General features: G+C 36.1%; 5 protein-coding genes and 3 long non-coding RNA genes across 15 annotated transcripts; 4 read left to right on the top strand and 4 right to left on the bottom strand.

Moving 5' to 3' along the window:
- Window positions 1-2,532: 2,532 nt before the first annotated feature.
- LOC141394367 (uncharacterized) lies at window positions 2,533-5,862 on the top strand. Its single transcript, XR_012410384.1, has 2 exons — window positions 2,533-2,819; window positions 2,967-5,862. It is a non-coding gene; the product is annotated as an uncharacterized lncRNA (long non-coding RNA).
- Window positions 5,863-15,517: 9,655 nt separating this feature from the next.
- Window positions 15,518-18,843, top strand: LOC141392346 (uncharacterized). The gene is made up of 4 exons (XM_073965295.1): window positions 15,518-15,661; window positions 15,812-16,288; window positions 16,438-18,067; window positions 18,503-18,843. The coding sequence occupies exons 1-4, from the start codon at window positions 15,518-15,520 to the stop codon at window positions 18,841-18,843; spliced, it is 2,592 nt and encodes an 863-aa protein (XP_073821396.1).
- Window positions 18,844-127,718: 108,875 nt separating this feature from the next.
- Ror (Tyrosine-protein kinase transmembrane receptor Ror) lies at window positions 127,719-213,980 on the bottom strand. Of its 3 annotated transcripts, none has more exons than XM_073968626.1 (9): window positions 213,793-213,980; window positions 213,688-213,733; window positions 213,484-213,629; window positions 129,394-130,038; window positions 129,122-129,335; window positions 128,859-129,063; window positions 128,351-128,798; window positions 128,168-128,300; window positions 127,719-128,117 (listed from the first exon to the last, which is right to left on the bottom strand). In XM_073968626.1, the coding sequence occupies exons 1-9, from the start codon at window positions 213,852-213,854 to the stop codon at window positions 128,109-128,111; spliced, it is 1,908 nt and encodes a 635-aa protein (XP_073824727.1). In that variant the 5' UTR covers window positions 213,855-213,980; the 3' UTR covers window positions 127,719-128,108. The 3 variants fall into 3 exon arrangements, with proteins under 3 accessions (XP_073824727.1, XP_073824726.1, XP_073824728.1); XM_073968625.1 differs by having other exon boundaries at window positions 127,719-128,108; XM_073968627.1 differs by lacking the exons at window positions 213,484-213,629; window positions 213,688-213,733; window positions 213,793-213,980 and adding an exon at window positions 130,092-130,488 and having other exon boundaries at window positions 127,719-128,108.
- On the bottom strand, window positions 153,987-163,870 carry LOC141394365 (uncharacterized). Of its 3 annotated transcripts, none has more exons than XM_073968629.1 (2): window positions 163,839-163,870; window positions 153,987-163,549 (listed from the first exon to the last, which is right to left on the bottom strand). In XM_073968629.1, the coding sequence occupies exon 2, from the start codon at window positions 163,486-163,488 to the stop codon at window positions 162,496-162,498; it is 993 nt and encodes a 330-aa protein (XP_073824730.1). In that variant the 5' UTR covers window positions 163,489-163,549; window positions 163,839-163,870; the 3' UTR covers window positions 153,987-162,495. The 3 variants fall into 3 exon arrangements, with proteins under 3 accessions (XP_073824730.1, XP_073824729.1, XP_073824731.1); XM_073968628.1 differs by having other exon boundaries at window positions 153,987-163,556; window positions 163,732-163,867; XM_073968630.1 differs by having other exon boundaries at window positions 153,987-163,493; window positions 163,732-163,867.
- A 151,836-nt stretch (window positions 213,981-365,816) lies between the features above and the next one.
- On the bottom strand, window positions 365,817-866,289 carry hook (hook microtubule tethering protein). The gene is made up of 11 exons (XM_073968623.1): window positions 865,991-866,289; window positions 738,475-738,905; window positions 679,057-679,338; window positions 601,127-601,378; window positions 598,188-598,377; window positions 507,007-507,125; window positions 506,836-506,954; window positions 506,705-506,757; window positions 433,399-433,575; window positions 433,233-433,329; window positions 365,817-366,043 (listed from the first exon to the last, which is right to left on the bottom strand). The coding sequence occupies exons 1-11, from the start codon at window positions 866,127-866,129 to the stop codon at window positions 365,911-365,913; spliced, it is 1,992 nt and encodes a 663-aa protein (XP_073824724.1). The 5' UTR covers window positions 866,130-866,289; the 3' UTR covers window positions 365,817-365,910.
- LOC141394363 (uncharacterized) lies at window positions 706,391-706,734 on the bottom strand. Its single transcript, XR_012410383.1, has 3 exons — window positions 706,704-706,734; window positions 706,565-706,641; window positions 706,391-706,502 (listed from the first exon to the last, which is right to left on the bottom strand). It is a non-coding gene; the product is annotated as an uncharacterized lncRNA (long non-coding RNA).
- A 69,903-nt stretch (window positions 866,290-936,192) lies between the features above and the next one.
- LOC141394361 (uncharacterized) lies at window positions 936,193-963,009 on the top strand. Of its 4 annotated transcripts, XR_012410379.1 has the most exons (7): window positions 936,193-936,378; window positions 937,147-937,851; window positions 937,915-938,329; window positions 946,820-947,031; window positions 953,885-954,009; window positions 954,076-954,252; window positions 954,320-954,944. It is a non-coding gene; the product is annotated as an uncharacterized lncRNA (long non-coding RNA). The 4 variants fall into 4 exon arrangements; XR_012410380.1 differs by lacking the exon at window positions 946,820-947,031 and having other exon boundaries at window positions 936,212-936,378; window positions 954,320-954,610; XR_012410381.1 differs by lacking the exons at window positions 953,885-954,009; window positions 954,076-954,252; window positions 954,320-954,944 and adding an exon at window positions 961,897-963,009 and having other exon boundaries at window positions 936,212-936,378.
- A 37,673-nt stretch (window positions 963,010-1,000,682) lies between these two features.
- Window positions 1,000,683-1,003,657, top strand: Bcs1 (mitochondrial chaperone BCS1). Its single transcript, XM_073968622.1, has one exon. The coding sequence runs from the start codon at window positions 1,000,760-1,000,762 to the stop codon at window positions 1,002,026-1,002,028; it is 1,269 nt and encodes a 422-aa protein (XP_073824723.1). The 5' UTR covers window positions 1,000,683-1,000,759; the 3' UTR covers window positions 1,002,029-1,003,657.
- Window positions 1,003,658-1,153,433: the final 149,776 nt, after the last annotated feature.

Here is a 1,153,433-nt window from a genome sequence, read left to right as displayed (position 1 = left end):
AAATATTCTTAATATAAATTTTTCTTTTTGGCCCAATCTTGCTGTTCTTTTATATGTTAGAATTCTGTTAGCTATTTTCGTTCTTGTGATTTCTTTATGTCTATCGTCAGAGAGGGTTTGGACCCACTGTTCCAAATCTGCGATTAATTTCACAGACGAAAATTCCGTGTTTGTTATGGGTATTGCAAATTTTTCGCCTAGAGACAGCAGCCACATGCTTTCTTTTTCGAATTCAATATTAGTTTTATTTATAAACCACGATTCATTAAATTGTAACCCATATGTTTCCAGTCCATCTTGTTTTAATCTTGATAATTTTGACGAATGTGTTTTTCTGTCCTTTTCTGTAAAATATATGTATCTCGTGTGTTGTCTTCTTATGAAATTGTCGTATTCTTCCAACTGCATCGTCGATTTAATTGTTTTCTTTACACTGGATATTACATAGTTTAAGTTTTTTATGTTTAGATTTGTTTCTTTTATTTCTACGTTCAGTAGTTTGTTATGGAATTTTTGTTCTATATTCTTAAATTCGGTTAGTGTCTGATTGCAAGTAAATAATGATCTTGAATTTGCTGTTGAATTGTATATGTGTGAAGGTATAAGTCCACTTTTTCTACATGCCAATAGAAATTTGAGTCTCTCTGACAATTTTGCCAGTCGTTTGATGTTTCTGCAGTATGATTTTAATAATGTACATGTTTCTTCGTTGTACTTTAGTTTGATATGTGCAAAAAAATCTTTCATTTTGTCGTTTGTTGATTAATTAATTTAAGTTATCGGCGGGCCCTCCGATTTTTTATTTTATTTAAAGTGTTTCGACCTTTTTAATTCGTATTTATGATTTTTAAGACTTAGTCTTATCGGGCTATAAGGTCTTCGTAATCAATGAAAATAAAGACTATTTATTTCATTTTTCTATCCGACGTTTCGTTGGGATTTTCCAACATCTTCAGGGATAATTTTATTAATCTGGCAACGACATAGAATATACGTACAATAATTAATTTTCATATTTTTACATTCAACGTTTCCTAGCATTAAGAATATGTATACTTACAAATAATCTCTCGTCAGTTTTACATCAAATTTAAATTAATTGTAGGTTATAAAAAAAAAAAAACGACACAACAAATAAAATAAATAAATGCAAAAATAATTAAAATATAGATGTAAATATCACAGTAGTCTTAATGCTAAAATCACAGAAGTTAAAAAATACGACTAAAATATTGCTAACGTGTATATTGCATTGGTATTATCCTTATCTTCTTTTCTATTTATTGCACATTCCATTTTCTGCTGAATTCGTAGGCTCTCTATTGTATATCGTTTATTTTCTGTTCTCTCTTTGTCTAGTATTTTCACGTTGTCAAGATCTGCTTTGTGCTTATTCTCTATGCAATGCTGCGCCAAAGCAGTGGTTTGTTTACATTTTAGTATGTCATTTGTGTGTTCAGCGATTCTGGTGGCTAAGCTGCGTTTGGTCGTCCCCACGTATAATTTCCCGCACTTGTCTTCTTCGTTACCATTGCACTTTATTTCGTACACAACATTACTTTGGTCTGTCTTTTCTATTTTTGTTTTGGTTTTTGTGTACAGTGATGATATCGTTTTATATGGTTTGTGGGCTAAAGCTATTTCTTCATCTTCTATTATTTGTTGTATTTGTTTAGTTTCTGTGAGTCTCGGAATATATTGCACTGAGAAATATTTGGTGTTACCAGATGGTTCCTTTTTGGTCACTTTTTGGGATAATGCGTTTTTTATGAGTTTATTTATTAATTTAGTCGGATAATTATTTTGATTTTATTGTGCAGGATTTAAGAGCTTTTAGCGCAGCCTGGCTGTCAACAAACAGGACTACCCGCCTATTCGCACAAACTAAACCATCACGGATCAGTTCAAGGGCCTTCACTATTGCAAAGATTTCCGCTTGAAAAACGCTACAATTGTTATTCAATTTATCAGGTATGTGATGAAAATCGATTTCGATTTCAAAACGAGTCGAAAACGACTGTAGGTGTGATGCATGTACATTTTTCGATCTCGAATTGTTTTCGTTATCGGTTTCACATTCCGTTGTGTTCTATGGAAAATTGATCAAAAAAGGGTGTGATGCAATCCGATAATCGTTTATTTTTCTCGATGTAATGAATTTTGAGAGACTATTACGAGAAAAGGATTGAAATGTAAGCTCGGATAGAGAATAGATAAACTTAGATTTATTTTCCCTAGTTTTGGCATATTTTGTTGAGAAAATTTTTGATATTTTGATTAAAAATCATAGAACAAAAAATGTACGTTTAACATCTGTGTTTTCTCCAAATTGGTGAAGGCCCAGCTTAATATGTTGTTATGCACTGTTTGTAGTTCTCATCATGTAATAGCACAAGAATTCCCTCACTAAGCTTCCATATAAGCCCATTTAAATAAGAACACACATTTATCTTATTTTTCATTAAATTTATTTTGGTTTTTGCCTTCGCCGCAACAAAAAAATATTTTATGCCGCTTTCATCTGAGGATTTGGGGTCACTAGTCTGTTTTTTGTTTGGAGGAATTTAATGAAATTGAAACAACGTGAATTGAAATTCGATGCGGTTTCCATCACATCTAAATACGATTCACTCGTTTTGGGCAAATCGTTTTCATACCAACTCGATTCGGAATTCATCACATACCTGTATATGAAAGTCGAATACCAAGCTCCTCACAATATATACCTGATCCGGTGCCCTCCTCCATTTTTGAGCCATCAGTGTATATGGCCAATCTATCCGAAAAGGGTACACCATGCGTCCATTCACCTCTCTCTGGTAGGTAGATTTCCGCCGTACTAAAGTTTAAAGCTTGCGTAATGTAGTCGCTAACTTTAGAGTCGATCTGTAGACCCGTCGCTTGTAAGATGCTTGCGTGTCCTACTTGTGAAGATCGCCATCCCAGAATTTCGTTTTGTCTTATAGCACTCCGGGAGGCCTGCAATTTAACCACCACATCCAGTGGTTGAAGGTTTAGGATCGCGTTAAGGGCCGCTTGCGGCGTACTTCTTACAACTCCGGTTTTTAGCAGAGAAGCCGTCCGCTGCACACTTCCCACCTTAGGTATGTCGTACTTTCGAGTGCTTTCCACCAGACCAGACATCCATATGTTAAAATGGGACAAACCACGATAGCGTACAGCCAGTATATAATATGTGGTTTGAGTCCCCAGCTTTTGCCGATTGAGTTCTTGCATGAGTACAACGCAATTAGTCCTTTTTTAGCTCGTTCCTCTGTATTTCTTTTCCATCGCAATTGTTGGTCCAGAACAATTCCTAGGTACTTGGCTTCCAGAGAGAGACTCAATTGCACCTCATCCAAAGCAGGTAGAGAGAAATTGTCTATTTTCCTTTTCCTGGTAAAGAGGACAAGTTCCGTTTTTGCCGGATTTGCGCCTAAACCGTTGCGATGCGCCCACTTTGAGAGCTTGAATAAGGCCCCTTGCATTAATTCAGACAGAGTTGATGGAAACTTTCCACTGATGAGAATAACAACGACATCAGCGTAGGCGACAATTTTCGTCCTGGCCATTTCAAATTCTCTGATAATCTCGTTTATCACCAGAAGCCATAACCGTGGTGACAATTGGGGTGTACCTCTGTTAAGAGACTTTCTGATGACACTCCCTCCTAACTGTGAATTTATGATCCTGCTCTCCAGCATCCTGTCAATCCATTGAATTAGGATGGAGGAGACACCCAGATTTGATAGCGCGTGATGGATTGACTCTAGCTTAACGTTATTAAATGCTCCCTCTATATCTAAGAAAGCTGCCAGCGTGAAGTTTGAGCCGTACATATTCTTCTCGATGTGGCCCACCACCTCATGTAGTGCCGTCTCGATAGATTTTCCTCTAGTGTATGCGTGTTGCGCTTTACTTATTTGATTTGGACTAAAATTGGATCTCAGTTCCAGGTCCAATAGCCTTTCCAAAATTTTCAACAGAAATGAAGAAAGACTAATTGGTCTGTAGCCTTTGGGGAGAGAGTGGCTTGGTTTCCCAGCCTTGGAGATATAGATCACCCTTACCTCCTTCCACCTGCTCGGTATGTGCGAAAGCAACAACCTGAATGTCTCCCGAAGGTGTGGAATCAATGTTGTAGACGCATACTGCAGCATAGCCGGGTTGATCCCGTCAGGACCGGGAGACTTGTAGGGCTGGAATGTGTTAATCGCCCATAAAATTTTGGAATCACTTATTAACCTTTTGATAAGTCCCACCTCTCCATCTGTACGGGACTGACGTCCACGCCACGTCTCCGTGGTATTGTCAACATCCTTACAACCGGGGAAGTGAGTGCTTACCAGTAGTTCCAGGGTCTCAAAGCCAGAGTTCGCCCAAGATCCACCCTCTCGCTTAAATCTCCCTATGGGTTTTGGATCCTTCGAGAGCATCTTGCGGAATCTGGATGCGGAGTTCACTCCTTGAACCGACTCGCTGAATTTTATACAGAGTTCCTTTTGGCTTTCTTGACTTCGCTTTTGTACTTGTTGAAACACACCTTGTACGAGTCCCCATCCGCACTAAGCTTAGTCCTATTTGCTCTATTGTAAGCCCTCCTACTGATTTTCCTGAGATTGGCGAGTTCTTTATTCCACCATAGTGGTTGTTTTTTCCTGCCTGGGTACAAGCGGGCAGGACTTCTCATAGCAACTCAGAAGAACATTGGTGATTTCCTCCACTGCATTGTCAACTGCCTCGGTTGAGTGGACGTTGACAGATTCAGGAAGTTGAGCTGTCGTCAGCTTTTTGAAAAGCGACCAATCAGTTCTTCTCCGGTTCCTATGAGGTTCTTGCCGTTCACCGCTAAAAGAGACTTGAAAGAGTTTCGTTTTATGGTCAGAGAAAGAGCAATCATTCGATACCCGCCAGTCCCTAATAGACGATTCATCCATATTAGTTACTGCTATGTCTATGACCTCTTCTCTAATCCTATTATGGAATGTGGCCGTATTGTCCCTATTGCATATTTTGAGATTATTATATATATCGTCTGCTCCGTCGGAAAAGGTCGTAAGTCCACTTTTTTTGGAAATCACGTTTTTGTTACGGGATGATAGTACACGTCAAAACACGTCGTATGATACAAAGAAAATGGTAGTATGTCGCGTTTTTCTATATGTTTTTCCCTTGTCGGAAAAGGTCGTAAGTCCACAAAACGTACAAATTTGAGTACGAAAAGGTCGTAAGTCCACAGGAAAATGTATATTTAAAAAGAATAGTACAGCTAATGTTGTTCAGATATAATGTTTAACGTCATCTATGGTTGGGGTACAATATAAAGAACTAGCTTACACCTTTGGATGATAATCGGATGATATTTGGCGGAGCCTTTGGACCAAACTTTTGAACAAAATGTGATATTTCTATATTGCAACGAAAATTTACATTTGAAATCTATTTCCCCTAAAAGCGAACTGATTATGAAAGATGGACTTCTGGCCTTTTCATTGATACAAATTGGGATGCTGTATGTGTTCAAATACCTCATATATTGAAAAAATTGTAAAAAAAAACAAGATTTTTACTGTTTTATTGTCGTGTATCTTACTTAACTTTATTAACTGGTAATTTGTGGTTTCTCTAGGGACATTTATTCACATAACGAGATTAGTTTGTATTCTGAATTGAATAAAGTAATACCTTCTTACGGACGGGTAAGTGCAATGTTTATATTATTAAATGATTCTAAAATAATAATTGATTGAAATGTTATTAAACTAAGAAGACACAATGGTTTTTGCTAACAAAGAGCAGTATGAATGGAATTAGACGACGATTACACGGAATTAGACGGTGATTCTGAAAGCTCTGATGATAAACTTCCTAAGCCCAGGAAGACATTACATGCTGAAGATTCTACATGGTTTTCAGAAAAAAACAAAAAACCCCAAACGAAGAATAAATACCAAATTTCAGCCATTTCTGATTAATATTGAGGTCACACCTTCAAAATACCGGAAATCGGGAGGTACCGTTCTATGGGGGCTATATTAAAGCGTCAATACCAAACATCCTAGAAGTAATAGAAATTTCTATACCAAATCACGAAGATCTATCTTTAAAATTGCGAGCTGTATCTTAATTTCAAAGACGAGCAGACGGTCGTGGTTATACCGTCTTAGAATTTTACTCTTATCAATAATTTATAGGGTCTCCGCTGAATATGTCGATGTGTTACAAACTGAATGACAAATTTAATTATACCCTCCATATTATGGTGGAGGGTATAAAAATCTTCAGAAATGTTGGTGTCGATATGCAATTTTAACATACCGCCAAATAACGGATGACTTGAGGAATGCCGACTGTGTCCACCTTCTTAAAATGTATCTTATATACCTGATGAAACTATAGCTATCGATATGTTGCCTTCTAATCTAAACACTTGCCTTCCAATAAGACCAAATGTTCGTTATTCATAACTAGACAGCGGAATCCTATGCAAATGCATATATGGTTAGGATGGTCGTAGAGAAAATCTGATTAGACAGAAACTCGTTTTATTACAAAATAAAACGAATTAGGCCCAGAAATTTTTGCATATTTTGCATATTCTGCATATCGTGCATATTTTGACATATCTGCATAAAATGAGCATATGCAAACCCATATGCAAAAATATATTCAAGGATTTGTGGTCTAAATATCCCACCGAAATGGCTGAAATTTGGTATTAAGTCTTCGTTGGGGGTATAAAACATTCTACCTGAAATTTATCGGTATAGGTCCACGTCTTCATATAGCCCCCATAGAACGGTACCTCCGGATTTCTGGTATTTTGAAGGTTGTGCCCTCAATATCCCTCCGAAATGGCTGAAATTTGGTATTAAGTCTTCGTTGGGGGTATAAAACTTTCTACCTGAAATTTATCGGTATAGGTCCACGTCTTCATATAGCCCCCATATAATTGTACCTCCAGATTTTCGATATTTTGAAGGTTATGGTTGTGGTTATACATTTCTCTATTTTATTGGCGTGTCTGAAGAGAATTTTAAACAGAAAAATTGTACACACAAACATTTTTGTACCTATTATTGAAATATTTGTTGCATAAGAAAATATGTAAAATGCATAAATTTTGCATATGCAAAAATTTATGCAGTTTGCATAATTTTGCATATGTCATATGTTTCGGTTGCAATGTAATCAGAATCCAAAAATATGCCTAGTCTCAAAATTTGACATGAATCGGACCAAAAATAGGGGTTGCATAAAATTCCGCTGTCTATTCATAACATCTGGTATTTCCATTGATTTGTAGCATATTTAAGAAAGTGGGGGTGGTCGGGTCTTATTGCTAAAATATGTAGCCAGGATTGGGGAAACGGAATCGTTCGTAAGTTTTATATATGTATATAGCGCATTTAAAAAATAGGGCACAGGTGTAACCCGCTCCTCCGAAATGCAACAAAATATATAGCCTACTTCCACCAAGAGACATTCCTGTGCATAATCTAAAAATTACATGGAATAAGTACTTAGGGTCGGAGATTCAACAACAGTTGCCTCGCAAATTAATTTTCTGACCGATATTTTCATAATTTTAGCAAAAAATCGTTTTTTAAAAAATAGGGCCTGCCCCCTTCCAAATTCAAAACAATATGGAGCCTATTTTCACTCCGGTTGTTCCTTGTATATTCTCAGAAATTTTCAAAAAAAAATCGGTTCATCCGTTTTTGAGTCTATGCGGAACATACACACATTGTCTTTTACATATAAGATTTCATCCAAAAGTTTTGGTCCATTAAACTCGCTAATAATTATCTCATCACCATGTTAAATTGCAAGCTTATTCTTTGTCTTAAACTCAAATCATTTTTAAAATTTCGCTCCGATCGAAATATTACTGCGATCTACAGGACAGCTAAAAAGTCGGGTAAAAATTGAGTGTTTGGTCCATTTCACACCTTTCGATCATAACCAACATCTAATGGGGTCACTTCTGGTCGGAAACCGACCACTCCACAAAATTTCGTGACGATCGGTCAAAAATTGAGGACTGGAGTTTTATTACAATTGTTAATGGATGGACGGACACACATAGCAAAATCGCTTAATCTCGTCAAGATATGAAAAAAAACATGACATGGGGAGGAGGTCTAAGACGAATACTTTGCGATGTTACATGAATATTGGACAAAACAAACTTATAATACCCTTTCCACATTGTTTTGTAAAGTATAAATATTTTGTTTTAAAAACGTCCGTAAATTGTAGGAAAAGGTCGTAAATCCCTACAAAAATACAAAACTGTACAAGGAAAAGGTCGTAAGTCCAAAGACATCCAATTATCTCCCAAACGCGACGGAATTTTATCAAACAAAGTACAGGTATTTTTAGCATTCTTATTGTTAGTGATGCTGAGTTTAAATCAAAAAGATTACCACAGAACAAAGTAGGTTATAAGAACACTATACACGTTTTGGCCTCAATACGGCATTAAAGCCAACGAAAGTCTGCTAGAAAGATTGTGTTAAGCGCATTGGTATAGGTCTTATATAAAAGTACCACACTTGAGTTCTTTTAAAACTTTAGCTAACGTTTTTCCTCTTTAACCCCCAGTTTTTGTAACTAATTTTTGTTCGTTCGTCTATATTCGTAATAATTTAAGCATCCATAGCTCTGCCCCCAGATGACATACATACATAATTTTTCGTAGACGCGTTCCATATATAGTAAAGAATTCCTCATTTAAAAATCAGCGCTGTACATTTGCGCTAAGGCGAGTAAATCGATCTACAATATTTGACAATTCGTGTGAGGAGAATAATTTTTTTTACAAAAACAGGGGGTAAAAATAAAGACAAATATTAGCGTAGCCTTGATATGTATTGTAAAATGGGCTTCGGCAGTACCGATCTGATTGATGCTACATAAAGAACGTCCAAGACCGTCGAAGATCTAAAAATTTCCCTTTGACGATCTTTATGTAGCTTCAATATGCGGAACATACACACATTGTCTTTTACATATAAGATTTCATCCAAAAGTTTTGGTCCATTAAACTCGCTAATAATTATCTCATCACCATGTTAAATTGCAAGCTTATTCTTTGTCTTAAACTCAAATCATTTTTAAAATTTCGCTCCGATCGAAATATTACTGCGATCTACAGGACAGCTAAAAAGTCGGGTAAAAATTGGGTCACATCTGGTCGGAACCCGACCACTCCACAAAATTTCGTGACGATCGGTCAAAAATTGAGGACTGGAGTTTTATTACAATTGTTAATGGATGGACGGACACACATAGCAAAATCGCTTAATCTCGTCAAGATATGAAAACATGACATGGGGAGGAGGTCTAAGACGAATACTTTGCGATGTTACATGAATATTGGACAAAACAAACTTATAATACCCTTTCCACATTGTTTTGTAAAGTATAAATATTTTGTTTTAAAAACGTCCGTAAATTGTAGGAAAAGGTCGTAAGTCCCTACAAAAATACAAAACTGTACAAGGAAAAGGTCGTAAGTCCAAAGACATCCAATTATCTCCCAAACGCGACGGAATTTTATCAAACAAAGTACAGGTATTGAAGCGGAATAAATAAGCGAAGAATACTGCCTTTATAACCATAATAAAATCTTTAATACAGAAAGCGCTGGAATGTTTTTTCTTCCTCCTGAAAAATTTATTGAGAGGGACTTACGACCTTTTCCGACGGAGCAGACGATATATATATATAATTGTTCCACAAACATCCCATAAGGGACAAGGGAGACTTCTCTCATATCAATGAGTGCACCCCGATTCATATTAGCTCAATGATATGGGACCTACAGTTTATCGCCGAGTCCGAACGGCGTGCCTAAGACACCACTTTTGTTGAGAAGTTTTACATGGTTGAAATACTCAGGAAATGTCGCCAACATTACTGAGGGGTATTTTGCCATCGTTGAAAAGTGTTTTGATGTTGCCTGGCCGGGGAATCGAACCCACGACCTTATGTGTGCAAGGCGGGTGTGCATACCATTGCACCACGGTGGCACCCAGATTATTACTTAAAATAAAATCGAAAAGTAACTCACCCCTTGCATTGGTATTACTGCTCCCCCAGTGAAAATGATGAGCATGATTGGCATCGCAGCCCAGAATTAGGTCACAAGCACTCACGAGTTCCGTTACCAGGTTCCGTACTCCTTTGCTGGGTGGTTCGGGGTCTTCAAAAGGTAGGTAAACTGCAGCCAAGAGAAGTGCTCTACCCGAGCTTGACTCCAGTCTGACAGTCGTCATGTCTCCATCGCTATAATTTAAAAGATGGATTAACTTTAAGCTTTTTTTTGGCCACAATGCAGGTTCTAACCTTCTCTCCATTTGTGGAGGCAAAAATTTCGTAATTTACATTGTTTAGTCCAGCAACTCTATTTTGGTACAAATAGGGTTCCTGGACCAGTAGTGCGATTCTGTAATTTTTTTTAGTAACGAACCGACATCGTTAGTTAACGAAAATATTCGGTTGTGTTAACGAATGTGCTATTCTGTAACTTTATTTTACCGATTGTATAAATAAAGACAAATTGTCAAAATTATATTTTAATATTTATTATTGTATTTTTAAGTTGAAAATGTTATTTCTTCGCAACTACAGAAGACAAAACGCGTAAGGAAGAAAACATATCTCTTTTTGGAAGTAATGTGCCTACAATGGGTGTTTGCAAATATCCCAACAATGCGTTTCCCAACGGTAACTTCAACGTCAAGTTTGTATGTAAGTACTTCTAGGAGACAAATGAACATTACATACATATCATAGATTTTGGTGTTTTTTCCAGAATATTTTGCATTAATCTCCACGTAAAGGGACCACAACGCAAAATATAGAATATCTCCGATTTATGTGTTTTAAGTGGACAGGAACTTGTCTTGCGGACCAACAGATTTGCCTGCAATCTCAGGAAGTATACACCGTCTGTGTTGCAGTGAAAGAAGATTCATTATATGTTTAATAGATATGTATATGTAATCAGAATAGTTGCTCAAAATGTCATGTGTGTGATATAAAAATATAAATGTAGAATCCTATATGTATGTATTTAAAGCGCTGTTTTATTTATTTATTTATTTTTTCTAATTACAAAGGTAGGGTCATATTTTGGATTGTGGCGCTTTGAAAGCAAATTCTGAATAGCGCAATAAAAAGAAGAACTAGATGAAGATTAAGGTTTAAAATATAACATGACTTAAGCCTGTCCCTTCACTGATTTTCGTGGATCCACGTTATCGTCATTTGAGTTTATATATTCAGATCTTTATCTCACGCCCACATTAAACAGAATTTCTCATAGTGGAGAGTATGAAAAGTTAGGAAATCCGAACTTATACGCCATTTTTAGCATTCTTATTGTTAGTGATGCTGAGTTTAAATCAAAAAGATTACCACAGAACAAAGTAGGTTATAAGAACACTATACACGTTTTGGCCTCAATACGGCATTAAAGCCAACGAAAGTCTGCTAGAAAGATTGTGTTAAGCGCATTGGTATAGGTCTTATATAAAAGTACCACACTTGAGTTCTTTTAAAACTTTAGCTAACGTTTTTCCTCTTTAACCCCCAGTTTTTGTAACTAATTTTTGTTCGTTCGTCTATATTCGTAATAATTTAAGCATCCATAGCTCTGCCCCCAGATGACATACATACATAATTTTTCGTAGACGCGTTCCATATATAGTAAAGAATTCCTCATTTAAAAATCAGCGCTGTACATTTGCGCTAAAGCGAGTAAATCGATCTACAATATTTGACAATTCGTGTGAGGAGAATAAATTTTTTTACAAAAACAGGGGGTAAAAATAAAGACAAATATTAGCGTAGCCTTGATATGTATTGTAAAATGGGCTTCGGCAGTACCGATCTGATTGATGCTACATAAAGAACGTCCAAGACCGTCGAAGATCTAAAAATTTCCCTTTGACGATCTTTATGTAGCTTCAATAAAATCGGCGCTGGCGAAAGAGCAACAGTGGCGGTGCTGCCCATGTATCCTACATAGTTAACCCTTATGTTAATGACTTAAGAAGGCGGAATTTATCTTGTATACCCTTCTTAATAACAAAACATATTTTAAAATAAAAACGCCTTTGTTAAGAGAAATCGGCCAAATATTGCAATCATGTACTGTCGTTAAGACTTAACAACTACTTTTTTTGGTTGTTAACTTAACAATAATTTTCGGTAATTAACGACAAGATTTACCGAAAAAATCGTTAAAATTGGTTACAGAATAGCACTTACCGACATTCGTCGTTAATTCTGTCGTTAATGAGTTACAGAATCGCACTACAGAGCAATGTCGACGTCGGATCTAGAAAGGGAGAGTGAGAGTTCAATCGCAGCAGCGCTACATTGGTGCAGATTTGTCTGGACTATTCGTCTTAACTCCATGCGCCATCACTTTGGGATACGGAAACGCGCCCATCCCATCCCGAGGTTCAGTACTCCCTTACAGTTTCGAATATAATCGACGCTCCTTTTATCCACAGAGAACTTGACCACAAACCAGACACGTCCTGGAAAGAACTGACTACTCGCCAATCATCCGTTAGGAGTCCGTGGTTCTGTTTTCCCAGCAGATTCTTTACCCCATCAGCCTCCATTACTGGAGGCGGTACCCAGGCTGAAACTACCGATCTGCGTGGGATATCAGCAAGAGAGACAGCGGCTAGAGAAGCACCTTCCCGTGGGGCGTCAAAGCCGTTGACTGTCTGAATGAGAAATTCTCTAGACTCTACATCCCGACAGCCAATGACCTTAATTCCCTTGTGGAAACCTACTCCGCCAAAGCACGTCTTGCTTTTATCTATACTGTCAGACAAGATGACTCTCTTTCCTTCTGGATCAGTTCTGTCAATCACCGCTGCTCGAAGGTCATCTGGGTTAGCCGTCTTAGAAGGTTCAGTTCTCGAATGGCCGGCACCGCCGGATGCATCCCGTGAGAGAGTTGTCCGAGATGCATCAGCTGGTACCGTCGCACGTGAAGTCGATGCCCACTCAGTTCGCTGATCCATGGTCCTCTTTGGGGTCGGATGGGCTTCCTCCGAAGATCTATTCATCTTTACACTCGCCTGGTGTGAAGTAGGTTCTGGAGTAGGGCCCTTATCCTTAGAGGAGGTTGTCACAACCTGACTGTCCACCTGATTCACTGCGGTGCTGCCGTGCTTTGTTGTTTGAGAGGATGTTACTGCCATCGATCAGGCCGGCTTGGGCCCTAGCCTCGATAACAGAGATGCCTTTATTGCAGGCTTCTGTGGTACCTTGGCCGGGGTACAAGTCGACACCAAGTTTCTGCCGACAGCTTTAGAGTTTGAGGTCCCCGACCCCGTCGGAGCTTCTACGGGAAGTTTAGACTTGGTCGGCGACATCTTCTTCTTTGACTTTGCAGGTCCCACCATTCCATCAGCAAATTGTTGATGAGGGTTTGGTGAGTCCTTCGGGGCCAGGGTCCCAGGGGTATCGGACTGAACCTCCGTCAATAACCTCAAAGAAAAAAAGCCTGACTCACCTTAGATCCTGTATTTGATGTAGATGTGTTCGACTTCCTCTTCCGATTTGTTGTCCGCCGGTTTGGAGAGAAGGATACGGTCGATTGGCAGAGTTTTCTTGGGTATATTGGGATACATGCCCTCAAATTTCCACATGAACCCAAGTTTCAGTCTAATCTACCTAAAATCTTTATTGCTCATCGTATTAGGGTCACTATCAACGAATCGATATAAATAGTTATATGAACGCCGTTAGGACCGTTTGTGGTTTTTCTCCTTAATGCTGGCCTCCCTTGAGGGCGGGGTAGGAGAGTTTTGCTCTTCATCCACAATCACATCAGCAATTGCATTTTGTCTAGAGAGTGTAGGGTTATTTTCGGCTGGTGCCGAAGTCAGTTCTGGGGGTAGGGATGAATGGGACTCTTGTGACACAGCGGTCCCTGCTTCGGCCGGTGACGGCACTTGCCTGTCGGAGGGGGTGTGGATTACTGTGTTGTTTACCACCTCCGTCCGACCTGAGCTGGAGGGCAAACGGCCAAATACATACTGTTCAGACTTTCACATTGATTCAAAACTATATTTATGTTTAAACTCATAATAAATGTGTGCATTCATGAAATTGTTAATTACATGCATATATCCACATCGTAATAGAGTTCAATAACTCAGACAGTATGTCATTGCGACAAAATAAACACACAAACAAAATATTCTAGTTGAAATGCAAACGCAGATTTACTGTTGTTATTGGCTAAAAAAAAAAGTAAAAATCAATGTTGTAATATGGTTGTGGGGCAATGAACTACAATGTTTCTTTCCGTAATTATTATTTTGTAAATTAAGCAATTTCTACAACACACTAGACACCAAACAAAATGTGCAATTTAGCAATAAGTTAGTATATAAGAACCAATTTATCAATAAAGAATGTGAGAACTTAAAAACGCCTTCTAGTGTGTGCTTTTCCTCTCCGATTTAACCAAGTTCATGTGCTTGTGTTAAAACTATAATTTATCTTGGTGATACCGCCTTGATAAACGACATCTAAAACCTCATTGAAGGACAAAACAGTCCATTCAATAAACATTTGGTGACCCCTAGTCCTTCCGATAGGACGAAACACGCAACCACATTTGGTGACCCCTAGTCCTTCCGATAGGACGAAATACGCAACCACATTTGGTGACCCCTAGTCCTTCCGATAGGACGAAACACGCAACCACATTTGGTGAGCCCGAGTCCTTGCGATAGGACGAAACACGCAACCACATTTGTGACATCGAGTCCCTCCAATAGGACAAAATACATCCCAAAATATTTCAGATCCTGTAACACGGCACAGGATCAACATTAGCAAGTCCACCAGGACATCAGTCGGCATTCTAGAACAGTAGCGTGTCAAGCACAGAATACCGAAATTTTGATTGGACAATACGAATAAATTGCTTCCAAAGGATTACATATAGCTACTGTTGCAGAAGGCAATCTTCGGGCAAATTCCGGACATTAACTAATTAAAAATGGCAACCGGTGAAGATTCGGCAGGCATGACCTTGTTCAGTCAATTGGTAGATGCTCAACGAGCCACGGGTGATCGGATAGAAACTATCATCCGCAATGCAAAAAAGGAGCCGATCTCGAAAAGAACAACTAGCTTCTACAAGGATCGACTCACTAAATTAGACGCCGCATGGGCCGAATTCGAAATCACAGACTCGAAAATACAGTGTCTCGAAAATTATCCAAAGGACCACAAGTACTTCACCGAGAAGTACTACCAGCAGGTGTCTGAACTTACAATGAAGTACCGGGAGCTATTTGAGTCAGCCATGTTGGAGCCTTCAAAATAATCAGAAACAACTGCTGATAAACCTCCTGCAAAGAAATCAACCATAAACAACGGCGGCTCAATAGCTTCAGTATCCTCAACCAATTCGGCAATCAGAAGACAAAACGTTATGATAGCGTCTCTGAAGAGGGTACTTACCATGGATCCGACAGCATCCAACATGAAACTAAAGGAAAAACTGTGGGAACAAATTCAAGAACTGCATTTCTCAATATGGGAAAACAGTTGCAATCCACAGGAAGAAGGCTACGATATGGACTCCTACACCACTCTGGAGAATATGGTAGTAGAAAACTTCAAAACAACAACACCAACTGCAGAAAAAGGAATAGAACTTGGGCAAGCGAATGTGTTGCCACTGCCCAAAATCACAATCCCAAAATTTAATGGAGATTATCTAAAATGACCGGTCTTCTTTGACCTTTTCACGCAGTTAGTAAACAATCAACGCATACCCACAGTACAAAAGATGTGGTATCTGAAGGCCAATCTCACTGGTGAAGCGGAAAATTTGATAAGTCATATCTCAGCAACAGCCGAAAATTATGAAGCAGCATGGAAAATTTTGCAAGACCGATACAACAACAAGCGAGTGCTGGTAGCATCGCTTATACATCAACTGATTGATCAGCCATCAGCCGCGTCCATAAAGCAGCTACATGACGTCACACAAGAGTGCTTACATGCGCTTAAAAACGTGGGAGTCGACACGTCCTCTTGGAGTCCAATACTACTTCATCTACTGTCGAAGAAACTAGACCGAAGTATTTACAATCAATACGAAAGATCAATTGTCAACCCAAGGGAATTGCAGCAAGTTAGTCAATTCCTAGAATTTCTGGAGACTCGATTCCAGTCAATGGAGGCAATGGGTCAAAAGGAAAAACCTTCATCTAAATCTTGTGCTACAGTAGCATCAGCAAACCAAGGAAACAACATATGTACTCTATGTAAAAATGGCACCCATAAAATATATCACTGCCAGAATTTCTCAAAATGACACCACCAGAACGACTAAATTTCACACAAAAGCAAAAACGATGTGTAAACTGTTTAAAGGCGGGCCATTCATCGAAGCAATGTACTACGCGATGCTGCATGAAATGCAACAAGAAACACAACACACTGTTGCATCTAGAGCGCAAGCAAGGATCTACAAACAAACAAGATAGTCGTATGACTTTATCAGCTGAAACTGGTACAAAGCCTGCCGGAGGGGTAGCCTCCGTAAATACTGAGTCGCCCAATAATCAGGAAGCCACCTCGCTGGCCGCTGCAAATAAAGAACAAATCAGCTCGTACGTTCTACTCAGCACAGCAGTAGTCAAAATAAAGGTGGATGAAGCAGAAGTGGAGTGCCGCGCTTTGCTTGATTCTGGTTCACAAGTCAATTTCATCACAGAACGTTTAGTAAAGCGACTTGGCATTTCAATGCAAAAGTCAACAATTAATATCAACGGAATCGGTGCAACCAACACTAGAACAAACCATCGAGTAAATGTGGCTCTGAAGTCTCGAATCAACAATTATTCGAATCGACTTGAAGCATTTGTCTTGCCTCGTATCCTGTCACCACAGCCATCACAATTCATTAACATTGAAGATTGGTCGCTTCCAAAGAATCTGACGCTAGCTGATCCAGCCTTCAACCGTCCTGATAAAATTGATATATTACTAGGTGCAGAACACTATCACGAACTGTTGTCGATTGGACAAATAAAATTAGCCAAGGATCTCCCCACAATGCAGAACACTGTGTTTGGGTGGATAATCTCAGGAAAAATTCAAGAGGAAGAGCCAAGGAACTTTACATGTGGAATCTGTACCATGAATGAATCGCTTGACGCCTCTATCGCCCGGCTATGGGAATTGGAGGAAATCAAGACAACCAACAAACCAATGTCCATCGAAGAAAGACAATGCGAAAATCACTTTGAGCAGCACACCATCAAGGACAACAAAAATAGATTTGTAGTCCGAATACCCTTTCATCAAAACCCTGACGCTTTAGGAGACTCACATGGGATCGCAATCAATCGATTTTTCTCCCTCGAACGCCGGTTGCAGAAAGATCCTGAGTTGAAGGAACAATATGTCAAATTCATGGAAGAATATGAGAACCTAGGACACATGACAAAAATATCGGCGGATGCTATTCGCTCACCACACTACTTCATCCCACATCATTGCGTGCAACGACCTGAGAGCACAACAACAAAGCTTCGTGTAGTATTCGACGCATCGGCCAAAACTTCGTCATCACATTCGTTAAACGATCTGATGTACACAGGACCTACTGTTCAAAGCGATCTGTTCTCCATACTACTGAGATTTAGGCTACCCAAGTACGTTTTTACAACTGACGTCGAGAAAATGTACAGACAGGTCCTAATTTCTCCTGAGGATCGCCAGTTTCAACTAATAATTTGGAGAAAGGATGTCTCTCAGCCTATAACCTACTACCAACTCAACACAGTCACATATGGCACAAGAGCCGCCCCATATTTGGCAACAAAATGCCTGCAACGATTAGCCAAGGACAACGCAATCCGTTACCCGCTCGCCTCGCAATTTCTCCAAGAGAATTTTTACGTCGACGATGGCCTGGGCGGAGCCGACAGTTTAATAACGGCAATTAATATGCAGCAGCAACTCATTCAAGTTATGAAAGACAGCGGTTTCAACTTACGCAAGTGGTGTGCTAATAACCCTCAACTGCTTAAAAACATTTCAGAAGGAGATCAAGAAGTAAACTTAGATTTCGAGAGCTCAAAGGCTGACACCGTTAAAACATTAGGACTAACATGGCTTCCAAAAGATGACACATTTTGTGTAAAAGTTAACATTGATTCCGTCAGAAGAATCACTAAACGTACAGTCACATCAGATCTTGCCAGACTTTTTGATCCATTAGGAATACTGTCTCCAGTCACAGTAACGGCCAAAATATTCATACAAGAATTGTGGGAGTTAAAATTAGACTGGGACCAATCGTTACCAGAATCCTTACACTCTAAATGGACCACGTTTCGATCGGACTTAAACGCTCTAAAAACTCTTCAGATATATAGACACATCTTTAAAGGGAAAGTGCCAGAATCAAGGTAACTACACATCTTCACAGATGCATCAGAAAAGGCGTATGGCGCAGCGGCTTACATGCGATCAACCTTTAAAGACGGAACTACCATGACACGTCTCCTCTGTGCGAAATCTCGCGTTGCCCCACTCAAAAGGCAAACCATACCACGTTTGGAGCTTTGCGCAGCAGCACTTGGAGCCCAGTTAGCTTCAAAAATCAAAATCGATCTTCAATTGACGTGTCCAACCTGGTTTTGGACTGACTTAGAGATCGTGCTGGCCTGGATAAACTCATCATCTGCAGCATTCAACACATTTGTGGCCAATAGAATTGCAATCATACAAGAAGTCATTCAGGCAGAACAATGGCGTCATGTTAGCTGAAAGTGCAATCCAGCCGATGTAATATCTCGCGGCATTTCACCAACAGCACTTAAAGATTGTGCTCTTTGGTTCTGTGGTCCTTTATTTTTACACGGAAAAGACACAATGTGGCCAGCAAAATTCAATCCACATCTTGCAATTTCGACTAACCTTGAGAAAAAAAGAAGGTACCAGAGGCACTCGTTACCACAGTAACACCAAACGACTTTATGTACAAAATAAATCACAACAACTCGTTCACCCGTCTACAACGAATCATAGCATACGTTTTGCGCTTCATTACTCAGAGCAGGGGCAAAAATATCCTTCGACAGGCCCAAGGATCACTTACAACGATCAAGCTAGACACGGCTTTAAAGCATATAATCAGACACATACAAGAGTCGGACTTTAAGGAAGAAATTCAACAGCTGAAGAAGTACCAAGAATTGCGTGGAACAAGTAAAATGTGTAACCTGTCACCATTTTTGGACAATGACGGCTTAATTCGGGTTGGGGGTCGTCTTGAAGCATCGTCCTTGACATTCGACTCCAAGCATCAACTCCTTATTCCCTATAATGACCCAATTTCAAAATTAATATTTGAAATGGTACACAAGGAAAATAAACATTGTGGCGCGCAAACATTGCTGGGAATCGTACGACAACGGTTTTGGCCACTAAAAGGAAAGATTATGGCTCGAGCTACGGTTCATCGCTGTACAACATGTAGCGGATCTAAGCCAGCATTATTTAATCAAGTTATGGGAAACTTGCCTTCCACACGTGTCACACCAGCCAGGCCCTTCATTACTACTGGGGTAGATCTTTGCGGCCCAATAACAGTACATTACAAACTTCGCGGAAAACGGCCACACAAGGCCTACATTGCAGTATTTTGTTGCTTTTCAACAAAGGCAGTACAACTGGAACTAGTGAGTGACCTCACCACCGAGGCGTTCATAGGTGCTCTTAAAAGATTCATCGGACGACGTGGACACTGCCAAAACCTATATTGCGACAACGCAACGAACTTCATAGGAGCCAAAAACAAGCTACCTGAACTATCAACCATAATACATTCAACAAATGCCAAAGAAGCCATTACAAATGCTTGCAATAACAGAGGCATTCAGTTTAATTTCATTCCGCCAAGAGCGCCACACTTTGGCGGCCTCTGGGAAGCCGCTGTCAAGTCAGCAAAACATCTTCTAATCAGAAGCATGGCGAATGCATCCTTGACTTATGAAGAACTCGAGACTTTGGTCATTGAAATTGAAGCCATATTAAACTCAAGGCCTATTTCTCCAATGTCAAATGATCCCAATGATATAGGTGCACTCACTCCAGGACACTTTTTGATTGGAGAACCACTCACTGCACAAGTGGACTCACAAGCAAAGCAACCAACCTTAAGCCTGGCAACTAGATGGAATCTGGTTTCTCGACTTAAGCACGAATTTTGGAGCAGGTGGTCACGAGACTATCTGAATTAATTGCAATATCGTAATAAATGGCAAGAGCAGTCGAAGAATCTACAACCAGGAGCCACTGTCATTATAAAAGAAGACAATGTTCCGGTCATGAAGTGGCCTTTAGGTCGTGTTATCAAAACATACAAAGGAAACGACAATGTAGTGAGAGTTGCTGACGTAAAAACCGCATCCGGGGTTTTTAAAAGAGCCATCCAATATTTAGCACCACTTCCGCGACTCGAAGAAGACAATACATACAAAGATCAGCCAAGCATGCAGTTGTCACCAAACCCGATCAATGAGGAAGAGCAGGAAACGCAATCATCTTCAGCATCACCAGACGAACGTGCAAGCAAAAGGAAACGAACGGCTTCAAGCTCCAGCATCATGCTAACGATGATCGCCGCTCTATTTGCACTTCTTTTAATTTGTGCAAACAAAATAGAGGTAACCAAGTTTGAACCCAACATTGGAATACACTTTGAAGGAATTGGCACCACACGTATCTCAAGATCTGAATGGAAACTCATAACGTACTACGAACTACAACCATACTGGCGAGAGATGAACACATTTACAAATGGCACATTGGCACTCCAGAAGCTATGCACCCTCATATCCCAAAGGGCACCATGTCTGAACATTCTGCATACCCTTGAACTCAGTTTCTCAGACCTCAAGGACGGAAACCTTTTACAAAAAAACAAGAGAAGCAAACGTGGTGCTGTAAATATTGTTGGAAACATTGCTAACTCACTTTTTGGAGTTTTGGACTCAAATTACGCGGAACAAATGTCGGACACTATTACCTTGATCAAGGAAGATGAAAACCACATGAAACAGCTCTTAAAAAACCAAACTTCAATTATTAACTCAACCCTCAACATTTTCAAACAAGATGAGCTACAACTAAAAGCAAACTTCGACAGCCTCGATTATCAAATGAACAACATTGAGAAATGGCTACACGAAAACGAACAAGAGAATCACAATTGACATTGATATCAGTAAGGCTACACCGAATACAAACAGCAATAATAACAACATTGTCCGATTCACATCATGGGAAAATCAGCCCAATGTTATTATCACCGCTACAACTTCAATCAGAGCTCATACAAGTCCGAAATCTTCCACCAGCATTGCAGCTACCTGTCCGTCAAGAGAATCTCCTGCAGCTCTACAAAATTATGAATGTAAAGGGAGGAATCACAGATAATCATATAATTTTCTACATAACAATTCCTCTATGTGACCCAGAATCGTTGGAACTGCTTAAGCTACATCCAATTCCTGCACCTGTCAATAGCACCATGATGATCATTAGGCCATGCAGCGACCTCATCGCTATAAGTGCCCACAGAGATGAGTATTATACATTAACAGAACAAGAATGGGCAGCATGCACACCACTAACAGAAGATGAAGTCTTATGTCCAAATATTCAGTCCAAATTCAATGCAGACGAAGCCAAGTGCCTATGCGAAATTTCACTTCTTAATAATATCACTCGTCCCAGTTGTACCGTGGACCCATTCATAGACAACACGTCGATGGCACAACTAAAACACGACAACCAGTGGATGTATACAATGTCACATCAAACTCAAATAACCACTGTATGCAATCAGGAACACTCTCGAGTAATATTGCGAGGCACCGGACTCATTAAAACAAGTCCAGATTGTACCGTAAAGTACAGGTCAATGTTCATTCAGGGACATCAAACATATTCATCATCCCTTCACTCATCATATACAGCTACCGCCAACGCTACAGAAATCAGTTATCCAGACGAACCAAAATATAGCAAAATATATCATAGAAACTTCATTGACCACATCAAGAATATATCTGAAATTCAAAATCAACTGCATCAACAAGTTCTAACTGACCTGCCACTGCAACTTGACAACATCAAGAGACATCATGCAACAGTAGCTTACGCCGCCCTCATTCTTGCAGTTGGAATTATTATAACAGCAGTCTACAAAAGAAGACAATTCAATAAAATGGAGCCAAGTCAACAACCTCCCATAGCAGCAGTCCGTCAACATGTCGCGTCATCAGAATTTGCAGTTACTGTATCATAATATCCATAAGAAAATAAAATTCAAATAAACATTTTGTTTAGTGTCTAGGTCAAGAACAATCACACTACTGCATTCCTTTCAACAACTTTTAACAACAGTTAAAATCTGTTGTATCAGCATATCAAATTTCAGTTGAGCATGGCTCAACGGCGGGGAGCATGTTCAGACTTTCACATTGATTCAAAACTATATTTATGTTTAAACTCATAATAAATGTGTGCATTCATGAAATTGTTAATTACATACATATATCCACATCGTAATAGAGTTCAATAACTCAGACAGTATGTCATTGCGACAAAATAAACACACAAACAAAATATTCTAGTTGAAATGCAAACGCAGATTTACTGTTGTTATTGGCTAAAAAAAAGTAAAAATCAATGTTGTAATATGGTTGTGGGGCAATGAACTACAATGTTTCTTTCCGTAATTATTATTTTGTAAATTAAGCAATTTCTACAACACACTAGACACCAAACAAAATGTGCAATTTAGCAATAAGTTAGTATTTAAGAACCAATTTATCAATAAAGAATGTGAGAACTTAAAAACGCCTTCTAGTGTGTGCTTTTCCTCTCCGATTTAACCAAGTTCATGTGCTTGTGTTAAAACTATAATTTATCTTGGTGATACCGCCTTGATAAACGACATTCAATAAACACATACATACAAACATACATATCGTCACCATAAATGACCGATTTCATATTCTACGTTCAAAAACAACGATCCTATTCAAGAAATGAAATTTCGGAAAATGGGATGATATTGCAGATTTTGTTGTAATGGGGGATCTCAAAACTAAGCAATTCCGCGGTTTTGGTTTCACTACTTATTCCCCTTCGTATATGATCGATAATATCCCATATACTCGCCTTCATAAGATTAATATTCCGTAAAACAGTTTTTAATTTTATAACGTTTTTTGCTTCTCCTGTAAAGTTTTGGTTTTGTCGGTTACGTCTTCGGGCATTTATGTTGACGATATGTACGTTGGTACACTGTATGTATGTCATTCGAAAAAAGGATGATATTCAAAATTGGAAAAAAACAAGAAATCGGAGGTACTGGAGATTTTTTTGGTCGAATTATCTGACAAATTTTCTTTATCGGCGACATAAGTAGGTAAATACTTATTAATCGTTAATTAGTTTGTGATATTAATTTGACTATGTTATTTACGTCGAAATTAAATATAGGGTGACCAAGTAATCGACAACAGTCACGTGTTAGTGTGACAAGATTTCAAGCATCCGAAACACACAAAGAACGGCAACTAATAGAATAGCTCTGTCCATGTTACCAGAGCCATTGCATCTAATACCGAATTTGCAGTGCAAGTAGAATTCGGGAGATCACATTAAATAGAGAAGTCAGAAAAAATAAGTAGAAAAGCGTTAAGTTCGGCCGGGCCGAACTTTTATACCCTCCACCATAAAATATTCTGAACTAAAACGGAATAATTATATTCTTTCCTGTCCACAATTTTAGACGAAGATATTTTGAGACCTCTGATACCTAAATAAGGTAAAAAACATAAAAAATGTATTCAATCGGTAAGGAACCTTATATGGGGCTATATCAAAGTGAAAATCGGGGGAATTGAATAAATAAATAAATATAGGGGGCTATACCTAAACATGGACCAATGTTGACAGTTTTTGGTGGAGATATTTTGTGATTACTAGAAACCTCAACGGTCAAATTACAGGTAGTTCGATCAAAAATTTTAGCTAAAATACTCAAAATACCAAAAATCGGGAGGTACCGCTATATGGGGGCTATACCAAAACATGGACCTTGACTGGATATACTTTGGGAACCACTGCTGCAGATGTTTTGTGATTACTAGGAACCTCAACTGTCAAATTACAGGTAGTTCGGTTAAACATTTTAGCTAATATCCTCAAAATACCGATAATCGGGAGGTACCATTATATGGAGGCTATACCAAAACATGGACCTATGTTGACGGTTTTTGGTGGAGATGTTTTGTGACCACTGGGAACCCCAAACGTGAAATTACAGGTAGTTAGGTCAAAAAATGTTGTGAAAATCCCCAAAATACCGCAAATCGGGAGGTAGCGTTATATGGGGGCTATACCAAAAAGTGTTCCGATATAACCCATCTTGGAACTTGGCCTGCCTATGGAAAAAAGACGCTCGGGTGCAAAAATATAGCGCTCTAGCTCAATTATTGCGAACGCTAGAGTGATTACAACAGTTAGACAGACAGACGTTCATGGCAAGATCGTCTTAGAATTTTATCCTGATCAAGAGTATATGTATGTGCAAATGATTAGTTCGATGTGTTACAAACAGAAAAACAAACTAAGTATACCCTCCATACTATGGTGGAGGGTATAAAAACAGACGAATGTGGTTACCTGATAACGATCGGATCAAAATGGGTAAATAGGTTAAAATGGGTTAATTGATTAAAACGCAAATTTAAATAAGCACTATATTCAGCATTAAATTTAAATTCATATTCAATTGCTTGAGTGAAATATCGTGTTTAGTGGTGGAAACAAGAATTGCAGAAAACCATCGATTATTAAACGAGTAGGGCGTTAAAAAATATATCTTAGTCCCGATTTAGAGTTACCTAATTTTTTCGCTGCTATTGTCAGTTTATAGAAGAGAGAGTCGAGGAAAATAGAAACACTTTGCCTCTCAGTACCTTCTCTCTTCGTCAAACTGACAATTGTCGAAAGTAGAATTGTCTACTGTGCATCTGCTTCAAAGATCGTCCTAAACAGTTGAACAAGGTGATAGCAATAATAGTATTATAGGTTTGAACCAAAGCCATAAAGTTCTGTACCTAACAAACTGCGAGACGAAGTTCGCCGGGTCCCCTAGTCTATATATAAACAAGTAAGAAAAGTCTATAGTCGGACGGAGCCGACCATGGGATACCCTATACCACTATCCCTGGACAATCGCTCTCCACGGAACTTGATTGTGAAAATTTAATTATCAAATATCAGAGATGTAATGTATAATACTTATGACCAAAAGCAACAAGTTATCTAGCATGACAAAGACATTTTTGTAGCAGGAAAGGAAAATTTAGTTCACACAAACTAAAATTTAATGAAACCCACTTATGTAGTACTACTACTTCCGTTGTTTAACCGCTACGTTATTGAAATTTTTACCAATTTCACACAAAAGTTTCAGTCCATTTAACCCGCTAAGTATTATCCGATCTTCGCGTTGGTTTGTACGCTTCTTCTTCATCATAAACTCAAACTTTGTTTAAAATTTTGCGGGTTATTATTTTGACCTACAGAGCCGCTACAAAATTGGTTAAAATTTTGTTTTTGGTCCATTTCATCCCCTGAACATTTCACGATCATCACCAAAAACTAATCATTTCTATTCTGGCCCGAACCCAACCTCCTTAAAAAATTCGTTACAATCGGTTCATAATTGCGGCCTTAAGCTTGTTTACAATTTTTAATGGACGGACACACATCGCTAAATCGCTTTATCTCGTCGAGATATGAATTTTGGCATACCAAATAAGGGGTCTAGGACGAATATTTCGTGGTGTTACATAAACTTTTGGAGAGAAAATATAATTTGCGTTGCCATATCGTTATTTTATTTACAAATAATTTTGCAGTAACTAAATTCGTAATTTTTTTATAAAACATTACTTTATTTTAAATTAAATTAATATTTCTAAAACGAAAAATAATTTTTATCAACAATGCACTTTAAAAATACTTGGTAATTGATGAAAAATATTAAATGTTTGATATGTGGCAACATCTGTAACAGCTGTTTTTTTTTTTTTTTGTTTTGACAGATACATACATACATATGTAAAAATTGTTTATTTACGCCCTAAGAATTTCTGCAATTTGCAAAAAAGTGAACAAAAACCGTTTAAAGGTCATTAAATGGCAAAAAGAAATGAAAATGTTTAATATTGCATTTTGAATGATGTGCGAAACGACAAACGCTGAGGAATACAAAGAAAACCCAGCAAAATTTTGTGGAAGTCGTTCCATGCGATGCCAATATCTCACTGGATCTTTTGTATTAGTTCAAATGAAGTTGTGAAACATCCCATTTTCATCATTTGGAAGGAATTTCAAGAATTGTAAATAAATACAATACGTGAAACATCCGATCTTTTCTCCAGCAATAGGACCAATTATATGAATGCTAAGTACAATTCGTGAAATTCGGATCCTATTCAACATTTGAACCAATTTCATGGATTTGAAATACAATTTCTCAATTTTCAAGAAGGTTAACCCTGCAAAAGGCTATAATATAAACATGCCCTTTTTTATGAATTTAATCCTTCCTATTGTGGCTTGTTCGTGGAATATGCCATGCCAAGGTGGTGGTAATACCATTCTATTCGGTTATTGAAGATGCCATCCCAAATGATTTGGATCTTTTAGGGGTCACAGTACTGTAAAAAGAATGGGCGTAGGTGGTAAAAAGGTGACATATATGTAACTTGCACTCATGCTTGAATAGAATCTTTGGCATCGAATATTTTGCTGGGAACCTTAGCGAACAAAGAACAATACAAAGGCACTTAAGATATGTCACTTATCATCTTGAGTGGCCGCAAAGTTTGGAAGTACCTACAAAAATATTTTTAGAAAGGAGTTGCTCCTGATAGGATCCTCTTCCATTCCTGTTTTCATCATATGATTCTGAACCGCTTCCCATATCTGAAAAATGTTGGCCAACTTCAACTCCACCTCCAAATTACGCCAAACTCGATTGAGGTCTTCCTTGCTTCATTGATACAGGGATGAACATGTATAGTTGCCAAAAGAATTTCTAATTGTTTTTTATTTGTTACCTTTAACGTAAAACACAAATAAATACAATTGATTACCATTGCAAAAGATTCGTTTCTTGTCGATTTTTTCTATAAAAAATGTCCATAGTTACTTTTTTTGTTCAACTCACCTTGATTTCTGTAGTGAGAGAAAATTGCCTCACATTCTCACTTTTTTGACATTTATGATAGCTACTGTTTTCACGAACGTGAGTTTTGTTCTCCCTTATGATGTTTATAATAAGGGAGGAGGCGAGAGTGAGAAAACTCACGGTGAGATGATGTTCATGATTGGGCTGAATATGTAGCATGGGATAAAAATGTGGTTCTCTACATAGAACACAATACGTGTCCGTGCTTCATCTTGCAAACGTTTATGAGCCTCTTTCATTTGTTTGCGTAGAAGCACCAATTCTGCATGCACCTCACAGAGTTCATCACCGGCTTCCTGGGTATAAGCATTCACAGCATCGTATTTGGCGTTAAGGTCAGCAGCTCGTGACTCGTACATACGAGCCTTCTTCTCAGCAATTTGACAGTCCGTGGTTCTTTGCTCCAATCTGGCCTTCAACTGCTCATTTTTCTCACGCAGTTGGTTGACTTCAATCTTTAATTTCCGCGAAACATCAACGCGAACGTTTTCATTCTGAGTTTCCGTAGTTTCCGAGTCCCTAACAACTTCCTGTGTAGACCCTACTCTACCTGAAAACTGTACATCATTATTTATGTTCACCTTTTTTTGTGCTATTCTTGAAATGCTCCCACTTCGCACTAAGTGGTCACAAATCTTTAAAAAATGGTAATGACTTGTGTAGTCATCCTCTTTCCATACTACCTCTAAATATCGCACGTAATGTGACGATAATGACTGATAACTTTTTTTCGAAATTTTCTGTTCTTGAGAAAAGCGCACTCCTAATCTCCCACAAGAACTCAAAAGAGGCATCTACTAAGTTAATTGTTTCCCTAATATTTGGCGGGTCTGTATGGAGCAGTACGGATTTCTTTCCAAACTGTTCCGATGAACTTAAGCTGTTCACCTCAGCTATAAAATCTACATTATCTAGACGTGGCACTTCTATGGGCACAAACAAACCCATAGCTTCCATGCCTTCCTCTATTCTTTTTACCGCATATTGCACTCCCACAGCGAATATGCAATGATCGTATGGTACTTTTTTCATACGTCGGAGCTCCCTTTCGTTACCTAAAAAATCCTTTCTTGCTTCCGTGAAAGAACTAACCATTTTTGAACACTTTTCCCTAGTTTCTCTTACTACACTTATTTGAGCAATTTTGCTCATTCCTAAATATAGCGACACAATATATTCGCCCAACATCTTTTGATGTTGAATGAATTCTCCAAAATTCATCTTGACGAAATAATATATTGTGCGCTTGAAGAAAACAAATTTAACTTTTTTGTGTTTCTTAAATACACATGTTAGAAACCTAACGTAGTCACTTTTCTTCGTTTCACTACGTGTCACTAACACTATTGATTGGCCTAACACAATCTTTTCTTCGACTGTGCGCCTTTTAACTTAGCAGACGGATAAACTAACGAGGTATCTTTTTAACCTACGCGCCTATCACGTCACTAAAATAGCGGATAAATCCAACGCAGTAACTTTTTACTACGCGCTTATTCCGCTACTAACTTACGGATAGACTACAGCACTTTTCTTTTTTTTTAATGTGTGCCTACCACGTCACTACACTAAACACGGATAGGCCTAACGAGTTATTTTCCACTACGCGCCTATCACGTCTCTATACTACACGTGAAACTATCTCGTGTCTTTACTATACACGAAACAATCACGTCGGGGTCACCAAAATGATGAGGTCGACTCCTCAACCTCATCACTAAAAATGCAGCCCAAGAAAAACTAAGGAAAAAACCCAAGAAAAGAAAACACGCGGGCTGATGTTGTCTATTCTACGGATCGAAAGAAACTCAATTTTATTTTACTACTTTGATACAACTAGACCTTAAATCTCTAATCACTAAACAATACACATGCACTTATTTACTAATGCACGATGTGCCTAAAGGTATATGAACTCCACGCAGTGTGTGCGTTGCGGGTGATAAGGAACAAAGATATTTTATTACCGACCCTTTCTATTTATGGCCGACAGCTGTTATGTGTAACGATAAACAATTCTACAGAATTGTCCAATAGTAAAACATATCCAGCTGCAATTATTGGATGGATAAAGATGCACCGGTATATTAATACGAGCCATTTGACGTTACGCCACCCGAGGGAAGAACAAAACTCCAATGGAAAGACCAAGTTCAATAAAGTTTTCTTGCATTTCTGCAACAGACCATATTACAGGATAAGATTTTTTTTTGAAATTACATAAAAGAATTTATATTTATACTAGATTTCCCAAATGATGAGCTTGGGTCAGAGAATAACACATAATTTATCGAATATTGGTGAAACGGAACCCCAAGTTGAAAGAAATATCTTGCAGCCATCGGAAGAGATAAATATGATATTGCAGATTAATATAAAAAAATTACATACAAAATAAAAAAAATAACATCTGGCGATACAAATCATCTGTGCATTGTATTCTTATTAGTTCAACAAATTACATAAGTCCTTGTGTAGACACACAAATATCTCGGGAAAGTAAATTCAGTTTTTAGGCAATAGGGGGTAGGAGAGAGTATTGAGGAGCTCTATCCTCTCCGCTCTCTCCCACGAAACTCAATTTACTTTCCCGAGCAATGTGTGTGTCTAAACACAGACTAATTGTATTCAGCCCAATCATAAACATCATCTCACCGTGAGTTTTCTCACTCTCGCCTCCTCCCTTATAAACATCATAAGGGAGAACAAAACTCACGTTCGTGAGAAAAGTAGCTATCATAAATGTCAAAAAAGAGAGAATGTGAGGCAATTTTCTCTCACTACAGAAATCAAGGTGAGTTGAACAAAAAAATGTAAATATATACATTTGTAAGGGGAGAAATATCCAAATATTGGAAAATACTTCCCTTAAGTTTTGGGTTTATTGGTTTTTATTAATTTTATTATTTATACTGGGACATGAATAAGTCGCAATGCAGTATTCGTCCTCAGTTTCGCTTGCTATTGTAGCCTTTAGGCTTCCAAAGTCTTAGCGAATAATTTTATTTATTTGTTTATTCGTTTTCCAAATAAAACAAAGGCAGTTAAGCTTTACCAACTTTATTGTTCTGCAGCTCGATCACAATAGAAAGAATAAAAATCATTTCTATGACCAGCTGGACATCATTAAAATCTTTAACATCGGTTAGAACTTATCTACTACTTAATGTACTTTAATATATTAACATGATAAGTAACAACAAACATTGAGTTCTTATTGATCTGCAATCATAGCTAATTTACATAAATCGAGTATTTGAGAGCTATTGTGCAAAAGAGTATACACAGATACAATTATCGTCAAGTTTAATGGTACGCGAGAGCAATGACGAAAACATTTGCGAGAACAATACACTAACAAAGACATTAACTTGTTCGTTAAGCGAAAAAGAAGAAGCATATTTATTGAGTAAATGAGAAAGTTATTTAGTTGCTCCTTCGAGTGAAACATAAATTAATCTTTGTAACAGAAGCTACTGTTATTTGGTTAACATAACCATCGGATGTAAAATAACATGTAAATGACGTTAACATATACATTTATAAATTAAATTGAAAAAAGATGTTAACAAAATTAAATGAAATTATGTTGTCATATAATAAAAATAATAATGTTGATTAAACGGGCCGCTACAACCTCCCCCTCTGTTGCATTAATCGTCCCGATGATGCAAACAGGATACCATCACTTCTTATTCTTTAGACGCAAAGATCTTCTCAAGGCTGGCGGTTGGGATTGTTGATTTATATATTGACCAGCTTGATGATTGTTTAGCTGTGGTTGATTTTGACCCTCTTTTTGTTTTTGGCGTTGGCTGCCTGACTGTTTCTGACGTCTTCCGTCTTGAGGTTGACCATTTATTTGGTTATGTGGACCCTCTCGTTGTTCTTGGCGTTTTCTGCCTTGTTGTAAAAATTGTTTCTGACCTTGTTGAAGGTATTGTTGTTGCTGCTGACGTTGGCCATCTTCTTGTTGTGGGCAATTTGGGCGTTGCATTCGTTGTTGTTGTTGAGGATTTTGCTTGTTGAAAACGTTGTCGGCTTTGTTGTTGTTGGATATTTGGTTGTTGCAAGCGTTGTCGGCTTTGTTGTTGCCAATTTCGTTGCTAAAAGCGTTTTCGGCTTTGTTGTTGTTAGTATTTTGGTTCTTGAAAGCGTTGTCGGCTTTGTTGTTGTTGGCATTGTCTGCCTTTTTGTTGAAGAAATTGTTGCTGAAGTTGCTGATGACGTTGTCCGTCTTTTTGTTAACAACTTTGCTGTTGTTGACGTTTTCCGTCTTAATTAATGTACTGTTTATGAAAATATTGGCTCTGTGTCTGTTAAGAAATTCGACGTTACCCGCGCTGTTTTTGACCTTGCCGATCCTGATAGTATTATTGTTGACGCTGGTCGTCTTCTTTTTCAATGGTTTGATGTTGCTGACGTAGTCCGACTTCTTGTTGCAAGTTTTTTGTGGCAATTGTTGTCTGACTTGACGTTGCAATTGTTGTTGCTTTCGTGAATGTTGCAAATGTTGCCAACCAAGTGTTTGTTGATAATTTGGGGTTCTCCAAGATTGACATTTTTTCCTTTTTGGATAAAATACCACCTCTTTATCGACTTGATGTGCATTCAATGGATTCTGGTTGTTGTTCTCCCCCTGGAATACTACAGTTCCGGGTCTATGTGACTTCAAGGGATTATGTTTGTTTTTCTCCCCCTCGAGTAATACAGTTCCTCTTTTAGACAAAGTTAAGGGTTTCTGGTTGTTGTTCTCCCCCGGAGTGTTACAGTACCGCTTCTGTATGGTTTCCATGGATTACGATTGCTTTTCTCCCCCTTGAGTGGTTCAGTCCCGATCGATATGGTTCTTTTAAAAACTGGCTGACTCTCACGTACTTTTGTTGGGGATTTTTGCATTTTCTCCAATTGCCCGAACGATTTATTGTGTTTTCTTGACACTTTCCAAACATCGTTCCTTTTTATTATGTTGGATAATGGCCTTCCCTGGATAACGTTTTTGGAGATTGATCGTTGGTTGGAAACAGAAACATTATTTTGATTGGTGACATTTCCAAAATTGTCTGCGTTGGAATCAATCAGGGTACATTTGTTGAAATGGACAGAGTTCAATTCGAATCCAATTGGGCTACATATAGTGGAATTCTTGCGAGATTTCTTCAATGGTGGAAAAAGATCTGGTTGATTTGGCATCTGAAAATCATTATGTAATGTGTCAGAAAACATTCTCAGTAAACCACCAGGCGAATAATACTCGGGTTTTGAATACACTTCTCCCAAAGTTGGGGGTTCCTTTTCATAGTTAGACTCAAACCAGGATATAAAATCGTTTATATTATTTGCTGCTCTAGGATTTTCTTTCTGAACTATTGTCTGATTGATGTTCAGGTCTTTCAAATCAGAGGATTTCCATTTAAACGAAAATATTTCTTTGGGTGTATCTTTAAAGTACCACGTCCTTTGGGCTAAATCCATTACAATTCCGGCTTGTTCAAGAAAATCTATACCCAAAAGGGTCCTGTTGTTCTTGGCATTTGGGAGACATATGAACCTGATCCTTTTTAGTCGTTTTCCTATCATAATTTTGACAACAGTTGAACAAACTAACTCCTTCCGTACTATGCCACCAGCCAATATTATTTCAGCATGTACTTTTTGGAATTCCTCCTTCATATCAACGAGTTTTCGGAAAAGATGGTAACCAGCAATGCTTGTCCTTGCGGCTGTATCCAAATAAGCTTCTCCTTTTAGACCATTGACGTTGATATCCACTATGGGAACATTATGACCAATAATAGTCGTATGTACACTATTGAAATCCAAGAGTTTGGGGCTTTCCATGACGATTTTGTCATTACACGTCGGGCAATTTGATTTATAATATCCTACAGCACCACATCCATAACAGCTGAGATTGGTTTCTTCAGGTTTTCCCCGCTTTTCCGTCTCTATACGCTTATAACATACGTCTGCTGTATGGTTTTTCTTCCGGCAATAGGAACAACGTAACTGGGACCTTTCCTCAAAATGAAGTTGATTAGAAGACGTTTCCATTTTGTTTTCTTTTATGGACAATTCAATATCCCGAGCTCTATAGAGAAGTTCTTGGAAAGATTTTACACTTTCTCGTGGGATTTTCTCTCGAATTTGAATAGAAATCTGGGAAAATATCATATTTATAATTGTGCTCGCAGGTAGCCTTTCTTTTAATTGAGCGAATAGACTCCTTTTACGACACACAAATTCATCAGTCGACTCATATGGCCGCTGTTTATCTTGGAAGATTTCCGCATAGATCCTCCAATCTGGTTTTGGGGGAGAAAACGCGTTTCGAAGTAGATCAATGGCTTCGCTGAAAGTTTTGGCCTCATACTGGACACCTTGCCACCAAGAGGATGCATAACCTTCTAAAAGAAGTGGAAAGCTACGAAGGGCCCTTTCATCCGAAACATTTTCGGCTTCCTTGAAAACTAGGATAGTCGCTATAAAGTCTTCTACTTTTGACGTATTTTTACCACCATTAAAACGCGAGCTACATGAGCTGAAACTTGTTTTTATCTCCTGACGAGCGTTAATGCTTCCTATTAAAGAAGACAGCTGACTCAAATCGGAGATATTGAGACTCACAGGGGCATTACTTGAAGCTGAGCTGGACAGAGAAGAATTTGCGTTTGATTGATTTGATGCCGCATTTTGTTTGCTACCAGACGGTGCAGTAGAATGAGTAGATTGGGGGTTAGGGGAATTTATTGGGGAACTAAACTCGTCAGAACGATTTTCCTGCTCTGCGAGGGGAATCATGGCACTAATGGAATTCATCGTTGTTCTCGGCATTTTAATTTTTTTTAGTTTCTCTACCAAGAACCAAATAACCACCACAATAAATTTCCACAAAACTCTAATTTTCTCCAAATAACTTCCTTTCAACACTCGTTAATTTTCTTAAAGCAACAAACAACACTTTATGCGCAGGAGTCAGCAGTTTAGTTGAAGTTTCTTGTGTTGAACAACAACGCTTTGATGACACAACCAAACAACGAACACTTTTGTTACACAACAACGATGTTGATGGCGAAAATGACCAAATTCTTAACAAAAATTCACTCCAGTTGTAAGGCAAAAATTATATTTCAGCTCCAAATATTTTATTCACGATGGGCGCCAGTTGTAAGGGGAGAAATATCCAAATATTGGGTTTATTGGTTTTTATTAATTTTATTATTTATACTGGGACATGAATAAGTCGCAATGCAGTATTCGTCCTCAGTTTCGCTTGCTATTGTAGCCTTTAGGCTTCCAAAGTCTTAGCGAATAATTTTATTTATTTGTTTATTCGTTTTCCAAATAAAACAAAGGCAGTTAAGCTTTACCAACTTTATTGTTCTGCAGCTCGATCACAATAGAAAGAATAAAAATCATTTCTATGACCAGCTGGACATCATTAAAATCTTTAACATCGGTTAGAACTTATCTACTACTTAATGTACTTTAATATATTAACATGATAAGTAACAACAAACATTGAGTTCTTATTGATCTGCAATCATAGCTAATTTACATAAATCGAGTATTTGAGAGCTATTGTGCAAAAGAGTATACACAGATACAATTATCGTCAAGTTTAATGGTACGCGAGAGCAATGACGAAAACATTTGCGAGAACAATACACTAACAAAGACATTAACTTGTTCGTTAAGCGAAAAAGAAGAAGCATATTTATTGAGTAAATGAGAAAGTTATTTAGTTGCTCCTTCGAGTGAAACATAAATTAATCTTTGTAACAGAAGCTACTGTTATTTGGTTAACATAACCATCGGATGTAAAATAACATGTAAATGACGTTAACATATACATTTATAAATTAAATTGAAAAAAGATGTTAACAAAATTAAATGAAATTATGTTGTCATATAATAAAAATAATAATGTTGATTAAACGGGCCGCTACAACCTCCCCCTCTGTTGCATTAATCGTCCCGATGATGCAAACAGGATACCATCACTTCTTATTCTTTAGACGCAAAGATCTTCTCAAGGCTGGCGGTTGGGATTGTTGATTTATATATTGACCAGCTTGATGATTGTTTAGCTGTGGTTGATTTTGACCCTCTTCTTGTTTTTGGCGTTGGCTGCCTGACTGTTTCTGACGTCTTCCGTCTTGAGGTTGACCATTTATTTGGTTATGTGGACCCTCTCGTTGTTCTTGGCGTTTTCTGCCTTGTTGTAAAAATTGTTTCTGACCTTGTTGAAGGTATTGTTGTTGCTGCTGACGTTGGCCATCTTCTTGTTGTGGGCAATTTGGGCGTTGCATTCGTTGTTGTTGTTGAGGATTTTGCTTGTTGAAAACGTTGTCGGCTTTGTTGTTGTTGGATATTTGGTTGTTGCAAGCGTTGTCGGCTTTGTTGTTGCCAATTTCGTTGCTAAAAGCGTTTTCGGCTTTGTTGTTGTTAGTATTTTGGTTCTTGAAAGCGTTGTCGGCTTTGTTGTTGTTGGCATTGTCTGCCTTTTTGTTGAAGAAATTGTTGCTGAAGTTGCTGATGACGTTGTCCGTCTTTTTGTTAACAACTTTGCTGTTGTTGACGTTTTCCGTCTTAATTAATGTACTGTTTTTGAAAATATTGGCTCTGTGTCTGTTAAGAAATTCGACGTTACCCGCGCTGTTTTTGACCTTGCCGATCCTGATAGTATTATTGTTGACGCTGGTCGTCTTCTTTTTCAATGGTTTGATGTTGCTGACGTAGTCCGACTTCTTGTTGCAAGTTTTTTGTGGCAATTGTTGTCTGACTTGACGTTGCAATTGTTGTTGCTTTCGTGAATGTTGCAAATGTTGCCAACCAAGTGTTTGTTGATAATTTGGGGTTCTCCAAGATTGACATTTTTTCCTTTTTGGATAAAATACCACCTCTTTATCGACTTGATGTGCATTCAATGGATTCTGGTTGTTGTTCTCCCCCTGGAATACTACAGTTCCGGGTCTATGTGACTTCAAGGGATTATGTTTGTTTTTCTCCCCCTCGAGTAATACAGTTCCTCTTTTAGACAAAGTTAAGGGTTTCTGGTTGTTGTTCTCCCCCGGAGTGTTACAGTACCGCTTCTGTATGGTTTCCATGGATTACGATTGCTTTTCTCCCCCTTGAGTGGTTCAGTCCCGATCGATATGGTTCTTTTAAAAACTGGCTGACTCTCACGTACTTTTGTTGGGGATTTTTGCATTTTCTCCAATTGCCCGAACGATTTATTGTGTTTTCTTGACACTTTCCAAACATCGTTCCTTTTTATTATGTTGGATAATGGCCTTCCCTGGATAACGTTTTTGGAGATTGATCGTTGGTTGGAAACAGAAACATTATTTTGATTGGTGACATTTCCAAAATTGTCTGCGTTGGAATCAATCAGGGTACATTTGTTGAAATGGACAGAGTTCAATTCGAATCCAATTGGGCTACATATAGTGGAATTCTTGCGAGATTTCTTCAATGGTGGAAAAAGATCTGGTTGATTTGGCATCTGAAAATCATTATGTAATGTGTCAGAAAACATTCTCAGTAAACCACCAGGCGAATAATACTCGGGTTTTGAATACACTTCTCCCAAAGTTGGGGGTTCCTTTTCATAGTTAGACTCAAACCAGGATATAAAATCGTTTATATTATTTGCTGCTCTAGGATTTTCTTTCTGAACTATTGTCTGATTGATGTTCAGGTCTTTCAAATCAGAGGATTTCCATTTAAACGAAAATATTTCTTTGGGTGTATCTTTAAAGTACCACGTCCTTTGGGCTAAATCCATTACAATTCCGGCTTGTTCAAGAAAATCTATACCCAAAAGGGTCCTGTTGTTCTTGGCATTTGGGAGACATATGAACCTGATCCTTTTTAGTCGTTTTCCTATCATAATTTTGACAACAGTTGAACAAACTAACTCCTTCCGTACTATGCCACCAGCCAATATTATTTCAGCATGTACTTTTTGGAATTCCTCCTTCATATCAACGAGTTTTCGGAAAAGATGGTAACCAGCAATGCTTGTCCTTGCGGCTGTATCCAAATAAGCTTCTCCTTTTAGACCATTGACGTTGATATCCACTATGGGAACATTATGACCAATAATAGTCGTATGTACACTATTGAAATCCAAGAGTTTGGGGCTTTCCATGACGATTTTGTCATTACACGTCGGGCAATTTGATTTATAATATCCTACAGCACCACATCCATAACAGCTGAGATTGGTTTCTTCAGGTTTTCCCCGCTTTTCCGTCTCTATACGCTTATAACATACGTCTGCTGTATGGTTTTTCTTCCGGCAATAGGAACAACGTAACTGGGACCTTTCCTCAAAATGAAGTTGATTAGAAGACGTTTCCATTTTGTTTTCTTTTATGGACAATTCAATATCCCGAGCTCTATAGAGAAGTTCTTGGAAAGATTTTACACTTTCTCGTGGGATTTTCTCTCGAATTTGAATAGAAATCTGGGAAAATATCATATTTATAATTGTGCTCGCAGGTAGCCTTTCTTTTAATTGAGCGAATAGACTCCTTTTACGACACACAAATTCATCAGTCGACTCATATGGCCGCTGTTTATCTTGGAAGATTTCCGCATAGATCCTCCAATCTGGTTTTGGGGGAGAAAACGCGTTTCGAAGTAGATCAATGGCTTCGCTGAAAGTTTTGGCCTCATACTGGACACCTTGCCACCAAGAGGATGCATAACCTTCTAAAAGAAGTGGAAAGCTACGAAGGGCCCTTTCATCCGAAACATTTTCGGCTTCCTTGAAAACTAGGATAGTCGCTATAAAGTCTTCTACTTTTGACGTATTTTTACCACCATTAAAACGCGAGCTACATGAGCTGAAACTTGTTTTTATCTCCTGACGAGCGTTAATGCTTCCTATTAAAGAAGACAGCTGACTCAAATCGGAGATATTGAGACTCACAGGGGCATTACTTGAAGCTGAGCTGGACAGAGAAGAATTTGCGTTTGATTGATTTGATGCCGCATTTTGTTTGCTACCAGACGGTGCAGTAGAATGAGTAGATTGGGGGTTAGGGGAATTTATTGGGGAACTAAACTCGTCAGAACGATTTTCCTGCTCTGCGAGGGGAATCATGGCACTAATGGAATTCATCGTTGTTCTCGGCATTTTAATTTTTTTTAGTTTCTCTACCAAGAACCAAATAACCACCACAATAAATTTCCACAAAACTCTAATTTTCTCCAAATAACTTCCTTTCAACACTCGTTAATTTTCTTAAAGCAACAAACAACACTTTATGCGCAGGAGTCAGCAGTTTAGTTGAAGTTTCTTGTGTTGAACAACAACGCTTTGATGACACAACCAAACAACGAACACTTTTGTTACACAACAACGATGTTGATGGCGAAAATGACCAAATTCTTAACAAAAATTCACTCCAGTTGTAAGGCAAAAATTATATTTCAGCTCCAAATATTTTATTCACGATGGGCGCCAGTTGTAAGGGGAGAAATATCCAAATATTGGGTTTATTGGTTTTTATTAATTTTATTATTTATACTGGGACATGAATAAGTCGCAATGCAGTATTCGTCCTCAGTTTCGCTTGCTATTGTAGCCTTTAGGCTTCCAAAGTCTTAGCGAATAATTTTATTTATTTGTTTATTCGTTTTCCAAATAAAACAAAGGCAGTTAAGCTTTACCAACTTTATTGTTCTGCAGCTCGATCACAATAGAAAGAATAAAAATCATTTCTATGACCAGCTGGACATCATTAAAATCTTTAACATCGGTTAGAACTTATCTACTACTTAATGTACTTTAATATATTAACATGATAAGTAACAACAAACGTTGAGTTCTTATTGATCTGCAATCATAGCTAATTTACATAAATCGAGTATTTGAGAGCTATTGTGCAAAAGAGTATACACAGATACAATTATCGTCAAGTTTAATGGTACGCGAGAGCAATGACGAAAACATTTGCGAGAACAATACACTAACAAAGACATTAACTTGTTCGTTAAGCGAAAAAGAAGAAGCATATTTATTGAGTAAATGAGAAAGTTATTTAGTTGCTCCTTCGAGTGAAACATAAATTAATCTTTGTAACAGAAGCTACTGTTATTTGGTTAACATAACCATCGGATGTAAAATAACATGTAAATGACGTTAACATATACATTTATAAATGAAATTGAAAAAAGATGTTAACAAAATTAAATGAAATTATGTTGTCATATAATAAAAATAATAATGTTGATTAAACGGGTCGCTACACATTTTTATAGAAAAAAAATCGACGAAAACTAATATTTTGCATTTGTAATGATAATTAATTGCATTTATTTGTGTTTTACGTTGAAAGTGACAAATAAAAAAAAACAATTAGAAATTCTTTTGGCAACTGTACATGTTCATCCGTGTTTTAATGAAGCAAGGCGGAGTTGAAGTTGGCCAATATTTTTCAGATATAGGAAGCGGTTCAGAATCATAGGATGGCAACAGGAATGAGAGAGGACCCAATCAGGAGCAACCCCTTTTTGCAATTGTTGTTCCTCGATAGAACAATGTGCATATTAATGCACATATGTATGTAGGTACTCGCCCATTCTGTTTACAAGACCGTTACCACCCAAAAGATCCAAATCATTTTGGATGGCATCTTGAATAACCCAGTGGAATGGCATCTTAACCCAACTTGGCATGACATCACTAACGCTTTCTCATGTCATATGCCACGAACAAGAAGGAGTCAAAATATGAAGGATTAAATTCATAAAGTAAAATATAAAAATATTATAAACAAAAACATAACAAAAAGAAAGAAAACATTATGAAATTGGTTTAAATATTGAAGAAAGGGATTTAATTGAATTGTACTTAGCATTCATAAAATTTGTCCTAATGCTGGTGAAAAGATCGGATGTTTCACGTATTGTATTTATTTACAATTCTTGAAATTCCTTCAAATGCTGAAGATGGGATCTTTCACAACTTCATTTGAACTAATACAAAAGATCCAGTGAGGTATTGGCATCGCATGGAACAACTCCCACAAAATTTTGCTTGATTTTTTTGTATTCCTCAGAGTTTGTCGTTTCAGCCATCATCAAAAATACAATATTAAACATTTTCATTTTTTGCTAAATTGCAAGCGACCTCACAGAATAATCAGTTGTGACAATAATATTGTCACAATATTGATTAAAAATGGGAAAAAACTTAAAAAAATCAAAAACCTAACGGTATTATTGCAACATACAAAGTGAACGCAGACTTTTTGGGGCTCTAATTTAGCAGTTGTTGAGTATTTTCCCAAGTTTAATAACGTAAAGTAAAAAAGAAAACAAAGTAAATTTTCTTTCCTATTAAACTGGTTCGCACAGAATTTTGTTTATTTAGCAAAGTATTTTTGTAAAGGTTACAACATTTGATAGCTGCAAAAGTTACGTGTTGATCGCCTTGTGTCCAAAAATGAAGAGGTCGAATCAACATAAAGCAACTTCTTAGGTAGCTAAAAAATACTCCTAATAAAAATGCACATAATATGCCATCAGCTGACTGCATTATATACAGTATGCAAAGTTCATATTCGTACACCCATAAAAAATTAATAAAATCGTGATTAATTCCATATTTTTTGTTCAAATATGAAATAATTGATAGGAATTACCATAACGAAGCAAAATTTTATAACAACAAAACAAATTTTTAATTTATTCCGTCATTTAGGTATAGATGGCGCCTGTGTGGGTGGCAAAGTTCGTATTCGTACACCTGTAAGCACAATATATTTGGAGTTTTTAAGGATTTTCAAAGCAAAATTCCGAATTTTTTTGTTCTTTTCTTCTTTTGGAATGCCTCTACTATAGAAATATGTAAAAATAACCGTAATTTTATTAAAAATGTTGCATGAATAAAAAGTCGGACGAATATTTGGAATACTTAAGACAATATGCTAGATATGATTAACTATTGCAATTTATTCCCAAATTTTGGACGAAAATAGCTAAAAGCAGTCCTTCTGTAACAGTATTCGAGGTCTAATATGAAAATAAATGCTGTCAGCGTTTGGAAATGCAAAGAAATGTAATCCGGGCTTAGGTAAAGTAAACACATTTTTGGTTTTTACTTGGTGAAAATCGCAAGTTTCGTTTTATATTTGACATAAAATGTATTGAAGTTTTAGAATACGGATTCGAAAATCATTTTATGTCGAAAACTGTGAGAAATTATGAAGAACAATTAAACTGTAGAAGTTGTCATAAAGTCTGCGTACGACTGAAATTATACGCTTACTATGAACGAGGGTTATGGCTGTCAAAATTGCGAAATATGGTTTTTACTTCTTGAAAATTATATTCCTTTACCGGAGGATCCAAAATGAGTACAAAAATGTCAAAAGAATGAAGTAAATTGTCCAGGAAAGAACGTGGGGTAACCTTTTGAAAAAATGCATTATTTTCGGGGAAATGTTCTTCCTTAAAAAATTATTATTCATCGTAATTTCCGATATCTCTTGACATAAAATGATTTTCGAAACCCTATTCTAACAATTCAATACATTTAATGTCAAATATAAAACGAAACTTGCTATTTTCACCAAGTAAAAACTAAAAGTGTGTTTACTTTACCTAAGCCCGGATTACGTTTCTTTGCATTTCCAAACGCTGACAACATTTATTTTCATTTTAGACCTCGAATATTGTTACAGAAGGACTGCTATTAGCTATTTTCGTCCAAAATTTGGAAATAAATTGCAATAGTTACTCATATCTAGCACATTTTTCTTAAGAATTTCAAATATACGTCCGACTTTTTACTAATGCAAAATTTTTAATAAAATTACCGTTATTTTTACATATTTCTATAGCAGAGGCATTCCAAAAGAAGAAAAGAACAAAAAATTGCGGAATTTTGCTTTGAAAATCCTTAAAAACTCCAAATATATAGTGCTTTTAGGTGTACGAATACGAACTTTGCCACCCACACAGGCGTCATCTATACCTAAATGACGGAATAAATTAAAAATTTGTTTTGTTATTCTTAAATCTTTCTTCATTATGGTAATTCCTATCAATTTTTTCATATTGGCACATAAAATATGAAATTAATAACGATTTTATTCATTTTTTAGGTGTGTACGAATATGAACTTTGCATACTGTACATTAATTTTTCTCCTATTTCATATTGTTAGGTGTCAATGACTACCTAAGCCAATCATGCAAAATTCTTTTCGTTATTAGTTATGTTTTCTTAGTCGATTGTCAGACTAGCTAGGTTTCATGAAACCAATTTCGTTAAAGTTTCTTTTCAAATTTCGTTAATGTCCACACACGTTAACGTGAAATTTAATATCTTTGCGTGTCCTCTTTATTTTACCATTCGCGTTTGTTGTGTTTCTCATACCAATAAAAACAAAAAAAGACATAAATAAACCAAAAAACAACACAAAATAATTAACATTAATAATTAAATTAATATTAATAGTTAAATTTTCACTATTTCATTAATTAAATGTTTTTATTAAATATATTTGTGTTTGTTTTGTTGTTAACGTTTGCTTGAGAAAATAAAAATGAAAGAACATTGAAGAAAAAATCTTGCAACGAAGAACAAGAAGAGGCAACACAACAAACACAGAAAACCATGTACATGGGTTTCACTACTTCATACCCCTCGCCTATAAACTTGACGTCGCCATGTTGAAATCGACTAACATACACGAAAGGCTTATAGCTATATTACATTACGTGTATTTTATGTGTATGTTTTGCATTTTTTACATCTACATGTTGTACACATAGTGTGATCCATATAAAAAATTTCATCTATCAAAATGATGTGTGAACCCATGTGTAACTTTTCGTTTTAGAGCCCTTCCTATTTTTGTATGTACAATAAATAGAAAAGAGCTGATTTGTTTGTTTTGATGAAAGCAGAAATTTGCAAAATTTGCTTAAAGAAATAATTTCTTAAAAAAACTTAAATAAATCGATTTGATAAAGGATTTGTTTACATTTATAGGTTATGTCACACAAAAAAACATATACTGTTGTAATAGCAAAAATTATAAATCATATGTAAAATGTCATTTTTCGCACACACAAAGAATTACACGAGGACAAACAAATTCAAAACATACACATGAAATACACGTAATGTAATATAGCTATTAGGCATACGTTGATCACACATAAATATGTAGGTGCGATTAGTTGTGCACTCACTCATTTGCCTACTGGTTTTCTTTATTCCCATTTATTTATTTCAGCAATAAGAAATGCATTAGTTTATGCGTTTATGTGACGCACAAGCAAGCATCAATACGGGCAAACACACAACATAACATATCGATGAGTAGTGCTGTGTTGTTGTTGTAAAAGGTAGAAGAGGGGCAAGCTAAGTGGTCACCATACGAAGGTATTTTTGGCTACACTGGTGGTAATTAGTATACGTACAATTTAGTTTTTATAATTTAATATATAAATAATGTAAAATACTAATTATTAAAAGTAATGCAAAATTAATTGAAAATGAATGTAAATTGTTAATTAATATAAAAAATATAATTTACTAATTACTTTAAAAAGAGAAAATAATTTATATGAAAATAATAGAAAAATGAAATATGCAAATTTAATGAAAATTTAAAAGATAAGGAAAACTAAGAATAATTTGTAAAATAGTAAATACTATTATTTGAAATAATTGTTGCTGAGCGCAGGTGATTTTGTTGTTGATGATGTTTTAGCTGAAGATGATGGTTGGTTTTTGATGAGGTTTGCTATTGTTGTCGCCAAGATGTTGATTTTAGTGGTGATTATGATATTTTCGAGGTGGCGATGGATGACAATTGATTTTGGTTGTGGAAATCTGGTATTTTCATCAATATTCTCCCCCCTGAAGGACGAATGTTCTTGAATGCGGGTTACTCAGGTATGACCGACCACCGTTAGGAGAATTTTAGTCGAGGTAATAACTCCGCTATGCTCCGACTCACAGCGTTGTTGTGTAGACGTCATACTAAGCAACCACACATCCAAAGAATCCATGTAGTGTTAAGCTTGTTGGGGTAGCGTCCAAATCAGGGTGAGAATGAGGCGAATTAGTCTGGTATATCCATCTGGTCCTGGATGAGTATTTTTAATACAGCCATGTATCCATTCTATCTTAGTTTGCAGCAAAGAAATTTTAGCTTTGAGTCATTTAAAATGAGCTTCAATCGGGTGAGGTAGTCGTCTTGCCACATTGTCTAGAAATATGATGATTATTATAGTAATAATTTTAATATTAATGATTTTAGTAAAAAATTTAATAAGTATTATGAGAACAGTTTGAATATTGACGCAAGAAGATTCCATTTTTGGCATAATTTTTAGTAAAGGGTTATTTTGAGCGATTTCTCGCTAGTTGAGAAATGTCCTCAGAAAGATTTATGATTAAAATTTGCATTGCAGGATATTGAAGAAAGAAATTTGCAAATATAAAAATTCAATGTGAGGGTTTAACGGCTGCGGGGTTTGAACCGGCATCCTTGGGAGCCCAAGCCTGACACCTATCCTCTACACCACAGCCTTTATGTTGAGTCAGCGGCTCAATTTTTACATGAGTATGTTTTTTTGGTTTTTTTTTAACATGACTTACGTCAGTTAATTAATTCTCTTTGATTTTTACTTAAAAAAACAAGGAAATATATATGTATGAAGAAACACAATAAAAAGGAAAATCAAATTGGAAAATAAAAAAAATCGATCCGGGACAGGGTTTGAACCTCGGTCCTTATGATTGGAAATTTAGAACGCTTGTTTAGAGCCACCGCTTAGGCGTTAGAAAATTACCACTAATGAACTTGTAATTTTAAAAGACATTTTTGATGGTTTTGGATAAAGTTTAAACTTGCGTTCGATTAAGCCATTTTTGTTTTGAAAATGAAAAGAAAAAAATATGTTTGAAAAAAAAAAAAAAAAAAAACTTTGATGGAGACGGGATTCGGACCGCGGTCCTTCTGACCGGGAGTCTTCGACGTTTGCATTGTGCCAACGATTTTTTATGTATTTGGGTATTTTTGGCACAGAATTTTTTAGTAATTTGTGTTATGTTCACTTTTTTTTAAGATTTGCATAGAAAAAATTAATAAAGAAATTTGTTTAAAGAAAATTGTTTTGCATCATTTGAAAAGTTTGGATTTTGTAGACGAAGTATTCAACTTTCATTAATTTTAGTAGAAGGTTTGATCTTAGTTTTTTAAGCTTTTTTTAAAGTATAGAAATTTCCTCAGGGAAGTAAATATTCTGAGAAATTCCCTGCGGGACTTTTGTCAACCGGTTGAAAAAATAGTTAGTTATAAATGCATTATTCTACAACTGACTACAAATTGCCTGAAAAGTCATCTATAGATCAACCAGATTGAACAATAAAAAAATGTTCAACTGACTATCTCTGCACTACTTTTCAGCTAGTTATCAACCACTTTGAAAATAGTCAGTTACAAAGCAATTATTCTACAACAACAAAAAAACATTGTTCCACAACATCCCATACGGGACAAGGGAGACTTCTCTCATATCAATGAGTGCACCCCGATTCATATTTAGTTCAATGATATTGGACCTACAGTTTATCGCCGAGTCCGAACGGCGTGTCTTAAGACACCACTTGTGGAGAAGTTTTTCAAGTCTGAAATACCCAGGAAATTTCTTAAAAAAACTTAAATAAATCGATTTGATAAAGGATTTGTTTACATTTATAGGTTATGTCACACAAAAAAACATATACTGGTGTAATAGCAAAAATTATAAATCATATCCCTGCCAGCAATTGGAAGTGAGTTTCGCACTCCCTCGCCTAAGAGGTCACTCCGGAGACACCCCAAGGAAGATCGTCGGTGAATTACACACACAATTTCTATAGCCTTATTGTGATTACGTTTTATCGCGTATCCCGACACTTCGGGGTAACTTCTGAGTGACTTCCAAGGCGATTGTTTACATTTATTTAATGATTCAACACATTCCCTGTCAGCAATTGGAAGTGAGTTTCGCACTCCCTCGCCTAAGAAGTCACTCCGGAGACACGCCAAGGAAGATCGTTGGTGAATTACACAAACAATTTCAATAGCCTTATTGTGATTACGTTTTATCGCGTATGCCGACACTTTGGAGTGACTTCTGAGTGACTTCCAAGGCGATTGTTTACATTTATTTAATGATTCAACACATTTGAACAAATATAGAACATTTTCTATGTGATGATTATATGAGGAGGTGGTGCAGTGGTAAGCATACTCGCTTTGGAATCTGAAGGTCCGGGTTCGCTTCCCAAGTCAGGCAACAAAACTTCACATTTTTAAAATGACAAAATTAATGTAGGCGGAAATTACAAAGAATAATTTCTCTAAAAGAGAAAAAAAATAAAAAAATTTAAATAAAATAAATAGAAAAAATATTTTTTTTTTAATTTATAGAACTATCGCGGAAATGATCTTCTAGAAGTGTCGCTGGAGTGACTTACAAGACGACACGCCGGCGTGGTTCATTTTTTCACAACGGAGGTCACTTCAGGGTGACTTCTGCGACTATCGCCGCGACTGTTTTCATCGCCCTGGGCGACACGCCTAAGTCACTTCCACGATAGTTTTTGCTTGCAGGGATGTAACATGTCATTTTTCGCACACACAAAGAATTACACGAGGACAAACAAATTCAAAACATACACATGAAATACACGTAATGTAATATAGCTATTAGGCATACGTTGATCACACATAATGTGTGTTCGTTTACTCAAAATTTGTACAAATTGTTACTAGATGTTGTTCGTTTACTCTACAGTACAATACAAAAGAGCTTAGTCGATTGCAAGAAGTTACTGGACTTGTACAAATTTGTACAAATTATTGAGTAAACGAACACACCTATAAATATGTAGGTGCGATTAGTTGTACACTCACTCATTTGCCTACTGGTTTTCTTTATTCCCATTTATTTATTTCAGCAATAAGCAATGCATTAGTTTATGCGTTTATGTGACGCACAAGCAAGCATCAATACGGGCAAACACACAACATAACATATCGATGAGTAGTGCTGTGTTGTTGTTGTAAAAGGTAGAAGAGGGGCAAGCTAAGTGGTCACCATACGAAGGTATTTTTGGCTACACTGGTGGTAATTAGTATACGTACAATTTAGTTTTTATAATTTAATATAAAAATAATGTAAAATACTAATTATTAAAAGTAATGCAAAATTAATTGAAAATGAATGTAAATTGTTAATTAATATAAAAAAATATAATTTACTAATTACTTTAAAAAGAGAAAATAATTTATATGAAAATAATAAAAAAATGAAATATGCAAATTTAATGAAAATTAAAAATATAAGGAAAACTAAGAATAATTTGTAAAATAGTAAATACTATTATTAGAAATAATTGTTGCTGAGCGCAGGTGACTTTGTTGTTGATGATGTTTTAGCTGAAGATGATGGTTGGTTTTTGATGAGGTTTGCTATTGTTGTCGCCAAGATGTTGATTTTAGTGGTGATTATGATATTTTCGAGGTGGCGATGGATGACAATTGATTTTGGTTGTGGAAATCTGGTATTTTCATCAACATTCTCCCCCCTGAAGGACGAATGTTCTTGAATGCGGGTTACTCAGGTATGATCGACCACCGTTAGGAGAATTTTAGTCGAGGTAATAACTCCGCTATGCTCCGACTCACAGCGTTGTTGTGTAGACGTCATACTAAGCAACCACACATCCAAAGAATCCATGTAGTGTTAAGCTTGTTGGGGTAGCGTCCAAATCCTGGATGAGTATTTTTAATACAGCCAGGTATCCATTCTATCTTAGTTTGCAGCAAAGAAATTTTAGGATCCGAGTAGCTTTGAGTCATTTAAAATGAGCTTCAATCGGGTGAGGTAGTCGTCTTGCCACATTGTCTAGAAATATGATGATTATTATAGTAATAATTTTAATATTAATGATTTTAGTAAAAAATTTAATAAGTATTATGAGAACAGTTTGAATATTGACGCAAGAAGATTCCATTTTTGGCATAATTTTTAGTAAAGGGTTATTTTGAGCGATTTCTCGCTAGTTGAGAAATGTCCTCAGAAAGATTTATGATTAAAATTTGCATTGCAGGATATTGAAGAAAGAAATTTGCAAATATAAAAATTCAATGTGAGGGTTTAACGGCTGCGGGGTTTGAACCGGCTTCCTTGGGAGCCCAAGCCTGACACCTATCCTCTACACCACAGCCTTTATGTTGAGTCAGCGGCTCAATTTTTACATGAGTATGTTTTTTTGGTTTTTTTTTTTAACATGACTTACGTCAGTTAATTATTTCTCTTTGATTTTTATTTAAAAAAACAAGGAAATATATATGTATGAAGAAACACAATAAAAAGGAAAATCAAATTGGAAAATAAAAAAATCGATCCGGGACAGGGTTTGAACCTCGGTCCTTATGATTGGAAATTTAGAACGCTTGTTTAGAGCCACCGCTTAGGCGTTAGAAAATTACCACTAATGAACTTGTAATTTTAAAAGACATTTTTGATGGTTTTGGATAAAGTTTAAACTTGCGTTCGATTAAGCCATTTTTGTTTTGAAAATGAAAAGAAAAAAATATGTTTGAAAAAAAAAGAAAAAAAAAACTTTGATGGAGACGGGATTCGAACCGCGGTCCTTCTGACCGGGAATCTTCGACGTTTGCATTGTGCCAACGATTTTTTATGTATTTGGGTATTTTTGGCACAGAATTTTTTAGTAATTTGTGTTATGTTCACTTTTTTTAAGATTTGCATAGAAAAAATTAATAAAGAATTTTAATAAAGAAATTTGTTTAAAGAAAATTGTTTTGCATCATTTGAAAAGTTTGGATTTTGTAGACGAAGTATTCAACTTTCATTAATTTTAGTAGAAGGTTTGATCTTAGTTTTTTTAAGCTTTTTTAAAGTATAGAAATTTCCTCAGGGAAGTAAATATTCTGAGAAATTCCCTGCGGGACTTTTGTCAACCGGTTGAAAAAATAGTTAGTTATAAATGCATTATTCTACAACTGACTACAAATTGCCTGAAAAGTCATCTATAGATCAACCAGATTGAACAATAAAAAAATGTTCAACTGACTATCTCTGCACTACTTTTCAGCTAGTTATCAACCACTTTGAAAATAGTCAGTTACAAAGCAATTATTATTCTACAACAACAAAAAAAACATTGTTCCACAACATCCCATACGGGACAAGGGAGACTTCTCTCATATCAATGAGTGCACCCCGATTCATATTTAGTTCAATGATATTGGACCTACAGTTTATCGCCGAGTCCGAACGGCGTGTCTTAAGACACCACTTGTGGAGAAGTTTTTCAAGGCTGAAATACCCAGGAAATGTCGCCAACATTACTGAGGGGTATTTTGCCACCGTTGAAAAATGTATGATGTTGCCTGGCCGAGGAATCGAACCCCCGACCTTCTGCGTGCAAGGCGGGCGTGCATACCATTGCACCACGGTGGCACCAATTATTCTACAACCAACTATAAATTAGTTGAAAAGTCATCTAGAGATCAAAACGTTGAATGCTCAATAGCGTGTTTTCGACGCACATAATTCTCATATACACTTTGGTAATTATTTCGATACAAATGAAACATACAATTATACAACCTACCCTGCGGGGAAATAAATTAGCTTAAAAGTAATTTGTAACTAGTTTAAAAATAACCACAACTGGTTATTTTCTGACTATTTTCCTTTATGCCAACTAACTATTTTAACATGGGGATGAGCTAGGCAGTGGACAATTGTCCATCTCTGCATTACTTTTAACTAGTTACTAACCAACTATTTTTGACTAATTTATATCTATTTTTTGACTTATTATAAGGGAGTGAAAAAAATATTTTTTATTTATATTTTTATTTCTCTTTATTTTCTCTTTTGATTTTATCTTTGCCTTTTTATTTTGACACCAGTTATTTCTCAGTTATGTTTCCTTGTTAACAATTGTTCCTCTTTAGATATGTCGAGTCTATCAAAACTACCCTGCGGGACTTTTTAAGTCACAAAATTTGCAGCTTTAAGTAAACGGAATATTGAGTTGTTTAAGACGCTAAGAGGCGTTAGTGACGTTATTATTAGGAATTGGTTCAGAGTTTGATTTTAGTGAAGATGCATTTGGTAAATTAACCATGTATCGACCATTTTTGGTTCGACTTGGTTTAGACTATTTAAATTGTTTTTTGCATTCCAGTTCTTGACTGGCAAATTTACGTCTGTAGATTATTTGCTCTTGTTTAGAAAAAGATTTTGGAATATTTTCCAAGTTCACATTGTGAATATGGATTTTAGTTGTTGAGATAGATTTTGTGGGTCCAGAAAATACCCATCCAAAAGTTGTATTTTGGAAGAACATGTTGTTGTGAATGAATGATTCCGTCGGAATCTTGATTTTAGAACAGATATCTGAACCCAAAATTAAGTCTATTGGGTCAGTTTTGTAATAATAAGGATCAGCTAAGTTATTAGGTTCAATATTAGGCAATGAAATATGCTTAGAAGAAGTATTTGGTGTGTATGAGGAGAGAGAAGAAATTACAAGAGCAGTACATGAAAGTACTAACTCTTCTTTTCGTGTGAATAAGTCAAGATTCACTGAAAATGTAGATATGTTTCACCACCATTTCCAATGCCTACCACTTTGCAGTGTGATCTGGTCTTTTCAGTGCCTAAAAGTTAAATTGTAGACTCAGAAATTAAACTTCCCTGAGATCCAGTGTCAACTAAAGCACGTAAAGTGAATTTACCACGATTTGTGATAACGCAGAGTCTAATTGTGTAGAGAAGAACAAAATTAAATGCTTGTGCACTATGGGAAGTGACTTCATTGGACATGTTTAGATTGTGGGTTTTAGTTCGAGGAGTTTTAGTTGGAGTTTGATTCACAGGCTCATCTGCATGAAGCACTGTATGAGGGTTTTTGCAAGTAATGCAGCGGAAAAAGGATTTGCAATTGTTTGCATCATGCCCGATAACAAAGCAATTGCGACAGATGTTTTTATCTGCAAGAAATTTGTTCTTGGCGATCAACGATAAGGCTAGAAATTTGAAACATTTTGAGAGAGAATGATTTATCTCACAAAATGAACAAGAAATAGATTTTGGGTTTGAAAACTTTCCCGAATGAGTAAAAATTTTCTTGGTTTTACGTAAAGAATGATAACTTTTGCTAGTTTTAGTCAAAGTATTTTTAGAGTAAGAAGATGGGAATTCATCAGTTAAGGACTCAATGTCCTAAAAGTTCTTTCTAAGAACTTGAAAAATTCAGAAAGTAAAGGCAAATCTGTTGAAGATTTTAGAGATTGTTCCCAATCTCTGCGAGATTGAAGATCCAATTTTTGCACAAGCAGACGTATCAAAAGTCGGTCCCATGAGTCGGTATTAACATCTAAATTATTTAAAGATGCAATACACTCTTGAGAAGAATCTAGTAAAAGTTTGATTGACTGAAACCATCAGATTTTTGAATATTGAAAAGTTTGGAAATCAGATTACCAACAAGCATTCGCTTGTTATGGTATCTAGATTCCAAAATATTCCAAGCAGAGTCGTAATTAGCCTCTGTGGCTGAAATATTTTTTATTAAGTAGGCAGCTTCGCCAGTTAATGTACCACGAAGGTAGTAGAATTTTTGAATTTTAGTTAACGAATTGTTTTGATGAACTAGAGTGAGATAAATATCTCGGAATGAAATCCATTCCATATAATCTCCTGAGAATTTAGGCAGTGAAATCTTTGGAAGTTTAGAATCCGAAGAATGTGTGTCAGTACGATTATGATTTGCAACAAATGTGCTTGCCATATGTGATTGTGATATAGGAAAGTCCGATAATGAGTCTAGGATTTTTCCTTTGAAGGTTAGGTATTTTTCGGAAAAAACAAAATAGACATCATCATTTAAGTATGGCACATCACTGGCATTAAGAGAAGAGTGCCGCACTTGTTGCATAATTATGTCGTGTTGCGATTCGAATTGAGAACAAATATCATCAACTCTTTGAGCTAATGCCGTTCCATAACCATGAGTCTTTTCAGCTTTTATATTTTGTTAGTAAATCTAACAAATTGTTTTGTTCATTGATTAAATTGGAAAGGTCACTCATGGTTATGGAAGTCGCATACACGTTGACGCAGAAGACACTTTTAGTATAGGTTATGGATTTTTTACTGCACAAAATTCACTTTCGAAATATTCCAATAATTGAAAACTGATTTAATATAAATCACGATTAAAATAAATCACGAAATTATTTGTAAAATGAATTAAAATTTGATTTCATTTATAAAAAGCACAGAATAATTGTTTATGTTCTATTAGTAATTTGTTGTTGTGTTTTAATATGGCATCACAAAGTAAAGAAAACGAAAATAAATATGTAAATTTCACTTTAATTTAAAATTTAATTAATTTAATGAAATTTTGCCTGTAAGGGCGAAGATCCTTGATATTGCTGATTGGATTTTCTCGAGGTTTGTTTTACAGCGAATATATTATTATCGTCATTACCATTCGCTTTTATATTGCTTATTGTTCTTTGTGTGGATTCGAATGTTTCTGCAATCTGTACAACCTCTTTCAGAGTTGGTTCATCCTTATGCAAAGCTGCCGTTCTTACAGGCTCCTCTGGCGTATACAAAATAACAATATCTCGAATGAGCTTTGCGTTTTTGCACACAAAATTACATTCTCTAGCCATACCTCTCAGTTCAGCAATCCATTGCTTATAAGTCTCGTTTTCAAGTTTTGATCTTTTATAAAAATCATACCTTGACTTGATTACATGTATCTTACTCTTGTAATGGCCATCCAAACTTTTAATTATTTCGGAATATGCTATTGTTTGCAGACTCTCTTTGCCAATCAATTTTTCCAATAGTCGAAAAGTTTTATCACCAATCCATGACAGCAAAAATGACCTCTTTCGATCCTCATCTTCCACGCCGTAAGTCTTAAAGTGCTCCTCCAATTGTCTCCTGTATGAACCAAAATCGCTGCACTTTTCGTCAAAATGATGAAATTTTGGAACTACATTGTTGGTCGCTGTTACGCTGGCAACCGGACTTGACATCCGCTGATTCAATATCCCAGTAAAGAATTCTTGCTGCTGCATAAGCATTTGCTGTGCCCAGGCTTGTTGCCTTCCCATTCATACTTCAAAAACTTTTTCCATTTGAAATATTTTATTTTTTTCTCGTCGCCAAATAATGTGTATTTATTTATTGAAAAAATGGAATATGAATAAAATAAATTGATGAAATATTACAGAACTCAAATTCAAAGCATACTATGTAGTTAATAATTATATATTCTACAGTAACAAACATATCACTTGATGATCGGACATTATTTGCAAGTGAAAAAGGAAAGCCAAGGACTCGAACCTACATAGTCACCAAATTACGTTACCTGGTTTCATTGGTGGTAAAGCAAATCTTCGGACGTATCGACTATGTAATGGCTTCTCTGTCCTAGAACTTATCGTTTTTCAAATGCAAATGTGTTTTGTACATTTACGCGGATACTTGGCAACAGAAATGTATTTTCTTCACGACAAACGCTTTTTTGCGCTGCCTTTGAGTTTTGGCTTTGAACGCTAACACGCCGTGACAACATTTTTTGAAAATGTTTTCAAGGACGTGGGTTCAAATCCCAGCCGGGCTCAGCCTGTTTTTTATTTTTTGAAATTTTGCCTGTAAGAAGATTTGACTTACCACCAATGAAACCAGGTAACGTAATTTGGTGACTATGTGGGTTCGAGTCCTTGGCTTTCCTTTTTTCACTTGCAAATAATTTCCGATCATCAAGCTTAACTCTAAACGAGAAAATTAATAAATAATTAATTTAAATTCTCTTTGAAACAAGTGTAATATTGTTTGTTGGGATAACGGTAAAAATTGGCTTGGAAGCTTCTAAAGAAATAATTGTTTGGTTATTTCTGTTGTTTTATTAATTTTAGAACAAGAGTTAATTTTTATTTCCCACAAAGGCAAGAGAAAAATCAAAAGACTTCTTTTAAGGTTTGCACAAAATTAATTTGGAATAAAAGAAAACAAAAAAATAAAAACTTTGTTCACAACAGCAAGTTATTGCATGAATGAATATTAATATTTTCACATTAAAACACAACAATTTTTTTTTATTTGCACTTCACTTTCAATTATTGGAATTATTTCGTAATAAAATGCACAAATATTTTTTAGAAAAAATTGAAAACTAATCCGATGAAATTCCCGGGTTTAGGCACCAATGAAATGTTGAGTATTTTTCCCAAGTTTAATAATGTAAAGTAAAAAAGAAAACAAAGTAAATTTTCTTTCCTATTAAACTGGGTTGCACAGAATTTTGTTTATTTAGCAAAGTATTTTTGTAAAGGTTACAACATTTGATAGCTGCAAAAGTTACGTGTTAATCGCCTTGTGTCCAAAAATGAAGAGGTCGAATCAACATAAAGCAACTTCTTTGGTAGCTAAAAAATACTCCTAATAAAAATGCACATAATATGCAATCAGCTGACTGCATTATATACATTCATTTTTCTCCTATTTCATATTGTTAGGTGTCAATGACTACCTAAGCCAATCATGCAAAATTCTTTTTGTTATTAGTTATATTTTCTTACATACACGAAAGGCTTAGGCATACGTTGATCACACATAAATATGTAGGTGCGATTAGTTGTGCACTCACTCATTTGCCTGGTTTTCTTTATTCCCATTTATTTATTTCAGCAATAAGCAATGCATTAGTTTATGCGTTTATGTGACGCACACGCAAGCATCAATGCGGGCAAACACACAACATAACATATCGATGAGTAGTGCTGTGTTGTTGTTGTAAAAGGAGGGGCAAGCTAAGTGGTCACCAAACGAAGGTATTTTTGGCTACACTGGTGGTAATTAGTATACGTACAATTTAGTTTTTATAATTTAATATAAAAATAATGTAAAATACTAATTATTAAAAGTAATGCAAAATTAATTGAAAATGAATGTAAATTGTTAATAAATATAAAAAAATATAATTTACTAATTACTTTAAAAAGAGAAAATACTTTATATGAAAATAATAGAAAAATGAAATATGCTAATTTAATGAAAATTAAAAAGATAAGGAAAACTAAGAATAATTTGTAAAATAGTAAATACTATTATTAGAAATAATTGTTGCTGAGCGCAGGTGATTTTGTAGTTGATGATGTTTTAGCTCAAGATGGTGGTTGGTTTTTTATGAGGTTTGTTATTGTTGTCGCCAAGATGTTGATTTTAGTGGTGATTATGATATTTTAGAGGTGGCGATGGATGACAATTTAGTTTGGTTATGGAAATCTGGTATTTTCATCAACAGCAGTTATAACACTTTTTTACCGTTATCTTCGCAATAATAATATATTTTCTGGAATTTTTCTTTTTATTCTGGTACTAAAGAGTGCCAATAACATATTTATGAAAGAAAAACTGATCTAATTTACAGTCAACCAAAAAGTCTACATACACCCTATAAATCTCGAGCTTTAAGGGTAAGGAAGCATTTTTATGAAAATCCAAGTACATAGTTCTATCTCATATCCCAAATAAACAATATTACATGCAACAAAAATATATTCCATAATACGAATAACGGTAAATTCTATAAAAATTAAAAAATTAATAGGGAAAAAGTGTACATACACCCAATGAAATATTAAGATTACCGTAAAATTTATGGAATAAGCAATGCTAATTTTACATTTTATTGATTTATCGAATGTCTCTGGTTGTCTATGACATATTTTAGACAAAATAGGAACATATTTGTGGATTAATTGCCGTTATTTAATGTCAGACTTCGCGTATAGCTTGTTAAGGCGGACCCTTGCATATTTCTTGAGTTTTTCAGTCTAGTAGTTTATAAAAACCCAGAAAATACAGTGGGACTAATAATTTTGGGATCCAACAGCGCAATGAAGTTTTTCTTGTGGATAATATATGCTCCTGAGCTTCGCTAAATATACGAATTCCGGAGTTTTCTCAAAAATTTTATAGCTTTCACAACATTTTAAGGGACAAATTACATGCAGAAGCCTTCGAATTACCTTGTAATAAGGTCTGGTACAATCCTCGAGCATCCATTGAAGCAGCAATGTAAAAGTATCCGACATTTGTAGCGCTTCAAGTGACCCTAACGATCATAATACGAGAGCATACTAGTTAACAGTGTAAATTTCATACAAATTTAATGCATTCTTTGGTGGTGCTTTTATGTTGATGCTTGTTACGTACCCTTTTTCCAATATGTGTCTGCCTCAGCTATCTCGTCACCGGTCGTGAATCCTCAACCCTTTGACACTTTGAAGGTACCCACAATAAACTACATACAAATGGACTACATACACACCGACAATATGACCAACCAAGCAATGCTTTTAGGGATCCACATAACTGGTCCCCTTCTAAACCCACCCAACCTATCGTTCCTTTAAACCAGGAACCCCAATATGGTAGACACCAACGATGCTTTACATCACACCCTTGACATATCCCTTCCTTTCCCTTTCTCCCCTTCCACTAAACAAACTAACACATCATTTTCATTCCAACACTTAACGTTTATTACATACTTTTAGCTTAATTAGAATTTTTACTAATACATAATTTTCTTTTCTTTCCAGGCCTGATTAAATAATTTGATGTATAATAAGAATAAATAAAAACCGTTAATAATAAATGGTACAATAAATAAAAAATATATATTAAATTTTAAACAGTTTCTTTGTCTTCCTTTGTGAGGTTATAATAAACAAAAAGAATAGACCTAGAGAAAACTAGGAACTCAGTCTTAAGTCCTGAAATCCTGGCTACTAGAGCTCTACTAGTGGATGTCCCTTCAGACTTTGAACTTTGTTTTTAGCAATAGATAGTACCCTCACGCTACAAATCCTAAACAAGAAAATATTGCTTAATAAACCAGCTTAAAAAGAAAGGAATGACCTGAAGATAGTTTAAGATAAATTCAAAACTTAAAACTAACAAAAAGAACTAACTACTAACACAATCAGACAAACATGAAATCGCCTTTTCCATTTGGCTCCTTAAGTTATGCTAGACTTAGCTTTATCTCTCTGGATTTCTTCCACAATAGGTCTTTCGTGGTGGGTTCCACACCAAATTGGATGTCGTTTGGAACCCGCTCTCACCATGTTCCACTTTCCAACTCCGCATCCACTACTGTACACTGCTTTTATGTGGCAATGGGCACTAACTACGGAGTGCCTTCGTAACGTACGTTACCAAAGTACTGCAGACCAAAATGTTGAGCCACACCAGAAGATCTCCAGAAGATGTTATTAGCCACCACTATAGAAAATAAACCCGATTATTACAACATCACATACACACACTGACAACCACTTACAATTCGAACCATTCGCATGCACGAAATAAATTAATAATTGTATTTCTGTTTATGCAGTCGTTTATGGAGTTTGTCACTAAATGTGTTGTTGTAGCCCGCAAAGAAAATTCACAATAAAAACATACCAGCTGCCCTACAATATATTCACAAAGAAGAATAATGGGCACCACATATGGGAACATTTACTTGAAACCTCCTGACACCATCTTCGTGTACCCCAAACCCAGCCGGCATACCATTTACTATTAGGGCTACACATGCTGTCAATGTCCAAAGAAATTGCAATGTATACCCATCTTAAGCCGCCGAGGCACCCCGCATTGCCCCGTTTTACATTTTTGGCCTGAACACCTCCGTACATATCTCATTTGACAATCCGACATCAATAATCTGACCATGCAGTGTTCCCAATTTCTACGGGAACTACATGGTGTTTATGAATGGTGCATCAGGCATCTTTGCCCGTGATGACACCTCCAACAAAACAACTAGATGGCACTCCAGGCAATGTATCTTGCAGGTAACAACCAACGACCTTTTATCATTATATGTGTGCCAACATAGCTGTTGTATAGTGTATACCATCTACGGACTTAGCCTCTTTCCTTACTAACAGAATGATACAATATAAATAGAGGGTGTAAATGTATTTAAATATATTTTCCTTAGCTGAGTTTCTGTTCTTACTAAGGGAACCCATTATAAGCTTGAAAGAAAGTTCCCTATTAGTTGTGGTTACTACATACCGCCTACCAAAACACCATACTGTGGGGTAAGGTGTCGGGGATCCCTTTCACTGATCCAATTGGCCTACCAATACATTTATTCGTCTATCGATCCGGTTGCCCGCACTATTTTCCGGTATTATTTCTGTCCCTCGGTTTTGGCGTATTTGCTTCCCCATCCCTCAGCATGCTTTGGAAACTTTAGGAGCGGGTTTGTAGAATAATGTTGTACATTTTTGATTGTTAGTTAAGTTATTACAAGCTAATTCCAAGGTTCTTGCTTGTAATTTGACTCTTGGAATGCTGTGAAAACTATAAAATTTATGAAAAACTCAGGAATTCGCATATTTAGCGAAGCTCAGGAGCATATATTATCCTCAAGAAAGACTTCATTGCGCTGTTGGATCCCAAAATTATTAGTCCCACTGTATTTTCTGGGGTTTTATAAACTACTAGACTGAAAAACTCAAAGAAATCTGCAAGGGTCCGCCTTAACAAGCTATACGCGAAGTCTGACATTAAATAACGACAATAAATCCTCAAATATGTTCCTATTTTGTCTAAAATATGTCATAGACAACCAGAGACATTCGATAAAGCAATAAAATGTAAAATTTGCATTGCTTATTTCATAAATTTTACGGTAATCTTAATATTTCATTGGGTGTATGTACACTTTTTCCCTATTAATTTTTTAATTTTTATAGAATTTACCGTTATTCGTATTATGGAATATATTTTTGTTGCATGTAATATTGTTTATTAGGGATATGAGATAGAACTATGTACTTGCATTTTCATAAAAATGCTTTCTTACCCTTAAAGCTCGAGATTTATATGGTGTATGTAGACTTTTTTGGTTGACTGTACCTATTTATTAAAGTTTTAGCATCATTTTTGAAAAGTAGTAAGGTGAACGCAGACTTTCTGGGCTATGTGTATGTGTCAAAACAAAACAAAAAACAGCTATTACAGATGCTGCCACATATCAAACATTTAATATTTGTTATCAATTACAAGGTATTTATAAAGTGGATTGTTGATAAAAAGTATTTTTTGTTTTAGAAATATTAATTTAATTTAAAATATATTAGTGTTTTATAAAAAAATTACGAATTTAGATATTGCAAAATGATTTATAAATAAAATAACGATAACCAATTCATTGTCATAGCATTTTGCACCAGTTCATTGTCATAGCATCTTGCACCAGTTCATTGTCATGGCTTCATGCACCAGTTCATTGTCATGGCTTCTTGCACCGGTTCATTGTCATAGCTTCTTGCACCAATGCTTTGGATCCGCATTTTCGCAAATCAGAAATAAAATTTGCAATACAATTATGTAATTTGTTAAATTAATAACAATACAATGCACAGATGATTTGTATCGCCAGATGCTATTTTTCTTTATTGTGTATGTAATTTTCAAAATTATGTATTATATTAATCTGCAATATCATATTTATCTCTTCCGATGGCTGCAAGATATTTCTTTCAACTTGGGGTTCCATTTTTCCAATATTTGATAAATTATGTGTCAATCTCTGAACCAAGCTCATCATTTGGGAAATCTAGTATAAATTTGAATTCCGTTATGTTATTTCAAAAGAAAAACATATCCTGTAATAGTTACCATGTTATGGTCTCTTTTATACTTATTTTACCGATCTTTTACTTTGCTTCTCTAACTTTGGATGCCATGTTTTGTGATATCATATTGAACTTGATCTTTCCATTGGAGTTTTGTTCTTCCCTTGGGTGGCGTAAAGTCAAATGACTCGTATTAATATACAGGTGGCATCTTTATCCATCCTGTTGACATGGCCCAGCCAACCCAATAATTGCAGCTCGATATGTTTTACTATATCGGTGTTGGTCGGCTGGTGGAGCTCGTGGTTTATAGACAGGGTCTCTTTCACACTTCTTTTTAATATCCACAAAACGAAACAGATTTCCGAACACAAAATATATTTTTCTTTTGTTTTATATCAATTAACATTGTATTTTTAATTAAAGTATATACATTTTGCCACTATCGATCAATTTTATCTGATTTTTATTTTCATTTTAACAATTACTTCTGCAAGTACACAATTATTCAATTTATTTAAACTCATGACAATATTCTGACAAAGATCGGATCTTTCACCACCTCAATTTCACTCATGAAAATTCGATGGAAAAGATCGGATCTTTCACGACTTCAATTGCACTCATGAAAATTCGATGAAAAAGATCGGATCTTTCACGACTCCTTTCGCACTCATGCAAAAGAACCAGTGAAATCATGATTTCACATGGAATCACTTCCATTTAATTTTGCTGGGACAGTGATGGTGGCGCTTGACTTATCAAAAGCCTTTGATACAGTCAGGCACTCCACGCTGTTTGAGGACATTGAGCAGACAACCCTCCGGCCAAGCTTGAAACGTTGGATGGTCAAGTATATGTGTGGACGCCAGTCGTACGTGGAATTCAGGAACAAGAAGTCCAAACCCCGTAGAGTTAAACAGGGAGTTCCCCAAGGTGGGGTGATATCTCCGGAACTGTTTAACCTCTACCTCTCCTGTATTCCGCCCCCTCCAGACGGCATCGGGATCGTAACGGATGCGGATGATTGCACGATCCTGGCATCGGGTACCTATCCTGATGACATCTGTGATGGACTGAACAACTATTTAACCGATCTTACCACATTTTTCCATTCGAGGAATATGCAGATTTCCCCCACAAAATCTACAGCCACTCTGTTCACCACATGGACAGCCCAGTTTGGAAGAGAATTGAATGTCGTGGTCGACGGTAGCAGAATTCCGACCACAAACTGCCCATAAATCTTAGGGGTCACATTCGACACTACTTTTACGTCGTGCGCGCACGCCACAGCTATCTGCGACAAACTGAAAAGTAGGAACAAGGTCCTCAAGTCTCTAGCCGGCAGCACTTGGGGTGCAGATAAAGGAACCTTGTTGACCACATATAACGCGATAGGTCGGTCTGTGGTAACCCAGCAAAATGTTCGATGACAAATCATGAGTTGAATCATGGGTGCAAGTGACATGTCATAGGTAAAAATTTAGGTGAATCACCAAAGACATTTACAAGGGAGTGACACACACTTTCACCAATTTATTGTCACAGCATTTTGCACCAGTTCATTGTCATAGCATCCTGCGCCAGTTCATCATCATAGCATCTTCCACCAGTTCATCATCATAGCATCTTGCACCAGTTCATTGTCATGGCATTTTGCCCCAGTTCATTGTCATGGCATTTTGTCCCAGTTCATTGTCATAGCATCTTGCACCAATGCTTTGGATCCGGATTTTCGCCAATCAAAAATAAAATTTGCAATACTATTATGTAATTTGTTGAATTAATAAGAATGAAATGCACAGATGATTTGTATCGCCAGATGTTATTTTTCTTTATTTTGTATGTATTTTTCAAAATTATATATTATATTAATCTGCAATATCATATTTATCTCTTCCGATAGATGCAAGATATTTCTTTCAACTTGGGGTTCCGTTTTACCAATATTCGATAAATTATGTGTAAATCTCTGAACCAAGCTCATCATTTGGGATATCTAGTATAAATATGAATTCTGTTATGTTATTTCAAAAAAAAAAAAAACTAATCCTGTAATATTTTCTGTTCCAGAACTGCAAGAATCTACCAATTTTTACTATTTTTTCCGATAACATAAAGGAAAAAATGTTATCGTTGTAAAAATTAGTAGTTTCTTGCAGGTTCTGGAACAGAGCAATAGTTACCATGGTCTCTCTAATAACCCGTATAAAATGATTCAAGGCAGGTTTGGTTTCGTTTTATAAACTATGAAACATCTCTGATCTGGAGACACGCTCGTTCCACTGGAGTTATATGCAGACAATAATGGCTGATTGCTTGTGGCTGGCAAAATAGAGTCTGGAGCTGGCAGGTGTGGTTGTGGGGCAGCAGAAGATGGTTCCGATTCTGGATCTTGTTGAACAGATGAATCTTCATGTATTGTGGCTTCCGGAATCTTTTTCACCATACTAATGTTTCTTGTGGAGGTTCGTCCTCCTCCGACGATTTTAACCTCACTTCCATTCCTCTCAACAACTTTGTAAGTTATTTTATCAAAATTTGGAGTGAGTTTATTTGAAAAAATTACATTTTTCAATAATACCTTGTCGCCTACTTGGATAGCAGACTCCTTTGCATTTCTAATCGTGTCAGCCTTTTCTTTCCCTTTTTGTTTTAAAATCAGATCATTATCTCTAGCAGCTGAATTAATTACATCTTCATTTATGTCCTCAATCCCTGGAATTTTATCACGAACACGTCTGTTAAACATTAGTTCACTAGGGGCAGCGCCCGTTGTTCCATGTGGCGTTACATTATACATCAGAAGGAATTTCTGAATTTCGTCTTTGTAATTGCCTTTGTTCGCCGCAGCTATTTTTGATCGCTTTAGCAAGGACCTGTTCATATTTTCCACTTCGCCATTCGCCTGAGGCCAATAAGGAGGGGATCTGATTAGCGATATATTATTTTCTGCACAAAAACCCTTAAATTCGTCGCTTACATATTGTCTCACATTGTCAGTTCTGATGGATTTAGGCAAACCAAATTTTGAGAACATTTCCTTCATAGCTTAAATTATAATATCCGAAGTTATCCGTTTCAAAAATACAACTTCTTGATATCGCGAGTAGTAATCAATTACAACCAAAACATGTTCCCCATTAGGCAGCGGTCCAAGAAGATCAGTGGCCAGACATTGCCATGGCCCATTTGGGAATGGATGTCTCTGCATTGGTGCATGGTAGAACAAATATAAGGTAAAGTAAATACTACAAAAAATACAACTCGAACAACAACCACAAAGGATTTTGTTTTTGTTTGTAACGTTACTGGAATTTAGTTATTGGAATTTAGAAAACTAATAATTTTTCACATTTGGTTGAATATTTTGGAAAACATGAATGAAAATTCGTTACATTTTCAATTTTTATGTTTCCACATCATTCCACTAAATGCATAAATTCTCGCAGAAAGTAGAATTCTTGCAGAAAAGTTTGGGGTCGCTGGAAATTCATAGAAAAAAGGAGAAGCTGTTTCAATGTTTTGTTTTAGAAATCAAAGAAGCACATGTTTATTAGGGCTTTATTTTGTTAAATTTTAACAAAATACATCACATATTAACAAACGTTGTATCGCCTCTACAAGCGGGGATTTACTGAGCGGCTTATCGTTCAAACTTGGAGGAGTTTACATATCATTGATATGAAGAAGTCTTTCTGGGAAATGGTTTTTTCCGGTATTTTTTTTTCTCAAAAAATGTATGTCCCTAATGTACATCGAAACAGAAATAAATGTATAAAATGTCACATGAAATTTGACACTAACGTTACAACCAAGTTCAGTCAGCTGTGTATTGCTGCTACCTTTTCTTCTTCTACCATGGCATTGGTGTAGGATTATTAGGTTGTGACACCAGAAGACAATCATGACAGGTTTTTACAAAGTTTTCTGCCTCTCTGTCTATAAGAGGCCACCATACCTTGGAACGAAGGCGACATTTCATTGCGGACTGACCAGAGTGGCCCTCATGAGCCAACTCTAACACTTTCGGTCTTAAAGTTTTCGGTATTACGATGCGACTTCCTCTCAACAAAATTGGTCCAATGGTCGACAACTCAAAACGAAAAACATAATATGGATTTGATGTTTTTGAATCCCACGATTCATTCTCCATATAGAAATTGCATCCATAATGTCCATGTTTGCGCATATCTCTTCTCAGTTGGAGATAGGCTTTTACTAGCAAAATATATAATTCGCGGTTCATCATTATTAAATTGTAACAGGACAGCCCCTAAAGCCACCGGGCTTACATCTGCTATTACCCGTGTGTTTAACTTCGGATCAAAATACGAGAGATTTGGTATTTCGGATAACATAATTTTCAATTTTCAGAAGGCCTCTTCTTGCCTATGGCCCCAGACAAATTTAGTATCCTTTGTAAGCAGCACTCTTAATGGATCTGTCATATCTGCCAAATCTGGTAAAAATTTTCCAATGTACGTTACCAAACCTAAGAAACTGCACACTTCTTCTTTCCACTCAGGAGCTCGAAACTCTTGAATTACTTTCACCTTATCTGGGTCCGCAGTAAATCCGTCTGCTAAAAGTACATGTCCCAGAAACATGAGCTTTTTAGTCTTCCATACACGTTATTGCTGGTTCAAAGTGACATTATCAGCCCAATCATGAATATTCTTGCGGAATACAACTCTCGCGGAATAGATTTTTATCGAGAGAACATTCCTCCTATCATGAATAATGTGAGAAAAATAATCTTTGAATTTGGCAGCACTGAAGGGTCTTTTTCATACCTTGTGTGCCCTAATTGTTGTTAAAACAAAGAGAAAATTTTAAGTGTTGGTGTTTTTAAGGTAAGGTCACATTAGGCAAATATTTGCTCCAGCGACCGGCATTGTGCGCTTACTGAGATCAAGTGAGTGTTAATAATACATTGAATTTATGCTCACTTGCTCTCAGTAAGCGCACACTGCCGGTCGCTGGAGCAAATATTTGCCTAATGTAACTCTACCTTGAGACAAAATAAACAAATTAAATCAAATCAATTGTACTTTTACACATCAAAGATATTCAGAAGATGTTACTAATTATAAAAAACATCTGATGTGGTTGGAAATTTCTAAGAAGACAGTGCAATTGACTCCATTGTGCAATGGAACTGCCACTATCATGAATGTGTTAGAAACGAGTGTTTTTAATTAAATAATGACAAAAATTGAAAAAATATGAATTCTGAAATAAAAATAATTGAAATATGCTTTTATCCAGTGTTTTTTCAATAATTGTTGTGCAACAATTTTGTATGTCCAAAATTCTCTCATCCCATCGTTGATCGGTACAAAAAGTGGAGAGTAAATGAGTATGCAAAATGATGTTATTTTGTAAAATTTCTTAAATTTTTAATAAATTTCCAACCACAAGTAAAAGATTTTAGTATAAAATCTCAACAAAAGTGTTTATTTTGCATGTTTTGTACAAAGTTTGTGGAAAATACTAAGATTTTTTGTAAACTCACTTCAATTTTGCAAGGGAGATTTTTTTTTTGGAGGAAAACACGTGTTTGAGAGCGTTCATGATACCTACTTTTTCTCTATCGGAATTTTTTCTGTGCGGAATTTTTGTTTGTGATAGCAAAGAAGGGAAAAGAGAGAAATTCCGCACGGAATTTTCATTCATGATTGGGCTGTATGTTTCTTCAAAATTTCCAGGACAGACTTTAAAGCGTTGTCATGATTTTCATCGCACTTACCGAATACTATAATGTCATCAATATAATTTAAAGCATTGGGGCACGTGGAGAGCTTCCCTTCCATAATTTTCTGGAAAATTTCGGGAGCGGAGTTTACCCCAAACATCATTCGTTTGTATCTTTACAAACCTTTATGTGTTCCAAAGGTTGTGATTTCACGACTTTGTTCATCCAATTCCAGTTGATGATATGCAGATTTTAGATCCAATCTAGAAAACACTTTCGCAGACTTTAGTCTACTCATAAATGATTCAAATGTAGGTAGTGGATAGTTTTCCCGAAGAATAGCTCAATTAGCGCATCGCATGTCAGTTTATTTCTCTTTTTGTTATCACCGGTGATCTCTTCAGCAGCGACGTAGAGGGTAAAATATCTTAGCCATTTTTCCCACTCATGGCGTAATAGTGACTTGTCTATTGTATCACACAGGAATGGTTTCAAAACCTCTGTCATTTCATTTGCAATTTAACTGAAACAACAAACGCTTTCATATAAAATCTATTTGCCAAATCGCAATATGTGTCTACATCACTTGATGTCAGTACACATCTTTTCTTTATGCCGAATTTAATCAGTATCAATAATTTTCTAATTACCTTCTTGGTATCTTCACAAGAATAAGCAATTTAATGCCCATTCACTCCTAGTGAATGTCTGTCTCAATTTAGTGCAATTTCCTTTATTTCGCAATTTAATGCCCATTCACTAATCCAACAACTTTTAGTGAAAGACTCTCGCAATTCAATTTTGTTTTCATACACCTTTATCTTATTACAATTAGTGGTGCTTCCACCGATCTCTTGCAATTTAATGCAATTTGTGACGTATTGTCAAAATATATCTTTATCTTTTGGTGTATTTTAATTAATAACAAAAAATCACAATTTATCCCTCGTCGCCAACGTAATAACCCGTATAAAATGATTCAAGGCAGGTTTGGTTACGTTTTATAAACTATGAAAAAAACTTAAACTTTATTTCACTTCAACATTTTCACAAGTAATAAAAAAAAAATAACTAAAAACAAATCCAATCATGATAACTTACTTTATCGATTATTAAATCAGTATTGCCACAGTCTCTTTTATACTTATTTTACCGATCTTCTACTTTGCTTCTCTAATTTTGGATGCCATGTTTTGTGATATCATATTGAACTTGGTGTTTCTATTGGAGTTTTGTTCTTCCCTCTGGTGGCATAGCTTCAAATGGCTCGTATTAATATACCGGTGGCATCTTATCCATCCTGTTAACATGGCCCAGCCAACCCAATAATTGCAGCTCGATATGTTTTACTATATCGGTGTTGGTCGGCTGGTGGAGCTCGTGGTTTATATACAGGGTCTCTTTCATACTTCTTTTTATATCCACAAAACGAAACATATCATATTGTTCCATGAGCCGAACTAAGAATATATTTCCAAACGCACCGATCTTCTACTTTGCTTCTCTAATTTTAGATGCCATGTTTTGAGATACCATATTCAATTTGGCCTTTCCATTGGAGCTTTGTTCTTCCCTCGGGTCGCATAACGTCAAATGGCTCGTATTCATATGCCGCTGGCATTTTTATCCATCCTGTTAACATGGCCCAGCCAACCCAATAATTGCAGCTCGATATGCCTTAGTATATCGGTGTTGGTCGGCTGGTGGAGCTTGTGGTTTATAGACCGGTTCTTTTTCATACTTCTTTTAAATATCCACAAAACGAAATAGGTTTCCAAACACAAAATATATTTTTCTTTTTTTATATCAATTTACATTGTATTTTTAATTAAAATATATAAATTTTGCCACTATCGATCACTTTCATCTGACTTTTATTTTCATTTTAACAATTACTTCTGGATGTACACAATTATTCGGGTACATGAGTATTTGTTAATTTATTGTGCGTGTACTTATCAATTTATTTAAACTCATGACAATATTATGACAAAGATCGGATCTGAAAATTCGATGAAAAAGATCAGATCTTTCACGACTCCTTTCGCACTGATGCAAAAGAACCAGTGAAATCATGATTTCACATGGAATCACTTCCATTTAATTTTTCTGGGATGCTTTCGTTGCAGTACCTGCTTGGATGTTACCGTGTGAGCCATCCCAATCACCATCTTGTGGGTAGGCCCAACACATTCAGGCAGATCAGGAAGGATATCCATGCTCTAGAAGGAGAGGTGCAACGGTACAGGAGAGAATCCCCAGATCAACAAGCATATCAAGCAGGTTTGAATAGCATTCAGACGGACGCAGTTGCCAAGGCCTTAAGCAATTATAGTGTGAATAAAGGAGTCGATTATCGATAGCAATTATCGTTGAGTGGAGTTGCCAGTTGTCAAAATTAATTTTTGTATGCCAACCTTCAACTGAAGTTGCGAAACTCAGTTGACGAAGCGGCTATTTTTCAGCAACCAGTTATTTTCAGTTGCAGTAAATATTTTATAAGAAACAAGAAGTAAAATTGAAAGGAAAAAACATTTTTTCAACAACTGTTGATTCTTTGCATGATTACTTAATTTTGTGTATCAAAAATATGGTGAAAGTAACTACAAAGAACAGTTTGAAATATTAATTGATACATTGAGTGCAAATCCAAACTTAGCCCGAGGAGTTCGGGTTTTTGGTGAAACCAAAGCCACAGCATATGAGGCGTGGAGGTCCATTTCGGACAGTTTAAACTGCCATGGACCTCCAATTTGCACATAGGTTCCAACTATACAGCCGACTACAACAGGGAATTTCGTTTTTGAATAAAATGATTTTTGTTTTGTCTTTTTTCCTCCTCCGTCAACTTCGAAACGATCCAATTTTGGCACAATTTGTCCACTATCAAGTGGGCAACTTCCTTCAATACGTTCGACAATGTAGAATGAGCAATGCAATTGTTGTAATCATTGCCATGGAACTTTTGGAAACTTCCCTCCGCAAAAAAATCTCAACGCACACTTTTAAAAGTATTGGGGTATTGCTGTTGATCTGTAACTTATTTTGTAGTCATCCTCTAACGTTTCCACAATGTAAACTACGGCATCCCTTTCAAACGAAAATACGCCTTAAACCTAAAATAATTTTCTGATTATACAGATCATTCCAACATGACCTTCAACTTACAGTGCAGATGGCAATTCCAAGGGATTCGACTTGTCCCTAAAATTTCTTCTAATAGATGCCATGTCCTGTACATTTTTTCATTATCAAAAAGTAATTCTACTGAACTTATCATTTTAAAATAGTTTTGTTTTTGCGAATTGTGCGTTTTGGATTTTAGAGTTCACAAGTTTGAAAAAAAAACAATGATCGATAACACGTTTATCGACAACCCAGTTGGGTTGATACCAATAATACAACATTTCATCTGAGTTGTGCTGACAATTGACAACGCAACTCAAGTTTAGTGGTAATGCACCCAAAGTACTCGGAGTACATCCCCCATCTATCGCAGCTAAGGAGCGTCAGCTGCCACGAAAAAGCAGAGTAGTTTCGGCTCAACTACGCTCGGGATATTGCAGTGGTTACAACCCATCGAAGCAACCACTTTCCTGGAACTGGAGATAGACCCAGAGCCAGATTGAACAGAAGAACGAACATACAAACATAATAACAAACACTGTTACAACAACAACGAAACGTTGGAACACTATCTCTGCCACTGCCAGGCTTTCACAAGCTTGAGAATTCAACTAATGGGAAACGACATAATTACAGGACTTAACCATATCAAGGACATCGGACATTGAGTTACCGACAAAAATCGGTAAAATTAAATACGAGAAAAGAGTCGTGACCAATTTTTTTTTTTTAAAGACAGCAAATCAATTTCAAAGGAATTTTTTGGCAATGAATAGTGAAATATTTTGGAAAATAACTAAAATAAATAAAAAAGTGCACTACTTTTATTAATTTTCGTATGACAAATTTCTTGTTTTTATCAGATGACAAACTTTCTATTGAAAATCTGTTAGAGTCCTCCTATAACGATTCAAGCAATGTCAATTTCTTGGTTCTTGTCCAAAAGATGATGTTAAACGAATTATTTTACAATTAAAAAAGATATATATATTTTTTTATTTTATGAGACAACAAACTTTTCGTTGTCGTAAATTTTTCGTGATAATAAGCTTTTTCGAAAATATAAAAAAACTGGCTCTTCTGTAGACTATGCCAATTATTCCCTCTCTCGATCCAAGTATACTTTAGAGTCCAATAGGTTGTATAATCTTTACCTCAACAAGTTTAAGGATAATTTTAAATCAAATCCAAAATGCTTCTATGAATTTGTTAACTTGAAAAGATCCAGTATGCAAAGTTCATATTCGTACACCCCTAAAAAATGAACAAAATCGTTATTAATACCATATTTTATGTGCAAATATGAAATAATTGATAGGAATTACCATAACGAAGAAAGATTTAAGAATAAAAAAACAAATTCTTAATTTATTCCGTCATTTATGTATAGATGGCGCCTGTGTGGGTGGCAAAGTTCGCATTCGTACACCTATAAGCACTATATATTTGGAGTTTTTAAGCATTTTCAAAGCAAAATACCGCAAATGTTTGTTCTTTTCTTCTTTTGGAATGGCTCTGGTATAGAAATATGTAAAAATAACGGTAATTTTATTAAAAATTTTGTATGAATAAAAAGTCGGACGAATTTTTGAAATAATTAAGAAAAATGTGCTAGATATGATTAACTATTGCAATTTATTCCCGAATTTTTGACGAAAATAGCTAATAGCAGTCCTTCTGTAACAATATTCGAGGTCTAATATAAAAATAAATGTTGTCAGCGTTTTGAAATGCGAAGAAACGTAATCCGGGCCTAGGTAAAGTAAACACATTTTTGGATTTTACTTGGTAAAAATCGAAAGTTTGGTTTTATATTTGACATAAAATGTATTGAAGTTTCAGAATACGCTTTCGAAAATCATTTTATGTCGAAAACTGTGAGAAATTATGAAGAAAAATGAAACTGTACAAGTTTTCATACTGTCTGCGTACGACTGAAATTCTACGCTTACTTTGAACGAGGGTTATAGCTTCCAAAATTGCAAAAATAATGGTTTTTACTTCTTGAAAATTATATTTCTTTACCGAAGGATCCAAAATGAGTACAGAAATGTCAAAAGAATGAAGTAAATTTTCCAGGAAAGAACGTGGGGTAACCTTTTGAAGAAATTCATTATTTCTGGGGAAATGTTCTTCCTGAAAAATTTATTATTCCTCGTAATTTCCGATATGTCTTGACATAAAATGATTTTAGAACCCGTATTCTAAAACTTCAATACATTTAATGTCAAATATAAAACGAAACTTGCGATTTTCACTAAGTAAATACCAAAAATGTGTTTACTTTACCTAAGCCCGGATTACGTTCCTTTGCATTCCCAAACGCCGACCAAATTTATTTTCATATTAGACCTAGAATATTGTTACAGAACGACCGCAATTAGCTATTTTCGTCCAAAATTCGGGAATAAATTGCAATAGTTAATCATATCTAGCACATTTTTCTTAAGTATTTCAAATATTCGTCCGACATTTTATTCATGCAAAAATTTTAATAAAATTACCGTTATTTTTACATATTTCTATAGCAGAGGCATTCCAAAAGAAGAAAAGAACAAAAATTTGCGGTATTTCGCTTTGAAAATCCTTAAAAACTCCAAATATATAGTGCTTATAGGTGTACGAATACGAACTTTGCCGCCCACATAGGCCATCTACACCTAAATGAAGAAATAAATTAAAAATTTGTTTTGTTATTCTTAAATCTTTCTTCGTTATGGTAATTCCTATCAATTATTTCATATTTGCACATAAAATATAGAATTAATAACGATTTTATTAATTTTTTAGGGGTGTACGAATATGAACTTTGCATACTGTATATAGATTTTCACAGAAACAATTATTCGATGGGTGAACCACATAGCAAAATGTGTACTGATTTTAATTCCATGTACTACGAGGGCGGTTCGGAAACTTCTTAGCCTATCAATGAAAAAGAATAGTAAGTTTTTCAAAAATATTTTTATTTTTCAATATAATCTCCTGAAACTTCAATACACTTAGTCCAACGCTTTTCTAGCAATTCTATCCCTTGATTAAAATAGTTTTCCTCAAGGTCTTCAAAATAGTGGTTTACAACTGTAATTGCATCTTCATTTGAGGTAAAACGCTTGCCAGCAAGGATTTTTTAGATTTGGGAACAAGTAAAAGTCACTGGGAGCTAAATCAGGAGAATAAGGTGGGTGGTCAAGCAACTCGTACTTTAATTCGTTGATTTTAGCCATTGTTATAACACTCTTGTGCTCTGGTGCATTGTGTTGAAAGCCAGGACGTTTTTCTCGAATCCAAAAGGTTGCAATAGTACTCTGAATTTATTGTTTTACCCTTTTGCAGATAGTCAATCAATAAAATACCTTTGAAGTCCCAAAAAACCGTTGCCATAACCTTACCAGCTGATTGAATTGTTTTTGCCTTCTTTGGGGCACTTCCTCCAGCTTCAGTCCATTGTTTGGATTGTTCTTTTGTCTCAGGAGTATATTGGTGGATCCATGTCTAATCAACAATTATTAAACGACGCTTAAAATCCATTTTATTTCGCTTAAAACTATCCAAACAAGCTTGAGAAATGTTCATTCTTATGCGTTATTGATCGACTGTTAACAAATGCGGCACCCATCTTGCAGAAAGCTTTTTCATCTGTAGTTTTTCATGCAAAATTAAATGGACTCGATCATTTGAGATGCCCATGATATTAGCAATTTCACGAACTTTTATTCGTCGATCATTTAATACCATATCATGCACTTTGACTACAATTTCTGTTGTTGTTGCTGTTTTTGGACGTCCACTACGTGGTTCATCTTCAATGCAACCCAATTTTTACTGTTGCATATGAAGGAGCACTTTCACCTAACACATTCACCATATCATTATGAATTACTTGTCCCGATAAACCTTTTTTAAGTAAATATTTAATGACAGCAAGCATTTCTAATTTTTTCATTGTAAAAAAAATTGCGGATGCGTCTTTTTTGAACACCTGTTTCTATATGAAGGAGTTGCCAGATCGAAACAAAATTTAACATGTGCTCATAACAGAGATGGAAGTTTCCAAAACACTTAACTTTTTTCTGTTTATACCGCGCTTTTTTGCTAGGCTAAGAAGTTTCCGAACTGCCCTCGTATAATATGGACTTCTGCATGAGTTTGGAAGTTATTAAATCTAATATAATTTTATCTTTAAATAATAAATAGTAATTTGTATGGTTTATAATATAACTGGCTGATGAAGTAGATTCTGTAGCTGGTTTTCGAATTTCCTTCGTATACGCCACCATGATGTGTACGCGATCCCCACGAAAGGGGAGGAAGCTCCCTCGGTCGGCACGGGTGGGAAAGTGAGGCGTAGGAACGTTCGAAAAAAATTAAACATGATCTACTAACACTTCTATTAATATTTGTTACCAAAAGAATTCTTTCAAATTTAATATTTTTGCTTTAAAGTACGAATACACACATAATACCAATCAGTCGTTTCGGCACGTCAACTAGTAGTAGTAGCAGTAGTGTGCTTTTATTTATTCCGTTGACGTCTCGTTTTTTAAGACATCTAGGAGAAAGACCAACTTGTTGGACACAATATTGTTATCACCGATTTTGAGATTATCGAATATGTTGCGAAATTTTGAATATACAAATCCAATGCTAGTTTTTGCAGAGACGTTTACGGTGAAAAATGTGTATAACGAGGAATTGTAAATTTTTAGTCTTATTAGCTCTTTGGCTCAATTTAAGAGCATTGAGAGTGTTTTTGTTCAATGGACTTAACGACTTTTACAGGAATTCCATCAATAAGAATGTGGGGGTTTTTCTACCTCCCTTTGCCACGTACATGACCGAAGTTTTTTTGCATTTACTTCATGATTCATGGGTCGATTCTGTATTGCGACACGAGTCGTGTCGCGTTGCTAGATGCAATTTTTACACTACGTATGGCAAAAGTCGCACGACGACGTCAAATTCTGTCATTTTCGGGCGACAACAAATTAACTGTCGCCGTGCATATTTTCAAGTGAATAAAAACGAAAAAATTATACATAAGTAAAATTTTTATTTATTTTAAGTTAATTTATTTAATATTATATACGTTTTTTTGGTGTTTGAGTACTTATAATGGCAAAAATTACTACAAAACAGCAATTTGATGAAATGCTGGTTGAAAAAGGGGAAACCCAAACGTAGCTCGTGGAGTAATTTTTTCTGGCGAAACTAAAGTCACTTTTAAAGTGATATGGAAGGATGTTGCGGAGCAATTAAATAGTTGTGGTCCACCAATCCGTACACCAGATGAATGGATTGTGGACTCATTTTAAAGCTACAATAAAGAGAAGATTAGCTAATAATAAGAATACCGCAACTATACCAACGTTTACACAATTTTTCCTCTATTGACTGCAACACTTCACCGGTACCACTGACAATGTGGGTTGAGCCATACTGAGGTAAAAGTCATTGCCATGGGATTAGCACACACTTTAAGGAATGGCTGCATGACTGTTGACCTACGGGTTTTTAAAGTAAATTTTAATGCCTCTATATAAAAAACAGCGTCTTTTGGAAGCCGAAAATAGCATTTAAAACTAAATTATAAACAATAATATTGATGATGGTTGGAAACAAAACACTTACTCACAATATTGATGCAATTCTAAAGGATTCGATTTTCCTCTTAAATGTCTTCTTATAGATGCTACGTCTATCATCAAAAAATGGTTCCACTGAGCTTATAATTTTAGAAAAATATTTCTTTTATTTACAATTTGCTCTGATATTTTTTTCTCATTTATTCAAATCAAAACAAAAAACGCTCCGCTACATCGCCGAAAACTAGTTATCGGCGATTATTTTCTATCGCTATTCGTATTACAAATTTTAAATTTTGTCGCAGAGACGACTGGCAACGCGACACAACTCGCGTCGCAATACGGAATCGACCCATCAATTTTTTTAAATAAAGAAACCATTTTGTTGCTTTTTACTTGCATAATATGATTGGCTCCATCAAAATCTGAACATTGTTTTATCCTGGTTTTGTTTTTGGAATGAAAGACTTGGTCACTGATGTTTAGTACAAACATTCCACAGAATCTTTTCATAGAAATTCTAAGCATATGTATCAAGACCCCCGAGATATTTTCTGTACAACGAACATTTATCTGCAATCATTGCGGACATTGTCATGGAAAAACTATTTGATGGAACTATAGAGAATCTACCCACAAAACAAAATATGTTGATGACATATTTTGTATAGTAAGGAGAGATCAGGTTGACAATACTATAAAGGCGCTAAACTCATACAACAAACATTTACGGTTCACATTGGAGTGTAAATCCAACTACCATACCTAGATTCAATCATATGTAGAAAAGCCAAAACACTAAATCATTCTAAACATCCTAGGAGAGTTAAAATAAACACAGCAACAAATTTTATACGGCGCACAATGGTTCAGGAATCGATTTTCCTGGCCAAAAATCAAAATTTTGTTTTGTCAAAGATATTTAATTTCTATATGGAATTCGATAGTAAACATATTGAAACTAAGGAAACCAAAAAATTAGGTCTAAATATTGGAAGGTGTGGGCGCGGTGTGCCCCTAAAGACGAAAATTATCCCCATTTTTGGGAAATACGTAATTTTTGCAAATTTCTGGAGAAAGACGTAGCTATTTCCCGGAACAGATATTGTGTTCATTTGCTTTTTTTGTAAGGTAGGTAGGATTGTGGTCTTTAAAACCCGTTTTAGTAAATTGCCGTAACATTTACACAACGTGAGCTATTTTATTTTTCCTCAGGTACTAAATTTTATGAAATTCCAAATTTAGTGTACTAGAACTTTTGTGGAACAATTGGAACAAAGTTCTGTTTTCACAGAAAGATGCCCATATATAATTTTGTACCCGTCCCGTTCCGTCCGTTTAACACTTTTTGCAATTTATTGAAATTAAATGGGTAAAATTGTGTGTTTTTCTATACTGTTTCCATATGAATTACAGCTTTTTGATACCAATTAAAATTTTTTGTGTATGAGTTTTTATACGAGTTATATAAGTTGTATAAAACCCCTTGGAGGATTTTCTTAATTTTTGAAAAAAATAAAATTTTTTTGTAAAAATTTTTTTTACAAATTGTTGAAAATTTTTTTTTTATGAAGTTTTTTTAGTTCTTTGATAATTTTATTGTTTATTTGTTGGTGTTTGACCATCTTTAATACATAGGAAGATATAAAAACTACAAAAACACTCATATTTTAATGAAAAATACTTTAAAAAAATCAAAAGTTTAACTTTGACCTTGAATTTCTCTGCAACTACCGAATTTTACCGCCTACAATTCGTCTGAAACGAGGAATTGTAAATTTTTAGTCTTGTTAGCTCTTTGGCAGCTGAGTGTTGCGCTCCTATGTCTGTGGGGAGAGTGCCAGCTAGAGCACATACCACATGATTTGGCGAGAAGGGACAAGGGGCATAATTCTTCTTAGGATCTCCTTCCAAAGCTTGTTATTTTTTAATTTATGTAAGATGGCCTGTGTGCCAACGATGATATTGCTTTCGCAGAATGAACTCCACATTTGGGTCCAGTGACCAATTTAAGAGCATTGAGAGTGTTTTTGTTCAATGGACTCAACGACTTTTACAGGAATTCCATCAATAAGAATGTGGGGGTTTTTCTACCTTTTTATACGGGTTATATAAGTTGTATAAAACTTCAAGGAGTATTTTTTTAATTTTTGACAAAATTTTAATTTTTTTGTAAAAATTTTTTTACAAATTTTTGAAAAAAAAATTTGTTTCCATATTTCTATATGAAGTTTTTTTTAGTTCTTTGATAATTTTATTGTTTATTTGTTGGTGTTTGGCCATCTTTAATACATAGGAAGATATAAAAACTACAAAACACTCATATTTTGATGAAAAATAGTTTAAAAAAAAACAAAAGTTTAACTTTGACCTTGAATTTCTCTGCAACTACCGAATTTGTCCATGCCACCATAAATCGTTCACGAAAGGATAAAAATTAGCCGTTGGAAAACAGGACATTGCAACACATTGTGCAGAAACCAAATTTCAAGGATGTCGAGGTATTAACCCAAGAAATGAATGGCAGACGAAGATGCATGCTTGAAATGCACCAGTAGAAAACCGAATGAACTACAAAATGGACACAGAACACTGTGCCCAGATATACAGGAACATTATTGAGAAACACAAAAACGTTCTTTTTTTTGTTATTTTTCTCTTTCGAGACGAGCTGATTCATCAGAAGGTTTTTGTAAATGAAAAAGAATGTCAGAGAAATTGTCATCAAAAACCAATACACTACATGTTTCGCACTTTGGTGAGAAGCGCTCATCAGGTGTATTTTGTGCGGCAGTCTGACTATGTCTCTACCCTAAATTTTTCCTTCTATATATACTGAATTTATTGCAAATTTGCAATTAGGAATTCAATACACCGGATTTTTTTAAGGCAGATGGCATTGCCAACTCTAACAATCTTATTCATTTACGAGTTTTTTGCAGGGCGGACTTTATTTCCACTCAGCTGCAATTGTCTCCCACATGTAGTCACATTTAACTGTACTAGTTTTTGGGATGTGTTTATTTTTAGAACGCAACAACAACAACCATTTGCTTGCAATTTTTGTGTTGGAACGTTTTGTTAAGCCAGGCTCGGCTTGCTTTATTCTCCCACATGATTTTCGTTCAAAATCAGTTATGATCAAATGAGAATGTGTAGTGGCAAATTTGCTTTTTATGTAAAATTTTAAAGAAAATCCCTGATGATGATCATCGACGATGATAAATAAAATAAAAAATTGACTTTTTTAATTTCTGACCTGAAAGCCAATCGAAAACACCAAGAAATTTAAACTTTCCAAAACAAAAAAGGCTTCAAAAATACTTCACAACTGCAAATTTTGCAATAAGTTAGTATGACTGACTTCCGTTGTTTAAACTTCGTTAATATATTTCAGTTGCACACTCATACATTGTTCCTCAAATTGCAACTAAATGTATTAGAAATAAAAATGAAACATGCTTGCTTTTTACCTGCGTTGAAAATGCTTATGTTAGATGTTTTGAAACACATAGCTTCGTAGTTGTTAATTGCAACGGCGTTAAGAAACATAATACTTCTCAGATTTTCAGTCATTTGTAAAGCAACTGACGATACGGAAGTCAGCCTATATATACAAGTTTTCAAACTCCGCCTTTGTCTACCACCACATCTAAATATGCAAAACGATCGTAGCATTATTGGTTGGATGCGTGTTGGCCTCGCTAGATATCACTTTTTCAATACAAAACTCCTTAGGTCATGATAGCTCTATTAATTCAATTAAATAAAACTCTCACAAATAAATGATCTTTGTCCTAATAAGACAACAATTAAATAAAAAGTCAAAAAAAAAAATCTTCGATTGTATATGTAGAAGGATTCTATGAAGACCAGAGACATTAGGCTGACTTGATAGTAAAAAGCCTTCAAAAATACTTCACAACTGCAAATTTGCAATAAGTTTAGTATATATCAGGAATATTGTCAATTATTTCATATTCCATTTCAGAAAAAATGATAATTTTTTTCGCGCTACATCAACGATTTTTGATATGTAGGTTAAGAAAAAATTCCCAGTACGAATCTGGTCGCGAGCCAATTTTTGGTTGTTGCGGACAAAAGTTATGGCGCTTTTATTTCGCTTTTTAAGAAAAAAAATATTATAAAAACGCTAATTATTTTAATGAGCACCATTGTTACAAAAAGGTTCTCTCGAAGTGACTTCAGCGAGTAGATTGCATAATACCTGCAAAATGTTACACAGAATTCGCGGAATGTACATAAAATTGATAAATTATTGAATATAAGTCAACTTTTTTCAAACTTAAGGCCAATTTAGTGGTCATAAAATTACATAAAAATTTGTTGTGGATCTAAACTTCACGGCGAATCAAATGAGACTACAATCATACAGATTGGTGTTATAGTTTTGATGTTACAGCCAAAATAAGCACATATTTTGGTCAAAAAAGAATTTTTTATTTGACAAAATATTTTTTCACGTGCATTATGTAGTAGAAAATATTGGAAAAATCTATAGGAATATTTCTTTTGTTTTGCTTAAATCTCCCAATAAAATAGACGGATTTTGCATTATTGACATTCATATTAAACTTTCCTATTAGGGAAGGTAATTGGCTTGATGAGGATATATCTCAAAGCTTCTGAAATGGAAACATAGGTCAAATAACCCATTTTAATTTATATGCATTTTAAAATACGTGTAAATCGCGTAATTATTAAAATCATTTTGTCCGCATGTGATTTTCATGTACAGCAAGACTATATCTTTTAATTTATATATATTTTTCGAAATTTACATTGGAGGCTAAGATGTAGCATCGGCTGCATCTTAGCATTAAAAAACCTATAAAATATCGCTTACTTGCGCAAAGTGCATACAATTTTTGTCCGCATCCGATTTCAGTGTCCACCATGAAAATCTACATCGATATATATCTATTTCAAGGCGATCAATCAAGAACCGTGGATGTAGCATCACACACTATTTTTTGAGATAAAATGAATGTAGCTCCCTTATATGTGAAGTTTTCAAATCTATGTTTCCGCTAAAACGAAGATGCTGTACTAGTTGTTTCATTGCAGTGGAAACGAACCGCAGAAAACGCGATAAAATAGGCGATATTTCCAAAAACAATTTTAGATGATTTTTCTACTTTGGAATTTCTTGTAACTCGCGTTTTAGTAGATGGATTTTCACGGGGAATGATTTATTGGATCAGAAACGTAAAAAACTAAAATGTGCAATCAAGTACGTAGAAATCGAATAACAATTGTTAAAATTAGGCCCGAAAAATATGATTTTTAGAAAAATGTTCGCACAAAATTTTCGCATTTGGATGCAGATTTCTATGAAGCTGTGCAGACTACATTCACAATATTCCTAGCAAATAACTCAGAATCGCAAGTACTACAATCCTATATATGGTTTTTATGAAAACCTGTTTGCGGAATGAAATTAGAAGAACATTTCAAAAAACACTGTAAATCTGGCTTCAAAATATCAGCATCATTTAATGGTAGAAGCAGACGAAATTTTACAAAAGTAATACATTATTGGGATGATCCTTATTTAGTTTGCTTCTGCTTTTACTTTTACAGGAAACTCGAGAGAAGTACGGTTTACTCACAAATAGAGAGATAACAAAAAAAGACATGGTGGCTTCAACCCATTTTCACCAATTTTTTAACATAAATATAGCCACAGCTTCCTCGCAAATTATTTTTTAAGGCCAATATTTTTTGCCACGTCCAAAAACATTTCATTTTATCCAAAAGTATTTAATTTGTATAATATACAATCACGAGTCGCGTGTTCTAAAAGGGTAAACCTTGGCTTCAGCTATGTTAAATTTTCAAAAATATTGGTGATATACAAGTTTTCAAACTCAGCCTTTGTCTGGGACCACATCTAAATATGCCTGATGAGCTGAACTAAACCAACAGCGAAACTATCGTAGCATATTGGTTGGATGTGTGTTGACTTCGCTAAATATCACTTTTTCATTACAAAACTCCTTAGGTCATAATAGCTCAAATTAATTTAATTAAATAAAACTCTCAAAAAATAAATTAGTTGAATCATATAACAAATCAAGGCACATTTATAGAAGGTGGAAGTAACAATCAGCTGTATTTTTACTTTTTTGGTAAATTTGGGTTTCAAAATGAAATAGGGTCTACTCATGAAACTTCTAAATTTGCTACCATAAAATACTTCTTTTCGTCCTAAACGTGTAATAACAAGTGAGCAAAGGCTATAGTCGGGACGGGGCCGTCTATGTGATACACTCGTGTACATTTCTTTTTGGGAGATACTAAAGATTTCACCTATCTGGCTTTTATACCAAATATAATTTTATATTTGGTCTTCTTGATTAGAATTTTACACGTCGTTAATACACCAACTAGAAGCAGATGTATTTGTCATTAAAGTAAAAACTTCAAAATGTTGGGAGACTCGTCAGCACACTTCAAATAAAAAAATGGGAAAGTTGGATGTCCGCCAACCTATTTTGCATCATAATTGACGGGCTTTCCTTTTGGAATACGACACTAAAAGCGGAGATATTCGCATAAGAATGAAACTTTGAATTTTTGTCCACATACATAAGTTTTTGCCCATTCAGAGTCTTGAATATTATCCGACCATAGCCAAACTCAATATGCTTCTTCCTCCTCCAAAATTTAGGACGATCCTATCAAAATTGCGACGTGTGGCGTGATTAAAAAGTGGAAAAATGGGATGTATTGCCGACTTTTGCGATACCTCTGTTGTTTGGCCACCTACCCCTGCCATTGTCAGGTTTTGCATTTGTTATTCTTCTTATAGACTCTGAGATATTTGCTTTTGAATAAAACGTTGACTTTTTCTTCAAATAAGTTTTTTGCCCAGTCCGACCTATGAATATTATCCGGCCATCACCAAAATCAGTAGTCTTCTTCCCCTGCGGGACCCCCAAGAACCACCAAAACTTGACGATCCGATCAAAATTGCGACCGGTAGCGTGATTTCAAAAAAAAAAAAAAAATGGAAAAATGGGATGTATTACCGACTATTGCGATATCTCCGTTATTTGGCAACCTACGCCAACCTACTTTGCATCATTTTAAAGATGAGATTTTCTACTTTCATATTCAGTAGTGGGATTCTCTAATACCTTAGACAGATTCCAACATTAGGGGTCGATTATGCATTGCCACTAAACTTGAGTTGTGTTGTCAGCACAACTGAGATGAAATGTTGTATTATTGGTGTCAACCCAACTGGGTTGTCGATAAACGTGTTATCGATCAGTGTTTTTCAAACTTGTGAACTCTATTAAATCCAAAAGGCACAAACAAACTAGTGTTAAGTTCTGTGGAATTATTTTTTGATGATTAAGAAATGTACAGGACATGACATCTATTAGAAGAAATTTGAGGGACAAGTCGAATCCATTGGAATTGCCATCTGTGCTGTAAGGTGAAGCTAGCTCATGTTGGAAAGATCTGTATAATCAGTAAATTATTTTAGGTTTAAGGCTATTTTCGATTGCCAAAGGATGCCGTAGTTTACATTGTGGAAACGTTAAAGGATGACTTCAAAGTAAGTTACAGATCAACAACAATACCCCCCCCCCCCCCCACTTTTAAAAGTGTGAGCTGCGTTGAGATTTTTTGCGGAGGGAAGTTTCCAAAAGTCCCATGGCAATGATTACAACAATTGCATGGCTCGATCTACATTGTCGAACGTATTGAAGGAAGTTGTCCGCTTGATAGAGGACAAATTGGATCGTTTCGAAGTTAACGGACAACTCCACTCAACGATAATTGCTATCGATATTCGACCCCTAAGTAATATGCACATTGTTCTATGTAGGTATTAGGGTAACCCTAGTATTACCACATAAAATGCAACAATCTGGCAACATCATAGCAGTGTTGCATGCCTCAGTAGTTTTAAATTATTACATCTCTTTAACGCACAGTAGTTTACCCTCAGCAGTCTTTTTACAACCACCAATTAATAGACATCTCATCTGTACATATTTCGTCATATTTCATTGTTCTTCATAATTAATACTTTATTTCAACTCATAAAACAAATTAAAGTTTTAGTCAATAAAAGAATTGATTGTTATGTTTAAACATCGTCTTTCATTCAATCGACCACCTCCGTAAGAACATAACAATTTGGCGACGAGGATTGTGAATTGAAAACAGCACTCAGTAAAAAATTAATTTCACAATTTCATCAGTACTTTCAACAAGGCTGCGTAATAACATCAATAAAAGTTGTGGCAGGAAGATTTTCAAGGAAAACATCAAAACGCACAGGCGCAAGTTCGTCAGGAATATTCATACAAAAAATTTCAAGAAATCTTCAGCGATCATCACACACACAAGCAACAGTTTCCGGTCTCACATATACAACAAGTTTCGGAACAAGACGGGAATACAAGTGCACACTCGATTTTTTTTTACCACAGGTAGGTCTCTTTGTCCTGAACACAAAAATATATATACCATATCTGGGAAGTCCATACTTCCCGAGATATAGGCCTTCAAAATCGGGTGTGCGCTTGTATTCCCGTCTTATGCCCAATTTTCTTTCAGCTCAACACACACCATAGCAACGTTGGGAATTTCATCATTTTTGCTATACACACATACAGACATACAACGGCAGCGGCTGAAAACATGCAGAGACTAGAAAAATCTAGTCATGTCAGCAAGAACAAATTGCGACCCAACAGGAAATGATAAATAAACTCACACAATTCATCGCTGGACAACAACAAGGTGCAAACACAGTTTCTTCATCAAATCCAGGAGAATCATCAGTGGCAAAAGCCCACCTCATGGAATCTCTAGCAAATTCCATGACGGATTTTCATTATGAACCTGACAGTGGTTTATTATTTGAATCGTGGTACAATCGTTTCAGACATATTTCCGAAAGGAAAGCAAGTGCATTGAACGATGCAGACAAAGTAGGACTTTTGTGGAGAAAAATGTCTAACCACATTCATGAACGTTTCAAGAATTTTGTCCTACCAAAACAACCTCAAGATCTTACATTGGCAGACACAATCAAATACCTTACAAGACTATTTGGCAGAACAGAAACACAAGTAAGTCTACGATACAAAAGTCTCCAAACAAACAGTGCAACAAAGCCAAAAACAGTGCAACAAAACTGGGAAGACTCAACAAAAACAAAAGATACCAAAAACAGCATATTGATATTGTGGAGATATGCATTATGCACAACATTGCCAAATGTCACCAGATTGGTCACAAAGATGGTTTTTGCAATAGCATGCACAGGCAGAGTAGACCAAACCACAACAACAACAAACATCAACAGAGAAAAACCAATCATGACCAAAATTCGAAGAAGAACAGTGTGACTGATCGGAATTTCAACAAGAATAAATCAAAATTCTATAGTTTTGTATATATTGTCAACAAAGCAAGTACACTTCAAGGAATTAAGAAAATATGTCACAGTGAGTATTAATTCAAAACAAGTGAAATTACAAGTGGATACAGCCTCCGACATAAGCATGATTTCTGAGTCAACTTGGAAACGCATCGGAAGACCTGAGGCAACCCCAACAAAAGACACCGCCAATGTTGCAAATGCTAAAGAGATGAAAATTTTAGCCAAATGTTCAACAGAAGTATCAATAGGAGATAAATCTGAAATAGTGGAATGCTATATTTCAGACGTGGAATCACTAAATGTAATGGGCATAGATGGGATTGAGAAATTTTATCTACGGAACATTCCAATTACAGCATGGTGTTATCAAATAAACTTCAACGATGAAATATCAAAAATAAAATCATCTTTCAAAGAAGTTTTTGACAACTGTTCAATGGGTTTATGTACCAAAACAAAAGTAAACATCCAGGTACTTCCAAATGCAAAAGAAGTTTTTATACAAAAAGACCAGTTCCGTACGCAGCACTCAGTGAAATAGAAACCGAACTGCAACGTCTTGAAAAAATAAAAAAAATTCAACAGATTACCTCCAGGAGTGAAATGTGCACCAGGTGCATTTCAACGAATAATGGATCAACAATGCACAGGTATAGATGGCGTTAAGGCATATATCGATGATATGATTGCCAGTCCAGACATTGAACAGCATAAGCAATCCTTACAAACATTACTGCAACGTATTCAAGAATTCGGATTTCGTCTAAAATTTGAAAAATGTGCGTTCTTTCAAAGCTCAATTATTTATTTGGGACAAATAATTGATAAAACAGGAATACGTCCAGATCCAGAAAAAATCAAAGCAGTTCAACAGCTCTAAGTACCTGAAAATATATCCGAGGTAAGATCTTTATTAGGTTTCATTAACCATTATGGAAAATATGTTGTTAATATGAGAAATCTGAGAAAGCCTCTTGATGACCTTTTAAAGAAGGAAGCTCATTTCAAATGGACAACCGAGTGCCAGGCAGCACTAGATAAATTTAAAAGTATTCTTTCATCAGATCTCTTGCTCACACACTATAATCCAAATTTACCAGTCCATATAGCAGCTGACGCATGGTATTGGTGATGTTATATATCGTCAATCAAACAAAAAATTTCAAGAAATCTTCAGCGATCATCACACACACAAGCAACAGTTTCCGGTCTCACATATACAACAAGTTTCGGAACAAGACGGGAATACAAGTGCACACTCGATTTTTTTTTACCACAGGTAGGTCTCTTTGTCCTGAACACAAAAATATATATACCATATCTGGGAAGTCCATACTTCCCGAGATATAGGCCTTCAAAATCGGGTGTGCGCTTGTATTCCCGTCTTATGCCCAATTTTCTTTCAGCTCAACACACACCATAACAACGTTGGGAATTTCATCATTTTTGCTATACACACATACAGACATACAACGGCAGCGGCTGAAAACATGCAGAGACTAGAAAAATCTAGTCATGTCAGCAAGAACAAATTGCGACCCAACAGGAAATGATAAATAAACTCACACAATTCATCGCTGGACAACAACAAGGTGCAAACACAGTTTCTTCATCAAATCCAGGAGAATCATCAGTGGCAAAAGCCCACCTCATGGAATCTCTAGCAAATTCCATGACGGATTTTCATTATGAACCTGACAGTGGTTTATTATTTGAATCGTGGTACAATCGTTTCAGACATATTTCCGAAAGGAAAGCAAGTGCATTGAACGATGCAGACAAAGTAGGACTTTTGTGGAGAAAAATGTCCAACCACATTCATGAACGTTTCAAGAATTTTGTCCTACCAAAACAACCTCAAGATCTTACATTGGCAGACACAATCAAATACCTTACAAGACTATTTTTTTTATTTATTTATTTTTTTTTTTTATTTAATGACTGCAACTAGTTCAATTAGACTAACAAGCAATTTTGTTCATTTCTGTATAGTTATAGTATACATACAAACATACATATAAATATGCTATTTAATAAAAATATTTATATAAATTAGGATCGTAAAAGATCATACGGCTTCTTCCGGTTCAATCTCCGTCGTACACCTTCAGGGTTATTCAGGTTAACGGCTTCTGGATTTACATGGGCTCTAATCCTGGCGTCATGTTTTTTGGCAATGAGATTTATTTCTTCATACACTGTTTTCACATGAAGATCTCTGTGAATATCTTTGTCTCTGACGTACCACGGCGCGTTTACTATGTTCCTAAGAACTTTATTTTGGAATGACTGGATCATTTTGATATTTTTATTTTGGGTACATCCCCAGAGTTGTATTCCATACTGCCATATAGGTTTCAACTGTTGATTGTAGATTAATAGTTTATTTTCTGTTGATAGCTCAGATTTTCTTCCAATTAGACATTTTAATTTAGACCACTTGATGTTCAGTTCCTCCGTTTTTTTCTTGACATGCTCCTTCCACCTCAGCTTTGCATCTAGAGTCATTCCTAGATACTTTGCGTTGTTTGAAAATGGTATTTGATATTCATCAATGTACACTGGAATATTTTGAATATGCTTATTTGTAAAATTTGTATGAACTGATTTGTTGTGATTTAATTTTATTCGCCAGTCATTAGTCCATGTTTTAATATTATTAAGCGCTTGCTGTAGATTGTTGTTAGCTTCATGTTCTGAATCTGCCACTGTTAGGATGGCAGTATCATCAGCAAAAGTTGCAATTATAGAATTCTGAGAGTTTGGTACATCATTGGTGTATAACAAATACAGAATGGGACCAAGAATACTTCCTTGTGGTACTCCCGTTGTAATTTTGCCTAGGCTCGAATATGAGTCTTCTATTTTAATTCTGAAAAATCTGTCTTCGAGATATGATTTCAAGAATTCGACGTAAATCTGCGGTAAGAATCCACTAACTTTTCTTATTAATCCGGCGTGCCACACCTTATCAAATGCTTGTGATACATCGAGGAACACAGCAGAGCATATTTTCTTGGTTTCGAAAGATTGTTCAATGATATTTGTAATGCGGTGGACTTGATCAATAGTTGAGTGAGAATTTCTAAATCCGAACTGGTGATTTGGAATCAGATTATTGCGCGATATAATGGGCTTGAGCCGATTTAAAAATATTTTGTTTAGTAATTTGGACATTATTGGTAATAGCGAGATTGGTCTATAAGAGGTGACTTCTGTTGGAGACTTTCCAGGTTTTGGGATCATTAACACTTCCGCTGTTTTCCAGAGTCTTGGCACATATCGTAGGTTGAAGCAGGCATTAAATAGTTGTGTAATTTTTGAGTACCAGTTACAAGTAAGCTTTCTTAATATTTCGGTTGTTATCAGGTCAAAGCCTGGGCATTTTTTAACTTCATACTCTTATTTATTTCGGTGATCACTTCCCCAATGGTTACTACTTCAAAGTTTCCATCTAAATAAGCATGTCTCTGTTCAATGTATTCAGTTGCATCATCATACTCTTCAGTAAAATTTTTTTGCAGGTGTTTAGAAAATATATTAACCTTTTGATCGTTTGTTTTGGCCCATTGTGCTTCATCTATTCTTAATGGAGAATTTCTTATGATTGGACGCGTGACGTTCTTAGTCGCTTTCCATAGAGAATATTCTGTATTTTTTTCGTTCGTGAGTGATTGAAGGTGTTTTTTATATAACGTATCCTTAAACTGTTTTATTTCTGAGCTAAGTTCTTTAGTTAACTTGTTAAGAATGGTTTTTAATGATGGATGTCGAGTTTGTTGCCATTTTTTGCGATATTTCCTTTTCAATAAGATCTTTTCTCTGATGTAAGCCGGGTATCTGTTTTCACAAACATTAGTAGGGTAGTGAGGCGTACTTTGCCATGCAGCGGACTGGATAATATCCGTAAGATTCTCAACTTCAAGATCCAACTCTTCAATCGTAGCTGGTTCTTCGTTATGAATATCAGCATTCATGAGAATAAACTGAAAGTTTTGCCAATCGGTCAAATTATTTGTTAGGTATGGGGATTGGTTCTTTTGTGGAATGTTTTCAAACAATGTGAGGAAAATAGGTGAGTGATCAGAATTTAAATCAAATCCACTTTCCACTTTTATACGAGATATTGGTATTTTTTTAATAATAAAAAAGTCTATTAAATCTGGAATTTTGTTTGTATCGGTTGGCCAATAGGTTGGACTACCAGATGTGACGATCTTACAATCTGTATCATTTGCTGCTCTTAATAGCTCTCTTCCTTTGGTGGTTGTAATACGGGATCCCCAGTTTAAGTGTTTTGCGTTACAAGACTATTTGGCAGAACAGAAACACAAGTAAGTCTACGATACAAAAGTCTCCAAACAAACAGTGCAACAAAGCCAAAAACAGTGCAACAAAATTGGTAAGACTCAACAAAAACAAAAGATACCAAAAACAGCATATTGATATTGTGGAGATATGCATTATGCACAACATTGCCAAATGTCACCAGATTGGTCACAAAGATGGTTTTTGCAATAGCATGCACAGGCAGAGTAGACCAAACCACAACAACAACAAACATCAACAGAGAAAAACCAATCATGACCAAAATTCGAAGAAGAACAGTGTGACTGATCGGAATTTCAACAAGAATAAATCAAAATTCTATAGTTTTGTATATATTGTCAACAAAGCAAGTACACTTCAAGGAATTAAGAAAATATGTCACAGTGAGTATTAATTCAAAACAAGTGAAATTACAAGTGGATACAGCCTCCGACATAAGCATGATTTCTGAGTCAACTTGGAAACGCATCGGAAGACCTGAGGCAACCCCAACAAAAGACACCGCCAATGTTGCAAATGCTAAAGAGATGAAATTTTTAGCCAAATGTTCAACAGAAGTATCAATAGGAGATAAATCTGAAATAGTGGAATGCTATATTTCAGACGTGGAATCACTAAATGTAATGGGCATAGATGGGATTGAGAAATTTTATCTACGGAACATTCCAATTACAGCATGGTGTCATCAAATAAACTTCAACGATGACATATCAAAAATAAAATCATCTTTCAAAGAAGTTTTTGACAACTGTTCAATGGGTTTATGTACCAAAACAAAAGTAAACATCCAGGTACTTCCAAATGCAAAAGAAGTTTTTATACAAAAATACCAGTTCCGTACGCAGCACTCAGTGAAATAGAAACCGAACTGCAACGTCTTGAAAAAATAAAAAAAATTCAACAGATTACCTCCAGGAGTGAAATGTGCACCAGGTGCATTTCAACGAATAATGGATCAACTATGCACAGGTATAGATGGCGTTAAGGCATATATCGATGATATGATTGCCAGTCCAGACATTGAACAGCATAAGCAATCCTTACAAACATTACTGCAACGTATTCAAGAATTCGGATTTCGTCTAAAATTTGAAAAATGTGCGTTCTTTCAAAGCTCAATTATTTATTTGGGACAAATAATTGATAAAACAGGAATACGTCCAGATCCAGAAAAAATCAAAGCAGTTCAACAGCTCTAAGTACCTGAAAATATATCCGAGGTAAGATCTTTATTAGGTTTCATTAACCATTATGGAAAATATGTTGTTAATATGAGAAATCTGAGAAAGCCTCTTGATGACCTTTTAAAGAAGGAAGCTCATTTCAAATGGGCAACCGAGTGCCAGGCAGCACTAGATAAATTTAAAAGTATTCTTTCATCAGATCTCTTGCTCACACACTATAATCCAAATTTACCAGTCCATATAGCAGCTGACGCATGGTATTGGTGATGATATATATAGTACATTGGGGGCCACCGTGGTGCAATGGTTAGCACGTCCGCCTTGCACTCAGAAGGTCTGCGGTTCGAATCCCAGGCCAAGCAACATCAAATTTTCAACGGTGGCAAAACTCCCCCTCAGTAATGCTGGCGACATTTCCTGAGAATTTAAGCCTTGAAAAACTTCTCTACAAGTGGTGTCGTAAGACACGCCGTTCGGACTCGGCAATAAAAAGTAGGTCCCATATCATTGAGCTAATATGAATCGGCGTGCACTCATTGATATGAGAGAAGTCTCCCTTGTCCCATCTGGGATGTTTGTGGAACAATTATTATATATAGTACATTTTCAAATGGAAGTATGAAAGCAATACATCATATTTCAAGGTCATTGACTCCTGCAGAAAGAAATTATAGCCAAATTGAAAAGGAAGGTCTCGCTTTAATTTTTGCAGTACAAAAATTTCACCACATGATACTTGGTCGAAAATTCACAATTCATACAGACCATAAATCATTATTAGCCATATTTTGGTCTAAAAAAGGCATACATTTTTATACAGTGAATAGACTTTAAAGATGGGCGCTAATTCTACTTGGTTATGATTTTGACATCAAGTATACGAACACTCAGCATTGCAAAGCTCACAACACACAAGAAGCAGCTGTCTGGTGCTCAACGACGCAAGTTCAGGAAGCAACGGGCAAGCAAAAAGGCTATATCGCAGGATGCTCCCACAGGGATCATGAACACTCCCTCCACTTCTTCGGAAGCGGCGAAGAGGATCAGATCCCCCGAAGAGCAGAACACTGTAAAGCCGACGAAGAAGAAAAAGAGCTCCACATCCCCAAACGTCTAGAGTACACCGCGTCAAGTACCACGCAAAGGAGACTGTTCCGAGAATCCTTTGGCGGAGGGCGACAAAGTCAGCTCGAATGTGAAGAGGGTGTGCCCAGCCGCGGAATCGACTGCAGTGCCTGGGGATTCTGCGAAGAAATCCCGGACCCGGCAGAAGAGGAAGAGGGCTGCGGAGACTGGTAGAGAGCCGCCATCTTACGCCAAGGTAGCCAAGAAACGCTACAGGGACGAATTCTGCTATGCAGTGATCGATACCAATAGAGGTTCCGGAAAGCTACCCAAAGACCATCTTCCAGCAATTGAGGAAATGGTCAACAATAAAATATTGGATCACATAATGAATGGAGGTGATCCAATTCAAATTATCAGCAGCGGGGTCAAAGGGGACGTGATGGTGTTCCAATTTGCCCAACATTCAGACGTTGCCGCCCTCAAAGACCAAATTCCTCAGAGGATGGGGCAGCAAGTTCGAGACGGAACGCATGCTCGAAGTCTTTGGACGCCAAAACAAGGACTTGGACGTGAAGAGATGGGAGGGCTTCCACAGGGAGGAGCAGGAGAACGGAACTCTCCTTCTGGTCGGAATTGACCAACTCTCCATGGCTAGTCTGACAAAGACTGAGGGCAGGGCTTTCTATATCTCCAACGCTGTCCGCTTCAAAGCAGGAAAGGCGGTATCGGCGAAAGCGAGGAAGCCAAACAAAATAGCGAAGAGGTTTTACCTCCTAGCAGGGAGTCGATGTCGTAATCACCGACTCTCAAGAAGCCCGTTTACTGGATGACCAATGATTGTGGTCATCCAGATAAACCTCCATCGGAGCGAGACGGCAACCATGGCCCTGATGGAGCAAATTAATACAGGTAAAATCCATATTGGCTTGATCCAGGAACCTTGGACTATTCAGAACAAGGTCTCTGGACTAAACCATATAAACTACCAACTTTTTTATGCAAATACGGGGTCTCGACCGAGAACCTGTATAATATGTCACAAAAACTTATGTTTTCTTTTCTCTCCAGAGTTGTCAACATCGGACGCAACTGTGCTGAAGCTGGGGAATGGCAATATATACCTTGCGTCAGTATATTTACCGTTCGACTCGCCTACGTCGGAGCTGCAGCGGTTGGTGAGGAAAGCAAAACAAACAGGTAACGAAGTACTAGTAGGTAGCGATGCTAACTCACACCACATTGCGTGGGGTAGTACTAATACTAACAAAAGGGGCCAAGCCCTTTTAGATTTCTTGAATACTAACGACCTAATAACCCTTAACATAGGTAATAAAGCCACCTTTGTTAACAAGATTAGGGAAGAGGTATTAGATATAACAATATGTTCCGAAAATCTTATAAACGAGGTTCAGAATTGGAGGGTCTCGGAAGAGCATTCCTTCTCGGATCATCGGTATATAAGATTTGAACTAACACGGCCACCGCCGAAACCTATAAGTTGCCGAAATAAATATAAAACCAATTGGATAAAATTTGGAAAACTAATAAAATTTAGGCTAGGGCACGATAGTTATGAATGCCTAAGCACGGACGATATAGACAGAAATGTCAACATTATAACGGAGGTCTTAGTAAAGTCATTCGAAGAAAGTTGCCCCCTACGAAAAACCCTGGATGACGGGAGAAATTCGTAACAAAGGAAAGAGGTCCGAAGGCTTTACAACAGAGCTCGACGAAAGAATTTATCTGTATTCTGGGACAACTATCACACAAAACTTAAAGAATACAACAAAATGACTAGAACAGCGAAGCGCAATTCATGGAAACTTTTCTGTGAACAGGTAGACAGCGTAAATGATGTATCCAAAATAAAAAAGTTTCTATCGAACACCCATACACAAACCGAGATCATGGTGAATGATATGGGAAATAAGATGGAAACAATCGAGGACACGCCGAACACTGCGACGCACGCAGGGGTGCCGGTAGTTAGGGACTGTGTTACAGAGGAAGCACCAACAATTGATGAAGCGATGGTAAAGGATGCCATCCAGAGCTTCAAACCCTTCAAAGCAGCGGGGCCGGATGAGATATTTCCGGCCTTACTCCAGAAAGAGATGGACTACATTGCGCCCAAACTATCTGGAATTTTTAACGCATGCTTAAAACTTGCGTATACTCCTAAAGCCTGGCAGGAGGCGAGGGTAGTATTTATCCCCAAACCTGGGAAGGCTAGTTACGCAATTCCTAAGTCTTATCGTCCGATAAGCCTAACATCCTTCCTGCTTAAAACCATGGAACGAATAGTCGACACCATGATTAAGAGCAAGATTCCAAACGATATGCTTAAAAACAAACAACATGCATACGTTAAAGGTAGATCAGTGGAAACCGCATTGCATGAGGTTGTACACCACATCGAGAGCACCTTCGACAGGAAGATGTATACACCGGCGCCACAGGGGGGATTTTATCCCCACTCCTATGGGTCACTACCATAAATAGCCTATTAAGGACTTTAACCGATGAGGGATTTGACCCAGTCTGTTATGCAGACGACGTTATAATACTTCTAAGGGGTAAGAATCCAAACTTGCTATGCAGAAGAGCTGAATCAGCCCTAAAACTAGCGTACAACTGGGCTAGACCAAGAGGTCTTAATGTAAACCCCGAAAAAACGGAAATATGTCTGTTTACTAGGAATACAAAACTGGGACACTTTAAAGAACCAGTTTTCCTAAACAAGACTATCAATATTTCCAACAAAGTCAAATATCTGGTAGTAATTCTGGATAGGAAACTTAAATGGAAAGACCATATTCAGGAAAGAGCCAATAAAGCTCATAGATGTTCGTCAACCTGTAGAAGGGCTATAGGCGCCAAGTGGGGTCTTAATCCTAAGATGACACACTGGCTATACAAAAGCGTAGTTAGACCTATTCTAACATACGCTTCAGTAGTCTGGTGGACAGCTATGGATAAAAAGTGTAATATTAAAATACTACAGAAAGTCCAACGAATGTGCTGTCTAAGTGTAAGCGGCGCAATGAGGACAACATCAACGAGGGCATGGGAAACTATTCTATATATACACCCAATAGAAATCCAGATAAGGTATGAAGCGGCTGTCGCAGCTATTCGACTTAAAGCGATGGACGAGTGGATCAGTAAAGACCACGTAACATACCATCAAAACATTCTACAGGTAACAACGGGAGAGTCAATGGATAACATTGTATCGGACCGTATACCTGAAACTTTTGTAGCTGCCTCATGCGAGGCATTAATTCCAGACAGAGACTCGTGGATCGGCGGAAATCTAGCACAAATGCCGACTGGAAACTGTTGTTATACAGACGGCTCCATGCTAGGTGGGAGAACGGGACTGGGTCTCTTTATTGAAGAACCAGAGACCGAAATATCTCTTCGTTTGCCGGATCACAATACGGTCCATCAAGCGGAGATCCGAGCGATCACAGAGTGTCTGAACTGGCTTAATGCCAACACGAGACCAACTACTGCCAGTCTTGGATTTTATAAATTCGATCAACAGCTATATTCAGCATGGCACGGTGCGTATAATATGGGTACCGGGACATGCGGGGAATAGAGGTAATGAGATAGCAAATTCTCTGGCAAAAAAGGGGAAGGGAATTAGCAACCGTAAACTTAGCGAACGCAAAGCCACTAAACGCGTCTCGGCTAGAGTTAAAAATTTGGGCAAAAAATTCCCACTTATCCCTATGGAATAGAGATGAATTAGGGAAAACCACAAAAATCCTATGGGGAGACCCAAATGAGGAAAAAACTAAAAACCTATTACTGCTAGGTAAAGCAGAGTTGAGTAGACTTACAGGTGTTCTTACAGGTCACCTGGGATTACAAGCTCATCTGCATAAAATTAATTGTGCAGACAACAGCGTATGCAGGGCATGCGGAGAGGATGATGAGACATTGGAGCATTATCTCTGCCAATGCCCCGCTTTCGCAAACATCAGATCCCAGTTTTTAGGGAACGACACAATACCAGATCTTAATCAGGTAATTGTAGACGACCTAAAACAATTACGGGACTTTGTTAAGGGAACAGAGTTCCTTAAATAAATTCTAGTAGAGTCCCCTTCTTCAAAAAACTTAGACTAGAGCGCACAACAGGCCTACTTCATGGCTTATGTGTATGTCCCCTCCAGGACATGTGGCGATTACTCGCCCCTCTTTTCAACCTAACCTAACTATACGAACACTCAAGACTTCGGACATGCAGATGTTCTCTCAAGGCTTATAAAATCTCACGAGAAACCTTCAGATGATTTCATAATAGCATCAATCAACTTTGAGCAGGACATACAAAAAGATTTAAATGAATCAATATCAAAACTTCCAGTAACAAATGTTACGATTGCAGAAGAAACAAAATCTGATAAAAATTTTCAGAAAATTTTATCATACATGGTAAAAGGATGGCCTGAAAAACAAAATCAAGTGGACCAACAAGTAGCACCTTATTTCAAACATAAGGATGAATTATCACAGGTCGACGGATGTCTACTTTTAAATTCAAGAATAATCATTCCACAAAAATTCAGAAAGAAAATTTTAGCACAACTCCATCGTGGACATTTCGCAATTGAAAAATGCAAAACGCTCGCAAGGAGTTATGTCTACTGGCCCAACATATACAAAGATATTAAAGACTACGTCAAAAGATGTCAAAATTGTCAATTAGTATGTAAAAATCCAGTCAAGACAGACTTATCATCATGGTCATTAACAACAAGACCGCTAGAACGAGTTCACATCGACTACGCTGGTCCAATTAAAGGATTTTACTACCTCTTAATAGTGGATGCATACTCAAAGTATCCAGTCATTTATCAAACATCGTCAACCACAGCTACGTCTACAATCAAATTAATGAACGAATACGTTTCATAATTCGGAAACCCGGAGCAGCTCGTGTCAGACAACGGAACAAAGTTCTAACAATTTCGAGCAATGGTGCAAGGAAGGGCCATGGTGCAAGGAAGGGCAATGGTGCAAGGAAGGGTGCAAGGAAGGGCCAAAATTGAAGCGGAAGGAACGATACCGGAAATACTTTGCAAGTTTCAAGAAGTATACAGATCTACGCCAAATGTAAATTCACCAAATGGTTCATCACCTGCAGAAGCATTTCTAGGACGCAAAATGAGAACCATATTCGACGCTCTTAGAAAGCCTTCAAGATCAGCTCTGGAAAGAAACGAGAAAATGACTTCTTCATATTAATGATATGTAACCTCTTTCATATTCGAAGAACGTGCCGCACACTATAACACCGCTTTTAGAAGCGGTACAATATATTTTCATATATGGGGAATTTTGTTAAATTTGAACAAAAAAATAAAGCCCTAATAAACATTTGCTTCTTTGATTTCAAAAGCAAAACAAACAAAAGTTTGAAACACCGCTTTAGAAGAGGTACAAAATTTGTTAATATACAGTGTACCACAAATGTCTTCGTATTCCTTGTAACAAAATATTTGTTAGTGATAATCAGTAGTTTGCGGAATAGTTTTACAAAATATTTAACTGTATTTTTCATTCTTATACATTTCTTCTATCTTTTTAAAAATAACTGGCGAATTTTGCGAATTCGTTCAAAAGTCCTTCGTACTTTTCAGAATTGATTTGATTTTGTTCAAATTTCCGCATATTAAAGATTCTTTTATAACCGTTCCTGTTAAAATACAATAAGAGGGAAATGTGCGAATACATTCCCGGCCTGTTGCGCGAAATCTGTCATAAGATTTGTCAACAAATGTTCAAAATACATGGGAAATATTTGTCGTACTTTGATTATCAAGTTAATCTTCAAGAATAAAGATTCCGCTCAGTATGTTGGCTCTGCTAATCTCAAAGAAGTCTATTCTGTCAAATCCCTGATATGCCGCGTTCAAAAATGAAGTTGCATTTTAAAGAAGTGCAAAATTATATGTACTATGTCTTTAGGCTATTAAAGATGTGATCATATTTTTCATATGACCACTAAAGATCTGTTTATTTTTGTGTCGAATACAAGGAAAGACCCATAGAAATAGCACTGGAACAACATTATTGATGTAACTTGTTACGAGACCTCGGGGTACCTCCATTTTGCCAACCCCAATCATCTTGGGTGTAACCCCGGCTAACTCCTTGACACCTCAAGGCGGGATTCCAACCCAACACCCTACTTAGTACCCGTAACCAAATAAAAATGTAGATTGCGAAACAAAAGAAAAAAACTAGACAAACAAACACGAAAAAAAACACTGTTGATAAGAGCACTTACACACACGCACACAGGAATGGAGCTCAGCTGGATTAGCTCCCCATAATGCCCTCCCTACCATGACCTTCCCTAACCAAAAACATAATTTTTGTTCTGGATCGTGTTAACAATGAAAGGAAACATCAGCCCGCCCAAACTCGAATTAACACCCGGAATCGGCCGGAGGAATGGATATGTTGATACAGACATCCCCCAATGTGACATTGTCCATCGAAGGTGTGTTACCTCAATCTTAATTGGCCGTAAGTACGCATAGTTCTATTTGATGGCTATATTTAATTTGGTGGCTACATGAGGGGATTTATAGGCACCCTGTCGGGGCCTTTTAATCAATATGATTTTCTATTGCTGATTGTTGGTGGTGTAGCCCTTGCTGGTTCAATTAGATATCTTCTTACGCATGCTCCTATGTATTCGACGCGGTACTTATCCTCATTCCTTTTCCCTATCTAGCTGTTGTTGTTGCACCCCCCTGCCGCAACAAAACTCCGATTCTTGACAGTGAACGCCTCAAGAATCGGTGTGCGCAGGTATTTGAACATATGATGCTTGTGTGTCATTCCCAACGTGGGGACTTCTCACACCCTGTTACTTTGTGCCGGGCTTCTAACATTCCTTCCTCTCTCTATATCCCTCTTTACTACAGTGACTGCCCCAAAAACAAGTTGCTTTCCTAAGTCTTTTGTTCTTAGCGACAATCTCACCCCATTGATACATTTCTCTTGGTTGAATCTCTTTTCTGACACTGTTACAACATTCCAATTTTGGCAGTACTAAAGGTGACTTATTTCTTTGAACTCTTGATATAGTTCATTGTACCATTACAGTATACAATGACATATCAAGAGTATAGCTTCTATGACACGATCTACCCTTAAGCTCTTACGCCAAATGCTATAAATATGTATTTATATTTTACGACGGCTGGAACAGCCAAATACATTTTTTTATTGTTATATTGGTTTTCGCGAGTCAATATCCCTTTCAAGGGAAAACAATCAATTTGAGAAAAGGTCTAAGCGCTTGATAAGAAAGCCTTAACCATACTACGAGCTCACCATAATGATGCTTTTAATATACCGAACGGAAATATATTTCCAAATTTCCAATAATATATTAATATTATTATGTTCTTGCTTTTCATATAATAACACATTATCTACTTTAAAATTCTTCCTCAGATAGGGAAGTCGTCTGAATACTAGACTTTACGACTAGATTAAAATAATCTATTTTATTTTTTTATTTTCGAAATATTTATTACAATTAAAAATCATGATAAAAAATTATAAAAAAAGCACTTGCAACTAGGGCTATAAGATAATCTTTTTTTTATTGTTTGAGGTATACTTTGTGTCAGCTATGTTTGAAAAAAAAATGTCCCCATAGGTACTAGATATTAAAACTTTATGAAATAGAGACGAGTACAAATATATTGCACCATAAAGGATTGTTGTACATCATAGTTGAATCACGGTTTAATATCTTTGGAATGGTAGATCCCAATTGGGATGCCCTGTAGATTTTCGAGAGCATACATATTGTTCCCTATAGGCTTGACAATTCTGCATTTCAAATATTTGCGACAGAATTTAGCGTTTATGTTATTTTTAAAATCGCTCAGGACTTGGTTTTTCCTATAAACTTCTTGCCCAGGGAAAAATTTGGCTACTCGTGCCCTGATATTGTATCTCCGGGCGCTTTTCTCAAAAGCTTCATGAAGTTTATTCTTCATTTTATCCCTTATAAGTTTTAACCTATCTTCAGTCGGCAGGGGGTCAATGTTATGATCGACCATCGACCCTAACTTCCTCGCCAGCTTATAATCATTTCCAACTGGTGAACATTTCATAACCGAATAGGGCGAAGAAAGGAGTGACTCCGGTAGCAGAGTGTATTGATGACCGAAGAGCACACTCAATTTCTGAAAGATATTGGTCCCAATCTCCCTGGTCTTGGTCCAGGTACGATCGAATAGCTGCCAGGACGGATTGATTCACCCTTTCGGAAGCATTCGATTGGGGTGAATACAATGCCGTCCTTAAATGGGTGATTTTGTAGTTTTTTACCATTTCATCGAAATGTTTTGAGACGAACTGCTGCCCATTGTCGCTATGAATGGTCTCAGGGACCCCAAACTTGTGAAAAATCTCCTGGACCAAAAACCTCACTACATTTTTAGCTGTGGCTTCCTTCATGGCTTTCAAGAACATGAACTTTGAGAAATGGTCAACGACAATAAAGATATATGCGTTGCCATTTCTAGACCTCGGATATTTTCCCATAAAGTCCACATATATCTTTTGAAATGGTCTGTCGGTTTCCACTTCATTGCCTATTGGTGGCCTCATTTGCTGGTTAGAAGACTTAGACTCCTTGCAGGTTTGGCAGTTTGCAACAAACTGTCGAACCTGTTTAACCATATTTGGCCAATAGAATTTCTGCCGTAGTCTGGCCAATGTTTTTGCCACCCCTCCATGAGAAGTTGTGGGTGGGTCATGAGCGCCTTGTATTAAGATGTGTGTGATATCATTCGGAACCCACAATCGCCACGGTGACTCTCCGAGGTTGTCTTCCTGGTTGAATCTCATTCTTTTGTATACCTTACCCCTCTCTATTTTTAAATCCGGAAGTTTTCCTGGTTTTCTTGAACTGTTTTTATTAGGTCAATATATTCTTCGTTTTCGAAGGCAGTTGTCTCGAAATCAAAGAATTCCTCATCGTCCCTAATTTCTTCTGTCATGGCTGCCTCGCACATCCTGGAAAGTGTATCTGCCACCACGTTCTCAGACCCCTTTCTATGCTCGATGTTGAAGTCATATGGCTGTAGTTGAAGCGACCAGCGTGCTAAACGACCGCTAAGGTCCTTGAGGGACATTAGCCACTGGAGACTGGCATGGTCGGTCAACACAGTGAACTTCATTATCTCGACATAGGGTCTGAAACGTTTTATGGCTAACACTGCGGCGAGACATTCTTTCTCAGTGACTGAGTAGTTTTTCTGGGCCGGATTGAATTTTTGCGAGAAAAACGCTATCGGATTTTCGCATTCTTCCTCATCTTTCTGAAATAAAACCGCCCCGATTCCAAAGTCGGAGGCGTCACATTGAATGAAAAATTGTTTTTTGAAGTCGGGGTGTCTTAACACAGGGGCAGTGGTCAGGGCATGTTTTAGGGTCTCAAAGGCGTCCATTGCTTCTTTCGTCATGCAGAATTTCTTACCCTTTTTCAACAGATCAGTCAGGGGTGCCGCCAAGGATGCAAAATCCTTAATGAAGCGGCGGTACCACCCGGCCGTCCCTAAAAAACTCCTTACTTCTCTGGGAGATTTTGGAATCCTTATTTTCTGGATTGCTGTGACCTTCTCTGGGTCCGTCTTCAACATACCCCCTCCTATGACGAACCCTAGATATCGCAATTCTTTAAAACAGAACATTGACTTTTTTAGACTTATAGTCAAGTTAGCGTCTCTCAAACATTGGGAAACCTGCTCTAATATTTTCAGGTGCGTCTCAAACTCATCAGAAATTATTAGCAGGTCATCCAGGTAGACAAATACATTGGGCTTGAGTCGACCTGGGATGACCTTGTCCATGAGCCTGCATAATCTCTGAGCCGCATTGCAGAGGCCAAATGGCATTACTCGAAACTGGTAGAGGGGCCGCCCTGGAACAGTGAAGGCTGTATAGGGCTTGGCTTCCTCTTCCAGTTCGATTTGCCAAAAGGCATACTTTAAGTCCACACTGCTGATAAAATGTGTTTGGTCTATGCGGCTCAGGATTCCTTCAATATGTTGCAAGGGGTAGGCATCCTTAATGGTCAGTGCATTTAGCTTGCGCGCATCGAGACAAAACCGGTTCTTATTTGGCTTACGAACCACAGTTGTGCGGTTACTCCAAGGACTGTTGCTCTCCTCGATGACATTGAGAGCTAACATCGTGTCAATTTCTTTATAGACAATGTCCTGGACCGCAGGAGATAAAGGATAATGTTTATCCTTAACTGGGTTCGCGTTTACAATTAACTTGATTTCGTGTTTTTCAAGATGGGTGCACCCTAGGCCGTCCTTTTCAAAAGAGGGAAAGTTGGACACAATTTTATCTAAACGTTTTTGTTGTTCAGGCTGTAAGACGTGCATCCTGTGAGGATTTACGTCAGCAGGTTTATCGAAATGTATTTGGTCTATTTGAAAAATATGAGGGGCTATTTCAAAAGCTTTCCAAAAGTTTGTCCCCAAGTAGACCTCCTGCTCTAAATCAGGGCACATATAAAATTCCAATTCTTTAATTTTGTTTTGGTATTGTACACTTATTTTCACTACGCCTAATAGCCTATGGCTTGAACCAGAGGCTGTTTGTACGGTCTTGTAAAGCGGGTTTACATTTAAGGATAACAATTCCGCTACTTCTCTACAGTTTTTCCCCAGTAGACTTACCGAAGCCCCTGAATCGAGTAACCCCTTATATGGCCTACTGTTCAATAGTATATCAGCGTAAGGTCGCGGATCCTTTGAGGAGCAAATGTTCTTAATAGAATCTATAGCTACTTTAAAGGATGCCTTTTTTGTTTAAATTTTTCCCTTACTCTATTTATGCGATTTTCTTTTCCTTGCCTAGTGGAATCATTGCTGATGCTTTCTGTTTTGGTGTGATGATCATTGAATATCTTGTTCCTAACCTTCTCGTAGTGCTTCTGCCTTTCTGTTAGGGGAACATAATGGCGCATGTTTCGGAAAACATTGCGTTGTTCATTCTTGGTGTCTATTGTGCGGGATTCTGGGACGAACGTGACTCTCCCGTTGAAGTCACGCTCCTTTTGTTGTTTCCCGGTTTACACTTGGGACAATTTGGCGTTACAACATCTGGTCTTCCGCATTTATAACAGAACCTGTTTCTTTGGTTCGAAGGGCATTCTATAAAGGTATGACCCTGCTCCCTACAGTTCCAACAAACCAGGTTCCCCACAGCTTCTATTTCATATACATCATCATTCGACTCATTGGTTGCCTCAACCAAAGCTTCACTAACCTGCTTTTGGTAACGGACAGTAGGTAGGGCAACTTGTCTGCTATCCTTGCGCAAAATGTTCCTCTCTACTTCAATACACTCTATCCTTAACTGGTCTAGTGACCAAACCTGCATCGGATAGACTATATTGGCTATTGGTCCCCTCAGATTCCTTTTTGCTATCTTTATCATATCGTGTTCGCTGACGTGATATGTTAACCTTCCTCTTAGTGTATTTAAACTATGGAAAAAGGAATCTATTCCTTCCCCTGGCTGTTGCTTACGTTCTGCTATTTCGTGCAATATGTCAAATACAGACTGTGGAGACTTATATTGCTGGTACAAGGCATGAGATAATGATGGCCAATCTGTCATGGGATTATTCTTCACATAATACCAGTACCATTCTCTGGCGGGGCCCGAAAGTAGTAACTGAAAGTCACGAATAACTTCCGACCACGGAATTTGGTATACCATTTGAAGATATTTCAAACGAAAGACAAAATCTTCAACTGCCAAGTTCCTTTGATTGCCATCAAACTTAAGGCCAAACTTGTCTATTCTAACTTTATCTGACATAGGACCCAGATTTGTTGGTTGGTTTTGCCAAGCATTATTTGTTTCCGAATTGTATGTCGGCGGGTAATTTGCATTTTGAGGTTGTTGATTTTCTGAAGGGATACCACTATTATCGACAATCTGTGCGTTTATATTATGTCCTGGTATTACATTGCTTGGATTGATATCATTGGGTTTTGAGTTTGTGGACCCTTGTCCCTGAAATCCCTTGTTGTGGCCATGTGAAATACTTTGACTTGGATTGTTCGGGCATGGGGGTACTTGCCCAGAGGCTTGAATTGAAGGTGGCAAAGAACTCTCAGGATTGGTCTGAGGATTATTGTTAATTTCTGCAGTAGCAAAATTGGTAGTGTTAGTAGAAAAAGACGATATCATCAAGCTTTTAACTACGTCCGATAATTGAGCTATAGACTTCCTAACGTCGCTCATTTCCCCCCTTATACCTTCCTGAATTATTCCTTTGACTGATCTTTCAATCCTTGTCTTCATTTCCTCCGCGTTTTGATTGACCAGCTCCCTAACAGTTGGTTCTAATTCCTCATTTAGACTACGCCGCGTTTTTGGAATAGCACCTGTATTTGCTTGTGGTGCATTCGCTACCGGTAGGCCTGTTTGAGTATGGTTTGTTTGATTATCTTGACGGTTCGCCATTTTTTTACAACTCCTATCTGGCAAACGTTTTCTGGGGACAGGATGTTCTCGAGATAAATCAAAAATGCTTTCTCGGTGCCGTTTTCGAGTTTTATTCCTTTTGGCGCTATTCAGAAGTTCTCTATTTGACCTTTTTTCACTTCCTACCATTTGGACAATAAGCTTGATTCAATTTCTGCTCCAAAAGTGTTAACGAAAATGCTAGTACTTATGCCTGCTACGCTTTCCCCAATCGGGAGGTTTAAGAATAAAATTAATAAAATCGAGGGATCGAATTTAAAATGAGGGATTTAAACAGATGTGAATGAAATAAAGTTAATTAGAAATCCGGAAAACAATATTTGAAACATTAAAGAAAAAACCTAAAATCTTATATAAGCAAGTACATACATATACGAAACATACAAGTATTAAGAATAAGAAAATATCAATAACCATAAAATAATGAACATAGATACGAATAAAAGATACACTTGAAATCTTTTTACTTTTTTATATGCTAATATTTGTTTGAAGAAAACGATGGATTATGTGGGCATACTATATATGTGACAGGTTCGTGTGTGTAGAAAAAAAAACACATAGTGCTTTTTACTATAAACTTTCCTTTTGTGTGTATGTGTAGGTGTGTTCAGTACTCTAGTGGAAGTCGTAAAAAACATAAATTGGCATAAAATAGATCTGAGTCCCATTGTACTACATACTCCATCATACCCAAAGAACATGGATACAATATTGGGATAGAATCGGTTTCTAGAATACAATACACCTAAACGGATGTTGCTACGGGTGGATATCTATGTAAACCTATTCTTTCAGACCCGATATTTTATACTAAAGAAGCTAATGCACTCTAGATTACACGGTATAAATAGCAACACTAAAGACTTGTTCCTATTGCGAACAATCTTGCTACTGCTTTATACTAAATTTACTACATGAATGTGTTGGTGTTATCGTATTCTCTCAACAAAGGCTCCTACAACAAACCGGCAATACTTGCTAGTTTGGATATGATCTTTGAAATTGTAAAATGCACTACCTAACACATTGTATGGGCTATTGTACCATTTTTGGTCTATTGTCAACGTACATGGATTTTCTTATGTACTGAATGCAACTAATAACTTATTCTTTACCGATCTATTGATCGATGTGCATTGTCTTGGGCGCCATATTTGTTACGAGACCTCGGGGTACCTCCATTTTGCCAACCCCAATCATCTTGGGTGTAACCCCGGCTAACTCCTTGACACCTCAAGGCGGGATTCCAACCCAACACCCTACTTAGTACCCGTAACCAAATAAAAATGTAGATTGCGAAACAAAAGAAAAAAACTAGACAAACAAACACGAAAAAAAAACACTGTTGATAAGAGCACTTACACACACGCACACAGGAATGGAGCTCAGCTGGATTAGCTCCCCATAATGCCCTCCCTACCATGACCTTCCCTAACCAAAAACATAATTTTTGTTCTGGATCGTGTTAACAATGAAAGGAAACATCAGCCCGCCCAAACTCGAATTAACACCCGGAATCGGCCGGAGGAATGGATATGTTGATACAGACATCCCCCAATGTGACATTGTCCATCGAAGGTGTGTTACCTCAATCTTAATTGGCCGTAAGTACGCATAGTTCTATTTGATGGCTATATTTAATTTGGTGGCTACATGAGGGGATTTATAGGCACCCTGTCGGGGCCTTTTAATCAATATGATTTTCTATTGCTGATTGTTGGTGGTGTAGCCCTTGCTGGTTCAATTAGATATCTTCTTACGCATGCTCCTATGTATTCGACGCGGTACTTATCCTCATTCCTTTTCCCTATCTAGCTGTTGTTGTTGCACCCCCCTGCCGCAACAAACTGTACAAAATTCGGTCACAAATGATATTCGAAAATATAGAAAAGACACCAACCATCCTTTTGTAACTGGTGTAAAAAAGTAAATAAAGCCAAGACATTACACGTTAATGCAAAAATGCGACTTTCACATTTGGGAGGGACTTCATATACTTCCTTGAAGTTAAGTACTCAATTTTGCGCTCATTGGTGGATTGAAAGGGTGAATAAATAACAATATAACCTGTAGTGGAATTCTCTATCTCATTTTTTCAGTTACCGATAAAAATCGGTAATATTAAAACGCAAAATTATGAATGAAAAGTATCATTAAAAGTTAACAACTCGTTTGCTATCGGTAGGACTAAGCAACAGCTTTAGTTTGGTTACCAAAAAAAAATTTAATTACCGAAATTAAAAGCATTTTAATTTTACCGATTTTTGTCCGTAACTCGAAAAACTAGTTACAGAATTCCACTACTGATTTTATAGTGATATTGAGGCATACCGCAGTTGGCGGTGTTTACCAATTGGAATGAATAGGTGGATTCACCTAAAATCTATGAAAAATTTATATTATTGAGATAAATTTATATCCCTATTCAGAAAATGTTGGATGACTTAAGACACAACTACAAAAATAAAGTAAGTAATTGAAGTAAATGGCCTCTAATAGGAGAATGATGTTAACTCTGCCAAATGATTGAGAAATTTGCTTGAGAAAAGTGTCTAGAATCAAGATAAGATTTAAGATTCTCTTTCAACTTAAAAATGGGCCAATATAAGATCTCTCTACGTTAAAGACACAATTAAAACCTCCAAAATATTGAGTTAGTAGGAAACATGTCGCGACAAATCAGTGACATCAATTTTAAAACATTTTAGTGTCCGTTTTGATAAATTCTGTTAGGAGTACGAAGGCTTTTGTGGTGACGAAATATCAAACTTTTTCGGTTTTGGCGTAATAACTTTTTATGGTTCATTAAAATACACTTTTCTTTCGAAATTTCATTCAAGAACTGTGGTATCGGACAGCCGCACACTATTACAATTTGCATTTTTGCTTTAACATTGTATTTTTACATCAATTAAGAAAAATGCTATACGTTAAGTTAGGTTTAGGATGCGTAACTGCCGTGCTGGCAGCTACTCCACTCGGAGACCTTGCCGTCCATTGAGATCATCCTGACTGTTGAAGTGTGTGTGTTGTGCTGATGATGATGATGTTACTGTGATTCGATGAGGTGTATGGTTGGGTATTGATTTGTAGATGGAGAGTGCGGCTATGTGTAATTGTTGAAGAGTTGTATCGGCTATGGATTTGATGGATGGATGCTGTTGAAAAGAGTGAGATTTGTAGACTAAGGACGAGATTTTAGATGCAGCTATATGCCGATGTGTTAGTGCAGATGGTGCTGATATGTAGTGGATGGTGTGATATGTTTCTTGTTGTGGGCGAGGCTGTATGGTGTTGCGTGACTGCAGATTATGGTGATGTGTGTCTGATGAGTATTTGGTGATTTGTGCATACAGTGATGATGTTTTGAATGGTGGTGTGTACTTAGGAAGATTTGGATGCGACGGTATGGTTGTGGGCACATACAAATGATGATGATGTATGGTAGAAGTGTGATGTGTTGATGGTAATATTCTAGATGAGATTGCTGTAAGCCTGCAGATGATGGTGCAAGGTTGTTGGCGATGATATAGTGAGCTATGTGGGAGAAGATGGTGGATTAAGCTGGAGAGATTGGAAGGAGGAAAGGAGAAAGTAATAAGACAAAAGAGAAAAAATAAGAAGAATGAGTAAATGTAAGGTAAAGTAAACAGATTGTTTTAAGAAGAGAGGGAGAGAGGTTATTATTCTGACCCGCCCCAGAGCCACTTTAGACTCTTGCAGTAAGTCACCAGGATAGTAGGGTCAATAGAGGAAAAGTAAGATAGAGAGTCAATCACATGTACACCAAATAGTCTATGTCTTTTGACCATAAGTCTAGGGCATATACACAAAAGGTGCTCGATTGTCTCCGTTTCCTCCTCATCCTCGCATAACCTACAGTACTCAATGTTGTTATCATCCCTCTTACATGCAAAAGATCTTATTCAACAGTGGCCAGTTATGACCCCTGTAGCTATTCTGTTTTTCGACTTGCAAAGTAAGAGATGGGACGTAGTTCTACGCCCTGAGATTGCCGGCCAGATTGACTTCGACACCTTGCAACCAGGTTCGTCTTGCCAAATTCTTACGGTTTTCTCTGCATAGAACTGGCTGAGTTTGCCGAGGAAGTAGCAGAGCGGTGGCCTGACATAGTCCTCTACCGTAAGGTCAGAGGACTGGGAACCACGCCTTGCTAATTCGTCAACAATCTCGTTTCCTTCAACATTGCAGTGTCCTGGCACCCAACAAAGGTTAACGCTTAAATTACATGTTTTTAAGGTGGACCCACAATTTTGAACGATCCTAGATTTGATAGTATATGACCCAAGCGCTTTAAGGGCAGCCTGACTATCTACGTAGACTGTGACTGTCCTACCTACTTGATCCGTCAGTCCTACTACCAATTCTAAGGCCTTCAATACTGCGAAGACTTCCGATTGAAAAACACTGCAATTTGTATTAAGCTTATATGAACGCCTAATTTTCAGCTCCTCTTAGTACACCCCCGCTCCAGTACCTTCAGCCATCTTTGAACCATCAGTAAAGATAGAGAGGCTATCGGGTAGTGGCCTGCCATGCTTCCATTCACTTCTGTCAGGGATAGAGACCTTCGCTGCGTCGAAATCCAGCGAAGGCGAAATGTAGTCAGTTACACTCCCTACGTCACTGAGTCTGATCAGACCGCTCAGCTGGTGTAAAATACTAGCATGTCCAGACCCAGAGGATCACCTGAGATTAAGCTCCTTGAGCCTCAAGGCACTACGGGATGCTAGATACTGAACAGAAATGTCCAGAGGCTGGATGTTCAGTATTGCACTCAGTGCTGCTTGAGGGGTGTTCCTCACTGCTCCTCTAATAAGAACTGAAGCAGATCTTTGCACAGTAGCTAACCTGGACAAATTGGACTTGCTGTTCAGGGCCTGCCAACAAACAAGACACCGATAGGTCAAAATGGGGCATACCACTATCAAGAACAACCAGTGTATGACATGTGGTCTCAGACCCCAGCTCCTACCCATTGAGTTCTTGCAAGAATAGAGTGCAATTAGACCCCTCTTAGTGCGCTCCGCCGTGTTCCTTTTCCATCTAAGTTGATGGTCAAGAATCACTCCCAGGTACTTCGCCTCCGTAGAAAGATTTAGCTGCACTCCATCTAGTGTTGGTGGAACGAACTCGGCGGTCTTTCTTTTCCTAGTAAAGCGCACCAGCTCTGTCTTTGCCGGATTCACGCCAAGTCCGTTAGTGTAAGCCCAGCGTGAGAGTTTGGCAAGTGCTCTTTGCATTACATCAGACAATGTGGACAGAAATTTCCCGCTAATCAGGATGACCACATCATCCGCATAAGCAACTACCTTAGTTCCTAGATTGTCGAATTCTCTGAGTATCCCATTTATCACCAGTAGCCAGAGCAAGGGGGATAGGACTCCCACCTGCGGTGTGCCTCTGGTGACAGATCTCCTAATGGAGCTCTCCCCAATATTTGCATTGATAAGCCTGCTTCTAAGCATGCTATCAATCCAATCTATTAGGATAGGGGGGACACCCAGCGATTCAAGAGAGGAGTGGATGGATTCGAGTTTCACGTTGTTAAAGGCACCCTCTATATCCAGAAAGGCAGCCAAGGTGAAATTCGATTCAAGCATATTCTTCTCTATATAACCCACGACACAATGTAGCGCTGTCTCTGTTGATTTCCCTTTAATATAAGCGTGTTGTGATTCGCTAATGAGGTCTCGTCTGAAGAAAGTTCTAATTTCTAAGTCTAACAACCTTTCCAAAGTCTTTAAGAGAAAGGAGGAAAGACTAATCGGCCTATAGTCCTTCGGCAGTGAGTGACTTGGTTTCCCAGCTTTGGGAATGTAGGTCACTTTTACCTCTTTCCACAGTGCCGGTAAATGTGCGAATACATTCCTGGCCTGTTGCGCGAAATCTGTCATAAGATTTGTCAACAAATGTTCAAAATACATGGGAAATATTTGTCGTACTTTGATTATCAAGTTAATCTTCAAGAATAAAGATTCCGCTCAGTGTGTTGGCTCTGCTAATCTCAAAGAAGTCTATTCTGTCAAATCCCTGATATGCCGCGTTCAAAAATGAAGTTGCATTTTAAAGAAGTCCAAAATTATATGTACTATGTCTTTAGGCTATTAAAGATGTGATCATATTTTTGATATGACCACTAAAAATCTGTTTATTTTTGTGTCGAATACAAGGAAAGACCCATAGAAATAGCACTGGAACAACATTATTGATGTAACTGTACAAAATTCGGTCACAAATGATATTCGAAAATATAGAAAAGACACCAACCATCCTTTTGTAACTGGTGTAAAAAGTAAATAAAGCCAAGACATTACACGTTAATGCAAAAATGCGACTTTCACATTTGGGAGGGACTTCATATACTTCCTTGTAGTTAAGTACTCAATTTTGCGCTCATTGGTGGATTGAAAGGGTAAATAAATAACAATATAACCTGTAGTGGAATTATATATATAACCTGTAGTGGCTTATAAAATCTCACGAGAAACCTTCAGATGATTTCATAATAGCATCAATCAACTTTGAGCAGGACGTACAAAAAGATTTAAATGAATCAATATCAAAACTTCCAGTAACAAATGTTATGATTGCAGAAGAAACAAAATCTGATAAAAATTTTCAGAAAATTTTATCATACATGGTAAAAGGATGGCCTGAAAACAAAATCAAGTGGACCAACAAGTAGCACCTTATTTCAAACATAAGGATGAATTATCACAGGTCGACGGATGTCTACTTTTAAATTCAAGAATAATCATTCCACAAAAATTCAGGAAGAAAATTTTAGCACAACTCCATCGTGGACATTTCGCAATTGAAAAATGCAAAACGCTCGCAAGGAGTTATGTCTACTGGCCCAACATATACAAAGATATTAAAGACTACGTCAAAAGATGTCAAAATTGTCAATTAGTATGTAAAAATCCAGTCAAGACAGACTTATCATCATGGTCATTAACAACAAGACCGCTAGAACGAGTTCACATCGACTACGCTGGTCCAATTAAAGGATTTTACTACCTCTTAATAGTGGATGCATACTCAAAGTATCCAGTCATTTATCAAACATCGTCAACCACAGCTACGTCTACAATCAAATTAATGAACGAATACGTTTCATAATTCGGAAACCCGGAGCAGCTCGTGTCAGACAACGGAACAAAGTTCTAACAATTTCGAGCAATGGTGCAAGGAAGGGCCATTCAACATACACGCACAGTTCGTTTTCATCCCAGCTCAAACGGACGAGACGAAAGGTTTGTTGACACTTTCAAAAGAGCACTCAAAAAATTGAAGGGGAAGGAACGATACCGGAAATACTTTGCAAGTTTCAAGAAGTATACAGATCTACGCCAAATGTAAATTCACCAAATGGTTCATCACCTGCAGAAGCATTTCTAGGACGCAAAATGAGAACCATATTCGACGCTCTTAGAAAGCCTTCAACATCAGCTCTGGAAAGAAACGAGAAAATGACTTCTTCATATTAATGATATGTAACCTCTTCCATATTCGAAGAACGTGCCGCACACTATAACACCGCTTTTAGAAGCGGTACAATATATTTTAATATATGTGGAATTTTGTTAAATTTGAAAAAAATAAAGCCCTAATAAACATTTGCTTCTTTGATTTCAAAAACAAAACAAACAAAAGTTTGAAACCCCGCTTTAGAAGAGGTACAAAATTTGTTAATATATAGTGTACCACAAATGTCTTCGTACTCCTTGTAACAAAATATTTGTTAGTGATAATCAGTAGTTTGCGGAATAGTTTTACAAAATATTTAACTGTATTTTTCATTCTTATACATTTCTTCTATCTTTTTAAAAATAACTGGCGAATTTTGCGAATTCGTGCAAAAGTCCTTCGTACTTTTCAGAATTGATTTGATTTTGTTCAAATTTCCGCATATTAAAGATTCTTTTATAACCGTTCCTGTTAAAATACAATAAGAGGGAAATGTGCGAATACATTCCTGCCCTGTTGCGCGAAATCTGTCATAAGATTTGTCAACAAATGTTCAAAATACATGGGAAATATTTGTCGTACTATGATTATCAAGTTAATCTTCAAGAATAAAGATTCCGCTTAGTGTGTTGGCTCTGCTAATCTCAAAGAAGTCTATTCTGTCAAATCCCTGATATGCCGCGTTCAAAAATGAAGTTGCATTTTAAAGAAGTCCAAAATTATATGTACTATGTCTTTAGGCTATTAAAGATGTGATCATATTTTTCATATGACCACTAAAGATCTGTTTATTTTTGTGTCGAATACAAGGAAAGACCCATAGAAATAGCACTGGAACAACATTATTGATGTAACTGTACAAAATTCGGTCACAAATGATATTCGAAAATATAGAAAAGACACCAACCATCCTTTTGTAACTGGTGTAAAAAGTAAATAAAGCCAAGACATTACACGTTAATGCAAAAATGCGACTTTCACATTTGGGAGGGACTTCATATACTTCCTTGTAGTTAAGTACTCAATTTTGCGCTCATTGGTGGATTGAAAGGGTAAATAAATAACAATATAACCTGTAGTGGAATTCTCTATCTCATTTTTTCAGTTACCGACAAAAATCGGTAAAATTAAAACGCAAAATTATGAATGAAAAGTATCATTAAAAGTTAACAACTCGTTTGCTATTGGTAGGACTTAGCAACAGCTTTAGTTTGGTTACCAAAAAAAAAAATTAATTACCGAAATTAAAAGCATTTTAATTTTACCGACTTCTTCATATTAATGATATTTAAACTCTTCCATATCCGAAGAACGTGCCGCACACTATAACACCGCTTTTAGAAGCGGTACAATATATTTTAATATATGTGGAATTTTGTTAAATTTGAAAAAAATAAAGCCCTAATAAACATTTGCTTCTTTGATTTCAAAAACAAAACAAACAAAAGTTTGAAACCCCGCTTTAGATGAGGTACAATATTTGTTAATATACAGTGTACCACAAATGTCTTCGTACTCAAAATATTTGTTAGTGATAATCAGTAGTTTGCGGAATAGTTTTACAAAATATTTAACTGTATTTTTCATTCTTATACATTTCTTCTATCTTTTTAAAAATAACTGGCGAATTTTGCGAATTCGTGCAAAAGTCCTTCGTACTATTCAGAATTGATTTGATTTTGTTCAAATTTCCGCATATTAAAGATTCTTTTATAACCGGTCCTGTTAAAATACAATAAGAGGGAAATGTGCGAATACATTCCTGGCCTGTTGCGCGAAATCTGTCATAAGATTTGTCAACAAATGTTCAAAATACATGGGAAATATTTGTCGTACTTTGATTATCAAGTTAATCTTCAAGAATAAAGATTCCGCTCAGTGAGTTGGCTCTGCTAATCTCAAAGAAGTCTATTCTGTCAAATCCCTGATATGCCGCGTTCAAAAATGAAGTTGCATTTTAAAGAAGTCCAAAATTATATGTACTATGGCTTTAGGCTATTAAAGATGTGATCATATTTTTCATATCGACACCTCCAAATTATAGTATGCTAAGTCTAAAAAGTGAGTTTTGCAGGAGAAGCTCTCAAAGTTTGGAAATTTTTTTTGAACTTCAGTACTATGCTAAGTCAATATTTGTTTATAACTTCTGTTCGGATTGACCGATCATTACCAAAATTAGCCAGAATTTAAGTAAAAGGACGTTCGACACCTCAAATAATAGTTTGCTAATTCTGAAAAGCGAGTTTTGCAGGACAAGCTCAAAAAGTTTGGAAATTTTTTTGACCTTCAGTACTATGCTAAGTAAATATTTGTTTATAACTTCTGTTCGGATTGTCCGATCATTACCAAAATTTGACAGGATGTTAATTAAAGGACGTTAAATATAAAAATGTAAAGAACTTGAAAACATGCTAAGTCGACTTAGCATACTATTGTTTGGAGGCGTCGATATGACCACTAAAGATCTGTTTATTTTTGTGCCGAATACAAGGAAAGGCCCATAGAAATAGCACTGGAACAACATTATTGATGTAACTGTACAAAATTCGGTCACAAATGATATTCGAAGATATAGAAAAGACACCAACCATCCTTTTGTAACTGGTGTAAAAAGTAAATAAAGCCAAGACATTACACGTTAATGCAAAAATGCGACTTTCACATTTGGGAGGGACTTCATATACTTCCTTGAAGTTAGGTACTCAATTTTGCGCTCATTGGTGGATTGAAAGGGTGAATAAATAACAATATAACCTGTAGTGGAATTCTCTATCTCATTTTCTCAGTTACCGACAAAAATCGGTAAAATTAAAACGCAAAATTATGAATGAAAAGTATCATTAAAAGTTAACAACTCGTTTGCTATCGGTAGGACTTCGCAACAGCTTTAGTTTGGTTACCAAAAAAAATTAATTACCGAAATTGAAAGCATTTTAATTTTACCGATCTTTGTCCGTAACTCGAAAAACGAGTTACAGAATTCCACTACTGATTTTATAGTGATATTGAGGCATACCGCAGTTGGCGGTGTTTACCAATTGGAATGAATAGATGGATTCACCTAAAATCTATGAAAAATTTATATTATTGAGATAAATTTATATCCCTATTCAGAAAATGTTGGATGACTTAAGAAACAACTACAAAAATAAAGTAAGTAATTGACGTAAATGACCTCTAATAGGAGAATGATGTTAACTCTGCCAAATGATTGAGAAATTTGCTTGAGAAAAGTGTCTAGAATCAAGATAAGATTTAAGATTCTCTTTCAACTTAAAAATGGGCCAATATAAGATCTCTCTACGTTAAAGATACAATTAAAACCTCCAAAATATTGAGTTTGTAGGAAACATGTCGCGACAAATCAGTGACATCAATTTTAAAACATTTTAGTGTCCGTTTTGATAAGTTCTGTTAGGAGTACGAAGGCTTTGGTGGTGACGAAATATCAAACTTTTTCGGTTTTGGCGTAATAACTTTTTATGGTTCATTAAAATACACTTTTCTTTCGAAATTTCATTCAAGAACTGTGGTATCGGACAGCCGCACACTATTACAATTTGCATTTTTGCTTTAACATTGTATTTTTACATCAATAAAGAAAAATGCTATAGGTTAAGTTAGGTTTAGGATGCGTAACTGCCGTGCTGGCAGCTACTCCACTCGGAGACCTTGTGGTCCATTGAGATCATCCTGACTGTTGAAGTGTGTGTGTTGTGCTGATGATGATGATGTTACTGTGATTCGATGAGGTGTATGGTTGGGTATTGATTTGTAGATGGAGAGTGCGGCTATGTGTAATTGTTGAAGAGTTGTATCGGCTATGGATTTGATGGATGGATGGTGTTGAAAAGAGTGAGATTTGTAGACTAAGGACGAGATTTTAGATGCAGCTATATGCCGATGAGTTAGTGCAGATGGTGCTGATATGTAGTGGATGGTGTGATATGTTTCTTGTTGTGGGCGAGGCTGTATGGTGTTGCGTGACTGCAGATTATGGTGATGTGTGTCTGATGAGTATATGTTGATTTGTGCATACGGTGATGATGTTTTGAATGGTGCTGTGTACTTGAGAAGATTTGGATGCGACGGCATGGTTGTGTGCACATACAAATGATGATGATGTATGGTAGAAGTGTGATGTGTTGATGGTAATATTCTAGATGAGATTGCTGTAAGCCTGCAGATGATGGTGCAATGATGTTGGCGATGATATAGTGAGCTATGTGGGAGAAGATGGTGGATTAAGCTGGAGAGATTGGAAGGATGAAAGGAGAAAGTAGTAAGACAAAAGAGAAAAAATAAGAAGAATGAGTAAATGTAAGGTAAAGTAAACAGATTGTTTTAAGAAGAGAGAGAGAGAGGTTATTATTCTGACCCGCCCCAGAGCCACTTTAGACTCTTGCAGTAAGTCACCAGGATAGTAGGGTCAATAGAGGAAAAGTAAGATAGAGAGTCAATCACATGTACACCAAATAGTCTATGTCTTTTGACCATAAGTCTAGGGCATATACACAAAAGGTGCTCGATTGTCTCGGTTTCCTCCTCATCCTCGCATAACCTACAGTACTCAATGTTGTTATCATCCCTCTTACATGCCAAAGATCTTATTCAACAGTGGCCAGTTATGACCCCTGTAGCTATTCTGTTTTTCGACTTGCAAAGTGAGAGATGGGACGTAGTTCTACGCCCTGAGATTGCCGGCCAGATTGACTTCGACACCTTGCAACCTGGTTCGTCTTGCCAAATTCTTACGTTTTTCTCTGCATAGAACTGGCTGAGTTTGCCGAGGAAGTAGCAGAGCGGTGGCCTGACATAGTCCTCTACCGTAAGGTCAGAGGACTGGGAACCACGCCTTGCTAATTCGTCAACAATCTCGTTTCCTTCAACATTGCAGTGTCCTGGCACCCAACAAAGGTTAACGCTTAAATTACATGTTTTTAAGGTGGACCCACAATTTTGAACGATCCTAGATTTGATAGTATATGACCCAAGCGCCTTAAGGGCAGCCTGACTATCTACGTAGACTGTGACTGTCCTACCTACTTAATCCGTCAGTCCTACTACCAATTCTAAGGCCTTCAATACTGCGAAGACTTCCGATTGAAAAACACTGCAATTTGTATTAAGCTTATATGAACGCCTAATTTTCAGCTCCTCTTAGTACACCCCCGCTCCAGTACCTTCAGCCATCTTCGAACCATCAGTAAAGATAGAGAGGCTATCGGGTAGTGGCCTGCCATGCTCCCATTCACTTCTGTCAGGGATAGAGACCTTCGCTGCGTCGAAATCCAGTGAAGGCGAAATGTAGTCAGTTACACTCCCTACGTCACTGAGTCCGAGCAGACCGCTAAGCTGGTGTAAAATACTAGCATGTCCAGACCCAGAGGATCACCTGAGATTAAGCTCCTTGAGCCTCAAGGCACTACGGGATGCTAGATACTGAACAGAAATGTCCAGAGGCTGGATGTTCAGTATTGCACTCAGTGCTGCTTGAGGGGTGCTCCTCACTGCTCCTCTAATAAGAACTGAAGCAGATCTTTGCACAGTAGCTAACCTGGACAAATTGGACTTGCTGTTCAGGGCCTGCCAACAAACAAGACACCCATAGGTCAAAATGGGGCATACCACTATCAAGAACAACCAGTGTATGACATGGGGTCTCAGACCCCAGCTCCTACCTATTGAGTTCTTGCAAGAATAGAGTGCAATTAGACCCCTCTTAGTGCGCTCCTCCGTGTTCCTTTTCCATCTAAGTTGATGGTCAAGAATCACTCCCAGGTACTTCGCCTCCGTAGAAAGATGTAGCTGCACTCCATCTAGTGTTGGTGGAACGAACTAGGCGGTCTTTCTTTTCCTAGTAAAGCGCACCAGCTCTGTCTTTGCCGGATTCACGCCAAGTCCGTTAGTGTAAGACCAGCGTGAGAGTTTGGCAAGTGCTCTTTGCATTACATCAGACAATGTGGACAGAAATTTCCCGCTAATCAGTATGACCACATCATCCGCATAAGCAACTACCTTAGTTCCTAGATTGTCGAATTCTCTGAGTATCCCATTTATCACCAGTAGCCAGAGCAAGGGGATAGGACTCCCCCCTGCGGTGTACCTCTGGTGACAGATCTCCTAATGGAGCTCTCCCCAATATTTGCATTGATAAGCCTGCTTCTAAGCATGCTATCAATCCAATCTATTAGGATAGGGGGGACACCCAGCGATTCAAGAGAGGAGTGGATGGATTCGAGTTTCACGTTGTTAAAGGCACCCTCTATATCCAGAAAGGCAGCCAAGGTGAAATTCGATTCAAGCATATTCTTCTCTATATAACCCACGACACAATGTAGCGCTGGTTCTGTTGATTTCCCTTTAATATAAGCGTGTTGTGATTCGCTAATGAGGTCTCGTCTGAAGAAAGTTATAATTTCTAAGTCTAACAACCTTTCCAAAGTCTTTAAGAGAAAGGAGGAAAGACTAATCGGCCTATAGTCCTTCGGCAGTGAGTGACTTGGTTTCCCAGCTTTGGGAATATAGGTCACTTTTACCTCTTTCCACAGTGCCGGTAAATGTGCGAATACATCCCTGGCCTGTTGCGCGAAATCTGTCATAAGATTTGTCAACAAATGTTCAAAATACATGGGAAATATTTGTCGTAATTTGATTCACAACAGATAGCCACAGCATATTCCACTCAACTAGCCCAATTGCTTAATCAAAGCCCTCCTCATCCCGATAACATATCAGCGCAATGGCAAAGCATTGCCCACTCCATGCAAACAGCCGCAAAATCCATACTTGGATACCAGAGACCTCCACCAAGGAATCCATGGTATGATGAGGAGTGTCGTGCTGCCACCGAAGAGAAAAATGCGGCATATAAGGCTACTTTACAATCCGTAGCAACGCGTAGCGCACGAGAGAGATACAGGGAGAAAAGGAGAGAGGAGAAACGTCTTTTCCGCAGGAAAAAGAGAGAGATGGAAAAGCGGGAGTGTGAAAAAATCGAGATGTACAGGAGCCAGAATGAAGTCCGAAAATTCTACCAAAGAGTCAAGCATCAAACTGATGGCTTTGGTACAGGCACATCCTCCTGTAGAGACCAGCAAGGTAATTTGGTAACTGATACAGATAGTGTACTCAGGATATGGAAAGAACATTTTTCAAATCTGTTGGTATCCAATAGCAGCGAAGACGACGAAGATACCACAGTCCCAATCCCAGAAGATGGTATTGAATGTATACCGCCCAGCCAAGATGAGATAGAGACAGCAATAAATCGGCTGAAGAATAATAAGGCAGCAGGGGCCGATGGCTTACCAGCCGAGCTGTTCAAAACCGGAGGCGACACGCTGATAAGGTGTATTCATCAGCTAGTTAGCACCATCTGGCAGGAAGAACGAGTACCCGACGATTGGAACCTGAGTATCCTGTGCCCCGTCCACAAGAAGGGAGATAAGACTGTATGCTCTAACTATAGGGGCATAAGTCTACTCCCTATTGCCTACAAGATCGTGTCAGGGATATTGTGCGAACGACTAAAGCCAATGGTCAACGAGATTATTGGACCATACCAATGCGGCTTTAGACCTGGCAAGTCCACCATTGACCAGATATTTACCCTGCGGCAAATCCTGGAGAAGACCCAAGAGATGCAGATCGACACCTACCACCTTTTTGTCGATTATAAAGCAGCCTTCGACAGTCCGCTGCGCTCAAAGGTATTCCAAGCCATGTCTGAATTTGGTATTCCCGCAAAGCTCATCCGGCTTTGTAAAATGACTTTAACTGACACGAGGTCCTCAGTTAAAATAGGAAAGAACCTCTCCGAAGAGTTTGGTACCAAAAGAGGTTTCAGACAAGGAGACAGCCTTTCGTGTGACCTCTTCAACATCCTGCTAGAAAAGGTTATACGAGAGGCAAACGTCAAAAGAAGTGGCACAATATACACCAATAGTCACATGTTACTTGCTTATGCTGATGATATAGACATCATGGGTCGATCAGTAAAAGAAGTAACTGATACCTTTATAAAGGTCGAAGGAGAATCTGCTAAAGTGGGTCTGGCGGTAAACGGTGAGAAGACCAAGTTGATGGTGTCGACGCGCAATGCGTCCATTGAGCTCGGACCGACTGTGGAAGTTGGTTCCTATAATATTGAGGTAGTAAAAGACTTCGTCTACCTCGGCACCTCCGTCAACACAACAAACGACATCAGTTGTGAAATAAAAAGAAGAATTGTATTGGCCAACAGATGCTACTTTGGATTAAGTAAGCAGTTTAAAAACAAAGCCACATCTCGTCAAACAAAAATAACGCTCTACAAAACACTGATACTACCCGTGCTGATGTATGGCTCCGAAGCCTGGGTACTTGCGCAAGCAGACATGGCAGTGCTTGGTGTGTTTGAGAGAAAAATTCTTCGAAAGATCTACGGACCAATCTGCGTTGACGGTGAATATCGACGTCGCATGAACCACGAGCTGTATCTGCTATACAACGACATCAATATTGTTAAACGTATCGAGAAGCAGCGATTGCGTTGGCTAGGCCATATCAAAAGAATGAGCGATGATGAACCCGCTAAAAAGGCGTATGAATACATGCCACATGGCGGTGCACGCAGAATTGGCAGGCCAAGGAATAGATGGCGCAAACAAGTGGATGATGAGATGAAAAGGCGCGGTATTCCAGAGTGCAAAGCAACAAATAGAGAGGAATGGAGATCTCTTCTTAGTTCGGCCTATAGAACAAATGTTCTGTAATGGGCCAGCTAAGTAAGTAAGTAAGTACTTTGATTATCAAGTTAATCTTCAAGAATAAAGATTCCGCTCAGTGTGTTGGCTCTGCTAATCTCAAAGAAGTCTATTCTGTCAAATCCCTGATATGCCGCGTTCAAAAATGAAGTTGCATTTTAAAGAAGTCCAAAATTATATGTACTATGTCTTTAGGCTATTAAAGATGTGATCATATTTTTCATATGACCACTAAAGATCTGTTTATTTTTGTGTCGAATACAAGGAAAGACCCATAGAAATAGCACTGGAACAACATTATTGATGTAACTGTGCAAAATTCGGTCACAAATGATATTCGAAAATATAGAAAAGACACCAACCATCCTTTTGTAACTGGTGTAAAAAGTAAATAAAGCCAAGACATTACACGTTAATGCAAAAATGCGACTTTCACATTTGGGAGGGACTTCATATACTTCCTTGAAGTTAAGTACTCCATTTTGCGCTCATTGGTGGATTGAAAGGGTGAATAAATAACAATATAACCTGTAGTGGAATTCTCTATCTCATTTTTTCAGTTACCAACAAAAATCGGTAAAATTAAAACGCAAAATTATGAATGAAAAGTATCATTAAAAGTTAACAACTCGTTTGCTATCGGTAGGACTTAGCAACAGCTTTAGTTTGGTTACCAAAAAAAATTTAATTACCGAAATTAAAAGCATTTTAGTTTTACCGATTTTTGTCCGTAACTCGAAAAACGAGTTACAGAATTCCACTACTGATTTTATAGTGATATTGAGGCATACCGCAGTTGGCGGTGTTTACCAATTGGAATGAATAGGTGGATTCACCTAAAATCTATGAAAAATTTATATTATTGAGATAAATTTATATCCCCTGACTTAAGACACAACTACAAAAATAAAGTAAGTAATTGAAGTAAATGACCTCTAATAGGAGAATGATGTTAACTCTGCCAAATGATTGAAAAATTTGCTTGAGAAAAGTGTCTAGAATCAAGATAAGATTTAAGATTCTCTTTCAACTTAAAAATGGGCCAATATAAGATCTCTCTACGTTAAAGACACAATTAAAACCTCCAAAATATTGAGTTTGTAGGAAACATGTCACGACAAATCAGTGACATCAATTTTAAAACATTTTAGTGTCCGTTTTGATAAATTCTGTTAGGAGTACGAAGGCTTTTGTGGTGACGAAATATCAAACTTTTTCGGTTTTGGCGTAATAACTTTTTATGGTTCATTAAAATACACTTTTCTTTCGAAATTTCATTCAAGAACTGTGGTATCGGACAGCCGCACACTATTACAATTTGCATTTTTGCTTTAACATTGTATTTTTACATCAATTAAGAAAAATGCTATAGGTTAAGTTAGGTTTAGGATGCGTAACTGCCGTGCTGGCAGCTACTCCACTCGGAGACCTTGTGGTCCATTGAGATCATCCTGACTGTTGAAGTGTGTGTGTTGTGCTGATGATGATGATGTTACTGTGATTCGATGAGGTGTATGGTTGGGTATTGATTTGTAGATGGAGAGTGCGGCTATGTGTAATTGTTGAAGAGTTGTATCGGCTATGGATTTGATGGATGGATGGTGTTGAAAAGAGTGAGATTTGTAGACTAAGGACGAGATTTTAGATGCAGCTATATGCCGATGTGTTAGTGCAGATGGTGCTGATATGTAGTGGATGGTGTGATATGTTTCTTGTTGTGGGCGAGGCTGTATGGTGTTGCGTGACTGCAGATTATGGTGATGTGTGTCTGATGAGTATATGGTGATTTGTGCATACGGTGATGATGTTTTGAATGGTGCTGTGTACTTGAGAAGATTTGGATGCGACGGTATGGTTGTGTGCACATACAAATGATGATGATGTATGGTACAAGTGTGATGTGTTGATGGTAATATTCTAGATGAGATTGCTGTAAGCCTGCAGATGATGGTGCAAGGTTGTTGGCGATGATATAGTGAGCTATGTGGGAGAAGATGGTGGATTAAGCTGGAGAGATTGGAAGGAGGAAAGGAGAAAGTAATAAGACAAAAGAGAAAAAATAAGAAGAATGAGTAAATGTAAGGTAAAGTAAACAGATTGTTTTAAGAAGAGAGAGAGAGGTTATTATTCTGACCCGCCCCAGAGCCACTTTAGACTCTTGCAGCAAGTCACCAGGATAGTAGGGTCAATAGAGGAAAAGTAAGATAGAGAGTCAATCACATGTACACCAAATAGTCTATGTCTTTTGACCATAAGTCTAGGGCATATACACAAAAGGTGCTCGATTGTCTCCGTTTCCTCCTCATCCTCGCATAACCTACAGTACTCAATGTTGTTATCATCCCTCTTACATGCCAAAGATCTTATTCAACAGTGGCCAGTTATGACCCCTGTAGCTATTCTGTTTTTCGACTTGCAAAGTGAGAGATGGGACGTAGTTCTACGCCCTGAGATTGCCGTCCAGATTGACTTCGACACCTTGCAACCAAGTTCGTCTTGCCAAATTCTTACGTTTTTCTCTGCATAGAACTGGCTGAGTTTGCCGAGGAAGTAGCAGAGCGGTGGCCTGACATAGTCCTCTACCGTAAGGTCAGAGGACTGGGAACCACGCCTTGCTAATTCGTCAACAATCTCGTTTCCTTCAACATTGCAGTGTCCTGGCACCCAACAAAGGTTAACGCTTAAATTACATGTTTTTAAGGTGGACCCACAATTTTTAACGATCCTAGATGTGATAGTATATGACCCAAGCGCCTTAAGGGCAGCCTGACTATCTACGTAGACTGTGACTGTCCTACCTACTTGATCCGTCAGTCCTACTACCAATTCTAAGGCCTTCAATACTGCGAAGACTTCCGATTGAAAAACACTGCAATTTGTATTAAGCTTATATGAACGCCTAATTTTCAGCTCCTCTTAGTACACCCCCGCTCCAGTACCTTCAGCCATCTTTGAACCATCAGTAAAGATAGAGAGGCTATCGGGTAGTGGCCTGCCATGCTCCCATTCACTTCTGTCAGGGATAGAGACCTTCGCTGCGTCGAAATCCAGTGAAGGCGAAATGTAGTCAGTTACACTCCCTACGTCACTGAGTCCGAGCAGACCGCTATGCTGGTGTAAAATACTAGCATGTCCAGACCCAGAGGATCACCTGAGATTAAGCTCCTTGAGCCTCAATGCACTACGGGATGCTAGATACTGAACAGAAATGTCCAGAGGCTGGATGTTCAGTATTGCACTCAGTGCTGCTTGAGGGGTGCTCCTCACTGCTCCTCTAATAAGAACTGAAGCAGATCTTTGCACAGTAGCTAACCTGGACAAATTGGACTTGCTGTTCAGGGCCTGCCAACAAACAAGACACCCATAGGTCAAAATGGGGCATACCACTATCAAGAACAACCAGTGTGTGACACGTGGTCTCAGACCCCAGCTCCTACCTATTGAGTTCTTGCAAGAATAGAGTGCAATTAGACCCCTCTTAGTGCGCTCCTCCGTGTTCCTTTTCCATCTAAGTTGATGGTCAAGAATCACTCCCACGTACTTCGCCTCCGTAGAAAGATTTAGCTGCACTCCATCTAGTGTTGGTGGAACGAACTAGGCGGTCTTTCTTTTCCTAGTAAAGCGCACCAGCTCTGTCTTTGCCGGATTCACGCCAAGTCCGTTAGTGTAAGCCCAGCGTGAGAGTTTGGCAAGTGCTCTTTGCATTACATCAGACAATGTGGACAGAAATTTCACGCTAATCAGGATGACCACATCATCCGCATAAGCAACTACCTTAGTTCCTAGATTGTCGAATTCTCTGAGTATCCCATTTATCACCAGTAGCCAGAGCAAGGGGGATAGGACTCCCCCCTGCGGTGTGCCTCTGGTGACAGATCTCCTAATGGAGCTCTCCCCAATATTTGCATTGATAAGCCTGCTTCTAAGCATGCTATCAATCCAATCTATTAGGATAGGGGGGACACCCAGCGATTCAAGAGAGGAGTGAATGGATTCGAGTTTCACGTTGTTAAAGGCACCCTCTATATCCAGAAAGGCAGCCAAGGTGAAATTCGATTCAAGCATATTCTTCTCTATATAACCCACGACACAATGTAGCGCTGTTTCTGTTGATTTCCCTTTAATATAAGCGTGTTGTGATTCGCTAATGAGGTCTCGTCTGAAGAAAGTTCTAACTTCTAAGTCTAACAACCTTTCCAAAGTCTTTAAGAGAAAGGAGGAAAGACTAATCGGCCTATAGTCCTTCGGCAGTGAGTGACTTGGTTTCCCAGCTTTGGGAATATAGGTCACTTTTACCTCTTTCCACAGTGCCGGTATGTGCGATAGTAGTAAACAAGCCCTAAAAATCTTCTGAAGAGTGGTTGTCAAAACAGTCGGTGCGTTCTGAAGCATCGCTGGATTGATTCCATCACGTCCAGGAGACTTATATGGCTGAAAAGTACTAATCGCCCATGAGATTTTGTGGTAGCTTAGTAATCTATTAACAAGAGCCACCTCCCCCGGAATGCGGGTCCTGCTTTTGTCCACGCAAGGTGTACTCGAGCTGGCATCCTCACTTCCAGGGAAATGTGTTCCTGTCAACAGATCTAAAGTCTCTAGAGCGGAGTTAGTCCAGGTACCGTCATCCCGTTTGATGCTCCCAAAGGGATTAGGGTCCTTCGAGATCACCTTACGGAATCTCGCTCCCCCTCTATGGATTTACTAAAGCTTTTCCACGAATATCTTTTAGCTTTCCTGATTTCACTTTTATACCGATTGAAACTCTCTCTCTGTAGAGGTTCCAATCGGTATCAGATTTGGTGCTGTTAGCTTTATTAAAAGCTTTCCTGCTATTTTTCCTAAGCTTTTCTAGCTCGTTGTTCCACCAGGCTGGTTGAGTTCTCCTACGAGGATAAGATAATTGGCAAGACTTCTCATAACACGTGTGAGATCTGCAACTTGGCCATCTATTTCCTCCGTTGTGCGTGGTTCAGGGAACTTACACAACCTCGAGGAAACGAGGGAGTTGTAGTTTTCCCAGTTTGCCCTCCTTGGATTCCTATGAGGCGGTTGCCTTTTACTTCCATGGTGGACTCGAAAGTGTATCGCTCTGTGATCTGAAAAAGAGCACTCCTCCGATACTCTCCAGTCCACTATGGCTGTATCTTCCATATTTGTAAGGGTGAGATCAATAACCTCCTCCCTTACCCTATTATGGAAGGTGGCAGTGTTACCACTATTACATACTCGTAGATTATTAGCTAAAATAAAATCGAATATGGACTCACCTCTCGCATTGGTGTCTCTGCTTCCCCAGTGATGAGCATTTGCATCACAGCCCATCACTAACCTGCACCTGTCCGTCGTCTCCTCCACTAGTTTGCGCACCAATCCGCTTGGTGGTTCGGGTGCCTCATACGGCATGTAGACCGAGGCCAGAACTAAAGCCCTACCGGTAACTTCGTCTAGCCTCACTACAGTCGTATCACCATCACTGTTATTGTAGAATTGAATAAGGTTTAGACTTTTTCTAGCTACAATACAGGTTCTTACCTTGTCTCCATTATTCGTATAGAATAATGAGAAATGCTTATTGTTTAGTCCAGAAACCCTATTTTTATATAAATATGGTTCCTGGACCAAAGCAATATCTACTGCAGAGTCTGTGAGGGAGAGAAGGAGTTCAGCAGCCGCAGCCTTACAGTGATGCAGGTTGATCTGCAGCACCCGAAGGCCATGCTGCTGAACTACCTTACTGCCACCTCGAGAGCCGGAACCGAAGTCCTCCAGACCCGAAGAACAGCACTCCCCCACAGTCTCTGATGTAGTCCGCACTCTCACCATCTATGGTGAATCGCATCACCATGCCGTCTCTCTCCTTAAAATGCTTGAGGAGCCTCCAGCCGTCAACAGAAAGACCCCGGTTCCGCTTCCTCAGCATCTTGACTACTTCCCCTGCATCAGAGTCATGAGGAGGCACCCACGTTGTGGCCACAATCCTCCTGGGTATCTCATCAACAGGGACAGTAGCCAGCCTTCAGCCGTCCCAGAGGTCACCAGCACCCTCCATTAACTGGATGAGGAAGTCTCTCGACTCCTCATCCTGGCAATAGAGGATCCTGATTCCCCTTTGGATAACCGCCCTGCCGAAGCCGGTCTTACTGGCGTCTACCTCATCGGAGGTCATGGCCTTCCTGAGAAGGCGTTCCACTGCGATCCAGTGCGTGTCGCTGATCCTCCCATCTAGATCGGCCTTATTGACGATCGCCACTCGGAGATTCTCCGGGGCGATCACCCCTTCTAGGCTCGCTGGCTTCGATGTCCTGTCATTTGAAGACCGTGGGGGCATCAGACCTGGGTCAGCTTTACTGGCCTTCCCCGGTTAAGCCCCTACTGTCTTCATATGACCGGTCCCCTGTGAGTGCGGGTCCATTTGGTTGGTCGGTCGACGATCCACCACCCTCTTGGCAACAGGATGCGGATCCTCAGAGGACCTGACCCTCTTAACGCATTCCTGCGCAGATGTCCTTGAGTATCCGCTCTGCTTAGAGGTCGATGGTCCATCTCCCGCCACCACCCCTTGGCCTTTCACAGTGCCAGCACCGTCCTTCACATCAGAAGAGTGAGGTCTAGTAGGAGACGATGGCTTTACAGTGGTCTTTTGCCCAGTCCTCTGCACAGTCGCCCCTACTAGATCTGCACCTTTCTTTACCCCTGCAGGTTCGATAGCAGCCACCGACGAGACAGTCGACATAGGCGGTACCCTTGGCGGCTGTCTAGCTTGTGGCTGCAACCTTCCCTGCGTCAACTTCGAAACGGAAGGGATCACACCAGTGTTTCCCTTGCGTTCCGTCGTCTTCGGGGCCAGTTTAACCAACCTGCTCGATCCTACCGCGGTCGTCAAAGACGTCCGCAAAGGCCTCGAGCAGTTTGACAGCACCGGATTTACATTTTTCCCTGTAGAGGTTGCCCTTGTCTCAGCCGCTGGGCTGACAGGGGTCGGAATTTTGTCAATTGGCAAGAAGATCTTTTCAATATGAGGGTATTTCCGTTCGAAACGCCTCACAAATCGGATCTTCAGGCCAATTTCCCTAAATTCCGACTGGGTCACCTCGGAGGGGTCATTGCCAATAAACCTCTGACAGTAGAAAATAGCTCTACGATAGTTATATCTATCTTTCTTCTGCCGAGATCTATTGGCTTTGGTTGAGGGAGACATGGGGGAGGCCGTCGTCGTATCCTCCTCCACAGCATCCTGCCTGTTTAGGGGGGTTTGTCGGAACCGAGGGAGCCGGATCCCCGACCGTAAGGTTGGAGCTCTCCAGTGCACGAGAGAGAGAGTAGCGGTGGATGATTGAGATGGGATAATTCTAATATCCATCTCATCATCCTCCCTCCCCAGTCCCATGGAGGGGGGCTCTCCTGACTTAGTCGGAGACTATCGGTATCCCTCAGGAGCTCGAGCAATTCCCTGCTCTGCTTGTTTATGGCGTCGCTAACACTGTCCAGTGTCGTTCTATTAACGTCCCCGCCCAGGGATTGGGTATTCGCACGAGGTGCAACATTGTCCGGGTGCATAGCAATGGTCGATGATGAGGGTGAATCGGAATTGGGGTTTTTTGTTTGAGTATTTAATTGTTTATCCATAAGTAGATGAGTTTATGGGGGAACTGAGGACAGACATGGCATAGCCCTCCACTACCATGACTAGGGCGCTAACTACTCGCTGAGGTGCCCAGGTATCAGCGAGGCTCCGTTCGAATACAGTTGGTACCCTAACTGCAAACCTTGGGAACACCGATGAGCACGAGGTCGCGTAACACCCCGGTGTTAGGAGATCTCACAATTACTTTGGTAGGAGATCGCTACCAAATATATGTCACTCAATCCGGAGATACACTTTGAATTCCAGTGCACTAAGTTGGTGCGTGACAGAGAGTGGATAACCTTTGGTCGATCACAGCCTCCCAGTTCAGCACTACAAGAAGTTAAATGAGAAAATTGTGACGTCTAGCCCCCGCATCGCTTCAAGATTGGGGCAAGCTTCGGGACAGGTTAAGAAAAATGCTATAGGAGTACGAAGACATTTGTGGGACACTGTATGTGGTATTTTGTTAAATTTGAAAAAAAAATAAAGCCATAATAAACATTTGCTTCTTTGATTTCAGAAATTGTTCAATGAATTTTTAGTGGTTGTTGTTGAGTTGCATTTGTTGCAGTATTTACTTTACCTTCTTTGTTCTACCATGACAATGGGGGTTATTCTGAACGAAAATTCCCCGTAAGTTTTGCCTTTCCGCCATTTCAACATAAGGGAGAAAGTGAAAAAAACTGATAGGGAATTTTCGTTCAGAATAACCACAAATGTTAATGCATTTGTGTTTATATTTAGACGACTTTTGTAGTATGTCATGTTTGAAAAAATAGTGTTTAATTTCTTTTATAGATACTTGTAAAAATTATAAAAACATCTTAACTTCGAAAATATATACATTGAGAACGTGTCGATACATAGTACTATAATAAATTATTTTGAGATATGTGAAACTTTTGAAGTCAATGTCGTTAGTTGTTGTTGTCCTTCGTACCAGGTCTTTAATCGCCGGGTTATTTCCATAAATGAAGGTCTTCTTATTGACTGTTCGTGCCAACATTCTATCATTAAGGAGTAAACAGCCGATGGGCAAGCTTCGGGACAGGTTAATAGTTGCCTAGACCTTACTAAATTTATTACCTCCTGGTTATTGTGTCCATAATACGGCTATAATTTCTTAGTTTTAATTAGTGAAACTATTTACTATATATGCATATATTTGTTACCTGCATTCCGTAGCTATATATTTCCCATAAAACAACCCCGAATGACCATACATCACTTTCTGTCGTAAATTTTCCGTACAGAATTGATTCCGATGGCATCCAACGTACTGGTAGTAAGGATTTTGATTGTACCCTGAAAAAGGCAAAGAATTATAAATGTAAAAAAGAAATTTGTTTACAAACCTGTAATAATCGGAACTATAAATGTCGCGGGATAGTCCGAAGTCTGATATCTTGACCATCAAGTTTTCTCCAACTAAGCAGTTACGTGCTGCAAGATCTCTGTGGACGTAATGATGCCCTGAAAGGTATTCCATTCCTTCGCTTATTTGAACAGATATCTTTAAAAATTCGAGCTGGGTTAATGACTTGTTCTCCTGTGGAGAGTTTGAAATTAAGAATTCATGCAAGTCTCCATTAGACATATATTCAAAAAGCATACAGAAAGGTTCCTTGTTTAAAACGACGCCAAGAATACAAACAATATTATCATGCTTAAGATCAGAGATCAATTCAATTTCACGTTTGAAGTCTTGCTGTGTTTTGTATGAAGCATCCTCTTTAAGTGCTTTTATAGCCACGAATGTCTTTTCCCCTCCTAATGTAGTGAGTTGTCCTTTGTAAACCTTGCCTGCTTAAAAAAATGAGTATTAAAAATAAAATATGTATAAATAATAATTAGCAAAATTACCAAATGCTCCCTCTCCCAATTCTTCTACGAATTCAACGTCGTGTAGTGAATAGTGGGGTATTTTTAAAAGCGGGCCTCTTTCTGCATTACTAAGAAATATTGATGAGGGACCACTTCCACTGCCATTATTCATTCTTGACATTTCAACAGACGAGTTGATTTGAGAATTCCCGTATATGTTTTTATCGGCATTTGGAGTGTTTATCTGTGAAGGTGAAAAAATATATTATACTATTTTTAAACTGATAGTAAATAAAATATACGTGTTGTATGCTTGTCATTTCTGTCCTCCTTCTCCGCCGTATAGTAACCAATGCAGCATATGTTAAAATCAAACTCGTAAGGATTGTAAAAGCCATAAATAAATATAACCAAACGTTATCGGTACACCTAGGAATGTTGCATGGTTCAATAACTTTATTAAATGAGTTGTCATCGACAAAACACCATGGTTTTTCTTCAATGCCTCCAGGATTCCTATATCCATATATTATATATTAGTCACGTTTCAAAAAAGGAGGAAAGCATGATATACCTGCAATAGTTCTGTCCAACTAATTCGGGGTAATCAGAAAGATCTTTCATGAGCCATGACCATCGCAAACACTTCTTTCCGGAGACTGATGTTGCCAATGTTCCCCTGTAGCTTGATCCGTCTTTCCAGTAGCAGCTTTGAGATGCGTCAACATCTACTTCAATCCCAAGGTGAGAACAATCAGAATCACGTGGAAGACGTGCACATTCCTCAAGCGGTAATTTCTGTCCTATTACTGGGTGTCGCTTAGCAATCGCATATTCCTTCTGACAAAGTTCATTCTCAACAAGTTCACATTCTTCACGGCAAATTCGCCTTAAATTTTCTGTATCCTTTGTTGGGGGATAGTGACTTGATATTTCTCCATTAAAAGCGTCATCGAATGATTGCGAAGACTTCCTTTTGAGTACCAATTTACGCTCTTTTTGGTTTTTTTCCAAAAAACGTTTCTGTACACTATGTACTAATTTATTTTCGGTTCCAACAGGAAATTCCACTGATATATTTTTCTTATATTTTCTTTCCTTATATGCCGCTCTATTTGCAAAATATAGTAAATTGGTCCTTTCCGGCGTACGACATATTGGTAAAGTGCTGTAGCACAAACTTGGGAGTGCGTAAATACGGCAATTTGGATTCATGTCTCTAAAATAAAGTAAACATTCTTGAGAACCATTTGAATTTGAAAATTATATTACCAATTTATTTTCAAACTTTAAGAATATTCCCTTCACCGCAAGGTAGCACAATCTTGACGCAGGAGCTTAAAGCCACAGTTTCTCTAACTCAATATATTAATCTTCAACGAATTAGAGTGTTCCAATTTTTGCAACAAGGGCACTGGCTCTATTAAGAGGAGCCTCGTTGATACATGGATGCCTTAACGTACTAAAGACTAGGTGTGTCTTTTTACGTGATAATTTGTAATAATTAGGTGTGTTCGTTTACTCAACAATTTGTACAAATTTGTACAAGTCCAGTAACTTCTTGTAAACGACCAAGGTCTTTTGCATTGTACTGCAGAGTAAACGAACAACATCCAGTAACAATTTGTACAAATTTTAAGTAAACGAACACACATATTATTACGAAATGTTACTAAATGCTGTCTTTTTACACAAAAGTTCAGTAAAAGAGAGCGAAGAGAGAGAACAATTTTGACAGTTGTTAGCTGAGAAATTGCTAAAAGTTGCTGAAAGAATTTTTCCCAGCAACATTTAGCAAGTTCGATCAGCTGTTTTTTAATCATCTGGTAATGGTCAGCTGCTCAATGTTTATTTTATTTTTGTGGAAAAATACTATAAATATTGCGATTCTGGTTTTTTTATTGATTATTTTATAAATATATTTATCATTTTTTATTTATTTTGCTTAAAATTGAAGAACTTTTTCATTGCTTTGGAGTTATTTTTTCGTTCATACATTGGTGCCAATGTTTTTGTTTTGGTTATCAATTGTTATCTTGCTAAAGTTTACTAAATGCTGTCTTTTTACTTTTTTCTCTATTTTCGTATCAAAGAGCAAAATCTCTCTTACTCTCTGAAAAGAAGTTACTGAATAATTATTACTGAAAAAGTAAAAAGACACAACTACTTTGTTGTCATTACGACTACAATACGCCCAATAGGTATTTATGAATTCGAAAAATGTATGGCCTGTTTCACTAAGACGATTCGAATTTGAATTCATTCGAACTACTGTCAAACTTCTATTCTGTTACATATAATAGTTACAAGAATGTAACATCTCTGTCAAGTGTCATCACTACCCAGCAAAATTTTATGGAAGTGGTTCCATGAGATGCCATGATTTCACTGGATCTTTTGCATTGGTTCAAATGAAGTCGTGAAAGATCCGATCTTTTCATCAGCATTTGAACCCATTCGAAGGAAGTCGTAAAAGATCCGATCGTTTCATCAGCATTTGAACCAATTCAAAGGAAGTCGTGATAGATCCGATCTTTTCCTTAGCATTTGAACCCATTCCATCGATCCAATAGAGATGAATTTTGTGTTTTTATTTTTACACATGTATATATTCTTTTATTTATCTAAATATGTACGTTTAAAGCAATGTAAGATTTATTATGCTAGGAAGTCCCAATCATTGAGCTAAAAATAGAGTCGGACTGCACTCTTTGGTATTAGTCGTGTTCCTTTACGTGCCTGAGGTTACCAGTTTTTACCCGCAAAGTGTTTCCTTACTTTTAAAAGCATACAATTTATATGAGAGCAGTTCACCACTTTTACCATTTTTGCAACAATTACCATTTTTTAAAGTAAAGGAACAGACCAATTATAAAAGTTTCCTTGCCTGCTCTAGAGAACCCTGCTCAACAAGTCGATTTGTAGATCCCTACAAAACAACAAACCTTTCCAAAACGTTGTAAAATAAAATTCACGAAATAGTAATCTGCAGTTGGAGTCAATGTCGAAATCTGCACTGCACTGATGGGAAGTAAAATCCTTTTGTAAGATGAATCAAAACCTGTTGCGGAGGAAGTAAACTCTGTTGCGTGCAGCGGCGGTGTTTAGAGTTTCAGTTCAGTCAAGTTTCTCGCTTAAATTTACAAACTGTTGCTTGCCAAACACATCGTTCCCGAAGTCTGGAAAATAGGCCAGCTACTGAAGCCCGAAAAGGATGCCAGCAAAGGTGAATCTTACAAACCGATTTCGCTTTTGTCGCCCGTAGCAAGGACCCTTGTGGCTATAGCTCTTCCAGCATCAGAAATAACTTTCCAGTTGCCGATCAATAGTATAGGATCCGTAAGCAGCACAAACAACTGCGCTGAAGGCCATCTCCATCTCCATATTAGCAGAGGACTCACTCAGAGCAAGCCGTGCTCATAATCTAGAAAGAGAAGTCTAACGTTACAAGAGAGAACCTCTAGATCAACAAACCTTTCAACCTGGTTTAAGTAGCATTCACACGAATGCAGTCGTAGATGCAGTAAACAGTTTTCGTGTGAATGCGGTCCTTGGAGAACATCCACAATCCATCGCAGCTGAGATGCGCCAGCTGTCAGGACAAACCAGAGTAGTTTTGGGTCAATACGCTCGGGATGGTGCAGCCGTCAAAATTCCTATAGGGCAAGTACTGATGACACCGTGGAAAACATCTGCCCAGCATACAGCACAGGCCCCCACGACACACTGCTCCTTTTCAATTGCCCTACCAATCCTGCTAAGAAACTTAAGTTTGCAGCTTTGTGGTTACAACCCATAAAAATAGAGAAATAGCCACATTCTTACGACTGATAGACCCAGAGTCAGATTAAGCAGAAAAATGAGAATACAAACATACTAACTACTGTTACAACGAGAAAAAACTGCAATTATAGATGTAAACTTTATGCTTGGTTTACATTTACGAAATCCACTCGATTTCAACTGTCAATTCCATTGCTTAAACGTCAAATGAAATCCAATCGATTTCGGATGAGTTTTTATTTGACGTATACACAAAGGAATTGACAGATGAAATCGAGTGGATTTCGTAAATGTAAACATAGTCTTATGATGATAAATAAATTCCTTTGAATTAATAAAATAAAAAAAATGAAAATCATTTTTCAATACAGCATTTTCCATTTTCCGAACAAGACGTGAAAATTACATGCCAAAGAGTTGGTGAAAATGACATGCCAAAGATTAGTGAAAATGCTATTCTTGAGAATTGGTTAAGATGGCATGCCAAAGGATTGGTATAGATGCCATGCCAAAGAATTGTTGAAGATGCCATTCCATCGAGTTAGTAGAGATGACATGCTTAGGATCTGAAAATGAATTGCATCTTTTTGGGGTCACGCTCTTGTAAAAAGAATGAGTGAAGATGCTGAAAAAATGACATTCCATTTCACTTGCACCCATTCTTGAATAGCATCTTTGGCATCGAACATTTTGCTGGGTATTAGTATAAATAATCGGTATCCTAATTATCATTTGAGTATCTAGAATTATAGATCACTAGTTATAAGTCTCTACTCGTCATTGTCTATTCTCAACTCATACTGCAAAGCAGCGTCGCCCAAGAATTTCCATCGATGTTTTAGTATGTGTGCATGTACCCAGCAAAATGTTCGATGCCAAAGATACTATTCATGAATGGGTGCAAGTGAAATGGAATGTCATTTTTTCAGCATCTTCACTCATTCTTTTTACAAGAGCGTGACCCCCAAAAGATGCAATTCATTTTCAGATCCTAAGCATGTCATCTTTACTAACTCGATGGAATGGCATCTTCAACAATTCTTTGGAATGGCATCTATACCAATCCTTTGGCATGCCATCTTAACCAATTCCCAAGAATAGCATTTTCCCTAATCTTTGGCATGTAATTTTCACCAACCCTTTGGCATGTAATTTTCACGTCTTGTTCGGAAAATGGAAAATGCTGTATTGAAAAATGATTTTAATTTTTTTTTATTTTATTAAATCAAAGGAATTAATAAAATAACTATAATTTATTTATCATCATAAAGTTTACATCTATATTTGCAGTTTGTTCTCGATGTTGTAACAGTAGTTAATATGTTTGTATTCTCATTTTTCTGCTTAATCTGACTCTTGGTCTATCAGTCGTAAGAATGTGGCTATTTCCCTATTTATATGGTTTGGTAGGGCAATTGAAAAAGAGCAGTGTGTCGTGGGGGCCTGTGCTGTATGCTGGGCAGATGTTTTCCACGGTGTCATCAGTACTTGCCCTATAGGAATTTTGACGGCTGCACCATCCCGAGCGTATTGTCCCAAAACTACTCTGGTTTGTCCTGAGAGCTGGCGCTTCTCAGCTGCGATAGATGGTGGATGTTCTCCAAGGACCGCATTCACACGATAACTGTTTACTGCATCTGCTACTGCATTCGTGTGAATGCTACTTAAACCTGGTTGAAAGGCTTGTTGACCTAGAGGTTCTCTCTTGTAACGTTAGACTTCTCTTTAGATTATGAAGACCCCCTGGCTGCCTGGGCCTGTGGTCTGAATTCTGCTATAATCGACCATGACATTCAACTCTATTGTTCCCAACTCGGCCGCCCAGGTAGTGAACAGAGAGGCCGTAGATTTATTGGCTGGTATTTGCATATTCCTCGCGTGGAAAAAATGGTAAGATCAGACAAAAAGGAGCTCAGTCTTTCACAAATGTCGTCAGGGAATGCACCTGACGCCAAGATAGTACAATCATTCACATACGTTACGACCTCAATGCCGTCTGCAGCGTTTGGAATTCAGAAGAGGTTTTCTTCACTCTACGGGTCTTGGACTTCTTGATCCTAATTTTTACGTACTACTGTCATCCACACTTAAAATTAATTATCAAACGTTTCAAACTTGGACGGTGCGTAGTCTGCTCGATGACATCAAACAACGAGGGTGCTTGACAATATCAAAGGGCTTTGCTAAATCAAGTGTCACTATCACTTTTCTATCGCACAGCTTGTTCTGAGTGAGTCTTCGGCTAATATGGAGATGGCCTTCAGCGCAGTTGTTGTGCTGCTTATGGATCCTATGCTATTGATCGGCAACTGGAAAGTTATTTCTGATGGTGGAAGAACTAAAGCCACAAGGGTCCTTGCTACGGGCGACAAAATCGGCCTGTAAGATTCACCTTTGCTGGCATCCTTTTCGGGCTTCAGTAGCTGGCCTATTTTCCAGACTTCGGGAACGATGTGTTTGGCAAGCGACAGGTTGTAAATTTCGATGCCAAAGATACTATTCATGAATGGGTGCAAGTGAAATGGAATGTCATTTTTTCAGCATCTTCACTCATTCTTTTTACAAGAGCGTGACCCCCAAAAGATGCAATTCATTTTCAGATCCTAAGCATGTCATCTTTACTAACTCGATGGAATGGCATCTTCAACAATTCTTTGGAATGGCATCTATACCAATCCTTTGGCATGCCATCTTAACCAATTCCCAAGAATAGCATTTTCCCTAATCTTTGGCATGTAATTTTCACCAACCCTTTGGCATGTAATTTTCACGTCTTGTTCGGAAAATGGAAAATGCTGTATTGAAAAATGATTTTAATTTTTTTTTTTATTTTATTAAATCAAAGGAATTAATAAAATAACTATAATTTATTTATCATCATAAAGTTTACATCTATATTTGCAGTTTGTTCTCGATGTTGTAACAGTAGTTAATATGTTTGTATTCTCATTTTTCTGCTTAATCTGACTCTTGGTCTATCAGTCGTAAGAATGTGGCTATTTCCCTATTTATATGGTTTGGTAGAGCAATTGAAAAAGAGCAGTGTGTCGTGGGGGCCTGTGCTGTATGCTGGGCAGATGTTTTCCACGGTGTCATCAGTACTTGCCCTATAGGAATTTTGACGGCTGCACCATCCCGAGCGTATTGTCCCAAAACTACTCTGGTTTGTCCTGAGAGCTGGCGCTTCTCAGCTGCGATAGATGGTGGATGTTCTCCAAGGACCGCATTCACACGATAACTGTTTACTGCATCTGCTACTGCATTCGTGTGAATGCTACTTAAACCTGGTTGAAAGGCTTGTTGACCTAGAGGTTCTCTCTTGTAACGTTAGACTTCTCTTTAGATTATGAAGACCCCCTGGCTGCCTGGGCCTGTGGTCTGAATTCTGCTATAATCGACCATGACATTCAACTCTATTGTTCCCAACTCGGCCGCCCAGGTAGTGAACAGAGAGGCCGTAGATTTATTGGCTGGTATTTGCATATTCCTCGCGTGGAAAAAATGGTAAGATCAGACAAAAAGGAGCTCAGTCTTTCACAAATGTCGTCAGGGAATGCACCTGACGCCAAGATAGTACAATCATTCACATACGTTACGACCTCAATGCCGTCTGCAGCGTTTGGAATTCAGAAGAGGTTTTCTTCACTCTACGGGTCTTGGACTTCTTGATCCTAATTTTTACGTACTACTGTCATCCACACTTAAAATTTATTATCAAACGTTTCAAACTTGGACGGTGCGTAGTCTGCTCGATGACATCAAACAACGAGGGTGCTTGACAATATCAAAGGGCTTTGCTAAATCAAGTGTCACTATCACTTTTCTATCGCACAGCTTGTTCTGAGTGAGTCTTCGGCTAATATGGAGATGGCCTTCAGCGCAGTTGTTGTGCTGCTTATGGATCCTATGCTATTGATCGGCAACTGGAAAGTTATTTCTGATGGTGGAAGAACTAAAGCCACAAGGGTCCTTGCTACGGGCGACAAAATCGGCCTGTAAGATTCACCTTTGCTGGCATCCTTTTCGGGCTTCAGTAGCTGGCCTATTTTCCAGACTTCGGGAACGATGTGTTTGGCAAGCGACAGGTTGTAAATTTAAGGGAGAAACTTGACTTTTGGCTGTCCCAGCTGTGGCAGTCTAAATTTAATTTGTAATTTTATAACAAAATTTTTGAAAATGTATACACTTTTGTTTTGATTTCGCTACATGTAGTGATGTACAAATCGACTTGTTTTTTTTTGTAGTGACCCAGCAAAATGTTCGATGCCAAAGATGCTATTCAAGAATGGGTGCAAGTGAAATGGAATGTCATTTTTTCAGCATCTTCACTCATTCTTTTTACAAGAGCGTGACCCCCAAAAGATGCAATTCATTTTCAGATCCTAAGCATGTCATCTTTACTAACTCGATGGAATGGCATCTTCAACAATTCTTTGGCATGGCATCTATACCAATCCTTTGGCATGCCATCTTAACCAATTCCCAAGAATAGCATTTTCACTAATCTTTGGCATGTCATTTTCACCAACCCTTTGGCATGTAATTTTCACGTCTTGTTCGGAAAATGGAAAATGCTGTATTGAAAAATGATTTTCATTTTTTTTTTTATTTTATTAATTCAAAGGAATTAATGAAATAACTATAATTTATTTATCATCATAAAGTTTACATCTATAATTGCAGTTTGTTCTCGTTGTTGTAAAAGTAGTTAATATGTTTGTATTCTCATTTTTCTGCTTAATCTGACTCTGGGTCTATCAGTCGTAAGAATGTGGCTATTTCGGTATTTATATGGTTTGTAACCACAAAGCTGCAAACTTAAGTTTCTTAGCAGGATTGGTAGGGCAATTGAAAAGGAGCAGTGTGCTGTATGCTGGGCAGATGTTTTCCACGGTGTCATCAGTACTTGCCCTATAGGAATTTTGACGTCTGCACCATCCCGAGCGTATTGACCCAAAACTACTCTGGTTTGTCCTGACAGCTGGCGCTTCTCAGCTGCGATAGATGGTGGATGTTCTCCAAGGACCGCATTCACACGATAACTGTTTACTGCATCTGCGACTGCATTCTTGTGAATGTACTTAAACCTGGTTGAAAGGCTTGTTGATCTAGAGGTTCTCTCTTGTAACGTTACACTTCTCTTTCTAGATTATGAGCACGGCTTGCTCTGAGTGAGTCCTCTGCTAATATGGAGATGGAGATGGCCTTCAGCGCAGTTGTTTGTGCTGCTTACGGATCCTATACTATTGATCGGCAACTGGAAAGTTATTTCTGATGCTGGAAGAGCTATAGCCACAAGGGTCCTTGCTACGGGCGACAAAAGCGAAATCGGTTTGTAAGATTCACCTTTGCTGGCATCCTTTTCGGGCTTCAGTAGCTGGCCTATTTTCCAGACTTCGGGAACGATGTGTTTGGCAAGCGACAGGTTGTAAATTTAAGTGAGAAACTTGATTTCCGGCCGTCCCAGCTGTTGCAGTCTAAACACCGCTGCTGCACGCAACAGAGTTTACTTCCTCCGCAACAGGTTTTGATTCATCTTACAAAAGGATTTTACTTCCCATCAGAGCAGTGCAGATTTCGACATTGACTCCAACTGCAGATTACTATTTCGTGAATTTTATTTTACAACGTTTTGGAAATTTTTGTTGTTTTGTAGGGATCTACAAATCGACTTGTTGAGCAGGGGCCTAATTATGTGATTCGATATCGAGTTGTTTCGACCTGAGTACTCAAAGTTGGGATGACAACATTCGTTATCGAGTAAAATTATCGAGTAATTGAGCATAAATTTGCGAGTAATTTATCGAGGCCAAATTGCCTATCGTAAACAAATAAAATTAAAGATTTCTTATTGTCTTTTTGTTTAAAATGTAAAAATTGCTGTTTGTTGTCGTTTTATAGAAGAAAAACGATGTTAGTAAATAATTGGCAAGCAATCATTAAACAAAAACTAGTTTTGCAGTCGTTAAAAAATAAGTTGAAAAATAAGCATTTCTCCAAAACAGAAAAAAATATTTAATATTAATAGCCTTTATTTTATAAGTGAAGTACATTTTAAACATTTCATCCCCCGTTGTTTACCAAAGGAAATATTCTCTCAGAGAGGCTAATGCAAAACACCCACCAAACTCTCTCTCATTTATTTTGAGAGAGGATTATTAAGGTAGATGTATTAGCAATCCGTTACAACAATGTCAAAAAGATTTTGCAAGAATTAATAATTTTCTTATTTTCTTAGCACAACTTCATACCGAAATTATTATTCAATGTATTGTTCAAAAAATTCCACAAATATTTACATTTTTCATTCATAATTTTGTTTTTTTGGTTCTTGCTTTCAAAAAAACACCTTTTTTACATCTACCTTCATAATATTCCCTATAGTATACATAGGTTTTCATAGTTCGACTACCGGTTACTCTCGAAACATTCGATCAATGATTTCGAACGAATCTCGTCATGCCGCTTTTTTATCGTGTCGAAATCGTTTTCACGAGCAAATACTCGATCGAATCGAATCACGTAATTAGGCCCCAGGGTTCTCTAGAGCAGGCAAGGAAACTTTTATAATTGGTATTTTCCTTTACTTTTAAAAATGGTAATTGTTGCAAAAATGGTAAAAGTGGTGAACTGCTCTCATATAAATTGTATGCTTTTAAAAGAAAGGAAACACTTTGCGGGTAAAAACTGGTAACAGGCATGTAAAGGAACACGACTAATACCAAAGACTGCAGTCCGACTTTACTTTTAGCTCAATGATTGGGACTTCCTAGCATAATAAATCTTACATTGCTTTAAACGTACATATTTAGATAAATAAAAGAATATATACATGTGTAAAAATAAAAACACAAAATTCATCTCTATTGGATCGATGGAATGAGTTCAAATGCTAAGGAAAAGATCGGATCTACCACGACTTCCTTTGAATTGGTTCAAATGCTGATGAAACGATCGGATCTTTCACGACTTCCTTCGAATGGTTTCAAATGCTGATGAAAAAATCGGATCTTTCACGACTTCATTAGAACCAATGCAAAAGATCCAGTGAAATCATGGCATCTCATGGAACCACTTCCATAAAATTTTGCTGGGGATCTGTACAAATGATTCAAATGCTAATGAAAAGATCGGATCTTTCACGACTTCATTTGAACCAATGTAAAAGATCCAGTGAAATCATGGCATCTCATGGAACCACTTCCATAAAATTTTGCTGGGTATGGGTGAAGAAAACAACAACCACATGATTTTTATCGTTTTTTTTATTCACGTACACTGTAAGTGAGAGAGAGAAGCAAATGCAAAAACAACTCAGTGGGCGCCCTCACTATACTTCTTTGGAAAGAAGCTTGTCTCTGCTGTAAAGACTGAAATAATAGCTCTGTTCCAGAACTAAAAAGTTTTTACAATTTTCACCACTTTTACACATTTTGCGTTCCCGTACACAAAATTGATACGACTTTTACAACTTTTACGAGTTTTACCACTTTATAAAGTACTGGAACAGGCCAAATAAAACACTCTTTAAGTTGATTATAACTTCGGCCTTCAATATAATAATACAACATGGTGTCAGGAGTGAGTGTTGTCTAAAGTAAGCAGTCAAATAAAAAGACAACCAGTCAAAATAAAAAGTCACAACAGTCGTTTACAAACAAAAATCAAATTGCAAAAACTCAAGCGCATTATCCAAAATGACTGAAAGAGTAGTTATACCGAGTGAAAATTTTTCTCCGAAATTATTCACATCCACAATTTTAGAGAATGAAAGTGATGTAGAATTAAAAAAGTGGTGGCAACAATTTAAAATATATTTATTGGCCACAGGTCTTGGCAAAGAGTCAGAAAAAAGAAAAATTGTTATTTTATTGCATTTAATGGATAGTCGCAGTATGGACATATTTAATGCATTCAATCTTCAATATCTGAAGTAAAATTCAAATTTTATACATATTTTGAGCCAACAAAAAATCTAACCATGATAAGACACAAATATTTCGTGCGAAAGCAGAAGTCATGTGAAAACATAAAGCTGAAAACACATCCAACGTTTGAGTAAAGTTTTGTGTTGGGCGTTGAGAAAAAAATAACAACAACAAAATCACTTAAGCTGAAAACACATCCAACGTTTGGGTGATGTTTTGTGTCGTTTTGTCCGTTTTTACACTGTTCGGCATGATGCCGAAAAATTCAAATTCATTTGAAATATATGCCGGCAAACATATCAACGCTGGACTGCGGTGTCGGCGTCGCCCTGTTGTTGTAGTTTTTTTCTCAACGCCCAACACAAAACTTTAATCATACGTTGGATGTGTTTTCAGCTTTACGGATTTGAACAATTTAAGTACAAACTGATTTTGGTGAATTAATAGAATAGAATTATTGCCAACATGAATTCCAACATGTCACATATTGGTCAGCGTCTATTACAAGAAACCAATCCAACGTTACAAAAAAACCGTTGAAATTGCAAAAACAGTCATCATTGCTCAACAGAATGCAGAAGCAATCATGAAAGAAGAGAGTGCTACAACAACAAAGGAAAATGTCATGCATACCAGTCGTCAACGCATAGGTCGTAACAGAAGCAGCAGCAGAGTCAACAGAAAGAATAACGGCACCGGTTCTCAGCAACAACAACAATAGGTCTGTCTGGTTACCCTAAAATTTGTAACAATTTGTACCAATTGTTGCTGGAAGTCGCCTGTTAACACAAAAAACCAGCAAAAGAGAGCGATTCGAGGGAGACATTTTGACAGTTCTTTCACTGAAAGATTGCAAATTCTTATTGGACAAATTTCTTCTAGCAGCAACTAGCAATTCTTCTTCTTCCTGAAAACAATCAATCATCTGTTTTTAATTTGTTGTTGATTTAGTATGTTTGTGAAAATTAAAAACAATTTTATTGTGGAAATAACATAGTCTAATTGTACCCAGCAAAAAAGTTTGGAAGTAGTGCAATGCAGAGTTATGATTTCAATACATCTTTCGATGCAGTCCACACGGAGTTATGAAAAATGCACTCTGCTCGATACATTTTAGAAGCACTCGCTTATAGATCCCTAGCCAAGCAAGCCAATTTTTTGATGCCTACAGTCGCAGTCTTTTTTCTGAACACAAGAAAGAGTGTCTAAAATTATAAGAATTTGTTTAAAAAAAATAAAGATATACAAACTAAAGATACTAAAATTGCTGTAATTCACGAGACGCAAATTATTTTTGAAGTGGAGTTAGAGTTTTTTTTTTGGAAATCTGAACTGGAGGAAAAATGAAAAACCATTTGGATTCAGTTGCGGTGTCACAAAAAGCAGAGCAGAGGAAGTAAACTCAGTTATGATTAAATTTAATGGAGAGATTTTATTATTTGTATTAGTGTAATAAAGTTACTATTCTTGTTTACACGAATAAGCAATGAATTTTATTTATTTTGGGATATTTGCAATGGCTTGCATTTTATAGCATCTTTAGACTGCATTTAAATTCAATCCAAAACACTACATCAAAGGCTGTGATTTGGATCGAAAATGGAGTGCATCCTACCTGTGTGGCGTGGAAGCAAAATGGAGTGCATCCTAGCTACGCGCTAGGCAATTGTTCTAGTGATTTAACTGCATCCGCGGATGCAATCTTTTTGCTGGGTATTGTTTTATGGACAACAAATTTGTAAAGTGGAAAAATACTTTTTTGTGTCATTTTCTTTTTAATAAAATACAACGTGTTTGCTTTCTTTATTGGCGGACAAATTGTTCTCTTTTGGCAAGCCAGCTGATTGCTTGCTGGTTTTCGCTGGGAAGGTGTCTGCTTACTTTTTAAAATTTTTTGGCAAAAGAGAATAAAAACCCAGCAAAAATTTTGCATCCGTGGATGCAGTTTAATCAGTACAAGTGTACAGTACAATTGTCTTTGGTGAACATCTTTCCTATGAATTCACTTATGAATTTTACATGAGAGCGCGCAGCTAGGATGTACTCCATTTTGCTTCCACAGCACACAGCTAGGATGCACTTCATTTTCGATCCAAATCAAGGCATAAGATGTAGTGCTTTGGATTGAATTTATATTCATTCTTCGGATTGCATTTTTAATCAGTCTAAAGATGCAAGCTATTGCGAAACATCCCAAAATAAATAAATGCATTTTTTATTTGTGTAAAACAAGAACTCAAAGAACTTTATTATATTTATTATATAAACACAAATTTAAAAAAAAAATCCATTGAATTCAATCACATTTGAGCTTACTTCCTTCGTTCTCAATTTAATCCAAGCGCATATGATTTTGCTTCATCATCCAAAAGGTTTTTTATGTTTCCTTTCCATCATTAGTTCAGCTTTCGACATGGACTCCAACTCCGCTCCATTAAAAATTTCCGTCTCGTGAATTACCACAAAAATGTTCGCAACTTAAGTTTTTATTTCTTTATTTTATAACAAATTCTCCGAAATCTATACACTCTTGTTTGGCTTTTGAAGAAATGTGTAGGGATCAACCAACTGTTTTTCTATAGGGATCTCTACAGCAACTGCTTATAAAATGAATCGAACGGAGTGCATTTTTCATAACTCTGTTGGACTACATCGAAAGATGTTGTGAAATCATAACTCCAATTGCACAACTTCCAAAATTTGTTGCTGGGAACCACTTACTCTCTGAGAAATTTCTTGCTGCAAAATTCTTGCTGGGAAAGTAACCAGACAGACTTAATATCAGCAGCAACACCATCAAAACGAACAACAGTATAAAGACAACAACAATTGTGGAAGATGTGGTCAAAGGCACAGGTATAAATGTCCAGCAATGTCAGCTAAGTGCAGGTTATGTAATATTTATGGACACTATGCTTAATATTGTTCTAAAAATAAAAATGTCAGGCAATTAAAATCTAATTCAAATTATAGTGGCGTGATGCCGCAAACAATGCGATACCTGTTCTAAAGAGTCGTGGCAGCTATTGATTCTGTCAACAATAAAGATGTAAATTGTATTCTTGACACAGGTGCAGACATTAATGTCATGTCTTTAAAAGCGTTCAGATCATTGAATATAAAAAGTATTTTGAAAAAATCAAATTAACAATTATTAGGCTTTAGTGGAAAGAGAATTGGCCAGAGTAAAATTAATAATGAAACAACGTCAATTCCTTTTGTAATAACAAATATTGAGTGCCCAACAGTCTTAGTGTTGCCAACATGCACAAAAATTGGTATTATAAAAAGAGTATTTGTGTTAAATAAAAGTAAGTGCAAACAAATTGTCAATCAATATAATGTGTGTATACTAAAATTGTCGGATAATGCGGTTCCATGTGTTGATCCTCCAAGAAAAGTTCCTCTTGCTTTGCTAAATGATTTAAAAATAGAATTAGATAGAATGGAGAGCACATGCAAGTAGTACAAAGAGTCACAAAATCAACATCTTGGGTGAATTCTATTGTCTTAACAGTTAAAAAGTCAGGAGATTTAAGAGTATGTCTTGATCCCAGAAATTTAAATAAATACATAATGAGAGAACATTATCAATTACAAAATATAAATGATATAAGATCAAAGCTAAGAGGCGCATCTGTTTTTTTTTTTCTCATTTAGATGTAAATTCAGGTTTTTGGTGTATCAAGCTAGATAAAAAAGTTCTGATTTATGTACATTTCAAACACCTTTTGGTAGATATTAATATCTAAGACTTCCCTTTGGTATAAATGCTTCAACAGAAATATTTTATAGAGTCATTAGAGATCTTTTAGGAGATTTAGAAGGAGTTTTCATTTTTGTCGATGGTATTTTGGTATATGAGACAGAGGAAATTCATAATAAAAGATTAGCAAAGTACTAGAAAGAGTGAGAGAAATAAATTTAAGACTTAATAAGAATAAATGTAAGTTTTTCCTGAAAGAAGTAAAATTTCTCGGATATGTTTTTAGCCAAGAAGGCGTCAAAGTTTATGATGAGAAAATCAAAGTCATAAAAGAAATGTCTGTCCCAAAAATTAAAAGTGATTTACAAAAGCGGAATTCACTCATTGTAGTGATTTACAACTCTTGTATATTTTCTAAAGTTTTTTACAACGAAGTGTGAACGTCTTTTTTGTGCTGAAATAATAACAAACCCTTTAAGTTGATTATAACTTCGCATTTCAATATAATAATACAACATATTCTTCGAAAAATATTTGATTCATTTTTGTTTTCTGTCAAAAATGTTCAACAATAACAGGAGTTTAGTAGTAATTCGAACGAATTTGAACTCGAATCGGCTTAGTGAAACAGGCTATTAATAAAAATAACTCCCAGCATCAGTAGGTTGATGACAACATTTTAGCAACGTTCACGGTAGACGATATGACCAGGACCAGAGAGATCCAGTCGCTTCCCAAGAGAAATCTGCATCTCAGTTCAATTTTAACATCAAACGCGATATTGATATGGCTCAACCTACCTTGGGCAGGTTGGGTTGGCGACCTTGACACCCTCTTCAACGGGAGGCTCTGCCACCACAGTGGCGGGACCCCTCTAGAAGTTAAAAGAAGGGGCGTAAGAGAGAAAGAATCAGCCTGAATATACACCAATTACGCGGGAAGCTGGGAAGACTTTTTCAGAACCGGCCTCGACAGCAGGACGTGTGGATTCTACAAAGATAAAACCTTCTCCACAAAAAATACGGTGAAGAGCCACACTCGAATGCCAAGATACCCAAGCCGAGTTAGGACTCTAAACCCTCTACAGCTTTTGCTTGACATCAAAATACTGAGATCGGGAAAGACGCCACTGACAAGGTAGCCTCACAAACTTACCAAAGCCATAAGGTATCATCCAGATCCCATTCCATGGGTAGCAAAGCCGTAAAGAAAAACATTAAACCACCAATACACAGTTGTGGCAATTATGTGGAAAGGTGCAACAAAAATACTTATCAAAGGTACCAAAATAAAATTAGCAACCATTATTTTCTTAACAGACAAACAAAAAATCTATACTTATCAAAGAGTTGAGTAATGAAGCTAAAAGGCTGAAGCTAGAATCTTGAAATTTAGGTGGGGGTCACCCTAGGTTCGAATGTGTCAGACTTTTTGGACATTCGTACGATACAAAAAGTACTAAAAGATACTAAATATGGCGAACATATAGAGTTAGAATTCTGAAATTAGGAATGAGAGTCATCCCATATGATGGATGTATCAAACGGTTTTTAGAAACTTGAACTATTAGTGCAGGAAAAGCACTAAACTTGGTACCATTTGTAATTATATGAATGGATAGAACTAAAAGCTTGAAATTTTAATTTACAATGAAGGTTGAGTAACCCTTTCGATACTTTAGAGGCCCATATCAACGAGAGTATAGACTTACTCCAAAAATTTAATATATGGGGATTACTGAGTGAAATCGGACAGTTTTTCAAACGAGGTTTTTGATTTCCTTTATCTTTGCTGTGGTGATGCTGCTCATCAGCAAAACATTTTATATTTTCAGATTTTTCTACTAAAGGTTCCAGAAATATCGTGCCTTGAAAAAGTAGATTTCTTTAAAAATAGAAAAAATTTTTTTTGTATTTTTTATCAGCCCAGGACAGTGGGCTTGGATGCAATTTTCGCGATTTAATATTTAAAGCCAATTTTTATCAATGATTGAACTCTTCGATTTTCTTGAAATTTTTTGTACATATTAAACTACGATTAATTACAAAAATTTTAAGTCTTGTGTGGTAGTGGAATTCGAATAATTAATTTTTTTTTACAAAAAATTTCTATTTTCTTTAGTGACAATATTTTTGAAAAAAATTGCGCGATTTTTTGCAAAGAAGTTTTCGCCTTCGGCGCTTTGTGCATTAAAAAAAAAATATTTGGATATTCTTACGAAAAATTTCTATTTTCATAAATAGTAATAAAAAATATTTTCGCCTATTTCGGCGCATTCTATTTGCTAAAATAGTGACATTATTTTTGACAAAAATCGGCGCTTTTCATTAAAAAAATAGTTGCATATTTCAAAAAAGAAAAACTTTGTATTTTCTTAATTTGTTAAGATATTATTGTAAAAAATCGCACGATTAAAATAATTTCGCCCAAGTTACATATGCAAATACCTGCCAACCTGATAAATTCGAGGAATTTATTAGCGAAATTAATAAAGCCAGACAGTAACCTAAATACCATTTCCGGTATTAAACATTTTCACATTGTAAATTTCCAAATTACTTTAATAAGCATAAACAATTCCAGATAAATAAAATCAGACCATAAATAATTCCAAGTAATCAGCTCATAATATTTTCTCACTTTAGTAAAACTACAACTTAGCACTTTATTAAACAATGTAACGTTATATTATTATTGATAATCAATAAAGAAAAACGTCAGTCTTAATTTAGAACTGATTTTGTTCAAATCAAATTGTCTTATTTTTTTAAAAACGTCTCGGCGATCGGTTACTTCGTTTTTGGCGCAGTCGGTAGGATCCTTTAAAAAAGTAAAGGATTCACACAATAAAATTTTGTGAATTGAATTTTTAAAATATGTCATTTGATTACACCACAAATAAACAGTGAAGTGTACATATAAAAAAGACACCACAGAATAAAATCCTAACAGAAAATAATTTTTGTGTAGTGAATTTTTACAAAAGAAAAAATACACCACAAAATAAACTCCTAAAAGAAAATAATTTTTGTGCAGTGAATTTTATACAAGAAAAAGACACCACAAAATAAATTCTTCAAAGAAACTTTGCGCAGTGAATTTTTATACAAGAAAAAAAACACCGCAAAATAAAATTATTAAACCAATTTTGTGCAGTGAATTTTTAAAAAAGCAAAAAGACACCACAAAATAAAGCAGACTTATTAACCTTGAGTTTAAACTGAAACGATAAAAATTACAAAAATACAGAGACAAAGACCACAACAGAGTTTTGATCGAAGCAGAATGGCTGAGTTACAGGCTCAACAACAACAAAATGCAGCTATGGTAGAAGAGCTTGCTATGCGAGAACAGCAGCTAGAGGCTATTAGACAAGCATACTTAGAATTAAAAAATAGAGCAGACAACACAGAAAGAGAAACTTTGAGGAAAACAATATACAATTTACCAACATTCACCGGAAATGGAGAAGTATCCGTAAACTCTTTCTTTAGCAGCATAGAGTATCTTTTATCAACGATTACCAATGAGGAAACCAAAAAGGAAGCCGTAAGAACAATATTCTACCGAACTATCCAGGGTCAGGCGAAAAACACCATCATCAATATACCAGAACCAGACAATTGGAAACTGATAAAAGAAACCTTGAAGTTTAGATACAGACCAGACGTGGAGCCGCACCAACTTTATAGAAGAGTGGCCAACCTGAAAGTCAATACGGTGAGTGAGCTTATGATTGAAGTACAGGACATTAAATACAAGACGGACGAATTAACTGTATACTATAACGAGGATCACTACATCGACCTAAGTAATATGGACAGTATACTAGTAAACACCATAAAGGAAATGACGCAAGGAGTTCTCTTAGACAAAATTTATAACGAGGCAATTTTAAATAACATTTTAAAAATAATTAGCCCAATCATGAACATCATCTCACCGTGAGTTTTCTCACTCTCGCCTCCTCCCTTATTACAAACATCATAAGGGAGAACAAAACTCACGTTCGTGAGAAATGTAGCTATCATAAATGTCAAAAAAGTGAGAATGTGAGGCAATTTTCTCTCACCACAGAAATCAAGGTGAGTTGAACAAAAAAATTTATCTATAGACATTTTTTATAGAAAAAATCGACAAGAAACGAATCTTTTGTCTTTTTGTTTTATGTTAAGCGCCCCATACATTATCAAATTTTGATGTCAACATTTTTAGTAGTATGTGTAAATTTTTCAAAATATGAGAATGTGTGTGTGAATTTTATGGATTGAGGAAAATCAAAATAGTTTTGATTTTCAAAATGAAACCCAGTCAATCCGATGAATATGGTTTATTTTCAAATTGTCAAAAAGCAATTCTGGTAAAAAAGAACATTGTGTTTGTGAAGAAATAAAAAAAAATTAAGTTCATTTATTTATAGAGGAAAATATGAAGATTTCCATTGCGGATTGAAGGCTGATTGAATGCTTTGCTACACACTTATCAAGCACACACGTACGTAAGGGGTTCATCGCCTTGGCAAATAGTCTATGCCATGCTTTAAAGGTAACAAATAAAAAACAATTAGAAATTCTTTTGGCAACTATACATGTTCATCCGTGTATCAATGAAGCAAGGAAGACCTCAATCGAGTTTGGCGTAATTTGGAGGTGGAGTTGAAGTTGGCCAAAATTTTTCAGATATGGGAAGCGGTTCAGGATCATATGATGAAAACAGGAATGGAAGAGGATCCAATCAGGAGCAACACCTTTCTAATTTTTTTTTTTTGTAGGTACTTCCAAACTTTGAGGCCACTCAAGATGATAAGTGACATATCTTAAGTGCCTTTGTATTGTTCTTTGTTCGCTAAGGTTCCCAGCAAAATATTCGATGCCAAAGATTCTATTCAAGCATGAGTGCAAGTTATATGTCACCTTTTTACCACCTTCGCCCATTCTTTTTACAATACTGTGACCCCTAAAAGATCTAAATCATTTTGGATGGCATCTTCAATAACCCAGAGGAATGGTATCTTAACCACCACCTTGGCATGGCATATTCCACGAACAAGCCACAATAGGAAGGATTAAATTCATAAAAAAGGGCATGTTTATATTATAGCCTTTTGCACGGTTGACCTTCTTGAAAATTGAGAAATTGTATTTAAAATCCATGAAATTGGTTCAAATGTTGATCCGAATTTCACGAATTGTACTTAGCGTTCATATAATTGGTGCTATTGCTGGAGAAAAGACCGGATGTTTCACGTATTGTATTTATTTACAATTCTTGAAATTCCTTCTAAATGCTGAAAGTGGGATCTTTCATAACTTCATTTGAACTAATACAAAAGATCCAGTGAGATATTGGCATCGCATGGAACGACTTCCACAAAATTTTGCTTGGTTTTCTATGTATTCCTCAGCGTTTGTCGTTTCGCACATCATTCAAAATGCAATAATATTTTCATTTTCATTTCTTTTTGCCATTTAATGACCTTTAAACGTTTTTTGTTCACTTTTTTGCAAATTGCAGAAATTCTTCGGGCGTAAATAAACAATTTTTACATATGTATGTATGTATCTGTCAAAACAAAAAAAAAAAAACAGCTGTTACAGATGTTGCCCCATATCAAACATTTCATATTTTTTATCAATTACCAAGTATTTTTAAAGTGCATTGTTGATAAAAATTATTTTTCGTTTTAGAAATATTACTTTAATTTAAAATAATGTAATGTTTTATAAAAAAATTACGAATTTAATTATTGCAAAATTATTTGTAAATAAAATAACGATATGGCAACGCAAATTATATTTTCAAGGGTTCACAAAATGCGGCACTATTTTCAATTTTCAAACTTGTGAACCCCTCTTCACTTTTTTCGCTCCTCCCTTGTCATTTGTGATAGGTCGAGACGTGAGAAGTGAGCTGCAACTCACTCGTGAGAAGCTCCCTACGTGAGTATTCATGATCGCTATGAATGTGTAGTAGAAGATTTGAGAATAGCTGTATTAGACCAGAGTACAGGAAATCTAAGAAAGAAAGCAAATGGAACAATAGCAACCAGGACAAATCGAATGAAAATTACAAAAATAAGAATCATTATCCTAAACATCAAAATGAAGATAAAAATAATAACTCTGGACAGTATAGACAAAATAATAATTACAGGGAAAATAATTATAACAATTATAATGGAAATAATAGAAATAACTATAACCATAATAATTCGGTTCAAAGATCACAGACAGGAAACCCTAGACAGAATTCAGGACAATATCGTTAGAATCAATTTAGGCAAGGCCAGATCGAACCAATGGAAATTGATAATCTTGAAACAAATATGAGCAACCTCCAATTGGCAGGACACCCTACCCCTCAAATTAGCCAAAATCGCTTAATTTCGGATAGGCAAAGCCAGGAAGAAACTCACGTGAATTATGAAAGACGGGAAGAAGTAAATAATTGTATTTTTTTATGAATCCGCCTCGGATTGGTTACCCCAAATACAAATAGTAATTCAATGTAAGAATTACAAAGCGTTAATAGATACATGAGCAAGTTTTAGTTTAATTAACAACGAGATAAAGGATTTTCCCAAAGTAAAATTAAAACATCCAATATTATTTAGCACAATAACTAATTAAGATTCAATAAATTATGAAGTGTGTACAGAAGCACCAGAAGAATTCAATTTACCAAATAATGCAAGAGTTAGATGGAAAGTAGCACCTCTCACAGGAAGAACATATGACTTTATAATTGGCATGGACATTTTAATATTTTTAAATGGAAAAATAAATATTGAAGAAGGAAAAATAATTTTAAATCAGAAAGAAAGTAAATTACTAGAAAATACATATGACTTTAACAAAATGTATACTTTAGAAGCAACTGATTTGAATTTAGATAGATTGAAGCTAGGTCACTTAAATGAAGAAGAATATAGAGAAGTTACAAAACTATTGAAAAGATTTAAAAATAACAAATACTACGGAAATTCAACATGAAATAAAAACCACACAAATTAATTCGAAATTGTATAGATATCCGCCTCAACACGAAATGGAGGTAAGGAGACAAATTAAAAAAATGTTTGTAAATAAAATAACGATATGGCAACGCAAATTATATTTTCAAGGGTTCACAAAATGCGGCACTATTTTCAATTTTCAAACTTGTGAACCCCTCTTCACTTTTTTCGCTCCTCCCTTGTCATTTGTGATAGGTCGAGACGTGAGAAGTGAGCTGCAACTCACTCGTGAGAAGCTCCCTACGTGAGTATTCATGATCGCTATGAATGTGTAGTAGAAGATTTGAGAATAGCTGTATTAGACCAGAGAACAGGAAATCTAAGAAAGAAATCAAATGGAACAATAGCAACCAGGACAAATCGAATGAAAATTACAAAAATAAGAATCATTATCCTAAACATCAAAATGAAGATCAAAATAATAACTCTGGACAGTATAGACAAAATAATAATTACAGGGAAAATAATTATAACAATTATAATGGAAATAATAGAAATAACTATAACCATAATAATTCGGTTCAAAGATCACAGACAGGAAACCCTAGACAGAATTCAGGACAATATCGTTAGAATCAACTTAGGCAAGGCCAGATCGAACCAATGGAAATTGATAATCTTGAAACAAATATGAGCAACCTCCAATTGGCAGGACACCCTACTCCTCAAATTAGCCAAAATCGCTTAATTTCGGATAGGTAAAGCCAGGAAGAAACTCACGTGAATTATGAAAGACGGGAAGAAGTAAATAATTGTATTTTTTTATGAATCCGCCTCGGATTGGTTACCCCAAATAAAAATAGTAATTCAATGTAAGAATTACAAAGCGTTAATAGATACATGAGCAAGTTTTAGTTTAATTAACAACGAGATAAAGGATTTTCCCAAAGTAAAATTAAAACATCCAATATTATTTAGCACGATAACTAATTAAGATTCAATAAATTATGAAGTGTGTACAGAAGCACCAGAAGAATTCAATTTACCAAATAATGCAAGAGTTAGATGGAAAGTAGCACCTCTCACAGGAAGAACATATGACTTTATAATTGGCATGGACATTTTAATATTTTTAAATGGAAAAATAAATATTGAAGAAGGAAAAATAATTTTAAATCAGAAAGAAAGTAAATTACTAGAAAATACATATGACTTTAACAAAATGTATACTTTAGAAGCAACTGATTTGAATTTAGATAGATTGAAGCTAGGTCACTTAAATGAAGAAGAATATAGAGAAGTTACAAAACTATTGAAAAGATTTAAAAATAACAAATACTACGGAAATTCAACATGAAATAAAAACCACACAAATTAATTCGAAATTGTATAGATATCCGCCTCAACACGAAATGGAGGTAAGGAGACAAATTAAAAAAATGGAAGAACAAGGAATTATACAAAAAAGTTATTCAAGATATTTGTTTAAGTTAGAAATTCTCTGTTGGTATTTTCACTACAAATCTCCAGGGAGCCTTTGTTCGCCTAGTTCGGATCGCAGAGAGGCCTCCCTTCCTTAAGTGTTCTCTACAAACCCTCTGAGAAACTATGTTCGCTTACGGCGGACCGTAGGGTGATATTTCCAATCATTGCCCTACAAATCTTCTCAGAGACTATGTTCGCTCAGCACGGATCGTAGAGAGTACTCTCTTGGTAGTGGAATTTCTCTGCAATTTCTCCCTGGAACTGTATTCGCTCAGTTCGGATCGTAGTGAGAACTTTCCAATAAGCAGTGATTGCCTCAGCCTTGATTCACTTTCGGTTTTTATACAAAAATCACTTATTAGTCATGTCTTCACCAGTACGGAAGTACTTCTCGGTTTACTCGCGAATTGTAACGCGTCTCACCCACACCAGGTAAAGTCATCAGTACTTTTCGCCTAAATAAATCACCTCCACACCAATATTATTATTATACCAACTAAAAACCTTTGTGTTTTATTTTCTCCTCTTTTACTTATCGGTTACACTCGGGTTTGTATCACCATTGCTCATCTCCATAAAAAACAACTATTCTCTGCGGCCTTTCTGAGCTATCACCTAAATATTTGGTCCAGTCGAGCCGGAAAAGTTCCTTTGGATTTTGTTGTTGTCCACTTAAACATTTCATCCAATCGAAACGGATCAGTGGACAACATACACGGTGTTGTTAGTGCTAATCGCAGTTTTTGTTCTCTTCTTCACCACACAAAAGTTTCCCCAATCACCCTTCACCACCATCCTCATCATCAAACCATCATACATTATCACCAACACCAAATATTTCATCAAAAAACATACCAGGTATGTATATTCAGTGTTTTCCATAAGTGAGCGAATCGCGAGTGTTCAATTTTTATATGTATCTCTTTTCGCATAAAAATATTTCGATATACTGATCGACTTTTATTCACCCTATCGGTCGGTAATTACAATCAAATACGGTCAAAATCCTCATACAGTCCTCACACTAAATCATTTTATAAAAATTCTCACCAAAATACGGTTGCATTCACCTTGAAATATTAGAAAAATATAGTTTATTTTGTGAATTTAATAAATCTAATATAAAGCATACTGTGTTTCTTTATTATTCACAAACAAGTCAACAAGTGTAGCGATCGCCAATACGTGTTGTTGTTATATTATCTCGGTTTATTTTCTCACTATCCCTACATCCATAATTATTCCAAAGGGAGAGCCCTTTAGTGAGAATTGCAACAACAAACGTCTTAAAAATCACCCGCCTTTTTTAGCTTCGCCTAATAAAACGAAAAAACCTACCAACAACAATTCAATACGTTGTGGTCTCTCTACCTGCTTACCTACTAGTACATACCAGCATACGTCTACTGCGGCATCGACGTTGTGTGTACTTTCGTTTTGTTGTACATATTCGTTATTTCTACTGCTACAGTGGGTCACAGGTGAAAAAATTATTTCTTATATAAATTATTTTTTAATATTTTTTTCGGAAAAATAAATATTTGCATATTTTCGAAAAATAATCGGTATTCGGTATAAACGGTTTTTGGACATCGTACACCCTACAATCGGCATTATATATTTATATTTTTAGTAAATATAACATATATATTTATTCAAATATTCAATATAAATTTATATTTTTATACTAAAATCACCTTTTTTATTAACATATTTGAATTTTCGGTTGCGGTTTTTTGCTTTTTTGGTTGTTCTGAAGTAGTGCACCCTACATTCGGTCCCTTTGGAATTTAAAATTTTAATTTTTCACAAGGAAAATTCCCAAATTATTCGGTTTTTGATATTTTGGACATTTGTGTTTTCCCATTTCACAAAAATTAATCGATTTTAGACATTCAGTCACTGATTCACCCTACACCTCGCTGCTAAAACAATAAATTAAATTGATTTTTTGCAGCTTTTTCAAAATTTGTTGTTTTTTTTTGCAATTTTTGAACAGATTCGCGGGAATTTGTTTTTATTTTTCGGACATTTGGTTTATTTGTGTTTCCTTTTCCGCAAAATAAATCAGTTTTGACATTTTAGCTATTGGTTCACCCTACACCTCGAGCAAAAATAATAAATTCTATTGAATTTTTACAACTCTTTGTTCATTTTTGTCAATTATTCCAACAAATTCGTGGAAATTTGTCTAATTTTTCGGAACAAAGAAATCCTCAACAATGCCGGTCACACCTTTAGATCTCTTTATCAGAGCATCGGATGCTTTGATCCAATTCGATTCCCATTTCAACCAAATGCGAGATGATCAGTTAGATCAGTACGACTTAGAGTTTCGTAGCACAGAATTGGACAAGCTGTGGTCAAAGGTCCAATTAACACTCGATCGTTGCCTCGATTATTTAATGTCGGCGGTATATTCAAAAAAGGATGACATAGATTCGTTAGATAGTAAATACGAAGTGTGTCATCAGACTTATATTACTTGTAGGTCAACTATGAATCGCAAATTGGGCAAAATTCTTAAATCCTTCAAATCTTCACATCACACCTCAGTAAATGGTTCGGACCTCTCGGCAGAAGAATTTCACGGTGACCAAGCAAATAATATGAGTACGTCGACACCTGCATCTCACGAAATCGGTACTCAGGTGGATCATCCAGTCCCTTCATTAGTTCAAAACATTTTTCAAACTCGAGAATCCTTTTCACCAAATCCGGATAGTGTACATAACCTTGTACTTCCTCCATACGACATAGAAACCTTTCATGGTGATTTCTTGTCGTGGCCATCTTTCCGAGAGCTTTTCACCGCGATATATGTAAATAATTCTGGTCTTAGTGACATTGAGAGACTCTGTCACTTAGTTAGAAAGACAGACGGCGAAGCTAAAGAAATTGTATCTAAGTTCCCATTAACTCACCGTAGCTTCGTCTTAGCATGGACAGCTCTCAAAAATCGGTTTGACAATAAACGGGTTATTGTCAATAGTCACTTGTACATTGGGATCCTATCATAGTCTTCATTTGTATTCAGCGTTTACCGCGAATAACTGTCACTCTATGGGAACAGAGTGTTAAAGACAAATCTGCTTTGTCTTCTTGGGAAGACTTGGATTCATTTATTTCTGAAAGAATTCAGACTCTTGACTGTTTGCGTGATATCAAAGGCCCTGAAACCAATAAAAAGTCTTCTTCGAAAGAATTTAAATCACTTATCACCAAAAAATCGGCCTCGAAAAAATTAAATTCACCTTCCAAGTTAACTTGTCTTCTATGTCCTACGGAAATTCATTCTTTGCGATCTTGTCCAAAGTTTAAGCAATTGTCTTTTGACCAAAAATCTTCCACGGTGAAGAAACAAGGCAGTTGTTGGAATTGTCTTTCACGGGGTCATACAATTAAAACTTGTACTAGCGCCCATAATTGCAATATGTGTCGTGAAAGACATCACACCCTCCTCCACTGTTCTACTAATTCACCTCCTTCATCAAATTCTACACCTTCTTCTTCTCGCCATTCTGTACTTCACCACAATGACAATATAGCTTCCACCTCCACCGGTGCCAATCCAACTATAGTAAATCAACAAGTTTTCCATACATTACAGAATCGTAATGTTCTTCTGGGAACTGCTATAGTGAATCTAATCCATAACGGTAAAGAGTATCCAGTTAGAGCTCTGATTGATCCAGCATCCGAGGGTTCTTTCATTTCTGAAACCATTAAAAATCGGTTACATTTGCCCACTCGCTCTTCTCTAGCTCGTATTTCAGGAGTAACGGAAACGGTATCAGCTAATACTCAGAAGAGTTGTTCTCTGAAAATCGGTTCAAGAATCAATTCTTCGTTGGTACTTCAAACAGATGCATTTATTCTCCCTCGGATATCGGATGATCTTCCATCTTTCTCAATAGATCCCGATATAACACATCGTTTACCAAACATTCGGGTAGCTGATCCACACTTTTTTGATAGTAGACCCGTAGAACTATTGATCGGAGCTGATTTATACCCAAAAATCCTTTTAGACGGAATTCACCCAAAAATATATGTACATGGTTCACTTCTTGCACAAAATACGGTATTCGGATGGATCCTAACTGGTCCAATGTCCTCTTCTCCCCCCATCATTCGAATTAATTACGTTCAAATGACTGCACCATCAGACAACCAAAAACCGTGAATACTTTATTGTTCTCACCAGGATGTATTTCCTATCGGTTTCACTCCGTCTTTCCTATCAGTTTCTCCTCGCTAACATAAGATTTATTTTCACCTTCGCCATTTTTATTAGCTACGTAACGGCTATCGCTTTATTACAGTCCAGAATTAAAAAAAAATAATAATCGAAAATTTTAAATCGGAAAAGCTCACCTAACTGAATTTACATACTTGGATTCCTAGTTGTAAGTTACTTTAAGTTCGCCCATTTTATGTTGAAACACCCCTATGTGTTTCAAGGCTGGCGGCTAATGTTTAAGTTAGAAACTCTCTATTGGTATTTTCACTACAAATCTCCAGGGAGCCTTTGTTCGCCTAGTTCGGATCGCAGAGAGGCCTCCCTTCCTTAAGTGTTCTCTACAAACCCTCTGAGAAACTATGTTCGCTTACGGCGGACCGTAGGGTGATATTTCCAATCATTTCCCTACAAATCTTCTCAGAGACTATGTTCGCTCAGCGCGGATCGTAAAGAGTACTCTCTTGGTAGTGGAATTTCTCTGCAATTTCTCCCTGGAACTGTATTCGCTCAGTTCGGATCGTAGTGAGAACTTTCCAATAAGCAGTGATTGCCTCAGCCTTGATTCACTTTCGGTTTTTATACAAAAATCACTTATTAGTCATCTCTTCACCAGTACGGAAGTACTTCTCGGTTTACTCACGAATTGTAACGCGTCTCACCCACACCAGGTAAAGTCATCAGTACTTTTCGCCTAAATAAATCACCTCCACACCAATATTATTATTATACCAACTAAAAACCTTTGTGTTTTATTTTCTCCTCTTTTACTTATCGGTTACACTCGGGTTTGTATCACCATTGCTCATCTCCACAAACAACAACTATTCTCTGCGGCCTTTCTGAGCTATCACCTAAACAATATTCAAGCCCATTAATAGTAGTTCCAAAAAATATGGTTAATTCAGGAAAAAAAAATTCAGAATAGTAATAGACTATAGAAAATTAAATGATATAACTATTGATGATAAATATCCCCTACCGAATATAGATTCAATACTAGACAAGCTAGGAAGAGCTCATTATTTCACAACATTAGATTTGGCGAAAGGTTACCATCAAATTTTAGTAAAGAAAGAAGATCGGGAAAAAACTGCATTTGTTACACCTCACGGACTATATGAGTTCATAAGAATGCCGTTTGGATTAAAGAATGCGCCGGCAACCTTCCAGCGCCTAATAAACGAAATTTTGAGAGATTTTATTAACAAAACATTTGTAGTGTATCTTGATGATATACTCATTTTTAGTACGACATTACAGGAATATATTAAAGCAATCAAGGATATATTCAAGGCAACTTCATGAGGAAAGAAACAGAATTTTTAGGTCACATCCTAACAAAAGACGGTATGAAAACGAACCCTAACAAAGGGTTATTGAAAACTTGGAATTGCCGAAAACAGAAAAGCAAATCAAAAGTTTCTTAGGATTAACGGGTTATTATCGAAAATTCGTGAAAGCCTATGCGAAAATAGCACAGCCAATTACTAAATATTTAAAGAAAGGAGTAAAGATTAATCTAAAGGTTCCAACTTATATAGGAGCTTTCGAAAAATTGAAAATACTAATTAGTACTCATCCAATATTACCCCAGCAAATCAATCGTACCGACATCGTAACGAAATCGGAACTAAATTCGGACGATTCATCCGAAATCTGATCCGAAATCGTAACGATATCTTAACGAAAGTTGTATGAAGTGGTTGACATAATTTCGGAACGAAATGTCGGAGCGACATCGGATCGATTTCGGTCCGATTTCGTAACGAAATCTGAAGAAAATCCTTGGGAAATTCGAAAAAGGAAATTTCTTTCCGACATTCGTTCCGAAATCGGAACGAAATCTATACAAAATCTGAACTATTTCCTGTCCGAAAAATCGTTTAGAAATCGTAACGAAATCTGAACGACTTTGCTTCCGAAATTGTTCAGACTTGTCGGACATCAGACATTTGGTTTGCTGGGACGTTACCCAGATTTTGATAAACCATTTACTGTCACAACAGACGCATCCAATTATGCGATAGGAGCTGTATTATCTCAAGAAGGACACCCAGTGTGTTACGCTTAAAGAACCTTAAATAATCACGAAAAAAATTATTCAGCAACAGACAAAGAATTTTTAGCTATTGTGTGGAGTGTTAATTACTTTAGACCATATGTTTATGGCAGGAGATTTAAAATCTTAACTGATCATCAACCAATTAAATTTCTCCATTCAAAATATAAAGGGAAGGACATGTCACCGCGACACCAGAAATGGTTATTAAAACTAGGGGAATATCAATTTGAAATAGAATACTTGAAAGGCAAAGAGAATAAAGTAGCCGATTTCCTAAGTAGAATTCAAAATAGTGAGGACACTATTTCAGAAGATACTGAAAATTTTAATTTTTTTGGTTAATAATGTAGAAGACGAAACAATGGCAACAGTTCATTCAGCAGAAGAAAACTTAGGTGATCATTTGCTAATCAAAGAAGAGATAGTTAATAAATATAAAACCCAGATAATTTTTTTTTTTTTTTTTTTTTCGAACGTTCCCACGCCTCACTTTCCCACCCCTGCCGACCGAGGGGGCGACCTCCCTTTTACGTAGGGATCGCGTACACACCATGATCCGCATCATGATGGGGTATAAGAGGGAAATTGAAAACCAGCTACAGAATTTACTTCATCAGCTAGTTAGTTACTTACTAATACATTTTTATATACTATTCATTTAAAAATAAAATTATGTTAGATTTTATAAGGTCAAGGCTCATGCCAAAGTCTACATTACAATACATGGAATTAAAATCTACACACATTTTGTTAATAGGATCTCCCATAGAGTAATTCGTGCGGTGGAAATCTCTAAATAAGGGTTGATAGTTTCTAATTGTTCTACAAGGAATATTTATTCTAATAGATGATATTAAGAAATCCGAGGGAATATTACCCATTAAAATTTTATGCACCATCATAGTGTTTAACATTGTGCGTCTACTTTTTAATGTAGGTAATCGAATTAATTTTAACCTGCTTGTATATGAAGGCAAGACAAAATCGCTATTCCAATGTAAACCTCTCAGTGCAAAAAGCAAAAATTGTTTCTGCACTGATTCAATTTTATCAGAATACACTGCGTATTGAGGGTCCCATACAACAGAACCATATTCTAATATAGGTCTTACAAGTGACGTAAATAGTTGTTTTGTTATATAGGGATCTGAAAATTCTTTGGCCCATCTTTTTATAAATCCTAAAACTCCATGCGCTTTATTAACAATAGAAATTACATGATTATTAAATTTTAATTTTCGATCCATCAAAAGGCCAAGATCAACAAATGATGCTACAGTTAATAATTGAGAACCGTTAATATTGTATTGCCTTATTAAAGAAGAAGATCTGGAAAAACACATATGTTTACATTTTTTTAAGTTTAAGTCCATACAGTTGATTTTACACCATTGAAAAAGGCTATTTAAATCACTCTGGAGAAGATCAGCTTGCTTTTCCGATTTATGAGTAATGAATAGCTTGACATCATCAGCGTACATTAGCAATCTAGAATGCATTATTGAGTTCGGCAAGTCATTTATAAATAAGAGAAAGAGAACCGGTCCGAGGTGACTTCCTTGCGGAACACCCGATGGCACGTCAATCGATTTTGAGACACATCCATCAAACAAAACTGTTTGTGATCTATTTTGTAAATAAGAAGATATCCATCTTACTAAATTAGTATTAAAGCCCATATAATCTAATTTATACAACAAAAGCCTATGGTTAACCCTATCAAATGCTTTGCTGAAATCTGTATATATTGTGTCAGTTTGATTATGCCGAACAAATCCTTTTATTACATTCGATGTGAATTCTATAAGGTTTGTTATGGTCGAAAGACCACTACGAAAACCATGCTGATATGGACTTAGCATGGGTTGAATTTTATGGGAAATTACAGAAGTAATTAATTTTTCGAACAATTTAGGAATTGCACTTAATTTTGCAATTCCTCTATAATTGGATACATTAGTCAGACTGCCTGACTTATGTAAAGGTACAATATAAGACTTTTTCCATATTGCGGGGAAATGACCGAATTTAAGGGAATAGTTAAACAATAGAGTTAAAGGGGTTGACAATGCAACTGAACAATGCTTCAGAATTAAACTAGGTATTCCATCGGGACCTGGACTTTTAATGGGTTTTAAACATCGCAGACTTTTGGAAACGTCTTGGTATTGTAAGAAAGGCATGTAAATTTCATCAATCTGAGATAATTTATAAGGATATGTATCTCTAATTTGGCAAGATGCACTTGAATAAGTTGTAGCAAAAAATTCTGCAAAACATTCAGCAATATCTGTGTTTTTAGTAAATTCTTGATTATTGAATTTCAATAAAGAGGGCTTAGAAGGTGTTTTTCTTTTTAAATTAACAAAGTCATAGAAGGACTTAGGATTGGACTTAAAATTATCTTTAATCTTGTTAAGGTACTCATTATATGATCTACGAGATTCTAGCGTATACTTAGACCTAGCTACAGAATAATTGGCGTAGTCAATTGAAGAACCTGACTTTTTATATTTACGAAAAAGTTTATTTTTGGAATTTTTTATAGTTGATAACTCAGGAGTAATCCATGGAAATTTATAAGAATTTGTGATTTTAATAGTTGGAATACATTCAAGCATAAATTTATTTATGATCTCATAGAATTTGTTAATTTTAATATCAAGATCAATATCACTGCTGCAAATACATACCGATGTCCAGTTAACAGAAGAAATAAGAGAATTGAGTTTCCGAAAATCTGTTTTTTTATAATTAAGGACAGTTTTTAACACTTTGGACTGATGTTCCCCAAAGGAAAGAGTATGGGTCATGGTTATACATAATGAGGGATGATGAATATCTTCAGGAATAGAAATTGGTGGAATTCTAATTATTTCAAAATATTGAGTAACATTTACAAATGCTAAATCAAGGATTCTATCGTAACTATTCAGTATATCGTTTATTTGATGAAGATTGAGGTCACAAAATCGACTAACAATTTCGTATGTATCTTGATTAGCATTCGCCCGGGATGTTAGTGGTGTTAGAGCTTCAGAATCTGGTAATAAGAGCCATTTAACAGAGGGCATATTAAAATCGCCCAGAACCAAAATTCGATCGGTTTCATTCATATTTCCAACGATTGAACTGATTGCGGATATATGTTTTTTATATATGTCAAGTTGAGAAGAAGGAGGAATATAGGAACAAGTTATAAATAATTTAAAATTGCCTAGTTCAATGGATATACTTAAAAATTCAATATCAGGAATATTATTTATTTCAATTAAATTAGTGGAATAAGAGGAGTCAACTGCAATAAGGACTCCACCACCTTTTTTAGCAACACGATCATTTCTGAATATTTGATATTTCGGACATAAAACTTCACTATTTAATACAGCTTTTTTTAACCAAGTTTCAGATAAAACAATTACATCATAATTAAAACCGAAGCTATCAGTATATAAGCGAGTTAATTTTGTATTTAAACCCCTTACATTCTGATAGCATATAGAAATAGAATTTTTTAGTTTTTTGAAACTGTAGCTGTTCGCGGAGGCAAATGTGCTAACTTGTCGTTTCTTTCCACAAATTCTTTTATAAAAGCATTTACAGGCCAAAATTCTCTCGATATAATTTGGTTAAATATTGACTGATTAGTAACAATCCTGAAAGAAGATCTACTTTCCGAAAATGCTGAACGAAGCTTGTAACATTTAAGAAAGTAATCTCCTTGAATACTTGATCTTATATAATCATAAATTTCGTCAGCCGTCGTTTCGGGAGGGAACCTTGACGCAAATACCATTTTCATAGCTGGAGGCATAGATAATGATCTTTGCACAGGTTGTTGGGTATGGCCTACATTGGCAGATGAGCCCCTTGAAGAGACAACAGGCAAGGATGTTGCCAACTCCTGAATACCTTGAGCAGATTGTGAGGTCTTTTCAAGACTAGCACCATCAGTACTCATTAACTCAGGAGTTGCTACAACCTCCTTTAACTGCTTGCTTACTTCCAAAGGCTTATCCAACACAACATTGGCGTATAACTGAGCACGACCAGATTCAGTTGTATCAGAAATATTAACTGGATCCGATTGTACTACAGTATCCCGAGAAACACTAGGTTTACGACTAGAAACAGTTTTACCTGTACTCTTTTTCGTCGACCTTTTGCGTTTCTGCCCGATAACCGATGGTGACGATGCAAATTCGTCCAAATCCGGATATTTGCTAAACAAATTTGAAACTTTATCAAAACGGGAACAAATTATGGAAAGTTCCCCTTTAATTGAAACTAGTTCGGAATGTAGATTCTTTGCAAAATTGTAAAAATCAGCAGAGATTTTTCTACAATTGGGACAGCACCAACGAATTCCATCATTTTCTTTAATTATGTCAGTAACTATTACTCTCATACGAGCACACTTACAATGCCATTGATCTAAACAAAACCAACATGTAACACAAACTTCACTATCATCACGAATATTACATATTTCGTATGAACAGACCATGTTAACTATATTTCAGTTTACTAATAAGTTAAAATTTTTTGGAGATTTTGTAGCTGAATTTCTTAATCCTTTAATTAAAAAAAAGCAATCTTTGGCAACTCTGTTTTGATATGATAACCAAGCTGATACAACAACACAATAAGCTAATGTAACAGAATATATGCACAAAACGAAATAGCCAATTAGACAAATTCAACACAAAAAAGGAGCTTATTAGCACAAATGTAATTAATAACACTTCACCAATTAGCACAATATTTAGACAATAAGTTATTTAATAATTTTAATAAACTTTTGATAACGTATACACGCTAATTTAATTAAAAATTTAATTTTTTTAGAAAATGCACAGAGCACACAAAAATTTGACACTACAGCGAACAGGGTTTAACAAATAATAAAATAGAGGAACTAAAAATATTACACGGAAAAAGAATAATATTCATTGCTGAAAGTGATTTTGAAGATATGGGAAATATATTTAAAAAATACATAACAAAAGGAAAAATTGGAATTTATTCGGAAATATCTGATCACAATTATAATAAAGTACAGAACAAACTTATCGAAATGTATTCTAATGATAAGCAGATAGAATTTGTTAAATGCACAATGAGAGCTCAAGACATAGAAACGGAAGTTGAAGCCGTTAAGCAAATATCATTGTATCATGTGAAAGAAAGTATGCATTCAGGAATATTAGAAACCTATAATCAAACCGTTACAAATGAAAATCAAACACCAACCCCCTCGATGACGACCATTGGAATGAAACAAAGGATACGAATAGGCTCTTGGAATGTACGTACTATGTTGGAAACATCGAAGCTTGCTCAGATAGAAAAAGAATTCATCAACTACAAAATGCTGATACTTGGTTTAAGCGAAGTGAGATGGCCGGATAGTGGGGAAATCAACACTATCGGTGGATCAAAATTTGTGTACTCGGGAAAACCTCCCGACCAACCCCGAGCTAGCGGCGTTGGAGTCCTCCTTTCTGCAGAAGCCAAAAAAGCTCTAATTGAGTGGAAACCACACACAGATAGAATAATTGTGGTCCGACTTAAAACAAAAGCAAGACCCATATCATGCATTCAATGTTATGCACCCACCGAACTCGCCGACATGGAATGCAAATCACGTTTTTATAGCGAACTATCAAATGTACTTAACAACATTAATCATGGCGACATCAAAATTCTAATGGGTGATTTCAATGCACAGGTTGGGAGTGACAACCGCAACCGTGAAAATGTTATGGGCAAACATGGACTTGGTCACCTGTCTGAAAATGGAGAGCTGCTACTAGAAGTATGCGACAACTTCAACCTTGTATTAGGCGGAACACTTTTCCCGCACAAACAAATTCACAAAGTATCTTGGGTTTCCCCGGATAGGCTAACTGAGAATCAGATAGATCATATTGCCATCAGCAAGATGTGGAGAGGATCCCTGCTTGATGTGAGAAACAAGAGAGCAGCAGACGTTGCGAGCGACCATCACCTGATTGTAGCTGATATACGATTAAAACTTCGATCTGTAATTCGCAACAACAGAAGTATGAGAAGATCATTGGACATCACAAAACTCAAAAACCATGACACCTGCAACAACTTCACGAACAAACTGAAGGAAAAAGTCAACAACCTCTCAGAGAATGAAGAAATTGAAGAATACTGCAAAAAGATAACATCTGCGTTCACTGAAACAGCAATAAATGAAATTGGCTACACCAAAAAAGATAGTAAACCATGGATTTCAGACACAACATGGGAACACATTGTAGAGAGGAAACAGTTGAAAGCCGAAATCAACAAGGCCAATTCTCCCAATCAAAAAGGAGAAAAGTTAAGACAATACAACTCTGAAGATAAGAAAGTAAAAAGAAGTGCCAGGAAAGATAGGAGGAACTGGATACAAAGTCTTGCAGAAGAAGCAGAAAAAGCCTGCCAGACAGGAAGATTGAAAGACCTATACAAAATAACAAAACAAATTGCAGGAAACAACAAATGCAGTGCAAAACCCCTCAAAAATGAAAATGGAATCCTTACATGCGATAAGGACAAGCAGTTGAAAATCTGGGAAAAGTACTATAAAGGACTATTGACAACGAGCAACAATGAAAATATAAATATATGTGACTGTGATCCAATGCAGCACACAAACAACATCAGAGAAGATATTAATGTTTTAACTCCAACACCGGCCGAAATATCGGAAGCAGTCCAGCAACTTAAAAGTGGCAAAGCGGCAGGGCCAGACGGCATACCTCCTGAAATCTTAAAAATTGATATTCAGCTAACGACAAGGTTAATATATCCAATTATTAATCACTTTTGGACAAACGAGCACCTGCCGAAACAACTAAAAGAGGGATTAGTCATAAAGTTACCCAAAAAAGGCGATCTTCAAAACGTTAGCAACTGGAGAGGAATAACGTTGCTAAATATGTTAAATAAAATCATTGCACTTATTCTTCATAAGCGCATATCAACAATTATTGAACCCCAACTAAGACCAGAGCAAGCAGGTTTCAGACCAAACAAGTCATGTGTAGACCACATTAACAGCATCCGAGTGATCGTGGAGCAGTCTGCTGAATGGCGTTCTCCACTGTATCTAATATTTGTGGACTTTAAACGAGCGTTCGACACAATCCACCACAATGCTATTTGGAATGCATTGGAATGTAAAGGTGTACCCCGTAAAATAATTAACCTGATCAAAGAGCTATATAAAGATGCACATTGCCGTATATCTCACGAAGGCCTTGTAAGTGAAGAAATAAAGGTTAATGTTGGAGTGAGACAAGGTTGCGTCCTATCGCCGCTTCTATTTAACATTGTTCTTGATGTTATTATGAGAAGAGCTATGGCAGAACAATGTGGAGTGACAATAGGCCTACATGGAAATTTAGATGATCTTGACTACGCAGATGACATTTGCCTCCTGTCACACCGTTTCTCCGACATGTCTTCAAAACTTACAAATCTTACGGACAGAGCTGTTAGAGCGGGACTTCACATCAATATAGCAAAAACCAAATCAATGAGAATACATAGCGGAAACACCAACCACTTCCAAGTGATGAACCAGCCAATTGAAGATGTATCCTCATTCAATTATCTCGGCAGCATTATAACTACAAATGGCGGTAGCGACAAAGACATACAATGTAGACTCAACAAAGCTAAAACTGCATTTGGAATGCTTAATAAACTATGGAGAGATAGGACTATATCCTCGGGAACCAAACTAAAAGTATTTAACAGCAATGTAAAATCTGTTATGTTATATGGATGTGAAACCTGGATGATTCCAAAGAACCTAATGCACTCCATGCAAGCATTCACGAATAGGTGCCTGCGTCGCATATATGGTATTTACTGGCCCAACACCATAACCAACAATGCTCTGTGGAATATGTCGAATCAACAACCACTGGAAGATGAAATTAAAGGAAAGAAATACAGATGGCTTGGTCATACCATGAGGAAAGCGTCGACTGACGTAACCAAACAACTAATCGAGTACAATCCCCAAGGTTCGAGACGTATTGGTCGACCGAAAAACACCTGGAGGCGCCAAGTAGAATCTGAATTAAAAGAGAGCCGAATAACATGGAGTGAAATGAAAAACCTTGCCATGGATAGAGATAGATGGAAAACATTTGTGACGGCCCTATGTTCCAGTCGGAATTAAAAGGACTATATATATAATCAAATTAGGAAAAAAATATATTATCCAAAACTAATGGAATTAATTCAGATGATAATCAATCAGTGCGAAATTTGTCAGGAAATTAAATATGATGGGAGACCAACAAAACCAAAATTTAATATCACGGAAACACCGTCAAGAAAAAATGAAATCATACACATAGATACCTATGTCATGAAAGGACATCATTTTTTAACAGTTATTGACAACTTTTCAAAATTCGGAGCAGCGCACATTGGGGCAAGATTCCAAAAACGGAGATTAATTCAGGGAAGCATTTGAGTGAACTAATGTTAATATTTTTCGAATGTTTACACTTCAATCAATATAACGGAACACAGTTTTGGTGCAAATTGAGGGATTGGAGAGGTATATTCGAAGCCCTCATAAATGGGTACCATAAAAACTATGAAGTGTTTTTACGGTTTTGCCTTCATTTCTTATTTGATGAATCCAACATCTTCTAATATGATAAATTATTGGTTAAGCTAATATTTCGCAAAAAATTATTAAGTTAGGTCAATATTTTAGTGTAGCTCCCATACAACGGTATTTCCCGATTTTATGTATTTCGAGGGTCTTGACCACATTTTTTAGTACATTTATCTGTAAATTAGGATTTATAGTTCTGAATGCCTATGAATTCATAGTGTGAAAATTTGTCAATACAGGTAAATGTTTTGGTATAGGCCCCATATAGAGGTGCAGACAAACTTGGGAGTTTTCGAATATTATATGCATATATTGCAACTAAACTGGTTCAAATTGTGAATTGTACATTTTGAAGGGATTGAAAATATTTCTATCAAACGTCATCTCTATATATTCTCGTTTTGGAATAAGCTTCATTTAAAATATTCCGCTACTTTTTTAACTCTAAATACTTTTCAAAAATAGGGAAAATAGCTAAATTTTAAATTAATTTTTAATATGCTTCTAAACTTCTTTTGCCATAAATATGTTTTTGTAAGACTTAGATTCCTAACTGAAGTTGACGATTCCATTCTAAAAGGCGCACTTTTGATACGTAAAAATATTACTCTTTATATACCAAAATTTAATTTAATTTTTTATGGTGCTCTTTAAATTTTTAAAAATTCTTTAGCTTTATGACAGTGTAATTGTAGAAGTAAACAATATATGATCTTGACATTTTGGTTAAAGACTTGCAATTTTGTACCATATTACCATGTAACGACAGTTATACCAAAAACCGAATTTAATTTATTTTAATTTTATCATTTTATATAAATCATTATATATAGTAACTATAACATAATGGTAGACCTGCACAAGTTGTGTTATGTAGGGTGACCACAGACATTAAACCAAAACACGACATACTTTACAACAGTAACAGGGAAAATGAAGATAAAAACCCCAAAATACAAACATTTGACCCACAGCTATTTCCAACATTTTTGACATAACTCAAAATGAGCAAGCAGGGAGCAAGTATCAAAGAAAACAATCAAGAGAAAAATACAAAAAAATCTCACGACCTTCTCGACACTCTTTTTTGTTATACTCCAATACATTTCAAAATTATGCAAAATCTGGACACATTTTGAGGAATTTTTTAAACACATTTCTACAAGACTTTTTCAGTACAATTTTTTCCTAAAATATTAAGAATTACCTGCTCAACTTTAACACTGTGCTACACGAAAAGTAAACAACATACGACTTTGCAATTTTGGCTAGTGAGGTAGAATTTTGTACTCGTTAACCCTGTCAAGACAGATTATCAAAAATTTGCGTTTCAATTTTTCAATCTTGCCCCAACGTGCAGCGTATTCTTTAAATGACAGAAATCATGTTACAATTATGGAACAACTAGAAGAGCATTTTACAAAAATAGGAATACCTAAAAAAATAATTGCGGATAATGAATTCAAAACTACTAGAATAAAGGAATTTCTAAACAATGAAAACGTCGAACTTCATCTAACCAAACCTAATAGTCATACGGGCAATTCGGATATCGAAAGATTCCATAATACTATAGCAGAGAAATTCAGAATTTTATATAAGTTAGAAAAAGGTTTGTCAGTCAAACAATTAATACAGAAAGCTATTCGGAACTATAATGACAGATTCCACTCAACAATAAAATTTACACCAAACGAAGTACATAATAACAAAGTAGACCTTGAAGTAGTAAAAAATAACATAGAAGCGACAAAACACAAAATCATCGAGAAGTTAAACAAAAATAGAGAACATTATGAAGAAACAAGATCAGAAGGATTTATTAAAAATTATAAAGCGGTTAGGCATAAAGAGCAGCCAAAGTTTAGGAAAAGCAAATTACAAAATATTCATCCAAGTAACATTAAAAAACCTCTAAAATTTACAGATACTAATGATGACATTAATAATGACAACGTGGTATCCATATGCACAGGGTGAAACCGCAATGACTTTAACGGAATTGGAAGACCATAAAGGATTTATCGACTTACAAATAAGAGACCAGGATATAGTTATGGACAGTGACATAATTTTACACATAGTGGACACTAAGGAAATAGAAAACATTATTAATGAAATGACAAACGATATTTTATTAATGAATACGAGTAACAAACATATACTACAAAATGAATTACTAGAGACGAGAAATAAGTTAATGACATTAATTCCAATAAAAATCAGACAAAAACGAGGACTTATAAACGCAGTAGGAACTCTATCAAAGTGGACATTTGGGACCATGGACGATTATGATCGACAAAACATACAAAGACATTTATTACAAACTGACGAAACATTAAACGAACAAATACATATTAACAATGATTATAATTTATCTATAGAACAAATAAAAAATATTGTTAAAAGCGATAGAAAGGAAATTGAAATAAATTTAAATGTTATAAACAAAATTGAAAACCAAGAATACCAACAACATATGCACTGACAACAAATGACAAAAATTCAATTGTTAAAGAGAAAAATAGAGCAAATACAAGATAATGTAGTTTCAGCTAAATTCGGAATAGTCCACCCAAATATTTTAACAAATAATGAAATAACAAAGTATAATATTGATTTTAACAAACTCAAGTATTTGCAACAAGGTATAACAACCTTTAATAATACTTATTTAATATTAGGAATAAAAATTCCAAAAATGTTCATACAAGTTAAAATAAGAACGATTGTACCAAACAATGAACAAAAAGAAATAGAAGCACAAATAGAAGAATTGTTCACATATAAAAATAAAACTATGAAATTTGAAGAAAATAAACATTTTAGAGAATTAAAACCCAGCAATCATTGTATAATAACAAAAAAATTGTAAATTAGTAACAAGCAAAGAATTGGAAATTATATGATTAAATGAAAAAACGATATTGGTTAAAAATGCCTTTAATTTACTTGTAAACAATACATGTAATAAAAATCACACAATTTTAAATGGAAATAACTTACTTCAGTTTTACAATTGTTCGGTAAAAATGAATGATTATTATTTTTCTAATTTAATTGAAAAAGTAGAAGACAACATTATGAGCATACAATATGATGACATACATATATAATTTTACAAACAAGCTAACGTTTGAGCAAATATATGATGAAAATAGAGAGAACTTCCAAAATATTTCGAACTTGAAACTTCATAATAAAATTATATGGATGTAATATTTTCGTCATATTTACAATTATATTAATAATCTGCATTTGGCGAGCAAAAATCAGTCATATCATACTAAATTTGAATAATCGAATTCAGGAGAATTCTGATCTAAAGGGGAGGGTAGTTACATATGCAAATACCTGCCAACTTGATAAATTCGAGGAATTTATTAGCGAAATTAATAAAGCCAGACAGTAACCTAAATACCATTTCCGGTATTAAACATTTTCACATTGTAAATTTTCAAATTACTTTAATAAGCATAAACAATTACAGATAAATAAAATCAGACCATAAATAATTCCAAGTAATCAGCTCATAATATTTTCTCGCTTTAGTAAAACTACAACTTAGCACGTTATTAAACAATGTAAAGTTATATTATGATTATCAATAAAGAAAAACGTCAGTCTTAATTCAGCACTGATTTCGTTCAAATCAAATTGTCTTATTTTTCCGTTCCTACGGTTCCTACGTCTTTCCCACGGCTCTTTCGTTAGCAATGGTAATTGCATACTCTTAAAATAACTTTGCATTTTCTTATTTGCAAAATTATGAAGTGATAATTGCATATTTTTTAAATAAATTTGCATTTTCTAAAAATGGAAAAATATTTTTGTACAAAATTCCGCGATTTTTTCAAAAACATTTCTGCGGCGCTTTTTCACTTACCGACACCAATTGGCTTCATAAGCTGATAGTATTTTGTTTTTACAGGTGTTTCCATTCATCTATTATTTATTGTTCTCAAAAAATGTAAATTAATTATAAATTGTATATGCATTTAATGCTATTTTTTTAATTTTCTTATGCATTTGAAATTAAAATTTTAATACAATTTTTATCTCAAATGTATACGAATCAATCACTTAAATATTAAAAACCATTACGGATAATCGAGGTCTGACTGAGCCATAAATTTTTATTCGGGATGTCGAGTTCTTCACTTTTCCATGGTAAAAACGAAACACCGGCTAATGGACTTTTTGGTAAGCTTAAAGGCCTCCATTCACTATCAGTCATGCTGTAGGGTCAAAGAACCCGTTCGTGTATACGTGTGCATGACAAGTGCGTAGCCTTCAGTCTAATATCTAAATCTTGATTTTTTCCTCTAAAAATTAATTAATTCAATTTTTTCTTGTTCATTCACAAACGATATTATTTGTATTTAAAAAATCTGTATTGACAATTTGAAAGTAAACACAATTCACTTGACTGATGGGGTGAGGGGTTCATTTTGATTTTTATTAGTCTTGAAAAACTCACTCATACAGTGGTACAGAAAATTTTACATACCCCTCACAAAATGCAGTTTAGGCTAAATCGTTGGGGTTTTTATAGCAACAATTGTACTATGTGCTCCTTGGTGCATAATAACAATAGGTCTGTAAGATAACCCAAAAGTTTGTACAAACTTTTACAAAATGCTCTTTGATAACAAACTTGTAAAGTAAAAGAGAGCGAATTTTTGATTTTTGTGACTTAGAACTTACAAGTTTTTGCAGCAAAATTTTCCTTGTAAGAATTTGCAAGTTTGATCAGCTGATTTCAATTTGTATGCTTTGTGGCGGACTTTGCAATTCTTGGCAAAAACATAAAAAAACATTTGTTTTTAAAATAGTTACAAGAAAAAAAGAGAAGAGATTACTAAATAAATTATGGAAAACGACTTATTTTGTAAAATAACTTATTTTGAAGTTTGTGGTGATTGTTTTATTTCTAAGGTATCAAATCCCAGCAAAAAGCGGCGCATCCATGGAGTAGGAGGCACACTAAGTGGACGGCCAGCCATTAATTTATCATATGGAAAGAGAATTATTTTTGTAGCAATGGATAATCAAATAATTTTCATAAACAACCTTCGATCTTCTTGTTTGTCCAATCAGCGGACTTCTTGAAAGTTTTTGCAAAGTCCATGCGCGCTGACGTGATGATGACGAGTTTTTTCTTAAACTGGACCCAAAAAATTTATAAGGGTTGATATCAGGATTTTGGCCCGAGGTAGTTATCAGTCTAGTTTTTGTATATTACATAAGCAATTTACACAAATAACATTAATATGTTATGATCTGGCCTTTGGAGTGGTGGTATTTGAACTGTTTCAGCTTTCTGGATCGCTTTTACTGACTTTCAGAATAATGACTATTAAATATTTCCGATGATGTCAGCCAAAAATCGCCATGTCGCCAAGTTAAAAATAAAGTCTCAAACGCATTCAAAATTCACCACGGTTGGCGTGAAATCGCCCTGATGATTTGCCAACAGCTAAATAATTCGTCTGAACAGCTTGTTTTTGTAAAAAAATTTTGCCCATTCGTTCGTCAATTTCATGAACGAAGACACAATTTGGTTTTCATAGCGGTTGACGTTTGTATTCGTGTGACAAACAAATGAAAGCTTTTTATTTTCGTAATTTTTTTGGTTTTCGTAACAAAATCAGACGAACGAATACGTCAAAAATAAACGAATGGAAAAGACCCATCGTTTTGAATGAAAATTAAATAATTTGAGTAATAAATGGCACAAAACACACGAAAACTGGAAGGGAATGCAATTTTATTTATTTCCATATAAGCACACGCGTATATGTACATCCATTTCTTCACATTATCACAATTATTTTTGGACAAATTTGTTTACATTTTTTTCTTATTTTTTGTTTGTCATCGGTTTATCGGGGCTGCCATCAATTAACTCATATGCCTGTGCAAAATTCACAAAATAAGTATTATGGAAACCCTGAAATATAAAAGCTTTTCTGAAATAGACGAAAGCTTTTAGATAAAAACGAATGGTTCGTAAAATTTTACAAGAACCAAGTCGTGACGTAAAAAAATATTTACCTACCTACCACAACAACGCTCTCTGAGCGTCCGTTTTACCCAAATACGTTGAATCCGAAATCCCATTTAAAACACAAACACCGCGACTGAAACTTTATTAAATGTTTTCATTCGTAAAACAAACATTTTTCCTTTGCAATAAATTGTATTTCATGTTTTGTTGGGCTTTTGTTTTCAAAATACAAAACACATACATACAATAACTAGACATCGGATTTTGCATATTTGCATATTTTTTATTAATAAAGATACGAAAATTCTGACTGGACCAAAATTCGTTTTGAAGAAAACTGATTGCAATGACAAGCTCATATTTTTTATTTTTTTGCATATTTGCATATGTGCATATGTACAAAATATGCAAGTATTTTTTTTTTTTTTTTGACGAAAATCGTCAAATTAAATTTGGAAAGTCATCAAAAAGTGTTCTAAATTAAATTTATTGCCGTTAAACGTCGATTTCTTAGCAGATTATTATGTTATTATTATTCCGCCACAGCAATAAATCTGGACTAAAAGACTCAGAAAATTGCCTATAACCCAGCCTTCTTAATACAACATAAGTTGCTTTCTAATACAAATTTGTTCAAAAACTCAATCAGAAATGTTAAAATGAACTTTTCCAAATATGTTAATAGCATCTGCTCGGCCAAAATTGTCTGACAGAATAACAAATGAGCTAGAAATTAAGACTAAGAAAATATTGAATATTACATAAAATCTTTCATATTTTACTAAAAACATATAACATATAAAAAACATATACAGGGCAATCATGAATATTTCCCTCTGAATTTTCCGCACGGAAAATAATTTTAAAAAGTGAAATTCTTTGAAATCAATATTTGTTAAAAGATGAAACCTACTAGATTCTCTTCATTATGGCGTATTCTAGTCGAATCGACCAAAATATTCCCTTTTTTGGAATAAATATGGAAATAAAAATTGTGAAATTGGGGAAAGGAAACAAATTCATGATTGTACTGATAACTATATTTTAATTCCCTCATTCACTAAGACATAATACCCGTCTTAGTGAATGAGTTTGCAACATGCAAAAGGAAACGAAATAAACCCACAGTTCCTTTTGATGATCTAATTTGATTTGATGATAGATTTGCACTTATCCGTCTAGCCATGTCTTTTTGAAAACAAAGTACAGGTCACATTTATTGACCAATTCGCATAAAAATTTTAGATTTTTTTTTGCCCTAGGGCGATCCCTTTTTATTTTGTTAAGAATCGATTCAGATTTCGATATTGTATTGTACAGTAAAATCTCGATAATCCGTACACCACAGGTTTCGGCGGTGTCCGAATTATCAAATTGTCCGGATTAACGAAAAGTAAAGAAAATAAATTAGTTTCTATGATTAAATCACTCGTGGTAGTTATATAATAATACCTTTTTTAAATTGTAATTGCTAAAACCGAACACTTAAATGAAATATAGAAGTAAAAAGTGCTCTATGTGTAAAAAATAGTGAGATTTTTCTACACGGCAATTCGGACATTTTTAATGGCATTGCCCGTATTTGTTCCTTTCCTTACCTTTTACCAATTTACTATGCAACAAGACTCAATTTTCCCAAAATACAGAAAAAGCCAATTAGATTGTGAAAGTAGAGCTAGAAATATGACGTATTTAAAGTTTACATCAGGGTGTAAGCAAAACACAGGACAGATGTGAAATTTTATTTTTTTTGGAAATTAAGATTCCATGAAATCTTTGCCTTTTAGGTGTATAGTGCCTTTGGCAACTTTAATGACAATATTGTGGCGAATATTTTTCTTTATATATCCTATATAACAAGACTAATAACACAAAAGGTGTTATATCCTTGCTGAAACAATATTTACAGCAACTTCTCCATTAAACAACTGTCAAAATTCGAAGCATTTGTAATAATTAGTACCAATTATCGAGTACACGGGCAGGTATAAGTTAATTAATTGTGTATACAAAAGGGTTATGACTTTTCGACTGTGTTATCAAACTTGTTGTCCTGTAGCAGGAATGAATGAACTATATTTTTTTAGCATTCCAAATGATTTTCTAGCAAATATATGTATGTGAGTGGTTTTGACATGTTAAAGATAATTCCAAGGTTCTTGACTTATTTTACCGCTACCACGCTATTGTGTGGGTTTTCTGAGTGATGTCAGTTTGCACTAATAATTGGTAGAGTTGTGTCGTTCATGAACGAACCGGCTCAAAGGAACGATTCCGTGAAAAGAACGAACGGATTCGTATCCAGCTCATTCTTTTATATCGTTCATTAGATCCCCGATGGACGAGTCATTGCTGCTTACAAAATTAACAGCATTGGTTTTGCAGTCAAACTCAAAACAAACGCTGCGTTAGCGCAATCAGCATAAATTTCCACACAAAACAAACAATGATTCAGAGAGCTACTCTCGCTCAGTAACTCACCTCATTCAGTAGCACATATCGATCATATCTTTCTTTTGCATCATTCGTTCATCTGGTTCTTTCATATCAAAACCACCACCACTACGTTCAGAAACAAAACCACCCCCATTAGCACACAAACAAGCAAGTAACACAACAGTTGTGTCATTCGTGAACGAACATTTTCAAAAGAATGATTCGGTAAAAAGAACGACGGAGTCATATGCAACAGAGAACGAACGACTTCAAAAGAAAATAATACAGTCAAATGTATTGTTGAACGAAAAAGAGCCAACGAACGAAGTAAACGACCCGGATCTTTTTGGTGAACGGAATGAAAAAGATCGATCCGCTCAATGAACGAGATTGCCCAACACTAATAATTGGGTGTTCTTCATTTTGCTTATTATTCATCGTGGATGGGTATAACAATATTGCATTACTTTTCGACGAGGAGTGAACAATTCTGCGTTAAGCAGTTGTATGCGTACAATATAGATCGATATTATAAAATTATGTATTTTTAGTGCATTAAACTAAAACCATGTCATCAATATTAAAGCGGCAGTTGGAGCATTTTTCCAAAGATATCCAAGATGGATATTCAAAACGTATACTTCTAATTATAGTTATATTCCAGAACCTGGAATCGTAAGTAGTACTCTATCCCTTTTTGTGCTAAAAACAAACCCTTTTCCAAAAACTAGAAAAAACTGCGCTTTTATTTAAACAAAAAATGCGATGACTAACTATAGCTTCGTTCCAGTACTTTTTTAATGGTAAAATGTTCAAAAGAGAAAACTGTCAAAAATGAGTTCAACGCACACATTTTTCCAAAATGTACGGGAACGGAAAAACGGCAGAAACGTCAAAAAATCTGGAACAGATGTCAAAGTCGGCGTGTCAGCGAATCGGAAGCCGGCAAACATGTTGCACATTTTTGCTCGCTCAAATTTGTCGTGTAAAAAGTTTCTAAAGAGAAAGCCATTCAGCGCCATTTTTGTTCAAAGAGAAGTGAACATTTTGCAACTTTTTTGGTGTACGGGAACGCATTTCGGGCAAAAATGTGCAAAATGTGTTAAATGTGTAAAAACTTTTTAGTTCTGGAACGAAGCTTATAGCTCCAATCTTGGCCGAGTAGAAACTATCACTATATTTGGTTACGTTGATATTGACATTTCTGATTGAGTTTTTGAAAATTTTCCATTACCTACATTTGTATAGGAAGCAACTTATGTTGTAATAGGAATGCTGGGTTATTTGACATTTTCTCACCTGGTGAAAACTGATTTAATTCTTATTAGTACATCTTTATTGCTGCGGTGGAATATCTGGAGAGTCTCAATAACATAATAATCTGCAAAAAACTATGTTAACGGCAAAAAACTTAATTTAGAACGCTTTTTTGATGATTTTCCAAATTTAGTTGACGATTTTCGTCAAAAAAAACATTTGCATATTTAGCATATTTTTTGCATATTTTACATATTTTTTGCATATATTTTGCACATTTTTTGCATATATTTTGCATATTTTTTGTATGTTTTTGATATGACCCCAAATATCGAAAAATTGACCCTCAAAACGCCTAAATCCAAAATATGAGTCCAATCGGAACAGAAATAAAAAACATGCTAAAATCCGATGTCTAAAGTACAGCACACATTGTCAGTTTTCAATGACGATTTTTGCAATTATCGATAACTGTCCAACCGTCGAGCAACCACAAAATATTTTGTGGTTGCATGATGAATAACAAAAATGTACGGCCACACTAGCAAGCAACAACAAAGCTGTCATTCAAAACTGACAATGTGTACCCAGCTTAACAATAACATATCGTTCGTTCTGTCAAAGTTGAAAATGTTCCAGCTATACCTAATTTAACAGCGGGTTTTTGTAAAAACTTTTTGCCCATTCGTTCGACGATTTCATGAACGAAGACACAATTTGGTTTTCATAGCGGTTGACGTTTGTATTCGTGTGACAAACAAATGAAAGCTTTTTATTTTCGTAATTTTTTGGTTTTCGTAACAAAATCAGACGCACGAATACGTCAAAAATAAACGAATGGAAAAGACCCATCGTTTTGAATGAAAATTAAATAATTTGAGTAATAAATGGCACAGAACACACGAAAACTGGAAGGGAATGCAATTTTATTTATTTCCATAGAAGCACACGCGTATATGTACATCCGTTTCTTCATATTATCACAATTATTTTTGGACACATTTGATTACATTTTTTTCTTATTTTTTTTTTTGTTTTTCATCTGTTTATCGGGGTTGCCATCAAGTAACACATTTTACGTGCAGATGCCTATGCAAAATTCACAAAATAAGTATAATGGAAACCCTGAAATATAAAAGCTTTTATGAAATAGACGAAAGCTCTCAGATAAAAACGAACGGTTCGTAAAATTTTACAAGAACCAAATTTTGAACATATACGTTTTAGTACGAACGGTTCGTGTGACAGGCAAGCATTTTTACAAAAACACCCTGTAAGTCGTGACGTACAAAAAATATTCACCTACCTACCACAACAACGCTCTCTGAGCGTCCGTATTACCTACATACGTTGAATCCGAAATCCCATTTAACAGGGTGTTTTTGTAAAAATGCTTCCTTGTCACACGATCCGTTCGTACTAAAACGTATACGTTCAAAATTTGGTTCTTGTAAAATTTTACGAACCATTCGTTTTTATCTGAAAGCTTTCGTCTATTTCATAAAAGCTTTTATATTTCAGGGTTTCCATGATACTTATTTTGTGAATTTTTCATAGGTATCTGCACGTAAAATGTGTTACTTGATGGCAACACCGATAAACAGATGCAAAAACAAAAAATAAGAAAAAATGTAATCAAATTTGTTCAAAAATAATTGTGATAATATGAAGAAACGGATGTACATATACGCGTGTGCTTCTATGGAAACAAATAAAATTGCATTCCCTTCCAGTTTTCGTGTGTTTTGTGCCATTTATTACTCAAATTATTTAATTTTCATTCAAAACGATGGGTCTTTTCCATTCGTTTATTTTTGACGTATTCGTTCGTCTGATTTTGTTACGAAAACAAAAAAAAATACGAAAATAAAAAGCTTTCATTTGTTTGTCACACGAATACAAACGTCAACCGCTATGAAAACCAAATTGTGTCTTCGTTCATGAAATCGACGAACGAATGGGCAAAAAGTTTTTACAAAAACACGCTGTAAAACACAAAAACCGCGTCAGAAACTTTATTAAATGTTTTCATTCGTAAAACAAACATTTTTCCTTTGCAATAAATTGTATTTCATGTTTTGTTGGGCTCATGGCCCAATTATACAGGTCCTCTCTCAAGCGAATTCAAACAATAACAAAGATTTGAAATGTCAAAATTCATAAACAAAGGCGAAAAATTTGTTTTCGCCCACACGGAATATGTTTGAGGCGAATTTCTTTATTGTCAATTAAGGTAGATGCATATATAACATTTTCCGAGAAAAAGTTGTTGACGCAGTTATTTTTGTTTGGCGTAACAGAAAATACCAGCTGATCGATCTTTAACTGCCAAAATAAGTTATTGTAAATTAAATTCTAATACAGTTTGACATTTCTCTACCTCACAGCGAATTCAAATGACAAATATGAATTTTGACAGCTCAAATCAAAATCATTTGTTTTTGAGAGAGGACCTTTATAATTGGGCCATGTATCGTACGTTCTGTCCACGGTTGCCACTGGTTAAAAAATTTTTCTACCAAAATTTTCCGAAAATGTTACCAAAAAGTTGCCAACAAATTAAATTTACCATTTCGTTTGCTACACATCGAACGTAAATGCATGAATTACAACAACTGACAAATTTACAAAAACAACATTGTTGTTATTGAAAATTTTATGTCAAATAAAATATTAAATAATGTGGTCGTTCAGGAAAAACATAAATACATTTTGAAAATCCTCTAAAATAGAACAAATTTGAATCAAAATTTATATAAATGTGTTTGTTCTACATTAGCATGAAATATTAATATCAAAATAGATATTTATTTTTCTCGCGTATAGGGTTGCAATGATCCATTATATACATTTTTTAAATGCCACGGCAACAAAAAATTGCAAAAATTGTAAATCGAATATTTTTGACTGTAACCCCCATAGAACGTACCTCCCGTTTTTCGACATTTTAAGGTTATAGCCACAGTATCTATACGAAATGGCTGAAATATAGTATTTGGTCTCTGTTAGGTATACAAACAAAACATTTTTAGATCCAGAATTTCAGAAAATGCATGTATCTCCGCGAAATATTCGTCGTAGACCCCCTGTAGTATACCAAAATTCATATCTCGATAAGATAACGCGATTTTGAGATGTGTGTCCGTCCACTCAAATTTTTAATCAAAATGCAGGCGCATGACACAATTACCCAGGTCAGGTAGTGGTATCGTAAAATTTTGAATATGTTATGTCAACATTTTCTTTATGTTGTTGGGGAAATTTGGTGTGATACCATTACCTTGGTAATTGTGCCATGTGTAGGCCGCAATAGTGGAGTAATCGTTACGAATTGTACGGACGTCGGACTCCTACCAGAATAAAAACGATTAGTTTTTGGGGTGATCATGAAATATTTAGGGACCAAAAGCAAGCTTTTAATCCGATTTTGTAGCGGCTATGTGGGTCGCAATGATGGTCTGATAGTATGCCTGCATTAACATTATTATCAGATAATATTTAGTGGGTGAAATGAACCAACAGTTTTGCGGGAAAATTGGTAAAATTTGTACAGCCTGTTTCTGTATGTCGTTTCATTCGCACACATTCTTCTTTCGACATACAGAAACAGGCTTAAAAAACAAAAATTTTGAATTTTTGTTGGATTTTTGTAATAATGCGTTTATTAGTATCTGCCTAACAAAATTTTGTTGAAAAAATTGTGTGAATCGCTTTATTTTTGGAAAACATTTTTGACATTTCACAGTACTGAACTGGTTTTTGTTGTAGTTGTTCGCTGATGCATATACCTGGTAATTGTGCCATGGTTCTGTCAAAGTTGGAAATGTTCAACTTAAAAAAGTATACGCTCGACGTATTTCGGTAGTTCTCATAAGAATACATGTGTTCTACTTTTTTCACCTCATACGTTTTTGGAATACGGTCGTATTTAGGCATAGCATTTCAACTTACAAAAAGTATACGCTCGACGTATTTCGGTAGTTCTCATAAGAATACATGTGAGCTCTGTTCCTTTAAGTGCAAGAATCTTCAAGTTTTACCACTTTTTACTCGAAAAGCGTTCCTTTACTTCTGACACCATACAATTCATATGGGAGCAGTTTACAGCTTTTACTACTTTTGCCGGTTTTACCATTTTCAAAAGTAAAGGAACAGACCAGTGTTCTACTTTTTTCACCACACACGCCCTGGGAATACGGTCGTATTTAGGCATAGCAGTTAAACGCCTTTGCAAGTATTCGTAATAGCCCGTTTCCACAGTACGTCGTTCGTTCTCTATTCGTTGTTCGACCCATAACTACGAATAAATTACTTATTTCCCCACACAAAATTCTATGAACGAACGACGATTTTTCTACGTTGTTCGATTAGAAATAATCTCTGAACGACGAATAAGTATGTCCCATCCCTAACAAATGAGAGAATTTATCGAAAAAATTAATTATGACATGTCTAAATTCAAAATTGGAAAATTTGTTGAAAACACAAAAATTTGTAGAAAAAAGGAAAAAGATGAATGAAAATTAATGAACTAAACATTTTATATAGATGCAGTAAGCGTCATAGAGTACAGATCGATCTCCTGTGTGGAAAAAACCAAGCAAATCTCTCAAGCCAAAGTTTAAGTGCCAAAATTAAATAAACAATATTATAAATTCTTGTGCCTTCTAGATCATTTCAAAGGTGTTGAGTGTTTTAATTTGTGAAATCCTCGGTTGCTGGTGCTTTTTGTTTTTGCACGCAACTACCAGAACTTTATAGTTCTGTGCTAGTGTGTGTGTGTATACGTTAAAGAACAGTTATTTCCTAGAACTAGAATTTTCTCCGTCTAACAATCTAGAACTGTTTGCAACATTCCTCTAAGACTTTTTATTAACTATATGTACAATGGCGGAGGGAGTTAACATCCCCCCATTCTAACCAATCCTGAAATCAGGCATTCTCAAAGAAACTATGACAAAAACAGTGCAAATAGAAGATCTCGTATAAAAATCATTGAAAAAAACATTAGTCCTATTCGCGATCGAAGTCGTAGCAGTACACGTGAAATTATTAATAAAAAACCCCGATGCGATAAACTAGATAATCCTTTAAACAATACAGACAGTGATTTAAATGAATTACAACCAATGCAAGTGTCACCCCAAAATAATGATGTTGAATTCTCTGAAAACTCTAATACTGATAGAAATGTGCAAAACAAAAGTAATGAACTAAACAAGAAAGAATTCTTTTATGATGTTGATCACCAGGGTCCGTTCATTGTCTATGTAGACAGAGTAGACTCCAGTAATAATATCATTCCTATTAACACAATTTCTTTATCAAGGCTTTTCAAAACACTCGCCATACCAGGAGTATTGGACACTTTCAAAATTGGATTTGGCAGAGCAAAAGTTTACTGCAGAAGTGCACAAGCTGTCAATTTGTTGGTAAGAAACGAGCAGCTGAAAGAAAAAGGATATCAAGGTAAGATTTTCGCACACTTTGTTTCTAAGGCTGGCATAATCTTCGGCGTTCCAACTGATGTGCCCATAGAAGAAATCGAAAGACCAATAAAATCGGATGTGCCTATACTAGGTGTGACTAGGCTGACAAGAATGGACAAAGATGCACGGGTTTCTACACCCAGAATTAAAATACTGTTCAAAGGAGTGAACTTGCCTAAGACGGTAAGGATTTTTGATTACACAAAACGAGACGTAAAACACTTTGTTTCATTTTCGCAATGTTACAAGTGTTTCCGTTTCAATCATTTCGCAGACCACTGCAAGGAAAAACAACCCCTTTGCCGCACTTGCTACAATCTACACGAAAAAGACGAAGATTGCAAACTACCATTAACATGCTCAAATTGCGAAGGCAATCATGCACCCACTTTCAAGAAATGCCCGGTACGTGAGGAAGCTTACCAAATCAAGAGAATAATGACTATCGAAAACGTAACGTACAAGGAAGCGCGAAGGAAGTACTCCCCTGCATTCTCCAATAAATTCGACATTTTGGGTGATGATGTTGAAGCAGAATTTCCCTCAATTACAAGTACAAATAAAAAGGCTAAATCCAAACCGGACATTATTAACAACACTGCAGAATCAGTAAAGTTCATCCATGCAAGAAACTCTTATGCAAAAATTACAAAGGTCAACAAAAACAGACAAAGAGAAGCTGAAAATGCAGCTAAAACAATGATGGAACACCAAAAAGCACTAGAAGAAGGAGAAACTTACAAGTCTGGAAACGGTGTAGCTCTCAACAACTTGCACAAAGTAAAAGAAATTCAAGACTTTTTATGCAAAATTGCAAACGAAATTCAAACTGTTAGTCAAAAAGAAAATAAAAACATTCCTAGCGAATATTCTCGCTATTTGGCAAGTCTTAAACAACAAATCGACGGTCAAATTGTCGACATAGACGCATATGAAATAAGAACACGTACCCAGGAACTGAGAAACAGCGACATAGATATGTGATTGTACCCACCACCTTCAATATTACATTTCTTTTTATTAAAATTATTAATATAATCATCTTTAATCTCTCATCATTATGATCATCTTACAATACAACATCCAAAGTATAAATAAAATAGAAAACAAAAACCTCCTGGAGCTCTTTCTACACGAGGAAAATATCGATTTTGCGATTCTATCGGAAACTTGGGTTAAGGATAACTCAAGCATAAGCCTACTTGATTATAATTTTATTAATAAAGCAAGAGCAGACGGATATGGTGGCGTAGGTATCGCTGTCCGAAGGAATATCACGTATAGCATTATCGATTTTCATTCGAATTATGAAATCATTGGTATCACAACACACAATCTCCGCAAAAATCTCAACATCATTGCTGTCTATATTCCACCAAATCGTAGAAGGAATGAGTATAAAAATATCATTAAAGCAATTTTCGAAACTGCAGCAAGACTCAAAGGCACCACTTTAATAGCAGGAGATTTTAACGCTAAAGCCGTTTCATGGGGAAATCAAATAACAGATGCGCAAGGTGATTTATTGCTTAATGAATTAAATGACAATGATTTCATATGTCTCAACAACGGAGAACCAACTTTCTCAGTCAACAACATTTGGTCGGCCATAGATCTCTCGTTCATAAACAAATGCGAACACCGCGTAACCTGGAACGTATATCCAACAAAGCTTACCAACAGCAATCATTACCCAATAATTATTAACATCTTCTCTAACGATAAGGTAAAAAGTCGGAGCAAGATTCAATACAACAAAGCGTATGCTGATATTAAAAACATGAACGTGAGTAACAGTCTTACTGAATTTACATCGAATATGAATGCTATCATAAAAAGTAACACCATTTCTATCGATCCCAACAACAAACACACGCTAAAACCTTGGTGGGACGATGAAATAAAAGAACTGTACCATGCAAGAATGAGAGCTAGGAAGAAATACCAAAGAACGAAATCGTGGGAAGATTGCTTAGCGCTGGGCGAAGTCGAAAGAAGATTATATAAAAAAATATTAAGAAGGAAAAGAAGAAGCTTCAAACAGTTCCAAAGCCAATTAAACAATCCGAACTCAAGCAAGGAAATGTGGGACATGCTCAAAAATGTCAAAAAATACAAAAAAGAAAAACCAATCAACAATATTTGGAATGAGGAACAAAAGAAGGAATACCTTGACTTCATTGCGCAACAATGTAACGGCAGCTTTAACTCAACATCAATATGCTTTGGAAATATTCTCAGCGATCGCCCTCAGCTTAACCCGCAAACCTTTGAACAATTTCTAAATAGCAGAAGTACAACCTCGGCAGCCGGACCGGATTGTATTACATACCAAATGATTGTCAGCCTTAATGAAGAAGAAAAGCACAAATTTTATCAAATGTTGCTGAATATATGGAATACAGGAGAATTCCCAGAGGAATGGAGGCGAATAAGAATTTCCCCCATACCAAAAAGGGGAAAGGATCCAGCTGTCATACAAAATTACAGGCCTATCGCTTCAATGTGCACCTCGCAAAAAATCCTTGAAAGCGCTATCAAGGAGAATATAATTCGTTTTGCTGAGGAACAAAAAATAGTACCTGCAAGATCTTACGCTTTCAGACCGGGCAGATGCACTGCTAGCTGTATTAATGATGTTATAAACACAATTGAATTGCTAAAAAAATCCGGAAACCATGTTGTGGGTGCTTGTGTTGATGTCGAAAAGGCATTCGACAACACGGACATCACCAAACTGGCAAGAATTCTTTTCGAGAATGGTTTCAACACCCATATTATCAAATGGATTGTTGATGGTATGAAGCGTAGATACCTTGAATGCGGCAAAAATTCTATAACTGTGACAAATGGACTTCATCAAGGCAGCGGGCTTAGCCCCATCCTCTTTAATATTTACACCTCGAAACTACACAGAACCACATCAAATAATGTTGCAATATTCCAATTCGCTGATGACTTTTTTATTTTGTGTCATGATCGATTTTTTTAAAGGGCAAGAGATCTATTAGTTGAAGAGTTACTGAGATTCAACTCTGGCTGCGCTAGTCTAAATCTGAGGATCAATATGGAAAAAGTGAGCACTATGCATTTCTGCCGAAGGCCGAAACAATTGGAAATTAGTATAAATGGTACACCCCTAATTCAGCCGAACAGCATAAAATACCTTGGCGTACATATCTCAGCCAGCGGCTCCGCTAAAATACATGTTGACGAATAGGGATAGGTAATGGAATGCAATAATCGATTTTTCGACTTTTCGGTTTTGGTCTAAAATTAAAAATGCGATTATTCGGTCTGGCGATTATTACACTTGTCATAAAACTCGACTTTCGACTTTTTCATAACCACAGATAATCGATTATGATCGATTATTCGTCGATTTTCGAGTTTTTTGTTGAAAATGTAAAACCGCCAAAACTGTAAAACAGGCAAGTCAGCAATCAATGGACAAACTCGAAAATCGATCACAAGATAATCGATTATGCGATTTTCCCTCCGGCCAAAACTCGACCACGATTTTTAGACTTTTAACTGCAAAAAGTCGACTAATCGATTAATCGAAAGTCGACTTACCTATCCCTATTGACGAATCTGTGGCTAAAGTTGATCAGGCGTGCAATTTCCTTAGAATATTAAGTGGTTGCAGATTTGATGTATCACCGTCAAAGGCACTTAACTTTTACAAGTAATTTGCTCGAGCAAAGCTGGAATATGGAGCCACAGCGATCTCAAATTTAACGAAGTGCTCCGAGAAAAGAATCAAAACATGTATTCAAGGTTTCCTTAGTAAGGCTTTGGGACTCATAAGGTCAACACCCACTCCTATCATTTATCATTTGGCAGCCGAACTACCCCCCAGGTACAGGTTTCAATTTGCTACAGCAAAAGAATTAGTTAAAGCTAAAGCCTATGGACTTCCCATCTTCAACAATGCCAGACAACTGATTCTTCATAACACCAGCTATGCCCAAGTCTTAAACAAATTTGAAGACATGATCAATAATGTTGCAGAAACTAGTGCCCCTATTGCCAAAAAATGTAATGGTCAACACGAACTTCTTCAAAGGACTGGTAACCACTAAAAGAGACGCGAATGATGAGATAATTAAACAACTGGTAAACGAGAAGATTAGCAACTTGTTACACCAAGGTTTCGAGATTTTTTTCACCGACGGGTCCGTCTCCAGTAATTCGTCCGAAGCAGCTCTACTACATGTCAACAGTAACACTATCAAATCCTTCTACACAAACAAGAAGCTTTCCTCAATGTCGGCGGAGATTCTGGCATTTCTGCAAGCCGTTTTATTTGCGCAAGAAAAAAATCATTCGAAAATTGCAATTTTATCTGACAGTCTCAGTGGGATCTTGGCAGTTAATACAAAACCGCACAAAAATTTTCTTATCAAAAATTCTGAACACGTCAGCGATGGTAGTGGAAATGCACTACATACCCGGACATGTCAACATCACTTCTAATGAACTAGTAGATCATGCAGCTAAAAATGCCAGCAGTAACGGCTCTCTCTTGGACATAGACTGGCCAATCAATGACGCCATTGCCAGTATACAAGATAAAATCTGGGAGGAATGGACCAGAGAATATTCAAACATCGCGATAGAAGGTAACTCTCACTACTACAAAATATTCCCTGAACCAAGTAGAACCACTTGGTTCAAAAAATCCAAGTTGTACTCCGGTGATCAAAAAATAGTTAATCGCATACTCAGTAATCACTCATTCAGTAAAAGCACATTGTACAAAATGAATGTAGTTCCATCGGGTGATTGTGACACTTGTAACGCAGAAGACACGGTTTCTCATATCCTATTTGAATGCACCAAATACAGCAACATAAGAGGTAATTACTCCAGCTTCAGTGAAATCCTCACCGTCGAGGACTTCATGGCAAAACACCAAAGAGAAACACTATATCATCTAGTCAAGTTTTTAAAAGAAATCAATGTTAAAATATAAATTTAAGGCACATAGACAAATTCTATATAATTTGTTTTGGCCTCCATACATGGGATTGCTTGGCAAGCCCTTGGGCCAATATACCTCTCTCTATAAACAATAAATTATAGACGAAGGCATTTGGAGAAGAAAAAAAATTAAAAAACAAAAATTTTGAATTTTTGTTGGATTTTTGTAATAATGCGTTTATTAGTATCTGCCTAACAAAATTTTGTTGAAAAAATTGTGTGAATCGCTTTATTTTTGGAAAACATTTTTGACATTTCACAGTACTGAACTGGTTTTTGTTGTAGTTGTTCGCTGATGCATATACCTGGTAATTGTGCCATGGTTCTGTCAAAGTTGGAAATTTTCAACTTAAAAAAGTATACGCTCGACGTATTTCGGTAGTTCTCATAAGAATACATGTGTTCTACTTTTTTCACCTCATACGTTTTTGGAATACGGTCGTATTTAGGCATAGCATTTCAACTTACAAAAAGTATACGCTCGACGTATTTCGGTAGTTCTCATAAGAATACATGTGAGCTCTGTTCCTTTAAGTGCAAGAATCTTCAAGTTTTACCACTTTTTACTCGAAAAGCGTTCCTTTACTTCTGACACCATACAATTCATATGGGAGCAGTTTACAGCTTTTACTACTTTTGCCGGTTTTACCATTTTCAAAAGTAAAGGAACAGACCAGTGTTCTACTTTTTTCACCACACACGCCCTGGGAATACGTTCGTATTTAGGCATAGCAGTTAAACGCCTTTGCAAGTATTCGTAATAGCCCGTTTCCACAGTACGTCGTTCGTTCTCTATTCGTTGTTCGACCCATAACTACGAATAAGTTACTTATTTCCCCACACAAAATTCTATGAACGAACGACGATTTTTCTACGTTGTTCGATTAGAAATACTCTCTGAACGACGAATAAGTATGTCCCATCCCTAACAAATGAGAGAATTTATCGAAAAAATTAATTATGACATGTCTAAATCACAGCCGACCAAGAAGAGGGCACACAAAATTCTCAATATTTGCAACTTTTGACAGTGTGTTAGTGTTAGTAACGTTGTATGCACGCATGCTGCAAAACAAAAACAAATCAAAACATTTGTGTGCTCTTTCGTTGCGTTCGGGTCGTGTGTGTGTGAATTGCCGAAAAACTTCGTAACTTTAACAATATCAAAGCACGACATTGGTCTAAATTCAAAATTGAAAAATTTGTTGGAAACACAAAAATTTTTAGAAAAAAGAAAAAAGATGAATGAAAATTAATGAACTGAACATTTTATATAGATGCAGAAGGAAGATGATTGTGTTTCCTTCTTAATTCCACACACATTTCTTGTCCATTAGTTCAAAATCGCGTAAAAATCAGAAACAAAAAGGAAACAAATAACTGAAAGGCTGTATACCAGGGTCGAGCTTCTTTGCTTAGACCGTATAGTGAGGGCGCACACTGAATTGTTTTTGCATTTGCTTCTCTCTCTCACGTACAGTGTAAATTAATGAAAACAAACAAAAACATAATGTGGTTGTTGCTTTTTTCACTCATACTTTCATACATGTCTTCGCTTTGGCTGTATTTCTGTGGTCGTCGCTGCTGTATACACAAACATTGTTTTGACATGTCTCTCTCTCTCTCTTTAATTTTGAAAATAGAAGCATATAAAAATATATTGAATATACAAAATTATTCAGAATTTATGGAAAAAATGAATGAAATTTATATAGTTAAATATAGAAGATACATTTGAAGGAAAGTCTATTGCTTTTCCTATTCATTTAATGTATATTTTATGTGTTTTCGGTTCAAATTTTCGAGAAAACAAGGAAACAAAAATGAAGGAAATATTGTTTATGTTTCTGTTAATGGGTACTTTACACGATATGTATTTTACATATGGGTTGTCACTTTTTATATACAAAATGTATACGCAAAGTGACAACCCATATGTAAAATACATATCGTGTAAAGTACCCATAATTACGAATGGTGCCGTGGAAAAGGGTTAATTCGTGTACGTCGTTCGACAGGTGAACAACTTATTTGAAACGCTCGTGTGAACATGACATCAACAATAATTATAGCATTTATTTATTTTGGTAAAAAAATAAAATTAAAAAATAAGTTGTTTTGAATCTGGAGAAGCAAGTTAAGGCATAAATTTTAAACTGGTTACACAACGAACATATTTTCTACAACATACAAATTGTTTGTGTGTTCCATTTATTGTAACCTTATTGTACCTTCCTTATTGTAACCATGGTTTGTAAACATTAAAAAGAAAAAAGAAATATACAAATATTATATAATTCCTCCCCAAATATTGTTATTATATACATTTTATTATAAAATGAAAAAAGTAAAAAAGTATGTATCAGTCGGCTGTGCCGACAGAGATATACCCACAGTCTATGTGAATTGAAATCTTCATCTACGGACAAATCGAATGTAATTAGGGTCTTTTCAGAAATTTGGAACTTGAACTTGCCGATAGAAATGTGGATTAGGACTGAAAAAGTGTTGCGGAGGAGGTATTTGAAAGAATGGAACGACAGAGTTGCCCCCTGCGAAAGCTTTTACCGTCGTAATGGAGGCAGCGTATACAAGTTGCTTCAACAAAAATCGAAGTGATTCGAGATCAGGTCTTAAAGTAAACTTTTCCAAATTTTGTGTGGGAGGTACTCGAAGGAGTAGACAAATATAGTCCATATTCGAAACTAATCTATATCTTGTAGATATATAAGGATGTGTACAGTATGGACTAAATCGGTCACTCCCTTCAAGATTTATCGTGCACACAATTTTTCCGAACATTCTTATATTTTTGTGGGGAGGTACCTGAAGGAGTGGACCTATATAACCCTTCTTCGAACTTAAACTAAGTTTAAACAAAATTTCACGAAGGACAAATTTTGGACCGAATCGGCAGATCCGTTCGAGAGTTATCTTGCGCTCCAACCACTACACAGGGTGTCATAGAGTTTTTTTTTTCAACTTTCAGGCTACTTTCTCAGGAAGTATGGACTTGCCCCTACTGAAATTTGTACCGTCGTATGTGGGGCAGTGAATACAAGTTGTTACAACAAAAATCAAAGCGATTCGAGAACAGGTCCTAAATTGAACTTTTCCGAAATTTTGTGTGAGAGATAGCCGAAGGATTCGACCGATTGAGTCCATATTGAAACTTCATCTAAGTCTGATGGAAACTTCACGATGTGCAAAGTATGGACCAAATCGGTTACTCCCTTCAAGGGTAATTGTGCGCACAAATTTACCGAACATTTTCGAACTTTTGTGGGGGAGGTACCGGAAGGAGTGGACCTATAATACCCTTCTTCGAACTTAAACTAAGTTTGGACAAAATATTACGAAAGCCAAATTTTGGACCGAATCGCCAGACAGACGGACGGATATGGCTAAATCAACTCCAGATTGTCTGAAACGGATTTCGTCCAAACGGATTACTTGGGGTCTAAAAGCATTATTTCGATGAGGCACATTTTGCCCGTATGAAAGTGTATATACCCTCGTTAGCATAAATGCTGAGGGTATAACAAGAATAACTTAAAAAATGAGTCAATGTGCCAGCTAAAAATAATAACAATAATCTAACATTCTGCAAATTTTTAGCTTCGAGAGAGTAAAATTCGTGGAAAGAAGTTACTGGGTACTTGCAAGCACTTTTTACTTGCGAAGTTATCGTACAGACCTAATAACTACACAAATTTATTTTAAAATAATATGCCTATATTTATATTAGCAATTTTCCTTGCTGCAATTGTCAGTTTGATGAAGAGAGAGGTGAGGCATATGGTAACCCTTTGCCTCTCAACACCCTCTCTCACCGACAAAGTGACAATTGCCGCAAGGAAAATTGCCTAATGTAAATATAGACTATATTTATTGCAATTAAAGAAATTCAATTTTGTATATTAGTAAAGAAACTACATTCGGATATGTTCATTTGTTTCGCATTAAGTTGATTTAATGCATTTTTCATCGAAATTAAGAAAAAAAAGTAGGAAAATAATCTTAAAAATGGTTTAACAAAAAAAATTTCATTGAGCTAGGACCAATTTTTATATCGAAATTTATGTTTCCGTCAGTGAAGGTTTTTCACCACAATCCAAAATGCATGTTTCTTAAGAAAAAAATGGTGAAGATGTTAAACTTAAAAGCTCTGCAATTATATTAAAATGAAGAAATTTCCCACAAGATTTTTGTTATATATATATAGGTAGAGAACAGTTAAAAGAACACTTTAGAAAAAGAAATTTTAAAAAAATATTTATACTTGTGCAATTTTTGCTGATGCCGACTTTAGGGACAAAAAATATAAAATTTGCCTGAAGTCGGCATGGGGTTATAAACATTGGTTTTTATCGATTACTTTTAACTAAAAATAATAAAAAATACTAAACAAATACTTTAAAGGCTAATTAATAAAAAATTGCTTTAATTTGAAAGGAACTTTAGCGATTTTAAGCAATATTAGCCATGATTTGAAGTAAGTACGTTGTGGGGTGCCGACAACTGGGTAATAGATGCCGACTATTGGTACGAACTAATTTATTTAAACAATATGTTTAAATTTCCTTCTTTTTTGAAGTAAAATAAATAGAAATGTATATAACAAACTAGAAATGTATAAATAACGAATGCTTAAGCTATTGTTCTTTCAAATATTTAAGAAAAAATATAAAGTATGCATTTTTTATTTATTTAAATATAACATGCCGACTACTGGATCATATCATGCCGACTATTGGGTAATGGTGCCGACTACTGGTGAAAAAACAGTATTTCACTAAAATTGTAATTTTTGCATGTTGAACAGAAATAATCAAAAAAATTGTTTACATAATCTAAAACTACACAAAATAACGAATCATTACAACTTAAATTCTATTTGATTGGACATTTAGACTCGGAATTACATGCCGACTACTGGTGCACTTACCCTATATTTTCATGGAAATTTAAAGGTCTCATATCGGTTATTTTCATCACATATCTGGCGGCTGGGGGGAAAGCCGTGGTTATTTATAGTCTGTAGAACAGTTTTTCTTCACTACACCTTACTGCTAAGTCCATTCATTTCCGATTACCAGGCAAACAGTAAATCTTCGGAGTGACATTGTCGGACCATCCTACTTTTGAAGCAAAACAAATATCCCACCCTATATTACCTCCACAATGTAATCAAGTCAATACGGAATGGAATATTAGAAATATTGGCTTGATTCCGGTCGTTCCGATCGCTTTGTAAACTACTTATAAACTTCTACATTCGATGAAAAATGCGTTAAATGCACATAAATTCATTATGGCTTAAAACTTCTGTCAACACCTAAGGAGTGGGCCAAGGAGTGTATTAGCTCTCAATATCAAACAAACAAAAAATAAATAAATAAAAAATGAACATATCCGTATGTAGTTGCTTTATGCAAATAGTTTTATATACTGAATACATTTTTGTGTTACAAAGTAACAAGTTGAGTTGACGCACTATGCTCAAAAAAATTTTTTTTAAACTTTTACTTTTTTTAAATTGCCGGCCTTCGGCCGGGGATTTAAGACTTTCTCCTATGGACAGGTGCAAATCAGTGTTCGAAAATAAACACTATGGTATCTACCGTACCGTTCTGTACCGTACCAAGGTGGATTGGTACACTACAATAGTGTACCGCTCCGGAACACAAACACTAAAAATTATTTTTACAACGATAATTTTTGTGTTCCGACTGCCGGAACACTAAAAATCGTAGTGCTCCGACTGCGGTGCACTAAAAATTTTAGTGTTCCGACTGCCGGATCACTAAAAATCATAGTGCACCACGTGTTGGAACACTACAAAATAATAAAGGTATTATGTTTTCTTAGGAAAATTAAATATTTGGTTAAATTTGATCAAATAGAAATTAAGAGAAACTGTTACATCCATGTATGTTTAAATTAGTTAAACACATTGCGAAATTTGGTCAAAATTATGAAAGACAATATTTAGTTTTTTTGTGGAATGAAGCACAAAGATCGTCGTGCCGGAGCACTAAAAATCGTTTTGTACCACGTATTGAAACTATAAGGTAATGAACCATACATGAATTTATTATGATTTCTGAGGAAATTAAATATTTATATATATTTTTTTAATATATAAAAATTAAAAGGAAATGTGAAAAACATCTGATTTGGTTTTTGGACAATGGAGCACTAAAAATCGTTATGTTAGTCTGCGGAGCACTAAATAACAAAGGAATTATGTTTTCTTAAGAAAATGAGATATTTGGTTATATTTGATTAATAAAAATTAACATAAAATGTTAGATCCATGCATGTTTGGTTTGCTTTTTGGACAATGGAGCACTGTTCGACTGCAGAACATTCAACATCGTAGTGTTCCGACTGTCGGAACACTAAAAATCGTAGCGTGCCACGAGCCGAAACGCAAAAAATAACGTTAAGATAACCGTCTGTTTATTATGATTTATGAGGAAAATTAAATATTTTATGTTTTTAGGATAAACAAATACATATTAATAAATAAAAATTAGAAGTAAATGTGTAAAATATCTGGTTTGATTTTTGGACAATGGAGCACTAAATCGTAGTATTCGACTGTGGAGCACTAAAAATCGTAGTGTTCGGTTGTGGAGCAGTAAAAAACGTAGTGTTCCTACTGCCGGATCACTAAAAATCATAGTGTGCCGACTGCCGGATAACTAAAAATCGTAGTGCACCACGTGCAATACAATAAGGTAATGTACCACACATGAGTTTATTATGATTCGTGAGGAAAATTTAATATTTTATGTTTTTTTTTTAATAAATACAAATTAAGAAATAAAAATTAGTAGGAAATGTGAAAATTAAAGTAAAAATTTTACTGTTCGACGTATAGGTAATCATCTGTGTTATGTTTTGGGTGTAGAAAGGAGATGAGCACGCGTTGAGAGTTATTTTGAGACTGTTTTATTTGTGCATTGCTTATGACTGTCATAGGTGTGCTTACAAGTATGAGAGATCACTTATACTAATAACACAGTTGTAATTTATTGTATGTAATATGTAAAATGGATTAAGTCAAATATATAACATTACTCCCCCCAGAAAATTCAAAGTTGAAGGTAGTAAATAGAAATACATATACATATATGTAAATAATGATTTGAAAATTAAGGCAAGAATATTTTGAAATGAATATATTATTTACGAAAAGGTTCAGGTGAATAACGAGATACTTCTTTTATTCTTCTTGTACTTCGTCTAGGACCATCAGTATTGTCATCAGTACTACGGCTTGTTGTTGGATTTTCGATTACTGGCTCTTCTGCTGTTTGTTGATGTCGATTAGGCTGCTCGGCGATTTCAGGCTGAGATTCCATAACAACAGGCTGTTGACATGGTGATGAAATGCATAAGTAATCAGGGCTGAAGTTATTATGTAGTTGCTGGCGAAATTCGTTTGAATGTCTCGGCTTCATCTGATTAATATGACGCTTGTACTGACCATTAGGAGTATTGATGATAAATAACATTTTACCAAGTTGTTGTTTGATAATTCCTGGTATCCAATTTCTTCCTCTTCCATAGTAGCGAATATATACAGGTTGATTGATGTTATACTTAGAATTTGTTGCTTTTGTTGATTTAGGCGATTTCGCATAAAGCTGAGACCAAATTGTTTTCACAGGTCTTCCACGAATAAGTTCTACTGGAGATTTACCAGTTTCATTCGGCATAAAACGATATGTAGAAAGATATTTATGTACGGCATGTTTCAATGATAAGTTGTCATCTAAGTTCTTTCTAACAGCTGATTTAAAACTTCTTACGAAACGTTCGGCTAATCCATTTGATGCTGGATGAAATGGAGCTGTTGTAATATGATTTATATCCAGGTTGGAGCAAAATTGTTTGAATTCATCAGAAGTGAGTTGAGGACCATTGTCGCTGACTAGTGTGTCTGGAATTCCTTCAATTGAAAAAATTGCTGATAAGGCTGCTATTGTATCTTTTGTAGTAGTAGACATCTGCGTCACGTAAGGAAATTGAGAAAATGCGTCTACGCATATGAGCCACATGGAGTTGAATATAGGCCCAGCAAAATCGATGTGAATACGTTGCCAAGGTTTGGTTACTGTTGGCCAACTGCTAAATTGTTTTGAAGGCGATTGATTTTCGTTTTGGCATTTTGTTTTCAGGCGCATGTTTGCTTTAAAGTCTGTTGCGGTACTCAGGGTTGGATCGAAAACTGTTTTGTATTTATTGTCTTTAATTTTACCATTATGTGATTCTGTGACACTATTTATTTGTGTAATTTGGAAACCGAATTTATTTAATAAATCAATTCCGAAAATATTTTCTCCATTTTTAATGTTCACAACAATAAATGTCACTTCTTCTTCTTTTTGTCCGTATTTCACTTTAGTATGTAATTCTCCCAGGACGGGTATTAATTTTTTTCCGAAACCGTGTAAAATTCTTTTACTTTTCACAAGCGGTGGTTTGTTTAGTTGTTTATATGTGGCTAAATTTATTATTGACACTGAAGCACCAGAATCCAATTGAAATTTAATTGATTTGTTGCAAATTTTTAATTCAATGTACATTTTTGAATTATTGTTCAAAATTCCACCATTAATTCCATAAATTGTTTCAACACTGTCTATTTCATCATACGAACGATTATGTTTTCTTTTTGCACTGTTCTTATTTTGTTTTGTCCTAGTTGACAAACACACGGGAGAAATATGTCCCTCTTTATTACACTTATGACAAGTGGCATTTCTAAATTTACACTCTTCTCTTGTATGCGAACGATAACAACCAGAGCACGATTTTAGTTTGTTTTGATTATTATTGTTTCTTTTTGATTTGTCACTGTTTCTATTTTTCACTAAATTGACGTTTATGTGATGATCACTGTTATTCTCCTTTATCGCTGCTACTGTTTTAATTGTTGCTTCGTAAGATTCTGCTAACAAAAGAACATCTGCTAAAGTTGACTGCTGCTTCTGTAGAGCTGCTGCGCGAACTGCATCATGAGGAGTATGAACAATTATGTGGTCACGTATCATCTCATCGACGTAATTATGAGAGCAATTTTCGGAGTTGCAAACGAACTTACATTCTCTCGCAAGACCACGAAGATCTGCAATCCACTCTTTGTATGTTTGGTTGACCTTCATTTCACTTTTAAAAAATGCATACCTTGCTGCTGTAACATGATGTGAAATTCTAAAATGTTCCGTTAACTTTGCCGTTAGCTCGCTAAAATTCTTGTCGTCCAGGTTGGATGTACCAAATAAATTCTTTAGCAATTCAAATAATTCCGTACCAATCCATGACAAGAAAAATGATTTTTGTTGATCAGGCTGATCAACGTTGTAAGCAGAAAAATGTTGATTTAGCTGCTGCAAATATGAGTCCCAATTTTGGCTGTCTTTATTAAATGCGTGAAAAGCTGGTACTGCTTTGCTGTTGGATGATGGAAATTTGTCCATCATATTTTGCATCCACTTTTGTTGTTGCTCCAAAAGGCTTCTTGCAAAATTTTGCTGTTGCTGTATTAGCAATTGTATATTTTCACTTGAACTCGCGTCGTTTGGCATTTTGTTAAAAATTAATTTTTGTTGTTAGGGCACTAGCACTAAAAAACAAACCGACCGGTCAAACATTTTTTTATCCTCGTCGCCACTGTTATGTTTTGGTGTGTATGAAGGAGATGAGCACGCGTTGAGAGTTATTTTGAGACTGTTTTATTTGTGCATTGCTTATGACTGTCATAGGTGTGCTTACAAGTATGAGAGATCACTTATACTAATAACACAGTTGTAATTTATTGTATGTAATATGTAAAATGGATTAAGTCAAATATATAACAATCTGTTTATTATGAGATATGAGGAAAATTAAATATTTGATGGCTTTTGGGTCAAGTAAAAATTAATTAATACAAATTAAGATGAGCATGTTATATCCATGTACTTAAAATTAGTTACAAAATTTGAGAACGTTAGTAGAAAATATGACAAGATGTATGCGGTACAAATTTTTATAAAACACTATTTATTATTTATGGATTAATCGAGCTAACATGGCCTAAGGAGTTTTGTATTGAAAAATGAATTCTAGCGTTATACCACAACACACATTCAACCAATTACCCTACGGACCGTTTCGCTTGGTGGTTGCCAAAGCTCGTCGGGGGTATTTTGAATCAGACAAAGGCTGATTTTGATAACTTCTATTTATACACAAATTTTTACAAATTTGTAAATATGAAGTATTTTATTGAAGTATTTTTCTTTATCAAGTCACCCTAGTGTCTTGTCTAGAAATCAATTTCTCAATACATACACATGTACAATCAAAGGGGGTTTTCCTTCATGAATTGCAATGCCTACTTTTTCAGTAGTTATGATAGATAGATTGGCTGTGGCCTAGAGCGCTAGGACTTCGACAACATTGTCTATTTGTTGGAGAGGACCCAGGTTCAAACCTCAGCCGGGGCAGCCGGGCTCTGCTGTGAATTTTTATTTTATTATTGTCTTTTTACGACGAAGGCCAATTATTTGTGAAAGTTTATTATTTATGGATTAATCGAGCTAACTATTAATTAAATTTTTTGTTACATATAATCTAAAATATTACACGTTACACATTTAGATGCTCAGTATGTACGTATCAGAATAACAATACTTAGTGTCGTATAAAAATTAACAGCGTTTCGATTTTTAGAGATCCGGCAGTCGGAACACGAAAATTTTTAGTGATCCGGCAGTCGCAACACTACGATTTTTATTGATCAATTGTTTCGATTTTAAGAGATCCGACAGTCGGAACACTACAATTTTTAGTGATCCGGCAGTGGGAACACTACGATTTTTAGTGATCCGGCAGTCGGAACACTACGATTTTTAGTGCTCCGCAGCCGAACACTACGATTTTGTTTTGATTTGTTTCGATTTTTAGATATCCGGCAGTCGGAACACTAAAATTTTTAGTGATCCGGCAGTCAGAACACTACGATTTTTATTGTTTCATTGTTTCGATTTTTAGATATCCGGCAGTCGGAACACTAAAATTTTTAGTGATCCGGCAGTCGGAACACTGCGATTTGTAGTGCTCCGCAGCCGAACACTACGATTTTTATTGATCCATTGTCCAAAAATCAAATCAGGCGTTTTTAACTAGTTCTATTAAATTTTATTTTTTAATTTGTATTTATTAAAAAAATTATAAAATATTTAATTTTCCTTACAAATCATAATAAACTCATGTATGCACGCACATAGGTTTCAATCAGGAAATTTTTGGCCAAAACCCTATTTTTGAAGTTTCGAAATTTTAATTTTTTTTTGCACAGAATAATAAAAAACACATCAAGTCATCTGAAAATAATTAGTTTGTGTAAATAACGTTAGTATTCGTTGATTGGCGCAGTACCAAAGTTGACACTTTTTTATGTAAAAATAAAACAGACTTTGTGCTGTAAAATATACAATTTTTTTGTATTGCGTCGCTGCATAAATATACAGAAGTGAGACCAAAGTTATTATGAATCGGGAAGCTGTTAATGAGTACTTTCATAACATTTACAAAAAGAACGATGAAATTTGTAAAATTAGCGTAATAAAATCAATGTTTTTATATATATTAAAAATTATTTTTTACAAATACTTTTTAAATATTCTTAAACTTTTAAAAAAATGTCCAAGTTTGTCCACCTCCAAATTGATTTCGGAAGATAGATGGGGGACTGAACTAATAAATTGAGAAATAAATTCTTACTCAAATTTGCCACAGTTAAAATAAAGTGGATTTTTCTATTTCAAGGTGGGAGAATTTTTTGTAAATACCTGTTGTGATTGTACGTAGTATCCAATTGAAATAGAACGGTAATACCCGCATTTATCAACCGATTTTCCTTAAAATTCATATTTAAGGGTTTCAGAGTGTAGAAAACAAGTATGTATAATTTTTTTGAAAATAGGTCTATTTTTTGTCATAGAACCCACATAAAGGTACCGTCCGATTTTAGATATTTTTTGGATTTTAGCGACACTTTATGACCGATTCGGCTGAAATTTAGTATTTTGACCTCTTGGAAGATATGAATCCTTCGTACCAAAAATTATTAACAGAGGTCAATGTTTTGGTTTAGACCCCACACAACGGGACCACCCTGTTCAACAAATGTTGGCAGTTTTTGGTCTATAAAACGTAAGAATTGCTGTTTGTACACATTTATTATAAATAATAATTAATTTCTATACTAAATGGACGTTGAAATAGTTTTAGCCAGAAAATTTTGATTTGGGACCATTGTGCCACGGTCAGAACACTACAATTTGTAGTGCGGCATTGTACAACAACCGAATCAATGTTTTTCATATTTTCTACTTAAGTTCCCAACGTTATTAATTAATATGTATACATACATGGATTTAAGAGGTGTATCTGTCTTAATTTGTACTTATCTCAAAAATTATAAATATTTAATTTTCCTCGCAAATCATAATAAACTCGTGTGTGGTACATTATCATTACGTTATTTTTTAGTGTTCCTACATGTGGTACACAACGATTTTTTAGTGCTCCGATTGCGGAGCACTGCGATTTTTAATGCTCCGACTGCGGAGCACTACGATTTTTAGTGTTCCGACTGCGGTACCCAACGTTTTTAGTGTACCAAAATGTGGTACACTACGTTTATCGTTGTGCTCCGCAACAGTATCACTAAAATATTTTTTAGTGTTTGTGTTCCGGAACACTAACGCTACAAATATTTTAGTGATACTGTACTCGGAGCGGTACACTATGTTAGTGTACTGTTTATTTTCGAACTCTGCTGCAAATCTAGTGCACGGGAACATTTTTTTTTATTTAAAAATTTTCTCTTATCTGCTGGCCTTTAACAAAGGAATTTTTGGAACTTCAAATCATTCATATCTCGGGAAGTATGGACTTCCGCAAGAAATGTTATATATATTTGTGATCAGGGTGACGAGATCTACCTGTGATAAAAATTTCATTTCGATGCGAGCATAGTTGGTCAGCTCGTCTTATGCCATAAGTACTGTTGTTGCCATAAAAATCCCAACGATTTAGCCTAACTGCATCTTTTGTGAGGGGTATGTATACTTTTCTGTGCCACTGTATGTACATTCTCAAATTTTCAACAAATTAAACATACTACCACAAATGCACAAATGTCTATAACTGGTTAGACAGATATGTCCAAAAACCCGTTTTTAAAATGAAAAAATTTGGATCATCAAAAATAACCAAGTTTTTCCTATACATATTTTAAAGTTTTTCTAGACTGCCGGCCTTCGGGCGGGTCTTAAGATTTTCACCTCTGGGGTATGTCCAAAAACCGGCTACGCGATCCAAAGTTCTTCTACGTCCAAGTTTTTCCTATATTTTAAAAAATTTTAAGACAGCCGGCCTTCGGCTCGTGCTTAAGATTTTTTTCACCTCCGTGGTATGTCCAAAAACCGGCTACGCGGTCCAAAGTTTTTCCTATATTTTAGAGTATTTCTAGACTGCCGGCCTTCGGCTCGTGCTTAAGATTTTTTTCACCTCCGTGGTATGTCCAAAAACCGGCTACGCAATCCAAAGTTTTACTGAATTCATTTTTTTTCATTGCTTTAATATGGCATTATATTTTTATATATTATATTTTTTATAGAAAGAATAATGCAGATAGTTGAAGACTAATATATTATTATAATATATAAGTTACCGCTGCGAATAGGATCGCATTAGAAAAGCTAAAGTGTAGTCTACAAACTACGTGGTATATGGGCAAATCCCAGAAACAGTCTACCAGCCAACATTTTTTTTTATTTTATCCAAATTAATTTATTTTCTCACAGAAGATTAGACTGGATATCTAATTTTAGAAATATGTTAAAAACTTTTTTTCTATCATTATTAACACAAAAATTATTACAAAACTCTAATTTTATACAAAAATTGTACATTTTGTACATGTTCATATTATTACTTTAGTGTTAACATAAGTGGTAAACTCGAAAGCCATATTGTTACTCACTCAATTCTCTTAGATTTTGACAGAAAATATAATCTTTTACTATTTTGGAAAAAGTGAAATTAGATATGAAAAAACAGGTCCAAGTGGTGTAGCATTCGTCACGAAAAATTATGTTTTTTATACTGTGGGCAGAAATTTCTTTTTTTTTTATATTCATCTATAAATTTAAATTAAATTAATATCCTGCTTTTAAGGAAATAGAAAGAAAAAAATCTACAATAATAAAAAAAATACAGTGCATTAATTTCTGTAGCGTTCGTAACGATTTGTGTTCTCCCAAAAAAATAAAAAAATAAAATTTGCCTTTTAATTCTGTTTTCATTTTCTCTTGGTTTGTTTGTGGAATCCGATCAGTGTTCCAGCGACAGGCATTTCACGGCTGAAGATGGAGCCATCGGTAATGATGTTAGCGTTATTAAAAGCAACAAAATAACATACCAGACGAACCACAAACATTTGGCCATATGGACTGTCCAATTGCACCTATAAGTAAGTGTTGCTATTCCATTTGAATTCATTTATTCAAAGAGTGTCACATCTCAAAAAATCATGTTTCGATAAAAGCGCATTATAAGTTGTTGCTTGAAATTTGGCTTCCTAACTTAAAAACATAACACAAAAAATAAAATAACCACTTGGACCATATATTGTAATTAGCTAGCCAGATATCAGTGCTAAAATTTCTGTTCAAGATCAAGTATGATTAGAAGTATTTTAGTGCTTAATAAACTTAAAGAAGTTTTTTGTTGATTTATGCCAAACTCCTAGAAAATAAGCTGTAACTCGTTGAGTTTTTTGAGTTATGCCGCTCTTTGAGTAAATCAGCGATTTGTATATTGCTAATCAGCATGTTATTCTACATGCCCGTCCGTCCGTATGTGAAAATTAATCTACCGTCCGACCAAATTCAAGTTGGTGGATAACATTTAGGTCAAATGTATTGTAGGTCCGATTGAAAAGTTTTGGCATACCCCTCATACAAAGCGACACGTCGAAGATTTAAGGAATTTTGACGGTATTAGTCCCATTTAGCCACCGAAATGCTTGTAATTTGGTATTTTGTGCTTTCAGAGACAAAAATACATTTATATCGAAAATTATTTACATAATTCTCTGAAGCGGTGATTGGTGAACTCTCTGAAACTCGGCCAATCAGCTTTTTTATGATTGACGAACGTGCGGCGTTCAGAGGTGATGAAGTCGGGTGGTCTGCTAATGGAGACAATTATGGGGAGATGGTCTGATCCAAGGGAAATGACGGGTTGCCAGGTAACGTCATTTGTCAGACCAGGTGACACGATGGTTATGTCAGGCGAGCTGCGACACTCTCCTCTAATTCTGGTAGGGGCGTCCTCATTGACCGTGCAAAACGTAGGGCTATCAATCTGCTGAGCCAGCGCCGTACCCCTCTGGTCGTTTCCGAGGGCCGAATACCACATCTCATGATGCGCATGAAAGTCCCCCAGGACCAGACGATTGTGACCATCCAAAAGCGGGCTAATGTCAGGCCTATAATCAGGGATACAGCTATTTCTCCATTCCATGTACGGGTCATTAGAGACAGGCTCAAGCGAGATAGGTCTGTACTGGACAGACTGGTGCAATAGGAAAGCCAATCCCCCACCTCCACTTCTAGTGCGATCTTTCCTCAGAACAAATAGCAAATATCGGTAATACATCCCATTTTTAAATTTGTTTCGAAATCGCGCTACAGGTCGCAATTTTGATCGGATCGTCGCGAAAAACTCGGGGTTAATGGGGGTCCCACAGAGGAAGAAGCATACTGATTTTGATGATGGTCGCATAATATTCAAGGGTTGGAATAGGCAAACATTAATTTGGAGAAAAGGTATACGTTTTATTTCAAAGCCAACATCCCTGTTTCTTTAAGAGGTATATCAAAAGCAAAACCTGGCAAGGAAAGTAGAAAATATCACTCTTAAAACGATGTAAAGTAGGTTGTCGTAGGTGGTCATACAACAGACATATCGAAATAGTCGCTAATGCATCCCATTTTCCGATTTTTTTTGTAATCACGCTACAGATCGCAATTTTGATGGGATCTTCACGAATTTTTTGGAAGTTGATGCGGGTCCCACAGAGGAAGAAGCCTATTAAGTTTGGTGATGATCGGATAATATTCAGGTGTCGGAATAAGGAAAAAGCTTATGTGGGGAAAAGTCAACGTTTTTTTCTTATGCGAATCCTTCTCCTTTATATTGATGTAAAGTATGTTGGCGTCAGTGAGCAAACAATCGAGAGATCGCAAAAGTCAGTAATATATCCAATTTTTCCATTTTTTGTAATCACGCTACAGGTTGGAATTTTGATCGGATAGTCACAAAATTTTGGGGGTTGATGGGGCCCCACAGAGGATGAAGCCTATTGATTTTGGTGATAGCCGGATAATATTTAGGGGTCGGAATGGGGAAAAACTCATTTGGAGACAAATTCAAAGTTTTATTCTTTGTGAATATATTGGCTTCTAGTAGGGGTATTCCAACGACAACGGAAGAAGAAAATATTACCTTTACATTGATGTAAAGTAGGTTGCCGAAGGTGATCAAACAAGGGAGATGCCACAATAGTCGATAATGCATCGAATTCTTCCATTTTTTGCAATCAAGCTACAGGTCGTAATTTTGATCGGATGGTCACGAAATTTTGGTTGCTTATGGGGGTCCCAGAGAGAAAGAGGCATATTATTTTTGGTGGTAGTCGGATTATATTCCCTAAACGAAATGTTTACCAGTGAAAAGCTTATGCACAGGGGTAGTGTTGTAGGGTATCACATGGTCGGCTCCGTCCCGACTATAGCTCACTTGTTTTTGTTTGAAAATCGAACTGAAGTGGTAGGAACAGTACTTAAATAAAATGTTATACTGATTAAAATTGGTATTAGTGCAAAAAAACTTTCAGTGTTAGCCATTTCCATATTAAATATTGTTTATTTGTTTTTTATATTCTTTCCGCATACGAAGTAACGGGCACTTTGCTCGTAGATAAAATTATAAGAAGAAGATTTCACAAAAATAGGGACAAGCAAAATAAGTGCATTTAAAACAGCAAAAATTAAACCAGTTCAGCCCCACTTAATCAAAGTACGCCCCAGCGAAGAACAAATACAACAAAAATCAAATGTCACAAAATGAAAGCATCCTGTATCTTTGATTTTTTAGACTGGAGATTGCAAGTGTTTCTATTGACCATAATGTTAACGAACTTAGAACTGATAGATCAAACAAAATGACTACATATAAACAACGAGAATGATTGGTGTGCCTATTGTTGAGTGAGAATAACTATTACATGAATATAGATTCTCTGATACTGCATGTAGACTTGTTCTGTCATATCTGACTAATAGAACCCAATATGTAACTTTTAATGGCAACCAATCAGATTGCTTACCGCTTTACTCTGGAGTTCCTCAGGGTTCCGTTTTGGGACCCCTCCTCTTTATACTCTATGTGAATGACTTGCCCGTCTACACAGATTTTCCTAATTGCAGAACATTTATGTTTGCTGACGACATTTTCTTGTTATTTAGTGGTCGACCATCTTCGCCTGCAATATGTCAAAGTGATATAAATAGCTGTCTCCGGAACGTAGTGAACTGGACCAATAATAACTCATTGTCTATAAACCCTGCTAAGAGCAAAGCTGTATTATTTCGACCTTCTTATCATTCTTGTCCTGAGTTTCATATATTTATTCAGAATAATAGAGTGCAATTTGTGGACAGACATAAATGCCTAGGAGTCATTTTAGATAGTGGACTATCTTTCAGATACCATATTGATTCACTATATGGTAAAGTGTTAGGTACTTTGCGTAAAATTTATGCCTGTGGCATGTATTTGCCAGTCCATATTAAGCATAGAATTGGACATGCGCTATTAATGTCTCGCATTAATTATTGCTTGGAGGTTGTTTCGGGTACATTTGGTATATACCTTAATAGACTTAGGAGACTTGCCAATATTATTGTTCGGTTTGTTTATAACATTCCTAGAAGGAATCATGTATCTGAGTTTGTTGAAAATTTTCTAAGATGTTCTTTTGATTCGTATGTTAATGTTCGCAATTTATCTCTATTTTATAAGATGATTAGAAATAGGAAGCCTTCTACATTATATAGAGCATTTGACTTCACCCACTCTTCAAGGAATCCTCAAATATTTATTCCTAGAATTTGGAAGAATATTTTTGGCCGATCATTTCGTGTTCGTATTGCGCGTAGCTGGAACGTATTACCTCTGGAGCTACGATTATTTTCCCACTCAAATAACGTTTTTAGGTTGAAACTTCTTGAATTTTATAATACCTTGAATTGATTAGTACATTGGTGTTACTGGTATCTAGGACAATTATTGTCAGTAATTATTGATTTATTATTGTATGGTGGGGGCCATACTTAAGGTATACTCATTTAATTTTCTGAATTTCATGAAATTGTTTATTTTTTAACGTAATGTTACTTTGCACTCAGATGTTTTTATATAATAATGTAATATTTTTGGCCTTGTAGGCTTTTTGTTACATAAATGAAATAAATAAATAAATAAATAAATAAATAAAAAGATCCGTTCTGAATACCAATGAAATTGCGCTTGGACCAATTACGTACATAGGAATTCTTACCTAAAATAATGTTTCATTTGAACGACGCCCTACTTTTCTATTAAAACCACCAACGAAGTGCCAAATAATGTCAATTCGGCTAATCTCTTTTTGACCTCTTGGAAGATATGAATCCTTCGTACCATAAATTATTAACAGAGGTCAATGTTTTGGTTTAGACCCCACACAACGGGACCACCCTGTTCAACAAATGTTGGCAGTTTTTGGTCTATAAAACGTAAGAATTGCTGTTTGTACACATTTATTATAAATAATAATTAATTTCTATACTAAATGGACGTTGAAATAGTTTTGGCCAGAAAATTTTGATTTGGGACCATTGTGCCACGGTCAGAACACTACAATTTGTAGTGCGGCATTGTACAACAACCGAATCAATGTTTTTCATATTTTCTACTTAAGTTCCCAACGTTATTAATTAATATGTATACATACATGGATTTAAGAGGTGTATCTGTCTTAATTTGTACTTATCTCAAAAATTATAAATATTTAATTTTCCTCGCAAATCATAATAAACTCGTGTGTGGTACATTATCATTACGTTATTTTTTAGTGTTCCTACATGTGGTACACAACGATTTTTTAGTGCTCCGATTGCGGAGCACTGCGATTTTTAATGCTCCGACTGCGGAGCACTACGATTTTTAGTGTTCCGACTGCGGTACCCAACGTTTTTAGTGTACCAAAATGTGGTACACTACGTTTATCGTTGTGCTCCGCAACAGTATCACTAAAATATTTTTTAGTGTTTTTGTTCCGGAACACTAACGCTACAAATATTTTAGTGATACTGTACTCGGAGCGGTACACTATGTTAGTGTACTGTTTATTTTCGAACTCTGCTGCAAATCTAGTGCACGGGAACATTTTTTTTTATTTAAAAATTTCTCTTATCAGCTGGCCTTTAACAAAGGAATTTTTGGAACTTCAAATCATTCATATCTCGGGAAGTATTGACTTCCGCAAGAAATGTTATATATATTTGTGATCAGGGTGACGAGATCTACCTGTGATAAAAATTTCATTTCGATGCGAGCATAGTTGGTCAGCTCGTCTTATGCCATAAGTACTGTTGTTGCCATAAAAATCCCAACGATTTAGCCTAACTGCATCTTTTGTGAGGGGTATGTATACTTTTCTGTGCCACTGTATGTACATTCTCAAATTTTCAACAAATTAAACATACTACCACAAATGCACAAATGTCTATAACTGGTTAGACAGATATGTCCAAAAACCCGTTTTTAAAATGAAAAAATTTGGATCATCAAAAATAACCAAGTTTTTCCTATACATATTTTAAAGTTTTTCTAGACTGCCGGCCTTCGGGCGGGTCTTAAGATTTTCACCTCTGGGGTATGTCCAAAAACCGGCTACGCGATCCAAAGTTCTTCTACGTCCAAGTTTTTCCTATATTTTAAAAAATTTTAAGACAGCCGGCCTTCGGCTCGTGCTTAAGATTTTTTTCACCTCCGTGGTATGTCCAAAAACCGGCTACGCGGTCCAAAGTTTTTCCTATATTTTAGAGTATTTCTAGACTGCCGGCCTTCGGCTCGTGCTTAAGATTTTTTTCACCTCCGTGGTATGTCCAAAAACCGGCTACGCAATCCAAAGTTTTACTGAATTCATTTTTTTTCATTGCTTTAATATGGCATTATATTTTTATATATTATATTTTTTATAGAAAGAATAATGCAGATAGTTGAAGACTAATATATTATTATAATATATAAGTTACCGCTGCGAATAGGATCGCATTAGAAAAGCTAAAGTGTAGTCTACAAACTACGTGGTATATGGGCAAATCCCAGAAACAGTCTACCAGCCAACATTTTTTTTTATTTTATCCAAATTAATTTATTTTCTCACAGAAGATTAGACTGGATATCTAATTTTAGAAATATGTTAAAAACTTTTTTTCTATCATTATTAACACAAAAATTATTACAAAACTCTAATTTTATACAAAAATTGTACATTTTGTACATGTTCATATTATTACTTTAGTGTTAACATAAGTGGTAAACTCGAAAGCCATATTGTTACTCACTCAATTCTCTTAGATTTTGACAGAAAATATAATCTTTTACTATTTTGGAAAAAGTGAAATTAGATATGAAAAAACAGGTCCAAGTGGTGTAGCATTCGTCACGAAAAATTATGTTTTTTATACTGTGGGCAGAAATTTCTTTTTTTTTTATATTCATCTATAAATTTAAATTAAATTAATATCCTGCTTTTAAGGAAATAGAAAGAAAAAAATCTACAATAATAAAAAAAATACAGTGCATTAATTTCTGTAGCGTTCGTAACGATTTGTGTTCTCCCAAAAAAATAAAAAAATAAAATTTGCCTTTTAATTCTGTTTTCATTTTCTCTTGGTTTGTTTGTGGAATCCGATCAGTGTTCCAGCGACAGGCATTTCACGGCTGAAGATGGAGCCATCGGTAATGATGTTAGCGTTATTAAAAGCAACAAAATAACATACCAGACGAACCACAAACATTTGGCCATATGGACTGTCCAATTGCACCTATAAGTAAGTGTTGCTATTCCATTTGAATTCATTTATTCAAAGAGTGTCACATCTCAAAAAATCATGTTTCGATAAAAGCGCATTATAAGTTGTTGCTTGAAATTTGGCTTCCTAACTTAAAAACATAACACAAAAAATAAAATAACCACTTGGACCATATATTGTAATTAGCTAGCCAGATATCAGTGCTAAAATTTCTGTTCAAGATCAAGTATGATTAGAAGTATTTTAGTGCTTAATAAACTTAAAGAAGTTTTTTGTTGATTTATGCCAAACTCCTAGAAAATAAGCTGTAACTCGTTGAGTTTTTTGAGTTATGCCGCTCTTTGAGTAAATCAGCGATTTGTATATTGCTAATCAGCATGTTATTCTACATGCCCGTCCGTCCGTATGTGAAAATTAATCTACCGTCCGACCAAATTCAAGTTGGTGGATAACATTTAGGTCAAATGTATTGTAGGTCCGATTGAAAAGTTTTGGCATACCCCTCATACAAAGCGACACGTCGAAGATTTAAGGAATTTTGACGGTATTAGTCCCATTTAGCCACCGAAATGCTTGTAATTTGGTATTTTGTGCTTTCAGAGACAAAAATACATTTATATCGAAAATTATTTACATAATTCTCTGAAGCGGTGATTGGTGAACTCTCTGAAACTCGGCCAATCAGCTTTTTTATGATTGACGAACGTGCGGCGTTCAGAGGTGATGAAGTCGGGTGGTCTGCTAATGGAGACAATTATGGGGAGATGGTCTGATCCAAGGGAAATGACGGGTTGCCAGGTAACGTCATTTGTCAGACCTGGTGACACGATGGTTATGTCAGGCGAGCTGCGACACTCTCCTCTAATTCTGGTAGGGGCGTCCTCATTGACCGTGCAAAACGTAGGGCTATCAATCTGCTGAGCCAGCGCCGTACCCCTCTGGTCGTTTCCGAGGGCCGAATACCACATCTCATGATGCGCATGAAAGTCCCCCAGGACCAGACGATTGTGACCATCCAAAAGCGGGCTAATGTCAGGCCTATAATCAGGGATACAGCTTTTTCTCCATTCCATGTACGGGTCATTAGAGACAGGCTCAAGCGAGATAGGTCTGTACTGGACAGACTGGTGCAATAGGAAAGCCAATCCCCCACCTCCACTTCTAGTGCGATCTTTCCTCAGAACAAATAGCAAATATCGGTAATACATCCCATTTTTAAATTTGTTTCGAAATCGCGCTACAGGTCGCAATTTTGATCGGATCGTCGCGAAAAACTCGGGGTTAATGGGGGTCCCACAGAGGAAGAAGCATACTGATTTTGATGATGGTCGCATAATATTCAAGGGTTGGAATAGGCAAACATTAATTTGGAGAAAAGGTATACGTTTTATTTCAAAGCCAACATCCCTGTTTCTTTAAGAGGTATATCAAAAGCAAAACCTGGCAAGGAAAGTAGAAAATATCACTCTTAAAACGATGTAAAGTAGGTTGTCGTAGGTGGTCATACAACAGACATATCGAAATAGTCGCTAATGCAACCCATTTTCCGATTTTTTTGTAATCACGCTACAGATCGCAATTTTGATGGGATCTTCACGAATTTTTTGGAAGTTGATGCGGGTCCCACAGAGGAAGAAGCCTATTAAGTTTGGTGATGATCGGATAATATTCAGGTGTCGGAATAAGGAAAAAGCTTATGTGGGGAAAAGTCAACGTTTTTTTCTTATGCGAATCCTTCTCCTTTATATTGATGTAAAGTATGTTGGCGTCAGTGAGCAAACAATCGAGAGATCGCAAAAGTCAGTAATATATCCAATTTTTCCATTTTTTGTAATCACGCTACAGGTTGGAATTTTGATCGGATAGTCACAAAATTTTGGGGGTTGATGGGGCCCCACAGAGGATGAAGCCTATTGATTTTGGTGATAGCCGGATAATATTTAGGGGTCGGAATGGGGAAAAACTCATTTGGAGACAAATTCAAAGTTTTATTCTTTGTGAATATATTGGCTTCTAGTAGGGGTATTCCAACGACAACGGAAGAAGAAAATATTACCTTTACATTGATGTAAAGTAGGTTGGCGAAGGTGATCAAACAAGGGAGATGCCACAATAGTCGATAATGCATCGAATTCTTCCATTTTTTGCAATCAAGCTACAGGTCGTAATTTTGATCGGATGGTCACGAAATTTTGGTTGCTTATGGGGGTCCCAGAGAGAAAGAGGCATATTATTTTTGGTGGTAGTCGGATTATATTCCCTAAACGAAATGTTTACCAGTGAAAAGCTTATGCACAGGGGTAGTGTTGTAGGGTATCACATGGTCGGCTCCGTCCCGACTATAGCTCACTTGTTTTTGTTTGAAAATCGAACTGAAGTGGTAGGAACAGTACTTAAATAAAATGTTATACTGATTAAAATTGGTATTAGTGCAAAAAAACTTTCAGTGTTAGCCATTTCCATATTAAATATTGTTTATTTGTTTTTTATATTCTTTCCGCATACGAAGTAACGGGCACTTTGCTCGTAGATAAAATTATAAGAAGAAGATTTCACAAAAATAGGGACAAGCAAAATAAGTGCATTTAAACCAGCCACTTAATCAAAGCAGCCCCACTTAATCAAAGTACGCCCCAGCGAAGAACAAATACAACAAAAATCAAATGCCACAAAATGAAAGCATCCTGTATCTTTGATTTTTTAGACTGGAGATTGCAAGTGTTTCTATTGACCATAATGTTAACGAACTTAGAACTGATAGATCAAACAAAATGACTACATATAAACAACGAGAATGATTGGTGTGCCTATTGTTGAGTGAGAATAAAAAGATCCGTTCTGAATACCAATGAAATTGCGCTTGGACCAATTACGTACATAGGAATTCTTACCTAAAATAATGTTTCATTTGAACGACGCCCTACTTTTCTATTAAAACCACCAACGAAGTGCCAAATAATGTCAATTCGGCTAATCTCTCATAAAATCGAAAATAAACAAAAGGTCAATTTTTAACAGATGCCGTTGACTTTGAAAAAAATATATAATTACTTGGAAAGAAATTTAAAAACGAATATTTATTCTTCTTAATTGCTTCTAATTTTAATTGATAATACAAAATAAAGTTCTACGCACGTCATACTCTTCGATACTGTTATCAGCTTTGAATATTTCTTTTTAATATTCCATCTTTGGAAATGCCGTTTAAAAAATATTTTGTAAGATATGTACATATGTATATGTAAACTCGATAATGTAATAAAATATTTAAAAATAATTTATTTAATTTACTCGAATTTCTTGGCCAAATTCACACAGAATGTGTTATAAAGTTCTGATATAATTAATGGTTATTCATGCCAAATATTAGGGGAACTGCAGGCAAGGTACTTGAAATAGGTGTTAATGGACTTTGGTGATAGAAAATTATAATTTTTCTTAAAATTGTCTAGACCAAATTTGACTTTTTGGAAGCAAAATTTTCAAAAAATTTATGAACATTTTTCATTTCCGGCAGACCTGGGCCATCGTAAAATTAGAGTTAGAAGACAAAAAATTAAGGCACTGCGGTCAATGACTTAGTATCATTGGAATACGGAGGTTAAGCACGATGCTCCTTAACTATGACTTAGTATCATTGGAATACGGAGGTTAAGTACGGTGCTCCTTAACTAACTTAAAAAGACAATGTTTACATCTGGAAAGTTAATGCAGATTCTGAAACTACAATGTTCATAGATGAGAAAAATAAAAAACAAAAACCCAGGTCAAATGCCACATTTTCAGAGTTTTTTAGGTTTCAAGTACTTTTTGGAATTGCCATTGTCATCCGACCTGAAGTAAGATCTAGTAATAAATGTACCAAAAAGGCAAACTTTCTCAATTTTTTCTTGTGAGCATCGTTCATTCTCTGCATCAATAGTCGTTTTATGAAAACAAATGTTTCGTTTATCCTTTCTCCATTCAATTTAGAAAAATAGCGATATAATTACTGATAGCGAGTGGAGGCCTTGGAACACCTGACGGAAAAAATTTGAAATTTTTTTTTTAAATTGTAAGTTTTTCCTAAGTAGCCGGCCTTCGGCCGGGGATTTAAGACTTTCTCCTATGGACAGGAGCCAATTTAGGGCACGAAAACAACATTTTTTTTTAATTTAAAATTTTTTCTTACTTTAACAAGGGAATTTTCGGAACTTAAGAGGCCCATATCTCGGGAAGTATGGACTTCCCCCCGGAAAAGTTTATATATTTGTGATCAGGACAACAAGATCTACCTGTGGTAATTTTTCCAGATTTTTCCGCCAGGTGGGAGAGTATTCTATTTATGCCGAGGCCTTCAAATTGAAATAAGAAAAATAGCAATCCGGATTGTGCTCATAAACTAATACATACAACTTGGAAATTCGACGAGGTCCGTATATGACTTGCACTGAATACTTACTTCGATTCCTTTATTACTCCATATGCAGAACGCAATCTTTCCTCAAGCTCATCCAGAGATAAATTTGGAGGTATGAAAACACTTTTATTAGATAAATACATCTTACACGTTGTTCCATAATATATTTGGCATATACCAGTTGGAATCTGAGATTAAGAATCAATTAATTAATGTTTGTATATCTTCTCAATTAAGAGTTTTTACCTCATCAGTGATGAAATATCCATAACTAGTTACACCCATATATGACCTAAAAAGACGACGTACTCATTATTGCCGACAATAAATAAATATTTAAAAAATATTAACCGAATATCTGTTGAAAATATCACTCCAATCACTATAAATGCACAAGCACAAAAATTACACATACTGATCGAAAATTATATTTTTGTTTACGAAACGAACTAAATTATTCTATTCTAAGTAGACCTAACATGCATACATTTCATCCCTTAAAATATCAACCCCCTTACAAAATTACAATAGGTGTGTTCGTTTACTCAATAATTAGTCCAATAACTTCTTGTAAACGACTAAAGGCTATGCTACCATGTGTTTTCCTTGTGTATGTTTTAATTTTTTTTCATCTACGTGTTATATATATATATATATATATATATATATATATATATATATATATATATATATATATATATATATATATATATGTATATATATATATATATATATATATATATATATATATATTAATAAAAGAGTAAAGTGATTGACTGACTGACTTAATGATTCATCAACGCCCAGACCAAACGGCTAAAGCTAGAATCTTGAAATTTTGGGTGAGGGTCAGTCTTAGTCCGAAGGTGTCGGATAAGGCTGGGTTTTTGGAAATTCGAACTAGAAGGGTACGAAAAGTACTAAAAGGTACTAAATATGGTACCGTTTGTATCTGGCGAACCGGTAGAGCTAGAACTTTGAAATGAAGGTCACTGATGAAGTGTAGGAAAGATGTGCTAAAGGGTGTTTGGAAATTCAAACTATAAGTGTACGATACTTTTCGTGTAAAGTGTACTAAATTTGGTACCAATTCGTATTTTGTGAACGGATAAAGGTTAAAGGTTGAAATTTGGTGTGAGAATCAAGGTGAAAAGGTACGCTTGACATAAGGAGGTGGTTTAGGAAAAGTGTACACATGTGTACGAAAAGTACTAAATGGTACTAAATTTTGTAGAATTATGATTTGGGCGAACGGATAGGGCTGGAATCCTGAAATTTTGAATTAAGGCTACTGTTGGAGAGTAGAATGAACGTAGTTTTAAAAATTCGTACTTATGGGTACGAAAAGTACTGAAAGGTACTAAATTTGGTACAGTTTGGAGTCAGGTTCAACGGATAGATCTGGAATCCTGAAATTTTGAATTAAGTCTACAATTGGAGGGTAGAATGGAAGTAGTTTTGAAAATTCGTACTTATGGGTACGAAAAGTACTAAATTGTACTAAATTTGGTACAATTATGATTTAGGCGAACGTATAGAGCTGGAATCCTGAAATTTTGAACTAAGGCTACTGTTGGAGAGTAAAATGGATGCAGTTTCAAAAATTCGTACTTATGGATACGAAAAGTACTAAATGATACTAAATGTGGTACAATTTGGATTTAGGTTGAACGGATAGAGCTGGAATCCTGAAATTTTGAACTAGAGTAGAATGGAAGTAGTTTTGAAAATTCGTACTTATGGGTACGAAAAGTACTAAATGGTACTACATTTGGTACAATTACGATTTGGGCGAACGGATAGAGCTGGAATCCTGAAATTTGAGTTAAGGCTGCTGTTAGAGAGTAGAATGGAAGTAGTTTTGAAAATACATACTTATGGGTACGACAAGTACTAAATGGTACTAAATTTGGTACAATTACGATTTGGGCGAACGGATGGAGCTGGAATCCTGAAATTTTTAACTAAGGCTACTGTTGGAGAGTAGAATGAACGTAGTTTTAAAAATTCGTACTTATGGGTACCAAAAGTACTAAATGATACTAAATTTGGTACAATTTGGATTTAGGTTGAACGGATAGAGCTGGAATCCTGAAATTTTGAACTAGAGTAGAATGGAAGTAGTTTTGAAAATTCGTACTTATGGGTACGTAAATGGTACTACATTTGGTACAATTACGATTTGGGCGAACGGATAGAGCTGGAATCCTGAAATTTGAGTTAAGGCTGCTGTTAGAGAGTAGAATGGAAGTAGTTTTGAAAATACATACTTATGGGTACGACAAGTACTAAATGATACTGAATTTGGTACAATTATGATTTAAATTTGAAATTTGTATTAAGGCTGATGATGGAGAGTGGAGTTTTGAAAATTGGTACTCATGGGTACGAAAAGTACTAAATTAGGTACAATTACGATTTGGGCGAACGGATGGAACTGGAATCCTGAAATTTTGAACTAAGGCTACTGTTGGATAGTATAACGGAAGTAGTTTTAAAAATTCGTACTTATGGGTACGAAAAGTACTAAATGGTACTAAATTTAGTACAATTACGATTTGAGCGAACGGATGGAGCTGGAATCCTGAAAATTTGAACTAAGGCTACTGTTGGAGAGTTTTGAAAATTCGTACTTATGGGTACGAAAAGTACTAAATGATACTAAATTTGGTACAATTATGATTTAGGCGAACGCATAGAGCTGGAATCCTGAAATTTGTATTAAGGCTGATGTTGGAGAGTGGAATGGAAGGAGTTTTAAAATTGGTACTCATGGGTACGAAAAGTACTAAATGGTACTAAATTTGGTACAATTACGATTTGGCCGAACGGATAGAGCTGGAATCCTGAAATTTGAGTTAAGGCTGCTGTTAGAGAGTAGAATGGAAGCAGTTTTGAAAATTCCTACTTATGGACACGACAATAAGTAAATGGTACTAATTTTTGTACAGTTTGGATTTAGGTTGAGTGGATAGAGCTGGAATCCTGAAATTTTTGAATTAAGGCTGCAGTTGGAAGGTAGAATGGAAGTAGTTTTGAAAATTCGTACTTATGGGCACGAAAAGTACTAAATGGTATTACATTTATCGGATAGAGCTGAATTTATGAAATTTGGAATAAAAATTGCTGCTGAAGTATAAGATTGGCTACTGTTGGATTGTAGAATGGAAGTTTTTTTAAAAATTCGTACTTAAGGTTACGAAAAGTACTAAGTGGTACTAAATTTGGATTTAGGGTGAACGGATAGAGCTGTAGCCCTGAAATTTCGAATTAACATTGATGTTAGAGTATGGGATTGAGATAATTTTGAAATTCGTACTTCGTATACTACATTTGGAGAGTAAAATGGTAGTAGTTTTGAAAATTCGTACTTATGGGTGCAAAAAGTACCAAATTTGAATTTGGGTGAACGAACAGAGCTGGAATAATGAAATTTAAAATTAAGCTTGCTGTTGGGGTGTAAGATGAAGTTAGTTTTGCAAATTCTTACTAACGGGTAAGAAAAATACTAAATTTGGTACAGTTTGCATTTGGGTGAACGAATAGAGCTGGAAACCTTACATTCGTAATTGAGATTAATGTTGAAGTGTATGATTGAGATAGTTTTGGAAATTCGTTCTCAGGGATACGAAAAGCACTTTATTTGGTATAATTTGGATTTGGGTCAACGGATAGACCTGGAATTCTGAAATGTGGAATTGAGATTCCTGTTGGAGTGTAGGATTGTGGTAGTTTTGGAAATTCGTACTTATGGGAACGAAAAGTTCTAAATTTGGTACAATTGGGGTTTGGAATCTGGAATCCTGAAATTTGGAATTGAGATTACTGTTGGAGTATAGGATTAAGGTAGTTTTGGAAATTTGTACTTATGGGTACGAAAAGTACTAAATTTGGTACAGTGGGTATTTGGGGGAACGGATAGAGCTGGAATCCTGGAATTTGGTAAGACTACGGTTGGAGTGTAGGATTTAGACTTATGGGCACGAAATATACCAAATGGTACAATTTGAATTTGAGTGCACCGATAGCGCTGGAATCCTGTTTTTGGAATTAATATTACTGGTGAAGTGAAGGATTGAGGTAGTTTTGGAAAATCGTACTACAGAATTTCCCGGATATAAGCACTTCGGAAAATGCAAGCAAACCAGTGCATATAAGCGGGGGATTCATATATCGAATTCCCGTTTATAAGCACAATCAATGCTTATATACCAACCCCGCTTATAAGCATTATCGGTGCATATATAAAAATCCCCCGTTTAGAGGCACATGCAATGCATATACAAATTCTCATTAAAACTGCAATTCATTCGTTTTTAATCAACCAAAAAAGAAAACCATATCATTCGTAACAAAAAATACGTATGTATATTTAAAGTGAAAAAAATCTTTTTTTATTTTAAACAAGTAAAAAGGCGTTAAGCGAACCATGAATTATTCTGAACTAATGTAGAATAATTAGTTTTCTTGCTGTAACGAAAGTACCAATATCTACAATTTTAGGCGGAGAAGCCCCAAATTCCTTATTTTAGCTAATTCGGTCAGCCAGAATTTTGAAAATACCTGAAATCGGGCGATAACATTATTTGGGGCTATACCAAAACTACCAAAACATGGGTCTACGTCCGCATATTTGGATAGATAAGATTGACCACTAGGAAACTTAAATGACAAATTATAGCAAATTCGGTCTGAAATTGCAGCTGAAAACGTTAAGAAATCTTTAAATTCTTTATCGGACATGATATCCATTGTATAGTTTTTATCAAAATCCTCATTCGCGGTTATTTCATAAAATTTGCTTTGAACGTAAAAAATCATATAAATCATAAAATCAGTTAACAATATTTATTGATTTTCTAAATTCGTCAATAATTTTTTGCCACCGCCATAGCCAGCCAGTAGATGGAGTAAATGGCTTGTTTATTTTTATTGCAATTAGTTCAGCTTTCTCTATAAACATACATATATATATATATATATATTGACTACGCCACTCGGAGACCTTTCGGTCCATTGTGATCATCCATAAAGAAAAAAGAGGTTCAGAATTACCTGAAAAGAGAAGAGAAAAGAGAGAAGAATAAAGAAAAAAGGGGTGTGGTTTGGAAAGTAGTAATAAATGAATTATTAATAAGAAAGAATGAGGATATAATAAAGAAAGAGAGGGTGGTTTATTTGGCGATGGTGGAAAAAACTGTCAGAGAAGTAGTTACGCTTATGGGTCGCGCCGTCCCAGCCAATTCAGATTTTTGATGATGTTGTTTATGATTGTTGGTTCCATGTTTGAGTAGAAGGTTAAGCTTGGAGGAAAGCGTATTCCTGTTAATCTATACCGCTTTCGAGTTATTTCCGCAACGACATAAAATATGCTCGATCGTCTCCGATTCCTCCTCATCTTCACAGAGCCTGCAATAGTCCACGCCATCATCCTGCCATTTGCCGATAAAAGCTCGGATGTTGCAATGGCCGGTAATGACTCCCGTCAATACCCTGATTTCTGATTTACTCAAACTTAAAAGTGAAGTTGTTCTCTTTGTTGAAGGATTCGGTCAAATGGCCCTTGACACGTTGCACCTTGGTTCATTATGCCATAGTTCCTTGGCTTGTTCTTCAAAGAACGTCTCCACATTCCGAAAAACGTGACATATGGGTGGTTTGATATAATCAGTGATAGCTTGACTTGTTGATTGAGATCCATGTCTTGCCAGTTCATCTGCCTTCTCGTTTCCCACAATGTCACAGTGTCCCGGTACCAAGCAGAGTCGGACAGCGTTAGTGAGGTTCTCCAAAGCAGTTCTACTCTCAAGAACGGCCTCAGACGTGATATTGGCGGATTTGATGGCTTTAAGAGCCGGCTGACTATCAACGAAGATAGTCACCGGTTCAAAGATTTCAGCATCCAGACTTTTTGTCAACTCTGCGGCCATTTTGATCGCGAAGATTTCTGCTTGGAAAACACTACAGTCGCTGTTCAACCTATATGAGTATTCGAGGCAAAGTTTCTCGCAGTAGACGCCAGCTCCGGTACCTTCTTCCATCTTAGAACCGTCTGTATAGAAAGCCAGACCGTCCAGAGGAGGGTTACTACGGATCCAGTCATCTCTACTAGGGATAACGACCTCAAAATCATCAAATCTATGGATTGGTGATAAGTAGTCGCTGAATTTCCCCTGCTGATTTAAGCTAAGGTTTGGCCCTAGCTCCCGAAGAATGCATGCATGACCATAGGTGCTGTCACGCCAACGATTCAATTCATGTAGCCTTAAGGCCTGCGTACATAAGCTGCCTTGCCTGATTGCCTTGCTTACCTGCTTCATTTCTGACGTAATAAAAATAATAGAATAAAGACGAAATTTCGAACTGGGTTGCCATCAGTTGGAAATTGGGTCGGCCTTCTTTGTTCTTTTATTTTTTATTGAAGCAGCAAAGCAAGGTAATCAGGCAGAGCAGCTTATGTACGCAGGCCTTTAGGGCACTACGTGCTGCTTGACCTTTTATGCTAATTCTCGTGGGCAAGAGGTTTAGCATCGCGTTCAGAGCTGTTTGTGGTGTACTTCTAAAAGCTCCAGTTATCAGGATCGAGGCTGCCCTTTGCACCTTGTCTATGCTGCCCGAGTTCGATTTATGTCGAAGCGCATGCCACCAGACAAGACATCCGTAGGATAGGATGGGTCTCACCACAGTATTATACAACCAGTGTATAATAGCTGGATTTAGACCCCAACTTTTCCCAATCGAATTCTTACATGAATAGAGTGCGATCATACCTCTCTTCGTCCGTTCCTCGACGTTCCTTTTCCATCTCAATTGAGAATCCAGGATTGTACCTAGGTATTTGGCCTCAGGAGATAGATGTAACTGCACTCCATCCAATGTTGGTGGTATGAAGTCGCCGAGCTTACGCTTTCTGGTGAACAATACCAGTTCTGTTTTCGTTGGATTTACACCAAGGCCATTTGTGGTGGCCCAACGGGACAGCTTTGATAAGGCTCTTTGCATAATCTCCGAAATTGTGGACAAGAATTTGCCAGTTATTAGTAAAACTACACCATCCGCGTATGCGACAACCTTGATGCCCTGGTTGTCGAATTCCGCCAAAATATTGTTTATCACAAGTAGCCACAGCAGCGGTGAGAGTAAACCTCCCTGGGGAGTACCTCTAGTTACTGTCTTCCTTGTTGTCAACTCCCCAATGCTGGAATAGCTGACGCATTTGATTAAACTGCACACCATGTCACAATCATAGAGATACCCGCATCAGCCCAGCTGATGTACTGCGAGCTGTCAAAAGAGTTGTTGTAATTGAAACACACAAAATTAAAAAACAACAATTTAAACGAAAAACTGTGAATTTTTGTTGGATTTTTGTTGAAGGAATATACAGTTTGTATTGGGTGTGGGGACAGTGCTGGAATATGTATTTTTTGGATTTAGTGTGGGCATTGGTGTGTAATGTTGGTCTCGCTGGTAATTTTCAGTGTTCGCCATTTCCGTATTATATATTGTTTATTTGTTTTTTATCATTTCCGCATACGAAGTAGCGGGCACTTTGCTAGTATATATGTATATATAATTGGTGGAATAAGAAGGTGTTAATCAAATCATACCAAACGTCAAAATTGTTCACAACAACACATTACTGTGAATTGTATGTGATTTTATTCACATTAATACATTTTGAAAAATAGTGTGATAATCAGATGTTTTTCCCGTTGTACCTATATTAGCTCCGTTCCCGTACTTTTTAATAGTATAACTCGTAAAAGAGAGAACTGTAAAAAATTGTTCTCACACAAAAGTTTTTTGAAATTGTTCGGGAACGGAAAATACGTAAAAAAAAAACTGGAACAAATGTCAAAGTCGGCGTAACAGCCAATCAGACGCCGGTGACCATGTTACTATTTTTTACACGCTCAAATTTGTCGAGTAAAAAGTTTTAAAAGAGAGCGCCATTCAGCGCCATTTTTGTTCAAAGAGTAGTGAACATTTTACAACTTTTTTGTGTACGGGAACGGTTTTTCGGGTAAAATGTGTAAAAGTCGTAAAAATTTTAACAACTTTTTAGTTCTGGAACATAGCTATTATTGTGCCATTCTTTTACTGAACAAGTTAGTTATCAATAGACAGCGGAATCCTACGCAAATGCATATATGGTTAGGATGGTCGTAGAGAAAATCTGATTAGACAGAAACTCGTTTTATCACAAAATAAAACGAATTAAGCCCAGAATTTTTTGCATATCGTGCATGTTTTGACATATTTTTACATATTTGCATAAAATGAGCATATGCAACAATATATACAAGGATTTGTGGTCTAAAAATCCCACCGAAATGGCTGAAAGGTGGTATTAAGTCTTCGTTAGGGGTATGAAACTTTACACCTGAAATTTGTCCGCATGGGTCCACGTCTTCATATGGCCCCCATAGAACGGTACCTCCCGATTTCCGATGTTTTGAAGGTTGTGACCTCAACATCACACTTAAATGGCTGACATTTTGTATAAAGTTTTCGTTGGGAGTATAAAATGTAATGTATTTACATTAATAAAACCGCTTTGTTCTTTATTTCAAATTAAACAACATACAAAGCTTAGAACTAACAACCTGTATGTATGTTTATGTGTGTATGCATATACAAGCAACCATGTATCTTAATCACTCAAAGATAAATACATGAGAGTGAGAGTAAATTACTTGTAACTGCATACAGTAACTAATATAACAAAAAGGAAGAAGAAGATCACATACTGTACATTAGGATGGATCGTACTACAATATGTATTAGGGTGGAACGTAAATACAAATACTCTATAAAAACTTTCCACCTGAAATTTGTGAGTATAGGTCCACGTCTTCATATAGCCCCGATAGAACGGTACCTCCCGGTTTTCGGTATTTTAAAAGTTGTAGCCTCAATATCCCACAGAAATGGCTGAAATTTGGCATTAAGTCTTCTTTGGAGGTATAAAATTTTCCACCTGAAATTTGTCAGTATAGGTCTACGTCTTTACATAGCCCCCATAGTAAGGTACCTCCCGATTTCCCGTATTTTGAAGGTTGTGGCCTCAATATCACGCCAAAATGGCAGAAATTTGGTATTAAGTCTTCCTTGGGGGTAAACAACTTTCCACCTAAAATTTGTCGGTTTAGGTTCAGGCCTTCATATAGCCACCATAGAACGATACCTCCCGATTTCGGTATTTTGAAGGTTGAGGCTGTGGTTATACATGTCTCTATTTTATTGACTTGTCTGAAAAGAATTATTTAAATGTAAATTATGTATGTAAAATGCATAAATTTTGCATATGCAAAAATTTATGCATTTTGCATATGTTATATGTTTCGATTGCAATTTAATCAGAAGCCAAAAATATGCCCATTCCCAAAATTTGACATGAATCGGACCAAAAATAGGGGTTGCATAAAATTCCGCTGTCGAGTTATGAAACATCATTTTGTAAAAGTTTGTACAAACATTGGTTTATATTTCTTTAGCTACCCTTCTCAGAAAAAATATTACCACAGGTAGTGTATTTTGTTCTGATTTCAACGATATATTATTTTTTCTAGGAATTGTATATTTCCGAAGATATGGCCATCTGAAGTTCCGAAAATTCCATTGTTTAAGCCCGGCTATTTAGAGAAAATTTTTCAATTTTAAAGATATTTTGTTCCCGTGCCCGAGATTTGGAACAAAATATCCCGTCCTAAATCCCCGGCCGGAGTCTTAAATCTTCGGCTACTTAGAAAAAAATAAAATTAAAAAAATAATTTGATAGGGGCAGCTAAAGGAAAGAAGTTCCCCAACTTTTGGGTTATCGAACAGACCTATAGTCGAAAATTCCTTTTTTTGAACTGCCACTTGCATGTGTAAACGGGGGGTTAGAAAGGAAACACAACCTTCTTCCACCTTCAACTACAAAAAACGTTTAGTTCATTACTTTTCATTCACGTTCTCTTTTTTCTCACAATTTTTGTGTTTTCAATAAATTTTGAATTTAGACATGTCATAATATATTTGCGATTAGTAGTGCGATTCTCTAACACTTTTTTTGAGTCGGTAAAATTATAATGCTAATAATTTAGGCAATTAGATATTATTCGGTAAGTTAGCGACCACTAAAATGTAGTCGTAAAATTCTACCGATAGCAGCAGTAAGTCTGTCTGGTTACTTTCTCTGCAAGAATTGTCCAGCAAGAACTTTCTCAGAGAGAAAGGTGTTTTTAATCTCTTTTGCTAGAAATTTGTAAAAAGTAAACAGACACCTTGATAGCAAAAACCAGCAAGCAATCAGCTGGCTTGCCAAAACAAGAATTTGTCCGCCAATAAAGAAAGCAAACACGTTATATTATAATAAAAATAAAATGAAACAAAAAAGTATTTTTCCACTTTACAATTTTTTCTCCATAAAACAATACAATTGGGGCCTGTTTATGTGTGTCGATAAGAAAATGAATGCGTAAGAAAAACTACCAAATTTGAATGTCTTTTTCAAGTTTGTTTTTTGTTTTGAAGCAAAAGCAGAGGAAATAATATTTTCAAAACTAAAGTTTGGGTGTGTTTCATGCGCACACATTTTCGTTTCGAAATACATAAACCTGGGGTTAGACTATGTTATTTCCACAATAAAATTGTTTTTAATTTTCACAAAGATACTAAATCAACAACAAATTAAAAACAGATGTTTGATTGTTTTCGGGAAGAATTGCTAGTGCTTGCTAGAAGAAATTTGTCCAGCAAGAATTTGCAAACTCTCAGAGGAAGAACTGTCAAAATGTCTCTCTCGAATCGCTCTCTTTTGCTTGTTTTTTTGTGTTAACGGACGACTTCCAGCAACAATTGGTACAAATTGTTACAAATTTTAGGGTAACCAGACAGACCTAGTGTTGTCAACTTTTATTTGAACTTTCCATTCATAATTTTGCGTTTTACTCTTTCCGATTGTTGTCGGTAACTCAAAAAATGAGTTAGAGAATAGCACTACAGCATCAATCTCGAATGTTCTGACACATATGTTTATCCATACCGCATTTTTTATATTTCGCATTTTCCGTACTACTTTTATTTTTTTTTTTTCGTTCACACCGAATGTACATTTTCGTCTGACATAACCTGAAAATGTGAACAACATATGGTCTGTTCCAGAACTGCAAGAATCTACTATTTTTTACCATTTTCTTCGATAACATAAGGGAAAAATTGTTACCGTAGTAGAAAAAAGTAGCTTCTTGCAGGTTCTGGAACAGACATATAATGTGAAAACCTACTTACTTACTTAGCTGGCCCATTACAGAACGTTAGTTCTATAGGACGAACTAAGAGATCTCCATTCCTCTCTATTTGTTGCTTCGCACTCTGGAATACCGCGCCTTTTCATCTCATCATCCACTTGTTTCCGCCATCTATTTCTTGGTCTGCCAATTCTGCGTGCACCGCCAAGCGGTCCGTATTTATACGCCTTTTTAGTGGGTTCATCATCGCTCATTCTTATGATATGGCCTAGCCAACGCAATCGCTGCATCTTGATACGTTTAACAATATTGATGTCGTTGTATAGCAGATACAGCTCGTGGTTCGTGGGACGTCGATATTCACCGTCAACGCAGATTGGTCCGTAGATCTTTCGAAGAATTTTTCTCTCAAACACACCAACCACTGCCATGTCTGCTTGCGCAAGTACCCAGGCTTCGGAGCCATACATCAGCACGGGAAGTATCAGTGTTTTGTAGAGCGTTATTTTTGTTTGACGAGATGTGGCTTTGTTTTTAAACTGCTTACTTAAACCAAAGGAGCATCTGTTGGCCAATACAATTCTTCTTTTTATTTCACAACTGATGTCGTTTGTTGTGTTTACGGAGGTGCCTAGGTAGACGAAGTCTTTTACTACCTCAATATTATAGGAACCAACTTCCACAGTCGGTCCGAGCTCAATGGACTCATTGCGCGTCGACACCATCAACTTGGTCTTCTCACGGTTTACCGCCAGGCCCACTTTAGCAGATTCTCCTTCGACCTTTATAAAGGTATCAGTTACTTGTTTTACTGATCGGCCCATGATGTCTATATCATCAGCATAAGCAAGTAACATGTGACTATTGGTGTTTTGTAGAGCGTTATTTTTGTTTGACGAGATGTGGCTTTGTTTTTAAACTGCTTACTTAAACCAAATTCTTCTTTTTATTTCACAACTGATGTCGTTTGTTGTGTTTACGGAGGTTCCGAGGTAGACGAAGTCTTTTACTACCTCAATATTATAGGAACCAACTTCCACAGTCGGTCCGAGCTCAATGGACTCATTGCGCGTCGACACCATCAACTTGGTCTTCTCACCGTTTACCGCCAGACCCACTTTAGCAGATTCTCCTTCGACCTTTATAAAGGTATCAGTTACTTCTTTTACTGATCGGCCCATGATGTCTATATCATCAGCATAAACAAGTAACATGTTACTATTGGTGCAGATTGTGCCACTTCTTTTGACGTTTGCCTCTCGTATAACCTTTTCTAGCAGGATGTTGAAGCGGTCACACGAAAGGCTGTCTCCTTGTCTGAAACCTCTTTTGGTACCAAACTCTTCGGAGAGGTTCTTTCCTATTTTAACTGAGGACCTCGTGTCAGTTAAAGTAATTTTACAAAGCCGAATGAGCTTTGCGGTGATACCAAATTCAGACATGGCTTGGAATACCTTTGAACGCAGCGGGCTGTCGAAGGCTGCTTTATAATCGACAATAAGGTGGTAGGTGTCGATCTGCATCTCTTGAGTCTTCTCCAGGATTTGCCGCAGGGTAAATATCTGGTCAATGGTGGACTTGCCAGGTCTAAAGCCGCATTGGTATGGTCCAATTATCTCGTACCATAGGCTTTAGTCGTTCGCACAATATCCCTGACACGATCTTGTAGGCAATAGCGAGTAGACTTATGCCCCTATAGTTAGAGCATACAGTCTTATCTCCCTTCTTGTGGACGGGGCACAGGATACTCAGGTTCCAATCGTCGGGCATTCGTTCTTCCTGCCAGATGGTGCTAACTAGCTGATGAATACCCCTTATCAGCGTGTCGCCTCCGGTTTTGAACAGCTCGGCTGGTAAGCCATCGGCCCCTGCTGCCTTATTATTCTTCAGCCGATTTATTGCTGTCTTTACCTCATCTTGGCTGGGCGGTATACATTCAATACCATCTTCTGGGATTGGGACTGTGGTATCTTCGTCGTCTTCGCTGCTATTGGATACCAACAGATTTGAAAAATGTTCTTTCCATATCCTGAATATACTATCTGTATCAGTTACCAAATTACGTTGCTGGTCTCTATAGGAGGATGTGCCTGTACATCTCGATTTTTTCACACTCCCGCTTTTCCATCTCTCTCTTTTTCCTGCGGAAAAGACGTTTCTCCTCTCTCCTTTTCTCCCTGTATCTCTCTCGTGCGCTACGCGTTGCTACGGATTGTCAAGTAGCCCTATATGCCGCATTTTTCTCTTCGGTGGCAGCACGACACTCCTGATCATACCATGGATTCCTTGGTGGAGGTCTCTGGTATCCAAGTATGGATTTTGCGGCTGTTTGCATGGAGTGGGCAATGCTTTGCCATTGCGCTGATATGTTATCGGGATGAGGAGTGCTTTGATTAAGCAATTGGGCTAGTTGAGTGGAATATGCTGTGGCTATCTGTTGTGATTGCAGCTTATCGATGTCTAACTTTCGTGTTGTGTCTGTTCGTACTTTGTTTGCTACGTTTAAGCGGGTGCGTACCTTTGCTGCAAGAAGGTAGTGGTCCGAATCAATGTTTGCGCCCCGGAACTATCGTACATCAAACACGCTCGATGAATGTCTTCCATCTATCACAACATGATCAATTTGGTTTCTTGTTTTCTGATCTGGAGACAGCCAGGTGCCCTTATGAATATCGAGATGATTAAATCTGGTACTGCTAACCACCATGTTTTTCGCAGCTGAAAAGTCTATCAGCCTCATGCCATTGTCAGATGTTTCACTGTGGAGACTGAATTTCCCGACTGTTGGGCCAAAGATATTCTCCTTTCCAATTTTGGCATTAAAATCGCCCAGAATGATTTTAATGTCATGGGCAGGGCAACGGTCGTATGTTACTTCTAAGCGCTCGTAAAATATATCTTTGATCTGTTCGTCCTTTTCTTCAGGGGGAGCATGAGCGCAAATAAAGTTGATGTTGAAGAATTTAGCTTTTATTCGAATTGCAGCAAGTCTTTCATTCACTGGGGTGAAGCTGGATACCAGATGTTTTAGTGTCCGACTAACTACGAATCCACAACCAAACTCATGCTTTATGTCATGGCAGCTATAATACAGTGAGTCACCTTTAGGTGTTGTTGTGACGCCTTTCCCAATCCATCGTATATCCTGTATGGCAGTAATATCGGTCTTGTACTTTTCAAGTACGTCTGCCAATGCGAAGACTGCATCTTCTCTATAAAGAGTGCGAACATTCCAGGTGCAGATTCGGAGATCATGGCCCTTAAAACGTTTGCGGGGTTCGTCAACTTTAGATGGGTTTGTTTTTCTTTTCTTTCGTTTTTTCATAGTAGGCTGTTTTTTCTAGGGGAGGGTTACTAAGCCGACGCCCAAACCCAAGTTTTTAACGTTCTTATGGGTGAACGCGCGGCACATGTTAGCTCACTGCCTTTAACGGGTGTTAAAGGCAGTTCCCCAGGTGACACCACGGGGAGGTCAGTGTCCACTTGGGATGAAAGAGGGACCAATATATATCCTGGGCTTTGCCATGTTAAAACCGGTCAGGGCCGTTGCTTGGTATCTTCCTTCCCCTACGTCACCCAATGTGAAAACCTAACAAACACTATTTATTTTGCAAAAAGTCTCACTTTTGCATTTTCTGTACTCATTTTTTCGTTTTTGGTTAAATTGTCTACCACCAATTTATTTACCAACTGCACAAGAAAATACATAACCGAGCGCTCTAATTGGACTTCTATTTGGTATGTTTTATACATGTTATGCATAGGTGTTGCGGCACGGGTTAATATGAGCCGGCTTTTAAATAAAAGAACAAAATTTCTAAGAGCACTCCGTGTGCAAATATTTCACTTTATTTTACAAATAAATAAAATTAGCAAAGAGAGCGAACGAGCGCTTTAATACAATTTTGTCTTTGACCGTGCCTTGTAACCGACTAACTTTACAAAGTTAATAATCTATGCTTATTTCTGTCGTTGGGCATTTCGTCTACGTGACACATAAACAAGGGCCGTTACTTCTCCTTGAAAGATCAAAACAATAACGATAACATACGGTCAAAGAGGAATAGAAAAGTATAAATACATACAAATATAAATATGTGTGTTTTTACATAAGATGAAATTTACTCTAAATTGAAAGTATGTACATATTCGCAAATTAGAATTCTTGGGGAAGATATACCCAATCAAATAAATGACTCAAATGAAAATTAATAAAATAAAAAATAATCAAAATAAAATTTGATGCAATTGAAATTTATGACACCAAGTAGGTAAACGGCGGCAACATTCCACTCCTCGTAAATGAGCTCCTGGGACGATTTTACTGATCAATAATGCCGACGTCTAATTTTGCTAACTTGGCAGTTGGTCGTTGGAAGACTCCGTGCTGGGTACGAACAGTTGCCTGACGTACTTGCCCATCTTTGGCTATTATGGTGCTGATTATTTTGCCTTTTGGCCAGCAATGTCTTGGCAGGTTCTCGTCGATGACGATTACGATGTCACCAACTTTTAGTGGTTCTGTTTTCTGGAACCATTTTCCTCTTCTGGTTAAAGTTGGCATATATTCTTTTTTCTTTTCTTAAAGTTTCATCATTAAAGTTTGCGTTTGGACAAATGTTATATATTGTTGTTTTCACGGATCGAACGAGTCTTTCCCAGGCTCCACCCATGTGGGGAGCTGCAGGTGGATTAAGTTTCCAATTGATGTGGTCGAGCAAAGAGGCTGTATCTTTCATATCGAAAGCTTTGGATTCAGATGAGAATATTTTCGCTGTAGCCTTAAAATTTGTCCCATTATCAGTGTAGATCTCGTTGGGAATCCCTCTTCGAGCAATGAAATTGTTAATGCACATAACACATGAACTGGTATCAAGGCTGTAGGCAATTTCGATGTGCACTGCACTAACTGTAAGACAGGTAAAAAGCACACCCCATCTTTTCTCCTTTCTTCTGCCCACAGTAACGTATAGGGGTCCAAAGTAGTCAATGCCGACATACGTAAATGGTCGCTCGAAGCTGGCTAGGCTTGCTTTAGGCAGTGTAGACATTTGTGGCATAACCGGATTGGCTGATAAATTCTTGCAATGTTGACAGGATCGACGTATGCTTTTGTACAGAACGCGAAGTTTGGGTATGTAATATTGACTTTTGATGTTGTTGATGACGGTTTCATGCGATATGTGGTGAAAGTTCTCATGTACATAGCGAACTAACAGGACGGTAACATGGTGCATGGTAGGCAATATTATTGTATCTTGACGATTTAGATATGATGCACGGCCCCTGGCCCCTAATATGCCCTCGTCATCTAGAAAGATATTACAGGAAATTAGTTTACTGTTTTTTTCAATACTCTTACCCTTTTTTAAACTACAAATTTCTCCAAGATATTCGCTCTCCTGAGCTTGTCGGAAGAGAAAAACCTTCGCTTGTTGTATCATCTCAAAGGAAATATCTTTTGGTGGTTTCCTTCCTTTACATCTCGATTTTAGTCTGCTCACGTAGAGTATAAATGTAGCTACTGCTCGGTAGAGTTTTCTCCAGTTGGAAAAATATTCCAAATTAAATTGTTTGCTTTTGCTTATAATAAATACTTGATGTCTCATTTCATCTTGTCCGCATTCACCCACATTGGTGCAAGTGGGCCATGTTGATTTATTTTCATGAAGGAATTTAGGCCCCGAGAACCACATAGCAGCATCCCAGCGCGTTTGGTATTTCGTTGCCAGATCTGCAGGATTCATTTTGGAGGGAACCCATCGCCATTGTGTCACCTCAGTCGTCTCCAAGATTTCGCCAACACGATGCATGACGAATTGTTGAAACTTTTTGGGGTCCATTCGAAGCCACTGCAACACAGTCTTGGAATCCGTCCAGAAGTATTTTGATGTAAAATTAATACGTTTAATATTTATGACTTTGTTGGCTAGTCTAACACCCACAATAGCAGCTTGAAGCTCCAGTCTTGTTATTGACATTGGTTTTATCGGAGAAACTTTGGATTTGCCAACAACGATTGTAACTTCACATCCACCCTGGTAGGCGAACGTTCCCACGCCTCACTTTCCCACCCCTGCCGACCGAGGGGGCGACCTCCCTTTTACGTAGGGATCGCGTACACACCATGATCCGCATCTTCGCCTGCATCGACGAATGTGTGCAGTTCAACTTCGGTCGCTTCATTCATATGTGGAGAGTAACATCGGGGAATTTTAATTGACGATATGTAGTCGATAGCCGTTTTCCATTTCTGCCATTTGACGTGTAAAGGGCTGCATCGTCATCCCAGTCAATTCCAGATCGCCAGACTTCCTGAAGAAGGATTTTCAATGTGGTCGTGTAGCATGATATTAACCCCAGCGGATCAAAAATTGACATCAGCACCTGTAGTAGCTCTCTTTTTGTGGGAATTAATGCGCGGGCTAACACATCACGACGAAGTCTGGCAAATCTAAAAATATATACAAACGAGTCTTTATTAGGATCCCAATACATACCAAGAACCTTTGCAGTTTCTGCAAGATCTCGTGGCTTCTGATCTTTTGATGAATCATCTTGTAGATGGCTGATGACTGCATTGCTGTTTGACGCCCAATTTCGGATATGAAATCCTCCGGCGGAATGAATATATTTCACTTGTGATGCTAATTCGATCGCCTGTTCATCGTCGTTGACGCTTTCGATGAAATCATCCACATAGTGATATTGTTGTATGGCTTCGACGGCTCGTGGAAACTCGTTCTTAAATTGCTCAGCATTGAAGTCTCGTACATAATGTGCAATGCATGGGGCGCAGCATATGCCAAAAGTTAGCGCTCTCATTACATAAATACTCGGCTTCTCAGGATTATCGTTTTCATCGCACCATAAAAATCTCTGTGAAGGCATATCTTCTTTTCTAACATTGATTCGATGGAACACTTTGGCGATATCTCCACAAATCGCAATTTTTCCTACGCGGAAACTCAGCAAAATATCAACCAATGATTTTAACAGGTCTAGTCCACAGTGTATAAAGTCATTGAGACAAACTCCATTAGATTTTGCTGCGTCGTCCCACACAATTCGAATTTTACCAGGCTTGTTGGGATTGAGCGTTATAAATGTTGGCAGGTACCATACGGGATAATCATTGTTCCTTATCTCTTCATCAGATAATTTTCTTGCATATCCCTTTTTCAGCAAGTTGTTGATTTGTTCCTGCAGAACATCACGAAGATTGTTGTCGTTCTGGAATTTCTTTTGTAGACACGCAAGACGTTTACAGGCATTGTTGTAACTCTCTGGCAGTTGTTGCAGATTATACTTCCACAATAAACCCACTTCATAACGGCCGTCCACTTTCTGACATGAATCCTTCAAGATATTCATTGACATGGGATCTTCCGCGGAAACTATGGTTTTCACTGATGAATCTTCAAGATTAAAATTTTCTTTTACCATTTGGTGTAACTCGTTGTATTTCTCTTCACAATCACAGTGATGTATATTTAGCCATGAACCTTGCCGGTAGCATTCGTTGGGCCCCTGAATTGTTCAACCTAACCGCGTTTTTGTGGCAATAGGTTGATTGAAGCTTTTCTTGATGTATTTTCTTGGCGAGTTGTATCTCCCGTCCATTTTAGGCAAAATGGTTCTTCAACACCTTCGAGATCAAGTAGATCAAAAACGTCTCTTTCAATCAACGTTACAGAAGAACCCTCGTCGAGAAAGGCAAATGTGTCTATGAACCCTTTTGGCTTCAAAAGGCGCACCGGTAGAATTCTAAAAAATTAACTTCGATTTTGCTCTTTAGTGGAATGAGAATTAATTGTTTCACTGGTAGTGTTGGCTGCCAAAATAGCTCTGCTTTGTCCTGAAGACGATTATTGTTGGTCCACGTATTTGTGCTTGGCAGCACAACCATTAATTCCGCATTCTTTATCAATGAAACACTTACGGCGGTGCCTATTTAAACATTGCCGGCATATTGTGTGTCTTCACCAACTTCCACTTTTGATCCAATGAGAGTTTCTTAAATTCGCTGCATCCAGAAACTTTGTGATCATTGCTTCTGCAAGAAAAACACGCTATTTTGCTTTGTTGTACGTCTTCTGTATGTGTATTCACTGGAGAGCTTCTTGATGATGGAATTGTTGATACGACTGTACTGGCGGCATCTGCAATTTGGAAAATCCAATCACTAAATAATTCCAAGATTGGAATCCGATCGTCCTTAGGATTTGTAGCCCAATTTAATTTATACTGACTGTTCAGTTTATCCAATAGATCCTTCACCAACATGGGGTTGTTCAGACGAGAGTCCAACTTGCATGCCTCCATGGTAGAACAAATATTTTTTACGCATAGTGCAAATTCGATTATACCCTCTAATTTATCCTTCGGGGGAGGAAATTTCCTCGCTTTTTCTATAACTCGTTCAAGAATATGCTCCGGCCGTCCAAAATACATTCTTAAAGTTTGAATAATTTCCGGCACCATTGCAGGCAGCATAAGTTTACTTTTCACTAGCTCCTGGCCTTACCTTTAAGACACGATTGTAGCCGTATTAAATTCTCTGCGTGAGAGTAACCGGCTACCGCAGTACTATTTTCAGAACTTCTTATGAAAAGCGGTCATTCTTTCGTGTCACCAAGGGAATGTGGTAGATCACGAGGAATTGAATGCCTTGCTGCAAGTTGAGATGGAGTTCTTCCAACATTATTAGCTGCAAATCCACTTGTAGTGTAACGTTGTTATTTTGTTGGCTTGAAACCGGTTTTTGTTGATTTATGTTTGATGTGGACGAATGTGTGCCCGTAATTGCAGATGTATTCACGGGTACTAGCGAAGAGGGAACCGTATTTTTTCTATTTTCTTTTGCTTTATCTTGAAATGATGTTGTAAAAGCTGTTGGAATTCTTCCGCCGGTTCCACTTGTGGTCTTACTTGCCATTTGCAGTAACTCCCCTGCATTTGTTGGGGACGATGTCGCTTGCGGCACATTCAGCAAACCTATGGTATTCGCTGCGGACTGATTTTCCTCCATGGATGTTGTCTCCTTATTGAGGTTACATCCGTCACAACTCCAACTCACCTCGGATACACCACTGTTGATGCCAACACAATTAAAATGATACTACTTATCATTGTCCACTTCACTACACTTGTTGCAATTAAAATTGCTTTTTAATCCTTCTTGGTGGGACATTGTGTAATTTTATTCCAATTATTTTCAATATTAAAAAATGTTGGTCTTCTCGACTCTTTTAACTTTTTAATTTGTTTGTTCGCGAAGAACTTTTGTTTCTTATAAATATGAAGCACACAATTATTTGTTGTTTATTCGCGCGAAGCTTAGTAGCGAATTATAATTTTCTTTATTTTTATTTTTGTTCAACCACGAAGATATTAAATTTGTATTATTTAAAACTTCATAAAAATTGTTTTAAAGAATGTTGCGGCACGGGTTAATATGAGCCGGCTTTTAAATAAAAGAACAAAATTTCTAAGAGCACTCCGTGTGCAAATATTTCACTTTATTTTACAAATTATAAAATTAGCAAAGAGGGCGAACGAGCGCTTTAAAACAATTTTGTCTTTGACCGTGCCTTGTAACCGACTAAATTTACAATGTTAATAATCTATGCTTATTTCTGTCGTTGGGGATTTTGTCTACGGGACACATAAACAAGGACCGTTACTTCTCCTTTAAAGATCAAAACAATAACAATTACATACGGTCAAAGAGGAATAGAAAAGTAGAAATACATACAAATATAAATATGTGTGTTTTTACATAAGATGAAATTTACTCAAAATTGAAAGTATGTACATATTCGCAAATTAGAATTCTTGGGGAAGATATCCCCAATCAAGTAAATGACTCAAATGAAAATTAATAAAATAAAAAATAATCAATATAAAATTTAATGCAATTGAAATTTATGACACCAAGTAGGTAAACGGCGACAACACATAGCAATTGTCAGTGTTTTTCGACCATATGTAATTCCTTCTCCACAGCATTCGTTTTCTGTTGTTTTTGTTCTTTATATTGCGAAAAAATGTACAGCTGTTTTCCTTTTTTTGTACAGACGAGAATAGAGCGCGATCTATTCGTAAAAAAATGCATATGTATACCCATATCACTTTGATGCATTAAAATGTTTGTATGGTTCACACCAAAATTCAAATTTGTAAAAAGTTAAAGTACTTATGCATGAAACATACCGCGTAGAAGCCCCATAAACGATAAAAAAGTACATATTAGTTCCCACATATTTTATTAACTGTAGTATTGGGTGCCACCGTGGTGCAATAGTATGCACACCCGCCTTGCACACATAAGGTCGTGGGTTCGATTCCCCGGCCAGGCAACATCAAAACACTTTTCAACGGTGGCAAAACTAAAACTTCTCTACAGAAGTGGTGTCTTAGACACGCCGTTCGGACTCGGCGATAAACTGTAGGTCCCATATCATTGAGCTAATATGAATGGGGTGCACTCATTGATATGAGAGAAGTCTCCCTTGTCCCTTATGGGATGTTTGTGGAATAATTATATTATATATATGGGGAATTCCAAGTGAAATCGGACAGTTCGGAGAAAAGTAATTTTTGATTTCAATTGTTTTTGGTTCAATTTATGCTCCTAGCCAACAGAACATTTTAGTATATTTTAAAATTACTTTTTGACCCAGAGATATCGCCTATTGAAATTATCGCATTTTTAAAGAACTATGTTCAAATAAATACTCATAACTTCTTTAATATTGGTCCAAATGGGACCATATTTTTTTTTGATTTGTTTGTGTTTTTATCAGCTATCGAAAGAAATATTTAAAAGAAAAATGCACAGTGGGCTTCAATGCAGTTTTCGGGATTTAATATTTAAAATAAATTTTTAAACATGATTGCACCCTTCGATTTTTTCAAAAAAATTCCATGTTAAACTACGTTCAATTACAAAAATTTTAAGCCCTATGTGGTAATGGGATTCGGACGATTACTATTTTTTCTGAATTTTTTTAAAATTTGTCAATACAATTTTTCCTTAATACCTTTGTCCAAAATTTGTATTTCCTGCATTTTTGAAGCTAAGAGTACATATTTTTCATTATATATTCAGTTCATACTCAGCATTCGTACTGAACGGTCGCAAACGCATATTACGCATCTGTGAATATTTATTTCTCTCCTTATCTATTGTGCTTTACACGTTCTTCATTGAACTGTTGATCGGGACCTTGTGTAAAGTAAATAAATAGAGACAAAAACATTTAAAATCAACACTATGGGTCCGTGGCCCAACTCCTTCTCCCAACGAAGGAGCAAACCCGGCCCCTTTAAAAAAGTGAAACCTTCATTATCTTTTGGAGGAACTACAACGTCAAATCATCCGTCGTCAAGTCGGAACAACAGATTTCAAATTCTTTCTGAATTTGACGACATGGAAGTTAGTGAGGAAACTCATAATCCCCCTGAAGATCATGATCCGAAGCCACCACCACTAATTACCGACAAAGCTGTCCCTCTTGCAGAAATTCAACATATATTGGGTAAAGATTGCACATATAAGCGTACGTCAATAGGTACAAAGGTCTTCCCTAGTACCTTTGAAAAATATGACTATTGTAAAAAAGCTCTTATAGAAGCAAAAATAGATTTCCATTCCTTCAATCCAAAGGGAAATAAAGTATTTACAATCTATCTCCATGGGCTGCCAAAATTAAACCCCAATGATATCATTGAAGATTTAAAAACATACAATCTTACCCCAAAAAATGTGACAGAAGTTATTCCAAATTTTAGTTCCCCACATGACGCAGTGTAGAAAGTACAGTTTTTGCGAAAACAATTTTCTCCAAGTCATCTGAATAAAGTTACTACAATCAATGATGTGTTTGTTACATGGAAAAAACAAAAACCAAGGAAAGGTGATCGTCCAACTCAATGTTGGAACTGTTTAATGTTCGGCCACGGTGGAGAACATTGCTACAGACAGCCAGCGTGCATGATCTGCGCCAACAATCATCATACTGAGAAATGTCCATTTAAACTAAATGATAAACAACCGGCAATATTCTCTTGCTTTTACTGCAAAAAGTCCGGCAAAGAACGATCAGACCATTCAGCCAATGACATAAGCTGCCCTCTACGTGCACAATATCTGGAGATCAGATCTAGAGCAACAAACAGAAATCAGAAGAGACATGTTGTAACACGTGGATCTTCAAACATTGTCTGTGATTCATCTAACAACACACGTGTCAGACATCAAACCTCTCCTGCTATAAGTAACGGAGGTGTAAACGAAAGATTCTCTTGCGCATCTCATTTGAGGACCAGCAACAACGACAACAATAACAATAATAACAACAACATGGATAGTCTATTCAATATCGATGAGTTATTCGAAATCTTCACTAATGCTCTTGATGAGTTAAGGCATTGTTCAACTAAGGCAGAACAAATGCAAGTAGTTATGTCTCTTATTAAATATGCATATGATCTTAAATAATATAACAGATATAAAAATTATTCATTTGAATTCCAACGGAATATCAAACCATTCTCTTTTAAAACAGTTTGAATATTTATTAGAAACGCAACAAGTACACATAGCCTCATTGAACGAAACATTTTTGAATGATAGGCATAAGACGTATTTTAAAAACTATTACATCTATCGTAACGACCGAACAACATCTAGGGGCGGAGGAGTTGCTCTAATCGTTCGGCGAATTATTCAACATAAATTACTTCCAATAACGAACACAAGATTAGTTGAAAAAATATCTATTGAAATTAAACTGAATAGTCGCAAACTAATATTTACATCGGCATATTCTCCCAGATATACTGCTAATTTCGCAGATGATATCAAAGCACTTACTCCAGATAACAGTGAGTTTATTATTCTAGGAGATTTGAAAGCTAAGCACTCTTCTTGGAACTGTCGCACGAATAATTCTGCAGGCATTTCCCTAAATAGTCTTTGTATGCAACGAAACTTTATTCTATACCACCCTAGTCAGCCAACATTATATCCTCACCAAGTGGGACGTAACCCTTCTACCGTTGATCTTCTTTTGACCAATTGCAACCTTAATATAGAACTAGAAACATTAGGTTACGTTTTTCCTTCCGACCATAGACCCATTTTATGCAATATAACATGCCAATCTATAAACACAGAAAGAACGCACTGTTTGAACTTTAAAAACTGCAACTGGAATGTATACCAACGTCAAATCAACAACAATATTAATGTAGATATCATCCCAAACACCAAGGAAGATATTGATTCAGAATTAAACTCTTTCATCAATACAGTCATGTCAGCTGGCAGCTCTGCCACATCTCCAACCACACGAAATGAAGATAATAGCATTCCCAGAGATATTGCAAAATATATAGCCTACAGAAACAAATATAAAAGGAAGCAGAAAAGATCATCAAATCTCAATGAACAATTGTTTTATAGGCAATGTTGTAATTTTTTAAGCAGACAAATCCCGATTCTAGGATAAGAGACGAAAGAAACAGGGAATGGTCAAACTTTCTTACAAAAATGAAACCGGGTGATAAAAAATTCTGGAAGCTCAGCAGGAATTTACGAGGAAGAGGGTCAAACAGTATTCCTATTCTGGAGGTAGAGAATAAAAAAGTCATATCAGATTCTGAAAAGGCAGAAGTTCTAGCGAATTCATTTGCCACATCCCATGCTCTAACGGTTGGCTATGTCCACCCATCCGAACATAAGATCAACGATGTGGTTTCCAGATTTCAAAGCGAACCTGCGTGTGCAGACCATATAAAATTTAGATCATTCAATGAGCTAAGTTTTATTATATCCAAGCTGAAGGTAGCAAAATCTCCTGGATATGATAATTTGTCCAATATTCTCAGCAATCTCGGCAAGGTTTATGAGAAAATAGTACATGCTAGACTGAACGAATTTGTTACAATAAATAACGTAGTGGCAAAAGAACAGTTTGGCTTCACCAAATATGCAGAATTAAAAATACAATTATAAGAAACAGAGCTAATAAAAGGTCAACTGGCATTGTTCTGCTAGACATCGAAAAGGCATTTAATACCATTCGGCATACTGGTTTAATATATAAACTCCTTAAAATGAAATTTCCTAAGTATCTCTGCAAGATTGTTGCAGAGTTTCTGCGTTATAGAACCTTTAAAGTTTCAGTCAATAAAGCTTCGTCTTCCACAAAGACGATCCCTTCGCGTCTACCTCAGGGTTCAGTGCTTTCTCCCCTGCTATACACCATTTACACCTCAGACTTCAAGCCTCCGAGGTTAATTAATGTAGCATACTACGCTGACGATACTGCGTTAATTACTTCTAGCAAACTTACAAGTGCATTTTTTGAAAAAGATGGAACGAAGTTTAGAGGCATGTCATAAATACTTTTCAAAATGGAAAATTAAAATAAATCATGGTAAAACACAAGCTGCAATTTTTCCTTATAACAATTCCCCGAAGAGAATTGCCCATCATAGCCTACGCTTCAATAATACAAATATACAGATATTTGACCAAGTCAAATATCTAGGTGTTATCTTGGATAAAAAACTAAAATTTAAGAATCATGTTGATTTGGTCTGTACTAAAGCAATGAAAGCGATTAAAACACTCTGGCTTCTCATAAATTGGCGTTCACATTTAGATATCAAAAATAAAAACTTGTTATATAAATCAGTTATTAGGCCAATCATGGCATACGCATCGCAAGTATGGTATACTACAGCAAATTGTCACCTAAATAAACTTCAGATTATCCAAAATAAATGTTTGAAAATTATTCATAATAAACCATGGCGTTATCGTACGCATATTCTTCACAATGAAACAGGATATGAAACATTCAATGAGTTTTTAAGAAGACAAAACGAAAGATTCTTCGCTAACGCCTCGGTCTCGAATTATGCTATAATAAGAGAATGCCTACCTATAAGTTAGTATATAATATAATTATATTAATAAGCAATTTACCAAACTGAAAACATATTGTTTGTGGAACTACTATTTTTAAAATAGTGATCCAATAGTCAATATTGTTTTCTAACAATGTTTGATTTTTTTTTGCATTGATTATCAAAGTAAGGTTTTCCCCATTTTTCCTTATCATACCAATTATTTAAACACTAAATGAATTTAAATTGTGATTTTTAATAATAATTATATGTTGTAATATCTGTAGATAAATCTCATACAAATAGTTTTTAAGTAAAATATGTAAATATGTTTTGGGACGAATAAATGAATTGAAATTGAAATATCATTATATATTATATATTTATCATAAAAAATAGAAAAAAAAAATCCACAGTGGACTTTAATGGAATTTTCGCTGATGCATTTTCAAAATCGAAAAATGACGCAGTTTTTAAGATGTTTGAGATAAATTCATAAATATGAAATCAAAACAAATATTTATAAATGAAACTTTTAATTTTTTTAATAAAATAATAAATTTTGGACAAAGGTATAAAGGAAAAATTGTATTGACAAATTTTAAAAAATTCAGAAAAAATAGTAATCTTCCGAATCCCATTACAACATAGGGCTTAAAATTTTTGTAATTGAACGTAGTTTAACATGACATTTTTTTGAAAAAATCGAACGGTGCAATCATGTTTAAAAATTGATTTTAAATATTAAATCCCGAAAACTGCATTGAAGCCCACTGTGCATTTTTCTTTTAAATATTTCTTTCGATAGCTGATAAAAAAACAAACAAATCAAAAAAAAGATGGTACCATTTGGACCAATATTAAAGAAGTTATGAGTAGTTCTTTGCATGTAGTTTTTACAGAATTTGACTTTTTCAAGGCGCGATATCTCTGGAAACTTAAACTTCTCTACAGAAGTGGTGTCTTAGACACGCCGTTCGGACTCGGCGATAAACTGTAGGTCCCATATCATTGAGCTAATATGAATGGGGGTATGTAAGACTTGTTAACTCGCTGGAAAGGCATAGTGGGGTGACACTATAATATTTTAATATTTTTTGACATTTTGGAATTGCGTGCACCCTACAGTCTATCAATTGGATCTTTCTTGTAAGTTGTTTAAACTTTTTTTTGCGATTTGTATATTTTTGGAATTTCAATATAGCTTGAAATTTTTGTTGCATTATTGGACACATATACGCTACATTCGGTAGTTATTTGTATGCCTTTGATATTGCACGCACCTTACAGTCGCTCAATTGGATTTGTAAAAAAACTTTTACTCGAATTTCGTGATCTTTTCGGAATTTTGATATTGTTCGAATTTCCTGTTGAATTTTTGGATATTGCATGGACCCTACAATTGGTGTTTTTCTTGTGTAGGGCATTTTGTACACATATTTTGCGAATGTTATAATTTTTTGGAATGCTGATATTGTTCGAATTTCCAGTTATATTTTTGGGCACAAATACTCTACAGTCGGTAGTTAGTTCGTGTCATTTTGGTCGATAGTAGATATTTATTATTCACTGCATATTTACATCGCCTAATGCTGTTTTTGGTAATAATTTTGTAAATTATATGGTAGTTTACAAATTTTTCATAGATTTTGGAAAATTAGAGAAATTTTATTGGAATTTTGATATAGTTAGAGTTTCCAGTTTCTTTTTTAGAAACAAATACGCTACATTCGGTAGTTAATTGTATAATTTTGGATATCTGTACTATATAATTTTGTGCAATTTATATCGCATATCGCCTTTTTGGTAATGATCCCATTCATATTTTTGTAAATTTAATTTACAAATTTTGATATTTAACTAGTGGTTTAAAATTATTATTGTGAATAGGTTGTTCCTAGACTCTTAGAGTTGCATTTTTTGTTGATTTTCGTTAGAATAATTTGATGCAATTTGTGAGATTTTGAATATTGTTTCAAATTTCAGATTGCGATTTTAAATCAGCACGCTACAATTGGTGGCTTGAGAATTTCTGCCTTTGTGGAAAATTAGTTTTGCAGTTTTTCTTTGGGGTTGTTCAATTTTGAAATTACCAGTCCATTTACAAATTCTGTGATTACTATATTGTTAGTTTGATTTCTTTTTGATTTTTGGTAATATGGCTTTCACTCCTCAGAAAACGTTCCTCAGAGCTTCTAACTCTATGGGGAGGTTCACTGCACAAGTCGGTGCACTGAAGGAAAAGGAAATAGACTTGTACGATCTTGAAGTTAGGAGTGAAGAAATTGAAAAATTATGGAAAACGGTTCGGGAAACTTTCAAAGCATGCTTAGCCCACCTAGAAAATTCTGAAGACTTAAAAGTCGAAGATCTTGATGTCGTATATAGTAATTACGAGGCTTCGCATCAAAGTTATATATATTTCTCTTCATTAATAAATAGATTGTTGTCAAAGTTTGTTGTCTAATAAAATGTCCCCGAAATCATTGGGTAGTTCGGAAGATTCCTTAATGTCATGATCACACGAGCGTTTCAATTACGTTGTTCGCCTGTCGAACGACGTACACGAATTAACCCGTTTCCACGACACCATTCGTAATTAACAGAAACATAAACAAAATTTCATTCATTTTTGTTTCCTTGTTTTCACGAAAATTTGAAACGAAAACACATAAAATATACATTAAATGAATAGGAAAATAAGTAGACTTTCCTTCAAATGTATCTTCTATATTTAACTGCACACATTTAATTCATTTTTTCCATAAATTCTGAATACTTTTGTATTTTCAATATATTTTTATATGTTTCTATTTTCAAAATTAAAGAGAGAGACATGTCAAAACAATGTTTGTGTATACAGACTTTCAATAATTTGTTTCCTTTTTGTTTCTGATTGTTTACGCTATTTTGAACTAATGGACAAGAAATGTGTGTGGAATTAAGAAGGAAACACAACCAACTTCCTTCTGCATCTATAAAAAATGTTTAGTTCATTAATTTTCATTCATCTTTTTCCTTTTTTCTACAAATTTTTGTGTTTTCAACAAATTTTCCAATTTTGAATTTAGACATGTCATAATTAATTTTTTCGATAAATTCTCTCATTTGTTAGGGATGGGACATACTTATTCGTCGTTCAGAGATTATTTCTAATCGAACAACGTAGAAAAATCGTCGTTCGTTCATAGAATTTTGTGTGGGGAAATAAGTAATTTATTCGTAGTTATGGGTCGAACAACGAATAGAGAACGAACGACGAACCGTGGAAACGGGCTATAACTAAACATCCAGGCGATATTTTTTTTGGAAAAACTGTCCTGTGACGTATATGTTAAAAACGTGAGTTTGTCGTCCCATCATTCTCGTGATGTGGGAACACAGGCATCTAGCTATACAATATGTAGTATTGGGAATCCTAGAGTAGGCACAAACTTCGTTGCTGATCCCACAAATTTTGATAACATTCATAATCTTGCGTTACCTCCTTTGGATGTTGAGGTTTTCGATGGAAATATTTTAAATTGGCCCACTTTCAGAGACTTGTTCAGTGCGGTTTATATAAATAACTCCCAGTCGACAGATATTGAACGCTTGTGTCATCTGGTGAGTAAAACTAGTGGTGAGGCTCGAGAAATTGTCTCGAAGTTTCCTTCCTTTAACTCATCGGAGTTTCGATCTTGCGTGGATTGAATTGAATTCCACGTACGATAATCCACGATTGCTGTTACACAGCCAATTAAAATCATTATTTTCGCTTCCTGTTTTGCCTTTCTGCAATGGCAATTTATGATGTGCCAACGGATAATTGGGACCCGATCGTGGTCTTCATTTGTTTACAAAAATTGCCTAAGATCACACACGCTTTATGGGAGCAAAGTGTGACAAATAAGTCTCGTCTTTCAACTTGGAAAGAATTAGATGCATTCTTGACAGAGAGAATTCGAACTCTTCTGTGTTTGCATGAAATGAGAAGTGTTGGCACTTTGTATAATTCGACTTGTAAAGTGTCTCCTAAAGCTTGTACTTCTCCTCACTCTTCTCGCAGTCCCAAACACATTTCTACACCTCTTCGTTCGTCTTCGAATTCTTGTTGCGTTCTTTGTGCACAGAAACAGCATACATTAAATGTTTGCCAGCGGTTCGTAATTTGTACACCGTTGGAAAGATTTAAATTGGTCAAGAAACATCGTTTGCGTGTAAATTGCCTTCGGAAGGGAAACGAAATCAAAAATTGTGCTAGTCGTTGTTGTCGAAAGTGCAATCAGAGACATCATACTCTATTGCACAGAGATCGATCTATTATGAGCAGTGTTGCCGTTCGAAAATTTTTTTCGGCCCAAAATTTTCCTAAAAACGGCCCAACCATAGCATAACTACCAGGTAGTGGTATCACACCAGCTGATCGAATATGAAAAGTCAAATCCCTTTATAAAACAAATTATTTTTGTTGTAATTTCCCCAACAACATAAAGAAAGTTTTGACATAACATATTCAAAATTTTACTATGCCACTACCTGGGTAATTGTGCCATGGGCCCAACATTAAAAATTAAAACAAAAATATATATTTATCATAGATACCTTTTATTAATTTTAAAATAATCGAAAAAAATATTTTCTATTTTTACGTAAAGGTAGTATGTCGCAAAAAATTGTCTGAAATATAATGATTGGAAGGCAAAAATTTATTGTGATTTGAATGTAGCATATAAACTTTAAGTGCGTGTTTCTCGAAACAGCATTTTCGAAGTCGGTTCCAACCATAGCTCTGAAACGAATTGACCTTCATATGACCTTATTATATTATTCATGTGAGCTTTTTAAATACATAACAAGATTGCCTTTAAGCGAGACAGATTAAAAAATTATTTTGCCCAATTTTTTGACAAAAGCACTCAATTTTTTTTTTTTCAGTAAAGTCGAAATTTTGACTTTGACAGCTCAAATTTTTTTTAAGAATATTTTTTTTTTTAAATTCTGTTTTATTAGGTTCCTAAAACGCTTACAAAAATATATACTATGATCGTCCCATCCGTTTTCGAGCTATCGTTGGCACCGCAAAACGCTTTTACAAAAAGATGGTTTCGCAGATAGCCATTTACCTCAAGAATATGCACTATTTTTCAACAACAATATTCCAAAGGTATTATAAGATGTGTTCTTTGAGATGAAAGAAAGTATAGTTTCACCGAGTCTAATCAAATTCAATCTGTTACTATTAAATCTGGGTCACATTCTACAAGTCTGGGAGAATGTAATATGGAGTTATTGTATTTAGTAGTTTAAGGGCCATTATTACATCCTTTCTTTTACTATTAGTTGTATTTGAAAACGCAAAAAAAAAAACAATTTGCATGCATTAAAAGTGTAACTTTCACACTAAACGTTAGTACAAAGAAGGTCCTTCTTCAATTTTAATCATTACTTTCAATAATAAGTTAGCCGAAACACAATAAATCTGTACGCAAAATCAAAACTATAACAAAAGAAGAGTTGGAATAAAGGGGGGTATTTGGGTCACTTTTATAGTCTATTCTCTTATTATTTTGATTTGGTAATTTAATATAAAACTCCAAAACAGCAAATTTTATTTCAAACTTTTCATTTTCTGTTAAGTAAGAGTGCATAAATGCAATTGTCTGCTTTTGTGCCTACAAATATTTATGAAGTTTCGAGCTGGTACGATTTATTTTTGTAGTCAATTTCAATATATTGATGCTCTTTTTTATTTATTTTTTTTTTTAAATAAAAATACAATTTGAGTTGACACTCGGATATAAATAGGATAAACCTGAACTATCTGCTTGAAATTCATTCTTAAGGTTTTTAATTATAGGTAAAATATATGCCAGAAATAGAAAAAAAACCTCTAGCTTGGCATGATTCCGTTGCCACCAATTTATTATGAACTTTCTTTATTTATGAACACAATGCAAATACTTAAGTATCACGAAAAATATATTTCAAAACCCGGGTAACTAAAAGTTAAAAGTGACAATTAAACTACTAGGAGGACCTTCTTGGCATTAAGTTTTAATGTGAAAATTATATTTTTAATGCCAACAAATTGCTTTATTTTACGTTTTCAAATAGTAAAAGTAAGCATGTAATAATAGCCCAAAGACTAATATTTGATATTTTATAAAATTATTAGCATAAAAACGGCCCAAAAGGGATTTGGGCCGCCAAACGGCCCAAAATTAAAAATTATTTTTTATTCGGCCCAAATTTGGGCCGAAATGCCCAAAACGGCAACACTGATTATGAGCAGCACGAGTCAAATTGTGACTCCCAGAAGTTCGAAGTTGTCTGCTTCAGCTTCCACCTTTCGACCTAGGATATTAAATAGTAATAATTCTTCGTCTACATCTAGCGCTCCATCGACATCGGTCGATAATTTAGTTCGAAAGGCCTTTCACGTCACTCAGTCAGGAAAAGCTATATTGGGAACAGCGCTGGCGAATATCGTTCATCAGGGTGCTTCTTCTCCTGCTAGGGCGTTGATCGACCCTGCTTCTGAGTCGTCTTTCATTTCGGAACGACTTCAGAAGGATCTGGGACTCCAGGTTCAATCCAATAAATCGACAATATCTGGAGTTAATAGTACTGTCGCAGCTACATGTCGTAAAAGTTGTTCGTTGAAACTTCGTAGTTGTGCTGACAGGTCGTCTACTTTTGAGACTTCGGCGTTGGTAGTATGTTCCATATCGAGAACTCCTTCAACCTTTTCGGTCACTTCGGACCTTAAGTCGGATTTGTCAAATATACGTAGATATTTTGATAGGGGCAGATTTGTACCCGAAGATAATTAAAGGTCACATTTTTCGACATTCGGCTGGTTCATTGCTCGCTCAAAATACATCATTTGGATGAATTATTACAGGCCCTGTCACGTAAATTGTTGTTCTAGTAGATCGTACGGAAAATAGTTGTAAAGCGGCCCCAAACAAACATAACGCACGTTAGCTCACGTGGCACTATCGTTCGCGGGGTCCTTAATGGCCCAGCGTCTCCATTGTCCCTAATGACCATAATTACCGCGGGGTCCCTAATGCCCCCATCGTTTAGTTTGTAAGCATATCATATGGTCCCTAATGGCCATATTTACCGCGGGGTCCCTAATGGCCCCATCGTTTGCAAGTAAGAATGTTTTTGAAAAAATGATATGCTAAAAAAAAAAATCAAAATTGTTTGAAAAAATGTAAAAGGTTATTGCTCACGCCTGCACTATACTAATGCTGAATACTTATATACGATTGCTTATTAGTCGAATCTGTTAAAACATTTGGATGTTTGAAGGGAGGCGGCAAATGTTTAAGTTGGAATTGATTATTTCGTTTAAATTGGCACTATGAATTACATAGGTGTATTCGTTGAAATCTCCTAATACCCATTTATTACATCCCTGTAATAGTATGAGAGATTTCAACAAATATTCACTTGACAACCGCCCTCATGAAGCATCCATGCAGATGTCAACACAAAACTTAAAAACATAAACGAGATCGATCGACGGCTTGACTTGCAAGCAACACCCGCGCTTTATTGTAAGCATGTACATATCGTTGTACATTAATTGAAAAGTAATATTGTTTACTATAAATAAACACCGGCAGTTGAGCCAAACCATTTATTAAAACTATCGTGTTTTATTTTTTATTCTATTTTCATTGTTATATTGACGGCCAAACGTACGCATTGGGCGTACCGGCTCTATTGGGAGAGCCTTCATACACTTGTTCCCCCAAGTCCCTATAGTGCGGACTAAACAATCATCATAAAATATTTTTTCTATTTCAGTAATTCCCTCATCGGATAACATAAATGTGTTTACAATGTTTGCTTCTGATAATTGTATCTCAATGTTTATATTCTTAATTTTCTCTCTAATTACATAAATTTTGTATTTTTCGTTAAAGATTAGGGTATTTTGCACATTTTCATTATTTTTGAGAGATTTCAAGATTTTATTATTTGTAATAGTGACGTTATTAATCTGTTCAATAAGTCTTTCATTAATGACTATTTGATTATTATTATTTCCTATGACGTTGTTCATTTTATCTGCCAATATCTGGAAGTCGTCATGATCAGGGCTTCCTGCGAGCCACGTTTAAATAGTTTCTATTTCGTTAATCGCCCTGGTATGTCTTTTAGATAAGGTTAGTCTATTCATTAGGTATGTAGTAGATCGGATGTCTTCCCTGAGAAAGGGAAGAAGAGGATGGGATGGTGGGATGTTATTTCTAAGACTTTCCTTAATCTGCTCCAAGTTTGTTGCATATTCTTTGACGTCTGTAAAGTGCAGTATTCTAAAAGTACCCGTTTGGATTTTCCCTATTCCACTCTCTATGAGGATTATCTCAGATTTGGAATAATCTAAGATTTCCATAAGGCCTAGGCAACCTGTAAGTAAAAGCTAAGGATAAGGAGAGTTTTTTTGTTAGCTTCTAATATGGCGTTTATGAGCAATTTTCCCTGATTGCGTCAACACAATTGAGTGCATCTTTTCATTCACTATTTCCTCTTTAAATCGCTTGGATAACTTTGTTTCTAACCTCTTATTTTGTTTGACGAAGATTTTCTGACCTTCTTTGCATTCTTTCGGTTCTTTTTCTTGCCTTTTTTTGCTTTTTTTAAGAGTTTTTCGTAATTATTGAGGCGGATTTTTTCATAGTCTTCCGGACCGAAGGTTGTTGGTCTGCCAAAAACGAGATCTACAGGTTTTTTATTAGTCGACGAGAGTATTGTGTGATTGTATTTGTTGACACTAACTTCTAGTAATTCTTCAAAAGAATAATCTGGTTGCTCACACTTACTGCATCTCATAATTTCTGACAACGTGGAATGGAACCTTTCTACTTGGCTATTGACTTCACTCTGATACGGTGGTGCTGTGAAGATTTCAACGCCAAGTTCATTTTGCAACATGAACTTAATACTTTGGCAATTAAAAGACCGTTCATTGTCAAATACAATTAATTTAGGTACACCAAAATAGAAAATTATTTCTCTTAAAGGCTTCCTAATATCTCGATGCTTTTGCCATTCAACATTTTGGCTATTGCAAACTTGTCTATGGCGGTTAAAAATCGAAACTTGTCTGTAGAGAAAATTTCAACGTGGATTGTATGTCCAGGATGTGTTGGTATAGGAGTTGCATGAAGTTTGGAACGTTCGTTTTAGGTCAATGTCCCGCTACCATACAGCTACTAGAAATAATTTTTGTTTTTCCGTGCATATAATCATGTAAAGAGAAAGGAAAGAAATCTACCGTAGTATCGGTAGGAAACGGAAAAGATAACACACACAATTAAAAGTTTGGAGAAAACTCTTAAGGAAACGGAAATGGACGTCGACCGAGAAGTTGTAGAGCAACATGGTGTTAGGTTGCTCTGTATGCCCTCCCAACCAAGTTGCAACGGTATATGTTTCCAAAAGAAAGTTGTTGCATTACAACCCCAAACTTCTCGACAATAAACCTTTGCCTACATCAAAGAGATACCAAACAGATGATCTGATTTTCTCTACTCACAACGCATATTCTTAGATTTATTCAAATTAAATTCAAACATTAATGAAAATTTCTCTTAGCCTAAATTTATGAAGAAAACAAATCGAGAATGTAAGAAAGCATGATGTTATGCATTTACATTTAAACCTAAATACTATAATTAATTTGAAATAAATGATAGAACAAAACCTCAATCGTTATACAAATGGGGTGGGAAAAAATATTATATATATGTATAAATTAAGTTATTAATAATTTCGAGCGTTCATATAAGGTGACTATCAAATCATTTAATGTTCGATTCATAGACAAAATAAAAGAAATGTCAAAATAAATCAGAAGAAATGATTGTCGATAAAGTAAAAGTCTCTCACTTGCAATATCGCATGAATTCGCGCAAAGAAAATAGCAAAACAAATTGTTTAGATGACCAGAACCAAATCTAGTTTTTTTTTAATTTATTTATTTACTACTGCAACTAGTTATAATAAACTAACAAGCAATTTATGTCAAATTATTTGATTACAATTATTCATATATATATAATATATATTATTCATATATATATTATATATGCAGAATTTTCAATTTCTTACAAGGTCGAAACGCTTCCTTCTTTTAAGTCTGCGTTCTAAACCCATTTGATCAGCAAGAGATGATGCTTCATAGTTGATATGCGCTTTTAATCGGTTGTTGTGATTCGTTGCAATTTTTTTCAATTTGTTGAGTAACAGTATTCACTCCAAGATTGCGGTGTAAATCTGTGTTTCGGATATACTGTTACGGAATTAGGATTAACTAATCTCCGTGTAGACGTTGTTTTATTCCCCGATACGATTTGTACCAAATAAAACAGGGTTCGTTTTAGATTACGTTTCTACAATGCTTTATTTACTTTATTACACTTATTCGGAACCGACTTTAATTACTAAGCACACAGCAAGTCTCTAGTTAGCACGCAGCTATTCTTTAAACGATCTGTTCAGTTCAACGCTTAAAACACAACTCAACTCGTCATTGCCAGTTCCCCTGTATTTATACCCCAAAGTCTCCCTGTTCGAGAAATATCTAGAACATATGGCAACACCTCGAATCTGTACAACGAACACACAGACGCACATTCGCACTAAGCGAACAACCATACTCTCATACATACATGGGGGAAATACAATTGGACGACAAGCACAGTAATGACGTAACTACAACAACAAACAAATGCATGAAATAAAGAGGTGACAAACTAAACAATAATTACATGACTATGGCAAAACAAAATAAAAGCACATTTATGAAAGGTAAAGAACTAGAATGATGAAGAGAGTTCTACACGGTAGTTGGTGCTGCTTAAATAAAGAAACTGCGTAATAAAAAACTTTACGTTACAATTCAAATTTTTAAATTAACGGAAATTAAACTAAACTATCTTAAACCTACCAGTTACATTCGTAACAATACCATTGTGCGTTTACTATTGATGTAAGTACTTTGTTCTGAAACCGTTGAATAATATCTATATTTTGTTTGCTGGTACACTCCCACAATTGTGCGCCATAACTCCATACAGGTTTAAGTGTCTGATTGTATATTAGTAACTTATTTTCAATCGAGAGTTTGGATTTTCTTCAAATTAGCCAATGTAACTTTTTCCATTTCAATTGCAATTCGGCGATTTTCATTTTAACAGGTTCATTCCATCGCAATTTCGCATCTAGCGCCATTCCAAGATACTTGGCTGTATTTGAATATGGGACCTGTATGTCATCTATAAATACTGGACTGCATGCCAATGTTTTGTTCGAAAAATCCACATGTGTGGATTTAGAGCTGTTTAAATTAATACGCCATTTTTTGTCCATTCTACTACTGAATTAACTGCTCTCTGCAATCTATGTTTTGCTTCATTTTCTGTACTCGCAACGGACAGAATAGCTGTATCGTCAGCAAACGTAGCCATTGTTGTTTTCTTCAAATTCTGGGACATCGCTTGTATATAATAAATATAATAGTGGGCCTAAGATGCTCCCTTGGGGTACTCCGGCTTTTATCTTTCTCAAAATCTAGTTGATGATAGAAATTATGCTTTTGAAACAAAATTCATCAGTGGTTACATTATCAGTGGTCTGAAATCATATGGTCACTTTCTCCTTGTGTTTTGTTATCCTCCTTTAAAATCTCGATAGAAAAAACAGAGAGGTTATTGAATTAAGTGCTTTGTTGATACATACGTTCCCTCGTCGAAAGCTCTTTCTTGGAGATCAGTAGTGGGATTCTGTAACTTTTTTTTACCGAACCGATATTGATAATTAACGAAAATTTTCGGTTGAATTACCGAAAGTGATATTCTGTAACTCAGTGTTATCGATACAAAGATTTTAGCGACGAATATCGGTAGAATGACGGAATTTTAAAGAAGATGCATGTCATTTCAAAAGGAAGAGCGTATACGAAGTATATAAATTATTCTAATTTTTAAACGTTTCTTGTTATTTTTAGGAGAAATGGGAAAATCACACTTTATGCTCAATATCGCTAACTATCGACATTTGTCGTTAATTCCATCGGTAGAGGGTTACAGAATCGCACTACAGGTTACAGCAACAACAACATTGTAATCACAGAGAGTTAAAAATGAGATATAAATAAATCCAATGAATTGATGTAAGAGACCGTGGTTAATGAATTCGCGACAAAATACAAGTTGAGTTGCAGTAGGTTTGAGACTGATGTTTGGGAACAAGCCCGTTGTTAACAGTGGAGAATTAACATAATGGCGGCATTATTACACACACCCAGTCACTATACGTTTTACTGTTGTCGCCAATGATCATCAACAGATTAATTTGGGAGCAACGCGATAAATATGTAACATGGGTGTAAAGTAGATATTGTTCTCCACTGAAACAACAGAATTTGTAAGTTATTCTGCTAAAAAAATAACACTCAATAGCACACTAGAATAATCTTTACAAGCAACGAAATTATCTATATTTTATGTTTGAGTTTAGGATCTCCTTTTTTAAAATTTTCTTTTTTTTTGTGTGCATATCATTTTTAGATCCTTTTCTGCTCCATGTAAATACGAGCTTAACCTGATTTTATAATACGTCTTGTATTCAATCCAAAAAAATGGTGGATATTTTTTCCGCAATTCCTCCTTTTTCCCCTCTTACCCACTTAAGAACTCGGTTGCACTGAAATCGACGTATGTAAGGAACTTTTGATTTCCACTTTTTTTGTCCACTTTGGATTTGGATTGGATTACTGAGATTAAGAAAATTTCCCGTCAGACCAATTATCGTCGGATCTTGTTGATGTTTTACTGAATCGTACACTACGGTATGAGGTAAAGTCGGTTATAAGCACTATACACGAGGTGTCGATTTCCGTTGAAGAAGCAAACTGATCAATGTGTCAAATGATGAAAAAGGAGAACAGCAATAAACAAATATGTGAGCGAGCAGAGCAGTTTGTCCCAGTTTTTATATTATTCTTCCTACCGCAATTATGATTATTACCTGGCAATCAAATAACACCATACATTAATATATGACAATAAAAAAATTCCGTACAAAGCAAACAGATTAGGAAGTTTTAGCAATCTCTTGCTTTGTACGGAATTTTTTTATTGTCATATATTAATGTATGGTGTTATTAGAAAGAAAACAAAAGACAACATTCAATTATCTCTTTCAAATGCAAAAGGGAGGCCAGAATTCAATTCAAAACTGAGTAGAAATATTTTTGCGCTACATTAAAATAGGTAGCATGCGCCGCATGACATAATCTGTGGATTAAAAACCCGGAAAAAGCAAATACCTTAATATAAACCCCACAAGATCGCTTATGAATTACTTAAAGTAAAGTAAAGATTTTTATTTCACAAATCGATTAGATGTTGTACAAGTATGTTTTTTTTTTCAAAAAAAAAAAAAAGACTAAAAAGCGAACTGAACATGTCCACCAACTAGGAATCTTATTGTTGAAGTAGGGTGTTCAACTACCAAACGATAGAAGATGTTAATCACTAGTCTCTGCGGCGGGCAAATGGACGACAAAATTACGTTTCAGCTAAAGGAAACCTCCTAAAAACTTCCAATCATAGTGGTCTTTCCAACACCTTTAAGAAAATGGCCAACACGAACATCAGGAAAACGTCAAAAAAGTGAGATACTTTGCAACAAGTTACCACCATATTACCAGCAGAGGTCGTATATTTTAAGGCGGTTACAAATTTTAAATTCAAAAAAAAGGAAACGCCTCTACATTTATACGACAAATGTCATTTTAATATTTCTAAAGTAGTGAGGATACAATTCTTGAATCTTGAGCATGATTGGTTCGGTGGTTTTGATGCCATTTGTGACGGTTGGATTCAAGTACTTTTTCAGTATAGTCTTAAGATCTGATTCCATAAAATTTGGTTGTTTGATGATATGCCGAAAAGGAAACGCCTCTACAATTATACGGCAAAACTCATTTTAATATTTCTAAAGTAGTGAGGATACAATTCTTGAATCTTGAGCATGATTGGTTCGGTGGTTTTGATGCCATTTGTGACGGTTGGATTCAAGTACTTTTTTAGTATAGTCTTAAGATCTGATTCCATAAAATTTGGTTGTTTGATGATATGCCGATGATAGGAAGGGAATACTATATTGAATTCATATGAGGATTCTGTTGATTCCTCGAAAAGAATTTGATTTCTAAAGGTATTTATTGATACATCTACCGAATGAATTAGGTCTTCGGAAGAGGTTTCAGCACTGTGCACCGTTGGTGTGAGTGTGTTAACATCTGCCATCGGCGGTCTTGATAGCGCATCTGCGACTACATTCGTACTGCCTGGCTTATAGATCAACTCATAATTCTACTCTTCTAATTGCGCCTTCCATTTTTTCATCTTCACATTAGTGTTTTTATTGCTTAACGCAAATGTCAAAGTCTGATGATCAGTGAATATTTTTATACTCTGCGCGCCATATAAGTAACAATTCAATTCCTTTAAAGCCGATATTATTGTCAGCATTTCTTTTTATTTGTGGCGTATTGCTCTTCAGCTCTGTTGAGAGTTCGAGAGAGGTAGGTAATGGGCCTATTGTCTTGTGACAAGACTGCTCCTAAAGCGTACTTCGAGGCATCAGTCGTAAGCTCAAAAGGTTTATTAAAGTCTGGATATTGTAAGACTATTTCGTCTGACACTAAACAATTTTTAAGCTGTTTAAAACGTTCAATTTGTTCGGAATTTAGTTCTATGTTCATTTTCTTTGACTTGTTTCTCGGAGTTTTCCCTAAGTCTCCTCTCTATCCCCGTATAAATCTCCGATAATGCCCAGTCAATCCTAGGAAAGAACGTAGGTCATGGACCGTTTTGGGCTGCGGAAAATTTACTATGGCCGTAAGTCTGTCCGGGTTCGCGGAGAAGGAAGACTTCTTCCTTCAGGAACTCACTTTTATCCAAATTAACCTTCAAATTACAATTTTCAAGTGTACGGAATATTATTATTATTATTATTATTCTAAGTTCATAATATGTTCTTCCTTGCTTTTGCCATATACTAAGATGTCGTCGATATAAACGTAACATCGGTTCCTAATGTGATCCCTGAGAATATCGTCGAGTGCTCTTTGGAAAATTGCTGAAGCATTGCGTAGTCCGAATGGTAATCGTGTGAATTCAAATTTTCCATTCTTGACGGAAAAGGCCGTTTTTTCAATATCGGATTCCCTAAGAGGGATTTAGTGAAATCCGCTCTTCAAATCTAGGGTGGAAAAATACCTTTGCTCTCCCAAGTTAGCTAATATGTCTGTGATCTCTGGTATAGGGTATCTATAAGGTTTTGTCACGTCGTTAATCTTCCTGTAATCGATTACCATGCGGTATTTCTTTACACCTGAGATATCTTGTTTTTACGGCACTATCCATACTGGGCCATTGTATGCAGAACGGGAAGGGCGAATTATTCCGCCTTTCAACAGTTCTTCAATTTGTTTGTCAATTTCGGATTTCAACGCCATTGGATAAGGATATGACTTTGAATAAATTGGACTATCATTATTTATGTTAATTTCAGCTTGTACTACTGTTGAATAAGTGAGCTTTTTGTTTGGATCTGCAATTAAGTTTGGGTATTTATTCAGAATTTTTTTAATCTCTTTCCCATCCCCATGATTCAGGTTTTTCAGACGTAGGTTGATGTTATGAACTTCGTTTATTTTCAGTTCCTTCAAATGAAATGTTCTATCGTTCAGAATTGTGATATAGGATCTCCACGTATAGATTATAGCATTTAAAGATTTCAGACTATCTTTTCCAATTATCCCATCAAAAGTCTCTAAACCAGGAAGGATATAAAATTTTAGTTTTCCTGTCCCGCAATCGAATATGTCTATGAAGCTATGGATTTTAATCTTAACTACACTGTGGTCTGTTCTAGTAGTCCACTTGTCTGGTCTGGATGGATTCATCTACATCCATTGGGACTGCGGGTTTGTGTGGAAGAGCAGGTTTGTGTCCCATAAACTGATTTTGCCCAGAGTGATTCAACGCTGGAGGTCGGTATGGAAAATTTCCAGTTCCTCGGTACTGATGTTGGCCATTTTGAAAAGTCTGATAACGATTATCAATTGGACCTCTGTACCTTTGTCCATTCTGAATATTCCCATCCCCGAATGTCAATTGAGGGTAGAATTGCCTGTGGAAATTTGGTTGCGAGCTTCTATTTCCAAATTTCCTAATTTCAGACAGGTGTTAAGTGCCTGAGGCAAACTTGTTGGGTTTGTTATACTCAGCAGACACGGAAGATTACCATTTAACCCACGTATGAAAGTGTCCAGAGCCTTGTCCCTATAAGTCTGGGTCAAAACTTCCAAAGCTTCACTTCCAAGCTCTAAACAGTCGATCTTGTCTAGGATCAAAGACAAGTGGTGATAAACCTTTTCATAAAACTCATTAACTGTTTGACCACCTTGACATAAAACAGTCATATGATATTCTAAAGTCGAAATATCCCTTTTGTCTGAGAAGTGTAGGACTAAACATCTCCTAATAGGCCTCCAATTTAATGGAGTTCGGTAGGATTCCAAAGCTGTGTCAGCTTCTCCCACAACTTTATGCCTTATCGTATGTAGGATTGCGAAGTATTTCGCAGTTCCTTTCTGAGGCTCGTAAATGTTCATAATCCTATGTACCGCCTTCCTCCATGAAGTAAATTTACCGGGTTTTCCTGTGAATTCCCGTAATGTCTTTACTATGTCCGGAATTCTTTCACCCTCGGAGATGTCCCCAGCTAGCATCCTCCCCTCCTTTAAGAAGGTTTGCCACCGTTTCAGATATGATCCGAGTTAGTTCGTTTTTTTTTGAGGAAAAGGGTTTAATCTTAGTACTTCCCCCAGAAGATGTGGAGCACAATTCGATAAGCTCATAGCGTCGACTTTCGATATTAATTTTTCCAGATCACTGAGCATTAAAAAAATATTAAACGCGTTATAACGTCACTTTTGTAAGCTTTAGCCTAACAAATTATCACTCTTGTTTTTAGGGGTTTCTTTGGTTTAGCCTCACAATCTAATCTTTGTTTACACAAATAATTGTAATAATATTCCTTTTATTCTTAATCTCTTACACTAACATAGTTTGTTTTTACTTCTTCTGACTTTTTTTAATTTTTCACAATAAAGATTTTAGACAAAATTTTACTTTTGTTTTTAGGGGTTTCTCTGGTTTAGTCTCACAATCTAATCTTTGATCACACAAATAATTGTAATAATATTCCTTTTATTTTTAATTTCTTACACTAACATAGTTTGTTTTTACTTCTTCTGACTTTTTTTAATTTTTCACAACAAAGTGTTATATTTTCATTTTCCATTTGTATTTTTTGCCACACAATTAAATTTTTGTTTTTCCTGTCAATAATTATTTTCTTAACATTATCACTTATTATTTTTAACTTACTAGAACTATTGATGTAGTTTTCATCTTCTTTATATCCCGGGTGGCAGCTTGTCTGTACAAACGTCCTGTTCTCTTTCGATACTGGGGGGCTTATTCCACCCGGCTTTTAGGTCCTTTAGGAATCCGTAGTTGGGCGCCAGTAAAATTAAATGATGAGGAATTAATTTGATCCTAAATAATGAAGACTTGATTTGTCTTTTGCGGTGCTATGCACCTCTTTATTGAATAATTGAATGATACCTTAAAACTAACTTTATTTTATGATTATAATGTAGAGCGCTGCGGCGATCACGTCACTTGCATAAATTGCTGCGTTAGCTTGAAGACATTCCCAGCGTCGAATGCAATACGATCCTTTTGTTGAAGGTTGAGTTCGCTGATATATATATATATATATATATATATATATATATATATATATATATATATATATATATATATATATATATAATCATCTAAATCCCACTATACCACTGTCATAATATAGTATAATTATTCCACAAACATCCCATAAGGGACAAGGGAGACTTCTCTCATATCAATCAAATTCATATTAGCTCAATGATATGGGACCTACAGTTTATCGCCGAGTCCGAACGGCGTGTCTAAGACACCACTTCTGTAGAGAAATTTTAGATGGCTGAAATACTCAGGAAGTGTCGCCAACATTACTGAGGGGTATTTTGCCACCGTTGAAAAGTGTTTTGATGTTGCCTGGCCGGGGAATCGAACCCACGACCTTTTGTGCATACCATTGCACCACGGTGGCACCCAATACTACTGGTACTAAAATATGTGGGAACTAATATGTAATTTTTTATCGTTTATGGGGCTTCTACGCCGTATATTTCATGCATAACTACTTTAACTTTTTAAATATTTTGAATTTTGGTGTGAACCATACAAACATTTTAATGTATCAAAGTGGAATGGGTATACATAAACATTTATTACGAATAGATCGAGCTCTATTCTTCTGTACAACAAAAGGAAAACACCTGTATCATTTGTTAGCAATATAAAAAGCAAAAAACAACAGAAAACGAATGAAAAATAAAATAAAATTTGTAACAATTTGTACCAATTGTCGGAAGTCGTCTGTTAACACAAAAAACCAGCAAAAGAGAGCGATTCGAGAGAGACATTTTTACAGTTCTTTCTCTGAGAGTTAGCAAATTCTTGCTGTACAAATTTCTTCTAGCAAGAACTAGCAATAAGTCTGTCTGGTTACTTTCCCAGCAAGAATTGTCAGGCAAGAACTTTCTCAGAGAGTAATGGGTTTTTATTCTCTTTTGCTAGAAAATTATAAAAAGTTAACAGACACCTTCCCAGCAAAAACCAGAAAGCAATCAGCTGGCTTACCAAAACAGAACAATTTGTCCGCCAATAAAGGAAGCAAACACGTTGTATTTTATTAAAAATAAAAAGAAAATGAAACAAAAAACTATTTTTCCACTTTACACATTTGTTCTTCATAAAACAATGTTATTTCCACAGTAAAATTGTTTAAAAAAAATTTTAATTTTCACAAACATAAATCAACAAAAAACTAAAAACAGATGATTGACTGTTTTCAGGAAGAAGAAGAATTGCTAGTGCTTGCTAGAAGAAATTTGTCCAGCACGAATTTGCAAACTCTCAGTGAAAAAACTGTCAAAATGTCTCTCTCAAATCGCTCTCTTTTGCTGGTTTTTTATGTTAACAGACAACTTCCAGCAACAATTGGTACAAGTTGTTACAAATTTTAGAGTAACCAGACAGACCTAATTCTTCTTCCTGAAAACAATCAATCATCTGTTTTTAATTTGTTGTAGATTTAGTATGTTTGTGAAAATTAAAAACAATTTTATTGTGGAAATAACATAGCCTAATTGTATTGTTTTATGGAGAAAAAATTTGTAAAGTAGAAAAATACTTTTTTGTTTCATTTTCTTTTTTATTTTTAATAAAATACAACGTGTTTGCTTTCTTGGTATTTCCTTTCTAACCCCCCGTTTACACATGCAAGTGGCAGTTCAAAAAAAGGAAGTTTCGCATATAGGTCTGTTCGATAACCCAAATGTTGGGGAACTTCTTTCCTTTAGCTACCCCTATCGAATTATTTTTTTAATTTTATTTTTTTCTAAGTAGTCGAAGATTTAAGACTTCGGCCGGGGATTTAGGACGGGACATTTGCAAATCTCGGGCACGGGAACAAAATATCTTTTAAATTGACAAATTTTCTCTAAATAGCCGGCCTTAAACATTGGAATTTTCGGAACTTCAGATGGCCATATCTTCGGAAATATACACTTCCTAGAAAAAATAATATATCGTTGAAATCAGAACTAAAATACACTACCTGTGGTAATATTTTTTCTGAGAAGGGTAGCAAAAGAAATATAAATTAAAGTTTGTACAAACTTTTACAAAATTATGTTTCATAACTCGACAGCGGAACTTTATGCAACCCCTATTTTTGGTCCGATTTCATGTCAAATTTTGGGACTGGGCATATTTTTGGCTTCTGATTAAATTGCAATCGAAAAATATGACATATGCAAAATGCATAAATTTTTGCATATGCAAAATTTATGCATTTTACATACATAATTTACATTTACATAATTTTTTTCAGACAAGTCAATAAAATAGAGAAATGTATAACCACAGCCTTAACCTTCAAAATACCGAAAATCGGGAGGTATCGTTCTATGGTGGCTGTATGAAGGCCTGAACCTAAACCGACAAATTTTAGGTGGAAAGTTGTTTACCCCCAAGGAAGACTTAACACCAAATTACAGCCATTTTGGCGTGATATTGAGGCCACAACCTTTAAAATACGGGAAATCGGGAGGTACCGTAATATGGGGGCTATGTAAAGACGTGGACCTATACAGACAAATTTCAGGTGGAAAGCTTTATACCTCCAAGGAAGATTTAATACCAAATTTAAGCCATTTCGGGGGGATATTGAGGCTACAACTTTCAAAATACCGAAAATCTGGAGGTACCGTTCTATGGTGGCTATATGAAGACGTGGACCTATATCGAGAAATTTCAGGTGGAAAGTTTTATAGGTCCAAAGAAGCCTTAATACCAAATTTCAGCCATTTCTGTGGGATATTGAGGCTACAACTTTCAAAATACCGAAAATCGGGAGGTACCATTCTATGGGGGCTCTATGAAGACGTAGACCCATGCGGACAAACTTCAGGTGTAAAGTTTCATACCCCTAACGAAGACTTAATACCACATTTCAGCCATGTCGGTGGGATTTTTAGACCAAAAATCCTTGTATATATTGTTGAATATGCTCATTTTATGCAAATATGTAAAAATATGTCAAAACATGCACGGTATGCAAAAATTTCTGGACTTAATTCGTTTTATTTTGTGATAAAACGAGTTTCTGTCTAATCAGATTTTCTGTACGCCCATCCTAACCATATATGCATTTGCATAGGATTCCGCTGTCTATTGATAAGTAACTTGTTTAGTAAAAGTATGGCCCAATAATACAGGTACAACGGAAAAAACAGCTGAATTATTGTGAATAAAATCACATACAATTCACAGTAATGTGTTGTTGTGAACAATTTTGACGTTTGGTATGATTTGATTAACACCTTCTTGTTTCACCATGAGTAAAAGAGAAATGAGAAGTAGATGCAAGTATTTGCAAATGCTTGCAAGTACTTTTTACTTGTGTAGTTATCGATCAGACATTATAATATTTATACACAATAGGGTTATGACTTTTTGAAGTTTTTTCTCGAAAATGATTTCCTGTAGCGAGAATGAATGAACTTTTGCATATTAATGCAAAAAATAACGTTCATTCCATTTAATTATTAAATAACGTCACGCGCAAACCACTTTGAAATAATACTATAAAATGAACTTTTTTTTAAAAAAATTATTTCCTGCTGCACGAATGAATGAGATTTTTCCTATTAATAACTAAAATAACTTTTATTCCATTCAAATATTGAAAAAGGTCACACACAAACCACTTTCAATTGATATGATATATGGAACTAGTCGACCCGGTCCGCGTTGCTGTCCCTGGCAGCAGTTTTATGTTTCCGATTGTCGTGTCTCATCCGGCATCAAATTAAAATAAAGTCATCAAATAAAATAATGTCGGCTTTGACACTAAAAGGCCCCCTTTTTGCTATAGGCTGACAACCCGACCAAACCATAGGTTATAGGATGCGCAGCTGCTGTAAGTGGCAGCCACTCCACTCGGAGACCTAGTGGTCCATTGTGATCATCCTGGGTGTTGAGTAGTGTTGAAAATTGATATGTAGTTGATGGTTGTAGGTGAAGTAAGTAGTTGCAGATCCGGTTGTGATGATAGATACTGGTGATGGAATGAAAACAAGCTAAGGATATGGAGATTAGTTTTGGATAGGAGAAAGTAGATAGAAGGAGAGGAAACAGATGATATTTAGAAGGTAGATTAACTAATATACTTAAGTTAACCCGCACCATAACCATTTAAGGCCTCTGCAGTATGTTAGCAAGGCTGTGGGGTCGGAAGAGGAGAAGTGAGACGCCAAAAAACCTGTGCCTTTTGGCCCTCAATCTGGGACACAGACAGAGAAGATGATCAATTGTCTCCGTCTCCTCCATGTCCTCGCACAGCCTACAGTAGTCACTACTGCTGTTATCCCATTTGCAAGTCATAGATCTTATGTTGCAGTGACCAGTAATGATCCCAACAACAACTCTGATCTCCGACTTGCACAACGAGAGAAGGGAAACAGTTCTACGCGCCGAGATTACCGGCCAGATTGACTTCGCAACCAGCATCCAGCCAAATTCTTTTGGTTTTCTCAACGTAGAACCTGGTGAGTTTGTCTATGAAATGACAAAGCGGAGGTTTCACACCAACCTCCACTTGAATCTTGGTTGATTGTGATCCCCGCCTCGCCAGTTCATCCACAATCTAATTCCCCTCAACACCACAGTGACCAGGTACCCAACAAAATCTTACTGACATACCACAGGTTTTGAAGATAGACCTGCAATCTCGAACGATCCTAGATTTATAGTGAAAGACACTACTGCTTTTATCGCTGCCTGGCTGTCTACATATATAGTGACTGCCCTTTTTGCTAGGTCCGTCCTTCCCAGTGCCTTCAAATTTGCAAAGACCTCTGCCTGGAAAACACTACAGTTGTCATTAAGTTTAAACGTGTGTTCAATTCATCGGAGTACACACCAGCACCAACGCCATCTTCCATCTTCGACCAATCAGTGAAGATAGAAGAAGAAGACCAAACCATATAACATCAAACGGCAGTAATACAAACAAAGGCGACGACCAAGTAAAAACAAATCCAATGTTGCTTAAGTTTGATATTAAAATGTGTGGCGTTTATTCGCTATAGAAATAGATAAGTTTTACAACATATTTAAGTTGTCCAGCAAAAAGGACAGAATCAACGCCTGAAGGTCCTTTTATAGATTTTAAAAATGTTGCTAACAATTCCCAGCAAAATAAAATTGAACTACTTCATGATGAAGTAGAACTTTCATACTTCTTTCCGAAGCAGTCCACAGAGAGTCATGATAGATACAGTCTATTCTTTATCTTTTGACAACATCCGATTTGTATCCATATCATCGAATTTATTGTATATGAACAATTTATGAGTTTTTTGCAGAACGACTTTCAAACAGCAAAAAACATTATCCGTTATGGTTATTTTTTACTTTTTATAGTAGAGAATTCGCTTTTATTGCTCAAAAATTCTTGTAAACTTCTTAAGAAATGCTTCTTTATTGACTTCCACAGAGTCATGCAAAATATGTGATAAAGATACAAATTAGACAGTATCCTCACTGCACCATGCCCTTGTAAAAATCATGACTTTTTTCACGTGAAAAGATGTAGTCCAGAAGCACTTGCACTCATGATTCAACTACTTTTTTGGCTACAAACATTTTGCTGGGTTACATTTACATTGTTCACTGATCATTGTCGCAAATCAGGATGCGTTGCCAATTGTAATGTGAGCATCACCGACATCCCCGCCCCCGTGAACTGACCCGGGTGGGGAGGCTTCACCAGAATCTTAATCAACATCCAAAAAGGCAAGATTGGAAATAGGCCTTCTATAACAACCAGAGATAGTATTGACTTTGGCGGAGCGTGCAACACCATCTTTGCCATGAAGTAGTTCCACAATTCTACCACGTTTCCATTGAGAGCGAGGAAGGTCAGCATCACAGATAAAAACCAGGCTTCCGATATTGAGAGGATGAGTCGGCATACACTATTTCATCCGACGAGTTAACCCAATCCCTGCCAAGACATTTTTTTTAGATTTTTTTCTTGAAAATTCTCTCATTTACTAATTTTGACCTCCTGAATCCGAAAATCACAATGAAAATGCTGTATTTTTACCCGTTATTGCCCGGTACCATATGGAACCACAGCAGGAACTCATTATAAAACTATTCAAATAAAATGTATCTTTATTTTGTTTGGGTAATTCATGTAGTTGTATTGATAAATAAAAAAATATATTTTATTTACGTATTTTTGAGATCAACGATATTTCAAATTAAAAAAATTAAATTTTTTTGACTGAAAATGTGATATTTTTTGAAGCATGGATAAATACATAAGGCCACATCTCATTTTTCGCACTTTGTACGTGAACGACGTATGCAATTTAAATTTTGGCATCGCCTTTTGGTGCTTTCGCAGGGAATGTAATCTACTCCATCGAAGCGATCACATATTGGAATATGTTGACGGGGGACAGATTTATTTGCCACATGAATCGACACAGAATTGCAATAATGCATAGCAATTTTTAGGCGATACATTACTCCCAGCTTTTCTCTGAAGTATCCAAGCATTTTGCACGGACACATCCAGCAACCACGTGAATATGGACCACCACCATTTATTTTTTCGTACGCCTAAGAAATTAAAAACAATTAAGATATTGCACTTTTCGTAGAACTCTGTATAGCCGTGAAAAAATAACTTACCGCATCTGTAATTAGCAATGTTTTGGTCCATTCGATCTGAACCACCCATGAATTTATTATACATTTCTATTGAATATGGTCGATCTAGCTGCACACGTTGTTTTGTTTCTCGATTGAACCGATTAGCCTTTTTTACAGGATTCTTACTATGCAATGTATTTATTATCACGCCGCTTGGTGATGGAGATGATGTGATCCTTCAGAACAATGCTGTCAATTTTGCCTTTTTCAGCTTTATTCATTTGTTGATTGCTCGATTAAGGACAATTGTGAGGAACACGCATTTCTCGAATTGTTCCTGTTGCATAATGACAAATGCTCTTCAAATAATAAAGCACAGGAATACCAGTGACAAGATTATCAAAGTAAAATGAATAGCTCAATTTATTCATGTGGTCAGGAAACTCCACACCTTGTAACCGCAACGCAATGGCTTTCCTTTTATAAATTGTTTGCAACTATGTCTACCAAAATATTTGATCATATTTTCATCGTACGACAAATTTTCTTCCGGGTGAAAATTTTTCATAAAATTTTCCTTTAGTCTGTCGGTCCACATTTTGTCGTTTGGATTCATGCTAGTTTTGGAAGCGAAATGAATGTAGCGTTCAATTTGATGAAACAGATTTCGAGTCATAGCATTTAAGACCATGTCATTATGCATATCACTATCAAGGCTCCAGTAGAATTGTTTATTTGGAAGAGTGTTGTAGCCTGTAACAATCAATATGCCAATGAAAACTCTTAGTTCGTCTTCCGTAATATTTGGGTTCTTTTGGGAAATAAGAACACCATATTCATTACTTTCAATACGAATCATTTGCAGCATATCAGTGTCAAAGAATTTTTCAAATGAGATATGAGCCTCTTTATTGCAATCCGTAAAGCTCGCATCTCGAAAAATGGGTTTCGAGGCATGAAATGCAGACTTTGACCATTTACATTTATCCTTCAAATTTGGCACCTTTGACGGAATATTTATTACTGGGCCAACATATTTATTCGATGGGGCCTGCGAAACATTAGAATTTTCGACTTCGCGCATTTCTTCGTCGATTCCCTCTTCCAACAAAACATTATCGTCATTCGATATATAAAATTCTATTTCGACTGTCTGACACAACTGATTGTGGTGTAAATCCGTAATTGCTCCACCTTCGTTTTCATCTGCTTCATCTTCAGCTGAATCATATGCTGGATCAGGTGGCTGCACATAAACGGCAGCAATTCCTTCCTTTCCACCATCTTCGTCATCCAAAGACTCTAAATAGTCTTGAATTTCAGACTTTGACCATTTACATTTATCCTTCAAATTTGGCACCTTTGACGGAATATTTATTACTGGGCCAACATATTTATTCGATGGGGCCTGCGGAACATTAGAATTTTCGACTTCGCGCATTTCTTCGTCGATTCCCTCTTCCAACAAAACATTATCGTCATTCGATCCATAAAATTCTATTTCGACTGTCTGACACAACTGATTGTGGTGTAAATCCGTAATTGCTCCACCTTCGTTTTCATCTGCTTCATCTTCAGCTGAATCATATGCTGGATCAGGTGGCTGCACATAAATGGCAGCAATTCCTTCCTTTCCACCATCTTCGTCATCCAAAGACTCTAAATAGTCTTGAATTTCATACAGTTGCATACTTAGAATAAACAAAATTAAATAAAAACTATGTAAATGTACATAAAATATATAAACAACGCATTTTATACACTTAAAATACAATAAAATTAGAAATGCTGCACATTTTTTTAAAAACAAAAACAACTTTTTTTTTGTTACTCACTTTGTAGATTTTTTTTGTCTATTTTCATTATGTATTCATGGTTTGTTTAAAAGAAATATAGAAATTTGTTTATTTTTCACTTACAATTTGCGATAACTGATTTTTTCACTTTTTTCTTCAATTTTTTTGTACACTTTTTAACTTGCTTCTACAACTGCACGTGTAACTCAAATGACCGAAACGTAAAAGAGAAAAAGGTAGCTACATGTGTTTACTGTTACAAAAAATTTGTTACAAAAACAAAATATTATGTTTGTTGTTTTTTCTCTGCTGAAGAGCAAAAGACTAATAGTGGTTCCATATGGAACCACAGCAGTGATTGGGTTAAATCAGGCAGATATTCTCGGACCCACCGGTGCCACATACCATTCTACAAATTCTTCACGATTCGCCATTGCTTACAAAGGGACATCAAACGAGGTTCAAATGGCGCTGGTGTTTGCGTTGAGTTGGCACATCCAAGTAAAAAGTGGTTTGGCGTCAAAGGATCAGGATCTTCAGGGTTCACAGCCAAATGAGTCAACGGTCTGGAATTAATCATGTTCTCGGCCTCAATTAGAAACGATTGGAGTGTCTCGAATCTCGGTGCATTTTATCTTAACATCGCATTCAGGGACTTCTTGACAAATTGGATAAGCCCTTCCCATGGATTTGCAGGAGTATTAAACTTCCATTGGATACCCAATTCTGAAGGGGACGAAGGCATAACATTATTGTCAAGGAAATCTCCATCTCAATCCCAACGAAATTAGTGCCGTTGTTGCTTCGGATTACTAAAGGCACACCTCTACGGTTGATAAAATTCCTTATACTTAATAAACAGGCATCACTGGAAAGATCTCGGAATGTTAAGCAGGTGAAAAAGGCAACCCATCTCTTCTCTCTCTGGCGACGAATAGTGACAGTCACTTATCCGAAGTAATCCAGGCCAGTCTATTGCAAAAGACCCATTTGAGGCTGGCATGGCTTCGCCTTTTGAATTCGGCAAACTTGACATCTGGATTGTATGCTATTGAGTAAACAAAGGAGAGATGGCACCCAAAATTTCAAATGTACTTCAGCGATGACTGTTGACATATTTATGTGACAATGTATGACATGATACTATTCAACAAGTAGACATGTGAAAGGGTGTTGATTCTGAAGGATGATAGGATGTTTGGAATGGTTCGGCAGACATGATGCATTCGCAATACGACCAGATACCCTCAATAATTTATCTGGACCAATGACAGGATTCAACATCTTCAATCTGCTATCCTTACTCACATGACCATGTAGACCAATATCGGCAATTTCATCAGTATATACTTCCCTTTGTACATTTCGGCATAAACATTCTTCTTCTACCGTAAGTTCACCCTTTAGTAGTCCAACTTTTTTAAATTTGCGACCAAAATGTTCAATGTACCGATGCATCCAAACCATGGTGCGTTTATATCGACGATATTTGGAATATCGAGTTATATCTAGAACCACCGAATCACACTGACGGGCCACATACACGACATGTTTGGATCTCAGTTCAGAGTCGCTGGCATCCAAAGAATTTTCAATACTATTTTCTGAAGGCCATTGTGATTCTTCTTCTTTATTTTCCTATTCGATTTTCGAATGTTGGCGACCAAAATGCAAAAATAAGAATATTATTACAATAGTTTTATATTATCATACTTAAATTATTAAATATTGTTTATTTCTCATAATGTGGCCCAAGTATGCCGTTTTCCGTCTCTTTATGTTGTTCAGCAGTTCTTTTTCTTTATTAAATCTTCTTAGAACCTCATTATTTGATATGAATTGTGTCAATGATATCTTTAAGATGCGACGATATATCCACAACTCAAATGCTTCAAGTTTTTTCATATCTACCGATTTTAAGGTCCATGTTTCCATGCCAGGACAGACCATACATATGTTTTCATATATCTTATTTTGGTTTTTAAGTTTACATTATGGCTTGTAAAAACTTTTTTATATTTTTATATATCTTATATACCTCCATGTAGCAATGAATGTATATACTTAAAACATCTTGGTAATGTTGTCTCGTTTTAAGCAAGCTTGGAGTCAAATTTTTGTCTTTGTGTTCTAGGAGATTTTAATCTTTCAAGTATCATTTGGTCCAAATTTGATAGCAATGATTTTTTAACTCCCACAAATGTTAATAAGTGGTATGAAATTGAGTTTATTGATACTTTGTTGAGTTTGAATCTGGTACAAATAAACCATGTTTCAAACCAGTTGCATCGTTTCCTCGATCTTATTTTTGTTCCTAATGACTTTATATATCTATTATTGAATCGTTGACGCCAATATCTTCTACCTGCACCATACTCCAGTTGTTATTGAAAACGATTGTTTTCATTTCTTAAAATCCACATCGTTTGCTCTGACAGACTTTAATCATAACGCTTGTAATTTTCAAGCGCTAAATTCGATTCTTGGCTCTATTGATTGGTTGACAATTTTTGCAGATCTTGAAGTTGAGGTTTGTTATGCATTATTTATTGGAAAAATGTCAGATATTCTTAAAAATAATGTGCCTATTAGAAAAAATAAACCATATAAGTTACCTTGGTACATTAAAGGTCTTAAAAAGCTAAAAAATCAGAGAAATAAATTCCATAAACGTTTTCTATTAAATAGAAGTTCAGATGAACAGTTAAAATTTAAACACTATCAACGAGAATTTAGCTTTTTAAACAAGTTCATTTACAAGCCATTTTTTTAGATAAAGAAAACGATATTAAAACAAATCCCAAAAGTTTTTGGTCGTTTGTGAAATCAAAAAGAAAATCGTCTGATATTCCTACTGTTATGAGGTATAATAGTACAACGTCGCAATCAGGTGTTGACATTGTTAATATGTTTGCAAACTTTTTCAAGTCTAATTTTGATTCGTCAACTGTGAATAATGCTATTCCAAATTCTGTATCTGCCATAAATTTGGGTAACATTTTAATTTCAGAAGAAGATGTCTTGGAAGCTATTAGTAAAATCAAGAATAGTTTCAAAAGTGACGTTGATGGTTTGTGTGCTCACCTTTTGAAGAATTGTTCAGTTTTCATATCACCAATCTTAAAATTAATTTTTAATCGTTCTATTGAAGAAGGTTATTCATTAGCAGATGGAAAGTTGCATACATCACACCGATTTTTAAGAGTGGCAGTAAGGATGATATAACCTGTTATAGGCCTATTGCTAAATTATCGTGCGTTTCTAAAGTATTTGAACACGTGATTCACAAAAAACTGTTTTTCACATGCAAATCAATTATTACTCCTCATCAACACGGTTTTTTTCTGGTAGGTCTACTACCAAGTGGATGCTATTTATACTGATATCGCCAAAGCATTTGATAAAGTCTCACATGTGATTTTATTATCTAAATTGGAACAAATAGGTTTGCATTCTAATTTTTTACAATGGATTGCTTCATATCTGCATAATAGACTATGCAAAGTAAGAGTAGAGGAATTTGTGTCTGAGTCTTACTTTCAAACTTCATTATTCCACAAGCCTACAAAGTCCTCTTATTCATCAAGAGAAATTGTTCAGAGTTTTCTGATCCCAATACTATTAAATTGATTTATACTGCCTTTGTAAGATCAAAGCTAGAATATGCATCCATTATTTGGGACCCTTATAGTTTATCCCAAATTGGTCGTGTTGAGCGAATTCAAAGACGATTTACGAAATTTGCTCTAAAACCAATTTCGTTTGTTGAACTTCCACCATATCAATCAAGATGTTTGCTACTAGGATTACAGAGCTCGGAATGTCGTAGAAAATTCCAATCTTCTGTATTCATTTATGATTTGATTAATTGCAATGTTGATTCACCTGATTTGCTGTCCTTAATTCCGTTTTCTGCTCCCTCAAGGTGATTACGATTTAATGATTTGTTTAATATTTCTTTACATCGGACTAATTATGCATGTAATGGGCCTTTGACGCGTACACTCAGAAATCTTAACTTAATAAATCTCAACTTTCAGAAAGATCAGAAACCATGCATTGACTTTAGTGCTTCTAAAGAATCGTTTAAATGTTTAATATATTATGCTTTTACTTAAACTTTAATATTTAAAATTTATTTATTTTTGAATTGTTATCTTAGTCTGTAAGGAATTGTAATTCCATTGACTGAAATAAATGAAATGAAATGAAATATTTAAAGAATGTGTCTCTGGTCATTTCAATCCTGCAGGCTATTTCTTTAGAAATGTCCCATTCGTCGTTGCTTTTCGCTCCAAGATATTTAAAGCTTTGGACTCTGATGAGGTCGACTCAACCTCATCACTAAAAATGCAGCCCAAGAAAAACTAAGGAAAAAACCCAAAAGAAGAAAATCGCGTGCTGATGTTGTCTGTTCTTCGGATCGAAAGAAAGGAAGAAACGGAAGAAAGAAACTCACTTATTTACTAATGCACGATGTGCCTAAAGGTATATGCACTCCACGCAGTGTCATCGTTGCGGGTGATAAGGAACATAGATATTTTATTACCGACACTTTCTATTTATGGCCGACAGCTGTTATGTGTAGATAGATTAATAGCACATTGGTGCGTAGACTGAAATCTACCTGACACCATTAAAAACAATTCTACAAAATTGTCCCGACTCTTTCCACATTTATTTCATTAATTTTTAATTTTTGTGATTCGGAAGATGTAAAAATTCTGTTTTCCTTTCCATTATTCCTTGTGGATGAATTCTGAGGAAAATATTCCCATTACTGAAATATTTTCGAGGCTCACAGCAGAAACCAACCGCCCTTCATTTCTAGTGAAAATCCCCACATTTGGCGTTTTCAATATCAGATGAAATTGACGGACAATTACTTGATAGTTCTGTATGAACTAAAGCATTTATCTGAATTGACAAATTTCTAATAAAGCTGATTTGTTAAGTTCAGTAATGGAGAATATATATACCGAGTTTGGAAACCACTTGTTCTGAAATGAACGATGATTCAGATGCTGTTTCAATTATGGTACGAACTGGATACAAAGTACCCTTGAGAATGACAGTAATCATAGCTGTCACTATTAAAACATTATTGGATGAAGTGTTATGAAATGCCTGCCTATTCACGGAAGTGAAATAATGGGTAGGTGTTGTGTTGCGAATCGGACGAACTAGGACTAGAATTTGGTTGTGAACCGCTCTCAGAACTAAATCGACGAGTGGAAATAGAAGCGAATTGTAAGTAAAAACTACACTGTATCATAAGACACTTGAAACTTAATAAAATGTTTATGCCATAAGAATTTCAACAAAAATGCTCCTGATGAAGTTGGAGTAAAGCCAACGAAACGTAGAGTAAAAAATTAAGTAAATTAGTTTTATTTTCGTAAACTCGTTATCGAAAAAGAGAAAATAGAAAAAAAAAATTACAGCAACTCGGCCATAATAAGGAAGAAGTAGATGTGATTGCCGAATTTTGAAGACTGTGGTGTATTTTATTGCAATAAGAGGAATTAAACCGGGTACGACAATCTTTGATATGGTGCCCAAGAGTGATTTGGCACAACAGTAATACCGTTATAAAACAACCAAATTATCAGGAACAGATTCGAAGATTATGCTTCTGTTGGGTGTTAGAGATTCAGTCGACTTAGTTTGTAATTTTCATTATAATATTATTTTATATCAATCAAGTATGCTTTGACTTTTGAATTTTGTTGTATTGTCAATGTGAAAATATTTTTTCATTTCCAAATAAAATTTCGTGTGTTCAAATCGTTTGTTCTCAAAAGGAATATTTGTCCACATATTGCGCCGCTAACAGGTTATGGATTTTTTGAGAACATCTTTTGCGAAATTAAACGCATATAATTACAATTTACGGAAGTTTAAGCTGGAATTAATCTTGCGCAAGGAAGATTTGTGGGAATGTGTTACTTCCGCTGTTCCTAGTAACCCTAATGCGGAACGGAAAAAAAGAATGAAGCAGCGACGGTTATAATTGGCCTTTCCGTTGAAGACAATCAACTTATATTTATAACGAAAGCAACGAGTTCCCACGACTCTTGGGATATATTGCATAATCATCATGAAAAAAATACGCTTGGGACTAGTGTACGTATCATGAGACAAATATGCAATATGAAGTATTCAATGGATGCGGATATTAATGAGCACATAGTGGACACGAAGATACTATTCGAAAAATTGAAAGCTATATGTGAGAAATTTTCCTAGCGCTGGTTGGTGGCCATGCTTCTTAGTAGTCTTCCGTCGTCATTTGACACGCTTTTCACAGCCTTGGAAGTTCGAAAAATTGACGAGCTGACTATTAAAATCGTGGAAACGTGCTTAATTGAAGAATGCCAACGCATGAAAGGTAACGTACCATCAAATTCAATTCTCAAGACATCTGAACGCTCTGAAGAGCGCCACGTAAAGCGATGTAATTTTTGTAAAGCAAAAGGTCATCTGAAAAAGGATTGCTAGAAATACAAGAAAGCCAAGAACAATAATGCCAACAAAGCGAACGAGGCAAAAGACGAGTAAGCTGTTGAAGGTAACTATTGCTTTTCAGCAAATTGTGATGCAACATCGTGGGTTGATTCCGGCGCAACATGCCATATCAGTTAAAATCGTGCTCATTTTGCAACGTTGGATACGACCGTACATGAGTTAGTTACCGTTGCAAATGGAGAATCGGTTCATTCAAGTGGCAAAGGCAGTTGCAATGTCCAAACAGTGAATTCAAAAGGCGAAACATTTAATATCAAAATCAAAGATGTGCTGTATATACCATTCTTCCATGGGAATTTATTGTCGGCAAATAATATACAAAAAAATGGATTTAAAGTTATATTCAAGGAATCGAAGGCGAAAATTGTGGGTGCAGATGGAAAAGAGGTAGGCTATGCCGAGATGTCGGCTGGTTTATTCCAACTTCGTCAAAGTCAACATGCACTGTCTGCAACATGCAACTTGACCAACTGTCAGCACTATTGGCACAAAACATTCGGTCATAGAGATGTTGAAGCTCTTCGTGAAATGGAGATAAGAGATTTGGTAAAGGGATTAAAGATACGTGATTGCGGTATAAGAAAGGTATGTGACATATGTATTCAATGTAAAATGACGAAGAAGCCTTTCAATAAAACCTCTGAGGGAAAAATCAGCCAAGGATTTAGATATTATCCACACTGATGTATGTGGACCCATGCAGACTGTGACGCCAGGAGGAAAGCGTTATATCGTTACATTTATTGATGACTTTAGTAGATATACATACGTCTATCTAGTCAAAACCAAAGATGAAGTCTTCGAGGAAAGCGTTATATCCTTACATTTATTGATGACTTTAGTAGATATACATACGTCTACCTAATCAACACCAAAGATGAAGTCTTCGATAAAATAAAATGTTTTTTAGAATTGATGAATGATCCATCCATTATACGATCCGACAATGGTGGTGAATATACCGGTAAGAAGGTGCGGAACTATTTGGAGGAGAAAGGAATAGAATGTCAATATACTGTACCCTACTGTCCGCAACAAAATGGTATTGCTGAGCGGAAAAAAATAAATCCCTTGTCGAAATGGCAAAATGTCTACTCACAGAAGCCAAACTTCCAAATGTGAATATACCGGTAAGAAGGTGCGGAACTATTTGGAGGAGAAAGGAATAGAATGTCAATATACTGTACCCTACTGTCCGCAACAAAATGGTATTGCTGAGCGGAAAAAATAGATCCCTTGTCGAAATGGCAAAATGTCTACTCACAGAAGCCAAACTTCCAAATGTGTTCTGGGGAGAAGCAATAACATAACAACGATCGGCATTACACCTTATGGGAAAAGAAAGTACCCAATATTAACCATTTGCATGTTTTTGGATCGAAAGCTCATGTCCTTATACCGAAAGAAAAACGTCGAAAGTTAGATGATAAACCTGAACTTTTAACTTTCATGGGTTATGACCAGAACACAAAAGGATACAGATTTGTTAATCCAATTACCAAGAAGGTAACTATTACCAGGTACGCAAAATTTACAACGACTGATGTATATAACGAGAGCAGTGAGAATTCAAATCCCAACAAGTCGGAAGTACAACTCGATGTTTTTACAAGAAAAGCATATTCCAATAATACTCGTGATGAGGATCGTGTAGAGAATTTAACCGATGATATTCAGTCCGAAGAAGATGTATTTTTTGAAAGCATGGAAGATAAAATAGAATTCTCTTCAGATGATACAAATGAACCACTACAATTGCGCAGATCAACTCGTTAAACAAAAGGAAAACCTGCTGAAAAGTACGGGTATAGTGCTCAAAATACACGGTGTGCCTTAACCAAATTTAAATGGAAGGTGCTTACACCTGGGAAGTTTTTGCAGATTCTGAAACTACAATGCACATAGATGAGAAATATCACGAAACAAAAAAAATCGCCGGAGAAATTTTCAAATAAATCGCGATTTAAGTTCACATTTTTAGGGATTCTTTAGGTTTTCACAATTTTGCTTTGAAACCGTCAGTCAGTGCATTGTCTCAATTTGAACTTCTATATCTCAATAACGGTAAAACCTACGAAAATGTCGTAAAGGCCAATCTTGTGGAGTGGAATTTTCAGAGCTACAACATTTTCTTCAGGCCCATTTACATAGGACTCGCGGTTTCCAAGCAAAATAGTAAAAACCTAAAAACCGCTAAAAATGTGAACTTAAATCGCGATTTATTTGAAAGTCCCTCCGGCGGTTTTTTTGTTTCTTCATATTTCTCATCTAGGAGCATTGTAGTTCCAGAATTTGCAAAAACTTCCCAGGTGTAAGCACCTTCCATTTAAAATTAGTTAAGGCGCACCGTGAATAATGAAGAATTTCAGGAACCAAAAACTTTTAACGATGCTTTACAATCAGAACAGCGCACAGAGTCGATAAAAGCAATGAAAGAAGAAATAACATGTCTAAAGAAACTGAATACATGGGAGCTCGTGATACCTCCGAAGAATGCAAATATCGTTAGCTCAAAGTGGACATTCAAAATAAAACGGAATGCTGAAGGAACTGTTCAAAGGTATAAAGCCCGACTGGTAGCTCGTGGATACTCTCAAAAATATGGTCAGGATTACGATGAAGTTTTTGCTCCTGTAGTGAGACAAACGACTTTACGGATCTGTTGTCCGTAGCAGGAGCAAAGAAAATGTCAGTCGTTCACTTCGATGTAAAATCAGCGTTATTGAATGGTGAATTGCAAGAAACCATATATATGAAACAGCCTCCAGGATTTGAAGAAAGCGGAAAGAATGTAAACTGAATAAAAGCATATGTGCACACAAACAAGCTGCTCATATATGGAACAATACGCTCCATAAAGTTTTGAGTAATGCAGGTTTCGAACAGTCAACAGCAGACCCATGTCTCTACATAAAATGCACCAACGAGGAAGGGATAACGTATGTGTTAGTTTACGTTGATGACATATTGGTTGCTAGCGAAGAGAAATCAACCGTCGATGAAGTAGAAACATTACTCAGAGTAACTTCTATATAAGTAACCTTGGAATGGCGAATCACTATTTGGGTTTTGAAATTTTTCAAGACAAATTGTCGAACTTTTGTATTCGTTAGAGAAAGTACAATAACGACTTGGTCAAAGAATTTGGAATGGAGAATTGGAAATACCTTATAGATCCAGGATATGGAAAGTCTGAATCAGAGCAACTGCTTGATAACACAAAATATCAAAAATTAATTTGATCACTACTATACATATGTGTCAACTCTAGGCTTGATATAGCCGCTAGTATTTCAATTTTGGTTCAAAAAGTGAGTGCACCAACTCAAGAAGATTGGACGGAATTGAAACGGGTTCTTAAGTACCTAAAGGGAACCAGTGAGTATTTCTTGCGACTAAACTGTGTTAATACCGAGCAATATATATTAAAAGGCTAAGCCGACGTAAATTGGGCCGAAGACAGGGTTGAAAGGAAATCAAACTCTGGTTACATATTTCAAATTAACGGCGGTACTATCAGTTGGTCATGTAGAAAACAAACATGTGTATCTCTTTCCTCTACAGAAGCTGAATTTGTTGCCCTTTCCGAAGCATGCAAAGAAGCCGTACGGATTAGACGATTATTAAGCGATATGCGAATCAGTCAAGAATTACCAACAACAATATTTGAAGACAATCAAAGTTGCTTACGGCTCATTAAGGAAGAAAAACTTGGCAATAGGACAAAACACATTGACACCAAAGTTCATTTTGTGAAGGATCACATTGAAAAACAAAATATAATATGCAAGTATTGCCCTAGTGAGTTAATGGTAGCAGACATACTAACGTACCCTGTATCAACATTTGTAAAATTCAGAAAATCTGTTGGCGTGGAAATCGATTGAGGAAGGGCGTTAGAGATTCAATCGCCTTAGTTTGTAATTTTCATTATAATATTTTATATAAATCAAGTATGTTTTGACTTTTGAATTTTGTTGTATTGTCAATGTGAAAATATTTTTTCATTCCCAAATAAAATTTCGTGTGTTCAAATCGTTTGTTCTCGAAAGGAATATTTTTCCACATAATGCGCCGCTAACATTGGGGACACACTGGACAATATTTCTTAGATTTGGAAAGAGACGATTTAGTAGACGGAGCACTCGGATAGTGTCTTTAACCATCGGAGATGGGTTTTCAATCTAATCCCCTTATATTATGAAGTTCTGATTCTATAAGAATGATGTCCTTCGAAAAAGACAAAGCTGAGTTATTTGTGAAACTTTGCTCCCATAAAGTTACAGTATATCCTGGTAATCGCTGAATACACAGAAAAAACTAGCATTGGATCCCAACTGTTAGTGGACATGTATACAGGACATGTATACAGTCAGACAAAAGTTTACATACACCCGATAAATCTCGGGTTATAGTGTAAGTAATGATTTTTCTGAAATTCCAAGTATACAGTTTTATTTCTTCTTCTTCTAGCTAATACACAATATTTAATACAACAAAAGTATATTCCGTAATACAAATAACTGTAAATTTTACAAAAACCACAAAATAATGGGGACAAAAGTTTACACACACCCCAAGGAAATATGTGTATTATCGTATAATTTATGGAATTAGCAGCAAAATTTATATATTTTATAGTTTTGGAGAATGTTTCTCGGTGTCTGAGATATATTTTAGAAAAAAAAATAATTTTGGGGGGTTTAGTGCCGTTATTCAAGGTAGGACTTCTTGTATAGCTCATTAAAGTTGACCATTTGCTTAATTCTTTGCGTTTTTAGTTATTGTACTTTATAAAAACACAAAATTGGTGTCAGATTGCAAATCTTGAGACACTAGAAACCTTTGAAGTTGTTCTTGTGCAAAATATACCTTCCTGGACTTCGATATATGCACGTTTTTCCTCACATTTCTCAGGAAGGTAATAGATTCTGCGGAATTCTTGGTGCAAATTACATATAGAAGTCCTTGAATTGCCTTGTAATATGGTCTGATACAATCCTTGGGCATCAATTTACTGTATATGATTTATATGCCATATCATGTTTGCTCTTAGCGGAAGTAATGTCACAATTTTTTGGCTTTTCTGAGGTCTGAAAATAGTCTAAGCGATTATCAAATGTGTCTTTGGCTTTATTCCATAGTTCTTTGGGCTGTAACGCATAGCTTTTCTAGAAAATAAATGTCGAGGTCTTCAACCCGTAAAGAAGTGAATCTCGCATCGCAAGTAACTGGAGCATTACTTGATCGAATGAACAAATCGCATGGAGTGAGGACCATATGTATCGAAGGTTAAGAATGCATAAATCAGAAGTGAAATAAATTACCAAAATGTTTTAATTTTACCGAAAATTTACAGCAAGTTTACTTTAGTGTATGAAAAATATACCAATCATTTTTAACAGTGTATGGAAATATAAACGTAATTTTGCTCATTGTGTCGAAAGACGCGCTTAATTTTATTTAGTGTATCGGGAAATACAAAATTTTTATAGAATTTTTAAGAAATTTAAATAAAAATCAAAACAAAAATGTTTGTATCGAAAAATACACGTAATTTTGTTTAGGGTCAAAAAATGCACTACAACTTTTCAGATGTAATTCGAAACATTTTAACTCGAATTACACTTGTAATTCGAATTATTCTATTTGTGATTCGAATAATTCCATTTGTAATTCGAATTATTCCATTTGAATTTCGGACTATTCCATTTGTATAAGTTCGATTAATTGGTTAGGTCAATGTACATGTTCAGAGCATAGTACGTAGTCCGGTCAAAATAGACACTGAAATAGCAAAAATTCCCACAGAGCTGAATTTTGGTGGAGAGCTAGGGTTTGCCATTAGAAGCAACGTCCTAAAAGTCCCCATCGATCCCATGTGTGCAAAAAAAAAAAAATTATTCGGGGTCAAAGGTCAAATTTTAAGGGTTTTTTAGGTTTTCGGATTTATTTTTTGAGTAAATATTGTAGACAGGGAAATTATCTACAACTTTGACTTTTATACTTTTTTCCTAGGAGGAACCATTCTTGAGATATAGCTGTTCTAAAAAACACATGATTTTTATGCACTTATAAGGGAAATATGCACATATTCAGACGAACCGGCTAAAATAAGCGAAGTTATCGGGTCTGTCCCCCAAAAAATATATATTTTCTTGAAGAGCGAAATTATAGCTATCTTCTAAAAAATAATCCAACAAAATCCGAGCGTGTTTAGTAGAGTTATTCAATGTTAGAGTCATTTTATGCGAAAATAGCCCATTTAACCCACATGTATAAGCGAAAGCCCAACGGAAACGACCCTTACGAAAACTCTCCGATTTTTTTTTTCAAGTCTTATCCGAAGGTAGGGTTTGTTGCGCTGATTACGGAAATGTATAATTTTCAACAAGGCCAAATTTAAAAACCGGGTTAGACTCTGTTCTACCGAACCGATTACCGATTACAAAGTGGATATCGTTTGAAAGCTTACGGAAGTATCTAACACATAGTGTCGTTACTTTAACCGGTTCGCCTCATAATGTACTTACGCGGCTAATTCTTTTTTTGACCTTTAGATCGCGATATCTCGAAAATGGTAAGTCTTTTTTAAGAATCTTACCGTTTTTGAGAAAAATTAAAAAAACTGAATATTGCCTCCAAAAATGACCTTTGACCCCGAATAACTTGTTTTGCACACATGGGATCGATGGGGACTTTTAGGACGTTGCTTCTAATGGCTAGCCCTAGATGTTCTCCAAAATTTGTGGGAATATTTACCCCTTATACGCATGTCTATTTTGACCGGACTAACGGACATACAAAAGAAAAAACCAACAACAGCTTTAGCACAACACTGCTTTGGCACAGATCACTCAGCTGATTTCAGAAACGCCAGAATTCTAGATAAAGGATATAACAAAAAAGGATACAACAAAAAATGGAATCTGCAATAAATAAATAAGAAGACAAAGACAACACAAATGCAATTTATACAATAGCTACATTTTAGTTATAATTCAAATGCCTGTGATCCGTAATATTAAGAAAAGCTGTGATATTTAAATTGATTTTTTGATTATTTTTTGCAATTATTTATTCTTTTATTTGTTGTGTTGTGTAAAGAAACCTTCAAATTTAGATAATTAAATGTAAAACTCGACGAAAGATTAAATGTAAGTGCAACTTTTCTTAGAAATTTATAAAATCAAAATGTAAATATAATTCTGTTTACTTCATATTGTCGTTGCCAGATTTAATAAAATATTATCCCTGAAGAAGCTGGAGAATACCAGCGAAACGTCGGATAAGAAAATGAAATAAATAATCTTTATTTTCACTGAAACTGACCTTTTAGCCTAAGAAAACAAAGTTTTCAAAAAATTTAAGTAAAGAATCTCGGAGGGCCAGCCGATTGAAATAAATTGAGTTAAATCAACAAACGACAACATAAAGGATTTTTTACACATATTAAACTAAAATATGATATGGAAACCTGTGCAAAACTAAAGTCATATCGTAGAGACATAAAATGATTTGCAAAACATTCAGAAAAATTAAAGTTCTTGCTTACATCCAAAAAAATGTGGTCTCGTACCATCGCATTTTTCAAACACCACAATAAATGTAAAGTCTTTATTCAACACCCACAAAATACTAACAGATCTTCACAACATAGAACAGAAATTCCACACTAAAATATTGAACTTAGAAATAAAAGAGACAAACATAAATATAAATAACATAAAAGCAAATATATACAACATATCAAAAACGTTAAAATTGACAATGCAGGCAGGTGAATACAACAATTTTATAAAGCTACAACGCACTAGATACCGAATTCTTACGTCAAGTGATAGAGAAAAACAAACATCAAAATTAACAAGACTAAAACAAAACGAAATGGAAAATTATGGCTTCAAGTTGAACGATTCATGGTTTGTAAATGACACAAACATAAAATTCAGCTATGAGAGTATGTGGTTACTATCACTGGGTTCAAAATTTGCAATACCAATCAGCAACAACGACTTTTCGTCAATCAAACTTATCGCAGTCTTAGAACAGTGGGTGCAAACGTTAGCAGATGATAGAGAGAAAGAAATAACCAGAGTCGAAATCGCAAATAGAATATTAACATATAAAAGAACAAAAAAAAAAAATAAGCCAAAAGGATAAGTTTATAATACGCATTTTTAAGGAAACTACACAATTTTTGAAGAGACATAAGAATCAAATTATCATTACCAAAGCTGACAAAGGAAAAAAACTGTCGTAATGTACAGGGAATCGTACAAAAATGGAATGAAAAATCTATTAGAGGACAAAACTACGTATAAAATAATGAGACTGGACCCAACACAAAAACTACAACGAGCAAACTAAAATAGTACTGGATCTATATAAACAAAAATAAATAATACTACAAGAAAAATTAAAACTAACCACACACTCAGCAAACGCCCCAAGATTATATGGACTTCCAAAGGTACACAAACCTAACATGCCACTTAGACCGATATCATCGTCAGTTGAAGTCCCATGTTATAATCTATCAAAACACGTTGGCAATATATTGAAATGTATTATAAATGAAAAGTACAACATCAAAAACTCAATTGAGCTGAAAAAACAGTTAGATGAGATAAATATAGACGATGTTGACATTTTGGTATCTTTCGACGTGGTATCGTTGTTTACTAACATACCGATTCATCTAGCGATAAGAAATATAATGGCACAGGGAAACACGATCGTAAAAAATACAAAAATACCAAAATCAACATTTTTGAAAATTCTACAATTTTGTCTTAACGATAACAACTATTTTAAATATGACGGGAATTTCTACACTCAAATATATGGTATGCCAATGGGAAATCCATTATCCCCAACCATAGCTAACATAGTTTTAGACACACTATTGTCGCAGATTGTAGAAGAACTTGAAAAATGTTCATTTTAAATTCTTGACGAAGTATGTTGATGACATGTTTGCCATAATAAAAAGAGGGCAGGAAATGAGAACCTTGGAGGCATTAAACAATTACCACAAAAAAATTGCAATTCACAATAGAAGTAGAAGAAAACAACAGCAATCCGTTCTTGGACATCAAGCTTCATAAAATTGGAAAAAAATAATATACCGACTGGTATATGAAACCCACTTCATCGGGAAGAATAATAGATTTCCACTCAACACAACCTTTACTACAAAAAATTAATACTGCCACTAGTCTCATCAAAAAGGTATTAACATTAAGCCATGAACGATTCAAAACCAAAAATATAACAAAATTAAACAAACAAAATAGTTACCCGACGAAAATAATAAACAATCTCTTAACAAAATCCAAATCCCATCAAGAAGCAAAAAGCAGCACATCTGGCAACACTAAATTCTATAGTATCCAATATATTCCAAAGCTGACTGAATCTAAACAAGTGAAACAACTAATAAATGAAGAAGGAGTATCATTAGCACACAAAGCATATCGGACAATTTCTTCACTGTACACAAACACCAAAGATAAAATAGAAAAGGCAGATCAAAACAACGTCGTTTATGAAATAAAATGCAATGGAAAATAAGAAGAGAAATGTGGGAAAATTTACATAGGCACAACAAAACGAAGTTTAGGCACACGAATAGCAGAGCATAGCACGGACATACAAAAGAAAAAACAAACAACAGCTTTAGCACAACACTGTTTGACACAGATCACTCAGCTGATTTCAAAAACGCCAGAATTCTAAATAAAGACGGAATAGAGAATAAAATATATACATTAGAGAGCCTAAGGAGACAACAAAAAATGGAATCTGCAATAAATAGAAAAGAAGACAAAGACAACACAAATGCAATTTATACAATAGCAATATTTTAGTTGTAATTCAAATGCATGTGATCCGTAGTATTAAGAAAAGCTGTGATATTTACATTAATTTTTTGATTATTTTTGCAATTATTTATTATTTTACTTGTTGTGTTGTGTAAAGAAACCTTCAAATTTAGAAAATTAAATGTAAAACTTGACGAAAGATTAAATGTAAGTGCGACTTTTCTTAGAAATTTATAAATGTAAAATGTAATTATAATTCTGTTTACTTCATATTATCGTTGCCAGATTTAATAAAATATTATCCCTGAAGAAGCTGCAAAATTTCAGCGAAACATAGGATAAGAAAATGAAATAAATAATCTTTATTTTCACTGAAACTGACCTTTTAGCCTGAGAAAACAAAGTTTTCAAAAAATTAAAAAATAAACCAAAAATTCCAGCATCCTATACAAACTAGCAACAATTTATTTCTTTTTTCCAACTCTCTTGTCGTTGGTTGGTTTGTGTGTGGTTTTTAACTGCGACTCGATGCTACTTGTGTTTTATTTTCTTTTATTCGTTTTCGTTGCTGGCTGTCGCACAGTTGGTACAAGTTTAAAAAATATTTTTTTGATTAATTTTTAATAAAAAATTGTTTATTTTTATCGAATATAATTTCGTGTCGCGACTTAACATTGATTGTTCGTGATATTTTTCGGTTAAAACACCCAACAATCGGCAATATTGATAATATTTATATATTAAGTTCTCATTCTATTCATTTTTTGGCAATTATTTATAAATATTTATATATAAATTTATTTATTAATTCAATTTTTATTTTTTTCGAAATATTTTTTGGGATTAATTCGTTTTTACCACATAGTGTGACGTGCACCCTATTTTCGGTAATATACGATTTTATCATTATTTTGTCAAAACTTGTGTTTTTCGAAATTTTACTTGAATTTCTCGCGCTTTTCGATGCTATTGACCATCGTGCCTATTTCTCTCGATATTTTTCTGCAAAATAGACCGTGTGCACACTACATTCGGTTATAGTTGTCTTTCTGAAATAGTTAGAAGTGATTTTTTGAGATTTTTTTCGAATTATTGTCGATATTTTTGGGGTTTTCGTCTTTCTAATCATGTCGGTCACTCCATTAACCCAATTTATTCACGGTTCTGACAATGTTGACAAATTTATAGCTGGTTTCAACCTTTTTAAGCCTGAAAATTACATAGTGTTCAATCTGGAGATTCGTAACGCGGAACTTCAAGATTTGTGGAATAAAGCGAAGGATACTTATTATAAGTATCTTGATCATCTTATTTCCATAGAGGGCACTAGTTCCAACGATATTTCATCGGCTGATGCAAAATATCAAGCCACTTGCGAAAGCTACGTCGCTTGTTTGTCGGCAATTAATGAAAAATTGCAGGAGCTTAAGTCCGTAAAGTCTCCCCCTGCTTCCCCATCTGCCTTGCTCGTTAGTACTCCTCAAAATAGTCAATCTCAACATAGTCAACATTTCGATTCTGCGATTCGTGGGTCTAATAGGCCTAACATTGGTCAACCACCAGATGTCCAAAATTCTACGGACATTTCTATTGCTAAATGGAGTTTACCTACATATGTTTCAAATACAATGCATCATCTCCATTTACCACCGTGTGACATTGAAGATTTCCATGGTGACTTCTTATCGTGGCCCACTTTCCGGGACCTTTTCTCAGCCATGTTTATTAATAACTCTGGGCTAAGTGACATTGAAAGGCTTTGTCACTTGCTGCAAAAAACAAAAGGTGAGGCTAGGGAAATCGTTGCAAAGTTTCGGCTCACCCACAAAAGTTTCGCTTTAGCTTGGAAAGGTTACGTACGACAACAAACGCATTCTTGCCCATAATCATCTTAAGCTCCTATTTGATCTTCTTGCCTTTGAAACCGAAACTAGTTCTAATTTGGAAACTTTACGGCGTGGAATAAATAGTTGTATTTCTGCTATGTCAGTCTATGATGTCGTCACGGATCACTGGGATCCAATTTTAGTTTTTGTCTGTCAACAACGTTTGCCTAGGCTAACCGTTTCTTTGTAGGAGCAGAGTATTAAAGACAAATCTACATTATCCTTGTGGGAAGAGTTAGATAAATTCCTCACAGAAAGAATTCAGACTTTAGCTTGCCTAAGAGACAAGAGAGGTTCATCTTCTAGTTCAATTCCGAAAAGTAGAGTTAAAACCAATCAAGCTTGTTCTTCGGTTAAAGATAAATCAACATTGATTGTTCGTGATATTTTTCTGTTAAAACATCCTACAATCGGCAATATTGATAATATTTATATATTAAATTCTCATTTTATTCATTTTTTGGCAATTATTTTTAAATATTTATTAATAAATTCAATTTTAACTTTTTCGAAATATTTATTGGGATTAATTCGTTTTTACCACATAGTGTGACGTGCACCCTACTGTCGGTAATATACGATTTTATCATTATTTTGTCAAAACTTGTGTTTTTCGAAATTTTACTTGAATTTCTCCCGCTTTTCGTTGCTATTGACCATCGTGCTTATTTCTCTCGATATTTTTCTGCAAATTAGACTGTGTGCACACTACATTCGGTTATAGTTGACTTTCTGAAATAGTTAGAAGTGATTTTTTGAGGTTTTTTTTCGAATTTTTGTCGATATTTTTTTGGGGTTTTCTTCTTTCTAATCATGTCGGACACTCCATTAACCCAATTTATTCACGCTTCTGCCAATGTTGTCCAATTTATAGCATTCTTGTCCATAATCATCTTAAGCTCCTATTTGATCTTCTTGCCTTTGAAACCGAAACTAGTTCTAATTTGAAAACTTTACGGTGTGGAATAAATAGTTGTATTTCTGCTATGTCAGTCTATGATGTAGTCACGGATCACTGGGATCCAATTTTAGTTTTTGTCTGTCAACAACGTTTGCCTAGGCTAACCGTTTCTTCGTAGGAGCAGAGTATTAAGGACAAATCTACATTATCCTCGTGGGAAGAGTTAGATAAATTCCTCACAGAAGGAATTCAGATTTTAGCTTGCCTTAGAGACAAGAGAGGTTCATCTTCTAATTCAATTCCGAAAAGTAGAGTTAAACCCAATCTAGCTTCTTCTTCGGTTAAAGATAAATCTAAATCATCCTGCACAATTTGTAGAAAAGAATCCCATTCCTTAATTTAGAGCACTTTCTTTTGAAAAGAGATTTGAAGCTGCTAAAAAGCAGGGTTGTTGTCTAAATTGTCTATCGGTGGGACATTCAGTAAAAGACTGCTCTAGTACCCACAAGTGTAATATTTGCAATAGTCGCCATCATACTATGCTGCATAGGCCTTCTTCATCTTCCTCGCTGACCAATAGCCATCCTCCACAAGTAGATGGAAACATAGCTTTTACCTCCACCGGCGCTAATCCTAGAGCCATGAATAGTCAAGTGTTCCATACATCCCAAAATCGGAATGTCTTGTTAGATACTGCGATGGTCAACATTGTTCATTTAGGAGTTTCGTATCCTGCTCGGGCTCTTATAGACCCAGGTTCAGAAGCTTCTTTTATTACTGAACGTTTGCAAAAGCGCCTTAAATTGCCCACCCAGTCAATCACTGCTACTGTTTCTGGTGTTAATAGTTCAACATATGCCACTTCGAAGAAAAATTGTTCGCTTCGAATTGGTTCTCGTTTCGATTCCTCCTTAATTGTAGAAACTTGTGCGTTTATTCTTTCAAAAGTTTCCGGAAGCCTTCCCTCATGTCCCCTCAATGCAACTCGGGGATTCTCGTAGAAATGTTTCGAAACAGTTTTGGCGGTAGGATAAATCTCTTCTTCGAAGACCTCGCTAAAAAATCGAATTTGTTCAACCCCCCAAATCTAATTCCAATTCATCGCTTGCTACCTTCCACATCATCCTGTCATTAATCTTGCAAATCGACCACAAAATTTCTCGTAGTATTCTATTTTTTCAACAAGTCGTCCAATGGTATTAGTTTCAATGATCTTCTTCCAATTCTTTAGTTAGATGTAGTTCTATAGATAGCGTCGATCTCAAGCATTTTCCTTTCAAAATCATTTTGTGTAGAACTTCTCCTTCTGACCCTATCTAAAATTTAAGTTGCAAACGGGCACATGTAGATGACACTTAGTCTCATTATTCACTCGAAGTTCACATTCTTCGTCGATGGACAAACTTTGAACTGAGGAAGTGGACATCAAATCATATTTCCCTTTTGTCTCGCTTTTCTCCTGGTGAACTAGTTATATCCACGCTCTTCCTTTGTAGAATTCAGCAGTTTCAAGCCACTAGGACTTCGTTCAAATGCTAATTACGATTCTTTCATTCTCACTTGCAACATACTCCACTACTAACTCTAGTTTAAGTTTGCTCGCGAATTAGTCTAACCCTGATAGCGAGTCAAGGTGGGCGGCAAATGTATAAGTTCGATACCCTTAAACTTTATAACAAAGATTTGAAAATAAACATACAACAAAATTACATACACAAATTGTTTTTTATTTTCTTTCTTTTTGGGGTTCGCAAACACTGGTATCACGCCAAACCCATATGTAATTCGAATTATTCCGCTTTAAATTCAAATTATTTCTTTGGTAGTTCGAATTATTCTATTTGAAACAAAACAAATTCAAAATATTTTTATACCCTCCACCATAGTATGGAGGGTACATTAAGTTTGTTTTTCTGTTTGTAACACATCGAAATAACCATTTGCGACCATATAAAATATATATTTTCTTGATCAGTATACAATTCTAAGACGATGTAGCCATGTCTGTTGTAATCACTCTAGCGTTCGCAATTATTGAGCTAGAGCGCTATATTTTTGCACCCGAGTGTCTTTTTTCCATAGGCAGGTCAAGTTCGGGCCACTTTTTGGCATATAATGGTACCTATAATAGTAATTATACGAATTATTAAGCAGATCTCTCAGAGGTTTTCAACAGATGTTAAAAAAAGACTTGACACCGATAAATCTATACAAACACCTCCGATAAATATCAAGGTCACTGTTATACCAAATAGGCAAATTTTGGGAAAACAGTAACTTCCAGGAAAAAATGGCATATTTCATAGAAATTATGCAAAAAATGTGTGGTTTTGTTTTTAGAGTAGTAAACCGAGTACTTCTCCTCGATATAAATCAATATTTAAGTTATATGACTTGAAAAATATTGACTGATCACCAGAACAATTGATAATAGAATTTGTCCCCTTATACGAAAAAGTTGACCCAAAATGTAGAAGGTGTTTTATATTGCCCTGGTGGTATTTTTATTTAAAAGAAATGGTACAGGATACATGAGGTCGAGATATATATTAGATCGAATAACTAACCGGACAGGTAGCATGTCAAAATCTCACCATGTGCACTACAGAATTGTCGTATAACAGAATGTTTTGGCATAATACCGCTTCTAAATGTATATATAACCACGTAAAAGAAGTAATTTTTTGAAAATATTCTTAAGTTCTTATCGGAAGCAATCAGCTATGGTAATCTAAATTCATTCATATAGGTTCCGGGATTCTAATCTGGACTGTAGACTATTAAATATCGAATAAAACCTTGGTATTTAACAATTATCCTTAGAGCACAGGATTCCAAAGGATATATTAATATATTTAGTTAACTGGATTCTTTTACGATGTCTCCAGATAATAAATAAAATGTTTAATTCACAATATATTATCAAAACAAAAATAATTTCGTTTGTTTTGTTTTTGGTTGAAGTTTCAACTCACAGAATTCGATGAATTCTTAGTTGATACGTGCTGACATGTTGCAAAATATGTTGATTTTGGTGTTTCTTTGGAAAAGCCGTAAAGTGAGTGTGATTCTCATTCATATGAGAATACTAGACACTTAAAGAGTTCGGTTTTTGGCTAAAAAGGCATCATTTCAAAAACTGAGAAGCTAATTGATAATTCCCTTCGCCGGGATGAAATCATGATATTGGTAGCGATCAGTAAAATTTTGCAACACTTTCAGTTCGTTTTGAAAAACATTACTCTCTGCAATAGAGAGTAATGATGAAGGTTAAGCCATTGGGGGTAACACTCCAGTCTTAAAAACTACAAAAATAATTTCTTCAGATTTTGAATCAAATTTTCTCAGTTGCAAATGTTTTGAGCAGAACCAAAAGTGAGTTTGAGCTTTGTTTTGTAAAATAAGTGAAATTTTAGCAAATTAATTTTTAAATCTTTAATAAGGATTCAGTAAACAATCAATCTACAAAAATATTGGCATTTCAAATCCACAAACTACCTCAGTAGTGCATCGGTAGGTAACAAAAATATTCGGTTGAGTTAACGATTGTGCTATTCTGTAACTTTATGTTACCGATTGTAGAAATCGTTAACTCATACCGACGAACATCGATGGAATGAAAAATGACAATTATTATATTTTAATATTTACAAATGTATTTATAAATTGAAAAATTTATTTCTTCGCGACTTTAAAACAAAAAGCACTTAAAGGAGGAACAAATTACTGTTTTTTGACGGAATATGCCTCAGATAAGAGTCTGCAAGTATCAAGGGTATCGTCAATCCCTAAAGCGTCAAGTATGTATGTGTGTATTTCTAGGCGACAAATAACCAATGTAAAGATTTTGGTGGTTTTGTTTCAGGATATATGTGCATATGTTGTTACATTCCACGTAATATCGCTGCAACGCAAAATACCCTGCAACATGTTTGTAGCCAGAACCGTAGTTGAATGTTGAGTGCAAGAGATACGGGACTACGTGAAAGAAGTCATAATTTTTACGAGGGCATGGTGCCGCGAAGTTGGCTCTACAAATGACAGTAAAGAATATTTTCTTAAGATGTTTTCAGTAGTTTTATGTAATAAAAGCGAATATTCTACGATGAAAAGTAAAAATAATCATTCCGTATCATTGGTCAGAAGGTCACTCCTTATTCTGCGTGTAATTTAAAAATAATAAAAATGGTGAAATATTATTGGTATTTAAAGCGCAGTTTTTTCTAATTACAAAGTTAAGGTCATATTTTGGGGTGTGTCAGGAAATTGGAACAGCGAAAGAAGAAGAGCTAGTTTCATCATATGAAGATTGAGCTTTAAAATTTTACATGACTTAAGCTCCTTCAGTGATGTTCGTGGATCCACGTTACCGTCATTTGACTTTACATATTTAAAGAAAGTTAAAACAATACTATACACGTTTTGTCCTCAATACGGCATTAATCTCAACGGAAGTCTTCTAGAAAGCAGTATGCAATTCTTTGAGAATGTCCTTTATAACAGTCCCACCCTTGAGTCCTTTTGATGCTTTATAATTGTTCCACAAACATCCCAGATGGGACAAGGGAGACTTCTCTCATATCAATGAGATTCATATTGGCTCACGCAGATTCATATTGGCTCACTGATATGGGACCTACTTTTTATTGCCGAGTCTTACGACACCACTTGTAGAGAAGTTTTTCATGGCTTAAATACTCAGGAAATGTCGCCAGCATTACTGAGGGGGAATTTTGCCACCGTTGAAAATTTGATGTTCCTTGGCCTGGGATTCGAACCGCAGACCTTCTGAGTGCAAGGCGGGCGTGCTAACCATTGCACCACGGTGGCCCCCCGTTTTGACGCTTTAGCTAATGTTTTTCTTCTTTAAAAAATGGTGTACTTTTTAGCGTAGCCTTCATATGTATAAGTTAACCCTCATTAATATGCCTTAGTAAAAATTGTCCTGAATAAGCGGAGTTTACCTTCTATAGTCGCCATATTAACATAAATCAGCTAAGAAATCTGCCAAATATTGCCATAAGGGACTGCCGTTAAGTCCTAACGACTACATTTTTTGGTTGTTACCTTAACAACAATTTTCGGTAATTAACGACATATTTTACCGACAAAAATCGTTAAAATTGGTATACAGAATAGCACTTACCGACAACTATCGTTAACTACCGACATTCGTCGTCAATTCTGTCGTTAAGGAGTTACGGAATCGCCCTACAGTAGTGCGATTCCATAACTTTTTTGAATAACGAACCGACATCGGTAGTTAACAAAAATATTCGGTTAAGTTAACGAATGTGCTATTCTGTAACTTCATGTTAACGATTGTAGAAATCTTTAGCACATACCGAAGAATATCGATGGAAAGGCAAATTGTCAAATATTATATTTTGATATTTATTAATGTATTTTTGAATTAAAAATAATATTTCTACGCAAATACATGCATAAAACGCGTACGGGAGGAAAAAAAGTCCGCATTTTGAAGAAATGCGCTAACACAAGTATCCGCAAGTATCCCAACAATGCGAAACACAAGTATTCTTTCAACTTCTAAAACGTCAAGTGTGTATGTATGTATCTATGTACTTCTAGGAGGCAAATAAATCTCATAGATTTTCGTGGTCTTATTCCAGGATATGAATAAACTTGTCATTCGCATCCAATCTATAATATTACCACAGAACAAAGTAGTTTATAGGAATACTATACACGTCTTGGCCTCGTAGAAAGATAGTGTTAAGGGCATTGGTACAGGTCTTATATAACAGTATCACACTAAAATTCTTTTGAAGATTTAGCTAACGTTTTTCATGTTTAATAATAAGGATAGGGTAGCATGAGGCAGCATCGCCACTTTTGCGCCTTTGCCAGTGCCGATGTAATTGATGCTACATGAAGATCGTCCAAGGGAAAGTTTTGAGTTAATCGAAGATCTACAACTTTCTCTCTGGTGATCTTTATGCAGCTTCATAAAATCGGCGCTGGCGAAAGCACAACAGTGGCAAAGCTGCCCCATGTTATTCTACATAGTTAACCCTTATGTAAATGCCTTAAGAAATTTTTTCTCGATAAGGCGGAATATACCTCGTGTACCCTCCTTATTAACATAATATATGTTCATATAAAAACGCAGTTGTTAAAAGAATTCAGCAAAATATTGCAATAATGTACTGTCGTTAAGTCTTAACGACTACTTTTTTTTGGTTGGTAACTTAACAATAATTTTCGGTAACTAACGACAAAATTTACCGATAAAAATCGTTAAAATTGGTATACAGAATAGCTCTTACCGAAAATTATAGTTAACTACAGACATTCGTCGTTAATTCTGTCGTTAAGGAGTTACAGAATCGCACTACAGAACTATATAAAATATGAACTAGTCATTCCAGTTGCAAATGTTTTGAGCAGCACTGTACATAAGTGTCAGAACATTCGAGATTGATGCTGCAGTGCGATTCTCTAACTCATTTTTTCATTTCGGTAGAATTTTACGACTACATTTTAGTGGTCGCTAACTTACCAAATAATATCGTTAATTGCCTAAATTATAAGCATTTTAATTTTACGATTAAAAAAAGAGTTAGAGAATCGCACTACTGGTGTAATATAGCCTTAAGAGAAAATGTATCGAAAAAATATATTATGACATGTCTAAATTCAAAATTTATTGAAAACACAAAAATTGTGAGAAAAAAGAAAACATGAATGAAAAGTAATGAACTAAACGTTTTTTGTAGTGGAAGAAGGTTGTATTTCCTTTCTAACCCCCCGTTTACACATACAAGTGGTAGTTCAAAAAAATGGTCTGTTCGATAACCCAAATGTTGGGGAACTTTTTTCTTTTAGCTACCCCTATCGAATTCTTTTTTTAATTTTCTTTTTTTATAAGTAGCCGAAGATTTAAGACTTCGGCCGGCCATATTTTGGGAAATACACACTTCCCAGAAAACATAATTGTTCTGTTCCAGAACCTGCAAGAAGCTACTATTTTTTACTACGATTAAATTTTTTCCTTTATGTTATCGGAAAAAATAGTAAAAATTTTTAGATTCTTGCAGTACTGGAACAGACCAAATATATCGTTGAAATCAGAACAAAAAACCCTACATGTGGTAATATTTTTACTGAGAAGGGTAGCTAAAGAAATATAAACCAAAGTTTGTACAAACTTTTACAAATAGATGTTTGATAACTAGACAGCGGAATTTTATGTAACCCCTATTTTTGGTCTGATTCATGTCAGATTTTGGGACTGGGTATATTTTTGGCTTCTGATTAAATTGCAATCGAACATATGACATATGCAAAATGAATAAATTTTTGCATATTTTCTTATGCAACAAATATTTCAATAATAGGTACAAAAATGTTTGTATGTAAAATTTTTCTGTTTAAAATTCTTTTCAGACAAGTCAGTAAAAGAGAGAAATGTATAACCACAGCCTCAACCTTCAAAATACCGAAAATCGGGAGGTATCGTTCTATGGGGGCTATATAAAGACGTGGACCTATACCGACAAATTTCACGTGGAAAGATTTATACCTCAAGGGAAGACTTAATACCAAATTCCAGCCATTTCGGAGGGATATTAAGGCCACAACCTTCAAAATACCAGAAATCCGGAGGTAACGTTCTATGGGGGCTATATGAAGACGTGGACCTATATAGAGAAATTTGAGGTGGAAAGTTTTATACCTCCAAGGAAGACTTAATACCGAATTTCAACCATTTCGGTGGGATATTGAGGCTACAACTTTCAAAATACCGAAAATCGAGACGTTCCGTTCTATAGGGCTACATGAAGACGTGGACCTATACTCACAAATTTCAGGTGGAAAGGTTTATACTCCCAACGATGACTTTATACAAAATGTCAGCCATTTAAGTGTGATGTTGAGGCCACAACCTTCAAAATATGTTAAATCGGGAGGTACCTTTCTATGGGGGCTATATGAAGACGTGGACCCATGCGGAAAAAATTTCAGGTGTAAAGTTTCATACCCCTAACGAAGACTTAATAGCACATTTCAGCAATTTCGGTGATATTTTTAGTACACAAATCCTTTTATATATTTTTGCATATGGTTTTGCATATGCTCATTTTATGCAAATATGTAAAAATATGTCAAAATATGCACGATATGCAAAAATTTCTGGGCTTAATTCGTTTTATTTTGTGATAAAACGAGTTTCTCTCTAATCAGATTTTCTCTACGACCATGCTAACAATATATGCATTTGCATAGGATTCCGCTTTTTATATACAAAATGAATATGCAAAGTGACAGCACATATGTAAAATTACATATTGTGTAAAGTACCCATAACTTGTTCGGGAAAAACAGCTGATTATTACACTAGTTGTCAAAATGCATTATTGTGAATAAAATTACATACATAAGGTAAACAAGCAATTCACAGTAATTTTTTATTGTGAACAATTTTGACGTTTGGTATGATTTGATGTAACACCTTCTTATTGCACCATGAGTAAAAGAGAAATGAGAAGTAGTTGCAAGTATTTGCAAATGCTTGCAAGTACTGTCTACTTCCTTCCCCTGTAAGGGGTAACAATCTTGACGCGATACAGGGGCTTAGGTCGCAATCTCTCGGTACTCGACATGGCATCTTAAACGGACTAGCAGAGCTCCGTTTTACTTGAATTTTTTGAGTGCGAGAAAGTGCGGCTGACCAAAGGTTATCCAGGTAGTGATCTCCTACCCATCAGAGATCCCCCAACACCGGGGTGTTATGCGCAATGCTGACACCTGTTCTTCTGTCAATGCCCTTACCGTGGTAAGGAGGCAATGCCACGGTTGACCTCCCATCCTTCCCTTAAACTATATAGCTCATGGATAACAGAACTTTAAAAAAAACCAAAAAACAAAAACTCTCTAAAAAACAAAAACACCGAGTGATGTTGGTGTGGATGCTTTGGCACCCTCAGTCTTCACTTCCACAAGCGCAAGTACCTCTCTCTCGTTGACGATTAGGAACATGGACAACTCTCCTTTAATCTCCCCCTCCACTTCGCGTGGTACCCCAACCAGGGGTAAGGTCGACAGCCCTACTTTAGACATTATAAATGACAGTCTAAATAGACAGAGTAGGGTCGTCCTATCCAAGATAGATGAGAACTTTCTCACACCAACAAACTTAGATGACGAACAGGTCGACGAGGTAAATGACTCAACTCTAACCAACGAGGAAGAAATAATGGAAACCACCACCCTCCACAGGTCAAGCTGAGTCGTCACCTCTGTCCGACAAAATCGTTCCTCCAATTTGTTCAGGAAAAAAACTCTCACAGCTTCTTAGACAAGCTGCGGTTGATGAAGTTGTCATGAGGTCATGGATGAGTCGCAAAAACCCTCAACCTCAAAACGCGCAAGTAAAGAGGCTATGGATAGGAAAGACTATAGCTTTGCAATCTCGTATTGTGGGTGATTTGTTGATAAGGACCCCAAGACCATCACCGAAAGGAATTTAAATTGATTAGGAAAAACCTAAAGTTTGTGAGGAGATTCGAAAGAAAATATCCTCACTTAACGATTAAGGATTTCCAAATTAATAAAATTCCCACGTCGAGTGAGGGAGGGTATTCTGCCGTAACCCGTACGGATGTGACGACAGACTACCCTCCTACTATCAAATCCGCCGGGGACCTGGCAAAATCACAGTCCATACAGACTGTGAAGAGGCCAACAAGGTCAAAAACCAGGCCCAAAAAAAACCGCTGCCTCCCCAAACCCCTCTGCTGCCCCTTCTTCTAAGCCCATAAATAAGGTGATGGAGGTGGGTCGGCTGATGGGCAGGGAGAAGCTCGAAAAACGGGATGAGAAGTCAGCGCCAGCGACGACTTCTTCAAAGCCCAGTGGTACCTCGAAGACCAACTCCACCGAACCCGTAGTGGTGAAGAGGATGAGGTCCTCTGAGGAGCAACCACCGGCTGCGAAGAAATCATCGCTGTCACGGCTGATCATCTCGCAGACCTCTGCCGTACCGGTAATCAAGGTGAGTGCAGGTGCCAGTAACTGTGGGGCTTTACACTCCGCAGCGACCGCCACCATGCAAAAACCTTGTGAGCCGAAGGTGATCAAGGAAAGTGTGAAGGACAACACAGGGAAGAGCAACACTTCCACAATCGTTGTCCCTTCACAAAAACCTTGTGGATCAGCCAGCGGGTCTCAAGAGAAACCTTGCACATCCAAGCAGGGTGACAGTGCGATGCGACGGACAGTTCCGGATGACCTGAGAGTGGCCATCATTGACAAGGCAGACCCTAATGGAAGGATCAGCACAAGTCACTGATTGCAAATCGAGGGTCATCTTAGAGACGTCCTCATCTCAGACGAGGTGGATCGCAGTAAAGTAAGACTCGGTCAGTCTGCCCCCTATAAGGGGGTCATGGTTGTTAACTGCGAGAATAAGGAATCTGCAGATTTCCTTAAATCTACGGTTAACAACCTTGATCCTCTTTGGGAGGGGAGTGATTTGGCTGCTGTCAGCATTGCTGAGATTCCGTGTGGGATGGTGACTTCAGTATGGGCCCCCCCCCCCCCCCCCTCCATCTATGGAGCTGGACAAAATACTGAAGCTAGTCGAGAGGCAGAACGTCGGCCTTCAGATGGAAAACTGGAGAATTCTCAGTTCCTATCCGAAGAACGGCGGTATTGTCATTCGCTTTGCAACGGATGTTAGCGGGGAAGCCTACCTACGTAGTCGAGAGGGGTTGCTTAATTTTGGATTGGGAAGGCTATGCTTCAAAATCCCAACAAAGCAACAGTAGGAGATAGGCGACAGCAGCTCAGTGTGGTGCAGATTAATCTGCATCGTTGTAAAGCTGCTGCTAAAATTGCTTCCAAAATTGATATTGCTCTAGTCCAGGAGCCTTATTTATACAATAATAAGGTTGCTGGACTGAGTAATAACAATACACTGTCCTCGCTGCCTCGAACGGAGACAAGGTGAGAACTAATGCTTCTCTCTAATTTCAGCAGAGGAGACATCACCACCATAAGGATGGACAGAGGGCATGGAAAACCCTTTATAGTGGCCTCTGTCTACATGCCCTATGAAGACCCTGACCCACCCGGCGGTATCGTAAATACTCTAATGGACGAAATGGGGAGCACAGGCCACATCATTCTTGGATGCGATGCAAATGCTCATCACTTCCATTGGGGAAGCAGCGATACCAACACTAGGGGTGAGTCAATTTTCAAATTCATTTTGCAAAATAATTTAAGAATTTGTAATAGGGGTACCATACCCACTTTCCAAACTAGTGTTAGAAGCGAAGTAATTGACATCACCCTAACCAATTTGGAAGACTCCGAAGTTATGGACTGGAAGGTATCTGAAAAGTGCTCTTTTTCAGATCACAAGATGATACTCTTCAAAGTCCCCATAAGTTCGGAGAAACAAAAACAATACAGAAATCCCAGGAGGACAGACTGGAACAATTACAGCTTACAAACGACTTCGGTGTTAAGCAATCCTCAAAGATTGTCTACATCAAAGGAAGTCGAGGTTGCTGTAAACGATCTAAGTAAGTCCCTCCTGAGGTGTTACGAGGATTCCTGCCCAATAACCTACCCTGGGAAGAAATCTCAGCCGGTATGGTGGAATAAAGACCTGGCCAGTCTTCGCAAGACGGCCAGGAAATCATACAACAAAGCTAGCAAATCTTCACTCAGTACAGATTGGGATACCTACAGGGTTAATTTCAATAAATACAAGAGTGAAATCAAAAGGCTAAGCAAAGATCTTGGGTTTGCTTTGCTGAGTCTATAGAAGGAGTTAACGAAGCTGCCAGGTTTCGTAAGATTCTATCCACGGATCCCAAAGCCATGGGTAGCATCAAACGAGGAAACGGCACGTGGACTAACTCTGGTCTAGAGACTCTAAATCTGCTGTCAGAAGTTCATTTTCCAGGCTGTACTGACCTAGAGAGCGACTCGTAGCATACGAATCACAATCTGGGCTGCACGGCACAGGAGGAAGAACTGATCGACAACATAATTAGTATCCCAAGAATAAAATGGGCGATAGACAGCTTCCAGCCCTATAAATCTCCTGGACCGGATGGCATTATACCGGCCATGCTGCAATACGCAGCTGATCCGGTACTGGCAACCATAAAGAAAATCTACAGGGCCTGTCTGCGTCTATCGTACATTCCTAACCCATGGAAGGAGGTAACGGTGACCTACATTCCCAAAGCTGGGAAGCCTAGTCACGCACTACCTAAGGACTACAGACCTATTAGTCTTCTTCCTTCCTCCTCAAAACTCTAGAGAGACTACTTAACTACGACATCCGGTCTCATCTAGATTCCAAAATCATAAGCAACTCGCAGCATGCCTATATTAAAGGCAAGTCGGTGGACACCGCCTTACACGAGGTGGTTGGATATATTGAGAGAAATATGGAGGGTTCTTGCTTCACACTTGCAGCCTTCCTCGATATAGAGGGAGCCTTCAATACTGTGAATCTGGAATCCATTCATATCTCACTCACTAACGCAGGAGTTTCCTCTATCCTTGTTAGGTGGGTTGATGAAATGCTGAAAAGTAGGATCATCAACTCCCATCTAGGAGAGAGTTCCGTAAGGAAAAGGGTTTGCAGGGGTACGCCCCAAGGAGGAGTTTTATCACCCCTCCTTTGGCTCCTTGTGGAATTCAATCAACTAAGGACGAAGGTGGTAGCCTATGCTGACGATGTTGTTATTCTCATAAGCGGCAAATTTTTGCCGACCATAACAGACCTCATGCAGCGGTCTGACCATCTACACAGACGGCTCTAAGATGGAGGATGGCACAGGTGCCGGCGTCTTTTGCGAAAATCCACAAATTAAACAATCCTTCAAACTCAATGATAACTGCAGCGTTTTTCAGGCAGAGATTTTTGCAATTAGGAAAGCAGTAGAGTTGGTCAAAGAACTTGGGAGCAGCCTTACAGGACCGGTGACTATTTTTGTCGATAGTCAAGCGGCTCTCAAGTCGTGGACCATAAACTCAAAAGCTATCCTCGACTGCAAAAATGCTCTGCTTGAGGTACGTGATATCGTTGGCCTTTGCTGGGTTCCAGGACACAGTGATATAGAGGGAAACGAACATGCGGATGAACTAGCAAGGGGTGGGTCTCAGTCGACTGACTTACCAGTTGAGTCATCTATTAGACCAACAAAGTGCTACTACATCCGGAAACTTCGCGGTTTCTTTCTTGAGAAGGCAGGGCAAAGATGGCACAGGGAACCTGGTTGTAAGGTATCCAAGGCAATCTGGCTTAGGTACTCTCAATATAGAACCAATTCTCTCTTCTCACTTAATAAGTTAGGGATAAAGACCACTGTAGGACTCATTACGGTTCATAACTTGGTCAGATCCCTAACTTCTAGATGGGACAACAATAGTGGAGACTATAGTAGACTATGTCAAGACCCAGAAGAGACAGAGACGGTCGAACATCTACTGTTTAGGTGCCCCTCACTACTCACGAGGTGACATTGATTCTTCGGTAGATATGAGATAAATACTCTGTTTTTCTTCTCCGACATAGATCCCATCTACATATATCAATTTGCCAAAAATCTTAATTGGCCTGGCAAACAAAACTAATCAACCACTTTTCTATTCTTCTTCACACTGGGGGATAGAAACCGGCTCAGCTTTAAACCATATTCATACTACATCACCTCCACTGCATCAACACATTTTCAACTATATCAACACATCTTCAACTACAGCAGCCACATACCCACATCCACAACTTCATCACATCCATATCTCCAACTTCAGCAGACACACACCCACATCCATAACTTAATCACATCCATAAAACCAAAACTCCACCTCATCAGAATCAGCAATAGACAAACCAACGCATAACATCCACCATTTACACCAGCACACACCACCATCACAACCTGAACAACCAACACTTCAAACTCTACAATAGACCTACCACAACGCTCAACTCTTTTCTTAGGATGATCACAATGGACCTCAAGGTCTCCGAGTGAAGTAGCTGCCAACAACGGTAGCTGCGCGTCCTATAACCAAACCAAACTGTCTACTTGCGTAGACGTAATAGGCAAAAGTTCATTCATTCTCGCCACAGGAAATAATTTTTGAGAACAAACTTCAAATAGTCATAACCCTATTGTGTATAAATATTATGAGCCGACCCGGTCCACCTTGCTGTCCCTGGCAGCAGTTTTATGTTTCATATTGTCGTGTCTCATCCGGCATCAAATTAACACTAAAAAGCTCCCTTTTCGCTATAGGCTGACAAGCCGAACAAACCATCTAACATCAAACGGCAGTAATACAAACAAAGGCGACGACCAACTAAAAACAAATCCAATGTTGCTTAAGTTTGATATTAAAATGTGTGGCGTTTATTCGCTATAGAAGTTGTTAAAAAGATCTTACATGTTTAAGGTGTCCAGCAAAAAGGACAGAATCAACGCCTGGAGGGCCTTTTATAGATTTTAAAAATGTTTCTAACAATTACATTTAAATTTTACATTTACATGGACAATAAAAACAAACTACAATAAAATTATTGTTCAATGTATAAAATATTGTTCACTGGACGTTTTCGAAAATCAGGATGCGTTGCCAATATTAAGGTGACTATCACCGACATCCCCGCCCCCGTGAACTGAGCCGGATGAGGACACTTCACCAGAATATTCACGGCAAGTTTGGAAATTGGGCTTCTATAACAGCCAGAGATAGTATTCACTTTGGCGGAGCGTGCAACACCATCTTTGCCATGAAATAGTTCCACAATTCTACCACGTTTACATTGAGATCGGGGAAGGTCAGCATCACAGATAAAAACCAGGCTTCCGATATTGAGAGGATGAGTCGGCATACACCATTTCGTCCGACGAGTTAAATCAGACAGATATTCTCGGACCCACCGGGGCCACATACCATTCTTCAAATTCTTCACGATTCGCCATTGCTTACAAAGGGACATCAAACGGGGTTCAAATGGCGCTGGTGTTTGCGTTGAGTTGGCACATTCAAGTAAAAAGTGGTTTGGCATCAAAGGATCAGGATCTTAAGGGTTCACAGCCAAATGAGTCAACGGTCTGGAATTAATCATGTTCTCGGCCTAAATTAGAAACGATCGGAGTGTCTCGAATCTCGGTGCATGTTCTCTTAACATCGCATTCAGGGACATCTTGACAGATTGGACAAGCCTTTCCCACCACCTTCACTTGGATTTGCAGGAGTATTAAACTTCCATCGGATACCCAATGGGAAAGGGACGAAGTCATAACATTATTGTCAAGAAATCTTTCTCAATCCCAATGAAATTAGTGCAGTTTTTGCTTCGGCACACCTCTACGGTTGATAAAATTCCTTATACATAATAAACAGGCATCACTGGAAAGATCGGCGGCTTTCTCCAAGTGGATAGCCCGGACTGTTAAGCAGGTGAAAAAGGCAACCCATCTCTTCTCGCTGGCTGCGAATAAAAACTGAGTGGAGTGGAGAGGGGGATTCCAAATCAGAGTAGAGGGAAATGCAACCAAGCGGAATCCAAAACCTTTAAGTGGACTGTATTATTGGATGGGTGATATTAAATATTATTTCTCATCCAATGAGAAATAATATTATGATGACGCATGAAATAATAAGAAGGAAAATTTCCAAAACGCTATAAAGCGTAGCTTGTGATTATTTAAATATAAAAAGAGAAGAGACAGAGAAGAGAGAAAGAGATTTGATGCTCACCCTTTGGATATTGATTTACAAGTGAAGTTCTTTGGTGGCTTTTAAATTCTATGAACCTTAGCTTGTGTTAATTCGTTAAGTTTTTAGTACTAGAAATATGTAGTTGACGAGAGTACTCACTACTTAATACAAATTCACAATAAGCTTAACTACTAGTATAACAATTCATATACTTAACGCTACAGTGATACTTCAATATAATTAATCTATTTATATAAGTTACAATACATAGACAATTCAGAATACAAATTTTAAAATTCAAAATATTATGGAAAATCATTCAAATTTGTACATGGCGCCGACCTTGCACTTGTGCAACTGAGGATGAAACCCACATGACTTCGGCGATCTGGCATAAGCACGCTGGTGTGGGGTGTATTGGGAGCTGGACGCTGGCGATAGGTTTGTTGACGGTGGTTGGTGTAATTTTTCTTGGTTGGGCGTCGGTTCTGCTGGTGATGTCGTTGGCGATAGTTTTTCTGGCGCCATTTGGACGTTGATGATGCTGGTTTTGGTTTTGTTGGCGTGGAGGTTGTTGATGTTGCCTTTGGGATTGCTGCTGGTGTTGTTTCGGCTGATGCGATGGCTTGTGGCGCTTATTGCTCTAATGTGTGGGCTTTTTTTCGATTGATGTTGCCGCCTTCGTTTTGACAGATGGTTTGATGTGGTTCGGTGCCCGGCTGATGACAAACAGTCGTGCAAAGTGGACCTTTCAGGGCTGGCATGACGTACCATGGCGGTGGAGGCAGATGATTCTGGGTGCAACATTGAATGGTGCTGAGAGCCGCACTTTTTGCACACGACTTTCGAATGACAACGTCGCACCTGATGGCTCCTCGCTAGGCAATTCAGACAGTGATCATTCTCCCTCACTACCTTTCTTCTGTCTTCTGCCCGCATCAAAATAAATTCCCGATAAAACCGAAGATCGTGGTTTCTGTCACATATTACGCATTGGTACAATTCTCGGGTGTTGGAGCTGCGATTTGACCTACAATGTAAGACATTGTTAGTAACTTTTAATGGTAAGATGGAAATGATAATGTGCATGTATAGTAAACGAGTATAAGACTAGATAATTCACTGAGCGCATATATTACTCGTGCTTCAAAATAACGAATGAGACGAGCTTGAGTAGAGTTGAGAAGAGAATTTTAGAGCAGAAAGTGAGAAGAGTTAGAGAATGACACAATTTGAGTAGAGAATGAGATGAGTTTGAGTATCGAATGAGAGTAATTTGGGTAATACCTTAGAGCTTTATGAATCTGAATCGAGCAGAGGTAAGTAATAAAGTTTAACAATTGGTCTTTTAATGATTCCAGACGCTGTTTTAATGTCAACCACTCTAACGTAACTATTACTACCAGAATGTGTCGTTACGATTCTACCTAAGCGCCATTCGCTTGGTGGTAGTAAATCGTCCATTGCAACAACTAAATCACCTGGTTTTAAATTGGGTGTGGAGTTTTTCCATTTATAGCGTTTATGCAATGATTTTAAATAATCCTCTTTCCATCTTGTTGCGAATTGCTGATGAATGGCCTTTATTTTAATCCACCTATTTATAAGGGATAAATTATTAGAAATTGGTTCGGGTAAAGCCATAATTGGGGAACCTCTAAGAGAGTGTCCTGGAGTTAAAGCTGTAATGTCAGAAGGATCTTCTGAGACTGCAGAAATTGAGACGAGAGTTGAGAACTCCTTCTATACGAGCTAATACGGTAGCAAATTGCTCAAAAGTGAACTTAAGTGCTCCTGCAATACGTTTGAAATGGTGCTTAAAGCTTTTAACAGCTGATTCCCACAAGCCTCCCATGTGGGGGAATAAAACGCCATTCAAACCCATGAGTGGAATACTTGCCAGAGATATCACTAGGACCCATTTTTATAAAGTTTGAAAATTCTCTAAGAAGTTTTCCACTAGCACCGATGAAATTCTTCCCATTATCAGAAACTATCCGAAATAGTAGTCCTCGCCTCCCAACGCATCGAGCAAAGAATGCCTCGAAAGCTACAGAGGAGAGTTCAGAACATGACTCTAAATGGATAGCTTTGGTTGCAAAGCACACAAATAGGCAAACGTAACCTTTTAGAGCGGGAGCATTTCTCAAAGTGGAACTCTTCATTTCAAAGGAGCCTTCGAAATCAATACCAGTTATATGAAAAGGGGGAGTCAAAGCGCATCTTTCTGGAGATAATGGGGCCATAATCTGGGTACAAGGTCTCTTTTTGAAAATTATGCATGTTTTGCATTTATGGATAATGCTTTTGACCCTCGGTTTGAGCCGAGATATGTAAAATTCAGCTGGACCATCCTGCACATTTGATTACACTCTGCATGAGCTAGACATAAGGGTAAATGCCAAAAATACAATCGACAAAAACGAGAATTTTCAGAGACAATCATGGGATATCGTTCATTATAAGGGAGATCTGCCTTGGCCAACCAGCCATTAACACGCAGAATATTGTTGTGATCCAAAAATGGATTCAGTGATTTTAAATGTCTTTACCATCTTCCAAATCCTTGCATTCCTTTTCGTAAAATTTGCGCTGATAGAAATAAATGAGTCCATGTTTGCAGAAAAACATTTCTGAGTGAGAGAATTGAAGAGAAGTACATATGTACTTTTAGCGAGATTTCTAAGTCTGCTTAACCAATTGTTAATGAACCGGTATACCTATGAAAATACTGTCAGGGCTCTATGGTAAGTAGAAAATGGTTTTAAAAAATCGGTATATTCTTCCTCGACAGTGAACATGATCTGCACATTTGTGCGCTTCCCCATTTCCGGGGTAGCTATTGGGTTTTCTCTTGGGCCATTCGGAAGGGGGTTTGTGAGCCATTTGGGACCACCGAACCACAAATAATTAGTTGCCAGATCTTGAGGTCTACAGCCTCTTGTTCCAAGATCGGCAGGATTGTCATGCGTGGGTACTTGACGCCAAACACCATTTGGAACCAATTCCAAAATTAAGCAGTGCGATTAGCGACAAATGTTTCCCATGACCAAGGGGGTTTTGACAACCAACCTAAAACAGTTGTTGAGTCTGCCCATAGGGTTATACTAGTGAAGTTAAAATTGAAAGTGGAGATAACATAACACTGTGCTACACTGAAAAATTGCTGGGGTTCTGATGCATAAATTTGGCATTGTGGGAGTCCATGGAAGACGAAAATAACTTTGATTTCTTTGGGTCACTTCGTTTTTAATAACGGTAAATGTAGTGAAAAACGGGGTTTCTTGGATTTTTACGGCTTATTTTTTATTTAAAAGGTAAAAATCATGTCTTTCGAACAAGCCATAATTTTTGAAAATCGGGTAACAAGTGGTTATGTTATACTGATTTAAGTGTGACAAAATCGCATTCAAAAACAAGAAAATGGGTTTTCCCATGCTCTTGGCTGCATAGAAGGCACCAAGCTGCGTCATTATTTATTTTTATCAAGAAGGAAATTTACTTAGCTTTACAAAAATCAATGAAATCGGTTGAAAAGTAGATGCGTTATGCCATCTTTAGCGTTTTAACCTTTTGGTTTTTCCTTTATAAAAGATTGGTACTTTGTGCGTAATTAATAAGTAGACAAATTCAAATTGCAATCATACGCACTAAGGTACCAACTATTATAAAGTTAAAGCACAAAATTTAAAGCTAACTAAATTTCTTTCTTGATAAAAGTAAATAAAGACGCAGTTGGATGTCTTCTACGCAGCCTAGAACACGAGGAAAACCATTTTCCTGTTTTTTTAATACATTTTTGTCACACTTAAATCACTATAGCTTAACCATTTGTTACCCAAATTATGCCTTGTTCGAAAGACATGATTTTCACCTTTTAAATAAAAGATAATCTATAAAAGTCCGTTGGGGGAACAAGAAGTTATGTAAGTTTTAAGTTGAAAATCCAAGAAAGCCCGTTTATCACTACATTTACCGTTATAAAATCAAAAAAACGAAGTGACCCAAGGACACCAAAGGTATTTTCGTCTTCCATGGACTCCCACAATACCGAATTTAGGCATCAGAACCCCTGCAAAAATTTTTGTCAACTTTTGTAGCACAGTGTAATTAATCAGTTTTTCGAAGAGGACTGCCGCACTGAGTTCAAGTCTTGGTAAATATACAGGTTAAAGAGGAGCAACTTTGCTTTTTGCAACTAGTAAATTGGGGAACACAACTGACTTTTCGTTTTGACATCTGATATACACACATGCACAATATGCAGCTTGGGACGCATCAGAAAAACCATGGATTTCCACATAATCTGTTGGATAATACTGAATCCACCCAGGAATCGTATTTGATGATATGTTTTGAAAATCAGAGACGAGCGTGTTCCATTTTGATTGAGAATCTGGACTTAAGTTTTCGTCCCAGTCAATACCTTCTAACCATAACTGCTCCATTAAAACCTTTGATCTAATAATAATTGGTGCTATCCACCCTGCGGGATCGAATCATTGTGCAACAGCTGTGAGAACCATGCGTTTAGTCATAGAGTAATTTGTCGACAGTGAGCCAAGGGAATATGAGAACTGATCTGAGAAAGCATTCTATTTCATACCCAAAGGTTTGGTCGAACTTGATTCATGTAAGCGGAGAAAATCGCAATCATATAAATCTTCGGTTTCAATATCAGAGAGAATTGTTTGGTCATTAGCGGTAAGTTTTTTTAGAGGAAAACCAGCACTTTTAAGAACATCAATAAGATCGTTTTGCTTTTAAATAGCTTTTTCAATTGAGAAACTGTCAGAGAGAATATCGTCGACATAAATTTCTTGCCTTAAAATTTTTGCCACATCAGGATATTGATCTTCGGAGTCTTTTGCCCATTGCAAAATTGTGCGGATCGCCAAAAACGGCGCACAGTTAACACCAAATGTTACAGTCTTAAGTTGGTAATCTTTTATGGGTCCTTCGTCATCTTGACGGAATAAAACGCGCTGGTCTATCATGAGGATGTACGAGTATTTGTCTGTAATTTTTTTGGATGTCTCCACTAAAGACATACGGATACTTTCTCCAATTCAAAATGACAGGCGTTAAATCTGTTTGGAGAGTTGGGCCGGTATGGAGAACATCATTTAACGAATAACCGGACTTTGTTTTGCGAGATGCATTAAAAACAATTCGTACTTTTGTTGATTTGTGTTCGGGGCGAACAACTGTGTCATGAGGAAGATAATAGGAGTTGTATTTGTTATCAATACAGACTTCTCTATATGAGGTTTCTTCTAAATGATCTAATGTGACACATTCGTTTAAAACCGAGTTATATTCGGTACGTAAGTCAAGATCATTAGACAAAGTTTTTTCCATTCGAGTATATTGTGCCAATGCAATGAAACGAGACGAGCCGAGATAAATTGTGTCAGCAAACTCCTTCTTAAAAGGCAGCCGAACAAAGTAACGTCCATCAGGTGAACGAGAAGTGGTTTTATTATAAAAATTTACACAGAACTGGTCTGCTGTGGAGACTTTTGGCACATTTGGAACTTCATCTATTTCCCAAAACTTCCTTAATAATTCGCTTATTGTAGGTTCATTATTTTTAATTATTGTAGTGGAGAAGGGTTGAAAATTGTCGGTTTTAATGGGCCCACTTAAAACCCAACCGAATATATTTTTATAAGCGGAAGTATTGCCACAAATATTCTTCTTTATGCCTTCAAGATTTATAAATCTGTCGGCGTCATTACCAAGTATGAGGTCTATCTGTGAGGACTTATTGAAGTGTGGATCTGCCAAATCTAGATCTTCAAGATCAGATGGTTTTGCAATTTGTTACCTTGGGGAGTATTATTGCAGATATTGAGAAACGAACATTACACTTTATAGAGACTACAGTCAACTCACATTCTTTATCAGAAACTTGTTGTTGACCTCCAGCTCCAGAAATTTCAAAGTGGCTTCGAATGGTAGGAATTTTGAGAAGATTTCTGATTTTTTCAGATGAAAATATTCTTTGAGACCCAGAGTCAATTAACGTTCGTACAGTAAACAATTACCCAAGATGTTCAATTTGCACTAGAGCCATTCTTAGGAGAATCGTGTCATTATTGGCAGATAAATTAGCTTGAACATTTGAGCCTTTTTTATTTGACGTTGATGGCTTTTCTTGAGGAGACGAGTAATTTTGTTTTGGGGAGAATTTAGAAGACGATTTATTGGGATTGTACTTATTTTCAGTACCATCTTCGTGAGAAGAAGAATCGTTGACGTGCAGAAGACTGTGATGTGATTTGTGAAAAATAGTGCAAGTATTGATACTTTTGCAGTTGATTTTGATGTGACACGGGGAAAGACAATTCGTTCAAAGTTTATTTTTGAACACACAACTTAAACGTTGATGAGAAGTAAGTTGCCGAAACTCGACATTCTCCTATTACGTGATTCCCATTACAAAGTGGACATAATGTGCTTGATCTATTCTGAGACGGCTGATTTTGGAATCTATTAAAATTTTGAGAAGGGGCAGAGTAATTTTGTTTGGTGGTACGAATGCTAGAAATTCTCTCAACTACTTCAAATCGATTTACAAGGAACTCATCTAATTGAGCCCAAGTTGGCAACTCTCTGTGGGCCTTCAGAGATTGCTCCCAATGAGATAGGGTTTCGTCTGGCAATTTAGTGGAAATGAGGTGTATCAATATGGGGTCCCATCTTTCAACCTTAACGTTGAGAGTTTTCAAAATACTAAGGCAATCAGTAACAGTGGAATGTATTTGCTGAAGCGAATCGCTATTTTCATTTGTGGCTGCTGGAATGTTAAACAGTACTCTAAGCTGATTGTCTACCAAAACACGCCTGTTTTCATATCTAGCCTTAAGTGCATTCCACGCCAACTGGAAATTATCATCACACAACGGATATCTTTTGACTATCGCACCTGCGGGAGCTCTGGTTTTATTCCTAAGGTGATATAGTTTTTGAGCCTGAGACAATTCGGGATGGTCTACGTAGACCGCCGTGAACATATCATGGAAAGACGGCCATTTTCGTAACCTCCTTTATTTATTTATTTATTTCGGTCTATGGAACATAATTTCCTTACAGACTATGATTTAAAAAATATAAATATTTACAAAAAAAAAAAAAAAAAAGAAAAACACATTTTTAATCAAATTTAGTTAAAAAATATAATTTAAAATTATCTTTTGAAATGCTGAATTCTATACACTGGTTAAATTTCTTTTGGTATTTCATGTTAATAGAATTGATAAAACAAAAAGCCCGTGTTAATGGGCTATGATTAGCATAGTTAACGCGGTGTAGGCAAACGTTAAACACATCGGTAAATCTCATTTGCCTAGGTGGTACATAAAGCGGTATATGCGATATTAACACCTCGGTATCGCAAGGTGGCACTTTGATACAAACACTTGATTTGCTAACTGGGGCTTGATTTATAACTTGAGGAATTTGAGAAGGGATAATACTCTGCCTTGCTTTTACATTATTTGCACCTGATATCCTAAGAATATCTAAAATATGTGATCTAGCAGTATAGTAGGCCTCAGTGGTCTCATTTAAATTTACCATAGCATTCTCTTTGAAATCTTTGTTACCAGCCGCTTTTGGGGAAAGTATTAAATTCTCATAGGCATTTTGAACACGTTGCCATCGTTTTTCTAAATCCTACAATTTAACCTCTAAAACGGTATCAGTTTGATTAGTAATGTCACTATCCTCCAATTGAGTACACAAATTGAGCAGAAGGACACATTCAAACAAGAACTTACTTTGCTCTGGACATGTGTGTGCGGAACTGACTGAAAGACGAGCAGCGCTATCTGAAATTTGGCTATTTGAGCCTTCGGATGTAGAAGCGTTTAAACTCATTTTAGGTAGAACGCTAAAAGCACCAAATTTAGCTTTTTCGGGGGTTGCCAATAGTAAGAATAGTAGTTTTAAAGGTTGACTACGAAACCAAAACTATAGTTTTAAAGGTTGACTATATAACCTTTAAAAATAGAAAGAGCGGGGACAATTATCAACTTTGCTGAAATTAGCTAAACTTCTACTAAAACGACTTTAAATACTTTAAAAATTTTCTTCCAAATTAAAAGATCCGAGCAACTTCGTATTCAAGGGAAAAAATAACAATATCCGACCAAATTGCTTCTTTTTCATAAATTCCAAGCGAAATTCACAACAAATCAAGTCTGCGCTGCAGAAAAACCAATCTATATGCATATATTTGACCAAATTAAACCTTTTAAAGTCATGCAATTCTGACCAGCATCACCAAAAAATTCACAAAACAATGCCGAAAAGTTGCAGAGACTACTCAGATTATCAACTGAAAAAATAATTTTAAGAAATTTAAAATTGTTGTGAAAACAGCTAAAATTACCGATTTCACAAATCTAACGAACTAGCAACTCTTTTCAGAGAATTATTAAAAAATTTTACCAAAAATTCAATAATGAAAATCGACCAACTTAAGGAGTTTATATTAATTGGCAACTTTTCCCAGATATTATGAGTTAGCCTTCTCAAATTTGAGTAAATTTTCCCGAAAATTTTGGATTTGACAATGTTTTGACTCAAAAAGAGAATAAAATATCCGACCAAAAAAATTAGCAAACCAAATTGAAATGACAAAGAACAGTGGCAACTCTAGCGCACGTAGTACGATTATTTGCGTTCCAATGACAGTAAATATTTGATGCGGAGTTGAATCAAAGATTCAATAAAAAAGGTCCGACCAACAAAATTTTATAAATTCGACCAAAATGAGTAAACGGAAGAAGTGGCAACTCTAGTGTTATAAGCTGTGGGTTAGAACTTGATAACAAATAGCTTGCTCACTTCGTGTAACCGGAATTGTGAAAAAAAAATTTCGGATCAAAATCCCATAAAACAGTTAGAATATTTAAAAATGCGACCAAACTGTCATAATTTTCGAAAGAATTTATCAAAAAAGGGCAGTAAATTCACCAAGGAATGTACTAACCACTTTTCGCACAGACATAAATGTTTAAATCTTTGAAAATATTTTTAAGTTTCACTTACCACAATAAACTAAAAGTTTTTGTATTATGGCAACCCTTATAAAATTGTAAATATTGTTACGGAATAAGATTTAACTAATCTCCGTGTAGACGTTGTTTTATTCCCTAGTACGATTTGTACCAAATATTTATTAACTTTATTACACTTATTTGGAACCGACTTTAATTACTAAGCACACAGCTTGTCTCTAGTTAGAACGCACCTATTCTTTAACCGATCTGTTCAGTTCAACGATTAAAACACAACTAACTCGCCGTTACTGGTTCCACCTGTATTTATCTCAAAATTCCCTCGTTCAAGAATCCTCTAGAACACTTCTGGCAACACCTCGAATCTGTGCAACGAACACACAGACGCACATTCGCACTAAGCGAACAACCAGACTCACATACATGGGCGAAGATCAATACAAGTGGACAAGCACACTAATGACGTAATTGCAACAACAAACAAATGCAAGAAATAAAGAAGAAGCAAACTAACGATAATTACATGATTATGACAAAACAAACAAAAGCACATTAATGAAAGGTAAAGTAAGAACTAGAATGATGAAGAGAATTCTACATGGTAGTTGTTGTTGCTTAAATAAAGTAACTGCGTAATACAAACTTTACGTTACAATTCAAATTTTTAAATTAACGGAAATTAAACCAAATTAACTTAAACCTATCAGTTACATTCGTAACATTGCCTCCCGCTTAAGCCTGTTCGTCCCGAATAGGCACAGTTCCCTCTCGGTGGTATGGGCATTGGTAACACTGCCTCCTGCTTAAGCCTGTTCTTCTTGACTAGACACAGTTCTCGTTCCGTGGTGGTGGCAACCGATTTAGATGTACTCTCTGCGCCGTCAGCTTTGGACGTTTGCTCTTCTGGACGACGTTGCTTTCTCTCCAGGAATCGCGACGTTATACCTTCTTTTTTCGTGGTCACCCTCCTAAGTTCCACATGGTCTTCATCACACTAGTCCTTCCTTGCTGTACGGCCGCTTTTCGATGTACCTTTCCTCGACGTACATCCTCGCATTTTCCCTCTCGTTGCGGGGTTTTTCCGCATTCGTACGGGCCATTTGTCGGCGGCTTCCACCTTCAACGAACGGACATCGACAGTGATCTCGCCGGATTCTGCCTTTGGAGGATGTTTGCATTTCTCGTTGTAGCCCACACTTATCGGTATTTCCACATTGGACCATGTCATCACACGCTGCTTTATGTCCAGGTTGATATCGAAGGCAATCATGAAGTCTATACCACGTATAACTTCGTCCACAATATCGGCCACAATAAAGTCGATATTTACCGATTTTCTACCTATGCTCAGCCTTTGGTAGGCCTTTCCATGCACCGTTTTAGTCTCACCTGTGGCCGTCCGCAATTTGACTCCATTTAACGGCAATACCTTCCCTTTTACCAAATCCGGTCTAATAATGGACTTCGTTGCACCAGTGTCCAATGTCAAGGTATGTAATACACCATTGATGAAGCCTTTAACCGTTAAGTTGTGATTCTCCTGCTGGACTATGGCTATAGAGATTGTGGGACCATCGTTTTCATCCTCTGCCAGCGGCGCCTCGTGATTGACGGAATTCACTTTATTTGATTCACCTGATGTCTATCTTTCCAGATTCTTGGCCACCGGTTGGCCGTCGCTTTTTGAAGGCGGTGAGGCTGGTCTGGGCCTTGCTTGTCGCAATCCGCATTCTCGGGCATGTGTCCAATTTTGCTACAATTATAAAAAGTCTTTTTCGTTCTTGCAGCCCCTCGTTTCACACGCATTAGAGCATCTTTCAGCAGGTCGACAACGGTCTGAGAATTGTTGTCCTCAACTTCCAGCCTCCGCACGTTGTAAGCTTTAGGTTTCACCAGCTTCCTCGCGGTTTCTTGGGCCAGGGCAAATGACACGGTTTCTGCAAATGTTCCCATCGGTGCCGCATACGTCGCAAATTTTACCTCTGGATCACGAATACCACTAGCAAATGTCTCAATCTTTATGCGGTCCACCAATGGATGTGTCTCCCCTGGATATGCCAACTGCGCCAACCGCTCTACTTCAGCCGCAAAGTTTTTTAATGTCTCATTTGGCTTCTGGACTCTTCCCCTCAGTTCCATTAGGTAGATCTCTTGCTTGTGTTCACTACCGCACTTACTTTCAAGAGCAGCCATTATATCTCTATAGTTGTTCCTAGAAGCGGGGGGAATACTCTGTATTACGTCAGCAGCATCACCCTTCAATGCCATAAGGAGTGGTACCGCCTTGTCGTTGTCATTCCAAGAGTCTCTAGCAGCCACTGTCTCGAACTGTAATTTGAACACATTGAAAGGGGTAGAGCGGTCGAACACTGGAACTGATTTCCAGTTCCGACATTTTCTTCTCCAGGTTCATAAATTTCTCATCATGGGCCAGAAATTTCTCGTCAACAGACAAAATCTTTTTATCCAACTCTTTAATTTGTACATCCACGTTTTCTAATCTCTTTTCAATCACCATCGTTATGTTCTCGAGTTTCTCGTTAATTGTTCTAGAATTTACCTATAATTTCTCTTCCATGCCCTTAGCGATTTTTCTGGAATTCTCTTCTAATTTTTCCTCTAATTTTCAAGAATTTTCTTCACTCTTTCTGGACATCTCTTCCAACATTTTAATGGAATTTTCTTCAACCATTCTACAATTTTCTGCTTTCATGTCCATCATAAGTCTGGAGGTTTCTTCATTCTTTATAGAATTTTCGTCCATGTTAGCATCTAATTTCATCATTTTGGAATTTTCTTCACTTTGATTTTAAATCGTCACCCCTGGCAGCTACCGACGAAACTTCCTCAACGCTGGATTCGCCCTTTGCTGATAACTCGACTTCCTCCTTACTGTCGAACTCATATGCGTCGATGTTCATTCCACGGCGCTCGAACTCTTCCAGCAAGCGTTTTTGTAGTTCAGCCTTGTTGCCAGTAGAAGACAACTCCAACTTACTTAGCTCCTTCTTCAAGTCTTCCACTCTTAGATCCTTCAACTTCATTGTAGGATGATCGTAATCTCACTTCCTGACACGAATTGTTACGGAATTAGATTTAACTAATCTCCGTGTAGACGTTGTTTTATTCCCCAGTACGATTTGTACCAAATAAAACAGGGTTCGTTTCAGATTACGTTTCTACAATGCATTATTTACTTTATTACACTTATTCGGAACCGACTTTAATTACTAAGCACACAGCTTGTCTCTAGTTAGTACGCATCTATTCTTTAACCTATCTGTTCAACGATTAAAACACAACTAACTCGCGGTTGCTGGTTCCACCTGTATTGATCTCAAAATTCCCTCGTTCAAGAATCCTCTAGAACACGCCTGGCAACACCTCGAATCTGTGCAACGAACACACAGACGCATATTCGCACTAAGCGAACAACCAGACTCACATACATGGGCGAAGATCAATACAAGTGGACAAGCACACTAATGACAACAAACAAATGCAAGAAATAAAGAAGTAGCAAACTAAACGATAATTACATGATTATGACAAAACAAACAAAAGCACATTAATGAAAGGTAAAGTAAGAACTAGAATGATGAAGAGAATTCTACATGGTAGTTGTTGTTGCTTAAATAAAGTTACTGCGTAATACAAACTTTACGTTACAATTCAAATTTTTAAATTAACGGAAATTAAACCAAATTAACTTAAACCTATCAGTTACATTCGTAACATTGCCTCCCGCTTAAGCCTGTTCGTCCCGAATAGGCACAGTTCCCTCTCGGTGGTATGGTCATTGGTAACACTGCCTCCTGCTTAAGCCTGTTCTTCTTGACTAGACACAGTTCTCGTTCCGTGGTGGTGGCAACCGATTTAGATGTACCCTCTGCGCCGTCAGCTATGGACGTTTGCTCTTCTGGACGACGTTGCTTTCTCTCCAGGAATCGCGACGTTATACTTTCTTTCTTCGTGGTCACCCTCCTAAGTTCCACATGGTCTTCATCACACTAGTCCTTCCTTGCTGTACGGCCGTTTTTCGATGTACCTTTCCTCGACGTACATCCTCGCATTTTCCCCCTCGTTGCGGGGTTTTTCCGCATTCGTACGGGCCATTTGTCGGCGGCTTCCACCTTCAACGAACGGACATCGACAGTGATCTCGCCGGATTCTGCCTTTGGAGGATGTTTGCTTTTCTCGTTGTAGCCCACACTTATCGGTATTTCCACATTGGACCATGTCATCACACGGTGCTTTATGTCCAGGTTGATATCGAAGGCAATCATGAAGTCTATACCAAGTATAACTTCGTCCACAATATCGGCCACAATAAAGTCGATATTTACCGATTTTCTACCCATGATCAGCCTTTGGTAGGCCTTTCCATGCACCGTTTTAGTCTCGCCTGTGGCCGTCCGCAATTTGACTCCATTTAACGACAATACCTTCCCTTTTACCAAATCCGGTCTAATAATGGACTTCGTTGCACCGGTGTCCAATGTCAAGGTATGTAATACACCATTGATGAAGCCTTTAACCGTTAAGTTGTGATTCTCCTGCTGGACTATGGCTATAGAGATTGTGGGACCATCGTTTTAATCCTCTGCCAGCGGCGCCTCGTGATTGACGGAATTCACTTTATTTGATTCACCTGATGTCTATCTTCCCAGATTCTTGGCCACCGGTTGGTCGTCGCTTTTTGAAGGCGGTGAGGCTGGTCTGGGCCTTGCTTGTCGCAATCCGCATTCTCGGGCATGTGTCCAATTTTGCTACAATTATAAAAAGTCTTTTTCGTTCTTGCAGCCCCTCGTTTCACACGCATTAGAGCATCTTTCAGCAGGTCGACAACGGTCTGAGAATTGTTGTCATCAACTTCCAGCCTCCGCACGTTGTAAGCTTTAGGTTTCACCAGCTTCCTCGCGGTTTCTTGGGCCAGGGCAAATGACACGGTTTCTGCAAATGTTCCCATCGGTGCCGCATACGTCGCAAATTTTACCTCTGGATCACGAATACCACTAGCAAATGTCTCAATCTTTATGCGGTCCACCAATGGATGTGTCTCCCCTGGATATGCCAACTGCGCCAACCGCTCTACTTCAGCCGCAAAGTTTTGTAAGGTCTCATTTGGCTTCTGGACTCTTCCCCTCAGTTCCATTAGGTAGATCTCTTGCTTGTGTTCACTACCGTACTTACTTTCAAGAGCAGCCATTATATCTCTATAGCTGTTCCTAGAAGCGGGGGGAATACTCTGTATTACGTCAGCAGCATCACCCTTCAATGCCATAAGGAGTGGTACCGCCTTGTCGTTGTCATTCCAAGAGTCTCTTGCAGCCACTGTCTCGAACTGTAATTTGAACACATTGAAAGGGGTAGAGCGGTCGAACACTGGAACTGATTTCCATTTCCGACATTTTCTTCTCCAGGTTCATAAATTTCTCATCATGGGCCAGAAATTTCTCGTCAACAGACAAAATCTTTTTATCCAACTCTTTAATTTGTACCTCCACGTTTTCTAATCTCTTTTCAATCACCATCGTTATGTTCTCGAGTTTCTCGTTAATTGTTCTAGAATTTACCTATAATTTCTCTTCCATGCCCTTAGCGATTTTTCTGGAATTCTCTTCTAATTTTTCCTCTAATTTTCAAGAATTTTCTTCACTCTTTCTGGACATCTCTTCCAACATTTTACTGGAATTTTCTTCAACCATTCTACAATTTTCTGCTTTCATGTCCATCCTAAGTCTGGAGGTTTCTTCATTCTTTATAGAATTTTCGTCCATGTTAGCATCTAATTTCATCATTTTGGAATTTTCTTCACTTTGATTTTAAATCGTCACCCCTGGCAGCTACCGACGAAACTTCCTCAACGCTGGATTCGCCCTTTGCTGATAACTCGACTTCCTCCTTACTGTCGAACTCATATGCGTCGATGTTCATTCCACGGCGCTCGAACTCTTCCAGCAAGTGTTTTTGTAGTTCGGCCTTGTTGCCAGTAGAAGACAACTCCAACTTACTTAGCTCCTTCTTCAAGTCTTCCACTCGTAGATCCTTCAACTTCATTGTAGGATGATCGTAATCTCACTTCCTGACACGAATTGTTACGGAATTAGATTTAACTAATCTCCGTGTAGACGTTGTTTTATTCCCCAGTACGATTTGTACCAAATAAAACAGGGTTCGTTTCAGATTACGTTTCTACAATGCATTATTTACTTTATTACACTTATTCGGGACCGACTTTAATTACTAAGCACACAGCTTGTCTCTAGTTAGTACGCATCTATTCTTTAACCTATCTGTTCAACGATTAAAACACAACTAACTCCCGGTTGCTGGTTCCACCTGTATTAATCTCAAAATTCCCTCGTTCAAGAATCCTCTAGAACATGCCTGGCAACACCTCGAATCTGTGCAACGAACACACAGACGCACATTCGCACTAAGCGAACAACCAGACTCACATACATGGGCGAAGATCAATACAAGTGGACAAGCACACTAATGACAACAAACAAATGCAAGAAATAAAGAAGTAGCAAACTAAACGATAATTACATGATTATGACAAAACAAACAAAAGCACATTAATGAAATTTAAAGTAAGAACTAGAATGATGAAGAGAATTCTACATGGTAGTTGTTGTTGCTTAAATAAAGTAACTGCGTAGTAAAAACTTTACGTTACAATTCAAATTTTTAAATTAACGGAAATTAAACTAAATTAACTTAAACCTATCAGTTACATTCGTAACAATATGTATCATGGCAGAACTACCATGTAGTGGTATCACACGAGCTGATCGAATATGAAAAGTCAAATGCCTTTATAGAAAAATTACATAACATTAGAATTACATAAAGAAAGTTTTGACATAACATATTCAAAATATTACAATGCCACTACCTGGGTAACTGTGCCATGATATGTATATAGAAATTTATGTAATATACTACACATGCGGGTTAGTTAAATTTTGTTAGTTAAAGTTGTGCGAAGCAAATTCATAATCTTGTAAATTTATAATTTCGGTAGTCTGGGTTACTTCTCCTTGTTTAACGAAAAATATTTTCTCTTATTTGTTGTATTTCTGTATTCTAACTACAGCGCTGGATTGGCGCTCTCAACGTAGTTAGAATATCCAGCTATTGCTTTAGCTATCTGTCGCTATTAATGTAGATATGTATGTTTGTGTGTATATATGATGGGTGTTGTTGATATTTCTTATTATGTTTCTTTCGTTTTATATTTTCTTTTTACTCTGTTGTACAGTTAGTACCAAAGGAACGTATATGGTGTACTAATACAGTGCGTTTCAAGAGAATGTATATTGTACCTTAATGTGAAATTAGTGTAATTTTTGGGTGCAAACGGTGCATTATTTTTTATGAAAAAATTAAAATTTTTGAAAAAATTTACAAATTTAGTTCACTGACCATTTTTATACATAGGCACCGCTATTTTGCAGACAGACAACAAACGCAAAATTTCTAACGGAAATTACGTATTTTTTACGGACGGACAGCTTTTTCACTGCTCACACACAAACAAATTGTAACACAATTTTAACCACTTTCTTTGTTTTTATTTTTACCCTGCACAACTTTTTGCACTCACTGTAATATTCTCTGATGTACGCGTTATTGTTGTTAGTTAGATTTGTTATTTTTTTATAATTCTCTAGCCAAACACAAACTACCTGTATGTATGTATGAACTTTTTTGTCGAACAATGTTTTTTTATTTGTCTTTTTTCTCTTTCACTGTTCTCAATAATATTTCTTGCGGAGTTGTTTTTTAATGATATTTTTTCAATTGTAAAGCGATATGTATGTGTTTTTGTACATATGCTTTTTTTAAGAGATATTGCTTTCACTTGTATGTTTTGTGTTCATTCTCACTAACTAATAGAGTAAAAAAGTGTATCACTTACCAAACCGCAGGAATAAATGTATGTATGAATGTACGAGAAGTATGATGAAGTTACCTCATTCTTGTTGCTGTTTATAACAAAAGATCACTGCTTCTTATGTGACGGTTGCGGAGGACCATGAATAAAAATGAGTGTAGAGCAAATAAATTCCAACTCGGATGAGCACCAACGAGACAAAGTAGACTATATTTTTAAGTAGACGGGATGGTTGTAACCTTGCAATATTATTCTCCAGCCCAAAGGAATATAATATTGCAGTAATAGCATTCAAATAAAAAGAACAAAAGTTTCGGAAAACGTTATAAAACGTAGGTTTCTGTTTTATTTTATAAAAAAAGAAGGGTTACAAAAAGAGAAGAGAAGAGTAAGCTCACGGTTTTAACGCTGAATAACAAGTGAAGTTATTTGGTGGCTTTTAAATTCTATGAACCTTAGCTTGTGTTAATTCATTAAGTTTTTAGTACTAAAAATATCAAAGTCCCACATATAAATCACATCCACCACATTTTAGAAGGATACATAAATAATTTCCAAAACAAAATTTTAAACTTAGTAATAAAACAAAAACATCACGAACTCAAAAACAACAACACTGATATACAAAATATCGAAAGAACATTAGATGGGCGGTTAACACAAGAGGAGAAAGATGCCATTATTTCCAAGGAAGTAAACATAACAAGTGATATTGAAAACAAAGTTAAAAGCATACAAAAGAAAAAATTCGAAAAATTAAAACAACAATAAATGGAGAAACTAGACATAAAACACAATGAAAAATGGTTTGTTAATAAGACAAACACGGAATTCCCTCAAGACATTAAGTGGCTTCTCTCACTTGGTGACAAATTTGGTTTACCAACAAAAAAGTCCGATTTTTCCTTTGTTCAAGTTTATTGCAGACGGAGATGACATTATTCAAACACATGACGACAAAGAGCAACAAGAAATAATGAGAACGAGATTTACAACGATGATAGACACACACTTGAACAAAATAAGAGAAAGCGAAAGAGACAAACTAATCAACAACACAGTGGTTCGTACGAACGCATTTTTAAAAAAGAATAAGGATTTACTGATTTTAAATGCAGACAAGGGAAATGTCACGGTTGTTATGAGTAAGGCAGACTACAAAAGCAGGATGATGAAGATCGTATCAGATATAATGACGTATCAACGTGTCAACAAAGATCCAACAACAAACCTAACAAAAAAGAACAACGAACTCGTAGAAGAGATGTACAATGCCAACATTATTACGGCACTAGAGAGACGAAGACTCAGAATTGACGTTGCAACAGCACCCAGGTTATACGGACTTCCAAAAATCCACAGGATGATTACCCTCTGAGGCCAATATGTTCCTCCGTAAACTCACCGTCTATGGAATTATGCAAATACATTGTCCAAATACTGAAAAAACTGACAATCAACTCCAAATACAATGTCAAGGACTCAACAGAATTCAAAAACAGGATAAAAGATTTAACAATCGACGAAAATGAGAAGATGGTGTCATTCGACGTCGTGTCTCTATTTCCCAGCATACCAATAGACTTAGGTATTAAAATAATAGAAGACCGATGGGACGAAATAAGAGAATATGACAAAAAATAAAATACAGACTACAGATAAACACAACGTCATATACAAAATTGAATGTGATGGAAATAAGGAAGAAAAATGTGGCATGATGTATGTGGGTACTACAAAAAAACAAATTAAAAACGATTATCTGCGCATAAATCAGATATAAAACTAAAACTAATTACAAGAGCGATATCGACAATGCAGCTTACTGTTACCGCCATCTCACACAGAAAAAATAGATCAATGCAATACTAAAATAACTCAGTGCAATATTTACACTCGACGATGATAGAATAGACTATCGTAGCTTTAAGTGAACTTGACACTAGTTATTTAGAAACATTTTTATAATGTAAGCGGTCTGTGTGTTTATTATTTTTGTGTTTGTTTTCTTATTATATTAAGCCAATGCTGTGATACTAATGGATACATATGTACACTATGTTTACTTTGTAGATATACCCTGAAGATGCAATGTAAACTATTGCGAAATATTGGTACAAATAAATAAATAAAAAACCCTGAATAATGACCTCAAGCTCAAAAAAAAAAATATTCATCTATTTATTTAAAATCAATAAAAAGGTCGAATAAAATCCACCATAAAATTTAAAAATATGTAGTTGACGAGAGTACTCACTACTTAATACAAATTCACAATAAGCTTATGTACTAATATAACAATTCATATACTTAACGCTACAGTAATACTTCAATATATTTAATCTATTTATATAAGTTGCAATACATAGGCAATTCAGAATATAGTTCAAAATTCAAAATATTATGGCAATTCATTCAAATTTGTCCACACTGGTCCGAAGTAATCCTGGCCAGTGTAAGTGAATGGACGGACATATGGCGTTACACGGTCTATTGCAAAAGACCAATTTGAGGCTGGCATGGCTTCGCCTTTCGAATTCGTCAAACTTGACATCTGGATTGTATGCTATCGATTAAACGACGGAGAGTTGGCATCCAAAATTTGAAATGTACTTCAGCGATGACTGTTGACATATTTATGTGACAATGTTTGACATGATACGATTCAACAAGTAGACGTGTGAAATTGTGTTGATTCGGAAGGAGATAGGATGTTTGGATTGGTTCGGCAGATACGATGCATTCTCAATATGATCAGATACCCTCAGGACCGATGACAGGATTCAACATCTTCAATTTGCTAACCTTACTCACATGACCATGTAGACCAATATCGGCAATTTCATCAGCATATACTTCCCTTTGTACATTTCGGCATAAAAATTCTTCTTCTGCCGTAAGTTCACCCTTTAGTAGTCCATCTTTTTTTAAGTTTGCGACAAAAATTTTCAATATACCGATGCATCTATGGGGGCTATATGAAGACGTGGACCCATGCGGACAAATTTCAGGTGGAAAGTTTCATACCCCTAATGTAGACTTAATACCACATTTCAGCCATTTTGGTGATATTTTTAGTACACAAATCCTTTTATATATTTTTGCATATGCTCATTTTACGCAAATATGTAAAAATATGTCAAAATATGCACGATATGCAAAAATTTTTGGGCTTAATTCGTTTTATTTTGTGATAAAACGAGTTTCTGTCTAATCAGATTTTGTCTACGACCATCCTATTCCGCTGTCTATTGATTACTAATGGGTACTTCACACGATATGTTTTTTTAATTATGGGTTGCCACTTTTTATATACAAAATGTATATGCAAAGTGACAGCACATATGTAAAATTACATATTGTGTAAAGTATCCATAACTTGTTCGGGAAAAACAGCTGATTATCACACTAGTTGTCAAAATGCATTATTGTGAATAAAATCACATACATAAGGTAAACAAGCAATTCACAGTAATTTGTTATTATGAACAATTTTGACGTTTGGTATGATTTGATGTAACACCTTCTTATTCCACCATGAGTAAAAGAGAAATGAGAAGTAGTTGCAAGTATTTGAAAATGCTTGCAAGTACTGTTTACTTGCGTAGACGTTATTTAATAACTAAATGGAATGAACGTGATTTTTTGCATTAATAGGCAGAAGTTCATTCATTCTCGCTACAGGAAATCATTTTTGAGAACAAACTTCAATATACCTCAGAGGCCATTAAAGGTTTTAGTCAGAAAAAGCAAATTGACACGATCTATACCGACTTCAGTAAAGCATTCGATAGAGTTAATCACAAATTACTAATTTACAAATTAAATTGCATCGGATTCAGTAAAAACTTATTATTTTGGGTCTCATCTTATCTGCAAGATAGATCACAAGTGGTTTTATTCGAGGATTCTGATTCTAAATTAAAAATGTTCCATCAGGCGTTCCTCAAGGGAGTCAACTGGGTCCTGTACTGTTTCTATTGTTTGTAAACGATTTACCAACGTCAGTAACACATTCCAAAGTACTTATGTATGCAGACGATGTTAAAATTTTTATAACTCACAAATCCCAAGAACATCTCCAACTACTTCAAGAGGATTTAAATAGCTTCTCCCGTTGGTGTGATATTAATAAAATGGATTTAAATTTAAAGAAATGTAAGCATATGTGTTTTTCTAGAACCTCACCTTTAAAACATGTCTTTTGCATTATTATTTCTTGATATGCATATACATTAATATTATTATGATACCTTGTTTTTGTCAAATCCATCTAGATTTTACTATGCAAATTTCCCTACTTACCATGCAAATTCCAGCATTTTCCCCCACAACAGCATTAATCCCTAAATTCAATGTTATCTGTATATTTGTTCTTTATAAACGCGCTGCTAATGTCCTTTATACGTACTTTTTTAATCTATTATATGAATCTAATAGGTAGTACAAACAGAGGCTCCAAAGACGTAATACATAGCTTAATTAAAATTCTTGGCAATCAATGAAATGGCTTTAGGATATGTCATATAAATACCCAAAGTTTACTCAGCAAAATCGATGAATTCAAATACATTTTTGAGAATTCTGATAAAGATATAGTGTGCCTTTCAGAAACTTGGCTAAACTCAAGTATTCCTGATGGCCTTCTCAACTTACGTGCGATAGGGAACGCCGTGGAGGTGGTGTGGCAATATATGTTAAAAATAACCTGAAAGCCAAAATGAAAATAAAATCCATCCTCGGGGAACAGATCGAATATATTTTTATTGAACTTTTATCTAACTCCAAAAAGCTTTTAATTGGGTGCATTTATCAGTCAAGAAATACAATTAACTTGCAACTGCTATCCAATGTTCTGGAAGATATAACCATGGGCTACGACGATGTGGTTGTTGCAGGTGACTTCAACTCCAATGTCCTAGTTGATTCCTCATTAACTGAACTCATGTCAAGACTGGGTCTATCAGCTACAAATCACACAAACCCAACACATTACTCTACAACCACTAACACCCTTCTAGATTTATTTTTCATTAACAATGTAACAAACGTCTTGCTGTATGATCAAATAAGTGTCCCATGTTTCTCCAAACATGATCTAATCATCCTTGCATACAACTTCACCTCTCAAGAAAATGTGGATACGTTTTCCTATCGTGACTACCGTAATCTAGATTACACATTCCTAAGCTATAAGCTGCATGAAGTTAACTGGAATGTTTTATATATGATGATGTCTGCTGATCAACATCTAGATTTTCTCCGGGAAAATATTATACGCATTTTTAATGAGACAGTCCCCCTAAAAAGTTTACGTCCCAAAGCAAATAGCAAGCCTTGGTTTCACTCCACCATAAAAAGTTATATTAAGGACAGAGACCTAGCATACTCCAGGTGGAAACGTTTTAAAACACCTGAACTTTATGAAGAGTTTCGCATAGCAAGAAGGGAGGTTAATAATCAAATATATGCTGCAAAAACTCGATATTACTCCACTAAGTTTAGATCCGCGATTGACACGAAAAGTAAATGGAAACTCATAAACGACATCGGAATTGGAAAATCAAAACCCGTCACTCACTTTCATGAAGATATAGATGAATTAAATAAAAAATGTATCAATACACCAATTATAAACTCCGATAATTCATTCTATAGCACTTTTCTTGAGTCAGAAGACAATGCAGATATTGGAGGCAATTTCGAGTTCAGATGCGTGGCACCCGATGAAGTATATAGTACTTTTAAACTTGTAAAGTCAAACGCCATCGGTCTTGATGACATTGACCCCAAATTTATACGGATCATACTTCCTCATATGTTACCTTATTTTACATACTTGTTCAATAGTATTTTAACTTCTTGCACTTATCCCACTCTATGGAAGCATGCAAAGGTTATCCCAATCCCAAAATCTAACAACGACTATCGCCCGATTTCCATTCTTTGCTACCTCTCTAAGGTATTCGAGAAAATTCTCCACAAACAAATGTCGGAATATCTTCATCGTCAGTCTTTGTTGTCAGATAAACAATCTGGATTTCGCCCCGGTTACAGCTGCATCACCGCCTTAGTCGAAGTAGCCGAGTCAATAAGAACTGACATTGACGACAATCAAACAATTGATATTGTTACCAATGCTAAAAATTTAGGTGTTGTGTTTAACCGTACTTTAAGTTGGTCTAATCATATTAACATAGTTGCCGGGCAAACACATTCTAAACTACGAGCATTATGGGCTACGCAATCATTTACACCAGTCAAAATTCGTATGCTTTTGGCAAAAACATTTCTGATACCTGGCCTTATTTATGTTTATGAGCTGTTCGCAAGCTGCGACTCCTCGAGCAGGCGGAAATTAAACGTAGCCTTTAACAACGTAATACGCTATGTTTATGGATTAAAAAGAACCCAACCTGTTTCCCATCTCTCCTATGCCCTTTATGGGGTTAGTTTTGACAAACTACTAAGTATAAAGTCGTTAATATTTCTACACAAAATTATTGAAAAACAAGAACCTAAATACCTCTTCGATAAATTAAATTTTACTCGATCTAGCAGAGGCAGAAAACTTATTCCCTTCAGGCGGAGAAGCCTAGTATCTGAATGGCAGTTCTATATCAATTCTACGCGTCTTTGGAACTCCCTTTCACACTCAATACAAATCATTAGCAACGCGTTTATATTTAAGAAAAGGCTTTTTAACTTCTTCAATAACTGAATTAATTAATCTATGTAATCATTCAAGTATTCAATGTAATCATTCAAATTGTTTAATTTAAATTTAAATATATATATATATATATTTATTGTAATACCATCTAATTATAATCATGTGCTATTTTTAAACATTAATCGGATATTTCATAACACAACTAAACCTGTACTCTAATTATAAGAGTTAATCTTGTTGTACAGGTATTAACAAATAAATCAATGTAAATCAATGAATCTAATATCTGTGGATTCGTTTGTTGATCTAGGGATCCTAATGGATCCCAAACTAGAGTTTAATAATCATGTAATATCGATGGTTAATAAAGCTCATAGAGTTCTAGAATTCCTCAAACGGTGGGCAAAAGAATTTTCTGATCCTTATATCACCAAACAATTGTTTGTGTTACTTGTTAGACCTATACTAGAATATGGCTCAGTAGTATGGGATCCTTATTACATGAAATACTCCGATAAAATGTTATCTGTTCAAAAACAATTCTCGCTTTTTGCTTTAAGAGGCTTTCATTGGAATAGTGATTTTGTCTTGCCATCTTATACCAACAGACTTAAGCTAATTAGATTACCAACATTAAAAAGCAGACGTGTTATGTTTAATACAATTATGGTACAAAAAATTTTGAATGGCGATGTACCTTTAGATTTCCTTATTTCATCTATTAGAATTCCTACCAGACCTAGTAGATACTATCGTTTCTGTCATATTAATTATGCATCTGGAGAACCAGTCTGCAGAATGTGCGATGATTTTAATTCCTTATATTTTATTGTAGACTTTGGTTTAGATATAAATATTATTAAGTCTAGAATAATTTCGTACCTAAACAGGTAGTTTATGCCGGATCATGATGTGTACGCGATTCCTACGTAATGGGGTGGTCGCCCTCACTGTCGGAAGGGGTGGGAAAGAGTGGCGTTGGGAACGTTCGGAAAAAAAGTCATAACACTATTGTGTATAAATATTATAAGCCGACCCGGCCCGCGTTGCTGTCCCTGGCAGCAGTTTTATGTTTCAAATTGTCGTGTCTCATCCGGCATCAAATTAAAATAAAGTCATCAAATAAAATAATGTCGGCTTTGACACTAAAAGGCTGCCTTTTTGCTATAGGCTGACAACCCGAACAAACCATCCAACATCAAACGGCAGTAATACAAACAAAGGAGACGACCAACTAAAAACAAATCCAATGTTGCTTAAGTTTGATATTAAAATGTGTGGCGCTTACTCGCTATAGAAGTTGTTAAAAAGATCTTACATGTTTAAGTTGTCCAGCAAAAAGGACAGAATCAACGCCTGAAGGGCCTTTTATAGATTTTAAAAATGTCGCTAACAATTACATATACATTTTACATTTACATAGACAATAAAAACAAACTACAATAAAATTATTGTTCAATGTATAAAATATTGTTCACTGGACGTTTTCGAAAATCAGGATGCGTTGCCAATATTAAGGTGACCATCACCGACATCCCTGCACCCGTGAACTGACCCGGATGGGGACACCTCACCAGAATCTTCATCAACATCCAGAACGGCAAGTTTGGAAATAGGCCTTCTGTAACAACCAGAGATGGTATTGACTTTTGCGGAGCGTGCAACACCATCTTTGCCATGAAATAGATCCACAATTCTACCACGTTTCCATTGAGATCGGTGAAGGTCAGCATCACAGATAAAAACCAGGATTCCGGTATTGAGAGGATGAGTCGGCATACACCATTTCGTCCGACGAGTTAAATCAGACAGATATTCTCGGACCCACCGGGGCCACATACCATTCTTCAAATTCTTCACGATTCGCCATTGCTTACAAAGGGACATAAAAAGAGGTTCAAATGGCGCTGGTGTTTGCGTTGAGTTGGCACATTCAAGTAAAAAGTGCTTTGGCGTCAAAGGATCAGGATCTTCAGGGTTCACAGCCAAATGAGTCAACGGTCTGGAATTAATCATGTTCTAGGCATCAATTAGAAACGATTGGAGTGTCTCGAATTTCGGTGCATGTTCTGTTAACATCGCATTCACGGACTTCTTGACAGATTGGATAAGCCTTTCTCATGCAACACCTTCACTTCGATTTGCAGGAGTATTAACCTTCCATTGGATACCCAATGCTGAAAGGGACGAAGTCATAACATTATTGTCAAGGAAATCTCTCTCAATCCCAATGAAATTAGTGTCGTTGTCGCTTCGGATTACTAAAGGTACACCTCTATGGTTGATAAAGTTCCTTATACATAATAAACAGGCATCACTGGAAAGATCGGCGGCTATCTGCAAGTGGATAGCCCGGAATGTTAAGCAGGTGAAAAAGGCAACACATCTCTTCTCTCTCTGGCTGCGAATAGTGACAGTCACTGGTCCGAAGTAATCCAGACCAGTGTAAGTGAATGGACGGACATATGGTGTTACACGCCTTTGGAATTCGTCAAACTTGACATCTGACCACGATATTTGGAATATCGAGTTATATCTGGAACCACCGAATCACACTGACGGGCCACATACACGACATGTTTGGATCTCAGCTCAGAGTCGCTGGCATTCAAAGAATTTTCAATACTATTTTCTGAAGGCCATTGTGATTCAGGAAGATGTAAAAAACCAGTTTTCCTTTCCATTATTCCTTGTGGATGAATTCTGAGGAAAATATTCCCATTACTGAAATATTTTCGAGGCTCACAGCAGAAACCCTTCATTTCTAGTGAAAATCCCCGCATTTGGCGTTTTCAATATCAGATGAAATTGACGGACAATTGCTTGATAGTTCTGTGTGAACTAAAGCATTTTGCTGAATTGACAAATTTCTAATAAAGCTGATTTGTTAAGTTCAATAATGGAGAAATATAAATACCGAATTTGGAAAGCACTCGTTCTGAAATGAACGATGATTTAGATGCTGTATCAATTATAGTACGAACTGGATACAAAGTACCCTTGAGAATAACAGCAATCATTGCTGTCACTATTAAAACATTATTGGATGAAGTGTTATGAAATACCTGTCTATTCACGGAAGTGAAATAATTGGTAGGTGTTGTGTTGCGAATCCGACGAACTAGGACTAGAATTTGGTTGTGAACCAGTCTCAGAACTAATTCGACGACTGGAAATAGAAGCGAATTGTAAGTAAAAACTACACTGTATCATAGGGCACTTGAAACTTAATAAAATGTTTATGCCATAAGAATTTCAACAAAAAAGCTCCTGATCATGGCAGAATAAGAAGGTAATCTCATTTGAAAAACCCGTCCTTGAGCTGCCAAATACAACCATGCATTCGAAACAATATGAAAGTTGTTGTTGTTATTGTATGTCAATTACAACAATAATAACATACAGTTTTGTTTACATTCTCGTAAATATTTGTGTATATAAAGCAGAATAAAAAATTGCGACCAAATGAAATGAAACAGACATCGCGGCCAATTATGGATATATCGGAATTCTGTGAAAATTTCGCTATAATAACTGCGTAGAAGCAGATAGAAATTTCGTTTTTCTGTTTCTGGGAAGAAAATTGTGACTTCGTGAAAAAAGTTCTGATTTTGATGCTTTTGTTTATTTGTTCATGTTATTGCAGAGTTTAGCAATGTGTATTCAGAATGACAAACTAAGGAAAACAACATTTGCTTGCCAGCAGCGTTCAAAGTACGCATCCTGAGTAACAACATCCAGATACAATCATCAACCACATGCTGTCAGCTAAAAAACCTACAAATCACCAAACCTCTATTTGCTGAATAATGGGCTACTGGTAATGTTCGTCGTGTCTGAGATGGTGACATCATTGATGTCGTCTTTGAATTCCCTTTGGTCATTTCTTATTAACATATTGTTGTTTATGATTGAACCACCTTTTGTTGGAAAACAGATCATTGTGCAGGTACTTCCTTTTGGTCCCATATGTCGGGAAAACATACATTTCCCAGACAAAAAATATTCATCGTTGGAATCAGGCTAGAAAGGGCTACCAGTAGTAAAAATATAGCCATCCCCGCTAAGAGCCCATGGTAGCTGCTAGATAAAACCTGTTTTCGGTAAGTGTTCCTTTATAAATTTTTCAATACTTTCGAACCAGTTAACTTAAGTCAACATATTAAACGTTCATCTTTTTAGACAATTTTCTTTTGGAAACTCTACTGTGCTGGTCGTAGTACCATGTGTGATCATCGCCGCATTGCCCTCGTGGGCCCTCATCGTCTACTACAAGGATTAAGGTCGCGCTTTGCGTAACATACTAGGCATTGAAATTACGAGATTTGACATGATCAACATGTTGGAATTAGCTTATGGTGACCACGTTGCACTATGTCGCGAGTTCATATTAACTGTGGCCAAAAATAGAAGGAGTTGTCGTAGGTGCATTAATTTTGGTACACATACCTATTATTGACTTACAATCTTCAGGACAAAAATTTGGGTAGGTCGGTCCACGTTTTGATATAGCCCCCATGGAACCGTACCTCCCGATTTTCGGTATTTTGAATGTTTAAGACACAATGACCAACCGAAAGTATTCAAATTTTGTGGTTAGTCTTCGGCAGAGGTATCAAACATTCCAACAGAGAATTGTGGGCTTAGGTCCACGTTTTGATATAGCTCCCATATAACGGTACCTCCCGATTATCGGTATTTTGAAGATTTTAGCCTCATTATTACACCGAAATTGCTGAAATTTGGTAGTCTTCGCACGGGGCATTATATCTTTACCATGAAATTTGTCTGCATAGGTCCACGCCTTCATATACCCCCCATAGGACGGTACCTCCCGATTTTCGGTATTTTGGAGGTTTTAGCCTGATTATCACACCGAAATGGCTGAAAATTGGTATTAAGTCTCCGTTGGAGGACTTATAACCTTCCACCAGAAATATGTCCGTATAGGTCCTCGTCTTCCTATAGCCCCCATAGAACCGTGCCTCCTCATTTTCGGTGTTTTGAGTGTTGTGGCCTCAATATCCACCCGATATGACTGAAATTTGGTGTTTAGTCTTCATATTGTTTTTGAGCATATTGAATATATCAAACTCTTGTCTTTATATATGAGAAATTTCCTTTAAAAAATTTTTTGACCGATTAGTGGTCAAAAAACGGTCAATTTTTTGTAAAAAATCGAATTTTGATTTTCGCTGTTCACAATTTTTTTAAAAATTTATATTTTTAAAAATTCTCTCGTTTTAAAGCAAGACTATTAGGTACTTAATAAGCCCACAAAAATATATGATGATCGGTTCATTCGTTTTCGGGCTATAGCCAACACCGCAAAACGATTTGTTAAAAAAGGGGGTATCCTCTCAGTGAGGTGGTCGCTGAAAAAGAGAAGTGACACATTCGTCTGCAAACCTCTGCAGCTGGGACCTTTATATATTTGAAGTACTCCCTTTTTACTACTCATACAGCAAAAAATATCGATATACACTTTTATACAATTTTTCCCACTCCACTCAATTTAAAATTTGCTTCAGAAAATTAATAAACTTAGTAATACATGTTTGGGTAAATGTAAATACCATATGATTAATATTTACATGCAAACAAAGGTGTAGCCAAGTTTATTACATCCCAAGAGAACTTAGGAACCATTTTTGTAGCGACCGCTACTTTTAAATTTTAAATATTAACGCATAATATAATTTATTCATTTTAGAAAAAAAAACACACAAAAGTAGGTATTAACTAAAATTGTGGGATTTAAATCCTCATATAGCAAAAACTACTTCACGTATCAGTACCAAAATTCAGATTCTTCTTAATTAATATGTTTTCTATCACTCCCCATCAATAGACCCATAAATTTGTTCAACGAAGTATTTAGTTTTTACCATTTTTGGCCACAGTCGTGACACTGTGCGTTGGTTGTTTCGTCTGGGGTGCATTCGCTCGATTTAACGAACTCTTCCTCAACCCAAGACGACCAAACCCGATTTGTATCGCCTCCTTAATCCGAAGAAATCTACGAGGTATCCCGTGAGCCATGCAATAATGTTTTCTTTCGTTCAAATTTCGTCAACTGATCAAGGTTCTCCGCCGGCGCACCGCTTAAATTGCTGACATGTCTAACATAGCCAAGTAAAACAAAAGGAAGTAAACTTGAGTATATTGAAAGAATATTGTATTGTTTAAATTTTTCATATTATAAAAAATATGTAACATTTTGGGACTTATATTGTCTAGTTAAGCAACTACATTTATGGATGTTTTCCAAATAAAAGTAAAACATCTGAAAGCTGAATCAAATGTATTATTTAATTATTTTATTTCAGAAGAATGAGGATAGATGAACATTTAAAATACAAATCAAAGTTACAAGGGGATTTAGTAAACATGGTAATAGTGCGGTTACACTACAGTTTTTTGCCGGGTTAACCCACTTTATGAGGATTTATTGCTTAATCTGGTCAAATCTGACCAGATTTGCCATACAAAAATTAAATCCTCTCATGACTGGGTTTATTTTAAATCCGGCACAAATCCACCAAAAATACAGGGTTGTATTCGGTATTTGTGCAAAAAACTCCAACTCTACTCAAAAAGTACCAAAAGTTGCAACTGTTTTTGCAACAGAGTTTGTCGTGTTTTACACGTTTACGATTGGTCGTATGAGATTTTATGGAGTTAATAAATCTAAAGTTATATGAAAATCATAAAATTATTTATTTTTTTTACATTAGACACCTTTTTAACAAAAAGTACGCTTGATACCATGATACAAAAATGTATCCCTGTGTGTAAAATATACCAATATGAGCAAAGAGGGGACGATATATCATACGAGAAATTGTAAAAGTGTAACACACGACTTTATTAGTTATTTTGTATGTATACGTAAACAAACATCAGCTGACAGTTTATATCCTCGAAAAGCTAAGTGTAACCAGCAAAGATTAACCCACTGGATCTATTAAACCCAGTGGGTTAACCTTCAATAGTGTAACCGGGGTATAATGGTCAATAATCCATATTTGGTTTAGGATATACACTCCACGTCATTAGAATAGAACACCTAAATTTCTGTTAATGATAGCTTATTTATCCCTAAGCGAATGAATCTACGTTTTTAATCTTGTAGGAATTAAGAGCCTATGATGTTCCGTATCAAACACAGAAAAAATTACGTTTCTAGCCCTTCGCGGAATGATTTTCTGACATAACTGCGCGACTCTTATTGATATTCTATTATCTGTCAATTTAAACCAGTTTACGCTGTTATTTCGGCGTCCGCGGAATTATTTATATGGTTTTATTGGTGAAAAATGATTAGAAAGCCCCGCTTTATCGGCTGAAAGAAAATTCGGCGTTAATATCTCCACAATTCGCGAAAATAAAATGACTGTTCTATTCTGATGATCGAAAATAAATGCCTATTTTTCATAGTACTATCGGAAAAATGATCAGAAAATCATTTCGCGAAGAGCTAGAAATTTAATTTTTTCTGTGTTTGATACGGAACATCATAGGCTCTTAATTCCTACAAGATTAAAAACGTAGATTCATTCGCTTAGGGATAAATAAGCTATCATTAACAGAAATTTAGGTGTTCTATTCTAATGACGTGGAGTGTATATACTCCGTTGTGTTCATCCAGTATAAGTTAAGATGATAAGAGTTTTAAGAGATATATTGAAGATGAAGAACGAAAGGGTGTAATGATGATGAGAGAGTTCTGTGGTGGCTGCTTGTCGGATTAAGGATAAAAATGAAGAATAGGTTTCCAGAGTATTGCCGCGAGTTCGATCTGTAGGTTTTGCTGAAAATAGATAGAAGGAAATCATGATTGGTGGCAAAATTAACAATGATTATGGGGTCTATGTTATATAGATACACCACATTACTTACATTAGCGACATTTCCTCTATACATTTTTCGTCACAATCCCTTGAAAACTGGGAACATTTGAATTTTGCGAAAAACCATATTTTTTGTTGAGAATTTTTGGTTTGTTCCAGAACTGCAAGAATCTACTAATTTTTACTATTTTTTCCGATAACATAAAGGGAAAAATGCTATCGTAGTAAAAAATAGTAGCTTCTTGCAGGTTCTGGAACAGAGCATTTATATATTTAGATATTTATTTTGAAATTGTCGTTTAATTTTCAAATTAAAATGTAACTGACATATGTGTATATGTTTGTTTACATACACATACATACAAGGTGTGTCAAAAATTTTTGACTATGAAGGGACGTCGAAGCTAATACAACCCTGTGAGCTGTGAGCGTAAGACTACCTTGTATCATTGTATCATGGCTCCTGATGAAGTTGGAGTAAAGCCAACGAAACGTTGAGTAAAAAATTAAATAAATTAGTTTTATTTTCATAAACTCGTTGTCGAAAAAGAGAAAATAGAAAAATTATTTACAGCAACTCGGCCATAACAAGGAAGAAGTAGATGTGATTGCCCAATTTTGAGGTCATAAAATCATCTCACGATGCAAAATACTGTGGTGTATTTTATTACAATAAGAAGAATTAAACCGGATACGACAGTCTGATTTGGCACAACAGTAATGCCGTTTTAAAACAACAAAATGATCAGGAACAGATTCGAAGATTATGCTTCTGTTGGGGGCATACTGGACAATATTTCTTAGATTTGGAAAGAGGCGATTTAGTAGACGGAGCACTCGGATAGTGTTTTTAACCATCGGAGATGGGTTTTCAATCTAATCCCCATACATTATGAAGGTCTGATTCTATAAGAAAGATGTCCTTTCGAAAAAGACAAAGCTGAGTTATTTGAGAAACTTTGCTCCCATAAAGTTACAGTAATCCTGGTAATCGCTGAATACACAGAAAAAAATAGTATCGATTTATACTACGTTGTAGTTTCTTGTCTCTACGTTAAGGATCACAAGGTCGAACTGCATTTTCATCCGATTATTTACCAAAATGCTTCCGTATACATATACTAATGACTTCCATAAATTTAAACTTCGATGGCACAACCTTTCGTCATTGCTTACGCTGGAGTTGTTGATGTAGACTGCTGAAAACAAACCTCTGAATGTTGGCCACTATTCAAAACCTCCATTGAATGCATCAATATCTCAAAAAGGCAAGTTAAGATTGTGTGTAGCACCCTTATTTGTAGAAAGATCCGACGTGTGAATGGGATTGCTGAATGGATGCGAATGTTTAGAGACATATTCTGCTAAATATGAAAGATTTGGTGCTACACGAAGTGCACTAGTCTTTATATTTGTATCCGCCAGGACATGTATAAAGCCAGACAAAAGTTTACATATACCCCATAAATCACGGGTTATAGTGTAATGATTTTTCTGAAATTCCAAGTATACAGTTTTATTTCTTCTCGCTAATACACAATAATTAATACAACAAAAGTATATTCCATAATACAAATAACGGTAAATTTTACAAAAACCAAAAAATGATGGGGACAAAAGTTTACATACACCCCAAGGAAATATGTGTATTATCGTATAATTTATGGAATTAGCAGCAAAATTTATATATTTCATAGTTTTGGCGAATGTCTCTCGGTGTCTGAGATATATTTTAGAAAAAAAATTTTTTTTGGGGGGTTTAATGCCGTTATTCAAGGTAGGACTTCTTGTATAGCTCATTAAAGTTGACCATTTGCTTAATTCTTTGCGTTTTTAGTTATTGTACTTTATAAAAAGCACAAAATTGGTGTCAGATTGCAAATCTTGAGACACTAGAAAGCTTTGAAGTTGTTCTTGTGCAAAATATACCTTCCTGGACTTCGATAAATGCACGTTTTTCCTCAGATTTCTCAGGAAGTTAATAGATTCCGCGGAATTCTTGGTGCAAATTACATATAGAAGTCCTTGAATTGCCTTGTAATATGGTCTGATACAATCCTTGGGCATCAATTTACTGTATATGATTTATATGCTATATCATGTTTGCTCTTAGCGGAAGTACTGTCACAATTTTTTGGCTTTTCTGAGGTCTGAAAATAGTCTAAGCGATTATCAAATGTGTCTTTGGCTTTATTCCATAGTTCTTTGGGCTGTAACGCATAGCTTTCTAGAAAATAAATGTCGAGGTCTTCAACCCGTAAAGAAGTGAAGCTCGCTACTTAATCGAATGAACAAATAGCATGGAGTGAGGACCATATGTATCGAAGGTTAAGAATGCATAAATCCTAATTTTATTTAGTGTATCGGAAAATACAAAATTTTTATAGAGTTTTTTAAGAAATTTAAATAAAAATCAAAACAAAAATTTTTGTATCGAAAAATACACGTAATTTTGTTTAGGGTGTCGAAAAATCCACTACATCTTTTCAGATGTAATTCGAAAAATTTTATCTCGAATTATTCCATTTGTAATTCGAATTATTCTATTTGTGATTCGAATAATTCCATTTGTAATTCGAATTATTCCATTTGAATTTCGGACTATTCCATTTGTATAAGTTCGATACATTGGTTAGGTCAATGTACATGTCCGGTACTTTGTTTCCCCTTCCGAGCATTCCAATTACCCACGCTCTCTCACGAGCCCTATGGGAATATCTTCTCTGCACTTCTTCTAGGAGTCTTATTCGCCTAGTTCGGATTGCAGAAGAGATTTTCGCTACTTCTTTTCTTCTACTTCTAACGCTATTGTGCCCTCGGCAACTTCACTTGTTCTTTCGCATTCGTAGAATACACACGCATAAAGGTAAAGTCTTGTTTCTTTGAAATCCTTAAACTTTACAACAAAGATTTGAAAGTAAACATACAACAAAATTACATACACTAATTTTTTTTAATTTTCTTTCTTTGTTGGGTTCCGCAAACACTGGTATCACGCCAACATTTTGAATAATCGAGCCGGATCAATAACCCACATCTCATATCATCCAAATAACCAAAATATCATCCACAATTAAATTTCTGGCTCATTTGCATTTGTTCGCCTTCTATTGCGTTAATTTGTTTGCCGGTGATCGATTCTGTAGTGCTTGCTTATTATTTCTACTTAAGGGCTTACATACACACATTCCCTTAATCGTTGAAATTATCAGCCACTAGTGAGAAAAAAGCAACACTACTATTCTCTATCGTGCCCTTTTCTTTGCATTTCTAAAAACTATCAACGATTTTTAAATCTCATTTGTCGTTTGGGTTTTTATCGTATAATGGCAACAACAAAAATACCCAAAAATTCCAGCATCATACAACAATTTATTTCTTTTTTCCAACTCTCTTGTCGTTGGTTGGTTTGTGTGTGGTATTTAACTATTAACATACGTTGATCGCTCTGCCGACTAAGCGCTGCTTGTGTTTTATTTTCTTTTATTCGTTTTCGTTGCTGGCTGTCGCACAGTGGGCACAAGTGTAAAAAATATTTTTTTGATTAATTTTTAATAAAAAATTTTTTGTTATTTTTCTCGAATATAATTTCGTGCTGCGACTCAACATTGATCGTTCGTGATATTTTTCGGTTAAAACACCCTACAATCGGCATTATTAATAATATTTATATATTAAATTCTCATTTTATTAATTTTTTGGCAATTATTTATAAATATTTATATATAAATTTATTTATTAATTAAATTTTTATTTTTTTCGAAATATTTTTTGGGATTAATTCGTTTTTACCACATAGTGTGACGTGCACTCTACTTTCGGTAATACACGATTTTATCATTATTTTGTCAAAACTTGTGTTTTTTCAAAAATTTTTTTGGGGGGTTTAATGCCGTTATTCAAGGTAGGACTTCTTGTATAGCTCATTAAAGTTGACCATTTGCTTAATTCTTTGCGTTTTTAGTTATTGTACTTTATAAAAAGCACAAAATTGGTGTCAGATTGCAAATCTTGAGACACTAGAAAGCTTTGAAGTTGTTCTTGTGCAAAATATACCTTCCTGGACTTCGATAAATGCACGTTTTTCCTCAGATTTCTCAGGAAGTTAATAGATTCCGCGGAATTCTTGGTGCAAATTACATATAGAAGTCCTTGAATTGCCTTGTAATATGGTCTGATACAATCCTTGGGCATCAATTTACTGTATATGATTTATATGCTATATCATGTTTGCTCTTAGCGGAAGTAATGTCACAATTTTTTGGCTTTTCTGAGGCCTGAAAATAGTCTAAGCGATTATCAAATGTGTCTTTGGCTTTATTCCATAGTTCTTTGGGCTGTAACGCATAGCTTTCTAGAAAATAAATGTCGAGGTCTTCAACCCGTAAAGAAGTGAAGCTCGCTACTTGATCGAATGAACAAATAGCATGGAGTGAGGACCATATGTATCGAAGGTTAAGAATGCATAAATCCTAATTTTATTTAGTGTATCGGAAAATACAAAATTTTTATAGAGTTTTTTAAGAAATTTAAATAAAAATCAAAACAAAAATTTTTGTATCGAAAAATACACGTAATTTTGTTTAGGGTGTCGAAAAATCCACTACATCTTTTCAGATGTAATTCGAAAAATTTTATCTCGAATTATTCCATTTGTAATTCGAATTATTCTATTTGTGATTCGAATAATTCCATTTGTAATTCGAATTATTCCATTTGAATTTCGGACTATTCCATTTGTATAAGTTCGATACATTGGTTAGGTCAATGTACATGTCCGGTACTTTGTTTCCCCTTCCGAGCATTCCAATTACCCACGCTCTCTCACGAGCCCTATGGGAATATCTTCTCTGCACTTCTTCTAGGAGTCTTATTCGCCTAGTTCGGATTGCAGAAGAGATTTTCGCTACTTCTTTTCTTCTACTTCTCCTAACGCTATTGTGCCCTCGGCAACTTCACTTGTTCTTTCGCATTCGTAGAATACACACGCATAAAGGTAAAGTCTTGTTTCTTTGAAATCCTTAAACTTTACAACAAAGATTTGAAAATAAACATACAACAAAATTACATACACAAATTTTTTTTTAATTTTCTTTCTTTGTTGGGTTCCGCAAACACTGGTATCACGCCAACATTTTGAATAATCGAGCCGGATCAATAACCCACATCTCATATCATCCAAATAACCAAAATATCATCCACAACCAACATAATTTACTAAAAGATACGTAGTTCAGCTTCTTTTATATTGAGCATACCACGAGTGTTGTCGTTTTTGCATTTTTTCGGTTTTAAAAAAAGTAATTTTTGATATTTCGTTCGCTACGTCGCGTACTGGCCGCCCTACAATTGCCTTAACGCGTGTGTTATTACATAGAAAACATCATACAGTCCACTTATCGTCGTACAATTTGCTAAATAATCGTACTAAAATAACCAATAATCTCAATATTGTGGTTTTATTTTAATACATTCGTTGATTACATATTTACAAAAATCGAAATTATTCCAATTAAATTTCTGGCTAATTTGCATTCGCCTTTCTATTGCGTTAATTTGTTTGCCGGTGATCGATTCTGTAGTGCTTGCTTATTATTTCTACTTAAGGGCTTACATACACACATTCCCTTAATCGTTGAAATTATCAGCCACTAGTGAGAAAAAAACAACACTACTATTCTCTATCGTGCCCTTTTCTTTGCATTTCTAAAAACTATCAACGATTTTTAAATCTCATTTGTCGTTTGGGTTTTTGTCGTATAATGGCAACAACAAAAATACCCAAAAATTCCAGCATCATACAACAATTTATTTCTTTTTTCCAACTCTCTTGTCGTTGGTTGGTTTGTATGTGGTATTTAACTATTAACATACGTTGATCGCTCTGCCGACTCAGCGCTGCTTGTGTTTTGTTTTCTTTTATTCGTTTTCGTTGCTGGCTGTCGCACAGTGGGCACAAGTGTAAAAAATATTTTTTTGATTAATTTTTAATAAAAAATTTTTTGTTATTTTTCTTGAATATAATTTCGTGTTGCGACTCAACATTGATCGTTCGTGATATTTTTCGGTTAAAACACCCTACAATCGGCATTATTAATAATATTTATATATTAAATTCTCATTTTATTAATTTTTTGGCAATTATTTATAAATATTTATATATAAATTTATTTATTAATTAAATTTTTATTTTTTTCGAAATATTTTTTTGGGATTAATTCGTTTTTACCACATAGTGTGACGTGCACTCTACTTTCGGTAATACACGATTTTATCATTATTTTGTCAAAACTTGTGTTTTTTCAAAATTTTACTTGATATTTTTCTGCAAATTAGACCGTGTGCACCCTACATTCGGTTCTAGTTGACTTTGTGAAATAGTTAAAAGAAATTTTTTGAGGTTTTTCGAATTTTTGTCGATATATTTTTGGGGTTTTCTTCTTTCTAATAATATCGGTCACTCCATTAACCCAATTTATTCGCACTTCTGACAATGTTGTTGTACATGAATGTACCTGTTCTACACGGGTGTCCTCATTTCTCGGTCCTGCACTGTAGTTACTATTTATTTCGGGCACCACTGTAGCCTAGCGGTATGCAAAAGAATGCACACATATTAACACCTACACTTGCAATGTATGTTGTTGCTATGTTTGGCATTCTGTTTTGTTTATTCCATTAGGCATTGGAATTGAAATAACTTGCAAAACAGGTTGTGTGTGACGTCGACGAAATTTATTTTGGCAATCGAAGTTTACTGATCAAAGCGAACAAAACGTACAATCCCCGTCGTGATTGATGTGTTAAAAGCGAAACGTGATAAGTCAAAAAAAGTTAAAATATCTTTGAATTCAAATTCATAATATAAAAATACTTACCTGAAACATTTTACTTACCTGTGAAGTTATTAAGATAATACCTACCTGAAAACCTTTTACTTACCTGCGAAGTTATTAAGATAATACTTACCTAAAAACCTTTTACTTACCTGTGAATTTGTTAAGAAAATACTTACCTGAATACCTTTTACTTACCTTGTGAAATATAAAAAACCAATATCAACCTAGAAACAAAAAGAAAAATACTTACCATTAAAATTGCAAATTTAACTTTTCAAAGTCAAATTACCCTGAACTTGTACATATATACTTACCAGTGTATAAACCCTTTGTAAATATATACATATTTGAATATCAACATAATTGATTAATAAAAGTGAATTAGAGAATTATATGAAATCAATAACAATTTTGTTCTTGCGGAAAACTAAAAGAAAAGGTAAAACAATAAACATTTGGTCCTTGTCGAGCCGAATAAGTGTGGTTAAAGAAAAATACATAACCCTTAAATAAAAGTGGTTGTTTATTGGATTTTGGAAAAAAGTTTACAACAACAAAAGTGACATTGAAACAATACAAAAATAAGAAACACGGTGAATTGTTTTGGTAAATTAAAACAAAGGCTTTACAAAACAAACAAAAAAAAAACAGTGACAATTTGTGGAAAATTAGAACAAAAAATTACAGTGGAACCTAGAAAAAGTAAAAAACAAAAAAATTTAAATAGAGAAAAAATATCAAACAAAAAGCTCATATACAAAAAACACAAATACACAAAAACGAAGTGAACAATTACAACAAAAAGAAAATTAAAGTTTGTAAAAATAACAAAAACAAAAGCACAAAACAAACAACACAAAAAATAAACGTGATCACGGTACGTGTAACAAGAAAGCAATCCACACAAAACTTACCTTGGAGGAGTTGGCGCTAAGGAAGGAAAATCGGACGGACAGACACAAGGTTAAACGCACACATACTTACCTAGACCCATATACCCCTTGCAAACAGATCAAAGTGAGTACCCATATAAAGTTTTATACAACAACAACCAGAAAGCATTGGAGACACATATACTTACCCAAGATAATACATTCAAAGACCCTGGTGCTTTTTGGTTCCTAAATAATTTGACACATTTTGTAACTCCACTTTGAGAGACCCTTTGCCAATATTCGCATATACATATGGGAATAATATTTTTAAAACAAGACTCTTGTTAACCAACACATACAAAAACTCAGTTCGCCATAGTTTAGGTAAAATTTGGAAAATATTTGGCGCTTTTTTCAATCAATTTGGAATTTTTGGAAAAAGAATTGGAACTTTTGGAAGATCTTGGGAATTTTTGGAAATATTTTGGAAAAATTTACGCACACATTCCTATACAATCATATAAAGACTCATACACGCCATATTGCCTTGGGGAATTTATGGAAATTGGGAAACATTGAGAACTATTTTTCAAAGTTAGAGAAAAAAAAAAACAAAGGGTGTAATAATTTGGATGATAAAAATTTTTGAAAAATATTTAAATTAATTTTTGGTATTTTTTTTCTATTTGAAAATAATTTCGCTATATTTACAATAATTCGCTTTGCAAATAATCTCTTTTTTGGTTTTTGAAAATAATTTAGCTTATCATGGCCAACGTTTAGTTGCGATATCAAATGTTTGTCAATTGTTACAAACATATTTAATCATTTGTTCTGTTGTTTACAAATGTTGACTCTTTTCGTTTGGAATAGAAGAAAATATTCGCTTTTGGTTTTGTTTTCAACGGACCCAAAATTGTACGACTTTACAAAAAATATAATAGCGTAAATTAAAAATTTTCATCAAAAGTTGATGAGAAATTGGTCTTTAAAGGAAAAATAACTAACTGGTGAGAGATTATTTTCCTCCATGAATTTGTTGTTGGAAATGAGAAAAGTCGAATGATTACAACCGCCATTATTTGATATTTTGCATAAATCTCTTTTGAGAACATACGGAGTTTGGAAATTGAATACATTTAACCTAAAAGAAAACACATAACAAACAAGTGCGGAATTTTTTATACATAAACGCCATATTGGTTTTCCAACAAAAAATTTGGCGCTTTTGATATACATAAAGCGTTTGGTGGACAAGCGCCCAAAAAATATGAAGGTTAACTAACCTAAAATATTCAGCACCTTAAAATTTTATTATCTCATACTTATCTATACACACACCTTGACACACAAAAAACCTTTACAACTTATTTGGAAAGTTTTTGGATGAAATATTTTGGTATAACCACAAAATATTTTCGGCTTTTTTGCAAGTGTACAACATTTTTGCTGAAAATTGTTTGCATTTGAATCGATCGATTTTTACTTTTGAAACATTTTTCTGAAAAGCTACAATAATTTTTGGAGTTCTGCTTGAACAAATTTGGAAATTTTTGACCCAAAATAATTGCCTGTTTGAAATTGTTTGCTGGGATTTTGCGATTCTTTAACTCGTTTCTGTACTAAGACATTTTTATTTTCAACTCAAAACACAATACTCGTTGAAAGTTGTACCCTTTTGATATTGCAATCTTGTAATTTCTCCGAAATACGGTTTCTGGGCACTTGTAATTTTTCTGGATAACCCAACACACATTTTTCTTCGACTTATTTTTGGAAAATTTTTTGCGAATCTTGATTAAATTTTTCAACTTTTCTAAACATTTTCTCTCGTTCTTCACGCAAAACAATTAGCATCAAATATTTTTTATTCTTTCTACTGGATTTTGAGAAAAAAGATTATCGACTATTATTGATTATTATTGACTCTACAAAACATCTATTTGTTAAATTATTTGGGAATAAACAACAAAATTTTGCTAAGACAAAATTTTTTGACTCTGTTTTTTACCCAATAACAAAAAGGTTTGACCCTTTGATTGGACTACTTTGTCAATTCTTGCGAATCAGCAATTTTGTTCCAAAGTCAGAAACTTTAGGGAAACTTTTGTAAATTGCCTTAATGATTTGAAAGATTATGCAGCAATTTTAAGTATAGCAAACACAGAAGATGATGTTCATAGATTAGAGGCATCAAGAGTCCAGTTAGATTCGGTTTTTGACCAAGTAAAGAGAGCGTATGTTGAATGCAGGGATCATGTAGTAGAAGAAGGTGAAAAACCGATAGACAAAAATAAGCTACGAAATCATTATTTAGAAGCTATTGACACGTATAAAAATGCTATAGGAGCTATTAATGGTCAGATTCAGTCAGTTAAGCAGAAAGAGGCAGAAGAGAAAGTTAAAAGAGAATCTCAGTTGACACAGAAACTCAATACTGAAGTAGGATTTACACCAATTTCACGACTTCCACCATGTGACACAGACACATTCAGTGGAGGCTACAGTAAATGGCCTACATTCCGAGACCTTTTTACAGCAATATATATCAAGGGAACAAAATTAAGTAATGTAGAAAAACTCTTCACTTGACCCAGAAAACGACCGGAGAAGCGAGAGAAATAGTCAGTCATGCCCCACTTACCAACGACGGTTTTGAGTTGGCGTGGAAAAATCTAAGTGAGAGATATGAAAACAAAAGAATGCAGGTCAACGAATAGTTAAAAATTCTATTCAATTTACCCAGCGTAGCATTTGATTCAAGTAGCACAATTCAGAGACTTCAACGTACCATAAATAGTTGTATTCAGACTCTTGAGACCTTAGATGTTGATGTAAAGGGGTGGGATCCGATCCTCATTTATCTCTGTTCCTCGAAATTACCTCGATCGTTCTTAGAAGAATTCGAAAATTCATTGAAAGATAGCAAAACTTTACCCACGTGGGAACAAGTCAACGACTATATGGCCCACAAATTTAAAACTCCAGAATCTGTTGGAAATATCAAGCCAACAAACACAAAATTTTCTCAGCAACAACAGGACTTTAGTAAAAAATCAAAAGTTACCAGCAGTTTTCAGACCTATACGTGGTCTTAGTCTCAGTCACAAGGGGGCAAACCTAATAAACAAACTTCGAATCTGCAGCCAAAGACCCAAAACACTCAGAATTGTCCACTTTGTAAAGAAATTCACTTCGTTAAAGATTGTCCTAGATTTCTTGAAAAGACAGTGAATGATAAAATTCATTATGTCAAAATTTCTCACCTTTGTTATAATTGTCTTTCGTCGAACCACGGCGTCAAAGAATGCAAACGTCGGTTTGGTTGCCGGACTTGCAATATGAGACACCATTCGACTTTACATAAGGGAACAGAAACTCAAAAACAAACCCAAAATTTAAACTTAGCTAGAGATGAAGTACGCCCTAGTACCAGTGCTTCAGCTCTCACAACCACAACAATACAGTCCACAGAACAAGCGCAAAGTGCAACTTTGACTCTACAAGATCATAGAGTTTTCGAACATAACCCTAGCGCAACTTTGCTTTTCACGGCAATGGTGCAGGTCGAAAATAGAGGTCAATCTTATGATGCCAGAGCAATTATTGACCCTGGATCGCAATGTACTTTCATATCAGAAAAACTTAAAAACAGATTGAATTTGCCTTGTAAGAAAAACTTGGTTCATGTTACAGGACTTAGCCAAATAGTCTCTGAAACGTCTACCAAATCTAGTCTTTTCACTTTACTTTCTCGTTCAGACCCTAGTTTTGAATTAGATGTTTGGGCACCAGTCTTGAAGACCCTTCCGTCTAATTTGCCTTCACAGAATATTGAAAAGAGCAAACTCAAAGATAGTATTGGTCTTAACTTAGCAGACCCCAAATTTCACATAAGTCAATCTGTTGATCTTCTCATAGGAATGGATATTGGACCCTTAATTTTTACAGTTGTTACCCTACCCTTTAAAAATTGTGAGGAGCTAGGTACTTCCCGTAATATAGCCCTCGCACAATTCTACAGAATGGAGAAAAAGCTTTCAAAGACTCCAGACATCAAAGATTCATATGACAAGGCAATATTAGAATATTTAGATTTGGGGCATATGAGAAAACTGTTGCCAGAAGAAATAGATCAGACCCCTAATTACTATCTGCCGCACCATGCGGTTATCAAACCAGATCGGTTGACGACTAAACTTCGCGTAGTATTCAATGCGTCTAGTCCCACTTCAAATAAAAGAAGTCTAAACGACAATATTTTCGCTGGTCCAATATTGCAGCAAGACCTAGTTTTACAAATATTGAAATGGAGGTTTTTTAAGTATGTTTACAACGCTGATGTCACTCAAATGTATCGACAGATTCTTTTGGATAGAAATCAGACTCGATATCAGCGAATTATGTTTAGAAAGACTCCTTCTGACCCAGTGGAAGATTATGAACTTTTAACAGTCACGTTCGGAGTGAATTGCGCTCCATTTTTAGCCCTTCGAACTTTAATGAGACTCGCAGAAGACATTAAAGAAACGTACCCTAGAGCAGCTAAAATTATATTACAAAATTTATATGTCGATGATGTCCTAGCAGGGAGTTATTCTGTACAGGAAGCATTAGAATCAAGAAAGGAGCTAATTGCTGCCTTTGAATCCGCAGGATTTAAACTCAGAAAATGGACATCAAATGAGCCCAAAATAATCAGTGATCTACCAGATGATCAACTGCTACCTCTCAACTGGCTAGATTTATCCGAAAGCCCGTCCACTAAGACTCTAGGTATCCGATGGAACATCCCAGGCGATTGTTTCTCTGTTACATCACCTTCGATAGAAAACAAGATCAATTTTACAAAAAGGGAAGTTTTATCTTCAATTGCCAAGCTATTCGACCCATGTGGGTGGTTAGCACCAATAATAGTAGTAGCCAAATTAATCATGCAAGAAATTTGTTTAAACAAAATAGAATGGGATGACACTCTCAAACCCATGACACTATTAAATTGGCAAAACTTTGTTAAAAATACTCTCTCAATTGACACTATCACTATTCCAAGATGGATAAAGTACACTCCAAAAAACCAAATTGAGATTCATGGATTCTGCGACGCGTCAGAGAGCGCGTACGGCGCTGCGCTCCACATTCGGGTAGAAAATACCAATAACAGTGTTGACACATTTCTCCTAGCAGCTAAAACCAGGGTCGCACCTATTAAAAAGATTTCTTTGCCACGACTTGAGCTTTGCGGAGCCGTACTTCTCTCAAAGCTAGCCTCTTCTATAATAACTCAACTTCAAATCTCGAATGTTGAGTCGTACTATTGGACAGACTCCACAATTGTTTTAGCTTGGCTTAAAAAACCACCATGCAATTGGAGCACATTTGTAGGCAATAGAATATCTGAAATTATTGAAAACGTTGGAAATGAAAGATGGCGTCATGTTGACTCGAAAGCAAATCCAGCTGACGTAGCAAGTCGGGGATGTTCTCCGACCGATTTAAAAATGCATGATTTATGGTGGCCTGGACCACAATGGTTAAAATATCAAAAACCCAGTTGGCCCTCTTATAACATACCCGAGAAAAGAAATCCGCCAGGGTAATGACACTAGCTACTCTGACAATGGAGTCTATGAAAGAACTTATGCAAAATGATCCTTTAAAGAATTTTTCCGTCTTATCAAGAGCCTACCGAGCATATGCTTACGCTAGAAGATTCTGGAAAAGAGACTTAAGAGACTCTCCTGAATTTTCTCTTGAAGAGATTCAATATGCTAAACGTTTACTTATACTGGTCACCCAGAAATATTATTTCGAAAATGAATATATGTTGTTACAAAGAAAACAAAGACTTCCATGTAGTAGCAGTCTTGTGACTCTGAATCCATACATAGACTCAAATGGCATTATTAGAGCCAATGGTCGTCTCGTACAATCACCGGCATTAACAGAAAACGAACGACATCCAATCTTGTTACCTTACGTATCGAAATTATCTCAACTTTTAGTCGAATTTACTCATAAAGTAACTTTGCATGGGGGAAATCAGCTACTGACTCGCGTTTTACGCTCTGAATTCTGGATATTCAAACTAAAAGTCATAGTCAAGAAAACCATTCACAATTGCAAAATATGCACTTTGTATCGAAGACATAACCAAAATCAAATCATGGCTTCTCTACCGTCTGAAAGAACTTCTTTGACACGACCCTTCTATCACACTGGGGTTGATTTTGCCGGCCCTTTTAATATTAAAAACTTCACTGGTCGTGCTTGTTTAATTACTAAAGGTTACGTATGTGTTTTCATTTGTTTCGCCACCAAGGCAATTCACCTTGAAGCCACCAGCGACCTTTCCACACAATCTTTCTTGGCTGCCTTCGCTCGATTTACAGGTCGCAGAGGTTGTCCTGCGTGCGTGTATTCAGACAATGGCACAAATTTCGTGGGTGCCTCTGAATTGCTCAAAAAGGATAAAGCAGAATTTATGAAAAATCTGAGATCACATGCTATTACCCAAAATTCTCATCAAAATTTAGAGTGGAAATTCATACCTCCTGGCGCTCCTCACATGGGTGGTTTGTGGGAGGCTGGCGTTAAATCTTTTAAAACTCATTTAAAGAAAAGCTTTCCCAAACTTAATTTCACTTTTGAGGAGTTTACTACAATATTGATTAGAAAAGAGGCTTGTCTCAATTCAAGACCCCTGAGTCCCGCTAATGATGACCCTAATGAAGCAACTCCCCCTTAACTCATTTACTCATCGGGGCACCTATGCTAGAGCCAGCCGATCCTGATATTTCCGACTCCGACATTTCATTCGTAAATCGTTGGAAGCGACTAAAAACAATTTCCCAACATTTTTGCCATAGATGGAAAAATTAATACTTGACTGAACTTCATAGAAGACACAAATGGAAATATCAGAAAGATAACTTAAAGGAAGGGGATCTAGTGGTCATAAAAGATGACCGTTTGTCATCAACTGAATGGAAATTGGGCCGTATCGTCCGAACATACAAGGGGGTTGATCAAAACATTAGAGTCGTAGACATTAAAACTTCTATTGGCATCACGAGTCGACCCATTACAAAAGTCGTCAAGCTATTTACCGACTGACTAGTCGGACCCTCTCTATTAAAAAACCTTGGTACTCCTCTCTCTCTTTTAATTACAGATATGGCTGCCTACCTTCCAAATAGAGATTGGGAAGAGTCTGAAGAGGAAGTGAGACCCCCAAACAAGCGTCAACAACAAAATCGCCCACAACAGCCGCAGCAGCAATATCAACGACAACAACAGCCGCAGCAGCAACATCAACGACAGCAACAGCCACAGCCACAGCAGCAGCAGCGTCAACGCCAGCAACCACAACACCAGCCACGTCAAGAACAACAGCAACAGAGACGACAATCCAGAAGCAGGTCTGGTCAGCGGAAGAATAGCAGTATTCCTGCGGGCTGTGTCAAGATGACCACGCTATAAATACATGCCCCAAGTTCCGTGAGAAGACACCATATCAGAGATATGAAACGGTCGAAAGGAGAGGGTACTGCCGCAACTGTCTGGCAAGAAGTCATCTGGCGCCAGATTGTACTAGCTTGACGGGGTGTCGAAGGTGCGATCACCGACACCACACATTGTTGCAAGGGCCCCCGCAATTGGACAATACTCTGCAGCCAGCACCCATTGTTGTCCCGCCCTTTTCTTGGGACCTAGTATTCGTCCCTTCTGCCCTTGCGCGGGTCGCATCCGATAATGTCGACGAGTGGAAGACCGTGCGAGCCCTTATAAGCCAGTCGTCGTCCATGTCAAGAATTGCATATACGGAGCCGATACATATTCTGCGCTGCATTTAGAAGGTTGTACATCGGCTGGAATTGGAGACGTCAAGGCGTTCCAGACGAGACTAGGATATGTATTTTCCGGTCCCATTAGAAACATGCCCATTAATTAAATATTGTTTCTTTTTTACTTCACAGATATCACGGCGGGGGAGACATGTACATGAATGTACCTGTTCTACACGGGTGTCCTCATTTCTCGGTCCGGCACTGTAGTTACTATTTATTTCGGGCACCACTGTAGCCTAGCGGTATGCAAAAGAATGCACACATATTAACACCTACACTTGCAATGTATGTTGTTGCTATGTTTGGCATTCTGTTTTGTTTATTCCATTAGGCATTGGAATCGAAATAACTTGCAAAACAGGTTGTGTGTGACGTCGACGAAATTTATTTTGGCAATCGAAGTTTACTGATCAAAGAGAACAAAACGTACAACCCCCGTCGTGATTGATGTGTTAAATGCGAAACGTGCTAAGTCCAAAAAAGTTAAAATATCTTTGAATTCAAATTCATAATATAAAAATACCTACCTGAAACATTTTACTTACCTGTGAAGTTATTAAGATAATACTTACCTGAAAACCTTTTACTTACCTGTGAAGTTATTAAGATAATACTTACCTGAAAACCTTTTACTTACCTGTGAAGTTGTTAAGAAAATACTTACCTGAAAACCTTTTACTTACCTTGTGAAATATAAAAACCCAATATCAACCTAGAAACAAAAAGAAAAATACTTACCATTAAAATTGCAAATTTAACTTTTCAAAGTCAAATTACCTTGAACTTGTACATATATACTTACCAGTGTATAAACCCTTTGTACATATATACATATTTGAATATCAACATAATTGATTAATAAAAGTGAATTAGAGAATTGTATGAAATCAATAACAATTTTGTTCTTGCGGAAAACTAAAAGAAAAGGTAAAGCAATAAACAGTTGTCATTTTATAGATGGTTTCAACCTTATTAAGCCTGAAAATCACAATGTTTTCAATCTAGAGATTCGTAACACGGAACTTCAAGATTTGTGTAATAAAGTGAAGGATACTTATGATAAGTATCTTGATCATCTTACTTCCGTAGAGGGTACTAGTTCCAACGATATTTCATCGGCTGATGCAAAATATCAAGCCACTTGCGAAGGCTACGTCGCTTGTTTGTCGGCAAATAATGAAAAATTGCAGGGGCTTAAGTCCGTAAAGTCTCCCCCTGCTTCCCCATCTGCCTTGCTCGTTAGTACTCCCCAAAACAGTCCATCTCAACATAGTCAACATTTCGATTCTGCGATTCGTGGGTCTAATAGGCCTAACATTGGTCAACCACCAGATGTCCAAAACTCTTGGTACATTTCTATTGCTAATTGGAGTTTACCTCCATATGTTTCAAATAACATGCATCATCTCCATTTACCACCGTGGTACATTGACGATTTCCATGGTGACTTCTTATCGTGGCCCACTTTCCGGGACCTTTACTCAGCCATGTTTATTGATAACGCTGGGCTAAGTGACATTGAAAGGCTTTGTCACTTGGTGCAAAAAAAAAAAGGTGAGGCTAGGGAAATCGTTGCAAAGTTTCGGCTCACCCACAAAAGTTTCGCTACAGCTTGGAAGTCGTTAAAGGATACGTACGACAACAAACGTATTCTTGTCCATAATCATCTTAAGCTCCTATTTGATCTATTTGCCTTTGAAACCGAAACTAGTTCTAATTTGAAAACTTTACGGCGTGGAATAAACAGTTGTATTTCTGCTATATCAGTAGGCCTGTTCGATAACATCGCAAGTAAAAAGTATTTGCAAGTTCTTGTAACTACTTGCAAGTGCTTCTCATTTCTCTTTTACTGAACAAGTTTGTTATCGAACAGCATTTTGTAAAAGTTTGTACAAATTTGTACAAACTTTTGAGTTATCGTACACACCTAGTCTATGATGTAGTCACGGATCACTGGGATCCAATTTTAGTTTTTATCTGTCAACAATGTTTGCCTAGGCCAACCGTTTCTTTGTGAGAGCAGAGTATTAAGGACAAATCTGCATTATCCTCGTGGGAAGAGTTAGATAAATTCCTCGCAGAAAGAATTCAGACTTTAGCTTGCCTTAGAGACAAAAGAGGTTCATCATTTAGTTAAATTCCGAAAAGTAGAGTTAAAACCAATCTAGCTACTTCTTCGGTTAAAGATACAGGTATGTGATGAATTTCGAATCGATTTGCAATGAAAACGATTTGCCAAAAACGATTGAATTGGTTTTAGATGTGATAGATTCCACGTTGTTTCAATTTCATTCAATTCCCACTAACAAAAAACGGACTGATGATCCCTAATCTACAGTTGAAAGAGGAAAAATAGAAATAAAAAACACTTTTTTAGTCTTGGCAACGGCAAAAGCCGAAAAAAGGTAATAACAAATAATATAAATTTGTGTTCTTGTTTAAATTGGCCTATATGGAAGTTTAGTGTGGAAATTCTTGTCCAATTATATGAGGAGAACTTTACAAACAGTGCAAACAGCATATTAAGCGGATGTCTTTACTAATCTAGAGGAAAGAAACATGTTCAAAGTAGATTTTTTGATCCGTGTTTTTTTATCGAAATATCATTTTTTTTAACAAAAAAATATACTAAATATAAGGCAAATAAATGTAAATTTATCTATTCTATATCCGTGTCTAAATTTCAACCTTTTTTCCTAAAAAATACCAAAATTCATTACATCGTTTATAAATCGACCACAAAAAAACGACAGTTTTCAAAACGAGAAAAATAAACGATTATCGAATTGCATCACACGTCTTTTTGATCAATTTTTCCGTAGAACAAAATGGAATATGAAACCATTATCGAAAACAATTCGATGTCGGAAAATGTACGTGCATCACACCTACAGTCGTTTTTTACTCGTTTTGAGCTCGAAATCGATTTCCATCACATACCTGATAAATCTAAATCGGCCTGCACATTCACTTCGTTCTTGTCCTAAATTTAGAGCACTTTCTTTTAAAAAGAGATTTGAAACTGGTAAAAAGCAGGGCTGTTGTCTATCGGTGGGACATTCAGTCAAAGACTGCTCTAGTACCCACAATTGTAATATTTGCAATAGTCGCCATCATACTATGCTGCATAGGCCTTCTTTATCTCCTTCACCTAGACTATCGACATCTCTTTCCTCGCTGACCAATAGCCATCCTCCACAAGTAGATGGAGGATGCCTGGCTTCTACCTCCACCGGCGCTAATCTTAGAGCCATGAATAGTCAAGTGTTCCATACATCCGAAAATCCAAAATCGGAATGTCTTGCTAGGTACTGCTGTGGTCAACATTGTTCATTTAGAAGATTCGTATCCTGCTCGGGCTCTTATAGATCCAGGTTCAGAAGTTTCTTTTATTACTGAACGTTTGCAAAAGCGCCTTAAATTGCCCACCCAGTCAATCACTGCTACTGTTTCTGGTGTTAATAGTTCAACATATGCCACTTCGAAGAAAAATTGTTCGCTTCGCATTGGTTCTCGTCTCGATTCATCCTTAATTGTAGAAACTTGTGGGTTTATTCTTCCAAAAATTTCCGGAAGCCTTCCCTCATGTCCCCTCAGTTCAAACATCACTTCTCTGGGTTCCATGTTAGCCCAAAACACGATATTTGGTTGGATTCTGACTGGTCCCATGCCTTCTTACTCAGTCCAGGTCTTTACGACTGTGTTGGATATACATAGCTGAGGAGGAATCTCTCAACGAAACACTACTCCGGTCACCATCGCACATGTTTCGTGAGAGGAATTATCGTGCCACGATCGTGCGCACTGAAAGAAAAATGCTTCGTTGTATCAATGAACGGGTTTCATTGATTATTTTTCATTGACGCTATGAAACGTTCCATTAATATAATGAAATGTTTCTTTCATGCTATGAAACATTACGTTATTTAAAATTTAAAGATTTTTGGTTTCATTGTTTAAACGAAACGGATTTCATTGATGTAATGAAACTTTTAATTTTTGTAAAGTTAAGAAAAATTTGTATGTTTTGAATTCAAACTACATACAATGGGTATAAGGGTACGCAAAACATTTTTTTTTTAAATGGCTAACAAATTTATATGTATATTCGATGTTTTTGGTTGCTCCAAAAATTAATGAAACATTTTCATTAAATAAAAGAAACAGTTTCGTTAAATAAATGAAACATGTTTGAAATCCCTAATACTATCGTAGCTAATATTATCTTATGTGTAGGTATTATTACCCTTTTCGCATTTATATTCTTTGTAAATCTGTTAATTTATAACATTTGTCTTCTAATTATTTTTTTTAACAAATTATATTTTTGACAATCACAAAAAGAACGCATATATTGGCTACATACATATGTACGTATGGAGTCACATACATAAATATGTATGCATGAATATTTACAGAAACTAGCAGAAGCGCCACCAACTGTACACAAATTGGCTACTGTCGCCGATTGGCGTTGGTATACATAAATATTCATTCGCATTAAAAATAATGTTATTCTCAGTTCTTTGTTATTGTTTGTATTGTTGTTCATTGAATTCCAGCTGTGGTTGTGTGTGTGTATTTAACAAGCAGAAAAAACACGTGTTGGCAAAATTACTCTCTCTTTGCAGCTACACCAAATGATGTTCACGAACTTTGTTTTAGTTTGTGCTATACCACACAATCATGTGCGGATGAAAAAAGTTATTTTACGTCTGGTGTTTTCAACTTTAAAAAGTGTGATGCGTTTAATATGAAAAGAAATTTTAAATATTGTTTTTTATGTGTTCAGTTGTTTTTTTAAGTGAATTTTCATTTATATTTTTCTTTGTAATGGAAGAATTCAATAGAAAATCTAGTGGAATGGCGGAGAATTGGCCAACGAAGCACCTCAAATTTAGAAAAAGGAAATCTTGTATCCTAACAGCTTGGAAGTACACATTGAGTTGCCCATAGTTTGCTGTAAAACGGCAAAAATTAAAGGTAAGTTAATGTTTACAAAACCAGATAAATTACTAAAAATTGTTTGTTTTTCAATTTTGCTTGCAGATGACAACGCCCAGAAGGATAATTAACTTCGCTGAAAGTAAGTATGAAGTGTTTAATGTGAAATAAAAATTCAAATATTGGCTAAACTATTTTTTATAGTTTTTATGTCTTCGTTTTTTTTTGTCAATTTTCATTTATATTTGCAATGGCGATAAAAAATAGAAAATCTAATGATCAGTGGAATTACGAAGACCTTCCGTGGTCAATGAAGCACTACTCCCTTATGAAACCAACTGCTGTATCCCAACATCATCGACGTACACAGGGGATGACACAGCGACAAAAGTTGGAGGTAAGTTATTGTTAAGAAAACCAGTTAAATTGTTAACAATTTGTTTATTATTTCAATTTTACTTACAGATGACAAGGTCCAATATTACCAATAATGTGGTTAATACCAGATGAATTAAAAATAACTTGTTGTATTCATGGTCAACACTAATTGCAATAAAACGAAATAAACATATTTAGCATCGACTTAATTTTTGTTCATTACGTGAGTATGAAATGACTTCATAACATGAATGAAATCTTACGATACATCAATGAAATGTGTCATTGATTTTGAACCAACGTAAGGCTTCATTACAATAATGAAAGTATTTCATTGCATTAATGAAAAAGTTTCATTGCATCAATGAAGGATTTTCATAGCATTAATGAAAAAATTGCATTGCATCAATGAAGAAGTTTCATTGCATAAATGAATAAGTTCCATTGCATTAATGAAAAAGTTTCATTGCATTAACGAAAAAGTTTCATTGCATCTATGAAAAAGTTTCATTGCATCAATGAAAAAATTTCATTGCATTAATGAACAAATTCGTTAATTTTACTTCAATGAAACTTTTTTCATTTATTCAATGAAGCTCTACGTTGGCTCAAAATCAATGAAAAATTTCATTGATACAATGTAGGATTTCATTCATATTACGTAGCTTTTTCTTTCAGTGCGAGATTCGGAGGGTCGTTACGCAGTAACGCTTTCCTTCAAATCTGGATTTCCGCAAACATTTCAAACGGGGGGATTCTCGTAGAAACGTTTCGAAACAGTTTGTCGGCAGGATAAATCTCTTTTTCGAAGACCTTGCTAAAAATCGAATATGTTCAAACCCCCAAATCTAATTCCAATTCACTCGCTTGCTACCTTCCACATCATCCTGTCAGTAACCTTGACAAATCGACCACAAAATTTTTCGTAGTATTCTATTTTTTCAACAAGTCGTCCAATGGTATCAGTTTCAATGATCTTCTTCCAACTCTTCAGGTAGATGTAGTTCTATAGATAGCGTCGATCCCAAGCATTTTCCTTTCAAAATCATTTTGTGTAGAAATTCTCCTTCTGACCCTATCTAAAATTTAAGTTGCAAACGGGCACATGTGGGTAATTCTTGCCCAAAAATTATATTTTGCTGAGGAACATAAGTTTATTAGACCAGTTAACATTGCCTTATAAAAGCTCACTCCTTTCACTAAACCCTCGTTTGGACTAAGACACTCGTTTGCGTCTTAATAACAGCCTTCCTACACTGAGCGCCACCCGATTTTATTGCCGTATTGTTGTCGATTTGTTTATCTTCTTGCAGAATTCGTTCACGCTATTTCCATTCATAGTGGAAATCAGTTAATGTCTTTCTTTGATATGAAGACACTTACGGGTAAAGCGTGTCGAATTACCAAAGGCTACGTACTTGTCTTCACCTGCTTTTTAACTAAAGCAGTTCACTTAGAAGCCACTACTGACCTGTCTGCTGCTTCATTTCTGGCATCTTTCGGTTTTATTTTCATCGTAGTTGCCCTAGGACATTGTTTTCTAATAAAGGGGCCATTTCTCGGAATTTCTCGTGTCATTGATAATGCATTTAAAATTTACGACTATGTTCGCACAACGAACAATCAATATCCTTCCAATGCCGTGTAAAATGCAAAATCGCGCGTCATAGCTCAACCTTCTACTTCGTTTTCCTGGGTTATTTCAGTCGCAGTACACCCCTAAATTGAAAAAAATCATGGTAGTTGAATTAAGTCAAAATTTAATTACACCTAAAATGCTAAATAGAAACTGAACTACGACACCTCTCACTTGCAACATACTCCACTACTAACTCTAGTTTACCCGCGGGAGTTTGTTAGTTCTCCTACCGGGCGCGTCCCCACCGGCGGATAGGGGGAGGAGGATGGTCGCACCACTCTGTCCAATACCTATTGCATGGTGGGTCTGGGGCAGAGGGGTGGGATTATCCACCTCTGGAAACCTTGAGTTTCCCGCGGACAAAAAACATAAAACAAAAAACAAATATGGAAGGAAAAAAGGAAGAAAAAGTTACGGTGCAGGGCCTAATAAACCCAGTGCCGGCGGGGACCAGTGATCTGCCTACGAGTCACACCCCGTCGATATCATGCGATCGTGAGCAATCTCCCATAGATGTGGGTGCCTTGGCATCTGTGGTCGAAGGTAATGCTACAAGCACACAACCTAGTGTAAAAACGGAGGAGGATAAAGGGGAGCACAGGGGGAGGATTAACTTGACCCAACTATCTGATGATAGTAGCGACCCTGATTCCGAATCCGATAGCTGCGGCAAAACAAACACCACCGTTGTGGAAAATCCCATGAAAGAGGAAGTCCACAAGATGGTAGAGGAAGTGAGCGAGAGTATCGCTAAGCTCACGACGAAAAGAGTGCAGTGGTCTGGGGCCCAAAGGAAGAAATATAAGAGGAACCAGGCTAAACAAAAGAAGGAACAACAGCTGGCTGCTTCAAAGGTTACCACAGACAGTCCCTCCTCTTCTTCGGAAGCGGCGAAAAGGACAAGGTCTCCTGAGGAGCAGAACGTGCCAAAACCCAGTAAGAAGAAAAAGAGCTTCCCACCTTCAATTGCCAAGGACAAACCTCGTCAGGACAAAAGCCAAGGAGACTGCCAAAAGTATCCTTCAAATGATACTGAAGAGGCGAGTTCTGACAAAAAGAAGGTGAGCGCGACATCGGAATCTTCTGTGGTGGCCAAGGACTCAGTAAAGAAGCCTACCTCCACCCAGAAGAGGAAGATGGACGCTGAAACCGGAACGGAGCCGCCATCGACTTACGCCAAGGTAGCCAAGAGATACTACAAGGACGAGCTGTGCTACGCAGTAATCGATACTAGTAAAGGATCTGGAAGGATACACAAAGAGTACTTATCGGAGATCGAAAAATCGATCAACGATAAAATATTGGAACAAATCCTGAAAGGACGAGTCCCAATAAAAATAAACTGCTGTGAGCCAAGGGGGGATCTCCTATTGTACCACCTGGACTCACACGCAAACTCTGCAGCTCTCGGGGAGGTAGTCAGTAGTATAGCAACTCCATGGGAAGGTGGCAGACTAAAACTGGTGAGGAAAGACGAAATTCCTCATCTAACCAAAGCATCGGTGTACATCAAGGCGTATGGCTGCAAGCTCGAGACGGAGCGCATGCTCGAGGTCTTTGGCGTACAAAACGAGGCCCTAAAGGTGGAAAGATGGGAGGTCTTCCAAGGAAGGCGGCACTCTCCTTGTGATGGGGATCGACGATCTCTCGCTAGCCGGGCTCGTCAAAACCAAGGGAAAGGCATTCTTCGTCTCGAACTCGGTCTTCTTCAAAATTGGAAAGGCAAGAGTTGGTGAGGAGGAGATTGCCAAACCAAACAACCAAGAGGTCAACTTAGCAAAAGGCTTACAGGAGGGAGGAGCAGACGATATTAGCGACTCCCAAGAAGCCAACCTACTGGAGGACCAATGATTGAGGTCATCCAGATCAACCTCCATCGGAGCGAAACGGCAACACTAGCCCTGATGGACAAAATAACAAAAGGTAATATACATATTGGTTTAATCCAAGAACCTTGGACCATAAAAAACAAGGTTTCTGGACTTAACCATATAAATTATCAACTTTTTTACGCAAATACGGGATCCCGACCGAGGACCTGCATTATATGCCACAAAAACGTATGCTTTCTTTTTTCTCCAGAGTTGTCATCGTCGGACGTCACAGTATTGACATTACCACCTTCGTCGGAATTGCAGCAACTGGTGAGAAGGAGAAGAAGAAGCAAACAGGTAACGAAGTACTAGTAGGTAGCGATGCTAACTCTCACCACATCTCGTGGGGTAGTACTAACATTAACAAAAGGGGTCAAGCCCTTATATATTACTTATATACTAACGACCTGATTACACTTAACACCGGGAATACGCCAACCTTTGTTAATAGACTTAGGGAGGAAGTACTAGATATAACGATATGTTCAGAAAATTTAATAAACGAGGTACACGAGTGGAGGGTCCTGGAGGAACACTCCTTCTCAGACCATAAGTATATTAGATTTAAAATAGCTAGGCCATCGCCTAACCCGATAACCTTCCGAAACAAATCCAAAACAAATTGGACAAAGTTCGGAAAACGAGTAAAAGAAAGACTTGGGCAACCAGATGAGGAATGCCTAAGTAAGGAGGACATAGAGAGAGATGTCCTAAAGTTAACTGAGGCACTAGTAAAGTCTTTCGAGGAAAGTTGTCCCCTTCGAGAGAGGAAATTCGCCTACGAAAAACCCTGGATGACAGGGGAAATTCGAAATAAAGGCAAGGAGGTCCGCAGACTTTATAATAGGGCCAAACGTGAAAAAGCAGCTGTATTCTGGGACAACTATCAGGCAAAATTAAAGGAATACAACAAAATAACAAGAAACGCCAAACGAAACACCTGGAAGCTTTTCTGCGAACAGGTGGATAGTGTAAATGACGTTTCAAAGATTAAAAAGTTTCTATCTAAAACCCATACACAGACCGAGCAATTGGTCGATGGAAAAGGATTGAAACAACAGAAGAAACTCTAGGCCTTCTGATGAAAACGCACTTCCGCAGAATACCATGGTTAACACTGAGGCATCGACGGAATGTATTAACTCATCGGAAGAGGCACCAAAGATCGACAGCGTAATGGTCCAACAAGCCATATTAAGCTTTTCACCATATAAAGCAGCTGGACCAGATCAGATCTTCCCGGCTTTACTACAGAGGGAAGTGGACTTTATTGCGTCCAAACTGGTCGGGATCTTCAATGCATGCTTAAAATTTGCATACACTCCTATAGCCTGGCAGGAAGCAAGGGTAGTCTTTATACCCAAACCTGGCAAGGCAAGCTATGCAACACCAAAATCTTATCGACCGATAAGTTTAACTTCATTCTTACTCAAAACAATGGAACGGACAGTCGACACCATGATAAAGAGTAAGATCCCCAACGATATGCTTAAATTCAAATAACATGCATACGTTAAAGGCTGATCAGTGGAAACCGCATTGCATGAGGTAGTACACCACATAGAAAGAACCTTCGAAATGAAAATGTACACACTTGCTGTATGCATCGACATCGAAGGCGCTTTTAATAACGTAAGCACCGAGACACTTATCCACTCCTTAGACGAGTTTCAGGTAGACAGGGCCTTAAGGAACTGGATAAACCACATGCTAAGGAATAGATGGATAAGCTGCGGGCTATACGACGTGAAAATAAGAGACAAAGTTGGACAAGGAACGCCACAGGGAGGGATACTTTCACCTCTGTTGTGGGTTACCACCATAAACAGTCTCTTGAGGACCCTAACCGAAGAAGGATTTGACCCAGTCTGCTACGCAGACGACGTTATAATACTTCTGAGGGGAAAGAATCCGAATCAACTCTGTCGAAGAGCAGAAACGGCTCTAAAAATTGCTTTTAACTGGGCCAGGCCGAGAGGTCTGAACGTCAACCCGGAAAAAACAGAATTATGTCTATTCACTAGAAAAACGAAAATGGGACACTACGAGGAACCAGTTTTTCTAGATAAGACAATAAATATCTCCTGTACAGTTAAATATCTAGGAGTAATTCTGGATAGGAAACTTAAATGGAAAGACCATATACAAGAAAGGGCTAACAAGGCCCAAATATGTTGGTCAACCTGCAGAAGGGCGATAGGCTCAAAATGGGGGTTCAATCCTAGGATGATACACTGGCTATACAGAAGCGTAATTAGACCAATTCTAACGTACGCGTCTGTGGTATGGTGGACAGCCATGGACAAAAAATGCAATGTGGAAATATTGCAAAAGGTCCAAAGAACATGCTGCCTAAGCATTAGCGGAGCAATGAGGACCACGCCGACTAGGGCTCTAGAAACAATTTTGTTTCTACACCCAATAGATATTCAGGTAAGGTATGAGGCAGCCATCGCAGCTGTAAGGCTAAAGTCGATGAGCGAGTGGATCGAAAAGAGCCACCAAACATACCACCAAAACATATTAAAGGTCACAACGGGTGAATCTATAAATCAGGTAGTATCGGACCGTATACCTGAAACTAGTGAAGTAGCCTTGTGTGAAGTGTCAATACCTGACAGAGACATGTGTATCGGGGGAGCTCTAGCACAGATTCCCGCTGGAAGCTGTGGGTTTACAGATGGGGCTGTGCTAGGGGGGAGAACCGGACTGGGTCTTTATATAATGGAACCTGAAACGGAAATCTCCCTCCGTCTGCCGGATCATAACACGATCCTGCAGGCAGAACTCCGGGCGATAACAGAGTGTCTGCTTTGGTTTGATACTCACACAAGGCCTACCACTGTAAATATCCTTACGGATAGCAAAGCAGCCATTAGAGCTATATCAACCAAGACAGTGAAATCTAGAACTGTCTTGGAATGTATTAAATCTATAAATAATTACTCCCAACACGGTAAGGTAAACATTATATGGGTACCAGGGCATACCGGGATTAGGGGTAATGAAATAGCAAACTCCTTGGCAAAACAAGCCAAGGAGCAACCCACGGTAAGTCTAGAAAACGCTAAGCCGTTTAAAGCTACGCGACTAGAACTAAAGACATGGGCAAAAAATGCACATGTATCCCTCTGGAGTAGTGAAGAGAAGGAAAAAACACAAAAATCCTATGGGGAAACCCAGACGAGGACAAAACAAAAGAATTACTTTTACTAAGTAAAAAAGATATTAGTAGACTGACAGGAATCCTTACAGGTCACCTAGGTCTAAAAGCGCATCAGCACAAAATAGGTTGTGCAGAAAACAGTGAATGCAGAGCATGCGGAGAGGACGACGAAACGTTGGAACATTACCTCTGCCATTGTCAAGCCTTCACAAATCTGAGAACCCAGTTACTAGGGAATGACATTATACCAGGACTCGATCAAATTAGGACAATCGAGTTCAAAAAGATCAGAGACTATGTAAATAGGACAGAGATCCTAGACTAAGTCAAAAAAAGATAATCCTCCATAACACAAAAAAAAAAAAAATAGAGCGCACAACAGGCCTACTTATGGCTTAAGTGTATGTCCACATGGGCATGTGGTGATCTAGGATCACCCCTCTTATCAACCTAACCTAACCTAACTCTAGTTTAAGTTTGCTCCCGAATTAGTCTAACCCTGCTGCCCAACAGATAGCGCGTCAAGGTGGGCGGCAAATATATAAGTTCGATACCCTTAAACTTTACAACAAAGATTTGAAAATAAACATACAACAAAATTACATACACAAATTGTTTTTTATTTTCTTTCTTTTTTGGGTTTCGCAAACACTGGTATCACGCCAACACCATTTGTAATTCGAAGTATTCCGTTTTAAATTCAAATTATTTCATTGGTAGTTCGAATTATTCTATTTGAAATTCGAAACAAAACAAATTCAAAATATTTTTATACCCTATATGTCATCATATATCGAAATCCCGTTTATAAGCACTATCGGTGCATATAATTCTAATTAAAATTGCAATTTATTCGTTTTTAATCAACCAAAAAAGAAAACCATTTCATTCATAAGAAAATATCCCACTTCTTTGTTTAGTCCTAGGCTCGGATATCAATAGAAGTTACGTTTATTTAAAAAGAGAAGAATCTTAATTATTTTTATTCTTAAACAAGTAAAAAAGCGTTAAGTTCGGCCGGACCGAACCATGAAATAATATAGAATAATTAGTTTTCTTGTTGTTACAAAACTTCAAATATCCACAATTTCAGGCAGAAAGGCTTTTGACCACTGAGAACTCCAAATACCTAATTTTAGCTGATTCGGTCAGCTAAAAGTTTGAAAATACTTGAAATCGGGCGGTAACATTATTTGGGGCTATACCAAAACAATGCTTATGTCCACAATTTTGGATAGATACGTTTTTTGACCACTAAGAACCATAAATGTCAAATCGTAGCTAATTTGGTCTGAAAATGTTTTTAATGAACCAAAAAAGAAAATGTAGATGAAAACCTCAAAAAACCTGAAATCGGACGGTACGGTTATATGGGGGCTATACCAAAACTCGAACTGCAAACAAAAGACTCATCTTTCCGAAATTTCAGTATTCTATCTATATTTTTGTGGATGATATTGTGATTACCACAGATGGAGAAAAGGACATGATAGATCGAATCCGAATTTCACCCTGCTAAAGAATATTTATACTTTATAGTGTTGCAAATGATTATTTCAATGAGTTACAAACGGAAAATAAAGTTAATATACCTTTCATACTATGGTGGAGGGTATAAAAATTCCGTTATTTTTGCCTTGCATTGTCCAAAATAGAATTGCTCTATGTTTTCTATTTCATGAAGCAATTTATTGGCAGGAAATTTTGGAAATTTAATTTTCTGCACAATCGTTCTCATCTGATTCATTATTCTACGACATAACTTCTCTGACTTCCTTGGATCTCCATAACATTGTTGGTTGTAGGTTGCTCTTCAAAAATCACATTTTATGTAAATACAAAAAACATGCCTTTTAAATGTCAACAATATTCATTGATTTTCTAAATTAGTCAATAATTTGTTGCCTTTTAGCCACCGCCATAGCCAACCAATAGATGGAGTAAATGGCTTATTTATTTTTATTGCAATTAGTTCAGGTTTCTCTAAAAACATATTGCCTGAAAGACCAGCTCCAAATGAACGCATTTCGAAGACTGCCTGCTCATTTTGCGTTTTATATTGAGATTTCTTGACTAGTCTTTCTCCACTTACTATCCTTTCACGTATATGCTTGCCATATTTAAAGTCGATGAAAAATGTTATTATCATCCAAATTATTTTGAGCCGGTGCATAAAAACTAATTTTTTAAGCCCAAATAAAAGAATGATGACAAAATTTCAAGTGTTTATAAGAGGGGAATGCATATAAGCGGAATGCATATGTCGAAATAATGTCAATGTATTTTGAACAAAAAATATCATTTGCACAAATTTCTGTGCTATTAACCGGGGAATGATTATATCCGGGGTGCATATAAGAGGGAAATACTGTATTTGTAAGTCGACATTTGAGGTTCACAGTGGTCACACAGCATCTCCACCAAAAACTGTCAGCATAGGTCCAAGTTTTTGTATACCTACCCCCCTTTTTAAATTGTCAACGTAGGTCGATGTTTTGGTATAGCCCCATATAACGGTGCCTCCCCATTTTCGGTATTTTTGACCCAACTATCTGTAATTCGAAAAACTGTCCACATAGATACATGTGTTGGTAGAGCCCCCATATAACTGTATCTCCCGATTTTTGGATTTTAGCTACAATTTTTTATCCAAGTATCTGCAATTCGACATTTGAGTTTTCCAGTGGTCACAAAACTTCACCAAAAACATAGGTCCATACTTTGATTTAGCCCCATATAAGGTTCCTGACCCATTGAATACATTTTTTATGATTTTTTTACCTTATTTAGGTTTATGTGGTCACGGAATATCTTCTCCTTTGTCCTTATGGACAGGAAAGGAAATAATTACTCCATTTTAATTCAGAATATTTTATGGTGGAGGGTATAAAACACGTTTTTACTTGTTTGAATTGATTTATACCTGTTTTTTCCAATTACAAATGAAAAAATTCGAATTACATATAAAATAATTCGAATTACAAACGGAATAATTCGAATTACAAATGGAATAATGCGAATTACAAATGGAATATTTCGAATTACAAATGGAAAATTTCTAATTACAATTGGAATAATTCGAATTACAAGTGGAATTCTCGAATTACAATTGAAATGTTACGAATTACAAATAGGATACTCGAATTACAATTAAAATAATTCGAATTACATCTGAAAAGGTGTAATAAATTTTATTTAAACGAAAGCACAGTTAATTTTATTAATTATTTGCAAAATTATATTTTATAAAAATAGTTTTGGTTTTTTACGAAGCGCTTAATATACCGTTAATGTGGTTACGCCCATACCTAATATTCAACGCTACTTACTAGCATAATTAACCCTCTTACCAAAAAGCGCTCTTGGGGCGTCCGTATTACCCAAATACGCTATGACCGAATTCCCATTTAAAACACAAACCCGCGATTAAAACATATTACACCATTTTTCATTCGTAGACACAAATAATTTTCCTTTGTTTCCAAAATAGAAAACACATACATACGTTCTCTCAGAGTTGAATTTCTTCCACGTTAAATAAAATACGCTCGACGTATTTCTGTAGTATTCATAAGAATACAAGTGTTCTACTTTTTTCACCACACATGTTTGGGAATACGAACGTATTTAGGTATGGGCCTCACTGATTACACTGTGCTACACGAAAAATATTCTATTCAAGGATTCTGATGCAAACATTCTATCGCGTGGGGTCCATGGATAACGAAGATACCTTTGGGTCACTTCGTTTTTTTGTTTTATAACGGTAAAGGTAGTGAAATAACGGGGTTTCTAAGATTTTCAAATTGAAACGGTCAAAACTTTTATTTTTCACAACGGATTTCTACTGTTTTTCTTTTTTTAAGGGACATTAAGTTTTGAAATCGGTTAGCAAATGGCTAAGTTATAGTGGTTTAGAAGATACCAAACATTATAATTATTTATTTTCACCAAAAATGGAATTAAGTAAGCTTTCGAAACCCGGAGTAACCAATGAAATCGGTTAAAAAATAGATAAGTTATGCATTTTTTTGTGTTTTTTTTTTCAAAAACTGAGAAGCCAATTGATTATTCCCTTCCCTGGGATGAAATCATGATATTGGTAGCGATCAGTAAAATTTTGCAACACTGTCAGTTCGTCTTGAAAAACATTACTCTCTGTAATAGAGAGTAATAAATGAAGTTGAGCCCATGGGGGAATACTCCACTCAAGCAATCAAATGAGATTGAATCTTCAACAATAAACAAAACAAACAAAAAACAGCGGAGGCACGCGCAAAGGAAAATTTGTTAAAAACAAAATTCCAACAAGAACCTCACAGGCAGTACCGTTATATAGGAGCTAGAACAAAACGTGAATCTATGTCCATAATTTTTAGTGGAGAAGTTGCTTGAACACCAAATGCCAAATTACAGCAAATTTGGTCTGAAAATGTAGCTAAAATCGTCATAATACCTGAAATCGTTATATGGGGGCTATACCAAAACGTGGACCGATATAGGCCATCTTCGAATAAGATGTGCCTGCATACAAAATACCCATCTTTCCAAAATTTTAGCGTCCTATTTCAATTTATGTGGATGCTAGAGTGATTAGCACAGACGGACTGAGGGACGGACTTCCATAAAAACCCCAAAAGTAAAAACACAAAAAATTATATAACTTATTTATTTTCAACCGATTTCATTAGTTTTTCCGGTTTTCGAAAGCTAACTTAATTTCATTTAAAAATAAATAATTATACTGTTTGGTTTCTTGTATGCAGCCTGGAGCACAAGGAAAAGCATTTTCCCGTTTTTTGATTAGATTTTTCCGCACTTCAACCACTATAAGTTAATCATTTGTTAACCGATTTCAAAACATAACGGCTTGTTCGAAAGATATTATTTGCCACTTTATAAGAAAAGAAAACAAAAGGAAATTCGTTGTGGAAAATAGAAGTTATGTCCGTTTAAGGTTAAAAATCTTAGAAACCCCCTTTTTCACTACACTTACCGTTATAGAACAAAAAAACGAAGTGACCAAAAGGAACCAAAGGTATTTTCGTCATCCATGGACCCCAACACGATAGAATTTTTCCATCAGGCTGCTTGAATATATTTTATTCAACTTTTGTAGCATAGTTGTTAATGATCGAAGCAAAATCAACGAACCTACAGAACTGATAAGTGATCTTGCTGTTGTTGTAACTACACACAACCGCATTACAGTGTTGGGTATGTTGTTATTGTAAATTTCTTTTATTCTTTTTGTGTGGCATGGAATTGACTACTGAATAACAAACACTGTTGTTTTTTGTAAAAATCACTAATCACAACAAAATAAAAAGAGTATTATTATTGAAAATTTCAGAAGAGAATATTACAGTAAAAGCACGATGAAATTATGAAATCCTTACTCATTATTATTCTGTACAAATGGACCAAATGTTTAATCCGGTTGGATCAAATGTGTAGCTGCGAAAGCAGAATTCTAGGTGGGACACCAAATGTTGGGTGGACTGTATTTTAGAATGTGAAGTATCCAAACAAAGTGTGGCTTTGTTGTTGTTTGGCTCGATGCGATTTAGCCGTGAAAATAAACGAAAAAAAAGGAAATAAAAACACAAGGGTTTATAGAATTGGTGTCTGGTATATTTATTGTTTGTTCGCTCGTAAAGCTTTTACTTATTTCGTAAACAAATAATGTTTGTTAGTATTGTTAATTTGACGGAGTCCGTGAGCGAAGTTCATTTGTTCTACTGTTATGTAGTATAATACACTGACTAAACGCAGTTTTAACTAAACTTTAGCGGGCAAACAGTCAACCTCTCTTCTCAGATATTTCACTAATTCTTTCGGCCAAAAGCGCAAATGTGCCTAATTCACGTAGTATACTATTCCTAACAAATAAAATAGATAAGTCCTTTTGAACTTTAACAGGCCCCAATGTTTTTGTTCGTGTTATTTCTGAAAAGAATTAACTGAGTAAATATTATTAAATGAGTAAAGAGACAGAGCTATTTTGTACGAAGTACATAGTTGTATTTTAAGGAAGAGGACAAGGAGAAAAAAAATATTTTTGATAAATTTAGAATTGGAAAGCGTTTAATGAAAACCGCCTATTTTTCAATTATTATTTTCATTTAATTGCAGACAAAAATCATATGTTAAAATATATTTATATATGCTTGTACAGTTTATATATGCATAAAAATATTATTTAATTTTTATTGTAGAAGAATGGTTACGCGGGCCTGATTGCCGTTGACGTGATAAAAATGTATGTCCTTGCCCTAGAAGTATTGCGAGTTTTGCGTCAATTATATCGCGCTGGGCGTTATTGGCCAATCTGAAAAAAATAAAAGAAAAATATAGACATTAAGAATTGATCGTATAGAACAAGAGGTTTAAAACAAGCAAGGTTCACAGAATATGTATATATCTATTAGGCATATTAAAAATTTTAATGCCCTATAATTGGGGCTATTATTAACGTAATTATTCCTGGGCAATCAATATGAAAAACATTATGATTAGGGCATGGAATAATAAAATAAATTTTTCCTACGAGACATGAACAATCAATAGCTTTGTTCCAGTACTTTTCTAATGGCAAAAGTAGTAAAAGAGCAAACTGTCAAAATTGCTCTCAGAGCAGATATATCTTCAAAAAGTATGGGAACGGAAAAACTGTGAAAATGTTTAAATGTGTCATATAAAAAATGGCAGATGTCATGCAAAAACATAACAACAAAGATCAATTTTTAAGTATTTGTTTTATTTTAATTGTTTAGCATGAAAGGACACTTGCAAATTAACTACAGGAACCAACGCCGATTTTACGCATTCCTCTGATCACTTATACAGCTGTATGTAGTACGAAATTTTAAGATTAAAATCTCTCCAGGCAAGAGATCGAAATTTAGTGTTAAACCATCAATGACCTCAGTAACGACTAATCTGCAGGAAAACCCAATGTTTGCAAACGGCATTCTGCTGGTCAAGCTTTTCCTTTTTTATTTAAAATAAAAAACAACATTTTTATGAAAACCTGCGTTTCTTTGCTAAATGTATGATGATGTTCATCTGATTTATAAAATGTAATTACATTGTGAAACAAAATATAAAGTATTTAAAGAAAATTTAAAATACATTAAAATTGATAATGACACATTTGGCTCTATAGCGAACACCATCTTGCGTTTCCTTGCAAACAGACATTCCAGTCGGTACATGATAGAGCAACGATAGGTTCTTCCATCTTGCACACCTTATAGATCTTACGAGATTTAAAAACTTCTTACAACATTGCTCTCTAGGAAGCGTCTATTCAGGACATCTCTCTAGGCCATTAGAAGCGATATTTCTACTAAGAGTTAAGAATAAATCTGGACAGTGGTACTTCAGATACACATTTTCCTAAAATGTCCAAACCTCGAAGGGCTACGTTAATGATCACGTATTTTTGTATTTCACGTAACGGCTTGTGGATGCTGCACTTGTGGAAGATTTCGTATTACAAAGCATTCACCATAAACTTTTTAAAGTTGAAAAACATGATTGAATTGATTCGTCAAACTTCAAAAATACTGTTAATTAATGACAAATTCCTGCGAATTTTAATACGTAACACCGCGGATTGTAGTTATCACTGCATCTCTAATTGCCTTGAAGTGTTATTTCGTTGTTAAATACAGAATTTGATTATTTCGTAGTCAAAATATTTCTTCAATTATTATTTTTTTTCCTTTCAACAAATGTCAAATATATTGTTTGACGAATTTACAACTTTCTACACACCCAAATTTGTGTAGTAGAAAATAGTAGAAGAGAAAGCCATTCCGAGCCATTTTTCTTTAAAGAGAATAGAAAATTTTGCCAATTTTTGTTGTACGGGAACGCATTTTATCAAAAAATTGTAAAAATAGTACTAAATAGTACTATTTTGCAGGTTCTGGAACACAGCTAATATAAGAATTTATTAAATCAAACACGAATAGCATAGAATGAGATTTCCTTCTGAATTCTTTCGTTTCTAAATTGATAAAAAGACAGCGAGATTCATAATTCGATAAAGGTCGTTTAAAATTTAAATTTGACAGTGCGTATTAGAGCATATTCTTTGAAGAAGGACTCCATATGAAAGATTTATATTCAATCTTTGATCTAACGTACGATGTGTACAATGCCGAGCAAAAATTCGGATCCGTTATTCATTATGTAACTCCTTACTAATTTATGAGTACGGTGGCACAGGTCGTGTTTCCGACTACAAATCCTAGGGTTGTGTGTTCAACGCTCACCGTCGACATGCGAGGTTTTTTTGGAATAAAATTTAACAACCCTTAATGTTCGTACGCGTGACCGAGTATGTAGTGTGTTCGGCTACAAATAAGATGTTCGCATGATGAAATCCAGCAAATAGCGAAATAAAATAAAAAATATGAAGTGTGTTGAAATTAAAAACAAATTCCACCTCAAACTGTTTAAAAATATAATTTTTGGCTTATTTTTCAACTTCTAGTGGTTACAGAGTAACTAGTTATTCTAGTGGTCATAGAACAACTAGTAATTCAGTTGAAGTAATGGGTTAATAGGGGGTTTTGTAAGTAGTTACGACTACCAAAAAGGACTATAAATACCCATTATTTAGTAAGGATAGTTTTTGCTGGGTAGCCTTAGGGTATAAGGGTTAATAAAGTGAAGACAGTTACGTTTTATAAAAGCTGAAATTGGTATAATTTATCAATGCGCTGAACAAAACTAAGTTTATGGTCGAAAGTAATTCCGAGACATCATTCTCATCTACGCCTTAAAAGACATGATTTTTTTCCTTTATTATTCCACTTGGGAACATAGGGCTTCTATAATACATTTCCATCTTAATCTATCTTGACATATTAATTTTATTTTATCGAAAGATTTATCTGGTTTAATTCAGTCTTTATGGTTCTCCTCCAAGTATTTTTTGGACGTCCGGGTCGACGGTTTCCCTGTGGGTTCCACTCCAAGGCTGTTCTGGTGATGCTGTTAATTGGTTTGCGCAATGTATGGCCAATCCATGTCCACTTTCGTCTTGTAATTTGTTGCAGTATTGGATCTTCCTTTGTCTGTCTTAAGAGTTCGTCGTTTGATATGGTGTTTGGCCAGAACACTTTTAATATAATGCGCAAACATTTGTTTACAAATGTTTGTAATTTGTGTGCCACGGTTTTGGTCATTAGCCGAATTTTCGTGTTCTTTGAAATGTGTGCTGATTTCCACGTTCTTCTCATGCGATGCGACCGAATGCTGCTCTTGCTTTCTTTATCCGATTTTCAACATCGTCGTTTACTCCACCGTCTGCAGACATGATGCTACCGAGGTAGCAGAAGCTTTTTTCGTATTTTATAGGATTGTTGTCAATCATGAAGCTGTTTGAGTTGGTATTATTTATTGGCATCGCGTATGTTTTTGTTGTGTTAATTTCTAGACCCACAGTTTTTGCAATTTTTACTAAGTCGTCTAATTTGCTCTGCATTAGATTAAAGTTGTGTGACAGTAAGCATATATCGTCGGCATAATCAAGATCTTCCAAGTGTCGGTCAAAGGTCCTGTTAATACCTCTTTTTTTGGAACATACATTTACCATAATCTCATCCAAAACTGCTGCAAATAGAAGGGGGAAAGGGGGTAACATTGTTTAACTGCCGCGTTCGTATGGAAGTGTTCATTCATAAGGCCGCAGTGACGAACAGTGAGGGTGGTGCTCTCGTATATTGCCTTGATTATATTGATTATTTTTTGTGGCACACCTTTGTTGTCCACATAGCTTCACGGTTTATTAAGTCGAAAACTTTTTTGAAATCAATAAATGAGATATAGTGGTGTTTTCCATTCTATAGATTGCTCTATTATTATACGTAGTGTGTTAGTTTGCAAGCAGTTCGGTTTGGTCGAAACCATGCTTGTTCGTCACGCAGAGATTTCTCTATACTTAGCAATCTATCATTTAGAAGAATGGACATTATTTTGTAAATAGTGTTTAATATAGTGATTCCTCTCCAGTTGTCGCATATAGTTAAATCATTTTTCTTTGGCAGTTTTATGATGGCTCCTTGTAGTTGGGAATTGCTCGTTTATCCACACTTCTTTCATATACGGTTCTAAGATTTTTGCTGATGCGGTGGGATTTGTTTGGAGTAGTTCGGGCGGTATGCCGTCTTCTTCTGGTGATTTATTGCGCTTCAGTTTTAATATGGCGCCTCTTATCTCTTCTACGGTAGGTATATGTACAGCTATCGACTCGTTAATGCGGGTATTCGTATTCAAATGAATATAGGAATTATGATTGTTGTCTTGCTCAATATTGCTTATACGTTCGAAGTGTTCCATAGATGGATTTGATCCTCCGGATTCGTGATTATTTCGCCGTTGAGATCTTTTAGCCCTCGACTGGCTCGTAAGTTGTTGTTGCATAGTCGGCCTATTACCTGGTGGACTTTCCTGGCATCGTTCGCTCCTGCTGCAGCCTCAGCTTCTATGGCTATGTTTTCAAGATATTTTCTTTTATCGGTTCTGGCTGCTTTTTTACTGCCTTTGCTTTTATTTTGTATTCCTGGTTGGTATTGGCGTCTCCGAGTAGTTTTTCCTTTAAGGTATTCCTTTCCTGTATTAATTTCCAGGTGTTGTCAGATACCCAGATCTTTCTTGCTTCTTTTTGTCTGTATCCCATTTCCTTTCCAGAAATTGTTTTCAGCACGTTCACTGTTTCCTCCCATGGTTTGTTGTTGGTGGGTGGACATGTTTCCAAGAGTTCACTGACCGTCTCTCTCTTCTGAATATTGTTGTTGAGTACCTTCACATCGAGTTGCCTCTCTATCTTTTTCGATTATTCTTTATAATTTCGACGAAGCTTTATTTTAGTAGTGAAACTAAAAGTTCGTGGTATGTGTCCATATCTGCTCCTCGCTTTGTGCGCACGTCCTGTAACGAGCATCTCCATTTACGACTGATGCATAAATGATCGATTTGATTACGGGTTTGATTATTTGGGGATGTCCACGTGTATTTGTGTATGTTTTTGTGGGGAAATATAGACCCACCTATAATGAGGTCGAAGGTTTGGCAGAGATCTATTAGGCGATCACCGTTGTTGTTCTTTAAGCCTAGGCCGTGTTTTCCTATTACGTGCGTAATGCCCTTATTTTCGGTTCCGATTTTTGCATTAAAGTCTCCGATGAGCACAATAATGTCGCGATTAGGGACGTTTCGCAGTGTTGCGATCAGTTGGTTGTAGAACTCGTCTTTTATTGAGGAGTCAGCATCCTCTGTAGGAGCGTAACATTGTATGATGGAGACATACCCTCAGCCTTTAGTTTTTCATAAAAAAAAATAAAATTTTTTTTAAAGCTACATGAAAGATTTTTGGTACATAGATTTGGAAAAAAATCCCATTCTTAAATCTGTTCAAGATACTAATTTTGGTTGTTGCGCGCAAAAGTTATGGCGGTTTCAATTTTGATAAAAAGAAAAAAATCTTTAAAAGACTATAATCATTATATTGAGAAACTCTCTTAATTAGGGGCTCCCTACAACCTATATGTTTACTGAGGCCCCATAACTTTAGTGAAAAAGTTGTAAATTTTCGCGGAAATTCGGAAAGCATTCAAAACAATTGGTATTTTACAGCTAGTTCTAATAAAATTCAAGCTGTTTATGCATCTAAAAAATATATAAAAAATATGTACGTAATCTAAACATCGCGAAGATTCAAATGAAACCAAAACTATACAAATCCGTTTAGCGGTTTGCATATTATAGCAAACAAGTGAGCAAAGGCTATAGTCGGGACGGAGCCGACCATGTGATACCCTACACCACTACCCCTGTGCAAAATCTTTTCACTGGTAAACATTTCTTTTAGGGAATATAATCCGACTACCACCAAAAATTATATGCCTCTTTCTCTCTGGGACCCCCATAAGCAACCCAAATTTCGTGATCATCCGAACAAAATTACGACCTGTAGCTTGATTGCAAAAAATGGAAGAATTGGATGCATTACCGACTATTGTGGTATCTCCCTTGTTTGACCACCTTCGACAACCTGCTTTACACCAATGTAAAGGTAATATTGTCATCTTCCATAGACAAACTTTTCAGTTGGAATACCCCTACTAGAAGCCAATATATTCACAAGGAATAACACTTTGAATTTGTCTCCAAATGAGTTTTTCCCCATTCCGACCCCTAAATATTATCCAACTATCACCAAAATCAATAGGCTTCTTCCTCCGTGGGACCCGCATCAACTCCCAAAAAGTTCGTGACGACAAAATTGCGACCTGTATCGTGATTACAAACAAATCGGAAAATGGGATGCATTATCGACTATTGCGATATCTCAGTTGTTTGAGCAGCTACGACAACCTACTTTACATCGTTGTAAAAGTGATATTTTATTTTTTCCTTCCAGGTTTTGCTTACCTCTTAAGGAATCAGAGATATTGGCTTTGAAATAAAACGTAGACATTTTCTCCAAATAAGTTTTTGCCCATTCCGACCCCTTAATATTATCCGACCATTATTAAAATCAGTACGCTTCTTCCTCTGTGGGACCCCCATTAACCTCTAAAATTTCGTGACGATCCGATCAAAATTGCGACCTGTGGCGTGATTACAAAAAAATCGGAAAATGGGATGCATTATCGACTATTGCCATATCTCTGCTATTTGACCACCTACGACACCTACTTTACATCGTTGTAAAGGTGATATTTTCTACTTTCCTTGCCAGGTTTTGCTTTTGATATACCTCTTAAAGAAACAGAGATATTGGCTTTGAAATAAAACGTTGACCTTTCTCCAAACAAGTGTTTGCCCATTCCGACCCCTTAATATTATCCGACTATCATCAAAATCAGTAGGCTTCTTCATGTGTGAGATCCCCATTAACCCTCAAATTTTCGTGACGATTCCATCAAAATTGCGACCTGTAGCGTGATTTCCAAAAAAATAGAAAAATGGGATGTATTACCGACTATTGCGTTATCTCCGTTATTTGGTTACCTACGCCGACCTAGTTTGCATCATTGTAAAGGCGGGATCTTTTACTTTTATAGTCAGGCTTTGGACAATTTTTTGGAAAATTTTCAACCAAAGCTGTGATATTTGTCAATATAATTAAAATCGCAAAAATGAAAATTGGGGTTTTATTTGCTACTATTGTGATATCTTCGTTGTTTGATCACCTACGAGCACTAAATTTACATCATTAGAAAGGTGATATTTACTACTTTTATTTTCAGGTTTTGCTTTTGGTATACCCCATATAGAAGCTGAGATATTCGCTTTGGAAAAAAACGTTGTCTTTTTACCCACCTAAATTTTTTGCCCTTTCCGACCCCTAAATATTATCCGACCCCCATCAATATCCAAAATTTCGTGACGATCCGATCAAAATTGCGACCTGTAGCGTGATTACAAGGTTTAGATGGACAGACGGACGGACGGACTGACGGACGGACACACATGGCCAGATCGACTCAGCTCGTCGAGACATTCATTTTGGTATATATAAGTATGGGTCTACGACCGTTATTTCGATGCGTTACAAACTTTTTGGCCAAAACCAACTTATAATACCCTCCCCACATAGTGGTGTAGGGTATAAAAAAAACAAAAACTATATTGAGGAAATTTATAAAATTTTTGTAAGAGAAAATATTTATTAAAATTTATTTTGTGAGTTAGTTGAACAAAATGTAAGAAAAATAGGTCGGAGTTTTTCTTCTATTTTAGTTAAATTTCACGCAATACATCACATTTTTTATTCTAATCACTTCTCGAAAACACGCTAACATCTAGCAGAAGATATGGATATCAAATAAATGTTGAGTTCCTTTAAATGGGGTATAATCTTGAAATAAAATTGTATCGGGTAATGTTCATTTTGAAATGCGTGTAAATCGTGAAATCCTCAAAATCATTTGATGCGCATGCGGTTTACCAATACAGCGAATTCTTCTCTTTTAATTTGTACACATTTGCCAGAATTTACTTTGGCCGCTAAGATGTAGCATCGTATGCAGTTTAGTGTACAACAAACTGTATAACGCTTATATTTTGCACAAAGTGCATACACTTTTTATGCGCATCCGATTTCACTATCAACCGTGAAAAAATACATCGATCTAAACATATTTCAATTAAATCCATCAATAACCGTGGATGTAGCATCACACAGTATTTTTTGGATAAATCGGATACAGCTCCCCGCTGTTTTCGCACAAACGCGAGTGATGATTCACTTTCTTCATTGAAATGGAAACGATCCACATAAAACGCGAATTAGTCAGCGGTATTTTGAAAAGCATTTTTCGCAAATTATTCAATTTTTGCAGTAGCCATTTCCGCCGTTCTAGTAGATGGATTTTTACGATCTGTGATTCATATGATCCGGATCGTCGAAAAACTAAAATATCGCGGGGTACCTGCACACTCAAAACGATATTTTAAATACTGTACCCAAAAAATAGGTTTTTTAGAAAAAATATCGCACTAAATTTTGGCCTTTGGCAGTAGATTACTCTGCTGCTGTGTGGGCTACATACTCAATATACATATCAGATTATGCGAAATTGCGAGTTCCTAAAATCCGGCTTCAAAATGTCAGCATCCATAAAAGGTGGATGCAGTGGAAATTTTGGAAAGTGATACATTAGAATTGTAATCTTCATTTTGTATTCTCCTACTTTTACTTTGGACAGATGTCCGTCAGTTGAATGGTTTAATCAGAAATCGAATAGCAATATAAAAAACCTGTTTAGCTTTAACGTGTTTTTACCTATGTTTTTTCCTTTACACGGTCGTAACTACCACGTAAATAAATTTTGTTTGCTAAATTTTTGAGCTTTGTGCAAAAACATCTAAATTAATCCAGCAATTGTCATAGTAACTGGTAAACTACAATAGTTCGCGTATTATAATAGTGCAAACCTTGGCTTCATGGAAACTAACAAATTTTGACTTTTCCTCATATACACTTTGATACGATGAAAATGTGCCTCATCGAAATAATGGTTTTAGACCCCAAGTATGTTTGGACGAAATGTGTTTCAGACAATTTGGAGTCGATCTAGCCATGTCCGTCCGTCTGTCTGTCTGTCCTGCTGGCTGGAGCGCACGATAACTCTCGAACGGATGAACCGATTCGGTTCCAATTTCGGCTTTCGTAATATTTTGCCCAAACTTAGTTTAAGTTCGAAGATGAGCTACATCGGTCCACTCCTTCGGGTACCTCCCACACAAAAGTTCGAAAATGTTCGGAAAATTTGTGCGCACGATAACTCTTGAAGGGAGTAACCGATTTGGTCCATACTTTGCACATCTTGAAAAGTATACCAGACATAGATAAGGTTTCAATATGGACTCGATCGGTCCACTCCTTCGGGTACCTCCCACACAAAATTTCGGAAAAGTTAAGTTTAGGGTCATCTCTCGAATCGCTTTGATTTTTGTTTTAGCAACTTGTATTCACCGCCCCCAATATGACGGTACAAGTTTCATTAGGGGCAAGTCCATACTTCCTGAGCAAACAGCATGAACGTTGCAAAAAACCCCTATGACACCGTGTGAGGTGGTTGAAGCGCAAGAAACTTCTAGAACGGATCTGCCGATTCGGTCCAACATTTAGCCTTAGTAATATTCTGTCCAAACATAGTTTAAGTTCGAAGATAAGCCATATCGGTCCACTCCTTCAGGTACCTCCCCCACAAAAGTTTACAAATGTTCGGAAAAATTGTTCGTACGATAACTCTTGAAGGGAGTGGCCGAATTGGTCCATACTTTACACATCCTAATATATCTTCCTGATATAGATCAGGTTCAAATATGAACTATATTTGTCTACTCCATCCGGTACCTCCCACTCAAAATTTCGGATAAGTTCACTTTAAGTCCTGATATCGAATCACTTTTATTTTTGTTAAAGCAACTTGCATTCGCTGCCTCAATTACGATGGTAAAAGTTGTATTCAGGGGCAAGTCCATACTTCTTGAAAAAACAGCCCGAAGGGTGTAAAAACCCCATAGGCACCATATGTGGTGGCTGGAGATCCACTTCCATAAAGGTCAATGTCGATCCATTCCTTTTAGTATCTCCTCCGCAAAACTTTTGATCTGTAATCCTAATCAACATTTTTGTCGGTTCAAACGCCCAAAATTTTTAAAACGCCCTAAATACATACGTTTTTGGGGAAAAATTGTTTCAATATACACAAGCTGAGGGTATATCTCTGTCGGCAAAGCCGACTGATACTTTTTTACTTGTTTTATGTTGCTCCGGAATCTTGCAGTGATTATGCGATCTGATATGGCACGCCAGGAGATGAGAGATGTTCGATTTTGTTTTGAGATTACTAATCCGACCCCGCTTTCGCCTCTAGACTCCTTACCGCAGTATATAGCCAGATTTCCTTCTTCAGTTATTAGTTCGCTACTTTCGTTCCATCGCATTTCACTGATACCTGTGATATCCAGTTTGAACTTAGCAATTTGAGCTTCTAATTGTGCTAGCCTTGATGGTTTCCGAAGCGTCCTTACATTCCATTGAGCGATTCTTATCCGTTTCCGTGTGCTTAAGGTCGTCATCGTTATTTTGGTGTTGTTTTCAGTATTATTTGAAGTTTTAGTAATCGATTAAGTTTCGGGTAAGAGAGTGATTGGCCCTCTGTACCCCATGACGATGTTGGGGCTGCCAACTTGCAGGTGCTGTCCCACCTGTTCTAGCGAGCACGTTTGTATAGCGAATCGCTTGATCCAAGCAGACATCCGCTTTCCGCTGTACAGAAGCCGTAGATGTGGATCCCACAACGCCAACTGTTTTTCAAATGCAACCATTCCAGCTTTCTAAGCCTCTGCTTGCCATTTGTACTAAGGGACCAGCTGCCGTCCCTTAGACATGATCACCAAGTGTAAATGTTAACTGTAATGGATCTCTTAATCGATTGAAGATATATGAGAAGACTTTTCAAAATTAAGTTTTAACTTATGACGAAGACACCATAATTCTACGTTTTTCAAATCGGATTGCAAGTTCATAGAATTCGTTATTGAATTAATTTTAAGGAAGATGGTTAAATCATCTGCATATAATAAAAATTGCGAGTGATTTAAACAACCAGCAATATCGTTCATGAAAATTTGGAATAGTAAAACCATGCAGATTCCAACTCACCAATTTTAACAATGCATTTTCTTTTATTTAAATAAGATGCAAGCTATACATAGCAATTGTTGTGAATGCCGAGTAATAAACCATGGGAAACTGAGTCGAATGTTTTTGAAAAGTTCGTATGGATTGTCTCAACTTGTTAGCCAAATCATAAAGCAATAATCAGTTATCAACAAAAACAGTAAGATCTGAGGTCGTGGATCGATCACTAAAAACCGTGTTGTGGAGAAATTAAAATAAAGTTAAATTTTTCATGAATTATGTTCTCAAAAACTTTTGACACAACAGTTTATTCTGAAATCGAGCGATACGAGGAAACCTTTCTTAAACAATGGATGAATAAAAGTAGTCTTCAAACACACCTTCGGAAAAGGAATTATTAAATATTATTTTAGGAGGAAATCATCAACGTCCGAGGAACTAGAGTTTTTGATACTGCTTATTCCTCTAATTATATCATGATCTGGTGTTTGGCTTTCAATAGGTAGCATGTATTGTTTGTACAAAAATTTATTTAAGAAAATAAATTCTTTCTGGCGCAAGTTATATTTTTGCCAAAAAAAGCAGGTCTGTCGTTCTAACGTTCATATAATTTATTAGATCGTTTTTGAGAGCAACAAAATTAGTATGCTTATAATCAAAATAATTCAAGCTGTTGTTAGATTTATACTTCATAAAAAATTTATGATTTAAGTTCAATTGATTACGAGTATGTATCATGTATTGTTTGTACAAAAATTTATTTAAGAAAATAAATTCTTTCTGACGCAAGTTATATTTTTGTCAAAAAAGCAGGTCTGTCGTTCTAACGTGCATATAATTTATTACATCGCTTTTGAGAGCAACAAAATTAGCATGCTTATAATCAAAACAATTTAAGCTTTTGTTAGAATTATACTTCATAAAAAATGTATAATTTAAGTTCAATCGAAATTGCAGAGTTATGTACCGTATTAGGAGAGAACGGATCTAAACATTCAGGTAATGTATATTTCATGTCTGAAGGAATACATATTAAATCCAATACTTTATAAAGTTTACTAGCAAAGTGCCCGCCGCTTCGTATGCGGAAAGGATATAAAACACAAATAAACAATATTTAATATGGAAATGGCGAACACTGCAAATTGTGTTGGACTAATACCAATTTTAATCAATACTTATTTTTATTTTAGTACCCCTTTACACCTTTAGTTTGATTTAAAAAATAAATCCAAATAATACAGATTCCAGCACTGTCCCTACACCCAACAACAAATTGAGTACCATTAAGTACATTTCGTATACTTATGGTACGTATTTCGACGACATATCTCAATCACACACTGGCATTAATACAAAATAATAACAGTAATCGTAATTCCAAATCTCAAGATTCAAGCTGTATCCGTTCGTGCAATTCCAAATTGTACCAAAATTAGTTCCATTTCGTATTCTTCGTACCCATAAGTAAGATTTTCGAAAACTACCTCAATCCTTCACTTTAACAGTAATCTTAATTCCGAATTTCAGGACTCCAGCCCTATCCGTTAAACCAAATCCAAATTGTACTAAATTTAGAACAATTTAGAACTTTCGTACCCATAAGTACGAATTTTCCTTCCTCAATCCAACAGACCTTCAATAATCACAATTTCAAATTGCAGGATTCCAGCTCTATCCGTTCACCCCAAATTCATATTGTGACATATTTAGCACTATTTAGTACTTCTCTTACCCATAAGTACGAATTTCCAAAACTTGCTCAATCCTACACTCCAACAGTAATCTTGATTCCAACTCTATCCTTTTACTAAAACCCAAATTGTACCAAAGTATGCATTTTCACAACTCCCTCAGTCATACACTTAATTCCGAATTTCAGGAGTCCAGCTCTATCTGTTCACTCGAATACGCATAAGTACGAATTTCCAAAACGTCCGCAATACCACACTCCAACAGTAGCCTTAATTCAAAACTTCAGTATTCCAGCTCTATTCGTTCACCCAAATCCTAGTTGTACCAAATTTAGTACCACTTAGTGCTTTCCGTACCCATAAGAACGAATTTCCAAAACTACCTCAATTCTACAGACCAAAAATAATCTTAATTCCAAATTTCAGGATTCCAGTTCTATCCGTTCATCCAAATCGAAATTGTAACAAATTTTAGTACCATTTAGTACTTTTCATACAATTAAGTACGCATTTCCGAAACTTCCCCAATCCTACACTCCAACTGTAATCTCAATTCCAAATTTAAGGATTCCAGCTCTATCCGTTCACCCAAATCCAAATTGTACTAAATTTAGTACCATTTAGTACTTTTCCAAAAACCTTTTCCTCACCCTCAGTCCAAATTTGAGGAATCAAGCTTTATCCGTTCACCCAAATCCAAATTGCACTAAATTTAGTACCATTTAGTACTGTTCGTACACATAAGTACGAAACTAGTACTTTTCATACAATTAAGTACGAATTTCCGAAACTTCCCCAATCCTACACTCCAACTGTAATCTCAATTCCAAATTTCAGGTTTCCAGCTCGATCCGTTCACCCAAATCCCTATTGTACCAAATTTAGTACCATTCAGTACTTTTCGTACAAATGTATCCTTGTATCAACCCAACTTCTCAATCTTGATTCTCATACCAAATTTCAAGCTTCTAGCTCTGTTCGTTCAGATAATATTAAATGGTGCCAAATTTTTTACATTTTAGTACTTGCCGAATTTTTAAAAACCGTTCGGTACGTTTATCCTATATTCCATCAGTGACCCTCATTCCAAATTTCAGAATTCTAACTCTACCGGCTCGCCAAATAATTCGAATTACAAATGGAATGATTCAAATTTCAAACGGAATAATTCGAATTACAAATGGAATATTTCGAATTACAAATGGAATAATTCGAATTACAAATGGAATAATTCGAATTACAAATGGAATTCTCGAATTACAAATGAAATGTTACGAATTACAAATAGAATTCTCGAATTACAATTAAAATAATTCGAATTACATCTGAAAAAGGTGTAGACTATTTTTTTGTCAAAAAATCGGTCAAAAATTAAAAAAATATGTCTCGCTTAAAGGCAAGCTTGTTATATATTAATAAGCTCACCAAGCCATGCGAAGATCGGCCAATTCGTTTTCGAGCTATCGTTGCACCGACTTTAAAAATGCCATTTCGAGAAAAACGCGTTTAAAGTTTCTATACTACATACACAATAAATTGTTCCCTTCCAATGCTCATATCTCAGCCAATTTTGCTCTGATCGACTTGAATTTTCTATGGCATACTCTACACTACCTGTACTTCAAAATAAGCCAATAAAAGTTCTCTTTCAAATTTTTAAAACTGATAAGTAGAGGTACATCCCCGTAATACACTTTACTACCCGTTAAGGTAGTGAGATAACAATAGAACTATAAAAACGTTGTTTAGTAACCGCCCTATAAAAAACATTCTTCTATGAAGAAAAGGAAGGAAGGATCATAAAAGTTTTTTTTAAGAGAGAGTCTCATGATGTTATACGTAATTTTCTATTACTCTTAGGATGTAGTAACTCATGTTTAATACAATCGCAGTTGACCAGTCGATCTAAAACTTTATAAAACCAATATTTTTTCATACAGTCCCCATATAGCGGTACCACCCGATTTCAGTAATCTTGATTTTTTTCTATATTTTTCGACCCAATTTTCTGTAATTTGGCATTTGGTGTAGTCCAGAAGCTATACCACCAACAATGGGTTTGGTATAGCTCGCATATGATGGTACCAGCTGATTTCAGACGTTTTAATGTCTTTATCTACATTTTCTGGTCATAACATAGTTTTTAATCCCTCCACCATAATATGGAGGGTATATTAAGTTTGTCATTCCGTTTGTAACTCATCGAAATAATCATTTGCGACCCTATAAAGTATATCTGTCCGTCTGTCCGTCTGTTGTAATCACGCTATCTTCCGAATGAGTTGAGCTACAGGGCTGAAATTTCGTACACATGTGTTTTTGGTCTGAACTTAGATCAAGTTCGAAGATGGGTTATATCGGCCCGGCCGAACTTAAAGCTTTTTAACTTGTTATTATTTTTTTATTTATTAGCTATAGTCGAACGGGGCCGACCATTTTATACTCTACACCACTATGATTTTAAGAGTGAATGCGAGATGTAAATCATTGAATTGCATCCTTTATTAAGTTTTTTATTAAATCTATATTCCTGTTATTTTAAAATACACTGCCGGCTCACTTGAATTGAACCCCCTACAACATTTTTTTCAACCTCCATTTTTCCGTTTTATGCATGATATCAAGTGTTTATGTGTTTATTATACATATTATGTTTTATGTGTTTGGAGTAAACTTAGTCAATCATTCGTATTGAAATCCAATTTATGTACGAATTATGCAACGAAAGCAAAACAAAGTCAAAAATTTAGGTAATAAATTTGCCTCATTTGAATAGAACCCCCCTTTAAAACTTGGGTATAACGAAATACTGCATTAGAATATTGATGCATAGTCACTCTATATTGAAAACGAAGTACTTTCAGTAATATTCAGTAAAAGTATATCCCTCCTGATTAAGGATAAACCCGTATATCTTGCTTTGGCAAGGATTCTTGTTATAATCAAGTGAAATGCCTAACAAGGCTTGCCTTTTTCTTCAAACAAGTTTATTATTGGAAGAATACTGTCCCCTAGAGTAGTATATTTTACTCATAAGTCATTCCCATACATTTTAGAGAATATTTACCGTTGTATGATAGGGGGCAGCCCTTAAGGATATCCGCATTTCTTCTGACAAAATTAACTTTTGACGACTCAAAGTTTATAAAAATTTATAATATCATGAGGAAATTTCCACTCCGGACATTCAAAAATGCTTCTCAAAACTGGAAATGTCTGTTATAGATCTCCTTTGTAGTTTGTAGTGCGCGTTTTGGGTGAAAGACATTGACGCTCAAGTCCTTCATCCTTACATATTTCAAAATTTATAAATCAACCTCTAAGGGGATTATTATATTTTTATAGTGGAACCAATGGTCAAGTTAGCTGCACTCGCCATGTATCCCTACGCTCCATAAATTTCTCCTAGGGGGTCCTTCAATAGATCCATCCTCATACAGGAAGACTTTTCATCATCGGTCCATATTTCAAAATTTATACAATCAACCTCTACGGGGATTATTATATTTTTATAGTGGACTTAATGCCCAAGTTTGCTGCACTCGCAATGTATCCCTACGCTCCATAAATTTCGTCTAGGGGACCCTCAATAGGTCCATCCAATATATGAAGCAATTTCATCATCGGTCGATTTTGTTTTACTTTCTACAATTAATCCATTAGGTATCAGCATTTTCTGATAGCCGACCTAATGCCATAGCTACCTGCATACGCCATATATTCCTACCCCCCATAGGTTTCGCCTAAGAGGACCTGTATAAGTTTGATAAGTTCCAACTCAACTTCCCGAGCTCAGTCGAACACGCATGCTGATTGACATCATCAGGCGTCTCCTCTGCACGTTCCCTCTGCGGACATCGTAGAACGCAGATGCCAACGAGCGGTGGTTGATTAGTTTTTTTTTTTTCATTGGAAAATGTAAATGTAGTAGAATAAATCGACTCAGATCCTCTGCGATCGCTGCAATCCTCTGCGATTGCAAGAACATCTGCGTTCAATTGTCGATCAACCGTTGAATAGTTCACTTCGCGTATTAACCAACCGTCTCGCGTTAATACTAACCGGCCTCTCTCGCCACCCCAGATTACAAGGTAATCTTTGTTGTTGAATAGAAAAGAAATACATCAATAAACCAACATATCTTTAATATTATAAACTGATACTGCTTGTGTTTTATTTTCTTGTTCTTTTCACCCCCATTGATCCCCAAATGGTAACTGAGGTATTGAAGAAACCTATAGATTTCCCCTCCCTCACCTAAACAGGACCCTCAATAGGTCCATCCTGATACATGTAGACTTTTCATAAATGATCGATATTTCAATATTCCCACAAAGAAGATATATGAATCTGTCCAACGCTACTTTCCGTGTGTACGTATCTTTTCTAGATCCTGAACAATAGTATAAAACATATACATATTCTTCAAAAACGATTTTGTCAAAATCGTTTTTACCAACTATTACAAAACTGTTATATATCTGTTATACGTGAGAGAATGTGTCTTGGCTAAATGTGTGGTGGTAGTGGTGGCGATTTTTCAAAATCGTTTTTATCTTCACGCACATCAATAATTTTAGGTTTAAAAAGTAAATAAAAAGCATAAACAATTAATTGAATAAATAAAAAATAATTCAAATTTTTAAGTAAAATATCTCATAGTTCCTTATTACTATTAAACGCGGAAGGCTAAATACGACTAAAATATTGCTAATGTGTAAATTGTATTGGTGTTATATTTATGTTCTTTTCTGTTTACAGCACGATCCATTTTGTTGCTGTATTCTTAAACTCTCCAACGTATATCTCTTATTCTCAAATTTCTCCTTAACCAGAATGTTTATGTGTGGTTATTTTCAAAGCAATGCTGCGCTAACGCCGTTATTTGTTTTCTATCCTATATGTCATTTTTGTGTTCAGTTACTCTAGTGCTTAAGTTTCTTTTTGTTGTTCCAATGTATAGTCTGCCGCATTTTTCTTCTTCGTTCCCTTTACATGTTATCTCGTATCACTGTTATTCTAATACAGGTTATCTATTTTATATTTTGTTTTTGTAGATAATATGGATATTCTTTGGTATGTTTTGTGTGCTAATTTGATTTCATTGTCGCTTATGATTTGCCTTATTAGATTTGTTTCTGTAAGCCGAGTTATGAATTGTATGCTACAGTATTTGCAGTTTAGGGGTTTATTTATTATCATGTTCGGATAAACATTTTCTTTAAGTATTTTCGGAATTTTTATATTTTTTGTCTAAATTGCTAGTGATTAAGAGTTAATGCTGTGGTTATTAAATTATTGACGGTGTTGATTTTTGGTTGAAGGAGTTGTGTAGAATGGAAATTCATTATTTGCCCTGATGCTGTAGGTTTTGTAAACCAATCTGTATGTAATTTACCTCCAACTTTATATATTTTTAGGTCTAGGAAAGGGAGGAATTGTAGGAATTGTTCGTGCTATGCCAACATGGTCCTCAGTGAGTCTTCATCGTCACCATCGGACTATGAAACTCCCGCGCAATCTCCCAAACAGCAGTATCAGCCGCAGCCGCTAACACCGCGTATTGCTGTTCCAGTTATTGAGAATGTGACATTCCTGCAATGTAACTGCGATGGCCTTCCAAACAAGATCAATGAGATCGTGAATTTTATGAGTCGAAAAAATATAATGGTCGCGGCGGTTCAGAAAACGAAGCTGAACACCAACTGCATTCTTCGGAATTGTGATGGATACAACGTTCTTCGCCTGGATCACATGAGAAGAGGGGTGGTGGATGTTCGGGTAGCAGAGAGGAAATTCTGAGACATCGTCACTGCTGTAGCCGCGCGCTTTATTCCTGCTGATCGAATACCTGAAATAAGGCCTATGACGTCATCACGGATAATTGGGATCCAATAGTTTTTTGTATTTGTTTGCAGCGGTTGCCTAAATTGACTTTGACTCTGTGGGAGCAAAGCATCAAACACAAGTCGTCGTTACCTTCTTGGAGAGACTTAGATGCTTTCCTCACAGAGAGGATACAAACATTGATGTGTATCCAAAACTTGTTCGGGCATCAAGTCACAAATTCATCACCTAGAAATATGGCTACATCTAATCGGACCAATAATTCGTTGTTTCGTAATGACACTTCTTCTAGTAAATTGTTGTCGGTAAATAAATCCAACAATGTATCATCCCCTCGATCAACTAATTTGTTGAACACATATTGCTCTGTTTGTTCTAATCAGAGCCATGTTTTACGCCCCTGCCCCAAGTTTGCTAAACTTTCTTTTGAGGACAATTTCTTGATTGTAAAAAGCATAAATTTTGCATAAATTGTTTATCTCATGGCCATGCTGTTAAAAACAGTAACAGCAAACATAGTTGCAACTCCTGCAAGCAAATGCATCACAGCCTTCCTCACAGGTCACCAATTAGAAAAGTTCCTGCTTCATCATAATTGAAGACCTCACCGGCTTTTACATGTCAAAAGTCGAGCCTTTGATTGTAAGTTGTCGCACCGAAACTCCTCTCCGGCTTTTACGAAGGTTAAAATTCGAGTATTTAGTTAGTCTTTGTCGCGCCAGTGTCTCTCTCCGACTTTTACAAAGGTCAAAAGTTGTACATCGGACAAACGCAAAATCAATCACCGGTTCCTAACTCCTCCCTAGATAATAATGTGCTCCTTGGAACCGCGAGAGTGAGCATAGTCCATAATGGCAAAACGCATACTGTTCGTGCTATTCTAGACCCATCGTCGAAAGTTTCAATTGTGTTGAAGAAACTTAAGAAAACTATTGGGTTTTCAACTTGCCCTGCCAGATCTTCTAGTAAATCAAAATCTGGTACCTCAAGTTTGTTCTCTTCAGTTGTCTTCCCCCAAAAACACTTGTAAAATTGTGGAAACCAAAGCATTTGTTCCGTCTAAAGTCAAGCGGAAATTGTTCTCAACTTCACTTATGTCGGAACTGAAGACTCGGATTCCTGAACTCCAATTGGCAGATTCATTTGATGTCAGCCCAATAGTTTTGCTACTTGGCACTGTACTTGAATGTGAACCGCCCAAAATTATTTTAGATTCGTTACATTGAAAACGGCCGGAATGGTCAATTGTTGAAATAAATCGCTTGTACTATCTATAGTAAACTAAAATTTAATCGTTTAAGGACTCACCAACTTAGTATATTTGAACCGGTCACTTATTAAAGTTAATAATTTGAACTATAGCTCACTTGGGAATCTGAATTTACGTTCTTTCCTAACATTTAAATCGAAACTACTCCAATTTGTAATAAATTGCTAGACACTTGGTCTATCAAGGGAGGCGGAATGTATAAGTTTGATACGTTCCAACTCAACTTCCCGAGCTCAGTCGATCACGGATGCTGATTCATATCATCAGGCGTCTCCTCTGCACGTTTTCTCTGCGGACATCATAGAAAGCAGATGCCAACGAGCGGTGGTTGTTGAGTTTTCTCTCATTGAAATACATCAATAAACCAACATGTCTTTAATATTATAAACTGATACTGCTTGTGTTTTATTTTCTTGTTCTTTTCACCCCCATTGCTCCTCAAATGGTAACTGAGCTATTGAAGAAACCTATGGATTTCCCTTCCCCCACCTAAACAGGACCATCAATAGGTCCATCCTCTTACATGTAGACATTTCATAAATGATCGATATTTCAATATTCCCACAATGAAGATATATGAATCTGCTTTCATTTATGGAAAGTATCTTTTCTAGATCCTGAGGAATAGTCTAAAACATATATTCTTCAAAAACGATTTTGTCAAAATCGTTTTTACCAACTGTTATATGTATATCTGTTATACTTGAGAGAATGTGTCTTGGCTAAATGTGGTGGTAGTGGTGGCGGTTTTCAAAATCGTTTTTATCTTCACGCATATCAATAATTTTAGGTTTAAAAAATAAATAAAAAACATAAACAATTAATTGTATAAATAAAAAATAATTCAAATTTTTAAATAAAATATCTCATAGTTCCTTATTACTATTAATCGCGGAAGGATAAATACGACTAAAATATTGCTAATGTGTAAATTGCATTGGAGTTATATTTATGTTCTTTTCTGTTTACTGCACGATCCATTTTGTTGCTGTAATCTTAAACTCTCCAACGTATATCTCTTATTCTCAACTTTCTCCTTAACCAGAATGTTTATGTGTGGTTATTTTCTATCCTATATGTCATTGTCGTGTTCAGTTACTCTAGTCTTCGTTCTTCATGTTATCTCGTAATAACTGTTATTCTAATACAGTTTATCTATTTTAGATTTTGTTTTTGTATATAATATGGATATTCATTGGTATGTTTTGTGTACTAATATGATTTCATTGTCGCATATGATTTGCCTTATTAGATTTGTTTCTGTAAGCCGAGGTATGAATTGTAACCTACAGTATTTGCAGTTTAGGGGTTTATTTATTATCATGTTCGGGTAAACAGTTTCTTTAAGTATTTTCCGAATTTTTATTTATTATAATTACAATATTTTTTATCTAAATTGCTAGTGATTAAGAGTTAATGCTTATTAAATTATTGAAGGTGTTGATTTTTGGTTGAAGGAGTTGTGTAGAATGGAAATTCATTATTTGCCCTGATGATGTAGGTTCTGTAAACCAATCTGTATGTAAATTACCTCCAACTTTATATATTTTTAGGTGTAGGAAAGGGAGGAATTGTAGGCAGAGAGAAAATTCTGAGACATCGTCACTGCTGTAGCCGCACGCTATATTCCTGCTGGTCGAATACCTGAAATAAGACCTAATTTCTCAACAGAGGCTACGGGATTAGCTAATGAGTGTGATGAGCCTCGCCGCACGAACTTAATGGAAGTGGAAGTCAATAGATTAGTCGGTGACCACAAGTGGAAAAAGTGGCTAGAACATCTGAAGTGATGCAACATTGGAGCCGGTTGTAATAAATTGTGGACAACGGTTAAGGCGTTATCGGACCCTGGTAGGAGGGACAATCGTACATCTGTCATGTTTAACGGCGTGACTGTGACAGACCCGAAGAGGTGCGCGGGCTATTTCTGCCCACAATTTATCGAGCACCCCGATAGCGACCGGCGACCCAATACCCCTAATTGCAGATTTGGAACAATGGATACAAAGTATAAGAGATGACAGAGAAAAAGACGAAATACGATCGAAAATAGCAGGAAGAATTTCAAATTACAAGAGAAACATAAACAATAGCGAAAGAGAAAAATACATTGTTGCAATCTATGAGGAAACCAAAAAATTTCTCAAAACGCATAAGGAAAATATAATAATAACTACAGCAGACAAAGGCAAACAAAATTAATGCATTACTAGATGACAAAGCAACGTACAAAATAACTAGAATAGATCCAACGGAAAAACTTCAAAAAATGAATAACAATATACTAACTAATTTATCAAAAGACGGTCACATTTCAAAATCCGAGAAATTTAGATTAATGAGCAACGCAGCAGAAGCACCAGAACTATATGGCCTACCGAAGACTCACAAAAAAGACTTACCACTTCGACCAATTTCCTCTTCAACGCAGGTACCCTGCTACAACTTAGCCCGATTTATTGGGAAAATATTAAGAAATATAATTTCGCCGCATTTCAACATAAAAAATTCAATGCAATTGAAAGAAAGACTACATGAAATAAGTTTAGATGAAGATGACATTCTCGTTTCTTTTGACGTGGTATCATTGTTTACCAATATACCTATTCATTTAGCAATTAAGAACATTCTGGACAAATGGGAAACATTAAAACAACAGACGACGATTCCGAAACGAAGATTCCTTGAACTATTACAATTTTGTCTCATAGACAATAACTACTTCAAATTTGACGGGAAAATATACCATCAAACGTATGGTATGCCGATGGGGAATCCCCTATCGCCAACAATCGCCGATATTGTATTGGACACATTGTTAGACAATGTAAGCGCAGAACTCAAAAACAAAGGAATTCAAAATAGATTTATGTGCAAATATGTGGATGACATATTCGCAATTCTGGACAAAAAACATGTTGATATAACAATGCACTTATTAAATTCGTATCACAACAAAATTAAATTCACTGTCGAAATGGAAGATAATAATCAAATTCCTTACCTAGACATGAAAATAATAAAAGAAAACAAAGGGATAAAAACAGTTTGGTATACAAAACCAACAGCATCCGGACGCATGATAAATTTTTATTCCACACAGCCCAAAAACATGAAAATAAACACTGCAAATAACTTAATCAACAAAGTTTTATACATAAGCGATCCAACATACATTCCACAAAATATAAGAAAAATTAAGAAAATCCTTATAAAAAACAACTACCCCATAAACATTATTAATAAACTACTTAAACAAAATACTAATGATTTGGAAAACAACCCTAAAGAAATAATATTGGACAAACAACAAAGTTTTATCAGTTTACCGTACATTCCAAAACTGACTGACAGCTACATTTTTGCAACAGTGATAAATGACAACAACACGACAATTGCCTATAAGACCAACAACACATTAAACAACATATTCTCTCGAAGAAAGAAGTTGGAGAAATTAAAACAGTGCAATGTTGTGTACGAAGTAAAATGCAATGGGAAAGAAGGAGAAGAGTGTAATAGAGTTTACGTGGGCACTACAAAGAGAATGCTGAGTGTTAGACTCAATGAGCATAAAGCAGATATAAAGAAAGGCAAAGAAAACACAGCCTTATCCCAACACATAAAACAGAGGGGACATGTTGCCGATTTTAAAAACGTCAAAATACTTGACAAAGAGAAGAAAGAGAACAAAAGATACACTCTCGAAAGTTTGCGGATACAAGAGAGGATGCAAAAATCCATAAATACAAAAGAAGATAAAGATAATACAAAACATCAATATTCTGTTGCAATAATTTGAAAAGTACGGTTCTGTGATTTAGTATTAAGGATTATTTTTTGCAATATTTTTTACATTTTTCGTGATTATTTTTTATTTATACAAAATTCTGTGTTGTGATGTCCAGTTTTTTTATAATAAGTACGAATTTACATGAAATATGTAACAAAAACTAATTGTAAGTAATAACTTTAACTAAACTCAAAAAATGATTTGGAAATAAAATACATGTTATTGTCTTAGGATTTTCAATAAAGACTCCTGATGAAGTTGGAATGAACCCAACGAAACGTTGAGTACGAAATGAAATAAATTAGTTTTATTTACTTCATTAACACACCTGACCGAATTAGCCCGGTATAAAAATATACAAACAAAAGAAGTGTTTTACGTCGTTTGCGATCTCTTCCAGCCGAGGAGGAACTGACACAATTTAGTCATCCAAAGCGCTTGGACCTGACGGAATTTCAATGGTGATGCTAAAACAGCTGGATGACAGGGGAATCGAGTATTTAAGTAAGGTCCTGAACTTATCGCTAGCCGCTCTAATAGTTCCCGAAGCCTGAGAAGATGGGCAGGGTTGTCCCGCTGCTGAAATCTGGCAAGGATGCCAGCAAAGGTGAATCAAACAGGCCGATTTCACTTCTATTGCCAGTAGCAAAGGTACTCGAGGCATTACTCCTCCCCAGCATCAGAACGTGTTATCCAGTTGCGGGTCATCAACACGGTTTCCGGAAGTTGCATAGTACCACAACAGCAAGCTATTTCCACATATATTGGCCGAGGACTCAACCAGCTCAAACCATGCCACAGAACAGTGATGGTAGCATTGGATCTGACCAAAGGGTTTGATACGGTCAGGCATGATAGGCTGTTTGAGGATATCGAGTATACTACCCTCCGGCCTTGTGTGAAACGCTGGGTCACCAACTATTTGTGTGGTCGCCGGTCATACGTGGAATTCAGAGACAGGAAGTCCAGACCCCGTAGAGTGAAGCAGGGAGTTCCCCAAAAAGGGGTGATACCTCCGGAACTCTTTAACCTCCACCTTTATACGATTCCCCGCCCTTTCGACGGCATTGAGTTAATTACATACGCGGATGATTGTGCACTCATTGTGTCAGGTCCCAACATCGGTAACATTTGTGACAGTTTGGCCTGTCTCATTGATCTTGTAAAGTTTTTCGAAGCGAGGAATATTAAAATATCCACGATGAAATGAAGCACCCACTGAATCTGCAGGTCGACGGTACAATTATTCCGACCACGAACTACCCCAAAGTCCTGGGGGTCACATTCGATAGCATGTATAGGTCGTCCGAGCATGCTACAGTTATCTGCGATAAGTTGAGAAACAGAAACAAGGTCCTCAAATCCCTAGCCGGCAGCACTTGGGGTGTGGATAATGAAACCTTGTTAACCACATACAACGCGATAGTTCGGTCTGTGGTAAGCTATGCGGCGCCAGCGTAGTTTGCTGACGTAAGTGATACGCAATGGGATAACATACAAATCTACCAGAATGCTGCCCTGAGAACAGCTACAGGGTGTCACTTCATGTCTTCAGTGGACCATTTACATGAGGAGACCAAGATCCAGCCGGTGCGTCGACACAACAGGATGTTGACAATGCAGTACCTGCTTGGATGCTATAGGCGAGACCATGCAAATCACCATCTGGTGGATATGCCTGAATTCCCAAAGCAAGTCAGGGATGATTATCGTGATCTGGAAAGGGAGGTCCAGAGATATAAAAGAGAACACCTAGATCAACGTTTTATCAGGAAGATAAACGTTCTTATCAGAGATATTCACAATGAAGCTCTAGAAGACTATAGTGCGAATATCGTCCCCGAAGATCATCCACCACCCGTGGCTGGGGAAGAGCAACAGCTGCCAAGGCAAACGAGAGTCGTGTTGGCACAGCTAAGATCTGGTTGGTGCAGCCGCCTCATGCCCAGCATGCCTCACCAGTCCGCATACTACGCAGCACCTTTTTAACTGCACAGTCAAACCGAATAACCTGACTCCACTCTCACTTTGGACTGATCCTACTCAGGTGGTTCTTTTCTGAACTTGGAGCTGGAGGCAAAGCAAAATCAATAAAATGAAGACATTCACATACATTTAGAAGCTACAACAACAAGCCATTTTTTCAAGCCAATGTTCACGAACTATCGAAAATACAATCATAGCAAGAAGCAAAGGCACTGTGTTTCTAGAAGGGTGCACCGTAATGCTCAACAATGTCTTGTATATGGGCGGCTGTTGAATTCAATGCAAAAGTGGCAAGAATCATAGATGCTGATGGTAAAACAGTGCTGTTCGCCAAAAAGGTAGGCGATTTATTTTTGTATTCTACGTATAAAGAAAAATATTTTTTATTGAGAATATTGAGGCCCTAAAATGGCATTACATTTATGACAATTTAAATGTAAATAGTTTTAAAATTTTGCCGATAAAAAATTAGTTTATGGGTTGAAAACAAATTTTCTTAGAGAAATTCATTGTATAGTTTGCATGAAAAGCAAATGTACAGTGAAGCCATTTACGGAGTAAGAAAAATGACTAGGTTAATGCTTGTAGCAGCAAATTTAGATGAGTCGTTGTGGGCAGAGGCTGTACACAGCAGCATACTTGCGAAATAGATCTCCCACAAAAGCATTACACGACAAGGCAACGCCATATGAAGTGTGGCATAACAAAAAGGCTACATACTTTTGGTTCGACAGCAATAGCGCTTAACAAGAAACATCACCATAAATTTTGAGCAGAGGGTGAAGAGTATGTGGTTGTAGGGTATTCGGAGACGTCGAAGGCGTATCGTTTGTCTAATAAATCCATAAAGAAGGTAGTGTTAAGCCGCAATGTATATTTTATAGAGATATAATTGATAGTGACTAATGGAAATTCCAATAACCATAGTGCAGAAATGAATTTGAAAATTAATTTGACGAACAGTAAACAAAACGCCTATGAGGATGATAGTTGGAATGATCACCATAGTAGAAAGAGTGATAGCGAATTTGAGTCGACTGAAAAAGACAACGCGTTAATAGAGGAAACAGAACATCCCACTAAGGAGGGGAATGATGTAGAAAAGCCGCGTGTAGGTCCAGGTAGGCCAAGAATAGTAAAGACAGGCAAATCCGGTAGACCAATGAAACAGTATAATCTTTTGAATTTAATGAAGGTTTTAGATATTGTTATGGCAAATACTGTTGAAGATGCCATGTCAGGCGAACATTCCCAGTATTGGCAAGATGCAATGAAAGACGAATTAGCGAATAAAAAATTATAAATGGGAATTGTGTAACAGGCTGTAGGTGGGTTTTTACATTAAAGAAAAATTCAGCAGAATACACTTTACACTTACACCAAATGGATGTCTCAACAGCGTATTCAAATATCGACTTAACGAAGACGCTTATATGAAGCACCCTCAGTGTTTTGTTGACAAAAGGAACCCAAATGCTGTGTTGAAGCTAAAAAATGCTTTGTATGGGTTAAATCAATCAGGAAGAGAGAAGAATAACGTTAGAAAAACGTTAGAAAAATATTAAAGGAAATAGGGTTTAAATGGCTTAAAACCCAAAAAATGAGTTACAATCGATGAATCCGAGTTTCAGCCATTCAGAATTCGCGAACTATTAACATATTCTATATATAACGGAAATTCTTTAAAATGAAGTGTTTTAGGAGGGATCATTTAAATTAATTTTCGTGGAAGCTGTGTTGGTATCAATATAGACAAATGGATAAAAATGGGTTGAAGCCAACAAGTTTTTATGTTCCTTTCCGATTTCTGGTTTTACCTTATTTATTTTATTTTATAGACCTATGCCCAAAGAAGGAATGACGGAATACTCCATGGGCAACATGATACTAGTGTATGATTTTTTCGATATATCCACTGCATTCACCTAAAATTGATGCTGACATTTTGAAGCCGGAATTTCGGGGTTTTTGATCTTTTTAATAATCCGGACGCGCAACAAGATGGTATTCCAAACTCATAATAGGATTATAGAACTCGTGATTTTACGTCGTTTAATGTTTATCTCATGAGTGTGTTCCTTACAGTATCCTAGTAAATATAGTATAAAGGCTAAAATTTGATGCGTGAATTTTCTTAAAAAAACTATTTTTTGCATTTAAAATTTACAAGTGCGTTTAATTTCCTTTGAACCCTGCGTGAATTTAGTTTTTTATCCACGAATTCATCCACTAAAACCGCTGATATAGATACCTTGGAAATATGAAAATTTAAAAAAATATATTTTGACAAATCCGCGTAGTAAACCGTGATTTTCTTTAAAATTTTTTTACATAAATGGAATCCTTTATATGCGATTATAGTATTTGCGAAAATGCGTGTCATAAATTACAGATATACACGAGTAATATGGGTCTTTTAAGCAAATAGAACGTGGAGGCACATCCGCGGTTCTTGAAGAATATATTTGAAACTGGTGTTTATTGACTTATTTTTGATGGGTGCTACTGAAATCGGATGCGCATCAAAATTGTATGCAAATTGCGCTACTGGATACGCATCAACCGACCGATTAACAGGCTTTTTAATTTTCATATTTTTTAATGATTGTAATTTCAATATTACTCTTAATTCCTATTCTTATAAGTTATCACAGTAAGCAACTAAGTTTTCGTGATTGTAAACGATATTTCTCGATGAAGTTTTAGCAGTATACATTAGTTATTGTATGAGATTTTAGCGAAATAGTTGGAGAACTCCCTAAAAATGTTTTTCTAATTTTTCTAATCGAACGAAAAAATATATTTGGAATAATATTTTAACAATAAGTTTTTTCTCTTTTGTAGATTCTGTACCTATTTAGAATTTAGATTTGCTCCCACATTTTTTTATACCCTCCATCATAATATGGAAGGTATATTAAGTTTGTCATTCCGTTTGTAACTCATCGAAATAATCATTTACGACCCTATAAAGAATATATATTCTTGATTAGCGTAAAATTCTAAGTCGATTTAGCCCTGTCCGTCCGTCTGTTGTAATCACGCTATCTACCGAATGAGTTGAGTCACAGGGCTTAAATTTCGTACACATGTGTTTTTGGTCTGAACTTAGATCAAGTTCGAAGATGGGCTATATCGGCCCACGGTTTGTAAAACCCCCATATAACGGTACCGCCCGATTTCAGATATTTTGACGTTTTTAGCCACATTTTCAGACTGAATTAGCTATAATTTGACATTTAGGGTTCCCAGTGAGCAAGAAACTTCTCCACCAAAAATTATGGACATAGGTCCACGTTCTCGATAGCTCAGAGTAGTTTATGGTGGAGGGTATAAAAAGTTCGGCCCGGTTAAAGCTTTTTAACTTGTTATTTTTTATTTCCGCGAAAACAAAAACATACATACATACTGATATATGCATACATTTTCTCAATACAACAAATAAGAAATTCTTGTTTCTTCATAAGAGAATAAAAACCCCTATAACTTTTGCGCGCATCGGCCAATTTTGTGAACGAGAACAGATTTGAAACCAGAATTTTTTTCCTTAACCTCTATACCAAAAATCGTAGATGTGGTCACAAAAATGTTTTTGTTTTTTAATTTTGTTCAAATGGAATTGTAAAGGAAATTTGGTTTTTTCAATATGTAGATGATTAGTTAATTGCATGTTCAAACTTAAGTGAGATGGAAGATATAAAATCAAATATTGCAGCAAGGGTGGGTGTAGTTGATAAGGGAAATGTTTCGAAGTTTTTGAGCATAGAAATTGAACGAGAAGCCACTACAGGCAGAATTAGTATACATCAGAGGAGTATTATAAAAGAACTGTTGGATATATATGGAATGAATGAATGTAGACCAGTTTGTACCCCATTAGAACCGAAATTTCAGGTAGCATGCAATAATAAGAACTGTAAGCGAGTAGATTCGAAAGATTAATGTATTTAGCGATATGTTCGCGACCAGGGCCCTATTCCACGAAACAACTTATCGCATTTCATTTTGCATTTATCAAAAAGTAGTTATTTTTTTGGGTGACGTAGGGGATGAATAATACCAAGCAACGGTCTTGACCGGCTTTAACATGGCAAAGCCCAGGATTTATCTTGGTCCCTCTTTCATCTCAAGTGGACACTGACCTCCCCGTGGTGTCACCTGGGGAACTGCCTTTAACACCCGTTAAAGGTAGTGAGCTAACATGTGCCGCGCGTTCACCCATAAGAACGTTAAAAATTTGGGTTTGGGCGTCGGGTTAGTAACCCTCCCCTAGAAAAAACATCCTACTATGAAAAAACGAAAGAAAAACAAACCCCTCTAAAGTGGACGAACCCCGCAAACGTTTTAAGGACCATGATCTGCGAATCTGCTCCTGGAATGTTCGCACTCTTTATAGAGAAGGTGCAGTCTTCGCATTGGCAGACGTACTTGAAAAGTACAAGGCCGATATTACTGCCATACAGGAAATACGATGGATTGGGAAAGGCGTCACAACAACACCTAAAGGTTACGCACTGTATTATAGCTGCCATGACGTAAAGCATGAGTTTGGTTGCGGATTCGTAGTTAGTCGGAGACTAAAACATCTGGTATCCAGCTTCACCCCAGTGAATGAAAGACTTGCTGCAATTCGAATAAAAGCTAAATTCTTCAACATCAGCTTTATTTGTGCTCATGCTCCCACTGAAGAAAAGGACGAACAGACCAAAGATATATTTTACGAGCGCTTAGAAGAAACATATGACCGTTGCCCTGCCCATGACACTAAAATCATTCTAGGCGATTTTATTGCCAAAATTGGAAAGGAGAATATCTTTGGCCCAACAGTCGGGAAATTCAGTCTCCACAGTGAAACATCTGACAATGGTATGAGGCTGATAGACTTTGCAGCTGCAAAAAACATGGTAGTTAGCAGTACCAGATTTAATCATCTCGATATTCATAAGGGCACCTGGCTGTTTCCAGATCAAAGAACAAGTAATCAAATTGATCATGTTGTAATAGATGGAAGACATTCATCCAGCGTGTTGGATGTACGATCGTTCCGAGGCGCAAATATTGATTCGGACCACTACCCGTCTAAACGTTGCAAATAAAGCACGAACAGACACAACGCGGAAGTTGGACATCGATAGGCTGCAAACACAACAGATAGCCACAGCATATTCCACTCAACTAGCCCAATTGCTTAACGCGAGCACTCCTTGTCCCGATAACATAACAACACAATGGCAACATATTGCCCACTCCATGCAAACAGCCGCAAAATCCATACTTGGATTCCAGAGACCTCCACAAAGGAATTCATGGTATGACCAGGAGTGTCGTGCTGCTACCGAAGAGAAAAATGCGGCATATAGAGCTACTTTACAATCAGTAGCAACGCGTAGCGCACGAGAGAGATATCGGGAGAAAAGGAGAGAAGAGAAACGTCTTTTCCGCAAGAAAAAGAGAGAAATGGAAAAGCGGGAGTGTGAAAAAATCGAGATGTACAGGAGCCAGAATGAAGTCCGAAAATTCTACCAAAGAGTGAAGCATCAAACAGATGGCTTTGGTACAGGCACATCCTCCTGTAGAGACCAGCAAGGTAATCTGGTAACAGATACAGATAGCGTGCTCAGGATATGGAAGGAACATTTCTCCAATCTGCTGGTATCCAATAGTAGCGAAGACGATGATACCACAGATCCAATCCCAGAAGATGGTATAGAATGTATACCGCCCGGCCAAGATGAGGTAAAAACAGCAATCAACCGGCTGAAGAATAATAAAGCAGCAGGAGCCGATGGCTTACCAGCCGAGCTGTTTAAAACCGGAGGCGTCGCGCTGATAAGGTGTATGCATCAGCTAGTTAGCACCATCTGGCAGGAAGAACGCGTACCCGACGATTGGAACCTGAGCATCCTATGCCCCGTCCACAAGAAAGGAGATAAGACTGTATGCTCAAACTATAGGGGCATAAGTCTTCTCCCTATTGCCTATAAGATAGTGTCAGGGATATTGTGCGAACGACTAAAGCCAATGGTCAACGAAATAATTGGACCATACCAATGTGGCTTTAGACCTAGCAAGTCCACCATTGACCAGATATTTACCCTGCGGCAAATCCTAGAGAAGACCCAAGAGATGCAGATCGACACATTTCACCTTTTTGTAGATTATAAAGCAGCATTCGACAGTCCCCTCCGATCAAAGGTATATATATAAAAGAGAACACCTAGATCAACGTTTTATCAGGAAGATAAACGTTCTTATCAGAGATATTCACAATGAAGCTCTAGAAGACTATAGTGCGAATATCGTCCCCGAAGATCATCCACCACCCGTGGCTGGGGAAGAGCAACAGCTGCCAAGGCAAACGAGAGTCGTGTTGGCACAGCTAAGATCTGGTTGGTGCAGCCGCCTCATGCCCAGCATGCCTCACCAGTCCGCATACTACGCAGCACCTTTTTAACTGCACAGTCAAACCGAATAACCTGACTCCACTCTCACTTTGGACTGATCCTACTCAGGTGGTTCTTTTCTGAACTTGGAGCTGGAGGCAAAGCAAAATCAATAAAATGAAGACATTCACATACATTTAGAAGCTACAACAACAAATTTTAATGTGTGGTGCTTCGACAGTGTCGCTTCAAGCCATTTTTTCAAGCCAATGTTCACGAACTATCGAAAATACAATCATAGCAAGAAGCAAAGGCACTGTGTTTCTAGAAGGGTGCACCGTAATGCTCAACAATGTCTTGTATATGGGCGGCTGTTAAATTCAATGCAAAAGTGGCAAGAATCATAGATGCTGATGGTAAAACAGTGCTGTTCGCCAAAAAGGTAGGCGATTTATTTTTGTATTCTACGTATAAAGAAAAATATTTTTTATTGAGAATATTGAGGCCCTAAAATGGCATTACATTTATGACAATTTAAATGTAAATAGTTTTAAAATTTTGCCGATAAAAAATTAGTTTATGGGTTGAAAACAAATTTTCTTAGAGAAATTCATTGTATAGTTTGCATGAAAAGCAAATGTACAGTGAAGCCATTTACGGAGTAAGAAAAATGACTAGGTTAATGCTTGTAGCAGCAAATTTAGATGAGTCGTTGTGGGCAGAGGCTGTACACAGCAGCATACTTGCGAAATAGATCTCCCACAAAAGCATTACACGACAAGGCAACGCCATATGAAGTGTGGCATAACAAAAAGGCTACATACTTTTGGTTCGACAGCAATAGCGCTTAACAAGAAACATCACCATAAATTTTGAACAGAGGGTGAAGAGTATGTGGTTGTAGGGTATTCGGAGACGTCGAAGGCGTATCGTTTGTCTAATAAATCCATAAAGAAGGTAGTGTTAAGCCGCAATGTATATTTTATAGAGATATAATTGATAGTGACTAATGGAAATTCCAATAACCATAGTGCAGAAATGAATTTGAAAATTAATTTGACGAAAAGTAAACAAAACGCCTATGAGGATGATAGTTGGAATGATCACCATAGTAGAAAGAGTGATAGCGAATTTGAGTCGACTGAAAAAGACAACGCGTTAATAGAGGAAACAGAACATCCCACTAAGGAGGGGAATGATGTAGAAAAGCCGCGTGTAGGTCCAGGTAGGCCAAGAATAGTAAAGACAGGCAAATCCGGTAGACCAATGAAACAGTATAATCTTTTGAATTTAATGAAGGTTTTAGATATTGTTATGGCAAATACTGTTGAAGATGCCATGTCAGGCGAACATTCCCAGTATTGGCAAGATGCAATGAAAGACGAATTAGCGAATAAAAAATTATACATGGGAATTGTGTAACAGGCTGTAGGTGGGTTTTTACATTAAAGAAAAATTCAGCAGAATACACTTTACACTTACACCAAATGGATGTCTCAACAGCGTATTCAAATATCGACTTAACGAAGACGCTTATATGAAGCACCCTCAGTGTTTTGTTGACAAAAGGAACCCAAATGCTGTGTTGAAGCTAAAACATGCATTGTATGGGTTAAATCAATCAGGAAGAGAGAAGAATAGAACGTTAGAAAAATATTAAAGGAAATAGGGTTTAAATGGCTTAAAACCCAAAAAATGAGTTACAATCGATGAATCCGAGTTTCACCCATTCAGAATTCGCGAACTATTAACATATTCTATATATAACGGAAATTCTTTAAAATGAAGTGTTTTAGGAGGGATCATTTAAATTAATTTTCGTGGAAGCTGTGTTGGTATCAATATAGACAAATGGATAAAAATGGGTTGAAGCCAACAAGTTTTTATGTTCCTTTCCGATTTCTGGTTTTACCTTATTTATTTTATTTTATAGACCTATGCCCAAAGAAGGAATGACGGAATACTCCATGGGCAACATGATACTAGTGTATGATTTTTTCGATATATCCACTGCATTCACCTAAAATTGATGCTGGCATTTTGAAGCCGGAATTTCGGGGTTTTCGATCTTTTTAATAATCCGGACGCGCAACAAGATGGTATTCCAAACTCATAATAGGATTATAGAACTCGTGATTTTACGTCGTTTAATGTTTATCTCATGAGTGTGTTCCTTACAGTATCCTAGTAAATATAGTATAAAGGCTAAAATTTGATGCGTGAATTTTCTTAAAAAAACTATTTTTTGCATTTAAAATTTACAAGTGCGTTTAATTTCCTTTGAACCCTGCGTGAATTTAGTTTTTTATCCACGAATTCATCCACTAAAACCGCTGATATAGATACCTTGGAAATATGAAAATTTAAAAAAATATATTTTGACAAATCCGCGTAGTAAACCGTGATTTTCTTTAAAATTTTTTTACATAAATGGAATCCTTTATATGCGATTATAGTATTTGCGAAAATGCGTGTCATAAATTACAGATATACACTAGTAATATGGGTCTTTTAAGCAAATAGAACGTGGAGGCACATCCGCGGTTCTTGAAGAATATATTTGAAACTGGTGTTTATTGACTTATTTTTGATGGGTGCTACTGAAATCGGATGCGCATCAAAATTGTATGCAAATTGCGCTACTGGATACGCATCAACCGACCGAATTCGCGATTAACAGGCTTTTTAATTTTCATATTTTTTAATGATTGTAATTTCAATATTACTCTTAATTCCTATCCTTATAAGTTATCACAGTAAGCAACTAAGTTTTCGTGATTGTAAACGATATTTCTCGATGAAGTTTTAGCAGTATACATTAGTTATTGTATGAGATTTTAGCGAAATAGTTGGAGAACTCCCTAAAAATGTTTTTCTAATTTTTCTAATCGAACGAAAAAATATATTTGGAATAATATTTTAACAATAAGTTTTTTCTCTTTTGTAGATTCTGTACCTATTTAGAATTTAGATTTGCTCCCACATTTTTTTATACCCTCCATCATAATATGGAAGGTATATTAAGTTTGTCATTCCGTTTGTAACTCATCGAAATAATCATTTACGACCCTATAAAGAATATATATTCTTGATTAGCGTAAAATTCTAAGTCGATTTAGCCCTGTCCGTCCGTCTGTTGTAATCACGCTATCTACCGAATGAGTTGAGTCACAGGGCTTAAATTTCGTACACATGTGTTTTTGGTCTGAACTTAGATCAAGTTCGAAGATGGGCTATATCGGCCCACGGTTTGTAAAACCCCCATATAACGGTACCGCCCGATTTCAGATATTTTGACGTTTTTAGCCACATTTTCAGACTGAATTAGCTATAATTTGACATTTAGGGTTCCCAGTGAGCAAGAAACTTCTCCACCAAAAATTATGGACATAGGTCCACGTTCTCGATAGCTCAGAGTAGTTTATGGTGGAGGGTATAAAAAGTTCGGCCCGGTTAAAGCTTTTTAACTTGTTATTTTTTATTTCCGCGAAAACAAAAACATACATACATACTGATATATGCATACATTTTCTCAATACAACAAATAAGAAATTCTTGTTTCTTCATAAGAGAATAAAAACCCCTATAACTTTTGCGCGCATCGGCCAATTTTGTGAACGAGAACAGATTTGAAACCAGAATTTTTTTTCCTTAACCTCTATACCAAAAATCGTAGATGTGGTCACAAAAATGTTTTTGTTTTTTAATTTTGTTCAAATGGAATTGTAAAGGAAATTTGGTTTTTTCAATATGTAGATGATTAGTTAATTGCATGTTCAAACTTAAGTGAGATGGAAGATATAAAATCAAATATTGCAGCAAGGGTGGGTGTAGTTGATAAGGGAAATGTTTCGAAGTTTTTGAGCATAGAAATTGAACGAGAAGCCACTACAGGCAGAATTAGTATACATCAGAGGAGTATTATAAAAGAACTGTTGGATATATATGGAATGAATGAATGTAGACCAGTTTGTACCCCATTAGAACCGAAATTTCAGGTAGCATGCAATAATAAGAACTATAAGCGAGTAGATTCGAAAGATTAATGTATTTAGCGATATGTTCGCGACCAGGGCCCTATTCCACGAAACAACTTATCGCATTTCATTTTGCATTTATCAAAAAGTAGTTATTTTTTTGGGTGACGTAGGGGATGAATAATACCAAGCAACGGTCTTGACCGGCTTTAACATGGCAAAGCCCAGGATTTATCTTGGTCCCTCTTTCATCTCAAGTGGACACTGACCTCCCCGTGGTGTCACCTGGGGAACTGCCTTTAACACCCGTTAAAGGTAGTGAGCTAACATGTGCCGCGCGTTCACCCATAAGAACGTTAAAAATTTGGGTTTGGGCGTCGGGTTAGTAACCCTCCCCTAGAAAAAACATCCTACTATGAAAAAACGAAAGAAAAACAAACCCCTCTAAAGTGGACGAACCCCGCAAACGTTTTAAGGACCATGATCTGCGAATCTGCACCTGGAATGTTCGCACTCTTTATAGAGAAGGTGCAGTCTTCGCATTGGCAGACGTACTTGAAAAGTACAAGGCCGATATTACTGCCATACAGGAAATACGATGGATTGGGAAAGGCGTCACAACAACACCTAAAGGTTACGCACTGTATTATAGCTGCCATGACGTAAAGCATGAGTTTGGTTGCGGATTCGTAGTTAGTCGGAGACTAAAACATCTGGTATCCAGCTTCACCCCAGTGAATGAAAGACTTGCTGCAATTCGAATAAAAGCTAAATTCTTCAACATCAGCTTTATTTGTGCTCATGCTCCCACTGAAGAAAAGGACGAACAGACCAAAGATATATTTTACGAGCGCTTAGAAGAAACATATGACCGTTGCCTGCCCATGACACTAAAATCATTCTAGGCGATTTTAATGCCAAAATTGGAAAGGAGAATATCTTTGGACCAACAGTCGGGAAATTCAGTCTCCACAGTGAAACATCTGACAATGCTATGAGGCTGATAGACTTTGCAGCTGCAAAAAACATGGTAGTTAGCAGTACCAGATTTAATCATCTCGATATTCATAAGGGCACCTGGCTGTTTCCAGATCAAAGAACAAGTAATCAAATTGATCATGTTGTAATAGATGGAGGACATTCATCCAGCGTGTTGGATGTACGATCGTTCCGAGGCGCAAATATTGATTCGGACCACTACCCGTCTAAACGTTGCAAATAAAGCACGAACAGACACAACGCGGAAGTTGGACATCGATAGGCTGCAAACACAACAGATAGCCACAGCATATTCCACTCAACTAGCCCAATTGCTTAACGCGAGCACTCCTTGTCCCGATAACATAACAACACAATGGCAACATATTGCCCACTCCATGCAAACAGCCGCAAAATCCATACTTGGATTCCAGAGACCTCCACAAAGGAATTCATGGTATGACCAGGAGTGTCGTGCTGCTACCGAAGAGAAAAATGCGGCATATAGAGCTACTTTACAATCAGTAGCAACGCGTAGCGCACGAGAGAGATATCGGGAGAAAAGGAGAGAAGAGAAACGTCTTTTCCGCAAGAAAAAGAGAGAAATGGAAAAGCGGGAGTGTGAAAAAATCGAGATGTACAGGAGCCAGAATGAAGTCCGAAAATTCTACCAAAGAGTGAAGCATCAAACAGATGGCTTTGGTACAGGCACATCCTCCTGTAGAGACCAGCAAGGTAATCTGGTAACAGATACAGATAGCGTGCTCAGGATATGGAAGGAACATTTCTCCAATCTGCTGGTATCCAATAGTAGCGAAGACGATGATACCACAGATCCAATCCCAGAAGATGGTATAGAATGTATACCGCCCGGCCAAGATGAGGTAAAAACAGCAATCAACCGGCTGAAGAATAATAAAGCAGCAGGAGCCGATGGCTTACCAGCCGAGCTGTTTAAAACCGGAGGCGTCGCGCTGATAAGGTGTATGCATCAGCTAGTTAGCACCATCTGGCAGGAAGAACGCGTACCCGACGATTGGAACCTGAGCATCCTATGCCCCGTCCACAAGAAAGGAGATAAGACTGTATGCTCAAACTATAGGGGCATAAGTCTTCTCCCTATTGCCTATAAGATAGTGTCAGGGATATTGTGCGAACGACTAAAGCCAATGGTCAACGAAATAATTGGACCATACCAATGTGGCTTTAGACCTAGCAAGTCCACCATTGACCAGATATTTACCCTGCGGCAAATCCTAGAGAAGACCCAAGAGATGCAGATCGACACATTTCACCTTTTTGTAGATTATAAAGCAGCATTCGACAGTCCCCTCCGATCAAAGGTATTCCACGCAATGTCTGAATTTGGTATCCCCGCAAAGCTCATCCAGCTTTGTAAGATGACATTAACTGATACTAGGTCCTCAGTTAAAATTGGAAAGAACCTCTCCGAAGAATTTTGTACCAAAAGAGGTTTCAGACAAGGAGACAGCCTTTCGTGTGATATTTTCAACATTTTGCTGGAAAAGGTAATACGAGATGCAAATGTCAAAAGAAATGGCACAATTTACACCAAGAGCCACATGTTACTTGCCTATGCTGATGACATAGACATCATGGGACGATCAGTAAAGGAAGTAACTGATACCTTTAGGAAGGTCGAAGCAGAATCTGCGAAAGTGGGACTGGCGGTAAACGGCGAAAAGACCAAATTGATGGTGTCGACGCGCAAAGCGTCCATAGAGCTCGGACCAACTGTTGAAGTTGGTACCTACAATTTTGAGGTAGTTAAAGACTTCGTCTACCTCGGCACTGCCATAAACACAACAAACAACATCAGTTGTTAAATAAGAAGAAGAATTGTATTGGCCAACAGATGCTACTATGGTCTAAGTAAGCAATTTAAAAACAAAGTCACATCTCGTCAAACAAAAATAACACTATACAAAACGCTGATACTACCCGTGCTAATGTATGGCTCCGAAGCATGGGTACTTGCGCAAGCAGATAAGGCAGTGCTTGGTGTGTTTGAGAGGAAATTTCTTCGAAAGATCTACGGGCTGATTTGCGTTGACGGTGAATATCGACGTCGTATGAACCACGAGCTATATAAGCTATACAAAGACATGAATATAGTTAAACGTATCGAGATGCAACGATTGCGTTGGCTAGGCCATGTCATGAGAATGAGCGATGATGGACCCGCTAAAAAGGCGTATGAATACATGCCACATGGCGGTGCACGCAGAATCGGCAGGCCTAAGCTTCGATGGAGCATACAAGTGGATGAAGAAATGAAAAGGCGCGGTATTCCAAAAAGTCAAGCGAGAAACAGAGAGGAATGGAGATCTTTTCTTAGTTCGGTCTATGGAACAAATGTTCTGTAATGGGCCAACTAAGTAAGTAAGTTATTTTGAAAAGTGATATTTTTTTTGTTCCACAAAATTACTTTTCGATTTCTCTTACACTTAGCAAATCACTCTTTTTTAGCACAGTTGTTGTGCTCTCTTGTTTAATTTTTCCGCCATCTTGCTATGTCTCTCTCCGTTCTCTTGCAAAGTGTGGATGCTAATTGTTCCACGGAACATTTTTATAACCTTTTCATCATTTTCTACTTGGTAATGATAAATAAAACATGTAAAAATGAGACGCGATAACAAAAATGAAAAGAAACTTTCATTATTAAAAGTGATTAATGAAAAAAATAAACGTTATTTGCTAATTTTAAAAACAATAAAGTAAGTAATTTATTGAGCTCTCAAAAAGTAGCAAAATTCATGGGTTTTTAGTGATAAATATTAGGTTAACAAACAAGATAAACGGATAGCATGGGAGGAAGTTGTAAAAAAAGCTCAATGCTTGCAGCTGGCTTCAGCCCAAAAATCATGGACATATGTTAGGGATAGTTTGTTTGGTCTTTGGAAGAGTCGGACATTGGTAAGTACAATATTTCATTGTAAATTAAATGTAGAACACGATACTCATTTTACCCTTTGGGCGATAATAGTGATTTTGGAATAATATGGTGTTTATCAGTTGTTAAAAATCATATCATATCCTTTAACTACTGTTTGTTTTGTACATTTGTCTTTTGTATGAAATTTCATTCACAATAATATATTTTTACAACTTGTTCTTGATGTTTCATTGCGCCATTATTATAACCATGGCACAATAAAATGTGTTACATCAAAAGCAACTGATCATCCTTCTAGTTGTCAAAATTCATTATTGTGAATAAAATCACATAAAAAAGTAAAAAAAGAATTCCCAGTAATGTATTAATGTTAACAAGTGATGACGTTTGGTATAATTGATGGAACACATTCATTCAATCATCAATAAACGACATGTTTGAAAACAGTTTTTTTGCTAAATAACTGGAAAACCGGTTTACATTTGCATTTGTCAAAATTTTACCAGTAAACTGAATTTTCTTAATTACAGGCTAAAAGAGATAACTCTCGAAAAACAGGGACTGCGGGTGGAAACGACAACACTCTAAACGAAGTAGATTTAGCTATACTTGATATTATAGGATCGGATTCCGTTGTTGTAGATGGCCTGGATTTACCGGAAAGCTATGGGAATTCTGAAAATCTACAATCAGTCCTAAATGATCTTATAGCATCGCCGACAGATGAAATACCTACTACCCCTATTCCAAATCCAAGGAAGAGAAGAAGCTCCACCAAGCACTCAAGTGAACCTCTAACTAAAAAGAACTCTACCAGGCTTCCAAGAGAAGCTATGGATAGAGAGAAAATACTTCGGTTAGAACTCCTACAGGTCGAAGTTTACTATAGAAAACTTCAATGCTTTGAATTGGAGAGAAAGCTAAACTTGCCAATATCGGATATAACTCGTGAAATTAATATGACAGAATCGTTAGCTATTTCTGACTCATCGAATATTACTTGTTAGATGAGTAGTAACATATGTATTTTGTTTTTGTGTTAATAAACAAATGAATAAATGGGTTAGAATAGAGTATTAAATGGATTTTATTATTTATAATATTAACAGAAGCTAAAATACAATTTTAATGTGATAAAACTAAAAAGAAACAATAATAATACTTCAAGAATATATATTGACGTTAAGAAAAATATTGTAACAAAGAAGAAAGCCTTTCATTCGAATGATTCCTGTTTCTTAGATTATTATTTTCTTCTTCATTTATTTCCATATCCATCACCTCGAATGCACTGTCCCTGTCTTCAGGAGGGTAATTGTTTTCTTCACTTGTTCTAATACTACAGGCAATATTATGCAAAATTACGCAAATTATTACTACCTTTCCAGCAAATCGAGGTTGAAGTCTCATATAGTTTAAACACGGGAATCGTTCTTTAAGAATACCAATGCTATTTTCAATTATGCGGCGAGTTTTTTTGTGGCAACGATTAAAAGCTCCTTCAGCTGGGTTGTCGGGATTTTGGTGTAATGGTTGTATCAACCAATCGTTTAATCCATTACCACTATCGCCCAAAATAACAGCGTCTGGAAATGGTCTCCATCCATTTTCGAACCTTTCACTCACGGCCGAATTTCTCAATACACTTGAGTCATGTACGCTGCCTGGCCCATTTGCATTAACGCTGTAAAATGTGTAGTCTGGCCCACATATTAACATCACATTTAGTGAGTGGTTTCCATGCCGGTCCACGTACAATTCCTCCCGTAAAGTGGGTGCATCAATTTCAATTAATGTGCCATCTACGCAACCACACACACACGGAAAACCACCCATGTTAAAAAACTTGTCAGCAATATCACTAGCGTCATCAGGCCATTGTACTGTGTTTTGAAATAAAAAATAAATGTCAACCACTCTATGGATGATTCTGCATACTGTTGATTTTGAAACAACGTGCAACCATTCCAAGCCAGTGCAAGGTCAGTAGCAATTGATCTTTCGCTGACAATGCTCGGCTGCGTTCAGTATTGCGTTTTAATCTCTCTCCCGTATTATTGAGAATGAATTCCACTTGAATTTTATTTAATCGAAAGCACTCTTTGAAATTAAAATTTTGCAACCCCAAAAAATTAATTCTGTCCTTATAGTTTCTTGTCATTAACGCGCGTTCACTATTTCCAAACAGAATCTCCCGCCGTAACATTTTGAATGCTTAACTTGCTTTAACAATGTACATCGGCAAAGAGGTCGTTTACCCCGCAAACTTTAGGCAGACTTATCAAAATTTGTTCTGCAAAAACAAAATGCAAAGATATCTGTGGAACGAAAGAGCACAATTTTTTGAAAATTATTAGCAAAATACACATTGCAATTACATCTTTCTCTTTGCAGAAGAGAACTTTTGTAGAACAGAAAATTAAAAGAGAGCAACAAAATTTTAAAAACATAGCAAACTCAACCTATTATTAACAACTTATCACTTATCAGCAATAAAGCTTCTGTGGAACACCCACATTTGCGAAATGTCAAAAATACTGCTAAGTGCAAAATGAAAAGTTGATAAGTTGTTTCGTGGAATAGGGCCCAGATATATTACATTCAGTTTGAAAACTTTCAAAGAAAAATACGGAACCTCACTACGAACATATGACAGCGGCGAATTTCGAAGTATCTAAACAAGACTATAGAATATAAATTATAGTGTAAAATACTGGACAACATGTAGCAGCTTGTGTAAACGCTAACTGGGGTGGTGACATTGAAACAAGAAAATCGTATAGTGGCTTCGTGTTTTTGCTCGCTGGAAGTGCTTTTTCATGGAATCAAAGAAACAAGATACAGTGGCGTAAAAATACTTTAAATAACATTTGCAATCGTTTCGTTTCGTATGTTGCATAGGAACAATACAAAACGAAACATAACCCACGCTGGCGGAGTTCTCTGTTTAGTTTCGTTTTGTTTACATTCGTGAGTGCGAACAAAACGAAAAGCGAAAAGTACTCAACCCCACAAGAGCAGATAGAAAACTAAATAGTACTAAACACATGTGAATAAATCAAAAACGTTTGGTGGTTGATAAAATATTCACTGTGGTATGTTGATGTTAGTTTATAGCAGGGACGCGCTTTTTTGCATGACAGTATAGTAAGGGCACCCACAGAGTTGTTTTTGCATTTGCTTCTCTCTCTCTCACGTTCAGTGTACGTGTACATAAACAAACGATTTTTTCACCATACACACATGCTTTAGTATTGATGGAAATATTATGGGCGACGCTGGTTTATAGGGTTGTTAAGCAATCAGATGTGTGTGTGTGCCTGAGTGTGTCATTGACCATAACGCACGGCAAACGTATGCCAAAAAATCGTTTTGTTTGGTGAATGAAACAACTCGGCAAAGCATAGCCGAAGTACATTTCAGCAATCGTACAGCATCCATCTTTTTACATTGAAATTTGTGTGGCTTTGTGTGATTGGTACGGGAATCGTTTTGTTTGTTTACGTTAATTGGCGTTAAGTAGTTCTGACGCCGAATATATGGCTATTTTATCAGCACAAAAGAGGCTGTATATTTAAAAAGTTATTGTCTGAAACTGATATACATTGTCCTAATCAAATAATGATACATGGAGATAATGTCGGAGCATCATAATTAGTGAAGAATACAGTGTATCTAGGTGGAACTAAGCATATCAGGGGCCTGGGCCAACTGGAAATGTCCGTGGAATACGTAGCGTATCTTTAGACATGACGGAGGAAGTAATGGTGGCGGCGTACTTATACTTGTCTCTACTATTTTTAATATCGAGTTTCTTGCTGTTCAAGTTAAACATAATTTAAAAAAATGCTAATAATATGTTCCTATATTCCACCTTCGTCTTCCCAAGTAATATATGTAAAGCATAGCCAAGCTTTTAAAGCTGTTATGCAAAGAGCTAAACCAGGGTATTTAATTTTTGTATCGGGTGATTTTAATGTACCAAGTATTTCGTGAATTTCCTACCAGAGACAAATATCTAATGCCTGCAAATATACATATATCATATGAAGAATTCGATACACTCTTTGCTTTTGGTCTCTTTCTAGTTAATTGCATCCGTAACACCAGTCAAAAGTTACTAGATCTTATCTTTGTAAATCAAGTCGATGAACTGATCCATTAACATTCCGCCAAGATCAATACCATCCGACGATAGAAATAAAGGACGCCTTTCCAACTATCAGTAATATTGAACCTAACACTCATACTGAACAATCCTTATGTTTTTCGAAAACAAACTATCCACAGTTAAGTGAAGTGTTACAGAACACTAACTGGCAAGACCTTTTGCCTTGCAATTATGAACTTAATTGTGCCATAGAAATATTTTATAAAACGATATATGAGTACACTAGCAAAGTGCCCTTCGTATGCGGAAAGGATTTAAAAAACAAATAATATGGAAATGACGAACAGTGAAAATTTTGTTGCACTAATACCAATTTTAATCAATATTTATTTTGATTTCAGTACTGTTCGTAGTTTAGTTACATTTTCAAAAATATCAGCCGTATCTTACCCTTACACATTAACAGCGAGACCAACGTTTCACACCAATACTCGTACTCACCCTAAATCCAAAAAATACAGATTCCAGCACTGTCCCTACACCCAACAACAAATTGAGTACCATTAAGTACTTTTCGTATATTTACGGTACGTATATCGACGACTTATCCCAACCCTACACCAAAATTAATACAAAATCGTAATTCCAAATCTCAAGTTTCCACCTATATCCGTTCGTACAATTCCAAATTGCACCAAACTTAGTACCATTTCGTACTCTTCGTACACATAAGTAAGATTTTCGAAAACTACATTAATCTTTCACTTTAACAGTAATCTTAATTCCGAATTTCAGGACTCCAACTCTATCCGTTAAACCAAATCCAAATATTACCAAATTTAGAAAAATTTAGAACTTTCGAACCCATAAGTATGAACTTTTCTTCTTCAATCCAACAGGCCTACAATAATCATAATTTTAAATTGCAGGATTGCAAACTGTACCAAATTTAGTACTTTTCGTACCCATAAGTATGATTTTTCAAAACTACCTGAATCCTACACTTCTGCAGTAATATTAATTCCAAATTTACTATCATTTATTTATTTATTCTCATGCCAAAAAAACCTAGCCCATAGGGCCATGATCGTTTCGAAAAACCACTATACATTTACTACTCTGAAAAACTTAAATTTAACAATGTTTTGATTCTTAAAATAATAAAGCTAATAAAAGAATAAATGTAAAAGCAAAAGTCTTAAATCAGCCATGCATTGTAGTTCCAAAACAAATTAACAAAAGAAACCATGAATTTTATGTTACATTTCTATTGAAATGCTCATATAACTTTCGTTTGTAACAATTTATAGAGGAATCAAACACCTTTCCCTCACGAACTCAGAGGTAGACATTGTTCTAGTCCAGGAACCTTATATATATAAAAATAAGGTCTCTGGACTGAACAATGCCAACTTCGAGATCTTCGCATCGTCCGAAGGGGACAAGGTGAGGACCTGTGTGGTAGGTAGGAAGAACCTCAATCTAATCTTTCTATCTAATTACAGTAATGGAGACATGTGCACGGTGCGACTGGAGAACGGCAGGGAGAAGGCCACTCTCCTGTCCTCAATCTACATGCCGTATGAGGACCCTGATCCACCAAATCAGGGGGTACACAGGCTGCTGAAGGAGAACCTGGGCGTTTGTAACGTTATCCTTGGATGTGACGCCAACGCCCACCATTTTCACTGGGGCAGCAAAGACACAAACACTAGAGGTGAGTCGATTTTCAATTTTATATTATCTTACAATCTAAGAATATGTAATATAGGAAACGATCCCACCTTTAAAATTAGAGACAGGGAGTAGGTCATTGATCTAACCCTGTCTAATTTAGATGATTCTGTCGTCAGGAACTGGAGGGAATCCAACAAATGCTCCTTTTCGGATCATATGAGGATATACTTTGAAATCTCTTTCGACGGAGTCCGCCAAAATCCTTATAGGAACCCGAGAAGGACGGACTGGGGAAGGTTCACTGATCTGACGAACCATCAACTGACACTCCCCGGAAGGATAGAAACAGTTGCTGGGCTTAACAGTAAGGTGTCCAACCTAACAGAAATCCTTCTTCGCTGCATAAGGATGCCTGTCCATTAACTTATCCTGGGAAGAAATCCCAACCGGTGTGGTGGAACAAGTGTAAGCACTGCATTAACGTACATGGAGAATATAAAATATATTGGTATAGAAGCCTTAGAAATAATTATAATGACATTTGAAAAAATAAAATATTCATTCTATTTTGGATTGTTGGAATATAAAAAATACTTTTATTGATCTTATAAAGCAGCGGTGGGATCCACAAGAAATAATACAATAAAAGAAGAGATTATAAATAAAAAGAAGCATATATATTTAAATTTGTGGAATCCCTTTCTATTTGTAACCCTGATGTGGATCAGCTAACAAAAACGGAAAATTTGGGATGAAACTGGATTAAATTGATTAGTTGAAAGAATAGAATGTCGCGAAATGCTATAAACTTTGGAATTGCTGTGATGAATAGCTTTCCGGAAAATCAATATTGTAAGAAACTTCACAGCTGTAAGCTCAAATCATGCTGAACACAGACTGGACCAACTCAATGTATCAAATCAAGATGAATTGAAACAATATGGTGCTGAAATTGTTTAAACATTTCAAATACGTGAGAAAAGGATTTTGAATTTTACAAACTCAAGAATAAGTTCCAGGACACAATAGAGGTATCGAAAAGGTATTTGTCATATACATATTTGTGATGGGTATCTCTGACCCAATATACTCAAATGCATTAGGTATGTACATATGTCATACAAATTGAATGTTGTTGGAAACATAAGATCTAGAAATTTGACTCTTGGTATAAGATCGTAAAGTTGTGACTTTATCTTCCATACGTTGGTTCTTGTGTTGTGAGTAATATGTGGTGGGTCAGATGCACCTGCTATTACTTGTATAAAAGTCCCTTTTGAATCAGGTGAAGTTTTGACTGCATAGTCAGAATATTCGTGAGTTTTCTTTATTCCCATGTTGTCGAAGTTAGAAGGCTTTGTAAACAATCAAACGAACAAGGATATTGGTATAAATTACTTTTATTGTGTTGATAATATTCAAAATGTTAATGAAATGCCCACAGTCATGATATTCATTGCTACATTTTGTGGCTTATTTCTGAAAATATGGGTTTTTTATTTATTTATATTTGCCTGAATTGATTTCGAGTACACAGATATCTTCTGCTTTGGACACAATAATCTAATTAATACCCGTAGCTAAATATTTTTTTTGCTAATGATATCCCACAGTTGGGGATCATAAATGAAGTACCAGAGTTGTTCAAGCTATGTCAAATGTTTTAGACGAAAGATAGGTTGTTCTTAGAATTGTAAAAGAGTTTATGAAGGATGGCCTTATTCAAGACTCATCATCCTCGTATTCCAGTCATAATCTTTTAGTTAAAAGAAGGATTGCGAATGCAGAATGGCATAGATTTCAGAGATCTGAAAAGGAAAGATATTCCAATGCCGAGATGGGAAGATGAAATTGATAGATAAAAAGGGCAAAGATGTTCACTGGTCCAGTTGCGCAAGTGAATATTACCAAATTTTAGAGAATGACAACTACTTCCAATGGCGAGATGCTGAAATGAAATTGATATATTAAATGGTTGCAGCGACATTCACTGGTCCAGTTGTGCAGGTGAATGATATTATTTTTGGTTAGATCATGATTACTTTCCTAATAGAATTGCATTTATATATGTTTTCCTGAGTCAAAAAGAAGTATTTATGGGAATACCAAGTATAAACCTTCCGAAGATTAAAGTACACATATCAATGTTCTGGCAATGCTGAAAAATCAATTTTTTTGTTAAAAATTATAAGTTTGAATGGGAGTCCATGTTAGCTTTTGGGAAAATGATTTTCACTGTTTTGAGTGCAGTCAACTGTCTTGGAAGGAAAGATAAGTTCTTCGTGAAATGGTAAGGAGTGTTTTGAAAATCTGCCTTGTTCAAGATTCATTATCCTCGTATTCCAGTCATTATCTTTTAGTTGAAAAAGGAATGACGAATACAGAATGGCATAGATTTCAGAGATTTGAAAGGGAAGTTATTCCTATGCCGAGATGGGGAAATGGGATTGATAGATGAAAAGGCAAAATATTTTCACTGGTCCAGTTGCGCAACTGAATACCAAATCACTACGGATGTTGAAGATATCAGAATAAATTTATTTAATTGGACTTCGAGGGAGATTAGTTTCCAGTTAATGGCCAGTTCATGTATTAAAAAAAATACACATCTTAAATTTTTTTACTAGCGGGGGAAGGGTATTTTTTATGACTAGGGGAAAGATTTTAATAAATTGGTAAAAGTTATGCTGTAGATGATACTATCTACATGTAGCAAAGAACCAGGGAGGATAATTCGGAATCAGAAAATACAACTGTTCAGTTCAATGCTTTAATTAGTAATACAAGTATATTAGACCATTTAAGCGGGATTGCTGTACGCATTGTCATTTTCGGCAGATGGTAAAAGAGGAGTGACATACGTTCAGAATTCTTTTGGAGAATGTAATAATCGTCAACATTTATTGTCCTTGAATTATTCATAAGTTTATCTTTGCAGGTAATTTTTGCCAGTGCAAGTAGTTGTTAGGAATGATGGTTATGTAACTTTATTAATGCATTTTACGAACATTTAAAATATCCCTTGATTAAGTTGAAACGAATAATATGGGAGGACACAGACTTGTATAATCATTTTGTTAAAAGATAGAATTACAGGGAATAAAAATATTAAAGCGTTTAAATAAAATGGGACACAATGATATGCGATTCCGATGTTAGTAATGAATAATAAGTCAAAAATTAAATATTCACTGGGCTTGATTTGCAAGTGAATATAACATCATCAACATTTATATCAATATTTTAAAAAAGTAAAGGATCTAGACTGCTGTAGAAAACCTGTGCAGATGTCTGTCAAATTAAAACTGGAATTGGAGATGCCCACGAGGACGTGTGCAAGGGAGCGTGGCCGAGCTGTAAGCACTGCATTAACGTACATGGAGAATATAAAATATATTGGTATAGAAGCCTTAGAAATAATTATAATGACATTTGAAAAAATAAAATATTCATTCTATTTTGGATTGTTGGAATATAAAGAATACTTTTATTGATCTTATACAAGGATCTTGGCGAACTACGGAAAAACACCAAAAAGTTGTACAACAAGGCGCACTCGACGAAACTTGACAGTGACTGGGAATCGTATAAAGCGAGTTTCACCAAATACAAGAGTGAAATCAAGCGCGCCAAAAAGAAGTCATGGGTTTGTTTCTGTGAGTCTGTAGAAGGGGTAAACGACGCTGCCAGATTCCGTAAGATACTCTCGAAGGACCCCAAATTCATCGGTAGTGTCAAAAAACCGGACGGCACGTGGACAGACTCAGGTCTTGAGACTCTAAACCTTCTAGCTGAGACCCACTTCCCTGACTGCACGGATGCCAGTAACCTTCACATTGAATGTGACAACTTCCAAGTCCAAGAGTCAGTGGACGAGAGCCTCATTGATAAGGTTGTAAGCAGAAACAAAATAAAGTGGGCAGTAAGTACATTCAAACCCTATAAGTCACCTGGTCCAGATGGAGTAATTCCTGCGATGCTTCATTTTGCTGCACCGCAGATATACCAAATTCTGGAGGAGATCTTTAGGGCCTGTTTGTTTCTTTCCTGCGTACCAGATCTGTGGAAAGAGGTAAAGGTAACTTACATCCCCAAAGCGGGGAAAGCCAGTTACTCTGCACCGAAAGACTACAGACCTATTAGTCTATCCTCCTTTCTCCTCAAGACACTCGAACGACTGATCGATCTGGAGATTAGGAGCTTTGTAGACACTGCCTCGCTGAGCGACTCGCAGCATGCCTACATGAAAGGTAAATCTGTCGAAACTGCTCTTCATGAGGTCGTGGGTTTCATTGAGAGAAATATGGAGAACTCAAACTTTACCTTGGCGGCTTTCCTGGATATAGAAGGAGCCTTTAACAACGTAAAACTTGAATCCATTCATCTCTCGCTTAGATCGGTCAACACCCCGGAAACCCTGATCTGCTGGATAAAGAGAATGCTGGAGAGCAGGATCATAAATTCCAGTATTGGAGAGTTGACAACAAGGAAGACAGTAACTAGAGGTACTCCCCAGGGAGGTGTACTCTCACCGCTGCTGTGGCTACTTGTGATAAACAATATTTTGGCGGAATTCGACAATCAGGGCATCAAGGTTGTCGCATACGCGGATGATGTAGTTTTACTAATAACTGGCAAATTCTTGTCCACTATTTCGGAGCTTATGCAAGGAGCCTTATCAAAGCTGTCTCGTTGGGCCACCACAAATGGCCTTGGTGTAAATCCAACGAAAACAGAACTGGTATTGTTCACCAGAAAGCGTAAGCTTGGCGACTTCATACCACCAACATTGGATGGAGTGCAGTTGCATCTATCTCCTGAGGCCAAATACCTAGGTACAATCCTGGATTCTCAACTGAGATGGAAAAGGAACGGACGAAGAGAGGTATGATCGCACTCTATTCATGTAAGAATTCGATTGGGAAAAGTTGGGGTCTAAATCCAGCTATTATACACTGGTTGTATAATACTGTGGTGAGACCCATCCTATCCTACGGATGTCTTGTCTGGTGGCATGCGCTTCGACATAAATCGAACTCGGGCAGCATAGACAAGGTGCAAAGGGCAGCCTCGATCCTGATAACTGGAGCTTTTAGAAGTACACCACAAACAGCTCTGAACGCGATGCTAAACCTCTTGCCCACGAGAATTAGCATAAAAGGTCAAGCAGCACGTAGTGCTCTAAGGCTACATGAATTGAATCGTTGGCGTGACAGCACCTATGGTCATGCATGCATTCTTCGAGAGCTAGGGCCAAACCTTGGCTTAAATCAGCAGGGGAAGTTCAGCGACTACTTATCACCAATCCATAGATTTGATGATTTTGAGGTCGTTATCCCTAGTAGAGATGACTGGATCCGTAGTAACCCTCCTCTGGACGGTCTGGCTTTCTATACAGACGGTTCCAAGATGGAAGAAGGTACCGGAGCTGGCGTCTACTGCGAAAAGCTTTGCCTCGAGTACTCTCATAGGTTGAACAGCGACTGTAGCGTTTTCCAAGCAGAAATCTTCGCGATCAAAATGGCCGCAGAGTTGATAAAAAGTCTGGATGCTGAAATCTTTGAACCGGTGACTATCTTCGTCGATAGTCAGCCGGCTCTTAAAGCCATCAAATCCCCCAATATCAAGTCTGAGGCCGTTCTTGAGTGTAGAACTGCCTTGGCGAACCTAACTAACGCTGTCCGACTCTGCTGGGTACCGGGACACTGTGACATTGTGGGAAACGAGAAGGCAGATGAATTGGCAAGACACGGATCTCAATCAACAAGTCAAGCTATCACTGTTTCTTTTAAACCACCCATATGTCACGTTTTTCGGAAGGTGGAGACGTTCTTTGAAGAACAGGCCAAGGAACTATGGCATAATGAACCAAGGTGCAACGTGTCAAGGGCCATTTGGCCGAATCTTTCAACAAAGAGAACAACTTCGCTTTTAAGTTTGAGTAAGTCAGAAATCAGGGTATTGACGGGAGTCATTACCGGCCATTGCAACATCCGAGCTTTTATCGGCAAATGGCAGGATGATGGCGTGGACTATTGCAGGCTCTGTGAAGATGAGGAGGAAACGGAGACGATCGAGCATATTCTATGTCGTTGCCCGATGTTAACTCGAAAGCGGTATAGATTAACAGGAATACGCTTTCCTCCAAGCTTAACCTTCTACTCAAACATGGAACCAACAATCATAAACAACGTCATCAAAAATCTGAAGTGGCTGGGACGGCGCGACTCATAAGCGTAACTACTTCTCTGACAGTTTTTTCCACCATCGCCAAATAAACCACCCTCTCTTTATTATTACATCTTCATTCTTTCTTATAAATAATTCATTTATTACTACTCTCCAAACCACACCCCCCTTTTTTCTTTATTTTTCTCTCTTTTCTCTTCTCTTTTCAGGTAATTCTGAACCTCCTTTTTTCTTTATGGATGATCACAATGGACCGAAAGGTCTCCGAGTGGCGTAGTCAATATACATATATATTGACTACACATCCCCAAACCTAACCCTAACCTAACCTAAACACCTTTTGCTCTGGTGGAAAGGTGTTAAACACACGAGAAACTCTTACAACAAAAGACTTCTCCAACAATGGAGTCAAACGCGGCACAAGCATTTGTTTTTGCCTCTCCGATCTGGAGAATGTAAAAAGGTCTAATATAGTAGAATGTGTCTGCATTTATATATATTTATATACCTTATAGAAGAATAACATTGATCTAATACTCACAAAATTATCAAATGAGCAACCAAGGAACTCTTTAACATACGGACATATATGATCACGACATCTAACATGATAAACATAGCGCATAACTTTATTGAACAGAAGTTTTAACTTTCGTAAGACAAAACCACGACTACCCCCTAAAACCTCAATACAATACACAAAATGAGGCATTATGAGCGCATAAACCAATTGAATTCTTATGTTCTTAGGCAGAACTAAATCCAAACAATATAACTTCCTTAAAATGAAGTTTACCTTGGACACTAAAGAATTAACATGCACGTCGAACACTAAAGCACTATCAAGAAACAAACCAAGACACTTCATGGAGCCTACAACATTTATAGACGTACTATAAATGGAAACATTTATTGAATCATCCTGCATGTTCCCGAAGAACATCACTTTAGTTTTTTGTGTATTAATTGAGAGTCCATTGCGAGACAACCAATTAACTAAAATACTAACATTAAAATCAATCGACGACTGCAAAACATCCATAAACACGTACTCTCCCTTGAACAAAAGCTGCACATCATCAGCAAACGCAAACGACATACAACTCCTACTACTAACACAACTCAGCAAATCATTAACATACATCACAAACAACAGAGGGCCTAGAACAGACCCCTGAGGCACACCAGAAGCAGGCAGAGTACCAGAAACACAATTTTTACAACATACATACTGCTTCCTTCCGAACAAATAAGAAAAAAAGTTTACAAGCTGAGGTAGAAAACTTGAAAAAAACGATGTAATTTATTTGTTAACTTAGCATGGTCAATTCGGTCAAACGCCTTCTCAAGGTCGAGAGATAATAGCACACAACATCCCCCAGCACCAACCGTCATCCGTATATTATCGGTCAACCCAACAAGAAGGGATGTTATGCTACGATTGCTTCTAAAACCATACTGACTTTCATGAAGCAACGACATGCTATTTATATAGACAAGCATTTGATCTTTCATTACATGTTCAACCATCTTAGAAAGTATTGGCATTATTGAGATAGGCCTATATTCACTGGCATCACCACTTTTATGTATCGGAACTATCTTCGCTATTTTCCAGACCTCAGGAAACACAGACACTGTCAACATAGTATTGACAACATGCAAGAGCTTTCCGTACCTATAAGTACATATTTCCAACACTCCCTCAATCGTACACTTCAAAAGTAATCTTAATTCCAAATTTCGGGATTCCAGCTCTAACCGTTCACCCGAATCCAAATTCTACCAAATTTAGTACCATGTAGAACTTTTCGTTCCCATTAATACGAATATCCAAAACTACCTCAATCCCACATTCCAACAGAAATCTCAATTCCACCTTTCAGGATTCCAGCTCTATCCTTTTACCCAAATTCCCATTTTACCAAATTTAGTACCACTTAGTACTTTTTGTACTCTAAGTATGATTTTCCAAAACTACCTTAGTCTTACACTCCAAAGGTATATCAATTCCAAATTTCAGGATTTCAGCTCTATCCGTTCACCTAAATCCTAATTGTACCAAATTTAGTACCATTTAGTACTTTTTGTACACTCATAGTTTCTAAAAGCCCTTTGGTACTTCTTTTTACTCTTCATCAGTGACCCTCAGTCTCAATTTGAGGAATCAAGCTCTATCCGTTCACCCAAATCCAAATTGTACTACATTTAGTTCCATTTTGTACTGTTCGTACACATAAGTACGAATTTATAAAACTCCAATATTTCAACCGAATTCAGGATTCCAGCTCTATCTGTTCAAGCAAAACCCCATTGTACAAAATTTAGTACTTTTCGTACACACGAGTACGAATATCCAAAACATCCCCAATCCTAGACTCCAACAGTAATCTCAGTTCCAAATTTCAGGATTCCAGCCCTATCCGTTAGCCCAAATCCAGATTGTACCAAATTTAGTACCATTCAGTTTAGTACCCAACTTCGCAACCTTGATTCTCATTCCAAATTTCAAGCTGCTAGCTCTATCCGTTCAGACAATACCAAATTACAGTAACTCCTTCCTTACATCCCTTCCCCCCAACACATTTTTTAATTTTAAAAACCAGTGTCCTGGATGGTAATCTTTAAAAATGGGGCAGTTTCATCTGCATTGAATATATTGTTAGGATTGTATTAGAAATAACATTGTTTAAGATGTAATCAATCCATTCCCGAGTGTGAATATTTATGTCTCCAACCACTCAACAAACAACTTTGCTTACAATGTTATGTCTTCGTTTAAATTAGTCAAGCCATACCGCTCTTGTCACAAATGTAGAATACCCTAATGGCTTCCTCCACATCTGCATACTCTGGTACACTAACTTTCTGAAATGTATAAGATATAGATGACGGAACGGCATTTTGAAGAATGTTAATGTTTTTTAACATAGCTGAGAGTGTTGTAGGCCAAATTACAAATTCCACGGCCAAATCTTTCTTTTTTGAGCCATCTTCAAGTTTGGATTATATACAGCATACTTAAAAGACATTAATAAATGAGTTTTGGTTCTCGTTTTTAGTGTGAAATTCAATAGATAAGATCATTGTTGAATAAGATATATTTCTCTTCTTCAATGTAAATGTTAATAAAAGGCATGATGAGTAATATGAGTCGCTGTTCACTTCTTCTTTCTCATTTATTGTGTAAGCTTCAATGAAACAAAGTCTGCCGAAAATATTTTTAGAGAGGTAATTTTGTGTGAGAATTTGAACTTGTGCCTTACAAAATCGTTATAGGAAATATTCGTTATAGGGAGGTTAAAATAGGTCAAAATGGCCTTAATTATAGAGAAGTTCTACTGTATCTATTCAACTCTATCTTAAACACTTCAATTTTACCCCGATTATCTAACGAATCCACAATGTTTTTTTTAAGGGCATCGCGTAACTCTCTGCTCTCTTTGAGCAAAAATAGCGTTCAGTATCACTGTGCAACATTTTTAAGGTGATCTTGTGCAAGCAATTCGAACTGGGGATTTTTTGAAACTACAGACCCAAACGACAAGAAACAAAGATGTCAATATTATAAGATAGGAAAAGTCAATTGTGAAAAATTAACTGTAGAGGGAGTTAACCTCTGTTGCTACGATATCATAGCAACATACTGTTAAACGAAAACTGTTATTCATTGGAACATTGACAAGAAAAACATTAAAACTCAAGTTTGACGGCAATCACTTTTGATTTTTTTATTAAATAAACAATAAAAAAGTAAAGAATTAAATTTCAGCCACAAAACACAACGTTAATGTTTTCCGCCGCGAGAAGTGGGAACCAAAAACGATTGGCATTGCTGTTATCAATTCCAGTGAGTTGTGTAGCCATCTGTAACCAAAATGTGGAACTATTAGCATATGTTTTTGGAAAATGCATTTCTTCTAGTCTTTACTTCTCTACGTTTTTGCAAGAAAACCTAGTTGGGTTTTGTTGTGCCAGACCCAGCTCGGACTTTATGGCCCCATCTAAGCATGGTTAAATATTGAGTTTTTAAAGAAATTCGGGGCTATATCTCTGAAACCAATGCGAATCTTCTTCTGGCCTCTGAAACAAATTTGTAGATAAGGACAAGAACAAAATATTTGGAGAAATAATGAACTCGAAAAACTACATTAATTTCCAAATTTCAAAATATATGCAAAAATGCCAAAATTTGTATACATTTCGCACCGTATCTTCAACATCGTTAATTTTTTCTGAGTATTTTCTTTTGGAAAAATATTCGCTAGAATGAGATACACAACTCTTCAGAACATTGTTGTAAAATGACTCTATCCCGTAGTTTTCAGTACATTTTCAACGACGATTTAATAAAAATGTCAATAAGGTACTGTTCAGACATTCACATTGCCTAGTATGATTAAGCACATAATGCATTAATGAAATTGTTAATTCTTCATATCGTATAACAATAATAACTCAGACAGTAGGTTATTGCAAAAAGCAAACAAACTAAATGTTCTACTTGAAAGTGCAAACGCAGATTTACTATCATTACCTAAAAATGTAAAAAATCAATGTTGTAGTACTGTTGTGGGGCAATGAACCACAACGTTTCTTTTCATAATAATTACTTTGTAAATTAAGCAATTTCTACAACACACTAGACACCAAACAAAATGTGCAATTTAGCAATAAGTTAGTATTTAAGAACCAATTTATCAATAAAGAATGTGAGAACTTGAAAAAGCCTTCTTGTGCATACATCATTTCCTCTCCGATCTTAACCAAGTTCATGTGCTTGTGTTAAACTATAATTTATCTTGGTGACACTGCCTTGATAAACGACATTTACAACCTCATTTAATTTATCTTGGTGATACGCCTTGATAAACGACATCGACAACCTCATTGAAGGACAAAACAGTCCATTCAATAAACATATGCCCCACATTTGGTGACCCCGAGTCCTTCCGATAGGACGAAACACGCAACCACATTTGGTGACCCCTAGTCCTTCCGATAGGACGAAACACGCAACCACATTTGGTGAGCCGAGTCCTTCCGATAGGACGAAACAAGCAACCACATTTGGTTGCGACATCGAGTCCCTCCAATAGGACAAAATACATCCCAAAATATATCAGATCCTGTAACACGGCACAGGATCAACATTAGCAAGTCCACCAAGACATCAGTCGGCATTCTAGAACAGTAGCGTATCAAGCACAGAATACCGAAATTTTGATTGGACAATACACGGAAAACGCGAATAAATTGCTTCCAAAGGATTACATATAGCTACTGTTGCAGAAGGCAATCTTCAGGCAAATTCCGGACATTAACTAATTAAAAATGGCAACCGGTGAAGATTCGGCAGGCATGACCTTGTTCAGTCAATTGGTAGATGCTCAACGAGCCACGGGTGATCGGATAGAAACTATCATCCGCAATGCAAAAAAGGAGCCGATCTCGAAAAGAACAACTAGCTTCTACAAGGATCGACTCACTAAATTAGACGCCGCATGGGCCGAGTTCGAAATCACAGACTCGAAAATACAGTGTCTCGAAAATTATCCAAAGGACCACAAGTACTTCACCGAGAAGTACTACCAGCAGGTGTCTGAACTTACAATGAAGTACCGGGAGCTATTTGAGACAGCCATGTTGGAGCCTTCAAAAGAATCAGAAACAACTGCTGATAAACCTCATGCAAAGAAATCAACCATAAACAACGGCGGCTCAATAGCTTCAGTATCCTCAACCAATTCGGCAATCAGAAGACAAAACGTTATGATAGCGTCTCTGAAGAGAGTACTTACCATGGATCCGACAGCATCCAACATGAAACTGAAGGAAAAACTGTGGGAACAAATTCAAGAACTGCATTTCTCAATATGGGAAAACAGTTGCAATCCACTGGAAGAAGGCTACGATATGGACAACTACACCACTCTGGAGAATATGGTAGTAGAAAACTTCAAAACAACAACAACACCAACTGCAGAAAAAGGAATAGAACTTGGGCAAGCAAATGTGTTGCCACTGCCCAAAATAACAATCCCAAAATTTAATGGAGATTATCTAAAATGGCCGGCCTTCTTTGACCTTTTCACGCAGTTAGTAAACAATCAACGCATACCCACAGTACAAAAGATGTGGTATCTGAAGGCCAATCTCACTGGTGAAGCGGAAAATTTGATAAGTCATATCTCAGCAACAGCCGAAAATTATGAAGCAGCATGGAAAATTTTGCAAGACCGATACAACAACAAGCGAGTGCTGGTAGCATCCCTTATACATCAACTGATTGATCAGCCATCAACCGGATCATCAGCCGCGTCCATAAAGCAGCTACATGACGCCACACAAGAGTGCTTACATGCGCTTAAGAACGTGGGAGTCGACACGTCCTCTTGGAGTCCAATACTACTTCATCTACTGTCGAAGAAACTAGACCGAAGTATTTACAATCAATACGAAAGATCAATTATCAACCCAAGGGAATTGCAGCAAGTTAGTCAATTCCTAGAATTTCTGGAGACTCGATTCCAGTCAATGGAGGCAATGGGTCAAAAGGAAAAACCTTCATCTAAATCTTGTGCTACAGTGGCATCGGCAAACCAAGGAAACAACATATGTACTCTATGTAAAAATGGCACCCATAAACTATATCACTGCCAGAACGTTCTCAAAATGACACCACCAGAACGACTAAATTTCGCACAAAAGCAAAAACGATGTGTAAACTGTTTAAAGGCGGGCCATTCATCGAAGCAATGTACTACGCGATGCTGCATGAAATGCAACAAGAAACACAACACACTGTTGCATCTAGAGCGCAAGCAAGGATCTACAAACAAACAAGACAGTCGTATGACTTTATCAGCTGAAACTGGTACAAAGCCTGCCGGAGGGGTAGCCTCCGTAAATACTGAGTCGCCCAATAATCAGGAAGCCACCTCGCTGGCCGCTGCAAATAAAGAACAAATCAGCTCGTACGTTCTACTCAGCACAGCAGTAGTCAAAATAAAGGTGGATGAAGCAGAAGTGGAGTGCCGCGCTTTGCTTGATTCTGGTTCACAAGTCAATTTCATCACAGAACGTTTAGTAAAGCGACTTGGCATTTCAATGCAAAAGTCAACAATTAATATCAACGGAATCGGTGCAACCAACACTAGAACAAACCATCGAGTAAATGTGGCTCTGAAGTCTCGAATCAACAATTATTCGACTCGACTTGAAGCATTGTCCTCGTATCCTGTCACCACAGCCATCACAATTCATTAACGTTGAAGATTGGTCGATTCCAAAGAATCTGACGCTAGCTGATCCAGCCTTCAACCGTCCTGATAAAATTGATATATTATTAGGTGCAGAACACTATCACGAACTGTTGTCGATTGGACAAATAAAACTAGCCAAGGATCTCCCCACAATGCAGAACACTGTGTTTGGGTGGATAATATCAGGAAAAATTCAAGAGGAAAAGCCCAGGAACTTTACATGTGAAATCTGTACCACGGATGAATCGCTTGACGCCTCTATCGCCCGGCTATGGGAATTGGAGGAAATCAAGACAACCAACAAACCAATGTCCATCGAAGAAAGACAATGCGAAAATCACTTTGAGCAGCACACCATCAAGGACAACAAAAATCGATTTGTAGTCCGAATACCCTTTCATCAAAACCCTGACGCGTTAGGAGACTCGCATGGGATCGCAATCAATCGATTTTTCTCCCTCGAACGCCGGTTGCAGAAAGATCCTGAGTTGAAGGAACAATATGTCAGATTCATGGAAGAATATGAGAACCTAGGACACATGACAAAAATATCGGCGGATGCTATTCGCTAACCACACTACTTCATCCCACATCATTGCGTGCAACGACCTGAGAGCACAACAACAAAGCTTCGTGTAGTATTCGACGCATCGGCCAAAACTTCGTCATCGCATTCGTTAAATGATCTGATGTTCACAGGACCTACTGTTCAAAGCGATCTGTTCTCCATACTACTGAGATTTAGGCTACCCAAATACGTTTTCACAACTGACGTCGAGAAAATGTACAGGCAGGTCCTAATCTCTCCTGAGGACCGCCAGTTTCAACTAATAATTTGGAGAAAGGATGTCTCTCAGCCTATAACCTACTACCAACTCAACCCAGTCACATATGGCACAAGAGCCGCCCCATATTTGGCAACAAAATGCCTGCAACGATTAGCCAAGGACAACGCAATCCGTTACCCGCTCGCCTCGCAATTTCTCCAAGAGAATTTTTACGTCGACGATGGCCTGGGCGGAGCCGACAGTTTAATAACGGCAATTATTATGCAGCAGCAACTAATTCAAGTTATGAAAGACAGCGGTTTCAACTTACGCAAGTGGTGTGCTAATAACCCTCAACTGCTTAAAAACATTTCAGAAGGACATCAAGAAGTAAACTTAGATTTCGAGAGCTCAAAGGCTGACACCGTTAAAACATTAGGACTAACATGGCTTCCAAAAGATGACACATTTTGTGTAAAAGTTAACATTGATTCCGTCAGAAGAATCACTAAACGTACAGTTATATCAGATCTTGCCAGACTTTTTGATCCATTAGGAATACTGTCTCCAGTTACAGTAACGGCCAAAATATTCATACAAGAATTGTGGGAGTTAAAATTAGACTGGGACCAATCGTTACCAGAATCCTTACACTGTAAATGGACCACGTTTCGATCGGACTTAAACGCTCTAAAAACTCTTCAGATATATAGACACATCTTTAAAGGGAGAGTGCCAGAATCAAGGCAACTACACATCTTCACAGATGCATCAGAAAAGGCGTATGGCGCAGCGGCTTACATGCGATCAACCTTTAAAGACGGAACTACCATGACACGTCTCCTCTGTGCGAAATCTCGCGTTGCCCCACTCAAAAGGCAAACCATACCACGGTTGGAGCTTTGCGCAGCAGCACTTGGAGCCCAGTTAGCTTCAAAAATCAAAATCGATCTTCAATTGACGTGTCCAACCTGGTTTTGGACTGACTCAGAAATCGTGCTGGCCTGGATAAACTCATCATCTGCAGTATTCAACACATTTGTGGCCAATAGAATTGCAATCATACAAGAAGTCACTCAGGCAGAACAATGGCGTCATGTCAGCTCAAAGTGCAATCCAGCCGATGTACTATCTCGCGGCATTTCACCAACAGCCCTTAAAGATTGTGCTCTTTGGTTCTGTGGTCCTTTATTTTTACACGGAAAAGACACAATGTGGCCAGCAAAATTCAATCCACATCTTGCAATTTCGACCAACCTTGAGAGAAAAAGGAAGGTACCAGAGGCACTCGTTACCACAGTAACACCAAACGACTTTATGTACAAAATAAATCAAAACAACTCGTTCACCCGTCTACAACGAATCATAGCATACGTTTTGCGCTTCATTACTCAGAGCAGGGGCAAAAATATCCTTCGACAGGCCCAAGGATCACTTACAACGATCGAGCTAGACACGGCTTTAAAGCATATAATCAGACACATACAAGAGTCGGACTTTAAGGAAGAAATTCAACAGCTGAAGAAGTACCAAGAATTGCGTGGAACAAGTAAAATGTGTAACCTGTCACCATTTTTGGACAATGACGGCTTAATTCGGGTTGGGGGTCGTCTTGAAGCATCGTCCTTGTCATTCGACTCCAAGCATCAACTCCTTATTCCCTATAATGACCCAATTTCAAAATTAATATTTGAAATGGTACACAAGGTACACAAGGAATCGTACGACAACGGTTTTGGCCACTAAAAGGAAAGATTATGGCTCGAGCTACGGTTCATCGCTGTACAACATGTAGCAGAGCTAAGCCAGCATTATTTAATCAAGTTATGGGAAACTTGCCTTCCACACGTGTCACACCAGCCAGGCCCTTCATTAATACTGGGGTAGATTTTTGCGGCCCAATAACAGTACATTACAAACTCCGCGGAAAACGGCCACACAAGGCCTACATTGCAGTATTTTGTTGCTTTTCAACAAAGGCAGTACACCTGGAACTAGTAAGTGACCTCACCACCGAGGCGTTCATAGGTGCTCTTAAAAGATTCATCGGACGACGTGGACATTGCCAAAACCTATATTGCGACAACGCAACGAACTTCATAGGAGCCAAAAACAAGCTACCTGAACTATCAACCATAATACATTCAACAAATGCCAAAGAAGCCATTACAAATGCTTGCAATAACAGAGGCATTCAGTTTAATTTCATTCCGCCAAGAGCGCCACACTTTGGTGGCCTCTGGGAAGCCGCTGTCAAGTCAGCAAAACATCTTCTAATCAGAAGCATGGCGAACGCATCCTTGACTTATGAAGAACTCGAAACTTTGGTCATTGAAATTGAAGCCATATTAAACTCAAGGCCTATTTCTCCAATGTCAAATGATCCCAATGATATAGGTGCACTCACTCCTGGACACTTTTTGATTGGAGAACCACTCACTGCACCAGTGGACTCACAAGCAAAGCAACCAACCATAAGCCTGGCAACTAGATGGAATCTGGTTTCTCGACTTAAGCACGAATTTTGGAGCAGGTGGTCACGAGACTATCTTAATGAATTGCAATACCGTAATAAGTGGCAAGAGCAGTCGAAGAATCTACAACCAGGAGCCATTGTCATTATAGAAGAAGACAATGTTCCGGTCATGAAGTGGCCTTTAGGTCGTGTTATCAAAACATACAAAGGAAACGACAATGTAGTGAGAGTTGCTGACGTAAAAACCGCATCCGGAGTTTTTAAAAGAGCCATCCAATATTTAGCACCACTTCCGCGACTCGAAGAAGACAATACATGCAAAGATCAGCCGAGCATGCAATTGTCACCAAACCCGATCAATGAGAAAGAGCAGGAAACGCAATCATCTTCAGCATCACCAGACGAACGTCCAAGCAAAAGGAAACGAACGGCTTCAAGCTCCAGCATCATGCTAACGATGATCGTCGCTCTATTTGCACTTCCTTTAATTTGTGCAAACAAAATAGAGGTAACCAAGTTTGAACCCAACATTGGAATACACTTTGAACGAATTGGCACCACACGTATCTCAAGATTTGAATGGAAACTCATAACGTACTACGAACTACAACCATACTGGCGAGAGATGAACACATTTACAAATGGCACATTGGCACTCCAGAAGTTATGCACCCTTATATCCCAAAGGGCACCATGTCTGAACATTCTGCATACCCTTGAACTCAGTTTCTCAGACCTCAAGGACGGAAACCTTTTACTAAAAAACAAGAGAAGCAAACGTGGTGCTGTAAATATTGTTGGAAACATTGCTAACTCACTTTTTGGAGTTTTGGACTCAAATTACGCGGAACAAATGTCGGACACTATTACCTTGATCAAGGAAGATGAAAACCACATGAAACAGCTCTTAAAAAACCAAACTTCAATTATTAACTCAACCCGCAACATTTTCAAACAAGATGAACTACAACTAAAAGCAAACTTCGACAGCCTCGATTATCAAATGAACAACATTGAGAAACGGCTACACGAAAATGAACAAGAGAATCACCAATTGAATCTGTTCCAAAATATGGTGTCACTATCTTCTCAATTGACATTGATATCAGTTAGGCTACACCGAATACAAACAGCAATAATAACAACATTGTCCGATTCACATCATGGGAAAATCAGCCCAATGTTACTATCACCGCTACAACTTCAATCAGAGCTCATACAAGTCCGAAATCATCTTCCACCAGCATTGCAGCTACCTGTCCGTCAAGAGAATCTCCTGCAGCTCTACAAAATTATGAATGTAAAGGGAGGAATCACAGATAATCATATAATTTTCTACATAACAATTCCTCTATGTGACCCAGAATCGTTGGAACTGCTTAAGCTACATCCAATTCCTGCACCTGTTAATAGCACCATGATGATCATTAGGCCATGCAGCGACCTCATCGCTATAACTGCCCACAGAGATGAGTATTATGCATTAACAGAACAAGAATGGGCAGCATGCACACCACTAACAGAAGATGAATTCTTATGTCCAAATATGCAGTCCAAATTCAATGCAGACGCAGCCAAGTGCCTATGCGAAATTTCACTTCTTAATAATATCACTCGTCCAAGTTGTACCGTGGACCTATTCATAGACAACACGTCGATGACACAACTAAAACACGGCAACCAGTGGATGTATACAATGTCACATCAAACTCAAATAACCACTGTATGCAATCAGGAACACTCTCGAGTAATATTGCAGGGCACCGGACTCATTAAAATAAGTCCAGATTGTACCGTAAAGTACAGGTCAATGTCCATTCAGGGACATCAAACATATTCATCATCCCTTCACTCATCATATACAGCCACCGCCAACGCTACAGAAATCAGTTATCCAGACGAACCAAAACATAGCAAAATATATCATTGAAACTTCATTGACCACATCAAGAATATATCTGAGATTCAAAATCAACTTCATCAACAAGTTCTAACTGACTTGCCACTGCAACTTAACAACATCAAGAGACATCATGCAACAGTAGCTTACGCCGCCCTCATTCTTGCAATTGGAATTATTATAACAGCAGTCTACAAAAGAAGACAATTCATTAAAATGGAGCCAAGTCAACAACCTCCCATTGCAGCAGTCCGTCAAAATGTCGCGTCATCAGAATTTGTAATTTCCGTATCATAATATCCATAAGAAAATAAAATTCATACAAACATTTTGTTTGGTGTCTAGGTCAAGAATAACCAAACTACTGCATTTCTTTTTTAACAGCAGCAATTAACATCTGTTGTATCAGCACATCAAATTTCAGTTGAGCATGGCTCAACGGCGGGGAGTGTGTTCAGACATTCACATTGCCTAGTATGATTAAGCACATAATGCATTAATGATATTGTTAATTCTTCATATCGTATAACAATAATAACTCAGACAGTAGGTTATTGCAAAAAGCAAACAAACTAAATGTTCTACTTGAAAGTGCAAACGCAGATTTACTATCATTACCTAAAAATGTAAAAAATCAATGTTGTAGTACTGTTGTGGGGCAATGAACCACAACGTTTCTTTTCATAATAATTACTTTGTAAATTAAGCAATTTCTACAACACACTAGACACCAAACAAAATGTGCAATTTAGCAATAAGTTAGTATTTAAGAACCAATTTATCAATAAAGAATGTGAGAACTTGAAAAAGCCTTCTTGTGCATACATCATTTCCTCTCCGATCTTAACCAAGTTCATGTGCTTGTGTTAAACTATAATTTATCTTGGTGACACTGCCTTGATAAACGACATTTACAACCTCATTTAATTTATCTTGGTGATACGCCTTGATAAACGACATCGACAACCTCATTGAAGGACAAAACAGTCCATTCAATAAACAGGTACTGAAATCCGAAATGCGAGAATAATCTGTGGGTGTGAACTGTGTTTGAAATACGTGTTGTAAAAGATATGATGCAAAATACCACTGAAACAACATGAAGTAAGCATTTTAGAGTTTCAGAATGATCTAAAGAATTGTTGAGAACATTATTTGGAAGATGGTTGCAAAAGGTTACTTGGTTCAACTCCCAATAATTTAGCCGATAATGACCAGAATTTCAGCAACTATCTAAAATTGTCTATATTTTATAGATTTTGATGCCCTAGATGGAGTTTTTCTTATGTGTTTTTTTTTCAAAAGTCAAGTTCTACTAGTTTAGGGCTACAATTTTGCTAAAGACAGCAAGGCCAAATTCCTATTCGTTTCTGAGATAAAGGCCTTATAAATCCAAAAAAAGTATAGATTTAGCCCCGTTGAGATGAGGCCATAAAATCCGAACTGGATCTGACAAGACAAACCCAAAGATGTCAATATTATAAGATAGGAAAAGTCAATTGTAAAAAATTAACTGTAGAGGGAGTTAACCTCTGTTGCTACGATATCATAGCAACATTCTGTTAAACGAAAACTGTTATTCATTGGAATATTGACAAGAAAAACATTAAAACTCAAGTTTGACGGCATTCACTTTTGATTTTTTTTATTAAATAAACAATAAAAAAAGTAAAGAAATAAATTTCAGCCACAAAACACAACGTTAATGTTTTCTGCCGCGAGAAATGGGAATCAAAAACGATTGGCATTGCTGTTATCAATTCCAGTGAGTTGTGTAGCCATCTGTAACCAAAATGTGAAACTATTAGCATATGTTTTTGGAAAATGCATTTGTTCGGGTCTTTATTGCTATACGTCTTTGACAAACCCCTACTAGGGTTTTTGTAGTCTAAATATGTACTTTCAAAAAAATGTGTACTAGAAGTTGTTTGCATTTTCAGTGTTGTATAGTGTATTATATTTGACATTAAAAACAAGAAGAAAGATTATTTTATTAAAATTAATTAGAACATGGCACTAAAAGTAATTTGTTGTGCTTTTGAGGCAAAAATTAATAAGGGTGGACTTATAGGCTTTTTATACATTTTTAATGATTTATATACAAAAGTGGACTAAAATAAAAAATTATAAAGTAGAATTCGGTTTTAGCGAACATCGGATATAAGACACTACGTTCATATGAACAAAGTTTTTTATTCCCATAGAATTTTCCTTAGTATTTGCACACACATCCAACTTGTTAGAGCGACCACGATAATAATGAACAAAAAATGTCACCCCGCTAGTAGAATTTCTTACAATTTGTTAGTATCTACAGGTCTGCTCCTGAGCACAAATTTGATCACTGTTTAAAATATTTTAATATTTAATATTTAACAGTATGCTGAAATAAGAATATTCAATACGAGCACGTTTATACCGAACGCCGATATAACGAACAAATTTTTCTTGTTCGTCCTCCCTGTTCTTTTTTTGCCCATTTTATTCATTCCAAGGTGGGCAGAAAAAAGTGATATAACTCAAAAAAATTGCAACTTGGTACATTACGCACTTAAACGAATTCATCAGTCACACTTATTCTTGAGCTCGAGTCGTCATAAAATTGGGGAGGGTTCTTTGTTTCAATACAAAGAACTAAGAGAACTGATGAGTCCAAGTGGCGTTGGACGAAACTAGTCTTCTCTGCCATCCACAAAAGTAATCAATTTTAACTACATCCCAATTTAAACTTGTTGTTTTTAAATATGAAAACAACAAATATGAGATAAAGCTAAACTTACATGCAAATAGTAAGTAAAACACACATCTCAACAAAACTGCCAAAGTGAATCTAGAAACGTATATCCTAAAACAGGAAGTACACACTGCCACCATTCTAATGGTTCTTACAAATTGCGTTTTAATTCTGCTCTGCGTTTTAATCTTTTTTATTTTGCTTTCGAAATTTTGATTTTGACTTCGAATTGCATATCCATATATTTTGACACTTCAAATCAAATTAGAAAACTCGACTTTCTCTTTGGGATACATCAGGATGGAAAGTTTTAATACACGTGTCTTCTGTACTAAGCTCTCCCTTTATTATGCACATGAACTTTAATGTGTACTCACCTATAGTATGCTGTCGCCATTAAATTTTCTTCAACTGAAGCAAAATGAACTTGTTTGTAGTCTGCAAAATCTTGTACGTTATCTCCCAAGTTCGCCTCTAAAAAAAAAATAAAAATATTTAACACTTACATACGTACATTATACTCAAAATATAAACAACAACTACCGTTTATTGCTCTGGGATCCATATTCTTTATTATATCCTTGGCTCTTTCAACACATTTGCGGTATTTGGTATCGAGTCCCAATAATTCCTGATCCTTTGCTGCAAGTGCTGCTTCAAGTTGAGAAAGTTTATTTCGAAGTCCAGCGTTTTGACTTATATATTCTTCCACCTCAACGGCTAGAAACATATAAAAGGAATAAATGTTTCAGAAACAGTTGATCCTGAAGCGGAGGTTATTTGGTAAAAAATCCGAGATATTTTATTATTATTGAGGGAAGATTATAGTTTCGGATGTCGCTGCATATCCTCGCCAGTTCCCTTTTTCTTCTTCCCAGAGTATATACTCGTCAATAGCAAAAGAAACGCTGACTCGGTATCGATAAACAGGTCAATAAGACAATCAAGCAAATTAAAGTGTGGGACTGCAGAGGTAGTGTTGCTTAATGTGTACATACCATAGTGCTTAATTTACTTAATACTAGTTCTTTGGCCGAGCAAATTTACAGCTCCTTTACAGCTCTCGTCACCGCTGCAGAGAGCTGAGGGACATCATTTTTACTACAGCCGCTCGCCCGAAAGTACACCAAACTTTCCAGCAGTGGCGAGGGAACTAGCAAATAAGTTTCGTTGTAAGAACTCCGAAGAACAGTTCGTCTTCGGAAGGCTCAAAGTAAAGACATAAATTTCCAAGTGGAGACTACGCCTACGGGCTTTAAAATTAAGTTTGCAAAGTGGCGCTGTGTTAAGCCGACGCTTGGCATATGCGTTATCGAGTAGTAACCTAAAAATCATTAAGCTTTTCCAAAAAGAACTTGTGAAAGCTGGTGTTTCCTCGAAGCGTGTGTTTGTAGGAGGACCTCCGTGAAGTTCGTGCTCTTCAGTTCTTCAAATGAGTTTCCTGATTTATCAATTAAGCTAAACTGAATTTTTATGTAGAGACTACGCCTACGGGCTTTAGAACTAAGTTTGCAAAATGGCGTTGTGTTTGGCCAACGCTTAACATGTGCGTTGTCGAATAATAACCTAAAATTCATTTAAGCTTTATCCAAAAAAACTTGTAACATTTAGGGGTCGATTATGCATTGCCACTAAACTTGAGGTTCGTTGTCAATTGTCAGCACCACTGAAATGAAATGTTGTATTACACTATGCAACACTGAAAATGCAAACAACTTCTAGCATGGATTTTTTGAAAGTTCATATCTAGACTACAAAAACCCTAGTTGGGTTTTGTCCTGTCAGATCCAGTTCGGATTTTATGGCCTCATCTAAACCGGGCTAAATCTTCACTTTTTTGCATTTATCAGGCCTTTATCTCAGAAACGAATAGGAGTTTGGCCTTGCTGTCTTTAGCAATATTGTAGCCCTTAACTAGTAGAACTTATCTTTTGAAGAAATCACATAAGAAAAACTCCATCTAAAGCATCAAAATCTATAAAATATAGAAAATTTTACATAATTGTTGAAATTCTGGTCAGTATCGGCTAAACTATTGGGAGTTGAACCAAGTAACCTTTTGCAAAAACCTTCCAAATAAAGTTCTCAACAATTCTTTAGGACATTCTGAAACTCTAAAATGCTTACTTCATGTTGTTTCAGCGGTATTTTGCATCATATCTTTTACAACACGTATTTCAAACACAGTTCACATCAACAGTTTATTCTCGCATTTCGGATTTCACCACATTATTGACATTTTTATTAAATCGTCGTTGAAAAATGTACTGAAAACAGCAGCGTAGAGGCATTTTACAACAATGACATGTTCTGAAGAGTTGTGTATTATATTCCAGGGAATATTTTTCCAAAAGAAAATATTCAGAAAAAATTAACGATTTTGGAGATACGGTGCGAAATGTATAAAAATTGTGGACTTTTTGCATATATTTTGAAATTTGAGGCAATAAATGTAGTTTTTCGAGTTCATTATTTCTCCAAATATTTTATTCTTGTCCTTATCTACAAATTTGCTTCAGAGGTCAGAAGAAGATTCGCATTGGTTTCGGAGATATAGCCCCGAATTTCTTTAAAAACTCAATATTTAGCCATGTTTAGATGGGGCCATAAAATCCGAGCTGCATCTGACACAACAAAACCCAACTAGGGTTTCTTGTCGTTTGGGTCTGTGCTTTCAAAAAATCCTCAGTTCGAAGTGTTTGCACAAGATCACCTTAAAAATGTTGCACAGTGTTATTGGTGTCAACCCAACTGGGTTATCGATAAACGTGTTATCGATCAGTGTTTTTTCAAACTTGTGAACTCTATATTAATGCAGAAAGCACAATTCGAGAAAAAAACTTTTAAAATTTTTAAAATAATTTTTTGATGATAAAGAAAATGTACAGGACATGACATCTATTAGAAGAAATTTGAGGGACAAGTCGAATCCATTGGAATTGCCATCTGCACTGTAAGTTGAAGCTCATGTTGGAAAGATCTGTATAATCAGTAAATTATTTGAGATTTAAGGCGTATTTTCGATCGAAAAGGATGCCGTAGTTTACATGGTGGAAACGTTAAAGGAAGACTTCAAAGTTACAGATCAACAGCAATACCCCCCTTTTAAAAGAGTGCGCAGCGTTGAGATCTTTTGCGGAGGGAAGTTTCACAAAAGTTCCATGACAATGATTACAACAATTGCATTGCTCAGTCTATATTGTCGAACGTATTGAAGGAAGTTGTCCACTTGATAGAGGGCAAATTGGATCGTTTCGAAGTTGACGGAGGATGAAAAAAGACAAACCAAAAATCATTTTTATTAAAAAACGAAATTCCCTGTTGTATTCGGCTGTATTTATCAATTAATATTTCAAACTGTTATTTTGTTGTTATTTTCACCATATTTTTGATACAAAAATTAATTAATCATGCAAATAATCAACAATTGTTAAGAAAATGTTTTTTCCTTTCAATTTTACTTCTTGTTTCTTCGAAAATATTCACAGCAACTGAAAATAACTGGTTGCTGAAAAATAGCCGGTTCGTCAACTGAGATTCGCAACTTCAGTTGAAGGCTGCCATACATAAAGTAATTTTGACAACTGGCAACTCCACTCAACAATAATTGCTATCAATAATCGACAGCTTAATGTTTTCTCGAACATAAGCTTGTATGTATACTGGCGGTGTCTCTTAGGAGCAGCCAGCAACTCACAATAAATAATAAAAAATAACTCCGAAGAACACTAGTAAATTTGGAAGATTCTTGATTCGAGAAGTTTGTATTAATGAAAATACAACTTGTATTATCTTGCTCATTATGGCGTTTTTCTTCCGCAGCCCAAAAAAAAAAAACAAAAGTAAGAATTTCTTATAATGCACCTCGCAAAACAAAGTCCGGCAAACCGCTGAACTATGTTCTTCGTACCACTTGAACTAGAGCTGGCAAACCATCGATATTCCCAACATTAGATATTTTCGATATAATAGTTTAAAATATCGATTACTATCGATATTATAGGTAGGCTGTCAACACCATTAACCCAGATAAAGCCACTGGTCGTTTAAACGGCACAAAAAATGGTTGCAAAAATTTACGTAAAACTCTGGCTTTTTCGAATATTTTTGTAGGGTTTTTTGCATTTTGTTATAGTATTGTCTGTTATCTGTCATTTCACGCTTATAACGCTTCATTTGACCTTCGTATTTCCACGCAATTGGCCTAAAACCCAAACTATTCAAAAAAATCGACTTTTTTGTAATTTTCGACTTTTGATGAAAAATTTAAATATGCGATAAAAATTTAATCATAAATGTTAGAATCATACAAAGTCAGGGATTTGTTAGGAATATAGTAAGAGTATTTTCTCAATCAAAAACCAAGGGATTGCCATGTAAGGATAAACCAATATTGCCCTCCAAAGTTTTTGGCACTTTTAAAAGAAGGCCCGATTGCAGGAAAACTATACGTTTTAGAGAAAAAAGTTATTTTTTAAAAAATGCTTAGAAAGTCTCAAAAACATAATTTTCATAAACAATTTTAAGTTTTCTCCCAAAAAAAATTCTCGGCGCTAAGTGGGTTAATTTGGAGATGAAAATGGCGGAAATGTCAATCCTTTTCTTGACATTTTGCACAAGTAGTTCACAGAAATGCAAAGGAGAATAACAAATTGCTTTTATCTTATAAAAATATTAAAAAATACATTTTACCTTTCCGAAAAATATGTACGTGTGACTACGGGCTTATTTTCTCACACACACAAAACCGAAAAGCAGCGAAATTTCTATTTATTTAAATGAGTTTTGGGTTGGGGATTTTTGTTCCGATAATATCGATAGGCAAAACTATCTATCGATATTTAATTTTTAAAAAACAATCGATTTTATCGATACCGGCAAGAGGAGGAATGCCCATACATTTTTAAACTTAAATCTCAGTTAAACTAAATTGTAAAATAGACATATTACAAAAGTAAGTGGAAAATACACAAATATCAAAATATTTCCAATTTACACTGGTTTACAGTGTTTTATGTAATTTGCTTTTCAATCTGGTAACTATTTTTTCACACAGTTGAAGTTGACCAATCGAACTTCAAATTTGCACACATTTCAGATTTGGATGACAATACATGAATATGAAATCAAAACCAACATTGGTCCATTCTTAGAGTATTTTTACGGTGTCTAACTTAAAGCCTTTTCAAATCTGGTAACTGATTTTTAAAACGGTCGCAGTTGACCAATCGAAGTAAAACTTTGCACACTTTTCAGATTTAGATATGGAACCAAAATGAATACGGGTAAATTTTTTCCTATAGCCCCCATATAACGGTACCACCCGATTTCCGGTATTTTGCTTTTCAAATCTGGTAACTCATTTTTCACACAGTTGCAGTTGACCAATCGAACTAAAACTTTGCAAACTTTTCAGATTTGGATGACAATACATGAATATTAAATCAAACCCAATATTGGTCCATTTTTACAGTGTTGTACAATGTTCAATTTTACATGCTTTTCAAATCTGGTAACTCATTTTTAACACAGTTGTAATTGACCAAGCGAACTAAAACTTTGCACACTTTTCAGATATGGATGACAACACATGAATATGAAATCAAAACCAATATCGGTCCAATATTGGTCCAATATTAATTATCTATATACGACACATACCCGGAAATGCTCGAAAATAACTAAATGTATTTTTGAATTTCATAACGTGTCATTTATAGGCCCATAGCTATATATGAAACAGGCATGACATCAAATGATTCCACTTCAATAGATACCATTAGGGAGTCGATCATATCAAAAATTTCAGAGTCTTGCAGATCTTATAAAAAGTGGAAAGCTTCAATCTTGGATTTGATTACTATTGAAAAACACAATCTTGAAAAGTACTACGCTAATTCTGAAACCGATTCTAAATGTGCTGATGACATTTGCTATTCGCTAAACCTCCCGTCATATGTGACGGAACTTTACAGAAGAGGCTATACTAAATGACCCAGTTTTCGAGACATATTTTTCATACAACGCAAGACACCGGGTCCTGATGATATAACTATCGAAGTCCTCAAACTAATAGAAGAAAACTATAATCATCTTTTATTGTTTAACCAAATTTATACTACATGGGAATATCCTTAAGATTGGCTCCAATCAACATTTAAACCTATACCTAAGAAAAGTAATGCGAAGACACGTGGTGACTTCAGGTTAATTCGTTTAATGAGGCATGCCCTAAAATTATTTCTAAAAATAGTACATAGAAGAATATATCCACTACATGAGGCACATATGGGTCAGACGTAATTTTGATTCAATAACACTGTGCTACAGTGAAAATTTGCAGGGGTTCTAATGCATAAATTCGGTTTTGTGGGAGTCCATAGAAGACGAAAATACCTTTGGTTTCTTTGGGTCACTTCGGTTTTTGATTTTATAACGGTAAATGTAGTGAAAAATGGGCTTTCTTGGATTTTCAACTTTAAACGGACATTACTTCTTTTCTCCACAAGAATAATGTCTTTCGAATAAGCCATAGATTTTTAAAATCGGTTAACAAATGGCTAAGTAAATGTTGTTTATATGTGACAAAAACCCATTATAAAACAGTGACATGTTTTTCCTTGTGCTCTAGGCTGCGTAAACGATACCTAACAGTACAATTATTTACATTTAGCAAGTAGGAAATTCCGTTGGCTTTCCAAAATGGGAAAAACCAACGAAATCGGTTGAAAAATGAATGCGCTATGGCATTTTTTGTGTTTCAACTTTTTGGTTTTTTTCATATTTTCCTTTATAAAAGATTGGTACCTTGTACGTAATTGTTAAGCAAGATAATCACAATTAGAATCATACATGCTGTTAAAGTTAGAAACTCTCCATTGGTATTTTCACTACAAATATCCAGGGAGCCTTTGTTCGCCTTGTTCGGATCGCAGAGAGGCCTCCCTTCCTTAAGTGTTCTCTACAAACCCTCTGAAAAACTATGTTCGCTTACGGCGGACCGTAGGGTGATATTTCCAATCATTGCCCTACAAATCTTCTCAGAGACTATGTTCGCTCAGCGCGGATCGTAGAGAGTACTCCCTTGTTAGTGGAATTTCTCTGCAATTTCTCCCTGGAACTGTATTCGCTCAGTTCGGATCGTAGGGAGAACTTTCCAATAAGCAGTGATTGCCTCAGCCTTGATTCACATTCAGTTTTTTATACACAAATGATTTATTAGTCATCTCTTCAACAGTACGGAAGTACTCCTCGGTATACTCGCGAATTGTAACGCGTCTCACCCACATCAGGTAAAGTCATCAGTACTTTTCGCCTAAATAAATCAACCACACCTATTTACCCTTATTATTTTATACACACTACAAACTTGTGTTTTTATTTTTCTGTTTATTTACCGGTTTGCAAGGGTTTGTATTTGCGCACTCTCCACGAACAACTATTATCTGCGGCATTTCTGAGCTATCACCTAAACATTTGGTCCAGTCGAGCCGGATAAGATCCTTAGGATTTTGTTGTTGTCCACCTAAACATTTCATACAATCTACGGATCAGTGGACAACTTACACGGTGTTGTTTGTGCTAATCGGAGTTTTTTGTTCTCTTCTTCACCACACAAAAGATTCCCCAATCACCCCTCACCACCATCCTCATCAACAAAACCATCCAATCGCATCACCAACAACATAGTATATTCCACCAAAAATCATACCGGGTATGTAAATTCAGTGTTTTCCATAAGTGAGCAAATCGCGAGTGTTAAATTTTTATCTCCTCTCGCATAGAAATATTTCGGTTACTGATCGACTTTAATTCACCCTATCAGTCGGTAATTACAAACAAATACGGTTAAAATCTTCATACAGTCCACACACTAAATCATTTAATAAAAATTCTCACCAAAATACGGTTGCATACCCTTTAAATATTAGCAAAATATCATTTATTTCGTGAATTTAATAAATCTAATATACGGCATACTGTGCTTCTTAATTATTCACCAACAAGTGGAGTGATCGCCAATACGTGTTGTTGTTTTATTCATTTCGGTTTATTTGTCTCACTATCCCTACGTCCATAATTATTCCAAAGAGAGAGCCCTTTAGTAAGAATTGCAACAACAAACGTATTACAAATCACCCGCCTTTTTGCATTTCTTCTAGCGTCACTTATAAAACGAAAAAAAAAACTGCCAACAACAAGGCAATACGTTGTGGTCTCTCTACCTGCTTACCTACTAGTACATACCAACATACGTCTACTGCGGCATCGACTACTTGTGTTTAATTTTGTTTTGTTATACCTCTTCATTATAACTACGGTTACAGTGGGTCGCAGGTGAAAAAATAATTTTTTATATAAATTATTTTTTAATTTTGTTTTTCAAAATAGTCAGGCTTAATCCCATAGTCGTTGTTTTAATATTTTATTAAAACAACTTTAATTTATTTATTGTTTTTGCGCACGTATCTATTTGAGCTAGCAATTGACACTTGGGTATAAAAAGTTTCTTGTTGAAAAACAAGAAATAAGGGAACTGATGAAGATCTGTGGCGAGATCTGAAACTATAGTATTCCCTGCCTTAGCCCTTGGTAAACATCGCCAATTTTTTCCCACTAATAAATTAAAGTTGTTTTAATAAATTATTAAAACAACGACTATGGGATTAAGCCTGACTATTTTGAAAAACAAAATAGAAGTCGTCATCCCAAACAAAAAACGCCAACCCTCCTAATTATTTTTTAATATATTTTCGGAAAAATAAATATTTGCATATTTTTGAAAAATAATCGGTATTCGGTAAAAACGGTTTTTTAGACATCGTACACCCTACAATCGGCATTATATATTTATATTTTTAGTAAATATAACATATATATTTATTCAAATATTCAATATAAATTTATTTTTATGTACTAAAATCACCTTTTTTATTAACATATTTGAATTTTCAGTTTCTGTTTTTTGTTTTTTGGTTGTTCTGAAGTAGTGCACCCTACATTCGGTCCCTTTGGAATTTAAAATTTTCATTTTTCACAAGAAAAATTCCCAAATTATTCGGTTTTCGATATTTTGGCCATTTGTGTTTTCCCATTTCTCAAAAATTAATCGATTTTGGACATTCAGTCATTGATTCACCCTACACCTCGCTGCAAAAACTATAGACTCCATTGATTTTTTGCAGCTTTTTGGAAATTATTGTCTTTTTTGCAATTTTGGAACAGATTCGCGGAAATTTGTCATTGGTTCACTCCACACCTCGCTGCCGAAATTGAATTTTTGCAACTCTTTGTACATTTTTGGTCCTTTTGTGAATTATTCCAACAAATTCAAGGTAATTTGTATAATTTTCCGGAGCAAAAGGCAAGAATTTCTCAACAATGCCTGTCACACCTCTGGATCTCTTTACCAGAGCATCGGATGCTTTGATAAAATTCGATAGCCACTTTACATCAATGCGGGATGAACAGTTAGACGAGTATGAATTGGAGTTCCGTAGCGCAGAAATTGACAAGCTATAGTCCAAGGTCCAAACAATGTTCGATACGTGTCTCGATTATTTAATGTCATCGGTAGACTCAAGAAAAGATATCATCGATTCGATAGATAGGAAGTACGAAGTGTGTCATCAGACATATATATCATGTAGATCGACGATGAACCGCAAGTTGGGAAAAATTCGCCAATCTTCTAAATCCTCCCCGCAAACTTCATTAAACGGTTCGGACCTCTGGGCTGAAGAATTTCAGGGCGACCAACCAAATAACTTGAGCACTTCGACACAGGCGTCTCGTGAAATCGGCATTCAGGTGGATCCTCCTTTTGTTCCGAGACCTTTTCACCGCGGTATATATAAATAATTCTGGTCTTAGTGACATTGAGAGACTCTGTCATTTAATTAGAAAGACAGACGGCGAGGCTAAAGAAATTGTTTCCAAGTTCCCATTAACTCACCGTAGCTTCGTCTTAGCATGGACAGCTCTCAAAAATCAGTTTGACAATAAACGGGTTATTGTCAATAGTCACTTGATCTTCCATACATCGATCGTGAAACTAGTTCGGGATTGAAAACCCTTCAGCGCGGAATAAATAGTTGTTTATCTGCTATGGCCGTATATGATATCACCACAGTACATTGGGATCCTATCATAGTCTTCATTTGTATTCAGCGTTTACCGCGAATAACTGTCACTCTATGGGAACAGAGTGTTAGAGACAAATCGGCTTTGTCTTCTTGGGAAGACTTGGATTCATTTATTTCTGAAAGAATTCAGACTCTTGACTGTTTGCGTGATATCAAAAGCCCTGGACCCAATAAAAAGTCTTCTTCAAAAGAATTTAAATCACCAATAAATCGGTCTCTAGAAAATTAAATTCTCCTTCCAAGTTTACTTGTCTTCTATGTCCTACGGAAATTCATTCTTTGCGATCTTGTCCAAAGTTTAAACAATTGCCTTTTGACCAAAAATCTTCAATGGTGAAGAAACAAGGCAGTTGTTGGAATTGTCTTTCACGGGGTCATACAATTAAAACTTGTACTAGCACCCATAATTGCAACATGTGTAGTGGAAGACATCACACCCTCCTCCACCGTTCTACTAATTCACCTCCCTCAACTCCTTCGCCAAATTCTACACCTTCCTCTTTCCGTCATTCTATAGTTCACCACAATGACAACATAGCTTCCACCCCCACTGGTGCCAATCCAACTATAGCAAATCAACAAGTGTTCCATACATTACAGAATCGTAATGTTCTTCTGGGAACTGCTATAGTGAATCTAATCCATAACGGTAAAGAGTATCGAGTTAGAGCTCTGATTGATCTAGCATCTGAGGGTTCTTTCATTTCTGAAAACATTAAAAATCGGTTACATTTGCCCACTCGCTTTTCTCTAGCTCGTATTTCAGGCGTAAACGGAACGGTATCGGCTAATACTCAGGAAAGTTGTTCTCTGAAAATCGGTTCAAGAATCAATTCTTCTTTGGTACGTCAAACGTAAGCATTTGTTCTCCCTCGGATATCGGATGACCATCCATCTGTCTCAATGGATCCCGATATAACACATTGTTTGCCAAACATTCGGTTAGCTGATCACCACTTCTTTGGTAGTAGACCTGTAGATCTATTGATCGGAGCTGACTTATATCCAAAAATATTACAAGCCGGAACTCACCAAAATATACTCGGTTCTCTTCTTGCACAGAATACTGTATTTGGTTGGATCCTAACTGGTCCAATGTCCTCTTCTCCCCATCATTCGAATTAATTACGTTCACACGACTGCACCATCAGACAACCAAAAAACGTGAATACTTTATTATTCTCACCAGGATGTACATACTTCCTATCGGTTTCTCCTCGTTAACATAAGATTTATTTTCACCTTCGCCATTTTTATTAGCTACGTAACGGCTATCGCTTTATTACAGTCCAGAATTAAAAAGAATGGAAAATTTGAAATCGGAAAAGCTCATCTAACTGAATTTACATACTTGGATTCCTAGTTGTAAGTTACATTAAGTTCACCCATTTTATGTTGAAACACTTCTATGTGTTTCAAGGCTGGCGGCTAATGTTTAAGTTAGAAACTCTCCATTGGTATTTTCACTACAAATCTCCAGGGAACCTTTGTTCGCCTTGTTCGGATCGCAGAGAGGCCTCCCTTCCTTAAGTGTTCTCTACAAACCCTCTGAAAAACTATGTTCGCTTACGGCGGACCGTAGGGTGATATTTCCAATCATTGCCCTACAAATCTTCTCAGAGACTATGTTCGCTCAGCGCGGATCGTAGAGAGTACTCCCTTGTTAGTGGAATTTCTCTGCAATTTCTCCCTGGAACTGTATTCGCTCAGTTCGGATCGTAGGGAGAACTTTCCAATAAGCAGTGATTGCCTCAGCCTTGATTCACATTCAGTTTTTTATACACAAATGATTTATTAGTCATCTCTTCAACAGTACGGAAGTACTCCTCGGTATACTCGCGAATTGTAACGCGTCTCACCCACATCAGGTAAAGTCATCAGTACTTTTCGCCTAAATAAATCACCCACACCTATTTACCCTTATTATTTTATACACACTACAAACTTGTGTTTTTATTTTTCTGTTTATTTATCGGTTTGCAAGGGTTTGTATTTGCGCACTCTCCCCAAACAACTATTACCTGCGGCCTTTTGAGCTATCACCTAAACACATGCTAAGGTACCAATCTTTTATAAAGAAAAATATGAAAAAAAAACCAAAAAGCTGAAACACAAAAAATTCCATAGAGCATTCATTTTTCAACCGATTTCGTTGGTTCCCATTTTGGAAAGCCAACTAAATTTCCTACTTGCTAACAGTAAATAATTGTACTGTTAGGTATCGTTTACGCAGCCTAGAGCACAAGGAAAAACATGTCACTGTTTTTAATGGGTTTTTGTCACATATAAACCACTATTACTTAGCCTTTTGTTAACCGATTTTAAAAATCTATCTATTCGAAAGACATTATTCTCCCCTTTGTAGTGAAAAATATGGTGTGCAAATCGGTTGTGGAGAAAAGAAGTAATGTTTGTTTAAAGTTGAAATTCCAAGAATGTCTATTTTTCACTACACTTACCGTTATAAAACCAAAAACCGAAGTGACCCAAAGAAACCAAAGTTATTTTCGTCTTCTATGGACTCCCACAAAACCGAATTTATGCATCAGAACACCTGCAAAAATTTTTTGTCAACTTTTGTATCACAGTGTAATTGATTCTACTTCGTCTTAACGTATTAATACAAATTTGCTTCGTGGATTATGTGAAAGCATTTCTTATGGTGAAACATGACAAACTGATGAATATCTTGACTTCTATTGGGTTAGACGAATGGGATATAACATGCATCAATAGTTTATATTGGAATCAGATATCAAATATTAAAGTGGATGATGTATTAACTGACAATGTTCAGTAAGCCTAAGTCCTCTGCAGTCATGGCTTCCCCTCCCCTTTATACTTATAATTTAGTTATAAATATAAATATGAAATAAATAAATAAACTAACAATGTTCAAATGTCAAAGGGTGTACGACAACGATGTGGTTTGTCTTCCCTTTTATTCTACATATATTCGTAACAAATATTCGTAGAATCCATAACTAAAAAGAACATCGGTATTGATATAAACAATACGCTTATTAATAATATTCGTTACGACGAAGATACCGCATTGTTAGCAAGCTGTTTTGCGGGGCTACAAATTATTAAATTCACTTGCGAAAACAAGCGTGATATAGGCTTCCGCATTAACATAAAAAAGACCAAATATATGAAATATAGAGAGCAAAAACTTTTAAATACAAGAGTCCAGATTAACGATCAGGTGAATATGTTGAAAGAAATAAAATACAGATTTGAAATTCCACGAAATTAATTTTTAAGTAAAAAACGCTTACTAGTAACGATATAAGCCTGCCAACAAAAATGCGATTTTTTTCTTTATTAAGACGATCCTCGAACAAATATCGAAGGAAAAAATCAAAGGAAGAAAAGAAACAACATAGGTAAGTAACATTAAAGAATTATAATGGTCGTTTAACTCTTTTTCTTTACAACATTTTTTTCTCTAAAATTTAGAAAAAGTCAACTAAATTATTTTCTATTCCCAACCAATAACCATTTTTTCAAAAAATTTGGCTTTATAATTTGTTTTATCTTTCAATCAAATTCGAACTTAACGCATTTACTAACAATTGGTTCAAACAGATTCATCTGTTTACATCTGACCTAGATAACAGCGATATCTAAGCACTTTCAGTATAAAAGTTTATAAACAACATAATTATCTTAAATAATTGGTAATAGTACCAAGAACAAAACAACCAGCAAACGAATTCTGCCCTTCAACTGGCTACTAAACTTCCTTTTCTAATTAACCATTGAACTGACTTCATCGCCTTCAAGTAGTAGTAAAAATATTCGATAATAATTCCAAAAAATCTTAAACATCACAGTGCTTTAACTAAAACGATTAATTAAGGAAACCTCTAAACTAAAGCGCAATAATAATTATAATAAGTAATTTTTGCCAGAAATTAAAGTGAAAATTATGTCATTGATTGTTCCTCTACAGGCAATTAGTTGACCAAACCACCAAATTTGACTGTCCGGAGGGACAAGGTTTCTGCATGGTTAACACTGGTTTCATCCAAACACTATTCTATTATTCTATTCAGTGGAATAAACGTTGTGCTGAAACACCAAAAGTCATACGTGTGATTTGCCATTAAACTTGGGTAATTCCTAAGCAAAAATAATTGTTAGAAATAACATTATACTGCATAAATTTCGTTAAACCATTCTATTTACGTAAACCACATAATTGGGGATCCCTTTTTATGACCCTTGCTTGGCAACAAACCAAATCAAACATCAAAACAATGCACAGCGGTCCCACTTGTATGGGAAGGTGCGACAAAAATATTTATAATCGTCGGATCAATCTGATTTTTTCAGTATATGCTAAAAATAAATAAAAAATACTGTAGCCAAAAAATCATCAATATGGATCCAGTTTTTCCTATAGTCCCCATGTAGAGGTACCTCCCGATTTCAGGTATTTTGAAGATTTTATCAACATTTTTGGCCCGACTTTGTTGTAGTTTGCCATTTTAAGTACTCAATGATCAAAAACCTTCTGCGCCAAAAATTGTGGTCCTAGGTCCAGGTTTCGGTATAGCCCACATATTACGTTACCGCCCGATTTCAGGTATTTTGAAGATTTTATCAACATTTTCGGCCCGAATTGGTTTTAATATGCCATTTGAAGTTCTCAATGATCAAAAACCTTCTGCGCCAAAAATTGTGGTCTTATGTCCAGGTTTCGGTATAGCCCTCATATTACGGTACCTCCCTATTTCAGTTATTTTGAGGTTTTTATCTACATTTTCGGTTCGAATTGGTTGTAATTTGCTATTTGGAGTTCTTAGTGGGTATAATAAAGATCGGTGCAACCGAACTTTAAATTTTTATTGTTTTTCATATTATATGTAGCATCATACATCAAAAATATATATCGCTCATTTACTCAAAGAGTGACACATCTCAAAAAATCGACTTTCGAGAAAAACGCGTTTTAAGTTAGTGATTGAAATTTGACTTCCCAACTTAAAAAGGTTATTATACAAAAACTAAAATAACTACTTGGACCATATCTTATAAAAAGCTAGCCAGATATCAGTGTTAAATTTCTGTGCAAGATCAAGTATGATTTGAAGTGTTTAAGTGCTTCATAAATTCAAAAAACTTTTGTGTTGAATTATGCGAAACTCGTAGTAAAGGAGCTGTAACTCGTCGAGTTTTAGAGATATCAGCATGAAAACTTGACACAATATAAAGTAGAAGTCGTAGAAAAAATAGAAATTGCTAACTCAGAAAACGCATTTTTTGAGTTATGCCACTCTTTAGGTAAATTAGCGATATGTAAAAAATGCACTCATAAGTAGATCCCAAAACAAAAATGTCTAAATCTTTAAAGAAAAAACCAACACAAACAATTAAAACACAAAACTAAGAAGAAACTGAGAATACAGTAAACGGCATATTCACTGAAACGACCAGAGGCACCGTCAGTATTTTTAATGTCACACACGGAAATGCAAATATATGCAGCTGGAACCAATTTTTTTGTAAACTGGGCGCTATTGCGAACATTCTTCAAAAAACTTGGAGAGTGGCGAAAGATGGCGAAGTTAGTAAAACTCAACTTCAATTTTTAGGACTTGGAGAAAAAATCCAGAAAAAAGTATTATAAAAATGTGATTTCTAGCACATTTCATGGGAATAATGTGTAAAAATTTTTATGTAAAAGTTATAAGAAAACCTTGTACTAAAACTTTCATTTCGAAAAAAAAATAATTTTATCCTTTAAATTTTGAGTTACGTGCCTTGTAAGAAGTCACAACCTTACTGATGTTTTTAAAGTTTTTAAGAGATCATACGTAAATGTCAATTTCTTCTGTTTTGTTTTGTTAAATACCGTTATAAATTACAAAAACAGTGTTGGAATATTAAAATATGATATGTTTAGAGACATACCTGCATTCCCAGCAGAAAAATTTCTCGAAATTGGAAGCAGTAAATAATTTCATCGCTTCAATACCGTTTTCTACAATGATGAATTCCGCTCTGATCCAGAAGCGCTTCCTTTTCCTCACTAAGGTAAGTGAGCGTGTGTGTTATTGCAGATTTTTTATTCATCCCCCAAAGTAAATTTGCTTTTAAAGTATGAGAGAGTTATTTTGGCGATCACATAACTAGTTATTATTAAAGTCTTGAAGTGGACGGACGTCTCTGCGTAAGATACACAGTTGGTAGCGGAATATTTGTGTGTGTTTTCTATTTATTGTTGTGCAAATCTGTTCTGGAGATAATTGAAGTACAGTTGTTTATACATACACCCAGAAAAATATATGTTAGAAATATGTTTGGATCCAAACAAATATTTGTTTGGGACTGATTGCAAACAAACAAATCTTTGGATCCAAACATAATTTGTTTGTGTCCAAACAAATATTTGTTTGCAGCATTTTGTAGCATATCTCAATTTAATATGTTTGGGTACCAACATATTTTTTCGGAGTCGGAGTATAGCAAATTTTGCTGGAGTCGGGGTCGTAAGCTCGACTTCGACTCCAAATGCATTTCCTATTTTTGAGATAATTATCTCTAATCTTTTTTTTATATGTTGATGCAGAACAAAATGTTGGGCAAAATTTACCTTTTTATTTGATAGATCAGTGGTAACTCTTCTAGTTAAGTGCATACATCAATGTATAGGTTGTGATCGTGAATAAAGAGCACAAGGGAGGCCCTGCCTTATATTGGCATACATACATATCTCTCTGTAAACAGTTTACATGTACTAAAGGAGACAAGTAGAGAAATCTAAACAAATACAAAACACACATTCTGGGTTTACGAACCACAGAGTAAAAACATTTATTTACCTATAAATAATCCTTTAACAGATCGAGAGGGATCCCATATCCATATTTTACTGCAATTTTGTCTTTTACGGAGTCGACTCCGGAGTCTGAGTCGGAGACGGAGTCGTGAAAAAAGTGGCCTGGAGTCGGAGTCGGCCAATTTTTACCTCGACTCCAAAGCCCTGGTCGCAACAATTGTTGTTAGTTAACTGACAAACCAATCAACTACAGTGCGTTTGGTGTCGAAAAAACAAAGTTCATACTTCGCAACCACATATTTGTAATTCCTTTAATATAAAGGCAACATCTAATATCTAAACCTAGCGCTGATAGACTCAACATGTATGTACATATGATTCATATTGTTATGCTATGCTTACAAGACGATAACAACTACAGTGAATATCTTTAGAAGAAACGGTAAGTTACAATATTACAAAATAAAAGAATTAATAAATAAATAAAAAATAATTAAAAAATAAATCTCTCAGAAAAACTATTATTTTTTGCTTTATGAAAGGCGTTGTTATGTTTGGGACTGCTTGCAAACAAATATATGTTTGCTGCAAAATATTTTTGGGAATATGTTAGAGAGGCCATTTTTTTCTGTGTGTGAATGGTTTTCTTAAACTGGTTATGTATGCTGTTTTATAAAATAAGAAAATCAGAGAAAAATAAAATAATTGGACGCTGTAATACCAACAATCCTTACAAAATTTGACCATACAAATGTGAACAATAATACAGTACCAAACATTCAATTTGATGACACTATCCCAACTAACAAAATATCTTTATGCTATGAACTTAAATAAATACAGTGCCCGGCATAATTATTTTGACAAGTTTAAAAAAATTATGTGTTTGGTTTTTTACCGTGTTAGTCTTCTAGAAAAATATGAAAAATATTCTGGCTAATTTTTTACTAGAGCACTTAAAATTAGTAATAATTTTAATCAATTCAAATATATCCTTGCACTTTTGTAAAGGAAACAAAATTTCACTGCGTGGCATAAGTATTTTGACAAAATTGTTCTTTTGATTTTTAGACCTCAACAATTAAAAATATCTTATTTATATTTTTGATTATTATTAGTTACGTTAAAAATAATATACTTTACACACATCTGTACCATTATGGAACCATTTACGGATCGATATTTCAAGGATATAGGGATATTCAAGAGATTTATCATTAAACAACATTTTCGATGATTTTCTCCCATTATCTCGAAATATTTTGCGGATTTCGACTTTTTATGAGAATAAGAAAATTTTTTCTTTTAAAAAATGTGATGTTTGAAGGAAATGTCTTTAAGTTTGAACCCAAAATACGCTTCAAACGTGCACCACAAAATCCAGCCTTACAATAACAGCAGTGTTCTGCAAATGAATACGTAGCGCTTCGATCAATTTACTGCCATGTTGTTATAAAATATCGTTCAAAGTACCAGAATATCCATTATAGTCCACATCATTAACGATAAAAATTAAATATCCCAGTATTTTAAACGGTGGATCAGACTAGTTTAATGCCTGGCAGCATTTGGGCATGGAAATAGCATCACAAGGACATTTATTTCACAAAAATACCCAAATTTTTGGTGGTTTTTCGACTCAAACTTACCAAAAACTGCCTTTTAAGATGAAGTATGTTCAAATATATTTTTATCAGTCCACAATATGCTTCGCCACAATGATTTTGGGGGGTAAATGATTTTTATTGAAAATCTTATTGACAATTTTTGTAGATATGCCTTATCAACCGACTAGAATAACAAAATATGACTTCAAATTATTTTTTTCTAAAGTCTAGGAGTTCTAGGCTTAATAGAGAACTTGTTTTGACATCTAAATTGCTCAGAAGATGAGGATTTATGTGCATAAATAAGATTATATTTGTAATTCTGCTCTATTTAGCGGATAACAACGTCTGTAATATCACATTTTCTGCCTAGATCGTGCATATTTACAGAGTTTCCAGTATTTTGTTATTTATTCGTTACAAAACAAATAGATAACTACAGCAATATCTAATCATTAGTTAAACTTATCACCGAAACTGTAATTTTAAATTTCGTTACAACTTTTGAGAACAACATTCCCGATTTTAATTTAAAATCTAGTATTGCCAAGTACATTTTTACTTAAAAGTAAATAATTTATCTAAATCAATTAATTTTGGTACCAAAAGGTACGATTAGTTCCCAAAAGTAACATAAGTATCGTGTCAAAATACTTATGCCGTTTTGCTTTTGCCTCCCTATTTAAACATTCGCCTACCTAAACTGAAATTAAGCTGGAATTTCTTTGATCCATTACTTTTTATTTAGCTAAGAGGTCAAAGAAAATCCCTAAGCTGTTAATATTCCGTTTTATGAATACATTTGCATTAAAAGGCATGTAGTTATTGCCTTTTAAGGCAAATATAGATTATGTCAAAATAATTATGCCGGGCACTGTAAATAACAACAAACAAAATTGAGCTTTCCAAACAAAAATGCCGTCATGCTGAAATTAATAAATGTAGATCTACATTTACAGCAAACTCTGCTAACCAAAATCAAAAAAATGTTTGAACTGCTATCAGTGGTCAACATGGTATTAAAGAGGAACATAAACCCAAGCCATGAAAAGATGACATATAATGTTATAATATACTTGGCGTGGCAGGAAACGTTTTCTTTTTAAGGATACTGTTCGTTCGGAATTCGTTAAATAAAAATTACTTTTATAAACATTTAAGCAAGACCATTCGACTCGTAAAAAAATATTATCATAAAAATATTGCAATGCAATAAGAAGGCAAAAGTTGAGGCGGACGCTTCATCGGACGACGAATAATTAGTATTTATTATTAGTATTTACATGTTATAACATGTTATTCCTATCATATTGATATGCCTTATTAATTTAATGATATAGTTTCTGAAAATGAATGTTTATGTATATTTTTTGTTCTTTTTGTATTGAAAAAAATATTTTTTTTTTTTTTTTGTTTTTGGTCAGAATCAGTTTTTTATCTTGTTTTTCTTATTTAGCTTACTGACCTATGTTGATATTTTGCAAATAAAACGAAAGTTTATTGCATTTATTCCCGACGTTTGTTGTATTCTTAGACTTTCAATCATATTTTTTTTTTCATTTTCTCCTTGTCCAATATTTTTATGTTGTCAAAATGTGGTGAGTGACCGTTGTGTAAAACATGTTGTGATAAAGCAGTGGATCCTTTTTGTTTTATTTGCAAAACATCAACATAGGTCAGTAAGCTAAATAAGAAAAATAACATAAATACATTTTTTGTTTTAAATTCTGCCAATAATATTAGGGGTGTTATGGGTGCGCTTCGGGACCGTTCCTTCTTATGCGCTTTCTATACGCTTTCTTTCAGTGCTTTCGATGCGCCTCCTTTCAGCGGTTTCGACACGGTTTCTTTCAGCGCTTTCGGTGCGCCTCCTTGAAGCGGTTTCGATGCTCTTTCAAGGATAACCAAAGGATGCGCATTTTAGTGGGATATTTTTTTATATTTTCTGCGCGGAATTTGTCGCTCTAGGTAGCGCTGCCAAGCCAAACCTCTCATACAATAGTGAGGAATTTTCACTCAGGTTTTCTGCTAGGTTATATCGATTTCCCCAATTTGTATACGCCAAACAACAATACCAAACATAGTCCCACTTGCGATCACCAAAGCTAATTACGCAATAACAACAACACTAATAATAAGACTGCTGGCACATCGAACTATCAGCATTGTTTTTAGAACACTCAACTCTGACCGCTATACAACCAACATCACTTACAACCTACAATCAATTTGCATATTAGTGAAGGCATCAGTACAGTAAAGAAATCAAACCTAAGTTCATTCCCAAGTAAACCGAAGCGGCGGAACTTTATAAGGTTGACTCCAAAGCTGAAATGGTACAGAGTTGCCAAACCAATTGCTGAAGTTTAATACGTAAAGTAATGTCTACGGCCAAAGAGCCGCAACCAAAACATCACCATAAATATTCATTTTAAAACATAATTCATACTACTTTAAATAGGTGTATATGAATAGTCTTTAAGTTCATCATTTCATTACCATGCATTACCAAAGTTAAGAAATTATCAACATCATCGTTAAAGCAAAATCAAATTGTTTCACATCAAGCTCATCACATCAAAGTAGAAAAGTTGAACGGCATAATTAAGATGTAATCAAAACACAGATCAGCCGTGGATGCTGATCAAAAGTGGAAAGGAATGAAAACAATAACACCGTGAATTTTGATTGGACAGGAATTTTGCTCAGTCAGTTGTCATAATCGTTTAAGTAGCATTTAATAAGTAGATATGATTAGTATGTTGAGAGAACATTATTGATGTTAAATACTGTTTACACTGTCCGACAGCCAAAATTACACTTGAACCGGACTATATACGTTTGAAAATATAGGCAAAATGGAGAATAATGGTATTTTTAATTTTTCGTTTTCTCATCGTTTTGACCTTTTAGAGGTGAAACAAATTTCAAAGGTCAACATTTTTCAAAAAAATATTTTAAATACTTGTAATCGTCTATTTAGCGGATAACAACGTCTGTAATATCACATTTTCTGCCTAGATCGTGCATATTTACAGAGTTTCCAGTATTTTGTTATTTATTCGTTACAAAACAAATAGATAACTACAGCAATATCTAATCATTAGTTAAACTTATCACCGAAACTGTAATTTTAAATTTCGTTACAACTTTTGAGAACAACATTCCCGATTTTAATTTAAAATCTAGTATTGCCAAGTACATTTTTACTTAAAAGTAAATAATTTATCTAAATCAATTAATTTTGGTACCAAAAGGTACGATTAGTTCCCAAAAGTAACATAAGTATCGTGTCAAAATACTTATGCCGTTTTGCTTTTGCCTCCCTATTTAAACATTCGCCTACCTAAACTGAAATTAAGCTGGAATTTCTTTGATCCATTACTTTTTATTTAGCTAAGAGGTCAAAGAAAATCCCTAAGCTGTTAATATTCCGTTTTATGAATACATTTGCATTAAAAGGCATGTAGTTATTGCCTTTTAAGGCAAATATAGATTATGTCAAAATAATTATGCCGGGCACTGTAAATAACAACAAACAAAATTGAGCTTTCCAAACAAAAATGCCGTCATGCTGAAATTAATAAATGTAGATCTACATTTACAGCAAACTCTGCTAACCAAAATCAAAAAAATGTTTGAACTGCTATCAGTGGTCAACATGGTATTAAAGAGGAACATAAACCCAAGCCATGAAAAGATGACATATAATGTTATAATATACTTGGCGTGGCAGGAAACGTTTTCTTTTTAAGGATACTGTTCGTTCGGAATTCGTTAAATAAAAATTACTTTTATAAACATTTAAGCAAGACCATTCGACTCGTAAAAAAATATTATCATAAAAATATTGCAATGCAATAAGAAGGCAAAAGTTGAGGCGGACGCTTCATCGGACGACGAATAATTAGTATTTATTATTAGTATTTACATGTTATAACATGTTATTCCTATCATATTGATATGCCTTATTAATTTAATGATATAGTTTCTGAAAATGAATGTTTATGTATATTTTTTGTTCTTTTTGTATTGAAAAAAATATTTTTTTTTTTTTTTGTTTTTGGTCAGAATCAGTTTTTTATCTTGTTTTTCTTATTTAGCTTACTGACCTATGTTGATATTTTGCAAATAAAACGAAAGTTTATTGCATTTATTCCCGACGTTTGTTGTATTCTTAGACTTTCAATCATATTTTTTTTTTTTCATTTTCTCCTTGTCCAATATTTTTATGTTGTCAAAATGTGGTGAGTGACCGTTGTGTAAAACATGTTGTGATAAAGCAGTGGATCCTTTTTGTTTTATTTGCAAAACATCAACATAGGTCAGTAAGCTAAATAAGAAAAATAACATAAATACATTTTTTGTTTTAAATTCTGCCAATAATATTAGGGGTGTTATGGGTGCGCTTCGGGACCGTTCCTTCTTATGCGCTTTCTATACGCTTTCTTTCAGTGCTTTCGATGCGCCTCCTTTCAGCGGTTTCGACACGGTTTCTTTCAGCGCTTTCGGTGCGCCTCCTTGAAGCGGTTTCGATGCTCTTTCAAGGATAACCAAAGGATGCGCATTTTAGTGGGATATTTTTTTATATTTTCTGCGCGGAATTTGTCGCTCTAGGTAGCGCTGCCAAGCCAAACCTCTCATACAATAGTGAGGAATTTTCACTCAGGTTTTCTGCTAGGTTATATCGATTTCCCCAATTTGTATACGCCAAACAACAATACCAAACATAGTCCCACTTGCGATCACCAAAGCTAATTACGCAATAACAACAACACTAATAATAAGACTGCTGGCACATCGAACTATCAGCATTGTTTTTAGAACACTCAACTCTGACCGCTATACAACCAACATCACTTACAACCTACAATCAATTTGCATATTAGTGAAGGCATCAGTACAGTAAAGAAATCAAACCTAAGTTCATTCCCAAGTAAACCGAAGCGGCGGAACTTTATAAGGTTGACTCCAAAGCTGAAATGGTACAGAGTTGCCAAACCAATTGCTGAAGTTTAATACGTAAAGTAATGTCTACGGCCAAAGAGCCGCAACCAAAACATCACCATAAATATTCATTTTAAAACATAATTCATACTACTTTAAATAGGTGTATATGAATAGTCTTTAAGTTCATCATTTCATTACCATGCATTACCAAAGTTAAGAAATTATCAACATCATCGTTAAAGCAAAATCAAATTGTTTCACATCAAGCTCATCACATCAAAGTAGAAAAGTTGAACGGCATAATTAAGATGTAATCAAAACACAGATCAGCCGTGGATGCTGATCAAAAGTGGAAAGGAATGAAAACAATAACACCGTGAATTTTGATTGGACAGGAATTTTGCTCAGTCAGTTGTCATAATCGTTTAAGTAGCATTTAATAAGTAGATATGATTAGTATGTTGAGAGAGCATTATTGATGTTAAATACTGTTTACACTGTCCGACAGCCAAAATTACACTTGAACCGGACTATATACGTTTGAAAATATAGGCAAAATGGAGAATAATGGTATTTTTAATTTTTCGTTTTCTCATCGTTTTGACCTTTTAGAGGTGAAACAAATTTCAAAGGTCAACATTTTTCAAAAAAATATTTTAAATACTTGTAATCGTCGTACGATGATAAATGATAAATGACGTTTGGTGGATTTCATTTGTCCAGAATTGATGTTCTTTATGACAAGAGCTACAACTTTGCCTCCATGAGCAAATTAAAATTCATCACGGTTTAGGAGATATGCGCCTGCCAAAATGCTCACATTTTCTTAATTTGTCAAGGATGTTTTTGATGTCCTTCTTTTTATCCTGGAATGCAATAATTTATAATTATTATATAAAGCCTATACTCTCCTCTTTAATATGACACCAATACCAGCATCGTACGACGATTACAAGTATTTAAAATATTTTTTTGAAAAATGTTGACCTTTGAAATTTGTTTCACCTCTAAAAGGTCAAAACTATGAGAAAACGAAAAATTAAAAATACCATTATACTCCATTTTGCCTATACTTTCAAACGTATATAGTCCGGTTCAAGGGTAAAAAAATTTTTTGAAAATTGTCGGACTGTGTTATTATGATTATGCTTTTGCTTAAATCCGAAACATATATATCCAGATAAAGGTATATAATTTTGTTTGATTAACAAACAACATAATTTAGATCATAACCAGGCACATAGTGTACCGCAAACAAAAGCATAATGGTAATTTATCGAATTTTAACACTGCAATAAATAATTAATCGCATGCTTGGATAGATACTTTTTTCCATCTCACTAAGGTTCCAAATGCGAATTCTTTGGCCAAAAGTCAAATTTTTGACATTTTGTTTTATTGTTTTTTTCGTTGTCATAAAATAAACACATGACAATAATGTTTGTTTTTTCTTTACTCAGTTAATATCAAAGTCACGTGCGCAGTATTTTTCACAGGGTCTGTTTTTAAAGTAAAATATGGAAAAGAAAGGTGGTAGTGTAAGGTTTAAATTTTCAAAAAATTTTGAACAAAAATTATTTACAAATGGTATTTTATAAATGCTTTTTGACACCTTATTAAATTTTGATTAATTTTTTTAATTCAGATTTTGCTATAGTCCTAAAAATTTTGTTAACTAGTGACACCTCTATAAAAAATTAAAATTACTTTGAAGTCTGTAGTTAATAAGTTTAAAAGACAGGTTGCTCTTTGGTGCTATTTACGAGATATAAATTTTTATACCCTCCACCACAGGATGGGGGTATATTAAGTTCGTCTCTACGTTTGTAACTACTCGAAATAATCATTGTAGACCCCACAAACTATATATATTCTTGATCAGCGTGCAATCGATATAGCCATGTCCGTCCGTCTGTGGAAATCACTCTAGCGTCCGAAATTTTGGGAAAATCTATTATTTGTACGTAGGACTTTTGGTATTGAAAGCGGGCTATGTAGGTCCACGCTTTCCTATAGCCCTCATACAAAATGACGCGTGACGCGTCGTCGTTTTAAGGAATTTTTAAGATATTTGTCCCATTTAACCACCGAATTGGTTGTAATTTGGTATTTTGTGTCTCTAGAGGCCAAAAAACATTCCTACCAAAGTTGGTTTATATAGGTCCACGTTTTGGTATTACCCCCATATAACGCCCCATATAAAGTATGCGTCATTTTAATATATTTTGAATGTATTAGTCCCATTTAACAACAGAATCGGTTGTAACTTTGTGTTTTGCATTTCCAGAGGCTAAGAAACATTTCTACTATAAAATGTTTATATAGGTCCACGTTTTGATATAGCCCCCATAGGACGATATCTCCCGATTTTCGGTATTTTGAAGGTTTTGGTCTCATTATCACACCGAGATGGCTGAAATTTGGTATTTAGTCTTCGTTTGGGGTATAAAACTTTCCCCCAGAAATTCGTAGGTATAGGTCTACGCCATCATATAGCCCCCATAGAACAGTACCTTCCGATTTTAGGTATTTTGAAGGTTGTGGCCACATTAATCCACCGAAATGGCTGAAATTTGTGGTGGAGGGTATAAAAAGTTCTGCCCGACTGAACTTAACGCTTTTCCTACTTGTTATAGGATACATTAGTGTACTAAATTCACAAATTTTTGAGTTTTGGCTGGAACAATATCAAATAAGGAAATTTTTCTGAAGATAAAATAAAATCCAACAATTTCTTAACAGATACTTGCCTAAGTAGTATAAGGCTAAGATATCGTATAGTTTATGGAAAGTTGTGTCGAAACTGGAAAAATTTCACAGAAAGTTGACTATTATCGAAGAAAATCGAGAATCTACAGAACCCCAAATCTCTCACTCTAGACAAGTAAATAAATAAAAAGCAGCAAAAGAAGACAAACACAAATTTAAGTATGTCACAACAAAATGACTCAGATTTATTAGTTCGTGCGGTATCGACGTCAGCTAGATAAAAATTTTATGTTGATTTGTCAGTAGTGCTTAAGGAAGCAATCTCAAGCCTTTATGGGGCTACAGCAGTAAAAAAGTTGTATTAAATTTGAATAACAATTTTCATCGAAAAAGTGTTTTTCCAGAACAAATTTCGAGCATTTATGATACATGTGGTAAACTATGGTGGAGTTATGAGAATGATTACAATATACATTTTTTCAATTTTATTTGATTAAAACTTATTCTGATGACCCAAAAAATTAGTTTTTGTTGGTATATAGGACTCTCAAAAATGATATAGTATGGACCTGTAATCCAAATACCACTGAAGCGACCTTAACATATAAAATGAAAAAATGTCCGTCCTATTCAGATGGGCGGGAGCGTTTATAACATAACATAAATAAAATTGTACATCGCTACTCTACGAAAAGTATTAAAATATATATTTTTTAATTCTCTAATATATAAATAAAACACAAAAACAAATATATTAATACGAATGTAACTGATAGATTTTTGTTAAATTAGTTTAATTTCCGTTAATTTAAAAATTTGAATTGTAACGTAAAGTCTTATTACGCAGTTACTTTATTTAAGCAACAACACCTACCATGTAGAATTATCTTCATCATTCTAGTTCTTTAAATGTTACTAATGTTCCATTGTTTCTATTTGTTTTGCCATAATCATTCAATTACTTGTATAATAGGCCATGACGTCATGTCTGTCTTCTGTGTTTGTATCCCGTATATGTGTGTTGTTGTTCGCTTGGTGCGAGTGTGCGTCTGTGTGTTTGTTGTTAGTTGGCTTCTTCTATCACGAAGTGTAAACATCGTGTAGTAAAGAAGTAAAGCTGTGTACTTAGCTATAACAGTCAGTTCCGAATAAGTGTAACAAAGTAAATAAAGCATTGTAGAAACGTAATCTAAAACGAACCCTGTTTTATTTGGTACAAATCGTATCGGGGAATAAAACAACGTCTACACGGAGATTAGTTAAATCTAATTCCGTAACAATTGGTGTCAGCAGTGAGATTACGATCATCCTACAATGAAGTTTAAGGATCTACGAATGGAAGACTTGAAGAAGGAGCTAAGTAAGTTGGAGTTGTCTTCCACTGGCAATAGAGAGTAGAGAACATGGAGGTACAAATTAAAGAGTTGGATAAAAAGATTTTGTCTGTTGACGAGAAATTTCTGGCTCAAGATGAGAAGATTCTGGGTATAGAGAAGAAAATGTCGGAACTGGAAATCAAAGGTGGCCCAGTGAGAGCTATTCATAAGACGTTAAAAATCAAGCCTCCTGTGTTCGACGGCTCAACCTCTTTCAATGTGTTCAAATTACAGTTCGAGACCGTGGCTGCTAGAGATTCTTGGAACGACAAGGCTGTATCACTACTTATGGCATTGCAGGGCGGTGCTGCTGAGGTAATACAGACTATTCCCGCCGCTTCTAGAAACAGTTATGGAAATATAATGGCTGCTCTTGAACGCAAGTACGGTGGCGAACATAAGCAAAACATCTACCTAATGGAATTAAGGGGAAGAGTACAGAAGCCAAATGAGACCTTACAGGACTTCGCAACGGAAGGAGAACGTTTGGTGCTAATGACGTATCCAGGAGAAAACCATCTGTTTAGTCCGCACTATAGGGACTGGGGGGAACAAGTGTTATCGAGGCTCCCCAATGGAGCCAGTACGCCCAATGCGTACGACTGGCCGTCGGTAACAATGAAAATAGAATAAGAAATAAAACACAATAGTTTTAATAAAAGGTTTGGCTCGATTGCCGTGTGTTTATTATTGGTAAACAATATTACCTTTCGAATAATTATGTACAACGATATGTACCAAGAGCTTACGATAAAGCGCGGGTGTTGCTTGCGATTCAAGCTGATCGATCTTCTTTGTTTTTTGTCGTTTATTTATGTTTATGTTTTGTTGACATCTGCATGGATGCTTCAAGAGGGCGGTTGTCAAGTGCATATTCGTTGAAGTCTCTCATACTATTACAGGGGTGTAATACATGGGCATGAGGAGATTTCAACGAATACACCTATGCAATTCATAGGGCCAATTCAAATTATATGATCAATTCTAACTTAAACATTTGCCGCCTCCCTTGAAACATCCAAATGTTTTAACAGATTCGATATACAAAGAATGAACAGTGCAATGGTAAATTAGATGTATGTAATTAAGTATTAGTACAGTGCAGGCGTGAGCATTAACCTTTTACATTTTGTCTTTCAAACATTTTTGATTTTTTTTTTTTTTTTTTTAGCATATAATTTTTTCAAAAACATTCTTACGTGCTAAACGATGGGCCATGAGGGACCCCGGGCCATTAGGGACCCCGCGGTAATTATGGCCATTAGGGACCATGTGATAGTCTTACAAACTAAACGATTGGGCCATTAGGGACCCCGGGCCATTAGGGACCCCGCGGTAAATATGGTCATAAGGGACCATTCATGCGACTGGGCCATTAGGGACCCAGCTGTTGTGCAGATCACTATAGACCTGGCTAACGAAAGGGCCATTAGGGACCCTGCGAACGATAGTGCAACGTGAGCTAACGTTCGCCTTGTTTGGTTGGGCCGCTTTACAACGATTTTCCGTACCATTTACGAAAACGACAATTTATGTGACAGGGCCAGTAATGATCCACCCAAACGATGTATTTTGAGCGAGCAGCGAACCAGACGAAAGTCGAAGAGAATGATTTTTAATTATTTTCGGGTACAAGTCTGCTCCTATCAAAATATCTACTGAGCGCGATTCGCCGAATTGAGGATCTGCCAAAACTATATTCGACAAATCCGACTTAAGGTCCGAAGTGACCGAAAAGGTTGGAAGATTTCCCGATATGGAACCTACTACCAACGCCGAAGTCTCAAAAGTAGACGACCTGTCACTACGACTACAAAGTTTCAATGAGCAGCTTTTACGACATGTAGCTGCGACAGTACTATTAACTCCAATGATTGTCGATTTCGTGGATTGAACCTGGAGTTTCAGATCCTTCTGAAGTCTTTCCGAAATGAGAGACGACTCAGAAGCGGGATCGATCAGCGCCCTAGCAGGAAAAGAAGCTCCCTGATGAACGATATTCACCAGCGCTGTTCCCAATAGAACTTTTCTTTCCTGCGTAACGTGGAATGATTTTCGAACTAAATTATCGACCGATGTCGACGGAGCGCTAGATGTAGACGAACTTGTGCTACAATTTAAGGTTCTAGGCCGAAAGGTGGAAGCTGTAGCTGACAACTTCGAACTTCTGGGAGTCACAATTTGACTCGGACTGCTCACCATAGAGCGATCTCTGTGCAATAGAGTGTTATGCCTCTGATTGCACTTGCGACAAGAACGACTTTTACAATTTTTGACCTCGTGTCCCTTCTGAAGGCAATTCACACACAAACGATGCCTTTTGACCAATTTATATCTTTCCAACGGCGTAGAATTTACGAACCGCTGGCAAACATTTAATTTGTGTTGTTGCTCTGCACAAAGAACGCAACAAGTCTTGGGCGACGATGGAATAGGTGTCGAGAATAGTTTGGGACTGGGAGAAGAGTGAGGAGAAGAAGTACAAGATTTAGAAGACACTTTACAATTCGATAGATAGCACGTGCCAACATTTCTCATCTCGTGCAAACACAGAAGAGTACGAATTCTCTCTGTCAAGAATGCATCTAATTCTTTCCAAGTTGAAAGACGAGACTTATTTTTCACACTCTGCTCCCACAAAGCATGAGTGATCTGAGGCAATTTTTGCAAACAAATGAAAACCACAATCGGATCCCAACTATCCGTAGGTATTTCATAAATTGCCATGGCCGAAAGACAACTATTTATTCCACGCTGTATTGATTTTAGTCCCGAACTGGTTTCCTGATCCAAAACAGGAAGTGAAAACAACGATTTCAATTGATTGTGGACAAGCAACCGTGGATTATCAAATGTGGAATTCAATGCATTCCACGCAAGGTCGAAACTCCTATGAGTCAGAGGAAACTTCAAGACGATTTCTCGAGCCTCACCACTAGTTCTACTCACCAGATGACACAAACGCTCAATATCTGTCAACTGGGAGTTATTTATATAAACCGCACTGAACAAATCTCTGAAAGTGGGCCAATTTAAAATGTTTCCATCGAAAACCTCAATATCACATGGAGGTAACGCAAGATTGTGCATGTTATCAAATTCTGGGAGATCATCAACGAAGTTTGTGCCTATTCTAGGATTCCCAATACCAAATATTGTGGAACTAGTCGCTTGCGTGCCCACATCACGAGAGAGATGGGACGACAAACTCACGTTTTTAACATTCACATCACAGGACTGTTTTTCCACAGAAATGTCGCCTGGATGTTTTGTTAAGAAGTCTTCCGAACTGCCCAATGTATTCGGGGATATTTTAGATGAACTACTAAATTTGGACAACAAACTATTTATTATTGAAGAACAACTTACGTATTTCTTATGCGACTCCTCATATATGGAATTAAGATTTTCAGGATTTTCTACTGAAGAGAGGCATTTACTAAAAGTTTCCTGAAAGCTTTTCCACAATTTCTCAATTTCCTCACTCCTAACTTCGAGAGCATAAATGTCAAGTTCGTCTTCCTTCATAGCACCGAAATGTGCAGTGAATCTCACTATAGAGTTGGAAGCTCTGAGGATCTTTTCTTTAGGGGTGAAAGCCATATTAACGAAAAACAAAGAGAGATCAAACCAACAATATGGTAACCACAGGATAAAACAAAGCTAGCAAATTTGTAGCCACAAAGAATAATGCCAATAAACTAATTTACTTTCCACAAAAGGAAGAATTCTCAAACTACCAATTGTAGCGTGCTGATTTAAAATCGGAAATCTGAAACAATATTCAAAATCCCAAAAATTCACTATATTTTGCAAACGAAAAGCAAACAAAAACCTTGTCGACAACTAAAGAATCTACAGCAACCTATTTGCTGAGAATTTGCAATGAGAAATTTAAAACAATATTTAAATTCCAAAATGTAGGTAAAATTTGTAAACTACCATTTAATTTACAAAATTATTACCTAAAACGGCACTAGGCGGTATTATTTTAGAATAAATCGACCATAAATGTCTAATGTCAACCAAAAGTTCACCAATAACTACCAATTGTAGTGTATATTTGTCCAAAAAATGCAACAGAAAATTCGAATAATATCAAAATTCCAGAAAAAAAATGCAAAATTCACAAAAGTATGAGTAATATACGCTCTACACAAGAAAAAGTCCAGTTATAGGATGTATCCAATATCAAATATTTACAAATAACCACCGAATGTAGTGTATTTGTGTCCAAAAAAAATGCAACAATTTCAAAATATGTTGAAATTCCAATAAAATACACAAAATTCTGTTTAAACTCCAATTGACCGACTGTAGGGTGCATGCAATATTAAATTTGTGCAAGTAGCTACCGAATGTAGCGTATTTGTGCCCAAAAATTCCACGAAAATTTCAAACTATATTGAAATTCCAAAATATATACAAATCGTAATAAATATTTTTAAATAACGCCCTACACAAGAAAACGTCCAATCGTAGGGTGCACGCAATTCCAAAATGTCCACAAATATTATTAAAAAGTTCCCTGACACCGATTTATTATATTTACTATAAAATATAATAATATGTGTCACAGTACTAATTTACTGTCCGGGTACTGTGTAATAATACACCGGCGGGAGACTGTGCAATAAAAACGGACACGACAGAAAGAGGAATGTCCAAAAATGCAATATTTATGCGTACATGCGTGTGTGTATATATTTGCATGCAAGCCACTTACTGACCGACTAGACGGTACGACAGAGCGACGATGCTGGAGTATGTAGCTATACAAGCGTGTGTGTATCAAACAGAAGGGACCACGAATAGGCCGTGCAGTGTAAATATGTAATTGATGTATTGATGAATATACGTTTGTATATTTACACTGCTAATGCTAGCGAAAACAAATCAATGCAAAATAGAAATATTTTTGGGAATATTTTCAACACTTTTTGCAACAACAATATAAAGTAGGTAAAGGACAATTTAGAAGAAATTGAACGAAAAATAATACGAAATATTTATTATTTTTGTTTTAATTTTTCTATTCCCGTATGTATGCACGTCTGTCCACGATTTGGACTTTGACCGATCGACAAAAAAGGAATCGATGACGTTGTAAGACGGCCAAACAAACAAACGAACACTTGTTTTTATTTTTTGCTCACAATGCACTATACGTACCTTGTAAGGAAGGTGTGATGATGGACTGTATATTTATTTAGCTTTCCCAAAGATGAAGCGATGATCCAATCTGGCTCGAATTGACCAAATGTTTAGTCCGCACTATAGGGACTGGGGGGAACAAGTGTTATCGAGGCTCCCCAATGGAGCCAGTACGCCCAATGCGTACGACTGGCCGTCGGTAACAATGAAAATAGAATAAGAAATAAAACACAATAGTTTTAATAAAAGGTTTGGCTCGATTGCCGTGTGTTTATTATTGGTAAACAATATTACCTTTCGAATAATTATGTACAACGATATGTACCAAGAGCTTACGATAAAGCGCGGGTGTTGCTTGCGATTCAAGCTGATCGATCTTCTTTGTTTTTTGTCGTTTATTTATGTTTATGTTTTGTTGACATCTGCATGGATGCTTCAAGAGGGCGGTTGTCAAGTGCATATTCGTTGAAGTCTCTCATACTATTACAGGGGTGTAATACATGGGCATGAGGAGATTTCAACGAATACACCTATGCAATTCATAGGGCCAATTCAAATTATATGATCAATTCTAACTTAAACACCATCCATTGTTGGACCGTATGAAAATCGAAACATTTGTGAATGGTATACGTGACGCCGAGATCAAACGTGCTACGTATGCGTCACCAAAATCGTCATTTGCTGAAACCGTGTCGTACGCCCTTACACAAGAGGTGGCAAGAATGATCACTAATCCCCAGACTCACAAGGTCCGCAAACTGGATACCGAGTTCGATGAACCCAAATATCGTGTTAACGAGATCGAGGCAGCAGTGAAGCGGGCATTAAAAGGAAGGTATACGGCAGCACTAACTAAGGCCAGGGTAGGTGTCACAATTGCGACAAAATGGGTCATTTTGCGCGTGAATGTAGAGCGAAGCGCAAGCGATCGAGGTCATCGTCACCATCCCCGTCAAAAGAAAGTAAAAGAGTGGCTCAACGTTCTGCAAATGAGTCACCGTTAAACTAAATCGAGCCAGTCCAGCGGGGCGTGAACTGGCTCCCATCGACGACGGCCCCACAATCTCCATAGCGATTGTACAGCAGAAAAACCACAACCTTACAACAACTGGTTATATCAATGGCGACAAGCGAATTCTGACCTTGGATACAGGCGCATCAAAGTCCATCATCAGATCAGATCTGGCCAGGGGAAAGATAACGCCACTAAATGGAGTCAGACTGCGCACAGTAACAGGGGAGCCTGCGGCAGTACATGGAAAGATAACCGTGAGACTAACTATTGTCAATAAATCGGTCGATTACGAGTTTATAGTGGCTGATATCGTAGACGAAGTTATAATAAGCGCAGATTTTATGATTGCCTTTGGTCTTAATCTGGATATGAAAGAACGTGTGATGACATGGTCCAATGTGGAAATTCCATTAAATATGGGATACGAGGAAAACACACCTATTAGACGTCTGACTACGGAACATCCAGAGATTATACCGCCTTGTGCCGAAACATTGATATGGGTACCAATGGATGGAGATTGTGGAGTCGGGAAATTGTGGGTGGTGGAACCAGCAGAAAACAAAAATAGTAACATCTTAATAGCGAATGCCCTGGTGAAAAGCAACGATGATGGATTGATTCCAGTTAGAGTTTTGAATCTGTCAGACAAACAAGAACAAATTTGTCAATTTTCCGATGTTGGACAATGTACACCGGCTGAAGCTGTAATCAATTTGGAAAATAATACCGAAAAATCGTCAGCCATGGAAAAGAAGCACTCGATTGTTACATCAAGGAGTGGACACACAACTTATCACCTTCCGAGAAGAACAAGGCCAAGCAGCTGTTATGGAAACATGCCTCTACCTTTGCGTCTACAGGGCATCAAGGAAGAACATCGGTGGTGAAACATGAAATAAACACGGCAGACGCAAGGCCAATTAAACAAGCCCCAAGAAGCGTTCCACTGGCAAAAAGGGACGAAGTCCAGTAGTTGATAAGCGAAATGGAGGAGAGTGGTGTGATCGAACCGTCGTCGAGTCCCTGGTGTTCCCCAGTAGTACTGTCAAGTCAAGAAGAAATATGGAAGTGCCAGATTTTGTGTGGATTACAGAAAACTAAATGATGTCACCAAGAAAGATAGCTACCCGCTCCCAAGAATCGATGACGCACTAGACACCTTAGCCGGGACGTCATGGTTCTCTACCCTCGATCTGCAGAGTGGTTACTGGCAGGTAGAGATAGCCGAAAAAGATAAGGAAATGACAGCGTTTGGCGTTACCGGCGGTCTCTGGCAATTTAATGTCATGCCATTCGGGCTCTGCAACGCCCCGACCAGCTTTGAACGGCTGATGGAGCGGGTGCTGAAAGGGTTGTAGTGGAAGTCGTGCCTTATATACTTGGATGACATCATAGTCATGTGACAGACCTTCGACGAACACCTCACGAATTTGAGGAATGTTCTCCAGCAGCTATCGTCTTCGGGTCTAAAACCTAACCCGAAGAAGTGTAACCTCTTCCAGCGAGAGGTGAAGTTCCTGGGGCACCATGTGACGACGAAGGGCATATCGACGGATAGCGAGAAGATTAAAGCCGTCAGAGACTGGCAGCAGCCTCGAAACCTCCATGAGCTGCGAAGCTTTCTGGGTCTCTGCACCTATTACCGTCGGTTTGTCCCCAATTTTGCCAGCAAGCTTACACCGACTGACTCAAAAAGGGCAGAAATTTCTATGGAGCAACGACCAGGAAGAGGCATTCCAAAAACTCAAAGACATGCTCTGCAAAGCCCCTCTTTTGGCGTACCCTGTACCCGGTGGTAAGTTTGTGTTGGACACTGACGCCAGTGCATACGGGATCGGTGGTGTCCTTTCCCAGGAAATAGACGGCCAAGAAAAAGTCATCGGGTACTACAGCCGAACATTGTCAAAGCCTGAGAGGAATTACCGTGTGACGAAGAGAGAGCTGCTGGCGGTTGTGGAGAGCATCAAACACTATCACAAATACCTGTATGGACAGCACTTCCTGCTAAGAACCGATAATTCCGCTCTGCGATGGCTGCTCCAGTTTAAGAACCCGGAAGGTCAATTGGCCCGTTGGATCGAGAGGCTTCAGAGTTATGACCTAAGTATCGAGCACAGAAAAGGTGGAAAACACGGTAATGCTGATGCCCTGTCTCATCGGCCATGCAAAATTGAATGCAGGCATTGCTCAAAGGCTGAAGGCAAGGCAAGTATCGTCGATGTCCGGCTACTGCAGGTTGAGTCCGGCGAGGATTGGTCGGCGGAACAAAGAAAAGATCGCACCCTAGGCAAAATAATTTCTGCTATGGAAATGGGCGAACGCCCTAGTCGCAAAGAAATAGCGCCCGAAAGCCCGCTTTTGAAATCTTATTGGGCCCAGTGGAACAGTCTACTTCGAATAGATGGGTGCCTACATCGTAAGGGGGAGAGCGACGATGGAAAAACTCACCGTAACCTGATTGTCGTACCAGACTCCAAAATAAAAGATGTCTTGTCAGAGTTTCATGATGGGCCAAGTGGAGGACACCTTGGTGTAACAAAGACTGCTGAAAAGATAAAGCAGAGGTTCTACTGGGTCGGCTGTCAGAAATCCATTGCAGACTGGATTGCCAATTGTGAGAGGTGTATAAGAGCTAAAGGTCCAACCCGGAAGAGCCGAGGCCACATGCAACAGTATAATTCAGGAGCTCCATTTGAAAGAATCGCAATGGATGTGGCTGGACCGTTTCCAATAAGCGACTCCGGGAACCGGTATGTCTTAGTGGTCATGGATTACTTCAGCAAATGGCCAGAGGTTTATGCCATTCCCAACCAGGAAGCCAAGACAATAGTGGATGTGTTCAGCAAGAATTGGATTTGTCGCTATGGTGTCCCATCCGAGGTTCATTCCGATCAAGGAAGAAATTTTGAGTCAGCGATCTTCAAAGAAATGTGTGACACCTACGGAATCAAGAAAACGAGGACAACGCCCCTGCATCCACAATCAGATGGCATGGTGGAAAGATTTAATCGCACCCTGGAAGAGCATCTACGAAAGGTGGTAGATAGCGGCCAAAGAGACTGGGATGAGCATATTCCAAAATTCCTACTAGCCTATAGGTCGGTCATTCATGACTCCACATCTCGAACCCCAGCCAGAATTTTGTTCGGCAATGAATTGAAGCTGCCTGGTGACCTGATCTTCGGTGCCACACCAAACCCCGAAATTGATAACGATGAAAACAGTCAAAACTCTTTCAGTGAAGTCCACGATGCAGACGCCATCGGATAAAAATGGTCAGCAATCGCATGAAGGCGAGGTACGATCGAGCGGCAAATACTGATGGGTTCCAAGAAGGGCAACTGGTACTATTGTTCAACCCACAACGAAAAAAAGGACTATGCCCCAAATTACAAACGCACTGGGAAGGCCCCTACAAGGTAGTCACGAAAATAAATGAAGTCGTGTATCGCATACAGAAGAGCGACAGCCCTAGATCAAAGATGAAGGTGGTACATCTAGAACTGTTGGCCCGCTATGGAACGAGAACTGTGTCAGGTCATGAGGAACAGGCTTAAGCGGGAGGCAGTGTGTTACCAATGCCCATACCACAGAGAGGGAACTGTGCCTATTCGGGACGAACAGGCTTAAGCGGGAAGCAATGTTACGAATGTAACTGATAGATTTATGTTAAATTAGTTTAATTTCCGTTAATTTAAAAATATGAATTGTAACGTAAAGTCTTATTAAGCAGTTACTTTATTATTAGAATTATCTTCATTATTCTAATTCTTTACATGTTACTAATGTTCCATTGTTTCTATTTGTTTTGCCATAATCATTCAATTACTTGTATAATAGTCCATGACGTCATGTCTGTCTTCTGTGTTTGTATCCCGTATATGTGTGTTGTTGTTGTTCGATTGGTGCGAGTGTACGTCTGTGTGTTTGTTGTTAGTTGGCTTCTCGAGGTTGCCAGATGCATGCTCTAGATACTTCCAAACGATAAATGTGGGCATATAAATATTAGATACCGGGCAAACAGTGGGCAGTGATGAATTCTATCGCGAAGTGTAAACATCGTCTAGTAAAGAAGTAAAGCTGTGTAACAAAGTAAATAAAGCATTGTAGAAACGTAATCTAAAACGAACCCTGTTTTATGTGGTACAAATCGTATCGGGGAATAAAACAACGTCTACACGGAGATTAGTTAAATCTTTTGGCCACGAACAATCGATTTGAAACCATTGTGCATCTTTAGGACGACATATTTAAATGAAAGGTACACCAAAAATGTTGTTAGAAGATTTCAACTTTCCTTCTCCCATATGAGTTAAATTCCGACCGTTTAATATTAGTAACCTCGATTTTTTTTGCGAGAAAACTTAAAATTGTTTATGAAAATTATATTGGTGGGACTTTTTAAGCATTTTTTAATAAATAATTTTTTTCTCTAAAACGTATAGTTTTCCTGCGATCGGACCTTCTTTTAAAAGTGCCAAAAAATTTGGAGAAAATACTTTTACTATATTCCTAACAAATCCCTGACTGTAAATGATTCTAACATTTATGATTAAATTTTTATCGCATATTTAAATTTTTCATCAAAAGTCGAAAATTACAAAAAAGTCGATTTTTTGAATAGCTTGGGTTTTAGGCCAATTGCGTGGAAAAGCATAGGCCAAATAAAGGGCGTTACGAAATAAGTCCCCAAACTGAAAATGAAATAAGTCCCCAAAATTTTATACACAAAACAACAACAACTATAATTTAAATTTTTGGGGATTTATTTCATTTTTCTGGGGATTTATTTCATACAAAAATTTGGGGACTTATTTCATTATGAAATAACTCCCCAAATTTAGAAATGAAATAAATCCCGAAAAATTAATTTGGGGACTTATATAATTTTTCTAAAATTGCAAATTATGTTTTCTTAAAATAGTCTGGCTTAATCCCATTTTTTTTTATATTTTAAAACTACTAGTTAAAAGATTTGGCATTGTTCGCAAGTTGAAAAAACAAAATTGCAAACGCTATCCCAAAAAAAAAAATACGCCACAATGTTTCTAATTGCAAATTATTTACAAATTGCAAATTATATTCCACTGAACTTTCCACGTAGTCGAAATTATTGCCGCTGAGAAAAAAAGTTCGAAGGTATTATATATTCCAAAAATGATTTACACACAACACCTGCATTTGCAGCATAAAAGGTTGCAAATCAAGAGTGAATGTGGAAGATGGAAGTTTTTTAACAAAAAAAAAAAAAATAAATATGTAGCTTAATCATTAGAATGAAGAAGGAATATATGTATATAACTAAAAGCATAGGGAAATATTATTATGAAAGTAAATAGTTTTTTATTAATTTTCTCGTTTAGAGTTAAGCTTGGTGATCGGAAATTATTTGCAAGTGAAAAAGGAAAGCCAAGGACTCGAACCCACATAGTCACCAAATTACGTTACCTGGTTTCATTGGTGGTAAAGCAAATCTTCGGACGTATCGACATGTAATGGCTTCTCTGTCCTAGAACTTATCGTTTTTCAAATGCAAAATGTGTTTTGTACATTTACGCGGATACTTGGCCACAGAAATGTATTTTCTTCATGACAAACGCTTTTTTTTTTGCGCTGCCTTTGAAGTTATGAGTTTTGGCTTTGAACGCTAACACGCCGTGACAAAATTTTTTGATATGTTTTCAAGGACGTGGGTTCAAATCCCAGGACGTGTCTTGGTTTCAAGTTAAAAATTCGCGCGAATTTTTAACTTGATACCAAGACACGTCCTTTTGCCCACAAACAACTACTCGTACTACCATTCATCGTATTTGATCGTAAATTGTTTTGTTGTGAAAATAGGTTGATATTTTGGTATGAAAACAAAATTCAAAAATTTTGTTTTCACAACAAAACAATTTACATTCAAATTCTTAATATTTCAAAGCATTGAATATGTATCTTTATTAAAAAAAGAAAAAAATATTCCTATGAAAGACAGTGAAATAGATAAGTCAACAGAGTTAATGGAAAACGGTAAGATAACGGTGAAAATCTTTTTAAGACCCCAAATTTGGGGACTTATTTCATTTTCAGTTTGGGGACTTATTTCGTAACGCCCAAATGAAGCTTTATAAGCGTGAAATGACAGATATCTATAACAAAATGCAAAACACCTCACAAAAATATTCGAAAAAACAGAGTTTTACGTCAATTTTTGCAGCCATTTTTTGTGGCGTTTAAACGACCAGTGGCTTTATCTGGGTTAAAATCGATTTTTTTTGTTACATTTATAACTTTGTAATTCACTATTGCAATTATAGTTGGTTTTCTATTATATTGTTTAGATCATATTCTGTTTATAATTCAGAGATATCTACATATTATTTTCTTTTGAAATGTTGATTATATGTATGTTCAATAAGATATGCATATATTTTCCATTCGACTTAGTTTTAAGGTATATTAAAGTTTGTCTAAAAGTTAATGAATAAACTTCCATAAACGAATTCGAATGAAAATGTTCTGTGAATAGGTTTTCTTTATGGGTGTTTCATTGCTAGGTGGTTATAGTAGGATGATAATGTACATCTTTGTTTAAACTTTGATTTTGGGGTTCTATAAAAAACGTATGCCTATAGGACCATGGACGAGGCAATGGATTCTCACAACACCTAGAGAATCTTGAATCGGATATTTTTATAGGATATCTTTGCTTTTAATAACTTAAAGGGAACATTTGTTTAGTTTTATAAATGGTTCATATGTTAATGTAGAGTAATAAAATAACATCTAAGAGTCTAAAATAATATTTTTATTGTGTCGTAGAAATGATTAGAATTCTGAAAGGACACGAACCCCCAAACGACTGTTTTCTGGCCTTATCAATGGCTCCTGCCGTCCTTTCTCTTTTGCTAATTTGTTTCAATAATTATAATAAATTAGAACAATTATACCAGTGGATAATTGTACGTTACATAATAGAAGAAGGCGCCCATGGTGGGGCATAAAGAATGAAAAATATTCAGCTACAGAATCAGAAATATCTGAATCTGTATATAGAAAAATTTAAATGGATTTTAGGGTCTCAGATTTGAAGGTATTATGCCTTTTTCTGATACATAGGAACCATAGAAGAAAATCCTTTGCTTTGCCAAGTATTAAGGTATAATGTATTATTTTGCTTCTTCGATAGAGTAGAATGTAGATCTCAATAATAAACATTACGTTCTTGATTGGCTGAAATGGCGGTAATTCTGGAGGATATATTGTGTTGCCATTCAGGAAATTGGTCCCTTGAGAATATGCAATCGAGAGATCTTAGCTATCAGTACTAATTAATCCACCGGAAAATAAGATTTTGCAGCTAGCGATTTCTTACTTATTTATTTAAAGTTTTAAAGGGCCCCAACACAGAAAGTTTATATAAGCCCCTGATTTTACAATTTTAATATAAATACTACAAATTAATAAATCAATTAATCAGTTTTTTATAATATTATAATGTAAACAAATTTAATCAACATTTAAATCAAATTACAGTCGGACCTCGATTATCCGTGATGGTCGGGACCGAAGGCATTACGGATAATCGATTTTCCCGGTTCGAATAACAGGCGAACCGGATCCGCAACGGTTGAAAATTTTACATTTCCGTAATCAGCGCAACAATCCCTACCTTCGGACAAAACTTGAAAAAAATTCCGACCGTTTAATATTAGTAACCTCGATTTTTTTTGCGAGAAAACTTAAAATTGTTTATGAAAATTATATTGGTGGGACTTTTTAAGCATTTTTTAATAAATAATTTTTTTCTCTAAAACGTATAGTTTTCCTGCGATCGGACCTTCTTTTAAAAGTGCCAAAAAATTTGGAGAAAATACTTTTACTATATTCCTAATAAATCCCTGACTGTAAATGATTCTAACATTTATGATTAAATTTTTATCGCATATTTAAATTTTTCATCAAAAGTCGAAAATTACAAAAAAGTCGATTTTTTGAATAGCTTGGGTTTTAGGCCAATTGCGTGGAAAAGCATAGGCCAAATAAAGGGCGTTACGAAATAAGTCCCCAAACTGAAAATTAAATAAGTCCCCAAAATTTTATACACAAAACAACAACAACTATAATTTAAATTTTTGGGGATTTATTTCATTTTTCTGGGGATTTATTTCATACAAAAATTTGGGGACTTATTTCATTATGAAATAACTCCCCAAATTTAGAAATGAAATAAATCCCGAAAAATTAATTTGGGGACTTATATAATTTTTCTAAAATTGCAAATTATGTTTTCTTAAAATAGTCTGGCTTAATCCCATTTTTTTTTTATATTTTAAAACTACTAGTTAAAAGATTTGGCATTGTTCGCAAGTTGAAAAAACAAAATTGCAAACGCTATCCCAAAAAAAAAAATACGCCACAATGTTTCTAATTGCAAATTATTTACAAATTGCAAATTATATTCCACTGAACTTTCCACGTAGTCGAAATTATTGCCGCTGAGAAAAAAAGTTCGAAGGTATTATATATTCCAAAAATGATTTACACACAACACCTGCATTTGCAGCATAAAAGGTTGCAAATCAAGAGTGAATGTGGAAGATGGAAGTTTTTTAACAAAAAAAAAAAAAATAAATATGTAGCTTAATCATTAGAATGAAGAAGGAATATATGTATATAACTAAAAGCATAGGGAAATATTATTGTGAAAGTAAATAGTTTTTTATTAATTTTCTCGTTTAGAGTTAAGCTTGGTGATCGGAAATTATTTGCAAGTGAAAAAGGAAAGCCAAGGACTCGAACCCACATAGTCACCAAATTACGTTACCTGGTTTCATTGGTGGTAAAGCAAATCTTCGGACGTATCGACATGTAATGGCTTCTCTGTCCTAGAACTTATCGTTTTTCAAATGCAAAATGTGTTTTGTACATTTACGCGGATACTTGGCCACAGAAATGTATTTTCTTCATGACAAACGCTTTTTTTTTTGCGCTGCCTTTGAAGTTATGAGTTTTGGCTTTGAACGCTAACACGCCGTGACAACATTTTTTGATATGTTTTCAAGGACGTGGGTTCAAATCCCAGGACGTGTCTTGGTTTCAAGTTAAAAATTCGCGCGAATTTTTAACTTGATACCAAGACACGTCCTTTTGCCCACAAACAACTACTCGTACTACCATTCATCGTATTTGATCGTAAATTGTTTTGTTGTGAAAATAGGTTGATATTTTGGTATGAAAACAAAATTCAAAAATTTTGTTTTCACAACAAAACAATTTACATTCAAATTCTTAATATTTCAAAGCATTGAATATGTATCTTTATTAAAAAAAGAAAAAAATATTCCTATGAAAGACAGTGAAATAGATAAGTCAACAGAGTTAATGGAAAACGGTAAGATAACGGTGAAAATCTTTTTAAGACCCCAAATTTGGGGACTTATTTCATTTTCAGTTTGGGGACTTATTTCGTAACGCCCAAATGAAGCTTTATAAGCGTGAAATGACAGATATCTATAACAAAATGCAAAACACCTCACAAAAATATTCGAAAAAACAGAGTTTTACGTCAATTTTTGCAGCCATTTTTTGTGGCGTTTAAACGACCAGTGGCTTTATCTGGGTTAAAATCGATTTTTTTTGTTACATTTATAACTTTGTAATTCACTATTGCAATTATAGTTGGTTTTCTATTATATTGTTTAGATCATATTCTGTTTATAATTCAGAGATATCTACATATTATTTTCTTTTGAAATGTTGATTATATGTATGTTCAATAAGATATGCATATATTTTCCATTCGACTTAGTTTTAAGGTATATTAAAGTTTGTCTAAAAGTTAATGAATAAACTTCCATAAACGAATTCGAATGAAAATGTTCTGTGAATAGGTTTTCTTTATGGGTGTTTCATTGCTAGGTGGTTATAGTAGGATGATAATGTAGATCTTTGTTTAAACTTTGATTTTGGGGTTCTATAAAAAACGTATGCCTATAGGACCATGGACGAGGCAATGGATTCTCACAACACCTAGAGAATCTTGAATCGGATATTTTTATAGGATATCTTTGCTTTTAATAACTTAAAGGGAACATTTGTTTAGTTTTATAAATGGTTCATATGTTAATGTAGAGTAATAAAATAACATCTAAGAGTCTAAAATAATATTTTTATTGTGTCGTAGAAATGATTAGAATTCTGAAAGGACACGAACCCCCAAACGACTGTTTTCTGGCCTTATCAATGGCTCCTGCCGTCCTTTCTCTTTTGCTAATTTGTTTCAATAATTATAATAAATTAGAACAATTATACCAGTGGATAATTGTACGTTACATAATAGAAGAAGGCGCCCATGGTGGGGCATAAAGAATGAAAAATATTCAGCTACAGAATCAGAAATATCTGAATCTGTATATAGAAAAATTTAAATGGATTTTAGGGTCTCAGATTTGAAGGTATTATGCCTTTTTCTGATACATAGGAACCATAGAAGAAAATCCTTTGCTTTGCCAAGTATTAAGGTATAATGTATTATTTTGCTTCTTCGATAGAGTAGAATGTAGATCTCAATAATAAACATTACGTTCTTGATTGGCTGAAATGGCGGTAATTCTGGAGGATATATTGTGTTGCCATTCAGGAAATTGGTCCCTTGAGAATATGCAATCGAGAGATCTTAGCTATCAGTACTAATTAATCCACCGGAAAATAAGATTTTGCAGCTAGCGATTTCTTACTTATTTATTTAAAGTTTTAAAGGGCCCCAACACAGAAAGTTTATATAAGCCCCTGATTTTACAATTTTAATATAAATACTACAAATTAATAAATCAATTAATCAGTTTTTTATAATATTATAATGTAAACAAATTTAATCAACATTTAAATCAAATTACAGTCGGACCTCGATTATCCGTGATGGTCGGGACCGAAGGCATTACGGATAATCGATTTTCCCGGTTCGAATAACAGGCGAACCGGATCCGCAACGGTTGAAAATTTTACATTTCCGTAATCAGCGCAACAATCCCTACCTTCGGACAAAACTTGAAAAAAATCGGAGAGTTTTCGTTGGGATCGTTCCCGTTGGGCTTTCGATTATACATGTGGGTTAAATGGGCTATTTTTGCATAAAATGACCCTAACATTGAATAACTCTACTAAACACGCTCCGATTTTGTTGGAATTTTTTTAGAAGATAGCTACAATTTCGCTCTTCAAGACAATATATATTTTTTGGGGGACAGACCCGATTACTTCGCTTATTTTATATATGCATATTTCCCTTATAAGTGCATAAAAATCATGTGTTTTTTAGAACAGCTATATCTCAAGAATGGTTCCTTCTAGGAAAAAAATTATAAAGGTCAAACTTGTAGATAATTTTTCTGTCTAAAATATTTACTTTAGTTACTTTTTGATTACATCAACCGTTTTCAAAAAATAAATTTTAAAACCTAAAAATTCTTAAAATTTGACCTTTGACCCCGAATAATTTTTTTGCACACATGGGATCGATGGGGACTTTTAGGACATTGTTTCTAATGGCAAACCCTAGCTCTCCACCAAAATTCAGCTCTGTGGGAATTTTTGCTATTTCAATGTCTATTTTGACCGGACTATTAATCAAATTAATTGGAAAATGTGTTTTTACTCCCGGGCAATGAAGTTTATAACGAAAAATAGAAGAAATGGGAAAAGTCAATATTTCTTTTCTATCACGGATAATGGAGGTTCCCGGATAATCGAGGTTCAACTGCACATTAATATTTATAAGAAATTGTTTGTATCTTCTGCCAAATTGGTAAATTGTTAGTGGTTTTGTACAATTTGTTAGGGATTTGTTTTGGACGATTATTAAAAAACGCTAAAACCACGAAAAAAACGCTGCATGTGCATTGACCTGGCATACTCTGTAATGATTTCATTGGCCAATCCATGTTTTTTTTGTCACACATTGCTCTAAGAATTTATTGCCGTTAGGTTTGCATTGCATTGTTTGGGCACATGTGTGTGTAACGTGATTTGGTAAACTCGTTTTGTTTTCGAGAATGAGAAAAAAATGGACACTTGATATTGATCGTTCGTTAGAGGCAGTCGATTATTAGTTATTTGTCGGACGATCAAGAGAAAAAAGACTACTTGTTGAACACGGTGGTCGATCGTTGTGTGGTGGTCTATCCATAATAAACATTATTTTAGAATGTGAATATAGACAATTTCTTAAAGAATTGGCAGCTTAAAATAATTAAATAAAATTGTCTTAACCTGGAGTTTGAATTAAACATGAGGAAAAAGTAGAGAAAAAAGACTTAATATTGTGCGTTGGCTAGAGGCAGTCGGTTAATATTGAATTGTCAGACAACCGAGAAAATAAAAAAATCATTGTGAAGGTCTATTCATAATAAACATTGTTGGTGAATGAGTTTGAGTTACATATGTGGAAAAAGAAAAAAATCGAAGAAATTAAAAATAACAAAAGAACCTCTGAGATGAACTAATCAACTAAAGCCTCACTAAAATAGACTACTGCAAAAAAAGAAAAAAAATGTACCAAAAAACCTATCCAGAGATGACTGTGACAACCAATATGATTTTAAATGGAAAACATTTTTATGCACATCCTAAATTAATTTGACAAAGCAACCATGAAGAGTTAAAACTATGTATATTTAACGAAAAAAAGAAACAATGAATAGGAGATATATAAAAACAAAAAAAAAATATATAAATAAAAAGAAACTAAAAATTCAATAACAGCAAAAAAAAGTACAGTCGTTCTCAGGAAATAAAAAAAAGCAACTACATAAAATCAGTACAACAGCTGAATAAATATTTTTAACCCAAACTACTACCATATCACCAATCAAAAGCAGAATAAGGAGGATATCGATATAAGGAAATGCGGTGCAAATTAGTCTGTTTAAGTATATAGTATATAGAATTAACTAACTATAAGCTTTATATGAAAGTTAACATGAATTATCCCCTCTGTCTTAATTACAATAATAATTGTTAAAGCTTTAAATATGAAAACTTAAAATCTTTTATTTAGAGAGAGAGAGTAGCTGTACCATGGGCGGTGTTGAGTAACGGCGTTGCCTACCGTAATGTTGGGTAGGTAACGGTGAAATGTTTTTTGGGGTAACTGTTAAAATTGTGAGTGTGTAAGTTACCATAGGCGTACTTTTAGGGCGGGAAAAATGCACTCCATGTGACAACTACATCGGTCACAAATGAGTAGAAGATGTTCGTTTCTCAGGCCAACAGCATGTGTATTTGTTGTAGAATTTACTTATGTGGTTTTGATATAATAGGCATGTAAACTCCTACGTTACGAGGCGATAACCCGGGATACAGTAACCTCGCCACGGCAGAGCTAGCCGATTAGAACTTGAAACATGCCCTGTATTCGAGATTGTCAAAAATAATTGTTGATCATTTTTTTTGTATTGACTCGCTCGTAACATAGATGGCGCCCAACGCAACAAAAACATAATGTAATTTAACCAACGTGAGGCCTTGATTGTTGAATTCAAAGCCAAAGTTTACCCTACCTTTAAACTGGCTGACGTCAAAGTCACATAGTAAGAAAACGTTGTGGATTTTAGGGTAAGCTTGGGCCGTGAATTAACAACATAAATTTAACATGAGATCGAATTGAAACAACATACATACATTTTTCTTTAACATGGCTGAGGATAGATGTTTCCTTCGAAGGATCATTTAAATCCAGCCATTACATTTCTGAACTTCTTTAAATCTTCAACACACTCAATTTTGTCTGCTGGCGGTCTGTCAGTCGGTTCTATTTGAATGATACAAAAGGTTAGAAGTGCTTCTGCGGCAGATACACCTTGGGCAGGGTTGAGTGGCAAATCTCGTTTCACTGATCAGTCTGAGCTTAGTGAATGTTAGTTACTAAGCATTATTGCGGCCAATGAGGCGAGATTTAAAACTAATTGGGGAGCTATTGCTTAGCATCTACCAAAATATCAATTGTAAATATTTGAGAAGGTTCGGAAATGTGTAAGTTCCAATACTAAAGATTTTTTTTTGCATTTATGAAATGATATGAAAGATCATAATATTTAAAGAGAATTTCATAGCTTATTGTCTTGAGTTTTCGCTTATAAGTAAAACCAATGACCTTCGGCAGTAAATTGTCATGTATTTAATTTAACATCACGTTCAAAAAAGTTCTGTTGGAAAAGCATAAGTCCGGTCTTAGTTCTTGTATGGATTATACTGTTGCGATGACTAGTCCAACCCGAATGGATGAACAATGTATTTTGGATAAATGTTCGAGTCTGGAGTACCTGGCTTAAAAGCTAAGACTCTATAGCAGTATATTTTTCCAAGTTACTCATTACGAAAAGCTTTATAAGCTGCATAAATCATTTATCATTACGTCATGACAATTTGCAAAAAAAAAAACTTTTAGGCTTTATATCGGATAAGATTCGGTATTACAGACAGAAGTTTTAAGTAGTAGTTCGTTTCAAAACCTGACTAGGTATATCCTACAATTACTCAACGCTGTTGGACAAGTGGACAACTGCTCTCTCTCTCTCTTTTAAAAGAAAACATATGTATTTTGCACAAAATATTTTAAACATATACATAAAATAAAACATATCAGTGTAGAAAAATATAAGAAACGAATTTAAAAAAATACTACACGTTAATACAAATATACGTACACAAATACAATTAAATTTAATGAATAATTATAGTTAATTAAAACAAGAAGAAAATATTATTGTATAAATCCATTATAAGTGAAGTGTGGTTGCACCAAAATAGCATACTGAATTATTCATAACATAATATTGACTTTACTGTAATTATAATTTATAATACGTTTCTATGTTGTTTTTGTCAAAATAAGTTTTCTTTTCACATTACAATTGAATTATATTTCGAAAAAGGGGAAAATCCCTATATAAAAAAACAATTATTATTAATTTTAATATATAAGTTAAACATTATTTTTATATAACATAGAATTTAATCAAAAACAAAACAAAATTAGACATATACCATATAAGCTTTAAGTTGTTGCGAGATATTGTCAATATTTTCCTAAAAACATAAAACCAAGATTTTCTTTGTTGCTAACAGAATTAATAATACCTATTTGGCAAACCAACACATTAACTAACTCCAGGCAATTAATATTTTTTTTCCAAATTTAAATTTGATTTTATTTCGATTTCTATGGTGGTCTCATTAGCACAAAAAACGTGTATAAAGCATTTAAAGATTTTGTCCTACTCTGGCACAACTCAAACTTTGTCTCACCATATAATGACTTCAGTACCAAGTAGTAATACAAAAAACAACCTGGGATCAGGCGAACAAGACATTAATGTCAATAATTTGTTATCTGTATTAGAAAGAATTAGAGAAAAACAACGCACTCTAGCAACAGAATTGATTTCACTGAGAACAACGGTATCAGACCTTTCTCAAGGTAGATCAACCTTGGACATGCCTACTGGTCACACTTACCCGTTTAACCAGGAACCTACAGAACAGATTCAGGATTTCAACTCTTTTCAGAGAACGAATAGGCCCAAAATAGATCTGGAAAAATGGAAGATAAATTTTGACGGTACAGGGAACGTAGACGATTTTATTTTTAAACTTGACACTCTAATTGAGAGAACTCGTTGCAGTCAGGAACAATTAGAAGCAAGTTTTCAAATTTTCCTTAGCGGAAAGGCAGAAAAATGGTATTGGGAATTTGTTAAGAGGAATAATGATCCACCTTATCGTCTTATTAGGAATAGTTTGCTTAAGGAATTTGCAGTGGTCGAATCTGATGACCAACTTTTATTGAAACTGCATTCCAGAAGGCAACTGCTTCGCGAATCATACGATGAATTGCACTCAGCTATATTGGCTATTAGCTACAAAATGAAGGAGCCTCTGCCTGAAGAGCGATTGGTAAACATCATACAACAGAATGTTTGTACTGAGCTAAAATTTATGCTTTTCAACTCCGAAGTATCCAATTTGCATTCTCTTAGAGAAGTAGCACGTAAAGCTGAAACAATCATGAATGAAACAAAACTGGTAAATTCCATGAAAACAATTGTTCGTCAGGCACACAAATTGGACTTAGAATCTTCTCAGGATGGCAATTTAGGGAGTGAAGATGACCCTCAGATAGAGGCCATCCACATTTCAGCCCGTTCCAACAAACATGATTATTTCCATTTAAAATGTTGGAATTGCTTATCCCTTGGGCACTCTTATCCATACTGTCCCGAAAAAATTCGGAATCTATTTTGTTATAAGTGTGGTAAACGTGGTGTTGCAACAGTTCGTTGCAAGAACCCCCATCCGGGAAACTGGATTCGGAGCGAGTTGGCTACCGGGGACACTCGTTCATCTCGACCAACCCCGAGATCGCAGTAGGGCTAAAGACTAGTCCTCCACAGGAAGACCAATCTGCATTGCCACTACCATGTGATGATGCTTCACTAACAATTCACCAAAATTCCCAGATTGTACCCCAAATTTCCAAACGTATTCTAAGTTGCCGCGAGCGATACAAGAAACGTAAGAAATATCGTCATTTCATTGAGTCCTCTATTTTAAGTGGAACATCAGATGAAAGGCCTTACGCCAAAATTTCGATTTTAAATGACACTTGTTTCGGCTTATTGGATTCAGGAGCCAGTGTATCTGTCCTAGGCACAAACAGTAGGGAGTTTATAGAACGTAATAACATAAAAATTAGACCCTTTAAATCTGTAATCTCCACAGCAGATGGATCAAAAAACTCTGTACTAGGACACTGCAAACTACCTGTTACATATAAAGGAGTCACTAAAGACATTGATTTTTATATTGTTCCATCTTTGCGTCAAGAGATTTATCTAGGTTTGGATTTTTGGCGAAGCTTTTTTATCGCTCCCGAGATCATACCTCCCATCAAGTCGGTCGAATTAGAACCTCTCAAAACCAATACTTCTCCATGTTTTCATGCATTGCCTTCCGAACAGACTTCACAACATTCAACTGTACCGTTAGGCAAGATTTCTGACATTCAAAATCAGACTTCTAACAATTTGGGGAGGTCATGTGAAAAGGTTATGAAAATCTGCAATACCAGAGCGAAATCCATACCTTATAGAGCCGGTAAAGAAGTTTTTAGAGAGTTCCCCACTACTAGTAAATTTTACCAGGGTTTTAATGCGGAAATTACCCCAAAATCTGATAGATGCAAAATACGAGCAGAAGTCGATAAAGCCCTGTCTGATGTGGAATACCTTCAAGGTCGGCTCTTTAGTAGACTTCATGACTAGCTTCCATCCTAAATTGGATCCCACCACTGTTTTTTTAAATGTGTGTGCTTTTCTAAATTGAACTTAGCCAATCTTGAAGTATAATGGTGTAAAGCCATAATACTATTTTGCCCGGCTTTACGTGGGTCGAGCCACACGTTTGATCTAATTGGAAGTTATCCAATCCTGCAGTATACTGGTGTTAAGCCACTTTAAGAAATATTTTGCCCGGCTTTTCGTGGGTCGAGCCACACGTGCTCTTTAAACATTCAAAAACAAAAAAACAATCCTTTTCCTGTTCGTTACTCAATTAGAAATTTTCATAACGAAGCAGTTTTGTTAGGGATTTGTTTTGGACGATTATTAAAAAACGCTAAAACCACGAAAAAAGGCTGCATGTGCATTGACCTGGCATACTCTGTAATGATTTCATTGGCCAATCCATATTTTTTTTTGTCACACATTGCTCTAAGAATTTATTGCCGTTAGGTTTGCATTGCATTGTTTGGGCACATGTGTGTGTAACGTGATTTGGTAAACTCGTTTTGTTTTCGAGAATGAGAAAAAAATGGACACTTGATATTGATCGTTCGTTAGAGGCAGTCGATTATTAGTTATTTGTCGGACGATCAAGAGAAAAAAGACTACTTGTTGAACACGGTGGTCGATCGTTGTGTGGTGGTCTATCCATAATAAACATTATTTTAGAATGTGAATATAGACAATTTCTTAAAGAATTGGCAGCTTAAAATAATTAAATAAAATTTTCTTAACCTGGAGTTTGAATTATACATGAGGAAAAAGAAGAGAAAAAAGAAAAGACTTAATATTGTGCGTTGGCTAGAGGCAGTCGGTTAATATTGAATTGTCAGACAACCGAGAAAATAAAAAAATCATTGTGAAGGTCTATTCATAATAAACATTGTTGGTGAATGAGTTTGAGTTACATATGTGGAAAAAGAAAAAAATCGAAGAAATTAAAAATAACAAAAGAACCTTTGAGATGAACTAATCAACTAAAGCCTCACTAAAATAGACTACTGCAAAAAAAGAAAAAAAAATGTACCAAAAAACTTATCCAGAGATGACTGTGACAACCAATATGATTTTAAATGGAAAACATTTTTATGCACATCCTAAATTAATTTGACAAAGCAACCATGAAGAGTTAAAACTATGTATATTTAACGAAAAAAAGAAACAATGAATAGGAGATGCTGCACTGTATATATAAAAACAAAAAAAAAATATATAAATAAAAAGAAACTAAAAATTCAATAACAGCAAAAAAAAGTACAGTCGTTCTCAGGAAATAAAAAAAAGTAACTACATAAAATCAGTACAACAGCTGAATAAATATTTTTAACCCAAACTACTACCATATCACCAATCAAAAGCAGAATAAGGAGGATATCGATATAAGGAAATGCGGTGCAAATTAGTCTGTTTAAGTATATAGTATATAGAATTAACTAACTATAAGCTTTATAGGAAAGTTAACATGAATTATCCCCTCTGTCTTAATTACAATAATAATTGTTAAAGCTTTAAATATGAAAACTTAAAATCTTTTATTTAGAGAGAGAGAGTAGCTGTACCATGGGCGGTGTTGAGTAACGGCGTTGCCTACCGTAATGTTGGGTAGGTAACGGTGAAATGTTTTTTGGGGTAACTGTTAAAATTGTGAGTGTGTAAGTTACCATAGGCGTACTTTTAGGGCGGGAAAAATGCACTCCATGTGACAACTACATCGGTCACAAATGAGTAGAAGATGTTCGTTTCTCAGGCCAACAGCATGTGTATTTGTTGTAGAATTTACTTATGTGGTTTTGATATAATAGGCATGTAAACTCCTACGTTACGAGGCGATAACCCGGGATACAGTAACCTCGCCACGGCAGAGCTAGCCGATTAGAACTTGAAACATGCCCTGTATTCGAGATTGTCGAAAATAATTGTTGATCATTTTTTTTTGTATTGACTTGCTCGTAACAAATTGCAAATAGGGGTGCAGATTTCTCTATGATATATTTATGAGTTAATAAAGTATGCCCAATTTTCAGTCTATTTAGTTTGCTTAAGTCCTTTCTTGATAATGATGGATGTGTATATTTGTATGGAATATGGTTTATTAATTTAAATAAATTGGAATCTTGGTTATTCATTACCCACTCATCATTCCACTGATCATGAGCATATCTCTTTATTTGCCGTCTGTAATCAGGGGATTGATATGTATTTATATTGCAATTTTTATCCATTTTGAGTGAATCCTTTGCTAATTTGTCAACTTTATCGTTTTCGTATATGTTAAAATGACTCAGGACCCACATGAGTTCAACATTATTGTATGGCATTCTACATAGGATTTTCCTAATTTCCTGTACTAAACTGTTTTTGCTGAAATTATCATCTAAACCTTCTAGTGAAGTTTTGCTGTCAGTAATAATTAATATATTTGTTCCATGATAGTTTTCAAGAACTTTTTCTAGGGTTACTTTAATTGCTAGTAATTCACAAGTGTAAATTGAGGACTAGTTGCAAATTCGGATTTTTGTTGCAAAGTGGTCTCCAAAAAAAGCAAAGAGAGATTTCTCATTTATAACTGAAACATTTTTATAATTCATATTTATAATTTCTAAATAACGTTGGTGTACTTCTTCTTGGATCATGTTTATTTTGGTAATATAGGCAAGGTTTAAATTTATCTTAGTGAAAGTCCAAGGAGCTATAGCTGATGTTGATAGAGTGTTTATATTTTTTATGTCAATAGGAAATTTGGTTTTTACTTTCAATAGTTCGTTGTAGGCTCGTGTGTAAAGTGGTTGGTAAGTCAGTGACTTAGTTTCAAAATTTTCTAATTTTTTCTGTATTATTTAACATAGTATAGAAAGGATGGGTTTTTAGATAAAATATTTCAGGGTGTAATTTAGAAGATGTTTTAATCTTCAAAAATGTAGAGGCAGGTTGGCAGAGAGAGCCAGTAGAGAACTAGTAGAACTAGTTCTAAATGCTCCAAGAGAAATTCTTATACCTGTATTTAATATAGGGTCAAGAGTTTTGAGTCGACTGAATGAAGCAGAATTGTATATTATTGAAGCATAGTCAATTGTCGGTAGAACAATTGAATTTAATATTTTCAGAAGTGCTTGTTGATCAGATCCAAATTGTGTACATCTTAACATTTTTAAAATACTTAACTTTAAATTCGCTTTAACCTTGATATGTTGAGTGTGATGATGAAAAGAACGTTTTTCATCAAAGATAACACCTAGCAATTTATGTTTGTTTACAAAATGTATATAATTATCACCCAGTTTAAGAGAAAAGTTAACATCATTTTGTTTTCTGCGTCTAGAGAATTTAATAGAAATGGTTTTTTTGACATTAGACCTAAAACCAGTTTTATTATTCCATGATAAAAGTTTGTTAATAGAACACTGAATTTGTTTTGTTACTGTGGAAATATTTTTTTCCGAAGAATAGATAACAAGGTCATCGGCATATAATAGAGATTTTACATTAGGTGTAATTTTATCAGATACAAAGTTAATTGCTAAAAGAAAAAGGGATACGCTAATGACAGATCCCTGAGGTACTCCATTTTCTAGACAGCAACTTTCTGAGAACGTGTTTCCTACTAGAACAGAAAATGTTCTGTTTGTTAAAAAGTTTGAAATAAAAGATATAATATTACCTTTTATTTCAGAGCAATTGAGTTTTTCTAAAACTAAGCATTACAAAAATCTAAAAATACTGCTACTAAATCTTTTTAGTAGAGAAGCTCTCCATTATATCCGAATGCAATAATATAGGCAGATTATCAATAGTACCTCGATTTTTCATGAAAGCTGATTGACTATTATTTAATATATTATTCTTTTCTAGATACCATATGAGTCTTCTATTTACCATTCTCTCCAAGAGTTTACACAGGCAGTTTGTAAGAGATATTGGTCTATAATTGTTTTGGTTTGAGTAGTCTTTACCTGGTTTTAGTACTGGTATCACAAGAAATGTTTTAACATTTCGTATCTGATATTATCTGGACCTGGAGCCTTTGCACATTCTCAGGGAGATTTAGGGGTCGATTATGGATAGCAACTCAACTGTAGTTGCGTTGCCAGAAGAGAAAATCATGCAATTAAAATGAGTAAAAAGACGGAAATTTTTGTCAAATTCAATCAATATCAGTGTTTTGAACCTTCAGCCATTAATTTAATTGTACATTTGCTGTGGGCAACACAACTGGAGTTGGGTTGCTATCCATAATCGACCCCTTAAATTTTAACATAGAAAATGGTAAATTATATGGTTCTCCATTATTGGAAAAATTGATTGATATTCGTTTTGTTTTTGAGTAATCTTAAAAAATTGATGAGAAATTTGAAGAAGAAGAATTTTCGGCAAATTGTTTCGCAAAGAAGTTTGCGATGTCTTGGGTTTGTAACTAATAAGTCATTACGTTTGAGAACATTTATTTGTTGATGATTGGTGGACCCATTGAGTGATCTAATTTTTCGGAAAACTGTTGACGACGAAGTTCGAAGGTTTATACTTTCACAAAATGTAATCCAAGATTTTTCCGGCTAGCGCGAATTTCTGTTCGAACTGTGGATTTCATTTTAAGATAATTTGCAAGATTCTCTGAATTCATATTTTTTTCTAAATTTTTCTTTTTTCCTTCATCAATGTCTTTATTTTGTCGTTCCACCATGGTACTTCCCGCTTCTTAACAGTGGAAGATTTTTTGGGAATGACATTTTTTGCAGATTCTAGGATTGAATTGGCTATATGTTCTTCTAAATCATTAATTAAATTAAATGTATTGAAAAGGGGCATTAAGTTCGCATTGAAAATTATCCCATTTAGCATTATTTATATACCACGTTTCCCTACATTGTAGAGATGAAGAAAAATCTTTATACTTGATAAGTATAGGATAATGATCACTGTTGTATAAGTCGTCGCATACAGTCCATTCAAAGTATCGAGCAATTTGTGGTGTTATTAAGCTTAGATCAATGTGACTGAATGATTTATAAGCCAAACTGAAATGTGTTGGACAATTTATATTATTCATTAAATTTATATCATTTTCCTTTATAAAATCATATATGAATTTCCCTCTTGGATCGGTTTTTTCAGATCCCCACATTGTATTATGAGAGTTGAAATCTCCTTTCCTAGTAGCATGTAAGGCAGATCGAATTGATTAACTAAATTGTTTAACAAGGCTTAAGATATAGTTTCCGATCAGGAAAGATTATTTTAATAGCTATTGCTTGTAAGTCTGTGTTGAGTTGGAGTTCACTAGCTTCTGACATATTATTTACATACATATATACATACACAACCATGAACAATAGTTGTTGTATTTAAATTTTTGTAAAAACATTAAACATTTCTAATATTTGTGTGGTAATTTTATTTAAATTTTGATTCTTGTATGCATATTGCAAGGAATTTAGTACTTGAGATTAATAATTTAATATCATATATATGATTAATAAATCCATTACAATTCCATTGTATAATTTGGTATTCACTGGTCATATGAACTGGCGCTTTTGTATGTTTCGTCTTCCTTTGTTTCTATTTTGTTCAGTTCTTCACTGTTTGTGTTTTGTTTTTTCTTTTTTCTGCATTCGTCAGTTCTCTCTTTTTCCTTTTTTATATACCTTTTGGTATAAGAGATATTTTTGTTCCATCTGCTTTCTTCACTTATCGAATAGAAGAGATAGTTGATAGTGCTTATTTTATGGTTTTTGTTGGTGATGTTTTCTCTGCTTGAGTTATATTTTTTCTCCAGTATTTTGTTTACATTGACATTCGCAATCGCATTGATTGTTGGTAGGCGACAGTTTTGAAGTCTCTGAATATGTTGTTGGTAGAGGGTTTCTCATCTCATAAATTTGTCTTGCTTATTGTATACTCTTCTTCTCTTTTATGCGGATAGTTTGAATTGTAAATTCTCGTTTATAAATGATGCATTCTTTAGAGAAGCTGTTATGCTCTTTCTCACAGTTTGCACATTTTGGAGTGTTGTTGCATTTCTCTCATTTACCATCTTCTTTAATCTCCGTATGTTCTGTGTTACTGCAGTGTGGGCAAATTTTGACGTTTGATCTACATTTCTCAGACACGTGTCCGAATTGAAAACAATTGTAACATCTGAAAATGTGTTCGGGAAGATCTCTAGTATTAAATGTTAGTATGTACAAACGAGAAATTACATTTGTCAATGTTTTCGTTTCTGGGTCTCGCCTTTTTAATCGTTTTATATCAGTAACTTGACGATTCATTTTTGTTACTTTCTCTTTCACTTCAGCGTCACTTAAATCCCTTAGGTCATTGGTATAGATAATGCCTTTCGACATATTCAATGTTTTATGTTCTTCGACGTTAACGAAAACATCGGAAGATACAGACAGCATTTGCATAATTTTGTTTGCTTGTTTCCCGTTTGTGCATTGAATAAGTAGCTGACCACTCCGGAGTTTCTTGCAGTCTATTATGTTACCTCCAACTGCGCTGATAGATTTTTGGATTAAAAACGGTGATACCTTCGAAAACCCCTTATCTGCGTGTATTAGGGATCTGGACATAACTAAATAAGTCGGATTGAGTACAGATTTGCCCCTATCAAATAGGATACCTCCCATTTTGGGGACATATCCAATTTAAACTTATAATTTGTAGATTCGAAAAATAAATTTGAATTATTGTAATTTCAAAAATATTTAATAAAAATTAGAGTTTGTTGGTTTTTGTGTGTTTTGTGTTACATATTTTCACTTTGTCTTGTTTTGGTTCGCTCCGAGTATGAGGCGCACGTGGCATGTGTTTAACTCGCACTACTTTTCTCTTATATCACTGTGAACCGAAATTTTGGGGGGTGGAAAATTCCTATTGGAGATGAAAGCCCTTGGTGAGTACATACAGAACCCCGAAGAACAGATTCGCCGTGAGTCGAACTTTCGCGATATGGCGTGATGAATATTTTGCTGGAGACCCTAAAAGCCATCTGGAATCAGCGTTATATCTTTGTTCGCTGTTGTTTAATCTTATATTTAAGATGACATGTCTTCAGTCAAATCGAATGAGGATTTTTTTCGTAGAACATTTCGACCTTCTAACTCGCTTCCTTCGATGTCCTTTTCGTCCTTTATTTCAGAAACCGCAATAAAAGTGGCACAAGATGACATTTTTCAGCTTCGGAATATTCTACAAAAATGTCGCTCGGAAGATTTTAGGTACGGTTCCCAAAGACATAAAATCGATAAAATCATGTTTAAGCGGTCGTTTTTCACTTTTACCCGAATCTTGCTCAGACAGCCCTATATTTATTTCAATATATTATTGTTAACCTATTGATGACCTAGAATTCTCGGAGTCATTAAAACAGTTGTATCTAAGCACGTTAATTTCATTATTTTTTGGAATAAATATCCGGATATCCGAATTATGGAACCGGTTATTCTGATATTAAAACCGAATTTTTATCCGGTTTTTATAAACCGAATAACCGTATATGTATATCATTAGAAAGCTATTAAAATTGTCAAACAGATATGACTAATGTGCATTAGACGTTTTAAGCGGTTATGGTGCTGGAACAAAAAACCGTATTTTTGAACCGTTTCTTAACGTTTGTGAGGGTACATTTCTGTGCGTGAAAAAAATTATGATCATGACCTGGGGGTGGAAAATTCTTTTTGGAGGTGAAAACCCTTGATGTGGACATACAGTAACCTGAAGGGCAGATCCGCCGTGAGTCGAACCTTTGTGTTATGGCGGGTTGAATTCTGGGATGGTGACCCATTATTGCAAGCGTGATATGCTACTGGGACAGTATGTGCTATGTCGGGTCACCATCCCAGAATTCAACCCGCCATAACACAAAGGTTCGACTCACGGCGTATCTGCCCTTCAGGGTACTGTATGTCCACATCAAGGGCTTTCACCTCCAAAAAGAATTTTCCACCCCCCACGTCATGATCATAATTTTTTTCACGCACAGAAATGTACCCTCACAAACGTTAAGAAACGGTTCAAAAATACGGTTTTTTGTTCCAGCACCATAACCGCTTAAAACGTCTAATGCACATTAGTCATATCTGTTTGACAATTTTAATAGCTTTCTAATGATATACATATACGGTTATTCGGTTTATAAAAACCGGATAAAAATTCGGTTTTAATATCAGAATAACCGGTTCCATAATTCGGATATCCGGATATTTATTCCAAAAAGTAATGAAATTAACGTGCTTAGATACAACTGTTTTAATGACTCCGAGAATTCTAGGTCATCAATAGGTTAACAATAATATATTGAAATAAATAGATATAGGGCTGTCTGAGCAAGATTCGGGTAAAAGTGAAAAACGACCGCTTAAACATGATTTTATCGATTTTATGTCTTTGGGAACCGTACCTAAAATCTTCCGAGCGACATTTTTGTAGAATATTCCGAAGCTGAAAAATGTCATCTTGTGCCACTTTTATTGCGGTTCTTGAAATACAGGACGAAAAGGACATCGAAGGAAGCGAGTTAGAAGGTCGAAATGTTCTACGAAAAAATCCTCATTCGATTTGACTGAAGACATGTCATCTTAAATATAAGATTAAACAACAGCGAACAAAGATATAACGCTGATTCCAGATGGCTTTTAGGGTCTCCAGCAAAATATTCATCACGCCATATCGCGAAAGTTCGACTCACGGCGAATCTGTCCTTCGGGGTTCTGTATGTACTCACCAAGGGCTTTCATCTCCAATAAGAATTTTCCACCCCCCAGACTTTGAGCTCCATTTTGTTGCACAGTGTATTTATTGATTATTTTATTAATCTTTTAGTTCTTTTGATTTAGTTTAGTAAAATTTGAATAACTTTTTTATTGCTTTGAATTTTGTCCGTAGATAGTGTATAAGTTTTGTTTATCTATTTCAACTGGTCTGATCTGAGATGTAATAAAAGTAATTGTGCTGTACATCCATATCCCAGTTTGTATTCCTTTGAATTACCTTAAAAACAATGCAATATTATCATTTGATCCAGAACCGACCAAAATGATACACCAACCGAAATGATTGATATTTTCATTTTTATTTTTGCTATTTACAATATCAAGATTCTACCGATATTGCTAAACAAAACTTTTTGTTATTTTTTCTTCCGTATTATAAAACAAATATGTCGCTGGAGAGAACACCACCTAGGTCCAGCATCCAGGACCCTAGTGGTAAAAGAAAACTGGACCCTAGTGGTATGAGTGAGATGTCCGATGTTTATCCAACGGGACCTATAGAAACCACAAACCCGAATGCAGGTATTATTTGTTACTGTTGACAGGAGGGTTTGTCAAAAGATCAACAGTGTTTAGCTTTAAAAACATGAGCTCATGCATTTCACAGGAAATGAATCGAAAGTTACATGTCTTCAACGGCTGAATGTCCGTGTTGTAAAAAGCAATGTCAATTATCTGACCTGAAAGCGATCTCTCTAGGTTCTAGACCTTAAAATTAAACTGCGCAAAGAGGAAAAGGCAACAACACGAGATATGCTGAGAAGAACTTTTTGCATGAGCAAATTTATTAGATTTCAGTGCAAATTTCCAAGGAGCCGTAGGAGGTCTGACTCCTACACGACAAAATCTTAATAAGGAACCTTTCCATGACGTTCGTCCTCTTTGCCAGGAAATCTGCTAAAAGCTCAATGGATTACGGGGAAATTCAGAAGATAGTCGAACCCAGTATTTGTAGCCAAATCAAAATCCGCACAACCAAAATCATTATAATGAGCATGGAACCAATATTTCTAGAGCTAATGTAAATGGATCCAATACAAACAGAAATAATTTACCAGCATCACAACAACAAGAACAACGACAATCCCACTCTAAATTTCGATCTTCAAATTCCCCAAACTCATTTTACGTATCAAATCTACCGCTTCAGCCAGACAAAATAATAACAATTATACAATATTGGCAATTGAATTTTGATGGGTCTCCTACTGGCAGTGGATGAATTTTTGTACAGAGTCACGACTTTAACGGTAGACAACTTTAACGGTGTATTTTTCGTTAATATGTAAAAAATTTGAATATATTATTGTGCGGCAAAGCGCGAGAATTGTACTGGCGGTACCGTAAAAATGCCATCCCCATAATATGGAAAGATTTTTGAGACTCTATTAAATTCCAATATAGAGAATTTAAAACGTCTTTCGATACTAGAGAAGAAATACTTAATCGGAAACAAAGGGTAGGAGAGTCGTTTGATTGATTCTATGAAGCAGTAACCTCAATTCATGACCGATTCCCCATCGAATGCCCGAGCTGGAAATTCCCACTCGTAATTTGAGACCTGAAATTCGACACCTTCGGAAATTAGTCCATATGCGGGAGAATTGTTTAAATGACGACTATATCAAGAAACAGTTATCAAAAAGACCAACTAAACAGTATCCTATAAGAAAACAAATTGCAGAATTCACTGACTATCCACCAGATCCATTTCAAACCAACTCAGAGTCTATAAACGCAGTCCGAGGGTTTCCACATATGTCGAAATGTTGGAATTGAGATGAAATAGGCCATTTTTGGGAAAATTGTCTGAGAGGAAGTTATTTTGCTATGGCTGTGGAGCCAAAGATACCTGCAAGCCAATTGTGCAGAATCCAAGCCAAAATTTTTCGGCAGGGAGATCCTCCAAAGAGAGCTCCCTAGTCAAGGAAAAATCTCAAGGCACTCTTCGTTCTGCCGTTTCTCTTTCAAAATCTTCTGATAGTAAACTCAAACCAACAGTTGTAGATGTAAACCGTAATAAAAATTCACAAGTCCCCAACTTAATAATTCGATCGAATCTGTTTCTAATTCCGTATTAAACCAAAATTCTCACAATATTTCTTCACCAGATTTTCCTAAAAAGTCAACTTTAGTTGACAACACCATCAAACCAATTTAAAACGTTTATTTCCAAAGCTCCCGTATCTCCGAACATATGAAATATATATGCAGAGAAGAAACGAAATTTTCAATGAAACTGAAAAACAAGTGTCTTCCATTACAACGCCAAAACGTTCTACTGTGCGCTATAAGAAGAATTTCGGATTAAAAAAATGGCTAGAAAACTATTGATTTCAGCTATCACATCCAACCCATCAGACAGGAGATTCTATGCTCAAGTAACATTTCTTGATTTTACTGAATATATGCTCTTAGATACAGGGGCTAAATTAGCTGTGTAGGTGCAGATTTAGCAACCCATCCTTTTCACCACTACCACAACTTCGTCAAATGTAAATCATTTGTACGAACTGCGGATAGTAAAAGTCAAGAAATAAAAAGTTGGACAGAAGTTGATATTGCTTTTTAGGGACCAATAAAGACCATTAAATTGTCCATAATTTCAACCATAACATCTCGCCTAATACTGGGTATAGACTTCTGGAAAGCGTTCAATTTAGTCCCCAATATCATCAGCTCTATCGATGTTTTTTATAATCCACCAAGTGTGGATAAGAAATTCATACTTCTTTCCGCAACTCATTTCAATTTTGATCAATCTAGCTCTGACGAGCCTACATGTGAAAGCAATGACCATTTATACTCATTGTCTGCTGATTAACAATCAAAACTTGACATTGTAATATCGATGTTTCCCAATTTTGAGAAACAAGGCTTAGGACGAACAAACCTAATTAAACATACCATTAATGTAGGAAACGCCAGACCTATTAAACAAAGATTTTACCCGTATCTCCCGCGGTGGAGAAAATCATATATAAGGAAGTTGACTGTATGTTAGACCTGGGCGTTATCAAACCATCCAGCTCCCCCTGGATTTCGCCTATGAGGCTAGTTTTAAAACCAGGATAGTTCATCTAGGTTTGAATGCGAGGAAGGCGAACTCGGTAACCCAAGAGAATGATTTTCATTTCATTTATTTAGTCAATGGACATTCATTATCCTTACAGACTGAGATACAATATCTATTTATATCAATATCAATTTATATTAACAGAAAAAAATTAATAGAAGATAGATTTAATTTAAAATTCTCTTTAGGCATGCTAAAATCAATGCATGGTTTATACTCTTTTTGCAATTTATTATTGACTGAGTTTAAACTCAAAAATGTACGCGTTAAGGGCCCATTGCGGCCATAGTTAGTGTGGTGGATTGGAACATCAAACAAATTAACCATACGTAATCTTCTCGGAGGAACAAACATTGGAAGCAATGTTAGTAAATCAGGAGAAACGATCCGGTTATTAAGTATATCAAAAATGAAACAAGCAGCTTGACACTTTCTACGAGTTTCCAAACTTTGCAATCCCAGTAATAAACACCTAGATTTATATGAAGGGCGGATCAACAGAGAAATTTTTAAGGGCAAGCTTTGTAAAGCTTCTTTGGATTCTTTCAACACGTGATATAGGGGAATTACCCAAATAATTGACGCATATTCGAGTTTAGATCTAACATAAGACGTATAAACAATTTTTATGGTATATGGATCTGTAAATTCAGCGCAAATTCTTTTTATAAAGGCTAGGACTTTGTAGGACTCTGGAATTATGCTGTTCATATACCGAATTTTCGCTCAAACCCATTTGATATCGAAACTCGATCTTAAAGGCAGTTCGCCTTAGAGGACGAATCCAAGGCCTATACTGCCCCTTCACCATTCCATTCAGTTTGTGGTGATGCCATTCGGACTTTGTACGGCTTCCCAAACGATGTGGATCAACTAATTCCCTCGGACTTGAAAAATTGCATTTTCGGATATTTAGACGATTGAATTATCGATTCTGAAGACTTTTCACGCCACTTAGCAGTTTTAATGCGAACTGTGGACGAATTCCGAAAGGCAAATGCAAGTTTTGTGTGGTACAGGTTAAGTACATTGGATACGTCATCGGAAATGGTGGCATATCGACAGATTCCGATAAGCTGACTGCTATTTTGATCTTGGCCTATTCCCAAAAATATAAAGCAGGTGAGAGGGTTCTTAGGTTTGGCAGAGTGGTTGTATCGTCGCTTTGTCAATAACTTTTCAACCATTGTCGCCCGATCTTGTTTCCAGCAACAAAAAGTTCTGTTGGACATCAGAGGCCCAGGAGGCATTAGACAAGGTTGTTGACAACAGCACCCGTCTTAGCTAACCATTAAGAAATTCTTCGTTCAGCTCGATGACGAAGGCAACGAGAGGCCAATCGCCTATATGAGCCGAAAACTAAACACCACACAACGTAATTACAGAGCGAAATGCAGGAATTTGTTTCGGACCACTCTAGCTTAATTTGGCTTTTAAAACAGGATTTAAGCGGAAGGCTCCTAAAAATTTTGTTAGAAGGTTTAAAGTTCCCTTCTACCTCATAAATTCCGATCGTTCATATTAGTAACCTCTGGTTTTATGCTACACTTAACAAAAAAAAAAAACGATTTTTTCGTTACATTTATAACCTTGTAGTTTCCTCTTACAGTTATAGTTGATTTCCTATTATATTGTTTAGATCATATTCTGTTTAAAATTCATATGATCAATAAGATGTGCATATATTTTCTGTTTGGAAAAATATTTATATATTAATTAAGAGGAATTTGGTAGTAATTCGAAGGAATTTGAAATCGAATCGTCTTAGAAAAACAGGCCATAAAAGTTAATGAATAAACTTCCATAATTGAATTCGAATGAAAATGTTCTGCGAATAGGTTTTCTTTATTGGTGTTTCATTGTTAGGCGGTTATGGTAGGATGATTTTGGGGTGCTATAAAAACTTATGCCTATAGAACCACTGGGCGTGTGGGTCAGGAGGCGATGGATTCTCACAACACCTAGAGAATCTTGAATCGGAAATTGGGCATTTGTTTAGTTTCATAAAAGTTCATCTGTTAATGTAGAGTAATAAAATCTAGGAGTCTAAAAAAATATTTTTATTGTGTCGTAACCATAATTAGAATTCTGAAAGAAAAGGACACGTACCCCCCAACGACTGTTTGTTGGCCTTATCAATGGTTCCTATCGTCCTTTCTCTTTTGCGATTTTTTTTTCAATATTTATAATAAATTAGAACCACTATATCAGTGGATAATGGTACGTTACAGAATTTGCGGGTCTGCAAGAGCAACGAAATACTTTTTAATGCCGCCAGAAACCTTTCGTTATGTGAATAAAAATATGTAATTTAATTGCTTAGAAATAGAAACAACAAGATTATTTTTCGTAATTTGCTTGAATATGTCCGAATATGCCCACGCAAAATTTAAAATATCTACCAGAAATTAAATTTGGATATACTTCCTACAAAAAATTTTGGTCATTTTCACCCGCTAAATATTTTCCGACCATTATCAAAAAATTTTTACGTTGTCTGTGCTCAAAATTCTTACTATGTGCAAAAATATTTCGACATTGGGCTAAATCTACGACCTCTAGGTTGATCATGGTAACACTTTCGCAATTAGAACTTTGGGATTCATGTACATATTAGGCTGTAACTCTGTTATCTGACCACGTACATAAACATATTTGGCATCAATGGAAAGGTCAAGAGTTCTTCTCCAGGAATAGATATATATTTTTTTAATTTTCGCACATAAGTTTTGGTCTTTTTAACTCGCCAAATATTATCTGATCATCATACTAAATTGAAAGCTTCTTCTCTGTCATATACTCAAACCTTACTTAATTGGACCATCATTGCGACCTACAGTGCACCTACAAAATCGGTCAAAAATAGGTGTCAATCCTGTTCGGAATCCGACCTCCATATACAATTTCGTGAGGATTTGTCCATAATTGCGGCCTGTAGTTTAATTAGAATTTTTAATGGACGGACAGAAAGGCATATATAGCATTTCCAGATTAAATGAAACCTTTTCCAAATTAAATGAAACCATTTCCAAATTAAATGAAACCTTTTCCAAATTAAATGAAACCTTTTCCAACGGAAATGAAACCTTTTCCAGATGAAATGAAACCTTTTCCAGATGAAATGAAACCTTTTCCAATTGAAATGAAACCTTTTCCATTTGAAATGAAACTTTTTCCAAATCAAATGAAACTTTTATTTTTAATTATTAGAACTTGAAACAAATATTGATTTTTATTGTTTTAAATTAAAATGCTAACATAAATTGATGTAATTAAAACAAATATAGTTATATATGTATGTTTTTCGTTAATAAACCTTACAGTAGTGTGATTCTGTAACTCATTTTTACCTTTACCGACAAAAATCGGTAAAATTAAATCGCAAACTTATTGTTGAAAATTTTCAATAAAAGTTGGCATCACTGTTGCTATCGGTAAAGGTTAGCGACTACTTTTTATTCATCGTTAACTTGCCGAAAAAAATCGTTAATTACCGAAATTATGGGCATTTTAATTTTAACGACTTTTGTCGGTACGGACAACAATGTGTTACAGAATCTCACTACAGGTATCATTGTTTTTTTCGACTTTTTTTGAGCTCTTATTTCATAATCTTAACTTTATTTTTATCAATAAACGAAAAACAAAAACTGAAAATCTCTATGGTTTATCGATCTGGAAATGAGAAATATATCAATTGACTATGTTAACATAATAATTTTCTTATGTGTTTCGGTGTTTCATTGTTAGGCGGTTATGGTAGGATGATTTTGTGGTGCTATAAAAACTTATGCCTATAGAACCACTGGGCGTGTGGGTCATGCGGCGATGGATTCTCACAACACCTAGAGAATCTTGAATCGGAAATTGGGCATTTGTTTAGTTTCATAAAAGTTCATCTGTTAATGTAGAGTAATAAAATCTAGGAGTCCAAAATAATATTTTTATTGTGTCGTAACCATAATTAGAATTCTGAAAGAAAATTACACGTACCCCCCAACGACTGTTTGTTGGCCTTATCAATGGTTCCTATCGCCCTTTCTCTTTTGCGATTTTTTTTTTCAATATTTATAATAAATTAGAACCACTATATCAGTGGATAATGGTACGTTACAGAATTTGCGGGTCTGCAAGAGCAACGAAATACTTTTTAATGCCGCCAGAAACCTTTCGTTATGTGAATAAAAATATGTAATTTAATTGCTTAGAAATAGAAACAACAAGATTATTTTTCGTAATTTGTTTGAATATGTCCGAATATGCCCACGCAAAATTTAAAATATCTACCAGAAATTAAATTTGGATATACTTCCTACAAAAAATTTTGGTCATTTTCACCCGCTAAATATTTTCCGACCATTATCAAAAAAATTTTACGTTGTCTGTGCTCAAAATTCTTACTATGTGCAAAAATATTTCGACATTGGGCTAAATCTACGACCTCTAGGTTGATTATGGTAACACTTTCGCAATTAGAACTTTGGGATTCATGTACATATTAGGCTGTAACTCTGTTATCTGACCACGTACATAAACATGTTTGGCATCAATGGAAAGGTCAAGAGTTCTTCTCCAGGAATAGATATATTTTTTTTTAATTTTCGCACATAAGTTTTGGTCTTTTTAACCCGCCAAATATTATCTGATCATCATACTAAATTGAAAGCTTCTTCTCTGTCATATACTCAAACCTTACTTAATTGGACCATCATTGCGACCTACAGTGCACCTACAAAATCGGTCAAAAATAGGTGTCAATCCTGTTCGGAATCCGACCTCCATATACAATTTCGTGAGGATTGGTCCATAATTGCGGCCTGTAGTTTGATTAGAATTTTTAATGGACGGACAGACAGGCATATATAGCATTTCCAAATTAAACGAAACCTTTTCCAAATTAAATGAAACCTTTTCCAACGGAAATGAAACCTTTTCCAGATGAAATGAAACCTTTTCCAGATGAAATGAAACCTTTTCCAATTGAAATGAAACCTTTTCCATTTGAAATGAAACTTTTTCCAAATCAAATGAAACCTTTATATTTAATTATTAGAACTTGAAACAAATATTGATTTTTATTGTTTTAAATTAAAATGCTAACATAAATATGTATGTTTTTCGTTAATAAACCTTACAGTAGTGTGATTCTGTAACTCATTTTTACCTTTACCGACAAAAATCGGTCAAATTAAATCGCAAACTTATTGTTGAAAATTTTCAATAAAAGTTGGCATCACTGTTGCTATCGGTAAAGGTTAGCGACTACTTTTTATTCATCGTTAACTTGCCGAAAAAAATCGTTAATTACCGAAATTATGGGCATTTTAATTTTAACGACTTTTGTCGGTAAGGACAACAATGTGTTACAGAATCTCACTACAGGTATCATTGTTTTTTCGACTCTTTTTGAGCTCTTATTTCATAATCTTAACTTTATTTTTATCAATAAACGAAAAACAAAAACTGAAAATCTCTATGGTTTTGTTAAAATCGATCTGGAAATGAGAAATATATCAATTGACTATGTTAACATAATAATTTTCTTAGGTAGTCAGTCCCTTCAGTTTTCTGCTCGGGAAACTTTCAATACAATGGCCAGTTCGAACAATCTTCCTCATTTTTCTGGTGAATGCTGCGCTCTATCGCCTCAGTGAAGGATCGCGAAGTGCAGTTGTAGCGCAGCATTTTATTTTTGAAAATGCAGTCTAAATCCGTTGAACTTTGGGAATATGGCTGCAGGAATTTAAGTTGATATCTGTTTAATTCTAATAAAGTTCTTATGTCATTCCTCTTACGAATTTACTGATTATCAATTATCAGAAACGAGTTTTCTAATTCTAAGTCTGGTGTAATCTTCCCCAAAATACCTTCTATAAATTGTTTGATTTTGTCTGCATTCACACTTAAACTTGAAATTATATTACGGTACACAAAACCCCCGATTTTATTTACTGCCATTAGAGTTACATATCGATCCTATAAAGTAGGCAGCACAATCTGAAGATTAAATCCACAATCTTCTATAAATATTAAATGTTCCCTTTGTTGAAGTATCCATTTTGGAAAATACCGAGCCTGTTTTTTTAACTCCGACGTTCTATTTCGACTGAGGCTGTTTTTAAAATAATTTTCAATTTCCGTATTTCATTTTTAAGGTTTGGAAAACATAGTTTTTTATTGTTAAGACTGAAGTAAAAACTATGAACTAATAACTAAAAACAAAAACAACAAAAAAACAAAAAATAAAAATAAAAAACAATGATGCTTGTAACGCTTATTTACAAATCATTCCTATATAACTATATTTGTTATAATAACATCAATTGATGTTATTATTTTATTTTAAAACAATAAAAATCAATATCAGTTTATTGTTCATTATAATAAAAAAATAAAGGTTTCATTTAAATTGGAGAAAGTTTAATTTCAAATGGAAAAGATTTCATTTCAATTGGAAAAGGTTTAATTTCAATTGGAAAGGGTTTCATTTCTGTTGGAAAAAGTTTCATTTAATTTGGAAATGCTATATCTCCAAATCGCTTTATCTCGTTGAGATTTGCGGTCTACGGCGAATAATTCGCGGTGTACACAAAGCACTCATAACAGCTCAAAATATGTTTCCTTTTATGAACCAAAACGAGAGGAAATCAAAAAGTCCAACGAGTTGCTTTGACCGATGACAATTGTGAACTTGCATGGGATGGTTTACGTCAACGCTACCAAAATTGATAATGGTGCATCCGAAAGAAGAAAAATGTTGAGGATTTTCAGTATATATATATAACATTTCAGTTATTGCTTGGGATCCAATTCTAATGTATTGGGTTTCTTCAAAAATGCCTGAAGAGATTTTAACTGCATGGGAAAATTATCTAACAGAGAAACTTCTGAACATGTTGGAATACCTTTCTGATATCTTATTCTCAAAAATCGAATAGTTTTCATAATCTCCAAGTCGTATAGACAGTTTAAATTCACGGGGTCAAACGAGACCGATTCTACCCTCCGCTTTAGTAAATATTGAACACCAAAGCATAGCCGAAGCATAGACTAATAAATCGTATAGACAAAGAGATTGTAGTGTATTCTCTTTTTGTAGTTGTCGCCCGTATGCAAAGTGCCTAATCTTTTCATTCAATTGCACAATGTTTTAGGGTAAATTACAATATTTTTTTTTTGGATTTGTTTATATGAGGATGTAGATCTGGTCAAAGATTATCCATATTTTGTCTTTTATCAGAATAAATAGTTTAAAATCTAGAGTAACTTTAAATAAAACTACTAACAACATCTACCAATTTTCGAAAATTTCGAAGATAAATGCTGAGAGCAAATAAATGTCTATAAATTTATTAGTCTATGGCCGAAGAACATTTCAGCAATCGTACAGTTTTCATCTTTTTACATTGTACAGTTTGTGGTTTTTTTTGGTTGTGAGAATGAAACGATTCAGAGAAGCTGAAAAGTTTGTGGCTTTGTGTGATTGGTACGGGAATTGTTTTGTTTGTTTACGTTAATTGATAGTCCCCCCAAAAGAAATCTATAATAACGATTTCTGCTCTTGGAGACACACTTCTTGGCTCTCCCACGTTTTTTTTAAACAAATTAGTACCTCGCAGATGCTTGTTAATGATCAAATTTCGGGCATTCTACGAACAAGTATCATACAGACGTCTTCACTCATGCCCACCGCCCAAGGTTCCATCTTCGATTGAATCATATAAGGAGGTTGTACAGGGTGTTTTTTTTAAGCTAGATAGAACTTTAAATTGTAAAAAGTAACACAAAAAATTAAATGTTGATGGAACTTTTTTTATTTGTTTCAGTATACTCTGACAAATCATCATGAATAGACTCACGCTTGAACAACGCTACGAAATTATCCAAATTTACTTTGAAAATCAGTCGTCGATTCGCGCAACTTATAGACGACTTCGTCATTTGTATGGCGTTGATGTAATATCTAAGGTATATAAAAACATATGTGACAAATGTTAGGAGTTGTTTTCTTTAGGAATAAACTAAAATAATCCCAATTTCGAACCCGTTTGATGAAAATATAATTGATTGATAATAAGTGTTAACATATAAATAAAGTTAATTTATAAGAACGTTAAAAAACGTAAGTTTCTCTCATATCAATGAGTGCACCCCGATTCATATTAGCTCAATGATAAGGGACCTACTGTTTATTGCCGAGTCCGAACGGCGTGTCCTAAGACACCACTTGTGGAGAAGTTTTACATGCCTTAAATACTCAGGAAATTTCGCCAACAAAACTGAGGGATATTTTGCCACCGTTGAAATTTTTTTGATGTTGCCGGCTGGGTAATCGTACGTACGACCTTTGGTGTGCATAGCGGGTGTGCATACCATTGCACCACGGTGGCACCCATTGTCTCTTAGATGCAGGGGCTTATTAGTCTATGGCCGAAGAACATTTCAGCAATCGTACAGTTTTCATCTTTTTACATTGTACAGTTTGTGGTTTTTTTTGGTTGTGAGAATGAAACGATTCAGAGAAGCTGAAAAGTTTGTGGCTTTGTGTGATTGGTACGGGAATTGTTTTGTTTGTTTACGTTAATTGATAGTCCCCCCAAAAGAAATCTATAATAACGATTTCTGCTCTTGGAGACACACTTCTTGGCTCTCCCACGTTTTTTTTAAACAAATTAGTACCTCGCAGATGCTTGTTAATGATCAAATTTCGGGCATTCTACGAACAAGTATCATACAGACGTCTTCACTCATGCCCACCGCCCAAGGTTCCATCTTCGATTGAATCATATAAGGAGGTTGTACAGGGTGTTTTTTTAAGCTAGATAGAACTTTAAATTGTAAAAAGTAACACAAAAAATTAAATGTTGATGGAACTTTTTTTATTTGTTTCAGTATACTCTGACAAATCATCATGAATAGACTCACGCTTGAACAACGCTACGAAATTATCCAAATTTACTTTGAAAATCAGTCGTCGATTCGCGCAACTTATAGACGACTTCGTCATTTGTATGGCGTACATAATCGTCCATCTGAAAAAGCCATTCGTCTAACTGTGGATAGATTTCGTACCACATACTCTCTAGAGGATGCAATAACACCAGCACGTCGAAGGAATGTGCGTACTGAAGACAATATCGCCGCTGTAAACGAAAGTGTGGAAGAAAATACAAATTTATCGATTCGTCGTCGGTCGCAGGAATTGGGGCTCTGTCGGCCTAAACTCGTATAAGATCCAGCTGGTGCAGGAATTGAAGCCACGAGACCATTATATGCGTCGTTCTTTCGCCGATTGGGCTCTAGAGCAGTTGGCAAATGACCCGTTGTTTTATCGCAAAATTGTTTTCCGCAATGAAGAGCGCATTTTTGGCTTAACGGGTTTGTTAATAAGCAAAATTGCCGCATATGGAGTGAGACCAATCCACAAGAGACCCTACAGACTCCATTACATCCAGAAAAATGCACCGTATGGTGCGGTTTTCACGCTGGTGGCATCATCGGACCTTATTTCTTCAAAAATGAGGCCGGAGCTCGCGTTACGGTCAATGGAGATCGTTACCGCACCATGATCAATGATTTTTTGTTTGAAAATATGGATGACATTGATCCGGAGGAGATGTGGTTTCAACAGAATGGCGCTACGTGCCATACGGCGAACGCAACCATCGACTTATTGAAATCAAAATTTGGCGATAAGTTGATTTCGAGAAGTGGACCTGTCAATTGGCCTCCAAGGTCGTGCGATTTGACACCTCTCGATTATTTCCTGTGGGGCTACGTGAAGTCACTGGTTTATGCTGATAAACCAGCAACAATTGATGCCTTGGAGGCCAGCATTGTTCGTGTTATTCGTGACATACGGCCAGCAGTGCTCGAAAAAGTGGCCAAAAATTGGACGTCCAGAATGCACTTCGTCAAGAACAGCCGCGGTGCCCATATGCCCGAAATCATTTTCAAATGTTAATGTCACGTATTGATCTTTCGAATAAAAAAATTTTGATTACAATTTAATTTTTTGTGTTATTTTTTACAATTTCAAGTTCTATCGGGCTTAAAAAAAACACCTTTTACTTATAGGTTACACCGATACAAACGGGGCGGCATGTTGAAGCAAGTTCCACTACCCTACTTAGTTTAATTAAATGAAATTAAAATTGAACTGAATTCGTAACAATACTTTACTGCATGAACATTACAAACCTTTATCCACTGTAGCAGGAAGCTTAAACTCAAGGATTAGAGCTGACAAAAATTCGATGGCACTATCAATTGCAACGATTCTTTTTTTAAATTAAATATCGATAGATAGTTTTGTCTATCGACATTATCGGACTAAAAACCCCTAACAAACAATGTCATATGAACAAAAAAACTATATGGAACGAAGGAAACATATTAAGGAACTAATTCCTTTAGATAAAAGGAACGAGAGTGATCGATCCGCTCAGTGAACTAGATCACCCAACTCCACTGCTTTTCCATAACTACCTTCTCAAAAAATCTATGGTACTATCAATTGCAAAGATTTTTTTTTTTAATTTAACATCGATAGATAGTTTTGTCTATCGACATTATCGGACTAAAAACCCCTAACAAACAATGCCAAATGAAAAAAAAAAAACTGTATGGAACGAAGGAAAGGTATTAAGGAACTAATTCCATTAGATAAAAGGAACGAGAATGTCGATCCGCTCAGTGAACTAGATTACCCAACTCCACTGCTTTTCCATAACTATTGTCTCATATCCATAGCACCGAAAAGTCGCGTAATTTCGTTTCATTTGAATATATTTTAGTGTTCTGTTTCAGAACTGCAAGAATCTACAAAAGGGATTTAAAGTTCAAGAAACGCGTATATCACGTTGTCTCACAACACCATTCTATAAATACTATTACAATCTTCAAAATTTAAAATATATTTACCTTTTTGTTCATTAAGCTTCAAAAGTTGTTTTACTTCTTCGGGTGTAGAATTCCTAAAATAAGATAATATATGTTATTAAGTTCAGGCTAAATAAAAAATAATAATATTAATAATAAATAAATAATCTCACTCTTTATTGTGCTCGTCATCGACGGGAGAACCATGGGTCAATAACATTATTTTCTCCGTGGCTGTCTTCAATTGATCGCGTAGGTTATTATTTCTTTTGTTAGCATCATCGAGTAGTTGCTAAAAATACAAAAGTGCTCATTATCTTTTTTGGATAAAGAATTTTACTTACAATTAATGCAGTTTGGCCACCTTGACCCTCTCGTAGTGCCTTATTTTCAATTTCAAGTCTTCGCGCACGCTCGTTCAAAACTGAAGGTTCTAGTTCATTGGACATGGTTGATGTAATATCTAAGGTATATAAAAACATATGTGACAAATGTTAGGAGTTGTTTTCTTTAGGAATAAACTAAAATAATCCCAATTTCGAACCCGTTTGATGAAAATATAATTGATTGATAATAAGTGTTAACATATAAATAAAGTTAATTTATAAGAACGTTAAAAAACGTAAGTTTCTCTCATATCAATGAGTGCACCCCGATTCATATTAGCTCAATGATAAGGGACCTACTGTTTATTGCCGAGTCCGAACGGCGTGTCCTAAGACACCACTTGTGGAGAAGTTTTACATGCCTTAAATACTCAGGAAATTTCGCCAACAAAACTGAGGGATATTTTGCCACCGTTGAAATTTTTTTGATGTTGCCGGCTGGGTAATCGTACGTACGACCTTTGGTGTCCATAGCGGGTGTGCATACCATTGCACCACGGTGGCACCCATTGTCTCTTAGATGCAGGGGCTAATATTGGCTGTGTAGGTGCAGATTTAGCAACCCATCCTTTTCACCACTACCACAACTTCGTCAAATGTAAATCATTTGTACGAACGGCGGATAGTAAAAGTCAAGAAATAAAAGGATGAATAGAAGTTGATATTGCTTTTAAGGGACAAACAAAGACCATTAATGGGTATAGACTTCTGGAAAGCGTTCAATTTAGTTCCCGATATCATCAGCTCTATCGGTGTTTTTGATAATCTACCAAGTGTGGATAAGAAATTCGAACTTCTTTCCGTAACAAATTTCAGTTTTGATCAATCTAGCTCTGACGAGCCTACATGTGAAAGCAATGACCATTTATACTCATTGTCTGCTGATTAACAATCAAAACTTGACATTGTAATACCGATGTTTCCCAATTTTGAGAAACAAGGCTTAGGACGAACAAACCTAATTAAACATACCATTAAAATAGGAAACGCCAGACCTATCAAACAAAGATTTTACGCCGTATCTCCCGCGGTGGAGAAAATCATGTATAAGGAAATTGACTGTATGTTAGATCAGGGCGTTATCAAACCATCCAACTCCCCCTGGAGTTCGCCCATGAGGCTAGTTTAAAAACCAGGAGAGTTCGTCTAGGTTTGGATGCAAGGAAGGTCAACTCGGTAACCCAAAAAGATGATTAACAGCTCCCCAACATAGACCGAATTCTCGCCCGGTTACCAAAACCCATTTGATATCGTAACTCGATCTTAAAAATGCATATTGGCAGATCGCCTTAGAGGACGAATCCAAGGCCTATACCGTTCTATAGGGTCTACACCAAAATGTGGGCCAACTGACGTACACATTCGCAGAACTTTTATGCAGAGAAAAGCACACAGAAAAGTTTGTCATTAGAACACAGAAGAAGTTTCTGCTTAGAAGAGTAAAAAGGTTTATTGTGCTTAGAAGTGAACACACACTAGAAGTTTACTGAAATTTAGAAGTGAAGAATTTGAAATTAGAAGATCAAACGTAATTTTGTGATTTACTATTAACTTTAATTTAATTTAACGAAATAAATACAATAATAACATAAAACAAGTGAGCAAAGGCTATAGTCGGGACGGAGCCGACCATGTGATACCCTACAACACTACCCCTGTGCATAAGCTTTTCACTGGTTAACATTTCTTTTAGGGAAAATAATCCGACTACCACCAAACATAATATGTCTCTTTCACTCTGGGACCCCCGTAAGCAACCAAAATTTCGTGACCATCCGATCAAAATTACGACCCGTAGCGTTATCGTACGAAAAGGAAGATTTGGCTGAATTACCAACTATTGTGGTATCTTTATTTTTGCCCACTTACGCCAACATACTTTGCATCAATATACAGGAGATCTTTTCTTCTTCCATTAACGGGCTTTCCTTTTGGAATACTTCTACCAGAAGCGGAGATATTCGCATAAGAAAAAAAAACCTTGACTTTTCTCCACATAAGATTTTTGCTGCTTCCGACTCCTGAATATTATCCGATTATCACCAAACTTAATAGGCTTCTTCCGATCAAAATTGCGACCTGTAGCGTGATTACAAAAAAATCGGAAAATGGGATGCATTACCGACTATTGCGATATCTCTGTTCTTTGACCACCTACGACAACCTATTTTAGATCGTGATATTTTCTACTTTCCTTGCCAGGTTGTGCTTCTGATATACCTTTTTTAAGAAAAAAAACACAGGTATTGGCTTTGAAATAAAACGTTGACCTTTTCTCCAAAAAAGTTTTTGCCCATTCAGACCCCTGAATATTATCCGACCATCACCAAAATCAATAGGCTTCTTCCCCTCCGGGACCCTCATCAACACCCAAAATTTGGTGACGATCCGATCAAAATTGCAACCTGTAGCGTGATTACAAGTTTAGATGGACAGACGGACGGACACACATAGCCAGATCGACTCAGCTCGTTGAGACATTCATTTTGGTATATGGCGAAAACTAAAAATGTTTTGCAATCGATGAATCCGAGTTTCACCCATTTAGAATTCGCGGACTGTTAACATATTCTATATAATATGATTGAAATTCTTTAAAATGAAGTGTTTTAGGAGAGATCCCATAATGTCGACCATTGAAATTAATTTTCGTGGAAGCTGTGTTGGCATAAATGTAGAAAAATGGGTAAAAATGGGTTGAAGCCAACAAGTTATTTATGTTCCCTTCCGATTTCTGGCTTAACCTTACACTTTATAGACCTATGTCTAAAGAAAGAATCACAGAATTCTCCATGGGTAACATGATACTAGTGTATCATTTTTCGATTTATCCACTGCATCCACCTAAAATTGATGCTGACATATTGAAGCCGCAATTTCGGGTATTTTTTTGATTTTTTTTTAAAATTCGGACGCGCAACAAGATAATATTCAAAACTCATAATAGGATTATAGAACTCGCATATCTCATGAGTGTGCTCCTTACAGCATCCTAGTAATTGGAGCATGGTGTAAGAAAGAAGGTGATACAATAATACCAACTGATGTCTTCATTTGCTGTCAAAACATATTTTAAATCAAAAATAAATACCAAATATTTCGCTTCTATAGAAAATATCTGTGTACAACATCTTTGTTTAAGCTTCGCGAATAATATTTTAACGTTTTCTTCTAACTTTTGCGGATATTTCGCGCAAAAAAAATTTGACAGCAAATGAAGACTACAACCTAACGTCAACTATTGGATCACCTTGTTAAATTCGCCTTGAATTGGAGTCTAAATGCCAATATTTGATGCGTGAATTTTTTTAAAAAACCTATTTTTTGCGTTTAAAATTTACAAGTGTCATTCAATTTCCTTTGTACCCCTCGTGAACTTAGTTTCTTTTACGCGACGGATCTAATGAGATCTTCCGCGATCGAATCCATCCACTAAAACCGCGGATATAGGCAGAAATGTATTTCGACAAATCGGCGTATTATACCGCGATTTTCTTTAACATTTTTACATAACTTACAGGGATTCGCGAGTAATATGGGTATCTTACGCAAAATATAATGTGGAGGCACAACCGCGGTTCTTGAAGAATCTATTTGAAATATGTGTACATTGACGTATTTTTGGTGGGCGCTAATGAAACCGGATGTGCATCAAAATCGGCACATTGCGCGATTTTTACCCACTTTAAGGTTTTTTGCATTGTGTGATGCAACTGGCGGCACAATTTGACCGCTGAGTGAAACATATAAATATTGAAAGAGATTGATTCGCTGTATCCAAAAACAGATGCGCATCAACTGATTTTAAGTAATTCGCGAATAATAGGCTTTTTAATTTCCACGTTTTTTGAATGATTGTAATTTCAATATTACTCTTAATTTCCTACCCTTATAAGTTATCACAGTAAGCAAATAAGCTTTCACGATGGTAAACCATATTTCTTGATGAAGTTTTAGCAGTACACATTAATTATTGTATGACATTTTAGCGAAATAGTTGGAGAACTCCCAAATGTTTGTTTCTAATTTTTCGAATCAAACCAAAAAAAATATTTGCAACAATCTTTTCCAACGATAAGTTTTTCTCTTTTGTTATTGCTATAATATGCAATTTATGTACCCAATCTCTATACTCCTAAATTTGGTATCATATTTTTCTACGCATTGTCTAGATTCCGCATATATTTTTTATTTATTTTTTGAGGGTTTGTACGGACTCTGGGACAGGATAATTTGGATTTACTTAAAAATGTTTTTATTATTTGTTGATTTTCCGCGAAAATAATAATAAATTTAATAACTATTTAAACATCTACGAATAGATATGGAATGCTGTTAACGATTTATGCATACATTTTCTCATAACAACAAATAAGATATTTTTAAATATTTTTTCTTTATATGAGAATAAAAACCGCTATAACTTTTGCGCGCATCGTCAATTTGTGAACGCGAACAGATTTGAAACATGAATTTTTTTCTTAACCTCTATGCCAAAAAAACGTAGATGTGCTCGCAAAAGAATTTTTTAATGGAATTCCAAGGGTTTTTGGATTTTGCCATATATAAGTATGGGCCTACGACCATTATTTCGATGCGTTACAAACATTTTGGCCAAAACCAACTTATAATACCCTTTCCACATAGTGGTGTAGGGTATAATAAAAGCACTGAATTATAATAAGAAACATTAACCAAAGTGTTTTTAATTCCTACTTAAAAGGTAACCAAACCTATATTTATTCCATTTGAAGAAAGTATATATTAACATTGCATAGTTTAGCGCATGAATTAGGAAACGATTTCTATTCCCAAATCTGTTCGAAATACTAATTTTGGTTATTGCGCGCAAAAGTTATAGTGGTTTCAATTCTGATAATAAGAAAAAAAACTTAAAAAACGTTACTCCTTTGCTTTGTTCCAGAACATGCAGATATCTAATATTTTGTGATTTTTACACAGTTTTCTTTGTAAATTTTACATAATTTTTAAAAAAAAGCAGATTCTTCCAGGTTCTTGAACAAAGTAAACGTTTTGAAGAATTGGATACGAACGAGTAGTAAGAGTGTCGACAAAGAATCCTACAAAAGAGAATAATAAGATTGCTATTAACAACTGTAGAACGATTTTATAATTCAATGTTTAGAAAATCCATCAAATCCTAATATAACACATATTCTAGGGTAACAATGAAAGAAATAATACAATTGTTGTAAACCATTCCAAATTAACCCAACCTATTAGAGACACACATTACATTATGAAATCTCTAAACAATTCAACAGTTCGGTACAATAAAAGAAATAATCGAATTACCTTTCCTTATTACCCGGTTCAAATCAAATTTTAAACAAATTGTTAATTGTGAATGAATTTCAACACTATGTTGGCAACACATGTAGATTAATTATGCAATCGATAAATTAGTTAATAACCGATTAATCGACATCCAAAAGTAATTTATCGTTTAAAAGCTTCGTGATAGTTCCTTAAGTTCATGATGGTAATAGAATGATCTAGAATAATTTATTAATGTATATAAGCCGCTGTAGAGAAGATGTATTTATCTCAGTTGTGATTAATCTATCAAAGCGTTAAAGTGTAAATAAAGATAAAGTAAAACGGAAAAGTCTCGAGTTATATTCCCACCTGGAAAAAGTGAAGTGAGGAAATTTAAACTTTTAAATTTGCAATAGGTTATGGGCCCAGACGAGCTCTGATAAGTTAAAAGCGTGTGTGTTCCAAGAACTCTGGAAAAGTGTGCCCAGACGAACATTGTGGAAAAAGTGTGTGCAAAAAGAATTAGTGATTTGTGTGTGGCCAAGAGACTCCTGTTGTGTGTCAACAAGAAGAAAAAAGTAAGAAGTGGTTTTTGTGTGCGCGGACATTTTAACTCTTGTTGTGTTTCAACAAGACAAAAAGGTGAAAGTTTTAAATCAAAAAGAAAAAAAAAAAATTGTGGCCAAAAAGATTGGACAATAGTGACTTGTTTCCAAACCAAAAAAAGTTGTTAATTACAAATGAACTCGTCATTGTACAATATTGAAAAGTTAGATGAATCGAATTATGACTCCTGGAGCTTTACGATGAAAGCTGTTTTGGTGCATCAGGAGTGCTGGGACGTGGTGAGCGGTTTATTAAAGAAGCCTGCAAAAGATGATGAGGCATGGGCCAAAAAAGATGAAAAAGCGCTGACGACCATAATTTTGAGCATAACGGCTAGGCAGATCTCCTACATGAAAACCTGTAAGTCATCATTAGAAGCGTGGAAAACCTTAAAAGATGTTCATAGATCAAAAGGCCCGGTAAGGAAAGTCACCCTTTTTAAGCAATTGTTGGGCATGCGTATGGGTGAGGTTGATTGTGTCCAGCAACATGTGTGCAAATTCACAGCTATTAGTGACAAGCTGGCGGAAACCGGGATCGAGCTGCAAGAGGAGCTATTCGCTAGCAAGCTTACCAAAGTCATATGAAAACTTTGTGGTGGCTTTGGAAACCAGAGACGAATTACCCAGTCTGAGTGCCTTAAAAATTAAGCTTGCTGAAGAGGGCGAGAGAAGAAATGCAAGCGGTTCCATTGGCATAGAAGCAACAGAAAATGAATTTGTGTCGCACAGCAAAAATAGAGAAGGTCCCAGAAAATTCTATGCGAGTAAGAATAACAACAACATCCACGAGCGGACAAATAAGCATGTGCACAACAACAACAATAAGAAGGGAAAGTGCTATAGTTGCGGTCGTAAAGGGCATTGGGCAGCGCAATGCAAAAACAACAAAGGCAAGGCGAGCGCAAACGCACACATTCATTCATTGTGCTGGCATCGACAAACGAGAACAACAACAACGCTTTAAATTCTAATGTGTGGTGCGTCGATAGTGGCGCCACAACGCACTTATGCTGCGACAGACGAATTTTCAAGAACTACCAGAACCACAGAGAAGAAATAAATTTGGCTGGCGAAAATACAATCGTAGCGAGAGGCAAAGGCAGCGTCTTTCTAGAAGGGTGCAACGTAATGCTCAACGACGTTTTGTATGTGCCTGAGCTGCAATGTAATTTTATTTCTGTCGGCAGAGTGGCAAATAAAGCGGCCGTTAAATTCGATGGAAAAGGGGCGAGAATCATTGATGCCGATGGCAAAACAGTGCTGTTCGCCAAAAAGGTAGGCGATTTATTTTTGTATTTTATGTATAATGAAAAATCATTTTTTATTGACAATAATAAGGCCCTAAAATGGCATTACAGATGTGGTCGTTTAAATATAAATAGTTTGAAGAATTTAGCCGATAGAAAGTTAGTTGATTAGAAGCTAATTTTTCTAAAGAAATTAATTGTAAGGTTTGCATGAAAAGCAAATGTACAGCGAAGCCATTTACGCAGTCAGAGAACATGGCGACAGAATTGTCAGAGGTAGTTCATACAGATTTGTGCGGACCAATAAACAAGCAGTCAATTGGAGGTTCACGTTACTTTCTTACATTTATTGACGACATGTCGCGGTATGTGTTTGTTTATTTCCTCAAAACGAAAGACGAGACATTTGAGAAATTTAAAGAGTTTAAGGAAATGGTCGAACGTCAAACAGGGAGGAAGATAAAATGTTTGAGATCAGACAATGGCACTGAGTTTGCGAACAACCACTTCAATACATATTTGAAAGAACATGGGATTGTTAGGCAACTTACTGTACCACACACACCACAACAGAACGGTGTGGCTGAGTGGTTCAATAGAACATTAGTGGAAATGGCTAGGTCAATGCTTGTAGCAGCAAATTTAGATGAGTCGTTGTGGGCAGAGGCGGTAAACACAGCAGCGTACCTGCGAAATATGTAGATCACCCACAAAAGCATTAGACGACAAGGCAACGCCATATGAAATGTGGTACAATAAAAGAGCAACCGTGAAACATTTAAAGATTTTTGGTTCGACAGCAATAGCGCCTAACAAAAAACATCACCATAAATTTAGAGGAAAGTGTGAAGAGTGTGTGGTTGTAGGGTATTCGGAGACATCGAAGGCGCATCGCTTGTTTGATAAAACTACAAGAAAGGTAGTGTAAGCCGCGATGTATATTTTATAGAGAAAATAATTGATAGCGACATAGTGGAAATCCCAATATCCCATAGCGCAGAAACAAATTCGAAAGATAGTTTGAAAAATAATAAACAAAATGACTTTGAGGATGATAGTAGTAATGATCATCATAGTAGAAAGAGAGATTGCGAATTTGAGTCGGCTGAAGAAGACAACACTTTGGTAGAGAAAACGGAACATCTCATTGAGGAGGGGAATGATGTAGAAAATCTGCGCGTAGGTCCAGTTAGGCCATGAATAGTAAAGACCGGCAAACCAGGTAGACCAAAGAAACAGTATAATGTTTTGAATTTAATGAAGGTTGAAGATATTGTGTTGCCAAATACAGTTGAAGAGACTATGTGAGCATTCCCAATATTGGCAAGATGCTATGGAAGATGAGTACAATTCGCTAATGAAAAATGATATATGGGGATTGTGTAATTTACCAACAGGTCGAAGGGTAATAGGCTGCAAGTGGGTTTTTACATTAAAGAAAAATTCGAATGGAGAGGTTGAAAGATTTAAAGCCAGGTTGGTTGCAAGAGGTTTTGATCAAGAGTATGGCATAAATTATACTGAGACATTTTCACCTGTAGTCAGATATGAAACAATTAGAATGATTATAGCTCTTGCGGCAGAATATAATTTACATTTAAATCAAATGGATGTGTCAACAGCATATTTAAATAGTGACTTAACGGAAGATATTTATATGAAGCAAACTCAGTGTTTTGTTGAGAAAAGGAACCCAAATGCTGTTTTGAAGCTGAAAAAGCCTTTGTATGGGTTAAAGCAATCAGGAAGACAATGGAATAGAACGTTAGACAAAATTTTTAAAGGAAATAGGTTTTTCAGAGTGTCCTAGTGAGCCATGTTTATATAGGCGAAATGGAAATGGGAAAATAAATTCGAATGCGGTATATGTGGATGATTTGTTAATTGCATGTTTAAGTGAGATGGAAGATATAAAGTCAAATATAGCAGCAAGGGTAGATGTAGTTGACAAAGGACCTGCTACGAAGTTCTTGAGCATAGAAATTGAAAGAGAAGGTAATACAGGTAGGATTAGTATACACCAAAAAGGTCAAATAAAAGAACTAATGGATAAATATGGAATGAATGAGTGTAGACCAGTTTGTACCCCTTTAGAACCGAAATTACTGGTAGCATGTAAAAATAAGAATTGTAAGCGAGTAGATTCAATAGATTACCAGTCGTTGATAAGATCACTAATGTATTTAGCGATATGTTCGCGTCCAGATATATTACATTCAGTTTGTAAACTCTCACAGAAAAATGCGGATCCTCACTACGAACATATGACAGCGGCGAAAAGAATTTTGAAGTATCTAAACAAAACTGTAGATTATAAATTAGAGTATAAAAAGACTGAACAACAGGTAGCAGCTTATGTGACGCTGACTGGGGTGGTGATATAGAAACAAGAAAATCGTATACTGGCTACGTGTTTTTGCTCGCTGGAAGTGCTTTTTCATGGGAATCAAAGAAACAAGACACAGTGGCGTTAAGTAGTACTAAAGCCGAGTATAGGGCTATTTCATCAGCAGCAAAAGAGGCTGTATATTTAAGAAAGTTACTCTCTGAAATTGAGATTCATTGTCCTAATAAAATAATAATAAATGGCGATAATGTAGGAGCATTACATTTAGTTAAGAATCCAGTATATCACAATAGAACTAAACATATAGATATAAAGTTTCACCACATAAGAAATGTATACATGGAAGGACATATAGATTTGAAATACATCTCTAGTTCTGAAAATATACCTGATATTTTAACAAAGAATTTATCAAAAGTATCTCATATGAAATTAGTCAAAGATCTTGGATTTCTGTAAATGAATTTATACTGAAAGTAATGAATTATGATAATGTATATATGTAGTAACTATACATATATGTACAATTTAAAGAAAAATTATCTATGTATGTAATGCGAAACATTGTAAGTCAATGTGTGTATGTTAAATAAGTATATATTAGAAATATATGTGTTGAGGAGGGGTCTTAATTGTGAATGAATTTCAACACTATGTCGGCAACACATACAGTATCGGCCAAAACTAAAGCACCCCCTCAATAAATTTTTTTGAAATGATAATTTTTTTATGAAAACTAAATTATAAATTTATTTTATATTTTTCTTTTTATTTTTTTATATCTTTATAACTGAAAAATACAAAAATAAGGAGATCAGAATTTAATAAACAAAAGTTAAAATTCAAAAAACATTTTAGGTCGCAAATGTAAGCGGACAAAACTAAAGCACCCCCCATTACCGCTATAAGGGGGCTATACTAAAACATTAGCCGATATTGTTCATATTCATCCAAAAATGATGCTACAGCATTCTCTGGTCAAGTACTAAATCCCTTAGGTTTAAAAATTAGCAAAAGAACGAATTGCAAAAAAACGGTAGACGCCGGCATATTCAGTCGACGACCAGCAAAAAACCTTCCGCCTCCATGTTTTACAGCGTCTTTGCAATATTTAGGATTTAACGGTTGCCCATTTGGTCCAAGCCTTTTACCATCTGAATACTTTAAATTAAACATATTTTCATCGGAAAACAGTTCAAATGGGTCTTGGCGAATGCCAGTCTGGCTCCTTCATTTTTAGTCGATATGAAAGTTTTTTTTATTGCTGGTCGTCGACTGAATAAGCCGGCGTCTATCGTTCTTCTGCAATTCGTTCTTTTGCTAATTTTTAAACGTTAGCGTATTGTATTTGACTAGTGGATACTGTAGCATCATTTTTGGATGAATATGAACAATATCGGCTAATGTTTTGGTATAGCTCCCTTATAGCGGTACCTTCCGATCTTCGGTATTTCGGATATTTAAGCCACATTTTCCTACTAAATTAGCTGTAATTTGGTACTTAGGGTTCGTAGTGGTCACAAAACATATCCACCAAAAATCGTGGACCTGGGTCCACGTTTGGGTATATCCTCCATATAACGGTACCTTCCGATTTTCAGTATTTTAAGGATTTAAGCTAAATTGTCCGAAAATCAGTTATTTCGCCTGCTGTAATTAATAATTCAGTATCTTCTATACCAAAAAGATGTGATTGTGTCATTCAGAATAGAGGATACGCAACGAAATATTGATTTCAATAGTTTTAGTTGTACCTCAAATTGGGGGGTGCTTTAGTTTTGTCCGCTTATATTTGCGACTTAAAATATTTTTTGAATTTTAACATTTGTTTATTAAATTCTGAATTCCTTATTTTTGTATTTTCCAATTATAAAGATATAAATAAATAAAAAGAAAAATAAAATATAAATATATAATTTAGTTTCCATAAAAAATTATCATTTGAAAAAAATTTACTGAGGGGGTGCTTTAGTTTTGGCCGATACTGTATATTTAGTCAACGCCAACTGTATGTCATTAAAGTACGTAGATTAATTATGCAATCGATAAATTAGTTAATAACCGATTAATCGACATCCAAAAGTAATTTATCGTTTAGAAGCTTCGTGATAGTTCCTTAAATTCATGATTGTAATAGAATGATCTAGAATAATTTATTAATGTATATAAGCCGCTGTAGGGAATATGTATTTATCTCAGATGTGATTAATCTATCAAAGCGTTAAAGTGTAAATAAAGATAAAGTAAAACGGAAAAGTCTCGAGTTTTATTCCTACCTGGAAAAAGTGAAGCGAGGAAATTTAAACTTTAAAATTTGCAATACAAATCCAATCGAATGAAAAGAAATATCGCATTCAAGTGTTCAAAGAAAAAATCATACCTTTGAGGTTTAATTTATTTTTTGATTTTGTTTCTCGTTGCGATAGCTCAGAATCATAACACTGAACCCCTTTGCTATTCAAGTCATATAAAATAAAAAAGCCATTTGCCAGGGTAAGAAGGCGTCAAATTGGCTGCTTAAAAATGCCAAATCAGCATCAAATTTACATTTCAATAACAACTTATGGTTTTGCTCAATTGCGAATTATGTACATTGTACTCCCCTATGTGAAGTACATCTATATTTATTTGAACAACATTCATTTGTGAGGTCATAAAATTAAATAACAAAAATTCCACTGACACGAGGGATGAGTTTTGCAAACTTTACATTGTACCCACATATGTGCGTATGTATATGAAAGTATAAAATTACACATGATACGCTATTGTCTCAGTTTGCTTTGACTCAACTGGTACACTAAATAACATTTTGCAACAACATCTATATGCATTTTTTGAAAGTAAATTTTGAGACTACAAGAACCCTAGTAGGGTTTTGTCCTGTCAGATCCAGCTCGGATTTTATGGTCTCATCTAAACCGGGCTAAAACTACAGTTTTGTTGCATTTATCGGGCTTTTATCTCAGAAACGAATAGGAATTGCCTTGCTGTCTTTGGCAATATTGTAGCCCTAAGATAGTAGAATGTAGCTCTTGGACAGACTACATAAGAAAAACGCCATCTAGGGCTTCAAAATCGATAAAATATAGATTTTTTTATTATAATATAGAAAATTGTATCATAATTGTTGAAATTTGGTCGGTATCAGCTAAATTATTGGGAGTTGAACCAAGTAAGCCGTTGCAAAAATCGTCCTCAGTAATTCAGTAATTCTTCAGAACATTCTGAAACTCTAAAATGCTTACTTCATGTTGTTTCAGCGGTATTTTGCATCATATCTTTTACAACACGTATTTCATACACAGTTCACTCCAACAGTTTATTCTCGCATTTCGGATTTCAGCACATTATTGACATATTTATTAAACTGTCGTTGAAAAATATACTGAAAACAACGTGATAACTTAATAATGACGTAACCTCTTTTTATTATAGTTCTTCATAAGTATTGCCATTCGAAAATTAGAGTTGTCACAAGTTGTCAACAACTAAACATTCTCCCGCTCTCAATTACAACTCAACAGAACAGATCAAAGCAATAATATCAATAAACAGTAAATACAAATAAGTGCAAATCAATTCTTCCTCTTCTTTTATTTATCATCGGCAAATAATAATCCATTTTGGTGACAACAATTGGCGACGAGGTGAAATTAAAAAATTTTGTGAGCGCGTGAATCTTTAAATGATGAAAAAAAAAGAAAAGAAATAAATAAAGTTGTGCAAAATGAATTCTCCTCAATTTGCTGAATTTTTGCAAATTCAAAAGAAGTTTATGGAAGCATTTTCAAAGATGGCAGCTAGCAAAGCTGGTACAACTGTTTCTACCAACAACTTTATCCAGAAATTCGATGCTATTGATTCGACAAAAGAGTCTTTCCGGACTTACATTCAACGTTTCAAAAATTATACTGCATTAAATCAAATTGACAGCGACAAGAAATATTGTGCAAAGCTGATGCTAATTTCGTTAGGAGCAGAAAACTTTAGCAAGGTTACAGCCTTGGTAGCGCCAAAAACGGTACCAGAATTAGAATATGGCGAATTATTGGAAATTTTGGAAAAACATTTGTCTCCAAAAAGAATTATGTTAGTAGCGCAACAGCTGGAAGGACAATCAATTGCAGGGTACGTAGCAGCACTTCGAGCAGAGTTTAATGACTGCGAATTTATCTGCCCGTGTCAATGCAAAGCTTCGATAACAGATGTATTTCTCATAGCACAATTTATACGCGGAATCAGCGACAATAGCATTAGAGAACAATAGCTCATGTCTTCTACAATAACGTTTGATGAAATCTTTGCGAAGGCTGTGGCTCTTGAAGCAGCGAAAACAGATGCGACAGAACTTGCTCATACTTCCAACAATTTTTCAAACATTGACATAAATAAAATCTTCCAGAATAACAAGGCAATGAACAAGTACAAAACAAAAATCAATTATCATGAATTGGGGATAGCCGGATTGTGTATGCGATGCGGACGGAATAATCATTATGCAAATGATTGCAGAATTAAGAAAATAACGCTGAAACGTTCCTTCATGCAATAAAATTGGCCACGTAGCGAAAGTCTGTATTTCCACTCTTTTGGCGAATGGTCCTAATGCCAGGTACAATCCTGAAACAAGAAATTATACAAATCAAATAGTGAATTGTGATGATCAGTATGGTGGTTACAAACTAATTGATGTTCACCAGAACGATTCCAATGTGCACAAATCTGAACGCTTTTTTGCCACAATCCTTATTGAAAGATTCCCAGTTAAATTCGAAGTAGATTCAGGATCGGGGTATACATTTTTACCGTTGAGCCCATTTCGAATATTAAAGATAAAACATCCATTGATTCCTACTAATATCGTGTTTCGCTCTTACACTCTAACAACATTAATGCCCGAGGGGAAAGTTGTAGTAAAGATGAAGTTAAACAATAAAACTACCAAAGAAGAGCTGTATGTGGTCCCAGATGGACATGCTTCACTTATAGGAAGAACGTGGATACGCAAGCTTGGAATTGATTTAAAGAAACTAGATTAACAAATTTCTACTTTATTGGTAAATTCAATTAATGTTTCAAATACGATTTTAAAAGATGATTCGATTTCAAAGGAAATGACGCCAATAATTCTTCCCCGACAACTTTATGAAGGAGATAGAATGCAAACAAAATATTATTCGAAAAACAAATCATATTGGAAATTTGTAGTCATTGTTAAAAGACTGGGCTCTCTCCACTGCATTGTAAAGCTGGATGAAGGTATTTCAATTAAGACACATTGATCAAATTCGTACAACAAGCATTAAAACGCCCAGGGATGGAAGGCTAAAGGACAAATCAAAAGAATATTCAACATACACATCAACAATCGCACCACTGCCATACTTTTCTAAATTTCAAATCTGATAGTGACGTCGTAATAAGACCGCCAACAGATGCTGTTACATCAAATTCAACCAACAAATCGATCAATGAAGAATTCGACACAGTAACTTCAAATTCAATCACTTATAGTTCAGAAGGAAGAGATATCGTACCACATGAAGAAGACATAACATCAATTCCAGATGCAGGGGTATTGATGAATAACAAACGAAATAACAAATGGTTAATCAATTAAAGCTGTTGGTACCACCTCAAATTAATTGCAGACACCGTATCGTACATCAAAGAGGAAACGATTTCCACCAAACTATCTAAAAGATTAGCATAACTGTAATTAAATATATGTATTGACTTGAATATTTTTACGGTGAGAGAGTTGTTATAACTTAATAATGATGTAACATTCTCTCGCCTTCAATTACACTACTTCTTAGTTCTAGTTCATTCTATTGTATTCAACTCCACAGAACAGATCAATATATCAATAAACAGTAAAAACAAATAAGTGCAAATCAATTCTTCCTCTTCTTTTATTTATCATCGGCAAATAATAATCCATTTTGGTTACAACATAGAGTCATTTTACAACAATGGCATTTTCTGAAGAGTTGTGTATTAAATTCCAGCAAATTTTCTTCAACAAAAAAAAAAGTTACGAAAAAATAACGATTTTGGAGATATGGTGCGAAATGTATACAAATTATGGAAATTTTCGATGTTTTATTAAATTTGAGGCAAAAATGTAGTTTTTTCGAGTTAGTTATTACTACAAATATTTTATTCTTGTCCTTATCTACAAATTTGCTTCAGAGGTCAGGTGAAGATTCACATAGGTTTCAGAGATATAGCCAGAATTTCAATATTTAACCATGTTTAGATGGGGCCATAAAATAAAGCTGGATCTGACACAACAAAGCCCAACTAGGGTTTTTGTCGTTTGGGTCTGTACCAGGGACGTAGCCAGGATTTCATTTCATTTCCAATTTCCCCTTGTTTTCAGAACCTTTTTCACAATATAGTTAATATATATTCAAAACAATGGATATATTAATAATCACATGTATTTTTGGGTGCATTTTATCAAATAACTCACAACTACAGTGAATGTTATGTAATTCAGTGATATCACTTCGGTAAGACCAAAAGAAAGAGTATAAAATCGGAAAACCTACTTCTATTTTTTTGTTTACATGGAATGTTGAGGACCTTACATTTGTTTCCTACTTCACAAAAGTTCGCTATCACGACTTTAATTTTCCACACCAATTTTATCCACTCTTTCGTAACCTTCCACAGAATAATTCAAAAAAATTTTAGACAAGTGCGGTTTAAGACCTCTCTGGATAATTATTAGTAAATATACATGTGCAAGCTTAAAACCTCAGTAGTCATGGCTTCGCTTCCTTTATGCTAATAATTTAGTTATAAGTAACAAATATGAAATAAATAAATAGATAAATACCTCTCTGGAAACACTTTTAGCAACAATTATTCTCGCAGCTAGTACAGTACAAGTTTTTTCAGGGGCAAGTCCATACTTCCAGAGCAAACGACCGAAAGCTGTAAAGAACACCTACGGCCATTATGTGCATTGGCTGGTGTGCTCGACAACTTTCGAACTGCGTAGGTCCAAACTTTGTTTATCGCAATATTTCTGCGAGGATGATTTTCGGTTTACTCCTTCTGGAATTTTCCCACAAATTTCAAGAATTTTAGATAAAGTTGTATGTGCGATTTTTCTTGAACGGAGCAAGAGATTTGGTCCAAACTTTGCATTTAGTAATATTTTGTCCAAACTTAATTTTAGCTCGAAAATGCACCATACTTGGTACATCCCTCACAAACCTTCAAAATAGTTGTTTAATGCAGTTTAAGGTCTGTTCGAGGATCCTTAGAAATTTTTACTGAAGGTATCCTTTGTTTTTAGAGCGGTATTATGTTTTTAGTGGGCAAGTCCATATTTCCTGGAAAAAGCTGACGCTCTAAAATGACTGAAGAGCGCAATATCTTTTTAAAGATATTACTCCCAAAATAAGTTTTACTTCCAAAATGAACTATGTCGGCCCGGTCCATTTCTTCAGGTACCTCCTCCGCAACACCTTTGATCAATGATAAAATCCATATTTTGTTGTCTGAAAATCTCCTAATATATAATTTTGGGTTAAAGGATTTTGGTTGTGTAGCCGCTGTCCATAGATGGAAGTTTCCGTTCACACATACTCAGTAGGGCTATAACCAAAACAAGTGAGCAAAGGCTATAGTCGGAATGGGGCCGACCATGTGATACCCTACACCACTACCCCTTTGCATAAGCTTTTCAGTGCTAAACATTTATTTTAGGGAATATAATCCGACTACCACCAAAAATAATATGCCTCTTTCTCTCTGGGACCCCCATAAGCAACCAAAATTTCGTGACCATCCGATCAAAATTACGACCTGTAGCTTGATTGCAAAAAATGGAAGAATTCGATGCATTATCGACTATTGTGGTATCTCCCTTGTTTGACCACCTTCGCCAACCTGCTTTACACCAATGTAAAGGTAATATTTTCTTCTTCCATTTACAGGCTTTCCCGTTGGAATACCACTACTAGAAGCCGATATATTCACAAAGAATAAAACTTTGAATTTGTCTCCAAATGAGTTTTTCCCCATTCCGACCCCTAAATATTATCCGACTATCACCAAAATCAAAAGGCTTCTTCCTCTGTGGGGCCCCCATCTACCCCCAAAATTTCGTCACCATCCGATCAAAATTCCAACTTGTAGCGTGATTACAAAAAAAATGGAAAAATTGGGTTTATTACTGAATTTTGCAATATCTCGGTTTGCTCACTTAGGCCAACATACTTTGCATCAATATAAACGAGATCTTTTCTTCTTCCATTGACGGGTATTCCTGTTGGAATACTCCAACCAGAAGCGGAGATATTCGCATAAGAAAAAACGTTGACTTTCCTCCACATAAGCTTTTCGCTTATTCCGACTCCGGAATATTATCCGACCATCACCAAACTAAATAGGCTTCTTCTTCTGAGGGACCCGCATCCACTCCCAAAAAATTCGTGACGATCCGATCAAAATTGCGACCTGTAGCGTGATTACCAAAAAATCAGAAAATGGGATGCATCACCGACTATTGCGATATCTCTGTTGTTTGAGCAGCTACGACAACCTACTTTACATCGTTGTAAAGGTGATATTTTCTACTTTCCTTGCCAGGTTTTGCTTTTGATATACCTCTTAAAAAAAAACAGAGATATTGGCTTTGAAATAAAACGTAGACCTTTTCTCTAAATCAGTTTTTGCCCATTCCGACCCCTGAATATTATCCGACCATCATTAAAATCAGTAGGCTTCTTCCTCTGTGGAACTCCCATTAACCCCCAAAATTTCGTGACGATCCGATCAAAATTGCGACCTGTAGCGTGATTACAAAAAAATCGGAAAATGGGATGCATTATCGACTATTGCCATATCTCTGCTATTTGGCCACGTACGACAACCTACTTTACATCGTTGTAAAGGTGATATTTTCTACTTTAATTGGCAGGTTTTTGCTTTTGGTATAACCCATATAGAAGCTGAGATATTCGCTTTGGAAAAAAACGTTGTCTTTTTATCCACCTAAGTTTTTTTGCCCTTTCCGACCCCTAAATATTATTCGACCATCACCAAAATCAATAGGCTTCTTCCCCTCCGGGACCCCCATCAACATGCAAAATTGTAGGGTATAAAAATGCATTACTGAACTTCAATGCATTTGGTGCGGAAACTTTTTTCGCGATAGAGAAAAATTGACGCCGTATTTGATAACACTGCTCAACAAAATTGCAAAAGTTGAATGTTTCAACCGAAGTTGTTGTTGTTTCTAAATGAAATCGGCGAGTTATTTTCAAATCTGGTCACGGTTCTTCTCCATCAGCTCTTGTTCTTGAGATATAGCTCAAAATCGGTTTTTACGAGTTTTACCCAGAATTTCGTTATTTTCGGATACAAACAAATATTTTTTGCGGGTTTTTCGACACTAATATATTAAGAAGATGTTGTACGCTCGATACAAAACGTTTTTTGAAATAATTATGGCGAATATTCATCAAAAAATATAGAATACATACGATGAATCTTGTAAAAATTGTATATTTTGAGTACTTTAAGCTGTAATTACGTCATCAGGGGAAGTCATAGAAGCTTCATATGGCATTCCGGATATGCTCAGGGTGTCTACTATATAGTCCTGTATTCAAATATTTAATATAAAGTCCATAGCGCCCACGATTCACCCATAACCTAAAAATCGTCATGAAGACTGCCATTGAAAAGTAAATGGCATATTTGGTAATGATATCACAGGTAAATGATTTCCCTTTAGCAGTCTTCATGACGATTTTTAGGTTATAGGCGAATCGTGGGCGCTATGAACTTTATATTAAATATTTGAATACAGGACTATATAGTAGACACCCTGAGCATATCCGGAATGCCATATGAAGCTTTTATGACTTCCCCTGATGACGTAATTACAGCTTAAAGTACTCAAAATATGCAATTTTTACAAGATTCATCGTATGTATTCTATATTTTTTGATGAATATTCGCCATAATTATTTCAAAAAACATTTTGTATCGAGCGAACAACATCTTCTTAATATATTCCCAGCAAAATTTGACGGAAGGGGTTCTTTGCGATGACGTGATTTCATGTCAACTTTTGCATTGGTTCAAAGGAAGTCGTGAAAGATCGGATCTTTTCATTAGGATTTGAACCAATGCCAAGGAAGTCGTGAAAGATCCGATCTTTTCATCAGCATTTGTAACCATTCCATCGATCCAATAGAGATGATGTTTGTGTTTTTATTTACACCCCTGTTTATTTTCATTTTGGTATGTTCCAGTACTGCAAAAATCTACTAATTTCTACTATTTTTTCCGATAACATAAAGGAAAAATTGTTATCGTAGTAAAAATAAGTAGATTCTTGCAGTTTCTGGAACAGACCAAAGTTGTTAGAACTGTCGTCGTGATGTTGTCTTACATTTCCTGCATATCAAACAACTAAAATTTCTAAAAAATTGGTATTATATGAAGTCCCAACCATCGAGCTAAAAATAGAATCGGACTGCACACATTGCTATTTTAAAAGTTCCCTTGTCTGTTCTAAATCTGACATAGAATGAAATCAATCAAATCTCGCTTCTTGGAATTTGAAAAAAGTCCGAAACGAAAAGGATCTAGAATCTGAAAATAAAGAAGAAACTACTTTTGGAAAGAAACAATTAAAAATAAATTAATTAAGCATAAATGGTATTTTCCATAAAAAGTCTCTCCTCCCCGTTCGTTACATTTTGTTCTTAGAGATCCCTAAAGCAAGCCGGGTTGTAGATCCCTACATATTTCCGTCACTAAACAAAAGAGTATAAATTACCAAAATGTTATAAAATAACAAAATTATAAAATAAAAGTAATTTACGAAATAAAAATACTTAAAGGAGCGCATTTGGAGTCCATGTTGAAATCTGAACTGGTGATGGGAAGATAATTGAAAAAACCTTTTGTAAGATGAAGGAATATCAGTTGCGGAGAACGGAGGAAGTAATCTCTTGCGTTGCAGCGGTGGTGATTACATTGCAATTTTGGATGTAAACTTTTGAAAAACTAAACTGATAAATTAATTGTAGTTATTTCATGAATTCGTTTGAATTAATAAAGAGATTTGTTTTTCAAGAAAACCATATTTCAATACAGGATTTCCATTTTCCAATCAAGACATGAAAATTTCATGCCAAGGGGTTGGTGAAAATGACATGCCAAAGCATTGGTTAAAATGACATGTCAAATCATGGGTGAAAATGACGTGTCAAAGCATTGGTGAAAATGACATGTCAAATCATTGGTGGAAATGACATGCCAAAGCATTGGTGGAAATGACATGTCAACGCATTGGTTAAAATGACATGCTTAGGATCCAGAAAAGAACGTCATCTTTTGGGGTCCACGCTCATATAAAATTCATCGATGAAGATGCTAAAAAGATGACATGCTAGATCACTTGCACCCATGATTGAATGTCATCTTTGGCATCGAACATTTTGCTGGGTTAGTGTCGAAAAACCCGCAAAAAAATATTTGTTTGTATCCGAAAATAACGAAATTCTGGGTAAAACTCGTAAAAACAGATTTTAAGCTATATCTCAAGAACAAGAGCTGATTGAGAAAAACCGTGACCAGATTTGAAAAAAACTCGCCGATTTCATTTAGAAACAACAACAACTTCGGTTGAAACAAAAGTCGTGTTGACCAGTGTAATAGTTTTCCATGCTCTACACGGCTATGTGGTGGTATTTTTATACCCTACACCACTATGTGGGGAGGGTATTATAAGTTGGTTTTGGCCAAAAAGTTTGTAACGCACCGAAATAATGGTCGTTGACCCATACTTATATATACCAAAATGAATGTCTCGACGAGCTGAGTCGATCTGGCTATGTGTGTCCGTCCGTCAGTCCGTCCGTCCGTCCGTCTGTCCATCTAAACCTTGTAATCACGCTACAGGTCGCAATTTTGATCGGATCGTCACGAAATTTTGCATGTTGATGGGGGTCCCGGAGGGGAAGAAGACTATTGATTTTGGTGATGGTCGGATAATATTTAGGGGTCGGAAAGGGCAAAAAACTTAGGTGGATAAAAAGACAACGTTTTTTTTCAAAGCGAATATCTCAGCTTCTATATGGGTTATACCAAAAGCAAAACCTGCCAATTAAAGTAGAAAAATATCACCTTTCTAATGATGTAAAGTAGGTGCTCGTAGGTAATCAAACAACGAAGATATCACAATAGTAACAAATAAAACCCCAATTTTCATTTTTGCGATTTTAATTATATTGACGAATATCACAGCTTTAGTTGTAAAATTTCCAAAAGCAAAGCCTGACTATGAAAGTAGAAGATCCCGTCTTTACAATGATGCAAACTAGGTCGGCGTAGGTAACCAAATGATGGAGATATCGCAATAGCCGGTAATACATCCCATTTTCCTATTTTTTTGGAAATCACGCTACAGGTCGCAATTTTGATCGGATCGTCACGAAAATTTGAGGGTTAGTGGGGGTCTCACAGATAAAGAAGACCATTGATTTTGGTGATGGTCGGATAGTATTTAGGGGTCGGAATGGGCAAACACTTATTTGGAGAAAAGTCAACATTTTATTTCAAAGCCAATATCTCTGTTTCTTTAAGAGGTATATTAAAAGCAAAACTAGGCAAGGAAACTACAAAATATCACCTTTACAACGATGTAAAGTAGGTTGTCGTAGGTGGTCAAATAGCAGAGATATGGCAATAGTCGATAATGCATCCCGCAATTTTGATCGGATCGTCACGAAATTTTGGGGGTTAATGGGGGTCCCAAAGAGAAAGAAGCCTATTGATTTTGATGATGGTCGGATAATATTCAGGAGTCGGAATGGGCAAACACTTATTTGAAGAAAGGTCAACGTTTTATTTCAAAGCTTATATCTCTGTTTCTTTTAGAGGTATATCTAAAGCAAAACCTAGCAAGGAAAGTACAAAATATCACCTTTACAACGATGTAAAGTAGGTTGTCGTACGTGGCCAAATAGCAGAGATATGGCAATAGTCGATAATGCATCCCATTTTCCGATTTTTTTGTAATCACGCTACAGGTCGCAATTTTGATCGGATCGTCACGAATTTTTTGGGAGTGGATGCCTGTGAGAATCGGATATGTTTTTTACAAAAATACAACACCAGTACCACTTGGGGAATTTTGTCCTAATAATGAAAACGCGTTTCTAAGATCGATTCGGTGAAAAAAGTTTCCGCTCCGACTGTAATTACTAAAACCCTTTTGATATTTTTTCTACTTATAATTTTAAATTTGCTTTGTTTGAATAAATATTCATAGAAAAAAATACAATTCTCACAGGCAAAGTCATTAAAAACTGTCTGTAACTTTCGCGAATTTGTTGCAAATGACACCATATTCTCTTGTCCGATAGGTACAATAAATATAAACATAAAATTCACAAAAATTCCTAAAATGCTCCGAAATGGCGCGAATTGAGAACAAATTGGTCCAGAACGCTTTGGTAATGATTTTAAATTAGATTACAAAAAAAATAAAAAATTTAATTAAACGCAAATATGTAGTCATAACAGCTAAAATTAAAAAATGCATTACTGAACTTTAATGCATTTGGTGCGGAAACTTTTTTCGCGATAGAGAAAAAATTACACCTTTTTTCATAATAGTTTTTCATGCTCTATACGGCTATGTGGTGGTATTTTTGATATTTGCAAAAAAGTGCAAAAAGTTATATCCCTAATACTCAGGGTATATTCCTGTCCGCAAAGCCGACTGGTATTTCTTGAGATTTTGAAGTAGAAGAATCTGTTTCCGATCAGTTTTTTTTATTTCGTTTGTCGTCACAAAGTCCTTTGCCGAAGAAGGAAACAAGTAAAAAAGGATCCGTCGACATTGCCGACAGAGATATTCCCTTCAGCCTGTGTGAACCTTTATATTTAAGGGGTCTTCAAAATGTTGGCCGTATGAGCCGATAAAAATATGGATTTCGATAGAAGCTCAAACAGTTTTGCGGGGAAGGTATCTAAAGGAATGGACCGACATAGTCCATTTTGGACTATCATTCGATAGATATCGCTACCACCTGTCGTTTCAATTGTTCCCCATATAATTCAGAGGTTTTGGACCATTATATCAAGAAGCATGTACTTGCCTACGAATAACATGATATCGCTGTAAACAGGACAACTAGGTAACATTTTCAAGGAATCCTCGAACTGGCCCTTAACCGTGTTGCTCTCTTTATGAGATATCGCGCGTACCATTTTAGCGAATATTTTCGAATTTTTGTGGGGAGGTACCGGTCGGAGTGGACCTACAAACACCGAATTTCATCGAATATTGGAAGAAATATTACGATATGTAAAGTGTGGACCAACTTAGTATTTGATTCGAGAGTTGTCTTGCTCTCCAGCCACTAAATGGTGCCATAGAGGGTTTTTACACCTTTCGGGCAGTTTTCTCAAGAAGTATGGACTTGTCCCTGAAAAAACTTTTACCGTCGTAATTGAGGTTGCGAATGAAAGTTGCTTCAATTAAAATCCAGAGCAGGTCCTAACTTGAACTTATCCAAAATTTTGTGTGAGAGGTACCCGAGGGAGTGGACCGATTGAATCCATATTGAAACCTTATATATGTCTGGTACACACTTTACGATGGGCAAAGTATGGACCAAATCGGTTACTCCCTTCAAGAGTTATCGTGCGCACAAATTTTCCGAAAATTTTCGAACTTTTGTGGGGGATGTACCGGAAGGAGTGGACCAATAGAGCCTATCTTCGAACTTAAACTAAGTTTGGCCAAAATATTACGAAAGTTAAAATTTGAACCGAATCGGTGCATCCGTTCGAGAGTTATCGTGCGCTCCAGCCAGCCAGACAGACAGACGGACGGACATTGCTAAATCGACTCCAAATTGTCTGAAACACATTTCGTCCAAACATACTTGGGGTCTAAAATCATTATTTCGATGAGGCACATTTTGCCCGTATGAAAGTGTATATACCCTCGTTAGCATAAATAATGCTGAGTGTATAAAAAGAACATTTCTAGAAACGTGCATCCATTGAAAATACTTCCCAAAATACAATTCAAAGAGTAATCGACAGAAAAATCCCTGAAGATTAAATTCTATGTAATTTCGAAATATTGGAAATAATATGCAAGAAATAAAATATAAACATTGACCTCAATCACAATAATCTTGATTTTATTAAGTTTCGAAAGGTCGAACAAAACATAAAAATACAATAGACATTTACTAATTTGTAGCAAGTAACAATTCAAATAATCTCAACGGACGACACCGCAGTGGAACAGAAATTATTGGGGTTAGTGTGAGTTTTTTCACTTTCTCCCTTAAGTTTAAACGGCGGATATACAAAAACTCACGGGGAATTTTCGTTCAGAATAACCCCTATATAATAAAAAATGATTGATATAGTTTTAATACCCTACACCACTATGTAGGTAGGGTACTATAAGTTGGTTTTGGCCAAAAACTTTGTAACGCATCGAAATAATGGTCGTAGACCCATACTTATATATACCAAAATGAATGTCTCGACGAGCTGAGTCGATCTGGCTATTTGTATCCGTCCGTCCGTCTGTCCATCTAACCCTTGTAACCACGCTACAGGTCGCAATTTTGATCGGATCGTCACGAAATTATATATTTCCTAAAAGAAATGTTTACCAGTGAAAAGCTTATGCACAGGGGTAGTAATGTAGGGTATCACATGGTCGGCCCCGTCCCAACTATAGGCTTTGCTTACTTGTTTCTTTTTTTGCAAATTTCAAACATAATAAAGAATTTGTAATTGTTATGATGTTCAAAATAGTTCATAGATATGCAACGATTTTATCTTTTATTGTTGAATTGCTCTTATCAAAAACTTCAAGAACACAAGATCGCAAGAATGTTTTTTCTAGATGTTGTTTATAAGTCAAAGTATTGGACGTAAAAATTAGCGACAGCAATGCAGAAAATTGCTCAAAAATTAAAAAAAAAATGTGTATCATAAGCTAATATCCTATGGGAACGAAAATAATTTCGGGGGGGCCCGCCCCCCCCCCCCCTTGCTACGTCGGTGGTCTGTACTTTCAAAAAATTCTAAGCTCAAATTGTTTGCACAAGATTGCCTTAAAAACGTTGCACAGTGTAAGTATGTTTCTGAAAATTATTTGAGGATAAAGATTGAAGATTTTCTCGAAAACAATGTTACAAAAACGACTGGCACACATCCTAAGCATTAGCAAATTTACTTGCGCAATTTCAGTGATCCCTTTTCTTACTGGCTATTCCTACACTTTAATTTTCTTGTCAATAGTAAAGTAGTGCGATTCTGTAACTCCCTAACGACAGAATTAGCGACGAATGTCGGTAGTTAACGATAATTTTCGGTAAGTTATATTCTGTATAATAACTTTAACAAATTTTGTCGGTAAATTGCATTTAATATAGGCGTGAAATGAATAAATGACAAAAGTGGAGGTAACGTGTCAAACTTCAAAGTTTAATTTTTACATAGCTCTTCTTTTTATTGCGCTGTCCAGAATTTTCTCACGAAGCGCCACAACCCAAAATATGACCCTACCTTTGTAATAAAACAGCGCTTCACATACATGGCGTTTTTGAAGTTGAAGTTACTCCTGGGTTTCGCATTGTTGGGATACTTGCAGGCACCTTCCTTCCAAAAGAAGATATTCTTACCCTTTGCGCATTTTATATTCTGCAGTTGCGAAGAAATAATATTTTAAATTAAAAATACATTAGTATATACTAAAGTACATTATTTGACAATTTGTCTTGCCATCGATATTCGTCGGTAGTGCTAACGATTCCTCGGTAGTGTTAACGATTCGTCGGTAGTGCTAACATAAAAATGTACATTCGTTAACTCAACCGAATATTTTTGTTAACTACCGATGTCGGTTCGTTACAGAATCGCACTACAGAAAGTTTGTTGATGTAAAGTTTCCTTTACCTAGTCCAGTTGAATGATGTTAGATGGGTTTTTATACCACTTGTCTGGATGGTGCAGTTCATTTTGAGACAATTTCCCATAACGAGTATGTTTTGGAAATTCAGGAGGTGACTGTTGTTTTTGGTAAATAACCTTATAGCTAGCCAACAATCGGGGTGAAAGTCGAGTTATTTTGCACGACTCAGAATCTTACTCCAGCAAACTGTGTAACTCATTGACTGCACCATAGACTCCTACCCCGATCCCAGAGTCTAGTAGAAGATACAATAGAACTTCAGATAATAAATGATTATTTACTAAACACCAAGTTCACGGAATAGAAACTCAGTGCGTGCTCTCGGAAAATTTAAAAAAATTAAAAATAAATTCTGTACTAATTTCAGGTTCATTTAATGGTGTTAACTGCTAACAAAACAATATCATAATACCCTCAAATCTAACTTTCTCCCTTATATTTTACAATTTAAATTGTTGCATAAGGAAAAACTAGATTTGAGGGTATTATGATGTTTCCTCCAGATCATGGGAAAAGTGGTAGAACATGTTAGGATAACAAATGCAAATTCTTCCCAAAATGACACTAACATGCCCCAAAAACAATTTAAGTCAAAAGTACAGCTAATTAAAACCGACAACACTAAAATTTTTAACAATATTCCGTTGTTGCTTTTGAAGAGTTTTGTATTATTCGACCTTTTTTCTTCTTAAAAATTGATAGAGTAGTCAAGCTCGAGGTCTATTTTTGTAAATATTTATTTATTTAATCATCAATATTTCGCAATTGCATTGAATTGCTTCATCAGGATTATCTACAAATACAGATGGATACACAATAATTTATTATTAACCCCGAGGTATACATCATATTACAAAAACAACTAACATACCATGTTCGCAAAATACGTAAAAACAAACTTACACAATAAATATTTTTTAAGTTTGTTTTTACGTATTTTGCGAACGTGGTATGTTAGTTGTTTTTGTAATATGATGTATACCTCGGGGTTAATAATAAATTATTGTGTATCCATCTGTATTTGTAGATAATCCTGATGAAGCAATTCAATGCAATTGCGAAATATTGATGATTAAATAAATAAATATTTACAAAAATAGACCTCGTTGTTGCTTTTGTTTTGCACTCCCCATTCTCAAGGATCAGTCAATATTGTTGTTGTCGTTATCCCATCCAAGTACAAAGTACAGAAACAACTTGTTGAAAGCTCTCTGTACGAAACAAAGAACAATTGGACACAAAATATTACATTTTAAAAAAATTGCAACGGATCCGAAAATTGTGTTCATACGTAATCATGGATTTGTTGCTTTTGATATGCGCAACACTGTAAATCATAAGTAAGCAACAAAATTATAAGCAAAGAACGTTGTATCGATTATGTTCATACCTTTGATATATCTTATTTTCATTTCAATCAGATAATCATTGAAGTCATAAACAGAAAGCTAATTGAAGAGCTATAATTTACTTAGGGACATTTTCAGCCTCTATATTGCCTTTCCAGAGGTTTAAAAATATTTCCGATTTCCCGGAGAATAAAAAATCCGGGAAAAGAAACCCCCAATTAACTAACTTCAACGAAAAATTTGTAACAAATCGTACAAATCGTTTTTATCCTACATCAGCCTCTATATTGTCTTTTTATTGTCCAAATACAGTGATGTACCATTATATATGAGCAAAAATTCCCGAGGTTTCAAAATATATCCCGGAGAATAAAAAAGTCGGAGAAAAGAAAACCCCTAGCAATGCGGTTCCATAACTTTAGCGAAAAAAATTTAAATTTTCGAAGAAAAAGAGAAAGAATACAAAAAATGGTAGTTTGCAACTTGTTTTAATAAAATTCAAGCTATTTATGCATCTTAAAAATATTAAAAAAATATGTACGCAATCTAAACATCGTGGAGATTTAAATAAACCCAGAACTGCACAAACCGTTTTATCCTACATCGCGAAATCCTCAAAAGATCTTTTCAAAATATCTGGCAACGTTGCCACTTATAAATGGCGATGATCCTAGAGTCAGAATCACGCTGTTAAATGATATGGAAAAGACTTTTGATGCATTGCAGTGTGATCGTTTTTTTGGTTCTGATGAGTGGGATGGCGATGTTGGTTGTGGAGGACCTGAGGTGTCTTCAGGGGAAGGAAATATTGCAGCAGCATCTGATATTTAATTTAATTGATTTACATGATATATATTTTGTACCGATTTTTTAATTTTTTTATTATTTGATTAATTTTTGTAACATCGAGGTTTACAATGTTCGATTGCAATTTCAGATCTTAGATCATCTTTAAGTGCGTTAACTAATAATCTAAATATTGGGCATTTTACCAAGCACCAAAACTTTCTGAGCTAAGAAGCGTTGTGGAGAATAGTTTTTTGAATGTGTTGGAGTTACATAAACGTGGCTCAAATCCTCAATTCCTTCAAGCAAAATAGATATTTCTGGTTTTGTGTGCTGCAGAAATAATCGTTCTGCACAGAGGGTGGTGGGGTAGCTTTATACTTTCAAGATCTGTCAAATTTAAAGTTGTTTATAAAAGTAGGATTTATCTTGGTCCCTCTTTCATCTCAAGTGGACACTGACCTCCCCGTGGTGTCACCTGGGGAACTGCCTTTAACACCCGTTAAAGGTAGTGAGCTAACATGTGCCGCGCGTTCACCCATAAGAACGTTAAAAACTTGGGTTTGGGCGTCGGGTTAGTAACCCTCCCCTAAAAAAAACATCCTACTATGAAACAAGTGAGCAAAGGCTATACACGCAGAGAAAAATATTTTTCGGTTTTGTTGGAACAAAAATATCTATTTTGGTTCCAAAAATGTGTTTGTTTTGTATAAACATTGTAATCCAAATCCAAAAATACCATCTTTTGTTCCGAACATAGAAAACAAAAACAACTTTCGAATTTCCGCAATATTGTAAAAATCGTTAACAATACCGATTGTAGGAACAATCATAATCTAAATTTTTTACAAAACATATTGTCAACCCTGAAAACCAGATACTAAATTTTTTGATTTGAGTGTATATACTTCTCATATACACTTTCCACACAACTTTGATATAAATATCCCGTATAACATTACGAGCATTGATGAACGCAATACATGGTTTGCTACTTTAGCTGACAACAAAGACAAACAAAAAGCCACAAGCAGCCACCACAACATAAGGAATAATTAAACACCATAACAAACATGAAAAGGAAAGAAGAATGAAACAAAACAGAAACAAATAAAAACAAGAGTTGGTATACATACACACAAAACAAAGATAAATGCAGCATGTCATACAAACACCACAACTCACCAAAATTGTTTTTGCAACACGGCATCGAATAGCGAGAGAAGAGAAAAAACTTTCGAAGAAAAGAGAGAAATATTGTTCAGTTGACACAAACTATTTTTGGATTCACAATACTACATAAGGAATCCAACAATATGTTAACAATACATATTTTGCTCTTGGAATATTGTTGGATCAACAATATTTTTTTCTCTGCGTGTAGTCGGAATGGGGCCGACCATGTGATACCCTACACCACTACCCCTTTGCATAAGCTTTTCAGTGCTAAACATTTCTTTTAGGGAATATAATCCGACTACCACCAAAAATAATATGCCTCTTTCTCTCTGGGACCCCCATAAGCAACCAAAATTTCGTGACCATCCGATCAAAATTACGACCTGTAGCTTGATTGCAAAAAATGGAAGAATTCGATGCATTATCGACTATTGTGGTATCTCCCTTGTTTGACCACCTTCGCCAACCTGCGTTACACCAATGTAAAGGTAATATTTTCTTCTTCCATTTACAGGCTTTCCCGTTGGAATACCACTACTAGAAGCCGATATATTCACAAAGAATAAAACTTTGAATTTGTCTCCAAATGAGGTTTTCCCCATTCCGACCCCTAAATATTATCCGACTATCACCAAAATCAAAAGGCTTCTTCCTCTGTGGGGCCCCCATCTACCCCCAAAATTTCGTCACCATCCGATCAAAATTCCAACTTGTAGCGTGATTACAAAAAAATGGAAAAATTGGGTTTATTACTGAATTTTGCAATATCTCGGTTTGCTCACTTACGCCAACATACTTTGCATCAATATAAACGAGATCTTTTCTTCTTCCATTGACGGGTATTCCTGTTGGAATACTCCAACCAGAAGCGGTGATATTCGCATAAGAAAAAACGTTGACTTTCCTCCACATAAGCTTTTCGCTTATTCCGACTCCTGAATATTATCCGACCATCACCAAACTAAATAGGCTTCTTCCTCTGAGGGACCCGCATCCACTCCCAAAAAATTCGTGACGATCCGATCAAAATTGCGACCTGTAGCGTGATTACAAAAAAATCGGAAAATGGGATGCATTATCGACTATTGCCATATCTCTGCTATTTGGCCACGTACGACAACCTACTTTACATCGTTGTAAAGGTGATATTTTGTACTTTCCTTGCTAGGTTTTGCTTTAGATATACCTCTAAAAGAAACAGAGATATTGGCTTTGAAATAAAACGTTGACCTTTCTCCAAATAAGTGTTTGCCCATTCCGACTCCTGAATATTATCCGACCATCATCAAAATCAATAGGCTTCTTTCTCTTTGGGACCCCCATTAACCCCCAAAATTTCGTGACGATCCGATCAAAATTGCGACCTGTAGCGTGATTACAAAAAAATCGGAAAATGGGATGCATTATCGACTATTGCCATATCTCTGCTATTTGACCACCTACGACAACCTACTTTACATCGTTGTAAAGGTGATATTTTGTAGTTTCCTTGCCTAGTTTTGCTTTTAATATACCTCTTAAAGAAACAGAGATATTGGCTTTGAAATAAAATGTTGACTTTTCTCCAAATAAGTGTTTGCCCATTCCGACCCCTACATATTATCCGACCATCACCAAAATCAATAGTCTTCTTTATCTGTGAGACCCCCACTAACCCTCAAATTTTCGTGACGACCCGATCAAAATTGCGACCTGTAGCGTGATTTCCAAAAAAATAGGAAAATGGGATGTATTACCGACTATTGCGATATCTCCATCATTTGGTTACCTACGCCGACCTAGTTTGCATCATTGTAAAGACGGGATCTTCTACTTTCATAATCAGGCTTTGCTTTTTGGAAATTTTACATCTAAAGCTGTGATATTCGTCAATATAATTAAAATCGCAAAAATGAAAATTGGGGTTTTATTTGTTACTATTGTGATATCTTCGTTGTTTGATTACCTACGAGCACCTACTTTACATCATTAGAAAGGTGATATTTTCTACTTTAATTGGCAGGTTTTGCATTTGGTATAACCCATATAGAAGCTGAGATATTCGTTTTGGAAAAAAAAAGTTGTCTTTTTATCCACTTAAGTTTTTTGCCCTTTCCGACCCCTAAATATTATCCGACCATCACCAAAATCAATAGGCTTCTTCCCCTCCGGGACCCCCATCAACATGCAAAATTTCTTGACGATCCGATCAAAATTGCGACCTGTAGCGTGATTACAAGGTTTAGATGGACAGACGGACGGACTGACGGACGGACACACATAGCCAGATCGACTTAGCTCGTCGAGACATTCATTTTGGTATATATAAGTATGGGTCCACGACCATTATTTCGGTGCGTTACAAACTTTTTGGCCAAAACCAACTTATAATACCCTCCGCACATAGTGGTGTAGGGTATAAAAACGAAAGAAAAGAAAAACAAAGCCCTCTAAAGTTGACGAACCCCGCAAACGTTTTAAGGACCATGATCTGCGAATCTGCACCTGGAATGTTCGCACTCTTTATAGAGAAGGTGCAGTCTTGGCATTGGCAGACGTACTTGAAAAGTATAAGTACAATTACTGCCATACAGGAAATACGATGGATTGGGAAAGGCGTCACAACAACACCTAAAGGTGACGCACTGTATTATAGCTGCCATGACGTAAAGCATGAGTTTGGTTGCGGATTCGTAGTTAGTCGGAGACTAAAACATCTGGTATCCAGCTTCACCCCAGTGAATGAAAGACTTGCTGCAATTCGAATAAAAGCTAAATTCTTTAACATCAGCTTTATTTGTGCTCATGCTCCCACTGAAGAAAAGGACGAACAGACCAAAGATATATTTTACGAGCGCTTAGAAGAAACATATGACCGTTGCCCTGCCCATGACACTAAAATCATTCTAGGCGATTTTAATGCCAAAATTGGAAAGGAGAATATCTTTGGCCCAACAGTCGGGAAATTCAGTCTCCACAGTGAAACATCTGACAATGGTATGAGGCTGATAGACTTTGCAGCTGCAAAAAACATGGTAGTTAGCAGTACCAGATTTAATCATCTCGATATTCATAAGGGCACCTGGCTGTCTCCAGATCAAAGAACAAGTAATCAAATTGATCATGTTGTAATAGATGGAAGACATTCATCCAGCGTGTTGGATGTACGATCGTTCCGAGGCGCACACATTGATTCGGACCACTACCTTGTTGCAGCAACGGTACGCACCCGCTTAAACGTAGCAAACAAAGTACGAACAGACACAACACGAAAGTTAGACATCGGTAAGCTGCAATCACAACAGATAGCCACAGCATATTCCACTCAACTAGCCCTATTGCTTAATCAAAGCACTCCTTGTCCCGATAACATAACAACACAATGGCAACATATTGCCCACTCCATGCAAACAGCCGCAAAATCCATACTTGGATTCCAGAGACCTCCACAAAGGAATTCATTGTATGACCAGGAGTGTCGTGCTGCTACCGAAGAGAAAAATGCGGCATATAGAGCTACGCGTAGCGCGCGAGAGAGATATCGGGAGAAAAGGAGAGAAGAGAAACGTCTTTTCCGCAAGAAAAAGAGAGAAATGGAAAAGCGGGAGTGTGAAAAAATCGAGATGTACAGGAGCCAGAATGAAGTCCGAAAATTCTACTAAAGAGTGAAACATCAAACAGATGGCTTTGGTACAGGCCATCCTCCTGTAGAGACCAGCAAGGTAATCTGGTAACAGATACAGATAGCGTGCTCAGGATATGGAAGGAACATTTCTCCAATCTGCTGGTATCCAATAGTAGCGAAGACGATGATACCACAGATCCAATCCCAGAAGATGGTATAGAATGTATACCGCCCGGCCAAGATGAGGTAAAAACAGCAATCAACCGGCTGAAGAATAATAAAGCAGCAGGAGCCGATGGCTTACCAGCCGAGCTGTTTAAAACCGGAGGCGACGCGCTGATAAGTTGTATGCATCAGCTAGTTAGCACCATCTGGCAGGAAGAACGCGTACCCGACGATTGGAACCTGAGCATCCTATGCCCCGTCCACAAGAAAGGAGATAAGACTGTATGCTCAAACTATAGGGGCATAAGTCTTCTCCCTATTGCCTATAAGATAGTGTCAGGGATATTGTGCGAACGACTAAAGCCAATGGTCAACGAAATAATTGGACCATACCAATGTGGCTTTAGACCTGGCAAGTCCACCATTGACCAGATATTTACCCTGCGACAAATCCTAGAGAAGACCCAAGAGATGCAGATCGACATATTTCACCTTTTTGTCGATTATAAAGCAGCATTCGACAGTCCCCTCCGATCAAAGGTATTCCACGCAATGTCTGAATTTGGTATCCCCGCAAAGCTCATCCGGATTTGTAAGATGACTTTAACTGATACTAGGTCCTCAGTTAAAATTGGAAAGAACCTCTCCGAAGAATGTTGTACCAAAAGAGGTTTCAAACAAGGAGACAGCCTTTCGTGTGACCTATTCTACATTTTGCTGGAAAAGGTAATACGAGATGCAAATGTCAAAAGAAATGGCACAATTTACACCAATAGCCACATGTTATTTGCCTATGCTGATGACATAGACATCATGGGACGATCAGTAAAGGAAGTAACTGATACCTTTAGGAAGGTCGAAGCAGAATCTGCGAAAGTGGGTCTGGCGGTAAACGGCGAAAAGACCAAATTGATGATGTCGACGCGCAAAGCGTCCATAGAGCTCGGACCAACTGTGGAAGTTGGTACCTACAATTTTGAGGTAGTTAAAGACTTCGTCTACCTCGGCACTGCCATAAACACAACAAACAACATCAGTTGTGAAATAAGAAGAATTGTATTGGCCAACAGATGCTACTATGGTCTAAGTAAGCAATTTAAAAACAAAGCCACATCTCGTCAAACAAAAATAACACTATACAAAACGCTGATACTACCCGTGCTAATGTATGGCTCCGAAGCATGGGTACTTGCGCAAGCAGATAAGGCAGTGCTTGGTGTGTTTGAGAGGAAAATTCTTCGAAAGATCTACGGGCCGATTTGCGTTGACGGTGAATATCGACGTCGTATGAACCACGCTATACAAAGACATGAATATAGTTAAACGTATCGAGATGCAACGATTGCGTTGGCTAGGCCATATCATGAAAATGAGCGATGATGAACCCGCTAAAAAGGCGTATGAATACATGCCCCATGGCGGTGCACGCAGAATCGGCAGGCCTAAGCTTCGATGGAGCAAACAAGTGGATGAAGAAATGGAAAGGCGCGGTATTCCAAAAAGTCAAGCGAAAAACAGAGAGGAATGGAGATCTTTTCTTAGTTCGGTCAATGGAACAAATGTTCTGTAATGGGCCAACTAAGTAAGTAATAAAAGTAGGCTATATGGAGAAGCGGAAAGCTTGTTCAATGGAAAATAGAAAAATTCTAGTTGGCGTCGTTTTTATTCCCAATGGCAACTTGGAGGCTTTTGAGCATGATGTTGCCGGTTTTTTGGTGATTTATATTTTGCGATAGTTTTGATCATGGGTGATTTTAACAACGACATATCCTGTCTCGACTATTCGGTTAAGGCTAGAGATTCATGCAGAAGGCTAGGTCTTTCCATCAGACACATTTTTCTACCTACCCATTACAGTGTAGTGCATAATTCCACATCTCTGCTTGATTTTTTGCCCTTAACATGGGAGACTTACTTGTTTCCTCAGGTCAGTTTCTCTGACCATGCTTTTATATTTTTGAACCTCGATATATCCGTTTCTTGTGTTGATCAATTATCAATTATGGTGCGTTAAGTCATGAGACTTTATTTGATGCAGTATCCGCATTTGATTTTTTTCAAATAATGTCAACGTCCAATGGGAGTATTTTGACACGTTTCTCAAATCGGTGCTTTCCATGTTCCCTATTAAAACGAGGAGATTATTTAGGGTCTCTAATCATACCTGGTTTAACTCTTTTGATATCGCATACTATAACTCACTGAGGGATTTGGCATTTAGGTAATACATGCTAACCAAAGATACAGTGAATCACAGTCAAAAGTGTTCACTTCAGTTTCTTTCATTAAAACTGCGATTGCTACGAATTGGTTAATGATAGCGATTTCATTCCTTTTTATATTTTTACATTAGTGTCTTAACTTAAATATAATAAAATAAACGAAATTCAGGTAAATTTAGATAAAAAATCACAGTGAAAAGTATGCACTCTAAAAGTTTCATGAAAACATGGCTGCCAATAAAAACAATGAATACAACTTTAACCTGTTTTGGACATATGGACCAATTAAGGTATGTCATAGGGCAAACACCGCCTTGGACCCTAAACACACAATTTCAACAGTAAAGCACACAGGAGACTCTGTTGTGGTATGGCGTTGTATGAGTGCTTCCGGTGTAGGAAATCGTGTCCTTATCGAAGGAATTAAGGATAAGATGTATTATTTAAACATTCCGAAAGGATAATTTGAAATTTAGGCGCTGAAAATGGGATTTGGGACAACATTCCAATTTTATCAATATATGAGCCCGAGCACAAATCACATATTTCTCCAAAATGAATGCTATGTAACTGTCCAAACGTGATTCAAACACCTCCCCGATCCCCGGATTTGAATCCTATAGATAATTTATGGAGTATTTTGGAGACAAATATAAAAAATCGTAACATCTAAAGTATAGGAGCCCTGAAATATGCCTTGCAAGAAGAATGGGGAAAAATGCCGATATCGTGCACCGAAAATTTAGTTAAATTTTTGCCAAAAAAGCTGAAAGCTGTAAAGGATAACAAAGGATGTCATACCCAGGACTGAAACCCTAAAAAATCCTTTTTGTTTCATGAAACTTTTAGGTGCATTCTTTTCACTGTGAGATAGAAATCGATGTTGTTTAACAATTTTTACTTTTTATCTAAATATACCTGAATTTCGTTAATTTTATTTTATTATATTTAACTTAAGACACTAATGTAAAAATATAAAAAGGAATGAAATCGCTATCATTAACCAATTCTTAGCAATCGCAGTTTTAATGAAAGAAACTGAAGTGGATACTTTTGACTGTGATTCACTGTATGTCTGATTGGAGAATTTTTTGCAAGGCTAGAAGCACGCCAAATCTATTGTTCGTAAGGCTAAACAAATTGCACACTCGTTTCTTTTTGAGGGTCAATCTACCAATAAGGAATTATGGAGCAATCTACCAATAAGGAATTATGGAATTTTGCTGGTATCAACTTAATTCTTCTAATTCATTGGGTGCCTTTCAGTGGATGGGCTGCGCTGATGGTGGGTTTTCTTTTCAATGTGTTGTTGTTTCAGACCTTGAGATGGCTTTTGCTCCTATTAATTCCAATGCTGCTGGTTCAGATATCTTCACTCTTTGATACTTGAAGATTATTTTTCGTTTTGTTTTCAATCACATCGTTCACTTGGTGAATACCATTTTAAGAACCTCAGTCTTCCCTGACGCCAGGAAATTGTCAAAAATTGTGCCTGTTAAAAAGAAAAATGTAGTTGGATCGATTCAGGAATTTCGCCCGTTGCCGATGTGCTCCAAAATAGTTGAACATATTTTAAAGATGCAAGGGACGTCTCATCTTGAGTGTAATAACATGCTTCATGATGTCATCTCTTTTGCTGGGTCTGACTGACTCTATTCGAAACGGATATGGCGGCACCAAATTTAGTGTCCTCCTGTCACTCGATCTGATAAAAGCGTTCGACAAAGTCGACCATATTAAATTGGTTTCAAAAGTTGTATAATATGTTTAATTTTTCTCGTAGTGCGTGTTGACTTATTGCCTCTTATCTGGTTAATAGGAGACAGCTGGTATGTGTTGATCATAGATACAGCTCTCTTCTACCTGTGAGGAGTGGTGTTCCGCAGGGATCTGTATTGGGCTCTCTTCTTATTACTATGTTTTTGAATGACCTTTTCCCGAATTTGAGCTGCCTTCAGCTTTTGCATTATTAAGTAAATAAAAATGAAATGAAATGGTGTGAGCCTTATGCGTATGCTGATGATGTACAGCTGGTCTTCAAAGGAGATTGTCGGTTTGCATCAGTGGCTCATGCTAAAATTGATAATGCCATGAAAGCGTTGAATTCTTGGATAGTAAATAGCTTTCTTGACATTAATCCTTCAATGAAAAAGGCTGTATTTTTGCTACATTTAATAACAACTAAGTTTCGGTGGAATACAATAATGTTCATGTTGACTTTGTCTCTGATGTTTTGTGTTTGGGAGTGATGCTTGATAACAAGCTAAGCATTACTAACCATATTAACATGGTAACATCACAACTTAATTCCTCTCTGCATGGTCTTTACACCACCGATCTGTCTTTGCCACTTTTTATTAGGAAGCATTTCGCTAATGCATTAGTGATGCCTATTTTCCTGTACTGTGTTGAGGTGTATTCTGGTACAACGTGGAGTAATCAATCTGGTTATTTGCTTCGTATATAAGCTAAATCCCCGAGTTCATATCACCCCATATGTGATTGATTCTTTTGGTTGCACGTTTCAGGCATTTGTAAATTCTCGACTTCTCAATTTTTTTCAAGGCTATCGAAAACCAATGCCCTCAGTTTATGGTGGACCAATTTGTCTTCTGCGCCTCAACTAGGCTTAATCAAATTCAAATTCCTATTGTTCACCATATCATGGATGAATCATTTCAGGTGCGTGTCGCCCGTTTTATCAACGAATTGCCTAATGAATTGGAAATTTTCTCAATGACTTCCCCTACATTCTCAAAACGTCTTCGTAATCACTTTGAATAACATCTAATTGTTCAAACGTACTAATATTGAATTTAAAAAAGTGTGGTCATTACAGTCTTATTATTAACCCTTAATATTTTTTTATCTCATTAAATTTTTAAATAATATTAATACATATAGGATTATTTTTATGTCCTAATTTTGGAGTAGGGAATTTTTATCTCAGTGTTATCTATAATGTAAACTTTAAAATATTTTTTTATCTTACTAAATTTTAGTATACTTTATAATAATATTAACATAGGATTATTTGTCCCGATTTTGGAGTAGTGAATTTCTCGATGCGATGTATAATGTTATCATCTCTTTTGGCCTTAAGGCTTTGTTTACATGAAAGAAGTTTAAATAAGTAAATACAAAAATAAAAAATCAATTGCTGCGCATGCGATTTGCAAATATAACGACATCTTCTCCTTTTAATTTCTATATATTCACAAAGATTTATTTTGGAGGTTGCAGTTTACTGTTCAAAAAAATGTAGACGCTTATACTTTGCACAAATTACATACCTTTTTGTGCGCATCCGATTTAACTCTCAACCTCGACAAAAATACATCGATCTACGCTCATTTCAGTACAATCCATCAAGAACCGTTTTTGCAAAATTTTCTATTTTTACAGTAGACGTTTCCGACGTTCTTGAGGATGGATTTTCACGATTTATGATTTATATATATAATGCGGACCGCCAAAAAAACTAAAATATCACAATCAGGAGAATATTGTAATTACTCTACCCAAAAAATAATGGTTTTCGAAAAAATATAGCATCGAATTTTGGCCGTTAGCAATAGATTACTGTGATGCTATGTGGGTTAATTTTTTTACTGTGTGTAGAAAAAAAAACGTCGCGGCCAGATCAAAAATACAAAATTCAGCTAAACTCCGGCTTTAAAGTTTTACCATCCATAAAGCTGGAAGTAGTGGAGATTTCGAAAAGCGACACATTAGAAGTGTAATTTTCATTATACCCTCAGCATATATTCTAACGAGGGTATATACACTTTTAGTACGGGCAAAAGGTACCTCATCGAAATAATGGTTTTAGACCCCTGTTTGGTCGAAATGTGTTTCAGACAATTTGGAGTCGATTTAGCAATGTCCGTCCGTCTGTCTGGCTGGCTGGTGCGCACGATAACTCTCGAACGGATGAACCTATTTGGTCCAAAATTTTGCTTTCAATATTTTGTCCAAACTTAGCTTAAGTTAAAAGATGGGTTATATCGGTCCACTCCTCCCAGTACCTCCCCCACAAAAGTTCGAAAATGTTCGAAAAATTTGTGAGCACGGTAACTCTTGAAGGCAGTAACCGATTTTGTCCATACTTTGCTCATCTTGTAATTTCTACCAAACTTAGACGAGGTTCCAATATGGACTCAATCGGTCCACGCCTTCGGGTACATCAGTTTAGGACCTGCTCTCGAATCGTTTTGATTTTTGTTGTAGCAACTTGTATTCACGGCCCCCATACGGCGGTATAAGCTTCATCAGGTGCAAACCATACTGCCTGAGAAAATAGCCTGAAAGGTTCCCAAAAGCCCTATGACACCGTGTGTAGTGGTTGGAGCACAAGATAACTCTCGAACGGATCTGCCGATTCAATCCAAAATTTGGCCTTCATAATATTTTGTCCAAACCTAATTTAAGCTCGAAGATGGGCCATATCGGTTCACTCCTTCAGCTACCTCCTCCACAAAAGTTCAAAATTGTTCGGAAAAAATTGTGCGCCCGACAACTCTTGAAGGGAAGGACCGATTTGGTCCATACTTTACGCATCCTAATATATCTATCAAATATACATCAGGTTTGAATATGGACTATATCCATTCCTTCTGGTACCTCCCACACAAAACTTCGTATAAATTCACTTTAAGACCTGCTCTTGACTGACTTTGATTTCTGTTGAAGCAACTTGCAATCGCTGTCTCAATTACGACGGTAAAAGTTTTTTCAGTGGCAAGTCCATACTTCTTGTCAAAACAGCCCGAAAGTTGTAAAAAAAACCCCTATGGCACCTATGTAGTAGCTGGAGAGTACAATAACTCTCGAACTGATAAACCGATTTGGTCCAAAAATTGGCCTTCGTCATATTTTGTCCTAACACTTCCGTAACGCACTATGTCGGCTATTCCCTCCTCCGCAAAACTTTTGAACTATGATCCTAATCCACATTTTTATCGGCAAGTCCAAATGTCCAAAAAGTGTCACAAATTTCTCCGTAGATTAAAGTTTCAATTCACATAGGCTGAAGGTATATCTCTGTCGGTAAAGCCGACTGATTCTTTTTAACTTGTTTTGTATTCTACTTTTCCTTTGTGCATATATCCGTAATTTGAATGGTTAACATGAAAATGCATAACAACGTAAAAAATGCATTAGATTCCAAAATACATCGTTTGATCCAAATAAAGTTATATTGGATGTTATACTGCAATAGTTCGCTTATTATAGTCGTGCGTACCTTTGAATATTATAGGGTCTCTGACGAATATTTCGATGTGTTACATGTGGGTATAAGATGAGTGCACTAGGCACCAAGACCTATAATGTGTCCTGCGCCTTAACTGGGGAATATTGCCAAAAAGAACCGGTAGCAATGAGTGAGTTGGCCTTGAAGTGGATGCGTCTAGAAGTTGATGCGGTTTAGAGGTGGCAACTCCCTCGGTTGCAAACAATAGTTATCAGCGAAAATATTCTAAAATATTCTTGTGAACGTATTGTTAGAAAATTATTTTGCGAGGCAACGTTGGTTGAATCTCCTACCTAAGTACTTGAATTTTGGAAGAGCGGGTTACCCCTGTGTCCAATTTTATAAATGCGCTATATATGTAAAAAAGACTCGCCCACTCCCACTTTCTTAAATATGTTACAAATCAATGGAAATACCAGATGCTATTCATAATGAATCTTTAATGTTATTGGAAATCAAGTGTATATATTAGAAGGCAACATATCGATAGCTATAGCTTCATCAGGTATAAAAGACTCACTATAAGAAGGTGGAAGGACGACACAGTCCGCCCTTAAGTTGCCACTGGACATTAATTTGCAAGGCACGCATGCAATATTAATTAGAAGTTACCATCTGTAACGAAGGTACGATGGGCAATAATAATTCATAGAAGCTTTAGATCGATTCTTGAAGAATTTAAGAAGCAATTCGCGTTTAGATTTCAGACACACACACTTCCAGTTATACTATTCCCGCAGATGAAATATATTAATGCTTCAAGTCATCAGTTTTTTAGCGGTATGTTAAAAATGCATATCGAGATCAACATTTCTGAAGATTTTTTTATTTATGGTCACTTGCAGAACCCGACTAATTAGCGATGTAAGAAATTTAATGAAAATCTTTCATTTATTTAATGAAAATTTTTCATTAATTTAATGAAATTATTTCATTATTTAATGAAATTGTTGCATTATCTAATAAAACCGACTCAATTATGAAATGAAATTGTTTCATTTATATAAAAAAAAACTCTTTCTTTTTTTTAATGAAACTGTTTCATTAATTTCTAGAGCAAACCAAAAACATCATATATATCACAACTATTTTTAAAGATGTTTACGAATTACTTTTTGAATGAAACATTTCATTATATTAATGCAACATTTCATACCATCAATGAAACCCGGTTATTGTTTCAACGAATAACTTTTTTCAGTTTATGACTGCAAATAACTTTTACACGTCTTATGTGCCGTTTCCACGGCACGTCGTTCGTTCTCTATTCGTTGTTAGACACATAACTACGAAAAATTACTTACTTCCCCATACAAAATTCTGTGAGCGAACGGTAATCTTTCTACGTTGTTCGATTAGAATTACTCTCAGAAAAACAAAAAAATATGTCCCATCCCTAACAAATGAGAGTATATATCGAAAAAATAAATTATGAAATTTTTAAATTCCAAATTTAAAAATTTATTGAAAACACAAAAGTTTTAAGAAAAACAAATAATTATAAATGAAAGGTTTTGAATAAATCATTTAATTAGATGCAGAAGAAGGTGGTGTTCCATTCTTAATCCCACACACATGCCTTGTCCATTAGTTCAAAATCGCGTAAAAAATGGAAACAAAGGCGAAACCAATAACTGAAAGTCTGTTTTGGCCTTGATAAAGTGCATATTTGTCGGCAAATATCGATAAATGACATTGTGCTACAAAAGTTGACCAGAAAAATATTCAAGCGTTCTGTTACAAAATTCTATCGTGTTGGCGCCGATGGACAACGAAAATACTTTTGGTTCGGTTGGGTCACTTCGTTTTATTATTTTATAACGGTAAAAGTAGTGAAAATCTGGGTTTCTTACATTTTCAAATTTAAACGGCCATATCTTCTTTTTTCACTACGGATTTCTATTGATCCCTTTTCCTATTAAAGGGGTGCGTATAAGTTAGATACTTTGTCCCTCAACTTCCCCTGCTCGATCAATCACGGATGCTGATTGGCGCACTGGCATCTCCTCTACAATTCCCTCTGCGGATGCCGTAGTGTGCGGATCGCCGCTGGGCATCGGTTGTTGGCGGTTTGCTCACTTTGTTACACTTTGCTCTCACTGGAATAACTTGTAAATGTATTAGTATATGACCTCTGCGATCACTCAGAACCTCTGCGTTCACTTGTCATTAGTCTTTTGACGAGAAATAACGTCTCCGCGTTATTACTAAAAGGCCTCTGTCGCCACTATCACCGATTACAAAAGGTAATCTCTCTGTTGTTAGAAAAGAAGAATCACAAATAAACTTCCAGCATATCATTAATAATAAACTGATACTGTTTTTATTTCTTTGGTTCTTTTCTCCCTCCACTGCTCAACAAACGGTATCCTGAGCTATCGTTGGAAATACCTATGGATTTCCCCTCCCTCACCTAAACATTTGGTCCTTCGAGCCGGATAGAAGCCAGCCTTTTTGTTGTCGCTGCTCCATTTGTCAATTCCCCCTCTCTTGTATGAAATACAACGAGATTTGAAGACATCCTTTGTTGTTGCCTTCAAAGGATTTTGCATCATCATCCTAACAAAGCACCATACTAACACCAGGTACGTAAACTCTGATTTCCAAAAAAGTGAGCTACCCTCGAGTGTTAGTATTTTTCGTTTCGTTATCGGTTACTAATTTGAACAATAACAAATCATTGGTCGAATTTCAATCACCACACGCGAGTGTATTAAATTCGTCTCTTACATCTACCCATATACAGTCCACACACATTTTGTTGAAATCGTTGTGTACTGATCATGCAACGCCGCGTTGATGATACACATCACAATCCGTGTTGTTATTCTGGTTAAATTTGCTCCAGATCATTTGGTCTCACCATAATAACCAACACGAAATAACTCAATTGCATTTTGTCATTGCAATTGCTTATTGTAGCTAAAAGTCACTGTGGTCGACTATTAGCATCAGTACCTGTATGAAATTATTGCATTCCTTCACACATCAGTCGTTTTGCTAAACGTGTTTATTTAATTTGTACTGATCACCCTACACTGCGTTGTTCATACAAAACGTTTCTCTACAAAATATCACTCTACTTGTTTATTTGTTGATCTCATTTGAAAGGCCGATACCTTTAGTGAGAATTCGCAGTGATATTTGTAAAAACAAAATCCATATAATTTCCAATCGTGTTTGCGTCGGTTATTGAACTCTTATTGCACCGATCTCTAATTGTTGAATATTTAAAAAATAGTTGTAGTTGTTGTTATTCTTCAAGGTCTTTTCTAACGAAGCCTTTTTGTTGAAAATTTGCATTGTCAAATTTACAATAACAACATACATTCTTTTACTCTCCACATATTGTCGTTTGGTTCATTTTGTTGTTACGATCCTCACCAACCACAAAATATTTGGCGTTGTTATTCCCTCGTTCACATAAAAACCCTTTGAAAATTTGCACTGCCAAATTTACAATAACAACGCACCATCCAAATTCTCGCTGCATTTGATTTCTTTGTAGTATAGATCCCCAACCAAACACATTCGTTTTTCTATTCTCCTACCTTTTGTCTAACAGGTAATTATTCTAATTTGAGAAATTACATTGTAATTCTACCAAACATGTACATATCTCTTCCCGCCTTTTTGAAGTGTCTTTTTTAGTTACGTTGTAAAAATACCAACAAAATTCTGCTCATCAGCACCACACACTGCTTGGTCGTTTGCAACGTCTGTTCTTCAGTGGGAGCTTCGCTGCTTACACATAGTCATTTCTCTGCTAGCGTCGCTTGTGTGGTCAACACAGTGGGGTAAAAGCACAAAAAGTTTTTTTTAATAATTAAATTTGAAAATTATTTTTCGATCATTTTTGGAACTATAATTAATTGGCAGCAGGGTTTTTGGAATTTTTGGTCAAATTCACCCTATATTCGGCATTTATTGCACATATTTCTACACATATTCACAGAGAATATATGTGAAAAATAATTGTTTTTCGACATTTTAATATTGTTTTTGGCAGTATTATTTAAACATTTTGGAAAATTGTTTGAGTCTCCGTAGGGTTTTCGGTATTTTTGGACAAATACACCCTACTTTTGGCAAAGCTTGCACCATTTTGTCATCCGAACAACATAAATTTCTAGAAAATTATTGGATTTGGGTTGATTTTCGGGTGGAAACATTTTTTCTTCATACAAATAGCTTATTTGGCGTTGGAAATTGGACAAATGCACCCTACCATTAGCATACTTCACCTTCCAATACACCCTACACTTAGCAGTACCCTATACATTTTTGTAAATTTGACATTTTTTGGAGTTTTTAATTTGCAGAATTTTGTCAATTCTTATTTTGTCAGAAGTTATTAGTGGAAATATATTATTTCCTTCGAGTTATAGATATCAGTGTTATAATTCACCACTTCTTTTTTCTTGTTTCTATTGTAACTGTCAAAATGGCAAATCTTCCCCTCGTTCGCTTTATTAGAGCAGCGGATGCAGTCATACAATTCGATGCATCATTTGAATTGATGAAAGTTGATTCACCTTACAAGTTAGAGATATATGCTTCTAACGTTCAAGATATGTGGCGCAAGGTAAAATTTACTTTTGAACAGTGTCAACCTTTTCTTACTTCTAATAGTACGCAGGAGAATAATACTAACATTGCTGAGAAATATAGTAGTTCACATCGGCCTACTTCAGATGACAATTTCTCATCTTCCCAGTCTGTGAGAAGTCTGAATTCCCCTGCTACACCTTCAAATATTTCCAAAGAAATATCAACTCCCAATTTGCTATTGGACGATCATGTTCTGTCTTTTTCTTCTACCCAGATTGCACAGCCAGAAACTTCACCACTTTCCAAAATTTTCAAAACGTGTAGTACCCAGACCGATGAATTCTCCCTTGATTCTGAGCCGTGTTCACCAACTGGTTTAGTTTTGAGTGAATCTGTCGATACCCATAGTCTGCCTCTGCTTCCTATCGACATTGATGTTTTTGCAGGTGGATTTATGTCTTGGCCCTCCTTTAGGCATCTTTTCACCACCCTATTTGTTGAAAATTCGCGTCTGTCAGACATTGAACGCCTCTGCTATTTGTTGCAGAAGACCACCGGTGAGGCTAGGGAAATTGTTTCGAAATTTCCACTCACCAACACTAGTTTCCCCTTAGCGTGGAAAGCTTTGTCGGATACGTACGACAATAAGCGTATCGTGGTGAATAGTCACATCCAGCAATTGCTCAATCTCCCTTCTTTGGTTAAAGAAACTTATTCTGGTTTGAAAACCATCGAGCGTGGGATTAGTAGTTGTCTTGCTGCAATGACCGTCTATGACGTCATCACCGATCATTGGGATCCAATAATAGTTTGTATTTGTTTGCAGCGTTTGCCTAAATTGACACTGACTCTGTGGGAGCAATGCATCAAAAACAAGTCGTGGTTGCTTCTTGGAAAGACTTAGATGCTTTCCTCACAGAGAGGATACAAACATTGACTTGTATCCAAAACTTGTACGGAAATCAGGTCACAAAGAAAGTTGTCTCATCTCGCTCCTCCAATAAAGTGTTGTCGGTACATAAATTTAACGATGTATCACCTCCTCGATTCACAAATTTGTTGACAAGTACTTGCCCAATTTGTCCTAATCAGAGACATATTTTGCGACTCTGCCCCCAGTTTTCAAAACTATCGTTTGGGGACAAATTTTCGATTGTGAAAAAGCATAATTATTGCATAAATAGCTTATATCGTGGTCATGCTGTTAAAAACTGTAACAGCAAACATAGTTGCAACTCCTGCAAGCACAGGCATCATAGCCTTCTCCATCGGCCACAAGTTAGAAGAGTTATTGCTCCGGCTACATCAAAACAGTCTCCGTCTTTTACTGATGTCAAAAGTCGACATCCCAGTTATGTTCTGTCGCAGCCCAGACACCCCCCAGGTAGTTCTACTTTGCCATGCACTTCTCCGGCTTTTACAAATGTCAAAAGTCGAGAGTCTAAGTGTACTATGTTGACTTGCTCTTCTTCCAAACGCCAAAGCAATCATACAGACACTAATACCTTGCGCAATAGTAAAGTTCTTGCTGTGCCATCTTTGTTGAAACCCACTCCGGCTTTTACCAAAGTCAAAAGTCGAGCATTCACTTCTTCATTGTCGAGATCACACGCATCACCGGCTTTTACGAAGGTCAAAAGCCAAGTATTTAGCCCTTCTTTGTCGCGCTCGAATACCTCTCCGGCTTTTTCCAAGATCAAAAGTCGTGTAATTAGTCCCTCTTTGTCGCGTTCATCATCCTCTCCGGCTTTTACTGATGTCAAAAGTCGAGAACTTCGTTTGTTGGATCGGTCTTCGGACAACACCAAATTCCTCCTCAAATAATAGTTTGCTTTTGGGAACGGCCAAAGATTACGGGTTCAGTTCCTACCGTCTCTAGCACATAACCTCACAATCGATAGTACTATTGAAAATCGACCACTATAGTCAATTGTAGAAACATTCAGTACTATTATATCTTGAAAACTAAAATTGAATTGTTCAGTGACTCGTCTCCATATTCTTGAATCGAGCGAATATCGGAGTCGATCATTTCTCTGTGGGAAGGAGCTGATCTTGCGGCGGTCTCCCTAACTGATATTCCATCCAGGAAGGTTCTTTCAGCGTGGATTCCCCCACCTACTGTGGATAAGGAGCTCCAAGGAGGGGTGCTCTCACCGCTACTGTGGCTACTTGTTATAAACAATATTTTGACGGACCTGGACAATCAAGGTATAAAAGTTGTCGCCTATGCGGACGACGTTGTACTACTGATTTCCGGTAATTTTCCGTCAACCATTTCGGAGTTTATGCAAGGCCAAGACAGAACTGGTAATGTTCACGAGAAAGCGTAAGCTCGGCGTATTTGTACCACCAACACTGGATGGAGTGCAGCTTCAGCTCTCGCCCGAGGCAATGTACCTCGGCACTATCCTGGACTGTCAATTGCGATGGAACAGGAATGCTGAGGAAAGAGCGAAGAAAGGATTGATTGCACTGTATTCATGTAAGAATTCCATTGGGAAAAGTTGGGGCCTAAGCCCATCGATTATACACTGGTTGTATAACACCGTGGTTAGACCCATTTTATCCTATGGTTCTCTTGTTTGGTGGCACTCACTGCGCCAAAAATCGACATCCGGTAGGCTTGACAAGGTACAAAGAGCAGCCTCGATCCTCATAACTGGAGCCACAAGGAGCACACCACAGGCTGCTCTGAACGCAATGCTGAACTTAAAAACACTGAGTCTCAGCATTAAGTGTCAGGCAACTCGCTGTGCCCTACGGCTGCATGAACAGGATCTCTGGCGCGGTTGTACCTATGGGCATGGTTGTATCCTGAATGAATCAGGCACAAATGTGAACCAACGCGGAAAACTGAGCGACTATATATCACCAGTCCTGAGATTTGACGATATAGACGTCGTTATACCTAGTAGAGATGACTGGAACCGCAGTAACCCCCCTCTGGACGGTCTGGCTTTCTATACAGACGGTTTCAAGATGGAGGAAGGTACCGGGGCTGGCGTCTACTGTGAAAGTACACCTACAGGCTAGACAGCAACTGTAGTGTCTTCCAGGCTGAAATCTTCGCGATTTGGAAGGCAGCGGAATTGATAAAAAGTTTGGATGCAGAAATCTTTGAACCGGTGACTATCTTTGTGGATAGCCAAGCGGCTCTTAAAGCCATCAAATCCTGCAACATCATATCCGACGTCGTCCTTAAGTGTAGATCAGCCTTGGGAACGCTAACTAACGGCTTCCGGCTATGCTGGGTACCAGGACACCGCGACTATCTGGGTAATGAAAGAGCAGACGAATTAGCTAGGCGAGGATCGCAGTCCACAGACCTAGCTATCGCTGACTCTATCAAACCACCCATTTGTCATTTCTTTCAAAATATTAAAACGATCTCACGAAAGAGCCAGTTAATTGTGGCATAATGAACCTAGGTGCATTGTGGCAAGATCCATATGACTGTCTCTGTCAGTCAAAAGAACGAAATCTCTGCTGAACCTGAGTAAAGCTGAAGTTAGAGTAACGACGGGAGTCATTACTGGACAATGCTACATCAGGGCCCATACCAACAAATGGGATGAGGATGTTACTGACTACTGCAGACTCTGTGAGGACGAGGAGGAGTTAGAGACGATCGAGCACATCCTGTGTCGTTGTCCAGCAATGGCTCTAAGACGGCATAGGTTAATAGGTGCCCACTTTCCACCGTGTCTAACTTTCTACTCAACTGTGGAACCTGCTGTGATCTACAACATCATCAAAAATTTGAAGTGGCTGGGACAGCGCAACCTGAACCTTTTTTCTACTGGATGATCACAATGGACCGGAAGGTCTCCGAGTGACGCAGTCACAATTTAGTGGCTGCACATCCCCTAACATAACCTAACCTAGATACTTTGTCCCTCAACTTCCCCTGCTCGACCAATCACGGATGCTGATTGGCGCACTGGCATCTCCTCTACAATTCCCTCTGCGGATACCGTAGTGTGCGGATCGCCGCTAGGCATCGGTTGTTGGCGGTTTGCTCACTTTGTTACACTTTGCTCTCACTGGAATAACCTGTAAACGTATTAGTATATGACATGGGATCCTCTGCGATCACTCAGAACCTCTGCGTTCACTTGTCATTAGTCTTTTGTCGAGAAATAACGTCTCCGCGTTATTACTGAAAGGCCTCTGTCGCCACTATCACCGATTACAAAAGGTAATCTCTTTGTTGTTTGAAAAGTAGAATCACAAATAAACTTCCAGCATATTATTATTATTATTATTAAACTGATACTGCTTGTGTTTTTATTTCTTTGTTTCTTTTCTCCCTCCACTGCTCAACAAACGGTATCCTGAGCTATCGTTGTTAACACCTATGGATTTCCCCTCCCTCACCTAAACAGGGTGAATAATATCTTCCGAATAAGCTATTATTTGTTCAAATCGGTTAATAAATGGCAAAATTATAGTGCTTGATTCATACCAATATAATTACTGTGTACTTAAACTGAATTTCTCATAATTTTCAAAATTAGTATTGAACAAAACAAAAAACAGTTTAAGTCGAAGGCGCTTCCATGACATCCTCGGCTACAGCAGCAATATTCTCTGCAGAACGGATAGTCCGGGGTCTGCCATGCCTGGCAGCATCTCGTGTTGTGCCAGTCTCTTCGAAGCGAACGGCTAAACGTCTGCGACGAAATTCACGGTGTGCCAAAGTCACCGACCCATTATTGGTCAAATAAATAGTCACCAATATTCCGCGTTCTGGAGCAGTGTAGCGTAACATTGTATATCAACGTGTATTTTGCATGTGTTTACTACACAAATGTCAAAACAGAACTGACATTAGGGGCCAACCGCAAAAATTATAGCATTTTCTGATAGGAGGATTACTTTTGCGCCACCTTGTATTAAGTAATTGTATTGGTATGAATCAACCACTATAATTTTGCCATTTATTAACCGATTTGAACAAATAATAGCTCATTCGGAAGATATTTAATAGGAAAAGGGATCAATAGAAACCCGTAGTGAAAAAAGAAGATATGGCCGTTTAAATTTGAAAATGTAAGAAACCCAGGTTTTCACTACTTTTACCGTTATAAAATAATAAAACGAAGTGATCTAACCGAACCAAAAGTATTTTCGTTGTCCATCGACGCCAACACGACAGAATTTTGTAACAGAACGCTTGAATATTTTTCTGGTCAACTTTTGTAGCACAATGTCAGTTATCGATATTTGCCGACAAATGTGCACTTTATCAAGGCCAAAACTGCCCGAAGGAGATTTCAAATAATTTCGCGATGAACTAGAGAGTTTTTAATTATTGTGTTGGCTACAATTTTGGCCTTTGTGTTGGGTCGCAAATCTCAATGGTTTGGCTGTTATATGCCAAAATATCCAAAAAACGCCAATAAAAAACTTAAAGTCAAAATCGGGAGGCTCGATTTTCGCGGTAGACATATTGTTTAAGTTCGAAACTCTCTATTGGTATTTTCACTACAAATCTCCAGGGAGCCGTTGTTCGCCTAGTTCGGATCGCAGAGAGGCCTCCCTTTCTTAAGTGTTCTCTACAAACCCTCTGAGAAACTATTACGGCGGACCGTAGGGTGATATTTCCAATCATTGCCCTACAAATCTTCTCAGAGACTATGTTCGCTCAGTGCGGATCGTAGAGAGTACTCTCTTGGTAGTGGAATTTCTCTGCAATTTCTCCCTGGAACTATATTCGCTCAGTTCGGATCGTAGTGAGAACTTTCCAATAAGCAGTGATTGCCTCAGCCTTGATTCACTTTCGGTTTTTATACAAAAATCACTTTTAAGTAAGGTAAAGTCATCAGCACTTTTCGCCTAAATAAATCACCCACACCAATATTATTATTATTATACCAACTAAAAACCTTTGTGTTTTATTCTCCTTTTTTATTTATCGGTAACACTCGGGTTTGTATCACCATTGCTAATCTCCACAAACAACAACTATTCTCTGCGGCCTTTCTGAGCTATCACCTAAACATTTGGTCCAGTCGAGCCGGATAAGTTCCTTTGGATTTTGTTGTTGTCCACTTAAACATTTCATCCAATCGAAACGGATCAGTGGACAACTTACACGGTGTTGTTTGTGCTAATCGGAGTTTTTGTACTCTTCTTCACCACACAAACGATTCCCTAATCACCCCTCACCTCCATCCTCATCAACAAAACCATCCAATCGCATCACCAACAACATAGTATATTCCACCAAAAATCATACCTGGTATGTAAATTCAGTGTTTTCCATAAGTGAGCAAATCGCGAGTATTAAATTTTTATCTCTTTTCGCATAAAAAATATTTCGGTATACCTATTGATCGACTTTTATTCACCCTATCGGTCGGTAATTACAATCAAATACGGTTAAAATCTTCATACAGTCCACACACTAAATTATTTAATAAAAATTATCACCAAAATACGGTTGCATTCCCTTTGAAATATTAGCAAAATATCGTTTATTTTGTGAATTTAATAAATCAAATATACGGCATATCGTGCTTATTTAATTATTCACCAACAAGTGTAGTGATCGCCAATTCGTGTTGTTGTTATATTTATCTCGGTTTATTTTCTCACTATCCCTACATCCATAATTATTCCAAAGGGAGAGCCCTTTAGTGAGAATTGCAACAACAAACGTATTACAAAATACCCGCCTTTTTTGCATTTCTTTTAGCGTCACCTAATAAAACGAAAAAACCTACCAACAACAATTCAATACGTTGTGGTCTCTCTACCTGCTTACCTACAAGTACATACCAGCATACGTCTACTGCGACGCTAGTTGTGTTTTATTTCGTTTTGTTGTACACATTCGTTATTACTACGGTTACAGAGGGTCGCAGGTGAAAAATTATTTTTTATATAAATTATTTTTTAATATTTTTCGGAAAAATAAATATTTGCATATTTTCGAAAAATAATCGGTATTCGGTATAAACGTTTTTTTGGCCATCGTACACCCTACAATCGGCATTATATATTTATATTTTTAGTAAATATAACATATACTTACTTACTTACTTAGCTGGCCCATTACAGAACATTTGTTCTATAGGCCGAACTAAGAAGAGATCTCCATTCCTCTCTATTTGTTGCTTTGCACACTGGAATACCGCGCCTTGTCATCTCATCATCCACTTGTTTGCGCCATCTATTCCTTGGCCTGCCAATTCTGCGTGCACCGCCATGTGGCATGTATTCATACGCCTTTTTAGCGGGTTCATCATCGCTCATTCTTATGATATGGCCTAGCCAACGCAATCGCTGCATCTCGATACGTTTAACAATATTCATGTCGTTGTATAGCAGATACAGCTCGTGGTTCATGCGACGTCGATATTCACCGTCAACGCAGATTGGTCCATAGATCTTTCGAAGAATTTTTCTCTCAAACACACCAAGCACTGCCATGTCTGCTTGCGCAAGTACCCAGGCTTCGGAGCCATACATCAGCACGGGTAGTATCAGTGTTTTGTAGAGCGTTATTTTTGTTTGACGAGATGTGGCTTTGTTTTTAAACTGCTTACTTAATCCAAAGTAGCATCTGTTGGCCAATACAATTCTTCTTTTTATTTCACAACTGATGTCGTTTGTTGTGTTGACGGAGGTGCCGAGGTAGACGAAGTCTTTTACTACCTCAATATTATAGGAACCAACTTCCACAGTCGGTCCGAGCTCAATGGACGCATTGCGCGTCGACACCATCAACTTGGTCTTCTCACCGTTTACCACCAGACCCACTTTAGCAGATTCTCCTTCGACCTTTATAAAGGTATCAGTTACTTCTTTTACTGATCGACCCATGATGTCTATATCATCAGCATAAGCAAGAAACATGTGACTGTTGGTGTAGATTGTGCCACTTCTTTTGACGTTTGCCTCTCGTATAACCTTTTCTAGCAGGATGTTGAAGAGGTCACACGAAAGGCTGTCTCCTTGTCTGAAACCTCTTTTGGTACCAAACTCTTCGGAGAGGTTCTTTCCTATTTTAACTGAGGACATATAACATATATAACATAACATAACATAACATATATATTTATTTAAATATTCAATATAAATTTATATTTATAAATAGTAAAATCACGTTTTTTATTAACATATATGAATTTTCGGTTGTGGTATTTTGCACCCTACACCCGGTCCCTTTAGAATTTAAAATTTTCATTTTTCACAAGAAAAATTCCCAATTTATTCGGTTTTCGATATTTTCGCCATTTGTGTTTCCCCTTTCACACAAAATTAATCGGTTTTGTACATTGATTCACCCTACACCTAGTTGCTAAAACAATAAATTCAATCGATTTTTTGCAGCTTTTTGAAAATAGTTGCCTTCTTTGCAATCTTTTGAACGGATTCTCGGGAATTTGTTTAATTTTTTGGACATTTGGTTTATTTGTGTTTCCTCTTCACCTAAATAAATTTGTTTTGGAGCTTTTAGTCTTTTATTCACCCTACACCTCGTGCAGAAATAATAAAATCTATTGAATTTTTACAACTCTTTGTTCATTTTTGTGAATTATTCCAACAAATACGTGGAAGTTTGTCTAATTTTCCTGAACAAAGAAATTCTCTACAATGCCGGTCACACCTTTAGATCTCTTTATCAGAGCATCGGATGCTTTGATCAAATTCGATTCCCATTTCAACCAAATGCGAGATGATCAGTTAGATCGGTACGACTTAGAGTTTCGCAGCACTGAATTGGACAAGATGTGGTCAAAGGTCCTATTAACATTCGATCGTTGCCTCGATTATTTAATGTCGGCGGTAGATTCAAAAAAGGATGACATAGATTCATTAGATAGTAAATACGAAGTGTGTCATCAGACTTGCATTACTTGTAGGTCAACTATGAATCGCAAATTGGGTAAAATTCTTCAATCCTCCAAATCTTCACATCACTTCTCAATAAATGGTTCGGACCTCTCGGCAGAAGAATTTCACGGTGACCAAGCAAATAATATGAGTACGTCGACACCTGCATCTCACGAAATCGGTACTCAGGTGGATCATCCAGTCCCTTCATTAGTTCAAGACAGTTTTCAAACTCGAGAATCCTTCTTTTCACCAAATCCGGATAGTGTACATAACCTTGTACTTCCTCCATGCGACATAGAAACCTTTCATGGTGATTTCTTATCGTGGCCGACATTCCGAGACCTTTTCATTGCGATATATGTAAATAATTCTCGTCTTAGTGACATTGAGAGACTCTGTCATTTAGTTAGAAAGACATACGGCGAAGCTAAAGAAATTGTATCTAAGTTCCCACTAACTCACCGTAGTTTCGTCTTAGCATGGACAGCTCTCAAAAATCGGTTTGACAATAAACGGGTTATTGTCAATAGTAACTTGAAGCTTCTTTTTGATCTTCCATATATTGATCGTGAGACTAGTTGAGGGTTGAAAACACTTCAGCGGGGTATCAACAGTTGTATGTCCGCAGTGGCAGTGTACGATATCACCACAGCATATTGGGATCCAATCTTAGTCTTCATGTGTATTCAGCGTTTACCGCGAATAACTGTCACTCTATGGAAACAGAGTGGTAGAGACAAATCGGCATTGTCTTCTTGGGAAGACTCGGATTCATTTATTTCTGAAAGAATTCAGACTCTTGACTGTTTGCGTGATATCAAAGGCCCTGAACCCAATAAAATGTCTTCTTCGAAAGAATTTAAATCACCTATCACCAATAAATCGGTCTCTAGAAAATTAAATTCACCTTCCAAGTTAACTTGCCTTCTATGTCCTTCGGAAATTCATTCTTTGCGATCTTGTCCAAAGTTTAAACAATTGCCTTTTGACCAAAAATCTTCTACGGTGAAGAAACAAGGCAGTTGTTGGAATTGTCTTTCACGGAGTCATACAATTAAAACTTGTACTAGCGCCCATAATTGCAATATGTGTCGTGGAAGACAACACACCCTCCTCCACCGTTCTACTAATTCACCTCCCTCAACTCCTTCATCAAATTCTACACCTTCTTCTTCTCGCCATTCTGTACTTCACCACAATGACAATATAGCTTCCACGTCCACCGGTGCCAATCCAACTATAGTAAATCAACAAGTCTTACATACATTACAGAATCGTAATGTTCTTCTGGGAACTGCTATAGTGAATCTAATCCATAAGGATAAAGAATATACAGTTCGGGCTCTGATCGATCCAGCATCAGAGGGTTCTTTTATCTCAGACACCATAAGGAAAAGGTTAAATTTGCCCACCTGCTCTGCTCTATCTCGTATTTCAGGAGTAACGGAAACGTTATCAGCTAATACTCAGAAGAGTTGTTCTCTGAAAATCGGTTCAAAAATCAATTCTTCTTTAGTACTTCAAACAGAAGCATTTGTTCTCCCTCGGATATCGGATGACCTTCCATCTGTCTCAATGGAACCCGATATAACACATCGTTTGCCAAACATTCGGTTAGCTGATCCACACTTCTTTGATAGTAGACCTGTAGATCTATTGATCGGAGCTGACTTATATCCAAAAATATTAAAAGACGGAACTCACCAAAATATACTCGGTTCTCTTCTTGCACAGAATACTGTATTTGGTTGGATCCTAACTGGTCCAATGTCCTCTTCTCCCGGTAATTCGAACGAATAATGTTCAAAAAGAATGCACCAACAGACAACCAAAAGCCAAAGTTCTAAAATATTTCCACCAGGATGTATTTCCTATCGGTTTTCACAACTTAAAACAAGTAAGAAAAGCGTTAAGTTCGGTCGGGCCGAACTTTTTATACCCTCCACCACAAATTTCAGCCATTTCGGTGGATTAATGTGGCCACAACCTTCAAAATACCGAAATTCGGAAGGTACCGTTCTATGGGGGCTATATGATGGCGTGGACCTATACCTACAAATTTCTGGGGGAAAGTTTTATACGCCTAAAGAAGACTAAATACCAAATTTCAGCCATATCGGTGTGATAATGAGGCTAAAACGTTCAAAATATCGAAAATCGGGAGATATTGTAATATGGGGGCTATATCAACACGTGGACCTATATAAACATTTTATGGTAGAAATGTTTCTTAGCCTCTGGAAACACAAAATACAAAGTTACAACCGATTCTTTGGTCAAATGGGTCTAATACATTCAAAATATATTAAAATGACGCGTACTTTATAAGGGGTCTTATGTGGGGACTATACCAAAACGTGGACCTATATAACCCAACTTTGGTAGGAATGTTTTCTGGCCTCTGAAGACACAAAATACCAAATTACAACCAATTCTGTGGTCAAATGGGCCTAATACATTCAAAATATATTAAAATGACGCGTACTTTATATGGGGCCTTATATGGGGGCTATACCAAAACGTGGACCTATATAACCCAACTTTGGTAGGAATATTTTTTGGCCTCTGGAGACACAAAGTACCAAATTACAACCAATTCGGTGGTAAAATGGGCCAAATATCTTAAAAATTCCTTAAAACGACGACGCGTCACGCGTCATTTTGTATGGGGCCTATACGAAAGCGTGGACCTACATAGCCCGCTTTCAATACCAAAAGTCCTACGTAAATATAACATATTTTCCCAAAATTTCATCAACCTACGTCAATCCGTTCGGACGCTAGAGTGATTTCCACAGACGGACAGACGGACAGACAGACAGACGTACGGACATGGCTATATCGATGTAGAATTGCACGCTGATCAAGAATATATATACTTTGTGTGGTCTGCAATGATTATTTCGAGTAGTTACAAACGTAGTGACAAACTTAATATACCTCCATCCTATGGTGGAGGGTATAATGATATAACACTCCTCTTATAAGACTTGAAATCGATTATGCGAACAGCCGTTCAAAAATTAATATCACCTTTTATCGGATAAATGAATTTTTTTTTAATTAAATCATCATCGGGATGATGCTCATGTCATTAATTTATTTTTACCTTCTCCATTTGTATTAGTTACGCAACGGCTATAGCTTGAAACATTACAGTACGGAATTTTAAATATAAAATCGCCAAAGCTCACCTTAACTGAATTTACATACTTGGGTTCCTAGTTGTAAGTTACTATAAGTTAGCCCATTTTATGTTGAAACACCCCTATGTGTTTCCAGGCTGGCGGCTAATGTTTAAGTTAGAAACTCTCTATTGGTATTTTCACTACAAATCTCCAGGGAGCCGTTGTTCGCCTAGTTCGGATCGCAGAGAGGCCTCCCTTCCTTAAGTGTTCTCTACAAACCCTCTGAGAAACTATGTTCGCTTACGGCGGACCGTAGGGTGATATTTCCAATCATTGCCCTACAAATCTTCTCAGAGACTATGTTCGCTCAGTGCGGATCGTAGAGAGTACTCTCTTGGTAGTGGAATTTCTCTGCAATTTCTCCCTGGAACTATATTCGCTCAGTTCGGATCGTAGTGAGAACTTTCCAATAAGCAGTGATTGCCTCAGCCTTGATTCACTTTCGGTTTTTATACAAAAATCACTTTTAAGTCATCTCTTCACCAGTACGGAAGTACTTCTCGAATTGTAACGCGTCTCACCCAATACAAGGTAAAGTCATCAGCACTTTTCGCCTTAATAAATCACCCACACCAATATTATTATTATACCAACTAAAAACCTTTGTGTTTTATTCTCCTCTTTTATTTATCGGTAACACTCGGGTTTGTATCACCATTGCTCATCTCCACAAACAACAACTATTCTCTGCGGCCTTTCTGAGCTATCACCTAAACACATATGGTCCAGTTGACTTTTTTGGTCAGTTCAATCCCAGGAATCAGAAACGCGAAGGGCCCATTAAGGTTTTTTTCCTTCCACACAAATCGCCCCGGCCGAATTTAATAAGGGCAGTTCACTAAAATCTATAATTTGGTCGTGGATTCGCTTTCTCTTACTTCTTCTGCTTTTCACAAACTGAAAATCATCCATATCGCCGTCAAATTCGGAAGATGAGTCTGAAACTACATCTAGAGGGCTTCTTAAGTTTTCGGCCTCTATTAATTTTTCGTCACTACTTACAACAATTCCCATTGAAGAAGATGGTGCATGATTCTCTGCTGAAGGAATAACCAAGGGGCATTGCTTATGATGTGTAACTTTGGAAGCTCTATATCCAGAATTTGTTATGGATAGGTTACATTTATCAGTAACAGACCGTTCAGATATGGCTTTTTTTTAACAATATCAGACACTTTTTCCTTTAAAGTAGATGGACTTTGGACATCACTTCCCTTTTTACTAAGCATTTATACTGTTTGCAAATTTTTTCGGCGATTTTTATGCTCTATGCTGCCTATGAGCGGCAATTGGTTGTGCATTTTCGAAATCTCCATAACAGCATCGAGGGGGTTTCTTCAGTATTCGGCCTCTATTATTTTTTCATCATAACTTACAACAATTCGCATTGAAGAAGATAGCGATTTATCAGTATCTGACCGTTCAGCTAAGGCTTTTTTAGAAATAGCAGACACTTCTTTTCTCGAACTAGATGACATGTGGACATTGCTTCCTGTTTATTAAATAATATGATTGCCGATTATTGATCGCATTTCTTTTCAAACAACAACAAAAATTACCTTGTAATCTGGGGTGGCGACAGAGGCCGGTTAGTATTAACGCGTAGACGTTAAGTTAGAACGACAAGTTAACTCTCCGAATGTTGATCGACAAGTGAACGCAGAGGTTCTTGCAATCGCCGAGGCATCTGCTCTCTACGGTGTCCGCAGAGGGTACGTGCAGAGGAGATGTCTGATGATGTCAATCAGCATCCGTGATCGACTGAGCTCGGGAAGTTGAGTTGGAACGTATCAAACTTATACATCCCTTGATAGACCAAGTGTCTAGCAATTTATACCAAAATTGGAATATAATTCATTTAAATGTTAGGAAAGAACGTAAATTCAGATTCCTAAGTGAGCTATAGTTCAAATTATTGACTTTAATAAGTTACCGATTCAAAAGTACTATATAAGTGGGTTATTTACCTATTCAATATTAAAGAAGTAGTACGAGCAATATGTGTTATAAATTGGTTAGTGGTCGATTTCAAGTTACAATCTCGAGTGGGGTATTACGTGAACCCGTAAGAAGGTACCCGAAAATAGATTTTGGGCAAGCAACGAATTTAAAACGACTTTAGGCGGTTTAGCTTCAAGTATTTGGGGGTAGAGATCAGCACCAAGTAGCAAGTCTATTGGGCTGTCATCAAAGGAATCCGCTAATTCTAAATTAGGAATCCGAGTCTTCTATTCCGACATAGGTGGAATTGAGAGTAATTTCCGCTTGACATTAGGTAGGACTAATGCCGAAGTTTCAACAGTTCTAGAGGCATTTTTAGGGGAAGACTACTTAAGAGAACAAACTTCACTTGGTGTAGCAGACTTAGAGTTCTTAGTTACGGGAAGAGATGGAATTCCGATTGAATTTTGTAGTTTTGCAGTAAACGATTTAGCATTATGGGCAATATTCACTTTCGCGGTTCCCAAAAGCACATTATTATCTAGAGAGGAGTTAGGAACCGGGTGATTGACTTTAGTTTTGTCAGAAATACAACGAGGTTCTCGACTTTTGACATTTGTAAAAGCCGGAGATTTGGATTGGTGCTACAAAGAAGAACTAAACACTCGACTTTTGACCTTGGTAAAAGCCGGAGATGTATTTGAGCGCGACAAAGAAGGACTAAATACTCGACTTTTGACCTTTGTAAAAGCCGGAGAGTGGTTTGGGTGCGAAAAAGTGGACTTATGTTCTCGACTTTTGACATCAGTAAAAGCCAGAGTTGTCTTAGTTGAAGAAGGAAAAACTTTTCTAATTTGCAAAGTATTAGTATCTGGAAGATTGCTTTGGCATTTATTAGAAGAGCGGGTCGACATATTACACTTAGACTCTCGACTTTTGACATTTCTAAAAGTCGGAGAAGTGCATGTCAAAGTAGAACTGCCTGTAGAGTGCTGGCCTGCGACAAACCATAACTGGGATCTCCTCTTTTAACATCAGTAAATGAGGGAGACAGTTTTGAAGTGTCCGGAGCAAGCACTCTTCTAATTTGTAGCCGGTGGAGAAGACTATGATGCCTTTGTTTACACCAGTTGCTCTGGCAAAATTTAACTACATGGCCACGCGATAAGCAATTTATACAAAACTTATACTTTTTTACCAACGAGAATTTGTTCTCAAATGACAGTTTAGCAAATTGGGAGCAGAGACGCAGAACATGGCTCTGGTTAGGACAAATTGGGCAATAAGTGTTCGACAAATTAGTGGATCGAAGGGGTGATACATTTTGTGATTTTTGTACCGACAACACTTTATTGTAGGAGTTTAATGAAACCACATTCGTGGGTGATGATTTTGCGACCTGATTTCCATACACGCTTTGGATACACACCAATGTTTGTATCCTGTCTGTGAGAAAAGCATCTAAGTCCTTCCAAGAAGCCAACGACGACTTATTTTTGATGCTTTGCTCCCACAAAGTCAAAGTCACTTTAGGCAAACGCTGCAAACAAACGTACACAATAATTAATTCCACGCTGGATAGTTTTCAAACAAGAACATGTTTCTTTTTCAAAAGATGGAAGATCAAACAATTGTTTTATGTGGCTATTCACCAGCATACGCTTATTTTCAAAGGTATCCGACAATGCTTTCCACGCTAATGGAGAACTAGAATTAGTGAGTGGAAATCTCGAAACGATTTCCCGAGCCTCACCGGTGGTTTTCTGCACTAAATAGCAGAGGCGTTCAACGTCTGACAGACTTGAATTTTCAATAAATAGGGTGGTGAATATATCCCGAAAAGTTGGCCAAAACATGAAGTCGCCAGCAAAAACATCAATGTCGATTGGTGGCAATGGTAAGATGTGGGTATCGACAGGTGATGTGGAGTTAGCAACAGGGTCACTAAAGCAAGTTGGGATGGGGGCAGCTTCTGGTGGAACAAAAACGTTGGGAAGCAAACCTGAAGAGGGCGTTTCATCAGAAACGTTCAACAATTCATTACATACAGGTGGTGAGATTGGTGGAACTATAGCAGGTGAAGGAGATTTGGGGCGATCATTTTCAAGAGAGCTACTACGACAAGTTGTGGTGGAGGAAGTTTCTGGCTGAGCAAGAACGATGGGAGAATCAGACTGCACAGAAACCGAAGCTAAATACTCACTGGATATCTTACATGGCGATGGAGTTTCTTTAGAAAAGTTCGATAATTCACTTGTTGGAGTTGGCGATATTGGAGGAACTATAGCAGGTGAAGGAGTTTCAGTTCCTGAAGATTTAAGGCGTTCAAGATGCCTGTCAATGGTGGACAAACACCGGAGATAGAACATGTAGGATGTACCATATTTTTCCTCAACGACATCAATAACATTATCCTGTGCAGTCTCGGAAGTCGTGAGGTAGTTTCTGCACTCGTCATAAGCGCACTTGACTTTATAGATTATAGACATTATATTTGGACTCATTAATCCGTTCAAAGGATGCTACACACTTCAAAAATATGTCAGAAGCTCTAATAAAACGAGTGAGTGGGGTGACTGACAATCAAATTTACTACAAACAACAAATAAAGGTGGAAATGGAAATTCGGTGGAAGCACAAATTGCTATAGCTCAAAGGAAATAAGAAATTTCCACAAAAACCTCCAAAAATCTACGAATACCACTAAAAAATAGCAAGGTGTAATGATATTTGAAATTAAAGTAGGGCGAAATAAGAGAAAATTGAAAGAAACTTCCTCAGGGCGAACAAGAACTACTTTAATTTGGTCCAAATGCAAAACAGTCTTAAATTTACAAAAAAATTATATGGTGCTATGGTGCTACAGTGTAAGGTGTATGATAAGGCGAGATAAGCAAATGGTAGGGTGTAATTGTCCAAAATCCAGAGACAAATAAGCTCTTAATATAAAAACACTAATGTTTGCACCAGAAAATCAACGCATATCAACTAATTTGTCTGAAATATATATTGTTCGGTGCAAAGTATGCCAAGACTAGGGTGTATTTGTCCAAAAATACCGAAACCCCTACGGAGACTTAAATAATTTTCCAAAATCCCTAAAGTAAATCAATTTTAACTACACCCACTTTAAAAACTTGTTGTTTTTAAAATTTGAAAACAACAAAAATGTGATTAAGCGGGCTTACTTTAAAAATAAAAAGTAAACACACATCACAACAAAACTGCCAAAGTGAATCTAATTTTCCAAAATGTTTAACAAATATTGCCAAAAACAATATAAAAAATGTCGAAAAACAATTATTTTTCACGTATGTTCTCTGCTAGAAATATGTGCAATAAATGCCAAGTGTAGGATAAATTTGCCCACAAATTCCAAAAACCCTACTGCCAATTTATTAGATTTCAAAAAATAATCGAAAAATAATTTTCAGAATTAATTATTATAAAAAACAATTTGTGCTATTTTGCCCCACTGTGCTAACCACACAAGCGACGCTAGCAGAGAAATGGCTATGTGTATGCAGCGAAGCTTCCACTTAAAGACCGACGCTACCAACGATCAAACAAGTGAGTGCTGCAGATCAACAGAACTTTGTAAGGGACGCTAAAAAAGGAGGGAAAGTTGTTGGTAGAATTACAATGTAATTTCTCAAATTAGAATAATTACCTGTTGGACAAAAGGGAGAATAGAAAAACGAATGGTTGGTGATGGACGATATATACAACAACGAAATCAAATGCAGCGAGAATTTGGATGGTGCGTTGTTATTGCAAATTTGGTTGTGCAAATTTTCAAAGAGTTTTAAGTAAACCGAGGGGGAATAACAACGCCAAATATTTTTTGGATGGAGAGGAACGTACCAACGAAATAAAACCAAACGACAATGTGCGACAATAACAATGTGTATTATTATTGTGAATTTGCCAATGCAAATTCTCAACAAAAGGGCTTCGTTAGAAAAGGCCTTGGGGAATAACGACAACAATAACAAATTTGCAAATGATCAACAAATAAGGAGATCGATGTAATGAGAGATAGGATCAATGTGTGTGTGTCGAGTGCAAGAGTTATTGAAAGTTAACGATGTTGTTATTGCAACTATTACAAAATATATTTGCAAGTTCTCAGTTAAAATGAGAATAGCCACAATTGAAATTTTACGAAATAACAACACCGAATGCTATGTATGATCAACGCGACGTAGGGTGATCAGTACAATGAAATTAAACTAGCAAGTTTTAGCAACAAACTTAGATGTTTTAAATGGAGCAACGAACTAATTAACACACGAAGTGGTGATAGTAGTCGACCAAGATGAGTTTAAGTTTTGTAATGCGAGAAAATTTATTTGATTTTATGTGTGTGTTGTTATGGTGAGACCAAAGGATTTGTAGCAAATCTAACAAGAATAACAACAACACGGATTGTGAAGTGTATGATCAACGCGACGTTGGATGATCAGTACACAACGATTTCAACAATATTTGTGTGGACTGTATGATGGAGGATGAAAGCAACGAATTTAAATCACTCGCGTAGGGTGATTGAAATTCGACCAATGATGTTTTTTTTTTTACTGCTTAAATTAATAACCGATAAAAAAAAACGAAAAAGACTAACACTCGAGGGTAGCTCACTTTTTATGGAATCTGAGTTTACGTACCTGGTGTTAGTATGGTGATTTGTAGATGTAATAATATCAATTATGTATATATGACGTGAAGTGATCCAATTATTTCTCCGTGCAAAGCAACAACAAAAGCTTCAATTCTCGTTCAAGTGAGAGGGAGCAACAACAATACTGGCGTCTATCTGGCTCGATGCGACCAAATATTTAGGTGAGGGAGGGGAAATCCATAGGCTTCGATAACTCAGTAAAGGAATGATGAGCGGTGGGGGTGAAAAGAATAAGAAAATAAAACACAAGCAGTATCAGTTTATTAAATAATATGGTTGCCGTTTACTGATTATTTTTCTTTCAAACAACAACAAAGATTACCTTGTAATCTGGGGTGGCGACAGAGGCCTGTTAGTTCAACAAAGATTACCTCTTGTAATCTGGGGTGGCGACAGAGGCCGGTTAGTATTAACGCGTAGACGTTAAGTTAGAACGACAAGTTAACTCTCCGAATGTTGATCGACAAGTGAACGCAGAGGTTCTTGCAATCGCCGAGGATTGCAGTGATCGCAGAGGATCTTAGTCGATTTATACTACTACAGGTTATTTTTAGATGCACACTCTCCATTTAAAGTACGTATAAAATTATTTGTTTGAGGTGTTTTCTTTAAAAATTAAAGACAAAAATATATGTTGGTACAAGGATTTTCAGTCAAAACTTTTAGCAAATGCTGTACAAGTGGAGAATAGTGTTCAAAGGATAAATATCAGCCTCAATCATAACCTAGCACCTTTTCATTATTGCAAATATCATTGATTATGAGTGCAAGAGGAGACTAAATTTGTACAATGTCCGAACGGCGTGTCTTATGACACCACTTGTAGAGAAGTTTTACATGGCTGAAATACTCAGGAAATGTCGCTAGAATTACTGAGGGGTATTTTTTTAAAAATTTGATGTTGCCTGGCTGTGGAATCGAACCCACGCGTGCAAGGCGGGTGTGCACACCGCTGCACCACGGTGGCACCCATATAGAAATAATATCTCAATTAAAATTATTGATTAAATTATATATTTATTTACTGATTAAATCATACGAGCATATAATCATCTTTAATTTCATTTAAATATGATTAAAGTAATCTAAGAAACATTTTATAACGTTTTTAAAAAAAATGGGATACGTTGACGGAATTACCAGAAAACAGCAGCCAGCTTCCAAACGTAATCGGTCCGCTGCAACACAAAAATTAGTTAAATGACAACGCACCAGTGTCAGCGGGCGGTTTAGTGTTCGCTCGAAAAATTGGAGAAATGTGGCAATTAAATACCACCTTTCCAGACTCCACCGAGAACAACAAACTACAGGCAATGTATGGCCACTTTTCAGAATTAGTCGATCCACAAGCGGATCTCAAACATGCTCATCGCTCAAAGTGTTACCTTCGGTAGGATCATATCCCGAGGTTGTACTTGTTCGGTTCCACCAATACAAAGCGAGTTCATAAACTTTTTAAATATTAATTAAATGTAATTTTAAATAATCACTAAATTTCACAAAAAATACTGGAACACACAAATATGGCAACCCTTTATCCACTGTATAAACACTTTAAATGGTTTGTAAACTCCACTGCTTTCTATTACTAGAAACTAACTTTTTTATATCTTAAGTTGAGAGACAAGTTTACTTTGTAACCTTCTTCTCAACGGTAACCAACAACCTTTGTCGATAAAAACAACAATATTGCAGTGAATCTCTTTTTTCTATGTACTTAGTTTTTTATGCTTTAACTTGGAAACGGAAGATAAATAGCCTATTAGGTACACACAAAGCAACTAGATATTTTAGCACACTATTCCACCAATTGTGATTAACGCTATGCCAATTGTGAAACTTTTTTTAAAAAAAAAAACATGGAGCACCACAAATTTAGATAACCATGGCATCGCGAATAGGGCTGCCAATGAATTGTATTCAAACATGTCAAAAACATACATCAGTAAACCACTTCTGGGTTTGTGTAGCTCCATTTGTTAGTTTTGATGTTTCGACATTTTTGTTTTAATCTATGAAGCTCGACCTCGAGCTTGAATAATTTATTTCATAGATGTTTAGTTGCGGAAATAAGTAGTTTAAAAGAATTAATCCGGACAAGGAACTGCTGGAACTATAGCCAGATCTTTACCTAAATTTGCTCTTTCGTTCATCTCTTTCCTTTAATTTGACACACACGTCGATTTTTCTCCTTCGCTTTCAGACTCCACCACATTGTCAAATAAACTCAAATTAGTTTGGTGCATGTTCTATATACTTTTTATACGAATGAAACTTGTTATTTTATCAACCAAACGACCACAATCATTTATGATCAACAACGAAGATCTAAACGATGTAGAAAGAAAGATTCATTCAACGATATCTGTATCGGAACTATTTTAAGCGAAGGAAGTATATCAAGGTACTTGCTTCTTTTGAGAAAGATCAATCCGCTCTGTGAACTAGATTGCCCTACACTGATTTGAATATAATTTAATAACAGAGTTGTTCAGTCGGCAAGACAATTTGAATGATGCATTTGGAGCCCAGCTACGGGGTATAAATTTTGTGATATCAGATTTACATATATCACCAATATTTTTGAAAATTTAACATAGCTGAAGCCAAGGTTTACCCTTTTAGATTACGCGACTTTTGGTTCTATATTATACAAATTAAATATTTTTGGATAAAATTAAATGTTGTTGGACGTGGCAAAAATATTGGGCTTAAAAGATAATTTGTGTGGAAGCTGTGGCTATATTTATGATAAAAAATGGGTAAAAATGGGTTGAAGCCACCATGTCTTTTTTTGTTTTCTCTCGATTTGTGAGTAAACCACACTTCTCTCGATTTTCCTGTCAAAGTAAAAGTAGAAGCAAACTAAATAAGGATCATCTCACTAATGTATTACTTTTCAAAATTTGAACTGCTTCTACCATTAAATGATGCTGACATTTTGAAGCCAGATTTACAGTGTTTTTTGAAATTTTCTTCTAATTTCATTCTGCAAACAGGTTTTTCAAAAAATCGTATATAGGATTGTAGAACTCGCGATTCTGAGTTATTTGATATGAATATTGTGAATGTAGTCTGTACAGCTTCATAAAAATATGCATACAAATGCGGAAATTTTGTGCGAACATTTTTGTAAAAAACATATTTTTCGGGTCTAATTTTTACAATTGTCATTCGATTTCCTCGTACTTGATTGCACATTTTACTTTTTTACGTTCCGGATCTAATAAATCATTCCCCGTGAAAATCCGTTCACTAAAACGCGAGTTACAAGAAAGTCCAAAGTAGAAAAAACACCTAAAATTGTTCTTGGAAATATCGCGTATTTTATCGCGTTTTCTGTGGTTCGTTTCCACTGCAATGAAACAACTAATGCAGCATCTTCGTTTTAGCGGAAACAGAGATTTGAAAACTTCACTGATAAGGGAGCTACATTCATTCTATCCCAAAATATAGTGTGGGATGCTACATCCACGGTTCTTGATTGATCGCCTTGAAATGGATATATATTGAAATCGGATGCGGACAAAAATTGTACGCACTTTGCGCAAATTAACGATATTTTATAGGTATTTTAATGCTAAGATGCAGCTGATGCTACATCTTAGCCTCCAAATTAAATTTCGAAGAATATATACAAATTAACAGATATGGTCTTGCTGTATATGAAAATCACATGCGGACAAAATGATTTTGATAATTACGCGATTTACACGTATTTTAAAATGCATATAAATAAAAATGGGTTATTTGACCTCTATTTTCATTTCAGAAGCTTTGACATATGTCCTCATCAACCCAATTAGCTTCCCTAATGGGAACGCTTTAATATGAATGTCAATAAAGCAAAATCCGTCTATTTTGTTGGGAGATTTAAGCAAAATGAAGGAAGTATTCCTATAAATTTTTACAACATTTTCTACTACATTATGCATGTGAAAAAATATTTTTTCAAACAAAAAATTATTTTTTGACCAAAATATGTGCTTATTTTGGCTGTAACATCCAAACTATAACACCAATCTGTATGATTGCAGTCTCATTTGATTCGCCGTGAAGTTTGGATCCACAACAATTTTTTATGTAATTATATGACCACTAAATGGGCCTGAATTTTGAAAAAAGTAGACTTATGTTCAATTATTTATCAATTTTATGTACATTCCGCGAATTCTGTGTAACATTTTGCAGGTATTATGTAATCTACTCGCTGAAGTCACTTCGAGAGGACTTTTTTGTAACAATTGTGCTCATTAAAATAATTCGAGTTTTTATAATATTTTCTTTCTTAAACAGCGAAATAAAAGCGCCATAACTTTTGTCCGCAACAACCAAAAATTGGCTCGCGACCAGATTCGTACTGGGAATCTTTTTCTTAACCTACATATCAAAACCCGTTGATGTAGCGCGAAAAAAAATTATCCTTTTTTTCTGAAATGGAATATGAAATAATTGACAATATTCCTGATATATACACATAGCCCAGAAAGTCTGCGTTCACCTTACTACTTTTCAAAAATGATACAAAAACATACATAAATAGGCAAATGAGAACAGTTTTTCTTTCATAAATATTTTATTCCCACTCTTCAGTACAGGAATAAATAGAAAAATTCAAGAAAATACATTACTATTGCGAAGATAACGGTATAAAAGTGTTACAACTGCTAAATTGTAGCCCCAAAAAGTCTGTGTCCACTTTGCATGTTGTAATAGTACCGATAGTTTTTTTTTCTATGAAATTGTTTGTAGTTACCCCATTATTAAATAATATTGTCACAACTGATCATTCCGCGAGTTTGTTTGCACACTTAACTGAAAAAAGTAAATTATTTAAAGAATAGAAACAAGGGCAAATAAATTAGCATTGGTAAATTGTAAAAAGCTATAAATATTGGTGAAACTGTAGGTAGAACATATTAGTTCATACAGAGAGTGATAATTAACTATAAATAAACCGGAATTTGTACGTCAAACCCCAGATCTGGACATTATCTTTTTGCAAGCAAAATGTCGTAGCTAAGCCAAGTTTTTCTACACTTTGGTTCAAATTGTGTTTCAAGATGTTTAGGTAACCATACATACTTGGCCTTTGTCGATTCCATAAATATAAGTTAACCCACTCCAGAAGCTGTTATACACCTCCAAACCATAGCACCACCCCCCTATGTTTTACCGTGCCAAGAAGATTTTGTTTTTCAAGCGCTGTTCCATCTTTTCTCCAAACTATTTGACGTCCTTTTATTCCAAACATACAGGACTTGCTTTCGTCCGAAAATTGTTTCTAGAATTCTGGAGGCTTGTTTATGTATTCCCTAGCAAATTCAATATGGCAATATGGCATTCGCCTTGCGACTCTACCGTGATATCCAGCTTTATGCTGTACTTTTCTGGCTGTTTCTGTACAGAAGAGCAAGAGTAGCAGTGAGACAAGTCAGACGTGTTTGTAAACAGCTCCGTTTAAAAAGTGATTTATAAAGGAATTAATGAGATCAAACTAAACAAAAGTTAACGTGTTGTTTAGTTAAGATCGCTGAAACTATATAATACGCTGTTTATACGGTGTTGTGCCAAAAACATATATTTAAAAGAAAAACAATTTGCTAATGTGAAATAAATGAGAATTTAAAAATTTAGTGCATAGAGAGATAAATAAAAACAAGTGAGAGTGGCTATCAATTTTTGACGTTTCCACAAACAGCAAAACTAAATAAATAGTGCTAAAAAGAGAAAAATGTTAAATAAATGTTGAAAAAAGCTTTTCTAAAACCAGTTTATCCCTAAACATATGCTGCAAAATATAACACAACAAATAAAAACTTTTGGGGCGTTGTTGGCTCCTAAAAATATGCAATAGTTTTCTATTTAAAACCTATAATAAAAAACGGAAATTTCCCATTTTGAAAGCTAATTATTTTGTGAATATGCCTACCACAAGCCGCCGCAGTGTTAAAAGTAAAAAAAATTATATGTGGCCAATGTAGACGTGAAATTAAAGTAGACACGGAAGATAACATCGAATGCGACAAATGTGAGAAAATATATCATGTAATATGCACAAAGCTAAGTAAACGTCAATACGATTGTCTAGTTAAAAACCGTGATAAAGAGTATATATGCCATCAATGTGATGACAGTATTATGTCAGATGGATCAATGAAAGACGATTTAAAAGAAATTAAAGCCAAGCTTAGTAAACTGGATGATTTAAATGAATCAATGAACTTCATTTCATTAAAATTTTATGATTTATTAAATGGATTTAATGAAAATAAGAGGAAAATAGAAAACCTTGAGAGAGAAAATCGTGATCTCAAAATGGAAGTAAAACTTTGCAAAGTTCCGTGAAATTCTTAAATGATCAACGTGTTAAAAATGACTGCGTTATAAGTGGTATTGAATATAAAAGTGAAGTAAATGCAGCACAAACAGTTATTGAGTTCTCAAAAGCCGTTGGGGTTGAAATACCTGAAGAAAGCATTAATGACGCATACTATTTGCGGAAGAACAACCAGAATAATGCAAAAACAAGTTTGGTAGTGAAATTTACAACGAAGACTGCTAAGGACAAATTAATGGCCGCGAAATCAAAATTGAGAACCAGTGAGCAAACAAAATCTATTTATGTGAATGACTTTTTAAGTAGAGAATCTATGCAACTTCTAAATTACGCCAAATCGCTAAAATCTGTTGGGTATGAAAAAGTTTATTCTCATTCGGGAAGAATTTTTGTCAAGAAAAATGAAATAACCAAGCCAAGATTAATCAAGTCGCAAGAAGACGTGGATGCTATATTAGTGGATGCTACCACCAACAAATTCCGCAGACAATCACAAAGACCAATCCCTGTTTCAAAAGATGTATCTGAAGATAATGAATCTGAAGACGATGCTCAATCACCATTTATTTCACCTTCTTAAATTTAACAATATTGATATATTTATGCGTTTTATATTATTTTATTATTAATAAATCATGGATTATAATAATAAATATTTTTTGAATTTAGAAACTTTTAATACTCATTTAAAAAATTTTAAAAGAAATCATTTGAATATCGTTTCTGTGAACATGAGAAGCATATCGTCGATTAGCAAATTTAAAAAATTTAAACTTTTGATTTCACAACTTGAGATTCTGCCAGATATTATAGCTGTACAGGAAACATGGTTTCAATCTGATTTGAAACAAATATATAACATTCCTGGTTATAATTCAGTGCATTGCTGTAGAAATGATGCATATGGTGGCACATCAGTCTACATTAGGGATAATTTCAAATATAATATAGATCACTGCGAAAGTCAAAACTACATTGATGTCATAAATATTACAATAAATAATTTTAAAATAAAAGGCAAGCCTTTAAAACTCACCAGCTTTTATCGCTCTCCAAAATGTGATCTGAATACTTTTTATTCAAGTTTTGAGAACAAATTATTGAGCATAGGAACTTCTCCTAGTATCATTTTGGGGGATTCAAATATAGACCTTTTAGACACATCATTGTCATCTGAGCTTTCAAATATACTATACAGTTTTAACTACATAAGTTGTCATATCATAATTACTCGACCAATTAGTGGAAAGTCATTAGACAACATATTCACCAACATTCAGAATCCGGTGTTTATAGATTCTATAGAGAGCAAATTAAGTGATCATAACATAATATCATGCAAAGTTCGTTGTAGTATCGAACATAATGAATATACACACAGGATCTATCTACAATGTAATTACGATTTATTAAAACAAAATGTTCGTGAAAGATTTGAAAATATCCAATTTTATGGAGAAGCGATCTCTGACATGGAACAACTGATCAATACATTTTCTGACTGTGTACAAATTTCCACGACAGAGAAAGTAGAAAAAGAATTTCCTAGGTATATGATGACACCTTGGATCAATGGGAAGTTGTTGGATCTTATTAAATGGAAGAACAAATTGTTGGCGAGGAGAAGGAAAAAAGGAAGAAATCACAGTATTGATATAATTATAAAAAATATCAGTAGAGTTATAAAGAAAGCAAACCGAATTTGTATGAATTCCTTTTACCAGGCAAATCTTAAGGATCTTCAGCAAAACCCCAAAAAATGTTGGAAATTTATGAATACACATCTAGGTAGAGATATAAATTCACAAATACAGCTTAAAAATGACAACGGCGAAAACATTACGAACAGTGAGATGTGCGACATGTTTAATAACTTTTTTATAGACGTGCCAAAAACCTTGAAAGGTCAACTTCAACATTTTCCTACAGATAACTTCAACATGTTTAACACATTAACACCAGTTGCTCATTCATTTCATTTTTGTAGAACAAATGTTGAAGAGCTTACTGAAATAATTGCAAACTTGCAGATTAATAAGAGTTCTGGTCCTGATAACATTACAACAAAGATGATAAAAACATGTGGAGATGTTATAATACCAAGCTTGGTAACAGTGTTTAATACTATTATTGACACATCTACATATCCAGACATTCTAAAAATTTCTAAAATTGTACCAATTCCCAAGAAGAAAGATTCATTCAACATTGACAGTTACAGGCCCATTGCCCTTTTATCAGTTTTTGATAAAATTTTAGAAAAGGTTTTGCACATACAGTTGACAAAATATTTGGATGAACATAATTTGTTGTACAAATATCAATTTGGGTTTAAAAAAGGAAGTGGAACGCAGGGAGCAATTGTTAATGTCGTAAATACCATCTGTAATGGTTTGGATAATGGATCTGGAGGGGTAGGAGGGGTTTTCTATGACTTGTCAAAAGCGTTTGATTTGGTAGACCATGAAATATTACTGCAGAAACTTATTTATTATGGGATTATTGGTAATGCTCGCAAACTTATTGGTAGTTACTTAAGTAATAGGAAACAATTTGTAAAAGTTAATGAATATTGCAGCGGAATGGAGTACATTCAATACGGAGTACCCCAAGGTAGTGTATTAGGTCCACTATTGTTTACAATGTATTTAAATGACATAGCGAATATGAAATTGTATGGAAAGTTAATAATGTATGCTGATGACATGAGTTTGTTTTACCCATTTTCTCATGCAGTGATCTTGAAGGAACAGATAGAACGTGATGCATATGCCATTTATGAGTTCACTAGAATAAATGGTTTGGTTCTGAACCCGGAAAAAACTAAAATTTTGAGATTTCAACCTCAGAATGTTAATGAAAGAAATATATTCAATGTGACCATTTGTGGAAAAAATATAATTGAGAGTAACTGCTTAAAATATCTAGGTATATATTTTCAAAGTAACCTATCATGGAATTCCCATTTGAAATATTTAAAATCGAAAGTTGCGCCTGCTATCGGATTACTCTATAAATTTAAAACCAAATTTGATGAAAAAACTAAATTATTGTTATATAAAGCCTTCATCCATAGCCATTATAATTATTTGCCCATGATTTATGCTTATAAAAAGAATAGTGATTTCAAGTCCTTACAGCGATCTCAAAACAAAGCTCTGCGAATTGTTTACAATCTTCCAAATACGTATTCAACGAACTTATTATTTAAGAACATATCTAAAACTATTCTGCCAATATATGGCCTTTACAAAATGCAATTATTAACGTACATGTTTAAATCACTAAAAAATATTGGTTATCACGTTCTTACATTTTCTCAAAATCAAACTAGATTCAATACCAGAAATTGCTCAAATCTGCACATTAAGAGATGTAGACTAGAAATTACTAAGCAACGTATTGAATATGCCGGTTGTTCTGAATATAACCATCTTCCTCAAAGCATCAAAGATATTGCCAAAATCTCCAGTTTTAAATCTAATTTAGAATTATATCTTTTGAATGGTATCGACATGCTTCTTATGTAATATAAACTTTTACTTTTTTAACAAGCCTGTTTTATTTATTTATCACTTTTATATTCTTTGAAAATAAAGTGTTAACTTTTTGTAATTGCCCCAAAAATGTCCATGTGGCGCTGGGGCTACATAAACTCATGTATTTGAAATCCTATTTTGTAATAAAGAAAAAAAAAAAAAAAATATATATATATATATATATATATATATTTATGCCACTTTGACATTTTCAAAAATTTTCGTAGTGGTTATCGGATGGTTCGCTTTAACTGCATTAATTATGTTACGCTCCTCCCGTCCCGAGATAATATTTTTGATCGTCCAAATCTGGGCTTTGACCGTCCAAATCTGGGCTTTGACATTATATAGAGGACAAGGCCTTACAATCTCAGTAGTATGCTTTGAAACGTTATCTTTTTGCAACCAAAATGTCGTAGCTACGCCAAGTTTTTCTACACTTTGGTTCAAATTAGGTCTGTACGATAACCCAAAAGTTTGTACAAATTTGTAAAAACTTTTACAATATGCTGTTCGATAACAAACTTGTAAAGTAGAAGAGAGCGAATTTGGAGACAATAGTGAGAGAATTTGGAGAGTTTTGTTTACAAGTTTTTGCAAGGAAAATTTTTCTTGTAAGAACTTGCAAGTTTGATCAGCTGATTTAAATTCGAATACTTTGTGGCGGACTTCTTGTCAAAAACATAAACAAACGTTTGGCTATAAAAATAAATAGAAATAAAAAGGGGAAAAATTATTAAATAGATTATGGAAAACGATAATGTAAATAAAATAACTTATTTTGTAGTTTGTGGTGACTACTTTTTTATTTTATTATGTATTTATTTAATCTTTTCCGCCAACATCTTCTTCTTCAAATCACCTGACTTCTTGCAAGTTTTTACAAATTGCTGTTCGATAACAATCTGCAAATTTTTAGCTTCGAGAGAGTAAAATTGGTGGAGAGACGTTACTGAGAACTTGCTGAGTACTTGCAAGTACTTTTCACTTGCGAAGTTATCGTACAGACCTATTGTGCTTCAAGATGTTTAGGTAACCATACTTGGCCTTTGTCGATTCCATAAATATAAGTTAACCCACTCCAGAAGCTGTTATACACCTCCAAACCATAGCACCACCCCCACTATGTTTTACCGTGCCAAGAAGATTTTGTTTTTCAAGCGCTGTTCTATCTTTTCTCCAAACTATTTGACGTCCTTTTATTCCAAACATACAGGACTTGCTTTCGTCCGAAAATTATTTCTAGAATTCTGGAGGCTTGTTTATGTATTCATTAGCAAATTCAATATGGCAATATGGCATTCGCCTTGCGACTCTACCGTGATATCCAGCTTTATGCAGTACTTTTCTGGCTGTTTCTGTACAAATATATATATATATATATATATATATATATATATATATAAATATATATATATATATATATTATTTGTTTTTTTTTTTTTTTTTGATGCCACTTTGACATTTTCAACAATTTTCGTAGTAGTTATCGGACGGTTCGCTTTAACTGTATTAATTATGTTACGCGCCTCCCGTTCCGAGATAATATTTGTGATCGTCCAAATCTGGGCTTTGACCGTCCATATCTGGGATTTGAAGTAAAAATTCCGGTTTGTTTATAGTTTATTATCACTCTATGTATGGACTAATATGTTCTACCTACAGTTTCAACAATATTTCGATAGCATTTTCCATAATTTACCCAGAATTTTCCTTTTATCAATGCACTTCTTTGTACTTGTTTTCCATTCTTTAAATAATTTACTTTTTTCAGTTAAGTGTGCAACCAAACTCTCGGAATGATCAGTTGTGACAATATTAATTAAAAATGGTAGAAAAATGCAAAAATTTTCAAAAAAAAAAAAAATAACCGAAATTGCGTGAAAATAAAAACCAAATAAAACACGAACGTTTTAGATATTAATTCAAAACAAAAGCAGTTGCTTTATTGGGAAATAAGTAAATAAAATATAGAGAGAGGGTAGACAGACTACCTGGTTTGGTTGGTAGGCGATAGATGAGTGAGAATAATAACATTGAAAGGTGGCGTTGGCGGTAATTCGATACTCGTTAGAATCTGCATTTTGACAGTTCAGTTGTAATAAAATAGGAGTATGCAGATTGTAACGAGGATAGAATTAAAGACGCTTTGTTTCAAACACAATGAATGTGGAACGCTACAAAGGTAAATTAAACCAATTAAAATTCTGAGTTAAACATTGGCGGCCACCTTGCAACATTATTAATGTTGTAACATTATGAACTACTTAAGACTACATGTTAAATGGACGATAATAAATAAGGTGGACAGTGCAGTTTGAGTGAGCAATTCATATTTATTCATTTGATTCAAGTATTTATTTTTTCCAAAGTTAAACAAGGATAAATTAGGTATAGCATACGCCCGATAATACCCATCCAAATATAGTGTAATGGGCCACAGGTAGACCCGGCATCGTCGTCACTCGATTAGTGACGACTTTCGCATACACGTCGGGACCGAACACCAACGCCACGCGACCAGGGGTGTAGAAACATGGATCTGCCAGGGGTAAACCCAAAAATGATTCTTTGACGCTTTGTGGAATCGGCTCGGAAGGTGTGAACACATGACGGAGGTCTGTCACTTTAGCCATTACAGAAATACGCTGGGAGGGATCGTAGTTCGATGCCACCGTAATGCGGCAGAACATGTTTCCATCGAGGTTAGACGTGGGTAATCTCAAATCGGACACCATCGAAGAACATATTTGGCTTTGTCTTCCACACGGATCTAACACTGCCCGAATTGGAATCTATGGTATGACATGCTGAAGGCGGACTATAAGGCTCGGGGATATGGTCGAGACCGTTTGAAATGTTAGTGACCCAAGAGAGTCACCAACGAAATGAGAGACCTGACGATGATCCACAGACGAACTGGGTATAGAACTAACTCTCGGACGAAATGAAGGACTAGGATACGGACCAGTTCTTACCGAATTGCGAGAACGCTGTGACATTCTTTGGCTTCATGCCATTTGGCTAGACAACGTGTGCAGTCCCGATGTGCTTCAATGACTTCTATGCGCTCTTGTACTGTCATGGCCAGAAACTCTTTGCACGTACTAATCAAGTGCCTGCGATTGCAAACGCTACAAGAATGGCGACTTATGACCGAGGAGCCTGACGAGCCCGCAGTTACGGACTCCATCTCCGATCTAACGCGACTAGATGGTTGAACGAGAGATGCAGGGACTGACGAAGAACCCACAGTTATGGATTCTACCCTGACATGTTGATCTTCCGCAGTTACGGATTCAGATCGTACGTTGCTCGAACCCGCAGATACGGATTCGGTTGAATGATGGGTGGAGATCGGTAAGGCACGCGACTCCGCAGTTACGGATTCCGCCTCCGATTCCGTTAATTTAACCGCAGCGATGGGCTGCACTAAATCCTCGATGTTTTTTGTAGCGATCTCAGTCTGTGATATATTGTTATTACCATCCATCTTTTCCAGAACATCATCGATTTCATTGATTAGGTCGATACCGTACATATTTGTGGCGTCCATTTTACTAAGGAAAGAAAACGTTTTAATTTTCTTCATTCGACGCTTGGTCGGTCAGAATGACCAACTTAGTAACAGGCCGCTTTACAACGCCGTTTGCCGTACGTACGTCCACGACTCTAACGTGTCCGTCGACTCCCGGATAAACTTTGTCAACACGACCTAACTTCCACGAGGTCGGAGGAGATTTTTGTGCCGAACCACGACTAAATCATCGCTTTGTACTTCTCTTTCCGGGAACTTCCATTTGTACCTCATATGCAAATTTTTAAGATATTTATTATAAGGAGCATCCGAACCTCATTGAATTCCGAAGTGGTAATTCTTTTCGAAAGGTATGTATATCTACCTCGGTACCGAGAGTTGGTCTGACGAACGAACCTAAACATATAAGCTACAGCACGAATCCCCATTGTAAAAGACGAATACCTATCCAGAATATCAGTATAAGTCGACGTAAAGAATGAGAAATGACACTGCACCGAACGCATTTCAATGTCAGTCTCAAGTGGAGTTAGTTCACGAATAGCCCAATTCGATTTATCTTGGCTGAGCCAGCATGGCCCATGCCACCAAAGGGGACTAGTAGCTAAGTCTGATGGAGGTACACCACGACTTCCTAGGTCGGATTATCTTCCGACCGAACATGATACCAATTATGGTTTCCAACATTTTCTTGGATCCTACAGACTCGATTTGCAACAAAAGTGGTCCAGGTAGAGGGGGTTTTTCGAAGCCACGACAAAACAATAGTTGAATCCGTCCAACAATAGACCTGACGAAATTCAATGTCGATCTCCTTGACGATGACTTTTAACAGTTCCGACGCTAAAACCGCACCACAAAGCTCTAAACGAGGGAGCGAAATTGATTTAATTGGGGCCACTTTGGTCTTACTAGACAACAAATGCAAGAACACATTTTGACCTGGGACCTCAATTCGAATATATACTACCCCCGCGTATGCCTTAATCGAGGCATCTGAAAACACGTGTAATTCCGCCGAACACTGTGGAGTATATTGAACCCAACGAGGAATTTGTATCGTATTTACTTTATGATACGTTTCTACGAACTTACGCCACTCCAAATAAGTGGCTTCTACAAGGGGATCGTCCCAACCGATTTGATCTAGCCAGACCTTTTGCATAATCATTTTTGCCGTGACAATAACTGGCCCTAACCAACCAACAGGGTCAAACAACTTAGCTATTGCGGACAGAACTTCCCGTTTAGTATAACTAGCCTTCTTTTCTATGGGTTTGACATCGAAATAAAAAGAATCCAACCTAGCATTCCACCTGATACCAAGAGGTTTCGAACTACTAGCTTCCACGAATGACAATAATTGCGCATCTACCAAATGTTCTGGAGGGAAATGATTCAAAATAGTCTTATCGTTGGCTGTCCATTTTCTAAGCTCAAACTTTGCCGAAGAAAGTGCCGATATAAGTGTGCTGAGGGTCAACGCGAATCTGCCGATACATTTGGGTTATGTCTGAATTGAAAACGAATTTAAATACTCGCCAACGAAGTATTAAAAGTACAAGGTCGAGCTGCAAAGTAGGCCCGACATGTAGAATGTCGTTCAGACTGTTCCCGTTAGAAGTTTTATTCGAGGCGTTAAATACGACCTGCAATTTTGTTGTCTGTTTTTCGAGGTTTATGACCGGATGGTGGGGCAAATAACACGAAAGGGTGCTAGTATTGGCAGCAGAAACTGACTTCATATGGTCGAGCTCTAAATATTCAGTCAGAACCTTATCATATGTGACTTTTACATCCGGTTTTTTCAATAAGGACGCCTCATTCCGAAGGAATTGCATGAGGACATTACCACGAGATTCCCCCAAATACCCGTTTACTCCTAACTCAGTTCGCAAGGGCAGGGTTACAATAAATCTACCGTCAGAGGATCTACGAGTGGTTCGAACAAAATTTTCCTCACAAATGCGGTCAGATGGGGACAACATTTTCCGTTTAGGAGTTTCTTCCAATTCACAGAATCGCAACAAAGTTTTATTAAGAGAGTCCTCTTCCTCAATATTAATTGTCGTAGCAAAGGTTCTAATTTCCGATGATGGAATTGGCCCAGTGAAAAGCCAACCGAAAACAGTATTTTGTGATAGCAAAGTTCCCGATATAATGGAACGACATCCCTCTAACAAGATCTTCGGATATAAATCTGCACCGAGCAGCAGATCTACTGGACGAGAATCAAATAAATTGACGTCCGCCAAACGAATATTTGGTATTTGCGACCTAAAATCTGAAGAGACAGTAAAGGATGGTAAACTTCCCGAAATTAGTGGCAATACTAATGCGTTCGTTGATTACAAAACCGAAGGATCGCATGGACCTCCAATTTGAATAGAACAAACTTTGCGAGAATTTGCCGAAATTGCACAATTAACGCCCGAAATACTAACATTCGTGGAATAAACTGGAAGTTTTAGGCGATTCTGAAGCCGCTCAGACAAAAACGAAGATTCCGAAGCGGGGTCTATCAGAGCCCTAGCTGGGTACGAGATACCACAATGAATCAAATTTACCATCGCTGTTCCTAAAAGCACAGAATTATTTTGAGCTGCGTGGAAGACTTGTCGGGGGTTAACTGCCGAAGTGGAAGGAAGAGAAGGTTCGATTGAGGAGTTAGAAGGCCTATTTTCGACGTTGTTTGGATTTCTGTTAGACGAATTTGGAACCGGGGCTGACTTTTTAGGAGAAGAATCATTTCTATGCAACAAAGTGTCATGTGTTCCACTACATTTAGAACACCGAAACTTACTTATGCAAGTTTTAACCTCGTGTCCCTTTCGCAAACAATTGACACATAAGCGACGACTTTTAACGATAGAAAACCGGCTGGAGATCGACATATTTTTGAACCGAGGACATTCAAAAAGTTGATGACTATGTTTTGGGCTCAGAATACAATCGGTTTTTTGTGGAGACTTGGGATTATTCGAAGAATCCGATTTAGTTAAGTGCGTTTGGACCTTCCTTACGTTATATTTTGTTGCCTGTTCACTACCCCTCATATCATGTAGACACATTAGAGTTCGAATTCGTTCCGTTAAGAAGCTATCTAAATCTTCCCAAAGTGAAATAGCCGATTTATCTTTAACACTTTGTTCCCACAGGGTTTGCGTAATTTTTGGTAACCGCTGAAGACAAATAAATACCAAAAATGGATCCCAATTTTCTGTAGGGATGTCGTAAATTGACATCGCTGACAAACAACCATTAATTCCGCGTTGTATTGTCTTCAAACCCGAACTAGACTCATTCTGGAGGACTGGCAAAGCGAAAAGTGTTTTCAACTGGTTATGGACGAGTAACCGAGGATTATCATAATTATCCTTTAAAGCATTCCACCCTAGATCGAAACTGCGGTGTGTCAATGGAAATTTCGAGACAATTTCTCGAGCTTCTCCACTAGTTTTGCGCACGAGATGGCAAAGGCGCTCTATATCGCTCAGACGCGAATTTTTTATATACACCGCGCTAAAAAGATCCCTAAACGTGGGCCACGATTGAAATTCTCCTTCGAAAACATCTATATCACATGGAGGTAGTGCTAAATTATGAACATTGTCATTATTCGGAGGATCCATAAAACTCTGACGACCACTAGGATACCCAATACTCGATATTGGGGAGCTAGTGACACTTACTTCCTTAGAAGTATGAGTAGAAGAGCTCGTTTTACCTGCTGCTGCATCATTAGACTGTAATACTTTTGGAGTATCACAGGGATGCTGCGAAGCTAGCGAAAGTACTGAACTACAACGAGAAGAGTTCAAAGACTTCCTACAACCTCGTAATTCCGACAGTTGAACATTTAAATTTGTTAAACATTTCATGTATTCCTGATGCACGACCTCATATTTGTGATCAGCGGACTCAATCATATCTTTAGTTGTATCCTCAGACGTTTCCAAATAGAGCATACACGAATTAAACTTATCCTGAGTATCTCTCCAAACCTTTTCTAGTTCGACGCTACGAACTTCTAATGCACAAAGATTAATTTCCTCAGGTTTCATTGCCCGAATATTTTCCACGAATCTAACGAAAGCATCAGAAACTCTGATAAAACTTTCCAAGGGACTGAATGGCATATTTGTATATTTTATTTAAAACACGCACAAGAAAATTAAAAAAAGTTTTCCAAAAATTCTCCAAAAAACCTAAATTTTTCTCGATCAAAGACCAAAAAATGATTTATAATCAACCAAAATCTTATACGGAAAATTTTATACGGAAAACCACCTAATTCTTCACGAGAGAAACCAGTTTCTTCTAGAAAAGAATTAAAATCGACAAAAATATTCCGATTTCTTTCAAAGAACTGCTCCAAAAGGCACAAATTTCCCGAAATTCCAGCAAAAATATCAACGAAATTATCGGAATGGCACCAAATTTCAACGACAAAACTGAAAATATCTCCAAAAACGTTAAAGATTTTCCAAAGAAATCACCAAAAAGTTAATCAAAACGACAATTAATTACAAAATTTCCAACAAAAATGACCGAAATGTTACCAAAATTTCGAAAAACCAAACTTATTTCCCACGAAAAATCAAAAAAAAGTACCAAAATTTGCTAAATCGCACGAAATATTAAAATATTTGTATATAATAATATATAAAAAGATCAATAAAAAAATTTATATATATAAAAAAATAGTGAAAATATTAATAATTTTCCAAAAAAATTCAATTTAGTATAAAATAATACGTAATATTATTATTTATACGAACCGAATAAAATGTCGACCAATGTGGACTGTAGGGTGCACGATATTTAATTTTTCCCAATATTCGTTCACTACACACACAAACACACTACTAATATAATTAGCAAAAATATTTCTCCTTTATAACAAACGTATTAACTAACCACAATCGACCGAACCGATTGGTGTAGCGTACACGTAATAAAAGAGAAACGAAATAACAAAACGTATGTATGTTTATAATAGGCAAGCGACGGTTGCCTATACCAATGGTATGTATGTAGCTAGCGTGTGTGTATGGCTAAACGATTGACTAACGATTGACCGCCAAGCGTACGTATGTTTACGCGTAAATATGTAAATATAATTGTGTATTATGGACCAGCGAAAAAAGGGAATATGCGAAAAAATTATTTGGGGTATTTTGTGTGGTGTCTCTTGAGTTATTATTAGGCAAACAAATGAACACTAGAGTGAGTGGAAATAAGTGAAATATTTATTATTATTTTAATAAATAACACTGTGCAACAAAATGGAGCTCAAAGTCTGGGGGGTGGAAAATTCCTTTTGGGGATGAAAGCTCTTGGTGAGTATATACAGAACCCAGAAGGACAGATCCGCCGTGAGTCGAACTTTTGAGATATGGCGTGATGAATATTTTGCTGGAGATCCTATAAGCCTTAAGATATTAGCGTTATATCTTTGTCCGCCGTTGTTTTAGCTTATTTTTGAAATCGCATTTCTTCAGCCAAATCAAATGAGGATTATTATCGTAGAGCATTTTGACCTTCTATCTCGCTTCCTTCAATGCCCTTTTCGTCCTTTATTTTAAGAGTCGTTATAAAAGTACCACAGGATGACGTTTTTCAGCTTCGAAATGTTCTGCAAAAATGTCGGCCCGAAAATTTTAGGTACGGTTCTCATTGACAACTAATCGATTTTGTCGCGTTTTCATAGTAATTTTTTACATTTACCCCTGTTTGCTCAGAAAAAAACTGTGTTTTGTGTTTTTGTATGTTCTGTAACGAATATACAAAAAAACAAAATATAGTCATTTTTTGAACAAAAACAGGATAAATGCACAAAACGACCACGAAAACGCGAGAAAATCGATTTGTTGTCAATGAGAGCCGTACCTAAAATTTTCTGGCCGACATTTTTGCAGAACATTTCGAAGCTGAAAAACGTCAGCTTGTGGTACTTTTATAACGGCTCTTAAAATAAAGGACGGAAAGAACATTGAAGGAAGCGAGATAGAAGGTCAAAATGCTCTACGATAATAATCCTCATTTGATAACGCTAATATCTTAAGGTTTATAGGATCTCCAGCAAAATATTCATCACGTCATATCTCAAAAGTCCGACTCATGGCGGATCTGTCCTTCTGGGTTCTGTATAAACTCACCAAGAGCTTTCATCTCCAAAAGGAATTTTCCACCCCCCAAAATTTCGGTTCACAGTGTAATTAGCACTTTAAATGAATATTACACCACCAAATCAATTTAAATAAATTATTAAAATATTTTATTCCACTCAACAGTAAAAAATTACACTTTTTGAAATATTAATTTTGCAAATAATTTTTTGATTTTTTTTTTCACTGATCACTATTATGTCCGTCCGCGACTAATAAACAATCGAACGATAGACGGAGGCACAAAAAAGGGATACGCGACGCGTTGTAAAGCGGTCGATATTTTTTGTTGTTGTAAAAAATATTTAAAGAAATATATTTTTTTGTTTACGATTTTTTTGTTATTTTTTTCGCGAGCTCACAAATTAAAAAGATCACTGCACTGACCTACCTGTTTGTTGATGTAAATAGAGATGAATATGATGATGAAGTTGATAATGGTGTTGTTGATGTTAATGATGATTAAGCTGCGAGAAAACGAGAACCAAAAACCAATTAGAAAAAATTGCAAAGCTCGTATCCAGGCTCGATTGGACCAATGTTTACGCCGAAATTGCGTGAAAATAAAAGCCAAATAAAACACGAACGTTTTAGATATTAATTCAAAACAAAAGCAGTTGCTTTATTGGGAAATAAGTAAATAAAATATAGAGAGAGGGTAGACAGATTACCTGGTTTGGTTGGTAGGCGATAGATGAGTGAGAATATTAACATTGAAAGGTGGCGTTGGCGGTAATTCGATACTCGTTAGAATCTGCATTTTGACAGTTAAGTTGTAATAAAATAGGAGAATGCAGATTGTAACGAGGATAGAATTAAAGACGCTTTGTTTCAAACACAATGAATGTGGAACGCTACAAAGGTAAATTAAACCAATTAAAATTCTGAGTTAAACAGGTACTATTACAACATACAAAGTGAACGCAGACTATTTGGGGCTCTAGTTTAGCAGTTGTAACACTTTTATACCGTTATCTTCGTAATAGTAATGTATTTTCCGGAATTTTTTTATTTTATTCCTGTACTAAAGAGTGCCAATAAAATATTTATGAAAGAAAAACTTTTCTCATTTACCCATTTATTTATGTTCTAATATCATTTTTGAAAAGTAGTAAGGTGAACGCAGACTTTCTGGGCCATGTGTATATACCAAATATTTGTATCCTATGTGGAAGCAGAGCTACCGGGTGCGTCCACAGGTTGCGGATAGCGGATCGCTCCGTATATATGCGGGGTATTTGTAGAAATGCAGACGCAGACAGTCAGCGGTTTCGAGCAGAGGGTCTCAGCAGACGGAGATCCGTGTTGCATCGGATTCCTATTAAATCCTGAGTGCCAATGATACTCGAAGTGACAAGGCGGATATTTGGCGCCTTTAAATAACCGAACTGCTAACACAAAGCGGTCCTCTGACTTCACAGGGGGTTGCTCGCTGGCCCGATAAGCCAGAGTATAAAAAACAGCACATCAACGACACTGCACAAGCAACAACAACAGATTTAACGGTACGACCAATTGCCTTTAAAACACGGACACGAATTGGAATATGGAATGTTAGGACGTTAGTGGAACCATCTCGTCTACTACAAACCAAAGAAATGTCAAACTATTGCCTGGATATTTTGGGACTCTCCGAAGTACTCTGGAAAGGTTCAGACGAAATGTGGCAGTATTTTGTCTTCAGTGGCAACAACATCAGCCACAGAAATGGAGTTGGCTTACTAATGACACCTGAAATGAAAAAACAATGATAGAGAGCAAAAAAAATAACAGATAGATTACTAATGGCTCGGTTTAAGACCAAGTATAGAAATGTTACACTTTTTCAATGCTACGCGCCAACTCAATTGGATGACGAAGACACTAAAAATTAATTTTACGATAAACTAAACTCAGAGATTGCTCAATCAAAGAAAAACGACATCGAGACCGGCATTGGTAACATGAATGCAAAAGTCGGTACAGACAACACCAACTTGCGTTTTATTATGGGCAAACATGGCTTAAATAGCACACGTAACGTCAACGGAGGACGCATGGCTGATCTCTGCAAAATTTCCCCACAAAGATGTTCATAAATATACTTGGCAATTACCAGACAGAATAACGAAGATGGATGTTAAAACTGGTGGTTGTTAAAACTATAAGAGAAGCAGACGTCTATAGTGTTCATCAACTCTTAGTTGGAATAGTTGGAAGTTGCGGCCCGAAGCATTCTACCACCAAAGGAACTTTGTGTTCCTTTGTGTGGGCTTTGTGCCCAAATTCGACATAAGAAAGACTAAAAAAAGCATTGATATCAGAAAGGTTATCCAGCAGCTTAGACACCAAACTTCGCCAACAACGAAGAAGTTGGTCAGAAATAGGAACAGCCTGCAAAGACGCAGCACGAGAAGTTCTAGGATGTACTACACACCTCGAAAAACCATGGGTCAGCAATGTAAACTGGAAGATGGTAGACTTAAAACTTAAGATAGAAACAGCTAAACCCAACGAAGATACATTGCTAATGAGAAGAGAATATAATGCAATAAACAAAAACGAAAGATAGACGAAAGCACTATGATAAAATAGCGAAAGATGCGGCGATTCGAGGAGATACACGATCTGTCTACAAGGCGGTAAAACAATTAAGCTTAAAAAATAGGCAACGAATATAAAAGATGCAAATGGGAAAATCCTCACCACAATACCAGGACAACTACAACGATGGAAGGAGTTCTATGAATCAACCGCACAATCTCCTTCTACAGTTTTCATAAACACAACAGGAGCGCCGTAATCCAAGGAGGGACATATCTACGAGGCCGCCATCTGTTTGTGAGATAAAAACTGCGATCATAAAACTCAAAAATAATAAATCTCCTGGCCCAAACAACATCCCCGCAGAAATATTCAAATACTCAATTCTATATGAATATATTTATCCCCTCATCAATGAAGCCTGGACCTTAGAGGTTATACCTTCAGATTGGATAGAATGGCTAATCATTACTGTTCCGAACAAGGCGATTTGAGTGAATGTAGAAACTGGAGGGATATAGCACTATTAAATACTATAGAGAAGATATTATCATTTATCATCCTCGAGGTTCAATTCTCAATCAAAATTTCAAATTCAAAAATTGTTTCCATTTAGGTTTTCATGAAGACTAGACATCGGATTTTTGCATAATTTTGAAATTTTAACCAATTGTAATTACTTTATTATATAGAATTATATCGTCCCAATGATAGAAATTCGACGTCATATTGAAAATAATTAATAATAAGTACAAAGCTCCTTCTACTATTGTTTAATAAACGAATTATTTGCGTTATAATTTTCAAAAATATGCAAAAATTCGATGTCTAATAATGACTTTTCATACTGATTTTTCACAAAATCAAATTTTGTGATTCTGGTTTATTTTATGAAAACACTGTTTCAATTGCATGTAGCAATGAAACGTTTGTACGTTGTTATTCAAATTTCAATAAATAATCAAACGACAAAACAAAATCAGAAATATTAAATTTTTTGTTACAAAATGATTGTATTTATTACAATCACGAATGAAAAATATGTATAAAACAAATTGTGGCGGTTTGACACAGCGCTTGAAATGATAATGGTCGTTTTTGATGCAATTTAACGGCGATTATCATGTACATATGTACAATCGTGCATTTTTGTTCATCATTACATATATACATTAGGGTTATGACTTTTTGACATTTTTTCTCAAAACTGATTTCCTGTAGCAGCAATGAATGAACTTTTGCCTAATAATCACTACGCTATGTTTATTCCTTTGAAATATAAAAAAAGTTCACGCACAAATCGGTTTTAAAAATATAATTTTTTGAAAAAAATGCATGAAATGAAAAAAAATTGTTTCAAAAATTATTTTTTGTTACACGAATGAATAAATATAAGCCTACTAATAACTATAATAATGTTTATTTCATTCAAATATTGAAAAAGGTCATGTACAAACCACTTTGAAAAAATGTTAAATTTGTTGTTTTTTGTTAAAAAATTATATCTTTAAATAAAAGCGTTTACGACATTTTTACGATTCTCAGAATTGAAGAAAATTAGTGAGAAATAAATGTTATGTCAGTTTAATTATCTCATGTGACTCAAAAGTTTAATTTCAATTGTATATCTGCTTACAGTGACTTCAAAAAATTGTCCATAATTTTGATAAATTCACATTTTAAAATAATTTTGTGCTTGAGGTTTTTTCACCGAATCACCTTATAATTATGATTTTATGTAATCTTATGGCAAAACTCATGATACAGGGATATGAGGTTGTAAAAAAGTCATAACCCTACCCTAATATACATATGTTCCCAAAAACATGACCAAAGCACAGTGGATCCACTTGTATGGAGAAAGTGGCCAAAAATATTTAGAGTGTAAAAATCAAGCCAGTGCGCCGGTTACAGCTTTGTGCTGCTGCGAATAGTATTTTAATAAACCACGAGCGTAACATTGGAGGAGGGGGTATACGGTAAGAATTGTTTTATGATGCTAATACAAAATGACATGAACAAAGGTCTCTTATGATGCAAAAATAGGTTTGGGGAAACAAAACAATCTCCAAAGCAACATATAATCCAACCAATTTTGCGGATTAAAAAATCAAGATTTTTGTCTTTTGATCTTATAGCGGTCTTCCTGGAAAGCACGTACCGCCAATTTGGAAGAAGATTTCTTCATCTTTCCACTGATGCCAATTATGTTAATGTACGTGGTCGGATAACAGAGTTATGCGCTAATATATCCATAGAAACCCTATTCTAGGGCAGCTTTAGTCAGTGGCCCATCATTTATAGTCTGGCACTAGATGACAGCTGATTTTAATACTGAATAATCTTAAACCCATGACCTACTTTGGAAAATTATTCCCCAGGTGGGCACTGGTGGGCATCATGACTAAAACCTTAGGTCAAATTTAAGTATATGATGGAATTGACATTACAAGATACACTAAGAAAATATGCAGCTAACTAGAATTCCACAACACGCTAAAACACTATTTTTTAATGAAAATTAAGCTATTACCTCCTCCTTCAAAATCCACTATAACATTTTGCTATACGTATTAGTTTCGCGATATTTTGAATATATTTACGTGCCCTTAAAATATAGGTTGTACTCACAATAAAAAATATAGTCAAATGTTCCGACTTTTGAAGCTATTCTTAAGAAGATCGCGTTCGAATGAAACGAAAACGAATATATTTTTAAAAAGGTCCGTGTCATAGCTGTTAGACTTGCCAGAAGTTGTACCAAAATTTTGACATTAATTTTGTTATTTTTGGCCAATGGGTGCAAAGGGGCTAAGGGAGATCTCCCATACCAATGAATGCCCTCGATGCATATTACCTAAATGATATGGGGTCAACAATATATATCCGAATCCCGCTTAAGAAAGTATTTGTAGAAAAGTTTTACATGGGTGAAATGTCGCCAACATTATCCGGAGGGGAATTTTTTATGTAATAATATTAATTGCGGTTCATAAAAAAGCGCAAGATTTTAACAAAATTCCACGTTATTCCAACATATTGCTAGTATGCGCTTCTAATTACGATAAGAATTAAGTAAAATATATATTTCGTCATTTGTAATCGAGATACAAATTCGCGATATACGCGTCAAAATCTCCAATTATAAATATACTGGTAATATTAATCATAAGTAGAAGATTTGTTCAAAGAATACATATAAAAATCGCTGATAATCTTCAGATTCAATTTTTCATAGTAATATATTTCGTTTTTCAATTAAAAAAATATGTTCATATGGTAAAGTTATTGAATTTTCATTCACATCAACATAGAAACAGAATACCTTTCATTTTGAAATGGTGAAAAAATTTCCATGTTAGCATGAAATTTGAAGGGTGCCAACGTGGTGCAATGGTATGAACACCCGCCTTGCACGAAGAAGGTCGTGGGTTCGATTCCCCTCCCCGGCTAGGCAACATCAAATTTCCAACGGTGGCAAAATACCCCTCAGTAATGTTGGCGATATTTCCTGAGTTTTTCAACCATGTAAAACTCCTCTAAAAGTGGTGTTTTAGGACACGCAGTTCGGACTCGGCGATAAACTGTAGGTCCCATATCATTGAGCTTAATATGAAACGGGGTGCACTCATTGATATGAGAGAAGTCTCCCTTGTCCCGCCTGGGATGATTGTGGAACAATTATTATGAAGTATGAAATGGTGTGAAAAAGGCTTTCATTTTAGGTTTTCATAGAAAGATAAATGACCCCCTGGACCGCATCGCACCAGCAATAGAACCCAGCATTAGGGAAGAGCAGGCCGCATCCAGAAGAAATATCTATCAATACCCTAAGAATTATAGCGGAGCATTCGAACGAATGGAACAGACCTCTGTATCTAATCTTTGTCGACTTTGAGAGAGACTTCGACATGATCGATAGAAGTGCCATCTGGGAACATCGTAAAAATTTTGGTGTTCCTTCCAATACAAATACAAATGATACACATTATGTATGCAAATGCTGTGTGCAAAGTATCAATTAAAGAATTTGAAAGTGGACCTCTTACTATACAAACCGGCGTAAGGCAAGGGTGCGTATTATCCCCCCTACTGTTTCTTATAGTTATTGATGCTGTAATGACGAAATCGAATGCTGAAACCAGGGAGGTATACAATGGCATTTAGAACAACGCTTACACGATCTATATATGCTTATGTTCCACACACTTAATGGCATTCAGGAGAAAATTTACAGTTTCAATAAAAATAGCCCAGCAGTTGGGTTAAAAATAAACATAAAAAAGACAAAATTAATGAGAATTGGTAAATGAATACACTTACCAGGGAAGCACCATAGACAAACAAGGAGGAGCAGATGTGGATGTTAAGCAAGATAAGCAGAGCTCGCCACGCACACGCTTCGATGTTTAGAGTTTGGCAAACCTCAGAAATTTCCAAAAAACAAAAAATTACATACCAGTGTGAAATCCATATTGTTATATGGATGCGAGACATGGAAAGTCACTATAATGGAAAGCAGAATTCCAAAGGGAAAAACATGCCGAAATAAGACGAATGGCACAAGATAGAACTACATTTCGTAATTTTGTACACTCCATGTAAACTTGTAAAATATTACACATTTTTAACTTTATAGCTAGATGCTCCACTTGGGATAGATGTTTTTCTTATTATATACTTTGGAATTAATAAATAAACATAAACTGATACAAAAAAAATAAGATTCCCAACTTACACTTTACCCAAATAACGTACACAAATTTAAAAAGTACAATTACCTTCAGGATTGTTCGAAAGGCGGCAACATCGTAATTCGTCTAGTGACTCCCTTAAGTTGTTCCTCTCTTTCAGTAGACCTTCCTTAGCTTGTTGCAGCGAAAATATTGTTTCTTCCATTGTTTTGCACTCAAATTCTAGTTTTAAATTATTGCTTATTTCTTTCTCCAGCTTAGAATGCAATTCTTGTACCTTTCAGATTAAAAAGGTTAGTAGGCGTTTTAATTAATAGGAAGCAAATATATAAATACAGTCGAACTTTTCTACGAAGAAGTTTTCTCTACAACTAATTAAAAATATAAAATACAATTTTCCATCCATATACATACATTTTTACGAATACTTCTCCACAAAAAATTTTAAGACACAAAATATGAGAAATAAATATCATCTTTTGTAGTATTTTTCGGCTACAGGCTTTCCAATTAAAAAAACTTGATATTCTTAATTTTAAAGACTTTTTTGTTTCCAATATTTCTATTGGAGTCTCCAATCATCTTCAGGGAACTTCTCTTTCTTTAACTAATGTTTCGAATATCTTTAGATATTCGATATTCGAAATGCTAAATGCCTGTAACTGTGAGCGCAACTGTCAGTGTCTGTCTTATAGTATAATCATTTGTTTTATATACAACATTTCAAAAGTGAAAATGAACGTTCTGTTTTTTCTTAGTTCGCATTAAAAATAGAAACAAAACACATTTACACGTTCTTAAAATACAAATAAAATTCGTTACATTTTCAATGACTACTGCCACCAGTTTCTCGTATTCACCACACAATATTTTATTTTTGAATTGCGGACAGTACATACAGTTTGTCAAGTAATTGTTTTCGAACCAAGAAAACTAACATTTTTTCTGTATTAATTTATGAACAAAGCAAGTTAAATAAAACACTGTAAAAAATACTGATAATTGTGATAAAAATGTCGGGTTTTTTGCAAAAATTGGTTGGACGATTTATTTAAGACAAGACAAAATGTATAAAAAAAATAACCCACGTAGTCCAACAAAAAATAACGAAAACCAATAACTACATGTAATGCACGTTGTCAAATAAATGTTTTCGAAATGTAGTGGAGGTTTAAAAATACCCCATATTTTCAGTAAATACTTGAAAATCATGACAATTTATAAATTGTATTCTTAACAGGGAATAAATACTAACATGTATCAACAATTTTAGTCATCGAATATCCGTACTAGCAGGGTTACCATATGGACCATGGGAGTACCAGGCCATATTACATATAAACAGAGGGTCCCATGGGTCTTAAACCGGGAATATCTGAAAACTAAGACGTTTTATGAGTTTCGTTAGTTCACTAGAATGGATTGTCATCAACAAAAATAAATATTACTTTCAGAATAATTAGATCAGGAGGGCTGCCAGATCTACTAAAAAGGTACCAGGTTATATAAACAGTAAATGAGACCATCTGGATCCATAACCAGGGCTTCAGATTTGTTTATTTAGCTCAAATTGAATTAAGGGATAAGGCAATTCTTTAAAACAAACCAAAATATGACATAAAACTACAAAAATCGCTTAGAAATACATTTGCAAGATATTGTCAGTCTATACTGATTTTATAATAGACATCCGATTTCAACTGTTTAGAGCCAGTTCGGAGGAATTCTCCAAGTTTTTTGGCTTCTATGGTAACACTGAAGCCTTATTTTTCCGTTAGCATTATTTTCCCCTTAAAAAATATGCTACAGTAGTACTGCAGAGTACGCGAAATGTGTCCAATAGGTCTAGTATGAATTCCTGAAAATTGTCGAAATCTGTACCCCATACATTTCTAAGCAATATTAGTCTCCTACTGCCATATTTCCGATTGTTTCGTGAAATTTCATTATCTCTTAATTAATTTTACGCGAAACAACAAACTTCGGTGCCCTGTATTATTGAGACGCAGGTGGTCTCATTTACTGCTTATATAATCTAGTACCTTTTTAATTGATCTGTCAACCCTCCTGATCTAATTATGCTGGACCTAACATTTATTGTATTTGATGCAGTCCATCCTGATTAACTAAACAAACTCATAAGACGTCTTGGACCCTGTTTACATGTATTATGACCTGGTACTCCTTTGGTCCATATGGTAACCCTCCTAGTACTGATATTCGATGCCTAAAATTTTTGATACTTATCAGTATTAAACCCTGTTAATAATAAAATTTATAAATTGTCATGATTTTCGAGTATTTACCGAAAATATATGGGGATTTTGGGACCTCCACTACATTTCGAAAGCATTTATTTGACAACGTACATTACATGTAGATATTGGTTTTAGTTATTATAGTTGGAATACGTGGGCTAATTTTTTATTTATACATCTTGTCTTGTCTTAAATAAATCGTCCAACTAATTTTTGCAAAAAAAAAACCCGACATTTTTATCACAATTATCAGTATTTTTCATAAATAAATACAGAAAAATATTAGTTTTCTTGGTTCGAAAACAATTACTTGACAAACTGTACATATGTTCGTTTACTCACAATTTGTACAAATTGTTACTGGATGTTGTTCGTTTACTCTACAGTACAATGCAAAAGGCCTTAGTCGTTTACAAGAAGTTACTGGACTTGTACAGATTTGTACAAATTATTAAGTAAAGGAACATACCTAATATGTGTATGTGCAAGAAAAACACACAAAAATAATTCTTGTGGTTATTACATCGCAGACTATACTAAAAATATGGAAAGCAGTATTGTTATCAATTGTTCTTTATTTATATTCGGAAGATGATGAATCGGCACAGATGGAGAATCTTCTGAATTGCCTTCATATTACCACAAAAATAATATTTTTAACGATTTTTTTCAATAACGTAATAATTCTTCGGTCCCTACTGCTACTCTATAGATATAGTTCGACAGTATTCATAAAATATTACAATCATCATCAATCATATATTATACCTCTTTTTTATAAAATTCAATTTGACCTTTAAGAGCAGCACATTTTTTTGCGTCTTCCTCGAATTGGGCGTTTTGCTGCAAATATTCAGCGCTTCTTTCATCTAACAATTTCAGTTGTTTTTTTAAATCAGTGTAATCTTCAAGTTTCTTTTTGTATGTTTTAACTTGGGCTTCGCAAACTTTTAGTTTTTCGTTTGTTTCCCTTAGCACATCAATTTCGTCTTTCAGTTTTAGAAATTCACTGTTTGTTTTCTGGAATAAACATCAATATAAGAATATATTTATGCGATAATATATAATTGTTCCACAAACTTCCCAGAAGGACAAGGGAGATAATAATATATATGATAATTATATAAAATATAAATTCAATGCTTCAAGTATAAGAAAATAAAAAGTTTTGACACAATATCCAACAAGAATTATAAAAAAAATTTGAAATACATAAAACGCCTTAAAATTTAAAATCTTCAGTATTTCTAAAATATCATTTTTAATATGATTCAAATTATGTTTTTTTTTGTTTTGGGAAGTTTATAAAAGAATAAAATTTTAAAATTGATATCGGTGGAGTGGCATGAGCATGGGTGCAAGTGTCAGAAACTTAGGAAATAATAAAAATTGCTTGACATTTAAGTTTTGGATTTAATAAAATTCAGAGTCCAGAGTGAGGTTATATCGTTTATTAGCAAAAGTCCGGGTTTCGAAAAACATATGAGCGTAGGGATCGAACCTGTATCAGAGTGAGTACTACTGATCTATTGACGTTATATCGGTCGATATCATTGGAAATTCGGGATTCCATAAAGGCAAAAAGTTTTAAGAAGCCCCTCAATTTTTGTTTATATTTTCCCTCCTGTTGTTTCCACTGCAATGTTGTAGCAAATTTAAGGTTTTTGTGTTCTTTGTCGAATGTTGTGCTTCAATTTCTATTCTTAAGGGTAAGTGGTCGGACCATATTTTCTCTTCAACTTCAAAGTTTTAGTCCTTCATATGACACTACCCATATATCATTCACTGTATTGCCAGAAGTACTTACAAAAGTGAAATGTCCATTTTCATCTCCATTGGTTCTGCCATTTAAAACCAGCAGTCCTTCATCTTCGTAAAACTCCACGAAGAGTTTTCCTTTTGTATTTACAACATTATCCTTCGAGAATCTTTTACCTAGGCCTACTTTGAATTCTGTTTGCAAACTGTTTTCTAAATCTTGTTGGAGGTTTCCTATCCGGATATTAATGTCTCCTGCTAATATTATTTCGTTTCCTGTTAATTCTTTAACGGTTTGCTTCATATTTTCAAAATTGGCCGACCAATTTTCTCCTCTTATGTATACAGGAACGAAAATAATACAATTTTATCCATCCTTCGTTATACATTTAGATCTCTCGATGTATATCAGAACCTTTTAAATTGCCTGTTTTACTAAGAATGATTTCTGTATCCCCTTTACCATGTCTTTGATACAATGATCTAACTGATTTGATTCTTGCATCCATATTAACTTTTAGGACATCCTGACATAACTTCTTTTTTTCATATATGTTAGTCTGTTGAGTGCCCTTATTATTAAGTTCTTCCTTTTAAGGCCACTCTCCAAATCAGTTAGTCGTTTCTTTATCATGGCGTTTTCCTTTTTGAGTATCCCCATTCTCGTGTGCCAAACCATCATTCACTGCATTTAACTGTGAGACTTCTTTAGTCAACGTTGTAATTCGACCTAAGATTTCTTCGTTGCATTCCTTTATAATAGCCTTCATATTGGCAACACTTAAATCCGATACCTTCTGTTTGTTGCTAATTTTAAACTGTTTTGATTTGTTTGCTGCTTCTCCTTCTGGAGATAAATTATTTGCTTTCCGCTTTCCCAGCTTGTTTAAAATAATAACAGCCTGTTCATGTATGTCGATAAGAAAATGAATGCGCAAGAAAGACTACCAAATTTGAGTGTGTTTTTCAAATTTGTTTTTTGTTTTGAAGTAAAAGCAAAGGCAATATAATTTCAAAAACTAAAGTTTGGGTGTGTTTCATGCGCACACATTTTCGTTTCGAAATACATAAACTGGGGGTTAATTCTTTGAGCCACTGTAAAATTTTAAGTTAACGGCCAAACTTCACTATTGTGTATTAAAAATGTTAGTATGGACCTTTTCTCAAAATGACACTTGTGACAGCAATCAGCTGTCTTTTGTTATTTTCTTTGTTTGCTTATCTATATCGACAACCGGTTAAGATACAAATATTTTGTTGTGCAATTTTGTAAAATGTTGCTGAAGTTTTTTAATTTGATTGATTATTATTTTGCGAAACGAACAAACTATTCACTTAGTCTTCACTATCTCAATGGCGGTTAATTGTTCTCAATGGGAGGAGCTATAACTTGATTCCCGACTCGGAGCTCGCAACAAATGGATGTACACGTATTAACAACAATAACGAACGGACATATATAAATCGACTCAGAAAGTGATTCTATGTATTTCCCAAAAAGGAACTATCTATTTCTCGCTTCCTTGTGCATGTTACATACAAATGCACAAATACATAGTACCCCTTACTACAGAGTGGTGTAGGGTATGAATAATATTCTCTTTATTGTTATTGTTTTTTGATTTAGATTTTTATTTCATTTCTTTGATACAGATGTGTATATAAAAAAGTTACATTATTTCATCTTAAAGATAACAAAATAAAATATTTATATTTTGACAATAACTTTTTAAAGGTGTCTGTCTAAACCGTTATTTGGCATCTGTTAATACATTTAGTTTATAATTACAAAATAATGTGAATTCATTTTATATTATTTTTCAGTTTAATATTATAATTCTTCTGGAATTATATGTTTTCTATAATTCAGAGCAAATTTAAAATACTTATACATGTTCTCCCATACATTTTCTGTATCTCCATTTAAAACCTTTATTATATCATTTTCTTCGAGACATGTACTTCCAAAGTATCGTATTCTTAAATCTCTAAACAATGGGCATTTGGCTATGAAATTTTGATATTTTCCAATTTACCCAGTGTTACATAATGTGCATTGTCGGATTTCATCAATACTGAAGGCGTTTCCTTTCAATGGCAATACATCTCCTCTCGTTCTCATTATAATACAAATTTTTCTAGATTCCAAATATTTTCCATATATTCTATACCAACCTCTGGATTTAAATAGCGGTAGAATCTTGTTTCGCTATTGTTAGCCCTTTCTATTTTTTGCTTGTTTTCAAAGCTGGTTAAAACTTGTATTAGTTTTTAGTGCCCACTCAACTAAGGTTATGTATATATGTGAAAATGTTTCATTATTTTGTTCAGCCAAAATTGTCAATGCCTTGGCCCAATATATTCTCTTCTCCTAAGTATTCAATGCTAGTATCTGTGGTAGACGCTGAGTTCTGTATTTATATATGACAATTTGATTATAATCTGCTTGAAGCATCAATGTGTAAAAGTGGTTGTCTGGTATGTATGTTTCCAATGATAGTATATAATTCGGTATAGTGTCTGGTTGTCTTAGTAATATATAATTGTTCCACAAACTTCCCAGAAGGACAAGGGAGATAATAATATATATGATAATTATATAAAATATAAATTCAATGCTTCAAGTATAAGAAAATAAAAAGTTTTGACACAATATCCAACAAGAATTATAAAAAAAATTTGAAATACATAAAACGCCTTAAAATTTAAAATCTTCAGTATTTCTAAAATATCATTTTTAATATGATTCAAATTATGTTTTTTTTTGTTTTGGGAAGTTTATAAAAGAATAAAATTTTAAAATTGATATCGGTGGAGTGGCATGAGCATGGGTGCAAGTGTCAGAAACTTAGGAAATAATAAAAATTGCTTGACATTTAAGTTTTGGATTTAATAAAATTCAGAGTCCAGAGTGAGGTTATATCGTTTATTAGCAAAAGTCCGGGTTTCGAAAAACATATGAGCGTAGGGATCGAACCTGTATCAGAGTGAGTACTACTGATCTATTGACGTTATATCGGTCGATATCATTGGAAATTCGGGATTCCATAAAGGCAAAAAGTTTTAAGAAGCCCCTCAATTTTTGTTTATATTTTCCCTCCTGTTGTTTCCACTGCAATGTTGTAGCAAATTTAAGGTTTTTGTGTTCTTTGTCGAATGTTGTGCTTCAATTTCTATTCTTAAGGGTAAGTGGTCGGACCATATTTTCTCTTCAACTTCAAAGTTTTAGTCCTTCATATGACACTACCCATATATCATTCACTGTATTGCCAGAAGTACTTACAAAAGTGAAATGTCCATTTTCATCTCCATTGGTTCTGCCATTTAAAACCAGCAGTCCTTCATCTTCGTAAAACTCCACGAAGAGTTTTCCTTTTGTATTTACAACATTATCCTTCGAGAATCTTTTACCTAGGCCTACTTTGAATTCTGTTTGCAAACTGTTTTCTAAATCTTGTTGGAGGTTTCCTATCCGGATATTAATGTCTCCTGCTAATATTATTTCGTTTCCTGTTAATTCTTTAACGGTTTGCTTCATATTTTCAAAATTGGCCGACCAATTTTCTCCTCTTATGTATACAGGAACGAAAATAATACAATTTTATCCATCCTTCGTTATACATTTAGATCTCTCGATGTATATCAGAACCTTTTAAATTGCCTGTTTTACTAAGAATGATTTCTGTATCCCCTTTACCATGTCTTTGATACAATGATCTAACTGATTTGATTCTTGCATCCATATTAACTTTTAGGACATCCTGACATAACTTCTTTTTTTCATATATGTTAGTCTGTTGAGTGCCCTTATTATTAAGTTCTTCCTTTTAAGGCCACTCTCCAAATCAGTTAGTCGTTTCTTTATCATGGCGTTTTCCTTTTTGAGTATCCCCATTCTCGTGTGCCAAACCATCATTCACTGCATTTAACTGTGAGACTTCTTTAGTCAACGTTGTAATTCGACCTAAGATTTCTTCGTTGCATTCCTTTATAATAGCCTTCATATTGGCAACACTTAAATCCGATACCTTCTGTTTGTTGCTAATTTTAAACTGTTTTGATTTGTTTGCTGCTTCTCCTTCTGGAGATAAATTATTTGCTTTCCGCTTTCCCAGCTTGTTTAAAATAATAACAGCCTGTTCATGTATGTCGATAAGAAAATGAATGCGCAAGAAAGACTACCAAATTTGAGTGTGTTTTTCAAATTTGTTTTTTGTTTTGAAGTAAAAGCAAAGGCAATATAATTTCAAAAACTAAAGTTTGGGTGTGTTTCATGCGCACACATTTTCGTTTCGAAATACATAAACTGGGGGTTAATTCTTTGAGCCACTGTAAAATTTTAAGTTAACGGCCAAACTTCACTATTGTGTATTAAAAATGTTAGTATGGACCTTTTCTCAAAATGACACTTGTGACAGCAATCAGCTGTCTTTTGTTATTTTCTTTGTTTGCTTATCTATATCGACAACCGGTTAAGATACAAATATTTTGTTGTGCAATTTTGTAAAATGTTGCTGAAGTTTTTTAATTTGATTGATTATTATTTTGCGAAACGAACAAACTATTCACTTAGTCTTCACTATCTCAATGGCGGTTAATTGTTCTCAATGGGAGGAGCTATAACTTGATTCCCGACTCGGAGCTCGCAACAAATGGATGTACACGTATTAACAACAATAACGAACGGACATATATAAATCGACTCAGAAAGTGATTCTATGTATTTCCCAAAAAGGAACTATCTATTTCTCGCTTCCTTGTGCATGTTACATACAAATGCACAAATACATAGTACCCCTTACTACAGAGTGGTGTAGGGTATGAATAATATTCTCTTTATTGTTATTGTTTTTTGATTTAGATTTTTATTTCATTTCTTTGATACAGATGTGTATATAAAAAAGTTACATTATTTCATCTTAAAGATAACAAAATAAAATATTTATATTTTGACAATAACTTTTTAAAGGTGTCTGTCTAAACCGTTATTTGGCATCTGTTAATACATTTAGTTTATAATTACAAAATAATGTGAATTCATTTTATATTATTTTTCAGTTTAATATTATAATTCTTCTGGAATTATATGTTTTCTATAATTCAGAGCAAATTTAAAATACTTATACATGTTCTCCCATACATTTTCTGTATCTCCATTTAAAACCTTTATTATATCATTTTCTTCGAGACATGTACTTCCAAAGTATCGTATTCTTAAATCTCTAAACAATGGGCATTTGGCTATGAAATTTTGATATTTTCCAATTTACCCAGTGTTACATAATGTGCATTGTCGGATTTCATCAATACTGAAGGCGTTTCCTTTCAATGGCAATACATCTCCTCTCGTTCTCATTATAATACAAATTTTTCTAGATTCCAAATATTTTCCATATATTCTATACCAACCTCTGGATTTAAATAGCGGTAGAATCTTGTTTCGCTATTGTTAGCCCTTTCTATTTTTTGCTTGTTTTCAAAGCTGGTTAAAACTTGTATTAGTTTTTAGTGCCCACTCAACTAAGGTTATGTATATATGTGAAAATGTTTCATTATTTTGTTCAGCCAAAATTGTCAATGCCTTGGCCCAATATATTCTCTTCTCCTAAGTATTCAATGCTAGTATCTGTGGTAGACGCTGAGTTCTGTATTTATATATGACAATTTGATTATAATCTGCTTGAAGCATCAATGTGTAAAAGTGGTTGTCTGGTATGTATGTTTCCAATGATAGTATATAATTCGGTATAGTGTCTGGTTGTCTTAGTACTCTTTTTACGAAATGCCTCTGCAGTTTATCCACTTCTTCAAACCATCCGAAACCACAAACTAGTGCGGCATAAGACTGAGTTGATCTGCATACACTTCCATTTGGCTATTAGCGATATTTCCGGTTTAATTAAGATTCCATTCCAAGTTGCATTAATACAGGTTTTTGATTTACTATTTCTATTGTTAACATGTTAAAATGACACCTAAATAAAAAAAATTCATTTACTTTTTCAATTTCCTGATTCTGATACTGCCATCTATCATTGTTAGATAATCGCCTCCATTACGGAACACCATAATTTTAGATTGTGAAAGGTTTACTGCCCTGTGCCATTGTTTACAATAAAATTCCAATTTTTTTATCATATTTTGTAGTACATTTCTATCATCCGCTAATAAGACAATGTCATCAGCATACAGTAACACACGAATATTCATCGTATCGATCATTAGACCGCCTTTCAACCAATCGTGAATATCATTTATATATAATGTAAACAACAGAGGTGATAGCAAACATCCTTGACGAACTCCAGTATAAGTGTTGAAAGGTTCTGATAATGAATTTCCTGTCCACACAACTGACTTCGTACTCTTGCATATGTTTTCGATTAGATTAATAATTTTTGTAGATATACCCAAAATGTGTAACTTATATATCAGTAGCTTTCTGGAAATCATGTCAAAGGCAGCATTGAGTTTTGCCGCTTGTAGGTTTTCATTCAATTTTTGTATATATTTTCCATCCTGTTGTTTCCACTGCAATTTTGGTAGCAAATTTAAGCTTTTTGTGTTCTCTTTCGAATGTTGTGCTTCAATTTCTATTCTCAGGGGTGAGTGGTCGGACCATATTTTCTCTTTAACTCTTCCTTCATATTTTCAAAATTCGCCGACCAATTTTCTCCTCTTATGTATACAGGAACGAAAATAATACATTTTTATCCATCCTTCGTTCTACATTTAGATCTCTCGATGTATATCAGAACCTTTTAAATTACCTGTTTTACCAAGAATGATTTCTGTATCCCCTTTACCATGTCTTTGATACAATGATCTAACTGATTTGATTCTTGCATCCATATTAACTTTTAGGACATCCTGACATAACTTCTTTTTTTCATATATGTTAGTCTGTTGAGTGCCCTTATTATTAAGTTCTTCCTTTTAAGGCCACTCTCCAAATCAGTTAGTCGTTTCTTTATCATGGCGTTTTCCTTTTTGAGTATCCCCATTCTCGTGTGCCAAACCATCATTCACTGCATTTAACTGTGAGACTTCTTTAGTCAACGTTGTAATTCGACCTAAGATTTCTTCGTTGCATTCCTTTATAATAGCCTTCATATTGGCAACACTTAAATCCGATACCTTCTGTTTGTTGCTAATTTTAAACTGTTTTGATTTGTTTGCTGTTTCTCCTTCTGGAGATAAATTATTTGCTTTCCGCTTTCCCAGCTTGTTTAAAATAATAAATTCTTTGAGCCACTGTAAAATTTTAAGTTAACGGCCAAACTTCACTATTGTGTATTAAAAATGTTAGTATGGACCTTTTCTCAAAATGACACTTGTGACAGCAATCAGCTGTCTTTTGTTATTTTCTTTGTTTGCTTATCTATATCGACAACCGGTTAAGATACAAATATTTTGTTGTGCAATTTTGTAAAATGTTGCTGAAGTTTTTTAATTTGATTGATTATTATTTTGCGAAACGAACAAACTATTCACTTAGTCTTCACTATCTCAATGGCGGTTAATTGTTCTCAATGGGAGGAGCTATAACTTGATTCCCGACTCGGAGCTCGCAACAAATGGATGTACACGTATTAACAACAATAACGAACGGACATATATAAATCGACTCAGAAAGTGATTCTATGTATTTCCCAAAAAGGAACTATCTATTTCCCAAAAAGGTCTATCTCGCTTCCTTGTGCATGTTACATACAAATGCACAAATACATAGTACCCCTTACTACAGAGTGGTGTAGGGTATGAATAATATTCTCTTTATTGTTATTGTTTTTTGATTTAGATTTTTATTTCATTTCTTTGATACAGATGTGTATATAAAAAAGTTACATTAGTTCATCTTAAAGATAACAAAATAAAATATTTATATTTTGACAATAACTTTTTACAGGTGTCTGTCTAAACCGTTATTTGGCATCTGTTAATACATTTAGTTTATAATTACAAAATAATGTGAATTCATTTTATATTATTTTTCAGTTTAATATTATAATTCTTCTGGAATTATATGTTTTCTATAATTCAGAGCAAATTTAAAATACTTATACATGTTCTCCCATACATTTTCTGTATCTCCATTTAAAACCTTTATTATATCATTTTCTTCGAGACATGTACTTCCAAAGTATCGTATTCTTAAATCTCTAAACAATGGGCATTTGGCTATGAAATGTTGACATTTTCCAATTTACCCTGTGTTACATAATGTGCACTGTCGGATTTCATCAATACTGAAGGCGTTTCCTTTCAATGGCAATACATCTCCTCTCGTTCTCATTATAATACAAATTTGTTCTAGATTCCAAATATTTTCCATATATTCTATACCAACCTCTGGATTTAAATAGCGGTAGAATCTTGTTTCGCTATTGTTAGCCCTTTCTATTTTTGTTTGTTTTCAAAGCTGGTTAAAACTTGTATTAGTTTTTAGTGCCCACTCAACTGAGGTTATGTATATATTTGAAAATGTTTCATTATTTTGTTCGGCCAAAATTGTCAATGCCTTGGCCCAATATATTCTCTTCTCCTAAGTATTCAATGCTAGTATCTGTGGTAGACGCTGAGTTCTGTATTTATATATGACATTTTGATTATAATCTGCTTGAAGCATCAATGTGTAAAAGTGGTTGTCTGGTAAGTATGTTTCCAATGATAGTATATAATTCGGTATAGTGTCTGGTTGTCTTAGTACTCTTTTTACGAAATACCTCTGCAGTTTATCCACTTCTTCAAACCATCCGAAACCACAAACTAGTGCGGCATAAGACTGAGTTGATATGCATACACTTAGAAAGATTTTCCATTTGGCTATTAGCGATATTTCCGGTTTAATTAAGATTCCATTCCAAGTTGCATCAATACAGGTTTTTGATTTACTATTTCTATTGTTAACATGTTAAAATGACACCTAAATAAAAAAAATTCATTTACATTTTCAATTTCTTGATTCTGGTATTGCCATCTATCATTGTTAGATAATCGCCTCCATTACGGAACACCATAATTTTAGATTGTGAAAGGTTTACTGCCCTGTGCCATTGTTTACAATAAAATTCCAATTTTTTTATCATATTTTGTAGTACATTTCTATCATCCGCTAATAAGACAATGTCATCAGCATACAGTAACACACGAATATTCATCGTATCGATCATTAGACCGCCTTTCAACCAATCGTGAATATCATTTATATATAATGTAAACAACAGAGGTGATAGCAAACATCTTTGACGAACTCCAGTATAAGTGTTGAAAGGTTCTGATAATGAATTTCCTATCCACACAACTGACTTCGTACTCTTGCATATGTTTTCGATTAGATTAATAATTTTTGTAGATATACCCAAAATGTGTAACTTATATATCAGTAGCTTTCTGGAAATCATGTCAAAGGCAGCATTGAGTTTTGCCGCTTGTAGGTTTTCATTCAATTTTTGTATATATTTTCCATCCTGTTGTTTCCACTGCAATTTTGGTAGCAAATTTAAGCTTTTTGTGTTCTCTTTCGAATGTTGTGCTTCAATTTCTATTCTCAGGGGTGAGTGGTCGGACCATATTTTCTCTTTAACTCTTCCTTCATATTTTCAAAAATCGCCGACCAATTTTCTCCTCTTATGTATACAGGAACGAAAATAATACATTTTTATCCATCCTTCGTTCTACATTTAGATCTCTCGATGTATATCAGAACCTTTTAAATTACCTGTTTTACCAAGAATGATTTCTGTATCCCCTTTACCATGTCTTTGATACAATGATCTAACTGATTTGATTCTTGCATCCATATTAACTTTTAGGACATCCTGACATAACTTCTTTTTTTCATATATGTTAGTCTGTTGAGTGCCCTTATTATTAAGTTCTTCCTTTTAAGGCCACTCTCCAAATCAGTTAGTCGTTTCTTTATCATGGCGTTTTCCTTTTTGAGTATCCCCATTCTCGTGTGCCAAACCATCATTCACTGCATTTAACTGTGAGACTTCTTTAGTCAACGTTGTAATTCGACCTAAGATTTCTTCGTTGCATTCCTTTATAATAGCCTTCATATTGGCAACACTTAAATCCGATACCTTCTGTTTGTTGCTAATTTTAAACTGTTTTGATTTGTTTGCTGTTTCTCCTTCTGGAGATAAATTATTTGCTTTCCGCTTTCCCAGCTTGTTTAAAATAATAAATTCTTTGAGCCACTGTAAAATTTTAAGTTAACGGCCAAACTTCACTATTGTGTATTAAAAATGTTAGTATGGACCTTTTCTCAAAATGACACTTGTGACAGCAATCATCTGTCTTTTGTTATTTTCTTTGTTTGCTTATCTATATCGACAACCGGTTAAGATACAAATATTTTGTTGTGCAATTTTGTAAAATGTTGCTGAAGTTTTTTAATTTGATTGATTATTATTTTGCAAAACGAACAAACTATTCACTTAGTCTTCACTATCTCAATGGCGGTTAATTGTTCTCAATGGGAGGAGCTATAACTTGATTCCCGACTCGGAGCTCGCAACAAATGGATGTACACGTATTAACAACAATAACGGACGGACATATATAAATCGACTCAGAAAGTGATTCTATGTATTTCCCAAAAAGGAACTATCTATTTCCCAAAAAGGTCTATCTCGCTTCCTTGTGCATGTTACATACAAATGCACAAATACATAGTACCCCTTACTACAGAGTGGTGTAGGGTATGAATAATATTCTCTTTATTGTTATTGTTTTTTGATTTAGATTTTTATTTCATTTCTTTGATACAGATGTGTATATAAAAAAGTTACATTAGTTCATCTTAAAGATAACAAAATAAAATATTTATATTTTGACAATAACTTTTTACAGGTGTCTGTCTAAACCGTTATTTGGCATCTGTTAATACATTTAGTTTATAATTACAAAATAATGTGAATTCATTTTATATTATTTTTCAGTTTAATATTATAATTCTTCTGGAATTATATGTTTTCTATAATTCAGAGCAAATTTAAAATACTTATACATGTTCTCCCATACATTTTCTGTATCTCCATTTAAAACCTTTATTATATCATTTTCTTCGAGACATGTACTTCCAAAGTATCGTATTCTTAAATCTCTAAACAATTTGGCTATGAAATGTTGACATTTTCCAATTTACCCTGTGTTACATAATGTGCACTGTCGGATTTCATCAATACTGAAGGCGTTTCCTTTCAATGGCAATACATCTCCTCTCGTTCTCATTATAATACAAATTTGTTCTAGATTCCAAATATTTTCCATATATTCTATACCAACCTCTGGATTTAAATAGCGGTAGAATCTTGTTTCGCTATTGTTAGCCCTTTCTATTTTTGTTTGTTTTCAAAGCTGGTTAAAACTTGTATTAGTTTTTAGTGCCCACTCAACTGAGGTTATGTATATATTTGAAAATGTTTCATTATTTTGTTCGGCCAAAATTGTCAATGCCTTGGCCCAATATATTCTCTTCTCCTAAGTATTCAATGCTAGTATCTGTGGTAGACGCTGAGTTCTGTATTTATATATGACATTTTGATTATAATCTGCTTGAAGCATCAATGTGTAAAAGTGGTTGTCTGGTAAGTATGTTTCCAATGATAGTATATAATTCGGTATAGTGTCTGGTTATCTTAGTACTCTTTTTACGAAATACCTCTGCAGTTTATCCACTTCTTCAAACCATCCGAAACCACAAACTAGTGCGGCATAAGACTGAGTTGATATGCATACACTTAGAAAGATTTTCCATTTGGCTATTAGCGATATTTCCGGTTTAATTAAGATTCCATTCCAAGTTGCATCAATACAGGTTTTTGATTTACTATTTCTATTGTTAACATGTTAAAATGACACCTAAATAAAAAAAATTCATTTACTTTTTCAATTTCCTGATTCTGGTATTGCCATCTATCATTGTTAGATAATCGCCTCCATTACGGAACACCATAATTTTAGATTGTGAAAGGTTTACTGCCCTGTGCCATTGTTTACAATAAAATTCCAATTTTTTATCATATTTTGTAGTACATTTCTATCATCCGCTAATAAGACAATGTCATCAGCATACAGTAACACACGAATATTCATCGTATCGATCATTAGACCGCCTTCCAACCAATCGTGAATATCATTTATATATAATGTAAACAACAGAGGTGATAGCAAACATCCTTGACGAACTCCTGTATAAGTGTTGAAAGGTTCTGATAATGAATTTCCTGTCCACACAACTGACTTCGTACTCTTGCACATGTTATCGATTAGATTAATAATTTTTGTAGATATATCCAAATTGTGTAACTTATATATCAGTAGCTTCCTGAAAATCATGTCAAAGGCAGCGGTGAAATCTACAAAGAATGCAACACCTTTTTCTTTCGATGAAGTTTGAGATGAACCATAGATGCCAAATTGAATATATTATCCACTGTCGAGTATTCTGGTCTGAAGCCAGCTTGAAATTCGTTCAAAATGTTGTTTTTCTCTACCCACACTTGTATACGCTTGTTTAGAATTCCCATGAGTATTTTTGCGAATTCATTAAAGATATCCCTCTGTAATTACTTGGTTCGCTAAATGCTCCTTTTTTGTGGATAGGAAATATAACAGATTCATCTAAGATAATATCTATCTGCCCTGTGTTGAAAATTGTATTGTACTGTCTTGCCAATTCTAACAAAAATTCTTGTGAGGCATTTTTCAAGAACTCATAGGGCACTCTGTCGATTCCTGGGCCTAATTTTCTTTTGTGCTTAATATGTCGATTATTTCACATACATCTATATCGCGATCTAGCTCAAGATCAGTACGATAGCATATTGCATATAGGATATCTTCTGCGAACTGTGGCTGATTTAGTAACCTGTCAAAAAATGTTCTAAACTCTTCAGCTGTTATATTTTGTCCAATATGAAAATGTTGGCCTCTCAACTGATTCGCAATTTTCCTCCATTGTTTACTATCAAATGTTCTGGAGAGTTTTGCTTCAAGTTCCCTTATATATTCTTTCTTTTCTTCCTTACATGTTCTTTTATATGATTTTATAGTTGCTATGTAGTTATTTTTATCATCTTGCATATCTGTCTTTCGGAATGACTTGTTTCGAGCTTTTTCGCATTTATTATTAAACCACGCTGACTTCATTGCTCTCGACTCCTTATTTTGCTTCCATTTTACTGCCGACTTGTGTACAATGTTGGACAAATCTTTTAACCCGTTTAATTCAGCATTGAGTTTTGCCGCTTGTAGGTTTTCATTCAATTTTTGTATATATTTTCCATCCTGTTGTTTCCACTGCAATTTTGGTAGCAAATTTAAGCTTTTTGTGTTCTCTGTCGAATGTTGTGCTTCAATTTCTATTCTCAGGGGTAAGTGGTCGGACCATATTTTCTCTTTAACTCTTCCTTCATATTTTCAAAATTCGCCGACCAATTTTCTCCTCTTATGTATACAGGAACGAAAATAATACAATTTTATCCATCCTTCGTTCTACATTTAGATCTCTCGATGTATATCAGAACCTTTTAAATTGCCTGTTTTACCAAGAATGATTTCTGTATCCCCTTTACCATGTCTTTGATACAATGATCTAACTGATTTGATTCTTGCATCCATATTAACTTTTAGGACATCCTGACATAACTTCTTTTTTTCTTATATGTTAGTCTGTTGAGTGCCCTTATTATTAAGTTCTTCCTTTTAAGGCCACTCTCCAAATCAGTTAGTCGTTTCTTTATCATGGCGTTTTCCTTTTTGAGTATCCCCATTCTCGTGTGCCAAACCATCATTCACTGCATTTAACTGTGAGACTTCTTTAGTCAACGTTGTAATTCGACCTAAGATTTCTTCGTTGCATTCCTTTATAATAGCCTTCATATTGGCAACACTTAAATCCGATACCTTCTGTTTGTTGCTAATTTTAAACTGTTTTGATTTGTTTGCTGCTTCTCCTTCTGGAGATAAATTATTTGCTTTCCGCTTTCCCAGCTTGTTTAAAATAATAAATTCTTTGAGCCACTGTAAAATTTTAAGTTAACGGCCAAACTTCACTATTGTGTATTAAAAATGTTAGTATGGACCTTTTCTCAAAATGACACTTGTGACAGCAATCAGCTGTCTTTTGTTATTTTCTTTGTTTGCTTATCTATATCGACAACCGGTTAAGATACAAATATTTTGTTGTGCAATTTTGTAAAATGTTGCTGAAGTTTTTTAATTTGATTGATTATTATTTTGCGAAACGAACAAACTATTCACTTAGTCTTCACTATCTCAATGGCGGCTAATTGTTCTCAATGGGAGGAACTATAACTTGATTCCCGACTCGGAGCTCGCAACAAATGGATGTACACGTATTAACAACAACAATAACGAACGGACATATATAAATCGACTCAGAAAGTGATTCTATGTATTTCTCAAAAAGGAACTATCTATTTCCCAATAAGGTCTATCTCGCTTCCTTGTGCATGTTACATACAAATGCACAAAGACATAGTACCCCTTACTACAGAGTGGTGTAGGGTATGAATAATATTCTCTTTATTGTTATTGTTTTTTGATTTAGATTTTTATTTCATTTCTTTGATACAGATGTGTATATAAAAAAGTTACATTAGTTCATCTTAAAGATAACAAAATAAAATATTTATATTTTGACAATAACTTTTTAAAGTTGTCTGTCTAAACCGTTATTTGGCATCTGTTAATACATTTAGTTTATAATTACAAAATAATGTGAATTCATTTTATATTATTTTTCAGTTTAATATTATAATTCTTCTGGAATTATATGTTTTCTATAATTCAGAGCAAATTTAAAATACTTATACATGTTCTCCCATACATTTTCTGTATCTCCATTTAAAACCTTTATTATATCATTTTCTTCGAGACATGTACTTCCAAAGTATCGTATTCTTAAATCTCTAAACAATGGGCATTTGGCTATGAAATGTTGACATTTTCCAATTTACCCTGTGTTACATAATGTGCACTGTCGGATTTCATCAATACTGAAGGCGCTTCCTTTCAATGGCAATACATCTCCTCTCGTTCTCATTATAATACAAATTTGTTCTAGATTCCAAATATTTTCCATATATTCTATACCAACCTCTGGATTTAAATAGCGGTAGAATCTTGTTTCGCTATTGTTAGCCCTTTCTATTTTTGTTTGTTTTCAAAGCTGGTTAAAACTTGTATTAGTTTTTAGTGCCCACTCAACTGAGGATATGTATATATTTGAAAATGTTTCATTATTTTGTTCGGCCAAAATTGTCAATGCCTTGGCCCAATATATTCTCTTCTCCTAAGTATTCAATGCTAGTATCTGTGGTAGACGCTGAGTTCTGTATTTATATATGACATTTTGATTATAATCTGCTTGAAGCATCAATGTGTAAAAGTGGTTGTCTGGTAAGTATGTTTCCAATGATAGTATATAATTCGGTATAGTGTCTGGTTGTCTTAGTACTCTTTTTACGAAATACCTCTGCAGTTTATCCACTTCTTCAAACCATCCGAAACCACAAACTAGTGCGGCATAAGACTGAGTTGATATGCATACACTTAGAAAGATTTTCCATTTGGCTATTAGCGATATTTCCGGTTTAATTAAGATTCCATTCCAAGTTGCATCAATACAGGGTTTTGATTTACTATTTCTATTGTTAACATGTTAAAATGACACCTAAATAAAAAAAATTCATTTACTTTTTCAATTTCCTGATTCTGGTATTGCCATCTATCATTGTTAGATAATCGCCTCCATTACGGAACACCATAATTTTAGATTGTGAAAGGTTTACTGCCCTGTGCCATTGTTTACAATAAAATTCCAATTTTTTTTTATCATATTTTGTAGTACATTTCTATCATCCGCTAATAAGACAATGTCATCAGCATACAGTAACACACGAATATTCATCGTATCGATCATTAGACCGCCTTTCAACCAATCGTGAATATCATTTATATATAATGTAAACAACAGAGGTGATAGCAAACATCTTTGACGAACTCCTGTATAAGTGTTGAAAGGTTCTGATAATGAATTTCCTGTCCACACAACTGACTTCGTACTCTTGCATATGTTTTCGATTAGATTAATAATTTTTGTAGATATACCCAAAATGTGTAACTTATATATCAGTAGCTTTCTGGAAATCATGTCAAAGGCAGCGGTGAAATATACAAAGAATGCAACATATTTTGTAGTACATTTCTATCATCCGCTAATAAGACAATGTCATCAGCATACAGTAACACACGAATATTCATCGTATCGATCATTAGACCGCCTTCCAACCAATCGTGAATATCATTTATATATAATGTAAACAACAGAGGTGATAGCAAACATCCTTGACGAACTCCTGTATAAGTGTTGAAAGGTTCTGATAATGAATTTCCTGTCCACACAACTGACTTCGTACTCTTGCACATGTTATCGATTAGATTAATAATTTTTGTAGATATATCCAAATTGTGTAACTTATATATCAGTAGCTTCCTGAAAATCATGTCAAAGGCAGCGGTGAAATCTACAAAGAATGCAACACCTTTTTCTTTCGATGAAGTTTGAGATGAACCATAGATGCCAAATTGAATATATTATCCACTGTCGAGTATTCTGGTCTGAAGCCAGCTTGAAATTCGTTCAAAATGTTGTTTTTCTCTACCCACACTTGTATACGCTTGTTTAGAATTCCCATGAGTATTTTTGCGAATTCATTAAAGATATCCCTCTGTAATTACTTGGTTCGCTAAATGCTCCTTTTTTTGTGGATTGGAAATATAACAGATTCATCTAAGATAATATCTATCAGCCCTGTGTTGAAAATTGTATTGTACTGTCTTGCCAATTCTAACAAAAATTCTTGTGAGGCATTTTTCAAGAACTCATAGGGCACTCTGTCGATTCCTGGGGCCTAATTTTCTTTTGTGCTTAATATGTCGATTATTTCACATACATCTATATCGCGATCTAGCTCAAGATCAGTACGATAGCATATTGCATATAGGATATCTTCTGCGAACTGTGGCTGATTTAGTAACCTGTCAAAAAATGTTCTAAACTCTTCAGCTGTTATATTTTGTCCAATATGAAAATGTTGGCCTCTCAACTGATTCGCAATTTTCCTCCATTGTTTACTATCAAATGTTCTGGAGAGTTTTGCTTCAAGTTCCCTTATATATTCTTTCTTTTCTTCCTTACATGTTCTTTTATATGATTTTATAGTTGCTATGTAGTTATTTTTATCATCTTGCATATCTGTCTTTCGGAATGACTTGTTTCGAGCTTTTTCGCATTTATTATTAAACCACGCTGACTTCATTGCTCTCGACTCCTTATTTTGCTTCCATTTTACTGCCGACTTGTGTACAATGTTGGACAAATCTTTTAACCCGTTTAATTCAGCATTGAGTTTTGCCGCTTGTAGGTTTTCATTCAATTTTTGTATATATTTTCCATCCTGTTGTTTCCACTGCAATTTTGGTAGCAAATTTAAGCTTTTTGTGTTCTCTGTCGAATGTTGTGCTTCAATTTCTATTCTCAGGGGTAAGTGGTCGGACCATATTTTCTCTTTAACTCTTCCTTCATATTTTCAAAATTCGCCGACCAATTTTCTCCTCTTATGTATACAGGAACGAAAATAATACAATTTTATCCATCCTTCGTTCTACATTTAGATCTCTCGATGTATATCAGAACCTTTTAAATTGCCTGTTTTACCAAGAATGATTTCTGTATCCCCTTTACCATGTCTTTGATACAATGATCTAACTGATTTGATTCTTGCATCCATATTAACTTTTAGGACATCCTGACATAACTTCTTTTTTTCATATATGTTAGTCGGTTGAGTGCCCTTATTATTAAGTTCTTCCTTTTAAGGCCACTCTCCAAATCAGTTAGTCGTTTCTTTATCATGGCGTTTTCCTTTTTGAGTATCCCCATTCTCGTGTGCCAAACCATCATTCACTGCATTTAACTGTGAGACTTCTTTAGTCAACGTTGTAATTCGACCTAAGATTTCTTCGTTGCATTCCTTTATAATAGCCTTCATATTGGCAACACTTAAATCCGATACCTTCTGTTTGTTGTTAATTTTAAACTGTTTTGATTTGTTTGCTGCTTCTCCTTCTGGAGATAAATTATTTGCTTTCCGCTTTCCCAGCTTGTTTAAAATAATAAATTCTTTGAGCCACTGTAAAATTTTAAGTTAACGGCCAAACTTCACTATTGTGTATTAAAAATGTTAGTATGGACCTTTTCTCAAAATGACACTTGTGACAGCAATCAGCTGTCTTTTGTTATTTTCTTTGTTTGCTTATCTATATCGACAACCGGTTAAGATACAAATATTTTGTTGTGCAATTTTGTAAAATGTTGCTGAAGTTTTTTAATTTGATTGATTATTATTTTGCGAAACGAACAAACTATTCACTTAGTCTTCACTATCTCAATGGCGGCTAATTGTTCTCAATGGGAGGAGCTATAACTTGATTCCCGACTCGGAGCTCGCAACAAATGGATGTACACGTATTAACAACAACAATAACGAACGGACATATATAAATCGACTCAGAAAGTGATTCTATGTATTTCTCAAAAAGGAACTATCTATTTCCCAATAAGGTCTATCTCGCTTCCTTGTGCATGTTACATACAAATGCACAAAGACATAGTACCCCTTACTACAGAGTGGTGTAGGGTATGAATAATATTCTCTTTATTGTTATTGTTTTTTGATTTAGATTTTTATTTCATTTCTTTGATACAGATGTGTATATAAAAAAGTTACATTAGTTCATCTTAAAGATAACAAAATAAAATATTTATATTTTGACAATAACTTTTTAAAGTTGTCTGTCTAAACCGTTATTTGGCATCTGTTAATACATTTAGTTTATAATTACAAAATAATGTGAATTCATTTTATATTATTTTTCAGTTTAATATTATAATTCTTCTGGAATTATATGTTTTCTATAATTCAGAGCAAATTTAAAATACTTATACATGTTCTCCCATACATTTTCTGTATCTCCATTTAAAACCTTTATTATATCATTTTCTTCGAGACATGTACTTCCAAAGTATCGTATTCTTAAATCTCTAAACAATGGGCATTTGGCTATGAAATGTTGACATTTTCCAATTTACCCTGTGTTACATAATGTGCACTGTCGGATTTCATCAATACTGAAGGCGTTTCCTTTCAATGGCAATACATCTCCTCTCGTTCTCATTATAATACAAATTTGTTCTAGATTCCAAATATTTTCCATATATTCTATACCAACCTCTGGATTTAAATAGCGGTAGAATCTTGTTTCGCTATTGTTAGCCCTTTCTATTTTTGTTTGTTTTCAAAGCTGGTTAAAACTTGTATTAGTTTTTAGTGCCCACTCAACTGAGGTTATGTATATATTTGAAAATGTTTCATTATTTTGTTCGGCCAAAATTGTCAATGCCTTGGCCCAATATATTCTCTTCTCCTAAGTATTCAATGCTAGTATCTGTGGTAGACGCTGAGTTCTGTATTTATATATGACATTTTGATTATAATATGCTTGAAGCATCAATGTGTAAAAGTGGTTGTCTGGTAAGTATGTTTCCAATGATAGTATATAATTCGGTATAGTGTCTGGTTGTCTTAGTACTCTTTTTACGAAATACCTCTGCAGTTTATCCACTTCTTCAAACCATCCGAAACCACAAACTAGTGCGGCATAAGACTGAGTTGATATGCATACACTTAGAAAGATTTTCCATTTGGCAATTAGCGATATTTCCGGTTTAATTAAGATTCCATTCCAAGTTGCATCAATACAGGTTTTTGATTTACTATTTCTATTGTTAACATGTTAAAATGACACCTAAATAAAAAAAAATCATTTACTTTTTCAATTTCCTGATTCTGGTATTGCCATCTATCATTGTTAGATAATCGCCTCCATTACGGAACACCATAATTTTAGATTGTGAAAGGTTTACTGCCCTGTGCCATTGTTTACAATAAAATTCCAATTTTTTTATCATATTTTGTAGTACATTTCTATCATCCGCTAATAAGACAATGTCATCAGCATACAGTAACACACGAATATTCATCGTATCGATCATTAGACCGCCTTTCAACCAATCGTGAATATCATTTATATATAATGTAAACAACAGAGGTGATAGCAAACATCTTTGACGAACTCCAGTATAAGTGTTGAAAGGTTCTGATAATGAATTTCCTGTCCACACAACTGACTTCGTACTCTTGCATATGTTTTCGATTAGATTAATAATTTTTGTAGATATACCCAAAATGTGTAACTTATATATCAGTAGCTTTCTGGAAATCATGTCAAAGGCAGCGGTGAAATATACAAAGAATGCAACATATTTTGTAGTACATTTCTATCATCCGCTAATAAGACAATGTCATCAGCATACAGTAACACACGAATATTCATCGTATCGATCATTAGACCGCCTTCCAACCAATCGTGAATATCATTTATATATAATGTAAACAACAGAGGTGATAGCAAACATCCTTGACGAACTCCTGTATAAGTGTTGAAAGGTTCTGATAATGAATTTCCTGTCCACACAACTGACTTCGTACTCTTGCACATGTTATCGATTAGATTAATAATTTTTGTAGATATATCCAAATTGTGTAACTTATATATCAGTAGCTTCCTGAAAATCATGTCAAAGGCAGCGGTGAAATCTACAAAGAATGCAACACCTTTTTCTTTCGATGAAGTTTGAGATGAACCATAGATGCCAAATTGAATATATTATCCACTGTCGAGTATTCTGGTCTGAAGCCAGCTTGAAATTCGTTCAAAATGTTGTTTTTCTCTACCCACACTTGTATACGCTTGTTTAGAATTCCCATGAGTATTTTTGCGAATTCATTAAAGATATCCCTCTGTAATTACTTGGTTCGCTAAATGCTCCTTTTTTTGTGGATAGGAAATATAACAGATTCATCTAAGATAATATCTATCTGCCCTGTGTTGAAAATTGTATTGTACTGTCTTGCCAATTCTAACAAAAATTCTTGTGAGGCATTTTTCAAGAACTCATAGGGCACTCTGTCGATTCCTGGGGCCTAATTTTCTTTTGTGCTTAATATGTCGATTATTTCACATACATCTATATCGCGATCTAGCTCAAGATCAGTACGATAGCATATTGCATATAGGATATCTTCTGCGAACTGTGGCTGATTTAGTAACCTGTCAAAAAATGTTCTAAACTCTTCAGCTGTTATATTTTGTCCAATATGAAAATGTTGGCCTCTCAACTGATTCGCAATTTTCCTCCATTGTTTACTATCAAATGTTCTGGAGAGTTTTGCTTCAAGTTCCCTTATATATTCTTTCTTTTCTTCCTTACATGTTCTTTTATATGATTTTATAGTTGCTATGTAGTTATTTTTATCATCTTGCATATCTGTCTTTCGGAATGACTTGTTTCGAGCTTTTTCGCATTTATTATTAAACCACGCTGACTTCATTGCTCTCGACTCCTTATTTTGCTTCCATTTTACTGCCGACTTGTGTACAATGTTGGACAAATCTTTTAACCCGTTTAATTCAGCATTGAGTTTTGCCGCTTGTAGGTTTTCATTCAATTTTTGTATATATTTTCCATCCTGTTGTTTCCACTGCAATTTTGGTAGCAAATTTAAGCTTTTTGTGTTCTCTGTCGAATGTTGTGCTTCAATTTCTATTCTCAGGGGTAAGTGGTCGGACCATACTTTCTCTTTAACTCTTCCTTCATATTTTCAAAATTCGCCGACCAATTTTCTCCTCTTATGTATACAGGAACGAAAATAATACAATTTTATCCATCCTTCGTTCTACATTTAGATCTCTCGATGTATATCAGAACCTTTTAAATTGCCTGTTTTACCAAGAATGATTTCTGTATCCCCTTTACCATGTCTTTGATACAATGATCTAACTGATTTGATTCTTGCATCCATATTAACTTTTAGGACATCCTGACATTACTTCTTTTTTTCTTATATGTTAGTCTGTTGAGTGCCCTTATTATTAAGTTCTTCCTTTTAAGGCCACTCTCCAAATCAGTTAGTCGTTTCTTTATCATGGCGTTTTCCTTTTTGAGTATCCCCATTCTCGTGTGCCAAACCATCATTCACTGCATTTAACTGTGAGACTTCTTTAGTCAACGTTGTAATTCGACCTAAGATTTCTTCGTTGCATTCCTTTATAATAGCCTTCATATTGGCAACACTTAAATCCGATACCTTCTGTTTGTTGCTAATTTTAAACTGTTTTGATTTGTTTGCTGCTTCTCCTTCTGGAGATAAATTATTTGCTTTCCGCTTTCCCAGCTTGTTTAAAATAATAAATTCTTTGAGCCACTGTAAAATTTTAAGTTAACGGCCAAACTTCACTATTGTGTATTAAAAATGTTAGTATGGACCTTTTCTCAAAATGACACTTGTGACAGCAATCAGCTGTCTTTTGTTATTTTCTTTGTTTGCTTATCTATATCGACAACCGGTTAAGATACAAATATTTTGTTGTGCAATTTTGTAAAATGTTGCTGAAGTTTTTTAATTTGATTGATTATTATTTTGCGAAACGAACAAACTATTCACTTAGTCTTCACTATCTCAATGGCGGCTAATTGTTCTCAATGGGAGGAACTATAACTTGATTCCCGACTCGGAGCTCGCAACAAATGGATGTACACGTATTAACAACAACAATAACGAACGGACATATATAAATCGACTCAGAAAGTGATTCTATGTATTTCTCAAAAAGGAACTATCTATTTCCCAATAAGGTCTATCTCGCTTCCTTGTGCATGTTACATACAAATGCACAAAGACATAGTACCCCTTACTACAGAGTGGTGTAGGGTATGAATAATATTCTCTTTATTGTTATTGTTTTTTGATTTAGATTTTTATTTCATTTCTTTGATACAGATGTGTATATAAAAAAGTTACATTAGTTCATCTTAAAGATAACAAAATAAAATATTTATATTTTGACAATAACTTTTTAAAGTTGTCTGTCTAAACCGTTATTTGGCATCTGTTAATACATTTAGTTTATAATTACAAAATAATGTGAATTCATTTTATATTATTTTTCAGTTTAATATTATAATTCTTCTGGAATTATATGTTTTCTATAATTCAGAGCAAATTTAAAATACTTATACATGTTCTCCCATACATTTTCTGTATCTCCATTTAAAACCTTTATTATATCATTTTCTTCGAGACATGTACTTCCAAAGTATCGTATTCTTAAATCTCTAAACAATGGGCATTTGGCTATGAAATGTTGACATTTTCCAATTTACCCTGTGTTACATAATGTGCACTGTCGGATTTCATCAATACTGAAGGCGTTTCCTTTCAATGGCAATACATCTCCTCTCGTTCTCATTATAATACAAATTTGTTCTAGATTCCAAATATTTTCCATATATTCTATACCAACCTCTGGATTTAAATAGCGGTAGAATCTTGTTTCGCTATTGTTAGCCCTTTCTATTTTTGTTTGTTTTCAAAGCTGGTTAAAACTTGTATTAGTTTTTAGTGCCCACTCAACTGAGGTTATGTATATATTTGAAAATGTTTCATTATTTTGTTCGGCCAAAATTGTCAATGCCTTGGCCCAATATATTCTCTTCTCCTAAGTATTCAATGCTAGTATCTGTGGTAGACGCTGAGTTCTGTATTTATATATGACATTTTGATTATAATCTGCTTGAAGCATCAATGTGTAAAAGTGGTTGTCTGGTAAGTATGTTTCCAATGATAGTATATAATTCGGTATAGTGTCTGGTTGTCTTAGTACTCTTTTTACGAAATACCTCTGCAGTTTATCCACTTCTTCAAACCATCCGAAACCACAAACTAGTGCGGCATAAGACTGAGTTGATATGCATACACTTAGAAAGATTTTCCATTTGGCTATTAGCGATATTTCCGGTTTAATTAAGATTCCATTCCAAGTTGCATCAATACAGGTTTTTGATTTACTATTTCTATTGTTAACATGTTAAAATGACACCTAAATAAAAAAAATTCATTTACTTTTTCAATTTCCTGATTCTGGTATTGCCATCTATCATTGTTAGATAATCGCCTCCATTACGGAACACCATAATTTTAGATTGTGAAAGGTTTACTGCCCTGTGCCATTGTTTACAATAAAATTCCAATTTTTTTTTTATCATATTTTGTAGTACATTTCTATCATCCGCTAATAAGACAATGTCATCAGCATACAGTAACACACGAATATTCATCGTATCGATCATTAGACCGCCTTTCAACCAATCGTGAATATCATTTATATATAATGTAAACAACAGAGGTGATAGCAAACATCTTTGACGAACTCCTGTATAAGTGTTGAAAGGTTCTGATAATGAATTTCCTGTCCACACAACTGACTTCGTACTCTTGCATATGTTTTCGATTAGATTAATAATTTTTGTAGATATACCCAAAATGTGTAACTTATATATCAGTAGCTTTCTGGAAATCATGTCAAAGGCAGCGGTGAAATATACAAAGAATGCAACATATTTTGTAGTACATTTCTATCATCCGCTAATAAGACAATGTCATCAGCATACAGTAACACACGAATATTCATCGTATCGATCATTAGACCGCCTTCCAACCAATCGTGAATATCATTTATATATAATGTAAACAACAGAGGTGATAGCAAACATCCTTGACGAACTCCTGTATAAGTGTTGAAAGGTTCTGATAATGAATTTCCTGTCCACACAACTGACTTCGTACTCTTGCACATGTTATCGATTAGATTAATAATTTTTGTAGATATATCCAAATTGTGTAACTTATATATCAGTAGCTTCCTGAAAATCATGTCAAAGGCAGCGGTGAAATCTACAAAGAATGCAACACCTTTTTCTTTCGATGAAGTTTGAGATGAACCATAGATGCCAAATTGAATATATTATCCACTGTCGAGTATTCTGGTCTGAAGCCAGCTTGAAATTCGTTCAAAATGTTGTTTTTCTCTACCCACACTTGTATACGCTTGTTTAGAATTCCCATGAGTATTTTTGCGAATTCATTAAAGATATCCCTCTGTAATTACTTGGTTCGCTAAATGCTCCTTTTTTTGTGGATTAGAAATATAACAGATTCATCTAAGATAATATCTATCTGCCCTGTGTTGAAAATTGTATTGTACTGTCTTGCCAATTCTAACAAAAATTCTTGTGAGGCATTTTTCAAGAACTCATAGGGCACTCTGTCGATTCCTGGGGCCTAATTTTCTTTTGTGCTTAATATGTCGATTATTTCACATACATCTATATCGCGATCTAGCTCAAGATCAGTACGATAGCATATTGCATATAGGATATCTTCTGCGAACTGTGGCTGATTTAGTAACCTGTCAAAAAATGTTCTAAACTCTTCAGCTGTTATATTTTGTCCAATATGAAAATGTTGGCCTCTCAACTGATTCGCAATTTTCCTCCATTGTTTACTATCAAATGTTCTGGAGAGTTTTGCTTCAAGTTCCCTTATATATTCTTTCTTTTCTTCCTTACATGTTCTTTTATATGATTTTATAGTTGCTATGTAGTTATTTTTATCATCTTGCATATCTGTCTTTCGGAATGACTTGTTTCGAGCTTTTTCGCATTTATTATTAAACCACGCTGACTTCATTGCTCTCGACTCCTTATTTTGCTTCCATTTTACTGCCGACTTGTGTACAATGTTGGACAAATCTTTTAACCCGTTTAATTCAGCATTGAGTTTTGCCGCTTGTAGGTTTTCATTCAATTTTTGTATATATTTTCCATCCTGTTGTTTCCACTGCAATTTTGGTAGCAAATTTAAGCTTTTTGTGTTCTCTGTCGAATGTTGTGCTTCAATTTCTATTCTCAGGGTTAAGTGGTCGGACCATATTTTCTCTTTAACTCTTCCTTCATATTTTCAAAATTCGCCGACCAATTTTCTCCTCTTATGTATACAGGAACGAAAATAATACAATTTTATCCATCCTTCGTTCTACATTTAGATCTCTCGATGTATATCAGAACCTTTTAAATTGCCTGTTTTACCAAGAATGATTTCTGTATCCCCTTTACCATGTCTTTGATACAATGATCTAACTGATTTGATTCTTGCATCCATATTAACTTTTAGGACATCCTGACATAACTTCTTTTTTTCATATATGTTAGTCGGTTGAGTGCCCTTATTATTAAGTTCTTCCTTTTAAGGCCACTCTCCAAATCAGTTAGTCGTTTCTTTATCATGGCGTTTTCCTTTTTGAGTATCCCCATTCTCGTGTGCCAAACCATCATTCACTGCATTTAACTGTGAGACTTCTTTAGTCAACGTTGTAATTCGACCTAAGATTTCTTCGTTGCATTCCTTTATAATAGCCTTCATATTGGCAACACTTAAATCCGATACCTTCTGTTTGTTGCTAATTTTAAACTGTTTTGATTTGTTTGCTGCTTCTCCTTCTGGAGATAAATTATTTGCTTTCCGCTTTCCCAGCTTGTTTAAAATAATAAATTCTTTGAGCCACTGTAAAATTTTAAGTTAACGGCCAAACTTCACTATTGTGTATTAAAAATGTTAGTATGGACCTTTTCTCAAAATGACACTTGTGACAGCAATCAGCTGTCTTTTGTTATTTTCTTTGTTTGCTTATCTATATCGACAACCGGTTAAGATACAAATATTTTGTTGTGCAATTTTGTAAAATGTTGCTGAAGTTTTTTAATTTGATTGATTATTATTTTGCGAAACGAACAAACTATTCACTTAGTCTTCACTATCTCAATGGCGGCTAATTGTTCTCAATGGGAGGAACTATAACTTGATTCCCGACTCGGAGCTCGCAACAAATGGATGTACACGTATTAACAACAACAATAACGAACGGACATATATAAATCGACTCAGAAAGTGATTCTATGTATTTCTCAAAAAGGAACTATCTATTTCCCAATAAGGTCTATCTCGCTTCCTTGTGCATGTTACATACAAATGCACAAAGACATAGTACCCCTTACTACAGAGTGGTGTAGGGTATGAATAATATTCTCTTTATTGTTATTGTTTTTTGATTTAGATTTTTATTTCATTTCTTTGATACAGATGTGTATATAAAAAAGTTACATTAGTTCATCTTAAAGATAACAAAATAAAATATTTATATTTTGACAATAACTTTTTAAAGTTGTCTGTCTAAACCGTTATTTGGCATCTGTTAATACATTTAGTTTATAATTACAAAATAATGTGAATTCATTTTATATTATTTTTCAGTTTAATATTATAATTCTTCTGGAATTATATGTTTTCTATAATTCAGAGCAAATTTAAAATACTTATACATGTTCTCCCATACATTTTCTGTATCTCCATTTAAAACCTTTATTATATCATTTTCTTCGAGACATGTACTTCCAAAGTATCGTATTCTTAAATCTCTAAACAATGGGCATTTGGCTATGAAATGTTGACATTTTCCAATTTACCCTGTGTTACATAATGTGCACTGTCGGATTTCATCAATACTGAAGGCGCTTCCTTTCAATGGCAATACATCTCCTCTCGTTCTCATTATAATACAAATTTGTTCTAGATTCCAAATATTTTCCATATATTCTATACCAACCTCTGGATTTAAATAGCGGTAGAATCTTGTTTCGCTATTGTTAGCCCTTTCTATTTTTGTTTGTTTTCAAAGCTGGTTAAAACTTGTATTAGTTTTTAGTGCCCACTCAACTGAGGATATGTATATATTTGAAAATGTTTCATTATTTTGTTCGGCCAAAATTGTCAATGCCTTGGCCCAATATATTCTCTTCTCCTAAGTATTCAATGCTAGTATCTGTGGTAGACGCTGAGTTCTGTATTTATATATGACATTTTGATTATAATCTGCTTGAAGCATCAATGTGTAAAAGTGGTTGTCTGGTAAGTATGTTTCCAATGATAGTATATAATTCGGTATAGTGTCTGGTTGTCTTAGTACTCTTTTTACGAAATACCTCTGCAGTTTATCCACTTCTTCAAACCATCCGAAACCACAAACTAGTGCGGCATAAGACTGAGTTGATATGCATACACTTAGAAAGATTTTCCATTTGGCTATTAGCGATATTTCCGGTTTAATTAAGATTCCATTCCAAGTTGCATCAATACAGGTTTTTGATTTACTATTTCTATTGTTAACATGTTAAAATGACACCTAAATAAAAAAAATTCATTTACTTTTTCAATTTCCTGATTCTGGTATTGCCATCTATCATTGTTAGATAATCGCCTCCATTACGGAACACCATAATTTTAGATTGTGAAAGGTTTACTGCCCTGTGCCATTGTTTACAATAAAATTCCAATTTTTTTTTATCATATTTTGTAGTACATTTCTATCATCCGCTAATAAGACAATGTCATCAGCATACAGTAACACACGAATATTCATCGTATCGATCATTAGACCGCCTTTCAACCAATCGTGAATATCATTTATATATAATGTAAACAACAGAGGTGATAGCAAACATCTTTGACGAACTCCTGTATAAGTGTTGAAAGGTTCTGATAATGAATTTCCTGTCCACACAACTGACTTCGTACTCTTGCATATGTTTTCGATTAGATTAATAATTTTTGTAGATATACCCAAAATGTGTAACTTATATATCAGTAGCTTTCTGGAAATCATGTCAAAGGCAGCGGTGAAATATACAAAGAATGCAACATATTTTGTAGTACATTTCTATCATCCGCTAATAAGACAATGTCATCAGCATACAGTAACACACGAATATTCATCGTATCGATCATTAGACCGCCTTCCAACCAATCGTGAATATCATTTATATATAATGTAAACAACAGAGGTGATAGCAAACATCCTTGACGAACTCCTGTATAAGTGTTGAAAGGTTCTGATAATGAATTTCCTGTCCACACAACTGACTTCGTACTCTTGCACATGTTATCGATTAGATTAATAATTTTTGTAGATATATCCAAATTGTGTAACTTATATATCAGTAGCTTCCTGAAAATCATGTCAAAGGCAGCGGTGAAATCTACTAAGAATGCAACACCTTTTTCTTTCGATGAAGTTTGAGATGAACCATAGATGCCAAATTGAATATATTATCCACTGTCGAGTATTCTGGTCTGAAGCCAGCTTGAAATTCGTTCAAAATGTTGTTTTTCTCTACCCACACTTGTATACGCTTGTTTAGAATTCCCATGAGTATTTTTGCGAATTCATTATGCCATGTTCAGACTAGCGGTAATTCGCTCTCTATTCGTTGTTCGACCCCAAATTACGATACAATTACTTCATTTCCCATACAAAATTTTGAGAACGAACAACGATTTTTGTACATTGTTCAATTTAAATTACTCTCAGAACGACGATAAAATATGTCCCATCTCTAACAAATGAGAGAATTTATCGAAATAAATTAATTATGACAGAAAAAATAAAAAAAATAAAAATGTATTAAAAATCCAAAACTTTTTAGAAAAACTGCAAAATATGAATGAAAAGTAAACAGTTTAACGACTAGTATACATTCAAATCATAGCAAATTTTGTCTTCTCTTCCACTGCAGTTGCATTTCTTGTCCATCGTTTCAAATTCGCGTACAAATTTAGAAACAAAAATCAAATGCCTGCCGGAATGTCTGTATACCAAAAAGATATGTTGGCAGGTCTCTCTCTCTCGTTAATTATTGAAATAGAAAAATTTGAAAATATACTGAAAACACCAAAATTGTGAGAAAAAATGGAAAACATGAATGAAAATAATAGTATTTAATATTAAATAGATATCTGAAAGAAGGATAAATACTTTTTTATGTCCATATAAAATAATTTTACCCGTATTTTGGTTGAAACTTTCTTTAAAATCAGTAAACAAAAACCATGAAAATATGAATCATGTTGCTATGAATTGTGCACCATGTCGTATGAACGGGTTAATTCGTGTACGTAATTATGAGAACGAACGACGTGATTCAAATGCTGGTATGAACATGACATTAAAGATATCCCTCTGTAATTACTTGGTTCGCTAAATGCTCCTTTTTTTTGTGGATTAGAAATATAACAGATTCATCTAAGATAATATCTATCTGCCCTGTGTTGAAAATTGTATTGTACTGTCTTGCCAATTCTAACAAAAATTCTTGTGAGGCATTTTTCAAGAACTCATAGGGCACTCTGTCGATTCCTGGGGCCTAATTTTCTTTTGTGCTTAATATGTCGATTATTTCACATACATCTATATCGCGATCTAGCTCAAGATCAGTACGATAGCATATTGCATATAGGATATCTTCTGCGAACTGTGGCTGATTTAGTAACCTGTCAAAAAATGTTCTAAACTCTTCAGCTGTTATATTTTGTCCAATATGAAAATGTTGGCCTCTCAACTGATTCGCAATTTTCCTCCATTGTTTACTATCAAATGTTCTGGAGAGTTTTGCTTCAAGTTCCCTTATATATTCTTTCTTTTCTTCCTTACATGTTCTTTTATATGATTTTATAGTTGCTATGTAGTTATTTTTATCATCTTGCATATCTGTCTTTCGGAATGACTTGTTTCGAGCTTTTTCGCATTTATTATTAAACCACGCTGACTTCATTGCTCTCGACTCCTTATTTTGCTTCCATTTTACTGCTGACTTGTGTACAATGTTGGACAAATCTTTTAACCCGTTTAATTCAGCATTGAGTTTTGCCGCTTGTAGGTTTTCATTCAATTTTTGTATATATTTTCCATCCTGTTGTTTCCACTGCAATTTTGGTAGCAAATTTAAGCTTTTTGTGTTCTCTGTCGAATGTTGTGCTTCAATTTCTATTCTCAGGGGTAAGTGGTCGGACCATACTTTCTCTTTAACTCTTCCTTCATATTTTCAAAATTCGCCGACCAATTTTCTCCTCTTATGTATACAGGAACGAAAATAATACAATTTTATCCATCCTTCGTTCTACATTTAGATCTCTCGATGTATATCAGAACCTTTTAAATTGCCTGTTTTACCAAGAATGATTTCTGTATCCCCTTTACCATGTCTTTGATACAATGATCTAACTGATTTGATTCTTGCATCCATATTAACTTTTAGGACATCCTGACATAACTTCTTTTTTTCATATATGTTAGTCGGTTGAGTGCCCTTATTATTAAGTTCTTCCTTTTAAGGCCACTCTCCAAATCAGTTAGTCGTTTCTTTATCATGGCGTTTTCCTTTTTGAGTATCCCCATTCTCGTGTGCCAAACCATCATTCACTGCATTTAACTGTGAGACTTCTTTAGTCAACGTTGTAATTCGACCTAAGATTTCTTCGTTGCATTCCTTTATAATAGCCTTCATATTGGCAACACTTAAATCCGATACCTTCTGTTTGTTGCTAATTTTAAACTGTTTTGATTTGTTTGCTGCTTCTCCTTCTGGAGATAAATTATTTGCTTTCCGCTTTCCCAGCTTGTTTAAAATAATAAATTCTTTGAGCCACTGTAAAATTTTAAGTTAACGGCCAAACTTCACTATTGTGTATTAAAAATGTTAGTATGGACCTTTTCTCAAAATGACACTTGTGACAGCAATCAGCTGTCTTTTGTTATATTCTTTGTTTGCTTATCTATATCGACAACCGGTTAAGATACAAATATTTTGTTGTGCAATTTTGTAAAATGTTGCTGAAGTTTTTTAATTTGATTGATTATTATTTTGCGAAACGAACAAACTATTCACTTAGTCTTCACTATCTCAATGGCGGCTAATTGTTCTCAATGGGAGGAACTATAACTTGATTCCCGACTCGGAGCTCGCAACAAATGGATGTACACGTATTAACAACAACAATAACGAACGGACATATATAAATCGACTCAGAAAGTGATTCTATGTATTTCTCAAAAAGGAACTATCTATTTCCCAATAAGGTCTATCTCGCTTCCTTGTGCATGTTACATACAAATGCACAAAGACATAGTACCCCTTACTACAGAGTGGTGTAGGGTATGAATAATATTCTCTTTATTGTTATTGTTTTTTGATTTAGATTTTTATTTCATTTCTTTGATACAGATGTGTATATAAAAAAGTTACATTAGTTCATCTTAAAGATAACAAAATAAAATATTTATATTTTGACAATAACTTTTTAAAGTTGTCTGTCTAAACCGTTATTTGGCATCTGTTAATACATTTAGTTTATAATTACAAAATAATGTGAATTCATTTTATATTATTTTTCAGTTTAATATTATAATTCTTCTGGAATTATATGTTTTCTATAATTCAGAGCAAATTTAAAATACTTATACATGTTCTCCCATACATTTTCTGTATCTCCATTTAAAACCTTTATTATATCATTTTCTTCGAGACATGTACTTCCAAAGTATCGTATTCTTAAATCTCTAAACAATGGGCATTTGGCTATGAAATGTTGACATTTTCCAATTTACCCTGTGTTACATAATGTGCACTGTCGGATTTCATCAATACTGAAGGCGTTTCCTTTCAATGGCAATACATCTCCTCTCGTTCTCATTATAATACAAATTTGTTCTAGATTCCAAATATTTTCCATATATTCTATACCAACCTCTGGATTTAAATAGCGGTAGAATCTTGTTTCGCTATTGTTAGCCCTTTCTATTTTTGTTTGTTTTCAAAGCTGGTTAAAACTTGTATTAGTTTTTAGTGCCCACTCAACTGAGGTTATGTATATATTTGAAAATGTTTCATTATTTTGTTCGGCCAAAATTGTCAATGCCTTGGCCCAATATATTCTCTTCTCCTAAGTATTCAATGCTAGTATCTGTGGTAGACGCTGAGTTCTGTATTTATATATGACATTTTGATTATAATCTGCTTGAAGCATCAATGTGTAAAAGTGGTTGTCTGGTAAGTATGTTTCCAATGATAGTATATAATTCGGTATAGTGTCTGGTTGTCTTAGTACTCTTTTTACGAAATACCTCTGCAGTTTATCCACTTCTTCAAACCATCCGAAACCACAAACTAGTGCGGCATAAGACTGAGTTGATATGCATACACTTAGAAAGATTTTCCATTTGGCTATTAGCGATATTTCCGGTTTAATTAAGATTCCATTCCAAGTTGCATCAATACAGGTTTTTGATTTACTATTTCTATTGTTAACATGTTAAAATGACACCTAAATAAAAAAAATTCATTTACTTTTTCAATTTCCTGATTCTGGTATTGCCATCTATCATTGTTAGATAATCGCCTCCATTACGGAACACCATAATTTTAGATTGTGAAAGGTTTACTGCCCTGTGCCATTGTTTACAATAAAATTCCAATTTTTTTTTATCATATTTTGTAGTACATTTCTATCATCCGCTAATAAGACAATGTCATCAGCATACAGTAACACACGAATATTCATCGTATCGATCATTAGACCGCCTTTCAACCAATCGTGAATATCATTTATATATAATGTAAACAACAGAGGTGATAGCAAACATCTTTGACGAACTCCTGTATAAGTGTTGAAAGGTTCTGATAATGAATTTCCTGTCCACACAACTGACTTCGTACTCTTGCATATGTTTTCGATTAGATTAATAATTTTTGTAGATATACCCAAAATGTGTAACTTATATATCAGTAGCTTTCTGGAAATCATGTCAAAGGCAGCGGTGAAATATACAAAGAATGCAACATATTTTGTAGTACATTTCTATCATCCGCTAATAAGACAATGTCATCAGCATACAGTAACACACGAATATTCATCGTATCGATCATTAGACCGCCTTCCAACCAATCGTGAATATCATTTATATATAATGTAAACAACAGAGGTGATAGCAAACATCCTTGACGAACTCCTGTATAAGTGTTGAAAGGTTCTGATAATGAATTTCCTGTCCACACAACTGACTTCGTACTCTTGCACATGTTATCGATTAGATTAATAATTTTTGTAGATATATCCAAATTGTGTAACTTATATATCAGTAGCTTCCTGAAAATCATGTCAAAGGCAGCGGTGAAATCTACAAAGAATGCAACACCTTTTTCTTTCGATGAAGTTTGAGATGAACCATAGATGCCAAATTGAATATATTATCCACTGTCGAGTATTCTGGTCTGAAGCCAGCTTGAAATTCGTTCAAAATGTTGTTTTTCTCTACCCACACTTGTATACGCTTGTTTAGAATTCCCATGAGTATTTTTGCGAATTCATTAAAGATATCCCTCTGTAATTACTTGGTTCGCTAAATGCTCCTTTTTTTGTGGATTAGAAATATAACAGATTCATCTAAGATAATATCTATCTGCCCTGTGTTGAAAATTGTATTGTACTGTCTTGCCAATTCTAACAAAAATTCTTGTGAGGCATTTTTCAAGAACTCATAGGGCACTCTGTCGATTCCTGGGGCCTAATTTTCTTTTGTGCTTAATATGTCGATTATTTCACATACATCTATATCGCGATCTAGCTCAAGATCAGTACGATAGCATATTGCATATAGGATATCTTCTGCGAACTGTGGCTGATTTAGTAACCTGTCAAAAAATGTTCTAAACTCTTCAGCTGTTATATTTTGTCCAATATGAAAATGTTGGCCTCTCAACTGATTCGCAATTTTCCTCCATTGTTTACTATCAAATGTTCTGGAGAGTTTTGCTTCAAGTTCCCTTATATATTCTTTCTTTTCTTCCTTACATGTTCTTTTATATGATTTTATAGTTGCTATGTAGTTATTTTTATCATCTTGCATATCTGTCTTTCGGAATGACTTGTTTCGAGCTTTTTCGCATTTATTATTAAACCACGCTGACTTCATTGCTCTCGACTCCTTATTTTGCTTCCATTTTACTGCCGACTTGTGTACAATGTTGGACAAATCTTTTAACCCGTTTAATTCAGCATTGAGTTTTGCCGCTTGTAGGTTTTCATTCAATTTTTGTATATATTTTCCATCCTGTTGTTTCCACTGCAATTTTGGTAGCAAATTTAAGCTTTTTGTGTTCTCTGTCGAATGTTGTGCTTCAATTTCTATTCTCAGGGGTAAGTGGTCGGACCATATTTTCTCTTTAACTCTTCCTTCATATTTTCAAAATTCGCCGACCAATTTTCTCCTCTTATGTATACAGGAACGAAAATAATACAATTTTATCCATCCTTCGTTCTACATTTAGATCTCTCGATGTATATCAGAACCTTTTAAATTGCCTGTTTTACCAAGAATGATTTCTGTATCCCCTTTACCATGTCTTTGATACAATGATCTAACTGATTTGATTCTTGCATCCATATTAACTTTTAGGACATCCTGACATAACTTCTTTTTTTCATATATGTTAGTCTGTTGAGTGCCCTTATTATTAAGTTCTTCCTTTTAAGGCCACTCTCCAAATCAGTTAGTCGTTTCTTTATCATGGCGTTTTCCTTTTTGAGTATCCCCATTCTCGTGTGCCAAACCATCATTCACTGCATTTAACTGTGAGACTTCTTTAGTCAACGTTGTAATTCGACCTAAGATTTCTTCGTTGCATTCCTTTATAATAGCCTTCATATTGGCAACACTTAAATCCGATACCTTCTGTTTGTTGCTAATTTTAAACTGTTTTGATTTGTTTGCTGCTTCTCCTTCTGGAGATAAATTATTTGCTTTCCGCTTTCCCAGCTTGTTTAAAATAATAAATTCTTTGAGCCACTGTAAAATTTTAAGTTAACGGCCAAACTTCACTATTGTGTATTAAAAATGTTAGTATGGACCTTTTCTCAAAATCACACTTCTGACAGCAATCAGCTGTCTTTTGTTATTTTCTTTGTTTGCTTATCTATATCGACAACCGGTTAAGATACAAATATTTTGTTGTGCAATTTTGTAAAATGTTGCTGAAGTTTTTTAATTTGATTGATTATTATTTTGCTAAACGAACAAACTATTCACTTAGTCTTCACTATCTCAATGGCGGCTAATTGTTCTCAATGGGAGGAGCTATAACTTGATTCCCGACTCGGAGCTCGCAACAAATGGATGTACACGTATTAACAACAACAATAACGAACGGACATATATAAATCGACTCAGAAAGTGATTCTATGTATTTCTCAAAAAGGAACTATCTATTTCCCAATAAGGTCTATCTCGCTTCCTTGTGCATGTTACATACAAATGCACATAGTACCCCTTACTACAGAGTGGTGTAGGGTATGAATAATATTCTCTTTATTGTTATTGTTTTTTGATTTAGATTTTTATTTCATTTCTTTGATACAGATGTGTATATAAAAAAGTTACATTAGTTCATCTTAAAGATAACAAAATAAAATATTTATATTTTGACAATAACTTTTTAAAGTTGTCTGTCTAAACCGTTATTTGGCATCTGTTAATACATTTAGTTTATAATTACAAAATAATGTGAATTCATTTTATATTATTTTTCAGTTTAATATTATAATTCTTCTGGAATTATATGTTTTCTATAATTCAGAGCAAATTTAAAATACTTATACATGTTCTCCCATACATTTTCTGTATCTCCATTTAAAACCTTTATTATATCATTTTCTTCGAGACATGTACTTCCAAAGTATCGTATTCTTAAATCTCTAAGCAATGGGCATTTGGCTATGAAATGTTGACATTTTCCAATTTACCCTGTGTTACATAATGTGCACTGTCGGATTTCATCAATACTGAAGGCGTTTCCTTTCAATGGCAATACATCTCCTCTCGTTCTCATTATAATACAAATTTGTTCTAGATTCCAAATATTTTCCATATATTCTATACCAACCTCTGGATTTAAATAGCGGTAGAATCTTGTTTCGCTATTGTTAGCCCTTTCTATTTTTGTTTGTTTTCAAAGCTGGTTAAAACTTGTATTAGTTTTTAGTGCCCACTCAACTGAGGTTATGTATATATTTGAAAATGTTTCATTATTTTGTTCGGCCAAAATTGTCAATGCCTTGGCCCAATATATTCTTTTCTCCTAAGTATTCAATGCTAGTATCTGTGGTAGACGCTGAGTTCTGTATTTATATATGACATTTTGATTATAATCTGCTTGAAGCATCAATGTGTAAAAGTGGTTGTCTGGTAAGTATGTTTCCAATGATAGTATATAATTCGGTATAGTGTCTGGTTGTCTTAGTACTCTTTTTACGAAATACCTCTGCAGTTTATCCACTTCTTCAAACCATCCGAAACCACAAACTAGTGCGGCATAAGACTGAGTTGATATGCATACACTTAGAAAGATTTTCCATTTGGCTATTAGCGATATTTCCGGTTTAATTAAGATTCCATTCCAAGTTGCATCAATACAGGTTTTTGATTTACTATTTCTATTGTTAACATGTTAAAATGACACCTAAATAAAAAAAATTCATTTACTTTTTCAATATCCTGATTCTGGTATTGCCATCTATCATTGTTAGATAATCGCCTCCATTACGGAACACCATAATTTTAGATTGTGAAAGGTTTACTGCCCTGTGCCATTGTTTACAATAAAATTCCAATTTTTTTATCATATTTTGTAGTACATTTCTATCATCCGCTAATAAGACAATGTCATCAGCATACAGTAACACACGAATATTCATCGTATCGATCATTAGACCGCCTTTCAACCAATCGTGAATATCATTTATATATAATGTAAACAACAGAGGTGATAGCAAACATCTTTGACGAACTCCAGTATAAGTGTTGAAAGGTTCTGATAATGAATTTCCTGTCCACACAACTGACTTCGTACTCTTGCATATGTTTTCGATTAGATTAATAATTTTTGTAGATATACCCAAAATGTGTAACTTATATATCAGTAGCTTTCTGGAAATCATGTCAAAGGCAGCGGTGAAATATACAAAGAATGCAACATATTTTGTAGTACATTTCTATCATCCGCTAATAAGACAATGTCATCAGCATACAGTAACACACGAATATTCATCGTATCGATCATTAGACCGCCTTCCAACCAATCGTGAATATCATTTATATATAATGTAAACAACAGAGGTGATAGCAAACATCCTTGACGAACTCCTGTATAAGTGTTGAAAGGTTCTGATAATGAATTTCCTGTCCACACAACTGACTTCGTACTCTTGCACATGTTATCGATTAGATTAATAATTTTTGTAGATATATCCAAATTGTGTAACTTATATATCAGTAGCTTCCTGAAAATCATGTCAAAGGCAGCGGTGAAATCTACAAAGAATGCAACACCTTTTTCTTTCGATGAAGTTTGAGATGAACCATAGATGCCAAATTGAATATATTATCCACTGTCGAGTATTCTGGTCTGAAGCCAGCTTGAAATTCGTTCAAAATGTTGTTTTTCTCTACCCACACTTGTATACGCTTGTTTAGAATTCCCATGAGTATTTTTGCGAATTCATTAAAGATATCCCTCTGTAATTACTTGGTTCGCTAAATGCTCCTTTTTTTGTGGATTGGAAATATAACAGATTCATCTAAGATAATATCTATCTGCCCTGTGTTGAAAATTGTATTGTACTGTCTTGCCAATTCTAACAAAAATTCTTGTGAGGCATTTTTCAAGAACTCATAGGGCACTCTGTCGATTCCTGGGGCCTAATTTTCTTTTGTGCTTAATATGTCGATTATTTCACATACATCTATATCGCGATCTAGCTCAAGATCAGTACGATAGCATATTGCATATAGGATATCTTCTGCGAACTGTGGCTGATTTAGTAACCTGTCAAAAAATGTTCTAAACTCTTCAGCTGTTATATTTTGTCCAATATGAAAATGTTGGCCTCTCAACTGATTCGCAATTTTCCTCCATTGTTTACTATCAAATGTTCTGGAGAGTTTTGCTTCAAGTTCCCTTATATATTCTTTCTTTTCTTCCTTACATGTTCTTTTATATGATTTTATAGTTGCTATGTAGTTATTTTTATCATCTTGCATATCTGTCTTTCGGAATGACTTGTTTCGAGCTTTTTCGCATTTATTATTAAACCACGCTGACTTCATTGCTCTCGACTCCTTATTTTGCTTCCATTTTACTGCCGACTTGTGTACAATGTTGGACAAATCTTTTAACCCGTTTAATTCAGCATTGAGTTTTGCCGCTTGTAGGTTTTCATTCAATTTTTGTATATATTTTCCATCCTGTTGTTTCCACTGCAATTTTGGTAGCAAATTTAAGCTTTTTGTGTTCTCTGTCGAATGTTGTGCTTCAATTTCTATTCTCAGGGGTAAGTGGTCGGACCATATTATCTCTTTAACTCTTCCTTCATATTTTCAAAATTCGCCGTCCAATTTTCTCCTCTTATGTATACAGGAACGAAAATAATACAATTTTATCCATCCTTCGTTCTACATTTAGATCTCTCGATGTATATCAGAACCTTTTAAATTGCCAGTTTTACCAAGAATGATTTCTGTATCCCCTTTACCATGTCTTTGATACAATGATCTAACTGATTTGATTCTTGCATCCATATTAACTTTTAGGACATCCTGACATAACTTCTTTTTTTCTTATATGTTAGTCTGTTGAGTGCCCTTATTATTAAGTTCTTCCTTTTAAGGCCACTCTCCAAATCAGTTAGTCGTTTCTTTATCATGGCGTTTTCCTTTTTGAGTATCCCCATTCTCGTGTGCCAAACCATCATTCACTGCATTTAACTGTGAGACTTCTTTAGTCAACGTTGTAATTCGACCTAAGATTTCTTCGTTGCATTCCTTTATAATAGCCTTCATATTGGCAACACTTAAATCCGATAACTTCTGTTTGTTGCTAATTTTAAACTGTTTTGATTTGTTTGCTGCTTCTCCTTCTGGAGATAAATTATTTGCTTTCCGCTTTCCCAGCTTGTTTAAAATAATAAATTCTTTGAGCCACTGTAAAATTTTAAGTTAACGGCCAAACTTCACTATTGTGTATTAAAAATGTTAGTATGGACCTTTTCTCAAAATGACACTTGTGACAGCAATCAGCTGTCTTTTGTTATTTTCTTTGTTTGCTTATCTATATCGACAACCGGTTAAGATACAAATATTTTGTTGTGCAATTTTGTAAAATGTTGCTGAAGTTTTTTAATTTGATTGATTATTATTTTGCGAAACGAACAAACTATTCACTTAGTCTTCACTATCTCAATGGCGGCTAATTGTTCTCAATGGGAGGAGCTATAACTTGATTCCCGACTCGGAGCTCGCAACAAATGGATGTACACGTATTAACAACAACAATAACGAACGGACATATATAAATCGACTCAGAAAGTGATTCTATGTATTTCTCAAAAAGGAACTATCTATTTCCCAATAAGGTCTATCTCGCTTCCTTGTGCATGTTACATACAAATGCACAAAGACATAGTACCCCTTACTACAGAGTGGTGTAGGGTATGAATAATATTCTCTTTATTGTTATTGTTTTTTGATTTAGATTTTTATTTCATTTCTTTGATACAGATGTGTATATAAAAAAGTTACATTAGTTCATCTTAAAGATAACAAAATAAAATATTTATATTTTGACAATAACTTTTTAAAGTTGTCTGTCTAAACCGTTATTTGGCATCTGTTAATACATTTAGTTTATAATTACAAAATAATGTGAATTCATTTTATATTATTTTTCAGTTTAATATTATAATTCTTCTGGAATTATATGTTTTCTATAATTCAGAGCAAATTTAAAATACTTATACATGTTCTCCCATACATTTTCTGTATCTCCATTTAAAACCTTTATTATATCATTTTCTTCGAGACATGTACTTCCAAAGTATCGTATTCTTAAATCTCTAAACAATGGGTATTTGGCTATGAAATGTTGACATTTTCCAATTTACCCTGTGTTACATAATGTGCACTGTCGGATTTCATCAATACTGAAGGCGTTTCCTTTCAATGGCAATACATCTCCTCTCGTTCTCATTATAATACAAATTTGTTCTAGATTCCAAATATTTTCCATATATTCTATACCAACCTCTGGATTTAAATAGCGGTAGAATCTTGTTTCGCTATTGTTAGCCCTTTCTATTTTTGTTTGTTTTCAAAGCTGGTTAAAACTTGTATTAGTTTTTAGTGCCCACTCAACTGAGGATATGTATATATTTGAAAATGTTTCATTATTTTGTTTGTTTATTTTGTTTGAGATGAACCATAGATGCCAAATTGAATATATTATCCACTGTCGAGTATTCTGGTCTGAAGCCAGCTTGAAATTCGTTCAAAATGTTGTTTTTCTCTACCCACACTTGTATACGCTTGTTTAGAATTCCCATGAGTATTTTTGCGAATTCATTAAAGATATCCCTCTGTAATTACTTGGTTCGCTAAATGCTCCTTTTTTTGTGGATTGGAAATATAACAGATTCATCTAAGATAATATCTATCTGCCCTGTGTTGAAAATTGTATTGTACTGTCTTGCCAATTCTAACAAAAATTCTTGTGAGGCATTTTTCAAGAACTCATAGGGCACTCTGTCGATTCCTGGGGCCTAATTTTCTTTTGTGCTTAATATGTCGATTATTTCACATACATCTATATCGCGATCTAGCTCAAGATCAGTACGATAGCATATTGCATATAGGATATCTTCTGCGAACTGTGGCTGATTTAGTAACCTGTCAAAAAATGTTCTAAACTCTTCAGCTGTTATATTTTGTCCAATATGAAAATGTTGGCCTCTCAACTGATTCGCAATTTTCCTCCATTGTTTACTATCAAATGTTCTGGAGAGTTTTGCTTCAAGTTCCCTTATATATTCTTTCTTTTCTTCCTTACATGTTCTTTTATATGATTTTATAGTTGCTATGTAGTTATTTTTATCATCTTGCATATCTGTCTTTCGGAATGACTTGTTTCGAGCTTTTTCGCATTTATTATTAAACCACGCTGACTTCATTGCTCTCGACTCCTTATTTTGCTTCCATTTTACTGCCGACTTGTGTACAATGTTGGACAAATCTTTTAACCCGTTTAATTCAGCATTGAGTTTTGCCGCTTGTAGGTTTTCATTCAATTTTTGTATATATTTTCCATCCTGTTGTTTCCACTGCAATTTTGGTAGCAAATTTAAGCTTTTTGTGTTCTCTGTCGAATGTTGTGCTTCAATTTCTATTCTCAGGGGTAAGTGGTCGGACCATATTTTCTCTTTAACTCTTCCTTCATATTTTCAAAATTCGCCGACCAATTTTCTCCTCTTATGTATACAGGAACGAAAATAATACAATTTTATCCATCCTTCGTTCTACATTTAGATCTCTCGATGTATATCAGAACCTTTTAAATTGCCTGTTTTACCAAGAATGATTTCTGTATCCCCTTTACCATGTCTTTGATACAATGATCTAACTGATTTGATTCTTGCATCCATATTAACTTTTAGGACATCCTGACATAACTTCTTTTTTTCTTATATGTTAGTCTGTTGAGTGCCCTTATTATTAAGTTCTTCCTTTTAAGGCCACTCTCCAAATCAGTTAGTCGTTTCTTTATCATGGCGTTTTCCTTTTTGAGTATCCCCATTCTCGTGTGCCAAACCATCATTCACTGCATTTAACTGTGAGACTTCTTTAGTCAACGTTGTAATTCGACCTAAGATTTCTTCGTTGCATTCCTTTATAATAGCCTTCATATTGGCAACACTTAAATCCGATACCTTCTGTTTGTTGCTAATTTTAAACTGTTTTGATTTGTTTGCTGCTTCTCCTTCTGGAGATAAATTATTTGCTTTCCGCTTTCCCAGCTTGTTTAAAATAATAAATTCTTTGAGCCACTGTAAAATTTTAAGTTAACGGCCAAACTTCACTATTGTGTATTAAAAATGTTAGTATGGACCTTTTCTCAAAATGACACTTGTGACAGCAATCAGCTGTCTTTTGTTATTTTCTTTGTTTGCTTATCTATATCGACAACCGGTTAAGATACAAATATTTTGTTGTGCAATTTTGTAAAATGTTGCTGAAGTTTTTTAATTTGATTGATTATTATTTTGCGAAACGAACAAACTATTCACTTAGTCTTCACTATCTCAATGGCGGCTAATTGTTCTCAATGGGAGGAGCTATAACTTGATTCCCGACTCGGAGCTCGCAACAAATGGATGTACACGTATTAACAACAACAATAACGAACGGACATATATAAATCGACTCAGAAAGTGATTCTATGTATTTCTCAAAAAGGAACTATCTATTTCCCAATAAGGTCTATCTCGCTTCCTTGTGCATGTTACATACAAATGCACAAAGACATAGTACCCCTTACTACAGAGTGGTGTAGGGTATGAATAATATTCTCTTTATTGTTATTGTTTTTTGATTTAGATTTTTATTTCATTTCTTTGATACAGATGTGTATATAAAAAAGTTACATTAGTTCATCTTAAAGATAACAAAATAAAATATTTATATTTTGACAATAACTTTTTAAAGTTGTCTGTCTAAACCGTTATTTGGCATCTGTTAATACATTTAGTTTATAATTACAAAATAATGTGAATTCATTTTATATTATTTTTCAGTTTAATATTATAATTCTTCTGGAATTATATGTTTTCTATAATTCAGAGCAAATTTAAAATACTTATACATGTTCTCCCATACATTTTCTGTATCTCCATTTAAAACCTTTATTATATCATTTTCTTCGAGACATGTACTTCCAAAGTATCGTATTCTTAAATCTCTAAACAATGGGCATTTGGCTATGAAATGTTGACATTTTCCAATTTACCCTGTGTTACATAATGTGCACTGTCGGATTTCATCAATACTGAAGGCGTTTCCTTTCAATGGCAATACATCTCCTCTCGTTCTCATTATAATACAAATTTGTTCTAGATTCCAAATATTTTCCATATATTCTATACCAACCTCTGGATTTAAATAGCGGTAGAATCTTGTTTCGCTATTGTTAGCCCTTTCTATTTTTGTTTGTTTTCAAAGCTGGTTAAAACTTGTATTAGTTTTTAGTGCCCACTCAACTGAGGATATGTATATATTTGAAAATGTTTCATTATTTTGTTTGTTTATTTTGTTTGAGATGAACCATAGATGCCAAATTGAATATATTATCCACTGTCGAGTATTCTGGTCTGAAGCCAGCTTGAAATTCGTTCAAAATGTCGTTTTTCTCTACCCACACTTGTATACGCTTGTTTAGAATTCCCATGAGTATTTTTGCGAATTCATTAAAGATATCCCTCTGTAATTACTTGGTTTGCTAAATGCTCCTTTTTTTGTGGATTGGAAATATAACAGATTCATCTAAGATAATATCTATCTGCCCTGTGTTGAAAATTGTATTGTACTGTCTTGCCAATTCTAACAAAAATTCTTGTGAGGCATTTTTCAAGAACTCATAGGGCACTCTGTCGATTCCTGGGGCCTAATTTTCTTTTGTGCTTAATATGTCGATTATTTCACATACATCTATATCGCGATCTAGCTCAAGATCAGTACGATAGCATATTGCATATAGGATATCTTCTGCGAACTGTGGCTGATTTAGTAACCTGTCAAAAAATGTTCTAAACTCTTCAGCTGTTATATTTTGTCCAATATGAAAATGTTGGCCTCTCAACTGATTCGCAATTTTCCTCCATTGTTTACTATCAAATGTTCTGGAGAGTTTTGCTTCAAGTTCCCTTATATATTCTTTCTTTTCTTCCTTACATGTTCTTTTATATGATTTTATAGTTGCTATGTAGTTATTTTTATCATCTTGCATATCTGTCTTTCGGAATGACTTGTTTCGAGCTTTTTCGCATTTATTATTAAACCACGCTGACTTCATTGCTCTCGACTCCTTATTTTGCTTCCATTTTACTGCCGACTTGTGTACAATGTTGGACAAATCTTTTAACCCGTTTAATTCAGCATTGAGTTTTGCCGCTTGTAGGTTTTCATTCAATTTTTGTATATATTTTCCATCCTGTTGTTTCCACTGCAATTTTGGTAGCAAATTTAAGCTTTTTGCGTTCTCTGTCGAATGTTGTGCTTCAATTTCTATTCTCAGGGGTAAGTGGTCGGACCATATTTTCTCTTTAACTCTTCCTTCATATTTTCAAAATTCGCCGACCAATTTTCTCCTCTTATGTATACAGGAACGAAAATAATACAATTTTATCCATCCTTCGTTCTACATTTAGATCTCTCGATGTATATCAGAACCTTTTAAATTGCCTGTTTTACCAAGAATGATTTCTGTATCCCCTTTACCATGTCTTTGATACAATGATCTAACTGATTTGATTCTTGCATCCATATTAACTTTTAGGACATCCTGACATAACTTCTTTTTTTCTTATATGTTAGTCTGTTGAGTGCCCTTATTATTAAGTTCTTCCTTTTAAGGCCACTCTCCAAATCAGTTAGTCGTTTCTTTATCATGGCGTTTTCCTTTTGAGTATCCCCATTCTCGTGTGCCAAACCATCATTCACTGCATTTAACTGTGAGACTTCTTTAGTCAACGTTGTAATTCGACCTAAGATTTCTTCGTTGCATTCCTTTATAATAGCCTTCATATTGGCAACACTTAAATCCGATACCTTCTGTTTGTTGCTAATTTTAAACTGTTTTGATTTGTTTGCTGCTTCTCCTTCTGGAGATAAATTATTTGCTTTCCGCTTTCCCAGCTTGTTTAAAATAATAAATTCTTTGAGCCACTGTAAAATTTTAAGTTAACGGCCAAACTTCACTATTGTGTATTAAAAATGTTAGTATGGACCTTTTCTCAAAATGACACTTGTGACAGCAATCAGCTGTCTTTTGTTATTTTCTTTGTTTGCTTATCTATATCGACAACCGGTTAAGATACAAATATTTTGTTGTGCAATTTTGTAAAATGTTGCTGAAGTTTTTTAATTTGATTGATTATTATTTTGCGAAACGAACAAACTATTCACTTAGTCTTCACTATCTCAATGGCGGCTAATTGTTCTCAATGGGAGGAGCTATAACTTGATTCCCGACTCGGAGCTCGCAACAAATGGATGTACACGTATTAACAACAACAATAACGAACGGACATATATAAATCGACTCAGAAAGTGATTCTATGTATTTCTCAAAAAGGAACTATCTATTTCCCAATAAGGTCTATCTCGCTTCCTTGTGCATGTTACATACAAATACACAAAGACATAGTACCCCTTACTACAGAGTGGTGTAGGGTATGAATAATATTCTCTTTATTGTTATTGTTTTTTGATTTAGATTTTTATTTCATTTCTTTGATACAGATGTGTATATAAAAAAGTTACATTAGTTCATCTTAAAGATAACAAAATAAAATATTTATATTTTGACAATAACTTTTTAAAGTTGTCTGTCTAAACCGTTATTTGGCATCTGTTAATACATTTAGTTTATAATTACAAAATAATGTGAATTCATTTTATATTATTTTTCAGTTTAATATTATAATTCTTCTGGAATTATATGTTTTCTATAATTCAGAGCAAATTTAAAATACTTATACATGTTCTCCCATACATTTTCTGTATCTCCATTTAAAACCTTTATTATATCATTTTCTTCGAGACATGTACTTCCAAAGTATCGTATTCTTAAATCTCTAAACAATGGGCATTTGGCTATGAAATGTTGACATTTTCCAATTTACCCTGTGTTACATAATGTGCACTGTCGGATTTCATCAATACTGAAGGCGTTTCCTTTCAATGGCAATACATCTCCTCTCGTTCTCATTATAATACAAATTTGTTCTAGATTCCAAATATTTTCCATATATTCTATACCAACCTCTGGATTTAAATAGCGGTAGAATCTTGTTTCGCTATTGTTAGCCCTTTCTATTTTTGTTTGTTTTCAAAGCTGGTTAAAACTTGTATTAGTTTTTAGTGCCCACTCAACTGAGGATATGTATATATTTGAAAATGTTTCATTATTTTGTTCGGCCAAAATTGTCAATGCCTTGGCCCAATATATTCTCTTCTCCTAAGTATTCAATGCTAGTATCTGTGGTAGACGCTGAGTTCTGTATTTATATATGACATTTTGATTATAATCTGCTTGAAGCATCAATGTGTAAAAGTGGTTGTCTGGTAAGTATGTTTCCAATGATAGTATATAATTCGGTATAGTGTCTGGTTGTCTTAGTACTCTTTTTACGAAATACCTCTGCAGTTTATCCACTTCTTCAAACCATCCGAAACCACAAACTAGTGCGGCATAAGACTGAGTTGATATGCATACACTTAGAAAGATTTTCCATTTGGCTATTAGCGATATTTCCGGTTTAATTAAGATTCCATTCCAAGTTGCATCAATACAGGTTTTTGATTTACTATTTCTATTGTTAACATGTTAAAATGACACCTAAATAAAAAAAATTCATTTACTTTTTCAATTTCCTGATTCTGGTATTGCCATCTATCATTGTTAGATAATCGCCTCCATTACGGAACACCATAATTTTAGATTGTGAAAGGTTTACTGTCCTGTGCCATTGTTTACAATAAAATTCCAATTTTTTTTTATCATATTTTGTAGTACATTTCTATCATCCGCTAATAAGACAATGTCATCAGCATACAGTAACACACGAATATTCATCGTATCGATCATTAGACCGCCTTTCAACCAATCGTGAATATCATTTATATATAATGTAAACAACAGAGGTGATAGCAAACATCTTTGACGAACTCCTGTATAAGTGTTGAAAGGTTCTGATAATGAATTTCCTGTCCACACAACTGACTTCGTACTCTTGCATATGTTTTCGATTAGATTAATAATTTTTGTAGATATACCCAAAATGTGTAACTTATATATCAGTAGCTTTCTGGAAATCATGTCAAAGGCAGCGGTGAAATATACAAAGAATGCAACATATTTTGTAGTACATTTCTATCATCCGCTAATAAGACAATGTCATCAGCATACAGTAACACACGAATATTCATCGTATCGATCATTAGACCGCCTTCCAACCAATCGTGAATATCATTTATATATAATGTAAACAACAGAGGTGATAGCAAACATCCTTGACGAACTCCTGTATAAGTGTTGAAAGGTTCTGATAATGAATTTCCTGTCCACACAACTGACTTCGTACTCTTGCACATGTTATCGATTAGATTAATAATTTTTGTAGATATATCCAAATTGTGTAACTTATATATCAGTAGCTTCCTGAAAATCATGTCAAAGGCAGCGGTGAAATCTACAAAGAATGCAACACCTTTTTCTTTCGATGAAGTTTGAGATGAACCATAGATGCCAAATTGAATATATTATCCACTGTCGAGTATTCTGGTCTGAAGCCAGCTTGAAATTCGTTCAAAATGTTGTTTTTCTCTACCCACACTTGTATACGCTTGTTTAGAATTCCCATGAGTATTTTTGCGAATTCATTAAAGATATCCCTCTGTAATTACTTGGTTCGCTAAATGCTCCTTTTTTTGTGGATTGGAAATGTAACAGATTCATCTAAGATAATATCTATATGCCCTGTGTTGAAAATTGTATTGTACTGTCTTGCCAATTCTAACAAAAATTCTTGTGAGGCATTTTTCAAGAACTCATAGGGCACTCTGTCGATTCCTGGGGCCTAATTTTCTTTTGTGCTTAATATGTCGATTATTTCACATACATCTATATCGCGATCTAGCTCAAGATCAGTACGATAGCATATTGCATATAGGATATCTTCTGCGAACTGTGGCTGATTTAGTAACCTGTCAAAAAATGTTCTAAACTCTTCAGCTGTTATATTTTGTCCAATATGAAAATGTTGGCCTCTCAACTGATTCGCAATTTTCCTCCATTGTTTACTATCAAATGTTCTGGAGAGTTTTGCTTCAAGTTCCCTTATATATTCTTTCTTTTCTTCCTTACATGTTCTTTTATATGATTTTATAGTTGCTATGTAGTTATTTTTATCATCTTGCATATCTGTCTTTCGGAATGACTTGTTTCGAGCTTTTTCGCATTTATTATTAAACCACGCTGACTTCATTGCTCTCGACTCCTTATTTTGCTTCCATTTTACTGCCGACTTGTGTACAATGTTGGACAAATCTTTTAACCCGTTTAATTCAGCATTGAGTTTTGCCGCTTGTAGGTTTTCATTCAATTTTTGTATATATTTTCCATCCTGTTGTTTCCACTGCAATTTTGGTAGCAAATTTAAGCTTTTTGTGTTCTCTGTCGAATGTTGTGCTTCAATTTCTATTCTCAGGGGTAAGTGGTCGGACCATATTTTCTCTTTAACTCTTCCTTCATATTTTCAAAATTCGCCGACCAATTTTCTCCTCTTATGTATACAGGAACGAAAATAATACAATTTTATCCATCCTTCGTTCTACATTTAGATCTCTCGATGTATATCAGAACCTTTTAAATTGCCTGTTTTACCAAGAATGATTTCTGTATCCCCTTTACCATGTCTTTGATACAATGATCTAACTGATTTGATTCTTGCATCCATATTAACTTTTAGGACATCCTGACATAACTTCTTTTTTTCATATATGTTAGTCTGTTGAGTGCCCTTATTATTAAGTTCTTCCTTTTAAGGCCACTCTCCAAATCAGTTAGTCGTTTCTTTATCATGGCGTTTTCCTTTTTGAGTATCCCCATTCTCGTGTGCCAAACCATCATTCACTGCATTTAACTGTGAGACTTCTTTAGTCAACGTTGTAATTCGACCTAAGATTTCTTCGTTGCATTCCTTTATAATAGCCTTCATATTGGCAACACTTAAATCCGATACCTTCTGTTTGTTGCTAATTTTAAACTGTTTTGATTTGTTTGCTGCTTCTCCTTCTGGAGATAAATTATTTGCTTTCCGCTTTCCCAGCTTGTTTAAAATAATAAATTCTTTGAGCCACTGTAAAATTTTAAGTTAACGGCCAAACTTCACTATTGTGTATTAAAAATGTTAGTATGGACCTTTTCTCAAAATGACACTTGTGACAGCAATCAGCTGTCTTTTGTTATTTTCTTTGTTTGCTTATCTATATCGACAACCGGTTAAGATACAAATATTTTGTTGTGCAATTTTGTAAAATGTTGCTGAAGTTTTTTAATTTGATTGATTATTATTTTGCGAAACGAACAAACTATTCACTTAGTCTTCACTATCTCAATGGCGGCTAATTGTTCTCAATGGGAGGAGCTATAACTTGATTCCCGACTCGGAGCTCGCAACAAATGGATGTACACGTATTAACAACAACAATAACGAACGGACATATATAAATCGACTCAGAAAGTGATTCTATGTATTTCTCAAAAAGGAACTATCTATTTCCCAATAAGGTCTATCTCGCTTCCTTGTGCATGTTACATACAAATGCACAAAGACATAGTACCCCTTACTACAGAGTGGTGTAGGGTATGAATAATATTCTCTTTATTGTTATTGTTTTTTGATTTAGATTTTTATTTCATTTCTTTGATACAGATGTGTATATAAAAAAGTTACATTAGTTCATCTTAAAGATAACAAAATAAAATATTTATATTTTGACAATAACTTTTTAAAGTTGTCTGTCTAAACCGTTATTTGGCATCTGTTAATACATTTAGTTTATAATTACAAAATAATGTGAATTCATTTTATATTATTTTTCAGTTTAATATTATAATTCTTCTGGAATTATATGTTTTCTATAATTCAGAGCAAATTTAAAATACTTATACATGTTCTCCCATACATTTTCTGTATCTCCATTTAAAACTTTTATTATATCATTTTCTTCGAGACATGTACTTCCAAAGTATCGTATTCTTAAATCTCTAAACAATGGGCATTTGGCTATGAAATGTTGACATTTTCCAATTTACCCTGTGTTACATAATGTGCATTGTCGGATTTCATCATTACTGAAGGCGTTTCCATTCAATGGCAATACGTCTCCTCTCGTTCTCATTATAGTACAATTTTTTTCTAGATTCCAAATATTTTCCATATATTCTATACCAAGTTTTCAATGCTAGTATCTGTGGTAGACGCTGAGTTCTGTATTTATATACGAGGGCAGTTCGGAAACTTCTTAGCCTAGCACAAAAAGCGCGGTATAAACAGAAAAAAGTTAAGTGTTTTGGAAACTTCAATGGAAAAATTAGAAATGCGTGCTGTCATTAAATATTTACATAAAAAAGGTTTATCGGGACAAGAAATTCATAATGATATGGTGAATGTGTTAGGTGAAAGTGCTCCTTTATATGCAACAGTAAAAAAATGGGTTGCTGAATATAAACGTGGTCGTACAAGCATTGAAGATGAACCACGTAGTGGACGTCCAAAAACAGCAACAACAACAGAAATTGTAGCCAAAGTACATGATATGGTATTAAATGATCGACGAATTAAAGTGCGAGAAATTGCTAATATCATGGGCATCTCAAATGATCGAGTGCATTTAATTTCGCATGAAGAACTACAGATGAAAAAGCTTTCTGCAAGATGGGTGACGCATTTGTTAACAGTCGATCAAAAACGCATAAGAATAAACATTTCTCAAGCTTGTTAGGATCGTTTTAAGCGAAATAAAATGGATCTTAAGCGTCGTTTCATAACTGTTGATGAGACATGGATCCACCACTATACTCCAGAGACAAAAGAACAATCCAAACAATGGACTGAAGCTGGAGGAAGTGCCCCAAAGAAGGCAAAAACAATTCAATCGGCTGGTAAGGTTATGGCAACGGTTTTTTGGGACTTCAAAGGTATTTTATTGATTGACTATCTGCAAAAGCATGACAGAACTCCCAGGTAGTGGTATCACACCAGCTGATCGAATATGAAAAGTCAAATCCCTTTATAAAAAAAATATTTTTGTTGTAATTTCCCCAACAACATAAAGAAAGTTTTGACATAACATATTCAAAATTTTACGATGCCACTACCTGGGTAATTGTGCCATGCTGCAAAAGGGTAAAACAATAAATTCAGAGTACAATTGCAACCTTTTGGATCAATTAAATGTACAAATTCGAGAAAAACGTCCTGGCTTACAACACAAAAAAATAATTTTTCATCAAGACAACGCACCAGCGCACAAGAGTGTTTTAACAATGGCTAAAATCAACGAATTAAAGTACGAGTTGCTTGACCACCCACCTTATTCTCCTGATTTAGCTCCCAGCGACTTTTACTTGTTCCCAAATCTAAAAAAATTCCTTGCTGGCAAGCGTTTTACCTCAAATGAAGATGCAATTACAGTTGTAAACCACTATTTTGAAGACCTTGAGAAAAACTATTTTAATCAAGGGATAGAATTGCTAGAAAAGCGTTGGAGTAAGTGTATTGAAGTTTCAGGAGATTATATTGAAAAATAAACATATTTTTGAAAAACTAACTATTCACTTTCATTGATAGGCTAAGAAGTTTCCGAACCGCCCTCGTATGACATTTTAATTATAATCTGCATGAAGCATCAATGTGTAAAAGTGGTTGTCTGGTAAGTATGTTTCCAATGATAGTATATAATGTCTGGTTGTCTTAGTACTCTTTTTACGAAATACCTCTGCAGTTTATCCACTTCTTCAAACCATCCGAAACCACAAAATTGTGCGGCATAAGACTGAGTTGATCTGCATACACTTAGAAAGATTTTCCATTTGGCTATTAGCGATATTTCCGGTTTAATTAAGATTCCATTCTAAGTTGCATTAATACAGGTTTTTGATTTACTATTTCTATTGTAAACATGTTAAAATGACACCCAAATAAACAAAATTCATTTACTTTTTCAATTTCCTGATTCTGATATCGCCATCTATCATTGTTAGATAATCGCCTCCATTACGGAACACCATAATTTTAGATTGCGAAAGGTTTACTGCCCTGTGCCATTGTTTGCAATAAAATTCCAATTTTTTATCATATTTTGTAGTACATTTCTATCATCCGCTAATAAGACAATGTCATCAGCATACAGTAACACACGAATATTCATCGTATCGATCATTAGACCGCCTTCCAACCAATCGTGAATATCATTTATATATAATGTAAACAACAGAGGTGATAGCAAACATCCTTGACGAACTCCTGTATAAGTGTTGAAAGGTTCTGATAATGAATTTCCTGTCCACACAACTGACTTCGTACTCTTGCATATGTTTTCGATTAGATTAATAATTTTTGTAGATATACCCAAATTGTGTAACTTATATATCAGTAGCTTTCTGGAAATCATGTCAAAGGCAGCGGTGAAATCTACAAAGAATGCAGCATATTTTGTAGTGCATTTCTATCATCCGCTAATAAGACAATGTCATCAGCATACAGTAACACACGAATATTCATCGTATCGATCATTAGACCGCCTTCCAACCAATCGTGAATATCATTTATATATAATGTAAACAACAGAGGTGATAGCAAACATCCTTGACGAACTCCTGTATAAGTGTTGAAAGGTTCTGATAATGAATTTCCTGTCCACACAACTGACTTCGTACTCTTGCACATGTTATCGATTAGATTAATAATTTTTGTAGATATATCCAAATTGTGTAACTTATATATCAGTAGCATCCTGAAAATCATGTCAAAGGCAGCGGTGAAATCTACAAAGAATGCAACACCTTTTTCTTTCGATGAAGTTTGAGATGAACCATAGATGCCAAATTGAATATATTATCCACTGTCGAGTATTCTGGTCTGAAGCCAGCTTGAAATTCGTTCAAAATGTTGTTTTTCTCTACCCACACTTGTATACGCTTGTTTAGAATTCCCATGAGTATTTTTGCGAATTCATTAAAGATATCCCTCTGTAATTACTTGGTTCGCTAAATGCTCCTTTTTTGTGGATTGGAAATATAACAGATTCATCTAAGATAATATCTATCTGCCCTGTGTTGAAAATTGTATTGTACTGTCTTGCCAATTCTAACAAAAATTCTTGTGAGGCATTTTTCAAGAACTCATAGGGCACTCTGTCGATTCCTGGGGCCTAATTTTCTTTTGTGCTTAATATGTCGATTATTTCACATACATCTATATCGCGATCTAGCTCAAGATCAGTACGATAGCATATTGCATATAGGATATCTTCTGCGAACTGTGGCTGATTTAGTAACCTGTCAAAAAATGTTCTAAACTCTTCAGCTGTTATATTTTGTCCAATATGAAAATGTTGGCCTCTCAACTGATTCGCAATTTTCCTCCATTGTTTACTATCAAATGTTCTGGAGAGTTTTGCTTCAAGTTCCCTTATATATTCTTTCTTTTCTTCCTTACATGTTCTTTTATATGATTTTATAGTTGCTATGTAGTTATTTTTATCATCTTGCATATCTGTCTTTCGGAATGACTTGTTTCGAGCTTTTTCGCATTTATTATTAAACCACGCTGACTTCATTGCTCTCGACTCCTTATTTTGCTTCCATTTTACTGCCGACTTGTGTACAATGTTGGACAAATCTTTTAACCCGTTTAATTCAGCATTGAGTTTTGCCGCTTGTAGGTTTTCATTCAATTTTTGTATATATTTTCCATCCTGTTGTTTCCACTGCAATTTTGGTAGCAAATTTAAGCTTTTTGTGTTCTCTGTCGAATGTTGTGCTTCAATTTCTATTCTCAGGGGTAAGTGGTCGGACCATATTTTCTCTTTAACTCTTCCTTCATATTTTCAAAATTCGCCGACCAATTTTCTCCTCTTATGTATACAGGAACGAAAATAATACAATTTTATCCATCCTTCGTTCTACATTTAGATCTCTCGATGTATATCAGAACCTTTTAAATTGCCTGTTTTACCAAGAATGATTTCTGTATCCCCTTTACCATGTCTTTGATACAATGATCTAACTGATTTGATTCTTGCATCCATATTAACTTTTAGGACATCCTGACATAACTTCTTTTTTTCATATATGTTAGTCTGTTGAGTGCCCTTATTATTAAGTTCTTCCTTTTAAGGCCACTCTCCAAATCAGTTAGTCGTTTCTTTATCATGGCGTTTTCCTTTTTGAGTATCCCCATTCTCGTGTGCCAAACCATCATTCACTGCATTTAACTGTGAGACTTCTTTAGTCAACGTTGTAATTCGACCTAAGATTTCTTCGTTGCATTCCTTTATAATAGCCTTCATATTGGCAACACTTAAATCCGATACCTTCTGTTTGTTGCTAATTTTAAACTGTTTTGATTTGTTTGCTGCTTCTCCTTCTGGAGATAAATTATTTGCTTTCCGCTTTCCCAGCTTGTTTAAAATAATAAATTCTTTGAGCCACTGTAAAATTTTAAGTTAACGGCCAAACTTCACTATTGTGTATTAAAAATGTTAGTATGGACCTTTTCTCAAAATGACACTTGTGACAGCAATCAGCTGTCTTTTGTTATTTTCTTTGTTTGCTTATCTATATCGACAACCGGTTAAGATACAAATATTTTGTTGTGCAATTTTGTAAAATGTTGCTGAAGTTTTTTTAATTTGATTGATTATTATTTTGCGAAACGAACAAACTATTCACTTAGTCTTCACTATCTCAATGGCGGCTAATTGTTCTCAATGGGAGGAGCTATAACTTGATTCCCGACTCGGAGCTCGCAACAAATGGATGTACACGTATTAACAACAACAATAACGAACGGACATATATAAATCGACTCAGAAAGTGATTCTATGTATTTCTCAAAAAGGAACTATCTATTTCCCAATAAGGTCTATCTCGCTTCCTTGTGCATGTTACATACAAATGCACAAAGACATAGTACCCCTTACTACAGAGTGGTGTAGGGTATGAATAATATTCTCTTTATTGTTATTGTTTTTTGATTTAGATTTTTATTTCATTTCTTTGATACAGATGTGTATATAAAAAAGTTACATTAGTTCATCTTAAAGATAACAAAATAAAATATTTATATTTTGACAATAACTTTTTAAAGTTGTCTGTCTAAACCGTTATTTGGCATCTGTTAATACATTTAGTTTATAATTACAAAATAATGTGAATTCATTTTATATTATTTTTCAGTTTAATATTATAATTCTTCTGGAATTATATGTTTTCTATAATTCAGAGCAAATTTAAAATACTTATACATGTTCTCCCAAACATTTTCTGTATCTCCATTTAAAACCTTTATTATATCATTTTCTTCGAGACATGTACTTCCAAAGTATCGTATTCTTAAATCTCTAAACAATGGGCATTTGGCTATGAAATGTTGACATTTTCCAATTTACCCTGTGTTACATAATGTGCACTGTCGGATTTCATTAATACTGAAGGCGTTTCCTTTCAATGGCAATACATCTCCTCTCGTTCTCATTATAATACAAATTTGTTCTAGATTCCAAATATTTTCCATATATTCTATACCAACCTCTGGATTTAAATAGCGGTAGAATCTTGTTTCGCTATTGTTAGCCCTTTCTATTTTTGTTTGTTTTCAAAGCTGGTTAAAACTTGTATTAGTTTTTAGTGCCCACTCAACTGAGGATATGTATATATTTGAAAATGTTTCATTATTTTGTTCGGCCAAAATTGTCAATGCCTTGGCCCAATATATTCTCTTCTCCTAAGTATTCAATGCTAGTATCTGTGGTAGACGCTGAGTTCTGTATTTATATATGACATTTTGATTATAATCTGCTTGAAGCATCAATGTGTAAAAGTGGTTGTCTGGTAAGTATGTTTCCAATGATAGTATATAATTCGGTATAGTGTCTGGTTGTCTTAGTACTCTTTTTACGAAATACCTCTGCAGTTTATCCACTTCTTCAAACCATCCGAAACCACAAACTAGTGCGGCATAAGACTGAGTTGATATGCATACACTTAGAAAGATTTTCCATTTGGCTATTAGCGATATTTCCGGTTTAATTAAGATTCCATTCCAAGTTGCATCAATACAGGTTTTTGATTTACTATTTCTATTGTTAACATGTTAAAATGACACCTAAATAAAAAAATTCATTTACTTTTTCAATTTCCTGATTCTGGTATTGCCATCTATCATTGTTAGATAATCGCCTCCATTACGGAACACCATAATTTTAGATTGTGAAAGGTTTACTGCCCTGTGCCATTGTTTACAATAAAATTCCAATTTTTTTTTATCATATTTTGTAGTACATTTCTATCATCCGCTAATAAGACAATGTCATCAGCATACAGTAACACACGAATATTCATCGTATCGATCATTAGACCGCCTTTCAACCAATCGTGAATATCATTTATATATAATGTAAACAACAGAGGTGATAGCAAACATCTTTGACGAACTCCAGTATAAGTGTTGAAAGGTTCTGATAATGAATTTCCTGTCCACACAACTGACTTCGTACTCTTGCATATGTTTTCGATTAGATTAATAATTTTTGTAGATATACCCAAAATGTGTAACTTATATATCAGTAGCTTTCTGGAAATCATGTCAAAGGCAGCGGTGAAATATACAAAGAATGCAACATATTTTGTAGTACATTTCTATCATCCGCTAATAAGACAATGTCATCAGCATACAGTAACACACGAATATTCATCGTATCGATCATTAGACCGCCTTCCAACCAATCGTGAATATCATTTATATATAATGTAAACAACAGAGGTGATAGCAAACATCCTTGACGAACTCCTGTATAAGTGTTGAAAGGTTCTGATAATGAATTTCCTGTCCACACAACTGACTTCGTACTCTTGCATATGTTTTCGATTAGATTAATAATTTTTGTAGATATACCCAAATTGTGTAACTTATATATCAGTAGCTTTCTGGAAATCATGTCAAAGGCAGCGGTGAAATCTACAAAGAATGCAGCATATTTTGTAGTGCATTTCTATCATCCGCTAATAAGACAATGTCATCAGCATACAGTAACACACGAATATTCATCGTATCGATCATTAGACCGCCTTCCAACCAATCGTGAATATCATTTATATATAATGTAAACAACAGAGGTGATAGCAAACATCCTTGACGAACTCCTGTATAAGTGTTGAAAGGTTCTGATAATGAATTTCCTGTCCACACAACTGACTTCGTACTCTTGCACATGTTATCGATTAGATTAATAATTTTTGTAGATATATCCAAATTGTGTAACTTATATATCAGTAGCTTCCTGAAAATCATGTCAAAGGCAGCGGTGAAATCTACAAAGAATGCAACACCTTTTTCTTTCGATGAAGTTTGAGATGAACCATAGATGCCAAATTGAATATATTATCCACTGTCGAGTATTCTGGTCTGAAGCCAGCTTGAAATTCGTTCAAAATGTTGTTTTTCTCTACCCACACTTGTATACGCTTGTTTAGAATTCCCATGAGTATTTTTGCGAATTCATTAAAGATATCCCTCTGTAATTACTTGGTTCGCTAAATGCTCCTTTTTTTGTGGATTGGAAATATAACAGATTCATCTAAGATAATATCTATCTGCCCTGTGTTGAAAATTGTATTGTACTGTCTTGCCAATTCTAACAAAAATTCTTGTGAGGCATTTTTCAAGAACTCATAGGGCACTCTGTCGATTCCTGGGGCCTAATTTTCTTTTGTGCTTAATATGTCGATTATTTCACATACATCTATATCGCGATCTAGCTCAAGATCAGTACGATAGCATATTGCATATAGGATATCTTCTGCGAACTGTGGCTGATTTAGTAACCTGTCAAAAAATGTTCTAAACTCTTCAGCTGTTATATTTTGTCCAATATGAAAATGTTGGCCTCTCAACTGATTCGCAATTTTCCTCCATTGTTTACTATCAAATGTTCTGGAGAGTTTTGCTTCAAGTTCCCTTATATATTCTTTCTTTTCTTCCTTACATGTTCTTTTATATGATTTTATAGTTGCTATGTAGTTATTTTTATCATCTTGCATATCTGTCTTTCGGAATGACTTGTTTCGAGCTTTTTCGCATTTATTATTAAACCACGCTGACTTCATTGCTCTCGACTCCTTATTTTGCTTCCATTTTACTGCCGACTTGTGTACAATGTTGGACAAATCTTTTAACCCGTTTAATTCAGCATTGAGTTTTGCCGCTTGTAGGTTTTCATTCAATTTTTGTATATATTTTCCATCCTGTTGTTTCCACTGCAATTTTGGTAGCAAATTTAAGCTTTTTGTGTTCTCTGTCGAATGTTGTGCTTCAATTTCTATTCTCAGGGGTAAGTGGTCGGACCATATTTTCTCTTTAACTCTTCCTTCATATTTTCAAAATTCGCCGACCAATTTTCTCCTCTTATGTATACAGGAACGAAAATAATACAATTTTATCCATCCTTCGTTCTACATTTAGATCTCTCGATGTATATCAGAACCTTTTAAATTGCCTGTTTTACCAAGAATGATTTCTGTATCCCCTTTACCATGTCTTTGATACAATGATCTAACTGATTTGATTCTTGCATCCATATTAACTTTTAGGACATCCTGACATAACTTCTTTTTTTCATATATGTTAGTCTGTTGAGTGCCCTTATTATTAAGTTCTTCCTTTTAAGGCCACTCTCCAAATCAGTTAGTCGTTTCTTTATCATGGCGTTTTCCTTTTTGAGTATCCCCATTCTCGTGTGCCAAACCATCATTCGCTGCATTTAACTGTGAGACTTCTTTAGTCAACGTTGTAATTCGACCTAAGATTTCTTCGTTGCATTCCTTTATAATAGCCTTCATATTGGCAACACTTAAATCCGATACCTTCTGTTTGTTGCTAATTTTAAACTGTTTTGATTTGTTTGCTGCTTCTCCTTCTGGAGATAAATTATTTGCTTTCCGCTTTCCCAGCTTGTTTAAAATAATAAATTCTTTGAGCCACTGTAAAATTTTAAGTTAACGGCCAAACTTCACTATTGTGTATTAAAAATGTTAGTATGGACCTTTTCTCAAAATGACACTTGTGACAGCAATCAGCTGTCTTTTGTTATTTTCTTTGTTTGCTTATCTATATCGACAACCGGTTAAGATACAAATATTTTGTTGTGCAATTTTGTAAAATGTTGCTGAAGTTTTTTTAATTTGATTGATTATTATTTTGCGAAACGAACAAACTATTCACTTAGTCTTCACTATCTCAATGGCGGCTAATTGTTCTCAATGGGAGGAGCTATAACTTGATTCCCGACTCGGAGCTCGCAACAAATGGATGTACACGTATTAACAACAACAATAACGAACGGACATATATAAATCGACTCAGAAAGTGATTCTATGTATTTCTCAAAAAGGAACTATCTATTTCCCAATAAGGTCTATCTCGCTTCCTTGTGCATGTTACATACAAATGCACAAAGACATAGTACCCCTTACTACAGAGTGGTGTAGGGTATGAATAATATTCTCTTTATTGTTATTGTTTTTTGATTTAGATTTTTATTTCATTTCTTTGATACAGATGTGTATATAAAAAAGTTACATTAGTTCATCTTAAAGATAACAAAATAAAATATTTATATTTTGACAATAACTTTTTAAAGTTGTCTGTCTAAACCGTTATTTGGCATCTGTTAATACATTTAGTTTATAATTACAAAATAATGTGAATTCATTTTATATTATTTTTCAGTTTAATATTATAATTCTTCTGGAATTATATGTTTTCTATAATTCAGAGCAAATTTAAAATACTTATACATGTTCTCCCAAACATTTTCTGTATCTCCATTTAAAACCTTTATTATATCATTTTCTTCGAGACATGTACTTCCAAAGTATCGTATTCTTAAATCTCTAAACAATGGGCATTTGGCTATGAAATGTTGACATTTTCCAATTTACCCTGTGTTACATAATGTGCACTGTCGGATTTCATTAATACTGAAGGCGTTTCCTTTCAATGGCAATACATCTCCTCTCGTTCTCATTATAATACAAATTTGTTCTAGATTCCAAATATTTTCCATATATTCTATACCAACCTCTGGATTTAAATAGCGGTAGAATCTTGTTTCGCTATTGTTAGCCCTTTCTATTTTTGTTTGTTTTCAAAGCTGGTTAAAACTTGTATTAGTTTTTAGTGCCCACTCAACTGAGGATATGTATATATTTGAAAATGTTTCATTATTTTGTTCGGCCAAAATTGTCAATGCCTTGGCCCAATATATTCTCTTCTCCTAAGTATTCAATGCTAGTATCTATGGTAGACGCTGAGTTCTGTATTTATATATGACATTTTGATTATAATCTGCTTGAAGCATCAATGTGTAAAAGTGGTTGTCTGGTAAGTATGTTTCCAATGATAGTATATAATTCGGTATAGTGTCTGGTTGTCTTAGTACTCTTTTTACGAAATACCTCTGCAGTTTATCCACTTCTTCAAACCATCCGAAACCACAAACTAGTGCGGCATAAGACTGAGTTGATATGCATACACTTAGAAAGATTTTCCATTTGGCTATTAGCGATATTTCCGGTTTAATTAAGATTCCATTCCAAGTTGCATCAATACAGGTTTTTGATTTACTATTTCTATTGTTAACATGTTAAAATGACACCTAAATAAAAAAAATTCATTTACTTTTTCAATTTCCTGATTCTGGTATTGCCATCTATCATTGTTAGATAATCGCCTCCATTACGGAACACCATAATTTTAGATTGTGAAAGGTTTACTGCCCTGTGCCATTGTTTACAATAAAATTCCAATTTTTTTTTATCATATTTTGTAGTACATTTCTATCATCCGCTAATAAGACAATGTCATCAGCATACAGTAACACACGAATATTCATCGTATCGATCATTAGACCGCCTTTCAACCAATCGTGAATATCATTTATATATAATGTAAACAACAGAGGTGATAGCAAACATCTTTGACGAACTCCAGTATAAGTGTTGAAAGGTTCTGATAATGAATTTCCTGTCCACACAACTGACTTCGTACTCTTGCATATGTTTTCGATTAGATTAATAATTTTTGTAGATATACCCAAAATGTGTAACTTATATATCAGTAGCTTTCTGGAAATCATGTCAAAGGCAGCGGTGAAATATACAAAGTATGCAACATATTTTGTAGTACATTTCTATCATCCGCTAATAAGACAATGTCATCAGCATACAGTAACACACGAATATTCATCGTATCGATCATTAGACCGCCTTCCAACCAATCGTGAATATCATTTATATATAATGTAAACAACAGAGGTGATAGCAAACATCCTTGACGAACTCCTGTATAAGTGTTGAAAGGTTCTGATAATGAATTTCCTGTCCACACAACTGACTTCGTACTCTTGCACATGTTATCGATTAGATTAATAATTTTTGTAGATATATCCAAATTGTGTAACTTATATATCAGTAGCTTCCTGAAAATCATGTCAAAGGCAGCGGTGAAATCTACAAAGAATGCAACACCTTTTTCTTTCGATGAAGTTTGAGATGAACCATAGATGCCAAATTGAATATATTATCCACTGTCGAGTATTCTGGTCTGAAGCCAGCTTGAAATTCGTTCAAAATGTTGTTTTTCTCTACCCACACTTGTATACGCTTGTTTAGAATTCCCATGAGTATTTTTGCGAATTCATTAAAGATATCCCTCTGTAATTACTTGGTTCGCTAAATGCTCCTTTTTTTGTGGATTGGAAATATAACAGATTCATCTAAGATAATATCTATCTGCCCTGTGTTGAAAATTGTATAGTACTGTCTTGCCAATTCTAACAAAAATTCTTGTGAGGCATTTTTCAAGAACTCATAGGGCACTCTGTCGATTCCTGGGGCCTAATTTTCTTTTGTGCTTAATATGTCGATTATTTCACATACATCTATATCGCGATCTAGCTCAAGATCAGTACGATAGCATATTGCATATAGGATATCTTCTGCGAACTGTGGCTGATTTAGTAACCTGTCAAAAAATGTTCTAAACTCTTCAGCTGTTATATTTTGTCCAATATGAAAATGTTGGCCTCTCAACTGATTCGCAATTTTCCTCCATTGTTTACTATCAAATGTTCTGGAGAGTTTTGCTTCAAGTTCCCTTATATATTCTTTCTTTTCTTCCTTACATGTTCTTTTATATGATTTTATAGTTGCTATGTAGTTATTTTTATCATCTTGCATATCTGTCTTTCGGAATGACTTGTTTCGAGCTTTTTCGCATTTATTATTAAACCACGCTGACTTCATTGCTCTCGACTCCTTATTTTGCTTCCATTTTACTGCCGACTTGTGTACAATGTTGGACAAATCTTTTAACCCGTTTAATTCAGCATTGAGTTTTGCCGCTTGTAGGTTTTCATTCAATTTTTGTATATATTTTCCATCCTGTTGTTTCCACTGCAATTTTGGTAGCAAATTTAAGCTTTTTGTGTTCTCTGTCGAATGTTGTGCTTCAATTTCTATTCTCAGGGGTAAGTGGTCGGACCATATTTTCTCTTTAACTCTTCCTTCATATTTTCAAAATTCGCCGACCAATTTTCTCCTCTTATGTATACAGGAACGAAAATAATACAATTTTATCCATCCTTCGTTCTACATTTAGATCTCTCGATGTATATCAGAACCTTTTAAATTGCCTGTTTTACCAAGAATGATTTCTGTATCCCCTTTACCATGTCTTTGATACAATGATCTAACTGATTTGATTCTTGCATCCATATTAACTTTTAGGACATCCTGACATAACTTCTTTTTTTCATATATGTTAGTCTGTTGAGTGCCCTTATTATTAAGTTCTTCCTTTTAAGGCCACTCTCCAAATCAGTTAGTCGTTTCTTTATCATGGCGTTTTCCTTTTTGAGTATCCCCATTCTCGTGTGCCAAACCATCATTCACTGCATTTAACTGTGAGACTTCTTTAGTCAACGTTGTAATTCTACCTAAGATTTCTTCGTTGCATTCCTTTATAATAGCCTTCATATTGGCAACACTTAAATCCGATACCTTCTGTTTGTTGCTAATTTTAAACTGTTTTGATTTGTTTGCTGCTTCTCCTTCTGGAGATAAATTATTTGCTTTCCGCTTTCCCAGCTTGTTTAAAATAATAAATTCTTTGAGCCACTGTAAAATTTTAAGTTAACGGCCAAACTTCACTATTGTGTATTAAAAATGTTAGTATGGACCTTTTCTCAAAATGACACTTGTGACAGCAATCAGCTGTCTTTTGTTATTTTCTTTGTTTGCTTATCTATATCGACAACCGGTTAAGATACAAATATTTTGTTGTGCAATTTTGTAAAATGTTGCTGAAGTTTTTTAATTTGATTGATTATTATTTTGCGAAACGAACAAACTATTCACTTAGTCTTCACTATCTCAATGGCGGCTAATTGTTCTCAATGGGAGGAGCTATAACTTGATTCCCGACTCGGAGCTCGCAACAAATGGATGTACACGTATTAACAACAACAATAACGAACGGACATATATAAATCGACTCAGAAAGTGATTCTATGTATTTCTCAAAAAGGAACTATCTATTTCCCAATAAGGTCTATCTCGCTTCCTTGTGCATGTTACATACAAATGCACAAAGACATAGTACCCCTTACTACAGAGTGGTGTAGGGTATGAATAATATTCTCTTTATTGTTATTGTTTTTTGATTTAGATTTTTATTTCATTTCTTTGATACAGATGTGTATATAAAAAAAGTTACATTAGTTCATCTTAAAGATAACAAAATAAAATATTTATATTTTGACAATAACTTTTTAAAGTTGTCTGTCTAAACCGTTATTTGGCATCTGTTAATACATTTAGTTTATAATTACAAAATAATGTGAATTCATTTTATATTATTTTTCAGTTTAATATTATAATTCTTCTGGAATTATATGTTTTCTATAATTCAGAGCAAATTTAAAATACTTATACATGTTCTCCCATACATTTTCTGTATCTCCATTTAAAACTTTTATTATATCATTTTCTTCGAGACATGTACTTCCAAAGTATCGTATTCTTAAATCTCTAAACAATGGGCATTTGGCTATGAAATGTTGACATTTTCCAATTTACCCTGTGTTACATAATGTGCATTGTCGGATTTCATCATTACTGAAGGCGTTTCCATTCAATGGCAATACGTCTCCTCTCGTTCTCATTATAGTACAATTTTTTTCTAGATTCCAAATATTTTCCATATATTCTATACCAACCTCTGGATTTAGATAGCGGTAGAATCTTGTTTCGCTATTGCTAGCCCTTTCTATTTTTTCTTTGTTTTCTAAGCTGGTTAAAAATTGTATTAGTTTTTAGTGCCCACTCAACTGAGGTTATGTATATATTTGAAAATGTTTCATTATTTTGTTCGGCCAAAATTGTCAATGCCCAATATATTCTCTTCTCCTAAGTTTTCAATGCTAGTATCTGTGGTAGACGCTGAGTTCTGTATTTATATACGAGGGCAGTTCGGAAACTTCTTAGCCTAGCACAAAAAGCGCGGTATAAACAGAAAAAAGTTAAGTGTTTTGGAAACTTCAATGGAAAAATTAGAAATGCGTGCTGTCATTAAATATTTACATAAAAAAGGTTTATCGGGACAAGAAATTCATAATGATATGGTGAATGTGTTAGGTGAAAGTGCTCCTTTATATGCAACAGTAAAAAAATGGGTTGCTGAATATAAACGTGGTCGTACAAGCATTGAAGATGAACCACGTAGTGGACGTCCAAAAACAGCAACAACAACAGAAATTGTAGCCAAAGTACATGATATGGTATTAAATGATCGACGAATTAAAGTGCGAGAAATTGCTAATATCATGGGCATCTCAAATGATCGAGTGCATTTAATTTTGCATGAAGAACTACAGATGAAAAAGCTTTCTGCAAGATGGGTGACGCATTTGTTAACAGTCGATCAAAAACGCATAAGAATAAACATTTCTCAAGCTTGTTAGGATCGTTTTAAGCGAAATAAAATGGATCTTAAGCGTCGTTTCATAACTGTTGATGAGACATGGATCCACCACTATACTCCAGAGACAAAAGAACAATCCAAACAATGGACTGAAGCTGGAGGAAGTGCCCCAAAGAAGGCAAAAACAATTCAATCGGCTGGTAAGGTTATGGCAACGGTTTTTTGGGACTTCAAAGGTATTTTATTGATTGACTATCTGCAAAAGCATGACAGAACTCCCAGGTAGTGGTATCACACCAGCTGATCGAATATGAAAAGTCAAATCCCTTTATAAAAAAAATATTTTTGTTGTAATTTCCCCAACATCATAAAGAAAGTTTTGACATAACATATTCAAAAATTTACGATGCCACTACCTGGGTAATTGTGCCATGCTGCAAAAGGGTAAAACAATAAATTCAGAGTACAATTGCAACCTTTTGGATCAATTAAATGTACAAATTCGAGAAAAACGTCCTGGCTTACAACACAAAAAAATTATTTTTCATCAAGACAACGCACCAGCGCACAAGAGTGTTTTAACAATGGCTAAAATCAACGAATTAAAGTACGAGTTGCTTGACCACCCACCTTATTCTCCTGATTTAGCTCCCAGTGACTTTTACTTGTTCCCAAATCTAAAAAAATTCCTTGCTGGCAAGCGTTTTACCTCAAATGAAGATGCAATTACAGTTGTAAACCACTATTTTGAAGACCTTGAGAAAAACTATTTTAATCAAGGGATAGAATTGCTAGAAAAGCGTTGGAGTAAGTGTATTGAAGTTTCAGGAGATTATATTGAAAAATAAACATATTTTTGAAAAACTAACTATTCACTTTCATTGATAGGCTAAGAAGTTTCCGAACCGCCCTCGTATGACATTTTAATTATAATCTGCATGAAGCATCAATGTGTAAAAGTGGTTGTCTGGTAAGTATGTTTCCAATGATAGTATATAATGTCTGGTTGTCTTAGTACTCTTTTTACGAAATACCTCTGCAGTTTATCCACTTCTTCAAACCATCCGAAACCACAAAATTGTGCGGCATAAGACTGAGTTGATCTGCATACACTTAGAAAGATTTTCCATTTGGCTATTAGCGATATTTCCGGTTTAATTAAGATTCCATTCTAAGTTGCATTAATACAGGTTTTTGATTTACTATTTCTATTGTAAACATGTTAAAATGACACCCAAATAAACAAAATTCATTTACTTTTTCAATTTCCTGATTCTGATATCGCCATCTATCATTGTTAGATAATCGCCTCCATTACGGAACACCATAATTTTAGATTGCGAAAGGTTTACTGCCCTGTGCCATTGTTTGCAATAAAATTCCAATTTTTTATCATATTTTGTAGTACATTTCTATCATCCGCTAATAAGACAATGTCATCAGCATACAGTAACACACGAATATTCATCGTATCGATCATTAGACCGCCTTCCAACCAATCGTGAATATCATTTATATATAATGTAAACAACAGAGGTGATAGCAAACATCCTTGACGAACTCCTGTATAAGTGTTGAAAGGTTCTGATAATGAATTTCCTGTCCACACAACTGACTTCGTACTCTTGCATATGTTTTCGATTAGATTAATAATTTTTGTAGATATACCCAAATTGTGTAACTTATATATCAGTAGCTTTCTGGAAATCATGTCAAAGGCAGCGGTGAAATCTACAAAGAATGCAGCATATTTTGTAGTGCATTTCTATCATCCGCTAATAAGACAATGTCATCAGCATACAGTAACACACGAATATTCATCGTATCGATCATTAGACCGCCTTCCAACCAATCGTGAATATCATTTATATATAATGTAAACAACAGAGGTGATAGCAAACATCCTTGTTGAACTCCTGTATAAGTGTTGAAAGGTTCTGATCATGAATTTCCTGTCCACACAACTGACTTCGTACTCTTGCATATGTTTTCGATTAGATTAATAACACTGGTCAACAGGACTTTTGTTTCAACCGAAGTTGCAGTTGTTTCTAGATGAAACCGGCGAGTTATTTTCAAATCCGGCCCCGGTTTTTCTCCATCAGCTCTTGTTTTTGAGATATAGCTCAAAATCGGTTTTTACGAGTTTAACCCAGACTTTCGTTATTTTCGGATACAAACAAATATTTTTTTGTGGGTTTTTCCACATTATTATATTAAGGAGATGTTGTACGCTCGATACAAATCGTTTTTGACATAGTTATGGTGAGTATATATCAAAAAAATATAGAAAATATACGACGGACCTTGTAAAAATTGCATCATTTGAGTACTTTAAGCTGTAATTACGTCATCGGGGGAAGTCATAGGATCTTCATATGGTACCCCGGATATGCTTAGGGTGTCTACTATATAATCCAGTATTCAAATGTATAATATAAAGTTCATAGCCCCCATGATTCGGCCATAACCTAAAAATCGCCATGAAGACTGCTAAAGGGAAATCATTTGCCAGTGATATCATTACCACATAAGCCATTTACTTTTCAATGGCAGTCTTCATGATGATTTTTAAGTTATGGCCGAATCATGGGCGCTATGAACTTTATATTATATATTTGAATACTGGACTATATAGTAGACACCCTAAGCATATCCGCATTGCCATATGAAGATCCTATGACTTCCCCCGATGACGTAATTACAGCTTAAAGTACTCAAAATAAGCAATTTTTACAAGGTCCGTCGTATATTTTCTATATTTTTTTGATATATACTCACCATAACTATTTCAAAACCGATTTGTATCGAGCGTACAACATCTCCTTAATACATTAATGTCGAAAAACCCACAAAAAAATATTTGTTTGTATCCGAAAATAACGAAAGTCTGGGTTAAACTCGTAAAAACCGATTTTGAGCTATATCTCAAAAACAAGAGCTGATGGGGAAAAACCGGGACCGGATTTGAAAATAACTCGCCGATTTCATCTAGAAACAACTGCAACTTCGTCTGAAACATTCAACTTTTTCAATTTTGTTGAGCAGTGTAATTTTTGTAGATATACCCAAATTGTGTAACTTATATATCAGTAGTGTAAACCATACAATATGAATGAAAACAACGAAACATGGCCCTCAATCTCCGGTAATAAGAGGGTGCTAAGAATCCCCGGAGGTAAAAGAAAACAAAAACTCAACGTAGGAACATGGAATGTCCGCAGCCTATATGAATCAGGAAAACTAGCCAATGCAATTTCGGAAATGAACAGACTAAATATTGACATTCTTGGGATTAGTGAAACCTGGTGGCCAGATAATGGTGAATTCTGCTCCCAAACCACAAAAATATTTTACTCCGGAAATAACAACAAGAATCATAGAAATGGAGTAGGTGTAATAGTAAAAAATAGCATAACGAAGTTTATACGTGGTTTTGTCCCGAAATCTGACAGAACAATGCTATTAAAAATAGAAGCCAAGCCAATAAACATCAATATCATTCAAGTATATGCACCCACAGCAGATAAAAGTAATGAAGATATAGAAACCTTCTATGCAGAAATTGAGGACTTAATGAAAATGACAAAACACCATGAACTTACGTTAATACAGGGCGATTTCAATGCCAAAGTGGGTAATGATTTAGTATGTGGTGTTACTGGACAATACGGACTGGGTGAAAGGAACGATAGAGGTGACCGGCTAATTAATTTCTGCCAAGAATATAACATGCTGATAACAAACACAATGTTTTGCCTACCTAAAAGAAGGCTTTATACCTGGAAATCCCCCAGGACAGAGAGGGAAATATAGTCAGAAATCAAATAGATTATATTCTTATAAACAAGAGGTACGGCACAGCCATTACAAAAACGTCAACCTATCCAGGGGCAGATGTACCATCAGACCACAACCTCCTAATGACGAGCATATGTACCAAAATTAAAACAGCAAAGAAAAGAGCACAACGAAAGAAATTAAATATTGAAAAACTGAAGGATGAAAATATTAAGACAAATATAAAAGAGCGCGTCAATTCGGAGCTAAGTAAGATCAACACAGAGGATGTTGAAAATATGTGGAAGTCCATTAAGGTAACTTTAATATCTATAACAGACAATGGTCTAGGATGCTGCAATCGACCACAAAAACAGAAAGAATGGATGTCAGACGAAATACTGCAACTAAAAAATGAACGTCGTAAATATAAAAATATAAATTATGAAAGGTACTGGGAATTAAACAAAGAAATACGAATATCAGTACGCGCTGCAAAAAACAACCATCTTATAAACCAATGCAAGGAGATAGAAAGACTACAAAATCTACATGACGACTTCAATCTCCATAAAAAATTAAAAGAAGCATCGGGAGTTTACCGGAAAACAAATTCAAAAATCTTATATAACAGCAATAATGAAGTTGTGTTTAGCACTGAAGAGAAGAAGCTAATATGGATTGAATATATAAAACAGCTATTCACAGACGACAACAGATCCACTTACGAATCCATTTCCCCACCACTCACAGGAACCTCAATTACAAAGCAAGAAGTGGAGTCTGCAATAACGTCCTTAAAAGACAGAAAAGCTTGCGGTCCAGATGAAATTCCTTCGGAAATTCTGAAGTTAATAGACGACGACAACATGGACATTCTAACAGTACTGTTCAACCGAATTTACGATACGGGCCAATATCCTCGAGACTGGCTAAAATCAACATTCATAACTATCCCCAAGAAAAGTCATCCAAAATATTGCAGTGATTACAGACTAATAAGTCTAATGAGTCACGCGTTAAAAATATTCCTCAGAATAATTCACTCACGAATTTATAAGAAATGTGAAAGCGTCATGGGCATAACGCAATTTGGCTTCAAACAATGCATGGGAACACGTGAAGCACTTTTCTCTGTACAGACACTAGTTCAAAAATGCCGAAACGCAAAAAAGGATGTTTTCTTATGCTTTGTTGATTACGAGAAAGCCTTTGATACAGTGCAGCATGATAAACTGATGGAAATTCTTGCATCCATTGATATAGACCAAAAAGAGATCCAATGTATAAAAAGCTTGTACTGGCACCAATCAGCACAAATAGAAATAAGCGGAGAACTGACGGAAACCATCATTATATCTAAAGGTGTCAGGCAAGGATGTATTCTTTCCCCTTTACTCTTTAACATCTACTCTGAAAAAATATTTCAAGAGGCTTTTAGCAACGTTCGAAAAGGTATATATTTAAACGGAATGTTCCTTAATAATATAAGATATGCGGATGACACAACAATACTGTCTGATAGCATGCTTGGACTGAAATATCTAATGCATCAACTATCCACATACAGCCAATCTTACGGGCTAAAAATTAATATGCGAAAAACGAAATACATGATAATCAGCAAAAACAACAGTTACAATGATATCACGCTGCAAGTACAAGACGCCTGCATCGAAAGAGTAAAGAGCTTTAAATATCTTGTATTTAATATCAACGAAGAATGGGATTGCTCAGGAGAAATTAGAAGTCGCATAGAAATGGCAAGAGACGCTTTTTATAAATACAAAAAAATTTTGTCAAGTCATGATATTAATCTCACAACAAAGCGACGATTTATAAAAACGTATGTTTGGTCAGTTCTGCTATATGCCGTTGAGACATGGACTTTAAAATCAGCAGACATAAAAAGATTGGAGGCATTCGAAATCTGGATATATAGGCGTGTACTGAGAATATCATGGACTGATTTCATACCAAATGCCGAAATCCTGAAAAAAATGCACTGCGAGAGGGAGTTGATCGATTTGATAAAGAGAAGGAAGACAGCATACCTAGCACATATTATGAGAAACCCCAAATACAAATTGCTACAAAATATACTACGGACAACTATTGCTGGCAGACCGGAAAGAGGAAGAAAAGAAACTATATGGCTAGACAATATCCAATCATGGACTGGAATTCGGGATTCTGTAAGACTTCTAAGTGATGCTAAAGACAGGAATGCTTTTTCAGAGATCCTGAAAAACATATAAAATTATAATATCTTAAGCACATAATTAATTTTTGCAATATTGTTTTGGTCGTCTATAATTCGAAAACCGAATTGGCAAATAAAGAAGAAGATATATCAGTAGCTTCCTGGAAATCATGTCAAAGGCAGCGGTAAAATCTACAAAGAATGCAACACCTTTTTCTTTCGATGAAGTTTGAGATGAACAATAGATGCCAAATTGAATATATTATCCACTGTCGAGTGTAATGGTCTGAAGCCAGCTTGAAATTCGTTCAAAATGTTGTTTTTCTCTACCCAAACTTGTATACGCTTGTTTAGAATTCCCATGAGTATTTTTGCGAATTCAATTTTTTGTGGACTGGAAATATAACAGATTCATCTAGGATAATATCTATCTGCCCTGTGTTAAAAATTGTATTGTACTGTCTTGCCAATTCTAACAAAAATTCATGTGATGCATTTTTCAAGAACTCATAGGGCACTCTGTCGATTCCTGGGGCCTAATTTCCTTTTGTGCTTAATATGTCGATTATTTCACATACATCTATATCGCGATCTAGCTCAAGATCAGTACGATAGCATATTGCATATAGGATATCTTCTGCGAACTGTGGCTGATTTAGTAACCTGTCAAAAAATTTTCTAAACTCTTCAGCTGTTATATTTTGTCCAATATGAAAATGTTGGCCTCTCAACTGATTCGCAATTTTCCTCCATTGTTTACTATCAGAAGTTCTGGAGAGTTTTGCTTCAAGTTCCCTTATATATTCCTTCTTTTCTTCCTTACATGTTCTTTTATATGATTTTATAGTTGCTATGTAGTTATTTTTATCATCTTTCATATCTGTCTTTCGGAATGACTTGTTTCGAGCTTTTTCGCATTTACTATTAAACCGCGCTGACTTAATTGCTCTCGACTCCTTATTTTGCTTCCATGTTACTGCCGACTTGTGAACAATGTTGGACAAATCTTTTAACCCGTTTAATTCCGCATTGAGTTTTGCCGCTTGTAGGTTTTCATTCAATTTTTGTATATATTTTCCATACTGTTGTTTCCACTGCAATTTTGGTAGCAAATTTAAGCTTTTTGTGTTCTCTGTCGAATGTTGTGCTTCAATTTCTATTCTCAGGGGTGAGTGGTCGGACCATATTTTCTCTTTAACTCTTCCTTCATATTTTCAAAATTCGCCAACCAATTTTCTCATCTTATGTATACAGGAACGAAAATAATACAATTTTATCCATCCTTCGTTCTACATTTAGATCTCTCGATGTATATCAGAACCTTTTACATTGCCTGTTTTACCAAGAATGATTTCTGTATCCCCTTTACCATGTCTTTGATACAATGATCTAACTGATTTGATTCTTGCATCCATATTAACTTTTAGAACATCCTGACATAACTTATTTTTTTCATATATGTTAGTATGTTGAATGCCCTTATTATTAAGTTCTTCCCTTTAAGACCACTCTCCAAATCAGTTGGTCGTTTCTTTGTCATGGCGTTTTCCTTTTTGAGAATCTCCATCTCGTGTGCCAAACCATCTTTCACTGCATTTAACTGTGAGACTTCTTTAGTCAACGTTGTAATTCGACCTAAGATTTTTTTCGTTGCATTCCTTTATAATAGCCTTCATATTGGCAACACTTATATCCGATACCTTCATTCGTTGCTAATTTTATACCCTAGACAGACGGCAGCGTTAATTTGCATTAATAACTGTATTTAATTTTGGCCTGACAGACGACAGTTTCTGCATTTACGAAACAGCTAATTGCTGTTTTGTTCTTGTTTGCAATGTATTTTTTGTTTTCCTTGTGTCTCAGAGCATGAATATGCTCTCTCCTCCATATGAATATGGGCTCTCTTCTAGGGCATTGCCATATTGAAATACCTAAATGCCTTTTAAATGCAGCTCGATTTTGTGCATTAAGAATGTGGATAATGCACGAATTAATTTGAATTAAGGCAGTTAATGCAAATTAACGCTGCCGTCTGTCTAGGGTATTAAACTGTTTTGATTTGTTTGCTGCTTCTCCATCTGGAGATAAATTATTTGCTTTCCGCTTTCCCAGCTTGTTTAAAATAACAAATTCTTTGAGCCACTGTAAAATTTTAAGTTAACGGCCAAACTTCACTATTGTGAATTAAAAATGTTAGTATGGGCCTTTTCTCAAAATGACACTTGTGACAGCAATCAGCTGTCTTTTGTTATTTTCTTTGTTTGTTTATCTATATCGACAACCGGTTAAGATACAAATATTTTGTTGTGCAATTTTGTAAAATGTTGCTGAAGTTTTTTAATTTGATTGATTATTATTTTGCGAAACGAACAAACTATTCACTTAGACTTCACTATCTCAATGGCGGTTAATTGTTCTCAATGGGAGGTGCTATAACTTGATTCTCGACTCGGAGCTCGCAACAAATGGATGTACACGTATTAACAACAACAACAACGAACGGATATATATAAATCGACTCAGAAAGTGATCCTATGTATTTCCCAAAAAGGAACTATCTATTTCCCAAAAAGGTCTATCTTGCTTCCTTGTGCATGTTAAATACAAATGCACAAAGACATAGTACCCCTTACTACAGAGTGGTGTAGGGTATGAATAATGTTCTCTTTATTGTTATTGTTTTTTGATTTAGATTTTTATTTAATTTCTTTGATACAGATGTGTATATAAAAAAGTTACATTAGTTCATCTTAAAGATAACAAAATAAAATATTTATATTTTGACAATAATTTTTTAAAGTTGTCTGTCTAAACCGTTATTTAGCATCTGTTAATACATTTAGTTTATAATTACAAAATAATGTGAATTCATTTTATATTATTTTTCAGTTTAATATTATAATTCTTCTGGAATTATATGTTTTCTATAATTCAGAGCAAATTTAAAATACTTATACATGTTCTCCCATACATTTTCTGTATCTCCATTTAAAACCTTTATTATATCATTTTCTTCGAGAAATGTACTTCCAAAGTATCGTATTCTTAAATCTCTAAACAATGGGCATTTGGCTATGAAATGTTGACACTTTCCAATTAACCCTGTGTACATAATGTACATGGTCGGATTTCATCATTACTGAAGGCGTTTCCTTTCAATGACAATACGTCTCCTCTCGTTCTCATTATAATACACATTTTTTCTAGATTCCAAATATTTTCCATATATTCTATACCAAACTCTGGATTTAGATAGCGGTAGAATCTTGTTTCTCTATTGTTAGCCACTTCTTCAAACCATCCGAAACCACAAACTTGTGCGGCATAAGACTGATTTGATCTGCATACACTTAGAAAGATTTTCCATTTGGCTATTAGCGATATTTCCGGTTTAATTAAGATTCCATTCCAAGTTGCATTAATACAGGTTTTTGATTTACTATTTCTATTGTTAACATGTTAAAATGACACCTAAATAAACAAAATTCATTTACTTTTTCAATTTCCTGATTCTGATATTGCCATCTATCATTGTTAGATAATCGCCTCCATTACGGAACACCATAATTTTAGATTGTGAAAGGTTTACTACCCTGTGCCATTGTTTACAATGAAATTCCAATTTTTTTTATCATATTTTGTAGTACATTTCTATCATCCGCTAATAAGACAATGTCATCAGCATACAGTAACACACGAATATTCATCGTATCGATCATTAGACCGCCTTCCAACCAATCGTGAATATCATTTGTATATAATGTAAACAACAGAGGTGATAGCAAACATCCTTGACGAAGTCCTGTATAAGTGTTGAAAGGTTCTGATAATGAATTTCCTGTCCACACAACTGACTTCGTACTCTTGCATATGTTTTCGATTAGATTAATAATTTTTGTAGATATACCCAAATTGTGTAACTTATATATCAGTAGCTTCCTGAAAATCATGTCAAAGGCAGCGATGAAATCTACAAAGAATGCAACACCTTTTTCTTTCGATGAAGATTGAGATGAACAATAGATGCCAAATTGAATATATTATCCACTGTCGAGTATCCTGGTCTGAAGCCAGCTTGAAATTCTTCAAAATGTTGTTTTTCTCTACCCACACTTGTATTCGCTTGTTTAGAATTCCCATGAGTATTTTTGCGAATTCATTAAAGATATCCCTCTGTAATTACTTGGTTCGCTGAATGCTCCTTTTTTGTGGATTGGAAATATAACAGATTCATCTAGGATAATATCTATCTGCCCTCTGTTAAAAATTTTATTGTACTGTCTTGCCAATTCTAACAAAAATTCATGTGATGCATTTTTCAAGAACTCATAGTGCACTCTGTCGATTCCTGGGGCCTAATTTTTTTTTGTGCTTAATATGTCGATTATTTCACTACATCTATATCGCGGTCTAGCTCAAAATCAGTACGATAGCATATTGCATATACGATATCTTCTGGGATCATTAAGAACCTAATAACCTTTATTTAAGCGAAACGGAATTAAAAGATATCCATTTAAAAAAAATGTGAACTGTCAGAGTCAAAATTTCGATTTTAACTAAAAAATGGATAGTTTTTTCGCCATAAATGCGTCAAAATTGATTTTAAGAAAGTCTCTCGCTTAAGTACATGCTTTTTATTTGTATACTAATTCCAAAAAAACATATGAAGATCGGATCATCCGTTTCCGAGCTACAGTGGCACCGCATTCAATACATACAAATCTCAATGAATTTTCTCATTCTAACGCTCAGCTAATTTTTGTCCGATCGACTCTATTCTACCTGCATTCTAAAATGAGTCTATAAAAAATGTTTCGATTTTGTAAAATTTGTAAGTGGCCATACCCCTTAAATACTTACGGATTTTTTAAAGGCATAGAGAATTCCTAAAATGATGGACACCTGTGGCTGAATTCTAGTTTTATATAACTTTGAAATGAAAAATATTTTCTTTATAATATTTTTCATTTGACATTTATTTCCTTTATAGAATTACTCATTTCACATTTTCATAGAAACAGAACTGCATACGACGGTGGTTACGAAAGCCAATTATTATACGCATTTTTTTGAATACTTACGTTTAACTCCTCTATACGTTGTTGTAATATCTGTATTTCCGATTCTTGGTGTAGCGATTTTATTCTAAGATCTTCACGAGTGGTTTCAGATTGCAACAATTCCTCCTTCATTTGGTCTAACTGTTTTCGCATATCATGATATCGTGTTGACCCTGAGTTCACTGGTCCCAATGAAACACCATCATCTCCGATTACAGGTGCTAATTCCAATTTCTTTATGTCAGTTTGCAATTTTAATATCTCGGATCGAAAATTAATGTTCTCTTCAGTTAAGATGGTTATCTGAAAATGTGTAAATACATTTATATTTCATAATATGAATATTTTGGGCGATACAAAGTTTATAGATAATGTTTTGCATAGCAACTATGGAAAGAAAATGAGAGAAAAATAAAACACAAAGTGAAGGTTATTTTTAAACAGCAGTGGACTGTATTTTTGTTTATTGAACATCCGAGGAACGGTATTACTTTTGTACTAAGGTTTTATCTATGTAGTTTGGTCAGGTTTTTAGGCAAAAAGTCGATTTTTGCACTTTTAATAACGCGGGTTTTCTAATTTGATTCGAAGAAAGAACATATCAAATTCTATGGATGTGTAATTTGTGTTCAGAAAATATTCAAAACTCGCGGTATAATTCGAAGTTAATATCAAAATTTCGAAGACAAAATAAAAAATTTTTAAAACGATTAAAACTCAGAGCAGAATCTAAACGCAATTTGTAAGAGTTTGGTAATAGTCAAATATATACCCAGCAAAATGTTTGTAGCCAAAGAAGTAGTTGAATCATGAGTGCAAGTGATTCCGGACTACATCTTTTTACGTGAAAGAAGTCATGATTTTTACAAGGGCATGGTGCAGTGAAGATACTGTCTAATTTGCTTCTTAAGTACACATTTTGCATTAGTTCTTTGTAGTGAATAAATATACATTCCATGGAAAGTATTTTGAATTGATTTTTCGATTCATTTAAAAATTGATTCGCAAGCACGCATTTTGAGGTTATGGGAGAAGTTAGCATCTATTAAGCGAGGATTTTCACTGATTTGAGACGTCAGTAGTGCAGTTCTCTAACTCATTTCTTGAGTTACCGACAAATGTCGGTAAAATTAAAACGCAAAATTATGAATGAAAAGTTGAAATAAAAGTTGACAACACTGCTGCTGTCGGTAGAACTTTACGACTACTTTTTTTGGTCGCTAACTTACCGATAAATTTCGTTAGTTACCGAATTTATAAGCATTTTAATTTTACCGATTTTTGTCGGTAACTCAAAAAATGTCTTAGAGAATCGCACATTTGGAAAAACATTTAAAAGAGTTGTGGTAACTTCTAATTAATATTTATGGCCTCTTTCTCCAGTTTCGTTTATATTACTACCAAACTCATGTTTTTGTAGAACATTCTTGTTTGAAAAAACAGTAGTTTGATAATAGTTCAATAGTATTAATGAAATTGAAATATAATGAATATAAAACAATGGAATATTTCAAATAAATCATTTTAAAAAGCGACTGAGCGCAGTTAGCTTTTATTACTCGAAAATACCCAAAAACATCTTAAAACGCTTCTTGCATAGAGTCATGATTGCATCCTAGCTGCACCATGCCCTTGTAAAAATCATGACTTCATTCACCTAAAAAGACATAGTCACTTGCACTCATGATTCAACTACTTTTTTGGCTACAAACAAATATGCAGTCTGACATTTCTTGTGTATGATTATCTGTTTGGATACAAACATTTTACTGAATAATTAAAATACCATAAAATAAATTGTTTCTTGTGTTGTTAAGAATTTTATTTGCAAAAAGTTATTATAAATGTAAGCATAGCTAAAACGTGAAATTTTATGAAATGGATTCAAATCGGAGATTGTCAAAATGTGAAGAACGGAAAGTATTTTTCATGACTCTGCGTGGACTGCTTCTAAAAAAGCTATTCTATCACTACTTCACATAAAACAACTTCAAATAAATTTTGCTGGGTAGATATGATATTCAGTGGAATGGTGGCGGCATGTACTTTTTGTTTTAAGAAATAATTTTCTTCAAAATATTTGTTACAGCAGCAAAAATTGTCATATAGGATAAAACTTAAGATTTTGTGTTTTTACAAAATTATAGTTTTATATTATAGACTTTTACAAAATTTTCCAACTTTGTCTGAAATTCTGCAACCGGGAATATCTGCAGCAAAGGGTTCTGAATCAAGTTATATCACCTTAACCTTGGAACAAAAACTATTTTTTTTTTAATTTTTTGTTTGGTGAAGGAAATATTAAGCACAAAAAAGCATCCGATTTGAACTAAAAATACATTTTCTTTAAAGAAATATTCACCATGTGTTATAAAAATGTACAGACGTGCTGTGGTCAACATTTTTCTTAATTATAGCCATAATACGTTCTAACTAGGGGTGATGATTGCGTTATTTATTTGGCCCTCTTAAAAAATAATATTTATAAAGATCTCTTCGTGAACTAATATTCTAAACATGTCAATGTTTATAAAAATCTTTTGGCGGATCAGTATTCTAGTTCATTATAACCGTTTTTCGTTTTAACCGCGTTTATTAAGTTGGAACGAATAAAATAGATAAAATGAGAATAGGGGTAGGAAAAAGAAAATTTGTTCGTTATATCAGGCGTTCGTTATAAACGTGTTCATCTGTAAAATTCTTACTTTTAAATATCATATGTTAAAATATTTGAAACAGTACTTAAATTCGTCGCTATCCGCTTGTGCTTTAAAGCAGGCTTGTAAATTCTTACAAATTGTAAAAACTTCTGCTTGCGGGGTAACAATTTTCGTTTTAAGAAGTTGAATGTATGTACAAATATTAAGAAAAATTCTATGGAAGCATAAAACTTTGTTTGTTTCTTATAACAGATGTTCGCTATATCCGAATTTTACTGTGTAATTCTTTGTTTTATCTTACTTTTGCATATAAAGCATTAAAAATGTATAAAAAACACATAAGTCCACCGCTATTAATTTTTGCCTCAAATACAGGCCAAATTACCTATAGTGTTATGGGACAAAATTAAATATTAGAAAGGAATAAAATCCTGGATGAAAATTCTTTATTCCGCCGGCCTTGCAGCATCCAGCTATGTTGCAAAATTAAATGTTAATTATTTATAAAAGTGTTTCACATGTGCATGTCTGGAGGCGATCCCATCATGTAAAGAGTGCAAAAAGTGATTGAACACTACTTCTAACAGGGTGCTTCGGCTTGTTCGTTTTACATATATATAGGCCGATGTTTCGCGACTCTAAAACGTCCTTCAATGCTATATTTTTCAATAATACGACAAAGTAGTGAGGTCAGATAGAATCCTCGAAACAGGGTCTATTTATGCTTAACTCTGTGGGTAGGAACCTTGAATATGTTACATTAAAGCACTTATTTATGTTAACCTTTAAATTATAAATTTAAATTATTATTATTAAATTATAGATGAGTGAATGCCCAGTAAAAGCAATTTTCTCAATAAAAGGCTATGAGATATTTTGTCGAAGGCCGTGTTGCTGAGGAATAACAAGTGATTTACTGTGGAAATATAGAATATCGTAAATCGCATGCTCAAAAATCTTTGTTGTTAATTTTGAAATTGATCTATAGTTTGCAACATCGTTACGTTTCCCTGATTTATATATAGGACTTCTATAAGAAACTTTCCACTTATTTGCAAAAACACCTTCTATCAGAGATTTATTAAATATGATTAGAATAGGTCTGATTAATGATGAATGGACACAGACCATCAGCATCAGCCTTCATAGAATTTTTTAATTTATTTAAAGCATCAAAAACATTCATTCTCATTCGGAGTTATCTGGCCCAAGTTGATGTTGCTTAACATATTATCGTTATAATTAGTGCTCAAAATAGAATCATCAAAATTAGCTTTAAAAAAATTTGCGAAGAAGTTAACTATCTTTTCTACTTTATCTGAAACTAAATCACCATATTTCATTGAGGATGGAATTTCAGTGCACCGCTTTTTGGATTGTATAAAATACCAAACATTTTTTGGATTTGATTTGATATTATTTTCCATTATAATTAAATATTGTTTGTACAGAAATTTGTTTACGAAGTTAAATTATTTTAAGCAGAACTTATAGTGTTTGAAAATCTCATGCGAACCAGTTCGAACATAAGAGTTATGCAGATTATTCCTTTTATTTTTTAGAGCTTTCAATCCCTTTGTATACCAAGGCTGATTATAGGACACTGTTCTTTTTACAGGCACATACTCACAACATATATTTGATATGTTATTAAAAAAACATCATAACAAGAACTAGTATGTTTGTCAGTGAATAAATCATCCCAATTAATATTACTAAGGATGGAATTCAAAACATCAAAATCACATTTTCTAAAATCATATTCGTTAGAATTTACATTACTTGACTGCTTAATGAAATTAATAGATTCAATCTCAATCATGATAGGATTATGATGTATGTTAGAAGGAAAAAATGGGATCAAACACTCAAATATTTTACTAATAAAAACAGATTGTATAAAAACTAAATCCAATAGCTTGTTCATTTTATTAAAAAAATATTAATTTGGACTGGACCCATGTCAAAAAATGACTAGATTAATTTCATATTCTTTGTTGGCATTGAAAGGTACCATTTCACTATTTATCTCAAACCAAACAAGGTCGGATAAATTAAAATCACCCAATATACTAAAATTAGAGTTTGAGCCCAATTTTTTAAACAAATGATATATATTATTAACATGCTCAGTACATAAATCGCAAGAACTCCCAGGAGGTATGTAAGAAACGCAGACGCACAAAACGCCATCATTCATGGGCACCATCACAATAAGTTGATTCAATACATCATCAATTACAATGTCGCAACACAAATATTTATTTAAGATAATTTTTGGCTGCTACTAAGACTCCTCCCCCTCTAGTAACACCAAGTTTTTCGTAACATCTATCCTTTCTATAAACCTTGTATTGGTTTAAATCGAAATGTTCAGCATCATAGAAATCGTTATTTAAACATGTTTCAGCGATTACAACAATACCATAGGAACACGACATCGAAAATTGAAATACAATGTCAGCTTTAGAACGCATGCCAGAAATGTTATGATAAAAAATATTCAATTTTGAAGCATTTTTAGCTCTGACTCTTCAACAACTTTGGGGAAAACACAAAGGGCCGCACCTTCGTATTCCTTGGCCATAAGGATGGTTTAATTATATCTTCAAAATAACATGGAGAAACACCAACTTTGAAATTTACAAATTTTAAAGTTGTTACATCCACGTCTTTCTTCACGAGCCTCGTAACTTCAATGTGCTCTTTGGTAATATTTGAGTTTGACTCAATATACTGACTTATATGTTCGCTTGTAGTAGAAGGCTTGAAGGAAGATATGTGTACGTACTTATTTTTCGGTACAACATCTAACACATTTGATAAATTCTCGCCGACTGCAAGCACACGGTTACGACGCTTACGACGACGAACATTCGACCACTCACTATGATTTGCAGGTTCAGACACGTTCGATCTAACATGTGAAACCCCTGTTGGATACGACAACAAAGAAGTAGCGTCATCGTTAGACACAATAGTTTGCAGTTGGGATGATACAAGAACAACATCACCACGTTCCTGGGTATTGTTGTTACTTTGCATTTTTGTTACAACGGATTGGTTCGGAATTTGCTTTGTTATGTTTGTTTTCTTATTAGTCGATTGCTCAAGGCTACACTTGAGTGTATTGAACTCGTCTTTCATTCCTTTAATCTCTTCAGTTATGTTTGACAAATTGTTTTCTTTCAGCTCTCTTAGATCTTTGGAAATTGAAAAAATGAGATCAAACATTTCACGTGATGCAGGCAGGCAATCATCACAATTAAAGACTATGTTGAGGTTTTCATTTAAAAGTTCCATATGTTTTTCTTCCAATTTGGCACAGAAAAAATGCAGTTTAGCCTTGCAAATATGGCACGCAATAATGTTCGAACCAAGAGACTTAAAACACTTCGCGCACAACGTTTTAGGTGGAGGGTTCATTATGCACGTCTTAACAAAACGAATGCCAGCTGATGACTGATTTCTGCGTCATGCTCGATTTGGCATTTTAATACTACCTCATGATTATAAGGTTAAAGAACAGAAATATCGTCGGCAAACATTAGCAATTTTCCATAAAAATTTAAGTTACTGAGGTTGTTGAACTAGTCGTATGTGGCTTAGACGGATTAATGGACGCTATAACATTCATAAAGCATTCGTTCGTGTCCTTATTCCTATAACGTTCTTGTTGTTATGATGTTTATTCAACAAACGCAAAGAAAAAATGCAAAAGCGCAACACCACTAATGGTTTAATACGAATAGTACTGTAACTGTAATATGCAAAAAGTGTGATAACTAAGCCAAATAAACTGAGAAACATTGTCGTAAACAAACATCGACCTACAAAAGGTCGGTAATTCAGAGTTCTGTTAACAACTTTTGACAACAAACATAAAAGATTTTACATTATTGTAATTTAAGTATCTTTGTATTTTAAATCACAATAATGTTTTTGACAACAAACCGTTTTTCTTTTGTTTTAACCGCGTTTATTAAGTTGGAACGAATAAAATAGATAAAATGAGAATAGGGGTAGGAAAAAGAAAATTTGTTCGTTATATCAGGCGTTCGTTATAAACGTGTTCATCTGTAAAATTCTTACTTTTAAATATCATATGTTAAAATATTTGAAACAGTACTTAAATTCGTCGCTATCCGCTTGTGCTTTAAAGCAGGCTTGTAAATTCTTACAAATTGTAAAAACTTCTGCTTGCGGGGTAACAATTTTCGTTTTAAGAAGTTGAATGTATGTACAAATATTAAGAAAAATTCTATGGAAGCATAAAACTTTGTTTGTTTCTTATAACAGATGTTCGCTATATCCGAATTTTACTGTGTAATTCTTTGTTTTATCTTACTTTTGCATATAAAGCATTAAAAATGTATAAAAAACACATAAGTCCACCGCTATTAATTTTTGCCTCAAATACAGGCCAAATTACCTATAGTGTTATGGGACAAAATTAAATATTAGAAAGGAATAAAATCCTGGATGAAAATTCTTTATTCCGCCGGCCTTGCAGCATCCAGCTATGTTGCAAAATTAAATGTTAATTATTTATAAAAGTGTTTCACATGTGCATGTCTGGAGGCGATCCCATCATGTAAAGAGTGCAAAAAGTGATTGAACACTACTTCTAACAGGGTGCTTCGGCTTGTTCGTTTTACATATATATAGGCCGATGTTTCGCGACTCTAAAACGTCCTTCAATGCTATATTTTTCAATAATACGACAAAGTAGTGAGGTCAGATAGAATCCTCGAAACAGGGTCTATTTATGCTTAACTCTGTGGGTAGGAACCTTGAATATGTTACATTAAAGCACTTATTTATGTTAACCTTTAAATTATAAATTTAAATTATTATTATTAAATTATAGATGAGTGAATGCCCAGTAAAAGCAATTTTCTCAATAAAAGGCTATGAGATATTTTGTCGAAGGCCGTGTTGCTGAGGAATAACAAGTGATTTACTGTGGAAATATAGAATATCGTAAATCGCATGCTCAAAAATCTTTGTTGTTAATTTTGAAATTGATCTATAGTTTGCAACATCGTTACGTTTCCCTGATTTATATATAGGACTTCTATAAGAAACTTTCCACTTATTTGCAAAAACACCTTCTATCAGAGATTTATTAAATATGATTAGAATAGGTCTGATTAATGATGAATGGACACAGACCATCAGCATCAGCCTTCATAGAATTTTTTAATTTATTTAAAGCATCAAAAACATTCATTCTCATTCGGAGTTATCTGGCCCAAGTTGATGTTGCTTAACATATTATCGTTATAATTAGTGCTCAAAATAGAATCATCAAAATTAGCTTTAAAAAAATTTGCGAAGAAGTTAACTATCTTTTCTACTTTATCTGAAACTAAATCACCATATTTCATTGAGGATGGAATTTCAGTGCACCGCTTTTTGGATTGTATAAAATACCAAACATTTTTTGGATTTGATTTGATATTATTTTCCATTATAATTAAATATTGTTTGTACAGAAATTTGTTTACGAAGTTAAATTATTTTAAGCAGAACTTATAGTGTTTGAAAATCTCATGCGAACCAGTTCGAACATAAGAGTTATGCAGATTATTCCTTTTATTTTTTAGAGCTTTCAATCCCTTTGTATACCAAGGCTGATTATAGGACACTGTTCTTTTTACAGGCACATACTCACAACATATATTTGATATGTTATTAAAAAAACATCATAACAAGAACTAGTATGTTTGTCAGTGAATAAATCATCCCAATTAATATTACTAAGGATGGAATTCAAAACATCAAAATCACATTTTCTAAAATCATATTCGTTAGAATTTACATTACTTGACTGCTTAATGAAATTAATAGATTCAATCTCAATCATGATAGGATTATGATGTATGTTAGAAGGAAAAAATGGGATCAAACACTCAAATATTTTACTAATAAAAACAGATTGTATAAAAACTAAATCCAATAGCTTTTTCATTTTATTAAAAAAATATTAATTTGGACTGGACCCTGTCAAAAAATGATTAGATTAATTTCATATTCTTTGTTGGCATTGAAAGGTACCATTTCACTATTTATCTCAAACCAAACAAGGTCGGATAAATTAAAATCACCCAATATACTAAAATTAGAGTTTGAGCCCAATTTTTTAAACAAATGATATATATTATTAACATGCTCAGTACATAAATCGCAAGAACTCCCAGGAGGTATGTAAGAAACGCAGACGCACAAAACGCCATCATTCATGGGCACCATCACAATAAGTTGATTCAATACATCATCAATTACAATGTCGCAACACAAATATTTATTTAAGATAATTTTTGGCTGCTACTAAGACTCCTCCCCCTCTAGTAACACCAAGTTTTTCGTAACATCTATCCTTTCTATAAACCTTGTATTGGTTTAAATCGAAATGTTCAGCATCATAGAAATCGTTATTTAAACATGTTTCAGCGATTACAACAATACCATAGGAACACGACATCGAAAATTGAAATACAATGTCAGCTTTAGAACGCATGCCAGAAATGTTATGATAAAAAATATTCAATTTTGAAGCATTTTTAGCTCTGACTCTTCAACAACTTTGGGGAAAACACAAAGGGCCGCACCTTCGTATTCCTTGGCCATAAGGATGGTTTAATTATATCTTCAAAATAACATGGAGAAACACCAACTTTGAAATTTACAAATTTTAAAGTTGTTACATCCACGTCTTTCTTCACGAGCCTCGTAACTTCAATGTGCTCTTTGGTAATATTTGAGTTTGACTCAATATACTGACTTATATGTTCGCTTGTAGTAGAAGGCTTGAAGGAAGATATGTGTAAGTACTTATTTTTCGGTACAACATCTAACACATTTGATAAATTCTCGCCGACTGCAAGCACACGGTTACGACGCTTACGACGACGAACATTCGACCACTCACTATGATTTGCAGGTTCAGACACGTTCGATCTAACATCTGAAACCCCTGTTGGATACGACAACAAAGAAGTAGCGTCATCGTTAGACACAATAGTTTGCAGTTGGGATGATACAAGAACAACATCACCACGTTCCTGGGTATTGTTGTTACTTTGCATTTTTGTTACAACGGATTGGTTCGGAATTTGCTTTGTTATGTTTGTTTTCTTATTAGTCGATTGCTCAAGGCTACACTTGAGTGTATTGAACTCGTCTTTCATTCCTTTAATCTCTTCAGTTATGTTTGACAAATTGTTTTCTTTCAGCTCTCTTAGATCTTTGGAAATTGAAAAAATGAGATCAAACATTTCACGTGATGCAGGCAGGCAATCATCACAATTAAAGACTATGTTGAGGTTTTCATTTAAAAGTTCCATATGTTTTTCTTCCAATTTGGCACAGAAAAAATGCAGTTTAGCTTTGCAAATATGGCACGCAATAATGTTCGAACCAAGAGACTTAAAACACTTCGCGCACAACGTTTTAGGTGGAGCGTTCATTATGCACGTCTTAACAAAACGAATGCCAGCTGATGACTGATTTCTGCGTCATGCTCGATTTGGCATTTTAATACTACCTCATGATTATAAGGTTAAAGAACAGAAATATCGTCGGCAAACATTAGCAATTTTCCATAAAAATTTAAGTTACTGAGGTTGTTGAACTAGTCGTATGTGGCTTAGACGGATTAATGGACGCTATAACATTCATAAAGCATTCGTTCGTGTCCTTATTCCTATAACGTTCTTGTTGTTATGATGTTTATTCAACAAACGCAAAGAAAAAATGCAAAAGCGCAACACCACTAATGGTTTAATACGAATAGTACTGTAACTGTAATATGCAAAAAGTGTGATAACTAAGCCAAATAAACTGAGAAACATTGTCGTAAACAAACATCGACCTACAAAAGGTCGGTAATTCAGAGTTCTGTTAACAACTTTTGACAACAAACATAAAAGATTTTACATTATTGTAATTTAAGTATCTTTGTATTTTAAATCACAATAATGTTTTTGACAACAAACATAACAATCAGCTGGGCTTATTGTCCGACTGTATAGACTGTGCGTATTACAAATATTGGTTTGATTCCGGTTGTTGTGGAGGTATTATATTGTGGGATATTTGTTTTGTTTCAAGAATAGAATCGTCCGAAGTTGTCATTCCGACATTCCGAAGGTATTTATTGTTTGTCTGAGCATCGGAAATGAATGGACTTAGCAGTAAGGTGGCGTCTTTTGGTATACAGCGATCTTTGTTTGAAGAAAAACTACTAACTATAAATTAACACGATTTACCATCCCATACTCCAGGTATATGTTGAAAACAAACGATATGGTTCCTTTAAATGGGAACTTTCCATGAACATCTATAGTTAGTAGCCTCGAAACATAGAATACCGCTTTCATACGGGCCTGAGCGGGAAATGTCATCCCCTGCCATGTAAACTACTTATAAACTTGTGTATTCGATGAAAAATGCTTTAGATGTACTTAATACAAAACAAATGAACGTATCTCAATGTATTTACTTTAAGCAAGTTTAATAAATAATTCTAAGGGGTATGTATACTTTACTGTGTTGTGAAAATTGAATTTCTTTAATTGTAATAAATATACGAATTATATTAAAATAAATTTGTGTAATTATGATTATTTTGTCACAAACTGCCACACTGTGCAGTTGTTGTTGCAAAACCCAAACGATTTAGCCTAAACTTTTTTTTGTAAAGAGCATGTATACTTATCTGTGCCACTATGTCGCCAAATAAATAGATATAGGATTTTTGCATATTTTAGAAATTTCAACCAATTGTAACTACGTAATTATAACCCCTTGTGTATTCGATGAAAAATGCTTTAGATGTACTTAATACAAAACAAATGAACGTATCTCAATGTATTTACTTTAAGCAAGTTTAATAAATAATTCTAAGGGGTATGTATACTTTACTGTGTTGTGAAAATTGAATTTCTTTAATTGTAATAAATATACGAATTATATTAAAATAAATTTGTGTAATTATGATTATTTTGTCACAAACTGCCACACTGTGCAGTTGTTGTTGCAAAACCCAAACGATTTAGCCTAAACTTTTTTTGTAAAGAGCATGTATACTTATCTGTGCCACTATGTCGCCAAATAAATAGATATAGGATTTTTGCATATTTTAGAAATTTCAACCAATTGTAACTACGTAATTATAACCCCTGTTATTATAAGGTACAGCGTAAATAATAAGGGGCCCAGCACACATCCCTGTGGAACCCCGTATGCCACTGACCCAATATCTCCTCTTACACCACTTATTTCTACGAATTGCCTTCTGTTTCTCAGATAATCATCCAACAGATTTAGTTATTTTCCTCTCACTCCATAGTACTGTGTTTTGCAGTTAGAATATTATGATCTACTAGGTCAATCGTAAAATATAGCCCCAACACCAACAAAGTTTTTGTCAACGCCTTCACAAATTACATTGATCATATTTACAACAGCATCTTGGGTGCCACTCCCTTTCCTGAAACCAAACTGCATAGGATACAATTGTCCGGTTACCACAAGAAATGTTGAAAGTTTTTTATGTATAAATTTTTCATATAATTTGTATATAAGAGGGAGCAAAGCTATAGGTCTATAATCAGACGCTTTAGTAGAATTTGTTAACTTCGGTATTGGAATAATTTTGGCAAGTTTTAACACATCAGGATAAATTGATGTCTGTATCATTTTATTAAATGTTGATGATAGATGCTCACTAATTGAAACTTTTGAATCTAACAAAACTTTGGCGAAGATTCCGTCTTGACCATGATTTTTTCCAGTACCTAAATTGTCTAGTACATTGATAATATCGTCTCTGGTTACACTGTTAAATGAAAAGGTTGCGCTATCATCTCCAATTTCTTTCTTTATCCCACTTTTTAGAATTCTTGGAATATTCAGGAAATAGTCATTGAACATATTACATAACCTTTCTTCATCGGTTATCGTTTCATCTACGTCAATTTTTAATTGAATTTGTTTGTTAATATTTCTTCCCAAACACTGAATTAAACAATTTTCCGAGGATTATGTATTCGTACATCTTTTATTGGCTATTTTTTTTAATCGAGTTCTCGCATCACCACTATGTTTTCTTCTTCGTTTTAACAATTTCTCCTTGTATGACATTAGTGACAGCAGTTGATCATTCATCCAAGCCGCAAGTAATAATTTCGAAGAAATTTTAGCCTCCTTAGTCTTTGAATTCCTGTTAATTATTTCTTTCAGGGTGTAAGTAATATTTTCAAGATCAGTTGATGGATTTCCGGAATTATTGTAACTACAAAAGAAAATTCGAATACTTGTCGCTATGTTGTCATAATTATAGTATTTTATGATTCGTTTGCTACCTTGTAAATTTTTTTGTGTATTATTATCCGATAAACTAGTCTCCATTGAGGCAATATTCAACCTATTCGAGATATTGCTGTATATATGATCAATCAATGTTTTACTAATCGGGCGTGAAATAAGTGTAGGACAGGACGAATAGTCTGTCTACCCTCTGATGCAATATATTTGAGCTAAATCCTGATGAAACCAAGTTTCTTGAATAGCAATTATATCCGGTAAAACCGGAAACTGGGAAATTAAGCATTTAAATTGATTGAATTTACTAACATTTAGGAGAACGATAAAATGAGGTAATTTTTAGCGGCATACCATTTATTAAGTAACCATTTAATAAAATTCTAATCGCCTCTACGATGTTTTTACTTTCACACAGTTCAACTACAAATGAAAGGTTATCGCGGACATACAGGGATGTACTACCATATCCATCGTTGCAGCAACAGTGCACTACATTGTACCCTCTGATGCAATATATTTCAGTCAAATCCTGATTAAACCAAGTTTCTTGAATAGCAATTATATCCGGTAAAACCGGAAACTGGGCAATTAATCATTTAAATTGATTGAATATACTAACAGAAGAAATGCTTCTGACGTTTACAGCAAATTTTCTTTACAGTCAGGGCAATTTATTAACCCTTTGTGGCCCGATGTTGCCTGTGGGCAATTTTGCATGTTTGTGTATGCGTATTTCCCACACCGTTTAAGATATTTACAAATACTAAGTGGATGTCGGTAGATTGATTTCAGAAAAATAAAAAAATGGAAATTACTTTTGAATAAATAGCTAGACTGAACATGAAATATTTTAGGGATTTTATAAAATGCCGTTAAATGTCAAACGAATTGAATAATTGCAGCCAACATTTTTTAAAAAATCTTACTGACATGTTGATCTAACAAAATAAAAAAACAAACATACAATTTACACTTCCAATTAGTAGTTACAAATTTTTGAAATTTGGAAGTTGCCTGTGGGCAACGTTGGGCCATTGTGGTAATAAAGTGGTTACATTAGTGGAAGTCGAAAATGCTGGTTAGTGGTATTAATGAAATATACAGGGTAATTGGGACATTCGGGGTTGTGAAAAATGTTGTATTTATATTGTTATTCGAAGATTGGACTTGAAACAAGAGGAGATTGACACAGTTTTTGGTGAATATACATATTACATATTAGAAATTTGTATGATATCAAGCGAATATCTGTTCAAATATCGATTATGATAATTTTATGTATTGGATGAAGGTCAATATTATCAAGGTTAGAGTCTGCATACAAAATAGAAAATACTTTTTAAACGCTTCTAAAAAATGTCATTATGAGCATTTCAGGTTATATGAACACCACCATATACGTCAAAATTGGCTAATTTATGAACTATATATAATAAATATAGATCAATTTTACATTCCATTTCCATCAATCCTCTTCTAGAATAACAAACTCATCAGATTATGCTTCTCTACATCATGAATAATGAAAAATATAACGATAATAAAAAGACTTAAGAAACAAACTTTGTTCATTTTTATAACCACAATGGCCCGATGTTGGCATTGGCAACATTCAGTACCTCCCTAACCGCAAGGAATTGATAAGAATTTTTTGCATAAAGGACTTATTTTTGCGACTACTAATCATAATAAATATGAAAAATATTTTTATCTCAACGGAAAAAAATTCGGGGTTCAAAGGGTTAATAAAAGTCTCAATGTTTTCAAAATATTTGTTGTTTAACATTAGAAAAATTTAATAAAAAAAAATGCATTAAAATATGGCTACAGCAAGTTTTAATTATGATCATCTTCATTTCCTTCATTATCTTCATCGCCTACATCATCCGGAACTGACAGAATTCTCATTGACTTTCTTCCTTGAATGTTGCGGGTTGTAGCTTCAAGCAAGAGTTCATATACATATGTACATCCTCCTTTCTTCGAATAACCTTCGGTATAATAATCGCACTCTTTTTGGCATATATTTTTTCCATTAGTATAAATGTGGTTGTTATAACCAACAACTTTCAATGTTTTTGAGTAATTGAAGAGATTCCTTTGATAGGAAATCATTAACGTAGATTGATCTCATATTCTCACTTTCTTTTAACTTATTTTTCGCTTCCATAAGTTTATTTTTAGCCATTTTAGAATTAAACTTCGCAATTAGAGATTGAGTATTATTTTTTGGGTTTCTCCTTTTCACAAAATAGGTTTCATCAATATTTTCCTCTACAACGCTTTTAGATAGTTCCACGACCGTTTGTAACTTATTTTTGTTATCATCGACTACTATATAGCTTATAAGGCAATCGTGTTTGACTCTTTTTTTTTTAATCTTTACTGTCTCTTTTGGTTGTTTTACTTCGGATTTATTTATTTAACGTTCTCTATTTCAACATTTTCTATTCTTTTGGCGTTGCTACTTACATTTTGCATTAATTCGTCAAACATAACAGACATAAATTGGACTGAATTTACCAAGACTTTCCTTCCATTCTTTACAGATGTTGTTTATGCATGATGGGCTCGCTATTAGTATTGTGAACATGGCATAAATTCTTTTCTTTCCTATTTTTCAATAAATGTTCAAATTATTTGTCTAATCTGGTGCACATCGCATGGTACATAGTTAAACACTTGTCACATTCTATAAAGTCCACAAATAAGTTGCTCCGATTGAACTCTTTCAAGCCCCTTGTTGATGGCATTTTCTTTGTATGAGTCTTTAAATGAGACAAAATAGACGTATATCCGGCTACTATTACATACAAATGTTCACTTCCTGTTTGCTTTATATCCGAGCTGATAAAGCATACTTTTAGGATCATATCTTAATATTTTAGAATAATGTGTTAAATCACTCTAATAACTTTCAGAAACAAAGTTTAAAGCATATTTTCAGGGTGTATAAGTTCGATACATTGGTTACGCCAATGTATATGTTCGATACATTGTCTTCCCTTCCCAGCATTACAATTAACTACGTTAATTGGCCGCTCGTTCGAGCTCTATGGGGAAATCTTCTCTGCACTTCTTCCAGGAGCCTTATTTGTAGGAGAGAGTTCGCTCTTTTCTACTACCTCTCCTGGAAAGCTTTATTCGCATAGTTCGGATGCAGAGGGGCGCTTTCCAATGCTGCGGTCGTAGTTGATTGTCACGGCCTTATTATCGTTATTCTGCCCACCTGCAACTACACTTGTTCTTTCGCTCTTGTCAATAACACACCAAAGGTAAGGTCTTGTTTCTTTGAAACCCACCAACTTTACAAATAAAGAATTGAAAATATTTTTATAAACAAAATTACATACAAAAATTGTTTTTTATTTCTTTTCTTTTTGGGTTTCTCCCACTGGTATCACGCCAACATTTTGATCCAATCGAGCTGGATCAATAACCTGCAAGTGAAGTTGTTGCTAATTTTGTTTTTTTTCCCTATTTCGAAAGGAGAAAAATCAACAAAATCATCATCCCCCCTCATCAGTGCGCATCGTCTCACCCTCATCCACATCAAAAATCACCAAATAAACTAAACATCATCCACAAACAACATCATACATTCAAAGGTACGTAGTTCAGTTTCTATTATATTGAGCATACCGCGAGTGTTTTTGTTTTTGCATTTGTTTCGGTTTAAAAATACAATTGCCTTAACGCGTGTGTTATAAACAAAAAATCATCATACAGTCCACTTATCGTCGTACAATTTGCTAAATAATCGTATTAAAATAACCAATAGTCCCAATATTGTGCTTTTATTTTAATACATTCGCTGATTATTTACAAAAATCTAACTAGTGAGAAAATACAATAACAACACTACTATTCTCCATCGTGCCCTTTTCTTTGCAATTCTAAAAACTACCAACAATTTTCTAATCTCATTTGTCGTTTGGGTTTTTGTCGTTTAATCGCAACAACAAAAATACCCAAAAATTCCAGCATCCATACAAGCTAGCAACAATTTATTTCTTTTTCCAACTCTCTTGTCGTTGGTTGATTTGTGTGTGGTTTGACTAACATACGTTGATCGCTCTGCCGACGCGACGCTGCTTGTGTTTTTCTTTCCTTTGTTATTTATATTCGTTGCTGGGTGTCGCACCTTGGGCACCAGTGTAAAAAATAATATTTTTATTTTGATAAATTTTTAATACAATTTTTTTGTTATTTTTCTCGAATATAATTTCGTGTCGCGATTCAATATTGATTGTTCGTGATATTATTCGGAAAAAGCGCCCTATAATCGGCATTATTCCTATTATTTATATATTAAATTCGTATTTTTATTAATTTTTTGGAAATTATTTATAAATATTTATTTATAAATTCAATTTTAATTTTTTTCGAAATATTTTTTGGAATTAATTCGTTTTTACCACATAGTGTGACGTGCACCCTACTGTCGGTAATAGACGATTTTCTTATTATTGTCTCAAAAAAATTGTGTTTTTTCGAAATTTTACGCAAATTTCTCACGCTTTTCGTTGCTATTGGCCATCGTACTTATTTCTCTCGATAATTTTCCGCAAATTAGACCGTATGCACCCTACATTCGGTTCTAGTTGACTTTCTGAAATAGATAAAACCTAATTTTTTGAGATTTTTGGAATTTTCTGTCGATATTTTTTGGTTGTTTCTTGTCTCAAATCCTGTCGGTCACTCCTGTCACACAATTCATTCGTGCTTCTGACAATGTTGTTAAATTCATTGCTGGCTGTAATCTGATTAGGCCGGAAAATCACAATATTTTCAATCTTGAGATTCGTATCACGGAACTTCAAGATTTGTGGAAGAAAGTGAAGGATACTTATGATAAGTATCTGGATCATCTTATTACCGTAGAGGGTACTAGTTCAAATGACATTTCTTTGGCTGACGCAAAATATCAAACCACTTGCGAAAGCTATATCGCCTGTTTGTCGGCAATTAATGAAAAATTGCAGGAGCTTAAGTCCGTAAAGTCTCCCCCTGCTTCCCAATCTGCTTTGCTCGTTAGTACTCCTCAAAACAGTCAATCTCAAAATAGTCATCGCTTCAATTCTGCGATTCTTGGGTCCAATATACCTAATATTGGTCAACCACCAGCATCTAATGGTGTCAATATATCTATTCATAGTTCTATTTCTCCACATTTATCGAATACTGCTTTTCCAGATGTCCAAAACCCTTCGGACATTTCTATTGCTAATTGGAGCTTACCACCATACGTTTCGAACAACATGCATCATCTTCATTTACCACCGTGTGACATTGAAGATTTCCATGGTGACTTTTTATCGTGGCCCACTTTCCGGGATCTCTGGACTAAGTGACATTGAGAGGCTTTGTAACTTGGTACAAAAAACAAAGGGGGAGGCTAGGGAAATCGTGGCAAAGTTTCCGCTCACCCATAGAAGTTTCGATTTAGCTTGGAAGTCGTTAAAAGATACGTATGATAATAAACGCATTCTGGTCCATAACCATCTTAAGCTCCTATTCGACCTTCCGGTGTTCGAAGCTGAGACTAGTTCTAACTTGAAAAACCTTGCAGCGTGGAATCAATAGTTGTATTTCTGCTATGTCAGTTTATGATGTAGTCACGGATCACTTAAACCAATTTTGGTTTTTATTTGTCAACAGCGTTTGCCTAAATTAACTGCAACTTTGTGGGAACAGATTATCAGAGACAAATCTTCTTTATCCTCGTGGGATGAATTAGATAAGTTCCTAACAGAAAGAATCCAAACATTAGCTTGCTTGAGAGACATGAGAGGCTCATCTTCTAGTTCAATTCCGAAAAGTAGATTCAAAACCAATTTAGCTACTTCTTCGGTTAAAGATAAATCTAAATCGGCCTGCATACTTTGTAAAAAAGAATCCCATTCACTGCGTTCTTGTCCTAAATTTAGAGCACTTTCTTTTGAAAAAAGATTTGAAGTTGCTAAAAAGCAGGGTTGTTGTCTAAATTGTCTATCGGTGGGACATTCAGTCAAAGACTGCTCTAGTACCCACAATTGTAATATGTGCAATGGTCGCCATCATACTATGCTGCATAGGCCTTCTTCATCTCCTTCATCTGGACCATCGACATCGCTTTCCTCGCTGACCAGTAGCCATTCCACACAAGTAGATGGAAACATAGCTTCTACATAGCTTCTTCCACCGGCGCCAATCCTAGAGCCATGAATAGTCAAGTGTTCCATACATCCCAAAATCGGAATGTCTTGCTAGGTACTGCGATGGTCAACATTGTTCATCTAGGAGTTTCGTATCCTGCTCGGGCTCTTATAGACCCAGGTTCAGAAGTTTCTTTTATTACTGAACGTTTGCAAAAGCGCCTTAAATTACCCACCCAGTCAATCACTGCTACTGTTTCTGGTGTTAATAGTTCAACATATGCCACTTCGAAGAAAAATTGTTCGATTCGCATTGGTTCTCGTTTCGATTCCTCCTTAATTGTAGAAACTTGTGCGTTTGTTCTTCCAAAAATTTCCGGAAGCCTTCCCTCATGTCCCCTTAGTTCAAACATCACTTCTCGATTGCCTAATATTAGTTTAGACGATGATCGTCTTTTTGATTCACGACCTGTTGATTTATTGTTGGGGGCAGATTTGTGTCCACAGATTTTGCGGGAAGGGACGCAAAGAAACATTCTGGGTTCTATGTTAGCCCAAAACACGATATTTCGCTGGATTCTGACTGGTCCGATGCCTTCTTCCCCAGTCCAGGTCTTTACGACTGTGTTGGATATAGCTGAGTAGGAATCTCTCAACGAAACACTACTCCGGTCACCATCGGACACGTTTCGTGAGAGGAATTATCGTGCCACGACCGTGCGAGATTCGGAGGGTCGTTACGCAGTAACGCTTCCCTTTAAATCTGAATTTCCGCAAACATTGCAACTGGGGAATTCTCGTAGAAACGTTTTGAAACAGTTTTGTCGGTCGAAAAAGACTCTTCTTCGAAGAACTTCGGTAAAAAATCATTTATGCTCAACCCCCCAAATATAACTTCAGTTCACTCGCTTGCTGCATTGCACATTCATTAACCTCGACAAACCGACCACAAAACTCGTAATATTTAATTTTTTGAACTTTCAATGGTATTATTTTGAATCATCTTTTTCCAACTCTTCAGGTAGATGTAGTGTCGATCCCAAGCACTTTTCTTTCCAAATCATTTGGTGTAGAACTTCTCCTTCTGACCCTATTCAAAATTTAAGTTGCAAACGGTCACATGTGGGATACACTGTGCGCGTACACCTTGTCACAGATGACACTCAGTATCATTATTCACTCGAAGATCGCATTCTCCGTCGATGTATGGATGTATCACAAAGTTTGAACTAAGGAAGTGGATATCAAATCATATTTCCCTTTTGTCTCGCTTCTCTCCTTGGGAACTGGTTATATCCACGTTTCTTCCTTTGTAGAATTCAGCAGTGTCAAGCTATTAGGACTTCAATTAATGGCTAATTCCGATTCTTTAATTTTTTAGATATTTCCGAAATAAAAGCGTGCAAGCTCCTTTTAGTAATTCTTGCCCAAAAATTATATTTTGCTGAGGAACATAAGTTTATTAGACCAGTTTACACTGTCTTCTAAAAGCGCACTACTTTCACTATACCCTCTTTTGCGCCTTAATAACAGCCTTGTTTAGTTTCCAACACCGTCCTACACTGAGCGCCACCCGATTTTATTGCCGTATCGTTGTCGATTTGTTCGTCTTCTTGCAGAATTCGTTCACGCTATTTCCATTCATGGTGGAAATCAGTTAATGTTTCGTATACTTCGTATCGCATATTGGGATCCTCTTTCTTTGATATGAAGACATTTACGGGTAAAGCGTATCGAATTACCAAAGGTTACGTACTTGTCTTCACCTGCTTTTTAACTAAAGCAGTTCACTTAGAAGCCACTTCTGACCTGTCTGCTGCTTCATTTCTGGCATCTTTCGGTTTTATTTTCATCGTAGTTGCCCTAGGACATTGTTTTCTAATAAAGGGGCCATTTTTCGGAATTTCTCGTGTCATTGATAATTCATTTAAGATTTACGACTATGTTCGCACAACGAACAATCAATATCCTTCCAATGCCGTGTAAAATGCAAACTCGCGCGTCATAGCTCAACCTTGTTTGCCCACCTCACAATATACTTCGTTTTCCTGGGTTATTTCAGTCGCAGTACACCCCTAAATTGAAAAAATCATGGTAGTTTAATTAAGTCAAAATTTAATTACACCTAAAATGCTAAATAGAAAGTGAACTACGACACCTCTCACTTGCAACATACTCCACTACTAACTCTAGTTTAAGTTTGCACTTCTTCCAGGAGCCTTATTTGTAGGAGAGAGTTCGCTCTTTTCTACTACCTCTCTTGGAAAGTTTTATTCGCATAGTTCGGATGCAGAGGGGCGCTTTCCAATGCTGCGGTCGTAGTTGATTGTTACGGCCTTATTATCGTTATTCTGCCCACCTGCAACTACACTTGTTCTTTCGCTCTTGTCAATAACACACCAAAGGTAAAGTCTTGTTTCTTTGAAACCCACCAACTTTACAAATAAAGAATTGAAAATATTTACATAAACAAAATTACATACACAAATTGTTTTTTATTTCTTTTCTTTTTGGGTTTCTCAAGCTGAAAACAGATACAACGTTTGATTAAAGTTTTGCGTTGGACGTCGAGAAAAAAACAACAACAACAGGGCGACGACGATACCAAAGTCCAGCGTTTATCTGTTTGTCGGCATATATTTCAAATGAATTTGAATTTTTTGGCATCATGCCCAACAGTGTAAAAACGGCCAAAACGACACAAAACTTTAATCAAACGTTGTATCTGTTTTCAGCTTCACACTGGTATCACGCCAACACAGGGTTTAACAAAAGCTTTTTTATGATTTTCGAAAATATTCTCTTCTGGCACTTTCTATTTATTTTGCATTTGATGTTGAATTAAACGTCAAAAAAAAATTTCATAACACTCTCTCTATTGGTTATGTTTTTTTATACTGCCACTAGCATGTCATTTTCGTTTGATTTCAAATAAAAGGCCATTATTTGTGAGGGTTTTAATTAATTTAATTAATCGAGCTATATGGCCTAAGGAGAATTACATTGAAAAATTGATATCTAGCGAAGTCCTACACACACATCAACCGCTATGCGACGATCGATTCGTTAACTGGTTAGGTTAACATCCTCAGTAATATTAGATGTTCCTATTTATACACCCAAGATTGCAAATTTGGATTTGTGAATTTCAAATTGAAGTTTTTTTTATATCCAAAGGCGACTCATTTGTCCCCCTTCTATTCTAGAAATAAATTTTTCAATATTACATCATACCCAGCAAAATTAAATGGAAGTGATTCCATGTGAAATCATGATTTCACTGGTTCTTTTGCATGAATGCGAAAGGAGTCGTGAAAGATCCGATCTTTTTCATCGAATTTTCATGAGTGCAATTGAAGTCGTGAAAGATCCGATTTTTGTCATAATAATGTCATGAGTTTAAATAAATTGATAAGTACCCGCACAATAAATTATCAAATACGCATGTACCCGAACAATTGTGTACTTTCAAAAGTAGTTGTTAAAATGAAAATAAAAGTCAGATGAAAGTGATCGATAGCAGTCGTTTCTCAACTCTTGTTGACATTGGACTACGCGCCGGTCGCAGTAATTTTTTCGTTTTTCTTTTATGCGTGTCTTCTTTGACATTATACATCAACACACACTCACACACATCATACAATAATCAATACACACAACCCCAAACATCGTTCTTTCTTTTGTTTAATTAAAATTTTACAATTGATTGAATAAAAGTTTAATTTTTTTATGGAAAATAGGGGACCCGGAGCCACCTCCTCGTTTGGATACGAGGAGAAGATTCGAGTCTGCTATTAATCCTGGAAGTAAAAAATTTAAAAACAATCAGCCAATACCTACATCCACACCATCAGCATCTACATCCACACACACATCCTATCCTACCAACTTACCTGAATTTCCCAATGATACTGTCCATTACAAAAACACAAACATTTCCACTAACAGCAATAACAATAGCGCAAATAAAGAAAACACAACTCATTCCAACATTGCTAACACAAAGAATAATCCAGCAAACACTAACATATTAAATTACAATATCTATGAAAATGCTCCAATCCTCTACAATGAGTGCAACCCAGGCCCTTTTTATGTACTAACTACTTCAGATGAGCCAATCAGCTCTAGAAAGAAGAATTCCGAATTACATTTATTTGCTAAACTGACAAGTGCTGATATTGCTGCACATTTTGTGGCCAAAAGTATAGCTTATAAAACATTCAGATTAACTTTCAATAATTACAATTCGGCAAATAAGTTCGTCCTGGATCCAAAGCTTAAAAGCATTGATCTAAATGCGTTTATCCCAGACAGATTCGTTCAAAAATTTTATATTATAAAATCCGTCCCAGTTGGCTTTACTGGTCAAATGATTGTAGACCAAATTAATAACAGCGATAATGAATTTAAAGCTGTGTCTGTTTATAGATTCAACTACAAAAATGAGGAAGGCAAATACGTACCATCACAAACTATTAAAGTAGGAATTGTTGCAGACTTTCTCGTCAAAGAAATAAAAATGTTTAGTTCCTTAATTGAAACAGAATTGTATATTCCACCTGTACGTTTATGTAAAAACTGTGGTCGTTTGGGGCATATAGCCATACGATGCAGATCCAAGAAAAGATGCCTTCTCTGTGGACAAAATATCATATGTCCCAATAGTTGCTCAGAAGAAAAATGCGATTCATGTCTTACCACTATAAAATGCACAACTTCTTATACTCTTCCTAGATGCATTTTATGTAATCTATACGATCATAATGCGATGGATTCAAAAAAGATGTCCAAAATATGGTTATGAAAAGACAATTAGAGAAGCAATGGCTATATCAAATCTTTCTAGGAAAAAATGTCTTCCAAAGGACTCTTCCAACTATTATGAAATTCTTAACGACCCTCGTTATGAAAATGAATTCCCGCAAATCTCAAGCAGAAGTAAACCTCCTACTAGGCCACTGAAAGATGAATTTAATAGTAGATTAACAACAACAAAATATAACAAAATGGTAGCTAAATCTCCACCGAGGCAATTGATTACGGCAGAACCCGAATCTATTGATCCTACAAGACCAACGTTTGAACACAAACAATTTTCCAAAGTATCTCAGTATGAGAAAATCCTTTCTTCATTTACAAAACAATTGGCCGTTGTCCTTGCGAACGCAAATTGTACCGAAGGTCTGGAAATCCTGAATCAGTTCTCCAATGCTGTCATCACATCAGCTCAAAACAATCCAAATAATCCTATTAATGATGAATATGAGAATCCTACAATATAATATACAGAGTTTCAATAAAAACAAAGCTTATCTTGAAATCTATTTAAACAAACTAGCAATTGATATTTGCATATTAGCGAAATTTTCAATGCAGACGAAAATGCAACAAACTGCTGCATAAAAAATTACAACATAATAACAAAAAAAGAAGTGACAATTATGGTGGAGTTGCCATAATGCACAATAACAGTATCCGCAAGAAAAAAATTACTCTAAACACGAACCTAGACATTTTGATCTGTGAAACTACCAATTTGTCACAAATAGACAGACACAATGTCTATTTTCCACATTCCGTTAAATCGAATAATTTAAAAAGTGAACTAAGCAAGTTGATAACTTTTTTGAAAAACAAACCTAATGTAATTATAGCTGCTGATTTTAACGCTAGAACAAAAGCTTACGGAGACGTATTTGACACTGTAAGAGGTTCCACTGTAAAAGCCATGATGGATTGCTCGAACTTTCGATGTATTAATAATGGATCTGCTACTTTCAAAAAAACTATATGACAACTCTGCTGGTTCGGTATTAGATCTAACATTTACTAACTACAGATCTCCCATGGAATGGAATGTGAAAGACATTATGATCGGCGGAAGTCAATTGTAATAAACATTGCTGACATTAAACCTAGACAACAACACTTTTTAGCTAAAAAACATCTGCTGAAAAATTTAGCCAACTTCAATGTAGAATCGGACATGCATACTATTCAAACACAACTAAATCATTGAATAAAGAAATCTACCTTTGTAATTGGTTCAAAAACTAAACTTAACTCTTGGTGGAATACTGATGTAGACAGATGCATGAGGCTAAAGAAAGCTGCGGAGAAGAAACTCGAAGGCTATAAAAATGCAGAGAATGCTGCCCTTGCTATGGATGCAATAAAGAATTTTAGAAAAGCTGTTAAAAAGGCTAAACAGGAAGCAAAAGCTTCGAATTTAAATAAGCTGAATCAAATAAATAATTCTAAATCTTTATTCAGATATGTTAAAGGATGCAAATCAGTCTTTGAAACTCAGGCAACATCCAAGTGGAGTCCTGATAACAATGAACGTTTTCTTCAACACATATGTGACCAAGTTCCTAATAACAATAATATTTGTGACACATCCTTGTATAACAAGCAATCAAAAAATTTCTCGATGGAAGAATTGGAATATGTTCTGGATAATAAGAAAAAATCATCAGCAGCTGGACTGGATGGTATCACCTACGAAATGGTAAATAATTTCTCTGCAGAAGGAAAACAAAATCTGTTACTTTCATATAACAAACTATGGACTACCTGTGAATTTTTAGAGGAATAGAGAAATATTAAAATTATCCCAATACCTAAAAAGTGCAAAGACCTAAATATTCCGACCAAGTTCAGGCCAATAGCCTTAATTACTTGTCGAAAATAATAAATTTAATGGTAAAACAACGTTTAAACACTTTTCTGGAAGAACAGAAGATTCTACCTGCGAGATCATATGCTTACAGAAAAAATGTATCAACTGCAACCTGCATAAACGATCTTCTTCATACAATTAATCTACATAAAGAAAAAAAATGAAAAAGTTTTAATTCTTTCCCGGGATGTTTCAAGGGCTTATGAATCCGTAGATATCAAATGCCTTAAGACAATTTTTGAAGAGTTGAATATCCCAGAACAAATCGGAGTATGGATAATGAACTTTTTGTGCAAAAGGATTCTTCATATGGGAATTTCCAGTAAGAACATATACAACGGAATTCCACAAGGAAGCTGTCTTAGCCAAACTCTCTTCAATTTATATACGATAGGACTACATGGAGTGTCGGACAATAACACGCAAATATTTTAGTATGCCGACGATTTTATTATGTTGGTGAACAGTTATGACTTTGAAAGCGCAAATTCAATACTTCAGCGTAAGGATTCTTCATTTGTATGCCTTCTAAAGAGACTAAACTTAGAAATAAATGTCGACAAAACAGCTGTAATGTATGTGGCCAAAGGTGGCAGGAAAAATCCATACGTTATCTTAAATAGCACTCCAGTAAAAGTAGTAAAATCTATAAAGTTCTTAGGCAGATTCATTAAAAATAGCCTTTCTCTCAAAGAGCATTACGAGGAAGTAATCTCATCCTGCAAAAACACCATAATTGCTTTGAAAATGATTACAGGACCAACCACACCTAATCACGTTGTCTGCGCACTAGCTGGCATCCCTCCAACAGACCTGAGAGCACAATTCTTAGCCTCTAAAGAACTATTACGTTTAAAAATTTACAACACTGCATTGTTCGACTATTTCACTCAAAGTCCTTCAATAAAAACAGGCATTGGATATGTCTACACAAAGTTCCAAAATATTTTTGACAACTTGCAGATCGGCTACAATGTAGACTCATCAGGAAAGATTAACTTCCAACTAAATAATTTTGTCACCAACAAGAAAGATATATCTGGAGAATGTCTGAAAGTAATATATAACAAAATTATAAATGATTTTAATTCAATAGGAACATCAATTTGGGCAACTGATACCTCGGTCTCTACAAACAGTACTGGGTGTTCAGTGTGCAACATTTCGTCCAACCAAAATTTCCTATATAGGATTTCAGAAAAGGTTTCATCCTTAACGGGTGAATTACATGCCATTGAGAAAGCCATTGACGTCATAATTGAGGATGGAATAAGTACTGATGCAATATTCACCGATAGCAAAAATGCCTGCCTTCCTCTAAGAAACAACTCTTCATTTAATTGCACCGCCTACAGCATAACTAAAAAATTTTACAGTCTAACATAAAGAAAATTACTTTTATTTGGACCCCATCGCATGTTGGGATTGGACCAAACGAGGCGGCTGATTATTACGCCAAGCATGCTGCGGACACGGGATGTGTCATACCTCGATCACTTTCGGTCACTGATGCATCTAAAAAAATTGAAGAACATTTATGGATTGATTTCACAAACAGTTATAAGCATATATCCTTATCCAAAGGTGCATATTTTTACCAATTTTTCCCTGAACCGTCGAAACATCCATGGTACAAAACATCAAAGTTCAAATCTGAAGATATAAAAGTCATTAATAGACTTTTCAGTGGACATACGTACACCAAAAAATACTACCACAGAATTGGCATCTGCAACTCCAGCCTTTGTGAGCTATGCGATGTTATTGAGGATGAAAAACATCTGATCTTCCACTGTAAGAAATATGAGACACACAGGAATAAATATAAAATCTTCCGGGAGTTCAACAACCTACCTGATGTTCTTAAATCGAAAAATGCCAATCACTTGAAGGAGCTAATCGACTTCATCAACATAAGCTACATGTTCTTTAACTTTTGTTTAATTTTTCTTTCATTAATTCAAACACCTTTGTTTTGCTATAGTCTTTCTTTCACAAGTATATTATGTATATTTGTTTAGTATGCTAATACCAAAAAGAAATAATAAAACCATTAACCAGTCGTGGTGAATGAGCAAATATGTATGTGTTTCCAGCAACCCACTTGACCATTGTATGAAGTACAAAAAAAAAGTGATCGATGGTGGCAAAATTTATATATTTTAATTAAAAATATAATGTCAATTTATACAAAACAAAAGAAAAATATATTTTGTGTTTGGAAACCTGCTTCGTTTTGTGGATATTAAAAAGAAGTATGAAAAAGACCCGGTCTATAACCCACGAGCTCCACCAGCCGAACAACACCGATATATTAAAACATATCGAGCTGCAATTATTGGGTTGGCTGGCCATATCAACAGGATGGATAAAGATGCCACCGGTATATTAATACGAGCCACATGACGTTACGCCACCCGAGGGAAGAACAAAACGCTAATGGAAAGATTAAGTTCAATATGATATCACAAAACATGGCATCCAAAGTTAGACCATGGGCTGGATTCGTTCCCAAATCATGAGCTTGGTTCAGAGATTGACACATAATTTAGCGAATATTGGAAAAACGGAACTCCCCCAAGTTGAAAGAAAGATCTTGCAGCCATCGGAAGAGATAAATATGATATTGCAGATTATTATATTAATTATATTAATTTAATTAATCGAGCTTTTTATGACCTAAGGAGATTACATTGAAAAATTGATATCTAGCGAAGTCCTACACACACACATCAACCACTATGCGACGATCGTTTCGTTAGCTGGTTAGGCTAACATCATCAGGCATATTAGATGTTGTTGTTGTTGCTAGACAATTTTCGCCATTTGGAGCTCCTATTTATACATCCAAGATTGCAATTTTGCGTTTGTGAAGTTCAAATTGAAGCTTTTTATTTCCAAAGACGACTCATTTGTCCCCCTTCTATTCCAGAAATCAATTTTTTCAATGTTGCATTCATATTACATTAATTACATATATTAATTATAATTTTTAAAATTACATAAAAAATAAAGAAAAATACTATCTGGCGATACAAATCGTCTGTGCATTTCATTCTTATTAATTCAACAAATTACATAATAGTATTGCAAATTTTATTTTTGATTGGCGAAAATCCGTATCCAAAGCATTGGTGCAAGATGCTATGACAATGAACTGGTGCAAAATGATATGACAATGAATTGGTGAAAGTGTGTGTCACTCCCTTGTAAATGTCATTGGTGATTCACCTAAATTTTCACCTATGACATGTCACTTGCACCCATGATTCAACTCATGATTTGTCATCGAACATTTTGCTGGGATATCGATTTAGCCGCAATTTTTCAGGAGATTCCTCTACCTTCCCTCCCAGTTCTTGGTTTTGCCTGGCTTATGTGTTTCACGAAATCGACTATTTCTATATTTTTGTGACTTTTGCACATTATTTCAACTATATTCGACTAAATATTCAAAAATAAGCAAAATTTCCTTTTATTTCTGCTGTTTTTATAATGAAATATGACCAGTTTTCTCTCTTCTGGGATAGCGTTTTTCCTTAGCGCTAAATTTTAATAATTTGCTATAAAATATAATATTTTTGCACACAGAAACAAAGATTCTGTTCGCAATTACTAAAATGTATACTAATATTGCAGAAAAAGTTCGATAATGACCTGTTTTTTGGCAAAATATTTAACAAAAGTTACAAAAACCGAATATTTTTCACGCATAGAAAACAGGGTTAACAACGTTTTCTTTGTTATTCTCGCTTATAGGGTTGCCATGGATCCATGTTACATACACTTTTTTAATTGCCACAGGACCAACATATTTTTAAGTATTTGGTTTTTGGAAATTGGTCATGGGCTTCTAAAATACTGAGGTGTTATTATTGGTGAAATTGAAAACCGAATATTTTTGACACTCACTGTATGTAATTTGTTGAATTAATAAGAATACAATGCACAGATGATTTGTATCGCCAGATCATGGCAGAACTACCAGGTAGTGGTATCACACCAGCTGATCGAATATGAAAAGTCAAATCCCTTTATAAAAAAATTATTTTTGTTGTAATTTCCCCCACAACATAAAGAAAGTTTTGACATAACATATTCAAAATTTTACGATGCCACTACCTGGGTAATTGTGCCATGCTCAAGATGTTATTTTTCTTTATTTTGTATGTAATTTTCAAAATTATATATTATATTAATATGCAATATCATATTTATCTCTTCCGATGGCTGCAAAATATTTCTTTCAACATGGGGGGTTCCGTTTGTCCAATACTCGATACATTATGTGTCAATCTCTGAACCAAGCTCATCATTTGGGAAAGCTATATCATAGCCGACCAAGAAGAGCGAGCGCTTAAATTGTTTATGTGTGGGTAAAATTACACTGACAGAACAGAACAGGGTGATGATTTTCATATTAAGTATGAAATGAAAAACACAGGAAAAAAGTTGTCACGGCGTGTTAGCGTTCAGAGCCAAACATAGTGGTGGGTGTGTGGGTTCGAATCGTTGGCTTTCCTTTTTCATTTGCATTATAGATCATAAAAAAGCTCGATTAATAAATTAAAAAAAAATTAATACTAAAAATGATCTTCGCCTAAAAAGGCAAAATGTTCAAATAGAAAAAATATATTGTTGGCGCGTTCGCTTTGTATGACTAAAATTAAAAATAATATGCAGTGAATCACAGTCAAAAGTATCCACTTCAGTTGCTTTTATTAAAACTGCGATTGCTAAGATGAATTTAACAGAAGATTAACAACAACAAAATATAACAAAATGGTAGCTAAATCTCCACCGAGGCAATTGATTACGGCAGAACCCGAATCTATTGATCCTACAAGACCAACGTTTGAACACAAACAATTTTCCAAAGTATCTCAATATGAGAAAATCCTTTCTTCATTTACAAAACAATTGGCCGTTGTCCTTGCGAACGCAAATTGTACCGAAGGTCTGGAAATCCTGAATCAGTTCTCCAATGCTGTCATCACATCAGCTTAAAACAATCCAAATAATCCTATTAATGATGAATATGAGAATCCTACAATATAATATACAGAGTTTCAATAAAAACAAAGCTTATCTTGAAATCTATTTAAACAAACTAGCAATTGATATTTGCATATTAGCGAAATTTTCAATGCAGATGAAAATGCAACAAACTGCTGCATAAAAAATTACAACATAATAACAAAAAAAGAAGTTACAATTATGGTGGAGTTGCCATAATGCACAATAACAGTATCCGCATGAAAAAAATTACTCTCAACACGAACCTAGACATTTTGATCTGTGAAACTACCAATTAGTCACAAAATTTTATCATTGTGTCTGTCTATTTTCCACATTCCGTTAAATCGAATAATTTAAAAAATGAACTAAGCAAGTTGATAACTTTTTTGAAAAACAAACCTAATGTAATTATAGCTGGTGATTTTAACGCTAGAACAAAAGCTTACGGAGACGTATTTGACACTGTAAGAGGTTCCACTGTAAAAGCCATGATGGATTGCTCGAACTTTCGATGTATTAATAATGGATCTGCTACTTTCAAGAAAAATCTATATGACAACTCTGCTGGTTCGGTATTAGATCTAACATTTACTAACTACAGATCTCCCATGGAATGGAATGTGAAAGACATTATGATCGGCGGAAGTCAATTGTAATAAACATTGCTGACATTAAACCTAGACAACAACACTTTTTAGCTAAAAAACATCTGCTGAAAAATTTAGCCAACTTCAATGTAGAATCGGACATGCATACTATTCAAACACAACTAAATCATTGAATAAAGAAATCTACCTTTGTAATTGGTCCAAAAACTAAACTTAACTCTTGGTGGAATACTGATGTAGACAGATGCATGAGGCTAAAGAAAGCTGCGGAGAAGAAACTCGAAGGCTATAAAAATGCAGAGAATGCTGCCCTTGCTATGGATGCAATAAAACATTTTAGAAAAGCTGTTAAAAAGGCAAAACAGGAAGCAAAAGCTTCGAATTTAAATAAGCTGAATCAAATAAATAATTCTAAATCTTTATTCAGATATGTTAAAAGATGCAAATCAGTCTTTGAAACTCAGGCAACATCCAAGTGGAGTCCTGATAACAATGAGCGTTTTCTTCAACACATATGTGACCAAGTTCCTAATAACAATAATATTTGTGACACATCCTTGTATAACAAGCAATCAAAAAATGTCTCGATGGAAGAATTGGAATATGTTCTGGATAATAAGAAAAAATCATCAGCAGCTGGACTGGATGGTATCACCTACGAAATGGTAAATAATTTCTCTGCAGAAGGAAAACAAAATCTGTTACTTTCATATAACAAACTAGGGACTACCTGTGAATTTTTAGAGGAATAGAGAAATATAGGTAGTGGTATCACACCAGCTGATCGAATATGAAAAGTCAAATCCCTTTATAAAAAAATTATTTTTGTTGTAATTTCCCCAACAACATAAAGAAAGTTTTGACATAACATATTAAAAATTTTACGACGCCACTACCTGGGTAATTGTGCCATGCTCAAGATGTTATTTTTCTTTATTTTGTATGTAATTTTCAAAATTATATATTATATTAATATGCAATATCATATTTATCTCTTCCGATGGCTGCAAAATATTTCTTTCAACATGGGGGGTTCCGTTTGTCCAATACTCGATAAATTATGTGTCAATCTCTGAACCAAGCTCATCATTTGGGAAAGCTATATCATAGCCGACCAAGAAGAGCGAGCGCTTAAATTGTTTATGTGTGGGTAAAATTACACTGACAGAACAGAACAGGGTGATGATTTTCATATTGAGTATGAAATGAAAAACACAGGAAAAAGTTGTCACGGCGTGTTAGCGTTCAGAGCCAAACATAGTGGTGGGTGTGTGGGTTCGAATCGTTGGCTTTCCTTTTTCATTTGCATTATAGATCATAAAAAAGCTCGATTAATAAATTAAAAAAAAATTAATACTAAAAATGATCTTCGCCTAAAAAGGCAAAATGTTCAAATAGAAAAAATATATTGTTGGCGCGTTCGCTTTGTATGACTAAAATTAAAAATAATATGCAGTGAATCACAGTCAAAAGTATCCACTTCAGTTGCTTTTATTAAAACTGCGATTGCTAAGATGAATTTAACAGAAGATTAACAACAACAAAATATAACAAAATGGTAGCTAAATCTCCACCGAGGCAATTGATTACGGCAGAACCCGAATCTATTGATCCTACAAGACCAACGTTTGAACACAAACAATTTTCCAAAGTATCTCAATATGAGAAAATCCTTTCTTCATTTACAAAACAATTGGCCGTTGTCCTTGCGAACGCAAATTGTACCGAAGGTCTGGAAATCCTGAATCAGTTCTCCAATGCTGTCATCACATCAGCTTAAAACAATCCAAATAATCCTATTAATGATGAATATGAGAATCCTACAATATAATATACAGAGTTTCAATAAAAACAAAGCTTATCTTGAAATCTATTTAAACAAACTAGCAATTGATATTTGCATATTAGCGAAATTTTCAATGCAGATGAAAATGCAACAAACTGCTGCATAAAAAATTACAACATAATAACAAAAAAAGAAGTTACAATTATGGTGGAGTTGCCATAATGCACAATAACAGTATCCGCATGAAAAAAATTACTCTCAACACGAACCTAGACATTTTGATCTGTGAAACTACCAATTAGTCACAAAATTTTATCATTGTGTCTGTCTATTTTCCACATTCCGTTAAATCGAATAATTTAAAAAATGAACTAAGCAAGTTGATAACTTTTTTGAAAAACAAACCTAATGTAATTATAGCTGGTGATTTTAACGCTAGAACAAAAGCTTACGGAGACGTATTTGACACTGTAAGAGGTTCCACTGTAAAAGCCATGATGGATTGCTCGAACTTTCGATGTATTAATAATGGATCTGCTACTTTCAAGAAAAATCTATATGACAACTCTGCTGGTTCGGTATTAGATCTAACATTTACTAACTACAGATCTCCCATGGAATGGAATGTGAAAGACATTATGATCGGCGGAAGTCAATTGTAATAAACATTGCTGACATTAAACCTAGACAACAACACTTTTTAGCTAAAAAACATCTGCTGAAAAATTTAGCCAACTTCAATGTAGAATCGGACATGCATACTATTCAAACACAACTAAATCATTGAATAAAGAAATCTACCTTTGTAATTGGTCCAAAAACTAAACTTAACTCTTGGTGGAATACTGATGTAGACAGATGCATGAGGCTAAAGAAAGCTGCGGAGAAGAAACTCGAAGGCTATAAAAATGCAGAGAATGCTGCCCTTGCTATGGATGCAATAAAACATTTTAGAAAAGCTGTTAAAAAGGCAAAACAGGAAGCAAAAGCTTCGAATTTAAATAAGCTGAATCAAATAAATAATTCTAAATCTTTATTCAGATATGTTAAAAGATGCAAATCAGTCTTTGAAACTCAGGCAACATCCAAGTGGAGTCCTGATAACAATGAGCGTTTTCTTCAACACATATGTGACCAAGTTCCTAATAACAATAATATTTGTGACACATCCTTGTATAACAAGCAATCAAAAAATGTCTCGATGGAAGAATTGGAATATGTTCTGGATAATAAGAAAAAATCATCAGCAGCTGGACTGGATGGTATCACCTACGAAATGGTAAATAATTTCTCTGCAGAAGGAAAACAAAATCTGTTACTTTCATATAACAAACTATGGACTACCTGTGAATTTTTAGAGGAATAGAGAAATATTAAAATTATCCCAATACCTACAAAGTGCAAAGACCTAAATATTCCGACCAAGTTCAGGCCAATAGCCTTAATTTCTTGGCGAAAATAATAAATTTAATGGTAAAACAACGTTTAAACACTTTTCTGGAAGAACAGAAGATTCTACCAGCGAGATCATATGCTTACAGAAAAAATGTATCAACTGCAACCTGCATAAACGATCTTCTTCATACAATTAATCTACATAAAGAAAAAAATGAAAAAGTTTTAATTCTTTCCCGGGATGTTTCAAGGGCTTATGAATCCGTAGATATCAAATGCCTTAAGATAATTTTTGAAGAGTTGAATATCCCAGAACAAATCGGAGTATGGATAATGAACTTTTTGTGCAAAAGGATTCTTCATGTGGGAATTTCCAGTAAGAACAACGGAATTCCACAAGGAAGCTGTCTTAGCCAAACTCTCTTCAATTTATATACGATAGGACTACATGGAGTGTCGGACAATAACACGCAAATATTTTAGTATGCCGACGACTTTATTATGTTGGTGAACAGTTATGACTTTGAAAGCGCAAATTCAATACTTCAGCGTAAGGCTTCTTCATTTGTATGCCTTCTAAAGAGACTAAACTTAGAAATAAATGTCTACAAAACAGCTGTAATGTATGTGGCCAAAGGTGGCAGGAAAAATCCATACGTTATCTTAAATAGCACTCCAGTAAAAGTAGTAAAATCTATAAAGTTCTTAGGCAGATTCATTAAAAATAGCCTTTCTCTCAAAGAGCATTACGAGGAAGTAATCTCATCCTGCAAAAACACCATAATTGCTTTGAAAATGATTACAGGACCAACCACACCTAATCACGTTGCCTGCGCACTAGCTGGCATCCCTCCAACAGATCTGAGAGCACAATTCTTAGCCTCTAAGGAACTATTACGTTTAAAAATTTACAACACTGCATTGTTCGACTATTTCACTCAAAGTCCTTCAATAAAAACAGGCATTGGATATGTCTACACAAAGTTCCAAAATATTTTTGACAACTTGCAGATCGGCTACAATGTAGACTCATCAGGAAAGATTAACTTCCAACTAAATAATTTTGTCACCAACAAGAAAGATATATCTGGAGAATGTCTGAAAGTGATATATAACAAAATTATAAATGATTTTAATTCAATAGGAACATCAATTTGGGCAACTGATACCTCGGTCTCTACAAACAGTACTGGGTGTTCAGTGTGCAACATTTCGTCCAACCAAAATTTCCTATATAGTATTTCAGAAAAGGTTTCATCCTTAACGGGTGAATTACATGCCATTGAGAAAGCCATTGACGTCATAATTGAGGATGGAATAAGTACTGATGCAATATTCACCGATAGCAAAAATGCCTGCCTTCCTCTAAGAAACAACTCTTCATCTAATTGCACCGCCTACAGCATAACTAAAAAATTTTACAGTCTAACATAAAGAAAATTACTTTTATTTGGACCCCATCGCATGTTGGGATTGGACCAAACGAGGCGGCTGATTATTACGCCAAGCATGCTGCGGACACGGGATGTGTCATACCTCTATCACTTTCGGTCACTGATGCATCTAAAAAAATTGAAGAACATTTATGGATTGATTTCACAAACAGTTATAAGCATATATCCTTATCCAAAGGTGCATATTTTTACCAATTTTTCCCTGAACCGTCGAAACATCCATGTTACAAAACATCAAAGTTCAAATCTGAAGATATAAAAGTCATTAATAGACTTTTCAGTGGACATACGTACACCAAAAAATACTACCACAGAATTGGCATCTGCAACTCCAGCCTTTGTGAGCTATGCGATGTTATTGAGGATGAAAAACATCTGATCTTCCACTGTAAGAAATATGAGACACACAGGATTAAATATAAAATCTTCCGGGAGTTCAACAACCTACCTGATGTTCTTAAATCGAAAAATGCCAATCACTTGAAGGAGCTAATCGACTTCATCAACATAAGCAGAATTGACTTATAGACTGCCTTTTTTGCTACATGTTCTTTAACTTTTGTTTAATTTTTCTTTCATTAATTCAAACACCTTTGTTTTGCTATAGTCTTTCTTTCACAAGTATATTATGTATATTTGTTTAGTATGCAAATACCAAAAAGAAATAATAAAACCATTAACCAGTCGTGGTGAATGAGCACATATGTATGTGTTTCCACCAACCCACTTGACCATTGTATGAAGTACAAAAAAAAAGTGATCGATAGTGGCAAAATTTATATATTTTAATTAAAAATATAATGTCAATTGATACAAAACAAAAGAAAAATATATTTTGTGTTTGGAAACCTGCTTCGTTTTGTGGATATTAAAAAGAAGTATGAAAAAGACCCGGTCTATAACCCACGAGCTCCAACAGCCGACCAACACCGATATAGTAAAACATATCGAGCTGCAATTATTGGGTTGGCTGGGCAATATCAACAGGATGGATAAAGATGCCACCGGTATATTAATACGAGCCATATGACGTTACGCCACCCGAGGGAAGAACAGAACTCCGATGGAAAGATCAAGTTCAATATGATATCACAAAACATGGCATCCAAAATAAGAGAAGTATAGTAGAAGATCGGTGCGTTTGGAAATATATTCTTAGTTCGACTCATGGAACAATATGATCTGTTTCGTTTTGTGGATATAAAAAGAAGCATGAAATAGACCCGGTCTATAAACCCCGAGCTCCACCAGCCGAACAACACCGATATATTAAAACATATCGAGCTGCAATTATTGGGTTGGCTGGCCATATCAACAGGATGGATAAAGATGCCGCCGGTATATTAATACGAGCCACATGACGTTACGCCACCCGAGGGAAGAACAAAACGCTAATGGAAAGATTAAGTTCAATATGATATCACAAAACATGGCATCCAAAGTTAGACCATGGGCTGGATTCGTTCCCAAATCATGAGCTTGGTTCAGAGATTGACACATAATTTAGCGAATATTGGAAAAACGGAACTCCCCCAAGTTGAAAGAAAGATCTTGCAGCCATCGGAAGAGATAAATATGATATTGCAGATTATTATATTAATTATATTAATTTAATTAATCGAGCTTTTTATGACCTAAGGAGATTACATTGAAAAATTGATATCTAGCGAAGTCCTACACACACACATCAACCACTATGCGACGATCTTTTCGTTAGCTGGTTAGGCTAACATCATATTAGATGTTGTTGTTGTTGCTAGACAATTTTCGCCATTTGGAGCTCCTATTTATACATCCAAGATTGCAATTTTGCATTTGTGAAGTTCAAATTGAAGCTTTTTATTTCCAAAGACGACTCATTTTCCCCCTTCTATTCCAGAAATCAATTTTTTCAATGTTGCATTCATATTACATTAATTACATATATTAATTATAATTTTGAAAATTACATAATAAATAAAGAAAAATACCATCTGGCGATACAAATCGTCTGTGCATTTCATTCTTATTAATTCAACAAATTACATAATCCCAGCAAAATTAAATGGAAGTGATTCCATGTGAAATCATGATTTCACTGGTTCTTTCGCATGAGTGCGAAAGGAGTCGTGAAAGATCCGATCTTTTTCATCGTATTTTCATGAGTACAATTGAAGTCGTGAAAGATCCGATCTTTTTCATCGAATTTTCATGAGTGAAATTGAATTGGTGAAAGATCCGATCTTTGTCATAATATTGTCATGAGTTTAAATAAATTGATAAGTACCCGCACAATAAATTATCAAATACTCATGTACCCGAATAATTGTGTACTTGCAGAAGTAATTGTTAAAATGAAAATAAAAGTCAGATGAAAGTGATCGATAGTGGCAAAATGTATATATTTTAATGAAAAAAAAATGTAAATTGATATAAAACAAAAGAAAAATATATTTTGTGTTTGGAAACCTGTTTCGTTTTGTGGATATTAAAAAGAAGAAGTAAAGCAATTATTGGGTTGGCTTGGCCGTGTTAACAGGATGGAAAAAGATGACACCGGCATATGAATACGAGCCATTTGACGTTATGCGACCCGAGGGAAGAACAAAACTCCAATGGAAAGGCCAAATTGAATATGATATCACAAAACATGGCATCCAAAATTAGAGAAGCAAAGTAGAAGATCGGTAAAATAACTATTAAAGACACCATAACATGGTAACTATTACAGTATAAGTTTTTTTTTTTGAAATAACATAAAAGAATTAAAATTTGTACTAGATTTCCCAAATGGTGAGCTTGGTTCAGAGATTGACACATAATTTATCGGATATTGGAAAAACGGAACCCCAATTTGAAAGAAATATCTTGCAGCCATCGGAAGAGATAAATATGATATTGCAGATTAATATAATATATAATTTTAAAAATTACATACAAAATAAAGAAAAATAACATCTGGCGACACAAATCATCTGTGCATTGTATTCTTATTGGTTCAACAAATTACAAATTTGTATTGCAAATTTTATTTCTGATTGGCGAAAATGTGGATCCAAAGCATTGGTGCAAGAAGCCATGACAATGAACTGGTGCAAGATGCTATGACAATGAACTGGTGCAAAATGCCATGACAATGAACTGGTGCAAGATGCTATGATGATGAACTGGTGCCACATGCTATGACAATGAACTGGTGAAAGTGTGTGTCACTCCCTTGTAAATGTCATTGGTGATTCACCTAAATTTTCACCTATGACATATCACTTGCACTCATGATTCAACTCATGATTTGTCATCGAACATTTTGCTGGGATAGTATTGCAAATTTTATTTTTGATTGGCGAAAATCCGTATCCAAAGCATTGGTGCAAGATGCTATGACAATGAACTGGTGCAAAATGCCATGACAATGAACTGGTGCAAGATGCTATGATTATGAACTGGTGGAAGATGCTATGATGATGAACTGGTGCAGGATGCTATGACAATGAACTGGTGCAAAATGCTATGACAATGAATTGGTAAAAGTGTGTGTCACTTTCTTGTAAATGTCATTGGTGATTCACCTAAATTTTCACCTATGACATGTCACTTGCACCCATGATTCAACTCATGATTTGTCATCGAACATTTTTGCTGGGATATTACAACCGATAGCTTTTTTTCCATCGTACACTGTAGTATGTCTGTCACATCGAAAGATTTAAGTTAATTGTGGTTCATAACGCTAAGACGTCAGCAACATTGTCTGTTAGTTGGCGACGACCCAGTTCGAATTCCAGCTATTTTATTGTTTTAATACAAGCTTTTTAAGCAATGAATCCTTATTATTGTATCACAAAACACTACACTGATCCTCAAATAATCCCAGCAAAATGTTCGATGACAAATCATGAGTTGAATCATGGGTGCAAGTGACATGTCATAGATGAAAATTTAGGTGAATCACCAATGACATTTACAAGGGAGTGACACACACGTTCACCAATTCATTGTCATAGCATTTTGCACCAGTTTATTGTCATAGCATCTTGCACCAGTTCATCATCATAGCATCTTGCACCAGTTCATTGTCATGGCATTTTGCACCAGTTCATTGTCATATCATCTTGCACCAGTTCATTGTCATGGCTTCCTGCACCAGTTCATTGTTATGGCTTCATGCGCCAATGCTTTGCAATACAATTATGTAATTTGTTGAATTAATAATACAATGCACAGATGATTTGTATCGCCAGATCATGGCAGAACTACCAGGTAGTGGTATCACACCAGCTGATCGAATATGAAAAGTCAAATCCCTTTATAAAAAAATTATTTTTGTTGTAATTTCCCCAACAACATAAAGAAAGTTTTGACATAACATATTCAAAATTTTACGATGCCACTACCTGGGTAATTGTGCCATGCTCAAGATGTTATTTTTCTTTATTTTGTATGTAATTTTCAAAATTATATATTATATTAATATGCAATATCATATTTATCTCTTCCGATGGCTGCAAAATATTTCTTTCAACATGGGGGGTTCCGTTTGTCCAATACTCGATAAATTATGTGTCAATCTCTGAACCAAGCCCATCATTTGGGAAAGCTATATCATAGCCGACCAAGAAGAGCGAGCGCTTAAATTGTTTATGTGTGGGTAAAATTACACTGACAGAACAGAACAGGGTGATGATTTTCATATTGAGTATGAAATGAAAAACACAGGAAAAAAGTTGTCACGGCGTGTTAGCGTTCAGAGCCAAACATAGTGGTGGGTGTGTGGGTTCGAATCGTTGGCTTTCCTTTTTCATTTGCATTATAGATCATAAAAAAGCTCGATTAATAAATTAAAAAAAATTAATACTACAAATGATTTTCGCCTAAAAAGGCAAAATTTTCAAATAGAAAAAATATATTGTTGGCGCGTTCGCTTTGTATGACTAAAATTAAAAATAATATGCAGTGAATCACAGTCAAAAGTATCCACTTCAGTTTCTTTTATTAAAACTGCGATTGCTAAGAGTTGATTAATGATAGCGATTTCGTTCTTTTTTATTGGAAACTATATCGATAAAGTTTCTTTATTAAAGTTTTAGAATGGAATGGAAAAATATTGAAAATATTTTTCACATAAAACAGGTATACATATCTATGCCTACTACATTTATATAAAACAGGTAGATATATATACAGTACAATAATTTGATCTACATTGTACACCAACACCCCTTCTCAATGTATCAGATATTGTTAACGGCAATACATACAGTGACACAGAAAAGTATACATACACCCTACAAAAATGCAGTTTTGGCTAAATCGTTGGGTTTTTTACAGCAACAACTGCACTGTGTGGCTCCTTGGTGACAAAATAACCATAATTACACAAATTTATTTTAATCTAATACGTAGATTTAATACAATTAACGAAATTCAATTTTCACAACACAGAAAAGTATACATACACCCCAAGGAAATACGACTATTATCATAAAATTTATGGAATTAGTAGCAAAATTTATACATTTTTTAGTTTTGGCGAATGTCTCTGGGTGTCTCAGAAATATTTTAGAGAAAATGAAATAATTTTTGGGGGTCAAATGCCGTTATTTAGGGTACAATTTCTTATATACCTCGTTAAAGCAGACCCTTGCTTATTTTTTGCGTTTTTAGGTATTGTACTTTATAAAAAGCACAAAATTCGTATCAGATGGCAAAACTTGAGACCCTAGAAAGCTTTGAAGTTGCTTTTTTGCATAATATACCTTCCTGAACGTCGATAAATGCACGTTTTCCCTCAGATTTCTCAGGAAGTGAATAGATTCCGCGGAATTCTTGGTGCAAATTACATATAGATGGCCTTGAATTACCTTGTAATATGGTCGGATACAATCCTTGGGCATCAATTGACTCAGAAATGTACAATTATACGAAACGTTTCGCGCCTATAGTAACGGTAATGATCATAATACGAAAACGACGTTGTTCACAGTACAAATTTCATACTTTTTTGGTAGTGCTTATATTTTGTTGCTTTAGAAGCTTTGGGAACAGGTTTGTAACAAGATATGTCACATTTCTGATTCTGTTAATGCCCAAGGATTGTATCGGACCATACTACAAGGCAATTCAATGCATTTTGTATGTAATTTGCGCCAGGAATTCCGCGGAATATATTAACTTCCTGAGAAATCTGAAGAAAAATGTGCATTTATCGACGTCCAGGAAGGAATATTTTGGTCAATAACAACTCCAAAACTTTCTTGGGTCTCAAGATTTGCTATCTGAAACTAATTTTGTGCTTTTTATAAAGTACAATACCTAAAAACGCAAAAAATTAAGCAAGGGTCAGCTTTAACGAGGTATATAAGGAATTTGACCCTAAATAACGGCATTTGACCCCCAAAAATTATTTTCTTTTCTCTAAAATATATCTCAGACCCCCAGAGACATTCGCCAAAACTAAAAAATGTATAAATTTTGCTACTAATTCCATAAATTTTACGATAATACTCGTATTTCCTTGGGGCGTATGTATACTTTTCTGTGTTGTGAAAATTGAATTTCTTTAATTGTATTAAATATACGTATTAGATTAAAATAAATTTGTGTAATTATGGTTATTTTGTCACCAAGGAGCCACACAGTGCAGTTGTTGCTGCAAAAAACTCAACGAATTAGCCAAAACTGCATTTTTGTAGGGTGTATGTATACTTTTCTGTGTCACAGTATGTACATTTGGACAGATAATCCAATTAAATTCCTAAATTTACAAACTTTAATTTTTTGTAACGGTTTAGTGAAAATATCGGCTAACATATTATCTGTTGAGCAATATTCGTAGCTTATTCTTTCAGACCTTAGCAAATCACGAACAAAATAATATTTAACATCAATATGCTTGCTTCTTGGATTAATTTTATCTTCCTGTAGAATTTTGAGGCAACTTTGGTTATCTTCATATATTACTGGATTGGATATTTTGATTCCAAATTCTTTCATTAATTGACAAATCCATAACATTTCCTGCGATGCTTCTGCTAAAGCTACTAACTCTGCTTCCGTTGATGACAAAGTTACGTTCGACTGTTTTCTACTTGCATAGCTTATGGTGGCGTCACCAAGTTTGAATACAAAACCGCTTGTAGACTTTCGGTCGTTGACATCTCCAGCCCAGTCAGCATCAGCATATCCTTTCAGATCCAAATTTGACTTAGAACCAACACACAATTTTAAATTTTGACTGCCTTTCAAATATCTAAAAACTCGCTTGACTTCCGTCCAATCTCTTTGACTTGGGTTTTCAACTTTTCGCGATAATATAGACACAGCAACTGAAATATCCGGACGCGTATTATTTGTCAGGTATAACAGAGATCCAATTGCCTTTCTATACAAATGATTGTCCTCCAGCAATTTATCATCTTGAATATCCTTTAAATAGCCCGGATCTATAGGAATCGAAGAAGTTTTTGCATCAGATAGTCCGAATTCTTTCAACATCTTTGTAATATAGTTTTCTTGGCACAAATAGAAAACTCCACCTTCGTTACGTGTTACTTCAATTCCCAAATATAATTTGATATCTCCTAGTTCAGTTATTTCAAAGTTCTGCTTTATGGTCCTTGTAACATTTTGAATTTCCTCGTTACTTTCACTAGCTATAATGATATCGTCTACGTAAATTAAGACATAAACAGTTGAATTGTTCTATTCTTTTACGTAAAGGCACGGATCAGCTTTTCCCCTTCTGAATCCAGAATTAACTAAAACAGTATTTATTCGCAGGTTCCAACAACGTGCTGATTGTTTTAGACCATAGATGCTTCTTTTTAATTTGCAAACCAAATTTGCCTTGCCCTTTTCATTGAAGCCTTCTGGTTGCCGTATATAAATTTCGGAATCGATCTCACCATTCAGGAATGCTGTCTTAACATCAATGTGTTTCACTTCCATATTTTTATAGCTTGCCACTGCCAATAGAGTCCTCAGAGTTGTTTGCTTTACCACAGGTGCAAACACTTGATCATAGTCTTCTCCGTACTTTTGGGAATATCCCTTTGCTACATATCTGGCTTTGTATTTGGCCTTTTCATCAGTAGTTTTCTTCACTTTGAAAACCCACTTACAGTCAATCAGTTTGTGTCCTTTAGGCATTTCCACAAGATCCCATGTTTGATTGTCATGTAGCGACTTGATTTCCTCATTCATAGCTTTCATCCACTCCTTACTATTGGACCTCGATACAGCATCCTTGTAAGAAACAGGATCATCAGCGTGAGAAACTTTACACCCATATCTTTTAGGCGGCACGCTTTTGTTTGCTCTTGTCGATACTCTTCTTTCAGCAGTATGAGTTGACGTAACATTTTCATGAATTTCTTCTCGTTGTGACTCATCAGAAGATGACGTTGAAAGTATTTCATCTTCAGACTCAAAACCATGAAATTCGTCTTCATCTTCCCCACTTGATATGCCTTCATTTTCCATATCATAATTTGAAAATTCTAAGGGTGCACTAACCATATTCTCCGGCGTTCTTTCGACTTCAATTGGATCACAACCCTTGTGGCGGCAGTCTGGTTCAATAAATTCCACATCTCTACTAATAACAATAGCGTTCGTCTTAGTGTTGAGTAAACGATATGCCTTCGATTCATCACAATAGCCAATCAAATTGCATTTGACCGCAACATTATCCAACTTTCTTCTCTTTTGTTTGTTAATATGTGCGTATGCAACCAATCCAAAAACTCGAATATGACTTAAGCTTGGAGTTTTGTTGAACCACAGTGAAAAAGGAGTAACAGTTGTAACGGAAGTTTGAATTCTGTTTTGAACATAATTTGCTGTGTTCACAGCTTCCGCCCAAAATTTTACATGAATTTCAGAGTCATTCAACATGCAGCGAGCCATCTCCATCAAGCTTCTATTCTTTCTTTCTGCTACTCCATTTTGTTCAGGAGTGTAGGGAGCAGTTAATTGATGAAGTATCCCTTTTGACTTGAGATATGTTTCCATTTTCTTGCTACAAAATTCACCTCCACGGTCAGATCTTAATATTTTCATTCGCTTACCAAATTGATTTTCCGTCATTTCAACAAATTCTTTTATTTTATCAAAAAACAATATCCTTGGTTTTTAAAAAATAAACATGACAGAATCGGCTGTAGTCATCTATCATTGTTAAAAAATATCGGTTACCACTCGGAGTTGTATTTTGCATTGGACCGCATACATCCGCGTGAATTATATCCAAAATAGTTTCGGTCTTTGTTTCTGACGCCTTTGGGAAAGGTTTTCTTATTAATTTTGATTGTAAACATACCTCACAAGCAGACGAACATGAGCATTTCTTTATATTCAATCCAGCAGCTAGACCTTCACTAGCACTAGTCTTGATTGCTTGAATATTTCTATGACCCAATCGACGATGCCACATATGAATGCATTCCGCTTTGTAACCACACAATTTATTCGCCATTTGACTACTATTAAGGATATACAAATTATTCCTCAATCTTCCTGTAGCACAAACTTGACCATCCATTAATATTAAACAGCTATCCGAATCAAAATGCACCTTGTAACCTTCATTTGTCAATTTTCTTACTGATAATAAACTTCCATCAAGTTGTGGAACGTACAAAACGTCTTGTACACATATTTCTTTGTTTTGACAAATCAGACGACATTCACCAATGCCACTTGCCTTTAATTCGGTACCATCAGCCAAATATATTGAATCATTTTCTTTCCTGTTCAACCTGTAAAACGATTCTTCATCGCAGCTCATATGACAAGTTGCAGCCGAATCTATGAACCAATTATGTTCCTTTCTTTTTGACGTAACTCCGAAGCAATGATTTTTATATTCTTTATTCTCCGCAACATTTGCGCGATTTCCATTTGGTCTTCTGTTCGGACAATTTTTCTTTATGTGGCCCATCTTACCACATGAAAAACATTTTGGCTTGAATTTCTTTTGAGTTTTAAATACCGTATCAGCCAATGGAGCAACTTCAGATTTCCGTTTAAATTCTTGAAGCAGTTTTTCCTTTACCAAATCTACCGTTAAATCGTTCTCTGGACGCATCTCCAATGATGAAACCAACGAATTGTATTCCTCCGGCAGGCTCCCAAGCAAAAATGCAACAGTTTTGTGCTCACCAATTTCCTCACCAAGGTCATTTAAACGATCCACAATATCCATAAATTCTGTTATATGTTCTTCCATCGATTGACCTCCTAGCATTCTCTTTGTTGATAATTGGCGTAAAAGACTTACTTTATTTGTTAAACTAGCAAAATGCCCGCTACTTCGTATGCGGAAAAGGAATAATATTCAAATAAACAATATTTAATATGGTGAACACTGAAAATGTTTATGTACTAATACTAATTTGAATTGCACGTACACGTATTGTTCGAATCTCAAAAAAAGAAATCTACACTTCAACAACGGCATACATTTAAAATTTCAGTCCATGTTTTATTAGAACGGTGTGGGTATTTTGAAAATTTTATCCACATTTTCCAACCGAATTTTGGAATTTGTGATATAAAAATGTAGAATACCATTATTCAGAAGATGTTACCCTATATAACAATTAATTTTTGAGACATTTTATTTTAGACCTTTTTTCTCAGGATGTAAAAACCTTCAGTACATTACTTAGATACCGAATTCGTGTTAACCTAGAAACAATAGTACATTATTCAGTACAATTTTTAAAATCCAGGACCTTAGCTTAAATGTTACAGTTTTAGCTCTACTTGTTCACCCAATGTCAATGGAATTACATGTAGAAACCTTTCATACATTTAAAGGTTGATTTAAATAAACATTCTGATCCAATCTCATCAGTGATCCTCATAACATAACAAATTTCATTTATAGATTCACCCAATACCAGTGTACTTATTGTACGGCCACCTCTACCAAATCAATAATATATCAGAATTTCACTTCTATTCTATTGTACTTTTCACGCACTAATGATATAATTTCGTCTTCATTGCTACATCCAACGTCAAATTTAATAGCATTTAGTACATTTCGTATTTCTCAATAAATCATCCAGCCCTCAGCCTAATTTTAGAATTTGTATGCATTTCAAAAAATCCGTATCTAAACACCTACACAATCCCTCATACAACAATTCGAAATTCCACCTATGTATATCCCTTCATATAAGTTTAAAAAATTACTTCCATTTATCCAAAACTATATCCCAACCGCGATTTAGTATTTTTCGTATACATTAGTACGAATTTCCAAAACTTCCACTCTATCTCCACTTTAAACGTCAACTGCTATGCTAATACCGAATTTCACAATTTCAGCTCTACGCCTTTACACAATAACAATTTGGACCAAATTCTATGCCACTTAGTAATTTTCGTACTCTTATTGTACGTATATTCACAATCACATCCATTTCTCAACCCTACACACCAACAGCGGATATAATACCAAATTTCCGAATTCCACCTCTATTCATAATACCATTAATACTTTTCGTATGAAAGTACGAATTTCAATAACTACCTCCAACAGTAATTGCGAATTTCAGGAATCCACCTCTATCCGTCCACCCAAATCTAAATTGTACCAAATTTAGTAGCATTTAGTACTTTTCGTACCCATAAGTACGAATTTCCAAAACTTCCTCAATCCCACACTTCCATAGTAACCTTAACTCGAAATTTCAGGATTCCAGCTCTATTCGTTCACCCAAATATAAATTGTACCAAATTTAGTACCATTTAGTACTTTCCGTACCCATAAGTACGAATTTCCAAAACTACCTCAATGCTACACTCCATAAGTAATCTTAATTATAAATTTCTCTCTGTTCACCCAAATCCAAAATGTACCAAACTTAGTACCATTTAGTACTTTCCGTACCCATAAGTACGAATTTCCGAAACTACCTCAATCCTACACTCTATAAGTAATCTTAATTCCAAATTACAGGATTCCAGCTCTATCCGTCCACCTAAATTTATATTGTACCAAATTTAGCACCATTAAGTACTTTCCATACCCATAGGTACGAATTTCCAAGACTAAGCCAATCCTACAGTCCAACAGTAATCTTAATTATAAATTTCAGGATTCCAGCTCTATTCGTTCCCCAAAATCCAAATTGTACCAAATTTAGTACTTATCGTTCCCATATGTACGAACTTCCAAAACTTCCTCAATCCTACACTCCAACAGAAACCGTAACTCGAAATTTCATTTAGTACTTTCCGTACCCATAAGTACGAATTTCCAAAACTACCTCAATCCTACACTCCATAAGTAATCTTAATGATAAATTTCAGGATTCCAGCTCTATCTGTTCACCCAAATCCAATATTTACCAACCTTAGTACCATTTAGTACTTTCCGTACCCATAAGTACGAATTTCCGAAACTACCTCAATCCTACACTCTATAAGTAATCTTAATTCCAAATTACAGGATTCCAGCTCTATCCGTCCACCTAAATTTATATTGTACCAAATTTAGTACCATTAAGTACTTTCCATACCCATAGGTACGAATTTCCAAGACAAAGCCAATCCTACAGTCCAACAGTAATCTTAATTATAAATTTCAGGATTCCAGCTCTATTCGTTCCCCAAAATCCAAATTGTACCAAATTTAGTACTTATCGTTCCCATATGTACGAACTTCCAAAACTTCCTCAATCCTACACTCCAACAGTAACCGTAACTCGAAATTTCATTTAGTACTTTCCGTACCCATAAGTACGAATTTCCAAAACTACCTCAATCCTACACTCCATAAGTAATCTTAATCCCAAATTTCAGGATTACATCTCTATCCGTCCACATAAATTTAAATTGTACCAAATTTAGTACCATTTAGTAATTTCCGTACCCATATGTACGAATTTCCAAGACTAAGTCAATCCAACAGTCCAACAGTAATCTTAATTCCAAATTTCGGAATCCCAGCTCTACTCGTTCCCCCAAATCCAAATTGTACCAAATTTAGTACTTTTCGTACCCATAAGTACGAATTTCCAAAACTTCCTAATCCTACACTCCATCTGTAATCTTAATTCCAAATTTCAGCACCCCAGCTCTATCCGTTCACACAAATCCAAATTACGTACTATTTAGTACTTTTCGTACCCCCTGAGTACGAATTTCCAAAACTTGCTCAATCCTACAACCCAATAGTAATTTTAAATCAAAATTTCAGGATTCCAGCTCTATCCGTTCAACTAAATTTAAATTGTACCAAACTTGGTACCATTTAGTACTTTCCGTACCCATAAGTACGAATATCCAAGACTTACTCAATCCTACACTCCAAAAGTAATTAAGTAACAAATTTGAGGATTCCAGCTCTATCCGTTCACCCAAATCCAATTTGTACCAAATTTAGTACCGTTTACTACTTTTCGTACCCATAAGTAAGAATTTCCAAAACTTCCTCAATCCTTCACTCCATCAGTAATCTTAATTCCAAATTTCAGGTTTTCATGTCTATCTAAATCCAAATTGTACCAATTTTGGTACCATTTAGTACTTTTCGTACACATAAGTATGAATTTCCAAAACTACCTCAATCCTACACTCCATCAGTATCCTTAATTCGAAATTTCAGGATTCCAACTCTATCCGTTCAACTAAATTTAAATTGTACCAAATTTAGTACCATATAGTACTTTCCGTACCCATAAGTATAAATTTCCAAGACTAACTCAATCCTATACTCCAAAAGTAATTAAATTCCAAATTTAAGGATTCCAGCTCTATCCGTTCAACTAAATTTAAATTGTACCAAACTTGGTACCATTTAGTACTTTCCGTGCCCATAAGTACGAATATCCAAGACTTACTCAATCCTACACTCCAAAAGTAATTAAATAACAAATTTGAGGATTCCAGCTCTATCCGTTCACCCAAATCCAATTTGTACCAAATTTAGTACCGTTTACTACTTTTCGTACCCATAAGTAAGAATTTCCAAAACTTCCTCAATCCTTCACTCCATCAGTAATCTTAATTCCAAATTTCAGGTTTTCATGTCTATCTAAATCCAAATTGTACCAATTTTGGTACCATTTAGTACTTTTCGTAAACATAAGTATGAATTTCCAAAACAACCCATATATCTCAATCGTACACTTCAACGGTAATCTAAATTCCAAAATTCAGGTTTTCAGCTCTATCCGTTCAACCAAATCCAAATTGTACCAAATTTAGTACCATTTATTACTTCTCGTACATCTATGTACGAACTTCCAAAATCATTTCCTTATATCAACACCACTTCCCAATCTTGATTCCCATACCAAATATGAAGATTGTAGCTATATCTGCCCAAAATATACAATTGGTACCAAGTTTAGTAACTTTTCGTACACTTATAGTTCGAATTTCCAAAAACCCTTTAGTACATCTTTCTAACTCTCCATCGGTTACCCTCATTCCAAATTTCAGAATTCTAGCTCTTCCCGTTTGCTTAATACAAAGGGTACCATATTTAGTACCTTTTAGTACTTTTCGTACCCTTCCAGGTCGAATTTCCAAAAACCCAGCCTTATCTCACCCCTACACACCGACAGCAACCCACAGTCAAAATTTCAGCTTTATAGCTTCAGCGGTTTCGTCTGGGCGATGATATGTCAGTCACTCACTCACTAAGCTCTTTTATATATATAGATTTGACTTCTCATGGTGCTTCTTCAAAACATTCCAAAATTCCTTAGCCGTCTTAAGCTTCTTGATATGAACTTTTTGAGATTCTTCCACCGCTAAACCGATAGTTGCCCTAGCTTTTCCGTCACGAATTAACCATTTCGCATCAGGGGCACTTCTCCAACGATGATATCCCATAGTTCCCGTTCCAGCAACAGCAGCTCCATATTGAATTTCCAATTATGATAGTTGGAATTGGAAAGTTTTGGAAATTGCACATTTGATCCATTCATTTTGCCCGTAAAAACACAAATTACTGATTTAAATTAATTGTCGCCAAGCGAATTAAAATTCCCGATATATATCACGTAAGCGCTGGGCCAATAACCTATTGGAAAGTTATAAACACGCAGTGGTTCTATATCGATAAAGTTTCTTTATTAAAGTTTTAGAATGGAATGGAAAAATATTGAAAATATTTTTCACATAAAACAGGTATACATATCTATGCCTACTACATTTATATAAAACAGGTAGATATATATGAAGAAAAGACAAAATTTTTTAGTTTTCCATAAAAAAAAAAATTAAAAAATTTTTTTTAAGCTACATGAAAGATTTTTGGTACATAGATTGGGAAAAAAATCCCATTCTTAAATCTGTTCGAGATACTAATTTTGGTTGTTGCGCGCAAAAGTTATGGCGGTTTCAATTCTGATAAAAAGAAAAAATCTTTAAAAGACTCTAATCATTATATTGAGAAACTCTCTTAATTAGGGGCTCCCTACGCAATATATGATTACTGAGGCCCCATAACATTAGTGAAAAAGTTTTAAGTTTTCGCGGAAATTGAGAAAGAGTTTAAAAAATTGGTAGTTTGCAACTTGTTTTAATAAAATTCAACCTGCTTATGCCTCTGAAAAATATATAAAAAATATGCACGTAATCTATACATCGCGAAGATTCAAATGAAACCAAAACTATACAAATCCGTTTAGTGGTTTTCATATTATAGCGAAAACAAAAAAATATTTTGAGGAAATTTATAAAATTTTTGTAAGAGAAAATATTTATTAAAATTTATTTTGTGAGTTAGTTGAACAAAATGTAAGAAAAATAGGTCGGAGTTTTTCTTCTATTTTAGTTAAATTTCACGCAATAAATCACATTTTTTATTCTAATCACTTCTCGAAAACACGCTAACATCTAGCGGAAGATATGGATATCTTTCAAATAAATGTTGGGTTCCTTTAAATGGGGTATAATCTTGAAATAAAATTGTATCGGGTAATGTTCATTTTGAAATTCGTGTAAATCGCGAAATCCTCAAAATCACTTGATGCGCATGCGGTTTACCAATACAGCGAATTCTTCTCTTTTAATTTGTATACATTTGCCAGGATTTACTTTGGCCGCTAAGATGTAGCATCGTCTGCAGTTTAGTGTGCAACAAACTGTATAACGCTTATATTTTGCACAAAGTGCATACACTTTTTATGCGCATCCGATTTCACTATCAACCGTGAAAAAATACATCGATCTAAACATATTTCAATAAAATCCATCAAGAACCGTGGATGTAGCATCACACAGTATTTTTTGGATAAATCGGATACAGCTCCCACGCCACTAAATTTTTCAAACCGCTGTTTTCGCACAAACGCGAGTGATGATTCACTTTCTTCATTGAAATGGAAACGATCCACATAAAACGCGAATTAGTCAGCGATATTTTGAAAAACATTTTTCGCAAATTTTTCAATTTTTGCAGTAGCCATTTCCGCCGTTCTAGTAGATGGATTTTTATGATCTGTGATTCATATGATCCGGATCGTCGAAAAACTAAAATATCGCGGGGTACCAGCACACTCAAAACGATATTGTAAATACTGTACCCAAAAAATAGGTTTTTTAGAAAAAATATCACACTAAATTTTGGCCTTTGGCAGTAGATTACTCTGCTGCTGTGTGGGCTACATACTCAATATACATATCAGATTATGCGAAATCGCGAGTTCTTTAATCCTATAATTGGTTTTTCGAAATATCCGAATGCGCGTCCCAGTTACATAAAAAATACAAAAAACACCTGAAATCCGGCTTCAAAATGTCAGCATCCATAAAAGGTGGATGCAGTGGAAATTTTGGAAAGTGATACATTAGAAGTGTAATCTTCATTTTGTATTCTCCTACTTTTACTTTGGACAGATGTCCGTCATTTGAATGGTTTAATCAGAAATCGAATAGCAATGTAAAAAACCTGTTTAGCTTCAACGTGTTTTTACCTATGTTTTTTCCTTTACGCGGTCGTAACTACCACGTACATTAAATTTTTTTGCTAAATTTTCGAGCTTTGTACAAAAACATCTAAATTAATCCAGCAATAGTCATAGTTACTGGTAAACTACAATAGTTCGCGTATTATAATAGTGCAAACCTTGGCTTCATGGAAACTAAAAAATTTTGACTTTTCCTCATATACAGTACAATAATTTGATCTACATTGTACACCAACACTTTTTATATTTGTACATTAGGGTCTTAACTTAAATATAATAAAATAAAATTAACGAAATTCGGGTAAATTTAGATAAAAAAATGAAAATTGTTAAACAACATCGATTTCTACCTCACAGTGAAAATTATCCACTCATATTATTTTTTTTCGCACATTTTCCGTCATTAAATGATATTTTGTATGCGTATTATAATGACGCCTAAAGGTAAGATGGATATACATTTTTTATTGTTGCATTGCAGACGAGGCATTCTGCGTCATTAAAAATATTAATACAAAACAAAAAATCATTTTCAAATTCTTCCCTCCACATATTTGCTGCACAACTGCAAAATCTTTTCAGTGTACCCAAAAAAACAAATAAAGCGGCATCAACCTGCTTGCATGACATTCAGTACAAAACTGAAGTAAAAAAATCTAAACATTTGCTCTCTTACTTTGCGTTCGGGTCGCGTGTGTGTGATTTGCCGAAAAACTTCGTAACCATATCAATACCAACGAACGGGTTTGATCTATATTAATAAAAGAGTAAAGTGATTGACTGACTGATTGATTCATCAACGCCCAGACGAAACGGCTGAAGCTAGAATCCTGAAATTTTGGGTGTGGGTCACTCTTGGTGCGAAGGGGTCAGATAAGGTTGGGTTTTTGGAAATTCGAACTGGAAGGGTACGAAAAGTACTAAAAGGTACTAAATATGGTACCGTTTGCATTTGGCGAACCGGTAGAGCTAGAACTTTGAAATTTGGAATGAAGGTCACTGATGGAGTGTAGGAAAGATATGCAAAAGGGTTTTTAGAAATTCGAACAATAAGTGTACGAAAAGTACTAAAGTGTACTAAATTTGGTACCAATTCGTATTTTGTGAACGGATAAAGGTTAAAGGTTGAAATTTGGTGTGAGAATCAAGGTTAAAGGGTACGGTTAACATAAGGAGGTGGTTTAGGAAAAGTGTACACATGTGTGTACACATGGTACTAAATTTGGTACAATTATGATTTGGGCGAACGGATAGAGCTGGAATCCTGAAATTTTGAACTAAGGCTACTGTTGGAGAGCAAAATGGAAGTAGTTTTGAAAATTCGTACTTATGGTACGAAAAGTACTAAATTTGGTACAATTTGGATTTAGCTTGAACGGATAGAGCTGGAATCTTAAAATTTTGAATTAAGGCTACAGTTGGATGGTAGAATGGAAGTAGTTTTGAAAATTCGTACTTATGGGTATGAAAAGTACTAAATTGTACTAAATTTGGTACAATTACGATTTGGGCTAACGGATAGAGCTGGAATCCTGAAATTGAATTAAGGCTGCTGTTACAGATTAGAATGGAAGTAGTTTTGAAAATTCGTACTTATGGGTACAACAAGTACTAAATGGTACTAAATTTTGTACAATTTGGATTTAAATTGGATTTAAATTGAACTAAATTTGGTACAATTACGATTTGGGCGAACGGATAGAGCTGGGATCCTGAAATTTAAATTAGAGAGTAAAATGGAATCAGTGTTGAAAGTTCGTACTTATGGGTACGAAAAGTACAAAATGGTACTAAATTTTGTACAATTTGGATTTAGGTTGAGCGGATAGAGCGGGAATCCTGAAATTTTGAATTAAGGCGGCAGGTGGAGAGTAGAATGGAAGTAGTTTTGAAAACTCGTACTTATGGGTACGAAAAGTACTAAATGGTACTAAATTTGGTACAATTAAGATTTGGGCGAACGGATGGAGCTGGAATCCTGAAATTTTGAACTAAGGCTACTGTTGGAGAGTAGAACGGAGGTAGTTTTGAAAATTCGTACTTATGGGTACGAAAAGTACTAAATGGTACAAAATTTGGTACAATTACGATTTGGGCGAACGGATAGAGCCAGAATCCTGAAATTTGAATTAAGGCCGCTGTTAGAGAGTAGAATGGAAGCAGTTTTGAAAATTCGTACTTATGGGTACGACAAGTACTAAATGGTACTAAATTTTGTACAATATTGATTTAGGTTAAGCGGATAGAGCTGGAATCCTGAAATTTAGAATTAAGACTGCAGTTGGAGGGTAGAATGGACGTAGTTTTGAAAATTCGTACTTATGGATACGAAAAGTACTAAATTTGGTACAATTACGATTTGGGCGAACGGATAGAGCTGGAATCCTGAAAATTGAATTAAATTTGGTACAATTTAGATTTAATGTGAACGGATAGAACTGTAGCCCTGAAATTTCGAATTAACATTGATGTTAGAGTATGGGATTGGAATAATTTGGAAATTCGTACTTCGTAGGCTACATTTGGAAGTAGGGAAGGGAAGTAGTTTTGGGTTCAAGAAGTACCAAATTTGGATTTGAGTGAACGAACAGAGCTGGAATAATGAAATTTAGAATTAAGGTTGCTGTTGGGGTGTAAGATGGAGTTAGTTTTGCAAATTCTTACTTACGGGTAAGAAAAATAGTAAATTTGGTACAGTTTGGATTTGGGTGAACGAACGAATAGAGCTGGAAACCTTAAATTCGTAACTGAGATTATTGTTGAAGTGTAGGATTGAGGTAGTTTTGGAGATTCGTACTTATGGGTACGAAAAGTACTAAATGGTATTAGATTTGGTACAATTTGGATTTGAGTGCACGATTAGACCTGGAATCCTTAAATTTGGAATTGGGATTACTGTTGGAGTATAGGATTAAGGTAGTTTTGGTAATTCGTACTTATGGGTACGAAAAGTACTAAATGGTACTAAATTTAGTACAGTGGGTATTTGGGGGAACGGATAGAGCTGGAATCCTAGAATTTGGTAAGACTACGATTGGAGTGTAGGATTAAGACATGGAGGTAGTTTTTGAAATTCATACTTATGGCCACGAAATATACCAAATATTACAATTTGAGTGCACCGATAGCGCTGGAATCCTGTTTTTTGGAATTAAAGTTACTGGTGAAGTGAAGGATTGAGGTAGTTTTGGAAAATCGTACTATCGGGTGTAGGGGCAGTGCTTGAATCTGTATTTTTTGGATTTAGTGTGAATATTGGTGTACAATGTTGGTCTAGCTGTTAACATATAAGGGCGAGATACGGCTGATCTTTTTGAAAATCGAACTAAACCGGTACGAACAGTACTAAAATAACAATAAATATTGAATAAAAAATGGGAATAAGTACAATAAAATTTTCAGTGTTCGCCATTTCCATATTATATATTGTTTATTTGTTTTTTATATCCTTTCCGCATACGAAGTAGCGGGCACTTTGCTAGTCTAGTATAAATTTGAATTCTGTTATGTTATTTCAAAAGAAAAAACTTATCCTGTAATAGTTACCATGTTATTTTACCGATCTTCTACTTTGCTTCTCTAACTTTGGATGCCATGTTTTGTGCTATCATATTGAACTTGGCCTTTCCATTGGAGTTTTGTTCTTCCCTCGGGTCGCATAACGTCAAATGGCTCGTATTCATATGCCGGTGGCATCTTTATCCATCCTGTTAACATGACCCAACCAACCCAATAATTGCAGTTCGACTTTTATTTTCCTTTAACAATTACTTTTGCAAGTACACAATTATTCGGGTACATGAGTATTTGATAATTTATTGTACGGGTACTAATCAATTTATTTAAACTCATGACAATATTATCACGAAGATCGGATATTTCACCACTTCAATTTCACTCATGAAAATTCGATGAAAAAGATCGGATCTTTCACGACTTCAATTGCACTCATGAAAATTCGATGAAAAAGATCGGATCTTTCACGACTTCAATTGCACTCATGAAAATTCGATGAAAAAGATCGGATATTTCACAACTCCTTTCGCACTCATGTAATAGAACTAGTGAAATCATGATTTCACATGGAATCACTTCCATTTAATTTTGCTGGGATGTCACTTTCACTTCTTTGCTTTCGAGAGTTCTTACTTACTATGAGTAGGCAATATAACCGAGTAGCCTTGAAATAATGTAATGCTAGTCATTTCAAACAAAAATTCATTACTTATTAAAATCATTCAGAAATTATTATAAATAACACTTTTTTTACTATGAGTATGTTATGCTAGTTATTTCAAACAAATTTGAACATTTGAATTAATTCTTTAAAATCATTTATATTATTTATTAAATTATTAAAATAGATGTAATTACATAATTATATTTTCGCGTCGCTATGATATTCAGGTGGATTCTTTGTAATTATCCTTAAATTGGTCATAGAATTGTAAGCTGGATTCAATGGCAAAGCAAATAAATAAAAACTGTTGTATATCGCTTTTTATTCGGAGCTTTTAGCAAACACCGTCTCGTTTCACACTCTCAATCGAACGATAACACTGTGCTACAGTGAAAATTTGCAGGGGTTCTAATGCATAAATTCGGTTTTGTGGGAGTCCACAGAAGGCGAAAATGCCTTTGGTTTCTTTGGGTCACTTCGGTTTTTCATTTTATAACGGTAAATGTAGTGAAAAATGGGCTTTCTTGGATTTTCAACTTTAAACGGACATTACTTCTTTTTTCCACAACCGATTTGCACACACTATTTCTCAATATAAAGGGGAGAGTAATGCCTTTCGAACAAGCCATAGATTTTTAAAATCGGTTAACAAATGGCTAAGTAATAGTGGTTTAAGTGTGACAAAAACGCATTAAAAAACAGTAAAATGTTTTTCCTTGTGCTCTAGGCTGCGTAAATGACACCTAACAGTACAATTATTTACAGTTAGCAAGTAGGAAATTTAGTTGGCAAGCAAGTAGGAAATGGGAAAAACCAACAAAATCCTTTGAAAAATGAATGCGTTATGGCACTTTTTGTGTTTCAACTTTTTGGTTTTTTTTTTCATATTTTCCTTTATAAAACATTGATGCCTTGTGCGTAATTGTTAAGCAGGATAATCACAATTAGAATCATACATGCTAATATACCCATCTTTTATAAAGGAAAATATGAAAAAAAACCAAAAAGTTGAAACACAAAAAATGCCATAACGCATTCATTTTTCAACGGATTTTGTTGGTTTTTCCCATTTTGGAAAGCCAACTAAATTTCCTACTTGCTAACTGTAAATAATTGTACTGTTAGGTGTCATTTACGCAGCCTAGAGCACAAGGAAAAACATTTTACTGTTTTTTAATGCGTTTTTGTCACACTTAAACCACTATTACTTAGCCATTTGTTAACCGATTTTAAAAATCTATAGTGTGTGCAAATCGGTTGTGGAAAAAATAAGTAATGTCCGTTTAAATTTGAAAATCCAAGAAAGCCCGTTTTTCACTACATTTACCGTTATAAAGTCAAAACCCGAAGTGATCCAAAGAAACCAAAGGTATTTTCGTCTTCTATGGACTCCCACAAAACAGAATTTGTGCATCAGAAATCCTGCAAAAAAATTTTGTCCACTTTTGTATCACAGTGTAATTGATACAATATGGTCTCAACATGCGCAAAGTGGCTAAATATGTAATTTTCCAATCTGATCTTAAGCAATCGTACAAATCGAAAGAAATGTGCTCAAAACATCAACAATGACGCTAAAAGGTTAATTATAATACAACACTAAACTGAAATTTGTTTAAGCTGCCAATTTATGCAACGAAATTTCACTTCTAATTTTTTCTTCATTCGCTCTATAAAGCGTTGTGGCAAATTTTGTCTTGGAGTAAAAGTATATGAACGATTTAGTGCCATTGAAGGAAGAATATTTAATGTCAAGCTGGGTTTCAGTTTTATTACAGTCGAAATTCTCTATAACGAACTTCCATATAACGATTTTTTCTCTATAACGAATAAAAATTAAAAACATAACTTTTTCCCACACATGTTCACCTCTTTATAGCGAACTTCCCTATAGCGAATACTTCTCTATAACGAAGTTTTTATAATGTCAAGTGGAAATTTTAACACAAAACAATCTCTCTATAGCGAAGTTTCGAAAAACGTTATTCATTTTAATTTACACAATAAATGTGAAACAAAACACATTCATCAACGGCCTTTTTATTGAAGTTCACACTAAAAAAGAGAAGAAAACTCTTTTATCAGTGCTCTTACAATAAAAATTTATTCAAAATATGTTAAATTTCCAATGATTTTCATTTCATTGTTTGCTTTGCCATTTCGCCCCTGTTTTTCTATAACGAATTTTCTCTATAACGTAGTAATTCGGCGGTACCCAACTGTTACGTTTTAGAGAATTCGACTGTATTTTTATTAGTATTACATACCTTTTTCTCCAGCTCAAAACATTTCTGCGCCAATCTGTCTCTATCCTCTTGTAGCAATTTATTATCCAAGTTGCCTATGGTTAAGGAATTCTTTGATGTTGATGATCCTTGACATGATGACTCAAGTTCTTGAAGTGCTTTCATAATATTAGCCTGTAGTGATTCTTCTAAAAGCATAATTTCTCGAATATAGTCATGCTTTTTCGAACAGTTAACAGCGCACCCTAAAATAAGTTGAAGAAGACGTTCCAGTTCAATAGAATCGCACTTTTCGGCAATACGCATAGCATCTGGTCTGGTGAATTCGACTAAAGAATAGTTCAACACATCCGCATAATAATCGTATAATGCTTCGATGACCTTCTTTAAATTGCTCATCTTTAATCGCCAATTTATTCCAACATCCACCCTAATTTTTGAAAGCCATGTGTCTATAAGTATATGGGAAGGCAAAGAAACAAAAAATAAAATATTTCGCATTCGATAGCAACAAGATTGTTAGTTGTTCAGTGTACTTAAAATAACAAATAATTCAGGAAGAAAACAATTACTACAACATTTTAATTTAATGTAATTCTTTATTTTGTAATGATAAACCTAAGGGCCATTGACTCATTACAACATGAATCGTTTCAAAATTTACAAGTGTAAAATCAAAATTATGACTAAAAAAGTAATAGAAAAGAATGTGCAAAATAATATTTGCATAATACTTTCAGGGACGAACTACTCATAAGAAGTTATAACTTATGAGGCCAATAAAAACAAGCGGACAAAAGCTATAGTCTTGACGGGACCGACTATGTGATACCCTACACCACTACCCCTGTGCATAAGCTTTTTACTCGTAAACGTTTATTTTAGGGAGATACTAAAGTTTTCACTTATCTGGCTTTTCTACCAAATGACTTAAGACGAACTGAACCAAAATAATTAATATTTAATTTTATATTTGACTACTGTCGACATCTACTTGGTATACTTGGTGGTTTAGTTTCATTATCAAGCTCTCTCCTTGGAATATGTCCAATAGAAGCAGAAATATATGACATGTAAATAAAATTCCATAACTTGGAAATTTGGATATCCCAGAGTCTTTTTCAACATCAAAAGCATCTCACGAAATTGGGAACATTCCAAAGCTCAGAATGTCTTCGTTAATGCAACGCATCCAACCAAAATTTAGATACTCGTCAGTATAATTCAAATAAAAAAATGGGAAAGTGGCGTGTGCACCAAACTATTTTTCATCATAATAAAGGTGATATTTTCCTCATCCTTTTGGAATACGACACTAAAAGCGGAGATATTCGCATAAGAATACAACTTTGAATTTTTTGTCCACATAAGTTTTTTGCCCTACACGCAGAGAAAAAATATTTTTCGCTTTTGTTGGAACAAAAATATATGTTTTGGTTCCAAAAATGTATTTGTTTTGTTCAAACATTGTAATCCAAATCCAAAAATACCATCTTTTGTTCCAAACATAGAAAACAAAAACAACTTTCGAATTTCCGCAATATTGTTAAAATCGTTAACAATACCGATTGTAGGAACAATCATAATCTAATTTTGTTTACAAAAAGTATTGTCAATACAGAAAACCAGCCCAGAAATTTTTGATTTGAGTGCATACACTTCTCATATACACTTTTCGCATAACTTGGATATAAATGTCGCGTATAATATTGCAATCATTGATGAACACAATACATGGTTTGCTGCATTGGCTGACAACAAAGACAAACAAAAAGCCACAAGAACCCACCACAACATAAGGAATAATTAAACACCATAACAAACATGAAAAGGAAAGAAGAATGAAACAAAACAGAAACAAATAAAAACAAGAGTCTCACAAGTACATACACACAAAAACAAAGGTAAAGGCAGCATGTCATACAAACACACCACAACTCACCAAAATTGTTTTTTCAACACGGCATCGAATAGCGAGAGAAGAGAAACAAATTTTCGAAGAAAAGAGAGAAATATTGTTCAGTTGACACAAACTATTTTTGGATTTACAATACTACATGAGGAATCCAACAATATGTTAACAATACATATTTTGCTCTTGGAATATTGTTGGATCAAACATATTTTTTTCTCTGCGTGTATACGACTCTTGAATATTATCCGGCCATCAACAAACTCAATATGCTCTTTCCTCTCTCGGAGCCCTATACCACCGAAATCGTGGCGACCCTATCAAAATTGCGACCTGTAGCGTGATTACAAAAAATGAATAATGGGATGCTTTACCGTACGTGTGCCAACCTACTTTGCAACAATGTAAAGGAAATCTAATCTTTTTCCATTGACGGGCTTTCATTTTGGAATACGCCTACTAGAAGCGGAGATATACGCATATGAATAAAACGTTGAATGTTCTCCACGTAAGTTTTTTGACCATTCAGACCCCTGAATATTATCCGACCATCGCTCAAATCAACAGGCTTCTTCCTTTATGGGACACCAATTAACCCTCAAAATTTCGTGATAAAAAAATGGAAAAATGGGATGTATTACCGACTATTGCGATATCTCCGTTATTTGGCCACCTACACCAACCTACTTTGCATCATTGTAAAGATGGGATTTTCTACTTTCACAGTCATGCTCTGCTTTTGGAAGGTCACCAACCAAAGATGTGATATTCGTCATTATAATTAAATTGCAAAATTGGTTTTCATTAGCGACTATTGCGATATATTCGTTGTTTAGCCACATACGATAACCTACTTTACATCGTTAGAAAAGTGTTATTTTCTACTTTCATTGCCAGGTTTTGTTTTTGGTATGCCCCTTAAAGAAGCTGAGATATTCGCTTTGGAAAAAACTAAAATTTTTCTCCAAATAAGTTTTTTGCCCATTCCGACCCCTAACATTATCCGACCATCACCAAAATCAATAGGTTTCTTCCCCTTGGTGACGATCCGATCAAAATTGCGACATGTAGAGTGATTACAAGGTTTAGATGGACAGGCAGATGAACGGACGGAGGACGCACATAGCCAGAACGACTGATTCGTCGAGACATTCATTTTGGTATATATGTATAAGTATTGGTCTACGACCATTATTTCGACGTGTTACAAACTTTTTGGCCAAAACCAACTTATTATACACATAGTTGATTAAGGTATAATTACACACGTATAATACTTGCCATTGGAAGTACACCCAATTATACCCGATTGCGCGGTTATGAAAAAAGAAAGATAGAAACGCTACCAACAAATATGATTGCGGTAAGCAAATGATTCTTAAAATAAAAATAAGCTTATTTCGAAAAGAAAAACAGGGAATTAAACTAAACACTCTCAACAGAAATGATCTATACATGTGGGTAGTTCACGGGTCCAATGAGGAATTATCACCGGTTTCACCAAAACTCCTGTTGTTTTAGTGTTTGGACACTCGAATGTGATGAAAAGAGGATAAAATGCCAAAAGAAACCAATAACAAGCTAAAAAATAAATAAACTCGTACGTTTTGATAGGGTGCAAACTTTTGACTCTTGTAAACTTGTAAAATTTTGGTTTATTTTGTTATACTTTATTTATTTTCTAATAAATCTTTTGAAAGTCCTAAAATTTTTGGGTTTTAATTCACCTCAAAATACATAAATAATTTCATTTATATTTTATATGTATCATTGTATACCGATGGACAGCTACAAATAGTACGTCGACAGCGGAGCCACGTCCCATATGTGTAACCTGCGAGGGAAGGGAAGTTGTCAGGCAAGTTGAATACCTCACATTTGAGAAGTCTTGCCCTTTAACTTACCCATGCAAGAGAGATCAGCCAGTTTGGTGGAATAAAGAGCAGGGCTAACAAAACTAAACTTAGTACAGGTTGGGACCTACCCAGGAATAGTTTCAATAAGTATAAAAGTAAGACCAGGAAAGCTAAGAGCAATTCTTTGGTTTGAGTAAAACGTTACTTACAATACGATTTTGTTTTGTTTTTATATTCCTTATTTGTTTGTTTTTTTTTTTTTTTTGCTTATTCTTTTCTCTTTTTAACTTCGGTTTATTTTGTTTTGATTTCCGTTTCTAGTTCTTCTACTTTTTCTTCTCATTTGTTGTAGTAATTATATGGGCAAATTGTTGTTATTTTGCTATAATTTTCACTTACGCCTGAATAGTCTTGTGATTAAATTGTTGTTGTTTGTTTTGTCTTCTACTTGGTTTTCCGTTCCATTTGTGTAGTGTATGTTGTATGTACCCTGTAGGAAATGTCAATAATGAATCTATACTTACTTACTACTGACATTCCCAGCAAAATAAATTGGAAGTAGTGCAATGTAGACTAGTTCTTTCGCGGCATGTTTTGATGCAGTTCAAACGGAGTCGTGAAAAAGGCACTCCAATTCCTTACATTTTAACAACACTTGGATGCGATCCAACGATGGACATACATTTCTCACATTTCAGTTGCATCCGGATGCAGTCCAAGGGAGTCGTAAAAACACTCCGTTCGATACATTTTACAAGCAGTTGCTTAGTGATTGTGGCGGACGTTCACATTTTTATAAACACGAACAATTCTACATATCAAAATTCCCTATAATTCATCGACACACTAAAGTTAATGATGTTAAATATTACCTTTAAATTGTCACCAATGTTTACCAATTGTTAGCTGTGACCTTGGGATTCGTTTGGAGTTGTTGTTGTTCTGTAGACTGGTTTGCTTTTTTATCATCATTATGTTTGGCAATCTTCATCAACATCAGGGACGTACGCAGGGGGGGGGCACTGGGGGCCCGTGCCCCCCCCGAAATGGTTTGGTCGACTACAATTTTTTGAGCTATTTTAACAAATTATTACGATTTTTTCTCTAAAATAATTTTTGTTTTTAAAATTTCAAATGAAAACTGATATTGTTCTGAAGGTTCTGTACTGAAAATGTACTTTGTCATCAAGTTGTCTAAGAAATATTTAAATTTTTTTTGTTTGAATACTCTTTTTAGAGATACTTCCAGTAAAACTGAATTCCTTCTTTATGCCATGCCAGTGTTTTGGAATTCTGTAATGAATATAAAGGTCTTGAGGCTTTAAACTCATTTTGTATTCAAAACATTTACAAATTCAGTATTGTGCGGATTAGAAGTACATAAAATGAAATGTCTATTGGACAATATGTACGACATATCAAGGGTTTTCCGTGGAGTATATCTCGAAAAGCAGTTAGAAAATTGTTTTATTGCCTTAATCAAAATTTTGTATTCCTAGTTTATATTAACTTGTTGCTAAACTGTGGGATAAAATAATGTAGAAAAATGTATTGTTGTGCATTATAAAATGATAATATCTGCTATAAATAGCGAGCCCATCTGAATTTTTTCCTGTCAGTAACAAATTTGTAGCTGAAAACAACCGTAAACGAAATTAATGCTCAAACTTTCGTTATATGGTATTGTATTAAAATCTGCTGTTATTTGTATTGTATATTACGGTGCTCTTGAGCCAGCTTTAAATGAAAGAAGCTTAGATGAGAAAATCGAAAAACAAAAAATTGCATTTTTAGGGTTTTTTAGTTTTTGACTGTTTTGCTGGGAAACCACAAGCCCCATCAAAATGGAACTAAAGAAAATGTTGTACCAGTGAAAATTATCTACAATATTGTTCTTATATGATATTTTCGTAGTTTTTACCATTTCTGAGATATAGAAGTTCAAATTTGGACAACTCACTGACTATTCTATAAATATTGGGGGGAAGTTGTGGACCGGTATTGCCCATCTTCGAACTGAAACTAAGCTTGGACAAAATATGACGAATGCCAAATTTTTGACCAAATCGGCAGATCAGTTCGAGAGCTATCCTGTTCTCCAGCCCCCACATATGGATTTTTTACACATTCCGGGCTTATTTCTCAAAAAGTATGGACTTGCCCCTGAAAAATATTTTACCGTCGTAATTGAGGCAGCGAATGCAAGTTGCTTCAAAAGAAATCAAAGTGATTCGAGAACAGGTCTTAACGTGAACTTATCCGAAATTTTGTGTGGGATGTACCCGAAGGAGCGGACCAATTGAGTCCATATTGGAACCTCATTTAAGTCTGTTAGAAATTTTACGATGTGCAAAGTATGGACTTAATCGGTTACTCCCTTCAAGAATTATCGTGCGCACAATTTTTCCGAACATTTTTGAACTTTTGTGGGGGAGGTACCTGAAGGAGTGGACCGATATGGTCCATCTTCGAACTTAAACTAAGTTTGGACAAAATATTACGAAAGCCAAATTTTGGACCAAATCTGCAGATCCGTTCGATAGTGATCTTGCGCTCCAACCACTACACACGGTGTCATAGGTGTTTTTTGCACCTTTCAGGCTATTTTCTCAAGAAGTATGGACATGCCCCTGATGAAACTTGTACCGTCGTATGGGGCAAATCTTGAGCAAAGTCCAATCCGATTTTTTCGAGACCTAGAGTAGGTTCGAATATGGATTATATCGATTCACTCCTTCAAATACCTTCAACACAAAATTTCAATTACCCGATTTGACGGAAACATCCCAAAATTACGTACATATCAAATTCTGAAACTTCTTGGCTATACAATTTATAGAAAAAAAATTGGCTATGTAGCCCGTATTCGATCTGTTTATATATAAAAGTCTCAACTCACACAAGCTGAGGGTATATCTCTGTAGGCAATCCCGACTGTAACTTTTTACTTGTTTTCCAGAAAACAAAAGTTATGCATTTTCATAAGTTTGTCTCCGCTGTGCCGACAGGAGTGATTGGTCATTGGAAAGTTTTTAAGGTCATCGAGTCCATAAACATCTAGTCGTACAATTAAGATAGAAATAAGCGGGAACAACCATTGATGTATCAGATGGAGTTTTTCGTCTTAAACTATTTTTTCAGGATTTAGCTAAAATGTTGCCGAGCGTTTTTTAGAGATATTTTTTCGACCATGTGTTAGCGTGGTCTCAAACAGTACTGCGAGTTGGATTCGGAGTCTATGAGTCGTAGATTGCATCGCCCGGCTCCTGATATTTTTTTTTTCTTTTTTTAATGTAATTTTCTGAATTATTAGTTGGCTTTTCCGGACTCTATCACTTCTGGTAAAATAGTAAAGTTTTGGTGTTTTTATGCACTAAAGAATATTATTTTCTTACAATAATACGAAACTTTTTTAATGGCACTGAACTTAGTGTGTGATAAAGAAGAAACGGCGTTATGTTCAGATCGAACTGTTTATATCCTCCAAACAATGTATGTATCTATTCGAAATATTCGCGAATGCAATCCCTGCGTTCGAACGTGGATCTATTTTCACCACTATTTCCATGGAAGTTCTCCCAACAAAATGATTTCCAAAATCCATATTACTGACGATATTTTTAAAAACTATGCTAATAGCCTCGAAAATAGAAAAAATGTTTCGAAAGCTATTCGCTGCGGGATTTAGAACCCAAAAGGCCAAAATAAGAGCTAATGTGGTTGAAAATTCTGGGATACACCAAAACGTACATCTATACGGGTAATATTAATTTGAAAGATTTTTTAGTTATTGCTTCATTTCTGTTGGAGAATTTGGTTAAAAACATTTGTAAGGAGACTATACCGAACGTGGTCTGATATGGTTCATCCAAGGACTAATATATTATAATCAGTTCCAAATTTCAATCTTGTATCTAAAATATTGTGATTTCTCTCTCTTTTGAATGTATATACTTTGTGGCAATATTGAATATACATAAAATCAATTAAACCCCTTTAAAATAGCTTTACGTAACGATACACAACATTTTTAATTTTAATGATTTTTTGTCAAGTTGGGCCCCCCCCGAAATGAAATCCTGCGTACGTCCCTGATCAACATGTTACAGATTTTGTTTGGGCACTATCTTCGGGTATATTAATTTCTTTGCTATTGGTAAAATTATTCTTGCATGAAATTCACTTTCTTTCTTTATATTTCACTGGTTAAATTTACCGAAATTTATTAAAAAACAAAATAATATTCATTGATAAATTATGCATGCTAGTAATATTTATATGAATGTTTACGAAATAGCTGACAAGAGGTCATAAAATATTGACAGTTAGTCAGTGAGAAGGAAGATGTAAAATGTTTTTGTAATTATATTTTGATCTTGTGTTCTGGTTCTGTGGTGACTTAGTCCACAGATACTGAGCGTAAATGGTTCGTTTCCAAACTAAACGGACATTTAACGTAGCTGTTTGGCAAACATGTCGGATGAAAAAACAAGAAAATAATCAAAGATAAAATCATTCAGAAAAATGCTAAATTTTAAATAAATGTCTCGAGGGTAGCTCAATTCAAATAAATATCACCCATTTTCAATACTACTGAGCATAATCATGATTCAGATTTGTTAATACTTATTGTTGCAACGATGCACACTAATACACCAAATGTGGCAACATTTCCTATTAAAATTCTACGTTTTGGCAATTGTCATTTTTTAAGATATCCAATACATCAAGTTGAGAACGTTCATACAAGAACTTCCTTTCTGTTCAATCTTCCAAAGTGTTAACATCGTTTCAAGTTTATAAAGAAATCAGTTTGCCATACATGAATCCTATATATTTCAAGTGAAATTCCATCAATTTTTGTGAAATCACATATTCTTTGATAAAATTGGTGCATACTTATTTTGCTATTACGAAATACAAATACAAATTAAGAGAGTTTGTGATTGGTAGCATAAGAAGTGTTTCTTCCAAAAAATTCAGGTTAGCATATTTGCTAGTGAAAATTGAAGCCAAATCGATACTGAAAAGCGCTTATACCATCAGTATAGACGAACAGAATTCACGCTGCCCAACGGGTAGCGTGATGACTTTTTTCCCCATTAAATTGGAACAATAAGCTCAGTCATGGTTTTCCAAAATACTCCAAGATCACTTTGATTGTTAACATGATTGAAATCCGCATAGCAAAGTGACCACAAAAGCATTCAAAATATGTCATAAAATGATCGCTTAATACGTCTCAACTTCAAACTACCATGGATATATAGAAGGATACGTATTGATGTAACACTGATTACGAATAATTTCCCAATTGATGAGGCACGAAATCACACGGAAACTTCCAAGAACGTCATAATTTAACATCTGGAGTAATCTAAACAACCTGCAACAAATTACACATAAACCTATCCATGAGATACATCATAAAATTAGATGCAAAATGCAGTCATAATTTTCGTCGAATTGAAGTAGACAATATGTTGCAAGCTCCACATACATCCCAGTGATTCCCTTTGGACCGTCACTTCTCTACTGAACATTGGCAGGCGAGGGTATTGAGGCACTTTTCTACAATTACATCCGTGGAAATGAATCTCCATAAGAAAAGATAATGGTATTTTTATATTATTTTAGAACATTTTCAATATGACTATATTTTGGGGTATTTTTGTAATAGTCATCCTGGTCCATTTAGAGTCAATAGTTAACGTCAAGAAACTAAAAAGGGAGTCTACAATAATTATGTGTAGTGGATACAGATTTATGCGGAAAAAGGACCGAACCTCCCCACACGACTGGCTGCTAGCAGAACAAAGGCTCCCGCAGTCCTTTATCCTCATGAGTTCTCGGTGTGTAAGAAAATAAAAATTAACACCATATCCAGTTGGACACTACATTAATTTGGCGCCCAACGTGCAGGGCCGATAAGATGATCTCATCATTTTGGCTCTATTTTTCATTTAAATAACTTTAAATTTTTAGACTTCATTTATTTTCAGTTCGAATAAATCTCAGGATTTTGGGAGTTGCTTTTATGGATATTTGAAGAAGTCTTACTGGAACTTTAGCATTTTGGCAAAAGTATGACCAAAAAGCTAACCGTTTGATTCGCTTCAAAAATTTCATGAATCAATGACTAAGTGATAGAGATAATTCGTCCTGAAAAAACTTGTCTTGCTCTTTTGATACAAGTAGTAGTTGATCTGAGTTATCAACAACCTTTCATTCAGCTAGGACTTCATAAATTTAGCAGAATAGCAATTATATGACCGTAGTTATGGAAGGACCCATGTAAAGGATAGTTGTATGTTGGTTTGATCCTATTAATATGCTTTGATTGAGTGAGTAAGTTTCCATAGCCCAGTTATGAAACCTAATCCTGTTGTCTTTCCAAAGGTGAATGCATCTTTCTTCATCACATCATCTCTAAACGGCAAGAAAACATAAGTTTTCATATATATTGCATAAACAAAAAAAACAAAAAAACTTATTTGACATTGCTCTTTAAAAATAAATTTATATTCAATAAACATTTTTGATATATTTATTTAAACATATACATATGTATTGTATATGTATATTATTTGATATATTTCATATGTATTTATCATATTATTACATCGTATTTGTTCATATACTTCAATTCCATATTTTAATTCTTCAGATCCTATTTACCTGCTTTAGTGAAATATATGCTTTCATAGATAAAAACAGAACCAACATATATCACATCAATTATTTGATTTCCATTGGATTTCATTTGTTCTATAAGAGTAAAACCTAATTATATTGGGTAATAGAGATTGTAATCAGTTCTTTTTATTTTCAAACCTCTAGTTTGAAAGTAATCAACACATTTAATATCTGATCTCATTTGCGCTCGTAACAAAGACTTTACTCGAAAGGTTTTATCTATTGCCAGAATAGATACAATCATTTTATTTTCGTTTTGACACAATTTTTAAACTGAACTGTGGAAGCGTTTCTAAGTTCATTTTGTACAAAATACTAAAAATGCCGGTGCAAAATTCGCCTCCGCCATCATCTTCACAACCGCCACCACATTCTTCTCTTACAATGGAACCAGGGGTGTGCAACGTCTGTAAAGAGAATATGGAAGACGGCGATGATTGCCTCATGTTAGATAAGTGTTTTCATACGTTTCATAGATACTGTATGGAGGCCCATATGGCATCATCTAAAGAATGCCCAATATGCAAGAGATCTGCTGAGTTAAAAGAGCTTAGGGATATTGTCGTCAAAGCCAAGAGTGTTCCTGTTTTCAAACCTCCTGCTACCAGAGGAAGAGGAGCTATGGCCAAACAGTATAACACTCTTCTCGGAATCTTTTCCAGGATAACCCTATTTCTAGTCAGAATGTTGATAACAGCACTTCTCAAAACATTTTCCAAAGTAACCCTAATTGTAGCCGAAATGTTATTAACACTGCTGATAAGACAGCTACTCCGACTAGCAATGCAGAAGTATCCACCCATTTGTTTTCTCCGATACAGCCCTCTAATCCCAACAGTGGAATAAATACGGCTGAAATAGAAAAGATTGTCGAATCAAGTCTCACCAAGATTCTCCAAAATATAAACCTACTTCCTCGAAGTAGCAATGAAAACCCTAACAATAACCCGATTAACGCTGTTAATAATATAAATCAGCAAAATGTTCCAACACAGCAGCAACCTCATAATCAAATAAACAGTCAAGGGAATTATGATTTTCCATTAAATTTCCCTACTAATCCAAATCAGCAACAAATTAATCGCAACGACATTGTTCCAAACCATAGCCCATCTTCCAATAACCCGAACCATCAGTACCAATCAAATGCAATGCAAAGCAACAAGCAAATAGGTTATACTAGTCATGCTAACCAACAACAAACCGATACGATTACGCAACAAGGAACTCAAAATTTTCCTACGAATACGATACCACACAATTCTCAACAAAGAAATGCTTCTTATGGATCAAACAATTCATCCCAATGTTCAATAAGTAGTACTATGCCATTTGATAAGATCACTTCGATCATCCAGAATTGGAATCTGAAATTCGATGGTTCCACAAATGGTTTAGGAGTGGAGGAATTTCTTTATCGATTAGGCTCACTTACTAACGACTATTTCAATGGTGACTATAGCGTCATATGCCGAAATTTGAATTGCCTATTAACAGGGAAAGCCAGGGACTGGTATTGGCGCTATCAAAAACAAGTCAAGTTTGTTGAATGGAACTCGTTTTGTGAAGCGCTAATAGACCAATACAAACAGTTCAAATCATCTTTTGACATTCGGGAGGAAATTCGAGCTAGAAAGCAGAAACCAAACGAAACGTTTGACGCTTTCTTTGAAGCCGTTTCTTCAATGATAGATAAACTCCCAAGGGCGATGTCAGAAGCCGAACTGATAGAAATTTTAGCACGAAATCTTCGTCCTGATATACGCCAGGATCTACTATATGTTCCCATCACGTCAATTTCGCATCTCCGTAAGCTCGTTCAGATGCGAGAAAACTTTTTCAGTGACGAGCATGTTAGGAAATCTCTGCCAAGTCGAAATGTCCCACTTCAAATGACTCGTAGAAATGTAGCTGAAATAGATATTGACGATCATGAGACAATTATACCAGAGGAAAACGCAGCACCTTTTATAGAGGCAATCAAAAGATCTGAGCAAGTTTCCCATTGTTGGAATTGCGATGCTGAGGGCCACCACTGGCAAGATTGCACTCAGGATCGGACCATATTTTGTTACGGATGTGGGTCTAAAAATATATACAAACCCAATTGCTTAAGGTGTGCAAATAGAAAACAAAATAATTCAAAAAACTTGAAAAGTTTCAGTCCACAAATGGACAAACTTCAGTAATCCCTTTAAATTTGCATACACGTATAAATCAGGTTGAAGAACAGAATTCTGAAACCAATATCAATACCAATAAAGATAACATATCTGCCAAATCAAAAACGATTAAAATTTTAAAGCGACCACTATCTAATGAAACTTATTATGAAAATGACGTCTCCAAAATTATTTACCCGAAAAACCCTTTTCATGTCAGATGGCAGTTATATTGTCAAAGAAGGAATGAAATATTTAATAATTCTGAGTTATGTCCTTTGGACATTAGGAAGCCAAAGCGTTCCACTTTGCGGTTACGCAAATTTTTCAAAATGAAAAAACTTTGTACTAAGCTTTTAGTATCGACAATCGTATCGAATCCAACGGATTTCAGATACTATGCTAAAGTGTCCTTTTTAGATTTTGTTGAATATGGCCTGATTGATACCGGTGCAAATGTAAGTTGCATTGGATCTGAATTAGCAACAAGAGATTATACTAAGTTCCCCAATTTTCATAAAGTGAAATCAACCGTTAAAACTGCTGACGGCAATTCACAAAAAGTGTGCGGGTGGCTAGAAGTCAATATCTCTTTTAAGGACCAAATAAAACCTATTCGTCTATTTGTCGTACCCAGCATTTCCCAAAAACTTATTCTAGGGATTGACTTTTGTAAAATCTTCAATTTAATGCCGAATATCATCAATTCCAATGACATTATCACGTCAAATTTTGATATTAATGATAGTGTAAAGACGAAAAATTTAAACTTTTCAACCATTTCCATGCATAATGAATCAGTCAATGTCCCACCAGTAACAAATCCTGACTCATATCCTCTCAATGATTCGGAACGTCTTCAGTTACAGACAGTCATCAACCTCTTTCCAAACTTTGAGACCAAAGGACTAGGTCGGACCAGTCTTTTAAAACATACCATAAACGTAGGTTCTGCTCAACCCATCAAACAAAGGTTTTACCCTGTGTCCCCTGCAGTGGAAAAACTTATGTTTGGTGAGGTTGACAGAATGCTACAGTTAGGTGTAATAGAACCCTCTAACTCGTCGTGGAGTTCCCCGATGAGGTTAGTTGTTAAGCCCAACAAAGTGAGACTCTGTCTAGACGCACGAAAATTGAACTCGGTAACGGAAAAGGACGCATATCCTTTACCCAATATTGAGGGAATTTCTACCAAAGGCAAATATCATATCCAAGTTGGATTTGAAGGACGCCTTTTGGCAGATCGGGTTGGATGAAAACTCGAAACATTTGACTGCGTTCACAGTCCCGGGAAGGCCTCTGTACCAGTTTGTGGTCATGCCATTCGGGCTGTGTAACGCAGCTCAAACAATGTGTCGTCTAATGGACGAGATAATTCCACCCGATCTCCGCCATTGCGTCTTCGGATACTTGGACGATCTCGTGATTGTCTCCGAAGACTTCCCGACCCATATAGAAATCCTTATGAGGATATCCTCACAGTTCCGCAAAGCAAACCTCACGTTGAATATCTCAAAAAGCCACTTTTGTGTCACGAAAGTGAACTATTTGGGATATGTCATCGGAAACGGAGGGATAATGACCGATAATGAGAAAATAGTGGCAATTACACAGTGGCCTGTACCTAAAAACCTTAAGCAGGTTCGAGGGTTCCTCGGCTTAGCTGGGTGGTACAGGAGATTTATCCAAAACTTTTCCACCGAAGTGTCTCCCATATCCGATGTTGTGTCCACTAAAAAGAAATTTCTTTGGACCAATGAGGCCCAAAAAGCATTTGAAAGGATAAAGGGGCTGTTAACCACAGCTCCCATCCTGACCAATCCTGATTTTAAGAGAAAGTTTTACCTCCACTGTGACGCTAGTGATTACGGGATCGGGGCAGTTCTTGTTCAGTTAGACGATGAAGGTAATGAAAAGCCCATCGCCTATATGAGCAAGAAGCTGAACTCGGCCCAACGTAACTACAGCGTCACAGAGAGGGAATGTCTTGCAGCTATTGAAGCGATCAAAAAATTTCGCTGCTACCTGGAACTCCAGGATTTTGAGGTCATAACTGACCATTCAAGCTTACTATGGCTTATGCGGCAACCAGACCTAACTGGTCGTCTGGCCCGCTGGGTATTTAAGTTGCAGAGCTACAAATTTACTATAAGCCATAGGAAGGGGAAGGATAATGTCGTCCCAGACGCGTTATCAAGGATACCGGAAGAGGAGATTTTAGCTCTGGAGTTATCCGAGCCAGAAATCGACTTGGACTCACCTTTCTTCGAAGATGAAGACTATAAAACGCTAAAAGACAAAGTGACACAAAATCAGTCAAAGTTCCCTGATGTGAAGATCATTGATAAGTATGTGTACTACAGGACACAACACTATACAGGCGATGACCAAGAAGAAGAAGCGTGGAAGCTATGGGTTCCACTTCGATTGAGGACGAAAGCTATATCGGTAGCCCATGACACCCCTGTAAATGCTCACGGAGGAATGAGCAAAACTCTTCAGCTCCTACGAAGACACCTCTTCTGGCCAGGTATGGTCACAGATGTAAGAAAGTACGTCAGAGAATGTGATATCTGTAAACAAACTAAGGCACCTAATATGGTAACCCCTCAGTATCACTTCGTCCCTTTCAAAGGATGTACATCGACATACTTGGACCATATCCTCGCAGCAAAAGTGGTTATATCGGGTTACTGATTGTGCTTGATCATTTGACCAAGTATCACTGGCTTTGTCCACTCAAAAAATTTACATCTACCGCCATACAAGACTTCCTTCAGAATCATATTTTCCATATGTACGGTGTCCCCGAAACAATTATTAGTGACAATGGCAGTCAATTTAGAGCCAATGACTTAAACGCCTTCTTCACCTCTTTAGGGATCAATCACATATATACTGCATTGTACTCGCCACAGTCTAATGCATCAGAAAGAGTGAATCGGTCTCTTATAGCTGGCATTAGATCATATCTCAAAGACGATCATAGGCAATGGGACACTAATCTTTCGGCAATAAGCTGTGCACTTCGCAATTCTTATCATCAGTCTATTGACTGCTCGCCATATCATGCCCTCTTCGGCTTTGATATGATAACGCATGCCTCTTCATACGAACTTCTAAGAAAGTTAAATCTTCTGACTGAACCCACCGTCAAACTGACAAATGATGATCACCTTCAGCTAATTAGGAAAGATTTGGTCAAACACATAAAATCTGCTTTTGAAAAGAACCAAAAATATTATAACTTGCGTACACGCCAACAGACGTTTTCCGTTGGGCGAGAAGTGTATCGACGCAACTTCTCACAATCCAATATGGAAAAACATTTTAATTTGAAATTAGCTCCCTTGTTTCTGAAAGCTAAGGTAAGAGAGAAAATGGGAAGCCATTATTATGTGCTTGAAGATTTAAATGGCAAACTTATAGGTACGTTCCACGCGAAGGACATACGAACATAATCGTCCTTTTTGTCCTATTAATTAATTCGCTGCCAAAATTGGGCGAATTACTCGGTTTTGTGGCGGACGTTCACATTTTTATAAACACGAACAATTCTACATATCAAAATTCCCTATAATTCATCGACACACTAAAGTTAATGATGTTAAATATTACCTTTAAATTGTCACCAATGTTTACCAATTGTTAGCTGTGACCTTGGGATTCGTTTGGAGTTGTTGTTGTTCTGTAGACTGGTTTGCTTTTTTATCATCATTATGTTTGGCAATCTTCATCAACATGTTACAGATTTTGTTTGGGCACTATCTTCGGGTATATTAATTTCTTTGCTATTGGTAAAATTATTCTTGCATGAAATTCACTTTCTTTCTTTATATTTCACTGGTTAAATTTACCGAAATTTATTAAAAAACAAAATAATATTCATTGATAAATTATGCATGCTAGTAATATTTATCTGAATGTTTACGAAATAGCTGACAAGAGGTCATAAAATATTGACAGTTAGTCAGTGAGAAGGAAGATGTAAAATGTTTTTGTAATTATATTTTGATCTTGTGTTCTGGTTCTGTGGTGACTTAGTCCACAGATACTGAGCGTAAATGGTTCGTTTCCAAACTAAACGGACATTTAACGTAGCTGTTTGGCAAACATGTCGGATGAAAAAACAAGAAAATAATCAAAGATAAAATCATTCAGAAAAATGCTAAATTTTAAATAAATGTCTCGAGGGTAGCTCAATTCAAATAAATATCACCCATTTTCAATACTACTGAGCATAATCATGATTCAGATTTGTTAATACTTATTGTTGCAACGATGCACACTAATACACCAAATGTGGCAACATTTCCTATTAAAATTCTACGTTTTGGCAATTGTCATTTTTTAAGATATCCAATACATCAAGTTGAGAACGTTCATACAAGAACTTCCTTTCTGTTCAATCTTCCAAAGTGTTAACATCGTTTCAAGTTTATAAAGAAATCAGTTTGCCATACATGAATCCTATATATTTCAAGTGAAATTCCATCAATTTTTGTGAAATCACATATTCTTTGATAAAATTGGTGCATACTTATTTTGCTATTACGAAATACAAATACAAATTAAGAGAGTTTGTGATTGGTAGCATAACAAGTGTTTCTTCCAAAAAATTCAGGTTAGCATATTTGCTAGTGAAAATTGAAGCCAAATCGATACTGAAAAGCGCTTATACCATCAGTATAGACGAACAGAATTCACGCTGCCCAACGGGTAGCGTGATGACTTTTTTCCCCATTAAATTGGAACAATAAGCTCAGTCATGGTTTTCCAAAATACTCCAAGATCACTTTGATTGATAACATGATTGAAATCCGCATAGCAAAGTGACCACAAAAGCATTCAAAATATGTCATAAAATGATCGCTTAATACGTCTCAACTTCAAACTACCATGGATATATAGAAGGATACGTATTGATGTAACACTGATTACGAATAATTTCCCAATTGATGAGGCACGAAATCACACGGAAACTTCCAAGAACGTCATAATTTAACATCTGGAGTAATCTAAACAACCTGCAACAAATTACACATAAACCTATCCATGAGATACATCATAAAATTAGATGCAAAATGCAGTCATAATTTTCGTCGAATTGAAGTAGACAATATGTTGCAAGCTCCACATACATCCCAGTGATTCCCTTTGGACCGTCACTTCTCTACTGAACATTGGCAGGCGAGGGTATTGAGGCATTTTTCTACAATTACATCCGTGGAAATGAATCTCCATAAGAAAAGATAATGGTATTTTTATATTATTTTAGAACATTTTCAATATGACTATATTTTGGGGTATTTTTGTAATAGTCATCCTGGTCCATTTAGAGTCAATAGTTAACGTCAAGAAACTAAAAAGGGAGTCTACAATAATTATGTGTAGTGGATACAGATTTATGCGGAAAAAGGACCGAACCTCCCCACACGACTGGCTGCTAGCAGAACAAAGGCTCCCGCAGTCCTTTATCCTCATGAGTTCTCGGTGTGTAAGAAAATAAAAATTAACACCATATCCAGTTGGACACTACATTAATTTGGCGCCCAACGTGCAGGGCCGATAAGATGATCTCATCATTTTGGCTCTATTTTTCATTTAAATAACTTTAAATTTTTAGACTTCATTTATTTTCAGTTCGAATAAATCTCAGGATTTTGGGAGTTGCTTTTATGGATATTTGAAGAAGTCTTACTGGAACTTTAGCATTTTGGCAAAAGTATGACCAAAAAGCTAACCGTTTGATTCGCTTCAAAAATTTCATGAATCAATGACTAAGTGATAGAGATAATTCGTCCTGAAAAAACTTGTCTTGCTCTTTTGATACAAGTAGTAGTTGATCTGAGTTATCAACAACCTTTCATTCAGCTAGGACTTCATAAATTTAGCAGAATAGCAATTATATGACCGTTGTTATGGAAGGACCCATGTAAAGGATAGTTGTATGTTGGTTTGATCCTATTAATATGCTTTGATTGAGTGAGTAAGTTTCCATAGCCCAGTTTTGAAACCTAATCCTGTTGTCTTTCCAAAGGTGAATGCATCTTTCTTCATCACATCATCTCTAAACGGCAAGAAAACATAAGTTTTCATATATATTGCATAAACAAAAAAAAACAAAAAAACTTATTTGACATTGCTCTTTAAAAATAAATTTATATTCAATAAACATTTTTGATATATTTATTTAAACATATACATATGTATTGTATATGTATATTATTTGATATATTTCATATGTATTTATCATATTATTACATCGTATTTGTTCATATACTTCAATTCCATATTTTAATTCTTCAGATCCTATTTACCTGCTTTAGTGAAATATATGCTTTCATAGATAAAAACAGAACCAACATATATCACATCAATTATTTGATTTCCATTGGATTTCATTTGTTCTATAAGAGTAAAACCTAATTATATTGGGTAATAGAGATTGTAATCAGTTCTTTTTATTTTCAAACCTCTAGTTTGAAAGTAATCAACACATTTAATATCTGATCTCATTTGCGCTCGTAACAAAGACTTTACTCGAAAGGTTTTATCTATTGCCAGAATAGATACAATCATTTTATTTTCGTTTTGACACAATTTTTAAACTGAACTGTGGAAGCGTTTCTAAGTTCATTTTGTACAAAATACTAAAAATGCCGGTGCAAAATTCGCCTCCGCCATCATCTTCACAACCGCCACCACCTTCTTCTCTTACAATGGAACCAGGGGTGTGCAACGTCTGTAAAGAGAATATGGAAGACGGCGATGATTGCCTCATGTTAGATAAGTGTTTTCATACGTTTCATAGATACTGTATGGAGGCCCATATGGCATCATCTAAAGAATGCCCAATATGCAAGAGATCTGCTGAGTTAAAAGAGCTTAGGGATATTGTCGTCAAAGCCAAGAGTGTTCCTGTTTTCAAACCTCCTGCTACCAGAGGAAGAGGAGCTATGGCCAAACAGTATAACACTCTTCTCGGAATCTTTTCCAGGATAACCCTATTTCTAGTCAGAATGTTGATAACAGCACTTCTCAAAACATTTTCCAAAGTAACCCTAATTGTAGCCGAAATGTTATTAACACTGCTGATAAGACAGCTACTCCGACTAGCAATGCAGAAGTATCCACCCATTTGTTTTCTCCGATACAGCCCTCTAATCCCAACAGTGGAATAAATACGGCTGAAATAGAAAAGATTGTCGAATCAAGTCTCACCAAGATTCTCCAAAATATAAACCTACTTCCTCGAAGTTGCAATGAAAACCCTAACAATAACCCGATTAACGCTGTTAATAATATAAATCAGCAAAATGTTCCAACACAGCAGCAACCTCATAATCAAATAAACAGTCAAGGGAATTATGATTTTCCATTAAATTTCCCTACTAATCCAAATCAGCAACAAATTAATCGCAACGACATTGTTCCAAACCATAGCCCATCTTCCAATAACCCGAACCATCAGTACCAATCAAATGCAATGCAAAGCAACAAGCAAATAGGTTATACTAGTCATGCTAACCAACAACAAACCGATACGATTACGCAACAAGGAACTCAAAATTTTCCTACGAATACGATACCACACAATTCTCAACAAAGAAATGCTTCTTATGGATCAAACAATTCATCCCAATGTTCAATAAGTAGTACTATGCCATTTGATAAGATCACTTCGATCATCCAGAATTGGAATCTGAAATTCGATGGTTCCACAAATGGTTTAGGAGTGGAGGAATTTCTTTATCGATTAGGCTCACTTACTAACGACTATTTCAATGGTGACTATAGCGTCATATGCCGAAATTTGAATTGCCTATTAACAGGGAAAGCCAGGGACTGGTATTGGCGCTATCAAAAACAAGTCAAGTTTGTTGAATGGAACTCGTTTTGTGAAGCGCTAATAGACCAATACAAACAGTTCAAATCATCTTTTGACATTCGGGAGGAAATTCGAGCTAGAAAGCAGAAACCAAACGAAACGTTTGACGCTTTCTTTGAAGCCGTTTCTTCAATGATAGATAAACTCCCAAGGGCGATGTCAGAAGCCGAACTGATAGAAATTTTAGCACGAAATCTTCGTCCTGATATACGCCAGGATCTACTATATGTTCCCATCACGTCAATTTCGCATCTCCGTAAGCTCGTTCAGATGCGAGAAAACTTTTTCAGTGACGAGCATGTTAGGAAATCTCTGCCAAGTCGAAATGTCCCACTTCAAATGACTCGTAGAAATGTAGCTGAAATAGATATTGACGATCATGAGACAATTATACCAGAGGAAAACGCAGCACCTTTTATAGAGGCAATCAAAAGATCTGAGCAAGTTTCCCATTGTTGGAATTGCGATGCTGAGGGCCACCACTGGCAAGATTGCACTCAGGATCGGACCATATTTTGTTACGGATGTGGGTCTAAAAATATATACAAACCCAATTGCTTAAGGTGTGCAAATAGAAAACAAAATAATTCAAAAAACTTGAAAAGTTTCAGTCCACAAATGGACAAACTTCAGTAATCCCTTTAAATTTGCATACACGTATAAATCAGGTTGAAGAACAGAATTCTGAAACCAATATCAATACCAATAAAGATAACATATCTGCCAAATCAAAAACGATTAAAATTTTAAAGCGACCACTATCTAATGAAACTTATTATGAAAATGACGTCTCCAAAATTATTTACCCGAAAAACCCTTTTCATGTCAGATGGCAGTTATATTGTCAAAGAAGGAATGACATATTTAATAATTCTGAGTTATGTCCTTTGGACATTAGGAAGCCAAAGCGTTCCACTTTGCGGTTACGCAAATTTTTCAAAATGAAAAAACTTTGTACTAAGCTTTTAGTATCGACAATCGTATCGAATCCAACGGATTTCAGATACTATGCTAAAGTGTCCTTTTTAGATTTTGTTGAATATGGCCTGATTGATACCGGTGCAAATGTAAGTTGCATTGGATCTGAATTAGCAACAAGAGATTATACTAAGTTCCCCAATTTTCATAAAGTGAAATCAACCGTTAAAACTGCTGACGGCAATTCACAAAAAGTGTGCGGGTGGCTAGAAGTCAATATCTCTTTTAAGGACCAAATAAAACCTATTCGTCTATTTGTCGTACCCAGCATTTCCCAAAAACTTATTCTAGGGATTGACTTTTGTAAAATCTTCAATTTAATGCCGAATATCATCAATTCCAATGACATTATCACGTCAAATTTTGATATTAATGATAGTGTAAAGACGAAAAATTTAAACTTTTCAACCATTTCCATGCATAATGAATCAGTCAATGTCCCACCAGTAACAAATCCTGACTCATATCCTCTCAATGATTCGGAACGTCTTCAGTTACAGACAGTCATCAACCTCTTTCCAAACTTTGAGACCAAAGGACTAGGTCGGACCAGTCTTTTAAAACATACCATAAACGTAGGTTCTGCTCAACCCATCAAACAAAGGTTTTACCCTGTGTCCCCTGCAGTGGAAAAACTTATGTTTGGTGAGGTTGACAGAATGCTACAGTTAGGTGTAATAGAACCCTCTAACTCGTCGTGGAGTTCCCCGATGAGGTTAGTTGTTAAGCCCAACAAAGTGAGACTCTGTCTAGACGCACGAAAATTGAACTCGGTAACGGAAAAGGACGCATATCCTTTACCCAATATTGAGGGAATTTCTACCAAAGGCAAATATCATATCCAAGTTGGATTTGAAGGACGCCTTTTGGCAGATCGGGTTGGATGAAAACTCGAAACATTTGACTGCGTTCACAGTCCCGGGAAGGCCTCTGTACCAGTTTGTGGTCATGCCATTCGGGCTGTGTAACGCAGCTCAAACAATGTGTCGTCTAATGGACGAGATAATTCCACCCGATCTCCGCCATTGCGTCTTCGGATACTTGGACGATCTCGTGATTGTCTCCGAAGACTTCCCGACCCATATAGAAATCCTTATGAGGATATCCTCACAGTTCCGCAAAGCAAACCTCACGTTGAATATCTCAAAAAGCCACTTTTGTGTCACGAAAGTGAACTATTTGGGATATGTCATCGGAAACGGAGGGATAATGACCGATAATGAGAAAATAGTGGCAATTACACAGTGGCCTGTACCTAAAAACCTTAAGCAGGTTCGAGGGTTCCTCGGCTTAGCTGGGTGGTACAGGAGATTTATCCAAAACTTTTCCACCGAAGTGTCTCCCATATCCGATGTTGTGTCCACTAAAAAGAAATTTCTTTGGACCAATGAGGCCCAAAAAGCATTTGAAAGGATAAAGGGGCTGTTAACCACAGCTCCCATCCTGACCAATCCTGATTTTAAGAGAAAGTTTTACCTCCACTGTGACGCTAGTGATTACGGGATCGGGGCAGTTCTTGTTCAGTTAGACGATGAAGGTAATGAAAAGCCCATCGCCTATATGAGCAAGAAGCTGAACTCGGCCCAACGTAACTACAGCGTCACAGAGAGGGAATGTCTTGCAGCTATTGAAGCGATCAAAAAATTTCGCTGCTACCTGGAACTCCAGGATTTTGAGGTCATAACTGACCATTCAAGCTTACTATGGCTTATGCGGCAACCAGACCTAACTGGTCGTCTGGCCCGCTGGGTATTTAAGTTGCAGAGCTACAAATTTACTATAAGCCATAGGAAGGGGAAGGATAATGTCGTCCCAGACGCGTTATCAAGGATACCGGAAGAGGAGATTTTAGCTCTGGAGTTATCCGAGCCAGAAATCGACTTGGACTCACCTTTCTTCGAAGATGAAGACTATAAAACGCTAAAAGACAAAGTGACACAAAATCAGTCAAAGTTCCCTGATGTGAAGATCATTGATAAGTATGTGTACTACAGGACACAACACTATACAGGCGATGACCAAGAAGAAGAAGCGTGGAAGCTATGGGTTCCACTTCGATTGAGGACGAAAGCTATATCGGTAGCCCATGACACCCCTGTAAATGCTCACGGAGGAATGAGCAAAACTCTTCAGCTCCTACGAAGACACCTCTTCTGGCCAGGTATGGTCACAGATGTAAGAAAGTACGTCAGAGAATGTGATATCTGTAAACAAACTAAGGCACCTAATATGGTAATGAAACCTCCTATAGGTAACCCCTCAGTATCACTTCGTCCCTTTCAAAGGATGTACATCGACATACTTGGACCATATCCTCGCAGCAAAAGTGGTTATATCGGGTTACTGATTGTGCTTGATCATTTGACCAAGTATCACTGGCTTTGTCCACTCAAAAAATTTACATCTACCGCCATACAAGACTTCCTTCAGAATCATATTTTCCATATGTACGGTGTCCCCGAAACAATTATTAGTGACAATGGCAGTCAATTTAGAGCCAATGACTTAAACGCCTTCTTCACCTCTTTAGGGATCAATCACATATATACTGCATTGTACTCGCCACAGTCTAATGCATCAGAAAGAGTGAATCGGTCTCTTATAGCTGGCATTAGATCATATCTCAAAGACGATCATAGGCAATGGGACACTAATCTTTCGGCAATAAGCTGTGCACTTCGCAATTCTTATCATCAGTCTATTGACTGCTCGCCATATCATGCCCTCTTCGGCTTTGATATGATAACGCATGCCTCTTCATACGAACTTCTAAGAAAGTTAAATCTTCTGACTGAACCCACCGTCAAACTGACAAATGATGATCACCTTCAGCTAATTAGGAAAGATTTGGTCAAACACATAAAATCTGCTTTTGAAAAGAACCAAAAATATTATAACTTGCGTACACGCCAACAGACGTTTTCCGTTGGGCAAGAAGTGTATCGACGCAACTTCTCACAATCCAATATGGAAAAACATTTTAATTTGAAATAAGCTCCCTTGTTTCTGAAAGCTAAGGTAAGAGAGAAAATGGGAAGCCATTATTATGTGCTTGAAGATTTAAATGGCAAACTTATAGGTACGTTCCACGCGAAGGACATACGAACATAATCGTCCTTTTTGTCCTATTAATTAATTCGCTGCCAAAATTGGGCGAATTACTCGGTTTTGTGGCGGACGTTCACATTTTTATAAACACGAACAATTCTACATATCAAAATTCCCTATAATTCATCGACACACTAAAGTTAATGATGTTAAATATTACCTTTAAATTGTCACCAATGTTTACCAATTGTTAGCTGTGACCTTGGGATTCGTTTGGAGTTGTTGTTGTTCTGTAGACTGGTTTGCTTTTTTATCATCATTATGTTTGGCAATCTTCATCAACATGTTACAGATTTTGTTTGGGCACTATCTTCGGGTATATTAATTTCTTTGCTATTGGTAAAATTATTCTTGCATGAAATTCACTTTCTTTCTTTATATTTCACTGGTTAAATTTACCGAAATTTATTAAAAAACAAAATAATATTCATTGATAAATTATGCATGCTAGTAATATTTATCTGAATGTTTACGAAATAGCTGACAAGAGGTCATAAAATATTGACAGTTAGTCAGTGAGAAGGAAGATGTAAAATGTTTTTGTAATTATATTTTGATCTTGTGTTCTGGTTCTGTGGTGACTTAGTCCACAGATACTGAGCGTAAATGGTTCGTTTCCAAACTAAACGGACATTTAACGTAGCTGTTTGGCAAACATGTCGGATGAAAAAACAAGAAAATAATCAAAGATAAAATCATTCAGAAAAATGCTAAATTTTAAATAAATGTCTCGAGGGTAGCTCAATTCAAATAAATATCACCCATTTTCAATACTACTGAGCATAATCATGATTCAGATTTGTTAATACTTATTGTTGCAACGATGCACACTAATACACCAAATGTGGCAACATTTCCTATTAAAATTCTACGTTTTGGCAATTGTCATTTTTTAAGATATCCAATACATCAAGTTGAGAACGTTCATACAAGAACTTCCTTTCTGTTCAATCTTCCAAAGTGTTAACATCGTTTATAAAGAAATCAGTTTGCCATACATGAATCCTATATATTTCAAGTGAAATTCCATCAATTTTTGTGAAATCACATATTCTTTGATAAAATTGGTGCATACTTATTTTGCTATTACGAAATACAAATACAAATTAAGAGAGTTTGTGATTGGTAGCATAACAAGTGTTTCTTCCAAAAAATTCAGGTTAGCATATTTGCTAGTGAAAATTGAAGCCAAATCGATACTGAAAAGCGCTTATACCATCAGTATAGACGAACAGAATTCACGCTGCCCAACGGGTAGCGTGATGACTTTTTTCCCCATTAAATTGGAACAATAAGCTCAGTCATGGTTTTCCAAAATACTCCAAGATCACTTTGATTGATAACATGATTGAAATCCGCATAGCAAAGTGACCACAAAAGCATTCAAAATATGTCATAAAATGATCGCTTAATACGTCTCAACTAGAGTTGTATAATCTAGTTCATTTGAAAGATCTAGTTCAATAGCTCAGCTCTTTAAACTGAACTAGGTCAGTAATCTAGTTCATAGTTCACTGTCCAGTTCAATCATGCGGATCAAAATCGTTCACCAGCTCTTAATCGGTCGTTTGATACAAACGCATACATACACCAAAAAACGCATAAATACAAACAAACAAAAGACTAATATAATTAAACTACTCCATAACAAAAATGTTACATTTACATAGTTTTATTGCATTCTTAAAGAAAGATTAATTCATTTCAGAAAAAACATCCTTCATTGAGGTGGCTGGCAAAAAATCTTATGCTGTGTGTGTGTGTGTAGAAATTGTCATTGCGAAAATGCTTTGTGCGTGTGTGTTTCTTTTTATTTTTCCCTTTTTTCTATCCAAAAAGGCAGATTCATTAGGTAATGGATTCGTTATGTCTCTATGTTTTTGTAGAAATCTTCATTTTCCGACAGCTATTCCATGTACCTTGATCCAAAACATAAACAAACTGATCACATTACGAAGGCATCCTTTACTAGGCGTTTACACCAGACAGTTTGTCTTCAAATACAACTCTGATTTACTAACACATACATACATTTGTCGTTTGTCTCCCAGCTGTCCATCATTTTTTCACAGACAGTAAGGAAGACAAATTTTTGGCATTTTTATAAAAATAAGCGATATAATAATTGAAATTTGTTGAAAACAAAAAAACATGAACAAAAACAAAATATGTAAAGGGAAATCAAAAAGAAATCGACGATTTTTATTTATAATTTTACAACTGTTTTTGCAGTTGTCTGGACACCTACGTCACACAGGCAAGTTTTGGGATTTTGACAATCAATACATGAACTCAACTGTCCTGTCATGTGTAAACGCAGGGTTAACATAGACGACGCCGTCACTTTATGTATTTGTTAACGACATGTTGAACTAGATTGTGAATCGTTCGTTGATCGTACGGTCACCGACTGATTATAGTTCAGTGAACTATTGAACTATAATGAACTATATCGACTGATCTAGTTCATACGCTCTTTTCAATGAATCGTTCAATTGAACTAGTTCGTTCATGAACTATACAACTCTAGTCTCAACTTCAAACTACCATGGATATATAGAAGGATACGTATTGATGTAACACTGATTACGAATAATTTCCCAATTGATGAGGCACGAAATCACACGGAAACTTCCAAGAACGTCATAATTTAACATCTGGAGTAATCTAAACAACCTGCAACAAATTACACATAAACCTATCCATGAGATACATCATAAAATTAGATGCAAAATGCAGTCATAATTTTCGTCGAATTGAAGTAGACAATATGTTGCAAGCTCCACATACATCCCAGTGATTCCCTTTGGACCGTCACTTCTCTACTGAACATTGGCAGGCGAGGGTATTGAGGCACTTTTCTACAATTACATCCGTGGAAATGAATCTCCATAAGAAAAGATAATGGTATTTTTATATTATTTTAGAACATTTTCAATATGACTATATTTTGGGGTATTTTTGTAATAGTCATCCTGGTCCATTTAGAGTCAATAGTTAACGTCAAGAAACTAAAAAGGGAGTCTACAATAATTATGTGTAGTGGATACAGATTAGAGGTGGGCGCGTGTCGTGCCGTGAGTAGTGCGTGTTCGTGCCTTCTCGAAAAACGCCGTGTTTGTGCGTGTCGTGCCGGAATGCATTTTTGGCCGTGCGTGATCGTGTTTTTTTGTTCGACACGGTTTTGCACGACACGACTAAACACGATCTGCACTATGTGACACGATCGTGCTAAATTTTTGGTCTCCCTTTAGAAGTCGTGCAAGATACTAAACACGAACAACGAACAAGAAACCGACCAAAATATTCCTAAAATTATTTGCTTCGTTTTTGCAGTCTGGTACTTATTGCCGTTTTGTTATGGAGAGGCCAGAGTATAAGTGAAAAAAGATGATGTTTGTTTGCCATTTGTTTTGTTCATGAGAGAAGCAAATACAAAAACTACTATGAGGGTTAACGCAATATACTCTCTTTGCAAATCAGATGTTTATCTGACTTTATTATTTGTTATGGATGATGTTATTGAAAAAAAATGTGTGCGAATGAAACACGCCCAGACTTTAGTTTTCGAAATAATTTTACCTTTGTTTTTGCTTCAAAACAAAAAAAAATTGAAAAACACACAAGAGTTTGGACGTGTTTCATTCTCACACATTCTTCTTTCGACATACAGAAACTGGCTGTAAGAGTATTTTGCTACAAAAGCATGGGTTGGATCGTATATCTGACTTAAAGTTTTCATTGCTAGAACTTCTATAAGGTTTTCATAAAATATTCTCGGAAAAGTACCCTACTATGCACATTTTTGCCCTTTGGTCTAAAAAACTTTTGAAAGTCTGCTCAATTGAAAGATTTGAAAGCTAAAACTAAACAATCATTGCTTAAACGCTTTGTACCAACAATGACACATCTTATAGGGGCGTTTTTATTTCCGCCGTTTAACAGCTCATTTAGACTAGCCATGAATCCTCATCTGGATTTAATAAATCCAGTACAAATCTCATTGCATTTAGATATACCTTTTCGAGGATTTAAATTTCAATCAGCTGATTTTTCTTCATAGCACAATTACCAAGGTAGATGCATTAGCCTATCCGATCGAATTTGAAACGTCAGAAGAAGTTGTTGTAAATTGAACTCGTCTGAAAAAAAAACTTACGGCAAATTACAAATTGATTGTTTAATATTGAAAATGTTAGCTTATTATGGTACTAATACTAACTAATGAGCAAATAAAGAATTATTTTATCGTTTAACCCTTTCGGTGCTTCTTTTTTGTTTTTGATCTGAAAAATATATTTTTCCAATTTTATATATACTTAAGCCCACTATATGAATAATCAAAACTAATTTTTTAACATTTTGTTTGGAAAAGTGGTTTTTGGGCACTATGCCATATGGCATAGAATGCATTTAAAGGAAAAAAAAAACAAAACTAAAATATTTCATCTTATAGAAGACCAGGAGGCCTTATAGAAGAGGAAGAGGTCTTCTTAAGACGTCTTCTCATAAAAGAGCAGAAGAGCAGGACGTCTTCTCATAAAAGAGCAGAAGGTCCTCTCATAGAAGGGCAGGATGTCTTCTCCTGGAAGAGCAAAAGGTCGTCTCATAGAAGGACAGGATGTTTTCACATAGAAGAGCAGGACGTTTGCATATAGAAGGGCAGGAGGTCTTCTTATAGAAGAGCAGGAGGTCTTCTTATAGTAGAGCAAGAGGTCTTCTTATAGAACAGCAGGAGGTCCTCTCCTTGAAGAGCAGGAGGTCCTCTTCTTAAAGAGCAGGACGTCTTTTCATAGAATAGCAGGACGTTTGCATATATAAGGGAGGACGTCTTCTGATAGAAGAGCGGGACATTTTTTCATATAAGAGCAGGACGTTTGCATATAGAAGGGCAGGTGGTCTTCTTATAGAAGAGAAGGAGGACTTCTTATACAAGAGCAGGAGGTCTGCTCATAGAAGAGCAGGGCGTCTTCTCGTAGAAGAGAAGGACGTTTGCATATAGAAGGGCAGGGGGTATTCTTATAGAAGAGAAAGAGGTCTTCTTATATAAGAGCAGGAGGTCTGCTCATAGAAGAGCAGGACGTCTTTTCATAGAAGAGCAGGACGTTTGCATATATAAGGCGGGAGGTATTCTTATAGAAGAGAAGGAGGACTTCTTATACAAGAGCAGGAGGTCTGCTCATAGAAGAGCAGGACGTCTTCTCGTAGAAGAGAAGGACGTTTGCATATAGAAGGGCAGGAGGTATTCTTATAGAAGAGAAGGAGGTCTTCTTATATAAGAGCAGGAGGTCTGCTCACAGAAGAGCAGGACGTCTTCTCATAGAAGAGCAGGAGACTTTCAATAAAATTTGGAATGTTTACCGGGATTTGGCCTAGAAATAAGTGTGCTAAATTATATAGATATCGGTTCAGATTTGGATATATATTCTCGTCCGATTTTAGGTATTTGATGCACCAAACGCGCTATATATGTTCGATTTCAATAAAATTTGTAATTTTTGCCGGGATTTGGCCTAGTGTGTCAAGTGTGCTAAATTATATCGAAATCGGTTCAGATTTGAATATAGCTCTCATATATTATTTAGGCAGATTTGAGGTATTTGATGCACGAAACACGCTATATTTGTCCGATTTTGATGAAATTTGGACTATGTGACGGAATTTGGTCTACAAATAAATGTGAAAAATTATATCGAAATCTGTTCTGATTTGGATTTAGCTCCCATACATATTTTACATATTCACAGTGGTGTAGGGTATTATATAGTCGGCCCCGCCCGACTTTGATCCTTTCCTTGCTGGTTTTGTAATTTCGTGCGTGAGTGTGCGTGTTCGTGCCTTCTCGAAAAACGCCGTGTTTGTGCGTGAATGTGCATAAAAATTTTGGTCCGTGTTCGTGCATGTTCGTGCCTAATTTTTTAGGCACGCGCCCACCTCTAATACAGATTTATGCGGAAAAAGGACCGAACCTCCCCACACGACTGGCTGCTAGCAGAACAAAGGCTCCCGCAGTCCTTTATCCTCATGAGTTCTCGGTGTGTAAGAAAATAAAAATTAACACCATATCCAGTTGGACACTACATGATCCCTAGAAAGCAAGCCAATTTCTAGATACCTACAACAACAGATTTTTTTTCAAAAATAGGAAAAGTGCGCATCAATTTCTAAAATTTATATAACAAAATAAAAAATACAACCAAAAGTTGGGAACATTTTTACGGTAACTCACGAGAAGAAAATTTCCTAATGAAGTGCTGTTGGAGTACTTGACGAAATGTCAACTGGCGATAATATAAGAACCCTTTAGCAGATGAAGCAAAAACATTTCAACTTGAATTAAGGGGAGACGGGAAGACACAAACTCAGTTGAGATTGAATTTAATGAAGAAATTTCATAATCTGTGTTAATGTAATAAAATTCTTATTATTCTTGTTTTACACAAACAATAAATTCTTTTTATTTATTTTGGGATAGTTTGCAATGGCTTGCATTTTTATTGCATCTTTGAACTGCATAAAAACACATTCCGAAGAGTGCCTTTATATTCAGTCCAAAGCACTGAATCAAAAAATTCAAAAAATAAACTTTTTAAGAAATTTTAAAAATCTGGCTCTACAATAGATTATTCTAATTACTCCATTGTTAGATCCAAATTTACAATTGAGTCTCGTAGATGTTATCAAATGTATCTAGATAAAATTAAAAATAATTTTAAAACGGATCCAAAATCCTTTTATGATTTTGTTAATATGAAAAAGAAGTCATCAACTAAACCACGATTATTAAAATTTAACAATTCTGTTTTTGTCGGCGCATATGAAGTAGCTGAATGCTTTGCTGATTTTTTTTTGCATCAACTTAAGCTTTGTTCCTTTACTTTTTTAATGGTAAGAGTGGTAAAAGAGAAAAGTGTCAAAACTGTTCAAAATTGCTTTCTCATGAACATTTTTACCAGAAAAGTAAAGGAACGAAAAAATGGTAGATCCGGCAGCAATTACAGAAAAAACATAAAAAAAAAACAATTTTCGTCTTTTATTTCACAGTTTTTAATTTAGTGTTGTCAGTGTTCGACTCTTTCTTCGGTCAATCGTCAAACAAAAGTCGAAAAATCATTTCTGCCATTTTCTACCTGCAGAAATTTTGCTGGTAGCCTGTGGTAGAAGAGAAAGCCATTTTCGCTCCCTCTCCCCTCTCACTCTCTTAAAAATTGCTTCCAGTTTTGCCACTTTTCGGGGTTAAGGAACGCTTTGCAGGTTTAAAATGGTAACAAATGGTTAAAATGGTAACCTCAGGTAAGTAAAGGAACACAGCTTTATTCTCAAAAAGAATGCCAGTTAAATACTCCATACCCTTATCCATTATCGCGGTTAGATCATATTTCTTTGCCATATTTTCAAACCAATGATATCTCTAAAAACATACGGAAACTTAAAGCAATTAAAACTTCTGGTCCTGATGGTGTGCCTAGCATAGTACTCAAACATTGTAATACTACCCTGGTCACGCCTTTGTCTTTGCTATTTAACTATTCTTTAAAATTAGGTCATTTTCCATCATATTGGAAAAAATCTTATTTAGTTCCCCTCCATAAGCGATGTCTCAAATTACAGAGGTATAGCAAAATTAAGTGCTATACCGAAGTTATTTGAAAAACTAATCACTGGTGTTATTTCTCATAAAATTCAATCTATTCTGAGTCCATGTCAGCATGGATTTCGCAATGGACTATCAACTATTACAAATCTTATACAATTTTCATGTGATATTATTAAAGGGTTTAAAGAACGTAAACATACTGACACAATTTATACGGATTTTAGTAAAGCATTTGATAAAGTGAATCATAAACTTCTTTTATATAAGCTAGATCGCATTGGTTTTAGTAAAAGTTTATTGTCGTGGATCTCTTCCTACTTACAAGACAGATCCCAGTTTGTTCTGATCGAAGATTACAAATCAAAGTTGATTAGTGTTCCATCTGGTGTTCCACAAGGGAGTCACCTAGGTCCAGTTTTATCTATACTTATAATAGAGTTCAGTAATGATGACTCACTGACTGACTGATAATCAACGTCCAGACTAAACGGCTAAAGCTAGAATCTTGAAATTTTGGGTGAGGGTCACTCTTGGTCCGAAGGTGTCAGATAAGGCTGAATTTTTGGAAATTCGAACTAGAACTGTACTAAAAGTACTAGAAGGTACTAAATATGGTACCCTTTGTATTAGGCAAACGCGAGGAGCTAGAATTCTGAAATTTGGAATGAGGTTCACTGATGGAGAGTTAGAAAGGTGTACCAAATGTTTTTCAGAAATTCGAACTATAAGTGTACGAAAAGTACGAAAAGTTACTAAATTTAGTACTATTTGGTATTACGTGAACGGATAGAGCTAAAATCTTGAAATTTGGAATGAAAATCAAGGTTTAGAAGATGAGTTGATATAAGGAGGTGGTTTTGAAAATGTGTACTCATGTGTACGAATAGTACTAAATTTGGTACAATTTGAACTTGGGCGAACCGATAAAGTTGCAATTCTGAAATTTGGAATTACTATTACTATTGGAGCGTAGGTTTGAGATATGGAGGTAGTTTTCGAAATTCGTACGTATGGGTACGAAAGGTACTAAATAGTACCAAATAAGGTACAATATGAATTTAAGTGCGGATAGAACTGTAATAGTGAAATTTGAAATTAAGATTACTATTGGAGTGTGAGATTGGGATACTTTTGAAAATTTGTACCTATGGCAACGAAAAGTTCTAAATGGTACCAAATTTGGTACAATTTGGATTTGGGTGATCAGATACATTTGGAATCCTGAAATTCGAAATTAAGATTACTTTTGCAGTGTTGGATAGAGGTAGGTTTGGAAATTCGGACCTATGGGAACAAAAAGTACTAAATGGTACTGAATTTGGTACAATTTGGATTACGGTGATCTGGTGCAGCTGCAGTTCTGAAATTTGGAATTAAGATTACTGTTGGCGTGTAGGATTGAAAAATGGTAGATCCGGCAGCAATGTCAGAAAAAACATAAAAAATCAATTTTCGTCTTTTATTTCACAGTTTTTAATTTAGTGTTGTCAGTGTTCGACTTTTCTTCGGTCAATCGTCAAACAAAAGTCGAAAAATCATTTCTGCCATTTTCTACCTGCAGAAATTTTGCTGGTAGCCTGTGGTAGAAGAGAAAGCCATTTTCGCTCCCTCTCCCCTCTCACTCTCTTAAAAATTGCTTCCAGTTTTGCCACTTTTCGGGGTTAAGGAACGCTTTGCAGGTTTAAAATGGTAACAAATGGTAACCTCAGGTAAGTAAAGGAACACAGCTTTATTCTCAAAAAGAATGCCAGTTAAATACTCCATACCCTTATCCATTATCGCGGTTAGATCATATTTCTTTGCCATATTTTCAAACCAATGATATCTCTAAAAACATACGGAAACTTAAAGCAATTAAAATTTCTGGTCCTTATGGTGTGCCTAGCATAGTACTCAAACATTGTAATACTACCCTGGCCACGCCTTTGTCTTTGCTATTTAACTATTCTTTAAAATTAGGTCATTTTCCATCATATTGGAAAAAATCTTATTTAGTTCCCCTCCATAAGCGATGTCTCAAATTACAGAGGTATAGCAAAATTAAGTGCTATACCGAAGTTATTTGAAAAACTAATCACTGGTGTTATTTCTCATAAAATTCAATCTATTCTGAGTCCATGTCAGCATGGATTTCGCAATGGACTATCAATTATTACAAATCTTATACAATTTTCATGTGATATTATTAAAGGGTTTAAAGAACGTAAACATACTGACACAATTTATACGGATTTTAGTAAAGCATTTGATAAAGTGAATCATAAACTTCTTTTATATAAGCTAGATCGCATTGGTTTTAGTAAAAGTTTATTGTCGTGGATCTCTTCCTACTTACAAGACAGATCCCAGTTTGTTCTTATCGAAGATTACAAATCAAAGTTGATTAGTGTTCCATCTGGTGTTCCACAAGGGAGTCACCTAGGTCCAGTTTTATCTATACTTATAATAGAGTTCAGTAATGATGACTCACTGACTGACTGATAATCAACGTCCAGACTAAACGGCTAAAGCTAGAATCTTGAAATTTTGGGTGAGGGTCACTCTTGGTCCGAAGGTGTCAGATAAGGCTGGATTTTTGGAAATTCGAACTAGAACTGTACTAAAAGTACTAGAAGGTACTAAATATGGTACCCTTTGTATTAGGCAAACGCGAGGAGCTAGAATTCTGAAATTTGGAATGAGGTTCACTGATGGAGAGTTAGAAAGGTGTACCAAATGTTTTTCAGAAATTCGAACTATAAGTGTACGAAAAGTTACTAAATTTAGTACTATTTGGTATTACGTGAACGGATAGAGCTAAAATCTTGAAATTTGGAATGAAAATCAAGGTTTAGAAGATGAGTTGATATAAGGAGGTGGTTTTGAAAATGTGTACTCATGTGTACGAATAGTACTAAATTTGGTACAATTTGAACTTGGGCGAACCGATAAAGTTGGAATTCTGAAATTTGGAATTACTATTACTATTGGAGCGTAGGTTTGAGATATGGAGGTAGTTTTCGAAATTCGTACATATGGGTACGAAAGGTACTAAATAGTACCAAATAAGGTACAATATGAATTTAAGTGCGGATAGAACTGGAATAGTGAAATTTGAAATTAAGATTACTATTGGAGTGTGAGATTGGGATACTTTTGAAAATTTGTACCTATGGCAACGAAAAGTTCTAAATGGTACCAAATTTGGTACAATTTGGATTTGGGTGATCAGATACATTTGGAATCCTGAAATTCGAAATTAAGATTACTTTTGCAGTGTTGGATAGAGGTAGGTTTGGAAATTCGGACCTATGGGAACAAAAAGTACTAAATGGTACTGAATTTGGTACAATTTGGATTACGGTGATCTGATGCAGCTGCAATTCTGAAATTTGGAATTAAGATTACTGTTGGCGTGTAGGATTGAGGTAGTTGTAGAAATTCGTACTCATGGGTACGAAAGTACTAAATGGTACCAAATTTGGTACAGTTTGCATTTGGGAACGGATATAGCTGGAAACCCGAGATTTGGAATAAGGAAATTTTTAGTTATGGATAAGAAAAGTACTAAATAGTACTAAATTTGGTACAATTTAGATTTCAATGATGGGATACATTTGGAATCGTGAAATTCGGAATTAAAATTGCTGTTGGAGTGTTGATAGAGGTAGGTCTGGAAATTCGTACTTTTGATACGAATAGTACTGAATGGTACCAAATTTGGATTTGAGTTATTGGATGTATCTGGAATTCTGAAATTCGGAATTAAGCTTATTGTTTGAACATAGCACTGAGGTAGTTTTGAAAATTTGTACTTATGTGTACGAAAAGTACTAAATGGTACCAAATTTGGTACAATTTGGATTTGGGTGAACGGATATAGCTGGAATCCCGAGATTCGGAATAAGGATTACTGTTGGTAAGTAGGATTGATGAAGTTTTTGAAATTTTTAGTTATGGGTACGATAAGTACTTAATGGTACCAAATTTTAATTTATGTGATCGGATACATTTGGAATCCTGAAATTCGGTATTACGATTACTGTTGGAGTGTTGAAAGAAGAAGCTTTGGAAATTCGTACTTTGGATACGAAAAGTACTAAATGGTATCAAATTTGGTACAATTTGGATTACGGTGATCGGATGCAGCTGTAATCCTGAAATTTGGAATTAAGATTACTGTTGGCGTGTAGGATTGAGGTAGTTGTAGAAATTCTTACTCATGGGTACGAAAGTACTAAATGGTACCAAATTTGGTACAGTTTGCATTTGGGAACGGAAACTGTACTGGAAACCCGAGATTTGGAATACGAAGTACTGTTGGAGTGTAGGATTGGTAAAGTTTTGGAAATTTGTTGTTATGGGTAGGAAAAGTACTAAATGGTACTAAATTTGGTACAATTTGGATTTCAGTGATAGGATACATTTGGAATCGTGAAATTCGGAATTAAAATTGATGTTGGAGTGTTGATAGAGGTAGGTTTTGTGGTCGAAAAGAGTACATGAACCCAGCTATTGTAAATAATAACACATATCGATAACACTTTGATAACGATAAATGTACATATATTTGTACTTGATTAGTTTGTAAGCATATGAATAGAGACATCATGGTACAAATACACAGGTAGCCGCATCGGCAATTGTTGGCAACATTAGATGTCAAAATTTGACATAAATTCAATGCAATTGACACATTATGTTACAATCAGCTGCCATGATAATGCTACTTGTATTATTGTACCATGAGAGACATGATTGTGAAATAAATGGGACGGCATTCGTGTGTAGCAGTCAAAGAGATAACAACGTATACATCTTCAGGTGTGACAAGAATCGCGCAACAACACAAATTGTGAAATTCAAGCCAACCGACGAACAGAGTGTACTACGCATTAACTGAAGAAGAAAATTATACATGGTTTACTAACTAAAGGCATAAAATAAATTTGTGCAAACAAAACCTGAAGAACTGAGGATAACATTTCAAAGAACATAAAATTAACTTAAAGTGAATTTGTTCAACGAGAAAAGGGGTATATTAATTGAAATGGATCAACTTAAAACACACCTCAAGCAAATGGGGGTAGATTTTCCTGAGGCGGCAACAGCCCAACAGTTGCGTAGATTGCTAGCGGAGCGGAGCAAACAGTTTGCAGCAAGCTCGGGCAGAATCACCGGCCGAACAACAAGAAGAAGCAGTTGTACCGATGAACGAGCAAGCTCAAGCAGAACGGCCACAGCAACAAATGACGTACAGTAGCCAAGGAAATGTTTTCAAACTGAGTAAACGAACACTTTCCATGCATTAATTAGTAAAAAATGACAAATAGTTGTTATAAAAATGTCCGGTTTTTTGCAAAAATTGGTTGGTCGACTTATTTAAGACCAAATTGAATGGATAAATAAAAAATTAACCCACTTCGTTCAACAATTATAACCAAAAGAAAATTTAACACGTAATGCAAAGGTGCCAAGAAAATGTTTTCAAAATGTTATTAAGGTTCCAAAATACCCCATGTTTTGGTAAATGTTAAAAAATCTTGACATTTTATAAATTTTATTCTTAACAAGGAATAAATGCTAATGGGTACTTTACACGATATGTTTTTTACATATGAGTTGTCACTTCTCCCGTACTAAATGTATATGAAAAGTGACAACTCATATGTAAAAAACATATCGTGTAGAGTACCCATAACAAGTATCATCAATATTAGGCATGGAATATCCCCACTAAGAGGGTTACCATATGGACCAAGGGAGTACCAGACCATATTGCATGTAAACAATGTCCTGTATGTCTCAAGCCGAGAATATCTAAAAACTAAGACGTTTTATGAGTATTTTGGTTTACCAAGATGGACTGCCATCAATTACAATGAATATTACCCACAGCAGAACTCGATCAGGAGGGTTGCCAGATCGACTAAAAAAGTACCAGGTCTTAATAACAGTAAACTGGACCTCCTAGGGCCACAATTAGATCTTAAAAGTGGTATATTTAACTGAAATCGATTTGATGGATAAGAATTTCACTAAAACAAACAAAAATATAAACAAGAAGTACAAAAATCGTTTAGAAATACATATGGAAGATATTGCTAGATTATACTGAGCTTGCTATAGACATCCGATGTTATCTATTAACAGCCCGTTTGGGGAATTGTAGTAAGTTTTTTGGTATACCATGGTAACACTGTAGCATTATTTCCCCGTCACCTAGAAAATTATACCATCGTATTACTTAAGAGTACACGAAATGTCTCCAGTAGTTCATAGTAAGAATTTGCGAAAATTGTAGAAATCTATACCCCACAAATTTTTTAAGGAATATTAGTCTCCAAATGTGCTATTTTCGACTGTTTCATGAAATATTCTTATCTTTTAATTAGTTCAGAGTTAAATAAACCACTTGTCGGTCCTGGTTGTGGGCCTATGTGGCCCCGTTTCCTGTTAATAAGACCTCGTACTTTTTTAGTCGATCTGGCAACCCTCCAGATCGAGTTCCGCTGTAGATAATAATCATTGTAATTGATGGCAGTCCATCTTGGTAGACCAAAAAACTCATAAAACGTCTTAGTTTTTAGATATTCTCGGCTTGAGTCATATAGGACATTGTTTACATGCAATATGGTCTGGTACCCCCTTGGTCCATATGGTAACCCTCTTAGTGGGGATATTCCATGACTAATATTGTTGATACTGGTTAGCAACTAATCCTCGTTTAGAATAAAATTCATAAAATGCCATGATTTTTTAATATTTTTAACGAAAACGTGACGTATTTTGGAACCTTAATTACATTTTGAAAACATTTTCTTGGCACCTTGCATTACGTGCTAATTATTCCTTTAGTTATTATTGTTGAATTTTTTATTTATCCATTCAATTTGGTCTTAAATAAGTCGACCAACTATTTTTTGCAAAAAACCCGACATTTTCTTAATGCATGAAAAGTGCTCGTTTTCTCAGTTTGAAAACATTTCCTTGGCAAACTGTACGTGACTAGTCAGCCAGAAGCATTACAACAACAAGAGGTGGTTGTACCAACGAGCGAGCAAGCTCAAGCGGAAAGGCCACAGCAACGAATGGCGTGCGTGACTAACCAACCAGAACCGTTACAACAACAGCGAAGAAATGCACAGCCACAGCAACAGATTGACATCATACAAATAGACGACGAGATCAGTGTAGAGAAACAATTGCAAAAACAATTAAACAGTCTAATATTGGAAAGATAAGAAAGTAAAAAAGAAAAGTATGTGTCGTTTGGTGAGATAGAGGTGCCTTACCCAAATTTACGGGCGACGACAGTTACACGGTAACAAAATGGTTGGAGGAATTCGAGAAGGTGACGAATGTGGTGGGCTGTGCTCAGGCAGAAAAATACATTTTCGCACGACCAATGGTAAGTGACAGTGCCAAATTATTCCTACGGAGCGCAAAGGCTGAGGACTGGCCATCCCTAAAGAAGGAACTTTCTGCTGAGTTCCAAAGAACAGTGGGTGTGAAAGATATATTGCGTAAGTTGGACAGCCGTAAATGGTAAAGAGGTCAAGAAAGCCTGCATAGATACGTGTTGGAAATGCAGGAAATTGGAGAAGGTGCTCCAATCACCCCAGCAGAATTGGTGGAGTTTATTGTAGAGGGGATGCAAGATAAATCGATGGCCGCCCTAGTGTTCATGAATATAACAACTGTAGCAGACTTTAAGATGATGATACCCAAATACGAAAAAATGGTTGCGGAAAGGGCACAACGCCAGGTGAAAAGTGTTACAGTGGAGCCAGTTAGACAAGAAGACATTATGCGAATGTGTGCAAAAGACCCCAACGGGTGCATGTTTCAAATGTGGTCGGACGGGCCATCTCAAGACGAATTGTCCACTCCAGACAGTAGCAGCAGCGGCCGAAGATGACGAATTGGACTGGAACGCACAGGTAAGAGTAACTTTGGGTCCACATCCGGCCAGGTCTAAATCTCGTTTTTTTTTTCTTCATTAATTGATACGGGTAGCCCATGTGGTTTTATCAACAAGTCGGTAATTAAATCTATTGTGCCCCAACTATAACATGAAAGTAAAGAAGGTTTCCCAATACAGAGGCTTAAGTGGAAAGAGACTGAGTGTATGCGGACAAATAGAAACAACAGTAGAGTTCCGTGGTAGAATAAGAAAAATTAACTTTAAAATTTTAGAAGATAAGACTCCATGTACCTTAGTGCTCGGAAGAGACTTTATTAAATTATTCTCGATTTCTTTAGGGAGTCCGGACCCCAATGAATTACACAAATCCGGAATGAACTGTATAAATGTGCTTTTGAATCCAGGCCAAAGTAATGAATTGAAAAAATGGACGATACAAGTAAAAAATAAAACAAAACAAAAAGAGTGTAGTGTTTTAAATGAGGTTGATGAGAAGATGGGTAAGAAAACTGTAGTGAAGGAAAATAAATGTAATTCCAAGAGGGTAGTGGGTCTACAGGAAGAGAGTTTACGAGAAGGGGTACAAGGAAAAGGACGGTGTATGAAGTACGAACAGAAGAGAAAAAGGTGAACAAAAGCATAAATGATTTGCAAGCAGCGCGTATGGAAATTGGTAAAGAAGGGAAAATAAATGAAAGTGTGAATGATTCGAAGAGAATATGTGTGAATATTGAACAGGAAGAGATAAAGGAAAATTTAAATGATTTACAAATAGTATGTGCAGATGTTGAAAATGAGGGAGTTGAGATATTAATCCGCAGTTAAGTGCATATGAAAGGAACAATATGAGGAAGATAATTGAAGAGAATTATTTTGAGAAAATGGAAAGGGAACCAAAATTTTCAGACTTTAAAGCTTCCATCTTAGTACACTCGGGGAATACAACAAATTGTTCGCCAAGACGGTTGTCCTTTGCAGAAAAGCAAGAGGTGGGCAAAATTATAGCAGACCTTTTGGAAAAAGGAATTATACGCCCAAGTAACTCCCTTTATGCGTCACCAATAGTGTTGACAAAAAATAAAAGTGGGTGATTCGATTACAGGGCCTTAAACAAAAAAATAGTGAGGGACAATTACCACCTACCGCTAATTGAGGATTGCTTAGAGTATTTAGGGGGAAAATCGTGGTTTACTATTATAGATTTAAAATTAGGGTTCTACCACGTTAGACTGGACGAGGATTCCATTAAGTATACGTCTTTCGTAGTACCAAATGGCCAATTCGAATTTTTGAGATTGCCATTCGGGTTGAAGAATGGACCTGCTGTGTTCCAAAGGTTTATTGCGGGAATTTTCCACGACTTTTTAGAAAAGAATGAAATGGTCATATGCGTGGATGACATTGTGATAGCTTCACGAACTTCGAAGGATCATGTGGAACTATTGGGAAGAGTAATGGACCGATTGGCTTCTTATGGACTAAAGTTGAAAATCCAAAAGTGTAAATTTGCATATACCGAGATTGAATATTTGGAATATAAGGTTTCTCGTAGGGGCATTGAGCCATCAGAGGGTCATGTGGAGGCAATAAAAAATTACCCAATGCCGAAAAACATTAGGGAGGTGCAAGCGTTTTTAGGATTGTGTTCTTATTTCCGCAAATTCGTGAAGGGATTTTCTTTAATAGCAAAACCGTTGTATGAATTGACGAAGGATGGGGTAAAGTTCCAAATTTCAGACGAATGCAGGGAGGCCTTGGAAACATTGAAACAACATTTAACATCTAGCCCAGTACTGGCAATATATAGCCCAAATAGACAAACAGAACTGCACTGTGACGCAAGTGCGTCGGGAAACATTGGCCTAAAGTTGCTCAAAACTCAAAATATGAAAATCGTTTTTTATGGAAAAATGTTCATAAACGGCAACCAGACTCTTTTCTACATTTGCTATAACCATCCTCGACTTTGTAAGTTTAATCAATCCAATGCAGCAGTCGATTGAACTCAGCCATACTGAAAACAAAAAGTAAATTTTCGAAAACTAAGAAATTATGTGAACATTAAAATGACATTATTTTCGCGAAAATTAATATTTTCCAAGATTTATTGTTTTTGTACAGTCTCCGAACAAGATCAGCATTTAAAATTTGCAGATAGATTTTACATCTTTGCTCTTTAATAATGGTGCTAATATCCTCTTTATGGAAATTTTTTATGATAATTTGTAAGATTACTACAATTTCAATAGTGAAAAAGTCTATTTGCCCGTCGGTTCCCGACCATAGTTTCTTCTAATGTTTTATGCGCTTGAGTCTCAAATATCAGATTCAATCATAAAAAATTGCGCATATTTGCGCCATTCCGAAAAAATCTAATTTTTTTCAACTAAAATATGAAATATTTTTATATGGAGTTGCAAGGCTTACTCACACTAAATTTTGTTCCGCCTTATAACCGGGACTCTTATCAGACTAAACCAACACCTATCAAATATGTTTGCATTATTCAGAAACATTCACAGCTTTTCTCATGTGAATTGAGAAAAATTTAATTTAAGTAAGTTTCAAAAAATAAAATTTGGAATGAAATATGTATATGTATATGGGACTGTTTATACAACTGTACCAATTTGTTTGAAAATTGGCTGAATTTTTGTTTAGGCTAGTTCAGGTTGCATGTGTCAAATTTCAGGGATTTTGGTGCATTTTTATCTCAAATCAGATGCGAATATATATGGAAGCTGCATCCAAATCTGGACCGATTTTCATTATTTTCTATAAGATTAATCCTTGTACAGAATATATGATTTGCGCAAAATTGTATATCAATCCGACTATAAATGAGCTTTCTAGGGCTTTTGATCAACTTTTAACACAAATTTCCCCTCTGTGTGATGGCGTGTTGCATCCGGTGGCTTACTTCTCTAAGAGAACCACGGATGCTGAATCGAGGTACCACAGTTTTGATTTGGAAACATTAGCCATTATTTATTCTCTCAGAAGATTTAGGGCATATTTGGAGGGAATAAAATTCAAAATATTAACGGATTGCAATTCACTTACTCTGACTTTAGCTAAAAGAAATATTAACAGCCGAATAGCGAGGTGGGCATTGGAGTTGGAAAACTATAGTTATGTTATCGGGCATAGACCAGGAACAAAGATGGGTCATGTAGATGCACTATCCAGAGTACACCAAGATAGATTTTCAACTATGTGCAGGCCAGGCGAGGAACAAAGAAATAACAGACTTGAAAGCGAAATTGGAGCAAGGTGAAGTAAACGGATATGACATGGTGAATGGTGTAGTGTACAGGAAAATAAATGAGGGTTTGAGATTTTTCGTTCCAAAAAGACATGGAAGTAGAGGTAATCAGAAGTATACATGAAGCGGTATGCCATTTGGGAGTAGATAAATGTTACCTAAAAAAACTACTGGTTCCCGAATATGAAGGAAAAGATAGATCAATTTAAAAAGACTTGTATAAAATGTCTTATGTATTCGACCAAATGCGAGAGCACCAAACAACATACCCAAAGAACCTAAGCCATTCCACACGATTCATTTGGACCATCTGGGGCCCTTGCCATCGTTGCAAAATAAAAGAAAGCACATTTTGGTTGTTATTGACGCATTTACGAAGTTTGTTAGGTTGTATCCTGTTTTGACAACAAGTACCAAAGAAGTTAATGCGGCTTTGATGAAATATTTCGATTATTATAGTAGGCCGGTACGGTGCATTACAGATAGGGGAAGTTGTTTCACCTCAAAGGAATTCGAGGATTTTCTCAAAGAGAAAAACATTGACCACGTAAAGGTTGCTGTCCACTCGCCCCAGGCTAATGGTCAGGTCGAGCGGGTGAACAGGACCATGGTGGGAATGTTGGCTAAACTTAGTGAGCCAGTAGCACATGCCGATTGGGTGAAACAACTTAGCAAAATTGAGTTTGCATTCAATAATACGGTGAATAGGCACATAGGTGATACCCCAAAGCAGAGTTTTATTTGGAGTCAATCAAAGAGGGGAGATAGTTGATAAACTGTCTGAGTACCTAGAGGAGAACCTTTCGGGCCCGGGGGTATCAAGGAGATTAGAGACAGAGCGGAGGTAGCTTTTGCGAGGCCGCAAAAATACAGTGAACAGCGATCGAAAAAAAGGGCATTAAGGTTAATTCTTTCAAAGTGGGTGACTTCGTGGTGATAAAGAATGTTGACACCACAGTAGGGGTAAATAAAAAATTGATCCCGAAGTTCAAGGGGCCCAACGTGGTGCATAAGGTGTTGCTACATGATCGGTATGTGGTCAGAAATATAGAGAATTGCCAGATCACTCAAATACCCTATGACGGTGTGGTCGAGGCCTGTAATATGCGATTATGGAAAACGGATGACCCCGGTAACGGGACCCAGGGTTGCTCTGCCTAGTAGTGTATATAGTAGTAGTTAATTGTACATAGTAGTAGATTAAGTAGCATAAGTATGTAGTCCCATAGTTTAAGTATACTTTACCTTCATTGATTGAAACTTAACCCCGTGTGACCGGGGCGGTCACAATTATAAGGTTGGCCGAGCTGTGGTCGAAAAGAGTACATGAACACAGCTATTGTAAATAATAACACATATCGATAACACTTTGATAACGATAAATGTACATATATTTGTAATCGATTAGTTTGTAAGCATATGAATAGAGACGTGATTGTGAAATAAATGGGACGGCACACTCAGTTCGTGTGTAGCAGTCAAAGATATAAAAACGTATACAGTTTAGAAATTCGTACTATGGATACGAATAGTACTAAATGGTACCAAATTTGGATTTGAGTTATCGGATAAATCTGAAATCCTGGTACCAAATTTGGATTTGAGTTATCGGATAAATCTGGAATCCTGAAATTCGGAATTAAGCTTATTGTTTGAACATAGCACTGAGGTAGTTTTGAAAATTTGTACTTATGGGTACGGTGCCGTGACATAACTCCCAAATTTTTTGGGAGCTATGTCCGACCCCCTTATCGGACATAATTCCCAATGGGAGTTATGTCCGTTTTTAAAATTGAAGTGATTTTTATTTAAATAGAATTTTTATTTCAAATGTATAAGAAAAAAATTAAAAATTAACTTTAAGTTCATATGCATTTTTCATTTCATAAAATAATTTATAATTGATTTAGAATTTTTAAGACAATTAAGCACAAAATAAGTGGTACCCATCTCAAATCGAACTATATTCAAAATTTGCCTTCAAACCTAAACGAAAAATGCTGCCTACAGGAAAATAAAAAGTTTTTGTTAAAATTCGCAGATACTTTCTGAAAAAAGATAAGCGCCACTGGCGAAAATATTTTTAAAAAAATCGTTTTTTTTTTAAATTTTTAAATACTTTCTGAAAAACGAAAAGCGAAGCAGGCGAAAATATATTTGAAAAAAATTGCGCGATTTTTTACAAAAATATTTTCACAATTTAAGAAAATAAAAAGTTTTTTGTAAAAATATTCAAACACTTTCTGAAAAACGAAAAGCGCCGCAGGCGTAAATATTTTTGAGAAAGAAATCGCGCGATTTTTTACAAAAATATTTTCACAGTTTAAGAAGATAAAAAGTTTTTGTAAAAAACATTCAAATACTTTCTGAAAAACGAAAAGCGCCGCAGGCGAAAATATTTTTAAAAAAATCGCGCGATTTTTTACAAAAATATTTTCACAATTTAAGAAAATGAAAAAAATCGCGCGATTTTTTACAAAAATATTTTCACAATTTAAGAAAATAAAAAATTTTGTAGAAATAATCAAATACTTTCTGAAAAACGAAAAGCGCCGCAGGCAAAAATATAAAAAAAATCGCTCGATTTTTTACAAAAATTTGTTCACCATTAAAGAAGATAAAAAGTTTTTGTAAATATATTTGTGATTTTTTACAAAAATATTTTCACAATTTAAGAAAATAAAAAGTTTTTGTAAAAGTATTCAAAAATATTTTCACAATTTAAGGAGATAAAAAGTGTTTGTACAAATATTCAAATACTTTCTGAAAAACGAAAATATTTTTGAATAAATAGCGCGATTTTCTTAACAAATATATTTACAATTTAAAACTTCTCCTAACTGCTACTTACATAATTTCGTTTTTAACTAATTTTATGAAATCAGGGGGATTTTGTGGATACTTCGGTATTGGTTGGCACTTAGGCCTTCTCAAATGTATAATTCCGCTTACATTCTAACTTATACTCTAAAATTTAAAAAAAATGTGTAACTATAAATTTCAAAATTAAGCAAAGAAATAATTTATAAATAAAGAAAAATCGTTGGGAGTTATGTCCGCGATTTTTTTGGGTGTTATGTCCGCTTTGCTTCACGGACATAACTCCCAACGCCCAAAATCATTTTGGGAGTTATGTCCGTTCCGGTCACCGACAAGAACTAAATGGTACTAAATTTGGTACAATTTTGATTTCGGTGATCTGATGTAGCTGCCATCCTCAAGTTTGGAATTAAAATACCTGTTGAATTGTAGGATTGATAAAATTTGGGAAATTTTTAGTTGTGGGTAGGAAAAGTACTAAATTTGGTACAATTTGGATTTGAGCGAACAGATAGAGTTGGAATCAAGAAATTTGGAATTAAGATTACTGTTGGAGTGTAGGATTGAGATATGGAAGTAGTTTTTGAAATTCGTACTTATGAGTACGAAAAGTACTAAATTTGGTACAATTTGGATTTGAGCGAACGGCTAGAGCTGGAATCTTGAAGTTTGGAATTAAGATTACTGTTGGGGTGTAGGATTGAGGAAGTTTTGGAAATTCGTACTTATATGTACGAAAAGTACTAAACGGTACTAAATTTGGTACAACTTGGATTTGAGCGAACGGTTAGAGCTGGAATCTTGAATTTTGGAGTTAATATTACTGTTGGGGTTAGTTTTGGAAATGCGTACTTAGTTTTGGAAATGCGTACTTATGCTTTCAAAAAGTACTACAATTGTACAATTATGATTTGGGTGAAATTATAGCGCTTGAATCCTAAAATGTGGAATTAGGTACACTTAGGGGTACGAAATGGTTCCATGTATGATACAATTTTGTATTGGATGAACAGATAGATCTGGATTCGTGAGATTTGGAATTAAGATTACTGTTATCATTTGCTTATAACGTCCGATTTAAGAAAGATGTGCCATATTGTGTAAAGGGAATTTTGAAATAATAGGAGGAGGTTCGTATTTATGTATCTACATGTAAAGTACTAAATAGTTCTATAATTGGTTTTGGGGGAACAGATAGAGCTGGAAATGAGGATGGCGGTTGTTGGGTTAGGCCGTATTTGCGCTGTGAACCTTATTTAAAACATCTCAAAAAATGTGGATTGCTCTTGATGTGTAGGCGTGACGAAAATCGAACTAAAGTGGCACGTAATAGTACACAAAATGTTTCCACCATTCTATATTATATATTGTTTATTTGTTTTGTATATTTAGAGCATACGAAGTAGCGGGCACTTTGCTAGTTCTTACTATTTGTTAATGATTTACCTTCATCGGTACACAATTCAAAATTACTTATGTATGCAGATGATGTTAAAATTTACTATACTCATAAGTCTCAAGAAAGTATTGATCTACTTCAAAACGATCTAAATAGCTTCGCTCTATGGTGTGATTTTAACAACATGGATTTAAACCTTACTATGGAATTTATGCCGATCAAATAGAATCTGTTCAAAAACAGTTCTTACTCTTTGCCTTGAGAAGTTTTCATTGGAATAGTGACTTTGTCCTTCCTCCATACACTAGCAGGCTAAAATTAATACGATTACCCACATTAAAAAACAGACGTATAATGATGAACACTATTTTTGTACTTAAAATTTTAAATGGCAATATACCTTCAGACTTCCTTATTTCTTCTATTAGATTAAATGTTCCTTTTAGATGTAGTAGAAACTATCAAATATTGTATACTGATTTTCATCGCATGAATTATTTGTCATGTGAACCTGTAAGTAGAATGTGCAGTGATTTCAATTTTTTGTATAGTAACATAGACTTTTGCATGAACATTGACGTCATAAAGTCTAGACTAATTTCTTTCTTGAACCCATAACTTCTTAATCTTAGTAATTATATGAACTAACCGGCTGCTGGAAATATATAATCTGTAGCTGGTATTCAATGGACATTTAGCATCCACCATTATCCGTATTTTGGTGTGTACGCGATCCCTACGTTCAAAGGGGGGTGACCTCGGTTCGGTAGGGGTGGGAATGAGTGGCGTTTGGAACGATCGAAAGAAAAACGCGTGCTTTGGATGCAAATTGGACTGCATCCTATTCTACCCTAAAGGGTAAGTAAATTGCGATTCCAAAGGGATAGTTAAAATGCAGTGCCGAAGGGCTAGTTAAAATGCAGTGCTAATGGAGTGCATCTTTCAGTAGTCAGGCTCTTGTAAAAATCATGAGTGAAAATGCATAATTTGATGCACTTATGGCCAGAACAGAATCAATCGTCGCTTTCCCAATGTCAAATTATAAAGGAATACCAGAGCCATTTTTTCAATATGACCTCCACATGTGCCAAATTTATAAAGTAATAATTATCTAAGACTGTGATCTGTTTATTAATTTCAGAAATTTTTGTGTTGACTTCAGAAATCGTTGCGGTGTCACTAAGGCTGTAAGTCAGATTGTGGTTGTTGTGAAAATTTGTTGCAATTATATCGCATTTGTCGTTCTGCGAGTAATAAAGATCATTGTTGTATGACAATATTGGAATATGTTTCGTTTTTCTGCTCAACATTTTGGAGGCTTTCCATAGTGGTTTAGAGAAAGGATGTAATTTTGATAACATTTTGTTCCAAGATTGGTTTCTGAGCATAATTAATTCTTGATTAATCCTTTTATTTAAGCGGTTCATAGCATGTCTATCGCCAACATCTCTGAATCTTTTGAAATTTCTTTTGTATATGTTTCTATGCAGAATTAAAACTTCAATAAAGTTTGGTATCGACTTTTTCTGTGGACCTCTTTTAAGTTTAGGTAGGTGGTCGTAAATGTTTCAATATGTGAGTCAATTTGATTTATGTTTCCACATAGCACGGGTTCTTCGGAATTAGGTAGATGTAGATTAGAAACGTTTATAACGGGACCAAATTGCCTTATTATAGTCGAGGTATATACCAGTAGTAGTTCTTACGTTCAAATTTATTTCGCACACGACTGGTAAGTGATCAGAACTTAGATCGTTGATGCTATTAATAGAAATCACATTTTGAGATATGTTTGTAAGAAAAATATCTAAATTTGATGAACGCCTTCTTGGATCAGCTGGTATATAAAAGTTTTGTGATGAGAATACTATCTGAAGGTTGTTGTGTTGATGATTGTCGTATACCAAATTACACAATGCGTTATTTCTTGAACAACCCCAATAACAGTGTCTGCAGTTAAAATCTCTTCCAAGTAAAAACTTGTTAGAATTTGTAGTCAATTTGCGTAAATCTGATGCGAAACGATTTCTTAATATTGCGTTAGATCTTCCACCTGGAAAGTAGCAGGAATATATGTATGTGTAAGTAATCATCACCTGTATTAGTCGTATTTAGAGGTGGTAATAGTTGATGTTTTATGCATTTCTTAACAAGAATAGCAACTCCGCCGCCCCTGTTATCAAGCCGATCATTTATATAAACGTTGTATTTTCTGTTTTTAAAGAGCAATTTCTATTTAACCATGTTTCGTTTAACAGGCAAATATCAACATTGTGTTTTTCAATAAAGTGAAATAATTCTTCAATATTGTTCCGGATGCCGCGGGCATTCCATGTCATTATATTTATGTTTTGAGTGTTCATGATAAAAATTTGAATTACATTTCCTCAAACTTTAAATTAGTTCAAAAGTAATATTTTTCATTTCTTTAAGAGAAAATAAATTAGAGGAAAATGAAATGTGTATTTCTTGAGTAGTCATCTTTGACGTAATGTTATATTTCTTGTAATCGCTAACTTATTATTTTTTTAATTTTATTCCAAATGATTTTACTTTTGTAACTGCCACCTCATTAAATAGATTTTTTATGGAGTAGTAGCTCTGCATAGGAGTCCCTTAAATGTACGATTTTTGTTAATTCTAAGTTTTTTATGTCATTAATGTTTAATGTAAAGTTGCATATTGTAATAGTTACTTGGCCATTCGGCTTTTTATTACAAAAATAAATAAATAAAAAATAAAATAAATAATAGGGTCGTTCTAAAATTTTTCTCAGGAAAAACATAAATATATTTTGAAAATCCTTTATGATAGAACAAATTTGAACCAAAATTTAGTATATACAGTCTGTCGCAAAAATTAGTATACACCGCTGAAACCAAAATGTATTAGGGATAAATATCACTATAACTTATTGAAAACAACAAACAATTGGTTTTATTTGATAGACAAGAAGGTTGTCTTCCCTAATAACAATTAAAAGTGCGCAATATTTGCATACATTAGCAAATGTGCGGTTCGAATCTCAAAAATACCAAAATTTATGTCGCAAAAGTTAGTATACAACGGAGAATCCTCGTGGAACTGTGTGAAAAATTCTTGATATTTTTGAACAAAATGAAACTAAATCTGTACTTAAGATCATAAAGAGTATATTAATTGGTTTTAATGACAGTTATAGTACTTATAGTGACATGTCCATCGTACACTGGATCGTAAAATCCACAAAAATTGGTCATCTACAAATACAACAACTGTAGCGACAAAATTCCGAGTGTTATGTTCTGTTTATGAATCCTAAAGCCATGAAATGCTCAAAAAAGCTCTATAGTTTCAATATGGGGTGATCTTGATCGAGTTTCGACTTGTTCTGTTTGAAAAAACGGAAATATCTTGAAGGAAACCCATACTTTTGAGGCTATTGTCCTTTTGAAACATGTAATAATCCTTAATCCTTACACATAAGGACTTTCCTTTTGAGTTAATTTTCTCACAAATGTTGCCCCTTTTCATATTCCCACCAAAAGTAAATAGTAGGAGAACCTCAAGGTCCGTTGTAAGCCCTAGGGTTATACCGGCCTTTTAGCAGGATCGGGCATTCTTCTCGTGTCCCTAGTCTCTAATGTACTAGTAATGTCTAATAAACTACTTCTAACTAATCCATATAGTTGTATTTTGGTCCTAAGTGAAGCGAACACAGCTTTTCAGAACGTTTTTGCACAATCCATGCGTTATAACAGCAGAGAAAGTTCTGTATTAAAATTTTAATTTTTAATTTTTGGTGGAATATCACTGTAGGGCTTACACCAGAACTTGAAGTTCTCCTACTCTTTATTTTTGGTGGGAATGTGAAAAGGGACGTAATTTGTGAGAAAATTAACCGAAAAGTAAAGTCATTATGTGTAGGGAATAAGGATTATTACATGTTTCAAAATGACAACGGCATCAAAAGTAGGGGTTTCCTTCAAGAAATTTCCGTTTTTTCAAAAAGGATAAGCCGAAACTCGATCATGATCACCCCATATTGAAACTTTAGAGCGCTTCTGAGCATTTGATGGCTTTAAAATTCATAAACAGGACATAACACCCGGAATTTTGTCCCTACAGTTGTTGTATTTGTAGATGACCAATTTTTGTGGATTTTACGATCTAGTGTACGTTGGACATGTCACTATAAGTACTATAACTGCCATTAAAACCAATTAATACACTCTTTATGATCTTAAGTACAGATTTAGTTTCATTTTGTTCAAAAATATCAAGAATTTTTTACACAGTTCCACGAGGATTCTCCGTTGTATACTAACTTTTGCGACATAAATTTTGGTCTTTTTGGGATTCGAACCGCACATTTGCTAATGTATGCAAATATTGCGCACTTTTAATTGTTATTAGGGAAGACAACCTTCTTGTCTATCAAATAAAACCAATTGTTTGTTGTTTTCAATAAGTTATATACATTTTGGTTTCAACGGTGTATACTAACTTTTGCGACAGACTGTATAAAGCATTCAGAACTGTCGTAGCCTTTTTATTACACGTTTAGGACGGAAAGAAGTATTTTATGGTAGCAAACTTCGAAGTTCCAAATTTCATTTTGAAAACCAAATTTACAAAAAAAAAAGTAAAAAATACAGTTGATTGTCACTTCTACCTTCTATAAATGTGTGTTTGCTTCTACCTACTTTTAGATGATTTTCTGATTTTCAAACAATACCTATACAATAAACTGTAAAAATAGAGCAGACCTAAAAAACGGATGTTGAATTCATCGCTAGGTATCAGTCCTTGAGTACATCAAGGGCAATTCATAATTTGGAAAAACACAAAAAAGTAATTCTTATAGTGATTTAGAATTTATTTTTATTCTGAAATCATAAAACTACAAGATATTTTATTATTGTAGTGTATTAGTATCGAACTCAAAATAAATTATTTCCAACTGTTTTGCTTGATGTTGCTAAAAAATATAAAAAATAACTCTAATTACCAATTCTCCCTCTGGCAACTCTGCAATGAACTGTCAATAAATATATTTTGTTCCCGGGAGATTTTGAAAATTAATAAATAATCGTTTTTATGGAGTGCGAATAATATTATTTTATTAGTAATTGCCGTTTTATTGCGACAATATTAAGTAGTGTTGGAGTAGTTCCTTGTTGTTGGCTAATTTCAAGGTTTGCTGAGAATAACAAAACGCGCTGTCTGTTTATACAGAAAGAAGAAGAGCGAAGAATAATTTGCCGCTTCATGCTGTTGTCCCAAAAGCTAGTTTCATACTAATTTATGCTTGCAAACAAATTTGAGTGTTGCTGTGTATGTTCTCTGAACAAGAGATATAGTATTTGCGGTTTCTTGGTTGGAGCTGAATTTTGGAGTCTCAACCATTGCACTTATCCGTTGATGTTTGCTGCAATTGTTGTTGTATCAATAATTGGTTTACTTATTTGGCAATCCGTTTTCATTGGTGTAAATACCTGCTTACATATCTTGTATTTGTTATTACATGCATTGAATTTCAAATAATGCCGTCGACTGAGAGAAAGTATACATGTCCGGCTTGCAGTAAAGCTGTGAACGCAAATCAAAATAGTGTAGTTTGCTGTATCTGTGGATCCTTCTTTCACATAGGCTGCGTCAATGTCACTAATGAGCAGCACACTTTCCTGTATAATAACAGAAGGAGTAAAATGTTTTTATTTAAATGCCCAACTGCATAAGATTTTCTGTTCGTGGTGATGATAGTAACAGTGTTGCTGCTGGTAGTAGTTGGGCTAATGCTGCGGATGTGAATGATGTGGGTGTTGGTGCTATGGCTCTTGAATCTATGCAAAAAGAGTTTGATGAATATAAGTTTTGCTTGGAAAAACGGTTTGAAAGCTTCATGGTAAAGATGAAAGATGTCGTCAATAAGTTGATAGATGATGTTGACATAAAGATGAGTCACATGGAAGATACTGTGCGCAGTGATGCCAGATTTGCCGATTTATCGGCATTTTGCCGATTTTTAGTCCAAAAAATTAAAAATGCCGATTTGCCGATTTTTACCCTTAAAATGCCGATTTTTAGTTAAGGCAACTTGTTCACATAAAATTTCCGTTTTGTATGAAAATTGTGGTTGCTAGAACTTATTTGGTACAATAACAAAGACAACAATATCGTCAAGAGTAGTTTGATTAATAATAATAAAAACAGTTTGAATTTTCTTGATTACCAAAACCAAAAAAGATTCATTTTTCGACATTATAAAGGAATACGAATGCTTTATAAACATAAACGAAAAGAAAGTATCACGCGAACTTTCACGTTTAAATTTCAGAAATATGTTTAAAGATAAAAACGTAGAGTTGCTAGAATTTTGGAAAACAGTGTTTGAATTAATATGTGCAAATTCTGAACCATTATTTCCTATTTTGTCCAAATTTATTAAACATATTTTAGTCTTGCCACATTCTCCAGCAAATGTGGAAAGAGTTTCTAGCCAAGTAAATTTAAATAAAAACAAGTGCCGAAATTGATTAGTTAGGGACTCGATGGAAGGAATTCTGTTTACTAAAGACTACTTAAAATTTAAAAAAAAAAAACTTAAAATTAAATAAGTCTAACTTTTATAATGTTGTCATTAAAAATGATTTGTTACAAATATTTATTACAAAATATTTATTACAGAAATTTAATTTAATTGTAAACCAAAATTTCAAAATTCCAATACAACTAGTAAGAAAGTGTCAGTCGGCTTTTCTTTCTTCTTCGGACAGATCGAATGTTTTTAAGGTCTTTTCAGAATTTTGTGGCCATTTTAAGACATTTGAACTTGCCGAAAAATGTGGATTAAAATTTAAATTCAAATGTGTTGTGTGTGTGGTACTTAAAGGAATGGACCGACATGAGAGTTATATTTTTTCGATAGATATCGCGTCCACTAGTCATTTCAGTGGGTCATCGTATAACTTTTGGAATCGGTTGATCAGTTCGAGAATTATCGTGCTCTACAGCCACTACATTTGGTACCATAGGGGTTTTTACATCTCTCGGGCTATATTCTCATGAAGTGTGGACATGCCCCTGAAAAAGCTTTTACCGTCATAATGGAGGCAGCGTATACAAATTGTTGCAACAAAAACCAAAGCGATTCGAGAGCAGGCCCTAAACTGAACTTATCCGAAATTTTGGAAGGTTCTCGAAGGAGTGGACCGATTGAGTGCGTATTGGAACCTCATCTAAGTCTGGTAGACATTTCACGATGTGCAAAGTATGGACCAAATAGGTTACTCCCTTCAAGGCTTATCGTACGCACAAGTTTTCCGAACATTTTCGAACTTTTGTGGGAGAGGTGCCTGAAGGAGTTGACCGATAATGCCCATCTTCGAACTTAAACTAAGTTTGGACAAAATATTACGAAAGCCAAACTTTGGAAAAAATCGGCTCATCCGTTCGAGAGTTATCGTGCGCACCAATCAGCCAGACAGACAGACGGACAGACAGACAGACGGACGGACATTGCTAGATCTACTCAAAATTGTCTGAAACGGATATCGTACGAACATACTTGGGGTCTAAAACCATTATTTCGATGAGGCACATTTTTGGTCGTATCAAAGTGTAAATACCCTCTTTAGCCTAAAGGCTGATGGTATAAAAACACACTTCATACCGTTAGAAGACAACTACTGAAGAATATAAATCCCAATAATTCGCATGAAAAAAGCAAATGCAATGGTCAACATATTAATATTATGAAATATGTAAGGGGTGGGGCGCCTACGCCATGATAGGGGCGTGGCGGGTTAATGTTAGAAATTTGTCATGTTTAACTTAAATTCTTTATACCATAGATATACCACACTATAATATGAAGGTAAAATCAAATATTATCCTAAATGTATCTTGTTTTAGCTATAATATGATTTTTGTACCTAAATTCAAGGCACCTACTTCAATTAACCGCTAGAATCGGTTACTTTTTGTGAATTTTAAAATATTTTTTGATTATTCAATAGAAAACATGTTCTTTGTTTGCATAATGTTGATATTTAAGGAAGAAGTATGGTATATTACAGTTTTAGAGTCCGTTGGAAAATGTTCAATATCGATGGCGAAGCTGCCCCATGGGTGGGGAGGGTTCGCCACTTTTTACACATTTTGTAAATTCTTTAACGTTGTCGATATGAGAACATTTTGAACAAAGACGTGGAGAAGGCGCCCCATATTACCATATATTCTTGATCAGGATAAAATTCTAAGACGATCAAGCCATGTCGGTCTGTCTGTCCGTCTGTTGTAATCACTCTAGCGTCCGCAATAATTGAGATAGAGTGCTGAAATTTTGCACCCGAGGGTCTTTTTTCCATAGGCAGGTCAAGTTCGAAGATGGCTATATCGGTCCACTCTTTGGTATAGCCCCCATTTGCAGACTGAATTAGCTATAATTTGGCACTTAGGGTTCCTAGTGATCAACAAATTTATATCCCAAAGGATATGGGCATAGGTCCATGTTTTGGTATAGTCCCCATATAACGGCACCTCCCGATTTTCGGTATTTTGAGAATTTTAGCCACAATTTGTAACCGAACTATCTGCAATTTGACATTTGAGGTTCTCAGTGGTCATGAAACATCTCCACCAAACATCGTCAACATAGGTCCATGTTTTGGTATAGCCCCCATATAACGGTACCTCCCGATTTTCGGTATTTTGAGAATTTTAGCCACAATTTGTAACCGAACTATCTGCAATTTGACATTTGAGGTTCTCAGTGGTCATGAAACATCTCCACCAAACATCGTCAACATAGGTCCATGTTTTGGTATGGCCCTCTTACAACCGTACCTCCCGATATTCGGTATTTTGAGTATTTTAGTTACAATATTTAACCGAACTAGCTGTAATTTGCCATTTGAGGTTCTCAGTGGTCATGAAACATCTCCACCAAACATCCGATTATCCTCTTAAGGCAATATTTTTATACGTTTTGTTTAGTCCCAATTTACATTAGGCGAGTTTACTTGCGGCAATTGTCAGTTTGTAGATGAGAGAGGGTGCTGAGAGGCAAAGGGTTACCATATGCCTCACCACTCTCTCCTGCAAAATGACAATTGCCTCAAGTAAACTCGCCCAATGTAAATTGGGACTTAGCTTGACGAAATTGAAAATATATTGATCTCATATATACACGTACTTATAAATATATACTACATATGCATATGGTAAAACCATGTATTTTCATACATATTTTGAATTATTGTCTTGTTTTATGAATTGTTAATTGTTTTGTTGTACTTAAAATGTTATTTTTTAAACTTATGCTTATTAAATAAAGCGATAATTTGAACTGAAATAAATATTTTTTTAATTTGCCGATTTTTTGCCGATTTTGAAAATTTTTTCCGATTTTGGCACCCGAAAAGTGCCGATTTTCGACCAAACTTATCTGGCATCCCTGACTGTGCGTGATTGCTGTCATAAAATAAAGCGATTGGAGCAAACAATGCAGGAAAAAGAAATTGAGAATGATGTTTAAGCAAGGCGGCTAAACAGGTCTAATGTGATTATCAGTGGTTTACCTGATGGGATCAAGAAGTTGCGGGATCCAGTGATTAGAATAGCATCCTTGTGTGGTATTGATGTTCACCCCAATGATATTAAGCATTGTTGCTATATTTCAAAAGGAAAATCTGTACTGGTTAAAGTTAACTCGGTATTTGTCAGAGATTGCCTTATGGCGAATTATCAGAGGCGTCGTGATCCACTGCTGCTTGCTGAAGTTACTGGAGTTGATGTAAGGAGTAGGATTTATTTATTTGAATGATCACCATAACCGTATGACTTAAAGCGGTGTGTCAGTATTTTGGGTAGTGATGAGGGTGCAGTTTCCTTTTCACGGCTGAGTGTTGATGGTTGCTAATATGTATGTTCTTCGAGTAGTATATTTATTTATTTATTGATATTAATTGATTGATTTTTAATGTTTCTGGGGGTGTATTTAATTACTTTTAACTGAAAAATATGAATTCTGTGAATTTGGGTGATATCATAAGTGATAATAGTTTTTTGGTTAATAAGCTATCCAATTTTAAAAATAATCTAAATGTTGGACATATTAATGTTCGATGTTTTAGTTTAAGTAGGAACACTTTTAAAATGCATGAGTTGAGGAATGTTTTAGAGGGAGATAATCTTGACATTTTTGGAGTTACTGAGTCTTGGCTTAAGTCTGTGGTTTCTACGAAGTCAATTGAAATACCAGGATATGTGTGTTATGGAAGTGATCGTCCTAATGTTTGAGGAGGGGGTGTTGTGTTGTATGTTTCTCAATGTGTGAAGCATAAGGTAGTATACAAAGGTAGTTCCTGTGGTGTAGTTGAGTATATCTTTTGTGAGGTGATTGTGAATAACAATGTAATGCTAGTTGGAGTTGTTTATTTGCCGCATGGTGATGTTGTGGCGATGGAAGAGAAGATTTCTGACCTAGTGGTAAGGTACTCCAATGTTATTATCTTGGGGGATTTTAATAATAATATGTTTGATTTGTCGCGTAGTTTAAATGTAAGAGAAATGTAAACAGAAAAATTTGTTATAGAATGAATATAGCTGTTGTTCATAATTCAATGCCGACGCATATTGATGTTGATCATGGCTCTACCTCTTTATTGTATTTTTTCTTTGTCTCGTGTCCAAATTTAGTGACTTCTTCGAATAAAATTTTCTGCCCAGGAATTTCTGACCATTCGTTTATTTTTTTGTCGGTCGTTGTCCCTTGTCGGCGTGCTAAGCAGTTCTTTGAATATGCGGATTACGACTCAGTTAATCCTGCGGACCTTTTTGATGCCTTTGTGTCGTATGGCTTTGATAGTGTCTATGATGCAGTTGATGTGGATGTCCAAATTGACATTCAGAATCGTGGGCTGCGGTTTATGCATAATGTTGTTCCTATCAAACAACGTTTCTGCAGGTTTAGAAATGATGATTGGTTTAAGTCTCCTGATATACGTTATCATCTTTCACTTAGGGACATGGCATATAATACGTACGTACCTTTGTGATAAAAATATCGTGAATTGGAAGACTTATTGCAGGTGCCGAAACCGAACAAAAAAGGTTATTAGGAGGCTTAAAATAAATGCGCATAATGTCATGTTGACTAGTAAATCTGCGAAGGATATATAGTCCTTCTTAAACAAAAATGGTTTAAAGGATGATGATAGTGAAGTTGGAGGAGTTGATGTTGATCGTTTGAATTGTAATTTCGTGTCTAATCAATCCAGTAATGAATTTAATGTTTCTTGTGTTCCTGAGGGCTTGTATGATGGTTTTTCGTTTCGTGCTGTGGACATAGTTGAAATTGTGGAATCTTTTAATAAGATTAAGTCTAAGACAGTGGGTTATGACGATTTTCAATTGAAATTTCTGAGATTGGTATTTCCTCTGGTTGGGAGGCATTTGTTACACATTGTAAATACAATGCTAACGGTGTCGGCTTTTCCTGAGGTCTAAAGTTGTGCCTATCCACAAAGGCAAAGACTCGGGAGAATACAGGCCCATTTCGATTATGCCTATACTCTTTAAAATGTGTCAGCATATTTTAAAAGATCAAATGCTAGGCTATATATTTGCATGATAGTCAGTATGGTTTTAGATGCAATCGTAGCACAACGTCCCTCCTTGTTGGTTTAATTGATAATGTGAGGAAGACTGTTGCTGGGGGTGGTTGTTGTGTGTTATTTTCGTTGGACTTAGAGAAGGCTTTCGATAGAATTGATCACACTATTTTAAATGGTAAATTGCGTCGTTTCTTCAATTTCTCGTCTTCAGCGTGTAAAATGATTTTTTCGTATTTGTTTTGCAGGAAGCAGTATGTTAGTTGTAGTGGTGTACCTCAGTGGCTCCTTGAAGTGTTATAGGATAAGGTTATTGGAAAATCTCAATCTGCATAGAATTTGATGTTTATTCGTCTTTGTGCTACTGTAAATTTCGTACATTATTATGATTGCGTAGCTGGTTATCTATTGCTTTTTTCTTTTACTTCAATTATTTTTTATTTTGTGTTGTTTATTGTTATTTCAATTCAAATATTTTTAGAGAACACTGTATTGTTAGTTTTTAAGATATTGTAGATGTGTTGTGGTTTTTGGAACCGTTCTTGGCCGTATGGGCTAGGTTCTCATTAAATGAAAATTTAATAAATTAAATTAGAATATACGCAAAACGTCGGACAATATGTATAAGAATATTTTGTAATTATGGTTCCACTTGTTTTCACAATACAAATGGAACAATTTTAATACTTTTCGTACCCTTAAAGTTCAAATCGTTAAAAATATACCTCTATCACCAATAGCAACCCTTTTACGAATAGTCAAGATTTTAAAAATTAGATAGGAGCGTTTTGCTTAGACATTACTCAATTCTTGCATACGTATTTATGACATTTAAATAATGTCATTATAGTCCTAATAAATAGAAGATAAATATTCATTTATATCTAATTATATTTAACTTGTATTTGTTCCACAAAAAAAAATAATCCTACTATTTTTTAATACTTTATTAACCAAACACATGTAATTGTACCCTACCACCACATTATTTCTAAAGGTACATTATGATGTACACTACGTGGTTTTTTAATGTACGCGCTTCTGTACGCAACTATTTCGGTTGGGTACGTGGTTATATTAAATATATTCAAGGATTTGTGGTCTAAATATATCACCGACATGGCTGAAATTTGGTATTAAGTCATCGTTAGGGGTACACAACTTTACAAATGAAATTTGTCCGCAAAAGTCTACGTCTTCATATAGGCCCCATAGAACGGTACCTACCGATATTTGGTATTTTGAAAGTTGTAGCCTCAATATCCTACCGAAATAACTGAAAATTGGTATTTAGTCTTCGTTGGGGGTATAAAACATTCCACCTGAAATTTGTCGGCATAGGTCCAAGTCCTCATATAGCCCCCCATGGTAGAACAAACCAGGTACTACAATAAATACAACTCAACATCAACCACATAGATATTTGTTTTTGTTTGTAAACGTTAGTGTCAACGTACATGTAAACAAAATAAGGAAATGTCTATAAATTATTGGAATTTAAAAAACTAATAATTTTTCACATTTGATTGAATATTTTGAAAAACATGAATGAAAACTCGAAAGTAGAATTCTTGCAAAAATGTTTTGAAGAAATAGAAGCTGTTTCAATCGTTTGCTTTTGAAAACAAAATAGCACATGTTTCTTAGAGCTTTATTCTTTTCAAGTTTAACAAAATACCACACATCATAACAAATATTGTACCGCCTCTATAAGTGGTGTTTTAGTGTGCGGCATGTCGTTCGGACCTGGAGGAGGTTACATGTCAATGATATGAAGGAGTCTTTATGGGAAATAGATGTTTTTCTGGTGAATAAATTTGTTCTTCAAAAAATATATATCCCTAATATACATCGAACATTGAAATAAATATGTAAAATGTCGTATGGAATTTGACACTAACATTACAGCCCAGTTCAGTCAGCTGGGTATTGCTGCTACCTTTTCTTGTTCTACCATGATAGCCCCCATAGAATGGTACCTCCCGATTTTCGGTATTTTGAAGGTTGTGGCCTCAATATCTCACCCAAATGACTGAAATTTGGCATTTTATCTTTGTTGTGGGTATAAAACTTTCCCCCTGAAATTTTTCGGTATAGGTCCACGTCTTCATATAGCCCCCATATAATGGTACCTCCCGATTTTCGGTATTTTGAAGGTTGTGGCCTCAATATCCCACCGAAATGACTGAAATTTGACATTTTGTCTTCGTTGTGGGTATAAAACTTTCCACCTGAAATTTGTCGGTACAGGTCCACGTCTTCATATAGCCCCCATAGAACGGTAACTCCGGATTTCTGGTATTTTGAAGGCTGTGCCCTCAATATCCCTCCGAAATGGCTGAAATTTGATATTATGTCTTCGTTGGGGGTATAAAACTTTCCACCTGAAATTTATCGGTGTAGGTCCACGTCTTTATATAGCCCCCATAGAATGGTACCTCCCGATTTTCGGTATTTTGAAGGTTGAGGCCTCAATATCTCACCGTTGTGATTGAAATTTGGTATTAAGTCTTCCAAACTTTCCACCTAAAATTTGTCGGTTTAGGTTCAGGCCTTCATATAGCCCCCATAGAACGATACATCCCGATTTTCGGTATTTTGAAGGTTGTAGCTGTGGTTATACATTTCTCTATTTTATTCACTTGTCTGAAGAGAATTTTAAACAGAAAAATTTTACACACAAACATTTTTGTACCTATTATTGAAATATTTGTTGCATAAGAAAATATGTAAAATGCATAAATTTTGCATATGCAAAAATATGCATAATTTAGCATGTGTCATATGTTTAGATTGCAATGTAATCAGAAGCCAAAAATATACCCAGTCCCAAAATTTGACATGAATCGGACCAAACATAGGGGTTGCATAAAATTCCGATGTCTAGTGATTTCCTGCGCAAACAGCACAGAAAGTTTTAACTCTACAACGTTTAGATCCATGGCCAAACATTTGGCAGTTATAGCATTGCGTAATTTTTCCTTTATTGGGTTTTTGGTATTCCCAACGGACTCTAAGTTTATTAATGTCAGAATAATTTTGACGTATGTTTCAATGTTACCGATTTCCTTTCGAAATAGGCTGACTTCCGATCTTCAATTGCTTTGTGTGTAAACTGTGAACATTGTTTACATTGACAATGTGAAACTGACAGATGTCATTTGGGAAAACAAACATGAAGAACGCGGCCGCACAAATTTCGTTTGAACATTTTTTAAATTTATCACAATGCGTGAATGAAACCTTCAGTCAAAATTTGCTGAATGTGATAAACACAATAAAAAGAGAAAGAAATGTTTTAGGATCATCTGAACATTTGCAACGCAGAAAGATTCCAAAGACATGTAACTTCTCCAGAAGTATTGTTCCGCCTTTCTATCCTTTTATACGTAACTAGAAAATTTAAAAATTTTCTCGAAATATCATCGCGCGAGAATGGAAAGGTCTCATCAACTTCTTTAATTTCTCTTAAGACCTGTTCCCATAAAACTGCGAATCATCCATTTTAATTATATATTTTTGTTTAATCACAAAATTATCAAAATCACATCCGAATGCATCAGAAAACGAAGTGATACTTGTTTGCTTTTTACCTGCGTTTAAATACCTGTTTTTGACGTTAAGAAACAAGTAGCTTCGTAGTCGGCGATAAGAAACAGAAAACATTGTATATTATTTGTCATTTGTAAAGCAATTGACAATACGGAAGTCAGCCATAGATAACATAAATTACATTTGCATAAAGGCGATCATTATTAGACTTTCTAATCACCAACTTGACATCCACGCACTTAAGTCCCATTTCAATGAGACGTTTTTTGACTATTTTTGATCCATTTTATCCATTTGAGTAAAATTGTCTTAAATGGCTTTTCCTGTTTAGGAAGATACGAGAAGAAGTCCATATTAAATTGTTCACTTAATGTCTTACATATCAACTCCATATCTTCTTTCTTGGTTAAGAAAAGTTTTAATCCTATTGAAATTTTTCTTACTGAGTAAGAAGTAATTTTCAGAATTCTACACATTTCATGGGCTTGTTCCACTTTGCATTTTAATATTGTTATTGGAAGAATTTTATCTTTGATTGTATTATCGATAACTGTATCATCATTTAAGTTATCGTCATCATCTGGATCCACCACTTGGAGAGGGACAAAGTAGTTTTGATTTCCGCTTTGAGGAGAATCATTAGTTTTTTTTTGTCATGTTATAATGCCTTGACGGGGCAGCCAGTGTCCGAAAATAAACAGTATTCTAAAAAAATACGGTAGTGTACCGTACCGGAGCACAACGAAACCCGTAGTGAACCGCAGTCGGTACACTAAAAAATCGTAGCGTACCGCTGTCGGTACACTAAAAAATCGTAGCGTACCGCAGTCGGTACACTAAAATATCGAAGTGTATAACTGGTCGGTTCACTAAAAAAAAATAACGTACCGGTAATGTACCACACATGTGTTTTTTTTATTTATGGGGAAATATGAATTGTGAAATGTTTTCTTGGCAACGTACCGGTAATGTACCACACATGTGTTTTTTTTTTATTTATGGGGAAATATGAATTGTGAAATGTTTTCTTGGCAAAAAGGCAAGTGTAATAAATAAAATTCAAGATTGTTTTATATAATCTCCATTTTTATCACTTATAAACAGTGAAGAAATTAGTAGAAACTATATACAGTGAGTGTCAAAAATATTCGGTTTTCAATTATACCAAAAATAACACCTCGGTATTTTAGAAACCCCTGCCTAATAACAAAAAAACCAAATACTGAAAAATATGTTGGTCCTGTGGCAATTAAAAAATGTGAATAACAAGGATCCACGGCAACCCTATAACCTAGAACAATAAATAAAAGTTTGTTAACCCTGTTTTCGATGCGTCAAAAATATTCGGTTTTTTACTTTTTATACCCTACACCACTATGTGGGGAGGGTATTATAAGTTGGTTTTGGCTAAAAAGTTTGTAACGCATCGAACTAATGGTCGTAGACCCATACTTATATATACCAAAATGAATGTCTCGACGAGCTGAGTCGATCTGGCTATGTGTGTCCGTCCGTCCGTCTGTCCGTCCGTCCGTCCGCCTGTCCATCTAAACCTTGTAATCACGCTACAGGTCGCAATTTTGATCAGATCGTCACGAAATTTTGGATGTTGATGGGGGTCCCTGAGGGGAAGAAGCCTATTGATTTTGGTGATGGTCGGATAATATTTAGGGGTCGGAATGGGCAAAAAACTTATGTGGATAAAAAGACAACGTTTTTTCCAAAGCGAATATCTTAGCTTCTATACGGGGTATACCAAAAGCAAAACCTGACGATAAAAGTAGAAAATATCAACTTTCTAATGATGTAAAGTAGGTTCTCGTAAGTGATCAAACAACGAAGATATCACAATAGTCGCAAATAAAACCCAAATTTTCATTTTTGCGATTTTAATTATAATGACGAATATCAAAGCTTTGGTTGGGGACTTTCCAAAAGCAAAGCCTGGCTATGAAAGTAGAAGATCCCATCTTTACAATGATGTAAACTAGGTCGGCTTAGGTGACCAAATAACGGAGATATCGCAATAGTCGGTAATACATCAGATTTTTCCACTTTCTTGGAAATCACGCTACAGGTCGCAATTTTGATCGGATCGTCACGAAATTTTGAGGGTTACTGGGGGTCACACAGATGAAGAAGTCTATTGATTTTGGTGATAGTCGGATAATATTTAGGGGTCGTAATGGGCAAAAAACTTATTTGGAGAAAAATACAACGTTTTTTTCCTAAGCGAATATCTCAGCTTCAATATGGGTTATACCAAAAGCAGAACCTGACCATGAAAGTAGAAAATATCGCCTTTCTAATGATGTAAAATAGGTTCTCGTAGGTGATCAAACAACGAATATATCGCAATAGCCGCTAATAGAACCCAACTTTTTATTTTTGCGATTTTAATAATAATGACGAATATCACAGCTTCGGTTAGGGATCTTCCAAAAACAAAGTCCGACTATGAAGGTGGAAATCCCATCTTTACAGTGATGCAAGGTAGGTTGGCGTAGGTGGCTACATAACGGAGATATCACAATAGTCGGCAATACATCCCATTTTTTCATTTTTTTGTAATCACGGTACAGGTCGCAATTTTGATCGGATCGTCACGAAATTTTGGGGGCTAATGGGGATCGTACAGAGAAAGAAGCCTATTGATTTTGGTGATGGTCGGATAATATTCAGGGTTCGGAATGGGCAAAAAACTTATTTGGAGAAAAAGTCAACGTTTTATTTCAAAGCGAATATCTCCGCTTCTAAAAGGGTATATCAAAAGCAAAACCTGATAATGAAAGTAGAAAATATCACCTTTGCAACGATGTTACGTATGTTGTCGTAGGTGATTAAACAACGAAGATATCGATAGCCGCTAATAGAACACAACTTTTCATTTTTGAGATTTTAATAATAATGCCGAATATCACAGCTTTGGTTCGGGACCTTCCAAAAGCAAAGTCTGACAATGAAAGTAAAAATCCCATCATTACAATGATGTAAAGCAGGTTGGCGTAGGTATCCAAATAACGGAGATATCGCAACAGTCGTTAATACATCCCATTTTTCAACTTTTTTGGAAATCACGCTACTGGGTGTTATTGGGGGTTCCACAGAGGAAAAAACCTTTTGATTTTTGATAATGGTCGGATATTATTCAGGAGTCGGAATGTGAAAAAAATATTTGAAAAAAAGACCAACGTTTTATTTCAAAGTTAATATCTTCCTTCTGTAGGAGGTATATCGAAAGCAAAACCTGGCAAGGAAAGTAGAAAATATCACCTTTACAACGATGTGAAGTAGGTTGTCATAGGTGGTCAAACAACAGAGATATCGCAATAATCGGTAATGCATCCCTTTTTCCATTTTTGTGCAATCACACTACGAAATTTTGATCGGATCCTCACGAAATTTTGGGGGTTGATGGGGGTCTAACAGAGAAAGGAGCCTATTGATGGTTGGCATACATCCCAATTTTCCATTTTTTATTTGGGTTGTACTGTCGATACACTTAAATGCGTTTCAAAATACATTCAGAACAAAGGCGCTAAGCTATCCCAATTTTAATATTTTGAATTTTTTTAGCCAAAAGCTTATGAACAGGGGTAGTGGTGTAGGGTATCACATAGTCGGCCCCGACCCGACTATTGCCTTGGCTCACTTGTTTTAAATATTTTGTTAAATAACAGGTTATTATCGATCTTTTTCCGCAATATTAGTATACAGTTTAATTAATGCGAATAGAATATGTGTTCATGTGTGCAGAAATAATACATTTTATACCAAAATTATTATAATTAGGCACCGAGGAAAAACACTATCCTAGAAAAGGGAAAACTTGTTAGATTTCACTGTGAAAACGGCAGAAATAAACAGAAAATAGTCGAATATAGTTGAAAACATGTGCAAAATAGGAATTATAGATTTCATGAAACAAATAACCCAGCCAAAATCAATGTGTGGAAGAGAAGATAGTGGAATCGTGTGTAAAATTACCGCTAAACCGCCACTAATTTTCTTGAAATTAAATGAGTTTAAGAAAAATGAATCAACACTTACATTCAAAAAAAATCGTAAGGTAAAAAGCTGTTCATAGCCTTGTAACACATCATAAGTCATTGGAAATACATATCTCCCAGATGCTCGTTTTGAGATTTTGTGATGGAGTACACAGAATGGCCGGATTTTCCTTCTTAGGTGTTCAAAAGTAACGCCATTTCACCAAGATTGTTATGTACATAACGTTTTTTATGTACATCAAGGCGAAACTTGTACTTGATCCTTGGTTACGTACATAAGCCGTTGGTTTGTGATGTGTTACAAGGCAATGAGAGCTTTTCACCTTACGATTGAATGTAAGTGTTGATTCATTCTTCTTAAACTCGTTTAAGGCTCAATGACCAATTTCAAGAAAATTATCTTCCCTTCTAGACATTGATTTTAGCTGGGTTATTTGTTTCATGAAATCTATAATTCCTATATTTGTGACTTTTGCACATGTTTTCAACTATATTCGACTAAATATTCATAAATGAGCAAAATTTCTGTTTATTTCTGCCGTTATCATAATGAAATATAACAGGTTTTCCCTTTTCTATGATAGCGTTTTTCCTTGGCGCCTAATTATAATAATTTTGGTATAAAATATAATATATATACACATGAACACATGTTCCATTCGCATTAATTAAACTGTATACTAATATTGCGGAAAAAGATCGATAATAACCTGTTATTTAACAAAATATTTAAAAAAAGTAAAAGAACCGAATAATATATAACAAACTTTTATTTATTATTCTAGGTTATAGGGTTGCCGTGGATCCATGTTATGCACATTTTTAAATTGCCACAGGACCAACATATTTTTCAATATTTGGTTTTTTTGTTATTGGACAGGGGTTTCTAAAATACCGAGGTGTTATTTTTGGTATGATTGAAAACCGAATATTTTTGACACTCACTGTACTTAGCCACGCACTTAAATATTTAAAAGAGGGTGAAAATTCGTGAATTATTAAATAACTCACATGAATGAATAATGTTAGTATCTTGGTCTCATTAGGATATTTATTTGCGGAAAAAGTCAATTCAGAAAAAGGTAATAATTCACATTAATTTTACATGTACCAACAAAAATCACAGTCGGAGCATTAAAGTCACAGTGTTTTGAAGTCGAAGGAAAATTACACTAGTCAATTATATTCATTATTGTATAAATTAAAACCCTGAATGTGTAACACGCATGTATTTCTGACTCGGCATTTCTATGAATTTTAACTGCTTCTTATTAGGGTGTACCATCATATTGGTTGAAGTGAACAACATCCGTTAAAGGTGCTCGCTTATTAAAAAGTTTTTTTTTTTTTTTCGAAGCTTTTTTTATTTACACATTTTAAGTATTTGTAGCGAAACTACAAATTTCAATATAATTTTATTTTTCAAAAAAAAAATTATTATGGAAGTAATGTTGGACGACCTACGGAATTGTGCCTGTTGCTTTATGATGCCAACAAAAAAATGGAGCACTAAAAATCCGTTCATTGTTGAATCAATAAAAAAAGTAATAATACACCAGTAGTGTACCATACATGTGTTTATTTTATTATTAGGAAATGTAATAGGCTCTTTATATTATAGCTTTTTGAATGGTTATGAGGATTTATTTGACGTGTTCGTAAAAGAATTTGTTATTATAAACTTACTCTAAAATTTTTAAGGATTTTTGTTTAAAATGCAAAACTACATACATATGTATATAACACAGAATCGGGTTATATCGATATACATATGAGAGAAAAAAATAACACAGATGAAGCCAAGGTTCTCACTATTATAATACGCGAACTATTGCAGTAAGTACACTATAAAATATGACTATAGTTGGTCCAAACGAAGTGATTTTCAAACAAAGCTCAAAAATCTGTATAAAAAGTTAACTGCTTGGAAGCTATCACCACGTAAATGAATAAAAATAAGTAAAAGCAGTATTAATCAATGAAGCTAACGAGTTTTTTAAATTGTTATTCGATTGCTGTTTAAAAACCAGTCCAAAATAAAACTAGAAGAACATAAAATGAAGATTACTGAGTGCACTTTCTATGGATACAGACATATTGAAGACGGATTTTATGTATTTTCCTTTTGTGTTTTTGATGCGGGTGCGACGCGCACGCTGGTATTTCTAAAAACTAATCATATGATTAAAGTACTCGCTATAACGCATAATTGGATTTGCCCACACAGCATCACAGTACTTACAATATCCTTTTGTTTGTGCTGGGATCTCAAGATATTTTATTTTTTTGTCGTTTTGGGTCGAAACGAGTTTAGATTTTTTACAATTCAAAAAACATTTTGTAGGCTGAAAAGTGGTATAGGATGGCATACAAAAATATTCCCTTTACAGTACCGTCATACTAAAAATTTTCCGAAAAACAATCATTTTAAAATTGAGCATTGAAAATAATGCACCACAATAATCGATTAATAAAAATCAAATTGTTGACTTTTTTATACCACCTTTGTAATCAGAATGGCACATTAATTGGTTTTCTGTCGTTTTCAATATTTTCCAACAAATGGCTATGAAAGTCGTTTACGGTCATGTCTGAGGACGGACTTTTATGATATACGGAAAGTTCTATAATAGCCAGACTGGTTCCACAATAGATTTGTCTTTTACGTCGTTGCCCTGATAGAGTTAAAAATCAACAATAAAACAAAAACATCTTAACTCGTTTCGAAATTCTTAAGGTTTACATTGTTAAATTCAGGTTGCATCATTTTCAGTGACAGCTAATGTTTTTTTCTTACACTAATTTAATAAAGTTTCTCAATATATATTTTTGTTTTTGCAATAATATACAAACCGGTAAACAGATTTATATATGTTTTTATTTCAATATTTGTGATGTTTAAATTAAGCACATTTTTTTAAATATTTTTACGATGTATAAAAGCTAGAATTTTATTAAACATACCATTTTCTTAATTCCTTCTTTGCTAAAATGTATAACTTTTTTACTAAAGTTATGGGACCTCACTACTCAACTATAGACATTATTGATATTTAGCCCCTATAAAGTCTATAAGGCGCTGGGGCAACACTAATGTACTGTAATGTAATTTTGATGAATAAAGAATTAAGAAAAAATATATATAACTAAAACTTAAAAAATAAATAAGTATGTATTAATTGGATATTTTAGCTATTTTCATATTTTCTACGTTTTTTTTTTCAAAATACATAACCGACATAATAGGATGGGCATTCCACATTCATGCCCTTAATTTAAATATTTCGGAATTTTATTTACTATGCAAGCATATATTCTCCAAAAAAACGTGTTTGAATAATATTTCCTCACAGTTCACAAAAAATGTGCGGTACATTATTGTTTAGTGAACCGACCAGTGGTACGCTACGATAATCGTACTGTACCGCTGTCGGTTCACTAAAAACTCGTAGCGTACCGCAGCCGGTACACTACAGGATTAGCTGTAATTATTGTTTTTGTTTGTAACTGAGTTTAAGAAAAGAAAGAAGAAAAACACGTCTGCACAATTCAATGTAAACTATACGACTGATTCGAATCCTGAAGATCGACAAATTTTTGCAGGCTGTCGCCTCTATACCTGGAGAGTCGCTTTGAAGAATCAAAAAAAAATATATATGTATATATATTATATATATACAGTTGCGTTCAAAATAATAGGAGCGTCCATACAAAAAAATAAATATGTCAAAAAATATTGTTAAACTTACACATTTTGTTTTATTTTAAATTTGTTTAATATTGTTGACATCCCAACAGTTAATTCATCAGCAGAAATGTGACAATCTGCTTTAAATTATTTACTGTTTACACCACATTATAAATCGTGTTTACAGTTTTTGTTCAAAAAAATAGGAGTGTGGAAGAAAAAGGACGATAAAAATAGTTTTAGTTGAGTTTAGGATCAAAATTGTCATCAAATTAGTTAACACTAGTAAATCAAATAGATTTTATGAGATTTGATTGTTGTTTGAAAACAAAAGTTCTTTTGGAGGTAGCCAAAAAACAGTCGATTGTCCTTGCAGAATTTTTTTTCCATAAATTGAGCACTTATTGGGCAACTCAATGGATTTTGTAGACAAAAGCTTTAACGATTAGATTTCTTTGATGCTATGGATGTTATCTCGAACAATATATAATGATTGGTATCCCATAAATTTGTGTATTTTGATCCTTGATCCAAGTTCTACGACAGTTTACATTAGCCCTTAAGGTAAGGATCGGCCAAATAAGCGTATCTATAAGGAATTTATTCCCCAACCAAATAATATTTACAAGTCTTTAGGGTGCTTACCTTGTATATGGAATCAATTTCGCTTTTATTCAAAAAATATTTAAAACGTGAACGGTTGAAATGTACTTTGAACCATTTAGTGATAGGCAGGCTGGGATTGCACTATGGTTGGTATACACCGTAATATATTTTTCAATATAAACTTACGTTTTTCACTCAAAAATACTTCATTTAGGTTAGTTTCATTAGAAAACTGTAAAACTGCAAAACCTAATAAAAATAATCTTAGGCCAACTTCAAAAGTTTGTGTTTAAAGTTTCCTTCTCAACAAAGCGTTTTGAAAAATGTCTCATATGTGCCAATCATCCAATTATTCAAAAATGAACCATATAATCAATTCTGCGTGCAGTTAAGATGCCAAGGACCTCAAAACATCACTTGATCGAGAAATTAATGCCTTATAGATACGCTTTTTTAACCTATCCTTACGTAAAGAGTTAATGAAAACCGGCTTTAACTTGGCTCAAGGATCACAATACACGAATTTCCGGGATACCGATCTTTATATATTGTTCGAGATAACAGCCAGAGCATCAAAAAATCTAATCACTAAAGTTTTGTCTACAAAATTGATTAAGTTACCCAATAAGTGCTCAATTTATGGAAAAACTCGCTGCAAGGACAATCACCTGTTTTTAGGCTACCTCCAAAAGAACTTTTGTTTTCAAACAGCCATCAAATCTCATAAAATCTATTGGATTCACTACTGTCAACTAAAATATAGACAATTTTGATCTTAAACTCAACTAAAAATATTTTTATTGTCTTTTTTCTTCCGCACTCCTATTTTTTTGAACAACTAATTTGAACGCGATTTATAATGTTGGTGTAAACAGTAAATAATTTAAAACGGATTACCACATTTCTGCTGATGAATTAACTCTTGGGATGTCAACAATGTTAATTAAATTCAAAATAAACCAAAATGGGTAAGTTTAACCATGTTTATTCGACCATTCCCTTAGTGTGAATGAGCACTCCTATTATTTTGAACACAGCTGTATATATATATATATATATAATCTACGAAAATGTAATAAGGGTAACGATCCAACCTTTAAAAATTAGGGATAGAGAGGAGGTCATCGACCTAACCCTCTCGAATCTAGAAGAATCCGTCAGCAGGAACTGGAGGGTATCTAAAGGATATTCCTTCTCGGATCATATGAAGATATTATTCGAGGTCTCTTTTGATGGAGGTCGCCAAACTCTTTATAGAAACTCAAGAAGAACAAACTGGAATAAATACACGGAACTAACGAGTTCTCAACTGACTCTTAATACAAACAAACAAACAATTTTATTTGTCCACCCAATAGAAATTCAGGTAAGGTATGAGGCAGCCATCGCAGCTATAAGACTTAAGTCGATGAGCGAGTGGATCGTAAGAGACCACCAAACATACCATCAAAGCATATTACAGGTTACAACGGGTGAGTCAATAGATCATATTGTATCAGACCGTATACCTGAAACAATTGAATCCGCCTTGTGTGAAATTTTAATACCAGACAGGGACATATTGATCGATGGAACCCTGGAACGGATGCCAAGATGGGGCCGTTCTAGGGGGGAGAACGGGTCTGGGTCTATATATCTAATACCAGGAAACTAGAATCTCCCTTCGACTGCCGGATCATAATACGATCCTACAGGCCGAAATCCGAGCGATCACAGAGTGTCTGAACTGGTTTAAAGCTAACACAAGACCAATCACTGTAAACATCCTAACGGACAGTAAAGCAGCAATTAAAGCAATAACAAGCAAGACGGTGAAATCAAAAACTGTCCTGCAGTGTAAAAAATCAATCAACGACTACTCCCACCATGGTTCTGTTAACATTATATGGGTACCAGAACATAAAGGGATTAGGGGTAACCAGATAGCCAACTCCTTGGCCCGGCAAGCCAGAGAGCAAGCTACGATAAGCCTAGATAATGCTAAGCCTTTAAAAGCGGCGCGTCTAGAGTTAAAAGCGTGGGCAGAAAACGCCCATACATCCCTCTGGAATACTGAAGAGAAAGGGAAAAATACAAAAATCCTCTGGGGAAACCCAGACGAGGATAAAACAAAGGAACTCCTTCAAATGAGAGACATTAGTAGACTGACAGGCATCCTTACAGGACACCTAGGGCTACAAGCACACCTGCACAAAATCGGTTGTGCAGAAAGCAGCGAATGCATAGCATGCGGAGAGGACGACGAAACGTTGGAACACTATCTCTGGCATTGCCCAGCCTTCGCGACGCTAAGAAACCAATTTCTAGGAAATAACACTATACCAGAACTCCACCAAATTAGGGCAAGCGAGTTCAAAAACTTAAGAGATTATGTCAATGGCACAGAATTTCTTAACTGATAAATTTATTTTCTTTTAATAAATTAAGCAATAAAAAATTTATTCCCCTTAGGCTTCCGCAATTAGAGCGCACAACAGGCCTATACTGGCTAAAGTGTATGTCCCATACGGGCATGTGGCGATTCTTATATTCGCCCCTATTTTCAACCTAACCTATCCTAATACAAACATAGAAACAGCTTAAGAACTTAATTGGACCGTAAATAATCTTACAGACGTTCTTCTCCGCTGCCATAAGGAATCCTGTCCACGAACCTACCCTGAGAAGAAGAAATCTCAGCCGGTGCGGAACAAGGAACTTGGCGAACTTAGGAAAACCACTAGGCGACTGTATAACACGGCGCATGAAATTAAACACGACATTGATTGGGACTCCTATAAAATGCGTTTCAATAAATACAAGAGTGAAATCAAGCGAGCAAAGAAAAAGTCTTGGGTAAATTTCTGCGAGTCAATAGAAAGAGTCAACGACGCAGCTAGGTTTCGAAGATTACTCTTCAAGGACCCTAAACCCATCGGGAGCATCAAGAAACAAGATGGTGCGTGGACGGACTCTGGTACAGAGACTCTTAACCCCTTGGCAGGGACCCACTTCCCAGGCTGTAAAGATGCGGATACCGTCAACAGTGAGAGTGACGACTTCCAAATCCAAGCGGCTGTGGATTCGGATCTCATTGGCAAGGTGGTTAGCAGAAATAAGATTAAGTGGGCTGTCAACACTTTCAAGCCATATAAATCACTTGGACCAGACGGTATAACACCGGCGATGCTTCAATTTGCATTGCCACGTTTATATCAGATCCTGGAGGAGATCTATAGCAGTGTTTGAATTTGCTACCAGCACAGCACTGAAATCACTAAAAATATGCTATTGCTATGCTGTGCTGTTTTCAAAAACAAAATCGAAAACTGTTGCTGTGCTATGCTGCGAACATAAACGTAGCATAGCACAATGTATATGCTGTGCTTCTGAAATCTTCACAGCACATAGCATAGCATAGTCATCCAAAATAAAAACGAAAACTGTTGCTGTGCTATGCTGCGAACATAAAAGTAGCATAGCACATGGTCTATGCTGTGCTTCTGAAATCTGCGAAGCACATAGCATAGCATAGTCATCAAAATCAAAATCGAATGCTATTGCTATGCTGTGCTGCAGACATTTTAACAGCATAGTAAACAGCCGCAGTCAAGAAAACAAAAACGAAAACTATTGCTGTACTGTGCTATGAACAAAATCGACAGCATAGCATCAAACATAACCCCAAAAGAAGTATGTATTTGAAATGTAACAGAATTTGCTATTGAGCTGTGAAACCATGACTAATTGCACATTTCGATATTTTTAACACACTACTATGTCTGTTAATTGACAAAACAGTAATATATAACTTTTTAAAGTACCAAAAAATCTCTTATGTCAAATTGTAACGAATCTCTTTACCTGAATGAAAAATATAAGAAATATGGAAAGAAACCACATTCTATATTTATTTGCTGATTATTATTATAGATAACAAAATTTCAAAGAAAATATTGAATAATTGATCGTTCTAAAAATGTTCTTAGGACAAATATAAATACATTTCGAAAGACCGCTAAAATATAACAAATTTGACACAAATTATTATAAAAATATAGTAACAATAGTTTCTTGAAACTAATTTATTTTGTCGGGAACCTCACTAGCATGAATTTCATTAAACAACATAATAACATTTTGTGTTTCTAGATCAAGTTCCACAGTAGAGTAAAATCGTGAAATTGCTGTAGTGGAGAATTCGATCTAAGAACGCCTAATTTCATGAAATTTAATAAAATTCTCGCTAGTGGCGTCCATGGCTTATGGAAGCGAATTTCGAGTTTCTAAATGCACGTTATTACCAATTGTACCTTTTTTATATATGTACTAGAGTGGTTTTAAAAATCGATGTTGAATTTTTTATGCGGCACCTTCCTAAAACTTTTAGTTTTGTTAAAAATGAAGATTGCCAGAGTTTGAGCTCAATCGGAGTATGTTAACACCACTGGGGCCTATTAGCCTATCATCATTTCTCCTTAAGACTCTCGAAAGATTTATCGATCTGGAGATTAGGAGTCATGTAGACAACGCATCTCAAATCTGTGGAATCTGCTTTGCATGAGATGGTAGGTTATATTGAGAGGAACATGAAAAACTCAAACTTTACGTTGGCTGCCTTTCTGGACACAGAAGAAGCTTTCAACAATGTAGAACTTGAATCCTCTCACTTAAAAAAGTTAACACACCCTATATATATATATATATATATATATATAGCCCCCGAATATATATATATATAGTCCCCGAAAAAGTCTCTATCTTGTGGTTTATTTGGAGAGGTCATTTTGGGGACAAAAAATAAATGAACTTTTTTTATAAGAAAAAGGACGATATTTTTAGTATCAGGATGAGAAATCCTTTTAATGTGTATATATTTAATTTAATCTATATATAAAAAATTGAAATTTGTTTGTACGTTTGTTTATGCCTTATAGACTCGAAAACCGCTGAACAGATCTTACAGAAATTTTTAGGGTACATTGTTGCATGGCCTGGAATGAAAATAGGCTATATAATTTTTTGAAATTTCGCGTTGATCTGGAGATATGGCATCAAAACCGGAGGTACCTCAAAAAAATGTAGATTTTGTATGCAAATATCGTTAGAACTATTACAGATACAATCTCCAAATTTAGTATGTGTGTCGGAATTTGTTGTAGAAATAAATTTGCCAAATCATATTCAAATCGGTTCATAATTGGATATAGCTCCCACATACATATATTTTCAGCCGATTTCCTTATTTTATGTACCAAACATGCTATTTATGTCCAATGTCAATGAAATTTGGAATGTGTGACGGAACTTGGTCTGGAAATAAACGTGCCCATACACATATATTTTCGGCCGACTTCCTTATTTTATGCACCAAACACGCTATATATGTCCAATTTCGCTGAAATTTAGAATGTGTGATGGATATTGGCCTAGAAATATATGTGACAATTTATATCGAAATCGGTTCAGATTTGGATATAGCTCCTATATATATTTTCTGCCGATTTCATGTATTTGAGGCACTAAACACGTTATTTATATCAAATTTCAATAAAATTTGGAGCGTGTGACTGAACTTGGTTTAAAAATACATATGCCAAATTTTATCGAAATCCGTTCAGATTTGGATGTAGCTCCCATATATGTTTTAGGCCGATTTTCCGCATTTGACGCACCAAACACGATATATATGTCCAAATTCGCTGAAATTTGGAATGTGTAACGGAATTTGGTCTAGACATAAATATGCCCAATTATATCGAAATCGGTTCAGATTTGGATATAGCTCCAATATATATCGACGCCTCCAAACAATAGTATGCTAAGTCGACTTAGCATGTTTTCAAGTTCTTTACATTTTTATATTTAACGTCCTTTAACTTAAATTCTGTCAAATTTTGGTAATGATCGGACAATCCGAACAGAAGTTATAAACAAATATTTACTTAGCATAGTACTGAAGGTCAAAGAAATTTCCAAACTTTTAGAGCTTGTCCTGCAAAACTCGCTTTTCAGAATTAGCAAACTATTATTTGGAGGTGTCGAACGTCCTTTAACTTAAATTCTGTCTAATTTTGGTAATGATCGGTCAATCCGAACAGAAGTTATAAACAAATATTGACTTAGCATAGTACTGAATTTTAAAAAAATGTCCAAACTTTGGGAGCTTCTCCTGCAAAACTCACTCTTTTGAACTTAGAATACTATTATTTGGAGGTGTCGATATTTTCGGCCGATTTTCCACATTTGATGCACCAAACACGCTATATATGTCCAATTTCGCTGAAATTTAGAGGGTCTGACGGAATTTGTTCTAGAAATAAATGTGCTAAATTATATCGAGATCGGTTCAGATTTGAATATAGCTCCCATATATATTTTCGGCCGATTTCCTGTTTTTTATGCACCAAGCACGCTACATATGTCCAATTTCGCTGAAATTTGGAATGTGTTATAGAACTTGGTCTAGAAATAAATGTGCCAACTTATATCGAAATCGGTTCAGATTTGGATATTGCTCCTATATATATTTTCGGCCGATTTTGTGTATTTGATGCATCAAACAAGCTATATGTGCCCAATTTCGCTGAAATTTTGCACGTCTGACGGAATTGGTTCCAAAAATAAATGTGCCAAATTATATCGAGACCGGTGCAGATTTGGACACACTATATATATCCAATTTCACTGAAATTTGGAAAGCGTGGCGGAATTCGTTCTAGAAATAAATGGGATAAATTATATCGAAATCGGTTCAGATTTGAATATAGCTCCCATATATATTTTCGGCTGATTTCCTGTATTTTATGCACAAATCACGCTATGTATGTTAAATTTCAGTGAAATTTGGAATGTGAGACGGGATTTGGTCCAAAATTAAATTTAACAAATTATATCGAGATCGGCTCATATAGGAATATATATATTTTCGGTCGATTTCATGTTTTTGTTACATATGTTCAATTTCAATGAAATTTTGAAGACTTAGCAGTCAGTAGAAGTCATCATTATTAACACAAGTACTTATAGTTGGGAAGGAATTGACCAAGGCTACAGCTATTAAGTATGATAACTTAACAAGGATGTATGTTTTATTATGATATATCTAAATCATTAGGAATACTTATTGGCGGAAAGGCTTTCGGAGGAGTGTTACCTCCTGAAAGATACAAAAATACCATAGTAGCTCCAAAACAACCCTGAATAGGTATATAACGCCTTCATATCTCCTATATTTATACGTTAAAATATTAAAAAAGGGAATATAATTATATAATTATATAAGCGCACAGGGTTTAGCTAGTATATATATATATATATATATATATATATATATATATATATATATACATATATATAGAGACGAAAGGAGAGGAATTGTAAATTATAATTTTGTGGACATGTAGAGTATATAGTAGCCGATATTTCCAATACCTAACATGTTTCACATATGCGTTATAACGGTACTTTTTACTCGCTTTATTAAAAAATGTCAAAATATTAGCATTTTTAATGGTTCACCAGGATAGAACCACCCTAAGAAGTTACACAAATCCTTTGTTAGATGTGGTAAACTTTAACAAAAAACTATTTATAATTATAAATAAATGCCGTGAGTGTTAATTGCTATCAAATATTGTGCAAAAAATTGCATTGGAGTCCTGAAATTTGATGAAAATCGATGCTTAGAGCTCCAAAAAATATTTTTATGAAGAAATCGGTAGAAACAATTTATAAAGACAAAATTTTATACTGAATTATGTTCAAAATTTTCTATACTACAATAAAATTACAAAAAAGTCACATTTGATAGGTTTGTGAGTCCGAAACAGAGAATATATGGTAAAGATAATTCAAAATTCTACCCTTCCAATCCAAAATTTGATATTTTATCTCAGGAAAGTGAATGCAAATCGATGGGTTCCACCCAGTTTCGTTGGCTGTGAACATCTACAGGTGCAAAAAATAAAGAAAATTCCACCGTCGAACGCTTAATATCTACAGTCTCGTTTCTTACGTCTTTTGTTAAGCAAACTTTGACACACAATCCATGCAATTTATATGATGATATCGAATTCCGTTTCGAAGATAGATGCAGCAGCATACAAGTCCCAGGAAATATAACCAGCCCTATTCTGAACGCATGGGAGTTGGGAATTTTTTCCCATTCCCACATTTTCGTATTCTGAACAAAATTTTGTGGGAGTTTTTTCCCATTTCCCATCTCCCCTCATTCTGAATGAAGTTCGAATTGGGAATTTGTTCCCATGGGAAAAAAGTATACATTCTCTATCTTGAATTGTGGGAGAATTTTGTGTCTTTTTGTGGGAAAAATCTCCCCAGCAAACAGTGTGGGATTTTAAAAAAAAATTTCAAGAAATTTCATATTTTTATGAAATTTCATATTTTAAGACATCTACACGACAAAATTATTGCAAATATTTATAATCGCCAAGTGTTTGCTTAATAAAAGCATACAAAATGTACTGTAAAATATGTCATTAGTAGACTTCGGATTTTGCATATTCTTATATGATACAAAAACCTGCAAGAATCTAACATGTTTTACACCGATAAAAAATTTTCCTTTATGTTATCGAACAAAACAAAAAAAGTAGTAAAAATTAGTAGATTTTTGCAGTTCTGGAACAGACCATATGTATTGAAATACGAGAAAAAGAGTCATGGTTGATTCTATTAACGCAGAACAACAAGTAAAAACAAATCAATTTCAAAAGAATTTTTGGCAATAATTATTAAAATATATTAGAAAATAACCATAATATATACAATCTTTACAACTTTTATTCATTTTCGTAATATAACTTTCGGGTTTTTTAAATCAGACGACCAACGTTCTATTGAAAACGTGTTAGTCTCCTCAACGACACGACAAAGATCACAGGCGTACATACATATATGCCAAATTATTGCAATGCTATTCCATTTTCCGAAATGCCTTTTCTTGAAAAGGATAGTTATTTTTGAACGTAGAAGCTTGAAATGTTGCAAGGGCATGTGTTTTAGTTTTAGATTCAATCACAAACGTATTTTATTATTATTATTATTATTTTTTTTTTTTTTTTTTTGAGATACGTCTTCGGATTTTTATGGTGACGATATGTAATAACAAGCAAAAATATGTAATAATCGAGAAAAATATCCGAACTTATCTTTTTGAATTTTTTTAAAAATATGCTAAATACGAGTTCTAGCGATCATTAGGAATAAGTAAAACTAGCGATATACTCGTTAAACCCCTAACTAAAATTACTCGGTATCAACATACAATTTTTAAATTCGTTACAAACTTAAAAAGTTCCTATTACTTTTTACATAAAAATTATGTTTGCCTACTAATTAAAAAATGCTTACACCAATTCGCACAATCTGAAGAAAATGTGCTTATTAGAACAACATCACACATCGTTGACTCCATTCACTTAAAAAATCCATAAATCAATGCACGGTTGTTGAATTAAGTAAGTTGTGCTTTTGCTAATCTAATTCAAAAACCGCGAATTCAATGCAAATAGGCATTTTGTATTACAAAACAAAATTTCCAGCCCCCTAAAAGTATGCTATCATAATTTGGTGTAACTAATTTCGAATTTCGAAAATTCAATTCCCATGATTTGATGTTCCCACGTCGTTGAGAATATGGAAAACGTGGGAATGGGAAATTTCGCTCCCATGGGAAACAGTTCCCATGGGAATGTTCAGAATAGGGCTGAACATGTCGGATAAATAATATGCTAAAAAGCAGAATTATAAATGCCAATATCGGGGAGACAAAAATTAGGAAAACAGTACCTAGAGGCACCCCCAATGTGGAGTGGTCTCACCGTTGCTGTGGCTACTCGTTTAAAATTATATTTTGACGGAGCTGGATAATCAAGGTAGCAAAGTTGTTGCCTATGCGGACGACTTAGTGCTATTGATTTCCGGTAAGTTCCCGTCCAACATTTCGGAGCTTATGCAAGGAGCCTTATCTACGCTGTCGCGTTGGGCCAAGGCTAACGGCCTTGGAGTAAATCCAACCAAGACAAAACTAGTAATGTTTACTAGGAAGCGTAAGCTCGGCGTCTTTGTTCCACCAACACTGGATGGAGTGCTACTTCAGCTCTCGCCCGAAGCAAAATACCTTGGTACAATCCTGTACTGTGTTACGAGCGAGTCAATGCAATAAAATGATCAACAATTATTTTCGACAATCTCGAATACAGGGCATGTTTCAAGTTCTAATCCGCTAGCTCTGCCGTGGCGAGGTTACTGTATCCCGGGTTATCGCCTCGTAACGTAGGAGTTTACATGCCTATTATATCAAAACCACATAATTAAATTCTACAACAAATACACATGCGGTTGGCCTGAGAAACGAACATCATCAACTCATTTGTGACCGATTTTGAGACAAAAATTAATAACAACGGAATAAAAGGATTTTTTAACTTTTTAAATTATTTATGTGTAAAAGTGAGATAAAACAAAGATTTTTACAGATAAATTCGGATATAACGAACAACGGTTATAAGCAACTACGTATATAACGAACAAAGCTATTTTTTTCCAATGCAATTTTCATAAGTTTTCTTAAACACAACAAACTGTTGAAAACGTTCACGGTAGTAAGTAACAAAAATTTTGTCTCCGCGAGCAGATTTTCCAATGAATTTCGACTACAGTTTTGTATATTTTTTTAATATACGCTAATAAAGACGAGTTTAGTACTCCCTTAAACCGTATCAATGATTAATATGTAATAGAGAGATAAAATAAAGCTTACTACTGCCGCACCGCTTATAGAAAACCACGGACATACCGAACAATTTGTCGCCATTACTTATTTTACTTGCAATGAAATTGTAAACAACAATATTTTTTACATTTATTGTTTATTTCCTCAAACCAAACTTCCACAATTTTAGGACTTTTTATTGAGAAGTAACCTAATAAAATCTCATAAATATCCAAAAACGGGCAAAATCGGGTTTTGAGACGTAGTAATACCAATGCAGTAGACTTTCAGTTATGTGTTCTAGGTGGCAAAATCACGGCCAAATACGGCCAATTTAGTATAAGTCTATGTGAAGTGAGTTTATGAAAAATAAAATATTTATTTCTGACTTTTTGTGTTTTTTGGTCCCTACCCAAAACGTTTAAGCTATATTATATATTAAATAAATTCCTCTCGCAATTGCCAATCTATTACATTTTACATATATTTATATTTGGTAAATTTTTCCGCGGTTTTAAATACATTGAAATATGCGTTACAATATATATTTTTTAGTTCTTCTTCGAAATTCTCACTTTGACTGCAATTTAAACAGCGATAATGACTCTATTTTAAAAAATTACATTCATATTAATAAATTTTGACATGTTCTTTTTTCAATGCCAACTACAAAATTGTTATTATTGAAAGTTGCAAAATCGACTTTTTGCCTCAAAAACTGGGCAAATTACCTATAGTGCATGGAGTGCATTTTTCCCGCCCATAAAGTACGCCTATGGTAACTTACACACTCACAATTTTAACCGTTACCCCATACATTTTTACCGTTACCTACCCAACACCACAAATGATCCAGCTACTCTCTCTCTCATTAAAAAATTGGGGATTCGTATTTAATTCAACGTTTAACAATTATTATTAATTTTTAATATCATATAATTAACCATGCTTACAACTAATTTCCATGTTCTTTTTTTTTTTTTTGCATTATACTGACAATTGTTTAGTATTTAAATGATAGGTTCACAATTTCGTCTCGTTTTCTATTTTTTTGTTGTTGTGAATATTTTAACAAATTATTTAGATAATTTTGATTTTTTTGTATGATATTATTGGCATAAAGAATATAAAAGTTTAATTATATATTAACCATAAGAATATTTTTCTTACATTATATAGTTTCTATATACATATAAATTAGTCAAGCTGTTTTGTTGACTGTCACCTTTTTTTCCACGTAGTTGCTTATAAGAAGACAAGTAAAATGCCGCTCTCTGGCTCGAGTTTAGTACACCTGCACATCAACAGCGATCCACATTTCAATTTTATTGATTTTCGGGGGTTCTTTTCTTTAATTTTGGTTTAATCTTTGCATTGAGTGTCACTAGTATTTTCTTGATTCTGTTTATTATAAAGGGTGTTTTTTTAAGCTAGATAGAACTTTAAATTGTAAAAAGTAACACAAAAAATTAAATTTTGATGAAACTTTTTTTTATTTGTTTCAGTATATATCTGACAAATCATCATGAATAGACTCACGCATGAACAACGCTACGAAATTATCCAAATTTACTTTGAAAACCAGTCGTCGATTCGAGCAACTTATAGACGACTTCGTCCGTTGTTTTATCGCAAAATTGTGTTCAGCGATGAGGCGCATTTTTGGCTTAACGGGTTTGTTAATAAGCAAAATTGCCGCATATGGAGTGAGACCAATCCACAAGAGACCCTACAGACTCCATTACATCCAGAAAAATGCGCCGTATGGTGCGGTTTTCACGCTGGTGGCATCATCGGACCTTATTTCTTCCAAAATGAAGCCGGAAATGTTGCAAGGGCATGTGTTTTAGTTTTAGATTCAATCACAAACGTATTTTATTATTATTATTATTATTATTTTTTTTTTTTTTTTTTTGAGATACGTCTTCGGATTTTTATGGTGACGATATGTAATAACAAGCAAAAATATGTAATAATCGAGAAAAATATCCGAACTTATCTTTTTGAATTTTTTTAAAAATATGCTAAATACGAGTTCTAGCGATCATTAGGAATAAGTAAAACTAGCGATATACTCGTTAAACCCCTAACTAAAATTACTCGGTATCAACATACAATTTTTAAATTCGTTACAAACTTAAAAAGTTCCTATTACTTTTTACATAAAAATTATGTTTGCCTACTAATTAAAAAATGCTTACACCAATTCGCACAATCTGAAGAAAATGTGCTTATTAGAACAACATCACACATCGTTGACTCCATTCACTTAAAAAATCCATAAATCAATGCACGGTTGTTGAATTAAGTAAGTTGTGCTTTTGCTAATCTAATTCAAAAACCGCGAATTCAATGCAAATAGGCATTTTGTATTACAAAACAAAATTTCCAGCCCCCTAAAAGTATGCTATCATAATTTGGTGTAACTAATTTCGAATTTCGAAAATTCAATTCCCATGATTTGATGTTCCCACGTCGTTGAGAATATGGAAAACGTGGGAATGGGAAATTTCGCTCCCATGGGAAACAGTTCCCATGGGAATGTTCAGAATAGGGCTGAACATGTCGGATAAATAATATGCTAAAAAGCAGAATTATAAATGCCAATATCGGGGAGACAAAAATTAGGAAAACAGTACCTAGAGGCACCCCCAATGTGGAGTGGTCTCACCGTTGCTGTGGCTACTCGTTTAAAATTATATTTTGACGGAGCTGGATAATCAAGGTAGCAAAGTTGTTGCCTATGCGGACGACTTAGTGCTATTGATTTCCGGTAAGTTCCCGTCCAACATTTCGGAGCTTATGCAAGGAGCCTTATCTACGCTGTCGCGTTGGGCCAAGGCTAACGGCCTTGGAGTAAATCCAACCAAGACAAAACTAGTAATGTTTACTAGGAAGCGTAAGCTCGGCGTCTTTGTTCCACCAACACTGGATGGAGTGCTACTTCAGCTCTCGCCCGAAGCAAAATACCTTGGTACAATCCTGTACTGTGTTACGAGCGAGTCAATGCAATAAAATGATCAACAATTATTTTCGACAATCTCGAATACAGGGCATGTTTCAAGTTCTAATCCGCTAGCTCTGCCGTGGCGAGGTTACTGTATCCCGGGTTATCGCCTCGTAACGTAGGAGTTTACATGCCTATTATATCAAAACCACATAATTAAATTCTACAACAAATACACATGCGGTTGGCCTGAGAAACGAACATCATCAACTCATTTGTGACCGATTTTGAGACAAAAATTAATAACAACGGAATAAAAGGATTTTTTAACTTTTTAAATTATTTATGTGTAAAAGTGAGATAAAACAAAGATTTTTACAGATAAATTCGGATATAACGAACAACGGTTATAAGCAACTACGTATATAACGAACAAAGCTATTTTTTTCCAATGCAATTTTCATAAGTTTTCTTAAACACAACAAACTGTTGAAAACGTTCACGGTAGTAAGTAACAAAAATTTTGTCTCCGCGAGCAGATTTTCCAATGAATTTCGACTACAGTTTTGTATATTTTTTTAATATACGCTAATAAAGACGAGTTTAGTACTCCCTTAAACCGTATCAATGATTAATATGTAATAGAGAGATAAAATAAAGCTTACTACTGCCGCACCGCTTATAGAAAACCACGGACATACCGAACAATTTGTCGCCATTACTTATTTTACTTGCAATGAAATTGTAAACAACAATATTTTTTACATTTATTGTTTATTTCCTCAAACCAAACTTCCACAATTTTAGGACTTTTTATTGAGAAGTAACCTAATAAAATCTCATAAATATCCAAAAACGGGCAAAATCGGGTTTTGAGACGTAGTAATACCAATGCAGTAGACTTTCAGTTATGTGTTCTAGGTGGCAAAATCACGGCCAAATACGGCCAATTTAGTATAAGTCTATGTGAAGTGAGTTTATGAAAAATAAAATATTTATTTCTGACTTTTTGTGTTTTTTGGTCCCTACCCAAAACGTTTAAGCTATATTATATATTAAATAAATTCCTCTCGCAATTGCCAATCTATTACATTTTACATATATTTATATTTGGTAAATTTTTCCGCGGTTTTAAATACATTGAAATATGCCTTACAATATATATTTTTTAGTTCTTCTTCGAAATTCTCACTTTGACTGCAATTTAAACAGCGATAATGACTCTATTTTAAAAAATTACATTCATATTAATAAATTTTGACATGTTCTTTTTTCAATGCCAACTACAAAATTGTTATTATTGAAAGTTGCAAAATCGACTTTTTGCCTCAAAAACTGGGCAAATTACCTATAGTGCATGGAGTGCATTTTTCCCGCCCATAAAGTACGCCTATGGTAACTTACACACTCACAATTTTAACCGTTACCCCATACATTTTTACCGTTACCTACCCAACACCACAAATGATCCAGCTACTCTCTCTCTCATTAAAAAATTGGGGATTCGTATTTAATTCAACGTTTAACAATTATTATTAATTTTTAATATCATATAATTAACCATGCTTACAACTAATTTCCATGTTCTTTTTTTTTTTTTGCATTATACTGACAATTGTTTAGTATTTAAATGATAGGTTCACAATTTCGTCTCGTTTTCTATTTTTTTGTTGTTGTGAATATTTTAACAAATTATTTAGATAATTTTGATTTTTTTGTATGATATTATTGGCATAAAGAATATAAAAGTTTAATTATATATTAACCATAAGAATATTTTTCTTACATTATATAGTTTCTATATACATATAAATTAGTCAAGCTGTTTTGTTGACTGTCACCTTTTTTTCCACGTAGTTGCTTATAAGAAGACAAGTAAAATGCCGCTCTCTGGCTCGAGTTTAGTACACCTGCACATCAACAGCGATCCACATTTCAATTTTATTGATTTTCGGGGGTTCTTTTCTTTAATTTTGGTTTAATCTTTGCATTGAGTGTCACTAGTATTTTCTTGATTCTGTTTATTATAAAGGGTGTTTTTTTAAGCTAGATAGAACTTTAAATTGTAAAAAGTAACACAAAAAATTAAATTTTGATGAAACTTTTTTTTATTTGTTTCAGTATATATCTGACAAATCATCATGAATAGACTCACGCATGAACAACGCTACGAAATTATCCAAATTTACTTTGAAAACCAGTCGTCGATTCGCGCAACTTATAGACGACTTCGTCCGTTGTTTTATCGCAAAATTGTGTTCAGCGATGAGGCGCATTTTTGGCTTAACGGGTTTGTTAATAAGCAAAATTGCCGCATATGGAGTGAGACCAATCCACAAGAGACCCTACAGACTCCATTACATCCAGAAAAATGCGCCGTATGGTGCGGTTTTCACGCTGGTGGCATCATCGGACCTTATTTCTTCCAAAATGAAGCCGGAGCTCGCGTTACGGTCAATGGAGATCGTTACCGCACCATGATCAATGATTTTTTGTTTGAAAATATGGATGACATTGATCCGGAGGAGATGTGGTTTCAACAGGATGGCGCTACGTGCCATACGGCGAACGCAACCACCGACTTATTGAAATCAAAATTTGGCGATAAGTTGATTTCGAGAAGTGGACCTGTCAATTGGCCTCCAAGGTCGTGCGATTTGACACCTCTCGATTATTTCCTGTGGGGCTACGTGAAGTCACTGGTTTATGCTGATAAACCAGCAACAATTGATGCCTTGGAGGCCAGCATTGTTCGTGTTATTCGTGACATACGGCCAGCAGTGCTCGAAAAAGTGGCCAAAAATTGGACGTCCAGAATGCACTTCGTCAAGAACAGCCGCGGTGCCCATATGCCCGAAATCATTTTCAAATGTTAATGTCACGTATTGATCTTTCGAATAAAAAAAAATTTGATTACAATTTAATTTTTTGTGTTATTTTTTACAATTTCAAGTTCTATCGGGCTTAAAAAACACCCTTTAGTATCAGTTCCGTTATTATGGTGATTTTTAATACATGAATTTAATAAATAGTAGCAGCATGTTTCGTATTCGTATGTACATAATTGCTTCACCAATATCGTTCGGTATTACAAATGAGTTATTAATATTATTCTTAGATTTTCGACAAATGTTGCGGCAACGGCTGTTGCATGTTCACAATATCAAACAAATGATTTGGGCTTTAGAAATAGTGGGTTATTAATCTTTTATAAGTTGTATCTATTTTGCGGTAACAATTTTTTCTATCGGTTTTTTTCCTTTTTTTCTCATATTTAAGTCAAACACAATGATTTATTTTTTTTTTTCAATTGTCCGACAATTCAATATTAACCAACTGCCTCTGGCCAACGCACAATAAGAAGTCTTTTTTTTTCTTCCGACACCAAAAGAACAGTCGACTGCCTCCAACCACTTTTTAATTTCCCAGCAAACCAAATGTCTGATGTCAGACACGTCTGAACAATTTCGGAAGCAAAGTCGTTCAGATTTCGTTCCGATTTCTAAACGATTCTTCTGAGAGGAAATAGTTCAGATTTTGTACCGATTTCGTTCCGATTTCGGAACGAATGTCGGAAAGAAATTTCCTTTCCGAATTTCCCAAGGATTTTCTTCAGATTTCGTTACGAAATCGGACCGAAATCGATCCGATGTCGCTCCGACATTTCGTTCCGAAATTATGTCAACCACTTTATACAACTTTCGTTAAGATATCGTTACGATTTCGGATCAGATATCGGACGTATCGTCCGAATTTTGTTCCGATTTCGTTACGATGTCTGTACGATTGGTTTGCTGGGTTGTTTCTCTCCGACAGCAAAAATGACACACATACATGTGCACAAACAATGCAGACCTAACGACAACAAATTCTTAGAGCATGTGTAACAAAAAAACCGTGGATTGGCCAATCAAATCATTGCAGAGTATACCAGGTCAATGCACATGCAGCGTTTTTTCGTGGTTTTAGCGTTTTTAATAATCGACCAAAACAAATCCCTAACAAAACTGCTTCGTTATGAAAATTTTTAATTGAGTAACGAACAGGAGAAAGGATTGTTTTTTTGTTTTTGAATGTTCAAAGAGCACGTGTGGCTCGACCCACGAAAAGCCGGGCAAAATAATTCTAAAAGTGGCTTTACACCAGTATACTTCAGGATTGAATAAGTTTCAATTAGATCAAACGTGTGGCTCGACCCACGAAAAGCCGGGCAAAAGAAAATAATTATAATTAGGTTTTACACCTTTTGTTTGGCTAGTACCAATAGAAAACAGCAATTGATTATAGATTGTGCAGGGGTTTAAATGAGATGAAGTATGACCATTGAATGGTTTAAGGCTTGAAATTTGCAGCATGGAATCTACCAATTAGCCTTCATTGAAGATCTTCTACGTCATATAATGCTTTACCAACTGTTGCTCTTATTCTGCATTTGACGTATTTTGGGGTAAATTTAGCGTTAACACCCTTTTCAAATCTGCTAAGATTGTGAGATCTTCGAAAAATTTCTTGTCCAACTCGATATGTTATGGCCCTCACCCTGGTATTATAAATTGTTGAAGCTTTTTCATGTGCCTTCTCCAAATTGTTAGAAATTTTATTTCTAATGTCAGAAAGCTTGTCTGTTCTGGTGACTATAGTGTCATCCACTAGGATATTTAATTTATCTAACAGGGTATAAGCGGAACCATGCATGCACATGTTCTGACCAAACATGGCGTAATATGGAGAGCATTCGATTGAAGAGTGAAAATCACTGCGTAGAGTTCCCAGGATGCGGGGAATGCATTTGTCCCAGCTACAATGATCAGGTTGATCTTTTAAATAAAAACGAATCTTAGAAATTATTTCTCTGTTTACCCGTTCAGCCGCATTGGCTTGTGGTGAGTACAGGCCAGTGCGAATATGAATTACGCCGAAAAGTTCAAAAAAGTCTTGCATTTCTTTTGAAATGAATTGTTTGGCGTTGTCCGAATGTATAAACTGCGGAACTCCAAAGGTGTTGAATAGGTAATTTTGAAAATAATCAATGACGTTAATGGACGTGGCAGACGGCATGGGCTTGAGGAATATGTACTTGGTGAAGTGGTCAAGAATAATAAAGAGGTAAGTATTTCTGGACTTCGTTGATGGGTAAGGACCTAAAAAATCACAATATAATCTTTGCATTGGTCGTATGGTTTTGAAAGAATTGCCCATAGGGGGACGGAGTATTTGGTTGGGTGGTTTAATGATTTTACAATCATCACAAGATTCAATATATTGTTTAATATCTTTGGTAATTGAGGGCCAATAATATTTCTCCCGTATGCGAGCCAAAGTTTTCAAAAATCCACCACGACAACTTACTTCGTGACCAAGCTTAATTGCAGTCTCTCTTAAAGATTTTGGGAGCCAAAGCTTCCATAAGCTATCTTCTTCATTACAAACACCCATGCGGAACTTAACGCGTTTAAATACTTTGGCATCTTTAAGCTGAACGTCTGGTAAAGAATCTTGATTTTCCTTAACGGTAGTCTGAAGGGCATGATAGTCAGGGCAATCAAAATGGCTCGACGATAAATTTATTTCAGGGAAGCTCAAATCAATATCTATTGCGTCTAAATCAAAACGGGATAGCGCATCTGGAACAACGTTTAAAGAACCCTTACGATGCTCTATTCGGAAATCAAATCCCTGGAGTTTTAGGCTCCAACGGGCCAATCTGCCGCTCATGTCTTTTTGGCTCATGAGCCATTTGAGGCTCGAATGGTCCGTTATGATCCTAAAAGGTAATCCCTCCACGTAGGGTCTAAAACGATTCACACAAACAATTGCAGCCAGACATTCCAGTTCTGTGACTGTATAATTTCGCTGAGCGCGATTTAATTTTTGTGATACGAAAACTATTGGCTTCTCCCTACCATTTTCGTCTATCTGATATAAAACTCCTCCAACACCAACACGAAAGGCATCACACTGGATGATGAACTCCTTAGAAAAATCCGGTTGGGCGTGTACTGGTGCTTCACTAAGGGCCTTTTTAATCAATTCAAAACTATTGCCTCAGATGTTAAATTAAATTTTCCTTTTCCACCACGCAAACAATCAGTTAGTGGGCCAGACATATCAGCGAAATTGTTGATAAAAGTACGGTACCAATTGGCCATACCAATAAAACGTCGTACTTGCCTGGGAGTTTTTGGCAATGGAAAATCAACAATTGCTGAGACTTTGTCTGGGTCAACCTTAAGGCAACCTCTCCCTATTCGATACCCTAAATACTTTATCTCGGCTTGGCAAAATTTACTCTTTGAAACATTAATGGTCAGTCCAGCAGACTTTAACAGTTGGGCTATCTCACGAAGGACTTGAAGATGGTCAGAGAATGTGGCGCTACAAACAAGGAGGTCGTCCAAATAGATAAATACTTTCTCTCTTAAACGAGAGGAAATGAGGTGAACGAGTGTCCCCAAAAGACCGAACGGCATAACGGTGTACTGGTAGAGGGGTCTACCGGGTACAGCGAAAGCTGTCTTTTCCTTAGACGAGTCCGTGAGCGGTATTTGGAAAAACGCATCCTTCAAATCTATCCCACTAATAAACTGGATATCCTGCAACCTAGTCAATAGACCATTAATATGAGGCAATGGATAAGAGTCTTTCTTGGTTATGGCGTTTAGCTTCCTCGAGTCTAAACAAAGTCGAATTTTACCTGGTTTCCGAACATTCACTATGGGGAAACACCAGGGTGAATTCGACTCCTCGATTATACCTAATTGCAACAACCGATCGAGTTCTCCATATACTTCTGCTTGCCTGGGAGGTGACAGCGGGTAATGTTTGCACTTTATTGGCACAGCGTCGCCGGTGTCAATATGGTGGCTTAAAAGAGTGGTTCTGCCCAGACCAAGTTTTTCAAAAGACGGAAATTCTGCCATTACGGCTTGGAGTTGCAAACTCTACTATTCATGCCTAGGACAGACACGCTGGCTCCTGAATCCAGCAAACCGAAAAAAGTTACATTCAGTATCAAAATTTTTGCAAAAGGTCTTTCATCTGATATACCACATAGAATAGAGGACTCAATTAAACGGCGGTATTCCTTACGTTTCTTATATCGCTCGCGGCAATTTAGAATACGTTTGGAAATTTGGGGTACAATCTGGGAATTTTGGTGAATTGTTAGTAAAGCATCATCACATGATAGTGGCAATGCAGATTGGTCTTCCTGTGGAAGACTACTCTTTAGCCCTAAGTTGAACTCGGGGGTGGTTGAGGTGAACGAGTGTCCCCGGAAGCCAGCTCGCTAAGTTTCCGGTTTCCCGGATGGGGGTTCTTGCAACGAACTGTTGCAACGCCACGCTCACCACACTTATAACAAAATAGATTCCGAATTTGCTCGGGACAGTATATATAAGAGTGCCCAAAGGATAAGCAATTCCAACATTTTATAAGGGAATAATCATGTTTGTTGGAAGGGGCTGAAAATTGGATGGCCTCTATCTGAGGGTCCTCTCTTCACTCTCTAAATTGTCATCTTGAGAAGATTCTAAGTCCAATTCGTGTACCTGACGACCAACTGTTTTTATGGGATTTACCGTTTCTTTCATGATTTGTTCAGCTTTACGCGCTACGTCTCTAAGAGAATGCAAATTGGATACTTGAAAAGCAAAAATTTTAGCTCAGTACAAACATTCTTTTTTATGATGTTTACCAATCGCTCTTCAGGCAGAGGCTCCTTCATTTTGTAGCTAATAGCCAATATAGCTGAGTGGAATTCGTCGTAGGATTCTCGAGGCAGTTGCCTTCTGGAATGCAGTTTCAATAAAAGTTGATCATCAGATTCGATCACTGTAAATTCCTTAAGCAAACTATTCCTAATAAGATGATAAGGTGAATCATTATCCCTCTTAACAAATTCCCAATACCATTTTTCTGCCTTTCCGCTAAGGAAAATTTGGAAATTTGCTTCTAATTGTTCCTGACTGCAACGAGTCCTCTCAATTAGAGTGTCAAGTTTAAAAATAAAATCGTCTACGTTCCCTGTACCGTTAAAATTTATCTTCCATTTTTCCAGATCTATTTTGGGCCTATTCGTTCTCGGCGATGATACTAAGTTTTGGATCGGGTCCGTTTCTTCCTGATTACGATCAGTAGGCATATCTGGGGGTGATGGACGTTGAGGCAAATTCGATACCGTTGCTTTAAGTGAACTCAATTCGGTGGCTAGGGTGCGCTAATCCCCTCTAATACTTTCCAATATGGATAACAAGCTATTAATATTTAGGCCTGGTTCAGTTGTTCCCAGGTTTCTAGTTGGTGCTGAGGTCATGTTTGGCTGAGTTGGGATATCTTCAAAATATTAGGATTAGCAGAGTCTAATATGTGCGACTTTGAACTATCGGAAGACGAGTCGGAATCTTCAGTCGTTGGTAAAGGAGATGTCACGAATTGAGGTACTGGTTCGTCTAGTATAGATTTGGACAATGGTAAATTAGAAAAACCCGGTGGAGAAGGAACTACCAGTGGTCTACTGGTTGTAGAATCAAATGAATTTAGAAAAGATGTGCTAGGTGTATTGGGTCGTTTATAGCGACCTCTTGACGTGTTCAATTTGTTAGGAGACTGATTCGCAGAACTACGGAGGTACATAGTTTAATAGCTTGAAACTGAAATTTTAATTCGTTTTTCTTTTCGGAAAATCAATGCGTTGACCAATTGAAATTTGGGAAAATCTTATTCTGACAAAAGCAATATGGAAAGGTATTATTAATTCTAGTTAAGTTTATATTAGGTGATGCGTAATTCATTAGACTATTTAGATGCAATCACACTTCACTTATAGTGTTTATGTACAAAAGTTTCATTCTTGGTTTTTCATAAATATAATTATTCATGTAAAATTATTTTTATTAATTTTTATTAATATTAGTATTTTTTCTTCTCTTTTTGTTATATAATTTTTCTACACGAATATGTGGTTACTTTTTTTTCTGTTTTACAATGAATGTATATCGACACCTCCAAATAATAGTATGCTAACAGCGTGTTTTTGTAAAAAGTTTTTGCCCATTCGTTCGTCGATTTCATGAACAAAGACACAATTTGGTTTTCATAGCGGTTGACGTTTGTATTCGTGTGACAAACAAATGAAAGCTTTTTATTTTCGTTTTTTTTTTTTTTTTTTTTTGTTTTTGTTTTCGTAACAAAATCAGACGAACGAATACGTAAAAAATAAACGAATGGAAAAGACCCATCGTTTTGAAAGAATATTAAATAATTTGAGTAATTAATGGCACAAAACACACGAAAACTGGAAGGGAATGCAATTTTATTTATTTCCATAGAAGCACACGCGTATATGTACATCCGTTTCTTCATATTATCACAATTATTTTTGGACAAATTTGATTACATTTTTTCTTATTTTTTGTTTGACATCTGTGTATCGGGGTTGCCATCAAGTAACACATTTTACGTGCAGATGCCTATGCAAAATTCACAAAAAAAGTATCATGGAAACCCTGAAATATAAAAGCTTTTAAAAAATAGACGAAAGCTTTCAGATAAAAACGAATGGTTCATAAAATTTTACAAGAACCAAATTTTGAACGTATACGTTTTAGTACGAACGGTTCGTGTGACAGGCAAACATTTTTACAAAAACACGCTGTAAGTCTGAAAAGTGAGTTCTGCAGGAGAAGCTCTCAAAGTTTACAATTTTCTTTGACCTTCTTTGCAATGCTAAGTAAACATTTGTTTATAACTTCTGTTCGGATTGACCGATCATTACCAAAATTTGACAGAATTTAAGTTAAAGGACGTAAAATGTAAAAATGTAAAGAACTTGAAAACATGCTAAGTCGACTTAGCATACTATTGTTTGGAGGCGTCGATATGTTTTTGAGAGATGTAATTAATGAACAATATAATTTTATTATTTTAATATACATATGTATATTTGTTTTATCGTCTAGTATTTTTTCTTCTTTTTTTAATATAATTTTTCTAGACGAATATGTGGTTGCTTTATTTTCTTCTGTTTTACAATAGATGTTTTTTGAGAGAGAGCAGCTGCCCATTTTTTTGACAGGTTTGGGTGATTTGTGATGGTGCTCAAAGCATCTGTTTATATCAAACGTGTCGATCACTTGATCTTTGAGCAATATACTATGATCTTTCAAATCATTTCCTAAATGCAAAAAAAAACTTTAGTTTTAGAACTTAAACATTTCTGAACCTTATCAAATATTTACAATGGATATTTTGGTCGATCTAGAGGCTATGCAGTAGATCCCCAGTATTTTTAAATCTCGCCTCATTGGCCGCAATAATGCTTAGTAACTAACACTCACTGAGCTCAGACTGATCAGCGAAGCGAGATTTGCCACTCAACCCTGCCCAAGGTGTATCTGCCGCAGAAGCACTTCTAATATTTTGTATCATAAAAAACCGACTGACAAACCGCCCTTAGACAAAATTGAGGGTGTTGAAGATTTAAAGAAGGTCAGAAATGTGATGACTGGATTTAAATGATCCTATTCTTCGAAGGAAACATCTATCATCAGCCATTTTCAAGAAAAAAATGAATATAGGTTGTTTCAATTCGATCTCATGATAAATTTATGTTGTTAATTCTTGGCCCAAGATTACCCTACAATCAACAACGTTTTTTACTATTTAACTTTGACGTCAGTTAATTTGTTTTTTTTAAGTTAGGGTAAAATTTGGCTTTGAATTAAACGATCAAGGCCTCACGTTGGTTAAATTACATCATGTTTTTGTTGCGTTGGGCGCCATCTATGTTATGAGCGATAACCCGGGATACAGTAACCTCGCCACGGCAGAGCTAGCCGATTAGAACTTGAAACATGCCCTGTATTCGAGATTGTCGAAAATAATTGTTGATCATTTTATTGCATTGACTCGCTCGTAACACAGTACAGGATTGTACCAAGGTATTTTGCTTCGGGCGAGAGCTGAAGTAGCACTCCATCCAGTGTTGGTGGAAAAAAGACGCCGAGCTTACGCTTCCTAGTAAACATTACTAGTTCTGTCTTGGTTGGATTTACTCCAAGGCCATTAGCCTTGGCCCAACGCGACAGCGTCGATAAGGCTCCTTGCATAAGCTCCGAAATGTTGGACGGGAACTTACCGGAAATCAATAGCACTAAGTCGTCCGCATAGGCAACAACTTTGCTACCTTGATTATCCAGCTCCGTCAAAATATAATTTTTAACGAGTAGCCACAGCAACGGTGAGACCACTCCACACTGGGGGTGCCTCTAGGTACTGTTTTCCTAATTTTTGTCTCCCCGATATTGGCATTTATAATTCTGCTTTTTAGCATATTATTTATCCAACATGTTATATTTCCTGGGACTTGTATTTCCGGTGAGACCACTCCACACTGGGGGTGCCTCTAGGTACTGTTTTCCTAATTTTTGTCTCCCCGATATTGGCATTTATAATTCTGCTTTTTAGCATATTATTTATCCAACATGTTATATTTCCTGGGACTTGTATGATGCTGCATCTATCTTCGAAACGGAATTCGATATCATCATATAAATTGCATGGATTGTGTGTCAAAGTTTGCTTAACAAAAGACGTAAGAAACGAGACTGTAGATATTATGGGTCATGAGATATTTGCTCTCATAGTGGGTTTGACAACTGTCAATTACGATGCAATAGGAATGCTGAGGAGAGGGCGAAGAGAGGGTTAATTGAACTTTATTCATGCAAGAATTCTATTGGAAAAAGTTGGGGTCTAAACCCATCGACTATACACTGGTTGTATAACACCGTTGTGTTATACACTGCGCCAAAAATCGACATCCAGCAAAATAGATAAGGTGCAAAGAGCAGCCTCGATTCTTATAACTGGAGCCACCAGGAACACACCCCAAGCTGCTCTGGACGCAATGCTGAACTTAAGGCCTCTGAGCTTCAGCATTAAGTGTCAGGCAACTCGTAGAGCCCTAAGGCTGCATAAACAGAATCTCTGGCGCGATTGTGCCTATGGGCATGGATGTATCCTGAATGAATCAGGTATCAATGTGAACCAACGTGGCAAACTAAGCGACTATATATCACCAGTTCTGAGATTGATATAGATGCCGTTATCCCTAGTAGAGACGACCGGAACCCCCTTTGGACGGTCTGGCTTTTTATACAGACTGTTTCAAGATGGAAGAAGGTACTGCATATATGCAGACTCTTTGAGGATGAGGAGGAGACGATCGAGCACCTCCCGTGTGGTGTTCACTTTTCACCATGTCTAACCTTCTATTCAACTGTGGAACCTGCTCTAATCGACAACATCATCAGAAATCTGATGTGGCTGGGACAGCGCAACCTGAACACGTGAATCGTATTTCAAATTTATCCAACCATCATCACCCAAACTTTTTCTTCCTTAAAACTAACTACCAGAGTTCGAAAACATACACTATGGTACCGTACCATAACGTTTTGTACCGTACCTGGCATGAAAAGTTACACTACGATAAGGTACCGTACATGTACATAAACTTTAAAAAAAAAATTTGCGTTTGTGTACATGTACCCAAAGATAATCGTAGCGTACATGTTTGGTACGCAACCACCATTGTAAAGTAACAACCACGTACCCAACCGAAATGGTTGGGTACGTACATTATAAATGTTGCGTGTACATTAAAAAACCACGTAGCGTACATCATTATGTACCCTAAAAAACAAATAGAGGTTGCGTACACCTGGGTGATGTTTATAAAGAGGTTGCGTATAAAGAGATATTAAATATGAATGGCATGAGGAAAAATACAACCATAAAAATAAGAGTGAATATCGTATAAATAAAATACAAAAGTATCTATATTTATATTTAACCAGTAAATATGAAAACATTTATTTATTTTATAAAAAATTAACGAATATATAAAAGATTAACATGTGAAAACATATGTAACAGATTATATAAAATACTAAAGAAAATAGAATTTAACAGGAGAAAGCTCAACTTTCATAATTGAAATCCCCATTTACATTTACCATTAATATATGTTCAAGATTTGTTGCTGACATACGGTTGCGCTGATCAGATAATATGTATTTCGTAGCAGAAAATAAGCGTTCCACGCTTACTTGGGTTGAAGGTAGTGCCTGTACAATATTAGAAATCTCACTGATGATGGTTTTCTGAGAGTATATATATATGAAGAAAAGACAAAATTTTTTAGTTTTCCATAAAAAAAAAATTAAAATTTTTTTTTAAGCTACATGAAAGATTTTTGGTACATAGATTGGAAAAAAAATTCCATTCTTAAATCTGTTCGTGACACTAATTTTGGTTGTTGCGCGCAAAAGTTATGGCGGTTTCAATTCTGATAAAAAGATAAAAATCTTTAAAAGACTCTAATCATTATATTGAGAAACTCTCTTAATTAGGGGCTCCCTACATACTATATGTTTACTGAGGTCCCATAACTTTAGTGAAAAAGTTGTGCATTTTCGCGGAAATTAGGAAAGAATTGCAAACAATTGGTAGTTTGCAACTTGTTTTAATAAAATTCAACCTGCTTATGCCTCTGAAAAATATATAAAAAATATGTACGTAATCTATACATCGCGAAAATTCAAATGAAACCAAAACTATACAAATCCGTTTAGTGGTTTTCATATTATAGCAAAAACAAAAAAATATATTGAGGAAATTTATAAAATTTTTTTAAGAGAAAATATTTATTAAAATTTATTTTGTGAGTTAGTTGAACAAAATGTAAGAAAAATAGGTCGGAGTTTTTCTTCTATTTTAGTTAAATTTCACGCAATAAATCACATTTTTTATTCTAATCACTTCTCGAAAACACGCTAACATCTAGCAGAAGATATGGATATCTTTCAAATAAATGTTGGGTTCCTTTTAATGGGGTATAATCTTGAAATAAAATTGTATCGGGTAATGTTCATTTTGAAATGCGTGTAAATCGCGAAATCCTCAAAATCACTTGATGCGCATGCGGTTTACCAATACAGCGAATTCTTCTCTTTTAATTTTGTACACATTTGCCAGGATTTACTTTGGCCGCTAAGATGTACCATCGTCTGCAGTTTAGTGTGCAACAAACTGTATAACGCTTATATTTTGCGCAAAGTGCATACACTTTTTATGCGCATCCGATTTCACTATCAACCGTGAAAAAATACATCGATCTAAACATATTTCAATAAAATCCATCAAGAACCGTGGATGTAGCATCACACAGTATTTTTTGGATAAATCGGATACAGCTCCCATGCCACTAAATTTTTCAAACCGCTGTTTTCCTACAAACGCGAGTGATGATTCACTTTCTTAATTGAAATGGAAACGATCCACATAAAACGCGAATTAGTCAGCGATATTTTGAAAAATATTTTTCGCAAATTTTTCAATTTTTGCAGTAGCCATTTCCGCCGTTCTAGTAGATGGATTTTTATGATCTGTTATTCATATGATCCGGATCGTCGAAAAACTAAAATATCGCGGGGTACCAGCACACTCAAAACGATATTGTAAATACTGTACCCAAAAAATAGGTTTTTTAGAAAAAATATCACACTAAATTTTGGCCTATGGCAGTAGATTACTCTGCTGCTGTGTGGGCTACATACTCAATATACATATCAGATTATGCGAAATCGCGAGTTCTTTAATCCTATAATTGGTTTTTCGAAATATCCGAATGCGCGTCCCAGTTACGTAAAAAATACCAAAAACACCTGAAATCCGGCTTCAAAATGTCAGCATCCATAAAAGGTGGATGCAGTGGAAATTTTGGAAAGTGATACATTAGAAGTGTAATCTTCATTTTGTATTCTCCTACTTTTACTTTGGACAGATGTCCGTCATTTGAATGGTTTAATCAGAAATCGAATAGCAATGTAAAAAACCTGTTTAGCTTCAACGTGTTTTTACCTATGTTTTTTCCTTTACGCGGTCGTAACTACCACGTAAATTAAATTTTTTTGCTAAATTTTTGAGCTTTGTACAAAAACATCTAAAATAATCCAGCAATAGTCATAGTTACTGGTAAACTACAATAGTTCGCGTATTATAATAGTGCAAACCTTGGCTTCATGGAAACTAAAAAATTTTGACTTTTCCTCATATATATATATATATATATATATATATATATATATATATACCTTAAGAAGAGTTTTCATGTTGCTATCCGGTAAAGCGTCAATTTGAAATGTTATATCCATAACAATAACACTATAGCACAACTGTTCGCTTTGTAACATAACGGTAGCATTGTAAATAGGTTAAAATAGTGCCAAGAATTCAGTTAAGAAAGACCATTCTTCAGATTCGGGAAATAAATCAGGATAATCCTTGCTTAGTGTATTTATAATTTCCTTCATTTCTAGGATTCAATCATTTTATATGTTGAATTCTAACGTGTTGCACAATCAGTGATAGGTTTTTTGTAGAGTTCACTTCTTTGAAAATTTAAAATCATTTTACTTCTAAGTTTTTTTACCACGAATCGTATCTTATCGACATTGTCTTTTATTGCCGACTGTTTCAGAACATCGTTTACACACAGTTGGAGAGTGTGAGCACCACAACGAATGCTAGTAATTGTGTTCGATGAGATGTTAAAATCAATTGATTCAATTGTGTTAGCTATTGACAATCGATATAATCTTCATCTTCTTCGAAATCCACGGTATCATTATTTATCGACAATTGCATTTCAGAGTTCAGGATTCATACAGTTTTGAGCATATTTCATCCGTTGTCGGTTGTAATCGTTAAAATATTACGTAAATCAACATCATATTCCTTTAGAACATCCAATATAACTGTTTTTAAATATTCAGAAGTGTGACTTGATCTAAGTTCCTTTATAGCCAACGTTTTAACAACGATTTTACCATGTTTAATGTATTGAACATTAATACCCAGCATACTTAAGTCCAGCCTTGTTGCGACATCCATCTTAAGGGAAAATAATATCCCTTTAAGATCGTTTGAGATTTCCGTTTTAATATTTTTGAGAAAGCGATAATTCGTTCCATTACGTTATGTTCATTTACCGTTATCCCGAGTACACTTAAAACGGGTTCTATAAGAACTTTGAAGGCTTTACCTTCGTCCATATGTAAAGGACGTCCATTTTTTGGAAAAAATTTCACCAATGCTGTTTCAATATTTTTTGGATTCACACTTTTTTTAATAATACTTTGATGTCACTTTTTTCATTTGGGTTTTCCCGCTTTTGATAAATATAGTTCGCATACAAATCGGGATGCACATTTTTCAAATGTCGCTCTAAATTTGCGGAATGCCAATTTAAAACATTGTTGACGCAATTTCGTAAATTACACACTGTTTGATTTGATTCGTTTGTACTGAACATATCACGAAGAACAATATTTTTTGGTCTTGGCATTTTTATAATTATTTTAATTTAACGTTTAAAAATGAACTAAATAGCATTTGCGGGGGTTCTTTTGCATATATAGTTTGCAAAAAATGAATTTTCTTAAAAAATTAAATTACCTGCAACTATTCCAAAGGGTTTCCGCGAAATTTTCCGTAAATTATACAATAAGGCTACGAGTGTAACAAACTCAACAACTAGATCATTCATGTGGTACCTGAATGGTTATAATTTATTACAATACACAAGAAAAGTAAAAACCAGTATTGTGGTTTACAATTTTTTAACTCATAATTTTTATGATGTCAAAAAAAGGGATAGGTACTTTATGGTTTTGGTGTGCGAGGAATAATATTTCCACCTAATTCTTCGATGCTTTCTTGACAATGCTAAAATATTGATTTTTAATAATAATAAAAAACTCCTCCATAACCTACAGCCCTATAGCAACCCTTTTGAAAAATGTCAAGATTTCAGATATTCAATGAGAGCGTTTTGTTTAGGCATTACTAACTTCTTGCATATGTATTTATGACATTTAAATAATGGCATTTATAGTCATAATTAATTGAAGATACATATTCACTTATATTTACTTCTATTTCATTTCTATATATTCCCCAAAAATTAAACTTAATATTTTTAATACTTAATTTTTAAAAATTTTTAATACAAATGTAAGCGTACCCTACCAACACTTTCTTTCTAAAGGTACATTATGATGTGCTCTACGTGGTTTTTTAATGTACGCGCTGATGTACGCAACCTTTTTGGTTGGGTACGAGGTTGTTACGATGGAGGTTGCGTACCAAACATGTGTGTTTGACAAACACTAAAAAGGATTTTTTATGTTTGTGTACGTGACATAAACTTTATAATTTTTTTTAGTGTTTTGCTTGGTTTACATTGGGCTTCGTTTCGTGATTTCGTAGGCGTTTCGTGATTTCGCGCGAAATCAAGCAAAATTTATCATGATTTTGCGTACAAAAATGAAATCATCTCATTTCGTGATTTCAGCGAAATCAACTTCGAAATCACAGTACACATGATATGCAACCTTGCTTTTGCCTAAAAAAGTACCAAAAGTTGCAACACTTTTCACGTATGACAATAAACAAGGTAGATGTGCGAATTGATGCAACAAAAAATTTTAGTATCAAAATTTGTAAACAATGTGAAAAAATATTAAATTACTTTGTTACAATGCTATTTTTCGTTGTGTTCCCGTACTTTTTTATGGTAATTTTAGAAAATGGAGCGAATTGTCAAAAATTGCTTCCCCATACAAATTTCCTAAAAAATACGGGAACGTAAAAATTACGGAAATTGCAAAAACTCCAACAGAAATGTCAAAATCAGCATATCAGTTATAATATTAGATACCAATGAACATATGAACATGCTTGCTGCTAGTTTCTACTAGGCCAAAATTTTATGGCAGAAAACAGGAGAAGAGGGTGTTATTCGGCGCTATTTTTGTTTAAAGAGAAGTGCAAGTCTTGCTAGATTTCGGTGCACGGGAACGAATTTTTAGCACTAAACGGGAAAACTACTGCAAGTACTAATATTTTGCAGGTTCTGAGCACAACTTTTATCTATCAAAATTTATAATTATGATGTCTCAACGATAAAATTATTATTTATTTTTTTTATTTCTTGGTACTATACACTATTAATACGATATATTGATAATTTTACGATAATTTTCGAAATACGTTGTAAAGTTCTATATTGTCGTATATTTTTGATGTTTAATTCAATTTACAACAACTTGTTTTGAAAATTCATGTTCGATCAGCTGCGCATATGCATCTACCTTGATCATTGTGATATGTTTGAAATCAACAAAAAATAAGTGTAAACACCGGGGTGTATTTCAGGATTTTGTGAAATCCAGTGGATTTTGGAGCGCAAGTGTAAACTTTGTGTACATGTACGGTACCTTATGATAAGGTACTATTTGTTGCCGAACACTGCTAACTACTTTTTCAATTTTACTCAATTAACGGAAAGTATCCGAGTGACGCAGTCACAAATTAGTGACTGCACATCCACAAACCTAAACTAACCTACAGGTTCACATGATAAATAATTTGTACGATTTAAATCAGTATATAATTTTTGATAGTTTCTACTAGATCTAATAGGAATATTTAATCTATTAGAAGAAATAAGGAAGTCTGAAGGTATATCACCATTTAAAATTTTCAATACGAAAATAGTGTTCATCATTATGCGTCTGCTTTTTAATGTGGGTAATCGAATTATTTTTAGCCTGCTAGTATATGAAGAAAGAACAAAGTCACTATTCCAATGAAAACTTCTCAAGGCAAAGAGTAAAAACTCTTTTTGAACGGATTCTATTTTATCGGCATAAATTGCATAGTGGGATCCTCACTACCGACCAAAATTCTAATATAGGCCTAACAAGGAAAACAAATAATTGCTTAATGGCATATGGGTCTGAAAATTCCTTAGCCCATCGTTTTATAAAACATAATACACCATTAGCTTTATTCACCATTGATATAATGTGATTATTACAATTTAATTTTGGATCAGACATCAAGACTGTCCCATTAATCTTATAATACCCTGAAATGGGAGAATTCCTGGTAAAGCACATATGTTTACATTTTTTTAGGTTTAAATCCATGTTGTTAAAATCACACCACGGAGTGAAACTATTATTTATGGATGAATAAAATTTAAAAACAAAAACCAAATCCTCTTGATAACGATCACTGCTACGACCACGGACATCGCTGCACCCAGTGCAACTAACGGAAATATGGGCGGGGACGATTGTTCCACTCCGACTCTGGACAGAGTTAGCGACTCCATCAACACACAGAGTAGGGAATTACTTAATCTCTTGAGGTAAAATGCTACCCTGAATCTGAGCCGAGAAAGCTCTCCTATTAGGAACTGGAAGGATATTCGGTTGATGATACCACGGTTATCCCATCCCAGACGAACAGGGAGGTGTCCCCCTCGGTTGCTTCGAGGACTGCTAACCAGGAAGAGCAGGAAATAACTGCTCTAGATTTGTGGACAAGTTACCAGAAGAGGTCTCTCAGGCGGAATTCCGGGAGATAAGGTTGAAGGTTCGCTTTTTGAGGAGGATTGAGAGGAAGTATCCTCACATTGAGAAGCTTCCACTGCCTATCGATCGGATTCAGCGTCCTGACTCGGAGATAGTCACCAGCCCAACGACCGGGTTGATAACTCCGAATCAAGCCGGAAGCTCGGGTTGTCCGAAGCCCTTGCGGACACCAAAGGTGTCTGCGGCAGGGAGGAGACCCCGGCTTCATCTGCCCCACCGACACGGTCCCCGAAGTCGGAGAAGCCAAAAGTGCATGCACGGGTGGAGTTGCCACACAAGCCCCCAGCTGCTGCGACAGCCCTGCCGGTGAATGCTACTAAAGCGGCTGGGTAAAACAGGGGCGGGGTATGCTCTGAAGCAACTGATTTGCGGAACAAACAGGAAAACAGGCATCTGCGGGATCAGGGCGGGGAACAAATCCAGCCCCTCGGGTAAAAACAAAAACGGACAGAAAGGGAATACTGGCTCTGTTAGAGGTCGGGCGATTGGGACTGACGGTTCATCAACCTCAAAGCTGGCTAGCGGCCAGAAGACAACCTCTTCACTACAATCGAGTATGAAGAGATTGAGATCTTCTGAGGACCCGCATCCAGATGCTAAGAGGTTAGGTGATCGCCAGTCTAATAGCCAGTTAAGGGAGCTCAAACAGGGAGGGCCTGTAAAGGCGAGATGACCTTCTGGAAGCAATCATTGATAGAACTGACCCTGAAGGCAGGATCAATGACGACCACTGGTTGCTGGTAGAGGGCCTTCTGAGGAAGGTCATTACTTCCCATGATGTGGATGAGAGAAAGACCGGCTTTGGCAGGGCAGCCGTATACAAGGGCGTCAAAGTTATTAACTGTAAGGATGAGGAATCGCGTGCTTTCCTCACCCAAACAGTAAATGGCTCTTATGCTCTGTGGGACGGTTGCAGGCTGGCTGCGATTTCCATCGCTGAGATCCCATCCAGAATAGCGGCAACAACATGGGTGCCACCTCCTAATTCGGATGAGGAACAGGCGTTGAATCTGATCAAGAAGCAGAACAGGCCCCTCCAGACCGACAGCTGGAAATTGGTGAAATCCTTCCCAGAAGGAAGAGGTACGGTGATGAAATTCACCATGGATAGTTCGAGCGCCGAGTTTATTAAGAATTGTAAGGAAGAACCCTATTTATTTAAAAATAGGGACTAAACTATGGACGATACTCCCTTTTCTATACCTCGAATGGGGAGAAGGTAAGAACTTGTATTATAGCGAAGAAAAGGTTAAATCTTATTCAACTCTATAATTACAGTGATGGCGATATGCCCACCACTTCCACTGGGGCAGCAGCGACACCAATACGAGAGGTGAGTCCATATTCGATTTCATTTTAATTAATAATCTACGAGTATGTAGAAGGAGAAACCCGGCCACCTTCCCGAATAGGGTAAGGGAGGAGGTAATAGACCTCACTCTTACAAATATGGAGGATGCTTCCATAACAGACTGGGGGTATCGGAGGAATGCTCTTTTTCGGACTTTCGAGTCTCGTGTGGAAGAAAAAGGCAACCACCACATAGGAATCCCAGGAGAACCAATTGGAAGGACTTCACAGAACTTCACACAGAGAGAGAAGTTGACAGGCGGGTTGAGGACCTAACAACGATTTTGCGTGATTGCTATGAATAGACTTGCCCATTATCTTATCCAGGAAGGAGAACACAGCCAGTTTGGTGGAATAAAGATCTGGCTATCCTCAGGAAGGCTAGCAGGAGAGCATATACCAAAGCGAACAGGACCAAACAAGGACGCTGACTCTTATCCAAGTCTGGATTCGAACAGAACCTATACTCTAGGGATACGCAGTGAAATACAATAATCGGTTTTTCGATTATACGGTTTTCGTGTAAAACTTGAAACTCAATTTTCGGTTAGTCGATTATCGACTTTCGATTATTCGTTAACCGCCGAAAACCGATTATAATCGACATTTTTCATTTATGCGATCCGTGATGTACATATATAAGTATAAAAAAGTACCGTCCATTACGCGGTTTTAGCACACCCACTAGTCAACTACGACTAATAGTCGTCCACGATTAATAGTCGACCAGGAATAATAAAAGACTACGACTAATAATTGACTACGAATAATAGTTGACTCCGTCTTTCGAAAGTCGATTAAGAATAATCGATTATAGGGTTTTCGCACAGTCAATAGTCGACTACGAGCTTTTAGAAATTTTACGGCCAATAATCGATTAACCGCAATCGGTTTTACATATCCCTACTATACTCCTGACAAGGAGGTCTTTGTCAACAGTTTGAAAAGCGACTCAAGGATCTCTTGGGCGAACAGCACTTTTCAGGTCTACAAATCTCCTGGCCCAGATGGTGTCATTCCGGCTATGCTTCAAAAGGCACCGCCGATTTTGATCACTATACTGAAGGTTATATTTAGGGCCTATCTACTGCTGTCGCACATACCGGCACTTTGGAAAGAGGCTGGGAAACCAAGCCACGCGTTGCCGAAGGACTACAGACCGATTAGTCTTTCCTCTCTTCTATTGAAAACTTTAGAAAGGCTGCTCGACTTGGAGATTAGATCTTATATAAATCGTGACCTTATAAGCACCTCACAGCATGCTTCTATGAAGGGAAATTTACAGAGACAGCGCTACACGAGGTAGGGGGTTATATTGAGAAGATCATGGATCAAACATTGGCCGCTTTATTAGACATAGAAGGTGCGTTCAATAACGTGAAGCTTGAATCCATTCATTCTTCTCTGAAGCTATTGAGTGTCCCCTCTATCCAAATTAACTGAAATGATAGAATTCTGGAGAGCAGACTGATCAATTCCAGTATTGAAGAGGGTTCCGTAAGGAAGCCAGTCACTAGGGGCACCCCACAGGGTGGAGTTTTATCACCACTACTGCGGCTTCTAGTGGTGAACGAGATACTCAAGGAATTCGATAATTTAGGAATTAAAGTAGTAGCATATGCTGACGACGTTGTCATTTGAATTAGTGGAAAATTCTTGTCGACGCTGTCAGAACTGATGCATGGTGCGCTGGTAAAGCTCTCTCGCTGGGCTCAGCACAATGGTCTTGGGGTGAACCCTGCCAAGACTGAGCTGGTACTATTCTCCAGAAAATGAAATATTGTCAAATTTGTGCCGCCAATGCTGGATGGTGTGCGGTAGGATTTCTCTACGGAGGCGAAATACCTGGGAGTGGTCCTGGACCATCGGCTAAGATGGAAAAGGAACACAGAGGAGCGCACCAAGAGGGGTCTGATCGCGCTCTATTCCTGTAAGAACTCCATAGGCAAGAGTTGGGGTCTCAGACCACATGTAATACATTGGTTGTATAGGACAATGGTCTGTCCCATTTTGACCTATGGTTGTCTCGTGTGGTGGCATGCCCTAATTCCAATCTGTCCAAGTTAGCTACTGTGCAACGAGCTGCGTCAATTCTCATTACTGAAACAGCAAGAAGCACCCCTCAGGCAGCATTGAATGCCATACTGAACGTCCAGCCCATGGATATTCTTGGAATCGCGTGATTTCCTCACCCAAACAGTAAATGGCTCTTATGCTCTGTGGGACGGTTGCAGGCTGGCTGCGATTTCCATCGCTGAGATCCCATCCATAATAGCGGCAACAACATGGGTGCCACCTCCTGATTCGGATGAGGCACAGGCGTTGAAGCTGATCAAGAAGCAGAACAGCCCCCTCCAGACCGACAGCTGGAAATTGGTGAAATCCTTCCCAGAAGGAAGAGGTACGGTGATGAAATTCACCATGGATAGTTCGAGCGCCGAGTTTATTAAGAATTGTAAGGGACAACCCTATTTATTTTAAAATAGGGACTAAACTATGGACGATACTCCCTTTTCTATACCTCGAATGGGGAGAAGGTAAGAACTTGTATTATAGCGAAGAAAAGGTTAAATCTTATTCACCTCTATAATTACAGTGATGGCGATATGCCCACCACTTCCACTGGGGCAGCAGCGACACCAATACGAGAGGTGAGTCCATATTCGATTTCATTTCAATTAATAATCTACGAGTATGTAGAAGGAGAAACCCGGCCACCTTCCCGAATAGGGTAAGGGAGGAGGTAATAGACCTCACTCTTACAAATATGGAGGATGCTTCCATAACAGACTGGTGGTATCGGAGGAATGCTCTTTTTCGGACTTTCGAGTCTCGTGTGGAAGAAAAAGGCAACCACCACATAGGAATCCCAGGAGAACCAATTGGAAGGAATTTAACTTTTTGGCCTCTTCAAGACTGTGTGACATTCCAGAACTTCACACAGAGAGAGAAGTTGACAGGCGGGTTGAGGACCTAACAACGATTTTGCGTGATTGCTATGAATAGACTTGCCCATTATCTTATCCAGGAAGGAGAACACAGCCAGTTTGGTGGAATAAAGATCTGGCTATCCTCAGGAAGGCTAGCAGGAGAGCATATACCAAAGCGAACAGGACCAAACAAGGACGCTGACTCTTATCCAAGTCTGGATTCGAACAGAACCTATACTCTAGGGATACGCAGTGAAATACAATAATCGGTTTTTCGATTATACGGTTTTCGTGAAAAACTTGAAACTCAATTTTCGGTTAGTCGATTATCGACTTTCGATTATTCGTTAACCGCCGAAAACCGATTATAATCGATAATTTTCATTAATGCGATCCGTGATGTACATATATAAGTATAAAAAAGTACCGTCCATTACGCGGTTTTAGCACACCCAATAGTCAACTACGACTAATAGTCGTCCACGATTAATAGTCGACCAGGAATAATAAAAGACTACGAATAATAATTGACTACGAATAATAGTTGACTCCGTCTTTCGAAAGTCGATTAAGAATAATCGATTATTCGGTTTTCGCACAGTCAATAGTCGACTACGACCTTTTAGAAATTTTACGGCCAATAATCGATTAACCGAAATCGGTTTTACGTATCCCTACTATACTCCTGACAAGGAGGTCTTTGTCAACAGGTTGAAAAGCGACTCAAGGATCTCTTGGGCGAACAGCACTTTTCAGGTCTACAAATCTCCTGGCCCAGATGGTGTCATTCCGGCTATGCTTCAAAAGGCACCGCCGATTTTGATCACTATACTGAAGGTTATTTTTAGGGCCTATCTACTGCTGTCGCACATACCGGCACTGTGGAAAGAGGCTGGGAAACCAAGCCACGCGTTGCCGAAGGACTACAGAAAGATTAGTCTTTCCTCTCTTCTATTGAAAACTTTAGAAAGGCTGCTCGACTTGGAGATTAGATCTTATATAAATCGTGACCTTATAAGCACCTCACAGCATGCTTATATGAAGGGAAATTTACAGAGACAGCGCTACACGAGGTAGGGGGTTATATTGAGAAGATCATGGATCACACATTGGCCGCTTTATTAGACATAGAAGGTGCGTTCAATAACGTGAAGCTTGAATCCATTCATTCTTCTCTGAAGCTATTGAGTGTCCCCTCTATCCAAATTAACTGAAATGATAGAATTCTGGAGAGCAGACTGATCAATTCCAGTATTGAAGAGAGTTCCGTAAGGAAGCCAGTCACTAGGGGCACCCCACAGGGTGGAGTTTTATCACCACTACTGCGGCTTCTAGTGGTGAACGGGATACTCAAGGAATTCGATAATTTAGGAATTAAAGTAGTAGCATATGCTGACGACGTTGTCATTTGAATTAGTGGAAAATTCTTGTCGACGCTGTCAGAACTGATGCATGGTGCGCTGGTAAAGCTCTCTCGCTGGGCTCACCACAATGGTCTTGGGGTGAACCCTGCCAAGACTGAGCTGGTACTATTCTCCAGAAAATGAAATATTGTCAAATTTGTGCCGCCAATGCTGGATGGTGTGCGGTAGATCTCTCTACGGAGGCGAAATACCTGGGAGTGGTCCTGGACCATCGGCTAAGATGGAAAAGGAACAAAGAGGAGCGCACCAAGAGGGGTCTGATCGCGCTCTATTCCTGTAAGAACTCCATAGGCAAGAGTTGGGGTCTCAGACCACATGTAATACATTGGTTGTATAGGACAGTGGTCTGTCCCATTTTGATTTATGGTTGTCTCGTGTGGTGGCATGTCCTAATTCCAATCTGTCCAAGTTAGCTACTGTGCAACGAGCTGCGTATATTCTTATTACTGAAGCAGCAAGACGCACCCCTCAGGCAGCATTGAATGCCATACTGAACGTCCAGCCCATGGATATTTTTGTACAGTATCAAGCATCACGATGTGCCTTGAGGCTTAAGGAGCTAAATCTGTGGCGATGTTCACATCTTGGACATGCTAGTGTTCTACAGCGGATATGTGGTCAGATTGGACTAAAAGACAGGGGAGATGAGACTGACTACATATCATTAAACCTGGACTTTGACATAGCTGAAGTAATAATCCCCGACAGGAGTGAATGGGAACAAGGCAGACCACTTCCCGATAGCCTATCAATTTTCACCGATGGGTCGAAGATGGAAGAAGGCATGGGATCTGGTAAATTTGTGAAGAACTAAATATCATGAACTCGTATAAGCTTAATGACAATTGTAGTGTTTTTCAGGCAGAAGTTTTTGCGATTTGGAAAGCCCTGGAGGTACTAGTCAGAATGACGGACCTTGTAGATTAGATGGTCACTGTTTACGTGGACAGTCAGGCTGCTCTAAAAGCGTTAAGGTCATACACTATAAAATCTAGGACTGGTTAAAGTTCTAGGTCTATCTTAAAAACATTGCCAGGACATTGCAATGTTGAGGGAAACTCCCACGGGATTTGCCAATCTCCTACTGGGCACGTCTTCCCGGGTGGCGGATGGGAAGGGGGTTTCTGAGTTATGTCGAGCCGGTACCGCCTGAGGGTAACCGAAGGTGGTTCTGCCGTCACATATCTCAAAAACTCTGGGGTTTATTCCCTTTAAACCCCCCGTGGACCAAAATGGATCGGGGTAGTTCCCCTATATCAATCAAGTAAGATGGGTAACATACAAAAGAGGAAAAAAGTTACGGTGAAGGAAGTTAATTACCCTTTACCGGCGGTAAGCGTTGGTGAGATCACAAGCCACGTGCCGTAGAGATCATGCGATTGTGATCCGGCTGTCTTAGGTGTGGATGCCTTGGCACCTACAGCTGTATCTGCTACAAGTGCAGAAAATTCGATCAGGAATATAGTTGATGAACCGGCAATTCCAAAGGACAGCGCTTTAGCCAGGACTGGTGTAAATCAGTCCACGGCTGACAGGACCGTAGTATCGGGCGGGGACGACCTACACGGAAATCTCAAAATCATCGGGGACAGTCTTGAGAAACAGAGTAGGGAACTCCTCGACCAACTGGAGAGACTTGTTCCGACCATGCCACCAAAGGACATGTTAAACAATCTCAGCCTCACTGACGACGAACTGGACACCACGGTGATCCCAGCTGAGTCTACTAGGAAGTCTGCTGATGACATGTCTATTGACGGTGATGTGGTCGAAGAGGGTGTGGACTTAGGTTCGCAAACTCTGACAAACCCGATTCAGTCTGGTCCTGTATCGGCACTTGCCGATACTATGCTTCGGAGGCAGATTGCCACCGAGTCAATGGATGTTGATGGAGAATCTAAGGAGGCTCTATCGAGCTTATTTTATGCCGCTGCCCGATGACAGCTCGAAAGCGACATAGTTTAATTGCAGTATGCTTTGCTCCCAGCTTAACCTTCTACTCAAACATGGAGCCAACAATCATTAATAACATCATCATAAAATTTAAATTGGCTGGGACGGCGCAACCCATAAGCGTAATACTTCTCTGGCAGTTTTCTAACCATCACATATAACACCACTTTCCTTTTTTCTTACATGTCATTTTCCTCTTTAATAATCTATTTATTATTATTATCCCAACATCCCCCCTCTTTTTTCTTTATTTTCTTTCATTTCTTTTTGTCTTTTGAGGTACCTCTCAACTTCTTTCTCTGATTTATGGATGATCACAATGGACCGAAAGGTCTCCGAGTGGCGCAGTCACTATGGTGGCTACACATCCCCAAACCTAACCTAGCAAGACGAGGCTCCCAATCCTCGGACCTCAGGGTGGAGAATTTTGTCAAGACACCTCTCTGCCTTTTCCTCGATAAGCTCAGTAATCTCTGCACAGAGAAAACCGTTAAACTTTGTCAGGACGTACCTGGTTGTAAGGTATCTAAGTCAATCTGGCCGGCAATCTCAGGGCGTAGAACTTCGTCCCTCCTCTCACAGTGCAAGTCAGAAATCAGAATCGATGTAGGGGTCAAGTGGGTTGACAATAACGTTGAGTACTGTAGGTTATGTGAAGATGAGGAGGAAACGGAGACAATTGAGCACCTTCTGTGTAGATGTCCTAGACTGATGGCCAAAGGACATAGACTATTTGGTGTACATGTGATTGAATCTCTTTCTTACTTCCCCTCTATTGACCCTACAGTACTGTTTGTTTACTGCAAGAGCCTTAAGTGGCTCTGGGGCGGGTCATTTAGGCTTAGAAGAGTCTAGAAAATATTTCTTAACAAATCTCTCTTCTTAAAACAATCTGATTTTCTCCTCTACAGTTACTCATTCTTCTTATTTTTCCCATATAAAATCATCCATAACATGCATCTCATCATACGTTTCTTCACACCATCATCATCTGCAATGCACATCACCATATAGCCACCAGCCACACATCATCATAATCTGCAGTCACACAGCAACACATCTCATCCATAACAAGCTTCATATCATACTTTCACCCACCGCCCACCTGATCAACATTTTGAAAGTCCATTTTAGCGAAAATTTCTTATTTAGCAATGATGTAAAACTTATTTTATACTTATATTACTGATGAAATAATTTTCATTACTATTTTTTAATTAAAACGACGTAAGACTTCTTGGCCAATTTCCCCTTGATTTCAGAACTTTTTGACAATATATCAGAGTTAATATATGTTCAAAACAATGGATATATTAATAATCGCATATACTTTTGGGTGTATCATTTATCAAATTACACACAACTACAGTAAATGTTGTGTAATTCAGTGATATCACTTCGGTAAGACCAAAAGAAGGAGTATACAATCGGAAAACTTAAGAAATATCTTAACATTTAATTTTGTTGTTTACATGGAATGTTGAGGACCTTTCCTTTGTTTCCTACTTCACAAAAGTTCAAAATCACGGCTTCTATTTTCCACTCCAATTTTATTGAGTAATTTACGGAAGGAAAATGGGATTAGTAGATAATTGACAAATTCACAACACCTACGTTGACACAGTGAAAAGTTTCAAATATCTGGGAGCTACAATAGCTGAACAGTGGGAGTGCTCAAAAGAAATTAGATGCAGAATTGAGCTGGCCAGAAAAGCATTTTCAAAATATAAGAGACTATTTACGAGTCATGACATTAATCTTGACACAAAGATTCGTTTTATCAAAACATATGTCTGGTCTGTGTTATTGTATGCAACGGAAGTATGGACAATTAAAACTGCTGATATAAAAAGGTTGGAAGCTTTTGAGATATGGATTTATAGAGAATACTCAAAATTCCTTGGACAGTCCATATAACAAATGCCGAGGTGCTAAGAAGGATGTACTGCGAAAGAGAACTTATCTCAGTTATAAAAAGACGAAAGACAGGATACCTGTGGGATATAATGCGAAATCAAACATATAAATTCTTGCAAAATGTAAGCCGCATAAAGATAGAAGGAAGCCCTGTTAGAAGAAGAAAGGAGACGACATGGATCGATAACATTGCAGATGGACTGGCATCCGATACATTACAACTTTATTATCAAAGACTAGAGATGCGTTTGCAGATATACTAAACAATCTATAAACAAATATTGTATGCATATGTACCTATGTAAAATAATTATATGTGCAAACTAATATTGTGATATTTATTGTCGAAAACAAAATATATTTCCAATATTCTTTTTACATTGTAGTTAGTGCTTACGATTGCTTTTAAAATATAAAAGAAAATTGCGTTCTTATTAATTTCATATTAAAGAAAAATAATTTATAAAAAAATTTTCATAGAAAATATTTATATGTGCAAAAACAAAAATGTTTAAAAAATGCATAATAATGAACAAAATTGTTGTACATTTAACATGATATTGTATTACCCTTGTGGATTAAGACTTGCTGTGGCCTTCGTGTCATAGAACCGACTAGGTTTCTTAAGGTGTTAGTGGTGATATACTCCCATTTCGCCAATAATGCACATTTCAATTCTTTCAGCGTCGTGCACTCCTTTGACTTCGCGAAAACTTTGGCAGATAGTATGCCCCGAAGATCTTCAATGTGTTTGTGGCCATGAGTTACAGCTGGCCACTACTATAACGGTACATTTCGTGCATTTAAAAACTCCTTTGTAGGTCAAACAGGGTGATTCGGGGCAATATCTTGCTGGAAAGTCCTATTATATCCGTACATTTCTCGAGCAAAATCTATTAAGTTGTTCTCTATCAACTAAATTTATGTTTCGGCACTCATTTTTGTCGGAACAAAACTTAAAGTAAACTTTCGTCGATGTTAAGTGTTCCCTTTATGACGTGACAGACGCGAATGTTTTATAATTCTCATATAATTATTTTTTATTGGCTTGTAAGTTAAAATCGAATGTCCCAACTAACGGGATTACAATTTAAATCCAAGGAAGATATTACCACTAAGCAAAAATTGACAGGACATAAGCAAAATGTAGAAAAAATTGAAATATAATACCGTTAGAATTTATTTGAGAATTGGGAATTTTTCGCGGAGGATCTCTTATGGTATGCGCTGCATTCAGAGCTGGACGAAAGAATAATTTAAGTTTTGTTCCGACAAAAATAAATGCCGAAACATATGTTGAGTTGTTAGAGAACAACTTAATAAATTTTGCTGGAGAACTGTACGGATATAATTAGACTTTCCAGCAGGATATTGTCCCGAATCACCCTGTTCGACCTACAAAGGAGTTTTTAAAAGCACGAAATGTACCGTTATTGGAGTGGCCAGCTGTAACTCATGGCCACAAACACAGTGAAGACCATCGGGACATACTATCTGCCAAAGTTTTCGCGAAGTCAAAGGAGTGCACGACGCTCAAAGAATTGAAATGTGCATTATTGGCGGAATGGGAGTATATCACGACTAACACCTTAAGAAACCTAGTCGGTTCTATGACACGAAGGCTACAACAAGTCCTAATCTACAAGGGCAATACAATATCATGTTAAATGTACATCAATTTTGTTCATTATTATGCATTTTTTAAAAATGTTCGTTATTGCACATATAAATATTTTCTATGAAAATTTTTTTATATATTATTTTTCTTTAATATGAAATTAATAAGAACGCAATTTTCTTTTATATTTTAAAAGCAATCGTAAGCACTAACTACAATGTAAAAAGAATATTGGAAATATATTTTGTTTTCGGCACTAAATATCATAATATTAGTTTGCACATATAATTATTTTACATAGGTACAGTCGGACCTCGATTATCCGTGATGGTCGGGACCGGAGGCATTACGGATAATCGATTTTCCCGGATAATGGAGGCAATGCTTTTACGCAGTTTTTGAATATATTTTTAAGTAAAAATGACATTATATTGTACAATAATACGAAAATCTGCAATTTTTATTAAATTCGTTACGGTAATCCACCAAATTTTAGAAGGATACATAATATCATCATCATCAGATTCATCTGAATGGACTTTGCCCCATGGTTTTTGTGATACCATAAATACACAAATTGTGTAATACGGGAGAATTTCCATTTTTCGTTTGTTTACCTTCTGTTTGCTTAATGAGATTAATTGGAAAGTGTGTTTTTACTCCCGAGCAACGAAGTTTATAACGAAAAATAGAAGAAATGGAAAAAAGTCCAACATTTCTTTTCTATCACGGATAATGGAGGTTCCCGGATAATCGATTCACGGATAATCGAGGTCCGACTGTATTTATAAAAAATATTTATATTATATTGCTCGCTAACATTCGGAAAACGAATTTGCAAACAAAGAAGAAGAAGATTTATGCAGAGGGAACGTTCGGATATCATGGCGTTATTCACTAGTATTTTAATATTTGGAGGTAGATTTACGAGTTATAAAAAACGCCGAGACACGTGTCTTCTTTTTTGTCTTTTATCACGCTGCGGCGTCAGAATATGGTCAGTTTTTCAATTTCGGAAATTCATGCGACCAATCGCTGTTACTTATACTGTAGTTATTTCCCTAAAGATATTTTGGTGTCCAATCGTAGATCTTATCACAAGGAATTTCTGAAGGCCGATATTGGTTTTCTTGATAGAGAACTAATGCTGAGCAATAGTGAGTCTATCCATTATGAAATACAAGCAAACCATCGAGTGTGTAATGATAAATTCAGTCGCCCCAACGTGCATCTGTCAATAGATTATTTTGGCGTCCAATCGTCGGACTTCTCTTATAGAAATTCTGTTTTCCTATCGTGGTTTTTCTCATAAATTTATCAGGAACTAGGAAAATTCTTGTCTTGTCAGTATTGAATACTTTTAAAATGAAATTCTGGGACCAGAAATTTAGGAAAAATCCATAAACAAAATTTTTCCCAATCTACATTTTTTATACTCTCAGCCTTAAGTCAAAATGTACCTCATCGAAATAATGGTTTTAGGGCCAAAATGTGTTTGGAAGAAATCTGTTTCAGAAAATTTGGATTCGACTTAGCTATTTTCGTCCGTCTGGGTGGCTGCCTGGAGAACACGATAATTCTCGAACAGATAAGCTTCCACAGAGTATTTCAAAAATTTTCAGAGAAGTGCAGTTTAAGACATCTTTGGATAATTAGTAAATATACCAGTGTAAGCTTAAGACCTCAGTAGTCATGGCTTCACTTCCTTTATGCTAATAATTTAGTTATAAATAAAAATATGAAATAAATTAATTAATAAATAAAAATACCTTTCTGGAAACGCTTTGCAATAATTGTTCTCGGGGCCCCTATTACAACAGAACAAGTTTTTTGGGGACAAGTCCATACTTCCAGAGAAAATGGCGCAAAACCTGTAAGGAACACCTCGGCCATCATGTGTAGTGGCTGGCGCGCACGACAACTTTCGAACCGGATACTGCGTTGGTCCAAACATTGTTTATAGTAATATTTCTGCGAGCCTTATATAAAGTTCATAGATGGTGATTTTCGGTCTACTCCTTCTGGTATTTCCCCCCAAATTTCAAGAATTTTAGCTACAGTGGCCAAAAAATTTTAGCTACAAGCTCGAAAATGGACCACACTGCATACATCGCAACAAAACTTCAAAATAGTTGTATAATGCAGTTTAAAGTCTGTTGTGTTTCGTGTGCAAGTCCATATTTCCAGAAAAAAAATAAAACTGAAAAATATACTGTGATGCACTGAAATGACTGGTGGGCGCAATATCTTTTAAAAGGAATGACTCCCAAAATAAGATCTGCTTCCAAAATGAACTATGTCATCCGGTCCATTTCTTCAGGTACCGCTATTCGATCTGTCCATAGATTAAAGTTTCAGTTCCCATAGACTCAGTTTTGTTTTTATTTCGTTTGTCGTCATAAAGTCCTTTGCCGAAGAACGAAGAAGGAACAATTCTAGATATGTGCATCCATTGAAAGAGTAATCGACAGAAAAATTCCTGAAAATGAAATTCAGTGTAATTTCTAAATATTGGAATTAATATGCAATAAATAAAATATAAACATTGAACTCAATCTCAATAATCTTGATTTTATTAACATTCGAAAGGTCGAACAAAACACTAAAATACGGCAGAAAAATCCTTTCTTGTACAAAAGACAGTTACTAATTTGTAGGAAGAGACTAGTTTCCAATAACACTATGCATCACTGAAAATGAAACAACTTCTAGTATGCATTTTTTGAAAGTACATATTTAGACTACAAAAACCCTAGTAGGGTTTTGTCCTGTCAGATCCAATTCGGATTTTATTGCCTCATCTAAACCGGGCTAAATCTACACTTTTTTGCATTTATCAGGCCTTTATCTCAGAAACGAATAGGAATTTGGCCTTGCTGTCTTTAGCAATATTGTAGCCCAAAACTAGTAGAACTTATCTTTTGAAAAACCCGCATAAGAAAAACTCCATCTAGAGCATCAAAATCTATAAAATATAGAAAATTTTACATAGTTGCTGAAATTCTGGTCAGTATCGGCTAAACTATTGGGAGTTGAACCAAGTAACCTTTTGCAAAAATCTTCCAAATGAAGTTCTCAACAATTCTTTAGAATATTCTGAAATGCTTACTTCATGTTGTTTCAGCGGTATTTTTGCATCATATCTTTCACAACACGTATTTCAAACACAGTTCACACCAACAGTTTACTCTCGCATTTCGGATTTCACTACATTATTGACATTTTTATTAAATCGTCTTTGAAAAATGTACTGAAAACCACCGGATAGAGGCATTTTACAACAATGGCATGTTCTAAACAGTTGTGTATTACATTCCAGGGAATATTTTTCCAGAAGTAAATATTCAGAAAAAATTAACGGTTTTGGAGATACTGTGCGAAATGTGTAAAAATTGTGGCATTTTTGCATATATTTTGAAATTTGATGCAATAAATGTAGTTTTTTGAGCTCATTATTTCTCCAAATATTTTATTCTTGTCCTTATCTACAAATTTGCTTCAGAGGTCAGAAGAAGATTCGCATTGGTTTCAGAGATATAGCCCCGAATTTCTTTAAAAACTCAATATTTAACCATGTTTAGATGGGGCCATAAAATCCGCGCTGGATAAAAAATGTTTTTTTGCAAATTTCAAACATAATAAAGAATTTGTAATTGTTATGATGTTCAAAAAAGTTCATTACAAAAACGTGTTAGAGACTATATACATACTTATTGCTCTTATCAAAAATTTCAAAAACAAAAAATCGCAAGAATGTTTTTCCTAGATGTTGTTTATAAGCCAAAGTATTGGACGTAATATGCTACAAACGTTCAATAAATACAAATAAATGTCATTTTCTGAACTCAATAACACTTACAGTCAGCCTAAAATTACGATTAAAGACTTAAACAACACCGGGCCCCACCTCTGACTACGTCGGAGCTTGGGACTTATGAGTATCCCAGCAAAATGTTTGTAGCCAAAGAAGTAGTTGAATCATGAGTGCAAGTGATTTCGGACTACATCTTTTTACGTGAAAGAAGTCATGATTTTTACAAGGGCATGGTGCAGTGAGGATACTTTCTAATTTGCTTCTTAAGCACACATTTTGCATTAGTTCCTTGTAGTGAATAAATATACATTCCACGGAATGTATTTTGATTTGATTTTTCGATTCATTTAAAAATTGATTCGCAAGCATGCATTTTGAGGATATTGGACAAGTTAACATCTATTAAGCGAGGATTTTCACTGATTTGAGACCTCAGGGCCATTTGGAAAAAAGTTTGAAAGAGTTGTGGTAACTTCTAACTGATATTTATGGCCTCTTCCTCTAGTTTCGTTCAAATTACTACCAAACTCATGACTTTGTAGAACATTTTTGTTTGAAAAAAACAGTAGTTTGATAATAGTTCGATAGTCTTGGGGTCATTATTATATGTTTTCTTTTACTCTCGGATGTATTTGAAAACGAAAAATAAACCAATTTGGAGGCATTAAAAATAAAAAAATATATAATATACATTAAAAGTTAATGCCAAGAAGCTCCTCCTTAAGCTAAAAACACATACAACGTTTGAATAAAGTTTTGTGTTGGGCGTCGAGAAAAAAACAACAACAAGGCGACGCCGATCAGGGATGCCAACTGTTCCGAGGCAAAAATCGCTACAGCCACATACGCACCATAGGTCTGTAACGATTTTTACCTTAAAACATTCGACATTCTTGCTTAAACAGTGGTATTTGTACGTCAAAAATCACCACAAGTAGTGGGAAAGCCACCAACTTGGCACCCCTGACGCCGATACCAAAGTCCAGCGCACAGTGGTCCCACTTGTATAAGATGGTGCGACAAAAATATTTATAATCGTCGGATCAATCTGATTTTTTCAGTATACCTATGCTAAAAATAAGTAAAAAATACTTTAGCCAAAAAATCATCAATATATGTAGGTCCAGTTTTTCCTATAGCCCCCATGTAGCGGTACCACCCGATTACAGGTATTTTGAAGCTTTTATCTAAATTTTCGGCCCTAATGGGCTGCACTTTGGTATTTGGGGTTTCCAATGGTCACAAACCTTCTGCGCCAAAAATTCTGGTCTTAGGTCCAGGTTTCGGTATAATATAATAATAATTGTTCCACAAACATCCCAGATGGGACAAGGGAGTCTTCTCTCATATCAATGAGTGCACCCCGATTCATATTAGCTCAATGATATGGGACCTACTGTTTATTGCCGAGTCCGAACGGCGTGTCCTAAGACACCACTTGTAGAGAAGTTTTACAAGGCTGAAATACTCAGGAAATGTCGCCAACATCACTGAGGGGTATTTTGCCACCGTTGAAAATTTGATGTTGTTTGGCCTGGGAATCGAACCCACGACCTTTAGCGTGCAAGGCGGGTGTGCATACCATTGCACCAGGTTTCGGTATAGCTCTCATATTACGGTACCTCCCGATTTCAGGTATTTTGAAGATTTTATCGACATTTTCAGCCCTAATCGGTTGTAATTTGCCACTTAGAGTCCTCAATGATCAAAAACCTTCTGCGCCAAAAATTCTGGTCTTAGGTCCAGGTTTCGGTATAGCTCTCATATTACGGTACCTCCCTATTTCAGTTATTCTGAGGTTTTTATCTACATTTTCGGTTCGACTTGGTTGTAATTTGATATTTGGAGTTCTTAGTGGTCAAAAAACGTCTCCGATTGGTATCGTGGACAGGAAGGGAAAAAAATTATTCCATTTGAGGTCAGAATATTTCATGGTAGGGGATATAAAAAAGTTCGGTGCCACAGAACTTTACATTTTTACTTATTTTTCATATTATATATAGCATCATACATATATCAAAAATATACAAATGTAAAAGATACATTCGTAAGTAGATCCCAAAACAAAAATGTCTAAATCTTTAAAGAAAAAAATCAAAACACTAAACAAAGAAGAAACTGAGAATACAGCAATACGGCATATTCACTGAAACGACCAGAGGCATCGTCAGTATTTTTAATGTCACACACGGAAATGCAAATATGTATATGCAGCTAGAACCAAATTTTTTGTAAACTTCACACTATTTTGAACATTCTTCAAAAAATTTAGAGAGTAGCGAAGGATGGCGAAGTTAGTAAAACTCAACTTCAATTTTTAGGACTTGGAAAAAAAATCCGCAAAAAAGTATTATAAAAAATGTGATTTCCAGCACATTTTATGCGAATAATGTGTACACATGTTTATGTAAAAGTAATTAGGAAACATTATAATAAAACTTCCATTTTGAAAAAAAAAAAATTATTTTATCCTTTCAATTTTGAGTTATTTGCCCTACAAGAAGTCACAACCTTACTGATGTTTTTAAAGTTTTTAAGAGATCATACGTAAATGTCAATTTCTTCTGTTTTGTTAAAAACCGTTATAAATTACAAAAACAGTGCTGGAATATTAAAATATGATATGTTTAGAGAAAATTTGCTTAATTGTCGCAGAGATTTGCTGATATCGATTTTTCGATTTTTGTCGCAGGTTGGGACCAGTGTGCAGCGTTTATATGTTTGTCGGCATATATTTCAAATGAATTTGAATTTTTCGGCAAAATGTCCAACAGTGTAAAACGGCCAAAACGACACAAAACTTTACCCAAACGTTGTATGTGTTTTCAGCTTTAAAATTTTATCATCACATTTAACTTTAAGTTAACCGTAACGCTATAAATATGTTCGCTAAATCCAAACTAATAATTATAATAATGGGGGTTAATGAAATTGAAATATATGGTCTGTTCCTGAACTGCAAGAATCTAATAATTTTTACTATTTTTCCGATAACATAAAGGAAAAAATGTTATCGTAGTAAAAAATAGTAGCTTCTTGCAGGTTCTGGAACAGAGCAATAATGAATATAAAACAATGGAATATCTCAAATAAATCATTTTAAAAAGCGACTGAGTGCAAATAAAAATCAAATACTTTTATTCTAGAAAGTTAGCTTTTATTACTCAAAAATACCCAAAAACATCTTAAAACGCTTCTTGCATAGAGTCATGCAAAATAGGTGATAAACATCTAAAATTGATTGAATCTTAGCTGCACCATGCCCTTGTAAAAATCATGACTTCTTTCACGTAAAAAGAAATAGTCACTTGCACTCATGATTCAAGTACTTTTTAGACTACAAACAAATATACAGTCTGACATTTCTTGCACATATGATGATCTTTTTGGATACAAACATTAAAATATACAAAAAGTACAAATAAAACTGGACATAAGTGACTCCCTTGTCGAACACCAGATGGAACACTAATCAACTTTGATTGATTTGATTAAATAGCAAAGACAAAGGCGTGGCCAGGTAGTTGGTCTGTTCCAGCACTACACATTTCTACACATTTTTACTCCGATAACCGATTTTTCCTTTATGTTATCGAAAAAAATAGTAAAAATGTTTAGAAATGTGCAGTACTGGAACACACCAAGTATGACAATGTTTAAGTCTATACTATACTTAGTACTATACTATACGGTTTGAAGATATGGCAATGAACTATGATCTAGTCGCGATAATTGGTAAGGGTATGGAGTATTTAAATGGCATTCGTTATGAGACAAAAAAAATTGCGCCGACAAAAACAGAATTGTTAGACTATAACAAGCGTGGTTTAGTTGATGACTTCCTTTTCATATTAATATTTGGAACCGTTTTAAAATTATTTTTAATTTTATCTAGATACATTTGATAAGATCTACGAGACTCAATTGTAAATTTGGATCTAGCAATGGTATAATTGGAATAATCTATTATAGAGCCTGATTTTTTACCGAACCCGATACAGTGGCGGCGGAAGCTTGCCTTCCAGCGACCACCGCAGCTGGATTATCAGCAGTCCGTGGATTGAAACCCCTGCCTTCCGAAACGCCAGGTTTATCAGAAGACTTAGATTTTTTAGAAGTCATCTTATTCTTTGACCGTTTTGGTTCAGGCGCAGCTGGTGACGAAACAAATTCTTCCTAATTGGGATACATCTCAAATTTGCCGCTGCATTTAGATAGGCGTAGGTAAGCATTCCAGACTTCCCTATTTTTATCAGTTGTTTCATCGAGCAAATAAACCAATAAACTCATGGTTAAGAGCATCATCAATTGTCGCATTAATTCCAGCACAACTAGCATGAGAGTTACTTAGGCAAAGCCAACACTCAATTGTTCTTCTGGAATCCACAGGATTCATACAGCTTTATTAGAACAGAACATGGCGTGATACCACTGACCGTCGATAGCTCAAGGATGAAAAGAGAAGAAATAAAAAAGACAAAACAAACAAGTGTATCAGTTTCAAATATTTTCGATTTATTGTTGGTAAGAATGAGTTTCTTGGTACAAGAAACGGTAACATTTTGAGTGCGCGACTACGAAACGATATTGCAATAGGAGTGTGACTCCTTCGAAAGTTAGATAGCAAGTGAAGTTGCCGGTGGGCAGAATAACGTTAACAAGGCCGTGACATCAACTACGACTGCAGCATTGGAAAGCGCCCCTCTGCATCCGAACTATGCGAATAAAGCTTCCAGGAGAGGTAGTAGAAAAGAGCGAACTCTCTCCTACAATCCGAACTAGGCGAATAAGGCTCCTGGAATAAGTGCAAAGAACTCGTGAGAGCGGCCAATTAACGTGGGTAATTGGAATGCTGTAGAAGGGGAAACAATGTATCGAACGTATACATTGGCGTAACCAATGTATCGAACATATACTATTACTTTAAAACAAATTCACTGCGTGTACAAACAAGTAAACATAAATTTAGTATACTAATCTATAGTACTAATAAACTATAGACAAAGTAAGATAAATTCTCACAATGAAAAACTATTTTTCAATTTTTAAACGAGGAGCGCACAAAACTATATCTTTCGATATATTTGAGATATTTTATTTTAGGAGACTTCTCTCCCTTGCCCGGCCTGGCATGTTTGTGGAACAATTATTATTATTTTGATATTTTTAGCTACAAAAGAAAATCCTCCACAAAAAATGATGGTGATTTTGTTCTAAAAACGTCAAAATAGGTGCAGAAGTTTATTAATCACTGGAAACCCAAAATTTCAAAATGTAGCTCTTAATTACCCAGTAAAATAAGTTGGAAGTAGTGCAATGTGGACTAGTTCCTTCATGGCATGTTTTGATGCAGGTAAAACGGAGTCGTGAGGCACTTCGTTCGTTACAATTTACTAACACTTGCTATATCACTACAAAAACAGAAAATCGTGTTAACATTTCCAAAAATTTGTTACTATAAAATAAAAAATATACAATTTGCGAACATTTTTGCGGTAAGTCACGAAAAGAAAATTTTCTAATGGAGTACTGTTGGAGTACATGTCAACATCTTAACTGGGGATGGGAATACAATATACAAACCCATTAAGCAGATAAAGCAAAAACGGTTCAGCTTGGATTAAATGGAGAGCAGAGGAAACACGCATGGTTGCGAATCTAATAAAGTTCTTAATATTTTTGTTTTATACAAATAATAAATGCATTTTATTTGTCCTGGGATATTTTGCAATGACCTGCACGCATTCCGCAGAATGCCTGTATCAAACACGTGTTTTGGACTGCATCCTATTCTACACCAAAAGGTTTTGTTAAAATGCAGCGCAAAAGGCCTCTGAAGCAAATTTGTAGATAAGGACAAGAATCAATCCCACGGCAGCGGGTTCTTACGTACCGGATTGACCCGAAACTAAAAGTGTTTCGGCCAGCGGCTGCCAACCCAGCATTATATGCTGCTACAACAACAACAACAACATAAGGACAAGAATAAAATATTTGGAGAAATAATGAACTCAAAAAACTACATTTATGGCCTCATATTTTAAAATATATGCAAACATGCCACAATTTTTATACATTTCCGCGCCGTATCTCCAAAACCGTTAATTTTTCTATTTTTTTTTTTTTTGGAAAAATATTCCCTGGAATGTAATACACAACTCGTCAGAACATGTCATTGTTGTATCCCGTTGTTTTTAGTACATTTTTCAACGACGATTTAACAAAAATGTCAATAATGTGGTGAAATTCGAAATGCGATAATAAACGGTTGGTGTGAACTGTGTTTAAAATATGTACATGTTGTAAAAGATGTGATGCAAAATACCGCTGAAACAACATGAAGTAAGCATTTTAGAGTTTCAGAATGTTCTAAAGAATTATTGAGAACTTTATTTGGAAGATTTTTGCAAAAGGGGAGCAAGTTGAATGTAGTTGCTGGATTAGAAACTTTTTCCACAAAAAGTTTTCAAAAATTAATTTTTTGTCGAAAATAGGCGGCCGGGATTTAAGACTTTCTCCTCGGGAAATACGGAATTCCCATGCATGATAGGGTAAGTGCACCTAATGTCGGCATGTGCCAGTAGTCGGCACCTTTTGAGTTTGAACTCTAATAACTGAAAATTAAGAAAACAAAATAGGAAAATAATCTTAAAAATGCTTTAACAATATTGTCAGCTAACTTTATATAAAACTTCATTGAGCTAGGACCAATTTTTATATCGAAATTTAAGTTTTTGTCAGTGAAGGGTTTGCACCACAACCGAAAATGCATGTTTCTTAAGAAAAAAATTGTGGAGATGTTAACCTTATAAGCTCTGTAATTATATTAAATAAAGACATTTTCCACAACATTTTTGTTATATAGGTAGAGAACAGTTAAAAGAACACTTTAGAAAAAGAAATTTTTAAAAATATTTATAATTGTGCAATTTTTGCTGATGCCGACTTTAGGGACAAAAAAATATAAAATTTGTCTGAAGTCGGCATGGATTATAAACATTGGTTTTTATCGATTACTTTTAGCTAAAAATTATAAAAAATACTAAATAAATACTTTAAAGGCTAATTAATAAAAAAAATTGTTTCAATTTGAAAGGAAATTTAGCGATTTTAAGCAATATTAGCCATGATTTGAAGTACGTACGTTGTGGGGTGCCGACAACTGGGTGGGTAATAGATGCCGACTATTGGTACGAACTAATTTATTTAAACAATATGTTTAAATTTCCTTATTTTTTGAAGTAAAATCAATAGAAATGTATATAATAAACTAGAAATGTATAAATAACTAATGCTTAAGATATTGTTCTTTCAAATATTTAGGAAAAAATATAAAGTATGCATTTTTTCTTTATTTAAATATAACATGCCGACTACTGGATCATATCATGCCGACTATTGGGTAATGGTGCCGGCTACTGGTGAAAAAACAGTGTTTCACTAAAATTTTAATTTTTGCATGTTGAACAGAAATTGTCAAAAAAATGTTTATATAATCTAAAACTACACAAAATAACGAATCATAACAACTTTAATTCAATTTGATTGGACATTTAGACTCGGAATTACATACGGCTAAAGATACGAGAATCCTTAAAGTGCCGACTACTGGTGCACTTACCCTATACATATTGGCGTAATCAGCATTCCAAGACCTAGGACAAAATCTCAAAACTTTCTGAGTCCAGCCACTACATTCATCTTATGCCGCAACCTACGTGGAAGCATAGGTTTGATGCTGGGTTGGCAGCCGCTGGCCGAAACACTGTGGTCAATCCGGTACGAAAGAACCCGCTGCCGTGGGATTGCTCTAGTAGACTTTTTTGCTCAGTACAATCCCAGGAATCAGAAACGCGACCCGCCCATTAAGGGTTTTTTCCTTCCACACAAATCGCCCCGCCCTATTCCCTAAATATCGTCACCTCAAAGGGTTACGTTGAGGGTTACGTCTTTAAGCACAGGTGACGATATGGACCTTGAAAGACAAAAAACGGCAGGTCGCGCGATTTATGAATGTTATGCCTTATCTTAGAGCATAACTCAAATTGCTCCCTGGGATTAAGCCAAGGCAAATTCCGAAGTAATTCTTTATATTTAATTCAGAACACTCAATCAAAAGATGTGCTGTGAAAGAAAAATAGACAGCATTCTATCCCATATTAGTGAAAATGACATGCTTGGGATCAGAAACGGACTGCATCTTTGGAAGTCAGGTAAGGAACGATATGCCATTTTTCCTAGTGCTGGCCGTAAACTGAATTTTATTCCATAACTACACCACTGACTTCTCTCAAACAGTTTACTTTGATTACAAACCTGTGAATGATTCAGGAGCAAATTGATTAAGGGCTTGTGCCATTGCAACGCCATCCGACAACTTCTCTGCTGTATCATGTGGAGCTACCAAATTAAGGGTTTTAAACCATTCCACTAAACTCTGGCACATATCACCCATTTTGGATCGGAATTTGTACAAGGAAAACAAAAACAGATATATCAACTACTTAAATCAGACAACGAAGCGATTCGCTTTTTTCGGCGGCGGCGACTCAGTCACTTGTATGCCCAAGGCGGCGCGGTCAGTTTTGGCTGCGGCGGCCGAATTTCAGCGTTTCGGTATGCTTGATTTATACCATGCTACAATAAGAAAGGTAGATGCATCGGCGAATTGCTACAACAAAGCAACTTTTTTTGTAATGTAAACTGTCAAAATTTTCGCCAAATGTTCTCTTGTTGTCTCTTTTTATCGCTTGTGTTTGTCTATAAAGTGTAGACATGCTATCTCTTACTTCCGAATCATATGGTTTTTTGTTTTGATTTTTCATGGCGAATTCATAGTTTTTTGACGTTTTAGATTCGATCAGCTGGGCTGAGGCATCTACCTTTCTAATTGTACCATGATTTATACAAATTTGACACAAAACAAACAAAACACCTGTTGTGTTATTATTTTGATTCTTCTTTGTTTTAGCCAAGAATAGCCAGTGGAATGGTATCTTAACCAACAACTTGGCATGGCATCACTACGCTTTGGCATGTCATATGCCACGAACAAGAAGAATTTAATTCATAAAGTAAAATATAAAAATATAAATAAAAACATAACAAATAGAAAGTTAACATTATGAAATTGGTTTAAATGTTGAAGAAAGGAATTTAATTGAATTGTACTTAGCATTCATAAAATTGGTCCTAATGCTGCTAATGCTGGAGAAAAGATCGGATGTTTCACGTATGCTGAAGATGGGATCTTTCACAACTTCATTTGAACTAATACACAAGATCCCCAGTGAGATATTAGGTGTGTACGATAACTTCACAAGTGAAAAGTACTTGCAAGCACTCAGCAAGTTCTCAGTAACCTCTCTCCACCAATTTTACTCTCTCGAAGCAAAAAATTTGCAGATTGTTATCGAACAGCAATTTGCAAAAACTTGCAAGTAGTCAGCTGATTTGACAAACAAAAACTTGGCGGAAAAGATTAAATTTAGCAATTGAAGGTGTCGACCATTTCTTTTTTTTTTTTTTGTTCCATTTTTTATACCCTCAATCATCAAAGAGGGTATTTACACTTTGATACGACCAAAAATGTGCCTCATCGAAATAATGGTTTTAGACCCCAAGTATGTTTATACGATATCCGTTTCAGACAATTTTGAGTCGATCTAGCAATGTCCGTCCGTCTGTCTGTCTGGCTGGCTGCAGCGCACAAAACACACACACAAAACATTCGAATTTAAGTCAGCTGATCAAACTTGCAAATTGGTACAAGAAAAATTTTCCTTGCAAAAACTTGTAAACAAAAGTCTCCAAAACTCTCCAATATTCTCTCACAATTGTCTCCAAATTCTCTCTCTTTTACTTTGCAAGTTTGTTATCGAACAGCATTTTGTAAAAGTTTGTGCAAATTTGCACAAACTTTTGGGTTATCGTACAGACCTATTGGCATCTCATGGAACAACTTCCGAAAAATTTTGCTTGGTTTTCTTTGTATTCCTCAGCGTTTGTCGTTTCGGTCATCTTCCAAAATACAATATTAAACATTTTCATTTCTTTTTGCCATTTAATGACCTCTAAACGATATTTGTTCATTTTTTTGCTAAGTGCAGAAATTCTTCGGGCGTAAATAAACAATTTTTACATTGCATCTGTCAAAACAAAAAAAAAAAAAAAAAAAAAAAAAGCAGAAAAAAACAGCTGTTACAGATGTTGCCACATATCAAACATTTAATATTTTCATCAATTATCAAGTATTTTTAAAGTGGATTGTTGGTAAAAAAGTATTTTTCGTTTTAGAAATATTAATTTAATTTAAAATAAAGTAGTGTTTTATAAAAAAAATTACGAATTTTGTTATTGCAAAATTATTTGTAAATAAAATAACGATATGGCAACACAAATTATATTTTCAAGGGTTCGCAAAATGCGGCACTATTTTTAATTTTCCAACTTGTGAACCCTTATTAACTTTTTTCGCTCCTTTCTTGTCGTCTGAAGCTACGTGAGTATTCATGATCGCTATGAATACCAAAGAGTGCAGTCCGATTCAATTTTTAGCTCGATTATTGGGACTTCCTTTTTATTGCAGTGTCTGAACGAAGTTTCGAGCTAGGTACAATGTAAGACAACATAACGACGAGAGTTTTAACAACTTTGGTCGTGATTTCGAGTCTCTGACAACATCAAACCTATTGTAAATAATAAACCTTGTATAGCTTTAAGCATAAAAGAAAATATAAAGGTGTGTAAAAAAATTTTGGCCTGCTAAAGCATTTGTTAAGGAATTTGTGAGAGAGAACTGATTATTTAAATCACTTGTCTCCATGATCAGCTTCATTATCAAAAAACTGAGTAATTCATTTTCTATTTGCTATCAGATGCGAGGGGATTAAATACAAAATTGATTCCATTGTTTACTGAATGGTTTGGTTTTGATTATAATGTTATAGTATTATCCGAAACATGGTTAAAAGCATCGGTAATAAATAGTGAAATATTCAGGCATGTCACAGAAACCAAACCAATTCCGACCGAAAGTGGAATTGTTTCCGCATTTAGCTTCTTGAAACCGAAAAACGAAAATTTTTTTCGGAATGAAACCACTTTTGATTCTGCAAACGGAATTGTATTTTTATTTTTTTTTATACCCTCCACCATAGGATGGGGGTATATTAAGTTTGTCACTACGTTTGTAACTACTCGAAATAATCATTGTAGACCATACAAAGTATATATATTCTTGATCAGCGTGCAATTCTACATCGATATAGCCATGTCCGTCCGTCTGTCCGTCTGTGGAAATCACTCTAGCGTCCGAACGGATTGACGTAGGTTGATGAAACTTTGGGAAAATATATTATATGTACGTAGGACTTTTGGTATTGAAAGCGGGCTATGTAGGTCCACGCTTTCGTATAGCCCCCATACAAAATGACGCGTGACGCGTCGTCGTTTTAAGGAATTTTTAAGATGTTTGTCCCATTTTACCACCGAATTGGTTGTAATTTGGTACTTTGTGTCTCCGGAGGCCAAAAAACATTCCTACCAAAGTTGGGTTATATAGGTCCACGTTTTGGTATAGCCCCCATATAAGGCCCCATATAAAGTACGCGTCATTTTAATATATTTTGAACGTATTATACCCATTTGACCACGGAATTGGTTGTAATTTGGTACTTTGTGTCTTCAGAGGCCAGAAAAGATTCCTACCCAAGTTGGAGTTGGGTTATATAGGTCAACGTTTTGGTATAGCCCCCACATAAGGCCCCTTATAAAGTACGCGTCATTTTAATATATTTTGAATGTATCCGACCCATTTGACCAAAGAATCGGTTGTAACTTTGTATTTGTGTTTCCAGAGGCTAAGAAACATTTCTACCATAAAATGTTTATATAGGTCCACGTGTTGATATAGCCCCCATAATACGATATCTCCCGATTTTCGATATTTTGAAGGTTTTATCCTCATTATCACACCGAGATGGCTGAAATTTGGTATATAGTCTTCTTTAGGCTTATAAAACTTTTCCCCAGAAATTTGTAGGTACAGGTCCACGCCATTATATAGCCCCCATAGAAGGTTTTTGAAGGTTGTGGTCACATTAATCCACCGAAATGGCTGAAATTTGTGGTGGAGGGTATAAAAAGTTCGGCCCGGCCGAACTTAACGCTTTTCTTACTTGTTTTTTTTAAATTTGCCACTCTAAAAACACTTAGAACGAATTCTTTTTATTTTGTATTCGCCGCGGCAAAATCGTTTTTTTTTTGTATTCGCCGCGGCAAAATCGTTTTATTTTGTACTGTACACGTACAGCAAAAACCAGCAAGAAATTAGCTTACTTACTGAATTCTTTTTATTTTGTATTCGCCGCGGCAAAATCGTTTTTTTTTGTATTCGCCGCGGCAAAATCGTTTTATTTTGTACTGTACACGTACAGCAAAAACCAGCAAGAAATTAGCTTACTTACTGATAATAAACAGAACAATTTGTACACCAACCAATATTAAAAATAAAAAAGAAAATTGCAAAAACAAAAGGATATGCAACTTGAACACGCACGAGTGTACGAGAAATCTAAGGAATATCAAAACATCGTGCGTATTAATTTCCACTTGTTTTATTAGATGCAAAATATTTCAGGTCGACAAATTTTTAACAAAGAGTATCAAGCAAGAAATATAAGTGGCTTAAAATAATTTTGAAATTGAACTTGCACTATTTCCAGGTATTAGTGTTGGGCAATCTCGTTCGTTGAGCGGATCGATCTTTTTCATTCCGTTCACCAAAAAGATCCGGATCTTTCATTTCGTTCTTTGGCTCTTTTTCGTTCAATAAAACATTTCAGTCTTATCAGTCTTAAAAATAATCCAAAAATGTTTCTTTCCATTCAATATAGAAAAACTAATTTTTATTTGAATATAATTTCGATATATTTTTAATTTATACCTATAAATTAAAAAAACACTACATTCGACACACAAGATATTTATTTTTTAATTCACCAACGCGTAATGATGTTAAGAAGAAAAAAAAAACGAAATGTTTTCATCGTAAGGGATAGATTGAGCGAAAATTAACACACGTTCAACTTAAAAACTAGAAAAAACAAGAGCTTTAAGAACGAGAACAGAAAAAAGAGCGAGATAAGCAAAAAAGAACGAGCGGAGCCAACTGAACGAGATGATTCAGTTCAAAAAACGTACGATATAAAAGAACGACACAACTCTGAAAACCATATGCATTTGTTTTTCTTGCTTGCTTGTGTGTGCAAATGTGTGCACAGCCAACGGTGGTGGTTTTGTTTTGTAATGGGTACTTTACACGATATGTTTTTTACATATGAGTTGTCACTTTGCATATACATTTTGTATGGCAGAAGTGACAACTCATATGTAAAAAACATACCGTGTAAAGTACCCCTAAGCAGCAAAGTCTTGGCCATCAGCGATCTAAATGAACGATATAAACGAATGAGCTGGATACGGATCCGTTCGTTCTTTCCACGGAGTCGTTCCTATGAGCCGGTTCGTTCATGAACGACACAACTCTACCAGTTATAGGAATGCTGCTTCAATAGGATGTGAATGGTGCCGCTGTAACGAGTTAATTCGCGAACGTAATTTCACGGGCGAATAAATTAATTCCAATGGTCGTAGGAACATGCCATTACTCTGAATTTTAGTCGTTATAATTTTTAGAATGCATAGAATGCAGTACATTTATTTTCAAGTTGTATTTTACATTTGTACAAAGAAAACCAACAAATTTGTTTGTTTGAGCTAGTGAGCTGTCAAAAAAAAAAACGATTGTACGATACCTTTTTGTGAAAACGAATATCGATATTAGGTCTGTAAGATAACCCAAAAGTTTGTGCAAATTTGCACAAACTTTTACAAAATGCTGTTCGATAACAAACTTGCAAAGTAAAAGAGAGAGAATTTGGAGACAATTCTGAGAGAATATTGGAGAGTTTTGGAGACTTTTGTTTACAAGTTTTTGCAAGGAAAATTTTTCTTATGAATTTGCAAGTTTGATCAGCTGATATAAATTCGAATGTTTTGTGGCGGACTTCTTGGCAAAAACATATGGTCTGTTCCCGAACTGCATTTTTTTACTTTTTTTTCGATAACATAAATGAAAAATTGTTATCGGAGTAAAAATGTTAGATTCTTGCAGGTTCTGGAACAGAGCAATAAACAAACGTTTGACTCATGGTACAATAATTCATAGGTAGGCCAGGTATGAGAATCGCCAAAAAAATACAACCCTGTCGCTATGGCGTAAAACGTCAAAATTGTTTTGATGAATGATAACGGATGAGTAAACAAAGAAGAAGAAGAACGAAATGTTGAAATGAAAACAAAACAGAGTTTAAAGAAGAACAAAACAAAATTAATAAATAAAAAAATTAATTTGAAATGGTACTTGACTCTCCATTTAGCTATTATTTCCAGCAAAACATCTAGGTCCATCAACTTGGGCAAGCGTGGTATTGATGTTAAGCCTTTAACTCTAGCTAAAGAATGAGAGCGATTTTATTGAAATTTTGATTTACTTAAGTAATTTGGATGAGACGCGAATAGTCGTACAAAAAGGTATTAAGATCAAAGATGTAATTAATAGTACTATTTACAAAATATGTACATGGTTGCATTTTTAGCTGTTAAATTCAAATATTTAAGCATATGTTTCGTAATACTAATTGAATTAGTGAAAACGGATACGCAAAGTATTAAAATAAAATATGTACATAAGATAAATTCTAATAATAAAAGTTGATCCGCTTCAGTCTCCCCCTTCTGATGCTCCAATCGTCCCGATTAAGCATCAGAAACAATGAGTTGTTGAATCTGCTGCGGTAAACTGCATGATTTTTATGGGTTGTTGAATCGGGTATGTCCTCAATAACACTGCAATAATGGTGTGTAGATGGAGTTGTTACTGCATGTCCATACGGTATAGCAAACTGTCATCGAAACCTCCCCCTGGAGTAAAGCTGCGCAAGTCTTGTTGGTTCTCCAAACAAGCTGGTAAAACTCCTCATAATCTCCTTCTAGAGTTATTTTGCTCCACGAATTGTTGGTTCTCCAAACAACCTGGTAAAACTCGTCGGAAAAAGCTATGATATGTTAAGGTCATCGGTTGGCAGTCAACAGAATCTTGAATAACAACTGCGAATCTTCTGGCTGCTAAGGTTGTCCAATACAGCGATAATCTCTTCAACAGTAAGTACACAGTTACAATTGTCACAAATTGCCTGGATAAACATCTTTCTGCTGGGATCTTCTAATATTCGCGTTATTGATGTTCTGCTTGTAAACACAATATGCACGACAAACACAGCAAGCGTTGATTTTCTCGGCTGAACGTTACGCACATTTTGAGCTGATGTGTGCGGACGTTGTAGTTCTTGCTTGATGTGCGTCGGTTCATCTTGATGTTTTGTGTGTGGTTGTTGTAGTACATCATCACAATGTTGTTTTTCAACCCTCATTTTCATACAGATGAATGCGCCTGCGTCGTCTTTGCTGCTTGCATTCATACTTGTACGTAAATGTGTTTTTGATCAATGCCTTTGCTTGATCGAAGGAGTTGACGTTCTTGTTTACGCCAATCCACAAATTTGCTGCGTAATCCGGATGATTGTCGATGGATGTTGTTCAAAACTGATACACAACAGAGACATCTCTATGTTTCTGGGATCGCCTAGTACAAAACGCATGGGATTGCCATCATAACGAATTGCCTGGATAAGTTTTGTCAACTGTGCCAACTGATCTTCACCAGATAAGTACGCTTCGCATTCAATGTTGTTGTTGTCCTCGGCTGTTGATGATAGAGTGGTCGTGTTACATGGCCACAAGTTGGGCGTCAATAAAGAAAAACAAAACAACAAAATTAATTTGAAATGGTACTTGACTCTCCATTTAGCTATTATTTCCAGCAAAACATCTAGGTCCATCAACTTGGGCAAGCGTGGTATTGATGTTAAGCCTTCAACTCTAGCTAAAGAATGAGAGCGATTTTATTGAAATTTTGATTTACTTAAGTACTTAGGCGGCCATCAGACCATCTGCTTTTCACATGTATGTTGTCCCTTTGGGTATACTAATATACAGAACAGCTGATGCATACATGTGAAAAAGCAGATGGTCTGATGGCGGCCTTAGGATGAGACGCGAATAGTATTAGTCGTACAAAAAGGTATTAAGATCAAAGATGTAATTAATAGTACTATTTACAAAATATGTACATGGTTGCATTTTTAGCTGTTAAATTCAAATATTTAAGCATATGTTTCGTAATACTAATTGAATTAGTGAAAACGGATACGCAAAGTATTAAAATAAAATATGTACATAAGATAAATTCTAATAATAAAAGCTGATCAATAATAAATATCAACTCTGCATGTCAACACGGTTTTGACAGATTAAGCCATAACAAAAAAAAATTGTAATCAGCTGTTAGCTGTGGCCTACCTAAGAATTATTGTACCATTGTTTGACTATTAAAATAAATAGATATAAAAAAGGGAAAAAATTATTAAATAAATTATGGAAAACGGTAATGTAAGTAAAATAACTTATTTTGTAGTTTGGTGACTATTTTTTTATTTTAAAGGTATCAAATCTCAGCAAAAAGCAGTGCATCCATGGAGTAGGAGAAACACAATGTAGACGGCCAGGTATTCCCAACGATATCAATAAATATGTATGCCAAACATCGCACTGCGTTCCAGTATGTTTTATATTTGTGCATAGGAAAGGGAATTATAGTTGTAGAAACTAAGGGCCTCGTCACATAAGTCCCGGGCTACACTAGAGTAATTTAATTGAAATTTTGACATAAAATTATGCGTCTATAGATCGAGTTCCATAGAAGAGTAAAATCATGAAATTGCTGTAGTGGGGAATTCAACCTAAGAACACCTAATTTCATGAAATTGTTAATGAAATTCAATCTAGTGTGGACCGGGACTAAGAGGCAGAAATGCTTTCAGCCAGAGGCCTTAACACGATAGCCGGGTGGAACTCAGTTCCGGATCATTGGCGCAAGTCAAGTCAACGGGTTTGCCTGCATAAGTCAATCGACCACTATGAAATAAGAACGTGGAAGGAGAGCCACTATATTTGAAGGCACAAGCTACAACATCATTGGATTTTCGTGTCTTGGATTTCCATGTTGCGCTACCTCACAAACTATTGTCTCACTCAGAACAAGATGTAGGAAAGGCCAGAGAAGGAGAGAAGATTATTTTCACATCTGTTGACACAAAATCAAATAATATAGCTGTTAAGTGTGTACAAGATTTTATGGATCGAAGAATTTTGAATGGAAAATAAAAAAAATGGTAGACACCTTCAAATGTTAAATTGGAACTCCTCTCCTTTACAGATCCAAAGTAGAAAATTATGAAAGAATTACCACATATAGTGCTTTTTATCCCGATTCCAACCATGTATTGCTTTTGTTGCGGAAATGTATACTTCCCGAGATATGGGGCTGAAAAGATCCACAAAGGCCCTAACCTATTCTTCTCTAAATAGCCGGCCTTCGGCCGGGATTTAAGACTTTTCCTATAGACAGGTGCAAATCTCGGGAATGGGAACGACATTTTCTTTTAATATAGATATTTTTGGAGGTTTATATCTCGGGAACAAAATAATACATCGTTGAAATCAGTATAAACATCACTATTTGTTGTAATTTTTTAATAATTTTCTGCGGTGGTTTGCCAACATTTTATACAAGGTCCTTTGTGGAACTTTGGAGGCCTATATCTCGGGTAGTACACATTTCCGCATCAAAAGCAATACATGGTTGGAATCGGGATGAAAAGCACTATCTGTGGTAATTTTTTCATAATTTTCTGAGGTGAGTCGGTAAAGGAAAGATAAAACGTTAAATTTAATCTTTTCCGCCAACTTCTTGTTTGTCAGCTGACTTCTTGCAAGTTTTTGCAAATTGCTGTTCGATAACAATCTGCAAATTTTTTGCTTCGAATGAGTAAAATTGGTGGAGAGAGGTTAGGTTAGGTTATAGGATGCGCAGCTGCTGTATATAGCAGCCACTCCACTCGGAGACCTTGTGGTCCATTGTGATCATCCTGGTTTGTAAATCCGGGTATTGTTGTTGGTGTTATTTCATGTTCTGTATGTGGTGCTGGGTGTGGTGATGATTGTTGATGATGTGGGTGTGGTGATGATTGTGGGTGTGTGTTGATTATAGATGATATGTATGTGGTGGTGATTGTGTGGGTGTGGGTATGGTGATGAGCTTAGATAGTTATGGATTAGGTTATTGTTTGGCGATGGTAGTGGTTGTTGGTGATGTGATTGCGTGTGGTTGTATACAGAGAGAGCGATTCAATTATGTGTGTGCCAAAGAGCCTATATCTCTTGGCCGCCAATCTGGGGCACTGGCACAGTAGATGTTCAATCGTCTCCGTCTCCTCTGCATCTTCACACAGCCTGCAATAATCACTGCTATTGGTCTCCCATCTGCATGTCATGGATCTGATGTTGCAGTGGCCAGTAATTACCCCTACAACAACCCTGATCTCCGACTTGCATAGCGAGAGGCGGGAATCAGTTCTACGTGCCGAGATCTCCGGCCAGATTGACTTTGCTACCCGACAACCAGGAGCATCTTGCCAAATTCTTTTGGTTTTCTCAACGTAGAACCTTGTGAGTTTGTCAATGAAATGACAAAGCGGAGTTCGTACTCCAACTTCCATTTGCATGTCGGTTGATTGCGAACCCCGCCTTGCCAATTCATCCACAATCTCATTTCCCTCTACACCACAGTGACCAGGTACCCAACAAAGTCTTACTGGCAGTCTGCAGGTCTTCAAAACAGACCTACAGTCTCGAACGATCCTAGATTTAATACTGAAAGATCCTAGAGCTTTAAGCGCAGCCTGGCTATCTACATATATAGTAACCGCCCTGTCTGCTAAGTCTGTTCTTCCCACTAGTGCCTCTAAGGCCTTCAATACTGCAAAGACTTCTGCCTGGAAAACACTACAGTTGTCGTTAAGTTTGTAGGAGTACCTGAAGTTCAGTTCTTCGGAGTACACACCAGCACCCTTGCCGTCTTCCACCTTAGACCCGTCAGTGAAGATGGATAGGCTATCAGGTATTGGTCTGCACTGAACCCATTCTCCCCTATCGGGTATTAAGACGTCAGGTGTGTTGAAGTCCAGAGACGGTGAAATATAGTCAGTCTCCCCCCTCTATCTCCAATCACTGCCTGACTACTAAACCGCCGCAGAACAGTTGCATGACCAGCCATTGAGCATCGCCACATGTCAAGTTCCCTAAGCCTCAAAGCACACCTGGAGGCCTGGAGCTGAACCAAAATGTCCAGAGGTTGAACATTTAAAACAGCATTCAGCGCCATTTGAGGTGTGCTTTTTATAGCTCCAGTAGTGAGAATTGACGCGGCACGTTGCACCCTGGTTAGCTTAGAAAGATTTGATTTTATGCTGAGTGAGTGCCACCACACAAGACAACCATAGGTTAGGATGGGACAAACCACAGTCTTATACAACCAGTGTATAATATGTGGTTTTAAACCCCAGCTCTTACCTATGGTGTTCTTACAGGAATATAGTGCGATTAACCCTCTTTTAGCTCTCTCCTCGGTGTTCCTTTTCCATAGGAGCCTATGGTCTAGTACCACACCTAGGTACTTAGCTTCAGTGGAGAGGCTTAATTGCACACCATCGAGAGTTGGTGGAACAAACTCAGCAGTATTCCTCTTCCTGGTGAATAGTACCAGCTCTGTCTTCGCTGGATTCACACCAAGTCCATTTTGGTGGGCCCAGCGTGAGAGCTTTCCTAGAGCACCCTGCATAAGTTCGGACAGCTTTGATAGAAATTTCCCGCTGATTAGGATGACTACGTCATCAGCGTAGGCAACTACTTTGGTTTTCAACCTGTCAAATTCTAAAAGTATCCCGTTCAGTACCAGAAGCCACAACCAGGGTGATAAAACTCCTCCCTGTGGTGTGCCCCTGGTGACCGACTTCTTAATAGAACTCTCTCCTGTATTTGAATTGATAATTTTACTTTCGAGCATTCTATCTATCCAATTGACTAGAATTGAGGGGACACCTAGTGATTCTAGAGCCGAGTGAATGGATTCGAGTTTCACATTGTTAAACGCACCTTCTATGTCTAAGAAGGCAGCTAAAGTGAAGCTCGAGTCATTCATGTTTTTCTCTATATAACCCACGACCTCGTGTAACGCTGTGTCAGTCGATTTCCCTTTTACGTAAGCATGTTGCGAATTGCTTACAAGGTCATTATTTATATATGATCTAACTTCCAAATCTAGTAGCCTTTCTAAAGTTTTAAGTAGAAAAGAGGAAAGACTTATCGGCCTATTGTCTTTTGGCAAGGTGTGACTAGGTTTCCCAGCCTTGGGAATGTAGGTCACAGTCACCTCCTTCCATAGCGCCGGTATATACGACAGCAGAATGCAAGCCCTAAAAATCTTCCTTAGCATTGATATCAACACTCGAGGCGCATTATGAAGCATCGCAGGGATGATACCATCGGGCCCAGGGGATTTATAGGGTTGAAAAGTACTGATCGCCCATGAGATTCTAGGATTACTTATTACACCGTCGACAAGGTCACACTCTGCTGTGGTGTAGCTTCCGCTCGCATCTTCGCTAGGTCGACACGTGCTAGCATCTTGACAGCCAGGAAAGTGTGTACTTGCCAACAGGTTTAGAGTCTCAAGAGCTGAGTTAGTCCAGGTGCCCTCATTCCGCTTAGTGCTCCCAATGGTTTTCGGGTCCTTTGAGATCACCTTGCGAAATCTTGCCGCTGCACTAACTCCAGGAGTCCCTTTTGGCCTTCCTAACCTCACTTCTGTACTTATTAAAGGATTCTCTATAGAGATCCCAACCAGTACTGAGTTTGGTCCCACTAACTTTGTTATATGCCCTCCTACTGGTTTTCCTTAGATCGGCTAGGTCCTTGTTCCACCAGACGGGCTGAGCTTTCCTTCCGGGATACGTTAATGGGCAAGACATCTCATAGCATTCCCTCAGAACCTTTGTGAGATTTCCCACCTGAATGTCAATTTCTCCTACTGTGCGAGGTTCTGGAACTTCACACAGCCTGGAAGTTGCAAGAGAATGGAAAAAGTCCCAGTTGGTTTTTCTTGGATTTCTATGAGGCGGTTGCCACTTACTTCTATAAGAGACATGAAAGTGTATCGCTCTGTGATCCGAAAAGGAGCACTCCTCCGATACTCTCCAGTCAGTTATAGAAGTATCTTCCATATTTGTAAGGGTTAGGTCTATCACCTCCTCCCTTACCCTATTATGGAAAGTGGCAGTATTTCCCCTATTATTCCCCCTATTTGTGAGGGAGATGAGAAGTTCAGCAGCCGCAGCTCTGCAATGATGCATGTTGATCTGCATCACGCGGAGCGCTTGCTGCTGAGCTTCCCTACTGTGGCTTCGAGACTCGGAACCGAAGCCAACCAGAACCGAAGTACAGCTCTCCCTCACAATCCCTGATGTAGTCCGCGCTTTCATATCCATGGTGAATTTCATCACCGCAACTCCTCCTTCTTTCACGGAGTTAATAAGTCTCCAGCTGGCAGTAGAGAGACCTCTGTTCTGCCTCTGGATCATCTTCAGCACATCCGCCACCTCTTGATCCGGAGGTGGCACCCAAGCTGTGGCTGACGCTCTGCGTGGTATTTCGCTAGTAGGCACCGCGGCTAGCTTGCAACCTTCCCAGAGTGCGCCCGAGCTATCAACCGTTCGGATGAGATAATCTTTCGATTTCTCATCTTGACAGCTGATGATTTTAACTCCTCTGATAAAAGTTGCCTTGCCAAAGCCCGTCATACTGGCGTCTGCCTCGTCAGAGATTATGGCCTTCCTCAGTAGACGTTCAACCAGCAACCATTGATCCTCACTGATCCTACCTTCAGAATCGGCCCTATCAATGATTGCTACTTGAAGATCCACTGAGGCCAGCTTTTTCGGGATCCTCGCTAGTTTCGATGTCCCCCCGGCAGATGACTGCTGGGGCGCCGAACTGGAGCTACCTTTGCAGGTCTTCTCCTGTTCAACCCCAGTTGCCGTCTGCTGAGCGGCCACCTTAGCGAATGTGGGAGGATGGATGCTCTGATGTCGGTCCAACATCCTCTTAGCTGTTGGCTGTGGATCCTCCGAAGACCTGACCCGCTTTACGCATGACTGCTGCGGAGAGGTCTTTGGTCTACCACTGGCCTGCCTAGAGGTTGAGGGACCATCTATCACCCCAGCCATCCGACCTTTCGCGTCACCGGCGCTCCTCCATCTCTTAAGGAGCAGGGCTTCTTGGGATCATTCGACGCCTCAGTTGCCTGTTTACCAGGCCTCTGCATCGTCGAGGTTCTCAAGAGGTCGCTGCTTCTATTTACCCCGGCAGATGTGGGGGCAGTCACCGACGAGGCAGATGCTTTCGGAGTCGCCTTGTGCATCTGCTTTGTCCCTGACTGTCCCATTTTCTGCTCCGACGACAAGACGGTTGATACCTTCGGGGGCAGCAGGCGTCTTGATGTTTCCGGGGCCGGGGGCATCCTTCTGCTCGTCTCCGCCGCGGTCACCACTGGTGTCTGCAAGGAGTCCGAGCAGCCTGATACTCCCCGTTTGGGTAAGTTTCCCGTAGCGACTGCACCCATGACAGCCGTTGAGCTGGAGGGTTCAGCCGTTCCAGAAGTTGGAATCTGGTCAACCAGAACGGGGATCTTCTCCATATGAGGGTACCTACGCTCAAGTCTCCTCATAACTCGAAGCCTCACTCCGATTAACCGGAATTCGTCCTGACTTACGTCAGTAGCGTTCTTGCCAACAAATTTGTTGCAATACTTTGCGGCTCTTTAGTACTCATGCCGATCCTGCTTCTCCTTGGTCTTATCGCTCTTGTTGGTCGAGGTCGTGGTAGAGGGGGTCGCTTCCTCCAACACGGCTTCTTCCTCCATGGCGTCCTGCCTCGGAAGAGTAGGCTTATCGGTACCGACTGATGAAGCATCCCCTAGAGGAGTTGGACCTGCTGTGTTAAGGTTCGAGACCCCTCCTTGGACCGAGGAAGGCGCCTCCTGGGTGTCCGAGATGGGATCACCGTGACGTCCATCTCTTCGTCCGACATGAGGGAGTCGTTATCCCAGTTCCAAGGGGGGGGGGGGGGGGCTCTCCTGACTCAGTCTGCAAGTCTCTCTCTGCTCTAGGAGATCAAGCAATTCCCTGCTTTGGTTTAAAATGTCTTGACTGACTTGGTCCATCGTCAAGGTCGTCGGGGTCACGTCCCCACCCAGGGATTCATGAGGTTCTACAGTCGCACTTGGTGCGGTATTGTCCGTGGTCGTAGCTGGGGTCGATATCGGGTGGAAGTTGGTTTGGGTTGTTGTGGATTTATTAATTTTGTTGTCATTCATAAGGGGAACGTTTAATGGGGGATTTGAGGACAGGTCATGGCATAGCCCTCCCTTACCATGACTAGGGCGCTAGCTACTCGCTGAGGTGCCCAGGTATCACGCGAGGCTCCGTTCAAATACAGTTGGTACCCTAACTGCAAACCATGAGAACACCGATGGGCACGAGGTCGCTTAACACCCCGGTGTTAGGGGATCTCTTTTGAGGCAAGAGATCAGAACCTGGAATAACCTTTGGTCGTTCACAACTTCCTATTTCACAGGCAGTATGCTTGAGGTATATAAACTATATACCTAAGGCATATTGTTTGGTAAAGAGAAGAGTTGCAAACTTAAGCCCCTACATCGCTTCAAGATTGTTATTCCTCGGTAGGGGAAAGGTTACTGAGAACTTGCTGCTTGCTTTTTACTTGCGAAGTTATCGTACACACCTATTATCAATGACACGTTAATAAAGGTAGATACCCAGTAAAAAGTTTGCATCCGCGGATGCAGTTAAATCACTAGAACAATTGCCGCTGGAGTACATCTTTTCCTATGAATTTTACAAGAGAGCGCGCAGCTAGGATGCACTCCATTTTGCTTCCACAGCACACAACTAGGATGCACTCCATTTTCATCCAAATCAAAGCCTTTGATGTAGTGTTTTGGATTGAATTTAAATGCAGTCTAAAGATGTTATAAAATGCAAGCCATTGCAAATATCCCAAAATGAATAAAATACATTGCTTATTCGTGTAAAACAAGAATATTAACATTATTACATTAACACAAATTATAAAATCTCTCCAATAAATTTGATCGTAACTAATGGGTCGATTCCGTATTGCGACGCGAGTCGTATCCCGTTGCCAGTTGCAATTTTTTCATTATGTATGGCAAAAGTTGCCCGACAACATCAAATTCTGTCGCCATAAAGTTCATTTTCCGGCGACAACAAATTAGCTGTCGCCGTGCATTTATACAAACGAACAAAAACGAAAAATTGAAACGTAAGTAACGTTTTCATTTATTTTAGGTGAATTTATTTAATATTATGTACGTTTTTTGGTTTTTCAGTACTTATATTGGTAAAAATTACTACAAAACAGCAATTTGAAATGCTACTTGAAAAAATGGAAGCCCACCCAAACGTAGCTCGTGGAGTCAGACTAAACTAACGCCACTTCTGATGAGGTGTGGAAGGATGTTGCGGAGCAATTAAATAGTTGTGTTCGTACACCAGATGAATGGCACAGAGTATGGACCCATTTTAAATCGAAACTAAAGAAAAACATGTCTCAAAAAATGTCTATTCAGATATAAATGGCGAACATCTTCCAACAACGCCCGGGAAATTTGTTATTGAATAAAAATATTTTTTATTTTGACGCTTTTCCTCTTCTGTTAATTTGGAAACAATCCAAATTTTACACAGTTTTTCCTCTATTAACTCCAGAACTTCACTTAATACATTTGACAATGTGGGCTGAGCCATCCCGAGGTTAAAGTCATTGCCATGGGATTTTTGAAAGCTTCCTTCTGCAAAAAATCTTATAGCAGCACAGACTCTAAGGAGTGACTGTATTGCTGTTGATCTGTGGGGTTTTTCAAGTCATTTTTTAATGCCTCTACTATATAAACAACAACGTCTTTTGAAAGTACTTGCAAGAAGGTACTATTGTTTTCTACGATACCATTTTTTCCTTTATGTTATCGGAAAAAATAGTCAAAATTAGCATTGCAGTGCTGAAATATACCATAAATAATTTAATAAAATTATGAATGAAAGACTCCAAAAATCATAAAGCTAATTATAAATAACTAGTGGACCCGGCGAACTTCGTCGACGGGTATTGAAATCGATTATTTGAGTTCAAATACTCATTCTGATAGCAATTTCACTATCACGTTGCAGAGGTCAAATGGATATTGCAGTTAATTCATTGATCTGATGTGTTAGGACGACGTAGAATGTTTGAAGTTATAAAAGGTGTTTCGAGTAATTTGTAAATTGTGCATTACACTGTGTGTAATTTTTTGAGTCATGGTTTATTAACCATATTCTGACACCGCAGCGTGATAGAAGACCAAAAATAAGCGTTTTTCCCTATTACTTCAACTTTCGCGGTTATGGACCCCCAAAGATCTGAGGCCTTGATATCAAAAGAGATCATTTTGTCAGGCACATATCTTCTAAACCGCTAAGAATTTGGGTTTACTCGTAGAGGAAAAGTTGTAGCTCTTTTCTTAAAGAATAATAATTGTGAACACATAAAATCTATTCAACATCATCTTCAAGGTCACTATTATTCGCGGATTTTAGTGTACAGATATCAAAACCGGTCAAAATTGAAACAAACAACCAACCAGAAAAATGTACCTTAGATCGTAGAACTCATTTAAATTTGCGTTTTAATCAATTAACCTATTTTGAACAGAGGGATCCGATTTCTCCTATACTTGATAAAAGTAAACGTTTTCGTCTGCTTTTCTTTCTGACTTCTCTGTTTAAAGTGATCTCGAAAGTTCGGAATAAAATCATATGTGAACACGGAGAGCGCATTTCATTTCATTTTCATTTATTATTCATACATTACAATGCCAGTAAGTCTTTCAGACCAAATTTAGCATTACATAGAATACAAAAATTCAGCATATGTACATGACCAAATATAATTCTTTAAGGAAAATTATTTAGATTATACTTATTATTGAAAAAAATAAGATAAAAATATCAAAAATATATATATGTATATAAATGTAACATTGGAAAAACTTTGGCTCCCCAGCCAATAAGATATATATGAAAATAAAAAAAGACTCATAGTTAAAATGCTGACCCTAACCAGAAGTGAACCAGAGTGATGTCGAAGAAGGTACATTAAATAATTTCGTTTAAATGTATAAGGAGAACTGGCGAAATTACGTAGATTGAGAGGAAGATAATTCCACACCCTAGCCACTCTTACGACGAATGATCGATCACACATTACAGATCCAAAACGAGGAAGCCGCACCTGTGGATTGCGTATATACCGAGAAAAAGAGAATTTCTCACAAAGCATTTCATAAGCTCCATTTATTATAATTTTATAGAAAGAAGTCATAACACGAGCATTAACATACGACTGAAAGGAGACACCCAAAAACTCCATGACATAGTTCGAAACATGATCACGATATCTCAATACATAAACAAAACGAACTACCATATTAATAATACGCAAAATCCTATCTAAGCATAATTGACTCGTGCCAGATATAACTTCAATGCCATAAGTCACAGTGGAGATCAATAAGGCATGCGCAAGCTGTTTCCTTACAAAAAGTGGCAGATAAAAATTTGTACCACGAAGTTTACGTAATATAGATATAACTTTAGGAAATAAAGTATCAATGGAAATAAAGTATCAATCAATAAAATCAAGTTTGTAGTCAACCCAAATACCCAAACACTTTATTTTATCAACAATTTCAACCACATTACCATTCATACTCATTGTAAACATATGGCTACTCTGCCGAACGGGACCAAATAGTAACGACTTTGTCTTGCTAACGTTAACTACAAAATTATTTTCCTGCATCCAAGAAGCAACTATATTTAAAGTTGTATTAATTGTTGGTGGCAAGCTAATAGTATTAGCAGACTGAAAAAATAAATGGATATCATCAGCATATATAAACGGAAGACAGGTATTCATATCAACGGAAACATTGAAATCGTTAATGTACAAAATAAACAGCAGGGGGCCAAGAACTGAACCTTGTGGAACCCCACTACTAACACTACGTACTGTAGACTCGGACCCATTATAATCAACAAATTGAGAGCGACTATTTAAGTAAGAAAAAATAAGTCTGCAAGCAGTATTATTGAAGAAGAAATCCCTACTTAATTTTTGGATAAGGGTCGAATAGTCTACTCTGTCAAAAGCTTTAGACAAATCTAACGAAATCAATACACCACTATTACCAACATCTACTGCTTCCCTAATTGTCTCTGTAAGATGCAATAGGTACGAAACCGTACTATGCCGACGCCTAAAACCATATTGAAATGGATTTAGTAATTTATGGTCTTCAATAAAATTCAACATTTGTTTTTTCATAAGATGCTCACAAATCTTGGAAAGTGAAGGGAGAATACTTATTGGGCGTATGTTGTCAACAGAGCAACAACCTTTAGTTTTGGGTATGGGTACTACACGGGCAACCTTCCATGCAGTAGGAAATACTGATGTTGTAAATATTGTGTTATAAAAGTGAAGAAATAAATTTGACAGATATGGATATATCATTTTTATAAAAGAAATTCGTATTCCATCAATACCCAAGGACTGAGATTTAATAGCATTCAGCGCAAAAGAAAAAAAGGGATGTTCTCCAATATACCCAGACAAGTCTACTCTCTCAGCAATTGGATCAGACGCAGACTGGACAAAAAAATCATTTAGTTCATTAACATCAAATTGACTACCAACACATCCAGCATCATCACCAATTAAACCACCTGCCCGCAACCTACTCCAAATCTGTGATGGATTTAATCCTCTAAACAACTTAGTGAAGTAATTTTTTCTATCACGACGAAGGACAGATTTAGCTCTGTTTCTGTATGAACGGAAGATGTCCCAGTTTTCTGGTGTAGGCCGACGCACATACTCCTTGTAGGCTAGATCCCTTAAGGACTTCGATAACAAAATGGATTTGGACTTAAGCCACATATCATTCGAACAACTTATTTTCTTTTTAATAACAGGTACAAATGAGTGCAGGTTTAATATAATATAATTCAAAACTTCGAGCCGTTCATTGGCATCTGCTATAAAAGATAAAGAATCGACATTAACAGTCGATAAAAACTGGTGAAAATCATCCCATTTAATTCTATTATAATCACGATATTCAATGAATGCATCACGCTGAGGCACACAAACATTCAGTGAACATAGGTTATAATTAAAGTCTCGAACCACGACTATATTCGAATACCTGGCAAAAAGCTCATCATGAAATTCTTCAAAAACATTTACTTGACCATGTGGCAAGTAAACTACTCCGAAAAGGATCCTGGCACCGATATACTACACGAAATTTCAAGTTGTGGGAATGTACATTCCGACTCCCCCTCCTCGAGAAGTAGGTCGATCGTTTCTTACAAAAGAGTAACCAGGAATGGATATAGACCTCGAACAGATATGCTCCTTTAACCATATTTCTAGACCAAAAATATCGAAACTACTCCCATTAATCAAATCTTTAACCTCTAAAAACTTCAGGTTGTAATTTGACGGATAGATACTTTGACAGTTCAGATGTGCAAAGGATATGTTATTCTTATACTTGCGAAGAGAATTTTTAAAAAAGTCCGCATTATTAACCAATGGGCCCAATGTTTACATTATGTGCCATTGAGAAAAGTGTAAAAAAAATTGCTGGGGAACCAAAAATTTACCATTATAACAATAATGTTGAAAAACAAAACATAAATCATGAAAACAAATTCAAAAATATTCATAAACATGTTCCTGAAAATTTTAATTTAATGACATACATACATCGAAAAGTTCTAATACAAAATCACATAATTATTCATTATTAGAATCTCCAAATATACTTTCGCATTCTCTCACATTAAGTGTTTGACTTGGCTTATCAGAATAAGAAATTTCTACTCTCGGTACATCACCATTTATGAGCTTATATTTTTTTATCTGCTTACGCCGAATCAGCTGACTACAAATATAAAAAAGCCTAGCAGCATCAGGAGTAAGGTGATCATTAAGGTAGACCCTCGACAGTAATTCACCTCCAATGGCATCATTAACTTTAATTTTGCTCGCACGATGGTAGCTCGCCATAACCAAGTCCCTGGTCAACACAGAGTTGAACTTCACCATGATAGATTTACCTTTGGCAAAATAGCAACAGTGCTGCAAATCGGACACATTCAGAGCTACATTACAAAGGCTACACAATTTTATAACAGCCTGACTAATATCCTTTAACCCTTGAGGCAATCCATTAATTATAATAATTGCTCTGTTCAAGGGCCTTTGCAGTACATTATTTTGTCTCTCCATACTATCCTATTTGCTCTGTAGATCACTAACAGTCGAGGAAACTTGTTTACATGCCTCCACATCACCCTTTAACTCACGAACATTTTGGTCAATATCATCAACTTTTCCTTGGCATGAACTTAAATCATCTTTCACGTTACGCAGAGCATCAAAAAATTCGTTTCGAAATGAGCTAACAACATCAACAACAGCTGACTGGACATCATCAAAACATTTTTGGATCTGAGTATCTATTTTTTTCTTCCTTTCAGCAGCTAGGTTATCGAACCAGGTTTGCATATCACCGTTATTATTAGTTGCCGATACAATATTCAGCTGCGACGTAGCAGAGTTAGGGTACATCGTCTTGTGGATCCATAGTCGAAGTGTTGACGACAGCAACAGCGCAGCCACCACTACCTGACTTGCACACTCTACAACATAGCCGACCAAGAAGAGCGAGCGCTTAAATTGTTTATGTGTGGGTAAAATTACACTGACAGAACAGGGTGATGATTATCATATTGAGTGTGAAATGAAAAATATATTGTTGGCGCGTTCGCTTTGTATGACTTAAATTAAAAATAATATAAATAACATCATAATTTGAAAAGTATTTTTTTTCTTCATATGTTAATTTTTTTGAGAGAAAAAACAAATTGTATATAAAAATGATTTTTTAAGACTTTCTAAGCATACATACATTTTTTATTGATGCATTGCAGACGAGGCATTCTGCGTCATTAAAAATATTAATACAAAACAAAAAATCATTTTGAAATTCTTCCCTCCACATATTTGCTGTACAACTGCAAAATCTTTTCAGTGTACCCAAAAAAAAAAAAAAAAAAAAAACAAATAAAGCGGCATCAACCTGCTTGCATGACATTCAGTACAAGACTGAAGTAAAAAAATCAAAACATTTGCTCTCTTACTTTGCGTTCGGGTCGCGTGTGTGTGATTTGCCGAAAAACTTCGTAACCATATCAATACCAACGAACGGGTTTGCTCTACAAGTGTATGTACAATTTTTGTTGGCTTTGACTTCAGCCGTAGAACTACCAATGCACTTAGGATGGAAATAATTAGCGCATCCAAAGCAACCGACACTATAAACTCCATTAGAATTTCCAAGAGAACAAATTGGGCATATACTTCTACCACTGTCTTCAGTGCCGGTGGTTTTAGATCTTGTTTTTGTAGCAGGCGCCATATGTAACAAAGAAGAAGATGCAAAATAACGACAAAAAAGCTGTTTGTGTGTGTCTCTGGTAAGAATCACAAAACAACAGAAATATCTGTTTCAGCACCAAATAAAAAAACGAAGAAATTGAATGCAATAATTGCTTTACACACAAGAATTATAGTTCAGTTCAGTATCCAAACTGCTTCGCACTTTGAGTTGTCACAATGTTTTTTATGATATTTGGTCGAAGATTGTTTGGTCGAAGTTCTTTCAGACAATTTGCAGTCGATTTAGCCCTGTCCGTCTGGCTGGTGCGCACGATAACTCTAGAACGGATCAACCGAATCAAATCCTTAAATTCGTAATACCTTGCCCAAACTTAGTTTAAGTTCGAAGTTGACCCATATTGGTCCACCCCTTCGGGTACCTCCCCCACAAACGTTCGAAAAATTTCTGTAAAATGTTGTGAACAATAACTACCGAAGAACGCAATCGATTTGGTCCAAACTTTGCAAATCGTATTACTCCTTCCCGATATAGATCGGGGTTGACCATATCGAATATGGACCATATCAGTCTATTTCTTCGTGTACCTACCACCCAAAATTCGTTCGGAATAAAGGAAGTTTAGGAGCTTCTCTCGGATGGTTTTTCTAAAATTTTTTCAGCAGTTTGTCCTTGCGGCCCCTTTACCAAGGTACAATTTTTTCAGGGGCATGTCGATACTTCCTGAGATAATGGCCTAAAAACTCCAATAAACCCTGACGGCATTATCTAAAATGCCAAATCCTGAAGATAGCTCTCGCAAGGAGTTCCAAATTTTGCACATCATATTATTTCATCCAGTCCAGTCGGTCCAGTCCTTCGGGTACCTCCTACACAAAATTTGGGAAAAGTAGACTTTGAGGACTCGTCTCGGATCTATTTGATTTTTTTTTTGCAGAAGGTTGTTTTCACGATCCCTATTACTGCTAGTATAAAGGATAACTCTTACAATTTTCAAACATTTTTTCCAAACTTGTTTAAACTTGTGTTTGTTTTGTTTTTGGTCTAAGGCTGAGGGTACAGCTGACTGATACTTTCTTACATGTTTCTTTCCAATTTTAAATATCATACTTTTTCGATATACATACATATGTATGTATTTGACCATTTGCAATTGCGTTCCAGCTCTGCGGGATACAATTTTTTTAGTAACATGGCAGGACCTAGACTGTATCAATGTATATCTGGTACTGCTTAAATTTTATACGACATAAATCGGAAGTTGATCTTTCGAAGATGTTTTTACATACGGTTTAAAAATATATATGATGAAGTTACACAGAAATGTGTCAAAACTATTTTTGCAAATTTTTCTCAGATTTTCGCGATTTTTTTAGGTTTTGTCCTTTTCTGCCATGCGACCATTCCGAATTGGTGCGAATTGTCAAATTCAGTTCAGCTGTTCTTGAGTTATAAGCGTAGTAACTAACATCATTTCCTTTTATATATCGTGACCATAAATGCCCGAAGACGTAACCGACATGAAAATCGAAATTTGTTTTTTGACGAAATCTGATACCGAAAGCTAAAATACATGATCTGGCAAAATTTCAAGCTTCTACGTTCAAAAACAACGATGCTATTCAAGAAATGGCATTTCGGAAAATGGGATAATATTGCAGATTTTGTTGTAATGGAGGATCTCAAAACTATGCACTTCAGCGGTTTTGGTTTCACTACTAATTCCCCTTCGTATATGATCGATAATATCCCATATACTCGCCTTCATAAGATTAATATTCCATAAAACAGTTTTAACTTTATAACGTTTTTTGCTTCTCCTGTAAAGTTTTGGTTTTGTGGGTTACGTCTTCCGGCATTTATGGTGACGATATATAGATCTGCCATGAGACCATTCCGAATTGGTGCGAATTGTCAAATTCAGTTCAGCTGTTCTGGAGTTATAAGCGTAGTAACTAACATCATTTCTTTTTATATATATAGATAAAACTTAAGTAATTGCCAAGAGTTTAATGTTCATCAACGTTACCAAACCATATCAAATTACGCATAGTTTTGAACTCAGCTTTGACCGGTGGTCAGGACAGAGTATCGCCTCTGGAATCTTTCCTATACAAATCTCGTCCAAACTGAATACACGGAATTAAAGACAGAGGACCAGAGAACATTTCCTCATACTAGGAATGTTCAATTTCAGTTTTTGTAGAACAAAGCTGTCGATTTTCTGTTTTCCAACTGGTGTTCAGGACAGAATATCTCCTCTGGAATGTTCCCTATACAAACCTCGTCCAAATGAATACATGGAGTTAAAGAAGGAGTCCCATAAAACATTTCCTCATACTAGGAATGTTAAATTTCAGTTTTTTGTAGAACAAAGTTTTCGATTTTCCATTTTACAACTGGAGGTCAGGACAGAGTATCGCCTCTGGAATCTTCCCTATACAAACCTCGTCCAAACTGAATACATGGAATGAAAGATAGAGTCACAAAGAACATTGCCTCATACTAGGAATGTTCAGTTTTTTGTAGAACAAAGTTGTTGATTTTCCGTTTTCCAATTGGAGGTCAGGACAGAGTATCGCCTCTGGAATCTTACCTATACAAACCTCGTCCAAACTGAATACATGGAATTAAAGATAGAGTCCCAGAGAACATTTCATCATACCAGGAATGATGAATTTCAGTTTTTTTGTAGAACAAAGTTGTAGATTCAAACAAAGTTCCATTTTCCAACTGGAGGTCAGGACAGAGTATCGCCTCTGGAATCTTCCCTATACAAACCTCGTCCAAACTGAATATATGGAATGAAAGATAGAGTCACAAAGAACATTGCCTCATACTAGGAATGTTCAATTTCAGTTTTTTGTAGAACAAAGTTGTTGATTTTCCGTTTTCAAACTGGTGGTCAGGACAGAATATCGCCTCTGGAACCTCTCCTATACAAACCTCGCCCAAACTGAATACATGGAATTAAAGAAGGAGTCCCAAAGAACATTGCCTCGTACCAGGAATGTTTAATTCCAGTTTTTTGTAGAACAAAGCTGTCGATTTTCCGTTTTCCAACTGGAGGTCAGGACAGAGTATCGCCTCTGGAATCCTCTTCAGGGGACCAGAGAACATTTCCTCATACTAGGAATGTTCAATTTCAGTTTTTGTAGAACAAAGCTGTCGATTTTCTGTTTTCCAACTGGTGTTCAGGACAGAGTATCTCCTCTGGAATGTTCCCTATACAAACCTCGTCCAAATTGAATACATGGATTTAAAGAAGGAGTCCCATAAAACATTCCCTCATACTAGGAATTAAATTTCAGTTTTTTGTAGAACAAAGTTGTCGATTTTCAGGATAGAGGATAGAGTATCGCCTCTAGAATCTTCCCTATACAAACCTCGTCCAAACTGAATACGTGGAATTAAGAAGGAGTCCCAAAGAACATTGCCTCATACTAGGAATGTTAAATTTCAGTTTTTTATAGAACAAAGTTGTCGATTTTCCGTTTTCCAACTGGAGGTCAGGACAGAGTATCGCCTCTGGAATCTTCCATATACAAACCTCGTCCAAATTGAATATACATGGAATTAAAGATAGAGTCCCAGAGAACATTTCCTCATACCAGGAATGATCAATTTCAGTTTTTTTGTAGAACAGAGTTGTCGATTTTCCGTTTTTCAACTGGAGGTCAGGACAGAGTATCGCCTCTGGAATCTTCCTTATACAAACCTCGTCAAAACTGAATACATGGAATGAAAGATAGAGTCACAAAGAACATTTCCTCAGACTAGGAATGCTCAATCCCTATCCAAACCTTGTCCAAACTGAATACATGGAGTTAAAAACCGAGTCTCTGAAAATATTTCCTCATACTAGGAACGTTCAATTTCAGTTTCTTGAAAAACAAAGTAGTCGATTTTCCGTTTTCCAACTGGTGGTCAGGACAGAAAATTGACTGTGGAATCTTCCCTATACAAACGTCGTCCAAATTGAATACATGGAATTAAATACAGAGTCCCAGAGAATATTTCCTCATACTAGGAATCTTCAATTTCAGTTTGTTTGTAGAACAAAGTTGTCGATTTTCCGTTTTCCAACTGGAGGTCAGGACAGAGTATAGCCTCTGGAATCTTCCATATACAAACCTCGTCCAAATTGAATACATGGTATTAAAGATAGAGTCCCAGAGAACATTTCCTCATACCAGGAATGATAAATTTCAGTTTTTTTGTAGAACAGAGTTGTCGATTTTCCGTTTTTCAACTGGAGGTCAGGGCAGAATATCTCCTCTGGAATGTTTCCTATACAAACTTCATCCAAATTAAATACATGGAGTTAAAGAAGGAGTCCCATAAAACATTTCCTCATACTAGGAATGTTAAATTTCAGTTTTTTGTAGAACAAAGTTGTCGATTTTCCGTTTTCCAACTGGTGGTCAGGACAGAATATCGCCTCTGGAACCTCTCCTATACAAACCTCGCCCAAACTGAATACATGGAATTAAAGAAGGAGTCCCAAAAAACATTGCCTCATACTAGGAATCTTCAATTTCAGTTTTTTTGTGGAACAAATTTGTCGATTTTCCGTTTTCCAACTGGAGGTCAGGACAGAGTATCGCCTCTGGAATCCTCTTCAGAGGACCAGAGAACATTTCCTCATACTAGGAATGTTCAATTTCAGTTTTTGTAGAACAAAGCTGTCGATTTTCTGTTTTCCAACTGTTTTTTTTTATTATTTATTTAAGCAATTTATAATACAATGTATGCTTAACTAATACTACGACTAGTCTCCAGAAGTAAATGTGACTAACTGGTAGTTTATTTCTGATAAATAAGCGATAAAAATTCTTAACCAATTTGTAAAATTAAGAATGTGTATAATGGAAGAATAAAGATATTGGCATTTCAAATCTGAAGTGACAGCAAATCTAATGGCTTTTTGCGTTGGAGTCTTCTAGGCACATTAGATACTTGAAGTAGATTTGTTGCTTCAACGTTGACATGTTGATGAAGTCGTGAGAAATAATTCTTGGTGTAGAAGCATATTTCTTCTTTGACAGTATTAATATTTAGGTCTCGGTGTAAATCACTGTTTCGGACGTACCAAGGGGCTTTGACAATATTTCTTAACACCTTATTTTGAAATCGTTGTATTTTCTCAATGTGTTGGTCTTTTGAGCATCCCCATAGCTGGATACCGTATATCCAGATTGGTTTCATTGCTTGCTTGTAGATCATTAACTTATTGTCTGTTGATAGAATAGAATTTCTTCCTATTAACCAGCTTAAATTATGGTACTTCATATTAAGTTCCTCTCTCTTTTTATTTATATGATCTCTCCAGGTGAGTTTTGTAGCTAAGGTTATTCCAAGATACATATTTGGCCGATTTTGCAAACGGAACTTGGTCCGAGTTTATAAACAGTGTGTTGTGAGTTTTAGGCCCCATTTAATCCTGTTGTGGAAATAGATTATAATACGATATATTAAATAATATAATATTTTTTATAATATAATATTTCATATTTTCTCATATTCTAAAATCATAACATTAAATTGACAAATATTAATAGAATATTTACTTTGAATAATAATTATTAATTATTATTGTTAATTTATATATTGTATTACTAACAGTGTAATTGCTGAAGGTAGAACAAAAAATATGTGGATCTTATTCAGCAGCCCAACCTGCGTTGCTACTGTTGCTGTATGGGATGTTTTAATATTTTCTACCTGCTCTGTCCCTCGACACAAAGAGAGGTATTTTTTGCATTTGCTTTGTGCTTGTCCCTCGTTAACACATTAGTCCCACTTAACGATATGATTGTTTTAAAGTTTCACTACTGTGCAAGTATTAAAAACTTTCATACCGTGACTTGAGGCTCAGGTGTTTTGGCTGGTGAAGTTCAACACTTTAATCTCAACTACTTTTTTTGTAAGGAATTTTGGGTTCTATGGACGTGACAAAATTTGCATTCGCCCTCTTGTTTTTTAACTGCAGACCAAACAACATCACAGCAGCAAGTATTTTTCCACTAATTATTTTTTTCTTCTACTTTCAGCAACTTTACTTCTGAGCATATGTAAATGCAAATCGGCATTTACATTATTCAATAAATTTTGTGTGAAGAAATTTTATAGTGAAATCTGAGCTTTTTTATTCTCAAAACTCGAATTTAAATTTTCTAAAATTCGAGTAAAATCCTTAATATTGGTTCACATCGTCGACGAATGTTCCAATAAAACAATTTTCGTGAGCCGGTATGTGTATATAAGATAAAGTATCGGACCCAAAATACTTCCCTGTGGGACTCCTGACGTTATCGGGTATAAATTAGAATATGCATTCTCGCATCTAATTCTAAAGAATCTATCTTCGAGATATGAAGAAATTATGCCCACATAAATTGGCGGTAAGAGCCTTTTATCTTTCGTACAAATCCCCAATGCCACACTCCGTGAAATGCTTGGGAAATGTCCGGTAATACTGCCGAACAGGTTTGTTTAGTCTCGAATGCGTTTTCGATCGCGTGCACGTCCCTATGCACTTGTTCAACGGTTGAATGTTTTTTACGAAAGCTGAATTGCAAAATAATGTTTCGAATAATTTCCCAATAACTGGGAGCAGAGATATTGGTCTATAAGACTTGGTTTCTTTTGGATTTTTGCTTGGTTTTGGTATCATAATAACTTCCGCCACTTTCCAATAGCTTGGAATGTATTTGAATTTTAAGACCGAATTAAAAATTGTATATAGCTTTGCTGTTTCATCCCAAGTGGACACTGACCTCCCAGTGGTGTCACCTGGGGAACTGCCTTTAACACCCGTTAAAGGTAGTGTGCTAACATGTGCCGCGCGTTCACCCATAAGAACGTTAAAAACTTGGGTTTGGGCGTCGGGTGAGTAACCCTCCCCTAGAAAAAACAGCCTACTATGAAAAAAACGAAAGAAAAGGAAAAAAAACCTCTAAAGTTGACGAACCCCGCAAACGTTTTAAGGACCATGATCTGCGAATCTGCACCTGGAATGTTCGCACTCTTTATAGAGAAGGTGCAGTCTTCGCATTGGCAGACGTACTTGAAAAGTACAAGACCGATATTACTGCCATACAGGAAATACGATGGATTGGGAAAAGCGTCACAACAACACCTAAAGGTGACGCACTGTATTATAGCTGCCATGACGTAAAGCATGAGTTTAGTTGTGGATTCGTAGTTAGTCGGAGACTAAAACATCTGGTATCCAGCTTCACCCCAGTGAATGAAAGACTTGCTGCAATTCGAATAAAAGCTAAATTCTTCAACATCAGCTTTATTTGCGCTCATGCTCCCACTGAAGAAAAAGACGAACAGACCAAAGATATATTTTACGAGCGCTTAGAAGAAACATATGACCGTTGCCCTGCCCATGACATTAAAATCATTCTAGGCGATTTTAATGCACGCACCCGCTTAAACGTAGCAAACAAAGTACGAACAGACACAACACGAAAGATAGACATCGGTAAGCTGCAATCACAACAGATAGCCACAGCATATTCCACTCAACTAGCCCAATTGCTTAATCAAAGCACTCCTCATCCCGATAACATATCAGCGCAATGGCAAAGCATTGCCCACTCCATGCAAACAACCGCAAAATTCATACTTGGATACCAGAGACCTCCACCAAGGAATCCATGGTATGATCAGGAGTGTCGTGCTCCCACCGAAGAGAAAAATGCGGCATATAGGGCTACTTTACAATCCGTAGCAACGCGTAGCGCACGCGAGAGATACAGGGAGAAAAGGATAGAGGAGAAACGTCTTTTCCGCAGGAAAAAGAGAGAGATGGAAAAGCGGGAGTGTGAAAAAATCGAGATGTACAGGAGCCAGAATGAAGTCCGAAAATTCTACCAGAGTCAAGCATCAAACTGATGGCTTTGGTACAGGCACATCCTCCTGTAGAGACCAGCAAGGTAATTTGGTAACTGATACAGATAGTGTACTCAGGATATGGAAAGAACATTTTTCAAATCTATTGGTATCTAATAGCAGCGAAGACGACGAAGATACCATAGTCCCAATCCCAGAAGATGGTATTGAATGTATACCGCCCAGCCAAGATGAGGTAAAGACAGCAATAAATCGGCTGAAGAATAATAAGGCAGCATGGGCCGATGGCTTACCAGCCGAGCTGTTCAAAACCGGAGGCGACACGCTGATAAGGTGTATTCATCAGCTAGTTAGCACCATCTGGCAGGAAAAATGAGTACCCGACGATTGGAACCTGAGTATCCTGTGCCCCGTCACAAGAATGGAGATAAGACTGTATGCTCTAACTGTAGGGGCATAAGTCTACTCCCTACTGCCTACAAGATCGTGTCAGGGATATTGTGCGAACGACTAAAGCCTATGGTCAACGAGATAATTGGACCATACCAATGCGGCTTTAGACCTGGCAAGTCCACCATTGACCAGATATTTACCCTGCGGCAAATCCTGGAGAAGACCCAAGAGATGCAGATCGACACCTACCACCTTTTTGTCGATTATAAAGCAGCCATCGACAGTCCGCTGCGTTTGGTATCCCCGCAAAGCGCATCCAGCTTTGTAAAATGACCTCAGTTAAATAGGAAAGAACCTCTCCGAAGTGGTTGGTACCAAAAGAGGCTTCAGACAAGGAGACAGCCTTTCGTGTGACCTCTTCAACATCCTGCTAGAAAAGGTTATACGAGAGGCAAACGTCAAAAGAAGTGGCACAATCTACACCAATAGTCACATGTTACTTGCTTATGCTGATGATATAGACATCATGGGCCGATCAGATTGTTAAACGTATCGAGATGCAGCGATTGCGTTGGCTAGGCCATATCATAAGAACGAGCGATGATGAACCCGCTAAAAAGGCGTATAAATACGGACCGCTTGGCGGTGCACGCAGAATTGGCAGGCCAAGGAATAGATGGCGCAAACAAGTGGATGATGAGATGAAAAGGCGCGGTATTCCAGAGTGCGAAGCAACAAATAGAGAGGAATGGAGATCTCTTCTTAGTTCGGCCTATAGAACAAATGTTCTGTAATGGGCCAGCTAAGTAAGTAATATAGCTTTGCTATTTATTAAATCGAATCCAGGAGATTTGTTGTTATCAAGTTCTTTCACTGCCATTAATGTTTCTTTTAACGTTATCCTTTCAAATTCAACATCGTGTTCGCTTTGTTGTATGTTTGGAGAGAGGAATTGACCTTCTGTGATGTCAGTTGGGTTACTTATAGTATCTGAAAATATAGATCTTAAGTGGTCTGCAAATGTAGTCGCCTTTTCTTCATTGCTTTTTGCCCATAAAAACGGTAGTTTTCCTGTAAAATAGGCGCTTTCTGGAGAATTGGTCTCTTCTTTTGCTTCATTGCTTCCCATAGAGAGTAGTTGGTTTTGTTATCGTAAGTTAGATTTGTGAGGTAAGTGCGCATATTTTTTTCATTATGTTTTTTGATTTCTCTACTCAAACGTTGTGTCATGTTATTGAGCAGATTCTTATCGTTTGGAGATCGGGAATTCTGCCATTTTTTACGAATTCTGCGTTTGTTTTTAACTAAGTCCTTTATATGGCTTGGATATGATGGGATGTTAACTGCTAATTTCAAAGGGGAAGTGCTATTCCATGCAGCTCGTTGAATGCAATTTGTAAAAGAGATCACCTCTCTTTCGATGAGTGTATGTTGAACTGATTTATTTATTAGGTCTTGGAATTTATGCCAATTAGTTCTGGGGTTTTCTTTGGATCCGCTGGCCAATATGTAGGTTTGCCAGTCGTGGCGACTTGACATCCCCTTCTTTTTATTACTTTCATCAGTTCCTTTTCCTTTGATGTGGTTAATCTTGATCCCCATTGAATGTTTTTTGCATTGAAGTCTCCTCCCATTATGAATCTATATTTATGGGAGTTGATAAGTTCAATATATTGCTCGGATTTTATTGTATGTCTAGGTGGGCTATACACCGACGGTAGACATAAATTAAAAATAGTTACTGCTCATTAGCTGTGTTCTACTGTTCCGCAGTGGGAGTTGTAGATATACATATGCTGAACTGAAGGGTTCTTAACACACACAAGTAGTTTACAGAACAATAGATTCTAAACTAAGTTACTAAAAATTTGAATACTACATTAAAGAGGATTGGCAATCTGCCTGTTTATACATTATAAATGCAATATTAATTTTTTTAAAGTATGTAATGGTTCAGTTAAAGGTATCGTATTATAGATGTTATTGTATATATCACACAATGAACGTAATGGGTTATTATCTTCATAATTAGTTTTCACAGTAGGCAAATTAATTGGCAAGAAATTACGGGTTATACGTGAAGGAACATTAAATCTTATTTCTCCTATCAAGTACGGACAGTCAATTAAGCCGCGTAACAGTTTAATAAAAAATAGCGCTCTTAGTGTAAATCTTCTTTCTTCTTCAAGAGTAGAAAGATCAATTAACATTAAACGGCTTTCATAAGGTGGGAGTAGCGCGGTCGTGTCCCAGTGCAGACCACGCAGGGCAAACAGTAGGAATTGGATTTGAACCGACTCAATCTTATCAGAGTATGATTTGTAATAAGGGCTCCATAGAATGCAACCATATTCCAGAACTGGGCGGACAAGGTTAACAAACAAACGTTTCGTAACGTATGGGTCATCAAATTCTTTAGACCAACGTTTTATAAAACCCAATAACGATTTAGCTTTATTAACACAAGAATCAATGTGCAAATTGAAGCGCAATTTATGATCTAGTAAAACACCTAGATCTAGGAAAGAGTCAACATTTTCCAATTGATGTGAACCAATATAATAATTGGAGAAAAAACGGAATTGATCTAGATAAAGACAATTTTTTACACTTTTTGAGATTCAAAGTCATCCCATTTGTGTAACACCAATTAGTAAGAGAGTGCAGATCATCTTGTAGATATATTGAATTATTTAATGAATTCAGTTGAAAGAGTAGCTTTACATCATCAGCATACATTAAAATTGTGCAGTAACGTATAGCTGAAGGAAGATCGTTAATATATAGTACAAATAAAAGTGGGCCCAGGTGGCTACTTTGCGGCACACCGGAAGAAACGAACAAGTCCTTGGAAAATTACTCGTTAAATAGAACTTTTTGGGTGCGTCCTCTTAAATAAGAGGAAATCCAATTAAATAAAGATTGTGGAAATCCCATGATATCAAGTTTATAAAGCAAATGTTTATGCACTACGGTATCAAAGGCTTTACTAAAATCGGTATAAATAACGTCTGTCTGTTGTCCTTTATAGACATGACTTATAAACTCCATGAGATTAGTAATTGTAGATCTGCCTTTCATAAATCCATGTTGAAAAGGTGAAACTATAGATTTAACAAAGTGAGATAGTCTTCGAGAAACTAAAAGTTCAAAAAGTTTTGGGATAGCAATAAGTTTTGCTATACACCTATAATTTTCAACAAAGCATCTATTACCAGATTTGTGAAGTGGAATAATGAAGCTCGATCTCCAGAAAGTTGAAAGTAACCATTATTTAAAGAATAATTAAAGATTTTTGTAAGAGGTTGATAAATTTCATTGGCGCAAGATTTAAGAATATAAGTAGTAACACCATCTGGACCGGGTATGTTTGAAGAACGAAGCGACTTTAAGCCTACAAGGTTTTGTTATCCTAAGTTAGATTTGTGAGGTAAGTGCGCATATTTTTCTCATTATGTTTTTTGATTTCTCTACTCAAACGTTGCGTAATGTTATTGAAGAGATTCTTATCGGTTGGAGATCGGGAATTCTGCCATTTTTTATGAATTCTGCGTTTGTTTTTAACTAAGTCCTTTATATGGCCTGGATATGATGGGATGTTAACTGGTAATTTCAAATGGGAGTACTATTCCATGCAGCTCGTTGAATGCAATTTGTAAAAGAGATCACCTCTCTTTCGATGTCCTCTTCGGTTTCGATGAGTGTATGTTGAACTGATTTATTTATTAGGTCTTGGAATTTATGCCAATTAGTTCGTTTATTAATTAGTGCAGAGTATGGATGAGACAATAATGTTTGATTATCATACGATAAATATATTGGACTAGCAAATGCCCGCTACTTCGTATGCGGAAAGGGCATAAAATATATATGAACAATATTTAATGTGGAAGTGATGAACACTGACGATTCTGTTGTATTAAAACATATTTTTAATACCAACATTTAATCGATTTAATTCCTTTAATTCCAAAAAAAAAACATATCTTCCGTATCGCACTCCTACACAGCTACCATATTTTTTATTTCGGATAAAACTACGACCTCATATCACAGACATACACCAACAGCGACTCATATTCCAAATTTCAGACTTGACTTCTGGTTTTACTCCTTCACTTACACAGCATTCCCTCCCAATACGAATTTCCAAACACTAAACTTTATCTCACCCCTTCACAACAACAATAACGCACATTCACAATTCATGGTTCTAGCTTCAGCGGTTTCGCCAAGAACCCGAATAGGTTCGTAAAATTTTAGGAATATATCCCCATATAAGGGTACCCCACGACTTAGAGTTTTTTAAAAATAGAACAAATCTATACTGTCCAATTTTCTTTACATTTGGACCTTGAATACTCAGAGGATATAAAAGCTTTAAGAAATGTCTACTTCAATCCACTTTTATTTTGAAGACTTAGAGTACTTTGAAGATTTTATGCACATTTTCCAACCGAACTCCGAACTTTATCTCAAAGTTCAGAGTGATCTTCATAATAAATATTTTTCCATTTCGTATTTTTTGTCCAAATTATATAATCCAAGCTTTATTCCTACACCCAACACCAAATTTAGTACCATTTAGTACTTTTCGTTCACCTATAGTAGGTATTTCTCACTTTAACCGTTTACACAATACCAAAATGGTTTTGGTTCTAACATGTTACCAAACTTTTCCTACACATAATTAAACGTTTCAAAGCTTACTTCCTTATACTCAACATATATCCCTACCGCAATTCACTTTTCCAGATTTATATGTTCCGCTGAAAGCAATTATATTACTATTTAGTACTTTTTGTATAAATAAGTGCGAATTTTCAAAACTTCATCCCTACCTCCACTCTAAACAACAATTGCTAATCTAATACCGAATTTCAAATCTAAAAATTCCAGTTCTAGCCCTTTACAAAATCACAAATTGTACAAAATTCTGTACCATATAGGAAATACCAAAAGGTGCCAAATTTTGTACTATTTACCACTTATCGTACACGACTTTCAAAAACTACTTGCATAACTCAGTTCTTTCGTTCACCTAAATCCAAATTGTAGCCAATGAACTTTCAATTAGCCCTTTTTCGGTTGTACGAATTTCCAAAGTAACCGCAATCCTACACTCCAACAGTAATCTGTCCATGCAAATACAAATTATATCGAATTTAGTAGCATTTAGTACTGCTTAGTGCACATTAGTATGATTTTCTAAAGTTACCTCCATATCTCAATTCTACATTCTAACAGTAATCTCAATTCCAAGTTTCACGATTCCAGCTCTATCTTCACCCAAATCCAAATCATTCTAAAGTCACTACCATTTTGGACTTTTCGACCTTTCTTACTCTTTATCAGTGACCCTTATTCCAAATTTCAGCACTTTTCGTTAATTAAAATCCAAAGTGTACTATATTTAGTACTTTTCGTACACTTTTAGTTCGAATTTCCAAAAACCTTTCTTTGTTATTCTCCATCAGTGACCCCTCATTCCAAATTTCAGGATTCCAGCTCTATCCGTTCACCCGAATACAAATTGTACTAAATTTACTACCATTTAGTACTTTTGTTAATCTCTATCAGTGACCCCTCATTCGAAATTTCAGGATTCCAGATCAATCCGTTCACCCAAATCCAAATTGTACTAAATGTAGTAGTTTTCGTGCACTTACAGTTCGAATTTCCAAAAACTTTTCTTTGTTACTCTCCACCAGTGACCCTTAATTCAAATTTCAGGATTCCAGCTCTATCCGTTCACCCGAATCCAAATTGTATTAAATTTAGTACCATTTAGTACTTTTGTTAATCTCCATCAGTGACCCCTCATTCCAAATTTCAGGATTCCAGCTCAATCCGTTCACCCAAATCCCAATTGTACCAAATTTAGTACTTTTCGTACACTAATAGGCCGACTTTCAAAAAACCTTTCATTGTTACTTTTCATCAGTGACCTTCATTCCAAATTTCAGTATTCCAGCTCTATCCGTTCATCCAAATCCAAATTGTGCTAAATTTAGTACTTTTCGTGCACTTTCAGTTCGAATTTCCAAAAACTTTTCTTTGTTACTCTCCACCAGTGACCCTCATTCCAAATTTTAGGATTTCAGCTCAATCCGTTCACCCAAATCCAAATTGTACTAAGTTTAGTACCATTTAGTACTTTTCGTACACTAATAGGTATACTTTCCAAAAACCTTTGATTGTTACTTTTCATCAGTGACCTTCATTCCAAATTTCAGTATTCCAGCTCTACCCGTTCACCCAAATCCAAATTGTACTAAATTTAGTACCATTTAGTACTTTTTGTACCCTTATAGTTCGAATTTCCAAAAACCTTTCATCGTTATTATTCATCAGCGACTCTCATTTCAAATTTCAGGATTCCACCTCTATCCATTCACCCAAATCCAAATTGTACTATATTTAGTACTTTTCGTGCACATACAGGTCGAATTTCCAAAAACTTTTCTTTCTTACTCTCCATCAGTGGCCCTCATTCAAAATTTCAGGATTCCAGCTCAATCCGTTCACCGAAATCCAAATTGTACTAAATTTAGTACCATTTAGTACTTTTCGTACCCTTATAGTTCGAATTTCCAAAAACATTTCATCGTTATTCTTCATCAGCGACTTTCATTTCAAATTTCAGGATTCCATCTCTATCCGTTTACCGAAATCCAAATTGTTCTAAATTTAGTACCATTTAGTACTTTTTGTACCCTTATAGTTCAAATTTCCAAAAACCTTTCATCGTTACTCTTCATCAGTGACCTTCATTCCAAATTTCAGGAGTCCTGCTATATCTGTTCACCCAAATCTGAATTGTACTAAATTTAGTACCCTTTTGAACTTTTCGAATTTCCAAAAACCCTTTGGTACATCTTTCTAGCTCCCCATTAGTTACCCTCATTCCAAATTTCAGAATTCTAGCTCTTACCGTTTGCCTAATACAAAGGGTACCATATTTAGTACTTTTCGTACCCTTCTAGGTCGAATTTCCAAAAACCCAGCCTTATCTCATCCCTACACACCAACAGCAACCTACACCCAAAATTTCAACTTTCTAGCTTCAGCGGTTTCGTCTGGGCGCTGATGAATCAGTCAGTCAGTCACTCACCTCACTACTCTTTTATATGTATAGATAGTGGTCTGAGCTAAGGCCGTAGCCATCATGAACAGAAATCTTATTCATATCAACTTTCCAAGTAATGAAGAGATCTATAAGATCTGGGGTTTTCTTTGGATCCGCTGGCCAATATGTAGGTTTGCCAGTCGTGGCGACTTGACATCCCCTTCTTTTTATTGCTTTCATCAGTTCTTTTCCCTTTGATGTGGTTAATCTTGATCCCCATTGAGTGTTTTTTGCATTGAAGTCTCCTCCCATTATGAATCTATATTTATGGGAGTTGATAAGTTCAATATATTGCTCGGATTTCAATGTATGTCTAGTTGGGTTATACACCGACGTAATGGATAGTGGATTACCATTTAAGGTTATAGATATTGTTGTAGCTTGGAACTCTTTTTTTCGTTTGTTCCCACGCCTCTCACACCCGCCCCTGCCGACGGAGGCGGCCACCTCCCCTTACGTAGGGAGCACGTACACACCATGGACCGGTCAATGACTGGTTAGTTGGGGATAAAACTACCGGCTACAAATTATATCAGCCGATATAAAAATTTAATTACAAACTAGAACAACAACATAATTCAATTAGGGAAATTAATATGTATTTACATTAAAGGCTCTTTAGGCTGAATGCTACTGGTTCCGCTGAGAGAGATGTAGTTTGCCGTTAAACAGAGCTCAATTTTTTAGACACTCACTTTAGAACGAACAAGGGTGATAGACATAAATTAAAAATAGTTACTGCTCACTAGCTGTGTTCTACTGTTCCGCAGTGGGAGTTGTAGATATACATATGCTGAACTGAAGGGTTCTTAACACACACAAGTAGTTTACAGAACAATAGATTCTAAACTAAGTTACTAAAAATGTGAATACTACATTAAAGAGGATTGGCCACCTGCTTGTTTATACATTGTGAATGCAATATTAATTTTTTTAAAGTATGTAATGGTTCAGTTAAAGGTATCGTATTATAGATGTTATTGTATATATTTATATATTTCTCCTATCAAGTACGGACAGTCAATTAAGCCGCGTAATGGGGTTTCTACACGGTATGTTTTTTACATATTCATGCATATCAACTGTCACTTTTTTGCCCATATGTAATTCCTTCTGCACGGCAAAATTTCATTTTTCATTCGTTTTCTGTTGTTTTCTTTATTTATATCGCGTACAAACAAAACAGCTGTTTTCCTTTGTTTGTACAGACGAGAATAGAGCGCGTTCTATTCGAAAAATATACATATGTATGCACATAACACTTTGATGCATTGAAATTTCTGTATGGTTCACACCATGTGTACAAAATTCAGATTTGTAAAAAGTGACAGTTGGTATGCACAAATATGTAAAAAACATACCGTGTAGAATACACTTAACAGTTTAATAAAAAATAGCGCTCTTAGTGTAAATCTTCTTTTTTCAAGAGTAGGAAGATCAATTAACATTAAACGGCTTTCATAAGGTGGGAGTAGCGCGGTCGTGTCCCAGTGCAGACCACGCAGGGCAAACAGTAGGAATTGGATTTGAACCGACTCAATCTTATCAGAGTATGATTTGTAATAAGGGCTCCATAGAATGCAACCATATTCCAGAACGGACAAGGCTAACAAATAAACGTTTCGTAACGTATGGGTCATCAAATTCTTTAGACCAACGTTTTATAAAACCCAATAACGATTTAGCTTTATTAACACAAGAATCAATGTGCAAATTGAAGCGCAATTTATGATCTAGTAAAACACCTAGATCTAGGAAAGAGTCAACATTTTCCAATTGATGTGAACCAATATAATAATTGGAGAAAAAACGGAATTGATCTAGATAAAGACAATTTTTTACACTTTTTGAGATTCAAAGTCATCCCATTTGTGTAACACCAATTAGTAAGAGAGTGCAGATCATCTTGTAGATATATTGAATTATTTAATGAATTCAGTTGAAAGAGTAGCTTTACATCATCAGCATACATTAAAATTGTGCAGTAACGTATAGCTGAAGGAAGATCGTTAATATATAGTACAAATAAAAGTGGGCCCAGGTGGCTACTTTGCGGCACACCGGAAGAAACGAACAAGTCCTTGGAAAATTACTCGTTAAATAGAACTTTTTGGGTGCGTCCTCTTAAATAAGAGGAAATCCAATTAAATAAAGATTGTGGAAATCCCATGATATCAAGTTTATAAAGCAAATGTTTATGCACTACGGTATCAAAGGCTTTACTAAAATCGGTATAAATAACGTCTGTCTGTTGTCCTTTATAGACATGACTTATAAACTCCATGAGATTAGTAATTGTAGATCTGCCTTTCATAAATCCATGTTGAAAAGGTGAAATTATAGATTTAACAAAGTGAGATAGTCTTCGAGAAACTAAAAGTTCAAAAAGTTTTGGGATAGCAATAAGTTTTGCTATACACCTATAATTTTCAACAAAGCATCTATTACCAGATTTGTGAAGTGGAATAATGAAGCTCGATCTTCAGAAAGTTGAAAGTAACCATTATTTAAAGAATAATTAAAGATTTTTGTAAGAGGTTGATAAATTTCATTGGCGCAAGATTTAAGAATATAAGTAGTAACACCATCTGGACCGGGTATGTTTGAAGAACGAAGCGACTTTAAGCCTACAAGGTTTTGTTATCCTAAGTTAGATTTGTGAGGTAAGTGCGCATATTTTTCTCATTATGTTTTTTGATTTCTCTACTCAAACGTTGCGTAATGTTATTGAAGAGATTCTTATCGGTTGGAGATCGGGAATTCTGCCATTTTTTATGAATTCTGCGTTTGTTTTTAACTAAGTCCTTTATATGGCCTGGATATGATGGGATGTTAACTGGTAATTTCAAATGGGAGTACTATTCCATGCAGCTCGTTGAATGCAATTTGTAAAAGAGATCACCTCTCTTTCGATGTCCTCTTCGGTTTCGATGAGTGTATGTTGAACTGATTTATTTATTAGGTCTTGGAATTTATGCCAATTAGTTCGTTTATTAATTAGTGCAGAGTATGGATGAGACAATAATGTTTGATTATCATACGATAAATATATTGGACTAGCAAATGCCCGCTACTTCGTATGCGGAAAGGGCATAAAATATATATGAACAATATTTAATGTGGAAGTGGTGAACACTGACGATTCTGTTGTATTAAAACCTATTTTTAATACCAACATTTAATCGATTTAATTCCTTTAATTCCAAAAAAAACATATCTTCCGTATCGCACTCCTACACAGCTACCATATTTTTTATTTCGGATAAAACTACGACCTCATATCACAGACATACACCAACAGCGACTCATATTCCAAATTTCAGACTTGACTTCTGGTTTTACTCCTTCACTTACACAGCATTCCCTCCCAATACGAATTTCCAAACACTAAACTTTATCTCACCCCTTCACAACAACAATAACGCACATTCACAATTCATGGTTCTAGCTTCAGCGGTTTCGCCAAGAACCCGAATAGGTTCGTAAAATTTTAGGAATATATCCCCATATAAGGGTACCCCACGACTTAGAGTTTTTTAAAAATAGAACAAATCTATACTGTCCAATTTTCTTTACATTTGGACCTTGAATACTCAGAGGATATAAAAGCTTTAAGAAATGTCTACTTCAATCCACTTTTATTTTGAAGACTTAGAGTATTTTGAAGATTTTATGCACATTTTCCAACCGAACTCCGAACTTTATCTCAAAGTTCAGAGTGATCTTCATAATAAATATTTTTCCATTTCGTATTTTTTGTCCAAATTATATAATCCAAGCTTTATTCCTACACCCAACACCAAATTTAGTACCATTTAGTACTTTTCGTTCACCTATAGTAGGTATTTCTCACTTTAACCGTTTACACAATACCAAAATGGTTTTGGTTCTAACATGTTACCAAACTTTTCCTACACATAATTAAACGTTTCAAAGCTTACTTCCTTATACTCAACATATATCCCTACCGCAATTCACTTTTCCAGATTTATATGTTCCGCTGAAAGCAATTATATTACTATTTAGTACTTTTTGTATAAATAAGTGCGAATTTTCAAAACTTCATCCTACCTCCACTCTAAACAACAATTGCTAATCTAATACCGAATTTCAAATCTAAAAATTCCAGTTCTAGCCCTTTACAAAATCACAAATTGTACAAAATTCTGTACCATATAGGAAATACCAAAAGGTGCCAAATTTTGTACTATTTACCACTTATCGTACACGACTTTCAAAAACTACTTGCATAACTCAGTTCTTTCGTTCACCTAAATCCAAATTGTAGCCAATGAACTTTCAATTAGCCCTTTTTCGGTTGTACGAATTTCCAAAGTAACCGCAATCCTACACTCCAACAGTAATCTGTCCATGCAAATACAAATTATATCGAATTTAGTAGCATTTAGTACTGCTTAGTGCACATTAGTATGATTTTCTAAAGTTACCTCCATATCTCAATTCTACATTCTAACAGTAATCTCAATTCCAAGTTTCACGATTCCAGCTCTATCTTCACCCAAATCCAAATCATTCTAAAGTCACTACCATTTTGGACTTTTAGACCTTTCTTACTCTTTATCAGTGACCCTTATTCCAAATTTCAGCACTTTTCGTTAATTAAAATCCAAAGTGTACTATATTTAGTACTTTTCGTACACTTTTAGTTCGAATTTCCAAAAACCTTTCTTTGTTATTCTCCATCAGTGACCCCTCATTCCAAATTTCAGGATTCCAGCTCTATCCGTTCACCCGAATACAAATTGTACTAAATTTACTACCATTTAGTACTTTTGTTAATCTCTATCAGTGACCCCTCATTCGAAATTTCAGGATTCCAGATCAATCCGTTCACCCAAATCCAAATTGTACTAAATGTAGTAGTTTTCGTGCACTTACAGTTCGAATTTCCAAAAACTTTTCTTTGTTACTCTCCACCAGTGACCCTTAATTCAAATTTCAGGATTCCAGCTCTATCCGTTCACCCGAATCCAAATTGTATTAAATTTAGTACCATTTAGTACTTTTGTTAATCTCCATCTGTGACCCCTCATTCCAAATTTCAGGATTCCAGCTCAATCCGTTCACCCAAATCCCAATTGTACCAAATTTAGTACTTTTCGTACACTAATAGGCCGACTTTCAAAAAACCTTTCATTGTTACTTTTCATCAGTGACCTTCATTCCAAATTTCAGTATTCCAGCTCTATCCGTTCATCCAAATCCAAATTGTGCTAAATTTAGTACTTTTCGTGCACTTTCAGTTCGAATTTCCAAAAACTTTTCTTTGTTACTCTCCACCAGTGACCCTCATTCCAAATTTTAGGATTTCAGCTCAATCCGTTCACCCAAATCCAAATTGTACTAAGTTTAGTACCATTTAGTACTTTTCGTACACTAATAGGTATACTTTCCAAAAACCTTTGATTGTTACTTTTCATCAGTGACCTTCATACCAAATTTCAGTATTCCAGCTCTACCCGTTCACCCAAATCCAAATTGTACTAAATTTAGTACCATTTAGTACTTTTTGTACCCTTATAGTTCGAATTTCCAAAAACCTTTCATCGTTATTCTTCATCAGCGACTCTCATTTCAAATTTCAGGATTCCACCTCTATCCATTCACCCAAATCCAAATTGTACTATATTTAGTACTTTTCGTGCACATACAGTTCGAATTTCCAAAAACTTTTCTTTCTTACTCTCCATCAGTGGCCCTCATTCAAAATTTCAGGATTCCAGCTCAATCCGTTCACCGAAATCCAAATTGTACTAAATTTAGTACCATTTAGTACTTTTCGTACCCTTATAGTTCGAATTTCCAAAAACATTTCATCGTTATTCTTCATCAGCGACTTTCATTTCAAATTTCAGGATTCCATCTCTATCCGTTTACCGAAATCCAAATTGTTCTAAATTTAGTACCATTTAGTACTTTTTGTACCCTTATAGTTCAAATTTCCAAAAACCTTTCATCGTTACTCTTCATCAGTGACCTTCATTCCAAATTTCAGGAGTCCTGCTATATCTGTTCACCCAAATCTGAATTGTACTAAATTTAGTACCCTTTTGAACTTTTCGAATTTCCAAAAACCCTTTGGTACATCTTTCTAGCTCCCCATCAGTTACCCTCATTCCAAATTTCAGAATTCTAGCTCTTACCGTTTGCCTAATACAAAGGGTACCATATTTAGTACTTTTCGTACCCTTCTAGGTCGAATTTCCAAAAACCCAGCCTTATCTCATCCCTACACACCAACAGCAACCTACACCCAAAATTTCAACTTTCTAGCTTCAGCGGTTTCGTCTGGGCGCTGATGAATCAGTCAGTCAGTCACTCACCTCACTACTCTTTTATATGTATAGATAGTGGTCTGAGCTAAGGCCGTAGCCATCATGAACAGAAATCTTATTCATATCAACTTTCCAAGTAATGAAGAGATCTATAAGATCTGGGGTTTTCTTTGGATCCGCTGGCCAATATGTAGGTTTGCCAGTCGTGGCGACTTGACATCCCCTTCTTTTTATTGCTTTCATCAGTTCTTTTCCCTTTGATGTGGTTAATCTTGATCCCCATTGAGTGTTTTTTGCATTGAAGTCTCCTCCCATTATGAATCTATATTTATGGGAGTTGATAAGTTCAATATATTGCTCGGATTTCAATGTATGTCTAGTTGGGTTATACACCGACGTAATGGATAGTGGATTACCATTTAAGGTTATAGATATTGTTGTAGCTTGGAACTCTTTTTTTTCGTTTGTTCCCACGCCTCTCACACCCGCCCCTGCCGACGGAGGCGGCCACCTCCCCTTACGTAGGGAGCACGTACACACCATGGACCGGTCAATGACTGGTTAGTTGGGGATAAAACTACCGGCTACAAATTATATCAGCCGATATAAAAATTTAATTACAAACTAGAACAACAACATAATTCAATTAGGGAAATTAATATGTATTTACATTAAAAGCTCTTTAGGCTGAATACTACTGGTTCCGCTGAGAGAGATGTAGTTTGCCGTTAAACAGAGCTCAACTTTTTAGACACTCACTTTAGAACGAACAAGGGTGATAGACATAAATTAAAAATAGTTACTGCTCACTAGCTGTGTTCTACTGTTCCGCAGTGGGAGTTGTAGATATACATATGCTGAACTGAAGGGTTCTTAACACACACAAGTAGTTTACAGAACAATAGATTCTAAACTAAGTTACTAAAAATGTGAATACTACATTAAAGAGGATTGGCCACCTGCTTGTTTATACATTGTGAATGCAATATTAATTTTTTTAAAGTATGTAATGGTTCAGTTAAAGGTATCGTATTATAGATGTTATTGTATATATTTCTCCTATCAAGTACGGACAGTCAATTAAGCCGCGTAATGGGGTTTCTACACGGTATGTTTTTTACATATTCATGCATATCAACTGTCACTTTTTTGCCCATATGTAATTCCTTCTGCACGGCAAAATTTCATTTTTCATTCGTTTTCTGTTGTTTTCTTTATTTATATCGCGAACAAACAAAACAGCTGTTTTCCTTTGTTTGTACAGACGAGAATAGAGCGCGTTCTATTCGAAAAATATACATATGTATGCACATAACACTTTGATGCATTGAAATTTCTGTATGGTTCACACCATGTGTACAAAATTCAGATTTGTAAAAAGTGACAGTTGGTATGCACAAGTATGTAAAAAACATACCGTGTAGAATACACTTATCAGTTTAATAAAAAATAGCGCTCTTAGTGTAAATCTTCTTTTTTCAAGAGTAGGAAGATCAATTAACATTAAACGGCTTTCATAAGGTGGGAGTAGCGCGGTCGTGTCCCAGTGCAGACCACGCAGGGCAAACAGTAGGAATTGGATTTGAACCGACTCAATCTTATCAGAGTATGATTTGTAATAAGGGCTCCATAGAATGCAACCATATTCCAGAACGGACAAGGCTAACAAATAAACGTTTCGTAACGTATGGGTCATCAAATTCTTTAGACCAACGTTTTATAAAACCCAATAACGATTTAGCTTTATTAACACAAGAATCAATGTGCAAATTGAAGCGCAATTTATGATCTAGTAAAACACCTAGATCTAGGAAAGAGTCAACATTTTCCAATTGATGTGAACCAATATAATAATTGGAGAAAAAACGGAATTGATCTAGATAAAGACAATTTTTTACACTTTTTGAGATTCAAAGTCATCCCATTTGTGTAACACCAATTAGTAAGAGAGTGCAGATCATCTTGTAGATATATTGAATTATTTAATGAATTCAGTTGAAAGAGTAGCTTTACATCATCAGCATACATTAAAATTGTGCAGTAACGTATAGCTGAAGGAAGATCGTTAATATATAGTACAAATAAAAGTGGGCCCAGGTGGCTACCTTGCGGCACGCCGGAAGAAACGAACAAGTCCTTGGAAAATTACTCGTTAAATAAAACTTTTTGGGTGCGTCCTCTTAAATAAGAGGAAATCCAATTCAATAAAGATTGTGGAAATCCCATGATATTAAGTTTATAAAGCAAATGTTTATGCGCTACGGTATCAAAGGCTTTACTAAAATCGGTATAAATAACGTCTGTCTGTTGTCCTTTATAGACATGAGTTACAAACTCCATGAGATTAGTAATTGTAGATCTGCCATTCATAAATCCATGTTAAAAAGGTGAAATTATAGATTTAACAAAGTGAGATAGTCTTCGAGAAACTAAAAGTTCAATAAGTTTTGGCACAAAGTTTTGCTATACACCTATAATTTTCAACAAAGCATCTATTACCAGATTTGTGAAGTGGAATAATGAAGCTCGATCTCCAGAAAGTTGGAAAGTAACCATTATTTAAAGAATAATTAAAGATTTTTGTAAGAGGTTGATAAATTTCATTGGCGCACGAGTTTTAGTACAGAAAAAACTCTCTTCTAGCGCGCTCAAGCGAGCATCTAGGACCTTGTTGAAGGATTCGATCGCTTCCAGTTTCGATAGAATTTTTGTAAGAGGATTTTCATGTTGAATGTTCATAATATTTTCTGGTATGGTGTTATGTTTTGTCACCTATATTTATGACCTACTTTACTAGGGGGGATGAAGTCTTCCTTTGTGTTTTAGTTGGAATGTTAAATTTCAGTTTTTTGTAGAACAAAGTTGTCGATTTTCCGTTTTCCAACTGGTGGTCAGGTCAGAATATCGCCTCTGGAACCTCTCCTATACAAACCTCGCCCAAACTGAATACATGGAATTAAAGAAGGAGTCCCATAAAACATTTCCTCATACTAACTAGGAATGTTAAATTTCAGTTTTTTGTAGAACAAAGTTGTCGATTTTCCGTTTTCCAACTGGTAGTCAGGACAGAATATCGCCTCTGGAACCTCTTCTATACAAACCTCGCCCAAACTGAATACATGGAATTAAAGAAGAAGTCCCAAAGAACATTTGCCTCATACTAGGAATGTTAAATTTCAGTTTTTTGTAGAACAAAGTTGTCGATTTTCCGTTTTCCAACCGGAGGTCAGGACAGAATATCGCCTCTGGAACCTCTCCTATACAAACTTGGCCCAAACTGAATACATGGAATTAAAGAGGGAGTCCCAAAGAACATTAGCCTCATACTAGGAATGTTAAATTTCAGTTTTTTGTAGAACAAAGTTGTCGATTTTTAGTTTTCCAACCGGAGGTCAGGACAGAATATCGCCTCTGGAACCTCTCCTATACAAACTTCGCCCAAACTGAATACATGGAATAAAAGACCGGGTCCAGAGAATATTTCCTCATACTAGGAACGTTCAATTTCAGTTTTTTTTTTGTAGAACAAAGTGGTCGATTTTCCGTTTTCCAACTGGTGGTCAGGACCATGATGAAATTATAAGGTGGCGTAAAACGACCAGCTGATTGGTTTCAATCTGTCAATTTTTTTGTTATTGTGAATAATTTGTATGAAAACGTAAACAAACATTTTGACATACAGTTAGTCAACTATATTATTGCAAACGATGAATTTTTAGAAATTTAGATGTTTAATTAGGAATTACTACAAGAAATTCGTTCAATAATGTTGGGCTTTTTGTAAATATCAGTTGATTTACCTGTTATTGACAACATCAAGCCAATAAATGCAGAAATCGGTTGGAAATAACAAAAAACAAGGACAAAAAGGATAGGTACCCGGTTTTTGTGGTGTCAACTAAATAATTGCACAATGAATTAATGTGCAATAAAATCGTGGGGTTTCCCCTCGATTTTTTGCATTTAAGGATTTTTAAGACTTTTATGGTATGTGAACATGTAGATCCATAATTTTTGATCATAAATTAATGTTTGTGTGTGTAGCTTAGACGGTAAATTCAGAAAAAGAGAAAATCAGGTAAACGGTTTGGGAAAATATGGTACATTTGGTCTATTCCAATTATAATAATGGTAAATCCGAAAGAGAAATCCCTAAAATCACCTCTCGTAAGCTGAGAAGTGTATACAATATCATATACCGCACCGAGAAAGAAGCCAGGCTCAAACTGAGGGCGTTACATGGCAGGTCCAAAATAGTAACCACACGAATTGACTGTAGAATGATTAAAGAAATTAACGAAATACCCCAAAGCAGCACCAGAAACTAGCTTTTTGCAAATTAAAAATGATTTTGGAGTAAGTGTGTCACATGGAAAAGTCAGAAAAGTGATACATATTAACAAGCACTCATGACGAGTGACTAGGTAAAAACCATTGCCCTCCCATCAGAATATATAGAAACTATTCAGAATTGTTATAGACAACTTTTCATGTCATCTTTAGTATTGGGATGGCGTTATATTTTCTGATGAGACTAAATTTATGTTGTACTATCACAATGGACCTCAAAAAGTATTGGGAAAACCCTTGAAAGCCATGGAAAACAAAAATTTAATACATGCCGCAAAGTTCGGAAAACTGGCAGTTGTGGTATGGGGTTGTATACCAAGCAATGACGTTGGCAAAATCCTGATTTTGGAAGAAACAATGACATAGGAGGTTTATTTAGACGTTTTAGGAAAAGATTTAACCAAAAGCGTCGAGAAATTTGGGCCTGTTGGCCCTGAATATTCAAACAAATTGCAATATAAGTACTACCAAGACAACGACCCTAAGCATAAATCTAATTTATGTAGGACTTGGTTGTTATACAACTGTACCAAAGTCATTTACATCCCGTTCCAGTGTCTAGATATTAACCCCATCGAAAATTCATAGGTACACCTGAAGGAAAAATGCGGGAATAGGTCGCCCACTAACCTGGGGGACTAAATAAAATGCAATAAACAAGAATGGCTAAAAAAAAACCATTGGAATATGACATTCCGAAACTTATTTATTAAATTCAGATACGTTTATAATCTGTTTTTGATGCCAAATGTGTGCATACGAAATATTAGAACCAACTTTTCCAAAAATACCGTGAAAGACTAAAAAGTTGTGAATTTTGCAATTCTTTAGTTGACAGTGTAAATAATGAGTTGTACTCATTTTTGTTAATTTTAAGAAAATGTTTAGTGAAATTTAGCTACTTTTTATTTTTGTATATTAATAAACATGTGTTTACGAATTGTATTGTTAACAAAAATATTAATAATGATATTTATTTATACCAATAAAATGACGTTTTATTTAAAATTTTGTAATCATTTTGGTTTTGCAATAATTAAGTTGACTAACTGTATTGCAAAATTTTCGGCCAAAATAGAGTTGTTGTTGTGCTACTTACGTGACCTTATAAATAGATCTTGGTCAGGACAGAAAATTGACAATACAAACTTCGTCCAAACTGAATACATGGAATTAAAAACAGAGTCCCAGAGAATATTTCCTTATACTAGGAATCTTCAATTTCAGTTTTTTGTAGAACAAAGTTGTCGATTTTCCGTTTTCCAACTGGTTTTCAGGACATGTATTCGTCCAAACTGAATACATGGAATTAAAGATAGAGTCCCAGAGAACATTACCTAATACTGGGAATGTTCAATTTCAGTTTTTTGTAGAAAAAAGTTGTCGATTTTCCGCTTTCCAACTGGAGGTCAGGACAGAGTATCGCCTCTGGAACACAAACCTCGTCCAAACTGAATACATGGAATTAAAGATAGAGTCCCAGAGAAGAACATTTCCTCTTACTAGGAATGTTAAATTTTAGTTTTTCGTAGAACAAAGTTTCCAATTTTCTGGTTTCCAAGTGGTGGTCAAAATTTGATAGAGTCCCAGAGAACATTTCCTCTTACTAGGAAAGTTAAATTTTAGTTTTTCGTAGAACAAAGTTTCCAATTTTCTGGTTTCCAAGTGGTGGTCAAAAATTTGCCTCATACTAGGAATGTTAAATTTCAGTTTTTTGTAGAACAAAGTTGTCGATTTTCCGTTTTCCAACTGGAGGTCAGGACAGAATATCGCCTCTGGAACCTCTCCTTTACAAACCTCGCCCAAACTGAATACATGGAATTAAAGAAGGAGTCCCAAAGAACATTTGCCTCATACTAGGAATGTTAAATTTCAGTTTTTTGTAGAACAAAGTTGTCGATTTTCCGTTTTCCAACTGGAGGTCAGGACAGAGTATCGCCTCTGGAATCTTCCCTATACAAATCTCGCCCAAACTGAATACATGGAATTAAAGAAGGAGTCCCATAAAACATTTGCCTCATACTAGGAATGTTTAATTTCAGTTTTTTGTAGAACAAAGTTTTTTGTAGAGCAAAGTTGTCGATTTTCCGTTTTCCAACTGGTGGTCAGGTCAGAATATCGCCTCTGGAACCTCTCCTATACAAACCTCGCCCAAACTGAATACATGGAATTAAAGAAGGAGTCCCATAAAACATTTCCTCATACTAGGAATGTTATATTTCAGTTTTTTGTAGAACAAAGTTGTCGATTTTCCGTTTTAAAACTGGTAGTCAGGACAGAATATCGCCTCTGGAACCTCTTCTATACAAACCTCGCCCAAACTGAATACATGGAATTAAAGAAGGAGTCCCAAAGAACATTTGCCTCATACTAGGAATGTTAAATTTCAGTTTTTTGTAGAACAAAGTTGTCGATTTTCCGTTTTCCAACTGGAGGTCAGGACAGAGTATCGCCTCTGGAATCTTCCCTATACAAATCTCGCCCAAACTGAATACATGGAATTAAAGAAGGGCTCCCAAAGAACATTTGCCTCATACTAGGAATGTTAAATTTCAGTTTTTTGTAGAACAAAGTTGTCGATTTTCCGTTTTCCAACTGGAGGTCAGGACAGAGTATCGCCTCTGCAATCTTCCCTATACAAATCTCGCCCAAACTGAATACATGGAATTAAAGAAGGACTCCCAAAGAACATTTCCTCACACTAGGAATGCTAAATATCAGTTTTTTGTAGAACAAAGTTGTCGATTTTCCGTTTTCCAACTGGTAGTCAGGACAGAATATCGCCTCTGGAACCTCTCCTATACAAACCTCGCCCAAACTGAATACATGGAATTAAAGAAGGAGTCCCAAAGAACATTTGCCTCATACTAGGAATGTTAAATTTCAGTTTTTTGTAGAACAAAGTTGTCGATTTTCCGTTATCCAACTGGAGGTCAGGACAGAGTATCGCCTCTGGAATCTTCCCTATACAAACCTCGTCCAAACTGAATACATGGAATAAAAGACCGGGTCCAGAGAATATTTCCTCATACAAGGAACGTTCAATTTCATTTTTTTTTTGTAGAACAAAGTAGTCGATTTTCCGTTTTCCAACTGGTGGTCAGGACCATGATGAAATTATAAGGTGGCGTAAAACGACCAGCTGATTGGTTTCAATCTGTCAATATTTTTGTTATTGTGAATAATTTGTATGAAAACGTAAACAAACATTTTGAAATATTGAAAAATTTTCGGCCAAAATAGAGTTGTTGTTGTGCTACTTACGTGACCTTATAAATAGATCTTGGTCAGGACAGAAAATTGACAATACAAACTTCGTCCAAACTGAATACATGGAATTGAAAACAGAGTCCCAGAGAATATTTTCTTATACTAGGAATCTTCAATTTCAGTTTTTTGTAGAACAGAGTTGTCGATTTTCCGTTTTCCAACTGGTTTTCCGGACATGTATTCGTCCAAACTGAATACATGGAATTAAAGAAGGAGTCCCAAAGAACATTTGCCTCATACTAGGAATGTTAAATTTCAGTTTTTGTAGAACAAAGTTGTCGATTTTCCGTTTTCCAACTGGTGGTCAGGACAGAAAATTGACTGTGGAATCTTCCCTATACAAACTTTGTCCAAACTGAATACATGGTGGTCAGGACAGAAAATTGACTGTGGAATCTTCCCTATACAAACCTCGTCCAAACTGAATACATGGAATTAAAGATAAAGTCCCAGAGAACATTTCCTCATACCATGATCAATTTCAGTTTTTTTGTAGAACAAAGTTGTCGATTTTCCGTTTTCCAACTGGAGGTCAGGACAGAGTATCGCCACTGGAATCTTCCCTATACAAACCTCATCCAAACTGAATACATGGAATAAAAGACCGAGTTCCAGAGAATATTTCCTCATACTAGGAACGTTCAATTTCAGTTTTTTTGTAGAACAAAGTTGTCGATTTTCCGTTTTCCAACTGGTGGTCAGGACAGAAAATTGACTGTGGAATCTTCCCTATACAAACTTTGTCCAAACTGAATACATGGTGGTCAGGACAGAAAATTGACTGTGGAATCTTCTCTATACAAACTTTGTCCAAACTGAATACATGGAATTAAAAACAGAGTCCCAGAGAATATTTCCTTATACTAGGAATCTTCAATTTCAGTTTTTTCTAGAACAAAGTTGTCGATTTTCCGTTTTCCAACTGGAGGTCAGGACAGAGTATTGCCTCTGGAACACAAACCTGGTCCAAACTGAATACATGGAATTAAAGATAGAGTCCCAGAGAACATTTCCTCTTACTAGGAATGTTAAATTTTAGTTTTTCGTAGAACAAAGTTTCCAATTTTCTGGTTTCCAAGTGGTGGTCAAAATTTGATAGAGTCCCAGAGAACATTTCCTCTTACTAGGAATGTTAAATTTTAGTTTTTCGTAGAACAATGTTTCCAATTTTCTGGTTTCCAAGTGGGCCATATTCTTCTTCTTCACCATTTATTTCGCGTTAACATCTTCTTATTGATAAGGGTGATATATGTACATCTTATGACTGACGACAAATCAATGCATTTTCTTCTATTCTTTTATTCTGTTCCTTTTTTATAAAAATAATTACATACATATATTTATAAAATGATGCGTTTTCATTTATACGGATTTAATAAACCTACTGGGTTTCAAATGTTAATTCCATAGCGCAAACGTCAAATAAATCCTCATAAAGGATGTTAACCCGAAAAAAACTCCAATGCAAACGTCGTTTAAATTGGAAAAGTGTTTTAGTATCATGGCACAATTACCCAGGTAGTGGCATCGTAAAATTTTGAATATGTTATGTCAAAACTTTCTTTATGTTGTTGGGGAAATTACAACAAAAATAATTTGTTTAAAAAGGGATTTGACTTTTCATATTCGATCAGCTGGTGTGATACCACTACCTGGTAGTTCTGCCATGTTTAGTACGTTTAAATTTACAAAATTCCATAGTATATACGTCAAATAAAATCCAGTCGATTTAAGACAAGTATTTTTTGGACACAAATAGCTTATTTCGACTATGCTGTATTTAGCAAATCCTAAGAAAATCTAAGAACACTTAATTTCATGAAATATTTCCAGTGAAATCACTCTAGTGTGGACCGGGACTTATAGCTGGTTTACATTACGAAATAGAGTCGATTTCAAACTGTCAATTCCTTTGTGTATACGTCAAATGAAAACTCTAATGAAATCAATTCGATTTCCTTTGTTATGGAAGCATCCTCCATATTTGTAAGAATGAGGTGTATTACCTCCTCCCTTACCCTATTTTGGAAGGTGGCCGTGTTTCCCCCATTACATACTCGTAGATTATTAATTAAAATGTAATCGAATATGGACTCACCTCTCGTATTGATATCGCTGCTGTCCCAGTGGAAGTGGTGGGCATTTGCATCACAGCCCATTATTATGTTGCAACCAAGATCTATTTAACAGGTCACGTAAGTAGCACAACAACAACTCTATTTTGGCCGATAATTCTTCAATATGTAAAAATGTTTGTTTACGTTTTCATACAATTTATTCACAATAACAAAATATTTGACAGATTGAAACCAATCAGCTGGCCGTTTTACGCCACCTTATAAGTTCATCATGGTTGCAACTGCCCGAAAAGTCATCCACCAGCTTACGCACCAATCTACTTTGGTGGGTCAGGTACCTCATACGGCATGTAGACCGAGGCTACCACCAAGGCTCTTTCAGAGCCTACTTCCATCCTCACTACTGTCGTATCGCCATCACTGTAATTATTGAGTTGAATAAGATTTAACCTTTTCTTCGCTATAATACAAGTCCTTACCTTCTCCCCATTCGAGGTATAGAAAAGGGAGTATCGTCCATAGTTTAGTCCCTATTTTTAAATAAATAGTGTTCCTGCACCACAGCGATGTCTATTTCAGACTTTGTAAGGGAGAGAAGGAGTTCTGCAGCCGCCGCCTTGCAATGATGCAGGTTGATCTGCACCACACGAACGCCCTGTTGTCCGAACTTCTTACTGAGACTGCGAGAAGCGGAACCGAAGTCAACCCAACCCGAAGTTCAGCTCTCCCTTACAATTCTTAATAAACTCGGCGCTCGAACTATCCATGGTGAATTTCATCACCGTACCTCCTCCTTCTGGGAAGGATTTCACCAATTTCCAGCTGTCGGTCTGGATGGGCCTGTTCTGCTTCCTGATAAGTTTCAACACCTGTGCTACATCCGAATCAGGAGGTGGCACCCGTGTTGTTGCCGCTATTCTGGATGGAATCTCGGCGATGGAAATCGCAGCCAGCCTGCAACCGTCCCACAGAGCATCAGAGCCATTTACTGTTTGGGTGAGGAAATCACGCGATTCCTCATCCTTACAGTTATACGGCTGTCCTGCCAAAGCCGGTATTTCTTTCATCCACATCGTCGGAAGTAATGACCTTCCTCAGAAGGCTCTCTACCAGCAACCAGTGATCGTCATTGATCCTACCTTCAGGGTCAGTTCTATCAATGATTGCTACCGGAAGGTCATCTGGGGCTGTCATTCTCGCCTTTGCAGGCCCTCCCTGGTTGAGCTCCCTTAACTGGCTGTCGATCGGCCATTTTTGCATACGATGCCGGTCGACTATCAGACTGGCGATCACCCAACCTCTTCGCATCTGGATGCGGGTCCTCAGAAGACCTCACTCTCTTCATACTCGATTGTAGGAAGAGGTTGTCTTCTGGCCGCTAGCCAGCTTTGAGGTTGATGAACCGTCAGAGCATTTCCCGCCCCTGTTTTCCCCAGCAGCTTTAGTGGCATTCGCCGGCGGGGCTGTCGCAGTAACTGGGGGCTTGTTTGGCAACTCCGCCCTTGCATGCCCTTTTGGCTTCTCCGACTTCGGGGACCGTGTCGGTGGGGCAGATGAAGCCAGGGTGGCCGTCCCTCAATGTGATGGTATTTCTTCTCAATCCTCCTCAAAGAGCGAAGCTTCAATCTTATCTCCCGGAATTCCGCCTGAGAGACCTCTTGTGGTGACTTGTCTACAAATCTAGAGCAGTAATCTACTGCTCTCTTGTAGCCATGTTTGTCCTTTCTTTCCCTGGCCTTACTACTCTTGATGGAGGGGGAAGTGAGAGATTGTTCAATCTCTTCACCAGTAGCCTCCTCCATCAAGGCGTCCTGCCTGGGAAGAATCGGCCTGTCGGTACCGACCGACATTCCATCCCTTGAGGGAGTTACTCCCTGCTCTTCCTGGTTAGCACTCCTCGAAGCAACCGACGGGGACACCGCCCTATTCGTCTGGGATGGGATAACCGTGGTATCCATCTCGTCATCCGACAGCGGAATATCCTCCCAGTTGCTAATAGGAGAGCTTTCCCGGCTCAGGTTCAGGGCCGCACTTTCCCTCAAGAGATTATGTAATTCACTACTCTGTGAGTTGATAAAGTCGCTAATTCTGTCCAGAGTTGGAGTGGATCAGTCGTCCCCGGCCAAATTTCCGTTGGTTGCACTGGGTGCACCGATGTCCGTGGTAGTAGCAGTGGTCGTTATCAGTGGGATCTGTTTTTTATATTTTTGATCATCCATAAGAAGATTTGTGCCTGGGGGAGCTGAGGACAATTATGGCATAGCCCTCCACTACCATGATTAGGGCTTGACAACTAAGCCTGCTGCTCGTTGATTCGCCCAGGTATCAACGAGGCTCCGTTATAATTAGACATCGGATTTTTGCATTTTTTCTTTTGAAAATTATAATGCAAATAATTCGTTTATTAAACAATAGAAGCTGGGGCTTCGTACGTATCATTGATTATGTTCAATGTACATCGTGTTTCTATCAGTAGAAAGATAGAATTCTGTATAATAACCTAGTTACAATTGGTTGAAATTTCAAAAATATGCAAAAATCCGATGTCTAGTTATAATACAGTCGGTACCCTGACTGCAAGCCTAAAAATTCCGATAAGCACGAGATCCCTTAACACCCCGGTGTTAGGCGATCTCAAATTATATTGGTAGGAGATCACTACCAAATCTATGTCGCTTGACCAAGAATACACCGTGAGGCTTCAGTGCATTATGTCGGTTCGCGATAAGAAAAAGTGGATAGCCTTTCGTCGGTAACAATCCCCCAATTCAACACTAAAAGAAATTGAATGAACAGATTGTGGCTTCAAGCCCCCGCATCGCGCCAAGATTGTTATACCTTCGGGGGATTATGGCTAGAAAAAAACATATATTTATTGAAATAAATAAGACAAAATAGATTGCTATTTATTAATATTCTCCCGCAACATGTGAAGGTCATCCGATGCAAATATATTTAAATCCAATTTTATAACTTCAGAGGTCATGGAAAGGGATTATTGTTTCTCTATATTTTCTATTTTTTTCTTGCTACATAACCATCAATATCTCTGGATTTTGGAACCTTGTGGATACTTCATCCAAGACATTGGTTCCGAGATTAATATTAAAGGCCCGGTTAATTTTTAGAAGCGGCCAGGAAGGATCTTCGCAATTTTTTAAATAATTTTTTGCCTCTCTTATTATTTCACAATGAACAAAAAATGAACGAAAAGCAGAAGAAAAAGTCGAACGCTGACAAAACAAAATTAAAAACTGTGAAATAAAAGAAGAAAATGGATTTTTTATGTCTCTTTTTGACATTGACACCAGATCTACCATTTTTCCGTTTATTTACTTTTCTGGTAAAAATGTTCATAAGAGAGCAATTTTGACACTTTTCTCTTTTACCACTTTTACCATTAAAAAGTGTAGTGTCTCGAGTTGACATCACTGATTTAATAATTGTTTATTTGCATCATTGTTTTTCTATGTCTTTACGATCATATGTATTCATCATTTCTTTACTTACCTGAGGTTACCATTTTTAACATTTGTTACCATTTTTAACCTGCAAAGCGTTCCTTAACCCCGAAAAGTGGCAAAACTGGAAGCAATTTTTAAGAGAGTGAGAGTGGAGAGAGAGCGAAAATGGCTTTCTCTTCTACCACAGGCTACCAGCAAAATTTCTGCAGGTAAAAAATGGCAGAACTGATTTTTCGACTTTTGTTTGACGATTATTTCACTATGAAAAAGATAATGTTCGAAATACAGAAGAAAAAGTCGAACGCTGACAAAACTAAATTAAAAACTGTGAAATAAAAGACGAAAATTGATTTTTTATGTTTCTTTTTGACATTGCTGCCAGATCTAACCATTTTCTGTTCCTTTACTTTTCTGGTAAAAATGTTCATGAGAGAGCAATTTTGAGCAATTTTGACACTTTTCTCTTTTACCACCCTTACCATTAAAAAAGTAAAGGAACAAAGCTTATGTGTGTTCGTTTACTCAAAATGTTTACAAATTGTTACTGGATGTTGTTCGTTTACTCTACAGTACAATGCAAAAGACCTTATCCGACCTTACAGTAAGCGCTTAAGCTGAAAACACAGTCAACGTTTGAGTAAAGTTTTGTGTCATTTCTGGTAGAAGAATAAAAGACAAAGTGCTGCCAAGTCTGCCAAGTTATAATTTTTCTTTATTCCTCTACCAGAAATGACACAAAACTTTACTCAAACGTTGGATGTGGTTTCAGCTTTACCCGTCTAACGTTCAACATTATTGTTTCTGTCATATCTTTGTCTTTATTTATATTTTAATAAATTTAGTCTCTTTTATAATACAACGCGTGTTTTAATTCTGCTAACAGACACAACAAATTGGCGACGAGGATGAAAGCAGATTAAAAGAAACTGCAAACAACAAAAATTGCAAAAAAAAAATACAAAAAAATGTCAGAAGTTATTGCAAGCACACAATGACGAATGCTCTGCAACAACAACAGACACATCAAACGAATATTTCCAGCGTAAATGTATTGTCCAATTTCGATCATTTTAAGCAAGAAGCGGAATCTTTCGAGATTTACAAGGAACGGTTGGAAATTTATTTGCAATTAAAGGGATTTTTTCAAGACAAGGTGATGTGTGCAAAATTGTTGCTGCAGTATGTGGGCGCACCAAATTATACGATACTTACAAATTTGGTGGGACCGTTAACCAGCTAACCTATGATGAAATTTTACAACAATTGCAGGCTTATTTCTGCCCTAAAGGCCTACGTACATAAGCTGCCTCGCCTGGATGCCTTGCTTGCTTCTGATAGAAGAATAAAGAAGAAAAGGGCAACCCAGTTCGAAATTTGCTCGCCCTCCTTTATTTTTTTATTTTTATTAAGTCAAAAATGAAGCAGGAGAGCAAGGCAACCAGGCAAAGCAGCTTATGTACCCATGCCTTAAGACGGCCATCAGACCATCTGCTTTTTCACATGTACGTTGTCACTTTGGGTATACTAATATACAGAACAGCTGATGTCATACAGATGGTCTGATGACGGCCTAAGAAGAATATACTTGTCGAACAACATACATTTCTAAATGAAATTCAAAATGAAGAACAAAGTATTGCTGACTTTGTGATTGTGTTGCAGAAGAGAGCAGCGGTTTGTGATTTTGTGTGTAATTGTAAAAAATCAGTGTCTGACATATTTTGTCGAGCCCAATTTATACGAGGATTACGGGATAATTCCATTCGCGAGAAATTGCTACAAAAACCTGATGAAACTTTTATGGAAATCTTTGAGAAGGCAATAACATGGGAAGCGGCGAAAATAAATAACAAAGAAATCACACAAAACTCATCAACAAGTGAGATAAATAAAATAAAACAACAATTCTCTCGAAAACAAGTGAATAATCGATATCAAAAAAGTAATCGATATACATCATCAAAAGTTAATTATCGACAGTTAGGACCTGAGGGGTTGTGTTTGCGATGTGGGCTGAATAATCACCGATCGAACGAATGAATACGACAATAGTGACGACAGTGATAATGGTGGAATAAATCAAATTGTCGATATTTACAATAAATCAGAAGTTGTCCCTGCAGAAATAGAAAAATTTTACACAGCTGTTTTTATTGAAGGAAAAAAGCAAATTTTTGAAGTAGACTCAGGAGCCGGCTACACCTTATGGCTATATTACACCATATGCTTTTTCACATGTGTACACGAATGTCCAAAAAAATTATTATAAAGGTGTGCTATTTTGTTGCCCATTAAGTGTGCTATTTATTTGGTACACTACTGTAGCATAGCGGTATGCTTTTAGTACATACACACATACCAACAAGCAAGCGAGAACATAATTTGTATATTTTGTCATTTCTGTTTCTGCATTTCCAAAACAATTGGAATGCAAAACAGGTTGTTTATGACTTTGCCATTAAGAAGAATTCAATCGATGTTTGAGCATCAAAACGATCAACACGCACCACCCCCGTCGTGACAAAGTGAAAAGTACAAAAGTGTTAACATACAAATTGTCAAATTGTATACTCAAAGAAAGTTAAAGAAAAGTGAATTTGATTACATACAAATATACATATTTTCATTGAAATACCTGAAAAGGAGAAAATTGTACAAATACTTACCTTGCAAACCTTTTACTTACCTGTTAATTAATAACCAAATACTTACATTGCAAACCTTTTACTTACCTGTGAATTTATAACCAAATACTTACCTTGGAAAAAATACCTAAAAAAAAGAAGAAAATACATACTTACCATTTGAAAATTGTACCATATGTAAATACTTACCGCCTAAACCCTAGTGAATTTTTCAATAAAATTGAATTGTAAATTGAACAAAAGTGAAACAAAAAATCTTCTCTATAAAAAGGTAACCAAAAAAGGTAAAGTACAAACACACATGTATGTAGTCACTTTGAGTATACTAACACAGGCCAGCTGATGTCATACATGTGAAAAAGCATATGGTGTAATATAGCCATTAATTCCAAAAACCGATTTCGACAAATTGAAGCTGAAAACAAAATTACAAAAAAACAGCATTGCATTTCGAGCTTATACCTGAGATATTTTTGTGCCACTGGGTTTTGTTGATGTTAATGTACAATACAGAGGAAGACAATCAAAGGAAAAAATGTTTGTTGTGGATGCAAAACACACTGCTTTACTTGGATGTGTCTGGATTAGACATCTTAAAATTGATTTGAATGAAGTGGACCGGGATCGTTGAAAGGTAAATGGAGTCAGTAATTTACGTGTACATTCAATATCAAATATAATACAAAAATATTCGGAAGTTTTTCAACAAAAAGTGTTGTGCATCCCAAATTTAATATGTTCATTGAAATTGCAGGAAAGTGCAAAATCAGCATTCATTAAAGAAAGGCAAGTACCATTCGCAATGCGTGAAAAAGTAGAACGAGAATTGGACTCCTTGGAAAACGAAGGCATCATTTCGAAAGTAAACACTAGTAATTGGGGATCACCGCTCGTTGTTATACCGAAGCCGAATGGCAATGTTCGCCTCTGTGTTGATTATAAGGTCTGTGTCAATCCACAATTAAAGCCAGCCCATTATCCAATAAAGCGAATAGATGAAATATTCAGCACATGGCAACCCTGACATATCCTCTGAGAAATTTACTGGAGAAAGGAAAAAAGTTTGTATGGTCAATGGAGGCTCTTGCAATAATTTTCGCAGTTGATACATTTTTTATGTATTTGCATGGTAGAGAATTTACACTTGTGACTGATAATCGCCCGCACTGAAGGATTTTCCATCAAAACGCTAAAACACCTGCAATGACATCACAACGATTACTACGATACGCATCGTTCCTACAAGGATTTAATTACAAAATTGAGCATCGCAAAGCTGATCAAATAATACATGTACGCCAAGACCTCGCTTTGCGTCGTAGATACGTTCCAAAAACACGACTCAAAGTGAAACGACGCAAAGCGAATTAAGATTTTCTATGGAAAGCCATGTAAAGTTCGGAGATAGGTTCCAGGGTGAAAAACAATTTTTTTTAAGCACACAATTGTAGGTAGAGAAATTACATGAGCAAATAAGAACCCTAAATGCTAAATTACAGTTATTTTGGTCCAATTCGACCAGAAAATGTAGCTAAAACAAAATAATTGAAATCTGGCGGTATCGTTATATGACGGGGGATATAACAAAACGTTAATCTATGTTCTTCATTTTTGTTGGAGAAGTTTCAACATCACTGGGAACACTAAATACTAAATTATAGCTCATTCGGGCTGAAGATGTTGCGAAAATGGTCAACATAACTAAAATCGGGCGGTACCGATGTATCCCATCTTCGAACTTGATCTAAGCTCAGACCAAATACAAATGTCTACAAAATTTCAGCCATCTATCTCAAATCATTCGGAAGATGGCGTGATTAACAAAAGGACGGACGGTAAGACAAAAATGGCTAAATCAGCTTATATGATCGCAAATGAATATTTCAATGTGTTTCAAGTGGAAAAACAAACTTTATATACCGTCTATACTATAGCTCTGTTCCTTTACGTGCAAGAATCTTCAAGTTTTACAACTTTTTACTCGAAAAGCGTTCCTTTACTTCAGACACCATGCTAGTCATATGGGAGCAGTTTACAACTTTTACCACTTTTGTCGGTTTTACCATTTTCAAAAGTAAAGGAACAGACCATATGTTAGAGGGTATAAAAATATTAGACACTCAAATTTAAAACAACGCAACAACGAAAATCGAACGACGCATATTGAAAATAGGCATTAACTAAGCAACGACGCAACTTCGAAAACAACGCAAAGTGAAAAGACGCAAAGCGAGGTCTTGCTGTAGATTGTTTATCAAGAGCTTCTTTAACAACGAATTCAAAATTTTCACATTTCCTTGATAGGGAAACAAAAGTCATCCAAGATCAAACTATAAACGAAATATCTTCATTTTCAATTACAGCAAAATCGATAGCAATGGAAACAGAAAAGGATTCTTATCTCAAAAATTTCAAAGAAGATTTATTAAGCGGTAAAATTGCAGATCCTGAGTATTCTATACAAGATGGAGTTTTATTCAAGGGGATGCGCGTAATAATACCAACGACTTTACGTGAGGCACTGTTACGTGAGTTACACCATACACATATTGGAGTCCTAAAAATTAAGCAGCTGATAAGGAAATATTGTTTTTGGAGAGGAATTGACTCGGATATTGAGAATTTAGCTAAGTCTTGTCCGAATTGTACAATGGTACGGAAGAGCCCTCCAAAGGTAGAAATTCACCAGTGGGATGATCCAGTCGAAAATTGTCAAAGAGTGCACATTGATTACGCAGGGCCATTCCAAAACCACTATTTCCTTGCGTTAGTTTACGCTACCCAGCAAAAAATTTTGGAAGTTGTGCAATTGGAGTTATGATTTCACAACATCTTTCGATGTAGTCCAACAGAGTTATGAAAAATGCACTCCGTTCGATGCATGTTATAAGCAGTTGCTGTAGATATCCCTACAGAAAAAAAACAGTTTGTTGATCCCTACACATTTCTTCAAAAGACAAACAAGAGTGTATACATCTTGGAGAATTTGTTTTAAAATTAAGAAATAAAAACATAAGTTGCGAACATTTTTGCGGTAATTCACGAGACGGAAATTTTTAATGGAGCGGAGTTGGAGTCCATTTCGAAAGCTGAACTAGTGATGGGAAGGCAACATAAAAAACCTTTTGGATGATGAAGCAAAATCAGATGCGCTTGTATTAAATTGAGAACGGAGGAAGTAAGTTCAAATGCGATTGAATTTAATCGAAACTTTTTTTTTTTTTTAAATTTGTGTTAATATAATAAATTTGTGTTTATATAACAAAGATAATAAAGTTCTCTAAGTTCTTGTTTTACACAAATAATAAATGGATTTTATTTATTTTGGGATATTCCGCAATGGCTTGCATTTTTATTGCATCTTTAGACTGACTAAAAATGCAATCCGAAAAGTGCCTTTAACCCGGATATGCCGACGGGCAAACTAATGCAGCAATTTTCGTGATTTTCCAAAATAATGTTATTCTGACAGATAATATTACAAAACTGAAGAAAAAATAAAGAAAAATATTTTCTAACTTGGATTTTAAGGCCGTACTACATGTAGTACACTCGGCATATACGTATGCAAAAAAAAAATTAGTTTTATCATGTTTGGGGCATAGTCACTGGAGAATTGAGTAATAACATGCACCAAATCACCATCAACAATTTTTTAAAACAATTTCAGGGTTTAAGGTAAAATTTCCCTATCACATGCTGAAATAATAGCATCGGTGTCTTCCAGATATTGCTTCGCTCTTTTCACTGACGTATCAAACCGTCAGTGAGAAGAGCAAAGCAAGATCTGTTAAAATAACGCAAGTGCAATATCGTCATCGCTGTCTGAAACAATGGAATAAAGATTTCAGCTTCAACATTTAATAATGGAGGAGATATTTTTTTAAAATTCGCTTCATCTACTCCAGGATCTTCATCTAAAATGTAATTAGGCGGGCTTCTATAAAAGTTTCTGACCTATTAATGAAAACGCGAATATTTATCATCAAAAATAGTTCTGTTGTTTTCTAAAGTATTCTCCATCATGATTTATACACTTTTGGCAGCACTCAAACCAATTGTTCAAGCACTTTTTCCACTCCGGATGAGACATCTCCAAAACATGGGTTTTGAACGCTTCAACAGCATCTTCTGGCGACGAAAATCGTTGACCACACCTTTTTTTCCACACCACACAGAATATATCGTCATACGGGTTTCTAGGCACATATTCGCCATATGATCAGTTAAGCCGCAGAAACAGGCGAGCATTTGTTGCGAAGTGCTTCTTCAATGAACAACTTTTGTTGGATTTGCCTCGTCTTCGTAGACCCCATGGTCAATTGCTGTTTTGTTTCAGGCTCATACGCTTATAACCACAATTGGTCACCTGTAAGGACCATATAAACGTCTTGTGAAGCACCGCTATCGTATTTTTTCAACATTTCTTTGCACCAATCGACACGAGTCTTTTTTAGCGATTGTCAAATTGTGGAGGTTCCAACAATAACAAAACCTTTTTTACGGACAGGTGTTCATGCAATATCGAATGTATGCTGGTGTAAGGAATGACCAAGGCTGCCTCTATCTCACCGTATAACACATTACGATTTTGCATTATTAGTTCTTGCACGACATCAATATTTTCTGTCACAACGGCCGTTTTTGACGATATTGGCTAGGCCAGAAACTTATCTAGTAGCCCTCGTATTCACACCTTCGGCGGGTACAATTGCGATGCCATAAAAATCGTGTAGAAAACTGTTCAAATATTTCTTCTAAGGACTTTATTATGTTATTTAGTGATAAAAATCTGTAATAATATTTTTATTTTTTACGCAAAAGTGCCGAACGTACTACATGTAGTACGCAAGGAAATATGTCAAGTAAAATCACATATAATTAATTTTTTGGCATATACTTTTGCTACGTATTGATTTTTACAACTGTTAAAATTAGAAAAATGTAGAAAACCAACAAAAATAAAATATGCATATAACATTTTTCCCCTCCGATTGCGTGGCATCTTCACACTTTTCCAAATTTCACAAAACTGAAATCTTTGATCACAAATAATACGCACAAGCGATTACTTTAGACAAACCTTATCAAAGTACGCTTTGTTCACCGTTATGTTCAGTAGCGCCTTATCAAATTTATTAGAAAATTTAACGTAAAATAAGCTCAGAAACCTGCAAATAGTAGTACTCTAGGCATATCTGGGTTAAATTCAATTCAAAACATTACATCAAAAGCTGTAATTTGGATCGAATATGGAGTGCAACCTAGCTGTGTGCTGTGGAAGCAAAATGGAGTGCATCCCAGCTGCGCGCTCACTTGTAAAATTCATAAGTGAATTCATAGGAAAAGATGTACCCCAACGGCAATTATACTGTACACTTGTTCTGATTAAACTGCATCCACGGATGCAAACTTTTTGCTGGGTAAGTTCAAATGGCCTGAAATCAGAGTAAGTAAACAAGCTCCAACTTCAGAGATTACAATAAATTTGTTACAAAGCATATTTGCAACACACGGCCTTCCTCAAGTTATAGTGTCTGATAATCCACAATATTCCAAAGCACCATAATTAAACATTTTTGTGAAAATAATGACATTATTGAAAAATTTATAGACCCAGGGCACTTTTCATTTTCCATCGCTTTAAAATTCCTTTTTAATGTCAGAATATGTCTTTCTGCTAGGCCATTGGTAGCTGGAATGGCCTAGCAGAAAGACATATTCTGACATTAAAAAGGAATTTTAAAGCGATGGAAAATGAAAAGTGCAAGAAATCGGCTTAAAGTGCAAGAAATCGTTACAAGGTACAGAGCAACGCCACATTCAAATAGCCAATTTACGCAAATATGCAATAAAAATTGGCAAAATTCGACCTGTTAAATTGGAAAAATCTAAGATGAAAAACAAAGTTCGAAGTCTTCGTATGTAGGAAAGAGTTCAAGTGCGCTGGTACGATAAAGGTAAACCCACATGGAAATTTGGCAACGTTTTGAAAAAGCTCGGGAATCTCCATTATAAAATCAAACTTGACAACAACTACGTTATTAAGCGTCACATAAATCAATTATATAAAACGAACGTTTACCATCAAGATTCGCCTACTGTTCCAAAGAAGTTCCACCACAAAAGAAACCTATCATAGAAGAAATCATAATGCATTGGAATCAATCGCACCGCCAAGATATCGCCGAGCCACATCCGCAAGTCCCCACCCATACACAACATCAAGCCACGACCAGTTCACAACATCATTCTCAAACCTATTCACAGCCTTGCGTACGTCCCGAATAAGAACCTCAAGCCGAATCCGGATACCAACCACCAGAGACGCCATCAAATATCAGACGTTCGACCAGATCTAGAAGAATGCCAGCAAGATTCCAAGACGACGTCAATTATTAGCGTGGGAGATTGTAGTGTCTCGAGTTGACATCACTGATTTAATAATTGTTTATTTGCATCATTGTTTTTCTATGTCTTTACGATCATATGTATTTATCTGCTCTGTTCCTTTACTTGCCTGAGGTTACCATTTCTTACCATTTTTAACCTGCAACGTGTTCCTTTACTTTAAAAAGCATAAAATGTATATGAGAGCAATTCGCCACTTTTACCATTTTCTGCCACTGTTACCATTTTTAAAAGTAAAGGAACAGACCAATCATTTCTCTGTCACATATTATTGTTAAGCCCTCGGCACATATGTTTAACTTTAATGCGTCAGCCATGTTGTAGTTTTTCAACCGCAACGCACCGTATGTGCGGAGCGCTTAAATACAAAATTTAAGCCATCTCGGTGTGATAAAGAGGCCAAAACCTTCAAAATACCGAAAATCGGGAGATATCGTCCTATGGGGCTATATCAAAACGTGGATCTATATAAACATTTTATGGTAGAAATGTTTCTTAGCCTCTAGAAATGCAAAATACAAAGTTACAACCGATTCTTTTGTCAAATGGGATTTAATACATTCAAAATATATTAAAATAAACCAACCCAACTTTGGTAGGAATGTTTTTTGGCCTCTGGAGACACAAAATACCAAATTACAACTAATTCGGTGGTAAAATGTGACAAATATCTGTAATAGTCATTTGTGCAGATGTGGTACTAGATGGTCTGGCTGCATCGACTGTACATATAAAATTTTTGTACCTGAATGCAAATTCTCTAACGGATTTTTAAATTTGTTAATAAAAAGATAAATAGTGGTAAAGAGGGTAACCGTATGTCATCCAAATACAAACCTTCTTGCCTTTTTGTTCATAATATCTACATTCCAGATTTCCATCTGTTGAGGCTGTGATGGATTTACCTCATTTGGCTACCCGCCCCTTATGACTTTACAGCCATCCATGGTATTTCTGGCGCCAAAATTATCAATAAGAAAAACCCCATAGATGTAAATCAACTATATGATGCCTATTCAGACCATTTTAGGAATTTACTCAATCATTATAAAAATCCATTTAATTTTCAAGACTTTATATATAAATTTCTATATTTAATCATTTTTAAATATTTTATATGCAATCAATTACACATTTAATACTAACAATTATATCGAGTATAATGTTCATATATACTTTTTTATGATAATATTCTATATTGTATAATCAATTCTCTTAGGTATAATTATTTATATGATTTCATGTATTTTACAATTTTTTTTTATAATAACATTCTAATCTTGTTTTAGGCAGAAAGATTTAATATCATATTCATATTTTTATAGTTCGATTTATATTATAATAACCTTATTTATTTATGTAGTTATTATGATATTTATATACCAGATTCATTATCCTTATTTATCTATTTTTATCATTGAACTATAAAACTATCAATATATTCACAATGTTTCTCTAGAATTTAGTTCTATTTATTTATAATATACAGGGATTATCTTTTTGGTGTAAATATAACACAATTTATGAAAATGAAATGTTTGCGCCTAAAAATAGTTTTGCAAATTGTTTTTAGAAGTGATGTGGAAGGTTACGGTGGAAGCTGTTGACCACGTGTCAACGAATGATAGATTGAGTAACATAAATTATTTTTCTTCAAGGAGATGAAGATAAAGGTCTACTTTTTTATCTTCAATGTATGACTTTTTCTGTTGCAATATGTTTTTGAGGGGAATTTATGTGTTAAAATTATAACAAATAACGCTGTTATATAGCTTTTCTGTACTCACTCAAATTTTTATTGTAGTTTTGCAACTTTTCCTTCTGGTGTTGATCGGTTTTTGTTTATGATAGTGCTTTGGTCTAACAGAAAGCTCCCTCAAAATAATGTGATATGATGATTGTGTTGATAACTAGGTGTCTCATGTGGTATTTTGATGCCACCATCTATACATCGTATTTTAGACCAAAGATTTAATTTTAATGGTGATGTTAGGTTTACCTTATGGAATATTGTGGTCAATCCTAATATAATGTTCACAAGATTGAAGCCACAATATTCTTAATGAGGAATATAAAACAACATTTAATTACCTTAAATGAAAGATCTAATGGTATATCGTAGGAGCATTGCTTACCCGAGATGATGTTTGGTAACTAATTATAATGAAAATTATGAAGATTTTATCGTCTTTATAATATAATTTCTTTATGCAACAGGTTCACAATATGATAAAATGAAATATTTTAATAAGCTTATGCCGTTTTTTTGGTTCCACAAATTAACCTCAATTTTATCTTAATGGTGGTGATAAAAATTTTAATACGACTTAACTTGTTCACTCATTGAAGGAAATGGCAGATAAAACGTGGCGTACGTACAGGGTGATATAATTCAGAGTATATTGTCATCATCGATCAAATTACGACTATGGTGGAACCTAATTTTTGACTAGGGATATACAAGTCGACTTTTTTACGGATTTTCTATGATTGTAATAGCTCATTTAGACTAGCCATAAATCCTCAACTCGATTTAATAAATCCAGTACAAATCTCATTGCATTTAGATATACCTTTTGGAGGATTTAAATTTCAATCAGCTGATTTTTGTTCATAGCACAATTACCAAGGTAGATGCCTCAGCCCATCCGATCGAATTTGAAACGTCAGAAGAAGTTGTTGTAAATTGAACTCGTCTCAAAAAACATACGGCAAATTACAAATTTATTGTTTAATATTTTAGCACATTATGCTACTAATGCTAACTAATGAGCAAATAAAGAATTATTTTATCGTTCAAACATTGCAAATATTTGTCTTGGTTGATTAAAATTATCTTTGTCTATCAAATCAAATTTATTTTTTTCGTATCGTTTACAAATTTTGACATTTTTAATTATTTTTGTAATAGCAATTCATCGATGTATCTACCTTGTTTCTTGTCCCAGCTTACAACTTTTTGCATTTTCTAGCAACATGTTGCAAAAAACGGAGTTGTATACGAGGATTTATGCCGGATTTAAAACAAATCCACCCAATACGAGGATTTATTTTTGTATGGGAAATCTGGTAGATTTTGGCCGGATTTAGCAAATAAAACCTGATAATGAACTAAATCCGGCTAATGAAGTCATATCTAAATGGCCTATAAAGTCGAATTATCGTTTACATGTAATTCAAATATATTTTATAATTCGAAATATCAAAGATCAATAATATTAATTTCATTCTCGATCGTCTATATCCATTTTCTAAATGACAACATTATTCCAACTATTCAGAATGCCGCGGTATTTCAATTTACTTTCTTTCTACTCATGGATAAGTTATTTTAAACACAATGAGAATGAAAACTGGTTTATAATTTCTTTAAGTGTCAAATACTATTCACAATCCCCTTGTTTTTATTGTGAACTGGTTTATTCCAAAAATTATTTCACTAATAATCTATGGAAACATCAACCAACCAATCAAAATATAACCGTCATGATGCAATGTTCAATGTAAACGTACCCTTCTATTTGACATGACGTAAACTCCCAAAACACTTGTTTCAAGTATACGTATAAAACGAATCTACGGCTCATTTAACCGGTCATAAAAAGTACAACAACATCAAGAGAATCCATCAAGCCCTCTAAATATATGTTTATGTTTCTTACAACGAATTCGACAATTTAATGAATTTGACAGATTGTGGGAAAACGGCTGGCCCCATCGATCAATTATTAGAATTATTTGACATTTGCCTCAACCTTTATTACCATGATAGCAATTAAAAAAAAAAACAGTTTTGTTAATCCAAGTCAAATGTAAATAGGGTTAAATGTCATCATAGTAATATGCGCATATGTAAACGTACTACTATTCGTATGTGTCATGGAACGAATTTTAATTTGATGGTAACAAAAAAATTGCGTTTACCAACACTATACAGTGGACGGACATTTGTTTACATTTTTATTTTCTTTGTAGCAGTGAAAATATTCCCACAGGAACAAAAAAATAAATCAAATTTAATAATAGCAATTATATGTGGCATCACAAAGCCAATTGCATTTCACGAAACCCGTGAAGTGTAAATGAATTGGGTTCAGCGTTATATTGTGCGCAGGTAAGTATTTCGCATATTCAACTACAAATTGTTTCTAATGTCATGTTCACACGAGCGTTTCAATTACGTTGTTCGCCTGTCGAACGAATTTCCTTCATATTTGTTTCCTTGTTTTCACGAAAATTTGAACCGAAAACACATAAAATATACATTAAATGAATAGGAAAAACAATAGATTTTGCATCAAATGTATCTTCTATATTTATCTACACACGTTTCATTCATTTTTTCCATTAATTCAGAATAATTTTGTATTTTCAATATATTTTTATATTTTTCTATTTTCAAAATTAAAGAGAGAGACATTTCAAAGCAATGTTTGTGTATACAGACTTTCAATTATTTGTTTCCTTTTTGTTTCTGATTTCTTACGCGATTTTAAACTAATGGACAAGAAAGGTGTGTAATTAAGAAAGAAACACAACCATCTTCCTTCTGCATCTATATAAAATGTTTAGTTCATTAATTTTCATTCATCTTTTCCCTTTTTTCTAAAAGTTTTTGTGTTTTCAATAAATTTTTCAATTTTGAATTTAGACATGTCATAATTATTTTTTTCGATAAATTCTCTCATTTGTTAGGGATGGGACATATTTTATCGTTGTTCTGAGAGTATTTCTACTTGAACAACATAGAAAAATCTTCGTTCGTTCTCAGAATTTGTATGGGGAATCAAATAATTTATTCGTATTTGAGGGTCGAACGACGAATAGAGAACGAACGACGTACCGTGGAAACGGGCTATAATGTTGTGTTTATTGTATGTAGGTGTTTTGTGTTTATGGCTACAATGGGATACCAACATAAAGGAAGGAAACATTGCAAATTATTTGCCATCAACATGCATCATGCAAAAAGGATACGGTTTGCTCTGACCAGACATTGGATTCTTGGAAAAAGACTACATTTCATTGATGCGTGTTTTTTCTTTGTGCGCACACACATACACACAAGATGCATTTGTTTTCTTTTTGAGGTGGCTGCATATGCATCGTTTAAACCATCAGGAGAGTATAATCCAATTCGAATTATTTTGTTGACCCTAATATATTGAATTGTTTTCTTTTCAGATACATATTGCCTGTGTTATTCTCTACAAGAACACTACGTTTTGTTATCTGTGCGTAATGGGCAAGGATGTATGAACGCAATAACTACGATATGTGGACACCCAAGTATATGACCTTATGTACATTGTGTGGAGTCGTATAATGGTTAAACAAATAAGACAAGATGGAATGCCATTGCGAGGGAGAAAATAATTCTACCTGACTATCATATTGAGATTTGCCATTGATACTTTATTCATGGTGTTATTGCTTTGCATCTCATTTTGTTATGCTTATGGACATAATTCAACAGAAAAATCTGTAATGACATAAGAAATTTGCAACTCATCTGTACCACTACCATGTTACAGCATTGTTACGCACTATGAACAATCTTGTGACGATATTGTTTTAATTTTATTCAGTATTTTTCCAATTGAATTGTTTAAATAAGAACATTTTCTGAACAAGTATTTTTTTATTTTAGGCTTATGACATGCGTGCCTTTTTAGAATTCCCTTGTATGGCAAAAGTCTGTGTGGCAATACAATCACCATCAATGGAGTGCAAAAGGACAAAATTTGTCTGTGGGTGCTGTTACCTGACGATATGTCAGAATGAGTGAAAGATTAATGTCCTTGTTGTTCTACAATCGTCTTGTGCGACAGAAAGATAAGTAATTTTTGCATTTTGAATTTTAGTGATACTAATATCTCCTTTTTTCTTTTCAGATAAATTATCGTTTTGGTTTGTTATTAATGTTTACTTTATTATTTTTTTAGATTCCATATAACTAACCTGAATTCAGACGGCTGTGTAAAAATGGATTTATTGGCAAATTTGAGTTTTATTGCAACAAGTCAACAACTGCATGGATTATGTACCACAATGGATTTATATCGGTGAGACATACTATAAGAGTATATGCTATGGTAAAATTTATTGTATATACAATTGCGGTAATTTATTGTTTTAAATGTAGGGCATGAATAGTGCCAATTAGTTTACCCTTTAGTGTTTCGATTTCGTAGTAATAATTTCCAAGTGCCTTTCGTATTCTGCACTTCAGACAATGTTTGCACAGTTTTGCATTTATACCTTTGGCAAAGTTAATTTGCACGAAATTCGTTCTAAAGGCCTCTTGGCCAGGTTTGAATGTTACTACTCGACACCTTTTGTTATAAGACTTCCCATTCCTCTCGTATGCCTCATGAATCTTCTTGTTTATTTTATGGTGCAAAATTTGCATTCTATCGGATACAGGTAAAATGTTCATTGTACCGTCTTCCAAAGCATTGAGTTTCTTAAGGATTTTATAGGCATCAGCATGTGTAACCATGTTATACCCAGTAAGGGCAAAATATGGCGATGTGCCTGTTGAGGTGTGAAGCGTTGACCTTAACGCACATTCGATTTTTGGTAGTTTTTCGTCCCATTTTGTTTGGTCTTCATTTAGGTAGCTTCTTATGCTGCTGAGGATGTTTTGGTTAACACGCTCACTCGCATTAGATTGAGGGGCGTGTATGGCAGTCCTAATATGTTTTATGCCAAATAATTTTAACATTTCCTTAAATGCTTCTGACGTAAACTGATTTCCATTGTCAGAATGTATATATTCCGGCACGCCAAACTTATAGAAGACTTCCTCAATTAGAAATTTGTTCACATGAACTGTGGTAGCCTTCGTCATTGCCTTTAATAAAACGAATTTCGTTTTATGATCTAAAACAATAAAAATATAAGATTTACCTGATTTTGTTCTGGGATATGGTCCCAAAAAATCAATGTAAATCTTTTGGAAGGGTCGCTGAGTTACAAGCTCATTTCCCATTGGCGGTCTCAATACTTGTTTGGGATGTTTGTTTTCTTTACATACATGTATGTACTCTTTTATATTGGTAGCCATAGATGGCCAATAAAAGTATTGCCGTATGTTATGTAGCGTCTTTCCTATCCCACTATGACAAGTGTCTTTTTCATGTGACCTCTTTATGATTTCTTCTGTCAGTTTTTCTGGAAGCCAAATTCTCCAGCATTCTTCCTCATTCTCGACGTCAGCATTATTAAATTTAACTATGCCATCGGAAACTTTAAGGTCTGGTAGCCGGTTCTTATTTTGTTCTATTGTATCCACTAAATTTATATATTTTTCGCTTTTGAACTCTTCGGAATCAAAATTTATATACGTAGTAGAATCCGTGTCTATTTCGTACATATCAAGACGAGACAACATGTCAGATACTACATTTTTAACGCCTTTACTGTGCTCAATAGAAAATCTATAACCTTGGAGTTTTAAGCTCCACCTTGCTAATCGTCCATTCAGGTCTTTTTGGCTCATCAGCCATTGTAGACTGTAATGATCGGTGATGACTGTGAAGTCCATCAGCTCTATATATTGCCTGAAACGTTCTATAGCCAGTATAACCGCAAGACATTCCTTTTCTGTAGTCGAATAATTTCGTTTGGCACTGTTCAATTTCTTTGAAAAATACTCTATGGGATGTTCCATGTCATCATTATCTTTCTGAAAAAGAACAGCCCCAACGCCGAAATTTGATGCATCACATTGCACATAAAATGCTTTAGAAAAGTCTGGGCTAGAGAGAACAGGACTAGAAACAAGACAAAGTTTAAGCTTTTCGAACGATTCTAAGGCTGCTTTAGTCAATTGATATTTAGGAGATTTCTTAAGAGAATCGGTTAATGCCGCTGTTTGTGTGGAGTAGTCGTGGATGAATCTACGATACCATCCGACTGTACCTAGAAACTTTCGCACATCTTTTTGCGTTTTTGGAGGTTTGATATTAATGATCGCTTCAATTTTACTTGGGTCAGGTTTGAGCTTACCTGCTCCAACAATATATCCGAGGTACCTCAACTCTTTATAACAGAATTTGGACTTTTCCATATTAATGGTTAAGCCAGCTTCTGTTAAACTGTTGCCTACGGTCTTTAACATCTCGACGTGAACATCAAGGCTCTGAGAAACCACCAATAGATCGTCCAGGTACACAAAAACTCGGTCTTTCAACTCTGGAGGAATCACCTTGTACATAAGTCGGCACATCCGTTGAGCAGCATTGCACAGTCCGAAGGGCATTACCTTGAATTGGTAATGTGGCCTTCCTCGGACTGTGAATGCTGTCAATGGGCGACTTGATTCCTCCGGAGGAATTTGCCAGAATGCGTCCTTTAGATCTATTGCGGATATAAAATGAGTGTCACCTAACCTAGCAAGCAATCCATCTATGTTCGGGAGTGGGTATGCGTCTTTCCGCATTACTTTATTTAATTCCCGTGCATCGAGACATAGACGATTCTTGTTAGGCTTTATGACCAAAATGACCCATTGTTCCACTCAGCATTTTTAGCAACTTCTATGACATCTAGATCTAACATCCGATCTAGTTCATCATACATAAGCTTCTTTACTGCCGGACTCACCGGATAGTACCTCATCTTCTTTGCTGGTGCATTTCCGATATCTATGAAATGGCTCTCAACATGGGTTTTACCTAGGCCATATTTGGTGTAGCACCGAAAAGCTAACTTAGCATTTTCTAACTTAATGGTGTCTTCATATGACAGAGTGTGAACTTTATTATCCTCTTCTATCTCAAGTATTTGTTTTTCCGATTCCTTGACTTCAGGCTCAAAAGAAATTCTAACATTGAACTCCTTCCAAAAATCGTAAATAAAACAACATCTCTTTCTCCTTGTTTCCACAATGTACCTTGGCATTTTTTTTACCTACAATTTGTTGTTGTTTTCCATCGGCAGTTTTAATGCACGACTTAAAATTCAAAATTTGTGCATTTATCTTTTCTTCATTTTCGATACAGTTGGCCGAAGCACCGCTGTCCATCAAGCCTGAAAACTTGACGCCATTTAAACTTATATCTAAATAGGTTCTGATATCATTATCCACTTCAATGCAGGCTGACGCTATTTCTTTCCTTTCAGTTTTTCTTTTTACATATCCTGTTCTAGCTTTAGCTACTTTTTTACTAATTTCAGGTATGAAGTCTTTGAAAATGTCATTCCTTCTTTCGTTATATTTTCGTAGCCTTTCTTCATAAGGTATTATTGGTTTAAGGTTTCTTATTTGGTTTGCTGGGTATTGTCTTAATTTTGGAAAAAATGCATGCTGGGTATGTTTTGATTGGTTATTGTCATTGTTGGTTGTTTTTATGTCAGGTTTTGTTATATTTACTGGGCTAAATCTTTCTGAGAACATGTGGTCCCAGTTTTGCCCATGTTCTTCTGTAGGTTTCCCACGCAATGGGGACATTTGGGCGAAGTAACACCACTGAACCCACATTTGTAACAAAATATGTTACGTTGTTCCATTTCACATTCGATGAATGAATGGCCAATATTTTTGCAATTCCAACATGTAATTTGTTTTGTTGGAATGTTAGTGTTGTGAATTGCCTCAATATCTGGATATTGTTCTTCAGAATTGTTGAGATCTAATTCGTGCACCCTTCTGGCATATGTATGTTGTTGTTGTTGCCGGTAGGATACGCATTTTGAGATGGTGACCTCTGCTCGTCGACACTCTTCGATGAGATCATCAATAGTGTCAATATTTTTAGCGTATATTAATCGGACCAGGCCTTCTTTGAGGTTATCTTTGACAATCCTGACAATTTCGAACTCAGGAATGGGAATGCGCATTTGGTTTATCAATTTTACTATTTCTAATATAAATATATCAGCCGTTTCTGACGGAAGTTGTCTACGATCAATTATTTTTCTTTGGATTTCGAAATCGCTTTCGAAATTCTTAAACTTTTTAGTAAAATGATATTTCAAATGGTTCCAGTCACAAAATGGGTTCTGTTGTCGGAATTGCCAAAACCACTCATATGCTCTGCCTGAGAGCAAATGATGAAAACCTTTTAAGAAGATGTCCCAAAGACAAATATAATCGAATCGTAATGATTCAGCGCGGAAAATGAATTCTTCGACGCTTATTGTTTTGGAAGTGCCGTCGAATTTCAACCCCCATTTTTGCATTTGCAAAGGTGTAATGGGTTTAAAACCATAGTCTCCCTAAAATAGTTAGGAATTTCATTTTGGGCTGGTTGTTGTTGTTGCTGAGAGTTATAGTTTGGATGTTGAGGGTTGGGAACGTGATTTCCTGGCTCTAATCTTGGAAAATTATTTTGTTGTGTTAAATTTGGTAACGGATTTCCTGGCTCTAACCTTGGGAAATTATTGTTTTGTTGTTGAAAGTTAGGCACCTGCTGTCTTGGCCTCGGTTAATGATTATTTTGTTGTTGAAAATTAGGTGCCGGTTGTCCTGGCCTTTGGGGATCTAAAGTCATATTAAGAGAGAGATTTCTCAATGAGTCTATAGATTCTCTCATACGTTCTAACCTATTTTCCATGGTCAGATTGTGATATCCTCACAGAAGCACTGATATACTCCCTCAAAGTAGGACCATCATTGCTGTTAATAGGAGCTTCAAGGTTGACGTTTTCACTTAGGGTTGGGAGAGAAGCATTTTGTGCTGTGAGGCTACTATAGGACGGTCTCGTAACTGATGTCGAGGATTCTGGTGAGGAAGAATTTTGTGGACCTGGTGGTACACCTATACCAACAATTGTATTATTTGCATCTTGTGCAGAAGATTGGGAAGCATTCATGTTGTTGCAGATATTATTCGTTGGTTTGGGATTAGTATTGCTAGGTGTAGGATTACTGACTGGTGGATGAAAGAAATTATTCAGAATGGCCTCATTAGATGTACTAGCCCTAGGGATATGTAATGTGTTTCCAGTAGGATTAGTTTTTCCTGCAATTCTACTAGAAGATCTTGTAGGTATTGCATTCGTATTCTTGTTAGGCATTGTAGAAATTGTCAGAAAAATGTTTTCAAGATAAATCTGAGTACAAAAAGCAGTTGAATTCAGAATTATTAACCGATTATTGTGCATTGTATTAGCAATATATTATGGAAATTTAATTGTGTTTTATATATCCAATTGATTATTTAGTTGTATGATTAGATATTGACATAGTTGTATGATTAGATATTGACATATTAGATATTGACATAGAATATTAATACTTGATTTCTTTTTCTTTCTGTTTCTTTTCAGGTAATTATTAAATATTTAGTAATATTTGTATAATTTTTATGTTTTTTTTATAATTTTGTATATATGTATATGTTCTTGTATTTGATGGTTTTCTTTTGGATAATATTTTGTGTTCTTTACTTTGATTTTTTTATAAAAATATTAATTCAATAATAATTGTATTTTTAATATTTATATTTTCGATAATTTTGTATATATTTCTGGACTGAATTTAGGTCATCATATAGTGATTATTTTTATTCAATTAATTTTGTTTTATGGAAATCTGTATACAATTTTCAAACATTTTCTATCATATTAGGCTTTTCTAATTAATATTAGAAAAATAAATAACAAGAAAATAAAATTGTTTAAATATATTTATTTTTGTCTATTTTTAAATAAACAGATAAACAGTGTATGTATTATTTTGAACAAAATCCTGTTGTTTTTTTATTGGAAAAGGTGGAATTTTCTTAGAAGGCAGTACTTAGATTAAAATATTGAAAATAACAAAACAATTGGGTGGTTTGTACCTTTTGAAGTTCGTGGGAACTACGCCAGAAAAGTAACTAATATATACTTAGCTATATAGCCATGAAATATGATTCCATTCCCATTGTAGTATCACTAACTCAATTGGTAAATCTACATTTTTCTATATCTGTATATCGGTACGGCATAGTATGGATCTTAAAAATCCTGCTGGGATACCGACCTACAAGATATAGTCAATGCAGAGTTTGGGATATGGAAAAAAATCTAAACTTTTGGGTGGCTCGGAAGTTGGGCGCCATATATGTAATAGTCATTTGTGCAGATGTACTAGATGGTCTGGCTGCGGCTTAGCTCGCCGGATGGGTAGGTTCTGTTTCTGCATCGACTGTACATATAAAATTTTTGTACCTGAATGCAAATTCTCTAACGGATTTTTAAATTTGTGAATAAAAAGATAAATAGTGGTAAAGAGGGAAACCGTATGTCATCCAAATACAAACTTTCTTACCTTTTTGTTCATAATATCTACATTGCAGATTTCCATCTGTTGAGGTTGTGATGGATTTACCTCATTTGGCTACCCGCCCCTTATGACTTTACAGCCATCCATGGTATTTCTGGCGCCAAAATTATCAATAAGAAATACCCCATAGATGTAAATCAACTATATGATGCCTATTCAGACCATTTTAGGAATTTACTCAATCATTATAAAAATCCATTTAATTTTCAAGACTTTATATATAAATTTGTATATTTAATCATTTTTAAATATTTTATATGCAATCAATTACACATTTAATACTAACAATTATATCGAGTATTATGTTCATATATACTTTTTTATGATAATATTCTATATTGTATAATCAATTCGCTTAGGTATAATTATTTATATGATTTCATGTATTTTACAATTTTTTTTATAATAACATTCTAATCTTGTTTTAGGCAGAAAGATTTAATATCATATTCATATTTTTATAGTTCGATTTATATTATAATAACCTTATTTATTTATGTAGTTATTATGCTATTTATATACCAGATTCATTATCCTTATTTATCTATTTTTATCATTGAACTATAAAACTATCAATATATTCACAATTTTTCTCTAGAATTTAGTTCTATGTATTTATAATATACAGGGATTATCTTTTTGGTGTAAATATAACACAATTTATGAAAATGAAATGTTTGCGCCTAAAAATATGCTTTAGTTATTGTTGATTGAAATTTACAGATAGTTTTGCAAATTGTTTTTAGAAGTGATGTGGAAGGTTACGGTGGAAGCTGTTGACCACGTGTCAACGAATGATATGATTGAGTAACATAAATTATTTTTCTTCAAGGAGATGAAGATAAAGGTCTACTTTTTTATCTTCAATGTATGACTTTTTCTATTGCAATATGTTTTTGAGGGGAATTTATGTGTTATATTTATAACAAATAACGCTGTTATATAGCTTTTCTGTACTCACTCATGTTCACTTTAAACTCTGGCGGCATATTATGGCATCAAATTTTTACAGCGTGTTTTTGTAAAAATGCTTGCTTGTCACACGAACCGTTCGTACTAAAACGTATACGTTCAAAATTTGGTTGGTGTGACTTGATGGCAACCCCGATAAACAGATGACAAACAAAATATAAGAAAAAAATGTAAACAAATTTGTCCAAAAAATATTGTGATAATATGAAGAAACGGATGTACATATCCGCGAGTGGTTCTATGGAAATAAATAAAATTGCATTCCCCATCAGTTTTCATGTGTTTTGTGTCACCTATTACTCAAATTATTTAATTTTCATTCAAAACGATTGGTCTTTTCCATTCGTCTATTTTTGACGTATTCGTTCGTCTGATTTTGTTACGAAAACCAAAAAAAATACGAAAATAAAAAGCTTTCATTTGTTTGTCACACGAATACAAACGTCAATTGCTATGAAAACCAAATTGTGTCTTCGTTCATGAAATTGACGAACGAATGGGCAAAAACTTTTTACAAAAACACGCTGTTATTGTAGTTTTGCAACTTTTCCTTCTGGTGTTGATCGATTTTTGTTCAAAATAATGTGATATGATGATTGTGTTGATAACTAGGTGTCTCATGTGGTATTTTGATGCCACCATCTATACATCTTATTTTAGACCACAGATTTAATTTTAATGGTGATGTTAGGTTTACCTTATGGAATATTGTGGTCAATCCTAATATAATGTTCACAAGATTGAAACCACAATATTCTTAATGAGGAATATAAAAAAAAACATTTAATTACCTTACATGAAAGATCTAATGGTATATCGTAGGAGCATTGCTTACCCGAGATGATGTTTGGTAACTAATTATAATGAAAATTATGAAGATTTTTTCGTCTTCAAATATAATTTCTTTATGCAACAGGTTCACAATATGGACAAATTTGAATAATTTGCCATTTATTTTAATTGAATTTGAATTGTTAATTATATAGTTTAAGTACACTGAATTACCACCCTAGCGTTAAGTATCTGAATTATTATATTAAGCACTAAAATCCATTGTGAATAGAAATAAGTATTTTAGAACTAGTGGTTACTTTCGTTAAATCTCCATTTGAATTGTATAAAACTCAACGAAGTAACCAAAACTAAGCTAGCATTGTTATAAATCTAAAAACGAACTTCACTTGTTATCCAGCTACAAAACGGTGAGCATCCTCTTCTCTTTTATTAACCCTTCTCTTTTTATATTTAAATAAAACAGAAACCTACGTTTTATAACGTTTCTTGAAATTTGTTCTTTTCATTTCAGGCTATTATTGCAATATTATTTTCCTTTTGGTTGGAGAATAACATTGCTAAGGTCACAAACATCTCATCCATATAAACATACAGTCCACTCGTCTCATTGGTGCTCATCTTGGTTGGGATTTATTTGCTTTCCACTCATTTTTATTCATGGTCCTCCGCAACCGTTCGTAAAGAAGCAGTGATCGTTGAAACATTAGCAACAATAACAATGAGGTAATCCCATCACTCTTCTATGCATATTGTTACGGAATTAGATTTAACTAATCTCCGTGTAGACGTTGTTTTATTCCCCAGTACGATTTGTACCAAATAAAACAGGGTTCGTTTTAGATTACGTTTCTACAATGCTTTATTTACTTTATTACACTTATTCGTAACCGACTTTAATTACTAGCACACAGCTTGTCTCTAGTTAGCACGCAGCACTTCTTTAACCGATCTGTTCAGTTCAACGCTTAAAACACAACTACTACTTCATTGCCGTTTCCCCGGTAATTTATATCCCAAAGTCTCCCTGTTCGAGAAATATCTAGAGCATATGGCAACACCTCGAATCTGTACAGCGAACACACAGACACACATTCGCACTAAGCGAACAACCATACTCACATACATACATGGGGAAATACAATTGGACGACAAGCACAGTAATGACGTAACAACAACAAACAAGTGCAAAGAAATAAAGAGGTGACAAACTAAACAATAATTACATGACTATGGCAAAGCAAAACAAAAACACATTAATGAAAGGTAAAGAACTAGAATGATGAAGATATTTCTACATGGTAGTTGTTGTTGCTTAAATAAAGTAACTGCGTAATAAAAACTTTACGTTACAATTCAAATTTTTAAATTAACGGAAATTAAACTAAACTAACTTAAACCTATCAGTTACATTCGTAACACTGCCTCCCGCTTAAGCCTGTTCGTCCCGAATAGGCACAGTTCCCTCTCGGTGGTATGGGCATTGGTAACACTGCCTCCCGCTTAAGCCTGTTCCTCTTGACTAGATGCAGTTCTCGTTCTGTAGTGGTGGCAACTGATTTAGATGTACCCTCTACTGCGTCAGCTTTGGACTCTTGCTCTTCTGGACGACGCTTTCTCTCCAGGAATCTTGACGTTATACCTTCTTTCTTTGTGGTCACCTTCCTAAGTGCCACCTGGTCTTCATCGGACTTGCCCTTCCTTGTTGTACGGCCGCTTTTCGATAGACCTTTCCTCGACGTACATCTTCTCTTTTTCCTCCTCGTCGCGAGATTTTTCCACTTTCCTACGGGCCAATTGTCAGCGGCTTCCACCTTCAGCGTACGGACATCTACAGCGATCTCGTCGGATTCTGCACTTTGGCGATGCTTGCTTTTCTCGTTGTAGCCCACATTTAGCGGTATTTCCACATTGGACCAAGTCATCACACGGTGCTTTATGTCCAGGTTGATGTCGAAGGCAATCATAAAGTCTACACCAAGTATAACTTCGTCCACAATATCGGCCACTATAAAATCGAAATTTACCGATTTTCTACCCATGCTCAGTCTTTGGTAGGCCTTTCCATGCACCGTTGTAGTCTCGCCTGTGGCCGTCCGCAATTTAACTCCATTTAACGGCAATACCTTTCCTTTTACCAAATCTGGTCTAATAATGGACTTTGTTGCACCGGTGTCCAATGTCAAGGTACGCAATACACCATTGACGAAGCCTTTAACCGTCAAGTTGTGATTCTTCTGCTGGACTATGGCTATAGAAATTGTGGGACCATCGTTTTCATCCTCTGCCACCGGCGCCTCGTGATTAGCAGAACTTGCTGTATCTGATTCACCTGATGTCTCTCTTTGCAGATTCTTGGCCACCGGTTGGTCGTTGCTTTTTGAAGGCGGTGAGGTGGATCTGGGCCTTGCTTGTCTCACTCTGCATTCTCGGGCCAAGTGTCCAGTTTTCCGACAGTTATAACAAGTCTTTTTCGTTCTAGGAGCCCCTCGTTTCACATGCATTAGTGCATCTTTCAGCAGGTCGACAACGGTCTGGGAATTGTTGTCCTCAACTTCCAGCCTCCGCACGTTGTAAGCTTTAGGTTTCACCAGCATCTTCGCGGTTTCTTGGCCCAGGGCAAATGACACGGTTTCTGCAAATGTTCCTATCGGTGCCGCATACGTCGCAAATTTTATCTCTGGATCACGAATACCACTTGCAAATGTCTCAATCTTTATGCGGTCCACCAATGGATGTGTCTCTCCTGGATATGCCAACTGCGCCAACCGCTCTATATCAGCCGCAAAGTCTTGTAAAGTCTCATTTGGCTTCTGGACTCTTCCCCTCAGTTCCATTCGGTAGATCTCTTGCTTGTGTTCACTACCGTACTTACGTTCAAGAGCAGCCATTATATCTCCATAACTGTTTCTAGAAGCGGCGGGAATACTCTGTAATACGTCAGCAGCATCACCCTTCAATGCCATAAGGAGTGATACCGCCTTGTCGTTGTCGTTCCAAGAATCTCTAGCAGCCAATGTCTCGAACTGTAATTTGAACACATTTAAAGAGGTTGAGCCGTCGAACACTGTAGGCTTGATTTTTATCGTGTTATGAATAGCTCTCACTGGGCCACCTTTGATTTCCAGTTCCGACATTTTCTTCTCCAGGTTCACAAATTTCTCGTCATGGGCCAGAAATTTCTCGTCAACAGACAGAATCTTTTTATCCAACTCTTTAATTTGCACCTCCATGTTTTCTACTCTCTTTTCAATCACTATCGTGATGTTCTCGAGTTTCTCGTTAATTTTTCTAGAATTCTCCTCCAACTTTTCCTCTAATTTTCTGGAGTTTTCTTCGCTCATTCGACAATTTTCTGCTTTCATTTCCATCACAAGTCTGGAAGTTTCTTCGCTCTTTCTGGAATTTTCTTCCATTTTAGCATCTAATTTCTCCATCATTTTACAGTTGTCAGATTTCATTTCCAGCATCATCATAGCCAGCATTGATTTCAAATCGTCACCCCTGGCAGCTACCGACGAAACTTCCTCAACGCTGGATTCGCCCTTTGCCGATAACTCGACTTCCTCCTTACCGTCGAACTCATATTCATCGATGTTCATTCCACGGCGCTCGAACTCTTCCAACAAGCGTTTTTGTAGTTCGGCCTTGTTGCCAGTAGAACACAACTCCAACTTACTTAGCTCCTTCTTCAAGTCTTCCACTCGTAGATCCTTAAACTTCATTGTAGGATGATCGTAATCCCACTTCTGACACCAATTGTTACGGAATTAGATTTAACTAATCTCCGTGTAGACGTTGTTTTATTCCCCAGTACGATTTGTACCAAATAAAACAGGGTTCGTTTTAGATTACGTTTCTACAATGCTTTATTTACTTTATTACACTTATTCGTAACCGACTTTAATTACTAGCACACAGCTTGTCTCTAGTTAGCACGCAGCACTTCTTTAACCGATCTGTTCAGTTCAACGCTTAAAACACAACTACTACTTCATTGCCGTTTCCCCGGTAATTTATATCCCAAAGTCTCCCTGTTCGAGAAATATCTAGAGCATATGGCAACACCTCGAATCTGTACAGCGAACACACAGACACACATTCGCACTAAGCGAACAACCATACTCACATACATACATGGGGAAATACAATTGGACGACAAGCACAGTAATGACGTAACAACAACAAACAAGTGCAAAGAAATAAAGAGGTGACAAACTAAACAATAATTACATGACTATGGCAAAGCAAAACAAAAACACATTAATGAAAGGTAAAGAACTAGAATGATGAAGATATTTCTACATGGTAGTTGTTGTTGCTTAAATAAAGTAACTGCGTAATAAAAACTTTACGTTACAATTCAAATTTTTAAATTAACGGAAATTAAACTAAACTAACTTAAACCTATCAGTTACATTCGTAACAATATGTACAAACATTGTTATTTATTCCTGCGGTTTGGTAAGTGATACGCTTTTTTTACTTTATTAGTGAAAGTGAACGCCAAACACAAAACATATAAGTGACAAAATCTATGAGAAAAAATACACAAAATTACATACATACATATGTACATACAGATTTCTTAACAAGTGCCCAAAAATCTCATTAAGAGCATCTCAAAAAGAAAAAAAGAAAAATATCATTGAAACAGTGAAAGAGAAAAAGTAAATTGCAATATTCGGTAAACATACAAACGTACATATATATACAAGTGGTTTGTGTTTGGCGAAGTAGAAACATAAAAAAAACTCTAACAACAAAAAATATTCAGCAACTAAACATACGAAAATATTACAGTGCGTGTCAAAAGAGTGTGCAGTTCGAGAATTAAGGATAAATAAGTTGGTGGAAATTGTGTGTTAAAGTGTTTGTGTGTGAGCGATCTAAAAATAAGTGCCAATAAATTGCCGTCTGTCCGAATAAAAATTACATAATTCCCGTTAAAAATTGTGAGATTATTATCGGAATATAAAGAAGCGGTACTTATGTGCAATAAGGGTCAGTGAACCACATAAATATATAAGAGCAAAATAAGAAGAAGAAGACCTTTCAGAAGATTACAAAATTATTAATTTCCACTTGAACATTAAAAAAAATACACCATAAAACCATTAATGCACTATATACACTCTTTTGCAACTCACTGTATTAATACACCATATACGCTCCTTCAAAACTCACTGTAAACAGAAAATATAAAAAGTGAGATAATAGAAATAACAATAACAACACGCATCGTTACCCATCATACACACAACATATACCTACAAGCAATAGCTAAATATTCTAACTACATTAGTGAGAGCGCCAATCCAGCGATGTAGTTAGAATAGAGAAAAACAACATATAAGAGAAAATATATTTCTTTTAATAAGGGGAAATAACCCAGACAACCGAAATTAAAAATTTTTATATCTCATGAATTTTTTCATCGCAAATTTTAACTAACAACAATTAACTAACCCGCATGTGTAGTATACATACATTACATACATTTTCTATATACATATTTACAATCTTATAAGGGTTGCCATAATACAAAAAACTTTCCGTTTTTTGTGGTAAGTGGAACTTAAAAATATTTTGAAACATTTACATTTTATGTCTGTGCGAAAAGTGGTTAGTAAATTCGTTGGCGAATTTACTGCCCTTTTTTGATAAATTCTTGTGGGAATTACGACATATTGGTCGAATTGAAAAATATTCAAACTTTTTTTATGGGAATTTAATCCGAGATTTTTATTACAATTCTGATTACCCGAAGTGAGCAATCTATTTGTTATCAAGTTCTAACCCATAACTTATAACACTAGAGTTGCCAGTCCTTCCCATTACTTAGTTTGGTCGATTTTTTTTAAATTTTTTTTGGTCGAAATTTTTAATAGACTTTTTCCAAGTTTTCATCAAAAATTTATTCCAAGTGGAGAGCAACAAGCTACATTACGTGCGATTGAGTTGCCACTACGTTTGATCAATTTAATTATAAAATAATTTTGGGGTCGAAAATTTTGTTGAATTTTTTTGGTTAAATTTTTTTTCCAAAATCAAAATTATTGGATAATTGAAACTTCACTCATAATTTTTTGGGATAATTACCCGTTTTATCTATTTGTCTGAATTTGGTCGATTTTTTCTTTTTTTTAGTTTTGGTCTAATTTTTTGATAATACCCTGATCGCATGATACAATGATACAAGGTAATCTCATTTCAAAAAACCGTCCTTGAGCTGTCACATACAACCCTGTGTCGAAACAGTATACATAAATGTTGTTTTTGTTATTGCATGTCAATGACAACAAAAACAACATACTGTTTGTTTACATTCTATTTGTTCTATATTTTTGTTTTTCCAACAATAAAATATCCACGATTTTAGAAGAAAATTGCCTAGAAAAATTGTTAGCAATGTGTACAAAAGAAAGAGATATATCGACCATCACTCTTCTATGCATATGTACAAACATTGTTATTTATTCCTGCGGTTTGGTAAGTGATACGCTTTTTTTACTTTATTAGTGAAAGTGAACGCCAAACACAAAACATATAAGTGACAAAATCTATGAGAAAAAATACACAAAATTACATACATACATATGTACATACAGATTTCTTAACAAGTGCCCAAAAATCTCATTAAGAGCATCTCAAAAAGAAAAAAAGAAAAATATCATTGAAACAGTGAAAGAGAAAAAGTAAATTGCAATATTCGGTAAACATACAAACGTACATATATATACAAGTGGTTTGTGTTTGGCGAAGTAGAAACATAAAAAAAACTCTAACAACAAAAAATATTCAGCAACTAAACATACGAAAATATTACAGTGCGTGTCAAAAGAGTGTGCAGTTCGAGAATTAAGGATAAATAAGTTGGTGGAAATTGTGTGTTAAAGTGTTTGTGTGTGAGCGATCTAAAAATAAGTGCCAATAAATTGCCGTCTGTCCGAATAAAAATTACATAATTCCCGTTAAAAATTGTGAGATTATTATCGGAATATAAAGAAGCGGTACTTATGTGCCTTTCAGAAGATTACATAAAGGAAAAAGTGAGCAGCGAAGTATATTAATAAATGGTGAACATTTACACATAATATATGCACATACATTTACACATAATATACTCACATATCTTTTTATACATAGTTTTGGTCTAATTTTTTGATAATACCCTGATCGCATGATACAATGATACAAGGTAATCTCATTTCAAAAAACCGTCCTTGAGCTGTCACATACAACCCTGTGTCGAAACAGTATACATAAATGTTGTTTTTGTTATTGCATGTCAATGACAACAAAAACAACATACTGTTTGTTTACATTCTATTTGTTCTATATTTTTGTTTTTCCAACAATAAAATATCCACGATTTTAGAAGAAAATTGCCTAGAAAAATTGTTAGCAATGTGTACAAAAGAAAGAGATATATCGACCAATGTGTATATAACGAAATTTTGTAAAATAACTGTGTAAAAGTATATCAAAAGATTTTGGTTTTTCTGTTTCTCGGTTCAATGTGAAAAAAGTTCTCACTTTAATGTTTTCGTATTGTTAATCGGATATGTTATTGCAGAATTCATCAAACGCAAAACCACCGATCTCCTTATATTCGAAAAAGAATGAACAAGATAAAGAAAAGAGAATTTGCTTGCCAGCAGTGTTGATCGCTCCAATTCACCTTATGCTGTCAGCGAACAGGCAAGTAATTGCGACGGAGATGAATTTGTTGATATTTATATGCTGAACGTGTGTTGGTTTTTACAGGCCATCAAAAAACCTCTGCTACATCATAGGGTACTCCTAAAGCTGTTTCTCGCATTCCTCGTGTCCGTGGTGCTGGTACTCACCGCTCTGGCCAGGGTGTATTCGGTAACATGTAACCGTAGTGGATGTTGTAATATATTGCGTTCCATTATAAAGTTTTGAAAACTTTTTAACGTGGTAAGTAAATTGAGCGTACAAATAAATTAAAACCCCCTAATCTTAGGCAATTCTTACCTTTTTGTAGGTGTACAATTCCCAACGCTTCCATGCTGGTACCATGCTCTATAGTTGCTGCATCCCCCCTCGAGAACAACTCATCGTATCTATGAGCTCATAATTCCATGACATTTCTTTCATCAAACTACTCTAGTGCGGAACGGAACTAACTTCCCGACATTGAAACTATGAGTGTTGACAAGATGGACTTATGATGGTCATGTTATGTTGGTCGTTTCGTAATTTGTACGTAGTCCGCATTCAACGAACTCTTTCTCAACCCAAGATAGACCAACATCGACATAGCTTCGTGACCCATGTAAGAAGGTCTTACGTCATGTCCATCATCTCAACCCATTGTCTAATGTTCGTCATTTCATCAAGTTGTAATCCTTATGCTGCTCCGCAGGTGCATCGCGGCTGACAAGTGTACCATTTACCAATGCTGTCGCGAAGGCCAAAAGCAACGTTGAATTGGCAAGGAATCACTTTGCTGATGTTTCCGGCAAAGCTTCTGCCGACCGTGCTAAAATGCCACAGAAGACCTTTGAAAATAGAAAGAATAAAGCCACCGCTGCGCAAGAATGTAGATTAAATTTTCATGTATTTTGAATGTGTTCAGAAAGAAAAAGTAATAAATATACAAAATTAAATTTACGATGGTGTTGATATCCAAACATAAGAATAGCATCTCCGACATCTCCTTAAAGCTTTGACTGTCTTTTGATATTCCAGTGTATCGTCAAGGGTCTTGAAAATGTACACTTGATTCAGGTGATAGCCAACTTTGTTCATTCATTTGCAACTTGCATTCTTTCTTTCAGAGTTTTCGTATTGTGTGCTGAAATATACAAATAAATCTAACGAATAAAAGTAGGAGAGCCTGTGACTGTACAAAAATACAATAAATGAATGGCGGGCCTAAAGAACATAACCCCAATTTTGAAAATAAATGTTATAATAAATGGTTCTAATTTTTCCATTGACAAATCTAATGGTCTAAATATTGTGTCATCTTGAGACCCGCATCTCAGAATTGACCTCCCCTAACAAAACAAGGTAATGTTGTAGTCATGATTACAATGAATATTCGCTGTTAAATTTTCCACACGCCATAGTCCATCTTAGAACTGGATATGATAAGTAGTTATATAAGTACTTACGACTTTTAGTGTCTACTTATTTAAATACTTATTCTAGTGGTCAAAAAGTAGCCACATAATTCACGCGAACTGCGCTTGTAAATAAGGGGTTACTACTAAGCCCTTTAACTACACATACGCGAACATTTTGAACATTTGAGAGGGAGGTACCGGGAGGTGTTATCCGATATAAACTTCTTGGAACTTGATGTACGTTTAGAAGACACGAAGTTTCAGCCAAATCGGATACTCAATTCGTACGAAATCGTACTCATCATTCATTTTATTTGGTACCGGCAGGTTGTTTAAAGATCGCCAGGACAACGTGCTTCAAACAATTTAACAATTATCCGAGAGATGCCTTTAAACCATGTCCGGAAGAAATATTACGAGGAACAATTTTTGAACTAAATCAGTTGATTTGTTCGAGAGTTATCGTGCGCATGATTTTTGCAACAATGGTAATATCATGGATAAGTTCATTTGGGGTTAGAGTAAGGCCTGGTTTGTGATCGTTTTCAGATTTGTGTCGCATGTAGTTTCAGTGGTGACTATTAGAACCGTTTTTCTGCATAATTCCAGATATTAAAACCAAAACTGTTGTCATTTGCATTTGAGACCAAAACATCATTACTACTGCAAATATATTAAAACAGTAACTAAAATTAAATGTTACATATTTAACAACTTTCCACTAAAGTTCAGCTGTCCAAAGGGTAAGGATACGAATTTGCGAAATTCCTTTAAACATTTTAATTTAAATTAATAAATTTGAAATAATAAAATTGTGTCTAAATTTCAAAATGTAAATATAACTGACACATAAGTGTATGTTTCAACATATACATACAAAGTTTGTCAAAATCACTTTGTCAATGAAGGGACGGCAATATGAATACAACTCTGTGAGCTGCGAGCGTGAGGTTACCTTGTATCATTGTATCATGCCCTGATCGGTGGGAAAGTTTTATTATAATTTGATGGTGTGAATCCATATTCGCTGGAAAGAGTTGCCAAGTCGTTAGATTTCGGCAATTAGTCATTTTATCTATTTTCACTAAAATTTAAAACTTTCTAAAGTTATTTATTCACTTGATAATCTGAACAGTCTCCAAAACATTTTGACATTATTTTTGGAAACTTGTTGGTGAAGTTCGGCAGAATTGCAGTACTTTTAAAGTTTTTGGAAATTTTGTTTGGAGTAAGCGATTTTTTGGTCGAATATATACTTATTTACGGCAAGTGTTGTCACATTTTTTCAATAAATTGGGTTTCCTGCAACACATAATTGATTATTTGTGAAAGTCAAAGCATTTCGCACGGAATTTACAAAAATTAAAATTTGGTCGATTTTAAAGATTTGGTCGGATTTAGAATTTTTTCCTTTGAAAAAAAAGTTGCTATGATTTTTTAATTCGAAAAAACTACGTTTGGATTTTGAAAGTCGTTTTAATACAATTTTAGCTAATTTCAACAAAGTTGCTTTAGAGAATTGCCCCCGCTCTTTATTCTTAAAGGTTATATAGTCACCCTTTAAAACTATAGCTTTGGTTTCGTAGTCACCCCTTAAAACTACTACTACTTCTATTAGCAACTCCCCCTGTCTTTTGTTCGAAAAAGCTTAATTTGTTGGTTTTAGCACTCTATTTAAAATGAGTTTAAACGCTTCTACATCCGAAGGCTCAAATAGCCAAATTTCAGACGGCGCTGCTCGCCCTTCAGTCAGTTCCGCACACACATGTCCAGAGCAAAGTAAGTTTTTGTTTGAATGTGACCTTCTGCTCAATTTTTGTACTCAATTCGAGGCTAGTGACATTACTGATCAAACTGATACCGTTTTAGAGGTTAAATTGGATGATTTAGAAAAACGATGGCAACGTGTTCAAAATGCCTATGAGAATTTAATACTTTCCCCAAAAGCGGCTGGTATCAAAGATTTCAAAGAGAATGCTATGGTAAATTTAAATGCAACCACTGAGGCCTACTATACTGCTAGATCACAGATTTTAGATATACTTAGGATATCAGGTGCAAATAATTTAAAAGCAAGGCAGAGTATTGTCCCTCCTCAATTTTCGCAAGCTATAAATCAAGCCCCCGTTGCAAAGTCAAGCGTCTGTATCAAAGTGCCTCCTTGCGATATCGAGGTATTTAAAGGAGGGTACGAAGAATGGCCGTCTTTCCGTGATATGTTCACGGCGGTCTACGCAGACCATCCCGAATTGTCTCAGGCTCAAAAACTGTATCATCTTACGAATAAAACCAGAGGTCCTGCCGGTGCGATAGTCAAAAGATATCCTTTGTGTGACGATAATTTCAAATTGGCATGGGATGCTCTGAAGGCTAGGTATGAAAATAGGCGTGTTTTGGTCGACAATCAGCTTAAAATCCTATTTAATATTCCAGTTGCCACAAATGAAAGTAGCGAATCACTTCAGAAAATACATTCTACCGTTTCCGATTGCCTCAGTACTTTGAAAACTCTAAATGTAAATGTTGAAAGTTGGGACCCCATATTGATGATCTAAAAAGTGTGATGTTCGATTCTCTATATCTGCTATTATCCTTCCCAAGGTAACAAAGCCAGTGCCGGCTCTTTCCTTTGAAATTGCTCACCCATCTGATCTCAAAGATCTAGATTTGGCAGATCCACACTTTAATAAGTCCTCACAAATAGACCTCATACTTGGTAATGACGCCGACAGATTTATAAATCTTGAAGGCATTAAAAAGAATATTTGTGGCAATACTTCCGCTTATAAAACTATATTCGGTTGGGTTTTAAGTGGGCCCATTAAAACCGAAAGTGTTCAACTCTTCTCCACTACAATAATTGAAAAAAATGAACCTCCAATAAGCGAATTGTTAAGGAAGTTTTGGGAACTAGAAGAAGTTCCAAATGTGCCAAAAGTCTCCACAGCAGACCAGTTCTGTGAAAATTTTTATAATAAAACCACTTCTCATTCACCTGATGGACGTTACATTGTTCGGCTGCCTTTTAAGAAGGAATTTGCTGACACAATTTATCTCGGCTCGTCTCGTCTCATTGCATTGGCACAATATACTCGAATGGAAAAAACTTTGTCTAATGATCTTGACTTACGTACCGAATATAATTCGGTTTTAAACGAATATGTCACATTAGATCATTTAGAAGAAACCTCATATCGAGAAGTCTGTATTGATAACAAATACAACTCCTATTATCTTCCTCATCACGCTGTTGTTCGCCCCGAACACAAATCAACAAAAGTACGAATTGTTTTTAATGCATCTCGCAAAACAAAGTCCGGTTATTCTTTAAATGATGTTCTCCATACCGGCCCCACTCTCCAAACAGATTTAACGTCTGTCATTTTGAATTGGAGAAAGTACCCTTATGTCTTCAGTGGAGACATCCAAAAAATGTACAGACAAATACTAGTACATCCTCATGATAGACCCTATCAGCGCATTTTATTCCGCCAAGGTGACGAAGGCCACATAAAAGATTATCAACTTAAGACTGTAACGTTTGGTGTTAATTGTGCGCCGTTTTTGGCGATCCGCACACTTTTGCAATTGGCAAAAGACTCCGAAGACAAATACCCTGATGTGGCAAAAATTTTAAGGCAAGAAACCTATGTCGACGATATTCTATCGGGCAGTTTTTCAATTGAAGAAGCTATTCAAAAGCAACAAGATCTAATTGACGTTCTTAAAGGTGCTGGATTTCCTCTGAAAAAACTTACCGCTAATGACCAAACAATTCTCTCTTATATTGAAACCGAAGATTTATATGATTGCGATTTTCTCCGCTTACATGAATCAAGTTCGACCAAAACTTTAGGTATGAAATGGAATGCTTTCTCAGATCAGTTCTCATATTCCCTTGGCTCAATTTCGACAAAGTCCTCTATGACTAAGCGTATGGTTCTCTCAGCTGTTGCACAATTATTCGATCCCGCAGGGTGGATAGCACCAATTATTATTAGATCAAAGGTTTTAATGCAGCAGTTATGGTTAGAAGGTATTGATTGGGACGAAAACTTAAGTCCAGATGCTCAATCAAAATGGAACACGCTCGTCTCTGATTTCCAAATCATATCGTCAATTACGATTCCTAGGTGGATTCAGTATTATCCAACTGATTATGTGGAAATCCATGGGTTTTCTGATGCGTCCCAAGCTGCATATTGCGCATGTGTCTATATCAGATGTCAAAACGAAAAGTCAGTTGTGTTCTCCAATTTGCTAGTTGCAAAAAGCAAGGTTGCTCCTCTTCAACCTGTCTGTTTACCAAGACATGAGCTCAGTGGAGCAGTTCTCCTCGCAAAGTTGGTTAATTATGTGATTTCTACTTTCGATTTTAACTTCACAAGTATAACTTTATGGACAGACTCAACAATTGTTTTGGGTTGGATGTCAAAACCTCCTTGGTCATGGGAAACTTTTGTCGCCAATCGCACGGCTCAGATTTTGGAATAAGTTCCAAATGGTATCTGGCGTCATGTACCTACGCATGACAATCCAGCCGATCTTGACACAAGAGGATGTAGACCTCAAGATTTAGTGACAAATTCTTTATGGTTTAATGGTCCCAAATGGCTCACAAACCCCCCCTCTGAATGGCCCAAGAAAAATCCAATAGCTATCCCAGATATGGGAAAACGCGCAAACGTACAAGCTATGGTAGCCTTTGAAGAAGAAGATATCGATTTTTTAAAACCATTTTCTACTTACCATAGAGCCCTGAGAGTATTTTCGTATGTATACCGGTTCGTTAACAATTGCTTAAGCAGACTTAGAAATCTCGCTAAAACTACTTCCCCTCAATTCTCTCACTCTGAAACCTTTTCTGCCAAATACGGACTTCTATATTTTTATCAGCGCAAATTTTACGAACAAGAATGCAAAGATTTGGAAGAAGGTAAAGACATTTCACCAAAAAGCCCTTTAAAATCACTCAATCCATTTTTGGATCATAATAATATTCTGCGTGTTAATGGCAGGTTGGCCAACGCAGATCTCCCTTATAATGAGCGATATCCCATGATTGTCTCTGGAAATTCTCGTTTTTGTCGACTATATTTGTTGCATTTACATTTGTGTTTAGCTCATGCAGATTGTAATCAAATGTGCAGGATGGTCCAAACCGAATTTTATATATCTCGTCTCAAACCTAGAGTGAAAAGCATCATTCATAAGTGCAAAACATGCATAATTTTCAAAAAGAGACCTTGTACCCAGATTATGGCCCCATTACCTCCAGAAAGATGCGCTTTGACTCCCCCTTTTCATATAACTGGTATTGATTTTGCAGGCCCTTTTGAAATCAAAAGTTCCTCTTTGAGAAACGCTCCTATCTTTAATGCCTATGTTTGCTTATTTGTGTGCTTTGCCACCAAAGCGATCCATTTGGAACCATGCACCGAACTTTCCTCTGTGGCTTTCGAGGCGTCCTTTGCTCGATTCGTTGGGAGGCGAGGACTACCCTTTCGGATAGTTTCTGATAATGGGAAGAATTTTATTGGTGCTAGTCGAAAATTGCTTAGAGAGTTTTCACAATTTATTAAAGTTGTTCCCAGTGATATTGCTGGTAAATATTCCACCCATGGATTTGAATGGCGATTTATTCCACCACATGCACCTCATATGGGTGGCTTGTGGGAATCCGCTGTAAAAAGCTTTAAGCACCATTTTAAACGAATAGCAGGAGCACACAGATTTACGTTTGAGCAATTTGCTACTGTTTTAGCTCGTATCGAAGGTGTTCTCAATTCTCGCCCCATTTCTGCTGTCTCTGAAGACCCTTCTGACATTACCGCCTTAACTCCAGGACATTTCCTTAGAGGTTCCCCAATTATGGCTCTACCCGAACCAATCTCTGAAAATCTATCTCTTGTAAATAGGTGGATTAAACTGAAAGCTATTCATCAGCAATTCGCAACAAGATGGAAAGAGGATTACTTAAAATCTCTACCTAAACGATACAAATGGAAAAACTCTACTCCCAATCTAAAACCTGACGATTTAGTTGTCGTAATGGACGATTTACTACCACCAAGCGAATGGCGCTTAGGTAGAGTCGTAACGACACACTCTGGGAGTGATAGCCATGTTAGAGTGGCTGATATTAAAACATCCTCTGGAATTATTAAAAGACCAATAGTAAAACTTTGTTACTTACCTCTGCTCGATTCAGATTCATAAAATTCTAACGTATAACTCAAACTCTTCTCCTTCAATGCTCAAATTCATCTCATTCTCTACTCTAACTCTTATCACCTTCTACTATAAAATGCTCTTCTCAATTTTACTCAAACTCGCCTCATTCTCAAATCAAGCTCGTCTCATGCTTTTCTTTAAACTACAAATTATACATCCGTTTATTGAATCATCTCGACTCATTTACTATACATCCACATTTTCATTTCCATCCCACCATACCAATACATTTTACTAACAATGTTTTACATTGTAGGTCCCGTCGCAACTCAATCACCCGGCAACTGTACCAGTGTGTTATCTGTGACAGAAGCCATGCCCTGCGATTCTGTCCGGAGTTCATTCTAATGCGGGTGGAAGACAGGAGAAAGGTGGTCAGGGATAATGACTGCTGCATCAATTGCCTTGCGAGAAGCCATCAAGTTCGAAGATGTCACTCCAAGGTTTTCTGCAAAAAATGTGGCAGCCAGCACCACTCCATGCTTCACCCGGAGCCCTCTTCCACTGCCATCGTTCGCCATGAAGAGTCCGATGCAATATCAAGGCCAACGGTGCATGAACGGGTAGTACCGCCCAACTCCCCCCGTCGACGCAGAAGGCAAAGCCATACACACCAGAGGTCTAAAGATAGCCGCTCTCGCACTTAACCTAGGCAGCAACCGAAGTCCAGACAGCGCCAACACCGTAACCCACAACCCCATCGGTCGAAACGTCAACAACAACATCACCACCATCAACAACCACAACGTCAACAACCCCAGCGACAGCCGCAACATCACCAACGCTCAAGTGGCCATCAGCAAAATCGGCCCCAAAGCAACAAACAACATCGTCAACGCAACAGCCATCAAGCTCACCATTCTCAACCACGCAACATGCAGTTAAAACCGCTAAGAAGCAGTGTCCTTATGCCAGACCAGTTGGTTCTATCCCAGGCGATCAAATCCTTGGCTGAAGTCATGTGCGTCGCCTCATCAGTTGCACAAGTGCAAGGCCGGCGCCATGGACAAATTTGAATAATTTGCCATTTATTTTAATTGAATTTGAATTGTTAATTATATAGTTTAAGTACACTGAATTACCACCCTAGCGTTAAGTATCTGAATTATTATATTAAGCACTAAAATCCATTGTGAATAGAAATAAGTATTTTAGAACTAGTGGTTACTTTCGTTAAATCTCCATTTGAATTGTATAAAACTCAACGAAGTAACCAAAACTAAGCTAGCATTGTTATAAATCTAAAAACGAACTTCACTTGTTATCCAGCTACAAAACGGTGAGCATCCTCTTCTCTTCTCTTTTATTAACCCTTCTCTTTTTATATTTAAATAAAACAGAAACCTACGTTTTATAACGTTTCTTGAAATTTGTTCTTTTCATTTCATGCTATTATTGCAATATTATTTTCCTTTTGGTTGGAGAATAACATTGCTAAGGTCACAAACATCTCATCCATATAAACATACAGTCCACTCGTCTCATTGGTGCTCATCTTGGTTGGGATTTATTTGCTTTCCACTCATTTTTATTCACAATATGATAAAATGAAATATTTTAATAAGCTTATGCCGTTTTTTTGGTTCCACAAATTAACCTCAATTTTATCTTAATGGTGGTGATAAAAATTTTAATGCGACTTAACTTGTTCACTCATTGAAGGAAATGGCAGATAAAACGTGGCGTACGTACAGGGTGATACAATTCAGAATATATTGTCATCATCGATCAAATTACGACTATGGTGGAACCTAATTTTTGACTAGGGATATACAAATCGACTTTTTTAAGGATTTTCTATGATTGTTAAGTCGAATTATCGTTTACATGTAATTCAAATATATTTTATAATTCGAAATATCAAAGATCAATAATATTAATTTCATTCTCGATCGTCTATATCCATTTTCTTAATGACAACATTATTCCAACTATTCAGAATGCCGCGGAATTTCAATTTACTTTCTTTCTACTCATGGATAAGTTATTTTAAACACAATGAGAATGAAAACTGGTTTATAATTTCTTCAAGTGTCACATACTATTCACAATCCCCTTGTTTTTATTGTGAACTGGTTTATTCCAAAAATTATTTCACTAATAATCTATGGAAACATCAACCAACCAATCAAAATATAACCGTCATGATGAAATGTTCAATGTAAACGTACCCTTCTATTTGACATGACGTAAACTCCCAAAACACTTGTTTCAAGTATACGTATAAAACGAATGTACGGCTCATTTAACCGGTCATAAAAAGCACAACAACATCAAGAGAATCCATCAAGCCCTCTAAATATATGTTTATGTTTCTTACAACGAATTCGACAATTTAATTTGACAGATTGTGGGAAAACAGCTGGCCCCATCGATCAATTATTAGAATTATTTGACATTTGCTTCAACCTTTATTACCATGATAGCAATTAAAAAAAACATTTTGGTTAATCCAAGTCAAATGTAAGTAGGGTTAAATGTCATCATAATAATATGCGCATATGTAAACGTACTACTATTCGTATGTGTCATGGAACGAATTTTAATTTGATGGTAACAAAAAAAATTTCGTTTACCAACACTGTACAGTGGACTGACATTTGTTTACATTTTTATTTTCTTTGTAGCAGTGAAAATATTCCCACAGGAACAAAAAAAATAAATCAAATTTAATAATAGCAATTATATGTGGCTATCACATATCTTAAAAATTCCTTAAAACGACGACGCGTCACGCGCCATTTTTTTCGAATTTCGGGAGTTTGAGCTTGGCCAATTTCCAGATAACGCCACAACAAGCAAAAGGGATAAATCCGCTATATATTCAATATTTGATATGGAGATTGTTCATAAGTTAATGTTGATTTCATGTAAAAATTCAGCAATGGCAGGGAGTTTATCTATCCCATTTTTGTTGATGAAGTCCACAGTGGATCTTGAATTTTTTATGAGGTGATTTGCATTTCTTTTTGTTGAAAAACGACCACAATGAAAGATAATGTGGTCAACGCTTTCTTCGATGTTACAGATTTCACACAAAGGCGATGGCACTACATTCATCCTTTCCAAGGTTGCATTGTCGATGGTCAGACTAGCACGATTTCAACATGGCGACGTCAAGTTTATGGGCGAGGGGTATGAAGTAGTGAAACCCATGTACATGGTTTTCTGTGTTTGTTGTGTTGCCTCTTCTTGTTATTCGTTGCAAGATTTTATCTTCCATTTTCTTTCATTTTTATTTTCTCAAGCAAACGTTAACAACAAAACAAGCATAACAAGATTTAATAAAAACATTTAATTAATGAAGTAGTGAAATTTAACTAATACAGTAAAACTTCGATAATTCGTAATCCAAGGGACCGGCCATTTTTTACGAATTATCGAGGATTTCGAATTAGCGGGGTGAAAACACGAAGGAAATGGCTTCAAGGGACCGGCAGTTTGTTACGAATTATCGAAGATTACGAATTATCGAGGTACGAATTATCGAAGTTCTACTGTAATATTAATTGATTTATTATTACTGCTAGTTATTTTGTGTTGTTTATTAGTTTATTTATGTTTGTTTTGTTTTTGTTGGTATGAGAAACACAACAAACGCGAATGGTAAAATAAAGAGGACACGCAAAAATCTTAAATTTCACGTTAACGTGTGTGGACACTAACGAAACTTGAAAAGAAACTTTATCGAAAATGGTTTCAAGAAACCTTGCTAGTCTGACCATCGACATTGCAGAAAGCGTGGTTTGTGATTATTCGGTTTAACGTTTTTGTGTCCACTGGAGCAGATATGGATTTGTGGAACCACGGACGCTTGGTGACCTCAGGAAAGATTGTGAAGAAATAAGAGGAGCTGGACAGGCCTCGGTTTTTATATTCATCTCCCCACTCTGACCATAGAACATGAGTAATATGTTTAATTGCATCAGAGATAGTCAATGGTGTATCAATCTGCGACCCGATTTCCCTAGCCCTTCTGGCTGCTTGATCAACAGTTTCATTAAGTGGAATTCTACTATGTCCTGGAATGTGATGCAGTTCTATTTCTTCGAAATGTTTTAAAGCTAACTCTATAATTCTATCTATAAGATAATTGCCTTTACAATTGCTTTTAATCGCTTTGAGACCACTAAGACAATCACAAAGAATGGCTACTTTCCTAATTTGGTTGTTAACGGCATATTCAAGAGCCTTCACAATAGCAATAAGTTCAGCCGACATTGAGGACAACGTTAGATTACCGAAATACGAAAACACTACACCAGACCCGTCATGAATAAAAGCCGAGCCAGAGAAGTTAGGGGAAACAGAACCATCCGTAAAGAAGATCTGAAACCCCTTATATTTGAGTTGGTTAAATTTCCCACTGTAAAGTTGTTCAATTACCGAGCTGCCTGCATCAGCCTTTTTTGAGACTATCCCCTTAAAGAAAACATCATCAACACTAATGTTTGTCGCCCTAGTCCCTAAAGGAGACGTTTTGCCCACCCTTTCCAGGATATCTTTGAATCTAGTGTGAACTCTATAAATACCTGTGTTAATTGGGTGCGTGAGACTTCTAAGCGTGTTTATAATGGGCCGTTTATATGCATACGCCTTTGCTAATTCTTTTACAGCTGTGAGGCAGAATCTATAATCGGGGGGTAATTCTGCCGCCAGGTGGTACAGACACGGGACAGGTGTTGATCTTATTAACCCGAGTGACTTCCTCAGACAATTGTTAATTGAGGTTTTAGTTTTATTAATAGAACCTTTATCTGCATTGGCGAGAGTAGATGATGCATATTCTATTTTTGACCTAACACATGCCCTGAAGAGTTGCAGGGATTTGCGTGGATCCACGCCTTTCTTACATCCACCTAAGATACTCAAGCACTTATTTTTCCTTTCTACTTATGCTAAGGTGTGTTTAACATGATCCTTTGCAGAGTTATTTGATGCAACATAGTATCCCAAGTATTTAATTTTATCCACCTGCTCAATATCCCTTCCATCATAGTTAAGATTCAATTGCCGGACTTTCTTATTAAAATGAATGGCTGATGTTTTGTTTATATTGAAATGTAAGATAATTTCTCCACAGCGGGAAGCAAATTCAGAAATTTTGAGATTCAAAAGAGATCTGGCAGACTCGAAATCCCTATGGTAAACCAACAGGAAAAAATCGTCCGCATATTGAAATAATATGCAATTCTCAGCCTGTATGTCATGAACCGAAATTGTGTATGCATTAAAGAGAATTGGGCTCAAGGAATTGGGCCAAACCGCCACTGACGGAGACGACGCGAGAGCCCAGGACCAGATTCCTCCTGTGCAGGAAATCTGCAATCCATGAGACAATCGCGCCATTCACCCCCAGGTTATTCAATTTAGATCTTAGTGTATCTACCCTCACACAGTCATAGACCTTCTCGACATCGACACAAAAAACTAACACCTGATGACCTTTAGACTTTAAAGCATAAACTGTATTGATTAAGTCATTGATGCACATGGATTTGGAATGACCTGGTCTAAATGCATACGACCGCTCTGGGAAAACATGATTTGATTCAAGATAATTTTGGATAAAATCCTTCAACATAGCCTCAAGACATTTAAGGGGTACCGAGAGGAGCGAAATAGGTCTGTAATTTTCTATTTTAGTTGGGCCCTTCCCTGGCTTCAGGATAGGGGATATTTTAACAAACCTCCAATTTTCTGGGATTTCACCGCTCTTAAACACATCGCACACTATATCAAAAAAGGCTTTCAACGCGGATGGGACAATCTCTTTAGATATTCATACGATATCAGATCTAATCCTGGGGCAGAGGCAGAGCTTCTTGTCTGTAGAAAACGTCGAAAAATTTCAAATGATAGAAGTGATGAAGGCACGCTCAGGTTAGGAGTTAAAATCCTGGAATCCCCAACAGTCTCCTCCGGAGAATTCTTCCCAGGCTCAACCACAAGTTCTTCGAGAGTGCCCTCCCCTGAGTCGTCAGTGGATTCGACCAAGGACCCAACCATGGAGCCATCCACTGGCATCTCATAGGGCTCTACCAAGTCATCCGTAGATTCCCCTAAGACATCCACCTCCAAGGGATTACTCGAAGTCCTTACAGATACTATATTTGAATTAATATGGGACTCAACTTCGGCGTGTACACATGCGGAAATGCTAGTTATATTATTTGGAGTCAAATTATTTTGTTCAATGGGATCTGGCCTTGCATCATTAGATACTGTTTGATCGACCTCAGGACTATTTGCGCTGGATGATGTCGCCACTAAATCAAGAAATTTCCCTTTTTGGTCCTCATCCCATGAGTGATTTATACTTTTTGGCTGTTTGTACTTCCGTACATTTCTAACTGTATTCCAAAAGTGCTTGGTAGAGGTGCTACTGGAAAGTTCGTCAACTACTGATTCAAAGTTCTCAATCTTACATTGTTGTACCTTCTTTCGAAGCGCATCTTCTGCCTCAGTATATGCCCGTAAGTCTTGAAGGGTTCTACTTTTGAAGTACTTGGCCTTAGCCGCCTGCCGTAACCTAAAAAGCTTTTGCACTTCATTATTCCACCACATTTTCGGGACGTATTTATTTTTGGGTTTTAATCTGACTGTATTTCTATTAACAATTTCACGTACTTTTTCATTAAAGTCTTGAACGGAACCCCCTACATCTATTTTTGCCATCTCCTCTAAAACCGCCCTTCTATTCACTCTTTTAGTTGCCCTGGGTGGATTCGGACCGTGGCCAAATTCCACAATTATGGGCAAATGATTGCTGTTCGTGAGTTTCGTTGAGTTAACTGACCAATAAGGTGCTGTATTGAGATTTTTCGCAAACGTTAGGTCCAAGACAGAGGCATGTCTATCCTGGAGACGGAAGGTAGGTTGACCATTGTTTAGACAATAAAAGCCACATCTAGATGCTATATCCCCCAATATAGCTCCTTGAAAGTCCGTGATTGTGTCCCCCCATGCCAGCGCCCTGGCGTTGAAGTCACCGCCAATAATCACTGGCAAAGGGATGTTTTCAAAGTAAGTGAACAGATTATTAACCATTAGCTCAAATGAGCTCCTCTGAGTATTCGGAGGAATGTGTGTTACAACAAAAACAAAATTGTTTCTAAGGTTCAGGGTTTTTATCCCCAGAATCTCCATCTCGACGCCAATGTCGATGTCGATAAATGAGAAAGAGATATCTCTTCTCAAATATATACCGACACCTCCATAGCCGTCCTGACGATTCTTAAACGCAAAATTAAAATTTGTTAAATTCGAGGTCGAATTGTCTTTCAACCACGTTTCAGTAATTAAGGCAATATCAATATTATTTTTTTCCATAAATAGTTCTAAGAGACACTTATTATTATTGTTATTTAAACTCTGTACATTAAATTGTAAAACTCGCATATTGATTATATTAGGTCATTATTATTTAGGTCTTCAAGACCCTGTGTCATTAAATCAACATCCATTTGTGCACGACTGTAATTAATTTCATCTCTGATTTTGTTAATTAAGTTTATTTGTTCTTTATTAGCTACATTTGGAGTAGATAAAACACTGTTCAAAATATTTGTGATAGCGCTAAGCATTTTTCAAATTCAGAAGTTTTTTGATTTTCTAAGGCACTAAGTGCTGAGCCGTTTGGCGCAATGTATGTTTCACCTTGGGCAAGAGCCTCGCGGTGCTGTTGTTGCGTTTTTCTAGCATTCTCTTCCTCCCGAATTCTATTTGCGTTAGGCTTTGTGACCCGTGAGTAAGATTGAATTCTATGAAAATAGCTGGAAGATTCTTGAGTATTGTTTGGGGTGGGTTTTAAACCTCTTCCCGGATTATTTCTAGGCTGTAAAGAGTTGGAAATTGTCCATTAATATCCTCATCCAACAGATAAAAACTATTTCTAAAGATAGGTGGATATTTAGTTTTCGCTTCACTATATGACAGGTTTTCAATTGTCATAACCCTCTTAATGTTAAACGCCTTAACCCTAGCAGGACAATTTTTATCCGTTGGTTTATGCTCATCCTCACACTTCGAGCATCTGACTGGACCTGGTGCGCATTTATCAGCCATTTCGTGGACAGTGAAACATGTTGAGCAAGATTGTTGTCGTTGCTTGCAGTGCTTTGCGAAATGATTGTATCTATAGCATCTATAACACTGAGCAAAAGGTATAAAATGGCGCACTTTCATATGGGCGCAGCCATATATTTCGATACTATCTGGAACGGTAAGTCCTTTAAATAGGATTCTGACACGTTTAGTGTTCACTAGTTCATCTCGCTCCCTTCTCTGAACTCTTTGAATCTTAAGTATGGGTATTTCGCTTTGGAAGTGTTGTCGCATTTCGTCCTCAGAAATGTCCTCCCCAACAGGGAATATTATACCCCACTTAGAAATAAAGTGAGCAAAAATCTTAGGTTCATAACCCGCATTTTTAATTCTTTCGTCTTTGACAAAATCATTTGCCGTCCAAGCGGTGTTAAAGACAACTTTACCTCGACCATAGCCAATCTTTGTGACACAAAGTACGTCTCTAACTTCAAGGAATGTAATGTGACGAGAGAAATCAAATACGCTAAAGGGATGTCTTATATTGTTCTTTAAGGCAACATCAACATAGACCATAAACGGGCCAGGATGAGTCATATCATAAACTAATTCAAAATCATAATTACCAGAACCAGCTGGTTTATTATTAACATTGGCTGAATTTGTCTCAAGTGTTGAAATAACATTTGCACTATTTAAAGCCATAGGTGGATTAGCTACACCACAAAAAACAGTACTTGTAGACGCGACACCATTGACTCCCTCTGTATGACTATGACCCGGCACCACTTTTCTCCACAACAATCGGTGGAGGACCACCTGGATCCCCCGGCATCTCTCACAAAACCACTGCGGAAATCACACTAAATTCCAAAAGAAAGCAGATACCAAAGTGCCAAAAGTTGATGGTTAAATATGAATGAAAATGACGTCAAATGAGTTGATTGATAGATGATATGCTTGATGCCAATGAATTCAATGAGATGATTCCAGAAATTTCAGGAACTTAAGGCAATTTGTCTCCCTGCCAGAATTTTATAACAAGATTGATCAAAAGACGCTACTAGAATTTTCTAATACGCGCACAAATTTTATGTATTCTCCGCTTGTTGTTTTGATGTTCTCTCTTCGGTGGTTGCAACGAGAATCTCACGCGTCATTTTGTATAGGGGCTATACGAAAGCGTGGACCTACATAGCCCGCTACAGTGGGTCTACAATGATTATTTCGAGTAGTTACAAACGTAGTGACAAACTTAATATAACCCCATCCTAAGGTGGAGGGTATAAAAATTAACGCAACGAAAAAAGATCGACGTAGGTGAGGTGATACATTAAAGGAATGAGGTGAACAAAAGGAACTATGTGAACTAAAGGAACTATATAAAAGAAAGAGCTGGATATAGTTCCAATAGTTCCTCATTCGGAATAGTTCCTTGGAACTAGTTCGTTCCGGAACTACACAACTCTACCCGTCTACCGTTCAACATTAGTGTTTCTGTCATATCTTTGTCTTTATTTGTATTTTAATAAATGTAGTCTCTTTTATAATACAACGCGTGTTTTAATTCTGCTACCAGACACAACAAAAAGTAAAGGAACAAAGCTTTAATTATAATGCGGGTGTTTGTTTACTGAACAATTTGTAAAATACAAGTACAAGTCCAGTAAACGACTAAAGGCCTGCGTACATAAGCTGCCTCGCCTGGTTGCCTTGCTTTCATGCTTCATTTCTGACATTATAAAAATAAAAGAAAGAAGGTCGAGCAAATTTCGAACTGGGTTACACTTTTCTTTTTTATTCTTTTATCGGAAGTAAGCAAGGTAAGCAGGCAAGGCAGCTTATGTACGCAGGCCTTAACGTCTATTGCATTGTACTGTAGAGTAAACGAACAACTTCCAGTAACAATTCGTACAAATTTTGAGTAAACGAAGACACATAATTTTCGTCGCTAATTTTTTTGTCAGCAGGGTTGAAAAAATATGTAGTACTAAATGTGAATTTTGGACGTTCTGCGTCACCCTGTGAATTTATTTATTAAAACGGCACATTTATTTAATTTTTCCACTAGCACAATAGACAAATTTGTTTCGTTTTTGCATCATCCACGAAACCATCTCGTTTTTTCCTTTTTATTACATTCACTACTTCGTCAGTTTGCTTTCATTATGACATCGTTGGTCTGTTCCAGTACTGCAAGAATCTACTAATTTTTAATATTTTTTTCCGATAACATAAAGGAACAAATTTTATCGTAGTAAAAAAAGTAGCGTCTTGCAGTTTCTGTGGAACAGAGCAATTATTGGTGTACTGATGAAAAAAGTTATCCTAAAATGGGGTACACACGATCATTGACTGTCTGTTTTGCTCAAATAATCGGTTGCTTGCCAGTGTGGCCGTCATCAGGCAACCACAAAATATTTTGTGGTTGCTGGCATGGCGAAATAAGAAGGTGTTATCGATAACAATAATCGGTCAATTTACCGCACCAAACGTCAAAATATCGTATTACTGTGAATTGCTTGTTTACCTTTTGTATGTAAGTTTATTCACAATAATGCATTTTGACAACTAATGTGATAATCAGCTGTTTTTGCCGTTGTACCTGTAAAAGAATTAAAAATGCGGGTTATGAACCTAAGATTTTTGCTCACTTTATTTCTAAGTGGGGTATAATATTCCCTGTTGGGGAGGACATTTCTGAGGACGAAATGCGACAACACTTCCAAAGCGAAATACCCATACTTAAGATTCAAAGAGTTCAGAGAAGGGAGCGAGATGAACTAGTGAACACTAAACGTGTCAGAATCCTATTTAAAGGACTTACCGTTCCAGATAGTATCGAAATATATGGCTGCGCCCATATGAAAGTGCGCCATTTTATACCTTTTGCTCAGTGTTATAGATGCTATAGATACAATCATTTCGCAAAGCACTGCAAGCAACGACAACAATCTTGCTCAACATGTTTCACTGTCCACGAAATGGCTGATAAATGCGCACCAGGTCCAGTCAGATGCTCGAAGTGTGAGGATGAGCATAAACCAACGGATAAAAATTGTCCTGCTAGGGTTAAGGCGTTTAACATTAAGAGGGTTATGACAATTGAAAACCTGTCATATAGTGAAGCGAAAACTAAATATCCACCTATCTTTAGAAATAGTTTTTATCTGTTGGATGAGGATATTAATGGACAATTTCCAACTCTTTACAGCCTAGAAATAATCCGGGAAGAGGTTTAAAACCCACCCCAAACAATACTCAAGAATCTTCCAGCTATTTTCATAGAATTCAATCTTACTCACGGGTCACAAAGCCTAACGCAAATAGAATTCGGGAGGAAGAGAATGCTAGAAAAACGCAACAACAGCACCGCGAGGCTCTTGCCCAAGGTGAAACATACATTGCGCCAAACGGCTCAGCACTTAGTGCCTTAGAAAATCAAAAAACTTCTGAATTTGAAAAATGCTTAGCGCTATCACAAATATTTTGAACAGTGTTTTATCTACTCCAAATGTAGCTAATAAAGAACAAATAAACTTAATTAACAAAATCAGAGATGAAATTAATTACAGTCGTGCACAAATGGATGTTGATTTAATGACACAGGGTCTTGAAGACCTAAATAATAATGACCTAATATAATCAATATGCGAGTTTTACAATTTAATGTACAGAGTTTAAATAACAATAATAATAAGTGTCTCTTAGAACTATTTATGGAAAAAAATAATATTGATATTGCCTTAATTACTGAAACGTGGTTGAAAGACAATTCGACCTCGAATTTAACAAATTTTAATTTTGCGTTTAAGAATCGTCAGGACGGCTATGGAGGTGTCGGTATATATTTGAGAAGAGATATCTCTTTCTCATTTATCGACATCGACATTGGCGTCGAGATGGAGATTCTGGGGATAAAAACCCTGAACCTTAGAAACAATTTTGTTTTTGTTGTAACACACATTCCTCCGAATACTCAGAGGAGCTCATTTGAGCTAATGGTTAATAATCTGTTCACTTACTTTGAAAACATCCCTTTGCCAGTGATTATTGGCGGTGACTTCAACGCCAGGGCGCTGGCATGGGGGGACACAATCACGGACTTTCAAGGAGCTATATTGGGGGATATAGCATCTAGATGTGGCTTTTATTGTCTAAACAATGGTCAACCTACCTTCCGTCTCCAGGATAGACATGCCTCTGTCTTGGACCTAACGTTTGCGAAAAATCTCAATACAGCACCTTATTGGTCAGTTAACTCAACGAAACTCACGAACAGCAATCATTTGCCCATAATTGTGGAATTTGGCCACGGTCCGAATCCACCCAGGGCAACTAAAAGAGTGAATAGAAGGGCGGTTTTAGAGGAGATGGCAAAAATAGATGTAGGGGGTTCCGTTCAAGACTTTAATGAAAAAGTACGTGAAATTGTTAATAGAAATACAGTCAGATTAAAACCCAAAAATAAATACGTCCCGAAAATGTGGTGGAATAATGAAGTGCAAAAGCTTTTTAGGTTACGGCAGGCGGCTAAGGCCAAGTACTTCAAAAGTAGAACCCTTCAAGACTTACGGGCATATACTGAGGCAGAAGATGCGCTTCGAAAGAAGGTACAACAATGTAAGATTGAGAAATTTGAATCAGTAGTTGACGAACTTTCCAGTAGCACCTCTACCAAGCACTTTTGGAATACAGTTAGAAATGTACGGAAGTACAAACAGCCAAAAAGTATAAATCACTCATGGGATGAGGACCAAAAAGGGAAATTTCTTGATTTAGTGGCGACATCATCCAGCGCAAATAGTCCTGAGGTCGATCAAACAGTATCTAATGATGCAAGGCCAGATCCCATTGAACAAAATAATTTGACTCCAAATAATATAACTAGCATTTCCGCATGTGTACACGCCGAAGTTGAGTCCCATATTAATTCAAATATAGTATCTGTAAGGACTTCGAGTAATCCCTTGGAGGTGGATGTCTTAGGGGAATCTACGGATGACTTGGTAGAGCCCTATGAGATGCCAGTGGATGGCTCCATGGTTGGGTCCTTGGTCGAATCCACTGACGACTCAGGGGAGGGCACTCTCGAAGAACTTGTGGTTGAGCCTGGGAAGAATTCTCCGGAGGAGACTGTTGGGGATTCCAGGATTTTAACTCCTAACCTGAGCGTGCCTTCATCACTTCTATCATTTGAAATTTTTCGACGTTTTCTACAGACAAGAAGCTCTGCCTCTGCCCCAGGATTAGATCTGATATCGTATGAATATCTAAAGAGATTGTCCCATCCGCGTTGAAAGCCTTTTTTGATATAGTGTGCGATGTGTTTAAGAGCGGTGAAATCCCAGAAAATTGGAGGTTTGTTAAAATATCCCCTATCCTGAAGCCAGGGAAGGGCCCAACTAAAATAGAAAATTACAGACCTATTTCGCTCCTCTCGGTACCCCTTAAATGTCTTGAGGCTATGTTGAAGGATTTTATCCAAAATTATCTTGAATCAAATCATGTTTTCCCAGAGCGGTCGTATGCATTTAGACCAGGTCATTCCAAATCCATGTGCATCAATGACTTAATCAATACAGTTTATGCTTTAAAGTCTAAAGGTCATCAGGTGTTAGTTTTTTGTGTCGATGTCGAGAAGGCCTATGACTGTGTGAGGGTAGATACACTAAGATCTAAATTGAATAACCTGGGGGTGAATGGCGCGATTGTCTCATGGATTGCAGATTTCCTGCACAGGAGGAATCTGGTCCTGGGCTCTCGCGTCGTCTCCGTCAGTGGCGGTTTGGCCCAATTCCTTGAGCCCAATTCTCTTTAATGCATACACAATTTCGGTTCATGACATACAGGCTGAGAATTGCATATTATTTCAATATGCGGACGATTTTTTCCTGTTGGTTTACCATAGGGATTTCGAGTCTGCCAGATCTCTTTTGAATCTCAAAATTTCTGAATTTGCTTCCCGCTGTGGAGAAATTATCTTACATTTCAATATAAACAAAACATCAGCCATTCATTTTAATAAGAAAGTCCGGCAATTGAATCTTAACTATGATGGAAGGGATATTGAGCAGGTGGATAAAATTAAATAATTAATAATACGCGCACAAATTTTATGTATTCTCCGCTTGTTGTTTTGATGTTCTCTCTTCGGTGGTTGCAACGAGAATCTCACGCGTCATTTTGTATAGGGGCTATACGAAAGCGTGGACCTACATAGCCCGCTACAGTGGGTCTACAATGATTATTTCGAGTAGTTACAAACGTAGTGACAAACTTAATATAACCCCATCCTAAGGTGGAGGGTATAAAAATTAACGCAACGAAAAAAGATCGACGTAGGTGAGGTGATACATTAAAGGAATGAGGTGAACAAAAGGAACTATGTGAACTAAAGGAACTATATAAAAGAAAGAGCTGGATATAGTTCCAATAGTTCCTCATTCGGAATAGTTCCTTGGAACTAGTTCGTTCCGGAACTACACAACTCTACCCGTCTACCGTTCAACATTAGTGTTTCTGTCATATCTTTGTCTTTATTTGTATTTTAATAAATGTAGTCTCTTTAATAATACAACGCGTGTTTTAATTCTGCTACCAGACACAACAAAAAGTAAAGGAACAAAGCTTTAATTATAATGCGGGTGTTTGTTTACTGAACAATTTGTAAAATACAAGTACAAGTCCAGTAAACGACTAAAGGCCTGCGTACATAAGCTGCATCGCCTGGTTGCCTTGCTTTCATGCTTCATTTCTGACATTATAAAAATAAAAGAAAGAAGGTCGAGCAAATTTCGAACTGGGTTACACTTTTCTTTTTTATTCTTTTATCGGAAGTAAGCAAGGTAAGCAGGCAAGGCAGCTTATGTACGCAGGCCTTAACGTCTATTGCATTGTACTGTAGAGTAAACGAACAACTTCCAGTAACAATTCGTACAAATTTTGAGTAAACGAAGACACATAATTTTCGTCGCTAATTTTTTTGTCAGCAGGGTTGAAAAAATATGTAGTACTAAATGTGAATTTTGGACGTTCTGCGTCACCCTGTGAATTTATTTATTAAAACGGCACATTTATTTAATTTTTCCACTAGCACAATAGACAAATTTGTTTCGTTTTTGCATCATCCACGAAACCATCTCGTTTTTTCCTTTTTATTACATTCACTACTTCGTCAGTTTGCTTTCATTATGACATCGTTGGTCTGTTCCAGTACTGCAAGAATCTACTAATTTTTAATATTTTTTTCCGATAACATAAAGGAACAAATTTTATCGTAGTAAAAAAAGTAGCGTCTTGCAGTTTCTGTGGAACAGAGCAATTATTGGTGTACTGATGAAAAAAGTTATCCTAAAATGGGGTACACACGATCATTGACTGTCTGTTTTGCTCAAATAATCGGTTGCTTGCCAGTGTGGCCGTCATCAGGCAACCACAAAATATTTTGTGGTTGCTGGCATGGCGAAATAAGAAGGTGTTATCGATAACAATAATCGGTCAATTTACCGCACCAAACGTCAAAATATCGTATTACTGTGAATTGCTTGTTTACCTTTTGTATGTAAGTTTATTCACAATAATGCATTTTGACAACTAATGTGATAATCAGCTGTTTTTGCCGTTGTACCTGTATTATTGTGCCATGGTTGCCGGACAGTTTGACATTTATCGATATTTCCGAAAAATCGACAGTCAAAACTACTGATAGTGTGTACTAGAGCTGGCAAACCATCGATATTCCCAACATTAGATATTTTCGATATAATAGTTTAAAAAATCGATTGCTATCGATATTATCGTTAATTTGTCACCACAATTAATTTGAGAAGAAAAATGGCGGAACTGTCTACGCTTTTGTTGACATTTTGCACAAATAGTTCACAGAAATCAAAAAGAAGAAAAAAAACAATTGCTTTTATTTAATAAAAATACATTTTACTTTTTCGAAAAATTTGTACGTGTGACTACCAACTTACTTTCTTACATCCACAAAACCGAGAAGGCGCGAATTTCTATTAATTTCAATGAATTTTAGGTTAGGGGTTTTTAATCCGATAATATCGATAGACAAAACTATCTATCGATATTGTATTTTTAAAAAAATAATCGATATTATCGATAGTGCCATCGATCTTTTGCCAGCTCTAGTGTGTACCCCGCTTTGAGTACAGTATACATTAGAGCTGGCAAACCATCGATATTCCCAACATTAGATATTTTCGATATAATGTTTTAAAATATCGATTAAAATATCGCCATTAATTTGGAGATAAAAATGTCTATGATTTTCTTGAAATTATGCAAAAGTAGTTCACAGAAATGTAAAGGAGAATAAACAACTGCTTCTATTTTATAAAAATGTAAAAAAATACATTTTATTTTACCGAAAAATGTGTACGTGTGACTACGGACTTACTTTCTTACACACACATAACCGAAAAGCAGCAAAATTTCTATTTATTTCAATGGATTTCAGGGGCTCAATTCTGTTTCTATGAAAAAGTGAAATGAAAACTTTTATAAAGGAGAAAACTGTCAAATGAAAAAAAAATTATTAAGGAAATATTTTTCATTTCATTTATGGGTTTTTATTCCGATAATATCGATAGGCAAAACTATCTATCGATATTGAATTTTTAAATAATAATCGATATTATCGATAGTGCCATCGATTTTTTGCCAGCTCTAGTAAACATTGTCAGTTTTGAATGAAGATTGTTTGCAAAATATTTTGTGGTTGCATGATGAAGGACAAAAATGAACGGCAACACTAGCAAGCAACAACAAAGCTGTCATTCAAAACTGACAATGCCCAGCAAAAAGTTTGCATCCGCGGATGCAGTTAGATCACTAGAACAATTGCCGCTGGAGTACATCTTTTCCTATGAATTTTACTAGAGAGCGGGCAGCTAGGATGCACTCCATTTTGTTTCCACGGCACACAGCTAGGATGCACTCCATTTTCGAACCAAATCACAGCCTTTGATGTAGTGTTTTGGATTAAATTTAAATGCAGTCTAAAGATGCTATAAAATGCAAGCCATTGCAAATATCCCAAAATAAATAAAATACATTTCTTATTTGTGTAAAATAATGTTACGAATGTAACTGATAGGTTTAAGTTAGTTTAGTTTAATTTCCGTTAATTTAAAAATTTGAATTGTAACGTAAAGTTTTTTTATGCAGTTACTTTATTTAAGCAACAACAACTACCATGTAGAACTCTCTTTTATTTTGTTTTGCCATGGTTTGGTTTGGTTTTAGGACGCGCAGCTACCGTTGTTGGCACCTACTTCACTCGGAGACCTTGAGGTCCATTGTGATCATCCTTAAAGAAACTGTGTGTTGTAGTTGGACTATATGTAATGATGATAGATGCTGGATTATTGCGTATTTGTTGTGAAGTTGAGTGTGTAGGTGATGCTGTGATGATGGATGTGACTTTATAGGTTGTTGCTGAGGTTGTGATGGTGGATAGTGGTGGATGCTGATTTATAAGGTGGGTGTTGAAACTGGTGACTGGTTTATTCTGAAGTAATGTGAGGTGGTTGGGCTATTGTCGCTTTGTTGATGTAAAGTGGCTTGGTGTGATGGGTGTGGTGAGTAATGGATATGGTTGCGCGACTGCTGTGATTTTGGCAAAGTTGTTGATGTAGTGAATGTGATGTGGGTGTATTGCCGCTGAGGGTGTTGTTCAGTGTTGAGCCGATTTCTATCCCCCTGTGTGAAGGAGAGAGAAAAACAATGATTAATTAGTTTTGTTTGCCAGCCATGTGAGATTTCTGGCAAATTGGTACAAGTAGATGGGGTCTATGTCGGAGAAGAAAGTCAGAGTATTTATCTCATATCTACCGAAGAATCGATGTCTTCTCGTGAGTAACGAGGGGCATCTACATAGTAGATGTTCGACCGTCTCTGTTTCTTCCGGATCTTGACATAGCCTACAGTAGTCTACACCACTGTTGTCCCATCTAGAAGTTAGGGACCTGACCATGTTGTGACCGGTAATGAGACCTACAGTGGTCTTTATCCCTAACTTATTTAGTAAGAAAAGAGAGTTGGTTCTATTTTGAGAATAGCTGGGCCAGATTGCCTTGGATACTTTACAGCCAGTTTCCATTTGCCATCTTTGCCCCGCCTTCTCAAGGAAGTAACCGCGAAGTTTCCGGATGTAGTAGCACTTTGGTGGTCTGATAGATGACTCAACTGGTAAGTCAGTCGACTGAGAGCCACCCCGTGCTAGTTCATCCGCCTCTTCGTTTCCCTTTATATCACTGTGTCCTCGAACCCAGCAAAGATCAACGAAGTCGCGTACTTCAAGCAGAGCGTTTTTGCAATCGAGGATAGCTTTTGAGTTTATGGTCCATGACTTGAGAGCCTTAAGGGCCGCTTGACTATCGACAAAAATAGTCACCGGTCCTTTAAGGACACTCCCAAGTTCTTTGATCATCTCCGCTGCTTTCCTAATTGCAAAAATCTCTGCCTGAAAGACGCTGCAGTTATCGTTGAGTTTGAAGGATTGCTTAATATGTGGGTTTTCGCAGAAGACCCCGGCACCTGTGCCAGCCTCCATCTTTGAACCGTCTGTGTAGATGGCCAGACCGCTAAGAGGAGGGCTACCACTAGACCAGGCATCTCTGCTTGGGATTGTGACGTTAATTTGGTTGAAGTTGAGCACAGTGGGTATATAATCACTGATGTGATCAGGTCCACTGGACTCAACTAAATCGGTGAAGGGGAAAAGGACCTTTGCATGTCCAAATCGTGAACACTGCCACATACCTGCCTCTCTAAGCCTGAAAACCGTTCTCGCCGCCTGAAAGTTGATAGTGATGTCTAGAGGTTGGAGATCCAGTATCACATTCAGGGCGGCTTGAGGTGTGCTTCTAATGGCACCAGAGATTAGCAGAGATGCAGCTCTTTGAACACTAGATAATTTGGACAGAAGTGCACTGTTCCCGAGTGCATGCCACCATACAAGCCCACCATAGGTAAGAATTGGGAGAACCACGGTATCATACAACCAGTGTATGATCTTTGGTTTGAGACCCCAACTTTTACCAATGGAGTTCTTACAGGAATAGAGTGCCATAAAACCTCTCTTAACCCTCTCCTCAGTATTCCTTTTCCAATTTAAGCGTTGGTCCAGGATAACACCGAGGTATTTGGCTTCTGATGAGTGTTTTAGGGCAACACTATCCAGCTCTGGTAGCGGGAAATCGGGAATTTTGCGCTTCTTCGTGTAGAGTACGAGTTCGGTCTTCGTTGGATTCACACCAAGTCCATTGGTGCGAGCCCAGCTAGACAGCTGCACTAAAGCACGCCGCATAAGGTCTGATATGGTCGACAAGAATTTGCCGCTTATAAGGATAACAACATCGTCTGCATAGGCTACCACCTTCGTCCTTAGTTGGTTGAAATTCACAAGAATTTCGTTAATTACAAGGAGCCAGAGGAGGGGCGATAAGACTCCTCCTTGAGGCGTACCCCTGCAAACCTTTTTCCTTACGGAACTCTCTCCTAGATGGGAGTTGATGATTCTGCTCTTCAGCATTTCATCAACCCACCTAACAAGGATAGAGGAAACTCCTGCGTTAGTGAGCGAATTATGAATGGATTCCAGCTTCACATTGTTGAAGGCTCCCTCAATATCGAGGAAGGCTGCAAGTGTGAAGCACGAACCCTCCATATTCCTCTCAATATATCCAACCACCTCGTGTAAGGCGGTGTCCACCGACTTGCCTTAATATAGGCGTGCGCGAGTTGCTTATAGTATTGGAATCTAGATGAGACCGTATGTCGTGGTCGAGTAGTCTCTCTAGAGTTTTAAGGAGGAAGGAAGAAAGACTAATAGGTCTATAGTCTTCAGGTAGTGTGTGACTAGGCTTCCCAGCTTTAGGAATGTAAGTCACCGTTACCTCCTTCCATGAGTTAGGTATGTACGACAGACGCAGGCAGGCCCTGTAAATTTCCTTTATGGTTGCCAGTACCGAGTCAGCTGCATTCTGCAACATAGCCGGGATAATGCCATCCGGTCCAGGAGACTTATAGGGTTGGAAGCTGTCTATCGCCCATTTTATTCTTGGGATGCTAGTTAAGCTGTCAATCAGTTGCTCGTCCTGTGCCGTGCAGCCCTGATTTTGACTCGTTTGTAGCGAGTCACTCTCTAGGTCTGTACAGCCTGGAAAGTGCACTTCAGACAGCAGATTTAGGGTCTCTAGACCAGAGTTAGTCCACGTGCCGTTTTCTCGTTTGATGCTACCCATGGGTTTGGGATCCTTGGATAGAATCTTACGAAACCTGGCAGCTTCGTTTACTCCTTCTATAGATTCAGCGAAGCAAGCCCAAGATCTCTGTTTAGCCTTTTTAATTTCACTCTTGTACTTATTGAAATTAACCCTGTAGGTATCCCAATCTGTACTGAGAGAAGATTTGCTGGCTTTTTTGTATGATTTCCTGGCCGCCTTGCGAAGACTGGCCAGGTCTTTATTCCACCATACCGGCTGAGATTTCTTCCCAGGGTAGGTTATTGGGCAGGAATCCTCGTAACACCTCAGGAGGGACTTACTTAGATCTTTTACAGCAACCTCGACTTCCTTTGATGTAGATGGTTGGTTTTTGTTTCTCCGAACTTATGGGGACTTTGAAGAGTATCATCTTGTGATCTGAAAAAGAGCACTTTTCGGATACCTTCCAGTCCATAACTTCGGAGTCTTCCAAATTGGTTAGGGTGATGTCAATTACTTCGCCTCTAACTCTATTTTGGAAAGTGGGTGTGGTGCCCCTATTGCAAATTCTTAAATTATGTTGCAAAATAAATTTAAAAATTGACTCACCTCTAGTGTTGGTATCGCTGCTTCCCCAATGGAAGTGATGAGCATTTGCATCGCATCCAAGAATGATGTGGCCGTCCATTAGATTATTTACGATACCGCCGGGTGGGTCGGGGGCTTCATAGGGCATGTAGACAGAGGCCATTATAAAGGGTTTTCCATGCCCTCTGTCCATCCTTATAGTGGTGATATCTCCTCTGCTGAAATTAGAGAGAAGCATTAGTTTTAGGTTCTTTTTTGCGACTACACATGTTCTCACCTTGTCTCCGTTCGAGGCAGCGAGGACAGTGTAGTTGTTATTACTCAGTCCAGCAACCTTATTATTGTATAAATTAGGCTCCTGGACTAGAGCAATATCAATCTTGGAAGTCGAGAGAGTAAATAGGAGTTCGGTAGCAGCAGCTTTACAATGATGCAGATTAATCTGCACCACACTGAGCTGCTATCGCCTACCTCCTACTGTTGCTTTGTTGGGATTTTGAAGCATAACCTTCCCAATCCAAAGTTAAGCAACCCCTCTCGACTACGTAAATAGGCTTCCCCGCTAACATCCGTTGCAAAGCGAATGACAAGAACGCCGTTCTTCGGATAGGAGCTGAGAATTCTCCAGTTCTCCATCTGAAGACCGACGTTCTGCCTCTCGACTAACTTCAGTATTTTGTCCAGCTCCATAGATGGAGGGGGGACCCATACTGAAGTCACCATCCCACACGGGATCTCAGCAATGCTGACAGCAGCCAAATCACTCCCCTCCCAAAGAAAATCAAGGTTGTTAACCGTAGATCTAAGGAAATCCGCAGATTCCTTATTCTCGCAGTTAACAACCATGACCCCTGTATAAGTTAGATACATTGTCCCGCAATTTCCCTGCTCGATCAATCACGGATGCTGATTGACGCACTGGCATCTCCTCTACACTTCCCTTAGCGGATACCGTAGTGTGCGGATCGCCGCTGGGCAGTGGTTGTTGTTGGTTTGCTCACCTTGGTACACTTGTATTTTCTCCCTCTCACGGGAATAGTTTGTAAATGTATTTGTAATAGACAAGGGATCCTCTGCGATCACTTAGATCCTATGCGATCACTTGTCGTTTAGCATTGAAAGCGAAAGCACCAAGGCCTCTGTCGCCACATTAAATTACAAAGGTAATTTTGTTGTTGTAATGAAAACATACCAAGCTTAAACTCAATAAAACCTCCTAATTATTTTATACCAAAGAATTGATACCGCTGTGTTTTTATTTCTTTTTGTTTCTCCCACCATTGCTCTACATAAACATTTGGTCGCATCGAGTCGGATTTGCAAAACCTGAGAAGTTGCCCGGAATAATTGTTTTTTCTTTTCTTTTACAAAGGAAAAAAATCACCAACAACGCATCCCCCCTCATAAGCTGCATCACAAATTCATCTCCTCATATCATCATCATCATCCAAAAACAAGGTACGTAAGTTCAGTGAATTGTTTTTGTGAGCTTTACAGTGCTATTTTTCGGAAAAAAGTGAAAAAGTGTTGTTTTTTAGTTTGTTCCGCGGTACTGGTCGCCTTTGTTTCACCCTATTACGCGGTATCGTCGAATATACAGTCCACTAGAATTTAATTTCCATACAAATCAATTAAAATTATTTTGAAATCGAGTCGTGTTTGCATTAATTTCCATTTCGTCGCGAAATAATCGAACGTTTTCATTAATCTGTGCTAATTTCTTAATATTTAACACAAAAAAATATACTTTTCTAATTGAAATAATCTGCCGCTGTAGTGTGCCTTTTTTTCTTTTGCTTATTGCAATAATTCCCCACACATTTGTTCTGTTGAGAGATCATATTTTCTAATTCTCCCAACAATAATAATATTCATATTCCCAGTGCCCTTTGTTATTGAAATTCCAGCATACCACCAACATACTTATCTCCCCAGCTCTCACTGTTGGTTATTTTTTTGTTTGTCGTGTAATACAACAACAAGAATAAGCGCCTTTTTTATTTTTTGATAGCGTCCGTCTATGCCCTAATAAACATACCAACAATATTTGCCTCTCCAACTCTCACTGCTTGCTTGGTCGTTGTCGTTGGTCTGTTGGTAGCGAGGTAGTTACATACACACATACCCCCACTACTTGTGTGTTGTCTTTCCCTTTTGTGTGGTATTCGTTATTCACCACGGCACAGTGGGTCGAAGTGGAATATTATGAATTTTAAAATTTAATTTTTTTTAAATATTTTTGCAATTTTATTTGAAATAAATATTAGTGATAAAAACATTTTTTGCATTTTGGAACAAATTCACCCTACTTTCGGCAAATAATAAGCACATTTTAACGAAGCCGTTTGTGAGAGAAAAAATCGGTTTTTATATAATTTTAAATTAAAAATCTTTTCTTAATTTGGAAAAACTGCCGTAAGCGTGTCCTAAATAAAGTATTTGAAAATATATAAATTAAATTCGGTTAAAGATTCGTGCACCCTACACCAGGTACATATTGAAAAATTGATTTTTGTCGTTGTATTTAATATTTTTAATCGAATTTCATCGTTTAAATATTTATAGCTATTATTTGAATATTTATTTACACCTTTTAGTTAAAATTTGCCCCAAATTTTTCGCTTCGTTAGAGAAAAGTGCAATTTCGGTTGTCATTTTCATTTTTCTCTTTCTTATTTTTCAAAATATTTGTGCTTTTCAAAATATTTGTGCTTTCTTCTTTCCACCGAATTCGTTTGTGACTTTTCTTTGGGTTTGCTACAGTTTGTGTGGGTTGATCCTTGAATTTAGGTTCATTTCGTGACTTTAAGCCACCGTTTTTCTGAATAAATCGTTGAGTTTTACGTCTTCTATCTTCAGTTTGTTAAAATTTATTGATATTTACAGTAGAAGTATAGTCTTACAGAATGTCGATCTCCGCACTGACTCAATTTATTCGCGCTTCTGACAACGTTGTCAAATTTATTGCAAGTTTTAGGCTTAGCAAGCCCGAAAATCATACGACTTTCAATCTTGAAATTCGAAACACCGAACTAAAGGACTTGTGGCGAAAAGCAAAAGATACTTATGATAAGTATCTTGATCATTTGATAACTGTGGAGGGTGTTAGTTCCCAAGACATTGCTTCTGCCGATGCAAAATTCCAGGCCACTTATGAGAACTTTGAGGAGTGTTTGTCGGATATTGAAGAAAAGCTGCAACGACTTAAGTCGGAGAAATCTCCCCCTTCCTCTCCTATGTTAGGAAATAATAGCACACCTCACAATACTCAGTTGCAGAATGCTCAAAACCATGAATCGTTTGGTAGGGAGTCCAATCGGTCAGCAATTTCTAATTTGAGAAATGAAACTGTTAATAGCTTGAATCCCCAATGTTTGACCAATGCAGTTTCGCATGATATTCAGAATCCCATAAATACTCCGATTTCTAACTGGAGTTTGCCACCTTATGTCTCCGATACAATGCACCATCTCAGTTTACCACCGTGCGATATTGATGATTTTCATGGTGACTTCCTCACTTGGCCAACATTTCGTGACCTTTTTACAGTTATGTTCATCAACAATTCCCGGCTTAGTGACATAGAGCGGCTATGTCATTTGGTTAAGAAAACAAAAGGCGAAGCTAAGGAAATAGTGGCTAAGTTTCCTCTAACTCAAAGAAGTTTTGCTCTTGCGTGGAAAGCCCTGAAGGATACATATGACAACCAAAGAATCCTAGTCAATAATCATTTAAAAATTTTGTTTGATCTTCCATCGTTAACCCATGAATCGAGTTCGGGTCTAAAAACTTTACAGAGAGGCATAAACGGCTGTTTGTCTGCCATGTCGGTTTATGACGTTCCTACGGATCAGTGGGATCCAATCTTAGTTTTTATTTGTATTCAGCGTCTGCCAAAACTTACCGTGACACTCTGGGAACAGAGTCTCACCGATAAGTCGTCCTTATCGTCATGGTCTCAGCTCGATTCTTTCCTCACGGAAAGAATTCAGACGCTCACCTGTTTGCGTGATATAAAAGGTATAGATTCCTCCAAATCTTCGAATCAGCGCAACGTTAAGGCCCATTTGGCAAACACGTCGTTGGATGCGGTAAAATCTTCTTCTAAACATCGTTGTGTCTTCTGTTCTAATCAAAATCATACTCTGTACTCTTGTCTTCGGTTTAAACGGTTAACCTTTGATCAAAAACAAGCTGCTGTGAAGAAGCTTGACTTGTGTTTCAATTGTCTATGTAGAGGACATTCCGTCAATAAGTGCACTAGCACCCGTAATTGCAACGTATGCCATGAAAGGCATCACACCCTTATGCACAAACCAAGTAGATCGGCCCCTGCAGGTAATCCCATTTCGAATGCAACTCCTCCCGCCACCAGTACTCAATCAAATTCTGATTTAGATAATGTTGCCTCCACCTCTACTGGTGCCAATCCGACTGTAATAAACCGTCAAGTTAATTACACGTCTCACAATTCTAATGTTCTTCTGGGTACTGCGATTGTAAATATTGTTCATGAAGGAACTTCTTACCCTGTTCGAGCTCTCATTGACCCAGCGTCTGAGGCTACGTTTATAACGGAGAACCTTCAGCATAGATTAAAATTATCGACACGATCTACCATTGCAAACATTTCTGGGGTAAATGGTTCGTCATCTGTTACCTCCACGAAAAACTGTAGGATTTGTATAGGATCTCGTCTAAGTGCTTCAATTTTGCTGAAAGCCGATGCTTTTGTTCTCCCTAAGATTTCTGGTAAACTTCCCTCCTTTACTGTTGACCCTGCTGTGGCACGGAATTTGCCTAATCTTCGTTTGGCTGATCCAAACATTTTTGATAGTCGCTCGGTAGATATGTTGTTGGGTGCGGACGTATATCCTCAAATATTGTTGCCTGGGGTACAACACAACATATTAGGTTCTCTGTTGGCGCAAAATACTGTCTTTGGTTGGATCCTTTCTGGTCCAATTCCCTGCTCCCCTTTGCAGACCTTTACAACTACGTTGAGTTTTAGTGAGGAAGACAGCCTCAACAAAACCCTTCTGCGGTTTTGGGAACTAGAGGAGGTTCCCAAACGCAAAATACTTTCGCCATCAGACAAGTTTTGCGAAGAGAACTATAGGTCCACAACTACGAGGAACTCAGATGGTCGTTACGTTGTAACGCTCCCCCTTCGTGCTGAATTCCCTCAAACATTGCAAATTGGTGATTCGCGTCAGAATGTCCTCGGTCAATTTTTTAGAAATGAGAATTCCCTTTTGCGCAAACCTTCTCTCAAAGAAATGTACGATGCCGTTGTTCGTGAGTATATTGACTTAGGTCACATGTGCTCTGTTTCCCCCTCACAAGCGCCACTTGTTTGTTATTTACCCCATCACCCAGTAGTTAATCTTGAAAAGCAAACATCTAAAGTCCGTGTCGTCTTTAATGCTTCAAATAAAACGTCTAACGGCGTAAGTCTAAACGACATTCTACACGTGGGACCTACTCTCCAAGCTGATTTAGTCTTATTAATCTTAAGATGGCGTTTATTCCGGTTTGTGTTTAATTGTGATATAACGCAAATGTATCGTCAAATACGCGTTCACCCACAACATACACCCCTTCAGAGAATATTGTTTAGAGATTCCCCCAATGACCCCATTTTGGATTATGAATTGCAAACTGTTACGTTTGGGGTAAATTGTGCGCCCTATTTGGCAATTCGTACTTTGCTCCAACTTGCTGATGACTGTGAATCAGAATATCCTTTGGCCTCAAAAATTCTCCGCAGATGTATGTATGTTGATGACGTCCTTGCAGGCGGTCATGATCTAGATTCCACTTTGTCTGCTCGAGACCAACTTATCTCTTCATTATCCACTGCTAAATTTGAATTGAGGAAGTGGACCTCAAATGAGAAATCGGTGCTTGATAGCTTGCCCCCCAGTCATCTAGTCGACGCCCAAGTTTTATCCTTCGTCGAGGCAAGTAGCTCAAAACCGTTGGGTATAAGATGGAACGCAAGTTTAGATGCTTTTTACTTTTGTGTAAATCCCATCCCTCAGAAAACTAACTATACGAAGCGGGAAGTTCTTTCACATATAGCCAAATTATTTGACCCCGTGGGTTGGTTATCTCCCGTTATTGTCGTAGCTAAAATTATTATGCAGAAAGTGTGGCTGGATAATACGGGATGGGACGATTCGCTTCTTCTGGCTACGAAAAACTCTTGGCAAACTTTCGTTGACAATTATCCTAAAGTGAACTCAATCAAAATTCCGCGTTGGGTTCATTATGAACCACACTCTGTGGCAGAATTGCATGTGTTTTCTGATGCTTCAGAGAAAGCATACGCGGGGGTAATCTATATTCGAATAAAAAATGCGCATGGTGAAATTCGGGTCCATTTGCTAGCTTCTAAAACAAGAGTAGCGCCTATTAAGTCGGTCTCATTACCTCGTTTAGAATTGTGCGGAACTTCTAAAACCTATTTTAAGCGATTTGGAAATTCCTATTGATAAGATCTACTGTTGGACTGATTCGACAATTGTCCTAGCGTGGTTGCGAAAAACTCCCACCACCTGGACTACTTTTGTGGCAAATAGGGTTTGTCGAATACAGCAAAACGTAGTGAATGGTCACTGGTTTCATGTTAGGTCAGAGGACAACCCGGCCGATTTGGGAAGCCGTGGAGCCACGCCTTTAGAACTAGCTAATAGTTGTCTTTGGTGGAAGGGACCCAGTTGGCTAAGTCACGATAGTTCTATGTGGAACCTTCCGAATGTCACACCGCTCGAGACTGACTTAGAAGCTCGTAGCATTAAAGCAAATTTTTCATTTTTTTCGCAATTTGAAGACATTTTAGATAGGTTTTCTTCGCTTGATAGAGCGTTGCGAGTATTGGTTTACATGTATCGCTTCATACATAAAACTCGCACCCAGAGTCGACCTGCACATTGTTTTACTAGCCAGATTCCATCTGGGGAAGAAATTAAAATGGTTAAAGTTCGGTTAGCCATATTGGCACAAAAGTTTCATTATGCAGAGGAATATAAACATCTTCTAGATAAGAGACCTTTACCATCCTCTAGTTCCCTTCTGTCGTTGAACCCCATTTTAGACGAGTCTGGTGTTATGCGTCTAAATGGACGGTTAGCAAACTCTCCCACCTTATCAGAGAATGAAAAGTGGCCCATTGTTTTACCATATGGTTGTCGATTCGCACGACTTCTTGTTGAATACGCTCATTCAAAAACTGTTCACGGCGGAAATCAGCTCATGATGCGTATTATTCGACAGGAGTTTTGGATTCCTCGTGTCAAAACTTTAATCCGCACAGTAATTAATCGTTGCAAGGTGTGCTGGCTTGAGAAAAATCGATCATGCTCGCAGATTATGGCTGCACTGCCTCCCGAACGAACATCGATAAATAGGCCTTTCACTACAACTGGGGTAGACTTTGCTGGTCCTTTTAATATAAAGTCATTTACGGGTCGTGCTTGTCGTATGACTAAAGGATACGTGTGCGTCTTTGTTTGTTTTTCGACCAAGGCTGTGCATTTAGAGGCAGCATCTGATCTAACGTCGTCCTCTTTTCTGGCTACCTTCTATCGTTTCATAGGTCGTCGTGGCTGTCCTAAGTCCATATTTTCGGACAACGGGACTAATTTTGTTGGTGCTTCTCACGAGCTTGAAAAAGATTTTCGAACATTTATTCGTGAAAGTCGTGATACCGTTTGTTCTGCTTTAGGTTATGAGGAACTTACGTGGCAGTTTATACCAGCTGGCGCTCCCCACATGGGTGGTCTGTGGGAGGCAGCTGTAAAAAGTTTTAAAAAACATCTGTATCGCCATGTAAAGTCGTTTTCCTATACGTTCGAGGAGTTTACCACCATTCTAACTCGTATTGAGGCATGTTTAAACTCTCGACCCCTGTGTCCAATGTCGGATAATCCTGAGGAACTAGTAGCGCTCACTCCTGGCCACTTTCTCATTGGGGCACCCCTCCTTTCTCCACCGGAACCCTTGCTTGAAGAATCACCGCTGAGTTTAGTTAATCGGTTTAGGAAATTGAAAGCTTTAACGCACCAATTTTGCATCAGGTGGAAAGAAGAATACTTATTTACTTTAAATAATCGTTACAAGTGGAAATATCCCCAGAGGAATGTTGAGGTCGATGACATGGTTGTAGTTCGAAATGAGAAATTACCACCAACCTCGTGGAAACTAGGACGTGTTGTAGAAACTCATCCCGGCAATGATGGAAAGGTTCGCGTCGTAGATGTTCGAACTGGTCAGGGTATTATTAGGCGACCAGTCGTTAAGTTAGTAGTTCTCCCAAACTAAGTTTCTTCTAAATAACTTTCATCTCTTGTGTGTTGTCGTGCTCTCCCTTTGTAATAGCCATGGCGTCCAAAGAACTTTTTCCCGAAGTTGTCTTGTCCGACTATGATGATGCAATGATGTCAGACCGAGAAGTCGAGGAAGAGTTGATGGTCACCAGCCCGGCTATGCCGGAACCGAAGGTCGTTCCAGCTGTTGACGACGTCCCCGCTACCACCACTTCTAACAAACCCGATAAAACGGCTGATATGAGGCCTCCTCAAATTGCTCCACCTCCTAGTGTAGCTGCTAAGACCGTGTCTAAGCGCGTAGCATCGTCATCGGTTAATGCGCCGGTTCCCTGTCGGTTATGTACCCAGCTTCACCCGTTGACCAAATGTACAGTTTTTAAAAGAATGTCCCTCGAAAAGCGTGTGCACGCTGTAGCTTACCACCGCTACTGTTACAATTGTCTGCGTTCGGATCATCTTTCAAAATTTTGTCCGGTCCCCCAACGATGCAAGTATTGCGCTAAAAAGCACCATACGTATTTGCACGAAGATAAGAGTACCAATGTGACTCCGACAACTTCGCGAGCGGTCGTTCCCCGAGGTATCTACGCAGTGCCACCACCCCACATCTTACCGACGTCTGTCTTCCCGATAGGTCGCGTATTCTCTTTGTCCCCAACGGTGTTGGTGCGGCTCTGTCTACCGGACTCCACTATCCCGGTGCGTGCACTACTAGATCCTTGCTGTCCCGTAAGTCAGGTTTGCGCGTCGTTGATCACCGAACTGCAATGGCCGACCACGAAAGTAAACGATATGACATATGCAGATTTTTTGATAATGTCGAGGTTTGATTCGGGTCAAAAACAATTTGTTACTGCACGTGTCGCAAACATAACTAGAGGCATTACACCACCGATGTCCGTCCCTACCAACATACGGGAATCCTTTGTTGGATTGGAACTCGCCGATCCTGCCTTTGATCGTTCTGGGCCACTAGCTATGGTATTGGGTCCAGAAATCTATTATAAAATTTTGTCCCCCCGCATGATAACTCAACCGGGTCTTCCTACAGCCCAATACACATCATTTGGATGGGTAATTGCGGGCCCTGTAAACTTATAATTGTAGACTTATTACGTACATGGATATTTTTGTTGATGAATTAACTTGAATTAAATAAATGCTCACAAAATGAACTGAACTTACGTCCTGAACTATTATTATCATATATATGCATATGTATTCATTCTAAATATTCATAATTTTGTTGATACACACCTATATGTATCAAGGTGGGCGGCAATGTATAAGTTAGATACATTGTCCCGCAATTTCCCTGCTCGATCAATCACGGATGCTGATTGACGCACTGGCATCTCCTCTACACTTCCCTTAGCGGATACCGTAGTGTGCGGATCGCCGCTGGGCAGTGGTTGTTGTTGGTTTGCTCACCTTGGTACACCTGTATTTTCTCCCTCTCACGGGAATAGTTTGTAAATGTATTTGTAATAGACAAGGGATCCTCTGCGATCACTTAGATCCTATGCGATCACTTGTCGTTTAGCATTGAAAGCGAAAGCACCAAGGCCTCTGTCGCCACATTAAATTACAAAGGTAATTTTGTTGTTGTAATGAAAACATACCAAGCTTAAACTCAATAAAACCTCCTAATTATTTTATACCAAAGAATTGATACCGCTGTGTTTTTATTTCTTTTTGTTTCTCCCACCATTGCTCTACATAAACAACCCCCTTATAGTGGGCAGACTGACCGAGTCTCACTTTACTGCGATCCACCTCGTCTGAGATGAGGACGTCTCTAAGATGACCCTCGATTTGCAACCAATGACTTGTGCTGATCCTCCCATTGGGGTCAGCCTTGTCAATGATGGCCACTCTCAGGTCATCCGGAACTGTCCGTCGCAACGCACTGTCACCCTGCTTGGATGTGCAAGGTTTCTCTTGAGACCCGCTGGCTGGTTCACAAGGTTTTTGTGAAGGGACAACGATTGTGGAAGTATTACTCTTCCCTGTGTTGTCCTTCACACTCTCCTTGATCACCTTCGGCTCGCAAGGTTTTTGCGTGGTGGCGGTAGCTGCGGAGTGTGTAGCCCCACAGTTACTGGCACCTGCACTGACCTTGATTACCGGTGTAGCAGAGGTCTGCGAGATGATCGGTCGTGACAGGGATGACTTCTTCGCAGCCGGTGGTTGCTCTTCAGAGGACCTCATCCTCTTCACCACTACGGGTTCGGTGGAGTTTGTCCTTGAGGTACCACTGGTCTTTGAAGAAGTCTTCCTGACTTCTGGTCTTTGAAGAAGTCCACTGACTTCTCATCCCGTTTTTCGAGCTTCCCCCTGCCCATCAGCCGACCCACCTCCATCACCTTGTTTATGGGCTTAGAAGAAGGGGCAGCAGAGGGGTTTGGGGAGGCAGCGGTTTTTTTGGGCCTGGTTTTTGACCTTGTTGGCTTCTTCACAGTCTGTATGGACTGTGATTTTGCCAGGTCCCCGGTGGGTATAGTAGTAGGAGGGTGGTCTGTCGTCACATCCGTACGGGTTACGGCAGAATACCCTCCCTCACTCGACGTGGGAATTTTATTGATTAGGAAATCCTTAATCGTTAGGTGAGGATATTTCCTTTCAAATCTCCTCACAAACTTTAGGTTTTTCCTAATCAATTTAAATTCCCTTTCGGTGATGGTCTTGGGGTCCTTATCGACAAATCGCCCACAATACGAGATTGCAAAGCGATAGTTTTTCCTATCCATAGCCTCTTTGCTTGCACGTTTTGAGGTTGTGGGTTTTTGCGACTCATCCATTAGTTCCATGGTTGCGTCGCACTCTCCGACAACTTCATCAACCGCAGTTTGCCTAAGAAGCTGTGAGGGTTTTTCTCCTGAACAAACTGGAGGAACGATTTTGTCGGACAGAGGTGACGACTCAGCTTGACCTGTGGAGGGAATAATGGTGGTTTCCATCATTTCTTCCTCGTTGGTTAAAGTTGAGTCATTTACCTCGTCGACCTGTTCGTCATCCAAATTTGTTGATGTGAGAAAGTTCTCATCTATTTTGGATAGGAGGACCCTGCTCTGTCCGTTTAGACTGTCGTTAATTATGTCTAACGTAGGGCTGTCGACCTTACCCCTGGTTGGGGTACCACGTGAAGTGGAGGGGGAGATTAAATGAAAGTTGTCCGTGTCCATATTCCTAATCGTCAACGAGAGAGAGGTACTTGCGCTTGTGGAAGTGAAGACTGAGGGTGCCAAGGCATCCACACCAACATCAGTCGGGGTTTTTTGTTTTTTTGTTTTGCCATAGTCATGTAATTATTGTTTAGTTTGTCACTTCTTTATTTCTTGCATCTGTTTGTTGTTGTAGTTACGTCATTACTGTGCTTGTCGTCCAATTGTATTCCCCCATGTATGTATGTGAGTATGGTTGTTCGCTTAGTGCGAATGTGCGTCTGTGTGTTCGTTGTACAGATTCGAGGTGTTGCCATATGTTCTAGATATTTCTCGAACAGGGAGACTTTGGGGTACAAATACAGGGGAACTGGCAATGAGAGTTGAGTTGTGTTTCAAGCGTTGAACTGAACAGATCGGTTAAAGAATAGCTGCGTGCTAACTAGAGACTTGCTGTGTGCTTAGTAATTAAAGTCGGTTCCGAATAAGTGTAATAAAGTAAATAAAGCATTGTAGAAACGTAATCTAAAACGAACCCTGTTTTATTTGGTAAAATCGTACTGGGAAATAAAACAACGTCTACACGGAGATTAGTTAAATCTAATTCCGTAACAATAAGAATATTAACTTTATTACATTAACACATATTATCTTTATTACATTAACACAAATTATAAAAATGCTGCATTAAATTTAATCGTAACTGAGTTTACTCCTCTGCTCCGCATTTTATGACACCGCAACTGATTTTGCTTCATCATCCAAATGGTTTTTAATTTTGTCTCCTGCTCCAGTTCAGATTTCCAAAAAAACTTCAACTCCACTTCAAAAATAATTTGCGTCTCGTGAATTACAGCAATGTTCGTAACTTTAGTTTGTAGTTCTTTATTTTTTTAAACAAATTCTTATAGTTTTAGACACTCTTTCTTGTGTTCAGAAAAAAGACTGCGACATTTTTAGGGATCAAAAAATTGGCTTCCGTGGCTAGGTATCTTTAGGCGAGTGCTTCAAAAATGTATCGAGCTGAGTGCATTTTTCATAACTCCGTGTGGAATGCATCGAAAGATGTATTGAAATCATAATGCCAAGTTTACACTTGCGCTCCAAAATCCACTGGATTTCACGAAATTCTGAAATACATCCCGGTGTTTACACTTATTTTTTGTTGATTTCAAACATATCACAATGATCAAGGTAGACGCATAAGCGCAGCTGATCGAACATGAATTTTCAAAACAAGTTTTTTGCAAATTGAATTAATCATCAAAAATATACGACAATATAGAACTTCACAACTTTATTTGGAAAATTATCTATATATCGTATTATTTGTGTATAGTACTAACAAATGAAAAATAAAAAAATGATTTTATCGTTGATACATCGTTATAATAAATTTTGATAGATAAAAGTTGTGCTCAGATCCTGCACAATATTAGTACTTGCAGTAGTTTTCCCGTTTCGTGCTAAAAATGCGTTCCCGTAATCCGAAATCTAGCAAGACTTGCAATTCTCTTTAAACAAAAATAGCGCCGAATAACACCCTCTTCTCCTGTTTTCTGCCATACACTTTTGCCCTAGTAGAAACTAGCAGCAAGCATGTTCATTGGCATCTAATATGATAGCTGATACGTTGATTTTGACATTTATGCTGGAGTTTTTGCAATTACCGTTTCCGAATTTTTTAAGAAATTTGTATGGGGAAGCAATTTTTGACAATTCGCTCTTTTTTCTAACATTACCATTAAAAAAGTGCGGGAGCACAATGAAAAATAGCATTGTAACAAAGTAATTTAAGAGAAAGAGAGACATCAGGTGAATCAAATAAAGTGAATTCCGTCAATCACGAGACGCCGCTGGCAGAGGATGAAAATGATGGTCCCACAATCTCTATAGCCATAGTCCAGCAGAAGAATCACAACTTAACGGTTAAAGGCTTCGTCAATGGTGTATTGCGTACCTTGACATTGGACACCGGTGCAACAAAGTCCATAATTAGACCGGATTTGGTAAAAGGGAAGGTATTGCCATTAAATGGAGTCAAATTGCGGACGGCCACAGGCGAGACTACAACGGTGCATGGAAAGGCCTACCAAAGGCTAAGTATGGGTAGGAAATCGGTAAATTTCGATTTTATAGTGGCCGATATTGTGGACGAAGTTATACTTGGCGTGGACTTCATGATTGCCTTCGACATCAACCTGGACATAAAGCACCGTGTGATGACTTGGTCCAATGTGGAAATACCGATAAATGTGGGCTACAGCGAGAAGAAAAGCATGCATCGCCCAAAGGCAGAATCCGGCGAGACCACTGTCGATGTCCGTACGCTGAAGGTGGAAGCCGCCGACAATTGGCCCGTAGGAAAGTGGAAAAATCCCGCAACGAGGGGGAAAAAGCGAATATGTACGTCGAGGAAAGGTCCATCGAAAAGCAGACGTACAGCAAGGAAGGAAAAGTCCGATGAAGACCAGGTGCCACTTAGGAGGGTGACCACGAAGAAAGAAGACATAACGTTGCGATTGCTGGCGAGAAACAACGTCGTCCAGAAGAGCAAAAGACCAAAGTTGACGCAGTAGAGGGTACATCTAAATCGGTTGCCACCACTACGGAAGGAGAATTGTGTCTAGTCAAGAGGAACAGGCTTAAGCGGGAGGCAGCGTTACCAATGCCCATACCACCGAGAGGGAACTGTGCCTATTCGGGACGAACAGGCTTAAGCGGGAGGCAATGTTACGAATGTAACTGATAGGTTTAAGTTAGTTTAGTTTAATTTCCGTTAATTTAAAAATTTGAATTGTAACGTAAAGTTTTTTTACGCAGTTACTTTATTTAAGCAACAACAACTACCATGTAGAACTCTCTTCATTATTCTAGATGTTACTTTACCTTTCATTAATGTGCTTTTATTTTGTTTTCCCATAGTCATGTAATTATTGTTTAGTTTGTCACTTCTTTATTTCTTGCATCTGTTTGTTGTTGTAGTTACGTCATTACTGTGCTTGTCGTCCAATTGTATTCCCCCATGTATGTATGTGAGTATGGTTGTTCGCTTAGTGCGAATGTGCGTCTGTGTGTTCGTTGTACAGATTCGAGGTGTTGCCATATGTTCTAGATATTTCTCGAACAGGGAGACTTTGGGGTACAAATACAGGGGAACTGGCAATGAGAGTTGAGTTGTGTTTCAAGCGTTGAACTGAACAGATCGGTTAAAGAATAGCTGCGTGCTAACTAGAGACTTGCTGTGTGCTTAGTAATTAAAGTCGGTTCCGAATAAGTGTAATAAAGTAAATAAAGCATTGTAGAAACGTAATCTAAAACGAACCCTGTTTTATTTGGTACAAATCGTACTGGGAAATAAAACAACGTCTACACGGAGATTAGTTAAATCTAATTCCGTAACAATAAGAATATTAACTTTATTACATTAACACATATTAACTTTATTACATTAACACAAATTATAAAAATGCTGCATTAAATTTAATCGTAACTGAGTTTACTCCTCTGCTCTGCATTTTATGACACCGCAACTGATTTTGCTTCATCATCCAAATGGTTTTTAATTTTGTCTCCTGCTCCAGTTCAGATTTCCAAAAAAACTTCAACTCCACTTCAAAAATAATTTGCGTCTCGTGAATTACAGCAATGTTCGTAACTTTAGTTTGTAGTTCTTTATTTTTTAAACAAATTCTTATAATTTTAGACACTCTTTCTTGTGTTCAGAAAAAAAGACTGCGACATTTTTAGGGATCAAAAAATTGGCTTCCGTGGCTATGTATCTTTAGGCGAGTGCTTCAAAAATGTATCGAGCTGAGTGCATTTTTCATAACTCCGTGTGGAATGCATCGAAAGATGTATTGAAATCATAATGCCAAGTTTACACTTGCGCTCCAATATCCACTGGATTTCACGAAATCCTGAAATACACCCCGGTGTTTACACTTATTTTTTGTTGATTTCAAACATATCACAATGATCAAGGTAGACGCATAAGCGCAGCTGATCGAACATGAATTTTCAAAACAAGTTTTTTGCAAATTGAATTAATCATCAAAAATATACGACAATATAGAACTTCACAACTTTATTTGGAAAATTATCTATATATCGTATTATTTGTGTATAGTACTAACAAATGAAAAATAAAAAAATGATTTTATCGTTGATACATCGTTATAATAAATTTTGATAGATAAAAGTTGTGCTCAGATCCTGCACAATATTAGTACTTGCAGTAGTTTTCCCGTTTCGTGCTAAAAATGCGTTCCCGTAATCCGAAATCTAGCAAGACTTGCAATTCTCTTTAAACAAAAATAGCGCCGAATAACACCCTCTTCTCCTGTTTTCTGCCATACACTTTTGCCCTAGTAGAAACTAGCAGCAAGCATGTTCATTGGCATCTAATATGATAGCTGATACGTTGATTTTGACATTTATGCTGGAGTTTTTGCAATTTCCGTTTCCGTATTTTTTAAGAAATTTGTATGGGGAAGCAATTTTTGACAATTCGCTCTTTTTTCTAACATTACAATTAAAAAGTGCGGGAGCACAATGAAAAATAGCATTGTAACAAAGTAATTTAAAATTTTTTCACATTAGCTTCGTTCCAGAACTAAAAAGTTTTTACACATTTAACACATTTTGAAAATTTTTTCCCCGAAATGCGTTCCCGTACACAAAAAAAGTTGCAAAATGTTCACTTCTCTTTGAACAAAAATGGCGCTGAATGGCTTTCTCTTTAGAAACTTTTTACACGACAAATTTGAGCGAGCAAAAATGTGCAACATGTTTGCCGGCTTCCGATTCGCTGACACGCCGACTTTGACATTTGTTCCAGATTTTTTGACGTTTCTGCCATTTTGCCGTTCCCGAACATTTTGGAAAAATGTGTGCGTTGAACTCATTTTTGACAGTTTTCTCTTTTGAACATTTTACCATTAAAAAAGTTCTGGAATGAAGCTATTGTTTACAAATTTTGATACTAAAATTTTTTATTGCAGCAATTGACCATCTACCTTATTTATTGTGATACGTGAAAAGTGTTGCAACTTTTGGTACTTTTTTATGCAAAAACAGGGTTGTATATCATGTGTACTGTGATATCGATGTTGATTTCGCTGAAATCACGAAATGAGATGATTTCATTTTAGTATGCGAAATCATGATGAATTTTGCTTGATTCCGCGCGAAATCACGAAACGCCTTCGAAATCACGAAACGACGCCAAATGTAAACTAAGGGGTAGTTTACACTATATGTAAATGTCATATGACATGAAATTTTCCATCGTTAAATATTCACTAATATGTGGAATATTGGAGATTTTCCTTACGCCATTTATTCTGTGCATCCACCCCAGCAAAAATATAATAAAATTACGTCTCCACATTGCCTCCGTGGGTAGATATGGAATGTTTTTATTTCGTGTCATATGACATTGATAGATAGTGTAAACTACCTCTAAGCATAACTCTGCTTTGCACTACTTCCACACTTTTTTGCTGGGTGTATACCCAGCTTTAGAGCTGGTAAAATATCGATATTCCCAACATTAAAGCGGGGTACACACGATCAGTTTTGACTGTCGATTTTTCGGAATTATCGATAATTGTCCAATCGTCCAGCAACCACAAAACATTTTGTGGTTGCCTGATGACTGACAAAAGTGAACGGCCACACTGGCAAGCAACCGATTATTTGAGCAAAACTGACAGTCAAAACTGATCGTGTGTACCCCGCTTAAGAGCTAGAGCTGACAAACCATCGATATTCCCAATAGATATTTTCGATATAATGTTTTAAAATATCGATTGCTATTGATTTTATCGTTAAGTTGTCATCGCCATTATTTGGAGATGAAAATAGCGGAAATGTCAATGATTTTCTTGAAATTTTGCACAAGTAGTTTACAGAAATGTAAAGGAGAATAAACATTTGCTTTTATTTTATAAAAAATAAAAAAATACATTTTACTTTACCGAAAAATGTGTACGTGTGACTACTAGAGCTGGCAAACCATCGATATTCCCAACATTAGATATTTTCGATATAATGTTTTAAAATATCGATTGCTATCGATATTATCATTAAGTTGTCGTCGCCATTAATTTGGAGACGAAAATGGCGAAAATGCCAATTATTTTCTTGAAATTATGCAAAAGTAATTCACAGAAATGTAAAGGAGAATAAACAACCGGTTTTATTTTATAAAAAATGTAAAAAAATAATTTTTTTTACCGAAAAATGTGTACGTGTGACTACGGACCTACTTTCTTACACACACATAACCAAAAAGCAGCGACATTCCTATTTATTTCAATGGATTTCAGGTTAGAGGTTTTTATTCCGATAATATCGCTAGGGAAAACTATCTATCGATATTGAATTTTTAAATAATAATCGATATTATCGATAGTGCCATCGATTTTTTGCCAGATCTAGTGACTACGGACTTACTATCTCACACACACATAACCGAAAAGCAGCGAAATTTCTATTTATTTCAATGAATTTCAGGTTAGGGATTTTTATCCCGATAATGTCGATAGGCAAAACTATCTATCGATGTTGAATTTTTAAATAATAATCGATATTATCGATAGTGCCATCGATTTTTTGCCAGCTCTAGTGTGTACCCCACTTAACGCAAACACGCAATTCATTAGTTCATGGCCGAAAATATCGATGAAATCAATCCGATTTACGTATCCCTACCTGTTACATATGTTAAGTTGAACAAATATGTAATAACAAAAATGTTATCGGACCTTATAAGTAATTTGTCGACGAATCCATATTTCGGTGCAGGATTTGGTCTATTCGGAGTTGGCGCAAGCGCTGCGATTCTTCGCAAAGGCTTACAAGGAGGTATAGTTTTATTTAGACGCCATCTTATGATTACATTGGAAGTGCCATGCCGTGACAAATCTTACCAATGGTTATTACAGTGGATTACTGCTCGTGCTGCTCGCGATACTCAACACCTCAGTGTAGAGACTTCATTTGTACAAAAGGAGACGGGAAAAATTACAACAAAATACGATTTCATACCTAGTATTGGAAAACATTTAATGCGATACAAAGGTGTATGGATGCAGGTAGAGCGTTCAAGAGAACAACAAACTTTGGATCTCCACATGGGCGTTCCATGGGAATCAGTAACGTTAACTGCATTTGGAAGGAATAAGCAGCTTTATTTTGAAATGTTGGAGGAAGCCCGTTTATTTGCACTACAAGCAACCGAAGGAAAGACCATTATGTATACGGCTATGGGCTCCGAGTGGAGACCTTTTGGTCATCCTCGTAGGCGCCGTCCTTTGTCATCGGTTGTGTTGGATAAAAACATATCTACGCGCATATTAGAAGATTGCAGAGAATTCATTAATAATTCGCAATGGTATGCTGACCGAGGAATTCCTTACAGAAGGGGATATTTATTGCACGGCCCCCCCGGTTGTGGAAAATCGAGTTTTATTACAGCATTGGCAGGAGAATTAGAATATGGAATATGTTTACTTAATTTGTCAGAAAGAGGATTAACTGATGATAGATTGAATCACTTATTGAATGTTGCACCGGAACAGTCCATTATATTATTAGAAGATATTGATGCAGCATTTGCATCTCGCGAAGATGTTTTACAACAAAAAGCTGCATATGAGGGTTTAAACAGGGTAACATTTAGTGGATTGCTGAATTGTCTGGATGGAGTGGCTTCAACCGAAGCTCGTATAGTTTTTATGACAACGAATTATATTGATAGATTAGACCCTGCATTAATTAGGCCTGGACGTGTCGATGTTAAAGAATACATAGGCTATTGCTCCGAGCATCAATTAATTGAAATGTTTAATAGATTTTATCAAGATAATAGCTGCGCCGGAAAATTTGCAACTTCTGTACTCAATACTGGAAAACAAGTAAGCCCTGCTCAAGTTCAAGGATATTTCATGAGGCATAAAACTTCTTCTGAAGCTGCGGTTATTAGCAACATAAATAAAATATGGTACAATGATAGTATATGACGAGATAGTATATGTGTGTGTAATAGGCTGACTTCCGTATTGTCAATTGCTTTGTGTTTTGTAAACTTAGTTAATTATATATTTTTTGTTAAATCACAAAATCACATGCGAATGCATCAGAAAACAAAGTGATACTAGTTTGCTTTTTACCTGCGTCAAAAATACCTGTTTTTGACAATAAGAAACACGTAGCTTCGTAGTTGTTAAGTACATCGGCGATAAGAAACAGAAAACATTGTATATTATTTGTCATTTGTAAAGCAATTGGCAATACGGAAGTCAGCCATACTGTCCTATTTAATTGATATCTATGTAGATGTGATTATATTAAATCCAATAAATTGTTGGAATTTCATTTCGCTCTTTTTTTAACCAGTAAAATGTTTCATGCGACGAGAGGGTTTGCTACAGAAAAGTTCCACAAAATAAATAACCCTGAGACTAGATCATCATGGTCATGAAACAATCTTTATAAATAAAAATCAAATGCCGTTCGTTGGCAATGGCGTCAATTGAGAACGGCTGGACCGATTTGGATAATTCTTTTTGTGAAATGTTCGCCATAAACCGACTCTACAAAAACTACAGAACCAATTTTCCTGAAATTATCAGGGAATGTACAGGGATGGCCCCGGCTAAAATGGGCTACAAATTTAGTTGAATTTCGGAGGGGGCGGGGTACTTCCCCTGTACCCTATTTCTTTAAAAATGCTATATATTTATAAATAAAAGTCAAATGTCGTTCGTTGGTAATGGCATCAGTTGAGAACGGCTCAACTGACTTGGATATTCCTTTTGAAATGTTTGTCATAACCCAACTTAGGTTTTTATGCAAAGAAAATTTGACCACCCCCACTTTTTTCAATTTTTATCTTTTCTACAAAAACTACTGAACCGATTTTCCTGAAATTGTTAGGGAATGTACAAGGATGGCCCCCGGTTAAAATGGGCAATAAATTTAGTTGAATTTCGGAGGAGCGGGGAACTTCCCCTATACCCTATTTCTTTAAAAATGCTATATCTTTATGCAGGCCATAGGTTAGGGTTGACTGGGCAGTTGAAAAGGTGTTTTGTGTCGTGCGGGCCCATGCCACATACTGGGCAGATGTCTTGCACGGCGCGGTCGAGTTCCGCCCAATAAGAATTTAGGCGACTGCAATATCCCGAACGTAGTTGAGCCAAAACTACTCTAGTTTGTCGTGACAGCTGACGCTCCTCAGCTGCAATAGATGTGGGATGTATTTCGTAGCCAGGATCCAATCTAGGTGGGGCAACTTTTTTTGGTGATTTTTTGAATTAAAATTTTTATTGGGGGTTATCATGAACGGCAATTCCCCGTGAATTTTTTCACTTTCTCCCTTAAGTTGCAACGGCGAAAAGACAAAACTCACGGGGAAATTTCATTCATGATAACCCCCATTGTTTTATTTAAATTTTTGTTTTCTTTAAATTGTTATTTGAATTTTTACTTAATGTTAACGCAGCTTGATTTATTGAATTCCTTAGTTGTAAATATTAGTATTAAAATAGTATGTAAGATCATTACGAAGATAGCTGTAAAGGAAAGAAAATAGAAATAAGAAAATGAATTGAAATAAACCTTTAGTTGTGTTGTAACTTACCCGCCAACTACAAGCGTTTTCCTCTCGCCTTCTTCTCACCGTCCAAAGAATCCGTAACCTGAAAATAAAATAATTAAAAGATTATAAATAACTTTTCAATTTTATAATTCATACTCACCTTAAATTCAAGAGTGAACATTTTGGTGCCGAAACCCGGGATGTTAAGTGTCGGTTTGTTTGTTAAATTGATACAAACAATTTTTTGAACAGTAAAAATTCTTTAAAAACTTTTAAATTAAATCTTTGTGTGAATACTAACCTGTTAATTAAGCAGTGTTAGAGAATTTGTAAATTTTTCAAATTTTGGTAGTTTTTTAACACAAATCGCACAAATTATCACTTTTAACATATAATAGATTTTGTGAACTGCTTTGGTAATAAATATTCGCGGCTAAATAACACAAACTTAATTATTACCTTCAAATTAGAGTTGTACAATCTAGTTCATTTGAAAGATCTAGTTCAATAGCTCAGCTCTTTTAACTGAACTAGTTCAGTAATCTAGTTCATAGTTCACTATCCAGTTCAATCATTTGGATCAGAATCGTTCACGAGCTCTTAATAGTTCTCTTGTGAAAACACATATGTACATACATACATCAAATAGGAACAAACATTAGAATAGTATAATTAAACTACAAAAATATTACATTTAGATATTTTTATTGCATTCATAAAGAAAGATTAAGTTTAGAAAAAAAACATCCTTCGAAAAAAATGTAATTACAATTTCATTTAAGTGGCCGGCAAAAAATCTTACGTTGTGTGTTTGTAGAAATTATCACTGTATGTATGTTTCTTTTTATTTTTTCGGAACAACTCTAGTTTAGTAAAAACTCTCCGATTTTTTTGAGATTTTTACCAGAGGTAGATATTGTTGCGCTGATCACGGAAATATATCATTTTCTTGGGGGACGGACCCGGTTACCCGGTTATAGGACCCGAAAGTCCGGGTACAAGACCCGGGTTGGACCCGGCTCTTCTGAACCGATTGCTACAAAATGGGTATCATTGGAAAGCTTATGCAAATACCTATCCAAGGTTAAAGTGCGAGCTATAATCTGACATACATTAAGCGGGCACCCATAATGGGCCCATTTTCGACTTTTTGAGGGTTTTATGGAAAAATCCGGGTCCAAAAATCAGTTTTTGGGTTATATCACCTGACCATCTGGAAATAACCGCATCACTATTTGGAAAGGTATTTCCATAAACTTTCCAATGATACCCATTTAGTAGCAATCGGTTCAGTAGAGCCGGGTCCAACCCGGGTTTAGTACCCGGACTTTCGGGTCCAATAACCGGGTAACCGGGTCCGTCCCCCAAGAAAATTATATATTTCCGTGATCAGCGCAACAATATCTACCTCTGATAAAAATTTCAAAAAAATCGGGGAGTTTTTACTAAACTAGAGTTAAGCCATTTTTTCCTTTTTTCTATTCGAAATATTGGGATGCTCTTAAATTGATCCAAAACATAAACAAAACTTATTACATTACGAAGGCGTCACTTAGCACAGAGGATGGCGTCACTTTATGTGAATGACATGCTGAACTAGATTGTGAATCGTTCGTTCGTTGATCGTTCTTTTTGGATCTTTCGGTCGGCGCTCAGTGAGCTATTGAACTATCGACTGATCTAGTTCATACGCTCTTTTCAATGAATCGTTCAATTGAACTAGTTCGTTCATGAACTATACATCTCTACTTCAAATTAAGTTCGTTATTCTTTTCTCATTCCGCTTTGCATTTTGCTTGTCAGCCATTCCAATTGTTTCTGTTGTTTTTATTGCACCACACTAATCCGCGTTTAAATTCATATTACGCGAGTGAAGTTAAATTAACAAAAAAATATACATTTCATTTTTTGGTTTTTTGCCTGTTCACAAATTATTTAATTTACACTTTTAATTTGTTGCAATTTTCCACTAAATTCATATTATTTCTTTGTTTTGATTTTAACTTCATTAGTGCCACATACTTTGTGAGTAATTGAGTACCCCTATTCGGCTATTAAATTTCATCAATTGTGTTATCGGTGTTATCGATATACACAAAATACTTAAGCGTGCTTTAGACTACGCAATTTTCCAAAATTTCTAATTTATTGAAATTTTTGTGTGTTCAATTGCTGAACTAAAATTAACTAATTGAGATAGTATAAATATAATAATATATATAATAATATAATATATATAAATGCTCTGTTCCAGAACATGCAAGAAGCTACTATTTTTTACTACGATAACATTTTTTCCTTTATGTTATCGGAAAAAATAGTAAAAAATTGTAGATTCTTGCAGTACTGGAACAGACCAAAAGTGTGTAGAGTTTTCCTGTTGCTTAAGTATCCCTTACACATATTGTTTTGCATCAAAATGGCTGCTGGTAAAAAACACCAAAATAATCCTGATACGGAAATAGCCAATTTACAGCAACAACAGGAAAAAATAATAAAAAATGTAGAAAGAATTAAAACTTCTTTCAGATAAAAGAAAATTTTATTCAATATATTTGAATTAGAATGCCGATTAGATATTTTGAACAAATATATTGATGAGGAAATGCATTTGCTATCCGAATTAGATATTCTAGATCCCGATAATGATGATCGTGGTGAACTTGAAGACTTATGTGTGTCGGCAAAGTCCCTATTTTTAGGAATTTTATCCAAAAATATAAGGAGTAGTATGCCTGAGACTTCATTTTGTGCTCAATCGCATCCATCTAGATTGCCAAACATGAAATTGCCAAAATTCAGCGGAAGATATTCCGAATATAAGAATTTCATGTCTTTTCGAAAATTTAGTTCACACAGATCCGACATTGACAGATATAGAAAAATTTAACCACTTAATATCATGCTTATCCGATGAAGCACTTAGCACTGTCAAAGCTTTCCAGATTTCTGAGGAAAATTACCCCAAGGCATGAACCAGTTTAAAAAAGGTTTACAACAATGATTGTCTTATATTTTTTGATAACATTGCCAAACTTTTTGATCTTCCGGAGATCACTAAACCTTCGGCTTCTGCTTTGAGAAGCATGATTGATACTGTTTCTGCCATTTACGATTCATTGTTGTCAATTGGTGATGCCAAAAAGATTACGAATGCCATATTGATTCATTTAGTTATGTCAAAGGTCGATCCAATCACTAAGTCCAAATGGGAAGAACAGCTTGACTTCGAGAAGCTCCCATTATGGTCTGATTGCGAGGCTGCATTAAATAAAAGATACCAGCATATTTCTACTGAGGAGTCTTCTGGTGCAAGACCAAAACTTAACAAACCTAAGTTCGATAATCAGCCTAAAAGGAATTTTAAGACTTCTCTTTCTGTTTCTAAACAGAAAATATCTCCGGAAAAGTGTGTCTTCTGTAGATCTTTGCAGCATAGCATAACAAATTGTACTTCTTTTACTGCTGTACCAGTTCTCCAAAGATTTGAATTCATTAAGACCGTCCCTGCTTGCATTAATTGTTTGAAAAAAGGTCATACTGTGGCCAAATGCAATTCAGGAGTGAAGTGTAGAGTATGCAGTGGTGCACACCATTTCTTACTGCATCGATATACTTCTGATAATCCAAATTCAAATCTGTATCAAGAGCAGCCCTCTACTTCCAGTGCTTCGGTCAACCATTCGGCGTCGAGTGAAGGCGTAATTTTGGCCACAGCACTAGTTCAGGTAAGAAGTAGTTCTGGGAAATACATTTTGGCTAGAGCTCTTCTAGATTCCGGTTCTCAACCTAATTTGATAACTGAGGTCCTGGTACAGATGCTTAAGGTAAAACCAGAAGGTGGCAGATTAAATTTAACTGGTATTACTGAGTTATCATCTTTCTCAAAGAATAGTGTCCAACTGTCTATAATGTCGAGACTCAATTCTACCCAATTTTCGTCTAAGTTCTGGGTATTGAGTTCAATAACGAGCATTCAACCCGATAAAAGAATATCTATTTCCGATTGGAACATTTCTAAAAATATTGAACTGGCTGATCATAATTTTAATGAACCTCGGAGAGTTGTAGTGTATGCCATTTAAATAGTTTAATAGGGAATGAAGAAACGATTGATGCAATAGTTCGAAAGTTTTGGGAATTGGAAGAAATTCCAAAAAATTTTAAAAAAAGTTTGGTCTGATGAGCAAAATAAATGTGAGGAACATTTCCAAAAATCTGTGCGACGTTTACCGACAGGACGCTTTCAAGTGTCTTTACCTTTCAAGGAGGATGTGAAACGTTTAGGTTCGTCATTTGGAACTGCAAGGTTAGGTTAGGTTAGGGGATGTGCAGTCACTAATTGTGACTGCGTCACTCGGAGACCTTCCGGTCCATTGTGATCATCCAGTAGAAAAGAGCTGCAGGAAAGAGGAGGTGAGAAAAGGGGGGGATAGGAAAAAAAAATAAAAAGAGAAAGTTGTTAGCGCAGTGAAAGAACGAATAGATTACAAGAATGTTTAAGAGTGGAGTGATAGTTTTAGAGTAGGAGAAAAAATTTATTTTTAATGGTAGGCAGAATAGTTGAATTTATTTACGCGTTCAGGTTGCGCTGTCCCAGCCACTTCAGATTTTTGATGATGTTGTAGATCACAGCAGGCTCCACAGTTGAGTAGAAAGTTAGACACGGTGGGAAGTGAGCACCTACTAACCTATGCCGTCTACCAGCCATTGCTGGACAACGACACAAGATGTGCTCGATCGTCTCTAACTCCTCCTCGTCCTCACAGAGTCTGCAAAAGTCAGTAACATCCTCATCCCATTTGTTGGTATGGGCCCTGATGTAGCAGTGTCCAGTAATGACTCCCGTCGTTACTCTAACTTCAGCTTTACTCAGGTTCAGCAGAGAGTTCGTTCTTTTGACTGACAGAGACGGCCATATGGATCTTGCCACAATGCACCTAGGTTCATTATGCCACAATTCACTGGCTCTTTCGTCAGAGAACGTTTTAAACTTTTGAAAGAAATGACAAATGGGTGGTTTGATAGAGTCAGCGATAGCTAGGTCTGTGGACAGCGATCCTCGCCTAGCTAATTCGTCTGCTCTTTCATTACCCAGATAGTCGCGGTGTCCTGGTACCCAGCATAGCCGGAAGCCGTTAGTTAGCGCTCCCAAGGCTGATCTACACTTAAGGACGACATCGGATTTGATGTTGCAGGATTTGATGGCTTTATGAGCCGCTTGGCTATCCACAAAGATAGTCACCGGTTCAAAGATTTCTGCATCCAAACTTTTTATCAATTCCGCTGCCTTCCAAATCGCGAAGATTTCAGCCTGGAAGACACTACAGTTGCTGTCTAGCCTGTAGGTGTACTCAAGAGATAGCCTTTCACAGTAGACGCCAGCCCCGGTACCTTCCTCCATCTTGGAGCCGTCTGTATAGAAAGCCAGACCGTCCAGAAGGGGGTTACTGCGGTTTCAGTCATCTCTACTAGGTATAACGACGTCTATATCGTCAAATCTCAGGACTGGTGATATATAGTCGCTCAGTTTTCCGCGTTGGTTCACATTTATGCCTGATTCATTCAGGATACAACCATGCCCATAGGCACAACTGCGCCAGAGATCCTGTTCATGCAGCCGTAGGGCACTGCGAGTTGTCTGACACTTAATGCTGAGACTTAGCGGTTTTAAGTTCAGCATTGCGTTCAGAGCAGCCTGTGGTGTGCTCCTTGTGGCTCCAGTTATTAGGATCTAGGCTGCTCTTTGTACCTTGTCGAGCCTACCTGATGTCGATTTTTGGCGCAGTGAGTGCCACCAAACAAGAGAACCATAGGATAAAATGGGTCTAACCACGGTGTTATACAACCAGTATATAATCGATGGGCTTAGGCCCCAACTTTTCCCAATGGAATTCTTGCATGAATAAAGTGCAGTCAATCCTTTCTTCGCCCTTTCCTCAGCATTCCTGTTCCATCGCAATTGACAGTCCAGGATAGTGCCGAGGTACTTTGCCTCGGGCGAGAGCTGAAGCTGCACTCCATCCAGTGTTGGTGGTACAAATACGCCGAGCTTACGCTTTCTCGTGAACATTACCAGTTCTGTCTTGGTTGGGTTTACTCCAAGGCCATTGGCCTTAGCCCAGCGCGACAGAGTCGATAATGCTCCTTGCATAAGCTCCGAAATGGTTGACGGAAACTTACCGGAAATCAGTAGTACAACGTCGTCCACATAGACGACAACTTTTATACCTTGATTGTCCAGGTCCGTCAAAATATTGTTTATAACAAGTAGCCACAGTAGCGGTGAGAGCACACCTCCTTGGGGGGTGCCTCTAGTTACTGTTTTCCTAATTTTTGTCTCCCCAATGCTGGAGTTTATAATTCTGCTTTCTAGCATATTATTTATCCAGCAAGTTTGGGGTTCAGGTGTGTTAACTTTCTTAAGTGAGAGTTTTATGGACTCAAGTTCTACGTTGTTAAAGGCTCCTTCTATGTCCAGAAAGGCAGCCAAGGTGAAGTTTGAGTTTTCCATATTCCTCTCAATGAAGCCAACCACCTCATGCAAGGCAGACTCCACACATTTGCCTTTAATATAGGCGTGTTGTGAGCTGCTTATAGAGGCGGTGTCTACATGGCTCCTTATCTCCAAATCGATCAGTCTCTCGAGAGTCTTAAGGAGAAAGGATGATAAACTAATGGGTCTGTAGTCCTTTGGTGCAGAGTGACTAGGTTTTCCCGCTTTGGGAATGTAAGTAACCTTTACTTCTTTCCACAGACCCGGTACATATGAGAGAGTCAAACACGCCCTATAGATCTCCTCCAGGATTTGATATAAAAGCGGCGCTGCAAATTGAAGCATCGCCGGCGTTATACCATCCGGTCCAGGTGACTTATGTGGCTTGAAAGTGTTGACAGCCCATTTAATCTTATTTCTGTTAACCACCTTATCAATGAGATCCAAATCCCTAGGCTCTTGAATTTGGAAGTCGTCACATTCATTATTGACGGTGTCCGCATTCTTACAGTCTGGGAAGTGGGTCTCTGCCAGGAGGTTAAGAGTCTCGGTAGCAGAGTCAGTCCACGCACCAACTTGCTTCTTGATACTTCCAATGGATTTAGGGTTCTTGGAAAGTATCCTATGAAAACCTAGCTGCATCGTTGACTTCTTCTACTGACTCACAGAAATTCACCCAAGATCTCACTCTTGTATTTATTGAAACTCACCTTGTAGGAGTCCCAATCAATGTCGAGTTTAGGCTCATGAGCCCTGTTATACAGTCGCCTGGTAGTTTTTCTAAGCTCGCCAAGTTCCTTGTTCCACCACACTGGCTGAGATTCCTTCCCAGGATAGGTTAGTGGACAGGATTCCTTATGGCAACGGAGAAGAACGTCTGTAAGATTTTTTACGGTCCCATTAAGATCCTCAGCTGTTTCCACATTAATGTTAAGAGCCAGTTGAGAACTCGTTAGTTCCGTGTACTTATCCCAGTTTGTTCTTCGCGGGTTCCTATAAGGCATTTGGCGACCCCCGTCCAAAATGACATCAAAGAATATCTTCATATGATCCGAGAAGGAACATTCATTAGATACCCTCCAATTACATAGGACGGAGTCATCTAGATTAGAGAGGGTTAGGTCGATGACCTCCTCCCTATCCCTAATTTAAAAAGTTGGATCATTACCCCTGTTACATATTCGCAAATTATATGATAAAATAAAGTCGTATATAGACTCACCCCTTTTGTTGGTGTCCTTGCTGCCCCTTTGGAAATGGTGAGCGTTTGCGTCGCATCCCAGGATCACGTTACAGGTACCCATCATGTCGTCGAGCAACCGTCGGACATCCAAGTTTGGTGGGTCTGGGGCCTCAAAAGGCATGTATTCGGATGACAGCAGTGTGGCCATCCCCGTACCATGCTCCAGCCTAACCGTGCACATGTCACCGTTGCTGTAATTAGAAAAAAAGATTAGATTTAAGCTCTTTTTACCTACTATACAAGTCCTCACCTTGTCCCCCTCGGACGCGGCGAAGATTTCGAAATTGGCATTGCTTAGTCCAGAAACCTTATTTATTCTTCTGCTTATTTGGCTTGAGGTCAGTAAAATTGAAAGGACATGAATTTCTGTTTTTCAATTTTGTTTTTTATTACCAATATTTCGACTATCTTCGATAGTCATCATCAGGGATTTGTGTTACTTAAAAAAGAACAAAACATTTCGTTACATAAATATATAAAACAATAATATAACAATTTTTACATTGGATTATAAAACTTTCTTATAGGTAACCGCGAGTTCCATCCTCTCCTCTTGACAAAGAATTTCCAACTAATGCTTTTTGTGTTTTTCAATTATGTTCCTATAAATTTGAGCGCAATTTTCTGTATCGGTTTTATAATTCATTCGGTTTTCTGTAGGGACATTTACAATATGTAGCATTTCCATAAAGTATCTTCTTTTATAATTGTTTTCTTGTGCTAAAATAGCTACATTTTTGAAGTTTGGTGTGTGTCCTTCTTTCGAACAATGAGCTGCGAGGGCAGTTTTTTGCTCCAATGGCTTATTTTTGGCTTTTTGGTCCGATTTGTGGGCGCTGAGTCTGGTCTTAAGTTTTGATTTTGTTGTGCCCGTCACCATTGCATTTAATCTCATATACCACATTAGATTTATCTTCATGTGGTATTTTTGATTTTGTTCTGCTAAAAAAGTTGTTGTTAGTGTTGCTACTTTTAAAGGCCAGTTGGTATTTTTCTTTATTATATGTAGATATTAGAAGCGGCGAATCTTTCGGAAAATCCTGGAATGTACGTCGATCTTTTGTATGTTTTTTCAACCTTTGTTGTGTTTTTATCTGTATGTTTGTTCTCCACATGTTTTATCAAGTCATTTATTAATTTTGTAGGGAAATCATTCATTTTTAAAGCTGTTTTTATTTTCATTTTGTTTTTGGTATGAAATTTACTGTCACTTATGTTCATTACTCTGTGGATGAAATTTGTTGCCGTATTAATTTTTATTCTGCGGGGGTGTTTAGAGTAATAATTAATAATTCTGCCCGAGGCCGTAGGTTTTTGGTACCAATCCAATAACAGCAGATTATTTTGCCTATATATAATGGAATCGAGCTATGGTAATCGGTTGTCGTTTTCAGATTCCATTGTGAAACGCAACTGTTTATTGTACATATTTAAAGTTTGAAGTGTTGTTTCAACTTCGGTTTTCTTTATAATACAAAATATGTCGTCTACATATTTTGTTAATATCCTAGGTTTCAGCGTCAGTTTTATCATGGTTTCGTCAAGGAGTTTTTCCATTACGATATCTGCGATGATTGGCGAGATTGGCGACCCCATTGGCATTCCCTTTAACTGTTCGAATACCTTGTCCTTATATTGAAAATACCTTGCGTCCTTTATGCACATTGCCAGCATTTCGATGAATAAGTCCATTGGAATGTCGGTGTGTTCCTTGATGATTGTCCAATTTTCCTTAATGATGTTGATAGCCAAGTTAACAGGGACACTTGGGAATAGAGAAACAACATCAAACGATATCAGCATCTCGTCGTCTTCAATATGTTGCCTGTTAATTCTCGATTTAAATTCTACAGCGTCTTTGATATTATATTGTGAATCAGCCGTTCCTTTAGGATGTTTGCCATGTACCTTGATAGTTCGTAGGTAGGGGAATTTATAAATAAACAAATCGGACGCAAAGGAGTTCCATCTTTGTGGGTTTTGGGAAGTCCATATATTTTCGGCGGTAATGAAGTTCAGCTTATTAACTTGTTTTTCTCCCCCTCGTTTATTATTTTTAGATTAAACAGTTTCATGACTAATTTATTGTTCTTTTCTTGTAGCCCGAATGTAGGATCTTTCCTCAACCGTTTATACGTGCACATGTCATTTAATATTTCATTCATCTTGTTTTCGTAGTCGACTTTTGACAAGACTACTGTTTTTCCACCTTTGTCGGCATTAAGTACCAAAATGTCCTTATTCTGTTGTAGGACCTTTGCAGTTTGGCCCACTGTACTTAATATAAAGCGATCTCTTTTTCCCAATGCTATATTTCGCGTGTGTTCATTTATAAGAGTAATGAGGTTTATTCTTGCATTCTCTTGTTGTTCTCTGTTCTCCAACGTTTGGATACAATCTTCTCCCTCTGCTATAACGTTGAACAAATGGAACGTTGTTTTTGTTGTTGGCAGAGAGAACTTTGGCCCAAGAGAAAGCAACCACTGGATATTGTTGGGGACGTCAGTGTGGGTTTTGTTTACGAACCATTCCTTGTTATACTGCAAATCGAGTTGACAGTGTTGTTGTTGTTTGAGTGCGTTTAGCTTCTTTATGTGTGTGGCTTTTTGTTTTGTGGTTTGTGATTGGAGGATGGCATTTTCACTTTCCAACAACAATGTTAGATCGTCTCTTTCTAATATCTCAGTGAGACGATATTTTGTGTTATTGAGAATATCTCTTGTGATGTTGCTCTGTTTGTGTTTTTGTTGTATTAAAAGTTTGAGTATCTTTGTATGAAAATTATAAAGGAGTGTATCTAATGATCTTTGTACATTTTGTGGTATTGAGTTGTTCACTTTAAATATGTTGTCTATATTTTTCGTTGTATTGGAAATAAAGTTCGGGATTATACCTGTTTCTCTGCACTTTATGAGGAATGTTGCTGTTGATTTTATGCATGCTGCTCGCCTGTTAGTTTTTGAATATTGTTTAAGGATGTTTTTTGTTTCCTCGTCATACTTTTGTTTTATATTTTTATATAAATGCATGTTGATCCTGTTGCTTTTTTTCCGGCGTGCCTTCCGTGATTTTATTTTTGTATATTATTGTTGACCTTTGATCTGTAGTTTATTCTTCTGCTTATTTGGCTTGAGGTCAGTAAAATTGAAAGGACATGAATTTCTGTTTTTCAATTTTGTTTTTTATTACCAATATTTCGACTATCTTCGATAGTCATCAACAAAGGTTGAAAACACATACAAAAGATCGACGTACATTCCAGGATTTTCCGAAAGATTCGCCGCTTCTAATATCTATAATAAAGAAAAATACCAACTGGCCTTTAAAAGTAGCAACACTAACAACAACTTTTTTAGCAGAACAAAATCAAAAATACCACATGAAGATAAATCTAATGTGGTATATGAGATTAAATGCAATGGTGACGGGTCCAACATATGTCAGAAGACATATGTTGGCACAACAAAATCAAAACTTAAGACCAGACTCAGCGCCCACAAATCGGACCAAAAAGCCAAAAATAAGCCATTGGAGCAAAAAAACTGCCCTCGCAGCTCATTGTTCGAAAGAAGGACACACACCAAACTTCAAAAATGTAGCTATTTTAGCACAAGAAAACAATTACAAAAGAAGATACTTTTTGGAAATGCTACATATTGTAAATGTCCCTACAGAAAACCGAATGAATTATAAAACCGATACAGAAAATTGCGCTCAAATTTATAGGAACATAATTGAAAAACACAAAAAGCATTTGTTGGAAATTTTTTGTCAAGAGGAGAGGATGGAACTCGCGGTTACCTATAAGAAAGTTTTATAATCCAATGTAAAAATTGTTATATTATTGTTTTATATATTTATGTAACGAAATGTTTTGTTCTTTTTTAAGTAACACAAATCCCTGATGATGACTATCGAAGATAGTCGAAATATTGGTAATAAAAAACAAAATTGAAAAACAGAAATTCATGTCCTTTCAATTTTACTGACCTCAAGCCAAATAAGCAGAAGAATAAACTACAGATCAAAGGTCAACAATAATATACAAAAAAAAAAAAAAAACCTTATTTTTATAGATATAAGGCTCCTGGACTAAGACAATGTCTACTTCAGAGGTCGTGAGGGACAAAAGTAGTCCAGCGGCGGCGGCTTTGCAATGATGCAGATTGATCTGCAAAATGCGCAGCCTTTGCCGCTTCCCTACTCTTACTGAGTTTCGTGGGGTGGACTCAGTCGAAACCGAACCCATCCTGAACCGAAATTCAGTTTTCCCTCCCGTTCTCTAAGATATAACTCCCCAGGGGGTCTACCGCCACTCTTGCAACCAAACCACCATCCTCGTTACAGGGTGCTAGACTTATTACAGTCCAGCCCGATGTAGTGAGGTTGGGATTTTACAATCTAAGCATCTTCAGCAGGAGCTCCTTATCCACAGTAGGTGGAGGAATCCACGCTGAAAGAACCTTTCTGGATGGAATATCAGTTAGGGGGGAACGCCGCGAGATCAGCTCCTTCCCACAGAGCGCCAAAGCCCTCAACTGTCCGAACAAGAAAGTCTCGTGACTTCTTGTTCAGACAATTAATAACTTTGACACCCTTCCGCAAGAAGGCGCTGCCAAATTGTCGTTCCTCCTGATCTTCCGGTCCAGAAACTATGGCAGAAAGAAAACCAATTTAAAAAAGCAACCAGTGACTGTCGCTGATTCTACCGTTCGGGTCAGCTCTGTCGATGATTGCCAAATGAAGATCTTTATCATCTGCCACTGTAACTGGTCTACTGTATGGCTTCTTGCGTCCTTGACCGCGCGCCTTGGGGTTAACTTTTCCAGAGGAGGTGGATGCCTTCTCTGTACTCGGTTGCTTCCCCTTGGTAGTACGCTCAACAGCCGCCGCATACGAGGTTGATGGTTCAACCAGCTGAGAAGTCATCGTCTTCTTTGGTGAGGGCTGTGGACCCTCGGAGGAACGAACGCGCTTCACAGATTTATTCTGCGGGGCATTGTTCGTTCCTCCAGAAGACGATGTTTCCTTAGCTGATCTAACCATCTTCCTATTGAGACCAGCATTTCCAGCCGCTTCACCCTTGCCTTTCGGAGCAGAATCGGGCTTTGAGGCAGAGTCCTTCACCGGTCGGTCATCACTAGGGATGCCTGTAGGTTTCGGGGTGCACTCAATAGCCTTTTCCTTTACCTGTCGGTTCGGGTTAAGCTTCTGAATAGGTTTCGGCGTAGCACATTTGCCAGAGGCAGTAGGCTTAGCCGGCTCCACTACTTTATCCGGAAGGAAGATCCGTTCCACCTGGAGCTCGCGATGAAATTCATGCGGGTAAGTTCTCTCGTACTTTCTTATGAATTTCAGCTTACCCCTGATGAGGTGGACCTCCCTCGCCGAATGCAAGTTCGCATCTCTCCCTACGAACTTGCGAAGATAGGATACAGCACGTTTGTAGTGCCTCGCATCCGATGCTTCACGTGCAGATGCAACTTTCGAGTCGCTGCCCGTTGTCGGGGTCTCGTTAGATTCCCCGTCGTCGGACATCATTTCTGTTGCAGTCTGCCGTTGAAGCCTATTGTCGGCAGGTGCCGACACAGGACCAGTCGGAATCGGACCTGCATCCGGTTGGGTATTAGGGTTCGCACTCCCTTTGTCAGAGTCACAACAACCTTCCTGTGTAGACTTCGCCGGGATCACCGTGGTGTCCAGCTCATCATCAGTCAGGGTTAGATTGTGTAACAATTCCTCCGGGAGTGTGTCCTCACAATGCTCATCCGGTACAAGCCTATCTAGCTGGTCGAGGAGTTTCCTACTTTGCCTCTCTAAACTGTCATGAATAGTTCTGAGGATCCCGTGAAGGTCGTCCGCTCCCACAACTGCGGTCCTGTCTGCCGTAGACTGGCTTTCGTATTCGCGTCGTATTTGATGCTTCGAGCAAAACATCTACACATGTTTCGTGCTTAGAAATTGTTTTTTGAGATTAATGTGTCACCGAGATTCGAAAAATACAAAGCTTTGAACCCCAAATGATTCCCTGAATTAATCTCCGTTTTTATGCATTTTACCCCAATGTGCGACGTTTGATTTCGTTTGACGAACTCCATTTGTCGTTTATTAAAACACCCAGGTAAATAAAGCTTTTTACTCGTTCTAATCTCTCGTTATTTATAAGTTGCGTTGGTTCAAGACTCAAATCTCTCCTACTGACACCACTATGTGGGGAGGGTGTTATAAGTTGGTTTTAGCCAAAAAGTTTGATATATACCAAAATGATCGTCTCGACGAGCTGAGTCGATTTTGGTGATGCACGGATTATATTTAGGGGTCGGATTGGGCAAAAAACTTATTTGGAGAAAAAGTCATAGTTCCAAAGCGAATATCTCAGCTTCTATAAGGGGTATACCATAAGCAAGCCCTAACAATGAAAGTAGAAAATATCACCTTTCTAACGATGTAAAGTAGGTTGTCGTAGGTGATCAAACAATGAAGGTATCACAGTAGTCGCAAATAAATCCCAACTTTCATTTTTGCGGTTTTAATGACGAATATCACAGCTTTGGTCGGGGACTTTCCAAAGACAAAGCCTGACCAAGAAAGTAAAAATTCCATATTTACAACTATGCGAAGTAGGTTGACGTAGGTGCCCAGATAACGGAGATATCGCAATAGTCGGTAATACATCCCATTTTTCAGTTTTATGTAATCACGCTAAATTCCGAATTTTGATCGGACGTTGATGGGAGTCTCACAGAGGAAGAAGCCTATTGATTTTGGTGATGCTCGGGTAATTTTCAGGGGTCGGAGTGGGAAACAACTTATATCGAGAAAATTCATAGTTTTATTCATATGCGAATATATCCGCTTCCAGTTGGGTATCCCAAAAGGAAAGCTCGTCAATGGAAGAAGAAAAGTTCTCCTTTACATTGATGCAAACAAGGTTGGCATATGTATGTGGTCAAAAGATTTTGGAAAAGTCGGTAATGAATTCCAATTTTTAATCACGCTATAGTTCGAAATTTTGATAGCATCGTCCCGAAATTTTGGGAGTAGATGCTAGTGCCACAGGGGAAGAAGAATATTGGTGATGGTCGGATAATATGCAGGGGCCGGAATGGACAAAAAATTCAATGTTGTATTCTTTTGCGAATATCTCGGCTTCTAGTAGGGTATTCCTATGAATGTAAGAAGAAAATATCGCCATTACATGGATGCAAAGTAGGATGGTGAAGGTGGTCAAACAAGGGAGATATCACAATAGCCCGTAATGCATCCAATTTTCCATCTTTTATTGTAATTACGTTATATGTCGCAATTTAAAATAAATGTTTAGCACTGAAAAGATTATGCACAGAGGTAGTGGTGTAGGGTATTACATTGTCGGCCCCGTCCCGTCTATAGCCTTTGCTCACTTGTTTATAGTTTAATTTTATCCTATATACATCTGATTTCCTTTTCTTCTATTCCAATATCTCTCAGTATGCTAATCAGTTTATCATGTTGGACAGTGAAGAGGGGCAAGTTGAGGGGGTGGGGGTGGATGTAAGTTGAAGGGGGGGTGGTGCAAGTTGACCCCCATAAACTTCCCAGCAACACTATACAAAAATTTTTCCAATCAAATATATCAATTCATTTTTACTCGATTTTATTCTTCGAGTAAACTTGTACTCTATTTCGAGCATTTTCACTCCCACTCGTTTTTTTCTTGCAAAACTCGTACTCTTCAAGTACTCGTACACGCAAACACTTTTCACTCGCGAGTAAAAACGAGCAAGTCTGAAATATGCTTCGCGAGTGACGAGTAAAAACAGAATATACTAGTTTTATTTTTTCTACTGGAACGAGTACTCCCGCTCGAATTTCACTCGCGAGTAGAAAAAGTAAAAAAATATAGCTCGCGAAAATGAACTTCGAAGAATTCAATCAACATCAAAGGACGTTGGACGAGTATATAGTGTTAATTTATTTAGAAATGAGCAAAATTGCTCAAACTAGTGTAGCCAGCGAAACAAGGGAAAAACTGTTAGTTCCTTCACGGAAGCAAGAAGGGATTTTTTAGACAAAGATAGGGAGCTCCGCGATATGGGAAAATTTCCGTATGAAATGCATATCATATTTGCCTCAGGTGTTTTTTTGAGTATATTTTAAATGATCTGGAGACTGAGATAAGAAATGAGTCTCCAAAGGTAGAATATATCAAAGAAAGATACAATACTGCATCGTTAATATTGATGGAATATTTGAGGGAGTTTCCTAAAGAGGAATAGAATATTTAAATTTTTTAAAAACATATTATCAAATAGAGCGAGGTGGGAAATTTTCTAGAGTAGCACCTGAAGAGATGAAAGTAAAAGATTATGAAAAAATCAATGGGAAATGTGTTCCCAGGTATTCAGACATTATGGGAAAACAAGATTGTGTTAGTCCTGATAACATGTAGGCAAGAAGATAGTAAATGGTTCAGTTAGTATAGGGATTAAACAGAAAGTTGTTGAGGAAAATACGGAAACTGAAATTGAAAACGTACGCGCTAAAGTTTCGCGAAAGTTGGACATTAAAGTAAACCAACTACACGAAGAAAATAAAATGTTAAATTCCAATTTGGAGCAAAAAACCAAGGACTGGCAAATTGCTGAGGAGAAGGCTCGTATGTATGAGTCACGTGCTGCTGACCTTAGAGTAAAATATCAAGCAGCTGATACTGATCGTAAAAAGGCCGTTTGAGAAAAGAGTTGGAGTACCTACAACACAACATTCAGAGTCTGCGTGAAGAACTTACGCACAAGGAGCAAAATCATTTACAAGAAATGCATGAACTACGCTCTCGATGCCAAGTTGAAATAAGTGAGATGGATGGTCGCCTTTCTAAACAATACGAGGACAATTGGCAGCAGTCTTTACGAGAGTTGCGTGAACAACACGAAGGACAAATGCGTGCTATTCGTGATGACATTGGAATGATGTACAAGCAAAAGATGAAGGATCTTCAAGTAGTAGCCAATAGTGAGTCCGTTGCGGCTTCAAGTGCTATTGAAGAATTACGTGCCACTCGTACACGTATTGATGGCTTGAATAGTTACATTCGAGAATTGGAATCTACAAATGCTGCATTAAATTCCCGATATTGTGACTTGCAAAAATTGCTCGCCAATGAATGAAGACGTCATGCTTCTGATATTACCAAAGTGAAAGCTGAATTACAACGATGCCGTGATGAAATGGCACAATAACTGCACGAATATCAAGATTTAATGAATATCAAGGATTCATTTTATTTCGAAGTTGCTGCGTACGAGAAACTACATCGTACGAGAAACATCGGCATTTCTGAAGGTCAAGCGAAGGCAAAATTTTTGAAGGTGGCCAATAAAGGTACCAATGAAGTGTAAATCGACGGCAGGCGTGTTAAATGTAAAATTCGCTCACTAGAAAGCGATGCACATAGGTAGATATTGAGTAATTAAGCGGTCAAAAGTCCAAAATTCTAAATACTAGCTAGGCGCAAAATATTGAATTCTAGGTATAGTAAACACTTCCGCGAATTACCCCCCACCTTTATTTCTAAACCATACGTCACCGCTTCCGTGCAGTTAGACGCAATTTGATCGTTGACTTGATACGTATTTTTATTTGGGCGCCCAAATTATATCAAATTTCGCAATACGCATATATTTTTATTTTAAATTGTGTAGTGAAGTGAAAGTGATAGTGATTCATATAGCTCAAGTAAGCTTCTATTAAATAAATAATAGTTTTATCTTTTATTTTTAACTTTCGTTATATTTTTCGGTAGTTGAACATAACCTCTTTTTCACAGAAAAAAATTTAATTTTTTTAATTTCAAAAGCAATTTTGTTATGGATCAGGATTCGTCCGGGTCATATTTTTTTGTTTATTAAATACGTTAGACATTCAGCTTTTCTATAAAAAAAAAACAAAAGTTGCCGAATCCCGCCTATTCCTTAAATACAGCAGTTCAAAGTTAGTTAAAAAATTAAAAAAAAAAAAACATTTTATTTATTTTATGTTTTTTTTTTTTAACTATGGAGATACCTAGTTCTTCGGGGGTGAAACTAGTGACCCGTAAATGTCTGTTTGAGCAAATGCAACTACAAAATTTACCAAGTTTGGATGAGAAATTGGAGTTTTTAGAAAACCACTTGCTATTGTCTTGCGGAGATACTGTGAAAAGAAAAAAGAACCTTAAGCATAAATTTTCCTACATCAAACACGAATTTAAACGGAGATGGCTAAAAGCTCATAAATTTGAAGAAGTTTTTATGAAAAACAAACAGAAGTGGCTGGAAGGCACTTTTGAAATACCAGTGCATTCGCTTAATCAACCAGGTCGTCCGAGTAAATCATTTTCGGATTCGAGTGAACGAAGCAAGAGAAGAAAAACTGAGGAAATTCGATCAAATGTTGATGATGAAATGATTATACATGCCGCACAAGTCGTATTGCAAACGCATGGAAAAAGAACTGCCTTAAAATTGCTCAAAGAAATAGAAAAATCACCAACAAAGGCTAGTAAATATAAAAAAGCTTATTCCAAGACCAATGAAACAATTGCTCCTTTGACCCCGTTCCAAGCACTCAAAATTTTCGTAGGAGCTGATCTAACAAGACGACAATATGAAATAATAAGGGCAACTAACCCAAAGCATTACCCTTGTTACGACCTTTTGTTGAAAGCAAAACAAGAATGCTACCCACCGATGTTCTTGAGTTTGGAATTTCGGTATTGCACGCAAAAATACGTATTTTTGAAAGCCTTCTGCATTTGGAATATAAATTGCCCGTGAAGGAATATGGAAAGAAAAGGACCCAAGAAGAGAAAGCATTAGAAGAAGAAATGAAAAAAGAAATTCAAGAAAGATTCCACTTAGACACTGGGCTGTTGGTGGACATGCCTAAAGCCAATTTTGGTAATACCAATGATGGCAATACGAGTAGGAGATTTTTTGAAAACACAGAATTAGCGGCGGACATAACAGGCATTAACCACGAATTAATACATAGATTTAAAATCTTATTAGAGGCGATTTCAAGTGGACACAAAATAAATACAACAAAATTCGAAGAATATGCGTTCAACACCGCGCAAATGTATGTGGAATTATACGACTGGCATCCCATGACTCCAACAATGCATAAATTACTATTACATGGGGCGACCATCATAGATAATGCACTGCTGCCAATTGTCGGAGGAGGCTGCAGAAGCTCGAAATAAACATTTTCGGTCATACAGACAGAATTTTTCAAGAAAATTTTCAAGGGAAGAATGCAACCGTGATATTTATCAAAGATTGCTTCTTACATCAGATCCACTCATAAGTAGTGAAAGATCGTTAAAGAAAACTTCACACAAGATGTTTTCCAGTGAAGATATAGAACTATTAGAACCTGCCGAACTCCACACACAATCATGTATTGAGCACGAAGAAGTCGAGATAGAAACATCATTTAATAAGACAATTTAATTTATTTATAATTTTTATTTATTTATGATTTATGAAAATAAAATATGTTTTTATTATGAAATATATGTTTTTCTTATTTATTTTGTTAAATAATTACATATCTTTTTAAAATATTGTCATTCGAAGCCATTAACGTCCAAAAATATTTTTGGCCGCCTAAATATTTCAAATCTACCACTGTGCGATGGTGGAGCTCCTGTGTCTCATTGGTATGTAGCGAATGCAACACATGAACCAGCAACAAAAATAATGATGAAGCCACGAAAATGGAAAAGTGGAGAAAACCTAAGGACAATGTTGTTTAATGCCAATGAAGAAGTTGTTGGTGCAGATCGTGTCAAGCATACAATTATACGTTATGTGTCAAGTCATCTTATAATTAATGAAGAAAGTTTTAGTGACGAGAAGTATCCTTTACGAAGAAAATCGATATACCACGTATTTCATCGGGGAAAAAGAAGTCCTCATCCTAGCTGGTTGCTGAAGGTGTTGGGTGCCATTACCTAGAATTAAGTCGTTATCATTTTTTATATTTTTAATTATTAATTTAGAAACTAAATAATGCCTTCAGAAATATTATAGTATGTTTTAATTATGATAATATTCCTATTTTGTAAAAAATAACATATCGTCTGCTCCGTCGGAAAAGGTCGTAAGTCCCTCTCAATAAATTTTTCAGGAGGTTTATTTATACCGCTTCAATACCTGTACTTTGTTTGAAAAAAATTCCGTCGAGTTTGGGAGATAATTGGATGTATTTGGACTTACGTCCTTTTCCTTGTACAGTTTTGTATTTTTGTAGGGACTTACGACCTTTTCCTACAATTTACGGACGTTTTTAAAATAAAATATTTGTAAAATATTTGACCAAATCCACAATTTTTTCCCGACTTTGTAGCTGTCCTGTAAATCGCAGTAATATTCCGATCGGAGCGTCATTTTAAGAATGATTTGAGTTTAAGACAGAGAATAAGCTTGCAATTTAACATGGTGATGAGATAATTATTAGCGGGTTTAATGGACCAAAACTTTTGTGTGAATGTTTGTATGTTCCGCATAGACTCAAAAACTGCTGAACCGATTTTTTGAAAATTTCAGAGAATGTACAAGGAACAACCGAGGTGAAAATAGGCTTTATATTTTTTTGAATTTCGGAGGGGGCGGGTTACACCTGAGCCCTACTTTTTAAATGCGCTATATATAAAAAACTTACAAACTATTTTTTTTTTTTAGATTAGAAGGCAACATATCGATAGCTATAGTTTCATCAGGTATATAATATACATTATAAGAAGGTGGGCACAGACGGCATGCCTCAAGTCATCAGTTATTTGGCGGTATGTTAAAATTGCATATCGACACCAACATTTGTGAAGATTTTTATACCCTCCACCATAATATGGAGGGTATAATTAAATTTTTCATTCAGTTTGTAGCATATCGATATATTCAGCGGAGACTATAAATTATATATATTCTTGATCAGAGTAAAATTCTACGTCGGTATAACGATGACCGTCTGTCCGTCTTTTGAAATTAAGATACAGCTCGCAATTTTTAAGATAGATCTTCGTGATTTGGAATAGAAGTTTCTATTACTTCTAGGATGTTTGGTATAGACGCCTTCATATAGCCCCCATAGAAAGGTACCTCCCGATTTCCCGTATTTTGAAGGTGTGGCCTCAATATTCCTCCGAAATGGCTGAAATTTGGTATTTATTCTTCGTTTGGGGTATAAAACTTTCTCCCATAAATTTGTCTATATATGTAGGTCCACGCCTTCATATAGCCCCATAAAACGGTGCCTCCCGAATTTCGGTATTTTGACGCTTAGCCACATTGTTTTACCGATATTGCTGAAATTTGGTATTTAGTCTACTTCATAAACGAAAGGAAACTAATTGAAGTAAAATTTAATACAACTCATGGTGGAGGGTATAACAATTTAACGACGTTCTTACTTGTTATTGATAGTCACTTGCATATCCCAACTAATTTGCGATGCAAAAAAATATAATTGACATAAGAAAAGGCATAAATTGTTCCAAGGACCAGCAATGTGGACCGGTTCGGCTAATATTTAATATAAAACATGACATGTTGTACTTACGACCTTGTATTTTTGCCTTATGACCTTTTCCTTCAGTTAAATTCCATGATTAATTCCGTTAATGTACGTGGTTTCTTAGCTACATTGTAATCCCAAATAGTGTTCTTTTTTGTCTTCCCAAGTATTTCTGCCCCAACTCCCTGCATCTTTTGCTTTTGTCTGCAAACCATGTAGAATCTTCAGCATGTAATGCCTTCCTGATGTCTTCTTAGTTTAATAACATTTCAATCAATTACTATTTTAGAATCATTTAATAATATAAACATTGCACTTAACCGTCCGTTAGAAGGTATTTATTGAATTCAGAATATAAACTAATCTCGTTATATGAATAAATGTCCCTAGAGAAACCACGAATTACCCGTTGATAAAGTTAAGTAAGATATACGACTATAAAAACAATAAAAAATTTGATTTTTTTTACAAATTTTTTAATATATGAGGTATTTGAACACATACAGCATCCCAATTTGTATCAATGAAAAGCCCAGAAGTCCATCTTTCATAATCAGTTCGCTTATAGGGGAAAATAAGTTTCAAATGTAAATTTTTGTTGCAATATAGAATTTATCACATTTTTGTTCAAAAGTTTGGTCCACAGGCTCCGCCAAATATAATCCGATTATCATCCAAAGGTGTAGGCTAGTTCTTTACTGTGTACCCCAACCATGGATGACGTTAAACATTATATCTGAACTACATTAGCTGTAGTATTCTTTGAAAGTATACATTTTCCTGTGGACTTACGACCTTATCGTACTCAAATTTGTACGTTTTGTGGACTTACGACCTTTTTCCGACAAGGGCAAAACATATAGAAAAACGCGACATACTACCACTTTCTTTGTAACATACGACGTGTTTTGACTTGTACTCTCATCCTGTAACAAAAACGCGATTTCCAAAAAAAGTGGACTTACGACCTTTTCCGACGGAGCAGACGATGTATAAAAATAACATATATACACCAGACCAGAAGATGGCTTAGTTTTGTATCTAAGCTATTTTATGTAAATGGAGTCAGATTAATAGAAAGCAAAAAAATGTTCAACGACGGACCTGCCCTATCTGTTAAAAGATTAGGATCTTTTAAGGCGGGGAGTATGGAGAATTTTGTAGAAAACTCTTTTTCTGTGTAAATGGAGTTAGGTAGATTTCTTTTCAATGCATGTGTTCTGAGAATCTATATTTAAAAATAACCAATTGTCAGTCATAAATAATGAAACAAATGTCGTGCCCAAAATAGTAAAGATAAGAAAGGGTCGATAATTAAATATGTATTTTCCATTATCAACGCAATGGTTGCTGTTCGTTTGTAATTAACATTTTTATACATATTTTTCTTTTCGTTCCTCTCGAAGTTCCATTATCTCGTTGGTCATCCCTTCCTCTTCGGTTCTTCTTGTTTGGTTTCCAATGCAGTTCTTGGTTATATTACATATTGCATCCTTCACGTTGCTCCATATATTGTCTGCATCATTTGTATCGATATTTTCAAGCGTGTTATTTATTTTTTCCTTAATTTCGTTTCTGAGATTATGATCAGACGTTACATCCGCTCCTGGGCACGTCGAACATTTCGTCACACTCGTGCTAAATCTGTTGTTAATGATCAAATTGTTAATGATCAATCTATTTAATTTCTTACGACATTTATTCCATTATCTAAAGGTGACTTCCATGTGTATAATCGTCTGGGATGTAATCGGAATATTGTGTTGGTTATGGTCATATTCAATTCTTGGCAGAATTGTATTAATCTGTCTCCTGTTTCATTTCTGTCACCAAGCCCATATCTTCCGGTTACACCTTCTACTTCTTCATTGCCCACTTTGGCGTTGAAATCGCCTTGAATTATTGTTATTTCATGTGATTTCGTAACTATACCCTCAGCCTTTAGGCTAGAAAGGGTATATACACTTTCTGTCTCCTCTTTCATTTCTGTCACCAAGCCCATATCTTCCGGCTACACCTTCTACTCCTTCATTGCCCTCTTTGGCGTTGAAATTTTTTTACTTTTACATAATAATTTTAAGAAAAAATTATTATAAAAATGCTAATTATTTTATTGAGTACAATTGTCACTAAAAAGTTATCAGGAAGTGACGTCATTAAGTAGATTGCATAATATTTGTAAAATATTACTCAGCATTCGCGGAATTTACAAAAAATTTACAAAATCTTAAATGTAATCCGACTTTTTGGAAAATATAGGTCCATTTACCGTCAAAAATTACAAAAAAATAACAGTTTTTAAATAAAGACTCCAAGGGGAATCAAATGAGACCAAAGTTATAATCATCGGGATAGTAGTTAGGACATTATAGCCAAAATAAGCACATATCTGTGTTACAAAAAACAAATTTTGGTTTGGAATAATAGTTGTCACATGCATTCTAGAGTTGAAAATATTGGAAAAATTCTATAGGAGTACTTCTTTTATTTTTCTTGAAGCTCCGAAGAAAATGGGCGGATTTTGCTTTATCTACATTCACATAGAAGGATTCCCATTGAGGAAAGTTATCGGGTTGATGAAATAAATCATTAGACTTCTTAAGCGGAAATAGAGTTGAAATAAACCGCTTTAACTTATATGCTTTAATAAAATATGTGTAAATCGCGTAATTATCAAAATCGTTTTGTCCGCATGTGATTTTCATGTACAGCAATACCATATCTTTTAATTTGTATATATTTTTCGAAATATAATTTGGACGCTAAGATGTAGCATCGGCTGCATCTTAGCATTAAAAAACCTATAAAACAACGCTAATTTGCTCAAAGTTCATACAATTTCGTTCCGCATCCGGTTTTAGTGTCACCATGAAAATCTGCATCGATATATACCTATTTCAAGGCAATCAGTCAAGAACCGTGGATGTAGCATCACACACTATTTGTGGGATAAAATGAATGTAGTTCCCTTATCAGTGAAGTTTTTAAATCTCTGTTTCCGCAAAAAGGAAGATGCTGTACTAGTTTTTTCATAGTAGTGCAAGCGGCCGACAGAATACGCGATAAAATGCGCGATATTTTCAAAAACAATATTAGGTGATTTTCCTACCTTGGAATTTCTCCTATCTCGCATTTTAGTAGATGGATTTTAACGAATAATGATTTATTAGATCCGCAACGTAAAAATCCAAAATTTGCAATCATGCACGAGTAAATCGAATGCCAATTCTACAAATTAGACCTGAAATATATGATTTTTAGAAATTTGTTCGCAAAAAATTTTCGTATTTGGATATAGATTTCTCTGAAGCTGTGTAGGCTACATTCACGACACATATATCAAATAAATCAGAATCGTGAGTTCTTTATTCCTATATATGATTTTTTGAAAAACCTGTTTGCGGAACGAAATTATAAGCATCATTTAATGGTAGACGCAGATCAAATTTTGAAAAGTTATACATTGGTGGGATGATCCTTATTTAGTTGGCTTTTACTTTCACTTTGACGGGAAAATCGGGAAAATGCGGTTTAATCACAAATCGAGAGAAAACAAAAAAGTCACGTTGGCTTCAACCCATTTTTTAACATAAATATAGCCACAGCTTCCACGCAAATCAACTTTGAAGGCCAATATTTTTTGCCAAGTCTAAAAACATTTCATTTTATCCAAATCATTTAAATTGTACAATATGCAACCACTATTCGCCAGTTATAAAGGGGTAAACCTTGGCTTCAACGATGTTAAATTTTCAATAATATTGCCCATATACACTTTCATACGGGCAAAATGTGCCCCATCGAAATAATGGTTTTAGACCCCAAGTATGTTTGGAAGAAATGTGTTTCAGACAATTTGGAGTCGATTTAGGAATGCCCGTGCGCCTGTCTCTCTGGCTGGTGCGAACGATAACTCTCAAACGGATGAGCCGATTTGGTCCAAAATTTGGCTATCGTAATATTTTGTTCAAACTTAGTTAAAGTTCGAAGAGGGGCCATATCGGTCTACTCCTTCAGGTACCTCCCCCACAAAAGTTCGAAAATGTTCGGAAAATTTGTGGGCACGATAACTCTTGAAGGGAGTAACCGCGTTGGTCCATACATTGCACATCGTGAAATGTGTACCAGACTTAGATAAGGTTTCAATAAGGACTCAATCGGTCCACTCCTTCGGGTACCTCCACACATAATTTCGCAAAAGTTCAGTTTAGGGCCTGCTCCCGAATCGCTTTGATTTTTGTTGTAGCGAATTATATTTACTGCACCTCATACGACGGTACATGTTTCATCAGGGGCATACTTCCTGAGAAAATAGCCTGAAAGGTGCAAAAAACCCTATGACATCGCGTGTTGTGGTTGGAGTGTAAGATAACTCTCGAACGGATCTGCCGTTTCGATCCAAAAGGTGGCCTTCGCAATATTTTGTTCAAACTTAGTTTAAGTTCGAAGATAAGCCATATCGGTCCACTCCTTCAGGTACCTCCCCCACAAAAGTTCAAAAATGTTCGGAAAAATTGTGCGTACGATAACTCTTGATGGGAGGACAGATTTGGTCCATACTTTACACATCCTAGAAAATTTGCGGGGCTATCGATTGATAGGGCTTTTGAAAACCCCCCTAAATATGTATTTTTTTTTTTGAAAAAAAAAACAAGTATTTCTATCCACACAGGCTGAGGGTATATCTCTGTTGGCAATGTAGACTGATACTTTTTTACTTGTTTTTAGTAGTTCACTTATTTCTTTATAAAAAAGTTCAATCTCATCTCTGTTTCCATAACATGTAGGGGCATATACTTGGATAATATTTAAGTTAAGAGGCTTTGCTGTCATAGACCTTTCAGACATTGGGAAAGATCCAATCACACAGTCTGCAATGCCTTTTGTAACAATAATGCCTACACTCCTCCTGCGTATCCCTTCCAAGTTCCCTGAGTGGTATATTACGGCATCTTGTGATTCAAAATTGCTACATTCTGTCCACCAGGTTTCGCTGACACGTAGTATAGCAATCTTAAGTCGATTCATTTCATTAATGGTCTTGTTTAATTTATCGACTTCGTATAAACTTCGAACATTCCAAGTTCCAATGTTTAGTTTTTGTTTTTTTTTTACCTCCGGGAATTATTAGCACCCTCGTTTGGCCGGAGACTGAGGGCCGTGTGTTTTGGTTTGTGTTGTTCATATTGTATGATTTTCAAGGGAAATTACTTCAGTGGTTTGCCGTTGCCTTCTGAAGGGTTTGTAGTTTTCCGTCCATATTTCAGCCGCTCCACTGGAGATCAGACTCTGTTTGCTGTTTGCAGCCGCCCAATGTAGGAATAGACGCTACAGGTATGGCAATTGGCGGCAATTGGCTTTAATGGCGCCAATAACTCACCATGGCAATTCGAGCTTCAAACGGCACTCAATATTTCATTAGGATACTCTGCCAGAAGTATCTTATTGAGACCCTAGGCTCCGAATTCGCTGATTGTCCGCCATTATCCCACTATACTTATATTCCATTTCCAAAGGTTACCCTTTGCAAATAAAATATAAAATCCACGGGGGTGGGTGCGGGGGGACGCCTTTCCCAACCCATCGAATTTCCTATATGGCAGTAATGTCGGCCTTGTACTTTTTAAGTACATCTGCCAATGCGTAAACTACACCTTATCTATAAAGAGTACGAACATTCCAGGTGCAGATTCGCAGATCATGGTCCTTAAAACGTTTGCGGGGTTCGTCAACTTTAGAGGGATTTGTTTTTCTTTTCTTTCGTTTTTTCATAGTAGGTTGCTTTTTTCTATGGTAGGGTTACTAACCCGACGCCCACATCCAAGTTTTTAACGTTCTTATGGGTGAACGCGCGGCACATTTTAGTTCACTACCTTTAACGGGTGTTAAAGGCAGCTACCCCAGGTGAGACCACGGGGAGGTCAGTGTCCACTTGAGATGAGAGAGGGACCAAGATAAATCCTGGACTTTGACATGTTAATGCCGGTCAGGACCGTTCCTTGGTATCTTTAATCCCCTACGTCACCCATTTTTCCAAAACTACTGAACCTAATTTCATGTAATTTTCAGAAAATGTTTAGGAATATCCCGTGGTCTCAAATGCTATGTATTTGTAGACGAATTTCGGCAGCCTATAGTTTTATAATCGCTATATTTGTTAACCTTAGCGCCCCCGATCAAATGTTCTTTCTTGGTGCCCAAAGTCCCGACCACGGACATTTTTTAAGTATGTTATATCTCGAAAACTAACGAACCGATTTTCATGAAATGTTGTGGAATGTGCGTGGTACATGTAGGCATGAATTTCGAAGGTGGTACGATATCTCCCCTATTTAGAAAAACTATATATTATATATATTTACAAATCTCCTAAAATGGTGAAGTTCAACGGTTCATCAGCCATGAAAAACTAAAACATATAAGTCTCAATAAGCAGGAGAATTCGACTTAACCATTTTTAAACTATATTTCACGTTTACAGTTAAGCTTGATGATCGAAATTGTTTGCAAGGCAAAAAGGAAAGCCAAGGGCTCGAACCCACACAGCCACCAAATTATGTGACCGGTTTCACTGTTAGTTGGGCAGCTCTTCAGACATATCGACTGTGGCTGGGTCATGTCAAGAGGATGAATAAAGCCACCGGCATATGAATACAAGCCATTTTATGTCAAAACTCCAATTGAAAGACCAAGTTGAATATGATGTCACAAAACATAGCATCCAAAATTGGAGAAGCATAGAAGATCGGTGCGTTTGGAAGTATATTCTTAGGCCATGTCTATATTATAGCCTTTTGCAGGGTTAACCTACTTTATGAGGATTTATTTGAAGTATGAGCAATGGAATTGACATTTGAAACCCAGTCGGTTTGATAAATCCGGTTATATATCATGGTACAATCATTAAAAGGTAGGACACAGCAAACATATGATTATAATTGTTTTCCTGCGGTCCTCCTTTTGTGTAAAAACTGTATTGACAAATGCCAAAATATAGAAAATAAAATTAAAATAGAACAGCTACACCTAACTCTCATCGCGACGTAGAAAAATTATTCACCAACCTACCACAACAACGCTCTCTGAGCGTCCGTATTACGCAAATACGTTGAGTCCGAAATCACATTTAAAACACAAAATCCGCGACCGAAACTTACTTAAATGTTTTCATTTGTAAAACAAATAGTTTTTAGTTCAGTGGAATACGCTGTGGCTATCTGTGGTGATTGTAATTTACGACGTCCAACCACAACTGATTTCTTATTTTTCGGTCTGGAGACAGCCAGGTGCCCTTATGAAAGTGAAGATACTTTAATCTGGTGTTTTGTAAATGCGATGTCAGATGTCATATGCAGGTCATATGTTTTTTTTTTCTAAGCACTCGCAGAATATATCGTTAGTCTGTTCTTATACTCTATTCAGTGGGAGCTTTTGAATTTTAAATTAAATTCATTATGAAGAACTGAAGGGCTGCGTACATAAGCTACCTTGCCTGCTTACCTTGTTTGCTTCTGATAAAAGAATAAAAAAGAAAAGGGCAACCCAGTTCGAAATTTGCTCGGCCTTCTTTATTCTTTTACTTTTTATTATGTCAGAAATGAAGCAGGAAAGCAAGGCAATCTGGCGAGGCCTTTAGCCTCTACCCAATTGCAGCATGTCTTTATTCGGGGTGAAGCTGGATACCAGATGGTTTAACCTCCGACTAGCTACAAACGACCGAATTCATGCTTTGTGTCATTGCATATAATATAGTGCGTCTCTTTGTGTGTTGTTGTAACGCCTTTCCTTATCCATTGTATTTCCTGTATGGAGTAATACTGGCATTGTTCGGTACAAACATATCTGCCAGTACATAAAGTCCACCTACTCTATGAAGAGCCCGGAAACTCAGGTACAGATTCGCAGATCATGGTCCTTAAAACGTTTGCGGGAGTCATCAACTTTAGATGGGGTTTGTTTTTTCATAGTATGATATTTTTATAGGGGTGGGTTAATAGCCCAACGGCCAAGCCAAGTGTTTATAGATCTTATGAATGAATGTGCGGCACATGGGGGGATCAGGGTGCACTTGATATAGAAGAGGCAATATGATACGTCATAGGCATTATCATGTTAAAGTCGGTCAGAACCGTTGTTTTTTTCTTTCACCCATACATCAGCTTCACCATAAATATTTAAAATAGCGTTAAATTCGTCCGGGCCGAACGTTTAATAAGCCCCACCATGAAGTTCTCAGTACAATACATGTGACCAACATTTTATCCACCACTTCAATCCGTACGTACACTAGAGTGATCTCCACAGACAGAGGGACGGACGCGTTAATAAATGATAAAATAAATGTAAACAAAATAAACATTGACAATATTTCAAATAAGCAAAACTTATTGTTTTTCTTATTAGTAATTTTGAAGTTGTAAGCAAACTGGCTTCAGAGTTTTTTTTTTTTGAAAATTTCTTAAACTGACCAACCTTCTGATAAGTGAACCATAGTAGTTAATAAATATATGTTCTGAATCAAAGGAAAATGCCGACAAAATTCCAGGAATTTTATGTAATTTGATACTTTATGTAAACAAACAAACACGTGGGTGGTACACTGAGAAGATATGTATGTATGTGTGAGTGTGGGAAATTCTTGGAATTCCGTCTGTCCGTCCGTAATGTAAACAAATAACACGTGTTACCATGGGACAATTCTTGGAATTCCGTCCGTCCGTCTGCTGACCGTGGGAAAATTCTTGGAATTCCGTTTGTCCGTCTGTAATGTAAACAAATAACACATGTTACCATGGGGCTATTCCTCGAATTCCGTCCGTCCGTCTGCTGACCGTGGGAACTTTTTGGAATTCCGTTTGTCCGTCCGTCTGTCCATAAACATGCTCAATTATGCTTAACCCTTTCGGTGATTCTATGCCATATGGCATAACCAGTTTTTGAAGCCCGTTTTAAGGCAAAATACTTATGGGCACTCTTTTTTTTAATAATTTAGTATTTTTCCCTGAAGTGTTATCAAAAAATAATTCGACAAAAGTTTTTGATTGGTGGACCCTATACATTGTTATGTCTCAAAGAGCAAGCGCTCCTCGTTCGATTTAAAATTTGCATGAAAATACCATCTTATAATTTTATATATTTTATTAACAAAAATATGTTTTTTGTTAACTTTTTGTATTTAATTTAGTAGATAATCATTGCCTTAATAATTAAAACGAAAATAAGATCCGAAATATAGTTCAATGGAGCTGCCAGATTTTTTATATTTCATACTATGCCATATGGCATAGATTTTTCCCAACGGAAATGTTTCACTTTGTTTGACTCCCAGATCTTCCATTGTAAAACCCCTAGATCTTCTATAAGAAGACCTTCAGATCTTGTATAAATAGACCTCCAGGTCTTCTATAAGAAGACCTCCAGATATTGTATAAGTAGACCTCCAGGTCTTCTATACGAAGACTTCCAGGTCTTCGATAAGGAAACCTCCAGATCCATAGGAGAACCTCCATATGATGTACAACAATACTTGCAGATTTTCTAAAATAACTCCTCCAGATATTATATAAGATGGCCCCCACGTCTTCTACAAGCTGACCTCCAGCCCTTCTATAGGATGACATTCAGGTGTTCTATAAGAAGTCCTTCAGATCTGCTATATGAAGACATTCAGGTCTTCTATAAGAAGTAATCCAGTTTTTCTATAAGAAGTCCTCAAATCTTCCATAAGAAGACCCTAGGTTTTCTATAAGAAGACCCTAGCTTTTCTATAAGAAGAGCATAGGTCTTCTATAAGAGGCTTTAAATGTTCTAAAAGAAGACCTCCAGATATTCTATAAGAATACCTTTTATGTGAAGACCTCCAAATCTTCTAATAGTAGACCTCCAGATATTCTATAAAAACCTTCATGTCTTCTATAAGTAGACCTCCTAGTCTTCAATGAGAAGATCTTATGCATTTCTATAAGAAGGGCCCCTGCTCTTCTATGAGAAGACCATCTGGTTTTTTTATAAGAAGGTCTCCTACTCTTCTATGAGAAGACGTTCTGCTCTTCTATGAACAGACCTCCTGCTCTTATATAAGAAGACCTCCTTCTCTTCTATAAGAATACCTCCTGCCCTTCTATATGCAAACGACCTTCTCTTCTACGATAAGACGTCCTGCCCTTCTATATGCAAACGTCCTGCTCTTCTATGAAAAGACGTCCTGCTCTTCAAGGAGAGGACCTCCTGCTCTTCTATAAGAAGACCTCTTGCTCTACTATAAGAAGACCTCCTGCTCTTCTATAAGAAGACCTCCTGCCCTTCTATATGCAAACGTCCTGCTCTTCTATGTGAAAACATCCTGTCCTTCTATGAGACGACCTTTTGCTCTTCCAGGAGAAGACATCCTGCCCTTCTATGAGAGGACCTTCCTCTCTTTTATGAGAAGACGTCCTGCTCTTCTATAAGAAGACCTCTTCCTCTTCTTTAAGGCCTCCTGGTCTTCTATAAGATGAAATTTAATTAAAAACTTGAATATTTTAGTGTCGTTTTTTTTTCCTTTAAATACATTCTATGCCATATGGCATAGTGTCCAAAAACCACTTTTCCAAACAAAATGTTAAAAAATTAGTTTTGATTATTCATATAGTGGGCTTAAGTATATATAAAATTGGAAAAATATATTTTTCAGATCAAAAACAAAAAAGAAGCACCGAAAGGGTTAAAATCAACGTGAGTGGTCCTGTTTGTCCGTCCGTCTGTCCGTGGGCATGCTCAATCAAGATTAAAATCAACGCCTGTACGTCCGTTTGCCAGTTCATTGATCTAATTTCCCAATGTTGTGAAATAAATGAGTCATCATCAGCTGGGTTTAAATAAAAATGGATGAAACTGTACTCAAAAAGAATTTCTTTGAGTGCATAAATCAAAAAGATACAAATGAATTCATTTGGATCTTTTCGATTTGTTTATTTCAGAAGTCAAGTAAAGAATTAGCAAAGACTTGAATATTGGATTGAAGGGATGGCTTGGGATATGAAAGCATATGTGGGTGAGTGTGTATGTTTGATTCTTTGTAGTTATGAGGCATTATGTTGCAACACTTTGTTATGAGTAAGAGGCTGAAAGGGGAAAGCATCGAATGCTTTAAGACTAGCTAGACCATTGACCATATATTTGTATGAATGTTGCCCTTCGATTGAAGCAGTGACCATTGTTGAGGTAATGAGTTTATATGTACATATGTTTGTGTGTATGCCGTATGTTTCCTTTGCTTTGCATTGGATCAGCAGCCACGATCGCTTTATTGTATGTTTGTGTGTATGTCGTTTGGTTCTTTTTCCTTTGCTTTAATTGTCGTCTTTAACGAAAGCAAAATGCGACAAGTGCCTGTGATTAGGGAAGTTAAGGGGGATGGGGGAACCAATGTGTCCAAATAATAAATCGATGACCATTGTTGAGGCATAGCGTTTGTATGTACGTCAGTCCAGCTTACTTTAAATTTGTGCTGTGTATGTTTGCATTAAACCAAAAGGAGGAATCATTGAACTTTCATTCATTTTGGATATAAGTGGATCTTTGCAGTTGTGAAGAATGTATGACATTAATGCTCCACATGAATTCGTTAGATCTTTTAGATATGTTTATTTTGGAAGTCAAATTAAGATTCGGGTTATTGGAACATACAAATGTGGGTGCGTGTGTATGTTTTATTCATTACAGTTATGAGGAAAGTATGGAATTATGCTGCAACACTGGTTACATTATGATTAAGGGATTTGAAGGGGGAATGCAGGGAAAGAATAGAATTTGCTTTAAGCTTTGTTTAAGCATTGTTCTGCGACTATTCGATTGAAGCAATGATCATTGTTGAGGCATTATTATGTATGACATCAACTTTATGTTGTTATATGTTTACATTAAAACAAAAGAAGGAATCATTGATTTTTCATTCAGTATCAATCAATATCCAATTTTGTTATTATTATGGATTATTGGACCTTTTTCAAAGATAAGAAATGTGGCTGGAACATCAAATAGAGGCAAAAGTATGCTTCAACTTGACCTTGAAATAAAATTTGAAAATATGCTTATGTTGCTTTTTTTTATCACAACATCTAAATATCACCCCATTTCTCCGCAATTTAATACACAAATTATGAAAAACAAAAATCTCACTCTTCATTAACATTTAAGATCTATAAATGCATACATATATTGTAATAATTTTATTGGTCAGAAACATACTTTCAAACTGTTACAATATGGATTCTCAATATATCCTTCCTGAAATCTTCAAGGAAAGCACATTAAGGGAGTCGAAGGATATCGAAGCAGACAAATATTTGTTAAGAATAACGGATGAAATTCAGGCGGAATTCTATATAACACATGGTTTGAAAACGGACAGAAAAAGAATCCTTAAGCTTTTAAAAAGGATGGAGAAAATCACAAATGTCAATAATAATTGAATTTAAATGATTATTAATAAATAAGAAACAAACAAATATTTTTGTTGCATATTTCTGGGGGAAGAGAATGCAATGGTTTATGTCTAATTTCCATCTTCTTATCTATAATTTTGTCCCTGTGTTTAGCAAAAATATGGCAACACTATACACAGTCACTATTTCGTGCTACAGCTCGATTTTCGTTTCAACAACTTATTATTATAGCTCACCCTATCCCTAATTTGGTTCAACAGCTCTCTCTTAGTGTTCAACCACTTCATATTATAACGCAACAGCTCCCTAATCTTACTCAACAAATCCCTCAACCCTCTTCACTTTAAACCGAACCTATTCATACAAGTAACACATTTTGATATTTCTCAAACATACCATTTGGTTAAAATTTATGAAAGTTAAAAAAATTACAAAGCGTAAAGATATGATATTTTCAAGAATATTTATTTCAAGCAAATAAATATTAGTGTACCTCACTCAAATTGAAAATTCGAAGGAAAAGAAACTTAAACAATGCCATCTAGGGGTTGAGCTATCGATACCTAAATTATTACGAAGATATTATAAATGATGACTTGTGTACATAACTGTACCATATTACTCATTAAAACAAAAAATGAAATAAAAAACAATGATATTCAGAAGACCATAGATTGCTTTTATTATATAAAACCCTATATGTATATATAGTTTTGTCGTCTTGGACAGTCATTTCTTTTGATGTATTCCTTTTATATTTAATATAAACATTAAACCCCTATAAAAGTTGGGTTAGACTCGGAAACTATATTCAGTTTTCAAAATTCCTTTAAAGGAGTGAGACATTTCATCAAGAAAAGTAAGAAACCTAAAAATGGTCAGTAATATCAACGGAGAGCTAGGAGTTGAGTTCGAGAATGAAAAAGAGTTCGAAAAGATTTGTTGCGATATGTTAGACCATTACGAGGCAACACAAAATACACCAAAACAAATTGAATTATTTGAAATGGACTATGAGTTCGAGGCTGCTTGCGTAAAAGCTGTAAATGAATTCGAGGCAAAGTATAATGAGTCTCTGCTAGTGGAAACAGATGCTGAAGGAAAGGAGAACGAAACCCGAACAAACCAATCTTTGGAGAACTCAGAAGAAGATTATCCCCATATACCAGAAGCACAAAACGTATGGGCATTGGATGAAAACGATCCATGGTTTATAGTTTAGCCGACGACACTCAAGCTTTTGATATGTATATTAGAGATGACTAAATAAATGAATAATATTGTTTGTCTACAAAATATAAAGTATTTTCTTTTTTTTTGTTCTAGGATAATAAACAATAGAAAAGGTGAATACACATCTGTGGCAATTATGAACATTTAAGCATGATTGTAAAATATTAAATATGCATATGGTGTTGGGTTCGGGTTAGGTTGGGTTCGGGTTAGGTTGGGTTCGCGTTAGGTTGGGTTCGGGTTAGGTTGGGTTCGGGTTAGGTTGGGTTCGGGTTAGGTTGGGTTCGGGTTAGGTTAGGTTGGGTTCGGGTTAGGTTGGATTCAGGTTGGGTTGGGTTCAAGTTAGGTTGGGTTAAGATCAAGGGATACACTATTTATATTGTGACAATGTCCCACATTTAACAGTAGAACTCTAACTATGGATGAAGAAATGTTGAAACGATTGGTTCAATCCCGCAATGTTTTGAAAAGAAAATTTCAAAACATTAAAAGGGGAGAACAAGCAAGAACAACCCAATTGGAAAATACCTTCAAACCAATAACAGATGAACTAAACAAATTAGTTAAAACCACAAGTGAAAATGCATCCAAATACATGATATCCAAGACAAAAAATATGCATGAATATGAGAAAACACCGTTTTCCAGTATCAAGAAACATAAGGAAGATTTTAAAAACGAAATCACTGCAAACGATGAAGAGTACGAAGAAGATAATAATCAAGATGAGTCAAGCAACGATGAGGGTGGAAGAATCTTTTTATTCTGATCATGATGATTATTATTATTAAAACAATCTTCTTCAATTGAAAATCAATAATAATCTTTACACTGTATACGGTCCACATAAAGATGTTAATGGGGAATGGAAATTTGGAGATAAACCTTTAGAAATAAATAATGAAAAAATTATCGTAGGAAACCAGAATTGGGCGCTCACACCAGGCTTATTTGAACTTCTCTTTCATCAAAAACCCAAAAACTACGATGAATCAGAGTTGGAGATATATAAGAAAATTTTACTCAACTCCAATGCACATAAAGTGAACTACAGCCATAATGAACGAGTAAAATCTAACAAAGGATATAAATACACCAATATAATAAAGAAGATAATCGATGGCACTCATACTGGTAAAGGCCTAATGAGAGTAAATCCTGAAAAACCTCAATATGTATATTGGAACGATCCAAATGTTCTTGTTGAACGACTAAAGCGGTTGGTGGAATCAAATCAAAATGGAAAATATGACCACACAAATGAGATGGTTTCTATAATTGAAGAACTACGAGAGGCAGATATTATATATTAATTATTCAAATGTGTACACTGCGATTACGAAATAAATGCAATCTATGGTCTTCTGAATATCATTGTTTTTATTTCATTTTTTGTTTTAATGAGTAATATGGTAGAGTTATGTACACAAGTCATCATTTATAATATCTTCGTAATAATTTAGGTATCGATAGCTCAACCCCTAGATGGCATTGTTTAAGTTTCTTTTCCTTCGAATTTTCAATTTGAGTGAGGTACACTAATATTTATTTGCTTGAAATAAATATTCTTGAAAATATCATATCTGTTCGCTTTGTAATTTTTTAAACTTTCATAAATTTGAACCAAATGGTATGTTTGAGAAATATCAAAATGTGTTCCTTGTATGAATAGGTTCGGTTTAAAGTGAAGAGGGTTGAGGGATCTGTTGAGTAAGATTAGGGAGCTGTTGCGTTATAATATGAAGTGGTCGAACACTAAGAGAGAGCTGTTGAACCAAATTAGGGATAGGGTGAGCTATAATAATAAGTTGTTGAAACGAAAATCGAGCTGTAGCACGAAATAGTGACTGTGTATAGTGTTGCCATATTTTTGCTAAACACAGGGACAAAATTGTAGATAAGAAGATGGAAATTAGACATAAACCATTGCATTCTCTTCCCCCAGAAATATGCAACAAAAATATTTGTTTATTTCTTATTTATTAATAATCATTTAAATTCAATTATTATTGACATTTGTGATTTTCTCCATCCTTTTTAAAAGCTTAAGGATTCTGTTTCTGTCCGTTTTCAAACCATGTGTTATATAGAATTCCGCCTGAATTTCATCCGTTATTCTTAACAAATATTTGTCTGCTTCGATATCCTTCGACTCCCTTAATGTGCTTTCCTTGAAGATTTCAGGAAGGATATATTGAGAATCCATATTGTAACAGTTTGAAAGTATGTTTCTGACTAATAAAATTATTACAATATATGTATGCATTTATAGATCTTAAATGTTAATGAAGAGTGAGATTTTTTTTTCATAATTTGTGTATTAAATTGCGGAGAAATGGGGTGATATTTAGATGTTGTGATAAAAAAAGCAACATAAGCATATATTCAAATTTTATTTCAAGGTCAAGTTGAAGCATACTTTTGCCTCTATTTGATGTTCCAGCCACATTTCTTATCTTTGAAAAAGGTCCAATAATCCATAATAATAACAAAATTGGATATTGAGTAATACTGAATGAAAAATCAATGATTCCTTCTTTTGTTTTAATGTAAACATATAACAACATAAAGTTGATGGTCATACATAATAATGGCTCAACAATGATCATTGCTTCAATCGAATAGTCGCAGAACAATGCTTAAACAAAGCTTAAAGCAAATTCTATTCTTTCCCTGCATTCCCCCTTCAAATCCCTTAATCATAATGTAACCAGTGTTGCAGCATAATTCCATACTTTCCTTATAACTGTAAAGAATTAAACATACACACGCACCCACATTTGTATATTCCAATAACCCGAATCTTAATTTGACTTCCAAAACAAACATATCTAAAAAATCTAACGAATTCATGTGGAGCATTAATGTCATACATTCTTCACAACTGCAAAGATCCACTTATATCCAAAATGAATGAAAGTTCAATGATTCCTCCTTTTGGTTTAATGCAAACATACACAGCACAAATTTAAAGTAAGCTGGACTGACGTACATACAAACGCTATGCCTCAACAATGGTCATCGATTTATTATTTGGACACATTGGTTCCCCCATCCCCCTTAACTTCCCTAATCACAGGCACTTGTCGCATTTTGCTTTCGTTAAAGACGACAATTAAAGCAAAGGAAAAAGAACCAAACGACATACACACAAACATACAATAAAGCGATCGTGGCTGCTGATCCAATGCAAAGCAAAGGAAACATACGGCATACACACAAACATATGTACATATAAACTCATTACCTCAACAATGGTCACTGCTTCAATCGAAGGGCAACATTCATACAAATATATGGTCAATGGTCTAGCTAGTCTTAAAGCATTCGATGCTTTCCCCTTTCAGCCTCTTACTCATAACAAAGTGTTGCAACATAATGCCTCATAACTACAAAGAATCAAACATACACACTCACCCACATATGCTTTCATATCCCAAGCCATCCCTTCAATCCAATATTCAAGTCTTTGCTAATTCTTTACTTGACTTCTGAAATAAACAAATCGAAAAGATCCAAATGAATTCATTTGTATCTTTTTGATTTATGCACTCAAAGAAATTCTTTTTGAGTACAGTTTCATTCATTTTTATTTAAACCCAGCTGATGATGACTCATTTATTTCACAACATTGGGAAATTAGATCAATGAACTGGCAAACGGACGTACAGGCGTTGATTTTAATCTTGATTGAGCATGCCCACGGACAAACGGACGGACAAACAGGACCACTCACGTTGATTTTAAGCATAATTGAGCATGCTTATGGACAGACGGACGGACAAACGGAATTCCAAAAAGTTCCCACGGTCAACAGACGGACGGACGGAATTCGAGGAATAGCCCCATGGTAACATGTGTTATTTGTTTACATTACAGACGGACAAACGGAATTCCAAGAATTTTCCCACGGTCAGCAGACGGACGGACAAACAGGACGGACGGAATTCCAAGAATTGTCCCATGGTAACACGTGTTATTTGTTTACATTACGGACGGACAGACGGAATTCCAAGAATTTCCCACACTCACACATACATACATATCTTCTCAGTGCACCACCCACGTGTTTGTTTTTTTACATAAAGTATTAAATTACATAAAATTCCTGGAATTTTGTCGGCATTTTCCTTTGATTCAGAACATATATTTATTAACTACTAACCATGGTTATATACCCAGTAGAAAGTCGACTCTTCGATGACATTTTCGTCGACGATACGTTGACGAAATTTCCGAAATTGTCATGTACGACAATTTGCATGACCATATCTTGCATTGTGTCTTGGTAACAAACCTAAAAGCGTGCTTTGAAATAATTGTACAAATTTTTGTGCAAACATACATTTACGTTTTGTAATAAATGAAATCATATAAAAATCCTAAAACGCGTCTCGAATTAACAACTGTTTAAATTATTGTTTATAAAATGTGAATTAACTAGAAAAGGTTAAGTTAAAAGGAGTAGATTATATTGCATAAAAATAATTGTAATTATTCTTTAAATTCGCGTATTTAGGTGAAGTCAATTAAAAACTTTAAAATCCCAATATGACGCTTGGTTATAAGATTTTAGAATATATCAGTTGATATTTACAAAAATCGTTTATGTTATTTTCTTTTTGCAGAATTCATAAATAAAAAGAATTCACCCCCTCAGTAGTCTGAAATGAGAAGTGCGTCATGGTAAAGCACGAAGATAATGATGGCTTGCAGAACATATGGGAGCTAAGTATTATTCATTTAAGATAAAAATTGTAAAAATATTTTATTTTATAATGTAATAAAATACAAAAAATAAAACGACAAAATAAATGAAATAGTCTTCGAAAAGTAGGGAGTTTAGTCACCGAAGTTGTCTTCAGTGACAGCTTCGCTTACCCTGTTGCTCTAGTTGTCTTACACGAATACTGGGACATTTGTGTGAAAATATAGTCGACGATTTCACATTGCTGTCTGCAAGGTGTCTTCAGGGATATATCATTGTCATAAAACAAGGGTTCACCAGCGAGCCCTTACTGAGAACAAGTGAGCGTAACTTTCAATGTAAAACACACAGTAATGTATGCTCACTTCCTCTCAGTAAGGGCTCGTTGGTGAACACTGTCTTAAACGATTCGTCAATGTTGTCTTCAAGACACTTTCTACTTGGTATAAACGTACTATTACTTTATTGTTGTTTGTCTATAGGTGCTTTTGTGTTTGTGAATAATATGCGTAATGTTGTGTTAGGTTCGTATGCAAACCTGGTATGGTTAGGTTTACGATGCGTAGCTGCCATGTTGGCAGCCACTCCACTCGGAGACCTTGGGGTCCATTGTGATCATCCAGACTATTGATTTATGTGGATTGTAGAGATGAAAGCTATTGTTGTGATGTGATGATGTGTAGATTGGATTATTTGTTGTAGACGATGAATGTGGATATGAGTGTTGTTAAAGATGTTTCGGTTGTTGATCTGGCAATGGTGTGTGAAAGATGTAAGGTGTGTTGCTAGGTATGTATGGGGTGTAGTGCAGCTATATGGTGATTTGTGCATGCAGATGGTGATGGTGTATGACTGATGGCTATATGGTGTGTGTATAGTTCGATACATTGGTTACGCCAATGTATATGTTCGATACTTTGTTTCCCCTTCCCAGCATTACAATTAACTACGTTAATTGGCCGCTCTTTGAAATCTGCTCTGCACTTCTTGGAGCCTTATTCGCCCAGTTCGGATTGTAGGAGAGAGTTTCACTCTTTCCTACTACCTCTCCTGGAAGCCTTATTCGCATAGTTCGGATGCAGAGGGGCGCTTTCCAATGCTGCGGTCGTAGTAGTTGATCACGGCCTTTGATCGTTAGTTTGCCCTCGGCAACATCACTTGTTCTCTCGCATTCGTAGAATACACACGCATAAAGGTAAAGTCTTGTTTCTTTGAAACCCTTAAACTTTACAACAAAGATTTGAAAATAAACATACAACAAAATTACATACACAAATTGTTATTTCTTTTCTTTTTGGGTTTCGCAAACACTGGTATCACGCCAACATTTTGATCCAATCGAGCCGGATCAATAACCTGCAAGTGAAGTTGTTGCTAATTTTGTTTTTTTCCCTATTTCAAAAGGAGAAAAATCAACAAAATTATCATCCCCCCTCATCAGTGCGCATCGTCTCTATTAGATTTCGAGAAAAAAATGTCTACACGTCGGTTCAAGAATTAAAGACAGAATGAATAAAATTTATTGAAAATTTTTTCTGATACAAATGTTCATTTTTCAAATGTTACTTTGATTTGTAAAAAAATATTTTGTTGACAAACAGTAAATTCAAACAAGTATATCTAACATCCCCTCTCAACAAAATAAATCCTTAACTAAAAACTTAAACTTAGATGAAGCCAAAGGTTTGGTTAAGAAATCAGCTCGTTGTTGATCGGTTGAACAATACAATAAATCAATTACACCATCATTTTCTAAATTCCTTATATGATGATACTTAACATCAATATGTTTTGTTCTTGAACTAAACTTTGGTGATTTTATAATCCTTATACAACTTTGGTTGTCTTCATACATAGGTATTGGATATGTGATTGTTATTGCCATATCTTGTAATAATTGCTTTATCCATAATAGTTCTTGTGCTGCATACGACGCCGCTATAAACTCAGGTTCTGTAGATGATAGCGCAATTGTTGACTGCTTCTTTGAAGACCAACAAATTGCGTTGTCACCCAGCAAAATTAGATAACCACTTGTTGATTTTCGATCCTCATAATCTCCAGCCCAATTTGAATCCGAGTAACATTTGATTTCAAGATCCGAATCCGATTTGAGAATAGAAACGGCTGCGGCTATGTCTGGTCTTGTAGTGATTGATAGATGAAGAAGCATTCCTATTCATTCATTACTTGGTAAAAGGTTATCTTCGTGTACAATCTTGGGAAATTCTGGATCCATTGGAATTTGTGAAGATTTGCCTTCTTCTAATTTCGTCTCAATTGCCAGTTTTGATATCCTCTCATTTTGATGAAGTAGAAAATCTCCACGAGAATTGCGAATAATTTGAATGCCCAAATAAGATGACGCATTAAGCTGTTTATAAATCTTATCCACAATTAAGTTGTTCTTTGCACAAATTAGTAGATCATCTACATAAACTAAAAGATAAATGAATTCGCTGTCCACCTTCTTGGTATATAAACAAGTGTCAGCTTTTCCCTTTTCGAAGCCAATTTTGTTAAGAACCTCACTTAATTTATCATGCCATGATTTAGCAGCCTGCTTAAGTCCGTAAATTGAACGCTGTAATTTGCATATAAAATGTTCTTGACCAGATTCAACGAAACCTTTTGGTTGATCCATGTAAATTTCTTCTTGAATATCTCCATTCAAGAAAGCAGACTTAACATCAAAATGTTTAACAACATACTTTTTCGACGCACTGACTGCTAAAAGCGTCCGCAATGTAACATACTTTCCCACTGGTACAAATGTTTCGTCAAAGTCTTCTCCAAATGACTGTGTATATCCCTTGGCAACTAACCTTGCTTTATACTTTGGCTTGTTCAGGTTGTCGCTCTTTATTTGAAATACCCATTTACATCCTATTGATTTCTTCCCTTCGGGTAGTTCTGTTAAAACACATGTGTTGTTACGTTCCAAGCTGCTCATTTCTTCCTTAACAGCAGTCATCCATACATTTCGACTTGAGTTTGGGAGTGTTTGCAATTCTTCCCAAGAATTTGGAGCACTTTCGATTTCACCTACTGCGCTTTTGACAAGTTGCTTATAATTTAGAGGGGTCTTTTCTTTTAATCTTTCAGACCGACGAATTACTGTGTCATTTTCCTCGACTTCAGCATCAACGTTAATCACAGGTTGCTCAATAGTGACATCCTCTACATCCTCATCAGCAGACTCGAAATCCAACTCATTCTCTTCTGTTTAGCCTAGAAATTGCATTGGAATCGATTGTTCAGTTGGACTATCCTTCATATCCTGCATATCAAATTCTTTAAATTTCACATCCTTACTTATGATAATTTCATTGCTTCCTTTTTTCAAAATTCGGTATCCCTTCGCTGTTTCGGAATATCCTACCAAAATACTTTCAACTGCTACATCATCAAGCTTACGACGTTTACATTTTGGAATTTAAATATAAGCTTTACTACCGTAGACTTTGATGTTACTTAAATCTGGTTTCTTTCCAAACCACAGTTCGTAAGGAGTTGTATGTATACTTTTAGAGGGTAATCGATTTTGTATGTAATTTGCCCACAGCATTTTTGGTAAATTGGCTTCATTTAGCATAGCCCTTACCATTTCAATTAAAGTGCGGTTTTTGCGCTCCGCTACTCCATGCTGCTCCGGACAATGTGGCACTGTTGTATGTAAAATTATACCATTATCCTTCAAAAAAGTTTTCATTTCATTGTTAATAAATTCTCCTCCATTATCGCAGCGAAGAATTTTTAAGTTCTTTCCAGTAAAATTTTGAACTTCAGCAACGAATTCTTCAAACTTTAAAGTTACCTCATCTTTCTTCGATAAAAGATAAACTTTCGTATATCGCGAAAAATCATCGATAAAAGTCAAAAAATATTTCTTTCCAGTTTGTGAGCTTACTTGAAGTGGTCCGCAAACATCCGAATGTACGAGCTCCAATACCTCCTTAGTTTTGCTGTCGTTCCCTTTTGGAAATGGAATCCTCGTCATTTTGGATTTTGTGCATATATCACAAAATTTATTGTCTTCACAATTCTGTATACAAATACCTTCAGCTAAATTTGGTAATTTCTTGATATCAGCAATATTTCGGTGACCTAAGCGTCAACGCCATAAATGAACACATGCTAACGAATGATTTTTAAGTTTATTCTGTTTGTATTGATTTCTTTCTTGTAAAACATAGAGATTTTCAGTTGCTAAACCCTCGGCTAGGAACTTTCCTCCCTTTTTGATGATATATTTGCCTTCATTAAATATAACCGTGCATCCTTTTGAGGTCATAGCTTTCACGGACATTAGACTTCCATTGAGACCGGGAACATATAGCACATTTTGAGGCAGGATTTGATTGTGTTGTCCTTCTATTAAGCCTTCTCCAATCCCCTCTGCATCTAATGCCTTTCCGTCAGCTACATACACTTTACTATTCCTGGTCTCCAACTTATTGAAGAATTCCAAATTACTAGTCATATGGATGGATGCTCCGGAATCGATAACCCATCCATTCGTGCTGTTGGAAACATTCAAACATACCTGACCATATACCAATTTGCTTTCTTCGTCTTTCTCCTTTTTCCATTTAAAACAATCTTTCTTTAAATGTCCCAGCTTGTGGCACTGATAACACTTAATGATAACACTTTCCAATGCTGCGGTCGTAGTTGTTGATCACGGCCTTTGATCGTTATTTTGCCCTCGGCAACTTCACTTGTTCTCTCGCATTCGTAGAATACACACGCATAAAGGTAAAGTCTTGTTTCTTTGAAACCCTTAAACTTTACAACAAAGATTTGAAAATAAACATACAACAAAATTACATACATAAATTGTTATTTCTTTTCTTTTTGGGTTTCGCAAACACTGGTATCACGTCAACATTTTGATCCAATCGAGCCGGATCAATAACCTGCAAGTGAAGTTGTTGCTAATTTTGTTTTTTTCCCTATTTCAAAAGGAGAAAAATCAACAAAATCATCATCCCCCCTCATCAGTGCGCATCGTCTCTATTAGATTTCGAGAAAAAAATGTCTACACGTCGGTTCAAGAATTAAAGACAGAATGAATAAAATTTATTGAAATTTTTTTCTGATGCAAATGTTCATTTTTCAAATGTTACTTTGATTTGTAAAAAAATATTTTGTTGACAAACAGTAAATTCAAACAAGTATATCTAACATTCCCTCTCAACAAAATAAATCCTTAACTAAAAACTTAAACTTAGATGAAGCCAAAGGTTTGGTTAAGAAATCAGCTCGTTGTTGATCGGTTGAACAATACAATAAATCAATTACACCATCACTTTCTAAATTCCTTATATGATGATACTTAACATCAATATGTTTTGTTCTTGAACTAAACTTTGGTGATTTTATAATCCTTATACAACTTTGGTTGTCTTCATACATAGGTATTGGATATGTGATTGTTATTGCCATATCTTGTAGTAATTGCTTTATCCATAATAGTTCTTGTGCTGCATACGACGCCGCTATAAACTCAGGTTCTGTAGATGATAGCGCAATTGTTGACTGCTTCTTTGAAGACCAAGAAATTGCGTTGTCACCCAGCAAAATTAGATAACCACTTGTTGATTTTCGATCCTCATAATCTCCAGCCCAATTTGAATCCGAGTAACATTTGATTTCAAGATCCGAATCCGATTTGAGAATAGAAACGGCTGCGGCTATGTCTGGTCTTGTAGTGATTGATAGATGAAGAAGCATTCCTAAAATTGATCGGTATCTATCATTACTTGGTAAAAGGTTATCTTCGTGTACAATCTTGGGAAATTCTGGATCCATTGGAATTTGCGAAGATTTGCCTTCTTCTAATTTCGTCTCAATTGCCAGTTTTGATATCCTCTCGTTTTGATGAAGTAGAAAATCTCCACGAGAATTGCGAATAATTTGAATGCCCAAATAAGATGACGCATTTAGCTGTTTATAAATCTTATCCACAATTAAGTTGTTCTTTGCACAAATTAGTAGATCATCTACATAAACTAAAAGATAAATGAATTCGCTGTCCACCTTCTTGGTATATAAACAAGTGTCAGCTTTTCCCTTTTCGATGCCAATTTTGTTAAGAACCTCACTTAATTTATCATGCCATGATTTAGCAGCCTGCTTAAGTCCGTAAATTGAACGCTGTAATTTGCATATAAAATGTTCTTGACCAGATTCAACGAAACCTTTTGGTTGATCCATGTAAATTTCTTCTTGAATATCTCCATTCAAGAAAGCAGACTTAACATCAAAATGTTTAACAATATATTTTTTCGACGCACTGACTGCTAAAAGCGTCCGCAATGTAACATACTTTCCCACTGGTACAAATGTTTCGTCAAAGTCTTCTCCAAATGACTGTGTATATCCCTTGGCAACTAACCTTGCTTTATACTTTGGCTTGTTCAGGTTGTCGCTCTTTATTTGAAATACCCATTTACATCCTATTGATTTCTTCCCTTCGGGTAGTTCTGTTAAAACACATCTGTTGTTACGTTCCAAGCTGCTCATTTCTTCCTTAACAGCAGTCATCCATACATTTCGACTTGAGTTTGGGAGTGTTTGCAATTCTTCCCAAGAATTTGGAGCACTTTCGATTTCACCTACTGCGCTTTTGACAAGTTGCTTATAATTTAGAGGGGTCTTTTCTTTTAATCTTTCAGACAAATTACATACAAAATCGACGAATTACTGTGTCATTTTCCTCGACTTCAGCATCAACGTTAATCACAGGTTGCTCAATAGTGACATCCTCTACATCCTCATCAGCAGACTCGAAATCCAACTCATTCTCTTCTGTTTAGCCTAGAAATTGCATTGGAATCGATTGTTCAGTTGGACTATCCTTCATATCCTGCATATCAAATTCTTTAAATTTCACATCCTTACTTATGATAATTTCATTGTTTCCTTTTTTCAAAATTCGGTATCCCTTCGCTGTTTCGGAATATCCTAGCAAAATACTTTCAACTGCTACATCATCAAGCTTACGACGTTTACATTTTGGAATTTGAATATAAGCTTTACTACCGTAGACTTTGATGTTACTTAAATCTGGTTTCTTTCCAAACCACAGTTCGTAAGGAGTTGTATGTATACTTTTAGAGGGTAATCGATTTTGTATGTAATTTGCCCACAGCATTTTTGGTAAATTGGCTTCATTTAGCATAGCCCTTACCATTTCAATTAAAGTGCGGTTTTTGCGCTCCGCTACTCCATGCTGCTCCGGACAATATGGCACTGTTGTATGCAAAATTATACCATTATCCTTCAAAAAAGTTTTCATTTCATTGTTAATAAATTCTCCTCCATTATCGCAGCGAAGAATTTTTAAGTTCTTTCCAGTAAAATTTTGAACTTCAGCAACGAATTCTTCAAACTTTAAAGTTACCTCATCTTTCTTCGATAAAAGATAAACTTTCGTATATCGCGAAAAATCATCGATAAAAGTCAAAAAATATTTCTTTCCAGTTTGTGAGCTTACTTGAAGTGGTCCCCAAACATCCGAATGTACGAGCTCCAATACCTCCTTAGTTTTGCTGTCGCTCCCTTTTGGAAATGGAATCCTCGTCATTTTGGATTTTGTGCATATATCACAAAATTTATTGTCTTCACAATTCTGTATACAAATACCTTCAGCTAAATTTGGTAATTTCTTGATATCAGCAATATTTCGGACGCCATAAATGAACACATGCTAACGAATGATTTTTAAGTTTATTCTGTTTGTATTGATTTCATTCTTGTAAAACATAGAGATTTTCAGTTGCTAAACCCTCGGCTAGGAAATTTCCTCCCTTTTTGATGATATATTTGCGTGCATCCTTTTGAGGTCATAGCTTTCACGGACATTAGACTTCCATTGAAACCGGGAACATATAGCACATTTTGAAGCAGGATTTGATTGTGTTGTCCTTCTATTAAGCCTTCTCCAATCCCCTCTGCATCTAAAGCCTTTCCGTCAGCTACATACACTTTACTATTCCTGGTCTCCAACATATTGAAGAATTCCAAATTACTAGTCATATGAATGGATGCTCCGGAATCGATAACCCATCCATTCGTGCTGTTGGAAACATTCAAACATACCTGACCAGATACCAATTTGCTTTCTTCGTCTTTCTCCTTTTTTCATTTAAAACAATCTTTCTTTAAATGTCCCTGCTTGTGGCACTGATAACACTTAATGGGCTTACGTTTCTTGAACTTTCCGTGTTGTGTCTTTAAGGCTTCATTTTCTGCCATATTATTGGATTTTCCAGGTTCACATCTGCGTTCACATTCATCCAAAAGTTTTTCTTGAACATATTCCAGTGTGATTGATTCTTCCGGCTGACCTTCAATTGATGTAACTAATGCCCCAAAAGACTTCGGCAAACTATTCAACATAATGGCCACCATAGAACTATCCTTGACTTCCTCGCCCATATCTAGCAATTGTGCCCTTATCACATTCAAATTATTGATGTGATCTTGCATATTTTCGCCTTCTCTCATTCTTTTGTCATATAGCCGACGTAACAAATGTAACTTAGACGTCATAGTTTTTCTTTCATTGGTCCTTTTTAATGTATTCCACATGGATTTTGCTGTTGTTGACATCCTGATAAGATGTATTTGCGAATTCTCCACACACATTGCTATAGTTGCTTTGGCTTTCTGATCTTGTTTGTTGAACTCCGCTGTAACAGGATTTGGTGTATCCTTTTCCACAATATCCCACAAATCCATTTGAATTAAATACTTTTGCATCTTAAATTTCAATGTAAAATAATTACAGGAATTTAACAACGGAAACATCACTTTTTGCTCCATTCCGAATGCTCACGAATATCTGCACACAAATCTAATATATAAAAGACAATGTGTGTATGTTACTATGTTTGTATGTTTGTATGTTCCGAATAGACTCAAAAACGGCTGAACAGATTTTCTTGAAATTTTCAGATAATGTACAGGAAACACCGGTGGTGAAAATAGGCTATATATTTTCTTGAATGGTCGTCGCGGAAGTGAAATATCGCGGTCATTCCAAATTATTCAAAAACGAAAAGACTCAAAAACGGCTGAATAGATTTTTTGGAAAACTTCCGATAATGTACTGGGAAGACCGGTGGTGAAAATAGGCTATATATTTTCTTAAATGGTCGTCGCGGAAGTGAAATATCGCGGTCATCCTAAATTATTCAAAAATGTACTATTTCAGATAGTATAGCAAATTTTAGTAAGCGTGACTATAAAACCGCTATAACACTGGCTTCTATGTGTGGGATAACGCGGTCAACGCCATATTTTGGAATACAGTAAAATCCCGATAACTTGAGATGTCACGATAAAGCAATTCCGAAATATCGATTGGGAAATCTTATAAAATTTTGTATGTGAAGTTTTTAGGTCTGAGAATAGGTCGTAATCTATTTATTTAACCCGCTAAGTGTAGTGACCGGTGGTCCTCCCCACAATTTTTTAAGAAAACCGCGAAATTCAAGATACTTTTTAATATATTGTTTACAAATTGTTTGCAATGCTATGGTAATTACTGTCTTGACCCTGAATGGTCGTCGCGGAAGTGAAATATCGCGGTCATCCCAAAATTTTCAAAAATGTATTATTTCAATTAATTAGAACGTTCGTAAGCTGTTTTTATACGACTAAGAGTAGTGACCGGTGGTCCTCCCCTACAATGTTTTTAATAAAATCTGAAATCGCGGTCATCACAAAGTTTTCAACAATGTATTATTTCAATTAATATACATAATTTTAGTAAGCGTGACACAAAAATGATATAAACACTAGCTTGAACAAGTGGTAGTGGCCGGAGGTAGTGACCGGAGGTTCTCCTTCAAAATTTAAAAAAAAAATCTGAAGTCCATGATATTTTTGAAAGTATTGTTTACAGATTGTTTGCAATACTATTGTAATACTGTCTTGACCCTGAATGGTCTTCGCGGAAGTGAAATATCATGGTCATCACAAAATGTTCAAACATTTATTATTTCAGATAATATACATAATTTTGTAAGTGTGCATAAAAAACGCTACAAACCCTGAACACTTAACAATAAGCGGGATAGCTCGATCAACTCCACATTTTGGAATACAGTGAAATCCCGATAACTTGAGATGTCACTAGACCGAAATTCCAGAAAAATAAGCGGGATAGCTCGATCAACTCCACATTTTGGAATACAGTGAAATCCCGATAACTTGAGATGTCACTAGACCGAAATTCCAGATTCCAAAGTTATTGATATACAAAACAATATCATCATTAGAATCAGAATACCGCGATAGTGTCCGATTTTTGAAAATATTACAATTACGGATAAAATCTCAAAATGTGGGAAGTGAAACTGCATGAGCATTGATTTCAGTTTATAGTTTATAGAAGTAATTTTTTATGAATTATATAAATGGTGCCATACATATACCGAAGGAACATACATTTCGCTGAGGGGTATTTTACCATGCAATAGTGGTAAAATAGAGCGCGAAGACAAAAGGCGTTACGTTCGATCGGGCTGAATGAGGTTAAATCCACCAAATATAGCGAAAATTAGTCGCCACCGTTCTATGGGACCTATGTATATCAAAACGAGGACGTATACTGAAAATTTTCTGCAAGACTGTTTACGACCCCCAACAGTGGCTATATCTCCGAACTATCGAAAATCGGGAGGTACTGTTTTTTGGGAGATATATCAAAACGTGAACCTATGCTGTTGCATACCGAGCGCAAAGAAAAATGCGTGTCTTTCGGTCGATCCGAATATTTATGCTCGCATCTTTAAATTATATTAAAACCAGATTACAGCCATTTTGGTGTGATAATAATGTTAAATCCTAAAAAAATAGTGAAAATCAGCCGGTACCGTTCTATGGGAGCTATGTATATCAAAATGTGGACCTATACTGACAATTCTCTGCAGTAATATTTATGACCCCAACCGAGACCAACAAACCAATATATAGCAATGTTAATTGACCTGCACCGACCATTATATGTGGGTCACAAAGCGCTTTAAACTGTCCATTTATGTGAAGGGTATAATAAAAGAGATTTTATATCTTAAATTTGGGGGATACCATTTCATGGAATTTATGTCAAAACATTGACATCAATACTGGACAGATAACTAGAGTTTACACAGAGAACCCAAACAACGGGCCAGCAACACGGACCGGGTCAGCTAGTTAATTATATTTTTATAATCGACGAATGGGCTGGGCACATAACCTATTAGATTTCAAGAAAAAAAATGTCTACACGTCGGTTCAAGAATTAAAGACAGAATGAATAAAATTTATTGAAAAATTTTTCTGATACAAATGTTAATTTTTCAAATGTTACTTTGATTTGTAAAAAAATATTTTGTTGTGGTTGATTATTTGGTCAAATTCAATTTATAATTGTTATGAGTTTTTTAGCTAATTGACCTCTGAGATTTTTGCAAATAAAACAAACTTTTATTGCATTATTCCCAACGTTTCGTCACGGTTATGGTGACTTCATCAGGGGAATTTCGTCTATTTAAATAAAATAAATTGTACAATTTCATCAATTTGAAAACACAGAGAATTACAACTTTTTTACTTACAATATTGTTCTAAGACGAGTTTTCATTGAATTTCTTACATTTATAAAACATAAAAACACAATTAACACGGCTTAAAACTAATATCACAGCTGTTTTGCATTATTGCAATTCCGTAACTAGAGCTAATATTGTCAGTGTCTTCCTTTAAATTTATCGTTCTACCTATGTTTTGTTGTATGTGCAAGCTTTCAATTAACAGTCTCTTTTTCTCCACTCTCTCTTTGTCCAGTATTCTTATGTTATCAAAATCTGGTGAATGACCAGTAGTCAGTGCATGTTGCGCCAATGCTGTTGTTTCTTTTTGCTTGTCAATGTCTTGTTTATGTTCTCCCATTCTTGTAATCAGCGATCTCTTTGTAGTGCCGATGTAGATTTTATTACAGCTTTCGTTTTGTTTGCCATTACACTGTATTTGGTAGACAACATTGCATTGTTGTTGTTTATCAATCGGAGTTTTTGTGTTCGTGAATATTTTGTGTAATGTTGTATTTGGTTTATATGCGAAGTTTATGTTGTTGTTGTTTATTATTTTTCTTAAATGTTGGTTGTCAAAGAGACCAGGAATATATCGTACACTGTAAAAACGTTTTTGATCGACATTATCTTTAGCTATGTGTGTGTCATTGATGGTTATTGTATGTTCATCTTTCTTAATTCTTCTTCTTGTTTCTTCAATGAGAGTATTAATGACTTTCTTTGGAAAACTGTTATTTTTCAATATTTCTGTAATTTTTATTATATTTTTATTATGGAATTGTTTGTCACTGATGGTTAGTACGCGGTGAATTAAGTTTTTGGCGGTGTTAATGATTTGGGTTTTTGGTTGCGTAGCATTAAAATTTATTAGTCGTCCAGATGAAGTATCTTTTGTGTACCAATCAAAATCAATATTTTCTCCATTCCGTGTTAATTTCACATCTAAGTATGGAATTGTACTGTCAATTTCTTTTTCAATAGTAAATTGTATTTTGTCATGATATTTATTGAGGGTGAGTAAGATTTTATCTGCATCGTCCTTATTTATGATCGCTAAAATATCATCTACATACTTTGTTATGTATTTGATATTTATGTCCATGTTTCTTAGCTCTGCTATTGTGTCGTCCAGAAGTTGGTCTAAGACTATATCTGCTATTGTAGGTGACAATGGGTTCCCCATAGGCATGCCAAAAATTTGCTGGTATATTTTGTTATCAAACACAAAGTAGTTATTGTCTTTTAGACAAAACTGTAGAATTTGGAGGAACAGTTTCCTTGGAATTTCGGTGAAATTTTTGATAAGTTCCCATTTATCCATTATGATTCTTATTGCTGTATGTACAGGGATGTTCGTGAATAAAGACACTACATCAAATGACACCAGGATTTCTGAGTCGTCAAGTTTAACTTCTTGGAGGTTCTTCTTTAGTTGTGCGGAATTCTTGATATTGTAGCTTTTTGATGTTATGTTTTTTAATATTTTTCCCAAATGTTTAGACAGATCATAACATGGGACATTGACTGACGAGACAATTGGTCTTAAGGGTACACCTGGCTTATGTATTTTGGGTAGTCCATATATCCGTGGAGCGTTTGCAGCAGGACATTGCAATTTTTTCCTCTCAAAATGGTTTATGTAGTTGTTTTTGTATAAAGTCGAAACTAAATTGTTGTTTGTTTTTTGTAACTTAGTAGTTGGATCGTTTCGTTGGATCTTGTATGTTGATTTGTCTTGTAGAAGTGTTTCCATTTTCTTGTTATAGTCTTCCTGTACATTGCCACCGTTTTATTCCCTTTATCGGCTTGTAGTATTATAATCTCTTTATGTTTTTTGAGAAATTGTTTAGTGTTTTCATAGATTGTGGATATAAACCGTTCTTTTTGATTGTATTTATTGCTTCTTTTAAAATTATTTATTCCGTTTGCTATCTTCGTCCTACATAGCTCTTTTTCGTTATCGTCTATGTTCAAAATGCATTGTTCTATGTCTGCAATTGCATGCAGTGGTGAGAAATTAGTCTTTGTGACAGGTAATGCGAACTTTTTGCCGAGAGACAATATCCATTTACATTCGAAAGGAAATACCACATCTGTTCTATTTTCGAACCAATGACTGTTAAATGTGAAACCAAAATTTTTGAACATTATTTCTTTCAGTGTGTTTAGTTTTTTGTTTTGAGTTACTGTCAGATTATTCTTTATGGCAATAATTCTATTTTGTTGTTTTTGTTTAAATTTTTTATGGTCTTCTGAGCTGAGTATGGATTGTATGTTTTGATCCAGTCGTTGTATTATCTTATTTGTTGATTTGATATTGATATTGCCTATGGGGAACCCATTGTCACCTACAATAGCAGATATAGTCTTAGACCAACTTCTGGACTACACAATAGCAGAGCTAAGAAACATGGACATAAATATCAAATACATACAAAGTATGTAGATGATATTTTAGCGATCATAAATAAGGACGATGCAGATAAAATCTTACTCACCCTCAATAAATATCATGACAAAATACAATTTACTATTGAAAAAGAAATTGACAGTACAATTCCATACTTAGATGTGAAATTAACACGGAATGGAGAAAATATTGATTTTGATTGGTACACAAAAGATACTTCATCTGGACGACTAATTAATTTTAATGCTACGCAACCAAAAACCCAAATCATTAACACCGCCAAAAACTTAATTCACCGCGTACTAACCATCAGTGACAAACAATTCCATAATAAAAATTACAGAAATATTGAAAAATAACAGTTTTCCAAAGAAAGTCATTAATACTCTCATTGAAGAAACAAGAAGAAGAATTAAGAAAGATGAACATACAATAACCATCAATGACACACACATAGCTAAAGATAATGTCGATCAAAAACGTTTTTACAGTGTACGATATATTCCTGGTCTCTTTGACAACCAACATTTAAGAAAAATAATAAACAACAACAACATAAACTAAAATATTCACGAACACAAAAACTCCGATTGATAAACAACAACAATGCAATGTTGTCTACCAAATACAGTGTAATGGCAAACAAAACGAAAGCTGTAATAAAATCTACATCGGCACTACAAAGAGATCACTGATTACAAGAATGGGAGAACATAAACAAGACATTGACAAGCAAAAAGAAACAACAGCATTGGCGCAACATGCACTGACTACTGGTCATTCACCAGATTTTGATAACATAAGAATACTGGACAAAGAGAGAGTGGAGAAAAAGAGACTGTTAATTGAAAGCTTGCACATACAACAAAACATAGGTAGAACGATAAATTTAAAGGAAGACACTGACAATATTAGCTCTAGTTACGGAATTGCAATAATGCAAAACAGCTGTGATATTAGTTTTAAGCCGTGTTAATTGTGTTTTTATGTTTTATAAATGTAAGAAATTCAATGAAAACTCGTCTTAGAACAATATTGTAAGTAAAAAAGTTGTAATTCTCTGTGTTTTCAAATTGATGAAATTGTACAATTTATTTTATTTAAATAGACGAAATTCCCCTGATGAAGTCACCATAACCGTGACGAAACGTTGGGAATAATGCAATAAAAGTTTGTTTTATTTGCAAAAATCTCAGAGGTCAATTAGCTAAAAAACTCATAACAATTATAAATTGAATTTGACCAAATAATCAACCACAACACATAATTACGGATAGCCAGCCGCTGAATCAATTTAAATAATATAACCTGCAATTCATCAAGAGTAAGAACACACAATGAAGGGTTACTTCCAACACATCGCACTGAAATATGACAAAGATACTTGCCAAACAATGAAGCAATACTGCAACGAAGTAAAAAGACAAGCACAACAACAACTACGACTGAAATTCTTATTAGAATGTAGGAGTTATGGAATTATTCCCAACCACACAAAACATACAACAACAAAGGTAAAGCACTTGTTTCCAACTAACACAACAAAAAATCAATACTTGAAAATAGAAAAAAATTTTCACACCAAAATTTTAAACTTGGAAATCACACAAACCAATGTCAATATCAAATCAACAAATAAGATAATACAACGACTGGATCAAAACATACAATCCATACTCAGCTCAGAAGACCATAAAAAATTTAAACAAAAACAACAAAATAGAATTATTGCCATAAAGAATAATCTGACAGTAACTCAAAACAAAAAACTAAACACACTGAAAGAAATAATGTTCAAAAATTTTGGTTTCACATTTAACAGTCATTGGTTCGAAAATAGAACAGATGTGGTATTTCCTTTCGAATGTAAATGGATATTGTCTCTCGGCAAAAAGTTCGCATTACCTGTCACAAAGACTAATTTCTCACCACTGCATGCAATTGCAGACATAGAACAATGCATTTTGAACATAGACGATAACGAAAAAGAGCTATGTAGGACGAAGATAGCAAACGGAATAAATAACTTTAAAAGAAGCAATAAATACAATCAAAAAGAACGGTTTATATCCACAATCTATGAAAACACTAAACAATTTCTCAAAAAACATAAAGAGATTATAATACTACAAGCCGATAAAGGGAATAAAACGGTGGCAATGTACAGGGAAGACTATAACAAGAAAATGGAAACACTTCTACAAGACAAATCAACATACAAGATCCAACGAAACGATCCAACTACTAAGTTACAAAAAACAAATAACAATTTATTTTCGACTTTATACAAAAACAACTACATAAACCATTTTGAGAGAAAAAAATTGCAATGTCCTGCTGCAAACGCTCCACGGATATATGGACTACCCAAAATACACAAGCCAGGTGTACCCTTAAGACCAATTGTCTCGTCAGTCAATGTCCCATGTTATGATCTGTCTAAACATTTGGGAAAAATATTAAAAAACATAACATCAAAAAGCTACAATATCAAGAATTCCGCACAACTAAAGAAGAACCTCAAGAAGTTAAACTTGACGACTCAGAAATCCTGGTGTCATTTGATGTAGTGTCTTTATTCACGAACATCCCTGTACATACAGCAATAAGAATCATAATGGATAAATGGGAACTTATCAAAAATTTCACCGAAATTCCAAGGAAACTGTTCCTCCAAATTCTACAGTTTTGTCTAAAAGACAATAACTACTTTGTGTTTGATAACAAAATATACCAGCAAATTTTTGGCATGCCTATGGGGAACCCATTGTCACCTACAATAGCAGATATAGTCTTAGACCAACTTCTGGACGACACAATAGCAGAGCTAAGAAACATGGACATAAATATCAAATACATAACAAAGTATGTAGATGATATTTTAGCGATCATAAATAAGGACGATGCAGATAAAATCTTACTCACCCTCAATAAATATCATGACAAAATACAATTTACTATTGAAAAAGAAATTGACAGTACAATTCCATACTTAGATGTGAAATTAACACGGAATGGAGAAAATATTGATTTTGATTGGTACACAAAAGATACTTCATCTGGACGACTAATTAATTTTAATGCTACGCAACCAAAAACCCAAATCATTAACACCGCCAAAAACTTAATTCACCGCGTACTAACCATCAATGACAAACAATTCCATAATAAAAATATAATAAAAATTACAGAAATATTGAAAAATAACAGTTTTCCAAAGAAAGTCATTAATACTCTCATTGAAGAAACAAGAAGAAGAATTAAGAAAGATGAACATACAATAACCATCAATGACACACACATAGCTAAAGATAATGTCGATCAAAAACGTTTTTACAGTGTACGATATATTCCTGGTCTCTTTGACAACCAACATTTAAGAAAAATAATAAACAACAACAACATAAACTTCGCATATAAACCAAATACAACATTACACAAAATATTCACGAACACAAAAACTCCGATTGATAAACAACAACAATGCAATGTTGTCTACCAAATACAGTGTAATGGCAAACAAAACGAAAGCTGTAATAAAATCTACATCGGCACTACAAAGAGATCACTGATTACAAGAATGGGAGAACATAAACAAGACATTGACAAGCAAAAAGAAACAACAGCATTGGCGCAACATGCACTGACTACTGGTCATTCACCAGATTTTGATAACATAAGAATACTGGACAAAGAGAGAGTGGAGAAAAAGAGACTGTTAATTGAAAGCTTGCACATACAACAAAACATAGGTAGAACGATAAATTTAAAGGAAGACACTGACAATATTAGCTCTAGTTACGGAATTGCAATAATGCAAAACAGCTGTGATATTAGTTTTAAGCCGTGTTAATTGTGTTTTTATGTTTTATAAATGTAAGAAATTCAATGAAAACTCGTCTTAGAACAATATTGTAAGTAAAAAAGTTGTAATTCTCTGTGTTTTCAAATTGATGAAATTGTACAATTTATTTTATTTAAATAGACGAAATTCCCCTGATGAAGTCACCATAACCGTGACGAAACGTTGGGAATAATGCAATAAAAGTTTGTTTTATTTGCAAAAATCTCAGAGGTCAATTAGCTAAAAAACTCATAACAAAAAATATTTTGTTGACAAACGGTAAATTCAAACAAGTATATCTAACAGTCTCATCATCATCCACATCAAAAATCACCAAATAAACTAAACATCATCCACAAACAACAACATACATTCAAAGGTACGTAGTTCAGTTTCTTTTATATTGAGCATACCTCGAGTGTTTTTGTGTTTGCATTTGTTTCGGTTTAAAAATATTGATTTTTGATAAATTTGTTCGCTACGTCGCGTACTGGTCGCCCTACAATTGCCTTAACGCGTGTGTTATAAACAAAAAACCATCATACAGTCCACTTATCGTCGTACAATTTGCTAAATAATCGTATTAAAATAACCAATAATCCCAATATTGTGCCTTTATTTTAATACATTCGCTGATTATTTACAAAAATCTAAATTATTCTAATTTAATTTCTGCCTAATTTGCATTTGTTCGCATTCTATTGCTGTAATTTGTTTGCCGGTGATCGATCTGTAATGCTTGTTTATAATTTCTACCTAAGGGCTTACATACACACATTCCCTTAATCGTTGAAATTGTCAGGCACTAGTGAGAAAATACAATAACAACACTACTATTCTTCATCGTGCCCTTTTCTTTGCAATTCTAAAAACTACCAACAATTTTCTAATCGTTCCAACGTTTGGGTTTTTGTCGTGCAATTGCAACAATAATAATACCCAAATATTCCAAGCAGCATCGTTCGTCGATCGGTCTATTCATATACAAGCTACCAACAAATTATTCCTCTCCCTACCACTAGTGCTGGTTCGTTGTCGTTGGTTGGTCTGTAGTGTGGTGGTTGACATTGATAATTTGCTTGTGTTTTATTTTCCTTTGTTATTTATATTCGTTGCTGGTTGTCGTACCTTGGGCACCAGTGTAAAAAATAATATTTTTTTTGATACATTTTTAATAATTTTTCTTTGTTATTTTTCTCGAATATTATTTCGTGTCGCGAGTCAATATTGATTGTTCGTGATATTTTTCGGATAAAGCACCCTACAATCGGTATTATTGATAATATTTATATATTAAATTCACATTTTATTGATTTTTTTGCAATTATTAATAAATGTTTGTTTTGTTTATTGTTGAAGATTCAATCTCATTTTCGATTGCTTGAGTGGAGTATTCCCCCATTGGCTGAACTTCATTTATTACCTCTATTACAGAGAGTAATGTTTTTCAAAACGAACTGACAGTGTTGCAAAATTTTACTGATCGCTACCAATATCATGATTTCATCCCGGCGAAGGGAATTATCAATTGGCTTCTCAGGTTTTGAAATGATGCCTTTTTAGTGAAAACCCGAACTCTTTAAGTGTCTAGTATTCCCAAATGAATGAGAATCACACTCACTTTTCGGCTTTTCCAAAAAAACACCAAAATCAAAATATTCTGCAACATGTCAGCACGTATCAACTAAGAATTCGTCGAATTCTCACAGGCAAATGTGGTGATGTTATTTTCAACTCACAGAATTCGACGAATTCTTAGTTGATACGTGCTGACATGTTGCAGAATATTTTGATTTTGGTGTTTCTTTGGAAAAGCCGAAAAGTGAGTGTGATTCTCATTCATTTGGGAATACTAGACACTTAAAGAGTTCGGGTTTTCACTAAAAAGGCATCATTTCAAAAACTGAGAAGCCAGTTGATAATTCCCTTCGCCGGGATGAAATCATGATATTGGTAGCGATCAGTAAAATTTTGCAACACTGTAAGTTCGTTTTGAAAAACATTACTCTCTGTAATAGAGGGTAATAAATGAAGTTGAGCCAATGGGGAAATACTCCACTCAAGCAATCGAATGTTATTTATAAATATTTATTTATAAATTCAATTCTATTTTTTTTTTCGTAATATTTGTTGGAATTAATTCGTTTTTACCACATAGTGTGACGTGCACCCTACTGTCGGTAATAGACGCTTTTCTTATTATTTTCACAAAAAAATTGTGTTTTTTTCGAAATATTACGCAAATTTCTCACGCTTTTCGTCGCTATTGGCCATCGTACTTATTTCGCTCGATATTTTTCTGCAAATTAGACCGTGTGCACCCTACATTCGGTTCTAGTTGACTTTCTGAAATAGGTAAAACCTAATTTTTTGAGATTTTTGATATTTCGATATTTTTTGGTTTTTCCTTGTCTCAAATCATGTCGGTCACTCCTGTCACACAATTCATTCGTGCTTCTCACAATGTTGTCAAATTCATTGCTGGCTTTAATCTGATTAGGCCAGAAAATCACAATATTTTCAACCCTGAGATTCGTATCACGGAACTTCAAGATTTGTGGAAGAAAGTGAAAGATACTTATGATAAGTACCTGGATCATTTGCTTTCCGTCGAGGGTACTAATTCTGAGGACATTTCTTCAGCCGACGCAAAGTATCAAACTTCTTGGGAAAGCTACGTCGCTTGTTTGTCGACAATTAATGAAAAACTGGAGGAGCTTAAGTCAGTAAAGTCTCCCCCTGCTTCCCCATCTGCTTTGCTCAATCTCAAAACAAGTAGATGGAAACTTCCACCGGCGCTAATCCTAGAGACATGAATAGTCAAGTGTTCCATACATCCCAAAATCGGAATGTCTTGCTAGGTACTGCGATGGTCAACATTGTTCATTTAGGAGTTTCGTATCCTGCTCGGGCTCTTATAGACCCAAGTTCAGAAGCTTCTTTTATTACTGAAAGTTTGCAAAAGCGCCTTACATTATCCACCCAGTGAATTAATACTACTGTTTCTGGTGTTAATAGTTCAACATATGCCACTTCGAAGAAAAATTGTTCGATTCGCATTGGTTCTCGTTTCGATTCCTCCTTAATTGTAGAAACTTGTGCGTTTGTTCTTCCAAAAATTTCCGGAAGCCTTCCCTCATGTCCCCTCAGTTCAAACATCACTTCTCGATTGCCTAATATTAGTTTAGCCGATGATCGTCTTTTTGATTCACGACCTGTTGATTTATTGTTGGGGGCAGATTTGTGTCCACAGATTTTGCGGGAAGGGACGCAAAGAAACATTCTGGGCTCCATGTTAGCCCGAAACACGATATTTGGCCGGATTCTGACTGGTCCCATGCCTTCTTCCTCAGTCCAGGTCTTTACGACAGTGTTGGATATAGCTGAGGAGGAATCTCTCAGCGAAACACTACTCCGGTCACCATCGGACATGTTTCGTGAGAGGAATTATCGTGCCACGACCGTGCGAGATTCGGATGGTCGTTACACAGTAACGCTTCCTTTTAAATCCGGATTTCCGCAAACATTGCAACTGGGGGATTCTCGTAGAAAAGTTTCGAAACAGTTTTGTCGGTCAGAAAATTCTCTTCTTCGAAGACCTTGGTAAAAAATCATTTATGCTCAACCCCCCAAATCTAATTTCAGTTCACTCGCTTGCTACATTCCACATCATCTTGTCACAAATGACAAAATCGACCACAAAACTTCTCGTAGTATTATATTTTTTCAACAAGTCGTCCAATGGTATTAGTTTGAATGATCTTCTTCCAACTCTTCAGGTAGATGTAGTTTTATAGATAGTGTCGATCCCAAGCATTTTCCCTTCCAAATAATTTTGTGTAGAAATTCTCCTTCTAATCCTATTCAAAATTTAATTACACCTTGTCAATTAGCAGATGACACTCAGTCTCATTATTCACTCGAAGCTCACATTCTTCATCGATGAATGGATGCATCACAAACTTTGAACTGAGGAAGTGGACATCAAATCATATTTCCCTTTTATCTCGCTTTTCTCCTGGTGAACTCCAATTGATAAAAGGGAAATATGATAAAAGGGAAATATGACGTTCTTCCTTTGTAGAATTCAGCAGTTTCAAGCTATTAGGACTTCGATTAATGGCTAATTCCGATTCTTTCATTCTCTCAAATCATGTCGGTCACTCCTGTTACACAATTCATTCGTGCTTCTCACAATGTTGTCAAATTCATTGCTGGCTTTAATCTGATTAGGCCAGAAAATCACAATATTTTCAACCCTGAGATTCGTATCACGGAACTTCAAGATTTGTGGAAGAAAGTGAAAGATACTTATGATAAGTACCTGGATCATTTGCTTTCCGTCGAGGGTACTAATTCTGAGGACATTTCTTCAGCCGACGCAAAGTATCAAACTTCTTGGGAAAGCTACGTCGCTTGTTTGTCGACAATTAATGAAAAACTGGAGGAGCTTAAGTCAGTAAAGTCTCCCTCTGCTTCCCCATCTGCTTTGCTCAATCTCAAAACAAGTAGATGGAAACATAGCTTCTACTTCCACCGGCGCTAATCCTAGAGACATGAATAGTCAAGTGTTCCATACATCCCAAAATCGGAATGTCTTGCTAGGTACTGCGATGGTCAACATTGTTCATTTAGGAGTTTCGTATCCTGCTCGGGCTCTTATAGACCCAAGTTCAGAAGCTTCTTTTATTACTGAAAGTTTGCAAAAGCGCCTTACATTATCCACCCAGTGAATTAATACTACTGTTTCTGGTGTTAATAGTTCAACATATGCCACTTCGAAGAAAAATTGTTCGATTCGCATTGGTTCTCGTTTCGATTCCTCCTTAATTGTAGAAACTTGTGCGTTTGTTCTTCCAAAAATTTCCGGAAGCCTTCCCTCATGTCCCCTCAGTTCAAACATCACTTCTCGATTGCCTAATATTAGTTTAGCCGATGATCGTCTTTTTGATTCACGACCTGTTGATTTATTGTTGGGGGCAGATTTGTGTCCACAGATTTTGCGGGAAGGGACGCAAAGAAACATTCTGGGCTCCATGTTAGCCCGAAACACGATATTTGGCCGGATTCTGACTGGTCCCATGCCTTCTTCCTCAGTCCAGGTCTTTACGACAGTGTTGGATATAGCTGAGGAGGAATCTCTCAGCGAAACACTACTCCGGTCACCATCGGACATGTTTCGTGAGAGGAATTATCGTGCCACGACCGTGCGAGATTCGGATGGTCGTTACACAGTAACGCTTCCTTTTAAATCCGGATTTCCGCAAACATTGCAACTGGGGGATTCTCGTAGAAAAGTTTCGAAACAGTTTTGTCGGTCAGAAAATTCTCTTCTTCGAAGACCTTGGTAAAAAATCATTTATGCTCAACCCCCCAAATCTAATTTCAGTTCACTCGCTTGCTACATTCCACATCATCTTGTCACAAATGACAAAATCGACCACAAAACTTCTCGTAGTATTATATTTTTTCAACAAGTCGTCCAATGGTATTAGTTTGAATGGTCTTCTTCCAACTCTTCAGGTAGATGTAGTTTTATAGATAGTGTCGATCCCAAGCATTTTCCCTTCCAAATAATTTTGTGTAGAACTTCTCCTTCTAACCCTATTCAAAATTTAATTACACCTTGTCAATTAGCAGATGACACTCAGTCTCATTATTCACTCGAAGCTCACATTCTTCATCGATGAATGGATGCATCACAAACTTTGAACTGAGGAAGTGGACATCAAATCATATTTCCCTTTTATCTCGCTTTTCTCCTGGTGAACTCCAATTGATAAAAGGGAAATATGATAAAAGGGAAATATGATAAAAGGGAAATATGACGTTCTTCCTTTGTAGAATTCAGCAGTTTCAAGCTATTAGGACTTCGATTAATGGCTAATTCCGATTCTTTCATTCTCTAGATACTTCCGAAATAAAAGCGAGCAAGCTCCGTTTAATAATTTTTGTCCAAAAATTATATTTTGCTGAGGAACATAAGTTTATTAGAAGAGTTTACATTGTCTTCTAAAACCTCACTCCTTTCACTAAACCCTCTTTTGCGTCTTAATAACAGCCTTGTTAAGTTTCCAACACCGTCCTACACTGAGCGCCACCCGATTTTATTGCCGTATCGTTGTCGATTTGTTCGTCTTCTTGCAGAATTCGTTCACGCTATTTCCATTCATGGTGGAAATCAGTTAATGTTTCGTATACTTCGTATCGCATATTGGGATCCTCTTCCTTTGATATGAGGACATTTACGGGTAAAGCGTGTCGAATTACCAAAGGTTACGTACTTGTCTTCACCTGCTTTTTAACTAAAGCAGTTCACTTAGAAGGCACTTCTGACCTGTCTGCTGCTTCATTTCTGGCAGCTTGTGGTTTTATTTTCGTCGTGGTTGTCCTAGGACATTGTTTTCTAATAAAGGGACCATTTCGTCCGAATTTCTCGTGTCATTGAAAATTCATTTAAGATTTACGACTATCTTCGCACAACGAACAATCAATATCCTTTCGATGCCGTGTAAAATGCAAAATCGCGCGTCATGGCTCAACCTTGTTTGCCCACCTCACAATATTCTTCGTTTTCCTGGGTTATTTCAGTCGCAGTACACCCCTTAATTGAAAAAATCATGCTCTCGAATTAAGTAAAAATTTAATTACACCTAACCTAAAATGCTCAATAGAAACTGAACTACGAAACCTCTCACTTGCAACATACTCCACTACTAACTCTAGTTTAAGTTTGCTCGCGAATTAGTCTAACCCTGTTGCCTAGCAGATAGCGCGTCAAGGTGGGCGGCAAATGTATAAGTTCGATACATTGATACTTTGTTTCCCCTTCCCAGCATTACAATTAACTACGTTAATTGACTGCTCTTTGAGCCCTGTGGGGGAAATCTTCTCTGCACTTCTTCCAGGAGCCTTATTCGCCTAGTTCGGATTGTAGGAGAGAGTTTCACTCTTTCCTACTACCTCTCCTGGAAGCCTTATTAGTTCGGATGCAGAGGGGCGCTTTCCAATGCTGCGGTCGTAGTTGTTGATCACGGCCTTTGATCGTTATTTTGCCCTCGGCAACTTCACTTGTTCTCTCGCATTCGTAGAATACATACGCATAAAGGTAAAGTCTTGTTTCTTTGAAACCCTTAAACTTTACAACAAAGATTTGAAAATAAACATACAACAAAATTACATACACAAATTGTTATTTCTTTTCTTTTTGGGTTTCGCAAACACTGGTATCACGCCAACAGTGTGCATACTGATGATGATGGTGTAGAATGATTTGTGCGTGCAGAGGTGAAAGATGTAAGGTTTTTTGTTAGTTATGTATGGGGTGTAGTGTGTGTAGTGCAGCTATATGGTGATTTGTGCATGCAGATGATGATGGTTTGTGAAGGTGATTGTGGTGTGGAGGAAACGAGTGATGTGATGCCTGTTATTGATGAAGCTATATGGCGTTGTACGATTATAGATGTTGGCGTGTGACTGTTGATGACGATGTGTTGTGCTATGTGGTGGGAGATGGTGGGTTAGGTTGAAGAGGTTGGACAGGAAGGGAAGTGGAAATTGGTAAGACAAGAGAAGAGAATAAGTTAAGAATAGTTAGTGACTTTAAAGGAGAAAACAGACTGTTTTGAGAAGAAAAGTTTTATTATCTAACTAGGATTTATTTACTAACGGTTCTAAGTCTGAACACAACCTAGTGTAAAAACGGAGGAGGATAAAGGGCAGCACAGGGGGAGGATTAACTTAACCCAACTATCTGATGATGGTAGCGACCCTGATTCCGAAACCGATAGCTGCGGCAAAACGAACGCGACCGTTGTGGAAAATCCCATGAAAGAGGAAGTCCACAAGATGGTAGAGGAAGTGAGCGAGAGCATCGCAAAGCTCACGACGAAAAGAGTGCAGTGGTCTGGGGCCCAATGAAAGAAATATAAGAGGAACCAGGCTAAACTAAAGAAGGAACAACAGCTGGCTGCTTCAAAGTTTACCACAGACAGTCCCTCCACTTCTTCGGAAGCGGCGAAGAGGATAAGGTCTCCTGAGGAGCAGAACGTGGCAAAACCCAGTAAGAAGAAAAAGAGCTTCCCACCTTCAATTGCCCAGGACAAAAGCCAAGGAGACTGCCAAAAGGATCCTTCAATTAAGTCTGAAGTGGCGAGTTCTGACAAAAAGAAGGTGAGCGCGACGTCGGAATCTTCTGCCAAGGACTCAGTAAAGAAGCCTACGCTGAAACCGGAACGGAGCCGCCATCGACCTACGCCAAGGTAGCCAAGAGATACTACAAGGTCGAGCTGTGCTACGCAGTAATCGATACTAGTAAAGGATCTGGAAGGCTACACAAAGAGTACTTATCGGAGATCGAGAAATCGATCAACGATAAAATTTTGGAACAAATCCTGCAAGGACGAGTCTCAATAAAAATAAACTGCTATGAGCCAAGGGGGGATCTCCTATTGTACCACCTGGACTCACACGCAAACTCTGCAGCTCTCGCGCATGCTCGAGATCTTTGGCGTACAAAACGAGGCCCTAAAGGTGGAAAGATGGGAGGTCTTCCACAGGGAGGAAAAGGAAGACGGCACTCTCCTTGTGACGGGGATCGACGATCTCTCGCTAGCCAGGCTCGTCAATGCATTCTTCGTCTCGAACTCGGTCTTCTTCAAAATTGTAAAGGCAAGAGTTGGTGAGGAGGAGATAGCCGAACCAAACAACCAGGAGGTCAACCTACCAAAAGGCTTACAGGAGGGAGGAGCAGACGAAATTAGCGACTCCCAAGAAGCCAACCAACTGGAGGACCAATGATTGAGGTCATCCAGATCAACCTCCATCGGAGCGAAACGGCAACACTAGCCCTGATGGACAAAATAACTAAAGGTAATACACATATTGGTTTAATCCAAGAACCTTGGACCATAAAAACAAGGTTTCTGGACTTAACCATATAAATTATCAACTTTTTTACGCAAATACGGGATCCCGACCGAGGACCTGCATTATATGCCACAAAAAATTATGCTTTCTTTTTTCTCCAGAGTTGTTATCGTCGGACGTCACCGTATTGAAGCAGGGTTTTGGTAACATACACTTAGCATCATTATACCTGCCGTTCGACTCCCCGACATTACCACCTTCGTCGGAATTGCAGCAACTGGTGAGAAGGATAAAGCAAACAGGTAACGAAGTACTAGTAGGTAGCGATGCTAACTCTAACCACATCTCGTGGGGTAGTACTAACACTAACAAAAGGGGTCAAGCTCTTATAGATTACTTAAATACTAACCACCTGATTACACTTAACACCGGGAATACGCCAACCTTTGTTAATAGAATTATGGAGGAAGTAGTAGACATAACGCTATGTTCAGAAAATTGAATAAACGAGGTACACGAGAGGCGGGTCCTGGAGGAACACTCATTCTCAGACCATAAGTATAATAGATTTAAAATAGCTAGGCCATCGCCTAACCCGATAACCTTCCGAAACAAATCCAAAACAAATTGGACTAAGTTCTGAAAACGAGTAAAAGAAAGACTTGGGCAACCAGATGAGGAATGCCTAAGTAAGGAGGACATAGAGAGAGAGATGTCCATAACCTAACCGAGGCACTAGTAAGTTCATTCGAAGAAAGTTGTCCCCTTCGAGAAAGGAAATCTGCCTACGAAAAAAAAAGTTTCTATCTAAAACCCATACACAGACCGAGCAATTGGTCGATGGAAATGGAAAAAGGATTGAAACAACAGAAGAAACTCTAGGCCTTCTGATGAAAACGCACTTCCCGTAGAATACCATGGTTAACACTGAGGCATTGACGGAATGTATTATCTCATCGGAAGAGGCGCCAAAGATCGACAGCTTAATGGTCCAACAAGCCATCTTAAGTTTTAAGTTAAGCAGAAACGGCTCTATAAATTGCTTTTAACTGGGCCAGGCCGAGAGGTCTGAACGTCAACCCGGAAAAAACAGAATTATGTCTATTCACTAGGAAAACGAAAATGGGACACTACGAGGAACCAGTTTTTCTAGATAAGACAATAAATATCTCTTGTACAGTTAAATATCTAGGAGCAATTCTGGATAGGAAACTTAAATGGAAAGACCAATTCTAACGTACGCGTCTGTGGTATGGTGGACAGCCATGGACAAAAAATGCAATGTGGAAATATTGCGAAAGGTCCAAAGAACATGCTGCCTAAGCATTAGCGGAGCAATGAGGACCACACCGACTAGGGCTTTATAAACAATTTTGTTTGTACACCTAATAGATATTCAGATAAGGTATGAGGCAGCCATCGCAGCTGCAGGGCTAAAGTCGATGAGCGAGTGGATCGAAAAGAGCCACCAAACATACCACCAAAACATATTAAAGGTCACAACGGGTGAATCTATAAATCAGGTAGTATCGGATCGAATACCTGAAACTAGTGAAGTAGCCTTGTGTGAAGTGTCAATACCTGACAGAGACATGTAGATCGGGGGAGCTCTAGCACAGATTCCCGCTGGAAGCTGTGGGTTTACGGATGGGGCTATGTTAGGGGGAGAACCTGACTAGGTCTTTATACAATGGAACCGGAAATCTCCCTCCGTCTGCCGGATCATAACACGATCCTGCAGGCGGAACTCCGGGCGATAACAGAGTGTCTGCTTTGGGTTGATACTCACACAAGGCCTACCACTGTAAATATCCTTAAGGATAGCAAAGCAGCCATTAGAGCTATATCAACCAAGACAGTGAAATCTAGAACTGTCTTGGAATGTATTAAATCTATAAATAATTACTCTCAACACGGTAAGGTAAACATTATATGGGTACCAGGGCATACCGGGATTAGGGGTAATGTAATAGCAAACTCCTTGGCAAAAGAAGCCAAGGAGCAACCCACGGTAAGTCTAGAAAACGCTAAGCCGTTTAAAGCTACGCGACTAGAACTAAAGACATGGGCAAAAAATGCACATATATTCCTCTGGAGTAGTGAAGAGAAGGGAAAAAACACAAAAATCCTATGGGGGAACCCAGACGAGGATAAAACAAAAGAATTATCCCCTGTTTTTGTAACTAATTTTTGTTCGTTCGTCTATATTCGTAATAATTTATGCATACATAGCTCTGCCCCCAGATGTCATACAGGTCTGACTTTTCGTAGACGTGTTCCATATTTAGTAAAGAATAAATATCTCATTTAAAAATTAGCGCTCTGCATTTGCGCTAAGGCTAGTAAATCGATCTACAAAAATTTACAATTCGTGTGAAAAGAATAAATTTTTTAAAAAACTGGGGGTTACTTTTACTGAGTAAAAAAGATATTATTAGACTGACAGGAATCCTTACAGGTCACCTAGGTCTAAAAGCGCACCTGCACAAAATAGGTTGTGCAGAAAACAGTGAATGCAGAGCATGCGGAGAGGACGACGAAACGTTGGAACATTACCTCTGTCATTGTCAAGCCTTCACAAATCTGAGAACCCAGTTACTAGGGAATGACATTATACCAGGACTCGACCAAATTAGGACAATCGAGTTCAAAAAGATTAGAGACTATGTAAATAGGACAGAGATCCTAGACTAAGTCATAAAAAGATAATCTTCCATAACCCAAAATTAGAGCGCACATCAGGCCCACTTATGGCTTAAGTGTATGTCCACATGGGCATGTGGTGATCTAGTATCACCCCTCTTATCAACCTAACCTAAGTCTGAACTGACCTGCCCCAGAGCTATTTGAGGCTCTTGCAGTAAACTACCAGGACTATAAGGCCTGCGTACATAAGCCGCTCGGCTTTCTTGCTTAATTCATTTCTGGTAAAAGACCAAAGACCAAGTTCGACCTAATTGAAATGTGGTTCTGACATTTCTTTATTGCTTTACCAGAAATGAATTAAGTAAGAAAGCCGAGCGGCTTATGTACGCAGGCCTATAGGGTCAATAGAAGAGAAGTAGGAAAGAGATTCAATCACATGTACACTAAATAGTCTATGTCTTTTGACCATCAGTCTAGGACATCTACATAGAACGTGCTCGATTGTCTCCGTTTCCTCCTCATCCTCGCATCCTACAGTACTCAATGTTGTTGCCATCCCACATACATGTCATAGATCTAATACTACAGTGGCCAGTTATGACCCCTGTGGCTATTCTGATTTCCGACTTGCAGAGTGAGAGAAGGGATGCGGTTCTACGCCCTGCGATTGCTGGCCAGATTGACTTCGGTACCTTGCAACCAGGTTCGTCTTGCCAAATTCTTACGGTTTTCTCTGCATAGAATTGACTGAGTTTGTCGAGGAAGTAGCAGATTGGTGGCTTGACATAGTCCTCTACCATAAGGTCAGAGGACTGGGAGCCTCGCCTTGCTAATTCATGAACAATATCATTCCCTTCAACATTGCAGTGCCCTGGCACCCAACGAAGGTTGACGCTTAAATTGCATGTTTTTAAAGTGGACCTACAATCTTGAATGATCCTAGATTTAATAGTACATGATCCTAACGCCTTAAGGACAGCCTGACTATCTACGTAGACTGTGACTGTATTTAACTTACACTTTTTTACCACTGCATTTGCCACTAAAACAATTTTGACTTTTTTCTCTATTTAGTTTTATTCAAAATTCATGTAATTGTTTGAGGTAAGTATTTACACAGTTTGATTTTAAAGGGTAAGTATTCGGGTTTTATATTCAGGTAAGTATAAAAAACTTTCTATTCACAGGTTTTAATATTCATATGTTTCAATAAGGTTTATGTACAAAGGTAAGTATTTTATGTTTCTTGTTCTTTGCAGGTTTAGGCTTTTCACAAGGTAAGTATTGGTATAAATTCACAAGTAAGTATTTGTATTATAATTTCAATTCAAATTACAACATATTCTTGTCACTTTAAAATATTTGTAATTTTGGTATTTAACACTTTTGGCTTTGAGCACTTCAATCACGACGGGGATTGTACGTATTTTTCGCTTTGATCGGTAAACTTCGAATGAACTTCTTTTAATCTGCATCGTCACACAAAACCTGTTTGACTTGTCACGTTTTCCAATGCCTAATGGAATAGGCAAATCAAAAAAGTAAACAAACCAACAACAAACAATAGCAAAAATGTATGTATGTATATGTGCATAAATTTGCGTAGCGAGTACAGTGCTGATCGAATAAACAGCACAACATTTAATAATTGGTACATTCATGTACATGCCTCCCCCGCCGTGATATCTGTGAATAAAGAAAAAGGAAAATTAATGACTTGGTAAATTTCTTATTGGACCAGAATATACATATCCTAATCTAGTCCGGTACGCCTTGACATCTCCAATTCCGGCACCAGTACAACCTTCCTGGTGTATAGCTGAATATGTATCTGCTCACAATTCTAGATCGATCGGTATGTTGCTTTGTGGGTCTGGGTCAGCGAGAGCTTGCGGCGTGAAAAAGGATCTTGGGTCCTCTAGTAATGGGTCGGAATAGGGTCTGCGAGGCAAGTCATCGGTTATGAGGGCGTTGACTTTTAGAGCCCAAGTGCCGTTTGGTTGTCTGGCCGTAATTTTAAAAGTGGCAAATCGGCGATTTTGGTACATGACCGATCTGAGGCCCAACCTTTGAAACACCGAATAGGCAATTCGTGACATGGGAGACGATTGGCAAATCAGGGCTCGCACAGTCTTCCACTCATCAACATTGTCGGCTGCGACACGCACAAGAGCCGTGGGGACGAAAACTAAGCCCCATGAAAAGGGTAGGACAACAATAGGTGCCGGCTGCAAAGTATTGTCCAGCTGCGGAGCCCCATGCAGCAGTGTGTGGTGTCGGTGGTCGCACTTCCGACAACCCGTCAAACTTGTACAATCTGGCGCCAGATGACTTCTTGCCAGACAGTTGCGACAGTACCCTCTCCGTTCCACAGTTTCATATCTTTGATAGGGCGTCTTCTCACGGAACCGGGGGCATGTACTAATGGCGTGGTCGTCCTGACAAAGCCCGCAGGAATACTGCCAAAAACTGGGCCGCTCTCCTCTATTCTCCCGCTGACCAGACCTGCTCCTGGATTGCTGTCGTCTCTGTGGCTGTTGACGTTGTTGCTGCTGTTGTTGGCGTGGTTGGTGTTGTGGCTGCTGACGTTGACGCAGCTGCTGCTGCGATTGCTGTTGAGGTGCTGGTTGTTGTGGCTGTTGTGGGCGTTCTTGATGCTGGCGCCTGTTTCGGGGTCTCTTCTCTTCTTCTTCTTCCCAATCTATATTTGGGAGGTAGGCCGCCATATCTGTAATTAAAAGAGAGAGAGGAGTACCAAGTTTTTTAAGTAAAGGGGGTCCGACTAGTCAGTCGGTAAATAGCTTGACGACTTTTGTAATGGGTCGACTCGTGATGCCAATAGAAGTTTTAAGGTCTACGACTCTAATGTTTTGATCTACGCCCTTGTAAGTTTTGACGACTCGTCCCAATCTCCACTCAGTTGGCGACAAACGGTCGTCTTTAATGACCACCAAGCCCACTTCCTTCAAATTATCTTTCTGATATTTTTACTTGTGTCTTCTATGGAGTTCAGTTAAGTATTCATTTTTCTATCTATGGCAGAAATGTTGTGAAATAATTTTAAGTCGTCTCCAGCGATTAACATGTGAAATGTCGGAATCAGAAATATCAGGTTCTGCTGGCTCTAGCATAGGTGCCCCAATGATAAAATGAGCTGGTGTTAAAGGAGCTATTTCGTTAGGGTCGTCACTGGCTGGACTCAAGGGTCTTGAATTCAGACAGGCCTCAATACGAATCAATATTGTAGTGAATTCTTCGAAAGTAAAGTTAAGATTTGGAAAGCTTTTACGTAAATGTGTCTTAAAAGACTTAACGCCGGCCTCCCACAATCCACCCATGTGAGGAGCGCCAGGATGGAAGAATTTCCACTCTAAATTTTGATGAGAATTTTGATTAACGACTTGAGTCGTGAGGTTTTTCATTAATTCTGCTCTGTCTTTTTTGAGTAATTCGGACGCACCGACAAAATTTGTGCCATTATCTGAATATACACAGGCAGGACACCCTCGGCGACCTATAAAGCGGGCGAAAGCTGCCAAGAAGGATTGTGCGGAAAGATCGCTAGTTGCCTCTAAGTGAATCGCCTTGGTCGCGAAACATATAAAAACGCAAACATAACCTTTTGTAATGAGACAAGCGCGACCAGTGAAGCTTTTAATGTTGAAAGGGCCTGCAAAGTCAACCCCAGTGTTGCAGAAGAGTCTTGTAAGAGAAGTTCTTTCAGGCGGTAGAGAAGCCATGATTTGATTTTGGTTGTGTTTTCTATACAAAGTGCATATTTTACAATTATGAATGGTTTTCTTGACTAAGACCTTTAGTTTGAATATCCAGAATTCAGAACGTAAGACGCGGGTCAGTAGCAGATTTCCCCCATGCAAAGTTATTTTATGAGTAAATTCGACTAAAAGTTGAGATAATTTTGATACGTAAGGTAACAAGATTGGATGGCGTTTGTTTTCTGTTAATGCCGGTGATTGTACGAGACGACCATTGGCTCTAATAACGCCATTTGAGTCTATGTATGGATTCAGAGTCACAAGACTGCTACTAGATGGAAGTCTTTGTTTTCTTTGTAACAACTTATATTCATTCTCGAAATAATATTCCTGGGTGACCAGTATAAGTAAACATTTAGCATGTTGAATCTTTTCAAGAGAAAATTCGGGAGAGGCTCTTAATTCTCTTTTCCAGAATCTTCTAGCGTAAGCATATGCTCGGTAGGCTCTTGATAATATGGAAAAATTCTTTAAAGGATCATTTTGTATGAGTTCTTTCATAGACTCCGTTGGCAGAGTAGCAAGTGCCATTACCTTTGCGGATTTCTTTTCTAAATTTGTGTCCTCTGGTATGTGCTTAGAGGGCCAACTGGGCTTTTGATATTTTAACCACTGTGGTCCATGCCACCATAAACTGTGCGTTTTTAAGTCAATCGGCGAACATCCGCGACTGGCTACATCAGCGGGATTTGCTTCCGAGTCAACATGACGCCATCTTTCATTACCAACGTTTTCAATAATTTCAGATATTCTATTGCCTACAAATGTGCTCCAATGGCATGGTGGTTTCTTGAGCCAAGCTAAAACTATTGTAGAGTCTGTCCAATAGTAAGATTCAATATTCGAAATCTGAAGATTTGTTATAGCTGAAGAGGCCAATTTTGAGAGAAGTACGGTTCCGCAAAGCTCAAGTCGTGGCAGAGAAATCTTTTTAATCGGTGCGACCCTGCTTTTAGCTGCTAGGAGAAATGTGTCAACACTTTTATTGGTGTTTTCTACCCGAATGTAAAGCGCATCGCCGTACGCGCTCTCTGACGCGTCGCAGAATCCATGAATCTCAATTTGGTTTTTTGGAGTCTACTTTATCCATCTTGGAATAGTGATAGTGTCAATTGAGAGAGTATTTTTAACAAAGTTTTGCCAATTTAATAGTGTCATGGGTTTGAGAGTGTCATCCCATTCTATTTTGTCTAACCAAATTTGTTGCATGATTAATTTGGCTACTACTATTATTGGTGCTAACCACCCACATGGGTCGAATAGCTTGGCAATTGAAGATAAAACTTCCCTTTTTGTAAAATTGATCTTGTTTTCTATCGAAGGTGATGTAACAGAGAAACAATCGCCTGGGATGTTCCATCTGATACCTAGAGTCTTAGTGGACGGGCTATCGGATAAATCTAGCCAATTGAGAGGAAGCAGTTGATCATCTGGTAGATCACTGATTATCTTGGGCTCATTTGATGTCCATTTTCTGAGTTTAAATCCTGCGGAGTTAAAGTCAGCAATTAGCTCTTTTCGTGATTCTAATGCTTCCTGTACAGAATGACCTTCTGCTAGGACACCATCAACATATAAATTTGGCAATATAATTTTAGCTGCTCTAGGGTATGTTTCTCTAATGTCTTCTGCGAGTCTCATTAGAGTTCGAAGGGCTAAAAATGGAGCGCAATTCACTCCGAAAGTGACAGTTAAAAGTTCATAATCTTCCACTGGGTCAGCAGGAGTCTTTCTAAACAGAATTCGCTGATATCGAGTCTGATTTCTATCCAAAAGAATCTGTCGATACATTTGAGTAGCATCAGCGTTGTAAACATACTTAAAAAACCTCCATTTCAATATTTGTAAAACTAGGTCTTGCTGCAATATTGGACCAGCGAAAAGATTGTCGTTTAGACTTCTTTTATTTGAAGTGGGACTAGACGCATTGAATACTACGCGAAGTTTAGTCGTCAACCGATCTGGTTTGATAGCCGCATGGTGCGGCAGATAGTAATTAGGGGTCTGATCTATTTCTTCTGGCAACAGTTTTCTCATATGCCCCAAATATCAATATTCTAATATTTGATCTCTGGAGACTTTGAAAGCTTTTACTCCATTCTGTAGAATTGTGCGAGGGCTATATTACGGGAAGTACCTAGCTCCTCACAATTTTTAAAGGGTAGGGTAACAATATATCTCCCTTCTTTATTTCGTTTTGTAGTTTCAAGATAGTTTTGCTCGCAGAATGAGTCTTCTTCTGACCGCAAAAGTCTTTTTGGGGGCTCTTCCACCTCCCAAAAACGTGTAATAATCTTTTCGATCGAGGTTGTGTTTAACAACGAAATGTTATTTGAATTTCTAGAGCATTCTGGTATTGGACCACCTATTATCCAACCGAATACTGTATGCTGTGCTAAGAAAGAGCCAAGAGATTTCATTGGTGTCCCTACTGTAAAAATTAAGGTCCAATATCCATTCCTATGAGAAGATCAACAGATTGACTTATGTGAAATTTGGGGTCTGCTAGGTTAAGACCAATAATATCCTTGAGCTTGCTTTTTTCAATATTCTGAGAAGGCAAATTAGACGGAAGGGTTTTCAAAACTGGTGCCCAAACATCTAATTCAAAACTAGGGTCTGAACGAGAACGTAAAGTGAAAAGACAAGATTTGGTAGACGTTTCAGAGACTATTTGGCTAAGTCCTGTAACATGAACTAAGTTTTTCTTACAAGGCAGATTCAATCTATTTTTCCGATATAAAGGTACATTGTGATCCAGGGTCAATAATTGCTCTGGCATCATATGATTGTCCTCTATTTTCGACCTGCACCATTGCCGTGAAAAGCAAAGTTGCGCTAGGGTTATGTTCGAATACTCTATGGTCTTGTAGAGTCAAAGTTGTACTTTGCGCTGGTTCTGTGGACTGTATTGTTGTGGTTGTGAGAGCTGAAGCACTAGTACTAGGGCGTACTTCATCTCTAGCTAAGTTTGGATTTTGGGTTTGTTTTTGGGTTTCTGTTCCCTTATGTAACGTCGAATGGTGTCTCATATTGCAAGTCCGGCAACCAAACCGACTTTTGCATTCTTTGACGCCGTGGTTTGACGAAAGACAATTATAACAAAGATGAGAAATTTTGACACAATGAATTCTATCATTCACTGTCTTTTCAAGAAATCTAGGACAATCTTTTATGAAGTGAATTTCTTTACAAAGTGGACAATTCTGAGTGTTTTGGCTCTTTGGCTGCAGATTCGAAGTTTGTTTATTAGATTTACCCCCTTGTGACTGAGACTTAGACCACGTATTGGTCTGAAAGCTACTGGTAAATTTTGATTTTTTACTAAAGTCTGGTTTTTGCTGAGAAAATTTTGTGTTTGTTGGCTTGATATTCCCAACAGATTCTAGAGTTTTAAATTTGTGGGTCATATAGTCGTTGACTTGTTCCCACGTGGGTAAAGTTTTGCTATCTTTCAAAGAATTTTCGAATTCTTCTAAGAACGATCGTGGTAATTTCGAGGAACAAAGATAAATGAGGATCGGATCCCACCCCTTCACATCAACATCTAACGTCTCAAGAGTCTGAATACAACTATTTATGGTACGTTGAAGTCTCTGAATTGTGCTACTTGAATCAAATGCTACGTTGGGCAAATTAAAAAGAATTTTTAACTGTTCGTTGACCTGCATTCTTTTTTTTTCATATCTCTCACTTAGATTTTTCCACGCCAGCTCAAAACCATCGTTTGTAAGTGGGGCATGACTGACTATTTCTCTCGCTTCTCCGGTCGTTTTCTGGGTCAAGTGGAAGAGTTTTTTTACTTAGTTTTGCTTAATTTTGTTCCCTTGATATATATCGCTGTAAAAAGGTCTCGGAACGTAGGCCATTTACTGTAGCCTCCACTGAATGTGTCTGTGTCACATGGTGAAAGTCGTGAAATTGATGTAAATCCTACTTCAGTCTTGAGATTCTGTGTCAACTGAGATTCTCTTTTAACTTTCTCTTCTGCCTCTTTCTGCTTAACTGACTGAATTTGACCATTAATAGCTCCTATAGCATTTTTATACGTGTCAATAGCTTCTAGATAATGATTTCTTAACTTATTTTTGTCTATCGGTTTTTCACCTTCTTCTACTACATGATCCCTGCATTGAACATACGCTCTCTTTACTTGGTCAAAAATCGAATCTAACTGGACTCTTGATGCCTCTAATCTATGAACATCATCTTCTGTGTTTGCTATACTTAAAATTGCTGCATAATCTTTCAAATCATTAAGGCAATTTACAAAAGTTTCCCTATTAAGTCTGGCCATCCTGTTTAGTAAATTGGGTCTGACTTTGGAACAAAATGGCTGATTCGCAAGAATTGACAAAGTAGTCCAATCAAAGGGTCAAATCTTTTTGTTATTGGGTAAAAAACAGAGTCAAAAAATTTTGTCTTAGCAAAATTTTGTTGTTTATTCCCAAATAAATTAACAAATAGATGTTTTGTAGAGTCAAATCGCTAATTTTTTTTTCAAAATCCAGTAGAAAAAATTAAAAATATTTGATGCCAATTGTTATGCGTGAAGAACGAGAGAAAATGTTTAGAAAAGTAGAAAAATTTAATCAAGATTCGCAAAAAATTTTCCAAAAATAAGTCGAAGAAAAATGTGTGTTGGGTTATCCTGAAAAATTATAAGTTCCCAAAAACAGTATTTCGGAGAAATTACAAGATTGCAATATCAAAAGGGTAAAAATTTTCAACGAGTATTGTGGTTTGAGTTGAAAATAAAAATGTCTTAGTACAGAAAGGAGTTATAGAATCGCAAAATCCCAGCAAACAATTTCAATCAGGCAATTATTTTGGGTTAAAATTTTAAAAATTTTTTCAAACAGAACTCCAAAAATTGTTGTATCTTTTCAGAAAAATGTGTCAAAAATAAAAATCAATCGATTCAAATGTAAACAATTTTCAGCAAAAATGTTGTACACTTGCAAAAAAGCCGAAAATATTTTAGGTTAGTTAACCTTCAAATTTTTTGGGCGCATGTCCACCAAACGCATTATGTAATGTTCTTATGTATTTCAAAGGCTCCAAATTTTTCCAAAAAAATTTCCAAATTTATTTGTTGGAAAACCAATATGGCGGTTATGTATAAAAATTCCGCACTTGTTTCATATGTGTATGTGTCACAGATGGGTGAGTTTCTCTAGGTTAGGTGACAAAACAGTTTTAAGGTTAGCTTTTCACAAATTGGTTCGTTGTTTTGTTTAGATGGGTTTTTGCTTCGTTCAGTTTTCAAAAGAAATGTATGTAAAATCCCAAATTTATCATAGGCGTAGAACAATGACTAGCAACTTAGTTGTTTTTAGTTTGACTACAAGTTCCAATTTCGTCTGGACAAATTGAAACCATCAATTTCCCCTCAATTTTGGATAAGAAATTGAAATTTACGACTTTTAAATTGTATCAGGTTGTGTAAAATCAAGTAATTTGTTGATAATTTGTTAAATTCCTCGCAAGAAGAGTCAGCAATTGCAAACATGAAAAAAAAAAGATAAATGTTTGTACAAGCCACAAACAAGGTTTTCCAAGGTTTTCTAAAAATTCCATGAAATTTCCGAAAATTTTCCAAAAATTCCAGTAAAATATTGCGGACGGTGTATGTATTGGTAATTGAGAGTCTTAAAAATGTTTTCCCATATGTAATTGAAGGTAAGTAGTTTAGGCAAAGGGTCTCCCAAAAGGGTCTCTCAAATTATTTAGAAACCAAAAAGCACCAGGGTCTTTGAAAAAATTCTCTTGTGTGGGTAAGTATGAGTGTCTCCAATGCTTTCTGGTTGTTGTTGTATAAAAACTTTATGTGGGTACTCACTTTGATCTTCTTACAAAGGGTCTAGGGTAAGTGTGAGGGGTTTGGCTTACGTCCGTCCGTCCGCCTTTACCTGTTACGCGTACCGTGATCACGTTTAGTTTTTGTATTTTTAGTTTTTTGTTGTAGAAATTGTCTTTGTTATATTTTTTTACAAAGTTTAGTTTTATTTTTGTTGTAACTAGTTGGTCACTTTGATTTCTGTGCAATTTGTGTCTTTTGTATGTGAGCTTTTTTGTTTGATATCTTTAAAATAAATTTAATTTTAATTTCTTTTTGTAAAATATTTTTTTTTGTTTGATCACTTTTTCCACGTCCCACTGTAATATTCCACTGTTTGTGTTCCACTGAATTTGTTATTATAAACAAATTTTCAAAAATTCCACTTTTATATTGTGTTTGTTTTTGTAAATGTTAAGATTTTTCTTAACCACACATATTCGGCTCGACTAGGACCAAATGTTTTTAACTTACACTTTTTTTACCACTGCATTTGCCACTAAAACAATTTTGACTTTTGTTTGTCTCCCCAAATAATCGAATAATTAAATATGAAATGAAACAAAGAGTAGAGTTAGTTTCAAATAATAAATTCAACGTTTTATTAATCGTGACACTGGCGAATTTTGGTAATTACCTTTACAAGTGTGTTACTTAGTAGTGAGCGAGACAAAGACTGAAAAAATGAAAACGATTCAGATATGAAACAAGGGGATTAATGCCAATCTCATTACTCGTTACAAATTTCTCCAATTATGTGTTCAAGCGAGTAAGATACAAACTCCGAACAGAGAGTGGTTACGATATTATAAATGATAAATGTCAATAACATAAATAAGAAAAACAAGAGTTGAGATGTTTAGATTAAACATTAACCGGCCCCCTTGCTTCACTGGATTGTGATGCAATATTATATAACTTAATTCATTAAATATATATATGTATATAATAAGTTGTTACAACTAAGATGAAGGAACGTAATAAAGTTTCTGTGAGCCTGTAATTCATTTCTAATTCATTGTATATTGGGTTTTATTTTTATGGTTATATTTAAAAAGGGGGAGCTGGACCGGAAATAATCCATCCAAATCGGGTATATTGCGCTATGGGCAAACCGGGTTGAACTTGGACTCGACCGAGAACTAATTGCGAATGTATTTCGGGTCCCAAAATCATGCCCACTGCTCCGGAGCGGTGAAATGAAGGGTCCGCTAGCTCGAGTCCTTTGTAATAATTCTTAAGCCTATCTGGTAGAGTATCTATAGGAGTTGCTCCAATATCTAATCGTGCCACTCGAGCAGTAACAAGAATTCGTTCATTGTGATCATGAATTGACGTGATTTCCATATGACAATGTGGGATACCATCAATCCACGAGATCGGCCACCGGGACTGACGCACGAATGTTTCACACACACGACTTATACAACAGCACGGGTCTAACAAGGCGCGTACTACAGAGTTTGTCTGCATTCGACAAAGTCGAACAAGAAGTGTGGGAGACAGTGTTATCAGTCTGGTTACCGCGATCGGATGCGATATAGCAGCGTGAGTGATGTTTACCATGCTATTGGTCATAATGGAAGATTGTGATGAACTGGACTGAGCTGCTTGGGGAGCAGGACAGGACTGAGACTTCCGTTGACGATATGCTCTTCTTTCAGAGCGGGACCATGTATGCAGAAGAGAATGGTGGTTTTGGTTACAATGTTTGCATCTTTGTGCGCTGGAACAATCCATAGTTTTATGATTCCCGCTCAGACAGTTGCCGCAGTAATGGTGCATAACAACCATGCGCAGTCGCTTCTCGATGGTGGTGCGACGAAATACTGGACAGCGGAAAAGAGGATGTCTACCATTGCAGATTCTACAAGTTGATGGAGGAAGTGGCGGTTTTGTATTTTGGGGGGAAACCACCACCGAGGTTGATGGAGGAATTGATGATATAGAATTTGGCGTGGAAAACGATGTCGATGGAACTGACAGTGTGGAGTTAGTATCATTTAGTGCAACTGGGCCATTAGAACTACGTGGATCGCCGTGAATTGTGTTTGTTTTTTTATCGGCCGGCTCTTCAGCCAGCAACATATCTTCATCATAGTCAGGTAGAGTTGGGGGGAATAGAGCATTAGAATTCATGGCTAAATGAACCAAACAAAAAATCACATAATAAGCAATAAATATCAGTTTGTCAAAATAACTAATTTGGAGATCGGTCGTCTTACAATTCCTTGTTCGGTACGCAAATCTACAACACGAGTATGGCCATCGGTTCCTGGATAAAGCTTGACCACCCGACCTAGTCTCCACGAAGTTGGAGGGAGCTGTTCATGGCGAATAACAACAATGTCATTTATGTGAATTTCGCGTTGTGGGAATTTCCACTTGTAGCGTTTATGTAAGCTGGATAAATATTCATCTTTCCAGCGAGAACACATTTGTTGTGATAGCGCTTTTAACCTACGGTAACGATTTACGATACTTAAAGGGGCATCCTCAATAATAGGTTCCGGTGGAGATAATAAAGGGGCACCAATAAGAAAATGTCCTGGGGTAAGAGCCAGTACATCATCGGGATTATCGTTCATAACACAAAGAGGTCTGGAATTTAAACAGGCCTCTATGCGAGCAAGAAGTGTACACAGCTCTTCCAACGTATATTTGTAATCTCGGGAGTAACGACGAAAATGAAATTTAAAACTTTTCACGGCAGCCTCCCACAGGCCTCCCATATGAGGAGCACCTGCGGGAATAAACTGCCATGTGAGTTCTTGATAACCTAAGATACTACAAACCCTGTCACGACTTTCACGAAGAAATGTTTTGAAATCCTTCTCCATTTCTCGGGATGCCCCAACAAAATTTGTACCGTTATCAGAAAACAGTGACTTTGGACAGCCACGCCGACCAATGAAACGGTAAAAGGCTAATAAAAAAGACGAAGAGGATAAGTCTGTGGTTGCTTCAAATGAATGGCTTTAGTCGAAAAGCACACGAATATACATACATATCCTTTCGTGATGCGACAAGCCCTCCCAGTATACGATTTGAGATCAAAAGGACCTGCAAAATCGACTCCGGTAGTGTGAAACGGTCTGGTGAACAAAGTTCTTTCGGGAGGCAAAGCAGCCATTATTTGAGTACATTGCCGTTTTTTCTGAAGAAGACAAGGTTTACAACGATTAATTACCATACGAAGGAGATTTTTCAAGCGGGGGACCCAATATTCAATGCGTAAAATACGAAGCATTAATTGAACACCCCCATGAATGGAAATGCTATGGACAAACTCGATCAACAGACGAAGGAATCGGCAAAAGTAAGGCAAAATAATGGGGTGTTGTTCGGTGTATGAGAGACTGGGAGATTTTGACAAACGGCCGTTTAAACGCATAACGCCATCATTGTCCAAGCAAGGGTTCAATGACAAGATAGAACTTCTTTTAGGTAAAGGCAATCCATTGAGCAAACAATGGTATTCTTCAGGGTAATGAGTCTTTTGGGCCAATATCGACAATCGGAGACGAATAAATTTTAATTCAGAAGGGTCTGGCGTATTGGAAATATACGTTCGTCGGCCGCGACTATGTGGACAAATGCGATAGTAGAAACGAAAAACATACGCTAATACGCGCAAAGCTTTATCTAGCGAGGAGAATCGAATAAGGATATCTTCAGAGTCTTCAACGAATATTGTATGGCTTTTAATGGGTCGCATTTCTAAATTTGTACTAAGAGACCTAGGAAAGGAAATATCCCATTCTGATTGGTTCAGTCGCAACCATTTTGGTCCATGCCACCACAGATCAGAGGAAGACAATTCCATAGGAGGTACACCGCGACTAGTTAGATCGGCAGGATTGTCTTCTGATTTGACGTGGAACCAACGAGTATTTCCTACATTCTCTTGTATTCGGGATACTCTGTTAGCGACGAAAGTCGTCCATGTCGCGGGTGTTTTGCGCAGCCAAGCGAGGACGATGGTGGAGTCTGTCCAACAATAACATTTTTGAACGGGTATATTAAGTTCCGCTATAATAGATTTAAACAATTCTGAAGCTAGCACGGCTCCGCAAAGTTCTAAGCGTGGTAGAGATATTGATTTCAGAGGAGCGACCCTAGTTTTACTCGCAAGCAAGTGAGAAGTTATATTACCACATGTGGAGGATATCCTAATATAGACCGCGCCAGCATATGCTTTTTCTGAAGCGTCCGAAAAAACATGCAATTCAGCCGAGCTCAATGGCGAATAACGAACCCACCTAGGTACTTTTATAGAATTTACGTCAACGTACGTGTCAACAAAGCCCTGCCATAATCGTTGGGTACTAGGTGACAAAAACTCATCCCAGTTTACGTCATCTAACCAAACCTTTTGCATAATAATTTTAGCTACAATGATGACGGGAGATATCCAGCCGACGGGATCAAAGAGCTTTGCAATTGTGGATAATACTTCCCGTTTAGTGTACCGTAATCTTGTAGGTATAGCCTTGAAATCAAAGTAAAAGGAATCTAGTTTAGCGTTCCATCTAATTCCCAATGGTTTGGAACTACTCGATTCCACAAAAGACAAAACCTGAGCGTCTACTAAATATTCGGAGGGGAATGTATCTATGAGGGACTTAGCATTTGAGGTCCACTTTCGTAGTTCAAATTTAGCGGTACTCAAAGCGGAGATAAGTTGGTCTCGTGCAACAAGAGCGGTGCTCAAATCGTGTGCCCCAGCTAATACGTCATCTACATACATTTGCTGTCTCAATATTTGTGACGCCAGCGGATATTTTTCTTCTGTATCGTCAGCCAATTGTAGCAATGTACGAATCGCTAAAAATGGTGCACAATTGACACCAAAGGTGACCGTCTGCAGTTCATAATCTAAAATTTCGTCTAATGGAGAATCGCGAAACAAGATGCGTTGAAAGGGGGTATGGGCAGGATTTATGCGAATTTGTCTATACATTTGTTTAATATCACAGTTAAAAACAAGTTTAAAAAGTCGCCAACGCAAAATTAGTAAAACCAAATCATTTTGGAGAGTGGGCCCAACATGAATAAGGTCGTTAAGACTCGTACCGTTGCACGTCTTGTTGGAAGCATTAAATACGACACGAAGTTTACTAGTGAGCTTATCCGGATTGATCACGGGATGATGGGGTAAATAACAACAATGAGAACTATTCTGGTACGAATGAGTAACGACTCGCATTTGATCATTTTCCAAATACTCCCGAAGGACTTGATCATAAACATTTTTTACCATGGGCTTACGAAGAAGAGAATTTTCGTTTCTTATAAACTGTTTTAAGGCACTAATACGAGATTCCCCTAACTGCAAAATATCAGGAAATTCGGCCTTAAAGGGCAAGGACACAATGTAACGACCATCGGAATCGAGACGAGTGGTTGCCCTAAAGTTTTCTTCACAAAACTTATCAGATGGTGTTATAATTTTACTTTTAGGAGTTTCCTCCAATTCCCAAAATTTAAGCAAAGTCTGATTTAAATCTTCGTCGACCAATTCTAAGGTCGTAGTAAATGCCTGCATCTGGGTTGTGGGTAAGGGTCCAGTTAGTATCCAACCAAACACCGAATTTTGAGCGACTAAGGAACCAAGAATATTTTGATGTGTACCTTCTAACAAAATACTAGGGTAAACGTCTGCCCCTAGAAGCAAATCAACTGGTCGACAATCAAAGGCATGGACATCGGCTAAACGGATATTAGGAAGAAGTTTTGAATAGTCAGACGAAATCGGAAATGACGGTAAATTACCCGAAATGACAGGAAGGACCACAGCAGTTGTTTTCAGAACTACTGACGAATCAAAACGAGAACCAATGCGCAAAGAACAACATTTCTGTGATACAATTGTGGCACTCTGATTGATACCCGAAACCCTGGCATTGGTAGAATAAGTATTCAGTTTTAAACTATGTAGAAGTTTTTCGGTAATAAAAGACGCCTCAGAGGCGGGGTCAATTAAGGCTCGAGCGGGATATAAGTAACCAGAATGCATAATAGTTACCATAGCCGTCCCCAAAAGTACCCTCCGATTTTGTGATATATGAAAGGTTTGACGATGAATAATGGAAGAGTTCGATCCCTCTGAGGTGGAGGCAATATTATCTTGGTTTTCTGGATTCGAGGGTGTAACGTCTGTAACAGACCGTGGAGTGTTTGCGGAAGAATTTTTGACGTTAGCGGCAGTAGAGGATCGATGAAGGAGGGTATGATGGCCTCCTTTGCAGACATTGCACCTGTTGCTACTTGGACAATTTTTTGTACCATGACCCTTGGAAAGGCAGTTGATGCAAAGACTAAGACGTTTTACTTCAGCGAATTTGCGATCGAAGGGAAGTTTTTTAAAGCGAGGACAAGATCTGAGAGGATGAACTTGACGATTATGACACAAAGGGCAAAATGAATTTGTAGACGGGTTTGTCGAAACACTTGAAGAGGCATTAGTGAAATGGGATTTAATACCTTTTTGATTAATTAATTTGGAAGAAGAATCAAGACCTTTGATGTCCCGAAGACAAGTCAAGGTTTGGATACGTTCAGTTAGGAAAAGATCTAAGTCTTTCCACGCTGACAGAGAAGACTTATCTTTTACACTTTGCTCCCACAAAGTAATTGTAAATTTGGGTAACCGCTGAATACACATATATACTAAAATCGGATCCCAATAGTCAGTTACAATATCATACACATCCATAGCCGAGAGACATCCATTGATACCTCTCTGTAGGGTTTTCAAGCCTGAACTAGTTTCAGTGGATAACACCGGAAGTTCAAACAAAAGCTTTAGATGGTTATTAACTAGGATGCGTTTATTATCATATGTTTCCTTCACAGCCACCCAAGCCAAAGAGAAACTCCGATGAGTGAGTGGGAATTTTTCTACAATTTCTTTGGCCTCTCCACTTGTTTTCCTGAGTAAATGACAAAGCTTTTCTATATCGCTAAGGCGATTGTTTTGAATGTAGACGACCGTAAAAAGGTCTCGAAAAGATGGCCAAGAAAGAAAATCGCCGTGAAAGATATCGGTATCGCAGGGGGGCAAAGATAAATTATGTGTGAAATTCGAACCCACGTCTTTAGAAGAGTGATGAACCTGCGATATGTCCGGCCTATCGGAGATTTCAGACAACGTCAAGAAATCGTTCATTATTGATCTTTTAGAAGTAATCGTGTTGGGTGTTTCAATTCTGTTAGGCGTACTTTGATTTGAAGGCACGGGCTCCTTGGGTGTTACCTGAATCGAATGAGGTGTAGAACTCGGAGTATTTGGCTGTACTTTAGAAGCTTCTCTAAATTCGTCCAATTTCCTATGAATAGATGATAGACATTGAACAAATGCCTTATAGGCAACACCATATTTTTCATCAGCAGCATTAATATCAGTAGGTTCTGCACCCTCAAGAGTACTCAAATAATTAAGACATTTCTCGTAGGTACATTTTACCTCCGCCCAAAGTTTTCTGACTTCCTCACTTTGAATCTCGAGGGTATAAATATTATTCTCCTCAGCACGAATTAATTCAAAGGCGGCATTAAATTTTACAATAGCGTCGGTGGCTCTAATAAAAAGGGTGAGAGGTGTAATCGACATACTGATAAGTATTGAAGTACTTATTAAAGATTAATTAAAGTTTAGTTAAACTGAAGGCCGAAATGGAATCGAGATCCAACTTCCTAAATGACGAAAAACGACAATATGTTTTGCTGTAGCATTCACAGACTTAAGAGATATGTAAGTAGTTTAAATATGTTTAGTGAAGTTGCAATGTCAAAAAAATTTTTTGAAATGCCCCGAAAACCAAATAATTTATTGATCACAAACGCACAATTTGGTAAGAAGTTATGAGGCTGATTATCACAATTTTATAAAAGCCGAACACAATTAGTCAATTTGCACGCAAAAGTAGTTCCTCGAACGGTGCCACTAAACTTTTACAAATTTTCTTGTGTTCAATCGTAATATTTAACCACCAATATGATTTGTTTACTTCTAATGAAGTGAGCGTTTGACAAATGGTAATAAAGGTATAAGAGAAAACTGAGCAGAGCAGGTAAAAACACTCATATGTAAATAGTATCCAACTGTTCTCGACTACGACTCAACTGTTGGTGTTGTATTAAGATATCACCCTGGAGTGTTTTGTACAAACTCTCACTGGAAATACTCACTGGAATTTGTTAATAACTATCGACGAAGCAAAGATAAATTGCGTGAAAAGCAAATACGAAAAAAACTCAAATTAGAGAATAGGAGAAAAAGACATGTAAAAAACCAACGGTATCGTAAATCACAACGAAGAAGTTAGAAATCAAGACACTTTATTGTGCATATGAAAAATAATTCAGTTGTTATATTAAATATTCATTCTGCTAGTTGTTATAGCAATTTGGGCTGATAAATGATTTCAATGACAAAGAACATGCAATAATTAAATCAAGATAATTGTAAGACGGCCTATTCAATTTACTTTAATGAAAATAAAGATGAGATCCGCGAGCTCACTTTCAGAAACTTGTATTACGTACCTTTTGTTGCTGATGATGTATGTAGGTAAGTAGCAGTGTTAAGTGTACCAATTTCGGTGGTTATGTTGAGGTAGGTGAAGGGAGACGGCTTCCTTTACAAAAAAATAGAGAAAAAATATGAGTGTTAATTTTGCTGGTAAACCATCCGGCTCGAAGGACCAATGTTTGTCTCCCCAAATAACCGAATAATTAAATATGAAATGAAACAAAGAGTAGAGTTAGTTTCAAATAATAAATTCAACGTTTTATTAATCGTGACACTGGCGAATTTTGGTAATTACCTTTACAAGTGTGTTACTTAGTAGTGAGCGAGACAAAGACTGAAAAAATGAAAACGATTCAGATATGAAACAAGGGGATTAATGCCAATCTCATTACTCGTTACAAATTTCTCCAATTATGTGTTCAAGCGAGTAAGATACAAACTCCGAACAGAGAGTGGTTACGATATTATAAATGATAAATGTCAATAACATAAATAAGAAAAACAAGAGTTGAGATGTTGAGATTAAACAACTTTTTTCTCTATTTAGTTTTATTTAAAATTCATGTAATTGTTTGAGGTAAGTATTTACACAGTTTGATTTTAAAGGGTAAGTATTCGGGTTTTATATTCAGATAAGTATAAAAAACTTTCTATTCACAGGTTTTAATATTCATATGTTTCAAAAAGGTTTATGTACAAAGGTAAGTATTTATATGTTTCTTGTTCTTTGCAGGTTTAGGCTTTTCACAAGGTAAGCATTGGTATAAATTCACAAGTAAGTATTTGTATTATAATTTCAATTCAAATTACAAAATTTTCTTGTCACTTTAAAATATATCTAATTTTGGTATTTAACACTTTTGGCTTTGAGCACTTCAATCACGACGGGGGTTGTACGTATTTTTCGCTTTGATCGGTAAACTTCGAATGAACTTCTTTTAATCTGCATCGTCACACAAAACCTGTTTGACTTGTGACGTTTTCCAATGACTAATGGAATATGCAAATCAAAAAAGTAAACAAACCAACAATATGTATGTATGTATATGTGCATAAATTTGCGTACCGCTAGGCTACAGCCATGTAACAAGTAAATAGCGAGTACAGTGCTGATCGAATAAACAGCACAACATTTATTAATTGGTACATTCATGTACAGTGACTGTCCTACCTACTTGGTCCGTCATTCCTACTACTAATTCTAGGGCCTTCAATACTGCGAAGACTTCCGCCTGAAAAACACTACAATTTGTATTAAGCTTGAAAGAGCGTTTAATATTTAGCTCTTCGCAGTACACCCCGCTCCAGTTCCTTCAACCATCTTTGAACCATCAGTAAAGATGGAGAGGCTATCGGGTAGTGGCTTGCCAAGCTCCCACTCACTTCTGTCAGGGATAAAAACCTTCGCTGCATCAAAATCCAACGAAGGCGAGATGTAGTCAGTTACACTCCCCCCCGTCACTTAGTCCGATCTGACTGCTTAGCTGGTGTAAAATACTAGCATGTCCAGACCCTGAAGAGCGCCATAGATTAAGCTCCTTGAGCCTCAAGGCACTACGGGATGCTAGATACTGAACAGAAATATTCAGGGGCTGGATGTTCAGTACTGCATTCAGGGCTGCTTGAGGGGTGCTCCTCACTGCTCCTGTAATAAGAACTGAAGCAGATCTTTGCACAGTAGCTAACCTAGACAAATTGGATTTGCTGTTCAGGGCCTGCCACCAAACAAGACATCCATAGGTCAAAATGTGGCATACCACTGTCATGAACAGCCAGTGTATAACATGTGGTCTCAAACCCCAGCTCTTACCTATGGAGTTCTTGCAGGAATAGAGTGCAATTAGACCCCTCTTAGTACGATTACTCCCAGGTACTTCGCCTCTGTAGAGAGATTTAGCTGCACCCCATCTAGTGTTGGTGGTACGAACTCGGCGGTTTTTCTTTTTCTAGTAAAGAGCACCAGCTCTCTCTTTGCCGGATTCACACCAAGGCCGTTGATGTGAGCCCAGCGTGAGAGTTTGGCAAGTGCTATTTGCATTAAATCGGATAATGTGGACAAAAATTTCCCGCTAATCAGGATAACCACATCATCCGCGTAAGCAACTACCTTAGTTCCTAGTTTGTCGAATTCCCTGAGTATCCCATTTATCTGTCTGGTGACAGATCTCCTAATGTAACTCTCCCCAATATTAGAATCGATAAGCCTGCTTCTAAGCATGCTAGAGAAGAGTGGATGGATTCGAGTATCGCGTTGTTAAAGGCCCCCTCTATATCCAGAAAGGCAGCCAAGGTGATATTCGATTCATCCAGATTCTTCTCTATATAACCCACGACACTATGTAGCGCTGTTTCTGTTGATTTCCCTTTAATATAAGCATGTTGTGAGTTGCTTATAAGGTCTTGGCTGAAGAAAGTTCTAATTTCTAAGTCAAAAAACCTTTCCAAAGTCTTTAAGAGAAAGGAGGAAAGACTAATCGGCCTGTAGTCTTTCGGCAGCGAGTGACTTGGTTTCCCAGCTTTGGGAATATAGGTCACTGTTACCTCTTTCCACAGCGCCGGTATGTGCGATAGTAGCAGACAAGCCCTAAAAATCTTCTGAAGAATGGTTGTCAAAACAGTCGGTGCGTTCTGAAGCATCGCTGGAATGATGCCATCGGTCCAGGGGACTTATATGGCTGAAAAGTACTTATCGCCCATGAGATTTTGTGATAGCTTATTAATCTGTTGACAAGAGCCAACTCCCCCGGAGTGCGGGTTCTGCTTCTGCCGACACCAGGTGTGCTCGAGCTGGCATCCTCACTTCCAGGGAAATGTGTTTCTGTCAACAGATCTAAAGACTCTAGAGCTGAGTTAGTCCAGGTTCCGTCCTCCCGTTTGATGCTCCCAAAGGGTTTTGGGTCCTTCGAGATCACCTTACGGAACCTCGTTGCTGCATTAACCCCCTCTATAGATTCACTAAAACTTATCCACGAGTCTCTCTTAGCTTTCCTGATTTCACTTTTATACCGGTTGAAACTCTCTCTATAGAGATTCCAATCGGTATCAGGTTTGGTGTTGTTAGCTTTATTATAGGCTTTCCTGCTGTTTTTCCTAAGCTTTGCTAGCTCTATGTTCCACCAAACTGGTTGTGTTCTCCTACCAGGATAAGATAATGGGCAAGACTTCTCATAGCAACCCCGGATGACACGCGTAAGATCTTCAACTTGGCCATCTATTTTCTCCGCTGTTCGTAGTTCAGGGAACTCGCACAGCTTCGACGAAACAAGGGAGTTGTAGTTTTCCCAGTTTGCTCTCCTTGGATTCCTATGAGGCAGTTGCCGTTTACTTCCATAGTGAACTTGAAAGTGTATCGCTCTGTGATCTGAAAATAAGATACTCTCCACTCCACTATGGCTGTATCTTCCATATTTGTAAGGGTTAGGTCGATGACCTCCTCCCTTACCCTATCATGGAAGGTGGCAGTGTTACCCCTATTACATACTCGTAGATTATTAACTAAAATAAAATCGAATATGGACTCTCCTCTCGCATTGGTGCTTCCAGAGTGGAAGTGGTGAGCATTTGCATCACAGCCCATCACTAACCTGCAATTGCCCGTCGTCTCCTCTACTAGTTTGCGCACCAATCCGCTTGGTGGGTCGGGTGCCTTAACGGCATGTAGACCGAGGCTAGCACTAAAGCCCTACCGGTAACTTCGTCTAGCCTCACTACAGTCGTATCGCCATCACTGTAATTGTAGAGTTGGATAAGATTTAGACTTTTCCTAGATACAATACTGGTTCTTACGTTGTCTCCATTATTCGTGTAGAATAGGGAGAAGTGCTTATCGTTTAGTCCAGAAACCGTATTTTTATATAAATAGGGTTCCTGGACCAAAGCGATATCTATTGCAGAGTCTGTGAGGGAGAGAAGGAGTTCGGCAGCCGCGGCCTTACAGTGGTGCATATTGATCTGCACTACCCGAAGGCCATGCTGCCGAACTACTTTACTGCGACCTCGAGACCCGGAACCGAAGTCCACCAGAGCCGAAGAACAGCACTACCCCACAGTCTCTGATATAGTCCGCACTCTCACTATCAATGGTGAATCGCATCACCATGCCGTCCCTCTCCTTGAAATGGTTGAGAAGCCTCCAACCCACAACGGAGAGACCCCTGTTCTGCACCCACGTTGTGGCTACGATCCTCCTGGGTACCTCATCAGCAGGGACAGCGGCCAGCCTGCAGCCGTCCCAGAGTTCACCAGCACCCTCTATTAACTGGATAAGGAAGTCTCTCGACTCCTCATCCTGACAATAGAGGATCTTGATGCCCCTTTGGACAACCGCCCTGCCGAAGCCAGTCTTACTGGCGTCTACCTCATCGGAGGTGATGGCCCTCCTAAGGAGGCGTTCCACTGCGACCCAGTGCGTATCGCTGATCCTCCCATCCAGATCAGCCTTATCGATGATCGCCACTCGGAGGTTCTCCGGAGCGATCATTCATCTTAGCTCGCTGACTTCGGTGTCCTGTCTTCAGAAGGCTGTGGGGGTATCAGACTTGGGTCAGCTTTGTTGGCCTTCCCTAGTTGAGCCCTTTCTGCCTTCTTATGAGCGGTCCCCTGTGAGTGCGAGTCTATGTGGCTGCTCGGTCGACGATCCAACACCCTCTTGGCAACAGGATGCTGATCGTCAGAAGACCTGACCCTCTTAACGCATTCCTGCGCAGATGTCTTTGAATATCCGCCCTGTTTCGAGGTCGATGGCCCATCTCCCGGCACCGCCCCATAGCTTCTCACAGCGTCAGCACTGCTCTTAATAACAGTAGGGTCATGTCTAACAGATGCCGATGGCTTTACAGTGGTCTGTTGCGCAGTCCGACGAGGCAGTCGAGATAGGCGGTACCTTTAGCGGCTGTCTTGCTTGTGGCTGCAACTTTTCCTGCGCCAACTTCGAAACGGGAGGGATCACACCAGTGTTTCCCTTACGTTCCGTCGTCTTCGGGGCCAATGAGAGAGAGGGTAGAGGGATACTGGGCGACAGGCAAACCCGGCGAACTACGGCTAGGGTGGTAGAAGGAAGGATCTGCCAAAGGTAATCCAAAGAACGCGTCCTTGATTTTTTCTGAGATCGGTTCCGTCGGCGTGAACACATTTCGGAGATTTGCCACTCTAGCCGATACTATTATCGACTGCGTCGGATCATATACCGACGTTATAGCAACACGACAAAATCGGACTCCGTCAAGATTTGATGTGGGTAGAACCCAATTTTCTACCATCGACGCGCATATTTGGCTTTGTATTGCACAAGAGTCCAATACAGAGCGAACAGGACACTCTCGTCCGCCACTGTGAATATTCACCACCAAACTGGGTGATAGTGTCGCCAAGCGAGAATCAGACCTGAAGCTCGGACGAGAATCAAAAACTTCATAAGGATGAGACCTTTGACGAGAACGGGATGAGGATGATAGAGTGGCGCCAAAATGTATCCGTTCCTCATGCAACAAATGGTGATGATCCCCCCACATTTATGGCAGGCCTTCCTGCTACGACATTACCATGCTTGGTGCTATTTTCCCAAGCAACGAGAACAATCCCTATGTTTTGCAGTGGTTCGGATCCGTAGTTCTAGAGACATATTAATGAACTCCCTACACGACCTAAGAGAGTGTCGATGATTACATACGCGACAACTGAACTTATGCGGAATTTGAGCATCCAAAACGAGCGCAGTTACGGACGATTGCCCCGATTCGCCTACCGGAATATGTGAATCCACAGTGATGGACTCAGATCACGTATTATCACTTTTCGCGGCTGAATTTAATACCGACGAACCCGCAGATACGGATTCTGTTACTACGCGGGACGATTCAGTAGGGACCGTTGACATGCTGGAACTCGCAGTTATGGATTCGGATGCCTCTGAAGCTGAAATCGGCAACGCGATCGAATTCGCAGTGACGGATTCCGTTTCTGATTCATTTAATTTCACCGCTGCTATTGGTTTGACAACTGTTCTCGGAGTTTCCCTCAACCCTTCCCAATACGCTATCGATCTCCATGATCAGGTAGATACCATAAATGTTGGTGGAATCCATAGTACAAAGAAAAGAAAACGATTTTAATTTTCTCCATTCGACGCTTGGGCGCTGAGAACGACCAACTTAGTAAACGGCCGCTTTACAACGCCATTTGCCGTACGAATGTCCACGACTTGAACGTGTCCGTCGACTCCATGATAAACCTTTTCAATACGACCTAACTTCCACGAGGTCGGAGGGAGATTCTCGTGCCGAACAACGACTAAATCGTCAATTACTACTTCTCTTCTCGGGAATTTCCATTTGTACCGCATATGCAAATTTTTAAGATATTCCTCCTTCCACCTATCACAAAACAAATGAACGAGCGCTCGAAGTTTTCTATACCGATTCACGAGCGATATCGGTTGTTCAGATATGAAGTTTTCAGGAGGAAAAAGTAACGGCGCGCCAATTAAGAAATAACCGGGTGTTAAATAAACTAATTCTTGCGGATCGTCATACATAGGACAAAGTGGACGCGAGTTAAGGCAAGCCTCTATTCGAGCTAAAACTGTCGCTAATTCCTCAAAAGTCAAACGATGATTTCGAAAATGCTTCCGAAAATTCAGTTTTAAACTTTTAACTCCAGCTTCCCAGAGACCACCCATATGTGGTGCACCAGCTGGAATGAATTTCCACGATAGACTTTGATGTACAAAAGCATCAGAGGCCGAATCGCAGCTATCTCGAATAAAGCGAATATAATCTTTTCTAAGTTCACAAGAAGCGCCTACGAAATTTGTGACATTATCGGAAAATATAGTACGTGGACATCCTCGACGAGCTATAAGCCTATGTAATGCGGCCATGAAATTGGCAGTCGACAAATCCGACACTGCCTCCAAATGAATAGCCTTAGTCGCGAAGCAAACGAATACACAAACGTATCCTTTTGTAATTTTACAAACCCTTCCAGTAAACGATTTGACCTCAAAAGGACCAGCAAAGTCCACACCAATAGTAGTAAACGCCCTATCGACTATAGTTCTTTCCGTCGGAAGAGCTGCCATAATTTGACTACAATGTATCTTTCTATCAAGCAAGCATACCTTGCAGTTACGAATAACCGCACGTATCAAATTTTAACTCTCGGAATCCAATATTCCGTTCGCAAAATCCGCAACATCAGTTGCATTCCACCATGGACGCCAACCAGCAGTCTAACGAACCTACTTCTATAGGGGAGAATAATCGGACAGCTTTCCGAGTTCGAAAGTGTGAGTGACCGCGCTAAACGACCATTCATACCCATGATACCATGTTCATCAAGGACGGGATTTAGAGGAGCTAAACAACTCGACGTTGACACCGGTTTATTATCCATAAAACTTGTGTACTCATTTGCAAAATGGACTTTTGAGTATTTATTATAAGGAGCATCCGAACCTCATTGAATTCCTATATGGTAATTCTTTTCGAAGGGTAAGCATATCTACCTCGGTACCGAGAGTTAGTCTGACGAACGAACCTAAACATATAAGCTACTGCACGAATCCCCATTGTAAAAGACGAATACCTATCCAGAATATCAGTACAAGTCGACGTAAAGAATGAGAAATGACATTGTGTTATGGTCGTATTTCGCTTTAAAGTGTCCAATGAGGTTTATGACACGGTGGCTTCAACCGGCTTCTTTTAGAAATGGTGTGGACTCTTTCCACCAATGGACACCTAACCATTAAACATAATTATCTCGTGTCAAAGAAAATGTTAATAAAAAAAGACTCATAAAGCACATCTAGACTATCAACATGAATTGACAAACACACAAACAGCTACACTGTCAACATATATTCGCCTGTCCGTCAGTTGAGATGCCCACCCCTTCTCTATATCGAGACAGTATACAGCCTATGCATTCCTCCATAGCTCTGAAATTTTCGAGAAATGCCCACATTCTATCAATTCCGTCTGTCAATCCTTCCCCTTAATTTCCGATTAACGCCAACTTTCCTTCATCACAACACCCAACATCAATTAGAGTATCTACTCTACCATTGCATCACCGAATCGTAAAAAACTGAAGAAATATTCCATTCCAAAATCCATATTTCGTTTTATTTGTATTTCTAACTCTACATACTAACTATTGTAATATTTATATACTAAGCCAAAATAAACTTAAATACTAGTAACTATATAATTACAATTTAACTTTTACTTTCATTGATTTTCTTTTTTTTGTTTTGTTTTTTTTCTATATTTTTCTTATTTATTTATTCATTAAGCAGTACAAATTCGGAAAAAAATTAATAGTAAAATTCTGCTTCCATTTCATGCGTTTTGCTTCATATATCCGATTTTGCGATTATACATTAATTACTAAACAGCAAATTTGATTTTCTTATTATTGGAATGTTTTTTGGTTTTTTCTTTTTGTTTGTAATTCCATATATATTTTATCTTTCTCTTGTTTGTTTTGATTTTTGTATTATATCGGTTTCTTTTGGTCGTTCCAATTGTTTTTAATTCGTTTTTTTTTTAAATATTTTACATGACATCTCTTTATTATTTTTGTTTTGATTTGAACATTCAATTGTGGATTTCATGTGGATCATTTTGGAGCACTTTCATTTGGGGCTCTCTGCGATTCCACACACACAACACCTTCCACTTTCGATATTAGTGCTCTTTAATTACATTACGATCTCTTCTGTTAGATTTTATTTGAAACACTCTTTAATTTATAAGAGAGTTCATAGGAGTTGTTTTCTTTTATGTATTTTTTTTTGTAAATTTTAGACGAAGACTTCTGGTTAACTGTTCCACAGCCATGTAACAAGTAAATAGCGAGTACAGTGCTGATCGAATAAACATCACAACATTTATTAATTGGTACATTCATGTACAGTGTCTGTCCTACCTACTTGGTCCGTCATTCCTACTACTAATTCTAGGGCCTTCAATACTGCGAAGACTTCCGCCTGAAAAACACTACAATTTGTATTAAGCTTGAAAGAGCGTTTAATATTTAGCTCTTTGCAGTACACCCCCGCTCCAGTTCCTTCAACCATCTTTGAACCATCAGTAAAATGGAGAGGCTATCGGGTAGTGGCTTGCCAAGCTCCCACTCACTTCTGTCAGGGATAAGAACCTTCGCTGCATCAAAATCCAACGAAGGCGAGATGTAGTCAGTTACACTCCCCCCGTCACTTAGTCCGATCTGACTGCTTAGCTGGTGTAAAATACTAGCATGTCCAGACCCTGAAGAGCGCCATAGATTAAGCTCCTTGAGCCTCAAGGCACTACGGGATGCTAGATACTGAACAGAAATATTCAGGGGCTGGATGTTCAGTACTGCATTCAGTGCTGCTTGAGGGGTGCTCCTCACTGCTCCTGTAATAAGAACTGAAGCAGATCTTTGCACAGTAGCTAACCTAGACAAATTGGATTTGCTGTTCAGGGCCTGCCACCAAACAAGACATCCATAGGTCAAAATGTGGCATACCACTGTCATGAACAGCCAGTGTATAACATGTGGTCTCAAACCCCAGCTCTTACCTATGGAGTTCTTGCAGGAATAGAGTGCAATTAGACCCCTCTTAGTACGATTACTCCCAGGTACTTCGCCTCTGTAGAGAGATTTAGCTGCACCCCATCTAGTGTTGGTGGTACGAACTCGCCGGTTTTTCTTTTTCTAGTAAAGAGCACCAACTCTCTCTTTGCCGGATTCACACCAAGGCCGTTGATGTGAGCCCAGCGTGAGAGTTTGGCAAGTGCTCTTTGCATTAAATCGGATAATGTGGACAAAAATTTCCCGCTAATCAGGATAACCACATCATCCGCGTAAGCAACTACCTTAGTTCCTAGTTTGTCGAATTCCCTGAGTATCCCATTTATCAGTCAGGTGACAGATCTCCTAATGTAACTCTCCCCAATATTAGAATCGATAAGCCTGCTTCTAAGCATGCTATCAATCCAGACTATGAGGATAGAGGGAACACCTAGTGATTCTAGAGAAGAGTGGATGGATTCGAGTTTCACGTTGTTAAAGGCCCCCTCTATATCCAGAAAGGCAGCCAAGGTGAAATTCGATTCATCCAGATTCTTCTCTATATAACCCACGACACTATGTAGCGCTGTTTCTGTTGATTTCCCTTTAATATAAGCATGTTGTGAGTTGCTTATAAGGTCTTGGCTGAAGAAAGTTCTAATTTCTAAGTCAAACAACCTTTCCAAAGTCTTTAAGAGAAAGAAAGAAAGACTAATCGGCTTGTAGTCTTTCGGCAGCGAGTGACTTGTTTTCCCAGCTTTGGGAATATAGGTCACTGTTACCTCTTTCCACAGCGCCGGTATGTGCGATAGTAGCAGACAAGCCCTAAAAATCTTCTGAAGAATGGTTGTCAAAACAGTCGGTGCGTTCTGAAGCATCGCTGGAATGATGCCATCGGTCCAGGGGACTTATATGGCTGAAAAGTATTTATCGCCCATGAGATTTTGTGATAGCTTATTAATCTGTTGACAAGAGCCAACTCCGCCGGAGTGCGGGTTCTGCTTCTGCCCACACCAGGTGTGCTCGAGCTGACATCCTCACTTCCAGGGAAATGTGTTTTTGTCAACAGATCTAAAGACTCTAGAGCTGGGTTAGTCCAGGTACCGTCCTCCCGTTTGATGCTCCCAAAGGGTTTTGGGTCCTTCGAGATCACCTTACGGAACCTCGCTGCTGCATTAACCCCCTCTATAGATTCACTAAAACTTATCCACGAGTCTCTCTTAGCTTTCCTGATTTCACTTTTATACCGGTTGAAACTCTCTCTATAGAGATTCCAATCGGTATCAGATTTGGTGTTGTTAGCTTTATTATAGGCTTTCCTATTTCCTCCTCTGTTCGTAGTTCAGGGAACTCGCACAGCTTCGAGGAAACAAGGGAGTTGTAGTTTTCCCAGTTTGCCCTCCTTGGATTCCTATGAGGCAGTTGCCGTTTACTTCCATAGTGAACTTGAAAGTGTATCGCTCTGTGATCTGAAAATGAACACTCCTCCGATACTCTCCACTCCACTATGGCTGTATCTTCCATATTTGTAAGGGTTAGGTCAATGACCTCCTCCCTTACCCTATCATGGAAGGTGGCAGTGTTACCCCTATTACATACTCGTAGATTATTCACTAAAATAAAATCGAATATGGACTCACCTCTCGCATTGGTGTCACTGCTTCCAGAGTGGAAGTGGTGAGCATTTGCATCACAGCCCATCACTAACCTGCAATTGCCCGTCGTCTCCTCTACTAGTTTGCGCACCAATCCGCTTGGTGGGTCGGGTGCCTCATACGGCATGTAGACCGAGGCTAGCACTAAAGCCCTACCGGTAACTTCGTCTAGCCTCACTACAGTCGTATCGCCATCACTGTAGAGTTGGATAAGATTTAGACTTTTCCTAGCTACAATACAGGTTCTTACCTTGTCTCCATTATTCGTGTAGAATAGGGAGAAGTGCTTATCGTTTAGTCCAGAAACCGTATTTTTATATAAATAGGGTTCCTGGACCAAAGCGATATCTATTGCAGAGTCTGTGAGGGAGAGAAGGAGTTCGGCAGCCGCGGCCTTACAGTGGTGCATATTGATCTGCACTACCCGAAGGCCATGCTGCCGAACTACTTTACTGCGACCTCGAGACCCGGAACCGAAGTCCACCAGAGCCGAAGAACAGCACTACCCCACAGACTCTGATATTGTCCGCACTCTCACTATCAATGGTGAATCGCATCACCATGCCGTCCCTCTCCTTGAAATGGTTGAGAAGCCTCCAACCCACAACGGAGAGACCCCTGTTCTGCACCCACGTTGTGGCTACGATCCTCCTGGGTACCTCATCAGCAGGGTCAGCGACCAGCCTGCAGCCGTCCCAGAGTTCACCAGCACCCTCTATTAACTGGATAAGGAAGTCTCTCGACTCCTCATCCTGACAATAGAGGATCTTGATGCCCCTTTGGACAACCGCCCTGCCGAAGCCAGTCTTACTGGCGTCTACCTCATCGGAGGTGATGGCCCTCCTAAGGAGGCGTTCCACTGCGAGCCAGTGCGTATCGCTGATCCTCCCATGCAGATCAGCCTTATCGATGATCGCCACTCGGAGGTTCTCCGGAGCGATCATTCCATCTTAGCTCGCTGACTTCGGTGTCCTGTCTTCAGAAGGCTGTGGGGGTATCAGACTTGGGTCAGCTTTGTTGGCCTTCCCTAGTTGAGCCCTTTCTGCCTTGTTATGACCGGTCCCCTGTGAGTGCGAGTCTATGTGGCTGCTCGGTCGACGATCCAACACCCTCTTGGCAACAGGATACGGATCCTCAGAAGACCTGACCCTCTTAACGCATTCCTGCGCAGATGTCTTTGAATATCCGCCCTGTTTCGAGGTCGATGGCCCATCTCCCGGCACCGCCCCATAGCTTCTCACAGCGTCAGCACTGCTCTTAATAACAGTAGGGCCATGTCTAACAGATGCCGATGGCTTTACAGTGGTCTGTTGCACAGTCCTCTGCACAGTCGTCGCCTCTGATCGACCTACACCTTTCTTTACCCCGGCAGGTCCGGTAACAGCCACCGACGAGGCAGTCGAGATAGGCGGTACCTTTAGCGGCTGTCTTGCTTGTGGCTGCAACTTTTCCTGCGCCAATTTCGAAAAGGGAGGGATCACACCAGTGTTTCCCTTACGTTCCGTCTCTTCGGGACCAATGAGAGAGAGGATAGAGGGATACTGGGCGACAGGCAAACCCGGCGAACTACGGCTAGGTTGGTAGAAGGAAGGATCTGCCAAAGGTAATCCAAAGAACGCGTCCTTGATTTTTTCTGAGATCGGTTCCGTCGGCGTGAACACATTTCGGAGATTTGCCACTCTAGCCGATACTATTATCGACTGCGTCGGATCATATACCGACGTTATAGCAACACGACAAAATCGGACTCCGTCCAGATTTGATGTGGGTAGAACCCAATTTTCTACCATCGACGCGCATATTTGGCTTTGTATTGCACAAGAGTCCAATACAGAGCGAACAGGACACTCTCGTCCGCCACTGTGAATATTCACCACCAAACTGGGTGATAGTGTCGCCAAGCGAGAATCAGACCTGAAGCTCGGACGAGAATCAAAAACTTCATAAGGATGAGACCTTTGACGAGAACGGGATGAGGATGATAGAGTGGCGCCAAAATGTTTCCGTTCCTCATGCAACAAATGGTGATGATCCCCTCCACATTTATGGCAGGCCTTCCTGCTACGACATTACCATGCTTGGTGCCATTTTCCCAACCAACGAGAACAATCCCTATGTTTTGCAATGGTTCGGATCCGTAGTTCTAGAGACATATTAATGAACTCCCTACACGACCTAAGAGAGTGTCGATGATTACATACGCGACAACTGTACTTATGCGGAATTTGAGCATCCAAAACGAGCGCAGTTACGGACGATTGCCCCGATTCGCCTACCGGAATATGTGAATCCACAGTGATGGACTCAGATCACGTATTATCACTTTTCGCGGCTGAATTTAATACCGACGAACTCGCAGATACGGATTCTGTTACTACGCGGGACGATTCAGTAGGGACCGTTGACATGCTGGAACTCGCAGTTACGGATTCGGATGCCTCTGAAGCTGGAATCGGCAACGCGATCGAATTCGCAGTGACGGATTCCGTTTCCGATTCATTTAATTTCACCGCTGCTATTGGTTTGACAACTGTTCTCGGAGTTTCCCTCAACCCTTCCCATAAATGTTGGTGGAATCCATAGTACAAAGAAAGAAAACGATTTTAATTTTCTCCATTCGACGCTTGGGCGCTGAGAACGACAAACTTAGTAAACGGCCGCTTTACAACGCCATTTGCCGTACGAATGTCCACGACTTGAACGTGTCCGTCGACTCCATGATAAACCCTTTCAATACGACCTAACTTCCACGAGGTCGGAGGGAGATTCTCGTGCCGAACAACGACTAAATCGTCAATTACTACTTCTCTTCTCGGGAATTTCCATTTGTACCGCATATGCAAATTTTTAGGATATTACTCCTTCCACCTATCACAAAACAAATGAACGAGCGCTCGAAGTTTTCTATACCGATTCACGAGCGATATCGGTTGTTCAGATATGAAGTTTTCAGGAGGAGAAAGTAACGGCGCGCCAATTAAGAAATAACCGGGTGTTAAAGAAACTAATTCTTGCGGATCGTCATACATAGGACAAAGTGGACGCGAGTTAAGGCAAGCCTCTATTCGAGCTAAAACTGTCGCTAATTCCTCAAAAGTCAAACGATGATTTCGAAAATGCTTCCGAAAATTCAGTTTTAAACTTTTAACTCCAGCTTCCCAGAGACCACCCATATGTGGTGCACTAGCTGGAATGAATTTCCACGATAGACTTTGATGTACAAGAGCATCAGAGGCCGAATCGCAGCTATCTCGAATAAAGCGAATATAATCTTTTCTAAGTTCACAAGAAGCGCCTACGAAATTTGTGACATTATCGGAAAATATAGTACGTATAAACCTATGTAATGCGGCCATGAAATTGGCAGTCGACAAATCCGACACTGCCTCCAAATGAATAGCCTTAGTCGCGAAACAAACGAATACACAAACGTATCCTTTTGTAATTTTACAAACCCTTCCAGTAAACGATTTGACCTCAAAAGAACCAGCAAAGTCCACACCAATAGTAGTAAACGCCCTATCGACTATAGTTCTTTCCGTCGGAAGAGCTGCCATAATTTGACTACAATGTATCTTTCTATCAAGCAAGCATATCTTGCAGTTACGAAAACCGCACGTATCAAATTTTAACTCTCGGAATCCAATATTCCGTTCGCAAAATCCGCAACATCAGTTGCATTCCACCATGGACGCCAACCAGCAGTCTAACGAACCTACTTCTATAGGGGAGAATAATCGGACAGCTTTCCGAGTTCGAAAGTGTGAGTGACCGCGCTAAACGACCATTCATACGCATGATACCATGTTCATCAAGGACGGGATTTAGAGGAGCTAAACAACTCGACGTTGACACCGGTTTATTATCCATAAAACTTGTGTACTCATTTGCAAAATGGACTTTTGAGTATTTATTATAAGGAGCATCCGAACCTCATTGAATTCCGATATGGTAATTCTTTTCGAAGGGTAAGCATATCTACCTCGGTACCGAGAGTTAGTCTGACGAACGAACCTAAACATATAAGCTACTGCACGAATCCCCATTGTAAAAGAATACCTATCCAGAATATCAGTATAAGTCGACGTAAAGAATGAGAAATGACATTGTGTTATGGTCGTATTTCGCTTTAAGTTGTCCAAAGAGGTTTATGACACGGTGGCTTCAACCGGCTTCTTTTGGAAATGGTGTGGATTCTTTCCACCAATGGACACCTAACCATTAAACATAATTATCTCGTGTCAAAGAAAATGTTAATAAAAAAAAGACTCATAAAGCACATCTAGACTATCAAAATGAATTGACAAACACACAAACAGCTTCACTGTCAACATATATTCGCCCGTCCGTCAGTTGAGATGCCCACCCCTTCTGTATATCGAGACAGTATACATTCCTCCATAGCTCTGAAATTTTCGAGAAATGCCCACATTCTATCAATTCCGTCTGTCAATCCTTCCCCTTAATTTCCGATTAACGCCATCTTTCCTTCATCACAACACCCAACATCAGTTAGAGTATCTACTCTACCATTGCATCACCGAATCGTAAAAAACTAAAGAAATATTCCATTCCAAAATCCATATTTCGTTTTATTTGTATTTCTAACTCTACATACTAACTATTGTAATATTTATATACTAAGCCAAAATAAACTTAAATACTAGTAACTATATAATTACAATTTAACTTTTACTTTTATTGATTTTTTTTTGTTTTGTTTTTTTTTCTATATTTTTCTTATTTATTTATTCATTAAGCAGTACAAATTCGGAAAAAAATTAATGGTAAAATTCTGCTTCCATTTCATGCGTTTTGCTTCATATATCCGTTTTTGCGATTATGCATTAATTATTAAACAGCAAATTTGATTTTCTTATTATTGGAATGTTTTTTGGTTTTTTCTTTTTGTTTGTAATTCCATATTTATTTTATCTTTCTCTTGTTTGTTTTGATTTTTGTATTATATCGTTTTCTTTTGGTCGTTCCAATTGTTTTTAATTCGTTTTTTTTTCAATATTTTACATGACATCTCTTTATTATTTTTGTTTTGATTTGAACATTCAATTGTGGATTTCATGGATTTTACTATTTGTGGATTTCGTCCATTTTGGAGCACTTTCATTTGGGGCTCTCTGCGATTCCACACACACAACACCTTCCACTTTCTATATTAGTGCTCTTTAATTACATTACGATCTCTTCTGTTAGATTTTATTTGAAACACTCTTTAATTTATAAGAGAGTTCATAGGAGTTGTTTTCTTATATGTATTTTTTTGTAAATTTTTGGGTTATGCTGGTCACTTTTGATGCATGGACAATGTACTTAATTTTATTTCAGATATGCCGATTATAATGTTAATCATACTATATTAATTTATTTATCGTATTTATTTTAGTTTTTTTTCTGGTTTGTTACAAAGATACAATTTATGTTTCTTAATCTCAGCGAGCACAATAAATATTTATTTCCTTTTTTTACAAATTGTCTTAGTTAATCAGAATTTGTTTTTTTATATTTTTTTTTTCTGGAATACTTCTTCGTTCTTTTAAATTCGAGTTTGTATCTATTCAACTTTTTGATATCTTTATTTTGGTGTAATTGGTGAACAAAACTACGACCGGAAGAAAACGTGTCCGAGACAAAAATTAATTTTTTTCTTCTTCTTGGAGGAAATTGCCATTTTTTTCTTCTCTCCTCCCTGTGTCTTATTTCTTTACTGTCATAGCCAACAGGTTTGAGACCCACCAAAGTTGCTCGAGGAATGTATCAATGCACAGTGGTTCCGCCCTTGGACAAAAATCGAAAAATTGATGGCGACAAATCTGATTGCGATTGAAATAAATATTCTCTAAACATATAAAATTTTTAACATCCAGCATTATTTTTGTAAATTTACATCGGTTATACGCCAAGCTAAGTCGAAGAAACTGTGATTTGTATGTGAGGCATTAAGAACGAAAAATACATCCGCAAAGCATTCGTAGGTTATAAGTAAAATTATAAAAAATTGGAGAGGTAAATGTGTAATTTTCAAAATGAAGCTTATAGGTGATGGCATTGACAATGTTTTTGTGAAAAAACAAATTCATAATTCGTTTTCTAACTTCATTAAAAATAAATTCTTTATAAATGACTTTTTCTGCTATTTTTAATATAATTACTGTTAATTTATGTTAAGTTTTACTAATGTTGTGAGCATTTGTGAGTCTCGAAATTTTTTTTATATGCAGGGAAAAGTCTCTTTTTTACGATTAAAAAAAGTCCAGCTGCCCCCATCTGCCACCCGCTATGTTATTATTATGTTATTCCTCTTATACCTCGCCCGTAAAATCTTCAAAATTCCGAAAATCGGGAGGTACGTTTATATGGGAGCTATACCTAAACTTGGACCTATACTGAACATTTTTTACAAGGAGGTATATTGCTCACTCAGAACTCAAAATGCAAAAATACAAACGAATCGGTTGGAAAATGTGGGTAAAATCGTCAACATTTTTAAAATCGGGAGGTACGTTTATATGGGGGCTATAACTAAACGTAGACCGATATTGACCATTTTTTGCACGGAGGTATTTGGCATACTCAGAACTCAAAATGCCAAATTACAGCCAAATCAGTTGGAAAATTTAGCTAAAATTGTCAAAATACCGAAAATCTGAGGGTACATTTATATGGGGGCTATACCTAAACGTAGACCTATATTGAATATTTTTTGCAAGGAGGTAGTTTATTCACTCAGAACTCAAAATGCAAAATAACATCCAAATCGGTTGGTAAATTTGGCCAAAATCGTCAAAATACCAAAAATCGGGCGGTACCTTTCTATGGGAGCTATACCCAAATATGGACCTACATCCACTAAAAATGGGTTTCTATCTTTTTGGCTTGTTATAAACCTACGTTTAAAATTTGGAGGCGGTAGCTCGATTAGAACTATTTTTGGCACTTTTTCCATACAAGTGGGACCACTGTGCAATGGTTTAAAATTATGTTAGGTTCAATTACCCAAAAACGTAAACCTTACGTTACAATTGCACCGAACGGATTTCAATGTCAGTCTCAAGTAAAGTTAGGTCACGACTAGCCCAACTCGCTTTATCTTGCTTGAGCCAGCATGACCCATTCCACCAAAGGGGACTAGCAGCTAAGTCTGATGGGGAAACACCACGACTTCCAAGGTCAGCAGGATTATCTTCCGAGCAAACATGATACCAATTATGATATCCAAAATTTTCTTGAATCCTACAGACTCGATTTGCGACAAAGGAAGTCCAGGTATAGGTGGTTTTTCGAAGCCACGACAAAACAATGGTTGAATACGTCCAACTATACTCCTGACAAAATTCGATGTCGATCTCCTTGACGATGACTTTTAACAGTTCCGACGCTAACACAGCACCACAAAGCTCTAAACGAGGGAGCGAAATTGTTTTAATTGGGCCACTTTGGTCTTACTAGACAATAAATGTACGAACGCATTCTGACCTGGGACCTCAATTCGAATATACACTACCCCCGCGTATGCCTTAATCGAGGCATCTGAGAACACGTGTAATTTCGCCGAACACCGTGGAGTATATTGAACCCAACGAGGAATTTGTATCGTATTTACTTTATGATACTTTTCTACGAATTTACACCACTCCGAATAAGTGGCTTCAACAAGGCGATCGTCCCAAGCGATTTGATCTAGCCAGATGCCTCATTCCGAAGAAATTGCTTGAGGACATTACCACGAGAATCCTCCAAGTACCCGTTTACGCCTTACTCAGTTCGCAAGGGCAGGGTTACAAAAAATCTACCGTCAGAGGATCTACGAGTGGTCCGAACATAATTTTCCTCACAAATGCGATCAGATGGGGACAACATGTTCCGTTTAGGAGTTTCTTCTAATTCCCAGAATTGCAACAAAGTTTTATTAAGAGAGTCCTCTTCCTATTGGGTGACGTAGGGGCTGAATGATACCAAGCAACGGTCTTGACCGGCTTTAACATGGCAAAGCCCAGGATATATCTTGGTCCCTCTTTCATCTCTAGTGGACACTGACCTCCCCGTGGTGTCATCTGGGGAACTGCCTATAACACCCGTTAAAGGTAGTGAGCTAACATGTGCCGCGCGTTCACCCATAAGAACGTTTAAAACTTGGGTTTGGGCGTCGGGTTAGTAATCCTCCCCTAGAAAAAACATCCTACTATGAAAAAACGAAAGAAAAGAAAAACAAACCCCTCTTCCTCAATATTAATTGTCGTAGCAAAGGTTCTAATTTCCGCCGATGGAATTGGCCCAGCGACAAGCCAACCGAAAACGGTATTTTGTGCAAACAAAGTTCGCGATATAATGGAACGACATCTCTCTAACATGATCTTAGGATATAAATCTACACCGAGCAGCAGATTCACTGGACGAGGATCAAATAAATTGACGTCCGCCAAACGAAGATTTGGCATTTGCGACCTAAAATCTGAAGAGACAGTAAAGCATGGCAAACTTTCCGAAATTAGTGGCAATACTAATGCGTTAGTTGATAACGAAACCGACGGATCGTATGCACTTCCAATTTGAATTAAAAAAACTTTGCGTGAATTTGCCGAAATTGCACAGTTAACGCCCGAAATACTAACTTTGGTAGATGAAACTGGAAGTTTAAGGCGATTCTGAAGCCGCTCAGACAAAAAAGATTCTGAAGCGGGGTCTATCAGAGCCCTAGCTGAGTAAGAGATATCACAGTGAATCAAATTTACCATCGCTGTTCCTAAAAGCACAGATTTATTTTGAGATACGTGGAAGACTTGTCGGGGGTTACCTACACCTGAAGTGGAAGGAAGAGAAGGTTCGAGGAATTAGGCCTATTTTCGACGTTGTTTGGATTTCTGTTAACGACATTTGTAACACAAGCCGATTGTTTGGAAGAACCAAGAACACCGAAACTTACTTATGCATGTTTTAAGTGTCCCTTTCGCAAACAATTGACACATAAGCGACTTTTAACAAGAGAAAAGTGGGTGGAGATCGACATATTTTTGAACAGAGGACATTCAAAAAGTTGATGACTATGTTTTGAGCAAAGAATACAATCGGTTTTGAAAGCCGATTTATCTATAACGCTTTGTACCCACAGCGTTTGCGTAATTTTTGGTAAACGCTGAAGACAAATAAATACCAAAAATGAATCCCAATTTTTTGTTGGGATGTCGTAAATAGACATCGCTGACAAGCAACCATTTATTCCGCGTAGTATTGTCTTCAAACCCGAACTAGACTCATTCTGGAAGACTGGCAAAGCGAAAAGTGTTTTCAATTGGTTATGGACGAGTAACCGAGGATTATCATAATTATCCTTTAAAGCATTCCACGCTATATCGAAACTGCGGTCAATGAAAATTTCGATGGCAAAGGCGCTCTATATCGCTCAAACTCGAATTTCTTATATACACCGCGCTGAAAAAGTCCCTAAACATGGGTCACGATTGAAATTTTCCTTCGAAAACATCTATATCACACGGAGGTAATGCTAAATTATGAACATTGTCATTATTAGGAGGATCCATAAAACTCTGAATACCACTAGGATACCCAATACTCGATATTGGGGAGCTAGTGATACTTACTTCCTTAGAAGTATGAGTAGAAGAGCTCGTTTTACCTGCTGCTGCATCGTTAGACTGTAATACTTTTGGAGTATCAACGGGATGCTGCGAAGTAGAGTTGGCAATCTCGTTCCTTTGGCGGTTCGATCTTTTCCGTTCCGTTCCGCAAAAGGAACTAGGTCGTTCAGTTAGTTCCATAGTTCCTTTTAGTACCAACCTTTATATGTATACCCACACTCATACTCGTTCACTCAGTTCATATCGTTCGCGCTTCTTCTTCATCAAAACAAAAGAAAAATAGATTGTTTTCGGCTTTCTTCATGGTAGAAAACAAATATTTAAAACAAATTTAGAATCGTTTTGCTAATTAAAAATACTTCAATTGTTTTTTTAATTCGGCAAAGATCAGTTTAGTAAGAAACGAAAAACGAAATTACGCTATAAGATTTCTTATTCACTAATAAAAGACAGGGAGAGAGAGTGACAACTGATGTTAAACGAACTGATGGAACTAACTGAAAGGGAAGAGCAAAAAGAATGGGAGAAAAAGGAACTAGCTGAACCGCATAGTCGGACCTAGTAGCGGTCATTCCTTTTGTGAAGTAGTTCCTTTGAATTAGTTCGTTCCGGAACGAAACAGCTCTACTGCGAAGCTCGCGAAACTACTGAACTACAACGAGAAGAGTTTAAAGATTTCCTAGAACCTCGTAATTCAGACAGTTGAACATTTAAATTTGTTAAACATTTCATATATTCCTGATCCACGACCTCATATTTGTGATCAGCGGACTCAATCATATCTTTAGTTGTATCCTCAGACGTTTCCAAATGGAGCATACACGAATTAAACTTATCCTGAGTATCTCTAAACCTTTTCTAACTCGACGCTACGAACTTCTAATGTACAAAGATTAATTTCCTCAGGTTTTATTGCCCGAATATTTTCCACGAATCTAACGAAGGCATCAGAAACTCTTATAAAACTTTCCAAGGGACAGAATGGCATATTTGTAAATTTTATTTAAACACACGCACAAGAAAATTAAAAAATTTTCCAAAAAAACCAAAAATTTCGATCAAAGACCAAAAAATGATTTATAATAAACCAAAATCTCGAAAAGATTAAAATTTTATACCGAAAGCCACCAAATTCTTCACGAGAGAAACCCATTTCTTCTAGAAAAGAATTAAAATCGAAAAAATATCCCGATTTCTAGCGAAACTTTCAACGAATTGCTCCAAAAAGCACTTATTTCCCGAAATTCCAACAAAAATACCAACAAGTTGCTCGAAATAGCACAAATGTTAACTAAAATTTCAAGAAATTCAATAAAATTATGGAAAATCGCGATAATTTTCCTCGAAATTCAACAAAATTATCGGAATGGCACCAAATTTCAACGAAAAACCTGAAAATGTCTCCAAAAAACAATACAAAGATACAAAAGATTTCCAAAGAAATCGCCAAAACTTACTCAAAACGACAATTAATACCAAAATGTTCACCAAGATGGCCGAAATGTCACCAAAATGTCGAAAAAAAAACTTATTTCCCACGAAAATTCCACGAACAATCAAAAAAGTACCAAAATTAGCCAAATAGTACGAAATATTAAAATATTTGTATATAATAATATATAAAAAGATCAATAAAAAATTTTATATATATCATAAAATAGCGAAAACATCAATAATCAAAAGGTCGACCAATGCGGACTGTAGGGTGCACGATATTTATTTTTTGGGTATTTTTTGTGGTGTCTTTTTGTTTTCTTATTAGAATAATTATGAAACACTAGAGTGAGTGGAAGTAAATTAAATATTTATGATTATTTTAACAACTAATTTTCACTGTAACTAAATATTACACCACAATTTTAATTAGAATATTTATTTAAATTTTTTGACCACTCGCTATTAATAAAAAGACACTTTTTCATGGTAATTTTTTCCCAAATAATTTTTTGTGCTTTTTCTTTTTTCACTGTTCACTAAACGTCCGTCCGCGACTAATAAACGATCGAACGATAGACAAAAAGGGTTACGCGGCGCGTTGTAATCGGTCGATATTTTTTGTTGTTATAAAATATATTATTTTAAGCAATATAACTTTTTTGTTTGTTTACTTTTTTTATTCTTTTAACACGAGCTCACAAATAAAACGATCACTGAACTGACCTACCTGATTATTAATGCTTTATGTAAATAGAGATGAATATGAAGATGATGTTGTTGATGATGATGTTGTTAACGATGATCAAGCTACGAGGAAATGAGAACCAAAAGCCAATCAGAAAAATTGCAAAGCTCATATCCAGGCTCGATAGAACCAATGTTTACGCCGAAAATGCGTGACGTTAGTCGTTTTATTCTAGGCGTTAAATACTACGCGTAATTTAGTTGTCTGCTTTTCGAGGTTGATGACCGGATGATGAGGCAAATGACACGAAAGTGTGCAAGCACTGGCAGCAGAAACTGACTTCATATGATTGAGCTCTTAATACTCAGTCAGAAACTTATCATATGTAACTTTTACCTCCGGTTTTTTCAATAACGATGCCTCATTCCGAAGGAATTGCTTGAGGACATTACCACGAGATTCCCCAAGTACCCGTTTACGCCTAACTCAGTTCGCAAGGGCAGGGTTACAATAAATCTACCGTCAGAGGATCAACGAGTGGTCCGTTTAGGAGTTTCTTCTAATTCCCAGAATCGCAACAAAGTTTTATTAAGAGAGTCCTCTTCCTCAATATTAATTGGCGTAGCAAAGGTTCTAATTTCCGACGATGGATTTGGCCCAGTGACAAGCCAACCGAAAACGGTATTTTGTGCTAACAAAGTTCCCGATATAATGGAACGACATCCCTCTAACAAGATCTTAGGAGCAGCAGATCCACTGGACGGGGATCAAATAAATTGACGTCCGCCAAACGAAGATTTGGGATTTGTGACCTAAAATCTGAAGAGACAGTAAAGGATGGCAAACTTCCCGAAATTAGTGGCAATACTAATGCGTTAGTTGATAACGAAACCGAAGGATCGTATGGACTTCCAATTTGAATTGAAAAAACTTTGCGTGAATTTGCGAAATTGCACAATTAACGCGCGAAATACTAACACTGGTAGATGAAACTGGAAGTTTAAGGCGATTCTGAAGCCGCTCAGACAAAAACGAAGATTCTGAAGCGGGGTCTATCAGAGCCCTAGCAGGGTACGAGATACCACAATGAATCAAATTTACCATCGCTGTTCCTAAAAGCACAGATTTATTTTGAGATGCCTGGAAGTCTTGTCGGGGGTTACCTACAGCTGAAGTGGAGGGAAGAGAAGGTTCGATTGAGGAATTAACGACATTTGTAACAGAAGTCGATTGCTTGGAAGAAGAATCATTCCTATGTAGTAACGTATGATGACCACTACATTTAGAACACCGAAACTTACTTATGCAAGTTTTAACCTCGTGTCCCTTTCACAAACAATGGACACATAAACGACGACGTTTAACAATAGAAAAGCGGGTGGAGATCAACATATTTTTGAAGAGAGGACATTCAAAAGTTGATGACTATGTTTTGGGCTCAGAATACAATCGGTTTTGATAGCCGATTTATCTTTAACGCTTTGTTCCCACAGCGTTTGCGTAATTTTTGGTAACCGCTGAAGACAAATAAATACCAAAAATGGATCCCAATTTTCGGTAGGGATGTCGTAAATAGACATCGCAGACAAACAACCATTAATTCCGCGTTGTATTGTCTTCAAACCCGAACTAGACTCATTCTGGAGGACTGGCAAAGCGAAAAGTGTTTTCAATTGGTTATGGACGGGTAACCGAGGATTATAATAATTATCCTTTAAAGCATTCCACGCTAGATCGAAACTGCGGTGTGTCAATGGAAATTTCGAGCCAATTTCTCGAGCTTCTCCACCAGTTTTGCGTACGAGATGGCAAAGGCGCTCTATATCGCTCAAACTCGAATTTCTTATATACACCGCGATAAAAAGGTCCCTAAACGTGGGCCACGATTGAAGTTCTCCTTCGAAAACATCTATATCACACGGAGGTAATGCTAAATTATGAACATTGTCATTATTAGGAGGATCCACAAAACTCTGAATACCACAAGGATACCCAATACTCGATATTGGGGAGCTAGTGATACTTACTTCCTTAGAAGTATGAGTAGAAGAGCTCGTTTTACCTGCTGCTGCATCGTTAGACTGCGAAGTAGAGTTGGGCAATCTCGTTCCTTTTGCGGTTCGATCTTTTCCGTTCCGTTCCGCAAAAGGAACTAGGTCTTTCAGTTAGTTCCATAGTTCCTTTTAGTACCAACCTTTATATGTATACCCACACTCATACTCGTTCACTCAGTTCATATCGTTCGTGCTTCTTCTTCTTCATCAAAACAAAAGAAAAATAGATTGTTTTCGGCTTTCTTCATGGTAGAAAACAAATATTTAAAACAAATTTTGAATCGTATTGCTAATTAAAAATACTTCAATTGCTTTTTTAATTCGGCAAAGATCAGTTTAGTAAGAAACGAAAAACGAAATGACACTATGAGATTTCTTATTCACTAATAAAAGACAGGGAGAGAGAGAGAGAGTGACAACTGATGTTAAATGAACTGATGGAACTAACTGAAAGAGAAGAGCAAAAAGAATGGGAGAAAAAGGAACGAGGGAGCAAAAGGCACTAGCTGAACCGCATAGTCGGACCTATTACCGGTCGTTCCTTTTGTGGAGTAGTTCCTTTGAACTAGTTCGTTCTGGAACGAAACAACTCTACTGCAACGAGAAGATTTCAAAGATTTCATGGAACCTCGTAATTCAGACACTTGAAAAATTAAATTTGTTAAACATTTCATATATTCGATGCACGACCTCATATTTGTGATCAGCGGACTCAATCATATCTTTAGTTGTATCCTCAGACGTTTCCAAATAGAGCATACACGAATTAAACTTATCCTGAGTATCTCTCCAAACCTTTTCTAACTTGACGCTACGAACTTCTAATGCACAAAGATTAATTTCCTCAGGTTTCATTGCCCGAATATTTTCCACGAATCTAACGAAGGCATCAGAAACTCTGATAAAACGTTCCAAGGGACTGGATGGCATATTTGTAAATTTTAGTTAAACACACGCACAAGAAAATTAAAAAATTTTCCAAAAATTCTCTAAAAAAACCAAATTTTTCTCGATCAAAGACCAAAAAATGATTTATAATAAACCAAAATCTCAAAAAGCTTAAAATTTTATACGGAAAGCCACCTAATTCTTCACAAGAGAAACCAATTTCTTCTAGAAAAGAATTAAACTCAAAAAAATATCCCGATTTCTAGCGAAACTTTCAACGAATTGCTCCAAAAGGCACACATTTCCCGAAATTCCAACAAAAATACCAACAAATTGCTCGAAATATCACAAATGTTAACTAAAATTTGAAGAAATTCAATAAAATTTTGGAAAATCGCGATAATTTTCATCGAAATTCAACAAAATTATCGGAATGGCACCAAAATTCAACGAAAAAAATGAAAATATCTGCAAAACACGATAAAAATTTTCCAAAGAAATCGCCAAAAGTTACTCAAAACGACAATTAATACCAAAATGTTCACCAAAATGACCGAAATGTCACCAAAATTTCGAAAAAAAAACAAACTTTTTTCCCACGAAAATTCCACGAGCAATCAAATTTTTTCATGGCAATTTTTTCCCAAATAATTTTTTGTGATTTTTCTCTTTTTACTGTTCATATGTATGGCTTTTTTTTCCCGAACGGTTAGACTTCATCGATTAGAATGCGAGATCGTGGGTGTGTGTTTATATTGCCTGGGAATGACTGCTTCGGGTAATGTGCGATAGAAAATGCTTGCTGGGAAGTGATAGCAGTCAAACAGATACACTGTAAAAATGTTTTGGCTCTTCAGTTTTATGAGGTGGCCCCGGAGGGGAAGAAGCCTATTGATTTTGGTGATGGTCGCATAATATTTAGGGATCGGAATGGGCAAAAACTTATTTGGAGAAAAAGTCATCGTTTTTTTCCAAAGCGAATATCTCAGCTTCTATAATGGGTTTATACCAAAAGCAACTTAGAAATTAAAAAATATAACGATTTCTAAAGTAGCTTGTCGTAGGTGGTCAAACAACGAAGATATCACAATAGTCGCACATAAAACTAAACTTTTTATTTTTGCGATTTTAATTATAATGACGAATATCACAGCTTTGGGTGGAAACTTTCCAAAAACAAAGTCTGACTGTGAAAGTAGAAAATCCCATCTTTACAATGATGCAAAGTAGGTTGGTGTAGGTGGGCAAATAACGGAGATATCACAATTGTTGTTAATACATCATATTTTTCAGTTTTTTTGAAATCACGCTACAGGTCGCAATTTTGATCGGATCGTCGCCAATTTGTAGGTGTTGATGGGGGTCCCGGAGGGGAAGAAGCCTATTGATTTTAGTGAGGCTCGGATAATATTTAGGGGTCGGAATGGCAAAAAACTTATTTGGAGAAAAAGTCATCGTTTTTTCCAAAGTGAATATCTCAGCTTCTATAAGGGGTATACCAAAAGCAAACCCTAATGATGAAAGTAGAAAATATCGCCTTTCTAACAATGTAAAGTAGGTTTTCGTAGGTGGTCAAACAACGAAGATATCACAATAGTCGCCCATAAAACCCAACTTTTCATTTTTGCGATTTTAATTATAATGACGAATATCATAGCTTTGGTTGGGGACTTTCAAAAGACAAAGCCAGGCCAAGAAAGTATCCAATATTTACAACTATGCGAAGTAGGTTGGCGTAGGTGACCAAATAACGGAGATATCGCAATAGTCGGTAGTACAACCCATTTTTCAATTTTTTGTAAATTTTGGACGTTGCAGTATAGGTAACTTGGCCTGTTTTTGAGGCAAAAATTAATAGCGGTGAACTTATGGGATTTTTTTTACATTTTTATGCTCTATATGCAAAAGTAAAATAAAACATAGAATTACATAGTAAAATTCAGATATAGCGAACATCGGTTAAAAGAAACTACGTTTATAGCCAACAAAGTTTTGTGTTTCCAAACATTTGTACACACATTTAACTTCTTAAGACGACCACAGACGAAGAGAATGGCGCGTTTGGCAAATGGGACAACGGTGTTCGTCATCATACATCTTGGCTGCAGGAAAAAGAAACAATTATTACAATAAGTTTAAGGAAAGATGTAATGAACTGGCTGGGACAATATGGGTAATTTAGTTAGTTGGATCTAGGTAGCAAAACAAGTTTATGAACAGGGCGTCGTATGATGCCCGATGATGTTTTTAGGTCAACGACTCTTACATGTCCATCCGGACCAGGGTACAATTTCATCACACGCCCTAAACGCCATTCATTAGGTTTCCCCAATTCCTGGGGCAAAGCAACAAAGTCATTCAATACCAAACTTTCTGAAGGGCGCTTCAACTTGTTTCTTTTATGAAGTTCCTTTAAATAATCGGACTTCCATCGGCGACAGAATTCTTGCGAAATCACTTTTAGCTTTAGCCATCGATTTAAAACGCTGTTTTGGTAGGAACCGCTTCAGGTTCCGCTGGGGCCAAAAGAGATGACCCGATCAAGAAATGAGCAGGCGTAAGGGCAGCCAAATCGTCAATGTTATCCGACTGCGGAGTCAGTGGCCGTGAGTTTAAACAGGCTTCAATAGTTGCTAATATTGTGGTGAACTCTACATTAGTATGGCGTATCTGTGCGGATATCTTCTGAAGATGTGTTTTGCAACTCTTTACACTCGACTCCCATAATCCACCCATATGTGGAGCTGAGGCAGGTATGATTTGCCATTCTAATTTTTGTTGGCCGATATGTGAAATGGCTTTTTCCTTAATATTCGATATGACCTTTTGGAAGTTAGCTTTGATCGAGAGGCAAAGCGTGCTAAAGCAGCCGTGAAAGCCGGGGTAGAAAGATCGCTCACTGTTTCTAGGTGAATAGCTTATGTGGCGAGACAAAGAGACAAATGTAACATTTTACAATGCGGCAGCCATGACCACAGAAAGTTTTAATATCGAAAGGGCCTGCATAATCGACTCCCGTGTTAGCAAAGGGCCTACTTAAAGTCGTCCTTTCCGGTGGCAACGCTGCCATCAGTTGTCCATGACACTTTTTACGGGCTAGAACACATTTGACACAATTATTAATATGGGCTTTGACTAAATTCTTTCCTCGGATAAACCAACATTCTAAACGAATCGTTGCCATCGTCGTGTATAAACGATATGTAAAGTTTAGTAAACTTACTTTTCGGAGACAAAATAAATGGATGTCTCTCGCTTAAAGACAGTGACATTGTCGATCCTAGGCGTCCATTGTATCTGATAATATTATCTTTATCGAAAAAGGGTGTGAGTGTATATAGGGGACTCTTTTTATCAATCGGCTTTCTTTGGGACGTGCCGAGTATTCGTTCGGAAAATAGAGCTTTTGGGACAAAATTATTAGATATTTGCGCCCAGCAGATAGTTCCTTAGGGGACAGCCTTGTACTTTCATATTTGTACGTAGCAGGATGAGTGGCTCTAATGAACCTCTCCACATATCCAAAGACATGCACGGCTGTGACAAAGCGGTTAATATGTTGAAGGTGACTTTCTGGATCATTTCTGTCGTCTCCTTTCGTATCAGCAGATCTAGCGACATGTAGTTGTGTTTTTATTTTTAGGGCCAGTCTTGTTCGTCTTTTCGGAGCCAGTTTTGACCGAACCACCACAGATCTCTCTCCTTTAACTAAAGGAGTCACCCGGGGATTGCTAGATCTGCGGGGTTATCGTGGGTAGAGACATGTTTCCAATTATCACCCACCATGTCTTGGATTTTGGCCACCCTGTTGGCGACAAATGTTGTCCACGTATTAGATGGTTGTTTAAGCTACGCTAAAACAACTGTTGAGTCAGACCACAAGTATAAAGTATGTTTCTGAATGCCTAGTTGAAGCAGAAAAGCACAAAAGAGCTCCACATAGCTCCAGTCGAGGCAAAAAAAACCTTCTTGATGGGTGCAACTTTGGACTTCGAGACCAGTAAATTTGAAGAGACAACATTTCCCACTTTAACTCTTGCATACAAAGCGGCTGCACATGCTAATTCGGAGGAATCGCTAAATCCGTGGAATTCTAGTGAACATTCTGGCGAATAGTTTACCCAGCGTGGTATATTTATTTTCTCAATATCACTATAGTTCGCTAGAAAAGATGTCCATTTCATCAGAGGCAATGGTTTCAATTGGTCATCCCACTTTATGTCCTCTAACCACAGCTGTTGCATGAAAATTTTTGCTGTGATTATCACCGGTGAAAGCCACCACCACCACAGACAATATTTGTCTTTTGGTAAGCGAAGTTTTGTTACTTATCGTTTCCGTCACGAAATAAAAGATATCTGAGACACCGTTCCATCTAATTCTGAGGGTTTTATACTATTGTTATCAAAGTTTAGAAATTCATCGTTTAAAAGATGATCTCGTGGCAGGTCATCGAGTGATTCCTTACAATTGGATGTCCATTTGCGCAAATGAAATCCCGCAGGCTTCAAAATGTTAGTTAGTTGCTCCTTTAAAACTTTTCCTTCAGGAATGGTATGTATACCTACCAGGGCATCATCAACATACATGTTTTCTTTCAGAATCTTTGCCCCTATAGGAAACCTTTGTTCTTCATGTTGGGCACAATTTGGGGCACAATTGAGACCGAATGTTACTATATTTAATTTATAATCTTTTATTTCTTCATCAGGGGAAGTACGATAAACGATTCTTTGGGAAGTGGTCTGATTCGGATTGACAAGTAATTGCATGTACATTTGAGATATGTCTGCATTAGAGACATATTTGTATAGACGCCAATTTAATATGAGAGAAATAATAAATTTTTTTGTAGCACAGGGCCCACATATAATATGTCGTTTAGACTTTTCCCGGTTGCGGTAGGGAAAGATCCGTTAAACACTACTCTTAGTTTAGTTGTGGAACTTTCCTGCTTATATACGCCGTGGGGGGCAAATATTGAGGACCGATTTTGACCTGCTGTCGGAGTTCCTTTTAACCGTATCGGCGTATATTTGCTCAAATATTTTGTCGTCCTCAGAGTCAATAACTTTGGTTTGGATTTGTTCGATCTCCCAGAATCGAGTTAATTTTTTGTCAATGGACACTCTCGTACAATGAGAAACCCTAGTTGTCGTTCTCGGGACCCTGCTGTTCGTTGGGCCAGTAACAATCCATCCAAAGACTGTTTCCTGGACTACCAACGATCCAAGTATACCATGTTCCACTCCGCCGAGTAAGGTCACTGGGTATAAGAGGAAACTTATATAAGAGTAAACTATGAGGATATCAACTGGGGCACTTTGGTAGAAGTCAGGATCAGCGAATTCCAATATTGGTAATCGTTTTCTATTAAATTGATCAAAGGAATGTGTTGGAACGTTTCCTGTAACATCAGGGATAACTAAGGCATCGATATCGATTGCATCTTGCTAGGCATTCGCCGCCAAGACCACTAATATTGGCCGCAATCGGCATAGTGGGCAATTTCAGCAACATCTGGATCCGCTCTGTGACAAACGAATCATCCGAGCAAGGATCTATCAATCCTCTGACTCTATGAGACATACCATTTTTCACAATTGTCACCCAAGCGGTGGCCAATATTGTTTTACTTGATACGGAAATATGGTATGTTCTGATATTTTCAGATGCTGAAGGCATATCAGTGGACTGTAAACTTGTTGTTTGTGAGGACTGAGACACTTGCCTCGACACTTTGGACTTATTATTTCCCTGCTGGGACATGTTTGGCTAGTGCAAAAGTGTATGGTGATTGGAATTGCACTTAGAACATCTATTTTTCCAGGAACAATTTGCCACCATATGACCTTGAGCTAAGCAATTGAGACAGTGATTGTCTCGCTTTAAAATAGATATTCTATTTGTAAAGTCCATGCTTAGGAATTTGGGACACGACCGCAAAATGTGATTGCCTTTACACAAATTGCATTTTTGACTACTAACTTTAGTGTGGTGGACTTTGTAATTCTTTGTTCGTTCAAAATTGTTGAATTTTTGCTGGTGGGGCAAAGAATATCGTGATCTTTGGGGGCCATAAATATCAGAGACACTCTCTAGTGCATGAAACCGTTCCGTTAAGAAGGTATTTAATTCTTCCCAAGAGGGCATTTCAGTCTTCTTGGCTATTGATTGCTCCCAAAGAGACAAAGTAAGTTTTGGCAATTTTGATGAACATTGGAACACAAAAATTGTAACCCACGGCCCAATATCTGTCTTATATAGTTTCAAAACCGAAATAGCATTATTGATGTCTTTTTGCAGTTTCTTTAAGGCACTCGCTGATTCGTGAGCACATTGGGGCAGGTTAAAAATGCTTCGCAATTGATTATTAATGAGGATCCTCTTATTTTCATATTGATTTTTGAGGTTTTCCCACGCTATGTAAACCCCTCATCAGTTAGGGGGATATGTTGGATGATCTGTTTCGCTTCCCCACTTTTTTTTTAAAAAAGGTGATATAATTTTTCCACGGAACAAGAGCAAACCCTAATAATGAAACAAACTTTTTATTTTTGCGATTTTAATTATAATGGCGAATATCACAGCTTTGGGTGGAAAGTTTCCAAAAACAAAGTCTGATAATGAAAGTAGAAAATTCCATCTTTACAATGATGCAAAGTAGGTTGGGCGTAGGTGGGCAAATAACGGAGATATCACAATAGTTGGTAATACATCATATTTTTCAGTATTTTGAAATCACGCTACAGGTCGCACTTTTGATCGGATCGTCGCCAATTTGTAGGTGTTGATGGGGGTCCCGGAGGGGAAGAAGCCTATTGATTTTAGTGATGTTCGGATAATATTTAGGGGTCGGAATGGCAAAAAAAATTATTTGGAGAAAATGTCATCGTTTTTTTCCAAAGTGAATATCTCAGCTTCTATAAGGGGTATACCAAAATCAAACCCTAATGATGAAAGTAGAACATATCACCATGGTTTAATAAGAAAGGTTAGCTAAAGCTTTCTGTCAATTTAATTTAATTTAATAATATGCCAAACAATTTTAAAAACAATCGAATTCAATGATTTTTAAGTTTGTTTTTAGAACATTTGTATGAAAGAAATTCGTCAGCTTTGCTTTGAAACAAACATTTTATCATATCCACAACTCGATTATGTGGAGAAACCTTGACACTTCATTCATTTTTCGCGTTTTTTATAAAATACTCAAAAATGGTATTTGTAAACAGACCCACTTGTCGCTTTTGTGTTTACTAATTTCGACGTTTTAGGAGTTCTGGAGAAACCAGGGTCAAACAACGAAGATATCACAATAGTCGCCCATGAAACCCAACTTTTCATTTTTGCGATTTTAATTATAATGACGAATACCACAGCTTTGGTTGGGGACTTTCCAAAGACAAAGCCTGGCCAAGAAAGTATCCAATATTTACAACTATGCGAAGTAGGTTGGCGTAGGTGGCCAAATAACGGAGATATCGCAATAGTCGGTAATACATCCCATTTTTCAATTTTTTTGTAATGACGCTACAGTCGGAATTTTGATCGGATAATCACGAAATTTTGGACATTGGTAATTTTGCCTCTTTTTGAGGCAAAAATTAATAGCGGTGAACTTATGGGATTTTTACACATGTTTAATGCTCTATATGCATAAGTAAGATAAAACATAGAATTACATAGTAAAATTCGGATATAGCGAACATCGGTTAAAAGAAACTACGTTTATAGTCAACAAAGTTTTGTGTTTCCAAAGAGATTTTCTTAACATTTGTACACACATTTAACTTCTTAAGACGACCACAGACGAAGAGAATGGCGCGTTTGGCAAACGGGACAACGGTGTTCGTCATCATACATCATGGCTGCAGGAAAAGGAAACAATTATTACAATAAGTTTAAGGAAAGATGTGATGCACTGGCTGGGACAATAGGGGTAATTTAGTTAGTTGGATCTAGGTAGCACAACAATTTTATGAACAGGGCGCCGTATGATGCTCGATGATGTTTTTAGGTCAACGACTCTTACATTTCCATCCGGACCAGGGTACAATTTCATCACACGCCCTAAACGCCATTCATTAGGGTTCCCCAATTCCTGGGGCAAAGTAACAAAGTCATTCAATACCAAATTTTCTGAAGGGCGCTTCAACTTGTTTCTTTTATGAAGTTCCTTTAAATAATCGGACTTCCATCGGCGACAGAATTCTTTCGAAATCACTTTTAGCTTGAGCCATCGATTTAAAACGCTGTTTTGGTAGGAACCGCTTCAGGTTCCGCTGGGGCCAAAAGAGATGACCCGATCAAGAAATGAGCAGGTGTAAGGGCAGTCGAATCGTCAATGTTATCCGACTGCGGAGTCAGTGGCCGTGAGTTTAAACAGGCTTCAATAGTTGCTAATATTGTGGTGAACTCTTCATTAGTATGGCGTATCTGCCCGGATATCTTCTGAAGATGTGTTTTGCAACTCTTTACACCCGCCTCCCATAATCCACCCATATGTGGAGCTGAGGCAGGTATGAAGTGCCATTTTAATTTTGGTTGGTCGATATGTAAAATGGCCTTTTCCTTAATGTCCGATATGACCTTTTGGAAGTTAGCGTTGATGGGCCTGCTTAAAGTCGTCCTTTCCTGTGGCAACGCTTCCATCAGTTGTCCTTGCAACTTTTTACGGGCCAGAACACATTTGACACAATTATTAATGTGGGCTTTGACTAAATTCTTTCCCCGGATAAACCAACATTCTAAACGAATCGTTGCCATCATTAATTGTGGTCCTCCGTGCAATGTCATTTCGTGTATAAACGATATGAAAAGTTTTGCAAATATACTTTTCGGAGACAAAATAAATGGATGTCTCTTGCTTAAAGACAGTTACATTGTCGATCCTAGGCGTCTATTGGCTCTGATAATATTATCTTTATCGAAAAGGGTGCGAGTGTATATAGGGGACTCTTTTTATCAATCGGCTTTCTTTCGGACGTGCCGAGTATTCGTTCGGAAAATAGAGCTTTTGGGATAAAATTATTAGATATTTGCGCCCAGCAGATAGTTCCTTAGGGGACAGCCTTGTACTTTCATATTTGTACGTAGCAGGATGAGTGGCTCTAATGAACCTCTCCACATATCCAAAGAAATGCACGGCTGTGACAAAGCGGTGAATATGTTGAAGGTGACTTTCTGGATCATTTCTGTCGTATCCTTTCGGATCAGCAGATCTAGCGACATGTAATTGTGTTTTTATTTCTAGGGCCAGTCTTGTTCGTCTTTTCGGAGCCAGTTTGGACCGAACCACCACAGATCTCTCTCCTTTAACTAAAGGAGTCACCCGCGGGTTGCTAGATCTGCGGGGTTATCGTGGGTAGAGACATGCTTCCAATTATCACCCACCATGTCTTGGATTTTGGCCACCCTGTTGGCGACAAATGTTGTCCACGTATTAGATGGTTTTTTAAGCTACGCTAAAGCAACTGTTGAGTCAGACCACAAATATAAGGTATGTTTCTGAATGCCTAGTTGAGGCAGAAAAGCACAAAAGAGCTCCACATATTCATTTCTACAGTTATTTTATTTTATTATCATTATTTATTTATTTTAATTTCAATAATTAATTATTTACACCAAATTTATATATTTGCCCGTTAATTATGAATATCCCACATTTATTATCACTTGCCCCAACTGGCATCCCTACCTACAATAAAAATGTTCTAATTTTCTAATTCCACTTTTAATCGTGTCCTCATCAATTCAAGGCCAAGCTTTGCCTATGCCTATGTGGACAATGATCTGCCTCTGCTAGGCTATCCTCTGTTGTTGTTGTTGTCGCTATTTACTCTCGTTGGTTTCTCTGTTTACCAACTGCACTAAACAGCGACTATGTAACAGAAGTAATAGCGTAAGCAGAGACAGTAAATATTTATGATCGATGACACTTTGTTTGACTGTTTTTAATATTATAATTTCTGTATCAGTCTTGTTATCTGCCTTGCTGCGTTTACTTCTTTTACAAACATAAACATCTTGTTCTGCCGTGCTGCGCTAAAGAAAATACTTAAACCTAGTTCATACAACAATATCATAAATCGCGATTAACTAATCCGTTTACATTGTTAAATTAAGTTTTATATTTTTATTAATAGTTTAAGTGTCCCATCGGGAGCAGAATAATTTCCTAATTATATTTAATTATAATTATGTGTAAATAAATTTGCCCCAGAGACAATTTATAATTTTAAAAGAAACTTTTTTTATTGTGTGTTTTATTTTGCTCTGGCTCTAGCTAGCCAATCTCCTACATTTTAATGGTGCTGAACAGTGACCTGCAACCGGTGACAATTTTATGAATTGCGGTAGACACAAGAAAAGCGATACTAGTACGCACCACCACTCTCTTTTTTGAGTTAGAATGTAATCAATATTCTGTTGAAAGTCAAACACAAACATTGCTGATTCATATTTAACGCATTGTATGTAAAGACTTTACTGCTTCGTACAAATTACTACCTCTTGCTCGAATTGTTCGTGTTGACTTCGTTTCGAGTATACTTTATGCATACAACTAGCGAAAAGAAAAACAATCGAAAACACATAAAAAATCTAAACGCATCAAATGAATCACAGTTATGTCCGCCTATGTACGTTGTCGTAACACCAAAACAAACGCATTCTCTGTTTAGCTAACACAGCCTTTGTATAACACAAGAACACACCTCTCTCATAAATTCCCCATATTTGTAGACAGCTATGTTTAGACAACTGTGTTGTTTTTGTTTTCAGTTCTCTCACACGTTATGCTATGTAGGATTATTACTCTCTATTAATGCGGTGGTTGTTTTATCATACAACGATCGCTCATTAGTAGTTCGTAGATCACACTCATTTATGAATGAATCAAACCGATTGTTTGAAATAAGAAATGCATTCTTGTGGTAGCCATTGGTGTATGCTGATTTTTGGTAAAATGAATGATTTGTTTACGAAATGATGCGATACACTACATAGTTGCGTTGATTCAACGCAGGCCTCTGGTGCTGAAACCCGGGAATTGTGAACAAAGAAAGAACAGTGCATATTCCCAAGAAATAAAAATAACATTCAGTGAACATTTTAGTGCAAAAGTGAAAAAATTTCTTGCTCTGAAACTTTTTGCAAATTAAATCTTACTTACTTAAATTAAATCTTCTTACAACTGTGAGCGTTTTACTTTAACTTGGACAATACAGTGTGTTAACAAAATATAAAAATAATTCCTAACTCAAACTGGAAAAAATATTAACTATTATTATCTGACTATGCTGGGAAATATACAAAATAAAAGTGAACATTTGGTCCACAAAATTATTACAAAAGCTTAAATAAAAAGTTCTCATGAGAAAAACCTTTTACCTAAATAAACAATACTGTGAAAAAACTAAACTTGAACTTTTTTATCTATCCCTGTGCTGGGAACTATTAAGAAAAAAACTAGACATACAGTTAGTAAACAAAATTATTACAAAATTTTTAATAAAAAATTTTAATGAGAAAAACGTTTTAACTAAACAATCCTGTGCTGAAAAAGTGTAAAATTGCTGTTCTACCATACTAAAATTTGCCTAAAATTAAATTAATTGAAAAAGAAAAATCATTAATGAACTAAAACTGTTAACAGAAACTGTGTACTGAAAAATAAATAATTGTTTGGAAAAACAAATTCATGAAATTTTAACACAACAACAATTTGAGAACAACAGTTTGTGAATACTTTGTGTGCCAAAGTATAATTTTGATCTGCCTCATATAAATAGACATTTTTATAAACTTTATTCCAAATTTTCGAACATTTGCCCGTTTTTGGAAATATAATTTGTTGCCACACATTTTTTGTTATCTTAATCCACTTAATTTCAAAATGGAGGACTTTTCTAGACCGATTGAAGATCAGAAAATTTTATTGAGCCGTGTTCAGCGATTCATTTCTGACTTCGAAAAACTGCCCGACGGTGAAAAAACTCGCGGTTTGTGTCAAAGCTGTCTCGATGAGATAGATGAAATTAAAAGAACTTTTGATGCCAACCACGACCAGCTGTTTGATCTTGTTCGTGACAAATCAATTAACACAGAAGACGTTCCGTATCTTAAAGATGATGTTCATTATTCATTTTTTAAAGTTTATCTCAGTGGTAAAGGGAAATTACTTGACTCTATGGCTGAATTTCGGCCTCCTAATTCTCCAAATTTCCACTCTACATTTCATGCCTCAAGTTCTTCTCAAAGAAACGACTCGATTATCCCTGAAGTTCGTCTTCCTAAAATAAATATTCCCACTTTCTCTGGTGATTATTTAAGTTGGATATCGTACAGAGACATGTTTGTTTCCCTGGTGCACAGTAACCAAAGTTTGTCCAATGTGCAAAAATACTACTTTTAAAAAATTCTTGCCGAGATACACCGTTGTCAATCGTCAATGAGTACCCTGCCTCCGAAGGAAGCTATGAGCTCGCATGGGCTGCGTTGGACAAAAGATATCATAACAAACGTAAAATTTCTGACACTGTGCCTCGAAAATTGCTTAGCATTCCAAAATCCAATGGCTCTTGCGAAAGCATTAAAACTCTTCTTGATTCTACTAGAAATAGCATGTCTCTGTTAAGCACATTAGGCATTGATTGTTCCAATTGGGATCCTCTCCTCATCCACATTACCGGCAGTAAATTAGACCTACAAACTTGTAAAGAATGGGAGCAATCATTAAAGGCAGCCACAGAAATTCCTAAACTCTCAGAGTTACACAATTTTCTGGAAACAACATTTCGAACATTGGAATCAATAGCTGAATATACTGAGAGCACAGCAAATCCACAATTCAAACCACATAACCATAAATCTTTTCACTCGCCAAGAATGACTCAAAATCGGCGAGTTAATATGGCGGCCGTTAAAGATCATAATTGTCCCTGTTGTGGGAAACGGCATTTTCTATACAAATGTTTTAAGTTTGCTGCTATGCCGTCTGCCCCTAAGCGTGAGTTTATCAACTCTAAGAAAATCTGTCGTAATTGTCTGAATCTTGGCCATTTCTCAAAAGATTGCAAATCTTCAAGTCGCTGCAAATCATGCAATCTTGCCCATCACACTATTATACATAATGAGTATACCACTAAAAATCGGTCAAATATTTCAAATACTGCTGAAAATCGTGATGATAACGTAGCTTCTCCTTCCTCTGTTGGAAATTCAAACGTCAATTTATCTCTGTTGAGTACCACTGTTAAGGCCTGCGTACATATGCTGCCTTGCCTGCTTAGCTTGCTTACTTTTGATAAAAGAATAAAAAAGAAAAGGGCAACCCAGTTCGAAATTTCCTCGGCCTTCTTTATTCTTTTATTTTTATTATGTCAAAAATGAAGCAGGAAAGCAAGGCAATCAGGCAGAGTAGCTTATGTACGCAGGCCTTTATGCCTCAGGTGTTGCTAGCAACTATTCGCGTTATAGTTAAAAGCGAATTTGGGAATTTTACATTAAGGGCCATTTTGGACCAAGGAGCTCAAGCAACCTTGATGACTGAAAGTGCTTCTCAGCTTCTGCGCCTTCGTAAACACAAAACATTTGCTCGGATCACCGGCGTAGGTGGCGAAACAGTTGTTGTTAAACGATTTGTTAAATTTAATCTTGCCTCGAACTATAAATCTGGCTTTGAATTGAGAAGTCAGGCTTACGACATTCCCTCCTTAAATAGTTATTGTACTGGTCCAGTGGACAGAAATAAATTGCCCTCCTGGGCAAAATTCTCCTTAGCTGACCCTGACTTCGATAAAAATGATCCGATAGATCTACTTATTTGTGGCGATTTATATGGAGACATTTTTCTTCCGCAACAAAAGAAATTCGACTAAGGCATTTTTCTCCAACTTACCCATTTTGGGTGGATAGTTTCTGGTCCTACATCTGAAATTTCTTATGGCCAAACAGTCAACATTAACTTTTGTTCCTTGGACACCCAACAAAAAGCCCTTTGGAAACAAGAAGAGTTGATAGAATCTCGAAATGTGACCTCTAAGGAACTGGCATGTGAAGAATCCTTTAAGGAAAATTACACTCATGGCTCCGATGAAATATATACTATCGCCACACCCTTTAGATCTCATTTTCTCGGCAAATCTCTTCCTACTTTCAGTCACAGTGACTTCAACGCTTTGAAACGCTTGAAACAAGTCGAAACTAAATTCGCCAAAGAGCAAAACTTTGCCTCTGAGTATAAAAAGTTCATGGATGAATATGAAACTCTTGGACATATGGTTAATACCATTCAACCCTGTGGATATTTTCTGCCTCATCATTTCTTTATTATGGAATCGAGTTCTACGACCAAACTTCGCGTACTTTTCGATGGTAGCAGTAGAAGACTTCCTTCTACTTTTTCTAGAAATGAAGAACTTTTCCCTGGTCCTGCTTTGCAAAATGACCTTCCGGCTATAATTAATCGATGGCGTCGATTTAAAATTAGTTTTCGCTCCGATCGAGAAAAAAATGTTCCCCCAAATCAAAGTTGTAGAACTTTACCAACACTGCCAGCAAATATTATGGCGAAATCCTGATTCGGATATTTGCGTCTACAAACTTCAGACTGTCACTTATGGCACTTCTTCAGCCCCGTACCTCTCCATTAGAGTTCTTCATCAGTTGGCAGATGATGATAAAACTTACCCTGAAGCCTGTAAGATTTTAAAAACTGATATCTACGTAGATGATATAATTTCCGGCGATGACTTAGAGTCAGAAGCAATCTTTCTACAGAAACAATTGGTTCAACTTCTCTCGGTAGAAGGATTTAACTTACACAAATGGACTTCTAACTCTCCAGAACTTATGCCCCATATTCCTGCTGCAGTTAACATTCAAGTTTTAAGCCACAATGGAGAAGGTGTAGTAAACGTACTGCAGTCCAACACGAAAGTTGCCCGCTAAAGGTCTTGTCTTTCCAAAAATTGGAGCTGTGTGGAGCAACACTTCTTGCTAAACTTATCCGAAAAGTACAACAGATTCTAGATCTCAACATCAAAAATGCTTATTATTGGACTGATTGCATGTGTCAGTGACGCTATGTGTCAACTCATGACAACACTGCTGATGATTATTTCCCTGGTATTTCGTCTTCTGAGTTGGTTCAATATGGACTCTGGTGGTCTTGCCCCATCAGGCTCCCCAAGGCCCGATCTCTCTGGTCCAAGCTGCCAGAAAACTATTTTGAAACATATCTCGAAAAGCGGAAATCATCCCTGAAGGTGAACTCGTCTACGGTCTCGAATTATCCAGAGCTTTTGTCCAAATATTCACATCTTAAAGGATTTACTCGAGTCCTGGCATATCTCTTGCGGTTTCTCCAATATAAACCTGGTTCAAAAAACCACCTTACTTTCTTTCTTCGAGCAGCGGAATTAAAAAGGGTGCTACAAAGGATTGTTCTGATGACCAAAGGAGTTGATTTCCCTGAGGACATACAGCAGTTAAAGAAAGGAAGAAACATTCATCCTAGTAGCAGAATTGTCCTGTCGTGTCCCATTCCGGCTGAAGATGGCGTATTGCGTGTTGCTGGCAGAGTCCAAAATGCTACGTTTAATTACGATTTTAAACATCCTATGCTATTATTCAAACATACTCTATATTTTTTAATATTTGCAGATACACCTGAGAAGACATTACATGGTGGTCTAATCCAGACGCAGGCATATGTCACAAGACGGCTCTGGATCATATCTGCCCACAATCTGGCTACAAAGGTCAAACGACAATGTATCACCTTCGACGTATGTCTTCCTCCAGGTCAAGTCATGTCCCTGAAGTCTAACAGCAAATCTACAAACGTCTTGTCTCAAAGGTCGCTCTGCTGCCTCTTCAAGATGATTTCAAGCCCCCTCAAGATCAAGATGAGAGTTGCTGTGAGCAGAGGCACAGCTCGGTTATCTCGGAAACCGAGTAAAACACCTCATAATCGACCGTACCCCTTGGTCAAGAACAGTTGTTCTTTGTGCGGGGGAATGTTGGAGCAAAAGTTATTATTTATTTTATTTATTTCAATTCAATTATTATTTATTTCATTATTATTTAATTTATTCATTTCTACAGTTATTTTATTTAATTATCATTATTTATTTATTTTAATTTCAATAATTAATTATTTACACCAAATTTATATATTTGCCCGTTAATTATGAATATCCCACATTTATAATCACTTGCCCCAACTGGCATCCCTGCCTACATTAAAAATGTTCTAATTTTCTAATTCCTCTTTTAATCGTGTCCTCATCAATTCGAGGCCAAGCATTGCCTATGCCTATGTGGACAATGATCTGCCTCTGCTAGGCTATCCTCTGTTGTTGTTGTTGTCGCTATTTACTCTCGTTGGTTTCTCTGTTTACCAACTGCACTAAACAGCGACTATGTAACAGAGGTAATAGCGTAAGCAGAGACAGTAAATATGTATGATCGATGATATTCTAATTTCATACAACAATATCATAAATCGCGATTAACTAATCCGTTTACATTGTTAAATTAAGTTTTACATTTTAATTAATAGTTTAAGTGTCCCATCGGGGCAGAATAATTTCCTAATTATATTTAATTATAATTATGTGTAAATAAAGTTGCCCCAGAGACAATTTATAGTTTTAAAAGAAACTTTTTTTATTGTGTGTTTTATTTTGCTCTGGCTCTAGCTAGCCAATCTCCTACACAAAGTTTTGTTACTTATAGTTTCCGTCACGAAATAAAAAGTATCTGAGGCACCGTTCCATCTAATTCCGAGGGTTTTAGCCATACTATTGTTATCAAAGTTTAGAAATTTATCGTTTAAAAGATGATCTCTTACAATTGGGTGCCCATTTGCGCAATTGAAATCCCGCAGACTTCAAAATGTTAGTTAGTTGCTCCTTTGCAATTTTTCCTTCAGGAATGGTATGTATGCCTACCAGGGCATCATCAACATACATGTTTTCTTTCAGAATCTTTGCCCCTATAGGGAACCTTTGTTCTTCATGTTGGGCTAGCTGTTGCAAAGTTCGTAGTGCCAAATATGGGGCACAATTGAGACCGAATGTTACTGTATTTAATTTATAATCTTTTATTTCCTCATCAGGGGAAGTACGATAAACGATTCTTTGGAAAGTGGTTTGATTCGGTTGTGGAACTTTCCGGCTTATATACGCCGTGGTGAACTACTTCGTAGTTCGAATTAGGTGGTCCATATGTCCCAGGGACAGATATTCCTGTATGACCTCGTCATACATCGATTTGAGGTCAGCCTTTTTAGACATCGATTGTTCATTCCTAAGAAATTGACAAAGAGCCACGTATCTATTTGAATTGAGGAACGATTTTGACGGTTCATCAATCTTAAATGGCAAATCTACCATGTACCTGCCGTCGGTGTTCCTTTTAACCGTATCGGCGTATATTTGCTCACATATTTTGTCGTCCTCAGAGTCATTAACTTTGGTTGGGATTTGTTCGATCTCCCAGAATCGAGCTGTCCTGCTGGGACATGTTTGGCTTGTGCAAAAGTGTATGGTGATTGGAATTGCACTTAGAACATCTATTTTTGCTGGAAAATATGCCACCATATGACCTTGAGCTAGGCAATTGAGACAGTGATTGTCTCGCTTTACAATAGACATTCTATTTGTAAAGTCCATGCTTAGGAATTTGGGACACGACCGCAAAATGTGATTGCCTTTACAAATTGCATTTTTGACTACTAAATTTAGTGTGGTGGACTTTGTAATTCTTTGTTCGTTCAAAATTGTTGAATTTTTGCTGTTGGGCACAGAATATCGTGAGCTTTGGGGGTCATAAATATCAGAGACACTCTCTAGTGCATGAAACTGTTCCGTTAAGAAAGTATTTAATTTAAGTATAAACATTGGAACACAAAAATTGGATCCCACGACCCAATATCTATCTTATATAGTTTCAAAACCGAAATAGCATTATTGATGTCTCTTTGCAGTTTCTTTAAGGCACTCGCTGATTCGTGAGCACATTGGGGCAGGTTAAAAAAGATTCGCAATTGATTATTAATAAGGATCCTCTTATTTTTATATTGATTTTTGAGGTTTTCCCACGCTATGTAAACCCCTTATCAGTTAGGGAGATATGTTGGATGATCTGTTTCGCTTCCCCACTTGTTTTTTGAATTTTAATATAGAATGGCTCCAACCGAAAGTCCTACACCTAATGAAATTTTTTTAATTGACTTATATCTCCGGCACAAAAAGGGATATGAAGAAAGTATTAACCCAACCTATTAGTGCATTTAGTCGACAATTTAGAAACACGATATAATAAAATAATCAACCCGTTTGCATTGTTATAAAATTAAATTAGGTAAAATACTAAGAATTTTAACGCCAAGCGAAAGTCGTACAGCAATTATAAAGACAAAATATTTATTAATATAAATAATCCTTCCGCATATTTCTGATTTCAGTTGAATTCTGCAATCGATTTAGAATGTTTTTGACCAGTTTTGTACAGCTGTAGTGTAAAATATGTCGCCGCTTGTTTTGAAAATCTCCCCTATAAGTATGTCTGGAAGTATAAGTCGTCTGTAGACAATTTCCATTTATAGAACCACAATAGACGATTTATTGTTCAAGCTTGGACTACAGTCCAGCCAACCCATGTTATTGAAACAGTTATTTACTACCATTGGTCGCAAATTGTAAGCAACGCTTACCTTGACCAATACATTATTCGCCAGGTAGTAAGAACTCATTTTAATTATAAAAGCTCATAGTTCGATTCAAAAAAATTATAAAACAAAGATTCAAATATGAAAGATAAGCCCCACACACTCATAGATACACTGATGCGTTATGTTATATTATTCGTGTATTAGACATGAAGCAATTTGAGGGATTTTTCACAATGTAATGTCAGGTTTCGCACAGAACTTGTTGCATCTATGAAAATTACACTCTTTTAAGAAAATGTATGCATTCATCTCTATTGTTCTGATATTCTAACCATCGCTCTTGGATAAATTTATGTACAGTTTTTTTTAGCATTTTTTATCACCAATTGACCAGGTATTTATGTTGTAAAAAATTTACTGCACATTGGAAAAATAAGCTTCCAAATATTTGTCTCAATTGATTAGAGTGTCGGGACACCAAAAATCAACTCATTTTGCAATTCGTGTATTAAACTATCCAGAAAAAATATTATTTATTTAATTTTGAGTTATTTTAAATATTTTATTTGCGTTTTTTCTTACTAATAGACATAAATGTATTGAATAGCTTTGCAGTTTTAATTTTCAATATCTGCTGAATCGAAAAAAAATGTTTTTGTAAAGTTGAATAAATCATTTTCTCATGTGGTTTCATAAAAATATATTTTTTTTTCATTTTTACGCTTCTCTCCCATTTAATCATACAAGTTTCCAGAATTGACCCTCTCAATTGTAAAGAAGCACTAATGCTACACTAAATCAATCGTAGTATTTATAATTGCTGTACGACTTTTGCTTGGTGCTAAAATTCTTAGTATTTTATATGTTTTAGTTTTATAACAATGTAAACGCTTGATTATTTTATTATATCGTGTTTCTAAATTGTCGATAGTGCATTTACTATAAAGCTGTGTAAATTCTTTCTTCATATCCCTTTTTGTGTCGGAGATATAAGTCAATTAAAAAAATTTTATTAGGTGTACGACTGTCGCTTGGAAGCACTGTATATTGCAGTGAAAAGATCCCTAAAACTGGGCCAGTTTAAGTAATCTCCGTGAAATACCTCTGTATCACACGGCGGGACAGAAATTGAAGAATTTCTTTTTGGACTTGACTTAGTATTTTCAGTCTTTAGATTTTCTTTGGCGTCACCGATCAGGGTAATACATTTAATATAATTTTTATGAGCTTCTTTTTATTTTTTAATGTTTATTGTTGCTTATCTTTCTTCTGTAAATCAGTGTCAGATAAACAGTTCTTATACGAAGTTTTCCATCTTCCCATAAACGTTGCACTTCTTGCTTTTCAGCCTCTAAGGACATTTTGTTGTAAACTTTGAAGTCGGCTCCTCTGAGCTGTTCTTCAAACGAAGCTATTTCCTTGCATTGGACTAAAAAGCCTTCCATTACTCCCATGACGTTAAACAAATAAAATATTTTTATTTAAAAAAGTAAATGATGCGTCGCTTATTCGACAACAAGAAACAGTTTTGAACGAATGTTGCTAAATGCTCAAAATTGATACGAAAATTCAACTTTCTGCCTCAATTTATATTTCCTTAAACTGGGAAAAGTGATTTCGAAATATTCGCTTTAAATCAGATACTTGTTTTAGGAAAAATGATTGTCCAAACTTCTTTTATTTTCCTCCAGAGACAATGTATTTAATTAATTTTATTTGTCCTCAAAGGCAGAAATAGAAATGTGATATTTAAAAGGCAAACCCAACAAAAAGTTCACAAAATTTGTATAAGACCGAAATTTATTTAGTAGCCTTTATATCCAGTCAACAAAAGCTCTGTAATCCAGTATGTGTGTATGTGCAACTACTTTCGTATATTAGACTGTGAAATCTCTCATTGGTTTTATGTGTTTGAGGTGCAGGCAAATGACAATGACCTACCTCACCAACAAGCGAGGAATAGCGGTACCCTATATCTCCTAATTTATTTTTCCGCCAAAAAAAATGTTGAAATTTTTTTAAGGAAGCAATGGATTTATGAGCCATTAATTTTCCTAATGCATCACAATATAAATATATTGGCGTACATACCTCAGTGTTTTGCTTGGTATCGGCAAACTGATTCTTGTAAGGATCGCCAGGACCATATGTTAGGGTCACACACCACTAACCTCGGGCAGCAAAGATACCCAAACCAAACTTACAGCTGACACTAAACTCGCTGGGAGATACGCCTTCAACACAACACTTTTGTGCAAATATTGTTATACTTGAAGACTATCGCAGCACACCTTCAGCTGACAAGGAAATACAGAACGGCCACAAAGAGACAGGCGGTAAACCACTGTAAACCTATGCGTTTGAAACCTCCTTTATGGGGCAGATAACCAATCAACACTTTTTGTTTGTCGCCCAACCGGGCATCAAAAGAAAACTTTTACAAGTTTAGGAATGAGCAATCGTGTTGGAGCGAAATGCCGATCACTACACTTTTGTATATTATTTGAAATAATTTAACACGGATTTGATTTTGCTTATTTTCTTATTCAATTTATTTGGTTTATGCAATTCACTTTGGTTTACAATCAATAGTTATTATTTCTAATAGAACATTGGTGGCGTTTATTTAATTGGGATAGCTGTTACAATTTTGATTTTTCAAAATAGTCTGGCTTAATCCCTTTTGTTGTTTTAATATTTAAAACAACAAGTTTATTAGTGGAGAAGGTTTGGCATTGTTCGCCAAGGGGTAAGGCAAGGAAGACTAGTTTCGATCCACGCCACTGGATCTCATCAGTTCCCTTTGTTTCTTGTTTGTGGATATTCTCCACCGAAGTTATTTTTCAATAACTTCTTCAACAAGGAACTTTTTATACCCAAACATCAATCGTCAGCTCGAAGTATAAACGTAAACAAAGAAAACCCTTCAATGAGAAGTTTTTCTTTGGTAACCTAACACAACTCTGACGAAAGTGTTTACGAAACAAAGCAAACCTTCTTCCACTCGTATGTGTCGTTGATTTTTCAACAAATGCACATACCCAAATGCTGTTTGGTAGCTTATATACCAACAACACACAAAACCGTGCCAGTGTTTCTCAAATAGAACATTGGTGGCGTTTATTTAATTGGGATAGCTGTTACAATTTTGATTTTTCAAAATAGTCTGGCTTAATCCCTTTTGTTGTTTTAATATTTAAAACAACAAGTTTATTAGTGGAGAAGGTTTGGCATTGCTCGCCAAGGGGTAAGGCAAGGAAGACTAGTTTCGATCCACGCCACTGGATCTCATCAGTTCCCTTTGTTTCTTGTTTGTGGATATTCTCCACCGAAGTTATTTTTCAATAACTTCTTCAACAAGGAACTTTTTATACCCAAACATCAATCGTCAGCTCGAAGTATAAACGTAAACAAAGAAAACCCTTCAATGAGAAGTTTTTCTTTGGTAACCTAACACAACTCTGACGAAAGTGTTTACGAAACAAAGCAAACCTTCTTCCACTCGTATGTGTCGTTGATTTTTCAACAAATGAACATACCCAAATGCTGTTTGGTAGCTTATATCCCAACAACACACAAAACCGTGCCAGTGTTTCTCAAATAGAACATTGGTGGCGTTTATTTAATTGGGATAGCTGTTACAATTTTGATTTTTCAAAATAGTCTGGCTTAATCCCTTTTGCTGTTTTAATATTTAAAACAACAAGTTTATTAGTGGAGAAGGTTTGGCATTGTTCGCCAAGGGGTAAGGCAAGGAAGACTAGTTTCGATCCACGCCACTGGATCTCATCAGTTCCCTTTGTTTCTTGTTTGTGGATATTCTCCACCGAAGTTATTTTTCAATAACTTCTTCAACAAGGAACTTTTTATACCCAAACATCAATCGTCAGCTCGAAGTATAAACGTAAACAAAGAAAACCCTTCAATGAGAAGTTTTTCTTTGGTAACCTAACACAACTCTGACGAAAGTGTTTACGAAACAAAGCAAACCTTCTTCCACTCGTATGTGTCGTTGATTTTTCAACAAATGCACATACCCAAATGCTGTTTGGTAGCTTATATACCAACAACACACAAAACCGTGCCAGTGTTTCTCAAATAGAACATTGGTGGCGTTTATTTAATTGGGATAGCTGTTACAATTTTGATTTTTCAAAATAGTCTGGCTTAATCCTTTTTGTTGTTTTAATATTTAAAACAACAAGTTTATTAGTGGAGAAGGTTTGGCATTGTTCGCCAAGGGGTAAGGCAAGGAAGACTAGTTTCGATCCACGCCACTGGATCTCATCAGTTCCCTTTGTTTCTTGTTTGTGGATATTCTCCACCGAAGCCAGTGTTCTATTTGAGAAACACTGGCACGGTTTTGTGTGTTGTTGGTATATAAGCTACCAAACAGCATTTGGGTATGTGCATTTGTTGAAAAATCAACGACACATACGAGTGGAAGAAGGTTTGCTTTGTTTCGTAAACACTTTCGTCAGAGTTGTGTTAGGTTACCAAAGAAAAACTTCTCATTGAAGGGTTTTCTTTGTTTACGTTTATACTTCGAGCTGACGATTGATGTTTGGGTATAAAAAGTTCCTTGTTGAAGAAGTTATTGAAAAATAACTTCGGTGGAGAATATCCACAAACAAGAAACAAAGGGAACTGATGAGATCCAGTGGCGTGGATCGAAACTAGTCTTCCTTGCCTTACCCCTTGGCGAACAATGCCAAACCTTCTCCACTAATAAACTTGTTGTTTTAAATATTAAAACAACAAAAGGGATTAAGCCAGACTATTTTGAAAAATCAAAATTGTAACAGCTATCCCAATTAAATAAACGCCACCAATCTTCTATTTGAGAAACACTGGCACGGTTTTGTGTGTTGTTGGTATATAAGCTACCAAACAGCATTTGGGTATGTGCATTTGTTGAAAAATCAACGACACATACGAGTGGAAGTAGGTTTGCTTTGTTTCGTAAACACTTTCGTCAGAGTTGTGTTAGGTTACCAAAGAAAAACTTCTCATTGAAGGGTTTTCTTTGTTTACGTTTATACTTCGAGCTGACGATTGATGTTTGGGTATAAAAAGTTCCTTGTTGAAGAAGTTATTGAAAAATAACTTCGGTGGAGAATATCCACAAACAAGAAACAAAGGGAACTGATGAGATCCAGTGGCGTGGATCGAAACTAGTCTTCCTTGCCTTACCCCTTGGCGAACAATGCCAAACCTTCTCCACTAATAAACTTGTTGTTTTAAATATTAAAACAACAAAAGGGATTAAGCCAGACTATTTTGAAAAATCAAAATTGTAACAGCTATCCCAATTAAATAAACGCCACCAATGTTCTATTTGAGAAACACTGGCACGGTTTTGTGTGTTGTTGGTATATAAGCTACCAAACAGCATTTGGGTATGTGCATTTGTTGAAAAATCAACGACACATACGAGTGGAAGAAGGTTTGCTTTGTTTCGTAAACACTTTCGTCAGAGTTGTGTTAGGTTACCAAAGAAAAACTTCTCATTGAAGGGTTTTCTTTGTTTACGTTTATACTTCGAGCTGACGATTGATGTTTGGGTATAAAAAGTTCCTTGTTGAAGAAGTTATTGAAAAATAACTTCGGTGGAGAATATCCACAAACAAGAAACAAAGGGAACTGATGAGATCCAGTGGCGTGGATCGAAACTAGTCTTCCTTGCCTTACCCCTTGGCGAACAATGCCAAACCTTCTCCACTAATAAACTTGTTGTTTTAAATATTAAAACAACAAAAGGGATTAAGCCAGACTATTTTGAAAAATCAAAATTGTAACAGCTATCCCAATTAAATAAACGCCACCAATGTTCTATTTGAGAAACACTGGCACGGTTTTGTGTGTTGTTGGTATATAAGCTACCAAACAGCATTTGGGTATGTGCATTTGTTGAAAAATCAACGACACATACGAGTGGAAGAAGGTTTGCTTTGTTTCGTAAACACTTTCGTCAGAGTTGTGTTAGGTTACCAAAGAAAAACTTCTCATTGAAGGGTTTTCTTTGTTTACGTTTATACTTCGAGCTGACGATTGATGTTTGGGTATAAAAAGTTCCTTGTTGAAGAAGTTATTGAAAAATAACTTCGGTGGAGAATATCCACAAACAAGAAACAAAGGGAACTGATGAGATCCAGTGGCGTGGATCGAAACTAGTCTTCCTTGCCTTACCCCTTGGCGAACAATGCCAAACCTTCTCCACTAATAAACTTGTTGTTTTAAATATTAAAACAACAAAAGGGATTAAGCCAGACTATTTTGAAAAATCAAAATTGTAACAGCTATCCCAATTAAATAAACGCCACCAATGTTCTATTTGAGAAACACTGGCACGGTTTTGTGTGTTGTTGGTATATAAGCTACCAAACAGCATTTGGGTATGTGCATTTGTTGAAAAATCAACGACACATACGAGTGGAAGAAGGTTTGCTTTGTTTCGTAAACACTTTCGTCAGAGTTGTGTTAGGTTACCAAAGAAAAACTTCTCATTGAAGGGTTTTCTTTGTTTACGTTTATACTTCGAGCTGACGATTGATGTTTGGGTATAAAAAGTTCCTTGTTGAAGAAGTTATTGAAAAATAACTTCGGTGGAGAATATCCACAAACAAGAAACAAAGGGAACTGATGAGATCCAGTGGCGTGGATCGAAACTAGTCTTCCTTGCCTTACCCCTTGGCGAACAATGCCAAACCTTCTCCACTAATAAACTTGTTGTTTTAAATATTAAAACAACAAAAGGGATTAAGCCAGACTATTTTGAAAAATCAAAGTTATTATTTCTATTTAGCGAACATACACTCTTCACTACTTTTCAATAATTCTGTTTGTTTCTATCAAGTTAAAGAATGCACACTCAAAAACTATTACAGGAGAACTTGTTCGCTCGAATGCCAAAAACTGATAAACTAAATTTCAACTTACGATCTATGAAATGAATGATGGATCAAAACAAAACAAAAGGAAAAAGGGAGCACTGATAGTTAATGTTGACCAGTGACGACACAAACGGAGTTCACGTACGCAGGGTTGGGACTCCTTATAATTAGGCCGTGTTTACATAGTTGTGATTATTAAACTTTAATAACCTAGACAGACGGCAGCGTTAATTTGCATTAACTGTCTTAATTCAAATTAATTCGTGCATTATCCACATTCTTAATGCACAAAATCAAAGGAAATTTAAACTGAATTTAGCAATTTCAATATGGCAATGCTGTTGAAAATCAATTGTCTTTTGTCAAAGTTCCATGTTTAAGAAAATAAAAAGGGAAAGCAAATCAGCAATTTTCGCGTTTCTTCAAAATAAGTAGTGGTCTTTCGCGAGTAGAATAGCAGCTAATCGTTTTTCACGCCTTCTAACAAATCTCTTTTAAAAATTTTTATTTTCACAAAAAATGTCATTACCCACCATACCAATTCTATCGGAAATTATATCTTCTTCAAATGTTTTTTAAAGTATTGCAATATTTTTATAATATTAAAAAAACTCAAAAATATCGCGAATAAATTAAATTTATTTTTGCTTCATCGTGGTGAAATGGTCAATGGTAAAAAATGTATTTGTTTCACATATTTTGGCGAACTTTTGTAAAGCTTTATGAAATGGTCTGCTGGGTACAAACAAACAACACAAACAGCTGTTTCATAAATGCAGAAACTATCGTCTGTCAGGGTGAAAAATTAATTCAAATTACGACATTTTTAATGCAAATTAACTCTGCCGTCCGTCTAAGGTATAACTCAACAATCAAATTTAAGTAACTCTAAATGAATTAAATTAGAATAACCCTACGTACGTGAACATAAGCACTGTTTCAAATATTTTAACATATTTAATAAAAATTTTACAGGTGAACACGTTTAAAACGCACGCCGGATATTACGAATAAATTTTCTTTTTCCTAAACACTATTCTCATGTTACATATTTTATTCGTTCCAACCCAATGAACGTGGTTAAAACAAAAGAAAAACGGATATAATAAATTAAAATACTGACCCGCCAAAAAATTTTTAACAGCATTGATATGTTTAAAGTATTGATTCGCGAAGAGATCTTTAAAAATATTATTTTTTTAAAAGGACCAAATAAATCACGCAATCGTGATCCATGGCCCGTCAGTACATTTTTACAACACATGGTGAAAATTTCTTTAAAGAAAATGTATTTTTAGTTAAAATCGGATGCTATTTTGTGTTTAAAATATCCTTCACCAAACAAAAAATTAAAAAATAAAATATTTTTCTGGAGGCGGACCCCTTCAAAAAGTGATATAACTCAAAAAAAAAAAAAACGCAAAAAATCGCACCTTGGTAATTATGCAGTTGATTTAGAACCCTTTGCTGAAGATATTCCCGGTGGCAGAATTTCAGACAAAGTTGGACAATTTTGTAAAAGTCTATACTATAAAACTACAATATATTAAAAAACAAAATTCTTGGGTTGTATCCTATATGACGATTTTTTCTGCTGTAACAAACATATTGAAGAAAATTATTTCTTAAGGCAGAAAGTACACACCGCCACCATTCCACTGAATATCATATCTATGTATTTGATTATTACCAAACTCTCACAAATTGAGTTTAAATTCTGCTCTGAGTTTTAACCTGTTCTTTTTTCGAATCAAATTAGAAAACTCATGTTATTAAAAGTGCAAAAATCGACTTTTTGCCTAAAAACCTGTCCAAATTACCTATAGTGCAATGGGACGAAAACGTTAAGCCCCACACATTGCTAAAGTGGAATCAATTTGCCGAATCCTTAGCTCAAATTTCTGAATTCCAAATACCTCGCTGGGTAAATTGCTCTCATTCATGTGTTTTACAAATACATGGGTTTTGTGATGCCTCTGAAAAGGCTTATTGTGCAACTATTTATCTCAGAGTCAATCTTGGAAGTTCTGTTCATACACAATTGCTTGTATCCAAAACCAAAGTAACTCCAATAGATATAGTAAGCCTTCCACGTCTAGAGCTCTGTGGAGCGGTTCTTCTCTCGCAGCTAGGTTAACATCACCATCGGCCTTCCCGTGCATAATTACGAAGCATTTCTCTGGAACAATTCTTCAATTACACTTAGCTGGTTAGAAAAGCCTCCGAATTCTTGGAAAGCGTATGTAGCTAATAGAAGCTCCGTTCCAGTACTTTTTTTAATGGAAAACTGTGCAAAAGAGAGAACCGTCAAAAATGAGTTCAATTCACACATTTTTCCAAAATGTACGGGAACGGAAAAATGGCAAAAACGTCAAAAAAGCTGGAATAAATGTAAAAGTCGGAAGGCGGCAAATATGTTGCACATGTTTGCTCGTTCAAATTTGTCGTGTAAAAAGTATCTAAAGAGAGAGCCATTCAGCGCCATTTTTGTTCAAAGAGAAGTGAGCATTTTGCAACTTTTTTCGTGTACGGGAACGCATTTCGGGGAAAATGTTCAAAATGTGTTAAATGTGTAAAAACTTTTTAGTTCTGGAACGAAGCTAGAGTTACAAAAATCATTTGCAATGTTGGTAATAATTATTGGCGTCATAACCGATCAAGTGATAACCCAACAAACCTGGGGTCTCGTGGCTGCACTCCAGAAGAACTCTTCAACGATTCGTTATGGCGGCATGACCCAGAATGGTTACGCAGTCTTCCCGAAAAATGGCCTACCATCACTCGAATGAATCACATCGCAATCCGACGATAGAGCTATTTGTGTTATTGCCTACGTACTAAGATTACACAAAATCGTTGGTATTGCGACTGACGCCTTTGGGAGTTCGTTAGAGGCGGATCCTGCTCTAGCTAACTCGTCGGCTTTTTCGTTCCCAACAAGTCCCTTATGGCCCGGGATCCAAGTGACAACTACTCTTGATAGACGCCCTAATTTAGCAAGTTCTTCATTACAATCCTTCACTAGCTTTGATGTGACAGAGTTAGATTTTAGTGCAAGGGGCGCCGCTTGACTGTCGACGAAGATTGCTATTGAGTTTGCTGTGTGATGCTGTAATAGTTCAGTACAGGCCTCCTTTATTGCCAGTATCTCCGCTTGAAAGACGCTGCAGTACTCAGGTAGCTTTGTGGATGTATGTAAGATTGCTTCTTCCGCGAACACACCGGATCCGACTCCACATTTCATCTTGAAGCCGTCCGTATATACTTTAGTATCCTAAGCCGTCAATGGTGATCCATTATTCCATTCTCTTCTGCTTGGAAATTTGACTACAAAAGGCTGATCAAAATTAATTGTAGGAACGAAATAATCAGCAGTGGTTGCTATTTCTTTCGGAAGTTTTTTAAGCACGCATTCATGTCCGTAAGCTCTGTCTCCCCACATTCATAGAGCTCGGAATCTTACCGCACTACATGTTGCTGTTGCTTTGATGTGTAAATCAATTGGCAAAATGTGCATCATTATATTGAGAGCTTCGGCCGGACACGTTCGTATCGGCCCTGTCACCCCGATGCAAGCAGATCTTTGTATGCTGTATACAAGGGCGTAGCCAGGATCGAATCTAGGGGGGCGGGGGCAGGCAACTTCTTTTTTTATGTGCATAGTTTTTACATACAACATTTTAAAACCTTTATTTAGGTACTTACTTAATGAAAAACAAGTAAAAAACGTCCACCATGAAGTATTCTGAACTAATATGTAATAGACAGTTTTCTTTTCGTTACGAAAGTACCATTGCCCACAATTTTAGGCGAATTTGTTTAACCACTTCATAAACCAATTACCTACTACCTAACCTTATCTGGTCAGCTAAAATTTTGTAAAATACTTGAAATTGGGCGGTATTGTTGTTTAGGAGCTATACCAAAACGTGGACCTATGTCCACAACTATTGGCGGAAAAGTATTTTGATCACTATGAACCCTTAAATTGCACCCAATTTATAGAGAAAATGTAAATAAACACAAAAATTTTGAATTGGAGGTACCCGAAGAACGGTATTGATATGGACTATATCCGACTTGATACATGACTGGATGAAATAATTCGATGTGCAAATTTTGGACCAAATCGATTGCTCCCATCGAGAGTTATCGTTCACACCATTTTACAGAATATATTCTGAAACAAGCGAAATATACACCTAATGACATTGGATGCACATTCTCTTGTGGTTCGAGCATAGCAATTTCTTAACATATACATATTAGAGTTGTGCCAAAGGAACTATATGGAACTATCTAGTTCACTTCGCAGTACACAAAATCGTTGGTATTGCGACTGACGCCTTTGGGAGTTCGTTAGAGGCGGATCCTGCTCTAGCTAACTCGTCGGCTTTTTCGTTCCCAACAAGTCCCTTATGGCCCGGGATCCAAGTGACAACTACTCTTGATAGACGCCCTAATTTAGCAAGTTCTTCATTACAATCCTTCACTAGCTTTGATGTGACAGAGTTAGATTTTAGTGCAAGGGGCGCCGCTTGACTGTCGACGAAGATTGCTATTGAGTTTGCTGTGTGATGCTGTAATAGTTCAGTACAGGCCTCCTTTATTGCCAGTATCTCCGCTTGAAAGACGCTGCAGTACTCAGGTAGCTTTGTGGATGTATGTAAGATTGCTTCTTCCGCGAACACACCGGATCCGACTCCACATTTCATCTTGAAGCCGTCCGTATATACTTTAGTATCCTAAGCCGTCAATGGTGATCCATTATTCCATTCTCTTCTGCTTGGAAATTTGACTACAAAAGGCTGATCAAAATTAATTGTAGGAACGAAATAATCAGCAGTGGTTGCTATTTCTTTCGGAAGTTTTTTAAGCACGCATTCATGTCCGTAAGCTCTGTCTCCCCACATTCATAGAGCTCGGAATCTTACCGCACTACATGTTGCTGTTGCTTTGATGTGTAAATCAATTGGCAAAATGTGCATCATTATATTGAGAGCTTCGGCCGGACACGTTCGTATCGGCCCTGTCACCCCGATGCAAGCAGATCTTTGTATGCTGTATACAAGGGCGTAGCCAGGATCGAATCTAGGGGGGCGGGGGCAGGCAACTTCTTTTTTTATGTGTATAGTTTTTACATACAACATTTTAAAACCTTTATTTAGGTACTTACTTAATGAAAAACAAGTAAAAAACGTCCACCATGAAGTATTCTGAACTAATATGTAATAGACAGTTTTCTTTTCGTTACGAAAGTACCATTGCCCACAATTTTAGGCGAATTTGTTTAACCACTTCATAAACCAATTACCTACTACCTAACCTTATCTGGTCAGCTAAAATTTTGTAAAATACTTGAAATTGGGCGGTATTGTTGTTTAGGAGCTATACCAAAACGTGGACCTATGTCCACAACTATTGGCGGAAAAGTATTTTGATCACTATGAACCCTTAAATTGCACCCAATTTATAGAGAAAATGTAAATAAACACAAAAATTTTGAATTGGAGGTACCCGAAGAACGGTATTGATATGGACTATATCCGACTTGATACATGACTGGATGAAATAATTCGATGTGCAAATTTTGGACCAAATCGATTGCTCCCATCGAGAGTTATCGTTCACACCATTTTACAGAATATATTCTGAAACAAGCGAAATATACACCTAATGACATTGGATGCACATTCTCTTGTGGTTCGAGCATAGTAATTTCTTAACATATACATATTAGAGTTGTGCCAAAGGAACTATATGGAACTATCTAGTTCACTTCGCAGTTCCAATGGCCCACATTTTTTCTTTGAACAAACTGCGTATACTTAACATCACACGTTATATTTCATGATGTTACTCATACGTTTTGGAACTAGTACAAGGAACTAGATTACCCAACTCTAATACATATAGCATACCTAGATAATGTTAATATATGTATGTATGTCTCTGTTTACCTGTTTAACCCATTTCGTACTTAGTGTTCGATTTGTTGAAAAGTAAACAAATTTTAAACAAGTTTTAGTATGTTTTGATCTGTCAGCAAATAAAAAAAAATCTTCCCTTGAAAACTCCCCCTTCTCCTAGATGATAGGGGTACATTTTTGAAACCTATATTTTTGGATACTTTTTTAATTAATTTAAAAAATTAAAAAAAAAAATGAAATTTAAAAACTAATCATGGTGAATTATTGCCAATATATGGAACCATTTCACAAGATATAAAGAAGATGATTTAGATGCTCAAGCACGACTTACTATGTGCAAAGTTGACTGATCGAAATTTCGAACACTGGTACTTATCATAAATGTCAGTGGCTATATCACAACGTGGAAATGTACTGACAAATTAGGGGAAAAAGTAATTATAGCCCCATAGAAGACTAAATACTAAATATCAGCCATTTCTGAAAACTCCTAAAATCGCTATAGGCTATATAAAAAACATGGACCAGTGCTGACAAATTTCTGAAGGGAAGTTAAGTAGCCCCAGAGAAGACTAAATATTAAATTACAACCATTTCTATAGGATAACGCAGCTAAATCCCTGAAAACCCCCAAAAATCGGGCCGTACCGTTCTATGGTGGGTAATAAAAAACGTGGACCAGTGCTGACACATTTCCGGGGAAAAGTTTTGTAGGCCCAAAGAAGACTCAATACCACTCTTTAATCATTTTTCGTTCAAAAATCACGGTGCTCTTGAATCAAATTTAAATGGAAGGTGCTTACACCTGGGAAGCGCGATTCAAGTTGACATTTTTAGGAGTTTTTTAGGTTTTCACGACTTTGCTTGGAAACTGCAAGTCCTATCGAAATGGGACTAAAGAAAAGGTTGTAGCAGTGAAAATTCTGTACGAGATTGGCTGACTGATATTTTCCTAGATTTTACCATTGTTGAGGTATAAAGGTTCAGACCAAACGTTCAAATTTTTTCGTAGGTCTTCAGTCAATCCATTGTCCTAATTTGAACTTCTATATCTCAATAACGGTAAAAACTACGAAGATATCATAAAATTCAATCTTGTAGAGAATTTTTATAGCTACAACATATTATTTAGTTCCACTTCGATAGGACTTGCGGTTTCGAAGCAAAATCGTGAAAACCTAAAAAACCCCTTAAAAATGTCAACTTGAATCGCGATTTATTTAAAAAGCGCCCCGGCGATTTTTTTAGTTATTTTATTTTTCTCAGCTATGAACATTGTAATTTCAGAATCTGCAAAAACTTCCCAGGTGTAAGCACCTTCCATTTAAATTTGATTCAAGAGCACCGTGAAATGATAAAATAAATCAATAAAACAGCATATAAGTCAATTTTTTTAAATAGTTATTTCAAAATGTTTTGGTTAGATCTTTATAGTCTGTTTGATTTTTGTGGACATGTGGGTTAGGCCGTTTTGGCGCTGAGCGCCTTAATTATGTTTGGACGAAATCTATTTCAGACAATTTGGAGTCGTTTTAGCTATCTCCTTCCGATTCGGTCCAAAATTTATTCAAACTTAGTTTAAGTTCGAAGGTGAGCCATATCGGTCCACTTCTTCAGGTACATCCCCCATAAATATTCGAAACTTTTCGCTAAAATGGATCGCACGGCAACTCTGGTCCATACTTCGCACATCATAATACATATTTCTACGAGACATTGATCGTCCAAACATACTTTAAAGAACTTCATCTATGTTTTCTTAAATAAAACCGTTTTTAATGATTAAACAAAAATATCTATTTAACACATTTTGACATCACAAATAATTAAAAGATGGACCGATATGGCCCTCTTCGAAGTTAAACTAGGTTTGGACCGATATAATAATTTGGATTTCTACAGACTGATTGACATGACTATATCGACTCAGAATTTTATTCTGATAAAAAATATGTATACTTCATAGGGTTGCAAAAAAGTGTTTCAATGCTTCACAAACGGAAAACCCAATTTTATATACCCTCCATGCTATGGTGATGTGTATAAAAATTAAATATCTCATATACTTTTCAACCGAATTCTTTGGTTTTTCAATTTTCGAAAGCTTACTTGCAAATAAATAATAAATTAAATATTATAAAATAAGAAATAAATTATACTGTTTGGTATCTTCTAAGTAGCCTAGAGCTCGAAGAAAAGCATGTTCCTGTTTTTATGAGTTTTTTACACTTCAATCACCATAACTACCCAGCAAAAATCCTCATTACAAACCTCCCTTCCCACCCATTATTTTAACATGGGCATGTCGCGCGAAATATCTGGTTATTTTTTATCCACTGAAATAAATAGATACTGAGTAGATTCTGGCTAATTATTTCAGTGGTTACAAAATAAGCAGATATTTCGGAAAGAAGGTTTGTAATGAAGATTTTTGCTAGGTATATACCATAACTATATACCATAAGCTATATTTTTTAAAATTGGTTAACAAATGGTTGGGTTACCACTTTAAAAAAATAGAGGTTATTTGAAAGATATTAGTTATGAATTTGCCGTTATAGTAAAAAATAGTGCATAAAAAAATCTTCAATTTTTTCAACTTTTGTACAACAGTATAATTTTTCAAAACTTTTTTGAAGGCAGCTGGGTTCACTCCCACACCACATCTTGTGGCCCAAGTATCTAGCGATCTCAGGGCTCCGCTCATAATGTCAATTATTACGGTCGGAAACAAACCAGAGACGAGCATTACCACATCGTCTGCATAGGCAACCACCTTAATCCCCATATAGTCAAGTTTATTAAGAATTTCATTGATGACTAGGAGCCAAAATAGTAGCGAGATTACTCCTCCCTGTGGAGTTCCTCTGTTTACGTGCTTTGACTGAGCTAGAGCCAACCATCCATCTTTTCTCGAATATACACGTCGATGAGTCTTTCGAGCGTCTTAAGTAGAAATGATGAAAGGCTTATTGGTCTGAAGTCTTTAGCATTTTAATGACTACGCTTTCCTGCTTTGGGTAGGAAGACAACCTTTACCTGTCTCCAACTCGTTGCAACGTAGTTAAAGCATATACATCTACTAGAGATGTATACTAGCCAAGGATTTATTATTTTCTCTGCACATTGCAGCATTTTTGGTATGGTTTCATCTGGTCCTGGAGATTTGTAGGGAGAGAAGCTGTTTATAGTCCATGCGACTTTACTCGGACTTATTATCTTATCAACTTCAATGTTCTTTTTATCTGCATCTATAATGGGTCGCATTTCGTCGGTTCTATGCGAGCAGCCGGGGAAGTGCGTCGTAAGAAGGATTTCAAGAGATTCGGCTGAGTTTTCTGACCAGGTGCAGTTGTTTCTCTTTATATAGGTAGGATTCGAATGCCCTTTTGCCATAACTTTGCTTAGTCTGGCTGTATCTTTGGTGCTTTCTAACGATCCACAAAAATCCATGATTGCTTTTTTGCTTTGGCTATGGCTTTTTTGTACTCCTTTACGTTATCCTTGTATGACTGCCAGGATCCGCTTTGGTAACTGGCGTTGAAGGCTTTCCTGGACTCTTTACGCAGTTTAGAGAGCTCGGATGTCCACCATAGTGGATAGTGTTTTTTTCGATCATGTCAAGGACAGAATACTTTAAAGGCTGTGTCTAGTGATTTCTCCCCAATAGATACAGTTTTGTCGATACATGTTGCAGTGTCGCCTTTGTGTGAAATGCTGGGAAGTTTGTCTTTTAAAACCCTATTAAATTTCTCCCAGTTCGTTCTTTTGGGGTTACGAAAGCATTTTGTTGGCGTTTCTTTTTCAGATATATTAAATAGTATCCAATTGTGATCTGAGAAAGAATTCTTATCGGATACCATCCAATTAGCTATTTCAATATGTCGTTTATCGGATACTAGAGTAAGGTCAATGACGTCATGCCATCCCCTAAAGTTATCCGAGCTTGGAAATACAAGAGTTGGGTTAGTACCTCTATTGTGAGATTGTTAGTATTAAAGAAATCTAAAACTGACTCACCTCTGTCGTTGATTTCAGAGCTACCACACAGGGTATGTCTTGCGCTTGCGTCGCAGCCAATGATGAATGTGTTGTGTGGGTGAATGAGCCATGTAACAGGTTGCGATAAAGAACTGCTTACCATTTCCCAGCTTCACTCAGCCGCAGATACATTTTTCCAAGAATCCTTTTGAGAACTCGTCCATACATTTGATTACCCTGTATCCACGGTGTACCTCGTTAGAGTCGAAATGGGGAACAGGAGAATCATCGTTTGCGAAAACATGTTCCATAACTTGTTCAGATAACTTTGTTTCTACCATGCCCCATTCCGTTGTGGTGATAGGGAACAGCTTACCATTCTTGTCGTTGGTCACGGCAACCATCAGGTTATCTTTAAGGACTTCGTTGAATAGGCAGTGGTGTTATGCTTTAACTTTTTCCTCTTTGCTTGCTTATTGTCCTCTGTACGAGAGGGTTCTCGCTTGGAGGAAGTTGGTTGATCGTCGTTTTTGGAGGCTATAGATTTTTCGTATTCCTCTACGATTTTAGTGTAGGTAACCTTGTCTTCTTCGTCCGGTTCATGGACTGTATCTTCTGCAGCATTCTTAGCAATTTTGCTGAGAATGTACTTTGCCTTCTGGTACACGGCCTTGCTAACGTCGGACGGGCTTTTCTTCTTTTTATTGGGTAGAGTACATTGACCGCCCTCAGTGACGGTTTGAGTTTTTGCTTTTGTTGCTGAAGTGTGTCAGAGCTGTTTCCAGTGCTGACCACACTTGATTGGCCAGCTACCAGCTCCTGGCTGGAGGCTAAGAGTTCATCCTCGGAAGAGTTGCCACACTGCAACCGAGGGGTAGTTTTGTTTTTGTTTTTGCAGTATTTTTTCCATATGTTGTTCCCACGAGTGTGCCGTAAGGGGATGGACCATCGTAAACATTGTCGGCTTGTGCAGACTAGGCTAATTATAAGTACCCCCGACCCGTGCCCTGGCGTCGAGGGGGAGCTGCTAGCAACTAGACTTCTTTAGACACTTGTCGCCCATTCAGATCTTCGGTACAACTCTATCACCTTGATCTTAAAATTGTATATATGTCACTCAGCTAAAGGTGCACTGTGGATTATCAGTTCGCCTGCATGTATATTCATGTAGAATGAATATTAGGTATTCATTCAGGATGAGAATATCAAACTTAATCAATAAGTAGTGGTAAAAGATCACCAGTCAGAAGTTTGTGAATGGGAATTTGGTCGAATAAAGAAACTACAT

This window comes from Musca autumnalis, unplaced genomic scaffold (genome assembly GCF_047663935.1).
Source record: "Musca autumnalis isolate F117 unplaced genomic scaffold, ASM4766393v1 scaffold_2, whole genome shotgun sequence".
Taxonomy (NCBI): Eukaryota; Metazoa; Arthropoda; class Insecta; order Diptera; family Muscidae; genus Musca; species Musca autumnalis.
Note: the sequence above shows the minus strand (reverse complement) of the source record. Positions and strands in the feature narration are given on the sequence as shown.

Bases quoted from the DNA above. Each gene is read 5' to 3' on its own strand.
- Ror (XM_073968625.1), bottom strand. From the start codon at position 213,854: ATGTGTAATTTTTGTGCTTGTGCATTTATAGTGATTGGAGTGATATTT. The intron at 130,039-213,483 runs GTAAGTATTCAG...ACTTTATTTTAG, and splicing joins GGAGTAATAAAGGAATCGAA to AGACATGAATCCAAATTGCC. The intron at 128,799-128,858 runs GTAATTTTGCTA...TTTTTTAAGCAG, and splicing joins ATTGGGAGAGGGAGCATTTG to GCAAGGTTTACAAAGGACAA.
- LOC141392346 (XM_073965295.1), top strand. From the start codon at position 15,518: ATGGATCCGACAGCATCCAACATGAAACTAAAGGAAAAACTGTGGGAA. The intron at 15,662-15,811 runs GTAGTAGAAAAC...CTTTTCACGCAG, and splicing joins ACACCACTCTGGAGAATATG to TTAGTAAACAATCAACGCAT. The intron at 16,289-16,437 runs GTAGCATCAGCA...AACTGTTTAAAG, and splicing joins CATCTAAATCTTGTGCTACA to GCGGGCCATTCATCGAAGCA.
- LOC141394365 (XM_073968629.1), bottom strand. From the start codon at position 163,488: ATGGTCTGTTCATACGAAATATGTAATATTCGTGATGATAGTGAAGTT.
- hook (XM_073968623.1), bottom strand. From the start codon at position 866,129: ATGGGTGATATGTGCCAGAGTTTAGTGGAATGGTTTAAAACCCTTAAT. The intron at 506,955-507,006 runs GTAAGTAAAATT...TTGTATTTTTAG, and splicing joins GTGGCCAAACTGCATTAATT to CAACTACTCGATGATGCTAA. The intron at 433,576-506,704 runs GTAAATATATTT...ATATGTTTCTAG, and splicing joins GAAGCTTAATGAACAAAAAG to CCGTTGAGGTGGAAGAATAT.
- Bcs1 (XM_073968622.1), top strand. From the start codon at position 1,000,760: ATGTTATCGGACCTTATAAGTAATTTGTCGACGAATCCATATTTCGGT.